The sequence below is a fragment of the Ambystoma mexicanum genome, chromosome 9, assembly GCF_040938575.1.
Source record: "Ambystoma mexicanum isolate Mex_15411 chromosome 9, UKY_AmexF1_1, whole genome shotgun sequence".
In the NCBI taxonomy this organism is placed as follows: domain Eukaryota; kingdom Metazoa; phylum Chordata; class Amphibia; order Caudata; family Ambystomatidae; genus Ambystoma; species Ambystoma mexicanum.
In genome coordinates, this window is record NC_090931.1 from 1,290,193,666 (window position 1) to 1,291,347,098 (window position 1,153,433).

At 46.5% G+C, this 1,153,433-nt stretch overlaps 2 protein-coding genes across 2 annotated transcripts in view; one reads left to right on the forward strand and one right to left on the reverse strand.

Moving 5' to 3' along the window:
• The first annotated feature begins 111,287 nt into the window (after window positions 1-111,287).
• Window positions 111,288-830,817, forward strand: OSBPL11 (oxysterol binding protein like 11). Its single transcript, XM_069616637.1, has 13 exons — window positions 111,288-111,645; window positions 233,326-233,394; window positions 277,362-277,537; window positions 308,489-308,568; window positions 334,029-334,214; window positions 424,322-424,523; window positions 525,865-526,007; window positions 553,591-553,731; window positions 626,981-627,479; window positions 662,807-662,993; window positions 721,832-722,014; window positions 725,473-725,626; window positions 828,887-830,817. The coding sequence occupies exons 1-13, from the start codon at window positions 111,506-111,508 to the stop codon at window positions 828,941-828,943; spliced, it is 2,217 nt and encodes a 738-aa protein (XP_069472738.1). The 5' UTR covers window positions 111,288-111,505; the 3' UTR covers window positions 828,944-830,817.
• A 125,902-nt stretch (window positions 830,818-956,719) lies between these two features.
• The window catches only part of LOC138489072 (TGF-beta receptor type-2-like), a 517,605-nt gene continuing 320,891 nt past the window's right edge, over window positions 956,720-1,153,433 (reverse strand). Inside the window, exons 2-7 of the mRNA XM_069616638.1 lie at window positions 1,143,474-1,143,624; window positions 1,108,658-1,108,860; window positions 1,040,366-1,041,183; window positions 1,031,986-1,032,127; window positions 1,003,258-1,003,385; window positions 956,720-957,118 (exon numbers count right to left, since the gene is read on the reverse strand). Of these exons, the coding sequence (XP_069472739.1) occupies window positions 956,903-957,118; window positions 1,003,258-1,003,385; window positions 1,031,986-1,032,127; window positions 1,040,366-1,041,183; window positions 1,108,658-1,108,860; window positions 1,143,474-1,143,624 (1,658 nt within the window). The 3' untranslated portion in view covers window positions 956,720-956,902. The remainder of the gene's footprint in view (window positions 957,119-1,003,257; window positions 1,003,386-1,031,985; window positions 1,032,128-1,040,365; window positions 1,041,184-1,108,657; window positions 1,108,861-1,143,473; window positions 1,143,625-1,153,433) is intronic.

Genomic DNA, 1,153,433 nt, shown 5'->3' on the forward strand with positions numbered 1-1,153,433 from the left:
CCATCCTGAATCCAGTCTTCAGCAACACCTATAAAGACAAGAAAGAACAGGTTAGCATTACGGTCTTCAGTGACAGCTCTTCACTTACCTGGTCCATCGGCTGTCACCAACGCCTCGCGCTGCATTCCGGCATCTGAAAGACAAAGGCTTACCTACTCTTCGTGCGCTCCGGAGGTCTTCACACTGCATTCCGGCCTCTGAAAGACAAAAGCTTACCAACTCTTTGCACGCTCCGGAGGCCTTCGGCGCTGCATCCCGCATCTGAAAGACAAAACAAGGTGCGTTTAAAGACATTGGGAAACTTTAATACTCACGTGCCATTACTCCTTTCCACATCTAACCCAGTGGGTATTCCGGCACCCTGCAGCCGCTCCGAACTTGTACCTGCAAAATAAAAAGACAGTTAGAGCGCATCGTGAAGCAGGCAACAAGCGCTTACTTACGTGCTTCCAGGCGCTTCTATTCATCACACGGGCTCCATCTTCAACTCACTTCAGCCCGTCATCCGCCATCGCCGGAACCCTGCAAAACAAGAAACATCATTACTAAAGACTTTAAAGACATTAGAATTACTCGAAACTTACCGCTCGTGCAGTAAACGACGGACAGCAGTCCTCTGAAGTCAAGAGGCCTGCTCCCCTTATCCAGTGAAGAAACTGGTTACAGCACCCTGCCCCGAGGCAGATGGAGAGCACGGCGTTCACTTACCTAAGACATCTTACCCTTCGAGCCAGACATACAGTGCACAGAGGTCCAGCCCAAAGAGCCAGCCGTGTGTTACACATCACCTTTGAAGATACGGTATACGCCCAGTCAAGACCGGCGCCTCTACGGGAATCAGGTGAGCGTTACAGAACGCAAAGCCTACCACAAAACTCCCGTCCAGGCGCTATGGAAACCTCGGATACCGACCAGCTAGCCCAGTTACTTGGGGAACTAAGGGCAGAAGTGCATGCAGCCCGTCAGGAAACGAACGCTCTAAGAAGGGAACTGATTATTTCCAAGGAGCGAACAGATGATCTCGCTAGACAATTGCTACAGTCACAAGCCGGACAGACCCCGTTACCCGCATCTGGGGGAAATCTTCCTTCTACATCCTCTATGAATCCAGTGCAGATCAACCTACCTGGGAATGTACCTCTGGCTCCGCCTAAACGATTTTCTGGTGACCCAAAGAGGTTTGCAGTATTTATCAATCAGTGCCGGTTGCATTTCTTATGCCGGCCAGCAGCCTTTCCAACTGATCAAGCTAAAGTAGCTTTTGTGCTTTCGTACCTTAGTGGCAATGCGGCAGACTGGTCGATCCCTCTAGTAAATCAAGATGATCCGGTCCTCCATGATTTTCAAGCTTTTCAGCTCAGTATGAAAAAACTGTTCGCAAGACATTCACAGGGGCAGGCCTTGGACAATGAGCTTCTTTTGTTGCGACAAGGTAATCAAGACCTTTTGGCTTATATTGCGTCTTTCAACAGACTGATAGTGGAAACTCAATGGCCTGAGGACAAAAGGATTACGCTGTTTTATAGAGGTCTACGTGGAGAGCTCAAAGATGTGTTAGCCCAAGTAGTGAATCCCCCACAAGATTGTTCGGACTATATAGACTTAGTCGTTCAAATAGATCACAGACTGCAGAACAGGAAGGCCGATCGTTCCAAGTTTGATGCTCGAGTATTTTCCAAACCGCCAACTCCTTCCAAAGGAGTGGACTCCGGGGAACCCATGCAAATAGGGGGTCTGAAAGGTCCTCTAACACAAAAGGAGCGGGAAAGGAGAAAACAGTTGCAATTATGCCTCTATTGCGGAAACTCAGGGCACTTTCTTCGAGACTGTCTGGTGAAACCTGCCAAGAAGGCAGTAGGAGCTGCAGTTACCCAAGTTACAAACTCTGAGCAGGGAAACAACCTCGCCCGACAAGAATAGAGGTCCTCTTGCCGAGCGTGAAAACCAGTTCCGTGACCTCGCATTTCGTGATACCTATGGTCCTCATTAGCCCTGATAATCCGGATCGATTACATGCAATTGAAGCTTACGTCGACAGCGGTGCCATCGGCAATTATGTGGATCATGAAATGGTTTTGAGGATGAATCTAACTCTTTGTCCCAAGGCTGTAAAGGACGTCATTACTACGGTGGATGGTACGGAGATAGCCTCCGGGCCAGTAACGCATACCACTCAAGAGGTGACGCTAGTAAGTCACGATGGACACCATGAGAAGATCGTGTTCGATGTGATCAAGGCCCCTCAGTTTGAGATTATTCTAGGAATACCTTGGTTAGAGAAACACAATCCTCTGATCGATTGGCGAGCAAGAACGGTCCAGTTTCCAGAATGTGTCTCTACTTGTCACCCTCCACCTGGTGTTGCACTGGCAGCAATTTCTTCAGAGACTCCCCAGTTACCTCCCGAATACCTAGAATACCAAGATGTTTTCCGGAAGGATCAGGCTAACTATCTACCTCCTCATAGGTCTTATGACTGCCAGATAGACCTGATACCTGGATCTACTCCTCCTTGTAGTAGAATGTATGCCCTCACCAAGCCTGAGAACCTTCACCTTCGACAATACCTGGATCAATACCTGGCAAATGGGTTTATTCGTCCTTCCAAGTCCCCTGCTTCTTCAGCTTTGTTCTTCGTTCCAAAAAAGGAAGCAGAGCTTAGAACTTGTATAGATTATCGCTCCCTGAACCAGATCACCGTTAAGAATAGATATCCGTTACCTTTGATCCCTGAACTCCTGGACCAAGTCAGAAAAGCATGCATATATACAAAGCTGGATCTTAAAGGAGCTTACCACTTGGTACGAGTAAAATAGGGCGATGAATGGAAGACGGCCTTCCGCACCAAGTATGGGCTATTTGAATATCAGGTCATGCCCTTCGGACTTTGCAATGCCCCGGCCGCCTTTCAATATTTTATGAACGATGTCCTCAGAGAGCTCATAGATGTGTGTGTTGTTGTTTACATTGACGACATCCTCGTTTATTCTTCATCGGAATCTGAACATCGGAAACACGTGAAAATGGTCCTCGAAAGATTGCATCAACACAAACTTTTCGCTAAGTTGGAAAAATGTGTTTTCAACGTGACTGAAGTTGAATTCTTGGGATTCATATTATCACCTGGCGGAGTGCGTATGGATTCAAAGAAGGTCGATGCAGTTCTCAAATGGCCATCACCATCCTCCATAAAAGGTGTGCAAAGCATGTTAGGCTTCGCTAACTTTTACCGCAGGTTTATCCCCGAATTCTCTCGAATAGTCCAGCCCATCACTGCCTTGTTAAAGAAAAACAAACGTTTTGAATGGTCTACCGAGGCGGAACAAGCTTTCCAGGATTTGAAGACTAAATTTATCTCTGCACCAATCTTAAAACACCCTCGCCCCGAACTCCCCTACATCGTGGAAACTGATGCTTCAAGCCTTGCCATGGGGGCAGTTCTATCACAAAAGGACCCGGTAACCAATCAGTTGCATCCCGTGGCATTTTGGTCCCGCAAATTCTCGCCTCCTGAAATCAATTACACGATTACTGACAAGGAACTTCTGGCTATCAAGTCTGCCTTTAAGGCTTGGCGGCATTATCTGCTGGGGGCCCGACACACCATTACTGTGATTACGGATCACCGAAACCTGCAATATTTGAAAACCGCAAAAGCCCAATCCTCTAGACAACTCCGTTGGGCATTATTCTTTGCCGAGTTTGACTTCATAATTACCTATCGACCTGGTACAAAGAATGGTAAAGCTGATGCCCTTTCTCGGATGGGAGTGGAAGAACACTGATCAACCCTAAACCTGTACCAATCATTCCCGAACAAAGAATTCTGGGTGTAATCGCCACAGAATCCATAGAGGAAGTTAAGGATAAAGCCAGGCAACTTGTAACTCCAGCAGACATACAGAATTGGCATCTGCAGGGAAAGGACTTTGCAGTAAAGGACAACTTATTGTATTTCCAAGAACGATTATACCTACCCAGCACAGATTTACAGAAAAAAGTAATCTCTTGTTATCACGATTCTTTAATGGAAGGACATCCCGGTATGGCCAAGACCTCAGAAAAGATCAAGCGCTACTTCTGGTGGCCGTCTTGGAAAAAAGATATCAGAGACTTTATAATCTCCTGTGGAGTATACGCCCAAAACAAGAGTCAAAAGGAAAGACCAGCAGGCCTCTTACGCCCTATTGACATCCCACCTCGCCCTTGGCATACGCTTTCTATGGACTTCATCACCGATCTACCTCCATGCTCCGGATACAATACGATTCTAGTAATCGTGGACTTATTCTCCAAGATGGCGCATTTCATTCCGCTCAAAGGCTTGCCAACAGCAGCAACTCTGGCCCGAGAATTTCTCGAAAACATCGTCCGACTGCACGGTTTTCCTTCAGTTCTAATTTCGGATCGAGGTAGTCAATTTATTTCTCATTTTTGGCGAAGTTGCTGTCGGTCGGCTCAAATTGATGTGAGACTATCGACCAGTCACCACCCTCAGACCGACGGACAAACCGAGAGGACCAATCAAACTCTGGAACAGTATTTACGCTGCATGCTGCAACAAACTGAAAAAACTTGGAAAGGCATCCTTTGGATAGCGAATATGCCTACAATAACTCTGTCCATTCTGGAACTGGGAAAACCCTGTTTTTTCTTTTGTACGACAGACACCCTCGAACCTCGGAGTTGGATCCCCTCCAAGATCTTGAAACACCAGCAGTAGACTACCTGCATTCTACAATCACCCAAGCCTTTAAGGAAGCTGTTTCTCACCTTCAAAGGGCTAAAGAACAATACAAGAAAGGAGCAGATCAACATCGGAAGGAAGCCCCTCAATATCAAGTAGGGGATCAAGTCTGGTTATCCACCAAATATCTACCTCTAAAAGGGCCACGCACATTCAACCCAAGATACCTTGGTCCCTATTCCATCACTACCATAGTAAACCCAGTAGCGGTCAAGTTGGACTTGCCCCCGCACATGAAGATACATCCGGTCTTCCACGTCTCTCTATTAAAACCTGTGCAACCTCAAACCCGACTAACTAAATCTCCAAAACCTATCCTAGTTGATGGAGAACTCGAGTTTGAAGTCAAAGCATTCTGGACTCCAAGATCTCCAAATCTAAACTATTTTACCTAATTGACTGGAAAGGCTATGGCCCCCAAGAGAGATCCTGGAAACCTGCTGAATATGTCCACGCTCCTCGCCTAATCAAAAGATTTCACCGAACATTTCCTGACAAGCCAAAACCCCTGGAGAAGCCCGGTTTGGGAGGGGCCTTGAGGGGGGGTACTGTCATGATCTCTGCTTCCAAAAGGTCAGGGTTTTCCCAACTCCCTTGGAAGCAGATCCATAACCCAGGTTCCGAGTGCCAACCAGTCCCAATTGGGACCTTTTGGACCCAGTCCTGGCGCCAGTGGCACCAGGCTCATAAATATGCCCAGTCCCAGCGCTGGAAGCGCCGGGCTCATAATGCTTGGGTGGACTTACCTGCAGCAGACCATGCTGCTTACTTGCCTGCCAGCTGAGCCTCTGATCCTCTTCTGTTTGGAACTACTTTTCCTGTTGGGTGGGGCAGGAGCCACTCCCTAGATTCAGAACACTGGAACTCTTCTGGAAAGCAGGAACTCTTTTCTTACCTAGGCGTGGCTGTGGATGGAGACACCTAAGCACTACAGGAGGCTATTTAAACCACACCCGATGGATGAATCTTGCTTTGCGTTATTCTGCATCCTCTGCAGCAGAACGCTCATCGTGTCTTCTGCATCTGATCCTGGGCCTAAGGAAAAAGGCTTACCATCCTGAATCCAGTCTTCAGCAACACCTATAAAGACAAGAAAGAACAGGTTAGCATTACGGTCTTCAGTGACAGCTCTTCACTTACCTGGTCCATCGGCTGTCACCAACGCCTCGCGCTGCATTCCGGCATCTGAAAGACAAAGGCTTACCTACTCTTCGTGCGCTCCGGAGGTCTTCACACTGCATTCCGGCCTCTGAAAGACAAAAGCTTACCAACTCTTTGCACGCTCCGGAGGCCTTCGGCGCTGCATCCCGCATCTGAAAGACAAAACAAGGTGCGTTTAAAGACATTGGGGAACTTTAATACTCACGTGCCATTACTCCTTTCCACATCTAACCCAGTGGGTATTCCGGCACCCTGCAGCCGCTCCGAACTTGTACCTGCAAAATAAAAAGACAGTTAGAGCGCATCGTGAAGCAGGCAACAAGCGCTTACTTACGTGCTTCCAGGCGCTTCTATTCATCACACGGGCTCCATCTTCAACTCACTTCAGCCCGTCATCCGCCATCGCCGGAACCCTGCAAAACAAGAAACATCATTACTAAAGACTTTAAAGACATTAGAATTACTCGAAACTTACCGCTCGTGCAGTAAACGACGGACAGCAGTCCTCTGAAGTCAAGAGGCCTGCTCCCCTTATCCAGTGAAGAAACTGGTTACAGCACCCTGCCCCGAGGCAGATGGAGAGCACGGCGTTCACTTACCTAAGACATCTTACCCTTCGAGCCAGACATACAGTGCACAGAGGTCCAGCCCAAAGAGCCAGCCGTGTGTTACACATCACCTTTGAAGATACGGTATACGCCCAGTCAAGACCGGCGCCTCTACGGGAATCAGGTGAGCGTTACAGAACGCAAAGCCTACCACAAAACTCCCGTCCAGGCGCTATGGAAACCTCGGATACCGACCAGCTAGCCCAGTTACTTGGGGAACTAAGGGCAGAAGTGCATGCAGCCCGTCAGGAAACGAACGCTCTAAGAAGGGAACTGATTATTTCCAAGGAGCGAACAGATGATCTCGCTAGACAATTGCTACAGTCACAAGCCGGACAGACCCCGTTACCCGCATCTGGGGGAAATCTTCCTTCTACATCCTCTATGAATCCAGTGCAGATCAACCTACCTGGGAATGTACCTCTGGCTCCGCCTAAACGATTTTCTGGTGACCCAAAGAGGTTTGCAGTATTTATCAATCAGTGCCGGTTGCATTTCTTATGCCGGCCAGCAGCCTTTCCAACTGATCAAGCTAAAGTAGCTTTTGTGCTTTCGTACCTTAGTGGCAATGCGGCAGACTGGTCGATCCCTCTAGTAAATCAAGATGATCCGGTCCTCCATGATTTTCAAGCTTTTCAGCTCAGTATGAAAAAACTGTTCGCAAGACATTCACAGGGGCAGGCCTTGGACAATGAGCTTCTTTTGTTGCGACAAGGTAATCAAGACCTTTTGGCTTATATTGCGTCTTTCAACAGACTGATAGTGGAAACTCAATGGCCTGAGGACAAAAGGATTACGCTGTTTTATAGAGGTCTACGTGGAGAGCTCAAAGATGTGTTAGCCCAAGTAGTGAATCCCCCACAAGATTGTTCGGACTATATAGACTTAGTCGTTCAAATAGATCACAGACTGCAGAACAGGAAGGCCGATCGTTCCAAGTTTGATGCTCGAGTATTTTCCAAACCGCCAACTCCTTCCAAAGGAGTGGACTCCGGGGAACCCATGCAAATAGGGGGTCTGAAAGGTCCTCTAACACAAAAGGAGCGGGAAAGGAGAAAACAGTTGCAATTATGCCTCTATTGCGGAAACTCAGGGCACTTTCTTCGAGACTGTCTGGTGAAACCTGCCAAGAAGGCAGTAGGAGCTGCAGTTACCCAAGTTACAAACTCTGAGCAGGGAAACAACCTCGCCCGACAAGAATAGAGGTCCTCTTGCCGAGCGTGAAAACCAGTTCCGTGACCTCGCATTTCGTGATACCTATGGTCCTCATTAGCCCTGATAATCCGGATCGATTACATGCAATTGAAGCTTACGTCGACAGCGGTGCCATCGGCAATTATGTGGATCATGAAATGGTTTTGAGGATGAATCTAACTCTTTGTCCCAAGGCTGTAAAGGACGTCATTACTACGGTGGATGGTACGGAGATAGCCTCCGGGCCAGTAACGCATACCACTCAAGAGGTGACGCTAGTAAGTCACGATGGACACCATGAGAAGATCGTGTTCGATGTGATCAAGGCCCCTCAGTTTGAGATTATTCTAGGAATACCTTGGTTAGAGAAACACAATCCTCTGATCGATTGGCGAGCAAGAACGGTCCAGTTTCCAGAATGTGTCTCTACTTGTCACCCTCCACCTGGTGTTGCACTGGCAGCAATTTCTTCAGAGACTCCCCAGTTACCTCCCGAATACCTAGAATACCAAGATGTTTTCCGGAAGGATCAGGCTAACTATCTACCTCCTCATAGGTCTTATGACTGCCAGATAGACCTGATACCTGGATCTACTCCTCCTTGTAGTAGAATGTATGCCCTCACCAAGCCTGAGAACCTTCACCTTCGACAATACCTGGATCAATACCTGGCAAATGGGTTTATTCGTCCTTCCAAGTCCCCTGCTTCTTCAGCTTTGTTCTTCGTTCCAAAAAAGGAAGCAGAGCTTAGAACTTGTATAGATTATCGCTCCCTGAACCAGATCACCGTTAAGAATAGATATCCGTTACCTTTGATCCCTGAACTCCTGGACCAAGTCAGAAAAGCATGCATATATACAAAGCTGGATCTTAAAGGAGCTTACCACTTGGTACGAGTAAAATAGGGCGATGAATGGAAGACGGCCTTCCGCACCAAGTATGGGCTATTTGAATATCAGGTCATGCCCTTCGGACTTTGCAATGCCCCGGCCGCCTTTCAATATTTTATGAACGATGTCCTCAGAGAGCTCATAGATGTGTGTGTTGTTGTTTACATTGACGACATCCTCGTTTATTCTTCATCGGAATCTGAACATCGGAAACACGTGAAAATGGTCCTCGAAAGATTGCATCAACACAAACTTTTCGCTAAGTTGGAAAAATGTGTTTTCAACGTGACTGAAGTTGAATTCTTGGGATTCATATTATCACCTGGCGGAGTGCGTATGGATTCAAAGAAGGTCGATGCAGTTCTCAAATGGCCATCACCATCCTCCATAAAAGGTGTGCAAAGCATGTTAGGCTTCGCTAACTTTTACCGCAGGTTTATCCCCGAATTCTCTCGAATAGTCCAGCCCATCACTGCCTTGTTAAAGAAAAACAAACGTTTTGAATGGTCTACCGAGGCGGAACAAGCTTTCCAGGATTTGAAGACTAAATTTATCTCTGCACCAATCTTAAAACACCCTCGCCCCGAACTCCCCTACATCGTGGAAACTGATGCTTCAAGCCTTGCCATGGGGGCAGTTCTATCACAAAAGGACCCGGTAACCAATCAGTTGCATCCCGTGGCATTTTGGTCCCGCAAATTCTCGCCTCCTGAAATCAATTACACGATTACTGACAAGGAACTTCTGGCTATCAAGTCTGCCTTTAAGGCTTGGCGGCATTATCTGCTGGGGGCCCGACACACCATTACTGTGATTACGGATCACCGAAACCTGCAATATTTGAAAACCGCAAAAGCCCAATCCTCTAGACAACTCCGTTGGGCATTATTCTTTGCCGAGTTTGACTTCATAATTACCTATCGACCTGGTACAAAGAATGGTAAAGCTGATGCCCTTTCTCGGATGGGAGTGGAAGAACACTGATCAACCCTAAACCTGTACCAATCATTCCCGAACAAAGAATTCTGGGTGTAATCGCCACAGAATCCATAGAGGAAGTTAAGGATAAAGCCAGGCAACTTGTAACTCCAGCAGACATACAGAATTGGCATCTGCAGGGAAAGGACTTTGCAGTAAAGGACAACTTATTGTATTTCCAAGAACGATTATACCTACCCAGCACAGATTTACAGAAAAAAGTAATCTCTTGTTATCACGATTCTTTAATGGAAGGACATCCCGGTATGGCCAAGACCTCAGAAAAGATCAAGCGCTACTTCTGGTGGCCGTCTTGGAAAAAAGATATCAGAGACTTTATAATCTCCTGTGGAGTATACGCCCAAAACAAGAGTCAAAAGGAAAGACCAGCAGGCCTCTTACGCCCTATTGACATCCCACCTCGCCCTTGGCATACGCTTTCTATGGACTTCATCACCGATCTACCTCCATGCTCCGGATACAATACGATTCTAGTAATCGTGGACTTATTCTCCAAGATGGCGCATTTCATTCCGCTCAAAGGCTTGCCAACAGCAGCAACTCTGGCCCGAGAATTTCTCGAAAACATCGTCCGACTGCACGGTTTTCCTTCAGTTCTAATTTCGGATCGAGGTAGTCAATTTATTTCTCATTTTTGGCGAAGTTGCTGTCGGTCGGCTCAAATTGATGTGAGACTATCGACCAGTCACCACCCTCAGACCGACGGACAAACCGAGAGGACCAATCAAACTCTGGAACAGTATTTACGCTGCATGCTGCAACAAACTGAAAAAACTTGGAAAGGCATCCTTTGGATAGCGAATATGCCTACAATAACTCTGTCCATTCTGGAACTGGGAAAACCCTGTTTTTTCTTTTGTACGACAGACACCCTCGAACCTCGGAGTTGGATCCCCTCCAAGATCTTGAAACACCAGCAGTAGACTACCTGCATTCTACAATCACCCAAGCCTTTAAGGAAGCTGTTTCTCACCTTCAAAGGGCTAAAGAACAATACAAGAAAGGAGCAGATCAACATCGGAAGGAAGCCCCTCAATATCAAGTAGGGGATCAAGTCTGGTTATCCACCAAATATCTACCTCTAAAAGGGCCACGCACATTCAACCCAAGATACCTTGGTCCCTATTCCATCACTACCATAGTAAACCCAGTAGCGGTCAAGTTGGACTTGCCCCCGCACATGAAGATACATCCGGTCTTCCACGTCTCTCTATTAAAACCTGTGCAACCTCAAACCCGACTAACTAAATCTCCAAAACCTATCCTAGTTGATGGAGAACTCGAGTTTGAAGTCAAAGCATTCTGGACTCCAAGATCTCCAAATCTAAACTATTTTACCTAATTGACTGGAAAGGCTATGGCCCCCAAGAGAGATCCTGGAAACCTGCTGAATATGTCCACGCTCCTCGCCTAATCAAAAGATTTCACCGAACATTTCCTGACAAGCCAAAACCCCTGGAGAAGCCCGGTTTGGGAGGGGCCTTGAGGGGGGGTACTGTCATGATCTCTGCTTCCAAAAGGTCAGGGTTTTCCCAACTCCCTTGGAAGCAGATCCATAACCCAGGTTCCGAGTGCCAACCAGTCCCAATTGGGACCTTTTGGACCCAGTCCTGGCGCCAGTGGCACCAGGCTCATAAATATGCCCAGTCCCAGCGCTGGAAGCGCCGGGCTCATAATGCTTGGGTGGACTTACCTGCAGCAGACCATGCTGCTTACTTGCCTGCCAGCTGAGCCTCTGATCCTCTTCTGTTTGGAACTACTTTTCCTGTTGGGTGGGGCAGGAGCCACTCCCTAGATTCAGAACACTGGAACTCTTCTGGAAAGCAGGAACTCTTTTCTTACCTAGGCGTGGCTGTGGATGGAGACACCTAAGCACTACAGGAGGCTATTTAAACCACACCCGATGGATGAATCTTGCTTTGCGTTATTCTGCATCCTCTGCAGCAGAACGCTCATCGTGTCTTCTGCATCTGATCCTGGGCCTAAGGAAAAAGGCTTACCATCCTGAATCCAGTCTTCAGCAACACCTATAAAGACAAGAAAGAACAGGTTAGCATTACGGTCTTCAGTGACAGCTCTTCACTTACCTGGTCCATCGGCTGTCACCAACGCCTCGCGCTGCATTCCGGCATCTGAAAGACAAAGGCTTACCTACTCTTCGTGCGCTCCGGAGGTCTTCACACTGCATTCCGGCCTCTGAAAGACAAAAGCTTACCAACTCTTTGCACGCTCCGGAGGCCTTCGGCGCTGCATCCCGCATCTGAAAGACAAAACAAGGTGCGTTTAAAGACATTGGGGAACTTTAATACTCACGTGCCATTACTCCTTTCCACATCTAACCCAGTGGGTATTCCGGCACCCTGCAGCCGCTCCGAACTTGTACCTGCAAAATAAAAAGACAGTTAGAGCGCATCGTGAAGCAGGCAACAAGCGCTTACTTACGTGCTTCCAGGCGCTTCTATTCATCACACGGGCTCCATCTTCAACTCACTTCAGCCCGTCATCCGCCATCGCCGGAACCCTGCAAAACAAGAAACATCATTACTAAAGACTTTAAAGACATTAGAATTACTCGAAACTTACCGCTCGTGCAGTAAACGACGGACAGCAGTCCTCTGAAGTCAAGAGGCCTGCTCCCCTTATCCAGTGAAGAAACTGGTTACAGCACCCTGCCCCGAGGCAGATGGAGAGCACGGCGTTCACTTACCTAAGACATCTTACCCTTCGAGCCAGACATACAGTGCACAGAGGTCCAGCCCAAAGAGCCAGCCGTGTGTTACACATCACCTTTGAAGATACGGTATACGCCCAGTCAAGACCGGCGCCTCTACGGGAATCAGGTGAGCGTTACAGAACGCAAAGCCTACCACAAAACTCCCGTCCAGGCGCTATGGAAACCTCGGATACCGACCAGCTAGCCCAGTTACTTGGGGAACTAAGGGCAGAAGTGCATGCAGCCCGTCAGGAAACGAACGCTCTAAGAAGGGAACTGATTATTTCCAAGGAGCGAACAGATGATCTCGCTAGACAATTGCTACAGTCACAAGCCGGACAGACCCCGTTACCCGCATCTGGGGGAAATCTTCCTTCTACATCCTCTATGAATCCAGTGCAGATCAACCTACCTGGGAATGTACCTCTGGCTCCGCCTAAACGATTTTCTGGTGACCCAAAGAGGTTTGCAGTATTTATCAATCAGTGCCGGTTGCATTTCTTATGCCGGCCAGCAGCCTTTCCAACTGATCAAGCTAAAGTAGCTTTTGTGCTTTCGTACCTTAGTGGCAATGCGGCAGACTGGTCGATCCCTCTAGTAAATCAAGATGATCCGGTCCTCCATGATTTTCAAGCTTTTCAGCTCAGTATGAAAAAACTGTTCGCAAGACATTCACAGGGGCAGGCCTTGGACAATGAGCTTCTTTTGTTGCGACAAGGTAATCAAGACCTTTTGGCTTATATTGCGTCTTTCAACAGACTGATAGTGGAAACTCAATGGCCTGAGGACAAAAGGATTACGCTGTTTTATAGAGGTCTACGTGGAGAGCTCAAAGATGTGTTAGCCCAAGTAGTGAATCCCCCACAAGATTGTTCGGACTATACAGACTTAGTCGTTCAAATAGATCACAGACTGCAGAACAGGAAGGCCGATCGTTCCAAGTTTGATGCTCGAGTATTTTCCAAACCGCCAACTCCTTCCAAAGGAGTGGACTCCGGGGAACCCATGCAAATAGGGGGTCTGAAAGGTCCTCTAACACAAAAGGAGCGGGAAAGGAGAAAACAGTTGCAATTATGCCTCTATTGCGGAAACTCAGGGCACTTTCTTCGAGACTGTCTGGTGAAACCTGCCAAGAAGGCAGTAGGAGCTGCAGTTACCCAAGTTACAAACTCTGAGCAGGGAAACAACCTCGCCCGACAAGAATAGAGGTCCTCTTGCCGAGCGTGAAAACCAGTTCCGTGACCTCGCATTTCGTGATACCTATGGTCCTCATTAGCCCTGATAATCCGGATCGATTACATGCAATTGAAGCTTACGTCGACAGCGGTGCCATCGGCAATTATGTGGATCATGAAATGGTTTTGAGGATGAATCTAACTCTTTGTCCCAAGGCTGTAAAGGACGTCATTACTACGGTGGATGGTACGGAGATAGCCTCCGGGCCAGTAACGCATACCACTCAAGAGGTGACGCTAGTAAGTCACGATGGACACCATGAGAAGATCGTGTTCGATGTGATCAAGGCCCCTCAGTTTGAGATTATTCTAGGAATACCTTGGTTAGAGAAACACAATCCTCTGATCGATTGGCGAGCAAGAACGGTCCAGTTTCCAGAATGTGTCTCTACTTGTCACCCTCCACCTGGTGTTGCACTGGCAGCAATTTCTTCAGAGACTCCCCAGTTACCTCCCGAATACCTAGAATACCAAGATGTTTTCCGGAAGGATCAGGCTAACTATCTACCTCCTCATAGGTCTTATGACTGCCAGATAGACCTGATACCTGGATCTACTCCTCCTTGTAGTAGAATGTATGCCCTCACCAAGCCTGAGAACCTTCACCTTCGACAATACCTGGATCAATACCTGGCAAATGGGTTTATTCGTCCTTCCAAGTCCCCTGCTTCTTCAGCTTTGTTCTTCGTTCCAAAAAAGGAAGCAGAGCTTAGAACTTGTATAGATTATCGCTCCCTGAACCAGATCACCGTTAAGAATAGATATCCGTTACCTTTGATCCCTGAACTCCTGGACCAAGTCAGAAAAGCATGCATATATACAAAGCTGGATCTTAAAGGAGCTTACCACTTGGTACGAGTAAAATAGGGCGATGAATGGAAGACGGCCTTCCGCACCAAGTATGGGCTATTTGAATATCAGGTCATGCCCTTCGGACTTTGCAATGCCCCGGCCGCCTTTCAATATTTTATGAACGATGTCCTCAGAGAGCTCATAGATGTGTGTGTTGTTGTTTACATTGACGACATCCTCGTTTATTCTTCATCGGAATCTGAACATCGGAAACACGTGAAAATGGTCCTCGAAAGATTGCATCAACACAAACTTTTCGCTAAGTTGGAAAAATGTGTTTTCAACGTGACTGAAGTTGAATTCTTGGGATTCATATTATCACCTGGCGGAGTGCGTATGGATTCAAAGAAGGTCGATGCAGTTCTCAAATGGCCATCACCATCCTCCATAAAAGGTGTGCAAAGCATGTTAGGCTTCGCTAACTTTTACCGCAGGTTTATCCCCGAATTCTCTCGAATAGTCCAGCCCATCACTGCCTTGTTAAAGAAAAACAAACGTTTTGAATGGTCTACCGAGGCGGAACAAGCTTTCCAGGATTTGAAGACTAAATTTATCTCTGCACCAATCTTAAAACACCCTCGCCCCGAACTCCCCTACATCGTGGAAACTGATGCTTCAAGCCTTGCCATGGGGGCAGTTCTATCACAAAAGGACCCGGTAACCAATCAGTTGCATCCCGTGGCATTTTGGTCCCGCAAATTCTCGCCTCCTGAAATCAATTACACGATTACTGACAAGGAACTTCTGGCTATCAAGTCTGCCTTTAAGGCTTGGCGGCATTATCTGCTGGGGGCCCGACACACCATTACTGTGATTACGGATCACCGAAACCTGCAATATTTGAAAACCGCAAAAGCCCAATCCTCTAGACAACTCCGTTGGGCATTATTCTTTGCCGAGTTTGACTTCATAATTACCTATCGACCTGGTACAAAGAATGGTAAAGCTGATGCCCTTTCTCGGATGGGAGTGGAAGAACACTGATCAACCCTAAACCTGTACCAATCATTCCCGAACAAAGAATTCTGGGTGTAATCGCCACAGAATCCATAGAGGAAGTTAAGGATAAAGCCAGGCAACTTGTAACTCCAGCAGACATACAGAATTGGCATCTGCAGGGAAAGGACTTTGCAGTAAAGGACAACTTATTGTATTTCCAAGAACGATTATACCTACCCAGCACAGATTTACAGAAAAAAGTAATCTCTTGTTATCACGATTCTTTAATGGAAGGACATCCCGGTATGGCCAAGACCTCAGAAAAGATCAAGCGCTACTTCTGGTGGCCGTCTTGGAAAAAAGATATCAGAGACTTTATAATCTCCTGTGGAGTATACGCCCAAAACAAGAGTCAAAAGGAAAGACCAGCAGGCCTCTTACGCCCTATTGACATCCCACCTCGCCCTTGGCATACGCTTTCTATGGACTTCATCACCGATCTACCTCCATGCTCCGGATACAATACGATTCTAGTAATCGTGGACTTATTCTCCAAGATGGCGCATTTCATTCCGCTCAAAGGCTTGCCAACAGCAGCAACTCTGGCCCGAGAATTTCTCGAAAACATCGTCCGACTGCACGGTTTTCCTTCAGTTCTAATTTCGGATCGAGGTAGTCAATTTATTTCTCATTTTTGGCGAAGTTGCTGTCGGTCGGCTCAAATTGATGTGAGACTATCGACCAGTCACCACCCTCAGACCGACGGACAAACCGAGAGGACCAATCAAACTCTGGAACAGTATTTACGCTGCATGCTGCAACAAACTGAAAAAACTTGGAAAGGCATCCTTTGGATAGCGAATATGCCTACAATAACTCTGTCCATTCTGGAACTGGGAAAACCCTGTTTTTTCTTTTGTACGACAGACACCCTCGAACCTCGGAGTTGGATCCCCTCCAAGATCTTGAAACACCAGCAGTAGACTACCTGCATTCTACAATCACCCAAGCCTTTAAGGAAGCTGTTTCTCACCTTCAAAGGGCTAAAGAACAATACAAGAAAGGAGCAGATCAACATCGGAAGGAAGCCCCTCAATATCAAGTAGGGGATCAAGTCTGGTTATCCACCAAATATCTACCTCTAAAAGGGCCACGCACATTCAACCCAAGATACCTTGGTCCCTATTCCATCACTACCATAGTAAACCCAGTAGCGGTCAAGTTGGACTTGCCCCCGCACATGAAGATACATCCGGTCTTCCACGTCTCTCTATTAAAACCTGTGCAACCTCAAACCCGACTAACTAAATCTCCAAAACCTATCCTAGTTGATGGAGAACTCGAGTTTGAAGTCAAAGCATTCTGGACTCCAAGATCTCCAAATCTAAACTATTTTACCTAATTGACTGGAAAGGCTATGGCCCCCAAGAGAGATCCTGGAAACCTGCTGAATATGTCCACGCTCCTCGCCTAATCAAAAGATTTCACCGAACATTTCCTGACAAGCCAAAACCCCTGGAGAAGCCCGGTTTGGGAGGGGCCTTGAGGGGGGGTACTGTCATGATCTCTGCTTCCAAAAGGTCAGGGTTTTCCCAACTCCCTTGGAAGCAGATCCATAACCCAGGTTCCGAGTGCCAACCAGTCCCAATTGGGACCTTTTGGACCCAGTCCTGGCGCCAGTGGCACCAGGCTCATAAATATGCCCAGTCCCAGCGCTGGAAGCGCCGGGCTCATAATGCTTGGGTGGACTTACCTGCAGCAGACCATGCTGCTTACTTGCCTGCCAGCTGAGCCTCTGATCCTCTTCTGTTTGGAACTACTTTTCCTGTTGGGTGGGGCAGGAGCCACTCCCTAGATTCAGAACACTGGAACTCTTCTGGAAAGCAGGAACTCTTTTCTTACCTAGGCGTGGCTGTGGATGGAGACACCTAAGCACTACAGGAGGCTATTTAAACCACACCCGATGGATGAATCTTGCTTTGCGTTATTCTGCATCCTCTGCAGCAGAACGCTCATCGTGTCTTCTGCATCTGATCCTGGGCCTAAGGAAAAAGGCTTACCATCCTGAATCCAGTCTTCAGCAACACCTATAAAGACAAGAAAGAACAGGTTAGCATTACGGTCTTCAGTGACAGCTCTTCACTTACCTGGTCCATCGGCTGTCACCAACGCCTCGCGCTGCATTCCGGCATCTGAAAGACAAAGGCTTACCTACTCTTCGTGCGCTCCGGAGGTCTTCACACTGCATTCCGGCCTCTGAAAGACAAAAGCTTACCAACTCTTTGCACGCTCCGGAGGCCTTCGGCGCTGCATCCCGCATCTGAAAGACAAAACAAGGTGCGTTTAAAGACATTGGGGAACTTTAATACTCACGTGCCATTACTCCTTTCCACATCTAACCCAGTGGGTATTCCGGCACCCTGCAGCCGCTCCGAACTTGTACCTGCAAAATAAAAAGACAGTTAGAGCGCATCGTGAAGCAGGCAACAAGCGCTTACTTACGTGCTTCCAGGCGCTTCTATTCATCACACGGGCTCCATCTTCAACTCACTTCAGCCCGTCATCCGCCATCGCCGGAACCCTGCAAAACAAGAAACATCATTACTAAAGACTTTAAAGACATTAGAATTACTCGAAACTTACCGCTCGTGCAGTAAACGACGGACAGCAGTCCTCTGAAGTCAAGAGGCCTGCTCCCCTTATCCAGTGAAGAAACTGGTTACAGCACCCTGCCCCGAGGCAGATGGAGAGCACGGCGTTCACTTACCTAAGACATCTTACCCTTCGAGCCAGACATACAGTGCACAGAGGTCCAGCCCAAAGAGCCAGCCGTGTGTTACACATCACCTTTGAAGATACGGTATACGCCCAGTCAAGACCGGCGCCTCTACGGGAATCAGGTGAGCGTTACAGAACGCAAAGCCTACCACAAAACTCCCGTCCAGGCGCTATGGAAACCTCGGATACCGACCAGCTAGCCCAGTTACTTGGGGAACTAAGGGCAGAAGTGCATGCAGCCCGTCAGGAAACGAACGCTCTAAGAAGGGAACTGATTATTTCCAAGGAGCGAACAGATGATCTCGCTAGACAATTGCTACAGTCACAAGCCGGACAGACCCCGTTACCCGCATCTGGGGGAAATCTTCCTTCTACATCCTCTATGAATCCAGTGCAGATCAACCTACCTGGGAATGTACCTCTGGCTCCGCCTAAACGATTTTCTGGTGACCCAAAGAGGTTTGCAGTATTTATCAATCAGTGCCGGTTGCATTTCTTATGCCGGCCAGCAGCCTTTCCAACTGATCAAGCTAAAGTAGCTTTTGTGCTTTCGTACCTTAGTGGCAATGCGGCAGACTGGTCGATCCCTCTAGTAAATCAAGATGATCCGGTCCTCCATGATTTTCAAGCTTTTCAGCTCAGTATGAAAAAACTGTTCGCAAGACATTCACAGGGGCAGGCCTTGGACAATGAGCTTCTTTTGTTGCGACAAGGTAATCAAGACCTTTTGGCTTATATTGCGTCTTTCAACAGACTGATAGTGGAAACTCAATGGCCTGAGGACAAAAGGATTACGCTGTTTTATAGAGGTCTACGTGGAGAGCTCAAAGATGTGTTAGCCCAAGTAGTGAATCCCCCACAAGATTGTTCGGACTATATAGACTTAGTCGTTCAAATAGATCACAGACTGCAGAACAGGAAGGCCGATCGTTCCAAGTTTGATGCTCGAGTATTTTCCAAACCGCCAACTCCTTCCAAAGGAGTGGACTCCGGGGAACCCATGCAAATAGGGGGTCTGAAAGGTCCTCTAACACAAAAGGAGCGGGAAAGGAGAAAACAGTTGCAATTATGCCTCTATTGCGGAAACTCAGGGCACTTTCTTCGAGACTGTCTGGTGAAACCTGCCAAGAAGGCAGTAGGAGCTGCAGTTACCCAAGTTACAAACTCTGAGCAGGGAAACAACCTCGCCCGACAAGAATAGAGGTCCTCTTGCCGAGCGTGAAAACCAGTTCCGTGACCTCGCATTTCGTGATACCTATGGTCCTCATTAGCCCTGATAATCCGGATCGATTACATGCAATTGAAGCTTACGTCGACAGCGGTGCCATCGGCAATTATGTGGATCATGAAATGGTTTTGAGGATGAATCTAACTCTTTGTCCCAAGGCTGTAAAGGACGTCATTACTACGGTGGATGGTACGGAGATAGCCTCCGGGCCAGTAACGCATACCACTCAAGAGGTGACGCTAGTAAGTCACGATGGACACCATGAGAAGATCGTGTTCGATGTGATCAAGGCCCCTCAGTTTGAGATTATTCTAGGAATACCTTGGTTAGAGAAACACAATCCTCTGATCGATTGGCGAGCAAGAACGGTCCAGTTTCCAGAATGTGTCTCTACTTGTCACCCTCCACCTGGTGTTGCACTGGCAGCAATTTCTTCAGAGACTCCCCAGTTACCTCCCGAATACCTAGAATACCAAGATGTTTTCCGGAAGGATCAGGCTAACTATCTACCTCCTCATAGGTCTTATGACTGCCAGATAGACCTGATACCTGGATCTACTCCTCCTTGTAGTAGAATGTATGCCCTCACCAAGCCTGAGAACCTTCACCTTCGACAATACCTGGATCAATACCTGGCAAATGGGTTTATTCGTCCTTCCAAGTCCCCTGCTTCTTCAGCTTTGTTCTTCGTTCCAAAAAAGGAAGCAGAGCTTAGAACTTGTATAGATTATCGCTCCCTGAACCAGATCACCGTTAAGAATAGATATCCGTTACCTTTGATCCCTGAACTCCTGGACCAAGTCAGAAAAGCATGCATATATACAAAGCTGGATCTTAAAGGAGCTTACCACTTGGTACGAGTAAAATAGGGCGATGAATGGAAGACGGCCTTCCGCACCAAGTATGGGCTATTTGAATATCAGGTCATGCCCTTCGGACTTTGCAATGCCCCGGCCGCCTTTCAATATTTTATGAACGATGTCCTCAGAGAGCTCATAGATGTGTGTGTTGTTGTTTACATTGACGACATCCTCGTTTATTCTTCATCGGAATCTGAACATCGGAAACACGTGAAAATGGTCCTCGAAAGATTGCATCAACACAAACTTTTCGCTAAGTTGGAAAAATGTGTTTTCAACGTGACTGAAGTTGAATTCTTGGGATTCATATTATCACCTGGCGGAGTGCGTATGGATTCAAAGAAGGTCGATGCAGTTCTCAAATGGCCATCACCATCCTCCATAAAAGGTGTGCAAAGCATGTTAGGCTTCGCTAACTTTTACCGCAGGTTTATCCCCGAATTCTCTCGAATAGTCCAGCCCATCACTGCCTTGTTAAAGAAAAACAAACGTTTTGAATGGTCTACCGAGGCGGAACAAGCTTTCCAGGATTTGAAGACTAAATTTATCTCTGCACCAATCTTAAAACACCCTCGCCCCGAACTCCCCTACATCGTGGAAACTGATGCTTCAAGCCTTGCCATGGGGGCAGTTCTATCACAAAAGGACCCGGTAACCAATCAGTTGCATCCCGTGGCATTTTGGTCCCGCAAATTCTCGCCTCCTGAAATCAATTACACGATTACTGACAAGGAACTTCTGGCTATCAAGTCTGCCTTTAAGGCTTGGCGGCATTATCTGCTGGGGGCCCGACACACCATTACTGTGATTACGGATCACCGAAACCTGCAATATTTGAAAACCGCAAAAGCCCAATCCTCTAGACAACTCCGTTGGGCATTATTCTTTGCCGAGTTTGACTTCATAATTACCTATCAACCTGGTACAAAGAATGGTAAAGCTGATGCCCTTTCTCGGATGGGAGTGGAAGAACACTGATCAACCCTAAACCTGTACCAATCATTCCCGAACAAAGAATTCTGGGTGTAATCGCCACAGAATCCATAGAGGAAGTTAAGGATAAAGCCAGGCAACTTGTAACTCCAGCAGACATACAGAATTGGCATCTGCAGGGAAAGGACTTTGCAGTAAAGGACAACTTATTGTATTTCCAAGAACGATTATACCTACCCAGCACAGATTTACAGAAAAAAGTAATCTCTTGTTATCACGATTCTTTAATGGAAGGACATCCCGGTATGGCCAAGACCTCAGAAAAGATCAAGCGCTACTTCTGGTGGCCGTCTTGGAAAAAAGATATCAGAGACTTTATAATCTCCTGTGGAGTATACGCCCAAAACAAGAGTCAAAAGGAAAGACCAGCAGGCCTCTTACGCCCTATTGACATCCCACCTCGCCCTTGGCATACGCTTTCTATGGACTTCATCACCGATCTACCTCCATGCTCCGGATACAATACGATTCTAGTAATCGTGGACTTATTCTCCAAGATGGCGCATTTCATTCCGCTCAAAGGCTTGCCAACAGCAGCAACTCTGGCCCGAGAATTTCTCGAAAACATCGTCCGACTGCACGGTTTTCCTTCAGTTCTAATTTCGGATCGAGGTAGTCAATTTATTTCTCATTTTTGGCGAAGTTGCTGTCGGTCGGCTCAAATTGATGTGAGACTATCGACCAGTCACCACCCTCAGACCGACGGACAAACCGAGAGGACCAATCAAACTCTGGAACAGTATTTACGCTGCATGCTGCAACAAACTGAAAAAACTTGGAAAGGCATCCTTTGGATAGCGAATATGCCTACAATAACTCTGTCCATTCTGGAACTGGGAAAACCCTGTTTTTTCTTTTGTACGACAGACACCCTCGAACCTCGGAGTTGGATCCCCTCCAAGATCTTGAAACACCAGCAGTAGACTACCTGCATTCTACAATCACCCAAGCCTTTAAGGAAGCTGTTTCTCACCTTCAAAGGGCTAAAGAACAATACAAGAAAGGAGCAGATCAACATCGGAAGGAAGCCCCTCAATATCAAGTAGGGGATCAAGTCTGGTTATCCACCAAATATCTACCTCTAAAAGGGCCACGCACATTCAACCCAAGATACCTTGGTCCCTATTCCATCACTACCATAGTAAACCCAGTAGCGGTCAAGTTGGACTTGCCCCCGCACATGAAGATACATCCGGTCTTCCACGTCTCTCTATTAAAACCTGTGCAACCTCAAACCCGACTAACTAAATCTCCAAAACCTATCCTAGTTGATGGAGAACTCGAGTTTGAAGTCAAAGCATTCTGGACTCCAAGATCTCCAAATCTAAACTATTTTACCTAATTGACTGGAAAGGCTATGGCCCCCAAGAGAGATCCTGGAAACCTGCTGAATATGTCCACGCTCCTCGCCTAATCAAAAGATTTCACCGAACATTTCCTGACAAGCCAAAACCCCTGGAGAAGCCCGGTTTGGGAGGGGCCTTGAGGGGGGGTACTGTCATGATCTCTGCTTCCAAAAGGTCAGGGTTTTCCCAACTCCCTTGGAAGCAGATCCATAACCCAGGTTCCGAGTGCCAACCAGTCCCAATTGGGACCTTTTGGACCCAGTCCTGGCGCCAGTGGCACCAGGCTCATAAATATGCCCAGTCCCAGCGCTGGAAGCGCCGGGCTCATAATGCTTGGGTGGACTTACCTGCAGCAGACCATGCTGCTTACTTGCCTGCCAGCTGAGCCTCTGATCCTCTTCTGTTTGGAACTACTTTTCCTGTTGGGTGGGGCAGGAGCCACTCCCTAGATTCAGAACACTGGAACTCTTCTGGAAAGCAGGAACTCTTTTCTTACCTAGGCGTGGCTGTGGATGGAGACACCTAAGCACTACAGGAGGCTATTTAAACCACACCCGATGGATGAATCTTGCTTTGCGTTATTCTGCATCCTCTGCAGCAGAACGCTCATCGTGTCTTCTGCATCTGATCCTGGGCCTAAGGAAAAAGGCTTACCATCCTGAATCCAGTCTTCAGCAACACCTATAAAGACAAGAAAGAACAGGTTAGCATTACGGTCTTCAGTGACAGCTCTTCACTTACCTGGTCCATCGGCTGTCACCAACGCCTCGCGCTGCATTCCGGCATCTGAAAGACAAAGGCTTACCTACTCTTCGTGCGCTCCGGAGGTCTTCACACTGCATTCCGGCCTCTGAAAGACAAAAGCTTACCAATTCTTTGCACGCTCCGGAGGCCTTCGGCGCTGCATCCCGCATCTGAAAGACAAAACAAGGTGCGTTTAAAGACATTGGGGAACTTTAATACTCACGTGCCATTACTCCTTTCCACATCTAACCCAGTGGGTATTCCGGCACCCTGCAGCCGCTCCGAACTTGTACCTGCAAAATAAAAAGACAGTTAGAGCGCATCGTGAAGCAGGCAACAAGCGCTTACTTACGTGCTTCCAGGCGCTTCTATTCATCACACGGGCTCCATCTTCAACTCACTTCAGCCCGTCATCCGCCATCGCCGGAACCCTGCAAAACAAGAAACATCATTACTAAAGACTTTAAAGACATTAGAATTACTCGAAACTTACCGCTCGTGCAGTAAACGACGGACAGCAGTCCTCTGAAGTCAAGAGGCCTGCTCCCCTTATCCAGTGAAGAAACTGGTTACAGCACCCTGCCCCGAGGCAGATGGAGAGCACGGCGTTCACTTACCTAAGACATCTTACCCTTCGAGCCAGACATACAGTGCACAGAGGTCCAGCCCAAAGAGCCAGCCGTGTGTTACACATCACCTTTGAAGATACGGTATACGCCCAGTCAAGACCGGCGCCTCTACGGGAATCAGGTGAGCGTTACAGAACGCAAAGCCTACCACAAAACTCCCGTCCAGGCGCTATGGAAACCTCGGATACCGACCAGCTAGCCCAGTTACTTGGGGAACTAAGGGCAGAAGTGCATGCAGCCCGTCAGGAAACGAACGCTCTAAGAAGGGAACTGATTATTTCCAAGGAGCGAACAGATGATCTCGCTAGACAATTGCTACAGTCACAAGCCGGACAGACCCCGTTACCCGCATCTGGGGGAAATCTTCCTTCTACATCCTCTATGAATCCAGTGCAGATCAACCTACCTGGGAATGTACCTCTGGCTCCGCCTAAACGATTTTCTGGTGACCCAAAGAGGTTTGCAGTATTTATCAATCAGTGCCGGTTGCATTTCTTATGCCGGCCAGCAGCCTTTCCAACTGATCAAGCTAAAGTAGCTTTTGTGCTTTCGTACCTTAGTGGCAATGCGGCAGACTGGTCGATCCCTCTAGTAAATCAAGATGATCCGGTCCTCCATGATTTTCAAGCTTTTCAGCTCAGTATGAAAAAACTGTTCGCAAGACATTCACAGGGGCAGGCCTTGGACAATGAGCTTCTTTTGTTGCGACAAGGTAATCAAGACCTTTTGGCTTATATTGCGTCTTTCAACAGACTGATAGTGGAAACTCAATGGCCTGAGGACAAAAGGATTACGCTGTTTTATAGAGGTCTACGTGGAGAGCTCAAAGATGTGTTAGCCCAAGTAGTGAATCCCCCACAAGATTGTTCGGACTATATAGACTTAGTCGTTCAAATAGATCACAGACTGCAGAACAGGAAGGCCGATCGTTCCAAGTTTGATGCTCGAGTATTTTCCAAACCGCCAACTCCTTCCAAAGGAGTGGACTCCGGGGAACCCATGCAAATAGGGGGTCTGAAAGGTCCTCTAACACAAAAGGAGCGGGAAAGGAGAAAACAGTTGCAATTATGCCTCTATTGCGGAAACTCAGGGCACTTTCTTCGAGACTGTCTGGTGAAACCTGCCAAGAAGGCAGTAGGAGCTGCAGTTACCCAAGTTACAAACTCTGAGCAGGGAAACAACCTCGCCCGACAAGAATAGAGGTCCTCTTGCCGAGCGTGAAAACCAGTTCCGTGACCTCGCATTTCGTGATACCTATGGTCCTCATTAGCCCTGATAATCCGGATCGATTACATGCAATTGAAGCTTACGTCGACAGCGGTGCCATCGGCAATTATGTGGATCATGAAATGGTTTTGAGGATGAATCTAACTCTTTGTCCCAAGGCTGTAAAGGACGTCATTACTACGGTGGATGGTACGGAGATAGCCTCCGGGCCAGTAACGCATACCACTCAAGAGGTGACGCTAGTAAGTCACGATGGACACCATGAGAAGATCGTGTTCGATGTGATCAAGGCCCCTCAGTTTGAGATTATTCTAGGAATACCTTGGTTAGAGAAACACAATCCTCTGATCGATTGGCGAGCAAGAACGGTCCAGTTTCCAGAATGTGTCTCTACTTGTCACCCTCCACCTGGTGTTGTACTGGCAGCAATTTCTTCAGAGACTCCCCAGTTACCTCCCGAATACCTAGAATACCAAGATGTTTTCCGGAAGGATCAGGCTAACTCTCTACCTCCTCATAGGTCTTATGACTGCCAGATAGACCTGATACCTGGATCTACTCCTCCTTGTAGTAGAATTTATGCCCTCACCAAGCCTGAGAACCTTCACCTTCGACAATACCTGGATCAATACCTGGCAAATGGGTTTATTCGTCCTTCCAAGTCCCCTGCTTCTTCAGCTTTGTTCTTCGTTCCAAAAAAGGAAGCAGACCTTAGAACTTGTATAGATTATCGCTCCCTGAACCAGATCACTGTTAAGAATAGATATCCGTTACCTTTGATCCCTGAACTCCTGGACCAAGTCAGAAAAGCATGCATATATACAAAGCTGGATCTTAAAGGAGCTTACCACTTGGTACGAGTAAAAGAGGGCGATGAATGGAAGACAGCCTTCCGCACCAAGTATGGGCTATTTGAATATCAGGTCATGCCCTTCGGACTTTGCAATGCCCCGGCCGCCTTTCAATATTTTATGAACGATGTCCTCAGAGAGCTCATAGATGTGTGTGTTGTTGTTTACATTGACGACATCCTTGTTTATTCTTCATCGGAATCTGAACATCGGAAACACGTGAAAATGGTCCTCGAAAGATTGCGTCAACACAAACTTTTCGCTAAGTTGGAAAAATGTGTTTTCAACGTGACTGAAGTTGAATTCTTGGGATTCATATTATCACCTGGCGGAGTGCGTATGGATTCAAAGAAGGTCGATGCAGTTCTCAAATGGCCATCACCATCCTCCGTAAAAGGTGTGCAAAGCATGTTAGGCTTAGCTAACTTTTACCGCAGGTTTATCCCCGAATTCTCTCGAATAGTCCAGCCCATCACTGCCTTGTTAAAGAAAAACAAACATTTTGAATGGTCTACCGAGGCGGAACAAGCTTTCCAGGATTTGAAGACTAAATTTATCTCTGCACCAATCTTAAAACACCCTCGCCCCGAACTCCCCTACATCGTGGAAACTGATGCTTCAAGCCTTGCCATGGGGGCAGTTCTATCACAAAAGGACCCGGTAACCAATCAGTTGCATCCCGTGGCATTTTGGTCCCGCAAATTCTCGCCTCCTGAAATCAATTACACGATTACTGACAAGGAACTTCTGGCTATCAAGTCTGCCTTTAAGGCTTGGCGGCATTATCTGCTGGGGGCCCGACACACCGTTACTGTGATTACGGATCACCGAAACCTGCAATATTTGAAAACCGCAAAAGCCCAATCCTCTAGACAACTCCGTTGGGCATTATTCTTTGCCGAGTTTGACTTCATAATTACCTATCGACCTGGTACAAAGAATGGTAAAGCTGATGCCCTTTCTCGGATGGGAGTGGAAGAACACTTGATCAACCCTAAACCTGTACCAATCATTCCCGAACAAAGAATTCTGGGTGTAATCGCCACAGAATCCATAGAGGAAGTTAAGGATAAAGCCAGGCAACTTGTAACTCCAGCAGACATACAGAATTGGCATCTGCAGGGAAAGGACTTTGCAGTAAAGGACAACTTATTGTATTTCCAAGAACGATTATACCTACCCAGCACAGATTTACAGAAAAAAGTAATCTCTTGTTATCACGATTCTTTAATGGAAGGACATCCCGGTATGGCCAAGACCTCAGAAAAGATCAAGCGCTACTTCTGGTGGCCGTCTTGGAAAAAAGATATCAGAGACTTTATAATCTCCTGTGGAGTATACGCCCAAAACAAGAGTCAAAAGGAAAGACCAGCAGGCCTCTTACGCCCTATTGACATCCCACCTCGCCCTTGGCATACGCTTTCTATGGACTTCATCACCGATCTACCTCCATGCTCCGGATACAATACGATTCTAGTAATCGTGGACTTATTCTCCAAGATGGCGCATTTCATTCCGCTCAAAGGCTTGCCAACAGCAGCAACTCTGGCCCGAGAATTTCTCGAAAACATCGTCCGACTGCACGGTTTTCCTTCAGTTCTTCTAATTTCGGATCGAGGTAGTCAATTTATTTCTCATTTTTGGCGAAGTTGCTGTCGGTCGGCTCAAATTGATGTGAGACTATCGACCAGTCACCACCCTCAGACCGACGGACAAACCGAGAGGACCAATCAAACTCTGGAACAGTATTTACGCTGCATGCTGCAACAAACTGAAAAAACTTGGAAAGGCATCCTTTGGATAGCGAATATGCCTACAATAACTCTGTCCATTCTGGAACTGGGAAAACCCTGTTTTTTCTTTTGTACGGCAGACACCCTCGAACCTCGGAGTTGGATCCCCTCCAAGATCTTGAAACACCAGCAGTAGACTACCTGCATTCTACAATCACCCAAGCCTTTAAGGAAGCTGTTTCTCACCTTCAAAGGGCTAAAGAACAATACAAGAAAGGAGCAGATCAACATCGGAAGGAAGCCCCTCAATATAAAGTAGGGGATCAAGTCTGGTTATCCACCAAATATCTACCTCTAAAAGGCCCACGCACATTCAACCCAAGATACCTTGGTCCCTATTCCATCACTACCATAGTAAACCCAGTAGCGGTCAAGTTGGACTTGCCCCCGCACATGAAGATACATCCGGTCTTCCACGTCTCTCTATTAAAACCTGTGCAACCTCAAACCCGACTAACTAAATCTCCAAAACCTATCCTAGTTGATGGAGAACTCGAGTTTGAAGTCAAAAGCATTCTGGACTCCAAGATCTCCAAATCTAAACTATTTTACCTAATTGACTGGAAAGGCTACGGCCCCCAAGAGAGATCCTGGAAACCTGCTGAATATGTCCACGCTCCTCGCCTAATCAAAAGATTTCACCGAACATTTCCTGACAAGCCAAAACCCCTGGAGAAGCCCGGTTTGGGAGGGGCCTTGAGGGGGGGTACTGTCATGATCTCTGCTTCCAAAAGGTCAGGGTTTTCCCAACTCCCTTGGAAGCAGATCCATAACCCAGGTTCCGAGTGCCAACCAGTCCCAATTGGGACCTTTTGGACCCAGTCCTGGCGCCAGTGGCACCAGGCTCATAAATATGCCCAGTCCCAGCACTGGAAGCGCCGGGCTCATAATGCTTGGGTGGACTTACCTGCAGCAGACCATGCTGCTTACTTGCCTGCCAGCTGAGCCTCTGATCCTCTTCTGTTTGGAACTACTTTTCCTGTTGGGTGGGGCAGGAGCCACTCCCTAGATTCAGAACACTGGAACTCTTCTGGAAAGCAGGAACTCTTTTCTTACCTAGGCGTGGCTGTGGATGGAGACACCTAAGCACTACAGGAGGCTATTTAAACCACACCCGATGGATGAATCTTGCTTTGCATTATTCTGCATCCTCTGCAGCAGAACGCTCATCGTGTCTTCTGCATCTGATCCTGGGCCTAAGGAAAAAGGCTTACCATCCTGAATCCAGTCTTCAGCAACACCTATAAAGACAAGAAAGAACAGGTTAGCATTACGGTCTTCAGTGACAGCTCTTCACTTACCTGGTCCATCGGCTGTCACCAACGCCTCGCGCTGCATTCCGGCATCTGAAAGACAAAGGCTTACCTACTCTTCGTGCGCTCCGGAGGTCTTCACACTGCATTCCGGCCTCTGAAAGACAAAAGCTTACCAACTCTTCGCACGCTCCGGAGGCCTTCGGCGCTGCATCCCGCATCTGAAAGACAAAACAAGGTGCGTTTAAAGACATTGGGGAACTTTAATACTCACGTGCCATTACTCCTTTCCACATCTAACCCAGTGGGTATTCCGGCACCCTGCAGCCGCTCCGAACTTGTACCTCCAAAATAAAAAGACAGTTAGAGCGCATCGTGAAGCAGGCAACAAGCGCTTACTTACGTGCTTCCAGGCGCTTCTATTCATCACACAGGCTCCATCTTCAACTCACTTCAGCCCGTCATCCGCCATCGCCGGAACCCTGCAAAACAAGAAACATCATTACTAAAGACTTTAAAGACATTAGAATTACTCGAAACTTACCGTTCGTGCAGTAAACGACGGACAGCAGTCCTCTGAAGTCAAGAGGCCTGCTCCCCTTATCCAGTGAAGAAACTGGTTACAGCACCCTGCCCCGAGGCAGATGGAGAGCACGGCGTTCACTTACCTAAGACATCTTACCCTTCGAGTCAGACATACAGTGCACAGAGGTCCAGCCCAAAGAGCCAGCCGTGTGTTACACATCACCTTTGAAGATACGGTATACGCCCAGTCAAGACCGGCGCCTCTACGGGAATCAGGTGAGCGTTACACAGAGAAAATGATCCCCAAAGCACTTATACTCCATTATCTCAGATCTCAAGTTGGACCATGCATATCTACACCATCTTAGTTTTGCACCTTTGGAGTCAACTCCAGTTCCTCCAGTGGAATATTTGCCTGCTGCAGCATTAACTGACAATTCAGAACCCAGTCCCTAAGCACCCTGCAGCCGCCCTGAAGTCTTACCAGATTTAATTGTTGGTATATTGACGCCCCTGGTGGGTTCAGTATGTTTACCAACAGTTGAAACTTGCCCCAGTCTACCAGAGTCTGTATTGGTAACAAACCTAATTCAAACATAATCCCTGCTAAAGGGACTGACTGCGGAAGTTGGAGAAAACCTTTCCATAATGCCCCCTCTAACAATGCCCAATTTATCGGCTGACTCTGAGTTTGAGCTCCGTAAATTAATTTTGGGGTTAATTGTTGTTTGTATAGTTTTAGGACTGGTAAAAAAGAATATCTACCGAATTTACCATCGAAAATTCAAAGTTGTACCCCAGCCCCTACAAATTTTGCCCGTAAATCTTCCTGTAGTTCGGGACCCGAGAACTTGTCATAAATTGCCAGCCCTAGGTACACAAATTTATTTACAACTTCTATTTTGCCGTTTTTCAAATACCAGGGCAATACTTTACAACTTTTCCTACCCCCCTTAATCACCAGAACCTTTGATTTTACAGTGTTTAGTGCTAGGTCTAGTTTTTCCAGGAACCCCTCCATGGATAATAAAGCTCTTTGGAGCCCGATAGCTGTGAGGTCACATAAGACAATGTCGTCTGCATAAAGTAGGTATTGGACAACCATAGCCCCCAATCTTGGAGGGAAGGTTTTTATGGATTCCATGCAGCCTCCCAATCCCAGTAAATACAAGCAAAAGAGAAAGGGTGCCAAGACACACCCCTGTCTTAAGCCCCTGTTTGTCTGTATCCAAGGGGAATAGTTACCCAATTCATCCAGCCTTACTCTAATCCTTGTGTTTGTGTGGAGGGCCACCAAAATACTTAGCAGGGCTATCGGACACCCCCTATCATACAGTTTTTTCCACAATAGGGCCCTGTTAACCATGTCAAAAGCTTTGCTAATGTCTAAGAAGGCGAAAAATACTGGCTGTGCTTGCATCTTTGCTTGATGTGCTAGTAAATCTAGCACCATACAGTTGGTAGATGTACTCAGGCCTTGCCGGAAACCTGACTGAAAAACATCTAAGGAATCAGATTCCACAGCCCATTTTTGTAAAGCTTTCAGCAGTATTTTCGCAAATATTTTGTTCGAAGCATCTAGTAAGGATATAGGTCTATAATAATTTGGAGAGGACCTATCCCCACCTTTAAAAAAAAGGATTAGGGTTGCTGCTGACCAGGTAGAGGGGAACAAATTACTAGCCAAAATATCTACGAACAAAGCAGACAACACCTGAGACCAAACAGCTGGATTACCTTTATAGGTCAGGTTAGAGAGACCATCTGGGCCCGGTGCGTTCGAGGACTTGCTTTTCTTTATCAAGATCTTTAGATCCTCCAGGTCCCATTCTATAGCACCCCTCCAGTCTGCCTCTGGCCATGTGACTGACTGGTCTAAGCCTTCCACCCTGTACAAATCTGTGAAATGTTTCACCCAGCCAATGTCACTAACCGCCTGTGCCTGAAGATAATCTTGTCTACCTTTTGGTTTAATTAGGTCCCAAAATATATCAGGCCCATTCCCTGACATACAAGCCAGCATTCTCTCGGCATCTTTAATGTATAATATATACTTTCTATTTTTTGCCCAATTCCTATATGTTTGTTTTAGTTTCCTCACCTTTTCCATATAACCCGGAAGTGCAGATTTCTTAAGAAGCCTCACTTCTCGATGCAGTTCCTTTTTGTGTACCTGAACTTCTACATCAAAGAAGTGAGAACCCTTCCTACTTGCCACCATCTGGGTTAAACCCCTGTCAGTTGTTAACCTACCTAACAACTCCCTTACTGTGGTAGGGAATCCTTCTGCTGTACATAGGCGGGCCATCTTGTTTGCTGGCAAGTTTACCATTCCAGACAAAAGTTTCCAAACATTGGAAACTGTTAAGAACCACGCAATCCAATCCTGAACTACCCCTTTTTGCTTATACTAAATCTATGTCCATAGGCAATAGGGTTAGCTCTAGTCGATACCAGGGACCCATATCCACTACGAGTAATATCAGGACCCAATGGGGGCTTCCCCGGTCACTGGTCATCATCCCTGCGGGAACTGCTCCGTGTTTAAGTTAACCAAAAAAAGCAAGGAGACAAACATTGGTTTAAGCGCTCCCTGGATCCACAAGTCTTTCTCTAATTGCAATACAGAATTTGTAGTTTATCTTATCACATGTCCTTGTGGTCTACACTACATTGGGAAGACCAATCGAAAGATAAAAACCCGCATTACAGAACACAAGAGCTGCTTGAGAAATAAAGTGATACAGGCCCCTCTAGTTAAACATTTTATAGAGAAGAATCACGCCATAGAAAGTTTCACATGGACAGTCCTTTTAGTGATCACAGGGAACAACTTAAGTCTAAAGAAAAAAATTCTAATTCAGAAAGAACAATACCTCATTTTTAAAACACGTAGCGACCGTGTGGGTCTAAACGAGTCAATTGAATGGCATAAGATCAAGTAAATCAGCCTGTCTCTCATAAAGATTAGCAAGACGATCCATCACTAATATAGCTAGGCGGTCTCATAACACTTCTAGAGTCAATACCTTCTAATTAAAGCAGGCATGAAATAGAATTTTTGTAAGAACTCTCATTTATACAGAGCAAGTAAAGTAAGATAAGCTCCGCGGAAAAGCTACTAAGTGATTCAAATGATAGAACATTAGATCGCCTTTTCCTACAGTAAGTAGAGAGGTTTTATATGCGAGAACTAGGTAAAGAGCGAGCATTATTAACATAAACAACGGACAATACCAATGCAGCCATCGATACACAATCGTATATATTTATACCAGCAAGATGGCGCCCATGATCAGCTATACGACACTGAAAGCGGAACCAGGTATCCGCTGCTCTACATCGACGTTGCGATCGAGTAAACAGCCAGAACTCTGCAGCTGTTTCCTGTGAGCGAACGCTGAAGAAATAGTTCCCTTCGCGGTAAGTAATAATATAATAAAACAATCTAGGTGCGAAAGCGAGATACGGAACACTATTACGCTAACACTAATGAAAGGGATGTACGCAACGAACAAAATAAACATCTCGTCCGCGCACCGCCCACAGTTACAACACTGTTTTTGTCTGTTTAGTCCTCTAGGGTAACATCTAGAAGACTACCTGAAAACAGGCGCTATCTACTCTGGTCTCTACCACTCTAAGGAAGAACCCTATTATACCTAAAGACGCCCTACCGAATCCGAAGGTAAATATGGCAAATGTAATGGGAACTATTAACGGACTCAAAGGTTTCTACTGCAAGAAGGGTCCTTTCCGAAACCAATAGACAACTGAATAGTTGAAGGTACCGATTTAAATGGAATGGTCATATATAATAATACCCACGTCCATCTAGGAACAATTCTTAAACATAGAGATTTAAGCCTTTGATGTAGTTTCATATATAGACGGGAAAAATAAGAAATAAAGTGACAGATCTAAAGGGTTTTTTAGCACTTTCACATTAACTTAATGTTCAGCTGTCTTTTTCATTCGGTTTCTATCCCTTATCCTGAGAGTATATATTCTTTGAAACAATTGTAGATCCATTAAAAAATATACAGCGACGGAGCCCGTTTTCGGGTTCTCCTCTAAAGTCTTCTTTCTGTATGTTTACAGTTGATTTCCCCTGAAAAATTTCGGGATACGCCTAAACTGGTCTATTTGAGAATCCAGCACAAGCTTGAAGACTTTTACCACACAGTCAAGAGGTAAATTATTAATTTCTGTACCTCAAGACATACAGAACTTCTCTGTATTTTAACTTGTTTGAAAATTTAGACAACGGGCTAATTTCGCTCCGTGTTTGATTGTCCCCTTTCTCCTCCCACCAGCATGTCAATCTGCAAACACCAGGACCAAGATTATCTTCTTTTATTGTTCCTAATTGCAATACAGAATTTGTAGTTTATTTGATCACATGTCCTTGTGGTCTACACTACATTGGGAAGACCAATCGAAAGATAAAAACCCGCATTACAGAACACAAGAGCTGCTTGAGAAATAAAGTGATACAGGCCCCTCTAGTTAAACATTTTATAGAGAAGAATCACGCCATAGAAAGTTTCACATGGACAGTCCTTTTAGTGATCACAGGGAACAACTTAAGTCTAAAGAAAAAAATTCTAATTCAGAAAGAACAATACCTCATTTTTAAAACACGTAGGGACCGTGTGGGTCTAAACGAGTCAATTGAATGGCATAAGATCAAGTAAATCAGCCTGTCTCTCATAAAGATTAGCAAGCCGATCCATCACTAATATAGCTAGGCGGTCTCATAACACTTCTAGAGTCAATACCTTCTAATTAAAGCAGGCATGAAATAGAATTTTTGTAAGAACTCTCATTTATACAGAGCAAGTAAAGTAAGATAAGCTCCGCGGAACAGCTACTAACTGATTCAAATGATAGAACATTAGATCGCCTTTTCCTACAGTAAGTAGAGAGGTTTTATATGCGAGAACTAAGTAAAAAGCGAGCATTATTAACATAAACAACAGACAATACCAATGCAGCCATCGATACACAATCGTATATATTTATACCAGCAAGATGGCGCCCATGATCAGCTATACGACACTGAAAGCGGAACCAGGTATCTGCTGCTCCACATCGACGTCGCGATCCAGTAAACAGCCAGAACTCTGCAGCTGTTTCCCGTGAGCGAACGCTGAAGAAATCATTCCCTTCGCGGTAAGTAATAATATAATAAAACAATCTAGGTGCGAAAGCGAGATACGGAACACTATTACGCTAACACTAATGAAAGGGATGTACGCAACGAACAAAATAAACATCTCGTCCGCGCACCGCCGACAGTTACAACACTGTTTTTGTCTGTTTAGTCCTCTAGGGTAACATCTAGAAGACTACCTGAAAACAGGCGCTATCTACTCTGGTCTCTACCACTCTAAGGAAGAACCCTATTATACCTAAAGACGCCCTACCGAATCCGAAGGTAATTATGGCAAATGTAATGGGAACTATTAACAGACTCAAAGGTTTCTACTGCAAGAAGGGTCCTTTCCGGAACCAATAGAAGGTACCGATTCAAATGGAATGGTCATATATAAGAATACCCACGGCCATCTAGGAACAATTCTTAAACATAGAGATTTAAGCCTTTGATGTAGATTCATATATTGACGGGAAAAATAAGAAATAAAGTGACAGATCTAAAGGGTTTTTTAGCACTTTCACATTAACTTAATGTTCAGCTGTCTTTTTCAGTCGGTTTCTATCCCTTATCCTGAGAGTATATATTCTTTGAAACAATTGTAGATCCATTAAAAAATATACAGCGACGGAGCCCGTTTTCGGGTTCTCCTCTAAAGTCTTCTTTCTGTATGTTTACAGTTGATTTCCCCTGAAAAATTTCGGGATACGCCTAAACTGGTCTATTTGAGAATCCAGCACAAGCTTGAAGACTTTTACCACACAGTCAAGAGGTAAATTATTAATTTCTGTACCTCAAGACATACAGAACTTCTCTGTATTTTAACTTGTTTGAAAATTTAGACAACGGGCTAATTTCGCTCCGTGTTTGTTTGTCCCCTTTCTCCTCCCACCAGCATATCAATCTGCAAACACCAGGACCAAGATTATCTTCTTTTATTGTTCCTAAGAAGTCATTGTTAAGGTCGAAGTGACATAGTAAAATCAAGTTCCTCCTGAAGAAAGTTCTATAATGAATGTACAGAACTGAAACATGTCGAGGCAAAATACTAGTAACAAACAGTACTAGCTATATGTGGTTTTTCTCAATTGTTTTTGAAACCCGGCAAGGGATTAACATTTCACTTGTATATGTCATTACAATTTTTCAAGTGTTAAAATCCGAAGTCATAGTGACATCGGTGTGTGATCAATTATTAATTATACTAGTAAATTAACTATTATTATGTGCACTTTGTTCTTGTCTTTTAACAAATATGTTCTCACTTTTTAGATATTTTTTATATAATGATTCAATAAAAATATTTTTGATACATCTTTTATAGCTCTGGTGATTATCAGTGGGATGCTCTAGAGAAATGAGGACGTTTACTTTGTTGTTCTCTATAATTTAGTCTTAATATACCCCTAACAGACAAAGTATAAAACTAAGGGGGTTTCCCTTCTTTATACGATTGTGGTTTCTATACCCTTAACAATGGAGGTGGGGACAAAAATTGCTCAGGACCCAGTTTTCAATGAACGGCAAAATGGGGGCCCGAGCAATTTTACTGCGGTCAGTCTGCCCACAAACAAAATGTTCACGGGCAGATCACACAGATCCTTAATGGCGGGTGCCTCCCTGTGGTTCTAGGTTTGTAGTGACTTCCTTTGTCTCAGGTGCTGCACATTTTTCCTTTGTTCTGGCTGCGAGGTCCTCCTGGGACAACTTCTTTCTTTGTCTCGGTGGTAGGTTGATTGGCTGTAACCCACAGTGGCGTGTGCCTCGCTGTGGTTGTAAGATTGTGGTGGCTTGCCTTTTTCACCTCAGTCTGGGATTCGGGTTTGTGATATATATCCTGGGGCGGGTGCCATCCTGGGCTGCTTTCTTTTCTGAGATCAGTGATGGATCGATGTGCTGCAACACACAGTGGTGTCTGCCTTGCTGTGGTTGTAGGATTGTAGTGGCATGCTTTTTCTCCTCGGTCTTGGATTTGGGTTTGTCGTATATTCTAGCGTCTGGTGCCCTCTTGGATTCCTTTCTTTCCTTTTGTTTATCCATGACAGAAATATCTTGCTAAACCGTCCCCTCACACTCACCCCAATGTACCCTGAATACACCACAGGTTGGCATCAGGCTGTGGCAGGCATCTGGGACAACACAACATGACAATGCAAAATTGCAGGGCCAACATGATTACATTTGAGGTTTTATTTATTTATTTTGTATTGTGTTTTGGTTTACAAGAAACCTTCCACAAAATACAAAACATACGAATAGTAAGCATACAACCCAATCTTGGTTTGTACAAAAGAATACAATTTAAACACATATATCAAACACAAAGTTCCTTTTCACAGACCATAAATAAGGAAAGAAAAAAAAAGAAAAAAAACATAAATGCAGTTAACAATTAAAATCGATTCCATTCAGAAAGCGAACAAGTGCCATAACCAAATAAATATTAGTTCCCCACATCAGTCTACACCAGAACAATTCTTTGGAGAACTCGGAAGAAAACCTCTCCTGTACCTTGACAAAAGCAATCTGTCTGATCGTACTGAGTGCTAAACAATTTAATACCCAATGTTTAAGAGTTTTGTTAACCTCATGGAGTTTACAGAAAAGGAAATTTAAGGGAATCCCCATACCATGGGAGGGCGTAGACCAGTGCCTAGTTCACTCTCTAGAGTGGAATTGATTAATTTTGAATCATAAGAAAACCTGCCGAGTCTTAGGACAAGGAAAACACCTCAAGTATATAGATAGGTCACCAGTTTTTCTGGGGAACTTTGCATATTTTCTGAAAAGTAAATATTTGGAGAGAGCCTCAATGGCCAACCTCCATTCATCCTGGAATAGTTTGAATTTACTCTTTTCTGGATTCAAACTAAATGCCATGTCCGAGGAGCCAATTTCTTCCAGTAGATCCCTCATACAAGTCCTAAACTTGCTCCGTGGGGAAACTGTCCCCTTTATGGCCATGGATTGAAAATCCACAAATAGTGAATTGGCCAGAGGTCTCAAAAACTTGAAGTATATCAAGAGTTATCTCCATTGATATCGATCATGGAGAGAAATTAGATTAAGTTCAAGGTGAATTACCGCATTTGGGACTGATGATGTTAGGCCCAATACGTTCTTCCACATCAGTCCTTGCAAGCTATTAAGAACTGCTTGCACATCAACAGATGCCATGTCGAGCCCAAATAGCAGAACCGGTTCTACCTCGTCCAGGTAGTATTTGACTGCAGGTAAAATAGAAAAGCGACAGACTCTCCTAAATATATGTTTCATATGGGACCTCAGGGGATTCCATTTAGCCTTGAGTGATTCGTTCCACATCTTGACTGAAGATACATAGGTCAAGTTATACCTCAAGTAATGGATAGAATCTGCCCTCTCCACCTGGCCAGTACCCAGTACCCAGTTCTTGACCACAGACGTGTTGCCATTAGAGAAAACAACCACCTTGGACTTCTCCCCATTCACCACTAGATTGTTAGACTGTGCGTATAGAAGATATTCAGCTTTCGTTGGAGTCCTTGCGCTGTTCTGTCAAAGATGACAATGTCATCAGCAAAGGCCAACCAATGAATGTCAAGGTGGGCCAGCCTAACTGGAATCAGACCCTGGGCACGCCAAATCTCCTCACTATCACTTAGATATGCATTGAAGAGGGTTGGGGCCAGGGTACACCGCTGCTTGTGCCCAACCTTCCTCAATATATGACCAGTAACAGAACCATCCTTGCTTAAGCGGACTCGATGTTTTGAGTCACGATGGAGCGCGCCAATCAGCTGTCCAATTTTCATTGGAATCTTGTATTTGAGTAATTATGCCCACAGGACACAATCAAAAGCTGCAGACAAATCCAGCGAGGCCATATCAATTTCCACAAACAGGTGGGGGGCACAAAAAAGCCAATTTCGGAGCCTTGCGCTTGCTTGGAGTTAGTAGTGGGGAGGCAGCAGGTAACCGGAGGGTGTAAGTGCCTTGCCCTGGCACTATATGGTAAAGTAGAACTGAGAAAGTATTCCAGTTTCTGTCATGATTCCTGCCCCTCATGTCCCCAGCCCTACAAGATGTCAGGCTGGAGCCAGGCCACAATCACCTACATAGCCCTCAAGGGCCTCTCCATCCCTCCAAAGACCCGCTTGGAGTCAGACTTGGCGCTTGTGGTACCAGACTCACTCACTGCCATAGGATAACATTGGGGATTGGACTTGTAGTGCATTGATGGGGACAAGATGGATGCCCCCACATATTTCGGTTCCCTGAACTGCATGTGCAGTCTACTCTTTTGGGTGTGGTTCAGCCCAGAGACACCTGGGATACCCAGAGACTATTTAAGCCATGCCCAGGCTGAGAAACATGCTTTGTGTTTTCTGCACCTGCAGCGTCACACTCACCATGTTCGGACCGGTCTCCAGTAGGCCTGCATCTTTCTTCTGCGCTCAGCTCCTGCAAGAACAAGAACACCGTTAGGAACAGCCTTACCTTGCGGCGCTTCTGCCCATCATTCATCGCTCCTTCTGTTCTGCGGGCATCTTTGGCGGTGTCATTCCCATCCCGGCACGCTGCTTCCTAAGGAAAAGGGAAAAGAAAAGAAAAAAGGCATTAGTAAGCATTCAGCAAATCTTCGCTTATTTTTAAAGACTGTACGAGCTTCAACCGCTTACCTGAATCCCAGCCGCTCTGGGGGAACTCTGTCTCCGGAACTTCTCATCCATCTGCAAGAGGGTAAAGACACTCCAGGTTAGTGTGGAAACATCTAGAGACGCATCATACCGTGCTTACTCACTGCATTTCTTCTTCATAACCGGCATCCACGCTGAAAACGTTGCGGCACCTAAAAGACACAGAAAAAGAACTCAGTTCAATACAAATACGAAAGGGTCGCATCGTGCATCACGCTCTCACTCACCTTCAGCGCTACTCATCTCAGCAGCACGTCGCCATCCCCGGACGCCGGCCATCATCTAAGGAAGGAAAGGAACGAAGTTAGAGAACTGTTCAAAAGACTCATTATACTTACCTGCCGGACTCTTGCCAGTGAAGTAACTAGGCAGCAACGAGCCCTCATCAATCAACTCGCCCCTGTGCTGAAAGCAGGACGGAGAGCACACTTTCCAAGAAAACAAGGTGAGCTGTGGATCAAAGGGAAGGGTTGGTCCCCGGGGAGGAAGGGGTTCAAGCACACAGAGACAATGGGGAGTTAAACTCTACCAATCCTGTGTTTCAGGCCCAGTCTCCAGTCGAGTAAACTCCAAGGAAGAGTTCGATGACGTAAGAGGTCAGAACAGGCTGAGTGAGGTCCCTGTGGATACCAGGTGAGCGTTACAGACTCACTGCGCCAACACAATGATCAAACAAATATTGCTTAAGTTGCAAATGTATTGCAAAAATCAAATACCGACAGCCTGACACATGTTTCAAGCAGTCCTTGCTCTTCCTCTGAGGCTGGCACAATATAAACATTCAAAAATTATCCAAAATTAATTGCATTAAAAAGCAAAATAATTAAAGGTTTAACCATATTAGAGCATAGTGATGCAATGTAATGCACAATTTGCATGTGTACATTGTCACATAGGTAGTTTTGGGAGTGGGGCGGGCGGTTCAACAACCCAAAATAAAAAGCAATTATGCATACCATTTAGCATGAGTCAGTTTATGCATTCTTCAGTAGGGTACCAATGATAATGAATTGACACATAGTCATACATTGTTTGCAATCAAAATATTGTAAATGTGATTTAGATGTGTTTGTAGATACACCGTTGCCCAATTTATGTTGTAGCGAATTGGTAAGGCAGAGTAGCCATAGATAAGGGAGAGAGGGAGGGAAGAGACAAAACGGTGACACTTAGATCAGTCCTCCATTTGCAATAGAATTAGATACCAAGGTTGGATATATACAATAGTGGGTCCACATTGGGTTATATTGGTGAATTACCTTATAGATGAGGATGTGCTAATGCAGTGTTATAGGTTGTAGAATTGCTGTTAGAAGAAATTATGAAGTTAGTGTGCTATCATATATCGCCGATTTAATTTAATACACCATAATGGTGATAACCAATCAATTTAGGTGTGAATTCCATTATTTAGCTTAAAATAGAGATTCTAAAAATAATAATTAAACCGGTACCTGAATTATGATTCATCGCGGCTGCGGCAAATTGGTGTATAGCCCTCCGTGCTGAACATATTGAGAAAGATTATGCCGTAGTTTAAGCCAGGCGAAATGCACATCGAATCAATCCCAATGTAGCAAGGAGGAGAAAATAGGCAAGAGTCAAAATTCCTAACTACAGTTGTGACACGTAAACTCGCATCGCTGCTGTGACTGTAGGTGCTAAATTAACACGCCCCTGTCAGTATATAGTGTTCTAAGGGGCCATGTTCAAAGTGCTTACCTCGGGGGTCTGGTGAGCTGCGTGGCTGTTTGCTACGCGACCGCCGGTCTGAATGCGATTGAATATAATCACGTGTGGTGCACATGATAGCGGCAGTCCACAACGTGTGGTAACCAGGGCGGCCATCTTGGAAGGGGTTCGGATATAGTGATTCATAATAGCCATTGCATTTGAAACTATATGCTCATTAAGATAAGAATTCATAATTGCTAACAACTGCTGAATTAATAGATCGTACTTTTTATAGATGATCAATGTTTGTCCTAGCAAGCACGGCCGGCCAGATTGTAAGATATACAGTTAACATCTGATTGAGCCTGAAGGGAAGGTTATTGTGATTGTGATTATGTCGTGATGCACTTGGTATACGGCATTGGTTGATCTGATGTGCACGCCCAATTATGTTGCGTGCTATTTGACGAGAATTGCGGTCTGGAGATAAACCTACATTATGATTAGTTGGTTGGTGTAACTTGATCTGTGTCATGTGACCTGACATGCAAGTGACCCGTGTAGTTTCAACAACATTCCCTCTCATATTGTACCTATTTCTAAAAATGGGCTACTAGTCAAATATTGAAGTACGCTAGGAGGCACAATTCCACCTGGAATGTGGACAATGAACTGAATTAACAATGTCACTGGGTACACTGCAGAAGCTGAATAAATATAACAGTGCATGTTTCAGAGGAAAACTCCAAGTTCATGGTCTGTGTTAAGACCACAGTACACAGTCCTGTACTGACATATAAGTCTTGCTTCAAGTCTTCGTAGCATTAGTGTGAGGTTGCCCCCTGCGGGAGTAACGTCACTTTGGCTAGTCCTGCAAATCTGATATCTTGTTTCTGATCCATTTGGTGGTATTTCTGCCAATGATTGGCAAGTGGGAATTTGTCGTCCTGACTGGATATGGTGGACAAATGTTCTCTAATGCGTATTTTGAGGGGCCTGATAGTGCTGCCAATGTATTTTTTGTTGCAAACACAGATAATGCAATATACAGTGAATTTAGTGTTGCAGTTCATAAAGGTTTCAATATGATGGTTTTGACCTGGGTTGAACAGCTTGAACTTAGTTTCTTATGCGTGAGGACACATTGAGCAATTCCAACATTTACGAAAACCTATCAGATGATCTTGACTGAGCCAAGTGGATGGTCGTTCCTGTTGTCTCATGAATGACGGGCTCAGTAGGTTTTTTATGGTGGTTCCTTTGCTGTAGACAAAATTGGGAGAGCGATCAATCCATTTGGTAATGTCCACATCCAGATGTAATAAGTGCCAGTGTTTTTTCATGATGTTATAAAGTACATGGCTATCTTTGTTCTATCTGGTGATAAGTCGAATCTTGTTGGGTCTTGTTTTGGTAGTGCCAGTTTTTGGTTGGAGTAATACATCTCTCTTCAACTCGCTGACCACTTTAATAGTATCTTCAACTTGTTTACCGTTGTAACCCCTTTGTAGAAAGCGCGCTTGAATAAGTTTGGCTTCTGTGGCAAAGTCCGAAAGCAATGAACAATTTCTTCGTTCCCTGATAAGTTCCCCCTTCGGGATGTTGGAGATAACATGTTTTTTGTGACAACTTTTAGAGTGCAAAATCACTAAAGAAACTACAGATCTGCGTTCCCCTTTTGTGAAGCTTGAAAGGCTCAGCATTAAGGAAATCAATACATTTTGGGAAAAGACTACACTCAGTCATTATTTCAGTGAAAAGAAAATACCACGAGGTTTGAGAATCGTCATCCTACCAGATTTCGAAGACACCCAAGACATTGACCTCATCTCTGAATGGGAAACCAACCTTGAGACGAGTTCTAACAACATGTTGAAACTATTAATTGAGCATGCGACAAGAGAACATACTCGGATTGTCGTTGAAATTGACAAATTAAAAGAAGAAATTAACATGTTCGAGGCACAAAGTGCAACAATTGATAAGAATTTTCAAACATTATACAATATCGTCAGGAAACACCAAGATGAGGTAAAGTTACGCAAATCTCGGAAGTTTTCAAGAGATGACAGAGACTACCGGGATAATAGAGTTTATTCATATCAACCGAAATATGACCAAGTTTCACGATCCAGATCAAGTAGCATAGCGTCATCTGCAGCTAGCTCTGACCCAGATAGTGAAACAGAATCTCAAACTGCTGCAACTACTGCAACTGTCCAGGAAGAAATACCGAATCTAGAGCCCGAAGGTGGAGAAGGCATCGAAGAAATCACCACTACACGTCCTCCAACTGCTTTTTAGAGAAAATCAAGCGCTACAAAAAAGGGAATCGGCAAGCGCTCCTCACCAATATCCCCAAAAAAACAGTACCGTTTCAAACACCAGCCGTTACAAATACAAAAACCCCAAACATACAACAAGGGGCACTAGGGGCGGCAAACCCCACCGGCATAAACGCCCCAGCAGCACCAAGAAGGTTCACCAGAGCCTACTATCAACAGCAACAGAGCATCCAGAACCGTTGAATCTTGTTTGCAACTTAAGTAATCATCGACTGCGCCCGCTGAGCACTCGGTTCTCAACAGAGGCCTATCTTTTGTACAATTTTGTCGACATTCAAATTGACATTTTCAAATTTATCCGAAAATTAAAACTCAAAAAATTCTTCTCTGCACAGGTTAAGACATACAAACCTAAGGAATCACCAGTTGTACCATCAGACATTACATTACAGACTATGCTTAATGCGCTTATCCTGATGTCATTAGAAGATGACTATACACAATCAGAATTTAGTCTCTTAAACATGTTAAGCATTTTAGACATCGAACAGCAAAATCTGCACATCATAGAACTTAGTATTAAATCTAAATTCAAGCCTTTTTTCTCAAGACAATATCATCGATACTTTTCACCAAGCTGTAATAAACGACATTCATAAAACAATCGATCAGTCTAGATTCTCTCGACCAACAATTGAGAAATTTTGCAACCTTAACCAAGTGGAACGACTGGCCCTCAAGGAACTCGCACAGAACCAACACCTTATAATCAAGGAAGCCGATAAAGGCGGCAATGTAGTCTTGATGAACAAAACTGACTACATTGCCATGGCACTCTGTCACCTTAATCAGGAGGGTTGTTATCAACAACTACCCTCTAACCCAACAAATTGGATCAAAAAAGAAATTAACCAGATCATTCTTGAATGGCACAAAAAAGGTGTTATATCTGACACAGAAAGGCAATTTCAAATGACAGCTGGTCCAACTACACCAACAATATATTTCTTGCCTACACTTCATAAGGAATTCAGTGATATTCCTGAAGGCAGACCAATTGTCAGCGAAGGGGAGGTGTTTTGGAACCAGTCTCCATCTATATTAACGAATGTCTGTTGCCAGCAATGCTGACCACACCAGCTTACACAAGAGACACATTGTGCCTCATTACAACCCCGGCGTTGGACCATGGTGCTGTTAGCACCATGGTCCATGCCGGATTCCGCCATGGTGGATGGCGGATTTACCGCCCCATTCCAAAGTTGGTGGGGTGGTAAATCCCCATTCACCATGGCCCCTTCCTGTCATGATCTCTGCTTCCAAAAGGTCAGGGTTTTCCCAACTCCCTTGGAAGCAGATCCATAACCCAGGTTCCGAGTGCCAACCAGTCCCAATTGGGACCTTTTGGACACAGTCCTGGCGCCAGTGGCACCAGGCTCATAAATATGCCCAGTCCCAGCGCTGGAAGCGCCGGGCTCATAATGCTTGGGTGGACTTACCTGCAGCAGACCATGCTGCTTACTTGCCTGCCAGTTGAGCCTCTGATCCTCTTCTGTTTGGAACTACTTTTCCTGTTGGGTGGGGCAGGAGCCACTCCCTAGATTCAGAACACTGGAACTCTTCTGGAAAGCAGGAACTCTTTTCTTACCTAGGCGTGGCTGTGGAAGGAGACACCTAAGCACTACAGGAGGCTATTTAAACCACACCCGATGGATGAATCTTGCTTTGCGTTATTCTGCATCCTCTGCAGCAGAACGCTCATCGTGTCTTCTGCATCTGATCCTGGGCCTAAGGGAAAAGGCTTACCATCCTGAATCCAGTCTTCAGCAACACCTATAAAGACAAGAAAGAACAGGTTTGCATTACGGTCTTCAGTGACAGCTCTTCACTTACCTGGTCCATCGGCTGTCACCAACGCCTCGCGGTGCATTCCGGCATCTGAAAGACAAAGGCTTACCTACTCTTCGTGCGCTCCGGAGGTCTTCACACTGCATTCCGGCATCTGAAAGACAAAAGCTTACCAACTCTTCGCACGCTCCGGAGGCCTTCGGCGCTGCATCCCGCATCTGAAAGACAAAACAAGGTGCGTTTAAAGACATTGGGGAACTTTAATACTCACGTGCGTTTACTCCTTTCCACATCTAACCCAGTGGGTATTCCGGCACCCTGCAGCCGCTCCGAACTTGTACCTGCAAAATAAAAAGACAGTTAGAGCGCATCGTGAAGCAGGCAACAAGCACTTACTTACGTGCTTCCAGGCGCTTCTATTCATCACACGGGCTCCATCTTCAACTCACTTCACCCCGTCATCCGCCATCGCCGGAACCCTGCAAAACAAGAAACATCATTACTAAAGACTTTAAAGACATTAGAGTTACTCGAAACTTACCGTTCGTGCAGTAAACGACGGACAGCAGTCCTCTGAAGTCAAGAGGCCTGCTCCCCTTATCCAGTGAAGAAACTGGTTACAGCACCCTGCCCCGAGGCAGATGGAGAGCACGGCGTTCACTTACCTAAGGTGAGAGCGTTAACCTTTGGGGTTCTACAGGAGAAGAGAAAGGGAAGAAGAGAGAGACATTCAATAACCCAGTTCCTTAATCCCATATTTTCTATCTGCAGACATCTTACCCTTCAAGTCAGACATACAGTGCACAGAGGTCCAACCCAAAGAGCCAGCCGTGTGTGGCACATCACCTTTGAAGATACGGTATACACCCAGTCAAGACCGGCGTCTCTACGGGAATCAGGTGAGCGTTACACTTCCCCATTCCCATTTTTGGCCCATAGGGCTCAATGGGAATGGGGAAGGCGCTAATTACGGCACCGTAAATTACGGTGCCGTAATTAGCACCAAGGTCCCTTAGCGGGATGGACTTTAACACCTGCAAAAAGCAGGCGTTAACGTGTGAATCTGGCGTTAAGTGTTTAACGGCGCCGCAGCCTTTTACGGCGCCGTTAACCCCTTAAGGCCAGGGTTGTAATGAGGCCCATTGCATGTTCTTCAAATTCTTCAAGATCTAACATTTAAACCCAATTTATTGATGGTCATCTTAGATGTCAAATCGCTATATACCTCAATTAAACATGATATGGCAATACAAAGTGTTGATTTCATATTTAGACAAACTTCAGCCACATTCTAAGTGCATATTGAAATGCTCAAACAACTTCTGCTATTTACCCTCCAGAACAATATCTTTCTTTTCAATGGGACATACTACAAGCAACTTATTGGTATAGCAATGGGTGCGGGTTTCGCACCAGCACTTGCTAATATATTCATGCATTTCTTTGAAGAACAACATGTATTTTGCCAACATCCATACAAACAATTAATATATCTTTGGAAAAGATATATAGATGACGTTTTGATGCTGTGGTCAGGCAATAAAGAACAACTCCTTCAATTTTTAGATGTGCTCAACTCTAATACATGGGGCATCCAATTCACCTGCTCATCCAGCACCAGCAGCATTGACTTTCTCGACCTCACTATCATGAATACGCGTGAAGGGTTCATTACCAAAACATTCAGAGAAAGTACTTCAGTCAATTTGATTTTGCACTCTAAAATTTGTCACGAAAAACATGCTATCGCCAACATTCCGAAGGGGGAACTTATCAGGGCACAAAGAAATTGTTCATTGCTTTCGGACTTCGCCACAGAAGCCAAACTTATTCAAGCACGCTTTCTACAGAGGGGTTACAAAGGTAAACCAGTTGAAGATACTATTAAAGAGGTCAGCGAGTTCAAGAGAGATGTATTACTCCAACCCAAAACTGGCACTACCTAAACAAGACCCAACAAGATTCGACTTATCACCAGATACAACAAAGATAGCCATGTACTTTATAACATCATGAAAAAACACTGGCACTTATTACATCTGGATGTGGACATTACCAAATGGATTGATTGTTCCCCCGAAGTTTCCCTACAGCAAAGGAACCACCATAAAAAAACCTACTGAGCCCGTCATTCATGAGACAAGAGGAATGACCATCCACTTGGCTCAGTCAAGATCATCTGACAGGTTTTCGTAAATGTGGGAATTGCTCAATGTGTCCTCACGCATTAGAAACTAAGTTTGTGCTGTTCAACCCAGGACAACCCCATCATATTGAAACCTTTATGAACTGCAACACTAAATTCACTGTATATTGCATTATCTGTGTTTGCAACAGAAAATACATTGGCAGCACTCTCAGGCCCCTCAAAATACATATTAGAGAACATTTGTCCACCATATCCAGTCAGGATGACAAATTCCCACTTGCCAATCATTGGCAGAAATACCACCATATGGATCAGGAACAAGATATCAGATTTGCAGGACTAGCCAAAGTGACGTTACCCCCGCGGGGGGGAAACCTTACACTAATGCTACGAAGACTTGAGGCACGACTTATATGTCAGTACAGGACTGTGTACTGTGGTCTTAACACAGACCATGAACTTGGAGTTTTCCTCTGAAACATGCACTGTTATATTTATTCAGCCTCTGCAGTGTACCCAGTGCCATTGTTAATTCAGTTCATTGTCCACATTCCAGGTGGAATTGTGCCTCCTAGCATACTTCAGTATTTGAATAGTAGCCCATTTTTAGAAATAGGTACAACATGAGAGGGAATGTTGTTGAAACTACACGGGTCACTTCCATGTCAGGTCACATGACACAAATCAAGTTACACCAACCAACTAATCATAATGTAGGTTTATCTCCAGACCGCAATTCTCGTCAAGTAGCACTCGACATAATTGGGCGTGCACATCAGATCACCCAATGCCGTATACCAAGTGCATCACGACCTAATCACAATCACAATAACCTTCCCTTCAGGCTCAATCAGGTGTTAACTGTATATCTTACAATCTGGCCGGCCGTGCTTGCTAGGACAAACATTGATCATCTATAATTTAAGTACGATCTATTAATTCAGCAATTGTTAGCAATTATGAATTCTTATCTTAATGTGCATACAGTTTCAAATGCAATGGCTATTATGAATCACTATATCCGAACCTCTTCCAAGATGGCAGCCCTGGTTACCACACGTTGTGGACTGCCGCTATCATGCGCACCACACGCGATTATATTCAATCACATTCAGACCGGTGGTTGCGTAGGAACCAGCCACACCGCTCACCAGACCCCCGAGGTAAGCACTTTGAACATGGCCCCTTAAACCACTGTCTATTGACAGGGGCGCGTTAATTTAGCACTAGCAGTCACAGCAGCGATGCGAGTATACGTGTCACATCTGTAATTAGGAATTTTGACTCTTGCCTATTTTCTCCTCCTCGCTACATTGGGATTGATTCAATGTGCATTTCGCCTGGTTTAAACTATGGCATAATCTTCCTCAACATGTTCAGCACCGAGGGCTATACACAAATTTGCCGCAACCGCAATGAATCATAATTCAGTTACCCGTTTAATTATTATTTTTAGAATCTCTATTTTAAGCTAAATAATGGAATTCGCACCTAAATTGATTGGTTATCACCATTATGGTGTATTAAATTAAATCGGCTACATATGATAGCACACTAACTTCATAATTTCTTCTAACAACAATTCTACAACCTATAAAACCGCATTAGCACGTCCTCATCTATAAGGTAATTCACCAATATAACCCAGTGTGAACCCACTATTGTATATATGCAACCTTGGTATCCAATTCTATTGCAAACGGAGGACTAATCTAAGTGTCACCGTTTTGTCTCTTCCCTCCCTCTCTTCCTTATCTATGACTACCCTGCCTTACCAATTCGCTACAACATAAATTCTACGGTGTATCTACAAACGCATCTAAATCACGGTATTTACAATATTTTGATTGCAAACAATGTATGACTATGTGTCAATTCATTATCATTGGTACTCTACTGAAGAATGGGTAAACTGTCTCATGCAAAATGGAATGCATAGTTGCTTTTTATTTTGGGTTGTTAAACCGTCCGCCCCACTCCCAAAACTACCTACGTGACAATGTACACATGCAAATTGTGCGTTACATTGCATCACTACGCTCTAATATGGTTAAACCTTTACATTTTGTATATAAACATCTTTCTCATTATTTTGCTTTTTAATGCAATTCATTTTGGATATTTATTTTATGTATATATTGTACCAGCCTCAGAGGAAGAGCAAGGACTGCTTTAAACACGTGTCAGGCTGTTGGTTTTTGATTTTTGCAATAAATTTGCAACTTAAGCAATATTTGTTTGATCATTGTGTTGGCGCAGTGAGACTGGAATACTTTCTGATATCAATTTCCATACCGTGTGTAGCTTTGGCTTTTTGCAATAGATGTTTTATCAGTGTAGTATTAAAAGATTTGCCGATTTCTTGGCAAAAGCCCACCTCAAAACGTGAAAGAGTAGCATTTTGATTCCGGGTGATGTTAAGATCCTTTAAAAGGAGAATGGAAAACACTTTGGTGGTGGAGTCTGTAAGGGCAATGGGCCTATAATTCCCAGGGTCCATGACATTTCCTTTTTTTAAACATTGGAATAACAATGGACTCATTCCAAGACAAAGGAACCTTGTTGGTAGTATATATCTTGTCAAAGTAGTAGGGCTTGAGAAAATCAGCCCAGAATTCCGGATCCTGTTTTAGAAGAAAAGGTGGAAGGCCATCAGGACCAAGGGCACTTGAAGTTTTAAGTTTATTTATGGCCCATATTATATCCACTGTTGCTTAAGGGCAGGGCTCATGACGGATAGGTTCTTCAAAAACACTGGGATAACCAACAGCCAAGGGGGGAAGGGTACCAAATGTGTTAGCACAGTACGAGACCCATATGCTTTGCATGGATTCTACTCTGGAGTTATAGGAGGAATCCTGAGTTTTATTCATGCAAGCCCAAAATTGTCTATTATTGGAATTAAGAAGTGTCTTGAGCAGGGTCGGACTGGGACAGGAAATAGGCCCAGACACCCAAAAAAAAAGTGGCCCACCCCTCGCCCCAAAGAAAGTGGCCCACCCTGTGCCCCAAAAAAAGTGGCCCTCAAACCATCATCCTTGAATCGTGGCAATTCACGATTTTACAGAAAATGCTACTTATGGAGGATTCATGTGTCTGTTACATTACAACACAACTCATAAAATAACATAACTTTGCATACTGTTCTGTGACAGGACACACAGCTCCCTGAGCCTCCATCCAGGGCCATAACGAAAGGAAGACCCGGGGCTACATCCTCCCCAGCCCCCCCAAACCCCTAGCAACACCTCAGCTCATGGGAAGTCCCCGAGCTCACCCCAACCAGGCCCCATCAACAAACCTTGCACCCGAAGTGCCCCCGCCAGCTTGTTCCACAAAGACGTCCTCTGAGAGCCAATAGCTCAATTGGAGTTGCAAACCGCTACTGGTGCAATAAAAATGTCTTAACCAGGTCATCCCAGAGCCACTCGACCCATAGGCATTCTTTGTGACCTGCTCTGAAGTCCTGTAAAAAAACACTGGCAAAGCCAAAGGCCCTGACCTGTGCACAAGTGGCATTTCTCAGGCACTGCTATTATATGCCCAGGTACTCGCTCGCACCATTTTGCACCTGCTACCCTCAATGGGCAGTTAATACCACTACGACCGCGCCTGGCAAGTGCCTTGGCCTTGCCTACACAAAAGCCCAAACTGTTGGCATTGCCAATGTCTTAACACTAACACAGAAGTGACCCACAAATACTCACAGTAGTGCCCCATCCCTCACCTCCCACAGTAGTGCAAGAGTGCCTCATAGCTGCGCTCACTCGTCCCAGTGATTCTGAGGGGACTCGAAGCTTCTTACACTCTCCAGTGATTTAAAGCAGCGAGGAATATACCAGCGCCCAGCCCTGCCGCTCCCTCCCAGTGTTTGGTACACAGACTGCTGCTGGCCCCATGGTGTTACCTTTTTCTGCATCTGCGGCAGGGCGGCGGGGTTGCAATTGCAAAGGATCTGTAAGTTACTTACAGATCCTTTGCAACTTGCGTCCGTCCGGCGAGGCGGAGACCCTGAAGTGTGAAGCCCACGCCTGGGCCGAATACCGGCCCAGGCGTGGGCTTCAGGGACAGGCCCCCAGGTCTCAACGCCATAATTTCGGATCGGCCATGGGCTGATTGGCCGACGGGTCAATCCGACCCTGGTCTTCAGCATGTACTGGTTATCTTGCTGATATAGATAGTATTTAAGAGTTTTGACAAGGTTCCTATGTCTGGTGACCTCATTAGTCCTACGACTGTACATTCAGATAGTCCCAAGCTTCTCAGTAGCTTTATAGCCCGTCTCTTGTGTCTCTTAGACTCCCTAATTCTAGGATCAAAAAGATGAGTATGAGGGACCAAAGGAAGGGGATTCTTGCAAGTGAACGCCACTTTGATACCCTCAACAATACAATTGTCCAAAAGGCTCTCGCCTGTGGACCCTGGCAAGTCATAGCCCAGGAGGTTGTCATACCTAGTTCTGCCGAACTTGATCAAGTAGCCTGTGAGTCATCCATAGGTCCTCTTTCCTCATAAACAGGAGCGACCATTACTAGTAGGTGTAACAGGAATCAATAAGGGCAAATTGACATACCTATATGCAGATGTCAACAAGGAAAACCAAATGATTAAGTGGCCACTACCCTCAGGATCCAGCAAACACAGAGGGGTACACCTATACTTCAAGGAAGAAGACACAAAAAAAGTAGTTGATCCATGAAGTACTAGAGCTCCTGTGCCAAGTATAGACGGGGGTGCCAGGTGGAGAAGAAGTCTCCATAAGCAGGAGATCCCAGGAGGCCTTGAAAGAATCCCATTCCATGTCCCGCATGAGGTAGATGGAACAATCCTGAGGTCTAATAGATTTCCCCTTTTGAAACCGACCTTCGGCACAGTGGGCATTAAAATCACCATCCAAGATCATAGCATGCTGATATCCGTAAGCCAACCAGTGGTCAAATCCTGAATAGTATGTTTTTTTAAAACTCTTTTTATTGTTTTTGATTGTACATAATACAAAACAAGTAAACATTGCAACATAGAATGGTATATGCATTGCAATTATGGAGATTGTCACCGCTGACCCATATGACCTGCTCATGGCCTCATGGCCCACCCATAAGCTTGATTTGGCGGAGCTACCAAATACTACTCCCACTAGAGCTCAGTCCATTAATTCACATCTTGGGATCTGATTCGCCTGACAAGCCTTTGCGTCAAGTTTATTCCGAGGGATTTGTTGTTGTTCTCCCAATTGGCAGGGATCCGTCCCCAGTTGTTTACCGCATCCCCCACTTTTGTGCTGCACGCGTTACTCTGTGTTGCAGTCAGAGCTATCTGTGGTGACGACATTTCTGCTGTATGTTCCCCTTACCATGGTCTGAACAAATGTTCCAAGTCTCCCCCTCTATTAGTGTTTGCCCCGGTTCATATCTCCTATATGATTTTATATAACTCACTTTACAACAAGAATCTTTCCCCCCAACATTGGCCCCACCCACCTCAACCCCCCCTTTCGTGCTCCCCCATGTCCACCCCAATTTCTCCCTGACCCCATCCAACCCTGAATGCCGCCCCTTCCCTATCGTTTCCTGTAGTCCCCTTCCTTTGCTCAGTCTTCACGGGCTAGGGACCCCTTCCCACCACCACCTGCAGCTGTGCCGCCAAAAAATACAATTCAAAGTCTGGCATATTGAGGCCCCCTTCCTTTCGTCTACGACGTAGTGTTTGCATAGCTACCCTGGTGTGCCCTGTGTGCCACAGCAGTATCCGTAGTCTTTTATCCAACATTTTGAAAAATACTTTCTTAACTATATATGGGATATTCGCGAAATAATAAAAGCCGCGGGAGGACCACCATTTTGCAAACTGCGACTCTCCCCATCAGTGATAAGGGTAGCTTTTTCTAGAATTGTACTTCATCTTCTACGCGCAAGAGTGCCCTCCCTGCGTCATGTTTTTTTCTCCACTTCATGAAAGATCTGATTCCCTTAGTATTTAAAGGATTCCTGTTCCCAACGAGGTTAGTCAGGGCTTGAAGCATAGGCTACGCCCCTTCTCTGTAACTCGAACATTCTGTTAGTTGAAAATCTTGAAATCGAATCTTTAAATTTGGAATTGTGCATTTTGTCACTACGTGACTTGCTACTGTTTTGTTGCTAGCGTGTAACATCTTGTACTTAGTTTTGACAACATTACCTAATTTAGGTGTTGGAAGTGAATTTGCGCAACTGAGCATTTCGGCAAGCTCAGCACCATTCTACAACAGAGCGCTTGTTACGCCCATGCTTGTTTGGATTGTGTGCTAATGTGTGTTTGACTGCTGCACTGTTTACTTAATTGCAATCACCTTGGACTACAAGTCCCAGCAGCACTAGCGCTGCTGAAAAAGAAACGTCAGGCGCTTCTGAGACGGTGCCGGTCTACGCCGGTCCCGGCGGGCCTTCCATATAACATCTCCTCCCCTCACTGACTCAGGTTAGTCAGGGCTTGAAGCATAGGCTACTCCCCTTCTCTGTAACTCGAACATTCTGTTAGTTGAAAATCTTGAAATCGAATCTTTAAATTTGGAATTGTGCATTTTGTCACTACGTGACTTGCTAATGTTTTGTTGCTAGCGTGTAACATCTTGTACTTAGTTTTGACAACATTACCTAATTTAGGTGTTGGAAGTGAATTTGCGCAACTGAGCATTTCGGCAAGCTCAGCACCATTCTACAACAGAGCGCTTGTTACGCCCATGCTTGTTTGGATTGTGTGCTAATGTGTGTTTGACTGCTGCACTGTTTACTTAATTGCAATCACCTTGGACTACAAGACCCAGCAGCACTAGCACTGCTGAAAAAGAAACGTCAGGCGCTTCAGCGCCGGCGCTTCTGAGACGGTGCCGGTCTACGCCGGTCCACGGCGGACATCGGCCTTCGGCCTGACACTCTGCTCCGAATCCATTAAATAAAGGTAAAAGATGGGTTTCCCTAACTTATTACACTTACTCAGTGATGCTAAGCGCCTAGAGAATGAACAACTTGTCAAGCACTACATCAACTCTAGGGAAGTGTCGCACACTGATGCTACACCACCCCTAAATCGTAGTGGGACTTCAGTCCTAGAACAACCTAAGACTCCCTCCAAACCAGAGATCCTCAAAATAGCATTACTTAATACGAGGTCCCTTAACAAACATGCCCAAAACGTACACGATTACATCCTCGAAGAGAAACTAGATATCCTCTTCCTCACTGAGACCTGGCTACAAGAACCTACCGGTCCGACTATTAGCACAGCTGTCCCTCCCAATTTTAGTATCCACTTTGAAAACAGAGCAACAGGAAAGGGAGGCGGAGTCGCCATTATAGCCAGACAAGACATACATCTCTTCACCTCTCCCATTCAATGCCCGGGGTGCGAAGTTCTCCATCTCAAATTCACCCCCTCTCCAAACAATTGTATCAATTTTATTGTAATCTACAGACCCCCTTCACATCGGACTTTAATGACGACCTTTGTCATATTCTTAACAATCTCAACGGAAAGAACTCAGGCACTCTCCTCCTGGGCGACCTAAATAGATGGAGGGGAAACCCCAATGACAAAGATGCTATTAGCCTAGAAAAAAACCTCTCCGACATCAGTTACTCGATTACCAACAATGGCCCTACCAACAATTCAAACAACCAACTTGATTGGATTATTACCAACAACATAGACCTCACAGTTACAAACACACAGCCCTGTATTTGGAGCGATCACTACAAAATTGAAGCCTCACTTTCACTGTCATTTGAAAAAACCCTCCTCGACAACACACCCAAAACCATCCAGAGCAGAAACCTCAAGAAAATCACGCCAGATATCTCATACATCTTGGATAACACCTCAGATGATGATCCCTGTGACATTATCATTACCACCTATAATAACCACTTCCAAGAGCTACTAGATAAGAATGCCCCACTGAAAAACAAACAAGTGCGCCCTAACCTTAACCACCAAAATTGGTACACCGCGGAACTAGGCACCCTCAAGACAGCCAAAAGGAAACTTGAAAGACAGTGGCTTAAAACCCCTACAGAGCTTAATAAAGACGAATGGAAGGAATCTGACATTCTGTATAGAAATAAAGTAACCGAAACAAAGAAAAACTATTACAATGAGCAAATTATAGGTGCATCCAACTCCACAGGAAAGTTGTTTCAAATTCTAAAAACCTTCGAAAAGCCGTCCACTCTCACCCCTCCCTTCCAGCCAACCATGTTGGACTGCGAAAAAGTTCAAATTGCATTCGCACAAAAAATTTCAAAAGCTAGAGACACCATCTTAAATTGCAATATCATTGACACCACACTGACGATTAACAAAGTTGACCCTGAAATTAATGTACCCAAGTTTCAATTCACACCAATAACACCAGAAATCATGTCAGACACTCTCTCCAACATGAATTGCACATCATGCCCTGAAAACATACTGCCCCCTAAACTCATCCTAGACAATGCAGATATGTTCTCACCTTTCCTTTGCCGTATGGCAAACTCTTCCTTTAGAGACCGGACTGTTCCCACCAGTCTAAAAATAGTAACAGTCACACCATTGGTAAAAAAAGCCTGGCCTTGACCAGCAAAACCCGGCCAATCTTCGACCTATCACGAACTGCAACTTCTTGTTGAAGATTCTTGATAAAATAGCCACGCACCAACTCCGAGAGTACGTAGACAAGCACGTCTTGCTACACCCCCAGCAATCAGGATTCAGAAGTGCACACAGCACGGAATCTGCATTACTCGACCTTCAGTCTAAAATGCTGGAAATTCTTGATAAAGGAAAGGCCGGCCTGCTCATCCTGTTAGACCTCTCAGCGGCCTTCGATTTATTAGATCATGGAAAGCTTTGCGAGGCCCTGGGAAAAGCAGGAAACTGTGCCGAGGAAGCCATCGAGTGGATATCCTCTTTCTTGGAGGACAGAAAATCTAAAATCACCTGGGGTGGTTATTCCTCCAGTACGAACCCTGTGGACTGCGGCGTCCCACACGGCACCAGTTTCTCCCCTCTTCTGTTTAATCTATACATTTGTTGCCTCTGCGCCCTTCTCTCGCAGTTGGGAATCTACTTTACCAACTTCGCAGATGATACACAACTGATTATAGAACTCAGCGGAGACCACACTACAGACAACAACAGGCTGTCAGCAATCTATAATTCTATAGAATGCTGGATGAAGGCCCACTGGATGTGTCTGAATGGTTCAAAAACAGAACTCATGACATTTGGATCTACGAAAGCCTTATCCAATCTAGGCCCAGTCTATTCGTCATTCATTATAAAGGACTCCAACATTGTGGTTTCAAGTAAAGTGAAAACACTTGGCATATATCTGCAATCCTCACTAGGAGCAGACGCACAGGTCTCATACCTTAAAAAGAACTACCAATACTACCAGAGATTACTAAACCGTATTAGGCCATATCTCAACGCTAAAAACAGCGCCACTATCGCTAGAGCCACGATTTTGTCCCGACTGGATTATGGGAATGCGTTGATGCTTGGTTCAAGCAACTCTTGCATCAAACAATGCCAGATAATACAGAACAACGCTGTTAGAACTATCACTGGAAAATCCAAGCGCGAGCACATCACCCATGACCGAATAGGTCTCCACTGGCTCGCCATAGAGGAGCGTATTAAATTAAAATCATTGACTCTTGTCCATCGCTGTCTATTCGGCACGGCCCCATCCTACCTCAAAAGGGAATTTCACTGGTATGAACCAAGCCGTTGCCTAAGATCAGCCAAAAAAGGGCTACTTAAAGTTAGCCACACCAGAATCAAAGCTACTGGACTTGGGAGAGCTTTTCCCACCAAAGCTATTGCACTCTGGAACGAGCTTCCAGATAACCTCAGACTGGAAAGCAGTCACTCCTTATTCAGGAAGCAACTGAAAACGTTACTTTTCCGGTAATTCGTTAATTTTTCAGCCTGGACTCCTCTGAGTCCCCTCTTTTCTTTTTACGTAGTCCTGTGACCTCTGTCTTTTCGTGTTCTTGTCGCGCCCTGATGCTCGCGAGCTGCGGCGCGTTATAAATAAATAAATAAATAAATAAATAAAAATAAACGGAGCGCCCAATCCGGGATATCCTCTACCCTCCGTCCCTTGAGACCCGCCAGTGGGAACACCAATGATTTTTCTTTGTTGACCTGAAACCCTGACAGCTTGCAGACGTTTTCCAAGATCTCTAGTATCACTGGTATATTTTCCAGTGGACCATCCACATAAAGCAATAAATCATCCGCATAAAGCAAGATGCTATTGTTCATGCCCCCTGCCCTGATTCCCGTCCCCGGGATATATGTTCCAAAGTACCTTGCCAATGGTTCCAGCGCCAAGGCAAATACAATTGGGGAGATTGGGCACCCCTGATGTGTTCCCCGCTCCAGGTTCCACCCTTGTGGGACCCACTTGCCTGTCTTCACCCTAGCTGTAGGAGTGTTGGACAATAGTCGCAGCCACCTTAGTATCCTTTCACCTAGACCACATGCCTCCAGTACCTTGAATAATCATGGCCATTCCAGCGAGTCAAAGGCTTTGACCAAAGTCATTTCTCTGTGCGAGTCCTTGATTAAATCCATTCTGTGGTGTAACCTGTGTAAATTCATTCCAGTGTCCCGTGCTCCCAAAAATCCACATTGATTGGATTCATACACCAGGCTGGAAGCCATCCCTGCCAATTTAGTTGCCAATACCTTCCCCAGAATTTTTCGCATTCCACATTTAATAGGCAAATGGGCCTGTGGGAGGTACACTGCTGTGCTCCCCCTTCATTAACAATACTGTGATTATCGCTTCTTCATTGACTCCAACAGAGAGCATTTCTTAAGTGCGTGATCATAAACCCTCTTCAGTTGGGGGAATAGTACATCTGCAAATGTCCTGTAAAACTCCACCGGGAGGCCATCACTTCCTGGCACCTTTTAGCCTGCATTGCCTTTATTGCCCCCAATATTTCCCCCTCTTCTATGGGAAGATCTAATCCTTATCTGGTTTCCCCATCCAGCCTGGGCATTTGTACCAGGTCTAGCAGATCTGAGGCCTCCTGATCCGAATAGTTCCCTTCCATCGAGTATAATTCCTTATAATAATTCTGGAATACCTCATTTATCTTTTGTTGTGATGACCCCAAGCTGCCCGTTGGGTCCCGTATTTGAGTAATTGTACCCTCTGGACTCTCCCATTTTATCAACCATGCTAAAAGTATGATAAGTATGGCAACAATTCGATCCATGTGACAGTAATCATAGATGAAAATGGGAAAAATATCAAATTATTAACAATCCAATTTTCCTGAGTAGGGGCAGACTTTATTGGTCCCTGAGAGGTGGAAGCCGTTGAACATTCCCTTCGAGATATTAGACTTTCCTGGCAAAGTGGACACAGAATTTGAGGGTAAAAAGTAATTACAATTGATTATTTGCATGGAGAAAGCCATAAGTTTAGACATTGTCAACTGACTGACCTTATGAAGGAGGATAAAGGATTTATCAGTTAGCGATTACTCATGTGAACCCTGCACTCAGCAAGACAGACAGATGATGTCAGAATAGATGTGGAGAAAGAGTTAATAGTAACAACTTCTCCTTTTTGCTGCCATTAAATGCAGAATGTTGTATGTATTAAAAATGTCAACTTGGAGATGCTCGAGCATTAATATTCGACTATCCCACACTTGCTTCCCATAGCTATCCGCCTGATGGTTGGACTGTAAGAAAAGACGAAAGGGACCTCATTGACAGTTGATCCCAGAGAAATCACCAACAAGAAGACAAACATAATTGTACATGTCAATAGAATGTGGTAGAATTTTTTACCCCTGAAGAATTTCCTTGTGAATAGCGTGAAAGTGTGAAAGGAATGAAACATGTCGGGTACGGTATGAATGCAGTATGAAAGTGAGCATGTGTGAATGAGTACAAAGAAAAAGTTTTATGGACTGAGATTTACTCCTCTATGAAAGAGGTGATTAAACTACAGATCCTGATGATATTATCATCTTTCTAAAGTGTTTAATAATTGATTACTACAGGATATTGAATGTGCATAACTTAATTGAGATTTATTGAAAAATTGTTTGTCTAAAAATTACTTGAGAAAGTTTGTAAAAAATATTTTTCTATATTTGTAGATGTGATAAAGTAAAAAAATGTAATTGATGAAATGCTATTAAAAAAATAACTATTTTTGATATGAATTGGTGTAGTACATGAGAATTCATCAACTATTAATCATAAATGTAAAAAGAAATAACCACGAAAGGATTTGGGGAAGCAAGCGACCCGGTGAACATAGTGTATTGCGAAACAAAAACATTTTTTGATAGAGGGCTGGTCACAAGTGGTCGTTAAAAATTACCTCTGGTCTCTCTAAGTCAGTTGTGAGTTTGTACGGCTGCATGGCCGTGAGACAGACACATTTATTGTAAATACATCTGTTGGCTGACATCATCTTTGGCTTGGTGGGAGGAGGTGACACATGAAATAAGGTATAACATGGCTGCAGAAAAGTGTAAAAGCTATGATGATGAGTACATCACTGAATTACTTAGTAATTCAACACTATTTGGAGGAGAATTGGGGGATACATCAAATCTTACCATTTGGGATGAATTAACTCAGATTAAAAAGAGATTGATCAGGTCAGAACTACATGGTAGTATAATGTTAGAATATTTGAGAAACAGCATACTACCGATGGGACTCGTAGTAAGAAACGAGCCTAGGATCTTTCTAGATAATAAGGAGTTTTTACTACAGTGGAGCTACATTGGAAATAAATGCGGCAGAGATTGGGTGATCCTAATAATTGATACCGCCAAACAAACTACAGAAAAAATAGCTATAGACCTAACAAAACTGGAGGAAGAAATTAAAAAAATTGTCCCTATTGAACAATATAGAAAACGATTGGACGAATTGTTGAGTGAGATGAAAGCATTTAAAGAAGATCTAACAAAAGAACGGATTAGGCGCTTAAAAAAAGATATACAACATTTCACACATGAGAAAGCCTTCCCGTTTGTCCAGGAGAACTACTTCACTAAAGAACAGGAGGAACAAGCACAAAAGCAGGGTAACACTAAAAGACGAGTTAGGTTCAGAGGAACCTCCTATAGCTCCAGTGAAGAGAGCACAGGGGAAGGTAATAACGCAGGAAGAAGGGGACGAGCTCCAACTAACAACAGAGGCAGGAGAGGCTTAAGGACGGGAGGCGGTATGAGAAGGATCAGCAATAGAGGAAACCCGGTCGGACAACATTTTTTAGAACAGGACCAACAGGAATGGGATCCAGATCAGCGAGTAATGACTCGCAGTATGAGGACATTGTGGTGAATCTATCCGATTATGAATTAACCCCAGATGAAACACAGGCTTTGAATAAAGGCCTAGGGTTTGTGACTACCAACATACATAACCAATTTCAATTCCGAGAGGAGTTCTCGGAGTTTATGAGAAAGATCCATCTAAAGCAATTTTTTGATGATAAAATTGATAATAGTGAACTAGATAGTGGTCTGCACAGGAAATCTGACTTCTGCCCCCCAACACAAACACAAACGGCCGAAGCCAGAGTATTTGAAAGCAGGGTGATGCAAGAAGTCGCTATGCTGGAAGAAAAAACTAAAAAAGAGAAAACGTTCTATAATTGTACCCGGACAGAGAAAGCCACCCTGAAGACATTGCTATTTAATGATTCCATCATTATCCGAAAAGCGGATAAAGGTGGGGCCACGGTGGTTTTGAATAGGAAAGATTATGTAGGTGGATGTATGAACCAACTAGGTGATAATAACAACTATCTAAAACTAGAAGAAAATCCAACACAAAAACTTGAAAGATTGATACAACAGAAAGTGACTAAAGCAGAAGAAAGAAGATGGATAACAAAAAAAGAGGCGGCTTTCCTAATAGTTGATAAACCAAGGATTCCACAATTTTACATACTCCCAAAAATACATAAATCCCTGATTAGACCACCAGGGAGACCAATAGTGTCGGGGTGTGATTCAATCTTGGAGCCATTATCCAAATTTGTTGACCATTTTATGCAACCAATGGTCAGGGAAATGACTTCTTTTGTGAAAGATACCACACAGATCATAAAAGACATTGAAGGCAGACCATTTGATAATACCACCGAAATTTTGATGAGTCTAGATGTGATAGCCCTCTATACGAACATACCACAGAGAGCATCACTTGAAGTGTTGGAAGAAAGACTACTGAGAGAAACAATTAACACCAATACCCCAGTATCTTTCATCATGTGGTGTGCTGAAATGGCACTGACGGAAAGTTACTTTCATTTTAATGGTTGCTTTTACAAACAAATACAGGGCACAGCCATGGGTGCTACATTGGCACCGAGCATTGCAAATCTCTATATGGAGGCCTTTGAAATACACTGCATCTACAATGATACCAATCCATATAAAAAGAACATATTGCTATGGAAAAGATATATAGATGATGTACTGATCATCTGGAGAGGAGAAGAAAATGTTGCAAATATGTTTTTCGATTGGATTAACTTACAAAACCAACACCTTAAGTTCACTGTAAACTCAAGTAAGGTAGAGATCAATTATCTCGATGTCACTATCAAAGTGGACCCACAGAAGGGAGAACTCTATGTAAAACCCTACAAAAAATCTACAGATCGCAATGCCTTGTTACATTATACAAGTTTTCACCCAATCCATACACGCGATAACCTACCTTTCGGTCAGTTTCTACGGCTAAAAAAGAACAGCACTAATAATGCAGACTATAGAGAGGGAGCTCAGGAACTGAGAACTAATTTACATAAAAGAGGTTACCCGAAAAAGCTGACAAGAATGGCCATGAAGCGAGCAGACAACATAAACAGGGAGGCAATTCTCGAACAAAATTCTAGAGAGAAAAATAAAGAAAACCTAGTGTTTGTTAACACCTACAGCAATCTCTCTAACAGAATTCAAAAAATTATCCATCGTAATTGGGGTATCCTGGAAAAAGGGAAAGTACCATTACAAAGACCACTGATGGCATTTCGAAAGAGCAGGACAATAAAAGATCAGATCATGCGAAATGACATCACTAAACAGAGTAAACCACAACCAACCCTAACAGAAACATGGGGGATGCGAGCACCAGAGGGACACTATCCATGTGGATCCTGTGCTTGTTGTCAACAAACTAAAATAACCATGGAAATAGACTTAGGCCTTAAAAGCCCATGGAAACAAAAAGTTCTGACAAATTGCAATTCCGTTTTCGTTGTCTATGTGATCTGGTGCCCCTGTAAAAAGCTATATATAGGGAAGACGGAAAGAAAAATCAAAATCCGTATCACAGAACACAAAAGCTGCATAAAAAATAAAGTGCATTCTGCCCCTTTAGTCGGACACTTTATAGAGATGATACACAAACCGGAAGATTTGAAATGGTCAATTGTTTATCTAGTGAGGCCAACGAACGACATAAATCTTGACAGAAGGAAGTTAGCCCAAAAAGAAAAAGAACTGATTTTTCTAACTAAAAGTACAGAATTAGGCTTGAATGAGAAAACAGAATAACAACCCACTCGTTCCGAGATGAAGATATAGGATCAGGCAAGTAGTTCGAGGTATAACTGATTAAACAACATTATGTTGATGACTTCGAAAAAAATGGCTGAAACCAGTTAGGTATAATAATTCCATTATGGATACGCTAATGTGTATCCAAAAACAACGTTAGAAATGGATGGTTCAGTATTAGACTAATAATTTACTAAAAATTATAAACTATGTGGACAAATAAAACTTGGATTAACACAGAAGCATGAGAAACCTGTGGGGAGATCACGACGGACTCAGGTGTCTGTTTGCGCGGTGTTCCGCGGGGTCGTATCGTGCAGGTCTGGTCGAGTGGTAGAGTCATCAAGTAGGCCTACTGGGGGCCGAAGGCAGGATATGACAATTGGGGAACAAATACAAAAGGTAGTTTACGACGTTGCGCCTAAGAATCACGTGACAACGAGGTCACATGGCAGGTCTTACATAATAAAAAGAGATGATGGACAACATAAAGGAAAGAAGTTGAAAAACGAAGAGAAAAAGAGACGCCATCGGCGGGGCAAACAGTGGATGTACTAAAGAGGTTCTAAATCTCGAGCTCTGGACAGAGCAAGACGAAAAAAGAGAATACAACGGTAAGAGTAGACCAATGAATAGAGCAAGCTAAATTGTACTAAATGACTCGAATACTTAAAAAATTAAAAAATTAAAGTATCGTGTCCGTTGTGTTTTTCTATTTTAGAAAAACACATGTGGATGACCTCAATCACGAACAATGTTGAAACACTTGATCCGGTCCTACAAGCAATAATATGCATTGCGGGAACAGCTAACCATTATCAAAATCAGGGATCGGATGTACACAATCACTAGGTCAGTATGATAAGTATGGCAACAATTCGATCCATGTGACAGTAATCATAGATGAAAATGGGAAAAATATCAAATTATTAACAATCCAATTTTCCTGAGTAGGGGCAGACTTTATTGGTCCCTGAGAGGTGGAAGCCGTTGAACATTCCCTTCGAGATATTAGACTTTCCTGGCAAAGTGGACACAGAATTTGAGGGTAAAAAGTAATTACAATTGATTATTTGCATGGAGAAAGCCATAAGTTTAGACATTGTCAACTGACTGACCTTATGAAGGAGGATAAAGGATTTATCAGTTAGCGATTACTCATGTGAACCCTGCACTCAGCAAGACAGACAGATGATGTCAGAATAGATGTGGAGAAAGAGTTAATAGTAACAACTTCTCCTTTTTGCTGCCATTAAATGCAGAATGTTGTATGTATTAAAAATGTCAACTTGGAGATGCTCGAGCATTAATATTCGACTATCCCACACTTGCTTCCCATAGCTATCCGCCTGATGGTTGGACTGTAAGAAAAGACGAAAGGGACCTCATTGACAGTTGATCCCAGAGAAATCACCAACAAGAAGACAAACATAATTGTACATGTCAATAGAATGTGGTAGAATTTTTTACCCCTGAAGAATTTCCTTGTGAATAGCGTGAAAGTGTGAAAGGAATGAAACATGTCGGGTACGGTATGAATGCAGTATGAAAGTGAGCATGTGTGAATGAGTACAAAGAAAAAGTTTTATGGACTGAGATTTACTCCTCTATGAAAGAGGTGATTAAACTACAGATCCTGATGATATTATCATCTTTCTAAAGTGTTTAATAATTGATTACTACAGGATATTGAATGTGCATAACTTAATTGAGATTTATTGAAAAATTGTTTGTTGTCTAAAAATTACTTGAGAAAGTTTGTAAAAAATATTTTTCTATATTTGTAGATGTGATAAAGTAAAAAAATGTAATTGATGAAATGCTATTAAAAAAATAACTATTTTTGATATGAATTGGTGTAGTACATGAGAATTCATCAACTATTAATCATAAATGTAAAAAGAAATAACCACGAAAGGATTTGGGGAAGCAAGCGACCCGGTGAACATAGTGTATTGCGAAACAAAAAAATTTTTTGATAGAGGGCTGGTCACAAGTGGTCGTTAAAAATTACCTCTGGTCTCTCTAAGTCAGTTGTGATATTTTCCAGTGGACCATCCACATAAAGCAATAAATCATCCGCATAAAGCAAGATGCTATTGTTCATGCCCCCTGCCCTGATTCCCGTCCCCGGGATATATGTTCTAAAGTACCTTGCCAATGGTTCCAGCGCCAAGGCAAATACAATTGGGGAGATTGGGCACCCCTGATGTGTTCCCCGCTCCAGGTTCCACCCTTGTGGGACCCACTTGCCTGTCTTCACCCTAGCTGTAGGAGTGTTGGACAATAGTCGCAGCCACCTTAGTATCCTTTCACCTAGACCACATGCCTCCAGTACCTTGAATAATCATGGCCATTCCAGCGAGTCAAAGGCTTTGACCAAAGTCATTTCTCTGTGCGAGTCCTTGATTAAATCCATTCTGTGGTGTAACCTGTGTAAATTCATTCCAGTGTCCCGTGCTCCCAAAAATCCACATTGATTGGATTCATACACCAGGCTGGAAGCCATCCCTGCCAATTTAGTTGCCAATACCTTCCCCAGAATTTTTCGCATTCCACATTTAATAGGCAAATGGGCCTGTGGGAGGTACACTGCTGTGCTCCCCCTTCATTAACAATACTGTGATTATCGCTTCTTCATTGACTCCAACAGAGAGCATTTCTTAAGTGCGTGATCATAAACCCTCTTCAGTTGGGGGAATAGTACATCTGCAAATGTCCTGTAAAACTCCACCGGGAGGCCATCACTTCCTGGCACCTTTTAGCCTGCATTGCCTTTATTGCCCCCAATATTTCCCCCTCTTCTATGGGAAGATCTAATCCTTATCTGGTTTCCCCATCCAGCCTGGGCATTTGTACCAGGTCTAGCAGATCTGAGGCCTCCTGATCCGAATAGTTCCCTTCCATCGAGTATAATTCCTTATAATAATTCTGGAATACCTCATTTATCTTTTGTTGTGATGACCCCAAGCTGCCCGTTGGGTCCCGTATTTGAGTAATTGTACCCTCTGGACTCTCCCATTTTATCAACCATGCTAAAAGCCGACCCGCTTTGTCACCTTCCCCATGCACGCCTGCTGTATATAGCCCCTTATCCAATTGCTCTAAAGAATCCAGGGCCCCCCGGCGGGAGCCTAGTTTCTCTGCCAATAACTCCCCACTTGTTGTCCTCCCTCCATATCCACCTCCAATTGCCGACTCTACCCCTCCAGTTTTTTAATGGTGTCATTTAGCGATTGCCTGACCACTATTGCCTGGGACATACACCCTCCCCTTAGTGTCACCTTAAATGCCTCCCATTGTACCCCCACAGCTTCCACCGACCCCTCATTTAATAAAAAAAGGAGGTAATTGCCTCCCTCACGGCCTGCGCATTAGCCACATACCCCAGCAACCCCTGTCTCATCCTCCATACCCTCATACCTGGCCGACTGTGTGCACCCTCCAACCTAGTAACCAGTGGGGAATGATCAGACAGGACCCTATCCAGATATTGCGGGTCATTGAACTGATGGAAGCTCTCTTTAACCACAAATAGGTAGTCCAGCCTAGAAAACGTCTGTGAACCCCTGAGTGAAATGCGAACCCCCTCTCAGAACCATGCGTTTCCCTCTATAATTCCACTAGATCCTGCCTGTCCACCACCTATCGTAGTGACTCCCGTGCCTGTAATTTTGTTGCCCCCCCTTCCTGTGCGATCCAGTTCCGGGTCCAGGACTTTTTTTAAAATCTGCTTTTCACTGAGAGTGAGGCCCTGTTTCCATCCTCCTGGCCATCTGTTGTTTCCAGTACATGTGCAGTTTGTGCCTGGCTGCTGACCCCTCCATTAAGTAGGTGCACTTTCTGTGCATTACTGCACCTCCATGGGAATAATTGAACCAGAAAAAAATCAAACATTGAAAATAAAAGAAGACAAAATGAAATTTGCTTTAAGTTTTTGGAAAAACACTGTTTTTGTTGGGCATTTGATCGTGCTTCCGTTTTTCGAGCTTTTTAATACCTGAAGCTGCTTTGCTATTTTGAAAGCACAAGTTGACTGATTTTTGGGCCTTCCAAGATGGCCGCCATGGTTTTCTTTGTTGTGTAGGCAGGCTGGCTGAACTACCTCTCCCTGTGCAGCCCTCCCATTGATTGCTGAGTGTTTTCTTCCATCCAACCAGGGACCAGCAGGCTTTAGCCAGCACTTTCAGCAAGACCCACTTCTAAGGCTCCTGTCTGCTCCCTGCCTCTTCTGGAACGCTAATTAGGGCCCTGCCTGCTCCTTAACCACAATGATGCTGCCACCTCACTCCTCTAAGAAATCCGGACTGCCTTGACATTGTCACCTCCAGAACTATGGATTAGTTCCCTCCTTCTGGACTCACTCCTACCACCTTTGATGATCACTGTTCTTTCTGCTTGTTACTCCCATGTTGTCATCCTGATGCACAGTGCTTCTTAATACCATTTGCTAACATCTGAATCCCTGATTGGAAAGTCAAATATTGCTGTTTTTGCTTTTTGCTAGAAAGTCAAATCTTGCTGTTTTTGCTTTTTGCTAGAAACTCAAATCTTGCTGCTTTTGCTAAATTCTCTGTATTTTGCCTGTATAATGTGGCTTCTCTGCTACTTGCCAGCCCAGTGACCTCACTCTTTTGTCCCACACCTACCTGCCTTAGCCCCCAGTTTCTCCATCCTCTCCTCGCTTCCTCCCCATGGTGCTTTCCGTTTCTCCTATCTTTTCCAACTGCTTCTCCATTGATTATCCTTCCCTTCTCAATTAGTCTGATAGGAAGTGGTTCAGAAAGGATATCTTGGCCTCTAACCCTGGTCTTCCTATCGCCGACACCTACTCCAATTCTTCCTCCAGACAGACCCTCACCAACATCCTCTTTGTCGTTCCTTCGCCAGATCTATGGACTCTTGATATGCTCTCTGTGTTCTGTCCTATCTCCTCCTCTCCCATTAATGATGGCAGTCGCTGGAAAGTTCTCATGGCTTCCTTCGACTCCTCTAAAGTCATCATTAATGTCTACCTTAATGGCACTGTCATGGTCCAAGGCCCTCAGGCCAATCTCCTCCTCTTTGATAGGTGCTTCCCTTGCCTCATCAATTTCCTCTCATCTCCTGCTGTTCCCTCCTCTCCCCCCTACGGCTGCCTTGCCCTCTCTCTCCTCCTCCTATGCCCCTTCTAGGGCTCTTTCTCCTCCGCAGAGCGTAGCTCTGATCTGTACCCCTCCCCGGAAAGGTCTTTAAGGCTGGCAACCTTCTTCATATTGCCATTCTCAACTCTCGCTCTGCTGTCAAACACTCCTCTGACATCTGCCACCTCCTTGAAGAACTGGACCTTGATGTCCTTGGTCTTACTGAGACATGGTTCATGGCCAGCTCTGTCACAAGCTTTGACACTCTCCTCCCTGATGGCTACAAGATCCTCTCCGCACCCAGATACTCCCGGTCCGGTGGGGGTGGTGGGGTAACCCTGATATTTCCTGAGTGGATTCCTGCCTCTATCATTCCCACTCAGACCTACTCCTCTTTATTTATTTTTTTAACTTGTTTATTTTTGGTTAGCGCACAGGAAAACAAATTAGCATATCAGTTCAACACTTTGTATCAGCATTAACATACAGTTGTATATCCCCAGACACCCGCTCCCACCCATTAGTTCCGGCAGTCTTCTGTGGACTGTCTCTTCGCCCATTAAGTCCAATTCCTGACTCATTCGCTCCTTTCTTCCTCTACACCGCTTCGTCTTCCTCCTTCCTCTCCGAGCTTACGTCATCAGATCCTGATTCTGGCTATCCTCAGGGGCCTGCTCCTCTATCGATTGAGTCTGTTCCCTGTCTGCCGCCCGCTGGGCATATGTCACTGGGCGCGGTTTGTATGTCAGCGCCGGGAAGCGCAGGTCATAGTCTATCACCGGCGACCAAATGTTTGTGAAACGGTGGAGGCCGCCTCTATTTGCTGCCATGATTTTCTCAGCAATGAAGATGTCCCAGATTTTCAACCACCACAACACCGTTAAGGGGCCTTCCGGAGACTTCCATGTCCGAGCTATTGTGATTTTAGCAGCCAAGAGCAATTGTGTGATGAGGGCCGCAAGCGCGCCCGATTTTGGGTAGATGTCTGGAATCGGGGTCCCCAGAAGGAGTGGTTCCGGTTCTAATGGCAACGAGATCTGGGTTATGTCTGCAATGATAGCTATACATTGGGCCCAAAAGACCGTCACCACCGGGCAAGACCACCACATGTGTAGATAAGAGCCTGGCGAGCCACAGCGACGCCAGCACTGTGGGTCCAGCGACTGATTGAAGTGGTGTAGTTGAAGCGGTGGGAAATACCATCTCATGAACAGTTTATGTGCGTATTCTCGGTTGGTGATGCAGAAAGAAGATGAGTGCGTGCGGGACCAGATATCGGTCCAGTCTTGATCCTGGATTGGATGCCCTAGGTCTTTCTCCCACTGTGACATATATGTCGCTCTATTTGACAATAGGTTCACCTGGAGTAATCGATGTAGCGCCGAGATCCGCCCTCGGGCTGGAGGGTCTGCCACCGTTAATTCAAAGGCGTCCAGGTCCCGGGTGGCCGCCTCTCACGTCTGGGGATGTGAGCACCAGTGCCTGATTTGGCAGTGTGAAAACCTGTCTGACTTCGAGAGATTAAACACACTTTTGCATTGGCCGAATGTCAGCAGCTGGGTTCCTTCGAACAGTTGGCTTAGCGAGCTGAGGCCTCCGGCGATCCAGTTTTTAAAGTTCGAGGGGGAAGATCCAGGTGAGAACGCCGGATTGTGGAAGACCGGAGCTGAGGGGCCCAGGTCTCTCGGGATACCTCTGGATTTGCGGGCCCAATCCCATGCCTTCAACGTCTGCTTAGTCGATGACAAAATAGCTGGCCACGACCGCCGCAGTGAAGTCGGCAGGTGCAAGAGAAAGCGCAGGGGGAGAGGTAATCGGGATTGTTCTATGTCCATCCATTTGGGGCGCCCTGGCGCTATGGTCTACGCCCGGGTGTGAGCTATCTGCGCCGAGATTTGGTATTTTTGGAGGTCGGGGACCCCCAAGCCTCCCTGGTCTGGGGCACAGAGCATGGTCCTCCGCGGGATGCGAGCTTTCTTCCCCCTCCATATGAATTCAAATATCTTCCTCTGAAGTCGCTGCAGCTGGGGGCGAGGGACTATGATGGGAAGAGCTGAGCAGGCGTATAGAAATCGTGGCAACAAATTCATCTTACAGGCTGTGATACGATCTATTAGGGATATTTCCTGCTTGAGCCAGGCGTCTAGGTCTTTTTCCAGCGTTTTCATCAGGGGCGGGAAGTTTATCCGATAGATGTCTCCAGGGTTAGCGGGGATCCAAACCCCGAGGTAGGGGATGGATGCGTCACTTAGTGGGATCGCGCACTGGGAGCTGAAGGATGCCTTGTCTCTCTGATCTAAGCCTATCCCCAACGCTGTTGATTTCACAAAATTGATGGCAAATCCGGACACCCTCCCGAATCTGTGTATTTCCGCTAGGGCGGCCCTTAAGGTCTGGGAGGTGTCTGTAATGGTTAGCATCACGTCATCAGCATAGAGCGTGATCTTGTGCTGGGTGGGGCCCACTTGGAGGCCTTTGATTCTGGTGTTGAGGCGGATCCGCTGGGCCAGAGATTCCATAACCATCGCAAACAGTAGGGGAGAGAGGGGACAGCCCTTTCTGGTGCCGCATGTTAGGGAGATCGGGCTAGTTAGCAGGCCGTTCACTCGGAGAACGGTGGTCAGGGTTTGGTAGTTCGCTAAGATTAGCTTTAAGAAGGTGGGCCCAAAGCCGAACGATTCCAGGGTGAGACGGAGGAACGACCAGTCCACTTTGTCAAAGGCCTTGGTCGCATCCAAGGCTAGCAGGGTGAGTTTCTTCGAGCCTTGCCTAGCTATCTCGATCAGGTTGAGGACTCTGCAAGTATTATCCGTGGTGGCTCTGTTTAGAATAAATCCCGTCTGGTCTGGGTCTATAATGTCCGGAAGAAGCTTCGCTAATCGGTTTGCCAAGACCGAAATATTTGCATCCAGGTTTAATAAGGAGATGGGTCGATATGCTGCTATATCTCTGGGGTCTTTTCCTGGTTTCAGCGCTAATACTGTTATCGACTCTTTCATCAATGGGGTTGTTGATCCAGAAGTGGCGAAGGAGTTGAAGAGGGTCGTCATTGGAGCTGGTAGCTGGGGCCAAAAGAGTTTAAAAAATCGAGACGAGAAACCATCCGGGCTCGGGGATCTAGTTCTTAAGCTTTTAACTGCCTCGTCGATCTCTTCGCTGGTAATCGGGGCCTCCAACTCTTCTCTACTTGTAGTTGAGAGCTTGGGTAAGGCGGCTTCCCGCAGGTAGGACTGCTGCTCTCCACTGGGTTTTTGGGTAGCTGACATAGTTTCGGTCACGTGAGCCTCTGCAATTCTCAACTTATCCCGATCTGCGAACTGGACTGCACCCTGGGGGTCTCGGAGGCCTATTATAGCGTTCCTCCTCTTGATTCTTGCCAGTTTTTCCACCAGGAATTTATTCGCCTTGTTTCCTCTGGCATAGTAGCTTTGCTTAGTTTTGGTTAGTAGCTGTGCTGTGTCCTCCGCGTAATGGGCCTCTAGTTTCTTTCGGGCCGTCTGCAAGGCTCGGTAAGGTTCTCGGGGACCAGTTTCTGGCCTTACACGCCGTCTCCGCCTCCGGGACCTTGTCTTCTAGGATTCAGCAGAACTGTTGTTTTTGTTTATGCTAGGCCGCTCCCCGGGAAATCAGTACCCCTCTCACCACGGCCTTCATTGCGTCCCACGTATTCGCTGGGGAAGTATCTTCGTTTTTATTATCTTCGAAGAACTGCTTTATTGTTTTAGCTACTACGTCTCTGGTGACCATATCATTTAGGATCGGGTCATAAAGAGACCATCTGCGTCTTGGGGACGGGTCTGGATTATGAGCTCTTAGCGTTAGCATTATGGGTGCGTGGTCTGAATGGATTCTGGGGCCTATGAGGACCTCATCTGTGTGTGGCAGGATCTGCAGAGATGCCAACAGGAGGTCGATGCGTGAGTAAGTTCTATGCACATAAGAGTAGCACGAGTAGTCTCGCTCCTCTGGGTGGAGGATCCTCCAGGTATTCACCACGTTGACGGTTCGGAACAATTTAAGCAAAGCAATCGCCAAGCCAAAGTCTCTGCGGGCTGGGGGGTGTGATCTGTCTACTAATGGGTTGGGGAATCCGTTGAAATCTCCCCCGATGATGGTCTGACCCTCAGGAAACGGTAGGAGGGTGCTTTCCATGGTCGAGTAGAATGCCTCCTGCTCTTCATTCGGGGCATGTACTGAGATCAACGTGTATAGTTGGCCGAGAATTCGGCACTTCACCGCCACGAAGCGGCCATCGGGTCCCAGTTTAGAGTCCAGGATTTGCGGCTTAAAATCTTTAGCGATTAAGATTGCTGTGCCACCCTTCTTTGTTCTGTTCGATGCCAGGAACTGTAGTGGGAATTGCCGATCTCTGAGCCTTGTGAAGTCTGCCGGAATCAGGTGTGTCTCTTGTAGGAAGACAATGGAGGCCTTGTCATTCTGAATGCGTTTTAGGATCGCTTTCTGCTTCTGTGGGGCGTTGAGGCCTCTAACGTTCAAAGTTAGAAACCTTAGTTTCTGGAGTGGCGGGGGAGCCTCCTGGATGTCCTCTGAGGTGGGATACTGCTCCTCGTGGGAGGGCTGGGGGTATTCAGTCTTCATTTCGTGACTCAGAGTTAGCTAAATCTTCCTGCGGCTGGGTTTTCTGCATCCTCCAACGGGAGGGTAAACTTTTATCTGAGTAGGCCAACCAACGGGCGGGCGAACTTAAACGAGAGGGAGAGCTCAAGAATGTGTGGGGGGCCGGTGTTTTCTGCACAGCCACCACCACGGCCAACAGGGCCAAGACAGTTTTCCTCGCCAACGGGGCGGGGGTCGAACCATCGAGATTGGTTCGGCTCCAAGGGTGAGTTGGTGACATACTCCTCGGAGTGGGGACTGGGCCGTTCGGGGCCCGCGGCATTGCCATGCTTTGTTTTGGCTCCGGGGTCGATATTAGCACAATAGGAGAAGACATCTAGATCATTTCATCTTCCGGCGTCTCTGTGCTTTAAACCAGGGTTGTTGCTGCTGTCTTTGGGTGATTGATCTGGTTCCTCTGGCGGGAGGTGTGGACTGGAGGTGAGTGAGGTCTCTGGAGAGCTCGGGTGTAAGATATATTTCGCGTCTTCCAGATGGCTGATTTTACGCAGGGTTCCCTGGTACGAGAATTGTAAAGTAGCGATGAAGAGCCATCGGTAGCGGATCTGCTGGCTCTGGAGGAACAGGGTCAAGGGCTTGAGAGCTCTCCTTTTCTGTATGGTGATCATGGAGGGATCTTGGAATATCTGCCGGGGGGTACCCATGAACGAAAGTTCATCTTTGGTGCGGCTTATCGCCGGAATGGCCTCCTTGGTGGCATAGAAGTGGACCCTAGTGATCACATCCGGGGGGCCGTCCGAAACTACTCCTCGTCTCGGGCGCAATCTGTGAGTTCGGTCCAGGACGAGTTGGGCTTTGTCCATAAGCGGGAGGAGAGCTTATAGGAGGGACATTGCTTATATATTCCGGTAGCTCTTTGTCTTGAATAGCTGATGGGACCCCTCGGATGCGCAGATTATTTCGTCGAGCCCTATTTTCTAAATCCTCTTGCTTAAATTCGAGGATCTCGTTACTGGACTGGAGCGCTTGGATCTATCGCCGCATTTCTATTATCGTTGCGTCATAGCTCTGGGTCAAGTCTTCGACCTCTCCTATCCTCTGTTCCACTTCAGTGAGTCGATGGTCCGTTTGTTCTAGCCGTGTGGTGAGTTCGGTCATGCAGGACCGGAACTTGTCTTTAATGTCCCGCATGAAGGCCACCATGTCATCTTTGGTGGCGAGATTACCTTGCTCCTCCGGGGGCTTCCATGGGGTGAGTTTAGGAGGGGGGTCCGGTTTCCTTGTCTTGTCTGCTGCCAGGAGCATGGTAGAAATGTCTGGTAGAAATGTCTGCGGTTTTGGCTGGTTTGGTGAGTCTCGACATTGAGACCCTGGGGATCCTCTTCTGGCTGGGTCGCGGGGGGCCGTCGTGATGTGGCGATCTCTTTGTCCGGGAACACTTGGGGACGCTTGGGGGGAAAGGATAGGCCACAGCCGGGTCTGCTATAGACAAGGACTCCTGGGAGGGTGAGGGATGAAGCCTCCCCAAGCGATATCTTTCAGGGGAGAGATTAATTTGCAAGCCGTATTTATTTTAAGGTTGCTGTGTCTATATCCAGGTATTGCCGCTCTTGTGTGTTGTGGGGGGTTGGTTCAGCTTGAGGCGGTTGCAATCACTACCAGGGGGCTGCAGCCATCCGGGATGGTAGAAGTAGCGGGTGAGTGGGCAGGGGCGCCCCAGGAGGTTACGGAGGCAGGAAACGTGGGAATGTCTTCAGAAGGAGGTCGAGGAGTGGTATTGTGAAGCCGGAGGGGGTAGGAGAGATGCGTGGCCCGCTCAGGGCAACCAGGATCCAAGATAGTAGAGGCCACTTTCCTCAGCTGGCGAGGTATCTGGTGGGCAGGGGCGCCCCAGGAAGCTGGAGGGAGGCACTAGATCCAGCGCCGGGGTGTCCGTAGGGGGGGTGCCAGTGAATTTGGCCAGCAGAGAGCAGTGATCTACCCAGGGGGTGTAAACAGCGGACTGAGCCGCAGAGGGCTGGGGAGGCCTCACTTCAGGGGAAGGCGGGAGGCAGAGCAGGATCCGGATCAAGGGGGAACGGAGCGTGTATCATTCAATGGAGAGAGGGGGCGGGCGCCCACCCGGCATGTCCCCCGACACCACCTCCAGAGAGCCAGACCGCAGAGCCGAAGACAGATGGGAAGCTCTGGAAGCTCTCCTCACGGTGGAGCCCTGGGAGGCAGATGGGGGCCCCACAGAGGCTCAGGCCGCAGGCGGAGCCACCTCGGAGGGAGACGCCGCCGTCCCGACTCTTGGCGTCAACAGATGCAGGCGTGAGAGGTGGGGGGCGGATGATGAGCCCTCGCCTCCGCACCCGGTCTGGAAGCAGGAGGGCTCCGGGGGCCCGGACGTCCCTCCAGGGAGCCGGGCCGCCGAGCGGATGAGGGTTGGGGAGTTCCGGAGGCTCTCCACCAGGAGGGTCTCCCTCAGATATGGGCTCGTCGGGTCTGGCAGGCAGGAGAGTCGGGAGGCAGGAAGTGGCTCCGCTGGGGCTCAAGCTGCAGGCGGAGCCACCCGGGGGAAGGAGGGAGACGCCGCTGTCTCGAGTCTCCGCTCCAGCAGATACAGGTGAGGAGGGGGGGGGGCGGATGGAGTGATCCCGCTCCCGCGCCCAGTTTCCAGGCAGGAGGGCCTCGGGGTCCGGAGCGGCCACCTCCTCAACAGCCTCCGACAGCGAGACCCGGGGCCGGAGCGGAGCGGAGGGAGGGAGGGAGCAGGAGGCACTATAGGCGTCCGGACACTGGGCGCCGGAGGAAATGAGGGGCCTGGGTCACAGCCGCCATCTTGGCTCGCTGCAGGGAAACACCAGCACCAAGTTCCCCGGCTACGTTTTCGTTATTCCTGCACAGGAGCGCCTCCAAGGGGTGGCCAAGGGGGGCCACGGCCACCCTTATAGAAATGTTGGCCCCCCCACTGGCCCATTCAATTCAGTGTGCTTGTTTTGATGTGCCACCCCAAGATTTCCAGTGTGGCCACCCCTATGAAACATGTCTGGGGGCGCCACTGTTCCTACAGCGTTGAGCTCCGGAATTGAACCGATGGATGTGGGAGTGGTCCCTCCAGCCTCCCCCACCAGAGGAAAAGCAGCAGCGTTGCTGGAGCCGACTAAATCTTAGTCGAGGCCGCGGGTCCCTACGGAGGCCATCAACGGAGCAGCCTCATCAGTGGCGCTCCAGGCCACGCCCCCAGACCTACTCCTCTTTTCAATGACTTGTCTGTAGGCTCTCTCTCTCTCCTACCCATTCTCTTACTGTGGCTACCATCTACCGGGCTCCTGGTCAAATCACCTCATTCTCTCTGAGTGGGCGGACCTCTCCTCCTCCCTACAGGTCCCTACCACTCAACCTATCCTCCTCGGTGACCTCAATATCCATTTAGACTCTCCTTGTTCCTCCTCTGTACTCTTTCGTGACCTCTGCGGCTCCCTCTCTCTGTCCAGCTTCCCCTCTGGCCCGACTCACTCTGCAGGACACACACTTGATGTCTTGATCTCCTCTGACCTCCTCCTTTCCATCCCTCTGACCACTCCTCTCTCCTGGACTATCACTCCCTCCTCTCCTCTCATCTCTCCCTGTCTTCCCCCCAAGCAAAGGCTACCCCAACACTGCCACCTACCTTCTCGGACATCCCGCCCATGAAGCGAGGGTCAGTTGAGGCTTTCGCCGCTACCTTCTCTCCCCCCCCTCCACCTCTGGCTGTCTCACATCCTGACACAGCCCTGTCTCTGCTCTACTCTTCAATTTCTGATACTCTTGATGCTCTTGCCCCTGTCATGAGGATCCATTTAAAGTCCAAAGCCAAGTGCAATTCCTGGTATGACTCCGACCTAGCTACACTTAAACATAAGTGTAGGGCGGCTGAGAGGAAATGGAGGGCTTCTTGTTCATCCTCTGACAAACTGGCCTGTCGCCTGCTCCAAAGGCAATACCGACTCTCTGACCTCACCAAGAAGAGAGTCCACATTCAAGCTTGTGTCTCTGCGGCATCTAACAACTCGACCAAACTCTTTCAAATCTGCAAGGGGCTGGCCAACCCTGCTGCAGTCTCTACCCCTCCTGTTGCCTCCCAGGCTCTTCGCAATGCCCTTGCCTCTCACTTTATCTCAAAAACCCAGGACATCCTGTACATGCTCTCCACCCTTCCCCCTCCTCTCCCCTCTCCGTCTATGCTTGCTGACCCTCCTTCAGCCCCCCCCTCCCACCTTCTCATCCTTTCCTCTTTTTTCCCCTGATGAAGTCGCTAGACAAGTCCGATCTATGAAAGCCTCGTCAAAACAGGTTCATCCCTGTTCCTCTAAAACCATCAAGGACCACTTTGATGCTCAGGTCCTTGCTGATTTTTGCAACCACTCCTTTGCCTCAGGATCCTTCCCCTCCCCTCTGAAGTACTCCCTTGTGCATCCTCTTCTCAAGAAACCCACAGCTGATCCTTCTTGTCCGGCTAACTATTGCCCAATTTCCATTACTCCCTTTCTGGGCAAACTTCTGGAAATGTTGCCCATCTCGCAGCTTAACCTTCATTCCAATTCTGTTGGGTGTCTCCATGACCACCAGTCTGGCTTCAGAGCCGCCAGAAGCAGGGAAACTGCTCTCCTGAACATCCGTGAAGATCTGCTCTCCAACCTTGACTCTAACATTCCCTCTGTCATCATCGTTCTCGATCTCTCTTTTGCCTTCGACACGGTCAACCATACCATCCTGCTCAACCGTCTCGTGGGACCCTGGGAATCACTGATCAGGCTCTGGCCTGGCTGACCTCTTGCCTATCTGATCGACCCTCCAAGGTTCAACTTGGGTCCTTCCTATCATCTATCTTCCTCTCTACCTGTGGGGTTCCCCAGGGGTCTAGCCTCTCACCCTGGCTTTTCAACCAATACCTAGCAACTCTCGGCCACTGCATTGCCATTTTCTTCTCAAACTTCCAGTGCTACGCTGACGAAACTCAACACATTTTCAGACTGCCCTCGGCCACAGCCTCTCCCTCTCTCATCTCTGATAGCCTAACTGCCATTCAAGATTGGTGTGCCACCAATGATCTTTGTCTGAATGCCAGCAAGACAGAGATCCTCCTCATCGGCACACCTTCACCATCCTTTCCCCTCACTCTCTGGCTGGCCTCCCTTGGCCCTCCTCATACCCCCACTTTCGGGGCTAAGAACATCGGGTCATCTTTGACTCCACACTTTCCTTCTCCGCCCACATCTCTGATGTCTCTAAAAAGTCAAACTTCCTACTGCACCTCCTCAGAGGTACTCTGCCTTTCCTCTCCTTCCCCCCTGAAGCTCATGATCTTCCTAGCTCTGGTTCTCTCTAGGTTGGACTATTGTAACAGCCTCTTTCTAAATCTACCTGCCTCTACTCTCCGCCCTCTGCAACTAATCCAGAACAGGACTGCGAGACTTGTCCTTGGCCTTAAGCCCTGGTATCGTATCCCTCCAGCTCTGAAATCTCTCCATTGGCTGAAAAGCAGGTAGGTTGATATGTGCACACCATGGATTTAGTAAATATTTCAAATTATTAGAAAAGTCCATAAAGTGTTTTTTCAAATTCTAGAGGTGCAAGGAAGGAAAATAAGGCTTTCGCACAAGACCCTGTTATACAAATGAAAGCGAAAAGAGGATCCAAAGTGGGAACCCTCCCGTCCCTTGCACACTGTCTATAGTCCACCAAAAAGGTGGTAAATAATTATAGATAGATGATTACAAAATTACGTGCATAGTCTTACGGGATATTGCTTTCAAGTAGTGATTTGAATGAATATTCTATCAACACAGTCTGTATAAAACAAACGAGTATTTTAATCACATGTGAAGAAAATATAACAATAAGCAAAAACACATTCCTCAGGTTCAAGACAAAATGGCTTTACGCGTTTCAAGGGAGATCCCTCTTCATCAGAAGCCTGAATTGAACTGTAGTTGGTTGATAGTAGATACTGTTGAAAAGAAAAGAGAGCAAGAGATATTCTGTTATCTGCGATGGCTTACATATAGTAGATTACATGCCAATGTAGAGAATGAACTGAATGACCTTCATTAAAATTGGGTAACTTCCATTAAAGTTGGATTGTTCCGTATGGCCTCTAATTGTCTATATGGGTCAATGTGTTCAATCTATCCTGCATGGGTATACTCCCGAGCGATTTAACTAATAAATATGTACTTAGGTCTAGAGACTGACATCCAAAGGTCAGTTACTGGAAAAAGGACCGTAGGTATCAAAATCACCTCATAGATAAATAATAAACAGGTTCACATGTCTACCCATTATCGAGAAACACTCAAATGTGTGTGCAGAAAAAACTTGCAGTGTTATAAAAAAAGTACTCGGGATATGTTCCCAGAGCATACAGTCAACAAAGATGACCACAGCGTACAGTGATCAGTGGCCTAGTATTTGGAACAAAGAAAATAAAAGTAGAAAAATAAAGGGCTTTGCATATAAGGGTAAATTAAATTAGTTGTATCTAATATGTGTGTTATATGGAGGGACTCACCCTGATTTCAAAATGTAGAGTCTGCCATTCAGTGGGTGGTCACTTCTGGCGAAATAAATATCGGCACATAAGGTCTCACAAGTTGCGTGAAAAGGCGATTTTCTTAGGCGCAAGTTACTACTGGCAAAGAAAATAAATGTGGCCTGATTAGGAAAGAACATGCTATCTACCTGGAGTGTTAGTTATCAAAGATATAACAAAGGGTATACCTGTGGACGGTTAGAGGTCTAGTCGAGGAGATTCAGTAGACCCGCAGAGGGCAACATTAAAGAAGCTGCAGGAATAACCATGGACAGCGGCCTATATCGGGTACATGCAGAGCTTGGTAAATCGTACGCGGTTTGTGTGTACTGTAAATTAAGAGAAAGAGTGAGTCACTCGTAAGCTCAATAACTGTTAAGCTGCTGAGATGAATGCATCTACATGTGGGTTGTTATAATATATAAAGCACGCTTACCTGAAGAATAGATTTAAATCGGTAAACCGAGACTGTCGATATCAAGCAAAAGTGGTACCAAAGCGACCGCCCAACGTGGTCTATTAATGACTCGTGCTGCTACAACACGCTGTTCGGGAAACGGAGTAACTGCAAGATGGAACAGAAAGCGTAAAGGAAACGCTAATATATAGTAGAGTCTGTTTAACAAATGTATCTACCGCTATCATGCAGATATTTGAGGACCAACAGTCAACTAACCACAGGCTTACCTGTGAGGACAGTTACGTCAGGTTGAAAAGGGCAGACCGCTGTCGAAAGTGACCCTAGTTGTGGTAACCAAGGCTCAAGAGAGCCATGTCTACAGACCCTTAGGCCTGCGGGACAAACGAAAAGAAAAACCAGGAGAGGGGAGAAAACCCCAAAGAGGAAAGAACAAGTTACTGAAAACCTTGTGGTCAATATTTCTAAGAGAACATTGTCAAGTGGGCAGCTTAACATACTGAACCGGGGTCTTTCCTTTGTCCCAACAAGCAATACTTCACTCTTTGAAGAAAGAATTTGTCTTCATAGACTCCTGAGGAAATTAAGACTGAAGGTCTTTTTTGAGACCGATATGGATGAACAGGCAATCAACCAAATGGAGGACAACCTTGAGCTGCGCCCTAAAAGCTTTTTTGACTCCCATATCCAAAACTCGATCCTTGATCTGTTTGAAAAGAGTGTCCTGAAGGATCTTAAATGCATTAATTATCAAAGGAGCACCCCTATCAATATCAAAAATAGCCAACTTGAGCATGTAGAACTACTGGCCAAGGATGATGATTTTACAATTAAACCGGCTGATAATGGGGGAGCCATTGTGGTAATGGACACAGTATATTACATTGAGAAATGCATGGAACTCCTCAATCTTGAGACCGCATATACCAAATTGGATCATGATCCTCTACAGAAAATCAAAACTATCATTGAAAGATCCATTGACAATGCATCAGAGAATAGATGGATACGTGAGAAAACCAGCCAATTTCTAGTAAAGAAGCACCCGATCACACCAGTCTTTTATGGTTTGCCCAAACTAAATAAGAACCCCATGAAACCACCATTGAGACCTATAGTCGCGGGCTCTGACAGTGTGTTTGACACACTGGCCATATATTTGGATCGACTGTTACAACCTCTGGTACAAGCGATTCCTACATATTTAGAAGACACAACAGAACATAAGAGCCCTCAGTGATGAATGCATTGTTTTCAGCATGGACGTCTGTAGTCTTTATACATCTATCCCACACGATGAAGGCATCCAAGCCGTTCTATGGCTACTCTCCAACTCACCTGACATCAAGGGCAACCCTGAGTTTGCTGTGGAACTGCTGAAATTGATACTTAATAACAGCTACTTCCGCTTCCAGGGAAAATATTATGGTCAAATTTCAGGAACATCCCTGGATTCAGCAATGGCGCCTGTGTATGGTAATACCTATTTGTATCACTTTGAACATAAATATGTACTTGATCATCATCGCTGGGCACCGCAGTTGCTCACCTGGAAATGCTACATTGATGATATTTTTGGGATCTGGTGTGGATCAAGAACTGAATTAGATCTCTTCTTTGACTACCTGAATAAAGTACACCATAAAATAAAATTCACGATGGAAGTTGGATCACCCGCTTTACACTTCCTTGATGTGGAATTAAGAATCCAAGAAGGAATGATCGATCGCTACCACGGTTTAACATAAACCGACTGACGTAAACAATTTGTTACACTACTCGAGCTTCCACCCAAAACCTATGCTGAGAAGTCTGCCTTATAGTCAGATGTTACGGCTAAAAAGGATTATTTCAGATCCAGTTGGTCTAGATTCAGAATGCTCTAAGCTGATAGATCGTTTCGAATCAAGAGGCTACCCAGAAGAGACATTAGAAGCAGCAATGGAAAGGACAACAAACTTGAGTTGAGAACAACTCCTCACACTCAAGGTGAAAAACAAACCCACACCGCTCCTCTACGTTTCTAAATTCTCTCGCCAGAGCTTTCAAATAAGTAGAATCATCAGAAAAAACTGGGGTATATTACACAACGATTCAGCATTGTTCAAGTTATTCCCAAAAGCGCCTATGATGGCCTTTAAAGAGGACGCAATTTGAAAGATAGACTGGTCAGAGCTGAGAGACCCTCAAAAGACAAACAACTGTTGTTAAAAACTAAGAAGAAAGGTACCTTCCCTTGTTTAAACTGCAAACATTGTAACAACATAACAAAGGGCGACACCATTTCTCACCCCCACACAGGGAAGAAAATCAAAATACGTGACTTTGCGACCTGTCTTTCAGCAGGAGTGATATAATCAATCAAATGCCCTTGTGGTAAACTTTATATTGGGCAGACAACAAGACCAGTAAAAGACAGGTGGACAGAGCATAAATCCACAATTAGATGTAAGAACACAAGGTCACTGCTAGCACGTCACTTTCTTGAACAACACCACACCATTGCTCAAATGAAATTTCAGGTCATAGAGGTTGTGAAAAAGCCACAGAGAGGTGGTGATTACCTTTCTCTTCTCTCCCAAAGGGAAACATTCTGGATTGATTCATTGGAAACTTTGCAACCAAAAGGTCTGAATGACGAGTTCTCTCTTAATTGTTTCATTTGATATACATTTAATTGATTCTATCTTCACTGATCACTGACATGTTCTTTAGATGGCTCCATTGAGTTGTAGATGACTGTTCATGTAAAACCTATTCTTGTAAAGACACATGATTTGTATGCCAATGTTGATAACATAATATCGACTAAGTTGGAAAATTGGGTCACCGTACAATGCTCTTGATCATGCATCAACTGTAATATGTGAGTGTTTGGGTAGATATGTGTAAGTAACGTTGATGATACTGTACTGACCAAGTTGGAACCTTGGGGCACCATATAATACCCTGATCATGTATCTATTGTAATAAGTGAATGTATGGGTATTCATGTGTGTGCCATATGTTGTCTTAAAATTCTGCATCACACATGATATGATATTTATACACAAGTCCCTGAGGCTATAAAAGATTCAAAACGGATAAGTGTGCCTGTATAACGCTGTTGACGTAGTATTGACCAAGTTGGGAAATTGGGTCACCAGAGAATATACTTGTTTATGTATCTATTGTAACAAGGGGATGTATAGTTATGTATATAAATATGCTGCCTTTTGCCTTAACATCTTGCATTACACAGGAGATAACATATACAGACTTACTCCTAAAGGTAGTATCGATCAAAAATCTCTCTAGCTTCAAAGCCACAGATTCTCTTTGAGCCGTTGTCCTGTAATGGCGTATTACATTTAGATCACATACTGTAAACTGCTCATTTTTCACAGACTCTCTTTTGATAATTTTTAAGTCATCATCCATAACGGTGGATGCTGTTTAGGATACACAGAAATGAGCTACAATTGTTCTTCCTGACTTTGGTTCATCATCACCTTAATATAGTGACAGTCAGCATTGTTAAGTTTTCTCTGTAATTCTTGAAATGCTATAGTGGCCCCTCTCGATTCTTCATGAGAACTGGCCTTTGATGGATGGACGTATATTTACTTGACCCTGCACGATAGACCGGATGATTTTGTGAATTGGGTGGCACTTGCCCTTTCCATTCACCATTCCAAGATGGCCGACATTGTGACTCCCAGGTTTCCCTAGTCCTTCATCTATCTTTAAGCTTCAGACCTCATTTGGGTCTGTAGGCGTGGCTCTCTTGAGCGTTGGTTACCATAACTATGGACGCTTTCGACCGCGGTCTGTCCTTTCCAACCCGACGTAACTGTCCTCACAGGTAAGCCTGTGGTTAGTTGACTGTTGGTTCTCAAATATCTGCATGATAGCGGTAGATACATTAGTCAAACAGACTCTACTATATATTAGCATTTCCTTTACGCTTTCTGTTCCCTCTTGTAGTTACTCCGTTTCCCGAACAGCGCGTTGTGACAGCACGAGTCATTAATAGACCGCGTTGGGCGGTCGCCTTGGTAACCTCTTTTGCTTGATATCGGCAGTCTCGGTTTACCGGTTTAAATCTATTCTTCACGTAAGCGTGCTTTATATATTATAACAACCCATGTGTAGATGCATTCATCTCGGCAGCTTAACAGTCATTGAGTTTACGAGTGACTCGCCCTTTCTCTTAATTTACAGTACTCACAAACCGCGTACGACTTATCAAGCTCTGCATGTACCTGATATAGGCCACTGCCCATGGTTATTCCTGCACCTTCTTTAATGTTGACCTCCGCGGGTCTACTGAATCTCCTCGACTAGACCTCTAACCGTTCACAGGTATACCCTTTGTTATATCCTCAAACACTAACACTCCAGTTAGATAGCATTTTCTTTCCTAATCAAGCCACATTTATTTCTTTTGCCAGTAGTAACTTGCGCATAAGAAAATTGCCTTTTCTCGCAACTTGTGAGACCTTACGTGCCGATATTTATTTCGCCAGAAGTGACCACCCACTGAATGCAGACTCTACGTTTTGAAATCAGGGTGAGTCCTTCCTTATAACACAAATATATTGGATACAACTAATTTAATTTACCCTTATATGCAAAGCCCTTTATTTTTCTACTTTTATTTTCTTTGTTCCAAATACTAGGCCACTGGTCACTGTACGTTGTGGACATCTTTGTTAACTGTACGCTCTGGGACCATATCACGGGTACTTTTTTTATAACGCTGCAAGTTTTTTCTGCACATATATGTGAGTGTTTCTCGATAATGGGTAGACATGTGAACCTGTTTATTTTTTATCTATGAGGTGATTTTGATACCTACGGTCCTTTTTCCAGTAACTGACCTTTGGATGTCAGTCTCTAGACCTAAGTACATATTTATTAGTTAAATCGCTCGGGAGTATACCCACGCAGGATAGATCGAACACGTTGACCCATGCAGACAATTAGAAGCCATACAGAACAATCCAACTTTAATGGAAGTTACCCAATTTGAATGAAGGTCATTCAGTTCATTCTCTAAATTAGACTAATCTGATTAATGGATAAATCTAAGGGACTAATGAGGTTATGGTTTGCTAAATTGGTTCTCTAAACGCAGAAGGATTGATATATGTTCTCTTCAAATAATTGTTGTTTTTAAGAATGTATCATATTGCTGCATTTGAAGAGCTAGGATACCTCAACCACCACACATTATCACTTTGTAACTCTTTCCCGATAAGGTTAAGTCAAGGCGTGTCTATGTATATGAATTGTGATTGAATATATTGGCATGTAATCTTACTATATGTAAGCCATCACAGATAACAGAATATCTCTTTTCTTTTCAAGGGTATGTACTATCAACCAACTACAGTTCAATTCAGGCTTCTGATCAAGAGGGATCTCCCTTGAAACACGTAAAGCCATTTTGTATTAAACCTGAGGAATGTGTTTTTGCTTATTGTTATTGTTAGGGAGATTTCTCACACAAGTGCTAAATTCCCTCTACCTTAGATCCCTCCAACTCTTTTGCTATATTTTTGGACTTTGACCTTTTCATTTTCAGTGTGTTTTACTTTTGTGTTCTTTGGTTATGGAGTTTTTACAACTCCATGGGCATCATCTTTTTCTGTGTGTCACACAGCAACTTCAGTGCAGTAACACAGGGATGTCTTTCAGACTTCCCAAGGTTTAAATACCTTCTCTGGGACTGACTACTGTCTCCCAGAGCATGTAAAGTTAAATTGACTTTACTTGTCTCTTTAAATTTACAGACTCAGCACACACTATCTTCCTATAGAGTGCTGGAAGGGTTGCCTAGCTTCCCCTCAGTCAAAACACTCATGTAACAGTCAAATGTTACCTTTTCCTACTTTAAATGGCTGGTGGCAGTGGTTTAGATCAAACTACCATGATTTTTCCCGATCGCGAACAACGGTAGCTAAGAATCGGGTCAGCCATGTTTTTCAATATGGCGCCCAGGACCTATCTGTAAACACAGACTCCATTTCTTTTAGGAAAGGTCCTTCTTGTGTTTGTCTCTGTGCGCCAAACCAAGTTTGGTCCCTTTGATCGTTGGCCGTATGCAGGCTTCAGTGCTGAAGCCATCCTCTGGAGTCAGGGTGTCTGGCGTGCACAGGATGTAAGGAAAATGCACGAAGCTCCCTGTGCTTAGTCTCCGAGGAGACCTAAATACACTCTGGTGTGATTGGCCGGCTGGCTGTCCGGCAAGGACAGCCACCCTGTTGTGTGAGTGACAGCCAGGGTGGAATGAATGGGGGAAAACTGTTTAAAAGCAGGTCTCTGGGACTTGTAAAGCAGAGTCGACCACTGGAATGAAAGAACCGAAGACGAGCTGAAGGAAGAGAACTGCTGCAACTCCTGGACGACCGGTGAAGCCCTGCTGCAGGTCCGAATTGCCTGAAACTCCATCGACAGAGAAGCCCTTCAAGGTTAACTTCTTCCCTTGAGTTTGGTGGGAACAACCAACTCGTATGCCGCCTGGACACCGTCCCCTCCTGGTCGAATTTTCTGCTGAGTGCTGTGGAAAACCGGATAGCCAGTGGGAAGGATACCAGTTTGTGGTCTTTAAGGCACTCACACCTTAAACCTTAGTTTTGCCAAGCTTGTGGCCTCTTCCCTGGGCAGTGCAGGAACCTCCCAACGTCCTCCTTCTTGTCCCCATGACTGAAGCTCAGGAATAGCAAGATATGCTCGAACTGCCAGGAACACCTGCCTCAACTACAGCTTTTCTTCTCTTTAAAGGTACTGTGAAAACGCGGCCCGGAAATCTTTTCGGTCACTGAGAAAGTGTGTGAAACTTTCCCGAATTCGAAGGCTTGTCCTTCCCTAAACATTCGTCTAACTTTTCGCCTAGCCAAATTCTTCTAAAATCCGTGGCAAAGACTTAACCGTTTACTACCAGAACTGTGCTACCCTTTTCAAAGACTCAGAACCATTGACCTAGCCCCATGCCTCTGAACTGAATTGCTGGTTGTATTTTACTGAAATCCTTTGCCCTGCCTATGCAAGTATTTGTGCTGTTGATTCTTATAACCTTGTATGTTTACCCCTTTTTAAAGTATCTAAAGTGCCATTTTTCTCCTACTCCAGGGGAGCTGAACTTGTTCAGTAACTTATTGGTTGTGTATTTGTAGTGTATTAGTATATGATATTGGGCTGCTCTTGCTAGTGTAATGTTTTCAAACTGACTGTGTAAATAAATGTATATTCTTTTAACAAGAAACCTTGACTAAGTGTATATTTGAATCACTGTATTTGTTGGTCGTTTGTGTAACTTGTTCTACTGCTCACTCAACTCTTGAGATAAGTCTGGCTGCTCAGCCACTGCTACCACATAACTGTGTAGTACAGGCGTGCGCCAACGGGGAAATTGTACTGACACTTGTAGTCTTAATTACATGTAGTATTCCCAAAGTGTACTGCATATGATTCTACCTAACACTGGTGTACAGTGGTGAGGATAAAGTATACATGTTACATTTAGAGTACTGCTCTTATCTTTGATCAGATAACCCTCACAAGGCTAAGCAACACTAGAGAAGCAATTGTTTTATCATGACTGATATGGAAAGCTACAGACAGGAGACCCTAGTGACTTTAACAGTTGATCAATTGAGAGATATGTGTAACGCTATGAATCTCACTGTAAAAGGCAAAAAGGTTGAATTCATAGAAAAGTTGTTAGAATACCTAAGTCTGAGGAGTGGGTCTGAAACCCCCACCCCTGCAGCAAATGTGGAAAATGTTGATGAGGATGATTATATGTCAGATGCCAGCTCTAATGTTATGGATGAGTTAGATGAGGCAGAAGAGTCTCACAATGTAGGCCCTGTTTTACCTCTACCTGCTCATAGGCCTCAACCTTTGACCTCAGGGACCCCACCAGGCCCAACATTAAGTCCTGAATTTGTCTCTTTAGAAAGAATGAGACTTGTGTTAGAATTTAAATGAATCCAAGCTCAAACTGAAAGCAAACATCAAGAACTTAAACTCAGAGAAATGAGGTTGAATCATGCACTTGAAATGAAGAAGTTGTCTCTTGAAACTGGTTCTCTCCCAGAGTCTTCTAGGTCTTCCAGTCCTAAGAGGCCTTGCATGCCCAAAGATGCAGTAAGTATGCATGAGGTTAAGATTCATATTTTGGATTGGTTGGCTGCTTTTGAATATAACCATGGGATTTAAGAAATTACAGGGAATCAGCTGAATCTAGGTAAATCCTAGTATTAGGAGGGAAACTTCTAAAATAGGTAAGGTCAGATCTCAGAGGAAGTGGCAGCATGTACCTTGCTTGAACATAGCCACTCCTTCCAAGCTACCTGAGACCCAACCTGCTCTTGATAGAGAGGTGGTGAGGAACTATGGAGGCCCCTCTAGATCTAAGGGATTCCTTTCTAAGGACTCCTTGAAAAAGCCTATTGTACGTTCAGAGGGTGTTACAACTTCTGAGGGACTGTTAGATCAGATCCCCTATACCTTAAAAAAGAGAGATGTTCCACAACAGGTTTGTAGGTCCCACGGCTTACACAGGAAAACCACTGATAGAAAGTGTCATGGCAAGGGTTACAAAAGGTTGCTGCTGTAGTCAGCAGACCATTTAACCAACTTGTAACGGGAGATCCATCCTGGTGGGGATTAGATCCTCCTGTCCCTTAGTGTGGGGGGGGGGATAAGTGTTAGGGAGATTTCTCACACAAGTGCTAAATTCCCTCTACCTTAGAGCCCTCCAGCTCTTTTGCTATATTTTGTGGCTTTGAACTTTTAATTTTCAGTGTGTTTTACTTTTGTCTTCTTTGGTTATGGAGTTTTAAAACAACTGCATGGGCATCATCTTTTTCTGTGTTTCACACAGCAACTTCAGTGCAGTGACACAGGGATGTCTTTCAGACTTCCCAAGGTTTAAATACCTTCTCTGGGACTGACTAGTGTCTCCCAGAGCATGTAAAGTTAAATTGACTTTGCTAGTCTCTTTAAATGTACAGACCCAGCACACACTATCTTCCTATAGAGTGCTGGAGGGGTTGCCTAGCTTCCCCTGAGTCCAAACACTCATGTAAGAGTCAAATGTTAGCCTTTCCTACTTTAAATGGCTGGTGGCAGTGGTTTAGATCAAACTACCATGATTTTTACCCGACCGCGAACAATGGTAGCTAAAAATCGGGTCAGCCATGTTTTTCAATATGGCGCCCAGGATCTATCTGTAAAAACACACTCTGGTCAACTTTTTTCACCATTTCTTTTAGGAAAGGTCCTTCTTGTGTTTGTCTCTGCATGTCAAACCAGGTTTGGTCCCTTTGTTCATTGGCCTTTGGCAGGCTTCAGTGCTGAAGCCCTCCTCTGGCGCCAGGGTGTCTGGGATGGACAGTATGTAAGGGAAATGCCCTAAACTCCCTGTGCTTAGTCTCCTAGGAGACATGAATGCACTCTGGCGTGATTGGTTGGCTGGCTGTCTGGCAAGGACAGCCACCCTGTTGTGTGAGTGACAGCCAGACTGGAATGAATCCAGGGAGCCGGGCCGTGTTTAAAAGCAGGTCTCTGGGACTTGGAAAGCAGAGTCGATCACTGGAACGAAAGAACCGAAGACGAGCTGAAGGAAGAGGACTGCTGCAACTCCTGGACGACCGGTGAAGCCCTGCTGCAGGTCCGAATTGCCTGAAACTCCATCGACAGAGAAGCCCTTCAAGGTTAACTTCTTCCCTTGAGTTTGGTGGGAACAACCAACTCGTAAGCCGCCTGGACACCGTCCCCTCATGGTCGAATTTTCCGCAGAGTGCTGTGGAAAACCGGATAGCCAGTGGGAAGGATACCAGTTTGTGGTCTTTAAGGCACTCACACCTTAAACCGACATTTTGCCAAGCTTGTGGCCTCTTCCCTGGGCAGTGCAGGAACCTCTCGACGTCCTCCTTCTTGTCCCCACGACTGAAGCTCAGGAATAGCGAGATCTGCTCAAACTGCCAGGAACAACTGCCTCAGCTACAGCTCTTCTTCACTTTAAAGGTACTGTGCAAACGTAGCCCGGAAATCTTTTCGGCCACTAAGAAAGTTTGTGAAACTTTCCCGACTTCGAAGGTTTGTCCTTCCCTAGCATTCATCTAACTTTTCGCCTAGTCAAATTCTTCTAAAATCCGTGGCAAAGACTTAACCGTTTACTACCAGAACTGTGCTATCCTATACTAAGACTCAGAACCATTGACCTAGCCCCAGGCCTCTGAACTGAATTGCTGGTTGTATTTTACTTAAACCCTTTGCCCTGCCTATGTAAGTATTTGTGCTGTTGATTCTTACAACCTTGTCTTTTTCCCCCTTTTTAAAGTATCTGAAGTGCTATTATGCTCCCACTTCAGGGCAGCTGAACTTGTTCAGTAACTTATTGGTTGTATATTTGTAGTGTATTAGTATATGATATTGCGCTGCTCTTGCTAGTTTAGTGTTTTTAAACTGACTGTGTAAATAAATGTATATTCTTTTACCAAGAAACCTTGAGTAAGTGTATATTCGAATCACTGTATTTGTTGGTCCGTTGTGTAACTTGTTCTGCTGCTCATTCAGCTCTTGAGATAAGTCTGGCTGCTCAGCCACTGCTACCACATAACTGTGTAGTACAGGCTTGTACCAAAGGGGAAATTGGACTGACACTTGTAGTCTTAATTACATGTAGTGTTCCCAAAGGGTACTGCATGTGATTCTGCCTAACAGTTATATTTTCTTCACATGTGATTAAAATACTTGTTTGTTTTATACAGACTGTGTTCATAGAATATTCATTCAAATCACTACTTGAAAGCAATATCCCGTAAGACTATGCACGTAATTTTGTAATCATCTCTCTATAATTATTTACCACCTTTTTGGTGGACTATAGACAGTGTGCAAGGGACAGGAGGGTTCCCACTTTGGATCCTCTTTTCTCTTTCATCTTTCCATTGGCTCCCAGTGGATGCAAGGATTAAATTTAAAACCCTCTGCATTGTCCACAAGGCTTTCTGGGGCCTGGGTCCAAAATACCTTCAGCAATCCCTCTGCAAAAACCTCCCGTCTCGAGCTCTTTGCTCCTCTACCTTTAACTCCCTCAATGTCAGTTGTTTTTCAAAGAAACGGGCTGGGGGTAGATCTCTGTCTTTGGCTGGGGCCTCCCTCTGGAACAGTCTCCCTGCCACTCTAAAACTTGAGGAGAACCATCTCGGGTTCTGGAAGCACCTCAAGACCTTCCTCTTTGCTTCTGCCTTCACTCCCCCTGTCCCCTGCTGATCTGTTCTCTCTTGGCACCATTCACCTTGCCACCATCTGTCCTCCGGGCCCAGGTACCTCCTCACCCTGCCACCCTCTCGCACTGCCTCTGGGCCACCCCTTGCACTGGGGTCTGTATCTGTACCCATACAGTCCCCCCTTTTTCTTCCTGCACTTATCAGACCTACCCTGTCAGCTGCCTTAAACCCAGCACTTGCCAATTGCTGGCTGTACTACCATTGTTTGTTGCCTGTATTATTTGTTTATTTATTTATTATTTTCTGTTTCTCCTTTGCTGCGCACTTTCCACTTCTCCCCCTTCCATGCACTTTTACCCTCCCCCTTTCCCATGCACTTACGCGTTCACAATGTCACTGGGCCTAGTAAGATCGTTGTTTTGTTCTCCCCTGTTCCCCTCCCTTGCCTTGTCGCGCTCTGAAACTCTTGTGTACGAGCGCATTAGAAATAAAATATCAATATCAATATCAAAGGACACAATTAAAATCCCCTATTATACCCATATATATAACCCGGTCCGTTAGCCTCCTGTCAACTCCATCACTGAGGTGAAGGAGGGCTTATCGTCCACATCCGGGAGGTATGAGTTCACCACGCAGATGTTCTGTCCCTCATATTGTCCTACCAGGGCTTTCATCCTTCCCTCGGTGTCGCCCCCTGTACATTCCACCTGTATGGGGATCCCAGGGGCAACCCAAATCAGCACTCCTCTTGCATACTTAGAGTACAAAGACCCAAACACCTTGCCCCCCCCCACTTAGTTTCCAAGGCTTTCAAGTCTGCCCCCTGCAGGTGTGTCTCCTGTAATAAAGCCAGCTGTATCCTTTGCAGTTTCAAATATTGGCCCACTCTGATCCTTTCACCTTTACTCCCCAGCCCCTGCACATTCCAAGTGCCCATCCTAAGGTGGTTCCCACCCTTGCCACTGTCTTTATCTTTTCTGCCCAGATCCACTACGGTTTTGAAGCTGTCCTCCCCGGCACCGTTCCCCATGACATTTAACGACTGGGATAAACCTCTAAGTCGCATCCGCTATCCGGTGCGTTAGGTGGGTCCCAGTTCTGGGGTTGGATAGGTCCTCTTCCTGCTCCAGCCACATATCACTGTGTACCATTGCGGTTTCCATGCAGAACGTCTCCCACTTTTACCCCCTTCAAGTCTTACAATCAATGCTTGATCCTCTTCGTTGCCCCAGTCCAATTCCCTGGTGGTTAATTGCTTCCTTCTTCGGTTGTTGGTAGTCCAGCCCCTGAGTCATCTCGCTTCTGTCCAGCCAGACCCATGTGTCTTTCAGGGATAGGAATAACACGGAACGGTTCCCCTCCAACACTTTTAGTATTGCTGGGAAAATCGTCATGTAGCGCAAGTTTAATTCACGAAGCCTGCGGCGAGCCGAGTCGAAAGATCTCCTCTGTTTCTGGACCTCCTGTATAAAGTCTGAGAAGATCAAAATCCTAGCGTTCTCCACCTCAATGTATCCAGCTTTGTGTGCCACCTCAGTATCTGTCACCCCAATGAGAACTCGCACTTGATTCTTGAGTATGGCTACATCATCTTCCACCGTGCTTACCGTTCCACCTCTCACTAACTTTGCGCAGGTCAGCTCGTAGTAGGGGCACATCCACTCCCACTTCCTGCACTTTCCCTTCCAAGGAGTTTCTAGATTCCTGGATGGCCGCCATCAGTACTTCCAGCATGACACCTTCCCGTTTCCCGGCCCCCATTCCTGCTGTGTCGCTCTCCTCCTCCTGTCCTTTGGATGCCTTATGCTTGGGGGCAGCGTAGTGGTCTATTTTTTGTTGGCCTTTCAACATCGTGCCGGCAGCTACCCCGCTTTTCAGATTGTGTGGGGCCAAGTTGCCAGCAAGGTCCGCTGTGTTGAGGGGAGGCCTCTGCTGGTGTCCCTTTTCCATTTGCGTTTTCCCCGCTTTCACTTGTGTCTGGAACCCGATGCCCACCCCTTATTTTATCATTCACCAAGGGTCTACCAGCGTTTTGCTAGCGTGGTCCTACACTGCCCTTGCAGGGCGTTCTGGTTTTGTATGCTCCCACTCTGTGTGCCTTGGCTTCTTCCTTTACTTCTTCCTTCCCTTCTTCTATCTCCTCCACTTGTGTCTGTCCGTACGCGCCCCCTATGGGTCGAGTATGTTCCTTCAGGCGTACCTCTGCGCCAGCTATTGTGTTCAGCTGTGGTGCTGCTGACCTTTATATTGCCCTGGCCTTTCTCACAGCGCCAGGTGTAATTCTGCCTCTCTTGCCACCGGACCACCTTGTCATCCAGGGGGCTATTCCACCTTGCTTTACTTTGCAAGGGGTCCCTTCAACCTGGTCTGCCTCCCGTTCGCTCACCCTGTTCATTGGTGTCCACTGCACCTCTGGTTTAGGTGCTCCACAAGGGGTCTACCCCAGTTGTCCTATGCTCTCCCGTGCTGCTGTGTCCCCCTGCAATGGTCTGCTTAAGCGTTGCAGATCCTTTCAGTGTGCCAGTCCGCCACAGGGCTTGTTATCAGGGATGTGTATTGACTGAATCAGGGCTGTGCGTTAATGTGTCTGTCCCTCACCAGCTGACTCCCAAGGATTACACCCGCACCGCCTCTCCGTTTTTGTGGCTGCGGGATAATTCAATTCACTGCCATCTCCGTGTGGTGCTGCTGCTTCCACTCCTCCAGGCCACGCAGCTACCCGATGCCGCTTGCCGCCTGCAGACTCCTTGCGCCTCCTCCCGCACCACTCCTCACCTCGCTGTGGTCACGGGACTGCTGCCTCCCTTGCCTTCTGCCCTGCTGTTGTCCGGTGTTGTTGCACTAGAGATGGACCCAGCTGCCTTCTTCCACGCCATTCCTATCCTCCTCACAGTCGCGGGAGATGGTGCAGCGCACCTTCTCCTCCGTACAGGGCTGCCGCACCCCCTTCTCCCTCCACACAGCCACTCTGAGTCTTGTGTCTGTCTGCCTCTAGGATTCCACGTCTTTGGGCACCCTGCAGGAGGTTTGGGTCGCTGCTGGTAGACATAGGGCCTTGTATTGCCCACCAGATTCACTAGTCCGTTCCACCGCTGGCGGCAGCAATCTTTCGGCTCCTTTTGGCAGCACCCTTCCCCGTCAGGATCCTCAGCGTACAAGAGACTGCAGGTCGGTCCTTGTCTGCCAATATGCCGACTCAGCTCCTAGGACCTTCCAATGCTCAGTGCGATCTGCTTTCGCCTCCGGGGTGCCCTTTAGACAGGATTATTAACAGACTGTTGTGTGGCCTGGGGCTGGAGCTTCACTTCTGCATTTGTTGCCCGTTGAGCACGCCTTTGTCCTGTATAGTATGTTTAGTTGGATTTCCAGTAGACGTTGATCAACAAAATATCTCCTATGCCACCCATGAAGCAAACATGGACTGCCAAAATGCCTTCGGACACATGCCATACTGTAGAGGAAGCTGAGATATTAATATCAATGGCAATAGCCAAACCCCCACAGGGACGCCCGACCCACTCGTTGTGACTAGACAAGTAAAAGTGGAATAACCACTATAAGCTCCCCATACACATGGTTTCTTGCAAAAAGAGGATATTATGTTTTGACAGTTAAGATACCATATCCCAGGCCAGCTTTAAGTTAGTCATACCACATATATTCCAGGATAACAGCCTAGGATTAGTTGTGCTAGGACTGCAAAGGTCTAGCACCCAAAGCTACAAAGGTTTTAATAGCAGCCTCGATCCAAGACCAATCTTGATTAACCTCAGGTCTTTTACCTGTGCCTAATTCAGTCTGCATTGTAGCCAAAACTTGTGAAGTAACACTCTCGGGAATAGATGCAGATTGCTGGAAAGAATCGGGTGGGGTCAGGTAGTCTTTGACCATTTCATCATTTGCTAGTTGGCAAATATCATAGCCTAAAGTGTGAAATATGGCTCTCTGTTCCCATACTAGATTAGAGATATATTGGAAAATAAATTGGAGATCATCTGGTTATTTCTATTGGTAGACAAAGAAATTGAATCAATATCCCCAGAATTAATTGATCTTAGTGAAGGAATTTTTGTAAATACATCTAAGACACCTGTCCTGTTCAACCTCATTAAACCATGTTTGCCTTGGTCGGCCTCCCACCCAATAAACCTGAGAGATGCAAAATCAACTTGTTTAGTGAGTGACTCACTTTTGTTTGGCTCATAGGACCAACGCCCAATTCTAAAGTTGACTGAGTTGTTATCTTGCTGGGACCGGTCAAAAGACTCAGATGAGGAGGCTGCACAATCACCCTCACCCCTGAGCCCTCCACAGAAAGATTCCCTCCTCCCTTGGGCTGAGTACCTGTCTGAACCACAGGAGAAAGAACCCCCACATGTATAATAGGAGCAAATGGAATATTGGCCCCCATAGTTTTAGGGTTTATGTTGCTTTAACTTGGATTGAACCCCATTAACCAATGACTCAATACAACCAGTATCCAGAATGATTGGGTTACTATTAGAATTTAAACATGGGGCAAGTCCAAGACAGTCAACATTCTTTTGAGTTTCTAGGCAGAAATTAACCTGGCCTAAACTGAAAAGTACTTGTGGGTTGCTCCACCAAGATAGGAGCTGCTTTACCATGTTTCCCCCTACCCCTCCTTTGAGAATTTTTCACGCCTTTTTAGAAGCGCTAGCATGGGTAGTAGAGAATTCAGGGACACAGCACTGAGATCAATAAGAGTTTCTACTGTAGAGATCTGCTCCACATGTTTTTTAGCACCATTGGCAGATCTGTGTTTACCAATAGTTTGGTTTTTAGACTCCTTACCCATATTGGCCTTTGCCTTTTTCTTTTTACTTTTTGACTGGTAGGGGACAAATGGAGGGGAATGAACTTCGACTGTGGTCACACTAACCAGGTTAAAACTATCTTCCTCCAGAAGCAATCCTGTGTCTGATGCAATAGCAAAAGTAGAACCTATTGCTTCAATACGCTCTACCAGGCGGGAAGGGGAGTCCAAACACTCAAGGGAGTTTAGATCAAGAGAGACTTGACCCTCGCCAACAATCCGCAAAGATTTTGGGCCAAAGACCTCTACTCCACTATCTATCCCCATCCGGTTTCTTGCTCTTAGAGAATGGGGATCCAGAGCTCCCGATTCCCCATCGACCAACCCCCTCAAATAGCCCTCCACAAATGACAACTTCTCGTGTATTGCGGCTAGTGTTGCAGTATTAGCCCACGCGGCAGTGGAGACCAACTCTTGCTGTTCATATAGTGCCATAAGCTCTTTATTCACAGTAGATGAAAATTGACCCCATGATGCATGTTTTCTGGGTGTAAAACAGTCCCCCGGTGGGGGCTTAGACCAGAAATCCCCCGTGGGGGATGATGGGGACCTCTGTAACACTAAACCCCTTGCCCGAGGTAGACCCACTGTTCAGGTTCCCATAGCTTTTGGTGCCACATCTTGCTCAACATATAGACCATTGTTGGTCGATGTGAGACAACCCAAGCTCAGGGTTTCAGCTGATGAAATTTGCCACTGTACACCATGAGATCCATGGCCAGCCCCTAAGTCTGAGGTCCCAGTGTTGATCGCACTGTCCCCACCAAGAGAGCACTTGTTGACCTCATCTATATCAGGCCTGGCGATAGCTGTTATATTAGGTGTACACTTTCCCCAACGTGAATTTACCCCAAGCAAAGTAGAGACAGACAAATGAGTCCCCTTGCAGCCTGATAGAAGTTTGCAGTCCGCGATTTCATTATTTGTTTGTTTGTTTGTTTTATTCATTTGTAATGCGCGCCAGAGCCAAGGGTATCAGGGCACAGGAGCAACAAGTATATTTTCAGCTTGGTTACAATGCTGTACAAGAATTTACAAGTATGTAAAAGAGTAGTACAGGTACAAGTACGAGGCAGATGCAATAACGGTAATTTACAAAATGTACATATGGGAAGCGAGGGGGGATAGAGTTAGCAGTCGTTTTCCTTTAATAAATGAATGTAATTGCGCCTGAAGTGAGAATAGGTTTGCGCTGTCCTTAAGGTGGGTGGCAGGGGGTTCCAATGTTGGGCCGCTTCACCTGGAAGCTATTACCTCCAGTTTTAGAACGTTTAAATCAGGGCACTATGAGGAGGTTGGAATTCGCTGTTCTAGTAGGTCTGTTGGGGGTGTATTTCTGGAATCTGTCTATGAGGTAGCGGGGGGCTGCATTATTGAGGCATTTGTGAGTAAATGAAGCTACCTTAAGCAGCGTTTGTAGTGAGCCAATTATTGGCTCTTCTAATGGTGGAGATATGTTCTCTTTTGGAAATGCTCAGTACTGCTCTGAGAGCATTATTTAGCAAAATCTGGATTTTGTTAGTAATGTATTTGTTGGCACCCACATATAGGGCATTACAATAATCCTGTTTTGACAAAATTAGGGCTCTGGCTAGGGTAGTGCAACTGTGAGTCGAGTGAGTCTTCCAATCCTCACAACCTTGTAGATGAATACAACAACATCATGAGGTCAGCCCTTGACTACATTGCTCCACTGAAACTAAGAAAAAGCAAACCTAAAAGACATCTGAACTCATGGTTCTCCCCATACCTGAAATCTCTCAGACTTGAAAAACGCAAATGGAGGCAATCCCCTTCAGATAACAATAAGACAAACCTTAACAAAATAACCACCCTTTACAAGAAAGAAATAATAATGGCCAAGCAAGAGTCCTACGACTTGAGAATCTCACAAGCCAACTCCAGTACAAAAGAATTGTTTACTATCCTCAAAGAGTTGGAAAAACCCATCTCAGTCCCAGACATATGTGTGAAAGACAAACAATGGTGTACCAGCATCCAAAATGCCCTTACCAACAAAGTTGCAGGCCTACAAACCAAAATCAATAACAAGAAATAATCCCTCCTCTGCAACGCCCGAGTAGCCAACATCACCCCTGCCTCCCAAAAACCTATTCCGCAACCCCCCCTTCGCTTCAGCTTCTCCAAAGTAACCACACTAGAGGTTGAAAAAATCATTCTCACCCTTAAACCCTCAAACTGCCAGGGTGACCCCTGCCCATCACAAATCATCAAAGATGCTGCCACAGACCTTTCACCCTTCATCACCAAGCTCATCAACTCCTCCTTCTCCTCTGGCACCATCCCCAGTAATCTCAACGAGTCTTGGGTTCTCCCTCTACTCAAACAACCTTCCTTAGACCCCACGAACTACAGACCTATCGCTACCGTCCCCTTCCTGCTAAAAATACTAGATAAGGTAGCCTATCTTCAAATGCAACAATATTTGGGAAAAAACCACCTCCTGGGAATCTGTCAGTCTGGCTTCAGACCACAACATGGGACTGAGACAGCTCTCAGTTTGTGTTTCTTCCAATACACAGGCTCCTATCGGAGTCATCTTTATAATTAGCCTGGACAGAGCCAATGGCGAAATCATCCACATCGGCTTGTTCCATTCTCATTCGCTCTTTTATCTGTTCATCAGCACAGTTTGACATACTCTTATAAAACAGATGGGGGTTCTCTTGTTCCAAAAACAAACGGTTCAGCAGAAGAATGGCGTCGCCATACTGCAGGGGCCGAATGAGGAGCACAGGTCCTGTCCATCAGCTGTTTAGGTGTAGAAGCAGGAACGGCCACATGAAGCCGTACCTGCTTAGGTAAGAGAGAATTGAGTGGGCCATTTAGCATAGTCCGCAAAGTACCCGGACAAATGGTCACTTGGCCCGAACCTCCAGTAGAGGATGTATCCTTGAGAGGGAGCGATAAATGTCACCCACATTAGTCAACCGCTTTTCTGAAGGTATGGGTAGTTGTGGGCATAAGACTGCCACCTTTTCAACGACCATGCTCTCCTCTGTAAGGTCTGTTGCCACTCTAGGTTTCAGTACAGGTTTATGATGCTGATTTTATTTTATTCCTGGATTAAGTTTAGCAGTAGCTTGTGAAGATGGAACAGAAATGGTTACCATGCCCGAGCTTAACGTGCGTTGGGTCATACTAGCTAAAATCGGTTCAAAGGCACCGTTCAACCTGCAGTCACCGATATTAGATCACAGTGTATTGCAGGGTCCCAACCACAGAGGCCGTAGGATAGAATACCAGCCTAAGTGTGTACAAATCATCAGTATACAACCAGTTCAAAGGCACTTTCTGGCCCGCAGTCACCGACTGTAATCCAACTAGATGAAGAAAGCAGGAGAGGATCAGAGTGCAGCACAGGTGCAGAATCCAGTGAAGGCAAAATCCTCAGGCAGTACTTCAAAGAACAATCACAGTGCAAGAAAACCGGCACTGGCCCCCACATCAAAGGGCTCAAAGGCCAAACAACAGAACCCAGGTCCACAGTCACCAAATGTTAGAGGGTGAAACCAGGCCATAAACAAGCAGTCCAGATGCGGATGATTTGTTACTATACTTGAGGTACCCGGAAGAAAATCTCCAGTATATCCTGGAGGTGATGGAGAGGTACGCGGGGCTGTCTGGGATACCGGTGAATCCTCAAAAATCTAGCATTTTTCCACCGGGCAGCTATAAGGGAACCCCTGTGGGACGGTTACCGGTGCTGTAAATACCATGGGCGGTTAGCTCTTTCCGATACCTTGGGATAGATGTGTACCACACGGTAGAAGCAGAACATAGGCACAACACTGAGGTAGCTATTGTGAAAATCGAGAAATGTATGAATTTCTGGGTGAAGTTGCCCCTAGCAATGATGGTACGAGGTGCTATGCTGAAGATGGTGGTCCTACCTAGGCTCCTGCATTACTTTAGTAATATTCCATACATGGTACCCAAGAAGTTTTTTGCTAAACTGAACAGCATGTGTAGGGACTTCCTGTGGCAAGGTACCCGAAACAGAGTGGCGCTATGGAAGCTGCAGAACTTTTATGAAAGAGGGGGGATCAAACGGCCTAATTTCGAGGCTTTTTATGTGGCGAGCCAGCTACAATATGTGGCCAAATGGCTCTCAGATGAAACAACCCCTGAACTAAGGTTGTTTGGGCATGATTGCGCCCCATTCCACTTGAAAGAAATGATCTGGCTGCCCGAGTCATAAATGAGAGGGCGCCCTAGAATGATGATGCTTGGGTGGAAAATGTGGCGTAGGGCATGCCGGATGATGGAGAACCCATTCCCATGCTCCCCACAGGTACCGCTGGTTGCATTGGCAGGGGAAGATATGCAGCTGAGGGTGATCATTAGGACCCACTGGGAATCGGTGGGGCTGGTGACATTAGGGGACATATGGCAAGAGGGAACCATTAAGGATTTCGAAGTGCTTGGGCCAGAAACGGGGCTACATACAGGCCAATATATTACATATCATAGAATATTACAGAGAATTCGGAAAACGTGGCCTGAAACAGTATTGGAAGAAGAAAAAGATGCTATCATGGGGGCAATATATGACATATCGGAAGGGGGGCATGAGATTTCTAGACTGTATGAGATGGTGATGACTAAGGTCGGGAAGGAGCTGACACAATTGAGACTAGAATGGGAAGCGGAAGTGGGAAGCCCGATAGAAGATGGGATGTGGGAACGTGCCCTAGGATACCACAAGAAGGTGTCAAGGAATGCGAGATTAAAACAAATACAATTGTATGTAACGCACAGAGCATACATGACACCTCTGAGGATATCCAGGTTTGCAAATGCTGGTCGACAGGCATGTCTCAAATGTGACGAGGAAAAGGCTGACATGACACATATGTTTTGGTCATGCCCAGTAATTGGGTGTTTCTGGGGTGAAGTGGCACAGAAACTAGCAGAAAAGGGGGTTATGATCATCATAGACACAGCCTGGGCCTGCTTGCTGGGAGGGTTCCCCAGATCACAGAAACTTAAACATGTTGGAAAACTGAAAGATTTAGCATATGTGCTTGCAAAAAGAAGGATTGCCATGGGATGGAAAATGTGTCACAAGTCACGAGTGGAGGTGTGGTGGAGGGAGTTGCAGAAATGGGCAGAGGCTGAAACGATGGTATGGCAAGAGGCGAGTAACGCAGGGGGCAGGAGAAGGTGGGAACCCTGATGGCATGGAAATCACTAATAGCAGAATTATTTGGAACAATACAAGATCTGACCGAATCCATGGGAAGCGATACCCTGCCACGGGCAGCAAATACAGAGTGCGAGGTATAAATAGGCTCATGAGGGGGGTGGGATTGGGGAGCAGTGATCACGATTAAGTAATGATCAATTGAACTATTGTAAAATGCACTGCGTGTTTGGTTTGTATTGTTGTTTGGTTTGGACAATTAATAATAAAACCTTTTAAAAAAATAAAAACAAGCAGTCCAGATGATACAATCACTGTGGGGTAGGTAGCAAATGATGCGCAGCCGTAATGCCAAAGTCAAAGGTGCTGCGTATGTTTTTAGACAGCTTACCGCACACAGTGTCTGAAGACCACACATTCCGTTTTTACCGTTTTGCAGAAATGCATTTAGTCTGATCTTCCGGAAAGGAGGAGAGAGTGAGATGCAAACCGCACAACTCCCCTCTCCCCGCATACCGCAACACTTTGCCTCACTTCGCCTGCTTTGCTTCCAGGCTGGATTAAGTGAGCAAATCCTTAAAGGCACAGTGTCCCACACGGGGAGTCAGGAAGAAACAGCTTACACCACAGTAACACGTAGTAAGTGGACAATACAGATTTTCCATACATTCGTTACAGAAAGTCATGATTCTATTAAAGACTCAGAGGCGAAAGATTATGCTCTCACTTCTATTTACTCGAGCAGCAGTTCAACCAAACAACATGAAAAACAAATAACAACAAGAAACTACAAATCCCAACAAAACTATCATATTTGTAGTCCGTTTTTCATAGGTTGTTCAAATCACATGACTTCACTGTCCAATTACATTCCTCATATCCTCTATAACTCTCTCTGTCCTCATAGTCCGTCCTCTTTCTTTAGCTGAACGATCATCCAAACTTGCGCCCCAACCGGTAGACAACTTTAACTTCACTTTGTTCCCCTCTCAAGGCGTTGTCTTCTGCTCCGTCCCTGCTGAAACAAGTATAAACCATCACTAATCTCATCATGAATGGGTGGGCAATCGCATAACAAGAACATTACTATATCAAAGACAACTTCACATTATTTCCTCAGATACCATATGTATACATTTATACTGTAGCGATTGAAATTGGGTGGAATAATGTTTCGCCTCCGAGTCTTTAATAGAATCATGACTTTCTGTAACAAATGTATGGAAAATCTGTATTCTATGTCAAGACTCAGGGGCTCAGATTATGCTAGTTTAAAGCTTACTTACCACCAACGACGCTACTTGTTCCACTGGTCTAAAATAAACATTCTTAAACGTTTCCTCATTAGACCAGTCTGCCGCCTTCAGAATATCTTCTAGGTGGGCTCCTGCCATAAAGGCAGATGACGCCATAGCACCTCTTGTAGAATGTGTTCCAAACTGACCTACATCTAAGCCTGCCTCTGCCATGCACCACCTTACCCATCTAGACAACGTGGTTGATGCTACCGCTTTAAAAGGCTTCCTAATAGCTATCAGCAATTGATATTCCCCATTAGATCTCACCCTATTCGCTCTGTCTTCGTACACCTTCTAGCATCTAACCAGACACAATTTAGGTTTCCCGGGAAAAGCCATATACTCAACCGATTTAATGTTTGTCTTTGTTCTCTTCTCTATATAAAATACTACTCCTGAAGGTGAAAAGGATTTCCTATTTACCTCTAAAGCCTTCACATCAGACACTCTCTTGCATCAAATCAAACATAGCAAAGTAGTTAACTTAGCCCATAGTGCTTTCCTAGACAAATACTCATTGTCTGGCCAAGTCTCAAACATCTTTAATACCACACTCACATCCCACAAATGAGAATATTTAGGTGTGGGTGGTCTCATGCATCTGATCCCTTTCAGGAGCCTACATGCCAGAGGGTGCTCACCTACCGGCTTACTCTCAATGTACACATGACCTGCCGATATCGCCGATCTATAATTATTAATAGTCCTGTAAGCCTTTGCCTGCGCCGCTTGTGCTGCTAAAAAATTCACTGTGTGAACTACATCTGTTCGTACGGGATCAACCTCTCTCTCCATACACCAATCACTCCACTTACTCCATGCCACTCTACAGGCCTTCCCTGTAGCTGGGGCCCATGACTCCCTAATAAACTCCTGAGCCGTCCCTGAAAGTCCTGGCTTAGACCAATTTTTCCTGAAATCGCCCAAGCTATGAGGTTCAGATTTCCAGATCTCACCAAAGGGTGTGTTTCTCCTGCCGAATTTAACAATATATCCTCTCTGCTTGGTAATCGAATTGGAGCCTCGTAAGACAACACCAGAAGGTCTGGAAACCAAGCCTGACCTCTACAGTCTGGTGTTATTAGAACCACCGTGGCTTCTTGTCGCCTGACTTGCGCCACTGAACACGCTATCATGGCGAACGGGGGGAAAGTGTATTCTCTTGCCGCTCCCCAGACCTGGAGAAATGCATCTGTCGCTGTCGCTTCCGGATCGGTCTCCAGCTGTAAAACCTGGAGATCTTCCTGTTCAGTCTGACATGGACCCCTGCAACGCATTATCTCTTGAAATACTTAGTTGTCCAGCTGCCAATTGCTGGAGTCCCTCAGGTATCTCGAATTCCAATCTGCTACCAGATTGAGATCCCCTGGCAGATGCTGTGCTCTCACGCTTATTCCTTTTTGGAGGCATTGTGATGCTGGAAATGCATCGCAGGGACAGGGCCTCCATATCCTTGTCCTTTACTGCTTTTTATCGTGTGTTCTGTCGTGTTTTCCACGCAGGAGTTCATGTGGGATTCCTGGCGGTGCAGCTCTCTCTTTTGGTTTGGTGAACAGACCCATGAGATACTCTTATGGGATACTCTTATGGCACCCATGGCTGGGGTACAACACTGTGCCCCTCGTGTATGTTTTTGGGCACCTGTGTGTGGCCCATAGAGCAGGGTATGGGCTGGTGGCAGCTCCATGCTGAATTTGACAGGTGCTCTGAGTATCCTCCATTTTGGGATACCCAGGCCCTGCCATGGGGATCAGTTGATTCCTGATAGGAAACAAGATGGCCCCCGTGGCCTCTTGCTTTCTATTGCCTGTTACCATGTTTTCCGAAAGTCCTGGGAAGCCCTGACTCTGTCCCTTCCCCCTGACTGGCTGCTGGGTGGAAGTCCCATATATGGTGGTGTTGTGAAGTCCAGGCCAGACTGGCTGGAGCCTTCCTAATGACTGTATGTTGTGGATACGCCTGTGGGTGGGACCTGGTGAATGGAGGGTGTGACGATTACGCATTCTGTGTTGTGGGTGTCTAGTATCTGGTGTTTGACACAATGACTGAGACAGCCCTGCCCGAAACTGGTATCAATGCAGTGTGGAGTGTTGAATGGCTGGGTACTTGTCCCAACACAAATACCTTGTTGTGAGTGTCTGGAGAGAAGTGAATGGCCTGAATGCACTATGCACCTGATTGGCTGCCTGCCTGCATGAATGCGCTTCTGACCGATTGGTTGCTTAAGTGTGACCCAGCAGAATGAATGGGAGATCAACTAGTATATCTGGGGGCCTCTCACTGCTAGAATTCATGTTCAGAAGTTGAAGTCCACTACGACGAGTAACTGGAGTAACTGAAGCTTAACCTTGAAGCCCTGCTGGAAGAGAAGTCTTGCTGCTGCTATAGTTCGTCGATCTGAAAGCTGCTGTGTCTACAAGGACTGACCCAGAGAGGACCTGGTAAGGCGCCCTCTTCTCGAGCTACGAGGGACCATCGTGCACCAGCTGATCTTTGCCAAAGCTCCCTGGTAGACAGACCTACGACAGGCTGCCGACCTGAGACGGGGACTGCCGCGGAATCCCAAAGAGAAGCGCCCGAACTGTTGGCCGCCACTGTCGACGACCGCCGTCGCCGACCGGAGCCGTCGTGCTCCCGTTTGCCTAGGAACTTCATTTGATCCACGGACGCTCTCGTCCGCATCGTCGCCGCTGTATCCTGCTGGAGAAGGCCTGACCGTCGACGCGCGAGGAGCATCCACCGGTAGGTTTCCCACCACCTAAAGACCACAGAGGTGCTGACAACTCGACACCCTTGCTGGGTCACAGTTCTTCCTCGTCTCTTTGCTGTCCAGTATTATTGTCACCGAGGTGCCCCGCACGCCTCTATCTTGCAGGATGCCAATGCTCTGTCGTCGACGAGCACCGCTAGGAACGAAGCTGCCACTTCACTGCCGTAGTTCACCCGGTTCTCCGTCAGACGTTTGACGACCCGTGACTCCTGCCTTAAAGGGAGGGCACTCAAGAAGGGCCATCGATTTCCTGTCGATGAATGCTACAATTCCAGGTACATTGGGGCTGTAGAACTATTGTAGAAGGAAATAAGACTTGCAGAACAATATACGGACTGGGCTTGTGATACATCTTTGCTTTACAGGTTGCCAAGGTGGGGGGATCTCCACACAGAACTGTGTCTAGGTGTCGGGCCAGTATTCTGCCTATTTTTCCAACCAACTGCTTTCCTCCTATTTTCTATTGTTGGTTTCCTTTACTGATTTTATCTGTGTGACATTTAACCTGAGTACAGTTGATGCACTTTAATGAGATCTGCTTTTAATTGTGGTACCACTTAGAACTGTATATATTTACCATGTTGATTTTCTGAGCACAAAGTGAGTTATTGTGATAGTGTACATAACCTTGAATATTAATTATATAAAGACTGTGTTTTAACCAATACAGTGTGTGGACATTCCTTTGTGGGGGCCTGGGGACTACACTGTACTTAAGAACCAGCCTGCATCACCTCATGAGAAGCTAGGCCTTGATTGCTCGTCCATTACTACCATAATAGAGAATCTTGGCTGGGGTCCTCTGTGCCTCTCCTCTACCATATAGAGAGCAGAAGTACAGACACCCCCCTCCAGTCTTTGCAGGCATATCTGCCAAAACTCTTTGGCCATCTCTGTCGGCCTCTTCGATCTCGTTCGGCCCAGTCGATTTATATATCTGACTGCCAAAACATTGTCCATCTTCAACAGAATGGCACCTTTCACTCCTTCCCGGGTCCAACAATGGACTGTGAAGGATCCCGCCAGAAGCTCCAGGCAATTGATGTGCAGACCCAACTCCTCGCTCAACCATCTCCCCCCCCCTGTCGATTGGTCTCCACATCTGGCTCCCGATCCCCATCGACTGGCATCCGACTCTATCACCAGGTCCGGGGATGAGCTAAATATCGCCCTGCCATTCCATGCCTCCATGTGGTAGTACCACCATTCCAGTTCCAATTTCACCTACTGCGATATAACTACCTTCTGTTCGTAAAATAGACCTCTCCTGAAATGGTCTATCTCCCGCCTCTGCAATGCTCTGTAGTGCAGAGGCCCTGGGAATATCGCCTGAATTGATGATGACAGACGGCCTACCAGTCTCACTATTTCCCTCAATGATATCTCCCGCCTCGTTATCATACTCTTGATCTCCTTCTTTAGTAAATTCACCTTCTTTAATGGAAGCTTGAGAATACCTTTTGTTGTCTCTAAGCTGAAGCCTGGAAATTCCATCGCCTGTACTGGCTCTAATTCCGACTTCTCCCAGTTTATCAAAAACTCCAGTTGTTGCAACAAAACAGTGTCTACTAAAATCTCCCTGTCCTGACACATCAGGCAGATATCGTCCAGATAAATGATCATCCTGATCCCCTGCTCTCCCAGATATCTTACCATAGGTTTCAATAGCTTGGTGAAACACCATGGCGCTGACGCCAGTCCAAATGGAAGACATTTGAACTCCCACTTCTGTCCTTTCCATACGAACTGTAATAACCTCCTCTGATCTCTCTGAATCGGAATCGTTAGGTATGCATCTCTGAGATCTATCCTTGTCAACCAATCTCCCTTCTGGAGGACATCTCTTAAAAGATGAATCCCTTCCATCTTGAAGTGCCTGTACGCTAGAAAGTAATTCAAACCCTTCAGGTTTATCACCGGTCTTACCTTGTTTTTCCTTTTCACTAAAAACAGATTGCTTACGAAACCTCCCAGACCTTCTGAGGCTCGGCCTATGCGTTCTTTGCCCTGAGTAACTCTACCTCTCTGTCTAGAAGCTCCTCGTCTTCTTTGCTGAACCTTATTTGCCTCGGCATCATCAACCGGTATGGTTCTCGCCAGAACTCCGACTGAAAACCTTGCGCAGTCTGTCTCACCGATGCATCTGAGGACAACTCCTCCCATTTTCCTACATGCAGCTTCACTCTCCCTCCTACTGGAGGAATACTCACATCCATCCTTTCTATTGTTCTTACTTCTCTCACCTGAACTATTCTGGGGTTGTTGTCTGTTATTGCTCCTCCAACATCTACCCCTGCCTCTTCCCCTAGAAGGGAAGAAGGGGTTGGCTCTTCAATCTTCTTGTTTCCAATTAGATCTGTCTCTATAGGAGACTCTATACCGGCCACGGCTGGACGAGCGGCCCTTACCTCCTCCAGCCATGTCAAAAACCTTTTGGCCAAATATTTTCTTCAAGGAAGATTGAGCTCTGTCCATTGATACATATGTACTGGCGAACTTCGCCATGTCCTTAATAAACAGGTCCCCAAACAGCTTGCCTTTCGCTGCCATCGCCTGTTCTGATGTCGCCATCTCACCCAGCCTGGTGTCCAATTTCATTAGAATGGACCTCCTCCTCTCAGTGGCTAACGCTGTATTAGCGTTACCCAACAGGCAGATGATCCTCTGTGCCCAACCAGGTACAATGTCCGGATCCAGGGGCTCCTTCTTAGCTTTTGCCTCTTCCGCCAACTGCCAGATTCTTGTAATCAGCCCCAACATGTCCAGCAATTTATCTTGACAGGACCTCCAGAACCTGTCAATGCCCCTCTTCACGTCCCTGCCATATCTGACCAGGAACGTGAGGATCTTGTCATCGATCTCAGGGGTCTCAGCTACCCCGTCCGGAACCCTCGGTCTTGGGCATTCTGCTTTCAGTTTGCTTCTTGCTTGCTTACTCAGTGGTGCCCTCAACCGTCTCCTGATGTATTCTGCAATTTTTTTTCAGAGGGTCCCACTCATTGGACCTTGGATGCACAAGGTCGTCGGGGTCAAAATCATCTTTGAGTGGGTCCTACTCTTCCCTCCTGCCTCTTTTGCTTTTAGGCTGCCATTCATCGTCTTCCGGGGAGGTCCGAGGTTCCAATGAACTGAATTCCTCAGATCTTGAACTGCTCCTGCAGTAATCGTCATCAGACTCCCTCACGAGACCTCACCTTACTTTTCCCCGCTCTGGATCTGCGAAGTGAACCTGGGGGAGTCTGGGGGCTATGATCCCTGCGGGTTTTATGTTTACTTCCCCCTCTTTTCCTCTGTGCCTTGCCTTGCGACAAGGCATCCAGGTCTCGTTATATTCCCCTCTCTCCACGGGGCCTCTCGGCACTCTCCATTCTTTGCACCGCATCACTCATGCGCATGCCGCTTACGTGGGTACCTTCTGATCCTTCAGAGTAATCACTTATCCTGTGCCAGTGCCGTGTAAAATATGTATGCACTTTACTTGGGCTGCCCCGGTCAATTATGCTTATTTGTAGCTAGGCGAGTCTCCAGCTATGTTAGCAGTTTGTCTTGGGACTGAGCCCGTCAATGGGATATGTAAAAATATCCTTTACACTTTTACCTCCCCATTCAGGCAGTGTAATAAGGGGTTCATATAAATTTACCTGGGCTGGGCCCTTTATACCAGTCCTGGCCAGCAGAGGCTGAAAGCCTATCATGCTGCCTATGTTCTGCCACCAGGTGGCACCTGTATTCCAGACAAATGCTCCACTCGTTCACCGCCTCTAGCGTTGTCTAACTCCAACAATCTCTGTAGTTGATAGATTCTATATCAAGATTATGCTGCTGCCTCTTTGAAGTGGAAATTCGCAATGGCGCCGGAACCCCAGAGTCCCGTCGCGCCGTTACGAATTTCCGCCTCACAGTGCCTCCTATCGAAGCCCCGACGCCGGAATTCCTAATCCTGTCGCGTCCCCAAGCGGATATGCTCCGCCACCATCCTACACGCTGCTCCCTTCCCGCTGTATCCTCGCGCTCACGCTATATAAACCGTAATCACTATAAAATTCCACAATACACAATTAAAGAAAATAAATTCACTTATCTCTCGGCTGCTCGAGCAGCAAAGAAAGAGGACGGACTATGAGGACAGAGAGAGTTATAGAGGATATGAGGAATGTAATTGGACAGTGAAGTCATGTGATTTGAACAACCTATGAAAAACGGACTACAAATATGATAGTTTTGTTGGGATTTGTAGTTTCTTGTTGTTATTTGTTTTTCATGTTGTTTCGTTGAACTGCTGCTTGAGTAAGTAAAGAGAAGTGAGAGCATAATCTGAGCCTCCGAGTCTTGACATAGAATCACAAGGTACACCGGAACACATTTGAGTTTAATCAAAGGTTGCCATTTCAATAGGTTTGACTGTTTAATACCACTTTTGAACATTGTAGATGCATCATTTTTAATTTAAATCCACATGACGTCAATTAAAAAATCCACATTTTGCACTATTGATCTGGTAGCTTCCAAAAGTAAGGAATTGACATTGGAAAGAATGTGACACTCTTTCATTGAATACTGAGAACGTTTGATTGTCATAGTTAAAGTCTCTGGGTTTCCCACAAAGTAATAAGAAATAAATAGACATTGACAAATAGATATGATAAAGACAGACATATTCATATTACACATGAGGATGGATGGGTTGCTCGATGAATAGAATTGAATTGCTAGTGCCATCCCATAGAAAAGAATACATGCTGTTGGGCTAGTGAAAGTACAGTAATGTTTGAGACAGTAGTAATGTTTGGCAAATAGTTTTAATAATGTAATTCTATACTCACTCATTAGTGGGGACACATGGACAAACAGTGCCCCGAAGTTCATGCATCAAGGCCATCAGTATACAAAGAACCAAACAGATAAGACACACTGCCTGAATTCCCTTTGATACACTTTTGGGGGAGGGGGCGATCTTCTTCAAATAGTAGAACTCTCCTGGCAGCAGGTGTTTTCAGGTCATGTGGGCATCAGTCATAGCTCTCAACCATTTGTGTTGCAAAGGCGGGTGAAATCACCCGATTTTGTTTTTGGCGGGTGAGACGTCCATTGGAGTGAATGGGCGTGCAGGAGGCTTGGCGGGTGAGTCAGCCCTTTACAAGGCGGGTGACACCCGCCAAAACCGTGTGAGTTGAGAGCTATGATCAGTTAATGATGGCATTGACACCAAGTGGAGACATTGTTAATTTGACTGGTTTCTCGTTCAGGAAATTCCTCATCAGTGTCACTGCCTTGCTCTGTTAGCTCTTGACTTAGGTCTTGCTTCCATTTCTTCATCTGTGTACTCATGTTCGAACATGAATGCATGAGAACTGGCCATTAAAATTTTTAAATGGATTTGATAGATAAAAGATGTAATAGTGATGACGGCTGACAGAAGACACCTGGTTGCAAAACACCACCTCATGGGAAGTCTTTGAGCTTGCTTTAATCAAGTCTTGAATTAAGGTGCCTGCCAGTGATTTTACAAAGCAGTCTTCTGAGAGTAAATGATTTCATTGGAGTTGTAAACCTCCTAGAGGTGTAATAAAAATGCTTTACCAGGTCTGCCTTACAGGAACAAGGTAGAGGGGTGTGGGGGTGCTATTTCTTCCTGGGATACAAAACTACACAACCTAAAACTGCTTGTCCAACAAAAAACATGTGTACCATTTTTCCACTGCCCTTCTGCATATGAAAACCTTAAAGTAAACCAAATCAATGCATATTCGGTCTTTTCTTCTGCTGGCCCTGTACATACTCTAAGATTGTAAAAACACTTTCAATATGGCTACCGCTTTTACGTCATACACGACAACCAGAAATATTACGGCCATCTTGAAATGGCTTCTTCAATAGTGGCTGGCAGGGCATTTAGTTTATTTATTTTCCGTCAGACCTGGCAACACTACGTACCCGCATAAATAAGTATGAATTTGGAAAATCCATATTTCTCATTCATACTGTATTTGTAGAGGAAGCCTAAGTAAAAAGTATATATATATTGCTTTAAAAACTACTGATTTACGGGAAGAATATATAAATATTCATAACTTGAAACGCTTTTGGTAAACGTCGGGTAAACAATTTCAGCGGCTAAGTTTAAAATTCTGCTCGTTGTCGAAAGGGATTGACGAATAATTCAAGACAAATCCAACTCGTCTGTTTTTTTCTCTTTATCAGTTAGGCCTGCGATGCTCTAGTCTTTTTTAATGTTCATCGGTTATGACTTTCCTCTTTACCAAGATGGCGGCCTTTTGACTTCAAAGAGGTAGTCCCAGTGTCGTCTCTGCCGGGGTTCCGGAAGAAGTGGCGGCTGTTGTGTCATTGCTTGCCCCGCCCCCTCCTTACTGTGTCTCCCTGGTAGGCGTGTGTGGGTCTGGTTAAGCGGGGGCGGTGGTGGGGAAGGAGGCGCTGGTCGGCCTTTAGGACCCTTCTGTGTGGGGGTGGTACGTGGTTGAGGCAGTGTGGACTATGATCATGGAGGAGGCGAGGAAAGTAGACCCTGGAGCTCTGTAGCGCCCGGCAGACAAGGACTGCAGACTGTGCAGTGCGCGCGGAGTTACCATGCAGGGGGAGACCGCCCCAGTCAGGGTCTCTGACATGGAGACCAAGCTGGAGGTTCTGGGGCTGCAGACCAAGAGCGGCCCGGGGCTGCGGGGAGCAGGAGGAATCGGCTGCACACCGAGCAAGGGCTGGCAATACAGGTACTGTTATTGCATTGTGCAGCTAATTACACACAACTAGCACATAGTATCGTTGTGTAGTTACCAATAGTAGAGTCAATACCCCTCATCACCCATTCCAAGTGGTGACAGCACTGGAAAATGCACTTCCTCCCAATACGAGGGCGTGTAATCTACAGCAATAGTTGGCATTACAGCTACACCCCATTTCCACTTGTGATAGTATTTACCCCTCACTGGATTGGATTTCAGGCGCAATTCCCTCGTAGTATTCTTCTCATTGGAACACTATGCAGGTACAGACACTGCATTCTGTAGTTCTTTCAAGTGCTATCTTTACTACCTCTTAGCATTCGTAGAACTCCTCATAAGGGCAGGTGGCCCAGGTAAAGCGCACCACTTCTTAAATATTTTAAAATAGACAAATTTACATTCGATACCCATGTATCATCCACCGCTACAGTTTTTAGGACGCTCAGCAGCAAAGGTTGACAGTTCATGTGCAGTACACGCCAATCTGTCACAGCATTCCATCTCCCACCAGACACAATGTCTGGCAGTAAAGGCACAGTTACTGTTCACATTAATCATCTATCGCGCTGTACCATGCCCTCCTTATTACAGTACGGAGCAAATCGTGAGAAGAAAGGGACGTCATTCTTACCAAGCTGTGGCGGTACACAGCACATCATCCCCTCCCACAATGACTGATTTAGGCATCTGTCATATGACCCTTCCAAAGAATTGCCAGAACAGGGTGTATACAATACTCTTCTAGTATGTAATCCAAGTGTAGGCAGTTATGGTACATCGCATACCATCCTGTCATTACACTCTTCACAGCTGCTGGCAATGGAAGTACAGTGCCTGCAGCTCTTTCATAAGGACAGCCTCTGCCCAGCTCTGTGTACCATTTATATATCCCCAACTTCGTTATGCTCATATGTTGCCCGTACAGTTACAGGGTCTATCGTCCCGTGATGCCACACTTTCTCAGCTCTTTAATACCTCATACACCATATCAGAATCAAAGATTGACTGTACATGCATAGTCTGCTACCCACAAACACAACTTTTGGGTACTTTCCTTTCAAAGAACTTGGAGTACAGGTATATAACTATTTTTATGTATAACGTGCCGAAGCCTGCAGGCATCAGGGCTGGAACACAAAGACAAGAATGAACAGGTAATACAGGACTGCAGGACGACTTCAATTAGGTGATCTAGTTTCTTATGCGAATAGTAAGGTTTTTAGTTGCTTCTTGAATATTAGGAAGTTGGTTTCTAGTCTGAGAGCAGTCGGGAGTTTATTCCATTCGGCAGCTGCTTTGGTAGGGAAGGAACATCCCAGCCCATTTGCTTCTTTTGAACGGATTGTTTTTTCTAAGCCTTGCACTTTAGATCTCAAGGATCTTCTTGACCTCTAGAATCTACTTGGTTCGTAAGGAGATTCCTTTAGGTATCTAGGGGCAGATTGTAATGGCATAGGCAATGGTGCACGATTGAAACTGATTTAAAGGCAATACGATCGGCTACGGCTAGCCAATGATCACATGCTACACCTTTCTAATTACACCTTACAAAGTCGAAACGTTCCTGGGATCGTTGGTGGTGTCCTTATGAGGAAGGATGAGACCTAGTAGTTCGGGCTGGACAACCCCTTTTGGGTAAGGGCCAGGGTAGTGACCAATGAAAAGAGCAGAGTCCAATTCCATTGCTAGTTAAAAAGGGTTTCTTGCTGAATCACTATCATCAGTCACGTTTCAAATGTAAAATTGTGGGCATTCTTAGGTTCCCAAAATGTTCTTTGCTTTCATTGAAATCGCCAGGCTTGGATCCCATGAAGAGAAACTATGCTGGTTGACCTGGCCTGGGGCCACGCCACTTGGGCCTTCACCTCGCAAGGAGGAGAGGGTTCCCACAATACATTTTTCAATTTTCAGCGCTAGTTGGGGCTAACGCTGATATTCATGTGTTCTCCTTCTGTAATGCACAGGGCAAACACACATAGAATTTGAAGCTACCCATATTAATTTACCCTGGTTTACAGTTGAACCAAGGCTTAATTAATGTCCATCACTTTTTAGTTGTTTCATTGATGGTGGCATCCAAACACATCAGCCCTTCAGAGCTGATATTACTGTTGATATTACAAGGCATATCATCTCTATGTGGCATTGTCTGTTCACCCTTTCATTAGCCTTCCAGTACACTATGCGCTGCACTGGTTGCAAGGGCTGTCAGTGCATGCACAGCCCTTTCTGCGTAGTCATTACTACACATCGCCTCCTGTCATTGAAGGTACAGTGTATACAACGCCATCATACCTCCCTTCAGTCCTCACTGCTGCTACATACCATACCAAACACAGGATCTAGCAGTGTAGCTGACTGATCCCTCCTCTCTATTTCCTGCTTTGCATCTTCTCTTCAGCCCGATCATATAGCTTACATAGCAGCAGTGATTGCTTGAGGTACAGGTATTGCTGTGGCAAACTTGCTCCAAAGATAGCCATGCGTTCACTGGACACCAGGCTAGACCGTGAAGCGTTCCGTATATTTGTTTTTGCATAACCTTTTAAACTGATGAACTAACCTAAAATATTTTTTCAATATACCTATTTAATTCAAAATTACTCGAGGAGTTTTGACACCTTTTATTGGAATAACTGAAAATATGCTGCACTGGCATAATGCATGAGCTTTCAATGTCACATAAATCATCTTCAGATGGTAAAAAGCAAAAACTTGAATTCCAAATTAAACCTAATTTTACATTGCCGTTGGGAATTTGCAAGGCATATTAACATTTTATCTATCATGCATTTAATATCTGAAGTTAATACGAATGTGTATGTTCCTTGATATCGAAGAGCAAATCCTGTAGAAAAGTACAGTACGATTACATTGCTGTCGACTTATATGGGCACTGTTTATGAAAGACAACTTGTGCACCCATTATCCATGCGATGTGTTTACCCGGTAAAGGGGTGGACATGGAACATTGGAATTTACTGGAAAGACCCGTTCAACACCATTGCTCTCAGCTCAAAAGATGGGACCCTTCTGCCCACCCTGAATAGTTACTTATTAAAGGTTAGCAAGTGTTTTAAATTCTGTGTTTTGCTGCTAGAATATTTTTTTATAAAGCCTCATTACTGATATTTACCGTTTGTTTTGCTTTGCAGACATCAAGCCAATAGCTTTCAGACTGTCTTAGAATAGTGTGCTATGGGAAGTGCGTTTAATTAGGTATAGCTTTGAAAAGCTTACTTCACAAGCAACTTGTGTAAGATGAACAGTCAACAGTAATTGTTAGGTCTTGTATGCGAGTGTGAAATGCTGAATACGCTGAAATGTAGCAGAAATGCAAAAGCGCATTTTACACACACGTTTTCATGCTTTGCAAATCATTGTCCAACTCAGTCAGCACTCAGCCGGTTGGTTATTTGTGGCAACAGCTAAAAACTGCTTCCCAAACAAAGCAGAGTTTATGGATGGATTCCTGATATTTTTGTCATCATTATGTTCAACCATTTTTTATGAAAGTCATTCCGTCTTTAATTTAACATTATTAAAATATTGAGTGTCAGTAACGGTAAGAATGTAATTGTCTTCTCCTTTGATCCATTAAACAAAGGTTGAAAAGCAGCTAAAAGTACAACCTTAGAGACTACTGCCTACTCCTCCAACCCACCCACGTGCACCATTTATTTTTGGCTTTTAGGTGGATGAGCTGAAACTTTTGCATTGGAGTACAACTTGGTGTGCGTGAGGTGTCATATGAGAAGGGCACAACGCTTGGATGTGTTATTTGGTTATTTACCCACCAATTGACTGCCCATGGCCATCCAATTCCTGTCCCTCCATGCCCAAAACACATCCTCCTGGGATCTCCTTGAGCAAGCTATATAAATCGTTGACATCAAATTTGTGCTCAAAGTGCCATTCAATGTTATCTAAAAGCAGTATTGTGAGAGTTAATGGCTTAATTGGGGCTGTAAATGTGCTACCGGTGTAATAAGAATGTCTTACAAAGTCTGTCTTCAGCCACTTGATTTATATAAAGTATGCTTGTCCTTCACTGATGTCCTGTTAAAAACGGCTACTAGCAAAGCCAATAGTTATGGCGTGTGTATAGGTATTCGGTAGGCGTTTGCCAGGACCTGCTATTAGATGCCCAGGTACTTACTGGATTGTTTCAGCTGATACATTATTGACCAGTTAGTAACGTTATAGCAGTGCCTGGCAAATGCCTTTACCAACCCTACACAAAAGCCAAAACTGTTGTCATTGCCAATGTTTGTTTGTGAATGTGGTGAGGAAAATTCCCTGCAACTGCCTGGTTGGCCCACGATCCACAAACATGACAAATGCAGCAATTAATACACAATATACTGCTACGGCTGGAGCTGGTGCCTTTGAGCCATGTAAACGTGTGCAACAGACAGGCCTGAGGAAAACGAGTCTGAGCTAGGCAGACCATCAGAGCCATAGACCCCCCAGTGCGTTTCCTGAACTCCGATCAGCTAGTACGTCACTGCGGTTATTGTAGGGCAGACTGTGTTTGACTTGCCCAGTTTCACACGCCTGCGTAATGCACATCGGTAGCCTCTTACTTTTGTTAAGGGATTTCCCCCATCACACTGGTGGTTTTGCTCTGTAAACTCTTATGGCTCCTTTTTCTGTAACTAAGAATATCTAATGTCTCTCTGTCCGCATGTTGCAGAAATGACTCCTGTTTCTTTATCATGTTTTCTACCTTTTTAGAAACTCCATAGTTTTGGTTTCACTTGATCTTTTACCTGCCTGTGACACAGTTGCCCACCCAGCTGTTTGTCACCATTGACTATCATCCCCAACAGAGTATTCTGGCTCTAGGAAATGGACTGCATTTCCTTAGTTTCTTGTAACGATTTCCCTTTGGCCACCTTTTCTATGGAAAGGAAATGAACTTTTGTGTTTTTGTTTTGTTACATCTGGCCCTCTGCAATAAGAGACTGCCATTGTGAGAGAGAATTTGGTGGAAGGCACTGATGCCTATGGGTTGAACTGTAACCTCTTGGCCAAGAAGCCAGAGTGTGTGCGAAGCCCACACGTGCCGCCTTGCCCCGTGCTGAAAACGTGGGGAAGGGAAGCCAACTGCTCAACAATCTGACATATCATTTCTTGAACACTTTTCTTTTGCATACATTGTTATCCCACACCATTGTTTATTTAGAAGTGAGGATTGGCAATAGGTTTATTTTTGACAGACTCCACTAGGACTGCGTTATTATTACTTGGTCGTAGCTTGCTCCCATCTTGAGATTTAGCCTTAGATAGGCGTTCTACCAACCCATTGAAGTTCAATAAACACCCTTAAACTGTGATCACTTGCGACTGTCTTCACTGTTTGGTACCATGCCTTCCTTACACCAGGGAGGACATTATCTCCTCTTTGCTTGACAAATGCAGTGCAGTGAACTCTGTGAATCTCGCCTTTCTGCCACAGACACTCACTTCAGTGGCTGATCAATTGGGTTCGCTGAAATCTTGCAAGATTTGCTCTCGGCCTTCTGAAATGTGGTTTAACGAGAATTTAAAGTCCCTTCGGCTTAAATGAAGACAAGCAGAGCGCAAGTGGCGTGCTCTGATTCTTTTAGTTCTGCCAGCAGCTTTTGACCACACTCCTGCTCTTCCTCCGCTGGGTTCTCTGGCCCAGTCCAGACCTCTTTCCTGGCTGATGGGGACTAGGTTTGTGCGCTCTGTTCTTTCTATTGATCTTTTCGTACTCTTTCTTGTGGGATCCTCCAGCTGTTGACCATGTCCCCTACTTTATTCAAGGTTACATCTACCGCCTGGTCCTTTTCATCCATTCCTCTGACCTCCGCTGCTACTTCTATGCTGATGATGCACAAGTCCTTGTCCTACTTAATTCATCTTTGCTGGAAACAGTGTCTCAGTTTAGGCGTTGTTTGGAAGGCGGTCAGAGGATGGATGAGTGGCAACTGGCTCAAATTGAATGGGGATGAGACCGAGATACTGGTGGGTGGTTCCCCCCCGTCTGCGTTCTTGTCCTTCTGTCTAGACATTTTCTTTCTGGCCTTCTGAGCTTGGCCCTCTTCCCACACCTGTGTCGGTGGTGAAAAATCTTTGTTTTAAAATCTCTGCCTCTCTTTCTAGAAGGAGCAAGTCGGCTTCCTCTGTCAGTTTGTCCATTTCCAGTTTAAAGTTCTTTGAAATGTCCTCTGTTCTAAGTCAAATCGACTATTGTAATTCTTTGTTCTTCGCTCAGCCCCTATATCTTACCCGCCGTCTTCAACTTCTTCAAGATTTGGTAGCGGGTGTTGCTGCAGTATTCCATATTTATTTATATTTATATAGCGCGCAAGCAGCCCAAGGGCATTGAGGCGATGTTACTTGCAAGAAACATAGTTACACAGGTACAGGCATAGTGTCGGTCTGTGCTGCATTGTGAATACTACAGAACATCATACTGTTACAGCCATTGCACTTGGTCATTGTGTTACAACTTATGCATTGGGTCATGTGGTGAATATTCATGCTAGTGTGCGGGGCCTTATGTGGAGAGGATAGTTTTCATAGCTTTGCGGAAGGTGGTGAGGGAGGCCTCACCTCGGATCGTGGGGGTTAGGGCATTCCAGTGAATGGGTGCGAGATAGGGGAAACTGGATCCGCCCGCTCTGGCTTTTTTTTACAAGTGGCACAGAGAGCATGTTGGTATACGGTGATCTAGTTGGCCTGGTAGTAGAGACAGGGTGGATTCTTTTTGAGAGATAGGCAGGAGAGCAGTGAGGTGAATGCATTTGTGGATCAGTGTCAGAGCTTTAAAGACGATCCTTTCCTTTATTGGGAGCCCGTGGGCTATTTTCCTGGCCTCAGAGATGTGTTCTCTTTTGGCAATGCCTTGGGCTGCCCGGAGAGCATTGTTTTGTATGACTTGTGGTCTCTCTAGGTTTCTATTGGAGGTTCCTAAAAAGAGTACATTGCAATAGTCTAGCCTAGAGCCGGTGATGGCTCTGGCTATGTTGGTGCAGTTCTCTTTGGAGAGAAAGGGTCTGACTGCGTTGATAAGTTTAGCATGATATGCAGCTGCGGAGGCTATTGCATTGACTTGTCTGTCCATGGATAGGCTGGAATCCAGGTAGACTCCAAGAGTTTTGACAGAATCTGAGACAGGAATTTTGATGGTGTCGATGGTGAAGTGGCTGAATTGTGAGTCTAGATTTTTGAGCATGTCGGGGGAACCTACCAGGAGCAGTTCGGTCTTGTCGGAGTTGAGGCATAGTCCATTGTCTGCCATCCAGGCTTGGATGAGGTTGTTGAGGGTCAGGGAGTCAGTGTCATAGTTACCAGTGAGGGTGAGGAGGATCTGTTTATCGTCGGGGTAGTTGGTGTAGGCGATGCCCATAGCGTCGAGTATGAGGAAGAGGGGTCGTGCGAAAATGTTGTAGAGGGTGGGGGTGAGGCAAGAGCCTTGGGGCACACCACAGAGTATGATGGTTGGTGAGGCGGAGGCTAAGTCGGAGAATACTTGCATGGTTCTGCTTGTAGGAAGGAGGTGATCCATGCTGTGGCCTCTGGGGAGAATTTGGCAGTGGCGGAAAGGTGGTGGCATAGGACATCATGATCTACGAGGTCGAAGGCCGAGGATAAGTCAAGGAGTAGGAGAAGTGCTGGTTTACCCGTGTCTCTAGCATCGTCCGTCTGGTTTTTCAGGTCAAGAAGGGCGGTTTCAGTCCCGTGTCTGGGGCGGAAACCAGATTGGTGGAGTCCAAGGAGTTTGTTTTCTTCAATGAAGTGTTGAACCTGCAGGTAGGCTGCTTTGTCCAGTATTTTGAGGAGGAACGGGACAGTGGTGATAGGTCTATAGTTGTTGGGGGGGGAAGTGGGGTCGAGTGTTGTTTTTTTAGGAGAGGGTGAACCCAGGCTTCCTTGAGGGAGATGGGAACTTTCCCTGTGGTGAAGGAGGCATTAACGAAAGCTGTCAGGAAGGGCGCTAGCGCTTCAGTGCAGTCTTTGATAATGGGGGACGGGCATGTATCCCTTTTGTAGTTTGAGGGTTTGATGTTCCGCATTATGTTGATGTCTTTTTCCTGAATGGGTTTGAAGGAGAAAGGTTGGGGGAGAGGGGGGTCAGGAGCAGGTGGTGGGACAGGGATGTGTTTATTAGGTAGGGCTTGCTTGGTGGCTAGTATTTTGTTTTTGAGGAGGCTTAACTTGGTTTGCATGGCCTTTTGTATGTCATCACACCAGGTTTTGTCTTTGGTGAAATTCTGGGGGGCGGGAGTGGGTGTCTCGAGTTCCCTAAAAATTGCGAAGGTTTCTTTGGTGCTGGATTGAGCTTCCGATATTCTGGATTCAAAAGATTTGGCCTTTGCTTGGGTGATTGCCTTTTTGTATTTAATGGATTGAGCTTTAAAGATCATCTTATCTTTGTCACTGTGGGACGTTTGCCAGTGTGTGAGTGCCGCCTTTTTCTCATTGCGGAGAGTAAGGAGTTCCTGGGTGAACCATGAGTTGGAGTGGGTAGTGGGTTTGCATTTGCGGGGTTTGAGAGGGGCAATGGAATTGATAGCTGCTTTGATGGCAGCATCATAGGCTGTTGAGAGTGTTTCTGGGTCTGAGGAGAAAGGTGGTCTGAAGGCTGGGCCTTGGAGGTAGGGCAGTAGCCTTTCCTTAGTGAGCTGGCGGGAGCTTCTGGCGAGACGGGGTGGGAGGTGTTGGGGTGGGGGAGTAGCGGGGGCGCTAGTGGTGAGGATGCTGAATGTGATGATGTGGTGGTCCGATCATGGGGTGGGAGTGTTACCGGTGATGAGTGGGCAGTTATGTTGCGCGATCCAGTCCAAGGTTCTGCCCTGAGTGTGAGTTGGGCTAAAGATGGTGCTCTTGTAGCCCAGAGCCTTGAGGGCTGAGTCAAGGGATTTGGCTGCTGGGTCCTTACTATCCAGGAGACCTAGGTTAACACCCCCAAGGGGAATGGCTTTAGACTGTTTTTTGAGGTTGTCTGAGAGGAGGTGAGTGAGAGAGGCTTGAAAGTCTCCTGTTGGGCCTGGAGGGCGGTAGACAGCGTGCATAGTAATGGTGCAGTGGGGAGAGAGGAGGGTTATTTTGACTTGGAGGTAGTCGCTGTTGTTGTGCAGGGATTTCTCTACCTTTCTGGTAGAGAGGCAATCTCTGTCAATAATTGCTACACCTCCACCTTTAGAGAGGCGATCTTGCCTAGTGATAGAATAGTGGGGGGTGGGGGGAGGGAGAGCGCCTGGCGTTAATCATGGCGCATTTCAGATGGGGTCAGAGGCGTCCTGGGGGCGTGCATGGGCTAAGGGGGTGAGGCGGAGGGCGTGGTTGTGCTGTGTGAGTTGCACACCATAGATTTTACACTTGGGGGCTCATTTTCAGTGGTGGTGGGTACATGTGAAATAGCATTTGGCATAGTGGCATTCAAAATAGTGGTGGAAGAATTGCACATAACCGATTTTACACTTGGGGTCTCACTTTCAGTGGTGGTGGGCACATGTGAAATAGCATTTGGCATAGTAGCATTCAAAATAGTGGTAGAAGAATTGCACATCACAGATTTTCCACTTGGGGGTCCATTTACAGTGGTGGTGGACAGCTGTAGAGTCAAGATCAGAAAGGAGGTGGTACACTTGTGGGTGGGGTCAAATACTTCATTAGCTGCTATATTAGCAGTCTTTGTGATGGCTGTGGGCTTGGAAGTAGGGCGGAGGAGTCTGGCCTTGTGGGCAAAGAGGGCGGGTTGCAAGGTACGTGAGCATAGCCTGGTATTACGGGTGCTCGTGGGGATGGGTTGTGATCTAATAGTGGTTTGCATAGTACGGGCACGTAGTCTATAGTGCCTTGTGGTAGGGCATGGGTTAGCAAGTAGGTTGCAATGGTTGTGTTTCTTACCTTCTGATGTGGCATAGGTTTGGGGCAGAAGGTTGATGAGATTGCACATTTTGTTAGTAGTGCATCCATGGAAATGGGGGCCATTTTGTATGGGCTCGATGGTCCTTCAGCCCCCGCGTCTGGGGCTTGATAAGGATGTCCTGTGAATTTCAGCACACGTCGGCGAACAGGAGGCAAACCGGGCCTTTCTCCTGGCCTTCCTCTGATGGCTTCCGCCTACTGGCAGTGCTTGCTGGGTGAAAGAGTGGCATGGTTGCTTAGCAACCGTGTCGCGCCTCGTTGTGGGCCCGAGTTGCGCCGGCCATTTTGGGATGGGCCGCGCTTGTAGTAGAATCTTGGAACAGCTGATACTGAAGAGATCAGCTGTGCTGGCGGTGAAGTGAAGCGGTCGCTTGCTTAGTTTTCCTTCGGCTGCAGGCAGGGATATAGTTTTCATATCTCGGCCACCCTCGGCTCTTTGCACTGGCTAACTGTTTCTAAACTTATTTCGTTTAAATCACTGTGTATAGTACACCAGGCTTTTAACGGCCTGGATGCAGAATTTCTGCAGGAGAGGTTTCCTCCTTATCTTCCGGTGCAGTTGCTTTGCTCCCAGGAGACTTGCCCGATTGCAGTCCCTCGGTTTCGTCTTGTCGGGAGTGGTGGCCGCTCCTTCTCTATCGCAGTGTCCAAACTATGGAACGCCTTCCCACTCAAACTCAGGACTATTAAAGACCACGTACCGTTCCGTCGTTTGCTAAAGACCCATCTCTTCTAGTCCTCTGGTTCTTTTTCTCTTCCGAGTCATTCTTCTGTTTCCCTTTAGTGCCAAGATACCTTTTGGCGTATGTGCACTCTACTTTTCATGTGAGATTATTTGATGCACAAAAAACCATGACGTTTTCCTGGCATCCTATATGAAGCATGCCTTTGTGCTGCATTGAAAAACAGCCGTGTTAATTTTTCACAAATTATGTTTTGTTATTTAAGCATTAGGCCCGAGCAGGGGGGGGGCATTACCACTTCAGGTAATGCCTCAGGGCCCATAGTTACAGGCCCGAGTGAAAACTATTGCTATTAGTACCCTGGGCCATAAGACTGGGGTATTAAAAGTATTTTTTTTCTGTCCCGAAATGTTCTGGCGTTTCGGAACAGAAATAAAAATGTTTAAAAAATGGCCACAGGGGAAGGGAAAACGATGTCCGTTTTCTGTTTCCATGGCAGTCATTGAAGGAAATAGAAAAAAGTAAACTAAAAAGAATTGCTACCATTGAAATGGCAGAATGGACTAAATGTATTTCCTTCTCTCTTTCTATGGCGCCCATGAAAAAAAAGCAAACTAAAAAAATGGCCATCATGGAAAGGAGAGAAGGGACTAAGTCCCTGCTTCCTTTCCATGACGTCCTGTTGCAGATGGGGAGCGGATGTGTTTGGGACAGACGTGTTCCCAGCGTGTCCACTCCTGAAATGGACTTCAACAAAGGTAAGTGGGGATGGGGGGCAGGTAGGGAATTCTGTGGATGGGGGGAGGAGAGAGGGGAAGTGGGACACGACTTGCCTCATTCCCCGTGAGGCTGCCTGGAGGAGTTGCTAATACCCCCCCCCCACCGTTCCAAGCCTCCTCATTGACTGAGAGGCTGCCACCCCCTAACCCCCCCTATGCTGGGTACTAATGGTGTTTAAGTTTCAGTGCATTCAAATAAACCGGAACATTTTTTTTAGACTTGTGATGAATTGAATTGTTGTATTTGTAGCCTCCCAATCAAGATGGGGAACAAAATAACTCTACAATCGTACGTCGATTATTAAGAATATATATATATATATATATATATCACTACAAAGGGAAATTCGGGAGTAATGGTAGGCTAATCACCCATTTTTCCCATCAGCAATCTCCACTGCTACCACTACCACCCCGACCATAACAGATGCCACTCATGTCATTGATGCCATCACTGACGCCATCACTTCTTTAGCCCTTTTGTTTATGTCAGCTAAGCAACCATAACTCGCGCCACCACCGTGCACTGCTAAGACTAACACCCAGGATATCAAAGATGACATGACAAATGTCATTGATGACATCACGTGTGAAAATAATGCCAATTAAAAATGCCTACGTGCAAGGGGTTGTGAGTAATATGTTGGTAGCAAGATGTGAGAGGTGTTTATGTAATGGTAAACATGCAATAACTAGGTAACAATGCAAGACTGCATATACACTTCTGCTAGTAGAAATAATGCATACGCAGACCCACAATGCATACAAATACACACACAGGGAAACTAAATGAAGGAAGAAAGAAGCAGCCGCTTCAGAAAATGCTAATGCCATTAAAGTTTATCTCCATGTATGCAAATTAAGTCTGTGTTGGATGACTCCTATTGCCCCATGCATATGTACCATGATCAGAGAGCAAACCCTAAGGCATATACTTTAAGAACATATGAGAAGGTTAACGTTTTTATGTACAGCACCTTCTCAATTTTCATATTGTGATTGTTATGCAAGAAAACCACCTGGCCTAGATTTTTCAATGACCCGATAGAAGTAAGTCAGAGATTTGATGTCATCAGTGATGTCATCAATGATATTTGTCATGTCTTTGGTGGTTGGGGTGGTAGTGGTAGCAGTGGAGAGTGCTGATGGGGGAAAAATGGGTGATTAGCCTACCATAACTCATGAATTTCAGGGGTATTTAGATTTTATTTGTAATCATAACGGCCTTTTTACAAAGTTTTTGCAAAAAATGGCATAGGTTTTTAATAGGGCAACTTGACCATAACGTCCCTTTTGAGAAACGTTTTTTCAATTATTTGCATACGTTGGCAGTACTGTAAGTGATTCATATCATAAGTTGACCAAAGTTTGTATTGAGTATTTGGAAGGATTCCAATAGTAACACATAAGCATACTGTAAAGCAACATTTCACTGCAGTGCCCTTCTTTCTACAAATTGCACAGTAGCATATGCTGTAGCACAGCATGGGCACATGGAACAAAACTCATACATACTTCGCAATAGTATGGGTGAGTTGTTCATAGTGCGGAAGGACATTGTATATTGTTGTACGAACTTGTAACTGAAACAAATTCCCGTTCACAACTCAACAGGGCAAGTTTGCACCACAATAGAAGCAAGAGTGCATACCGAGGTCTTTGAGGCAGTAAACCCCATTGCACCCTAAAAAAAATCGGGGCTGAATGCCATTACCAATACAGAGTTTACGGCACTAACCCATTGCACCAAAAGAATGGATTCTTTATCTGCAACCAGAACTCCTCCGACGTTCCCGTTTGAATAAAGGAAAGCCTTTTCCAAGATGGCCACCATGGAAAGGGAAGGTGGCCGTGGCATAGAAAGCCTTTAGCCGCTTTCCATTAAAGCTGCCAGAAAGTAAAAAAGGAAAACTTGTGACCGTACTGGGCGAAGAAGATTTGTATTTGTTCTAAAATGTGTGGTTATCAGCAACACCTGTAACAGACAGCCAGTGCCGGGTGCACATGGCGACTACAATGCTATGTTTTCTCGCAACCAGTAAATGGCAGTATATATCTCCCCGACATTGTGGCCAGCAAGCATACCTACAGCGTACCCTTCAGAGACGAAAGGCGTAACGTTGTTGCGTTATGTACATGACGACACTTGTGAAGTGTGAAAACACTACCACATGTAAAACACAAAGGTGTTTGTTCTTGCGCAATGACCTTTCCATAAATGTGTGGATCATACAGGGAATATGTTTGGCAAAAATGTGCGTACAGAAGGGGAAGAATTACTGTTCTAATGTGTGGACAAAATCACAACAAACCCTGTGAAGAGAAGTGCACTAAAAGTAGAAATATTGCAAGCAACACCATTACCACTGATCTGTGTACACATTTTTGTGTAATTGTCACAAGGTAAGATGGGTGAAGAAAGGTGTACTGAGAACGTATAAGGAAGCATTGATTTTGAAACGTTTCTGTAGAACAAACACTTTCACTGCACCTGATCTCAGTTTTCCCCTTATACAAAGATACCAAATATGACAACATAGCGTCTTCATGCAGAACTGATCTCGGTAATTGGGGCATCTGGGTTTCAGAAAGTACCCTAATGGCACGAAAGCATAATAGATAGCCTTGAGCCTAACGTTGCCAAAGCAAGTGGTGCCCAATAGCCCTCTGGATAATGTACCGCGGCAGCATAAAGAAATGAATCCATAAAGGCTTACGTAGCGAGATATGCCACCTATGAAAGAACATACAACCCGCATCGGAGCATGGCAGAATATGAAGGGGAACATGAAATGGTTAAATAAACACACCAACATGTGAGCAGTAGTAAGTGACTTTTATTTCACAATGCACAGTGTTAAATCATCGCCCAGTTCTCAGTTGCAAAGAATTTGGAAATGTGTGTCTCTGCTGCACAATTGAAATGTTAGTTTTGACGGTCACGTAGATGTTTTCCCACACAGTCACCATGCGTTGGCGCACAGTGTTCGACACCTACACAGTATGCAGTGGCGACACAGTAGTCGGTTTCCTCTCACAATCATTGTGAAGACTGCGTCAATCGCTGTGATGTAGTCCATCAGAAAGTATAGTATGTTACTGGCAATGGTGACGTTGTTTAAGCACACTGAAATTATGCTTTGTTGACACAGAAGGCGTATTCCTGTCACAGTGATTTACAAGGCCACGTGAATGGCTCTGAACTATGACACCAGAAAGGATGGTATGTTGCTTCTTACTGCTTCAACCGCATACGGACATAGAGGTCTGATGCGGTCATCCCATTCAATTATGACGCACATACAACAGGTGACGAAAAGCTACACTTGACGATTAAAAAAAAACGTCAGTCAGACGCTGAAGTCCATGACATTCGCAGTATGGAAGGAAGTAGTTGAGGATAAAATGACAAAAAAAGGCATGAATACAAAGCCTAAGCGGAAATGTAAAGAGTAACACATTACAATTCTATAAACCATTATTTTTATATGGGGGAAATGTATTGACTCCTTAGAAAAGGTGACAATGTATAATCTGTATAGTAGTTAAAAAAAATGATTGTCACATAAATGTCGGAGGTAATAATGGAAATTGTAGTGACATTGTACAGACGGCGCTAATGTGTGATATTAATTTTGAACGGCACACAAACTACCAAAAGGGCGGTAATGTGCAATATTAAATTGCAACGCAACACAAACTTTCAAAATCATTACTAGTAATAAATATATATTTTTTCCCAGACTAAGTAAATAATGGCAGGTTGCTGTACAGGCCTCGAAAATAAGCTTACATGATGTGCACCGGCTCCATTTCGACCCCCGCAGTCACACAGTAGTTCTTTGCTAGAAGACTTCCACAGGAACTGATACTTCATGTGCCTCACAAACCTTTTTGAAGCATAAATTATCAAAGGGAATGTTTCACAAACTGTGACTCCCTACATTCTTTCTGTCTCTGTTCCCTGTACGTCAAGGTCGAAAAACAATTGACCCTTCTGAAGTTTGGTGCGTGCGCGACCATACTGAGCGCCTACTGAAAAAATGAAATGAGATGAACTGACCTTCACTCCAAATGCAAATAAATTCTCTTTTTGCTACTACATTTCAGCAGTCACTCATGAGAACCGTTACTCCCGCCCACGTGCAGACGCGCTCTGTTTACGAAACCGGCAGGTGGCTGCCTCACATTCCAAAATATAGGACGCCAGTCTAATCGCAGTAATGTTGGTGTTGGCTTCTTACAAAGACGCAGTAAAGAATTGTAGTACATTGTCTACCAAGTTGCAGTGCACGGTACGATAGTGTTAACAAGAACAAAGTACTGTTTCACTTTCTACTGCCACTTATAAGTAATGCTTACCTTTCGACACAAGGTTCCATAAGGGTTTGTGTGCGGTGATTTTGGCGTACAACTTAAAAAGTAAGTGACCATGGCGACCGTATCAAAAGAATGCTACGCACTTGACGCTGCGGCAGACCCAATCGGTGAAAGCGCAACATCTTGACGTACAGCATGCCATGGATTAGCCAATAGAAATATTCTCCACTGAGCGAACAGGGAAGTGGGACAGCGGAGCGGACATAGATATCACTAATTCTTACAGAGCAATTTTTTGATCATTTTAAAGGAAACTACAATAAGATTTTGCACAAAATTTACAAAAGCACCCTTTGGGTAACAAACCCCTGACCCTGGTGCAAAACTGATATCAATCCGTCCAGTGGTTTGGCCTGTAGCTGTGCGCAAAGTTTTTGCCCCATTCAATCTATGGAAAAAAGCCGTTTTGGGACCCCCCCCTATAACCTTGGCCCCCCTTGACGAATCCTTACCAAACTTTGGAAAACAATTCAGAGTGGCCCATATACATTTTCTGCAATCTTTGGTAAGGATTCGTCCAGGGGGAGCAGAGTTATAAGCCGCCCAAAAAGTGCTCTTCCTATGAAAACAGCAACTTAACCATAACTACATGTCCACTACCGTGGCCATATATATATATATCTCCCAGTAATTTACTGCGATTTCCGTATTTGTCAAGATCTCGCCATAAAACCGTATTGTTGAAAACCCACATAAGGGTGAGGAGGTGAGGGGACGAGAGGGAAAATGAGTGACTGATATTTGCTAGAGATGTTGGAAGAGAGGTTGCAGGTAAACCGGCTTTGCTTTGATTGCACCATATGGCAATCCTGCAGTAGAGGCACTTTGCCCAGTCTGCCCCAGGCCCAATCCATGCCTGATGTCCTTGGAGCCAGCAATCACAGCAAGAGGCATCAGTCTGGTGTGTAGCTCGCTGTATGTTTTCAAAATAATAAAAGCATTGCTTGGCGATTGATTTGACAGTCAAAATAATCCTCATCTTTAGGTTCTGAGTTTATACCATACGGCCAAATGTACACACCATAAAAATTAAAGCAATTGTGAAACTGAGATGTAAATTGTGATCGGATAAGCAGGAGCTAAATGTTGCTCCTTGTTATCTAGCATTAGCCAGTGACCAGGAGCTACCCATGGGGAATGAGGCGCTACTGCATAGCATTCTGCAATTCTGACTTCCACGTAAGAAGCAAACATGTATATGTGTCAGTTATTTATGAGCCCTTATCCTTAAAGGTTGTATATATGTGTCAGTGTTCATTTATAGATTGTCCCAAATGCACAGAGTTCAATTCACATAGGTGTTTTTGTTCAACATGAGTTTGCCTAGAGAGCCAAAAGTAGCTCCTGTTAGACATTGGTATTAAGTAAACCAGGCTGTTCTAAGCAACGAGCATGAGCGAAATGGCTCCCACATCCCCTCAATTGTGAACCATGCAACTGGTAAAAAAACAGATAACTGCAGTTGGCCAAACACAATAAGATGTCTTTTCCTTCTTTCCAGATGGTGTTTTCAAACCAAATTTGTAAAAATACTTGCGGTAAATAACATTTCTGCCTACTGCAGCTGGGAAAGTATGTGTGGTCTCTACTCCTGGCTTAGCCACTAAACCAAAGTGTGTACTCCTGGTTAAATCATTTTATCTCGCTGTTATTGCACTATATACACAAATGGTTGATTGAATAGTCCCCGCAGGCAACTTTGGCAGATAATGGATTTCCTGAGTTCGGTTTTGGCGTTGTTGGGGAATTTAATTCAGATCCCTCTTCTTGTGCTGGGCATGCCCCTGCTGGTCGTCTCTTCGTCCCCACCCTTCTGTTGATTGAGAGATTCCCTTGATAGGCCCGAAGATCACTACCACAAATCTGCCCTTCTGAAGGGCTCCCACCCTCGTCCCACTTCTTACCTCATACGACTGCAGGGCCCATCTTCCTACATGTTGTTGGATTTGGATTTTCACAAAAAGTGAATGCGCTAATTCCTAACAAGCCGCGTTTTGAACAAAGCGGCCTATTGGGAATTTGCGCTCAGTGAAAGTGGGCACTCCTATAATACTACTAGTGAGATTCTCGGGAGTATAGCCCAGGGTCAACACGCTTGTCTTGGAAGCAAGACGATCCGGTGCAACACAGGTTCGATCCCTGGGTCCGTGCTTGGGAACCCCTGGGTATTAAGCACGTTATAAATAACCAATTAAACCTATTAATTCACATATTGGACATGACGACAAGATTTTGTCTCTTGGTTTGTTCCTGGCAACTCCTATTAATGTAACGTCGCATGAGCCCATTGAGCATCGGCCTCGTTCTGTGATGTCATTTACTGTGAGGTCACTGATGCCCCTCTATATGCAAATTAAGGGACACACACATGTTTTGTCCCCAGCGACCCAGAAATACTAGGTCTGGTCTTGCCCACATTAGTGCAGTTGCCCTTGCCTAAGCTGCCTATGCCCCCCCACTCCCTTCACTGGAGGCTAGGCCCATCACTCTTAAATCCACGCTGGTATCGGCCCAGCAGCACTTGGGAAACATCCCTCGATAAAGTCCCCCTCCCTTGATTTCTCATTTCACTTAAAGCACTGGGAATCCGCTCTCTTCCCCCAACATCTGGTTTACATCCGCTCTCTTCCCCCAACATCTGGTTTACATGTACAGATTTGTGGGGCAAGATATGAACCAGTGGTATCGGCAAGACTGTTTTGAGAGTTTCTCGGCTCCGTCTTGGGAGGATAGCTCAACGGCAACGTGCGCACCTTGGAAGCAAGACAACACGAAGCAACACAGGTTCGATCCCCGGGTCCGCGCTTAGAAACCTCTGGGTGTTTAAGCGTGTTATAAATACGCAACTAAGACAAAAAACAACTACGCAACTAAAACAAACAATTCCTGTAACAGCGCCTCGATGCCAGCGGGCTGTGTGAGCGCTTTAAAAATAACAAAATAAAAAATATATATCCTGGTATCAGGGTTCAACGTTTAGCGGGACAACTGTATCCCACCAAACAGCCAGAATCGAGTAAGAAAAGACCCCTTCACGAAATATTTTGAGAATCCCATCACTGTTGCTAGCTGTCGTGCCCCCACCTCCCCTTTTTGGAAAACCGCAACTAAAACTATCTTTATAATAGCCATAGGCTACCGATCACAACATGAATACAACTTTGACTAACTGTCAGTCTTCGTGGTAAATACTATCAAAACCAACTAGACCTATTGGAATCAAGGAGTAAGCAACTTATTGCATACAAGAACCTACTAAGGGCGAGTCATTCTGTATTGAGGAGAAATACATGATGACTCATGTTATAAAGGAAGCCTTACTATACTATTTTTGATTCATGGCCTTCTCTTTTTAATTTTCTTTAGACGACAATAGTTTGACAATTGTAGAAGAACCTCCTGATGATCCACTGGAACCACAGTGCAGAAACACGTGTAGAGGTCACACACAGAGGTTGATACACACGAGAGGACACACATAGATGTTGAAATGATTTAAGTGGAGGTCGTAATAGATGTTGACAATATTGAAAAGATCAAGAAACGTAATACTTGGAATACAAGACTTTGAGAATTAAACTGATTTTAACTCATCGGTATGATTTGAAAGTGTGTAATTTCAACAAAAAAACTGCAAGTTGGCGCATATTGGATGACCCTTGAGGGAGCGAGGGAGCAGGCAGAATGCTTAGACACTGGTCACACCTTGTAGTGGAGCATTTGACAGCTGCATGTGTGGCTGTGTGATTTTTGTATTGAGCAGTCCTGGGCAAAAGTTCTTGATCTCCCATGACGACCCAGCTTCACGGGTAAAGAATTCTGCAAGAGACATCATCTGCAGGAATATTTCTGTTCTTACCCCTAAATCGAGGGGGAAAAGCTACAAAGCACTGTGCTTCTAGGCACATCAGTCCCTCTTTCTGAAGGTAGGATTAAAAGTATTATAAAGAATACTGTCAGTTTACAAAAATAGAAATATCTCCTAGAAGGAGAGAAATCCTCCCCTTCCACCTTACCACTGGACCCAAATCCTTATCTGAGGACAGAGGCAAAGTAGATGCGTCAACAAAGTCTGGAGACAACGCTCCAGTACCATTTCTCACTGACAGCTATTACTGTTCAGGTCCTGTAATGGTTGACTGCATAGGATACTGACAATATAAAATCATGGACATCTGAAGCACAAATGGGTGTCATCCATTACTGAGCATGCCACACTGAGATAACTGTGGACACTGCACGGTTTAAAAACGGGTAATGTATTTTTCATTTTGCTATATAGTATACAAGTCAGGAAACCATTCTGAGGTAACCTTGGAGACAGCACCAGTTAAACCGTGACCATATTTTGTAGTGCCACATGGTATACCAGCCAGGAAGCCTCAGCAGCTGCATTGAAATCCCTACAATGTCCCTTAAGTACGTAGAGGCCGCAGAACATGTTTTTAGACTCTGTGAGGAAAATGCAGTGGTGGCCCTGCTTTCCAGTTGTTATAAACCTTTCACTTCAATACGCCTTTACCTAACATCAGTAATTTTACCATACTATCGAAGCCCATTTTAAGACTGCCATGACCTAGCATTTAGTAACTTATTACATTCAACATTTCCATGTGAATGGGCTTTGGGCGTGTAAGTGCTTTTTAAAAAAAATGTAACTCTCAGCTACAGTGTGGTCTGTTTTCAGACCATTTGTTTCCTGCTTCCAGGAGTGTGTGCGGTCTCTTAGATAAGACAGCAGTTCCAGGCCAATGCAGACGGTTCCTTCAGTCAATGAAGTTTAAAATGTTGCATTTTTTTAAATTATTTTTTGTGGCTTTGTTTTGGCTTTTCCTTACTAATCCTTTCACTCTGCACCATTTAAGAAGTCTGCGGGACTTGAAAGGCAAGGCATTGTTCATCTCTGCATATTACTTTGTTAGTCCAATAAAAGGCACGTGTCATTTTAAAACTCGACTAGCACTGTGTCAAACTTCTCTTTGTACACCATACAATAAGCTTGGTTACCAAGGGTGTGCATTGGGTTTTGATCTTGTGTAGTTTGTTGGGATCCTCGTGGGGAGATGCTCATCTAGCTATGATGCGTCTCAAAAGGTGGCATTAAGCAACTCCTACCAGGTTTGTCCTGCCTTTTTTGTCTCCCAGTGTTTATCAGTTACAGAAAAATCCCACAATCAAATGGGTGGATTTAATTGCGAGAATATATAAGTGCCTACTTTCTTTAAACCATGGCCTCGCTTTACAAAGACTGAAAAATGACATTCTGAAATCGTAGCAGGTTGCCTACAACGCGAACCAGTACGGGGAAGTCATTACAAACCTAAAAACCGGCATGTGCTCCCTTTTGAAGCCATGTTTATGCGAGTTTCCAACAATCTGACCTCCTATAGCTGCACTGTCCATCCACTGGGTCTGCCTCTGGATCTCTCTCCCTTGCCATCTTATGCTGTGAGAGAGGACGCGCATATGGCACACCGCTAGCTTCCTTGTCACTACTTGCAGCCCCACACATCTTGCATTTTATTTTGCATGTGGAACTCATCGACACAATCAGTCTCGTAACGTGGCTACTAAAAGACTTAGTTCCTGTGCCTCCTCTCGTCTTCATGTTTCATTATTGGTCTCATAGTTTTAGTGTGCTTCTTTATGCAGCCTTTTCAGCCCAAAACCATTGTCACTATTGGTGCCAAATCACGATCACACTTGGCGATCCTGTTGGGAGCCATAGCAAAAAGAGCATGACTTCTAGAAATCAAGCATCTGAACTACTGTACTGCGCTGCTGGAAAGTTCACTGCTGTGGGGGACTTAGTTTGCCTTCTCCATCAGTCTGGTACCATTTTAAAAAGCTTTCAATAAACATAGCAAACTCTGCAAAGCACCTAGAGGTGGTTGTTTGCAATGTATGCTCATTTTTCTCCTGTCTTGGGCAACACATGTGGAACCAATGGGCCACAGTGAAAGTAGGCTGGAGCTCAGGTGATATTGTATCCACTCTTACATCACCTCCCCTAGCTAAACCTCTGAGAGAAAACAGCACGCATGTGCCTTGCATTCCACTTCACGCTTCTCATTTATTGTTCACTTGTTAGGCGCTTATACAGGAAGCAAATACTGTTTCAAAGAACCCACAGGGCAACAGGGAGTGGACAGGGGATGATGGACAATGTAATTACAACAATGTTAATTAAATTAAATCAACAATATCAGAAGAGACAACGGGGAGGGGAAGACAATCCTACTATGCCTTGTGAGTGTTCAGAACATGCAAGGGGGGAGGGGCATGGGAAAGGTGCTGTGGTGCTCATGGAGAGCAGTAGGTGAAGTGCTATGAAGAAGGTAAGTGCAATCTCTAGTGGTGGAGGGTGAGCCGAGGTAAGTGCAGAGAATGGACAGCAGCAGACATGATAAGATGTGGGAGGTCAGGGCCCCGAGGATGCATAAGGGCCCTGCACACCAATTGAACTACTGTGCGATTAACAGGGACGAAAGGGAGGGAAGGAAGAGGTCAAGAGGAAGGTCTTGAGGCTTTTACAGAACTTAAGGAGGTCCTGCTCAAGACAAAGAGGGAGGGGAGGCTGTTCCAAAGTAGGGAGCCCACTGAGGAAAGCAATCGACCACCTGCCCTCTGTTTGGAAAATCGCTTAACACACAGGGAGTTGGTGCCAGAGGAACGCAGGTGTCTAGAGGGGGAATATTTAGTCAGAAAGAGTTGCAGATAGTGGTCCCCGGCCCCAGACAGCCTTGTGCATGATTCAGAGGGATTTTAATTAAATCTGTGCTGCCCCCGCAAGCCACTGAAGACTTTGTAGGGCAGGAGAGATGCGGCCCCTGGACTTGAGGCCAAGGATAAGTCTTGCTGCCCTAGTCTGCATTAGCTGGAGGGGACGCAGAGTGGAAGAAGGTAGACGAAGGCTATTGCAATAGTCCAGCTTAGAGAGAACCAGAGCCTGTGTAACCTCGAGTCTCTGGGGGAAGGTGAGGAAAGGTAGAATTCCTTTCAGAAGGAAAAGCTGAAAGTGGGACTTATTGGCAATGTCCTGAGTATGAGGGAGGAAGAGGAGAGGGGAGTCGAAGATGACTCATTGTCACAGGGGGCTTCTACTATGGTGTCCTGACTTTTTCGTTTCTCTGAATGTCTCCAAGAGTAATGCTATACATATCCTCTGACTGTACTTAGGGAAGCAAGTTGTACCCCATTGATGAGGCTCACTTCTTGTGCATAGAAAACTTTGCCAAGTAGTTCAGGTTAGACTGAGCCTTTATATGGGCAAGGACATGACTGATTTGCCCTGGTTTAGTGATACAGACATGTCTTACGCATTATGAAATTGCATGCTACACAGAAGAAATTCCAGTGGTTACGAAGAATCTCATCCAGCATTTCCATTTGTCACCTTTTGGCTTTCCTGGGGACTATAATACACACTACTTACCATCCATCTCATCTCTAGTATATACTGGCAGCAGCCGAGGCAGGCAGCACAGAGCTATTAACGTCTTACACTTAGTTGTGTCTAAGTTAGTTATTTATTCACCTTTTGTTGACTTCCAAAACACCCACCTCGTTTCCTTGCCCCTCCTTAAGACCACTAATATGTCCTGCTGTCTGCAGTGCACACACACGGCTAATTCAGTGGCCATCGGAAGAGGTACAGCTACAATGCACCTTTGATTATTTTTGCACTGATTTCCCAGTCTAAGTCACGGACAGCACATAAACCGTTTTACTAGCTACCACAGTCCATCATATGTGGTGTACTTTGATCAGTGCCATGGCCTGGTAGTAAACAGCCAGCCGGAGCACGAGGACCATGTACTTTTTATTGTATATCGGTCCATAAATATGACGACCTGCTTGTCAGTTATCAACAATGGCGATAAGCAACAGCCACCGTGCCAATTTCATGTACTCTTATATTCCAGCCAATGAGTTGCTAACCTCCACTTTTCCACTTTTAGACAGTCAAGCCTGATTTAAAGAGCTGTACTGCTCGCAGACAATTGATGGCCACCATTATATCCACCTACTACTAGAAGACCGCATCCAAAGCCAGCACTGAAAGCAAAGCTCTCTTCGCGGTTCAACTGCATCCAAACTCTTACGACCTTCTAATCCCTCGTTCCACTGAGAAATATCCCACCATCAACGTTTTCATTACAAAATCAGAAAGATTTGGCGAAACATTAATACCAACCACATTACACAAATGTGATCTTATATACACTTGGCTCCTTGAACTGCATTGATTGCCCCGACAAACGTGCATCACCTTCATGACCAGTTGCATTGTTTACAAAGTTACAAAGCTGTCATTTTGAATCGTGTCTCCTACCTAGCCAACAAAGTCGCAATTTTTTCCACAAGAAGCCACGACTTTGTCCCCAGGCTGCCGTAACTCATACCTGTTAACATTAGACGCTCACCTACCCTCAAGCAATCCAGAAAGGAGCGAAAGACCTTACTCTCTCACCCCCAATTACTGATCCTTTTGCTTACTTGTATCTAACACATCCCTGCTGTAATTTATGCCCCTTACCTGCATTTCTATTGTGCAGTGTTGTACTGCTACTGAAAGCTGGGTCTGTGCTCCAAAAAATAACTAAAATAAATACAACCATGAAACTGATTCATCGTGTACATTTCATAAATGGACATTTGTGTATCCTCTACATAGGAGTGCAGATTAATCCCATGGGCTCATCAGGCTGTATCCATTGTTTTGGCAGTCACATGTATATATTTAAGAAGCTGCGAGACCATAGGAAACCCCCAAAGGATTCCGATTCCAGGGGTTAAAGTAATCTGTTTATGCTCTTTGGCAAAAAGAAGGAACCAAGTTGGTGTCTTACTCTGAGGACCATATCAATTCTAGAGCAGCCTAGTTTGATTTCATCATGGTTGCTTGTGTGTGTAATGCTGTAAATAATTCAAGTAGTTTGACCATTAACATACTAAGTCAGAACGAAGCGGACGAAAGCAATATTCTGTACATTGGGAAAATCTAAATTCGGGTGTCTGTATGGGTATGTGGCGGTAAACGGGAGATTTGGTGTAGTTTGGGTCCCTAGAGCATTATTTTTGTAGAGGCATGAGAATGGCTGATTCCAGGAAGTAAGGTAGCGCCCCTTTGCTAGAGATCTTGGGCGAGTAGCGGGATGGTTTACCATATTGCTATTAGTAGGCTCTAGTTCCTTTTAGAAACTTGACCGATTAACCAAGCTCTTGTGAGAGGCTGTAGTCGTGGAATTGCCACCTTGCATTTATTCCCTGCATCCTCGTCCGGGCTACAAAGCTTTTGTGAAGAGTCATGATAGAAGCACAACTAGTGACGTTTGGGGCGAGGAAGCGGCCAGCTCATTGCTTGCTATATATATATATCTATATAATATTTTACAGGTTCACGTAAACCGTACGTGTTTCGTTGGCAGCTCTTCTGTGGACTGGTTGTAGGAAATAAAGTGGCATCATTGTCAGTCGGAAGCGTTTTGAGGAAGTATGCCGAATGTCCAGTCGTTTTGCTCTTTCCCGCCTGTTCCTATCGCCGGTGCTATATAAGCAGGTTGTGTTGAGGGAGTTTGGCTCCAGGCGTGGGCTGGGCCTGCGCGTGCCGCGCTGACCTTCGCGCGCCGCCCGCAGGTGCTGTGCTCTCGCAGCGGGAGGAATGCAGCGGGATTCTAGTCATCGTGCATGAGTCACACTGCGCTGACCGCGATGAGTGCAGGAACGCGCATTGATCCGATATGAAGAACTCTGCGCCCCGTTTGGAAGCAGATCTATACCTTCTTTAATGAACTGAAGTATTGGACGAGCAAAGCAGTAGTAGAGCATGATTTGCTATCTGGGTAGGAGGTATGCAGGGCACTGCTGTAATGCCAACCCCTGTATTCGGGGGCGCACAGTAACGGAAGGCCAGCCAAGGCTTGGCTTGAAGGAATCAGTGATCGAGGATTATTGCCGGCTCTGCCCGCCCCTAAATAGGAGGAGTTATCATCGCTTAAAAAGGAAACTGGCGGTGGATGATGCTTAACGGCGATTTCCTTTTTAATACACCTATAAACTCATAGTGAAGGGCCCTAGTCCCTTTAAAGCTGCTACCCCCTGTGGGGCAGACTCGGACTGTTCTATAGGGCAATATCCCATCGCCGAACCAAAAACACGAAATGCTGCTGTGGGCCCGTTTTTTTTTTTGTTGGTCAAAGTGGGCCAGTTTGATAAGTTATTTCACTCTGTGGCTAGTAGGTTTGACCAGTGTTGCTGAATAAATATTCTTAAAAATACACCGTTGCATCAAATTTTATCAATTACCCCCCTCCCCCCTTACTATTGAAACAGTGTCGCTAAAGGAATGAATTGCCATTTGCAACTGTGGGCCACTTTTCGAGTGGTGCCTGAGAGAATTGTATGGCCCAGTCCAACCCTGCGTGTGGGCTGAAGGAGCGGCTGCTGGCAAAGGTATGAGCATAGTGAGTGTGGGCATTTGGGGGGGCGCACATTATGCCTGGGAACTCGTGCAGATCAATGTAGAGCTACATACTAAATGAAAAAAGGTTCACTTTTTGCATGTAGGGCATGCATCATCCGCTCTTCTCCCCATTCTGTGCAGCACATGGGCCTGGGGGGGGGGTATAATGGACCCTGTGCAGTGTCTTGTACAGTATCAACCAGTTTTAAATGTTTATATTTCCCGTGCCAAAACCCAATGCATGACCCCTTTCTGCCATTGTACCCCAAGTCCCTTTCCCATCTCCCTCGAAGCGTACCGAGCTTTTCGGCTGTGACCCCTATGATCCACTTATATGCATTTGAAATCCGTTTCTCTGTACATTTTGCGGCTGCTGCTTTGCTCATTAAAGGCATCTTTTGTGGGATGGTGAATTGCCCCCAGACAGTTACATATGTAACGCCTTCTTCAACTGTAGATATTGATGTAACATGGCTTGTTGATCCATTCCAAACATATCACGTAGATCTGCAAATGGAGCAATACCCCCTCATTCACATATCGCCCAACCTGCATACACCTTCTTCCTACCGTTTTTGCGGTCCCATTCTCCCACGCAGTTCTGGCAGCAACCTTTTTCCCCACAGGGTTTGGTCCTCTGCTACGCCCATCTCTAGTCCCGGTTTAACAAGCAGGTTTCGGCAGTCTTTTATTACCACCTTTCCTGTTGAAGGGGGGGCAGGGGGGCAGGGGTATCCTCTCAAACCTTTCCAATAAGAATTGTGATACAGCGTTGACATTCCAATTCTTACTCTTTCAATCTTTATCGACAGATCCCCTTCATCCAGATGCAACCAATAATTGAACACCACCATTTACATTGCCCAGAAATGTTTCCATAGGTCCGGGACAACCAGTCCTCCCTCACAATTCCTATTGGTTAAGGTATACAATGCAATCATAGGGACTGATGTACCCCACAACAACCTCCTCACCCCTCTTTATTTAATTGAACTCCTCTTATGGGATCTCATACGGAGTATGAGCAAAATGTTCATTCCTGGTTGGAGAGACTCCTCGCTGATGAGGATTGAGTCACTATGAATGTACCATACTGACGCTTATCAGGCGTGTAGAGACAAGTGGTGAAAGTGGTCTTCTGGTCTGAGATTCTGCACGCAGTCTTTCTTCAGTGACTGTTTTACTCGGAGGAGCTCCTACTACCGATAGTTTTACGAAGCAGTTACCGCCAGTACAATGCGGAGCGACAAGTGATGAATGTGGTCTAATGGTCTTGTGGCGCAGAAAGCAGAAGACCTCGACACTGTCTACATCTTTTCCCCTCTGTTGCTGGTAAGCTACCTGTTCTCTGAGCAGGCTTGGCTTGTTGTTTGAGCCCTTTTACATACCACACACTGTTGCCATGTCTGCATCAAAACTATGCAGCAGGAGAATGTTGATCACTGAAAAGGGGCTGGTGGCCCGGAAAGAACTTGATGAAAGGGAAATGTTGGGTATCTTGGAGCCTACAGTATTGACAAACGTTCCATCCAGACAGCTGGCTCAAGACCAGGGAGTAGAGGGAGGGCAGGTGTATTCAGTCCTGATCTGCTCTCCCCTCCCTTTTCAGAGGTCGTGGGCAGGTCATCTGACACATGCCCTACTCAGTCATTTAAGACAACTCCACTAAACAACGGCGCTACAATTCTTACTACGGCTCACACCATTAGTATAGGAACTGAACATCGCTCAACTTTGCTGGTGGAGCTAGAGAGCTCTAGTCTGCACTCCCCTGTGTGTTCCTCAATGGCCCTGACTAACGAGGGGTCTTCCATTGAAGAACCAGCTGTTACTTTGGAGGGAACAAAAGGTACATGTTTGCAGTTTGTTCCAACGAAAACCTTGGATGATTCCATGGTATTAGACCACTCCTTTGAACGCCTCTGCGAAAACGTGGAGGGCATTACTAACAGAGGCTTCAGAACTAGCCATATAGGGTTGGGTCTTTCACCTGGACCAACGGGCTCGTCTTCGAGCCCCTTATTAGAGAATTCGGTGATCTCATCCCAGGCTAAGCTCAGGTCTATTTTGAAGCAACCTCTAAACAAAGACTTCTTTACACCCCGCAACACAGCAATGAGACGTAATTCTGCTGTCCTGCCACAGATGGACACCATGGGCCGGCTTCCATATCAGCACTGCGCCTTGTTTTGGAATTACTGCTCAGACTTTGACATCATCAAAGATGTTGTGCAGGACAACGCCAAGAAATTGGCTTCCCACGATAATAATGTTGCCCAATCATTGGCGGGAGTAAAGGGCTTTCACTGACTTTAAACTCTGAACGTAAGAGCCCCGCTTCTGACAATATCTTTTTGGGCCATGGCATTGTAACTGAGGCCACTTGTGAAGACTCAGTGGGATCTGTGTTGGTACTATCAGTCACCTCTCTGTCGAACCGTGCAACACTTGATAACCCAACAGCTTTATTGAACGTTCAGCTTGTGGAAGACTATCAGGTCCCTGTGGATGCCAACCTGCCACAAGAGGACGACGTTATTGAACTTTTGGCCATTACAGAAACATCCTTCTCTAACAACAACAAACATTTCTATCAAGTTGTTACCAGGAGACCATGAACAAAATGGAAGGGCCAAGATGAAAAGAAAAGCAAGAACCTGCCTGCACCTAACCTCAATAAGCCGAAAAGCGTGCAGAACTTCATAGCTACCCCATCTGACACTGGATCAGTTAAGTACTTTGCATCGGCTCACCAGTCACAATGTGTTTCTCATGTGCCTACAGCCTGGGATGGTAACACGTCCCAGACTGTGAGACACAAGAAAAAGGTAACGAGTAAACAAAGTAAGATCATTACAATCTTGGAAATTCTATTCAAATTTCATCAAACTGAGTCTACCAGTTCTACAGAACATGTGGAGATGGCTGTTTTGGCAACGATGGCCCCGGCTTTTCAGGGCTCGCCTGGCTTGGCATCGACCATTCTTCAACATTCTGTGACAGAACTGCCCATGTGTTTCCTGCAACAGGTACCTAGATCTACAGACACTTGTGATCGAAACAGGCAGAATAAATTCTAGGGTACTGCTATGCGTTAGGAGCTAGTAAGGCAGGAGAACGGCCAATTGTTTATGTACAGAAGCCTGATGCTGAAAGAATTTCAGGCTATCCCAACGTTACATGCACTGTGATCGGACAATATCGTCTGGGTTGTCTTTCCCAAACAAGGGTCCAGGAGATCTGTATGCCATTTCACATCTAATCTAATTGCACAAATTGTTTGGCAAGAAAGACAATTGCTGAGAACTTTGGGCTGCAAACATTTTGATTTGCACTTATTAACAGCAATTCCTGACTTTCTGGCTCCTAAAACATCAGTTTGTACTACGGACGCCGCTTTCTTGAACAGTAATACACCGGCGGGAGCAGCCAATCCATCTTTGGAGGACTGGTCCTACTTGGAAGCTGTAGTTAAAATGCTCACCAAAGTTAGATCTGCTGAGAACGTTCTTTAGGCTGGTGTGCTAACATTTTTTACATTGACTGTATGTGGTTATACGAACCTAATTAGGGATGCTGAAAGCTGTGTGAGAGATGCCGGTTTAGTTTTATTTCGGGAATCCATGGCCATGAGCCCGTTTGCGTTGGAGGGCTTTCAAACTTATTGTAAAAGTGCTACCAGGGGCACCAGGTGTCGTCCTCACGGTGGTTTGGCTATTGCAATCTATTTGAAATTGGCTTGCAGCCACCACAAGGTTAAGACGCAATGTAATCATCTTCTAGCTATCAGTGTGATGTTTTCCGGCATGGCAGAGGAGTTTTTCTTTGTGAACGTATATTGGAACCCCGCCAAATACACCCTGTCTGCCTTTCAGGAGGTTTTGGATGGATTATTGGCGCAGTGGATGGAAGTGAGTAAAACAAACACTGTCATTATGGGGGTGATTTTAACGCCAGCTGTGCTGATGGTCGTAAATATAGGGACTACAATGCAAGGTCCTTTTAGTTCAACGCCCCACCCCCCGTGGATACTGAGCCCTCCATCGGGTGGGATGTTTATTTGAAGAATTGGGATCTGGAAATGTGTCTGCCCAGGTAGGTGGATTCTGATTAGGAATTCTTCATCTGGTGTAGGGGAACCAAGTGATTGTGGATAATTACTTTTATGTTTCGTCCTCCTTGAGACCCAGGTGTGACCAGCTTGGTTGTGGTCCCTTCTTTGGCAGTGATCACTGGCCGTTGGTACTTGGCTTGCGTTGGCTCATGCCAGTGTGCACGACTAACCCAGCTGTCGCAATTATCACGCCTGTGAGGGGTGGACTGACTGTTTACTGGAATTTAGGTGCGTGTAGAAACTTTGTAGACCTACTAGACCAAGTGGTTAGGAGGGAGGGAACTTTGTTTGAAAGCTTCTTGGGGGTGGGGGGGTGGGGGGTTAGGCTTTTAATTCAACTTTGAATAACTGACTAGTGTTACTGGCAAACAAGGGCAAGTACACTGGCTTCAAGAATCATTGGCACTCGTACAATAACAGAATAGTGCTGGCTAGGAGAAAGAAAAGGCAATACTTGAAATCTTAAGCATCGTGCACTGCCACCGCTAGACTATAGCCAAGCCAAAAATACAATACAAGGGATATGCCAAAACAATAAAAACGGAAGCACATATTGAAGAAAACCAAGTAATACTCCAAAACTTGATGGAAAATGACCACGCCAATTTTTGAACTTTGGTCAAGGCAAAAACGAAAGCCCCAAGTGCACTAATGGGATGCTCTATACTGGAACATATTTTTACTTCAGGGAAAAATGTGCACTGCCGAGGGGGAAGATGTTGAATGCCCAATACTCTCAACCTGCAGGAGCGATATGGGTTCCTGCTCGTGGGAGGAAGAGGACATTCTCTGAGCCACAGGGCGTGCAAATGCTTCCAGAGCCCCAGGCCTGTATGGCATCCCTCTGATGATCATTAAAAAAAAGATCTGGGGGTCTGGCTGGGTCCTTTGATGGCCTTGTTTAAAAGTGTCTACCACACCTATAGGGTGCCCCGCACGTGGCAGCAATCCTTTATATTCCTGATAGGCAAACAAGGGAATAACGCAGACCCGAAGAACTTCAGGCCGATTGCTCTGCTGGATGCAACAAGCAAGACTTTTGCCTCCCTACTACTAAGAGATCTTACCAGCCAGATGACATTATTGATTGTAGCCTTGCGTTTTCAGGCGGGGTTTTGAACTGGCATGGGAACCGCCTTAAATGCCACAGTAATTTCAAACGTGTTGGCCGCCATGACAAAAAGGAGTGGTGGGTGCGGTTTATATAGCATCCATTGACATGTCAAATGCTTTTGATACAGTGAGCTGGAGCACTCTTTGGAGGAAACTCAGACTGGAATATTCTGCTGAGAATGGTCCAACTGTTGACCTTGTTGCACATTGACTAATCACTGAGGATCAGGTTGACCCGGGAGGGGGCCGTCTCAGGCCCTGTCCCACTTTTGTGGGGTTTAGGAAAGATTGTGTCTTGGCCCCCACCCTGTTCAACCTTTGCATCTCGGATTTGAACATCGTATGGGAGCCGGGGCTCACCGATCCAGTAAAAATTGGTTAATTGATGCTTAATTGGCTCGCTTTTGCTGATGACATCTTATTCGATAAGACTGCGATTGGGCTCCTTGGGAAGCTAACCCTCCTCCAGCAATATGCTGTTAACAACAATTTTAAGGTGAAAGGGCAAAAATCAATGGTTATCTTCTCTGCTAAACTGTGTCCTACAACCTTTGCCTGGAAGGTGGACTTACAGCCTTTGGAAAGGAAAAAGGTGGTTGATTTTTTAAACCATGTATGAACATCCTATTAACAACCAACATATGGTGTTTTTGCGTTGCAAACTCAGAACCAAGGATATTTGGAATATCCTCAGAAATCCAACTGGCACCTCGCCTCCTCAGCTTATTATTGCAATTGATGGCCTAACTTGGTATAATTTCTTTAAGAAAAAATACACTCTTCCTTCTCATCACATTTGTTATGACATAGAGCAGGTAATTAATAGTATCCCGAATCGGTGTCCTTGGGTGCTTGAAGATATTGTCTGGGCAATAAATAACTTAAGTTTTCTAAATCTGCGGGACCCGATGGTTTACCTCCTTGTGTGATTAAAGATGATCCAATTTTTTTGGGGCAAATTGTTGCTTACAAGATTCCGCATGATCTTTTGGTCCAAATCAATTCCCCCCTTCTTGGCTTGGGTCTATTATTCCCCTACATTAGAAGGGTGCCATAAATGATCCTGTTAATTTCAGGTCCATAGCCTTAATAGATGTTGCAGCAAAAATCTTTGCAATTCTCATGCTCAACGAGCTAGAAACAATTATCACAAACGACCATCTGCTTTCTAGAGCGCAAGTGGGGTTCAGAAAATCTATGGGCACCCAACTTAACTCCACAATATTAGCACACTTACTTGCTGCATCACGGCACACACACATTGGTCCAATATATATATGGCGTCTTTGGACCTTTCATCTGCTTTTGACAGTGTCCTGAGAAGTAGTCTGTGGAACAAAATGATTTCCTATGGCATTCCGCTTCATATTGTTGCGATAATTGTCCTGCTACATGAAAATACTACTTTTAGGGTTTGCATCAACCAGGCAGGTCTTTTATCGGACAGTATGCCCACTGAGGCTAGGCTGGTGTCAAGCAAGGATGCAATCTTGCAGCCACCCTATTCTACTTATACCTTGCTGACATTGACTCAATTTGGGAAACTGTGTCTTTTTCCAGTTAAGCTGGGAGCTCTTCGCCTGCATTGGCTAGCCTTTGCAGACAATGTAATACTCTTCGATAGAACCTCCTTTGACCTTCAAAATAAGCTCAACTGCTTCAAATAATATTGTTGTCAAAATAATCTAAGTATAAATTCTGCCAAATTCAAAATTCTGGTCTTTACTGCAAAAAAGAAACTTTGTTCTGTTAAGTGGCATATCAATCACAATATTATTTCCGTGGACAAGAGCATGGTGTATTTGGACTACTATCTTTCTACTGGTAATTCTGTAGGCAAGTGGCAGTCCCTCCTGCAAACGAAAATCCTTCATCTCACAGCTCAGATGAAACTAATATTCCATTGCCGCTGCAAATTCTCACTGCAATCTTTAATTGATTCCTATCTTTTAAAGGTCAAAGCCATTATTTTGTATGGTTTAGACCTATGCCTTCTTGACATTGGCCTTATGTTGAATAAAATCCAGGGCAAAATGTGGAAATCAGTTCTTGGTTTGCCCTTGTATCTCCCCAATGCTATTCTAATTCACGAATTAGGGGTACTCTCTTGCATCAAAATTTGCATGGAGAATGCTCAATAATTTTACTTAAATGGTTTTCCGCCATTTTCTACACTAGGATCGGCATGAAATGTTAGTTCTCTCTTCCTGCTTCAATTTTCCATTTTCATGAACGCATGAATAACATCCTGTAGTCCTTAAACATGACGACACAAGATTTAAGAGACCGTCCAGCTGCAGTGAAAAAAAGGTATTTCTTACATGCGTGGGCTGTCACATCGGCCCAAATAGGACCGTATCCCTCTTTGCAAGAATATGCCAACTTCGGACATGCCTTGGTACCACGTCAGCCTTGCATCATATGTTTTCCATGTAACCTAACTAGACAAGCATACATGAGATTCAGATTGGATCTAGTCAATACTGTTCACTGCACGAAAAACTGGCACCCTAATGCTTCATTTTCAGATGGGGGTGTCGCTTCTGTGGTATACAGGATGTTCAGGAAACTCTTAAACATCTTATGATTGCCTGTCCTTATTTTGATTCTCAGAGAAGGCTGGTCTTTGGTACCCATCTTTATGTAACATCTTCAGAATGTTCTGACAATATATGGAGACGATGTATGTGGAGGCGTAGCAACACCATCATATTTGCGACGGTCTGCATGCTTCGTCATATTGCGGCGTTTCTCAATGTATAAGAGCATGAATTTACTTGCAAAAAATGCTTTTTGTGTCTTGTTTTTTTTAATCAAATATAAGACCTATGTGCTTAAGTGGTATATTGTGATATGGGTGCCTAAGACAAATTGCTAATTTGAACCTATGTTGCCATAGGGTTTTAATATGAAATTAAAGTTAACGTCACATATCTAATGGAGCAACTTGATCCTAATGGTGTAAATATGATACATGGTTTTCTTCATAAATCGATGGATTCATTTTACTCATGTTAAAAGCTATTGCGTGTACCTTTTGTGAGGATTATGATGTATTAGATTTGAAACTTGGTTTCTTTTTTGAAATTTCGTTATTTTAGATGTGTTGCTTGAGGATGATTCTGTTTGTATATTTCTGTACTCATGTAAGGTACTTACATTTTATTTGTGTTTTAAATCTGTTTTGTTGTTCACTTGTATTCATTTTTTAAAGGTACATATGTACCAAACATAAAATAAATAAAAAATGTATGGAGTTTATGGATGTTTTATGTGATATCAATGTAACATGGTTCAAAATTGAGATTTGATGAGCAGGAGCTAAAACCAGCTCCTGGGTTTCAGGCATCACCCTGTAGGCAGGAGCTGCCGCAGGGGGGCCATAGCTACCAGAGATGCTCCTTCTCTGTCCATTTTGTATGAACCATTTTGTTTAAATGTGTATTAGCAGTGTTCTAATTCTTCTTTATTAACCTTCTCAAATACTCAAAGTTAATGTCACATTTTGTTTTTTATTGGTTTATTTCAAACCTTTAACAAACAATTACAAGATAAAATTTATTTTTTTAAATGTCTGCAAATAAATTTAAGTCAAACAATAAAAGAAAAAAGCAAGAAATCATAAAGATAAAATGAAAAAACATCATACAAGACACCTAAAAATGAACAGACAAATAGTTGCAGAACAAGATAAAAAGAAACTCCAAGATCTACCTGCATATTTCAGAGGAAGAAAAGAAAGGAAAGAACCTTTGAGGAATCCCACAATTTCCTAAGCATCACATAAAGGAATTCCACTAAGATACCTAAGAGCAAAGATCAACCTGTGGCTTCCCCCCATTAAGAATTGTAACCACCACTCATCCGCATCTAACGTTGGAGCTGTAACAATTGTCGGGCCCAGAAACACAGTTCGACGGTCAGACCAGTCAACACAAGTTGTCAGCAGATGCTTTAGCGATTCTGTTTTAAGGGTCCTCGTTCAACTGCTTCCTTGCAACTAAAAGTTCCCTTGGGTAAAACAGATTTAAACGGATTCTCAAAAACTGACCACGCAGAGATGGACACAGAAACAAACGTCTTCAGATAGTTAGGTGTCAGCTTCAGATGTTTACACTCCAGGGCATAGTCTTTCATAAAAGTCAATTGGATCCAGTCCGGCTGGTAAAGTTTCTTTTGTATCGATACTGGATTGGATATTAGAGTTGTCACAGAAAAATCTAAATCTGCTAGACAGTTAATTTCCTTTTCCATATGGATAAGGGATCTATAGTGGTTAACATCTTATTTTCTCCCAAGATGGAGAGCTGCAGAATTGAATAAACCAGCAGTGATGTATGGAAGAGACAAAGAGATTTCCACAAAGAGACTGAATAAAGAGATGACAAGCCCAACTCATATCGAATACCTACCATATGTAGACTCTTAGGAAGATGTCAAATTTGCTTCCAAAAAAGCCCCTCTATGAGTTCCCAAATTTGCCAATGGAGATTTAAACTAGCCCCATATGAAAGGATTAGCACAACTTTTTGAGTATAGAATATCATTAACGGGGTCATAGAAAACTTTCCAAATATATGATGCAAACTTGATCCCATAGCAGCATTTTAACTTTTGATTTTAGAAGGTTAGCCCAGGGGGTTTCCGCTACACTCTGACACAGACACCTAAATATGTAATCGAATGAATGCAATCCAATTGCTGCTGATTTACATACCATTCAAGGTTTGATTTTTAACTTGCCTTTGGTACCCCCCTTAAATACCCAAATTATTGTTTTGCGTTTACTCTTAGGTCATTCTGAATCATACAGGAGTGAAGGGCATCTAAACGCCTTTGCAGCCCTATTGGTGTCTTGTCAATCAGTAGTAGTTCATCCGCGTAAATTATCCACGGTATTGGGGATTCCATTTAGTTTAGGGGGGGAGGATCCATGTGCCATGCTTTGTGAATTGCCCATATCTGAGCTATAAAGGTTAAAAAGAATGGGGGCGAGTGCACAGCCCTGCTTAAGGCTGCTATTGACCTGAATTTCCCTAGATGGCAATCCCTGCGAGTCAAGGTGAACCTTCATCGTTGTATCGGAATAAAGCACTACAATAGGTTCCATTTAAATCCACGGGACATTTCCATCTCCGTAATTTGGACCACAAGCGTTCTCAGTTCACACTATCGAACGCTTGCTCCAAGTCCACAACGGCAACATATAATTTATGTTTGCCCTTCATGGGCTCGAGCTTTAACATATTCAACAGACTGATTCAAACCGGTACCAATTCCCCGAAAAAAAAAAAACACTGTCGCTCATCCTGATGCTGTGAATCTATAGCCCAATGTGACAAACGCTTCAGTAATATAGAAGCAACGGTTTTACCAAGACTGTCCTGGAGGGCTATAGGGCGATAGTTACCAGGTTCAGTTCGAGCTCCCTTCTTAAAAATTGGGACAACAGCCCTTTTCCACGATGGGGGGGGGGTACGTTTTTCCTTTAGAATTTTAGAAAAGAGAATATGAGCATATTCCGCCCATTCCTGAGGTGCCTGCTTTGATGCAAAATTCGATAAGCCATCTGGCCTAGGAGCCTGATAAGTGCTGAGCCCTAAGATGGCCTCTAAAACCTCCTGCTTTCCCAGGCTCCAAGACCACTCTTTGGCCTCATTAAACCTCATGGGTGGGTGATCAATCGGCTTAATCGTTAACAGTCGAGTAACGTGATCCACCCACTGATGTTCACTGACCGGAGTAGTCTGTATTGCCATCAGAGGAGTGCCCACCTTATTTATCCACTCAATGTGAGCCTTGAGTTTTTTTTTCTTTTTTTTTTTTAAGATCCTCCAGCATGTTCTTTTCCCTCCACCTGCATGGGCTCGGCTCTAAAGCTTTGCAGCCCGTTTCTATATTGCTGCTGGTGCTTACTTTTACTCAATGCTCAGAGTAATTAGGGGTGTCTTTTAAGGCTCTCAAATCAGCTCTGTATTTCGTTCTTTCATTTACTAATTTGATGTTCTAATTATGTTTTTGTACAAATTCAGTCCGAATCCCAGGACCCAGTAACTGGACATATTTGGCTAAATGGGGCACATATTTTGGAGACCCAGATGTAAGGTCCAAATGGGAACTAAGCCCTAGAGTTTGCTCCCGAATATCCTGTCGAGAGAGGCAAAGTCTATTTCGACCTTGCGGAATGTCCACCAATATTGTTTTTTTTTCTTTTTCTTCACGTACCCCACAGGCCTGATTTGCCCATCCGATCTTAAGAAGGGGTTGATCACTGGTCTCCATCTGTTACTATCAAAGATTCAATATCTTGATGTATGTTCCGTGAGTCAAAGCAATAATCAAATATTGCTTTATTCACTCCCATACCCTACATAGCCTTGGCAGGTATATCACCACAGGTGTTATTTATTTAGCATCAGTAAGTCCCTTGAGTGCATTTCATTTAGCCATAATTCAACTCTTGATTCACTTTTTTTCTTTCCTTTGTCCATCACTTGAACCCCCACCCCCTTCAGGATGGCGCACCTAATGTTTAAGTCACCTACCAGGATGATAATTGGATTTACCCACTCCGCCCTGGCCTTATCTATCACTTGGACCACTTCAGAGATAAATGATTCACAACCATTTTTTTGCGCGGTTCCAATACAGATTAATACAAACTGCCACTGGGAGATCCTCGCGTGGCCATTTCAATACCAGGGCCTGAACCCATGGACTAGGGAAGAGTATTCTTTACAATCTCCAACAGTAAGGATTTATTGATGAGTATCAGCAACCCCCGAAAGTGGCCTCCTCAATGCGCCCTTTTGAGCTGGATTTAGAAAGTGTATTTTTCACACAAAGGAGGTTCAATTAACCAACTTTCTTGAAAAAGCAAAATGTCAAACACAGGCCAATCCATGTGAGTATCATTCATCAAATGGCAAAATCCTCGAGTGTTCCAAGATCCAGTAAAAGAAAGGGTCTTTCCATTGCTGATGTTAAGCTAGTGGTTATTGGAAGCACTCAAGGCCGTGTGGATCCGTGACTCAGTCTTCATCTATTACGGGAGACTCGGGTGAGAATTTAGTAAATTCCATGATTCGAGCTTCCTTGGGCTGTCTAAATCAAGTAACTTTCAATGGAATGTCTGTTTTTAGACTTCAACCCTCCTGCTTTAGTCGGTAGTTGCCATTGCTCGTCTATCTCGGCATTCTCAAGCTGACGTGACATTGGTTGCACCCTCCCGAGTACGAGTAGACCCCTCTAAGCTTACCTTTTATCTAAGCCCAGCCTCAGTGTCCAAGGTCGCTCATTGATTCCTTCCGGATACAACCGGACTGGCCACTCGAAGACTGTGTTTCGGCAATTTGCATACGGTTTTCAGTGTTAAGGGGCACTGACACTTGTCCCGGCTGTAAATTGCCACAGCTTGTTGATCCTTTCTGAGACTGTAAAGCCTGATCACTAGGAATGGAAAGATATCGATCTTGAGTAGTCAATAAGGTTTTAATCCATCTTTGAGAGTCCAGAATGGATTCCATCATTGATCTCCTCTCCATTTGATTGCTCACTGGCCATATCACAAAGCCTGTTTCGCCACTTGTTAGTTTGCTGCTCCTCTTAGTCAAGTCTAGCTTGGATTTCTGTTGTGAGTGCCTCTAGATGGAGTGAACCATTGCCAACACAGTAGGTTGGTCCTTAATCTTCATTAATAGCTCCGTACAGCTTGACAAAGGGAACAAGAGAGATTGACAAGGGGGACCTGATCGTCAACTGGATTTTCTGCATCGATTAATCCCTGAGCTGTGCCTGTGAGGCTAGTTAAGTGGCGAAAATATTGAATCATTGAGCGAAGAACCTGATGAGTCGACATAGGAGTTATGTAGGATGACAGAGACCAAGGGAGAGCATCCCATGTTGGGGTAGCTGGCAGGTCTTTCAATCGCAGAAAAGTTGCCCATTTCAATTCCCCTTCTAGCGAAACCCAAAGTTGGGTCTCCCACGCTTTCATCAGGATGGCTCAAGGGCTCCCTAGACGCCCCTTCCACCACCATATCGAGTTTCAGCATGCCCCGGGACCTCCATTGCTGCTAACCTCGATGATACTATGGCATTCCCATCCAGTAATTGCATTGAATTTACATTTCCTTGAGCCATGGGAGACACAAGATCTTTCAACCAAGCAGTCATGGGAGCAGGGTTGTTAAAAAGGTTCCAGTTGGCCTTGTTCTTCAGAGAAGCTTGAATAAGGGCGATGTCTTGAGACAGATGAAGTGCCAAAGCCGAAGTTGACAGCGCTATTTGGGAAAGATGAACATTCTCCTTATTTTCTGCTAGATCCTTAAGCTAGAATCTGGCACCAGCAGATGAACGGGCTCACCTCGTGCACAAGTCGGTAACCGCGTTCTCCCCTGTGGCAATTCAAGGTACGGCTCCATAGAATACAAGTTCCAGCCACTCCTATTAGCCACTCCCTGCCGGAAACTGCTCTACTGCGCTCCGTGCAATTCAGGGGATTTTAACCCCTCCTCGCCAGCAATAGACAGTGTGGACAGTGCAAGTCTGCAGCACGCTGGAAACACATTAAGCAGATCCTGCTGCGAACAGCTTTACTCTGCTTTACTCCTAATGTCACATTTACATGTTTAGAAGGCACCAGTTGGCCATAGGAGCCAAAAGTAGTAGCTGTTGGTTTCAAGCTAACCAGGCTCTACTATGCTAGAAGCAGGAGCTAAATAGCTCCCAGCTCACCTCAATTTCGAACCCTGATGTAATAAGTTGTTTCATTACATTTTTAATACCAATTTATTTCTTTTCATCAATTGAACTTCATTTCGTGTTAACTGATTTAACTTGTTGGTACTTTTCATTTATTATGCATGTTTTGTGAAAGGCTTATTTCTATAAGCTAAACCCCAATAAAAAGACTTTTAAAAAACTGACTCATATCAGTGATTTTCTACCTTTTTAAGAGTAGAAGATCTTCAATGATGTTTTTTTAGAGTGGCTATTTCCACATTCTGCTGCTCGAGCAGATATTGCCCTGAAGGGCCCCTTGGTTACGAAATGCATTGGCCATTGGCATCTGCTACCAGTGTTCATTAAAGTGGACATCTTTTTAAAAAATATTTATGGACTTATGTCATACTTGTAGAGCATGAATAATGATCAATTTGTGATATCTTTTGAAGCAATTGTTTAATTAGGTGTTTGTAGGGTGTGCAGTCTCGCAGACGGGTTTGTGCCTAGGTCTGGTTCATGATCTCATACAGATTAGCTTGTAGTACCTGCTCTACAGCGTCCAGATACCTATGGGTTTGGCACACGCTACAAATGCTAAATAAATAACACTTACAGAGAGCTATCCTTTTTGAGGAGAGCCACTCTACCCATCAACGTTAGAGGTATTTCGCCCCACTTCTTGACATCGACCAAAACTCTAGCTACCAGAGGGTCCCAATTGAGTTTGGAGAACTCCTTCTTAGATTCAGTTATTTGAATGATGAGGTATTTGAATGTATCAGTTGAATCATTTAACCCTTCCCAGTTTATAGTCACCCCTTTCCCTTCTATGTGCATATGACAGACCGATTTGTCCCATCTAGTCCTTAATCCACTAAGATCTCCAAATCTACCTAACATCTCAATCGCCTGTGCTACAGGCACCTTCAGGGTTTCTCAGATGAAAGGACATCATCTAACCTTGTGCCCACCTTGCCACTGCAATCCCATAAGTCCCCCATCACATCTTAGCCATTCAGCTAACGGTTCTATCAACAGCATAAATCGGAAAGAGCATAGGGGACAGCCATGCCTAGTCACGCTCTCCACTGAAAACCCTCGGAGAGATGACCTTTCACTTTTACCTGGCTATAGGGGATCTGTAGAGCAGTTTCACCCATCTCACAAAGTTGGGTCCAAAGCCCATCCTCTCAAATACTGGCCACATATAATTCCACCCAATAGAGTGAAAGGCTTTATAAGAGTCCAGTAACAGAATTACATTAGAGTCCGCTGGTAGGAACTTTGCCATTGTTGTTGCACTAAAGAACCTGCTCAGATTAAACTTTGTTGATTTTCCAGGCATACATACATTTTTATCCGGGTAGATCTGATGAGCGCGAACCTTTCGTAGCCTATCCGCCTGCATTTTAACCAAAATTGCAACATTTAACAGAAAAACCTGCAGCAGTCCATGGGCTTTCCCTTCTTGTGTGTTACTGTGATAACACGTTCCCTAAGGTCCTTTGGGAGAATCCCATCCTCCCTGCTTCTTGCGTACATTTTAAGTAGATGTTGGCTTACAATGCATGTCTTTATCCCCCAGCACTTTCCAAAGCTTCTGTGGGAGCCCATTCGGGCCCGACACATTCCCGACTTGTTGTTGTATAATACTTTCCACTTCGAATACCCTCAAGTCTGCCTCCAACCCTTCCCTTTGACTTTCAGTTAATTACCTTAGTGGAAGATTGCCCAGAAAGGACACCAACTCTGTCACCTCCCGTTCCGGTCTTTTAGAGTATAGCTTTGTTAAGAAATCCATAAATGTGTCTACTATTGCACCGTCCTCTCTAACTAGCTCCCCCTTACTCCACTTAACAGCAGACACCCACCCATCGCCCTCCTCATGCCTGGCCAGCCATGCTAGAAGTTTCCCATCTTTGTCTCCATCCTTGTAGAGCCTTCCTCTGCCCAAGTTACTCTAAATTCTGGCCTCATCCAACGACAGTGCTCTTACTCTATCGTGGGATGCCCCTAATTCCCATCGTACTCCCTCCGACTGATCCTCGGAGTCTGTTGCTTCTATGTTCGCTAGTAGCTCTTATGCCATGGTTAAGTCTCTTCTTCTATTGTGCTCCCTCATCCTGACTTCATGAATGGCTTTCCTTCTCAATGCCGTTTTTTAGGTCTCCCACAACATGACGTACTGTCCACTGATTCCATATCCCCTTGAAAAATAGCTTGGTCGCTTCCGCCGGGCTCTACAGTATGTCGCTGGCGAGAAGATGATCAGCATTTAGTTGCCAGGTCCCTAGCAGCTTCCTTTTGCCCGTCCCCCATGTTACCATCCAGGGGGAATGGTCCAAGAGCCCCTCTCGGCAGATGTATTGCCTCCTTCACCCTAGATCGGCCCCCCACTCTCCAATTCCAATGAACAAACAGTCTAATGCAGGACTGCGATCCATCCACACCTGACAAGAATGAGAAGGTGCTCTCATTCGAGTGTAATTCCTTCCAGACACCTGATTGTACCCACTTATACAGTTTCGTGCCTCTGGCACCTCTTGGCCTGGCCACTCCCATTCTATCTTTCAACCCTCATAATTGAAGTCCCCTCCTATCAGCACCATAGTAGAAATAGACCCCATGATAATATCCCTAACCTCTGCCATCAGCTTGTCTGAGGGGATTGGCATAGGCATTGATCATTGCTCTTTCTTTGCGACTCAGTGTTCCTGAGGAAACTATGTAGCAACTCCTTTTATCCAACTTAACTTGCCTCGCAGCCCAGGGAATTGATTTCGTGATCATTATCACTACTCCCTTAACCCTTTTACATATCCTGCATGAAACCCTGTTGGGTATAGATGCCTCCCCAGGAATTGATAATTGGTTGTCTCCAGATGCGTTTCCTGCAGCATGAGCACCTCTGGGCTGTCCCTTTTTAAAGAAGCTGTGTCACTGCCCCTCTTGACCTTGTCCCCAATCCCGTTTACATTCAAGGACCTGCAAAGGGCCCCCTCTCTGGCCATTCCGCTCCCACGTAAGGAAGGATTGCGCCGGGGCAACGCGTTTGTCTTGTAAGCAAGACAATGCAGCGCAAAACTGGTTTGAATCCTGATCCGCGCTTCGAAACCACGCCTGGTATTAAGCGTGTTATAAATGAACAAATAATAATAATAATATTATTAGTTCTAGTTGTAATCTATCTTGTCGATTCCAGTGCAGGCTGGGAAAGCTGCTGAAGGCAAAACGGAAGGCCTCCTCCATTCCCCCGAAATCTATCCATGGGATGCTATTTTTAACCCGCCCCTCAATGAACAACAATGGGGTCGGCTATCCTGCAGCTTCACCACAATGAACATGGACCTAGACCTGAAGCACCTGCAGCAGCGCAACATGTACAACCTATATTGGACCCCATTCAAAATGTATCATTGCCCTCTCCTGGCTGAAGATTATTTTTGCTCATGCAGTAGAGAGGGGGCCTCTCCAGTGACGTCAATTTCTGGACGTTTGAGAATCTATGCCTTTTGGGACGTTGCATTCGAAAGATTGGATTTTATAACTGGCCTCGCCCTTCCTAAAAATGTCAGTTTTACTGCTGGTGTGATTTTCACCTACTCCATCCCTATCGCTCCCAGTCCAGTAATGGGATCTGCAGGTGGATACTGATCGCAAAGGTATGGAAGGTAAATACCCACCTGATCATTGACAATTGGATTCAAGACTTGATTCAACCTCTGCAAATGAGAACGTATCTTCTCCAAGAAGAGCACTCTTGGAGCAGGGTCTCCAGATATGTTGTAGTACAACGCCCATAAGCCCCACCCAACATGGTTAATGTTACAAGGTCATGGGAGTTGTAGTCCAAAACATCTGGAGAGCCGCAGGTTGCAGATCCTGCATTGGAGCATTTCAAAGCATTGTCACTTTCATATCACTCGCGCTCTGAAACACTTGTGTATGAGCGCGATATAAATAAAATATCATTTTAATTTCATATAATGTTACACTTGAAATAGATGACCGAAATTGCCTTCACTCGGAACACATTTCTACGATTCCTTTCTTCCAAGTGTCCCTTATGTACATACTTCTGGGTCTCCCTTTGTTTTGTGTTCTGCTGGTGTGAGTGGATAAGTGGATTCTGCGGGCAGGTTGGATAAGCCCATACGTTCCTCCTGCACTGGCTGCCTTGTTTGTCTTAGATACATAGCTGCCTCTCACCATCTTCCGCACGCAGGGTCTGTTAACTGGTATGAGTACCATACAGCGGGACATACAATTGCAATTGTTGAGACATACTTCTTACCGAAAAAACGGTTCACCATTTTTGTTTAATTTGTAGAAGCGCTCTAAACCCTTAGGCATGTAGGCGCTAGCTGCATTACAATAGACCTGGATTGCGGGGCCATTGGTCATGCCCTCAGACACCTGATTTTTGTGTGGGGTCTCTGATCTCTCTCCAGTTTGGTTCAGTTACCAAGCGATTCTCTACAGGTTTCAGGCCACGTGCATCTTCTCCGCCAGCGCAGCTTTCCTGAACACAATTCAATGAAAAAAAAAAAATTACATTGGATAATTCAGGAGCAATTACTGGAGTCCTTTACTCAGACATGCAAATGAAAACAAGTTGTACGGTGAATTTCAAATTATTTGGAAAATGGAGTAAATAAAGGAGTGGCTCTGTTCTTTCCCCTCGAGCCAGAGTTGTTTATCCACTCCAATAAGTAATCTCGTGCCAGCAATTAATCTATGGCCATTCAAGACGCAATAACTACGCTGTGTATTGTTTTCTTCTATTTACATTTTCTTCTAAACTAATACTTCCATGAATTATTAACATCTAAAAACAAAAATCAATTTGTTCTCTGTGGCCAAAGAAGGCTGCCTTCAGATTGATAGTTATGCATATTTTCCAGTCACCTCGTCTATTATACAGTTCAGTTTTCGAGCTAGATATTAGCCTGGGATATTTAGCATTATTTTGCTATTTATTTTCTCATAGAGGATTTGATAGTTTATAGTAGTTGGATCTGTAATTGTCACTTGCTTTTATGATTTTAAAAAAAGTAATCTAGGAGTTGACATGGCCGTGTATTAATGGTATCCCAGCACAGTGGACTACCTTGTTTTTTGTGCCATTATACACGCAAAGTAACCTCTGCATGGTGAGTAACTTGTTTTTAGCAGCTTTATCCCATGTAAGGCTCCTCATTGACTTCGAAAGGATGAGCAGCAATTTTAACCTTTGCCCTGCTGACCACACATGTCCCATCAGCAAACCCTTAACTCGCTGAGCTATCTCGTAGACCCACATAAAAAGGTCAACTGAAAATTATTTTATAGCGCAACTATTAAAAGCTGTTTCATCAGGAAGACTAATACTGTGCCAGGAACCATCATTAGCAACATCTGTCCATTTCTCTGTTCGTCTTAGATTTTTAACATAGGTGAGCTCCCTGCTTTAGTTGCTGCTGCCCTAATTACTATTCTTGCAACTTCTGTAGTGTTGGTACCACTACACACACATAACCGTTTTCCTTTCTTAGCCTCAAAACATTTACCATTAAATGTTACTGAAATCTTTTAGTTGAAGTGATATTGAAGGAAAAAACCAATGGTGTCTTCTCCTCGCTTGAACTCTGTAAGCATAGATCTGCTATACCACATCAGTCTATTCGGTATTAAATTGGATTGTTGGGATGTATCTGGCTGGGAATTCATTGACCCACTAAGCAGTCATGTGACCTAATGCTTATGAAAGCACTCTGTAGCATGCTACTGATATCAAAAGCCATCTCATGATCCTCATTACGGAGATGACCTTCCACCTGATCTCCAGACCATCCGAACCTAGCAAAGCATTTGTAGAGGAAATCGCTCCCCTGCCCCCACTGTAAGTAACCTGATCCTTTTAGAGCAACAACATTCCAGTTGAATTCAAGCTTCCAGACAACCCCTATCAAGGAAATAAGACTGCCTTGACATCTTGAAAATGTCCGAACCTACCCACAACAAAGGCAACCCCCTTGCACCTTGACATCCCCTTGGCTCCCTCCATCAAACTCCACTGCTTCGTAACCATGGATTGAACACACCATTCGCTGTCCCAGTCATCCTCCTTTACAAACCTTACACCTACCCTGGTTAACCAAAACCCACTAAGGAACAAAATGGATTGTTCAAGTTTCCCCTGCTTAAAATGTCTGATCAGCCTAGTATTCATAAGCAACTTCTCAACAAATGCCAAAACCTGCGTGGAGTTACTGTCTCCCTCTAATAAACACTAGCTGAGCTCAACAGTGCACTCTTTTACTCTTACATTTTAAGTGACTAAGTTTTACGGGCCAGGGAATGATCCATGGGTGACTTGTCTTTACATTGGAGGGTTTGCCTTATTTACGAATCGCTTCATTGACATCTGTTTTATTTTTTGTTAGAACAAATGTCAAAATGGGAAGGGGGTTGTAGTTAACAAAAACAAAGGAAAAAGATGCCAATACATAGGTGCACAAGTATTACGATACAGGAGCAGTGATAAAAAGACATGAAACCGAGACATGTCAGAGTTCAGCAGGACCTTAATAGCATTCAGTACTAATGCAAATGCTTCTGTTTGTGTGTGGTGTTTTTCTCTGACCCTCCTTTTCATGGCATCTGCCAAATGATCTGAGATGAAAGCGTTATTGGGTTCCCTTATTTTTTTCAACAGTACATTTTATTAGACATTTCAACATAAATGTACACTGACATCAACATAGCATTCATCAGTACCACCAATTGAAACATGGAGCCAACACATTTTTCCCTACTGCGGGGGATGTTAGCGAGAGGGTGTATCCTCCTCGATGGGTATAGGTTCCGATTGCTCACTCCACAATCCGTTGGTGATTTAATTCAGTCCGCCCTGGAGCCAGCGTGTTATTGGGGGGGACTTCTAGTGTGTCCTGGATACCTTTTGGAGTAAACTGTAAAGACAGGGTGGTTTGCTTCCTGTCTGCGCACAAAAACACAAATGTGAATGCAAGTTCTGCTTGATTTTAATTAATGTTCAGACAGCCTGACGCGTGTTTCGAGCTGCAAGGCTCTTCATCCGAGGCTGCATAGCAATTATACTTTCATATATTTGAGAGAACAAATAAAGATTCATTCCAGATGTCCAGAAAACAAAAGCCAACACAGGGCACAATGGTGGTTTTTAAGAATCATTTAGCAAGTCATAAGTTAGAGGTGATAAGTATACAGAACCAAATCACAAATCATTGTACCCAATTTCATAAAAGGATATTACGTTGAACAAACATTGTTAAAGATACTAATTTAGTTAAGGTCCAAAGCTGGTCAGGCATGTATTTCTCTAGTCTTTCCAAACATTGTATAATCACAAAATCAATATAGTACCTCGAAATTCCTGTGACATATGCCAAGAACTTAAAAGAAAATCATTTTAGGAAATAATTATTACAATGTTGTCCATAAGTATACTGAATAATGTTTTATAGTCAAGTGACTGTAAGTCTCTTACCAATATAGCTGTTCAAATACTGCGGTAAGTTTTATGTCTGGGCTCCACTGTAAGTGGAAAAATCAACTGTTACAATCAGACCAGTTTATGTGTGTAAGCCGTACATTTACATAGATTGTATACTCATTAAAAGTAACATACCTATATAATCTCGATTGCGAATTGATTCTGTGGATCACCGATCCAAAACCGCATCATTAAATGAAGATTATTCATATCAGTACGGCAACAGAGGGGGAGATAAAATCACTAGGTTTAATGTATGGCTTCCACAGTGGACATGGAAAGTCTTGGGAGATCTCTCGTACTATATTGCCTGTGCACCTTTAACACTGCTCTTCATGGCAGCACAGCCATTGCATGCTTGCCTGCGCAAATAGTCTAGATTCAAGCCATTAGAAAAACCTGCCAAAATCGAAACACGCTCTCAATGCCAAATAATGTTCTCTTGTGTCCCAATACCCATCACCCCAGATCGTTCAGTCTTAGAAGTCCTATTCACTACCACAGAAAGCATTCAGTTAGGATCACCAGGCAAGCTCCATACTCGTCACACTGTATCCCCCTAATGCGTGACTGGGTAGTAGTTAACCAGTTATGCGCCCATAGAAGTGTAGAACTCCTCATCCACATTGTATCCAACAGGACGTTCCATTTCAAAATCAAGAAGGTATCGCGTTTCCTGCCACATAGTTCGGAATTTGGCCTGCTTGTGAAACCTTAAATTGGATAATATTTTATCCTGAAGAAAATATAACGGAACACTTGCAAATAAGGGAGATGGTCTGATGCTGGCATCCAGTCCTGAGGAGGAAGAGCTGTACAGTTACACGCATCTCGTGGAAACTAACGCTATGTGGAGTAAGGTGAGCCTGTAGTCGGTGGGTGAATCGCTGCAGATAGGTTCATTGGAATTGTTCAATAGGATTTCGTTACGTTTTTTTTTTTATTCTCTATAAAAAGGTTTATTCTTTTGGAAGATGAGCGTGTATTTGTTTTGAAAGTATGTTTCTTTTATCGCAATTTGATGTTTTTGTTGTCTTTAATATTGCACATGTTTGCTATGATTTTTAACCTATTATGAAATAAATGAAATTGTCCTGGTTGTATAGCGAGGGTTTTTTTCTTAATTGACCACCGTTCTCCATTGAAAGGATGATGGTGAGCACGTTATATGAAGTAGATGTACCAAGATTGTAACGTTTGCCACTGGATGGAAGCGTGTCGCTTGCTTGGGAATGCGCACGCTTACAACTGTTCGCCTCATGTGCGAAGCGCGCTGCAGTTCTGGCAAAGTTTACATGCTGGCTGGGGGGTGTGGTGGGAGGGGTCCGACGTGCAATACCTGCCTTCTCTTCTCCTCATCCCGCTGAGTGCGTCATTCTCGCAACTGCAAGGAATTCTTCCACTGCATTCAGATCATTAATGCTGGGAATACGTAGTCCTACACACTCGCATTATTCATTCCATTCGGAGACAGAAGACCAGTCCTGCTCCGAACTTTGCATTCAGCGGCTTGTAGCCCTGAATGTCCCCTTTACAAATCGAGGACCACAAGCCGGAGAATGCAAAGGGAAAACCAGAACTGCACTAATGGCTCCCGAATTGCTTTTAGAACTGTTGCTTGTGACTCGCAGGGCGTGATGGAGGAGGTAGGGGTGGGTTATTTGATAACCCACTGCATCTAAACAAATGAGAACATGGCTAATTTGCATCCGTGACTTGTTTCGTCTTGTGAGCTCAGATTTTTTTTTTTAAATGTTTAAATATGCAAACATGAGTCTCCCCTCACCCCTCCCCCCGCCCCCCTCCCACTTGGCACACCTTTCTGTTCCCATTGAGCCCTATCGGGCACAAAAATATGCTTAAACGTACCGTTCTGCCAGTTCCCACAAACAGATAACATGTCATAGGCAGTGCTTTAGATGGAAGTGCAGGTACTCTCCAGCTGTAAGTGAGCCTGGGCCTCGGCCCAGGTAAGGTGCAAAGTGTGCTCTTGTGCCACGCTTTTCACGTCACCCCAAACTATGTATATTAATCTTACTCTCCCCACACAGATGCATAGTTCTCCATTGATCTTACTCTTTGTTTATCATGCTCTATTTGTATCACTTTCTATTTGCATCTCTCCCCACTTAGCCCTTCCTGCACTCCAATTGTGTTTCAACCATCTGCTTCATTCTTTTGAGAGATGGCTGCTGAAGCAACTTAACAACGTCCATCAATCATACTAGTTTTGACTCCAGTATTGTAAAGTACAAATGTTGGCACACCTTGAGAAAAGGGTGGTCAGAAAGATAACTAATAGATGGATAATTATGATCTATGAGAGAACGAAGATCTTGAAACAAAAAGGACACTTATGAGGCATCGCAATCCCAACTGAAACCGGCTGCAGGACACCAGGTGATTGCATCAATGAAATCTGGTAATTTCAAATCGGATCATCCTAACCAGTTCCTCGAAACCTATTGCTGAAGTCAACCTACCATTCCGAGGCTTTAGGTGGCAAGTTGGTCATTTTCTTATCTCCTTTCCTCTCTGATACTTTCTTGAACAGTGTCCTTATGTCCCTCACTTCCTCCCAGTAACACTATCCTGTCCATACTGCTCTCTTCCCCTCCTTTTATGCTTTGGTTTCCATTTACAAAGCCTCATTTTACTTTATTTCTCCCTGTCTCATAGTTCTGCCTTCTCTCTGTCCCTCCCTTCGAATATTTACATTCTTCATCTGTGTTTGTGCCCCAGTCGGTCTTTGTTTGTGCCCCAGTCGCTCTTTGTCCCTCTCAGCTCTCTCCCACCCCCCCCCGCCTCTCCATTTGTCTAACGGCCTGGCTCGCTACTTGTGATCCCTCCTTTTTTTCACTCCATATTTGCTTGTCACTTGCTCACTTGTGTCCTCCTTTATTCGACTCGCTCTATCTCACTGAGCCCCCTCTTATTGTCTCTATAAATATTTGATTTGTCAGTCATCCTCTGCCAATTTTCGTGTTTTTCCCCCCTTTCTCTCTCTCCTTCCAATCATGCTCTTCCCAACAAAAAATAGGAAACGGACATGTAGAACACTGTGGCCCTGCTTTCACCCACACGGCTCAATGGATTTGTTTGGACAGTGTTGCACGTAGTACCTACCACAGGAAGAAACTGGTATTATTACTGCCTGTTCAGAAGTACACATGTATTTTTAATGTGTATGAATAATTAGGTGCAAAGAAATCATGTTTTAAAAATATTTGTTTTCCAGTTAAAAGCATTTGTGTACACATACAAAATATACTCCCATTGGGAATTAGACTTACATTTTTACTCTCTAAAAAAGCAATTACTCCCAACTTTAAAAAATAGGGAGTAAAATACTCCCACTTCCAAATGTTATCTGGAGCACTGATAGTCCCTTGAAGAGACATACATACATATATATAAATAATGTGGGCGTAACCCTGTCCATTCATCTAGCTGTGGATAGTGTCCTTCACAGAAAATCTGGAAATCTATTGGGAAAGTATTGCAAAAGCCAACCTCTGCCCTCTTCATTTCCATAGAAGATGTGAAGTGGAAGGAGTGTGTCATTATGCCAGCCACAAAAGGTAGAGTGTGGCATGCCTTTTGTTATGCAGTGGTCGGAGAAGTAGGATACAGCATGGGAGAGGGGAAGAGACGAGAAAGCACGCTTTCAAAATAGGCTGCTGCAGGTGTGCTCTGCGTTCGGCAACATTTCATAAAATGTCAACAGCTTGCTTGCTGCCACATCGATGAAAGTCTCTGCAAAAATATGAGGTGCAGGTACTGGGCGCCGGGTAGGACCGACCCATTAAAAGCACTTGTCATAGGTATGTTTATGCAGCATCAGTTGGCCGGGCAGTGTTCAAAGTAGCTTAGGGTAGCAGCAGTTTCTTCCAGGATAAAAGCTTATTTTGATCTTTAGACAATTCAAAGGCAATACAGTTCAAACAACATACTCTACATACTCCTGAAAGGGTGTAACTAATCGGGCCAGTTTAATTCCCGCACCTTCTACCAAAACATGGGTTAATCCGAACATTTGCAAAATTTACAAACCACCATCCAAACGGCGCTCGTGATAAGATTTTAAAGTGGGAACATTTTACCCCCTTCCTTTGGAAGTTGAGAGTAAAAGGATTTTTCTAAAAAAGCTGGTTCTCATTGTCGACTGAGGCATTTTGAAGCAACTAAAATAATTTATATTAAAAATACTTTTGTTGTAACATTTTTCTTGTGGCCAGCAATTAAAATAACTGAAGAAATGTTTGTTGTATCTTGTAGGCCCTCCTTGTAGCACGTATAACAGAAGTAGAGCTCCTCTACTCCTCCGGAATGCGCTTCTGATGCCTCAGCAGTGCAGGCGACATGGGGGGGGGGGGATACTTGCTTATCTCAGTGTATTGCCTCATTTCCGCCTAGCTTGAGAGTTGGGTACCCAGGTGCACGGGGAAATGTCCATGCAGATCCTGAACCCTGACATCTCCCACCCCACAAGTGCTCTATCCCAGTCCCTAGAGCATGGGTCTCCAACCAGTAGATCGCGAGCCACTGGTAGCTCGCCTGAGGCTCCCCAGTAGCCCCCTGCATCAGACCCCACAATGAGCACTGTGGAGCTCATGTTCATCAGTGGTGTAACTTGACTGAAAGGCGTAAAAGCCTTGAGGGAGGCTTTTACGCCTTTCAGGCATGCAACACCACGTTTTCATTACTGGATGCTGGATGCAGATGTAGACGCACCTTCCAGCAAAAGGCAAAAGATTTACCATTTCCATCCACAGTGGGAAACTGATTTGTTTTCCAGCGTAAAAGGAAAATGTGCATCTTTAATCTGCAGTGCCCATGTTACAGTGGGAAAAACACACAAATTATGAAAATAATGTTCCCAGTGGAAGCTGTCTGCGATCCTACAAAAGTAGATGACCTAAACGCTGCATTGCAATTGCTGTTACAGGTGTCCTTCAAAGTTGCTAATTAATTACTTGATAAAAAAAAAAAATGCACTTTTACATATCGTGCAATTTTGAAAGATGCAGTGATTGCTGTGGCTGTGTCTGCTGTAAGAGGTTTTAAAAACTGTCCTGAATTTGTCTGTAATGTCAGGTGTGCATTATCAGTCAATGTGATGGGCCATCTAGGTATCTAGGTGATTGCCTATCTCTGCAAATCTGCCCTTTTCAGACATTAACTTCTTGAAATCAAAACTTTGATCCCGTCTGACCGCATCTGAGTGTTGTTGCTGTTTCAAGCTGCACACCAGATTACTGAGCATTGGTGATCGTATACAGCGTCAATCTTCACATCGAATGTCGTTATTGGTTTCCAATATGCGGATATGCTTGACAATTTTTAGGATGCACCTACTAAAGAAAGATGATGTTTCTGAAGTTAGTAATATCGTGGTAGATGCATATATTTTTTACTTTTATATCAAAAGCAGATAAACTGCCTAAAATAATCTTGGTAAAAATGATCATACTCATCGAGATCACCACCCCAGTATCCCTCGCTAGTACCTCCCACCTAATGGCCATTATCTAGAAGTAGCTCATGCTAACGTAAAGGTTGGAGACCCCTGCTCTACATTATGGGCCTGTTGACATACACACAGTTTCTGATGCACATGCCGCTTGGTGTTTAATTTTGGGACTCCATAGTTCATGACGTTCCAATGCAAAAGGTATTACCCTGCTTGGTGGATCAGACTTTAACCCTCCGCGCCATGCCCGTCGCCACCCGGCTCCTCTTCCAGGTTGCTACCCCCTGACCTCCCAGTCCGTGATGTGCATAAACGCCTCGTTGGACTGAATGCTTGCCGCTCTGCTTCACCTGGCACGCCTGGGAACGGAGGTGTGGCAGGCAGCACTGAACCCCTTTTGCATGCCATTTATACATGCCCTGGGGCATATTTCTGTGAGCGTAGAAAGAGTAATGATTACATAAAATGCCCCAGACACCCATGTCCGGAGCACCACCGAATTGCCATGGCCCTTCTGCACCCTTGCCAGCAGAGGTGCTGTACACAGCTTGGGTGCTGGGCATGTGCTTTCACAGTGTCCCAAAGAGCCTCCTGCTATCTTCATCACTGCCGCAATCTATGCATGACATGATGGCACCCACCAGGTATCCACCACTGCCAGAACTTCTTACTACTTCTGTCATGATCTGGATTCGTTCTGCCAGCCAAGAAGCATTAATTGGCATGTGCAGTGCCCCCTCGCTCTACTCTTGAGTGGGGCAGTGGAACCCATTAAGGAAGCTTGCTCAGCAGCAGTGAAAAGCTGAACGTGCTGGCTGGCAGTGGACCATTGGACTCAAATCTCTACACCCCTCTATTCCTCTGCCATGCCATATGGTAAGCCTTTATGTTTTGAAGGATGACGTAGACACGGGCACGCACATTTGCATTGCGTACGGTGTCGGGCCTTGCTCCAGGCGCAGTATTCATGACATGGCTCCCATCTGGTATCCCTCTGTCTGAACGCAGAAATTCGCCTTTGATGTTGCAGACAGTTGCAGGCTGAGTTTTCTTCGTGTATTCATCATATTTCCTCTATTCTGACGAGATGAACAGTAAGAAGCAGGGGTCGAAATTAGAATATATGGAAAAGGAGCTGTAAGTAGCTTCTGGGTGTCGGGGAATTTCCTCTTAATCAGCAGTTGCTCCTCACGAGCCAGGAGCGAGTAAAGTCTTATGAACAAATTAAGAACTGGGTACATATAATAAAGGGCTTTAATAATAAGCGTGCAAGTAGGTTCAAAATTGATACTTTGGTGTGTGGTTTAGTGAGATACTGAAGTCGGACTAAGTATCGCGCCATTACTGCGACGCCCAAAATATCGAATTTTTAAAGCCCTATTTGACCGCATATATGTGTGGGGGATGGGTTTAATTTATTTTTCATTTGTAAAGCGCACTAAGCCCAGGGGCATCAAGGCACTGCATTAGCTGTGCAAAACTTGGGTTACATGATCATAGTGATACATGCATTCAACATAGTTGCTCCAAGTAAAGGGCCATGTTTTTTTAGACTTTTGCAGAATTCCTAATCCGATTGGTCCGCTCTCAGGTTGGGGGGGGAGGTGTAAGGTGTTCCACAGTTTAACTGCAGTGACTGCGAAGCTGGAGCCTCTGGCTTTAGACAGTCTGAATGTAGGTAGAGTCAGTTGGTTTGTGTAGGTGGTTGTGGTTGGCCTGGAGGCCTGAGCTCTGGAGAACTTCTGGACGAGGTACGGGCGGCAATCTTGGAGAGACATTTGTGGGTGATGGTCAGTGGTCTGAATTTGATCTGTTCTTGAACGGGTAGCCAGTGCGCTGCTCTCTTTCCTGATGAGATGCATTGCCGTTTGGAGATGCTCGGGACTGAGTGGAGGGCATTGTTTTTGATGACTTGTAGTTTGTGAATATTGCGCTGGGAGGTGCCAGCAAACTATGCATTGCAGGAGTCTAGTCTGGCACCTATGATTGCGCAGGCAATGCTGAGGTCACTGTCGGTGGAGAGGAAAGGGCTGCCGGCATCGATCAGTTTGACGGTGTGGGCGGCAGAGGAGGAGATAGCGTTGACTTGGCATGTGAGCTATAGGGAGACATCTAGGTAAACTCCAGTGTTTTTACAGATTGAGAGACTGGGATGGTAATTAAATGTAGGGGGAATTTTGGGAGGCTGCAGGGGTCTCTTCCCCCTCCAACCCCCCGCATAAATAAAAATCAAATCAACATTTTGGGCTACGTCCTAAAAAAATATCTCACATAGATCCATCAGAATAGCCATTCTGAAGTGCCTGAAAGATTGCGAACCTTGCTTTTACTCCCTGTACTCTGGTCTGCCTCTGAAAATTCACACACCATGTACCCCTTCCTTCTGTTTTTAGATTGCTGTCTTTCGATTTATTCATGACTGTTTGTTCACTCCACCCAGTCTCTTGCCATATTGCTTGACATTTCTTCATTTTCACTTCCTCCTTAGATTGCCATTTTTTCCTGTCGGGTCTTCTGTCTTGTTGTTACCTCTCATCTAGTCATTACCTATCTTTGCTGCTACAACCATAACTCTGCCACTACCTGTGTTTCTATTACTGCAACAATCAGTGTTGATGTCTCTTTACTGCCACGTTTTTATCTCCGTCACCTCCTTTTTCTGTGATGCCACTTGACTGACTTTCTTTCTGACACAGCATGAGGAGCTAATACAATGGGTGCCAAAAATCAAAATTCCACATGGGATGCAAACTATAACTGTGTGTCCATTACATATGAGCCACTGTGCTTTACATATCTTCTAGATGTTATTAGCCTAATGCACCTTCTATGCATATTCCCAAGCACATACTGTGTGTGTGCACGTTGTGTGGCCCAGGTTGGCTTGGTAAGCCAAATGTAGCACCTGGTAGCTGTTGGTGTCAAGGGGAGGATAGCTCAGGGCAACGCGTTTGTGTTTGAAGCAAGACAACGCGGCGCAACACAGGTTTGAATCCTGATCCCGCGCTTAGAAATCACTCGCTGGTATTAAGCACGTTATAAATGAACAATACAAATGTTTAAAAAGCTAACTTTCTCTCTTTGAGGCTATACCTTGGAGCCAAATTGCTCCCAGCTTTCCTGAATTGTGAACCCTGAAGAAGTCAAATTGCATGGTTTCCAACATTGTACAGGCTCCATGGCCTCTACATGTATTGGGTATGTTCCCAGGGTTGAATGTGGTTTTAGTGAATACTATTTTTGTGTGTGTATGCTTTTGATCCCGATTATTTATTTATTTTTGTTTAAAAATATTTTTCCTTCTTGTATTCCTTTGTAACTGCCCTCTTTATGCCCTACTTTTATTTTCTTTTTTGAAATTTTTTTCAATTTAAATATTGGAACATCACATTAATTAATTTCAAGAAAACAAAATAACTATATACAAAATTACAGAGTAAAATATAAACCACCCTAGTCCAGATCATATAACATACAATTGATTGAATCAATATAAGGAAAAACATTTTCCCCAAATCATCTTAAAAAGCATATTCTTGCCTTGTTTCCTGTATAGGAACGTTTCCATACTAGCCAGGTTATGCATTTAATGTATCCATACATCCTTTTCTAAGGTTGCATTAGATTTCCAATTCCGTAGGATGATTTTTTTTCCAACCATGGCACCCCTAAACAACCACTTCTTTTGGCATTGAGTAAGATCTTCCAAGGTTTCATCATCCCCCAACACCAATGTTCTAAAATCAAACCCAAACCTTTCATCCAAAACCTTCTCGAAGATTGCACCTATATCCATCCAAAAACCTTGCACCTTTCTGCAGTCCCACAACATATGTTCTAATGTACCCATTTCATGAACACAAGCCCAACCTTCTGGATTATCCTTCAGACCTCTCCTCCATAACCTGTCGGGTGTCCAATAAATCCGGTTTAGGACCTTAATTTGTCTCGTTCTCTCAGTCCATCCCAAGGAACAAAGTTTAACATTTGCACATATTTTTGTCCATGACTCAACTGTAATGTCAGAGCCAATCCTTCGGCCCCACTCCTCTTTCAACATATCATTGCCCTTATAGTCGTTCACAATCAATTTGTATATTTGGCTAGCTAAGCCGCCTTCCCCAACCATTGACGCTCTTGTGAGTATATCCAGATTCATTCTAGCTTTCAGAACAATCACACCAATAGCATTCTTTAATTTTCTCTAGTCAGAGACCCTGACATTTTCAATAGTAAATTGTTGCTGTATTTCTCTAGCATCCATCCAACTCCCCTCTTTAAAGAGATCATCAATCCAACTAACACCTCCCAAAAACCATTCTGGCCAGAATAAAGTTTTGTTATCTAACTTAAAAGAAGGATTCATCCATATTGATGCACCAGGATCTTTATATGTATTCACACTCAGCAGTCCAGCCAATTTTTTTCCACGATTGTCTTAAACAGTCAACGGATCTTTCACACATCTCGTTTTTGATTCTGTGGTCAACATCGCCCTCGGCGCCAGAGGACCATTATAACTTGTCTCTGCCATAACCCATTCATCAGGCAACGGTGCTAGGAATTTAACTATAAACTCACAAATAAAGGCAAGATGATAAGTCCTAAAGTTCGGCACTCCCAGCTGACCTTTCTCCAAAGGTAATTGCAGTTTCCACAATTTTAATCTAGGTAGGTTGCTATTCCATAGGAAACCTTGGATAAGTCTGTCCAACTCATTCCAGTATTTAGTATCAATATTTAGTGGTATCATACTCAAGACATAGTTGATCTTAGGGGCTGATGCCATTTTTGAAAGTGTTTACCTTTCCCCATAGTGAAAGATTCAGTAAACCCTAATGTTCCAAATCATGTTTAAAGGTCATTCAAATCGTATTCATGTTTCTCCTCACTAAATCACTGACCTTTGTAATCCAGATCCCAAGATACAGCATTTTATCTGGACACCACCTAAACCCCAGATTGGTTATAAACCGTTTACTACAGCAAGGTATGTAATAGATTTTTGTCTTATTGGGTTCAATTTGGAATTTGGCGGTATTTTCTTACTGCAAAAATATTGGCAGTAATTTGGTGGTAAATTAGTCTTGCACTTAGATTGGGTTTGGCATCACATTATTTTAGTGACCATACCTTGTTAGCTTATATTGGTGGTCATTTTAGTGGTATTTGTACGGTACTGTCAGCGGGGGAACCCGTGTTAGTGTTCATCAGGCACTCGGCGCAATCCTCCAAAGGTAAATCGGCTCCCAATTGAAGCCTGACCTTAAGTTTCGGAGGCAGGGGGATATCGGCCATCTCCATGGTACTCACCCCACAGTAGAAGCGCATTCCAGGAAATCATCCTCAACTCAGCACCGCATCAGGGCCTGCAGCCCTGCTCAGTCACGTACAGTAGCAACCTGAGCAGATCGCTATTCTGCGGGTTAACAAATGTATTGCAAGACTTAATTCCACATATAAAGCTTCCTGACTCACGTAATGGGCACGCCGGAGGGTACTTTACTCTAATCGCACAGCGCTGCAAACGGAACATCGATCTCTACAGCGGATCTCGCTGAGCTGGTTAGTATTCTTTTGAAAATATGAACAGTTTGGATCGTGTAACGGTATTATCACGTCAGCGCCATTTTAAAACAGTATAAATCAGTATAAACATGTCAAATGTATATATGTTTATATATATATAATTTCCAAACTCAATGGGGATAATGGTTGAAATAGTGTACCAGCTAAAAATTTAAATGCATTTATCCTTCAGTGGTTCCTGCCATTTCATGGCCTCCTTAGGGTCAGATGTGCTTCTCTCACCATCTGGTAGAACCAGGGTCAACAAATTAGCTCTATTGAGAAAAGCCTTGATGCCCACAAGCCTTGACAAATCATTGGCATCTTTAAATGATTTCCTGATGATCAAGGTTTCTCTAGGGTAGTCTGGATACACGAATATCTGGTTGCCTTTGAAGTAAGTGCTACCATTCTTTCTTGCAGCTCCCAAAATAGTCTTTCATCCTGATGTTCATTAGTGAGATTACAATTTTTCTAGCCTTTGGGCCAGAATTCCTTCCCACTCTGTATATATTGTCTATATCTCCTGGGACTATTTGGTCACATCCATAGCATAAATTCACTATATCCAGCACATCTTCATTGGCATTCTCCTCAACTGTCATGATCTCTGCTTCCAAAAGGTCAGGGTTTTCCCTACTCCCTTGGAAGCAGTCCATAACCCAGGTTCCGAGTGCCAACCAGTCCCAATTGGGACCTTTTGGACCCAGTCCTGGCGCCAGTGGCACCAGGCTCATAAATATGCCCAGTCCCAGCGCTGGAAGCGCCGGGCTCATAATGCTTGGGTGGACTTACCTGCAGCAGACCATGCTGCTTACTTGCCTGCCAGTTGAGCCTCTGATCCTCTTCTGTTTGGAACTACTTTTCCTGTTGGGTGGGGCTGGAGCCACTCCCTAGATTCAGAACACTGGAACTCTTCTGGAAGGCAGGAACTCTTTTTTTTTTTTTTTACCAGGAACTCTTTTCTTACTTAGGCGTGGCTGTGGAAGGAGACACCTAAGCACTACAGGAGGCTATTTAAACCACACCCGGTGGATGAATCTTGCTTTGCGTTATTCTGCACCCTCTGCAGCAGAACGCTCATCGTGTCTTCTGCATCCGGTCCTGGGCCTAAGGAAAAAGGCTTACCATCCTGAATCCAGTCTTCAGCAACACCTATAAAGACAAGAAAGAACAGGTTAGCATTCCGGCATCTGAAAGGCAAAGGCTTACCTACTCTTCGTGCGCTCCGGAGGTCTTCACACTGCATTCCGGCATCTGAAAGACAAAAGCTTACCAACTCTTCGCATGCTCCGGAGGCCGTCGGCGCTGCATCTCGCATCTGAAAGACAAAACAAGGTGCGTTTAAAGACATTGGGGAACTTTAATACTCACGTGCCATTACTCCTTTCCACATCTAACCCAGTGGGTATCCCGGCACCCTGCAGCCGCTCCGAACTTGTACCTGCAAAATAAAAAGACAGTTAGAGCGCTTTGTGAAGCTGGCAACAAGCGCTTACTTACGTGCTTCCAGGCGCTTCTATTCATCACACGGGCTCCATCTTCAACTCACTTCAGCCCGTCATCCGCCATCGCCGGAACCCTGCAAAACAAGAGACATCATTATTAAAGACTTTAAAGACATTTGAGTTACTCGAAACTTACCGTTCGTGCAGTAAACGACGGACAGCAGTCCTCTGAAGTCAAGAGGCCTGCGCTACCTATCCAGTGAAGAAACTGGCTACAGCACCCTGCCCCGAGGCAGATGGAGAGCTCGGCATTCACTTACCTAAGGTGAGAGCGTTAACCTGTGGGGGTCTACAGGAGAGGAGAAGAGGAAAGAGATAGGGACACCCCAATAACCCCAGTTCATTAACCCCGTATTTTCTATCTGCAGACATCTTACTCTGCACGTCAGGCATACAGGGCACAGAGGTCCAGCCCAAAGAGCCAATCGGGTGCTGCACATCACCTTTGAAGATACGGTAGTCGCCCAGTCAAGACCGGCGCCTCTGCGAGAATCAGGTGAGCGTTACATCAACTCCCACAAGTCTCAGGTTTTTATTCCTAATTTTCAAATCCAGTTCCAGGCTTTTTTCTCTTCCCTTTTGAACTTCATCTCTCAAGGTGTTGTATGCTGTGAAACTTCCTGTAATTTACGAAGACCTAGAGGCAGAGCCACTCTCCAGGATATAAATCCTGCTGTCCAATTGAGAGACCTTCTTGGAGAGATCATCCATTGATGATTTTACATCACCCACATTTTGGGCCACTTTTCCCAAGTCTTGAGCCTTTTTAAGAAGCAAAGAGTAAATATCTTGAGTGCTGGTAACTTCACCCATCTCAGATGCTGGCTTAGATTTCTTTGGTATAGGGTTCTCAGCAACCTCAATCTTTTTCTTTGTGTTCATAATCTGATATTATCTGTAGCAGGAGAGGGCCAGGAGCTACAGGATTATGCTGCTGGCTTTGCTGCCTGCATTCCGGAATTCGCCCTACTCTTTAATTGTCGCTCACAGGTGCCTCTCCCTCTCAGCCCCTCCTTACCCTGCAGAAAAAATCCACCTGGCCTCCTCTACTAGACCCAAGAGAACCCAACACCTCAACCAGCTCCTCGTCCCGACTGTTAAAAGAGCCAACGCCGGTGGGTGGGGGGGTCGGCAAGCTTTCTGTTCCTAGCACCCAAAAGTTGGAACGTTCTACCCACCTCGCTCAGGAATGAGACCTCCCTCACAGCCTTCTGGAAAGCACTCAAAACCAAGCTCTTTAACTAGTCCTGCTCATAAAGATCTCCTGGTCCTCCTGTAACCCAGGACCTGCTTAAATCATTTGCTGCAACCGTCTGCTTTAACTGTTCCACTGTATCGATCTCAATGTAATGCAACAATTTCAACAACCACTGTAACCAAGTAACCTCTGTCTTGTTTTTCCTATACCATGTAACTGTAACCAAGCATGCTCACTGTAACAGCGCTGCAATGCCCCCGGGCCGTTGTGCGCTTTATAAATTCAAAATAAAGAAATACATTGCAATGCTCACCATTTTAGTCACCCCTTTTTCCTGGTGGAAACCCTTTGGGCTGCCTGCTTTTCTAATCCCATCTGCACTCCTCCTCCTTGCAGCACCGGGTTGAATTTGAAAAATAAATGGTCAAACTCTTTTGCATTGTTCAATCCTGGTAAAAACAGTGCATGCTCGCTGCTTTGTATAGTGCTGTAAATGAGGGATGTTTCATTGCGCTAAAAAGGCCTACATTAATGTTATGTTATTTTGCATTTGTATAGCGCCTTATGTACCATTGGTATTATCTCAAGGCGCTGGTAGGTTGAACACCCTCGGGAAGCGCAGTTCAAGTCAGTTGAGAGAGAGTCGTAAAGTGCGTGGGCGCACCAGGAATGTGTGCAGCCGGTGCGGTTGTTGCATGATAGCTGCTTCTTAGCGGTAGGTGTGGTGCTGAGACGAGTTGAATGTGTTCAGTCTGGAGGGTGGACAACCAGACTGAGTTCTGGCTGCGTTAGTTCTGAGGAGACGCCTAAGCTAGCCAGTGTGTGCTAGCTAGCTGTGTTTTATTAGGATGATGGGTGGTTTGATGGGTCATGTTAGTATGAGAACAGCTTTACCGAATGTGTCCTAGTACTGCTGTGTTCTAGTTGAATGGTGGTGTATGGGAGAGCGTAAGCTTAGTAGTGTGATATTGTGGTAATCGGTGAAGTGTATGCAATCGGGCACAATCTACCTACTAAATTTCACTTTTAACACAGTGACGCTATTGGGGTACATTCAATGTTGTTGGTGATACTATCTTAATTCAACTCTAATAAAGTGATTCTAATAGTGGATGCTTCTAGGTTGAAATTTAACACAGTGACGCTATTGGCGCACACTCGGTGATGTTGGGAATACCGTCTAGGTTCAACATTAACACTGATGCTACAATGGTGCGCTTTCTAAGTTCAGCTTTAACGCAGTGACGTTATTGGGGGCACACTTTCTAAATTCAACTTTAACACAGTGACGCTATTAGGGCACACTCTAGAGTCAACCTTAACACAAGGACGCTATTAGGGCACACCTTCCAAGTTCAGCTCTAATACAGTGATGCTATTAGGGTGGGCACACTCTCTACATTCAACATTAACACAGCGACGCAATTAGGGCACACTTTTAGATTCAGCTTTCACATTGTGACACTTTCTTGATTCAACTTTAAAACTCATGTCATTGGGCACACTCAATGATGTTGGGAATACCGTCTAGCTTCCATATTAGCACAGTGACGCTATTAGGGCACACTTTCTTGATTCAGTTTTAACACATTGACGCTATTTGGGCACATGCTGTTTATCACAATTGTGTCTAAGTGTGGCACATGCCATCATTCACAATCCATCTAAGAGTGGGATATGCCATCATTCACCGTTCAGCCAAGAGTGGGACGCGCTAACATTCACAATTCCAACCAAGCGTGGGATATGCTAACAATCCCAATTCAACTAAGAGTGGGATATGCTATCATTCAGCGTTCTGCAAGAGTGGGACGTGCTAACATTCACAATTCCAACCAAGAGTGGGATATGCTAACCATCACAAGAAATCGCAATCTGCTGCGAGTTTAATAATGCTATAAGGGCGCGCTTTCGAAGTTCACCTTTAACACAGTGACGCTATTAGGGCACACTTTCTAGATTCAACCTTAACACAGTGGCACTGTTGGGGCACACTTTTTAGGTTTAGCTCTAACACACATTGGGCATACTCAATGATGTTGGGATTACCATTGTGATTCAGCTCTAACACAGTGACGCTATGGGGCACAACTCAATGATGTTGGGAATACCGTCTAGATTCAAAATTAACATAGAGATGCTATAAGGGCGTGCTTTCTAAGTTCACCTTTAACACAGTGATGCCATTAGGGCACACCTTCCAAGTTCAGCTTTAACACAGAGACGCTATTAGGGCGGGCACACTCTCTAGATATCATTCACAAGTCTATCTAAGTGCGGGATATGCTATCATTCACAATTCCTTTCAGGTGTGGGACATGCTATCGTTCGCAATTCTATCTATCATTTACAGTACCAACTAAGTGAGCTGTATGCTACGAGTCATAATTCTGTCTAGATGAGGTACATGCTATCATTTACAATTCCATCTAAGTGTGGGACATGATATCATTCATGATTCCATCCAAGTGTGGCTCTTGGTAACGTTGTTGCACCTTTTTTAGTGTGAGGCTGGTTAATTTTTATCATTGTCTCTGGGAGTGGCACAAGTTAACATTGGTAAGTATGTTAGTATGTTATGCAGGACAACATTTACAGTCCTACAGTCATTAAGATGATGGAAAGTCTGAGGAGCTTTTCTGGAGAGAACTAGCAGAAAGCCATTAGGCTTTTTTGCTGAAGACTTCTTTGAGAAGATGGATTAAAATGCTCTGTCAAAATGTGAGCTGACGTAGTGCTTGACAAGAGGGAGTCGCATCCTGATTTGCCCCTTTACACTAAGAAGGGTCAGTCTCACATGGTGAGTCCAGGAGAGGCGAGTTCACGAGGATAGGGTCCTGGTCTAGAGGCAAGTCGTAAATTGCTAGGTGTAAACATGGCTCCGGGCTGCCCTCATTTTGGAAAGTAGCAGTAGGCAAAAGGAAGCCAGTCGCATTAAGCATGAAAAGGCAGAGTAATGTAAATACGATGGTTGCATAAGAAACACCTTTGCTTCATGAAATGTTGGGGGAGGGAGGCATCAGCCTGGATGAAGCATCTACCTGCTGCTGCAGGTAGTGGGGGGTGGCCAGACTACACGAGGCTAGTGCTGGTTTTCACCTCAGTGACCGGGTTACCCACCCGGGTTTTCATACTGCGACTTCAAAAGCTTGCGCACCTTTCTCGTTCTAGGGCTTTGTAGACAATGGCAAGATCAAGACGGCATTAATACAGAGTTTGGGTGCAGAATGGGACTATTGTAGCCCACTTTGTTAATATTCAAGCTTGTTTCCCAGACAGTGTCTAGAGGTTTGGTCACGAGATCGCCTCTTAATTGGCCCAGACTCAGCCTATCAACCCTCAGTGCTTTTGTTGACCATTTATTAATGCGTCATAAAGCACAACACAAAATATCACATACTGGTAAGTGTCATGGTTTTCATAATATATCATGTTATAAATCCACTAGTGCAACAGGAGCTCCATTAAATAAACGGCACCTTCTGAAGGCCTGTTCCAAGCAGGGTATATAGTTTCCGGATAGATGTCAAAACCCGATCCCCCCCCCAGTACAAATTAGCCCTAGGAGGCCAAGCTGAGTGTCAATTTAGCGCACTCCTCCGACCTCCATGCTGCCGTTGCCCCTCGGGTTGCAATTACCACCCAAAGTGGGATTCCCCTTATCAGACCTCATCCACTGAGCCCCACCCAGTACCCCTGGAAAAATGTGTCCAGCACCAGTTTGTTTAGGTGGCATAAGTGCACATAAGACATCCAAAAGTAAGCTCTTTCAGAAATGTAATTTTTTCATATTCAAAAAGGCACATGGGGAATAGGGCACACGACACTGGGCTGCAAACAATTTTAAGACGGCAAGCAATTGATGGATGTAAGGTAATACTTGCCCATTTATAGTAAGATGATTACTGTGAGAAAACTCTGGCACTTTCTGTGTTTATGCGCTCACTTTGAATACAGTTGTGAGATCTTATAGGCGTGTTACAAACCGTAATGGTTGTTGCATTCTACTCTACTTGTACTGTATTCCAACCTGGAAAGTAACATGAGCTGAACACTGTTTCTCAGTAACATGAGATACTCATTTCACAAAGGGGGAAAGTGTGCTAGATCAGTTTTTCATTTTTATATTAAAGACCTGTTCGAACGGCCATTCCAAAACCAATTATTGCTTTCAGGCAGTCGACCAAGCACTATGCTTTTTGGCCTAGAAGAGAGACAATGAATTATTTTACAGTTGGTAGGTGGATAAGCCCTTATTTGAAAATAGTCATGATTTTAGGTATGTGTTACTAAGATTTACAGTGTGGCCTTTACAGTGTGGACTGCGTGTTTGCCCATTGAATACGTTTACAGACGTGCAGTGTACATACCATACCATAGCATCTCTCGTATATTTCAAATTATTGCACTCCCCTCTAAGTTTTATTCACAGATCATGTCCGGCCAATCTTCTTGCCCTCCCAACATGAACTCCCTGAATTCTTCTGTCCACTTTCTGACCCTTTGGTGCCTTTTGGGACACATACCTTGTACACATTGTTTGGTTATTTGACTGCCCACGGCCATGCTAATCCCTACGACCATTTCCACCCACTTTCTGACCCTCTGTACACAAAACACATCATCCTGGGATGTTTTGGGGCTAGCTTCATCTAGCCCTACCATCAAACTGTGTACATAAAGTGCCTGGCAAGTGTTTTCTCAAAGCAGTCCTGTTAATTACTTAATTGAAACTGTAAAAGTGCTACTGGTGAAATGAAAATGTCAACTAGGTCTCCCTTCAGCCACTCTATTTATAAGCACTAGGCCTGTTCTTCAATGAAGTCCTGTTAAAAACAAGCATTGGCAAAGGCAACAGTTTAAGCGTGTGTATCAATATTAGGCATTCACCAAGCAGTTATGCCCAGGTACTCTCACCCTTTTGCAGCTGCTACCATCAATGGACAGTTAATACCACTACGGCAGCGTCTGGAAAATGCCTTTCTCATCCCTATACAAAAGTCAAAGCTTTTGGTATTACCAATGCTCATTTAAGAATGCCTTTTATCTGTGTACCCTTCGCATCATGAGAATAGTATTTCATGGTTTAGGGATGAAGGTTGTCTGGGCACCTTTAATACCGGATGAATTTGTTTTTCTCATCTTCAAAATGTGTAACGTACCAGGTCCATCTATCATCGAAAGATTTACTTTGAGAGATCATGAACTTATTTAAAACATGACTTTTTAATACATATAAAAACATGCTTTAAATGCACTCATTTTGACAAATTGTATTCAACATTTTCTTAGGGGATACACCCAATACCCTCATAGAAGTGTTGGGCTCACGCGCTGTACCCACTCATTCAGCGAAATATGGGGCCGCTTTTGGTTCCCAGTCCGGCCCTGAGGCCCCCCGTACTATCACGCTAGAAATGACGGCTTTTAGAATGGGCGAGATGTCATGAGAAGATACAATGGGTAGGCCGCTTCCATCACGAAATATATGAGGAGCAGAGGGTGGGGGTGGTGGGTGATTTTAGAATAAAAGGTCCAGCCCAGGTAGGCGAACGAGGTTGAAAAATGCACAAATAAAAAGGGCAAGATGAGTGGCAGGAAAATTAAAAACATGAGGGGGGAAATAGTGATGCACCAGGATTGTGGGGTAGACGCTTGGCCGGTGTTCTGTGGGGAAGAGGATGCATGTTGGCAACATGCATGATGATTAAAGGACACCAAACCGAAAAGCTTGCCATCCCTTGAGGCCTCCACAGCTTCGGAATCCACAACATTGCCAGTCTGGAAACTAAGAGAAGCGCGAAGGAAAGAGCCAGAAAACGGGCCAGGACACTGGAAGAACATAGTGATGCACATCTGATTGCCCCATCTCTTCTACACTTCAGAAAGGGACACGAAGGTCCTCCAGCTCCACAAGGAACCCTGACACCCTGATGGCCACCCCTGCTTTACCAAGCTGAATCCAGAAGATTTTCTTGCATCACGGGGCTTCATGGGCAACTTCATACTAGGCATTTCTCATTCTGGCCTGTGTTGGCACTTCCTATCCTGAAGATGTCCTGCTGGGCCACGTTATATAGCACAAACAAGGGGGGGGGTCCTGGGAGTCTCTCTACCAGCCTATATCCCAGGTTAGAGTCTCTACCAGAGTCTTTAGCTCGCCATCCTTTCACAGGAAAGAAATGTCCACTACATTTCAGTCTTTGTCCTGCCCAAGGGCAGTCCAGCGCCAAAATGCCAGGCAATTCTCATCTGAACAAGAGTAGCGACAGCAACCCCAGACACGTGTTTTCACCCTAAGTTACTAGGGTAATCCACCCTTGCTCACTGTTCTTAAGCACAGCTCCACCTCACTGATGAGATATGATATGATAGGTTATTTATAACACGCTTAATACCCAGAGGTTTCTAAGCGCTGAACCGGGGATCGAATCTGTCCGTATCGTCTTGCTTCCAAGGTGAGCACTTTGCCCCCTGAGCTTTCCTCCCAAGGCAAGGGCTAACCAATTCTAAACCTACACCTCGTTCTAGCGGTGACAGGAGGCGAAGCTATGCAATTTGGACCACTAGCAGTGAAGCTATGCGAATTGACAATGTCTCTATGTATCCTAAAGCAACAGCTCCCTCCAGCGGTGACCACAGGCTACTACAATCGACTAACATACAGGGACAAACCTACATCTGGCCTTTTATTATATTGTTAGATTAGATATGTTCATATGTAGGGAACTTCTAATCTATCATATATATGAGTGCATTATGTCGTTATCCTCACTTAAGATCCTAGGCTGTAATTCTCAAACCTATCGGAAACTGCCCCCCAAATAATGTTGGTTTTTGTTCTCCCTTTAATCATGACCCCCGTGAATGCAGCTATTTCATGAGTGATCAGCATTAGTGTGAGTGTGAGCCCTGTTGACAATAAAACGGTCTCCGTTCAAACACCTGCAGAATTGGACGCTTGCAATAGAAGAGCAAAGGAAACCCAATTTGTAAGTTCTTGACTAGATAATGAATTTATTTGCAGGATAACATTGCCTGCTATTCTGATCTAGACCTTGTACATATATGAACTGCAGAGGGCAGCGTCCTGCTTATGAAGAGTAAGGACTTTAGTTTACAGGATCTAGTTTACAGGATCTTTCAGCAACTTTGGGTTGTCGCCTCTACATTAAACAAGGATGGACGGGCGTTGACCTTTTATGTTCCACTGGTGATGTACTACAAATTATCCAAATGTAAGCCGCCATAGTTGAATCAACATGCACGACTTGTAACTGCTGATCACATAGCACATTTACTACAGCTTCCTTGGCAAGTGACAAAGAATGGGCATCGTGATTGGCCATCCTGAAGGAAGGAAACATGAGGGCGAGGGAGTCGTGCATTGTCACGGTCCGCAAGATGAGATGGCTAGGAGAAGCAATCCTCTCCGCGTTCACACAAGCTCTACAGGTGGTGTCTTTGCAACGAGTAAAGCTTCACAAAGATCAATTTCAGCCATCCAAGTGCTGACGTGCAGGGTGAGATGGATCAAGCGATTGTGTAACCGATGGTTTACAGCATACATGGTGTGTTCTGAATTGGAACTAACTTTTATTTGCCAGGTTCATCCGATGGTTCAATCCTCCCGTTTACCGAAGCCTTCTTTTTTTGGAATGAATTGGGAAATTTCCTGTTTGCTATATATAAGTTTGTTTATTTCTTTTAGCCCGCAGGTTGCGAGAATATCATTGTTGCAACAATGGGGATGTTGCAATCTGGCGATAGTTCAGTACAGTGAGTTAGAAAAGAAGGAGCACACAAGACATTGCTGCTAATTCTCCTTCCCCTTCGCAGCAGCAGGATGTGAGGTATAGGCACCAGTTAGTACTTGTGACAATGCGATGTGTACTGCATTGGTTCACATATGCATTGGGCGTATGCTGTCGTGTCTTCTTTCTCCTCTGGCATGTATGCTAGTACTGGAATATTATAGAAAGGCCAAATCCACTGGGTTTGTCAGTGTGTGCGTTTTTTTTTATCAACTTCTTGAATATTCTGATAGTCTAGTCACATCTTTAAATGCAGTTCCAGGAATTAATTATCTTATTACCATTTTATATATATATATATATATATATATATATATATATATATATATATATATATATATATATATATATATATATATATATATATATATATATATATATACACACACACACACACACACACACACACACACACCTCCCCGCCCCCTACTTTCCTTGTCAAAAGGCAACTTGATGGGCACGAGCTGGAAGGAGGGGCCAGAGGGCCACGGTGATGGTGGCCTTTTGGAGGTCCCCATTAGGACATGGATCTACAACCTTTGGCTCCTCGGACAACTAAACCTTGCCCCAGAACTAGCAAGCACATGCAATTGTGAGTGAGCATGGGAGTGTTAGGCCAAAATATCGGAGCTGCATGTTGCAGAGTCTTCATTTACGATGAGCTTGCCTGAGCACAAAACCTTGTACCCATGTAAGTGATCGTGCTCAATTGGTCAATAAATGTATGTAACCTGTTCAAGGTTCTGTTCAGATGGATTTCTAGAATCTGGCCTGTTTGACCGATTTTAGGAGGCCACGCTAGTTATAGTGAACAGGGAACTCTGAGAGATATACCACAACCCAATCGAGGTAAACGTGGAGAGAGTGCGAGTGTGGTCAGGAGTCCACAATGAGTACACATAATATAATGCACACATTTAGATGGGTATTTATAAAAATACAAATATTTATTCTACTCCTTTACACACACTATCAACTAGCAGGTGATATTAGCGCAGTTCAGGGAGGATAGCTCAGTGGCAACGTGCGGGTCTTGGAAGCAAGACCATGCCGAGCAACACTGGTTCGAATCCCGGATCTGCGCTTAAAATCGACCTCCGATATTAAGCGTATTATAAATACCTGCACTTGTATGATTCGAATGTACAAGGCCTAGTAGGATTGGGCCTGGTTCCGAAAAGTCATAGGAGCCAGAATGTAGTCTCTTTAGGTTAAGTTCTAATTTGCTTGTGTTGGTGATAGTTCAAAGAATATATTCAGCAAATTTACTAGGTAAGTAAATTGTGTTATCATCTTTCTGATGACACTACCCTGGTTCGATGACCTAGAGGCAGTGGCATGTTAGGGTAACAAATGGACTGGTTCCCAATGTTATCCTATGGAGGACAGCAGGAGACAAATTCTCTGTTTACTTACACCCCAGACTCCAGTTTTTCTCAGATGACTTGATGGGTTGACTGGGGGTCGCTGGAGATTGGATTTCCTGCCATTGGTTCTGGTAAGAGGTGCCCTGGAGCGACATGTGCAAGGATTCTTCTGGTCAGGTCCAGATGCAAGATGCAACCCCTGGTGATGAACAAATGCACGATTCAATGATGCAGGACACCTCAGAGGATGGGGGAAACTAGTTCCAGGGACGGCCACTGCAAACGGAAGACCGTCATCTTTTCAGTTGCGGTTGAAGAATCTTCTGTAGGACAGGAACCCTTGAGGCTGCGATGCTAAAATTTGCAGTGAAGGCGACTTGTACCTCAAGCTGACGACCACCACAGTTCCGGGTGCAACCGCGTAACGACGACGCTTTTGGTGAAGTATCCCATGAGGGCTGGCCTGACCACTGGGTGGTCCAGCAACACTTCCGAAGGTTCAGGACGGCTGGCTCCTGAAGGTGTTGATACTATTTGCTCCTACTAGTTCAAGAGCTGAAGCACCGCTCCGTCTTCGGAGATCAGGTAGTCCAACTGGCCTTGAATGGGCCAGAGGCGGGAAGGGATGCCAGGGCTCTTCAGGAATCTTCTTTGGATTTTTTTCTATGAGGTATTCTTGATTCCAACGCCGATATAGAGAAATGGCTGCAGGAGTCCCCTTTTTATCCAAAATCCAGCCTGGAAGCAATTCCGAGCCCACCAATCGTAAGGATCTGCGCCATTCAAACAGCCAGTAGTTGTCCAATCAGAGTTTCACGGATGCCCCACACCTAGACTCTGACTCCATGGATGTGGAATGGGACCAGATAGTCCCACCCCGTTCCTTGGCCACACGCAAAGGCATGACTAGCCTGGGAAAGGTGCTGCTCTGCCAAATTGCAATATGGCCAAAGAACAAGCGCAATTCTCGTGGTGTGGCCATTTTAGTAGACCAAAGGGAGTGGGCACTGCCATTATTGTGTTTGAAATTAAATCTATTCTGATGATTATTTGATCCTGTAGCCGAAATTAGCCCCTGTTGCACTGGGGACTACATATCAATGCAAACTGTTTCTTGATCGGATAATCATCCTGATTACCAGATCAAGAAACAGTTTGCGTGGCCATTTTAGCATCCATACACAATAAACATGAATGTGCACACTACAAATAGCACAAACGTTTAAAAATAGATCTGCCGCCACCAGCTTGGCTTTAGTCGCTTATAAAAGTAACCAAAAATCCCAAGTATAAAAAGCTAGCATGAAAAAAAGTATCCCCGTTGCAATGCCTGGTAAGAGGCTGTGTGCAATGTTAAAAAGTTACACATATGTACAGATAAAAGGGAAACCTAGTTTCCCAGTACTGATAGTCTGAAGGACTGATCAGTTTACCCATTACAAATGAGCAAAAGGCAGAGGGAAAGTTGCCAAAGGTAAATCTTTCCTAACCGGTTCTGGAGTAATACTGCCCACTGATGCCAGTCTGTCTCCTTGGTGAAAGGAATCCAATTCAGACAAGTTCATGCTCACACATCAATTTCGGGTGATGACAGAGACCGCTTTATTCTGGTCTTGCAGGACAAGAGAAAAAGCATGCTAAGTCTACTGGGAACTGACCGCTCTAAACATCACATGGCCCTCCGGTCTTCATATCACACCTTCCGCCAAGACAATGCACCCTTTCATTCACACAGAGTCCTTGACTTCCCGTCAGCGTCTTTCTCCGAGGGGTGTAGGCAACCCACTTAACGTGACAACGTCCGCACCCTCGGAGTAGTCCATTGGTCTTATCAAGGACCTTGACCCGACTTCTTGTTGAACAGCACTTTTCCAGTTTTGCCTTCTCTGCATGTTTCGGAAGATGGCTAGAAAGAAACCAATGTTGGCAAAGCATAACGCCTAGTGTCAAATAAAAAGAAAATCCTCTCATAGGGCTTTTACTTGTGGTGACGTTATCGGAGTGGAGGGCGATTTATATTTACCCATTATTTGTTTTTTTTATTAATGCTCATTCCCTCCCCCTCCACCCCACAAGTATCACCAAAATTGCAAAGTTACACCAGGTAAGGGGGCCCTTTCTGTTTCTTTGTTTCTTGTGAAGGTCTACATCTATAATTGCACACTGCTATGGAACCCTGTGCCTCTTTAATGGCCTGTGGTCTTTCGAATACCATTGTCGACAGATCTTTTGCTACTATATATTTGATTTGTCATAGAACCGAAGTTTAATACTTTGGGGAGCCAAACATGCTTCATTTATACAAATCTGAGTTTGGGGCACATTGCAATGCTGTATTTAGGATTTGCAAGAACAGTGCCTTCTGGAATTGATTTATTAACCAACATCTACACAGTCTGGATGAATAAACAGGCTTGCGATTTCAGTGTTTTACAAGTCGCCTGGGTAGGAGTGGGTTTCAGCTCAGTCAGACATTTGAGAATTATCTGGCATCCCTTTGGAAGGGTGCGCAATAGAGCACGGCGTTTCAAGTGGGTTAGCTGCCTCTGCCTCTGTACTGCGATTGGAATACTGCTTTAGAAGATGTTTGGGCTCCCTTAACCAGAGTAGAAGGCCTTTTTTTGCTGTGACTGTTCCTTGTGTATATTTTTTTTGCAGTTGAATATGAATAACTGGCATTGATACTCGCGCCATTTAATCATCGCCTGATTTTATTCTTTCTTTTTTTTTGTGTGATTTTGGTTCAATAGAAAACTTTGGGCCATGGTCTGACCGAAGTCTAGATTTTTTTTAAAAATTCATTATTTGTTTCAATTTGGAAGTTTTGTATAACACCAACTCGCAGGTATTCTGCATCAAGGTGCACAAAGGTTACCTGTGCAAACAATGAAACAAGGTAGAGAGAGCGGTTACATACCAAGCTCTTTGCATATTCAGTGGTTCAAATGTCAGTAGACCAAGTACGAAGTATCGTGATCAGCATAACACAAAATGTAGGCTGAAAATAAAAGGTTAGTAAATAGTGCTAGTTAATTCTAGCTCCGTTTGGCAGGAGCAGGGGATAGGCCCATTAGGGCGAGCAACTAAAAAAGGCACCGTGATTCCAAAATAGCAGGTCTTTTTTGGCGACTTTAAAGCCATTCCTTATTCCTATTCTTTGAATTGAACTCCTATTTAACCATGTTTTTGTGAGGCTTTACAGAAGGGATTGTCTGGTCTGGAAGAAGCTAGTTTTGTGGTCCCAACAGTATTACGGAAGGTGGGAATTTGTAATTCTAATTATTTATTTGTAAAGTGCTTATACACAAGTGCTTCAAAGAGGGAAGGGAACCAGGGAATACAGTCGTCATTCTTAGGCCTTGAAGATTCCGAATGATCTTAACAGAAAACTAGCAAACAGGCATTTCAACTCGTGCACGTGCGCATGACAGGAAGGAATGAGGGGGGTGGGGGGAAAAGATCATACAATCCATAAACTACTGTACTATGTCTAACTGCTAGTCAGATGCTGCTGGTGCATTAAAAGGAGTGGGGAGAGAAGAGGGGTGGAGGAACACAGGGAAAAGGGACATATAGAACAATAAACTACCGCCTGGCTACATTTCGATTGATTGGTGATTGGTCATCACTAATACGCCCATGTTTAAGTGGTTCGGTACAACCAAGCAAGGGAGTGGAGACGGAGGGAGGACAGACAAACTTGCTAGGCCTAGTGTGTTCACGGTCATGTAAGTGCGAGAGTAGGGGGTTGGGGTGTGCTGACTGCATCCAGTCCAGCAAGGGCCTGAGTTAAGTGCAGGGTGGTTGCCCCACTCCGTGCTTATTACAAGTGCATTGGTGCCAGCTGAGTGCAGAGGCCCGGAGGCAAGTGCAGAACTGGAGGTGGGAGCCTGGGATCTGTGAGGTTCTGGAGGTACACCAGGCGGCCAGTCAACAAACTGAGCAGGTTGGGAAGGGAAAGAAGGAGGGGGGCAGGAGAGAGTGAAGGAGGTTAACATGGAGTGGGCGAGAGAAGGAGGAAGAGAAGAGGAATGTCTTGGAGTTTCCAGAACCTAAGGAGGTCCTGTTCAAGACAGAGAGAGGAAACCAGGCTGTTCCAGAGGGAGGCACCTGCATGGGATAGAGATCTACCACCAAATCTCAGTTTGGAGAAACGCCTCACCCGCAGAGAGTTGGAGGAGGCCGAGTGGAGGGCTCTAGGAGGTGAGTATTTATAGGAAGATTGCATTGTAGATAGTATGGACCCCAGCCCCAGAAAGTCTTGAGGATTATGCAGAGGGAATTGTACTTGCAGACACAGGGAGCTAGTGGAGAGATTTCAGTGCCAGAGAGATATGGTCCCTGGGCTTGAGGCCAAGGATAAGTCTTGTGGTTCTGTTCTGGATGGGTTGAAGAGGTTGGAGAGTAGCAGTGAGAAGACTGAGAAAGAGACTGTTGCAGTAGTCCAGTCTGGAGAGAACCAGGCCTCTGGAGACGGTGAGCTTCTGGCTGAAGGTGATAAAAGGTAGAACGTCTTTGAGCAGGTGCAGTTGATAGTGGAACTTTTTGCAGGTGTCCGAGATCAGAGCAGAGAAGGGGAGAGTAGAGTCGAAGATGACCCCCCCCCCCAGATTTTTTGCCTCGCTGGTGGGTGAGGAAGCAGGACCAAGAGAGGCCGCCCAGAGTGAAAGTGGGAAAGCGGGAGCAGGGGTCCCAATAAGGACGATCCCTGTCTTACTGGCATTAAGGCAGAGATCGTTACAGCACACCAGGACTGAATTGCGGACAGACAAGAGGAAGAGGAGGAGGAGGATCTTGTGGGCCAAAAGGCCATGTAGACATTGAAAGACCAGGGGGATAGATTGGAACCCTGGGCAACACCACAAGCCGAGAGAGCGATGGCGAAGTGAAAGGACCCACATTCCACCTGGTAAGAGCGGCTAGAGAGAAAGGAGGTAAGCCATGACTGAGCCTGATCTGTGATGCCCAGGGTATCATGGAAATCGGGATCTTGTAGTTTACCGTATTGAAAGCAGAGGAGAGGTCAAGGAGAATGAGGACAGAGGGAGAGTTAGTAAAGATTTGAGAGCAGGTCCTCACAGGTGTTCATAAGAGCAGTTTCCGTGCCTCTGGATGCTCTAAAGCCAGACCGATGGTCATGGAGACAACCAACAGATTCGGTGTGGAAGGTGATCTGAGAGATGGCCAACTTCTCCAGGAGTTTGCCCCGGAAAGGAGTGATAGATATCGGGCGATAGTTTGCCGGAATGGAAAGGTCGGCAGAGGGCTTTTTGAGCAGAGGGTGTACAAGAGAATGCTTGAGAGAAGTGGGGGGAAAATCCAGTGGCGAAGGGGAGATTAGAGGTCTGCCAATTGTACGATAAAATACTTGCCTATGGCTTGCCTCTGGCTGGAATTGCTACTAAGGTGCTTGCTTAGAATCTTAATTAGCGTGTATCTCCAAATGATGTTAATCTATGTAGTGCACTCAGGCGCTGGATTTCAGAAGAGAAAAAGGTTTGAGTTACATCGAAGCTATGAATGTGGGCAACTCTGGAGACCATGACGAATTCATCATTATAAATTAATCCAGTGTGGAAAATGTCTTGACTTTTTTCCTACGTTTGAGATTCCTTTCTAATCTTAATTGCTGAGTCAGATTATTCCAAAATTGTGAGGTTTACATGGAAAAAGCGCAAACATCCCATCTTGCTAATAGAAAAGCAGGTGTCTTGATACAGTTAGATCTGGCAGAGCGTGGACATCTAGGATTGTAATGAGAAAAACTATGCTTGTGGATAAGGGCGTCCAGGGGACAAAAACTCTTTGCTTTTAAATCACTACGTATGCTCCATAATCTCCTGCTCAGCTTCTAATCGGAAGAGTGAGGCTTATTACAGGGCACTTCATACTCATCCCTGTGGGAGACCAAACCCAGAGAAGAGTGAGAATTAGCACTGGGATCATCCTACTTGTCACAGTGAAAAGCAAAGTGATAACGGAATTGAATACTGTGACCATAAAATGGTGGTTTATAATTCTCAAGATATAAAATGGGCATCAGAGAAAGAGAGACTTTCAAGTATGTGTCAGACCGATTGAAAGAACCTCCAGAAAAAGGAGCACCTGTAAAGAGGATCTTACAAAGCCAGGGGGACGGGAAGCCAGGGAATTGGAAAAATTCCCTAAGTGAACTAAAACATTGTTGCAGTTGATCGCCAAGAACTATTTAACACTTGCATATTGTGAAGACCTTGCTTGGAAATCAGCCCTAGGAGAAGGCAGTCATTCTCCTGGTCTTTAGTAGTTTTGAGTTAGTGGGTTTAGTTTTGGGCGGAGGACAGACTATTTGGACTTCACAACTGATGGCGAGCTCCCTAGTTAGGTGTGTTAGGTAGGGAAACCCGTATCTTGGGGAAAGTGAGACATTTTTCTTATTTTAATAAAAACTTGATGAAGATAGAACAACTTAGTCTGTCTCCTACTTCTGACCGTGCACAATGTTCCTTTATTTAAAACAATAAAAAGTTATATAAAGAACTTTGTTTAACAAACAAACAAACGTATGCCATTGCTTGGTCAAACATCCCCAGAGGTGTATCATTTAAATTTGCATCACCATGGCAGAAAGAAGATCTTACTAGTGACAAGTCCACCCATGCCATGAACAGGTAGAAACAGTAAACAATGGAACCATGTCTCAGCCCTTCCTCTTCCACCACCCCCACCAACAATGCCAGTTTTGGTTCACAAGGCACCTGCGACCCCCAGCAGCGATGTTAAACTGTGCGTACACTTCCCCCAGAAAACCTGGATTTGTTTGCATTCCCATATTATATGTAAAAAGGTGCCAGCCGCTCTTCCACGCCTCAGACAAGTATCCTCTTCTGCCACCCTTACACAAGTGCCGTCTGGGTATAGTATACTCGATGTACTATTTTGTATTCGATTAGGCGGGGGTCTTGCAGCAATTCCAATCTCGTGTGGGAACATGAGTCTCCAACCATTCCTCTGGGTCTGGTGGGCCAACATCCCCCCTCCCATTTGCCCTTGAATCAGGACAGTTCCTGGGCCCCAAATACCATCAGTACCTGATACAGCGTTGAGGTGACCTTAGTAGCAATACGGGATGGAAAAAGATTGATCTCCCTAGGTGAACTCTTCGGGACCTTTGTCAGCGAGTGGAACGGAGAGCTAATGCCGTGAGAAAGCTGCAGATACCTGTACTGTTCTATGCTAGCCCAAATTTGTCCTGGAGTGCCCCAGATGAGATGAGCCGTCCCTTCCGTACCACATCTGCCAGGACCTGCACCCCGCACTCTTCCCAGCTTTCGAACTGGCCCATTTTAACTAACTATGGGAGTTGTTTATTATTCCAAAGAGGGCGTTCCAGCATAGGCTTCCCCTCCCACTCTTTATACTGTGCACATCAGCCCATACCTACCTGATATGTGGTAACATCGTCGGGAGATCCGCCGTCCTGCCACCAGCCCCATAAAGCATTCTCTTAGGTGGTATCTGTCCCATTCTACCTCTTTCTATCGCGTTATGGGGAAGCCATGGGTCTCCATGAAGCCAGTCGTTCTCCGTCCCCAATTGTTCGTCCCAGTAGTACCGACGAAGGCGTGGCAGGCCAATTCCCCACCCCCCTCCCATACAGAGCACTGCAGTGCCTGAAGAGCAATATGTGGCTGCTTCCTCGCCTCCACAACAGCCCCCGCAGCATGCTCTTGTTCGTGGGGAAGGTTGTCTTGTGTGAGGATTTTAGAGAGCCGCTTTACCCAATAGTGTCAGCAGGGGGATTGCCAGTGCACCACAGCAGAAGTGAATCTGTTCTGGTTGTAGGTTGAATCAGTGATAATTTGAAGGGCATGGACTCACATGGGTGTCCAATTACTTAAAACCGGAGACTGAAACCGGATGAGGACAGTTTTGGGGGATAGCCTTGTCCCTCCCTGTAGTGGGAAGAACACAAACATCTGCCAGTTCACCTTCCGTCCGCTGAACCCCTGATATTCTGTCAAGATGGTAGTCGAGGCTGGACAAGCAATCCTGGAGTTGCTCATATAAATCAATAGGTTGTCTGCATAGAGTGAAACCCGGTCTTCCCTCCCCCCAGGGCTATTTGAATCCCAACCAATCCAGGCCTGTCCTAAGCTTAGTTGCAAGTGGCTCTATGGGTAAGGTGAACAACTGGGAAGATGGGGGTGGGGGGCAACCCTGCCTTGTCCCCCGTCCCAGTTTGAATTGCCCTGCAGGATACTCAATTAACTCAAACCACTGCCTCTGGAGATGTAGCAGCCGGACCCATGATGAGAAACCTTCCCCCAGCCCCATGCAACCCATGATCTCCCAGAGAGAAGCCCAACAAACCGAGTCGAAGACCTTCTCAAAATCCACTGCCAAAAGAGCCAGTGGATCTGATATTAAAGCAGATTGGCTGATAACCAACTGTACTCTGCTCAGGTTTATGCGCGTTTATCTAGTGGGCATGAAACCACACTGATCTGGCTGTATTAACAAATCTATTACTCCCAATAGACGATTGGCTAAGACCTGTGCCTCCCCGTTGATCAGCGCGGTCGGCCTATAGGACACGCAGAGCTCGGGGGCGGGGGGGCTTCCCAGGTTTTGGTAGCACCACTATGCAGCCCCTCCTCAGGTCACGGCCGAGATGCCCGTCCTGCCGACTTTGCTGGAATAGACAGTGCATCTGACCAGATCCCCTGGGAAGCCGTTGTGCCCCAGTGTTTTGCCAGACTGCAGCTGTAAGAGCACTGCCGCCACCTCCTTCTCAGTGATGTCTGTTTCTAACCCCAGTGCCTGATGTTCTGTAAAACGGGTGGGGGGGGGGCGGGAGGTGCCACTGAGTCAAAGCTCTGTGCATCCAGTGCCGGCGACTTTTGTGTGGGACGGTACAGCGCCTTGTCCCTCAACTCATGGATCTGGTTCAATGGGCTGAACGAGCATTGACCAATGCCACATTGCGAAGGGATTCCTGTGCCGTTACTCATGCTTCTTGTGAAGCCCGGGACCCAGAAGCGAAAAATTCCTCCTCCGCCCTAACCGATAACCCCTCTTCCTCCTCCACCAGCTCTACTTGCTGTTTACACCTGGCCCGCATTAGAGAGCCTCTGCTTAGTAGCCCTCCCATAGTGCAGCCGAGCTGGCGACTGACACTTCATTTAACGTTAAATACTCTGTTTTTGAGACGACCTGAAGCACTTCTGGCATGCCCAGATAATATGCATTGAGGCACCACATTGCTGTGGGCTGCAACCACCCACATTTGAGCTCCATGAGAAGTGGGGAATTATCCGCAATCTCTCTGGCCAGGAATCTCACTGTGCGCAGCCAGTGCATTAGGCCCTGGGGAATTAAAAAGTAGTCAATCCAGAATATGGAGGCGTGGGCATTAGAGAGGAATGAATACCCCAACTCTGACACATGCATCGCTCTCCATACATCTGACCGGCCCATGGCGGCCGTGAAGGAATGTAGCTTGCCAATGTGTATTCTGCACACCCCCAGGTCCATGACCTCATTGAAGTACCCCCTAGCACTCATGTGTCCGTGTGGACCGAGAGTATCATAACCTGGAGGTCGTTCAGTAAATCATGCCTGAGAGGTGGAGGCGCATACACTGTGACTATACCCCATGTCGCCCCCTATAACTCACCCTTTACCAACACATCTCCCACTGGTATCCGCCCGTACCTCCCTGAGATGGAAGGGGATACTCTTGTGTATGAGGATTAATGTACCCCATGCCCCTCGCGAGAAACCAGCGTGAAAGGCCGACATGTAGTTAGTTCTTTTGAAGAACTTGCATTCTGTCCCAGCCAGATGTGTTTCAGTTAGTAGTGCAATGTCTGGTGCGTATCTATTAAGGAGTTGAAGCACAAGCCTACGTTTGATGCTGGAGCACACCTCATTCACATTCCATTTCAGGAGCAAGACCACCCCATCCTGAGCCATCGCTTGCAAGGAGTTTTACCCAGGAAATTGTCGGCCAATCCCTCCCCTCCCCCTGTCCTTGGCATTTTCTTACCCTGGACCCTATTCCCCCCCTATCCCCACACCCGAATGACGCAAGCGAGGTAACAAACCGAATGCAGTAACAACTAGAACCTCCCAACCCCCTTCCCTGTACTTCCCAACCCAACCAGAATCACTTGTCAGCCAAACACTGTGTCAAAAGGACACAGAAAAAACATTGCAGCTTTGTGCTGGCTGCCCACTGCTGCAGTCAATAGTGCCCGGTCCCCCTGCCAGAGGCTGCACAAAAGTTCAAACCCGCTCAATTAAGTTAATTGGAATAGGTCACCACCGGCCTGATGGCGTTTCAGCCCATGTCTGACATCTCCGGAGTAACTACCGATTCAGCCGGGTATTTCGAGGATTGTGTCTCAAATAGAACCAGGGACGACCCTGTCTCTGGCTGTGGGTTTCCCCTTTGGCTGCTGGAGTCCCGGCATCGACAGTATCTGAGTTTCCAACCAGGCCCATGCCTCCCTTAGGTTATTGAAGAGCTGGTCCTTGCCCCCGTGATGTATCTTCAGCTGTGCAGGAAAGAATAAGGCATAATATTTGGTAACCAGCTAGGCCAATTTCCTCCTTACTGAGACGTAGGACTGATGGGCCTTTTGGACCTCTCTCGTGTAATCTGGGTAAAACCTAATCCAATAGCCGTTATACGTGATGGGACCTGTGGCCCTCGTCATGTGTAACAATGCATCACGATCCCGGTAATTAAAAAGTCTGGCAATGATATTGTGAGGAGGAGCAGCAGGAACATGCCAGCCGTTGGGATTCTATGCGTTCACTCAATGGAGAAAAAGCTGGAAAGTTTCTTCGGGGCAAAGAGATCGGTCAGTCAAGTCAGCCAGCCAGCATTCTAGGACGAGCTCCAGGCAGGGCCCCTCCTCTTTCTGGCACTTCTAGGATTCAAAGGTTGTTTCGCTGTGACTTCCCTTCACTGTCTTCAGCCGTACTTTCTAGTTGTGCGAGCTTCTGAGAGACCTCCACCAGCTGCTGCTCCATACGCTTGAGCGCATCCTCCTAGTCTGAGATGCATTGTTCTACGTCTCCCACCCTTGATGCAAGCTTCCGAAGATCTTGCTGGAGGAACAACACCTCTGGAGATAGGCCATCAATTATTTCCTCAACCAACGATCTGGACTCCCCTATGGCGCTCATGTCAGTGAGGGAAATCTGTGACTCTTGCGTCTCTTCTGCCTTGGGCATTAATGGGTTGGGTTCCACTGATGGCGGCAGGCCACTCACTGTGTACTGATTGATTCGATGTTGAAGCCCCTGCTTCCTGTCTTTGTCATTCACTATGGCGTCTACGGCCCAGTCGCTGTCCACACTCCGCCACCTCCCCGTGTGCCAATCTCTGATGCCCAGGAGCCCTTGGATACACCACCTACGGGCCCGTCTGCTGCAGCCATGGGCCAAACCTGGACGCGATACAGGAAACTCGTCCGCCGCAAATCGGTTTCCAGGGGACTCTTCTCACTGCATCGTCCCTGCTGCCCACAGACGTGCGCAGCGTTATTTCAGTTGCACTGCACCTCCCTGCCAAGTAAGCAGAATGTCCCACTTGTAGTGTTCAGGGGTTGAAGCAACGGTAGTCTCTGCCTTAAAAGTCTGAAGTCCCAGACTGTCTATTCCACTTTCCAGTCTGTGCCTCCCTGCGCAGGTCCACAACCCAAGACACCACCCTCCAGTTAGCTGGAAACAGTCCAGTTAATGTAAATCCATATGCCCTGCTCAGATGTTGTGGATCCCCAAAGGCAACCTTAGTTTCACTTAGTATTTGCCATGTTGCCTCGGTTTGTCACGTATCACCGCGCCCAGGTTTATTCACAGTCCCCTGCTACAGCCGCACCTACAGCAGGCTCCTCAGCAGGCCAAGCCTGTCCTGGTTATCTGTGTATCCCCACTCTCACCACCACGGGCCTTCCCTCTCTCCCCGCTACCACCTCTGAGCAGCACCAGCCACTGATGCAGCTGTACGCCCGCCCCCCACCCCGCCCCTGTGGATGTGAACCTGGCGGTTCCTCTTATCTGCCCTCTGTGCGGTACTGCTCCATGGCTGCAACAATGAGCCCACTCCTGGGGAGCGTTTGGTCCTGGGGTGCCGGTGCCCCCACCACAAGCCGGCGTCTGCGCAAAGCCGTCCTACAATCAAGTCCAGGGCCAGAGGGGGCCAGTCCCAAAATTGGGGAGCGAGGAGTGTGGTGATGGCTCTATGTCCTCTTCACTTGAGGATCACTCCGCTTACCGGATCCCAGAATGATCTCCCTTGCTCCACTATGTGGCTCCCATGGTGCTCTCCTTCGCTCGCTGCCCCTTTTTCCCTGTGCGTGCTGCTCCTGCATCAACAGTCAGGTCTCTGCGGTCATTCCCAGCACCCGCTGTCCATGGATCACCGCTGCAGGCTCTGGCAAGCTCTCGGCAGCAGTTAGCAGCCACAATCGCCACCAAGGGCCTGACACTCTCGCTGCCTGTGCTCTGACCCGGTGCACCTTCCAACAGTCAGCGCCCGTGTTCTCAAAAGCTCACTGCAGCAGCCCTGTCCTTCCCTCAACTCTGTCGCCTGTGGTCCTGTTCCGTTCAGGGCAGCTCCATATTGGCCCCCCTCCAGCCTGTTGGTTGCCACCGTGGGTCTGGTCCTGCCATTCTGTCCACCGTCGCAGGCGTCCGGTCTCGGCGTGTCACTCCATGGGTCCGCTGAGTTCTTCTGTCGGTGCCACTCCACATTGTCCCTCGGCAGGTATCCTCCTTTTCCTTCACCTCTGAGGGACGCTTCTGCGCTCCGCTAATCCCCAATGGCTGGAACAATTCCCCTTCTTGTTGATTTGCATGGCGGGCCGTCCCTTTCAACAAGATGGCACCCAGCCTGGTCTTCACCCGCAGGCCGAGAGGGCTTGCTTTCAGCGTTTCCCTGCACCGATTTCGACCATTGACAGAATGGATGTAGCAGAGGCGTTCCACTATCAGTAGTTGCAGGAATTATGGCAGGATGTCAATGGGAAACAGGATCTTTACAGTAGGATGCCGGCGGCCTCGGCAGAGCAACGAAGGCTTGCGTCCGCTAGCTGCCAACAGTGCCCCCCCCCCCCACAATGGTCTTGATCCTATTACTAAAGAAATTGCCAAATTGACGCATACATTTTTTGAGCACTATTTTTGACATTGAAAGGATTAATAAAAAAAACATAGTTTGATATGTTTGGGTATCAGAATTTAGTTGTTTTTAGTATGGTACAACCGCTTGGCATTAAACCTGTCTTGTAGTGATGGCGGAGAAGTGTACATTGAGTTTTGTGCTTAATATGTTTGTTTTGAGACGGTTGAGCTATAGTTTACAAATTTTAGATTTGGTTTCCGATAATACAAGTTATGACGGGGTCTCCTAGATCCAGGATTTTAGTTAACAACTGATGCAGCTCCGATAAAGGCACTTGTCGATCTGTGTCTTAGTCCGATGGATGCAGACAGGTAAGAGTTTGTTCAAGTAGGTAGATATTTTGTCACCTAAATACCCACATAACCGAGAAGCCGTTGTCCAAGATGCTGGATGCCTTCCTGGGCTTATTTTGTTTCTGGACAATTCTGATTCCTGTGTCTTGCGCTCTGCACTGCAGGCACTAAGCTATCTTTCAGATTGCTACTAATTGTTACTAATTTTGTCCATTTCTTTGTAGTGTGTAAAGGGGACAAGTCATTGTATAATCCCTTCCATAACAATCCGTCCATATGGACGTCCGATTCTTCTGCACTGATATCTGAAAATCAAGTTGCCATATTGGACGATATTCTAAAAGACTGGTTCCACGGCTGGCCATTTGCTACATTGGACCCCCTTTTAATTAAGCAGTAGAAACCTTGTAGTACGAGAGCCACTTTCTAGGTACTAAGAGCTCCTTTTGGATTGGTGGGGTATCTCCAGTTCCTATTCTTTATCACAGTCCCATCAATGTGTTCATGCCCCTTCTCGGTAAGGCAGTCCAGGCCTCTGGCCACTCAGTTGAACAAGTAATCAGCATACTGGCCTGTTCGATTCCCTGTACCATGGTCAATCCTCTCAACAGAAAATAGAGGGACTTCAGGATTACCTGCACAAGAAATGAATCCCAATAGTAAGGAGTAGAATAATCCCACTTTAAAACTTTAAGTAGAGCCCTGCAGAGGGCACATGCCAGTTCTTCTAAATTAAAGTGAAATATCATGTTTAGCAGCTTGTTCATTGCTTGGATTGTCCATACAGTATATGTATTTATCAAAAACTAGGAACTGGCCCATTTGCCCAAAGCCCATTTGTGCTTTTCTTTTTTGTAAATAGTTCACTGCAAAGGTAGATGTGGGGGCTGGGGGTTAGGCTTAGGTATTTATTAAGGTGGGGAGGTTGTGAGGGCTCTGCCCCCACGCCCTATTTTTTGCCAAGAAAGGTGAGAAAAAAAGAAATGATCTTGTGCAAACATCATCTAACCAAAATGATATACTAGTTTTGTAACAGAAATGAGGTAAAGAGTATAGTGTTAAAAGGCAGAGGCAGTCCATAGTTTGAGTGCATAAATCATTGCTAGAATCTGTGAGGTAGATCCGGCGCTGAAGAAATAAGAAGGGAACGAGAAGCGTGGACAGACTAGGAGACAGAACATAAATAGTTGAACTAATTTGTCACCGAGTCTATGAGCAGTATTTAAATTATAATAATTTACATTTCCATGTTCCTGTGGGATGTTGGCAGGAGAGGTGGCTTGTGAGGTCAGTTGAGTAAGGAAGGTGGGGCGGTTAGGGGCTCCCCTGCAAGTAGAGCGTAACCCTAGTTTTGAACAGTTCCAGTTACTGCAATGGCATGGCAGGCCAGGGGTGGACATAAGGTGGGAGCATGTGCAGTGGTTGCAGGGGGCCCACATTGTGTCGAGTGTGGAGGAGTGCAGAGGAGGAGTGCAGAGTCGGCGATGGAGAGTACATTGCGGTGTGATGCAGACAGCAATGAGGTAGTCTGGGAGAGGTGGGGGAGGGCCTGGGTAATTGGACATGCTGCATGTAGCAAAGCGGAGATCTTTCTTGAGGGGAACCAACCAGTGGAGGCGGACACAGGGGCTTGCATAGTGATAAGATGTTCGTTATGGTGTGTAAGGTGTGGGCAACTTTCTCGAATTTTGAGGAGGGTTGGCCTGTTGCCGCTTGACTTTAAACATTTTTTTTTTTTTTAAAGGCCCAAGTGTGTGAGCCATGGGTCAGGGGAACGCGGAGGTCTAGAGATGGAGAGGAGTGTGTGGTTGGCATTGGAGGCTGGGAGAAAGAGGTCTTCTGTACTGGAGGAGTAAAGCATGAGGCAGTGAAGGTTGCCAGATTCGCATGCCTGTGCACTTCACCACTGCACAAGATACACAGATAAAAAATAGCAAACCACTTACGGTCAAATGTCACGTTTTCGGACTGCATGTTCCAGGGAAAAGCTTGTTATTGATTCTTGGAGTTTAACACGTGCACACCTTTTAACGGTTTCAGAACATTATTAGAAGAAAATATCCTCTCTTGGTTTTTTGTCTGTTGATTTTATGAAAGGCAAGTGCCATTCGTCCTGTGTAATTTGTACTGTTATGCAAAGCCAATTGAATGCAATTTGCATATTTCACCTTGATATGCACATTTCTGGTGACGCCACACCCCTTTGCGTATGTTAATGAGTCCCCCAGACCCTCCCCACTTTTGTTTTTAGGACTTGACCCTTGGAAGCAGGTGATGCTGGGTGCTTGAACAGGCGCACAGCAGGCGGAGTCATAGCTTCTGTCCAGTGCACTGACTCTGCACTGGGTGAACAGTTTGGTGCTAACCCCTCCTGCTTTTATCACCGCCAATTTGCAGCCAAGAGGACGTAACTTCTCTCTTAGGGCACATACGCCAATAAGATTGGCGCAACGACCATTGGACAGATTGGGTTTAGCCCCCGCTGCCCCCCAAATTTGGTTTAGTTCACTTGACCTGGCAGGCGTAAAGCGCCGTGGCAGGGCACAACAGTAAACCGTGCCCACGGCTGCACTATTAACAAAGGCCGGTAATCACTAAGGTAAATCATTTCATTGTGAGCAACTGCATTCGTATGCATACATTTTTAGGCAATTGGATTCATGATGGGGTGTTAGTACCTGCTTGTCAGGGGAGTGATTGTAAGGTTTGAGGGAGCAGGAGACTTCTTACTCTCACTGCAGTTCTTTCGGACGTGAAGCAGTTAATTGCTTGAAACATTGATAAAGCACCAAAATACTAATGTTAGAATGTGTAAATTAGTTACATGCCCCCACACCAGTACGTTTGCCTCTCCACCAGAGTCTCTGAAGGTAGCCCCTCTCCCATCTTAAAAGTAACCCCAGCTCCCCTAAAATTCGCTAACGTTTTAGCCTGAGACTGAAGTTGTCCTGTTTTGTAATTGGGATTTATATTGCGTTCCAGTGCGATTACAGTGGCCTCCAGGCACGGTTATGTTTAACTGGGGGTTCTTTAATGCAGCTCATTTCTAGGAGCAGTTTACTTGAAGGCTTCAGGGGCATGGGATATGAGCAGTTTATTTATTTTTAAGAAACATATCGGTTACACTGTTAGGTTTGATGTATCACATTTCCTTTAATTGTTTCTAATGCCTCATGCCATAAAATTGATAATTTCGCCAGTTCCTCTTTCATCGAGCAAACGTAAGAAGGGAACGCCTGTTTGATTCCTTTTTCATCTTCTTACTTGAAAACTTGTCTTAACTTGCCTGTCGCATGTCCAGCCCGAAGACGATTAGCTTTTGTTCCCCCTTATGTTGCATACATGGAATGCCAAACACAGCCAAATCCTAAACATGCTTCGGGCTTTCAACAGCCATTGTAAAGCCATGTATCTGCCATTGTTGTTCTTCACTGGATTGTAATTGGTGCTACATCTTGTTTCTTGAAACCACTGTCCTATTAACAAGACTGTTCAGGTTTCCTTGAAAAGCGTGAAGCGTAAGTGTAGCAGAGCAAAGGGCGGGCGTTCATCGGCCTTCTCTGCTTGCAGATTATTCAATAACGTTTGTGTATCGGGCCCCGAAGTGGTGAACTGTAGCTTAAGCAAGGAGTTGGTTCCTAGTAGATGCAGCTCTCCTACTCAAATCTAATTGCACTTTCGGCCCTCATTTGGGCCGCTTGTGTCACTTATTCAGTTAGTATTTTAAGCTGCACACCACGTGTATCACCCTCCGTTTAGAAACACAGTAAAACACGGCAGGAAGAGAACTGGGGACACAAACCTTTCCAATAGAGGTTGTTCACCTTTTGTTAAACGGTTCAAACGTGAATGTTCATACTCTACAGGCCACAAGAATTTGTTTTTAGGTCATAAATCCCCCTCTGCCCCCCCCCCCCCGGTTCCGCCCCTCTCGCCAGAGTAATGCTTTTAGTGCTATCGCCTTTTGAATACGAGTTGACTGCAATGCATTCTCAGTAGCGCGGCCATTTCCTAGAGCAACAGCCGAGAGCCTTTACTCGTCCGCAGGATTTGTGTACATTATTTCAGGTGACGACTAATGTCCGAGGGTTAGGGAGAGAGCCTGTCTTTCTTCATATTTGATAAATAAACTTTATCCTGTGAGTGGAATGCGTCATCTGCTCAGTGAACTGAGGCCGCTTACCCAGTCTCTGTGCCATCATTGTGCAAGTGATGTGTTGCAGAAACAATGCTGACACCAATTTTAGAGCACATTGTGCAATGAGTTCTGTGGTTGTAGACATGTGGAAGTTGCTGAAGCAAGATCAATGTTTTTTCTTTCTTTCTACAATCAGAAAGTGTGGGTTCCAAGCTGTAACCACAGTAGTAACCCCCCAGTTTGCTTTTTCAGTTTCTCCCAGCTTCTAGCTCTATAGTCGGTCACCATTCTTGCCATGTAGGGTCCACCTGCCTTTTAAAGGCTGCATTCCACTGTTCCTGTGTTATTTGTACGCCCTGTGCACTGGCCTGAGACATTGACAAACCCCATCACTGGAAGCCCCAGGAGATGTTGCCCCCTCCACCGCCCCAGCTCTAATTCTGTACGAGCCCTTACCATCTGGTTCTGTTGCGTTCTAGGTGACCTTTTTCCTTAGAGGACCTCGCTTTTGGCTCAGGATCACGAATTTGGGCAGTGGCCACTTACGACAGAACAGTACCTTCTGGTGGGAGCTCTAACAATTTAACAATATCCGCACAATAGAAGCCCAATTGTGCTAGAGAACCAGGTGTGTTAACAGTGCGTTGCTGAGTTCCAGGGCAAGGATTTGGTAGGTGGGTGCCATAATGAAGGCTCCCCTTGCTCCAGATGTATGAGCATTAACAGTACCTGGCAAAATCATTTTTTTAAATTGTGTAAGGTGAGTGAGTTTCTGTAGTTTGTGGGTTATAAAACACAAGTGTTGAACATATTGGTATCTGTCACGCTGCCCTTATTCCAAACGTTTCTTTACACGTCTAAAGGGGTGGCCTACTTTAATAATTGATGTAATAAGTTTTGGCCCCCTTCATTCTCGTTTCCAAACCTCTTGTCGTTTAGTGTTTGGGTAGAGTCGAGGTTTACAAACAGCGTAATTAGGGGACGGGAATGCTGATGCATTTTCGATCCTAATCCATTTCTTCCAATATCACACGGGTGTTTTGACTGATTATACATAATGATAGTCAGAGCTCAAACCTCTTTCTAGCATTTAAGCCATGTTTTCTAATGGAGCCATAAGTCTGAACTGTTGTAGATTCCACCATTCTTTTAAATGTGTTGAAGCAGCCTAGTCAAAAATAGCTAACAGGAAAGTATATTTATTTAGGTACGGTGCCACTAATTGCCTGTCTTGAATGAAACATATACAAATTGGGAACCTCTTGATTTCTAATTACCCCCAAATTAATTTCAAAATATGCTGTTGAGTTAATTGACACGTTTTGTGTAGGATGGGTTTCGAAATGTGGTGTTCGCAAGTGATAGTAAACTTTTGGCAAGTAAGACATGCTGTGTTGTGTGCATGTGTTGAACTGTAACTTGTACTAGATAATGAGTGACTCTTTCTGGCTAGTAGCTTGCCTCTTCAAATGTGTACCCCTAGCATAGGATTCAAATGGGCACGGACGAAAAAGGGAAACCCAATGACAAAAATCAATAAATTTAATTAATTTATCGAAGGCAAGAACTTCTAACCCACCACTCTGCCGATATAGGACAGTTAATGGGATAAGTGTAGTCCTTCTTTGTAATATGTGCACCAAAGTATTGAATGCTACGTATTGCTGTGATGGGGATTCTATAATGTTTAGGCCCATTGATTTGATTTTGTAGATTTTGAAAATTGCCAATTAATGAAGCAATTCTAAGTAGCCGGTAATAATCGGGCGGTATTTCTCAAGAAAACGCATTCAATCTTCAGCCAGAAGCTCACCTGCCCATGTTGTCACTTGTGTGTCTAGACTTTCTCTTATCCTTTGTGCCAGAGGATCCATCACCCGGGGCGAACACACGTGGTGAAAGAGGACACATCTGACGATTCCCTCTCTGCAGCAGAGTCGGCTGAGGGATCCATTTGTCATCCGGATGTTGGTCCATGGGACTTGGAATTTTGCTATCATTGTCTGGTGTGAGAAACCTGAAGGTGTCCCCGGGGATCCCCGGGGATCGGTCATACAGGTGGCCAGGACACAGCTATCGCTATTGGATGCAGTCCCTGGGGGGTGGACCAGTGCGGGAGGATTGCCTGGATGGCGGGTCCTCGGGGAGCGGAGGTGGGACACCAATGGGTGAGATGCGGCATCCCCCTTCTTATAGCATCTTTTCCCCATCCCACCACGTAGGATACTCGGGCACTCTACCCCCACCCCTTTTCCAATGCAAACACTTTCTTACACTATGAAAGACAACCGACTAATACTAGAGCGGTTTACCTGACATGTCCCAACACAAGGGTCAGGCAATTGACCAGAAGAGAGGAAAAAAAACACACACACACACACACACACACACACACTCACACACTCCCTCCTAGGGTGGCAGTTCAAGAGGAGGAGAAAAGCAGCAAGGAGAGAAGCAACCTTGTCCTTTTCGACCAAAACCTCTCTGAAAGGAATCCTAAGACTGCAAATAATATCCAGCGTGTGTTGCAGCAGATGTCAACGTTACACAGAGCCCTCCTACACTGATAATCCGGGCAGGGAGAGACGCTTGCTACCGTGGTACTGTCGTTGACTCCAGAAACAAGAAAAGCCCAGTAGTTCATCACAGCCGGTGAGTTGAAGGGAGGACCGATAAGAAACCGAACTGTGTTGAATGAAAGTTGTGAAATGGCAAATTAAGGGAGAAACCAGCTGCAGAGGGGCCTGGCACCACGTGGGTGCTCACTCAATAGACTGTGGTTGATTCCCCAATTGTTGAAACTACTGATACCAGAAGGCCATAGGAGAGCTGCAAGGAAAAGGTCAAAGTGGTCATACATGGGTCTAACAAAACCCCCTATATAGTCGAAAGTCTTTGACTGGCACGTAATTGGAAATCTTAGGGAGACGAATCCTGCATAGTGAGAAAGGAGAAGGAACTGTATGGTTGGCAAGAGTGAACCCGAAAGAGGGATGTCCACAGTGGTTTGTTTAAAAGACATTAAGACACGCCAAAGGAGAAATCTTTTTGAGTAAATGCCGTAGTGAACCCGACGGAAGGAGGCTAACATTCGAGAAGAGGTTGATCCCGGAAGAGGGGGATCCAAGGGTGAAAAGCAATCACCCAACAACTTGTGAATGCAGCAGGTGAAATCTTGTGAATAAAAGCCATATTGAACCCAACGGAGGGAGGCTGCTATTGGAAAGGGGTCGGAGCCTGGAAGAGGGGATCCAGGGGTGAAACGCCATCATCCAACATACAGAAGGAAAATAACTTTGTTTTATATTTTGAACACATCAGGTCCTCTGAGGCAAGAGCCTTTTTTTGTAGAAAATAGACTTGACCACCGAAAATCCCGATACCTGCGAATGGAACTGTAGTTTCGTGCTGGAAAAGCACGAGAGTGTGCTAAGGTCGGGAGTCCCGCCTTGTCCCGTGCTCAAAACGTGGGGAAGGGAGACCCCTGGCTATTACATCCTGATTTATAATTTGTGAACACTTCTTTCTTGTAAACACTATCCCACACTTTTATTTATTTTTTTGTATTTAGTTGTAAGGATTGGCAATAGTTGTGTTTTTTTTTTTTTTTTTTTTTTTAGTATATGCCCTTTTATTAGACAAGACAACACTAGGACTGCCATATTATTAATTGGTGGTTGTAGCTTGCTCCCATCTTAGATTTAGGTTTAGATTAGGCATTTTGCCAACCTACCTATACAGTTTAATAAACACCCTTGAACTGTGTTCACTTGTGTCTGTTTTTACTGTTGCCACCATTAGTTCTTTACACTGGGCAAACCCCAATGTCATTAGCACTCAATGGGGAAGTGTCCATTTGATATAGTTGAACCCTTTCTCTGCATCACAGGTGAGGAACACAAAAGGGAATCTGTTTGCAGGCAGTTACAGAGGTGTTTATTCTGATATGGTGCCCAGTCTTCCTTCCAGGGATAACACTGCTGTATCTGGAACAGTTAGCTGGGGGAAGTATGGCTTTGACTTGGATTCAGTACCTTAGCAAAGATTTTTGTGTCACTGTTAAGCTGCACGATGGAGCCATAAGAGGAACCGAATTCTTGGTCCCTTCCAGGCTTAGCAATAAGGGATAGGGTGAGTTTGTCATAAACTGGGTTATGCTCCCAGATGTATCAAAATAATTAAATATGGTAACTAAAGTGCAAAAGAGGTCAGTGAAGGATGCTTTAGTGTGCAGGGCCAAACCAATTCAGTCCAGGCATTTCCTATTGGAGAAGCTCTTAAAAGTTGTGGTCATCTCTCCGACTGCGATATCCCCCCTCCAGAGTCATCCATTGCTCATTTAGTAGACTTGGTAGACCAGTTCGCTCCAAGTTCTGTTCCTGTCGTCATTGATCTATAATTTTTCCAGAGTACAGGGTGGGGTAATGCTCCACGAAGTGTTGTTGTTTTTCTTCTCCCCGTATAAGCACATCTGCTAGTTTACTAACGTGACTTCTATTAGATGCAATCTGAACTCTTAATTGGTGAATTTGGCATAGGCGAGTCTCCATTTGTGTTGGGAAACATTCTAACTAGCTTCAAAGATGTATGTAACTGTCTGTATATTCTGGGGAACCAGTTTCTTTGCCCTTTTTCATGATTGGTATCCACCCCCACAACCCCCCTGAATCGCAACATTGTATCTGTAAAACTCTTCCACATGCTAGCTCCCAATTTTATATATTCTCCACTTCTGACTGCTTTGACAGTTTCCCAGATTGTCATAGGAAGTTTCTAGTGATTCATATTTCTTCTTAATAATCAATCAGTTTGTGTCAAAACACTGTGAGGATTTAATTATTTAGCATTCAGGAAATGTAGCAAACTGCCTTCTTTTCCCCCCCATGCTCATGTCGCCACTGCTGTGAGTGATCCAAGAATTCTTTGACAGTTTCTATGTTTTTGTCCTGTTCCAATTGAGCTATAATCGAGGCACAAGTAAACTTTATGAACATGTCAATATTGCATATAGTCATATTCATCTCAATGTAGGTTATCTGCCATATAGGAGACCTATATGCCAGATATCCTAGCTGCCTAAATCCCCCATCCCCTTTATCAGGGCATGAGAAAATGTGATCAGCTGTTGGGGTGCAACCTCTCTTAGGCTGGGTTCACTGATCAGAATCTTTTTTGCAACTATAACGACAATGCAAACATGCAGGTCACATATATACATATATATTGATTGGCCTTCCACCAGTAAATTGAAATGTAAATCCAAGCTTAATCCTATGGGAATTCCCGGAAGTCCTATTAAAGCCTTTCAAAATGCAGTTGTTGATGACCTAAAGAGCATGAGAAGATCTAGCAGATTTCAACATAAAGACAATCTGTCTAGGAAACATAAAGTGCTCATCGAATTAAATCAATTGCTGAACTTTACCATCCAGCCGGCTGATAAAGGTTGTAACATCGTTATGCTGAACAAATATGACTACATAAAAGAGGCCTACAAACAACTATGACACAATGTTACGAGAAGCTGAGTATGAATCCCATAAAGGAATTGGAAGGCAAAGTACGAACTTTCCTCACTGAGTGGGAGAAATTAGGGATTCTAGATGAAGATATGGTGAAGTTCCCCTATACTAAGCATTAAATAATACCCACCATATACTTCCTCCCCAAAATTCACAAGAATCCTACTAGACCACCGGGAAGGCCCATTGTGACTCTCAATGGGACCCTTTTGGAAAACATGTCCAAGTTTGTAGATGAGGTGTTTACATTTGTCTCATCATTACCCTCATATTTGAAAGACACCACTTCTTGTCCAAAATAGATGATCTGCCATGGGAGCCTACGTACATCTTCACAACCATGGATGTGGTATCTGTATAAACCTCAATACAACATGACTTCGGGATGAAAGCTTGTGAATTTTTCCTGAAAACAAGATCGTGGAATTATTTGCAACATACCAACATGATCTTGGGCACGATTGACCTATGCCTTAAAAACACCTTTTTGTTTAACAATGTATTCTTCCAGCAAACCCAGAGTACTGCTATGGGCACTACTTTTTCACCCTCCTATGCAGATCTGACCATGGGGTACTGTGAGAAATTCAGTGTGAGCAGATGAAAACGAGGCATCATATATTGCAAACATAGTGCTTTGGTTACATTACATCGATGACCTCTTTATTATTTATTTGACCATGGGGTACTGTGAGAAATTCACAGTGTGAGCAGATGAAAACGAGGCATATATTGCATAGTGCTTTGGTTACATTACATCGATTACCTCTTTATTATTTGGAAAGGTAGTGAAAGAAAATGGCTAGGGTTTGTCAAACATTTGAACATCAATAACTGCAATTTAAAATTCACTGGACATCATAGTGTACACTCCGTAGTGTTTTTGGAAGTAAAGGTGAAAAAAATTGATCAGCAAGTCAAGTGAGAGCTGTACAGGAAACCAACAGGCTCTAATGCTTCACCACATGCTAGAAGTGGACATCCTAAAAACCTTATATGGACCATACCATCTGGTGAAGTCATTAGTATACGCAGGAACTGCATTAATATTGCAGATTTTGATGCAGCCAATAAAAATCACTGCATGGGGATTTCTGAAACAATCATATCCCAAGAAAATGGAGAGACCCTCTCTCAAAACATGTGCCTTGGATAGACACACTTTAACCAAACAGGCATCTGATACTATGGGCAACAATGATGATGGCGACACTTGACTAATTCTCACTATTGGAAGCCATGCGCAACCAGTGAGACAAATTCTTAACAAATATTGGGAAGTTTTAAAAGTAGATAAAGATCTTGGGGCAATACTAAATAAACACCCTGACATAACTTTCCGGAAAGGCAGATCCATCAAGGATACCCTGGTGAGATTTATGAAACCTGATCACATTGGGGAGAAGAACAAGTGGCTAACCAAAAGTGGAGAGGGTTTTTTCTAGTGTACTCTATGAAAATATGCCCGGAATTGTAATATGTATAAACATCCAGTCCAGTGCTACCCTATGTACATCAATGGGGAAAATCGCATGCGGTTCAGAAATCGTAGTATGTTTTGGCATGTCCTTGCTCTAAATGGTATGTGGGAAACAACATGTAAATTAAATGCGGTTTACTGATGTAGTTAAGGTGAGAGAAATCCCGAATTCATGGTGCATATCATATATAGTGCAAGTTTACAAAAAAGGTGATAGGTCATCCCCTGCAAATTATAGACCAATTGCACTCTTGGATGCAGATTCTAAGATGTTTTTAGGATTGGTACTGAAACACATCCAAGAATGGGCAGCGGTAAATAAAATCTGATCTCGTTTGCAATTTGGCTTTTGCAAAAATGTTGGCACTGATGCAGGGGGGCTACTAATGAATATTCTGCAGTGGAAAGCATGGAAACAAGGAAGTCCACCAGTATATGTAGCATCCATAGATCTGACTGACTATGGCGTTTGATATGGTGGACAGGAGCATTCTCTGGGGGAAGTTATATCATCTGGGATTGCCATCCTCCCTACTTTCGATGTTGTACCATCTGCATGAAGGCACTAAATTGCAGGTGTGTCTAAGTAACTTGGGATCATTGTTGCAGGCAATGAATGTTACGAATGGACTGCGACAGGGCTGCGTTTTCGCACCAACAATATTTAACCTATATGTATATAGGTCTTGAGGAGCTGGACCTTGACGTGCTCGGTCTCACCAAGACATGGTTCACAGCCAGCTCTGTCACCAGCTTTGACACACTCTTAACTGACGGTTACAAGATCCTCTCCGTGGCCAGGCCCAACCGTGTTTGCGGGGGGGTGTGGCCCTTATCTTCCCCGAGTGGATTCCTGCCACTGTTACTCCCACGCAGATCTACTCCTCTTTTGAATTTCTTGTCTGCCGTCTCTCTCTCTCTCTCCTAGCCATTCCCTTACCGTGGCTACTATCTATCGGCCACCTGGTCAATTCTCCTCCTTCCTCTCTGAGTGGGCGGACCTCTACTCCTCACTCCTGTCCTGACCTCAACCACTCAACTCCTCCTTCTTGGAGACTTCAACATCCACCTGGATGCCTCCTGTCCCCCCCTATGGACTCTTTCGAGACCTCTGCGACTCTCTCACTCTCTATCCTCCCGTCTGGGCCGACTCGTTCTGCAGGGCACACTCTTGAAGCTCTGATCTCCTCTGACCTTCCCCTCTCTGTCCCTCTCTCCACTCCTCTCTCCTTGGAATGATCACTTTCTCCTATCCTCCCACCTCACCTTCCCTACCCCACGGGCCAAACCACCCTCATCACTGTCACCTTCCTTCGGTAATCCGACACATGAAGCGCGTGTCAGTTGAGGCTTTCGCTGCCACCTTCTCGCCCCCTCCTCCCCCTTTGGCTGACTCCCACCCTGACACAGCCCTCTCCACTCCACTCTGCTATATCTGATACTCTTGATATCCTTGCCCCTGTCATGAGAATCCGCCTGAAGCCCCAAGTCAAATGTAACTCCTGGTATAACTCGGATCTCGTCACCCTTAAACGCAAGTGCAGGGTGGCAGAGAGGAAATGGTGTGCTTCATGTTCATCCTCTGACAAACTGGCCTGTCGCCTGCTCCAAAGGCAATACCGGCTCTCCGTTCTCTCCAAGAAGAGAGCCCTCATCCAAGCCCGCATCTCTCCGGCATCTAACAATTCGGCCGAACTCTTTAAAATCTGCAAGGAGCTGGCCAACCCTGCTGCAGTCTCTACCTCTCCTGTCCCCTGCATAGCACTGGCCTTTCACTTCATTTCAAAAACTCAGGACATCCTGTCCCCACTCTCCTCCTATCACCTACCCCCCTCTATTCCCTGCTCTCCCTCTGGCCCTTCTGCAGCTTCCCTTCCTCTCCCCTTCTCTGCCTTTCCCCTTTTTTCTCCTGACGAGGTTTCAAGACAAGTCCGATCTATGAAAGTCTCGTCAAAACAGGTCCACCCCTGTTCCTCCAAAACTATCAAGGACCACATCGACTCCTTGGCCCCTGCCCTTGCTGACTTCTGCAATCACTCCTTCGCCTCTGGAGTCTTCCCAGCATCCCTCTCAAGCACTCCCTTGTGCACCCCCTTCTTAAGAAACCCTCTTCCGACCCCTCCTGCCCGGCTAACTATCGCCCAATCTCTATCACTCCCTTCCTGAGCAAGCTCCTGGAGAAACTGGCCATCTCCCAGCTTAATCTCCATGCTGAATCTGTTGGTAGTCTTCATGACCATCACTCTGGCTTCAGAGCTGCCAGAAGCACGGACCCTGCTCTCTGAACATCCGTGAGGACCTGCTCTCGAACCTTGACTCTAACACTCCATGTGTTCTCATTTTGCTTGATCTCTCTTCTGCCTTTGATACTGTCAACCATACCATCCTGCTCAACAGTCTCCGTGATAACCTGGGTATCACTGGTCAGGCTCTGGCGTGGCTGACCTCTTTCCTCTTCAATCGCCCCTCCCAGGTCCAACTGGGGTCTTTCCTCTCTGACATCTTTTTCTCTACCTGTGGTGTCCCCCAGGGTTCTAACCTCTCCCCTTGGCTTTTCAACCAGTATCTGGCACTTCTCGCCCATCGCATCGCCGCTCTCTGCCCCAACTTTCAGTGCTATGCGGATGATACCCAGCTCATTTTCAGGCTACCCTCGGCCTCCTTCTCCTTCCCTCATCTCTGACTGTCTCTCTGCTATCCAGGACTGGTGTGCCGCCAATGACCTCTGCCTTAATGCCAGTAAGACTGAGATTCTACTCATCGGCACACCCACTCCCTCCTTCCTTGCAGCTCTCTGGCCGGCCTCTTGGCCCTCTTCCTGCTCCCACCTGCAAGGCAAAAAACCTCGGGGTCATCTTCGACTCCACACTCTCCTTCTCTCCTCACATATCCGACGTCGCTAAGAAGTCACACTACCAGCTACACCTCCTCAGAGGTATCCTTCCTTTCCTCTCCTTCCCCTAGAAGCTCACTGTCTCTAGAGCCCTGGTTCTCTGGAAGCTGGACTACTGTAACAGCCTCTATCTAAATCTGCCTGCCTCCACTCTCCGCCCTTTGCAACTCATCCAGAACAGGACTGCGAGACTTGTCCTTGGCCTCAAGCCCAGGGACCGTATCTCTCCAGGACTGAAATCACTACACTGGCTCCCAGTGACTGCGAGGATAAAGTTCAAAACCCTCTGCATTGTCCACAAGGCCTTCTGGGGCCTTGGGCCAGAATACCTTCAACTCTCTCTTCCTAAATATTTTCCTTCTCGAGCTCTTCGCTCATCCGCCTCCAACTCCCTCAGGGCCAGCCGCTTCTCCAAACAACGAGTTGGTCGCAGATCTCTCTCAGCTGCAGGGGCCTCCCTCTGGAACAGCCTTCCTGCCTCCCTGAAACTTGAGGAGAACCATCTCCGGTTCCGGAAGCACCTCAAAACCTTCCTCTTCGTCTCCGCTTTCTCTCCCCCTCTCCCCTGCTAAAGTTACTGAAACTGCACTGAATCTGCAACTGGGCCACTCGCCTTTCTCGGTCCTTGGCCCAGCCACTCTCCCCTGCACTGCCTCCCTGGCACCCCCTGCACTACGGGACTGTCTGTATCCCTACAGCCCCCCTTCCCAGCACTTGTCTGCGCTTACCTCGCACTTGCTGGCCCTTGTTTATTTTCCTGTATGCTATTAACCCTGTACTGCACTTTCCCCTCTCCCTTTCCCCCTTGCACTTTTCCCTTTCCCCTCTCCCCTTGCACTTGCGTGATCTGAATGACACCTGGTCTAGTAGGATCGTTGTCTCTCTCCCCTTGTTCCCCCCCCCCGCCTCGTCGCGCCTTGAAACACTTGTGTATAGGCGCGTTACAAATGCCCTGTCATATCATATATATAAAATGCAGGTGATGTGTTAGAGACAGTTGCATTTGTACCACCAACAGTTGAGGGAGTCAAGATATCTTTGACTGCCTATGCAGACGATTTCATGTTATTTAACCATACACCCCGAGGATTGCAACGTCTACTAACAGCATTTGGAGATTATACAACTGCAAACGCGCTGATGATAAACGCAAAAAAAACTGTAATTTTACAGCTCCATTGCAGTGTAACTAGGGGAAACCCAGTATGGTTTCTGAATCATGAAAAGCTGAGTATGAAACCTCATCTGCGCTATTTGGGCTATCCCATTTTTGGAAACAAAAAGAAAATGAACTGTAGGCAATTTTTGGATGGAAAGGTAAAGGTACAAATAGCTAATCTAAAAATAAAATGGATGCGAAATCCATTATACCCGAGTGTGGTGGGTGGTCAGAAAAGGAGTTAAAGTTCAGACCACATGCCTAGCTATTTGTTGCTCTCCAAGAAAACAAACTAGTGCCCTTTCATGCACGCAAACAAATGCTATTTTGAGACTAAAAAACACATTTTCATATAGAACACCAAAAATGTTCCTTCTCACAAAAGCCAAACCGCTGCTTGCTGGGAGGCTCTTTTTAAATCTTTGAGATCAAGCGCCCAGATGCCCCTGGTTCGGTGCGCTTTATAAATATCAAAATAAATAAATACATAAAGAACCCCAAGCCATTGAATGCAATTGATATGTTTCTGTGATGAAAAGTAAACAAAGTATGAAATGCCCATGCTTCTGCAACTGCGCTGCCTCCGGTAAGGGTGATTTAAGACTGAGGAAAATGAAGCAGAAATGCAGCCCTTGTTGAAGACCATTTTAATTGTACACAATACTACCTGGGTCCTAAAGCAAAGTGAAAAGCATGTTCCTGATTCAAGATGCTTTAATACCGTAACCAACAAAATGCAGGCTGTGAACAAAGTGAACAAAACACAAATTCCCTTTTACATTACTCAAAGTATTATCTTGATAGAATCATTAACATAGGAGAGTGTTAAAATAATTCAACAGACCAGGACTCGTCCCAGTTGCTTCTTTCAAAGAACTGTGTGGATTACTAAATTAAAGAGTGATTTGCAACCTGCTGCTGGATTAATTGAGAGGCACATCTCCACCCTACTGATGAGGTCCAACCAGACCGAAACACAAGTCTGTGGTTGCTGTTGGTACTCTTGTTCAGAGGAGCATTGCCAAGCGTTTTGGTGCTGCACTGCCCCAGTGCAGGACAAAGACTGATAGGTTTTGGATATTTATCCTCCGCGAAAGATAATGAGCTAAAGGATCTGGGTAAGTCTCTCGTAACCAGGCCTAATGTCAGGCAGGGAGACTCCCAGGACCCCCTTGTTAATTTGCTATAGTACCAGTAGCTGTAACGCAGAGGAACAAAAGGGTGTTCCTAATTCCCAAGAAGGGCAGAAGATCGAGACCCACTTGGACTTGAGATAATTGAACATGTTCCTCAGGAAGGACAAGTTCAAGATGGTCACACTTTCTCAGATCCTTAAGGCCCTCCAGCTCCAGGATTGGATGGTGTCATTGGACCTTCAGGATGTTTACTTTCATGTGCCGATCCATCACAAGCACAGAATTTACCTGAAGTTCGCTGTTGGCGGTTCTCATTATCAGTTTGGCGTTATGCCATTCAGACTGATCTCCGCCCTGAAGGTTTTCAAAAAGCTGATGGCAGTAAGTTTCAGGTGAGAGGGGGGGCGGGATTCAAGTCTACACAAACTTAGAACATCTCAGCATAACCCGCCACTTTCTCAACAGACTGGGATTCTCCCTCAATTACAAGAAGTCCTGCATGATATCATCTCAAAGGCTCCAGTTCCTCAGAGTAGTACTGGTTGCATCCTTGGGCAAAGCCTCGCCACCCGAGGAGATGGATCAACACATTCTGCAGATTGTAAGCAAATTCCAGAATGCCCAGCGTCTTCCGTACTTGGACTTTTTTGAGGTTGCTCAGCCTCATGGCATCCTGCATTTTCCTGGTGCCAGAAGCTTGCCTGAGAATGAGATCCCTCAATGGGCTCTCAGGACAGACATTCTCAGGCAAGATGTCGGACCTACTTCAAGTTCCAAGCAGGGTCCCACAGGATCTCCTCTGGTGGTCCAGCTAGGACAATATTGTGATGGGAGAACCTTTTTGGCAACCATGGCCGGAGATCACTGTATATTTACCAACGCCTCACTCACAGGGTGGGGAGCCCAAGCCAACTATCTGACAATCCGCAGTTGTTGGTCTCCATCGGAGTCCAAACTACACATCAACCTTTTGGAGCTGAGGGCGATCGGACCTGCCCTGAAGGCCTTTCTGTCATCTGTACGTGGCAAGAATGCCCTGATAAATATTCCCTAAAATGTTACATTGATGTTGAAACTGACTATGTCTCTTATTTTCTCTTGTACAAACTGTGGTGTGTGTTTGGCACAACCTGCCAGAGATGGTGATTTCTTGAGTTACGCGTGTTCATGTGGGCCTAGGGTCAAATTCTGAAGACGAATATTCTCCTTATCCTTAAGATACTGTTTCTTTATACATGCATTTGACTTCTTTTATCCAAATGGGATTGGAAAACATTTACCAATCAGTTCAAAGAATTTCACTAGGGTGCAGATCGCAAATCGAATTTTCATGGTCTGTACTCAAAAGATACAAATGTAGAGGGAGGTTTGGCTTTTATGATTAATCCTTCCAATTGCATCTATCACTCACAATGGAAGATACATGTGGATCGAAACTTGTGGATGGGTTTAGAATTTGCCTCTCCTGAACAGTTTTATTAAATGTGTACTTTATTGGAGCGGTGCATATGTTTCAAGAACAACTGTTAATATGATTTTGGATATTGTGGGTTGTTTTCCCCACAGATTATAAAATGCCATAAAAGATATGAAATCAAGAAAAAACTTTAATGAAGGGGCCCCAGAAGTTTTAAATAGTGTTAGTTACACATTACATGTACATGCCTGTATGCAGACTGACTGTTTATAATGTGAGTACAGGTTTTATAATTTGCATACCAAAATCAAATGTGTGTGTTTAACTTTAACTAGGAGTGGCGATCTACACCCACAAAACTCACAGAAAGCACCATGATCTTCAAAGCAAACCGATCTGTTGAAGTTCATTTTCTTTAGAAGGGTCAACATGAAATTCGGATGCTCTTTCTCTAAGTAAACAGATAAATGCCCTCATAAATAGCTCGAACTTGGGTTGCAATGCTTAAAATGAGCAAATTGGACTGAATCCATAGAAGTGTTGGTCTGTTTGCTTGATCGGTTATGTTTAAAATGAATGACTGTGTTGGCAAACCTGGCCAAATGATCGTTAACTGGGATCGACAAACTAATAGAGGTCTTGCAAGCACCAAAGTAAAAAGCATTCCACAAGGCAAATGGCAAAGTCTTAAAAGCAAGCGCTTATGGAACAGATGTTCATTGTGGAATTATTCTGCCTAAAGTCTGTAATTCGGTGATAGAAGGTGGTATGGGGAGGGCTTATTGGGAAATTAAACCAAAAATTAAGACGGGCACTCTTGTTTCCAGTTGTTTTATGTGAAAGAACTATTAGAAAAGATTTGGGGGAGCGATGTGCCTTTTTCCATTAATTCTAAAGACCATTCGAATTAATTGGCCAATAGGAATCTGCTGTACTCGCATGTCCCTATGGGTGGAGCTTGCTGGGTATTTATGGTCAAACACATAGGAAGAAAGGAATGTTTTGGAAAAACGGAGAAGCAAGATGGCACGTCAGTCAGGAGAGAAGCAGATTGAATACCAACTGGTTGCAGCTAATGGAGAAATAGATTTTAATTGGCATTACCCAGATTATACTGAATGCAGAGGCCTTTCCAAAAGCAGAATCTGATTACAAGAGGGATTTTGGAGCAGATGCACAGACTGAAAGGAGAGCTTGCCTGATAGTTGCCAGAAGCCAGTTGATGGGCAGACAGAAACGTACATTTCTATACACAAGATTTAGATATTCTCCCGAGAATTAATTAAAGCCCAGATAGCATTTATAAGATTTTTGTGAGTTCTGTATAAATGATATTCCACTGAAAAAGGAAGCATAGTGTAAGGTATATGTGCTTTGTGATTTATACTATAAATTGAAACTCTATGTAGCATCATAACATTAGGACTTTCTCCAGAAATGTGGGATCTCTGAAAGCTTTTGACATCTGATATTAAATATGGAAAAGAAACCCGTAATATTATTGGTGTCTGCCATAGTAAAAAAAGTCATTGAAACTATTATTTAATGAACACTTTGAACTGTGGTGTTTAGGTTAAGCCTTTCCTGAGAATAGTGAGCAAATTGGGCCCCACTGTCGCAGTATTACAAAAGAAATCCTGAGATCTCAACCCTTTATAATTGTTTGATACAAATCCATCATTATAGAAGATGCTGCCAAGTAGGTTCCATGCCCAAGGTAGAAACCAATATTTTAACACGCGCTCCAACATTAAGGCTTATTCTGAGAGGCCTTTCACCTTTTGATTTAGGTGGATGTGTGTTTAAAGTAAACTTATCTATATTGTGTTTTATTTTCTTTGAAGGCATCAATATCAAATTAGTGTGCCTACTTATTCAGCAAAGTGAAGAGTTTACTGGTTTAGATTAAGCTACAGGTGCAGTCACAATGTAATTCAAGTGGGGACTTGCATGCCATATTTTATACATTGTATTTAATAACATTTCTTTTTTTCCAAACCTGCTTGCTTCTTGCCTTCAAGTCTGAGGGTGGAATTTAAACAGACCTGTCCAAGACCAGAAATTAAAACTCAAAATATGAGGGTTTTTTGTGCTGATCTTATCCATAGTAAATGGGAGTGGAGTAACCCATATACAGTTCCACTGGGACAAAGAATTAAAGAGAAATTTGGCCAGCCGCGCGGTAGCGCCACAAAGCAAATAGTGTACGGGTACTACTGCCACTTCGCGCTTAGTCACAAAATAAAAAGCTCCTATTCTAAACTTGTGAGTATTGTTAATGATTATAAGCAAAGTTACATTTATAATCCAGTTTCAAGGAGTTTTTTGATCATATTTTTGTAATATTAATATGTTCACTCTGATGTCAGAGCTGTCAATAAGGTGAGTAAACAGCCAACATGTGTTTGGACTTACCGTCTTTCTCAAGGCTGCTCAACATTTAAAAGTAAATTGGCATAGTTTCCATTTCACCACTAAACAATCACAAAATTACATTGTTTATATTACAGTAGAAAATAAATTCGACAATACATACCAATAAAGGGAGTCAACGAGAATGGAAAGAAGAAACAAACGTAGGAAATATAAAATACTTGGTGTCACAAGATTTCAAACACATTCTTAAATCACCAGTGATTAGCAGGTGAGTCCTACAGTGCATCCTACATGGGCTTGTGCACAGAAACGTGCATGACCAATGTATATCCGGTGAGTTGCACAATGCAACCTCTTGTGCTAGTAATTGCAAATGGTGATGCTCCAATACAGTGACGCAAAGAGCAGGGTGGAATGTGCACCTGCATGCCTTGCTTTGTATCAATTCCCCCTCGGGGTATTCATGCTTAGTAGCTGCACCAAAATTTAAGTTGGGTGCGTAATTATTCTTTCAAAGATGTATGAACTAAAGTGTTATTAGTTGGATATTGTGTGCACCTCTACATCCTGTGGTCGTCTTATCTATTGCCAATTGGTTGCACACCGAAAATGGAAATGAATGCTCACCTAATATTCTTGCATGATCAGACCTACAGTACATTGAATAATATAGACAAACAAGTTTCACAAAGAGTCCAAAATCAATGCTAAGTTAGGATATGTACATTCCCATAGATCTTTAAATCGATGGTAATTGACTGGGTGCCTCCCCTTACCAGTTAGTCCCTCATGTGCCATCTTAGGAGTGTTTTGACATGCATATCACAAATGATGTCTGCAGTTCAATCAATCTCTTCTCCTTCCCTTCACTTGTGGGTTGTATTTACTGTGTCACGATCTGTTCCGCAGACATATAAAGTTGTAGTAAATTGGCTTCCATAGTGGCCAGTGTGTGATTCTAATTATCCTTAAAACCCGTACCTTAAGGCAGGGGTGCACAACTGATTTTGACAGAAGGCAGAAAGTATCTTACATAATGGCTATAGTGGGCCGAAAAGTAAATGTAGGCGGGGCGGTAGGTGCAGCAGGCGTGGCGTGGCGTGAGGCTTTTTCAACCCCCAATTTTTATTAAACACACAGAAAAGGAAAACGTTTTTGAGGTGTAATTTTTATTTGTATTTCAAACTTATATTTTGTACTACACATTTTCCATTGTTATTTATTTCTATTTAGCTATTGCATATTGTCTGTTTAATTAAATTATATATATTTTATTGACTCTAGATTGGACATTCCGTTATTTTGGTCTACTATACTTTGCTGTTTGGGATGCCCAAGAGGAGTATGGCCTTTGTTGAGTCAGGTTTCCACAAAAAGTGTGCCTGTTTTAGCTTTATTATTGGGTTCACTCTTGGAGTGCGACACTATGCCCCAAGGCCCCCACCCCTCAACCAAACATTATGCCCCAAGGCCCCCACCCCTCAACCAAACACTATGCCCCAAGGCCCCCACCCCTCAACCAAACACTATGCTCTATGGCGCCCACCCCTCAACCAAACACTATGCCCCATGACCCACACCCCCAACCAAACACTATGCCCCATGGCTCACACCCCCCAACCAAACACCATGCCCCATGACACCCACCCCTCAAGCAAACACTATGCCCCATAGCTCCCACCCCCAGCCAAACACTATGCCCCATGGCTCCCACCCCCCAACCAAACACTATGCCCCATGGCCCCCACTCCCCACTATGCCCCTTGGCCCCCAACCAAACACTGTGCCCCAAGACACCCACCCCTCATGCAAACACTATGCCCCAAGACACCCACCCCTCAACCAAACACTATGCCCCATGCCACCAAGCATGCACCATGCATACATACTCATACAGACCCGAACCCCCACCCCCAACTCAGCACACAAACCCACAAGCATACACCAATACACTATGCACCCATACAGACCCGAACCCCCCCCCCCAACTCGGCACACAAGCATACACCAATACACTATGCACCCATACAGACCCGAACCCCCATCCCCCAACTCAGCACACAAGCATGCACCCATTCGAAGGGATTGTTCGCCGACGTATTCCTTATCTTTGATAATTCGTCTTCAGCTTGCTGGTCTCGGAAATGTTTTCAGTAGAGGACGCCGCGCGTCGACGTCCGCCGAGTCGATGTCCCTCTACGGCCACCGTATCGACGCCGACGTCACCATGCCCATAAATAGCCACGTGTGGCGTCCGTTGCTCAGTTCCGCTTTTCCGCGCTTCGTGGGGCCTCGGAATGTCGTTGCTCATTTCAGTCAGAATAACCTTCGGAACCGACGCCGCCGCGATCCGGCTTCAAGAAATGTCGAGACTGCGGTAAAAAAATGTCGATAACGGATCCACACAGGATCTGCTTGTGGTGCTTGGGAGCCGAGCACCATTGTTCGGAGTGTGAGGACTGCATGTCCATGACGGCGAAAGCCTTGAAGGAGCGCAAGGGGAAGCTCGAGGGAGGTAAGTCAGTCAAAACCTCCTCGAAAGTTTCTTCGGCTGAGTCGAGGCCTTCGGCTCCTCGCCGTCAAACATTCCCATTCTAGATCTCGAAGTAGCTCCCACCGTTCGTCGAGATCAAGACACTCAAAGAAGAGACGTTGAAGATCCCCTTCCTTGTCTTCTGTTTCCCCAGAAAGGGTCTCCTGTTCCATAAAACACAGCTCTCCGGCTGAGTGGGAGGAATTCAGAAAGAAAATGTTAAGCGTCTTCGAGAAAGCGGCCTCGACCCCCTCGAAGACAGCTGAGGGTGATACCCCGGGTGAAAAACCCAAAAAATCAAAATGCCGCGTGTCGCTGCAACCGGCGAAACATTCTACCCGAGAGCACCACGAGCCATCGGGTAAGAAGGCACCATCTTCGCCGTCGTCGAAGATTCCTAAAACGCATGGATCGGTGCCATCGATGCCGTTGTCGAAGGGTTCTTTGACGCATCGGTCGATCGACTCAACGCCATCGCTATCGCCGACGCCGACATCGACGCCGACATCGACGCCGATGAAGGAGAAGACCAAGGCTACTCCACAGCCAACGGTGTTTCCAAGGGCCTCCGGCACGACGCCGAGACCGTCGTTGACATCCTTGAGACCTCTTGCAGTTTTCTCAACGCCGTTCTCGGCGCCTTCGAAGCCTGTCACATCGGCGTCAACGACATTGACGTTTTCTCGCCCAATAATGATGAATTTGGCTCCTTCTGCCTTGGAGATGGGTTTTACACCATTTCAGAGGTCAGAGTACCCTGGACTATCTTCAATTTATGAGGCGTGGGAAGATTCTGACCAGGAAACCTTTGGGTTGCAGAGGACCACACTGCCTGTTTCAGAGGATTTCACCTCTGAGGAAAGAAGGTTGAAGGACCTACAGGAGTCACTACATGAGGCAAGTGGGCTGGACACTTCCCCAGAAGTTGTTTTTGTTAAGCCAGACCCAGGGGAACATGCCGAAACACCGTATAGAACCCTTATGGCAAGAATTATTGAATTTATGGGTTGGTCTGCGCCTTTGCCTGTTTTTCAACAGGATGACCTGACAGACATATTAGACAAAGGTCCACAGGAAGATCCTGTGGTCCCCTTCCATGCAGCCTTACAAAGGAAAATTACATCTAATTGGGAAACTCCTGAAGATATCCCTGCGGTCAGTAAAAGATTGTCAGCCAAGTATATGGTAGCGGCTGCTGACGCTGAATACTTATCAAAACACCCGACTCCAGAGAGCCTGGTGGTACAAGCGGCAACTTCATCTAGCAGTAGGACCGCTTACCCTACTGTCCAACAGGATCGAGATGACAAGAGGTACGATTCTATGGCGAAGAAAGTCTTCTCTGCTTGTAGTATGGCGTTGAAGTCCATCAACGCCACCTGTACGCTCGCCAGGTTCAGTCACACACTGTGGGAGTGTGCTTCATCAGCGGCTGATTGCATACCCGAAGGAGAGGAAAAGGAAGCCTTCCTTAACATTATTAAAGATGGCAAAGATGCCATGTGCGAATCACTTCAAACTGGCATCGATTCCGCTGACCGTATCAGCAGGGCCATGGCGGCAAGTACAACAATCCGCAGGCATGCATGGTTGCGATAGTCTGGCTTTGCTCCAGATGTACTGGCCAGACTTTTGAATTTGCCCTTTGACGGCTCTTTGTTATTCGGAAAGAAGGCTGATGACAGTCTGGAAAAGTTGCAGACATCTAAAGCAGCGGCAAAATCGTTAGGAGCTGCAATCCGCCAAACTCCTTTTCGCCCCTCAGGAACCTCTGGAAGAGGAAAGTCCTTTCGCTATTATTCCGCATTCGGGAAAGGCAGAGGACAGCCGGCTCAAAGAGGCCAAATGAGACCTACCCGAGGTGGACGGGTCAAAAGTACTAAAGCCGCAGCAGGTGCCTCTTTACCCTCGGCATCTACATCAGCCGCCCCCAAATCACTCTGAGGTCTCTCCACACAAAACACCTGTAGGGGGCAGGTTAACTCACCATCTGACGGAATGGCAAGCTATAACGTCAGATGCTTGGGCATTGGAGACAGTTGCCCAGGGTTACTGCCTACCCTTTCTACACATCCCTCAGAGTCATCCACCGGGGCACAGCTCTCTAAAAGTTCCAGATCCGCTCCTCTTGCAGGAAATTATAGACCTGCTAGAGAAAGGTGCCATAGAACCGGTACCTGTAGCGGACAGGAACAAGGGCTGGTACTCCCCCCTCCCCCCCCCCCCAACCCCCCCTACTTTCTCATACCAAAGAAGGACGGAGGATTGAGACCCATCCTGGACTTATGAGAATTGAACAAGTTCCTCAGGAAGGACAAGTTCAAGATGGTAACTCACTCTCAGATCCTTCAGGCCCTCCAGCTCCAGGACTGGCTGGTATCTCTGGACCTTCAGGATGCTTATTTCCATGTCCCAATCCATCTCAAACACAGGAAATACCAGAGTTTCGCAATTGGCGACTCTCATTATCAATTTCGAGTTCTGCAATTTGGGCTGACCTCCGCCCCGAGGGTCTTCACCAAGCTAATGTCGGTAGTGGCTGCGAGTCTAAGGAGGGAAGGGATCCACGTCTACCCCTACCTGGACGATTGGCTGATCAGGGCTGTATCTTCGGAACAAGCCCAGGTCCAGCTAGATTATGTCTGCCACTTCCTTCACAAACTGGGCTTCTCCCTCAATTTAAAGAAGTCACAGATGATACCATCACAAAGACTCCAGTTCATTGGAGCGGTCCTGGACACTTCCCTAGGAAATGCCTCGCCACCAGAGGTGAGGGCTCAAGATATTCTGCAGATGGTCAACAAGTTTCAAAATGCCCAACGTCTCCCAGCCTTTGACTTTTTGAGGTTGCTAGGCCTCATGGCATCCTGCATCTTCCTTGTGCCAGAGGCTCGCCTGAGAATGAGATCTCTTCACTGGGCACTAAACTCAGTGGTCGCAATTCTCAGAGACAATAACAGATCTCCTCCGGATTCCGGGCAAGGTAGCCCGCAACCTTCAATGGTGGGCCTATCCAGAGAACATCTTGAAAGGAGAACTGTTTTGGCAACCATGGCCGGAGATGACCGTAGTCACAGACGCCTCACTCACGGGGTGGGGAGCCCATGCCAAAGACTTGACCATCAGCGGTCATTGGTCTCCATCGGAGTCCAGACTACACATCAACCTGAGCTTAGAGCGATCAGACTAGCGCTGAAAGCTTTCCTGCCATCCGTACAGGGAAAACATTTCCTGATAATGACGGACAACACGGTGGCCATGCACTACCTCAACAAAAGAGGAGGCGTAGGATCACTGCCACTGTGCAGAGAGGCAATGCAGCTCTGGTTTTGGGCAATTCAGGAAGGAATCTCTCTATCGGCAGTCCACCTAGCCGGAGAGAAGAACTTGACAGCGGACGCTCTGAGCAGGCAGAGCACAGTCTCCCACGAATGGGAGCTAGCTCAGGAAGCCCTTCAAGAGATCTTTCCCCTTTGGGGAACCCCTCAGGTGGATCTGTTCGCCACACGCACCAACAGGAAGTGCGATCTGTTCTGTTCAAGGGAATTTCCCCCGAGAGGAGCTCTAGGAGACGCGTTCATAGTGGACTGGGAGTTTCCACTCCTCTACGTCTTTCCACCAGTCCCTATTATTCCTCAAATGATCAGGAGGTTGAGAAGATTCCGGAAAACCATGATCCTAATTGCCCCAGACTGGGCCAGGAGAACGTGGTACCCGGACCTTCTAGATTTGTCCATCTTCCCTCCAATCCGTATTCCACTCAAAGAGAATCTTCTCTCGCAGAAGGGAGGTCAGGTTCTCCATCCAGACATCAGAACCCTCAACCTTCACGCTTGGCTTCTGAAAGGGTGAGGTACAAAGATTGGGACCTCCCTGATGACATCATGGAGGTGTTGCTTTCGGCCAGAAGGCCAGCAACAAAGTTTTTATACCGCTGCCGTTGGAACAAATTTTGCAGCTGGTGTAGAGAAGAAAATATCGACCCTTTTTCATGTGGTACACCAACGGTGTTATCGTTTCTACTTTACTTGGCAAACTCAGGCCTTCAAGTTGGCACTGTAAAAGGCTATCTCGCAGCGCTTTCAATCTTCAAGCGCACTGCGGAGGAACCATCCTATTTCAAACTACCTCTAGTGTTACAATTTCTCAAGGGATTGACTAATGTTTATCCTCCAAAACCATTCCAGGTTCCCTTATGGGATTTAAATTTAGTCTTAAACTTCCTAATGGGCGCTCCTTTCGAACCACTTCACTCTTGTTCGCTGAGATTTCTCACACTTAAAACTGTCTTATTGGTAGCACTAACATCTGCTAGGAGGGTGAGCGAGCTACAAGCTCTCTCCTGTAAACCCCAACATACAATTTTCCACAAGGACAAAGTTGTCCTACAGGTGAAGCCTAATTTCCTCCCAAAGGTGGTTTCTGAATTTCATATTACTCAGAAAATGACCTTACCTTCGTTCTACCCTCCTCCCCATCCGGGGAAAGAGGAAGAAAGACTACATAGGCTGGACCCAAGGCGAGCTCTAAGCTTTTACATCAGCAGAATGGCTAGGATCAGACAAGCAGACCAACTGTTTATAGGATACTCAGGTCACAAGTTGGGATTACCCATAACAAAACAAACCATTTCCAGGTGGATTATCTTGGCCATTCTGGAATGTTACAAACTGGCAGGGAAAGAGCCACCCCAAAATCTTAGGGCTCATTCAACCAGGGGTATCGCAGCCTCTTCGGCCCTCCAAAGAGGGGTACCGGTTAGAGACATATATGCGGCTGCCACATGGTCGTCCGCACATACATTCACAATTTTACAACCTGGATTACTCCACAAGTCAAGAGACCAGATTTGGCAAAGCCGTATTACATTCGGTTCATCACTAAGGGGTGCATGACATTCTTACTCCCACCTCCAATTACATGCCACTGCAATGGGAGTCTATCAAAGATGAGGAATACGTCGGAGGACACAATCCCTTCGAAGAACAAGTTACTTCTTACCTTGTAACGTTCTTTCGATGGGATGTTCCTCCGACGTATTCCTTATCGCCCCTCCCATCCATCTCCGCAGTAATACTTCCCTTGCGGTTGCAGCTTACGCTCCTTCAAGGTCAATAACCAATTCAGGCATGACTTTTCTTATACTACAAAACAGAACTGAGCAACGGACGCCGTGCGTGGCTATTTATGGGCATGGTGACGTCGGCGCTGATACGGTGGCCGTCGAGGGACATCGACTCGGCGGAGGTCGACGCGCGGCATCCTCTACTGAAAACATTTCCGAGGCCAGCAAGCTGGAGACGAATTATCAAAGATAAGGAATACGTCGGAGGAACATCCCATCGAAAGAACGTTACAAGGTAAGAAGTAACTTGTTCTAATGACCCGAACCCCGATCCCCAACTCGCCACACAAACTCACAAGCATACACCATGCACCCATACAGACCCGAACACCCCCAACTCAGCACACAAACCCATAAGCATACACCAATACACTGTGCACCCATACAGACCCGAACTCCCACCCCCAACTCGGCACACAAACCCATAAGCATACACCAATACACTATGCACACTTACAGACCCGAACACCCCCGGCCCCCTAAGCACACAAACTCACAAGCATACCCCACCCGCACATCCTACACACGCTGCACTTGCACACAAAAACAAACATTTAGGCAGACCAGACACACACCCCACACCTGCATCTCAACACACAAGCAGCACAAAGATCACACACACTCGCACACTCACACGTGCTGGAAGGCAGGCTAGCTGGAATGCTGGCGAGGTCCGGTACTACGACTGGCGTGGGCGGGGGAAGGCTGAAATGCCTTTCGGCATAAAGCCTTACTGGCCACGCCAGCCATAGTGCTGGCCCTCCATTGGTGAAGCACACACGCACTACGTGGATCGTAGGAGCTACGTGGTTCGTGTGCCCTGAGCGAATGAGGGCCAGTGTTTTGTCCGGCACGGAAGACAACAGACTTTTACTAATGGAGGGCGGCTGATGCTTGCGGGCCGCCCTCCATTAGGAAAGTCTTTGTTGCTGGCGGCCCGGACAAAACGGCATGGCGGGCCGCAACTGGCCTGCGGCCCGTATGTTGTGGACCCATGCCTTAAGGCCTCAGTTATGTTAGAAATAATCTAAATCAGGACCAATGTTGATTGACTTCCTGTAACAATAAAGACCGGCTATTGCAAAGTGCTAGGTGACTCATATATACAATTAGAGGTTTTGTTGTCTGGCAAGAAATGGGAGTCTGTCCCCTCCCTAGTAGTTATTGATGAAATGTGGTGTCCTGTCTGGAATCACCATGGTGGCCCGCATGCATTTTGCTTGCGGCCACCATTTTCTTTGTTATTATAAAGCAGGTGACGTTAGCGTGATTACGTCACCGCCATGAAACGTGCGCAGAGCATGTCTGAACTCATACTTCCCTGAAGATACCCCTTTCATCAGTCTGTGGAACTACAACTTATAATCTATTCATACATTTGCATTCAGGCAGGCAGTGTTGGTGCACGGTCCATCCCACTCAAATGCGTAAAAAGCATGAGTGAAAGACCTTGTCAATAGTTTTTTTTATGATAATAGTCGGTTTACAAATCTTGCCATGCATAACATGTTGAAACATAGATACACACCTTCAACTACTCTGAAAATACATTATACATTTCAGTAAAATATATATGAGATGTGTACATTCCACATCTTACATGTATAGTACATATTGGTTATTTTCAAGTCATAAACATTTTGTAAACCGAAGATTTGCTATAAAGAATAGTCCATATAAACGTGTGGACCAACACTTAAATGGAAGCATAGTAAGGTATTGTTACTAGATGTGTATAGCATTAGTACCAAATGGTGATTACATTCAATGTTATGTATACCATCGAGTGTGGCCATTGTCAAAAGCTTAACTAGTGGGGATCACAAAAACCCATTCAATTTGTGCTCCTTGTTTAGACCCTCTGTGGTACATCTTAGATGGCAAATGCATTTGGATTCCAACTGTCGCAATTTGAGCGTTGGGTCACCTCCATGTTTGGCACATTTAACCTTCATTGAACTAGTGAATTTTAAGTCTTTCTGATTAGGCATTTGGTGGCATTCTTGCCAGTGTACGGTAGCTTGGGACCCTGGCTCCCAAGGTTAGCCAAGTGTTCCTGATTGCGTGTTCAAAGCTGCCTGATGGTACTCCCTATATATAGCTAATTGCAAATGCATATAATAGCGTATACTACATGCGTTGTTCTGCAGGTGATGAAATCCTTAATAGTTACCTCTAAGCCTGCTTTATAGTAAAAGATGTTGCAGTCCTTGTGGGCATATTTACACTTACTGCAGGTACCGCATTTAAGAAAGCCCCTTGTTGCTTTCAACCAGTCGGACCCAGTCTCTTTTCTACTTGTGTCCAGAAATGACAGACAGAGTTTGTTCCTAAAAGTCAGTGCCCTTGTGAATGCAAACTTTCGTTTGCTTTCAGTAAAGGGCAGCAGATCCTTGTCCATGTGTAATAAGTGCCAATGTTTCAGCATGATTTGATATGGTGCATGCAAATCTCTTGAGTATTGTGTAACTATCAATTAGATTGTCTCTCCCACGTTGGGCCTTTGGTGTACAAGCTATCATGGTGAACATGTCAGTAGTTTTAATTTTGTCTTGTGACATCCTGATCAATTTCCCAGAATACCCCCTCTTCCGAAACCTCTTGGTCAGGAGTTAACACTCTTTCAAAATGTTCATCTTGATTGAAATTTTTACTGGCATACCAGTTTCTTGTCCCTTGGGTTGTGGTAATATTTTTTGCTAGTGGTGTGAGGGGTCTAGTGGCTGCTGACATCACCATGGGGTTAACCAGCCAATGCTGCAATTGTTGGTATCGAAATATCTGTTTCTGGTAACCCAAAGTCTTTTTTGCATTGATCAAAGGTCTTCATGTCCTGTCCTTGGGTCATATCCCGTAGTTTCCTGGAATGAACGTGATTATTTAAAATACAAACATTACGAAGACGAAAATATTGCATTCTAAATGTTCGTCTCCGAAATAAGCACCCACCACTACATGTCCTTTCTACACCCCGCTGCCCCCACACCCTTACTTACCTATTGGTCGGTAGACTTCGCTGTGTGCCGTGGAGTCACTGCAGCACCAGTTCCCTTCACTCCTTTCTGAAGACCTCTTGCATTGTCTCTTTCAGGTCTTTATCTTCGATGTTCTGAGACAAGTTCTTAATATGGATGTTCTACTTACGGAAGTGTTTCTCTAGATCTTCACAAAGTGTTTCTAGGTTCTGAGGTATTCGTGAAAGGTTTTCCAATGTTTCATCATTTGTCCTGGCGTCATCCTTCAGCTCCTGTATGGCATTTTAATTGGCATCCCTGTGTGCACCCAGACTATAGCTTTCCCTTCATCTCTTGGAGGGTTTATTTCATGTCCGCAAATTGCCCTTGCATGGAGGCCATCAACTTAGTCTGGAAATCCTGAAAACATTGCAGCAATTTCTACTGTTCATCGCCATGTCTGGGGGCCCACCGGATCCGCTTGTGCGATCAGTGCCTTGCTTAGGATGGTCTGGCTGTCACTCGTCCATCCTGTCCCCAGCACCTTTGTAGGCTCCCTTCCTGCTGCCTACTCCAGGGTTTAACACTGGCAGGCAACTCTTTATGCTTGTTCCTGGGCATTGGGAGGTTGTCAAATGTCTGTTCTGTTTGGTCCACCAGGGTCTGCCTCCCCTTTGAGCGCCTCTTGGTGGCTGCTGTTCCTTTGTGTACCCTGGGCTGGATGTTGTAGTGTCTTCCCCACTCCAGCATCCCCTGTTCGTTGTAGCACGTTGTAGCGTTGGCGGTGTGGTGCTCATGCTTTCCAAATGTTTGTCACCTAGTGTAACGATCTTTTGTCCATTTTGTAGGTGCTTAGGGGGTCTCCTACGTGGCCCAGACAAGGATCCCGGTTGTTTGGTGGGCCCTGTGTGGTTGGGTTAGCACTTTTTGGGGCGCTGCCTGTGCTGCTACTTTGCTTCCTAATGCGGGTGGAGGGTGGATCTGCATCCCGTTTGTGTTTCTTTGGAGTGGGCTCCAGCCACGCCCGCCCTTCCATGGGTCTCTCTCCTTACCCCCTGTGGAGCAGAAAGGCGCACTGTCTGAGCATTCAGAGGGGGTAAGGAGACCAACTCCAGTTGCTGGTGCTCATCTCAACGCCCCTGTGCCGCATTCTCCCATTGATGCGCAGGGAGTCAGTGCGCTATTAAGCCCCCTCATTGCGGATTGCCTGGCTTGTGGGTGACGACGCCAGCAATGCATGGTGCCCCTGTGCTGCTGTCGCCGATGCGCTGTGCTTTGCGACCGAGGACCAATTGCGTACTGTAGTGCCCTGCTGATTGCTGCATAGCTTCACACACCAGTATATGCCAGATCGGACCATTTTCATTGTTAGAAGCTAAGTAGTTTGGCCCATACCTGCCTAGTCTCTGGGTTTAACCCGGAGACTCGGGGTTTTTACGCTCTTCTCCTGGTCTCCGGGGAAGAGCGTGGAGTCTCTGGGTTTTCGGGAGACTAGAGACGGCCCACCTCAAGGCACCTCTGTGCTGACGAAAAGGAAAGCTGCCGATCAGGTTTCTGGTCCATTTCCAGACTTGCTATTGGGGCGCATTGTTATTAGTCACTCCCCCACTGCGCCGAACATTATAAATAACAATAGAACACCTTCTACTCATGCGCCTCAAGGGGCAGCGCAGCGGTCACACCTCTTGGGCAAGTAAAAACTAATGAAAACACCCCCAGCTCTCAGGGTGGGGCCGGCTCCCTAATGGAATGTTTGGGCTCTCCAAAGGGTGTTAATGAAGTCGAGTGCGGCACATGGAAGAACGCGTCTGCAGAATAATAAAGGGCAAGCAACTCGACAGAAGACTGCAGCTATTTTACTTACAAAAACATTATCACCTGTTTACGCCTTCCTCAGTTGCTTAGTCTTAACTTCACAGCCATTTCAATCAGCCTTGCAGATTCTGGCTAATTTATAAAAACAAAAAAAAAACTAGATTACCAGTCTCCAGCTTGCAAAAATGTGGACAGGATCTCTGGGGATCCGATGCCATCCTCTGGGTTTTCCTATGCCAAATGTAGGCAGGTAGGGTTTGGCCTGGAGGGAGCGGAGCCTGCTCGCTCACGGTGTATCCACTCCAACAGCTGTCTTGGAGTTGGATTTTTGTACGTTTTTAAATATGAAATCAAATACTTAAGTATCAAAAGTGGTACAGAAGGAACCAAGACTTGTCTGTAGAATGAGCAAAGCCAAAGAACGCCTGAGCCAAATGTATGGTGCTAGCTTGGTTCTGAGTTCTTTCCCCTCGGTCTTCCTGCCCTTTTTTATGCTGACTTCTTTGTCAGCAAATAATACAACTCTACGGTGACCTTTCTGCGCAGGTTCAGTCAGATTTCTGTGCACCTCTCCAGTTTACCGATTGGATTTCTTTTTAGCAAAAGGATTTCTTGCTAAATGTCTAAACCGGGAAAGATTTAGATTTACCTTGCCAGGATATTTATTGGGAAGTACGTTTTTTAAAATGGTAAGCCCCCCATTGTGGGCCGGACTTTGACGGCACTCCAACTCGAGCCTTTGTGTGGGCCTCATGAAGGACATAGAGCTGTTAACGCCAGAGTCTGCTGCACAGTGCGGCATTTAACCGTATCAGCATCTGGTACACGTCTGGGTGCTGTTGGTGTTATGATATGATATGGCATTTGTAATGCGCCTATACACAAGTGTTTCAAGGCGCGACGAGGCAAGGGAGGGGGAACAGAGGGAAGACGGACAATGATCCTACTAGGCAGGTGTCACTCAGATCGCGCAAGGCAGGTGGAAAAGTGTGTGTGTGTGTGTGTGTGTGTGTGGGGGGGGGGGAAGAGTGCAGTGCATGGGAATAATAACAAGATAAAAAAAGAGCGGCCAGCTGGTGGCAGTGCAGAGTGAGTGCAGGCATAAGTGCTGGTGGGGGGACTGTAGCGATACAGGAAACAGGCCCAGGTGCAGGGGTTGCCAGGAAGGCAGTGCAGGCTTGCAACTGGCAGGGCTAGGGCCCGAGATCAGATGGGTGGCCAGGTAACCAGTGCAGTCTCGGTATCAGCCAAGACTTCAGCAGGGGAAGGGAGGGGGGGGGAGAAAGCAGAAGCAAAGAGGAAGGTTTGTAGGTGCTTCCGGCACCAGAGATGGTTCTCGTTTTACCTACTCGACCTAAGAGAAATCTATGGCCATGGCGATGGGTGACAAAACGTTTGCCAGCGATTTCTGTAAAATGGTACATATTAACGCAAACCACCTTCATGATAAAAGTAATTTATAACACGCCTGTACACAAGTGTTCTAGGTGTGACAAGACAAGGAAGGGAGAACAGGGGGACAAAACAATCGTACTAGGCCATGTGTCATTCAGTTTGCGCAAGTGTGGGGTGGAGGGAGAAGTGCCAGGGGGTGGGAAGGGAGAGCACAAGTAACTCAGTGCTGCTGGGTAGTGGCTCATAGGTGCAGAGAGTCGGGCAACTGTAGGGTTCCAGATACAGTCCCTTAAGTGGTTGGGAGCCCCGCAGGCAGTGCAGGGGCAACTGGCCATGCAGGAGCCTGGACAAGTAAGTTCAGTGGGTGGCCAGGTGACCAGTGTGTGAAGCAGTCGTGGACATCAGCAAGGGAGAGTGAAAGCAGAAGCGAAAAGGAAGGTCTTGAGTTGCTTCCGGAACCTTAGGTGGTCCTGCTTAAGTTTGAGAGAGGCAGGGGAGGTTGTTCCAGAGGGAGGCCAGAGCAGAGGAAAGAGATCTACCCCCCACTCTTTGCCTGGAGAAGCGTCTGACCCGGAGAGAGTTGATGGATGAGCAGAGGGCTCGAAGGAAGATGCTTAGGAAGAGAAAGTTGGATGTAGCATGGTCCCCGGCCCCAGAAAGCCTTGTGGTCGATGGAGAGAGTCTTGAACTTGATCCTTGCAGCCACCGGGAGCCAGTGGAGATTTCAGAGCTGGAGCGATACAGATCCCTGGGATTGAGGCCAAGGACAAGTCTCCCAATCCTGTTCTGGATAAGTTGTAAAGGGCGAAGAGTAGAGGCAGGCAGATTTAGAAAAGAGGCTGTTGCAGTAGTCCAGCCTAGGGAGGACCAGGGTTCTGGAGACAGTGAGCTTCTGGGAGAAAGTGAGAAAAGGAAGAATACCTCTGAGGAGGTGCAGCTGATAGTGTGACTTCTTAGAGACGTCAGAGATGTGAGGAGAGAAGGAGAGGGTGGAGTTAAAGATGACACCAAGGTTCTTAGCCTCGCAGAAAAGAGCAGGTAGAGGGCACAGGGTGGCGGCCAGAGGGAGAGGAAAGGAGGGAGCAGGTGTCCCGATGAGGAGGATCTCCGTTTTACTGGCATTAAGGCAAAGATCATTGAAGGCACACCATTCCTGAATTGCAGACAGGCAGTCGGGTATGAGAGAAGAAGGGGCTAAGGGGAGCCCGAAGGAGAGCTGGGTGTCATCTGCATAACTCTGAAAGTTAGAGCACAAGATAGAGATGCGGTGGGCAAGAGGTGCCAGGTAGTGGTTAAAGAGCCAGGGAGAGAGTTTAGACCCCTGTGGAACACAAAAGTAGGGGAGAATGAAGAGAGGAAGGCCGAAGTTGGACCTGGGATGGTTTATCAGTGAGAAAGGAAGTCAACCAGGCCAGGGCCTGACCAGAGATACCCAGGTTGTCACAGATGAGATTGAGCAGGATGGCGTGGTTGACCGTTTCGAAAGCAGAGGATATAGCAAGGTGAATGAGGACGGAAGGAAGGTTAAAGATTGGAGAGCAAGCCTTCACAGGTGTTCAGGAGAGCAGTGTCGGTGCTTCTGGCTGCTCTGAAGCCAGACTGGTGGTCGAGGAGCCAACCAACAGATTCAGTACGTAGATTATGCTGGGAGATGGCAAGCTTTTCCAGGAGTTTTCCCAGGAAAGGAGTGATGGAGATCGGCGATAGTTTGCCGGAGAGAAAGGATCAGCAGATGGCTTCTTAAGAAGGGGTGCACAAGGGAGTGCTTAAAGGGGGAGGGGAAGGTTCCAGTGGCAAGAGTGATTGCAGAAATCGGCCAAGGCTGGAGCAAGGTTGTCGATGTGGTCCTTGATGGTTCTGGAATAGCAGGGGAGCACCTGCTTTGAGACTTTCATAGATCAGACTTGTCTAGAAACATTGTCAGGAGTGAACAGGGGAAGGAGGAGGAGAAACGGCTGAAGAGAGGCCTGCGGTGGTAGAGAGAGGGGAAGAGGAGGTAGAGGAAAAGAGGGTGGACAGGATGTCCTGAGTTTTAGTGGTGAAATGAGATGCCAGAGTCGTGCAAAGGCCCTGGGAGGGAGCAGGAGAGGTAGAGATGGCAACAGGATTGGCCAGTTCATTGCAGATTTTGAGAAGTGCGGCCGAGTTGTTGGAGACCGCAGAGATACGGGCTTGGATGTAGGCTCTCTTCGAGAGGACTGAGAGTCTGTATTGCCTGTATTGTCATGTTTGGTGCACTGCTGCCACACAGAGGCTACCTATATACCTTCTGCGAGCCCATCATCCTCATCCATGGGGAGGTACCTGGCACCTTTATACACCCCACAAGGTGTTCCCAGAGTTAGGGAGGAGACTCAAATAGCTTACTAGGAAAGTAAGCCATACCTGGCATGTCAAACTGGGAGATAACCAGAAATGTCAAGTTAACTGTAAAAGTCAACCTGGTAGCTGTGGAGGAAAAATGCAAATATTTATCATAGGCTGTGGGAAAGCTGAAATTTGTGAGCCTTAGGATCAAGGAATTGACAACGCTGAGGAGATACTTACAAGGTGCGGGAAGCTCATAAGCCTGAGACAGGGAGGCAAGGGTCTAGAGGAACCCAAGAACTCTGAGAAGGGCACAGGAAACCCATAAGCTTGATTTGGGACCCCGAGTAGAGGCCCCTGGACTGTGTGGGGGAACCCTTTTAAGCCTCACCTGTGTTGTTAATAGTTTTTCCCAAGTATAGAGGAGATTCCTCTGTATCCTAAGTAGCCTAGCAATTTATCCCATTATTGTTTTAACCTACCATTCCTGGAATTATACTCTCCTAATAAGAAATGTAACTTATGTTGTTAAAACACTTCTGTCTTGGCCTCTGTTTTTGATTTCTATCCCTATGGCCAGTAAGTTCCCAGTTTGGAGTTATTCAGTGCAATGTACCTGAACTCTGCAAAGTAATTCCGAATACCATGGAGTGAAGGCTTGCACTGGAGAAACGCTGCTTTTTTAGCTCAAACTAAAAAGGTGTAAAGCAAATCCATACATGCCATAGAATGTAATTGCAGGTAACGTGATGAGGGTTGACTCCTCAAACTGAGGCAAGTCTCTCAATCGTTGGGTTAAGAGTGAGTACCTGCGATCAGTTAAGGGGTCACAAACGGGTTGCTATTGGTGACTTAAAATAAAAAAATACCTGGACGGGCTTGCCATTAACCACTCCATGGCTCCAACTGCTTCCATATGTCAATTTTGACACACTGAGTCTAAAATTGTGACGCAAGCTATTGGGGCAAAAACACCTGAAAGCTTGCAGGGCTGAGTACATATTTTTTTATAAAAATATTCTGGAAATTACAAGTGCTCTACATTTTTTACTGCGTAATTATGTTTGATGAATGAATCAACCCGTTAAACATTTTTGGTTAGTACGAAGACCATTTTAATGCAAATGGTTTAAAATGAAATTAGAGTTTGTTGCTTGGAAAACACCTCTATAGAAAAGTATTGCTATTGAGGATGCGGCTGCTGCTTTGGAGCGTTTGTTAATGGGACAACTTTTTTTGCAGTTTGGAGTGAGTGAACATTTCTGGTGCTTCTTTTGTCCATTCTGTCATGGTATTCGTTTACTGTTTTGACTTTGTTTTCCTGTTTTTTTATACAGTGATCATATGGAAAATGTCTGTGGCTATTTGATGAAATATACAAACCTGGTCACTGGCTGGCAATACAGGTAAGTCCATTGTTTTGAGTGCTATTTTACATGTGTGCAAACATTGCCTTTTCATCCAGATAAGTTTTTACAGTGGCATCATTTTGATTTAAAATCTACAGTAGTATTCACCATACACTCCTATTTTTGATAATTCATTGGATTTAGTTATATTGGTAGCAAAAAATGCTTTTAATGAATTTAAGGTGCAGGGGAGATAACAGTCAACCCTGGCATATGGGTTTTGAGATAAACGAAGACAGAATAAGTTCCTAATAGAGGAACTCCCGTACCCTGCACACTTTCACAAGCTCAATACCAGAGCTACAGAATTTTGGTTGAATTATGTTTACCCTCCAAGTGTTTCGTTTAGACAAAGTTCTTCAATTATTTTGATTAGCAAAACAGCAATTTTTGGTCTACAATGAGAACATCAAGACATCATTCTTTGTATTCTTCATGTGTAGTTTTATTTTTCAACAAAGGCCCAACACGTTTCGAGAATAACATCTCTTCTTCAGGGGCATATTCAATATTTCAATCACATCTAAAGAAAGATTTCAAAAGCATATAATTACTAGTTCTGCAGAATAATTAAAAAAATAATTTTTCACAAAGCTACGTATCCAAAGTAAAGCTTTTGTTCAATCATATAATTAGTTCATAACCTTTTGTATTCTCATCATAGGGTCTAGCTCTAACAGACAGCTACAACAGAAATCTTTGATTTTCTATTGATAAGGGATAACGATGGAGATACAAATCAACCAAGATTGGTGATACTCAAAGAGGTCAAATATTAGTTGTTTATGTAAATTAACAACTACCTATTGAATGATGAGAATACAAATGGTTATGAACTAATTATATGATTGAACAAAAGCTTTACTTTGTTTGTTATTCTCGAAACGCGTTGGGCCCTTGTTTAAAAATAAAACTACATATGAAGAATATAAAGAATTATGTCTTGCTATCATCGTAGACCAAAAATTTTTTGCTAATCAAAATAATTGAAGAACTTTGTCTAAACGAAACACTTGGAGTGTAAACATAACTCAACCAAAATTCTGTAGCTCTAGTATTGAGCTTGTGAAAGTGTGCAGGAACTTATTCTGTCATCATTTTGATTTAAGCAAACGTAACATGCGACTTAAACATTCACCTTGAGAGATGAACTAGCTTAACGTTGTATTTTACTTTGGTTGTTTGTACAGTGCCTTTGCCCTTCTGGAGGCAGCTGCAAAGTACTGTCCAAGAAGCCACCTCCCGCATCAATTTCCAGAGATGAAAAATCTGAAACTGCTTTATTCATTGCCTTCCAAGATCATGAAGACTGCAACCTACAGTTACCAGACATAGAACACTGTAACCTAACCACCCCTCCAAACACTTTACCTTTATAGGTAATTAGTCACCTTGACCGATTTGAATCCTAAGAACATTTTGGAACCCATCACTAGGCCTTCCGGCAGATACGTTACACATCCCTCCAACGCAATGCACCCTTTTTATTCATTCATAGCCCTCTCTGTGTCCATTTTAGTTTTCCACATCATAGGACTACTTCTGATTTAGTGATTCCCACCGAGGGGCGTAGACAGCCCTCCCACCATGACTACTTCCGGTCCCTTACAAGCAGTCCATTGTCGATTCCTGATTGGAGCCACAGCATCTGCGCAGAGTCTTGCTAAAACAAGGTCAAAGCCAAACCCACAATCCATCAATATATCGAACCCCACCCACAAGAGTCTGCTGAAAAGGAAAACGCGTAGATGGACTTGCTAACACGACATACCTGAGTGTGGCCTTATTTTCGCTTTTATTAATTCGTTCAACATATTGTATGTATTCACTTTATACCCCATTTCTTCCTCACCCCCCCACCCTTTTACTATTACGGGCAACAGAAGACATAGACATTCAAACTTTTTGTTTCAAAAACATGCTTACTGTGGGTCGTCACGCTATTACATTAGAAAAAAGGTTTCATGGGAAACGGGCCGATGATGAAAGGCCCTTAATTCACCCCTACATTAGTTTAAATGTCTGTATTCCTCAGGGTATACGTTTCTACATCTAAATAATATCATAAGAAATATCTGCTACCACACCAGAATAGTAAACCCGATCATTCAAAATGTCCCAGGGTCTAGAGGCATCTATGTTGATAATTTTCCTGTTTCTTCTACAGCATCATATCTATAGTTCTGCCGAAAGAACGTGCAACAGCATCACACTCCAATCAGTTATCAATGGTCTTTCTTGGGCACTTTCAGTAAGAAAATACACTATATCCGAGGATGTGCACTAAGTAGCATATCGGTAGGCAATCTGAAACACGTGTTTCTCTTCACTAAAAAAGGACTTCAAGCACTTGTTTCTAGTTTTGTAACCTCATTAATTTTCTCCACTTGTTGCAACAATTCCTAAATATTGTCAAATCTGTGGGATATTAAAAAGGCCAGGTTTCGTTCAAACTCTGGGCTAAACCTACTAGGTTCTTTCAGGTGGCCAAAACATGTTATGTAACCTAGTCCTACTTTTCAGGAAAGAAATTAACATCTTCTGAAGGAAACAATGGTATATCCACACAGCTTTAATTCACCTAGAATTAAACTGTAACCCAACATATCTGGTTTCCTACTAACAGAATCTGACCTGGCTAACTTGCTAAGAAATTGCAGCTTTGGTGGTTCTTTGGGCCATAACCAATTTGGGACTAATCCTATACACAAATCGGTTGTTCATGGGGTGCAGTGGTCTGATAACGAGTAGTTCTTCCAGCAGGTCTCAGTTCTCAAACATCGCGATGAGCTACCCAGTCCCAATTGCCATCCACCCATGTGCCTGGTAAGGTCTGGGTTGTAGCAAATACACTGTTCACTTGGCCCTTAGCGGAAGATGCAAAACTGTTCTCAACACTCTCAGCTGCTATACTTCCACGTTTTCATCCATCGCCAAATGAACTTCTGGGACACTGGAATCTTCACAAAAATCTTGGGGCCAAGTTTGGTTTGTCATGTCTTCTCTGATATTCACAAGCTGACTGATCAGTAAGTCTTACACCTCCACACATGCAAAACAGCAAACCTGTGCTGTTCCAGAGTCTGCAGTATTCCAAATGAGCAGTACCAGAACTTTCATGATAGCCAAGCTCAAGACGGAGGTCACTCTCATTGGCATCTTTGTCAGGTGTTCCCCAGTAAAACGCCCTCTTATTAAAACAAGACAACCTGACTAGTCACTAAGTCTGGCTCCTGTGCATACCCCATGCTTCAAGGGCTGCATTTGCCCATCCCTCACTTAATTGAAGCTCTCGCTCTTGCTGAGCATCAAAACCTGCTGTTGCTGTACCAGCTTGATGGCTGCTCCACTTGAGAAATTGGAGAATTGAAGCGTTACTTGAAAGACAGAAAAATGCAATGAAAAGAAGGCTATGCCTACTATAGCATTCCAAATAGCATACCTGTACCCCCAACCTAAGTATCTCACTGACGGTATCATGCCAAAGAGGTTGGGAAGTTATCCTAGTCACATTGTGAAACTGGCACGTTCATCACATAAAATACTGATGTTGTATAATAGAGCAAGCGTAATCCCTTTCATCGACCTAATGATGACATAACCACATATTACTCATTTTACTCATTAACACATAACCAATTTGTGTGTTATGTTTTGTAAATGCATATAGGTGACCAGATAACAAAGATGATTACTTTATGGGTTGGTTTCATTGCTATTTATGATTTCATCACTAGTTGTATCGCAAATTCGCGTCATAGCCTCCTTTTGCAGCCCCTTTGAGAACCTGATCCTACAGTTTGTCATACTGCTGTCCGAATATGGGTTATTGTCCCACTCGTGTACCTTTGCAGTTTCATTCTCAAACCACATCCTATTCCTCCTCTCTTTACGTCATCCACCAGCTACAAAATGCAGGTTAGAAAGACAATAGGAAAACAAACAAGGCAGATGTGATGGATTTTCCCAATGTTTATCATCTGGGGTAACGAACAGTTTTAGTGGTGATCACAGTTCCAACATGTGTACCTGAGGCTGGTGTCGCTGCCTGGCAATCAGCTGCCGATTCCTTTAAGTAACCACTATCGGATAGACAATGTGTAGGGCCTAACAAGGAGAAACAGATTGACCGAAACGCATCTTGTTTTGGAAGAAATTCCAAGAGCCACAACACAGTCCCAAAACCTCCCAAGATTACAGCCATACCCCCTCTTCTCACTTGCCAGGTCATAATAGCCCTATGCGTCTACAAGGCCAAGATTGAACATCTAGAGTAATCATTTTGTTTTCTAGGTCTTACGTACCAGGCCCATGCCTAGTCCGTACCCGTCTATGTCCTTGTGAAGTAAGAAAAACATTGTAAGGAAACCATACAATACACAGAATCAAAATCATGTAGAATATGCAGCGCTTAGGCCCAATTCTTGGGTGCGACGCTCCTTTTGCGGTGCGAGCCGTGCACCTAGGTGAGGAGATCCCTGACCTTTACTGCTAACCCAATAGTCAGTATTACAATGAAGGGGCCGCGCCACCCAAACACCATTGCAGATTTCTGCTGGAAAACGCACGAAAGTACAAAATCCCCAGGATGGAGTGAATGACGGGCTTCTTATGACTCCTGACATGTGTAGATTAGCCTATTTAGAGATGGTGAGCAGGGTACACACATTGGCCGCCCTTGAAGGACTGAATGGGGCACCAAACCTATCTTTCTATTCGCAGTGCTGCTAATAGCAACAGAATCACATGCTAAATCTGTTGTCTCAGTGCCCTGCTTGCAGTCTCAATGCATGCTTCAACACAGCACATACTGGCAAATCCTTAAGCAATCAGGTTTTCGATAGCCTATCCTGCACTGGTATAAAAGCAAGGATTGAGGTGCATGGAGAGTGAGACCGAGACTAAAGTGTGGCAATGCAGTGAGGAGGAAAGGGAGGTGGAGAGCAGAGGTGAAAGAGAGTTCTGAACCAAGTTGACATTTGAGATTGAAAAGGCGGGGTTGGAAATGGTAATACGAGACAGGTGCTGGTTAGCCCCAAAGGAAAGACGTCTCCGTCCGCCCCTCACCCCATACAACCCTACCTTCCACTAAAACCTGAGGCACAATGTGGGATATGGCAGGTAGAAAGTATGGCACAACTACATTCCCATCTCCACACACATGTACTTATCAACCCTGCGTTCCCACTCCCAGGCTTTTAAACAATGGACGGAAGAGTTCTGTCAAGGTTAGGCCAACTCTTTACTGATGGTCGGGCGTTGACCTTTCTCGAATGTAAACCTTTTTACTCCCTGATTCAGCAAACTACACATATATACACTTATGACACTGGATTAGGCATCCCAACCTTACAAGGTGGGAGAGGTCGAAGGAAAAACACAAAATTTGAGGATCTTTTTGTGGGGTAGCCTCCTGATGGAAAGATCTCCACCCTTTTATTGGATCCTTAAGGGTCAGCGATTTCGCCCTCAATGTTACATGGCCATATGGGAAGCTGACATCTGTAATTTAGTAATTAGTTATTTTGGTTCAGTATCTGGTCCAGGGCTGCCAAGTCCTCCCGTTGTATACAATTGAAGGAAAACAGTTACAAGCTCCTCTGCTGATGGTACCTTACACCAGAGAGACTTGATCGCATGCACCCCACTGCCTCCCCCCTCTTGCTGGCGATGCAGGCAGGACTTGGGCACTCTTTCACATTTTAGTTTTCCTGTCCTTCTATGCATCTATGTTAGAAGGAAGGGCTTTCCCGTATTAAAACGATCACAGGAGTTGATCTTGATCTCCCGCTAGACCCCTTAACAGTACTTTTAGTTTAATGAGGATCCAGATAGTGGATATTGGCTCTCTGGTAAAGGTTCCAAATAGGTTTCCCACCTCCTGCAGAGTTACCCTGGCACATATATGGAAAAGGAATGTGCCGTCTGATATACATGAATGGTGGGGAAGACTATGGTTTGGGTTATCCATGTAGAATATTGATGTGACTACTAAGCATGAGATGCCTAATACCAGAAGAACTGGCTCACCTGTATCGAATGTGTGCAACGGAATGATTTTTCCATTGTACACCACAGACCTCACAATATGCAAACATTCTTGATGATTTTTTTTTAACTTTGTTTATTTTAAATCAAGGCAGAATGATAACTACAGACATTATATGCACGGATTATCTCAGCAAGTTGACCCCCAGTCTTTAGACCCCCCCTGTGTCTTCTTTCTCTATCCTCCTCCCTGGGTTATCAGTCCCACAGTCTTTGCCAGCGGACTCCTCCCGTGTGGGCGGTCCGGCTGGCGCCTCAGCGGTCATGAGTCTTCCTCCGGGCTCTCCCGGTTCGTCACTATCCAGAGGGCTCTGGCGGGCTTATAGGTCAGGGCGGGGAAGCGCTGGTCGAATTCCAGGACTGGGGCCCAGATGTTCCGAAAGCGATGTAGCATCCCCGCTCGTGCTGCCGTTACCTTCTCCGCTATCAGAATGTCCCATACCTTGGTCCACCATTGGGCAATGTGGGGGCCTTCCGGAGCTTTCCAGGTTCGGGCCACCACCGTTTTTCCTGCCAGTAGGCACTGAGTCAATAATTTCGCTCTGGGTCCGGAGCGCGGGTAGATCCCGGGAATTGGAGCTCCTAACAGGATCGGTTCTGGTTTCAAGGGAATCATTGTTCCGGTAATCAGCGAAATAGACTCTAGACAAGCTTTCCAGAATGGTCGGATCTTCGGGCAATCCCACCACATATGGAAGAAAGAGCCAGGGAGGCCGCATCCTCTCCAGCAAGCGTGGTCTATCTGGGGGTTCATATGGTGGAGTCTGAGGGGCGAATAGTACCACCGCAGCATGATTTTGTATGCGCATTCTCTGTTGGTGATGCAGGTGGATGCAGTATGTGTCCGGGTCCATATGTCCACCCAGGTTTGATCCTCTATCGGGTGTCCCAGGTCCGCTTCCCATTGGGCCATACATCGGGTTCTTGTGGTTAGGAAGTCGCTTAAGAAGCGTCTGTAGAGGGTGGATACGCTGCCGCGGGTCGGAAGGTCTCCTAGGGTAAGTTCCAGGGCAGTGGGAGGACGGGTCGCTGCTTGCAAGGTTTGGGGATGTGAGCACCAGTGGCGTAGTTGGATGTAGGTAAATCTGTCACATTCCCGAAGTTGGAACTTCTCCTTACATTGGGCGAAAGTGAGTGGTTTCTCCCCTGTATACAGCTGGTCTATAGTTTCTAGCCCGCCTTTGGCCCAATTTTGGAAATTGCGGGGATGCATGCCCGGTGCGAACATTGGGTTGAGAAAGACCGGGGAGTGTGGGCTCAGTCCTCTTGGCACTCCCTTTCGTTTCAGCGCCCAGTCCCAAGTGCTAAGGGTGTGTTTGGTCGAAAGCAGGAGCTCTCCCCCGTGGGACCTGAGGGGGGGCGGGATGTGTGGCAGAAATCGCAGAGGCAGGGGGGTCCGCGACTGTTCCAGCTCCACCCATCTCGGGCGGTCTGTCGTATTTTGCCAGGCCTGGACCCGGGCCAGTTGGGCTGCCGCTCTGTAGGCCTGAAGGTCTGGAACCCCTAGACCCCCCAGTTTGGGACTCCCCAGCATAGCTCTGAGAGGGATCCTCGCTTTCTTACCTCTCCAGATGAAGTTCAGCATTTTCCTCTGGATCCCTCGGAGAATCGGCGTGGGGATTGCCACTGGCAGTGAGGCGCATGTGTATAAAAATCTCGGGAGAAGGTTCATCTTGCATGCCGTGATGCGTCCAAGCAGCGAAATCTCCTGGGTCCCCCATCGCTTCAAGTCGCCCTCCAGTTCCTTGAAAAGTCGGGGAAAATTGGACTTGTACGTCTCTTTTGGATCCGCCGGAATGTAAACCCCCAAATAGGGGATGGCACTTCTTTCCCATATTATCGAGCACATCCTAGTCAGCGGTTTTCGCTCTGCTGGGGTGAGGCCGATGCCCAAGGCGGAAGATTTATCAAAGTTTATGGTGAAGCCCGAGACTTCGCCATAGCTGGTGATTTCGCGAATCGCATGTTCAAGCGATGAGGGGGCCTCAGAGATTGTAAGTAAGATATCATCCGCATATAGGGCAAGTTTATGATGTGAAGGGCCGCTTGTTATGCCCTCGATTTGGTCATTCCGCCTAATTTTTTGTGCGAAGGGCTCCATGGTGAGTGCAAAAAGTAAGGGCGACAGCGGGCAACCCTGCCGAGTCCCGCGTGACAAGGGGATTGGGGCCGAGAAGTGGCCGTTGATCCTCAGGCTTGTTGTAGGTCGATCATAGTTGGCCAGCACCATCGTCCGGAACGCCGGTCCGAAGCCGAAGGCCCCTAAAGTGTGTTCCATAAACGTCCAATCCACCCTATCAAACGCCTTAGCTGCATCGAGGGCCACCAGGATTAGTTTTTGGGCGTTCCGGGAGGCGAGGTCCACCAGATTCAGGGTTCTCCGGATATTATCGCCTGCGGTCCGATGCCGGATGAACCCAGCCTGGTCTGGATGAATGATGTTCGGCAGGATGCGATTCAAGCGGGTCGCCAAAATTTTCGAGTAAATGTTCGCATCTATGTTCAAGAGTGCGATGGGTCTATACGAGGTTATGCATCTTGGGTCCTTTCCAGGTTTGGGCAAAAGGATGGTGGTCGATTCCTGCATCGATGGGGTCACCGCCCCCGTTTCCCTGAAGGAGTTGAATAGGGTGGTGAGATGGGGGGTCAGTTGCGACCTGAATAGCTTGTAGAACCTGGTTGAGAAGCCATCCGGGCCAGGGGCCCGTGTTTTGAGAGATTTGATGGCATCCTCAATTTCCTCCCCCGTGATGGGCTCCTCCAATTCATCTCTCATTGCGTCGGAGAGCTGGGGCACCTCTGCCTGCCAAAGGTATTCCTTCTGTTGTGCTGAGTCTCGTGGGGTTGCCTTCATGATTTGGGCCAAGTGCTCAATCACGAGGCGTTGCTTCTCGGGTTCTGAGTATAGTATGGCCCCGTTGGTATCTCGCAGGCCCATGATCGCGGTGCTGCGTCTCTGCTTGGCTAGTTTGGCCACCAGGAACCTATTTGCTTTGTTGCCCTTCGCATAATACGACTGTTTGACCTTCGCCATTAGTTGGGCGGTTTGTTCCGCGTAGTGGGCTTCCAGTCTTTTCCGTGCCGTGCGAATGGCCCGTTGTGTTCTGGGGGACCAGCCTTTCTCCTTGTGGAGTGCCTCGGCCTCTCTCAATTCAAGCTCCAGGGCCGTCCGGATTCGTCGTCTATCTCGATGGTAGGCCGCGCCCTGGGATATCAGGGAGCCCCTGATTACTGCCTTCATGGCGTCCCAGTTGTTTGCTAATGAGGTGTCTGAGGCCGGGTTTTCCACAAAGAAGTTCTTTATTTCCATTGCGATCTTGTCTCTGGTGGCCATGTCGTTGAGGATTGGGTCGTATAGCATCCATTTGCGCGGGGTGGTGGGGTCAGGGTTCTGAACCCGAAGTTCCAGGAGCACTGGGGCGTGGTCGGAGATCGCTCTTGTGCCGATAGTGACCTTCTTAACTGAGGGGAACGTGTGAGGTGAAATCAGGAATAGGTCAATCCTTGAGAAGGTGCGGTGGACATACGAGTAAAAGGAGAAGTCCTTTTCATCAGGGTGAAACACCCGCCATGAATCTATTATCTCCAGGGTCCTAAAGAGACGAAGGAGGCTAAGTGCTTGGGCGAAGTCGCCTGGGGTCGGGGGGTGTGATCGGTCTTTAGTGGGGTCAGGAACCCCGTTGAAATCCCCACCGACGATCGTTTGGCCCTCCACGAAGTTGGCGAGCGATGTGCCAAGGCGTCATAAAAATGTGATTGTCCAGAGTTGGGGGCGTATACTGAAACGAGAGTGTACAAGTCTCCCATCAGGAGACATTTGATCGCTATAAATCAGCCTTCTGGGCATGTCTTTGTTTCCAGAATCTGTGGGTTCAAGTCTTTCCTGAAGAGAATCGCCGTGCCTCCTTTTTTGCTTGTGCCGGAGGCAAAGAATTGAAGCGGAAATAGCCGAGACCGAAGGCGGGATACATCAGCGGGCAACAGATGGGTCTCTTGAAGCATGGCGATCGCAGCTTCCTCGTCGCGGAGTTTTAACAGAATTGCCTTTCGTTTGTTGGGAGAATTCAAGCCATTAACATTCAGGGAGAGGATCCGAAGCGACTGAAGGTCCTCTGAAGGCTCACTCTCCGTTCCCTGCGTTAGGGGGGGAGGGTCCTGGGGTGGAGGTTCAACTGCCATGGCTGATGGAAGCACTCACAAAATCATTCTGCACTTGAGGTTTTAACGCGAACTCCCAACGGGGGATCGCAACTTTAACAGGGCGGTAGACCGACTTTGTCAGTACGGTCATACCTAAGGCCAACAGGGCCAATTGTCCCATACTGTGGGTTCCCAAGGAACAGAAGATGGAAAGTATCCTTGGGGTGGGTATGAGCCATGGGAATGCCCCGCCGCCGTCGTGTACTTAAAAGAGGATGGCAAATAGATCGCGGGTTCTAATTCAAACGAGCATATCTGTGTCCCGGCTAGCTCGATGAGGCATCAATTCTTGTTATTTCGTCGTGTCGACGACCAAGGCGTGCGTTTAGCTTTTAGGGAGGGAGGCGGACCAGGGTTCTCAGTCCCCTCCAAGAGTGGCGTGGAGGGGTCCCGGGGAGCGGTCGGATGCAAGATTTTCTCCGCTACTTCCAGGTGGCTGATTCGGCGTAGGGTGCCCTTATATGTGAATTGCAGAGCTGTCGGGAACAGCCATCTGTACCGGATCTGTTGTTCCTGGAGGAATAATGTTAGAGGCCGAAGTGCTCTTCTTTTCTGGAGCGTAAGTGGCGAAAGGTCCTGGTAAATTTGAAGAGGGGTGCCCTGGAAAGTGATCTCTTCATCTTGGCGGCTGATCGCTGATATCGCTTCTTTCGTTGTAAAGAAGTGGACCCTGGTGATCACGTCTGGAGTGGGGTCCGAATCTGTCCCGCGGCGCTGGCGAAGCCTGTGGGTGCGGTCCAATATGAGCTGAGATTTGTCCAGATCTGGAAGTAGAGCCTCAAAGAAATTTGCCACGTAGTCCGCTAGCTTGTTATCGGGGACGGAGGATGGAATGCCCCGGATGCGGAGATTATTGCGCCGGGACCTATTTTCGAGATCTTCCTGTTTGAATTCCATAATCTCGAATTTGTGCTGTAGGGAATCGATCGATTTTTGCATCTCCCCCATAGCGGTGGTGTGCTCCTGGGCATGATCTTCGATCTCTCCAAACCTCTGCTCGAGTTCCGCGACTCTCTGATCTGTTTGATCAACTTTGGTGGCGAGTTCCGAGAGGCAAGCGCGGAACTCGGACTTGATGTCCGCCATGAAGGCTATCAGGTCTCCTTTAGTGGCAAGCTCACCCCTGTCCTCTTGCTGCTTCTGTGGGGTCAGTTTGGGAGGTTCCTGTTTCTTGGGTTTCTCTGTAGCCGTAAACATGGCGGAGATGTCCGTGCCTTTGCTCGCCTTCGTTTGTCTCGACATGTTGCACCCAACTGGAGAAACTCCGTCACCCTGGCCTCCGCTCCCGCTCAAGTATAGGTGGGTGGGCAGGGGCGCCCCAGGAAGGGTGAAACAGGGAGAAGGACTTCGGCAGGACCTCGGCAGAGCTGATCCAAGATGGCCGCAGTGGTCCAGTCGTTCTGCAAAGCGGGGGGAGGAGCGGGGGCCTGCTCTCGGTAGCAACCCAGGAGGAATCCAGGCCGCCCAACCGAAATCAGGGGTTTCTATATTAGGTACCGCTCCCCCTCTCCGGTTCTTCTGCCTCCCAAGGTGCCGCTATCGGCAGGTGCGGCGCGTGCTGCTGGGCCCCGGAATGGCGGCCATTTTAGTTTTGTCCGTCGGGTATGGGAGAGGAGTTCAGCTTCAAATTTCTAGTAGAACGCCGCCACGGTCGAAGACGATATTTAGCCAGGTTATGCCATGTCGGTTCCGGTCGCTGTAGATGGCATTAGCGACTCGAAACCCCGCCTAGAACCACCAGAATTCGACGGCGGCGGCGGGCATCCCACGGGCAGCCTCAGAGGAGCGACCACATCGATGGCGCTCCAAGCCACGCCCCCCATTCTTGATGATTTAAGCTGCCTAAGCACTTTGGTTTAGTGGCTTGAAGAGTGTACTGATCTATATGCTTTGGTGTATAGGCTTGTCCACACTCCCCCTTGATATTTAAAAAAATGTTAACATTTTTCCTTCTTTTCTCTTTTTGACCAGTATCTCAGGGTTCAATGCTGTTCTAGCTGTTGATTGAAGGTAATAGATTAATTTCATGTTTTTCCTTGTATCTTCCGCTCGACGTAAGGATATTAACTCTTTGTTTGGTTGAATTGTACTGTTCTGTTGAAACCTCCATAAAGACATAATTTTTTTTTAAAAAGTCAGCGTATGGAGAATAAAGAGGGGAGCAGAAGGAATGAGATTAAAGGCTAGAGTAGAGGGAAAGTAGGGGAAGTGGTGGTGCAGGAGCCGAGTGGGGCAGAATGACAAGGGTGGGGATAGGGGGGGGATAGGGAGAGAGAAGGGAGAGGGAAGGGAGAGAGGAGGGGAAGAGAGGACTAACGAGGAGGAGTAGAGAAATTAGCCCAACAAGGGGGCAGCAAGAAAGTTGCCTGGTCAAGACCTAAATGCCTGGAAAGACTTCTAAGTAGTTGGTGGGGGAAGAAACCCAGGGGAAAGGTCCAGACGGCCTTCAAAACTGAGTGAAGCCTGAGAACCCGTAGGTCCTGAGTGACACCTGACCCACATTCAGATGGCCCAGGTCATCTGGGGTGGTTTTGCCAGGTTTGTTTGAAGGTGTGGACATCCTTTGTGACATCCAGATGACTTCTCGAAAGACTCTACACAAGGCTAAGAAACCATGTTGAGCACTTAAAATCCCAGAGACTTTGAGTGACTATTTTAGACTGGGTAGGAAGAGTTCATTAAGGGAGAGAAGAAAGGACTGAGTACCATTGTCATAAGAAAAGCCAGAGTAGTCTGTAGTTTGCTTTTAGTTCCCTCCGAGACCTTAATTAAACAGAATCCCTTATATTCTGTAGTTTCTAATATGACGTGAATCAGATTTGTTTATTTTGAATTTTCTGTTGTTCCCATGGCTGCTAAATCTGTTAGAAGTGGGATTACCAGGGCCTGACCAAAAGGACCCACTATATTCACCCCTGATGGTGGTTCAAATCTCAAAACAACCTTAACCTCTACAGTGTCTGGTCAGGAGCAGCTGGATATGTTCTGTATAGTAATGCATATAAGATTGTCCCGGCTGGAGAATAGATATCGGTTTCCAGTGGGCAGAAGAACCCATTCCTGTGGTGAGCATATTGCTCTGAACTCAGGAGTTGCTGCCAGTTATAGCATTGATTTAATGGCTGGGTTTATGGACAGAAATTTCCTGGGAGAGGTAACGGTCTTCTTTATAAATCACTCCTCTGACCCTTACCCGGTTTGTGTCGGGGATCCAATCGGCCAACTTACTTCCTAGGTTGTGTTCCTCCCAGAGTTTGAGACAGTAAAAGGATAGACTAATGGCCAAAGGGTTTAAAAGGATTTTGGTTCCACCCATACACCTACATTAATTTCCACTGAGGAACTCTCTCTGCCCAAAAATTGCTGCGGCTCAAGGCCATGATGCCTTGCTGTGGAATGCCTTTGACCAGGTGATGTCAGGGGAGGAAGGGGCAGGCAGGAAAGGACCATGCTTGGCCAAAATAAGGGGAGAGAATGATGAGAAAGGGCTCTGGGGGGGTGGGGATCGAATCGCCCGATACCAACTCTTCGACCCCACACATTTCAGGAAAGTACTAGAACTCGCCCATTTCCACCAGAACCTCTGGCTACTAGGACATTGGCAAAACTCGGGAGCATGGCCTTCTTCAATTCTTTTCTCCAGGAATATTCCAACAAATTTAAAGCATTTTGTGCTACCTGTCAGATTATATCTAGACTTCCAGGACAGATACAGGGAGAACTCCTGCTGATTATAGAAGTTCCCTTGCCAGTGGTGGGGATGGACAACATGGGTCCTCTGAACCTCTCCAACGGAGGAAACTAATCTGTGCTGCTTGTAGTGGATTATGTCATGCGTTACCCACAAACCTTCCAATTAAGGAATAACATCACTGGCCACATACTTAAAAACCATGCCCCTTTATTTTCCAGAGTGGATTTCCCAAAGGAGATCCCAAGCGACCAGAAATCTTTGTGTCCCTGGCTCTTGGGAGAGATCAAAACACTCCTCAATATCCAAACTTTTTACATCAGTCCTACCACTCTCGATCAGATCAGATGGTTTAGTAGAACACTTCAACCAAATGTTAAATTAACTTTCTGAGGAAGCTGACAGATGAAGATGAAAAGAACTGGATTGACCCATTCATGTGGGCATTGTTTGTTGTCCCGAAGACCCTGCTGGCTTCCCCTGGTTTCCTCTCCATTGAGCTTGTGTTGAGAAGGGAAAGCCAGGACTAAGAGACCCAGGATGCCCTCGATAGGCTGAAGGGGAGACTTCCAAAATCTGTTTCTCGGATAAGCCACAGAGAGTGAAGGACGTCTCTGTATCATATCACCATCACTGGAGAAGTCCATTTGACTCCAGCCATATTTCCTTCCGTAGGCACGATGTCAAGTGGTTAAACAAGAAGTCAAAAAGATGTTGGATCTCAATGTTATTGAAACTACCTGAAGTCATTGGTCCTATCTGATCATGTTCATAGACAAACAGGATGGCAGTTGGCATTTCTGCATTGACTTTAGCCTGGTGAATGAGATACTGCTTTGATCCACCTACTATACCCAAGATTGATGAGCTGATTGAAAGAATAGATTCCACCCATTTACCTAAATTTGATCTAACAAAGGGGTATTTGTAAATCATGCTAGCTCTGAGCACAATGCCTTCAACACCAGTGGATCTCTCTCAATTCCCATTTCTCGCGTTTGAGAACCATGGCATGCCCACCACACTCCTAGGGTCAAAGAAATAGTCTTAACACCATACCTGACTTATACTGTAGCCTACTTTAAAGATTATATGATCCACAGTAATAATTTAAATGACCTCTTGCAGTATCTTCACCTGGTGGCTGAAACATTAAAAAGGCGGATTGAAAGTAAATCATGTGGAATGTCATTTCCCCCCCCTCCTTCCCCAATCTAGTATCTGACCCTTGCCAGTGGAAAATGCCTGGTACAGCGGGATAAGGGGAAGGTTGAGTTAATATAGAAGATTACTCTACTAAGTACTTAAAATGACCTAAAAGCATTCCTTGGTCTTGTTGCATATTATTGAAGATTTAGTCCCATATTTTTAAGTATTGCCTGACCCTTAACCGACCAAATGAGAACCTCACAACTGAACCACTGTAATGGACTAGAACGAGTCTGAAGACCTTGCAAGATTCTCAAGCCATCTAGCCCTCCTCCTTCTGCCTAATTTCTCACAGCAGTTTATTTTATAAAGCGATGTTGCTCTGTTGGGTTTAGGTGCTGTACCCTCTCAAGAACGAGGAGATGGCGAACCCGTTTCATCTCCTACAAAAGAGAAAAATTATGCAACCATCGAGCTGGTAGGTCTTTCCATTAAGTAGACAGTGGATGCCCTTCGATGTTATCCAAGTAGTATTCCTTGCCACTTAGTCACAGACCATAGCCTGCTAACTTGGCTAATTGTTATGTGGTGTTTTTTGGTGCTGCAGCCATGCACTTAAACCATCAAGCACCCGGGAGGACTCCTCCAGGGGAATGTAGATTTCCTAAATCTTTTCTACGAAAATTCCCAGAGCACACTCTTTTTGGGTGGGAAAAGGTATGTCATAAAAGTTCCCTGATTGAGAATAGATGATGGGACTGGGGTGACCATGCAAGGGGTAAGGGATCACCACCCGCTCCATGATTGTAGTCCCTGTGGGAGGTATATGATTGATACCCAGGCTCCCCAGTGTATCCCTAGCCTCATGTGTGTTCCCCTTCCTAATGACTCTGATACCCTTTGACCAGGTGAGTGTAAGTCACCCTGCGAACAACAGAGGGAACATTTCTGACAAGACTCAAACGGTGCGCGGATCTGTGACCTTCATTGTCACTGGTGCAAATATCAATGAGGGAAGCTAGTTGGGCGAAAGACGTGAGTTTGCAGGTAACACTCAACTCAGTTAATAGTGGTTGCTGCTTGCTTACATTTGCAGGGTCCCATATATATATTTGGATATATATATATATATATATATATATATATATATATATATCCAAAGGCTTACCAATTGTGAGAAGAATGCGATCCTGCTACTGATGGGCAGTAGCAACCACTGCTGTCCATGCTGTAAAATCACAATGGCAGACAAGCATAATATAGCCTTTTGCTGGCAGAGCAGCGATGCAGTCCCGCAGCCATTTGGAATTTCATAATATAGCCTTTTGCTGGCATAGCAGCGATGCAGTCCAACAGCCATTTAGAATAGCATGCTAAGTCTCAATGACTGCCTACCATTCTCAAGGAACTCTTAGTCATTGTACACACTGGAGGGTCACTGATCAATCTGGCACTGCACCGTCCATCCAGCCTAGGGATCGAAGTGGACCAGATTTAGTGGGAAACATGGGAGTCGGAAGTACAGTATGGATCATGACGGTGCAGCAGTGAAGAAAAGTACAGGGGAAAGAGAGGGAGTTGAGAGTAGAGTTGGAGTATAGAGGGTAATGTGTGGTGGAGAAGTGTGTCCAGATCAGAGATGGAGGAGGTTCAAGAGCAGAATGAGGGCGATGTAGGAGTATCAGCACAGACATGTAGGAAGGAGAGTTGAGAATAGAGGAGAGAGAGCTGGTTATGGGTGGAAGAGCCTACAGTGTGGCAGATTAACAAAGGAAGAAATGGAGCGAGGAGGCAAAGACCAATAAGGAGGAAGGGGGTAAGTAAGGAGAACAAGCTCAAGAAAGGGGACAATAAAAGTGGGAGCTGCTCAAGACAGCTGTCTGGAAAAACGTGTACGTAATACGCAGCTTTAATTGGTTGCTAACTGGAGTCAAGAGCTTTCAGATCCTCAATCTTTGAAATCCCAAAAATTAGGTGAGCAGTTCGACTTTTGGAGCTGCAGGCCATCTTTTTGGCTCCTCACAAAGCTTTACTTTCATCCCTAAAAGGGTTGCAAGCTCTGATTTTTGACAGACATGACGGTGATGTTATACCAGAAAAGCAGGTTATAACGGGATTTCTGCAGTTATGCATGCACCCTTGCCAAAGCACTCTGGATGGGTGATCCAATATCCATGCCTCTAGCAGGCCTTCTGACTGTTCTGGTGGATTGATTAAGTAGGGTCACACGCTACTATCTCCAATACTAGTGGACTACTTTTTCCACAAGTGGAGGTATCCACCTCTATATCTGTACGCAACTCAAGGTGATAAATGCCCCTGTACGCATCATAGATGGGAGAGCAGACTGCTCAGCTTGTGCTCTGTGTTCTGCAAAAACTGCCCTGATCCTGCCCTCTCTGCCTCATGGGTTCTCAGTAAGACACCATTCTTAATTCCAAATGAAGATTGGCGGAACCCAGTGAATTAGGTTGAACAGAATTCGGGCCCTCCAATGCAAGAAAAGCAAACATTCGACTTTCTGAAATGTAATTTTTTTTTTGGTGATGCTGTGAGGCTTACGTGTCTTCCGGGTGCTCCTATGAGCCAGTAGTCTCCCCTTTTTAAGTTCCAGTATTCCCACCAAGTCCTGTTCTCATTATAGCCCATGTTCCACACAATGACTGGCATGAATTTTTTCACATGAGGCTGTAGATGGAGAAGGCGATGTGGTGGACCCTCTGTATGCAGTCTAGAGGGACTGCGTCATTGAGCAGATGATGGCCTCCAAGTCCGAGACATGTCCCACTCTCCTGCAGCCTTCAGCACATGACCTTGTATCTTAGCAGGGAGAAAAGAATCCTGTAGGTGGTGCCTCAATCGTTGCCCTTAGTAGCCTTTCTCCGAGGACCTGATCTACGGCTCTCAGGTGGCAACTAAGAAATTCTGAAAGCCACCAAAAAGTGCTCAACTAGGAACCAGTACACTAGCAAGTGGATGAGGCTGTGCCACTGGTGCCGAGAGAGAGAGAGAGAGAGAGAGAGAGAGAGAGAGATCGATCAACCCACTAGACCGTTCCTTGTATGTTATTTTGTCTTTCTTTGCTGGGGCATAGCATTTTTCGATATCTTACCCAGTGGTAAAGATGCATGTTAATAGACACAAAATGTAGTTTCCTGAGGTACAGCCCCACACAGCCTTCCTGAAATCTGAATGAACTGTTCTCCACTAGTACACAAACCGTTTGAACCAATGGCCACATCAGATATGAGTTCTAATGGGAAATGTATTTTCTGGTTGCAGTTGCATCTGCCTGAAAGCTTTGTGGCCTGCAAAAACTTTGCTACCGACGTCCTTTTTTGATCTTTCACGTGAATAAGACCAACCTTCTGTTTTCCTTTACTAGCCCGTTGTCTGAGGCTACAAATTGTCTCCATAATCTTGGTGTCAGTGTTGCCATTCTTTATCTGGACAGGCATAAAGTCTTCAGGTTATTGGATCACCTGTTAGTAACTCTTGAAAAAGTATATCCCCTTCAAGGATTTACATGCCCATCTATTGAGTGCAAAGGCAGCTTCTATGGCCTATCTGAGATCATTCATTGGAGGACGATTGCTGGCCTTTTGCAAACATTATTCTTTAGCATTAAGTTCTATAGCAGACACAATATTGGGCACGCTGTTGCAATGAGTCACAGATGAGCATCTAAGGAAAGTGGTGTAAGAGACTCTGGGGTGTGAAGCTGACCACCAGAGGCTGTATCTGTCAGAGTCTCTTTCCCACCCCCAACCTGTTCACTTGGACAACACAGAGCCCTGAAGATACCAGTCAGAGAAAACATAGACAGATCTTGGTGTTCTGTGAGAAAAGACAGTGAGCCTAGAGAAACCTAATAAAGACAGCAGACGCTGGAGTGTGCAGAACATGAAAGCACCAGTCGACTATTTGAGTCTTGCTAAAAGAATATAAGAACTGTTCACAAATTGGGAATCCAACAGAGAACCTGATGCCACAGACCTGTAGCAAGCAGCACAGTAGAGACCTCAAGGCACAGATGAAGAAAAGTGCCCACAACCATGGGGCCAATCATACATACCCATCAGACTGGCCGTAGTTATTCCAAGTAGGATAATCAATGCCCCAATTCGTACACATCCTACAATATTAAAAGGCTGCAGCATTCTAACCAAAGAGGCTTGGAAGGCATTCAGAGAAAGAGTTGTGTTTCCGAGATGGAGGAAGAAGAAAACATGCGTGAGTGTAAGATTGGAGCTGATGCAGGAAAAGCTTGAAATGGAAGGTGAGACGAGCATGGGTGAAAGAAAATTCGTTTTGGAGGAGGTAAATATAAATAAGGAAGACGAGATAATCGGAGGTGTTAGGGAGGGGAAGAAGAGTAGTAGGAGAGGGTCTGTGTTGGAGAAGAGGAAGATATGAATGAGGAGGAAGAAGGCGTGCAGCATTGAGTAGGTGGAGAGAGGGACTCGGGAAGGGACTGACAAATCGCCCAAGTTTTCTGTTGACATGGAAGGAAACTTGCCCATGACTTTCTGGAGGTTTTGGTCCACTTCCTGGGTCCAGCAGAGGCAGAAGATATGGTAAAGTCCATCATGCTCGCATAAGGGAACACTGGGGGAAGGAGCCACCACAGCCATTCTGATCAACTGGTTCTTACCAAGCAGAGTTTCATTGTAAAGTTGCCCACAATTCAGAAACATGGCTAGTGGGCATTTTGACGTTTCTAAGAACTGTGCATTGGATAGTCATCTTGATAATCTAGACCAGAGACTTCTGAGATGATCTCAGCAGGAGTTTTGCTCGCTACCAACGTGAAACTCCAGATCTGTTCACTTTTCTGTTTTTTGGATCTGAACTAAAGACTCTCCGGCATGCTTTCTGAACTAAGGGCGCTCCTGCACACTTTCCAGTATAGCTGACGGAAGACTTCCAAATTGTGTTTTCTGTACTTTAGCCATTGTATTTTCCTCTATACTCTTCTCTAAATGTCACGGATGTAAACCGATTGTACCTTTCCTTGGCATGTTTTACTGTTCATGGAGGGTGACGGGTGTGTGTGATGAATATATGTGAACAGCCTGCAGCAAACGCCAGGTTTGACACTTTACATAAATACACTGTTTTGAATATATTATTTATTTTTGATGACACGGCCATACATAGGTCTGTTCTGCTCATGCTCTCTTTTATATGGTAATATTCAATCTTGGCACTGTTTGTACCAGCTTTATCCAGTTAACACTTCATTGTGGCTTGTGCTAACATGCATTTTATTCTTGAACAAGCAAGTGTTCATTTTATGAAATTGCATTTCAGCGTTCACCGCTAAACATTTGGTAATAAAGCCAAGTCACAACAAAATAAATAAATCATTTTTAATTTTCTGGAAGTACAAAACCTAATCTGTCAAATTGTCCAACACTGTGGAACTCATTTTCCATGTCCCTGTAACATACATGGAGTAGCTAAACATGGGGCCAGTGGTTTATGCCTGTCTTAACGCCCCCATTCACTCTACAGGGGATTGTCAACGTTTTGGAGGTGGAGGTTGAATGGGAGTAATGGTTCCACCTTCAAATTGGTTTTGTGCCGGGCGCATGTGATTACCATGCTGGCGCAAAACCAAAAAGCAGGCGATCGCCATAGGAAAGCATTGTACATGCGGCCTATCATGCGTACATACATGGCAGGCAGCGTTTACTCTATTTGCACTGCACAGAGCAAACCGAGAAGTGTAAAGAGGGTTCCACCGCCTCTTTACACTTGTCATTTGCACTCCAGAGCAAGTGACGAAAATGGCCCTGAGGGGACCTGTTTGCAAGTAAGTGCAAACGTAAGCACTTTTTATGAACTCCTGTATGTGTAAGCATTGCATTAGACCATTGAACATCTTCCATATAGTAAACACTAATGGGAAAAGAATGATGCATCGTTCATGGAGAATTTCCCTTTTGTAAAGTATAAAGACAAAATGTAACAAACTGAAGGGTTCTAGTACATGAGCGTGGGAGGACATCTAAATCATGAACTGTTGTAACCCAAGCCACTTGAAACATTTCTCATGACACTAGATCTATGAGCCCTGTTTTTGCAGATAAGGGAAGAAGCAAAGATTTTAACCCTTCTTGTTCATGTTTTTTCTTTTCCTTTGCCTATTGAAATTAAGAATGCATATCCTGTATTTTTGTCAGGATTAGCTCTGGTCTTTTCACAGATCTTTCAGGAAATGTTTGCATAGCATATTTCAAAACCTTTGCTACCCTTCATCCTTCCACTGGCCAGGATAAGTGGCCCCATACATACATTGGTGGATGGAAGAGACTGCTTTTAGGACATAGGATTTAGTAGTCATGAATTTTTGATGGGATTTTAAACACGTCCATTTTTTTTAACTTTGTTTTTAGTAAACAACAACACAGACCACTTTACCACATCTCTGAGGCATAGTGACAATACATTAACAGGTTGCACAGGTTATCACCACTCAAATCTCCGAAACATCTGAAAACATATTTGTTTTTGCATAGTTCTCTGAGTCATTTGGCTTAGTTAAGTCGTTAGCTCATTACAAATCCATCAGCGCCTAGATGCAGTTCGCTGACAGATTCTCTTGCGGGATATGCACGTTATAAAGTCAAACATTAAACCAACTGCCATCAATCCGAGAATCATCAGGCAAACTCAAGGTCTTGGAAACCAAGTTATTTTTATAAGGGTCCCAAATATTTTTCGGTCTAGCATTTATTAGCGTATATCTATAGTATGCTTCCATGTCATAGCAATGTGCTATATCCCGCATACCTTCAGTGGTAGGGGGGACCCTCCCCCATGCTTTTGCGACTCGCTGCTTGGCCAAAACCAGCCAAACATCTGACGCCTTGGAAGTTCCCTCATGTAACCCAGGAATGCAACTCAAGGGGAGACCTCCAGCACTTCACCTAGGATCTCTTGTATCACCTGGAATTTCTCAATCTATAACTCCTCCACTGCAGCACAGTCTTCTGCCACATCCGGGTAGAATCTATGAAGCACCTCCGGCACATAGTATGTTTGATGCAGGTGCTTAAAATGGAGGAGCTTGAAGCGGCTGTTAAGGGATAGCTGTCTAGTTTGTGTACAGCAATATCGGTGATCATCAGTGATCGACTGGTCCAAGGATTCATCCCATTTATGGAAGGGGTTCTGTGACCACCCCGTTGATTTATCTATTAATTTAGCTTATGTGTGTGATGGGAGCCTGCCCTCGCTCTGCTTCAATTATTGAGTGTAGCAAGTGTTTGGTTTCAGGCTGGAGAGGAAACACACCGTACAACCCCCTCACTGCTTTACAGGTTCTATAGTAGAGAAATATGTCTAATGCAGAGACACCTCCAAATTCCTTACCTTTGTCAAGCAATATAGATTGACCATCAGGGAAATATGTCCTGGAAACTGGTTGAACCCAATCTGCCCATACTTTGCACGTTAACGTTTTCCCTAGTGAGCTGGAATTAGGAATATGTGTAATTGGAAGAAGAGCTTAAAGGGGCATTTCGCCCATTTTGTGTTTTACTTTCGATCACACACTTTACATATTCTTCGCCTTGGTGGACTGGGTTGAAGAGGCAAGAATAGCTCTAAGAAGTGATGGGGCTGCAAGGAACATCTCTATCTGGACATTAAGTCTGTCTGGGTTTGGAGAATACCAATTGGATCAAAATTGGGCCTGGATGGCTAGGCAGTGGATCTCAGTCGGGAAGGGACAACCGCCCCCTTCCACTGGTGCAACCAGCTTCTCCCAACTAACCTCTGGTTGCTTACCCACCTAGAGTGGGTGATCGTTAGCAAGAATAGTGAGCAAGGGGTCCATATCTGGATTCCCCTAGTAACTTAGGGTGAGACCCAAAGTTACTTAAATATGCAAAAAACAAGGGGGGGGGTCCTGGGAGTCCCTCTGCAGGACATTAGTCCCGGTTACGAGAGACGTACCCAGAGTCTCATTATTATTAGAGAGGCACAACTCCACCCTACTGATGAGGTCCAACCAGACCGAAACACGGGCCTGGGGTTGCTGTTGGTACTCTTGTTCATAGGAGAGTTGCCTAGCATTTTTGTGCTGGACAGCGCCAGGGCAGGACAAAGACTGATATGCTTTGGATATTTCTCCTCTGTGAAAGATAGTGAGCTAAAGAATTTGGGCAAGGCTCTCGTAACCTGGACTAATGTCCGGTAGAGGGACTCCCAGGACCCCCTTGTTAATTTGCCTGATCTTGGAATGTCACATCTGTTGTCATAAACATAGAAACATTTAACAACAAAACTGCATTAACCTCATCCCCTTCCCCAGCCAGCAACCCCAACCAGCCGGTACCAAATCCCCCACCCCTTGAACATCCCATAAGTTGTGTATTGCCCAATCAGCTCACCCGGGAGGCGGGAGCCGGCCCTAGCCAATCAAAGGCCTGCATCTTGGCCTGGGAGGATTTCTTCACTTGACCAGTTCTTTCACTCTTTCTGCCTTTACGTGCCTACAGCACCCCTGCATTGCTCCTCCTCCTACCATCCGGAGGTAAGACCCACATTGTGCTGAAAATTGCTGTGCTTGTGTGCTTTATTGCTTTCCCAATCTGCAATAATAACTTTGCAATGCGCGTACCTCGGTCCACAATGAGAGCACAAACTAGGTGAAGGGGCCTGCTCGCCTCCCCTTCCTTTTCTATGCAGCAGGGCTGCATCGACACAACTGCTTCCTGATGATTTTTTTTTTTTTAAAAATACTGTCTTTGCCGGCTGGGTCCCAGCCTTCCCAAGATGGTTGCCCTCTCATAGGGCCTAGTGCCATTCTCTTGCCTGGGCATCTGCCCCACTCCGATTGGCCTCCTGCTACATTGCCCAACCAACTCGACCAGGAGCCGGGAGCTGGCCCTAGTCAATCAAAGGCCCGCATCTAAGGCCCGGTCTGTTCCCTGAGTGTCTGCCCCGGCGCCCCTTTGCTTCCCTCTTTAGTTGTTTTCCATGCACTTATAAGCCTCTGAGGCCACCAGCTCTCTAGCTTTCTGAAAGTTGGTTGCATACCGATCATCAACACTATGTGATATGATAGATTATTTATAACGCGCTGAATACCCAGAGGTTTCTAAGCGCAGACCCAGAGATCGAACCTGTGTCGCTCCATGTCGAGTTGTTTCCAATGCTAGCACGTTGCTGCTGAGCTATCCTCCCGGGTCCTATACACTAACTTTACTTTGCATCATCCCTTCTTATGTGGAATTCCACTCTCAGCACAGCTGACTGTGCCTAGTGGTTCACTGTGTTTTCTAGCTGCCCTGCTTATTGTGAATTTGCTTGTGCCTAGTGGCTCACCTTATTTTCCAGCTGCCCTGCTTATTAAGAATTTACTTATGCCCAGTCGCTGCATTGTGTTCTCATCTGCCCTGCTGCTCCTGTCCTGTTCTGTTAAACTGTAAGTGATTTCAATCCGGCACTCCACCCAAGTCAATGCCTAGCATGTAATGCACAACTGAAATCCTTATTTATTTGTGTCTAAAAGTTTATATTCTGAACGGTGTACTACTCCTATCATGCCCCTCTCTTGGAATGCACCCCTCCCCCCCGGTCACACTGAACCAGGAATCAGTCTGGTTTGCAAAGTTAAAATATTTATGTATTCACGATATAATCACACTGTTTAATGGGTGTACAATAATCACTAATGGGGTGATGTAACACTAAGCAATCTCTTTAATCACAAGGAGTAATAGTGAACAAAACAATTCAGCACAGAAATAATACTTTTGTGTGTGTGTGGTGGTTACTATTTCCCCCTGCACAACCCCCAAATCCCCAACGAGCAATGTAAAGAGAGGAGGAGAGAGAACAGGTTTCAGGAATGGCAGAATTCAAACAAAATACAATCTCACTTCCTCCCAGCAACACCAGAGACAAATGGAATTGATTGGTAAACTGTCAAAATGGTTTTTAAAGTTATCTGAGAATTGTCCAAAAAACACTAAATATGGGCTAAATTGCTGAAATTGTTTAAATTCTTATGGGAGCCGCTTTGGATAGTAACAGGCAAGCACTAGCAATGATTGAACACTAAGAGGCAAGGTGAAATCGTAAAACGGAGGTCGGAAGCAATCAAAAGCTGTTTTACACGTGTCAAAAATGCCTTAAACGAAAATTTGCAGCAAACTTTTCTGTGCGCAATAAACGTGATTACGGGAGAACTATAGGGATTTGGAATGCGGCTTTGGATGCAAATTAAAGCTGTGGATGTCAGCTACAAGCAGAAGTTGAAATCTGAATGGGTTTTAGTGGAGGTCGTTTTTTTGAGACAGGCACAAGAATGCGAAAACAGGGTTGCACTTTTATAAGACCATTGTTATTTCTTATACTAGATTATGACTATAAAAAAAGAGAATGCCACACATGAATCTCCACAGTCCTGGCCAGGGACCCTTCACGTGGTGGATGCTCACTTACCTTCTTTCTGGGATTCAATTTATTTATTCACAACACTAATGATTTATCATTTTAGAAAACAAATGAGAGAAACTTAGGAGTGTATTTGAATTGTCAGAACTTTTCTTGCGCTAACACTACCGGTTCTGAATACAAGTGGGGATGGGTTTAAGACAGGAATTACTATGGACAGTACATATGCTGGTGACACAGTTCTATCTATAGATACTCACTATATGGGTTTCAAACGGAGTGTCAGGTATTCTGGTCAGGGATTCTGGTGGGCACACTGGATTGGACTGGGTCTGTCACAGCACGAGACTGGATCGGATCTCTTGGTTCTGGCAATAATTCTTTTGGCAGGCAAGCAGTACAGCACAGCACAGCCCGGCTGTCTATTTCCCCTTAGGTTTCTGGGGTTTTGGAATCTGGGATTTTAAGGCCTAGCTGAAAGTGGTACAGCTATATGATGGGCCTTTCTGCTTTACCAAGTGTCTGGAGCAAAGAAAATGGATGGTTCTGCTTCAGGGTGCTCCGCCAGCAATCGGTTAGTGGGTGAATCTGTGTGTCCCTCCTAGTCCTCAGTTGTCTCTATTTATGCTTATGATAAAGGGGCGTGTGTGCTGGATTATCCTAAGCGCGCCCCTTAGGCAGGCGATTGGCTAGAGCCTCTTCTCCTTGATAAGAGGAGAAGACAGGGTGTCACCATGATGGTTTGAGTCAGAGAATCCTCCCCTTGTCCCTTTGAACATAAAATCTACTTTTAGTACAATACATATTTACATGTGTGCAATCTCTATAACAATCATATATACAGTTTACATATTTTGTGTAGCATCTACTCCTCCAATCCCCGTCATTGTAGGATCTTGTCTGCTTTTTACAGAATTTTGCCCTTTTTGTCTGGACCATGATATCCAGTTTATCAGAAAATTTGTACAAATGTGCGCATTGAATATGGGCATAAGTGTATGAAGTTTCATGCTTTTGGCATAAATACATTTGGTGTAAAACCATATTTTCTGCTGTTACTTCCCAGAACCTCCCACAGAGTTCTGGCACCTCTTAAAACGTGCCGCCAAAATCTGTTTACATATTTTTCACAATTTTACACAGTAATTTATCAGTCTTTTAAAAATGTCCTTTTGGCCTTTGTTAAGCAACAAATTGTGCTTTGTCTCCACCTCCGTCTCCTGGCAGCTCAGACGCAGTCCCCTTCCAGTTCCTTCTGGGCCCAGCCATTTATGACTCTTCACACTTCGCATTTCCTTTCAGCCAGAGGATGTCCATTGTCCCCTTCCCCTGCAGCCTCAAATTCTCCTCCCCTGATCTAATCGTCACAGAGGTGTGATTTCCTGGTGGAGTGAAGCAGAAGGGAGATGCCTGGCCTCCGTGGGGGGGGAAACTGTTGGACTGGTTTGATTGCTTTTAGGCATGCTTAATTTCAATGTCATTATGTTACATTTTTTTCTTCGTTTAAAAGAAACTTGTAATTTCAAAACAAGCAGCTAGAACACTTATTCCAGATTCTAAACCATGGGATCAAACCGTTACAACCTAGGTTACTCTCAATAACAGGTCACTTAGTTTTCAGACATTTGATTTCAGTTGTACAAGTTTAAATTCTATGCAGGCTTCTGACAGCTGTCATACAGGCGGCCGAGTGTACTGCGCCCAGGTTTTGACAGATTTCACAGGCAGGCACATTTTTGCTGTGAATGTTTTGATGACAAATTCAGCTTTTCAGGACATTGTATGTTCATAATGATTTCTTGAACTAACTGAATTGTAGCACCCAGCAAGACTGTTGGATGTTTGAGGGTGTTTTGTACCGCCATTCTGTAGTTTCAGCAACCAAGAAAAAGATTTAAAAGCAAGATTTTGGATTTCTTTCAGCAAAGCACTGCTTTTCCCTCTGGGATCCATTTTTGCTTGTTGTGAAGCCCAGTGACATGTTTCAGGACTGAGATCTCCGTTCCACCACTGACAACATGCATGGTAGATTTGGCAGCCATCTTTTCGTGTTGTAAAGCGCGATTCCCATAGGTTTTGGCGCGCACAGGGGTATTGCGGCCATTTTGATAATTCTGGCACCATCAGAACACAAGGATGCCGCAGGGCAGAGCATAAGTGGGTTAATACATCCCACACTTCCCGTGCCTTATCAATTTCCTTTCCTCTCCCGCTACCCCTTCTCTCCCTCCTTTGGCTTCCTTGCCCCCTCCCCCCCACCTCCTGTGCTCTCCCTCTGGCCCTTTCTACACCTCCACAGGGAGTACCTCAGATTTGTGCCCTTCCCCAGAAGTCTTTCAAGGATGCCAATCTTCTCCACCTCGCCACTCGTAACTCTCGCTCAACCGTCAAACACTCCTGACATCTGGCGTCTCCTGGAAGAACTCGACCTGCATGTCCTCGGTCACACCGAGACATGGTACACGGCAAGCTCTGTCACAAGCTTTGACACCCTCGTTCCTGATGGCTACAAGATCCTTTCTGTGCAAAGATCTAACCGTCCCAGTGGTGGTGTTGCCCTGATCTTCCCGGAGCAGATTCCTGCCTCTGTCATTCCTATGCAGGCCTACTCCTCCTTTGAATGCCTGGTCTGTAGGCTTTCTCTCTCTCCTGGCCACTCTCTCATAGTGGCTACTATCTACCAGCATCCTGACACCGCACTCTCCATGTTGCACTCTGCCATCTCTGATGCTCTCGATGCACTTGCCCCTGTCATGAGCATCCGCATGAAGTCTAAAGCCAGTGCAACTCCTCGTACAACTCTGGTCTCTTCACCCTTAAACGCAAGTGTAGGGGGGGCTGAAGGGAAATGGTTGGCATCTTGTATATCCTCTGACAAACTGGCCTGCCGCCTGCTCCAAAGGCAATACCGACTCTCTATCCTCACTAAGAAGAGAGCTCAAATACAAGCCTGCGTCTCTGCAGCATCTAATAACTCAGCCGAACTCTTTAACATCTGCAAGGAGCTGGCCAATCCTGCTGCGGTCTCTACCTCTTCTGTTCCTTCCCAGGCCCTCTTTACAGCCCTGGCTTCTCACTTCATCGCTAAAACTCAGGACATCCGGTCTACCCTCGCAGCTCCTCTTGACTCTTAACCCCCCCCAGTCTCTCCTCTTCCTCTGACCCCCCTGCAGCCATCCCCCCTCCCTTCTCATCCTTTCCACTGTTCCCACCTGATGAGGTTTCAAGACAAGTCTCATCTATGAAAGTCTCGTCAAAACAGGTTCTTCCCTGTTCCTCAAAAAACATCAAGGACCACATTGACACCCTTGCTCCTGCCCTGGCGGACCTCTGCAACTATTCCTTCGCCACTGGAGCCTTCCCTTCCCCCCCTAAAGCACTCCCTTGTGCACCCTCTTCTCAAGAAACCCTCAGCGGACCCCCTCCTACCCAGCTAACCATCGCCCTACCTCCATCACTTCTTTCCTGGGCAAACGCATGGAAACGGTGGCCATCTCCCAGCTTAATCTGCACACTGAATCTGTTGGCTGTCTCCATGATCATCAGTCTGGCACGGAAACTGTTCTCCTCAACATCCGTGAAGACCTGCTGTCTAACCTGGACTCTAATCTGCCCTCTGTCCTCATCTTACTCGATCTCTCTCTTCTGGCTTTGACACGGTCAACCATGCCATCCTGCTCAATCGTCTCTGTGACAACCTGGGTATCACCGATCAGGCCCTGGCCTGGCTGACCTCTTTCCTCTCTGATTGACCCTCCCAGGTCCAACCTGGGTCCTTCCTTTCCTCTATTTCACTCTGTACATGTGGTGTTCCCCAGGGGTCTAACCTCTCGCCCTGGCTGTTCAACCAATACCTGTCACCTCTCGCCCACTGCATTGCTGCTCTGTCCCAACTTTCAGTGCTATGCGGATGACTCGGCTCGTCTTCAGGCTCCCTGCTGCCACTTCTCCTTCTCTCATTTCTGACTGACTGCTATCCAGGATTGGTGTGCCGCCAACGATCTCTGCCTTAATGCCAGTAAGACTGAGATTCTCTTGGCACACCTGCACCCTCCTTTCCTGTCACTCTCTGGCTGGCCTCCCTTGGCCCTCTTCCTTCTCCTACCTGTGTGGCTAAGAACCTCGGGGTCATCTTCGACTCCACACTCCTTCTCCCCTCACATTTCCGACTTCTCTAAGAAGTCAAACTACAAACTGCACCTTATCAGAGGTATTCTTTCTTACCTCTCCTTCCCCCAGAAGCTCACTGTCTCCAGAGCAGGGAGTGGGTAAATAACCAAACACCTTCAAGCATTGCTTCCCTCATATGCCGTTTCTCCCTAGCTGTAATCCAATGCTTTCATTTTGGCTTATAAGTGGTGCTAAACTGCTGTCTTTTAGCCAAAACTAACAAATGGTTTGTGTTAACACTAAACCATCAAATTGGTCCAACACTCATTCTGCAATTCTGCATAGTTAAACCGCAAAATGTGCCACAGCGATTTGCTATTTCTTGCCAATATGCTTTCAGGCCTGCTCTGCCTTCTTAATTGTATTAGAACATAAACGGGTGCTGTGCACTCCATGGGTGATCCTATACTGTCTGAATGGATTATTGAGGGAGATGCTCAATCAAGCAGCATGACAGTTACATGGTGATCGAATGTGGTGAGTCACCACATCCAATTTGCTCTGCGGCAAGCCAATTTTCAATAATGGCGAGAGTAGAACTTGGGAACTGGCACTTCCATCATCAGTTGGGTGCTTATCTGCTCATGCTGTTTGTCAGTGTCCATCGCCTGATAAAGAGAACGTTGTACATATTAACCTTCTGGAAGTGAGAACCACAATACATTACCTCAACAAGAAAGACAGTGTGGGCTTTCTCTTTGTCTATGCAAGTCATGCCAGACTGTCTGTGGTTCTTACAGGAAAGGAGTCTCTTTTTGTGTGGCTCATCTTGACAGACAGCATCCTGGTGGATGCCTCAAGTAGGCAAAAGGTGGCATCTCATGAATGGGAGCTGCATCAGGAGGTGACGAATCACATCTTTATTACATAGATTCACCCTCAGGTCCACATGGTTGCCATCAGGCACAACTGTAAATATGATCCAAGAACGTTCATCTCACAAGATCTTTGAGGGAGTCTTTGGTTGTGAATTGACATTTTGGTCTGCCTATTTCGTCTCATTACTCTTAACTAGAAGTGGTTAACAAGGTACAGAGACTATGATTCTTGGGACACCAGCCAAGGCAAGGGAGAAATTGTTTTCCGAGCTCCCTGATGTTCGTTTTGTCCTCCATGGAAGTTTCCTCTAAGGAAATATCTTCTGTCGCAGGCAGATGGTGAAATTCATCATCTGAACATAGCCAGGATTAGCCACGGAAAAGCATAAGTACCAAACTTAGGACCTTCCTGAAGATGTTCATGATTTGGTGTTCAATTATTTTGTCTGTTAAGATGATTTATGCCTGCAGAGGAAAAAGATTTCCAGTTGGTACCTTGCTAACGGCATCACCCCACTGTTGTTCTCTTGCAGCATTTGTTTGAGAGTTTCTGCATTCATTGGCCCAGAAAGGCATTTGTGTAGTCTTAGTTAAGGGCTGAATAGTTGCTATTTCGGTATTCAAGATATCCTCTGATCAGTGGATCTTACATGCCAAGCAGTTTCTGAAAGGGATGGTTGCTTCCTTTCTGACAAAGCCTTTTGTTCTGTCTTGGTACTTGAACCAACGTTTCCAATGGGTGGTCCCTTTGAACCTCTGCATGTACATGCCCTGTGTCTCAGCTATTGAAGACTACTTTCCTGATGGCTATTAATTTTGCTTGCTATGTGTATGAGCTTCAAGAGTTTTGCATGGATTCCCCTTTCCTTTAGTTTCCTTCAGGAAAGCTTGACTTTTTGTTTCGTTCTCCTATCTTCAGAAAGTGTTTCGGACTATACAGAGGAAATGATGAGCTACATAGATGAGGTTATAACTATAACTGGTATTGGCTGTGGTTTAATGATTCTAGCAGGGTGTGATTTGAAGGAGCATTGTGCTGAAATAGATTCCGATAAGATATTATCTTATGCTATAACGCAAGATATACCAGCTTTCGCATGGTTTCACATCAAAATAACAAACCCGGAACACGATGGCTGAAATGCTTTGCCAGTAATCATATGTGCATGCTTAAAGGGAGAGCCGCAAGAGATATCCCTGGCAAACATACATGGAAATCTGGTTCAAAGAAGGCCACAATTGATTACTTTATTACATGAAGGAAGAGACTTCTGCAGGGTGGCAGAACTAAATGTTATTGGTAATATAAACAGCTATCACGCTGCCTTGATGCTTAAATGAAACAATGGTAAATCCAAGTAACAAGGGAAGAAAATAGGACAAGTATGCACCATCACACAAGGTAACTGGATTGTTTGATCAGCACAGAAGCTTGCAAAGACTGAGTAATATTTGGCATTTGTTGCTAATATAGTGTCTGGGAGATCACTGAACGGATAACAAAAGTATGCACTATGCAAGGTAGCATCAAGTCCGTACACACAGTTTATGAAAAAGGCATCTACTTTGATGCAATTAATGTCCTATATGATCAGTGACATGAAATAAGAGTATTGCAAGAAGAGCCGGACAGTGGGAAAGAGGAAAGAAAGGCCAAGATACGTCCTGTAAGAGGGAAATGGAGGAACTGATTAAAAAAACTAACATTTAATTTGCACATGCCAGATAGCAAATCATGAGTCAAACCTTAGCCTCTAATGACTCTAGGAAATACTGGCAAATAGTTAAGGAACTATTGCTACCACGTGATTATGCAGTGCTCCATGGGATTGATGAAGCCACATGAAATCGGCATGTAATCAAAATGTATTTTAAGCAAGGCTATGATTATATAGCTCCCAGGGTCATGACAGAAGTGAGATTTACTCTTACCGTATATGACGAGGACGATGTCTATATCATATGCAAACTGAAAAGCTCTAGGACTGTTGGCCTAACATTGTCCTAAAAACAAAATCCCAGTATTTGGGCAAACATGTTATACTTATTGAGAAGAGTCTTGATAGTTACTTTACCCCGAAGACGTGTACTCACTCTATTCTCGTACCCGTGTATAAAAACTGGTGTAGGTCAGATCCCTTAAACTATCAATTTTTGACAGTTCTAGATGTTTCACAATTATTTTGCCAATATTTTATTAAAGGAATGGTTCGGTCAACATTTTTTATTGCCCCTACGGGTCGGCCATGTGTTTTTAAGCCTAAGTCGCTCGATTTTAGAAACATTTCCTATGGATCTTACCCGAGTTTTCGTCCATTAAACGCACGTGAAAACAGGCATCAGGGAGCTGCCATTTTGTGATAATCCTATAATTTCCGCCACCGCCCTGGCTGACCTGCTTTTGCGGCACTAAATCATATCCCCCGCCCCTGAGCCTGACCTTATCAAAACATTCATATTCCCCTCTCTCAGTGACGTTTCTGTGCTGCGTAGATAAACGCGCCCAGTCGTCTTCTACGCGACTTCACACAGAACCCGTAAACCAACACAGATCAACTCACAACACAGCGTCTCACAATTCGGAATATGAAACTGTACTTTAAAATCAAACCGCAACACGGTAAATTTGGTTAAGTACATTTATTTGACATTAAATGTTTATAGAATATTCAGCAATTGCCATATGAACTCCAAGTCATTTATTTTCTTTTATCTCTATCCGCAAATCCATAAAAGTTTATCGTGAGTCACGCGCTGCTCCTTTATGGTACACAGGGTGTTGGTTTTCGTTCAAAGAAGCACTTTTGTCGCACGTTGAACCGCAAGGCTGTTCCATCAAGTAGGCACTAGGCCAGCGTAAAGGTTGATATGTTGCTTCTAGCCGCTAGTACCGTGTAAGGGCATATGGGCCCTTGGCTAGCGTCCCATAAGATCATCAGAATGGTGCAGTTGTTTACATTAAGCTGCAGCTTGTGGTTGAAGAAACCATCTGCCGGGGTCTGAAACTGGTGGCAGTGGCAAAAGGGAAGTATATACCTGTTTTGAAAACATAAAATTTATAATTAGTCTCGCCAGCTGATCTTTATTAATATTATTCATTTTATTTATTACGGCCGAGCTGAAACTATTTGCTTTCAAGGATAGTGCAATGGAGTATGTTCGGCTCTAAAATCAATGCGAAAACTAGCGAAATAAATCGAGGTTAGTACACAACAAGAAACGACTTTTTGTCTACATGCGTGTGGAATGTGGACCTGCATGCCCATGTGCCCGCTACAAGGACAATCCCACAAACGTTTTCAAAGCTCTTCATTCATTCATTTATTCATGCATCCATTCATTAATTCTTCATTCCGATATAAAAGCGTCTAAAGAGTTACTTACATTATATTTGCAATTTCCATTGTGTCTCTGCGTAATGCAGTCCGTAAATCCCACTGTGCTCTTGACAACAATTTTTCGTATACTGAACTAACATGAAACTCGGTCTAGTTTAAGAATTTTCTGCCTTATCGTCTTACGTTATTGCACCCCCCACACCCCCTTCAAATGAAGTTCTTTCGGCATGGCCCCTGTCTCTCAAGGTCAAAAAACAATAGAACCTTATACTGCCAGTGCGAGCTGTGGGCCTCTTCAAGGGCGCAAGCTAAAAATCAAAGCCGCTGACCTTCACTAGAAATGAGCATACATTCTTTCTTTGCAACATCCCGTAGTAAAGCCATCTGTGAGAACTCCATCTATGTAGTGCGCCTCAATGTGCAAATGCGAACTGGCTTCTCTCCCATCTGCAACGGCTCACTTGGCGCGTTCTAAGGCCCCCAATTTTGTCCTCGTTGTCTGCGAGATTTGAAGCCCCAAAGAACCATAACTATTGAGACTTTTAATTTTTTGGGGAAGGTCAGGGAAAGTATTAAGTACCGAGGAGTTGAGTTGAAAGTGAGATTTATTGTTTGTTTTATTTGCAATACGCAAGCCTCCCCTCGGTTAACAGTGCCCAGCATTTAGAAGAGACTGCGAAAATTAGTTACATCAACAAAAATATATACATACACATATAGACAAGGTCAGCAATATGAGGTGAATAGAGAGAGAATTCAAAGATGACACCCAGGTTGTTCGGCACCCAGGATGGTGAAGGTAGGGTTAGCGTACTTTGTATGCACACTGTACAATAACATTTATTTACAAAAAGACAATCGTATTACAATTATTTAAACCGGGATTTGTACTTCACAACCAGCTCTCCTTTGGGTGGACATGGCACAGTGGCAATGGATCAGTGCTCTGCACAGAAACGTTCAAAATTCCATATCTGTGCTTCTCTAATACAGCAACAATAAGGCTTTTGACAAAGTCGAACTCCATTTCCTCATAGACTGGTTTGATCACCCATTGCTTACTTCTTTTTGAAAGGGCCTTAGTGTAGCGAGGCATCCTTACATTACCCGTAGTCCTAGATTGTTCACGGCCGAGATTCTCGTTATGGGCCAAGACGGCAAGTAGAGTCCTATGTCTCATGCCCTGTATGCTGAAATACAAGCGCTTTGGCCTGTACTTTAGGCATATATTGTGGAACACCTCCAAACCTCATGTGTGACAGAATTCTCTCAGTCCCCTCAAATCTCTTGATAGTTTTATCAAAAACAATCTTCTCAATGGCTTTGTGTGTCAGTGAAGATGGATTCAACCACTTCTTCTTCCGTGCCTCCCTGGGGACAAAGGGCCATGTTCACATTGGTGGAAATGTAGGTTTTCTGACCAGCAGTGCACATTGGTACAGTAGTGCATCAGTGACCGCCATTTTTCAAGTAGTATTTCCACTGACCCTTTACAAGTTTTGGAGCTCCACCAAAGATGGTTGCTGATAGACTGGGACCACTCTGAAATATTTTCCAAACCTTTTTTTTTCCCTGCAGCCGAGATTTTCTTACTGATTGATTTAGCAAGATGCCATACGTCAAATTGATGTTTAATATGTGGGAACTGCTCTCTCATTGTCTTGGCAATTGAAACGTGTCTGTCCGTGGCTATGAGGTCGATGTGCATTCCCTTCGATTGCAGATATTGCACTGATTTTATAAATCCTAGTTTCTCCATGGCCACTGAGGATGTACATTGTATTACCTGCACAACCACCGAACTCACAATTCTCTTACTATCCATGTCCTGAAAGTGGTAGGTGCAGTACTTGGCAGAAAATCCAGGGCTGTCGCACTGTCCATCGCCGGCTAGCCTGAATCGTTTGCCTTTGAATGTACTTGCTAGAGACAATTGTTCAATTTTCCAAGCATCACTAATGGCCGGAAACAGATAATCATGTTGGTATTTGTAGTACTGCGTTTTAGAAATGAAATGAAGTCCCACAAACTGAAAGAAAGACTCTAACTTTCTAAAACTGGAGCCACTAAAAAGGGATGCAGCTGCACACAGTAGATTGCCTGCTGGCAGTTTCCCCAGCATAGGTTGTGCAGATCATGAGAACGTATGATGTAATCTACAGGCAGCATGTATTGTGACGTTACTGCCTTGTTTTTGACGAGTCACATGAATCAATGGCTTCCCACATACTTTCCCTCTGACGGAATGCCCACATTTCAGCATACTTATAATATCCATCAAACAACTGTCGAATACTATGTATTTGCCCTCTTTCATTAGACTGTCATCCTGCGTCAAAGTTGTTTCGGCCTGTGACGTTGAGGACATTTCACCACATTTGAAAGAAATATCGCTGCTATCAAGTTCTGATGCGTTGGTGAATGCTGCTGCTGGTTCATTCTGTCATTTCAACATCTGCTACTTCAACATTGATGGGAAAACACAACAATGTCGACAGCTTTTTTGGTGGCAATTTTTTGGCGGGTGTAGATTGTGTAAATTGATCTGCGACTACTTCAGAGCTATCTTCAATACATCCAGTATCATGTTGTTGCAGTGGTGCGGTCGTACTGTAGCAATGGTCCTTTACAACTTTACTGGATTCTCCGGACACATTCATTTCATGTTCTGGCTATTGGACATGAGCATCTCTAGTCTCAACACGCGGCGTCTGAATTAATAGTTCCTCCATAGTGTAAATGGTCTGGCAAGCAACATCTCTCATTTGCTTCACTGTCTGTGTATGTATAGTTCGGACACTCACGGGTAACTAACTAGAGGATAGATTGGAAAAGGGATGTTCAGGTTAAACACAAGATAAAGTATAGTACAATTGACTTGGAAAATAACATAAAATAGTCCCCAGCACAAAAGAAATTCTAAAGTTATGAACTGTTTGTAACTAACCTTATTTTTGTTTCTTTTCTTTGCAACTTTTTTGACTCGACCTTCAACATCTGCACGCTGTTGCTCCGATACGTATCCGATGTCTCCCCTTCCTCTTGCGCTGCAACGACTATTTTCTGTATCCGCATAGACAGCACGGAATGAGGCTCCATCGACTCCCTGAAACATAGTATTTTCATTACTGTGTATCAAAATATTGTTAGCATAAAACACACGGAAGGACGAACACACATGTACATCTCAATAGCCAAACACGATTTAAACAATATGTGGAACAATCAAACGACAAGTATTCGAGCTCTGATGACCTAGTTCGATGGAGATGTCAGTATCCATACCTCTGGCTCTGCATGGACTCCCACGAATGATTGTATTGAAGAGGAGGCATCAGCAACTCCCTGAAACACAGTACTTGCGTTAGTATGGTTTTCAATATTGTAAACATAACACACACTTGGGGTCGACGGCTCAGGTACATCTAAAGAGATAACCACAAATGTTGCATTGTCTAAAAGAATCAAGGAATATTTAAATATGATCAGATTTAATCAACTTATTTCTCCGATTTCTTTACATCTGCAGCATCTAAATGGGATCTTGTGATTGTAGTGGAAGCTCAATCGTCTCCCTGAAACACAGTACTTGCGTTAATAGGGAAGAAAGTATAGCAAATGGAATCACGTTATATGATCACGCTCGATGGAGCTGTCAGTATCCATACCTCGTGCTGCTGAAGAATATCTAGGGCTGTTGCCAATGTGGTACGCACTTCCGAAAGCTGTTGCGCCGATTCGTATCCACATGGTCCCGCTTCCACCGGAATTACTTGAATGTCAGGCTCCTCATCAAATGCGTGGGTTGACGATTCAACAACTGCCTGAAACATAGTATTTGCATTAGTAAGGATTACAATATTGAAAACACAACACACGCTTGTCACAACACACATATGTCCGCACAGGTACATATCAATGGCTAACCACAAATGAAACATGGTGTAGAACAATCAAACGGCAAGTGTTCCAGTCCTGACGATCACGGTCGATGGAGCTGTCAGTATCCATACCTCGTGCTGTTGAAGAACATCTTAGGGCTGTTGTCCATGTGGCGGACGCTTCAGCATCTCCCTTAAAGACAGTACTTGCATTAGTATGGATAACACTAATTATAACTGAAAACAAACACCAGGGGATGACAACTAAGGTGTATATCCATTGGAAAGCACTAACCAAACAATTGGTAAAATAATCACACGATACATAAAAACTATTATTTGACATGCATAAAACAAGTCTGTAGCGGAATAGCCAAGTATGATTACCTGATATGTGCTAGAAGTGGTTGATAACTGCGAGCACGTGACGGAAGTAGAATGTTCTTGCTTCAGATTCAAGGGATAGTCAAGTTGTAAAGGTAAATTGTTTGATAATGAAATGCCAATATTTAAAATTGCCATGTAAGGAGACAGAATACTTGAGTAATGCGCAATATAGCACAGTTGCCTGTGCCCATATATAGATTTTGTTTGTGCGTTATGAAATCTAAAAATAATATATTGATAAATGTCATTGTTCAAAAAGCTATACACTTATATCAATGTCAAAAGTATTACAAATTGGAAACACCTAAAATATCAATGAATCCATTCGGCTACCTACATACTACCGCAATGACTAAAGCTAAAAACAGACACTTGACTCACCAATGGCGGATTGTGGACGAATAGAGTGGGAATAGCGTTTGCGAGCAATTTGTGTCAATCGCCGTTTATTCTTTTGTTACCCAAAATGTGGTGTACATGTTCGAGGGAAAGTGCCGGCTGCAGATGCGTTATCGATCACTCCTCTTGTCCTCAAAGACTTGTTGGACTCTACTTTCCAGCTCATCCAGTGGATATCTGCAATGTCTGACCCATTCTCTTATTCGATCAACAGTTTTCGGGAAAACATGCATTGTAGTGCCTTCAGATTTAGCATGGGTCTTCAAAGGGCAACCGCAAATCGAACAGGCAGGCATTGTTGAAAATTCTGAAAATTAAATATCAAGATGATTATAAAACCTTGATGAATAAAAATGTCAAAGTAAATGAACCATACCATGCTCAATGCAAGGTTTGTTTTAGTCGCCGGAAGCATACCAGTTCATCATGTGCGGCTTAGTATTTGCATAAGTTACAGAAATGTTTTAAATTATGTGACTAAACTCTGAACATGTGACTCGTCCCTTGGATATTCTGTCTTGCACGAAAAGGAAAAATGCTTACATTATAGATTGGACCCCCGAAGGATGCCATTCGATAACAATTGACACAGATGAAAATAAATAGATCTATTGATAGCATAACAATTGAAACTCAAGTCAATAGCAATGAGACCAATGACCACAGCTCTATTGGGTACTGTAATAACAAATAGATTGAAATGTAAAAATGACAGAAATATGACTAGGATACATGGCCTTACCTTGACCAACTAACAGTTGGATTCAGCAGGCCGAGCAGTATGTTGCAGGAGAACAGGTAGATGGCCACAGGTAGCACACTGACGAGTTTGCTCGAAGCGGTCACAGCTAGCATGGCGACGAGCAGATTAGCATAGCTCTCAGTGCTTCTCAGGTAGAAGGTTCAGGAGTTGACTTGCAAAGCACAAAGATGTTCTCATGAGACATATCAAGTGGTTTATAAAGTATTAGAAACAGGGGTGTGTTTGTGAATGAATGACGTGTATATGTCGTGGTATTATGTTTATTGCAGGGGGGGCGGCCTGCCTCGGAGGACACGGGGTCTGAGGAGGACATGTGAGCGATGGACCTTGGGCGTGGGATACCTTTTGAAGTGTACATGCTGTTTGGCACCTTGGCCGTTTGCGCCCGTGACAGCCCCCCATGCCAGCGCTCATCCCCGAGTGCAAACCGCCTTTGATAGAGGGGGTGGGATGGATGGGCCTGGGGCGTGCAGATAAGGCACAGGAAGACTGATGAATGGAGACACACTTATGTGGATTGCAGGGGGGGCGGCCTGCCTCGGGGGAGGCCTGCTTGGAGACACGGGTTCTGAGGAGGCCATGTGAGCGATGGCCCCTGGGCGTGGGATACCTTTTGAAGTGTACATGCTGTTAGGCACCTTGGCCGTTTGCGCCCGTGATGGCCCCCCATGCCAGCGCTCATCCCCGGGTGCGAACCGCCTTTTGGCGTGCAGGCAAGTGTGTGGGAGCGAGGGGCCATCGGGCCCCTCTCATCCTTTACTTCTCAGTAGAAACTCGTACCAAGTGCCTCCAGTAGTGGGTTCGCCCCTTGCCCTTATGTGATGTTAACTTTGGATGACATTCGTGTAGATGGGAACACTGAGCAGGACACGGGGCATCCATTTTTGTACCGCCTTTCCACTCCATCTTGGTGACCAGGCCTCACTGCGATAGTACAGCGCGCAGAGCACATGGCCCACAACCTTGTTCCCACTCTGACTGGAAAACTCCAGAGCTATTTGCAACAGCTAGTAAATGTAACACATCACTCTGAGATCACGGTCCTGCATGTGAACCGGCCTGAACCAAGCACATGGCTCGTTCATCTCCACAAATGTGTCCTTGCCCACGCACACTCGCCAGTGGAAACTTACTGCCATTCTGACCCTGTGTCCCAGCGAAATATTCTCTACATGTGCCAGACCACTGACCACGCCATGATGCCCACCTAGCAGATCCCCAACTAACATTAGACCCCTACTGCAGTATATCGTTGCCTATCAATAACAAATGCCACATACCGGAGATTCTTGTGAGCATAGACCCAAACTTCAAACGGTGTATTATAGTGGTCAAGACCCTTGACCTAAGGCCTGTATAATCCAATGTTAATTGATAGTATAGATATATGTGACTTTTATAGAGACATAACCAACTGAAAGACTTTGAACAAGTGTTATTTAGTGCATGCATTATTGAGAATATATTATGTTAGCTTAGATAGTGACCACCCTCCTTCACAGCGACCTGACCTTCACCCATTCGGAGTACAGATGTCCGACGTCCATCCTTGAATGGAGACACACTTGATTCATTTAAAAAATCGAAACAACCGTTTTTAAAATATATGTGGTGTTTTATTTTGTATCTTATTTTGATGACACAAAAATACAAAACTTTACACATTGTACAATTCAGGTTGCAGCACAGCGAGAGAAAATCCCCTGTACTGACCGCTGTCACTCGGGAACGTTTCTCTTATGGCACGAACGGCACAGGCCGGTACCACTCTTCGAACGCGGTGTCCAAGCCTCCCGTGAAGCCACCATGTAAAGGAACGATAGGCCACCAGCCTGTACCACCTGTGAAAAGGAATGAAACAAACTGTTTTTAAATTACCAAGATAAGTTTAATAAACGTTTGTTGTCAATGACAATTCTTGTAACTAATGGCATTCTGCTCGGACAAATGCTATCTAGACACTGCACACTATTGAAAGACTTTTGTGCGTTACAATGATATGTATATGTAATTTTGGATATAGTAGAATACCATGAAATAGGAGTGGCATGACAAGCAGAGTATACTTACTCGTTACTCGGATTACGAGGACAAACAGTTGCGCGAAGTTCGTGCGTAGGTATCATCATTCTCCTCAACACAGACTTTGTGAGGCAGGCTGCCCTGAAGTCTGGCAGCTCGGTGATGCATTGCGGTCGTGGCTCGCCTTCCGAAACGTAGGCCAGGCATCCTGAGTTTTCACAGCAGCAGCAGTTCTCGTCCTCGGTTGGCATAAGCTCACACCGATTGCATGTGCACCAGGTGGACACACCGCCCATGCGACTAGGTCCAGGCTCTTCAGCTGTTGAATCGTCCTCCCAACTGCCGTCCGAAGACCCATCGTTTTCGCGTGTTTCCCTTTCCAGTAGTTCCTCCTCGGTATACTCGGGCTCGTACATGTAGGGCATTATTGTAGCCATTGTGTGTTAAACAAACTAAAATAATTGATAGCGGTGGTACTGGTATCTGTTCACACGGGTTACAAGCAACGAAGGTAGCTGACCAGAGCACAGAAACGAGTCAAAGAGTACTCAAAGTAACACAGAGAGAGGAATGGAATCGAAAATCTGCTGCTGTGTGTTGTAAAATGGTCTGTTCATACTTATTGAGGAAAGAGGAGTCCTGCCATTTCCATGGCGACACGTCATTAGCTGAAGCACAGCGAATGTTGACACGAGATGTGCTTTGGCATTGTGAAATGGGCGGTACGCGTCTGCTGATGACAGGCTCAAGGGCGGGATATGATTTAGTGCCGCAAAAGCAGGTCCGCCAGGGCGATGGGGGGGAAATTATAGGATTATCACAAAATGGCAGCTCCCTGATGCCTGTTATCGTTTAATGGACGAAAACTCGGGTAAGGTCCATAGGAAATTTTTCTAAAATCGAGCGACGTAGGCTTAAAAACACATCCCCGACCCGTAGGGGCAATACAATTTTTTGACAGAACCATTCCTTTAAAGGTAATTATTAGATTGACAAATTTGCACTGCAAATGGGAGGGCCAACACATATCCTTGATGAGTTATTCAGATCACCTTATCCAGCTGGATCACATATCCTTGATCAGTTATTCAGATCACCTTATCCAGCTGGATCATACTCCAATAGAATTGTGTAGATTGCTGCAAGCGGCGGGTCAATACTCAAGGGACCTCGGCTTAGATATAAACGGTAATAAAACCAAGGTAATTTATTTCTTTTTTATTTATTTTGTATTTTTAAAGTAATGCACTTTAGGAAAGGGAAAGGATTGAAGCACAGCTGGTATATGGAGCAATCGGCTCACACAAGTGGACTCAGATAATTATCTGTGAGTAGCATTCTCCAACTCCAATATCGAAATTGTAATGAGGGATTCTCGATCCTTTAAGCTTATGACCAAAGTGGCCTCTATAAGAACATTTCTCCCAGCATGGAGGATATAGCCTTCTGGACTATTAATTGTGTATGCTAAAGTATAGGGCCTACCATATTATATGGGTATGATGCTTACCTGGGTAAAGGTTATGGCTGGCTTGACAAACTTGAACCTAAATGATGGAGATATCGGCTTGGGGTGTCCAAATCAGTACCAGTGGAATTCTTCAGATTAGAATTGGGAATTATGTCACTTACAACATGCTTTTGCTCCCTTCAGCCTGGGTTCTATGTGAAAATACGCAAAAATCAACATAACATGACTTATACATTGATATATAATGCTACGTGTAGAAAGCGATCAAAAGTACTCAAGGAATTTGATTTACTGGTAAATACGAAGATTGGATAGCATATAGATTTGGAGGCTGATATCACTAGCATTAGAAAAAAGTTGATATGCAAAGCTCATGCATGGGATCATATTCAGAACATTGAAGAGCGAGTAATAGAACTAGTATTCAAGAAATTATTACAAGGACCCATTTACCGGGAACAGCTCAGTCATACATTAAGGAATTTGCGGCTCCATATTCTAAATGTCACTACGCTAAATCAATTATCAAGCTTGTCTGTGCTGGCACCACGACTTGGGATACCAAGGGAACAACGAATGTCGTAGTTGTTAAAAAGAAGGAACAATGCAGGTGTCGAAATTAAGATTGAATAAGGAGCTAAAATTAGCTCCTGGGTATCCAGCATTAATTAGTGACCAGGAGCTACCACAGGGGAACAAGTAGCTAGTACATATTGTTATGCAAATCTAACTTCCACTAAGATAGAAACCAATAATTGCCCAGGCGAAGGCATTCGTGAGAACAAATGACACTTCATTAATGTTATTTCTGAGGCGTATGATCTTCCTGCCACAGATTGCTCATTGCCCTCCATCCTACCGTTCAATTTATTTGTGTATTGTGATTTCTCATAAATATTTGACATTTTTACAATTCCTTTTGGCCTTTGTGGAGCATAGGAAATTAACTGGTACTGAGGAATGTGGGTTCGTTCAGCCAGGTATCACAGCTATGTGACGTCTGGAGCCAGTCCGTATCCACCAATGGATGGTTTTCTGATCCATTCTGCAACTAGAGCGATTTTAAAAATTACCACATGGAACTCTTGTTGTTGTGATTTTTCTTAAACTATGACAGTAAAACGTTTGTCAAAAGGAAGTTGATCACAGGTTTGTGACCTTTGCTTAGAATTGCTTTTTAATTCCGCATGCAACTTGTATTTTTATATGTGCAGGTTCTTTGTTTTGAACAACGAAGCGGGTCTGCTGGAGTATTTTGTAAGCGAGCAGTTGAGGAATCAGAAGCCCAGAGGAACCTTGCAGCTAGCTGGGGCGGTGATCTCCCCCAGCGACGAGGACTCGCACACCTTCACAGTCAATGCTGCTATAGGAGAACAGTATAAGCTGAGAGGTAGGCTCACCTGGCTAGCAGGCTCCCTGGCTCCATTTCATCATTTTCTATAGTGTGCTAGCTGTGTGAATACTGTGTTGAATGCCCATTTGGGTGTTTACCACATAATAAGATGTAGATTCATAAGGCCTGAACTGCGTCTTTTCGCATTTGGTCCAGGCAGAATGATGCAGGGAATGTTTTTGTATGTATTTGGCTCATTGCTGCAAATGACCCCTATAACCACAACTGACGAGAGTATTGTTTGTCTGTTAACCCCCAAGGACTTTTACAGTTATGCAGAAGGCTTAAAGGAAAGTTCTCCAGTTCTGTGCCTTTGGGGTTTGATTTGCACATATCTGAGCTGTCGGCAACATCATTGAATAATGTTTGCGTCCTTCCCTTGTTGCCTCCACTACTGATACTTTCTTTATCTAATAAGTGCTGATTTTGTGTAAAGTGTCTGAATTCTCTGTCTCTCTGTCTCTCTGTCTCTCTGTCTCTCTGTCTCTCTGTCTCTCTCTCTCTCTCTCTCTCTCTCTCTCTCTCTCTCTCTCGTTTCGGAGAGGCCCAACATTGGGGACCCATGGAGGACATCTGGACGTAGTCGAAGGGTATTCTGGAAGCAAATACTGTACTCTCACTTAATACCCTTTCAAAGTAACAGTAGTAAAGTATAACCCAATTAATAGTTTGCTCTGTGCTAAGATCGAACAAGTAGAAAGGATGTACTTATTGCATTTACAGTCGATAGATGTGCCATCAAGAAGGGCAGAGTCAGCTGTTACAAAATCAATACAAAAAGGTTTCTTGGAAAACGCCATCTTTGCCGAGCTGATCAAGTGTGAGGACTATTATGGGGATTGTCTGAACAGTCTGTTTTGGGACCTTCTCCAATAATGTAAACCTTGAAAGTCATTACAGAGAACAGATCACCCTTTTGTTTGGCTAAAAAGAGAGATTTTCGGTTGGCTCACATTGCCCAAAAAAAGAAACACGTGCTGAACCACAGAAACCACCCTCAGCCCCATTACCACCCACCAGTCTTACAACAAACAACTCAACTGATATGTGAATTTTCAGGCTCCAAATAAACAACTCAAACGTATGGTGGTCGAGCGTTCTTCTTCTTCCAGAACTCAGATTAACTCCTGTGACTGCTCCTGTCTCTGCCGGGGCGGAGCCCGAAATGTCATGGTTTTATACCGGCCTCCTTATCCTCACCCAAAGCTTTTGCAAAATTGCTGCCATTCCCCCTCCACATATGCACTTCTGCCATGGATTGCTGCTGTGATCTTTTCCATGAAATAGATGTCCTTGCTGTGTCAGACCATTCCTTTAGACTCTGAAGTTCCCTTCTCTTCCAATATCTTGTGGGGCATGCTCTTGCTGCCAGTAAAAGAAAATTAACCATGGAGGGCAAAGTGTGCCATTGTTCCTCTTGTTTGTCCAAACCAAACAGTACTAGCATAGGCTTCAGCACCTATTCCCTCCCTCCCTCCCTTCCTCCCACATCTTTGATCCACCCCAGGACCTCCGCCCAATATACCTGGACTCTTTGGCAACTCCACCACATGTGCCAGCAGTCGGCTCTGCCCCTGCAACCATGCCAGCACAGTGATTCACAGTAGGGAACATCTCAGATAGCTGCACCGGATCATATTGCCATTGGTGCAGTAGCTTGAAGCCATGGAGTTTGGACTGATAAGATATTGATGTTTTGAAGGCCCTCCTACACATAAGCTGCCAAAGGTGTTTGTTCAATTTCAGGCCCATATCCCGTTCCCACCTCTGCCGGAGACTCTCCACAGCGTTCCTTTATGTTTCCAATAGGGCTCTATAAAGTAGTGAGATGAGACCCCTCATCTCTGTGTGTCCATCGAGAACCTTCTCCACAGGGGTGAGGTCTCTTTGTATCCTTTTCCTCCATTTCTCTGCAGTGAAAACCCCTTTCAACCGGAGGTATAGGAGCACCAGTAACCTTCCAATGCCTAGACCAGTTTAGGGCTCCTGCAGCCCTATGAATTTCCCCCGCTCCCACAGTTGACTGAATCTGGAGAGTCCTGCCTTGAACCATTTTTATACCTTTCCAGCTCTGGTATCTCATCCTGTACATGGGGGGCCAACATGTGACTACTCGGGGAGGGCCATGAGGTGATTCTTTTTGCCCTGGCTCCCTTACTCAACACGTCGCAATAAACCCCCCAAAACGGGTGTTCCCTAATTCTCCTGTGGATCTGCCCCCTCGGGACCCAGAGCCATTCCCCCACTGTTGCAGGGCGCATAAGACTGTTTTTCCCTCAGGCGTGGGACCATTGCTCTGTGCTGCCGTATAATATGGTGTCTAGTCAAATGGTCGACAGACAAATGGCCGACACAATTTGGTCGACAGGACAAATGATCGCATTTGTTTTTAGTTATATATATTTATTTAGGTTTTCGTTTAGGGAAAAAAAGGGGTTTTTAGCAAAAAAAAAAAAAAAATGTGAAAATAAAAAACATTCGACCTTTTGGTGTCGACCATTTGTCCTGTCGACCATTTAGATTCGACCAGTTGACCTACAACTTTATAATATAGCATCAAGTGTGGGAGCCCCACACCCCATCGGTCTTTTGGCAATATCGGTGCATTTTAACCCACCTTGGGTTTCTGGTTCTGCCACAAGAACCGCATCATACAGGCTTTGGCTTCTCTCAGGAGAGTCTCCAGGGCCCTGACGGGCAACATCTGAAACCGGTATAGAAACCTCGGTAGGGGCGTTCGAAAGCACGAGCAAGATGGTTGCGGGGTGATGGAACTCTGTGACCGCAGAACTCTTGACGCACAACGTATCCCACAGGTTGCGTCCCGATACGTGCAAGAATGTTGTGAATAGCTAACGGCAGACCTTCCACCAACGCGACATCACTCGAACCAGACCGCGCTGGAGCGACATCGCCTCCCACACTGTAGCAACGGGTGATGAGCCGGATCGCACAAGAGAGGGACAATCGGGAGGTGATCCAATGTACTCACCACAAAACAGCCATGGTGCCATGTATGCCCTGCGGCGAGCATGGTGATAACAAGAGCCTGAACTGCATCGACTCCCCTGTAGTAAGTGGAGGCCCTGGAACTCGCAGATAGCTGCTTACGGGATCAATAGGCGGCAACCCACCCTTGTTACTTCCTAAGCCTACTGCAGCCTGCGCTCCTTTCAGATTACATGCTGGGAGTGCAGGGACCAGGGAGGTACCAAGTGGGGCACTTAAACGAAGGCTAAGTACTCCCCTAGCCCCCCAGTCCAGCGAGATTCTTGGTCCCTCTGTACCACAGACTGCAGCAGACCCCAATCTCCTGCACAGTGTCACCCGGGAATTTCAAGAGCAATCCTGTAGAAGGCCTTCCACTACGGCGCTGCTGTCCGGCGCTGCTGTCCACCGCAAGCCCAGGCTCCTATAAGAAGTAGCAGTGTTGCAAACACCCCTCCGCAGTCTTGCCAGCCTGGGCCACTCCCTCAACTGCCCACGACTGGTATGCTTCAGGAGCCCATATGCACTGTTACACAAGACGCTACAGCTGCTGACCCTTCTCCCACACCACTGTGCCGCTCCGCCTGCAAGCATCCTGTCATGTCTTCCCTAATGCAGACCTAGCTGCAAACAATTCGCCTAGAGATGAACACCATCAGCCAGAGAACGCTGGAAACAAATACCACTGTGATGGACATTAAACTGGACCTGCAGGACGTCAACACTCGACTGAACACACAGGTGGAGTGCACAACAGATAATGAGCAGCGAATCAGCTCTCTGGAAGACGATATCTGAACCGCTACCAACTATGTGGTCGGACTGATCAGGGAGGTGCAACGCCTGGGGGCTAAGACGGAGGACCAGGAAAATAGGTCCAGGAGGAATAACCTATGCCTGTGGGGCTCCTGGAGCATAGCGAGGGATCCGACCTCGAAGCCTTTGCTTATGGGTTTCTACAAGATCAGCTACACATCCAAGACCCCGATCCCGAACCATTGAGCGTATACATAGGGCCCCTGACCCTAAACCTGCCCCTGGAGAACGCCCACGGGTCGTCATGATGCAGCTTCTAAATTTCTGGCACAAGCTAACCATCCTGAAGGCATACAGGGCCGCAGGTCCTATTCGGGTAGATGCGGCAAAAGTATGAATATTGACAGACTTCTCTATAGAAGTCTCACTGTGCCGGAAGGAATTCAATCCACTATTCAAGGCACTAAAAGGCACCAACCACAGGCACTACTTGAAATTTCCGGCCGTCTGGTGCATACAGTACGATAAGCAATGGCACTCATGTGACGACCCTGAGTCGGCTTGGCGCTTCCTGCAACAACGTGAAATAATCTCCACTGATTTTCCAAACACAAAAACCTTGAGATCTGAGCACGCACCTTCCTCATCACGCCCACAACGGCCAAATTGGCCACAAGGACGCTGGAGGAAGGCGAACAAGCACTTTATAGACTTCGATCACCGTTGATACTCCCTAAAGAGAGGAGCATGACAACAACAAGAATGCCTCAGACCTGCATCTCAGACTTGATAGTCAAGATGTAGACAGGCCAGCCGCGAGGAGCTCCCCAGCTCCAACCCGCACGCAAACGAAGGTCTGGCAAGGCATCCGCACATGCTTCCGCCTCCTCCCTATCGGCTCAATACTGTTGGGACATTGACCCTGCCGAGTTGGTGGGCTGGCGCTCCTAACACTCCATGCGGCAGAGCATTCTCCACCACCCATGCCACCTCAGCCTCACTCAATCCCTGTTGCTTTATCAGCTTCACGATAGTTCTATATAAGAAGCTGGCCTGTAACACCTCTGTTCCCCCCTGGTGGGGGTCTCTGGTATGCCGGGGTACGGGCGGGGGACAGGTGGTCTCCTCCCAGCCAGCCTCTGGCATGGGCTTTCATCTGGTTGTATTGTGGTAAAGTTCTAAGTTCCCAATGGTCTACTGTTTGGTTACATGTTACACAGGTCAGAGAGTTGTTTGTGCTTCATCCTCCATATACGCTCTGTATCTTGCTAGTGGTATGGGTATGTGGCCGCAAACCCAAACGAGTACTAACTACATGCGCGATATACAGGGGGACATTATATGTCTTCAAGAAACGCACCTCAACTCCATTGAATCTGAGAAGCTAGGGCAGGGATAGGTCGGAGCGGTGGTGCATTCCCCCTGCCGATGGAAAAGCGGGATCTCTATTCTGATACTTAAATGGGTCCTCTTCCAGATCCTCTATACTTTGACTGGTAGGAATGGTAGATATGCCCTCATCCAAGGTCACATACAGCATCAATGCATCACCTTACTCAACATTTTGGCCCCACGACCGACAGGCCGTTTTTCTCCCAAACCTTCTCTACATGCGCATGCTACATGGTCGCTCTAACGCTATTTGGGGGGGGGGCATCTTAGTGTGGCCCTTAACCCACCTCTGGAACGCCAGAGTACATCGAAGGCCCTGCCGCCCATCCCTCAGAAGCTTACTACCCTCTGCTCCCTTCTAGAGGACTTAGGATTGGAGACATACACACAGACACCAGAAAGACTTCACATTTTACTCCAATAGGCCTTACCTCAAATCCACCTACTTCATCAAAGAATGCGAAATTCTGGCCTCCACACTCTCAGACCACTTACCGGTTCTTCTCCATATGGCCCTCCCTGATTTCTCACGCAACCGGCCAACATGACGCTTAAACCTGTGAGCCTTGAAATACCCAGATTTCTTACAGCACATTGAAGAAGACACTGACACATTCTGGCAAACAAACATGACACCAGAATACCCTGCTTTGGAATGTTGGGATACCTTTAAAGTCTATTTAAGGGGCCAATGTATTTTGAGATGGGCATACAAATTGAAGGTATGGAGGGAACAAGAATCACAACTGACCATCTAAATATTAGCAACAGAAAGGCAACACAAACGCTCACACGACCCACAAACACACACCAAATTGGTTAAGCTTTGTTCCGAATTAAAAGCGCGTTCCACCTCCCGAGCCCAGAAATCGTTCACCAACTGGTCCAAGATATATTACAGCGAGGGGGATCGACCCCTCCACATGATGGCACTCGCCTTGCGTAACAGGCAGGCTTCTCAAATCGACTCCATCTGAGACCGGGAGGGTAATATCCTAGAGGGTGACAAACGCATCAATAAACGCTTTGCGCAATTTTGCAGCATGCTCTACACGAAACCATCCCTGCCGAACGCCCAACAGCTTCACGACTTCCTCGCTTCTATTGACCTCCCTAGGTTGACCGACGCTCAAATGGAGGCCCTGGCTACCCCAATCACAGCTGGAAATATCCTAAGCAATAAAATCCGAAGCCCTGAGAAAGGCGGCGGGCTCTGATGGCCTCCCTATTGATCTCTTTAAGGCACTAGAAGACAACCTCGCTCCAATACTGGCTGCACTGGGGCGGGGGAGACCAGCGCTCGCTCACAGTCCATCCATGTTAGCGTCCAACATTTTGTTATTCCACAAGAAAGGCTGAGATTCAAAAGACTGCAGGCCATATCGCCCTATCTTGCTAATCAATGCCAACATGAAGATTTTAGCGAAATGTCTATCCCAACGCATTGAAGTCCTACGCGCTACTGATTCACAGAGAGCAGACTGGCTTTATCCTCAGCAGGCACTCTTCCGACAACATGCAGAGGCTCCTTTACATAATAGCTGGGCTACATACACCTGATGAAGGGATCCTTGCACACGACACGGAGAAAGCCTTCGACAGAGTCCAGTAGGACTTTATGTGCAAGATTCTCAATAACTTTGGCTTTCCACCTGCATTTACTATGCTTGTGAAACTGCTATATACAAATCTTACCGCTGCCGTGGTGACAAACGGTATAACGTCAGAGCCCTTTACCCTGCACTCAGGCATGAAACAGGGCTATCCCCTTTCCCTTTTACTCGCTATCGAGCCCCTCATGATCAAAATACCACAGACACCGGGTGGACAGGAATACCTAGGGGCCCCGAGGAACACCGGGTGGCCTTACACGCTGATGAGTTACCTATGTAAGCAACTACAAAACCTCACTTCCGAGGTTGCATGACTTTCTCCAACAATTCAGCCCTATGGCAGGGTATGTCCTAAACGGTGCAAAGTCCTGAGTTCCTACCTCTACGACTGGACGTTCCCTGGGGCCCGGGACGGGTGTCCCTTTTTAGGCTTCAACTCCAACGCATCACGTATCTCGGGATAAGGATTAGCCCGGTGGGGAACACAATACTATACCTCAACTATCCACCCACACTGCAGAAAATTAGGCAAGACCTACTCCGATGGGATCCTCTCCCCTCCCCTAGCCCTCTGTGGCAGGATAATCTCCTTCAAAATAAACGCACTACCGTAACTTATATATCTGGCGAACATGCTGCCCATGAGACAAATGTACAAAGAACTAGATAAATCCTTATCTAGGTTCATGTGGAGAGGTAAGAAGGCACGACAAACGGACAATCTTCCAGGCCTTGAGGGCAGGTGGTTTCGCCCTCCCAGTCTGGCAAATGTACTACCAGGCCACACAAATATCCTGGGCCAAATGATGGCTCAACGACTCGGATCCAACCAGCTGGAAAATAGAACTATCGCCACTCACACCACTAACCCCCATAGAAATCCTTGCCGCACCACTATATAATTTACCTCCGTACTTAAACGCCACTCCATAATAGGCCTGACGCTATTGCAGTGGCAGAGGCTTCGGCGCAGACAGGCTCACAGATCCGGTCAACCCCCAGATGGAGTAGTGTTAGGGCACTCTTAACCTATGCAATAATGCACAAACTACACTCCAACCAAGACACAGCATGGCAACATGTCAGGGTAATGGACTTGTTCGATGGGCATTCCCCACTGGGCTTCCCCATGGGTTGTAGAATCCTCAGACTGAGAGGCGGCGTGGTTGCAATACATGACATCTCAACGGCCTGTAAATTCACCACCAAACTCTCCATCGCCGCTCCCCCGACAGCTCTCGAGTCGGAGAGGGCACAAGATGCCTTGACCTTTCCGCAATTACGCTCCTTTTATATGATAGGTACGCCCAACAATCTCATATGCATATTCTAGCATCCCAATGGTCGGGGGATCTGGGGACATCACTTGACCCTGTAGACATCTGCGACGACTTTGAGGCCATTCCAGTATTCTCGACAAATATTTGCAACTGCGACATTCAATTTAAACTCATCCAAAGGACATAGTACACACTGAGTAAACTGTGCCGGATGGGGCTTGGTAGCTCCCCTGTCTGCTGGAGACTCTGTGGGGGCCTTGGGACTCTAGGTCATATTTTGTGGATATGCCCATTAATAAAGGGGTTCTGGGAGAAGATACATAGGCGAATCACCAGTATCGAGAATACTGAAATAGAAAAGGCCCATGGATTGCTTCTCTTTGGAGAACGTTGCAAAGACTGGCCCTCGATACCATGCAACGGGAGGGTCATACATTTAATGCTTTTTGCTGCATGCAAAATCATAATCCTTAATTGAAAATCAACATAACCCCATACCTGCCAAATGTGGCACACGTTGTTAGCCAGACTCTACAATCCAAAAGATTCAAAGATCTGGCTGCACCATTTATGTGATCACCATATACCCCCAACTGTACTAACTCACACCTACAGCCCCACTCAGAAGGGCACAAATCCCCCTCCACCCCACCTGCCTCCCTTCTCATGTACCTTGATGTACCTTAATATATTCCATCCCAACCACCAATGTCCCAGCCCACACGTTCATATAGACAACTGCCTCTAAGGTGCCGCCGCCCCTAACATGACAAAGACCTAAAATCTGCTAGTTTAAATGGAAGTTAAGGTTGACCCTGGCACGACAAGACATGACACGACACGACATGACACTGACCAGACGCCCCTACAATGTACACTGCTTGACTTCATACCAAAATGAATACGAAAGCAATTTAACGGACCAAATGTGAGGATGGGGAGTTTTTTTTCCTGTTGGGGTCTTGGGGATGATGGACATGTGATGTACTTGCATGCTTACTATGCTGAACAAACATTATTTTTGAAACTTCACTTATGATTTGTAGCTTTGCAAAGTTTGTTGTGCTACACGATCAATGAATGTAGGCGCCCAAATTTTGTAACGGGCCATCATGTTGTTCTCGTGGTCATCACTCAATCAAGCGATTTTAACCAAAAAAAGAAACCTCGGTAGGAGATTCATTTTTAGGGCGCTGAGCCTCCCACTCCATGAGATTTGTCCCTTACCCCATCCCGTCATTTCATTGAACAATGTATTAAAGAGAGGGGGGGTAGTTGGCCTCGCAGAGGTCTTCCCCTTGCGTGACTATGGTGACTCCCAGATATCGTATACTTTCCAATTGGATTTCCAACCCCAGAGGCCGGAGCGCCTCAACCTCCCTGTGGCCATCTCTTGCGAAGGCAAACGCAACAGACTTCACCTTGAAGCCCGAGAAGAACCTGTATTCCTCAATTATTTCTAGGGCTGCCGGGGTTGAACTCAATGGGTTCACCAGGTGCAGCAAGACGTTGTCTGTGTATAGCCCCACTCTGAATTCCCTCTCTCCAACCCTAATCCCCCTCCACCTGGGGGCCCTTCTGAGCTGTTCTGCAAGCACCTCCATCGTGAGCGCAAATAGAAGTGGCGGGAGTAGCCAGCCCTGCCTCGTGCCCCTCATTAAGTTGATGGGCCTTGACAGTCTCCCATTGACCGTCACTCGATCTACGGGGGAATGTGTACAATGCCTGTATCCCCTTCAGGAACGTTCGAATACTTTCTCAGCATCTACAGTGATCAGCACCGGGTTGCCCTCCCTTTTCACTGCAGCCTCCATCAGATGCAGCATTTTGCTCACTGTGTCGGCCCCCTGTCTTCCCTGGATAAACTCCACCTGGTCGAAATGGACCAATTTTGGCATGAGCCCCTCCATTCTCGTGGCCAGAACCCTGGTGAAGATCTTGACATCGACCTTTAAAAGGGAAACGGGGTAATATACAGCTCTTGGGGTCCCTTCCCACCTTGGGTATGATGTTATAGAACAGTTTAGCCATATGGCGGGCCAGGCAGCCCGGAAATGCCTTTATAAAATCATTAAATCCTGTGGTATACCCATCGCCGCCGGCGGCCTTTACCACCTTCAGTCCACTAATGGCTCTTTAAACCTCTTCCTGTGTGATCGGCTTTTCGAGGTCTGAGACCTCACTTTCCTGGAGAGTTGGAGTGGGGGACATCCCTCGGGTATCTATCAAGCTCTCCCTCCTCTACCACCCTCTCTTCTCCATACAATTTCTCATAGAATGTGGGAAATTCCTGGGCAACTTCACCTGTCGTGGAGTGTACTTGCCCGCCCACACCCCTGAATCTACAATTTCAGACACCCAGCTGTCTGCCCTCTACTCCCTGAGCCATGATGCCAACAAAGCGTCCGCTCTGTCTCCCTTCTCATAATATCTCCGTTAGAAACTAAGCCAGAGACTGCATTCCCCACCTCCAATTCCCTCAAATCATGTTTCTCTCTTGCCATTCTCAGTTTGTTGTCCCCCCCCACCCCCCACCCACACCCCTTCCAATTCCATGACTTCCAACCCACCGATCTCCCCCCCCCCACCCCACCCCCTCAGCTTCTCCATCTGGTAGGTCCTAACCCTCTTCCTGGCGGCGCCCTCCTTTATCAGGAGGCCTCTCCAGGTGGCTTTAGCTGCCTCCCAGGTCAACCTCTCCAGTGTCGTTGAATCTAAAGTAGTCCTCTATCGCCTCTCTCATTTCTTTGACAAAGGCCGGGTTCTTTAGTATCATATAATTGCAGCGCCATGGGATTCTTTGGGCCTGAGGCCTGTCAGCAATATACCCATGTCGACCATGTCCTGGTCTGACCAACTGATGGGAATGAGTTTATTGGCGGTTACCCTCTGGACATGCTGATGATGCACAAACCAGTAATTGATCCTTGTTCGGGACCCGTGGACTGGGGAGAAGAAGGTGAAACCTCTTGTGGCTGGGTGGCACTCCCTCCACACTGCAATTAAGCTCTGATGGGTCATATACCCAAGGGTGCCCCCTTCCGCTTGTATATCCACACCTCCCGATTGGCCCTGGGCCTTGGGCCGATCTGCCCACATGTCAAAAACCCTCCCACACCCCCAGCAAGAGGAGTCCCATCGTTCGGGTAAGTATCTCTCCTATGACTCCAGATAGAAACTGGGACTGACCCATGTTCGGGCAATGTGGCAAGTGTCACCTGAACTCCCTCCATGATCCCGGAAACCATGAGGGCCCTCCCGTCTGCTTTTCTCCAAACCATTTGTTCACCTATGCAGGTTCTCAGATTAATGAGGATACCCACTCCATCCTTCTTGGTAGGCCCTTATGCACAAAATATCTGTCCAATTTGAGCCCCCGGGAGGCGCCTTTCCTCCCCTCTAATCAGCCTCGTTTCCTGTACCATCAACGCGTTCAAACCCCCGTTACGAAATTCCCTTCCCAGCAATGATCGCTTAGTGGGTGAATTCAGGCCCTTGACATTTAAAGTTCCCATCTTAAGTGCAACGGCCCAGTCCCCTGTGTCAATTCGCTCCATTCTGAGTATTAATCAAACAACCCCCAGACTGTTCCCACCCACTTTCCCATCGACCTCAGACCCCTACCACCTCCTCCGTGGGGCCTCTCCAACTGGACATCCTTCCCTCTGTCTGACATGAAGATGGAGTTAATCAGACCTTTGATCTTCCTACCCACGTCTGCGGCTGTCTCTCCCTTCTGCTCTTTTATCCCAAGGATGCACAAGTTGTTGCGACGCTCCCTGTTTTCGAGGTCATCCAGTTTCAATAGTGAATCTTCTTCATGGGACTCGTGTCTGTTAGCCGCGCCTCATACTTTGTCTAGAAGGTCGACTTGCAGACAGTTACTTTCCATTTCTTTTTTATTTTTTTAAACCTTTTATTTATTGGCATAAAGGTCAAGACAGGCACAGTTCAATTTACATGGCTGCGGGTAGGCATCACGCTTGTACAATCGGCATCACACCATGGTTAGGTCATAACAGCATCTGATATCGCGGGAAGGCGACAAGCAGCACAGAGACAAAGCAAACGCAAAGTCAAACGGCAACCAAAGGGGGAGGTTAGATCTCCTGTGGGCTATCTGATTGTCCTTGTAGGGGAGATGAGGTCAGTTCCATTTCCTCTCTGCCATTTAAGTAGCTACAAAATTCCGACCAGACATTTTTTGGGCGAGAAGTCGGAGGCAGTGATCCAATGTACTCCTCCTCGCACATTTGTGTCCATGTAAGGGCCTGCAGCCACATCCTGAAAGTGGGAGGATTGCGGCGCTTCCAGCATTGCAATATGCATCTTTTGGCTACCATGATACTTACATTTACAAATTTTGACATTTTCCTTTCATTCTCCCCCTCCCAGAGCCCAAATAGTATAGCAAGTGGTTCCATAGTCAATGGAGAACCAGTTATTTCAGCAAGTGCTTCTGTCACGGCCGTCCAGAATGTGTTAAGGGCGGGGCAAGCCCAGAACATGTGTATATGGTCTGCTTCGTGCGATTTGCGTTTGGGACACAAAGGGGTCGGGGTGCCAGTGAATGATGCGACTCTATACGGTGTGTAGTAGTCTGTTGAGGAGCTTAAATTGAATGCATCGGAATCTGGCGCTTAGAGAGACCCTGCGTGTGTGTGTGCACATTTTGCCCCAGAGAGCATCTGTGATTTCAACTCAAGTTCCTTAGCCCAAGACTTGCGTGGTTTAAGGGAGTTGTCTGCAATATTATTCTGTTGCATTTTATACAAATCAGACATTATGCTTTTGGCACCTCCGGAATTTGCTATATATTGTATTTCAGTAGAGTCCGGGGGTTCAATAGGGTATGAGGTCCACATCGTCCGTACTGCGGCTCTGAGCCTATAATACTGTAGCATTTCAATTGGAGAGTTCGAGTGCTCAGGGCGCCATGTCTGGGGGGTGATAAAAACACCGTTAGGGAAGAGGTCCGCAAGGGCGTGGTATCCCAGGTTTTCCCAGTGGCGTGTGAGATTGGAGTCGTGTGTGGGGGGAAGCCCGGGGAACTGCCATAGGGGAAGCCATTTGTAGTACGGGCTCTGTTCCCGGTCAGAGCCCAAGATGTTCCTCCAGGCCCTAAGCGTAGCGGCTACCGGATCTGCCTGGGCGTCTGTTTGGAATGCGCGGTTCAATAGCAGGGACAATATATTGGTTCCACCTCCCGCTAGTTTCTCAAGTTTTACGTGGATGGGGGGATTCTGGAACGTGTACCAGTGAGAGGCGTGATGGGCTTGTGCAGCATTCCAGTACAGGCGAAGGTCCGGGGCCGCGAATCCGCCTCTGTCATAGGGCAGCGTCATGTGCTGCCATTTCTTGCGGACCGAGCCTGGATGCCAAAGGAATTGTGCGCACTCCGAATGGAGCTTCTTGAAGTATTGACTCCCAGGCCAGATCGGGACGTTAACGAAGACGTACAGGAGTTTGGGGACCACCACCATCTTTATCAGAGATAGTCTGCCCGCAAGGGATAAGGGTAGATTGCGCCATTTGGAGAACTTGGAGCGGACTAGAAGGGCTGTAGCTTCATAGTTATCTGTCAACAGAGAGGCCCTGGTCAGTGACATTTGTACCCCGAGATACCTCACCCCATCTGGGGACCAGCGCAGAGGGTACTCACAAGACGGTCGTTGGGTCGCCACCGTGAGAGGGAAGACCTCGGACTTAGAGTAATTGATTGTGAAACCCGAAAACGTACCTATCCTGGTGATATCTCGGATGATCGGGTCTAAATATGTGGAAGGATTTCTGACGTACAGGAGCACGTCGTCTGCATATAGGGAGATGATCTCTGGTGTGTCCATTAATCGTATGCCTTTACTTCCGTGCCTGCTCCTTACATGATCAGCCATGGGTTCTATAGCGAATGCAAACAGGAGGGGAGAGAAGGGACATCCCTGACGAGTGCCCCTTTGTAGTGTGATAGGAGAGGAAGGAACAGAGTTTACAAGAACCCTAGCTCGTGGGTCCGTGTATAATAGTTTTATGTAAGAGGTCATTTTGGGGCCTACACCCATTTTCTCCAGTACAGCCCATAGATATTGCCACAAGACCATATCAAAAGCTTTTTGAGCGTCTAGTGTTACCGCCACAGCGTCCGCGCCTGGGTCAATTCTGGCCATCACATTAAACAGGCGACGTATGTTCAGTGCTGTGGATCGGCCCGGGATGAACCCACACTGGTCCTCGTGTATCATGTGGGACATGAAGGGGAGGAACCTAACAGCAATTATTTTAGCAAAGATTTTCGTGTCGGTGTTAATAAGGGATAGAGGCCTATAAGACCCACATTCGTCCGGGGGTTTACCAGGTTTGGGGAGGACAGTTAGTAGAGCTTCTCTGAGGGAGGGGGGGAGGCAATTCAACCGAAGTGATTCGACCCAGACCCCGTGTAGCACAGGCGCTAGTATAGCCACATGCTCCTGGTAGAATTCGGAGGTGAGCCCATCTGGGCCCGGCGCCTTGTTTTTGGGAAGGTTTGATATCGCCTGAACTATCTCCTCTAGGGTAAATGGGGCGTCTAATATTTCCCGGGTGTCCTGGGAGATAAGGGTCATAGGGATGCTCTCCAGGAGGTTGTCCAGGTCTTGGGCCGAGTGTTCTGGTTGGGGACCATACAGATTGGCGTAGAAGCTAGTGAAACTGTCTAGTATGGACCGATCCGACCAGTGCCGCACTCCATTGCTATCTATGATGCTGTCAATGCGGGTCCCACCAGTTTCAGCACGCGCTAGCCTGGCTAGGGTTCTACCCGGTCTGTCCCCCTCCCCATATTTGCGGGCCGCTACCGGGCATGTAAAGTATTGTACCTCCCTTATGGCGTGTGACTCAAACTGTTCCAGTTCTGACCTGATCGCAGCTAGGGTCATTGGGGACTGGGTGGTCAAATAGTCCTGTTCGAGTGCTTTGAGTTTGGTTTCCGAGTTGGTTAAGGACCGCCTTATAGCTTTCAGGACCCCAGCTTCCCTGGAGATGCACATCCCCCTGATGTAGGCTTTGAACGCCTCCCACCTAATCCCCTCGGATGTATCGGTCGTAGTGTTCTTTTCAAAGAATGTGGTTATGTCAGCTAGGATCTCAGCTTTAAAGACGATAGGGCAGCGGATTTAAAGCGCCAGTGGGGTCTCAGCGGCACTGCGTCACCGAGTTGTATCTGTAGGAGTACAGGGGAATGATCAGAAAATGTGCGTGCAAGTATCGTAACATCTGAGACTTTTCCCACCAGTCTGCCAGAGAGTAGGAACAGGTCTATTCTCGAGGAGCTGTCGTGGACAGTGGAATAGAAAGTATAGTCTCTGCCGCGGGGGTGGAGCGTTCTCCATATATCATGTAAATTTAGGGAGTCCATGTGTGAGAGAAGGCGCTTGGTCGCTCTTGGTGTGGGTCTGCGACTGGTCGTCGTCCTATCTAGTAAGCTGTCCAGTGTTAGATTCATGTCCCCCCCCCCATGTTATGGGGACGTCTATGTATTTCATAAGTATGGTCGCCACTCCATCAAAGAACTCAGGGGAGTCGATGTTGGGCGCGTACACGTTGACCAGCAGGCATTCTTCTTGAGCCAAGGTGCAGTGCAGGATTACATATCTGCCTTCTGGGTCAACGTGTGACGAGCGGAGAGTAAAGTGGATAGACTTGTGGATGAGAGTCAGGACCCCTCTAGCCTGGGTGGAATATTGGGTGAAATATCTGTTAGCACCCCAAGTTCGTGCAATGGTTGACGATAGGTGTTTAAGGGCATGTGTCTCTTGTAGTAGAAGAACCTGGACTCTGTGCCGCTGAGCATAGGCCGCGATCCTACGGGATTTCGTGAAATTTGTCAGGCCGCGTGCATTCCATGACATCATTTTAATCGCCATGTAGGTGACTTACGGAACATCCCAAGTGAAGGTCTTGCCCGTGATAAACGCCATGAGTGCCGTCATAGTGTCCCGCTGCCAACGTGTGTAACCCGTCTCAACCCCCATGCCATTTTGGATATAAACTACCCCAACGTTCCAACCCCCCGCCCTCACCGCCCTGTCCCAACTCGCAGTGTGTGGGTACCCACCCCTAACATAAACTATTCGATGCCATCCCCAACTTGGCAGTGTTTGAAAGAAAGCCCAACCGGGGCGTAGATACAAGCATTTAGATTCTACAGGAATTGCAGCTGCAGTGGGGGCCACCGCTGCCGTCCTGCCCACCAGTATTGATACGAATCCTGAATAAGCAATGTAATCGGAGGCTGAGTTAGCAAAAATAAGGTTACAGAGCAAGGATGCATGCATTAACGGGCATCATGACCAACTCAGGAGGGAGAGACAGCGGTCAATTCTAGTCGTTGTCCATCGGGTCCTCAGGCGACTCCGCCAGTGGGATCTGCGCCTCAATGAACTTCACGGCCTCGTCCGGGACTGTGAAGAAATAGAGTTTGTTCCGATGGGTGAATTTAAGGCGTGCGGGGAAAAGCATAGCGTATTCAATCTTTCTGTCACGTAACAGTTTCTTCACCCCAGCAAATCTGCGCCTCTCCATTTGGACACCTACTGAGAAATCGGGAAAAATCCTGATTACCTGTGAGTCCATCCGTAATTCCCCCTTCTCTCTGGCCAGGCGAAGTATGTGATCCCTGTCCTTATAGCTGAGCAGTTTTGCTATGATAGGTCTGGGGAAGTCCCCGGGTCGCGGTCGGGGTGCCAGGGAGCGGTGAGCCCTTTCGATCGTGAAGAATGGTGAGAGTTCAGGGTCATCCAAGAGATCTCTGATGAGTTTTTCAACCGCTGTTTCCATGCGCCCTTTAAGTGCAGTTTCGGGGACCCCAATTATGCGAATATTATTTCTTCGCGACCTCGATTCGAGATCATCACATTTCGATTTGACCTGTTTCATGTCTCGGACGAGCTCTGACACCGTGTTTTGCAAATCTTGGACGTTGTCTTCAGTGGTGCCAGTCCTCTGCTCCACTTCGGTGATTCTAGCTCCATGTTGGTCAAGCTTAGATCGCAATGACGCCACATTCGCATTAATGTCATCTAGCTTTTCATGGAAAGCTGCAAAGTTTTTAGCCATGGATTCCATCATAGCTGCCAGGTCCGGCTGCGGGGGGTCCGGCCGAGGGTCACCCTCCTCCTGGGTTGTAGCGGTCGATACCTGGTCTCCCTTGGGTGTGGCCCTGGCGAATTTATCCATAGCCCCGGCTTTGCTAGTAGCACGCGATCTATTAGCCATTCTTCCCGGGCAGGGTCAGGGCCGACACGACGGTATAGGTTGTGGAGGAGGCCTGGATCGCCCTGCCAGAAAGGTGGTTGGGAAGAGGCGGTGAAATCCCCGCGTGACGTGCCCGGCCGGCACCGCTCCGCTCTGCGGGTATTTGAGAGAGTGGGCGCCCCCCCAGCAAACCCTGCTGATCAAAAGTGTCCCGGGGAGGTAGAGCCGGGCTACTTGCAGGTATCGATATCGAGTAGTAGGCAGAGAATCGTAATTAGGAGCACCCACCTCTCTCAATGCGCAGGGTGGCTTATACGCGTGTCTCCAGGAGGTCCCACTCTTCGACAGTGTCGTATGAGGTTGTCGGTAGTTGTAACGAACCAGCACGCACAAGCCTCTTCTTCAAGGTGGCCGGCCCCACGGCAAGTACGCAAGGCGAGCTGGGCGGCCCGCTTGTTCAACGAGGACAGCAATTACGGTCTCGGCGACCCACCCGGGCAGTCTCAGGGTGATGGAGTGGGTGAGTGAGCGGGTGCGGTGGGTCCCGTAGTGAGGCCTTAGGGCGATCCGATGGTGGTGATGATGGCCGCTTCCTCGGGGCCAGCTCGGGCAGCTCCGGGACCGGCAGGCGGGGAGGCCGCACGCCCGCCCCCACGAGCGAAGGCACAGCGCCCGGCCCCGGCTCCACCGTCCAGAGCAACCAGCCGGAACGGTCGGGAGTCCCACGAAGTATGGGCCAGAGCGGCCGCGGCACCAAATCCCGGCCCAGGCCGCAGGATCGAGGAGGGCCCTCGCTGGAGGCGGAGCACCAGAGGCCGCCGGAAGGCAGCCGCGTCAGGGCCTCAGTAGCTGCAGTAGGCCCGGCCGCTCGAATCTCTGTGTAGTGGCAGCGTTTTCGCTCCAGATCTCGGCCACCGCAGCAGAAGAATCCCGGCAACAAAACCGTGGCAGTAGCTTGGAGCAATGTTGTGGATGAGCGCCGATGTGCCGAATAAGCTGGTGGGCGAGGACGGAGCTTCCAGACTAGGCAGCCATCTTCCTTGGCTGCTCAGCAGCGCCCCCCAGTTACTTTCCATTTCTTCTATTTTATCCTCCAGTTTGTCCACCCTTCCCTTGATGTCACATATTGATGCTTGGATGTCTATCCGACTAGCCTTTTTGAAATCGTCTCTGGTCAGGGCTGGTGCACCTCCGCCCTCATCCATGATGCCCTTCGTACTAGGGGTGTCGCTTTGGTCCCTCCCCGATTGTCTCCTGAAGCGCTGTAGGAACACTATCCCTGACCCTGGACCCCTCTGCTGTCGGGCTTGGCCCCGAGGTCTCTGGTGTGGCTGGATATATCGGGACTGTCTTGGGTCAGGTCTGGCGCCTGGCCCTGCTCTGTCTTGCTGGGCTGGGCCCTGTGTGGCCTCCTCGCTTGCAGTGTATCTCGGTGCAGAGAGCCTGACTCGCTGGTGATGGCCTCTCCAGCCACTCCCACTATGCTTCCTTGTTGTTGGGAGGAGCCCCTTGTGCCTGTGTCCTGTGTCCCGGGGGGGAATGCCAGCCCCAGGGTCCAAGGCGTGAGCTGTGCTGGTCAAACTACTCCATTGGGGGGGGATGGGTGGCACCCTGCTCCCCTGTGCTCCGGAGATCGCCCCCCCCCCCCCCACCTTGGATGTTCTGAGTACCTGCTCCCCTGGATTTCCCTGTACTGGTGTGTCTGTAATGTGCTGTAGTGCCACTGACTCCGCGATCGGGGGGAGCGCCGCAGATTACAGAGACAGCTGGTGCCCCAGAACGAGAGGAGCACTTGAGGTGATGAGCCGCCCCGGGCCTGATAGGTGAAATCTGACCGGAGACCGGGCCCCGGCCACAGTGACTGAAGCGTGGGGGCATAGTCTGCCCTACCAAGAACTGCAAGAGAGGAACCAGGGAAGGGCCAGTCACAGACTACCACCTGGGCCGGAGGTGGCCCGGGAAGCACTGCAGGCCCACCAAGAACCTGCGGCTCCTGCCTCACTGCTCACTCGGCCTGGCCTGCCTTCTCCACTGCCGCTGGGGAGTGTTATTCATCGCTGCACAGGGTGTTTGCCACTTGTCTCTGCTGCCCCAGTAACGTGAGGGAATGCTTCTCTTGCCGCCGCCGCGGAAGCCAATATCCCTCTTAACAGACAGTGTGTGGCGGAGCTCCGTCTCTACGCAGCCATCTCGACCCGCGCCCCCTGGTGGTCATCAGCATTTAACTTTTTTAACATGAAAACCTCATGGATTTCACAAATTGTTAGATGACTATTGAAGACAAACATTTTCAAATTGTATTGCCAACTCAAATGATAGTTTTACCTCTTTATCTTGTTGTATCTATGCCCAATAAGTATTCACTTACACAGTACAAATTAATAATGGGCATTGTTCTTTCCTGCTGGGACCCTTTGTGCCGCCTCCCCTCACTTGAAATTTTCTTCCCTTTTCTTCCTTCTGCTATCAGCATCTGGTCGTCATTTGATGAGCACTGCTTCTCCCCTCAACTGTGTTCACTGATTCAGCACTTTATTAAACGTAAGCAGCTTGATTGCTTGTACTGTAAGATCTTTCTCCTTTGGTGTAATGGCAAGAAGATCTTACTATATAGCCCCGGGTATGCAGACGCAGTGAGAAGCGTCCTATGTGTCCCAAGGATTTTAATATTTTATGTGATTGCTGAATTCATCCATTCATTCATTGTCATTGGTATAGCGCTTTTCATCATAATTCACCATAATTATGGTCACAACGCCCACAGCCAGCAGCATTAGAGGGCTTCATAAAACCATGTTCCAAACGTCAATTAAAACCATATTTGAGATTTAGTCTGTGTTAATGAGCTTTGTGGGATCCTGCATCTGTTTGTTTGCCATGCTGTCTATTCCGCTGCCTTATCTTTACGTTTTGTTCCGGGCCCCCAGCCCCCTTTCTCTTTTTATTCAGAATTTGTATATTATTTATAATAGTGTTAAGATGATAATGCATGCATGGTAGTTATGTTTGATACATCTATTTACTTAATTAAAAAATTCTACAAGCATTGTTTACAGTGATAAGCTCAGAGGTAACGGTAGATAGTTGCCATCTTGAACATACGAACACTTAATTCAAACTCTGCGCTCGCATACATATTTATAGCTTTGGTGTCATATTTTTCCACATTTTAACCCCATGTTGTGATATTATTAATGCAGCGCTGCCTGATTGGTGTAGTCTAGGACAGACAGACTACAATAACCTCAACTGCACTAGCTTGTGTTATGCTGCCCAGTGGCTCAGTGGACTAATATTACTTTGAGCTTTTAAGGCCTTCGTAGAGAAGGCCGTATATAGAAAGTTGCCCCCAGAAAATAGGTCTTTAGGGGGCATGGCTTAGAGTGAAGCTGGAAAAGTGCACAGGAGTTATGTTATGTTACTTTGCATTTATATAGCGCCTTATGTACCATTGGTATGGTCTGAAGGCGCTGGTAGGTTGAACGCCCTTGGCAAGTCAATAGAGAATCAATGGTGCGTGTGAGCACCGGATATGTGTGCAGCTGGTGTGGCATTCGTATAATAGCTGCTGCTTAGCCGTAGGTGTGGTGGTTGAGAGGTCCAGAGTATGTGTTCGTTCTGGCAGGATTTATCCAGACCGATTGTGGCTGCGTTAGGCCTGAGGAGAACGCCTGGCTGGGAGGTGTGTAACCAGCAGTGTTTAGGTTGATGGGGAGTATGAGGCAGATGTTGGTATGAGAACAGCTATACTGAATGGTGTCATAGTATCGCTGTGTTCTATTTGAGTGGTGGTGTAAAGAAGAGAGTAAGCGTGGAGATGTGAATATTGTGGTTTACTTTAGGTGCTTGAGATCGCGCCCACTCCAATAGTTCCATGAACTTCATCCGTTCCATGTACTCCGACTGTTCCGTGCATTACGACCATTTCAAGCACTCCGACCGTTCCTTTCAATGCTCTTTCAGACGTTCCATGTCCTCCAAACCATTCCATGCATGTCACGCCATTCCGTGCACTCCAACCCGTTCCATGCACTCCAACCCGTTCCATGCACTCCAACCCGTTCCATGCACTCCAACCCGTTCCATGCGCTCCAACCCGTTCCATGCGCTCCAACCCGTTCCATGCGCTCCAACCCGTTCCATGCGCTCCAACCCGTTCCATGCGCTCCAACCCGTTCCATGCGCTCCAACCCGTTCCATGCGCTCCCACCCGTTCCATGCACTCCCACCCGTTCCATGCACTCCCATCCGTTCCATGCACTCCCATCCGTTCCATGCACTCCCATCCGTTCCATGCACTCCCATCCGTTCCATGCACTCCCATCCGTTCCATGCACTCCCATCCGTTCCATGCACTCCCATCCGTTCCATGCACTTCAACCATTTTATGCACTACTCCTTTCATTCGTTCTACCCACGTTCTCCTTTCTCCATGCATCATCCATACACATACGTCATCTTCACACTGCTCCTTTCATTCGTTCTACCCATGTTATCCGTACTCCATGCATCATCATCCACATACGTCATCTTCACACGTTCCATTCACTTAACTGATTCCACCCATTTCACTTGTTCCATCCACTTCACTAGTCCCGCCCACTTCGCCGGTTCCAAGCACATCACCCGTTCATTCACCTACTTCATCCGTTCTACCATTTCACCCGTTCCACCCACTTCACCCATTCTACATCAGTTCACGCGTTCCATCCAGATACTTCACGCGTTCCATCCAGATACTTCACGCGTTCCATCCAGATACTTCACGCGTTCCATCCAGATACTTCACGCGTTCCATCCACGCGCTTCACCCGTTCCATCCACGCGCTTCACCCGTTCCATCCACGCGCTTCACTCATTCCATCCACGCGCTTCACTCATTCCATCCACACACTTCACCCGTTCCATCCACACACTTCACCCGTTCCATCCAAATACTTCAAAGGTAAGTGAGTTGGTGGCAGGGCGAGTGGGGGAATGGCCACGGAAAGAGCCAGCATTGGGACACCCAGTAACACTGGTGACTCGGTCACATTCGGTATGCTCGGTGATGCGGACTGGGGAAACAACCACCGCTCCATGATGCTGGCACTAGGGATGGTATATGGAGGATGCCCAATTTCGCCACCCTACCTCCAGTATGTAGATCAAGTCTTTGGGTAAACTCCCTAAGTCTGTCAAATATATGCTGCCCTATTTGTGGAACAACCGCCGTGAGACTAGGCAGACCCCCTTGGTCATATTAGTATACATCGGATGACCGAACAAGAGGTGTGTGTGTGTGCCTCTTGTTGGAGCCACCATGGACATTACCTGATTTCTACCACGGTCACTGAGAAACAGGATTCATACCAAACATCAAAACATCAGCAAAGGGATCAGAATGTCGACTGGCCAGGAGCAAAGTTCTGTCTATAACCCATATAGCAGCCAGCTGAGAAATAGTTGGTTCTGGGTCAAAACCCTGCATACAAAAGTCAAACTTTGTGGAAGACAGCCATCTTTTGTCTCCACACTCCTTACTCCTGTCCATTTCAGGGCATGCACCCTCCTAACACTGTGTGTGGCCATGCCCCACACTGCCCCTGCCACCACCCCACTTACCGTTGGCATTTTTCCAGCTTCCGTCTAGGCCACGGCCCCATAAGACCTATTTACTGGAGGCGGTAAATCCCAAACACCGCCACAGCACCAAGAGAAAGATGTGGGAGTTTGGCATCAGATGGGGAAGGTGCAGAAGAGACTGAGTGCGGATTAGAGCATGGTAGTGGGGGTTAAGAGCAGGAGAGGGAACTGAGAAGAGAGCACAGGTGAGAAGGAAGGAAGAGAGGGGGCAAGGAGTAGGAGTGTAGAGGAGAAGGAGGAAAAAAGGAAAGCGAGAGGATGAGCAGAGGAGATGATGAATGAGCAGAGAATCGGGGTGAGGAGAGAGAACACATGAGAGGGCTATGGGAGGAAGAGTGTTAGGGAGAATTCTCATTTCATGGCTACCTTCCCTTATCTAGTGAGTCCATCAGCAGCTTTGCTGGATCTCTGGAGTTATTTCTTTCCACTTGGTAAGAGTGTGAGCTTTTCACCACTCTTACTTGTGTTTTGCTATGTGTTTTTACCTGTTTTATGATTGTGGACTCTGGAGAACACCACTTCAGTAGCCCCCTTCTTTTGTGTGTCACACAGCACCTTCAGTGCAGTGACACAGGGTTGTCGTTCAGACTTCTCCCCGACTCCATTTCTGAGGGTGACTACTGTCCCCCAGAAAAGGGTAAAGTTACCATTAACTTTACTTAGTCAAACTAACTACAGATCCGGTACACCCCATCTTACATGGAGTACTGGAAGGGTTAACTCTTAGCCCTTTTTATCTGTACCTCATAGAGCATTGTTTCGCTGTTTTAACATTTAGACATGACTGGTGGCAGTGGTACCTACCCTAATTTTCTACCGCGGTTATCTTATATAACCGTGGTAATATTGTAGGCTATTGTGTTAGCCTCGAACTTAAACCCGCTCGACCAAATACTTTTTCTTTTGGCTCCGGTGCGGTTTAGTCACCATTTCTTTTTGTTAAAATCCTTCTTGTGTTTTAGTTTGCGCGGCAAACCAGGTTTGCCTTCTTTGTTCACTGTCTTTTGGCGGGTTTCTGCCAAGAAGCCCCCCTCAAGGCGCCTGGGTGTCTAGGTGGACTGAATGTGAGGGAGGGGTGTAGTCACCCCCTGCACAGGGTAAGCTAGGAAACCCAAGTCGCACTTTATCATGATTGGCTGAGGTGGTTGTCCGGGCTGGACATTTCCCCCCCCTCCCTCCTGGCTGTGTGAATGGGAGGATTTTCACATAGAAGGCAGGTCTCTTGGGCTGGAAGTCAGAGTCTCACCACTGGAACTACAAGGAACTGAAGAGAAGCAAAGGAGAGGTACACTGCTGAAACTATCCCGTACCAGTGAAGTCCTGCTGCAGTCCTGAGCGATCTACCCTTCAACGACTAAGAGGAGATCCAGTCCGGAGTCTTCTTCCCTTGAGCCTGGTGGGGATAACCAGCTTGTCTTTTTCAGCCAGAGGTCGCCTTCGTGGTCGAAATCGCTGCACACTGCTGTAGTGGTCCGGATAGCCATCTGAAGAGACTCACCTGTTTTTAAGGAGCACACCTTTTATTCATTGTCGCTGCTGCCGGCCTCATCCCTGTGGTGTAGACTCCCTTCATCGTCCTCCTTTGTGCCGAAGCCAGGAATTGTGGGTCTACGGGAAACTACCAGGAACAACTGCCGTGGCACCAGCTTCGTCTTTGGAAAGGTACTGTGTCCTGTTTGAGGAATTTTGGGTGAAATCCCTATTTCTCACTTATAAGGCTTGCCCTTATTTTTTCCTCCTTATAACTTTTGCTTCTGAACATTTGACAATATCTAAAGCACTCTTGGCAACTTTGAATCCCGAACTATCTGACGTGTGATCCTCGACACAGGAACCCAGTTCCAATTGACACTGGCTCCGGCTTCTTGACTCTTGTATTTCTGAGTGTTCTTCGATTCTGTTTGCCTATCTAACATATTGCCTATGATTTTTGCCCCCAACTTTTTCTGGGTATCTCAGATGCTAAGTGTGTTTTTGCCCCGGTAGCATTTCTTGCCGCGGATACGTGTTTATTTAGTAGACTGAACTGTCAAAGTGATCGCAATCGTATTCACAGTAACGTTTATTGTTTCGTAACACCGGTTCTCTCAAACACAGGGTACTTACCTTGATTTATACCGTACAAAGTGAATTGGTAAGTTGTAGTGTATTTAATGTGTGGTTTTAAATTTTAATAGAAGTGTTGTGTTAATAACAAATGGTTTAAAAATAAATGTACTTATATTTTTTACCTGAAACCTTGAGTCAGTGTTTGCTTGAGCTACAGTAATTGTGGCCCTTTGTGTAATCTCTGCTACTACTCATATACTCTTGAGATAAGCCTGGCTGCCCCGCTACTGCTACCACTATAACCTAGTAGTACAGGCTTGTACCAAAGGTAAAACTTGTATTGCCACCTGTAGTCTTAATCGTGTGTAGTGGTCCCTAAGGGCAATGCACAGGATTCTGCCTAACAGGAGGAGGAGAAAAAATGGACAGATGAAGTGAAAGGGGTGTGGTCAGATGAGGGGAAGCGAGGACAGATTAGGTGAAGAGGACATAAAAGAAGGTGTTGACAGACCAAGGAGAAGGAGAGAAGTCATGAGGATGGGGAGAGGAGGAGAAGGGGGACAGATGAGAGGGGAACATGAGAAGGAGGTGGGAGGCGAGGAGAAGGTGACAAGATATGAGGAGACTGGGCACAGGAGGAGAGGAGAGGAGTCGAAGATGAAGGGAGAATAGATGAGATAAGGGGCAGAAGATAGCAGGCGAGGGAAGAGGACGGGATTGAGTAATAAGAGGGAATTGAAGTAGAGGGAGAGCAAGAGAAGGGGACGCCTTTCCTATGTCCCTATGTGATTAGCAGCTGGCCAGCAGAGGACTAGGAGTTGATTCAGATTTATGTAGTCCCTGAACTAAAAATTGTTAAACTCCCATACAACTATCGGGGCAGCCTCTGAAAATGTGCATAGTTTTGCCATTGGAACCTTCAGAAATTTATCCTGCATGGGGTTACAAGTATCAAATATATATGGCATCTCCAGTAATGCCTTTAATAAACAAGTCTCGCCCCAGCTTGTACCTCCATGTTTTTTCAGGTCCTGCAACATGGTCGCCCAAGCTCTTTTCACCATCTCTGAGGCAAATAACCTTTGGCCATATTTCCTATTGGTTACTGTAACATGGTCTTGCATCAAGTGCTACTTTTCCTGAAGGAAAGCCACATCTTTTTGTAAATGTTCTTGCAATGGAAAGCCATTCTTTTGCTTCATGGGGATATTTCAGCCAGGCCATGTCTGTTACAGGTTGTATTTTAGTAGCCACCAATGTGCACAGCAATATGTCATAGGATGATAATGTTATTACAGAATTTTCTGTCTGAGCCTTTGTTGGGATAGATCATGTCAACGTGTTTAGGCAAGGAGTGTGACACATTGGTTCCCAGACCTAAACATCCCTCCCCAAACCATTCCTAGTACAAAGTAGTAAATTGCAACAAGCATGGAGAGTGTCTCTTTGCTTTCCTTTTCCGCAAGCAGACCTAATTGGTTCAGTACAACCCTGTTAATTGCCACCAAGTCAGAAAAGTGGCAACCGGCTAGAAGTGTGAGAGAGATGGAGAGAACTACTCCCCAACCGATTCCCCTACAGACCAGTGTCGATTTGTTCCTAATAATTTGTAAGAATTCAACATCTAAGGGGTGAGTCTCCCATCATTCCTTATATTTCAGAGCCTCTTGGGAGCAAAGGTAGTCTCTGCATTTATTAGTCAGCCTTCGTAGCCAACCCCAATCTTGCAACCTAATTAACACTGCCAATAAAAACGATCAGACCTGACCTTTGCTCAATCAACTAAACCCTACTCCCACCATCCCATGACCCTCTCGGGGATCTCATTTTGACCAAAACATAATGAAGATCTTTAGTGCTCTATATTTTCATCGTCGGGTATTTGTGCATAGATGGCCTTCTGTTTTAGCCCCCTCCATTCTAACTCTGTTCCATTGCCAAAGTAGAATAATTTAGTACCTCCGTCTGTGTGCTTCTTGCCTGTCTCAACTGTTGTCTTACCCTTCATGCATTGGTTACACTCTTTACTTGTTGTGAAGAGGGTTTCTTATCCTAATTGGGGAGGAAATGGTTTTGAAGTGGTAGGGCCAGCGATATTTTATGTCTTTGCGGATAGGTTCAGTGAGATCCTTCATGTCCTGGCATTTCTACAGTCAGGAGGGACACCACTTGCAACAGATGGCAAGAGACACCATCAATGTAATTGTGTTCAGTTTTTGACTTCATTCTAGACAAATATGTGTACCTTGTACTTGACCAGGATAGCTTGTGTAGTTGTTTCTTCTGACCCACCGTATGAACTTGCTTGCACTTCTAGGCAACTGTGGATCTTTTGCCCAGAATGGCACCAAACTGCCCTTTCAGAGTTATTGAGGTTCTCCTCTTCTGCGCCTTCTTTCAAGCTTTAAATTTGTATGTTGTTCCTTTGTAGACCATTTGCTAAATAGTACTTCTTGGTAGATGAGTGTTTAGCTTGTTCTTCCCAACCGATTATCCTGTCCTGAATTGATGTGTGATCCAAGGTAGTTGTGCAGTGGAGGTTTCCAATGTACCGATTGGCTGTAGAGCGATTCCTATTCTTTTTACATTGCCACAATTTCCACTTTTAGCTCGGCTTAGGTCATCTAGCCCTTTCTGAAAGCCTTTTTAATGCCAATGCTTAGTTGGTTCAGATGCCATCAGCATGACCAAGAAGAAGCGTACCAGCCACTTTTACTATCTAAAAACACTTCCAAAAATTAAAGGGGAGTAACAATACTGCCAACAAGAAATAGGACACCGACTCCTAAGAGCCTGCCCTCTGCAACATAAGACCTATTTGGTCAGTGGTACTAGTATAGCAGTGCCACAGGATGGATATACAATATTACTCTTGTTGCTCTTTCTGAAGAGAACTTTTGAAGTAAAATGCACCTGCCGGTCATCTTCAACGCCACACTCTCTCTCCTCACATCTGATGTCTCTAAGAAGTCACACTACCAGCTGCACCTCCTCAGAGGTATTCTTCCTTTCCTCTCCTTCCCCCAGAAGCTCACTGTCTCCAGAGCTCTAGTTCACTCCAGGCTGGACTATTGCAACAGCCTCTTTCTAAATCTGCCTGCTTTTACTCTACGCCCTCTGCAACTCATCCAGAACAGGACTGCAAGACTTGTCCTTGGCCTCAAGCCCATGGATCATATCTCTCCAGGACTGAAATCTTTGCACTGGCTCCCAGTGGCTGTGAAGATTACGTTCAAAACCCTCTGCATCGTCCACAAGGCCTTCTGGGGCCTGGGGCCTCAATATCTTCAACTCTCTTCCTAAATATCTTCCCTCTCGAGCTCTTCACTCATCCGCCTCCAACTACCTCAGGGTCAGTCGCTTCTCCAAGCAACAAGTTGGCGGTAGATCTTTCTCTTTGGCTGGGGCCTCCCCGCCTCCCTGAAACTTGAGGAGAACCATCTTCGGTTCCGGAAGCACCTACAAACCTTCCTCTTTGCTTCTGCTTTCTCTCCCCCTCTCCCCTGCTGAAGTCCTGGCTGATACTGAGGCTGCATGGGTTACCTGTCCACCCATCTGATCTCAGGCCCAAGCCCTGCCAGTTACATGCTTGCGCTGCCTTCCTGGCAACCCCTGCACCTGAAGACTGTTTTCTGTATCCCTACAGTCCCCTAACCAGCAATTATGTCTGCACTCAACCTGCACTTGCCACCAGCTGGCCGTTCTTTATTTTATGTTATTATTTTATTATCCCATGTACTGCACTTTCCTCTTCCCCCTACCCCACACTTTTCTTTCCCCCCCTTCCCTTGCACTTGAGCAAACTGAATGACACCTGGCCTAGTAAGATCGCCGTCTGTCTTCCCTCTGTTTCCCCTCCCTTGCCTCGTCGCTCCTTGAAACATTTGTGTATAGGCGCGTTATAAATGTCATATCATTATAGTTTGTACCTACACGTAGATTCAAAGAAATATGGATAGCATGCTTATATCCGTTTGAGTTAACATAGTTTTGCTTTCCTAAACGCCCCCATTGGGAAAGGGAATTCCTTTTTTGCTTCCAAAAAAGGATTTTGCCTCCAACTTCAATACTTAGGGAGTAGAATACTCCTTCAAAATCTTATCTGGATCCCTATACACAAAGGAAGTTCATTTTTAGTTAGGGGGGTCAGAATTGGGCAGGACAACACTAGATGGGTGATTTTTTTTCCCCTCCAGTAGAAGTTTCTTGAGGGGTTCTTGTGCAATATGCCCAAGTCCCTTTAAATTGTTTCAGTGGCAGGTCAATCAATTGCACCCTCTTTTTGCCAGCCAGTCAAACTCGCGTTTGAGCCGGTTCTTGGGAATAAGCTGCTGTTCATCTTTCAGGGTAATTGGTGATCCCCTGCTATTGCAATTGTGGGGTAACTATAGATATCTGAGTTCAGACTGAACATGTGCGTAAATCTGATATTACACAAGAGGCAAGCAGTGTTATGGTGCCACTACTTTCTCTCTTTGACAACCCACATTGTGGCATAGTTCTAACATGAAGCACACCTGGTGTGCACCCTCTAGGGTTCTTTTGTTTAGCAGGTAGATGAGGCGGCACTCAGTCACCTCTTCTCAGACCCGCAAAACCTCAGACAAAACCCTGGGTTATGGGAGTTAAGGGGGAGGCTGGCTGACCCATCACCTCTACTCCTTACCAGGAACTAAGGCTGATCTATTTTATCTGGTGCACAGCATCCCTAATCTCAACCCTTTGTTTCACACCCTCTGTGACTTTCACTATGGGTACTACGACAACCCCTGAATGCAATAACTGCAGGTGAAAAACCTCCTCCTGCTCTCAGGTACTGGGGTGGGCACATTCTGCCATCGTATTGGCTCCTGAATCAGCCACATTGAGCAGACATTGTAAAGCTGTAGTCACCACCTCACTGCAGTAAATCACTAGACCTGCGGTCCATGGTATCTTGCTGCTTTCACAACCCTTTATCATTGTTTGTTCACAGGCTGAGACCTGCTTACCTTCGTTCTCACCAGACTCTGCTTCACTTTTGCCAGTGTGCAGCGATGTGTGCCTTCTTGGACTGTGCAGTGAGCAGCTCTTGGGTCTCAGTACATCAGGGTGTCTATGGAGCTGTGTCTTTGGTCTTCGGTTAGGCTGCCGGTGCCCTCCTCCCCAACACTCACTTGGCTGCTTAGCTCTTCTGACATCCATAACAAAGGCTGAAATGTACATTTAGACAATGCTCTGTAGGGGGAGGGGCAGCGCTCTGCATCTCGGGAACTGCATGTCCATCTGATTTGGGCTCTTGAATGGCCTCCTAGTATATTGCTTAGATGTTTCACTTGCATATGCTGGTGTCTTTATGTTCCAGTTTGTCTAATGCAAGCATGTTATAGATCTTTTGAGAGGAAACCGTGCACCAATATGAATGGGTTCATGATTTTGCCCATTGTACCCCTCTGTTAGGATGTCAAACTACTGAGGTTACCACCACCGCTTTATGGACATAATCAAAATAAATCATTGCCTCTTTTCTGGCCCTTGAAACTGGAGCTTCCAGACCTAGGCACAGAGGATGGAGGCGGGACCTGGAAGATTTGTGCATATGAGGGTTGGCCTGCCCACTTTCATGTCCGCCATTTTCTTTTACAGTTAGGACTGGGATACAGTTCTATCAAGAGTGCAGAGCCTTCAACATTCGGGATGCAGGGGCAAATGGGAGCTGTGGCAAGAAACACTTGGCTTTTATTTATTTGCTGATTTTGGTTCATTTACGAGTCCTCTCGTTACCATCTCCTTAGAGGGCCCCAGTGGAGCAGTGATTTAGAGGGAAGATCGTGATGGCTCACAGAGGGCATCTTGTTCCAGATGGATTTGTGTTTATAACTATGGATGCCATTTTCTATGACTGAGACATAGTTGAGGACCATCAGCAGTGAATGAGTCTCTTTTGAATCTAAAACTATCAAATAGTCTAAATGTTGTGTAATCGTATTGTCCACATTTGATGTAACTTGTATATTTGATTTTTGTGTTATTTTTAGCCACAGATGCAAAAGAAAGACAACACTGGGTCAGCAGACTTCAAATATGTACACAGCATCACACAGAAGCCATTGGAAAGGTATTTTGTGTTTTGTAAATCATTGATAAAGATCTCTTAATATATGACAGGTATTTTTCCTAAGGCACAGAACTAATAGATGATCTGGAAACCAGATCTGAAAGCCCCATCAGTGACTGCTACGCTTTTCTTGGTGAAATGGATTGCACAAAACTCAGTTAGATGATTGTCAAGAGATCAGTGTGTTGACCTTGCAGCCAGAGGCAATAGTCCCTAGATAATTCTGTGGACCTTTGGACTTCCTGAACCAAGTTGCCCATGCCCTATTCTTTTCTGCATGAACGGTTAGTGATTGAGGAAATAGTGTAACCTGTAACATGGTCTTTCCCAAAATCTGGATATCGTACAACATTTTTATATTATTCTGCACATTCTCACCCCTGGAGTGCCACCCAGACTAGCGGAAATAGCATTTGAATTGGAAATGATGTGTGTGCGTATATACATATATGAGGCTTGTGGAATCTGCTTGGATCACATGCTGTGCATAGGCCGACATCTAGTGGAAGCTGCAGAGTATTACAGTTGTTGTTTTTCGAAACTCGAAAAGGGATGTTGACCGGGCGTGCCTGTAATACTAACCCTAGTGTGACGTCCACTGTACCCATGATACCTCACGCGTCGAGGTCCCTCAGATTGTTTTTTTCCGCCATTCTAGATGGACGCTTATAGAGGAGTTACTCTTTCAGTTTATAGACCTTTACTAATTTACAATTACTGATAGTTTATTCTTTCTACCACCGACTATCGAAATATCACGTCGGTGAAGACAAGAATAATGACCGTCAGAAGAAGTTTCAGCCATGGAAAGCCGCCCCGGGCTTCGGCCCACACAGTAGGGAGAGAGGGGGAGGTCATTTTAGAATGTATATGCCCCTTTTCTTACACTACATTTGCCTAGCTGCCGTATCCCTTAGTTATGGACAAGACCTCCTTTAAATTCTTTCCCAAGTGCAATAGGAAATTTCCATTGGTCGATAAACACCTAGTATGTAACCTTTGTCTCCCGACAGACCACGTTGAGGGTTCTTGTCGAGCGTGTAGGCTCTTCAAGCCCAAGACTTTGAAGGACCGATCTACCAAACGCTGGGCCCACCGTTACGCTCGCCTGGTAGCCACGGGGACGCCACCAGCCCTGGTTGAATGATTTGCACTCTCGAACCCTCTCCCGGTCCCTTGGTAAGGCCTCTGTTTAAATAGGGGTCTTAATATTGTAGAAGGTGGATTCTCTGTCCTGCTCCTCGTGGCAGGGGCACGTAGATGTAGGGGGCGAGCAGCGACCAAGTTACTTCACTGGTGCAAGCACCCCCCAGCTCCCCTGCGAGAATCCAGGTCTGCTGCGACTCCGTAGGTTTGCTGCTTTATAGTCTTTATATGCAGTTCTTATGTTCCTCTTAGTTCGAATAATATCTTGCTTCTTTCCTTTTAGGTATGGAACGGTATTTTGGAGTTGTCATGCAGTTTGAAGATGAGCATGGGCCGGTAGGCTAAAGCACAGTGTGCGCGATGCTGTCCGGTGAGTAATGCGTGATGCGCGGCGCTGTTTCGCCTCTTATATTGCTAACCTGTGCCTTTTCTCTCCTTGCAGGTTGGGATGTTCCTTGCTGAGCGCCGTAATGTTCCAGCAATGATGCTGACCAGGAGATGACTACCCAGGTAAGAATTGTGTGGCTTTCTTCATTCGGAAGGAAACGTGAGTAAACGCTTACTAATGCTGTCTTTCTTTCTCCTCTTTCCAGGTTATGGTATTCCAGGATGCATGCGGTGCCGGATGATGGAGTTCGTACCTTCAGGTGAGTGGAACTGAAGTCGGCGATGGATTGAAGACATGATACTGTTCCAGGTAAGTTTCGTAGTGTTTCTCTCGCTGCAGGTCCTTGGTTTCAGGTAAGCTGGCATCAAAGAACTGGACACGGTGAGCGTTACGCTGCCCACAGCAGAATAAAGCAAAGCATGTTCTGCCGTTTGGGTGTGGTTTAAATAGTATCAGGTAAAGTAGTCCAGGTAAAATAGTCCCAGGCCTGCCACACCCAAAATAGTCCAGATAAAGTAGTCCAAAGCCTGCCACACCCAAAAGACTAGACCGCATAGCTCAGTTCCTTGTAACTGAGCTATGTGTGCCTCCATGTTGGCTGAACCCCCTCCCCCCCAATTTAAATAATCCCAAGTAAATAGTCCCATTCTAATGTTGGTCTTCATGATGGTTATGAGCCTGGCGCCAAAGGCAGGACTGACTCCAAGAGAGTCTTGGATGAGGTTTTAAGGCCTTTGACCTGGCCCTAACTGGAAGGCTGACTTGCCAGTGAGAGCAAGGGTCATGACACCCACTACGCCAGGCAGCCTGAGGCCATGGAAGTAGAAAGTGCTTTCAGCGACGGCAGCAACGCCACGGTTTCTGACGGCGAAGGCGACTGGGTGGCTTCGGTTACCCAAGCGCAGGCCCCCGACGCCGGAAGACAGGCCGGTGGTCTTGTTATGGGGACAACACCCGGCGGCGGAAGCGCTATCACTTCATCCACCACTAGGCACACAACCCAAGGCCGAGACTCGACACACGTGTCGAGCAGATGACAACGCACCACGCCCAGGGAAATGTCAGTGGAATTTCTGTTCTCTGGGCACTCTCATTCGAGATCGCCGCATGACAGGTTCAGGCCGCCGAAGGTCGGTACGTACATCGCGCGCAAAACTCCCACAGAGGCCCGAAACGTCTGCAGATGAGGCTTCGGTTCAGCCCACACCCGAAATTCGATGTAAACCCCTCATAAGGAGAATTCTCAAGAGGCTAGGCCCAAAGAACCTGTATTACTTCCTCCAACAGATGAAGACTTGGGGCTCCCTTCCCAACCATTGGTAGTTCGGCACAATGGTCGGCTGAGGATATAGACGATGCCTATTTTCAGAGTTTCCACTCCATTCCCCCCACTACAGCACCCTCTGGGTCGTAGGTCCCTGCTCAGCCCCCCTGCTAAGAGGTCTCGCCCCAAGAATCCAGTGCAAGGCACAGTCATTGATCTCTATGACCCGGACTCTGACCATGAAAACCTCTTCAAGAGGCAGCAGACCCTTATTACGGGGATGACACAGCAGGCCCTTATTACGGGGATGATGAAGACCCTGAGGTTGACCCAGAGGCAAAGATGTATCCTATAGGCCCGCCTGTTGATCAGGATCCCCCGTTCATGAACTCTCCCATTGACAACCAACCCCTTCTTAATGAATTGCTTGTCAAGGCGGCAGAGCATATTCAAATAGAGACTCAGGAAGTACAGCAAGATAAGGATTTTGTAGATGAAATTCTAGGTGATAAGGCTGTCACGCAGTTTATCCCTGTCCATTCAGCGAAAAATACAGCCATCGCTGGAAAGCCCTAATCTTACAAGGGCAGTGAACCCCTGCATAGAGAAACTGTTTAGACCTGCCCGTTCTGACCTGCTATATATCAGAGGGAAACTGAAGCCCGATTCATTAGTTGTCACTCCAACAAGGAAGAGGGCTGGTACTCCCCTAGCTTCCTCTGAGGCCCCACCTGACAAGGAAAGCAAAAGACTTTACACGATGGGCAGGAAAGTGGCATCCTCTGCGGCATTCCAGACTAGGATTGCCAACAATTCGACCCTGTTGGCCAGTTACAACTGCCAGAAATGAGGTCTCAGCCTTACTATCTTCGGCCCCAGAACCACTTGGGTCTCAGCTTGCCCAGGTAGCTGCAGAAGGCACAGCAGTGTCAAGCTGCTTATTAAAAACCGATCTTGACGCCACGGACAATGCAGGCAGGATAATAGCAGAGGGGAATATTATCAATCGTCACGCTTGGTTGCGCCAGTTGAGTTTTAAACCAGAGACACAAGCTATCCTTAACATGCCCGTTGCGCCCCACGTGCTCTTTGGGAAGACTGTCGAGGACGCCTTAAAGATGGCCAAAGAAGAATACGATACTCTCCTTGTTGGGCCATTCTACTAATGGACCTACTGGCTAGAGGGGAAACGGGCATTTCATTGCTCACACGGCCAAAATTCAGAGGGGCTACACTTATACCCAGAGCCAAGACAATCTGGGTCAGTCCTCCCAGAATTACACAAGAGGAGCACACAGATCCCGTGGACGCGGTAGTGGCAAATCCTCCCGAGGTGGCACGCCACCTCAAAAGCATTGACTATCGGCTCCAGGTGCCCTCCCATGCCTCTCCAGTAAGAGGACGCATATCCACCTTCACCCACGCATGGGAGGCAATCACCACAGATGGATGCGTGCTGTCCACTGTAATAGGCGGATATTGCATAGAACTCCTCGAGCAACCCCGGAACCACCCCCACGACAAAAGACCCATTCCAAGGAACACCAGCGTATCCTTCTCGAGGAAGTCACCACGCTTCTATTAAAGGATGCCATCAAAGTCGTCCCGGTCAATCAAGTAAACAAGGGTATTTATTCAGCTTACTTCCTTGTGCCAAAAAAAAGTTCTACCAATGCACCCAGTATTAGATATGCGCCCTGCAAACGAATATGTCAAACCACAACAGTTCTGCATGAGGTAATGCCTCTACTAAAAAAGGGATTACATGGCAACATTGGATATGAAAGATGCCTATTTTCATAATTCAATGTTCCCAGTGCACAGAAGATTCTTGCGTTTCAGGATAGCGAACTTGCACTACCAATTCAAAGTGCTGCCCTTTGGAATAGCATCTGCTCCAAGGGTATTCACCAAGGTACTGGTGGTGGTGGAAGTGCACCTGCGCAGGGAGGCAATACCAGTGCACCCTTACCTGGACTGGCTGATTACAGGGGAGTCCCCCCTAGTTTGCAGGCAAAACATTCAGAGAACTATCAACCTACTCCTTTCAATTGGGTTTTTCCATCAACGAGAAAAAATCAAACCTTGCCAAGCACAACCAAACAGTTCCTAGGAGCTGTCATAAACACTCAAAAGGGGTTGGTCTTTCCATCAGAGAAAAGAGTCCAAAATATGTTACTGCGAATACCACGTTATCAGGCCGGCCGCCAGATAAGCGTTTGCAAAGCAATGCGTTTGCTAGGCATGATGGCATCTTGCAACCCATGCAGGAGTGGTTGGCGAAACCGTGGTCTCAGGCGAGTGGTCAGTTGGATGATCTAGTGGTCGTTTCGCCAACACTAGTACAAAATCTTCGCTGGTGGACAAGAGAAAATCTGCTGAAGGGGAATCCCTTCTACGATCCGGAAGTACAAGCGATTGTCACGACGGACATCTCACTCGCTGGGTGGGGAGCTCATTACCTTCACCGCACAGCTCAGGGTCTGTGGTCTCGCGCGGCAGCACATAACCACATCAATCTACTACTACTGACAGTGTTCAAAGCCCTCCAGGCGTTCGAATTCCACCTAGCGAACCAATCTGTGCAAATCCTGACAGGCAGCACTACAGTGATGTTTTACATCAACGAACGGGAGCACACGTTGGAAATGGGCACTCAAACAGAAAATATTCCTATTGTCACAGCACGTTCCGGGGAAACTCAACTCTCTTGCAGACTCACTCAGCAAAGATCCCCTACCAGAAGCACACAAGTGGCAACTACACGCAGGGGTAGTAGAACACCTCTTCTCTCAATGGGGCTTCCCCAGAATAGACTTGTTCGCTACAAGTGAAAACAGACCATGCCCAGATTTTGCGTCCAGGGTCCCCCAGCCAGACTCCTAGGGGAACGCACTATGGATGAACTGGTCAGGAATATTTGCTTACGCTTTCCCCCCCAACGCCTCTAATGAGTAAGGTGGTGAACAAGATCCACAAGGAACAGGTGACGCTCATCCTAGTAGCTCCTATGTCGGCAAGACAACCCCTGTGCAAATTGGTGATGTGCGATCCCATCAAACTCCTGTGCCCGTACAATCTGCTCACTCAGCACGGGGGACTAACAGTGCACCCTCAACCTCACTCAATGAACTTTGCAGCATGGCTCCTAAGGTCAGAGTTTGGACATCTTAATCTGCCACAGAGATGTATGGATATCTTAAAAGAATCAAGAAAGCCTATGCACTGTTATTTTGACAAGTGGAGATTTGTAATTTGGCGCCAGTCTAAACAAATTAACCCCATAAAATGTACTCCTTCCCACATTGTAACTTATATACGCCACTTGCTAGATGTAGGGTTAGTATTCAACTCCTTAACGGTTCAACTGGCGGCTTTGTCGGGTATACCACTTCCCACAATAAAGTCTCATGGTGGAAGGTACCCGTCATCAAAGCATTCATGGAGGGAGTAAAGAGACTCCATCCTCTAATTTGGAAACTGCTGCCAGGATGGGATCTTAATGTTTTACTCGCTAAGCTCGTGGGACCCCCTTTCGAGCCAATGCACAAGTCTAGTCTCAAACACCTGACTTACAGAACTGCCTTACATACAAGCATTGTCCGTACAGGATACTTTCTTTGTTGTACCCAAAGACAAGCTGGTTTTACGCACTCGCCCTAGGTTCTCCCCTAAGTTCATATCTAAATTTCATGTAAACCAGTCTATTGAGCTACCGGCTTTCTTCCAGGAACCCACCAGCTCAGCTGAGGTAAAACTCCACACACTAGATGTGAGGAGAGCGGTTCTCTACTATGTAGACAAGACCAGACCAGATCAACTGTTTGTCTCCATAGCGCCAGGCAGAGGTGACCGCATTTCAAAGAATGCCATCACTAGGTGGATAGTCGGATGTATGCAATTGTGTTATTCCCCATCAGACAAGACACTGCCTTTTACGCCCAGACCTCACTCCACAAGGAGCACAGAAGCCACTCTGGCTTTCATTGCAATGTCCCTCTAGACAGCATTTACAAAGCAGCTACATGGAGCTCAATACACACTTTCACTCCGCACTACTGCATTGACACTTATTCCAAGACTGATACACTTGTGGGACAAGCAGTTCTAAGACATCTGTTCACCCATGAACCTTCTCATATCCCTCCACCTTCTTCTAACACTGCTCACTAATCTATGCACATCATGTGATCTAAGCAGATTCCACAAGCCTCAGAAGGGATGCATTACGCACTGTGATCTTATTTCTGATGCTTGTATCTGCTTAGATTCACATGCGCCCACCCTTCCTCCTCTCGTAGAGAAGGCGCATGGATGCTTATGAGCTTGTCTGATGCATATCTGCTTGTATGCAACTGTACTCACGCTACACTACATGCTACCTCATGTCAGATAAATAACAATCGCAGGGACCTCGACACGTGAGGGGTCATGGGTACAGTGGACGCCACACTAGGGATAGTGTTACTGGCATGCGCTGTCGACGTCCCTTTTCGAGTTTTGAAAACAACTGTAATACTCTGCAGCTTCCACTAGATGTCGGCCTATGCACAGCATGTGAATCTAAGCAGGTACAAGCATCAGAAATACGTTTATGGTGAGTAATGTATTATGTACCAGGTATGTCGGCTCACCCTTCCTTGGAGCAGTCCCGGGGACCCTAAGGATGCGCTTGCTGCAACCAGTCCCCTTCCTAAACTCTGGCACCACCCACATGAGGAGTGAGGCTAGATGATGGCCTCTGTGGGTGGCCCTGTCTTGCACGGAGGCCTCAGGCAGGCTGGCAACCTATTCCTCTACCCCACGCCAGGGTACCTCCCCTCTACCCCCAATTAATTACAATGGCCATCTACATTATATCCCATCTATCCCAACTCGACAGTTACCCTACTTAACATTCCCCTAATTACCCAACTCTCTACTCCCCCCCCCCCACCTAGCATTTACCCTACATAACACTAAACACATATACACATAACTACTCCTACATATATTCATAGACTAACACCATGTCACAATGGGGTGACTGCTGCAGCCAGTCACCCCTACACAGTACCTTGAACTGTCCTGGGGCACTGGCTCTGAATGTGTGGATGCATGGCTGCTCCTGAGGGGTAGTGCTGCTGAAAAGTAGACTGGGCTTGGCCCCACAGATGATGCCTATCGACTTCTCTTCTGTCTGGGTGGCCCTACCATGAAAGGGAAACACTCCCCATGCAGCCTGCACTCTTTATATTGTGGTCCTATGCACCTAGGGACTGGCCACACTCTGCCACGGTATCTACAAATTATTTTATGGTGGGCCCTGTTGGCTGGGGGACCCACCCAAAGTCCCTACGCGGCCCGGGCACTCTTAACCAAGCCAGAAGCTTCCCCGTTGCTAAGGGGACACTGCCGCAATCACTGCAGAGCATCGGGCCTCCTCCTGGGTCGCCCTCAGCAATGCATTGTGGAAATGCAGGGGGCGGGCCTTGTCTTCACCTGGGTTGCTCTGCTGGGCACCCCGGGGCTTCCTTCACCAGGGCTGCTCAACATAGCGACCCAGGACTTCCTCAATGCCTCTGGGGTGGAGCAGGCTTCTCTGCCTTCCCTCCCGGGCTGCTCCTGACAAACGCATCCCGGGAGGATTTTTTTTCCGATGACAGGACTGCCCATGCTTCTTGGGGTATAAACATCTCTGGGCCCGTCCAGTCTGGCCCCTGGCACAGTCTCTGTGGGGGCTCCCAGTTGCGTCACCAGGCATTCCAAAGAGTTGAGGCCCGAGGGGGCCACTCGAGGCAGCAAATCCCCCCCACACAGGTAAGTCTCCCCCTTTTCTCTATAGTAAGAATATTTCTCATTGTTTTAAAACATACTGCAATGTCTCGGTGCACGTTTGCACAACAAATTGCTGTCTCTTCTGGTTTTTGGGCTAATATGTAATTATCTCGCATTCCCAGGTGCCTCATCAAGCACACAAAGGTCACACTCTGTAAATGCAGTAGTTTGCCACACAGGTCATCGGCAGGTTATGCCCTCACGCTGATTTCCTGACACCATTTGCTGAAATAGTTACAAGTTGCCAGTGTTATTTGTGAAAGGAATATTGATTGATTGCTGGACCCACATTAAATAATAAACCAGTCTTTCATAGTAAACTATACAGTATATAGATTGTCGCTGAAATATGTTGAACAATTAGAGTATGGCTTTAGTTTTATTCTCACTTTCCTGCAGGCAGTCACAATAGCATTGTGCAGATTAATGTAAGGCTGCTAAACCCCCCTTGGGTTTTTACTTTAATGAATGTACCAAGCAGACTGTGTTGCGATTTACACTTGGTTATGTAGGTCAGACCGCTACGGTAGAAGTGTATACCATTATAGATAACGTGAACAGCTTAATTGAACTATAACGGTCATGTTGTTTATACCGGTATACTGTTTTAGGGCCTGCAGCTATTAAGTGAGCTTTTCAATCTGATTTGGAAAGGCTGCTGTAAGCAAGTGCTGCGCATTCTGGATTTTGCACTGTGGGATGTGGTGTTTGGCAGACAAGAGCATTGGGAAAGTGAGGCCACATTAGTGAATGCAGCTTTGATGCTGTGACCGCTCTTTCTCTGTGATCAGTAGAGTCGGGTTAAAGATCAGCTGATTTGTAGTTTTCCCACCAATTTAAAAGATGGGGAACTACACATCCCAGAATTCAAAGGCGGGGAATGAACTGGATGCCATTCTGATGCATGTCCACAAAAAAAACAGTTTGCTCTGTAGACTGTATGAACACTGGGCCTGTCGGTGCTTTGTGCTAGTATATAAACTGCCCCACTATCCCCTATGTAGATTTACACATTGAAGTTGTTGCTTCGCTTGATCCTTCACCTGCCTTCTGCATATGGCACTGGACTCAAGAAGGCAGGACAGATTCTACTTTCAATTTGAAGTATCCAGAGCAATGGGTGTGATATATTTCTAAGGTCTATCCTCGATTTGTGACACCACCCATGAAAGCATTCCTCCGACTCAACTCACATGACAAGGGTCCTAATGCTCTCAGACCTGGGGAAAATGGTAATGGTTTTGAAACTCCAAAGACCCACGCTAGCAACTAAAGCCCTGCAACCCTCCACCGTGATGAGGGAGCTTGCTGAGCGCCTGCCACATGTGAACCTGCCGAGGTATTTCCCCTTGGGCCCCCACACTCATCCTCTCATGAGCGCACTGAAGAATTCACTTGCTTTATTCCGGCACTTAAATTGTGTCTCTTGATGCCTCTCCTACAGCATTGTGCATTTTAAGGCCCCACGTGTGCTGTTTAGGCCGCAGTGCTTCTAGTGCACACACAGCATAGCAGGGTGATTATGCACCAAAAATGGCGGCTTCTCTATTCGGCACCGCAGTGCCTGCTTGACTTCCTGATTCGGAACAGGCTATTCTCACCATTGGTCCACCTCCTGTTGATAAGGACCAATCGGGAGCCGGCAGGCGAACGCGCCCCCCCCCCCACCAAAGATGCACACACAAGACCACTGTTAGTGCCTGTTTGTGCCGGCGTGCAGCGTTCGGCACAGACATCTGCCCACGGACCCCAGGGTAGGCCACCCTGCAACCTTTCAGGTTACTGCATAGTATTGCCTACAACCGGTCTATCCTACCTAATAATCAGCTGTTCACAACGCCGGAACGAACAACGCCTCACACCCGGGTACTCTGATCTTATACAACAAACACCTTGACTGTCCCCCATTTAGAGATCTAAAGTAACCGAGCACGACTCTCCAATACAGTCAACTATAAGCCACTGTACACCTAGTATCCACTTGTATTGAATTATACCCGGCATACAGCCTGCCTGACCAAAAATGCCATGTCTATAATAGGTACCTCAAACACTCCCTGCTAAATGCGCACTGTTTTGGTAACCTGCACTGTTTTTGAAATCTGCATCTAGCATATCGTTCTAAATGCGTACTGTATGGTAACCTGCACTGCTTTTGAAATCTGCATCTAGCCTATCGTGCTAAACGTGTACTGCGATGGTAAAAGGCACTGCTTTTGAAATTTGCATCTAGCCTATCGTGCTAAACGTGTACTGTGATGGTAACCTGCACTACTTTTGAAATCTGTACCTAGCCTGTCTTGCTAACGGTGTACTGCCGTCCATCTCAGCACGCCCATAATCATCCTATCTGTCGCCATACTATTCCATGCCTGCTAATAATATACATGTTATGTTCGCTACTCCACCTCCTCTTTACCTACGGTAAGCTCCAAAGCTGAACATACTTGGCCAGGTGCACTAACAGTACCAACGGCCCTCAGCCCACGCCGCCTGCCCTCAGTAACTACACCCAGCCATATGTGCCTCACATCATGCCTCATACTGGGAAACTGTATCTTGGCCACAGCATCATCTGACATCGCCTAGCCCTATCACTGCACCCTACACTTGAAAATTGCATCTAGCCTACAGAACCTTATTGTGCCCTACGCTGGCAAATTGTATTTAGCCCATAGTCCCTGTTCATTGTGCCCTACGCTGGTAAACTGTATTTAGCCCATAGTGCCTGTTCATTGTGCCCTACGCTGGTAAACTGTATTTAGCCCATACTGCCTGTTCATTGTGCCCTACGCTGGTAAACTATATTTAGCCAATAGTGCCTGATCACTGTGAGCCCACTGCATCTGATCCTAGAAACCTATAACTAGCTCACAGTGCCTTTCTTAGAAGCCATGAATCTTGTCCTAGCCAAAATTATCATCCTAATGATAAATCTCTTAGCTAACACCAAAACTCGCCGCATTCCCAAACCGCTTGACCGCGCCTCACCACAATCCGACATTACGGCCAGCACTATGGCCTGCACCAACTCAACTCGCAGACTCCAATCCATGAATAAACCACTACCACCATCGGACCAGATCAGGCCTACCCACTTCCTACCACCCATTAATCCTACACAGCAGACAACACACCCAATCAGAAAACGCACCCAATCAGCAAAGACACCCTACACATATCAGAAATATTATCACCAGCCCAAAGGATCCTCCGTTTCGCAAGCCTTAGCCCAACCAGCCCTGCTCTACCAATTGAGAAATCATAGACTAGGCTCCAGACTCACCAGCCTTGCGGCCTCAAAGCCCAAGTCATGCACCACAATCCTAAACCCACTCAGGAACCCACTCGTCCATCACCCCCAAAACCAAAAATAAACCACCAACAAAAAGACTAAGGAAACCCACATAATTAGAGGCGCACTCATCAATGCCAGATCTCTAGTAGCCCATGCTACCGAAATCACTGATATCATTACAACTAACCAGCTCGAGACCTGGCTCCACGAAGCAGCTGGCCCACCCTCTCCCTAGCTATCCCTGACAACTTCACCATTATCAGAAAAGGACAGAGAAAACTCTAAAGGAGGAGGCATAACATTAATTTGCAAATCCAGCCTCGATATGAGAGAAACAGAATCCATCCCCTCTCATTCCGCTAAATTGCTATCAAACTACTATCTGCCTCCTGTACTGTCTCCATGCATGTGGTATACTGTCCTCCAGACTCATTTGGGACTTTCGAAGAAGACATAACGACTCTCCTCAATACCAACACCAAACCCAGCTCCCAAACTATCTTACTCAGAGACATCAATCTAGGTCTGAATGACCCGAACAACACGAAGGCTGCAATCCTATCCAATTCCATCACAGAAGCTGTTCTTACCTTCAGGAACAACAGACCTACCCATACAAAATGTTGTACCCTAGAATGGATCGCAGACTTCAATTTTCGGTCCGCCATAACACATTCTGAACCATGTGCATGGACAGATCACAACTTGATCTCATTCACCATGCAAGACCTTCCTCAATCTAACTTGGCTAGACCCATGGCCCCTCCGGGCCTAACCAGAAACAGAAAAAACATCAGAGTCCCCATTCTCCTGCCCCTGCTACAACCCATCACCAACCGTGTGAACCTACCTTCCAATCCTACAGATCTAGGTGCCCTGTACAATAATACCATCAACTCAGCTATTGATACCATTGCACCTCTTAAACTCAGCAAAGAGAAACCCATAGCACACCTGAACACGTCGTTTACGCCCAGCCTAAAAGCCCTACGCATCGAGAAAAGAATTGCTGAGAACAAATGGAAAAACAACACAACAGTTCAGAATAAGCTCCTTCTCACATCCTTGGCGCTAAGTACAAAAAGGAAATCATTAAAACAAAAACAAAAAACACCTTCAATGATAGAATAGAAAAAGCCAGCTCAAACACCAGAGACATCTTCACTATTATAAGGGAATTGGAAACCCCGATCATACCCTGGAACTCCTGCATCAAAAATATATCCTGGATTACAGACATCCAAAACGCCCTCTGCAATAAAATGACCCTGCTTCAAGAAAAAATGAATGCCAAAAAAGCCACCCTACATAAGATTGCTTGGAAACACAAGAAGCCATTCTGCAAGAAACCCCTTCCAAACAAACCAGACCCAGTCACCAAATTAAATTCAACTCTATCTCAACCGTTAAGACTGAGAACATAACTTCTTCCCTAAAACCATCTAAATGCTTTGGGGACACATGCCCAGCACCTATTAAAGAAGCTGCAAAAAACCTGGCTCCGTTCATCGCCACCTTTTATCAACACCTCTTTCAAATCTTGCTCAGTACCCACTATTCTTAAAGATGCCTGGGTACTACCCTTACTAAAAAAGCCTGATCTAGACCCCAATATTCCCACAAACGATAGGCCAATCACAACCGTACCCTTTCTTCTCAAAATCCTTGACAAAGCTGCCTATCTCCAGATTCAAGCTTATCTGGAGAGCAACAACCTACTGGGTACACGCCAATCGGGTTTCAGGCCCAGACATGGGATAGAGACAGCCCTCATTGACCTGAAGAATCAATTAGATGAACGGAAAGACAAAGGTGAAGCCTCCATCCTTCTCCTCTTGGAATTGTCCGCCGCGTTTGACCTTGTCGAACATAATGTCCTGTGCAATCACCTTAAAACAGCTGTTCACTTTTCTAAGGAAGCCACCACCTGGATAAGCTAATTCTTGGACAACAGGTCAATGCGAGTCTTCTCACCCACCTCCGCAGCAAACCCAGTACCTACTACATGTGGCGTGCCACAAGGCTCTTGCGTCGCCCCAACCCTATATAATATCTTTACCAAGTCCCTGTTGGACATACTTGACGATCTGGGTGTCTCATATACCAACTATGCTGATGACACCCAGATTCTCATCCCTATCCTAGGTCACTATGACACACACAACCATGATCAATAAAATGTATCTAATAAACAAACATGAATGGCACCCAAGGCCTATGCCTCAACGACGAAAAAACTGAGCTCTTAATCGTTGGGTCCCCAAAAAAACGGACTAAATTATCCACCCTGTATAATTCCATCCATTGATTGAATTAAGATCAAAGTTTCTACGGAGGCCAAGACCCTAGGTTTCTACATAGACTCGGTTCTCAACCTTAATAAACAAATCAACGCCATATCGTCTGCCACCAACTATACTTGCAAATTGATTTATGCATGCAAACCATTCCTGTGCATGGTAAGCTGTATTACAATTGCAAGGGCCTTGATGCTTTCCAAAGTGGACTACTGCAATGCTTTATACTTGGGCACCAGCAAACTTAACACCACTAAATTACAGACAATCCAGAAAAATGCCCTAAGAGCGTCTTTAGGCATACCTAAATCCCAACACATTTCTCGCGCGAGACGCAATACCAATTGGCTTTCCATAAACCGAATCAAGCTCAAATCACTCAACCTTACTCATAAATGCTTGTCCAAAAAGGCTCCCCTATACCTCACGGACAGATTTACCAAACGCACCTCAACACACCTCATCAGAAAAGCACAATCCAAAAGTCTCAGAATACCCAAATTCAAGCTAAAAAAACAGGAGGTGCTAGCTTTCCAGTCCTGACTGCGCAACTATGGAACTCTATCCCTGACTTATTAAGAGCCATATCTCCCTTCCATTGCTTGAAGACCAACGTCAAGAAGTGGCTGCACTCCCTAGACTGCTAACCATCTAGTATGTCTCCTGGTACTTCTCTCCGTAAGCTTCACCTAAATATGTAACAGTAATTAAGGAATGTATCTATTGTATGTATGTACTTCAATGCCACTTTCACCTGTTTATATCTGTATATAGCTGCACATTGCATGTATTCTGTATCCTATTTTATCCTGTCATATATAACTCTGTAACCTGCTCTGCGCCCGGATGCCTACAGGCCCAGCGTGCTCTATAAATGAATAAACAATTACAACAATTAGGCTGTAGTGATGTGGTGGTCCAGGCCATATTTGTGCCAATATGTATTTTAACTTTTCATTTTCAAAACTTTTTTGTGGCACTATCTTTAAGAAGGTTAATGAACATGTATTGCAAGAATCAAGAAAGAAATCAATAGCGCCCACTGAACGCTGTCCCGTTAGGATAACGTGGTCAGTGGTGACTCCCAACATCAGACCTTTTAGAATACACCAGGCAGATGGTAAACCGGCTATAGTGATTTGATCAATATGCAGCCTTTCGGTGAGTGTGTGTTGGCTAGGATATTTTGACAAAAGAAACACAATTACCTGGGCTTTCAGACCTCACATGAGTGACTTTTGTCCCGTTAATGGGATAAAGCGTTATCAAAACAAAACTTTTATGACTGATCGCAGCGAGTGGTCATGATGCACATCTCATGTGGTTCCAAAATAATGCAGGTCGAGTCTGATATTCAAGCGATGACGTGTGACTGAGCAGCAAGCTCATTCCTTAAAATGTGCATTTTCACACTTACACTAGTCACTCTTTCATTCAAGGCAATCAACGAGTGAGCCCCATGAAAGACCAAAGATTCCTGGAGCATCAGTTAAAAATTTGCAGAGACACGTTTCAAAATGCTGACACTATGACTTTTAAGAAAATATTTAAGATTAATTAACTCCATCTGCTATACCACGATAACCATGATATACCGTCATTTGGCAAGAAGGTTATCATACCGCCATAAAACCAATACCGTGACACCCCTACTGAGACTGCCCCTGTGCATCTTCTGTAGGCCATGCCTATCAAGTCATAGGCCATGCCTATCATGCAAGCCATGCCCACAAATGAGCCCCCCCCATTTCATACATATCTTAAAGCACAGACGAGCCCACACTTATTAAACAATTGATTACGCAATAGGACCAGTTTTTCACATCTAACAAAAAAGATGTTCTAAAGTTTCCACCTCATATTTACAGAGGCAACATAACCTTGAATGTTTCAGAATTTTTAATCTAGCACTGATAATGTCCTGTGTGGGAAACGGATTCAGTTTGAATCTCAACATCATATTCCGATAAAGTTTAGAAGGGTGCGTCAATAAAAACGATTGTAATACATTAAAAGATTTTATGTCGTAAATAAAATGGTTACAATTTGGATAATTCCTCTTCAGATGATCCAATTTCACCTAATAGACTCGTGCACTTCTCACTCCATGTAAATAAAGTTGGAAAAGAATTTTAAGTCCTATCTTCCAAAAGAGTAAAGAACCTTCTGTGCGGGACCAAAAAGCTGGCTATAATCGCAGGCAGCCCCACGCAATATGTCAATCAAGAGAAAGAAGACCTAACCTGTGATGAATAGCAACCAGTAAGACTCCTTGGGGCAAATACAAACATGTTCTCCAGATTCTGGCTTCGACCTTTGCCCAATCTCTTACCTAAAAAAAAGTTTCAGCACCATGGATGGGTTTGTGTACGACTTTTTGCTGATAGTATAACTAAGAACATGTAACACATTTTTGTGTCCAATTGAGTAACAGCAGACAAACTTTGAGGCAAATGACTGGGTTAAGACTGTTTTTTTTTCTCTCTTTTGGCGATTATAGACACCCCCAGGTGTTTGTGTATCCAACTTTTCTATGCCCTACCTGTTAGGAACCGTTGGAATACCTTCCTCTTTGGCTGAACCCTACCACCTTTTTTAGGGTCCATCACTAGAATTTTGGACTTCTCCACATTTAGATTCAGGTCTAAATGTTTACAGTAGTCATTTGCTGTCGTTAATGCCTGTTGCAATCCAATCGGTGTAAAATCAAATAATACAATATCATCAGCAAAAAGCAAGTAGTGCAAAGTGACCAATCCCAGTTTTGGCGGATTAACTGTAATATTTGCACAGACAGATTTAAAATCCATAATATACATGCTAAGCAAGAAGGGGGCCAATACCCAACCTTGGCTCAATCCTCTATCAGTGGTGATCCAATTTGTGTAGGAGCCCTGCTGATCTGAACGAACCCTGAAGATGGTGTTTGAATGGAGGGCTTATATGAATGTTAAGCGGGGCCCCAGGACACCCCCATGTGGCCAATTTCTCCCATAGCATTGATCTTTTACACAATCAATTGCTTTTGTGATATCGAGAAAGGCAACATAATGTTCTATTGGTATTCACCATCTGTTGCAAGTAATTGGATAATTAAGAAATTTAATGAAGTGTTAACCCCTCTTTTAAAACCAGATTGGTAAATATCCACAATCTTTGCTAATTTAGCCCAAGCTTGTAATTTCTCTAAAATGAATCTGCAAATATTTTATAAGAATTGTTTAAGACAGAAATAGGCCTGTAATTGTTTGGGTCAGCTCGATTCCCTTTCTTATAGATGAGGACCACTGTAGCCTCTTTCCCGGTTGTTGGAATAAAGTGCAAGTGCATAACTTTCATAAAAAGATAATATAAAATGTTTGCCCGTAGACATGGTGCAGATATATAAGGTGGCATTGGAAAGACGTCCAGGCCTGGTGCGTTTGAAATCTTACACTTAACAATAGCGCATTGAACCATTTGCACATCAATAGTTAAAACCACCCCAATGAGTCGTCCTGATTCCAAATATCATTTGTACCCACCTCGTGGTCACCCCTAAAGGCAATTTGTTTAGTAAAATGATCTTTCAGCATAATATTGAAGTTTAAGCATCTCATAGGCCTTTGCCGTGTTCCTATATTGCTGCTTAATATTCTTAATCATAAACGGAGAAGAGGGGCCACTTTTCTGTAATGCTTTAACAGCCCTTCTTAGCTCTTTCTTTTTTTTATTGTGTTTCTTTGTCATATTTATGCACATTCGTCACAATCTCTCCTCTGGTTATAACCAATTATGAGAGACTCATTTATAGCCTGATCAAAAAGGGTGCACACTCATTGGGAAGCAGATTTAAAAAACCATCCTCGTAAAGTTCACTTTCATCGGCACAATTACATCTTGATGACAAATAAGGCCTCCAAAGAACTACATGATAACGCTCCCTAATTTTTATTGTGAATGGGTTAAGGACATTGCTAGGTACATCCACCCCCCAACGATGGAGTCAAAAGAAGACTATGATCACTACCTTTAATGTGATGTTGGACTTGCATCGAGGTGCACAACAGGAATTCACCTTTAGGTAAAACGATGTAGTCCAAAGTTGAAGTTGCCACACCATTTTGAACATGTTACTTCGGGAGGCGTATCACAAGAATATTTTCTTTTCACTTTTCAAAGTCTTCTCTCCACTTTTCAAAGTCTTCTCTTATTAAACTACCTCTCGTGTTTAGCTTGCTAGGGCAATTTATCCTACCTTTTTATAATGATAACTATTATTATTAAGACATTCACTATTAAAATGTCCTAAAAGAATGAAAGAAGCACCATCTTCCGGAATAGACAAAGATAACATACCAAAAAGGTAATTTAAAAAAAGACTCCAGAATATTTCTTGCCGGATTAAAATGAATGTTGAGCACCACACACCATCTAAGAACATTACACCTAATATCCCACCATTTTAATCTGACAGTGAGTATGCCTGTACTAGTACTGTTCACTTTTTCCATTGTTACATTCTTGTTAATTTTGAACGCACATAAGAGCCTACCCATAGGGTCGTCCTTTCAGACCTCTTGTGGCAGGCGTGCTACTTATGTTAATGTTAAAGGACATTTGTACCGTGCACTATCTCCACCGTAGTGGTCCCTTGGCGCTCTGGCAGCTCTGAAAGAGGAGGGGAGGTCGAGTTAGTGGGAGGAAGCAGGAAAAGTGCAGGAGAGCAGTGATGTGCTGTTGGTGGCCTCAGCCCGGTGGGTCCGTTGGCTGGGCCTGGGGTGTTTGCGGCCGGTAGTCGTCGTGTACTGTTGTGCAAGGCTATGTGCGTTTTTGTTTTGTTGTTGCAATGTAGTGAAGTTTGTGCGGTCTGTTGTGCTGTAGGTTTTGGTTGTTTGGTTTGGAGTTTGAGAGGTGTATGCAGAAAGGGAAAATTGTTAGTAGGGTTGGTTAATTTGCATCTCTATCCTGAATTGAAGCGCTCGGCTTGCATAATCTCCCCTGTTGCGGCTCTGTCCAGATCTGGGTCTGACTGGCATACAGGTTCCATACTCCTCTAGTCCCCGCCTCTAAGCTGCTCTCTCATGGCTCCCTTTATCCTCCATTTAGACTCTAGTGACGAGTGCATCTGCTAATGACAACTTCTCAGGTAGTTGGGAGATTGCCAATGTCTCGATAATTCCACTTATAATAAAAGAAAAATCAAAATGTAGTCGTAGGCGCCACTCTGCGAGAACGAACATGGCCCATTAATCTTTTCTTTGGGAAGGTACCCACTCGAGAGTCCGCAGCCATACTTTAGCTCACTATACCTTTCACAGATGGGAAATATACGTTTGCATATCAGTCTTTGTCCCGCCCACGTGGGCAGTCCAGCACTGAAATGCTATGGCAATTTCTCTCTGAACAAGAGTACCAACAGCAACATCATACACATGTTTCAGCCTTGTTGGGCATCATTAGTGAGGTGGAGCTGTGCCTCTCTGAGCACAGTGAGCAAGGGGTCCACGTCTGGATGACCCTGGGAAACTTAGGGTGACTAGGTTCAAGCAAGTGGTGAAACCCTCAGGTGTTCCACGATATCTTTATATCTTCATTGTTTGAACTTCAATCTACCAAGTGATAATGTACAGTACATTCACTATCTGGGCCCAATCATAGGAAACAGTTCTCTGATTTATACAAGACCCTCTAGGAACATTTGCAAAATGTTGGTCTTGATTTAGACCAGTGTTAACTTTCATTAATAATGGTTCACGAACAAAGGTCAAATTGTTTGCAAGGGCTGTACCCAAGTGGCCCTTATTTTGAATACCCTCTGCAATATTATTCAATTCATAGCCCATTTGCTTGAAATGTTGGTTTTCAGATAGTACAATAACGTGAATGTTTGAAAACTGACTAATCTTTTCCCTATCCACTCTAACATCGACAAATAACCAGACTATGCCACGTCAGACCATGCCATGTCAGAGAATCGCTCAACGCGAGAGAAGGCAACAAGAAAGGATATCCAAAAGGGAACCACAACAGAACCCCAACTGGACAAATTCCAGAAAACCATCTGAACGCACAGCCACTACCATCATAGGAATAAGAGCCAACCCGAACGCAAGAGAAAAATCACTTTACACCATACCTCGCAACAACTGGATCAACAGAACAGAGGCCCATACACAACAGCAGGATACCAGGGCCACATAGGAACAAGGCAGAAACAACTGGAAGAATGAGAAACCATTCCCTCGCTCCTTACATCACCAAACCACAACAGAACTGCCAACACCACCCTGAATCAGAAGATGAGCCTGAAGTGGCAATGAAACCAATCAGAAACCTAACCGACCTATTCAATGAAGAAACGAGGATAACTGAACACTATCAACAACCCAAAGACGCCAAGGAGAACTACCAACAAAACCACCCAAAGATGCAAACCTGAACAAATCAATTCAATACAAAGAGAAAACTATACTGCAACTTAATCAGCACCAGAGCTATCCCCAAACACGCAATCGAGATCTGACCTACTATGCGACGTGGGGAATTGACAAACTATTCATCACAGAAACCTGGCTAGCTGAAAACTACAAAGTCATATTACACAGCTGCCTACCCGACCACTTCAAATGCAAAGAGGTGAACAGAAAAGGAAAAAGAGGTAGAAGACACGCAGTAGCCTACAAAGAACACAATTAAAATGGCGGAGGCTTTAGACATCCTGAATTGCGAATCCACTGTCCTCCACCTTACCACAGGCCCACAATCAAACTTCACATTGATACTAGTCTACAGGCCTACAACCCCACCTTCATAGAAGCAATCCCTAATCTAGCCATCGAACATGACCATTTGGTAATTCTCAGGGACTTTAACATATGGTTTGAAAAATAGAACCCCAACTCGTACAACACCCTAACCAAACTTGAGACCATGAACCTTCGACAATTGTGAAAGGAGCACCCCCCCGCATCTCTTCCACAGCAGGGCGCACCCTGGATGCAATCTTCGCCAAAGAAACCTGATCACAACAGCACCGCCCATCAAAATAATGTAGAGTGACCTCCTCATCGTCCCTTTTGTGATCCAAATACCATTGAACCCATCCGAAAACCTGTTGAAATACCCACCAGTTTGGAAAAGAAACTGGAAAACCATTCTACACAGAAGAACTACTAGAAACCGCAAAGATAACACCGTATTATTGAATGCGACAGACATAGATTGAAAAGCAGACCTGATCCAGAAATGTATTGCAGAAACATCGGATGCAATCTGCCCTGAAAAGCGTCTCATACCATCAAGAAAAAGCAGTGGCTAGATGGTTCAACCTTCACCTCAAAGCAGTGAAAAGAACTAACTGTAAATTAGAACTTGATTGGAGGAAAAATTACGACCAAGACAAGAGTAAAATACTGGCGGCAAATTCGATCCCACAAAGCGGAAATCCTCAAAGCAAAAAAAGAAGCACTATGACGACTGGATCAAAAAAGCCACCAACACCCAAAGAGTTATTCAACATCGTAAAATGAGATTAGAGACACCCGGATGCAAAAACTCACTAGTACCTTCCCAAAATCTATGCAACAATCTTTCAGACCACTTCAAGAACAAAATCACCAAAATACAGTCATACAAAGCAGACCAATTGACCGGACAACGCACCAACTACCACCAGCCCCTGTATCGCTACCTCCAGCAGATGTCATAAGAAAAACTGCTAAGCCTGGTTAAAAAGAGTAACAAGGCAGGTTTCCCAATGGACCCCTGCCCTCCAGACCTATACAAATCCATCCTTGCACAGGACACACCATCGGAATACCAACTAAGCCAGACCACCATGTCATCACCTTCTCACTTCCCCCAGGCTCACTCACCAAACCCCCCCTCCTGCCAGATTGGCCGCTGTTCTCAAACTCACCAAAGAGAACCTCTCCCCATTCCTCAACAACCTCGAACCGGACCTCCTGGACACTTCTGACCCCGGGTACTTAGTGGAACATTACTCCACTACCCTGGCCAAGGCTATCAATGCAATCCTCACGCTATCGGTCAAAAATGCTAAACCAGCAATCCACCTCAACTCCTGGTATACCAAAGAGCTCACAATCCTCAGCGCTGAAACGACTTGCAGAGTCTAGCTGGAAAAAAAATCCCTCCGATGATTCCAAGCTCAAATTCTCCATCCTCATCAATGCATACAAAAAAGCCATCATACAAGCAAATGCCTGCTTGCTCAATACTGGGATAGCTAATGCTAATGCTAATGCCAATGCAGACTCTAAGGAGTTATTCACCATCCTCAAAGAACTAGACTAGCCAGCCCCCCAAGCCTCTACTATACTTAGACTCAGCCTGGTGTGACAGTATTCAGAAGGCCTATTGCTCAAAATCTACACCCTGTTTTTGCTAAGAGACGAGATCCGAGACAAAGGAAAGCTTGCCCTGCTCTTCCTTTTAGACTTATATGCTGTCTTCGATCTGGTCGACCATGACATATTAAGCCATCACCTCACCTCCTTTACCTCCTTCTCCAGGCATGCTGCCTCCTGGATGGCCTCCTTCCTTGAAGGAAGAGTAATAAGTCTTTGCCGAAAATGACTGCACTACACCCACCCCTATCAGTTTTGGGGTCCCTCAAGGGTCCTGTGTCTTGCCCACCTTCTATAACATATTCACCAAGCCCCTCTTCATCCACTTGAACTCATTCAGGACTCGCGTGGCATAGCCTACACTAACTATGCGATGACACAAAAATTCTCCTCCCCTCACTGGATCCTACCACGAAGATGATGCCACCTTCAGATCTACCTGCGCCACTATCCAAGCATGGATGGCCACCCATGGCCTCTGCCCCAATGATGAGAAAACCGAACTTCTCATTATTGGTCTGGCATCAGCACTAAAAATGTAGAACAAGGGGTGGGATGGGGGATCTGTGAATCTCTCTACCAGGACGAACACAGCCCAATGACCTGTTCTTGGGTGAATAACCCCTGGGATAGACTCTACCAAGTCTTTAGCTCACTGTCCCTTTCACAGAGAAGAACATTCCCCACATATCAGTCTTTGCCCAGTCCAGCACTGAAATACTAGGCAATTCTCCTCTGAACAAGAGTACCAACAGCAACCCCATACACGCGTTTCAGCCTTGTTGGGCCTCATCAGTGAGGTGAAGCTGTGCCTCTCTAAGAACAGTGAGTAAGGGGTCCACATCTGGATCGCCCGGTTAACTTGGGGTGAGACCCAAAGTTAATTTATGCAAAACAAGAGGAGAATTGCCTAGCATTTCGGTTCTGGACTCCATACTATCCAAAATAACCCCTTGCATGCCGCCCTCAACATCCCCTGATCTGAACATAGCTCGGTCACCCCCAGAGCAGTTCACTGGCTGCCTATAAATGAAAGAATCCTCTCCAAGACCCTTTCAATCACACACAAGTGTATCTCCAATGCTGCCCCACCCTACCTCGTTCAAAAAATCACCGAACCCCAGCATAGTAGGTCAACCAGAGCCGAATACACACATAGTCTGGTCCAACACAAGTTCAAACGTGTCAGCATAGGAGGGTCCAGTTCCCCAGTCATCTCCGCCAAGCAGTGGATCTCCCTCCAGCCAGCTTTAAGAGCAGAAGAATCCTATTGAGCCTTCTGCAAAGCCCTCAAAACATGGCTGTTTACTTAAAGGGATGGTCTAGTAAAAATGTTTATTTAAAAAATAGATAGGCAACATAAAAAAAAATACTAGCATTCTCCGTTTTAAAACTTCCTATGTAAAATTTTGAGCTATTCAAGCTCAAAATTCGCAAAAGCAAGCACAGGGGCGCAGCCATTTTGTGAAATGGAGGCCCTCCTGTGCTGGTTTTTGCTTTTGCGGCACTAATGAAGGAAAAGCCAGCCAGCTGTAGTAAACAAAGGCTACCGCTGGGTGGCTTTCCCTTCATTAGTGCTGTAGGCGGAGGACGGGGACCGGAGACCAGAGCAGGAAAGCTGCAGCTGAATCTCGGTAAGTGCTATTTATTTTTTTTACAAAAAATAAGCACTAGCTGCGTTTTTTTTCTAAGTTTTCCGGGCTGGAGGAGCCCGGAAAACTTAGAAATAAAACCGCAGCTTTAAAAACGTTGTATTTATGTTTGCGGTCGCTTTTGAAGCGACCGCAAACATAAATACAACGTTATTGTGTTGGAAAACGCTGCGGTTTTTCTTTCCAAGTTTCTCCAGGGAATATAATTTGGCTCAAAGAGCAAAAAAGAAAATACCCTGCAAGACACCAAATCTTACTCCAAGATCTCCAACGGTTCTATTAAGCAACTACTGTCATGTAGATCGCCTTGCTATGTTCCAGCTCGTATAGCCAACAAGTTCAAGATCTGCAGCAGCGGCAGCTGGCTGCCCGTGCTCTCCGCTCTGCTAAATATAAACTGCTGTCACCCCCCAAATGCCTTACAAATGGCGAGGCGAGTACAATGGAATGGCAGCAATGTAAAACCTGAGGCCGGAGTCGCGGAACACTCTGCGCGCACTTCGTTAGCGGGACTGATGTTTTAATGTTACTGCTCCGCCTCCTCCAATAGACAGTGCTGAAAGCCCCACGCGCTGGTAAAACACTGTGAAACGCTGCATCACGGCAGGCACTGGAACACTCGGCGCGCACTCCGCTTTATGTTGGATGAACCATTTCTTTTGCTTGTAGCATACCTTGTGCTTGAGTTTGCTGTTTACAAACGATATTTGTAATATAAACATTTTGTTTGAGAGGTGGTCTCAGGACGCTTAATTTGTGCGAAAACAAGTCATTCTGTGATGCATTATACTAATATTGATAGTCCCTGATGGGTCCTAATGCTGGGATAGTCTCTCGGAAATGTGGAAATGATGGCGATAGAACCAGACTACTGGCACTATTAAAACCCATTGCGCAGGGGCTGGCAACTGTGGCTCAGCACATGCTTTGTCCTACAACTTCCATGCACCCTAGCCTGTATAATCACTGGTGACTGAAATGCGAGCTGTAGGCCCAAACCTCTGCAGAGCCATAGGTTGCATACCCCTGCATTACAGGATGCTTGCATTTTAGTTTTCTCACGTTTCTTTCACAAGTAAATCCTTCCCGCATCCATTATCTCATTGGAACACGTATCGCTGCCTTATAAAAAAATAAATGCAAACAAGATGACCCATTTTCCCGCGTTAACGTACTTGCTATTTTATTCTGTTTGGCAGGCTGGTAATCGGTGCACGTTTTTATAAATGACCATTCCTATCTTTCAGAACAATCCTCCTCTGAAATCCCGGAGCTTCTCAATTGCATCCCAGGGCAGCGGTACCTCCCCCGGGTTACAGAGAAGACCCAGCCAAAGTGCAGCTTCCTTCTTCAGTGTCGGTCTGCACAAGGTGCCACCTCCAGGCAAGAGATCTCAGATTCTGCAGCCAGATCACCTGGTGGATGTCAGAGAGGTGAGTTGTGCAAGTTACAAGGAGGTGGAAATAGTTGCATTTCATTCATTTTTCTTCAGCTCACACTTGAAATATATATCATAAACTGCGTTTTCTCTGTATGCATTTTAACGCCCCCATGTACTTCAACAGGAATTCCCCCCACCCTTTCCTCCACCTCCCCCCCCCCCGTCTTCCTTTAGCTTAATTCAAGGTGCATTGGCAACAGTCCTTCAACTACCCACAATGGTCCGAATTACTTTCTCAGGAAGACCCAGCACCCTGATGTTCCGCTGCACCGTCAGTTTTTCAACCTTCTTCCAATGCAACATACCATGGCCCTCCCGCAGCTATTCATCACTCTGTAGGTACCCAGCTGTTACCGCTTCTTTCACACAATCGCTCCCACCTCATGGCTATGTTGTTTCATTCCTCCTTGCCTCCTTTTGCCTAGTCAAGTAGGCTCGGACTGGACCCCGATGATCCTTCGGGCAGGCAGATGCTATCACCAGATCTCTGTACATACACTCTTGTGTATTACACCATGCAAGTTCCCGTAGCAATTCCTTCCGTTCCGGGGGCCTGCCGCGCCCTCCAATGCATCTCAACACATCTTTTGGCTACAAGAAGTGGCGCATCCAGTAGCCTTCAGTTTCCCTTTTGCACTCCCGAGTTAGCCCAAGAATCTCCATCTCTGGGCTTAAACGCACGCTACTGCCAAGCATTTCTCCAATTGCCACCTGGCCTTTTCCCCTAAAAAGAAGCCACCCCTCTACACTCCCAGGCCATATACAAAAATACTGCATTTTACAGCAAAGGAAGGCACCCGGTGGATCCGGGTCAATTTACGTGTTGTAACGTATGCCTGGTGCACAAAATTGAAATGGAGCTGCTTATGCTTATAGTTCATGGAGACTTATCTAAGCTGCCTGCATACATACAATCATCTGGCAGCTCATATCCTAGTGCTTCCTCCCACTTCCGTTTGATTGACCGAACCCCCTGTGCACAATTTTGCCACAATGTCATGCAACCTGGACACAGTGTTTTTAGGTTGAGTGGCCCCTTCTGTTGCCTCATTTCAGATGTTGACGGGATTCATGGAAATGTGTCCAGTTCTACGCTCAGTTCCCCTTTATCTCGATGATGCACCATAATTGAGGAGAGTGTTGTGCCTCTCATCTCCCTGCATCTGCCACTGGTAATAAACTCTCTATTTGCGAACCAGTCATCGATTCTCACTATGCCTATCATTGCCAGTTCCCTGCGAATACGCGAGTCGAATGTGCAGGCAATCCCTCTAATTTTCTTTAAGTTATACGTCTAATGTCAGGGTTCTTAGCTGTTCATGCTTGGAATGTAGGTCACGTATCGCCCTGAGCCTAGTATTGACTGTGTTCAGTTCCCACCGACCCATTTTTTTGCCTCAGCCGTAAGTCTGTTTGGAGTCACTATGGCCCTTTTGATGGCCACATGTGCATAGAGCGCAGTACCATACCAGTATTTGGCATGACTCGCTTGTGCAACATTGTGGTATGTTTCAGTATCGAACGGCCAGCCCCGCTCCTACAGCAGCAGCGCGATAGTCTCCCAGGCTACCCGCATCTTGTTCCCAGCCCATATGTACTTTATCAGCACTGATTGGGCCTTCTCAAAGTACCCTCTCAGAGGCCTAACTTGGACATTTAAAAATACATATAAGCATTTGGGCAGTATTACCATTTTAACAGCAATCCTTGCTCTTAATAACATCGGAACACAAGCTAGTCTGCCAAGCAAAGCATCAACAGCCTCTACCATCATAACATAGTTGTCCACGTAAAGGGTATGCACATCTGGGGACACACAGACCCCCAAATAGCGCACCCTCTCTGCACCACCTTAATCCCCACTCTGTATGCACTGGGAGAGTACTAGCCATCAGCAGGAGTAGCTCTGACTTTGTCCAATTCATACAAAAGCCTGAAAGCACCCCATCAATCCACTGCTGTGCGAACAATAGGGTTTATGTTAATGCCCGGGTCCCCGACATAAATAGGGAGATCAATCGTCTGCATAAAGCGGTATCTGGATGCATTTGAGAAAGCAAAGCACTGCAAACAACCTATGCAAGTTAAACTACCTGGACGTACCTGGTATAAACCCCATTGGTCTGGCAACAGCTTGCTCATCGGGGGGAGGGGACAATCTATTGGCCAGCACCTTGGCCAAGATTATATAACCCACGTTCGATAGTGACAACAGTATATAGGAGGCACATAGCCTGGCATCATTCCCTGGCTTCGGGACCAGTATGATTGTTGCTTCCTGCATGGAGTTCGGCAGCGTCCGAGCCTCTCGCGCTTCCAGATACAACTTCACTAAAATTGGGGCCATCACCTGAGTGCATTCTTTATAATAGTACTTGATCGTGCTACCATCAGGGCCAGGTGCCTTCCCACTCTCCAAATCTTAGATGGCTTTTGTAAGCTCAGCCTCGGAGATAGGAACCTCCAGTGCCTCTTTGTGCAAATCTACTATTCATGCCAAACTCCACTTTCTCAAGGTATTCTGGAAATCTACCCTGCCATCCATCCACTGGTCTACAGAAAATCTTTATAGTATGCTGCAAAGTCAGCCATAACAGCATCCTGACCCTGCATGGCTCCCCATCTACAAGCACCTAATTTATTTGCGTGACGGGGGTATCGCCTCGAATCGCCCATGACGGGAGGTTCCCTAGCTTGTCTCACTCACCCTATATCCTGGTGGAGATCTTTCACCCTATGAAGCACACTTCCCTAGCCACTGCCTCTCTGAACTCCTCCAGTTTCTCCCGCATCTGGTGTGAGAAACTTGAGTATCCTCACTCCTACTCCCCCTGGATCCTCTTCTCAGGTGACCAGGGAAAGGCCATCACTTTTGGACCATGACCCCGGGGGGGTGGAGAAGCGAGGGGGCATCACATAGGTGCCGGGTCCTTGGGGATTGGGAGTGGGGTGCCCACAGGGGGAGACATGGTATCCCCTTTCCCTGTTGAAGACCAATCTAACCCTCTGCCAGCCTTTATAGGCTACTGTAAGCCAGCTCTGCATTTTATCTGACAGTACTGGGATGAGGAAGAGGCGACTGAGAGTAATGCACACTAAAACCCATTTCACCACTCTAGTACTGGGACGAGGAAGATGCCTGCAGAGTACTGCGGGTCAGGCATGTCCCTTTAATTCTAGTTAGGCAAGCCCAATTGAGAATCCACACTTGCAGCCTGTCAAGTCATTGCAGGTACCTAAAGCGAGAACCAGGGAACAGCAGAGGGAGCAACTGGGAAGCCTGCGTGGGAGAGACCAGCAGGGGACCCTTTTCGTGAGGAGGCAGCCGTGGTCGGACCTGAGAAGGAGCCAGGACACATGCCGACATCCCAGAGGACCTGTGGAGCCCAAGTGGAGCTGGGCCCTTAAGCTGCCGTGGGTGTCGGAGCCTCTGTGTTGGAGAACGAGCAGCTGGTGCTGCGAGCGAGCAGGAAACTAGGGAGGATGCTGTCCGTGCAGAAGCAGCAGAATTGCTGGTGTGCAAGACAGCACCAAGCGTGCAAGTGGGGCTCACAGAGCCTGGCCTTTTGGCCTGAGAAGCAGAAAGGAAGCAGCAGGAGCTGCCGGAGAGGAATGTTGAAGACTGGGGAGTGTCAGGGAAAGCCACTCGAAAGCCGGGGTGCTCCTAGCGGGCTGCACATAAGTAACGAAGTACTGAACTGAATGAAAACATGAAATTAAGCATAATGAATACTGAATTGAAAAAAACTTGATGGGAAAAGCAAATAGCAGATGACATCCAAAGGAAAAGTGCCCATGTGAAAGGTGGGGCATGAACAAGACCACCACGAAGTGAACTTAATGAATGCAGTATGGCCAGGCCAAACATTGGCAAGAGGTGTGTTCTACGTTATGGCAAAGCCAAGAGGCTAACCAGGAAAGTGTGAACCTGCATATAAAGCCAAAAGGGCGCCAGAGAGAAGCAAAGGGAATGTGACTCTGTACACAGAGGCAAGTACAGAAGAACCTGTATGGGTTGAAGAGCCTAGGGATCCTGGTTGCGCAAACGCTGATGGGTGGTCTGCAGCAAGCTCACCCAGGGACACGAACATCATTAAAACTTTCCCTCGTTTGGCTTGAGCATCATGAACTTATATATTAAAACAAAGGGAATCAGACCACATATAACATATCTTCATGCATAGGCTAATGTTCACATGGCGTAAATGAACTTTGAAGTCTCCTCCGCACATGTAAAAAAGTGTGCCTTTTCTCCCCAAGTGATCAAGTCTCGCTGGGAACATCTCGTATTTTGCATTCTTGGCGTGCAGCCGGCGTTGCACCTCCTGGAATGTTCTCCTGGCAGCCTGATCTACGACGCTAAAGTTCAGGTATAAACAGACGGTCACATTCTTTTTTTTTTTTTTTTTTAACCCTTTAAGTGCCATGGGTTTTCCCCCCAGTGCCAAGGCCTTTCTTGGTGATTTTGGTTTGTCGCCATTCCATGCCTTGTAACTTTCTTGTTGCGTGAGGTATCTCTGCCAACTTTGTCCCCTTTTTTCCCACATGTAGGCGGTCCTAACACCACCCAGGAATCCTAGGTTGCTGTAGGGGGGGTGAGAGAAAATAACCGAAAAGGGGGAATATTTTGGGTTTTTTCAATAAATGCCAATAAAATTATGTACAAAGAAGCCTGTGGTTTGGCCTTGTAAGAGCTAGGAACAAATGGTTTGCTGTGCTGAATTCCCCAAGTTCCTGGCTTTCAGGAACAGGTTGAGTGGAAACGAAAAGAAATTATTTTGATGTGGTTATCAACCGTTTTGTGAGAGGTAGGCGATTTTGGCCATTTTTGCCTATTGGACATGAGTGGACGGAATGGAAGAAAAGGGTAGGAAAGCCGAATTGGAGGACAGAAAGGCATACATTTCTGAAAAGTAGACAAAATTTCAAGTTTAGGAAGGGGTGATTTGCACATGTCAGGCAACAACTAAAAGCGGGAAAATGACCGAAGAAAAGGTATGTGGTGGACATGGTTGGCCTGGTACGGCATTGGCTTCGATGAATTTTGGGAAAAACAATGCTCCGCTACATTCCCCCGACTCTTGCAGTTAGGAAATAACACACCATTTGTAATGTTTCACAAAAAAAAGCAATACCACAAGCCAAGAATCGGAGCCATGGTACGCAGTTTTATGCTTACGGCCTGAACAGACGTACTTAGCATGTGTAAATCGGGGAAAACCAATGTGGTGAGGAAGGGCAAGCATACATTTTTTTGAAAGACCACAGGCAGACATTTTCAAGGGTAGGTGACTTGTGCAGTTTACAAAAGTGTATAGTGCCTAAACCAATGACTAAATGTAGGTCACATTTGGGAAATTAAAGGGTTGTGTGACAAAGGGCAGCTGCACATGGATCGAAACGATATGAAAACCACGCAAACACAACAAATGCCATACCTTCCTGCATTCTCACAGGTTTCCCAACGAAACCGGTAACTCGCATGTGTGGGTGCACCTACCTGGGGCAAAGGGGAGAGCCAAAAAACACGGCTAACCCCAAGTCTTTTCCGACCGCTGAATTTGATGAATTTCATGGAAGTGCACACCATACAGATTTGGGCCTAGGGTGTCCAAGCCACCGAGGAAAACTTTGAACCCCATGCATTTCCCAAAAGAGGACACCCATGGGAATCCACAGAGGTCTGACTTGCGCAAATCGGCCCAGATTTTATTACCCAGAACCCCTTGCAAAGTCCGAAATGTGGCAAAATAAACAGTTTCCGCACAGCTCACTCGGCTCACCCACGGAAACACGCCGCCAACAACACATGGCCTACCTTCCCGCGTTCCCACAGGTGTTCCGACGAAAACGGTACCTCACATGTGTGGGTGCACCTACCGGGGCGCAAAAGGAAAAGGGGTAACCCACTAGTAACCCCAAGCCTTTCGGCACAACACATTTTGTTCATGTGAGCAACCTACAGATTTGGGCCTAGGGTGTCGAAGCCAGCAAGGAAAACAGGGAACCCCATGCATTTCCTAAAAGAGGACACCCGTTGGAGTCCACAGAGGCCTGACTTACGCAAATCGGCCCAGAATTTATTACCCAGAACCCCCGGCAAAGACTCACGTGGGATAAGGGTGCCCAAAGCCAGGGATATTACCGCCGACTTTGCTGGAGCTCTGGCTGCCCTGCGTTACAGCTTCTCCCCACCAGGGTGTCCCGGCGGTGTGCCAATACCTCCTGAAGGGAAAAACTGTAATGCAGCCCAGCCGCAACTCCAGGACGGTGTAGGTGATGTCCCTGGCCTTGGACATCCATGTACCATGTGGGTGTACTGTCCCGTAGGCACAGCAGCAGCTCCAGGGAGACTCGGCAGGATCCCCATTGCTCCCCAGAGGTGAGATCTGCACAGCCAGAGGTGGAGCCTGGGCTTGCAGACGGACAACCCACAAGGGAGGCATCCGCTCCCAGGAAACACCGATGTTCTGCTGGTATGGGGGGCAATTTGTGGCCTGCCCCTGCAATTGTCTCGGCCCACCAAAATATCTGCCCAGATGGCCCATTCCCACCCACACCACCAACAATCCCAGTCTCACCCACCCCACTGACAGTGGGCATTAACCATAGAATAATAAAAAAAAAGTACTCTTATAACATTGCAGCTGCTCATGTAGAAAAAGCTGTAAACAAAACAAAAAACATGTTACCTACGGTCACCCCAGCAAAAACAAATCTACACTCATACTTTCCAAGCATGCCCCCCCCTTGTAAGCCATCCCTGGTGGTCTACTAAACCTCCCCCCCAGTGAAAATACATTTGCCCCTTCCTACGGGCAGATATCTGCCCCCAGGGAGGTCTGCATGAGGTGCCCCCACACACTCCATTTGGCTTGAGGGGAGAAGCCCACCTCAAAACGTCGGACAGCCCCCCCCCCCGAATGGATGGGGAAGTAGGGATTGGGCACCCTGGGGCCAGATTGGCACACCAATGTGCCCCTCTGCACCAAGGCAAGTTTGGTAAACAATGAAAAAAATTGAAAATTGGCAGGCTGCACTTTAGGGGGGGGGGGCTGAGGGTCACCCTACACCACCGGGGAATTTTGTAATGTGAAGGGGGTCCACCTCTCCACCCCACCCCAATTGGAGGGGCGGCGCATCTAATGTAGCCCTCCCTGGGGGCAGATAAGGGGGGGGCTGTCCTGCACTCCTCCCTGGGGTCTGGTGTCCCTTCCTAGGAGCAGATATCTGCCCCCAAGGAGGACTGCATAACAACATGGCCCCCACTCCATTGTGGGTGGGGAAGGAGCGGGCCACATCCCCTTCCAATTAGAAAATTCCCAGTCGGTTTGGGGTGCCCCAGACCCCCCCCCCCGCTAAAATGCAGTCTATCATTTTCACTTTTTTCCTTTGGTTACCCAACTACCCTTGGCACAGATGGACCCAATAGTGTGCCATTCAGCCCCCAGGGTGCCCAAAACCTACTGCCCCACCCATTGGGGGGGCTTGCTCGCCATTTTATGGTGGCCCGCTCCCTCCTCACCCCAAATGGGTGGCGGGGCACCTCATGCAGGCCCCCCTGGCCTCCTACAAACGGCTGCTGTGTGAGGTACACCCCGCCATCTACTTGTTGTGGGGTGGAGAGGTCCACCAAAAATTGTGAGACAGGCCCCCCCAGTGGGTGGGGCAGTAAGGTTTGGGCACCCTGGAGCCAGATTGGCACACCAATGTGCCCCTCTGCGCCAAGGCAAGATTGGTAAACAAAGAAAACAATTGAAAATGGCAGGCTGCTCTTTGGGATGGGTTGGGGGGGGCTGAGGGGCAACCCAAACCTCTGGGGAATTTTCCAATGTAAAGGGGGTGGCCCGCTCCCCCCCACACCAAATGAAAGGTGGGGCATCTCAATCAGCCCTCCCTGGGGGCGGATAGGATGGGGGCTTCTCATGCAGCCCTCCCTGGGGCCAGATGCTTCTTCCTAGGAGCAGATATCTGCCCCCAGGGAGGGCTACAAGGGGTGCCCCCCTTTCGCCTTGGGGTGAGGGGGAGAGCGCCACCCCCTTTTCCATAAAATAAATCCTTGGTGGCTAGTGGCCCCCCACCCAAATCTCCCTATGTGTTTTCTTTCTTTATTTTATTTTCGTTTTGCCCCCTTCCCTGGGGGCAGATGATCAGCCATCTGCCCCAAGGGGGGCCCTAACCTGCAGGCCTCATCCTTTGGGAGGCCTGCACACTTATTCCTGGTGGTGCTCCCCCTCTCCAATTTGAGGGGGGGCCACCTCATGTACTCTTGCCGGGGGGCAGTAATCTGCCCCCGGGGAGGGCTAAAAGGGGTGTCCCCCCCCCCTTTCCGCTTGGTGGGGAAGGGCCACCACCCTTTCAGGGGCAAAAAAAAATCCTTGGTGTATAGTGGACCACCCCCCATCCCCGTTGCATTTCCTATTTGAATTTTTTATTTTGCCCCCTTCCCTGGGGGCAGATGATCAGCCATCTGCCCCCAGGGTTCTGAACATATGTGCCCCCATGCTTTGCGGTCCGGGGGGGGGAGAGGGCTGCTTATTGTAAGCAGCCCCCACCTCCCCCCACTTCTCAGACAGATCCCTGGTGTCTAGTCGGCATTGCTGGGCGCGGATTGTGCGCTCTGTGCCCGATCCGCGCACAGCAATGCTTTCACAAAAGGTGTCATTGGAAAGGGGAAAATCTCTGCTTTCCAACGACACCTCCCTCGATGTCGGGCTTGAAATACAGCTGGACATCGAGGGGGAGAAAGGTGGAGACTTGCCTTTCATTTATACGACGGCAGCCCGAAATGGCTGCCGCAGTGAAAATTACTTTCACGTCGGCGTGCTTTACGCACGCCGACGTGAAGGTAATCCAGCCCCCGGGCAGTGAGGGGGCACCTCCCCCTCACATATCCCGGGGGTTGGATTACTATTCTGAGCTCAAAACAAGGTGCTGTAAAGGACGAGCTATCTCGTCCTTGGCACCACAGAGGTAATGTCAAGGATGAGATGGCTTGCCCTTGGCACTTAAGGGGTTAATGCATCTTTTTATCGTTATTTGAACACTTGCAAACAAACACCGTACACATACATACACTTTCTCATAATTAACAGATCGTAGATAGAAGGAAAGATAGGGCGATACCCTAGAACAGTGTACGCCCTCCAAGCAGTCAGAAAGGACGAGCTCCTATCCTATAGTGGAGTCACAGGTGGTTCGTACTAGTCTCCTTCTTCCCATTTGCTCCACACATTGGTGGCCTTCAGTGGGCAGCCACGCGCTGTATATATGCGGTGTTCAGTTCCAGTGCAGCACATACATCCATGTCAGCGATCCATTGGTCTAACACTGGGACCTCCCCTGAGCCCCACAAATGGGCAATATTCCGCTTGATCAATCCAGTTGATGTAAAAATGAAAAGTTTATCCCACTTGTCGGTGGTTTGTTTGTCGGGTATGCCCAGCAGTAATAGTTTGGGGTCCACCGGCACTATCCTTCCCAGTGTCTCAGACAGTTTAGTACAGCATTGATGCCAGTATCTTTGAATTCTGGGGCAGGCCCAAAGGATATGTATGAATGTTCTGTCTTCCGTCCGGCATCTCAAACAGTTCGGGCTGGAGGCCCTACTCCATCCATACAGTCCCACCCTGGGATAATATGTCCTATGCAGTATCTTGAGTTGTATTAGGTGCAATCTAGAAGTAATTTCTATTTCCCTTGGGTGCATCATTGCTAGTATCCAATCCTCTGGATCAATGGCTTCCACATCCCTTTCCCATTTTTGTTTGTGTGACAAGTTCGGGAGTAGCAAAAGAGGAGTTCTCCTTTCTCCCTGGCTGCCTTGCGAATTAAGTCCTGTGATGAATCTGATAACCTTTTCACTGATTCCCTGGAAGGAAGCTTCTCAAGTGGCCAGGGAAAGTGATAAGCTACCTAACTTTGACCCTGGTGGTTGCTATCTGTGGGAGGACAAGCTCCGGGGAGACAAGAAAAGACTAAGTCGAGAGAATCCTTCAGTCATAACTTTTAGTGACAACGATGTGCCATTGCAACATTCCTACATGGCTTATTGTAATATAAAGACTAACTTCCCAGGTTTTTCTAGCCCAGAACTTCAGTTATCTCTCCTGCGCCCCTCTTTTCTTACTGATAAAAGGAAGAGGGGTGGGGTAATGAGGATTCTCCAGCATGGGGTCTGACATGGATTCACATGCTCATGAATATTCCCCGTTGTCAGGCTTGGAATCCTCGGTAAAGGAAAAAACCAGTATCCGTTTTGTTTCTGATCTGTCTTTCTTAGTAGTAACCAATCACTGGTCTCTGGGTCACACTGGCCCCAGCCAATGACTGCCCTCTCCCTAAGCCCCTCCCCTGGCAGCCATCCTCAGATTTCTACCACACATTCAAGTGTTGGGAGTCCTCGTGCTATAGCTCTCGAGCGTTTACTGCGTTTCGCGCTTTTTCAAAGAGATTTTCTAATTTTTCGGTTAAATCGAGCCTCAAGCTCCACCGTTATTACTTCCGATCAACGGGGACCTGTTTCGGAATTTTCTACGCCCCTGAAGGGTGAAGAGTTTGTCGAGTTACGCTTCTTGGAGGATTCCAGAAGATCTTAGGCCTACCATGGACCCGGCCCAGGACAAGGGAAGCTCGACGCCCGGATCCAAGCTGTTCAGGAACTGCCCTGGATGCAGGTTGCAGAATGTTTTCAAGGAGCACGAGCATGCGAGATGTCTCTACTGCCTTCATGAGGACAAGACGCACGTGGAGAAGGACTGTGCATTCTGCAAGAACCTATCGGAACGGACCATGAGGGATCATCGTTCCTTCCTCGCCAGCTGTCTGAAGAAGGGCCCAGCAAGTGAGAAGAAGAAAAGGTCTGAGCGGTCTTCTAAGTCCTGTGAGGGCGCCCCGGCGACGGGGGCCCAACAGAAGGCTAAGCACTGCAAGTCCGCGGGCACCGGGAGCACCAAACGGTCGGGCTCTTCGGCTGCCAGGCAGGGCGCGCCTTACCCGGCACCAACAACCACGAGCCAACGCTCTGGTTCGGCGAAGAGGAAATCCGAGAACCGGGTAAGCTTCTGGAGAGGCCCCGGTCGGTCTCGAAGGATTCAGTCGAGGGGGAGCGAGGCAGTGACCCCCGCCAACCCCCCACCAAGGTGAAGGCCTCAAGCGCGCCCAAGGTGGTGAAGGCCTTGATTCACCTGGCTAAGGCCTCTATCGAGGGAGTCGCAGCGGCCCTGTCAAAGCCTGGGGAGGCTACACCAGTGGAGGCGACATCGGGGCCCAGTTTCCCTGGCACTGCGGAGGGAATCCTCTTTCCAGTCCATCGACGAGACCCCGGTGGAAAAAGAGGGGGGGGGCGGTGGCCATTACGGACACGGATTCAGCCTCGGAGGAGGAGCTGGTGGAAACCGTGAAGAGCCTCAACGAGAGGTTCGAGAAGGTACGATCCCACGGGAGAGATCTCGAAGAGGTGGTTGAAGAAAGCAACGGTGGCACCGACGAGGCCCCAGTGGAGAGGCGGCCATCCCTCCCGTCGCAGCCATTGCCCGAGCCTCAGGACAACTCAGCGGCCATTTTGGTGGCAATCCAAACCTTATGCACAGAGATAAGGACGACGAGATTACCACAAACCCTGGCGGACGATCCAGAACCGGGCCCGTCGGGAAGCCCTCCGAGCAAGCGGAGGAGAGTTCATTCCCCACCGCCCTTCATGCCCTCACGGCCCGTGGAGCCTTCATCCCCCTCTCCGGATCCCAGGGATGACATGGCGACAGATACGACGACGGGGAAGGATGACGACGGTGGTGATGTGACGGACCTTCCATCACCACCCCCTCGGGCTTCCCCGCCCGACGAAATTGGGGACCAGGCCAAGAGGAAGACTGTCCTCGCAGTACCGTTACTCGACAATATTTGGGACGAGGGACTTGCGGTCCTGAAGAACCCATCCACGACGCCTGCTAAGAGGGACCGGTACGAGAAGAAGTACCGGGTCCCCGACGCCGCCCACTTGTGCCTCAGGGCTCGGCCGCCCCCGCCTTAGCCGTTGTCGGCTAAGAAGGCGGCGGCGGGGGCGACAGCTTCAACCTCTACTTCCCCACCTGACGGCGAGGGAACGAAATTGGATGCCATGGGGCGACGGGTCATCTCTTTGGCGGCAACGACAATTAAGGCAGCCAAAGCCTTAGCGATTGTGGCCCGTTATGACAGGGAGCTATGGTACAAGATAGCTCCCCTACTGGACTTCCTACCAGACAAGAGGACAGAGGCCCTGGAGATTCTGCAGGAAGGTGAGGTGGCATCGGACCACGCCATGACGGTGGCAACGGACATTGCTGACACCGGGTTTCGCCAGTTAGGCAACTGTGTTTGCCTTCGACAACGAGGCTGGCTCAAGGCGACAGACTTCCGTCAGGACATGCAGACCAGGGTGTTGGACATGCCGTTTGACGGCAACAGCCTGTTTGGGAAAACAGTGGATGAGTCACTGCAGGCCATCAAGGCCGACAGACGGCCCGAGCCCTGGGAGTCCTTCAGCAACGACTGCCCTTTCGGAGCGCCGGAGGCAGACAGGGGGCCTCCAAGGTATCAGGCGGTGGCTCCTCTACGTACCGCCAGTCGGCCCGCTCCTCATCCCAGGAGGCCTACAGAGGTCGCAGCAAGCAAGGAGGCTCTTGTGGTCGTCGCCAAGGTGGCCGCCTCCAAGCAAGATTGAACTGGCCGTAGTGTTGGGCCCCCACCGAAGGCCGGCTGGCAAAGTTCGTCAGCGTGTGGGAGTCCATCTCCACCGACCGTTGGGTGCTGGATGCCCTGGCCCACAGGCACACCCTCGAATTCCAGAAGAAGTGCCCCCGCATTCCTCCCGTGGCCAGGAAGGAAAATCAAGTTCCTCAACTGCTGTTGGAGGTAAAGGCGATGCTCAAGAAAGGTGCCATCGAGCTCGTCCCCAAGAGGCTCCGGGGCTCTGGAGTATACTCGAGGTACTTCCTCGTCAGAAAGAAGACAGGCGGTTGCCGCCCCATCCTGGACCTACGTCGGTTGAACAAATACATCAAGGCACAGAAGTTCAGGATGGTCACCCTCCAGCATGTGCTGGGACAGCTGGAGGAGGGCAACTTCCTGTCACCATTGGATTTAGAGGATGCTTACTGCCACATCCCCATCCTAAAATGACACCGAAAGTTCCTCGGGTTCGTGGTTCAAGGTCGCCACTACCAATTCAGAGCTCTGCCATTCGGATTGAAGCCGGCACCCAGGGTCTTCACCAAGTGCCTAGCACCAGTGGTGGTGCGGCTGCGCCTGCAGGGGATCCACGTCTACCCCTAGCTGGACCACTGGCTCATCTGTGCAAGGACAAGAGAACTCGCCGTCGAGCACACGGCGGAGACTGTCCGCTTACTCACGGAGCTGGGATTCTCCATCAACTACCCGAAATCCCATTTGGTTCCGTCGCAGGTGGCACTGTTTCTGGGAGTGAAGCTCGATACTGTTGAGTGATTGGCGTCTCTGTCGGACGAAAGGACGAAGGCCATCTTAGGCAAGGTGCAGCGCCTACTAGCCACGGACGTGGCCAGGGTGAGATCCAGCAAGTCCCTCCTCGGAATGATGTCCTCATGCATCTACCTAGTGCGCCTGTGCAGACTACGGATGCATCCTCTACAGGAGTTCCTCGACGCCCGCTGGATGCAAGCGGCGGGCAGCTTCGAAGACAAAATCCCGCTCAACGAGATTTTCCGTCGGGCGATTCAGTGGTGGGGCACCCGTGCGTACCTCACGGCGGGCACACACTTTCAGACCCTGGCACATCAGGAGACGGTGACGACGGACACCTTCCTGGAGGGATGTGGCGGGCACACCAGAGATCTCCACGCAAGAGGCCTTTTGCTCCCGGAGGAGAGGTCTCTCCACCAACATCTTGGCGCTTCGAGCTGTGTTCTGGGTGCTAAAGTCGTTCCTCCCGTCCCTCATGGGCAAGGTCGTGAGGATCTTCACCGACAACACCACCACAATGTTTTACATCCGGAAGCAGGGAGGCACCAGATCCCCCAGCCCTATCCAAGGTGGCCCAGGATCTGTGGCACTGGGCCGTCGCCCAAGGGATGTTTCTGGTTCCCTTCCATCTGGCAGGAATAAAGAACCCCATCGCCGACTCGCTCAGCAGGGAGCTATGCTCGCGCCACGAGTGGGAAATACGCCAGGATCAAGTGGATCGACTCTTCCGACGATGGGGCAAACACCAGATCGACCTGTTTGCGACGGCGATGAAATCCAAGTGCCAGAGGTTCGCCAGCAGGTTTCCCCAGCCGAGGAGCATGGGCAGTGCTTTCTCGTTCCCCTGGGACGGCCTGTTCCTGTATGCGTTTCCTCCGTTGTCGCTGCTGCTTCTACTCATCAGCCAGCTCAAGAGGTCCCGGTGCAGGATGATCTTCGTCCCACCGGCATGGCCGAGACAGATCTGGTTCCCAGACCTTCTGGACCTCTCGGCGTCCCCACCAGTCAAGCTGTAGACGGACGCAGATCATCTATCCAGAGAAGGAGACGCCATTCTTCATCACGACTCGAAGTCGCTGAACTTGCAGGACTGGCTCTTGCTGCGCTAGAGTTTGGAGTGTACGATATCCCAGCTGACTGCAGAGAGGTTCTTGCAAAGGCCAGGGCGCCCTCAACTCTTAAGTGCTACGGACATAAGTGGAAGAGGTTCTTTGTCTGGTGCCGCACACAGATGATCAACCCTCTAAGGATTACGGCACCTCAAGTGCTACCATACCTACTGTGGCTGGCCAAGGCTGGACTAGCTCACGCTTCTATCAAGATACATCTGGCAGCGATTTCCCGATACACCAGGACTACAGGATGGCCGTCCTTGTGGTCTCATCGACTGGTGAGGGAATTTATGAAGGGACTGTTCCGATCGCTCCCACCGGTGAAGGCTCCAGCCCCGGCATGGGAGCTCAACGTGGTGCTGACCAGGCTCATGGGGCCGCCATTCGAGCCTTTGCATTCGGCTCCGTTGAAGTTCCTGTCATGGAAGACAGCATTCCTTGTGGCCATTACCGCCACACGACGCATGGGAGAGACTCAGGCCCTATGCTGCAAGCCCCCATAGTTGACTTCTCACGATACGAGGGTGGTGCTGAGGACGCACCCCTCCATGCCCAAGGTGCTGTCGGACTTCCATCTTAACGAGCCCTTGGTGTTACCAGTTTTCTTCCCGTTGCCTCCGTCGCCGGCTGAGAGGACTTTGCACTCGCTGGATGTAGCTAGATCGCTTAAGTTCTACGTGGACCGAATGAAGAGTTTTCGGAAGACATCACAGCTGTTTGTGAACTTTGGACCTGTGAGCCAAGGGAAGGCTCTCGCAAAGGCTTCCATTTCCAGATGGCTCTCCGGCTGCATCATGCACTGTCATCGGCCAACTGCCCGTTGCCCGGCCGTCCGAGAGCCCATTCGACAAGAGCGATCGCTGCTACTACGGCGTTCTTGTCTGGTGTGCCTGGACATCTGCAGGGCTGCTACGTGGAGGTTGACGCACACCTTCACGAGATTCTACTGCGTCGACCGGTATTCCATGGAGGAGTCCAGAGTCGGCTAAGCAGTGCTGCGCAACCTGTTCGCCTGAAGGTGGGCCTGGTGAGGAGGTAAGCGTTGCTTAATGTTGATTTTATGTAATGCTTAATGTTGAGCCTTTTGCCACCTCCCGTGGTTGTGCATGTGTGTACTGCTATGTATTTGTATATTCATGAGCATGTGAATCCATGCCAGACCCCATGCTCGAGTAGGAACAAGTTACTTAACTGTAACTGTTGTTCTCCAGTATGGGTCTGGCATGGATTCACATGCCTCCCTCCTTCCCCTCTGCGGCTCTTCACTTGGTCATACTGCCACTCTACTTGCTACCAATCTGAGGATGGCTGCCAGGGGAGGGGCTTAGGGAGAGGCCAGTCATTGGCGGGGGGCAGTATGACCCAGAGATCAGTGATTGGTTACTATTAAGAAAGACAGATCAGAAACGAAACTGATACTTATTTTTTCTTTACCGAGGATTCCCAGCCTAATGACGGGGAATATTCATGAGCATGTGAATCCATGCCAGACCCATGCTGGAGAACAACAGTTAGAGGTAAGTAACTTGTCCCTCCTGCTTAAAGCCATCACATTGGCGATGTTCCTCAGTGCCAGACTCGACACAGTGGTTTGCCTAGCATTCTCTTCAGAGGAAAGGTTATCATCCCACATTGCCCAGGGGACTGGATTTCAAACCCCACCATACCAGGAAACCTCCACCACTGATGCATTTCTGGAAGGTTGCAGGGTGGGGGGCTCACGCCAGATGTCTACACACCAGAGGTTGGTGGCTTCCGGAGGAGAAGTATCTGCATATCAACATCCTGGAGTTAAGGGCAGTGGTCTGGGCCCTCAAGTCTTGCCTACTGAGAGACAAGGTGGTGAGGATCTTCATGGACAATACCACCACCATGTTCTACATCCATAAACAAGGGGGCACTCGATCCCAAGTGCTCTCAAAGAAAGCTCAGGACTTGTGGCATTGGGCCATCGGATAGGGGATGTTTCTCGTCCTGTTCTGCCACTTTTCCACCTAGCAGGCATCAAGAACACCATCGCCGACTCCCTCTGTAGGGAGCAGAGCTCCTGCCACGAATGCGAACTTTGTAATGATCAGGTGGACCGTCTGTTTGTCAAATGGCCCTTGCCACCTCCGTTGTGTAATTTGTACTGCTGTGTATTTGTTAATCATGAGCATGTGAATTCATGCCAGACCCCAAGCTGGAGAAGGGTGAAGTTACTTACCTGTAACTGTTGTTCTCTTGCATGGGTCTGGCATGAATTCACTTGCAAACCCTCCCTCCGGCTCCTCTGCTGCTCTTCTTGGTCATACTACCCCTTTACGCGTTTACCAAATTTGATGATGGATGCCAGAGGCGGGTTTTAGGGAGAGCACTGTCATTGGATGGGGGAAGTATGACCCAGTGGACAGTGATTGGTTTAGAGGAGAAATACAGTTTTAAAGTGAAAGTTAAACCGTTTTTTCTTTTACCAAGGATTCCCAGCCTGAGGACTGGGAATATTCATGAGCATGTGAATCCATCCCAGACCAATGCTGGAGAACAATAGTGACAGGTAAGTAACTTAAACCGTCTCCCAGGTCGCACCAGGGTCTCGCCGCACTTGTCGCTGATCACCGGCTTGCATCTCTTGAGGCCTCTGCGTTCCATGTTATCTCCTGGCCTCTCGGGACCAGCTCTTGCCAGTTGTTACGCAGGCCCTGGGCAGAACTCCAGGCTCAGGCGGCCATCTTCTTCGATGCCCTCTAGCACCCCCTCGCCCCTCCCCACCAACCATTGCATCCCACCATTGTTTTAATGAATTTGATTCATTCAGCTGCAGATTACCTTGCAACTTCACTAACCATTTGCCATTTTAAAGCTTCACACACCATTAGTTTGACCATATTGCTGAACTACAGGCACTTTTAGAACTGGCAGATGTATATATTTTTGCATCCGCATTTAGATTGATTTTTCCAAATAGCCCCCTAGCCCCCCTCCCACCCCATAAGCCTCCCCGGAGGCACGTTTGTGTTTTGGTGATAGGATTTCTTGTGATGCCAGAAGGACGGTAGCCTGTAAAATGAGCTCCATCTTTACTGAAACATACAACCTCTATATGTGAATCCTCCTATGTTTCCTGAAGTTGTCCCTGGATCCCAGTTTACTTCGGGTGACAGTGTTGCGAGAGTGGATATGCCCGAATAAATACGGGATTTCTACTCCCAAGTGTCATGAGCCGAGTTACAGGTGATATGAAAACTCGGATCCACAAGGCAGGGCATTTGGTGAAAGAGAGATACTTTACTACGCGGATGCATGAAAAGCTGTGACTTCATCTCGCGAATAACTGTGCGTAGTTCGAACAGTTTTCGGTGGCTATACATTTCCATTGATATCGTGTGTTTGTGTTGGAATGTAAACCTGTACAACCTAAAGTGACTGTTCCCTTTATTCTATGTGCGTATTGAAATAAATGCAGGCAGCACAGTGGGCTGTGCTATTTCAGTCACTGTACATTTGTTTGTATGTAATGTTCGCTTAATTGTATGTGCAGTCATCCGGCTAAGCTTTGTTTTAAAGTTGTGTCGGTGCTTGAAACAACCAAAGAACATGAAACAACCATTAACGGCTTTGTGTGAAATGTGCATATTGGCCCTGATGAAAAGGCAATAGTTTTCACTATTGAAACACTTGTGTACGAGCGCGATTGAAATAAAATAACAATATCAATTTTAAAACTTCAATGAAAAGGCATTTTTTTTTTAAAATCGAATCTAATTAAAATGCATTATTTGGCAAATAGAGGATAGACATATGATTCCTTTAATGTTCGAGTGCTGGGAAAGTCGGGGAGGATGATCTGGGTGTACCAATTTCCAAAACTGCTATCGGTCAGTAGCGTGTGGGGTGCGTGTGTATGTCTGTCTGTAGGTGTGTGTCTCTGATGCAGCAGTGTTGCAGTGGACCCCTCTGGTTGGATGGAGTGAGCTTTTTTTCTGTTCTTCGGTGATTGTGAGAGGGATATGGGCTAGGACAAGCCCATTGTGAGAGGGATATGGGCTAGGACAAGCCCAGTGTAACAATGAATACGGTACATGGGTATGTGGCTGTTATATAGATGTAGTGAAAATGGATGCAAGAGTATTATTTTAGACTAAAACCTACTTAAATGCAAGCTAAAATATGTGAATATGTATTGCTAAGAATGTCGAAGCCTGCTGTCACTCAGGAGAAATCGAAGATGCTCAATGGAAGGGCCTCTAAATCTCCTCACAGAAATCTATCGCCTGTAATTCTCATAAAGAACATGTGGAGGGTTAATCTATCCTAACCAGGGTCCACGTACTAGCAGGTTTGATTTCCAATATCCCCGCAGCTCTACTCTAAATGTAAACAGGCCATTGTGCTTCAGGCCCAGGGTGTCTTGTGTGTTTGTTATCCAACCAGGGGTGTCCGGCCACAGTAATGAATGAGCGGGATCCCCAAAACACCAGCTATTGCGCTCTCAGCACGCACATTGTATTCATATTGCAGGTAAGAAAAAGCTCACTGCAGGCTTTGAAGGGGAGTAAGCATTATTTTCCAGCAAGCTTGATGTCGGGCTCCCCCATGCAAGCCTCCACTACAAAGGTGGTGGCTCGGAAGTACCAGGCCAACAAATTGGAAGGTAGTTTTCAATGCATCACTCTGTCATTCTGAAGAAGTGCTATGCAGGAAATAGGTTTATGCCTAAATAAACATCTCTTTCTTAAGTTGGTGGCATGTGGCGCCTTCCTTTACATTACTACACAATGCCAATTCTGGGGGTTCTGCAGTTTTATTTTATCGGACCCTTTAACCTTTTGTTTTTTTCCCCTTTGGGATTTATTTGAAATCTCCCTACTGTTATGATGTGCTTATTGCCAGTGCATGCCTGCAGGAATGCTGCTGTGTCCTAACTTGGAATGCTAAGTGAGCCTGCGGAATGTTTGGCAATGAATCAAGCCCCAGGGTTCCAGCCTGGTCAGTTGAGCCTGGGTGATGTGACCTGGTGGTCTTTCATAGTTAACAGCTTATGTAACTTACAATAAAGAACTTACTTGATAAACCTAAGATATCTACAGAAGCTGCCTCATAACACCTACCACTGCAAAACATTTCCCTATGCTGCCCACATGGCTGCTGGGCAGCGTTTTTTTTTTTTATTCGCACGCCATTTTGACCATAGAGTGATTATATCACCTTATATTTGTTGTGAAGTAGGCTGGTGAAAGCTAATATAGTTTTGGCTTAAACGGGGCTGGAGCCAATTGTATTGCTTTAGTAGACCAGCACCTTTGCCGTTGGGGTTTTTATTAACACATACTTATGCATTTTAAATCCTATCTTGGCTATTTTGTTTTGAGCCGTCCCTTTCTTTGTGGGAACCATGAGGCAAGCCTAAAGGGACCTTTATGCACACCTGGGCTCACTGTGAGCCCATCCGTGCACCCTCTATAGTGTTTTGGTCTGGCGTGGACTGGCCTTTGCCCCAGACAACCCTATACACAAACTATAATCTGCCAGCCTCATTGGCACAAAGCCTTTGTGCGTCTGCTTGATGTATGATTGATTGTAGGGCCAGCTTAGCACAGCCCATGAGTGAATGTGTATATCTAGGGGGAAGCTGTGCATTACTCAATTCTGCTGGATTCTTCCTTGACTCACTGGAGGATTCGCCACAAAAGCAGGGCTTATGCATTTTCGGGCCCGGTTTGGCCACACTAGCAGAGCCCAGGGTTTTTGTTTCTGGCTCCAGTTTCATATTTTGGCTACTGAATGTCCTTCATGGTCAGTCCCCCCTCCTACTCCTGTTCCTCTTCACTGTGTGGACTTGAGTTCACTCGCTGGGATAGTTTCTGGTCTGTTTTATTACCACCTTACTGTTGCACCACCTGTGCCCAGCACCTCAAGGTATGATGCCTGAATTGTCTAGAACACCAACATCGTTTCTCTGCCCTTTGACTGGGACGTCTTAGATCGTCCCCACTGTTGCCAGTGTCGTGGGACTGTTTTCTGTTGTCTTGCTGCTCTGTTTTGCTTTTCAAGCCAACTGGGTTCACTTGATGTGGTTCCTATGCCTTCCTGGTGGCCTCCCAGTCATTGCTTTGCCTCCGACTGGTGGGCGAACCTCCTTCAATGGGCAATTCTCATTTTTATGTTGACTGGGGCATTGCTGGTCCATGGTGCAAGTCACTGTATACTCGATCCTGTAACTCACCCTAAAAAAAAAGTGTACTCACTGGGATGTTTGGCCATTCCTCAAGCAAACAAGTTCTCTGAATCTTTACTTACCCCCGGTTCCTTGACTTCAGGGTTATTCACTGGATTTCCCATCATGGGTCCGGTGGTAGTGGGGTTCTGCAGGACCCCCTCTACTGCGGCTTGCTCATTGACTTTCATTGGCCGAGTCTGGCTGTGATTCCTTCTAAGGATTTCTGGGTCTTGAACCTTAACTCTTTGTGGCTTCTACCCTGATGTCCTCTGGGGTTGGTTGTGTGAGGGTAGAACACACCTTCCCGGCTTTATCCCATATTCAGAGTTCTGCCTGTTTAGATGTTTTATTAATTCCCATGGGGAACTTTTCAACTCTTCAAACTTGTCTTTGAAAGGCACTTGCTTGAACACTGACACTTTTCTTGGCTTTTTCCTCGTTTCCTGGAATGTTATACCACGGACCAAAATGTGAACTTTCATCAGTGATGTATTTTTAGTCTCCGCATTACACTCCTGCATTGGAAATGTATTGAGTTGCTATGTATAACTATTGACTATTTTGAGCCCGTTCAGGTCTGGTATTGTGAGCCTACATTTATTGTAACCTTTGGTGGCCTTTTAGGCATTGTTAGGAAAGCTCTACCTCCCTTCCTCTCCCATAACCCCCAGTTACTGCATATAGTATATGATTACTATATAATAATTTTATTAAGGGATAGAGGTTGGAGGATTACTATAATGAATGTGTTGGCATTTGGAGTCCTGATGCCTACTAGGTAAAGGTGCATTACGTTTGTTTAAGGGTCCGATTTTCTTCCCATCTCTTGCCCATGTAAGTACTGTGTCCAACACCTAGCAGTGAGCATATATTTGGTTTACGAATTGGTAGGGTCTGCTTTGATCCTTTACTGGTTTTATGCAAGCGCTGTGTTACTATGTGTTAGGTTTTAACAAAAGTATTCATTTGACCTTCTAGTTAGTTGCTGTGTAATGTAATAATGCTGTATATTTTTCAAAATAACAATGTGAGTTGTTTTCTGAAGGTAATTATTTGGGACTACCTGTACTTAACTGCCAGCCTACCTGCTCCATTAACTGAAGCCGGACTACGGTCATAGCAACCAATTTAGAGTTTGGTTTATCAGCAGTAACACTAGGCCCTCACCACACTTAGCAGTGCTTAGAGATGAGTTCTCCTCACAGAGGACACTGCTGCCCAATTATTGGAACAAATATGCCAGGAGGCAAGCAGCCAGATGTTCAGAATGTTCTTACAGCTTTAGTAGGTGCAGGCTAGGTAGTTCTTATTACAGTGACTGGTCACAAGATTTCCCCTACTGGCGTGATCCACTGAAGAATAAGACCTTTAGACACACAGATCCTGGTGACAAAACCAGAATAGCTTATCAGAAGATCACTTCCGTTAAGCAGGTGCAAGTATTCCTTGTGTCGGAATTCTTTTCAAAGTTCTTCCTTTTCTGCCCACTCACGTGCTGTTGTGGTCTTCTTTTCTTTTTGGGAATTTTGATTATTGCAATTCTCTTTATCTTGCTCAACCTCCCTATCTTTTACACCATCTCCAAGTGCTTCAAAATTCTGCTGCTCGTGCAGACACCTCTACTTATCACTGTTTTCACATTACCCTGGTTCTTTGCGCTCTCCACTGGCTTCTAGTGTCCAAGCGCATTGATTTTAAAGCACTTTGGATTGTGCGTCGTGCTTTTTACGGCACCGGCCCTGAATATTTGCAGGATACATTTCGGCGTATGTGCCTTCTCATGCACTTTGTTCTGCAGATGCACTTCTCAATCTGGTGCCATGGTTTAAGCTGGCCAGAAGGAGCAGAGGTGTGGGGGGGTGCTTTTCTGTATCTGCCGCTGTGCTGTGGAATAAGCTTCCTCAGGCTCTTTGGGCTATGGTCAATCATGTATCGTTCGGCTGCTAAAAACCTTTCTATTTTAGGTTTCTGGTCTTTTGTTCTTTCTGCCCCTATTCCTCTGTTCTCAGCGCCATGATGCCCTTGCGGGTGATATCAGCGCTTAATAAATTCATTTAACAAGTGTCCCCTCCCTTGACTGTAGGTGTGTGGGGAAAGCGGACTATTGGGCCGGGGGCTGCAATCCGCTCCATGACGCAGGGCACAGGGTTGTATAGGGAGATTTCTCTGGTCACTCCAACACCTGGGTTAGGTTCTCACCACATTAGCTACAGCAAGACACCGGGTCCTTTATAGAATGCCCTAAGTATTGAAAGAAGCGGGCCCTGTAACCAGGATACTGTGATGGAGGAACATTTTTCTTTTTGTTCCCCCCCGATGTTTGGAGAAGGTGTGAATTTGGTAACAGTTGGAGATGAAAAAGAAAAACAATAGTTGAAGCAGAGGAGGCTGTAGGGTAAAAAAGGAGCAGAAGCGTAGGAGGTAAATGGAGTAGAAGGAGGCAGGAATACGATCTGAGAGGGGCTGGTGAAAGGCTTAGCAGTGTAGCATATGGCGAAGGAACAGCAGAGGATCAAGAAGTGGTAGAGCTGAAGAGGAGAATGTGGTTATGGGAGGAATTGAGGTTGGAAGGCACAGTAAAACTCGAAGAGGAGGAGAAGGCGCCAAGAAGTTGCATGGAGTTTGAAAAAAGAGTAGTCCGGAATAAGCCCACCCTGTCCCAACTTGGTTGAGAGTTATAGAAGGAGGTTGGAGCACCTAGCGAAGTGCAGAGAATTATTTGAGAAGCCGAGCCACTTAAGGGGAATAGAGGAGGACTGCTAAAGCCACAGGCTTTTATCACGGTGGAATTTGAGAACTTGCAAGCTGAGCATCCTCACCAGACCTGGAAGAAGGTGTGCCAGGGATTATGTGGTAGGAAGCCTGAATATGTGCCATCTAATTGCGTAGGATGGGAATGTGAAAGACTGTGAATGAATGTCTTTCTAGCTGTGGCAAGTGATATGTACAAACCACTGTCCACAGTTGGTTATAGACTCTAGAAGAGCACACTCCAGATGGTCCGTTAAGAGGTCCCTTACAAACTGCTGATAGGAGAACCAGCAATACCCCTGAAAGGAATGGATCTCTTTGGCACCATCAGGAGCAAGACACCGAGTGACTGGAGCGACCCCTGGAGAGAACTGATAGATGTTATAACCTTTCTGTTGAATGGAAGGAGTCCTTTTCCCTCTTTTGGTTTTCCCTTGAAGAGTCTTATTGTTTTATTTTTCTTTAAACTGACTTGATCTATCTGCCCAAGGGACAGTGCTGGGAAGACTATTTAGTTTTTCTCATTCCCCTGTCGCAACAAATATCCCTTTGGATTAAAATGCAGAGACCTCCAGTGAACACATACTGTTTTCCTTGGAGCTGGGGGTAGGGGAACTTGTAGAGGTAGAAGGGATTCTGGGTAAAGAAATCCCATCAATATCTGCTGATAGCCCAGCACCAAATGTGTCGTCCTTTCTTGATAACTATTATAAAAAAGCCTTGCTCCAAAGGACCCTTTTAGTGTTACAAGGTTAATTGTCCCCTCTGAATTCTGTGAATGTGACCGGGAGCTCTGCTTCACAGCTAAACACACTTCGACTAGCCATAGTTATTGGCCTGAACATGGCAGAGGTCCGAGTGCGCAGTGACCCATTTATTTAGAGGTGCAATTACCACAGCACTTCCAAAAGGAGAGTGCTGTATCCAACTTGTTGTTGCAAGGTCTGCCATAGTGGTGGCCATCTGGCCCGATTTGGATGCGGTTGGTCAAACGTAATGATTGGAGGGTTAACTGTGTCTCTGGACAGGTAAGTGTTAGTTTGTAACCTGGAATAGAGCTTTAGAGATGACGTGGTACATCTTCCACAATCCATTACATGTTTAGCTGATATCAGGTATGGAAATCCACATTGTGCTTTCACAGCTGAGGTGGCCGTCATTCAAAGAAGCTAGATGCCCCCCAATTCACCTCTCGTTCTGTGCAGGATGGCGGGAGCTGCATAGAGAATTTAGGTCGTCTCTATAGACCCAGGGATGCAATGATCGTCCACTGAGGGACAGTAGCAAAGTGGATTTTCAGGTTAAGCACTAGCAGAGCTGTTGGCCACAGCAGTCCCAAAAGTGGACCAAGCATTGGTATAGTGACGGTTAGTTCTAGAAAGTTTCTACTTCCAACTGCCAATCTTTCACAGTAATGCATGTACTGCGAGAGGGTAGGGAAAAAAACCTGACCCCCCCCTCCCCCGTGTAGACCGTTTAGCAGAATATTGCAACACGCATCATTTGATTTGCACCAATAAAACGTAAAGCACCCCGTGTGCAGTGCCGGAATTGTCAAATTGCAATAGATTTAACTGCAACATTTCTCAGAATGGCATAGATGGGTCCCTGAGCCCTTCACATTCAATCATCAAGACTCAACTAACATTTACTTGCTGTGTCTTAAATCGGTTGACTCTGAACAACTAATGCACGTACAGAGCGAAATTGTATGTGCAATAAAACAATCAAACACATTTTTTGACAGTTTTGTGTTTATTTTAACTCGAGCGTTTGGGCTTCTGCTTTAATGTTTTCTTTAAATGACTTCTTGGAGTAAAAACAAGAATCAAAACTGTTAGTTTGGAGCTGAACAAACTGCTTAAATGCATTTGTCTTTTTTCCGATGTTTTAAGTTTGAATGCCCTAAAAGAACTTGACTAAAGATCATTCATACTTGTTTTACCATTCCAACCTTTAAACAAACCTTTTTCCAATAACCTTTTAACCAATTCAGTATCAATTCAAACTTTTTAAAAATCCTACATAACAGAATGGATACATTCCAAGTTGTAAAGGAATCCTACAAGCTTTTAAAATATATTTTTGGTAAAAACTATCTTTTGGAAGTATTTGGAGTTTTAAAAGCACTTGTATCTTGGTTGTTATCTCTGCAACATGGCATTAGCTATGCATAGTCCACCCTCTAGTAGTTTATCCAGAGGATCTTAACTGGTTTCTGAGCTTACATGTATGCAGCAAGAGGGGCGTCCTGCAATTGAAGCTGTATATGAAGTGTTACTGATACCCACATTCTTCTTGATGAGGATGGACACTGAATATCGGGCAGACACTAGGGAGATTGGATGTATGACAAGTAATATATATTTTGAGGATTGTGCTACTGTTGGGGGATGCTCGGGCTGTGGTACTCTCAGGACCTGTACACCGTTGTGGTCCCGTTGACAACTGCTGTGGAGGCTGCCTTACTGCATTACAACTCCCAGGGATATTGCGGGTGCACACACGAACTACGCTCGTTATGGTCGGTCACTTGATATACAGACATGCACAGCTTCCCAGAAACGGCTGCAGCAGAAAACAGAAAAGACTCCAATTTGAAGGGAGCAATGCTCGACAGCGCTCCGGTGAAGTACTCTGTTGCGCCTGCCTAGTACTCCTTGAATCCATTTCTACGGGTTGCTTCTTGACCCTGCCTGCATTTGGATTGCCCGTCTCCTCTTTCTTTCCTGGATCGCTCCAACATTTGGATTTGGACATTGGACTTCCATTCCCCTTTGCTTGAAACTTGTGAACCGCCCAGTCGTATCCTTGTGCGACCCGGGAGATCCTTTGTTTTGTTTCTCGTTTTTTCATCCTGTCATCGGGCAGGTTTCTGAATAATTTTCGGTCTGTTCTAGTAGGACCCTGCTGGAATCATTACAGGTACATTCTGCACATTGGAAAGGTTGCAGGGACTTCTTGTGCTTCCTCTCTAATTCTTTCTCTATATTCTCAGATTCACTGTCCCCCCTCTATATTATATTATGATTGGTTTTTTACAATGCGCTGAATACCGAAGAGGTTTCCAAGCGGGGACCCGGGATTCAAACCTGTTTCTTTTCGTCGTCTTGCTTCCAAGATGAGCGCATTGCCACAGAGCTATACTACCTGTGTCGACCTGCCATCCCTTCCAGGAACCTCCACCTTTCCCCATCTAGAGGCTGGTGGGGAGACTTGAGAGGGCTGGTATGGCTTATCAATGGACACAGTCTGATGTGGCTACGATTCTGACACTCCCCTTGTATTTATAGGTTTTGACTACATTGACTAGACACTGTTTAAATTGTGCCCATCTTGCATTCATTATAATTGTTCTTTTATAATGCACTTAATATCAGAGATTAGTATTTAAGTGCGGAATCGGGATTCAAACCTGTGTTGCGCTGCGTTTACTTGGTTCCAAGACCAGCGCATTGCCCCGGAGTTCTTCCCCTCACATTCATAGTTTCCTGTGGAAAGGTGAGCACTGCGTTTGCAATCACTGTCTTCCACTGAATCTCAGGGAGAGCGAGTGTCAGCTTTTATTAAAAGCAAACCGAAGATCCTAATACAAGAAAGGAGCAGCATGCTCCCTGGCGTTTAATTCAGAAACCCAAAGTGGCTGGAAAAATCTGCTGAAGTCAAAGGTGTAATGCATTTCAAAATGTAATGTCTTTGACTCAAATATGGAGTCTGTATGAAATGCATTCTGGGTGCAGCAGTGGGCATTTTACTCCAAGCCTCACTGAAAGCTTCAGTTCTGAACATAGTCTGCTTTTTCTGAAACAGTAGAAAAACATCTTGTTTTTGTTCAGGCCAGTCAAGGTGTTTTTGCATTCTGCAAGGAGCCGAAAGCAGTTCTTTCTGCTTCCTTGAGAAACAGAGGATGTTTACTTGTCCTGGTATTCTACAGCATACACCGGCCAGGTCTGGAAAACGATTATCCTGCATGAGATTGGGGGAACAGTGAATGAGGTTGGCAGAGAGAGACCGTCACTTCTGCTGGGCTGAGAGTAGGTAGACGTATCTTGTCAGTTCCTGTTGTACAGGTTTTCCCTTTGCCAACCTGGGTTTGGGAAGCTGCCCAGTAAAGTTCATGACAGGGATGAAGTGGAGCGCATATTTGCCAACAGTGATGTAACAGTTGCTATCAATTTCTTTGTGTTTTGTAACATTTATCTGAGTTAATAAATGGCCAAATAAGCGCCAGTTTTATAACCTAATTGAGAGAGTGAATGAATTCTTGTGTTCCAAAAAGCACACTACCTTCCTTGTTTGTGTATTGGGGAAAAATGATAAGTCTATCATGCACTTGTTTTGGGAGAGCAGAACACCAGGACAGGGAATAATTGTGACTCCAAAATCAGGGGATGACACTAAAGCCCATTTGGTGAAGGATGCCTCTCCCCTGAAATGGAGACATCTCATCTTCTCTAGCATTGAATCTTTCATAGATTCTCATGCTATGAACAATTCCCCATAGTCAGGCTGGGACTCCTCAGTTAACTTTGCCATACTAAATATAGAAAACTTGTAGGTCTTCATTTTGCATCCCATCTCCCTTCTTTTGGGTGCTTGTGGTGTCCACCAATGGGACGTTGAGTATGTAGCTCCTCCCTTCAGATTCTAACTGCAGAGAAATCTCCACACTTCATTTCATCAACTTCATCTCCTCAAAACTTCAGGGCAGACATTCTTCTTTTGTCAGATAAGTAAAAAGATGGAGAAACAAAATATTGAAAGGGAAGAAATCCCTTGTTAAAGCCTGCACCAACTGTGGCTTAAATGTTTATAAAGGGGACAGGCATGAACAATGCATTGATTGCCTTCACCCACACCACTCTGTAGAACAGTGTGAAATGTTTTAGGGATAAGACAGAAAAATACACCTGGTATGCTAGCTAATTGAGTGCCGTCACCCCCCTTCAGATGCAGAGTCCTCAAGGGGCCTAACAGCCCCCACGCACATAGAGAAAAGAAAATCTGAAACAAAAAGGGCTAAATCGGAAGAAAGGCCATAAAAAAACCGCCTACATTGGTAATTAAACAGATTTTACCAAAAAGCAAAGCACTGCTATCATCAAGAGCGGAGGCGACGGGCCAACCTCCACCGGTCTCGCTGACGGCAAAAGTACTGGCAACTGCACCACGCTCACGAACTTCAGACATTGAAAAGGAGTTTGTCGGCAGAGAAACAGTCAACGACTGAGCAATCGACGACCGTTACAAAGGGGCTAGTCCCGTTGACAATCTCGGCGACGGAAAAACAGTAGTCGTGAACACACTCGTCGACGAGGCATTTGTCGATGGACCGCTCGACAGCAGACTAACCCTCGTCGACAGGCCAACACTCAACGGCGGCCAAACATTTGCCGACGACCCACTGGCCAACAGACAAACGCTCATCCACGGACAAGAAGTGCTTGTTGGCGGAGAACAGCAAGTCAACCGCAGATAAAGAGAAGCGTTCCTCAGCACGTAAACAAGAACCATCACATGCTCTGGGTAGAAGTGGGGAATATGCCTCTCCACAGCAGCAAACAACACAGGAATGAGAATCGGGCGGGCAAGTTCACAGTGCAGAACCAGGCCATCGGGTGCCACAACACCAATCATAGGAGTGAGAACAAATACAGCTCCAATCAATCACTGCACCAGTCTATCGAATTATGTACTCGCAGGTCATTCCTGAAGACATCCTACAGTACTATGTGGATTCTGAGTTTGAGGCACAGTATGCAGCGTCCCCGGTCTTCTCCGACTCCATTATATTGAAAAAGCCTACACAAACTTTTCCACCACTGAGATCACCACGTCTCCCACAACAGCGACATGCCCCCAGGGAGCTGGGTGATATTCCGCTAGTGTACCCACAAGAGCCACTACTCAATCCGCAGTCATTGCTTTCGCTGCACGGTCTGTCCACACTTCAGAACCTGCTGACTCAACTCGACACCAGACTCCCAACTACACGAGTTTCCTGCAGCAGAGCCGGTAACACCTGCACCACAGTGCCAGGACATGCAAAAACAGGATCACCTCTGCGGAAAGCAGACAGGACACGGAAAAAGGATGGGTTACTCTCTCCGTAGCATCATAGCCCCAGGAAACAGCCTGCACCCAGGGATAAAGACTCTAACATAGCGCAAATTCACTGCACAGAGCAAGAGGAAGGGGAACTCTCCAATAAAGACGTGGATCATGGCCCACAAGATAAAATGGCCACCACTTCCACTGGGTCTCCACGGAAGGATGATCAACAGGATGCGGTGATGACCAGACAGACAAGGCCCCAAAGCCATCGCCACCTGATGAAATTGGGGCATTCCACACACTAATCTCAAAAGCATGCCAAGAATTTGGCCTTGTCCCCTCGGAGGAGAAAAAATGTTTTTTGTTTGACTATATGAGCAAAAGAAGAAAATCAGTAGTGGCCATCTCGACCATGTGTGGGAAGAGGGGCTCTGTACCATGAGAGACTGAACCAGCTTTTAAAGGTAGGCTGGAGAAAATGTTCAGAGTGCCTGACGCCACCCCAAGCGTCTCACTTCACAACCTTCGCCGGAATCGGTCTTCTCAGCGGCAGCAGGCAGGAAATTGCACACCCAAGCATACAAATGTACGGTGCCACCAGAGGCCGAAAGCCGGAAAATGGACGCACTGGGGAAAAAGGTACTCTCGGTGGGTGCCACTACAGTGAAAGCAGCCAGCACGCTAGCAATTATGTCCAGGTATGGGCGTGAGATGTGGCACCGGTTAGCGCCTATTTTAGAGCGCTTAACTGAGCAAAAACACGCTGAAGCAATTGCCATCTTAAAGGAAGGAGAGGAAGTCGCAAACCAGAATATGAATATGACAGTAGATCCAGCCAAAACTGGTTTTAAGCAGATCAACCACGGTGTGCTGCTACGAAGGCAGCAGTGACTATATTGCACAGATTTAAGACCGGATGTGCAACAAAAAGTGTTACATGCCGTTCGAAGGTGACAGTATGTTTGGACCCAAAATCGATGAGGCCAATTAAAACTGACACGGGCAATGTCTGCTCTCTCACCACTCTTCAAAACAAACTTACTTCTCATGTTTCGGGGAGCAGCGGGAAGGTCTACCCCCTTGGCAAACACCAGAGGGGCCAGACAATATTGGAAAACCTTACAGTATTCACAGGCTTACAAAAAATCATCCCAGGTATACCAACCACCAAGGGAATACAGACAGCAGCAACAGCAGAGAGGATCCTCTGGCTCTGAGGGATAGAGCGAAGCCTCGGGTCTTACTGCATAACACAAACGGCACTGGTGGGGGGGAAAAAGTATCACACCAGCTACATCGGTGGCAACAAATAACGGACAAATGGGTTTTGTAGGTGGTCGCTTTCGGCCACCTGTTAGAATTTCGACAAACCCCCATTAAACATCCCACCGAAAAAAACAACAAAAAAATACCCTGCATCTAAAGGGGCTCAAACAAGAAATAAAAAATGTTAGCAAAAATATCATACAAAAATTACTGAAACAACAAAGAATAAAAGGGGTTTACTCTTGTTACTTTGTGGTGCAGATGCCAGACAAAAAGTGCCACCCTATACTAGACCTGTGCAAACTAAACCGATTTTTCAAGAAGCAACGCTTCAAAATGGTCACGCTACAAGTCATGCGCGGAGTACAGACACACTATTTCCTAGCATCTTTAGACCTAAAAGACGTGTATTTACACATCCTAGCGCACTGGAAACATCGAAAGTACCTGCATTTTGCAATAGCAGGCCAGCACTATCAATTCAAGTGCTCCCATTTGGATTAAAATCAGTGCCTCGAACCTTTACAAAATGCCTGGAACCAGTCTCAGGAGTCCTCTGAAAGGGGGGCTATCACGTCTATCCATATCTAGATGACTGGCTAGTGCGAGCACAAACAATGGCGGGGACACGCGCATCCATTGCAGCAACAACGCTTTTACTGCAGCACCTAGGATACGAGCTAAACTTCGAAAAACCCTCTGTTGCCTTCCAAAAGCTTGGTTTTTATGGGAGCTCACTTCACAACATATGAAGCTCTAGTTAGTTATGGTACTTACAAGGCAGAGGGCCTTATAGGACAAATGGATTGGACCCTTCAAGGTTGTGGGCAATTTTGAAGAGGTCAATTATTTGGTGGACTTGGGCAACCCCAAGGAGGCCCACAGGGTTTTTCACACCAAACGCCTAAAGGCATATGTCTCTAGACCAGAACTGGGAGCTTTGCTTCTAGCCTCTGATCAAGAGGAGTAGGAGAGTGAGCCTCTACCTGACCTCCTCAGGGGACAACCTTTAGATGGAAAGATAGGAGTGAATCACTCTTCTGATCTGACTCTGCAACTGGAGGAGTACAAAGTTCTGTTAAATCAGTTTTCCTCCCTGTTTTCACTGACACCAGGCTTGACCCCTTGGGGCCAGCATGATATAGTCACTGGTGACACTCTCCCTGTTGAGAGCAGGGGTTACAGAATGTCAGACCATGTAAGAACCCCCATAAAGGAAGAGGTCAGGAAGATGCTTGATCTTGGGGTAATGGAGCCATCTACAAGTCCTTGAGCTAGTCCAGTTGTACTAGTGCCAAAAGCAGGATCCAAGGAGTTGAGATTCTGTGTGGACTATGGAGCGATTAATGCAGTCACGACTAATGCCCATCCTTTACCTAGGACAGATGAACTGGCGGATACACTTGGTTCAGCCAAATTCCTCAGTACATTTGACCTAACCTCAGGCTATTGGCAAATAGCTCCGACAGACCATGCCAAGGAGTAAACTGCATGTTCCACCCCAGGGGGCCTCTACCAGTTTAAGGATATGCCTTTTGTATTAAAGAATGCACCTGATACATTCCAGTGGATGGTGAATCATGTTCTGAATAGGATGGAGGACCTCTGCATGGCATACTTGGAGGACATTGCAGTGTTCAGCCCTACTTGGAAAGAACATCTTGACCACATAGGATATGTTTTGCAGGCTCTTGAGCAGGCCCATCTGACCATAAAGGCAAGTAAGTGTCAAATTGGTCAGGGCAAAGTGGTCTACCTTGGATATGAGGTAGGAGGAGGTGAAGTAAGGCCATTGCCTAGCAAAGTACAAGCTGTACAAGACTGGGCCACCCCAGTTCTCAAACCCAAGTGAGTCTTTCTAGGTCTCACAGGTTACTATAGGAACTTCATTGAGAACTGTGGGACCATAGCTTCTCCCTTGAATGTGATCTCCTCACCCAAATTCCCCAAGAATGTCGGGTGGAATGAGGAGTGTACTAAGGTATTTGAAGGACTTCAGAAAGCCCTTTGTCAAGCTTCAGTCTCAAGAGCTCCTGACTACAACCAATCCTTTTTATTTATTTATTTATTAGTTGATTTAATCAAATTAATGATTTTTACAAAACATAGTAGAATTCAAACAAACTGAAGATACAAAACAAACTGAAGAGGAAGTAGACAAGTTTAAGACGAGAAAGTTTAAGAAGAGAAACTAACGTAGAAGATGTGAAGAAAAAAGAAAGAAAACCGAAGAGGAAAGGCTATAGTGGAGAAGCCATAGTGGAAAGCAAGACGTTTCAGCGCGGTTGTAATAATTACAGTGACTACAACCAATCCTTTATTGTACAAACTGATGCTTTCAGTACAGTTATGGTGCAGTTCTGAGTCAGCTGGATGAGAAAAGCAGGGAACACCCTATCTGCTTCATCAGTAGGAAACTGAAGGATCCTGAAACAAGGTGGACAACCATAGAACATGAATGTTTTGCCATTGTGTGGTCTTTGAAGAAGTTTAGACCATATTTGTATGGATCTGCTTTTGTAATTCAAACAGACCATCAATCCTTGAAAGTTAATGCAGATGAAAGGGGACATTCCTAAATTGTTAAAATGGTCTATCCGCCTTCAGGGGTTTGATTTTACCATAGAACACAGGTCAGGGTGTAATAACCAAATGCTGATGGTCTCTCCAGAAAGTATGACCGACTGGAGTAAGGAGATTCATCCAGGGGTGGATTAAATCCTCATGTCCCTTAGTCTGGGGTGCGGGGAGGACGAGTGTTAGGGAGAATGCTGAGAAATTTGCTAATTCCTCTCTACCTTAGAGACCCCCAGCACTTTTGCTGGACTCTAGGACTTTTTCATTTTTAACCTGGAGAGAGTGAGACCTTTTTCCCCACTCTCATGTATTTTATTGTGAATTAACACTGTTTCTTTTTGGTTTTTGAGTCTGACAAACTCCATAGGCATCACCTTTGCATTGTGACACACAGCACCTTCAGTGCAGTGGCACAGGGAAGTCTCTTAAAGTTCCCAAAGGTTTAAACACCTGCTCTTGATGAAACTTCTTTCCTAGAGCAGTGAAGTGAAATTCACTTTACTTAGATTTTGTAACTTTCTAGACCCAGCACACACTGTTACCATAGGGTGCTGGAGGGGTTACTTAGTATCCCCTTTGTCTCATTTCCCATGTAACATTTTTGTTTCCCATGTAACATTTTTGTTACCCTTTCTAAAATTAATGGCTGGTGGCAGTGGTTTACTTTTTACTACCATTATGTGTTTTTACCGTGGGCTCTATTCGCAGCTGCAGTAAAGCACCCATGGGTGCCCATTTTGTCAAAATGGCCCTGGTCTTCTTTTTTCGCAATTTCTTGCTGGAAAGGTCCTTCTTGAGATTTACTCTGCCCGCCAAACCAGGTTTGGTCCCTTTGTTCGTTTTGTCTTTGCCGGGATTCACGAGTGAAGCCGGCCTCTGGCTCCAGTATGTCTGGCAGGGGCAGGAAGTGAGGGAGGTGCCCGAAACTCCCTGTGCTTAATCCCCTTGTTTACAGGAATTCACCCAAAGGTGATTGGCCAGCTGGCTGTCTGGCAAGGGCAGCCACCCTGCTGTGTTATTGACAGCTAGGGTGGAATGAATGGGAGAAACCTGCATAAAAGACGATGCTTTTTGGCTTGGAAGGCAGAGTCAACCACTGGATGAAGGGATCCGAAGAACTTGGAAGAGATGCCTGCTGCAACTCCTGGACCGTTGGTTTGCCCGGTGAAGTGCTGCTGCTGTGCTGAAGCTCCAAATTCACCTCCACTAGAGAAGCCCTGCAAGGACGGCTTCTCCCCTTGAGTTGGTGGGACCAATCGACTATAAAGTGAACTTGTTTGGACATCCTCTTAGAGCTGGCTGTACTTCTGCTGCTACTGCTGGAACCGAATTTCCAGGGAAAGGAACACCAAATGTAGTGCATCACTTTTAAGTCGGAACCAAGCTTGTAGAGGATTCTCCGGACTCCCAGTAAGCAGGACTGACCAAGCCTGAGCCACTTCAACAGAGTCCTGGACCCCAGATGTGAGGAAAGTCCAGAGTCGTATCCGAGAGTCCACAGTGGTGCTATTTGCTGAGACGCGAGGAGCTGAAACCGCAAAGTGCTGCTGAATAGAAGTTTGTCCTTTTCTGTTGCTGACCATCCCATTGTGTTGCAGGAGTCCCCAGAAGTCCTCCCTCTTGTCCCCACGACTGAGGCACAGGAACAAAAAGGATCTGGAGAGCCACAAAGCAACAGAACCCAGCTGGAACCATTTCTTCTAACCAAAGGTGCTGTACAGTCTAAGAGAACTTACCTCTTGTAGCCTTACTTGATGACAGTTGAGACTTGTCTTGGTTGCTGTCATGATCACTGCTTCCAAGGAGCCAGGACCAGCCCAACGTCCTTGGAAGCAGGCCCCTAATCCTAAGCCTAGGCACCAGCCGGTCCCTACTGGGACCTTTTGGACCTTGTCCTGGCGCCAGTGGCACCAGGCTCATCAAAGCCATTGGTCCCGGCACTGGAAGCGCCGGGCTCATAATATGTGTGAAGATGCTTGGGTGGACTTACCTGCAGCAGACCATGCTGCTTACTTACCAGCTACATAGGAATCCTCTGTAAGACGGAACTATTTTCTTACCTGGGTGGGGCAAGCTCCACGCCCTGGATACAACACTGGAACTCTTCTGGAACAGGAACTCTTTTCTTACCTAGGCGGGGCCGTGGAGGAAGACGCCTCATCACTCCTAGGCTATTTAAACCACACCCGATTGATGAAGCGTGCTTCGCGTTATTCTGCATCTGCAGCAGAACGCTCACCGAGTCTGTTCCAGCTTTTCTTCCGATCCTGTACCTGCAAGAACAATACTTACCATTCCAGTATCCAGTCTTCAGCAGCGCCTGTAAAAGACAAGAAACAACAGGTTAGCACGACGACTTCACATGCAACGCATTCCTTACCTGGTCCATCGGCAGCGACCATTTCTTCACGCTGCACCTCCGCCTGTGGAGACAAAAGCATAGTTATTTCTTACCGGCAATCCGCGAATTCCGGATGTTTTCAACACTTCAACCCAGCATCTGAAAGACAAAAGAAGAGACATTAGACAGGCATTTACTTACGCCCATCGCGCTCTCCACAATAGAGCGCCTGCAACTACTCCGGCGTTTTCCATCACCTCTTCAGCACGAACTCACAGCTGTGAAGGAAAGAGACAGTTAAAGCGCTTGCATATACTCACGCATTTCCAAGCGCTTCTTTCCAAGGCTCTGGCTCCAGCTTTGGCTCTCTTCATACCATCTTCTAACGCTAGAGCCCTGCAAAACAAATAGAACAAAGCATTATTCCGAGCCCTGTTCAATACTTACGTGTCCACGCACCTAAAGACTATATGGACTAAAAGGTGTCCGGAAACTCACCGCTCGTGCTGTTAACGGCGGTTGCGATCCTCTGATGTTAAGAGGCCTACGTTTCACCCAGTGAAGGAACTGGCAACGGCACCCTGCACCAGACGCAGATGGAGAGCCCAGCATTCACCTATCTAAGGTGAGCACGTTACCCTGGGGGCTCTACGGAGAAGCTTAGAGAGAGAGAGAGAGGACACTCAATTGCCCAGATCTTTAACCCCATATATTCTTTCATGCAGAAATCTCACCTTTCGAGTTCGACACACAGTGCGAAGAGGCTCAGCCCCAGAAGCCAATCAAGTCCTGCACGTCACTTTTCGAGTCACAGATTCCTTCCTGCCTAGACCAGCGCCTCTGTGGGAATCAGGTGAGCGTTACAGTTGCTTCTGTAGAGTTGCTGGCATCTTCTACCTCTCACAAGCCTCCCAGCTTGTGACCCTACTTTGATTCTACTTTTTATACAAAGACTTCTAAAACATTGTGCAAGACATTTACTACTTACCTGCAAGAAGTGCTTCAGCTCACCTAAACCTTTGCCCAATTGACATTGGCTGGCCTGGCTCCCTGGATGACTCTTCTCTCCTCTACTTGTGTCTTGCTTTGCATTGGGGGTTCAAAGGTGCATAACTACTTCAGAATATTTGTGTGATCTCTTGTTTTATTCTGAAATCTCTTTACTTTGACACTCCTCAGTATTGCTCTAAATGTAGCAGTGATATATTAATGTCCAGTGTCCTAGCTATTTGTCACCCGACGGTGTAGAAAGTGTTTGTGTGCCACCCCAAATGGGTATTTGCTGCTGATTTAGAGAAACTAAGAGTGTGTGTTTTGGAGTGTATTTGTGTTACTATTACATTGCCCCTTCTGAAGAAGGCATATTCAAACTGACTGTTAAATACATTAATAATTGGTTCATCAAGAAACCTTGAGTGTAAGTGTTTATTTGGATACTTGCCACTGAATCTGTATAACTCCCCTACTGCTCACATCGACCCTCTTGAGATAAGCCTGGCTGCTCAGCCACAGTACCAACCTGTGTAGTACAGACTTATACCAAAGATTGGGTTCTTATTGCCCGAAGGTCAAGGTTGTTGTAGTGCACCCAAAGGATACTGCTCCAAATCTTGCCTAACACTCCATATGCAAGACAGCTACATGGCCTTTGGTGCACACATTCACCAAGCATTACTGCATGAATACTGACCAGAGCAGATTCTCAAGTGAGACCGGTTTACAGAATTTTCCCCCTGCCCAAATTATGCGGTCCTCCAGGGTGAACACTTGTTGCTTGCTAGTCTAAGCACAATATTTGAATGTAAAACCGGTTCCAGGTTGTAGAAAGATGTTACTTGGCAATAATAGTTTTTCTGGCGACTGATCAGTTGTAGTCGCATGCACCCATTCCAACCTCCCTGCTATAATTAGAATAGGGAAAAACGCTCAAATCGAGTTTCATATGTAAAATATTTTGGGGAAGAATCACTCAAAGTTCCCTAATGTGGGAAGTGTTTATACAATAGTACTTTAAGAAGAAAGGGTTTTATTAATATAAGGTTTTTATCACATTGTATATTTTACTTCAATTTGAGAGGACCTCGACTATAGGATCGTTGTGTGTAGCAGCAGCACATCATATATGATTCCTATCGAGGAATGTTTCTGTCGATGCCTAACCTAAATCTCAAAACCTAGGTGTTGTACTATGGTTCAACCACTAGATGGCAGACTGTGTCCAGCATTCGACTGTAAATCCATATCAGTCTGCAGAAATAACATTACTGGTAAGTATTGCCCTCCATACTTGGGTTTAAATTGTCAAAACGGTAACATTTGCCCCATTGCTGTCTGAACCTCTCACTGCCTTTGACAAACACTTCTTCCTTAGTCTGTGGTATGCATTATAGGTCAGTTAAATGCCACACACCTGTAACACATTGAAGCAATAAGTGGTAGAGTTGAGATGCAGAGGGATAGTGTTAGACCTATTTATGTTGTGGAGCCCTGCAAACCAGTCCCTTCACCTACTCTCCATACCTTTTTGCAGTTGTCATTGTCTTGATAGAGCAGTTTGGCCAGGCTCAGTGGCAGAACCATTGTGTTCGTTCATTTTGCCTGAGCTTCCCCAGTCCTTCTACATTCAGGTTAAGGTCAATAGTTTGGCTCCATGCAGAAAAACTTAAATTCTAGTGTTAAGGGAGGTGTATTTATTTCATCAATCTTGTTTGTCACCACCCCTCTGTGCGATAGTCTTAGACTGTGTTGTAATTTGGGGCGAAAAAGCACATAAAATGGAGTTGTTGCATAGGGGGCCGCTCTAGTGCTGGCAAGGGCATGTACTCTATCCTTCTGTCTTGAGTTACTACTGCTGCACGGCAGCAAGTTCACTAATGCCGAGAGAACCTCTTAAGGCGAGAGCTACCTATATTGGGTTAGTGATCGGTTTAATTTTTTTGTATTTTTTTTTGTTGTTAAAGGATATGCGTTCAGATCTGAGGTGGCAACTTTTTTACCATACTAAATTGGTCATCATAATTTGTGACATTTCAGTAGATGCACTTATTTTGGGGGATTTTAATGATCAGTTAGTGTAAGCATCTCATCCCCAGGTCTCCATCTTGTCACATAAAGTAGGCCATGCTGCCAGGAGGTCTTGATAGCAATCGCTTCCTCTTGCCAAGATGCCGCTTGTAATGAGATCCATCGAAGAATTAATGTTTGTGATCAGAAAGTGATTTCCCGCAGAGTAAATTATATTTAACTGGTATACAGCACAGTCCCTAATGTTCAAAGTCCTGACACTGCTTTGGAAAGGGTGTGGGGATGCAATAGTGGGATGGGTAAGCGGAGGAAAATTAAACTGATGCATCATTTATGCGTGTGGGTGATGAGTCGGCTCAGCCTGACACATGATGTTGCCAGACTTTCTCTCTGGCATTTGAAAAGAAGTGCTCAGATCATGCTGTTGGCATCAACATATTTCCAGCTTTTTTCGCAAGATGTTTGGTTTTCTGTACAGCTCCAATTGCCCTTTATTGAGCTCTTCTTGCGATTTTTATTTTTGTGGGTAAGCTGCAGTAACGAAAAAAAAAGTATGTTTGGGGGGTTCTTGGGAATAATCACTGCTAATTGAAATCTCTGAGGATTGGATTTCTATACCCTTCCATCATCATGAGACAGGAATACTTCACACCCAGCCGTTCATCCAAATAATAACTCTTCTAAAGCATGTCTGCCTGTAATGCTGTATAAAAAAACATAATTGACAAAACTGAATTTTCAGATATTCCCGCATGCTTTATAATTGCTTTCTCTCCTCCTGATTAAAAACACTGGCATTGGGCATTTGTCATGTTTGACAAATACAACTGAAATTACTATCTACTAAATCAATGACCGTTGTATCCTTGCTAAAAGCAAAACAATGTAAACCTGTGCACAGCTATTTAATTCCAGCTCAGTTGTGTAAGAGGCACTATGTAAGTAGCCACCCCTTAAATGTTTATAAGGTTAACATCCTAAACATAATAGGTCTTGAACAAGTATTTCCGTGCTTTGGTTAGGATTTAAGACTGGCGTTAATCTCCATATGTCACTGCCATCCATTAATAATGAAAAGAAACGTGCAGCTGAGAGGAGGTTGATTATATTTCTGTGCGTTAGATTTAACCCACCATGTTCAGGGTATTCCTTCTGACTTTATTTTCTGTTTGTTTGCTTCAACCCTTCCGGTGGGAAAAGGCTAAAATGTGTGGAAGCGGGAACAGATTACCCAATTTAGTGTGACTTTTGCAGATTAGGTGTTGAAGGAAGTTGTACAGTGAAGAGCAATGGCAACTGAGTGGTGCATTGAAATGGCAAGATGATTGAATGCAGCCCTTGTTTGTTAACATGATGAACTATGATAAGAGATTTAAATTCTATGTGTTGCACTTGTGGTAAGCGGTGGAGCATGTATATGATTAGGCTGATGTTTTTCTTCAGGCACCGCATGTGGTGGACATCCCCGTTCTGAACTCTCTGGAGCCTGTGGTTGAGGCAGGGAGGGTCGCTTTGTTGCAGAATATCAGATGGAGCAGAATCCTGTTAAGAATTAGGAGGTTGAAGACTGAGGAGCTGAATATAGGGCCCCATTACAAGTACGGCAGTGTGGGGGAAAAAAACAGTGCTTATCTCCCCATTTTCCCATGCAGCACCACGCAGAGATACGTAAAATGGCCGCTGCCACCCTTCTGTTGTCTGGTTGACCAGCAACCATACAGTAAGCTCATTAGAGGACCTTCTGCATTTCATTGGCTCGGCTTCACAGGAAGGCACAAGCCCACCCTCTTGTTGAAGGAACTATTTCTCCTCGTTCGTCGGGTAGGCAGGAGCCCATCCCTCGCCGTCGTTAGCTGAAGCAACTCTGCCTTATCAGCTGAAACCCGACTCAACCCCACGCAGCATCCTGATGCCTGGTAAGCAGACCCCTGCTCGCCTCTACCAGGAAGGAACCTATCCTCTCCAGCCACGCTCAACGACCTTTCACAGCCTTATCTCCCTATTTCCCCGTGCAGAACCACGCTGAGATACGTAAAATGGCCGCTGTCACCTTTCTGTTGTCCGGTTGCCCAGCATCCATACCGTAAACTCATTGGAGGACCTTCTGCATTTCATTGGCTCGGCCAGAAGGCGCAAGTCGGCCCTCTTGTTGAAGGCACTCGTTCAAAGGCACAAGCCTGTCTGTGCCTGTCCGGGCTGAACGTGGCTACAGGACGCCTGTATCTATCCCCTCTCAGCCTACAACGATCATCAGAACTCACCGCCATAATATTCCTCCGTACTGGGTAAGCCATCATTAACAAAGCTCTGCAGGAACACTGTTGTAGCAGTATAACTCATTTGCATGCTCTGTCTTTACAACCCTACTATTAATTTAACTACTGCGCATGTCACTGTATCGCTCATGTTTATAATTGCAGTACTCTGTCTCACGCTCCACGAACGCTGACCACGACATCACCATCCCTGTCTCAGTATCTTGAAGGGCATTTTGCCTCATTATATTAGATACACTTGTGAGTTTGTTCGCACTGTGCATTAACCCTCACTAGTATTTCATTACCTCACACACTCCTTATCCGGAAAACAATACTTACAGCTCTTGACTGTTTACAACCTCAGAATTGTTATGTCTATCACTTGCCTGAAACATACGAATATCTGTACTGTGATATAATTAATTGCGTGTTGTACCTATTACCGATTTCATATGTCTGCTTGTTAGAAAAACCTGAATTAGGGCTGTTGCTCACCATAGTCAGTTTGGCTCATCTCTAACCACTACTAAGCCACCTTGGCATATCTTAGCTAGAGTAAAACCATGCGTCTATCATATGAAGCCACAGCTGTAATCACTAATTGTATCATCCGATTGTACTTGGCTGCACTCGTCTTCACCATAGTGCGCCCCTGACACCCAATATGGACCTACACATCAATCCCAGAGTATACCACATGCGCATGTCCATGGCACTCAGCCTTCCGCCATCGGTCCTCATACCGCCCTCAAGATTTCTACCATCTTGGCTACCTACTGAATCCAACCCCCTACATTTGATCAAGTGCTAGAGATCCTCACCCCAGTGTAGGTACACTGATTTTAAAGTGCCACAGATGTCTACTTTACTCCCTCACTGTATCACAGTACCACCACACTAAAACATTCCTAGCCACAGTACACATACTGCCACTCCACCACACCAACACAATCGTCCACTATGCCATATTCCACTAAACAGAGGAATTTCAGACTAAGCTCTAGATACCCTCTGCAATACACTGTCCCATCTCTAAAGGCACTGCCTTAATGGGCAACTTACCAGCTAAGCCAATCACTACCATGCATCTGAGCATAGCCTCAAACAAACCATAAGCAAACGGGATAGCCTTTCATCCCATATTAAAGGGTCCCTTATCAATGCTAGATCATTGCCTGCCCACGCTTTTGACTATATAAGCACACATGACCTCGACTTTATAGCCATCACATAGACTTGGCTCCATGCTGCATCAGGACCAGCTCTTGCCTGCCCTGACAACTAGGCCATCATCTGACTTGACCGAGACACCAACCAGCCTTCAGCAGAACTTTTATCCGTCAAACTATTCACCTCACCTTCATGCACCATTACTATCCATCTAATCTATCGACCATCTGGGCCGACGACTACTTTTGAAGATGAAATCTCACTTCTACTCTCAAACAACACTAAAACCAAATCTTAAGTCATTATTCTTGGTGACGTAACTTAGGTTTCCAAGACCCCAAAGACATCAAAGCATGCGCCCTTAAAGACACCATCTCTGAACTAGGCTTCACACACCGTATTACCGAACCAACACACAACAAAGTTAGAACCTTAGATTGGCTAACCGATCTCAATTGCAGTATACACATCCAATCGAACACTCCTTGTGCTTGGTCAGACCACCACTTAATCTCATTCATCTTAAAAGAAACCACCTCACCTAACCAGCAAAAACAGGCACCAGCCATGATGACTAGAAATAAAGGCCATTTAACCATCGAGAAAATACTACCCCCTACTACAACCAATCATCAACCCCACCATGACTCTTTCAGATCTTACGGCCCTACTCGACCTCTACAATCATACTATTCTTAAGGCTATCAACACATTAGCCCCACTTAAACTACCACATCCAAACTTCGTGCACATCTCAATACTTGGCATACACCTTAAATCCTTATGGAAATTTAAAAGAAACTCTGAGGCCGTGTGGAAAAGCTCCCTGTCGTCAGTCAATAAGGACAACTTTTCGCTAGCCTCACTTAATTATAAAGAAGCCATTACCCAAGCTAAAAAAGACAACTATAATGACCGCATAACCAAAGTGAAGTCCAGTACTATGGAACTCTTTAACATCTTGAAAGAATTAGAATCGCCTGTCCAACCACCTGATATTTGCAATAAAGATACTTGGTGGTTTACTAACATCCAGAACGCATTGCAAGACAAAATTACTATGCTCCAAAGCAAAATGGAAACTAAAAAACTCCACATCACCAAGTCTGATCCTAATCCTAACCCACCGGCTCCTACAAGCTACACATATACTCAATTTAAGTTCACTCCTATCTCCATCAAAGAAGTTGAAACCATCATCATGAAACTAAAACCCTCGAACTGCCAGGCTGACACATGTCCTACTCTTATTATCAAGAAGGCGTGAAGGAACTTGCCCCATTCATTACCTCCTTTATTAATGCCCCATTTTAAATCAAGCTCCGTACCTAATCATCTTAAAGACGCATGGGTACTTCAGCTACTAAAAAAAACTTCCTTGGACCCTAAAAACCCATCTAACTACAGACCTATTATGACCGTGCCCTTTCAACTAAAAATACTAGATCAAGCAGTTTATCTGCAGATACAGCAATACCTAGAATCTAACAACTTGCTTGGTCTTAGACAGTCAGGTTTTAGACGCAGACATGGGACTGAAACAACGCTGATTGACCTTAAGACACCGATCCAATTCCTCAAAGACAAAGGTAAACTGGCACTGCTTCTCCTTCTCGACTTATCAGCGGCGTTCGATTTAGTGAAGCACAAAATCTTATGCCGCCATCTAATATCTGCTGTGCATTTCTCAGACCAAGCAAACGCCTGTATCCAGTCCTTCCTCGACAGATCCATGAGTCTTTGCACCCTCAGCCTCTGAAGAATCCACTCCGGTCACTTGCGGAGTTCCCCATGGGTTCTGTGTGTCCCCCAACTCTCTAATGTATTCACCAAGCCTCTATTTGATGATCTTGACTACCTGGTTGTCACCTACACGAAATGTACATATGACACCCAGATACTCATCCCTATCACCGTTGACTACACTATAGACCGTAAAACTCTAAATGACATATCTCATCATACAAGCATGGATGGCGAAGTATGGGCTCTGTCTTCATGATGAGAAGACATAGCTGCTCCTTTTAGTATCACCTGCTAACCTGAACAAACTTGATGAACGATTCACCTCTTTCAATATTGACTGCAACATAATCAAAGTCTCTAAGGTTGTAAAAACTTTAGGCATTAACTCTGCCTTGTCCTTAACTAAACAGACTAATGCCATGACATCTTCCTCGGCCTTCACATGAAAACTCATCACTGCATGCAGACCTTTCTTGACCCCGTCTAATGTATCACGATAGCAAGAGCCCTAGTCCTCTCCAAATAGGACTACTGTAATGCTCTTTATTTAGGCACTACACAACAGAACCGCACTAAGATGCAAATTATGCAAAATAACGCCATTTGGGCAGCATTAAATATCTCAAGGAAACATATCTCTGAAACTAGACATAACTTAAACTGGCTAAACATCAAGCAAAAAATTGCTCTTAAAACACTGTCCCTCACTCATAAGTGCCTTTCTAACCAGGCTCCCAAATACTTGGCTGACAGCATCACTCGCCACACCTCAACCCGTCCAACTAGAATAGCACAGACCTTCTTCGTCCAAGTCCCACGGTTCAAGCAACAAAGAGCAGGGGGGAATTAGCTTCCCGCTCCTGGCAGCTAAATATTGGAATGCCCTCCCCGTCTCCCTAAGAAATGAACCTTCCTACCTCCTATTCAGAAAAAATGTCAAGGTATGGCTACGGGAACAAGAACCCAACCCTATCGTATAACCATGGCTCGCTTATGTCTGCCGGTGCTTATTCTGAATCATTGCCTGCATCCATTTGTACTTTGTATAACTGCTAAGCTTGCCTTATTAAACTTATCACGTGCTATGTACAAATGCAATAGATGGTCCGAAATTTTCAGTGTATAATTGTAACTGTCCATTATGTAATTTAATGCTGTATTTTCCTGCAACTTGTAAGCACAGCGCCCAGATGCCTATGGGCTTGGCATGCTCTATAAATAAACTAAACTAATGCAGTGGGAACTTTGTTGCCATTGTATTACTGCATCGCTGTACTACAACTTTGGCGGTGAGTTGGAGGATTTTCCATACTGCCAAAAAATCCACATAATTACTGCTGCCGGTCATTTTGCCAAAATCCCCATGTAGTCCTATGGACTCCAATAAATGGGTACCAACACCCCCTACCACCACTTGTAATTTGGCAGTAATTCGCTGGACCAAGTGGCGGTAACAGTAAATCTCTTTGGTAGTTAAGCAGATTAACGGTCGAAATACCATCAAACTTGTAATGAGGCCCATAGTGTTGATACTCATAGCTACCGAGGAAAATACTAGTTTTTTTAACTTTGGTAAAGGTTGAGGGGCGTGAACCGAGGGTTAGCCAGCTAGTTGGATGAAGGACAGTGGTGGATGAAAATTGCTAATGAAAGGCTTAGTTTTGATGCTTTTTGGTTTCAAGCACTTATGCAACCAGTGATGGACTGATGCCATGAACTTAGCTATTTCCCACGGCATCCTGAAACCCTCGCCCAGCCCCAAGTCCATCGTCACGGCATCTTTCTCATGCTTCTCACCCACATCAAAACACAAACAAGTTACACCTACAGGCGGATGCCGACTCTTGCTGTGGCCCGCCATGCACACACTATCCATTTACCGCTCATGTACTGTAACACTTTAACAGCTCACCTGGCCTCTATTTCGCAGTTTGGTGCGCTTCTCCCGGCAGACTCTGGGTAGGCATTTTAATCAAAAATATTAGGATAGCCTGCGCAGGCCATGAAATTAGTTCTGGGCTCGTCCATTTATTGCATGTCACCTTGACGGCACACCTAGAGACTCCATGCCATTAGCCTGCCTACTCTCAGGTGGTGTATGGGGATTGCTGATAAATACACCCAGAAGATAATTGGAATAATGAGGTCCAGGATGAAAATCAATCAAAAAAACTGTTTTTTGGGTGGTCCATTCTAGCCCCCGTTTCCCTATGTTTTAAACACCCCCAAATCCCTCCCTACCACTTTTTACCCCTAACACCCCCACTCCATAGATATTTTACACAAAAATGTGTGTTTTTTGATTAATATTTTTCTGTAAAAAATCATCTAATTTTTTGTCTGTGAAATCACTGGATACCCAGCATGTCTAATCGACCTAGAGATAAAACAGCCTTTTACAGATGATCTCCGCACTGAACGACTCCAAAACAAGGCTCAGTCTGAGCCTCAAGGTACATATGCATGCAGTGCTCCAGTGTACCTCAGCCACAGGCATGGCCACCCACCAACAGGCAGTAGAATGGGGCGATGACTACAACAAAATTCGGTCTTGCGATCTTGATGGACACGTATCGCTCCCGCCAAGCTTAGACACTGCACACCTTTCTATTAGAATGCAGCAACGACCTATGACAAATTCGGTCTTGCTGATCACTTAACTAGTCCTCTTGTTACCACCACCCCGATTCCCCCCACTCAACACCCAGCCATATGTCTCACTTCATGGGTAGCTTTTTGGATCCCCGCCAGCCCTCATAACTCCTTATCCTGGCCAAATGCACACACTCATTCCAGTCTTCACACAATCCCGATGTGGGACTTCAGTCCCCGAGGGGTGGAACACATTAATGATCACTAATTAATAGTCTCATCCAGGTGCAAATGTAGCTCAGGCAATTCTCAATGGCCTTTAAAATAATTTGACATGCAGTTTGTATTTAAATAGAATATTTAGTAAATAAAGTGGCAAATGGGGGATTTTAGGCATATCACACCAGCAACATTGTTCAAAGACATCACAGGATGTTTAAAATAAAAATAATTGCAAGAGTGCTCTCCCAGAAGATGGTCTTCTGGCAAATATACTTCTTAGTGTTGTATTTGTAAGTACATTAGTAGGCCAGTAGGATTGGCTAATACTTGGAACATTTGAAGACCACTGTACAGGCAGTGGGGAATTTCCCTGATATTTTGTACATTAAATGGTCGTGGGTGTATACCTCACAAGTTAGGTACTCACCTTTGTCATGGGGGAAACCCTCCACTTGGAGCCATTCATCTTTCAAGGGTGACATCACATTGGGTTATAATATCTGTTTTACAGCATTTAGAAGCAGGAGGAATCTCGCCAGAAAATGCTATATTAAACAAAAAAGGTTCACTAAGAAATTCAGCAACTGAAGTGAATTTCAGTGAAAAACAGAACTAATCTTGCACAATTTGAAACTCACTCACCTTAATTGCCAAATAGCTGCATGCCAAATAGGCAAATTATCGTACAGTGTGAATTTGTCCACCAGGACAGTTCGATACAAGAAATATGCAACATATTTGGCAAATACTATGCATGGTGACAACAAAGGCAACCCTTGGCCTATGCAAAAAGTCAAAGGAATGTTGGGCATGCATGCATGCATACCACCTATTCTCCAATATGCAACTACCAGCTGTATAAAGACACAGAAGTTGGCAATTGTCGCCAGAGTGCATTCATGGGCATCTCTGGTTCAATTATTTTGCCACTAATGCGTTTCCCTTCTGGACAAAGTATCAAGTAAGATGATACAATTAGTGTAGATCATGTTGGACAAATAATTAGCATGATGGCAACAAACGCAAATGTTGCAAGTACAAAACTAGCTTCTTGAAACTTTGTGGACAGTTGGGCAATCAGGTCACTTATTTTCCTACTATTCATTGGTCAAGCTTCTGCCAATCACCCCTTTCAACTCTGCCCGAGTGCATCAGGGGAAAGCTCAGTTGACTGCAACAGTATCTGCACAGAGTGTGTACCTAACCACCCAGTGGTGCACCGATTAGTTAGCCGGAGATCGAAGTGGTGCAGAAGTGGTAGAGTGCTAAAACTTGGGCACACCTTCGGGATCGCTGCATATGGCATAGCCATTAACAATCCCAACCCTCCTTCCAATCGCAACTTTAGCATTGGGTCTTAAACAAGCTGGTTTTAAAATCATAGAACTGATGAGGTGTGCATCAATGCTGCCCTGCAGTTATCTCGCCTGCCATCGTCCCTTCCTGGAAACTAGGTACTTGTACACAGATACAGGATGTACTGTGTGTTTTCAGCAGGGAAATATGGCAATCTGTCCACGCCAAGATAGTATGGAACTTTGTACTTATTTCTTTTTTTGCCTCTTGCAGGAGTATGCATCCTCAGTACTGTGTTCACATTTACCAGTAGTACTGTTCATTTCCTTTCCCTGATAATGCATTTACACTTGCTCAGCTCTTCTATTGACAAGCAACTAGCCTTTCCCCAGCATACACTTGCTATAGCTCTCTGCACACCAAAAGTCAAGATGTTTGCTCCTACGTTTTCCTCATTGCAACACTGGCCTGCTTTTCACATAAGCCTCCTTGATGCCTTTAGACCTCTGCTGGATCACCTTGTCCAGTAATGAATAGAACACTTAGTGTGGAGTCTTAATTGAATGAACTTCGTGATCCTGTTCTGAGTGAATAATTTTTCTTATCTTAGTTTTATCTTTATCTCCAGTTCTGATACACAGGTTTTGTCTGTTTCTTCCCACAAGTACTTCAATGTTTTTTTTTAGCATCTTTCTCTCCTTATATCTGTGGGTCTTGACTCTTAATTTTCTTAATGGCTTTCTCAAATGTTTTCATACACTTAGGAACATTCACTCATGCTTCCTGTATTCAGCCATTCCTCCAACTTTCTCAAAAAAGGCAAAGAACAATGGAATAAAAAAAATGGAGATCGCAGTGGTAAGCTTAAGTAGGATTAGCTTGGTAAAGAAAATGTTGCTGTTTAGAGGCTAGATACTGATTCTGATGCAAGTCTCCAATAGAGTCAGTAAAAAGTGCACCTCTGTGCTCCCATATCATCCATGCAACTTCGTAGATTAAGGTTCTCTTCACCCCGATGGGGAACTCTCAGGCGTCTTTTCTCCACATGACTGGAGAGTAGCCTAAAACGCTCTGATCCTGCTTAGATTCAGACCTCCTTTTCCTTTTTTATTTATGGAAGCCAATCTGTTTGGATTCGAAACCCATCTGTTTTAAGTGCTTTAGGTATTGGCCAATTCCATTCTGCACCGTTTACTCCTTTAATCAAAATCTCCTTGATGAGCGATTAGGACAATGACTACAGCAATTTGCTTGAAAGTCAATCCAGCCTATTTCTGATTTAATTTTTAGCATGCTGAACTCTTATTGTTGAGTAGCTCTACAAGGGATGGCAAGTCACGCCCATCAAAAGCTTTCAAGAGTCCTATTTTGGTCATTCAGAAAATATAGCTCCCTGTGATTATTGTGCATCCTTTTTATTGCATTTCCTGACATAAAATGCAGCCAATAAAGCAAATCAGTGGCATGAATTGTTAGCCTGAATGGATAACTGAACAATGAGAAATTAATGCTTGCTTTAAAAACACCATATATTTATAGCTGAGGAATCAACTGCACTAGAAAATTACTGGGACAGAAAAGAACTGTGAAACGTTGGCAATTTTAAAAGAATTCATGAAAGCAAAATGAAATTCTCTTTTGTCAAAGACACGGGTACAACGTTTCGCCACAGAAAATAAAGCTAGATTTTACGTGTGGTGCCAAAAGGTATTTATAAATGAGTTTTACTTAATACAAGATCATGTGTTTGGCAGTGGCAACATTTATGAAATTATGAACAGTGCTATCAAGATAAGAATATTTTTAACAGCATAATCCACAATGTTTTGGGATGTCATTGTACAATCTTTACAGATTGCATTCTTCATTGCATAACGTTCATGATATTATTCTTTTAAAGGCATTTATCTAAGATCCTCTGGCAACAATGGATGGCAGAATTATCCTCTTGGTGGCGTCTGATTTGTACTTGGCTCCAAAATGAAGAACCCTTTTGATTGTTTATCCCCTGTGCCAAAGCCATCTTCATTCTATGCCATTTGGCAGGTATATGCCGTGTGTTTTGGATTTGCTTTTGCCTCCAGACAAGCCACGTTGGGTGTGAGGACCAGTGAATACCTCGCTACAGCACTAAAGAAGTTATGGGTCCCATTCCAGCCGCAGTGCGGGAGGACCATTTCAGGCACCTGCATGGTCTAGTGGATTCTGCCAATTGTTTTGAGAGACCTGATGTTGCTCTGCAAAGAGCTTCGGGTAGCAAAGATTGGTGTGGTCTTCAAATAGCTAGTATCTCCCTTGAAGCAGACTCCTGATCCTGACTTGGTATCCTAAATCCTTTGAAGTATGAAAGTAGTAATCTGGGCCCTGGAACTCAGTAACCGGTTCAACGTCATAGTAGATTCGGGACTACTCCTTCTTCTTTGAAATTCGCAGATATGGTGCCTCATATTTAAAAAGAAAGAAAATGGGACATGAGTCAATCTGGGATATTTAGACCTATCTAACTTCTCAAAGCTATGAGCAGAATATTGGACAAGGTGATACTTTTTAGGACATTAAGATGCCTGGAAGATGCTTCTGCCCTCCCTGCAATGCTGGAAGGATTCTAAAAGGGCATGTGGGCAGTGGAGCAGGGTTTAAGACTTCTCAGGGCTATGTATATTGATCCCTGCAAGGGCTTGCTTCATTTAGGCTTTGTCAATAGATTTCAGTGAATTGGGGCCTCTTGAACAAAGCCCTGTGGAGATTGGGAATAGACCGAACTTTAGTGTCCGTTATTCAGGTATTGCCTGATAATACCAAAGGATGCCTAATGTATGGCCATTGTGGAGCGCTCACATGGGAGTTGCCAATCGAGAAGGGAGTTGATTGACTGTGCTGTGTCCTGGCCTGATTCTGTTTAGTTCGTTTAACAATGTAGATCCATGGTTTCAGAGGGTGGAGGTTGGTAGGAGAGGGGAAGGAATTGAGTCGAGTGGAGGTGGGGTAGTGGTGGTCCTCCAACAAACCATTAGCTCCCAGTCCTTTTAATTGCGCAAGCAAAAGGCAAACTCATCAAGTTGATTACCAGCTTTGACCAGTATTGTGAATTATAGGGACATGAGCTTAATAACTGCAAGACTAAGTTGATTGCCTTGGTGAAGGAGTATGGTGCCGGGCGGAAATGACGGGATACAAGTGGGAGTAGTTTGATGGTTAGTACTACCTGTGAGATACATTTTCCCTTCCCTGGCTCTTGGAAATAACAGTTGGAGAAACCTGAAATTGGTGGGAGGGGGCATCTTGCATTTTAACTAATGATTTGGTTGCACTTAGTCTTTGCTTCAGTAAAAGCTTCCAATGGCTTTGGCCATTGCAGGTGCCCTGTTTGCCAGTTAACTGTGGGGGCACACAAAGGCAGGTGGTCTTTAAATAGTTTAACATATCTTTCAAACACTATAATGTGCCTTTGTCGTTCTACCAATTTGGTCACAAAGGAATTGGTCTAAATTTAACAAGCAGGGAGATGGCATTGAGGCCTGCCCTTTTTGTAGGTCAGAATGTGACCCAGCAATGTGGATGCAAGTCTTTGCCATGAGAGTTGCTACTACTTTGTAATGATGTAGACATACAAGATGCCTGTTGGGTCTTCTGGGCCCAGCTCATTTATGGGAGACTCCTAATTCTGTTTCTCCAAAGGATTTGAACTTTAAGGAATCATATTGGGAGTTATCATAACCAAACTTGAGTCTAATACAAGACTAAGTTTGTATTTTGTCAGGCTAGCGCCATGTCTAGATGATATCTGTCTCCCAGATGTATGTACTTTGTACCTGAGGGTCTGTCTGGGCATTCTCCATTTGAATAAGGCTGCTGGGAATTGGACGTGGTTTGATCATCTTGACCGCCCTCACCTCCCCCTCCTGCTTGAGGCCAGTGTCAACTGCTAAAGGCTCTTGCTTGGGCCTCTTCCACTATATGTTCTTAGGCGTCTTTCTCTTTCATTTGGAATGCCTCTTGGCCCAGCATGAATAGCAGAACTGCAAGGGAAGCTCTACCAGTTTTGCTTTACTCTTCCTGTTCTGTCCATTTTACATGATTTTATGTAGCTGACTCATTTTTCTTTTTATCTTGTATAGCTCTTGTAGGTGATGGATTCTTTATTGTATTTTAATCTCTTCATGTTTGTAATGGCCATTTTGTCGAGACAGTAAATGATTGTGTGGAAGTGCGCCCAGGATCACGCAATTAGTCTGAATAATGATCAATAATTGAGGACTCTGGTGCATGTCAAAAACCAGCTTTATTCAAACAACGTATCTAAGCCGGGACAGCATACACGCATTTCATCTCATACCTCTCACATTTCAAATGAATGCCAGCTAGTTTTGTTGCACAATTACGTCAGAAATAATGTGTTCTATATCAAATTACCTTTTTCTTTTTGATTGAAAATAAAAATCGATTTAGAAAGACCGCTCTGTGACCGCACGGAGCGGTCTTTCTAAATCGAACTCTCACGCCCCTGCCGCACACAAGTGTGCGCAGGGGCTGATGGGCTCACCAGGACCTGGTAGGAAGAGGAGAACCAGTAAGTGTGTTTTGGTGTGTGTGTTATGTGTGTTTTGGTTTGGGGGAGTCTTGGTTGAGTAAGGTGGGGGCTGAGTGAGTGGAGTTCGGGGCCCGATATCCCCCGATTTCAATTTAATCCGGCGAGAGAGAGCGAGGATGAGGAGGAGCAAAAGGGGGTTGTACCATTTTTTGTACCATAGGCATGTCCTTTGCTGTTTTCTGAGGGCCAGAACAAATCAACCAAAAAAAAATGTGGATATGACATAGTCTGACATATTTCGAATTCATGAAAATTCCTAATCATCCCGAGGTGATGAGGCCTTCTCTATCCGTTGAACTTAACCTTGTGTGCCGTCTGGTGTCTGTGTCCATGCTGATAGAGGTCTGCATGTGCCCTATCTTTGTTTGGCTCATAATGAATGGCTAGTGTCTTCCATATCTGGGTCACGTTTAAGGGTACAGTGTTTTAGATTGGACTTCCTGCTATTTATTAAGGGTTTAACTAATTCTAATGTGCATGTTGGGTTCATGACGCTAGTAAGTGACTTTGTTAGGTCTTTTGGCTTACTGCTCTCGTGCACCTGGACACCAATGGTTGGTTGTGCTCTTATTAAAAGTGATTAATTGGGGAGTCTACTGCTGCTCATCTTGGGAACCGTTCTCGTTTCTGCATTCTGTTCATCCACCACACCCTTCCTAGTTTCTGACCTTGGCTCGGATCGTAAGATACTGCTTGGGCTCCACACAAGTTTCTCAAATGTGCTTTTGGAAATTCTGCATCTTAGGTTCTGAGGCCTTGCTAATTCTGAGACCTACTGAGGTCACTGTTAGGAAAAATGGCTGTGTCTTGATTGATTCTTCACCATGTTGTGCCTTGAAATATCTACATGTTCATATTTTTAAGGCCTGCATATATACATGTATATGCCCTTCGTGTCTATGTGCTAATATCCTTTCTTTTATTTTTTTTTTTAAAGAATTTTATTAGTTTTTCAATACAACCAACAATACAAACCAAACACGCAGTGCAATCCACAATTATTACATTAACATCAATTATTCTTCGTTCACTGCCCCCCTGTTCCCACCCCCCTTCACAAGCCTATTTGTTCTTCACACTCAGTATCTACTACACTCGGCAGGGCGTCATTTTCATCAGATTCCTCTGGATCTAACATTGTTCCAAATAGACCAGATATCGGTGCTTTCCATGCCATCAGAGTACCCACTTCTTCCTCCCAAGACATGCTACTTGCCTCCTGCCACACCATCGTTTCAGCCTCCACCCATTTCTGTAATTCTTTCCACCACACCTCCACCCGTCGCTTATGACACTTTTTCCATCCCATAGCTATCCTTTGCTTTGCAAGCACGTACGCCAAGTCTTTCAGCTTCCCAACATGCTTCAGTTTTCGTGGCCTAGGAAACCCTCCCAACAGGCAGGCCCAAGCCGTGTCTACGGCGAGCGTGACCCCTTTCTCTGCTAGCTTTTGTGCGACTTCCCTCCAGAAACACTCAATCACTGGGCATGCCCAAAACATGTGCGTCATATCAGCATTTTCCTCATCGCACTTAGGGCACACCTGTCTCCCAGCATTCCTGAATTTAGATATTCTCTGCGGGGTCATATACGCTCTATGCGTTACGTACAACTGTATTTGCTGCAATCTGGCATTCCTAGATACTTTCTTATGGTATCCCAGGGCCCGCTCCCACATCCCATCCTCCATTTGGGCTCCCACCTCTGTTTGCCAATCCAATCTCAAATGTGTCAATTCCTTTCCAACCTTAGTCATTACCATCTCATACAATCTAGAGATCTCATGCCCCCCTTCAGTTGTGTCATATATCATCCCCATAATGGCATCCGGTTCCTCCGCCAACACGGTTTCAGGCCACGTTATCTGAATCTTCCGCACCAGCCTGTGGTACGTAACATACTGGCCCCCATGTAGTCCTTCCTCCTCTCCAAGTCCTTCAAACTCCCTGATGGTCCCCTCCTGCCATATATCTCCCAACGTCACCAGCCCCACCGCCTCCCAATAGGTTCTGATAATCACCCTCAGTTGCTCATCTCCTCCCGCCAAAGCAACCAGAGGTACCTGCGGGGAACACAGGAGTGGATCCCCCATCATTATACATGCTCGTCGCCACATTTTCCACCCAAGCCTCATCATCCTCGGGCACTTCTTTATTTCTGACTCAGGCAACCAGATAATTTCTTTCAGGTAAAACGGGGCACAGTCCTGCCCAAACAATCTAAGTTCAGGGGTTGCTTCATCGGAGAGCCATTTGCCCACAAACTGTAATTGACTCGCTCTATAATAGGCCTCAAAGTTAGGTAGCTTGACACCCCCTTTTTCATGAAAGTTCTGCAACTTCCAGAGTGCTACTCTATTCTGGGTATCATGCCACAGGGAAGTCTCTACACATACCATTTAATTGAACAAAAAACCCCTTGGGAATCATATGTGGGATATTGCTAAAATAATGTAGGAGCCTAGGCAGAACCACCATCTTAAGCATCGCTCCCCGCCCCATCATCGCTAGGGGCAGTTTCTCCCAAAACCTCATACATTTGCGGATTTTCTCAATGGCCATCACGGTATTACACCTGTGTTCCTCCTCCGCCGTATGGCACACATCTATTCCCAGGTAGCGGAAAGAGCCCACCGTCCACGGCACCTGTAACACTGGCAACCTTTCTGCAGGAATTCCCTTGTAACTGCCTAGTGGGAAAATGCTAGATTTTTGGGGATTCACCGCTATGCCGGACAACCTCGCATACCTTTCCATCACCTCCAGAATATACTGAAGATTTTCTTCCGGGTATCTCAAGTATACAAATCATCCGCATATAGGGATATCAGGTGCCGTTCTCCCCCGACCTCAATACCTATCGTGTCATATTGCTGCCTCCGTTATAGTGCCAGGGGCTCCAGAGCCAGAATGTACAACATCGGGGACCAGGGGCACCCCTGTCTAGTGCCTCTGCTAAGTTGCCATCTCTCAGATACCACTGTTCCTGTTCGCACCCTGGCTAGTGGCGCACTATACAGCATCTCCGCCCAACTAATGTACCCCAGCCCCATTCCATACTCTCCAAAAGCCGCCAGCAGCCACGCCCATCTGACCGACTCGAAAGCTTTTACTGCATCCAAAGACACGATTGCCATCTCTCCTTCATTGTCACAGCCCCATTCAATCACCCGATGGAGTCGCCTGTGGTTGTGCGTAATATTCCTGTCCGGGACATAGCCCGTTTGGTCCGGGTGTATTAATTCGCTAATTACTTTCCGCAGTCTATTGGCCAGGACCGCTGTTGATATCTTGCTGTCCTGGTTCAGCATCGACAACGGCCTGTACGAACCGCAGCTATGCCCAGGTTTATTAGGTTTAGGGAGCGGTATTATGATCACTTCTTTGAGCGACTCCGGCAATCGTCCCACTTCAAACGCCTCATTGAGCATTTCCAACATTGGGGGGAGCACTTCCGCCCCATATGCTTTATAAAATTCACTAGGTAATCCATCTGCTCCCGGGGTCTTACTAGTAGGTAGCTGCCTAACAACCTCCTCCAACTCCTCCAAAGTAATTGGTGTGTCTAGTTCTTCTCTTTCTTCTGCGCTTATCTTGGGCAATCCTATATCTTGCAGAGTTTCCAGCATCTCATCCCGGCTGCCTCATCCTCTATCCTCATATAGTTCTCTATAATAATCCACAAATTCCCTGTTGACTCCCTCTTGGGTGTCTGTCACCTCCCCATCTTCTCTGGTTATCGTCCTAATTGGGGGCCAAGGGGTTTCACTCTTATATAGCCACGCCAATAGACGGCCCGTTTTATCTCCACCCGCATGTTGTCTCTCAACGTACTTTTTGTAATTAAGGTTGCAGAGCCTTTCCCAGTATTCCGTGCACGGTTGCTGTAGTTTAAGCACCAGCTCGGCGTCTATGCTTTCACTTTTTAGTTCTCTTTCTAAGTCCCCTTCCACCCTCTGTAAATCTGCCAGGACCCCATCCTGCAGGCCTTTCGATTTAGCGATGGCCACACCCTGCATCACCACCTTAAAAGCCTCCCACAGTGTCTCCGCAGAGTCAACGCTGCCTGTGTTCACCTCAAAATAGCTTATGATCTCATCTCTTACATCCTCCCGAAAAACCGGATGTTTGAGCGCCTCCACACGGAGGCGCCACGTCGGAATCCGTGCCCTAGGGCGACTGTATTGCCTCCCCAGAACCAGGGGCGAGTGATCCGACAGGACCCTCACTTTATATTCTATGTGAACGATCTCTATCATTACATCTGATGTGGCAAAAGCATAGTCGAGTCTAGTGTGCAGCTGTTGTGGGGCCGAGTAATGTGAATATAGCCTCTCATTAGGATGCTTTGTTCTCCACACATCTACCAATCCAAAGTCGTCTAACAACGACTGCAATGCCTTAGCTGCTGGGGCAGGCCTGACCATCTTGTCATCCGACCTGTCTGATACGGGGTTTAGCACACAATTGAAATCCCCTCCCCAGATCACCGCGCTACCCACGCCCAAGCTCGGGTTGGTGCACAAAGTCCGGAAGTACTCTGCCGTATTTTGATTAGGGGCGTACGTGTTTACAATGCACACCTCTCTATTCTCTACCACCCCTCTCACAATGACCAAACGCCCCTCATTGTCCACCGTTTCCTGTATCAAGTGGAACGGGACGTGCGGCGCCACCCAGACCAGCACACACCTAGCATAGGCCGAGTACGAAGACCCCACTACAGTACCTTTCCATTTTCTCCCCACCAGCTCCAGTTTTTCCCGTGTCAAATGCGTCTTTTGTAACAATGCAATATCTATCTTCTGTCTTTTCAAATACAGCATGACCTTATTCATTTTTAGGTAGCTATTGAGTCCCCTGACATTCCACGTCACCATTCTAAGATCCCCCATGGCTCGTCAGTACTCATCTCCCTCCCTCTCAGCCAACCCCATCCGCCTGCGCAATACAGATACAATTCTAGGGCTGTTCACTGTAGGCTCGTGTTTAAACTCAAACCCCCCAAAACTATATACACACCGAACTCCCCGCCTCCCTCCCCCTGCCCATCCCTTCCCCAACAACTCCCTCCCCATACCTGGATCTCAGGCACCCCCACATCTAGCCCTGTCTGGTACGCTCAAAGCTCAGTAGGGTGAAGTCGCCCTAATGGCCACTTAACTATTAATACTAAATGGGGGTGTGAGGACTAGCCCTGAAAGGCTCCTTAATAAAGCAACAGTCACCGTGCACACAATGCATTATCTATCCTACTCCGGGCCCGTCTACGAACAGGCCACATCAATGACTATAATTCCCATAGTCTTAAGCCGCACCATCTCCCTGTGCTCCCATTACTCATTACTTATCTCTTCCGCCTCTTTCTTCCGCCTGGATGTCAGGCTCCTGGGGGCAGCCCTGCGTATCAAGCCATCCCAGGGCATCCTCCGGAGTGTCGAAAAATAAAGTTTTATTTTTATGAAAGACCTTCAATTTCGCTGGGTAAAGTAGCATGCATTTCTGACCCGCCTCCCTCAGTCTCCTCTTAACAGCCCCGAAGTTAATTCGGCTCCGCTGCACCATCAGGGTGTAGTCTGGGTAGGCTGTTATGTTTGCCTCCCCTCGCTTGATTGTTCCACCTTTGCGAAAGTGTTCCAGAATCCTTTCCCGGTCCCGATAGTTAAGGATCTTGGCGATGACTGGCCTAGGCGGGTTGCCTGGCGGCAGCCTCCTTGTCAGAGCCCTGTGCGCTCGTTCCACGGCAAATCCTTGAGACAGAACTCCTCCGGTTATCTCCTGTAACAACATGGTTTCGACAAACTCCGTGGGGTTGTGGCCCTCTGCTCCCTCCGGTATACCCACAATGCAGATATTGTTCCTTCGGGCGCGTCCTTCTGCTTCTTCCGCTCTACTCTCCAGGTTGCCCACTCTTTGCACCAGGGCATGCAGTTCCGACTTGTGTGAGGCGCAGTCCGCTGTGTTCGAACTCCCTTCTTTCTCCAGGCTCTCTGTGCGCTCCGACAGGGACCTCACATCCTGTCGGAGTAGATTCACCTCCTCGTGCACTTCACCGACCGTAAGGTCCAACACTGTTTTCAAGTCAGCCACAACTATTTCTAGCTTGGCCTCCCAGGCCGCTTTCAAGTCCGCAATTGCAGCCAGAACCTCTTGATTTGGACCCTCGGCGGCCATGCCACCTGCGGGAGGCTTGTCTTTGCTCCTGCCGCTTTCTGGGCCCGTCGGTGTTCTGGCAAATTCGTCCAGCATAGGTTGCTTCACTTTTTGTCTTAGAGGCTTATTAGACATGACGCAGCGGCCGTATGTTGTGGGTCCACCCACCTCTTATGCTCCACAATCAGGGGGAGAAGGGCGCACACTCCAATGTCCAAGGCCTTACCCAGGCATGGGGGCCTCGGAACCCCAAAAGCTCTGCCAGCCTCCTCCGTGGCATGCCTTATCGGCCTTTGTAGAAGATGCAATGTCTCTTAAGTTTCCTCTCGTTGGAGGCGCGGACTCGCCTACTTTCACTCACTGTGTACGTTACAGAGCATCCACCATAGCCTTTGCTCTGATTGCCTTAGGAACACATCTCATGCAGTGCGTCCGCGCTATTGTTTGCGTAGTTCCAGAGGGGCGGCCGGGTGCTGTCTTCCGTGTTTGAGGCGGCCCCCACACCAGCGTCCCGAGCCCATTTCTCGTTTGCCGCAATGGATTGTGCTCTCCCACGTAATTAGATCAATCCTCCACTGCGGTACCTCATAACACTTGTCCGGATCACCGACAAGTAACCGTAGTAATTGAAGACACCAGTCTCCGCCATCAGGTGCCATCTTAGGGTCTAGTCGCCTCAAGCTGCCTCTTGGGTTCACTAGTTTCGAAGCTTATTGCCCAGCCAGCACTCCACTTGATGTCCGAGCAGGGAGGCGCACCCTTAGTCTCAATATCGCCCGCACCACCCAGTTTATGGGACACCGACACCGTTGCGGCACATCTGGCCAGTCCTAGGCGGCATACAGTGGCCCGTCAGTCCTTCCTCCTTTCTTCGCTTCTGCCGGGTAGTGTCAGGGCACCAGAGGTGGTCACACGTGTCACCGAGGAAATTGTGCCCCTAGAAGTGCCCTTGTTGTGTTTGGGATTATCCTGGCACTATTTTATGTGCCCTCTAATTTCCATGCAGCTTTTTATTCACGCATTCTCCTGCTGCCGTAACAATGACCCAGCTCAAGCAATCTACCTCCTACCTGGGGGCGTCGGCGCCAGAATCTGCATCAGCTGTTTGGGGCGCCGATGCTGCAGCCCGTGTGTCTTTCTGGGCTCTGATGCAATCAAGCCCTTCCGTTATTTCCAGCGCCGCAGTAACGCGGCCCTCCAGCCCGCTCAGGTCTTAGCTGGCAGGCATTCCGAGCCGGCAACTTCGCAATCTCGACTTGCCTGCCCCTCCGAGTTCGTGGCTCTCCTGCAGCACACAAACACGGGCCTCGCTGTTTTTCGTAACTTCATTGGGCTACGTGCCCGTCTGTTACAAAGTATCTTCCGGGCCCTTCGCCAACTCTGCGATCGTAATTATGGGCCGTGGCAGCCCCCCCCTCTATCCGGCACGGATCAGCGGGCACTGGCAGCTCACGCCTCTGCTTTCATATGTCCGCGGCTCCCGTTTGTGCGCTTGGCTCCCCTCTTCAGTATGAAATCACGCTGCGGGCGTTCGGAGCATGTCGGGCGCATACACTTACATCGGGGGCACTGCCATGTCCCTCCAGTCCACCACGGCCGTCTCGTCACACTGCGGCCAACCAATTGCTTTGTCCGAGTTTTCGGGTGCCCATTTTGCCTCCTTCTTCCATCCGGCTCTCAATTCTTTATTTTGTGATTTTCTCCGTCGCGGCTTCACTGAGATGCTTGCAGGCTTCAGCGGGCACGGCCGCTCTGTTCATAAGTCTGCCCCCGGAGTTTCAGGCGAACACAAGCATTTATTAATGCACGTATTCCACAGGATCACTGCAGGATCGTAGGAGCTCCCTCAGCACACGTCTCTTCACATGGCCCTCTTGGCCATGCCCCTCACGTGCTAATATCCTGTTTATGTGCGAGTATTCTTTGTCTATGTGCTCTTTATGTCTTTCTGCACTTGTCGTGTACTTTGTGTGTATGTGTATAGTCATAGTTATTCTCTATATATGTATGTATAGTAACAACTACCGGTCACCCTACTTGTTACAACCCATCTATTCTATTAATTACGACAACTTCATGGTCTCAGTTGGTTCCGTCTTCGACCCCTAGACTCTTGGGGCGGTAGAACTGTCTCAGCTGGTATTGTTTCTCACATGGGCGGTACTGGCAAGTGCCAGGGATTGGAATCTGTACTTGCATACTCATCGGAGTAGGAGCAGTGGGTATTGCCTGCGTATTGATACCCCATTTCAATTGACTGAGTGAGAAGTAGTATTATATAGGCATAATTGAATCTTTAGGAGACACCCCCTTCTCTAGTCATCAGGTACATTAACTACGCTTACGATGCTCAGATCCTCCTGGAGTTATCAGGGAATTCCAATCAAGGCTTTGAGTTCATAAATAAAATCTACGCATCCATTCAATCATGGATAGCTATAGACTCTTTAGCCCTTACCAACAATAAGACTGAGTTATTAATATTGGGAACAGGCCATGAGACCATGACTGAAAAATATGGACCCCTATATAATCCCTTTTCTATTGCAGGCTGCACTATTGCAGCGGCTGACCATGTAAAGACTCTAGGTTTGTATCTTTCAATGAAGACTCATGTTTCCCACCTACGTTCATGTACCTACATCATCAGACTGGTAAGACTGATTAAGGCTTTCCTATACAAGGAAAACAGCTGTTTCTGCCTACAGCCTTAATTAACCCAAGATTGGATTATTCCAATGACCTGCTTGCAGGCACTAATCTGGATAATCTTCATGCGCTCCAAATAATTCAAAATGGAGCAGTGTTGGCTATTTTTGGCCTTTCCAAATAGGACCATGTCATACTGGCGACACAACCCTTCACTGCCTACCAGTAGATCATAGCATATTATATACAATCCTCTTTGACCTAAAAATGTCGAGCAGGCATGGCACCTCTATACTTGATGGATCGATTGAATCCTGCACAATCAATAAGAACATTGCGATGTAATAATTAAAAAAAATCTCACAGCCATGTTTTAATTTCCAAAAACTTGGAGGTACCAGCTTTGACCTACTTGGCCTGAGGATCTGGAATGCCACTTCCATCTTCACTCGGACCCTGCCGTCCCTGATCTCCTTCAAGCAAGCAATTAAAACACACCTCTTTATTATAGGGTTAGAATAATTTCTTGTTACTCATGAATAGTGCATTTTCTGATTCCATGTCTTGTAAATTAAGTGGGTTTTTTTGTATGTGCGTCCTGAGGCCTATGGGAGTGTGGCGCCATATAAGAAATAAATAATAATTTTCCACCAACCTATAAAATAACAAGTAGTTAAATGCCCAAAATCCCATGACTACTTCCACCAATTATCTCTTGGCATATTCTTAGAGGTCCATAACTGATTCCTCCTTTTCCTCTTTTTTCCACGGCAACCCTGAAGAACCAACAACGATGAACCAGCAACATCCGAATGCCAGCCGCCAGATCAATAGCCAGCTGAAAACAATAATACTCTGACAACTGGCAGACACTTGTCTCATCAGGATTTCACTTCCAACCCAGCAAAGAAATGCATAGTTGAGTGTGTAAACCGATAACTAGAGGCTTTATCTCATGAAACTAGCCCGATACTGCATACAATAGGAATGGAACAATCTCATGACAAAAAATGTGCTCCACATATTGCATAACTGTTCCCGCCACCCAGCTTCTGTAGGTATGCACACCCTGAAAGGAATGTCTACTGCAAACCCCTTGATTGTTTAGGCAAAAGGGTGGGTTAATGCTCTTGTCAGTGTCTTTAATAGAATGTAGACTATGCATTCAAAGGTGAGGATTCTGCTTTTTCAAAGCTTCCCACTAATTATGCCGGTTGATCTATGGTGATAGTTCTTGACCACTGAATACCCTGACCAATCTGCTGCTCTCTTGAGATCTCACGACAAACTCTAAACTGGCACTCATTGAATACCATATTGCTTCTAGCTGAGTTGACTCCGAATTGAGATGCGTCAATGCCTGCCTGCATTAGATCCCAGCATAGCCAATGTACTAAGGTTGGGGAAGATACTGCTTTAAAGGGCTTCTTTGCCGCAGTATGGAGTTGATCTCGACTTGGCACCTTAACCAAAGCTGTTGTGATTTCATAAGCTTTGAGGCAGCGTACCACCAACAGTTTAGGGAAATCTGAAAAAGCTAGGTAAGAAATGGCCCCTGAATTACATTTGGTGCACCATGAAATATGGAAATGCACCCCACATGGGGTATACACTCGTCCTGCAAAATTTAAGGCTCCAATTTTCCTATATAGGATACTTGCCATAGCAATGTGGTCAGTTTGCAAAAAATGGCCATCATAGCAAACTGGTCAATAGCCAAGACTGACACAGCTCTAATACTATGTTAGTGTCCCAGAGAACCGAATGCCAAGGTACTGGGTGCTTTATTACCCTGATACCTTTAAATATTCTGCACACCAATGGATGTTGACTTTCCTGTGTCCCACCTACATGCCTACATGTGCTGCCAAAATGGTTGACTTGTAAGCATTCGTTGTGCGATACACCTTGCCCACTTGAGTCAAAGATGCTATAAATGTAAAGATCCCAGGATCTTTCAGCTATTCCATAAACTAGCCAGACCAAACCACCAATTCTGATCTCTAACTTTGACATTGACAGTACCCAACTCTCCCGGACTAGCTCTCTAGCTGTGTCCGAAAGTCCTGGGACACGCCATGACTGGAAAACAGGGTGAGTTTTCCCCCAATGGATCCTTGAACAGACCAGCACTCTAGGGACATTGTATTGGAACATCCGTAGAAAGTTCCAGTAGAATTGGAAACCACTCTTGTGCTGTCCAGAATGGAGTTGACACCAACACTACTAGTTCTCTCAAAGCCTTCATGAACATACATGAAATCATTTTGCGTGAGGGGGGGGAGGGGAAGAGTATACTCCATCTTGTCCTCCTATTTGAATAACGTATTCAAGGCTGATGCTGCCGTGTACAGCATCCAGCTGAAAAACTGCAGCAGTTGGGCATTCAGTTGTGATGCGAACATATTTGTTTGGAAGGTGACCCAGCATTGGAGCAGTTTACTAAATACATCCTGTTTCCATGTTGGCATATGCTGGGGCTACCGCTGACCCCATTGATGCTCTAGAGACCTGGTGGTAAAACTTAAAATCATATTGGAAGTATTTGTGGAAGAGTATAGTATGGATAAGTTCCAGCACACAATGTTTATTAGCTGTAAAACTATTCTATTTGAGTGAAAGCCCTTCTACCACTTCATAGAATTATAATTATTTTATAACGCGCTTAATACCGGAGACCAGTTTCTAAGTGTGGCATCTTCATGCATTACTTTGAAGTAAACTGTTTTGGACAAACTGACATTGGAGTGAAAAGATTGACATCTGGAAACGTTATGTCAATTACATTTCTGTGATATGGAGTGGTACCCAAGAAGAACCTATGCTGTTCCTACAATTTATTTAATAGTATTCACTCAAGAATCCTATTCACCATGGAAATAGGCACACCTAAACATGTTCTTAATGTGGAAATACACTTCACTGATGGCAGGTTCTATAGATCAATCTATCGTAAAAACACAGATGTGAATAACTTTGGATTACAATAGCTTGCATCCCAAGAATTTGCTTAAGAATCTACTGTATAGTCCATTCCTAAGACTGAAACGGATCTTCAGTGATCCAGAGTTATTTGAGAAGGAATGTGATGACCCAACAGACAGATTTACTGTTAGGGGCTACCCTAGAGTGATATTAAATCTAGTTTGTAGTAAAGCACAAGCTACCAACAGGATACACATTTAAACAAGGTGAAACAAACACTTAATTCTTCCCTGGTACATGTCAGAACCTACTCAAATCAGAGCTATCCGATTAGAACCCTTAAGAAGAATTGGAAAATTCAAAATGTTGGTCCTCAAACCAGTCAACTTATTTCCTAAGCCACCATTGATGGCCTACAAGTGAGGCCGTCACCAGAGAGACCCCTTAGTTAAGACTGAGGACCGGCTAAAACTATTCAAAAAACTTTGTCAAAACCTAAAGCAGGAACCTTTCCCTGCCTCAATTGCAGTAGTTGCAATGATATTCAAAGAGGCAATACAATACAATATCCCCATTCACGACAAAAGATTAAGCTTAAGACTATGCCACATGAAATACTCACAATGTGATCTATGCGGTAAAATGCCCCTGTGACTTACTCTATGTGGGACAAACCTCTCCTAAAAGTGAGAGGAAGATGGGTGTGAACACAAATCCAACAGTGGACATGAGATCCCCATTAACACAACAGTACTTGGAGAAGGCTCACAACATCTTGCAGATGAGATTTATAGTGCTAGAAGTGATTCAGAGTTTACAGAGAAGAGGAGATATAGTTAGAAAACTCTGCCAACGCGAGTCATTCTGGATAAATCGGTTGGACACGTTGGTGCCCAAAGGGATGAATAAAGAGTTGAATCGGTCTAGTTTCGTTTAATGTTGAATGTTCTGCAGGCAATTGTAAATCTGATGCATCTTGGAATTTTATATCTCAGACTCAGATTATTCCTGATCATGTTATGACTTGATTATCTCACAGGCTGTTGTGAAGGCATCTTGAAGCAAGTCAGGCAAATGATTCAATGTTCAAATAAACACATTTATTAACTTAAATGTCAGGATGGTTTAAGGCCTAACTTGCCCTCTGCGAAGGTGGGATTTCCCCACCTAAAGAAACTAAGGATAGTTTGAGTCAGTAAGTTCCACTTAAAAGCCTGTATGTGTCCAAAACCTATATGTGCCCTCACAATTTAAGCTAAACAATGTGTAGGCATGTCAGCACCAAAAGAAATAGTGTTCCAAATAAAGTTCTGAGCTTCTTCCAGCTCTTGGCTTGCATTTCAGCTCCTTTCCCAAGTTCAAAACCAGTTCCAATAGGCCTTGGGGTTCACTTCCCCAAGTTCAACAGTTGGTTCTTTTGACTTTCAATGAGTGTTCAAAACTAACTTTCAGGCTTTCAACAGTTCACGTAGCTTGCTCTTGTCAACACTTGACATGTACAACAGCTTCAGTACTTTAACTTCCATTGGTTCACTCCAAGTAGGGGTTACTTGGTCTAGGTGCAATTGTCAGATCACACGGTCGACCTACTACAGGTCACGCAACCGATAACCCTTGGCACCTTCTTATATTCACTTTCGATCTTTAGACTTCCTTGCTAACACAGGCTCCCTCTTTGAACCTTTGTCAATTGTCCACTTGCAGTTCCTTTTATCCTTGGTGGCTTCTTGCCTCTGCCACAAGTGACTTTCACACCATTCACTTCATGGGATGCTTTCCTTATCACTACCTTGCTTTCACACGTCACAACAGTGTTTATTATTTTCTTTTCACTTTGTTTCCTAAGCCCTTGTTACTGGCTTTCATTCAGCTTGTATTTTCACATAGTGTGCTGGGGCCTTTTTACTTGCTTTCTCTGTATTCAAAAATGCACCTTACTTTTATTTCACTCATACAGTGACCTTTCCTCTGGCTCCTCTCCAGCCTGCTCCGTACCAGGCTGCTACGCTTCCTCCTGGCAACTCTCTTCCCAGACAGCTCTCTCGTCCGAGGCGATCTCCCTTTTCCATTTTCTGGTTTCTCTTTATATTCACCTGTAGCCTTTCAACTGGCTGCAGGTGTAAATCCTTGCCTGACCCCAATTAATGGGACATGCCTGACTGTGGTAGTGTTTTACAGTCCCCTTCTTCGTCTCAGTACCAAAGTGGGGCGCACCACTAGAAATGTGCATTACTCCTAGTTGCCTCTTCCTCGCCTGTGTCCCAAAGAGGGGTGCGGGGGATGTGTGTGTGTAAAAGGGGCAGACTGAAAATAACCTACAAAAGGTAGGTGAATGGCAGGGTGCATTTTGATGAGGAAAAGGGGGATATCATGTCTCATCTGAAGACATCCTCTCCCCACTTCCCAAGGACCCTCCACCCAGGTGATCCTTCCTCGCATATCCACCCCTCAGGGTCAGGATCGAAAAGCAATGTCCTTTCCCTGGACACCTAAGAGGATCCAAGGGTAGTAGATGATGGGAGGGATGCCCTTGGGCTCCTCACAGTCCACTGGAAAATGAATACAATGTGTCTTTCCTGCTGTTGACATTCTTAATAACGGCACTCCCTGTTTGGCATCCATCATTTTAGTTGAATGTTACATTTTGCTAAATGTTGGATCATTCTATCGACTTGAAAATGTATTGTACAATTGCTTATCGTGTAGGCTAACATTTTAGATTGTAAGTGATTAGTCTTGAATTTATTTGGTAATGTTTATTCATGTATTTTTTAATTATTTCCCTAATGTCCAGCATTAATATTATCATAGTGGATAGTTTCTTTTTTTCGAACTCCTAATGTATTATTTGTACATATTATTCACGCTGTAGATTTAAATTACTATGGACATATTTGGATGGATTTCCAGTTCTAATTCAAATTTTATTTGCACTAATTACAGGAACTTTCTCTCCCTTCTTTTTGGGTTCACCTCAATTTTTTGCCATCCATCATCCATGTAAATCCACCTTTTATTTATACTTTTACGCATTGGCGCTGATAATGAAATGATGTAATCGCTGTGATGTCATTTCATCACAATGTCATTGTGTCCATTTTGGACTATATCTATTAGCGTTTCACAGGGTGCAGGTCTCTTAAGGGTTTTGTCTACCCTCTCGCCTATCTGTTGAGAATTGGACTTATTGGTGAGTACTTTTGTTCATTGCCTATTCATCTTTTACTTTTTGGACCTATTCTCTACACTTTGACTTGTATTTAGTTTGACTCCTCTTTCTTTGCCTCTCCTCCAGAATGGTCTTCTTACCTCTGAAACTACATTGAAAGTATTTTATCCCTTATACTTTGATGTTCCTATTTTAGATGAGTTTACATTTTTTCCTTTCATCTTCTTATTAATGCATCACTGATTTGTTTCTCAGCACCAGACCCTTTGTGATACTTGGGTACCTTTTGATTCACTCTCTACAAATGACTTCACTGTTAAACATGAGATTTGGTATACTAGATTATAAATTATTTCGCATTATAAGCATACTTTAGAGGATTTTTTCTATGTTGAGTTTTTGTGAACACCATAATTTGATTTATTGATTCAAATGTTACGCCTACTAGATCATACAAATCAACATGATTTACATCCTGTTCTAAACTACATTATCTCCTTTTATTTAATAGTTGAATACATTTCTCCTGATGAAGGGAGATTTCTCCCAAAAAGTGTAGATTATTGAATAAACCCGTACATTTTTTACACTATTCTGGAGTTGAGCATTTCTTGAGAATTGAGATTTTTGTGTACCTTTTTCTTAAATCCATTGTATCTACTTTTGTGTAAATGTTATGAAAGTTCTGCTTAAATTGAATTACAACTGGCTCATCCCATTTTTTTTTTTGAAAATCATATTTTATTGCCATTTTAGGTTATAACATCCTGCATCGTACATTGACATGGATCTCATTAACACAATTATAACAATATATATTTATTAATGTGATACAGTTTTGTACAAACGTATAAAACTTTACACATATTTAAACCAATAAAGTATAAAAAATATACGAAAAATATAAAAGATGTACAGAAATAACATTATATACTTAATATGCATATCAAATGAAATCAATTCATTAATTAAAACTGGATAAGCATACGTTCCGGCCAAGAAAACACACTTGAACACAATTCAGATTTACATAATCACATTCTATAGATTTAAACAACCATTAACTAAAGAAGAGAAAATCTCTGAGCACCGGGGGCCACCCTAGTACTTATTTTCATGCAAGTAGAGGCCTCACGCCACACCTGGAAAAGTGCTAAATGCAGTTTGGAGTTAAGAGTATTAACACACTGATTCCAGAAATCTGCCTGCTCTATGAACTCTGGGTTATGGATAAACTCACCTAGATATTTAATACAATTTATTCTCATCCTGGGGCATAATGTTAGGACATGACGAGCAGTTTCCGGCTCAGTAGAGAGTTCACATATTCTGCTACAACTAAACCCATTTCCGGACCTCTATCTGCCAGAACAGGCAGATGATTGAAGCGTAAGAGTAGAATAAAGTGCCTCAATTGGTCCGACGGGCACAGATTTAAGTAGGGCTATGCCTTCATAAAGGTGTAAAGGACGTGTAATAAAGTTGTAGCTTTTCAAGATGGATAAAGTTACTCTGCCAGTCCCACAGTTTCAAGCGTCTGCGCATGCTGATAAACAGACGCTCAATTTCCCTGCCCCATTCGGGAGACCAGCTAATTTCTTCAATCAAGGCCTTCATCTGTGTTTCCAGTGCTTTCTGTCTGCCAGCCACCAAGTCCTCTTTTATGGTCAAGAGAAGCCTGTTTGTAGGATTGTTATTAAGCCGAATCTGAAATTCCACCTGCTTTCTCAGAACTATGGCCCTGAGAGAGGTGATTCCAAGTTCCAGCCTAATCATGGACATAGGGATGCATTGGGGGAGGCCTAGGATTTTCCTCCAGAACTTACCCTCCACAAGTTGTAGCCATCCTAGATTCATATTAATAAGGGGGTCAAGACCATACGTGGACATGGGAACCAAGCATTGGACGTACAATTGGCGTGCTGCCAAAATTGAAAAACCACTCTGTTCGTGCGTGAACTTATATATTAGTGCTGTAAGTTGGGCAGCTTTGGTTCTGCGCACCTGGATGCATGTGGAATAATTTCCTTTGTGGTCAAATTCTACACCTAAGTATTTGTACGTGAAAGTATATTTAATTTCAAGTCAGTCCCACCATCATGCAAGGCCTGGCCACTCTTCCAGCAGAATATAATAGGAGGTTTGTTTTACTGTGATTAATGACAAGTTTGTTGGCCTCAGCATAGCGCCATAACTGCTCCGCGGATCTTAGGATCCCACTAAAAGTGTGGTCTAGGATCACTAAGTCATCCGCGTACGCCAGTATAGGGCAGTGGCAGGAGCCTATCTTTGGGGGACAGTTATTAATCCCCTGCAAACATTCAGGCGTGTCAGATACAAACAGATTATAGAGCGTGGGGGCTGTTACGCACCCCTGCTTTACCCTTCAACTGTGGGATGGGTTTACTCACTGCACCTTGATTGTCAAGCCGCACTTGTGTAGTATTGTTCGTGTGTAGAAGCTCCTGGTAGTAGAACAGGGATTCGGGGCAGTCCAATTTCCTCCGTTTGTTCCACAAAAGGGTATGGTTTACCGAGTCAAAGGCCGCCCTGAAAACAACATAGAGTGCTTATAACGGAGGGTTGGCACGAACCTGGGCTTTCGACCTCAATGCATTCATAACAAATTATGAGAGGTGGAATATCCAGCTCTAAAGCCACTTTGGAATTTATCTAATACACCCGCACCTTGGGCCCATTTCTGCAGTTCTTTAAGTATAAGAGCAGCAAACAATTTACCGTTGCAATCCAGCATAGAGAGCAACCGATAGTTCTCGGGTTCGGATCTGTTGCCCTTTTTAAAAACTGGTATAAGGATGGCAGCCTGCCAAGATGTAGGAATTTGACCTTCGGTCAATATTTTTCCAAATAGGATTTTGAAGAGGCCAGCCCAGAAACGGGGGTTGTTTCTCAACACCACATTGGAACGGCCATTAGGCCCGGGGGCACGTGACAAATTTAATTCTTCATTTCTCCCTTGTTGTAGCTCCTCAATAGAAACCCCAAACGGGGGCCCTAGGGGTTTTGTAAAGATGGGACTGTAGATCTTATTACTTATCCCACCATTCCGGTTTTCCAAATAGGCAGTCCATTCGGGTTCACCATATAGGTGGTCTTTTTCCCCTTAGCCTCCCCCAAGACAGACCAGATTTTCCGGGTATTCTCACTACATAGGGTTCTAACCATATGCTGCCAACTCTCCAGTTTCCTTTGCCTTTTGTGTATTTTTAACCATAATTGGTAGTTAGATTTCAGTTTCCGCGTTTTAGTGGCTATGGTGTCTCTAGAGTGGAAACCCTTTCTGAGAAGTCGGATATCACCTTTGAGCTTACGCTTCCTATCTCTAATAGCACGGTCGTAGGTGACCTCTTTCGGTACCTTCCCCACTATCAGCCGTGCTTTACAAGAACCATGTATACCAGAAAAATCGCTTATCCTTTTCTTGATTTGCTCAGATGACATTTGGTTAAACTGCTTGATCTGTTTTGTCCCCCATTCCCCGGTTGCCTTAGAGGCCTTAAGTACATTCTGCACTGACCAGGAAATGCGATTTAATGAGTGGTTTACTATCAGATCACCCAAATTAGCCTCATGCTCCAAAGGGGCGAAGCACCCAGACTCATAATCAGGGGATCATGATCGCTCCATTCGCTTTCCTTAACCACCATGCCCAAGACGATGGATGCAACCTCTGCACTGGTGAAAATATAATCAAAGGTACTCCCAGTCCTCCCGTTACTCCAGGTATTCTTGCCAGGCCTGTCGCTTCCCGTTCACCCATTAATTATTTCAAGGTCCCAGCATTCAAAGAAGCCCCTCCAACAGTCCCCCTCCCTATCGGTAGATGCATGCTTCCAGAGGCTATCATGACTTAAGTACGGGTTATTACCAGTGCCACCCCCACAATTGATCTGACAATTTAGATCCCCAGCCACAATAACAAGGTATTTCTCATTACTCTGTTTCCAATTACCCAAGAGTTCGTGCAGAGCTTCTTGAATATAATCTCTATGTTTAACAACAGGGGGGTTATATGTTTATTATCAGCAATTCTTCCCACATAGTTTTTATCCTGAGGGACACTACCACCGCACATATAAAGTTATTGCCCAATGGGATCATTTTGCTTTGAATCTTATTCGAAACCCCAATGAATAAACCCCTGTAATGGCGTCCACGCGCTCCTTTCTGGGCCAAAATATGGTACATAGAATAGCCGTCTATGGGCGTAGGAGACAGCAGCCAAGTCTCTTGCAACAAAACAATGGGATACTTATTAATAAGGGCAAGAAAGCCCTTATCCGTGACAAAATGTTGGTGGCCATGAGTATTCCAACTCAATAGGGAATAATCTCATGGCTGTTGTAATACCATAGGCAGCGAATCTGCCAGCCATTTCAAAGTGTTCTGAATGTCAATCAGCTGAACCTTCTTAGTCGATGGTTGGGCTGGTCTGCAGCCCTTATTCTTAGAGGCCACATATTCCTCACTGGGGAGGGTGGGGGGTCTTCCTTCTCCTTGCTGACATCAACCTCCCATACCCACCTGCATTAAACATTCCTTATGAGTCCGGATCAATTGGGCCAAAGTCAGAACACAACAGTGTAGGGCTGTGACATTAGGGTTACACACCCTGAGTGGTTCCATGAAGGAGAACTCTTCTGAGCGTATGACACTCAACTGTGGAATCAGATGTAGTTTGCTCAAGACCTCAGTTCTGTTCAGCCACTTGTTCCTTTGATTTAGATTATTAATAATGCAGATTTTACTTGCATTGGGTTCATCTAATTTCATTTCCACTAGAGGTTCTCGATGCTCCTCTTCCTCAGCTCCCCCGTTCATACAAGGTGTTGAGCATTCTGTGGATTCACTGATTATGCTGGCCGAAAGTTCTAATTCTGCCTCTTCCAGGACCGTACTCGTGGCATCCTGTGTTGCATTTGGAATTATCCAGCTTGTCAGAGTCCCAGACCCTTTTTTCGTACGCTTTGCTTTCCGGACCCTTTTTTTTTTGCTTTTTTAGAGCGAGCATTAGGCGCATTAGTGGCTGGTAGAGGAGAAGCAATTTCAACCACCGCATTTTTAGCGGCTTCCCGTTTCAGTTGCCGACGTTGTTTTTTATTCAGAGGAGCTTTCTCTCTGGCCTGATCAAGCTCCACCTGGTTACCCTTTTTCGACGGAGCCTCAGGTTCAAGATCCCCCTTTGGTGCAGAGGGTGTTCGCGGCACCCGCTCCATATCCCCATTCGGGTTGGGTAGCCCTAACTGGATAATGGAGTTTGTGTGGATGCTCCTGCACAGTTTTAATAGAATCTTTAACGCAAATTGTACGGAAGCCATAGATGCCTGCAATTCGACTATAGCTGTGCTATTTAGGCCTTCAAGGGCCCCGCTCCCCCGCCCCTATCTGAGTGCTCCAGCTCTTCAGGATCGATGAAGAGATTGGGGGAGGCCGATAGTCGCCCCATGGTAGGCACTACTGGTGAGATAGGAGTGGGGTGAATAGGGTGAATACCTGACAGGTTTGAAGTAGAGTTATCCGTTTGTTTGGGGCTTTGTGTTCCTCTAACCCTCTGGGGATCCTCATCTGCAGGGTTCAGGACCTGTGCTTCTACCACTATTGGGCTTTTTTTTTGCTGATGTAGGGGGCCTATTAAATGTAGCCATCGATTTTTGAATGGATAAGCATAAGTCCAATAGTAAATTGTTATCGATGTCATTATAGTTGGTCGAGTCAAGGACTCCACTGTTATTATGTGGGGGTGAGCGCTTCCCATCTTCAGATGCAGTTTTATCCACAAGGGGGGTCACTTTAGGGGATGCTTTTCCCAAACATGGCCGGGATAGTTCCTTTGTCCGGTACATCACCCACCCCTTTCATCATGCCGTTCTTTGCAACTTTGGGGGGTGGTTTCACTGTTTTTTCCAAATTTCCTTTGCGCAAATTATACCTGGAATTCGCAGGTTTTGTTTTAGTCACTATGCTTTTGGTCGGTACCGCTATACTCTAATCCCGTATAAGCACCACGGTCCGTATCAAAGGCGTGATATGAATACTGATTTGCAAGCGCCGCCTATTTTATGTGGACATCCACTCTGTGCATTTTACAGTACACTAGCACAGTTGCAACCAGATGGGATCAAAGAGGGAATACACCCTCCGCAGTCTCCTGTCCTGTAGTGAGTAATCACAGTGATAAGTTTGTAAATGTTTCTCCTTACCGCTCCTGAGCAGGTTAACTTGTGTAGATCCAGGAAGGGATAGGTGTTAGGGAGAATTCTCTGTTTAGGCTGAATTTCCTAAACTAGTGAGTCCCCCAGCAGCTTTGCTGGATTTCTGGGGTTTATTTTTTTCTCCTGCCAAGAGTGAGACTCTTTTACCCTCACTCTTGGGCATGATTTGAGTGTGTTTCTTTGACTCTAGATGTGTTTTATGGGATATGGGGTCCTTTACTCCATAGGGTCTCAAGTGTTTTTACTATGTGTGTTACACAGCACCCTCCGTGCAGTGACACAGGGGTGTCATAGTGACACCCCACCATAGACTCCATACCCTGGGACTGACTACTGTCTCCCAGGGCATGTAAATTCACCATTGGCTTTACTAATCCCAAATTATTAACAGAAACCAGTACAAACCATCATATTGTGGACGTACTGGTCGGGGCAATTCGATTGCCCGGTGTCTGTTAGTCGAGGGGGCACGTCTCCATCCCCCCTGATCGAGTTTTGCTGGTGGCAGTGGAAACTACTTTTTATATTCGACCGCAAATATTTTCCTATGGGATTTCCCCATTGTTCGAGGCTACCAACTTTAATTATTTAATTCTCATAGCCTCGAACATACCGCCAGTTTATTTAATATTAATTCGCCGGTTGGTATTTTTTGCCAGGACTCGATTCTAAAATGGTGTTTGTGTTCTCTTCTGTGACTCCAACCCAAGTCGAGCCCTCTGTTCCACTTTTTGGCGGGCTTCTCCACAGAAGCCTCCAAAAGTGGTGCCACTCTGTCTGGGTACCACAGAGGGTGTCGGAGGGGGTTTAGGCACCCTGGACTGAGTTACCTTGGTAACTCAAGTCGCACTCTTGTGTGATTGGCCCAAGTGTGTAACGCTCACCTGATTCCCGTAGAGGCGCCGGTCTTGACTGGGCGTATACCGTATCTTCAAAGGTGATGTGTAACACACGGCTGGCTCTTTGAGCTGGACCTCTGGGCACTGTATGTCTGACTTGAAGGGTAAGATGTCTGCAGATAGAAAATATGGGATTAAGGAGCTGGGTTATTGAATGTCTCTCCCTTCTTCCCTTTCTCTTCTCCTGTAGAACCCCAAAGGTTAACGCTCTCACCTTAGGTAAGTGAACGCCGTGCTCTCCATCTGCCTCGGGGCAGGGTGCTGTAACCAGTTTCTTCACTGGATAAGGGGAGCAGGACTGCTGTCCGTCGTTTACTGCACGAACGGTAAGTTTCGAGTAATTCTAATGTCTTTAAAGTCTTTAGTAATGATGTTTCTTGTTTTGCAGGGTTCCGGCAATGGCGGATGACGGGCTGAAGTGAGTTGAAGATGGAGCCCGTGTGATGAATAGAAGCGCCTGGAAGCACGTAAGTAAGCGCTTGTTGCCTGCTTCACGATGCGCTCTGTCTTTTTATTTTGCAGGTACAAGTTCGGAGCTGCTGAAGGGTGCCGGAATACCCACTGGGTTAGATGTGGAAAGGAGTAATGGCACGTGAGTATTAAAGTTCCCCAATGTCTTTAAACGCACCTTGTTTTGTCTTTCTGATGCGGGATGCGGCGCCGAAGGCCTCCGGAGCGTGCGAAGAGTTGGTAAGCTTTTGTCTTTCAGATGCCGGAATGCAGTGTGAAGACTTCCGGAGCGCACAAAGAGTAGGTAAGCCTTTGTCTTTCAGATGCCGGAATACAGCGCGAGGCGTTGGTGACAGCCGATGGACCAGGTAAGTGAAGAGCTGTCACTGAAGACCGTAATGCTAACCTGTTCTTTCTTGTCTTTATAGGTGTTGCTGAAGACTGGATTCAGGATGGTAAGCCTTTTTCCTTAGGCCCAGGATCAGATGCAGAAGACACGATGAGCGTTCTGCTGCAGAGGATGCAGAATAACGCAAAGCAAGATTCATCCATCGGGTGTGGTTTAAATAGCCTCCTGTAGTGCTTAGGTGTCTCCTTCCACAGCCACGCCTAGGTAAGAAAAGAGTTCCTGCTTTCCAGAAGAGTTCCAGTGTTCTGAATCTAGGGAGTGGCTCCTGCCCCACCCAACAGGAAAAGTAGTTCCAAACAGAAGAGGATCAGAGGCTCAACTGGCAGGCAAGTAAGCAGCATGGTCTGCTGCAGGTAAGTCCACCCAAGCATTATGAGCCCGGCGCTTCCAGCGCTGGGACTGGGCATATTTATGAGCCTGGTGCCACTGGCGCCAGGACTGGGTCCAAAAGGTCCCAATTGGGACTAACCAATTGGGGTCCCAATTGGGACTGGTTGGCACTCGGAACCTGGGTTATGGATCTGCTTCCAAGGGAGTTGGGAAAACCCTGACCTTTTGGAAGCAGAGATCATGACAAAGTGGTGAGCCGGCCGGCTCACCACTTAGCATGTTTGATTGACAGCTAGGCTGAGTGAATGGGGGTATGCTGCATAAAAGCAGGGCTTTGGGGACTGGAACTTCAGAAGTCGCCACAGGACCTAAGAATCCGACGAAGGAGAAGCTGAGCCGACCTGCTACGACGACACCACTGGTGGAGCCCTGCTGAAACGTCTCGCCACTTTTCCCAATGACCGAGGAGATCTCCAGCCCGGAGAGTCTTCTTCCTTCGACTGGTGGGGATAACCAGTCTGCTTCCTTTTTTGCTTCCTGGAGCATCTCGTGGACGCCTTGCCTGTGCCAAGCACCCCGGCAACCGGGATACCACGTTTTACCACTACCGCAAATCAAAGGGTAGTACCTTTAACCGGAAAACTCTGCGGCTGGTTTCTTCCCTGGCAGTGCAACGACCTTCATCTTTCCTCCACGTCAAGATCTTCTCTTCCTATGGACGACGCCGCGACTTGCACCCGCTGCCAGGAACAACTGCCCCTGCTGGAAAATCCTTTCCACGTAAGGTACCGTGTTCATCCTGGCTTCCCTTGCAACCGACTGTACTGGGTAGATTTAGCCCCCGGCTTTCGAACCTGGGTTAGCCTGGGACACCCTGGCTAAACTTTTCTGAGCCTAACTAAAACCTTTCTGAACTCCCTGCAAGACTTTTTAAGCCTGTTGTCATTGTGTGATCTTGGGTGCATTTGTGCCCTGCTCTCCAAGAGTGGGCCCGGCCCGTGGACTTTGGCTCACAAGTAACCTTTGACTTTCCTGCCTTGCTTAAGAGTTCCTAAGTATTAGTGTGGTGTATTTTCCTACATTCTGCCTTTTTCCCTCCCTTTTTCGTTAACTTATTGGAGTGCCATCTATAGTTAAGCGCTCACCTCTGTCTGGAAATAAGGGATGTATATATAATAATAGTAACTGTGTTTAGAGTGATTTACAATAATAGTGCTGGAGTGTTTCAATCAGTGGGTTTTTAAATAAATAATTGTATACCTTGATACCAAAGCTCTGGTCAGTGTTTGCTTGTGCTATTGTGTCTGCCTATTGTGTATACTTTGCATAGTGCCTAACTCTTTTTGAGGGAAGTCTGACTGCTCACCGACAGCTACGAGGTAAATCTGGGTGTTACAGACTGCTACCAAGTGGGTTTACTGCCAACACATGTAGTCCTAAATCTTTTGCAGTGGTCCCCAAGGGAACTGCACAGGTTTCTGCCTAACAATAGGGCCTCCTGCCCACCGCAGCCCACAAGTGACCACAGGTCGTGTCAACAGCCAGGCGCTGCCGGATGCTCACCCAAGACATACAAGCACCCACGGACTCCCACGCAGGGCCGTCTCTGCTTGGCTCGTCGGCAGCTCCTGCAGCTCCGCGGCTTCCACAGGGTTCAGGAAGTCGCACAATCCGGCTTCCAAGCTGTCCACAGCGACTCCACCGCGCAACACCTCCTCCAGGCACACAATGGTACGGCGGTTCCGAAGGCAAAACAAACGTACTTTCCAATTATAACAATAACCCTCCCCCACTCTCCCCCCAAATCCCCATAGCCATAGTTCGAGCACATGTATCTAGTTCGCCTGGCGGGCTTGTGGAAAATGTTTCAAGGTCCATTCCTTGCACACTGGGGTTTTAGGCCCAACTTTGAACACTCCTTATGTCCAGTATCATTCCTGGTGGCCTTTCATGTTAGGGGGAGTTCCCAAATGCGATGTCACTTTAGGCCAGGCGTCCATACTTTTCGTAAAAGGGGAGCCACCATTCCTCAATGTTCGTTTTGGACTCGTGTATATGGTGTGTTAGGAACTCCATGTCGTAAATGGCCAGAACTTTAGTGACCCATTCTTTTTCTGTTGGCATATGTGGGTTCTTCCACTTCTGGGCCAGATAGGCTCGTCCCATTTTAATGGTGTGCAGGGGACAGATGTTTCTCTAACTTGATATCCCTTTCCTGGTCGATTGTATTTACAACTTTTGTGTCCGTTGTTTATTCCCCAGGACCCAGACATAACTGAATCATATCAAAAATATCCTATATTGCAACTTTGTGGTATGCAGATAACTATTCAGATTTTCTGCTCGTTATCAAGGCAGTTCTGTTTTGTAAATTAGTTTTGCCTCAAACTATTAAAGCAAGTATTAAAGAAACTGATTTTAGGAAAATTGGAAGAGTGCCAGTTTTAATGTTGGCCCACCCATGGAATAGCCTTACTTTTTTTCTTACGTAGGCAGGCCAAGATTTGTGGGCGAGCAGTATGCCCTCTGCCCTCAGTCCCCGCTCCCTTGTGGTTCAGAGCAGCAAGTCTTTTAGTTAAATAGTTGGGACTCCCTCTGCCTTCAAAAACAGCTTCTCTTTAAAGGCCAAGCCCCAACGCTGTTTCCCCGTTAGCCATTCACTTTGTAACAGAAAATGATGTTCATTTAATTAGTAGGCACATTGAAACTAAACATCTTGCTTATAGACGTTGTTTTTTTTTCTTCTCATAACATTCATAACCTGTTCTAATTCAGCATGTCCTAATTAAAACATTCAACCTTGATTAGTGTTTTATCAATGTTGGCATGAACTTGTGTTCTTATTGTTCATAATGCAAGCACATTTCTGCGCTCAATGCAGTAACGATACTGATCAAAGGCATAGGGTGCTCAAAGCACAGCAAGGAGATTTGTTTTGAAGAACAATGTAACCTGAACGGGGCAAGGTTAGATGGTGCACTTGTTGCTTAGGCAGTTGCTTCTTACATGCATGACGCATAGAAAATAAAACACTCCAGTGAACATGTTAATTCCATAATGCACTTTGACAAGTTTCAGCAATGTTGTGGATATTTCCAATGGTTCTTGAGAAGACCATGCTGGCAAAGTCAATAATTGGAATGCGCATTTGTGAAATGTATTTCTGTAAATGCTAACGGGAATGTTTCATGTGTGGGTATAGGCTGATGTGGCTTGGTTTGGAGTTTAGAGATCTTAACGTAACGGGCATGTAATGCAATTTATGACATTGTGCCACAGAGTAAGGCGAGCATTGGAACTAATCTGTGGCTATTCTTTCCCCAGGTGCTGGGTTAACGCTTAAAACCCCTCCTATTAGACCCACTCCTTTGCAAACTCCAGTTGCCGGGTAGCAGCCAGGTACTCGGGCTGATCTCGTTTTTCTTTGTGGCTTTATAAATGTGCTGATGAGTTTTGTTTCCAATTTGGTTTAGGCGGATTCCTGTGCCCCCATGCCCTCCAGCTGTTCTCATTCTCCGTTTGTTTTCTGTTACCCAGACATGGTCCTGGGCGTCTGTCTGGGGATGGTAGGCTGAGTGTTTGGTGTCTCATCTCTGGTAAGAAAAATCCAAGTCGTTAATTTCTGTTCTAGATTACATTTCCCTGGTTCCAGTCCGCAGTTTTTTGGTTGCGGCCAAGGGCATTTCATTTTAGTTCTTGTAGAGTGCTACAAGCCCATAGGCCTCGCAGCGCACACAAAAGGACAAAGTGGACAAACATGAAGGAGCGGAAAAAAAGGGGTCTAATCCAAGGAATGAAAGTCTTATTCACTTTCTTGAAAACGGTTAATGAAGACGACTTAATAAGGAGTTCCATTCTAGTGGGGGCCCTGACTTCAAAACAAGTACCTCCAAACTTCTCCAGGCAATAACAAGGTTGGGTTAGAAGATATGAGTAGCTGGAGCGCAGTGTTCTCTAAGGCTTAACACAAGAGATTCTTTTTACCAAGTAGCAAGGTGCAACTGAGTGTAAACATTTAAAAACAAGGGACAGTCTTCTAACTCTCTCTTTGACCGGCAGCCAGTAAAGTTTTCTCCTAAGATCTGAAGCATGGTCACCCTTAGCGAGACCAAAGACTGCCCTAACGGCACCGTTCTGTGTCATTTATAGACGCTTAAAATTAGCTTTAGAGGTGCCAATAACTAGGCTGTTACAATAATCCAGGTGGGAATTGGTTAGCGATGTAGCAAGAAGAGCGCTTTTTAATGTTGAGATAAGGACGCATCTGATGGAGGCGTTTGATAACAAAACCACAAGAGAAGCTAGAGGAGCGAACGTTGGAGACATGCTTTTTCATAGATAACTCAGAGTGACACCCAAGGTTTTTACACTTTTGGATGCAGGAATAATATTGTCCATGATGATAAACTGAGAGAACTTTGCATCACTTTTCTTAGGACGCGACACTGAGTCAATACAATCTCTTCAGTTTTACTGTTATTTAGAAACAAGGAATTGTAGGCCATCCAGTTCTGGATTTCTTTGTAGAGATTGTTCACAGTATTAGTATCATTGTCATAGATACCAGTGAACTCAAAAAGGACCTGTGTGTCCTCAGCATAATTGGCATACTGGACACCCAGGCTGTGTAGAAGATCCAGAAGTGGTCTGATATAAATGTTGAACAGAATGGGAGACGAGCATGACCCCTGCGGCACACCGCATGAGGAAAGAAATGGAAGGGCTTCAAACTTTGCAGCTGTCACCCTGGATGTCCTGGGACCTAGGAAAGATGTAATCCAGTTAGCTGCCCCCTCTGAGCAGTAGACGATGTTAAGTAGTCTCTCATGTAACAGATCATGGTCGATCAAGTCAAACGCTGCAGAGAGGTCCAAAAACATAAGTAATGCATGATGGCCTGCTTCAACGATCGCAGAAATGTTAGACTTAAGGTTCAAATAGGCGGTTTCAGTCCCATGACGAGCCCTGAAGCCATACTGGTGAGTACCCAGAAGTTTATTAGCCTCTATATATTTTTGCAATTGTAAGTATGGAGCTCTATCAAGAATTTTAGTCAGAAAGGGAACATTAGTAATGGGCCACGTTCTTTGCATTAGCAGGGTCCAAAGATGTTTTTTTTAGTAAAGAAGTAATCCATGCGTTCTTCATTGAAGCGGGCACCCTGCATTCTGAGAGACATATTAATCACCCTGGTGATCCATGAAGTGATAGTATTCAGAGCATCACGCAAGATGTTGGTAGGGCAATGATCCCCTGCACAAGTAGTGGGTTTAAGGCCTTTAATAATGTTGCAGATCTCAGATTCCGAACAATCTTCGAGGTTGAAGTTGGGAATAGACGGAAAAAAGATGGTAGAAAAGACGCTTTAAAGCAGGTAGTAGGTGTAGGTGTTTTTATACTGTTAGCTAAAAGAAGACGTTGGTTCATAATATTAGCCTGGTGGCTGGATGTTTTAGCCTGGAAATCCTCTTGAAAATTTTGACACCAAGTGGAGTCTTTAAGAATCGGCAGAAAAGGTGAGGTATTTTCAAATTCCTTAGGAGAGGATTTGGCTTTGTCATTACGCATGATTATAGTTATCTCCTTTGGGCTTTAATAATGGCTTTCGTATAGGCATGAGCAGCAGCTTTATATTTATTCAAGGTGAGAATTTTCTTGCACCACTCACTTACCAAGGCCCTTTGTTTTCCTGGCTTATGATATTGTCAGTAAACCAGGATTTTCTTAAGGTTTCTAATTTCACAGTTTTTACTTTTTCTAGGGCCAAAATATCGATGGAGGCTGTGATAGAACTGGTGATGTGATCTACTAAATCTGAAGTATTGTCAAAGATTCCCTTAGTCTGGAGTTTGTCCGACACCACAGTGGAGACATCTTGGACAAAATAATGTTCACATCCCAGCAAGTTATCTTGCTCCTGGGATTGCTGTTCATCTTGAGCTGAGCAGAGGGCAGTGTGAACTCAGAGCTCACAAAGAAATTATCCGACCACGGACAGTGGTGGGAATAAGTATTAATATTCTGAATGTTACGGGTCAAACTCCAGTCTAGGGTCCGTACACCCAGATGTGTAGGGGTTTTGACCAGCTGGGAAACCCTGAGGACTTCCAAAGCCGACGACAATGAACCCACCATAGCATCAGTGAGATCACAAGCCCACAGGTTAAAATCGCCCAATAATATGACTGGGGAATTGTGTTTTATAAGATTTTTGAGCATGGAAAGAAGTTGTTCTTCAAACAGCGGAAGTGCCTGAGGGGGTCTATACAACAAGAGCATAATAATAGACCATAATAATGGACATGTTACTATTAACTTTTAGTTTAAGAATGTTTCTCACAGCCATTTTTATAAGGTGACTGAACTACGTGACAGTTGAGGAATTCCCTGACACAGAACATTACATCACCTCTTCTTTTTTCAATGCGGTCTGCCTGGAACAGTTTATACCCTGCTGGGTGGAATTGTCAGCTGAAATCTGTGCTGTTTCGTGCAGCCAAGTTTCAGTAACTGCGAATGAGATCAACTTTGTGCTCATCAATGTAATCAGCTATTTCTGGGCCATGTAAACAGGCAGAGTGAGTATTTAGAAGAGAGATAGCATGGGGTGGTTGGGACCATATTTAGCCTTTGGAGACATAGTGGGTTCAATGGGGAGAGTCATAATGGGACCAGGAGAGACAGGCTTCCTAATGGGTATAGGTTGGCTATCTCGCTTTAATGTAAACAGGGCAAGGCAATAGCTGGGTAACTGTTTGTACGACTCTAGGGGGCGATATTATAATAGGGTGCTCCAGTTCAATAAGAGACTGATCAAGTCCCAACGGCAAATATTTGTTAAGCATAGCAGCAAGCTTTGTCTGATAACGAGTAAGCATGTCTAAATGTAATACAAGATCTGTTGAAAACAAAAAAAGCAGAAGTGCTATGCTTACCGAAACCTGATAGCAGCAGAGCTCATGGCACACCCAGCACACTCTCTGTACAAACCGGCACTAACTGGAGGCTCAAACGCACCAGGCGCTAGTGCGCCTGTTAAGTGATTAAATAATTGCACGAACTACAAAGCTTAAGGGGCTTGTAGTTCCCAGCGCAATGTCAATGGGGCCAATAGGTGACCCTCTTGTCTGACTGCAAACAAGTCAGGAAAAGCTAATTAGTAGATCAAACTGATATGACCAACACAGCGTTACAGTATCAATTAGAGTCAAATGCACACATTTAAAATGTTAAAATGAAGCAGTCGCAGATAAGATCACAAATAATATAAGCAGAGTAAATGCAGAAGCAGCTGAGTAGACCTAAACTGCCTAGTGCAGGTGAGGAGCCATTCTGGGAGTTGCTGTCCTGAAATAAGAGAACCAGTACCGGCAGGCATTGTGTGACAGAGGGTGGTGCCCATATTAACCTTTGTCAGGGGGTTTCAGGTACTGCCCTCTTAATCCCTCTCCCCACCTCTGGAACAGGGCTGGCTTTGGCTTAAGCCTGGTAAGTCCCCTGTCCCAGATCGAGTGGTCCCTGTCCCCCACCCTCCTGGCAGGGTCCTGTCCCAGAATGTTGCATGCTTCCCTACCCATGGTCTACTCCACCTTTCCAGCTACTTGACATTTAGCTGATTGGAATGCCTGATCTGTGGAGAAAACGCTCTCAAACCAGAGCCTCCAAAAACCATACACTCCAGACAGTGAAAAAAGTATAACATAATGGAGAGAGCTCCTACCAAACTGTGATAAAGTACCAGGCTGTCACATTCACATCAAGTCACATCAAGAAAACCTCAGCCGACCCCTCCTGCCCAGCTAGCTATCACCTGATCTCCATCACTCCTTTCCTGGGCAACTCATGGAAAAGCTGTCCATCTCCCAGCTTAATCTTCACACTGAATCTGTGGGTTATCTCCATGACCATTCGTCTGGCTTCAGAGCAGCCAGAGCACTGACCTTGCTCTCTCCTGAACATCCGTGAGGACTTGCTCTCTTACCTTGATTCTAATCTCTCCTCTGTCCTCATCTTACTCTATCGCTCTTCTGCCTTTGACACAGTCAACCATGCCATCCTGCTCAATCGTCTCAATGATAACCTGGGTATCACTGATCAGGCCCTGGCCTGGCTGATCTCGTTCCTCTTTGATAGACCTTCCCTGGTCCAACTTGGGTCCTTCCTTTCCTCGATCTCACTATCTACCTGTGGTGTTCCCCAGGGGTCTAACATCTCTCCCTGGCTGTTCAACCAGTAGCTGGCACCTCTCGCCCACTGCATTGCCGCCCTTGGCTCCAACTTTCAGTGCTATGCAGATGGCACTCACGTTTTCAGGCTCCCCTCTGCCACCTCTTCTCCTTCTCTCCTCTGTCTGCCTGCTATCCAGGAGTGGTGTGCTGCCAATGATCTCTGCCTTAATGCCAGTAAGACCGAGATACTCCTCATCAGCACGCCTGCACCCTCCTTTCTTGTCACTCTCTGGCCGGCATCCCTTGGCCCTCTTCTTGCTCCCACCTGTGAGGCTAAGAACCTCTGGGTAATCTTTGACTCTACACTCTCCTTTTCTACTCACATCTGACGTCTCTAAGAAGTCAAACTACCAACTGCACCTCCTCAGAGGTATTCTTCCTTTTGAAGGCACCTGGTCCCAACACGATACCAAAATAAGCCAAATAAAGCACACACCCCACTAGGAAACGAGACCAGGAGATGTATTGCAAGTTGAACAAAGTTTTATATAAGATAAGTTGTGCATGCAGAGAACTCTGCTGCTCTGAGAGCGCTCTGCCAGACATTACATGAACAGTACATTATAAGTTCTGGAAACGTCACTACTGATGTTACCTTATAGGTACATCATAGTTCAGCAGACATTTTAAGGGGATGCTGTAAAGTTAGTTTGACAAATATATGGTTTGGCGGCCCTTTACGCCTAAAGGTTCATAAAACACAGTGCCCTGAGCCAGGTGCCTGCCTTGGTTTTTTTTTTATCTGCTTGATGCCTCATGATATGATTTGAAACATGTTGTTTCTAAAGAGGATGTATGGTATGCAGGGATTAGGGCTGTGGTGGGTACTCGGCGTGGTCACTACAAGAGTTTAGATGTGTATCTGCATCAAAGAGGTAGAGGGTCAGGGGCGCTGTAACTTTAAAAGGTTGGGGTCGAGTGTGCCCAAGCAGGTTTGTGGAGACAGATGAGCCCGCAGGCCAGGGTTTGCTCCGGTCACAAGCGGGGCAGTGAGCTCATAGGAAGAGAAAGGATACTGAATACTTGCAACAATACATGGCTAAGCTTCCGTGAGAATTGGGTTTGTGCAGAGCTGCCAGGAGGTGAAGGGGGGAGGTTGGGCTTTCTATGTGCGGCGCTGGACAGAGGGAGAAATGGCCTTTGGGGTGGTACAAAATGGAGTCTGTATATCTCACCAGATGGTTTTGTTTACTGTCTCATTTGCAGTTAATACATGGCCCAAATCATAAGAACAGATGAACAAATGCGGGGACGTCTCCCACCATTGAGTAAACATGAGATCCATTTCACGCAGGAATGTCTGGGGGGGGTTCAGAAAGACCTTCCCTCCCCAACACTTTCCTCTCCTTCCACCAGAAACTCACTGTCTCTAGAGCTTTGGTTCTCTCTAGGCTGGACTACTGCAACAGTCTTTTTCTAAATCTGCCTGCTTCTACTCTCCACCCTCTGCAACTCATCCAGAACAGGACTGCGAGACTTGTCCTTGGCCTCAAGCCAAGGGATTGTATCTCTCCAGCACTGAAATCTCTGCATTGGCTCCCAGTGGCTGCAAGAATTAAGTTTAAGACCCTCTGCATTGTCCACAAGGCCTTCTGGGGCCTGGGCCATCAATACCTCAAACTCTCTTCGTAAATACCTTCCTACTCAAGCTCTTCGCACCTCCACCCCCAATTCCCTGAGGGTCAGTTGCTTCTCCAAGCAACAAGTTGGTGATAGATCTTTCTTGGCCTGGGACCTCTCTCCGGAACAGCCACCCTGCCTCTCTGAAATTTGAGAACCATCTCCGGTTCCAGAAGCACCTCAAGACCTTCCTCTTTGCTTCTGCCTTCTCTCTTCCTCTCCCCTGCTGATCTCCTGTCTGATACTGCACTGGTCACTTGGCTACCCTCTGATTTTGAGCCCAGGTCCCTGCCCGCCCAGTTGCACACCCACACTGCCTTTCGGCAACCCTTGCACTTGGGTCTATATTTGTAACCCTACAGTCCCCCTACCTGCACTTTTGGACACCTGCTGTCTGCACTTAACCTTGCACCTGCCACCTCCTGGCCACACTTTTTGTTGTTGTTTTGATCCCATCTACAGCACTGCCTCCTCCCCTGCACTTGTGCGATCGCAGTGTCACTTGGCCTAGTAAGATTGTTGTCTCTGTCCTCCCTCTGTTCCCCCTTCCTTGCCTCGTCATGCCTTGAAACACTTGTGTATAGGCTCGTTACAAATGCCATATCATATCATTCATACATAGAGAGGGTACACAAAGCATACTTATCTGCTGCTTGAGCAGCACATTACGAGGAAGAGGAGTAAGATATGTACCTTAAAGAATATGCCTATAGAGAATTGAACTACTTGTTTTTACCTAGGTTGGTGGGAAATGTAGTTAAATTAGTGTGCTCTATAGTTTGAGATGTTCCTGCTTTAGTGGTGGAATAAATAGGCAAGCATAATGCATACTTCCAATCTTGACTTAGAATTTGAATGGTGGTGCGAGGCAGGGTGCTATGATTGGAATATCAAACTTTGCCACTTTTGTTTTATAACTCTCATATCTGGCTGTAGATGCTTTCAAAGATTTGATAATTTTATTGAGCATTGACTGAGTCACTAAGTTACACTCAGGAGGTATGCACTGGGAAGTGGAAACTGGAGTTTTATCTGATAGGTTGACCGGGTCGGCAGATGCAGTTCTGCATCTTTAAGCTTTCAATCCTCTCATTGAACAATTTCATCAGATAATACTTTGCTCTTGAGAATGTCAGGGAGAGGCTGTCTGAAAAAGAATAAACATTTCCCTGAAGATTCTCAATGGTCCTGTGCAATTTTAAAACAAATTTGTTAACCAGCCTTTTTACCAAATGTTGGCCTCAACTAGCTTTGAGATGTTGGGGTGGGGGGGGGGCATGTCCCCCCCCCCACACACTCCCATTAATTCCCTCTTTCCCAAACTAATTTATTGTTTAATCTAAATGTATGGTTGGTGGATTTCGTTGCTGTGAATATTCTGCACTGAAAAACATGTACAGTGAATATTCTGTTGTGAAATCACGTTACCTGCTGAAAAACGATTTCTGTGAGTTCAATGCATTATCGATCCTACTCTGAATGCACAATCTCTTGGTATAGTGAACCAGGATTTTAAACCTTTACTAATGGGTGTCAGAAGGTACCATTTGAGTAAAGATTTTACTTTGTGTCCTTAAGGGTCTTTGCCATGGTGCTTTAGGTAGAGAAATCAATTAGGCTTGCACTATAGGAATAAGGCCACATGGTTTAGTGCATGGGTCACACCAAGGCATGTATTTGAGAGCGTGGAGCTCTTGTTGCTTAACTTGTCTGCTTTAAAGTGATGGCAGTCTTCTAATGGCATTACTATCGTGGGCAAACAGCAAAGCTAGACCTTGGCTGCCATTATTGGCTGGTGAACTAGATGTGCAAAACTAAGGCAGTCTATACCCCGATCACTCCTTGTGTGTACTTGGATGTTTCTTTAGCCAAGATTTGAAATCTCCAGAATTGGCTGGAAATCGTGAGCAGGTGTTGAGCGAAGCCTCTGATTTCTGTACGGAAGAGGGTGTGACTGCGTGAAGAGTTGTGCTCCTGAGAGGTTTGACATGAGAAGAAACCTGTGTTTCAGAAGCAGAATGGTGCCTGAACATGGTCGTAATCACCTGATTGAAGATATAACTATCTGCAGCTAGATATATTTGAGATGTGTAGTGTCTGATGTTGCTTAAGGATTGGTGGCAGGCTTCTGTGGTGGGGTTATTGTAACAAAGATTTTGCCATTTTACTCCTCAGAAACAGATAAACCAGTTGAAAGGTTAGTGATAATGTAGAAAACAATGTCGAAAGTCATTTAAAAAAAAAAAAAAATTCGGAAAACAAATGTTGAATTTATTTTTCAATACGTTTTTTTTTTAAATGGGGGGTTCCCCCAACCCCCCCTTTTTTTTATTTTACCCATTTTTTATACTTACCAACGCCAAAAAATACATATAAATAAAAAAAATACATTCAACATTTTTTTTTCGACATTTTTGTCATTCAACATTATTTTTTCTAAAATATGACTGACCACCGGTTAGTGGATGACATTCTGTGGTAATTGGATTTATTTCTTCAATTATCTGCTAACCTCTTGAGTCTCTAAGCTCATACAATTTCGATTGACTGACTTGGGAAACTACATTCCTGGTGGCTAGCACGTCAGGCACATATTGGGGATTTTGAAGCTGTCTTTTGATGTCAACTGTAGCGCAGCTATGTGGACCATTCCCCTTACCTTTTGGAACCATTGCGCCATGGGCAATATTTCTTGGCAACTACAAAATCCCTCCCAGAGGTGGGGTTTTAGATTTTGCCAATTGGACGTACACAACCTCTTAAATGCTGGGAAAGCCATATGCTCCAGTCAACCTTTTGGTCTGTAAAATCAAATTCTAAAGCAATTGGAAAAGAGGGACTGTGGGAAGCAATAATAAGGAAAAGTGACCTTCCTGGTGATTTCAGAACCCTTAGCATGTGCCCTCCCTGCTTCTCGGTCTTCCAGCTATCCTATTTCAACATAGGCGGTGGTACAGCCTTTCATGCTGAGAAAAATATCTAGGACCTGGGAGATGATGGTTGGCGATGTGTGGGTGGTGGCAGGATATCTGTGCACGATGGGAGGTCCCTGGTGGAATCCTGACACCTAAAACTCTAGCTATTGCACCATTTGGAGAAGCGTTGTTGCCCTGCTGGGTAGACCATAACAGTTATGAAGGAAGGCCATTCATGGAATTGGTTTGTAGGCACATTTTATGTATGTTAACACATGTGTGCTGAATTTGATGGATGGCCATGATTTGGTCGAAAACGAAAATGTTCGAGGGAGAAAAAAAGTTATTTGGATGAAAATAACTTGGTTTTGTCTCCCGTGGACATTGCCAACAACCTGCTCCCCCACTCCCTTACTCACCTTCTGGCGGCACAAGGCCAAGTGTGCCACTGCCTCCGCCATCCCTCTGCAATGGCGGTTCTTTTCACGCACTTGGATTGGAACCGGCGCTGCAGGGTCTTCTTTTTTTTTTTTATTTTACTTTGCTTGTCCCCCGCTTTCCTTCTTATGGAAGCAGGGGACACCCCCGCAACCCCCACTCCCCTTGGACCGCCATTTTTGGGATTCGTTTTTTTTTCAATGCCATATTCGGCCTTTTCTTCCTTTTGGTTTTTTTCCCTTTATTTCATACGGATACTGAATTTGATATGTAGGTCAGCCTTCTTTATATTAGGAACCCACTTGCACAATCTGCAAAAATTAGCTGCATTTTTTGCAAATTAGTTCATCATTTTCCCAATTACAGTGAAAAGGAAATCAAAGGCTTTTTCTATGATTATTTATTTTTATCAGAAAAGTAAGTGAGAATGCTAAATAATGTATTTATCATTTTTCTCCTAATATACTTGTAATTAATAGAATTAGTACCTTTTTAAGTTCTACGTTTTGTTTAGTATTAAAATATTTGAAAAACAACTTACTTTCTTTTTCCACCTATATTCAAATACTATATTTCACCAAATGTGATAATGCAAAAATTGCCAAACGCAACCAGTTTCATTGATGACGTTGTTTTCTATATGGACAGTTTTATGGTCCATTTCCTATGTATTTGGTTATTGCTGATTACTCTACAGTACATTAAATGCTCTGTCCATATATGCTTTTGGAGTGTGTTAAATTGTAATGATTATTTTAGGTACCGTTTAAGATCAGAAATGCCTGATATTTGGCTTTTTAAATTAAGAAGGAAATCTGCAGTATATCAAAAATATAATTCAGTGTTTGAAGAACAATATGAAATATATCTAATATTCTTCACTTTTGATCACACGCTTTGCAGACTGTCTTTAGGAGGATTTACCCTAAAATTAATTATTTGAATGTTTTATGCCATGTAACTTTGTTTTCTGTAACTGTTCATGGCTTTCATTCTCTTTACAGATGATGTCTCAGGCAGAAATGCAACAGAGAGACCTGATTAGGAGTATAGAATGCCTTCCACCTGGGGGCCATCTTACTTCGTTGGATCAAGATCTTTTAATGCTAAAAGCAACATCCATGGCCACAATGAACTGCTTAAATGATTGCTTCCACATCTTGCAGCTGCAACATGCTTCACAGCAGAAGCGCTCCTGTCCATCAGGTAAAGTACCTATGCAGTGATTTCAGTGTACTCCAGTTTGTTTGGGTGTGTACCTAATTCATTTACACTTGATGTTTTATTCTAGTGAAATACACAGACACAAAGGCAAAATATTACACTTTCTCTTGTTTTTAACTCTGAGCTGAATCGGAACTGCATCATTACAAATGTAAGAACTAAATTCCATCCTTTTCATGGAAATGTGTAATGGAAGGGCAAGTTTCACGTGACAGTCTCTGTACTGTCAGTCACCTTTACACGTGTCATTGTATGCCCTGCAGCTTTTCCTTGCAAACTTTTCCATCTTTAAGAGCTGAAATTATCATTAACAGAACCTTCCTTGCACCAAACATCATAAATCTCTTTAACTCTTTCTACTTCCATAGCTACGATATTGTTGATCAGGACATTTTAAATAATGCCATGTTTCCATGTCTATTAATAGTCATTACTTTTCTAAATAATACAAAATGTCTATTGGAATGGATTGTGTCTTCCCACGTAGTCCTCATTTTAGATATTCGTATCTTCAGCTTTGCTGCTTTGGAAAAATGTTTTCCACCAGGGGGCGCTGTGCTCGAGGTCGCAGTGTCTATGTCCCTCGGGCTGCCATCGAACGCCGACGTCATCCACAGTATAAAGGGCTCGAGCTGCTCCTGTTGGCTTCAGTTCCATTTTTACGACAAAGCTTTCACTTCGTGTCTATGAAAACAGCGCTTCAGTTTCGACTCTTCATCAAATCCTTCTACCCCGAAAACTGGTTTTAAAAAGTGCCAGAAATGTGGGAAGAAAATGTCTATTACTGAACCCCATCAAGTTTGCCTCTGGTGCTTGGGTCCGGACCATCGAGTTGACGAATGTGGTTCCTGTCAGGCCATGACCAACAAAGCTCTCAAGGAACGAAGAGGTAAATTGGCAGTGAGGGAGGAATCCTCAAAGTCCTCTTCAAGCAAGAAGAAAGACTCTGTGGAGTCTAGTAGTAAACAACGTAAATCGAAGAAATCTAGGTTGAGGAGTCTGTCTCGTAAATCTACGTCGTCTTCTTCGAAGAAGGCGAGAGAAAGGCATCTCCGATCTTCTTCCTCGTCCGATACAGGGGTTAACAAATGTTCTTCAAAGCATGATTCCCCTAGGAAATGCGAGGCCTTCGGAGCCTTGATGATGCATATCTTTGAGAACGTGGCCCAGATGCCCTTGAATAAATCGCGTGAAGGCCATGCCCCGGCTCACTCGAAAAGGGGGAGGGCAGAGATTAGATGCTCTAAATCCAGCAAAAAATCATCGAGGGTGTCATCGAGAAAAACCTCTTCGACACCTCATAACAAGATCAAAGCACCGGTGCATAAATCGGGCGCAACAGACCAAATGGCGTCGGGTACCAAACCGCCATTGACGTCTGTGTCAAAGGTCTCGTTGATGCATCTGTCGAAGACATACTCTACGCCAGTGTCGAGGACAGCGTCGACAGCTACCTCGACGGCGCTTACATCCAAAGCTCCTTTGACCGTGTCGAAGCCTGCGTCAACGCCTTAAGCGTCTTTGGCGAGGTCAACGCTGATTCCGGCGCCAATCGACGCCAAGGTCTATGCCTCCACGGGTAACATTTTTGACCCTGTGCCTAGACAAGACTTTTTCAAGTCTATGGCTTCTATTTACAAAGAACAATCTTCTGAAGAGGATATTTCCCATGCTGGGGGATAATTTGGTACAAGGGATGTTCCTGGGGAACTAATTGATCCTCACTCCAAAATGGCTGAAATCTATGAATGCCTGCAAACAGCAAGTGGTCTAGACACGTCTCCTGAAGTGGAGTTTGATAAACCCGACCCTGCTGACCATGCAGAGCTGGGATATAGGAACCTTATGAATAGGGTGGTAGAGTTCATGGTGTGGAATAGAAGTTCCCCCGTTTATGAGCAAGACGACATGACGGACAGTCTTAATGGAGGTCCTCAAACAGATCCTGCCCTTCCTTTTCACACTGCCCTTCAGAAGAAAGTTGTGGCCGCATGGGAAGCTCCAGATTCTGGACCAGCGGTAAATAAAACATTTGCAGGAAAATACAGACCCTCTTCTTCTGACCCTGAATACTTAACTAAACATCCTATACCCAAGAGCTTAGTAGACCAGGCAGCCACATCCACTAGACAATCTGCATACCCTTCAATTCCCTCAGATAGGGACGATAAAATAATTGATGCCTGGTCTCGCAAGATTTTCTCTTCGGGCAGCATGGCCTTAAAGTAAACAAATGTGACTTGCACCTTTGCAAGATTCACATATACACTCTGTGGGATTGTATTACTGCAGTGGCTGAACATATTCCTGAGGGCGACAAGCGAGACGGTATCCTTACGATTGTGAAAGATGGAAAGGAGGCTATGAGGGGAATGCCTTCAATCAATACTGGACACTGCTGACAGCATCAGCAGGTCCATGGCGTCTAGCACAGTGCTATGCAGATTTGAGTGGCTGAGAAAGTTTTGTTTCGCACCGAATGTGCAGGCCACACTTCTCAATATGCCATTTGACGGCTTGAGGTTGTTTGGCAGCAAGGCAGATGAAAGTTTGGAAAAGCTGCAGACCTCTAAGGCGGCGGCTAAGTCACTTAGCGCCTCCATACGACAACCTCAGCAACACTCCTACTCAGGCTCATCTTCCTGGAGGGGTCGTCCTTTTCGTTTTTATTCCTCATTTGGAAGAGGAAAAGGACAGGCCATTCATGGAGGATTGCAAAGAAAATGTTCTCGTGGACAAGGAAATTGTGCTAAATCAGCCCCAGCAGGAGCATCTGTCCCATCAGCCGCTGCTACAGCCACCTCAAAGCCACTCTGAGGCCTTGACCCACAAGACCCCGGTGGGAGGCAGTATCTCTCAGCATCTGAATGAATGGTGGGGCAATACCTCAGATGCTTGGGCACCGGAAACGGTAGCCCAGGGTTACTGCCTTCCCTTTCAAAAAAGGCCTCCGGATCATCCACCGGGATACAACTCTGTCAACATTCCAGATCCGCTCCTGTTGCAGGAAATTTTAACCCTGCTAGAGAAAGGTGCAATAGAACATGTACCTGTAGCGGAAAGGAACAAGGGTTGGTATTCCCCATACTTCGTAATCCCAAAAAAGGACGGAGGATTGAGACCCATCTTGGACTTAAACAAGTTCCTCAGAAAGGACAATTTCAAGATGGTAACACTTTGTCAGATCCTTCATGCTCTCCAACTCCTAGACTGGTTGGTATCATTGGACCTTCGGGATGCTTACTTTCATGTGCCGATCCATCTCAAGCACAGGAAGTACCTGAAGTTCACGATTGGCAATTATCACTAACAGGTTTGAGTTCTACCATTCGGGTTGACCTCCGCCCAATGGCTTTCACCAAGCTGATGGCGGTAGTGGCAGCGAGTCTCGGGAGAGGTGGGATTAATGTCTACTCTTACCTGGATGATTGGTTAATCGGGGCGTGTTCACCCGAACAAGCCCAGGAACATCTGAACATGACCTGCCACTTCTTACACAGACTGGGCTTCTCCCTCAATTTCAAGAGGTCAAATATGATACTATTCCAAAGACTCCAATTCATCAGAGCAGTCATGGATACTTCCTCGGGCAAAGCATCGCCTCCCGAGGTTAGAGCTCCCCACATTCTGCAGATGGTAACAAAGTTCTAGAATGCCCAGCATGTGCAGGCCTTCGATTTTCTGAGGTTGCTCAGCCTCATGGCATCCTGCATTTTTCTGGTGCCAGAGGCCAGATTGAGATCCCTTCAATGGGCCCTCAGGACTCAAGGGTTCCAATTTTCGGCAGATATGTCAGATCTGTGGCAAGTTCCAGCCAGAGTGGCTCAAGATCTTCTATGGTGGGCTTGCAAGGACAATAACCTCAAGGGAGAATCTTTTTGACAACCATGGCCGGAGATAACAGTAGTGACGGATGCCTCACTCACAGGGTGGGGAGCCCACACCAACAATATGACAATCAGCGGTCGTTCGTCTCCATCGGAGTCCAAACTACACATCAACCTTTTTAGAGCTGAGGGTAATCAGACTAGCGCTGAAGGCCTTTCTGCCCGCTGTACGAGGAAAGAATGTCTTGATAATGATGGACAACAGAGTGGCCAAGTACTACCTCAACAAGAGAGGTGTAGGGTCACTACTACTGTGCAGAGAGGCAATGCAGCTCTGGTTCTGGGCAATACAAGAAGGAATCTCTCTGTCGGCAGTTCACCTAGCCGTAGAGCAGAACACAGCAGTGGATGCTCTGAGCAGGCAGGGCCCAGTGTCCCACAAGACGAGTGAGAACTAGCCAAGGAAGTCCTTCAAGAGATCTTCACCCTTTGGGGAACCCCTCATGTGGATCTGTTCGCAACCAGTGTCAACCGGAAGTGCAAACTATACTGCTCAAGGGATTTTCCTCCAAGAGGAGCTCTAGAGGATGCATTCGTAGTGGACTGGGAGTTTCTACTCCTACTTGTTTGTTTATTATTTATAATGCGCGAGCGTACCCAAGGGTATCAGGGCGCAGCCTTTACAAGAATTTGCGAAGCTTAGTTACAGGTCATAGGGTATACAGAGAGAAAATATGGTACACTTATATACATTTCAACAATGAAGTACATGGTTATTATATACATATAACAGGAGGGCACACGCGGTTACATTGTGTGCCGGTAACATGAAAAAGGGATAGCCTGGCGTTGGAGTAACTTAGACGGCCTATACACGTTCCCTCCAGTCCCCGTGATTCCTCATGTAATCAGGAGGTTGAGAAAGTTCAGGAAAACCATGATCCTAATTGCCCCGGATTGGGACAGGAGGACGTGGAACCCGGACGACATCTTCCACAAAGAGAGGATTTCCTCTCGCAAGAGGAAAGTCAGGTTCTCCATCCAGAGGTCAAGACACTCGGACTTCACGCATAGTTTCTGAGAGGCTGATCTATAAGGATTGGGACCTCCCGGATGACGTAATAGAGAATTTGCTTTCGGCCAGAAGGCCAGCAACAAAATACTTGTACTGGTGTCATTGGGACAGGTTCAGTAACTGGTGCAACGTCAAGAATGTGGACCATTTCCTATGCAATACACCTATGGTACTTTCTTTCCTTTTACACTTGGCCAATCTTGGGCTTCAGGTTGGCACAATAAAAGGATACGCGGCAGCGCTGTCTATTTTTAAGCGCTCCTCAGAAGAAGTGCCTTACTTCAAGATGCCTTTGATTGTACAGTTCCTGAAAGGTCTCACTAATGTGTACCCTCCAGTCCCATTTCAGGTACCTGTGTGGGATATAAATTTAGTTATAAAGTTCCTTACATGCATTCCTTTTGAGCCCTTGCTAGGACTCCTTGCTTTAAAGACGATCCTTCTAGTGGCAATTAAATCAGCCCGCAGGGTGAGCGAGTTGCAGGCTCTCTTGTAAGCCTCCTCACACCATCTTACATAAGGACAAGGTTATTCTTAGTCAAACCCTGTTTTTGCCAAACATAGTCTGACTTTCACTTGTCACAAAAAATCACTCTGCCTTCTTTTTATCCTCCTCCTCATGCAAGTAAGGAGGGAGAAAGACTACACAGACTGGACCCCAAAAGGGCTCTCAGTTTTTATATCGCTAGATTGGCAAAATTTTGGCAAAGTTACCAACTTTTCGTTGGATATACTGGACTTAAATTGGGCCTAGCAGTAACGAAACAGACATTATCCAAATGGATAATTTTGGCCATTACCGAATGCTACAGATTGGCTGGAAAAGAGCCTCCAGGTGGGCTTAGGGCTCCCTCAACTAGCGTAATGGCAACTTCGACGGCTCTCCAGAGCGGTGTTCCGTGCAAGATATTTGTGCAGTGGCCACCTGGTCGTCTATGCACACTTTTGTGAAACACTATTCTCTAGATTCCACCTCATCAAAAGGTCTGTTTGCTAAGGCCGGTCTTCATACAGTCCATGATTAGTATCACCCAGTACTCCCTCCTCCAAATTATATACTACTTTGGGAGTCTTATCTAAGATGAGGAATATGTGGGCAGACACAATCCATTCAAAGAACAAATTACTTACCAACTGTAACGTTCTTTTGATTTAGACGTTCCTCCCACGTATTCCTCCTCGACCCTTCCAGCCTACCCCGCCGTACAGTTTAATTGCACTCAGAATTCCTTGAGAGCTTGAGGTCTAAATAAAGCCTGGTGAACTACTCAGCTGGGTAGATCGAAAAAACAGAACTGAAGCCAACGGGCGCAGCTCGAGCCCTTTATACTGTGGACGACGTTGACTCTCGACTGCAGCCCTCGAGGGACATCGACACTCGATCTCGAGCACAGTGCCTCCTGGTGTTCATTTTTTTTCCGAAGCAGCAAAGCTGAAGATACGAATATCTAAAATGAGGAATACGTGGGAGGAACATCCAATCGAAAGAATGTTACAGTTGGTAAGTAACTTGTTTTTCAAAGCCAATACTGCAGGCTCTTGTTTGGCTTGCTAATGACTTATTTGCTACTGGCCAAGTTGTGTGGTAAATTGAAAAAAGAAATGGATGAAAACAGATTCCCTAGTCCACTGGGGGCACTTTGAGAATATTTTCTAGTCTAGCTCCCATGCTAACGGCTTTGGAAATCATAACTCCTTGTCAGACGCAATCTTTCAATATGCTTTTCATTGCCTGCCTGTTCCATAGGTTGTTCCAACTGCCTAGAGCTACTCCTCACTGATGACTCCCAACAAGGCCGAAACATGTCTGGGGATGCTTGTGGTCTTGTGCAGAAGGGATGTGACCTAGCAGTTTGGGCTGGATGTGCCCCTTTTGGGGTGAGACCAAGCATTTTTTTCACATGGTCTTTCCTCTTCTGTAATGGCTTGGCAGGCTGAACAACAATGATTTGGAGGGATGCTCAGACATGTACCTGTGGTTATGATTTATTCAGAACCTTCCAGCCATCAACTTTTGGTTTTGCCTATCTAAACTGGCAGCTGCACAACCTAAAATGCTTTCTCATGGAAGACCTCAACAGTGGTGTCAAATGACCAGTTGACTTGGTCAAATACCTTTTCGCAATCCAAGGCGAGCAAGATTGTTCATTCCTCCTCCCCCTGTTTGCTCTGTCTATCACTAGTGTGAGTTTCCTGATGTTGTCTTCGGCACCCCTGTTATGAACAAAGCCTGTTTAGTCAGAGTAATCAAGGATTGCATAAACAGACCTAAAAGATTGGTCAGTATTTTGGTAAGGATTTTTCTTGTCTACATTAAGAAGAGATATTGGCCTGTAGGAGACGCAGAAAGCAGGGTTCTTGCCAGGTTTGGGGATCAAGACTATTTGGGTCTCAGTCATAGATTCTGCCACCAATACTCCCCTTTCCTTAATCGTATTAAACGGCTGTATCCAACACTTCCTGTCTCTCTATTGGCCTGGCAAGCCAAATCCTGTTCTTCTCCAGTATCTTTGGCAGGGTTACTGAGTCCAGATATGGCACCTGGACTGTCTCCTTAACCATGTCACCTATGGGGGCTCAAATGGAAATGGGGAAGATTTTTTTTCCAACGCCCAGGAATGGGCAAATAACGGGTCCGGCAAGGCCGTAATGACCCGGTAATTGCCCATTTCTGGGCTCTGAAAAAAAATTAATACTGGCAGCAGCCGTGCCTTTATTACAGGCACAGCTAACGCGAGCCTCGTAATGAAGCCCAATGTTGCTCCATTTTGATGCTGCTTTGCGAATAGCCTCTTTAGTGATCAAATCGTGCAGTTTAACCAACACATCCCTGGGTGGGCCGTTTCTATCTCTCCTAATGCCAACTAAGAGGGATATAGGGGAATTGAGAGACAGGGAGGCGGAAAATGAATAGGCGATGGAAGTTCTGGATGGGATGTTGGCAACCCAGAAGCAAGACTTGCAGACCCTTGTGGACTGTCAATTTTCGGGGTGCTACCCCCATTCTCTGGTAGAGCTCTTAACATCAGCTCTGATACGCATCCTCTGATGTCCGCTCCTTCCTTTCCCTCTGCCATGCATTTGATCCAAAGGTTATCCCTACGGGACCGGTTTTCCAAGTTGTTGTGTCTATTATGTAGGATTTCGCATCTGTCCACAGGGGTCTGTATGTTGTGCGTCTGGGTTGCCACACTCCCGTCCAGAACTTTGACCGCCCTTTCATTTTCTGCCACCCTGTCTTCCAATTACTCCATCTCCTTCTTGGTCTCGGTTATCGCTTTAGAAAGTTCCTCCTTGACTATGGCGAGTTCGGTTCTGAACATGACTGAGATATCCTCACAGAGCCCCTCAGCAATAGAGAGCATTACCCACTTGGATAGTGGGCCGTTGTCCATTCTCCCTTCCTCTGAAACCCTGCTTGGGTCCTCCACCTTGTCAGTGCTGGACGTTCCCTGCAGGTAGGACTTCAAAGAGGATGCTTGGATTTTCTCACGGCCATTCGCCTTGTCTGCCAGGGAGCACGCCTCATACTCCCCAACCTCCTTCAGTCATCAATTTGGGCATCGCTAGGAGGTAATATGCACTGCTTAGTATCTGTGTCAATGCGGACCGCTCTGCACCACACATTACTGCCCCAGACTGGCCGCCTCTGGACCACTTGAGACCAGAGGTTAGGGTTGCTCACACTTATGAATCCCCTGGCCTCTTTCAATCTTCCAGATGGACGAGGGGCCGGGCCACGCAACACTGGCCTCGTCAAGGGCCCCTCCACTGCCCCACAGCGGTTTGCCCCTTCAAGCCTCCCAATAAATACAAAATACAGTGGGGGCGGGGGGGGGTCAAGCCTCATGCCGCGTGCCGCTGATCTTCTCCAGGGCTTCTATGTTACTGCACTGTGCAATTCCCGCTGATGACCTCTCCTCTCGAATGGGGGTCTTTGGCCTTCACATAACTTTTTGGTACCGTGTAGGCCACCTATTTGCTTGCCCGTCCACGACCAGTGGTCACGGGCTGCTTCACATTACCATTTCCTCCACAGGGCCTGCACACCGGCCTTTGGATCCTCCCCAGCATTTGTGGTGGCTGCCATTGCAAAGTGAGGCATGCTGCGTCGGGTGAGTTGGGGGCATGCAGCCATTGCTTTATTGTTGATGCTTCTTGCACTGCCGCACCAGACTCTCCCGATACTCAGCTGGGGAGGCAGCCAGGGTTGGTTCCCCTCTCATTCCCTGCTATTCTGGCCACCATTCACCAATTCAGCAGTGGAGGGCGCCACTGTGCGGCATGTTGTCTTCGGCCATTACTTGGGCAGTGGAGGGTTGCTGCTTCAGGCACGGCAGCCCCAGATGGCCTCCTGGGGGTTACCTGCTCTCCACACTGGGCCCGGGCTGTTGCGACACACCGTCAGGCCCCCTCTCCTGCTAATTACAGCGAGCCTAGGAGAAGGTGGAACAGAGCAGCTCACGGTTCGTCTGCTCCCTCGGCCCATCTTGGCCATGCCCCTGGTGGCCAAAGTGTAAGACTTGTGGACAAATTGGTCAGTTGCTTCTTTAAGTCCTGCCTTTCTTAATCTGCCCCAAAAATCTTCCAAGTTATTTGTGTGTCAGTACTTTCCCGAACCATGAGTTGAGATACCCTTTCAGATCTGGAACTGTGTGTGGAATTTGATGCAGAAGGATCAACTGATCTGAAGAAAGTTCCAAAAGAGCAGTACACCATGCACGTGTCATCCAGAAAGGTTTGGATAAGGACCACTCTTGCTCTCGGTCTCATGAGCTAAGCCAAAGTTCTCAAGAATGGTGAAAAGGGAAATCCTGTCCTTGGAACCCCTGCCTGCATGGATGCACTCGTTGCCACTGCTTGGTGAACTGGTGATCTCCTGAAGAATCTCTCTAATTGCCTGTTGAGACAATATGCAAAAAGATCTATGGGGCAAGTTCCCCATGTGTACCTAAACAGGCTGAGGACCCATTTGTCCAGATGCCACTTACTTGAATATCTCAAATTCCTGTCAGCCACTGTTTGATAGTACAGGCAGATATTATGCCTGTACTGAATTGTTCCTCTCCAGGCAGAAACTCCAAAATGTCTTGGCTAGCCATCACCTTCAGCCTCGTATCCCACCACAGAGCAATTGTCCATTCTGAGAAGGACACAACATTTCCCTCTGTGTTTGCATCAGGCACTGGATCAGCCAATCGTTCCAGATAAGTGATATGAAGACTCCACTCCTCCTAGGGCAATTTACTCCTTGTCATCACCTTGCTACAGTCCTGCTGGCGTCTGAATCAATTGGCAAATCAGGGAAACAACCAAAAACGGCTCACCGATTGCAGTCCTCCATGTGGTCTAGCCAGTAATCAATTGCTGTTCGAGCGTCTTCCAAAATAGGAATCGGTTGCTCATAAGAGGATTTTCCCCAAATTATTTTTATTAAGATAAAAAGATTATGCATAAAGGAATTACTGGTGGAAGAAAAGTAATCTCAGGACAAAACTCAGTTAGAAATACATAACTCCCTTGAAACTAGCCATCTCCAGAATAATAGCGGATGTGTTCTTTACAAGCAAGAAACCCTCTGATACATATCGCCTCTGCCCTTCCACCTCTGTAGAGGCATTGGGTGCTCTGAGGAATAGGTATCGCAAAGCCAACATCAAGCAGTATAAGAGGATAAAGTAGAGTCCGAGACAATAGGACACTTATCACAAGCCAACAATCGAAAAGATCAATAACAAACTTCATGGGTGGAAAATCGATAAGCAAGCACATACAGTAGCAAACCACTAATATAGTTCCCCCCGCTACCCCCCCTTTCCAAATACACAAGAAAAGAAATGGCTGCCTTTAGTTCAGCAAACACAAACTGCTTCCCTTAGAGCCACTTTGCGTCCTGCTGGACACTGAACTGATGAACCAAGCACTTTGTTTCACAGCAGACCCCTACCTGGTACTTCCTCGGGGTCAGAATGCCCCTGGTCAAATCAAGTAATAGATTTGGTTGATATCCCCCCCCCCCATTCCTCTCTACTCCCCAGATCTTCACCTTAAACATTTTGAAGAAAAGATTCTCAGGCTGTAGCGTTAGATTGTACAACTATTATTGTACCACCAGCGTCCCTACTGTTGGTGATTTTTCTCTCCGGCAGTCTAATATTTTTTGACTTTGTATTGGGGTGCTTAAGTATCTAAAAGTAGCTCAAAACATCTCTATAAAATGTTCAATGTCCCCATTACTTTACTGAGTAGTACTAATAAGGACTACTACCAAGACTATTAAATGAGCTTCTCTGGACCGATCTGGTTGACCTTTCCCTATGGGAGAGAATCTCTTTTCCGGGGACATCCTTGTTTTTGTGACGCACTCCATCCCTTAGCCTGGGTTGATAAATATCTGCATGAGATCCACACCTCTGTTCCTTTTTTGCGGGGCATTGTGTGGGGGGGAAAACTGGATCCAACCCTTACAAATACAGAGAGCAGCCTGGCCTTGTCAGAAGACCACTGGCACCTCTCACCACATCCAGTCTTTTTGCAGGCTCTGGCAGAAGGGGTAAGGGCAAAGGCTACTCAACCCTAAAATGAGCAGGCCTCTGTCCTACTGTTTTCTCACCTCGGAGGCCATCTGCCAAATGCCACATTGTTCTTCCCAACGTGCCTATTTTGCAGCCCCATCCTGGCACACTGTTCTCTCGAAACCACTGATACGACTGCATTCCTTCTGTTGGTTCAGCCCTTCGCTTGTCACTTTAGAATTTGGCTGCTTCCCATCCGTTTCGCATGTCAGTGGGACTCCCCATTTGCAGCCCAAAGAGCCGCAACCGCAGCAGTGGGCACAATGTACAAATGTCCAGTGGCAGTCCAGGGGGAGACACATCCCAGACCAATTACGGTGGCCTTGGCCCACTTCAGGAGTTATAAACGGCACCTGGGAACACTCTTGGTTCCCGTACCACATTCCAAATAAGAAGAGCCAGAGACTGGGACATCACAAAGCTGTGTTTTAGTCTCTGAGACTAGATCCCCTACCAACATTGTTGTCATTTCTTTGTGTATTGTTTTGTTTTTGTCTTCTTTGGGGAAGGCTTATGGTCGTGGCTACTCTGTCTGGTGAAATGCCTAATCACTCCAGTTTCTGAACTGGTTGTAGTTGGCCTGTAGGAGGACCAGATTCAGTTCATCTCGAACCTGACGTTTCCATCCTATAACCCTTACCCTTCCATCAACCACAAGCATTGAATGAATATTCAGCCACCTGGTCAAGCCGTTAACATTCAGCTCTGGTTAAATGTGAGACGGACTGAGCTACTTCCTTTTGATGTCTGGCAACCTCCCAGAGAGGCACTGCATTGACCAGAAATGGGACATGGAGGAAACCAGCCACAGTGACAATGGTTGGAGCCGTATGGGAGGCAAGATGGATTGGGAAGATAGCTCGGGGGGGCAACAAACTTGACTTGGGAACCAGACAATACCAAGCCAATCTATCCCTCGCCCTACACTTATAAGAAGGGGGTGTCCAGCATTAAGTGTGCTATAAATAGGATTGCAGATGCCTATCTTGTAGGAGGTGAAGGAATAGACCTGAAGGGGAGAGGAGAGAGCACAGAAGATGGAATTAGACAGAGGGGAGAAATGCAAGTGTGGAAGGTAAGACTGGTCTAAATCTGAATTGAAAACACTTTGTTTTCCTCAGGCAGCACAGCTATTTCTTGAGGAACTCCTCATTAATATTTAAGACACCTGGTCGCAACCCACACTTTGAATTCTGACCCACACCTAAACAATATATATTTGGACCAAACCTCCCTTCCATGTATATAATTAATTAATCCTGTGTCAGTTTACAAGCATTATCCTGATATTATAATCGCCCTCAGCCACAAGTAATGAAGTGATCTAGAAATTAATTATTTAAAAACGTAACCAGAATTCTCGTTCTATTTGCATCTTTAAAGCATTGATTGATTAACTCGGCAAACTTGAGCAATAGTAAGGCATTAGTCAGCAGCCAGCGCTCCTAGTAATCTTGAGAAGTAGTGAGTTTGTCTGTGGCACACTCCGCCTTGATCAGTTCATTTGGTTTCGAAATACTGTTTGATATTTGAAACACTGAAATACTTCTCGACTGTACTGCACATATTGTTTGCATGGAGTGTGTAACTGTATTTACATCTTGCAGCGAGAAAAAGCACTCGCACACTGGTTTCAGATCGATACCTGCCACATTGTATATCCCAGGGAACTACATTTCCCAGGGTTTCTTGCTGGTTGTTTCCCGAAATGTCAGGTGCTTCAGCGCCAGTGCTTCTGGGCCCAGCCGGTCCTCGCCGTTCTCGGCATTGAAGGCGAATTGCTGCACATTGACTCCCCCAGACAGAGGTCTGCACCCAAAAAGGTAAGGATGGGATACATGAATGACCTGAAAATACCACATGCCTTTCAATGCCAGCAATGCATGGCGGGCGTACAACTTTTTTTGCAGAACACCATGGAAAAAAAGAGACTTAACGGGTCAGGATCTCCCGAATGATCCAGCTCACATGGGAGAACGGGGCCCGATCAATGCCATTAATTCAAACAGAGTTCCTAAGAAAATTTATACCAACACGCCACCTAGGGAAAGTTCAATTACTAAAGAAAACAACATCAACAAGTTAATATGCCTATTAAACGCCAGATCCTTGAACAAGCATGCCCATTGTATCCATGACCTTATTGTAGAGGATGACCTTGACTACCTGGACATGCTTTAACAGAAACCTGGCTCCAAGACCCTAGTGGCCCAATAATCGAGAAGGCAGTACCGGAGGGCTACACAATTTTCCACAAGAACAGGGAGATGGGACTGGGGGGGAGATGTGGCAGTTATAGTAAGGGACACAATCCACATGTTTCCTTCCACAACACTACGGCAGGGATACGAAGTACTTCACCTAAAACACAACCCAACAAATAATAGTTGCATTCATGTGATCGTGGTCTACAGACCTCAGTCCCTGTCGACGGACTTCAACGAAGAAATCGCGCAGCAATTAAAACAATCTTAAGGGCCTCAACTGAGCAACCCTACTGTTGGGTGACTTCAATAGGTGGAGGGGTAACACCAAAGATAAAGAGGCAATTAACCTTGAAAAAGCACTGAACAACATTGATTACAGGGTAGTCAACTCAGAACCAACTCCACCTAACTGGACTCGACTAGATTGGGTGATGACCAGTAATCTAGGGACTCAAATGGAAGAAACCGTCCAATGCATATGGTCTAACCATTATAAAGTGAACTTTGCACTACTTATACAAAAAACCCAAGTTGAAAAGTAGTAACAAGCACAAAAAAGATACAGAATAGAAACTTTAAGAAAATAACAGTGCAATTAGAACAGTGCCTAAGTAAAATCATGTCAAAATAGAGGGAGATACATGCGATGAAATTGTCCAAAAATATAACTTACATGTACAGGAACTAATAGACCAACTGGCACCCATCAAAGATAAACTCATTGGGGTTAATAAAAGCCATCAAACCTGGTTTAACCATGAGCTAACTCAGTTGAAAAGAGGAGAAGAGAGGGTAGATGGCAACAAAAGTGAAGTCTTACAAGGATAACTGGAAGGACACAGAGAGACTCTACAAAAAGTATCAATGAAGCAAAAAAAACTTCTTCAGTGACCAGATTGTATCGGCATCCAACTCGGCCAGTAAGCTAATTGAAATTTTTAAATCTATTTAGAAACCCAAGGCCCTGACTCTACCCTTCCAACCAACGCAGGAGGATTGTGAAAAGGTGCAGGAAGCATTCTCCAACAAAATAAAGAAAGCCAGAGAGACCACAAGAACATCGCAAGCTACAACACAAGCTCAGCGATTTTCGTTAAGTTACAGAACAAAAAGGTTTGCGTTTTGCCCTATTACTACAGAGCATATGGAATGGCTACTGGCATCTATGAAACCCAACTTGTGTGCCAAAAACGTACTCCTACCCCCTCCACCCCCCCCGAAAATGATACTAGACAATAGGGCGATTTTTGCACCTCTGCTTACTAGGATGGTGAATGCATCTTTTAGAGATGGAAAGATACCCAAGTGTATCAAGACAGTTACCATCACACTACTGGTAAAGAAAACAGGCTTGGACCAGAAGATTCCGGTTAACCTTCGCCCAAAAACAACCAACTGTATTTTCCTGTTGAAAATCATGGATAAGGTGTCCACAGTACTTCTCCAAACCTTTGTTGAGGCAAGCGATATCCTTCATAGTCAGCAATCGGGGTTTAGAGTAGCCCATACTACTGAGACAGCTTTGTTGGATTTACAAACCCATATGCTGAGTATTTTGGATAAAGGTAAAACGTGTCTGGTAGTGCTACTAGATTCAAGTGCAGCATTTGATCTACTAGATTATCAACAGCTCAAATGGGTTCTGGAAAATGTGGCCAACTGTTCCCCAGAAGCCACCAGGTGGGTAGTCTCATTTCTATCAGACAAAGTCTAAAATTCACTGAGGGGAAATTTTTGCAAGCGAAACGTCCATTGATTGTGGCATTCCGCAGGGCACCAGCTTATCTCCATTGCTTTTCAATCTTTATCTGAGGTGCCTCTGCATAGTGCTCGATAACATCGGAGCTTATTTTATGAACTATGCAGATGACACTAAGCTGGTGGTGGAGTTGCGTGGTTGCTATTTCATTGGCAGTATTAGGGTGGCATCCCTATACAAAACTATAGAAGCCTGGATGGAAAGGAATCGGATGAGTTTAAATGGAAGTAAAACAGACCTGATGATCTTTGGGTCGAGCCAATCTAATCCAAGAGTACAAATCATTTCCTATCAAAGATTCCCTCATCCCAGTGGTAGGGAAAGTGAGAACTTTGGGTCTATTTTTAGAAGCTCTATGAGCACAGAAGCGCAGGTTATGTATCTTCACAACAATGGTCTATACTATCTACATATTCTTAAATCCATCAGACCCTACTTGAGCTAAGAAAATAGTCCAAACATAGCAAGGGCCACTATACTATCCCGGTTCGACTATGGTAATGCTCTTCTGCTAGACGCAAGTAAGGGTGTTTAACAAAGTGTCAGACAATTAGGAATAATGCAGTCAGAATAGTAAGAAGAAATACAAGGAGAGAGCACATTACTGCTGACAGAAAGGCCCTCCACTGGCTGGCTGTAGAGGACAGGATACATTTCAAGACCATGACTATAATTCACAGATGTTTTATTTGGGCAGGCTCTGGCTTACCGAAAAGAAATAATCACACAGTATGTAGCAAGGCATCCACTAAGATCACAGGCATCGGGACAGATTACATGTCCTACCTGTAAACGGTCAAATGGCCTGGGCCGGCATTTCTGGGGAAAGCGGCCCAGATATGGAATAGCCTACTGACACAGCTTAGACAAGAAATGAACTACACAACATTCAGAAAAACCCTAAAAACAAATCTATTTAAGTGCAGGTCCCTTGATCCAGTAGCCACTCACCAGGAAGGCTTTTTGTCCTGTTATAAATGTTATTCCTGAGTCGTCTTGTGTGCGCCCCAATGCCTTAGGGCTTTCGGTGCAATATAAATCAACAAATAAACAAAAAGGCCTTAAAGGCAAGCTGATGCACAAAATGTGTGTTGGTTAAAGCATAATAACGTGCATGGAGTTTTAAGACATGCAAATTGATTCACAACCTGCCATCAGATAGCTCAAATTGTCACATGTGAAGCTACACATTGCCCAATACCTGTTGATCTAAATGTGGGGAAGTTGCATGAGCACAATATAAATAAAGTTGGTGTGCGAAGGAAATTTAGACTATTGAAAATATCAATACTAAAAAGAGCTATAAAAAATAAAAAGACGGATGTGAAATAATCAAAGGATATCTGACGTAATAATACCAGTCAGGATCAATCAAATGAGGTGCCATGTTTGAAAAGCTGGCAAGTGAGTTCTTATAATAAATTTGGATTCACTTGCAACCCTCTTTCCTTGGTTATCGTTGTTATGACTAGGATCATGCAAGAGTCACAATAGCTTTTCCTGGCAGGCTTTCGAGAACTGATCAAAACATTTTTTGGGGCCCTATCCATATACGTGGATGCTTTCCTGGCACACTTGCAATCTTTGTCTGTGTGGCTTAGAGCATTCTGCATTAAGGTTTCTCCTCAGTCTAGTCACCTTCCTTCAGATTGGCATCCAGTCTGACAACCAGGGATGTACTGGGGCATCTGCGTCAATCTTGTCTGCAGGATGTTCCTCTGCCCTAGACTTTCATCTCTTGCTTACAGCACCACCTCTTGAAAATGCTCCCCTGATCGATTATCTTCCTTCCAGGGACATGGACTGGCAGACAAAAAGTTTTAACATTGGGAGCCTGAGACCAGTATTTACATACTTAAGTTACATATGGTAGTCTGAGGGTAGAATGCAAGAGAGGTGGGTTGGTGGTTAGTTCTGAATGGAAGTTGGGGGGATGGGTGCCTTGGGATGCTCCTTCTGTTGCTTGAGATGGAGATTTAGCCTCATTCCACTGAAGAGATTAATTGATGGCCAGGGGAGAGACTTCAGTGGAGTGGAGCAAGTACGGAACAGCAGCAAAAGTGGCAGGAGGCACACAGGAGTTGTGGGGGTCTACTGGTAGGTTGTATAGAGTTAAGGAGGTAAAGTCTGAGAGGGAAAGTACAGTGAGATGTATTTTGTGTGGTCGCCGAAGCAAAACAAAGGATAGATTTCTAGGTGAATAGTAGGAATTTAAAGCAGTAGAGATTGTGCACAGAGAACCATCCAGCATGTTGACGTACATATAGATGGGGGAGGATCTAGTTGGGGTGAAAATGGTGGGTGTTGCAAAGTTGATGATTCCAGTTTGCTGAGCTCAATAGTAGTGATAATGGTTATAGTTGAGGTATATGTGAAGTCTGGATGGATGGATGTATCTAATGCTTAGGAAGTTGAGTTGGGCTGCAGTGGAAGGGGTCAGATGAACTGGTAGAGTTTTGTGTACCTGTTAAAAAGAACCTCAAGAGTGCGGAGTGGGGTGTATGAGGTGGTCAGGGCATAAAGGGATGGGAGGGGGGTGGGTGGGGCTGGCCTGGGGGCTGGGAGAAACAGGACTTCTGTCTTTGAAGAGTTCCTCATGGGGCAGAGTAGAGACCTCCATTGGCGGATGTCAGGCAGTTAGTTATGCATTTAGCAAGGGCAAAGAAGGGGAAGCTGAAGAATATTGCAGTACTGTCTTTGATGGTTAAAGCCAAAGGAGGAAATGAGTTTGCTGCGGGAGGCGGTATATACGTGGAGTTCAGGACAAAAGAGTTCCCTATTAGGATACTCACGTCCCCTGCACACTGTCTATGGCCTTAGAATAATAGCCAAATTCTTTGAAAACACAATGCCCAAGTAGACTATCCTGAAACCAGGGAATCTCCTTGGCTTGTTATTATTCAAATGCAAATTCAGACACTTAATTATGTTTAATCAAGCAAAGTTTCAACAGTAATAATTCAAATGAATATTCAGTAATTCATATAATACAAATATTTATTGTACAGATAGCCCAACGCGTTTTGTGTGACTCTTCATCAGGGGCAAGTATTTTCAATTTAATTCTTCAAAGAAAAGTCAAAAAATAAAGTTGATAAGTTTCATGTTAATACTTATATAAGATTCAAAGCATAGTGAATACATTTGTAATTTGATCAAACGATTTCTTATGGCTAACATAATGCCCATACTTAGTAACAAAAAGTCCCTTCTATTCAAGGTACACATATGAGTGAAAAGGAATTCTCACTAAACATTTATTTGTCTGGTGTAAAGTAGTCTTTAGCCTGCTTTTTTATGACATTCCTCGTGATAGCACAGGTCCTTTAAATTCATGGTCCCCATATGGGTGCAAAGGACTCATGAGTCATAGGTTTTCATAATGAGGATTGGCTTTCTTTTTTTTGACTAGATACTCCTGGGTAGGAAAGGACAACTATAGAGAATCAGAACTTAACCTGTTAGTAAACACAAATATTTAGTTGTCACTGGTTGCAGTTTGAACCTAATGTGTAGTGTAGTCATTTTTTGCATTATGATTGTGGAGGTCAAAAAAGCAGACAAAACGTCATATGAGAGATCAATGCTGACCTTAGAGTGATTCTTTAAAAGTGCTGTTTTAGGGCGGTAATTCTACTTTCAGGTTTCTAGCTGAAATGAGGTCCCTGTATCTTAGGCGGAGGATTGTCTACAAAACATAAATATGTGCTTAGTTTTGGATAAATAGTATCCACGTTTCCATGATAAAAAGTGTGGATGTGATCTTATCGAGCAAAGACTCCTAAGTGTATATGGGGAGATCCAAGTGGAAGGACTGATGCAGTGGAATTGGGTGACGTCCATATGGAGTGGAGGCGTCTCTGGGCTCGGCCAGAATCCGTCTAAAAAGTGAAGAACCAATGTTTTAAGTATTGCTAAGGGGAGAGCAAGTTTAAAAAAGTGAATAATGGCTTCTACTGGACTTACTTCAAATTCAGTTTGAACCGGAGAACAGCTGGGCTCCAGCAGGGCCAATCTCATCAAGCAGCTTGTGAAGTGCTTGTCGAGATGGACGCTATTTGTATGAGCGGTTTTCAATGATGTCATCACGTGCATGCGCGAGTGACGTCACTGGAGAGCATTAATGTTTTAGAGAATGGAGACACTATTGATGTCTGTGTTCAAAGTAATGAGTAATTATTTGTAATGATAAATATTCAATCCCATGGAGGTAATGTATTTAAAGAAAATCAGACTATGACAACCAGTGTTTACCGTTGTGTACATCTTGGCGTGATGTCATCACGCACGTATCTATAGTCATAGATAAATAAACAAAAAAATTGTCGAATATTGTAAGTTGTTAAAATTGATATGGTCAAAGTGGTAGGTAATCTCAGTATATATTATGAGTAGAAAGGATTTACATTTTGAAAGTTAATTGCAGAAGACTGGTCTGTGTTAAAGGATATCTTCTGCTGTCTGTCACAATTAGTCATAATCTCAGATGTATGTATGTGACATTGCAAATGGATATGTCGCAATTTAATAATAATTTTGGGTGTTAAAAAATCTGGTATATGAGGGGTCACATTTAACCGAACAATTGCCCATATAACAATCCTGCTGAGTGTTGCTTATCAAACCTAATCTTTAAGGGAAGGCAGACCCCACGTTTAGTGTATTACACATATATTGTGATCCATGCTGTTGAAGATAAAGATAGACTGCCGTCATTCATCCGAGTGATGATTTTGAAATGGGTGAATTGGTATAAAGTCTCAGCATCAGAAGGTGGTTGCTATTAGTGCTTGACATATCCAACTTGATTATCACACCTATGGGTTAGCCTTAGTTATTCTAAGTGCGATGTCTGACAGATATGTTGGTGTGGATGTAAAACACCAGAAGGTGTATATAGGTACTTGACAGTGATGCACGGTCATGCAACAACTTCCTAGCGCAGTATTCCAGGATTGCAAGTGTTTTCAACAATAGCTTCTAATATAAGTATTAATTAACAGCATGATTTTTGGAGCGAAATAGGCTTGGTGCAAACTATGCATAAGCCTACCAACACATTATATTAAAAGTAGTATATTGCATGTACAGTCTAGTCATTTAAAAGATACCCAAGGAAATGGTTGTACAATTTGGTGGCATTGAACAGTCATTACATGATCCAGTATACACAAGGCTTACACGTTAAACTGCCTCATCAAGAGTTCCCAGTCTATATGCATTCTTACAATATAGTGGTTAGAGAAAAGGACTCAAGTAATATTCTTCATTGATGCCTAGAGGTGTCATGGCATCCAGTCTATGTATCCAGAATAATTTACATTGTGACAATTTCTTAGGTAAGTCTTCCCCTCTGGGTAGTGGATGTACTACTTCTAGGGTGACTACTCTCATTTGAGAGGTGTTATGTTGACTTTCTTTGAAATGTCTATAGACCGGTGATTTAGTATTCCCCGTCCTAATGCTTGACTTGTGTTCAGTCCATCCTTTGATCATTGTGATATTTTACCTACATAGTACTTGACGCACGGGCAGCAGAGTGCATATGACATTTTTGGTCTCACAAGTTGTGTAATATCTGAGGGGGGATCTTTTTCCCAGTATTGGGATGTCGGATATGGTCGCCCTTAATGATGCTCGAACAGTGCTGGTAATTAAGGCAAGCAAATGTGCCACATTTTTGTTTGCTGAGTGTACTTTGAGGTGGTTGTTTTGGTTTCTCAGCTTTGATGAGTTTGTCCCTAAAGTTATTGCCTCTTTTGTAGGCCAACATTGGTGGCTCCGGAAATAGTTGGTTGAGGTTAGGGTCTGAATTTATTAGATCTCAGTTTTTGTGGATGATACATTTAATAATCTGGTAGCTCTTGCAAGAATATTTCAGCGTGTGGATAAGACTTCTGTTCTCCTTTTTTGTGTTGCCTTTAAGGAGTTCTTCACGTACCGGTGCTTCTGTCCTTAATGTTGCTTTGTTCACTATGTCCTCTGGGAAACCTCTTTCTACGAATCTAGACTTCATGTCCTCAGGCTCTTCTTGGAGTTTTTCAGAGTCGGATGTAATTCTTTTGAGCCTTAACAGTTGGCTGTATGGAAGAATTTCTTTGGGATGTTTGGGATGAAAACTGCTAAAGTGTAAAGTGCTGTTTACGTCTGTGTGTTTTCTGTGGATTTTGGCATTGAAGCCAGTTCCTGTGAGCTCAATGTTAATGTCCAGCAAATGCACAGGTTTCCCAATTTCCATCGCAAATGTTATCTTTTCATTACATCCATTTAATTAGTTCCAAAATTGCAGTAGTTCTTCCTCTATTCCTGCCCAAATGCCAAACATTTAATCGATGTAGCTTTTCCAACATTTGATTTTTGTTCTTCCATAGTTGATTCTCAAGGACATGTGTGTATTCAAAAAGGTACATAAATATGTTTGCATATGAGGGGGCGACGAAAGAGCCCATTGAAGTTCCAGCTATCTGGAGAAGGTATTGCCCATTAAACTGGAAATAGTTATTGTAAAGTATGGTATTGATGAGTTGATAGCAAAAACATTTTATAGTAGTGTCTTCATGTCTTAACAGAAACCATTCAAGGCCTCTATCCCCTCATTGTGGGGGATGGATGTGTAAAGGCTGCTCACGTCCATTGTGAATATCTGCAACTTAGGTTCTTCCAGAAGAAGTGTATCCACGGTCTGTAGAAAGTGTGTCGTGTCCTTAAGGTAAGTCGAGATAGCTTGCACAAGTAGTTGTAGTGCTGTATCTAGGTATATTGCCAACGGTTGGAAGACGCTTTCCGTACCGGCCACAATTAGTCTAAAGGGTGTATTTCTTGTGGATCTTAGGTAATCCATTAAATACAGGTGACACAGGACATTTTTTGATTAGGAACTCCCTGTTTTTTTCTGAAATCCAGTCCATCTCTGATGCTTTTTCTACAGTTCTTTGATGGAAATGATTGGATCACTCTCTAGAATCAAATATGTTCTAGGGTTTGCAAGCAATTTCATACAGCCATTATTGTAAAGGGAGGCATCCATCAGTACTAGGGCTCCCCTTTTGCTTGTTTCATGGTTAGTGTTGTCGTCAGCCAGTTCTTTGATAATAAGTTGTTTGCTAATATTTCTTCTGTGCGGTACTTCATATTTCAGGCGTCTTAGATCCTTTGTAGTTTTCAGTTTGAACAAGTTAATCGGAGGATGATTAATCTGTGGAGGAAACCTGCTTTCGTTCTTCATCTCGAGGTATTCTGGAATCTTGGGCTCATATGTTGCGTCTTCCAGATTTTCCCAAAAAACTTTCAGCTACATTTTCCTAATCAGCTTGAAGAGGTTGACTTCCTCTTCAAAAAGACTGGTATTGTTTGTAGGGATGAAAGAAATACCAAACTTCAAAGTGTCCATTTGTGTCCTGGTAAGATGTTTATATGAGATATTCAGCACAATTGGTTGTTTTATTAGTTTTTCTGCCATGGTTTTCTTTTCCCCCCCTCTCCTGGTCTTCCTTCCAAAAAGGGTGGTTCTATGGTTGTTCCTCTCACAGCAGTACTAGGTTGTTCAATAACAGCGTCTTCTGAGGGTGGTGTCAGTGGGATGTTTATATTGGTTGTTGTGCGCTCTTCTGTCACTCCACTGGTGATATCACTGCTGTCCGTGTTGTAGGAAGTTGTTTTGTTGGTCTGATGTTCTCATAGAATTCCTGCCAGGTATAAACTATATCGCTTGCGTAGTCCTTGGTGTCCCTGTGGAATTCACGAATTTTACGTTGTTCAATGTCTTTTTTTGTAGCTATCTGATTTGCTGTTGGTGTACTCTAGGGTGGTTTTGCGTTCTGCACCTGTTTTCAGTTTGGAGAGTTGTAATGAGACTTCCTCAATTTCCTGATTAATGGTGGACAGTGATTTGGCTAATTCTTAGGATCAGGTCAAGCAAACATTTGTTCATAATGTGTTCCCATCGTTTTATGAAATCTTGATTATTATTTTTTTTTCCTTGCAAAGGGTAGTTCGTAAGTAAACACAAATTCCTCTTGGGATCCTCTTAGTTAATACTGCGCTCAGAGTAGTCGCATGTAGCTTTTGAGATATCTCCCTTCTTATCAGTCTTTCCAATTTTGGTATAAGACTGTCATGATTTTCGTCACCAGTTGTCTCCTTATCTGTGTCTTTTAGTCCTAATATTCTTGTGGCTGCTTTTTCACTTAACGCCAAAGTAGTTGCTGCTTTGTCAGCCAGAGTGTTGTTTTTTGAGAATGACATTATATTCGACACTAGTGTTCAAATAGACGCCAACCCCCTTGGGGGAAACCGAAAAACAAACCAATGTGGACACCGGCGCACAGGAGTGCTGGGGGTCTGACTGGTAGGTTGTATAGAGTTAAGGAGGGAAAGTCTGAGACGGAAAGTACAGTGAGATGCATTTAGTGTGGTCGCTGAAGCAAAACAAAGGATGAATTTCTAGGTGAATAGTAGGAATTTAAAGCAATCGAGAGAAAAGACCCATCCAGCATGTTAACGTATATTTAGATGGGGGAGAATTTATTTGGGTTGAAAATGGTGGGTGTTGCAAAGTTGAGGATTCCAGTTTGCTAAGCTCAAGAGTAGGAATCATGGTTATAGTTGAGGTGTATGTGAAGTATGAATGAATGAATGGATGGATGGATAGATGGATGTATCTAATGCTTAGGAAGTTGGGTTGGGCTGCAGTGGAAAGGGCCAGATGAACTGGTAGAGTTTCTTGTACCTGTGAAAAAGAACCTCAAGAGTGTGGGGTGGATGGGGTGGTCAGGGTGTAAAGGGATGGGAGAGGGGGGTTGGCTTCGGGGCAGGGAGAAACAGGACTTCTCTCTTTGAAGAGTTCCTCATGAGGCAGAGTAGAGACATCCATTGGCGGATGTCAGGCAGTTAGTTATGCATTCAGAAATTGCAAGGGCAAAGAAGGGGAAGGTCGAGAATATTGCAGTACTGTCTTTGATGGTTAAAGCCAAAGGAGGAAATGAGTTAGCTGAGGGAGGCGGTATATATCCGGTGAGGTTGAGCCCATGACTGTTCCATGAGGGACATCCATGGGAAGGGGTGTTCGAGAGGAGGTGCTGCAGTCCTATGACATGGGGATGAAGCGGTCAGCGAGATGGGAAGAAGCCCAGTCGAGTATGGTGTCCTTGATGCCAAGGAGAGAAAGTGTTTTAATCAGGGAGGGATGTTCCAGAGTGTCAAAGACAGTTGAGTGATCTACAGTAGAAGTGAGTGATGGGCAGTGGTATGAGAATCGGAGACCTGGATGAGCATAGTCTTACGTGAGCGTTTGGGCTGGAATCTAATTTGGTGGGGGCCAGCACGTGAGTGTACCTCATAATTGGCTGTGTGGTTGAAGACAACCCGCTCAAGGATTTTAGAGTGGTTGGGAAAGAAAGAGACGGGTCTCGAGAATGGTAGGTTGTTGGAGTCAACAGTTGAGATCTTTAGCAGAGGTTTGTCTGTGTGAATAAGGTTGAGAGGTGAGCAGAGGTGAAAAATGCCAAGTTGCTTAACCATTTACAGTACAATCGCTGGAGCGTAGGGCATTGCCGCTCATTTCACATACTTGGTGAGCAATATGTCTGGAGGCATGCTCTCACCTCATTCATGGGTGTGGCATTCTCTGTGCCTGCCTGCTTGCGCTAACAAGACTACGTGTCAGGTTAAATGAAGAGATTAATGGAAATACGCTTATTTCACTATGGGCACCAAAGTGGAAGGAAGCCGCAAAACAGCAAATTTTGTGTAAAGGTTATTGAATTGGTACTGAATAGAGACAATCGACAGGTTTGCCTTTGAACTACAGAATTTCCAACTGATGGATGAAAGATTTGGTTCTTGAAAAGATGCTGTGCATAGTTTATAAAAAAGGCAGCATAAGAGTCCCCAGTGTTAAACTAGAATCCAGAAATTCTCATCTGTTTTATATAGAAGACTTGTTTTTATCAATATTTTCTTCAATTTTAGCAGAACTGTTGACATTTCAACATATGGCAATTTTGTTAACCATTTACAAAATCCCAAAAACTTCTAGAATGTTTTTAATATCTCAGTGATCTATATCAACCACTTTAAGCCAAAAGGTTAATGTCAACATATTCATATTCAACAGATTCTTCACAGATAAAACAGGTACCGGAAGGGGGCCAAGGGCGGTGGGCCAGCAGTCATTAGTCCAGTAAAGAAGGGGTGAGGTAGTACCCACCACCAACACCTCGGTCTTGTTGCCATTAAGTTTCAACCAGATGGATGTCCTCCATTCCCCTACCTCCTGAAGACAACACCTAAACAGAGTGGCCGTCTCAGCTTGATTTAAGTCAAGGCGGACCAAGATGTGTGCGTCATCGGCGTAGGAATAATAACGGATGCCATGAAACAAAATAAGGGACAGAAGGTGCCTAATGTAGAGATTAAACAAAAGAGGTGAGAGAGCAGATCCCTGTGGGACACCACAGGAGAGTGGGACTGAACTAGAATGAAAATGTGGAAGGGGAAACCGATTGTGAGCGGTCGGCAAGGAATGAGATGAACTAGTCAAGGACTTTACCCAAAAGCCCGGCAGAGGACAGCCTGGAGATCAGGGATGGTCAACTGTGTTGAACCCCGCTGATAGATCTAATGGAACAACTGCGCCGACACCCCCCCTGATCCACCAGGCGAGCCAGGCCGTCTCCTCCAGCCCTGAATTAAGAACAGATTCAGTTCCCCTACCAGGCCGAAAACCTGATTGAAAAGAATCAAAATAAGAAGAGTATTCAAGAAATGTAGACAGCAGAGGGAGAGACCAAGGCTTCCTAAAGTTTCATAAGAAAGGGCAGCAATGATATGGGGCGATAATTGGCTAGTACATCAGGATCTAACTAAGGTTTTTTTTAATAACAGGATCACAAGCATGTTTAAGTGTGGAGGGAATCACTCCATCTGTGAAAGAGGCATTTACTGCAACAATAAAATGTGAGATGATGAATTTTCTTTCAACAGAGCCAGGGGAATGGCAACAGTGGGGGAGCCAGATTTCAGACGTCGAATAGCTGCCAAGATGTCAGATTCTGAGAAAATGGGAAACAATGACCAAGACCCCCGAGCCGGAGGGGCCTCAGTAGAGCCATAGGCAGCCGGTGTAGGTGTCGCTCCAATATTGATATTAGCGCGGATAGAGTAGAGCTTGGATGCAGGGAGCTTGAGATGGGGTAGGCTGAGAACTGGACATTGCAGGGGTAGAGACTGATTGCACAAGCTGGAATAGGGTCTGAGGCTGATTAAGTGTACCCTCGACCTTGGAGGCGAAGAAAGCTTTCTCTGCCTCGATAACTAGTTTATAATAAGCACTAAGCGCGCGATGAAAGGCAGACTTAGTCTCTGCAGAATAGTCAGCCCTCCATTTTCTCTCAGCTTGTCTACATTGTAACTTCTCAGCCTTAAGCTGATTGGTATATCACGGTTCAGAAGGACACTCTCTCTGCTTACACATCCTAAGAGGAGCCAGCAGGTCTGCGGTGGCGAAAAAGGCAGACGCAAGTACAGGGAGAGAGCACTGAGCAGACTGGCCCGCAATTCGTTAGCAGGGTGGTAGTTATTAAAGAATTAAGTGCCCTATACCAGCTACGTTTCAAAATCGCTGGCTTAGGTTGCAAACGGATGGGAGCAGGCTGGAGAATAGTAAAAGGTACCAGACAGTGACTGGACCAGATAAAAGGAATGGGAGGAGACAGGGTGATAGACTTCTCGGAAGCAAAGACTAGATCAAGAATATTGCTTTGGTCATGGGTGGGTTTAGTGACCCATTGACTAAGGCCTAAATCCCTCATATCCAGGAATTTGTCCACCTGCCCACTTGTAGCAGGGTTGTTAGGGAGATTAAAATCACCCATAACTATAAGATTAGGGTATTGGATCTGCAATTCCAATGCTAGAGCCAGAAAATCAGCACAGAACAAGCTGTCCACCCCAGGGGGGCCGGTATATCAGCAGCACTGAAAGTGTAGATGTAGGAGAGACCCGAATACGGGCAAGAAGACCTTCCATTTTAAGGGTGTGGTTGGGAATGGAGTAATTAACTTTAGATTTAGTGTTAGATGATTGCCAATCCACCTCCAGGGTGCGTAGCCTTCAGGTCAACATGTATCAAATCATAATTAGGGGGAAGAGATTGCACAATGTCCTGTCCTGGCTCCAGGTCCTGCTGAGGAGAACTCTCCATGCACTAAGAAGAGAGCCTATATCCAAGCCTGTGTTTCTGCTGCATCTAACAACTCTGCTGAACTCTTTAAAATCTTCGGAGCTGGCCAACCCTGCTGCAGTCTCTACCTCTCCAGTTGCCTCCCAGGCCCTCTGCACGGCCCTTGCCTCTCATTTCATCTAAAAAACTAAGGACATCCTGTCCACCCTCTAGTCCTCTCCTCCCCCTTCATTCTCTGATACCTCTGCCCCCCCTGCTGCTGCCTCTCCTCCCTCTTCCTAATCTTTTCCCCTGTTCTCCCCTCATGAGATTTCCAGACAAGTCCGATCTATGAAAGTCTCATCAAAATAGCTTCTTCCCTGTTCGTCCAAAACCATCAAGTACCACATTGACACCCTTGCTCCTTCTCTGGCCGACTTCTGCAACCACTCCTTCAACTCTGGAGCCTTCCCCTCCCCTCTGAAGCACTCTTGTGCACCCTCTTCTCAAAAAAACCCACCGCCAACTGTCACCCCGATCTCTATCGCTCCTTTCCTGGGCAAACTCCTGGAAAAGCGGGCCATCTCCCAGCTTAATCTTCACACGGATTCTCTTGGTTGTCTCCATGACCATCATTCTGCCTTCAGAGCGGCCAGAAGCACGGAAACTGCTCTCCTGAACAACCGTGAAGACCACCTCTCCAACCTTGATTCGAATATCCCATCTGTCCTCATTTTACTTGATCTTTTTTCTGCCTTTGACACGGTCAACCATGTCATCCTGCTCAATCGCCTCCGTGATAATCTGGGTATCACGTCAAGAAACGACTATGCAAACGGCCTCTACCTCGGAATACCAGAATACCTCCTGAAGAAACATTGGATCCAAAATACAGCATTCAGATTACTCCTCAAACTATCCAGAAGAGACCATCACTCCTGCCTTAAAAACATTACACTGGCTCCCAGTAAAACATTGCATCACCTTCAAAACAATGTGCATAACAGACAGGGCAATCAGCAGACAAGGAGCAGAATTCCTACAAAAGAAAATAATCTATAAGCCAACGAGACTCCTCAGGTCAAGCCACGAAATCCGCCTGGAACAAAAAAACCATACCTTAAAAAGAATTTGGAGGCGCCTCCTTCTCCCACCTACCCGCAAAATCCTGGAACAACATCTCAAAAGAAATAAAACACCAAAGACCACCTACAATTCAGAAAATGACTAAGAACCTGTCTCTTCAACACCACAGATTCAAACTGAAAACCGAAACAACAGAAAGGAAAAAGGATGACTAAACTTAAGCGAACACTGACAACACCCCGAACCGACCAGAGAAACTCCGACCACAACTAGATGGGTAACGCCAAGTCAAATCGAACACAAGCGACAAGCATAAGGACAGAATCAGCATCCCCAGTCAATTCCAGCCAACATCCTCACTCACCCCATAATTGCTACTGGTCACTGTTATGTTGTGCTGTCTGTGCCGGGTGCCCGTGCACAAATGACAGACTACTTTGCTGCACCAATCAGTCATGTTCCATTGTATGTTGAAGACTTGATTATTTGGCAGCCTGACCTGCTTCTGAGTATTGATGCAATCCATGCTGCCTGCATAGCAGAGGAAAAAGGGAAAGGGCCCAGTGTAACCAGGTGCAGCCTTTGCCTGCTGAGTGCTCCCATCTGGAGAGGCACAGCAAAGCCTGCGTCATACTAACCCTAGCAACCAAGCATGTGCGTTCCCACTTGTCCAGTGATCTAGTGAGTTTCACTGGGTACCCTAACCTCTTGACTGCTGCCCACATGCCATAGCTACCTACCCTACTGACACTTAATTCAGCAGTAGGCTGACTAAAGCAATGGGCTGGAATGACCCGCACAAGCATCCACCACTGTAACCTTCTGGCTCATTGCTATTCATGAAACTGGATAACTAGCGTGGAATCACTAACGTGGCTCACAGGGTTGTTGCTTTTCGCGAGACCTGGACTTACTATAAAGAAAAAAAACAAGCTTCCAAAACACCACACCACATCACAATTGAACTGAGTCTCAGACAATAAGTGTTGGAGTGCTCGGAATAATTTACCTGAACTCATCCCTATCAAATAACCCCGAAATGAAGGACTGCTTGCGTTTTACATTTGATGGCAGAGTGCAGCATTACACTTAATTGCATTTAATTTCCAAGGGTTGCTTGCAAGTTAACCTTTCCACAGACAAAGATGTTTACTTTAATACTGTAAGCTTCCTGTGGTGTGAAGGATTGGCCACCGTATTCACAAAGGTACGCTATTAATGACTTCTGCTTCGTACTTAAAGTAACCATGCAATCGACGGCTGGCTTAGCTATTTTCAAACAAATCTTTCCTTAAACCTCTAAATCAGTTATCGTTTTTCGATCATTGTCCCGCTGATCCATATATGAATGCTATACAGGCTCTGCTGTCAAGAAAAATGTGTACATGGCATAATTCCAGTAACTGTTTATTGGTGTGCATTGTAGCATATGCACACATACATTACATTTGTAAAGACCAACCTGAAGGAAGAAATTCTGTGTATTGCAAGGAAACAGGTTTCTCTATTTTGGGAAGGAGTTTCATTTAGTATTTACCCTGATTTTCCAAAAGAAGTGGTCCTTAAAAGGAAGCCATTTTGGGAGGCAAAACGCATGGCTAAAGAACGGGGACTTAAAACTTCCTTGCTGAAACCTGCTATTTTGAAACATTTCTTGCCGGATGGAATGAAACTTTTCTTGCCGGATGGAATGAATCTTACAGAGGTTCCTGAACAAGGCTGTGCTTGGCTCAGAAATTATCCTTGCCTGATTGCACAAACAAGAACATGATCCATCTTTACTACAATATTGTGTTCTTGTTGAATATTTTAATGTTATTGTCATTTTGATTGCTGTTATTGTTATTGTTTCATTAATATTTATTAATATTTATAATGTACTTGTTGTTGCTTGAAATTTGAAATTGCACCGGTTGAACAACTATTGCGCGTGTGATGACTTCTTTTGTCACGCTGTGTTGGAGAAAGGGACCTGAATAGGATACGTTGTTGTGTTAGGAAGTGATTCGTACCCATATTGATGGTGTGCTTTCGGTTTATCGCAGTGTTTGTGTGGATGTAACCTGATCTTAATATGACGGCTCAGGTATGTAGCATGCTTCTTTGTTTATCCGTTGCGATGTTAGGTCCTCTGGTATGGTGTTGGTGTTCATGTGGATATGGATATGGGGTGGGTTACTTTTATGCATGTACCGTCCTTGGTCTTTCGACCGTGGGGTTTAGGACTACTGGCGAGTGATGATGAATAATAATGAGGGCAGGTTTCAGAGGCTGATTCATTGTGCTCACCAACCCCCCTAAGGCTGCTGGGGGAGGCACTTGGGGATTTGATTCAGAATGGGGGCTGCGGGGGGCCATCACATGGTTGTCCGCGTTTGGGGCTATGGATAGGGTGCGCAGTCTGCGAGGAGAGCGGCCTGACATTGCTGACCTCACAGATTTTTTTTTTTTCCAATGATTTGTTGGATCAAAACGTGCAAGATAGCTGAATATGCCTGCGAGCAGTCTGTGTAATGTATTGTATGTAATGTACCTTGAATGTAAATAAGCTGAAATATATACTATAAGAGCCATGCATACTATGATTGATATAATCAAAAAATAACTGTCATCTGCAACAGTCTGAAGTGTTCTACCACATTTTCATCACTCTGGCAGCGCTGAAGTAATATTTTTGTGCATTGTTTTATTTTTTAATTTTGAGGCTTGGGGCGCCCCGGTGCATATAGCTATCCCTGCTTATCCCTCTGTGTTCTTATTCGGCCTGGTGTCCCGCCTCTCCGATTGGCCAGCTATACCAGCAATCCGCGTGATTACTGCAAGGCTAAATAAACAAGCCTAAAGTGTAACAATTATTAAACGGCATCCATTGGGGAATGGACATAAAGCGGTCTTGTGGCTGAGTCCGAGCAATAGGTTTAGTTGGACTATGTGAGAAGGTTTTAATGGCCTCTGAAAAGCCCAAACGTAATAACCACAAAGAAGTCAAGGATCCATTGTACTTTAGATCCGTTCTGCTGTTATTGCTGTTAGTGTGCTCTTAATCCACAGTGTATTCTGTTGGGTTGCAATGGGCAACGGACAGAGCACTAGTTCTGGGTTTTATCTGAATTTTTTTGTGCTGGGACTTTTAGGCTTATCTCCGCAATTTTGTAAGGGAAATGGGTATAGGGGCATGACCCAGCTGTTGAGTGCGACACTAGAGCTTGGCAATGTGTTCATTCTGACTTTGACTTATTTGTTATAATGACACCCTGTAGGGGGCGGGGTATGTAATAACTTAAGTGCAAATTGATGCTTATGTTAAGAAATGAAGAATGATGACCAATATATATTATGCATCTGATTATTATGTTATTTAGGAACCTAGGTGGACAGTAATATTGAATGCTTGAGTTGATATGTTCATGCAATAGGCATGGGTTATGTACTGTATTGTGCTATATGCTCCTTCGTGGGAGGCGGCTGAGCTTGCTAGGGGATCTATGTTCTTAAGAGTTATTTCTCAGAGTTTACCGTGGGCAAAGGATAGTATGTCTGATACTCCTTATTACATAATGGTAATATTATGTGGAATTGTAATATTTTTGGGCAAATCTATTAGTTTTTACTCCGGGAAGTTTGGCATAAGAGACTAAAATAATATTTTAGGAGGAAGTAGTGCTTAATGATTGGTGATCCTGGTTTATTGTTTATAAACATGAATAGGTTGGCCTTATTGCATGCGGACGTTATAGAGTTGTATTTTAGGATAGGTGTTGACGGAAAATTAGGGTGGGGACGGGAGGTTTGGGTTTGGGGTTTTACTTAAAGTTAAGCGTTTTGAGATTTCATATTTACTTGTTGCCTTGCTGCTGCGTCTGTGCAGTGAGCCATCTACTTGTAACCGATACTAGTACATCCTAGTGGTCTTATGCCCTATTGGGGCATGTGCTCTGTCTTCTATCTTTTTTTTCTTCTGTTCTTTCTTCCTATCCTATTCTTTGACTGTAATTGCATATGCTATACAATGAATCAAAATAAGAACTGTAGCATGGGCACTAAAATTGTGAACCATCTAAATATCATCTCATGGAACGTTAACAGACTCAGTAATGTGGTGAAAAGGACCAAAATGTTGTCTCATCTACGTTCAAACTCATGCAACATTGCTTTCCTCCAAGAGACGCATTTTTAAGATCCTGAGGCTGAAAAACTGAAACGAGGATGGGAAGGGGAAACTTTCTTCTCGACTCATTCATCCAGCAAAAGAGGCGTTTCGGTGCTTATTAAAAAGAATCTGCCTATATCAGTCATCACAAGCAAAGGAGATAAAGAAGGAAGAGTTATTTGTGCATTGGTAAAAATTCAAGATGTGGACATTCTCCTATGTAATATATATGTACCAAATTTAGATGATCCTATATTCTTTCACGAGGTGGCACAGCTGCTTCAAAGTTTCAACGTGGACTCAATTGTAATAGGGGATTTCAATCAGGTGATGGACTCGGCATTGGACCGATCAAATGGGGATTACACCAAAACTCCAAACAAATGCAAACGATCCTTGGAGAGTTTAATCAGGGAATTCAACCTGGCTGACATCTGGAGACTGGAACACCCATCAGATAGGTATTATAGTTTTCATTCTCAGTGTCATGCTACGTATTCTCGGATTGATTTCTTCTTGACCTCTGGACGGGTAACTTCGAGTTGCTATGATACAGCAATTGGGCTCATTGCCCTGTCAGATCACGCACCTGTGTCACTGCGATTATCATTACAGCACTCTGGTTAAATCCTCAAGGTGGAGAATGAACTGTAATATTCTTAGGATTGACCAAATCAGGGAAGAGGTGGTAGAGGAAATTGAAAGCTTAATCCAAATCAATAAAACTGCCGACGTCAAAATCTCGACGGTCTGGGAAGCACTGAAATGCTTTGTTCGTGGAGTGCTGATTTAAAAAACTGGGAAAGAGAGAAAACTGAGAAGAAAAGAAATCCAAAGAGACTCTTCTGAAGCAAAGCGTCTAGATAATCTATTTGCGGCAAGCAAGGATGACATAACAAAATCTGAACGGAGAAAAGCAAAATATGAACTGAACAAACTCATTTCCAGCCAGGCCGACTATGCCCTATTCAGGCAAAAGATTAATTACTTTGAGAATGGTGAGAAAGCAGGGAAATTGCAAGCACATAGGCTCAAGGTAGCTGAAAGCGATCGCTTTATTACTGCAATCAGAGGTTTGAATAACGCATTGGAGACGCAGCAGAAGAGAATTAACAATTTATTCCGTGGCTTTTATGAGAAACTTTATGACTCTGAATTGGGTTGTGAAAAAGTGGAAATTGAGTTTCCTTGACTCCCCTCTCCGACAACTGATGAGGCAGCGAACCTTGAAGGAAGAGTGGAAGTAGATGATATTCAACAGGCGATTTCGAAGCGGACTATAGGTAAGTCGCCTGGCATAGATGGGCTACCTAATGAATTCTATAAAGCCCTCCCCGATTCTGCACTGCAGCTTTTGAGTGAAGTTTTTAATGATGCATTTGAGTCTGGCTCGCTACCAGATACAATGAGACATGCATTAATTACGGTATTGAAAAAGGACAGGTCTGCTACCAGATGCGTAAATTATCGACCGATCAGTCTGATAAATTGTGACTGCAAAATATTGGCTAAAATCCTGGCTCTTCCATTGGAAAAGGTAATTTCAAGTCTTATACATGAAATCAAGTAGGTTTTGTCTCTGGCAGGGCGGTGGCGGACAACATGAGACGCCTGTTATTGACCATTGAGAAAGGACGCCCGAGATGTGTGCTAATGTTAAGCTTTGTTCTATTAATTTGGAGGAACGATCGAGACAAATAAAGATCCTCAATAGAGTGTTTTGGAGTCCGGAACGATTGTTCAAGAGAGGAATGGTGGATCCAGATGAATGCTGGTGTTGTGGAAATGGATTGGGTAGTTTAGAACATCTACTATGAGACTGTGTGTGAGTGCATGGATTTTGGCACAATGTTTGTCGCGTCTGTTTGCGTGTTCTGAATTTGGATGTTGCATTGGACTTCAAAACAATTTTGGGAGGTGGTGAGTTGCTTGAGGACCTCTGTCTCTTGGAAAAAAATGTTGCTCCGTGGTGCTGGTTTGGGCAAGAAGATGGTGTTAAGGGTCTGGAAAGCTCGGATTGCACCTACTGTTGAGGATTGGATTGAGGGGATGTCCGGTCCTGCGAATGTGGAAAGGACAATTTACAAGAGACAAGGGAAATTACGATTACATGCAAAGATTTGGGATGACATTGAATTTATACTAGTTCTTTACTTGTTAATATGTATATAGTATTCTGCATCTTGTTTCATTGTTTGGTATTTATTGTTTATTTTATTGAACTGCTTGGTTATCATTGTATACATTTTACAAGTAAATAAATAAAAGAGAGAGGACGCAATCAGCCTGTTGCCAATGCGGTCATTTCCCTAGACGCTGAGAAAGTGTTTGATCATGTGGAGTGGGAATTTTTGTTCACGTGCCTGGAAAAAATGAACTTTGGGCAAAATTTCCGACACAGGGTTAAGCTATTATACAACGACCCTTCTGCACGTGTGCTAACGAATGGCCTTATTTCAGATATATTTGTACTTCATCGGGGTACAAGGCAGGGCTGCTCGCTTTCGCCTCTCCTGTTCATTTTGTCTATGGAACAACTTGCGGTATGCTTACGAGCAGATGTGAACCTTCAACCTATAATTGGAAATGGCCGAAATAACCTGATTTGGTTGTACGCGGACGATTTATTGATTGCCCTTCAGGACCCTGCTGTTGGTATTCCTTACCTGATGCGAGATTCAACATTTCTCCTCGTTATCAGGCTATAAGATTAATTGGAGTAAATCCGAAATCCTCCCGATTAATTATCTTTGTCAACGGCACGTATGTGCTCAATTTCAATTTAGATGGTGTGCAGAAAAGATGAGATCTATGTGACTGGATTGGAGCAGATATAGTGAAGCTACCAACAATACATTTTGCATGGATCCTCCCGAAACTCAAATCAGATTTGGAGAGGTGAGGTCTTTTGAAACTGTCAACCTGGGGCAAAATGAACTGTATAAAAATGAATTTAGCTCCTCAGATAAATTGCATCTTATCCATGCTCCCCATCAAGGTACCAGGAAACATTTTCAAGGAGATCAATAGAATTGTGCAAAACTTTATTTGGAATGGGAATCCTCCAAGGCTCGCAATTTGGAAACTTCAACTCCCATTAAAACTTGGGGGAATGAACTTGCCTAATTTCTTAGATTACCATTTATTCGCCACGTGTGCAGGGTTGCTGACTCAGTGAATGAACAGTCTGATCAATCTGAATTCTTGTCATGGGAGTGTGGTGCGGTTTCCCAAATGGACCCTAAAGCCCTGCTGACTAACAATGCTTGTAGTGTAAATCAAAAAAGGCCAGCACTCACTTTGTTTTTGCAAGACTGCTGGTGTGAACTCTCAAGTCGTATGAGTGATGATCCCTATTTGCACCCTGATGCATCCATATGGAATAACCCAGCATTGCTATACCAGGGAAAGACCCTCTTTTGGACGGAATGGTTTGTAGCTGTATAAAGTACTTTAAAGATTTGTTTGAGGGAGGCAGGTGGATACCCTTCACTCAACTTGGTCAGATATGAGATGGCAGAATGCTTGTTTGCTGAATACAGGAAACTGAAGATTATTATTTCTGCTTGTGTCGAAGTACCGCAGTTGAATATTCAGAGTACTGCCTGGGCAGCTTTAGAGATATGCTAGAGTGCATCACACCCTGCATCTACCATGTACGGAATCATAAAAGCTAATCGAAAAGGATATCCTTTTTCCAGCAATTTGGGCAGAGCAGATAGGGGAAGACGTTGACTTGAGGTGTTGGCGAAGGTGCTGTGATAACACTCGTCTGGGGAGTTTAAATTGGGGCCTTAGAGCCTCTCAAACGAAATTGCTATTTAGTCCCTATTGGACACCTGAAAAGTTGTTCAAGAGGCAACATTTGGACAGCGATCTCTGCTAGAAGTGTAAGTACTCAAGAGGTTCCCTCAGTCACTTGATTTGGTCATGTCCCAAAACGATGCAGTTCTGGGAAAGGGTTTGTGAAAGATTAAGTTTAGTCTTAAACATTGCGATTCCCATGAATACTTCTTTATTAGTTTTGGGCGATATCTCTTTGCTGAATGAAATTGACTTTGGCAGGAACGTATGGTTACTGCGCGCATGCATGGTTGCTAAAAAAATAATATTGAGGTCCTGGAAATCAAGTAATTCTTTTAATATTGATGACTGGGTGGAGGAGCTTCTTACTGTTTCTCAACGTATGAAAAAGCCATTTCCAAAAACACAGATGAAACTGACAAGTTTTGGGACATTTGGAGCTGTTTTCTTAATGTCTATGGATGAAACTGGACTTTAATTTGGGAACAATACACCTCTAGCTTTAATTATTACTGATGTGTGTAATTTTTTATTAGTTTATGCAATGGTTTTGTAATATTGTTGTGTCTGCTGCAAGGTTTATTTCAAATGTCATTTTCAGTTATTGGCTTCAATGCGTTCTTTCTTTTTCCTTTCTTCCTTTTCTTCTCCCCCAACCCCCAATACACCTCTATTCTTTCTCTTGTATTTGTTATTTAGAATTAGTTTGTGATGAATTAATTAATATGTTCTGACTTTGGTTGATTGTGTGCTTATTTAATAGATTAACGCTATATTATGTTCTTATTTGTTATTATGAGAATAAAAACTTTGAACACATACATCTCCCAAGCCCCAGTGGCTCAGTTGTCTCGCCCACAGGCAAATTACTTATTGCATTATTTGTGTGTCCCGACCCAGAGACCTCGGCCAAGATTCTCCAACCACCAGATCTCAAGAGTATAAAGCTTGTGCTTGCTAGGAACAATGTCTGTTTCTGATTAATCAGGGCTATGTTAGATGGGTAGGGCACGAGATTTGCCCTAAGCACACTGAAACAAGATTCTATGTATCAAGCGAGAATTTTGATATGCAGGACCTATATTCAGTAGCTTTTGCCTCCCAGGCTTCTTACGCTAACAGTGTCCTACAGTGTGCTACCCACAACCCCCTTTTTGTTTTCTTTGTAATAAAAAATGGATACATCAAACTTGGCATAGAACCACAAACTCTTCCCATGGCCATTTTGTTCAGTGCAATCGCTGTGCCATACAACTTTACAAGAAACAAGAAGGCCTTCAAGGTGCAATGCCAGTTTTGCCTGTCCTTCATTAAGGATCACATTTTCATTCTGGTCACATACATCACCCCTCTCTACAGTGTCTCCGATTTTAGGGATGTTAGCTGCATATATTTGTTTCAGTGCACCATGTCACCCATCCAAAAGGTGACCAATGTGCATCTGTCAGTCCTAGCCAATTACCATTCCTTTACGAATATCCTGTTTTTGCACAAAAATGCTTGTAAGAACGGCCCCATTCAACTTAAGAAATTCTGCAAAGCGGATGGCCTATTTTAAGGTTGACTTTCTGGTTTCAGACCAGTCAGAAGCACAAACCTAACTGAATAGACCATGTAATTTTAGTACCTGACATGCAATGACAATACCCACCCTCGATGGCAATGATTCTGTCGGCATAGTGTTTGAACTGTATGCTGCATTAGATAACATGGCGCATACCATTCTCCTGGACATGCTGCATGGATCCCAAAGGCTTAACATGAAACTGGCTTTCTTACTTCTTGGATAACAGAGCTTCGCAAGTTACAATTGACCTCCTCTTGTCAGAACCCTTCAAACTTTCTTGTGGGGTTGCTGACCTCTCGCCACGGCTGCTCACCTCCTTCCTGAAACCCATTGCTTTCTTCATGGAGAGGTTAATTCCCTCCTTCCATCTTTATGCCTATGATCCCCAGATGGCATTCAGAATTTCTAATCCATCCATCACCAATCCAATCATGCAACAGCCTGCCTTCTGTTAATAATAGAGTGAATTCGAACCCCCCCTCCCTCCTGTGAGGCTAGGGAGGTGAGCCCACTCTACAACACCCTCCCTATGGGTTGAGGCAAGTGAGACAACTCCGGGAGAGACTCCCGTGCAGGAACGGGAGTCCTTGTCCCCTAAGGGGAACTCATTAACCCACTCCTCGTGATGGCATATATGGGACTATCTAATGCACAAAATGGCAAGTTCCAAGACTTGGCTGAAGAGAAAGATATCTTATGCCATTACCAGGAAGTAAGCAAAGTTTTCTTTAAATAAAAATCTCCAATTAACTGTGACGCGTAGGTTGAAGAGGGAGGACATGCTGAATGTAGGAGGGAGGGAGGGAGGGAGGGAGTGAGGGAGGGAGGGAGCAAGAGAGAGAGAGAGAGAGAAGGGGAAGAAAGGGGGTCGAAGGGGGAGGGGAATATGTTCCCCACTGCAATACTGAAGGTAACTGAGAGAATGGGAAGATGAAAGGGACTCCTTATATAATCAAAGAGACTCAAGTGCTGAAAACCTGAAAACAAACCTGATGAATTTGACTGTATTAATCTGAGAGAGAATCACAGACACCCAGAAGAGGGAGAGCAAAAGAATTTGTGCATTACTACCCTAGGAAGAAGGGGAATGCAACCTGTTATCCCAGAAGCAAAGAGTGTAATATAACGGAGCGCAAACTATGAACTGAAGGCCACAGAAACTGTTGAATCATTATACAAGACAAGCCATACCAGGGAAAGGTGAACTAAAATCAGACAGCAAATACCCCACAGGAAATGTCACTCTATAAAGAACACTTGAACACAGATTGAAGGATTCAACAAAAGACGAGGAAAGCTCACGCTAAAGAGAACAGCTAATGGTCCCAGGAGGGAGCTACATGAACTGATACAGAGAATAACGAGAGACCATCTAAGAATTGCATATTAGCAAGAACTCTAAAGCAAAGAAGAAGAGTGCAAATCACAACCATCAAGAGAAGGGAGTCATTCTCCTGGCCGTAGTTGTTTAAAATAGTAGCCGGGTGAGTTAAGATTAGTTTTGGACAGCAGACTTATTCCTTTAGACATTTGCGGATGACTGGCAAGAACCTTAGTGAGTAACATAGGCGGGGAAATCCCTATAGTGAGAGGGAAAGAATTGGAGAGAATTGTGAAGGTTTTCTGCTCCAATTGATGCAAAAGGGCACAGTTCAACACACTGGGGAACATGTTCGAAGGGGGCCTCATAGTGTCATTTCCAGACTGGGCACAAAGATATGATATGCTGAGGGGCAGTTCTTAAATTTTGCACGCTTAGCAAGGACCCTAAGAGGCATATAGGATTCAGTTCCGGAGGAGCCCCCAGTTACCCCAATCCCCAAAGTTATCCTCTCATTGGGAACAGAGAGACATGCAATTAAGAGGCTATATTCGGCACTCCAGGAGAGTGTGTCACCACCCCCCTTAAGGTCAAAGAAAAGTGGAGAGGGATTTGGTAATGCCGTTAGAAGAAAAAACATGGTCAAGGGTGTGCATGGGGTCTCCAAAGTCTCAGTTTAAGTTGATTCCATTTAACATACTACACTGGGTGGACATAACTGTAGGGAACTCATGGTGGCAACAGTAAAGACAGACCCATGTGATCACAGTTCAAGGGTGTTTATTAAACTGTATGCAGGTTGGAAAAACGCCTAATCTAAACATAAATCTAAGATGGGAGCAAGCGTCAACCATCAAATGAAAATAAGTCCCAGTGGCCTTGTGTCAAAATAAAAGGGCCTATACCAAGAAAAACCTAGGCTTTATGCTAAATACAAAAAGAGTGGGATTGGGTATTCAAAATAAGGAAGTAAAGTGTTCACAAATAAGTTTGGATGTGATTGCCTTGAGTTCTCCCTTCCCCACATTTTAGCACGGGATAAGCTGGGACTTTGTAGCACAGCACACACTTGAGCCTTTCCTGCACTAGTCGACAATTCTGTTTCAGCTATCAGGTTCCCAAGGGCCAAGTCTCTTTACTCTCAAGTCTTTTGCCTTCGAGGGCCAGATGTCTCAGTACAACAAAATAAAGGTTGTTCTAAATGTACGTTGGGTGATGGCTTCACCTCTGCGTCCCCCTTTTCTAGGCGCAGACCCCTCGCAAGTCAAGTTCAACAACTTTATCCAAAACAGTTATTTCCTCAATGAGCTTTGGGTGGTGACTTTCCACCCCTGGATCTCCCTCGATCGGGCTCGAACTCCAAATGCAATGCTTCTTTCTTGCACAAATCTTCAGGAACAATTCCTCCTGGGCCTTTTAGACTTCGCCCCTTTCCATTAGCATCCCTTGGCCAGGTTCACTCTTGCTAATCTCCACGAAACACAGTTCATGTGCTATTTTTCAGCATGCAGGATTCACTTCCCTTGGCTTTCACTACAATTCTTAGGTCAAAGGCTTTCGACTGTCGGGATTTTGCTTGACCTCCTGAGTGAACACTTTGACCTATCTTGGTGTTTCTCCTACGGCCTTCTGGTATCTATAGTTTTACTAAACATGGGATTGACCAGAGTCTCTTGAGTTAGCAGCCACATGGTGGTTCCCTCTGAAGCTGGCCTTCCCTTTTACAATTTACAGTTTTTTGCACTTTCTTCAAATGACCACTTTGCAGCTTCCATTCAACACAGTTTGGTTCTTATCGGCTTTCCCTTCAACTCACAGGCTGTGATGAACCGCTTGGCTTTCCTAGTATCTAGAGTCAAGGCCGCTACCACGGTAGCAGGAGTTTCCCTTGCTTCGGCATCAGTGTAGGCATACTTGGACTATTTTCCTCAGTCTTACGATTCCTTCTGCAGAGGTTTTGCGGGTCTGTGTCGAAAAGGGCAAGGTTGTGTCTCTCCTGCTTAGCCTCTCGATATTTGCTGCCTTTCTCCTCCTCTTGACTTGCCGGGCCTGAATAGCGATCTCGTTGTGCGGTCTGCCTTGCTCATACTGTGCTCTTTTGCACCACCTTTTATCCCTGTGGGGAAAGGAAAGGGTCGTCGGGTGTGATTTTGGTCAATTGCCTGACTTTGCCTGACCATGGTTTGAGCATGTCAGGTAATCGGCTCTGATGTTAGTCAGTTGTCTTTCGTGTTATGAGAAAGTGTTTGTGTAAGAAAAGGGGGGTCAGTGTTTTTGAATGTCCTACGGAAGAGGATGGGCAAAAGGTGGGCAAAGAAGGGGATACCGTGTCTCACCCATCAGTGTCCCACTCCTCAAGGACCACCGATCAGGTGACCTACCGCACTGGTCCACCCCCCGAAACTGGATCCAAAAGCAATGGCAGTGTCCTGGTCACCTGGATGACAGATCCTCAGAGACTAGACAGGGAGACACCTTCATGTTTCTCACATGATGCAGCAGAAACTTCAATGTTAGATACAAAAACCCCACACACTTGTCCGAGTTGTAAAGGAGTCTGCAGCTTTTTGGCGTATGGTGCGGACATGTCCACACATTGAATCCTACTGGCAGGCTATGATAGAGAAAACCAATGCGTTAATGGGGAGACAGCTAGAATGTACACCTCAAGCGATTTTGCTGGGTCTTCTCCCAGGGAGGAAGAGAAAGGAAAGGAACCCTCACACAAAATAGCAATGTTTCTACTGGTCCTAGCGAAATGCTGAATAGCTATAACATTGAAAAGCACCAAGGGTCTTCTGCTACAACAATGGACCCAAGATATAATAAAGTTCACAGTGGCAGAAAAGACTATAGTATGAGAACAGAGACGCAAGGAGGATTTGGATGTCTTGGAATTGCAGTGGGGCACCCTCCTCAACGACCTCCAAACATCACTAGATGACCTTCCCCCATTAAGGTAGGTTGAGAAATGCACCGAACCAGGACACAAGGGACCACCGGTGCGCCTCAATGCAGACAGAGTAATGGACCAGTTTCACAAACTGCCAAACTCATAAGTACGAGATTCTTGATCGGGAAATGGGGGGAGACGGGGAGAGGGCAGGAGGTAGAGGGCAGGGAAAGGGCATATAGGGTATGGGTGAGAGACAAAATGTCTAATTCGAGAAACAAGGGTTGGCAGGAGGGTGTGGGGAGGAATGGGAGCAAAGGGAAAGGAAAGTACGTTGTACTGTCGTCACGTTTACCTCAAATTCAATACACATTTTTTAAAAAAATTTTTTCCAGAGTCTCCGCGTTCTCCTTCTGACTGCCACACTTCACACATCCAAAAATGGAATTTAATAACAATCTTTGCCTTAAAGGGTTGTCAAAGCCAAAGGATCATAGAAAAGCTTAGGAGTCAATCTGGGCACCAAGCTATCGCTCACTCCTGAGGTCAATGCTTGTATCCATAATGACCATTACAAATCCCTCATTTTGAGGACGAATCTACTATTTGAGCTGGGTGTCAAAATCGAGGTAGTGCAAGTTTTATTTTTGTGACGCTTGCACTACTAACTGTGGGCCTCCCTCAACTAGCTACCCATTGATAACGTGATTACTTTCAATAATCTCTGCATGACCCACTCTGCCATCTGATCAGGTGACCTAAATCTATAGTAGAAAATGAAATAGTTGGTGGATTCAAATCTTGAGACCTGTGCGCTCTTTAGAACTTTTTTTAAAATTATCAATATGAGTTATAGGTTTGGACAGCTATCACACGCATGCCTCCAGCTCATTCACCAGAGTTGGACAGTATGAATAAGCAATTTGGTGTATGGGACGGTGATTGCGCAAAAAAGGCTTTGAGCGCTCTGACTTTCCCATACACCAAATTGCTTGACCTAAATATATAACCCACCACCTCAAACGCTACTCGCCCCAGAAATCCCTTAGATTTCAATGGTGAAACTCCTGCGCACTGAGAATGATGCTATTCTCTGCCAGGGTGCCATGGCTCTGAAATTCCCTTTTGCAAACAATGGTATTGCAGAATAACTTTATCAAATTCAGAAAAGCAGTTAAAACCTTAATCTTAAGTGAGGTCTTTCCTTGGCTGGTGAAGGACCCCCCTACCGTCACTAGCAGTCAGGCTTTGAACTGAACTTGCTTTGGACACACTTAAGGTCTGGCCGACCTTTTGCACGTATTGCTGTTATTTCGAATTGTTGGCATTGTCTTTGCTCAATAAAAACAGCCTCTACTGTGACAACTGGGTCTATTTTGTGACCGCCTCAATTCCCACCCACCCAATCCCCCAATTCTCCTGGTTTTGTAAAGCAAATCTCACTGCAGGGGGTGCATTATAAATCGCACATAGCGGCAAGCCCAGCATCATTTGTAAGCTGCGTTTTCCAACTTGCTAAAGATTCTCATTTGAGTTGCCTTGTAATTGTGGAGGATATCGGGTCATGAGAACCAGCTTCATGAGAGAGGACACTTTTAGTAGATATTTTGAGCGTCTTTCCATTTCAAATTGATTTTTTTTTTTTTGGGTTATCAATTTGGCTTACTGAACTGAGACGGTAAGCAACTGAAAATAGTTAAGGCAGTACAGGATGTTCAGTTTTACTATTGTTCTTCTTTACTGGATCTATTAAGAGTTGTGTGGGTCTTAGTGTTATTGTCCCCCTGGATCTCATGTGTTTTCTGGTCCGTTTGAAAGGCACGAAAGTGGATATCTGGCGACAGTGGGCATCCCTGACTTGTTAACTTTTTTTTATTTCCTGTGTAAAGCAAATTCTCACATTTAAAGGTTTGATGTAATTTCTACCAACAGTCGGTCCATGAACCACCAATGACCTGGTCAAATGCCTTCTCTGTGATCTAAAAATCACAAGATCTGAAAAGTATGATGGGCAAAATGTTCTGTCTTTTCCCAACTTTGGGATGGTCGTTGCTGTTGCTTCAGTTATAGGATCTGTGATCCTGATGCGTTTTTAAACTATTTAATAACTATTGCATGTGTGAAAAAAGCACTTTGGAAATGTCTGGCAAAAGAGGCTGTTCAACCATCTGGTTCAGTGGAGGACAATGCCATTTCTACTTTGAGCGTTATTTACTCTGCTAATACCTGATTCCCAGGTATTGGCCGTGTCTGGTTTGCCTGCAATAATGCTTTTGTAGACTGCCCACAATTATGCTAAGAAGGCGCTCTCTAAATATAGCTGATCTTCCTGATGCACATTTTCTTTTTAAAGGGCCAAAGCAAATTGTTATTGATGTGCAGATTTTTGAGGTAGGAATCAAAGGGCAGGGGTCGTTTTTTAAAGCAACGTTTCTTTGCCTCTTTCCTCATGCAGTGAAAGTCACATGGGAACATACTAGAGTAATAGTGATGGACAGAAATGGTGACACCCACACACACACACACATTAAAACACTTATGCACTGACTCATAAACCCTTGTCTTCTGGTGACGAATGTGGGGGTCTGGCCACATTGTTATGCTGATTAGTTGACCATGCTTCTTACCGCGATCGTATGCAATATTTATCCAACCCAAACCCTTTAAATTGAACATGCAAGTTGTGGCAGCATTAAAACATCCTGGTGAACATGTTGAGCTACGACTCTTTTTTGGGGCTTTCCTTTTCATACGCTTTTTTCCAGCGTGTCATATGAGCCGCTTGTGTATAAACCAATACACTATAATACTAGCTCATTGGAGTTCATTGCCTGCTGAACACTGGCTAAAGTTATATTCTAAATGTAAAATAGCTACGACAATTGCAGCATGTATTTCAAACACACCAGGCAAGGGTACATTCTCTAGTGACAGAAGAACCTCAGACGAAAGGCACACCTGCAAAGTGGCCCTCTATTATTTGTAACACTTGTACCAGTACTGGCGTTTTAGCTTTAATCACCTTTCATCTTGCGACTTCTAGACCAACACTTCTAATTGGGGAAATAGCAGGTTTCAACTCCCATTAACCAAAGTTCTGTTGAAAACACATGTACTGAGAGAAGGTGCCACACGTATAACGTGAGAGCACTTGGCAACTATGCCTATTTGAGCTCTGGGATAGTAGTTCATTTAAGGAGGAAGAGTGCAGATGATGATGGCTCTTAAAGAAGCCTGGAGCAATGTGCAGGCCGTGACAGGAAAGGAAATGATGTGGTGACAACAGCATATAGTGGGAAGGGGGTACTAAAACGATCTAAGTGAGATAGCACTGCGCAGTAGTGTATTTACTTCAGGTCTGTGTGCATCTTGCTAGTCGAAGATTTGAGTCTAGGCAGTGTTACCTTGGCTTTTCATTCTCCAGAGGGTGATCATCTACTTTGGGTAATAGTGTATTCTGAAATTTGAACAGATAGTAATTACACATTTTTATAAAGAGTTTAATGCCAGAATTTATTTGGCAACTGTTAGCAACTAATGGGAGTATCTGTCATTAAACAAGGCACAGTGGCAAGAGTCTGGGAGGGGAGGCACAGTGGCGAGAGTCTGGGAGGGGAGGCACAGTGGCGAGAGTCTGGGAGGGGAGGCACAGTGGCGAGAGTCTGGGAGGGGAGGCACAGTGGCGAGTCTGGGAGGGGAGGCACAGTGGCGAGAGTCTGGGGGGGGAGGGGAGGCAGAGTGGCCAGAGGCTGGAGGGCAGAGTGTCCAGAGGCTGGAGGCTGGGGAGGCAGAGTGTCCAGAGGCTGGAGGGGGCGGGGAGGCAGAGTGGCCAGAGGCTGGAGGGGGCGGGGAGGCAGAGTGGCCAGAGGCTGGAGGGGGGGAGGCAGATTGGCCAGAGGCGTGGAGGGTGAGAGTGGCCAGAGGCTGGGGGAGGGGGAGGAGGCAGCAGATTGGCCAGAGGCTGGGGAGGGGAGGCAGGCAGAGTGGCCAGAGGCTGGGGGGGAGGCAGGCAGAGTGGCCAGAGGTGTGGGGGAGGAGGCAGCAGATTGGCCAGAGGCTGTGGGGGGGAGGCAGGCAGAGTGACCAGAGGTGTGGAGGGTGAGAGTGGCCAGAGGCGTGGGGGGGGGAGGCAGCAGATTGGCCAGAGGCTGGGGGGGAGGAGGCAGCAGATTGGCCAGAGGCTGGGGGGGAGGAGGCAGCAGATTGGCCAGGGGCTGGGGGGGAGGCAGGCAGAGTCGCCAGAGGCTGGGTGGGAGGCAGGCAGAGTGGCCAGAGGCGTGGGGGAGGAGGCAGCAGATTGGCCAGAGGCTGTGGGGGGGAGGCAGGCAGAGTGGCCAGAGGCGTGGAGGGGTGAGAGTGGCCAGAGGCGAGGGGGGAGGAGGCAGCAGATTGGCAGAGGCGTGGGGGGAGGAGGCAGAGTGGCCAGAGGCTGTGGGGGGGGAGGCAGGCAGGCAGAGTGGCCAGAGGCGGTGGGGGGGAGGCAGGCAGAGTCGCCAGAGGCTGGGTGGGAGGCAGGCAGAGTGGCCAGAGGCGTGGGGGAGGAGGCAGCAGATTGGCCAGAGGCTGTGGGGGGGAGGCAGGCAGAGTGGCCAGAGGCGTGGAGGGGTGAGAGTGGCCAGAGGCGAGGGGGGAGGAGGCAGCAGATTGGCAGAGGCGTGGGGGGAGGAGGCAGAGTGGCCATAGGCGTGGGGGGGGGGCAGAGTGGCCAGAGGCTGGGGGGAGGAGGCAGATGGCCGAGGCTGGGGGGGGAGGCAGGCAAAGTGGCCGGAGGCATTGAGGGTGAGAGTGGCCAGAGGCATGGGCGGAGGAGGTAGCAGATTGGCAGAGGCGTGGGGGGAGGAGGCAGAGTGGCCAGAGGCGTGGGGGGGAGGAGGCAGAGTGGCCAGAGGCCTGGGGGGGTTCCATGTGTTAAAATCACTGCAAAAATGGCTGTGAACACAAAATATCACGGCGAAAGTACTGTGGTTTTGACACCGCAATCCATGTAAAGGATGCGGGGGTCACCCCTCCAACCCCCGGACCCATTATACCATTTAAGGGGAGCGGGGATCTCCCCCGCTCGCCTTAGATGGTGTAATGCGGTACACCTTTAATGGGTCAAACCACAGCATTTTGCTGCGATTTTCTTTTTTAATTATTATTTTTTTTTTTTTAAATTTCTTGTACAGGCAATAATTTTGCCACAATTCTATCACTGCATACCACTGGGGGGGAGGAGGCACAGTGGCCAGAGGCTGGGGGGCGGGGGAGGAGGCACAGTGGCCAGAGGCTGGGGGGAGGAGGCTCATGTTAGAACTCAAAGACAAGTCCTCTATACAAAATCCAAAATATTGGCTTTGCTAATCCGTTATTTTCTTCTTTGCATGCTGCAACTCTCTTGTCAGTAAGATTTATCAAGACATTTTCAAAAGTGCTGCCGTTGATTATATCTCCGACTCTGCCTCCATGGGCTGGACTTCTGGAATGGGAATCGTAAATTAAATGCTCCCTTCCCTGAGAGCTTCTTTGACTAATGAGCATTATCAAAGCCAACAAGTTTGCTTTTGCATAGTACATTTGGTTTTTGTTTTACAAGATATTTACATTCTATGCCCAAGTACTCGCATGTAATGCTAGATACTTCATAGACTGGGTATTCCCATTTAAGTGCTAGGCAATTTAATGCCGGTATTGTGAGCACATATGGTTCTCAAGTGACATATTAGGGTACCCTAATAAATTCCAGATATTCCCATCTAACAGTCCAGTACTCAAAACATGTGACGGGCATTGCCATCATAAGCAAGCTGTTTGCATACTACACTAGCTAATAGCCACATCACAGGAATATTCTTGGCCTCTTATGCTAGATATTCACATCATATGCCAAGCAACTCTCATAGCATACCAAGTAGTGCCATCAAAAGTCACAGCTCAGAATATGCCACTCATTATGATCACAGGCCATTTACACACACGATATGCCACGTATTATGGACCAAATGCCAAAGTACTGTCATATGGCCCAAGAAACACACAACTACTGGCAGCAGAACAAGTGCAGGGGTTTATTCTACAAAAGTAAAACATGGATAGTTCTTCAGAATGGCTGTAAGCTAAAGGTTCTTGGAAGACTTTATTGAACCTGGATGATGTATGAAGGATAGCAAAATAAAAGCATGTAGAAAGCTTCAGACAGGAATGTTTACGGCTTAGTGATAGCTAGAGCTCAGTTTTCCAAGTGTCCCAAAAGTCCTCCCCTTCTTGAGGCTCTTCTCTTTTTCTTCCCCTCTTGCAGGCAAAGGGGCTTTTCCCCTCTGTTAGACATCCCCTTTCCTTGTGTTGAGTCCCTCGCTCTTTCTCTCTGGCTGCACTGATTTTTACCCCACTCGCTGGAGCACACATCTCTTCTCTTGTCCACCGCTCTACTATTTCTCGCTGGAGCAAAACCCTCTTCTGGGATGAAGGGACTCCCCTGTGCTGGTGTTCTCCAGCTTTCTCATTAAACTCCTCTCCTCGGCCCAAAAGAAACTTGTCTTTCGTAGCCTCCATTTTAAAGCCTGCAACGTTCTTCCCTTGGCTGAGGCAAACATTTGAATAAATTGGTCCCAGCAAATATTATACCCCTTATAGGAGTATTGGGACACCTCATCCATGTTGTCCAATAATGTCTATGTGATGGGCTCTAGGTTCTTTGTGAAAACTAACATGATCTTCTCCAAGATGGGAGTAACGCCAAATCCATTCTAGGTAGGTAAACTTTTGCGTAGCGTTTACATTGTCAGAATGCTAAGATGCAGATTGTGAATGTGAAATGTAACTGTTGTATTCAGTACAACTGACTTCTGCATTAGTGATCTTGGAGGTAAGCGATAAGTGATGCTCCACATTAGGCTCTGTAGATAGGTAATGTTTCGAAGTAGAATCTAATACATCTGTTAAGGAAGGTGTAGAAACTTTATCTCGAGGTCGGGAAGACCTAGAGGAGGTAGCCCACTATGCCTATAAGGGCTATCAAATGTGTTGTAACCAAGGATCAAAGCAAATGCTGGGACGGGGCAACTTGTAAACAAGAATTTTCATGATCAAAAACAAGATCAATCAAGTGTTTGTGTGATACTTCTGCCTGCGTGCTGAAAGCATAACGATGAAAGGAAGTCCAGAAAATTGGTGACTATAGGTAGATCAGGATAATGCCACCATACGTTAGTCGCCAGTAATAGTAATTCTAGCATTAGTAAATATCAGACTTGTAATTTATTGAATTTGTAAAGCACCTTTCGTCAAAAGTGCTGAACAGTAAGAGCATCCAAAAAGCGGTACAATTCAAAATTATATAAATTGAGCATAATTGGCAGTTACATCTGCAGAGAGAAAGAGCAAGGAGTTTAGGAGACAAGAGACGATAGAATGTAATGTTAGTTTTGAAGATGCAAAGCAATGAGGAGGAACGAAGTGAGAGGGGAAGAGCGTTCCAATGTTTCAATGTTTAGGAACCAGAAGAGAAGGAGCGTAAATGAGATGAGGCACAAGGAGACTTCGGAACAGTTAAACAAAATAGATTCTGTAATTGTAAGGGGCGCATGGGGATATAGATCGAGAGTCATGCGTAGAGATGGGGCGGGGCCATGAGTGCATTTGAAAACAATCGAAAGAAAGTGATACAGAAGACAAGATTCGAAAGGAAGTAATGAAATTGAGAGCAGGATGTGATGGGGGGGGGGGTAAGATTCAAAAATCCAAAATTGGATGGTTTCTAATGGTTTGGCCTTGAACAGTGCTAAAACTGAACTCCTCCTTGTAGGTTCTCCAAGTAAATTGGACAAAACTGGGAGTTGAATATAAGAACTTCAGTTTGGACAACTGTGTTATCAAAATTTTGATTAAGGACAAGACCCTGGACGTGTTTCTGGATAAACATCTAAACATGAAGGCGCAGGTAAATAGCTTTGTCTCGTCGGCCTCTTATTTTCTTAAACGTTTCCGCCATCTTCGCCCATTCATCTCTGAAAAAAATTCATAAACACTGGCTAGAGCTATTATTGCCTCAAAATTAGACTATGGATGCAGTCGTTTGGTGGGTATCACCCAGACAGAGATCCATCGCCTCCTGGTAATTCAGAATGGGGCAGTGAGAGTAGTGAAGGGCCTGAGCAAGAGAGATCATGTCTCTGAAGCCAGAAGGAGCCTTCATTGGCTACCGATTGGAGAAAGAATTCGGTTTAGGCTTCTTATCACTCAAAAATGTATTGTAGGTCAAATGCCATCATATCTGAAGGAAGCCATAATCGTGAAAGACAAAGGAAGGTCACTCAGATCAGATAACTCAGATACGCATAAGACCAATAAAACAAGACGGGGGTCGTTTGAAGTAGCGGCCACTACCGCCTGGAACACCCTTCCAACACCACTAAGAACACTGGTTTCAACAGAACTCTTGAAAAAGAAGCTGAAGACATTGCTCTTCGCCTAGAGATCTGTTGGTAGAGATTCCGGATAGATAACAGCCTTGCTTCGCTGTGTAGTTTTGTTTTGTGTTTGTCAGTCTGTGCCCATCAGCCTTTGGGTACCAGGTGCGCATTACAAATCTCTTTACATAACATATCTCTTGCTGCATCCAAAAAGGTGGAAATGGGATGGCCGGACAAATGGGGGGGGGGGGGGTTTAAATCGGGGAGGACGGACGGAAACCAGGATCACAAACCTTCGCTGAACAGTGAAGCAGGGATTTTAATCCACTCTGCAAATTTGACCACATACCTTCCAAGCTTTACTCAGTACAAATAGATTGGATTTCAAGGCCTACAGACAGTAATGCCATCTTATAGAGTTCACTTAGAAAAAACATAAATTGCATAATAACGCAACATGACCACATGTAAATTATTACAGCAACGCGTTAAGCCAAAAGAATATAATTGTGGCTTTAATTTTCACTTCCTGAATGGTAAACTAGAAGTCCCAAAAATCGAGTTAACCCCATTGTACTTTCAGTGAGTGTGCTTTCAGTAATTTAAGACATGTAATATACAGAGATTCTTTGCAACAAACCTCCAGCTCATTGTTATTCATGATGTTGAAAACATTTGGCTAGTGACTTAAAGCAACTTTATTTTATTGCATGTCAAGCTAGTAGACCTCATGGCTATAAAGCACCCATTTAATGATGTGTTTATAATGTAAACACATCATTAAATGGGTGCTTTGTGTTGCTAACTTTAACTATCACAGATGTGTAAGGTAACTGGTGCTTTGCAAGCTCTTCCAGTTAGAAATGTACCATCATGCATACAAAAGGCTCTGGCACTGATAAAAAGAAATGTGTTTGGAACTTGAGCACTTAACGATCTGCAGAGCCACGTGACCTGAGACATGGGAAACTGGCAGTGCTGATGTCGGCCTGGGCTGATTCTTTAACTGCTTGGGAGAAAGAAAAAGCACCCAAACACGTTTCTTGAGCACTGGAGAAAGCAAATGAACTAGTGGTAGGGCCGGCGTACCAATTATTTATATTACACTTCCAGCATCGAGGCTTCCTTTAAAAATCAAGCAGGGGAGGGGTGGGCTGTTATATTAGATATAGTACTTCAGTTCCTTGGATCTTGACGCCGTATCTCTTACTAAACCATTCTAAGTTCCAACATATACCAGCACATTGACTAGGCCTCTCTAAACAACTGAGCACCCACTCCCAATACAAGAAAATCGGTACTCTACACACAGCTCTCCCCAGCCCCCCGCCAGTGCCGTTGTCTCCCCTGTCCCCTGCCAGTTTCCCCATGTCTCCCCTGCCACTGTCCCCTTGTCTCCCCTGACCCCCAGTGACCGCTTGCCTCCCCTGCTCCTGCCAGTTTCCTCTTGTCTCCCCTGCCCCCCGCCAGTGCTCCCTTGTCTCCCCTGCCCCCCGCCAGTGCTCCCTTGTCTCCCCAGCTCCCTGCAAGTGCCTCCTTGTCTCCCCAGCTCCTTGCAAGTGCCCCTGTGTCTCCCCTGCCCCATCCAGTTCCCCATGTCTTCCCTGCCCCCGCCAGTGTCCCCATGCCTCCCCAGTTCCCATACCTACCCCAGCCCCCTGCCACTGCCCTCTTGCCTCCCCAGCCCCCTGCCAGTATCCCCAGTCTCCCCTGCCACTGACCCCATGTCTCCCCTGCCCCCCGCCAGTGTCCCCATGCCTCCCCAGTCCCCATGCCTCCCCAGCCCCCTGCCAGTGCCCTCTTGCCGCCCCAGCTCCCTGACAGTATCCCCTCTCCCCTGCATCCCCCTTCACATCCCACCCCCCTCTTCTGCACCCTCTTCTTTACCTTTGCCCCTTGTGTTTGCTTTCTTCCCCCTCTCCCCTTCCTGCCTTTACACCTTAGCCCCATCCGCCCTTCTCTCCTCCCTCTCCCTCTCCACCACCCCTTTTCTCCCCTCCTTTTCCTCTGTCTGTCTTTTTCCAGAACTACCCCAATTGCCATCAGGCATAGTAATTCGTAGCCGCCTGTCTTTGCAGATGTTTCCCCCTCTCCCTCCCTCCATCCCTCCCTCCCTCCCTACCTCCATCACCCCCTTTACCTCTAAACATTTTTAGCACTTACTTTTATCATTGGTCCCTCGACCACTGATAACAGCTTGTCTGTCCCCCTTTCCCTTCTGTTTCTTCTCCCCCCTCCTTCCCCAGCACTCTTGAATAGTCATCAACCTTCAATTGATAGTCACTTGTTTTGTTCCTCTCCTCACCTCTTCCCTCCTCTCCCCTCACTCACCCCTCACTCTTATCACTCTTGCACTGCAACAATTGTCATCAGGCATAGTAATGTTACTGCTTGTTTTGTTTTTCCCTCCTTCCTCCCTCGACACTCCCTTATTGTTACATGCACTTATTCTATCTATTATGATTTGATAGTTATTTTTCACATTCTGTACTGTTTCAAGGACTTGTAAGAATGTACTGGTATTCTCCCATGTCCCCTCCCCCCTTGAAGCGCTTTGAACACTTTTTGTATAGGCGCTATACAAATAAACAATCAATCAACTCATCAACTTTTATAAACTGGTCAGCCCACACACCCTAACACTACTTACGGTACACGGGCACCCAGCACAACAGCATCTGAATACAAATAGCTGAAGTACCATTTCCAAATCGCCTTCAGAGAGCCTGGGTACTTTTCACACATGGCATAACGGCACACTCTGCTGCACTTTCCCCTGTCCCTACTCACCAAACTCATTTCTTAGGAATCCTATAGCGCCAAGAGATTATGCAATAACAATGCGCAATATAAATAAAACATTTAACAGCATAGCTATGAAGTAATGATTAACAATTCTGACTGGCGTTATCAATTAAGCACTTGTAACAGGCAGCATAGCAACAAAGCAAGCATTCTCCAATCTACAAACATCGATTTCCTGAGAAATTATCATGTAATGAGGCTGATGCAGTGCTTGCGCTACCAAGGATAAACAATGACGCCAGGTTAAAAGATAGATGTACCACACACTTTCTGGTCAAGGGTCTCCACACAGGAACAGTGGCACACAGCCTGCAATTTCACTTCAAGCCAGGACCATACCCACACCTGTGACACCTCAGAGACCACACAGAGGAGCCCGGGCAAAATCCCCAAGGAGGAGACTGCAGACTGGAAACTCCTCCACTGTAAAAAGGTAAGCAAAAGAACGAATGGTCAAGGCCACCCGACACATCTTTGCCCTCAGGAGCCCCACGATGTTGGCCATTCATCATCCCAACTAGGGCACACAGTGCTGGTGACGATTTATGAAAACATCCAAGGGTTGCAAGTTCCTCAGATCTTCAAGGTAACATTGCAAGTAGGTAAAAAAAAATTACACCCAAAATCAATACTCATAGCATTCATAACACAAACACGCAGTTTCCTCTAGCAGTCATTCTGGAGAAACAATGAACACTGCTCCAAAAAATGGCAAACAGATTCTCATCTCAGCTTACTTGAGTTTGGGAAATCTTAAGTGTTGAGCGTTAAAAAATTCATATGCTTGCACTACAGTGCCATCTAGTGGAGGAAAGTAGGCTTTTTTATGAAAATAAAGACCGCGTAAACAGTACGCAGTAGAAAATGAAATGCTCCGTAAGGGCTAGAATTACATGCGTAAAATGGAACGATACGCACCTTATCTGTAGGGCTGGTGCTACGTGTTGTATTTGCCTCACATGTTAGAACGAAATAGTTACCAGTTGGGGCTGTCTTACTTTTATTTTGTCTTAAGATATTTGCGGGCTAATTATTATTAGGCTATTATAATATGCTGACACTTATAAGCTGATATTGGTGGGGGATGGGAGTTGTACATCTGGGTTTTTTTAAATCATTTTCTTTCTTTCTTGTGGTCTTATTGGCACAGGAGGAAAGAATGTCACTATATGCAAGGTATGTGCTGGCGTAATGGTTTGCTGCCGTATTTGGCTCAGGTGATGTGGATTTGGAACTGTTAAATTGGATGGTGGATTGGCAGATCCTAAGGGAGAGAGGGGGGGTTCAATATGTTTTATTGTACCACTGACTAAATAGGGCATGGGGTTCTACGGGGTACAGCTGGCAGGTTGTACATATTTGGGTCTTTTTATCGGTCTGTTGTGGTCTAGACTGTTTTTGGTAAGAATATTTTATTTGTGTGGCCTTGTCTGTTGTTTGTCCATTGTGTGGCTTGAATGTAGTGCAAGATGTTTGTATTTTTTTGTCTTCTCTCCTACTTGGTTTATGATGCCCATAAAACTTGAATGGTCACAATAAGGAATCCTGGAGATGGAGCATCTCTATGGTAACCTGAGACCGTTTCTAGATTTGACAGGAGATTGTGTTCTGAGCACCAGGAGAATTTTATAAGTCTCAGTACTCAATTTGTACCGAAAACCTTCATCGGAATAAATGTTAAGTTTGAAAAGATCCTAGATTTGTTTGATAAATTGCTATTACAAAATGTATTACATTTCTTTGAGAAGATATTTAGAATGTTGGTTTTTCAGTGGGTATGCTAACAGTCTCCACGTGGAATGTTAATGGGTTGAATTGCCCACAAAAAAGGAGGATAATCCCGTCAAGGGTATGGGCAGATGTTGTTTTTTCCTGGAAGAGACACATTTAATAGAGGGTTCTTAAAATCTTTTAATTCAAGATTCACTAAGGTAATCTTGACTAGTTATGCTTCAAAATCTAAGAGGTGGGCAGTTTGGACTGGGTGTTGTGGAAAGAGTTACTATGGATGATGGCCAGATTATTCTTGTGGATGTGCGGCATGAAGGGAAATTAATCACAATAAGGTCCCACAATGGTCTGTGTTCTGCAGGGAGTACCCTTTTTGCAGGTTTGACATCCTTGTTAAAAGATGTGCGTGGAGAGTGCATTATTTTGGGCAGTGCCATCAATTGTGTGCTCAACCACAAGATAGACTAAACCGGTCTGCATCGTGCAGATGTACTGGCTTAGGTGCGAGTAGGGAGTTTCAGAAATGTCTTTAAGGGTTTGATTTGGTGGATATTTGGAGTCTTAGATCCTTGGGAAAGGGAATGTTTGTTTCATTCTCCGGTACATGACTCTTACTCAAGGATTGACTTTTTTTTTTAAATTTCAGAGGGACTCCTTGAAAAGACTGGTAGTATAAACATAAGGGAACATGGACTGTCCGATCATTCCATGATTGATTTGGGGTTGGATTTCAAAGACATGAAATTGACATTTTATAGGTGGCACCTACAAATATTCATATTGAATGATTGTGTAATCCTGAAGAATTTGGAGAACTTCATTACATTTTTCTTTGAAGAAAATAGAGGGTCTTTTTTTATTTTATTTTTTATTTGGTTAGTTGAAAATCAACTTTTCAAATTATTGTTACAAATACTTAAATATTTCATTACATAAATTAATTTGTTTACAACGCAAAGATGCCAAAGTATCAGACAATGAAGAACGATGGTGAGGACAATGCGAGATGCTGTGAAACCAATGATAACATACAATCGCACAACGATACATGCCACGTCATATTGCTTACATAATTGTGTACAGATGTACACAGTATCAGTACAGAGATGAAGAATTAATTTCAGAGTTCTACAGTTTCATGCCTCTCATCAGAAATATATGGTGATAAATATGTATGACTCTCTTCACTCTAATCAATGTTGTGTGACAACTGAGATACCATTTAGTAAAAGAGGCCATAATTTGTTATTTTTCATCAGATTGTAATACCAGTCTTGTAATCATTCTTAATCAAAATGTACTGTGTAATTCATCACACATTAAAGGAGGCAAGATAATGTCCAAAAATTGGACAATTGCAATCTGTATTGTGACTCTGGGATTAGAGAAAAGCATTTGCCATTTTTCAAGTTGAGGTACATGATTCTGAAATACCACCTTATCTTTGAAGCATTTTCTTCTTACACTGCTTATTGCCTCACAGTCAACTAATAAGTGTTGTAGAGTTTCAATTTGATTGGTGTCCAAGCAGTAACGGCAGAAATGTTGTTCAATGGAAATCACTTTTCTCCGATATAATATATCACGAGTTGTCCACAAGTTAAGCCTAAATCTCATATATTTTCTACAGAACATCATGCATGGATATTTTATTAAATAGTCAGTTGTTTTGCCATACCCTTTAGTGCCGAACAAATAAATGTCAATCTTTACGAAGCGAGCATCTCGTGACATTTTCCACCCAATCATGTTGCATGACTTTTTTATTTTAGCCCGGTTAGTGTTTTCACTCAGTAATTGGATGGTGATACCTGCATTGCTTAGAATGCCGATGATAGAGGGTCAACGGATGTTTTGATGGTTTGGGACGGTTTCAAAGCTGCCATTCGCAGAGATCTGATTACCGGACGCCACGTTCTAGAAAGTCCGGGATAGAGGACTTAAAACGTTTGGAAAGGAAACTTGGGAGCTTGCAACTATGGTATGCGCTGACGAGGTTTATGGAGGACAAGTTGAAGATGGACAGGACTAAGGAGGCTTTGAAATGGATCTGCAAACAGAGAAGGGATTGCTCTCCATAACACAAATACTGGGAGCAAGGAGATCCATGGGGTAAATTGAGGAAGGCATGCATTAGGGGCTGGGGTGGGAGAAATAGTAGAAGGGGCGGGGGGAGAACAGAACCTCTTTTTTTGAGGGATTAAGATGTAGGAAATGAGGACATCAGAAAGCCAGTTTGAAGCAGTAGAGTGTAGGGCAGAATCAAAGGAGAGAAAGATCTGTGCAATTGGTGTATACGTGAAGAGAGAGATGGAAGGAAGAGATGAGGGCAGAAAAGGGAACAGTGTAAAAGGAGAAAAGACTAGACCCGAGCATCGAGCCTTGTGGGATACCATAAAGAAGCAGGAGTAAAGGAGAAGTGTGTCCAGCCCAGGTAACGGAGTAGGTCAGTTGCGAAAGGTATTAGAGAAACCATTTGAGAACAGGCCCAGAGATACCCAAATGGAAAGACAGTAAATAAGAAAGTGGTCCACCGTGTCGAACGCTGCAGACGGAGGAGAATAAGAATAGAAGAAAGTTTGGAGTGGCAGGCTGTGAGGAGAGAATTTGAAACCTGTAGGAGGGCAGTCTCAGTAGAATGAGACGGACGAAAACCAGACTGCAACAGAGGGAGAAGAGTGAAGATTCAGATAACGGGTTACCCGGGTATGGGCAGCCCATTGAAGAATTTTGGAAGAAAAGGTAGAAAAGAAATAGGGTGGAAGTTCGCAGGAAAAGATAAGTCGAAAGAAGTTTTTTTCAGGATTGGGCATATAGAGGCATGCTAAAGTCCATAGGAAAGCAAGAATGTACGAAGGAGGAGTTAATGAGAGAGGCATGGTACGGAAGAAGATATGGGTATACTTGAGGGATAAAAGGGGAGGGGATCCGAAGGAGAGACAGTAGGATGAGCACGAGTTAAGAGAGCCCAGTTGTCGAGTCTGTAAGGGGAGAGAATGATGAAAAGGAGTGTAGTGATGGAGCAGATGAGAGAGGAGGGGAAAGAGTGGCAGAGGGGGTGAAATCTTAATGAAGGTTAGTTACTTTAGATGCAAGGTAGTTTGCAAAATCACAGGGAGAGTGGTGCATAGCAAGATGAAGAGGGGAGTGAGAGTTTTTCCATAGCCGCTCATCTTTACGCAGACTGCGGCGAAAGGGAAATAAGATCTGGAGAGAGCCAGGGCTGTGACATTTTGCGTGTGGGAGAGAAAGGGTGTAAAGGGAAAGTTGAGTCATAGCACAGAAGAATGTAGAGTACTATCAGCTACATCAGGAGAAAAGCAAGATTGAAGGAAGGGAAGAAATCAATAACGAGAGAAAATATGAAGGACCAAAGAAGAGAGATTATGACGCGTAAAGTACTCCTACATCCCGTCCCCTTTTCTCCATACAGTATGGGCATCCCTCGCTAGGGACGGGAGATGGAAACATTTCACTAGAAAAATCATCTTCCCCTTTAAATTTAGATGCGCACGGGGGCGTTGCTCCGGGAGCATGCGCTCCCCTGATGGCCACCGGTGCCACGCCCCAGTCCTCTTTTCCGCATTGACAGGAACGGACTGCTTTCACCAGCGCTCCTGGGTTAGGCCTCCAGCCTAGTAATTCCACACAATCTTCCCCAGAGAAGTGCTTTTGTCTTCTTTTCCAATCCGGTACCACTCTGTCCTCTGGCGCCACGCTCCTCCCCGGCACATGTCGACGGCAGCAGCCTTCAGCAGGTGTCCAGCCAGCTAGGGTCCCTTCCCGACGTCTGACGCCCTCTGCCTCCACTGCCTTGGCCCTGACCATGGCTGGCAAAGTTGTACTGCATGTGACACGCTGACACCATGCACACTCGATAACAGATTAGCCAGGTGGAGGGAACTTTTTGGTAGGTCTCCTCAAGAGGACCTAAAGGATTTCATAAAGCAGAAGACCAGGCCCAAGGTAGATGCACTGTTCTGCTCCGCACCCCGCAACGGCGACTCCTTCCCCAGGAATTGCACAAGTGGGAGGGACCCTGCCGGTCCTATTACCAGCACGAGTACTGAGGCTGCTTCAGCAGGGGTTGCAAGATCCTACCCGTAACTCTGCTGAGGGGACCGCAAGGTTCCGTTACCGGGCCTAAACCCGAGGGGCTACGCCTTAACACTGGACTGATGTTGGGTGAGCACCTGTACACAGCACTGCTGGCACTACAGCCGAGGGCACTCCGCCTACCAGGCCCCATCCTGAGGTGCAGGGATAGGCCTCAACTTCCACCGCTCCACGTATATGAGGAAGCCGGGCCCAGCACAGCAAACACCACGATGCAGGCACGTGGCACGTAGCAAGAAAAAATGGCCACCTGGCTAGACGAAATGGCAGCTCGCCCAACACCATGCCCCTTTGGGGACCAGATAGGGGAATGAGTCTCTAGGTGGGACTGGTCATCACCTGGCATGTGGCCGACAGCATACCCATCTACTTTGCAGGGCAGATTCACCTTGCCCCATACAGCGAGACAGGGCACGCCTAGGCCTCAGCGGCCTCAGGGCCCCGCTCCTATGCCGGTTTCATCAGGCACTCCTCCGGCCTGTGAAGACAGGTTTTTTTTTGAGAAATTTCTCAAGCTCATGAGGTCCCAACAGATGGGTAACATCCTTGGGGACATGCTCCCTCCGGTACAGCCGCTAGCACCCACGGCCATGACGCCTTTGGGGCCGGCCCCTCTGGGCCCAGCGCAGCCTCAGCTGTCCAAACCAGCCCCTACTACACTGGCTCCTATGTCCGTTCCAGCTCTGCCGCCGCAACAGCCTCCGGCGCTGATCTTCAGTATACTGTCATGAGCACTGCTCCCGAGAAGCCAAGTCAAGCCCAGCATCCCCGGAAGCAGGCTCACGACCCTTGTCCCCGGCTCCAGCAAACCCCTATTCGGGGCCCTTTGGACCATGTCCTGGCGCCTCTGGCGCCAGGCTCATAAGGAACCTCAGTCCCGGCGCCAGGGGCGCTGGGCTCATAATTCTTGCAAAGGTGCTTGGGTGGACCTACCTGTAGCAGACCATGCTGCATACTCACCTTTACAAATGCTGGCAGTATGAAGTCCCCAGCCTTCTGCTGGGAGGAACTATTCCCTGAACTGGGACTACTTTCTTACCTGGGTGGGGCTGGTGCCACTCCTTAGCTCCGGAACACAGGAACTCTTTTACCTGGGCGAGGCTGAGGAAGAAGACACCCAATCACTCCAACACTATTTAAACCACACCCGATTGGGAAAACGTGCTTCGCGTTATTCTGCATCTGCAGCAGGACGCTCACCGAGTCAGCTCCAGCATTCCAGTGACATATCCAGCTTCAGCTCAGCAACCTGTGGAAGAAAGACACGAGAACTATACTTACCATCCAGGAATCCAGACACCGGCAGAACCTGCAAGCAAAAGAAACATAAGATTAGCAAGTTGCAACACGTTCGCAGCCACGCTCGCTTACCTGATCCATCCGCGCTTTCACGGATTCTTCGCGGCCTTCTCTTCAGCAGCCTAACAGCACCTGTAAAGACAAAGAACATTGTTAAGTAGGAATCGGGTGAAGGCGGCCGCATTTACTTTTCTTACCTGCTTTTGTATTACGATCTCTTCAACCGCAGCAGCCCGGCACCTGAAAACAAGAAAAGATATTATTTAAGTGCCATTAAAGACTGCAAGAAAGCCTAACATTTACGTGTTTCCCCACGTGCATCCGCGACTGGGAAAACGCCCGCAAGGTCCCAACTCCTGCAAATAAGAAAAGAACATTGTTAGAGGTGCTATAATAAGTTCACAGATCATTATACTCACGTACTTCGCACGTGCAACGGCAACGGACGAACAACGCCCACAACATCTCAAGACCTGAAAACAGAAAACAAGGGACATTATTGAGGTGTCATTGAAATTCCCATACCTACGTACAACCGCACGTGTCGCGCTCTCAGTGACCACGCCCTCAGCATCCAGGCACCTGAAAAAGACAATGCAAAGACTTCATTAAAGGTGCCCATCTCTTCAAGACTATAAACTCTATATACCTACTGGCATCCGCTCGTGCAGTAACGGCAGCATCACCTTTTGGCATCTCAGCACCTGTGCCACTTCTAAGGCCACAAAAGACTTTGAGGACCTCCAGTGACGTAACTGGAACCCACGCACCCCTGCATAAGTCGCAGGATGGAGAGCCTAGCATTTATACGCCTAAGGTGAGAGCTCACCAGGACATTGGACTTTCGGAGAGTTGGCGATTAGTGAGGAGGAAGTCCAGCCAAACGGTCATTAACCCTTTTTTCTTCTGCCTGCAGAAACCTTACCCTGCAAGCCAGACGGTCAATAAGAGGAAGCCCAGTCCAGAGAGTCATCCGAGCTCTACGCTTCTCAATTGAAGAGACTATAACAGTTCAGCCGGGACCAGCGCCTCTGTGGGAATCAGGTGAGCGTTACATATACAACCACTTCCTGCGCCCAGCACTCCTATGGCTGCACCGGACCAAGATACAATGGTGGACACAGATGAGGAGGATCCCATCAATCCATCAGCCAAAGCCTTTCACAAACAGCCGCGGGCCTGGCTGAGTATTTGGGGATCCCACAGCCACCGGTGAAACAACCAGAGGAGGGGGTATTGGCAGAGGTTCTCACTCTGCCCCACGGCTGGAACAGGAATCACAATGCAAAAGGACATGGTTGCGTTTGCCAAAAAAGGATGCCTTAAGCCGCATTCTATCCAGCCTACTAATCGGCGTCTCTGTGCTAAATATAGGCAAATGGAAGAGGACCCCCTCTTACTCTCGGCGCACCCACAACAACACTACTAAGTGATTGCGGCAGCATAGCTCTACTCTAAGCCGCAATTGTCCTCGGCTACCTCAGAGGCTGCTCTCCTGGGTAAGGAGGAGAAGATCCTGGAGGCGTTTGGAAAGAAAATCTATTCCAATGCTACTCCATCTGTGCCAGTCAAATGCGGATGCCATGCTGGCGGCTGTCAACCAGAGGCTCTGGCGAGAGATCAGACATTCTACCTGCACTTCAAAGCTGGGCTGGCGGAAGCCAAGATAGTGGCACAGGACATAATGGAGTCCACGATGGCTCACATTGATGCATGAGGTCATGCCATTTGTATTGCTACCGACATGAGGATGATGGCCTGGCTCAGAGTTACTAATTTCAACCCTGATGTCCAGGACCGTTTGTTTGTTTGTTTGATATAGCGCACCAGACCCTGGAGTAAAAGGGTGCTTACAGACAAGTTACAGAAGGCAGAGTATATGTAGAATTTACAGTTATACAATCTGTGGAGGTAATATACAATATATACAGTCAGTGTAATTAGGGGGCAGACTTGATGTTCAGCAGTAGGGAGTTCCAAAGTTGAGGGGCGAGGACCGAGAAGCTTGAGCCACTAGCTTTTTTGGAGGAGAATCTGGGCACCATGAGGCAGAGTGTGTTGGCGGATCTGGTAATTCTGGTGTTCGGTTTCAAGGAGAGTTTGTTGGTAAGATAGGGGAGGCGAGGTAGTTTAGGGCTTTGTATGTGAGGCAAAGAGTTTTTAAGTCGATTTATTTGTTGAATGGAAAGCCATTTGCAGGAGATTCTAATGGGGGAGATGTGTTCTCTCCTAGGGATGTTTAATGCTGCACGCAGCACGTTGTTTTGGTTAACTTGGAGTTTATTAATTATGGCTTGGTTAGCCCCTAGGTAAAGGCTGTTACAGTAGTCAAGCTTAGATTGTATGAGCGCTGTCGCCAATGTGAGGCAGCTATTCGTGGATAGAAAAGGTCTGCAAGCTCTGATTAGTTTCCCGGTGTAGGCGGTAGTAGAGGCAGTCATATTGACTTGTTTTGAAAGGTTGGTGTTGGTGCCAAGATAGAAGCCTAAGGTTTTGACGTGTTTGGCAACGGGTATAGTGTTGCCATCAGTGGTGATGTTGGAATAAACAGGGCTAAGTTTCTGTAGATTATTAGGAGAGCCGACCAGGAGAAGTTCCATCTTCATCATTCAGGCAGAGGCCATTGTGGCCATCCATGCCTGAATGATGGAGAAAATTTCGTTGATCCTGGTGACGTCAGCCAGGTAGTTGCCAGAGATGGTGAGGAGTATCTGGGTGTCGTCTGCATAGTTAGTGTAGGTGACACCCAGATGGTCCAATTTGTCGAAGAGGGGTTTTGTAAAAATATTGTAGAGGGTGTGGGAGACACAAGATCCTTGCGGGACGCCACAGGTGATGGGGATGGGGTCTGCTGCAGCTGCCAGTGAAAAGACTCTCATAGTTCTATTGGCTAGGAAAGATTGTATCCAGCTGACAGCTGAAGGTGAGAAATGGGCAGGAGATGAGAGGTGGTTGCATAGTATTTTATGATCGACCAGGTCGAAAGCTGCTGAGAGATCGAGAAGGAGTAGTATGGCCGCTTTTCCTTTGTCTTTGATGTCATCAATCTGACTTGAGGTCAACAAGGGCCGTTTCAGTTCCATGTTGAGGTCGAAAGCCAGATTGACGTAGCCCTAGTAGTTGATTGGATTCTAGGTATTCCTGAATTTGTAAGTATGCAACTCTGTCAAGGATTTTTAGCAGGAAGGGGACTGTGGTGATCGGCCTGTAGTTTGTGGGAATGGCTGAGTCTAGATTGTTTTTCGAGGAGGGGGAGAACCCATGATTGTTTCAAATTGTCAGGTATAGAGTTGGTGGAGAAGGATAGGTTTATGAGTTTGGAGATGAAGGGAGAGAGGTCTCTTGCAGCATCTTTGATGATCTGGGCAGGACAGCTATCCCCTTTGCAATTCGAAGGTTTGAGAGATGCTATGATCTTTTGTACTTCCGGTATGGTGACCTGTTTGAATGTGAAACCAGCGGAGGTATTGGTAGGGGTCGATATGCTAGGGGTAGAGGAGTTGCTATTAGATAGTTGTAGTCACGTAGCCTCAATTTTAGTTTGGAGGCCAGAGATTTTGTTGGCAAGGGCATTTTGGATGCCGGTGCACCAGGGTTTGTCTTTTACGCAAGTGTCTGTAGGTGGGTTGGGGTTTTCTAATTCCTTCAAGATGGTCAAGAGTTCTTTAGTAGAGGATCCTGCCTTATCAATTCTCACATTGTAGGCTTCCTTCTTAGTTCGGATTATCTCTTTTTTGTAGTGGGAGGAGATGGTCATCAGATTTGTTTTGTTTTCGGCTGAGGGGGTGGTTTTCCATAGGGTTTCCAGCTTGGCTTTCTGTTTTCTGAGGATTTTGAGTTCAGGTGTGAACCAAGAGTTGAGATGCGCTCTAAGTTTGCCTTTATGTGACTTGAGAGGGGCCACAGCGTCGATAGCGTTCGACATGGCGTCATTGTAAGTGCTGACTAGGAAGCTGAGGTCAGTAGTTGTTTGGAGCGAATTAAGGAGGGGGAGAACCAGTGGTGTGAGGGTGTCTGCTGTGATGTTGCGCTTATTTCTGGTTAGACAGGCAGGTGCAAGTGGGGATTGTTTGGGATTGGTATTGTTAATACGGATGTCGAATGGTATAAGGAGATGGTCTGTCCATACGAGAGGTTGGGGTGTTTTGCAAGTGATGTTGCAATTGTGGGTTTTGACCCAGTCTGGTTCTGCCTTTCTGATGTGTTGGTAGTGTGATGATTTGAATATAGTTGTGTTCTGCTAGGGCGTTGGTGAGGGATGATGGGTGCGTATCATTAGGGTCGTTGTACCCAAGGTTGAAATCTCCAAGAATTATGTTTTGTGAGGAAGGCTTGGAATTCTCGGCTATTAATGAAGTGATTTCTTTCTCGAATGTGCCTGTGGGACCAGGGGGTCTGTATATAAATTGCATGTTGATTGAGCTCTTCGGGGTGGTTTTTATTTTGATAGAGAGGTGCTCACATGATGCAAGTGGAAGGGAGGTGATGGATCTGAGGTCAAGTGAGGATTTGAAAATGAATGCTACACCTCCTCCGCGATCATTAACTCTATCCACTCTGTGGATGGAATAGTTGTTAGGGACGGCAAGGGTTAGATAAGGTCAGGCTGCCTTGTGTAGCCATGTTTCTGTAATAGCAAGGAGGTCGAGATCTGCTGAGAAGATGTCGACAATTTCAGTGGGGTGAGCGACAAGGGATCTGACATTGAGTAGTGCGCCTTTTAAGGGTGCAACATTCGTAGTGTTGGTATCTTTCTTGTTGGTTTCCTTGATAGTAGGTGTGGTGGGCAACTTGCTGGGTGTGGAATGGAGTCTCGAGCCTAGTCTATTGTTGCGGGTGGGAAGGTCCGGGTTGGATGCTTGCTGGTAGCCTGGTGGTATGGGCTGGTTAGTGTTCGTGTAATCCTAGTTAGGAGGGCTAAGAGTTTTGAGCAGCGTGTTATCTGGAGTAGGGCTAACTTTGGTCACAAGATGACTGTGGGTAGTAGGGGAGAAGGGTGGTAGGGTGGGCAGGAATGGAGTGGGACAAGGAAGTGTCTTGGGCAGCCCAGTTTGGCTAGTCCGTTGCTCAGTGATATATAGCTGTTAGAGCTGCAGGGTGTGTTGTTGTTCAGGACACAAAAAGGGAACATAATGAGAATGAGCCAGGGGAGCATAGTTTTATAGGTTAAGGGCTATGTGCAAGCACGTGGGTGCTGTAAGCAGTTACAGCCAGCTGCAAGTTAGCTTTGCTGATATAATGCAGGGGAGTAGGCTAATTCAGATTAGGCTGGTGTATTGCAAAATGGGCACGTTCAACTTGGTTGTGGCAATGCCAGGATGGGCGGATTCAACTTTACTTATAGATGCAAAAAATTGGCTCATTAAATGCAAGGCTATGCAGATTCGGCTTTGCTAATAGGTGCAAAAAATGGGCTAATTAAATGCAAGGCTATGCAGATTCGACTTTGCTAATAGATGCAAAAAATGGGCTGATTAAATGCAAGGCTATGCAGATTCGGCTTTGCTAATAGGTGCAAAAAAATGGGCTAATTAAATGCAAGGCTATGCAGGTTCAATTTTGTTAATAGGAGCAAAAATGGGCGAATTCAACTTTGAAGCATAGTGGGCGAGTAAATCAACTTTGCTAATTAGATACAGACAAATGCAGCTTTGCTGATATGTGCATGAATTAAATGCAAAACTGTACAGAATCAACTATGCTAATAGATGCAAAAGATGGCCGAGTTCAGCTTTGAAGCACAGTTGGAAAGTGGGCTAATTCAACTTTAATAGTAAAGACAAAGTTGGGCGGATTCATTTGCTAATACAATGCATGAGAGGGCTAGAGTAGTGTAACTAGCATGGTAGAAAATGGGTTAGTTGGCTAATGCATAGACATAGATTTTGTGCATAGCAACAATCAGTAGGGGCCAATTAAGTAAGTACATTGCAAGGGTTAGCGGGCATAGATAGCATTGGGGCGGGTGTGAGTGCAGTGAGACAGTAGTCCGGAGTACAAAGGTAGTGAAGCTGCATGGAATTGTTTGTTGTATGCATAGTATGACTCGTAGCTGTAATGGGCGTTTGGCTGCTAGAGCCAGTAGGCTGCTTGTAGGTTCATTGACTCGGAGGCAAAGGGAATAGACTCACTATGATGTGGAGCGCTGGATCGAGGGAGGCAGAGAAACATATTCAAAGTGCCGGCATCAAAGGTGGGCAGTGCTGTAGGGTGGGAGTATCATTTATCCTAGTTATGAAAGGTGCGACATCGGAGAGGCAGGGTTCGTGGCCCTCAGCGCGAAGACGTAGACAGGCTTCAAGACAGGCACAGTGCCTTCGATGAGTGCCTTGGATGTGGGCTGGCTCCAAGCCTGCCGGCTTGTGGTTGGCTGTAAATCTGGGATTTCAGCCAATCGCAGTGCACAGGGGCTTGCTGGGTGGGTGGCTGTGAGGATGGCGGACGGCTATCTTTGAAGGTGGCAAGCCTCGTGGCTTGTAATGGAGGTGAATGCACTCGGTGCAGATCGGGGTCAAAACCAGGTGATGGTGGGGCAGCTAGCCCAATCCATAGGCGGCGCTGATATAATGAATTATATCGCCGTACTTTTGTGCAGAAAAAAGCATTTACGCTGCTGGCATCAGAAAAGCAGCTGAGGAGGCATATAGCCTACCTTATATCTGGTAGGCAACGATCCTGTAGCCAACTGCTCCTGCAGTGTATGGAGGGAGCTCCTGCTTCTCCAGGCTTCGAGTCCAGATGATAAGTACACTGGATCTTCCTTTTCGAGGGAGGTGATCTGTTCCTTTCGACCACGGCGAGGAACTTGATGAGAAGAAGAATAGTTCAGACTGCGAAGTCCTTATGAATCCTCACCAAGTCCTCTCCCAAGGCATACACAACCTTAGATCGAAGAAGGGGGAAAAAAGTACACCTATACCCATTTTAAATTTAGGAACCCAGAAGTTGGGCAAAGGTAAAAATTCTAAGAAAGGAGGGAAGAAAGAGCAAACCTGCGGGACTAAAGGTGTATTAGAACAACCAAAGATACTCAGTTTTTTAACAATAAAAGAAAAAGTGCAGGAATCTGAAACTGTACAACCCCAACCTCCCCCTTCCAATAGTTCGATCATTGACAATAATTCTTTGCTGAAATTAGTTCATAATTTCAGGATTCAATCTATGGAACGGGAATAGATTTGGATATCTCTGCGGTAGATGAAACTGATATGAATAATGTAATTGGAATAAATATGTCCGCTACTCCATACTTGAATAAATTTGCACAAATAGAAGTTGAATCAAATGAGGGGGATGTGTCCTTGAATTCAACTAGAAAGTCCTTTGAAAATTCACCCAGTAGAGAAAGTAGTGTTGTAAGGGAAAACTCATTTAAATGTGGAGAGAAATTTGATGTTATTACTACAATGATGGATGTCCTCTTGACCATTTGCACTAAGTTGCTTAAGGATCAGAGTGACACCAACTAATTGATACAACAGACTATCATAATACCAGATCCCTTGGAATTATGGTAGAGGAATACTGGGGAAATTATCTGCATAGAGGGGTGGGGGGGGGAAGTACTCCAGGGAGACAACTTTAGGAGATCTGAGCAAGTTGGTTTTGGCTGCCGAAAAAGAAAATGAGAAAGATTACGTCCAGACAAATACTCACCCTAGCGAGCCACGTATCCCAAAGGATAATTTGGCTGAAGTAATAAATTCAAGTGAGAGTACTGTTGAAATAACGGTATCCCAAGGTTTAAAGAGACGCACTAGACGTAAAATAAAAAATAAGAGAAGCACCTGAAATAGGGTGGCGATGGCCAAGGTTAAATCCAATAAGAATGCCAAAAAGAACACCTTGGCGCTTGCCAACACTGCCCCTTTAGACTCTGAATGTGTAGAAGTGTGGAACCACTATGAAATAATTGAATGCCAGCGGAAGTCGGATGAGGGAAAAAATTGGTAACCAAAAATATGGGCTTAGAAAATTGGTTAAAGAGCAATGAACATATGACAGATGAAATAGAACCAGAGGATATTGTATCTATGGGAAATAATTTTAAATATGTTACAATCCCCTCTAATAGTCATGTCTCTTACAAAAAAGGAGAGGGACATGTACATTAAGGCGATGGAACGACTAGCTATGCATAGTAATCCGGAAATGAGTATGACTAACCCTGTTGGAATGAACGAAGTACCCCAGCTCATAGTGGGGAAAAGTATTAAGATTATAGAAAAATCCACCACTGATGAAAGCCCTTTTTTAAATCGGGCTTGGATATTGAACAAATTGTCTCACATACCGCAGTTACAAAATATGAATACAGGGGATATTGATTCCATCATTTTGCCAGAAATTGGGGGGGGGCGGGTTTCTTTGACCAATACTGAATTAGGAAGTAAGCTAATAGAAGTAAGACCTTCGGAGGGAAACTTTCCTATCCCAAACTGAGATGAGGCTTGTAATAATGAATGTACCCTCCTCTCTTGGAATAGTAGGAGCTTTAATTCTCTACTTCATAAGGAAGGTATTCAATTGTTGTTGGAGAGTGATATATTTGCACTTAAAGAAATTTGGGTCACTGGGGAAATTTTACTGGATGGATATAATATATGGAATAAAGTTGCTTCTAAAGGTGAAAAGGGCCGTCCGTTTGGAGGTTTATGCATTGGGGTGAAAGATCATTTTACTTATAGACCATATGAGAGGTATGGGAACTCTCCTTACGTTATGTGTGCAGTTATAGATGGGGGAAGCCTATCAGGGAAACTCCTTCTCATTAATATTTATTCCCACCTGGGGGGGGATAATATTCGGGAGATTGGGGAGATTCTAAATCTAACTATTGAAGGTTTGACATTGGAAGCACCTGATTCTGAAATGTGTATAGTAGGAGATTTTAACGCCTATTGTGACTCCGCCGAAAGGGAGATGGATGGGTGCAAAGAATTGTGGGACGAAATGATTATTACTATATCATTGGAAACACAGGATTGCCGTTTGGTTGGGGGGAAAAGTCCCCAAACCGTACAGGGATGCCGCTGGATGAATTTGATGTCTTGTTGGGGGCTAAAATATTTGGAACCTAATATAGGGTCAGGCATTAGGGAAACCTGGACTAATGGGAAGGTCGGGTACAGGCTAGACTATGTTTGTGAACAAAAACCTAAGTCACTCTATCATCTCCTTCGAACATGTAGATGCCTCTTTGAGTGACCATACACCCCTCCGGGGCAAATTTATTAATGGCCAAAAACACAGAGATGGGAAACGGGTAAGGCGATGAATATCCAATTTTCAGCAGGTGGTAATAGGATCACTTGGTCTGGTAAAAACGTAACTTCCTTCAGTGGTCAGTTTGATCGCTTGACCATTGATTGCCTGGACATTGCCGTTAGTGGCCTTAATTTGATCACTAACTTGCTGGGCATCATATGGAGATCGAACAGTAATATTATTTTGAAGAATATTAAAGGCAAAAATCACTCCCATAAATTTGACCAAGTGATTCAGGATAGGAAAAAAGTAGTGAAGTGTGATATTCGGGAACTTAAGGATTTATGTGACTTAGACGATATAGAGAGAAGTAAGAGATCTAGTAACATAAAGACACACTATAAAAACACACGATTCAAAAAAATTCTGGTACCTATATCGCCAATTCCTAATGGATGAAGATAATAGGGAAAACAACGACGTGGGCCAGGAGGTTTGGGAGCAGTATATTACTGATCTCTTCTTCAAGACTAGGCACATATCTTCTATCCCTATCTGCATTAACTTGGATGGTACCTATAAGTTCCCCTTCGGTTTTTTGGACATCCTTAAAGTGATCTCAAAAATGAAATCTTCGCGGGCCCCGGTCCCGGACGGGTTGGCTAATATTGTTATAAAACAAAATCCTAAGAAATGGGCGTTGCTCTTCCTACAGTTATTTACTGGTATATGGGAAACGGGCATAATACCAGATAGTTGGAGGAAAGCTATAGTTATTCCTATTTTTAAAAACGGGGACAGAAAATTGCCCGACAACTACAAACTACTAGCAATGGCTGATAGTAGCTGTAAGATTTTCTGTTCCCTATTAGTAGACAGTTTGAACAATTGGATAGACGAGAAGGGTCTCCTCTCTACCCAACAAACAGGTTTTAGAAAAGGATACAGCACCCATAATTTGACTATGTTGAAACATATTATAGCTGGCTCTAAGGATAAGGGGGAAAAATGATGTGTGCTTTATAGATTATTCGAAATCTTTTGACTGTGTCAATAGGGGCCTGTTGTGGGAGAAATTGAGGTGGGAAAAAGATCTGCCCTAAAATCCTCAATTTTTTGGAAGAAATGTATAGGGAGACCACAGTGACCATATACTAATACCGGCCTCAAGCAGGGATGTGTTACATCACCCATACTGTATAACCTGTAGGTTTCAGAAATGTGGGAGGGTTTTACTGCTTTAAATAACTTTCCACCTATGGTACGGGGAAAGCAATATGTGGTCTCATGTATGCAGATGATACTATCCTTATGGATAAAACCCCGGTAGGATTGCAAAGAATGTTGAATGGTCTGTTTTCTTACTCTGAGGAGAATAACCTTAATATTAACATAAATAAGACCATGGTTATGGTGTTTGGAGCTACAAAGCAAGAGGAAAAAAAGTCTTGCCTCTAGATGGCATATTAATTCTGTTAAACTGGAGGTTGTTGAGGCCTACCCATAACTGGGGATGCCCATTCTGAGCAACCCCTGCATTAATTGTGTCCAAAAAGCAGTGAACTTACACTAAAGAAAAGGAACGTTATACGGAAATACATGGCTAGTAAAGGAGGCCATTCCATTGAAGGCTTCCTTGAGGTATACAAGAGTTGTATCATTCCTGGTATTATCTACACTCTGGAAACAGTGGAGAGCAAATATTTGAGTAAATTAGATCAACTTGAAGGGAAGCTCTGGAGACCTGTTCTTGGATTACCTAACGCTGTGCCCATACAAGCAATAAGGTGTGAGTTGGGGCTTATCTCCCTGCTGACTCTGTGGAAAATTGGATGCTGCAAACTTTATTTTAGAATAATATCGGGGGATGGGGAGGAAGGAAATTTAATTAACCTTATAGGAAAACATAAAATTGAAGGCAAGTTTAAGAATACTTATATGGTAAATTTACAAAATACAGTGTTACCCTTCCTTGATGCCCTTGGCTTTAAGGATCTAATGGAGAAAGGCAACACTGTGTGCATTTTGAAAAGTCTTAAGGAAAAAACATGTATCTGGGATTTGTGTGAAAACCAATCCTATCTTTATACTAAGTCTGTCTATACCCTCCAAGGTCTTAAACCTGCCACCCCGAGACAATACCTGTTAAATACTGGAAACGGGGCCCTATGAAGATTCATTTTGCAATTACGCTTGAATACCCTCCCCTGTAACGAAATAACTGGGGCATGGACTAATATCCCTCAAGCAGAAAGATTGTGCAGGCATTGTATAATAGAGGTGGAGACTGTAAGACATATTCTTACTATGTGTACCAAATTAAAGGAATGATATTACAAAGGGTATGTAAATATAGTTGGGGATCTCCAAATGATTGAATCCAACCAATTTTGGTCAGTTATTTATGACAGAGAGATAAAGGTTTTTACTGGGGCAGCCTTTTATATTTGGAAGCGAGCAATCTGTTAGTAAATTATCTGTTATTGTCTTTTAAATGTCTCTTCCTTCTCCCTCCCTTTACGAAATGTGCTCTTAAGATATGTGTTTTTAGATTGGAAATAATTGACTGTCCTATGTCTGTCAAATGGTTTTATGACTGAAATGTAATTGTTTCGTCGATATATTCTATTTGTAATGTATAAGGTTTTAATTAACCAAATTGCACTTTAAACTGATAAAAAAAATATAGCCAGCTGCACCAACGCTCAGACAAGGGCCATCCTTCAGAGGCTTCAGGGGCTCCCAAGAGAGACTGTCCAGACAACCGGACAGGTCCCCGAGCCAGCACAGTTGCAAGCAGCACAAGGCAGCGCACAAGGTTTTTTTTTCAGTCCCCCCTCCTCAGTCCCAGCCTCTGAGGGCAAGAAAGCATGACACATCCATCCAGATCCACAAGTCTCCGGTGGGGGGGGGCAGGCTTTGCCCTTCATGCTCACTGCTGGTGGACAAGGTTCACGGACCCATGGATCCTCTCTGTAGTATTCACGGGCTTCTGACTCCCTATCCCCCCTCCTTGGTATAGCAACTCTGTTGGCGGAAATTCAGTCAAGCAGTGGATGAAGTCCCAGCCGCCCAACGACGTCTGGGCTTCTATTCACTGATTTTCACCATACACAAAAAGAACCAAGTAGGCCTGAGAGTTGTGTTGGACCTTTCCACCTTGAACCTTTCCCTTCCTCTCCAAAAGTTCAAGATTATTACCCCAGCGATTATAGCTGAGACACTGTGCGGAAGACTGGATGTGCTCCCTGGATATGAAAGATGCCTACCTACACGTCCCGATTTGGCAACCCCATCAGTTCTTTCTGAGGTTCAAGATCATGGGCTTTCATTACCAGTACAAGGTTCTTACCTTTGGACTGAATTCGGCCCCCAGGGTCTTTACAAGACTGAACACGGTGGCAGCCCTGTTCAGGGCTCAGGGTCACCACATCTACCCCATATCTAGACGACTGGCTTGTTCAGGACCAGGTCTCCGCAGGCATCTTTCCTCATGGGCACACCACACAAGCTGGGATTTTCCATCAATCTCAAGAAGTCACAGTTGGCGCCCACGCAGAGTCTAACCTTCCTGGGCTTTATCTGGAATATAAGCTCAGTGAGGATTTTCCCCTCAGAGGACAAGATTGCAGCCATCAAGTGGGCCACAAGGCATTTTCTCAGCAGGGCAGTGACCTCGGCATGGTGGTACCAACACCACTTGGGCATCATGGTGGTATGTCTCCTGGCAGTACTGCAGATGAGGCTCCAAATGAGGCATATGCAGTTGACCTTCGCAGGCTCCTGGAGTCAGGAGAGGGGTTCCCAGGTGGAGCAGCATCCCAAATCTCCACAAGGACCTAGTTTGGTGGAACATGGACAACAACCTGTGGATAGGCAGGCCATCCCTTCCTCCAGCACCTCAAGTCACCATCACCACAGACACGTCCCTAGAGGGGTGGGGAGCTACCTTGGACAGCCACAGTGTCCATGGTGTATGGTCCCATCAGGAGCAAGCAGCCCATATCAACTGGCTACAGTTGATGGTCATCTAGTTCGCTCTCAAAGCCTTCCCCCCGATGATCAGCAGCAAGGTTGTCCTCATTCAGATGGACAGCTCCACCAGCATGTACTACATCAACAAGCAGGGGGGCACCAGGTCTCCCCCCACCCCCCTCCCACTCCCCTCTGCACTCTAGCAGTCAGCATCTGGGAGTGGGCTCTGGAAAACATGCATTTGGCAGCAATCCACCTCCCGGGGAGTCCAACCTGGAGGCAGACAGGCTCAGCCGGCTAGGTGTGGACAACTACGAATGGTAGCTCGACGAACAGGTTCTTTAGGGGATCTTATGCCGACCTCCTACTAGATTAGGAATGCTTTCTGGGCTAGACTGCAAGGGTCGCACTAAGGCCGGCCCCCCCCGCATACAAACAGAGGCCACATAGGCAGCCGGTTTCCTAACATGGGCAAGGTTATGCATATGAACGTATACCATACTAGAAAGGGACCGTGAGTGTCATACAGCCCCTGAGCTGGACATAAACACGGAGACCCCTAACACCCCACCTGATTAGAAATACGGAATTTGCGACTCACTTCAAACCATGAAGGCCAACTAACCAACCCGCTAACAACTTCCCCCTCTGCATACACCTCTCAAATTCTAACCAAGCACATCCACAAACTTACAACACAGCAATCCGCACAAACTTCACCACACTGCAACAAAACAAAACATGCATAGACCCGCACAACAGCACACGACTCACTCCGACAGTATAATACCTCAAGCCCAGCCAACGGAATTCCGGGTTGAGGCCACCAACAGCACATCACTGCTCTCTTGCACTTATCCAGCTCGTCCCCACTAACTCCCCCACCCCTCCTTTCTTTCAGAACCGCCATGGGACCACTCCGGTGGTGCTAGTGCGCGGTACAAATATCCTTTAACATTAACATCTTTAACAGGTGGGGTCATCCTCAAGTGGATCTCTTTGCCACCTGGGCCAACAAGAGGTGCCCCCAGTTCACGTCCTGGCAGGGACAGGGCACGGGCTCTCTGGGAGACGTGATGCAGATTGAGTGGAACAACATGGACGCATATGCCTTCCCATCAACTCCGCTAGTTCACGGGGTAATCTGCAAGATCAGGGAGGCCCGGCACCTCTGGGTCATCCTGATAGCTCCATGGTGGCCAGCAACGCCATGGTTCTCGGAACTACTCAGCCTGTCGGAACGGGCCCCCATGCACCTTCTGCTGGGCCCAACTCACCTACTCTCTCAGCAGGGAGGCACGGCCATCCACCCGCCCCCCAGAAGTAAGCCCTTGCAGCGTGGTTCCTGAACAGTTCACACTGAGGCATCTGCATCTGTCACAAGCTAACCTAGACATTATACAGGGAACTAGGAGCAATGCTACCAGGATCCAGTACAAAAGCAAGTGGACCAGGTTTTGTCACTGGGCAGAATCAAAGGATGTCGATCCATTGACCTGCATTTTGGATGACACACTCTCATTCTCTGCTCACCTCGAACACTGAGGGGTGCAGGTGGTCATGCCACACCTATCTGGCGGCCATTGGAGCCTACAGGAACTCGGAGGAGGAGGTATTTTCATCCTCTAATCTGGTGGTTAAAAACACTTGGCAGGCGCTACCATGCTCTACCTGCCTATCAAGAAGCCACACCCAGTGTGGGACCTCAATGTGGTCTTGGGCGCCCTGGCGCATAAACATTCAAGCCTATAGCATCCGCGGACATCAGGCTAGTCACCATTAAGATGGCCCTCCTAGTGGGCCTTACCTCAGCACGCTGGATCAGTGAGATGCAGATGCTGGTGGCTTCAGAGCCTTACACTACTTTTCATAAGGACAAGGTGGTGCTTAGAACTCACTCCGCATTCTTACCTAAGGTTGTCTCTTCTTTTCACCTAAACGAGGAGATAGTGCTACCAACCTTCTTCACGGACACCAAGGACGACGCTCAGAAGGAACTGCACTGTCTGGATGTGAGGTGTGCTCTGAGATACTACCTGCACAGGACCAAGAGCTTCCGCCAATCTGACGCTCTGTCACCTTTGGTGGGTCAAAGCCTAGATGTCAAGCCTCTAAGGCTTCCATAGCGAGGTGGATGGTTAGGGCCATCAAAGAGGCTTACGAGGGGCAACACAAACCTCTTCCAGCGACTATGCATGCACACACAATCGGAGCTAAGGCCACGGTAATTGCTTTCCAGAGGCACGTTCCGTGGCAGGTTATCAGCAAGGCAGCTACATGGGCTACGCCCTGGGCTTTCTGCAAGCACTACTGTTTGGATGCTGGTTTCAGGTCTGACGTGGTATTTGGTCAGGCAGTGTTAAGGAATTTGTTTTCTTAAGAGAGCCTCTCTCCACCCTGGGGTTACATTGTTGTACTCGCCCATACATTATGGAGGAAAGGGGATGGGACGTAGGAGTAATTATAAGTTACTCACCGTAGTGACTAATGTACTCCTAGTTCATAGTCCCCTTTCCTCCATACTTCCCACCATCCTCCCCCCTAATAAAACTGGTGTCATTGGGCAATGCTAATATTGTCGATGCGTCAAAGGGACTGAGTGGAGCCGCTGAGTTTAGTCAGGGAGCACATGCTCCTGGGGCCGCACCGCCCCTCCCCCGCCCTAGCATCTAAATATAAAGGGGAAGATGATTTTTCTGGTGAAAAAGGTTCCGTCTCCCGTCCTTAGTGAGGGACGCCCATACAGTATAGAGGAAAGGGGACAATGGACTAGGAGTAAGTTAGTCACTATGGTGAGTAATTTATAATATAGTCGAAGGGGGGACAGGGAGGTCATGAGGAGAAACTGAGCATGAGAGAAGTATGTGATCAGAAGCATAGAAGGGGGGAAGAGTAGATGGGAGGGCGGGTTAAGAAAAGTCTAGGCAGGAACCAGACTGATGAGAAGGAGGTGAAAAAAGGAAGTGCAAGCGATAAGAGTCAGCGAGTGAGATCAGTAGAGGAAATGATGGGTTAGTGACGGGAGATTGAAGTCTCCAAGAAGAAAGGGGAGGATGACGGAAGAAAATGGGATAGAAGATGTTCAAGAAGTCATTAGGTCGACCAAGGGGACGATAGACAACAAGGAGACAGTCAGGGTAGGGATTAGAAAAAGAGGAAAAGTGGTATTCAAAGGAGGGGAATCTTGGGAGATTGTATTGCTCGCCCAGAGTGCACGGACAGTAATTAATCACCAATGCAATTGCAGAGCCAATACTTTAAACACAGGTAGACAACGCAATGACTTACAACCACACGCACGCTTAGAAAATAATGAGCACTTATACGGCTATTTATTCAAAGCTTGGAAGCAACAAGTGATAACACAGAAATAAATCACAGAAAAGACAGAGAATTCAAAGGAAAATACATCACCGTGGGCGTAACTGAATCCCTCATCTCGTCAGAAGCGGCTGGAAGACCCGATAACAGCCAGGCCGAGAGCACAACAGCCCACAGGTATGCCGGACGGAAGCGTCCCCCCTCCGACTGAGGTCTTTGTACTTGTCCCGTCTGACCATTGAGGGGTTCCGCAAATATGCACTCCTCAAAAAGGGGTGGTAATTTCTCGAACCTTCTGGCAAATGCACTTGCGCATTGATGGGCAACCGTTGGTTGCCAGCTGGGTCAACCGACAGTAACCTCAAGGAGCAAAGCGCTTCCCTCCTCTAAGAACAAGCGCCACGGTAAACAGTCCCATAACTCATAACAAGACATAACAAAGCCAGCTTTCCCAGCAGAGTGTCCTTGACTGCATACCAGGTTTGGAAAGCATGTTTTCTTCAGCAAAGTAAATTCAGCTCTCAGCGAAATAAGTACAGCTTTTCACTGCGGCATGAAGTAAATATCCATTATGCCTCTGAGTGCTCCCAGAATACACTGCACACCAGCGCCATGTTTTAGCTCAAGCATAACAATTCCATCCTTGGATATTTATCTTCCATAGCCCAGTGGCAGAGAAGCCGGTCTCTGAAACCGACGAAATATTAAAACTAAGTTGGGAATGCATTGAATACAACAACAAGCTATTATGACAGCTAATATAATGCAAATACAAGCAAAAGCATAACGCACTGTACCCCCAATATCAGGAATCCATGAAAATAACCATTCCCACCAATTCCCATTATGATCTTGGGACACTTGAGAAATGAGATCCCTCAAACCTCGAATATGACTTTCAATGGATCGTGAATGGTCACTTAGATTGAAACAACACATACCTTCAACTGCGTTACAACCTAAATTATGCTTTAGCAATAGATAATCAACAGCAGCCCTGTTTTGCAAAGTTGCTTTTCTAATAACTTTGCTATGAAGGAGTAACTCTTCTAATGCCTGCGAAGTATGATGGAGTCCTTTGACTACTAAACATGCTAATTTGATCAAAGATTTGTAACCCCCAGCAGCTAAACCCCAAACTCCCACTAATGAAAGGGTTAATGCTAGAACCTCAGCTTCTGATAGCAAATGCACATGTGAATCACAATCGGGGGATAGACCCACAGACTCAAAAGTTGACCTTTTGCCTCGAGATATCGCTGGATGTAAAGGGAACATCATTAGTCCTAATCGAGTTGAGGCACATGGACCTCCGGAAATGTTAGCTGGAATATAGGTGTATGTGATGTTGCCACATGAAAAGAGCCATCCTGTTGGAAGTTTCACATAATTCAAATGACTGGAAGCTATCGCTGTATGATTACAAGACAGTGTTATTCACACTGGTACATGTGTGTGGAACTCGCAAACACAATTGTTTCTCGAACACAGTTTGATTTTGCTGTTTGGTTAAATTGAGCTGTTGGCATTTGCCAATTTCTTTTGCATTGCATGTCATAAGGTAACACACATCACCTTGAGTTATATTATAGGTTATAATACGTGTCAAATTTCTCCATTTGCGATCTGTTTCCTGGCAAAACCTGCAATACTCATAGACGGAAAAGGATTGCCTGATATCAGAATCTTGGACCAAAGAATCATTGTGCGTGATGCCGAAAATATGCTTTAGAACCGGAACTGGTGTCGGCACTGCTACTAAGCACGTAGTCAGTAAGACTTCAGCATTGGGCACGTCAGTAAGACAAAAGTGCGTAATGTTGAGCACCTTTTGTGCCAGGTATGTCCACATATTCTCAGTTTGGGTGATCATGGGAGCATGTTTTCGCCGTCCTGAAGACTCCTCTCGCATAACTGTCATCAACGTTGTTTTCACTTGCGCCTGACGCGTTTGCCGCATTTCACGAATCCATGTCTTCGGTCTGGCTGGCTTTTTGGCATCGGCATAGGGCTGCTTTTGGACATCATTACTCATCATTATCAGCGTCTCCTTGATCGCTGGCACAGATGTGACATTTTTCATTGGCTGCAGCATGCCGTTTAACTCTCCCGAACGGAGTCAATTTAGTCCCACAATCACACCAGCCAGACACAGGATCTACAAGGCAAACCCAGAAAAGAGATATCAGTGTTGTACATCACTCTCTCAGGTAACATTTGTCTGCGGGCACATATTGCCATTTCTTTCTACCGGGCTCCAGTACTAAAACTACTTGGTCTTTGCCTGATGCAATGACATCTGCGGGCACTGGTGGGCCACTTGGCCTTTCCACCCACACATTAGCACCCGGTACCCTACTGTCTGAAGAGCCAAAACCACGATCCCCACGGGTAGTTAACACTGTAGGAGGCACCCCCTTCTTAATCATGGACAGCTGTCATGATGCCTACCCCCGGCCATCAGGCCCAAGGCCCTCTTCTCCGGTAGCAGGCATCCAGACATTTGTTTAAACCTCAGCAGCCCCGGCTAGGGGCTGTCTGGGTTCAGTCCTGGCGCCTTAGGCGCCAGGCTCATAGACTTAACTTACCTGATGCAGACCATGCTGCAGAGGAGTCCAAGCCTACTTGAGGCCTGGATGGGACTATTTTGTTACAGGGACTATTTTTTACTCGGGCGTGGCTCTAGGGAACTTCTTACCTGGAACTACTTTGGAGGCTATTGAAACCACACCCGAACAGCAGCACATGCTTCGCGTTATTCTGCATACAGCAGCGTGACGCTCACCGTGCCTGCAGCCAGCATCCAGTCTTCTGCCACGCCCGCGTGCCTGCAGCCAGCATCCAGTCTTCTGCCACGCCCGCCTCGAACCCAGAGCTCCTAGAATAAAGAAGAAGAAAATGACAAGGTTAGAAAACAAACTTATTTCAAAAACCTCACCTAATTCCAGAACCATTTCATCTCCGGACCTGGAAAGTACATCAGTCCTGCACGTGTCGCTTTGCCAGCTCCAGCACGGCGCCATACTCGCCAGTTCTCACAGCATCTTTCGATCCGGCACTGTCCATCTTTTCTTAGCCGTAATCCGGCACCTATGGGAGACCAGGAAAAACAAGGTGAGCCAAAGGAATCAACAAATACAACCTCTTACCACCATAGACTTACCTGATTTACCACCGGCGGTATTATTCTATAACTCTCCACATTTTCATATGCCGCATCTGTAAAGAGGGAGAAAAACAACACGTTAACGCATGCAATAGTTACCAGACAGCGTTGGGTAACGCAGACTCTTACCTGAACGCCAGCAGCAGCTACGAGACCTTCTTCTCACGAACTCAGTTGCAACTTAAGGAAGGAAGGGGACAAAAGTGAACATCGGGCACATTGAACTCTTTGAACTTGATCCTTACCAATCCCGCCAGGAACTTCAGAGTCAATACTTACCGGAGCTCTCCCAACGCCTTCCAACCAGTGAAGTAACTGGTATTTACGCACCTCTGCAAGACACGCAGAATGGAGAGCTCATCTTTTACGAACATAAGGTGAGGTTATTAAGGGGATATCGGAGGAGATTAGTGGGGGAGAGCGATAACCGTTGGGAGGCCATCACTAAAACACACAGGTGGTTAATCCCTGTCTCCACTTGCAGGAAAATACTTCTTCGGGTCCAGCAGACAAGACTAGGCGGGCCAGTCCAGACAGTCATCTCTGCACTACGCATCACGTTGAAGGAGACCACAGCTGTCCGGGTCCGATCGACACCCCTGTGGGGTCCAGATGAGCGTAACAACAACTTAACGGGGATAATAATCATTTGGGCCACCAGATTGCCCTTGTGGATCGGTAACAGTTGGTCCCCACTATTCATCAGGATGACTTTGATCTCGCCTTGGTAATCGGCATCAATTACCCCTCCCAACACTTGAACTCCCTTCAATGCTAGGCCAGATCTAGGGGCAATCCATCCCATATGCTCTCGGGGAATTTGTACTCCAATCCCTGTTTCAATTACAACCATCCCTCTTGGGTCTAATCTGATTTCCTCATGGGAATGCAAGTCTACCCCTGCTGACTCTGGAGTCGCCTGATAGGGAGCTAAAGAACCCGGGGTAATTTAACAGTACAATATGGTTTCTCTGAATGAGTTGGGTTGAATCTGTAAAGCAGGAGTCATTAGCCACATCAAAGGAGTTTCATGCTCATTCACAGGCCTATTGTTTAGCACTTGCACCGCATCAAACACACAATCACGCCAGCCTGCCAAATTGCCATCTCCAGATTTGCGCAGCTGTTCTTTCAACACCCCATTCATTCGTTCAATCAGCCCTGAACCGGCAGGGTAATAAGGCACATTGTACTCAATGCTCTTTTCCTGACAATATTCCTGTATCAATTTGCCTTTGAAGTGTGACCCATTGTCACTTTGAATCTGCAAAGGCACTCTGTAATGCAATATGATCTGATCTAACAACCTAATGGTGTTCAGTTGTGTGGCACGCTTGCACGGCAAAACCATAATGTATCCTGAGTATGTATCCACAATAGTGCATGCATACTGACAACCTTTACTGATTGGCAGGGGACCGATATAATCAATCTGCTAAATTTGACCTTGTAATTTTCCTCTTCGCAATGTACCCCGAACAATTTGAGGGATAGGCCTATGCTGTTGGTCTTGGCACACTGACATTGCAAAATGATTGTTTTCACTACCACTAAAGGAATACTGATTCCTCGATCTTGTGCCCACCTGATAGTAGCCTTTTCTCCAAGGTGCCCACATTTCTGGTCAGCTCACTTGGCCAAAACCTCCAAATCGTCTTCCTGAGCCTCCGCATCCACAGATGAAATCTTGGTGTGTTAATCTGCAACAGAATTAAACCAACGTTCTAATGAGTCTGTAGCACAATGCGCGTCCACATGATACACAGTGACTTCACTTTCATGATAACATTTCTGCAATATCTTGCCACAGTTCTTTTCCCCACAACTCTTTTGAATGAATCTTCCACCCATTCTTTTGCCAGGTTGGCAACCACACCGCCAACCCATTCACCACTGACCATGAATCCGTGCACAAATGACATCGACCAGGGGTCTCTTGTTTCAATGCCTGGTAAACTGCGTAAAGCTCTGCAAATTGACTGCTCTTCCCTTTCCCTGACGTTGTCAAAATCTTTTTTGTCTTGGGATTGTACGACACTGCTTTCCATTATCGCTCAGTTCCCACATATCGGGCTGAGCCATCCGTGAACCAGGCATGCTCTGTCTCCTCCACGGTCAAATCGCCATAAGGTACTTCCCATTTCACGGGAGACTCGTGTTTTTCAGGCACTTCCGGTGGTATGTAATCTGAGGGCGGTATATTGGCTACTTGCTCATGTAATTTTGCAACTCCACCCTTCCCTGATTTGGCTCTGTCTTGAATGTACCATTTCCATTTAATTATGCTGGCTTCTTGAGCATGTCCTATTCTATGTGTTTTAGGAGAGCTCAGTACCCATTGCATAATCGGTAGTTCTGGCCTCATCAATACATCATGGCCCACCGTCATTTGCTCGGTTTCAACAAGGGGCCCAATAGCATGCCAGCAACTGCTTCTCAAACGGAGTGTATGAGTTACCAGCATCGGGTAACTTACGACTCCAGTACCCCAATGGCACAAGTTTCCTGTCCCGTTTCTGCCACACACTCCAGTTAGCATAATTGTCTTGTACAGACACATTCAATTCCACTTCGCCTTCCTTCAATGGCCATAAATCAAGCACCTGCTGCACGGTGTCTTTTGCTAAATCAAATGCTTTCTGCTGCTCTCCCCCCCCCCCCCACTGAAACTCATATTTCTTTCGTGTCACTTTGTAGAGGGGGGCAGTATCTGCCCTAAATGGGGAATGTGCTGTCTCCAAAACCCAAACAGCCCTATAAACTGCTGAGCTTGCTTTTGTTCATTGGAGTGGTGAACTCAAGTTTTTCTGTCGGGCCTTCGGCACCATTTCTCAATGCCCATTATGCCACTGAATCCCTAGGAATATCACTGCTTCAGCTGGGCCTTGAATTTTATTCGGGTTAATCTCCCACCCTTCCTTCTTCAATCCTTCCATAATGACTTCTAACTGGTTTTGTACACTGCGCTCATACTTGCCCTGAATCAAAATATCATCAATGTAGTGAGAGATTTGTATGTCACGTTTACATGGTATCTTGTTTAAGTACGCTGCCACCAGCCGGTGACAGATAGTCGGGCTAAGTATGTTACCTCATAGGTAACCTTGTAAAGGTGTACTGACGCCCGCTCCATGAAAATGCAAACTGCTCTTGGCACTCTTCAGCAATTGGCACAGAGAAAAATGCATTGGCTAAATCTACCACTGCATACCAAGTCCCCTCAAACTTTTGGACATTCTCAATCAAGGTAATGGCATCTGGGACCGCGGGGACTAAGGAAGGAGTGTTTATTCAACTCACGGTAATCCACCGTCAACCTCCAAGACCCATCCCCCTTTTTAATAGGCCATAGAGGATTGTTCCATGCGGTGGTGATAGGGCGTAACACACTCGCCTCAACATACCCTTTGATGGTGTCTGAAATTTCCTTGTGCCCCCCAGGAATGCGGTATTGCTTCATTGCTACCCGCTTGGTTGCCACAGGCACTTGCACTGGGGGCATCTTCAATTTGCTTACAGTAATGGGTGTGCAGATCAATGCACTCACCCCAAACTGGTACGTTTTACCTCCCAGTTCCAAAGTCGACCCTTCCAGTATGTCAAAGCCAATTATGTACTCGGGTATCGGGACAATCAACACTTGGTATTTCTGCCTATTCAAATTGCCTATTTTCATCTCCACTTCTGTTTGTACTGTGGGGGTCTCCTTTCCCCCCCGAGACCTGTAATAGTAAATGGTATGCCTTTGAATCGTGCTGGATTGCCATGAATCGGAGAGGCCTCCGCCGCGGTGTCTATCAATGCTCGCACCCCTTGCGTATTTCCTGGCCCCCAAAAAATCTTAACATTAACATGGGGCCGCCTATCAACTTTTATGCGAGCAGACGCTGCCGGAGCTTGGACGTAACCCTAGCGCTGTTTGGCTGCAACCCCTCTCTTTTTGTATAATTCATACATTACCCCAGTTTCAATGCCATCAATTTCTTCTCGTGGCACACCATCTTTTAACAAAGCCAAAAACATGTCCTTTCTAGACATTCGGGAGTCTCTACTATCTTGCCTCCTGCCTTCAGTTCTTCTCTCACTACTACCCCTCTCTCTCCCGTGGCTTGTCATCACTCTTGTCCCACTCCCCTAAATCTGCCAGTTGCTGAATGGCATCCTCTACCTCATCATTGGGTTTGCCCATCATACCTACGAGCAAAGTCATAATGACACTTTTGTGTGCGGGCAGCGCAGTTCTGATACCATATTTCTAGTTGAAACTGAGAGCGGCACGGCCCTCATGTGTCCTGGAGCATCTGCGTGAATTGCCTCTTTCATAGCATGCTCTCTGAAATTTCAAAGTATACCACTTTGTTTCCTCGCTAGGCCAATCGGTGGTAATGGGGTATTTACGGTTACATGCTTGGGCTGCTAGGTGCAACAAAGACACCTGTGAATCGTGACCATTCTCATCGGGGGGCGGCCATGCCCTTAAGCCCTCCTGTACATTGGTGTCAGTTGACAAGGGTAGAAAACGCGGTGAGTCCGTGGAATCTACCAACAACCCCGCAGCGCCCCCATCTAGCAACCTCACCATCCATGTCAATAAAGGTTCCCCTGATTTTTGCCTCAAACGGGTAATAATTTCACCAACCTCCTGCTGGGTGTAATCCTCCAGCGTGGTTAAATCCACAACCCCGCCGGCAGGATTCTGCGGGTGGGGCCCGGCTCGCCGTCTTCTAACTGGCTTACCAACCACTGTCTTCTGCTTAATTTCCGTTTTGGGGTCCGACTCATTTGCTGAACTACTCTCTGGACTGGTTGAGTCAAAAATGTCACCATCCCAATTATCCGGAGCCCAGTCCACACCGGCGGTAGCGATTACAGCTGCCACCTTTCTTTGTTTGACCCCTCCCCGTCTTTTCCTATACTTATACTGGGCTACTCTGAATGCTGCCCTCTCGGCCACAGCCTGGTATGTGTCAGACTTATCTTTAAAAAGTTTAATTTGAATCTGCTGCATTAACGCAGTCTGCCTTTCTGTAGCCAGCTCTCTTTCCAATCGCAAAATCTCATTTTTCATTTCCAAATTCCTTTGATGTATTTTCCTATAAGCATGCAGGAGGACCCAACCGCGCCTACGCAGTGCATTCCCTTCCCCTTTCCACTGAAACTTGTTGTAAGCACAACATTACATCAGACGGATCAGCATCTCCCAATCCCTGATCCCATGTTTCACTTAGCCCCGCGCCGCATGCCCACACCTGGGCCAATTTATCATATGGGCTCTTAGTCCAGCCTGGAATGATAACATCAGAACATTCACCACCAGCGGGAACACTCTTTTTCCTGAACAAACTATTCATCATTGCAATACTGCACAAAACCTCTTTATATCTATAATTTTTTTTTCCTTTCCACACTGCAGTCACTCGCGCAGGCACGCACCAACAAGAAAAAAAACAGATTAACACAGTTCAACACTCACTGCCAAATTACTTCCGCTTGCAATGTAAACAAAGCCTATCTGCGTTCAAACAGATTCTTTAATATTTGGAACAATTCATCACAAATACCCTGCTCACAGCACCAAAATGTATTGCTCGCCCAGAGTGCACGGACACTCATTAATCACCAATGCAATTGCAGAGCCAATACTTTAAACACAGGTAGACAACGCAATGATTTACAACCACACGCATGCTTAGAAAATAATGAGCACTTATACGGCTATTTATTCAAAGCTTGGAAGCAACAAGTGATAACACAGAAATAAATCACAGAAAAGACAGAGAATTCAAAAGAAAATACATCACTGTGGGCGTAACTGAATCCCTCATCTCGCCAGAAGCAGCTGGAAGACCCCGATAAGTCAGGCCGAGAGCACAACAGCCCACAGGTATGCCGGACGGAACCGTCCCCCCTCCGATTGAGGTCTTTGTACTTGTCCCGTCTGACCGTTGAGGGGTTCCGCACATATGCACTCCTCAAAAAGGGGTGGTAATTTCTCGAACCTTCTGGCAAATGTACTTGCGCATTGATGGGCAACCGTTGGTTGCCAGCTGGGCCAACCGACCGTAACCTCAAGGAGCAAAGCGCTTCCCTCCTCTAAGAACAAGCGCCATGGAAAACAGTTCCATAACTCATAACAAGACATAGCAAAGCCAGCTTTCCCAGCAGAGTGTCCTTGACTGCATACCAGGTTTGGAAAGCATGTTTTCTTCAGCAAAGTAAATTCCGCTCTCAGCGAATTAAGTACAGCTTTTCACTGCGGCATAAAGTAAATATCCATGATGGCTCTGAGTGCTCCCAGAATACACTGCGCACCATCGCCATGTTTTAGCTCAAGCATAACGGAGATTGGGACAGGGATGTATAAGAGTCCAGGAGGAATTCAAGTGAATTTTTGTGCCCCTCGTGCCTAAGTGGGTGGGGAGGAGGTATGAGAAAAGGAAGTGGAGGCAATGTGAAGGGAAGCGGGGGTAATCAGTGCTCTGGATAGGATTTTGGAGTGAGAGTATTTTACTCCCAACTTTTAGAATTGGAGAGTAAATCCAATTTCAAGAGAGTTGTGACTGCTACTCCTTTTGATTATCTTTCTTTCACTGTCTCTTATGTTATTGGTCTGCACTTCTCTAGACTGGCTTTTCTATTTCCATCCCTCACCACCTGCTGTTGATCTGTTTTATTTTACTTCCTTCAAATGTCTTGTTTGCTCTGCTTCTATCCCTCGCTCCTATTGTTTGTACTATTATTAACTCTGTTTTCCTTCTCACTTTCTTTTTTGCCCTAACATGTAGCTCACTGCTCTCTTCCTGTTGCTCGAATTCCTGTTTTGCATTGTCTGGTATGTTTTCTATCCCTTCGCCCCCCACACTGCCAAGCCCCCACCCCTGCCCACCACACCTTTGTTCTTCTGTATTGCTTAGGTTCAGAGTTGCTCTTCCTCTCCTGTTTTTCTGCTTGTATTTTAACATAGCACCAATAACTATCCCAAAATCTGTAAATGCCTTTTCTAGTTAAAAATGTAGTGCAGCTTTACCATTGGGTGCTCCGTTTTAGATGTGTGCAAACCTTCTTTTGCCCATTAGAGTGGGAATTACAGAGTTAGAGGATTGTCTGACCAAATGCAGCACTCGCACAAACGCAGATGCTTTAACAGTACTGTATACCATTACAAGTACAAGAGCCCATATGAGATGTCTGTTCTGAGCCATCACAGGTATAGCAGCCCTGATGAGGTGTGTGTTCTGAGCAATTACAAGTAGAGCATCCCGGATGAAATGTGTGTTCTGAATCACTGAACATTTAGAAGTACTTTTGATAAGTCGAAAATTAAGTCAACTGTGTTACAATTGTAATTGTAATGGTTTATTTATAATGTTTACTACCCATAGGTTTCTAAGCGCAGACCCGGGGATCGAACTTGCTTTGCTCCGCGTCATCTTGCTTCCAAGACTAGCGCCTTGTCATTGAGCTATCCTCTCGAGACTTGAATGTTACCTGCATCTTAAATGCATATCTTTGATGCAGACTCATTAACTCACCTATTAACAGGATTTGAACTAGCAGGTTACACAATCATCTCTCTTGCAGGGTTATTGACCCACTGAGATGCCTTTCCCAACAGGCTGAAACTGAAAGACACATAGGGTTAGGGCACTGGCAGTTCCATGTGAGGCTTGTCAAAAGCTCTAAACCTATTTGAACTATCCTACATTAGTCATGAGATTCATAATGAGGCTTTGAAATGTGCTCCATTTTGGGCAGTGTGACTTAGTAATCGGACATGGGAGAAGCAGAAGTTTTGAAAAGCGCAAGACCGAGTAGAAGGGATTGACGTATATGACAGCAATGCCATCTTCTCACAATTTTGGACGTTGGTGGGAAGAGCTCAAACACTGTTCTAGCTCTGTACTTTAGCTTGCTGAAGAAAATGGCAACACTTGGACATGCTTTCTCAATAGCAGCTCTGTTAATAAATTCAGGTACTCTCCCAAAATAGAACAGTCCTGCTAAGAAATGTGGGCATGATGCAATCAGCCCTGTTCTGAATATTTGGCATTGTGCCATAACATGCATACGGTATAGCAGCTCTGTTGATAAATTAGGCTGCTTGCCTGAATATATAGCAGTCCTCTTGAGAGGTACAGGTACAATCTGTGCCACTGAAAATATACACAGCACTGCTTCTACCTGTATCCATTATACCTGCTTGCGGTGGGTGGTCAGAAAAGGCATTAAACTTCAGACCACATGCCTAGCTATGCAATTGGTGTGCTTCTGTGATGAAAAGAAAACAAAGTATAAAATGCCCATACTGTTGCAACTGTGCTGCCTCTATCAAAGCCAATTAAGCAGAAATGCAGCCCTTGTTAAGACAATTTTAATTTTACACAATAGTACCTGTGTCCTAAAGCAAAGTGAAAAGCATGTTTATGATTCAAGATGCTTTAATAACACTGTAACCTACATAATGCAGGCACTTCAACAAAATGAAAAAAACACAAATTCCCTTTGACATTACTCAGGAAGTATTATGTTGATAGAATCATTAACGGGAGAGTGTTAAACAAAATAAAACAGACCAGGACTCATCCCAGTTGCTTCCTTCAATGAATTGTGTTGATTACTAAAGTAAAGAGTGGATTTGCAAGCTGCTGCTAGCAAGGCTGTCACCAGTGAGCTCTGCGATTTATGGGAGCGCTGCCATAAATAGCCTGTGTAAGTGGTATGCAAGGAAGAATTAAAAGCGACGTATTGACAGGATTTCTGTGCGTAAAAAGGCCTATTACGCATCTTATCTAGAGGGCTGGGGGTAATAGTTATCAAGGGTGATAAAAGTTTCAGTTAGACAAAGAAAGTGAAAATTAGAGCCAAAGAAAGAAGGCCAGGAATAGAATGTGATTTTTTTTTTTTTTTTTTGCAGATGGCGCAAACATTTAATAGACCAAAATGGAATTGAGGGAGTGTGTCGGAAGAAATGGAAGGACACGAAAAGTTATTTATTAAGTAAGCGAGCGAAGGATAGTGCAGGAGGAGTAAGATAAGTTATCCTATGTGGGATAGGACAAAGTGTTACGCTCACCTAGTATCCACGGGGCGCCACACAATACTGGATGGAGGTCTAAGCGCTATCCCGGACCCCACTCTGATTGGTTATGTTCCTGACGTTGGGTAGCGCCTATAACAGGAGAATGAGAGTTAAGATACTGGTTCTGTGATGGGTGGACTCCCACCTCCCTCTGGTCCAAATCCTCTCCCTTGGGGTTATTGCTCACCTTAGGTTTTTGTGCGTTGAACTCTCCGTCCTGCGTCTTTGTGCAGGGGTGCGTGGTTGGTGCGGGCGTTCCGTGGACCTAGTTGCTTCACCGGTCCGTGTGCCCTTATGTCGGGTCCAAACCGGCTGTGACTCTGACTCTGCTTGCTGTCTTCCAGGTGAGTTATAATGTCTTTCCCGTCTTTATTTGGTCTCTTTCTGTCCCTCCGTTTTCTCTGTCTTCTCGGCGTCTTGCTCCATTATGCTGTTCCCTAACAATGTCTCTTTGTTTTCACAGGGATGGTTGCGATCTCTGGAGTTGCTGCACCGATGGCGAAGACCACCGTGAGTTATTGATGCGCGGAGCTCTGTGCTGTTTATTGGTGTTAATTGCTAACCTGTGTTCTCTTCCCTTCTTTGCACAGGTTGCGTTAATGTTCCAGAGTGATGAGCAATTGAAGCGCTGCTTGCCCAGGTAAGTGCTTTGTTAATGCTGACCGTGTTCCTTTTCCCTTGCAGGTTGCGGTGAAACCCAGAGATAGGCGAGGAAAGCGAAGCCCAGGATGGATTCAAGACCGGTTACTTCACATGTAAGTGTTCCTTCTCGCTAATGCTGTTCTTGTTCTTCCAGGTTATTAATGGAATCCAGATCTAGGGCTTCAGGATCGGGCCACCGGAGAAGCAGATGAGCTGGACACAGTGAGCGTTACGCTGCAGGAGTGCAGAATAACGTGAAGCGTGTTCTGCTGTCTGGGTGTGGTTTAAATAGCCCCGGTGAAGTAGTTCCAGGCCAAGTAGTTCCAGGCCCAGCCACACCCAAAACACTATACCACATGGCTTGGTTCTAAAGAACTGAGCTGTGTAATAGGCCTCCATGTTGGATTAAGGTCCAAAACTGGTATTGCTTTATTCCTGATAATGAGCCAGGTGCCAGGACTGACTCCATGTATGTTTCTGATGGAGTTTTAAGGCCCTTGGGGCCAGTATGAAGGGCTTTAGTCCCACTGCTGCCAGGGGGCTGTTATAACTGAGGGGGTCAGGGGCATGGATTCTGACACAAGGCATGAATACAGAGAGAAAAATGGGGAAAAGTAAAGTAGACTAGTAAATGGCTAGTCGGCACATGATCTGCCACGAGCAGGAATAAATAATGAAGTTCAAAGCCTTTTAGAAGGTCACCCTTTGAGTAGGGTGCCCAGGGCTAGAGCTGTCCAAGGGGGCTGTTAGAGTAGCAATAACGTGGAAGTATGCGACTGTGCCAGTCAACTCGCACGAGGAGTGGGACAAGGTTGAGGAACCCGCTGCAGTGGCGATGTAATGGCTATGATGGAAGTCAATTTGGAGGTCTACGAACAAAGGCACAGCGTCAGCAACAGTCAATAGGAGAACAGCGCAAGTACATGCTACAACCTGCAAGTAGTGAAGGTGGTCACACTGTTCCTAAAGCAGTTCCTAATATGGCCCAAGACCAGTCCAGAGAGAGGCACAAAGTTGGAAAATCGGAGAAGATGATATCGTTGAGACAGTGTAAAATGGCAATTCCAAAGTCCCAGGCAGAGGTCCAGGCACAGGCCGCAGAGGGTAACTGGTGGAAAGTGCTCTTTCGCTGAGATCTTGTGAACTACAGATCCCATCCTGGTGTGGACGACGTCCGGGGAAGTAGACGAAGAGGCTGTGAATACCACCTCAGTTGTTAGTTGCAAGGGGGGAGCGGGCGTGAGGTGGAGGCCGAGCCGGGAATCCTGGGTGCACAAGGAGCTCAAAAGCAAACTGCTCGGAGTCACCCCTGGTGCCTCACCCAAACCCTAGCTACCATATACTTAGGAAAGGAAGGGAGAGGCGGGGAGGCTGTGCACAAATGTAATAATGGTGGGTGCTAGAGGTAGGGAGCAAAGTCACAGAGGGCAACAGAGAAACCTTGAGTCTTGGGATGGGCTATGGGTCTGCTACAGGGGTCCCACCAAGCAATCATGGCACCAAAGGCACCAATTGCCCTCACATCATCCGTACCACGTTCCTTTCCCCACCATAGGATGCCCAGCTTGCCAGATCTGTTTAAAAAAAAATATAAAGTCTTCAGTAAATGTCACATTAGGGGGTTGGGAGGGAGTGCCATTGACAGGTTTCTAAAAGTTGAGGAGATGATGGAAGGTGATGTTTTGACTGGCATATATAGAGGCACTTCTTGAAAAATGAGAGGCTGGAAACAGTGACTGGTTGATCTGTTATTAAGAGCCTACCTAGTCCAACACACGAGATGACACATGGAACAACCACATGGAGTAAAAAAGAACCAGCAGACAATGGCTAAGAAACAAAAATGTCGTAAGAAGCATGGCAAATCATGTAAATGTACAATATGTGGCTCCAGTTGCCCAGAATAGGACCTTGGTGGAATCACCAGAGGGTGGTTCTGATTCTAGGGTAGAGCAACATAAAACATTTTAAAAAGAAAGGAATAGTAAATCGAAAAATGGTGCCCAAGACATAGGAAGATTTCTGCTTCAGGCGCAGCAAAAATATGAGCGCATCAAACAGGTTAAGAATAAGAGACCAAAAGGGTTTTATTACAAGATGAATTAGAAATCAGAGCGGAAAAGAAAGGCATATATATGATACAGAAAGTATGGTAACTTGGGAACAGTGATCTATCCCTGCTTTGGAAAGTTCATCACGGGGGATCGATGGGTTTACAGAAGACTATGCCCAAAAGAAAAAGGGATCCAGGTACCCCTTTGAGGGACTGGAGGAACAACCTCTTAGGAGGCAACTTAGAGACTATTATTTTGAGTCCCGATCGTTTGTGTTGAAATGGAGGTATTTGGTGATGCGGAGGTTTATCCCCTTAATAGATATAAAGTTATGAATATCCTGCATCAAATATCCAATTTAAAAGCTATTCCTTTAAAGGACTTGGATTATGTTGAATTCCTGGATAAATATTTACTATAGTAATGTCGCATCTGTATTCTATTGTTATGGAAACCTGCTACTGTGAGTGAAGTCATTTCTGTTGCTGGACTACGGTATATTTTTTACTGGCCAACAAAAGAAAGATTCTAACAATGAGATGTTATATGCAAATGGCCTAATCAGAAAAATGCTGAAGAAGTTAAATGTATGCCTTCTTTGTGAAGAAAAGGGTACAGAGGATCTTGGTTGGTGAAGCTAACATGCATACAAACCTAGTAGAGAAGAGAGGGACTGGTCTTGTTAGCAGCTTTGCTTCAACAAGTTTCTTTTCAACGTTCCTAATGGTTTGCAGGATTTATTTCATAATGAATCCTGGAACTCGAGGGATTTTTGCAGTTTCACTGTCAGGCCTACAAAAACATATTTGTATGCAGGGACATAGACTAAAATCCCCACTACAGATGGACGCACACAATAAGATGGGTAAAGGAAGACCTAAGGGAGGCTTAATACATACCATAAAAATGATCTTCCTATTAGTGTTGTCCCTATAATTTTTATTATAGGGATATTTTAGTATTTTACATTTCTTACGGCAGATGGTCTGAATTGCGATGAGAATCCCTCCATTAAGTCAAACGTTCTATTCCTTGACCTAAATCAACTTTTATAATATTGGAGGCACATGGGTAATTCAAACTTGATTTTATTGGCTAGAGATTTAAACTGTAGATGTCTGGATTTCTGAGGAAGAAGATCCTGTGGCATCAAGGTAATTTGTCGATTTCCAGAAGCTCGACTACTTCACACTAGGCATATAGATGTATGTTTACGCGTACATTTTGCATCAATGGTGTATGATTATGATCAATAGCAAATAAAGTTCTAGTTCTGCGAATCTTACTTGGAAAAATAGCTTGGTTTGGTCTATTATTGATTTATATTTTGTTTACAACGAATTTATCGCATTTAGTGAAAAATATGCAAGTCATTTTCTCCATGGCTAATGAACAGAATTATTTACCATTGATCATGAAAATTACACACAAAATGAGCTGCATAAAACCTTAATACAGCAATTCCAATGTAACCATTCCAGGAATAGTTTTTGCTGGGACCATGGCAGTATTACTAAATTGGTGAAGTTAATGGTATGGGATACAAATGGGTGTAGCTATCGGGAATAAAAAGCCTCCTTTCTGAGTGGTTTGTCATATTCTGTAAAAGCTTGGCCTGATCAACTTGTGAATCTGACCCCTATCCCTTTGTACCTAGTCATAACAAATGTAAAATGGATTCTTGTATTAAAAACAAGAGACAATACCTGAGAATAGAGGTAAGATCTCCTTGTTCGTTGAGTTGCAAAAGGGTGATAATTTTAAAATTAAAAAAGCAAACATTCAAATTTCAAAAGTGGTTGCCATAATACAAACAAACTAGGATGATTTGTATCTTCCCATGAAATGTTGGGGGGCAATTGGAAAGAAGGATTCAGGACGATTCTTGATATTGGTGGCCAGGCTGGAAACTCCACAGAACGATGTGGTGTAATTATATTGTTGGAGAATATGCTGCTGTAAGAGATTTTGATAATCTATTTGAGTGGAATTATCTGGAAGGGTATATACCCTATGAGTAATTACATTATGTATGTTATCGAAAGATTGAAGAGTTCTAGTGTCCCTGTCCCAGATGATTCTCCTGTTGAAGCCTATAAAAGATGCCTGTATGTGTACATCATATAGTCCCATTTTCCTAAGCAATTTAGACAATAGGATTTTTGCCAGGGTCCAGGCCAAACGACTTTTCTCACTATGATGCTTGCCCCTCTGACTACGTCTGAAAGCCAAAACTCTGTGAAATGATTGTTTTTATTCACTGTTCTTTGTCAGATAGTCACAACTAATTGTATCTTTGTGGCCAGGCTTCTTTACTGCCATTCCACTGCAAACATGTGTTTTTAACAGGAGAGTATCGGGTGCCTTCTTAATTTAGTGGGGGTCTGTTTAGTGCTGCTCCCTCTTCTACTCTTCTTTGCATTGGCCATATAATCTCTTCTGTCCTGCATCTGGGAAAAACATGTACAAATGCATTTTCAGTTAGTCCTGTTATATTTTCATCTCATATTCTGAAGATACGACGCGCTTTTCCCTCTTAAAAACTAAGTGTCAATGCAGGAGTCCGCCCTCAAACATTCTGATTTCACCATCACCATCTTGTGGCCAATGCTGGATTTGACTTTTATGGACTTCATTGATTCATGGTGCGTCCCCCTTTCTCAACTCTCATGCTGGACTTCCTTTGCATCTTGTACTTATGGTGGCCCTGAATCATGCTGTTCATGTGTTACTACTGACTTCTGCAATTGTATTTGCTCTCTACTCTTGCTTCTCCACTCTGACTGCTTACTCTGTTCTCTCCTCCTCTCCCTTTCTCCCTTTTCCAATCTCCTCCCCTTACTTTCTTCTATGCACTTACTCTGTCAGAATTGTCTCTGGACCTGGACTTAGTTTGATAGCAATCTCGTCTATCTCCTCCCCCACCACCCCCTACTTCAGGCACTATCTGAAATGTCATCAGGCCTAGTACGATAGTGTTATGACCGGCTCTTGGTCATAGGGTTCACTCCAAGGGACACTCAGGATACACAGGCCAGGTACGCATAGTGGTTACTTTATTAAGGTTCTTCTGTTACAAGGATCAGATGTCATCAAAGTTATTAGGAGATAAAGAGGAAAGGGACAGGAGCCCACTGGCTCCACCACCCAGGCTCACATCTTGTAACTGCCTCGGTTAGAACCAATTCAACTCTAAACATTCTAACCTCACACTCACAGCCTACATTCTAATGATGTCATCGATCCTGGCACAGCATACATGCAAGCACAGGAGCCAACCCTAACACCTCCTTTCCTACAACAAAACAAACATACGTCAAACTCACCAGAAGGAAGCCAACCCTAACACCTCCTCCTGTTGCATAAAGGCAAACCCACTACCACACTCTGCACATGACTTCCTCGCTCCGACCATGTTCCACTTACACCGGGAAATTGAACCAGCAGGCTTAACTAACATCCTACGACAGACCCAGCCGCCACACCTAACGCTCCTAACCAATAAAGAACAACACAATTCTCCTTCCGTTCCCACCTGCCACGGGGAACCTCGAACTGCCACTTTCGAGCACTAACCGCCCACCTTGGCAACTACAACAAACGCTACCAAAACCAATCAAACACAAAACTCCTTCCGTTTCTCCCTGCAACAAAGAAACGTCGAGCTGCCACTTCCGAGCACTAACTCCCAAAACCGGGAAAGACCAGGTACTGTCGTAACAACACGAGACACTAACAACCCAACAATCTACCCGGGTCAACAGAGAACTACACTTACAACTCATGCCACTGTTAGACCCATTCAGAAATTCAAGTGAACACAGCCACACCAGATCATCACTCACCCACTCAATCACACCATAATTAAAGGCAACTAGCTGTGACTAACACAAACACAACAAAACCCAGCTGCAAATGTTGGCCTGACACTTGAGCCCTTCTGAACAATTCAAAACACCCCCATAGTGACCACAGCCGAAGATGAAACATTGCCAAGGTTCTGAGATTGAGCAAGAAGAATTCAATGGCAATCCCAGAAACCACCTAAAAATTCACAAGGAAAAAACACAAGATACAATATCACTTGCATCTTAAGAATTTCAAACAAAATCCCTGAACCTTACCTACTCCATAAGGTCACCAAAAACAACATCTAAGCTTCACATAGCTTCAGGCACTAGTGCTGTGCTAGATGCCTCTGGGCTCCGCAGAACCACAACCCAAAACAACATAAAAGCTTCTCAAAGCTTCATGTGAACTCTACAGAGCCAGAAATCACCACTACATAAAAGCTTCACACAGCTTCAGGCACTAGTCCACTGCTAGATGCCTCTGGGCTTCGCAAGACCACAACCCCAAAATAACGTAAAAGCTACACTAAGCTTCAAGTGAACTCCGCAGAGCCACAATTTACCACAACATGAAAGCTTTGCAAAGCTTCTGATACTAGTCTGCTACTAGGCACCTCTGAACTCCTCAGAGTTCCTTGACCAGTCCTTGGTCATGCACTACATCTAAAATCTCTTACACATCCCGCAGGGTCCCTTGACCAACCACTGGTCATGCACCAAACACTGAAACTCAAAACAAGAACCACGACACTGAAACAATCAACCCATACAAAGAATGTAAAGCTGCTAGTCAGCGCTGCAGTTGCTCCTAGCAGAAATCTTGGGAAACACATCAATACGCACAAATGACACATCACACCTGCAATACCTCAAAATGAATATTCTAAGCATTGTCAACAATAAATCAAACACTTTGTAAATTGCAGTTTACACTTCCTAAAAGTCCATGTTGCAATTTTGCCAGACGCAAAACTAAACACCAGTAAATCCTGAAAAAGAAATTGGTTAGACAACATGTTGTGCATCATCAAATTACACATACTCTTCAAAAACACCAAAAGTCTCAAATCACATCATTCATCCCGTGTATCCAACATGTATCAAACAACATCACTGTAAATGTAACCTTGTAATACCATTTTATTGTGGCCTTCCTAAAGACTCTGTTGCATCATTGCAACATAACCTTCCTGCAAATCTTCAAAAGGTTATGCTACTGGTTTTTAAATCAAGGCATTAACACCCCATCACACCCTTGCATCACACTATGGTCATAGCTGACACATGCTGCATACAACTACACATCCATCCAATCACACGCTGCTTCACTATGAGTAGTACCCAATCTCTAACGTTCCAAATATAGAACATGGGAATAACATATTTGCAAACACATAATAACAAAAGTTAGGCTTCTCCATCACCATCACCATTCGTCACACGGCTACAAGACATCCCATCAGCATGCCCACTTTACTCCTTCCGCAACTCGGCAGCTATTACACTTTCCCAAACATTAGACAAAAACATTGCATTGATTTCTCCATCCACAGCGCGAAAATGTTTCCTATGATCAATGACGGTGATGATACAAGCTGCAGCGCTGTGCTTTCCTCACGTAAAATAAAATGTCATGACCTTCCACTCCTCCATGGATAAATGTACCTGTCATGCGCACCATCACAATGATGCTCCAAAAGGCAGGAACACAGGTCACACACTTGAGGAAATCAGCCTTGTGAAATGGTTATTTGTATTTACTCATTTTTGGCACGATGACAACAGATCACGTTCCACTCGGTATCGAATTTGACTCCTCTGTACACGTCATAACGTTAAGCACGTCCTGCAGGGTGCTTTACTTTAATGCAGACATTCCCCTCCGATGACGCTTGGCGCCACTGAGCGAACACTGAAGGGCTAAGCCTAAGGAACGCTGAAACCTTAACACTCCACTCCTTCGCCATCTCCCAGTGTTCCCCGGATACGTCATCAGTCATGATGCAGAGCCGGAGCCTGGCTGAGCTCCACTCCCCCAACAGTCACAACTGGCACAGAATGCTCCATTTACATCAGCACGCCTGTCCAGCAAGATGCAAGGCACAGCAGCAACACCCTTTAAAGTCAGCAAGGCAGTGCTATAACACATTTTAACACCAAATCCAGGAAACCAACACCATGGTACAATAATCACTTGAGAGTGCAGCAAACTTAAGGCACAGGCAAGATACTCCTCCCCTGCCACTGGCAGAACGAACACACTCTTGGGAAGGCTTTTTAGCTTAGCTCTGAGCCCCCTCATGTGCCAGGGTGACTACTGGAACAGGCTGTCTGGCAATTCTTCCCAGGGCCTTTCTTCCTGATTCCCAGGCAGGCCCTTCATCCCAAGTCCTTGTGGGCCTTTCCTGTCAGCCGCTCCTGATCCCGCCTGGCACTAGCAGGAAACTCACGTCCCAGCGAACCCTTGGGACAAGCTTCCTTATTCAGCCCTGGGTGGCTGCCTCAAACAGCCCTGGGTGGTGGGCGCTAAACAATCTATGGGGGGCAGTGGGCTCTCCCTCTCAACAGTCACTTTTATCCTCTTGCCTGCACCCCCCACAGCAGAGTCCTCTTCTTTTCTCTCACATGACATCACACAGGTACCTGCTTCCTTTTGCTTCACTTGATGTCCACTCCAAGGTCCTCCTTCACCATACCTTGGATCCCATCCTCGTCGCCAATTGTTATGACCGGCTCTTGGTCATAGGGTTCACTCCAAGGGACACTCAGGATACACAGGCCAGGTACGCATAGTGGTTACTTTATTAAGGTTCTTCTGTTACAAGGATCAGATGTCATCAAAGTTATTAGGAGATAAAGAGGAAAGGGACAGGAGCCCACTGGCTCCACCACCCAGGCTCACATCTTGTAACTGCCTCGGTTAGAACCAATTCAACTCTAAACATTCTAACCTCACACTCACAGCCTACATTCTAATGATGTCATCGATCCTGGCACAGCATACATGCAAGCTGAGGAGCCAACCCTAACAGATAGTCGCTTGTTTTGTTCCTCCCCTCCCTTTCTGCACCCCTCTCCCTCACCTTTTTGTTTTCTCCGGCTCTACCATAAATGTTGTGGGCCTAGTACAGTAGTCGCCTTCTGTTTCCATTTCCTTCCCACTCTCCCCCTCCCTTCCTTATGTATGTCTTAGCTATTGAAATGTCATCAGGCCTAGTACGATAGTTAATTTCACATCCTTACTGTTCATGGCCTGTAAGAATGTCATTGTATTTTCCCTTGTTCCTTCCCTTGCCTGAAGTGCTTTGGAACACATTATGTATAGGCACTATATAAATATACTATCACATCATATATCTTATCAATACTAAAAAATCTGAGATGTTTCCACTTTTGGCAGACCAGGGCCTTAGAGTCTGCAAGACTTTAGCCCTACCAATTGTCCGGAATCCACCTGTGATTCAATAACAGACTCCTATATACTTAGAGATTGCATGTCTCCTTCACAATGGATGGGATAGCAAGTTTCAGTGAGTGCTGGCAAGAAAAGGGAAGCGGAATGGTATCAAACAGGGAGTGCGCACAGATTTACAACAATTGACACAACAGGGTGAACTGTGTCCAAGTTATTTAGTAAGAGGGAGCTTAATGCCAAATAGTGTCCTGTATGAACCGGTAGTGGCAGTAGTGTGAATTGGGATGGGGGTGTTTTGAAGCGTTGTGTGCAATTGAAGAATAAAAGAATGAACAATGCCATGACAATAAACATGTTTGTAAACCGATACCAATAGACATGGTTGGTACTGTGAACATTAAACTACAAAGGCATGTACAAAGTGATTGTCAACATATCCCAAAAACCTTAATGTGGGGAAAAACCTGGGGAATGTTGCGAGGAAGGCTTCTCGGCTTTGAATCCAGGAAAGGGTAGCGATTTTCAAAGACAAAATACTTGGTCCAGATATTCTTGCTGTTTGTTGTTATATGATCTGTTGTATTTAAAGTAGTGTTGACAATTAAGAATGTACATGTATAGCAGTGCAAACCTAACTGAATGTAGGGAAAAGCAAAACTTTAATAAAATATTACCTAAACAAAAAGATAAAGGCACTCCAACTGTCTGGGATGTGACCACTCTGGCGTCATCACTGTGCTTACTTAATAAAAATGAATTTGTTTGGAGTCTTGAGCTGTGTTTCGGCATAGGATATTGCCACTACCGGTAAGATACCAGATGCTTCGATGCCTTTTCACCCTCCTTTTGTAGCATCATCTTTTCCCCTACCCTTGTCTGAGGAGCATCTAATGCCCAGGAAGGTCTTTGAGTTTCTGTTTAAACTGTTAATATGTTACTGTTCCTATATGATTCGTTTTGCTAGTTCTCCATCACTTTCCAAAGTCTGATGTATTCATGAGCCCCCAGACAACAGAAGCACAAGTTCTTAGGGGGTATCATGCACCAGGATCACCCACTTAACTGTATTGTTGAAAGTGTTGCTCTTTTGCATGGCAGATTTATTTCTGCAGCACAATGTTTAATTCTGTTTATTAATAATAGTTTGCTAGAAGAACGATTGGAGAGTTTTTGTCCTTACCGAAGGTGCCCCTGGCACACATCCCATTCAAGTTTGCATAGATTGCTTTTGCGCATGCTGCAGAATTATTTTGGCACCTGTATCATCAGCCTTTGAAACAGAATGGAATATTTTAATAATTCATGAAGGAAATGTATCCACTTTGGTAAGCTAGCTGGGGTAACTAGAGCCTTGTGAATCATTAGCCGAGCGGGTGACAGCTTTGCAGACTCCGTCTCTTACCTTCCTGTCGGCCTGTTATTATTTATTAAGTGGCGCATATTGTGCTTCTTTCAACTGTTTTCATTGTGGTGCCTTCTAAAAGATAAGACCACACGTTTTAGCCAAAAAGTTATTGCTAGAAGACTGCGTTTTATATTGATTAGACGGACAGCTAAAGAGGTGACGAAACACTACCAACACAGCCGGTTTATTCATCCAGTGTCCGTTTCCACCTTTCACATCTCATGTTCTCTTGAACAAGTTAAATTCAATGGAGAAAGCTATCCAATCGCTGTGCTCATGCTAATGATCTATAGAAGGTGTTGTCGCAGTCAACCGCCGTGTCTTGTGACGGGTTGAGCTTCCCATGGTTGCAGAGCATTGGCGCCAGTGATTTTTAATGAAAGATCCTTTGCCTGTCCTCTGGATTATGAGCAAGTTTCAGTGCAAACTTCCTTTTGCTTCAGGGACGTCGATCAGTTGGTTGGAACCAAAGATAACTCTGTCAGACCACCTTAAGAATGGTGCTGATCCGAACTTCCCGGACCAACCGAACACAGAAGTGGTGGTCGCTGAAGAGCTTTCCGTTCCTGAGGACTTCCAGCTGAGGGTAAGCGCATGTAAAAATGCACATTTATTGGCTGCGTTAAATACTGGTATCCTTTTCACTGCTGGGTACCCTTGGATAACTATTGAATTTGGAAATTTCTGTTTTGGAGAAAGTGGCTGGCGAAAATGCACAGAGTCTTTAGCATATAGTCTACTTTAGCATGACTGAATATGATCAAAATTGGGCTCTTGAATGAAATGAAATATGCACAATTTCCACTTGTGCACAGTGCCATAGCCTGCCTTGAAGAGTTACACAGCAAGTTCAAGCTGTGCATACTTGATTTTCTTGTTCAGACATTTCTTTGCTAGTAGTACTGCAAATGTCCAGATTATGTTTAAAGGTTTGTTTTAGTGTGGCATTGGTACAAACTTGACATCTTAAATTTACACGCATGCTTTCGGGAAAATGTGTCTTAATAGATTTGTGCAGGTCTGGAGAGTGAAGGTGAAATGAGCGTGCATCCGGCACCACAGGTGACCCTACAATGTGCATGCTATGTGACATTTGTCTTTGATATGTTTATATTGGGGTCGGGGAGGAGGAGAAAAAAATCCTCCTTGTTGACCTTGGAGAGGCTGCAACTGAAGGGCCCAGGAAGTTAGGGGGCGGAAGTGAGAGGATAACTATTGATATTTGAAGCAGTGCGAACACCCACTGATGATGCAATTGACCAAGATCAAAGGTGCTTGGGTCCTTTAAACTAGCCTGGGAAGCAGATGTGCATAGGAGCTCTTCGGGGCAACTCCTGGAGTCTACACAAATGGCATTACCACATTGAACAAGCTATAGATTCTTGTCACGGAATATAGCCGGGCTAGAGCTCAAGCTAGAGCAGACCAATTTTGTGCCCTTCTTTCAGTATCCCAATATAATTCTTCTCCAAGAAAACATGGGCTGTAGAGCTGCCCATTTTAGATAGTTATACTTGTTTTTCGAAAACCTGCCAGTAAAATCATGAGCAGAAGAAATTTGGGTGAGTATGCGTTTGGGTGTCGGTTATGCTAGATGCCATGATACGTGAATTCCACAAATCTACTTGCAATTAATTTCCTAAATGTATTAGATAACATTTTGATTTTGTAAAATTCTTAAAATGCCCCATTCATGCTGGCCAGTCTTGTGTGTCTTACTTCTTTATACTTGTTGAACTCGAGAGAAAGCAAGAACCAGAATGAATTTATTCAAATTTGTGGAGACTTAATGTTTGTGAATGAAATGGTCCACCTGAGGGACTTGGATATGCAAGACCTTTTGATGTCTGACCAGTGCTGTGACACAGAAGACCTTAAGTTCCACATGTTCCTGATAGTGGTGACTTTGAGGGCTAAAAATGGCAGAACTCGCATATAATAGATTTTCAAATAGCGACTGTTTCATTAAGAGCACAGACTGGCAGTTTGATTTAAAGTGATTAAGCGACCTGAAAGCGATGATCATAATCCTGTTTTACTCTCCTTTGGAACATCAAAGGCACCTAAGGTGTATGTTTCGATATTGCGAGTTCTGATTACCGAGGGTGGTAATTGACAGAAGGAGCTGCGTTAAATTAGCCTCCTTAGTGTCATATATGGTGATGCCTAATATAGTGGAGGTATCTTTTCCCAAAGTTAATATGTTTGGACTAGGAGTTCCCCTGTTAACTTTTTGCAGGCTTTTACTGATCTCATTGCTACAATGAAACATAAATTTTTTCCGATGATCATATATTTCATTATAATAAAAAAGAAATATTGACTGGTTTCCTTCAGCTTGAAAACTAGCAAAGCAAAAATTGCTTATTGCTTTACATTCTGTTCCTAAAAATCACTTATTAGTCAGTCACCAATGGCTAGTGCCAATTTTGAGGCCTGCACTAGGGACAACAGTTTCTACAATATGTTGTTCTGTCCTCTCCACTTATCCAACTAGGATTTTGAAAACAGCAACATAATTCTATGCACTTTAATTGCCTAAATCGTGCTATGACAGCCCCCTCTGCTTAACACCAAGTTCAATCCAACATCCTACCTACTTCACCTATGGCCTGACTAGTGTGTTGGAATCCATAGCCTGCTGCAAGATTCAGCTACTCGGACACGGATGCTGCTCACCCTCGAGACAATGACTACCCACAAATAATAAATATGATCTCTTTCCAGAGGCAGGTAGCGCTCCCGTAACTTGCATGGGGCTATAATTTAGCATAATCAATAACATTTTGCCATTTCATTAAACAATGTCATCATTTATGGTTTCTCAATTGGCCCTTCTATAGGGCTGCAAATTTTCGAAAAATTCGATTCCTTTTTCAATATCTTATTGCAATCAAAATATGGATAGTCAAAAATGTCTATGTTCTTTTAGACAGGGATGTTTATTCACATTCTCATATATTGATTCATATTGCACTGTGTTGGGCGATCAAAATTTTGCCTTCAATATACATTTTGCCAATGCATTTCGGTATAAACCTTCGTCAGGGCTGTATAAGGGCACTTGATTACATCATCAAGCTAGTAATAATAATGTATTCATGAATTTAAATACACTTAACAGTTTAAACACAGTATATTAACAAAATCACACATACCATTTGGATTGTCCCACGTATATGCAATAGTTCCGCCAAATACATTATTATTACTAGCTTGATGATGTAATCAAGTGCCCTTATACAGCCCTGACGAAGGTTTATACCGAAATGCATTGGCAAAATGTATATTGAAGGCAAAATTTTGATCGCCCAACACAGTGCAATATGAATCAATATATGAGAATGTGAATAAACATCCCTGTCTAAAAGAACATAGAAATTTTTGACTATCCATATTTTGATTGCAATAAGATATTGAAAAAGGAATCGAATTTTTCAAAAATTTGCAGCCCTATAGAAGGGCCAATTGAGATGCGCCAGTTTTAATAAGGCAGAGTTGCCTTGTTTCTTCATTTGCAGTTTATTAAGGTCCGGGTGCTATAGGACCAGATTTAAACTGGCAGCTCCAATTTTACCTGACATTAAAGGTGAATTATATGTATAATTTAAACAAGAAAAGAAAGAGAAGAAAATAACTTGTGGTGCCCGCCTCTCCGATACTTCTGTAATTCTTCCCTCTCAGCACAACTGAGGCGGAGGCACACTGATCACGAAATTCTTACAAAAGAAGACCCGCAAAAAGAAATGTCATTCATAGAGATTGAAGCACTGACTAATAATAGAGCAGATACGTTGGGCTTTACAACAGAAGAAGCAGAAACAATTCTCGGGTTGATCAAAGACAGTGGATTTGGAGCAAGCAGTAAGAAGACACAAGATCCTAAACAACAAATTAAACAATTGGAACATCTGATACGTAAGGAAATAAATCGGAAATTGCATGCAATTACCTTAGGGAGATATCACAAGAGTCAAAGGATCCCAAGAGGGCTGAGAATACAACTACGACCGACATTGTGCAAAGAGAGCAAGAGCTTTGTCAAGAAATGGGAGGCCATATTAAATAAATGTTCTCTGGACCTCATACTACTGACTATCCAAGAATTAGCAAATAATATAGCAGATCTCAACAATGAAATTCAAGAAATAGAAAAAGAACTTGTGGCAACATTAAATAGGGAAGAGGTTGACATAATCTTGGAAGAAATAAATATCAAACTAGCCGAATATAAGACAGAACTTGAAACAAAAAAGATTCGAAAATTCAAAAGGGATACATACGATTATTTAAAGGATGAAGTCTATACCTGGATGGACAAATATGGTCCTCCAATAAGAAAACCAAAACCTACGAACATTAGCGAAACGTCCAGTTCAGGAACAGACACAGAAAGAGAGTCTACCAATATAGAGGAAGAGAGTTTGCCAACAACCTCAGGGAATACAAGACCCTCAGAAGCCTCAACAAGAGGAAGAACATCTTTTTTAGAGATAGGCAGAGGCGAACAAGAAGGGGGAAGAGAAAGACAAAGAGGAAAACCGAACACAAGGTTACAACAAAAGAAAACATCGTGATAAACTTGTCAACAAGGATACTGACAACCCAAGAATTTCAGACACTACAAAAAGGCCTAAACTTTGTGCCAACATATGACAGTACTCTATTTGAATCCAAAATTGAACTATATAAACTTATCAGGAAAATGAAGTTAAAAGTATTCTTTGAGGAATTAGAAATTGAAGATATAAGGGAAAAAGAAGATCTGAAAGAGTTCAGAAGTAAAAGCACCTTTATCCCTCCAATTAGTGTTCCATCAATAGATATTTTTCAAAAACAAGTAACGAGAGATTTTGAAAAAATACATTTCAAACCTAAAACTAGACGCAATATGAAACCACATGAATTAAAACTCATACAAGACCTTTTTGGAGATCCAAACATTACAATAAGAGCTGCTGACAAAGGTGGCGGTCTAGTACTGCTGAATACGAAGGACTATAATGAAGAATGTGAGAGACAACTCAGAGACAGCAACACCTATGCACAACTAGCTAATGATCCAACAGCAGAAATTAGACAGAACCTAGGAATTCTTTTGGATAAAGCAGAGGAACTGGCATGGATAAACCATCATACAAAAATTCTTGACAAACTCATATCCTCGGATACCACATTTCTACACTCTCCCAAAGGTGCACAAGGATTTAGTAAAACCACCAGGCAGACCTATCGTTGCAGGGATAAACAGCATCCTAGAACCCCTTGGTAAATATGTGGACTACTTCCTACAACCTCTTATACAAAAAACGAGTACATATATCAGAGACTCCACCCATTTCTTGCAACATCTAAATTCAACACCATTTGACTTTGGAAACATTTGCTTCACAATTGATGTTAAAAGCTTATACACGTCCATCCCACACGATCTAGGAAATGAAGCAGTTGAGTGGATTCTTCTGAAAGCGGATGAAATAGGAGCACAAAAAGAATTTATTATGGCACTCTTAGAGTTCATTGGCAACAACTCGTACTTTAGATACGAAGATAATTACTACCTACAGGTAGCTGGCACAGCCATGGGAGCCACCATGGCTCCTTCTTACGCTAATTCATTCATGCACAAATTTGAAACTGAAAATGTTTTACTTAACCAACGGTGGCAACAACAGCTAGGGATTTGGATAAGATACATTGACGACATATTCGGAATATGGAAAGGTAGCGAATCGGAACTACTTGAATTCTTTGATTACCTCAATGGCATAGACAGAAGAATACAGTTTACATATGAATACTCTCGTGAAAACATACATTTCTTGGATGTAGAAATCAGAATAACAAATACAGGATATCAGACCACCATTTTTCGTAAATCCACAGATCGGAATAATTTACTTCATCGACTAAGTTTCCACCAACCAAGCCTCATTAAAAATCTACCATACAGTCAGATGCTCCGTGTGAAAAGATTGGTGAGCGATCCAATAGAGTACGAAAAGGAGATCAAAGAAATGGGAAAGAAATTCCTTGACCGTGGATATAAGCAAGAAGAAGTATCGGCAGCGGAAATACGCATGGCGACACAGACAAGGGGAGACCTATTGAAAACAAAAAGTAAAAAGGATGATGAATCTCCCTTAGTGTTTGTATCAAAATACTCAAGACAGAGTAACCGCATCAAGTCAATCATTAAAAAACATTGGAACACAATGACCTGTGACCATCGAGTAGAACACTTATTTAAAGACATCCCGGTATTTGCATATCAACGAAGCCATAATCTCAAGGATAAATTGGTAAAAACCAAACCAGCACACAAAAAGAAAACTACGAAAAGATGTGGTACCTTTCCCTGCCTGAATTGTAACAACTGTGGCTACATAATGAAAGGGGATACCTTGAGACATCCGTATACAGGAGAAACCATAAAATTAAGAAGTTTCGGGACATGTGACTCTGAAAATGTGATATACACTATAAAATGTCCCTGTGGTTTACATTACGTTGGCCAAACTGTGAGAACAGCTAAAACAAGATGGAATGAGCACAGATCTTGTATACGTAATAGTAACAAAACCTCGGCTGTGGCCAGGCACTGGCAAGACAAGAAACATAACTTGGCACAAATACGTTTTGCTATCCTAGAGATAGTGGAAAAGAGAGATCCACATGAAAACTTCCAAAAAACAATGGATCAACGAGAAACCTTCTGGATTGACCGTTTGAGTTCTCTAATGCCTAAAGGAATGAATGAAGAGATTAACTATGTGTTTTTTGTAAATTTCCGATTTTGCTTATATACTTACGGACGCAGGATAACCTCAGATGAACTTCAGGCATTGGTGCATGAGACCGATTTATCTAGACACTTGGATAAACATGTATACCCTTTTTTGTATAAATAATTGAATGCTTTAATTGTTTAGGAATCACCCTGGAAAATGAATAATAACATAGCACATATATAATGCATCGTACAAATAGTATGTCTAGCTATCCGTAATGGAGTTAAACATAGACATTGACAGCTTGACCTATTGCATATAGTGGAACAGAGGTTTCCATGATGACATCCCCGCCCCAGGGTATTTACCCGGGGGTGGGGCGCGAGGCGTACGTGCTCCGGCAACCCGGCTGGACCACGGCGCCTCGTACCGTCTCCATGACAACGTTTAAATGAAACACACAGGCGCCTGCGCGTACACGTCTCTCTACAGACCGCAGGACAACGCTGGAACTCCAGGTAAACATCGGCGAACACTCGCCGTGCTCTACAGTAGATATAACAACAGTAGAATGGTTGTCTAAACCATCTATCTCTTTAACAGAGAGACGATGGATATATGCGCCTCGCAACGCATTTAAACACACACAGCTGTGAAACTAGAGAGGAAACGCCTTTAAAGCGATCAGGTAGGACTGATTTCTGTCCTAAAAATCAATGCATATAAAACCCATGATGCTGAAACTAAATGGCTTTTTGTTGGTTGTTTATTTTTCATTTGGCGGAACTATTGCATATACGTGGGACAATCCAAATGGTATGTGTGATTTTGTTAATATACTGTGTTTAAACTGTTAAGTGTATTTAAATTCATGAATACATTATTATTACTAGCTTGATGATGTAATCAAGTGCCCTTATACAGCCCTGACGAAGGTTTATACCGAAATGCATTGGCAAAATGTATATTGAAGGCAAAATTTTGATCGCCCAACACAGTGCAATATGAATCAATATATGAGAATGTGAATAAACATCCCTGTCTAAAAGAACATAGAAATTTTTGACTATCCATATTTTGATTGCAATAAGATATTGAAAAAGGAATCGAATTTTTCGAAAATTTGCAGCCCTATAGAAGGGCCAATTGAGATGCGCCAGTTTTAATAAGGCAGAGTTGCCTTGTTTCTTCATTTGCAGTTTATTAAGGTCCGGGTGCTATAGGACCAGATTTAAACTGGCAGCTCCAATTTTACCTGACATTAAAGGTGAATTATATGTATAATTTAAACAAGAAAAGAAAGAGAAGAAAATAACTTGTGGTGCCCGCCTCTCCGATACTTCTGTAATCATTTATGGTTTCCACATGACTAGACCGCAGTAACCCGTTGTGTCTAAACATCTATATTTGTCAGTTAACAATCATGTTGTCTTGTAGCAATCATGGGCCTCAACGAACAACAATTGTATTCAGTGTATCATAGATACAGCACCCCCTAGAAGAGCGCACTTGGCGATCAGACCCATGTCTTCAGATGTCCACTAAACTACAGCATCTACTGGTAGTCATTGTCATCGATGAAGGCGCTGACGCCCATGTTCACCAGTGCTGCGACTGTCGTGGACAGCTTTCCCCCGACAGTGTCCATATAATAGTCCCAGAGTCCAGGTCATCTGATGGCAGCGCTCACTCCAAAACAGCGGCAGCTTTACTAAGTAATCCACTCGCAGCACCATCCTGTCGCTCGTCAACCCCAGCTGCAGTCATTGGGTATATCCCATGGCTTTTGATGAACTTAATGGTTTTCGTTAACCACAGGGGAAGAATTGTCATATTTTGATTCACTATTTTCAATTTTGAGAGGTATTACAGCATATGTCCCACAACCCTTTTGTAGCACTTTTTTTTTTATACTACAAAATATGAGCTCTGTGTCTTGTACCTCCTGTGTGAATGGCAAGAGAAAAGTGGTCCATATAAAAATGTTCCATTGATCTGTGAATACCTCAGTACAGGCTTATGTCTTATGCACTCTCTCGGCCACAAACATGAACACGTTTTTTGGTACTCGGTGTTTTCATAATTACCCTCTCCACTTCTCCCTTGGGTAGGCCTACAATTCTGCTGTTGGATCTTTGGGTTCTACTTTCCACATCTTCCTCTCGGTGGTCTAGTAGCCAGGTACACTGAATGTTGACTGCCAGTTTTGTTTCCACTATCTTCACTTTCTCAGTTTCTCCAGACGAAGCTTCCGCTGCAGTCACTCCGACAGCCACTTTCACAAGTCTATTTTATGTCCCAGAATTGCTTGCAGTATTTCCTGGTCTGAGGGAAAAAAAAAGACAATAATAGTACATGTTCAATTCACAGTAGTTCTTCATGGCATCTCATAGTGAAAACAGCTTAGTCAATGCATAGAAAGTGCCAAATTTCAGGCTCGTACTTAGTCACCCTCCCTAACCCCTCACCCAACCCCCCTCCGCTCCTCTCACATTGCTTAATAATTGAAGGAGAAAGATAAAATAAAAGGAAAAGAGAAACTAAAATCAACTCTTAACTCTGTGCCTATCATCATCAATACCTTCTCATTAGCATTGCATTAAACAGTAATCATTATTAACATTGATCAGTGACTGGCTTCGTGGGGTCGTTCATGTGGCCTGGTTCATCGTCTGCTGTAATTGCCATCTTTGGTTAATCCCTTAATTCCCAGTATGCTGTGTAAAATTCTAGGAAAGGCAACCATATCATCTCAATATTTCTGCGAGATTCGTGTATCGCAGCTGTGAGGTTTTCCATTTCGTATATGGAATGTGCTTTAATCAACCATTCTCTTTTTGAAGGGAGAACAGATGATTTCCATTTGATGGTGAGACACACTCTAGCTGCCAATAACAGATTTCGCGGCATATGTGTTAGTGATTCATATGTTTCCTCCCCGTCTGACTCAACTCCGAACAGAACCAGTGTAGGTGGTAGCTCCCTGATAACCCCATCGATGGCCTGAATCCACCCCAGAACTTCCTTCCAGTACATTTGTACCTTGTCACATTTCCACCATTGGTGCCAGTAATCACAATATTCTACACAGCCTCTCCAGCAATAGAGGGATGTGCCTGGAAACCTTTTGGATAGGCGTGAGGGAGTGTAGTGCTATCTCACCAACAGCCTTACGTTGTGCATTTTATATTGCATGGAGATTGATGAGCCCCATATCGCCTTGTATATCGCTTCCCATATCTCTGGTTGGGATGTTATTGCCATCTCTGTTTCCCATTTAACTTCTGATGGCGGGCTCTGGAGGTGACCCCCAACAATTAATGTTTTATATATTCGTGCTATGAGACCTTTCGTTGTTTGAGGGGTACTTAATATTTGCTCGAATGGTGTCAGGGTGCGTTTTAGGGAGTCTCCCCACCGGGTGTCATTAGGGGCGCTTCTCAGCTGAAGAAAGAGCATGGGGGGGCACGTCTACACCTTGTAGGTCACATCTAAATTCTTAAATAATACTTTTTTCTAAAGCTGTCCAGCTCGAGTTAGCCCAGCCTCATACCAATTATGAAACCGCTGCACTCCTTGTATTAGATCATGGATTGGGGGGACCAGATACAACTGAGGGGGGCTGGCCAAGATGTTACACTTTGCATGGCCTGGATTGGGCACCAGAGGGACCATAAGACTTTGAGGATGGGGTGTTCTTTTATGCGCTGCGTCATTGCATATTGTGGGACCCATAGCCATTCTCCTAGCGTGACTGGAGCAAAGATATCATTTTCTATTGCTACCCACTGTTTTTCGGGGTTTTCCCACAAATGGTCTGTAAGTATGCGGAGTTGGGATGCTTTATAGTACTCTTCTAGGTCTGGATATCCCATTCCTCCCCCCTCTATAGGAAGTATTAATGTGGAGTATTGTATCCTCGGTCTCTTATCGGCCCATAGGAATCTAAGTAGGATAAGTTTTACTTCTGTTAGAAAGGATTCCGGAATGATAATTGGGAGGGATTGAAACAAAAACAGGAATCTTGGTAATATGTTCATTTTTATGGTGGTGAATCCAGAATGATGATTGGGAGGGATTCAAACAAAAACAGGAATCTTGGTAATATGTTCATTTTTATGGTGGTGAAACGAGCGGCCCATGACATGGGCAATGTGAGCCATCTCTTAATGTCTTTTTGGATAGTATTCCACAGGGACGTGTAGTTGGCTTCAAAGAGGTCTCAGAGGGAGACTGTAATGTTTACCCCCAAGTACCTCACTGAGGCCGTTTGTACCTGAAAGTTCCAATTCGTGTGTAAGAGTGTCAGTAGTTCGTCATTCTTTTTTAAAGGGACAGCTATTGTTTTTTTTGGAGGTTGGCCCGAAAACCTGATAGGGCGCCATAGTGTGCTAATTCTTGTAGGAATGCGGGGACAGAATCTACTGGTTGGGTGAGATACAAAAAGATGTCGTCAGCAAACATGGCTAACTTGTATTCTTTTCCCCCTCGACGGATACCTTTGATCATAGGATTGGACCTGATGGCTTGGGCGAAGGGCTCTACTACTAGCGCATAAATGAGGGGAGAGAGCGGGCAACCCTGCCTCTTGCCTCGCATGAGGTCAAAGAGACTGGAGGAAACTCCGTTTATTGAGACTTTAGCTTGGGCCGATTTATATAGGGCCTCTGCTCCTTGTATCCATGTGGCTCCCAGTCACGCCCATTTCAATAGAGCACTTAAAAAAGGCCATTCTACGTGGTCAAATGCCTTTTCGGCATCAACAGAAAGCAGATGAGGGTCATTCCCCGCCTCTCAGAGTGTAGCCATGAGGTCAAGGGTTTTTCTAATATTATCCGCCCCTTGCCTTCCTCTCACATATCCCACTTGATCTGAGTGGACCTGCTGGGGGAGGACCAAAGCAAGGCGTGAGGCCAGGATACTTGAGTAGATCTTAGCATCCACATTTATTAGGGAGATTGGGAAGTATGAGGCACATTCCGAAGAGTCTTTACCTTCCTTGGGGATTACGATGATTATAGATTCCGTAAAGGACTTGGGGACATGTCCCGATTCTAGAATTGAGTTGAATAATTTAGCTAGGAAGGGGGAAAGCGTGGTGGAGGTTATTTTGTAGAAAGCTGGTGTGTATCCGTCTTACCCTGGTGCCGAGCTTGCCTTCAGGGCAGCAATGGCTCCCTGCACTTCTTTTGCGGTAATAGGGGCATTCAGTATGGTCAGGTGGTCAAAAGGTATTGGTGGGTGGGGGAGGGTGGCTAGATAATCTTCGATGGGGGGGGGGCTACTATCTTCTGCCGTATACAGCTTTGCATAGTATCTTGAGAAGCGGTCAACGATGTCTTGTGGATTCGTGAAGGAAGAGCCTGATTCGTCGTTAATTTTGAAAACCGCTCTATCTGCACTTTGCTTTTGGAGTCTGTTAGCTAACATCGTGTGGGCCTTACCTCCCTTTTCAATTTTTTTTTGCTTAAAATATCTGAGCTGCGTGAGGGCTTTCCCGTTCCATATATCTCTTAATTCTTCCCTCATTTTTCTAACTCTCATAATCGCCTCTTCATCACTGGTGGGATGTTCACGTAGGGTTCGCTCCAACACAGCAATGTCTGCCCTTAGCTCTTTCTCTCTCAACAATCTAAGTCTCTTTTTAGCTGCTCCCTCTGATATTAAGAGCCCTCTTATTGTGGCCTTCCCCGCTTCCCAGATCGTATTAAGAGGCATGCCACCTTTGTCATTTGTTTCAAAATAATCTATGATGGCTTCAGACAAGGTTTCTTTAAATATTTGGTCTCTGCACAAAAAGTTGTTACAACGCCACCTTTGATCAGGGGTGGGAAGGGGGCCCAGGTCTAAATCTAGAGTGCACAACTCGTGGTCCGACCAAGCTACCACTTGGATGGTAGTACCCAGAATGTCACCTTCACTTTCTGCTCCTTACAAGAGGTAATCCATCCTGGAGAATGTATGGTGGGGGCGAAAAAAAGGTGTAAGATTTCCCCTCTGGGTGTGTTGTGCGCCAAGTGTTTTAGGTGGTGTTCCCTTAATCGGCTAAGAAATATGTCACCTTGGAGATTGCTTGGGGGTGGAGTGCTCTGTTGCAGCGGATGTCATTCTCTTTCACGGTCCACTACGACATTAAAATCTCCGCCGCAAACCAGGGTGTCCCTCTCTCCAGTTTTATAAAAAAGTCAAACAAGGATTCAAAGAAGTTGGATTGTCCCTGGTTGGGTGCGTAGGCTGAGCAGAGTGTTATGGAACGGGTTCTCAATTTGTCCTTGAGTGCAACATATCTCCCCTGTATGTCTTTGTATACATGTTCTATCTGAAGTCCCAAGGACTTTCTCAACAGTATGCCCACCCCGCCTTTCTTATGGGGGCATGATGCCCAAATCGCTTCACCAATTCCTTTCCCCAGAATTTACCTTTCTGCGCCACTGGTGTATTTTGATTCTTGTACAAAAAGAACATAAAGTTTAGATTGGTTGAACTGTCGCGCCAACATTGACCTTTTCTGTGGTGAGTTTAAGCCTTTCACGTTAAGGGAACCAAAGACTATGCTTTCAGGGCGGGCCATGCCCCTTGTGTGAAGTTATATTTAGCTCCTCCTTGCCTTGCCAGTCACCCAATTTTTTTACCCCTCCACCTTACAGTGAAGTGGTAATCAGTCGCAATGCTGAGGGAGGTGTGCGCAATGTTTTAATGTGGTTTAGTCCTGTTGTCTTGAACGTGTGAGCGGTTCCCCCTTCCCTTTCCCTCCCAACGAGAAGCTAGCGAGAGCATTCTCCTATGGGAAAGTAAAAAACAAGAAGGAAAAATAACAAAGTACGAGACATCCTTAATCAAGAAGGGCCACTGTGGGTGGACCCCTCTCCGGGCCTTGACCTGTGACTTAACGTTAGTGCAAGGAAGAAAAACCATCTTCACCTGAACAAGGAACATTGTGTTACAAACATATATAACTTTCTGCAGCGCTTATAACATTCTATTAGACCCTCGTTGGCTTGTCGCCTTAGATAGAAGATTTTACACAGTGTGGTTTGGGTATGAATAAATCTCAACTGATGCTCTCGGTATGAGTGTGCTAGATGAATTCCTTGGGGAGTATTCAAACATTTGTATTTCCATTTCTGCTGTTATCGCCTCCGTCTCGGCGGTTTGTTAGCTGACTCCCTATGGGGGCCCGAGGGTTCTCTCCGACTGTCCGTATCTGAATTTGCTGCTTGGCTTTGGAGGTGACGACGGGCCTGCTCAGCTTCCTCCACAGAGGTAATCCTGAATTCTTCTCCATTGTACTAAAATGTGAGGGAGAAGGGGTGACCCCATCGATAACGTACTCCCTTCTCTTGTAGCCAACTTGTTAGGGGGCGACATCCTCTTCTTTTCGCTTATGTCATTGCTGATAGATCTTGATAGAGTCGGATATGTGATCCCTGAAATTCTATTGTCTTTGACTCTCGCTTTCTGCAGAATGCCTTGTCTCTGGGCATAATAGTGGCATTTGGCGAGAACTGAGCGGGCTCCTTTCGGTGGGCCCCCTGCCCTGTCCACTCTGTCGAATTCAAGCACAGGAGGTGCTGTGTCGTCGTAGAGGGTCGAGATTAGAGCTTTTACCTTGCTTTCCAGGCTGGAGGATGTTTCCCCACGTTCTTCTTCCAGACCTATTATGCGAATATTAGATTGCTGCGCTCGATTTTCCAAATCATCGAGCTTGGATTCCATGTCCCGCTCCTTTTGTTCTAAATCTAGGAGTCTAGCTTCGTACTGCATAGTGGTAACGACTCCCGATTGCTGATTGTTCTCGACCGCCTCTAAACGATCCTCAACTTTTGCCATCTACGTCTGCAGGTCAGAGACCGTTTTTGTGAGGCTATTTTTCATTGATCTAATTTCCCCAAGGAGAAGGTGAATATCTGATTTGGTTGCACTGTCGCAGTCATTGCCTGGAATATCAGAGGAGCTCTGGACTTCTTCTACTTCCATGGTTGTGTTTGTGCAGCTAAACTTCCGCAGAGCGGCTAGGGTATGCGGGTCCAGTTTTGACTTAGGCAAGGTCTGTGAGTTCGACTTGCAGTTTTGGGGACTGGTCGTCAGTGGGCTAGCACTACCTGTGCTCTGTGTTGCAGTACTCGGTCTATAGTGTGGGGGGGGGGGGGGGAGTGCCTCCCGCCACGTGACTTCTGCGTTGGTCACCCTCGCCGCGAGAATCTGGCAGTGATGCAGCTTTCTTGCCCCCTCGCTACCGTTCCTTTGCGATGTTTAGAAGAGGGCCAGTATATAGCTGTTATTATGGGCTCCGGTTCTACACTTCGCTTTAGAATCGCAGAGCTTTTCTTGCAGTCGGCAGGTGTAGATACTAGGCAGAATAGTGGCCTTTTTTGTGTCATTCCCGTAAAGGCACCACACTTTACGGGAATGTCAAAAGGTTCACAGTTCAATATGCCATATAGAAGTGGGGCTTTGTAGTGGTGGCGACGCTGCCACGTCCTTTTACTTGCCCCCTTGTGTGTTCCGACTTAAAGTATCTGCCAGTCCTTGGGTGTCTGGGTTGGGGTGAAGCTTGATTTCCTGGGTCACGACTCTAACTAGGAGGGTGCAGTTTCTCCATTCCCTGGAGGGGGGGGGCTGCTAAAATGTTTTGTGCAGCGTGTCGCGTTTAGCACTATTGTGGCATGAGGGAATTTGAAGTGAGATGCGTGCTGCTTAATATTTGGTTGGTGCTTTAATACAATCTGGGTGCAGCGTGTGAAGTCGTGCTTCCTATACCTGGGACCGTTGAGAAGTTGGGCCCCTGCCTCGAGTATGATTGTGTGCGAGAGTTTTTTGAAGCAGGGCCTCCCATTCTTCTACGATATAGCATCCCTATGGGGTTGGGCCACCAGCCGGGTCGAAATGACGAGGGATTTGGGTCTCTCCGCGGGGGGGGGGGGGGGGGAGATGCCTGGCTGGACGCCACCGGCACTCCACGCTGCGGACACTCCGAGGTACCAGAGTCCCCTGTGCAGTCACAGCCCCTGCGCGGGGGGGGGGCCTTGCAGGCACTCTACACTGTGCGGAGCACCAGCAACCAACTTACTTGCAACAGAAAGGCCTCCGCGGTGCCGAGGGTTCTCCTCCTCTAGCGCTTCACGCGTCTATTATCTGCTCTTGTCATTTGGGCGGTGGCACTCGCTTAGTGTAACCGCAGCGGGGGACCATTAAGTCAGACCAAACTTCCGCAAGGTGCTTCTTATGTGCGACAGCACCTCCCCACCACAGAGCTTCTTATTGTCCGTTTTTTATTTATGCATTTTCTTCCATTTCTTCTTTTTCTTCCCCTTTTCCTTCAGTGGCGCACTGCGAATGTCGCGGGTGCCATTTTCTCCCAACGTACTTCAGATGAGGCGTCGAGAGGGGCGGGGGTAGAGTGAAGAAGTAGGTTTCGGGTGTTGTTACTGCTATGTTTCGGGAGCGGATTACTTTGTAGCTGCACATACGGTTCCTCTTGGTGACCGTTCCTTTTTTCGGGTGGTTTTCTCACCCCACACGGGTGTTAACATCGGTCTCTTTCAGGCCCGGAGAGGAAAATGGTGGTTCAGGCAACCATCACGTCTGCGCCCCCTGCAGAGGTCATTTTAGCCACTTTGAAGTCAAGTCTAGTCTGTTTGACTTGACTCCCTTTAGCAGTCTTGCCATCATTCATGGCTGGGGTGATAGTACAAAATCTTCTTCCTTGTAGCAGGGTATGGTATATTGTTTATTTATAAAACGTGTAGACGCTAAACGAGTGCTTCAAAGCGCTCCAAGACGGGAGATGGGGGGACGGGGGGAGATAACGTGGGATACAATAATTCATAAGGCCATGGAGAATTCTGAATGATGTACAATAATAATAAGTATACTAGGCCTGACAATATTTCTGCTAATTCAAGTGTGTAATCCGATAATGGGGAGGAAAGCAGGGAGGGAGAGAAGAAGGGGGTTATATGGAAAACAAACTGACAGTAGTGCAAGTGCATGACAAGTAGTGGGGTAGGAAGGAAGAGGGGGAGAGAGCTGGAGGCACGTAACAACTCAACAGCCATACTAGAGAACATTTCTTGCTAGAATGAGCACAAGTAGACATTTGCATAAGGTGAGTGGATCAGGGGCCCGGAAGGGGAATGGTTACGTTGGATGAGCTTTTTATAATGTGCCACTAACACAAGTGTTTCAGGTGCACAATGCTAGGGGGGGACAAGGGGAGATAAAGGGGCAGACAGACAACAAACTTATTGGGTTGGGCTCATTCATTTGTATAAGTGCGCACCTCACAGACAGGAAATGCAAGGGATGGGGGAAAGGGATAAGTGTGCCTAGTCCAGGCGGGCCGGGTTAAGTGCAGAGGGTTAAAACCTTAGAAAGTGTGTAGTACAGCAGGTAGTGCAGTGTCCCGGAGGCGAGTGCAGGCAACTGGTATGGGTGCCTGGGACCTGTAAGATTCTGAGGTGATCCAGGAAACCAGTCAGCTAGCTTCTGCAGCAGGAGATGGTAGCCGGTAGGGAACGGAGGTTAGCAAGGGAGAGGTAGAGAGCAGGCAGAGGAAAAGAGGAAGGTCTTGAGGATTTTCTGGAATTCAAGGAGATCTGGCACAAGGCAGGGAGACTGTTCCAGAAGGTGGCTCCTGCAGAGGATAAGGATCTACCAGAAGGTGGCCCCTGCAGAGGATAAGGATCTACCCCCAAGTTGCTGTTTGGAAAAACGTGTCTCACTCGGAGAGTTGGAGGACGACAAGCGGAGACCTCTAGAGGGAGTGTATTTGTGAAGAGTGTGTTGTAAGTAGTGCAGTCCTAGGCCCCTGAAAGCCTTGGGAACAATGCAGAGGGTCTTGTAATTGATCCTTGCAGCCACAGGGAGCCAGTGGAGGGATTTTGTTGCTGGAGAGATGCGGTCCCTGGGCTTGAGGCCAAGGATAAGTCTTGCAGTTCTGTTCTGAATGTGTTGTAAAGGTCACATTGTAGAAGTAGGAAGATTGAGAAAGAGACTGTTACAGTAGACGAGTCTAGAGAGAACCAGAGCTCTGGAGACAGTGAGTCTCTGGGGGAAAGTGAGAAAAGATAAGATACCTGCAGCTGGTAGTGAGATTTCCTGGATATGTCTGAGATGTGTGAGGAGAAGGAACGAGTGGAATCGAAAATGACCCCCAGATTCTTTACCTCACTGGTGGGTGTGGGGGCACAGGGCCAAGGGAGGCCGACCAGAGTGCGAGCCGGAACACGGGAGCTGGGGTCCCAATGAGAACAATGTCTTTCTGGCATTAAGGCAGAGGTAGTTGGCTGCACACCAGGACTGAATAGCAGACAGATAGTCATGAATGAGAGAGGAAGAAGCGGCAGAGGGTAGCTTGAAGGAGAGCAGAGCATCCCCATAACACTGAAAGCTGGAAGTGAAGAAAAGAGATGCTGTGGGCCAAGGTGGCCATATATAGAAAAACCAGGGGGCTACGTTAGAACCCTGAGGGTCCCTGCAAGTAGAGAGAGTGATAGCAGAGAGAAAGGGCCCGAGTTCCACCTAGGTTGGTCTTTCGGAGAGAAAGGAAGTAAGCTTCACCACAACCTGATCAGTGATGCCCAGGGTATCACAGAGGCGATTGATCAGGGTGTTATGATTTACTGTGTGGAATGCGGAGGAGAGGTCAAGGAGAATGAGGATGGACGGCGAGTTTGTATCAAGATTTGAGAGCAGGTCTTCACGGGTATTCAGGAGAGCAGTTTCCGTGCCACTGGATGCTCTGAAGCCAGACTGATTATCATGGGGACAACCAACAGATTCAGTGTGGGGGCAGTAAGCTGAGAGATAGCCAACTTCTCCCGTAGTTTGCCCAGGAAAGAAGTGATGGAAATCGGGCGATAGTGTGCTGGGATGCAAGGGTATGCAGAAGGTTCTATGAGTAGTGGGTGCACCAGAGAGTGTTTGAGAGAGGAGGGGAACTCTCCAGAGGTGAAGGAGGTTGCAGAGGTCTGCGTCAATGTTGTCCTTGATAGTTTTGGAATGGTGTGGATCCACCTCTTTGGAAGAGGCTTTCATAGACCAGACTTGCCTAGTGACCTCCTCAGGCGTGGGAAAAAGCAGGAAAGGGAATAGGGGGAAGAGTGAGGGAGGATGAAGGGGGCTCGGAGGATGTTGGTGCATGGGCGGGTGAACGAGTGAGAGGTTTTGTTGGTGAAATGTGCTGCCAATGACGAGCAAATGGTTTGGGTGGGTGCAGTGGCAGATGAGGCTGCTGAAGGGTTAGCCAATTCCTTGCAGACTTTGAAATGTTTGGCTGCGTTAGATGCCGCAAAGATGCGGGCGTGAATATGGACTCTTTTCTTGGACTGGACGCAGAGTCGATATTGCTTTTGAAGAAGATAGGCCAGTCTGCCAGAGGGTGAACCTGATGCCACCCATTTCCGTTCTCATGCTCTATCCTTGTGTTTGAGGGCAGCCAGACGAGTCGTACCAGGAATTGCACTTTTTGGGACACTTCATACGCACCCTAATGACAGTGGCAAGGATTTCAAGAGTGTTGGAGATGGAGAGATGAAAGTTAGAGTGGGCTGTGTCAGGGTGGGAGTCAGCCGCAAGAGTATGCGGCGGAGAGTAGGAGGAAGCAAATGTAGCCACTGTCACTATTTTCATGGGTCCGGTGGCTTTGAAGACAGGAGGCTGTGTGGGGCGTGCCAATGCCAGAGGAGACGATAGCTTAAGGTGGGAAGAGAGAAGAATGATCGGTCCAGGAGAGTGCTGTAGTAAGAGGGGGTAGAGAGAGGGATGTTGGTGGAGATGAGCTCAACCAAGGTGTGGCCTGCGGTGTGAGTCAGCCCAGACGATAGAATGGGATGTGGGGGGTAGAGGGTGAGAGAGGAGAGAAGGGACAAAGAAGATGTTGGTAAGAGTTTCTCTGGAGGAAGCACTGACATAGGTGTTAGCTATAGGTGGGCCGTGGGTGGAGGGGGGTTCTTCATGCCAGATTTAGTGAGCGGTGTAGGATAGGAGATGGAGAAGCAGTTGGAGAAGATAGGGGAGATGGAAAGTGCCATAGGGGGAACAAGGTGGTACACTTAAACTGGCAGGAACCGGGGGATGTGACAGGGATGGAGTGGGCACACAAGGACACAGAGGGATGGGAAGAGGACAAAGAGGGATGCAGGGGGTTGGGCGGGAAGACAACTAGAACAGAGGGCAAGTGAGTACCAGGCAGCTTATATATGTGTACACCGCTAAATTAGATTTTAGGCTAAAGCAGAAAAAACAATGCAGGATGTGCACACAGCTAAATTCGATTTTTAGCAAGAGGTATTGTGTCAGAAGTACAGATAAGTAGTGGGGTGTGGAGCACTTAAGGTAGTGGTGGTAGAGTATATGCGCATAGGGCTGTGGAGGCTGACCTTCAGAGAGGTAAAAGATTGTCAGGCGTGGCAAAGGCAAGTGTCTGGAAGGTTTCTACAGGCTGTAGTTCAGTATTCACATCTGTGTCGTCCCAAGGTATTCAGTGGATCTGGGAGGCATGGTTGTGTTGCCCAGCCTCAATAATTCATATTTGTTGAGAGGTAGGGACCCTTAGACCCAGATAGGAGCAGACATGGCCTTAGATGCAGGCCTTTGATCTGAAGGGCCGGCTCCTGCCTCCCGGTTCCACAGATTGGCTATGTGTGAGAAGCCAGCCAATTGGGGGGTGAGGGGAGCAGGCTCAGGCATCAGGATGCATTCAGAGGGGGACTAAAAGTGCTGCCATCTTGAGGAGGCCAACAATAGCAGAGAATTACGGCAAAAGGGTTGATTTAAGAGCCCTTTAACGTGTTCAATTTGCATCAAATGTATAAAAAGGATTTGGTTTCATGCACACAAATCTCACACATTCTTGCTAGCTTTTGTTGATTTTCCTTTCTTTCCTGAAAAATATTTTTTTAGTTGCATGTCACGGCAAGCAACAAGGGATTTTCTCAGATAAAATGCAGTTTGATGATCAGCGCCATGCGTGGTGATCATGGAGCCAGCATCATGGGAGGCATACTTGAGGGCAGGGCTGCCGGAGCGCAGACGTCGGCTGTTTCGACGAGTCTGGATGAAACGAGAAGGACTCACAAGCCTCAATGCAGGCCTTTGATCTAAAGGGCTGGATCCTGCCTCCCGGTTCCACAGATTGGCTGATGTACGAGAAGCCAGAAAATGGAGGGGGAGCAGGCTCAGGCCACAGGATGCATCCAGAGGGGAAATAAGAGCGGCCACCTTGAGGCCAACAAGGAGGCACCTACAAGTGAAGTAGTCCATGCAGGTCTCTGCTACAGTAGAGTTCCAGCGATTTGGAAAATTACCCAATGAGATCTTCTCAGCCTCCATAGACCTTGAAGGTGCTCCAGTATCAGTCTTAACTTCTCCCCTTTATTAGATTGCACTTCCATTATTTTGTTTGTAATATTAGACTTGCTTTCAGTCTGGAATGATATTCTCTGACCTCGCCCCCTCAGCCAGGATTTTGAGTGAGGTCTTGCTGCTTCATAGTCTCTGCTGTCCACTGAGACAGTCTTCTTTCAGTGTCCAGTTCAGGATAAACCTGGGTGTCTCAAGCGCTCCACTGGTCCCCACTGCCTACACTGTCAGGTTTTGTCAGGCTCTACCTGTCCTATGCAGGTCATGGCATGGACACGACTCGCTATTAGCGCAGCTTCTGAACTTCACCATGTCCTCCATGGCCTTGCCACCAAGACACTGCTACATCCTTCCAGTGCAATCAATGCCTCCTAAAGCAGCTTCTCATCGCTGTCACTAATGCTGCAGAGCAGCCTAGAGCTCCATTTTGGAAGGGTGTACTGGGACTTGTTGCACAAGCACACCGCTCAATATAATTGCACCCGGATCTAATAAATGTATTGGAGGCCAACTCTACAGCAGCTGAGCCTACCTCCACCTGCTACGGGAGACATAAAGCTCGCAGGATCCGCTGTTTCAAAAGGATCCGGCCTATTTTGGTCCATGAAGGACACCTTAAGAACTGCCATCCTCCGTGATGGTTTGCCGCATCTCCCAAGGCAAAGGGTAGTTTATGCTGTTTTATTTTTCTTTACAGTGTGATCGAAAGCATTTTCTATTCAAAGGAATATCCATTTGAGCCTAGGCTATTGAGTTGTGTTTGTTTTTGTTTTATTAACATTTATATAGCGCTCAGCAGTCCGGGTACGTCGTGGCACTTGTTACAGGTACAGTCTTAGTTACAGAGTCATCAGCAATAAATATACAGGGTACAATAGTTGTTGTTTACATTTATATTTCTGGTTCTATACAGTATGCATATACATTTCCGGCTATATTACAATATGCATGTCATGGTGGGAGAGGAGGTTGTGGTACTAATTGAGGAGTGTGGATTTGAGGTTGTTACGGAAGGCCGAGATGGAAGTTTCAGCTCTGAGGGTGAATGGGAGAGAGTTCCAGAGTTGTGGTGCGATGTACGAGAAGCCTAGGCCTCCAGTAGTGGTTCTCTTGATGCGAGGAGTGTGTAGCTGGTTGGTGTACTGAGATCTAGTCGGTCGGAAGTGGTTCTAGATATTGCTTCAGATGGGTAAGTGGGAGCAGTGTTGTAGATGCATCTGTGTGAGATAGTGAGGATTTTCAGCGTGATTCGATCTTTGACCTGAAGCCATCGTGCTGAGCGTCTGGCAAGGGATATATGGTCCCTTCTGGGGATGCTCAAGGCGGCTCTGAGGGCGTTATTTTGGGTGATTTGTAGTCTGTTGATGTTTTAGCTGAGGTGCCGGCTAGGAGGGCATTACAGTAATCGAGTTTAGCGCCTATGGTTGCTTTTGCTATGGCCACTCGGTTGGGGGCGCAGAGGTAAGGTTTGATGGCATTGATGAGTTTGGTGCTGAATGCTGATGCAGATGCTATGGCGCTGACTTGTTTGTTCATTGAGAGGTTGGCTTCAATGTGAACCCCTAAGGTATTGACGGATGGTGATACCAGTATGGTTGAGTTGTCTATGTTGAAGTTGGTGTATTGGGGGCTTAACTTCGTTATAGTGTTTTTTAGTCCAAGAATGACAATTTCAGTCTTGTCTCCATTGAGACACAGGCCGTTGATGGCCATCCAGGCTTGGATTGTGGCATAGATGTTGTTGAGGGTGGAGGCGTCTTTGTGGTAGAGTCCAGTTAGGGGTATGAGTACTTGCGTATTGTCTGCGTAGTTGGTGTATGCCACACCGATGGTGTCCAGTAGGTCGAAAAGGGGTTTCGTGAAGAGGTTATAGAGGGTAGGGGCTGTGCATGATCCTTGGGGGACACCGCAGTTTATCGTGGTGGGGTCTGCATTTGCTGTGTCGGAGTAGACCTTCATGGCCCTTCCTTCGAGGAAGGAGGTGATCCATGAGGCTGCTTGTTTGGAGAAATGGGCTGCTTGAGTGAGGTGTTTGGTAAGTGTTTGGTGATCAACCAGATCAAAAGCCGCTGATAGGTCGAGAAGGAGGAGCAGGGCCGGTTTGCCTTTGTCCAGGATTTGTGTGATTTGGTTTATTAGGTCTAGTAAGACAGATTCTGTTCCATGGCCGGCTCGGAAGCCAGATTGCCTTTTACCTAATATGAAGTTGGCTTCTATGTATGATTGGATCTGGTTGTGAGCTGCTTTGTCAAGAATTTTCAGGAGGAATGGGACTGTCGTTATCGGTCTATAGTTGTTCAGTTGTGCTGGATCAAGTGTAGCTTTTTTTTTAAAGTGGCCGCACACAGGCTTCCTTGAGATTGCTTGGGACAGTTCCTGTTTGGAATGATGCGTTAATGACGGTGGTGATCAGGGGAGCTAGGTCATTGGCGCATTCCTTGATGATTTGAGGAGGGCAGATGTCTGTTTGCATAGAGATGGTATGAACTTTTTTATAAGGTTAAGGACCTCATGTTCAGTGACATTTCTGAAAGTGAATTGCTCGTGGGTGACGTTGCATTTGTCAAGTGTGGGGTGCTTGGTTACTGGGTTAGGGAGGGCCTTGCAGTGGTTTTGTATTTTGTTCTGGAGGAGTATTTTGTTGAGCCTAGCGGTCTGAATGTTGGCACACCAAGCTTTGTCTTTAATTATCTTGTTAGCGGTGGCCGGGGGTGTGACTAGTTTGTTGAAGATTGTGAATATTCTTTTGATTGGGAATTGGTATTAGTGATCCTGTCATTGAATGAGTGGATTTAGCTGCAAGGGTGGCTTTTTTTTGTATTGGAGGGATAGCTGTTTGAATGAGCTCTTGTTGGGATCGCTGGGATCCGTTTGCCAGTTTTTCAGTGCCTGGCGCTTTTGTGCTCGGAGGGTATGGAGATCTTCTGAGAACCAGGAATTGCAGTGGAATAATTTTTTTGCTTTCTTGTTTTCAAGTGGGCTATGGTATTTATGGCATTTGTGAGGGTGTCATTAAAGATGGCTGAGAGTATATTGGGGTCTGTGGAGAAGGGGGGTGCTAGGCATGGATTTTTGAGGTGGGGTTGTAGATTGTCTGCATTGAGTTTTTTGGAACTTCTTGTTATGGTGGGCGGAGCATAGGTTAGTGTTTTCGGTATAGGGTCTGTGGGGATATGGAATTCAATGCAGGTGTGGTCTGTCCAGGGCAAGGCGGAGTTGGAGATTATATTAGTGGCGCAGTTGTGATCCATGACCCAGTCCAGGGTTCGGCCTTTGGAGTGGGTGGTGGTGAGGACTTTTTGGGAGAATCCTAGGTCTGTAAGTTCTTTAGCAAGAGTTTTGGCGGGTTTGTCCTTTGGATCATTGAAGCCTAAATTAAGGTCTCCTAGTAAGAGGATTTTTGAGGATTTTTTTATGTTGATCGCGAGTCGGTGGGAGAGGTGTTCTTGGAAGTCTGCTGGTAGTCCGGGCGGTCTGTATAGGATGGGGATGTTGATAAGGTTATTAGGGGAGAGTGAGAGCTTGGCTGATAGGATGTCAGCAGTTCCACTCCATGAACTGTGATCTGCTAGTCTAATAGACAGTGCTTCTTTGTGGATAAGGGCGACACCTCCTTATTAGACCTGTCCTGCCTGAGGATGGTGTATCCAGTGGGCAGGGCAAGTGTGATGGCTGGGCAGGAAGCCTCATTGAGCCAGGTTTCAGTGATGCATAGTAGGTCCAGATTCTGTGCAACTAGTAAATAATTTATCTCTAGAGCGTGTGCTGTTAGGGAGCGTACGTTCAGTAGAGCGCATTTGAGTGGGGGGGTGTTGTGTGCTTTTGATTTTTTGGTTTAAGCTACTATGTGGACGGGTGTGCTTGTTTCGATGATTGGGGGTGAGGGTCTTAGTCGGAGGTAGTGTGGATGCATGTAGGAGTGGTGGATGGAAAGGGGCAGTGCAACTGTTAGCAGTAGGGTGGAGTGGCGGAGTGGTGCGGGCACCTAGTCTGGTATTTCTGGTTGTGATAGGTGTGGGTGAGCAGAGAAGTAGCATGGGACGTGAGCGGTGTCTGAGGTTACAGAGTCTGGTATAAAGGCTGTGTGGTTGGGCCTTAGTGAGATGTACGTCCGATATTAGTGCTGGTGAGTTGGGTGTCTGGCATTGATGGAGGAGTGGTGAGTGTGTGTGGGGAGTGATGGGGCTGAGAAGTTGGCTGAGCGAAGTGTTGCAGGGAGAGTGTAAGGATGTCTGCGTAAGCTGGGGTGGGGTGGTGTTCTAATGGGCATTGTGCTTGTGGCTGTGATGGCAGTGTGTAGGAAGGGTATCAGTGCCGTACTATACAGTGGCTAGGAAATTTTTATAGACTGTGCAGTGGGGGGCAAGGGCTAGACTTGTTGATCTGAGCAGTGCAGGCAATACCTGGTATTGAATCTCATTGGCAGTGCAGGCAATACCTGGTATTGAATCTCAATGGCAGTACAGGCAATGACTAAAAACGAATCTCAATCGCAGTACAGGCAATGACTAAGTACAAATCTCAATGGTTCATATGTCTCTTTTGCTTTTGTCTCTGTGTAGCACCAAACAAAGGTTGCTTTATACCTCTTCGGTTCATGTCCGGGCAAGGAGGAGTAAGGTCTTCTATATGTCCTATTCTATTTTCTCCTTAAGCAAGACAAAGTATGAGTGAGCCTTGAACCTCTTCACTTGGTAAGATAGTTTCCCATTGGCACATTGAAAGTTCTAAAACCATTCCCATTCTTCGAATACCGCTACCTTTCTTGTGTTGCTAGCTTCAGGAAGGAAATTGCTCTGCAGCCATGGGCTAAAATACCTATTTATAGAAAATGTAAACGTCTGACTATATACAGCTCCTCACACATTTTTTCAATTTAGATAAGAACATTTCTAAAAGTTTCAATATATGCAAAATTATTCTTGTTCACCCAAACGAATATTGCTTTTTTACTCATGGGATCCTTCTGCACAAAATTAAATTCTCTTATTGTCCCACTTTCTTCACACATCAAAATTTGCGAATATCGATATCCCACTTCTTCATCCAAGTTCTTTACTTGGTAACCTTTTTGTATTTTTACATGTCCCAGAGTCATCACTCTTTTCACAGCCCTTTTACAATGGACCATACAGTGAGAATAAAAATGACAGCATCTGTATTTTTGTTCATTGGTCTTCCTCCGTTGTTTCCTAAAACATGAAATACTAGATTAGATTATGCTGCTCCCAAAGGTTATCCATTCATATTGTCTTATTTTTCCGATCCTGTGCAGAGTTCTTGTTTGTATCAAGAAAACTCCTGAACTTCCTGGCTTAAAGGATTGTCATCTGCAAATCCATGGTTTTCAAATTACTCTTAGTCCAAAATACTCTGAACTCTCCACAAATCCAGGTAATGGGGAATGTGCATAATTGTCAGAAATGCCCACAACGTACAAAGCCAGTCTCAGCAGATCGTCCTTGAATTCATGTTGAGCGCCTTCGAGATAGTAACTACTTATCATATAGCTAAGCATACTTTGACATATTTTTGAGCTTGCAAATTACTTGATTCGGTATGACCGAGTTCGAAATCACTGGGGCCTGAGAGCCTTTTAGCGCCTGGTTATAGCATAGGGAAGCCTGGTTGGCTTGACACCAACCGCTACCAGGAGTTACATTTGGCTCCACTGGCTGACTGGTGCCGTACAAGTATATCTAAGGGACATTTAGACATTCATGCTGTATGTTTGGGAATGTGTATAAATGAGCCTTAGGACACATCTAGAAGACGGTTAAAGCATAATGGGTCATATGTGATGGACACAATTATACTTTGTATCTCTGATGGGAGATAACTTTGTGTCTCACTATAGAATAGCTCCTGGTTCCCCAGAGAGAGCTCCTCCTTACTAAATGATGCCAAATATGGAAGAGCCGCTTTGAGCTCCTGCTAATCAAATACTTATTTTAACTCCTGTATATAGGCTGCATTTAAGTACTCTTTGTGAGTTTAAAGGTTCATTTGTGATGGTGTTGTCGACATCTGAGTGCTGTAAATTCACAGACATTACATAAATGTGGACTGTGTACCAAAGAATTACTTTTGAAAGCTTAAAAATGTGTTTGCGAGTTAGGGTGTGCAAGCATCTGACATATATTGTGGGGCTGCATCATGGGAGGAGGTTGCAGTGGGAATATTGCCTTTTATTGTGAGTGCAGCATTAAAAAGTGTTTAGAAAGGGAATGTTGGCATTTAAAGTATGACTCATTCATTAAAAATAATTTAGTGATTGATATAGCACTTTATACTAGATTATTTCAGTTTCTATGCACTCCAACAATCATTACCATCTTTACCATATTATAAAGCGCTTTGGCGTAAAGCGCTATATAAATTCAATAAACATAAAACATAAACATTATTGCCCACTTGTGGTCATCAATTTATTGACCTCTGGCGAATGAAGGACTGAGTCAGCCCAACCGGGCTGTTGAACCCATTTTGCAAGGCATCGTCCTATTCCAAGGTTCAGCGTACTGTCCTGGAGCTACCCATTACATTTTCTCATTCATTCAACAATCCTCACATTGAATTTCATTATTGAATTTCATTCATCCAACCGTCATACACCCATTCCCCACTCTGCTTTCCCCTTGACAATACCCACGTCTGTCAAAAAGTGTCTGGGTGCATGAACTTAGAAAATGTTTTAACCAATCACTAACCAAAACTCCTGGCTTTGTCAAGCCTGACGTACTACAGCGGCAACATGCTTTGCAACATTATACATTTCAAAATGAGAACCATATTTCCTTTGCTATTTCAGTGGTTTGTTTATTTGACGCACAACATATCTAGGCCAGCAGAATTTCTTTTGGTTGGCATGCAATCTGCTTCAGTTGATACATTTTATTGGAACACCAAAGACAGCCTAGTGCATGCCGTAATGGTAACTTCTTATGTTAATTGGTGTCTTGATGGGTGTTAATATTCCTAGGCATCAAACCTAGTGTTCTTTGTTGAAAGTATAAACTAATTATTTTTCATGTTATGAACCATACCCTTTTTTTTTTTCTTTTCGGGGAGCAGGAACCGGAAGACATAAATCCAGATGAGGAGGTGGAAGATACAGGCGATATCAAAGAAGATGATCTGGGAGCTGTAGAAGAGCAGCGAAGTATTATCCTGCACCTTCTGTCTCAGCTTAAACTTGGTATGGATTTAACAAGAGTAAGTAGCCAGTCAGACTTGCACAATTCATATAGCGAACAGCACAGACTGGGCCATCTCCTGGCACAGATGATTGGCTGTGGTTGAGGGCGTGAAAGAGAAGCTGCCTGCGGATATATAGTTTTATAAAAGGTCATGAGATCTAGGAGTCGAATGGTATGCAGCATTTGGGTCCACTTTATAGAATCAAAGAACCTAAAATGTTTGTTGTCATTGCAGCAAAAGGCATACTGAACTGTGGCAGAGGTGCAGTGGCAAACCTCTGTCTGGCATATGTAGAGAAAAAAATGTAATAACCATTGTGCTATATGTGTATCCAGATAAACCAAAGTGCTTTTATTTGTGAGCAAAAATCGTTTTTGCTTCCCTGAAATGACCTGCACTGCGAGCTGTGAAAGGGCTCTTGCAGGTGCTCGAACGCTGCTTGGAGGAGGAGGGGCTTGCGCTCATCACGTGACCTATCACGTGACCTATCACGTGACTCGTCACAGCTTTAAAGCGCATTGCCATCCGCCTGAGCAGCGTGTATCCTGATAAACCAAAGTTCTTTTATTTGTGAGCAACGATTGTTTTTGCTTCCCTGAACTGACCTGCACTGAGAGCTGTGAAGGGGCTCTTGCAGGTGCTCGAATGCTGCTTGGAGGAGGAGGGACTTGCGCGCATCACATGACCTATCACGTGACTCGTCACAGCTTTAAAGCGCACTGCCATCCACCCTTGCGGCGGTAAGCCTGGAGGAGACAAGCCCGCTGGCTGTTGTGCAGCTGTTTGGCGCTGGAGGAGCGCGCACTAAAGTTAGATAGGAGGCAAACTGACCCTTGTGAGTACCGTCTATGAAGAGTGCTAAATCCGGTGTAATAGCATCAGTAGACGCATTTGATAAGATCACGACTGATTGCTAGGCTTTAAACTGAGCTTCCTTACAATCCATAACATTACACATCTAGGATGGTGGATTGCATATGACCTTTGGCTGTAAGCGTGGTTTGCTGGAATAGCCCCATTTGGGTAGCCGGAGTATCTCTTCGGACATTGGACACAGAGTGGATGCTTATGGAACTTGCATTTTTATGCACAATTGTGCTTAATATATTACCTGGTTTTATTGAGGTGTAATTTGTTGATTTTATTCTCAAACCAAATGTTTGGCAGTTTGCATAAAATCATTTTTCGTATGCTATATTGCTCGAGATTTATATAAGTGATTTGTTAAAGTGTATTGCCGTCCCGCTGCTTAGTCGGATAGTGGGAGAGCTGGTGTGACTGTGAAGTAAGGTGCTTTGATTTTTGTGTATTTTCCGATTTATTTTTTGCCCTTCGGCAATTGTTCTATTTTGGTGTTTATTATGTCACGGGTAATAAAATCTTTGAAAACGGGCATGCCAGAGCATGTAGCAAACACATATAATCTGGTCTCCCCCACAACCAAAAAAGCTTTACTTGCTAAAAGACTCAAGGACAATAAAGACAGAAAGCGGGCGAGTTCTGAAAATTCAGACATTCGCACCTTCTCTACATTTAGACGTTGTGGGGGGGGGGGTTGGAAACAATTACTTCTGTTCACCCACTAAGTGAGACTAATAGGCTGTCCGTTCTAATGCCTTGCCATTGATAGAAGTACCAATTACCTCAAACATACTCTCAAAGGAAGTAGTGATTGATCCAAAAGCATGTCCTACAAATGTACAATTACAACAGACAGGGAGAGAAGTAGCGGATGCAACACTTGCATTATCTTATATAACAGGAGAAATAGGTACTTCTCAAGTGTGTACCAGTGCCGACCTTGCAGTAGAAGTGCATGCGGGGAAATCGCCATCGGCTGCACCCACATGCTACGTTGCAGCTCAACATTTATTACGAGCTGAATATGGTAAACTAACAGCAGTGGGTGACTTTAGTGATGATACCTTAGCATCTATGAATGCGTCAAGTCCTCATGACCCTGAAACACAAGAGGTTATGTATATATGCTCTAATACGGGTGACTTGATACAATTCGTTGACAACTCGCATATGCATACATCTGCCTGCGTAGAGAATGCACAGACACAACTTCCGATTTCCCTGGTGGAAAAAGAAAATCCAGAGCTATATAAATCTCCAGTACTCTTTGAGAAATCTCCATCTAGTATATCAAATCTATCATTTGTAGCCCCAACACCCAGACGTACCAGGTTCAATGAACCGGATAATAATCATCCGTACTTTATACGTGATAGTCAGATGCCATATAAAGATACTAGGTTTTCTTTTCCTGAGGCTCCGGCATTAAATAACACACTGAGTGCTATGAACACGGCTCTATTATCCTTTTCAAAATTGTATGACTCACTAGAGGAAAAGAAATGACATGCCAGACTAGAGAAGTACATTTCATGTATTCTCTACTTAAACAAGAACAGCAAGTGCAAAATCTATCATCTCGTCCCCATACATTGAAGCCTATAAACCAATACACCCAAACAAGTGTTTTTTCTAAACAGGACATGATAGAAGACTTGTTGGTAAACCCAGCAAAAAATTCCAACCTTCCAGCAGATGCCGTTCAGGAATTAAGTACACAACCGGTACTACTTAACTCGGCGGAGGTAACCCCGAAAGTGCAAAGTGCCTAACATATCACTCAGGGCGCAAGTATTCACCAAGTCCCAGCTGAATTAATCAGGGTTACCCCGAAAGTACAAGGAGTATCATTTGCACCAATGTTCACCAATTTGAAAGCCCAGCCAGTAGTCCCTACTTGGCATACTGAGCAGGTTACTGATCTTACAACTCGACCATTAATTATTAACAGAAATTCTGGGTTGAAAGTTAAAAAGCCTGCGAAACTAGTGATCTCGGCTAAGAAAAAAAGGAAACTGAATATAAACCTTCAAAATCAGCTTAGGAGAACAGAAGCCCTACAATATAAACCACTTGACGACCTGCTTGCCATCGCAACACCTTTATCTCAAAAACTAATGGAAGATGATACACAGGCCTCAAGTGGGGTTATGTCCACTCAAACTACAGCTGTAGATACGGCGGCCTTGTCCAACTTTTCATCCGCTGAAACAGTACAAGTCATGAGCTCTGCAGTAGCTCCGACTAAAACTTTAGTCACACACGGAAATGCATCAAACTCCACTGTTGATATCTAGAATTTACGAGAAGATATACGAATATCTTTTGGCAAACAGTCTAAGATAAATGATGCCTTTGTGCAGTCCTACACAGCTCCAGTTAATGAGTGTCAAGCTAACAAAATACATGGTACTCTTGTAGAAGTGAAAAATGTACATGTAAATAATACTGATGGCATGTTGCAAGATCTGCGTGAGGAAATACGAGCTTCTTTCGAAAAATATACCAGAAAAAATGAAGCTCTCACGCAAACCATTAGGTTAGCCAACCAGGGCATACGAAGAAATTCTGATCAATATAAGCAAGATACTCATAAAGAAGTGCCTAATATTGAGCTTCTGTTAAAAGGTCCTCAAATGTTACAAATAACAGCACCACATGAGTCTGCTGGGCAGGGAATTGTGGCTCCTCCAACTGTTAGTAGGCCACTTAGGGTCCAACAGAGTGAGCATGACCCCGGGATGTCCAGGCATGTTGGTAAAGGCCAATATAAACATCATCATCACCTACTCATCAAATGTCGTGGTTACCCTTTTGCCACATATGATCTCAATCGTGCTAGCTTTTTTAATATTTGTGCAGAAATTACCGCTCTCAAAGACATAACATCTGCAGATATCAGTTTAGTTGAATTTGTCAATGACATGGATCTAACGGAAGCACGATTGTTTATTCAATCAAGGGTTGTGCTAAACACCCTGTGGTTAGCGCGAACGGCTTTTTACAATCTGGGCTTTATTCTAACACAAGATGTGACCATCCATGACATGAATCAAATGAATATTGATCGCCCAAAAATGAGAACATATGGTGACAATCTGTGACATCTAAGAGAGGGCGCACCCAAAATGCTTGGGCAGCAGATAATTGCAACGCGAGATCATAACAATCCCAGACGATGGTTTCTATTAGCCTAATCTCCTGGAACACAAGAGGTCATAGACATCTAATCAACAATAAGAGCAAGGAGCTCTCTGTTTGACATACTCGTGCTCCAGGAGACATGGCTTCATACAATACCAGTATGGGATCAATATAGCATATTTGTGGTACCCGCTATAGAGCAGTCGAAGTGACGTCCCATGGCTGGCTTGTTAATAGCATTCAAGAAGGATAAAAATCTTGAAGTTATTTGGCATAGATCTCCCTCGCCCTGTTTCCAATATGTTAAGATCCAGCATGGTCAAAGCTTTTGTGCTATTGTGAACATATATAGGGGGGAAAAACATCTGTCCTCTAAGGTCTTTTTTGAGAATCTGACCCTAATTCTTGATCAATTACTGTTGGACAATACTATCGTCAACACATTTATAATAGGGGACCTAAATTTGCATTTATTATCTTCTAAAAATCATAGGTCCATGCCGGATGAATGTCGTTGGTTGTCTGATGACTGATCGAAATTTTGTCATGGTCAATGGTTCTCTACAGGGAGATGTGCCTGCAAAAACCACATGGCACAATGCTGGTAGCCATGCAACTCTGGATTATATCTTTGTGAATGCTCATTTTTTTAACAATATAACCATGTTCAATGTCAAGTCAACTATTCTGAGTGATCATAGTCTACTTCATTTGATATGCGATTGGCCGGTAAACAAAAAACAATTTTATAATACTAATATGTCCAATTTACAGGTTAATAATGCTGGCAGTCGTATGAAATGGTCTTACTCGAAATTATGCCAGTATAGAGCGATCTTATCTGAACTATACTCTTGACAGTGAATGTGAGAGTGGATGTTATGTACATGCTATGCAGCTTTTTCCAACTCAAAGGATTCACCTAAAACGGGGTAATCAATCTCACCTTCATGCCTTTGACCTCAAGGTTAAATACAGGAAAGAGGAATTAAGGAGGAATATAAAAAAGCTATCTGTTGCATATGGTTTGAATCCACGGTCTAAACTGGAGCACATAAACAACTAAAAAACGAGTACAAAAAATGGTCGAGAGGTCGGCGTGTCTCCCAATATCAGCATGATGGAGAGGTAATGCTGAAACAGATTGTCCTTAAATCATCAGGGGGCATTTGGGCCTTGTTAAACACAATCACTATTAAAAGTCAGACTGCATTACAAGTGAATTCCATTTCACAGCAGTGTTGGAGAGCCTTTTATGGCAACATATATAGTACACCATTTGCAAGTATTGGTTTAAATTGGGTTAGCATTGTAGGCAATCATAAGGTGAATTTCGACCATGATGATGTACTCTTTTTTTTATATCCAAATTGAGTGTCTCTAGAGCTGCTGGACCAGATGGTCTACATAATGCTTTAATAAAACAAAATTGTTATCTATGGTCGGATATACTGTACCATATGTTTAAGCATATTATGGCGACAGGTTCTGTACCCTCAAATTGGAAAACTTCGATCATTTTGCCAATTTTCAAGAAAGGAGATAGAGCAAATCCGGCCTCTTACAAACCTATTGCCCTGCTAGACTGCCCTGGAAAAATCTTTGTTCGCATGATTTTGGCTGAGTTTAACAAATGGATAAATCATCTAAACCACAGAGATCCCTTTCAGACAGGATTCGTCCCCGGTTTAGGCACAGCTATCAACTTAGTTGCCTTGCATGCCATCATTCAGTTAAATAAACAATGTAAACAACCAATATATGCGGCCTTTGTGGATTTTAGGGCAGCTTTTGATCTAGTTCCCAGGGAACTACTCTTTAAAAAATGGATGGATCTAAGGTGTCCTTGGTTCATACTAAAATGGATCATTGAATTACATTCCAATACATCAATTTTGATTCGTTTGAATAATGAAGGGTTGTTGTCTGAACCCATTGAGACCTCATGGGGGTTGAAACAAGGATGTTTGTTGGCCTCTGCATTGTTTAACTTTTTCCTACTAGACTTTGGGGCCAGTTTCAGGGGGTTGACTGTTGACCCACCAAAATTGTATGGAGCAGCCATTAATTGGCTTTTATACGCCGATGACATGGTGCTATTGTCTAAAACACCAGCTGGCTTGCGCATCATGTTAAATGCGCTAGACATCTATGCTCAGAAAAATTGCATCAGTATTAATACTAAGAAAACACAGGTGATGCAATTTGGTGTTAAAGGACAAAAAACATGCCAATGGCAATTACAAGATACTAATCTTTTACTTGTAAAGTCATATATATACTTGGGAGTATGTGTGAATGGTCACATGATTGACAACCCGTATGAAAAACATTTACAATTGAAACATTTGAATGCTTTACCTCAAATTCGAATCATTCGGGCAAAATACTGTAAAATTTCCATAGACCCCATGACTATATATTATAAACAAAAATATGTCCCTACAATCCTGTATGGGTCAGAAACAAAAAAATGTCAATCCTATGTTTACTGGTCCAAATATGAAAGTAACTTTTGGAAAAAATCACTCATGCTGTCTAATTCCGAATCTATGCCGATCATTAGACATGAATTAGGTCTAACATCACTTTATGTAGTGTATAAATGGAAAGTTTGCCAATTATATAGAAAATGTATTATGAAAGATAGTACTAATGGCTTGCTTACCATTATATCTCTATCTACTGCTGTCAAATGATGACTTTGCGAAAATATGGCGTCAATGTGCCAAAAATGTTTTCCAGGGAGCTGATGTCTCTGAAATTTTACTTATTGAAAATCCAAATAAAGCTATAAATACATTTTGGAGATCAGACTGGATCAAGACTCGAGGGGCTTGTATGAACATTCAGAAATTTGCCAACAATCCCTTTGCCTTAAAAGCACAAGGAGTCGTGGAAAATTACTTAAAGCAGTCTCCTAATCCTAATTGTCAGACGGATTTTCTCCGCTTTAGATTGAATATCTGGCCTACAAAAGAGATATTATACAGATGGAAGAAGTCATCTGCCCAGGCATGTCGATTCTGTAACCAAGAAATCGAAACATTGAAACATCTGGTAGTTGAGTATGTTAGTCTGTTAACAAAGAGGTTATTTTACTTCAGACATTTGTTTAATGAGACTGTGATTATCACACATGACCAATTATGGTTAATATTGCTCGGAGGACATTCAAAGCGGTTAAGATATGCACTTGTAAATTATGTAAACACATTAGAATTTAGGTCATGTGAAGACAAGGATGGCTAAGAACTGGAAATATGTAGATGTATTTATACATCTATTATGTATGTTAAGTTGAACATCTTTTCGAGTGAACAATGATTAATTTGTAATCACTCTAAAAATGTTTTGTTTGTACTATCTAGAAATTGAATGTTGAAAGTGATCATTTTTAAATTTTGTAATGTTGAAAGGTCAGGTTTCTTTTACTGATCAAAACAACAATAAATAAAAAAAATAAAAAATGGTGCTATGGATGCTGAAAGATTGTTTGGTTGAATAGAATCTGGCCTGCCACAGAAATTATATGGAGGGCATAAAAGACTGAAGAATCCTTGTTGACCAGGAGTTCTATGGCTATTAGAAAAACTGTAGCTTGAGAGAAGGATGAAATAAATGTGATATCTGAGCATGCGATCAGAATTATTCTGGGGAATGAGGTTGAATTGAACTGTTATTGTGAGGTCCTTATTTTTTTTTGTTTAGTTTATTACAAACTTTAAAAAAAGAAAAAGTACAGGTTGTTACATTTCGATATGAACCCTTCTCTGCTTATTCTTATCTATAGAGAGGAAGAACAAGTATCCTCGGTGTAGTTCATGTCGCATGGCCAGTACAGTTTTGAAGTCTCATTAATTTGTTTTGGGGTTGTATATTTTGCGAGCTTGATGGTCATTGAAATAGGTAAAAAGGCTCATCTAAATATTGCACAGCAGCATTTGGAAAGAATGAAAGGTCCCTCTTCTGTAGTCCTCACTGTTGCTATTCATCAATGGTTCAGTTTAATTGCTCATGTCGGACTATTTTTAAGAAAAAAGAGCAGTCTCAGATTTTGTGCTAATAGGACGATGGTAATTGGTTAGTCCGAGGATTGAGATGGTGAGCGTTTTTGTGAAGGTGTAATGAAAACAAGTGGTATGTAATTTTATTATGCCTTCTGTTTTTATAACGTTTTTAAAAATAGAACATTCTGTAATATCTAACCTATGTATTAAGTAGCCTCTCAGTTTTCTAGCAGGTTTAGTATGGTTATTTAATTGTTTGCGACCTTAAAGGGGATCTCTCCCTGGCTGCCCTGCCAGGAGGCGTTGGCCACAAAGGTTGTTATGCGAACTCAGCTTTGTGGCGGTATTCAACAACCATGTACGGCTGTTTTGCCGAAGTAAATTACTCTGTAGTAAATTAGTTCAACAAAATCGCTTTGTTGGGGCAGTAAATATGTACGTGCTTTAAGGGATAATAGGTATGGGCTTGGAGTGGAAGTGGGGGCTGAGGTGAATAGGGAACAGCCCTATTTTTTTTAATTTTTTTTTAAAACGGCAAAACGTTTTGAAGTGATTTTTGTCTAAGTAAATTACCGGGGAGTAATTTACTTCGGCTAACACAGAACTGTATTCAACATGTACGATGCCTCTGGGACAGCTTTGGAGAATAGGAGTCCTCACTCACATTAGGGCATATCCGTGTGAGTGAGCCACACCTGTCTGCTAGCCGTAAACCAGAGAATGGCAGGCAAACACAATGAACATAGTGCTGGAAAGGTCACCTAAAAGATGACTCGCCTCACACTGGGCCCTCATTCGCACGAACAGTGCAGTGGACAGAGGATTAGCGAGAGAATGTAACCTATAAAGCAGAATCTATTTAGCAAGACCTAATGCAGCAATGAGTTAGGGCGCTTACAGACTACACACTACTACTGGCATGGATCGAGGTGCCGATATGGGTCTGCCATCAGATGTTGAAACCAAGATTGAAGAAGTCGGGATTTGGGACTAAAGGTAATGGTTCCAGAATTGGGGGCAGCCATCTCGCCAGTCCTGCACAGCAAAACAGCTGCAATACAAACAAATCGACTCATTTGGAGATGAGTATTGTTTATTGGGAGGCGACAACCTCCAAAAATCCTTCTGGTTTAAGAAAGGGCTAAAATCCTGGAAAACATTTATGGCACACCGGGAAGCTGACATGCCAGAAGATACGTGCGTGAACAACGTCCGCATCTTTTATTTGCTAATGAAAGTTTTTTCTTTCGTGCACAGTTCACTTTATGCATTTGTTTATTTTTTGTATTGTATAACGTGCAACTGATGGAAACCATTTTCCCTGCACAGCGCCAGGTGGGTGAGGGCAGAAAGGAGAGGGAGAAAACACAAAGGAGTGAGGAAAGAGTGATGGTTCAGAACTAGATCATCCGTCGCCTTCCCGTAGCCCGAATGCCACTGACACATAGTTCAAATTCTGCGTTTTTAATAAGTGCCCAAGTTATGGTAATCCTCAATCACATATTTTGCATCTGTCTTCTGAAGGGAAGGTGGTTTCATAGTCAGAGTAGCTCATCTTAAAGGGGGTGGTATAGGACCGGGGTCAGCAAGTGCCTATTGATCACAGGCTGGAAAGAAACTCCTTTGAGGAAAGCCTAATAGAATAGGAAGCTCTTGAACATTTTTCCAAAATGTAGGTCGTCTTCTTGGAGATTGAGGTTCACTGTGAGCGAGATCCACAGCTTGGCTGCTACATGCACCGCCATTCTTCCTCTTGTTGATGCATTGTTAGATTTGGCCATGCATAGTTAGCCTATTCCGGACTACCTGAGTGTCCTGATGCTGGTGCGTCTGGCCCACAAGTCTGATGGGTACAGTGGGCAGGATCCCCATATGGCCCATGATTTTGCAGGTAATGTTTTGCTTTGTGGGAAGCCAGTGAAGGGATTTCAGGGATGTGTTGATCTGGTCCTTTTTCTTGTGAAAGGGGCCAGACTGATGCTGCCTGATTACGTACAAGTTTCTAGGAATTCTTCGGGGCCCAACATGTACACTATTGTAATAATCCACCGAGCTTCAAATAGGAGTTGGCTTTATTTGACACATCATTGAGTGTTGGTAGTTCATATAACCATCATGCGTCTAGCCAGAATACCTTCCACGTGGCGTTGGTAATGTAGCCTGCCCCTTACCCCAATCCCCACCCGTTCAGATTAAGCCTTTCTGTAGGGCAAAGCCAGCATAGATAGCCTTAAATTACCCTTTGCATCGGACAGATGTCCTCAAGCTGTGGCAGTGAAGTAGCTGGGCACTGGGTTCCGACTGCGATGCAGCAAAGGAAAAGCACCCCACTTCAACTGCAGGAGGCACCCCTCAGGTAACGTAGGGATCCCTCATGGTTGTGTCTGTACACTGGTAGGAAACCAAGAACCAGTTAGGCTACCTATGAAACCTTAGTCTAAATTAGTGGGTGTAGACCCTCCTGAGTGGGCACCTTCCCATAGAACACCTTCACATAGGCCCTTTAAATTCTCACTAGAGGGGCTCCCAGACCTTTTTGTGAATAAATTAGTTATTCAGCCTGCCCCAGGAGCCCATTCATGTGGACTCTGAATTTTCCTTTACTCTGAGCCAACCAGTGTTCACCTGGTGCCTTTGTCTTCCATTGCCTCTAGTCTTGGTTTATAGTTAGGGTCTGTATCGCATTCTGTATCGCATCGCATCCTCTGGCTGTAGCCTTAGGCTCCCCTCTCTGTACTTTGGCAGCCTGGTCCAGTGGGGTGCCCCTTTTATTCACCTCCCAGCCATGTGTAGTAGTTCTCTCTGTGTTGGCATGCCCCGTTTGTCAAGGCCTATGACTGCATCAGCAGGCCTCGAAAAATCTTTACAATCATTCAGACCTGCAGGTCGAGTAACTTAGTTTATGTTCTCGATCAAAGAGAAATTCACTCTACCCTTGAACTTGATGGAATAATATTTTTGTATGGAAAAACATGGTGACTCATGAAGAAAAATTAATAGCAATGGAAATGTCCCTTTTCAAAAGTTTCCTCCACCTAACGCTTTCCAGCAAATGTTTACCGGGAAGCACGATGCTGCAGTTGGTGTGAGTCTGCCATTCAACTAAAGGTGTTTATTTGACTGGCTATTATGTTGGACTTTTAGGACCATACACCCACAGAATGGTTCAGTTATGAACAAATGCAGTAAGTTTGTTTGTTTTATTGATTTATAAAGCGCATCACCCCCCTGGCTATCTGGGCGCATTACAAGACATCTTAGATGCAACAAATGTGATACAGTAAGGTCATAACAGTGTAAACTGGATACATACATAAGGCATGGAAGAGGGGATATAGGCTATAAACAAGGCAAGTTCAGCAGAATAGCAAAGGCAATAGAACATATGTAAAACACAGAATTTACAGAAGTCGAAGGGCATGTGCATAATCAAGAGAGGCATAGGTAGCGGTCGCTAGGAACTCTAGACACTTCGGTGAAGGATGTAATTCATGGATAGCCATTTTTTTGTGTTGGACCTGAAGCTTTGAAAGGTCTGAGTGGAACGCAATTGAAGGGGGAGGGCGTTCCAGGCTTGGGCTGCTAAAACAGGGAACCTGTTGCCCCCAGCTCTTTTTAGGTTGAATTGTGGGACTGTGATGCAGAAGGAATTGGCGGCCCTAGTGGATCGAGATGAAGTTTTGGGGGATGATTTTGTCTTTTAGGTATTGTGGCGCTACATTATCGAGGCATTTATTGTGATTGAGACTGTTTTGAAGAGAACCTTGTCCTTGGAGAGCCATTTATGATTCCTTCTACTTTCAGAGATTTGATCTCTTCTTGGGATGCTCAAGGCGGCTCTGAGAGCATTATTTTGAAGTATTTGGAGTTTATTTAGGATTTGTTTTAGCACCTGCATATAGTGCATTGCAGTAATCAAGTTTAGACAGGATTAACACTCTTGCTAGTATAATGCAGCTATTTGTTGAGAGGTAGGGTTTGCAAGCATGTATAAGCTTCCAAGTGTAGGACGTGGCCGAGGCGGTCGCATTGACTTGTTTACAAAGGGCCAGTGTAGAATCTAGTTAAAACCAGAGTTTTGGTTTCCTTAACAGTTTTGATAATGTTACCATCAATACTAAAGGAGGAGTATTGGGCGTCAAGCTTATTAAGGTTTGTGTAGGCGTCTAGTATTAGGATTCCAGTCTCCTCCTCATTCAGGCAGAGGCTGTGAACTGCCATCCAAGCCTGAAAGTTGAGATACATTTTATTTAGTAGGGCAAGGTCAGTGTCATAGTTCTCTGAGAGTGGTATAAGTATCTGAGTGTCATCTGCGTAGTTTGTGTAGATGACACCCATATGATCCAATTTGTCAAACAAGGGCTTGGTAAATACATTATACATGGTCGGGGAGCTCCGCATATAATGGGCGTAGGGTCTGCAGCCGCAGAGGGAGAGAAGACTCTCATTGATCAGTTGCTTAGAAAGGATTTAATCCAGTCTGCAGCTTCTTGAGAGAGGTTTGCTGCTGTTGAGAGGTGTTCACACAGAATGTTATGGTCTACCAAATCAAAGGCAGCCGAGAGGTCTAGTAACAGGAGTCGTGCGCATTGTCCATCTTTCATTTGATCAATTTGCAGTTTCAGATCAATCAAGGCAGTTTCAGATCTGCGGAGTGGCCTGAAGCCCGATTGTCTAAGCCCTAAGAGATTGTTAACCTCAAGGTATTGCTGTATTTGGAGGTAAGCCGTTTTATCAATAATTTTAAGAAGGAAGTGGACGGTCGTAATAGGCCTGTAATTAGTAGGGATAGTTGTGTCTAGTGAGGCTTTCTTGAGTAGGGGCAGAACCCATGCATCCTTGAGGTTAGTTGGAACCTGACAGGTTCTAAATGAAGCATTTATAAGTTTAGTGATAAATCGGGCAAGATCTCTAGCTGCTTCTTTGATTATTTGGGCTCGGCATAGGTCGCCTTGGCATCTTGACGGTTTAAGGGAAGCAATGATCTTTTCTATTTAGCGATCGTAACTTGGGCAAATTTGAATTCTTTGAGTTTGTTTCAGGGAGGTTTATTTTTTTAGATGCCTGGGAAGTGTCTGATTTAGGAAGGTCGAGTCTTTTGGCTGATATTTTATTTTGGAAGGTGGGCATTTTATTAGAGAGCATTTTGTATGTCAGTGCACCATTCTTTGTTTTTTGGGCAAGAGTCATCAGGGGCTATAGGTGATTCTAATTCCCTCAGGATTACATAAAGTTACTTGGTGTTGGAACTGCCCTTCTGAATCCTATCATTATAGGTTTCTTGTTTAGTTCTAATTATCTCAGTGTTGTAGTTAGTAGATAGTTCATTCACCTTATCTTTATTTTCTTTAGAGGGTAAGATTTTGCAGATGGCTTCCATTTTCCTTTTTTCTAGTCGGAGGGCTTTCAAATGAGGGGAGAACCAAGTATTAAGGTGAGCTTTTGGTTTACTTTTTCGAAGTGTAAGTGGTGCGATGGAGTCAAGGGGTTGGGTCATGGTGTTATTGTACAGGTCGACAAGTTCTGCTGGGTCTAGCGATTTGGAAGCGTTTAGTGTAGGCAGCATGATAGGCATCAGCTTGACGGTGGTGACATTTCTTTTGTTTCCGGTTAGAAGGGGTGGGAGCGTGATTTTAGATTATTGGCTTGCCGATAGGCACAGATGGTAAAGGAAATTAGAAAGTGCTCTGACCAGGTCTGGGGTTCGATAGTTGTGATGGAAGTTTCACAGTTGTGGTCGGCCACCCAATCTAATATTCTGCCTTTCTCGTGGGTCGGTTGGACAATTCTTTGTGTGAAGTTTAGATCAGTTAGTGCGTCAGCAAGTAATTTAGCAGGAAGGTCATTGGAGTCTAGTAGTCACCGATTAAAAACACCTAACAGTAATATTTGGGAGGTGGGTTTGGTGTTTGACAGTATGGTGTTTATATCCTCCTCGAATGAGCCAATAGGGCTGGGAGGTCGGTATATTTAGTGGATAGTTAAGGTGCTGGTTTTAGAGGTGGCTAGTTCATTAGCTGTAGGTTTAGCCGCAAATAACTTAATCCATTTGCTAGGGGTAGGAAAGTCTGTTGGGTTAGTAGGTCTAGTTTGGTTTATGTGGTAGCTACTGGTACCAGTAGTCAAGATAAGGGTTAGAGACTATGCTGCAGGCCTAAGCCATCAACAGGTTGTATGAATTGCTGGTAAATGCACAAAACTTCAAGTAAGCCTGAATGCAGTATGGAAAATTATAATATTTCAATCATGAATGTCAGGTCAAGGCATGTAAGAAATTAAGTCGATTAGTTATATAAGCAGAGGCCTACCATAATACAACATACAGTAAGAATGTCAAATCCTTGTCATTAGTTCACCAGATTCACTGGTACATATCAGAAACATTGCATTAGAGTATAATTACAATATAATTTGGTCTGAATGGCGGGTCTATACATGCATAATATCAGATAACCTGCAGTACTGAAAGCATTAAAGTCATACGGTTGTAATAACCCCTCCTATCATAATCATGTGGAGAGCATCAGAAAGCAGCAGGTGGGCGTAGTGGGAGTCACGCCTAGAGTGCTTAATAGTGCAATATACAATGAATTATAGTAAAGGGTTGGCAGATCTAAGATGGCTTGACACAGAAATATGATCCTACCAAGGTGCTCTTAGGCCAGGGGGGTCAAAAGAGACAAAGCAAACAGAAACATGGCGATCTGTTCTACCAATAATCACAATACTTGTGCAGTATATGTATGAATAGCGAATAGCAATTAATGGCAATGATATCAAGACCAGGGTGATGTGGTTCAATTGTCAAGGCTAATTATAGGCGGTGATACCCGATGGCAAAGACTGCATGGTGGACAACGATCGATATGCGCTCGGGCAATTAGTTCGCTATGAGGCAATGAGGTACATGATACATGGAAGCAAGTAATCATGTACAATGAACCGGTCAGTGCTTTCGCGGGAGAGCCTGTAAGGAAAAGGAGATACATACGTCTTGAAGTCAAAAGCCAGCTCTAAATTAGTCTATAATGAGTTGGCGGAAGGTTAGGCTCCGACGCATAGGGAAGCATAGGTCACTTCTTACCATCGGGGTGGAGGCACTTTCGAATTGTAGGCTGCTAAGTAGAAGCGTTTAGATGAGGCAGAGTCACTGGCGCACAGCGCTTGTCGGGTTCTGTCGGGAGCCTTTGTTGTTGCCTTCGTTGGGGGCGGCTAATGCCTGCCGGTGCCCCACGAATGGCAATAGGGTGATGTTTGGCCAATCAGGAGGCTGTGGCTTCGGTCAAATGAGGAAGTAACCACAGATTAGAAATGAAGACTAAGTCTAGGCGGCGGCCATCTTAAATTAACATACTATGCGGTTTGCCAACACGGAGCAATGTGCACGGCGGAAGGCCCCCCCTCCTCCCCGGCCCCGCTGCTGCTTTTCAAGATAATAACAATTGATGAGAACATAAATACAATAAAATGCTATGGTCAGCGTCGCTTGAAGTAGGTCGAAGATGCTGGCTATAGGCAGATCCCAGAGGCTTACCTCACTTTTCTAACGTGTGAGAGAGGTGGCTAGGCTGCTCCAGCAGCCTTAGTGAGACAGGAGCTCCTGCTCCAACCTCGGGTGGCGTAATGATGAATCAAGGCTCAGTCAGGAGCCTTTGTTGCTTTAGTTGGGGCCGGCTAATTCTTGCCGGTGCCCCACGAATGGCAATAGGGTGATGCAAGGGACTAACTCATTTTGAGAAATTAGTGTTAGGTTAGGGCTGATCACAGCTATGGACTTTTTGCATGTGAATTGGGTAAACCTTTGGGTAAATGCAAGGGACAAATGCAATAAATGTAAGGGATGAACGCATGTTTAGATTACAGGTTAAGGGCTGACCACAGCCATGGACCTTTATCACATTGCCAGTAGAAAGGTGAAGGGCATTTTTGCAAAATGAGTGGCAAGCTTAACGAATTTTAGGTGAAAAGATGTTTTTCATTTGTGGATTTTAGGGCAATGATAAAATGTCATTGTAGAGTACCGTAACAATGTTTGGGTGAGATATATATGGTATGCTGTGGAACCCCCCTGTGTGAGGAGGGGTTACTGGCTTGTGGCGACACCGCGCCAAGTGTGTGTGTGTGTGGGTGTGGTATGGAGTGGGACCCCTCCTCTGGTGTGAGGTGTGGTCACTGGAATTTTTGGATGTATGGTATGGTGGGGAAAACCCTGTGTGTGTGGGGGGGGGGGTTACTGTTTTGTGGCAACACTGCGCCAAGGATATAGAAATAAGTGAGACCCCTCCTCCGGTGTGAGGTGTGGTCACTGGAATTTATGGACAGTGTCTGTTCAATCAATCTGAGGCAGCGAAGAGATGCAGTTGCATAAAGGGGGGACACCTTCGCAGTTAAGCGAAAGAGAAGTGAGTATGTGAGTAGAGTATGGGCAGATGGGGGGGAAAGGGGGACGCCTTCTGCAGAAAGCCAGAGCACAGCCAGAGTTTAGGGAGGGCGCCCTCTGCCTTTTCTTTGAGGTGCACCTCTCACAAAAAAAGCCCAATATGAGTGTTCCCTGTATGTTTTCCTCCTGTGGATTTGTGTGTGTGAAGAAGGGAGGTGTGTTGTGATGTGCTTGGTGTGAATGCAGGTGTTTGACAATGCATGAGAGAATGTTGCTGTGCCTGAGAATGTTTAGCTGTGAGTGTAGGGATGCCTGTAGTGACTGTTCCACTGTATGTCAGTTGGAGAGCCCCAGCCTGGGTGATGGGACCCAGTGGTTCATACTTGCCATCTTAAAGGGACTTTGTGTAACATGAAATAAAGCTGACTAATGGAACCTACCCAAGGTGTCTTAGGATCTTTTATTACAGGCCCATTTGGTTCGAGAGTAGTTTACACATAGGCTGCAATGTCTGCCATATCTAAACGGCCCTTGCACCAAATGGCTGATGCCGAATTGGCTTTTGCGCCAATCTGGCCACTCCAAAAGGTGTTCTGCAGCAAAAGTGGTGCACCAAAACGTCTGCCGCCAAAATGCTTGTGCCAAACGTGGCGTACCATTTGTGAATCTGCTTAGAATCGCATCCTTTGCATAGGCCAATATTTGGTGGTAGCTGCACAGTAGTCCATATGAAGTTTCGAGGTTCGAAAAGGGACGTCAACTGGGCGTGTTTGTAATATTATCCCTAGTGTGACATTGACTGTACCTATGATTCCTCAGGCGTCAAGGTACCTCAGGTTATTTGTTTCTGACAAGAGGGAGTGTAAAGTGTAAGCGTGCAGAGGTAGTGATTATTAGATGTGTGAAATATCTGCTTTTACCAAGAACCTTCGACACCAAGAGGGGAGGAAGGGTGAGCGCATGTGAATCTAATCAGATACAAGTCTCAGTATTACGGCAAGTAATATTTGCCTTCTGAGGCTTGTGGATTTTTTAGAATCGCATGCATTTCATAGATCAGCGAGCAGTACTTTGTCGAAGGGAGTGGCTTGTTTGAAGGCAGCAGTACAAATAGATGTTTTAACTACGCTTGTCCCACCTCTGTATCATACTTGGAAACTGTGTCTAGGCAGTAATGTTGGGTGAAAGTGTGGACTGAACTCCAAGTGGCAGCTTTGCAAATGGCATCTAAGGACACATTTGCTATGACAGCCGTGTGCCTCCAGTTGAGTGTGCTCTAGGCTTGAATGGCAACGTTCTCTTAGCAAGAGAATAGCAAAATTGGATGCAGTTGACAATCCATTTTGAAATTGCTGATTTAGTGATTAGGGTCACCCTCTCTTCTTGTGGGTATGGATCCCAAAAAGTAGGTAATACATGACAGTCCTGCGTACATCTAGTGTATGAAGGCTTCTCTCTGCTGCGTTTGTGGGGTGTTGGAAAAACACAGCAAGTTCTATAGACTGGTTCACATGGAATTTTGAGGAAAACAGTGGGTGTGTACGTAGTACTAACTTGCCTTTGTAGATAACAACAAAGGGATCTTGTACCAATAGTGCTTGTAGTTCACTGACCCTTCTAATGGATGTAATATCCACTTGAAAAGCGGTCTTGTATGTGAGATGTTTGAGTGGCTTTGTGCATAGGCTCGAAGGGGGCACCCATGAGCCTTGTAAGTACAATATTTAGGTCCCAGCCAGGAGTAGGATTAGAATTCGGAGGGTATAATTTTTTGACAACATCCATTAACAGGCACTTTCAACCACAAAACTTTGCTTTGCAAAGTGGTGTGTGCTGAGAGAACAGCTAGGTGTACTTTTAGTGAGTTAAAGACTAAGCCTGAGTCTAACAGATATAGTAGATGGTGTATTATATTTGACAGTGAACATTCAATTGGATTGAGTGAACGTGTATTGTACCATAACACAAAATGTTTCCAGTTGTTAAAATAGCAGTGTTGCATGTTTGGTTTACGTGCCTTTTTAAGAATTTCCATACATCTTTGGTCTACGTTTAAGTGTGCAAATTCTATAACCTCAGGAGCCTCGCTGCTAAATTCAATGTCTAAGGACACGGGTGGAGTGTCGTCCCTTGATCCTATTTCAAAGAAACGCGCTGGGGCTAGGTCTGTGTTCGGCTGGGGCCTCCCTCCGGAACAGCCTCCCTGCCATTCTGAAACTTGAGGAGAACCATCCCTGGTTACGGAAGCACCTCAAGACCTTCCTCTTTGCTTCGGCCTTCGCTCCTCTTCTCCCATGCTGATCTGTTCTGTCTTGGCATTGTGCACCTGGTTACCCCCTGACTTTCAGGCCCAGGTACCTGCTCACTCTGCCACCCACCCGCACTGCCTCCTGGCAGTCTCTTGCACTGTGGTCTGTATTTGTAACACTATACCCCGCCACACCCCCTTTTTCTGCACTTACCAGACACACCCTGTCTGTTCCCTTAAACCTAGCACTTGTCACTTGCTGGCTGTACTATCACTGTTTGTTGCTTTTTAGTATTTATTTATTAATTATTTATTCCTTTGCTCAGCACTTTCCACTTCTTCCCCCCCGCCCCTCAGATGCACTTTCCCCTTTCCTTCTCCCATGCACTTGTGCGTTCCCAATGTCATTGGGCCTAGTAAGATCATTGTTTTATTCTCCCTTGTTCCCCTCCCTTGCTTCATTGCGCTCTGAAACACTTGTGTGTGAGCGCAATACGAATAAAATATCAATATCAACATGTTGGCTGGGCACGGTTTTTACATGGGAGGACACAGGTACATCATCTGCAGGCGTGAGAACCATTGTTGTGCCCACGTAGGAGCTATCAGGATAAGTGCTGCTAGTTACCGGTGTAGCTTGTAGACTATTTTGCTGAGAAGAGGTGTTGGTGGAAAAGCGTATGCCAATTTCCCTGACCAATTCATTGATGGTGCGTTCCCTTTGGAACCTTTTTGGGGAAACCATGACGTATAGTCTGAGCATTAGTGCGTTCTCCTGAGTAGCGAAGAGGTCTATTTTTAGGAACTCGTGTTCTGAAGGTTGCACTGCACTTATGCTTAGTGAGTCTGCCATAGAATTAAGTGCCCCTGGAACATGTTGGGCTAGGAGGAACATGTTGTATTTTATTGCCTAGAGCCAAATGTTTTGGGCTAGTTTGGACAGCCCGGGAGAATATGCCCCCCACCCCCTTTTTGTTTATATAAAACATGGCTGTGGTGCTGTCTGTCGGGATGAGGACTATCTTGTGTATTAGCTGTGCTTTGAATGCGTGAGGTTCTTTGAAGAATGCCAGCAGTTCTAGAAGGTTGATATGCTTCTTGGTTAATGCCTGTGTCCACACACTGTGTGCAGTGTGATGGACAATGTGAGCTCCCCACCCTGTTAGGGATGCATCGGTTGTAAGAGTGGCTTTGATTGCTAGTGTGTTAAAGGTTTTCCCTTTAACAGGTTGCCTTTGGACTACCACTGCAGCGATTGAACTAGAGGTTGTGAAAACACCACTAGATCCTCCCACATACCGCTTGCTTGTGACCATTGTTTTGCTAACCATTCTTGCATTGGATGAATGCGCAGTTGGGTGTGTGACACTAGATCAATGCAGGAAGCCATCATTCCCAAAAGGCGCATTGACTTTCGCACTGTGACTGGTGTTTAGAACAGCATGTATTGGACCTGCTCGCTGTAGGGGAAGACTTTTTCCGTTGTTTGTTTTGATTAGTGCTCCCAGAAACTGTTTTACTTGGCTGGGCACTAGACTTGCCTTTTTCTCATTTATGGAAAACTCTAATTGGAACAGTAGGTTGACTGTTAGCTATGTGTTCTCTAGACACCTTTGAGGTGTGTCTCCTGTTATTAGCCAGTCGTCTAAGTGAGGGTACACGGCAATGGACTGCCTTTGCAAGTGGTTGGTGTGAGAAACCTGAGGGTGTTCTCACTTCCTTCTCCCAAACTTCCTCTGCTCAGGTGGTCAGGGTAAGACCATCACTTTTGGACCCCAACCGTGGGGGTGGATATGTGAGGGAAGATCAACTGAGTGGATACATTTGGGGACTGGTGGGAGAATGTCCTCAGGTGAGATACTGTACTCCCCATTCCCTTTTCATGATGAAGCTTTGATCCTGGAAGCTTTTATAGGCTCATGTCATCAGACCCCCTTTTCCTCCTGTCAGGGGGACCAGTGGAAACATCCTTATTGTAGCAAAACTAGAAAGTTCACTCCCGAAGGACCTCTCTCTCTATATGGGCCAGGTAGAATAGAACCCTTCAAAATTCTTAAAGTGATTCCCGGACTCGTCATAAACAAATTGGAATCCCCCATATCACGCAGTCCCAATCTCTTCCACACACACACACTCACACTATGACCCTAAAGTGTACACCATTAAGTCTGGAACGAGGAAGGACTGACTAGGAATAATGCACACTTGTAGTGAGGTTCACCACTGTGGTACTGAGATGAGAAAGATGCATATAAAGGATCAGGCATGTCCTGTTAATTGGTGTAATGAGGGTCAGGCAAATTATTTGCACCTGCAACCTATTGGAAGGCTACAGGTGCTTAAAAGCAGGCCCCAGCAGCAGAGCAGGGAGAACCTGCTTGGAGAGAAGGTGGCAGGCGTGTGGCGAGAAACAGCCTGGATCAGGAACAGCATAGAGGTCGCTGGGTGTTCCCAGGGGAGGAGAGAGGTGCCGCAACCCGAGTGCGAGACACGGAATACTCATACCGGGGTGCTTTGGGGTGAATGCAAGACATTTAATGTTTGCAAACCAGCAAAAAGCTTATAGGAATGGAGAAATACTGCATTGTGAATAAGTTGCCCAGTGTTTTGGGACGTACAACGAAGGACTAATGGATCATGAAAAAAGGTGGCAAGTATTTTGTGTAATACAAGGACATATATTGAATATCAAACTAAAGAGAATATATGGAAATCATGTGAAATGATAGCACAAGTGGGAAACGAATAACATGCTATGTTGAAAGGAGTGGAATTTGCTGAAAGCATTAAGAAATAAAGTGCAAGCTGTCATGAATATTTATGAACTGAATGAAAAGCAAGTGTAAAAAATAGGTTGTTGAATTCAGAGGGGCAAGGTGGGGGAAAGAGACCCACACCACCGAACAAGGTGAATGTAAGTTGTGGAAAAGCAAAAAAAAGACTGTCAATATACCGGTGGCGATTAATCCCCAAAACTGCTAAAGAGAAACAAGTGCTAACACTGGCGCTGGGTGGAAAACCATTATTAATCAAGAAGAACCAAGAGCATCACAAAGTGTCTAGGGTTATCGGTTGCGTGACCTGGATGGGTCGACCGTGTCTGTGCCGTCCAACAACTGCGCCTAGACTGAGTAGCCCAACTTGAGAAAGAGCCAAGAAAAGCCCAGAGACAAAGGATGTGTGACACAAGCGCTGACGCATCTGTTTGATACAAGTCAAAAGGAGTGTGAAGTGAAGCTAACAATATTGGTGACAATAAGAGACCTGACCTGGGTGGAACTGTGTTGAACTTGGGGAAGGGAACCATAAGATTTTCTGGAATTGTTACACTTGGGGAAGGAAAACCTGGAGTCCTTTTTCTTTGTAGAACTATTTGAACTTGGGGAAGGGGATGCTGAAGCAAGCCAGAGCTAGAAGAAGCTCAGAACTTTATTTTATAGGATCTGGCATTTGTAACGCTCCTATACATAACTGTTTCAAGGCGCGACGAGGCAAGGAAGGGGAGACAGAGGGAGGACAGAGACAGCGATCTTACTAGGCCAAGTGACATTGAAATCGAGCAAGTGCAGGGGAGGCATGAGGGGGAAAAAGCGAGGGCAGTGCTGTACATGCGATCAAACCAATAACGAAGTGCAGGTGGCAGGTGCAAGGGTAAATGCAGACAGCAGGTGTCCAAAAGTGCAGGTAGGGGGACTGTAGGGTTACAGATACAGACCGAAGTGCAAGGGTTTCCGGGAAGCAGTGCAACTGGGCGGGCAGGGATCTGGGCCATAAATCAGGGTAGCCAGGTGACCAGTGCAGTAACACGGTTTCTTTTGGTGCTGCCATCCCTACACATTGTATATCTTTATTTGTGAGGGTAAGTATAGGATTTGGACACAGACTTTTAAGTTGAACTTACAGACTCGGACTATCGTTATTTTATTTAGGTAGGGAAATCCCACCTTAGCATAGGGCAAGTTAGGCCTTAATCCATCCTGACATATAAAATAAAGTCCATTTCGTTAAGAGAGTGAATTTGCTGTCTGTGTCTTGCTTTGTGATGCCTCCACTACTGCTAGGACCTTAGTGAACAACCTGGGGGCTGAGGCTATGCCAAATGGTAGCACTTTGAATTGGTATTGTTTGTCCCCCTCTTTGCATTGTAGGCATTTTTTTGTGCATTGGCAACATTGAAATATGAAAGTATGCATCTCTCATGTCCAGTGTTGCCAGGAAACCCCTAGTGTTAGCAAGGGAACTACCTCCTGTAACGTAGTCATCCTGAATTTTTTAGGTGTTTGCAGGGCGCAGGCCAGCACTGGGCACATATTTAGATCTTTCTTTGGAACAAAGAAGTACACTGAATAAATAGTGTTAGAAACTCCTCTTGTACAATAAGAAAATGCTCTGAAGACATTTCTCTTGCATGAGTAGTAGGGTGGTGTCGTGGTGTTTCGATGAACTGTATAGAGTACCATTTTGCCATCAGCGATCTGACGCTATTCCCTCCCATAACTGGGTGAAAAGACTTATGCAGACCCAGACTGGGGATGCATGGGAGGGAACGTGAACCAGCTTGTCATTTGTTGACAGGGGCTGATTTGCCTCTAGAGTCTGTAACCCTGCCTCGCCCCTTTTCTCTGTGAATTCCCCTCTGCTGGTTGGACTGATGGGAGGTAGACTGAGACTGGGTGCTGTAAAAAGAGGAGCCAAATGCCCCAAATCCTGGTTGGATCTACTGAACCATTTGCTACGAAATGTATGCCATGAAAAGGCATGCCTCTGGACATATGGCTTATTGGAAATTTTTCCTAGAGTTTTTAAATTCTTGTTCTTTTTTGGTGGTTTCGAGTTGTTCATCAACTGTCTTCCCTAAATGGGCTGCATCTTCAATAGGCATGTTGATTAGTGCTGCTTGAATTTCAGGTTTAAACGTGGAATCACAGAGACACATGTCTTTTTCTATTCAATTCTGTTTGGTTTAAACAAAACAGACTTACAATAAAAAACACGCATCATGTAAAACCAAACAATGGACACTATTATTTGCATCTGATTATTGCCCAAAGAACCGAAAAAACAAGACGTTTTAATATCAATGTTCATACATACAAGACAAAAACTGCAATCCTACTAGGCCAGGTGACATTGAGATTGCGCAAGTGCAGGGGAGAGGGAAAAGTGCTGTGGAAAAGGGGAGGGGATAGTGCGGTACATATGATAATAGTAAAATAAATACGACAATAAATAGAAAGTGTGGCCAGCCATTGGCAAGTGCAGATATCAGTTGTCAAGTGTTAAGTGCTAGTCAGGGGCTGTGGGTTTACAGAACAGTCCTCGAGTGCGAGGGTTACCAGGGGGGGGCAGTGCAGGTGTGCAATTGGTGGGGAGGGGACCTGGGCTCGAGATCAGAGGGTAGCCAGGTAACCAGTGCAGTTTCAGGTTCAGCCAGGAGATCAGCAGGGCGGAGGAGGAGAGAAAGCAGAAGCAAAGAGGAAGGTCTTGAGATGCTTCCAGAACCGGAGATGATGGTTCTCAAGTTTCAGAGAGGCTGGTAGGCAATCCAAAGCGAGGCCCCAGCAGAAGAAAGATCTACCCCCAGCTCGCTGCTTGAGAAGCGACTGACCCTGAGATTGTTGGAGGTGGATGAGTGAAGAGCTTGAGAGGGAAGCTATTTAGGAAGACTGTGTAGAAGGTATTGAGGTCCCAGACCACAGAAGGCCTTGTGGATCTTCCTTGCCATGCAGTGACCAGTCTAACCCAGCTGTGTGCTTTAAGGGGCACCCGCCTTGCTGTGACCAGAACCTTTGAGTCCGGAACCTGGTTGGTTGTCCCAAATCCCAAATTCAAGCGCGGATTGCGAGTATTTCCCCATCCCATAGCCACACATAGTCTACCCTATCTTGACACTTTGTCTTTGTCCTACTCTCTAAGTCATCCTATCCATACCCTGATAACTTGCTTTAAAACTGTCAGAATTCTCTGTGCCTCCTGTCTTTGATCCCAGCGTTAGCGCCACTTTTCTATTAATTTTTGTCTTGCATAAATCATAAGTCCTTAGTCATATTTTGAATAATCAAATTAATTCCCACATAAAGTTGAACGCGTGGTGAAGAGGTCAACTTCGCAAATTAACCTTGAAGCGTACCCAGCCCTCTAGATAAGGTGCGTATTGTGCTTATTTACGCATCTAATTATGGGAAATACGGATGATTTTTGTTTTTACTGCGTACCATGTACGCTGTGTTTATTAATTAAAAAGAGCATACTTTCCACCACTAGATGGCACTGTAGCAAGCTCCTGCCTTGAGGCAGGCAGGCCCTTCCCTTGCCAGTCTCTCTGAGACATGTATCCTAATCCAGGGCGCAACCCACCCCTCGGCCCTGGAAGACCTTTCCAGAAACGCACGTGTCCTTCTGCTACGTTTTTTCATTTGTAGAGTAAGCTGAGAGAGGAGGCCACAAACGCAGTGACACCAGCCAGGTAAGCAACCCGCCCTTCTGCTGCAGGCGCTTTCAATGTCATTTTTATTTTCTGTCTGACAGCCCGGACCGCTATCTGATCGAATCTCGCATGGTCCGGGCTGTCGGAGAGAAATAAAACCGCAATTGAAATCAGTTCAAAGTATTTTGTTTCTTCCAAAGCAAATCCATCTGCTCGGGTCGGATGATCAACCAACTGCCCGTTTCCGAGAGTCACAGTCCCCCTGAGACACAGGCTGTGTCCCTGATGAACTCCACCACAGTGTTTTTGACGCAGCCTGTGTGTCTCGGGGGGGCTGTGACTCTGGGAAACAAGTTTCCTTTGTCATCAGCAGCATAGCCCGCCCCCCTGACCTGTGACTCTCTGTGCCCTCATGCCCCCCGTTACCATGTCATGCCTCCCCTCCCTGCCCCCACCCCCGTGACTGTCTCTGTACCCCCTTACCCCCGTTACGTGTCATGCCTGCCCTCCCTTCCCCGCCCCCGTGACTGTCTCTGTGCCCCCTTGCCCCGTTACGTGTCATGCCTGCCCTCCCTCCACCCCCGTGACTGTGCCCCCTTGCCCCCTGTTACGTGTCATGCCTCCCCTCCCTCCCCCCCGTGACTCTCTGTGCCCCCTTGCCCCCGTTACGTGTCATGCCTCCCCTCCCTCCCCCGTGACTGTCTCTGTGCCCCCTTGCCCCCTGTTACCGTGGCATGCCTCCCCTCCCTCCCCCCGCGACTGTCTCTGTGCCCCCTTACCCCCGTTACGTATCATGCCTGCCCTCCCTTCCTCAGCCCTCCGTCACTGTCTCTCTGCCCCCTTGCCCCCATTACGTGTCATGCCTGCCCTCCCCCGCGACTGTCTCTGCCCCCATGCCCCCCGTTACCGTGTCATGCACCCCCCAACCCCCGTGACTGTTTCTGTGCCCTCTTGCCCTCCCCCCATTACGTGTCATGTCTGCCCTCCCCCTTGACTGTCTCTGCCCCATGCCCCCGTTACCGTGTCACGTCCCCCGCCCCCCTTGACTGTCTGTGTCCCCATGCCCCCCATTACCGTGTGTCATGCGCACAACTTATTTTTTAGTGTGTTTTTATAGCGCTGAAAATAAAGTGGCCAAATCAGGATATTTTTCTTTTGCATCATATCATTTTCCATTCACGATGTGGAAAATAAAGGTACAGTGATATTACTTTGCCCCAGCATGCTGCTATAAGGATTTACATGTTGTCAAGATGCTTTACTATGCAATTTGGGTATTTTGCAAGTAAACTCTATAGGACAGCATTTTTGTAGGTCTTGACACCCAAAACTTAAATATTTGTAAGTATGGAATGGAAGAAAGTGGCCATGCCCAAATTGAAAGCGTGGGTTAAAATCCCTGCTTCGCTGTTTAGCGTAAGTGTGTGATCCTGGGCAAATATTGTAATCTCACCCTAACTTCAACTGCAAAAAATGGAGTGCTTATGAATGATTACTTGTACACCCTTATTAGAATAGGACAGTTTTAATAAGTGTAGGGCCACATTGGTGTACGCGGGTGCTCCTCTGCTAGTAGCTCCAATACTGCCGCATGGAAATGCATTATTTTAAAGGTTTTTATAAGCTAATAAAAAAAAATGCATATTGCTGCACTGGCCCGCCTCCAATCTCGTAACACTGGATTTGACAGGCAGACAGTCCCACCAGCCAGTCAGTGCACCAGAAATTCTAGTGTAGCAGACTGTGGTAGAACCAACATTACATTTTCTCCCCCGTTGCTCCCAGCAACTGAAGTGGTTTGGGCCGTCCAGAGTACTGCCCCCCACTCTGCAATGTCCCCGTTATGCTATGATATTGAGTCTTTCTTTGCACACCATCTGCCATTTGGACACTTTCTAGGACCTTCAGGATCTGCAAGAAGTGGGTGTTTAAGACTTAAAAGAGAGAGTTAACTGATTGTAACATTGAAGCTGCACTAGAATAGTCTCATTACAAGTAAGAAGTTAAATGCCCTTACACAAGTAAGTTTGCCACCCCTCCACCGTCTCTGTTAGTGCTTCTCCCAACATGTGAAGGGTTAGCCCTGTCTAAATTGTACCCCAGGTGCACCCCTGGATGTGTGTACTTGTACTTACAAGTTATTTCATGGCAGAATATTTTCCGTAAATGTAATAAAATGGTTAAAGGCAAGCCAGACAACTTTGAGCTACAACTCTTTTTGTCTACGGGTCTGATTTTACATATGCACTGGGTGTATATGTTGGATACGTTTTACTCTCTTGCAGAGGAGAAAACTCATTTTTACTCTCTTGAAATTGCATTTACTCTCAAATTTCATGCGTAAAATACTCCCACCTCAAAATCCTATCTGGGGCACTGAGCGTACCGTGTCTTTCTTTAACAATATAGTCTTGATAATCTAGTTTAAGTAAAGCCTTTCTTTCCAAACCGAATTTCGAAGGGATTGTGTCCTCTGACGTATTCCTTATCTTAGATATCTCTTTCCAGCTTTGCTGGCCTCGGAAATTTTTTCTCTCTAGAGGGCCCTGCGCGTCGACGTCCGCCGAGTCGATGTCCCTCGACAGCCGCCGTATCGACGTCATCCTGCCTATAAAGGCCACGCGCAGCGTCCGTTGCTCAGTTGCGTTTTTCCGCGCTTACTCAGTGCCTCGGAATATCGTTGCTCAGTTTCGTAGATATATTATTCCATTTTCCTCGAGATATTCGATCCATACTCGATGGCTTCCTCGTCTGAACCGACGACCCCTCGGTCCGGCTTTAAAAAATGCCGAGACTGTGGAAAAAAAATGTCGCTAACGTACCCTCACAGGGTCTGTCTGTGGTGTTTGGGAGCTGAACACCATTGTTCGGAGTGTGAGGACTGTATGTCCATGACAGCTAAAGCCCTGAAGCAGCGTAGGGGGAAGCTGGAAAAAGGTAAGACTTCTAAAGCTTCTTCTTCCTCGACGAAGTCGAGACATTCGTCTCCTCGTCACCATTCGCGCTCCAGGTCTCGAAGCGGGTCCCATCACTCTTCGAGCTCGAAGCACTCAAAAAGGAGACGCCGAAGATCCCCTTCTTCGTCCTCCTCTTCCTCTGTTTCACCTAAGAGAATCCCTTGCCCCACGAAGCATACTTCCTGGGCTGAATGGGAGGAATTCCGAAAAAATATGATGAGCGTCTTCGAGAAAGCGGCCTCGACCCCCTCGAAGACTGCCGAGAGCAATGCTCTGGTCGAAAGACCCGAAGGTCCAAAACACCGCGAATCGCAGCACCCGGCGAAGGAAGCTTCTCGAGCGTGCCACGAACCCTCGAGTAAAGCAAAGACCTCGAATCCTTCGAAGGTTCCGTCGACGCAGAGGTCGGTGTCTTCGACGCCGTTGTCGAAGGGACCTTCGACACACAGGTCTGTCGACTCAACGCCATCCTCAACACCGGCGTCGACACCAAGGAAAGTCACGGTTGCGGCGCACCCAGTGGCTATTCCCAGGTCTCCGATGTCGTCGAGATTGTCGATATCCTCGAGCAGAATTCCGATTCTATCGAAGACCTCGAGGCCTCCACCTTTGTTTTCGACGCCACTTTCGAAGCCTTCGGCGTTGACGACATCGACGTTTTCGAGGCCGATTACGACAAGTTTGGCACCCTCTGCCTTGGAGATGGGTTTCACACCCTTTGTGAGCTCAGACCAATTGAGAACAATGTCTTCAATTATGGAAGAGGGAGAACTGTCTGATCAAGAAGAGCCATTTGAGTTGCAGGGATCTGCAACCCCAGTTCAAGAGGAGTTATCCTCAGAGGAACACAGATTAAAGGAACTCCATGATTCCTTACATGAGGCAAGTGGTTTAGACACTTCCCCAGAGGTGGAGTTCGCTAGGCCAGACCCGGGGGAGCATGCTGAAACCCCTTATAGAGCCTTAATGGCCAGGATTACAGAATATATGGGGTGGTCAACACCTTCACCGGCTTTCCAACAGGATGACCTCATGGATATTCTTGATAAAGGTCCACAGGAGGATCCTGTAGTACCTTTTCATAAAGCTCTTCAAAGAAAAATAATGACGAACTGGGAAACCCCAGATGTCGTCCCGGCAGTAAATAAAAAAGTGTTTGCTAAATACAGGGTATCTTCTGCAGACCCAGAGTTTTTGTCCAAACACCCATCCCCAGAAAGTCTTTTGGTACAGGCAGCATCTTCTACTGACATCAAGACTGCTTACCCTACCGTCCCACAGGACAGGGACGATAAGAAATACGATGCTATGGCTAAGAAAGTCTTTTCGGCATGTAGCATGGCGTTAAAATCTATTAATGCTACTTGCACCCTTGCTAGATTTAGCCATACGCTTTGGGAGTGTACTTCTACAGCGGCTGACTACATCCCGGAGGGAGAAGAAAGGGAGGCGTTCCTAAATATCATAAGGGACGGTAAAGACGCTATGTGCGAATCCCTCCAGACGGGCATTGACTCGGCTGACAGTATCAGCAGAGCAATGGCGGCAAGTACAACAACCAGGAGATTTGCTTGGTTGAGAGTCTGGTTTTGCCCCAGATGTGCAAGCCAGGCTTCTTCTTTGTTTGGGGAAAAAGGCGGATGACAGTTTAGAAAAACGGCAAACATCAAAGGCAGCAGCAAAATCCCTAGGAGCTGCAATCCGTCAGACACCTTTTCATCCCACAGGAACCTCTGCGAGAGGCAAGTATTTTCGCTTCTACTCTGCATTCGGAAGAGGTAGAGGACGACCGGCTCAAAGGGGACAAAGAACTACCCGAGGTGGACGGGGTAGATATTCAAAAGCCGCAGCAACAGCAGGTGCCTCTTTACCATCGGCATCTGCATCAGCCGCCCCTAAACCACTCTGAGGACTTCCCTCACAAGACACCTGTAGGAGGCAGGTTAACTCAACATCTGGCGGAATGGCAGGCTATCACGTCAGATGCTTGGGCATTGGAGACAGTTGCACAAGGTTACTGCCTGCCTATCCTACGCATACCTCAGTCATCCACCGGGGATCAGCTCTCAAAAAGCTCCAGATCCGCTCCTCTTGCAGGAAATTTTAGACCTGCTAGAGAAAGGTGCCATAGAAACGGTACCTGTAGCTGAGAGGAATAAGGGCTGGTACTCCCCTTACTTTCTCATACCAAAGAAAGATGGAGGACTGAGACCCATCTTGGACTTACGGGAATTGACCAAATTCCTCAGGAAAGAGAAATTCAAGATGGTAACCCTCTCTCAGATCCTTCAGGCCCTTCAGTTCCAGGACTGGTTGGTATCTCTGGACCTTCAGGACGCTTATTTCCATGTGCCAATCCATCTCAAACACAGGAAATACCTGAGGTTCGCAATTGGCAACTCTCATTATCAATTTCGAGTTCTGCCATTTGGGCTGACCTCCGCCCCGAGGGTCTTCACCAAGTTAATGTCGGTAGTGGCTGCAAGTCTAAGGAGGGAAGGGATTCACGTCTACCCCTACCTGGACGATTGGTTGATCAGAGCTGTATCTTCGGAACAAGCTCAGATCCAGCTAGCTTATGTTTGCCACTCCCTTCACAGGCTGGGCTTCTCCCTCAATTTAAAGAAGTCACAAATGATACCATCGCAGAGACTCCAGTTCATCGGAGCGATCCTGGACACTTCCCTGGGAAAAGCCTCGCCACCAGAGGTGAGGGCTCAAGATATTCTACAGATGGTCACCAAGTTTCAAAATGCCCAACGTCTCTCAGCCTTCGATTTTTTGAGGTTGCTAGGCCTCATGGCATCCTGCATTTTCCTAGTGCCAGAGGCTCGCCTGAGAATGAGATCTCTCCAGTGGGCACTGAGAACTCAGTGGTCACAATTCTCAGGGAGAATGACAGATCTTCTGCAGGGTACCGACAGGGTGGCTCGAGACCTTCAGTGGTGGGCCTGTCAGGAGAACATTCTGAAAGGAGAGCAGTTTTGGCAACCGTGGCCGGAGATGACAGTAGTCACGGATGCCTCACTTACGGGGTGGGGAGCCCACGCCAACGACTTGATGATCAGCGGTCATTGGTCTCTATCGGTGTCCAGACTACATATCAACCTGTTAGAGCTGAGGGCCATCAGACTTGCGCTGAAGGCTTTTCTACCTTCTGTACAAGGAAAGAATGTCCTGATAATGACGGACAACACAGTGGCCATGCATTACCTCAACAAAAGAGGAGGCGTAGGATCACTACCACTGTGCAGAGAGGCGATGCAGCTCTGGTTTTGGGCAATCCAAGAAGGAATCTCTCTACCGGCAGTTCACCTAGCCGGAGAGAAGAACTTGACAGCGGACGCTCTGAGCAGGCAGAGCAGTCTCCCACGAGTGGAACTAGCTCAGGAAGTCCTTCAAGAGATCTTCGCCCTTTGGGGAACCCCTCAGCTGGATCTGTTCGCCGCCAGTGTCAAGAGGAAGTGCGATCTGTTCTGTTCAAGGGAATTTCCCCCGAGAGGAGCTCTGGGAGACGCGCTCATAGTGGACTGGGAGTTTCCACTCATGTACGCGTTTCCACCAGTCCCTGTCATTCCTCAAATGATCAGGAGGTTGAGAAGATTCCGGAAAACCATGATCCTAATTGCCCCGGATTGGGCCAGGAGAACGTGGTACCCGGACTTTCTAGACTTGTCCATCTGCCCTCCAATTCGACTTCCACTCAGAGAGAATCTGCTCTCACAGAAGCGAGGTCAGGTTCTCCATCCAGACATCAAACCCTCAACCTTCACGCTTTGCTTCTGAAAGGCTGAGGTACAAGGATTGGGACCTCCCTGATGACGTTATGGAGGTGTTGCTTTCGGCAAGAAGGCCAGCAACAAAATCTTTATACCGCTGCCGTTGGAACAGATTTTGCAGCTGCCGTAGAGAAGAGAAAATCGACCCCTTTTCATGTGGTACACCAACGGTGTTCTCCTTTCTACTCTAATTGGCAAATTCAGGCCTTCAAGTTGGCACTATCAAGGGCTATCTCGCAGCGCTATCCATCTTTAAGCGCACTGCGGAAGAACCATCCTATTTCAAGTTACCCTTGGTAATACAGTTTCTAAAGGGGTTAACTAACGTTTATCCCCCAAGACCATTCCAGGTTGCCCTATGGGATTTAAATTTAGTCCTAACTTTTCTGATGGGCACACCTTTCGAACCACTCCACTCTTGTTCGTTAAGGTTTCTTACCCTTAAGACTGTTTTATTAGTAGCACTTACATCTGCTAGAAGGGTGAGCGAGTTACAAGCTCTTTCTTGTAAACCCCCTCATACAATCTTTCACAAAGACAAAGTTGTTCTGCAAGTGAAGCCTAATTTCCTCCCAAAGGTGGTTTCTGAATTTCATATCACACAGAAGATTACCCTTCCATCTTTCTATCCTCCTCCCCATCCGGGGAAAGAGGAAGAGAGTTACACAGGCTGGACCCAAGAAGGGCTTTAAGTTTTTACATTAGTAGACTGGCTAGGATAAGACAAGCAGACCAGCTGTTTGTAGGCTACGCAGGTCACAAGCTGGGGCTACCGATAACTAAGCACACCATTTCCAGATGGATTATTTTAGGCATTTTGGAATGTTATAAACTGGCAGGAAAAGAGCCCCCTCAAAATCTTAGGGCTCATTCGACCAGAGGTATCGCAGCTTCATCGGCCCTCAAAAGAGTGCCGGTTCGAGACATATGTGTGGCTGCCACATGGTCGTCCGTCCATACCTTTACATGGTTTTACAACTTGGATTCCTCCTCCAGTCAGGAAACTAGGTTTGGAAGGGCAGTATTGCACTCTATTCATCAATAAGAGGAAGCATGAAGTCAGTACTCCTACCTCCAATAACAGAATACTGCTTGGGAGCCTATCTAACATAAGGAATACCTCGGAGGACACAATCCCTTCGAAGAACAAGTTACTTCTTACCTTGTAACGTTCTTTCGATGGGATGTTCCTCTGACGTATTCCTCATCGACCCTCCCATCCATCCCCGCAGTACTACTTCCCTTGTTGCAGCTTACGCTCCTTCAGGGTGATTAGTCTAGTCCAGAAAGAATTATTGTGGGCTACAAAACGGAACTGAGCAACGGAAGCTGCGCGCAGCCTTTATAGGCAGGATGACGTTGACGTCGATACGGCGGCTGTCGAGGGACATCGACTCGGCGGACGTCTACGCGCAGCGCCCTCTAGAGAAAACATTTCCGAGGCCAGCAAAGCTGGAAAGAGATATCTAAGATAAGGAATACGTCGGAGGAACATCCCATTGAAAGAACGTTACAAGGTAAGAAGTAACTTGTTCTTCGAGGGGATTGGGTCCTCCGACGTATTCCATATCTATGACATGTAATCACCACAGCTGTGCTGCTTCGGAAACTTTTTTCTGCGTCGATGACGTTGATGCGCCGTCCGACGTCATCCGATGTGATAAGTAGGACGCACAACGCCCGTAGCCTCATTTCCGTTTTTTCTGCGAACGTGTTGCTTCGTGAATCTCGGTTAATGCCTCGACTCTTTGGAGTTCTGTTCTTCTCGGTTCTTCGAACCTGTTCGTTTTTGTGAAAATCCTTCGTGTGAAGATGTCTTCTACTTCGTCTTCGACCCTGCGTCCGGGCTTCAAGAAGTGCGGGGAGTGTGGGTCCAAGATGTCGGTGACGGACTCGCATGACGCCTGCCTCTGGTGCCTCGGGGAGGCCCACGACATGGATGACTGTATCGACTGCCAGTCGCTCACGTCCAAAGCCTTATGCGAACGTAAGAAGGTCGGGTGTCCAAGCCCCGGAAGTCGAGATCTGCGGGGCTTTCGATGGATGATTCGAGGGGTGACTCTCCGCGTCATCGTCGGAAGTCTCGTGGGTCTCCTTCTAGGAGTTGGTCTCGCCACTCCTCAGCCTCTTCGAGGCATTCTCGGAAGCGCTGACACCGGTCGTCTTCCAGGTCCTCTTCAGATGACTCTGCCCGGCACGTCACTTACCCCACCAGCCGTGCGATGCCGGAGGAATGGGCTTCCTTCGGGAAGAAAATGCTGGCGATTCTTGAGTCGCAGGGTACTAAGCCGTCCGCGCCTCCGAGTGGGGTCGGTCGTGAGAGGTCGAGAGACACCGCTCGCAAGAGTGGTCGGCACGAGTCACGGGAGAGGTCCCGTTCGGACAAGGAGACTCGTTCTCGACGTACCCGTTCCACGTCCCGGTCCTCGACGCGTTCGAGACCGTGTGCACCTGTGAGGTCTTCGGGGAAGACATTGACGTCTGAGGCGTCGAGGGCGTCGACAGGCTTTCTTGAGGCTCCGGCTCCGAGGAAGTCGTCGAAGCCATCGACGCTCAGGTCGTCGAAGGACACGCTCGGGGCTCCGGCTTCGAGGGCTGTGTTGACGCCGCCGGTGCTGGCGGCACTGCATCTGACGTCGACGCCGATTTCCTCGACGCCGATGCCTGATCTCTCGACGCCGGCGCCGATTCGCTCGACGCCATCAACGCCTTTCGCGTCGGAGGTACCACGTGGCATGGGAGAACCCCCTAGGAAGGCTCTGGTTAAGAGCAAGCACTCTCGGGTGCCTTCTTTTCGCCACCTGGATTATATTTCGGAGGCGGATGAGGATTCTGATGGCCTGGTTCCTAGTCAGGTTCCAGTTGAAATTGTCTCGGGCCATAGTCAGTTTGACAATTTGAGGCAGTCACTGCATGATGCCAGTGGAATGGACACCTCTCCGGAGGTGGAGTTTTGTAGTCCTGAGCCTGGCTCTCATGCCGATTAATCGTACCGGCGCCTTATGGCTAGGGTTTCTGAGTACTTGGGATGGTCTGCTCCCCCAGGGGAGTTTGTGCAGGATGATCTAACGGACATCCTTGATGTTGGTCCCCCAACTGACCCGGTACTGCCGTTCCATATGGCTTTACAGAGAAGGGTGGCGGCGGCTTGGACTGCTCCGGAGAGTCTCCCGGCGGTGGGCAATCCTTGTCGCGAAAATACCGTCCAGCCAGTAGCGACCCCTGCTACTTGACCAGGCACCCCACTCCGGAGAGTTTGGTGGTGCAGCCGGCCACTGCCCCGGCAAAGCAGGCGTCGTACCCTACCATCCCTCCTGATAGGGACGACAAACATTTTGATGGCTGGGCGAAGAAAGTGTTTTCTTCTGGTGGTATGGCGCCTCAGGCGGCCAACTCCATTTGTGCCTTGTCTCGTTTCACACACACTCTGTGGAACTGTGTTGCGTTAGCGGCTGAACATATTCCCGAAGGGGACAAACGGGATGGTTTCCTTGCTATGGTCCAGGATGGTAAGGATGCCATGTGTGAGTCCGTTCAGTCGGGTTTGGACTTAGCTGAATGCGTCAGTAGGTCCATGGCGGCGAGCACCGTGATACGCAGGTTTGCGTGGTTGCAGAAGTCGGGGTTTGCTCCTGATGTGCAGTCCCGGCTCCTCAACATGCCCTTTGACGGTGAACACCTTTTTGGCAGCAAGGCTGACGAGAGCCTTGAGAGGTTGCAGACCTCAAAAGCTGCAGCAAAGTTGTTGGGCGCTGCAGTTCGCCAACCTCCGCCTTTTCGTCCTAGGGGACAGCAGTGGAGGGGTGGTTCCTTTCGCTATTACTTGTCCTTCAGTAAAGCGAGAGGAGCTGGCAGTCAGAGGCCAACGCAGGGGTACCAGAGTTGGACGACAGGGTACCCGTGGTGCCAAGGCCGCTCGGGCAGTTGCCTCTTTGCCCTCAGGTAACGCCGCAGCCGCTCCCACTCAGTCATGAGGCCATGTCCCATGGTTTGCCGGTTGGGGGAAGGCTGGCGCAGCATCTTGTAGAGTGGCAAGCCATTACTTCAGATGTGTGGGTTCTGGAGATCATAACCCACGGCTACTGTCTTCCCTTTCGGCACAAGCCTCGCGACAATCCACCGGGGAACCTCTCTTTGCAGAGTCCGGATCCGCTCCTTGCGCAGGAAATTCAAGCCCTGCTGGAGAAAGGCGCCATAGAACTGGTGCCTGTAGCGGAGAGGAACAAGGGATGGTATTCCCCTTATTTTTTGATTCCGAAGAAAGACGGGGGATTGAGACCCATCATGGACTTGCACGGTTTGAACAAACTCCTCAAGAAGGACAAGTTCAAGATGGTTACTCTCTCTCAAGTCCTCCAGGCCCTTCAGCTTCAGGACTGGTTGGTGTCCCCCGACCTCAAGGATGCTTACTTCCATGTGCCGATCCATCCCAAGCACAAGAAGTACCTGAGGTTCGCGGTTGGCGACTCGCACTTTCAGTTTCGGGTCCTGCCGTTCGGATTGACCTCCGCCCCGAGGGTTTTCACCAAGCTCATGGTGGTGGTGGCAGCGCATCTTGGGCAAGGGGGGATTCACGTCTACCCCTACCTGGACGATTGGTTGATCAGCGGGAGCTCTCCCGAGCAAGTCCTGGATCATCTGTCCGTCACCTGCCACTCCCTTCACAGGCTGGGCTTCTCCCTCAATTTAAAGAAGTCCCATTTGACGCCAACACAGCGGCTCCAGTACATCGGAGCAGTGCTCTAAACTTCCCTGGGGCAGTGTTTTCCTTCCCAGGTGAGGGCTCTTCACATTCTGCAGATGGTGCACAAGTTTCAGCATGCCCAAACGCTCCCAGCGTTCGAGTTCTTGAGGTTTCTCGGCCTCATGGCATCCTGCATTCTTCTGGTGCCAGAGGCTCACCTGCGGATGAGATCTTTGCAGTGGGCACTCAAGACGCAATGGTCGCAGTCCTCCGGCAGGATGTCGGACCCGGTTCAGGTGCCGCCCTCGGTCGCCCGGGACCTTCTGTGGTGGGCCATCGAAGGCAACTTGATGAAGGGGGCTCGATTTTGGCTTCCCTGGCCGGAGGCAACGATCGTGACGGATGCATCCCTCACGGGATGGGGAGCTCATGCCAACGGGCTGACAGTCAGCGGTCGTTGGTCTCTGTCGGAGTCCAGACTCCACATCAATCTGTTGGAGCTGAGGGCCGTCAGGCTTGCCCTGAAGGCTTTTCTGCCGACTGTGCGAGGAAAGAGTGTCCTGATCCTGACGGACAACACAGTGGCCATGCACTACCTCAAAAAAAAAAGGGGGCGGCAGGGTCACTTCCTCTGTGCAGGGAGGCGATGCAGCTCGAGTTCTGGGCCATCCAGCAGGAAGTTTCGATCTCGGCAGTTCATCTGGCCGGAGACGAAAACGTGACTGCGGACGCTCTGAGCAGGCAGAGCGCAATCTCTCACGAGTGGGAGTTGGCTCAGGAGATTCTCCTGGAGATCTTCGCCCTTTGGGAGACCCCTCAAGTAGATCTCTTCGCCTCCAGTGTCAACCGGAAGTGCGAAAGGTTTTGCTTGCGGGAATTTCCTCCAAAAGGAGCCTTAGGAGACGCGTTCGTGGTGGAGTGGTCATTCCCGCTGCTGTACGCGTTTCCGCCAGTCCCCGTCATCCCGCAAGTGCTGCGGAGGTTACGGAAGTTCGGTTCCCGGATAATCCTCATTGCCCCGACGTGGGCTCGGAGGACGTGGTACCCGGACCTTCTCGACTTGTCCATCTGCCCTCCACGTCGTCTTCCCTACCGAGACGATCTGCTCTCACGGGAGGGGGGTCAGGTTCTCCATCCAGAGGTCAGATCCCTCAACCTTCACGCTTGGCTTCTGAAAGGCTGAGGTATAAGGATTGGGACCTCCCTGAAGACGTGATGGAGGTGTTGCTTTCGGCCCGAAGGCCAGCAACAAAGTCTCTGTACCGTTGCTGTTGGCGTAAGTTCTGCGACTGGTGCAGAGTTCAGAATGTGGATCCTTTTGCATGTGACATCCCCATGGTTCTGTCCTTTTTACTTTCTTTGGCCCACTGGGGCTTGCAAGTGGGTACCATTAAAGGTTACCTGGCGGCGCTGTCCATCTTCTGAAGAGTGTTCTTACTTTAAAATCCCTTTAATTTCACAGTTTCTGAAATGGCTCACTAATGTGTTCCTTCCGTCACCTTTCCTGGTGCCCGGTTGGGATTTAAACCTTGTTCTTAAGTTTCTTATGGGTGCTCCGTTTGAGCCTTTACATTCTTGCCCTTTGGGGCTGTCAACTCTGAAAACTGTGTTTTTAGTTGCGGTTACTTCCGCTCGCAGAGTGAGTGAGTTACAGGCACTTTCAGTTAAGCCACCCTTCACTGTATTTCACAAGGACAGGGTTGTCCTTGGAGTTCGTCCTTCTTTTCTTCCGAAGATAGTGACGGAATTTCATTTGGCCCAGAAGGTTTTTCTTCCGGCATTCTATCCTCCTCCGCATCCTGGTAAGGAAGAGGAGAGGCTCCATAGGCTTGATCCTAGGAGAGCTTTAAGCTTTTATATTTCACGCATGTCCCGGGTCAGGGTGGACGATCAACTCTTTATTGGTTACGCTGGAAAGCGTTTGGGGCAAGCTGTGACGAAACAGACTTTGTCTCGCTGGATTATTTTGGCCATCTCGGAGTGTTACCGCTTGGCGGGTAAGGACCCACCGGCTGGCTTGCGGGCCCATTCAAGCAGGGGTATGGCTGCATCTACTGCCCTGCAGAGGGGTGTTCCTATTCGCAACATCTGTAATGCAGCCACTGGGCTTCAGTACATACATTTGTACGTCACTATTCCCTCGATTCCATCCGAGGACAGGAGCTGGCCTTTGGCAAGGCGGTCCTTTGCTCTGCTATTTGATTGGCTATTCTAAATTTTTATTCTAAATTCTTTCACTCCTCCTTGCTCTGGTACTGCTTTGGGAGTCTGTCATAGATATGGAATACGTCGGAGGACCCAATCCCCTCGAAGAACAAGTTACTTTCTTACCTGGTAACGTTCTTTCGATGGGATGGTCCGACAACGTATTCCATATCGCTCCCGCCCTGCCTTCCCCGCTGCAGAATTTCTTTTGCGATTGCAGCTTACGTTCCGCAAGGCTTTGTGTCTGACTAGCAGTTGACTAATGTCACACGTTCTGGGGGAAAAAACTACAACTGAGGCTACGGGCGTCGTGCGTCCTACTTATCACATCGGATGACGTCGGACGTCGGAGGAGGTCCTCGACGACGGGTCATCGACGCAGGACGCAGACGCCGAAAAAAGTTTCCGAAGCAGCACAGCTGTGGTGATTACATGTCATAGATATGGAATACGTCGTCGGACCATCCCATCGAAAGAACGTTACCAGGTAAGAAAGTAACTTGTTCTTCTCTTTGTAACTGCTTTATTTGACCAAAAACCGAATTTCTTTCACCCTGAACATCTCATCTAATTATCCAGCCATAGCCCCTCTTTCACTTACATATGATCCTTGTGATGTGCATCTATTCCCCAGCCTAAAACCGCATTCCGATTCTGTGTATTTCACCCGTTTAAAAAAATAAAACGTTTTGACATTTAAAACTGAAAAAGGTGAAAATGCAACTTTTATACGTGTGATTTTGACTGCACTGGGGTTCTCACTTTCAAATTGCTTTTGAACTGTATGGTATGCCTTTTGTGATGCTTGGCCTTATAGTTGCTAGTGATATTACATCCGTGATACTGTGATAACATATGTACATAATTATTTAACCACACATATAATTATTTTGTCAACTTCCGAGTGTCATTTTAAGCAATTGCAAAGGGTTTTGAAATCTTATTTTGTGAGGGAAGGTCGGATTTGGATTCTGTTTACTGCCGCATATCCCTGGCTCCCTGCTGCTCTTTCGATCCACTCAGAATTCGATTAATTGGGGTTTGAGGGAACATTGCAGGGGGAAACCTTAACTCTGGTGCTATCTATCCTAATTGAAAAAGTGCTCCTATTCATTTGTGCTTTGGTTATGTTCTTGTAGACGGTTACTCAAGTGTATTCAGTGGTTTTCATTGTACTTATCAACCCATTGTTGACTGCTGCCCAATATAAAAATTGTGTGATTTTCTTTGAATTTAAAATAAATATCGTGTTACCACCCACCGGCCTGGTTCATGGTCCATTGTGACCCGGGGTATTTGTAAAAGGGGGTGTGAGGCGGGTTGGTATCATCTCAATTCGAATTTGTAGAAAATAAAGAAAAAGCATTCTCTTTGCATGCTACATCTAATGCAGAGAGCGAAGGTCCTGGCCCGGTGTGTGACGCCCGATTGAAATCCTTCACAAACCTGAGGGTGAGAAGGGAGAAAAGGAGAAAGTGATCACTCCAGGAGAGAGGAGTGGTGAGGGGGATAGAAATGGGGAGGTCTGAAGAGATCAAAGCATCAAGAGTGTGCCCTGCAGAGTGAGTCGAGCCAGAGGGGAGAATAGAGAGTGAGAGGTCAAGAGTCCAGTGGACGGACAGGCAGCATCCGGGTGGATGCTGAAGTCTCCAAGAAGGAGTTGTGTGGTTGAGACCTGGAGGGAAGAGGAGAGGTTTGCCCATTCGGAGAGGAAGGGGGAGATATGACCAGGTGGCCGATAGATTGTAGCCACAGTAAGGGAATGGCAAGGAGAGAGAGAGAGAGCCTGCGGATAAGGCATTCGAAAGAGGAGTAGGCCTTCGTAGGAATGACAGAGGCAGGAATCCACTCAGGGAAGAGTAGGGCTACACCCCCTTGAACGGTGGGATCTGGGAGCGGAGAGGGTCTTGTAGCCATCAGGGAGGAGAGTGTCAAATCTTGTGACAAAGTTGGCAGTGAATCATGTCTCAGTGAGACCGAGGACATCGAGGTCAAGTTCCTCCAGGAGGCGGCAGATGTCAGAAGTGTTTGACAGCAGAGCAAGAGTTTAGAGTGGCAATGTGGAGAAGGTTGCCGTCCTTGAAAGACTTCCGGTGAGGGGTACAAATCAGAGGTATGCCCTGCGGAGGTGTAGAAGCAGCCTGAGGGGGGCAGAAGAGGGAAGAGGAGAGGGCAAGGTAGCCAAGGAGGAGACAGCAGGTGGAGGCAAGGAAGTAGTGGAGGCGAGGAAGATGTGGAGGTGGGAGAGGTGACGGCGGGAGAAGAAAGAAAATTGATGAGGCGCGGGAAGCGTCGATCAAAGCGGAGAAGGTTGGCTTGAGGGCCTTGGACCAAGACGGTGCCATTCAAGTAAAGTTTAATGATGACTTTAGAGAAGTGGGAGGAGGCCAGGAGGGCCTCCCACCGTGTGCCACCATTAATGGTAGAGGACAAGAAGGGAGAGAGCACAGCAACCATATTAAGAGTCCATAGGTCTGGCGAGGGAACTACAAAGAGGATGTCGATGAAAGTTTGCCTGGAGGAGACACTGGTAAAGATGTCATCGATAGGGAGCCCCAGGATGTCCTTTTAAACTTCTTCCTACCAGATTTACAGAGGAGAGCAGGATAGCCGATAGAGAAGCAGTTAGAAAAGATGGGAGAGACAGAGAGCACCATAAAGTAGGTAAGAAGAGAAGAGAAGAGAAGAGGAAGGGAGTGGGAAGGGGAGAACACTAGGGAAGGACACAAGGCAGGGTGCAAGCAGACGAGACAGCCAGAGCAGACGAAATAAGTTGACAATAGGGCAAGACGTTTGGCTTTTAAATTTAAATTTAAATATTATCACGATGCAATTTTCAAACAGGAAAAAACACACCTAAGTTTGAGAGTCCATAAAACTCTACTCTTAAATAATGTCTTTTCAGAAGGTTTCCTTCAGCAATGACTCTCCCTGAGGTGTCGGCTGTGTCCAGGATATCTTGTAGAATACTTTGCGCTACTTGTTTCCCCTCCGTGGACATTTTAAGCAGATGTGACCTAGTAGCTTGTGGTACTGAGTCCATGGTTTTGAGCACCTCATCCTATTGAGTGTTGTTGTAGCTTGCAAGCAGTGTTGTATTGTTTGCAATCCTGGTCATAAAGGTGCCTGAGGTTGTAATGTGTTTGCCTAAAGTGTGTAAGCATTTGCACTCTTTATTACAGGGTGCTTCTGAGTTAGAGTGTGCATCCCCAGCTCTCCTTGTGGTAGTTGTGACTACTAGGGAGTCAGGTTTGACAAGTCCCATGATGTATAAGGGGTCAGAATGCGAGAGTTTGAATATTTTCTCTACCCTTGGGTTCACTGCCCCTGTGAGTGAAGTTGTAGAAAGAGACAGTGATTCTCTTTTTAATGGGCTGAAGCAAGGGAATGACCTGGCCGACGGCTTCTTTTCATTAAGAATGTTCTCCATGAAATGAGTACTTTCAGGGACCGTTTCCTCCGTGTGGATGTGGAAATGTTGAGCAGCCCTCTTCAGCAAGTTGTTGTACAACAACTGATCATCAATAGGTGATGTATGCCCACTATCAGGTGCTGTAACATCGGGGGTCACAATGATTGTAACATCATTGGTATGATATGATAGTTTATTTATATAGCGCCTATACACAATGTGTTTCAAAGCACTTCAAGGCAAGGGAGGGAACAAGGGAAAATACAATTACTTTTTTACAGGCCATGAACAGTAAGAATGTGAAATTAACTATCGTACTCGGCTTGACGACATTTCAGATAGTGCAAGAGCTAAGACATAGATAAGGAAGGGAGGGGGAGAGTGGGAAAGAAATGGAAACAGACAGGTGACTACCGTACTAAGCCTGACGACATTTCTGGTAGAGCCGGAGAAAAACAAGAGGTGAGGGAGAGGGGTGCAAAAAGGTTGGGGAGGAACAGAACAAGTGACTATCATACTAGGCCTGATGACATTGCAGATAGTGCTAGATGGGCTGTGGGGAGGAAAACACCAGTAAGGGGAGGGGGGAAGAGACAGACAAAGTTACTATCATACTAGGTCCAGGGACAATTCTGATGGAGTAAGTGCTTAGAAGAAAGTAAGGGGAGGAGATGGGAAAAGGGAGAAAGGGGGTGGAGGAGAGCACAGAAAGTAAGCAGTCAAAAAGAGTGGAGAAGCAAAAAGGGAGAGCGAATACAATTGCAGAAGTCAGTAGTAACACACTGTTGCAAGCCAGGATACAAGATGAAGATGGGAACAGCATGATCCAGGGCCACCATGAGTACAAGATGCAAGGGAAGTCCAGCATGAGAGTTGAGAAAGAGTGACCACCGTGAATGAATGAAGTCCATAAAAGTCAAATCCAGCATTTGCCACAAGACAGTGATGGTGAAACCAGAATTCATCAGGACAGTCTCCTGCAGAAGTAGGCTTGAGGGGGGAGAAGGGTAGAAGAATCTTGATAGTCATCTTGATAGTCTAGGTATAAATCATCAGTGTCCTGACTAGGTTTGTCTGGTCTACATACTAGATGTCTTAATCAGCCTGATCTGGTTGATTATCCCCCTATTGCGAGTCATGGGAGGCATCCATGGCTGTAAGAGTGGAAGTATGGGTGTGGGACGGAGCTGCCGTGGTTGCTCTATCTCCAGGGGTTGAGACATCTCAAGTTCTAATGTTTTTTGGCAAATGGGATATTAATTCATGAAATCGACAAAAGAAGAAATGTTGTCCATTAGTATTTTCAAAGCGATCCAGGTCCCTTTTATAGCCTCAGGGTCTTCCTATGGTCTTTTCTTCTGAAGAGAATGGGGTAGAGGAGAATGTGCATCTTCGGGGGCGGCAGGAGTGCTGGTTTTATGCTTTTTCCGTCAAAGTGACTTATGTTTTTTCGACTGATGTTTCGACCCCTCAGAATCATCCATTGAATGTGATTTACACAAGCCTAAAACTGCTGTTTTATCTTTGTCTCCTTGCGGTAAACATGGTTGTGGAACCACAGCTGGCTTTTTCGGCGGTTGGTCGGTAGGCTGCAAAGCGCATGCCGCTGGCATGCAGCCTTTCGATGGCTCCGTCGATGAGCTGCCTGGGGGTATGTGTCTGGGTGTGCATGCATGTGCGTCCTTACCGCCAAAGCTTTCCCCATAGCAGAGAGCTGCAACTGCCTTTCGGTGCTGGGATCTGATGCACGGCAGCCTGATGGTTCCCGTGTAGTGTCTTCGGGCTCTGAACCGGAGCCTTCGTTGCCCTGGCCTTCTGGATCAGATCCAAAGAAACCAGTGTCTGTTTCCAACTCTGCCATCATGGCATATGCTGCCAAATGGTTTGTTCGATTTGGGTCTAAAAAGTTTACAGGATGCGCAACGTGTTTATTGGTGATCGCAAGGAAGGCAGTGGTTACACACTCTGTGAAGGTCCTTCCACAGATATTTTATGCTGCAATTTGGACAGAATTTAATTGGAGTTCGATGCACCCAAGGGGTACACCAGCCTATGTCGATTGTCATGGTACGTTTGCTCTGGGCACTGCAAGGAAGGCATGGTATCAACAGTAAGATAGACACAAGTGACCACTGTTCCAAAAGGGCTTGATAAATGCCTATCTAATCCTAAATCTACAGATGGGAGCAAGCTACGACCATCAAATAATAACACAGTCCTAGTGGTGTCTTGTCAAAATAAAAGGGCATATACTAATAAACATATTGCCAATCCTTACCTCTAAATAAAAATAGTGTGGGAAATAGTGTTATGAAAAAGAAAGAAGTGTTCACAAAATGATATGTCAGGATGCTTGGGCCTTTTGGCCTCCCGTCCTCACGTTTTCAGCACGGGACAAGGCGGTTCACTCAAGCTCAGAACAGCCTCTGGCTTCTTTAGCACGAGGATACCGTTCAATCATTCGCATCAGGACCTTCTGTGCTTAAGTCTCTCTGCTTCTCAGTCTCTTCATTCAGAGGGCCTGATGCAACCAAAAAAATAAACAAGTTATTTTCCTTTTTAGATTTTCAGAAGTATTCACTTTGGGTGAATCACTATTCACCCCGGATGCCCCTCATCTGGGCTCAGATCCCTTTTGCACAATGTTCGTAGAATATTCCTTTTCGGGTGACTCATGGTTCACCCCGGATCCCCCTCAGCCGGGCTCAGATCCCTTTAACACAATTAGTCTCCCTCTGCCGGACCATTTTCAATTTTACATCAAGTTTCGAAGACCTTTGAAATGTGCACAGGGTTTGGCTTCACCCATTGCAATACCACTTCGATTTCACAATTCCTTTTCTTCTAACGTTCATCACCTTTCAGTTCGATACCTAACAGAGGCTTTCGAATGAACACCCATGTGGCGCCTGACTACTCTGTCCACGGTATTGTATCTTAGCTTCAAAGTTAATTTACTCATCTGCTGATTTAATTATATTCCTGTTGCTTGCCACATATGCTTCATGCACTGTTCTCTTCAATCTTTTTATGCAATGTTGCCGCTTGCAGCCGTGGTTTCCACACATACCGATCTGATATCCGTCTCCCCAACTCACTGGCTGTGCTGACTTCACTGGTGCTGCTTTCTTGTAGGAGCCAAGGACAGTACCACAGCGGCAAACGATTCTCCCCGCCTTGACTATCGACACAGTAGAGCCCCGGGTACCTATGACACACAATACAGGATTCTTCAGCTTTGATTCCAGGTCTTACATTTACATTTCTCGAAGACTCATGAAAGTTGCGGTGTTCGGTGAAAAGGTCAAGGGCACTTCCCTCCTGGCAATCCTCTTCGGTCTTGACGTCTTTCGCATTGCATTAAACTGCCATCTTGGAACTGCTGCTTCATCGTGTGCTTTGGCGTGCTCAGAGTGCTCTTTCCTACTCCACCTTTTATCCGTGTGGGGAAGTGTGATGGAAGTCAGGTTTGTGTAATGGTCAGTAATTGCCTGACCATTGTATTGGGACATATCAGGCATACAGCTCGTGTGTTAGTCTGTTTTCTTTGACAATGAGCTGTCCGTGAGAAAGTCTTCGTGTTGGAAAAGGGATGGGTGTTGAGTTCCTAAGTAATTCTACCTGGTAGGATGGGGTAAATGTGGTACAAGGAATGGGATACTGCGTCTCGCACTCTGGTGTCCCACTTCCACTCCCTGTTCAGTCTTTATCCAGGTGATCCTCCCGCACTGGCCCAGCCCCAGGAACTGGATCCAAAAGCGATGGCCGTGTCCTGGCCACCTGGATGACAGGTGAGACACCACCTGGTTTCTCACAGCACATACATACATAAACCACAGGGACTATGTCCAGTTAGCCTCTCAGTGGACCGAAGTGACTGTAAAAACTTATCTTGTCGATATGAGTGTACCAGAGTGTCTCATAGGTTTTTCTCTGCATTTATACGTATCTTGGACATGGAAATAGATGTTTGGCCATAGTTTCTTAATTTCTCTTTTGATTTTATTAACCAATGGTGAATTACTCAAGACGGCTGTAAACTTGTAGGATAATGTCTGATCTTTTTTATCCTGTCTGAGCGTTGCTTCTCTTGGTATATTCCTGGCTCTTTTACAAGCATGGCAGAGATTTTTCTTTGGATATCCATGTGATAGTAAACGAAAAGTGAGATTTTTTTGCATGTTAGTCTTTCTTGCATATTGGAGCAGTTTCTTCTTATCTCAGTGGCTGAATGGTAAATTCTCCCTCAAGTTTTCTTGGATGGCAACTGCTATAAAGTAACAGGGATTTCCTATCAGTAGATTTTTGATAAACAGATGTGGCCAAAACCCCTTCTTCTCTAGTGATTGTTAAATCAAGAAAATGGATTTCCTTCATGCTCTGGTTGTATGCAATTTTAGAAATCTGTTCTTCGTATTGAACCATGTATCTAATTCTGCCGCCTTCTCACTATTCCCCATAAAAGATAATTAATACATCATCTCCTGGTTGTAGTGCCTCAAGGGAGGAAGCCTCAGTTGTTCGGAAGGGTGATCTACCCTTTCTCTGCTGTTCGTCTGGGCTGTCATAGGACCATTTTCTGATGGTTGCATGCTGCGATTTTCCCTGTGAACCTGCGGATTACTGAACAAAAGGCAGCGTTCCACAGGTTCTGGCTTTTGTAACCAGCCCTCTCCTGGTCCCTTTTCGGGAGGTCCCCCGAATTCACCACTGCTGCGTGGCACCCTCTGCCCCCCTCCACACGCTCCCACCATCACTTACCTGCTTTGGGCTCCGGCAGCCTCCTTCCCCTATTCTCGATACTGTGACCTTGGATGCTGAATGCATTTTGTGTGCAGCCTTTTGTGCCTCAGGCTTCCGGGACTGCAGTATCTAGACTGTGAACGCAGCTCAGCTGTTATTAACTTTGGTAACGCAGGGACATGACTGTTATTGGTCTTCTGTCTGTCTTTTGATTTCCTTCAGCCTCAATCTAGCCCAACTAAGAACTTATACCCACTCCATCCCAGCCACCTCACCTTAACCTTGCTGCTCACTCACCCTCTCACTCTCCCTCATGGGCTGCTCCCTTCCTCCACTGTCTTCACTTGCAGATGAATCATGCACCGTTACTTTGCTCTCTTCCTGCTTTGTTCTAAAACACCTCCTCCCCTTCTCGCATATCCTTCAGCCACAACACATTCTAACTTCCCTTCTAACTCTCTTCCCCTGTACCTATCAAACTGGACACGTTCGTTCTCCCTGGATCGCCAACCTAATCTATCCCTCTCGCCTACTAGACACCTGCTTCTTCTTACACCTCATATCTTTCTTTTACTTGTACTCAGGACTGCACAGTTTCTCTACAACAATTCCTTCTTCATTACTGAGTACTATGATTCTCATCACCCTCGACTTTCTTCTCGCTGTATCATTCCCTCCTTTTCTCTACCTCCTTCTCTCTCCCCATCCCCTGCTAATGTCCCCTCTGCCTCCTCTGACTGGCTGCCTGGTTCCTTCAGATTCTTACAGGGCACCAGGCCCCCCTCGACCAGTCTACCCCTGCACTTGGTCTTCCCTGACCCCCCCCCCCCCTCCCCAGATGCCTCAACCTGATCTTGTCCTTCTGGGCTTCCTCCCCCTGCTCTAGCTTGGCTGGGCCTGCACCCCATTTAACCCTTCTAGTCCCGTCCCTCTCACTTAGCATGTGGACCTTCTTTCCCCTGCACTCTCTGCATTCCCCTGGCACATGTCCACCTGGCCTCCCCTTAGCACTCGCATAACCCATGGACCCTTCCGCCCTGACTGGCACTTTTCCAGTCCCTCCCCGCACTTCTTCCTACTCCACTTTCACAATCCGAATAACACAAGGCCTAGTAGGACTGTTTTTGTTTTCCTTCTCCCCTGCCCCCCCATCTCCCTTTGTCTTGTTGTGCCTTAAAACACAGGCTCATTAGAAATGCCCAATAAATAAACCTAATTTCCTCCATTTGCAATCACCCCTACAAACTTCCACCTACCCTCCAAGCTTTGCTTACACCTCCCAAACCAGTATCCATTGGCTCCTCCCACTCTGCTAATAACTTTGCTCACCACTTTTCCTCTTAAAAGTTTACATATGTGACCCTCTTACAGCCCTCCTCTCTTTCTCTCCCTACCTCCTGTCCTCCATCTCGGCCCTCTACTCCTTCTACTCTTGACTACTTCTCCCCTATCAGGCTAGCACCCATTCTTTGCAACAACCCATCTTGTGCTTCTATCAACCCAATTGCTCCTCAAACGCTTATGATATATGAAATCTCTAGCGCGCTTAAACCATCGCACTTTTTTTTTTCCAAGAGTGGGAAACCTACAGAAGGGAGCTTGCAGAAATACAGGTTTAGCCAGCCAGATGTAAATTGAAAAAGTTGCGTTTTTCACAGTTTACCCGAATCTACCTAATTTGGTTACTGAAGCTGGGTAGCTTGTTCCATATTTTGACACCTTGTACAATAAAGGTTCCACTGCCAGCATTGTTCAGTCTATATCTAGGAGGGATCAACTGATTAACAGTTGCTAATCAGCCCGGGCAATTGGAAATAAAAAGGACAGTCTCTTGAAAAGATAGGCAGGTGCATTGACATAGGCATTTATGTCCCTATGGTCAAACACTTAGTCCCAGTCACCTGCCCTATCTGACTGGGCTCTTTAACCTCTCCCTCTGCTGGTCTCTTTCCTGTCACTTTCAAATCTGTCACTGTCCTACCACTTTTGAATAAACCCTCTGCTGACCCAACGGTCTCTTGTGAAGGAACGTTTGGTTTCCCGTCTAACCCATTATTCAAAGTTACTTGAATGGGTGGTCTTCAAACAGATCACTAATGACCTTGAAGAGAATGGCCATGGAGATCCACTTCAATCGCGTTTCCGTAGTCAAAAAGTAAACCCTCTACTTAGACTGCACTCATGCATACCTCTGACTTTCTCCAAACTCTCTTCTAAACTCATCCTTTTGGACCTTTTCGCCACGTTCAACACATTCGACCACTCCTCACTCCCCACACCTGGTTTCACAAATCTCTTGTAGCCTGAATGGCCTCCTACCTGGAATGTTGCTCATTTAATATCTCAAGGAACTTGCAACCATGGAATGTTGCTCATTTAATATATCATGGAACTTGCAAACATCTGACCCCCTTCCATCTTCGTGACTGCATGCCTCAAGGATCAGTCTCTGGATCTCTGCTCCTCACCCCCTCTATATCTTTGCCCTAGGAAGACTTCTCTTTCACTGTGGCTGTCACTATCACCTCTTTGGTTATGGCCTCCATGCTCCTTCCTGCTCCCCAGCTATCTCAGAACCGATTATGAACTGCCTCACTGCAATCCTGGATGGATCCTCACTGCCTCATGCTTAAGTCCTCTTTCTCCCAGCTTCCACCACCTTTCCTACTCCATTCCCCAATATCCTTCCATGTGAACTTCTTGCTACCTAACCCAATGCTCCCAACCACTGGGTCCTCTGATAGAGAGCTCCAACTGCAACAGTTCATTGCTTCCAATGCTGCTCATCACTTTAATATTCTTCAAATGTCTTGCTCATCACTCTTTAAAAAAACAAAAAAAGAATCTCGACCCATGTGCTCAAGAAACTTGCTGCCCATCTATACCTCATGGCCTCCCTCTACGCCTCCCTTCCCCTAGACAGTCATCAATTTCACTACCCACATTCTACAACATATCTTGTTTTGTCTCCACTTCTTCCTTACGACGACATGCCTGTGGGTATGCCATGCACAGCCACTCCCTTTTTAAGTTCATTCTCCTAGTCTTCAAACGTTGAATGGCCATGCTCCTTGGTACCTGGCTGACTGTACCTCTTTCGACCCACCATCTTGTTTCCACTGCTCATGCTTCACCACCTTTCTCCCTACTTACCCTGTTCTTCTGAATTCTGCCCATCACATTCAAAAGCAACTCAACTGTGGATCCCATCAAAGCCTGCCTTAAAGTTCATCTGCCGGTCAGAGATGGAGTTGACCCCAACACCTATTTTTGTAATTTGTTTTTTAATTGGTTTTCGAAGCAGTTTGCACAGAAATTACCAGGTAATGCATAAAACAATGCTTGATATTTGTTGTCCCCCTCCGATTCCCACCCCCTGCCTCCTAAGCACCTGTCCCCATAGCACAGCACAAAGTGATATGAACTAAAACTGAGGAAAATAAACACTTTTCTATCCAGTGCCCAATAACTCGAGTCTTTGTGGGCATGCATGCAGTCTAAAATCATCCGTCAGAGTACAATCTCTCCCTCCATTTAGAGCTAAATTGCATTCCCTCATTTAACAAAGAGTCATCCATTCTAATGCAACAAATTCCCATATTTTCTCAACCATTCCTGAAGAGTAGGCATCTCTCCTACCTTCAATTTTTGGGCTATCAGCAACATTACTGCGATGACCAATATCACAATAGCTCCATGCATTGCCTTAGGTTTAGGTGCAACCCCTTGCTCCCATTACCCCAATAAAAAGCTCAGTGGTGCCCCTCCATAATCTACCTTGAACATAGAATAAATCGACTCTTTCACGTCTCCCCAGAAACTAATTTCAGGCATTCCTCCCATATTTGCATCCAAGTACCCCACTGATCATCTCTCAAACACTCTGACGAAGCTGGAGGGAACATTTTATAAAGCCGATCAGGGGTAAAATGCAAACGATAGATTATTTTATACCACTTTTCTGTATTTGAATAGCTCTCATCAGTTTGGGGATATTTCTCAATAGTTTTACTATCGAAATCGCTTTCCCCATTGACTTTTCCCAGCTACTCTTACTTATTTATTTTTAAATCTGTTTATTTGTGTACATTTGAAGGTATAGATTATGACATGAGTAATAGGCCTACAGAGTAGGCCACTACACATTATATTTCTTCACGCTATCCAGTACAGTAACCATATAATTCAGATTAAACCAAACAAAGAAAACAAAAAAACAGAGCTATGCACCAAGGTTCAAACATTCAGCAATGGGGGGCTTACGGGGGTAATGAATGCTCCTCGTTTCAGGGTTTTTAGGACTTTTCGGCCCATGGGGGTTTAGCAGGAGGAGAAAGAAAAATCTATTATCCAATAGAAGACCAACAGTACCTCTTGTCATTATCATCAGCTCCACTAATGTAGCGGGGGAAATGCACCCGCTTGTGCCATAATCTATGGAATTGTCATGGGGGTTTGTCATCTGAGGGGTGAAACATTGCACCCATGGGGGCGCTGAACGCTATGATGTTCTCTGTGGGTTCCATAACATTTGTCTTCAAGGCTCTGCACCATGGCGTGGTTTCAGCCGTACTCCATTGTAAGAAATCCCTGTACCATGCACCATATTGCGACCCCCCCACTCGACCGCCAGGACATTGCTAAGTATGTTTTTGCTAGTATGCATGCCAGGTACATGAATTTAATAACATGCCTATATTTTTCAGGCCTGGAGTATGCACCCAGCAAACACTCAAGCGGTACCCAGTTAAAGCGTGTTATCCCAGCCCTGGTACACAAAGTTTTAATCTGGGCCGAAAGAATTGGACAGAAGTGCAGTGACAAAACATATGCATGATATACGCACCGTAATCAGAAGACCTAGTTGTGTCAAACGCAGCTGCCTACAGAGGGCTAGTGGGGGAGTCATGTAGGTTCTGTACAGGTCATTTATTTGCAAAAGACTAAACCTCATGTTGCGAGTAACCTTTTTGATGAAAATCAAGTCGGTGTTCCACTGGGTGTAACTAACTTCCTCCTCCAAGTCTTTCCCATTTTCCTTTCGGTCATACATTTTTCACGCTAATCATTTTCTGGATGCAGTTATATATCCTAGACACAAGGCACCATCCATCTTCCAGCTCATCCAACAGGTGCAGCAGTGGGCACAGTCCAGGTTCCCCCGGCCAGGTAGGCCATCATTTTTGCAATCGCTGTCATACTACGATGCCACAGGAACTGACCCTTGGGTAAACCTTCGGATTGGATCAAGTCCTTGACTTCTCTGTACACCCCCTTTTATACATGTTGCCCCATGAGTTAATCCCATACACTTTCCATCTTCTAGCCACAGCCAACTCCTCTTCCGAGCAGGCGTCGTGCACCCTAGGGGCTTGCGGGAGTATGGGTTGCACACCCTCGTTGTTTCCTTCAACCTCTTCCACACCTGCCTCCCTATTGTTAAAAGAAGCACTTGGTTGCCTGCCAAATGTCCGTTCACCCAAAGAACCTCCTTCAGTGCGATCGTTCTGGACAGTGCCTACAGTAGTTCCGACTCAGCAGTGGCATCGTCCAACCGCCAGTACGTCACATATTGTAATTGTGCTGCCAAAAAGTATAATTCAAAGTATGTAACCTCACACTTCCCTCCTCATGCTGCATACAAAGCATCTTCAGGGCTATTTTCTGTCTACTCTGTCCCCATAAGAAGCCCCTGATTACTGTACCCACCCTGCGAAAGAACCCTGCGGGTATGTAGTAGTAAACATTGGCAAATGGGTAAAGCAGCTGTGGCAACACATTCATTTTGATCAAAGCAATCCTACCCATAAGGGACAGTGCCAACCTCCCGCAGAACACCATGGACCACTTTATCCCCTGCAGTGTCTTTACCATGTTCGTTATATGCATGTCCTCGGGCGAATGCATTAAATTAATCCCCAGATATCTGAATGCCTTTGGTTCCCAATGTAACCCTAGCTCCGGTAGGTCTTGAGGGTCATAATGTCCAAGTCACGCCAGTGGAAATAAATGCCATTTTTGCCTGTTAAAGGATATACCCGACAACTCAGCAAAAGGATATACCTGACAACTCAGCAAAAGTTATCCAACACCTCCAATAGAATGGGGAGGTTGTGTTCTGGTTCACTGACATACAGGAGAACATCATCAGCATACAATGAGACAGGGTGGGCCGTCCCTCCCACCACTACCCCTGCATCCGAAAATGCTGGTCTTAAGTACACTGCCAGGGGCACCAACGCCAGTATATAAAGCATGTGTGATAACGTGAACCCCTGCCGGGTACCTCCCTGTACTTCCCAGGCTTTGGAAACCCACTTATCGGTCCTTACTCTAGCCACAGGTAGTGTGTATAACACTTGAATCCACTTGATGAAACCCTCTCCAATTCCAAATTGTTGCATCGCAGCCAGCATCCACTCCCAATATACAGAGTCAAAGGCTTTGGTCGCATCAAGTTATGCCACCACCAATGGAGCCTCTCTTGTGTTGGTCTGATTTATAATGTGTTGGAGTCTGCGGAGGTGCTACGTCCAGGGACAAACCCAGTCTGATCCCTTTGAATCAATGAGGCTATCACTTTCCTAAGTCTGCCTGCAAGCAGTGCAGTCATTATCTTCAAGTCTTGGTTCAGCATGGTTAAAGATCATCCGGTTTCCTGGGTTTAGGTATGGGGACTACCACTGCCTCCCTCATATTACTGGGGAGCTTGCCTCCATTATAAGCTTTCTCATATACTTTCAGCAACAATGGCGTGATGGTGGGCACAAATGTTTTATAAAACTCTGCCGGGAGCCCGTCCAAGCCCAGTGTCTTCCCAGCAGAAAGGGACCTACTCACTTTGCCTAGCTCCTCCTCCGTCAGCGGTAGTTCCAGAAAAGTGGCCTGTTCTGCAGTAAGTCATGGGAGCCTGATCTGGGAGAAGGCCTTCCGCAGCTCATCAGGAGCCACTGGAGTCACCTGCTTGTATAAGGTCATGTAGAATGTTTCTCACCTTGTGATCTTCAAAGTTCCCATCACTCATCCCTTATATGCGTTATCAGTTTTCGGGGGTGTTCAGACCTACACAACCATGATGGCAGTCCCCCTGGCCTTATCCCCTTACGCATGCAAGCGCTATGTGTGCTTTGTGGTTAAACTGCCAATGCCTCTCCCATGTTTCTGCACATTGGGTACGTAGTAGGTGAAATTCCTTCTCGGTATCTAGTGCTTTAGCCTCAATCACCTCAGCTCAGAAGCACACATTTTATTTTCAGTATATACCAGTTCCACCTTCAGTGTTTTCCTGATCCCTTCCACTCCCGACCCTTTAGGGTCTCCCATATTGTGCTCCATCTGTCTACACTGCCTGCATTGGTCTCCAGGAAGTGGATCTGGACTTCTCCCAGCTGATCCTTAAACATTTCAGTCAAAAGAGTCTCCACTGATAGGCGCCATGAAGGAATCGGGGGCGGGGGGTGTGGGGAATGGTTGGAAATGGTCCATCCCATGTATACTGTGTCCATGAAATCCATTGCGTGCTCAACACCTATCAACATATAATCAATGCGGAATTGGAGTCGAGTAAAAGGAATAACCCATCACCTCTTTGTTCTGTTCTCTCCAAATGTCTACCAGTGCAAGGTCTTTATTGTATTCAGGGCCTTGGGTGCCGACTGTGATCTGGGCTGTGAGGAATCTGATCTGTCAAGGGCTGGATTCCTCACACAATTAAAGTCCCCGCCCCGCCTCCCACACACCCAATAAAAATGGCCCACATCGGAGGCGCTATTTTAAGTCTCAAAAGTCAGAGGAACTGAGCTATTGCGTAGTTTGGGCAGTAAGAATTCAATATACACGCCTCCTGGTGGCCTACAATCAAGTACTTCCCCCTCTTTATCTAGTTCAGTACTGAGGAGTCAGAAGTGGGCCTGCGCATCAATCCACATGAGGACCCCCCTAACAAATTTAGAATACGTGGCACTGTATAAACCCCTAACCACCCCCTCTCCCTGGCTCCCCCAATCTGGCTAGCAGTAGCGCTTGATCAGCAGGCAAAAGGTGCATCTCCTGTAACAGTGCAATCATCTTTTTCCTAAGCAGAAAGGACCGCACTTGGTTCCTACACAAGTATGTTACCAACCCTCTGACGTTCCACGTCACTATCTCAGTTAATGCCATCATTATGGGACACCCCTTGCCCCACCACTCCCCGGACCAAGAAACACAGTGAGGGGGACACCCCCTTCTCTCCCTGCATCTAATTTCTCAAGTGCATAGCTTGTGACAAACTGTGATAATTAAACACGCTGTAACTCAAACATTGTATCCCAAAACTTGGGACAGTAACATTGCCCAACAGCTTCCAGCTGCTCTGGTGCGCCCATATTCTTCGTAGCAATAGGCTGCCAGGTATAGGCAGATGTACCACTTAGCCAGTACCAGTAGTCGACACCACCTTGGGGGAGTCAGTAAGTTCATTCCCTGGGCAGCGGCATTGTACCCCTGCCGCAAAGCAGCTGTTCCAGGCAATCAATTATATCGCACGTATGGATTAATCAGAACCATGCTTGGCAATTTGGTAGGCGCTCGCTGTCTATCCCTTGCCATCTGCTGGGGTCTCCATGTTCTTTGGTAGCATTCCATGGTGGTCCATCCACATGTTAACTGCTTCTGGGGTTTCAAACGTGCACTTTCCCTTTGTACAATACCTTCAGCCAGGCCAGATAAATTAGCATATATTTCAGACCTTGCCGGTGCATTCGATCCTTCGTAGGGATGAACATGTTACGCTTCCTCTGGACTAATGGAATGTAATCTGGGTATATTGCTGTCTAGATATTCCCCCTTTGCAGGGCACCTCCCTCTCGAGTGTTGTAGTATTAATTCTCTATCCCTAAAGTTGAGGACTCTCGCTATAATCGGTCTCAGATAAGATCCCGGTGGTGGTCTTTTCTGCACGGTTCGATGTGCACTCTCAATTGTAAACCCCTGACACAACTTCCCGGGGCCTACCACCCGCAGTATCAAGTTTTCAAAATTTGATGTGGTGTCCGTACCCTCACGCACTTCCTGTACTCCAAGCACACTAACGTTGTTCCATTGGGAGCATCTCTCCGCATCCTCCTCACGGCCTTCCAATATGACTTTTTTAGTTTACAAGGTTTCCAGCCTTTGCATTAATTCAGCCGTAGCAGAGGTGGTTTCCTGCAGCTGTGATTCCGTTGTGGTAACTCGGTCAGCAAACGAGCGGACATCCTGTGTCAGAAGATGAACGTTCACCTTAACTTCATCTATTTTACACTATGAGGATTGCAGAGTGGCAATAGCCTCAAGGATTTTGTTCTCCTGAAAGTCTGAGTCGTTTGCGTCTGGAGGGCCTCCATGTCCTTGTCACCCATGTGGTCTGGGCGCTTTCCCTGTGCTGCAAAAGTGTCCAATATATTGGGTTTGCTGGTGTCTTTTTGCTTAGTAGATGGCATATTGTGGACACTGGGAGGATCACCCTGTCAGCAGGCTATCTGTATTTGCAGGACAGGTCAGCGGGCACAGCCCCTCAACTAATATTTTTTTTCCATGCTCCATTCTTTTCCTCAGCCACGTTGTGTAGGTCACATTGCTGCAGGTTCATCCCGTCCCCTGCGTCCCCTGCTGGGGGGGGCGAGATTGTGGTCGAGCGTCAAGTCCCTAAAAGGAGGCTGTGTTGTATAACCACAGTGGGTTCCGTGCTCTACTGGGGTAATAGACGTTGCTTGTCTCGCTTGCAGTGAAGGGTGGGGGACTCTCACACTGTCCCGTTGTCGTCACTCAGAAGGCCAATTAGAGCTTTCCCCTCTGACTGCATCCCAGCAATCCTCTACGCTGTTGCCAATCTTTTTAGCCCCAGGGTCCTAGCTCAGCACATCAAACAAGCGCTGCCCAATGGGTATGGGGCATCCGTGGTGGGCACCCTATACAGGGCACTGCAGCTTCTCGACATTGTTCCTTCAGCCACCCAGGCACAGGTTTGAGTTACACAGCTCACTGCTATTGTCCCGTGGTGCAGAGCCGGGCCTCGTCTCGCTGGTCCGATGTCCTCACCTTGCCGCAGAATAGTTCAACCTGCCGCGTCACGTTCCCAAGCTGAAAAATGAGAACATTCAGTTAGGTGCACAAGACCGTGAGTCAGGCACTTTGTTCTTCGTGCCGCTCAAATTATACTCTCTGATTATACAGAGGAAGTTAATTCAGCGCTTCGCTAGAGTCTGCGTAGTGCACTTGTTAAATTTCAAAACCGCTACTCTTGTCTTACTAGGTGCGAGACATTCTGTTTGCGTGCATGCGTGTAGGCCGCAATTAAGAGTGTTACAGATTTTCCCGGTTCGGAAAAGACAGGTTCGGAAAATACAGGTTACGAACGTGCATACGCAGAACTAGTGGATAGTGTCTTGCTATCCTTTTCTTACCAGAGGAAGAGTAGTGGAGTAACGCTTCACGTTCAGAGTTCATATAGGAAAGCAGTCTCGCTAAAGAATTCAATTTCATTGTAAGACTAACAAGGAGTTCATCTTCAGTTTCAGAATTTCAAGTCTTTTGGATTACAGTCAACGTAATTATTAGAAAAGAGAATTGTGTCAACCAGAGTTCCTTTTTATATTCAAGTCAGTTTCACTTCAGTAATTTCATCCAAAGTTAAACACCTTTTAATACAGTTGAGTCAAGAGAATATTTCGTCAATGTGGAATGAGTTTTCGACACAGTAGCTAACAAGTACTCTCAGCTCTTCGTAGAGGAAAAACAGATATGGATATAAACTAGGGGAGATTTGGGTTGGTGAGGAGCAGGCTATTGATTGTAATTTGTTTTGGTTTACTTTTCTGCAGATTGGTGCCTGACGGAAGACCTGAATCTGTGACTTTATTTTCTCCACTTCCCCTTTTCCCTGGAGAAGTTGGGATATCAGCTGTTTAAAAAGAATCAGTTGTAGAACACACTTCTTTGGGGACTTTGAGGTTCAGAATCTTCCGCGGACAGGAATCATCAGGACTGCATATCGAGTCATGGTGGTTGATTCTGGGTAAGGGACTTAACAACCTGTGAGACCTATTCTGAAATTTCTGCGTCACGTTCGCTCCTGGCTATTTCACTTATGTTTGGGAGCTGCATGCTATCCAGGTACCCCTGTTGTACCATAGGCACAGGATTTTCAGAAGTATACAGGGCTCTGTAAAATTTAATAAATTCTAAAGTGATATCCTCTGTTTTCGTGACTCTGGCCTCATCAGTAAAAATGGAACAAATCACATTAGACCCCTTTGGAGCCCTGAAAAGCCTAGCTAGCATTCTACTGGACTTTCTGTCCCTCTATAGTAGCTTTGCCTGGTAATTGAGAGGGCCTTCTCAGTCCTTTTCGTGTGGAAAAGGTTCAAAAGCCCAGTAGTTTCTCAATATGCTTTATAGGCTTCTCTAGATGGTGCAAATTGCACCTTCCTACAACGTTCCTCCATTTCCTTTTCTAATTGAATCTTCAGGACTCTGTTGTTTTCTCTTCATGGCCTTAAGTGATATCAACTTTCCCCTTGAAACAGCCTTAAAAGCGTCCCATCTTACTGATTCGGAAGTGGACTTGTCATTTTCGTCAAAGAATCTAGAGATCTTCGTCTCCTATCTTCTCTAAGTACTGGCTCTCTAAACAATTCCTCAGGGACAGACCAATGCCAGAGGGCGTCCCCCTTTCTTGGTAGAATCAATCCCATCCATAGCACCACATGATCAGCCAAGGAAAGAGGGCCTATAGTAACACCCTGCATCCTACCCAGTGGTAGGGTTGTTATCCATATGTAATCTATTCTCGATTGTGATTTATGTACTCTAGAGAAAAAAAGGGGTACCCATGTGCCCTTCCTTGCATTTCTCTACGGACATACCTCAATTGCAACACTGCAAGATGACGCTTTAGGGAAGATGATGCTAATCCACTACCCTGAACCCTATTGGTGCTTTTATCAAGTTCCTGGGACCACTCTAAATTCAAGTCCCCCATCAGTTCTATTTCCCCTACAGTAAAGGCTTCCAACCTTTTTAGAAAATCCTTATGTGTGTCTTGACCAGCATTCGGTGCATAGATTGCTGCCATCGTAAACTGAGACACACCCATACTTCGCCTCATTATTCTATACCAGCCATCCCGGTCTTCCTCAGTCCTATTAATCCAAACAGCATTTCCCTCCTTAAAGGCCACTGCCGTTTTAGTTTTGGCCGTGGCATGCAACATGTGGGCATAATACTTCAACCCGATCCTTCCTCGGTCTTGGCATCCGATCTATGCTCTCTAATGAAAAGTTCCAAAGTCTTCCTTTTAAGAGGAGAATTCACACCCCTCACTTTTTGCGCTAACCACCTGAATGTACCGTAATCCAACAAGCATGCTGCCGCATTTCCCACCAAAAAGTGTTTCTCCAGCATGGGGTCTGGCATGGATTCACATGCTCATGAATATTCCCCGTCGTCAGGCTGGGAATCCTCGGTAAAGAAAAAATCAGTATCAGTTTCGTTTCTGATCGGTCTTTCCTAGTAGTAACCAATCACTGATCTCTGCGTCATACTGACCACAGCCAATGACTGCCCTCTACCTAAGCCCCGCCTCTGGCAGCCATATTCAGATTTTTACCGCACGTTCAAGTGGTGGGAGTCCTCGTGCTTAGCTCTCGAGCTTTTACTGCGTGTTTCGCGCTTTTTCACATTTTTTCGGTTAATCGAGCCTGAAGCTCCACCGTTTCTACTCCCGTTAACGGCTACCCGTTGCGGGAATTTCCTACGCCCCTCAAGTGTGAAGATTTCGTCGAATCAACTTCTTGGAGGATTCCAGAAGATTCGCGGCCTACTTCGAGATGGCCCAGGATGCGAGTTCGTCGCCCGGACCCAAGCTGTTTCGCAGCTGCCCTGGATGCGGGCTGCAGAATGTGTTTAAGGAAGACGAACATTTGCAATGCCTCTACTGTCTTCATGGGGACAAGACTCATGTAGAGAAGGACTGCCAGTTCTGCAAGAACTTGTCGGAGCGGACCATGAGGGACCGTCTGTCCCGTCTCGCAAGCTGGTTGGAGAAGGGCTCGACGGGTGAGAAGAAGACGAAAGGGTCCGAGCGGGCTTCTAAGTCCTGTGCGGGCGCCCCGGCGACGGGGGCCCAACACCAGGCCAAGCGTTGCGAGGCCGCTGGCTCCGGGAGCGCCGAAAGGTCGGGCTCTTCGGTCGCCAGGCAGGGCGCACCTTCCCCGACACCCTCAACCACGAGCCAACGCTCCGGTTCGGGGAAGAGAAAGTCTGAGACCCCAGGTAAGCTTCGGGAGAAGCCCCGTCCGATCTCGGAAGAGGGGGAGCGAGGCGTCGCCCTTCCCCGAAGGAGAAGGCCCGGGACGCACCTAAGGTGGTGAAGGCCCCTACCCAGCAGGCAAAGGCCTCTATCGAGGCTATCGCGGTGACTCTTGCCAAGCCGGCAGAGACACCGCCAGCGGAGACTGCCTCCGGGACTAGAGTTTCCCTGCCGCCAAGGAGGGAATCCTCTTTTCAGCCCATCGTCGTGGCCGCCATGATGGAAGAAGCGAGGGGGGGCACGGTGCCCTCGTCGAGCTCGGAGTCAGCCTCGGAGGAGGAACTGACCGAGGCCGTGAGGAACCTCGAAGTCCAATTCGAGAAGGTTCGATCCCGTCAGGAAGATCCTCGGGAGATAACCGAGGAAGACGACGATGCTGAGGAAGAGCGGCCTTCCCTTCCGGCGCAGCCAGATCCTAGGCCTCAGGATGGCTCGGCGGCCATTTTGTCTGCCATCCAGTCCTTATGCTCTGAGATAAAAACGAGTTTCCCACGGCCCTGGCCGTAGGACCCACAACCTGGCCCGTCGGGAAGTCCTCAGAACAAACGACAGAGGACCCAACCCTCTCCTCTGCTCGCCCCCGTAAGGCCTACCATTCCCTCCTCATCCTCCCACGAGTCGGGAGATGACGGTGCGTTGGGCTCGACGACTGGTTCTGAGGGCGACGACGACGGAACGGGTCTCCCGTCGCACGGGCCTCGCCACCCGAAGAGATTGGCTCATTCCACGCCATGATCGCCAGGGCGTCCGAATTGTTCCAGCTCTGCCTGGAGGAGCAGAAAAAGGAAGCTTTCCTCTATCAGCGCCGGGAGGCCAAGAGGAAGACAGTCATCGCGGTGCCCCTAATCGATGACATCTGGGAGGAGGGCCTGTCGGTTCTCAAAAACCCCTCCACGGCACCAGCCAAACGGGACCGGTACGAGAAGAAGTACCGGGTCCCCGAAACCGCTCCCCTGTGCCTCAGGGCCCAGCCAACGCCAGACTCGGTCGTCTTGGCGGCGGCGAAGAAGAAAGCGGCAGGGTCAGGAGCCTCGACGTCGAATTCCCCGCTGGACGGCGAGGGAAAGAAGTTGGACGCCATGGGGCGGCGGGTCATTTCGTCGGCGGCGACGATCAAAGCGGCCAACGCCCTGGCGATCGTGGCCCATTACAACAGGGAGCCCTGGTTTAAGCTGGCCCCCATATTGGACTTCCTGCCGGACGACAAGAGGTCCGAGGCCCTGGAAATACTGCAAGAGGGCGAGGTGGCGTCGGACCACGCCATACCGGTGGCAACCGATATTGCCGATACCGGGTTCCGCCAGCTGGGCAACGGTGTTTGCCTACGACGACGGGGTTGGCTCCGGGCGACCGACTTCCATCAGGAAGTCCAGACCCGGGTGTTGGACATGCCGTTCGACGGCAGCAACTTGTTCGGGAAGGCGGTGGACAAGTCCCTCCAAGCCATAAAAACGGAGACGGCCCGCGCCCTAGGAGCCCTTCAGCAACGATGGCCCTTTCGGAGCTCCCGAGGCAGACAGGGTGCCTCCAAGGGATCCAGCGGTGGCTCGTCGTCCTACCGCCAGGCGGCACGCTCCTCGTCTCAGGAGGCCTACAGAGGTCGCGGCAAGCAGGGAGCACCTCGCCGCCGTCGGCAAGGTGGCCAGGGCGGCAAGGCCACTACCTCCAAGCAGGACTGAACCGGCTGTGGTCTCGGGCCCCCACCGAAGCACCCTGGTGGGAGGCCGGCTGACGAATTTCGTCGGCGTGTGGAAGTCCATCTCCACCGACCGTTGGGTGCTGGATACCCTGGCAAGAGGACACTCTATCGAATTCCTGAAGAAGTGCCCTCACGTTCCACCTGTGGCCAGGAAGGAAAATCACGTCCCGCAACTGCTGTTGGAAGTACGGGCGATGCTCAGGAAAGGCGCCATCGAGCTTGTCCCGAAGAGGCTCTGAGGCTCCGGGGCTCCGGGGTGTACTCAAGGTACTTCCTCGTCAGGAAGAAGACGGGCGGCTGGCGCCCCATCCTGGACCTTCGTCGTTTGAACAAATACATCAGATCACAAAAGATCAGGATGGTCACCCTCCAGCACGTACTGGGAAAGCTGGAGGAAGGCGACTTTCCATCTTCGTTGGACCTGGAGGATGCATACTTCCATGTTCCCATCCTCAAAAGTCACCGAAAGTTCCTCAGGTTCGTCGTCCAGGGACGCCACTACCAATTCAGAGCACTGCCTTTCGGATTGAAGTCGGCCCCCAGGGTCTTTACCAAGTGCCTAGCACCAGTGGTGGCGCAGCTGCGCCTACAGGGGATTCACGGCTACCCCTACCTGGACGACTGGCTCATCTACTCAAGGACGAGGGAACTCGCCGTCGAACACACTGCGAGGACCGTCCAGCTACTCACAAACCTGGGATTCGCCATAAACTACCCAAAGTCCCACCTGGTGCTGTCGCAGGTGGCCCTGTTTCTGGGAGCGAAGCTCGATACAGTGAGGCGCCTGGCGGCCCGTCGGAAGAACGGACGAAGACCATTCTAGGCAAAGTGCAGCGCCTGCTAGCCACGGACGTGGCCAGGGTGAGGTCCATCAAGTCCCTCCTGGGGATGATGTCCTCTTGCATCTACCTGGTGCGCCTCTGCAGACTACGGATGCGCCCTCTTCAAGAATTTCTCGATGCCCGTTGGATACAGGCGACGGGCACCTTCGACGACAGGGTCCCCCTCAACGAGGTGTTCCAGCGGGCGATTCAGTGGTGGGGCGTTCGAGCGCACCTCACGGCGGGCAAGGACTTTCAGACGCCGGCGTACCAGGAGACTGTGACGACGGACGCCTCCCTGGAAGGTTGGGGCGCCCACACCGGAGATCTCCACGCAAGAGGCCTCTGGCTCCCGGAGGAAAGGCTCCTGCACATCAACGTCCTGGAACTCCGAGCCGTGTTCTGGGCTCTCAAATCGTTCCTCCCGTCGCTCAAGGCCAAGGTGGTGCAGATCTTCACTGACAACACCACGACAATGTTTTACATACGGAAGCAGGGAGGCACCAGATCCCCAGCCCTATCCAAGGAGGCACAGGATCTGTGGCACTGGGCGGTCGCCCAGGTGATGTTCCTGGTTCCCTTCCACCTGGCAGGAGAAAGCAACACCATCGCCGACTCGCTCAGCAGGGAGCTGCGCGCGTGTCACGAGTGGGAACTGCGCCAGGATCAGGTGGATCAACTCTTCCGACGATGGGGCAAACCCCAAATCGACCTGTTCGCAACAGCGACAAACTCGAAGTGCAAGAGGTTCGCCAGCAGGTTTCCCCAGCCGAGAAGCATGGGCGATGCGTTCTCGTTCCCCTGGGACGGCCTATATCTGTATGCGTTCCCTCCGTTGCCGTTGCTGCTTCGACTCATCAGCCAGCTCAAGAGGTCCCGGTGCAGGATGATCCTCATCGCACCGGCGTGGCCGAGGCAGATCTGGTTCCCGGACCTTCTGGACTTGTCAACGTCCCCTCCCATCAAGCTGTCGGCGGACGCGGACCTTCTCTCCAGAGAAGGAGGCGCCATCTTCCACCACGACCCGGCGTCGCTGAACCTGCAGGCTTGGCTCCTGCAGCGCTAGAGTTTGGAGGCTACGATATACCGGCCGATTGCAGAGAGGTTCTTGTAAAGGCCAGGGCGTCCTCGACTCTCAAATGCTACGGTCATAAGTGGAAGAGGTTCTCTATCTGGTGCCGAGCACAGAAGATCAATCCCCTATGGATTATGGCCCCTCAAGTGCTGCCGTACCTGCTATCGCTGGCAAAGGCTGGGCTAGCCCATTCCTCCATTAAGATTCATCTGGCGGCGATCTCCAGATATACCAGAACCACAGGACGGACGTCCCTGTGGTCCCATCGACTGGTAAAAGAGTTTATGAAAGGACTTGTCCGGTCGTTCCCGCCGGTGAAGGCCCCGGCGTGGGAACTTAACGTGGTGCTGACCAGGCTCATGGGGCCCCCATTCGAGCCGATGCACTCCGCACCTATGAAGTTTGTGTCGTGGAAGACTGCGTTCCTGGTGTCCATTACCTCCGCACGACGAGTGGGAGAGATCCAGGCCCTATCCTGCAAAGCACCGTACTTGACTTTCCATGCCTCGAGGGTGGTGCTTAGGACGCACCCCTCCTTTATGCCCAAGGTGCCGTCGGACTTCCATCTTAACGAGCCCTTGGTGTTACCTGTTTTCTTACCGTCTCCTTCGTCGCCGGCCGAGAGGACTTTGCACTCGCTGGATGTGGCTATAGCGCTGAAGTTTTTCCGGGGGACATCACAGCTGTTTGTGAACTTTGGACCTGTGAATCAAGGGAAGGCTCTCTCGAAGTCTTCTATTTCCAGATGGCTCTCCGGCTGCATCATGCACTGTCACCGGTTGGCTAACCGACCGCTGCCAGGCCGTCCGAGAGCCCATTCGACCAGAGCGATCGCTGCTACTACAGCATTCTTATCTGGTGTGCCCCTGCTGGACATCTGCAGGGCTGCTACGTGGAGGTCGTCGCACACCTTCACAAGATTCTACTGCGTCGATCGGGATTCCAGGGAGGAGTCCAGGGTCGGCCAAGCAGTGCTGCGCAACCTGTTCGCTTAAGGTGAGCCTGGTGAGGAGGTAAGAGATGCTTAATGTTGAGTTTTTTTGAATTGCTTAATGTTGAGCCTTTTACCACCCCCCGTGGTTGTGCATGTGTGTACTGCTATTTAATCGTATATTCATGAGCTTGTGAATCCATGCCAGACCCCATGCTGGAGAAGGAACATGCGAACCCTCCCGCCTACCCCTCTGCGGTTCTTCACTTGGTCATACTGCCACTTCACGTGCTACCAAATCTGAAGATGGCTGCCAGAGGCGGGGCTTAGGTAGAGGGCAGTCATTGGCTGTGGTCAGTATGACGCAGAGATCAGTGATTGGTTACTACTAGGAAAGACAGATCAGAAACGAAACTGATACTGATTTTTTCTTTACCAAGGATTCCCAGCCTGATGACGGGGAATATTCATGAGCATGTGAATCCATGCCAGACCCATGCTGGAGAACAACAGTTACAGGCAAGTAACTTGTTCCTTCATCCTCTTCCTACCCTAAAGCAACACTTATTCCCCTTCACTTTGTGCACTGTAATACCCCTTCCAAGCCCTCTCTTGAGTGCCAATTACCCCCTCCTTCCTTTCCGGCTAGTTCTATGTACTCTCTGTAATTCCAGCATCCTCGGGAGTGACTCCCCGATAAGGGTTGGACCTGCAATTTAAGATCATTGTCACTGAACTCTTCCGAGAGATGGACGTCTAATATTCAAACGCCTAGATCTGTTTTCCAAATCTTCTGTTTGAAATTCCAAATTGTCGAAAACCATACACAATTGTTACAGAAGTTCACTGTTCGCTCGCATCTCATCAGTCATGTCCTGCGACACTCTCTCCACTTCCGCCAGCTAGGAGATTTCCCCATTCAGTTCTGCAATTGACTTGGTCAGATCTGTTTTCTACTACTGGAATTGCACCTGGAAATACGCCATAAAAGATTCCTGGAAGGCTTTCAGTCCTTTTTGCAGATTGTCTTTAGTTAAGGTGTTAGACATTGGTCCCACCATAAGTCCACTCAATGTCGTCCTCGTACCTTTCTGTAGTGCCTTGTCCTGATTTGCTCTAGAGACCCAGAGCTTCTGAATAGGATCTGACCGGACCCTTGGTGTCCTTTGACGTTGTTCGCCCTCCCCTCCTCCCCCGTAACTTTGGTTCTCCCTCTCAGCATTGAGGTCTAGTGTCCTCTCCACTGCTATCTCTGAAAAAAGCCCATAGCTTCGTAAGTGCAGCAAACTTTTCTCAAATATCCCTGATGCGATGATGTCCTGTGGAAGAGGTGATAATTCAACCCTTTCGCTTAGACCAAGGCCGTGGCAGTCCTTCAAATATAGCATTCAATATCACTCACCCCTATTTCCCACTTTGCTCACTCTCTCATAATGTGGCTCGCTACTCATTCTCATCTTTGTGCTATTGTACAGGCACCCTTCCAGGTAATGCTCCAGTCATCTGTAATGTGTTATTGTGCAGCATTTCTGATCGAAATTGACATCCCTGTTAATCCATTAAATACAAAATACTTCTGTCAGCTGGCTCAGCACCTCCAGATCTTCTGCTCTTTCACAAGTTCGAATGTTTGAGAATTGGCATCTGGACAAAGCCTGCATACTTCAAGTGCTACTCAGCACATCTTGAGTCCACCACAAAACCATACACTAACTCTCTCTGGTTCCCCCAAGCAAGGTTTGAGAACTTGCTGTTCATCAGTAATGCTTAAAACTCCAGACCAGAGCTTAGTTGCCTCTTTCCTCATGAACGCTTGTTTGATACACCTATACGACTAACACGCACCCATACTTCCATAATCGTATCCCCTTTTCCCACATTCCCATTGTCTCATGTCATCTTTTGTCACTTGTCTCATTTTCCTGCTTTCCTTTTCTTCACTTCACTTCTATCACCTGCCTCCACAGATCACAGTGAAAATACGAGCCAGGGCTCTAAATTATGCAATGTGGTTCAAGTAAATAGTTAACTCTGTTCAATGTTCAGAAGACTGAATTTTCAGTTCACTGTAATTGTTCTTTATACCAGAGATTGGGTATTGTGGTACTGTGTAGCGTAATCTGAGTAATTGAAGCATTTGGGAAATTGCCACAGTTTTTCTTATGCCATGCAAACTAGATTGACAGTTTAGACTGGCAGTAGTAAGGTCATTGATTCATTGACCTACTGAACCTTTGCTAGAATTAGAGTAAATGTCAGACAGCCATAAAGAATACCCTGGATGAGTTAATGGAAAAAACATGATGTGCCCATGTATGGTCCTAGAATGTGAGGCTTTGGTGCATAATTGTAACACTTGTTTTTGTTAAATTGGCTCAGGTTTTGGTTGTTGCGGCTATTTCCTGGTTAGCATCAACTCCTCAGATTGGCCAGACCCCAGCCTACCTCCTGGGCCTCCCCACAGCCGGCAGGCAAAGCCAGTGCATTTCTGCCGGGGAAGGCCGCCGGGGAAGGCTGAGGCCTTTATGTGCCTTCCGGGCCTGGCAGCGGCCCAGATACAAGGTATGAGCTGATGTACCTTTCATTCCGTCCTCTAACTTCGACACTCACGGACGATGCAACAGAGCCACGGTACTCTCTCCTAACATTGGCTGCTATCTCATCGCGATCAAGGTAAGGAGGCTACCCTGCTCCTGTGACTTACAGCCTGTACTGTTCTTCGTCTTACTTACAAACTCATTTGGACGTCCATGTGCTATGTAGCTTTTTGTCTTTCTTGCGCACCATGCCATCACAGCACGTGGACTTCCCTTACCACCCACGTTTTTGTTTAACTACTCGCCATACCATTTTGCATCATGTCCCTTCCCTACTGTACCCCTGCATCCTCCCTCCCTACTTGTGCCTGTTTCTGCTTAGCACCTGCAACCTCTGAATGCCTCAAGTGCATATTTGCTGCCTAATCTAGCCCCTCAATCCGTTGAGGCTTGCCTTTGCTAGACTATGCATCCACCAACCTTGACTTACTTGTATCTGTATGCCTAATGTAACCCCCAGTTCCATGAGGCGGGCTTCGCTAGACTTTTCCCTCAAGACCCACTTGCGCAATGTAATGTTTGCATAGGACCGCACTTTGAGGATTGTAATGTCACACTTACTGTAACTAGCGCCCTGATGCCTGTGATTTTGGTGCTCTACTATAAATGTAAAAATAAATAAGTTATTCTTTAATTGGCAGGAACTTGATGGTAAGTGTGAAAGTATCTATTTATAGATCCCCAGAGATTAGAAAAGCTAGAAGTAGTCTAGATAAATACACCAAGTAACTCTGCTGTAAATTAATACAGTTGCAGGGTTTCAAATAAACTTGGATGAACACAGGAGAAAGGAGGAATTCTTATGGAACCTACATTTCGTTTTTCAACAAAGGGTCACCTGTCCAAAAAGTAATTTTATTGCCAGCAGTATTTTCAACTCTGGAATTAGTCTGGAAATGTAATGGCAGTAGTATGTTATGGGTTCTGAGACAGTAGTGGGCAGTTTCACTCTTCAACATTGTCAGTAATGGCATCTGTGTGTTGATACAGTGATACCTTTCAGCAGGCTCTTGTTTCAGCTTTATAGCTGATGTAAGGGCTCATTTGTGGCCCTTATGCAAGGAAACACATTTGTATCACCTTGCTTTTGTGTTTTGGTCCTTTGCATGATTAGTTCCTGTGTTGTTATTTCACTTATCAAGTGTTTACCAGCTTGATCTCCGGAGTCTTTAAGAAGGGTGAGAGAGCTGGTTATATTACTGATGATCTCCAGCGTTCGAAAATTGAGGGAAGCTATTTAGCTCCTGCTTCTAGCACAGTAGAACCTGGTTATCTTGAAACCAACAGCTACCAGGAGCTATTTTTTGGCTACTACGGTCATCTGGTGCTTTCCAAACATGTAAATGTGACATTAACTTTGATTAGTACCCCGGCCACTATGTTTCCATGTACCTGCTGCCTCCCATTGGGGCATTTGTAGTCCTTACCTGACCAGCAATCCTTCCTCACGCATTCCATCTGGTGCCAAACGCCACCAAATGTTCTTTCCCCTTCCTCAATTACCGGTCTTCGTGTCGCATCCGCCGGCATCATCTGTTAAACGCAGCTTCGAATGCTCATTAAACCACATGCAGCAATCTCGGGTCATGTGCGAGGCGTGTCACGGATATATAGAAAAGAAATGTCCATTCAAGTCCATCGGCCAGTTCATTCATATTGTGCCCAAGATGCTGCCGCAATCTCCTTCAGAGGTGTCATTGGACAGACCATATACTATTTACATTAAACAAAGGCACAACAGGCTTTCTATATAATCTTTTTTCATTGTGCTGAAAATGAAATCTCAAAACAAATAGGTTTTATTTTTTCATTTTCTGCACATCGAAAAAACAAATTGTATAGATTATGCCTATTCAAATCTTTAACTTTTATTTTCATGTTTTGGAAATAATGTTTGATGTCCCATGACTACGGAGTGGAAGGGAGCATTCCTTTTAACATGGCTCCCTTCCACTCCATACCAATGGACCGCAATGCGGAGTCTAGTCTTCCTAGACAAAAACGCGCATTTCAAACATCCACGTTCTTTGCAGGACAACAGACCCGATGCAGCAAAGCTTTTAATCTGCGTCTTTGCTATTAGTATCTTGGGACATTGTACCCTGGGATACTGATAGCAATGAGCCCCTCGCTGGGGGGATGAAGGGACATTACTGCATCTGGTAATGCCCCCCGGCTTGGGGCTTAATGCTTGAGTATTTGAGAATGTTAATAAAGAAGAATTAGACCGCAACTTATATACATTTAAAAACAAAGGTTCGTACAAAATTGACAAAATGTTAAAGGAGCATCTCTGGTAGCTCCTGGTTCCCTGCGGTAGCTCCTGCCTACAGGGTGATGCCAGACACCCGGGAGCTGGTTTTAGCTCCTGCTCATCGAATCTCAATTTCAAACCCTGATCTCATTGTAGGGAGTATGTTTGAGACTTTAATGGGTGACGATGAAGGTACCAAGATAGAACAAAATTGAGTGTTTGGAACTCATGAAAGCGGAGAAACACTGATTGATTGTTTTTGACAGATGTGGATCTAGCATGTACTAGAGGTCAGTGGATTCCAGATTGGTATAAAGTATCACCCTTCCTTAAAGTAAAAACCGATGCAGTGTTGTTGAATCAACGCCGTTAATTCAGTAGAGGCAGTAGACATTTAATATCCTCACATGAAAGGTGTTTTACTTTGATGCTGCAATACAATATTATTTTGTTCATCAGTGCTTTTGTTTTTATATCTTTCCCACATCGTTCAGGTGGATTGTTCCACTTTTTTGTAAAGGTTTATATTTCTTTTTTCATGCCCTTTAGTCTTGTGTGCGAGCAGAAACGTTCATCATGGCCATAATGTTGGACAGCGCTCACCGAACAGCTGGGCATCAACCAGAATGTTTAGAGGCATGCGCTTTTTCAGCAGCCTGACGTGGGCGGCTGATGTGTCTAAACAAGAAACATGAATGTTTCAAGGTTTGGGTGGAGAAGCCCGCTTTATGGGAATTTGTAGTGGTGAACCCTTACAGGTGATCCTTAAGTTTTACAATATTCAAACTTTGGCTGAAACCATCTATGGAGCTAGTTTTTGGGTTCATGGCAAGGTCACAGGGCTACAGATGGTTGAAATTAAATTTCTCAATAAGAATTTATTGGGCTTGCCAAGCTCGGATGCAAATTTTGTGGCTCACAAGAAATTGGGCGTAGGCTTTTTGGAAGACCTATGGCGCTTGGTCCCAGTGTTACACTGGTTCAGAATCTGATCAAACGCGAATGCCTACCTAACACATTTATGATCAAGGAGGTTCTGAAAATTGGTGGAGCTAATCGTATTCCCTGGTTTAAATATCTTAAAGGGAGCTTAACTTGCACTTGAACTTTTCCCCCCAGAAGAACTTTTAAATCCAAATTAATTGTTACCAGGAAGGTCTTAAATCTAGAATCCTTGAAAATGGAGAAACGCATGAATTTAGGTTAAATTTTAATAGAATGCATGCCATTAGGTGCAGCCAGTGTCTGCTATAATCTTACCTTTTATTCATCCACTACCCTTCAGAGCGTTGGCTGATTATGAGGGTGCGGTTCGACTGTTTGAGAATTAGGAATAATACATGCAAGTGGCAGGGCTATTTAACTGTTACTAGTTGTCCAGCATGTGGGGTAGATGGGGAGGATTTATTTTTGTATTTTATTTGGTTTTATATAGCACCTTACACCAAAGCGTTGAACATAAGAACAGGCACAGTACAAATAATGAATTAACATTTATAACACTGAATATTTCTGTGGTTGCAGTAACCTTCGTTAACCAGGCGAGAGAAGGTAGGACCGCAGAGAGACCTGAAAGAATGAATAAACAGTGATAGAAGGGAGAGAGAGTGGGAGAGCGCTCCAGTTCAAGGGTGCTAAAAAAGAGAGACCGAAAACGAGATTGAGCACGGGTGGACGAGGGACTATAAAGAGATGATAAGAAAAACGAAGTGGGCAAGAAGGAAAGTAGAATGCGACGAGAGGAAAGATAGGGGGGAGCAAGACCATGGAGAGCTTTAAAAACTAAACATTGAAAATAAAATTTTAAACAGTCATGAAAAGAGAGCTACCGTAGATTAGTGAAGGAAGAGGAAATAAAATCACGAGGAGCAAGCAGACAGAGCACACTAATCGAAGCATTAAATACAAATTTAAAAGGAGCTAGACGAGATAGATGATGTCCAAAGAGTGCAGAAGAACAGTAGAAGAGCTGTGAAAAGATTAGAGCAGACACCAGTAGCTGAGTCGCTTTGAAAGTCATAAAAGGACAGGCTTTACCAATATTATACAGATGGAATTGACAGGAATGGGCAGATAAGGAAATATGGTGACTGAAAGAAAGATCTGAATCAGGATAAAGACATAGGTTACGGGCCACAGAAGAAATGGGTAACTGGGACGGAGGAAATGATATGAAGGGAGGTGACGGAGAAGGAGAAATAGATGAAGGGGAAAAGATAACCTCAGTTTTTGCGGCATTAACTAGTAAGAAGTGATCCAACATCCATGATTGGATAGGTGCTAGGTTTATGGTGGAAGTCATCAGTAAAGTGTGGAAATGAAAAAGCGCTGCCTGTCATCAGCTTAGAAGTGATGCAAGAAACCAAAAGAGGAATTAATTCCAGCTAACGAAGAAGTGTAGAGTGAAAAAATAAAGGGACCAAGGACCGCACCTTGAGGGACACCAATAGGTAAGTGGACATGTTTCAGAAGAAGCCCCAGCCCAGGAGACTGATAATGTTCTCTGGGATAGGTATGAGTCAGACCAGGCTGGGGTAGAGGCAGAAATGCCAAAAGAGGAAAGAGCAGACAAGAGTGTGCGATTAACAGTGTTGAACGCAGCAGAAAGATCCAGGAGTATAAGAAGAGAAGACTGTTTAGCATGACGTGCAGAATGAAGAGAGTCCAAGACAGAGAGAAGAGCAGTCTTGGTAGAGTACACTGGGCCAAACCCAGATTGAAAACAAGGAAGAATAGAGTTACAAGAGATAAAGGTAGAAACTTGAGAGTAGACGATGCGTTCTAGAATTTTAGAAAGATATGGCAAGAGTGAAATGGGACGGAAATTGGAGGCATAAGATACATCGGCAGAAGGCTTTTTCAAGATCGGGATAATAGTAGCATGCTTAAATGAGGAAGGAAAAACAGGCGAGGATAAACAAGATTTAAATAGAATTGTAAGATAAGGAACAAGTAAGGGATCGATTTTAGGTATAAGCGCAGATGGTATGGGATCCAGTGGGGAGGAGGTAGGGTGTGCACGAGCAAGGAGACGGAGGGCATCTTCATTAGTGATGGGAACAAAACCAGTAAAGATTTCTTTAGGAGATACCAGAGAGATAGAGGATTTATTACGTTTTGTCATCTTCTGTCTGGCATAGTGTGATTCGAAATCAAACAATTGTGCCTGTTTTAAGGCAATATTCCTTCACTCAATGTTGGACTGCCCTCAATTTCTTGTTGAAAGCAAACTCTATTTACATTGCATGGGCTGTTCTCTTTTCTTAAGAGAGCGATGAAAATTAGAGGGACTTTTGGAGAATACATCATGGTAAACGTTTTAGGATATAGTCGACTGGTTCTGTATGTGTCCTCCGCACCTTTTATGATTTTAGGATTCTATTGGTGTTTTATGTTTTTAGATACAAATGTGTATTTTGTGGCTTTTTCATTTGCGTTGATTGTTGTATTTTTTATCGTTTCTTTGATGGCTTACAGCTGAATAAAGATAGTAAAGATAGTAAGAGTTTACATTTATTTTACAAACTGCTAACTATTGTAAAAGACTATCATTCTAGTCCACCCAGATCCAGACTTTTATACACTGTTTACAGGTATATAAGCTATTATTAGTGGAAATCAAGACTCGGACATACATTCAAAAGTGATTTGAAAATGTTCTTCTAATGTTGGCATGCCCTCAGATTCATTTTCTTATTTTCTTTCAGGTTGTCCTTCCCACCTTTATTTTGGAGAAGCGCTCGTTGTTAGAAATGTATGCAGACTTTATGTCCCACCCAGACCTCTTCATTGCAATCACCAATGGAGCAAGCCCTGAGGAGAGAATGATTCGCTTTGTAGAGTATTATATCACATCATTTCATGAAGGTCGCAAAGGAGCCATAGCTAAGAAACCGTACAACCCCATCATTGGTGAGACCTTTCACTGCTCCTGGAGGATACCCAAGGACAAAGTACAGTCCCCAAAAACATGCAACTCTTCATCTGAATCTGTCACGCAGTCAGAAAACCTCTCAGAGGAGTCGGAGAGCAAGGCTAAGCCAGACTGCTATTCTGTCAGATTTGTGGCAGAGCAAGTGTCCCATCACCCCCCTGTCTCTGGGTTCTATGCTGAATGCTTGGAAAGGAAAATGTGTGTGAATGCACATGTTTGGACCAAAAGTAAATTCATGGGCATGTCGATAGGAGTGACAATGATCGGAGAAGGTAAGCAAAGGCTATATTGAAATACATAGGGCATTAAGTGGAAACTGTCTCTAGTGCATGCAGGTTTGTGTATGCCATACAAATATTTGATTCTGGGATAGATTCTACAGTTCAGACTGACCACCTTTCCTGCAATTACACTTAGCAGGCATAACTATTTGATTGCAAACCGATATTGGTAATTAAAGAAATTGTTTTCCATTAAATGAATACTTAATGATGTTCCTCTTGCCGTATCAGGGAGTGTTCTTCATTTCGACAGTGAAGTTATTAGAGCCTCCCGCATGGTATCTGTAGTCATCTCTGAATTCTTGTGCCATCCCTTCCTAGTTGACCTTCAAGCTTGTATTTTCATGTCATCAGAACCATGGCCTATGTTATTCACACTGCTGTGCGTGCGACTTGTATTACTTTGAATGTACAGTCTTGGGATTATGGATCCCAAGGTTGATTGCCAGGTCGCATGTTTCTTCGTGAAGGTTGAGAGCTAAGGGGCTCGTCAAAGTTATGTTCATATCTAGCTAATGTTGTTAATCCACCTTAAAGTGCAAGAAATGTTGAATATATAATATGCCAATGCTTACCCATATGAATATTAAATGCTCTCCATTGTCACTGTTCAGGTCACACGGTCTTCACTGTGATCGGAACAAAAATCTAATATCATAGAACAATTTGAATTGCTCTGTATCTTGGAGATGAGCAGGTTACACTTGACCTTGTGATGTCTAATACTGTGCTTGTCGTACTCTTGTTCCTGACTTTCCAATCAAAATACACGGTTAATAATGCAGAGCGACGACAATTGGAATTCAGAGTTAATGTTTGCATTTCCTTGTAGCCTAATGTTGAAACAACAGAGACTTTATTAAGTAAAGAGTTGAAGGAGCATGTTATGGATGTGCTAGGTTGTATATAGTGCAAGCCTAGCTGTGAAGCAAGAGTGCTGTTCAACATGATATCGTAATAGGGTACAACAATAGGGATACAGTTGTAGGGATTCATTGTAAAATGCTTGCCCAAAGATGCAAATGAGAACTTGCATTTGGGGTGAAATCCAGTATTTGTAAAAGTATGTTGCTGTTCTCCAAGGTTCAGCTGGGAAATATATCGGTGTTTTCAAGAAAGTTACATAGATCTAAAAAATATGGATTAAAGTGGCACTTCATTATTTTTGTTGCAAGTCAGTTATGGCGCCTATAACCTCATCATGAGTCTTCACCTCTCGTCGAACTCCCTTGTCTGGAGAAGCCAGTATTTAGAGGAGATGGAGGAGGAGTGGAGCGGATGGGGGGGAAAAGGGGACCAACAGGGGTGGGTGACCATGTTCTTTGTTGGAACTTAAATATCGGATAGTTTAGGTCAGAAGATGGCAAGAAGGTTTCTGCTAGCAAGCACATGGTCCCTGCCCATCTGCCTTCTACTACCCTCGTCTTAATATGTTTTAAAAGACTGCTCCTTTCGACTACAAAGTTAGTGAGGTTCATTTTTCTTCCCAGTTACTTGCTTAATGTACACTGGAAAGTACATGCCCATTTCCTAAGACTGCATTAGTGTGCCCTGCCACTTGAAGGAGAATCCAGACCTACGTAAGCTGAGCAGACTTTTCTAGAAGGTCTGTAGACCTGTTGTATTTAGTTCCTGATCTCAATGCTATGGACTGTAGGTAGTAGGTTAATATTAGGTCTGCTTACGACTCTTCGTCACTCTGGTGGCGTTCCAAACTTTTAAATGGAGCTGGGAGTTGTATCAAACCCTAGTTTTTGCCTATCTGAATAAATGCATGCTCTGCTTTTTAAAACACTGTTTCCAGACGGTTACTTTTTTAGATATTTTTCTGGACTTTAAGAGCCAGTGCTTACCTCAGGCAGAGCGAGTCCTAGCAATAGTCTTCTGCAGGTGAACCGAATCTTTTCAAACATCTAGCCACTTCATACCCTTTGGAAGCCGTCTTCTTTTCCAAACCATAGTAGGTTTTTCTCAACACTCCCCTGCAGAGAATTTACTATTCAGAGAGTTAAAGCTTTACCTGAATGTTGTCATCTTCATTGTTTGATTTTCGATTTGGCAACGTTTTATAAGTACACGAGATGCCATTAGCAGTTATTTCAATGCACTTTTGTCTACTCAGTTATTATTGCATTACTGCAGTGTGCACAAGATTGGAGTGCAATACCAACAATCCTTGGTACACCTTTGTTTATCTTCCCAACATTGAGTACATCACGCTCAGTTAAACACATCGTCAGGATATATATTTTTATAGGGCCATGTCATGTTCTTTGTTGTATTGCTCCTTGTTCTATAGCAGACCACTGCCCATTTAGCCAACCAAGGAACATTAACCAGACAGATCCAATTCCTGAATCCAGCAATGCCATATAGCTTAATGGATTCAACAGATAACGTTTTCAAATTAAAAACCTCCTAAATAGGCTGTCTTTTTAAAGTGTGAATGCTTCCCTATGAAACCATTCAAGATGCATCACTGATCTACTGTGTTTCTTTAATTTCCTAAAGTTTATGATTATCTATACTAGGGGTTAACATCCTTTGGTTCTCCAAATGCTTTGGACTACAACACTAATTGGTCCCATCCAGTTGGCCATCCAGGTTAGTATGGTTTCCCCTTCTCCACACTGTTGGAAGTGCCACCACAACTATTTTGAGCAATTGTTACTGATATGATATGATTGTTTATTTATATAGCGCCTATACACAATGTGTTTCAAAGCGCTTCAAGGCAAGGGAGGGAACAAGGGAAAATACAACCACATTCTTACAGGCCATGAACAGTAAGGATGTGAAATTAACTATCGTACTCGGCCTGACGATCTTTTAGATGGTGCAAGAGCGAAGACATAGATAAAGAAGGGAGGGGGAGAGTGGGAAGGAAATGGAAACAGACGGGCGACTACCATACTAGGCCTGACGACATTTCTGATAGAGCAGGAGAAAAACAAAAGGTGAGGGAGAGGGGTGCAGAAAGGGAGGGGAGGAACAAAACAAGCGACTATTATACTGGGCCTGACGACATTTCAGATAGTGCTGGAGGGGCCGTGGGGAGGAAAAAAACAGTAATGGGAGGGTGGAGGAAACGAGGTTGCTATCATATTAGGTCCATGGACAATTCTGATAGAGTAAGTGCATAGAAGAAAGTAAGAGTGGAGATAGGAAAAGGGAGCAGGGAAAGGAGGAGAGAAAAGAGAGTAAGCAGTCAAAAAGAGTGGAGAAGCAAGAGTGGAGAGCGAATAGAATTGCAGAAGTCGGTAGTAACACATAATGTTGCAAGCCAGGATACAAGATGAAGATGGGAACAGTATGATTCAGGGCCACCATGAGTACAAGATGCAAAGGAAGTCCAGCATGAGAGTTGAGAAAGAGTGACGCACCGTGAATGAATGAAGTCCATAAAAGTCAAATTCAGCATTGGCCACAAGACAGTGAAGGAAGGCACCAGGTGGGCGGGGCTTGCTAAGTGGTGAAAAAGAGCGGCAGGCAGGAAGGCACCAGGTGGGCGCGGCTTAGGCCAGGTGACCTAGATCCACTTGCACCTGCTCCCCATCTGCCAAATGATGATAGTGTGAATGCAGAGTTTCTCACAGTGGCAGGGTGCACCTTGCGTTACCAGCACTGTTCCTACGGTCATCCTCTGTTTGTAACTAAATTAGAACCATCCCTCAAAGAGCTGACCGCAATTAAAAGAAAATTGAACACAGACCGAGAAATGCATTATGCAGCAATTGCTCATCTAAACTGTGCTGACACTGATACAGGGGGTCATTGTGAAATGGCAACACTCCGACATAAAATGTTAATAGTACCGGTACTGCTGTGATGTTGACATTGATGGTATTGTCTGTGAAAGGTTGGCACAGAATACGAAGGATCACTGACATGTTTCCATTGATTTGGGATTTGCTCTGAGGTGGTGACACTGACACTGGAGTCACTTAGAGATGAAGGCAGATACTCATGAGTTACTAGCACCGAGAAGAACAGTCTCAATATCCAAATTAGTTTGGACCGGGTTTGTTGAAGTGCCAGTTACAATTGAAACATTTGTTTAATTGAAGGGACTTAAACATTTCACATGAATGTGTTCAAGCAAAGGGAGGGCATTCAGAGCCAACAAAGAAGGGTTATGGGAGGTGGAGGGATCTCCCCAAAACGTTTCTTTAAATAATGGGCTAAAATGATGCGTTTCATAGCATACTTTGTCAGAAGTTGGGTAAAAATGCACACATTTTGCCAACTGGTTTGTAGGGAAAACAAGGGGGGGCCTGGGAAACTCTCTACCAGCACAAGCACAGCCAATTGACTTGTTCTTGGGTGGATGGCCCCTGGGAGATTCTAAACCAAGTCTTTAGCTCACTGTTCTTTTCACAGAGAAGACATTTCCCCACATATCAGTCTTTGTCCTGCTCAGGGGCAGTCCAGCACCGACATGCTAGGCAATTCTCCTGTGAACAAGAGTACCACAGTAACCCCATACACGTGTTTCAGCCTTGTTGGGCATCATCAGTGAGTTGAAGCTGCTCCTCTCTAAGAACAGTGAGCAAGGGGTCCACGTCTGGTAACAGGGCGATCCAGACGGGGACCCCTTGCTCACTGTTCTTAGAGAGGCAACAGTTTCACCTCACTGATGATGCCCAACAAGGCTGAAACACGTGTGTGGGATTACTGATGGTACTCTTGTTCAGAGGAGAATTGCCTAGCATTTCGGTGCCGGACTGCCACAGGGCAGGACAAAGGCTGATATGCGGGGACATTTCTTCTCTGTGAAAGGGACAGTGAGCTAAAGACTTGGTAGAGTCTCTCCCAGGGGTTATTCACCCAAGAACAGGTCATTGGGCTGTGTTCGTGCTGGTAGAGAGATTCCCAGACCCCCCTTTGGTTTGTAGGGAAACTCATTAAAAAAATCCAGTAGATGCTAGCTCACCAAGAGTGCACAGGAGCATTTCCCAACACATTTTCCTGATAAATATGCTCACAGTATATGCCAGTATTTTATCAGTGTATAAAAACATTTTCATGCTGGCTGTGCCAATATAGGCCAGCATCCGAGTGTAGAAATGCTCATGTTGGCTTCACCTATGCCAGTAATAGAGCGATGGCACTGTAACAAAACATGCCCCCCCCCCCCCTGGCTGCACCAATGTAGGCCAGTATCCACAATGGCTGCACCAATGGCAGTAAAAATATTACGTTTTCAAGTCGGGAACTAAGGGCACTGCACCCAATAAGAGACTCTCCTCCCTGGCCGCACGTGCTCACATTCATATGTGCATCCATAAACTGCAACATACACGCTGCACTCTTATTCACCTGCTTAACCATACACTGTAGTATACACACTGCATTCTCATTTACATGTGTACACATTAATAGGCGCACTTACACAATCCCTCACATGCATACATCCAGACATACATAGTTATTTTTTCCTTGCCTGCATGATGCCTTAGCTCCAGCTCTGGCCCTCTGACTCCCAGCACCCGTGCAGACAGGAGCCAGTAATAAGGGAGAAGTGTCGAATGAATGCCCCTCCCTCCCTTCCTGCCTCCTGACATTTGAGATAGAGCTGGAGAGAACCCAATTCACTGTCCCTCCTAATATCCAGGAAGGTGCAGGAACACCATTTAAACACCTTTTGAGCATTAAATACCTCTGCCTGCGAAAGCAATATGCCCCAGCCTTGCATGGCCCATTGGGCATACCTTCCTGCGATACTGTAAGCCTGGAGAAAGCAATTTTCATTTTAAAAAGGCCAACTCAGGAGCGTGTCCTCCGCTGCATTCTGCTGCTTATTGAGCGGTCATTGTTTTCACTGGGCTGGCTTGGGTCCTCCGTAATGGGTGGTAGGGTCCCTGTCGCCCTTTATGGCTGAGCCACGGCTATGAATGCTCATGTCCTTCTGATGTAAAGTGTGTTTTACAAATGAATCCTTTACCACCAGTTTACAAAGTCCAATACAGAACCTATTTAATTTGTATTAATAAACATTCGCAAATGAAACAGTTCACCATTATCTGTCAGAGTTACAGTATGCCTTAGAAAGGGTACCTTTCAGTGTTCATTTATAGATTTCTTGAACAAATCTATTCCTTTTTGTCCTTCTGCACCATAAATCCGGAACAGAGTGCAATTGAACATGGATTCTGCAGATATACCTATGCTAGCGAAAATGTACACCCGCCCAAAGCAATCGCATTATAGAAGAATTCACCAAATCCAGGTTTTCTGCTCCAACAAGACTTGTGGTATTGTGCATAGAAATAACATGGTCCTGAACTCTAAGCAAACGATTCATTTTCTAATTCTTTTCGAAAACCATCCTCTCCAGCATTGAAATTGCGTCCTACCATAGAAGAGGGATGGGCCCTTTGTTACCATCTATAGAACTCAAAGGATAAAGGAAAGTCAGAACAAAGTTTTGTAAAATAATGTTTTTATTTGAAGAACAAAGATGTCAATTTGAATCAGAAATGACTTGCAATAACACATTAACAGATGGCAGAGGTATTCACACAAAGGGTGCCCTTATATTAGCATAAAGATGAGGACATGTGAGCCAGTTTGAGGGTGTAAAAAAGTGACCTATACCAGGAACGAATGAAAGAAATATATACATTGAGCGTCACTGGAGGCAGTAGCGAGGTCCCGGTAGGGGGGATGATGCAGAGAGCAGAGGGAGCTCCCTCTTTAGCAAGTATGTGAAGTTTAAGCCAAGCTTTAGAGATCCACAGTTGGGCTGGCTTTGATTGTTCTGTGAAGTGGGTTCTAGTGGAGTGGGGTGAGGAAGGAGAAAGCGAGAGGAGGCACATGGATGGTATGGTATGGTGAGAGTGCAGAGAAGCATCAGACGGAACAAGATGTTAATCTTTATCAACAAAATCAGCAAGATTCACCAGCTCTGCATGCACAGAGCCTCACGACCAACCTTGCGAAAAAGGCTGAAAAAGTAATGCAGGAGAGGCTCGAAGCAGCAATTATGTTGTCGGAAGGGTGGCCTTCTCTGCGCTGCAAGACTGGAACCTCTTCCCCGTCAACAGAAGATTTGCCCCATCACTTCTACAGTTCAGGAAAGGGCTCAATACCTTCCTCTTCAAGGAATGGCTCCTCCATAAACACCTAGGTCCACACACCCTGCGCTCACTGCCCATCCTAAGACTCGGTGGTCTGCTCCCCGCTGTCTCCCTCCCTGGTTGCTTGTAGATACTTTGCTGCAAATTGTCCACCCCCACTGGTTAGCTCCCTGCTCCTTTTATTATCTGCATCCCTCATTGTGTTCTTCCCCCTATGAATGCAAAGCACTCTGTTGCTTCCCAAAGACAGGTCCACACTCAATAAATACCCCAATAATAATACTAATAATCTCTTATTGGTATCTTCATTAGACAGCAGTTTGCCTTAAAATATTTTAAGTGTAAAACATTGATAAATACTGTATCTGGATTTCTTCTAAATTTGTAACTGTTTGTCCCAAAAAGTAAATGGTTTGCTGTTTTTACTAGATATGTGGCCTCCGACTTTGCTTATTATGCCACACTTGTTTATTGTTAGTAACAGCGATTTTGGCATTGGATCTGTTACAAAATGGGCTAGTGTTATTCACCATCAGAACTCCATTGGGGTTTGGATGGAATGTAACCAGTGGGCTAGAAGTCTATGATAATACCGGCAAGTAAACTAGGATTTTAAAAAGTTAGCTTTCCTTCTGCATCATAAATATTCATGAACACTGACTACAAGTTCCTCTCTACCTTGGGAAGGAGTGGAAGAAAGGACATTTTATTTATTTGTCTCACGCCAATGCCTGCAGGCATCAGGGCGAGCATCAACAGACATTTCAGGGCACAGTACACAACACAAAAATTAAATTCAGAAAAAAAGCTTTATTCAATACAGTTTTTAGGCGCTGAGAATATCGTTTATTAACACAAACACAAGTAATCTGCGGAGGAATGACTGCCATAACTGGGCATCTCTCTAGCATCAGACTCTGGGCAATTAAGTGTCCTAAAAGTTTAGCTTTATTTCCAAGAAGCGGCTTTACAAACCTCAGAAATTGGGGCATGTCTTAGTAGAGGAGCCTTAGCCGTTAATCCCCTTGTGGAATGGTATCTGGGTTTGCCCGGAAATTATTCATTTTCTCATTGCAAAGCAAAAGTAGAATATTCCTTTTAAGCCAAGTCACACATACCACAGCGCACCTAGCAGCTCGAGTTCACAGACACATGACCAATGAATTTTGGATATATAAATCAACTCAAATGCAAGCTTTTCGCTCCAGAAAATTGTCTTTCATGGCAGTGCAATTTTATACACACCTTTTCTTAACCCAAGACAGACAGCGCTCAAGGATGCAGACACCTGCATGCATATTTAAACCTTATTGGGGCGCCTTAATGCAGTATAGTCTGAAATCTGTGTGGTTGAAGCAATGGGTCATATTTAGCAAACACCAATGACTACAGTCTCTTCTTATAATCTGGATGAATTCCCCTTCTCCAGATTCAAGCATGATTTTGCTTCACAGTTCAAAAAGAAATAAGGAAATCCTGGTTTATAACAAAGTTCCAAAACAGGTAACTTCAACTTGACAACTGAAAGTTTCAACACTTCAATGATCCACAAAAGAAAATAGAATGTTCTTTCCCTTCTTTGAGCAAGAATGAGCTTCAGAATTCTCTTCTTCACATGTACAACAATAATGGTCTTTGTCAGGATGATTTACCACAACTGAATGCTTCTGAAGAAATCCAACTCCTCTACAGCCGGTTTATACAGTTCATCCTTCAGCATCACAAACATCAATCTAGGCTAACCCGAGCGCTACAGGGGTGAACTAGTGGCCGAAAAGGTAATGCTGGAGAGGCTTGAAGCAGCAATTACATTGTCGGGCCGCACCTGCAGCCAAGTAAAAGCAAAAGGGAACCTCTCTGGATTCAGAGCACAGGCCAAGCATGGACTCTCTGAATACATCAAGCTGTTGAGGAATGGGGGATGAGGAATGTGTGCCACTAAGCACCTTGGACATCATCCTGCGAGCCACGCTGCCCCAAAGTGACTTTGACAATGAGCAACGAGGGGAGGCCCTGATGGTGGAGTTTGATGCTGACCGACAAACACACAAAAGAAATGTGGCCATTAGGAAAAGAAAAATCGAATGTTCTCCTCAAAGAAAGCAAGGAAGGAGAGGAAGAATTTCAAATGGGTATTGAACAACTGGGCCCAACAAACAAACCCTGAGAGGACTGGCTAGAAGGTGATCAAGAGACGAACAAGACGGGAGAGAGCCAAATATCACTGGGATCCAATTCAAACCAACAGGATGGTCCGGGGGAGGAGAACCCTCTAATCTGTTATACACTGAGTGCAGGTCTAAGAAATCAATCACGATCAAGAGACCCCCCCCACCAGCAGGAGGAAGGAAAAGAGGATGGTCTTCTGTGGTATGCCAGGAGGTAGTGGTGGGGGCAACGCCAAAGTATTACGTCCAAGGTGGGTTACTGGTTAGAGTAATCTCCAAAGAGGTGTTTCTTTTAGAACAGGTTTGGCCTGGAAAGATCCCTTACTGAGATCCAGGGGAAAAAACCATAACAAGAAACCAATGGAAGAAAGTTACAACAAAGGCCTACTTAAGGAAAGTGAATTAGAAGTTACAGACTTGGAAATCCTAAATATTTTGTCTAAGCTGGACTCAGCTGTACCAGTAAGACAGAGTGAGGCAGAGAAAATATCAACCATCGTCAATCCGGCTCAAGAGACCAGTAAGGGGGTACCAGAGAAGACAATTCCAAGTCCACACAGGGAGCGGTCGAGGCCAAAAGGATCTTCAACAATAAACAGCCCTTGTCCATGTTTAGGTGGGAGACCCCTGCAACCCAAACCAAAAGGTAATGAATTAGCAGAGGAGGAGGCAAGGGCTCACCCGCAGAGCTGGAAGCCCCAGTTGAACATTGAGGCTGGGGCTGAGGCAGCTCTAGGGGAAAACACCTATAGAAGAAAAGGAGAACAAAACATTGAAAATGGGAGAGGGAAATTATAGCATAAACCCAAACACAGTGGCAGCATTGACTATAGTACTGGCTCCTTCCACTAAATTGTATGAAGCCCTGAGTGACACTTTAAAAGACCAGACATCTCTTCTGGCGATGATGCACACAAATGATTTATCTGGAAGGATTCGTAACAGCGGTCCAGGGAAACTTGGATAAGAAATTGGACAGACAGTTGAAAGTTATCCAGTGCATCTTGGAAAATGTGACAAAAGAACGAAAGGAAAGGAGAACTTCGGCCATGCCAGTAATGACACCGGCTTTGGAGAAGAATACAGCAAGTGCAGGTAATTTGGAGTATTGGTCCAGACTGTCATCACAGGAATCCGTCCTCTCAACAACAATACTAGGTAAGACTATAGCAATTGTTCACAAACCAGAAGACCATCCAAGAGTCTCACCACCGAAATCAGTCATCGTTAATCAGGCTGATATCTCTGTACAAACTGTATTAGAGGCAGTGGTGATTGATGAAGATGGTAATGGGACAAGGGAGGAGGAGGTAATAAACGGCCTTTGGGAAATGCCCCTTAATGATGCAATGGTGGAAGAGCAAGAGGAGGGACAAGGAGCAAGAAAGGGAGGAAAAAAACAGTATCCGAAGAGCAGACACTGGCATACACAATCTTCTCACAGACCAGAAGAAATGGACCAAAAAAGAAAAATCCCCAGCAAGTAACTAAAAAGACGAATACCTTGCTGGTAGGGAAATAATTAAAATCCAATGCAGCAGTAAAAGCAATAAGGCCACTTACAACCCTCCCCCCACCCCACCAATAAAGCAATAAAGGGCTTTTGGGGGGCTTGGAGGAAGAAACCAATTACAGAAGGCAACGTGTAAGAGAGGAAGACGTATTGGCGACTGTGAGTAATGAGGGACAAGTATCCCAAAGGGCCAGCTACTCATCAACAGAAAATATGAGGGAGCTCCTAAACCTAACAGCCTATTCGAATGATCAGTAGGGATCCGCCATAGCTCGTAGCCTGAGCCCGGGCCAGCTGAATACCCTTGAGACATCTTTAACCCAAGACACACCTGAAGAAAGGGATGGAGAAACCAAACCTAACGGTATAGAATGAATGACTCTGGAACAGTGAAGAGCATCCCGAGCACTGGGCCGGCAGTGCCTAGGTTAAATCTGAAGGGGTTGGACCTAGAAAGGGAAAGGACCAGAGGTCCCTCAGCCCCTCAGACACCTGGAATTGAAGGGAGATGTGCTTGACTGACTAGGATCCTGGAGATAAAAGACAGACTGATCCTAAATAGGGGAAATTAATTGAGGCTGTTGCAACATCTACTGAAGTTACATGCAGTTCGTTCTAAAGATATTGAGTCAGTGGAGTTTATGAGCACTACGAGAACTGACCATAAAACTATGTTTGGCATCCAAGTTGGTGAAAGACTGATGGAGGATGCAGCCCTCCTCTTGCCCTTGGGGTTTGACTTGACTGAAGTTCTACCAGAGAGGGACGGGTGGCGAGAGAGGAGAGTGGAAGGAGGGAAATTAAAATTGAAAAGGGCTCCCGGGAAAACGGGAGGTGGAAAAAGGATTGGAAGGAAAAGGGGAGGGAGTAGGGCACGGATCAGATGTGTCAAAAATTATCCTTCAAGTGGGAGGAAAAACCCGTCTTCAAAGTAACCATCAATGGTCCTGATGGGAGGAGCAGGATAGTTGAACCTGCTACTGAGAGGGCAGGGAGGGAAGAAGGTGAGGAATGTTGAGATTGGCTACCACAAGCATTGGCCAAAGAGGGTGGAAAATAATTGCTGGATGTGGGGGGGGAGTGGGGCGGGCGGTCTGAGAAGTTGAAGTCTGTGCTCCTGGAATACAAGGAATTTTGCTAATTTATTTGGGGAGGGCAACCGTGATTTTACTTCATGACTTCTTGTGTCTCCAAGAAACATGGTTAGTAAAAAAGCCACATATGAATGGTTATTCAGTGTTCTTGAATCCAGGAAGAAAGGGGATAAGGGTAGGCCAATGTCGGGACTCATTATAGCTGTTGGATCAGGCTTGGGATGGAGAGTGATGGCATTGTTCAACCCCAACCTTTTTACTCCGGCTCTGTTGGTTAGTGTGTCAGACACTCCAGGGATAAGGAAAAGGATCTACTTATTGGTAGTATACACTGGAATCCGAAAGCTATCTTAACACAATAATTTTTGCAAGAACTTTCCGATGCCAGTATTGATCGAACTACGGAGTACTCCGTTATCTTAAGTGGGGACTTTAAAATGCCCTGCCCGGGAGCAAAGTTGGGAAATAAGCCAAGTGGGAAACGGAAGGGCAGAGGGGAGAACGAGAGGGAGAGCGAGTATAGAGGGAGGAGGTGGGACTGAAAGAGTGGCATCTTCTCAACAGATCGGTCTGTGGTGATGTGCCTAGTAGGCTCACTTGGAGGAGGGGAAGAGTCTTGCTTAACCATCGACCACATTTGTCTCAGCCAATCTTGCCTCGCAAGTAACAACTATGGAAGTCCTGGAGATGGTAAATAGTGATCACAGCGGTCTGAAAATGATTTGGAAAAGTGGAAAAATTGTCAAAAGGGAATGGGTCCCTAAAGATCTTGAGGTGAAGCAAAGTTGTAATAGACTGACTCATTAAAGAGAACATTGAATATATGACCGAGAAATGTAAGTAGGAGGTGGAGACGGGCATGGGAGGAATGGGAAGTGAGTTTGTCGACTACCTGTCTTTTTTGGAAGAGTTTGAAGAAGAAATGGGGGGGAACAGACAAAAAGAATGTGTAAAAAATAGTTTTAGCTAAGCGCTTGTTGACAAAAGACATGAAGGCAATTAAAATCCTGCCTTCAGTGACATTAGAAGAGAAGCTGAGACTTCCGAGGCACAGGCGCCATGTATATAAAAATTGGTCCCGTTCTAGGCGGGGCCTTACAACTCCAAAGGGACACAGAGGCTATGCTAAGGGAAATGAAATCCAAAAATACTGGAGAAATCTGAAAAAGTTATAAATTCCCTTGAGTACTCACAGCAGTCGATCCAATTAAATGCTGTCAGAGAAGGCATGGATGGATAATTTTTCAGATTTGTTTATTATAGGTGGAGAGTTAACAACACAACGAAGAACTGAGAGAAGAGGGGGTTGGTCCAGTGACTTTGACAAACTGACATAGTGCTCTTAAAAAAGGCCAGCAACTCGAGGGCTCCTGGGCCTGATAGGATAACTAACATCATGCTAACAAAAGATATGAAGGCATGGGCAGAGTTAATAACCATCTTGTTTAACCAAATATTGGCAGAAGGCCAGGTCCCAGACTCTTGGAAACAATCGAACACGATACCGATCGTCATGAAAGGAGCTCGAGAGGACCTTGCAAACTATATACCTATCCCTCTGCTGGATGTAATAGGGAGAATCTTTGCAGTTCTACTCTGGCATAGGTTAGAAGAATGGGGTCATAGAGAACGGGCGCTTTGATCCTCTGCAGTCTGGTTTCGAGAAGGGGATGGGAACTGGCTGTAACTTTCTACTGCTTAGTTTTCTGAAAGCCCAAGCATTGTTGGACAGGAAATCGTTGTACCTGGCCTTTATAGATTTGGCTCAGGCCTTTTATTCGATCAACCGACAAACACTATGGCAGAAATTGGTTAGATGGGACTGTCCAAGTGACTTGGTCTCTACTATAAGGGAGCTGCATGAGGGAACAACTTTAAGGGTCAGGTTGAATTGTGCAGGCTTACTGTCCGGAACCATAAATACATATAGTGGACTCAAACAAGGGTGCCTACTGGCACTAATCTTGTTTACGTTCTTCATCTCTGACATGGGGGAAGTGTTGGGTGAGGTAAGGGTATTCTCCCCAAGAATAAGTGGAGAGTGAATAGGCAACATTGTATATGCAGATGACCTGGTTCTTGTGGATGAAACACCAATAGGCTTGCAAGGAAACCTGGATGCACTCTGAATACGTTAAAAGAAATGGGTTGAGAATCGATCCATCCAAGTCCAGGATTCTAGTCATGAAGTCTTTGCAGGTAAAAGGGCGAAGATGAGAAATTGGTACCTTGAGGGAGAAAGGTTCACAAGGGTGGACACATTCACATACTTGGGAATTACCGTAAACCTCAGTAGAAATGACTCACCAAGGGTAGAGTTATTGAGGGCAAAAATTTGACACCTGGTGGGTAAGGGACTGATGCTTTCAAAGAAATGTTGTAAGTTCACCATAATCCCACTGTTAACCTTTTATCAACTAAAAGTCGGTCCATCTGTGACCTATGGAGCAGAAGGCGCTCTGCATACACCAATGAGTATTTGGGGGAAATTAGAGGGGCTCTTTTGGAGGCAGGATTTGAGGCTCCCGGGAGGATTCCCGATCCTGGTCATTAGGCATGAACTGGTTCTATTATCTTTCGAAGCAATGTTAACTTGGAAAACTCTATTCCCTCTGGCGGAAGTGCATAAGGGAAAAAGCACAGAGGTTTCAAAATCTCAGGGGAGGCATTCATTAAGGGTAATGGCCAAACTTTGGTAAATGGAATGAGACATGACAAGCCGTCCTAAGTGAGTTGGAAGTGAATGAAGAAACTCTAGAGCAAAATCCCATCATGGTGAAAAAAAGGCTATGAAAAAAGGACTGGGTTCAAACCTGTCAACAAAAAGGGGGCTGCAAACTCTTCCCGATAACAGCTTGGGAATCAAGACAGAGGGACGCACTGCGTAAGTACTTGGTTAAAAAAATGCCCAGTAGCCTGTTGCGCCAGAACTTCGTAAGATTCCCATTAAATCTGTTCCACACAAAGGAAGTACTGCTGGCACGGAAACAATGGAATAGCAACGAACTGGAGTGCAGATTTTGCAGAAGGAGGAGAAACACTTGAGCATGCAGTTTTGGGTTGTCCAGGATTGAATATTATCAGGGAAAGATACTTGGGGAAATTCCTGAACGACGTATCTACACTGTGGGAAGAAGAGCTATGGGCATGGGTCTCTACGCGGGAACAAAACTCCCTGATCATTGGGATTTTAAAATTCTTGGGCGAAGTGTTTGACAAGCTAAGTCAAGATACACACATCTCGGAAGAGGAACTTTTGCATATGACTTGTAGAGGGGTTCCGGTCTGAAATTAATGATATTCCCTAAGAGTAAATTTAGTTTAATATTGAGGATCGTTGTAAACAATGGTATTTGCTCGATTATCTTTGTCTGTTTTTCCTTATGTTAAGGAATGTTTTAGTGCGGTTGTCGTATCAAATGTGCGGGCAAAGATTGCCCACAAATTTTTTATATGAATGTTTTTCTTTTCTCTTGGGTGAGAGGTTAATAAATAAATTGTCTTTGTTAGGACCACCTTGCAGCACATCATCAACTGCTATCTGGTTTACTTCCATGCAAGGCCTACTACTTCAAAGGTTTGCCATCCAGGTATAATCCCATGCCCGAACAGCGTTTCACAAAATGAATCGTGCTTCAGTGGTAACTTCTGACTTAAACAACTTTACAACAGCTTCAACATGTTCGTTCTCTTGCAGCATTGCACCTTTTAACAACTCTTCAGGAAAAACATAATTCATATTGGTGTTCTTAAATACTCTTCTCCAAATTATGCTCCTCTCCTTCTGAATAACCTCTGCCACAAGGGCAGCATTTTTGCCACTCTTTTCCCCACTGAACAGGTATCAAATACTGATAAGGATAGAGTCTTATTTATGTTATGCACTTTCAAATTGTGTACTCACCAGGTAAGTCGCACGCTTCCGATACTCTCTGCGTTCGCAGGTCTTCTGCTGCAGTGGATACTCGCGACCCGGCAAGCAGTTTCTCCTTGTTGTCTGCCTTCGCCGTACCACTCGTTTCTGGAGCTTCCTTTGCTCCTGAGACTCTCTGGTGCACGGCAGCCACCTTGCCAGAGACCTTTCGATATGAAGAAAATTCCCTTGCTGCTTTTGCTTTCCGCTCCACAGCCTCTGCACAATATGTCTTCAAAGGGCATGCATCCATTTCACCTGCTTCCCACTGTACAACCTCTGCAATTGGCACAACTGGAGGCATAGACCCTCTCAGGACCAGCCACTGTCTTTGGCTTCACAGTGTTCCCGATGTCTTCTCTCTCCTCCAGTCCCGACCTCGGCTGCATACAGTCTGCACTACTCTTCCTGCTCACTTTGCTCTTTTCCTTTCTGATGCCTGCACCTGAGGGGGCCTTTTAAGCCTTCCAGTCTTCCTCAGGTGTTGGTCATTTACATTAATGAGTTGACCACTCCTGCAGCATTGTTCCTCTTCATCCCTCTTCCTCGTCCCAGTACTTAGGAAATATGGGACCTGAAGTCCCTAGTCACAAAAGTAGTTTTTCTCACATCTTCGGTTTTGCAATAAGCCATTAGAAGATTGGGGGTTTGGGAAAGTTAAACAAGGGGGTTTCCCATTCCTCCTGATCTGTTCTCTCCCTCCCCCATTTGATCCTCCGGCAGAACACCAACCCAAGTGTCGGGATCAGAAAGCATCTACCTTTCTGGTCACATGCGAAGGACCCCAGGCCAGGTTTTCTGGGGGAATCCTTGCTGATACATCATCACAGTTTATAAAAATTTTGGGGAAAAAAACTTCAATCTGAAATGAAATGCGCCATTTCAGCTAAGTCACACCTGATTAAGTACCCCCCATGTAGTGATCACTGGAAGTTCCCCTCCAGTTCAGAGCAATATACATATAACAATGCACCGTGGGCATGCACATTAGCTCAAATGCAAGCTTTTTGTTTGCAAATGCAAGACACTCCATCTCGAGACTGATTTCTTGGCATCGGTATTTACTGGCCCATATCTCATTTCACTTAGTTATTATTATGGTTTTAGCGCTTTAGAGTTACCCACCAATACAGATACCCAACAGAATGCTTTACAGAGGTAACAGAACAGATATACAGCGTGTGTAGGATACAGAGGGGCACAGTGGAGGGGTAAAGCTGTGCAGGGCGGCGGGGAGGAAAGGGGTGGACGGCATCTAGCGAGTCAGGTGGTGCGGACATGATGGTCTAGGTGTTGAGGAGGAGGAGACACTCCCTGAAGAGGTGGGGCTTGGGTTCTTTTCTGAATTGTAGGAGCGGGTCTGATGCTGACGGGGAGGAGGTTGCATAGTCTTGGGGCATAGACAGAGAAGGCTAGTTTCCGGGTCCTTTCCTTTTTGAAATCGTGAATTTCAAGTCTGCACGTGTCCTGGCTTCAGGTGGTGTGCTGTCAGCCGTAGATGCTGAGTTTCTCCACAAGGTAGCTGGGTGACTTGATAGCAACTGCCTTATAGGTGATGCAGCAAGACATGAAGATTATTTGTGTGTGCAGTGGGAGCGAGTGAAGGTCGATGAGGGCCGGAGTCATGTAGTCATATCTGCATAGACCCTTGATAAGGCGTGCGGCTGCGTGCAAGACAGTTCTCTGGTGCACAAGGGAGGACGACAGGAGGCCTTCGAGAAGGGCATTGCCCCATACAGGTGGGATAGGACCGGTGCTTGAATGGTAGATCTAAATCTGTCAAGAGGGAGGAAGAGCTTGACTTTCTGCAGAAGAGAGAGCTGATACCAAGCAAGCTGTCTGACTTTTCATAGCTATGTATGTCTTGAAGGAGAGGTATTTGTCAATGTGGAACCCGAGAGACGACACTGGCGGTGAGCGCTGGTGTGAAGCCCTCAGGGTTCATGTTTGATAGTCTGGTGGGTCTGTATATCTGGGTGTTCAGTGTTATTGGTGAGGAGTAGGAATTCAGGCTTGGAGGAGTTGAGCTTCAAGTATGGACTGGGCATCCAAATCTGGATCAGAGAGAGGTTGATTTTGAGCCTGTGAACATCCTTGATGGTGTTGATCCTGAGGTGTCGTCCTATTGGTGGATGTTGTGTGTGGCTAGGAGGGCTCCCAGCGACTCCATGTACTGAATGAAGATCATTGCAGAGAGCATGGAACCCTGCAGGACTCCGCAGGTGATGTGTAGCATTGGCGATCTAGAGTATTTCATCTGAACAAACTGCTGGTGGTTGGCGAGGTAGTACTTGAACTAGCGTAGAACAAAGTCACTGATCCCCATGCACCGATGTAGGGTGTCGGCGAGCGCCTGGAGCTTTACTGTGTCAAAAGCAGCTGAGGGGTTGATTAGAACTGGGAGGCCGGGTTTGGCCGTTATCGAGGATGTTGAGGGCACCGTCGACCACCTATCGTTGCTGTCTGAACCCGGATTGGTAGGTTTGAAGGAATTGGTGCCATCTGCTTGTGTAGGCTAGCCTTATTTCTTCGTGTAAAGGTTGACATTGTGGAGAAAGCTCTTACCCCAAGCTCCTTTGCCCCTGCACAAGTGCCGTAACTGCAATTAGTTGTGCACTTTACGCAGTGCCGCATTATATATAGTTGCCTCCTCCTCCTCTCACTCCAGTGACTGTAGAGACAAACAACAAGGGACTCCAAATTGTCTGCTGAACCGTGCCTCCAAAGTTAAGGGCACAGAGGCAAGGATCTAAATACAGAGGCTCCTGCATTGGAAAACAAGAGGTCAATCCACTGCTACACGACTGCCGTAACTGCACTTTGCTGGGAACATGTTCTCTGTAACTATATGGTGTTACAAGCAGCACCTTTTTGTTCTCAAATATTCGGAATAATTATTTTTTTCTATCACAATGAACATTGACCTCTCTAGCTATACCATGGGGACTATAAATAGAGGAAGGTTGGTAGAGGAAGCAATTTCTTAATAGAAAAGGTGGGGAATACAGAAAGTGGAACGGAGAACATAGCTGAGATGCTGGTTGAGTGAAAACCAACAGGACTGCGCGACTTTCAAGTTATTGTTCCCATGGGCAATTATCTGATGAATGAAGCTACCATAAGCAAGAGGCCATTTTATTTGAGTGGGGCCTTGCAAACGTAGTCGCAGTGAGAAAGCATACCACAGACTAGTGGGAACAGGGTACAAAAGCTGTTCTTGTAGTTCCTCTGACATTGTAAAGGGGTATTGGACAAAGTCCTGAGAGGTACTGTTGAAAAGAGTTGAGAACAGACTTGGTAGTGTTACTAAAGGGAACGTGAAGAGTTGGAGAACAACTAAGTAAGTAGAAGGTGACCTCCGAGAAGAAGCTTGGGAACATCCTCTGGCTGAAATAAGGTTAGGAGTTTTGGTTCTAGCCCTGTGTCGCAGCAGCATAAGGGCATTGACAACTGAAGGAAGACCAAGAAAGCTGAATGTTGGCAGTTGTGATTCTAACACTAGACAACGTTAGTGCAGGGGTACCAAAAGAAAACTGAATGGTGAGAGTTTTGGTTTTGAAACTGACAGCATATGGGGGTTCACAAACAGAAAGGGAACCTAAAAAGTTGAATGCTGGAAGTCGAGGTGCATTATTGCAGTATCAGTAACAAACTAACAAGGGAGCCAAGGAAGCTGTTAATTGGGAGCATTGGTTCAATACTGTGCTGTGGCACTAACAAACCGAAAAGAGGACAAAAAGAACAGACTGTTGACAGTTGCGGTTCTAACATTCTGCAACCATAGCAGGGCGTTGACACCAGAAAGTGAACAAAAGTCAAGTGTCGGCAGTTGTGGTTCTACAGTGCGTGACTGTGCAATGATGCTGACAAAATATATAGAAACCAAGGAGATGTAACTATGACAGTAGTGCTGATGAGCATAAGAAAACTGGAACTGGCGGTTTCTGCACATGCTGACGGTGTGGGGCTGGCAGGAGTGCTGTGGTACTCTCAGCCACAAGAGAATCCTGAGAATTGATGGTTGGTTTATGGACATAAGGCACGCAACTCTGAGAACTGTTGATGGGAAGACTCTATCCTTAAATGAAACCACAACAAAGATGGAAAACCAAGAATCTGACCACTCACATTAACGAAAGAGAAGGTGGAAACCAAATGCCACCTGGCAAATGGGTATTTGTCATTTTGAAATACTTTTTTTCTATGTTCCGTAAGTCTCAAGTCCTAGTCTGCTGAAACTTTTAGTGGAGTCTAAATCAACCTTGCAAAAAGCTATGGCTTTTTGGAGCTATTTAGAGGATAACATGTTTTAGGCGAGCTAAATTGGGCCAGGGTTCTCAAAGATCTATTAAAACCATCCCATCTATGGCTGTCCAGCGAAAAACCTATGTCCCATAGGTTAGGACCAGTTCTGCGGCTAGAACACTTTGGTTGAAGGTTAAAAATTAGTATGGGTAAAAGGACATGTTTGGGGGCGGGGGGGTGGCCAGGCGTCTTGCTGCACAGCCATCAAGATGGCCGCTTGAGTTTTGTGATCTACAATATTCTGCACATTCTTTTTGAATAGCCCGTTGCTATGTGCACGTGTGTTTACAAACTTGTGAAACTCTCCTGCTGCTGTGCCTGCAGAACTGAGTGACTGTGTCCTCTTGCTGTGCACTGTGGTGAATGTGTACTGTGGAGCAGGGAACGCCAGTGCCTGTGGTGTTTTGGGCAGTGGGTGACTTCTCCTTTGCGCGCTGTTGTGAAGCCCCTCCAGGGAGCTTTGGATCTTGACCTCACTACACTGGTTTTCTCCCTGCTGTCTGGGGATGTTGTCAGTCGCTCCTGTTTCCCTTGGCTGAGTGCCCGCTGCAGTCTGTTCTCCCTTCAACCTGGGTGTGCTCTACTTTCGGCGCTGTTGCAGTATCCTTTTCCGAGCCTAGTCTGCTATGAAAGGAGTGATGGAGAGGTGATCTTGACCCCGGTGCATGGGGTGAGTAGAATGTATTATTTGGTGCCCACTTTTTTGTGGGATTGGAGGCCTGCTTGCTCCTGAAGCTTATACTGTGCTGTTGAGCGCAAGGCTGGGAACCCACAATCCCTGTGGTTGAACTTCAGAGTTTTCATAACTCAATATATGCTACTGGCCCAGCTAACGACAATATCCTGAGTCGTGCTCCCTCTCATTACTATAGAACATAATTTTGCTGCATGTTTGCATGGCAACATGCTAATAGTCATCCTGTCATTCAGCTTGAGGGGTTTCCAATTCACTCGCATATCTCAGTCCTGCATGACCAAGGGAGCTGGGAGACCTGGCCTGATGGACTGTTAAGCTATAATGAATGCTAAGCGGGCCCACCAAGATCCTTACGTCAGGAAGCTATGGGGGGCTTACCTCAGCAGCCCCAATCAGAGGAGGAATCTGAACTGCGCTGGTCATACATAATATACAGAAGGGGTCAACAGCTATCCACACTAAACTGGAGGACTTGGTTGCTAATGTAAATGTATTGAAGTAAAGCTCGACAAGGAGAGTGCTCTGACAACTGAGAACAAACATTGGATTGTATGACAAAGATAACGTGACCTTATTGCAAGGAACTTCATGCTGCTCATATGAAGTGTGAGGACCTTAGTGTCATTCGTGACACAAATACGTTTGCTAGGAGTTTCTGAAAATGCCATTAAAGGAAATAATTAGCTGTTTGTGTAAGGCCTGATTAAAGACATACTTGGCAATCCCCTCCTTCCACATTTTTTAGTGGAAAAAGCACTAAAAACCTAGGCCCGGAGCCATCCTTGCTAGAATCTTAAATTACATAGACTAAGATCTGATGCTGCATTATGCTAGCGGGAAGGGTGACTGCTCTTAGTCCTCTAGCATTTTCAGCGATCCTGATTTCTTTCCCCCTCTTTAGACGGATTTGATGCAATTCGTAGTATGTCAATTCATTGCAGCCCACAAGTCATTCCAAGCAGCTAAACAATTACTGAGAGACTGACGGGCTCCATATGCAGTGCTCTTTCCAGCTAAGTTGTGGATATAGTTCAACAATTGTCCTCTTCTTCACAACACCCACTGAAGCCATCATATTGTATTAAATCCGCCATTTCTCAAAATGGCGATGCATCCTCCGCTTGGCTTATTTTCTCTTCACGCTGTTTTTTTTATTTTTTATTTCAAATGTTTTGTTTGATTTTACAAACTGTGCATTTCTACATAACAGATCAATGAAGTATTACATTAAAAATAGAAGAATAGGAAGGAGAGAAAGAAAAAAGGGAGAAAAAGGAGAGTGAGTATCAAAGTCAATATTTATATTTCATTCATTCCTTTTGACTTTCAGTTAGTAATTGCCAACCAAAATTTGATTGTCAGAATTAGGTTTTTATCTTGTCCTCTTAACAAATTGTCCCATCTTTCTTCAGTTGTCAGTTGCTTCCTCGATAACCCGAAATAGTCTCTGTGCAAGGATCTTTGGTCCTTCGGTGCCGGGCAAATCATAATCAAATGGAATAGAGTTTCCTTGCAATTTGTGTCTTTACAAAAGCGACAGTGAGGACTTGTTTTATTGGTTTTGTCCATCATAGAAATGTAATCCCGAGTTGGTAAGATGTTAAACCTAAATCGGAGAAATAGATCACAAATGTTACAATCTGGAAAGAGATTTAAATAAGCAGGCAACTCATGGAGACCTCTAGCTTCTGTTTGACATTTTAGATGTCTCTTGTATTTATTTTGGTCAGCTATGGTTTGGATCCAATCATTGGTCTGTATTCTTCTCTTTGCGTGCTGAGGTCTATTGATCAGCATTTCTTCAGAGATATCTTCGGTTTGCAACTTCATTTGGATTTCAGAAACCCATTTTGAGAGTGCTGTGATGTGGAGAGCTGTTTTTTTTCTTTCAATATTTCCAGTGACGGGATCTTGTCTTTGGAGATTATTTTCCTGAGAAGGTCCATTTGTTTCCACAAAACTATTGATTTGATGGACTGCATAGCTAGTTCGTAACGGATTCTTGCCATTGGAAACGTTTTTGGGAGAGATAGTTTTCCTCCAGAACAGTGCTTCGTATCTGGTCCAGTTTATGGTTTCTTGGTTGACCAAGGACTCAGTTGCATACGTCAGAATCGGGATTACTTTTTGTTTATACAAGGCTATTATGGGTTTTATAGAGTATGTTCCATACTTTCTATGAAAGAAACAGCCTTGTCTGGCCAGGGATCTGGCTTTTTCCTCGATACAATTCTTCCATTCTTGTTCATTAGCGGAAGAGTTGATCATCACACCCAGATATTTCATTGACGTTGTTACAGCGATCATGTTACTTTCTAGATATATTTTCAGAGTTGATTTATTATTTTTACGCGAGGCAAGTTTCATTATCTTTGTTTTATTGCCGTTAATCACCAGGTCGTTCTCATGCATGTATTCTTGAGTTTTATCTAAAGATTTTTGTAGACCCGATATGGTTTTGTCCAAAATTATAATATCATCAGCGTATATTAATGTCTGAATAGATTCATTGTTGACTTTTGGCGGGTTTGCAGCTGAGTTTTGGATTTTCTCACGAAAGTCGTAGGTATACAAATTATAGAGGCAGGCTGCCAATGGGCATCCTTGTTTCAAACCATTGGAGGTGTGAATGGGAGATGTTACCATCCCGTCATTGGTTAGCCGGACTCTAACCGAGGTATTTGAATATAGCTGCTTGATGGGATTCAAGATAGAGGCTGGACAACCCCAGGTCGTAAGTTTGGACCAAAGCTTTGACCTGTTCACTGAATCAAAGGCCATCTTTAAATCTATAAAGATGGCATATACTTGATGTTTCTTGATTATCGCTTCATGTTTAATCAGATTCAGTAGCAGTAGATTGACGTTTGTTCCAACTTTCTTGACAAAGCCAGTTTGTCTTTGTTCTTGCTTTGCATTCTCCTCAGCCCAGGTGTTAAGTTTTTTAACAAGAAATCCTGAGAATAATTTGCCCAGGGGATCTAGCAGGGCAATGGGTCGGTAGTTAGTCGGGCTTTTGCGATCACCAGCTTTGAAGATGGGAATCAAAACGGCCAAAGTCCAACTATGAGGGTTTTGTTTCGTTTTTTCGATAAGTTGAAGAAGCAGAATGAAGAATGCTGCCCATTCGTTCGGATTTGCTTTGAGCATAGCATTTGATAACCCATCGGGTCCCGGAGTTCTGGAGGGATTCAGATTCATGATTGTATTTCTTATATCATTAACATCCCAATTGAGATTCCAAGAATCCTCGTTCTGTGTTGTAGCGGTTAATGAGACATTGAGGTAGGGATTATAGAGTGTTGTAAAGTGCTTAATCCATTCTTGAGCTTCCACTTCTTGGATCATAGATGTTGCTTTGGGACTGGCGTTCAATAGAGACCATAAATGCCTTGTGTTTTTCTATTTGAGTGCAGCTAGAATTGCTTCAGCATCATTCTGTTTTATTTGGGCCTTGATTGCTTTAATTGCATTTGAGTATTTTTGTTCTTTTTTTATTTTAATTTCAAAATCGGATTTTCATTTTTTTTTTAGTTGCCTAATTTGCCTTTGGAGAATCTTTTTCTTCAGTACAATTTCTGAATTGAATTGATTATGTACGTTAGTAGATTTGTTTATCTTATGACACGGTTGTTATTTCTCAAGAATCCAACCGTAGTTAAGTTTTGCTTGGTCCTGAAGCAGTGACTCTTTAAAGATTGATAATAAGCCAGGTATTTGATGGTTTTTGATACAGAGTTTACTAAGACCGTTATTGATCTCCAAAGCTGGCAAATTTATTCGTGGATATTTTGTTCTTACCGTGTCCCATGTGATTCTTATTTGATGGTGGTTGCTGGTGGATTGAGGAGTGTTGTCAGTAGAAATGATTAGGTTTCTTATCCCTTCTGATGTAAAGATATAGTTAATGATGGATGTTGAATTTTCACGTGACCATGTCGGGAGAGGTACTCCTTTATTATTCACAGTGGGATCAATTAGTAGGATATTACGGATGGATAATTCTTTGACCCATGTTTTAGCTCTGGCTGATAATGCATTTGACTCCAATTTAAGGCCTTCTTTATCAAATAAATGGATGTTAAGATCCCCTGTAATTATGAATTCTGCTCCATGATTGACTGAGGCAATATTATCAATTTCATCATATATGGAATCGAGGAACATCATTCATCGCAGTCGGATTCCAGTATATATTTAAAATAACGTAGATGATTTCCATACGTTGATCTCGATCTTTATTAGGAGTTGGTATGAGAATGGTCATGTACTGGGCCCAAGGGTGAATGTTCTGTCTTGATACAATTGTCCATGTAGGGTTAATTTTTACAAGGATCAGCATGCCTGATGCCGGTCAGCCTTGTTGAGAAGAGATCGCAGGATTTGTTAGGGTTATAAAGCCTTCACATACTACCTCTTCTTTTAACCAAGTTTCTTGTAGGCATATTATATCAAGTTCAGCAAGTGCAATTGAGCCTTCAGTAAGAAGGTGTTTATGGACTCTAGTGTTCCATGAGCATAGAGAGACATTTTTATGTTAGTTTCCTGTGGGAGTGGCAGGAGCAGGTCATGTGACTCGGGTCACGTGGGAAACCAGGAAGCAACAGGAAGTAATTCGCTCTCTTCAACTGTTGACGGCTCCAGCCACCAGACTCACGCGAGTCGGAGCAGGATGATACTTCCAGATCAGGTAAGCAGACAAGAGCCAGCAGGGTCAGCAAAGCCAGAAGTCCAGCCGCACAGCCAAAAACAGCCGCGCCCTTTACACCACGAGTCGCATGACACCTGGAAACTCCGTCGAAGACAGCACGTCCACTTAGACCGGGTGCATCACGCTGTCCTCCTGCTCTATCTGGAGACCCTGGTTGACCTAACTGCTCTCTTTACTAGGGAAGGCTGTATCGAAGAGTACATGTTTTATGGCATCGGAGTAATTGTGCACATATGTAGTGTGGTAATTTCCCTCTCGGCATGTTTTGCCATTCAGCTTGCGACTGGGGGGCGCACTGTTCGGTTGGGGTTGATAGTTGGTTTGGGAAATGAAGGGGATCATTTGCAAAGTTATTCTATGACGTTCAATTCAGCTGTTTGATTTCATGCAGTGTCTATAACATGCTTAAAGTTTATTGCCCTTGCTGTTGTTCCACCGTTTGGTGATTTTTAGTGCACCTACTTCAATGAAATTCTTAAGCTGGAATGTTCTCTGCATAAACAATCCTATCAAAGCCAGAAAAATAGCTGCATACCCTGACCGTCACAAGATGGAAATTGCACTGATCAGGAAAGCATATGCATTGACAGCTAGCAATTGGTGCTTTGCCAAACACTGAGGAAATATTTTTTTAATCAGGAATAGAAAGTGGGCTGGCTTTTGGCCAAAGTGGGCTAGTTTGAGTTACTGCACTGTGCACTTGGTAGTTTTGATCAGTATTCCTGAACAAATATGATATGGCATTTGTAAGGCGCCTATACACAAGTGTTTCGAGGTGCGATGAGGCAGGGAGGCGGAACAGAGGGAAGACAAAAACGGCGATCCTACTAGGCCAGGTGTCATTCAGATCGCGCAAGTGCATGGGAAGGGGGGGGAAGGGGAAGGGGGGAGGGGACAGTGCAGTACATGGGATCCCAGAATAAATAATAGGTAAAAAGTACAGCCAGCTGGTGGCAAGTGCAAGGGTAAGTGCACAAGGCTTTAAAATGCACAATGTGCAATATAATTTACTGGCAATACTTCCCCAGAAGTCCTATTCAAACAGCTTGTCACAAGGAACAAATTATTATTTGTGATGGTCAGCCACTTTTGCATTCATGCCTGAGCCAATTTTAAAACAGAGTCCGACCATGGAACGAGGGTCCTGGGCGCAGAACATGGCAACTCCCAAATCCCTGGGTTCATATCAGGGAAGCTTGGCAGGATGGAGAGGGTGACGAACGACGAGGACTCTTCCTTCCACTTTTATAATCCTTGCCCCTAGAACTCACAAGCTGCTCCCGCTCTTTTTCACAGACCATTCCCAGGCTGTCCTAGTCCTGGTTCATGCTTGGTGTTCTTTTCTCCCGATTGTACTTCGCTTCCTTACTTATTTAGCTCTTGTCTTTACCCCTATACCAAATCCTCCTCCTGTTATCCAAATCATACTGCTTCTCTTCCTTGATCAGCTCCTGTACCAGCTTCACATCCCCCATTTCTTTATCCCTTTGTAACCACCTTGCATATCCTTGTCTCCATTCTTTCCTCTTTCTTCCCTTCTTCACTCTTGTGCATACCATCCTTTCCCAGTTCCAAACCTCTAAATATCCACCATACTGCTCAGCATCTTCATCCCTTGAGGCACCTTTTTGTCTACACAAGGCATAAAGTAAGCAGTGTCGCTTAGCAATTTGCTATGCAATTCTGTACGTTTACTAATTAAATTGACACTTGTGTAGCAAAGGTAGCTCTTTAAGTTGCCCAGCTCAGTGAAAGCGCAGCATGCACTACAGACCTCTTTTTCAGTCATGGCTCTCTCCACCCTCTTCTCTTTGTTCACTGCAAGTTCAAACAAGCTAATGTAGAGAGAGTGCAGCCATAATCATCTCCTCCACTCTTCAGTGCCAAAGGTCTGCGTCTGAGTCTCAGGCAAGATTTTCTTTTTCTTCAAATAATTGCGAACCGGACGTAATCAGGATGATGATTTTATTAAGGTAATTATATCCTGGCTGGTAAAGACGAGTGTGTGTTAACTTAATAACCTAATTTTTTTTTTTTTTTGGTCATTCATGCAATTCCATTATTAAAAATGTAAGTTATTACATAATGCATGATTACAGAATTGCTACTGTAAAACACTGCATTGTCCCCAACGCTTTACAGTAAAGTTTTGGTTAGTGTTCAAAATGTGTCATTTATATTTTATTTTGTTGGAGAAGATGCCTCATATTGACGAGTGAACACTTTTTAAAATGTACATGATCACACGTCCAAATGCTTTTGATGGCAAACCTAGTTCTGTGACCTGCTGGTTGCATTCATCTGTGTAACTCGTGCTCAACCTACGAGCTGCTCCCATACTCCTTGACATTCTATCTAATCACCTTGAAAGTGAGATGGCCACAAACTACACTATTATGCCTAGTTTGCCCAGTTCTTAGCCTGCTACACCATCCACTCTGCTTAGTCTCCACTTACATAATGAATACACAAAGCTAACTAGATGTTTACGCAAAGTAGTGATCAATAGTTCCATCCAGTCTGTACATCTACAGTTCTACTGCAATAGCAATACAGTTTTTAGTCTCCAAAGCTCACTTTGCTCTATGATTATGATTGGATTATATATTTGCACCTGCAGCAGTGGGAGCTGGCCAAACTGTTGTTAATGCCTTTTTATCATATCTATTTATTTATGTCCATTCATGCAGCTAAACTTTTACATTTTACAGACATTCATACAGGGCCACTCGCCCACTTGCATAGTGGAGTAGATTTTATGAAGGGGAGTACCATTTGCTGGGAATGTTTGAAACTTTTATTTAACATTTACTTTGTTTGCAGTAAGGCTCAAGTAAAGGCATCACTGTGCATGGCTAGCAGCAGTGTGCCAAACATAAAGTGGGTTTGTGGTGAATGCACCATTTTACAGAAAGCGCATTTACATTTTTGTCATACATTGCCATGGGTCGAGTGTATTTCGCTTAGGGTAGGTAAACTCATAATCAAGTTTATTCGGAACCATTAAAAAATGCATACAATTATCATACCTTCTTAAAACCACAACCGGGACAACGAACAAGGATTACGGATTCAGTTCATTAATCAATATATCAAAAGAAACTCATTGTCTGGGCGATATATCGAGCAGACGTTTCCTATGGCAAAGGGCTTTTTTTTTTAAGTACGAAAGTAACAACCAGCCCACTTGAGGTGAGTTTGCCCATAGCAGATAGGTTAGAGCAGGCCTATATTGTACAACACCAAATTCCCTGAATAGGGTCGTATGAGCAGTCAGTTTTCCCGGCTTAGCATATGCAAGGTAAATCAGAATTGGATGTGCCAGGTCCTTGTATGAAGCTTTACAAATTGGGAAGGATCTATCTGCATGCCACCCCCAGCCCATGCTGCCACCACAGCCTTTAGGGGGATGCAGTTAAACCTCGCCCTAGACACGAGGACACGATCCTAGGGAAGTCTGCCCATAGTAAATAATGCTGAACACCCGGAGACGTGAGTCATCAGGCCTCTTTTTTTTGGCTTCATAATTTTTCTGCTTTCTCTATCCAGGTGCACAGACTCATAAAAACAAGCAGTCCATCGATTAATTTCTCCCCCGGTGAGCACACTACTGGGTGAATACAAATGTGTGCAATTTATCCCCCTCTGCTTTTTCCTAATGTAAGCCAACCACAGGATCTTACCACCCGGGTCCTTGACTGTCCTTTCACTATCAGGAAGGTAATCTGTCATGTGTGAAGGTCCCCCACCATTACCCCATAGCCTAAGCCAGTGTAATACTGGCTGCAGGGAGATCATATCACTGATTGAAGTACAGCCCAATTCCATCAGAGCTCCAAAATTGGGAGCAGAAGTTGGCAGCCCAAACAGGTTGTTCATGAATTGGTTCTCCAGGGTCTGAATTACATTAACATTGGAATGACCCCGCAGCCCCATCCCAAATTTGGCAACCAAAGCTGCTTTTCACTTGTACAACTGGAGCAAGGAGGCTATCGGCTTTGCTTTGAACAAGGAAATTGCCCTAGAGACACCACCCAGAGCCTGCTTAAACTGCAGGACCTGTTTATTGACATGTGCCCATGTTGGCGGAAAATCTAACACCCAAATAATTGAAATGGTCAACCCTAGGGATAACAATGGTCCTACAATACATAGCCCTGAAAATGATCCTCCTTCTGCCCTTCCAGCAGGGCATCACCAATGACTTGGCTGTGTTTACCACCAGGTCTAGGTCCTCCATGAAGGCTGCATATTCCGTAATGAGAGTTTGCAGTGCCCTTGGAGTATGGGCCATCAGAACGGAATCAATCGCATACACCAAAACTGGTAGGTGCTGACCACCCAACTTTGGGACATCAGGGGAAGTCCATAGTTGGTGCTTGTAAAGACCATTTATGTATAAGCAGAATAGGAGGGGAGCCAGCACACATCCCTGGTACACCCCCAATTCGACTTTGAAGGAGCTCGTACACCGCCTACCAACACCACTCCTCACACAGGCTTGAGTGTTACCATGCAGCCTCGCCATAAGGTCCACCAGTGCCCCCAGGCAATTCATGGGCCTGAGCATGTCCCACAGCTTTACACGGTTGACTTTGTCAAATGCTGTGCTCCAGTCCATAAATGCCAGATAGATGGGCTCCTCACTCAGATAAAGTGAGTGTGCCAGTACAAGGTGGAGGTTAAGTGCCTATTCTGCTGTGCCTAGCCCTGGCCTGAATCCCAGCTGGCCCTGGGAGAGGACTCCACTACTCGCAACCCAGCCCTCCAGTCTGGCCAATATAGCCCCACCCAATATTTTGAAGATTGAATCCAGAAGTGAGATGGATCTGTATGAAGCATGGGAAGCCCGGGATCCCTTCCTGTAAATGTGCTGGATTACCGCCATGGACAATGAAGGTGGAATCGCCCCCCTCCGTTGCACATATAGCATTAAACCCTTGTGTGAGCACTGGTGCCCAGAGATCAGGCTCCATAACAAATAGTTATTCCTATGGCTGAGTCCCTAGCCCACCACTTAAATGACCCAATCTGTAAATAATCTCGTGCCAAGTGGATGTGGGCCCTAGTTGGTGCTGCTGGGCCGACTACAAATGGTGTTGAGATCCTGTCCCTATTCTCTCTAAAACACTTTCCTGGTGTCTAATAAGTGCACACAGAGAGGAGGTCGATATATTGTGTTTTTATTTTGTCGCCCCCATGGTGTGTGTCTTATCATTAAAACAAAAAACAAAACAACTATTTCTATGGATAATGATCAATAGAATAGATTTTTTATAAAACAATATTCTTCTGCCAAAAACAATGGTGCAAAAGTATACGTGTGGATAACACTTTCAATTTCTTTTTAACAAGCCCTTTGTTTTCTTTATAAGGGGATTGAAGTCTGGGTTATCAGCCAGAGCTATTAAACAGTCAACCGGTTTCAGCGGGATTCTCAAGTAGCCGCTTTCTTCCGGACGAATACTATTTTTTAGTTCTTGTATTCTTGTATTCTCAACAATATCTTCAACACTGTGAGGTATTGGAGGGTGTCTTCTAGGGTCCAAAACTGGATAGGGTGAAACAATTCCTGATCCTATATGGACAAAGAAAAGAGACAATTGGGGCTGATGTCAGTCTCAAGTACTATAATTAAAACTAAAACCTATTAGGAGCGAATATTTCACTGCTGATTCTGCCTACTAGAGATGAAGTTCTCCTTACCTCTATGGCAGAGTTCCAGGATCTTAAATGCGCTGTGCAACACAAATGGTTTCTACTGCATCTAGAAGTCTTGATAGTAGAGTCTTGTTTTCTCTCCTCACTTTATTACCCTGTAGTTGAAAAATGGGACATGTATATACTCAAAATCTGAGTTTTCTTAAATATCCACATCTAGCTATTCACATTTGTTGGGTTTTCTTAAGTGACCACATCTAACTGTGTGGTGTTCCCATTTTGTTTGTCTATGGCGTTCTCTGAGGTGTATCTCCCCAATGGGAGAATATCCTGTGTTCATTTGTGTTTTGCAATCACACATGGAGCTAAATATCTGTATTGGATGTCCCCCATTTCACTGGAACTCATTTACATTTAGGTCTCCTAAAGACCTGGGCCCTATAACGTGTCCCTAGGCCAAATCATGTATTGGTATGGTGGAGCGTAATTGTTGGCGCTTACCACTGTGAGCTGATTCCATCCGCCTACGTTTGTCTAGTCCGCTAGTCCGGTACCACGCCATCTTGTTTTGGAGTTTATTTTATTTTGTACGTCACGGACACGTGATCGTACGTGCCGTGTCACGTGATCGCAATCGTGTCGCGTGTATCAGATGGTGCCACTCTAATTTAGACTCCCGGGCTATGTAATACCTGTGGTCCGGTCTGTGCATATGTAGATATGCTACAGAGAAAAGTGGCCCAGGATTATTGCCATGTCACGTGATCGCCGAATCGCTTCTCGTGTGCGTATGCATGGAAAAGCCGCAATTTGCGGCTAAATGGTTATAGCTCGTGTAAATGAATAAGCGGACTCCTATTTCGGCCAATGAGTGCCCCTATAGCTCAGAGTGCAGCATTACAAACTGCCGCCGTTGTGGCTGCGTCTGTGCATATTTAAAACACAGAGGCAGCCAAGGGTTTCTTGGGAGTTGTAGTTCGTGTTCCAATATGGTTCAGAGGGAGAGACCATGTTTGTACAGGGAGGAAAACCATGTTTGTGGCTATAGCCGCATCGTTAGTTCTAATCCTATACAAGGTTACAGATTTAAAGTTGCAAAAGTGGGCGAGCACGTCTGGATATTTAAGAAAACTCAAATTTTGAGTATATACATGTCCCATTTTTCAACTACAGGGTAATAAAGTGAGGAGAGAAAACAAGACTCTACTTTCAAGACTTCTAGACGCAGTAGAAACCATTTGTGTTGCACAGCGCATTTCAGATCCTGGGACTCTGCCATAGAGGTAAGGAGAACTTCATCTCTAGTAGGCAGAATCACCAGTGAAATATTCGCTCCTAATAGGTTTTAGTTTTAATTATAGTACTTGAGACTGACATCAGCCCCAATTGTCTCTTGTCTTTGTCCATATAGGATCAGGAATTGTTTCACCCTATCCAGTTTTGGACCCTAGAAGACACCCTCCAATACCTCACAGTGTTGAAGATATTGTTGAGAATACAAGAACTAAAGAACTAAAAAATAGTATTCGTCCTGAAGAAAGCGGCTACTTGAGAATCCCGCTGAAACCGGTTGACTGTTTAATAGTTCTGGCTGATAACCCAGACTTCAATCCCCTTATAAAGAAAACAAAGGGCTTGTTAAAAAGAAATTGAAAGTGTTATCCACACGTATACTTTTGCACCATTGTTTGGCGGAAGAATATTGTTTTAAAAAAATCTATTCTATTGATCATTATCCATAGAAATAGTTGTTTTGTTTTTTGTTTTAATGATAAGACGCACACCATGGGGGCGACAAAATAAAAACACAATATATCGACCTCCTCTCTCTGTGCACTTATTAGACACCAGGAAAGTGTTTTAGAGAGAATAGGGACAGGATCTCGACCATTTGTAGTCGGCCCAGCAGCACCAACTAGGGCCCACATCCACTTGGCATGAGATTATTTACAGATAGGGTCATTTAAGTGGTGGGCTAGGGACTCAGCCATAGGAATAACTTTATAATTAGCCTTCTGTTTTGTAAGTGTTACAATTATTGGGCATTAACAGGAGGGAACTGCCTTTTAACTCTCCTTTGTGGTTACTCCATAACAAATAGGTCTGTCGGAATATTATCTGGACCCGGAGCTCGATTACATTGTTGGCAACCAATGGCCTTCTTGATTTCCTCCACCTCGGTGCCCATCTCATCACTGCCTTCTGGTCTACATCTTTCTACTTGTGCATCTCCCAACACCCTACTCTCCACACTATAAAGTGAGGGAAAATGTTCCAACCAGTCCTTGTCTGTGACATTATTAGTTGGGGTCTCCATAATGGATTTGTAATGGGAGCCCTTCTGGGCAATTTCCCAGAATAATTCAGAATCATTATCCCTTGCGGCTACCACCCAGGCTTCCCATGCTTCTTACTCTATTCCTTGTAGCCAGAGCTTTCTTATAACCTGATCTGGCGCTTATAATGGTGGTTTTGGATGCAGCATTACTGCTCAGAGCCTCCAGTAAGTTCTTCATGGCTCTAGAGCAAACATAATCAAACCAGCCCCCTCTTCTCTTTCCTCCCTGTTTGCCTGGAGGGCAAGAAAGCACCAGAGAGGGCTTGCATCAACATACTACCAAACTCTTCCAGTATGTTCCTGCTCTCCAGGTTCCCAGACAGAAAAGTATCAAGTTCAAGCAAACTTGACACCACTGCTTTATTAGTTCCTCCTTCTTGTCATCCTTCAATTTGAGCCTACGCCGGAAGATATTGAGCCATACCTCCAGCAAACATACCTGGCTCGGCATATCCACCCCTATGACTGACTTGATCCTTAATTTAATGGGAAGTGATCGCAACAAATATCGGGTATCCCAGCCACAGCGTCATACTAACGTAATTTATAAGAATTTGCAAGGCCTGACTCATCTCACTAATGTCTGTCTTAAGCGATGCACAAAAAATGCTGTATTGTTGCCTATTTTATCTCTTGGGTAAAAATTACTTCTGGTGACATTAAAAAAACCATACGTACAACATTGCTAATCGAATGGGTTGCTTTGCTAATCAAGAAAAATGTAATTAGCAAACTCTGCTACTCAATTGTTGAAAACTAATTTATGCCTTGCTACAATCCATATCTTGCAGGTCGTACTTACATCTCCCACTTTCTATTCCCCATTAGCCAGCCACTACTGTACTTCTCAATGCCCCTCTCTAATTCACAACTGTCTCTTGCACCTCCTTCACTCTTCCGGGCAGTGCCCCTCTCCTGCATAACCACCTCGGACTCACTTTTCTCCCTCAGGCCGCCTTCACGCCTCTGGGCACCACCCCTATCCTGAATGAGCTTCTCCAATTCAGTTATTTCTTGCACTTAACTCATTTGAACACCACCCGAACCTCTGTGATCTTCTCAAATTCAGTTAGTCTTGCACCTTCTTCACCCCTCCGATCACATTTACTATCTTTGGCCACCACACTGTTTCCTTATCAGCTGTTACGAGGCTCTTGGCTACTCAGTTTGTCTCCTGCAGCTCTTCTCCAGCTCTTAGGCTTCAGTGTGACCCTGCCTTGTGGACACATCCTCTAGTGTCCTGGCCTCTGATCCCTCTGCATGTCCTCCTGTTCTCAACTCCAGTTTTCTCCAAACCCATTCCTGTCTCCAGCTCCTACCCCAAACACTTTCACTGCAAGGTATCAGTCCAGCGTCCATGTTGAAAGGGGGATTCAGAATTAGTAGCTAAGATGGGGACTGGTTGTCTGCACCCCCCCCCCCCAAACCCCAGTGGCATGTCTTACAACTGTAATGTGAGACTTTGGATTGGAGCGGCCTGTCCCTCTTCTTGGATGGGCCATATGCCATCCTCTCCCTCCTGTAGCTTCGTGAGGAACCTGTCCTCCTTGGTTGCCCCACTGGATGGCATCGGGGTGACTCAGGGGACTTCATCACAATTCATATTGTAGTACTTTAAAAAGGTTTGTTAGATCTGCCAAGTGTTTATTCTTAATAAAGTGTGATGGTTCCATGCTTTGGAGCTGTCCTGTCCTAGGCTCAGCGTGTTATTGACCAGTGTTTGCAATAAATAGTGAAATGGATCGGGAAACCATTGTGCGGGTTGTGTACAGGAGCCAATACTTTCAATGGCAGCATGTACTCTGTGTAACACATCTTGTACTTACTTTCTACTTCCAGGTCTCTTATGCTTGCTGGAACATGGGGAGGAATACACATTTTCCCTACCCTGTGCCTATGCCCGATCTATTTTGACTGTTCCTTGGGTCGAGTTGGGAGGAAAAGTAAACGTTAATTGTGCAAAGACTGGTTACTCGGCCGCCATTACGTTTCACACCAAGCCATTTTATGGCGGAAAACTGCACAGGTGAGAAAAAGCAACTTGATTCTTTTTGTACAGTTTTTCAATCAAGAAGTATTATATGTGGTGGTGGCAGCAGCAGAATTCAATTAAACAGATAGGTGTTTTTGCCAGCTGCAATGTTTTGCCAATCAAACGAGAACTATGTTGAAAGAAACACGGTTATGCATGCTGCTGCATTATGTTTCCAAATGTCTTTTTCTCCACATGTTGCATTTAAACTTCACTTTTTTTTGCCAAGTCCTAAACTCCCTTGAAAACATAGTTGCCCTGCTTAACCCGTTTTACACCCCCTTTTACAAGTATCCCGGGTCACAAGTATCCCGGGACCATGAACCAGGCCGGTGGGTGGTAACACAACATTTATTAATTTTAATTTCAATGAAAATCACACCATTTTTATATTGGCCAGCAATCACCAATGGGGAGATAATTACAATGAAAACCACTGAAATACACGTGGGTAACCTTCTACAAGAATATATCCGAAGCACAAATGAATAGGAGCACTTTTTCAATTAGGATACATAGCACCCGAGTTAAGGTTTCCCCCCTGCAATGTTCCCTCAACCCACAATTAATCAGATTCTGAGTGGATAGGAAGAAGCAGCAAGGAGTCGGGGATATTATGCAGCAAACAGAATCAAAATACGGCCTTCCCTCACAAAATAAGAGGCAAAAACGGATATCAAAACCCTTTGCAATTGCTTAAAATGACACTCGGATTTTGACAAATAATGAATTATAAGTGTAGTTAAATAATGAGGTAAATATGTTTTATCACAATATCAGGGATGTAATAATCCTAGCAACTATAAGCAATGTATCACAAAAGACATAGTTCAAAAGCAATTTGAAAGTGAGAACCGCAGTGCAGTCGGAATCCCACGTGTAAAAGTTGCATTTTCACCTTTTTCAGTTTTAAATGTCAAAACGTTTTTTTTTTTAAACTGGTGAAATACACAATCGGAATGCGGTTTTTAGGCTGGGGAATAGATGCACATCACAGGGACAATATGGAAGTGAAAGAGTGACTATAACTGCATAATTGGATACGTTTTTTTTAAGGTGAAAGATATTCGGTTTTTGGTAAAAGAAAGCAGTTACAAAGAGAAATTCGGTTTGCAAAGAAAGGCAAGTTTCACTTAAACTAGATTTTCAGACTATATTGTTAAAGAAAGACACGGTACGCTCCAAGGTTGATTTGCGACGCCAACCTTTTCACCCTGCGTTCAACTTTATGTAGGAATTAATTTGATTATTCAAAATATGACTATGGATTTATGATCTATGCAAGACAGGAATGTATAGAAAAGTGACACTAACGCTGGGATCAAGGACAGGGTGCACAGAGAATTCTAACAGTCTTAAACCAGTTACCAAGGTATGAATAGGATTACTTAGAAAATAGGACAACGACAAAGTATCAAGATAGGGTAGACAATGTGTGGCTATGGGATGGAGTAATACTCACAATCCGTGCTTCAGTTTGAGGATTTAGGACAGCCAACCGGGTTCTGCACTCAACAGGTTCTGGTCACAGCGAGCCGGCTGGCTCTCCTGACAGCAAACAGCTGGGTGAGTCTGGTCACTGGATGGCAAGGGTACAGCGGTCATGCAGGTAGTGGGCAAAAAGCCGGTCTGGTCACAGGATACTTCCCAAAGGGTACCACAGTTTTTCCCCTTTGTTATTGGGATTTTAGTGGGGTTTCTGGATCAGTGGCCTTGCTGGGATAGGATCAGCAATGCATTGGTCTGGCAGTAGGGTCTGGAATCATGCCAAGGTGGATCTGGAATGTCTGGATATGCACGCACTGGAAATTCAGGAGAGAGTCCTGTCCCTGTGAGCTCCCACCCTTTATATAAAAGCGGGTGACATCACCGGGTTTATTGTTGGACAGAACTGAGCTAGACCTATCCCCAAGAACCGGATAGGGCAGCCAATGTTGGTTGCCTCCTGTAGGAGAGGACTTAGTTTATGGGGTTGTGTTTCTATGAGGTCCAAAGCCTTCCCACAGACCTTTTTGCCAAAATCAATCTTAACATAAATTATACATTTGTACAGTTGTGGCACGTTTGCAAATCACATAGACAGATTACATATTTTATACAGAGCATGGTGTTCCCACTCCAAGGTCTGTATTCCATCGTTTCATCCTTCTAATAGTTTTTTGCGATTTTAGTGAGAACCACTTCACCCAAAATCCCACAATTGTGGTGTGTGTGCATATTATCATACAGCAATGTTTCTATACATTTTTAACGCTCCACCATGTGTACTTTTACCATGATTCATATTTTCCTGGGGTTTGTGTCCCATACATGCTATGGATGGCCACAATATCTTGTTTAGAAGCCACGAAAATCACATTTAAACTGTTCAACTTGCATTATTGCGCTGTCTGGTTACAGAATTAACAGTCTTAAAAGTTTATTCATCAAATAGTATTTGGAGCCAAATAGGGCTGGCCTTTGTCCTTCAACTGGGACATTTTTTTTCAGGCTACCAGCAAATGTCAGCTTAGCCCAGGGTTGTCATGGAGTTTTTCTTTGGAGCTCCTTGGTTTGAGTGGATGATTGTTGTCACTTCCAGAAGTCAGATGTAGGTGTCCCAAAATCTATCATCTCAAGCTTGAGCACAGACACAAGTCTGACAAGCATGTGATATTTCTTTTTCTTGGCCTATTTAGAGTTTCCAAGCGCACAATTAGCACATAAGTGTCCCAGAATATATTGTGGCTTCTTTTGGGGGTGGGGGTAGGCCTCTCCTGTTGCTAGCAACCCCCCAAGCAGCAAACCTGTTTGGCTAGTTCCGCAATGCAGCCAATACCTTAGTTATTTTATTTTTCTGCATCAGAATCATGTCTGTTGAAAGAGAACATCCCATCTAGGTTTTCACACAACACTCCACTGACATTTCTAGGCAAGGAAAGGGCTTTATTCAACATTGTACTTTTAAAACGGGCATTTTTCTTATGTTGCAAAAGCACATTTTGACACGTGGTGAATGCTGCTGGGATTTCCCTTCAAATTCGGTTTTCTCTCCAATCTGGATTTCAAACATTGTTGGTAGCCCTAGCCAGTTTCTCTTACACAACAGTCTGTACAAGGCAAAGGTCCCTTGAAATTGACATATGCACAGAGAGCTAGGGTTTCTTTTTGCAGGGTTTATTTTTGACACTTTGTAGCCAAAAGTCAAGCGCTTTTCCGTACGGCTGAAAGTAATGTTTCTGGTGACTTCCCAGACCATGCCTGACACAGCCTGCCATTCAGGAATAAGGCTTTCCTGCTGGAGCACAATCTGAATATGGATGGGCATGGCAGGGCCTCACTGATAAAAGCAGTGTGATGTTGAACAGAGAGCGTCAGGGCAGGATCCTTTTTAATGTAAAATATTCCCTTTTCAATGGGACTTTTCAGCAAGCAGCAGAGCAGTGCTGCTTTTCAATTCGCTTCTTTAGTGCGCACAAGAAAATAGACTGGCAACCTTTCTCTGGGTGCTCCCTGTTCCAACTTGCCCAATGGTACTTCTTGGCAAAACATTGCAGCCATCATTTTGTAGCTGCAAAACAGTTTTGATGCAGGGCAATGGTGCTCCAAGGAGCCAACGCAGCCATTTTGCTGTTAACTGCTGAAGTGCAGCTTGGTTATGAATGGGAATTCTGCTGAGTGGTTCAATGTATCCCCGATGGGACTATTACACAGCTCGGCAACTACCACTGGAAATGATTTTATTGGATGCTGAAAAAGCGTTCAACTGAGAGAAGAGCATACGTGTAGTCCATAGAATACCTACTTCAAGTAACTCGAACTGTGGCCCTTTGCGGAAGTTCTACCCTGCCTGAGGTGGTATGAGGCCGGGCGACCACTCGCCCCATTCCCTGCTTGCGCTCTATGAGCTACTAATAATTCCCCGCGATAGAGATTTCATTCCCTTTTCCTTCCCTGGCTTCCGTGTTTACGTGGCAGCTTTAGCAGGCCAATTTGCTCTATTTTATTCCGATAGTGAAACCACAGTCCAAAGAAAATCTTGCATTTCAAGGAGTTTAGGCCTTCATTTTGCATAGAAATTAAATATTGATGAAAGCCTGGGTCAAGCTGTTCATCTTCTGCATTTCTATTCCCATTTCTCATAATTGAAGGGTGAATATCTGCGGGTCACATCTAGTGCAGCCTCTCAAGGCCTATTGGAAAATCACTGACTGCCTATTCTTAATGGAACTATTTCTACTTTTTGAATACTGGAAATATGTTCCACTATCCTTAGTTGAAATTATTAATATGGTCAAAATGACTGCGCTGTTGATCTGGTTTTTTTTTTTTAGGCTGTAATTGCTTATGCCCTCCTCTATCCTCTAACAGACGTGCAGAACTGATGCATGGCCAAGACACTCAATATTGGCAATGGACTCAAAGTGCCCAATTTTCAATTAGATCACTGGTCTGCCACGCCATGCATGCACATTGCTTATGCGTTCTGGGGAAAATTGTGTGCGTGCCCTATTCAAACTGAGCGTGGCACGCTTCTTAAAAAAAAAAAAAAAAAAAAATTACAAAAGAACGGGAGGATGACAGTGCAGCACCCAAAGGAGAGATGGGTGCAGGCTGGCAGTGAAAGGCAATTGTAGGTCCAACAATGTAAATGGTGCTTTATTTCGGAAGTTGAAATGTGTAAAAAACAAATAAAAAAAAAACAAAGGGCCTTTTTGTCTTGTCAATCTTGCTGGGCATTCTCTTTGGTGCAGATCAATGCATGCAGGGGTGTAAATGCACCCTGCTCCGTTCCTGCAGCACAGGGGATACTGACACCGGTCTGCTGCATCCCTCGAATCTGGGATATGCCCTCAGGGGCGCAGTAGCCACTACCGGGGCACAGCCACTGGATGCAGGATCTTTATCCTCCTGTGAATGCCCTTGGCACTTGCAAGCAGACGAACCTGTTTGGACCAGTGTAGGGGTGCTGCAACTGGGCCCCTCAATCAAGTACGTATTTGGAATTTGTCTTTAGCTCATGCAATGTGAGCACCCTGATTCCCATCAATTGTGTTTGCTTTAGCAATGTCAAATCAAACAGTGTTGTGTTCTGAATTTCAAAACCTTGCTCAGTGGGACAGAAATCCTGAACTAGATTGCCACTGTTCCTGCATCTGTTGTCGAAGGAAAAAAAGAGCTGTGCAAGGGCAGTGCTGTTCTAGAGTCCTCCCGGAAGCTTCCCCTGTTTGGTAGTGATGTATGTCCCTTCCGCCTTAAAGAAGGGAAACCTGAGCAGACTACCCTGCAAGCCTTTCATAGCTACAGCCTGTGAGGCCCTCGCATGCTACAGCCCAGTTTCAAACTATCTTCCATAATCGTTAAACAAATGCTAAATGGTTGGAGAAGGCGGAGTTATGCGTAACATTAGATCTATTTCTTCGTAGAACAGGGTACACCATTTTCAAGTCAAGCGTAAAGTTTTAGCCATGCTAGTTTCTAGTGGATCAATTGCAGCACTTACAACTCGAGATTTCCTGTCCCCAATAACTTGTGACACCTTCCCCCATATCCTGCTCAGCCTTATCCCCACAGATGCTTTAGATCTGTGTGTGCAGTGCCCGTGCCAGTGTGGGCAACATTCCTTTTGTTGCCCGAATGACAGATGAGTGAGTCCATATCACTAGCGCTGGCATTGAGGCTTGGTTGCTGAATTGCAAAACCTGGATGAAGGGCGGTTGCCTGACCCTTGAGATTTTGGTGGATGGGCTTGGCATTCTACTACTATTCCTTGACTCTCCCTAAATTGGGTGTGGTTGGGTTGTCCACTCCCGTCGCTGATCTATTACATCTGGGCATTACATTTGATGATGCACTCCACGCTGCACAACAGGTCTCAATTAGTAAAGTATGCCATTGCTTGCCCAACGCCAAAGCTGCTTGATGCACGTGTCCGGTTCCGTTTTGTTTTTGTCGCGCAAGAGCCTATTGACATGCACGGATGGGTTCGTGGCTTGGAGGGGGAGAGGACTGATTCCATGATGGATGATCACTGTCAGTTGAGAGGTCTGCCCCACAGTCACAGGTATTATTTATGCCACACGATCATCCCACGAGCCTGTCTGATGCCCTCAGGGACCGAGGAACAGACACACACATTGATGTCCTAAATGCGACCTACCCCAACGAAGCAACTGAAACATTCTACTCTGTGAGATACTGTGGGAGTTTCATGTGTACCGTGTTCTCGATCATGAACGTGCAGGTGGACCTCTTAGGCTGAATTTGGGAAACACGCAGTAGCATAACATGAATTGTACCCATGGAGACTGTTGGCCTTAGTATGTTTCGCAGATTTGGTTCGAGAATGTTTACATTCTCCACTTACTGGATATAACAAGCCCACTTAGTTGCACGGAGCAGTAACTGGTCTTTACAATGTTTTTTTAGCCAAGATATTAATAGTGTGAACAGTGTGCCAAATGAACTCTACTTTCGAATGGATTGTGTCCTCCCGCATATTCCTCATTTTATGATAAATTGTTATCTCCAGCTTCGCTGCTTCGGAAAAATGTTTTCTCTGCAGAGGGCGCTGTACTGGAGGTTGTGGCGTCGATTGTCCCTCGACAGGCTCCATACTCTGTCGACATCAACGATGGTGTAAATAGCTTGAGCCGCGCCCGTTGCTTGAGTTCCGTTTTTCCGATCCCTTCGCTATCGAGAACGGCACGCTTGAGATTTTCTGTGAAGAAAATGTCGCCTTCTTTGACTCCTTCCACACCCAAGACTGGGTTCAAGAAGTGCATAGATTGTGGTTCAAAAATGTCTATCACGGATCCTTACCGGATTGGTCTCTGGTGTCTCGGTTCCAGTCACCGGACCGACGACTGTGGTTCCTGCCAACCCATGACCGAGAAAGCTTTTCGTGAGAGGAGAGGTAAACTGACGGTGGGGAGAGAAGCCTCTAAGAAGGCTAAGTCCAAAAAACATAAAGTGTCCGATTCAAAGGAATCGGATCACCATATGCATTCAAAGAGATCTCGATCTAGGAGTAGATCAAGACACTCTTCTTCCTCGTCCAAAAAAATTAAGAGGATACATAGATCTCCCTCATCTTCCGAGTCGACTGAAGAAATTCGATGTCCGACAAAATCAGATTCTCCCAGAAAATGGGAAGAATTTCGTAAAAAGATGATGGAGGTATTCGAGAATGCAGCCCGACCCCTCGAATGAACCTCGGAAGAGCCATACCCCTAAGGTCGCTCCATTGGACGACAAAGGGAAGTCTAAGACTACCTTGGTAAAAACCAGTAGTGTCGAGGATACTCGAAAAACTCGAGTCGACAAGTCGTCGAGGACTCTTCGAGAGTCAAGCACCTCTCCGGTGCCATATAAAAAACATAAGTAGTCGAAGACTTAGACGCCATCATCGGCGTCGACCGTTTCGGCATCGAAACCAAAAATAACCTCGACACCTGTATCGAACAAGTTCCTGAGGAACTCATTGATCAAGAGTCCAAAATGAGAGACCTGAGTGACTCTACATTCTGCCAGTGGAATTGACACCTCCCCAGAATTAGTTTGCCAGACCTGATCCTGCGGAACATACAGACTCAGGGTACAGGAGTCTTACGACCAGAGTAATTGAGTATATGGGTTAGGGTAACACTTCACCCGTTTTTGAACAAGATGACATGACGGATATAATTGTCAAAGGTCCTCAAAAAGATCCAGTTCTCCCCTTTCACAGGTTACTTCAGAGAAGGGTGGAGAAAAACTGGGAAAAGCCTGAGAGCATTGCTGCTGCAGATAGTAATTTCCCCAAGAAATACAGACCAGCTGGTACGGATCCTGAATACTTAAACAGGCCTCCGACTCCAGAAAGTCTAGTTATTCAGGCAGCATCCACATCAAAGCAAACTGCATATCCCACTATCCCTCCAGGTAGAGAGGATAAAAAAGTTGATGACTGGGCATGTAAAGTTTTCACTTCAGGCAGAATGGCCCTTAAATCGACAAATGTCACCTGTACCCTGGCCAGGTTTACCCATACCCTGTGGGACTGTATTTCGGCGGTGGCTGAGCATATTCCGGAAGGCGAGGAAAGTGAAGGCTCCCTGAATATAGTCAAAGACGGGAAGGAGGCAATGGGGGAAGGTCTCCAGTCTGGACTGGATACTGCTGATAGTATCAGCAGATCCATGGCTGCAAGCATTGTGCTACGCAGATTTGCGTGGTTGAGGAAGTCGGGGTTTGCACCAGACGTGCAAGGCAGACTCTAACATGCCCTTCGATGGCTCAAGGCTGTTTGGCAGTAAGAATGATAAAAGCCTAGAAAAACTTCAGACCTCGAAAGCGGCAGCTAAATCGCTTGGTGCCTCCATGCGCCAGCCTCTAAAACCCTATTCCTGCTCATCTCCCTGGAGGGGTCCTTCTTTTCGTTACTACTCCTCTTTTGGTAGAGGAAGAGGACTGGCTTCTCAAAGGGGCAAAAGAAACTTCCCTCGTGGAGCACGAGGAAGAGGTGCAAAATCAGCCTCCGGAGCGGCATCTGTACCTTCAGCCACTCCTGTAGCCGCCTCCAAATCCGTCTGAGACCTTGTTGCACAAAACACCAGTGGGAGGCAGGATCTCTCAGCATCTGAAGGAATGGCGGGGAATTACCTCAGATTCTTGGGCACTGGAAACAGTAGCTCAAGGTTACTGTCTCCCCTTCCAAAAAGGGCCTCAATCATCCACCGGGAGCCAACTCTGTAAAAACTCCAGACCCGCTCCTGTTGCAGGAAATTTTAACCCTGCTAGAGAAAGGTGCCATAGGACAGGTACCTGTAGCAGAAAGGAACAGGGGTTGGTACGCCCCATATTTTCTCATCCCAAAAAAGGACAGAGGACTGAAACCCATCTTGGACTTAAGAAACTTGAACAAGTTCCTCAGGAAGGACAAGTTCAAGATGGTCACCCTTTCTCAGATCCTTCAGGCTCTCCAACCCCAAGATTGGTTGGTATCATTGGACCTCCAGGATGCTTACTTTCATGTGCCAATCCATCCAAAGCACAGAAAGTACATGAGGTTCGCGATTGGCAACTCTCATTATCAGTTTCGGGTTCTGCCATCGGGTTGACCTCCGCCCGACGGTTTGCACCAAACTGTTGGCAGTTGAGGCAGCGAGTCTCAGGAGAGGGGGTATTCACATCTACCCCTACCTGGACGACTGGTTGATCAGATCAAGTTCTCCAAAACAAGCTCAGGAACATCTTTCGATCACTTGCCACTTCCTCCACAAATTGGGCTTTTCCCTCAATTTCAAGAAGTCCCATATGATACCATCCCAAAAGCTCCAGTTTATCGGAGCAGTCTTGGATACTTCCCCGGGAAAAGCCTCGCCTCCCGAAGTGAGAGCTCTCCACAGCAGATGGTAACGAAGTTCCAGAATGCCTAACGTCTACCGGCCTTCGACTTTCTCAGGTTGCTCGGCCTCCTGGCATCCTGCATTTTCGTAGTACCAGAGGCCAGGTTGAGAATGAGATCCCTTCAATGGGCACTCAAAGCTCAGTGGTCCCAATTCTCAGGGAATAGGTTGGATCTTCTGCAAGTCCCGAGCGCAGTTGCTCAGTATCTTCTATGGTGGGCTTGCAACAACAACATTCTCAAGGGAGAATCTTTTTGGCAACCATGGCCGGAGAGAACAGTAGTGACGGACGCCTCACTCACGGGGTGGGGAGCCCACACCAACGATCTGACAATCGGAGGTCGTTGGTCTCCATCGGAGTCCAAAGTTCACATCAACCTTTTGGAGCTGAGGGCAATCGGACTAGCGCTGAAGGCCTTTCTTCCCTCTGTACAGGGAAAGAATGTCCTGATAATGAGACAACACGGTGGCCATGTACTACCTCAACAAAAGAGGAGTAGGGTCACTACCACTGTTCAGAGAGGAAATGCAGCTATGGTTCTGGTCAATACGTGAAAGAATTTCTCTATCGGCAATTCACCTAGCCGGAGAGAAGAACACGGCGGCAGACGCTCTGAGCAGGCAGAGCACGGTCTCTCACGAGTGGGAGCTGGCTCAGGAAGTCCTTCTGAAGATCTTCGCGGAACCCCTTAAGTGGATCTGTTCGCCACCGCAATCAACAGGAAGTGCAATCAGTACTGCTCAATGGAATTTCCTCAAAGAGGAGCTCTGGGAGACGCATTCGTAGTGGAGTGGAAGTTTCCACTGCTGTACGCGTTTCCCCCAGTCCCCGTGATTCCTCAAGTAATCAGGAGGTTGAGAAAGTTCAGGAAAACCATGATCCTAATTGCTCCGGATTGGGCCAGGAGGACGTGGTACCCAGACCTTCTAGACATGTCCGTCTGCTCTCCAATACGTCTGCCACAAAGAGAGGATCTTCTCTCGCAAGAGGAAGGTCGGGTTCTCCATCCAGAGGTCAAGACACTCAACCTTCAAGCATTGTTTCTGAGAGGTTGAGATACAAGGATTGGGATCTTCCGGATGACATAATGGAAGGCTTGCTTTTGGCCAGAAGGCCAGCAACAAAATCTTTGTACAGATGTCGCTGGAACAGGTTTAGTAACTGGTGCAAAGATAAGGATGTTGACCCTTTTCAATGTGGCACTCCAGTAGTGCTCTCTTTTCTGTTACATCTAGCCAATCTGGGGCTCCAGATAGGAACAATAAAAGGATACCTTGCTGCACTGTCCATTTTCAAGTGCACCTCGGAAGAGGTTTCATATTTCAAAATGCCATTAATCATTCAATTCTTAAAAGGGCTTATTAACGTATACCCTCCAGTACCTTTTCATGTCCCAACTTGGGATTTAAATTTAGTACTAACATTTTTGACTTGCATACCTTTTGAGCCTCTGCACTCCTGTCCATTGAGGCTTCTAACACTAAAAACTGTCCTTCTTGTGGCCCTATCATCAGCACGCAGGGTTAGTGAACTTCAGGCTCTCAAGCAAACCACCATATACTGTTTTTTATAAAGATAAGGTAGTCCTTAAGGTTAAACCTTCCTTTTTACCAAAGGTAGTTTCGGACTTCCATTTGTCACAAACAACAATACTACCAACATTTTATCCTCCTCATTTTGGCAAGGAAGAGGAGAGACTTCATAGACTAGATCCCAAGAGGGCTCTTAGTTTTTACATCTCAAGGATGTCTAAATTACGACAAGATGACCAACTGTTTGTGGGTTATACTGGTCATAAACTGGGCTTATCAGTAACAAAACAGACCATATCCCGCTGGATCATTTTGGCCATAATTGAATGCTACAGATTGGTGGGAAAAGACCCACCAGATGGGCTTCAAGCCCATTCTACAAGGGGAATGGCTACTTCTGCGGCTCTAAAGAGGGGAGTTCCGGCAGCAGATATTTGTTCAGCTGCAACTTGGAAAACATTGCATACTTTTATCAAGCATTACTGCTTGGATACTGCCTCCTCCAATGAGGGGTTATTTGTCAAGGCAGTTCTGCATTCTGTCCATGAAAACTGTAATTAGTACTGCCACCTCCAAAATTGCCACTGCTATGGGAGTCTATCATAAAATGAGGAATACTTGGGAGGACACAATCCATTCGAAGAACAAGTTACTTACCAACTGTAACGTTCTTTCGACTGGATGTACCTCCCACGTATTCCTCATCGACCTTCCCATCCTACCCCGCAGTACAGTTTACGTTTTCTTACACTTTCCTCTCACGAAGAATGTATCTCTCATGGAGCACGCTTGGGTGTTCCTCCTATATGTTCATCGAAAAAACAGAACTGAAGCAACGGGCACGGCTCGAGCTATTTATACCATCGGTGACGTCGACAGAGTACGGAGTCCGTCGAGGGACAATTGATGCCACGACCTCAAGCACAGCGCCCTCTGCCGAGAATTTTTTTTCCCGAAGCTGGAGATCACGATTTATCATAAGATGAGGGATACATGGGAGGAACATCAAGTCGAAAGAACGTTACAGTTGGTAAGTTCTTTGCACGTTTGTTGCCACTTGACGGACTGCCGGTCTTATTCGTCACGTTTTAGCTGCTAAAATGTGTTCACTTCTTCAAAAGAACATTTGAAGGCAGTACCACAATGGGCCACGGAGTGGCACTATTGGCCAGGCGATAGAGTAAATCTGGATGTTAGCTGTTGTTGTAGTACACATTTTAGTTGTGCTTATTTTCCAACGCTGGAATCCACACTACACAGATCACTGACATTCAGCATCTAACGTTGCAATTTTCTACTCCCCTTTTCCCCATTAGTTCTCATCTGCCCCCCTTCCAGCCAAAACAGGTTTCTTCTAAAGGTCCCCACTAACATCTGCAGGTCTCTCCTCGCCCCATATTGCACAAAGGGGAACCAGGAGTCTTGCGCTTCACTCTTTGCTACACTCTTAGATTGCTGCATGTTTCTGAGCCCTGTGCAGGAACCTGTGCTGCACATCATATGTTGGTCACTTGACTCGTTACCAGACACCAGGGCCCTATACCAAATGTTTCTGATGTGTGCCGTGCCACAGAAATACTAGTGGTACACAGATGAGCACTCTATCATGAGTAGCAAACGACTCTCCTAGACGCTAAACGGCTATATCCCGCCAAGCATGAAAAGCGTTCTTGGCCTGTCCATCTCCACCTTGGCTGGTGTGTGAATATGTCCTCTAGCTGAGTGTACCTATGGGCTACGGGCTGTCTTCTAGACCTCTCTGCCTGGGCAAAGCCTGAAGTGGCCACCCCCATCTTCAGAATGCAATTGTAGATTTTCTTCAACCGGTCACTACACATGAGCAAAGAGAGATGTCTTCAAGTTCCTTGAGGGTGCCGTAGCTTTGCCCACTTCCCTGCAACCAGGCAATGAATCCAAAGGCCTACTTCCCCTCAGCAATGTAAGTCTCCCCAGAGCCACCGTGCTTGCTGACTTCTGCCAGTGTCCTGTTTTGCCCCATTCTGCCCTACAGGGGGTAGGAGCAACATTTCCCCTTCATAATAGCAAATAACATTGGTTTTAAAAGGATGAGTAGAATGTAGAGCCTTGAAGGGAAAGAGCAAGTAGTGTGATACATGCTTAAGGGGCAGCCTACACTGCAATACTTGGAATGGCAGCAGTAGTGCTGAAAACAGCGAAAGTATACTGAAAGTGCTGTAATGCTCAAAGGGGCTCTTGGAGGCCGATATTATAAATGTATTGCAAAGTAGCTGCATAGCAAGAGAGCTTTGATCGTATTGTCACAAACAGAGTGAGAAGTGTTTCTGTGTTAGCATACATTTATTTATGTTTCAATTTAATATAGCAGAAAACGCTAAGCAGCTTGATCATAAGTAATTCATACATGCATACACGCTTGCATATGTACATTTGAGCAGGCCAGTACATTAACCCCATATGTATACATGTAGCACATACCTATAATGAATAGGCTGTGAAATCGAATCCACTTCCTTGTCTGTTAGTGGAATGGACAGCATTTTGCTTAAGAGCTAAGACAAACAACTCTGCCGTTAGGTCTTGGAACCATCGACATTTAGGGCATGTACATATTTTAGCTTGAAGCCATAGACCTAAATCTGCAAGAAGCTAAGGGGAGGTACTTATCATATTGTTTGCCTACATCATGTATCAAACAATTGAACAGGGAAGATACTCCTAAACTGGATTCAGAAGCAGGGAATTCGCCCACCAAGTGCCAGCTGTTACGGTAAGGTGGAATTTCCCAGCGAGAGACCCTATGAATATGCTGCAGGCCGAAAATCCAGAGCTGCAGCTGCTGCTTATGCTGATGCCATGCCAGCGGTTGCAGGGGGTGCTAGATTTGAGCTACACCTTTGAGTCATGTTATAGATTCAGTTGCAATGGGTTTTGGCTTGATTGAATAATGTGCCTTAATGCTGGTCCTGTAGTCCATTGATGCTGTGCGTTATGTGCTTTGCGTTGAATATTGTTATTTATATTGAGATGCATATGATGCATATTAAAGTTTTATTGATTTTAAACGTTGGTTTGATTTAGGATAGGTTTGAGTGCCTACTTTGATGAATCTGGTATCACTACTTTTTATCGGAGTCGAATGTCCGCCACTACCTGATCCTGGCCCTGGAGCTGGCTGCATGAGGGAGGATCACATGAGGGAAGAGTGACACTTGGGGAGGGGGGACAGACCTCAAGGTGAGACGCAGTATCCCCATTTTCCTTTAAGGGATGTCCCATCCATCCTTCATGCCTTAATGGCCTATTGTAACAATCCTCTTCATCAACCCACAATACTTGCTGATAGCATCTTTCAAAATCCTGTAAGCCGTAGAATGACCAGAACTAACTTTCAAACCCATGTACATGGAGCCTTTGAAAGTACTGGGACGAGGAAGAGGAATGGAGTTATGAGGATCACTGGAGCATGGAAGCCAATGCTCCGCTCTAGTCGTTGGAAAGAAGCACGCATTGCTGGGACATTTAAAATGCTGACATCTGAAGGAAGAGAGGGAGAAGCTGATCGGAGCAAGCAGCTCCTGTCAACTGCAAAGAAGGTTTGGAGAAGTGCTTACCCTCGGACGCCGACTGGAAGGTCGGTGAATGGCGTGCAGCCCAAGGGAGAAGGCGCTAGCAAGGAGAAGACTGTGCCCGGATCGGGGACGTGCCCCAGAGGGCTCCGAAGTTGTATTGGCGAGACGAGAAGTAGATGCAGTGGCTTTGCCCCAGTATTGTAAAAGGAGAAGATCCCTGCCTATGGTATTTAAGTAATTCTGGAAGTCATCAAAAGCCTGGGGAAAGTAGTCCTTTCTCCTGGAGTGAATTGTGACAAGAGGAGGATGTTCTCATTTTGAACTTCTAAGAAGATGTTTCTTTGAACTTTTGTTTTACTTTGAGGAAACCTGTGGAAGGGAGCCATTCCTTGGAACTGTGAACATTATCTACTTGGTTGGAGTTATACCTTTTTGTTGAACTTGTACGTTTCTGCACTTCCCTTGCCAAAGACCTATCCTTCACTACCTTAGAGTTTGTTTCTAGAATGCGAGGGCTAGAATAGGATTTCGGACACAGGGCATTTTTGCTTTGGCCATCTTGACACAGTACAGGCCCTTAGTTTCGGTTGAGGTAGGGAAATACCTCCTGGAATGGGGATAGTGAGGCTTTTTCCAACCCTTTTATTATTTAAATACATGTTTTTAGCAACCACTATGAGTCCTCTGTGTCTGTGTCCATGTCCCATCCCTGGTTCCGCACACTATACATCAGTGGTCTTCAAATTGGGGGGGACGGTGCCCTTAGGGGGGGCCAAAGATGTCCAGGGGGCCACAGTAGCTTTAAAAAGGGAATAAAAATTACTATTTTGAATATAAAACAAGGATGAAGGTGACTGCTTTCAATAGAAAATATAAGCATTCCGTGTATTATTTGGGCCTCCTAGGGGAGGGTGGGGGCAACCCCTTGTTGAGGGGCAGGGGGCAGAAACTATTTTTACTCAAGGGAAGGGGTGGGGGAGCTTGCTATGAAAATGTTTGAAGACCATTGCTATACACTATTGCTTCAGTGAATTGAGCATTGTGATTTCACTTTAGAAGTGTGGTGAATTTCCTTAAAGAAAGGAAGGTTAATGGACAGGGCTTTTGGTATAGAAATGAGGATTAAGCACGATTTCTGTAAAGAAAAGTGACTTACTACCTACCAAACAGAGGTGTTTGAATCTTATGTTGAGCTAGCGAGATGTTATGAGGGATTTTGAAGATGATGAATGTTTTTGGACAATGTGTTGCTTTAGCAAGATGAAATGGGGGTTCATCAATGTAAATAAAATTCTTATTTTATACAACAGTGGTCGTTCTTGACTCTGAGATATATATTGGCTCAGCAAAAAAGCTAATCAACCGCACTGCGTTAAGGTGCATTTTGACTTGCTTTAAAGTCTTTCTGTTTTGTCTATCTCTCTATCCTATGTGTTTGTTAGGAGCGACAAAACCTGTGAGTAAACTATCAGGTTTGTGGGGGTTGTGAATTGCTGTGACCGTGAGGAGGGAAGGGACACAAGCTTTGAAGCCCACAAATTATAAATGTAATCATTGTAGCAAGAGCACAATATCAGCTCTGAACTGGTTGAGGCAAGAGGTCCTCTGTGATCTGTCCAGTAGCTGGTAGCGTCTTCCGTCGCATAGAAGTATGCTAGACCTCATTCTGAGGCAGTGATGACATCCCCCATGAGGCCAGAGTTCTTGCTAGCCAGGGTGCTCGCTAGCCGAGACGCGACACCAGTGGTGTCTCCAAGAGCATTGTAAGGTTTTGTCCCCCTTATCATACAAACACAGCTGGCAAAGCCAACCGTTTGGGATTTTGTGTAGGCATGGTATAGGCATTTGCCAAGCACTGGTTGCACTACCTGGCCATAAGATGGCAACAGCTGGCAAATGGTGTGAGCATGTGTTTTGGATGGGAAAGGGCAAGTTATAGGTTGGAATAACCATCGGGATTAACATTGCAATGGGCAGTCAGTGGGTGTAAACAAATCCAAACATCCACAAGCTCTGTCCTCACCTCCCTCGTAGCCGTAATCCAATGCAATAGTTTCATCTTATAGGTAGTGCTATAGTCGAATCTAAAAATGAAGAGGCCAAAACAGAATCTTGAAGGTTTTGCCACCATGTAGGGGAGTGGAAAGGCTCACACTTGCAGCAGTGAGGTGCTGTGATCAAGGAAGCTGCCTCCTCTCTACCACCTGGTCCGAAGAAGCAAGGTCCACCCTTCCTCCCCATTCTTCAGTAAAGTGAGGTCATTGCTGTTGTGCTGCTATAGCTACTACGATTTATGTCACGTGAACCTAACATTAAAGCAGAGGAGTGATGTACATCAAAGGGATACAGTAGTAGTGTCCAATAATGTGAATCCTTCCTTCCTTCCTTTCTGGTGTGCCGAAGCTCCTCACTCTACCACCATGCCTCAAGGCACAATTAACCCTTCAATTGTCTTACCTCATTCCCTACCACAGATGCCGCTGCAGAACCGTCCCACTACGTGCAACACAAGACATCAAAACACAATCACCGGTAGTTGGTCCACAAGGGGTCTTTCTGTGATTTGGCACCATGCAGAGAGGAAAGAGGTATATTCTCAGCACTGGCATGCCATTGTGCAGCCCACTCAACCCTTGATACCAAATGGACAGTGATGTGGCCTTCCCCCATTAACTCAACACCCCCCCAAAAGACCCAGATTAACCATGTTGCCATCTGCTATATAGCAAGTAATCGAGAGACCAGACACCCATCAACAAGAAATCACAAGGACTGATGCCACAGGAAAGGCACATCGATACATTGAAAGCTTCAGACCTAGAGCAACATCAAACACGTACACATTCCTATAACCTGACACCTCCAGAAAGGGAGATGGGGGATGCTATAAAATCTTTGAACAGCACTAGAGTATTTGCAGACAAAGAAAGAGCAGTTGTCATAGTGAACACCTGTGGCTATGTGTAGGAGGCGTACAGGCAACTTTCTGACACAAGATATTACAAAAAGCTGCAGGAAGACCCAACAAAATAATACCAAAGAACCTAACAAGAGCATCAAGAAATTTTCGAAGGACTTCCATCAATACATTCTGGGCCTTGTACCAGATAACCTAATACTTGGTACTTTCGCCGTGCTCCCCAAAGTACATAAAGAAAAGCACCCTGGACGCCCAATCATTTCTGGGTCAAACACTATGACTAAGAATATCTTTGGCTGGGTTGAGAACATCTTGAAGCCACATCTAGGGCTCCACTGATCTACTCAATAAACTGGATGATACAGGCCACCTCCCAAGGGGCACATTACTGGCAACCATGTATGTGGAGTCACTGTACACAAACATTCCCCACATCGATGGCACTGAGGCGTACAAGAATGCTCTTGGCGATCAAAACCCATTTGTTGACATTATAGGCAAGTGCATATAATTCATCCTGACCCAAAACATTAACGAATCGCATGTCTCCGGGAGTCCTCAAAAATCATCTCTTTGAATTTTCTACAAATATATATCAAAATTAACATTTTTTTCTATGAAAAATATATATTTTCAACATCTAATCGACGACCGGCATCCGTGCATCGTTCCCGCCGCCGGTAATCTTCAAAAATGTTTTGTCTATGCAGTTGGGCCTACCTCAGGGTGACTGAATCCACGAGGAAGAGCCTGTTCGAAGGGCTTTGCCCACTGTGGACTGAAGAATGTCTATGTGGAGGATCACCTCGATGACTGTCTCTACTGCCTTCACCCTCACCATGTTATCCAAGACAGTGAAATCTGCCAGTCGTTCTCCAACAAGACCCTGAGGGATCGTCACTGTCGTTGCATCGCGTGGCTCGAGTGCGCCGACGGGGCCTCTGACTCTGCTTCAGTACAGAGTCATGCCTTATTAGGGCAGGTCAGGACGGACCAGTGAGCACCCCTAGTAAGAGGTCTAGATCACATGAAGTCTAGGCTACCAGCAAGAGGAGCATAAAGAAACCTTGGGCGATGATCGCAGATCATCGCACAAAGACCGGTCTTCACCAAAGGTCATTGCCCAAGGGCGGTCAGCAGGGTGAAAGGCCTTTTCCATCTCCCCAGGAAGGCAAAGTCCATTTCTAAGTCTGGAGGCCAAACAAGCTTGTTGTCGAAATCGGCTACGAAGCAGTCATTCTTGACGACCAAATCTCACTCCAGGTCGTCTACTCCGAGACCATCAAACGGGACACCTTCGATGATTACCTCATCGACGAAGCCACCAACGACAGCGAGTACCTCGTCAGCAGCAAGAACGTTGAACACTACGTCCACGAAGATCTCGTCAACGGCATCTCTGACCACGACTGTCATACCCATGTCCATGACACTGTCGACCGGCAAAATTGATTCCTGCCATGCAATTGTTAACACTGCCATTGTCACTGGCATGTGACACCCGCAACAGCGCAGTGTCTGCAGTAGTGGCCCTTCCACGGGCCATATTCCCTAAATTTGGGGTGGCCTTGCTACCAGGTGGTTTGGTGGTATCAGAGCCAAGTCTATCCCAATCTGATGTGGATGAAGCAGAGGAGGCCATTATGTCATCATCGTCACCGGCCAGGACATCGGCTTTCAGAGGTTCACTACAGGGGTGAAGCAAGTTTGATCAGGCAACCACCCTTAACCCCTCTGCATTCAGCACAAATGATCCAACCAGAGCCATCACTGCCTCCACAAAGGGAAATGTCAATGGACATTTTATCTACTCTGACCACTCTGGATGCAACCTTACAACAACGGCTACCTTTACCAGCCCTGGTTACTGACCCTATCTGGCGACTTCCAGGGAGATTAATGAAATCCCTTGCCCCACCAGGAAGGAAGCACTCCATTCAGTACCAGAGAGGCTAGCAGATACTGGAACAGACACAGATCCCGATGATGTGTCCTCCACACACACTACACACACTGAGTTTGGCGATTTCATCACTGCTGACGGGGGAACCAGATGACGTTCTGCTCAGGGACTGAGCCTCTGAAGTAGGAGCCTTCCACGCGCTCATGTCCAGGGTGGCCACAATGTTCGGCCTTGCACCGGACGAGCAGCAACAATCGTCCTGTACCAACACAGGGAGCAGCACAGGAAATCTGTCATGTCTATACTATTGCTTGATGACATGTGGGAGGATGGCCTTATCACCTTCGCGCATCCTGCAATTGTCCCGGGCTAAAAAAGACTGGTTCGACAAAAGGTGCAGAGCCCCAGAGAGTGCTGCCACCTACCTACATACTCAACCCACACCAGATTCTGTTGTCTCGACGGCTGCCAGGAAAAGGTTGGCTAACCCATCTTTGTTCTGTTCCCCCAGACAAAGAGGGCAAACATCTCGAAGCGTTTGGTAAGAGGATCATTACCACCGCTGCGACGACTATCAAAGCGGCTAATGTAATGGCCATACTCGCACATTACGACAGTGAGTTGTGCCCCTTGCTGGAGTTCCGGCCGGATTACAAGAAGCAAGAAGCCTTGAACATCTTCCAAGAAGGCGAGTTGGCATCAGAGGCACTGGTGTTCGCCAGCTTGGCAATGAAGCAGTCTTGCGCAGGCAGGGTTGGCTCAAGGCCTCAAGATTTTCAGCCAATGTCCAGTCCAAGGTCATGGACATGCCTTTCAACGCCTCCTCCCTGTTTGGGAAGATGGTGAATGAGGCCTTACAATCCATAAAAATTGTCCCAGAAACCGCTTGCTCCTTGGGCACACTGCAGCAGAGGCGCCAGTCCTTTCGTTCATGAAAAGGGTGCTATGGCAGGACTTGGCGGGATAACCACGTTGCATACCAGTCTTCCTCCTACTACAAGACCCTGTATTCATCAGGGGACCAGTACAGGCAAATATCTCAATCCTACAGGGTTTTCTCAGAGATGCCGTGGCTCTTCCCAATCTAAGGGCCAGTCCGGCAAACCAGCATGACCAGCCTGGCTCCAGGTCCTCCCACTTCAACACCCCAGTGGGAGGGCGACTGTCAAGGTTCGTTGAAAAAATGGTCACACGTCACCGCCGACGAATGGCTGTTATCCCTCCTCCAGTAGGGCCACTTGCTGGATTTCATGGACTGTCCACCAGACATTCCCCCTGTGCATAAACCATAAGAGTTGCAACACCTCTTGATTCAGGAAGGGCGAGCACTGCTGCAGAAGGGTGCAGTGGAGAAGCTTCCCAGGGACGAGCTGGGCACAGTAGTATACTTCTGCAACTTTTTGGTAAGGAAAAAATCACTGCACAAGAAGTCAGGGGGTTGATGACCCATATTAGATCTGTGCCTGCTCAACAAGTTCCTAAAGACAAAAACGTTCTGCATGGTCATGCTAGAGCGGGTGTTGCCCCAGCTGCAGGAAGGAGACTTCCTAGCGTCCTTCGAGGACGCATCCTATCGCATCCCTATTTGCATCTCACAACGGTGCTACCTACGCTTCTGTTACGCTCACCTGATATTCACAGGGGCGCCACATGATACTGGATGGAGGTCTAAGCGCTATCCTGGACCCCTCTCTGCTTGGTTATGTGCCAGATGTTGGGTAGCGCCTATAACAGAAGAATGGAGGGTTAAGATACTGGTTCTGTGATGGATGGACTCCCACCTCCCTCTGGTCCAAATCCCCTCCCTTGGGGTTACTGCTCACCTTAGATTTTTGTGCGTTGAACTCTATCCTGCGTCTCTGTACAGGGGCGCATGGTTGGTGCGGACATTCCGTGGACCTAGTTGCTTCACTGGTCTGTGTGCCCTTATGTCGGGTCGAGACCGGCTGCGACTCCGACTCTGCTTGCTGTCTTCCAGGTGTGTTATAATGTCTTTTCCGTCTTTTTTCTGTCTCTTTCTTTCCCTCCGTTTTCTGTCTTCTCGGCGTCTTGCTCCACTACACTGTTCCCTAACAATGTCTTTTTGTTTTCACAGGGATGGTTGCGATCTCAGAGTTGCCGCGCCAATGGCAAAGACCACAGTGAGTTATTGATGCACGGAGCGCTGCGCTGTTTGTTGGTGTAATACTAACCTGTGGTCTCTTCCCTTCTTTGTACAGGTTGTGGTGATGTTCCGGAGTGATGAGCGATCGAAGCGCTGCTTGCCCAGGTAAGTGCTTTGTTAATGCTAACGTTGTTCCTTCTCCCTTGCAAGTTGCGGTGAAACCCAGAGATGGGCGAGGTAAGAGAAGCGCAGGGTGCTGCCAGGACTCGCTGCTTGCCCAGGTAAGAATTATTATTAATGCTGCCCTTGTTTCTTTACCTTTTCAGGTTGCAGCGAACTCCGGAGATGGCGAGGTAAGCAAAGTGCAGGATGGATTCAAGGCTGCTTACTTAACAGGTAAGTGTTCTTGCTCGCTAATGCTGTTTTTGTTCTTCTAGGTTATTAATGGAATCCAAATCTAGGGCTTCAGTATCGGGCCACTGGAGAAGCAGATGAGCAGGAGCTGGACACAGTGAACGTTACGCTGCAGGAGTGCAGAATAACACGAAGCGTGTTCTGCTGTTTGGGTGTGGTTTAAATAGCCTAGGTAAAGTAGTTCCAGGCCAAGTAGTTCCAGGCCCAGCCACACCCAAAACACTAGACCGCATGGCTTGGTGCTAAAGAATTGAGCTGTGTAATAGGCCTCTATGTTGGGTTAAGGTCCAAAACTGGTATTGCTTTATTCCTGATAATGAGCCTGGTGCCAAAAAGGCCAGGACTGACTCCATGTTTGTTTCTGATGGAGTTTAAAAGCCATTGGGGCCGGTGTGAAGGGCTTTAACCCTACTGCTGCCTGGGGGCTGTTATACCTGAAGGGGTCAGGGGCATGGATCGTGACAGCTTCATAGTGGCAGGGGTGTATTATTAGTCCAAGGCCCTTCCATTTGGTTTGAGGTCTGCTCCGTGGGTATTCACCAAATGCCTTGCACTAGTGGTGGCTCACCTGCAGCCGAGCGGCATTCACGTCTACCCGTATCTAGACGACTGGTTGGTATGAGCCCCCTCCTATCCACTGGCTGATACCACCACCACCATCCAGTGTCTACAGCAACTTGGGTTCTCCATCTTCCCAAAGTTGTGCCTGGTTCCATCTCAACAGGCACTTTACCTCTGAGCAAGGCTCGACACAGAGACCTGCACCGCCAGACCCTCAGACGAGAGGAAAGCGGCCCTTCGGCACAAGGTGCATTATCGCAACGGCATCAAGACAACGACTGTTCAAAACTACAAGTCCCTGCTGGGGATGTTGTCATCCTGCTTCTCATTGGTCACCAATTGCTGGTTACACGAGGCCCGTGCAGGAATTGCTGGATGCCCGCTGGGTCCAAGCCACAGGGTCCTGCGACGACCATATTGCTCTGACTCCAGTAGTTTTCAGAAGGAGCCTTCGCTGGTGGTCAGTGAGGGAGCATCTACTGCAGGATGCCCCCTTCAGGTTACTGTACCCTCAGGCCACCGTTACAACGGATGCTTCACTGGAAGGCTGAGGCGCGCCCACTGTCAAGACCAACATATCAAAGGCCTTTGGTCGGAGAAGAAGACCAAGCACATCAACCTGCTGGAGCTACGGGTGATATTTTGGGCCCTGAAATCCTCCCCCCCCCCCCCCCCCTACTGACGGGAAAGATGGTTCGGATTTACACTGACAACACAGCATCTATGTTACATCTGCAAGCAAGGAGGAACGAGGTCCCCACAGCTTTTCAAGGAGGCCCAAGCCCTATGGCGTTGGGCTATACAGCACAACATGTTTCTTATTCCCCTCCACTATTGCAGTCTCCCTCAGCAGGGAGTTGCGCTCTTGTCACGAGTGGGAATTGCATAACGACCAGCATCACCTGTTGTTTCAGGCGTGGGCACTCTGAAGATCGACCTTTTTGTCACCTCCAACAACAAGACCTTTGCCAGCTGCTTTCCCCACCCGGAAAGCTTGGGGTCGCCTTTGCATTTCCGTGGGAGGGGAAGTTTCTGAATGCATTTCCCCCAATTCTTCTGTAGCCTCGAGTCCTATACACTTTCAGACTATCGCTGCAAACTGATATTAGTGGCCTCTGCATGGTGAGACAGTTTTGGTACTCCTACCTCCTTGCCCTCTCGTCAGCGGTGCTGATCAAGCTGTGCTCGCACCAATCGCTCCTGTCCAGGAACCAGTGTGGGTGGGGGGAGATGTGCTGCACCACGACCCAGCCTGGCTCCTGCGTTCTTAGAGTTTGGGTCTCTATCTCTTCCGCAAGTTTGCCAGGAGGTCCTGACCAGGACAAGCGCTTGGTCCACCTTGAAGTGCTACAAGAGCAAGTGGAAACGTTTTCAGGTATGATGCAGGACCCCTCGACTGCAACCTCATACCATCCGAGCAGAGGAGCTGTTGCCTGATCTGTGTTCCCTGGCTGAATCTGGCTTGACACATTACTTGATTTAAGGTGCACCTGGCAGCAATATCCAGGTACAACCCCTCCACAGGGGTGTGGTCCCTATGGTCTCACCGGCAGGTGAATGAGTTCTTACGTGGGCTGTTCTTGTTATGAATGAACACAATACTTTACTGTTTAACAATCGAAAGTGTCCCATGTAAGGAAAACATAGAAAAAAGTTCCCTCACCTGGGGATTTGGAGCCGAATAGCAGCTACGGATATAGAAAACAAGGGTACCCAGATTGAGATGATCTAGCTTCAGATGACAATTAGAATTCCCCCCCGAGAAACACCCAAAGACCCGGCACAAAGGCCAGGGCAAGGGGAGGTTCCCAGGGAAACCCTCTTGGGGGAATAAAACCCTGTGGAGCTGCTAGTGAGCGTAGACTCCTGAAAACGTCCCGTAGAAGTAGATTACGCTATCCCGGGAGTGTGGTGATGAATAGGCGTGTCTTTAAAGGATAGGATCCAGAGCAGAAGAATCAGATTGGCTAAAGGGAAATAGTGAAACAAAGTGATTAGAAATGATTCTGCCTAGTACTGGAAAAGATACTTCTAGAAGCGGAACCCTTACCAAGGGATCTCATGGTAGCAAGACTTAGAAATGAGAGTAACCGACGATCCGGTATGATCTGAAAGACTGGATACACTGGAAGGTGTAGAACAAGGGAAAATGATGAAAAAACACAAGAGTAATTGGAAGCAACCTAACCTCCAAGAGGGGAGTAGAGAACAATAGTTACCCTGAATAAACAGAGACCCCTTCTAGCGTGATGAATGACTGAGGTTCAGAAGGGATGAGAGTACAGGGTGTTGTGTCTGGAAGACGAAAACAAACTAGAAGTCCGCAGGACAAGAAACCAAAATTCTTATAAATGTTTCAGGAGAAAAGGATTCCTACCAAAGGAAACCCTAGTAACCCACACCGATCGAAGGCGGATGTTGGAAACAAATTCTCCCAAGGCGAGTGGCTTGGGCGGCTCCGATAGAATCCCAGAACGGGAAGGCAACGAAGCGTCCTAAAGTAAACACACATAAACAACAACAAAGATCAATTAGTTTCAATAGAAAAGTGGCAATAAGAATATATGCCCCAAAGGTAAGTCTGAGTAGAAAGAGAACAGGATTCCCTGACACGGACTCACGTAGCGTTCGCAAGCTCCTTGGAGAGTAGCGACGCGTCCTTGTCTGGAAGAAGCAGGCAGATAAGCTGTCGGCGCGTCGGCCTGGAAACGTTGCAGGGCATTCTGGGGCGCGGCGACTAGACTGCTGCACACACTGCAGTGGACTGCAGGAGCCGCCATGTTGGGGTCAGGCATCGCGTTAGGATTAACGCAGATAGTCGTGACAGTTCTGGTCTTTTCCACCTGTTTGTCGCCCTGAACCAGCATGGGAGCTAAATGTGCTGCTCGCATGGCCCATAAGGCCACCCTTCGAGCACATGCACCAGGCATCCCTCAAATATCTTTAATGGAAAACAGCATTTTTGGTGGCCATAACCTCAGCCAGATGAGTGGGTAAGATCCAGGCGTTCTCTTCGAAACCACCCAACTTGACGTTTCACAAGGACAAGGCCATCCGGGTGTACTAACCCGACCTTTATGCAAAAGGTGCCATCCTCATTCCACCTCAATCAGCTGGTGTTTTTGCCAATATTCTTTGGCACACTGAGGTCTCCAGTGATGCGAACCCTGCACATGCTGGATGTGGTGCGTGCCCTAAGTACTATGTGGCATGTACTAAATCATTCCGTACGACAGATCAACTGTGTGTTGCATTCAGAGCTTCTGGGGCCGGGAAGGCTCTCTCCAAGTCTTCCATTTCAAGATGGTTTGCAGCCTGCATTTCATTCTGCCACCATCAGGCTGGCAGACCTCTCCAGGGCAGACTTCGGGCGCATTCCACCAAAGCACTGGCTGCAACTACTGCGTTACTCCCCGGGATCCCGCTGCCTGACATCTGCTGTGCAGCCACCTGGAGATTGGTGCATACATTCACCAGCAACTTCCTTAAACTTAATGGCAGTAAAACAGAGGTCTTGTGGTTGGAACTACTAGCCCCCTCAACTACTGGACCCCTGACTTCTGGCCTTCTACTCTATGCCCATTTCCCTTCACTTCCCTTACAGTGAGAAATCTGGGGGTTAAGTTTTCATCTACTCTGACTATGACTGAGCAGGTCGGTGCTGTCTGCAAAACCGGTCATTTAAAATTGCGCACTCCGAGGAAGGTTCTCCCCTTCATTCTTGGTCATCTTCATACTCCCGTGGTAGGAGCGTTGGTTCTTTGTACGGCCGATTATTGTAACTCGCTGTACTACGGCCAACCACGCTATCTGGTAAATCGCATTCAAATGCTACAGAATGCAGCAGCTCAAGTAGTACTGCGCCCTCTGGCCCGCGCTCACATGGCACCACTCCTGAAACAACTACACTGGCTTCCAATCGAACAACGGATTTTGTTTAAATCTATGTGCCTGGTACACCGAGCCTTCTATAAGGTGGGAGTGGAATATCTTCAGGACAAATTTGTTCACTTTGTCCCTACTCGTCCCCTTCGTTCACAGGCTGCCCTTCTACTCTTGGTCCCCCGTGTTAGATTTAACTCGAACTGGACGCCATGCTTTCTCTGTGGCAGCCGCTAAAGCATGGAACCAACTGCCGTGGTCTCTTCATGCGACTACTAACCACCTGACGTTTCTGTGAACCTTGAAGACTTTTATCTTTTAAACTGGGTCTACCTCACCTTCTCCTCCTAGCGCCAAGATGGCTTTGGGCATACATGCGCTTTATAAGATCATATAACATAACATAACATGTTCACATTCCGCAGAAGAGTCTAGAGTCGGTCAGTCTGTTCTGTGGAACCTTTTCACTTGAGGTTAGTAAGTCTCTGGTGGTAAGTTATACTGGGGGCTTGCCTCTGTCTTTATGTATTGTTGTAATACTGTTTAATGTATTCACAGCATGTGCATCTATGAAAGATCCAATGATGGAGAAGGAATAATTTACTTACCTGTAGCTCCAGTTCTCCAGCATTGGTATCTTTCATAGATTCACATGCAACCCTCCTACCTACCCTGCATGGCCCGTCTTTTGGCTCTTACTGCCACTCACGTGCGCTCGGAGCTAAGGGAGGTGTTCCTATTGGCTGTGGGCAGTATGACCCAAAATGACTATAATAGAGCTCAAAAGTGACGGAGAATTTTAAATTTCACCTGCTCTGTTACCAAGGATTCCCAACTTGACGGGGAATATTCACAGTATGTGAATCTATGAAGGATACCAATGCTATAGAACCAGAGGTACAGGTTAGCAACTTATTCCTTACCCTTTTCATATTGTACACTATCTTAATGTGCATTTAGCACCACTCTGCATACACCACCTCTCAGAGCAAGATGTCGTAGTGGAAAGTTCCTGTAATCAAAGCTTCAATGGCGGGAGCAAAGAGTTTATACCCTCCAATTTCGAATCCACCTCCGGAGTGAGACCGAAATGTTGTGCTCACAAAACTCATGGGCCCACCTTTTGAACCACTTGCACCAACCTAGTCTTAGACATATAAGACTGTTTCTTATAGCCATACCATCAATAAGATGTGTCAGTGAACTACAAGCGCTCTCAGTCAAGACCCCGTTATTACTATTGACAAAGACAAGGTGGTTCTCAGAACAATTCTCATTTTTCACCTAAATTCATCTCAAAGTTCCATGTTAACCAATCCATTGAACTTTAGCTTTTTTCCAAAGCCCAACTAATTCTGCGGAAAGAAGCCCGCATACTAGTAGTATCATGTACTACTTAGACAAAACTAAGCCACTACGGAAAAACGGATCAACTCTTTGTTTCCATTGCAGCTGTTAGAGAAGGAGATTTGGTCTCCAAGTCTGCAATCTCAAAGTGGATAGTGAGATGCATCTAGGTTTGCTATTCACTATCCAAAAAAGCCTTACCTTTCACACCAAGAGCCCCCTCTACTCAACATATTAGAGGCTACTCTTTCATTGCAAATGTTTTGTTGGATGCAATGTGCAAAGTAGCTACTTGGAGTTACATTCACCCATTTATACAGCACTACTGCTTAGATATACACTAAAAAGCAGATTCCCAGGTGGATCAAGCGGTATTAAGACATCTATAGCCGCTGTACCTTAAAAAATCCAACCTTCTTTTCCGGTACTGCTCGCTAATCTACGCACAGCATGTGGTTTTAAGCAGATCAACAAGCCTCCGAAGGCATGCATTACTTACCATAATCGGATTTCTGATGCTTGTTTCTGCTTATATTCACAAGAGCCCACCCTTCCTCCCCGCTTGGAGTTAAATGTGCATACAGGTCTTTCATACATGTCTTTCCTGTATTCACACAAACACTTCATACTCCCTCGTGTCAGAAACAAAACAATCTGAGGGACCCCAATGCGCCAAGAACTTTGTGTACAGTACATGTCAAGCAAAAGGGATAATATTACAAACACGCACAATCAGCGTCCCTTTTTTCGAATTTCAAAAACAAGTCCTGCAATACTCTGCAACTACCACTAGATGTCGGCATATGCAAAGCATGTGAATATATATATATTTCTGAGGCTTGTGGAATCTGCTTAGATCACATGCTGTGCATAGGCCGACATCTAGTGGAAGCTGCGGAGTATTACAGTTTGTTTTTCGAAAGTCGAAAATGGGCGTCGACACAGGCGTGCCAGTAATACTATCCCTAGTGTGACGTCCACTGTACCCAAGATCCCTCACGCGTCTAGGATCCTCAGATTGTTTTTTTCCGCCATACTGGTCGGAAGCATCTTGCGGAGTTCCCTGGCCTTAGCCATACTTTTGCTGTTATTATAATTATAATTCTTATTCATTCCCTTCCCCACCCCTACGTCGACCCTCGACCTCGACGACGGCTGGAGAAGTCATCGACCGTCGACTGCTGCACGACGGATCTGGGCCTCGGAAGGCCGCTGGCCTCGGCCCGGGCCTAGTAGGCCGCTGGCCTCGGCCCTTACAAGTAGGGAGAGTGGGGGGTTGTACATACTCTTCACTCTTGATATATAGTTACATTTTATATATTCCTACACTTAGCAGCCCGCTGCCTTAAGGTGCGTATGGAGGGTACCCCTTTTCAATTCTGCCCCAAGTGCAATCGCAAATACCCTTGGGTCGACAGGCACGCCACGTGCAATCTCTGCTTGCCGAGGGATCACCCCGAAGCGAACTGCAGAGCGTGTAGTAGGTTTAAACCTAAGACACTTAAGGACCGTTCGACAAAGCGTTGGGCCCACCACGCCAGGCAGGAAGCCATGGCAGCGGAGGGCGCCTTCAGCGATGGCAGCGTCGCCGTACTTTCGGACGGCGAGGGCATTATGGCGTCGAAAGACAGCCGGCGAGCGCAGGTCCCCGACCTCGGAAGGTCGTCCGGCAGGGCGGCTATGGGGAAGACCCCCGGCGACGCAAGCGCTACACACCTAACACACACTAAACACACTAAGACCAACCGGACCTCGACGACGTCGACTTCCCGGAAAGAGGCACAAGAAGAACGGTCCGACTCGGTGTCCTCTGGGCGCTCTCGATCGAGATCACCTCACGACGCAAGGCAATCATCCACTCTTGCCAAGAGTGCCTCGCTACACACATTAACGGAAGTTCGATCGTCGGGAGACGAAGACGACTTCCACCCCCAGGCCGCGCTCCAAGATACCGAGACCGCGGTTAACACCAGTGAGGCCCCACGCCCGAAGCACACAGATACCTCTCCAGACCCTCGGCGCCAGGCGTCGAAAGTCTCTGGGGCCTCCAAGGGACAGGGAAAACATTTTTCCACGCACGGGTAGGGGGGGGAAACAGCGGAAAGCACAGCCTTCCACTCCTGTAAAGCCATCCTCTCACCCTAGGCAGACAAGCAAACACAAGTCTACCCTTGAAAAGTCCCATAAATCAACACCTACTAAGGTAATACCCTGTTCCAGGGAATGGTCCAGTGAAGACATAGACAGGGTTATGTCTAGGATGTCTTCCTTGGCTGATTTTTATGATAAGAACCCAGAACATTTTCTTTCATATAACCCTCAAGGGGCCACACCCTCAGGCTCCTCCGATCCTATCCCGCTAAGTAAAAAGCCCCGGTTCGAAAGACCTGAACCCTTCGAGGTTCAACCTTACTCCACTCCATATTCTACTCCACTCCCCAGTTACCAGGGACAAGTTTTCCCTGAAGAGGACCAGGAGTTTGAAATTATGGAAGAACAAACCGGGACAGATTACTATGCAGATGATGAGGACCTGGAGGAGGGAGAAGATGAGCAGGAAATTTACAGAATAGATTCCCCAGCACAAAGCGAAGCCCCAGTTACCGACTCTCCAGTTGATAACCAGCCCCTCCTTAACGAGGTTCTCGCTCGAGCAGCGGAACATTTCCACATCGACACCCACGGTGTACAGGAGGAAAGGGACTTCGCGGAGGAGTTTGTAGGAGAGAGGAAACCGGTCGCTCAGACCATCCCTATCCTCAAATCCATCCAACGAAGAATAGAGCCTTCCCTGGTGAATCCTAACCTCACCAGAGCTGTCAACCCCAGAATTGAAAAGATTTTCCGGGCAGCCCAGTCTGACCCTCTGTATATAAGGGGACATCTTAAACCAGATTCCCTAGTGGTTACCAACATTAGAAAAAGGGCTGGCATGCCCTTATCTTCATCAGAAGCTCCTCCCGATAGCCTCAACGTCCGCCTACCAAGCAAGGATTGCGAATTCCACCACCCTGTTGGCTAGTTACAACTGCCATCAATGGGAAGAAGTCGCGGCGCTCATTGCCTCTGCTCCAGAACCGTTAAAGAGCCAGCTGGCTCGGATCTCGGCAGAGGGGAGAGCCGTGTCTGGTTGCATTTTAAAAGCAACTTTCTACGCCGCTGACAACGCAGGGAGATTGATAGCAGAAGGTACTGTTATCAAGAGACATGCGTGGTTACGGCAGTCGGGATTCAAGACAGAAACCCAGGCTTCTTTAATAGACAAGCCAGTGGAACCCGACCTATTGTTTGGGAAAGCGGTCGAAGACGCACTTAAAAATGCCAAAGATGAATATGAGACTCTCAAATCCCTTGGCCAGCTTACCAACAAACCCCCTAACCAGAGGGGGAACAGTAATTTTCGTCGCCCACACGGCCAAAATTCTCAGAGGCAACTATGCCCAGGGACAGGGTACACAATGGAATAACAACCAGCAGTCTACCCAGAGTTACGGCAGGGGTAACAAGAGAGGTCGTGGAAGAGGCAGAGGCAGCCCCAACAAGGGAGGTGGCACGCCTCCACCAAAACAGTGACGCTCAGTTCAGGGTCCCTTGTCACGCAACCCCAGTAGGGAGACGCATTTCCACCTTCACCCAGGCTTGGGAAGGGATCACATCAGACAGTTGGGTGCTGTCAACAGTATCCACAGGATATTGTATAGAGCTACTGCAGCGTCCCCGGAACCATCCTCCACGACAAAGAGTACACTCCTTAGAACATCAGAAGATTCTCCTCGAGGAGATCGCCATTCTGCTAGAAAAGGACGCGATAGAACTCGTCCCAGGACACCAGGTAAACAAGGGTATCTATTCAACTTACTTCCTTGTGCCAAAGAAAGATTTGACAATGCGCCCAGTATTGGACTTACGGCCTGCCAACAAGTATGTCAAGCCCCAAAAATTCCGCATGACCACACTACAAGAGGTAATCCCCCTCCTAAAAAAGGGGGATTACATGGCAACCTTGGATATGAAAGATGCTTATTTTCATATTTCCATGTTGCCAGCGCACAGAAAGTACTTGCGCTTCAAGGTGGACAGTAGACACTACCAATTGAAGGTACTGCCCTTCGGGGTAGCTTCAGCACCAAGGGTATTCACCAAGGTACTGGCGGTGGCGGCTGCACACCTACGCAGGGAGGCAATCCCAGTGTACCCTTATCTGGACGACTGGCTCATAACGGGGGAAACCCCAGGAATTTGCAGGACAAACATTCAAAGAACTATCGACCTCCTTCACGAGTTAGGCTTCTCAATCAACGAGAAGAAGTCAAGCCTGGTGCCAAGCACCTCAAAACAATTCCTAGGAGCAATCCTGGATACCCAGGAGGGGTTGACCTTTCCTTCAGAAGAAAGAATTCGGAATATACTACTGCAAATTCCGCATTATCAGTCCGGTCAACAAATAACGGTACGCAAAGCAATGCGTTTACTGGGCATGATGGCGTCATGTATTTACCTGGTCCCCCACGCGCGCCTGCGCATGCGTCCCATGCAGGAATGGTTGGCGAAACAGTGGTCTCAGGCAAGTGGTCAGTGGGACGATCTAGTGGTCGTTTCGCCAACACTGGTACAAAGCCTTCACTGGTGGACAAGAGAGAATCTCGCACAGGGGAAACCCTTTTACGATCCCGAAGTACAGGCAGTAGTCACTACAGATGCATGTCTGACGGGGTGGGGAGCTCACCATCTCCACCACACAGCTCAGGGTCTCTGGTCTCACTCAGTGGGCAAGAACCACATCAACCTGCTAGAGCTTCTGGCAGTATTCAGAGCGCTTCAGGCGTTCGAGCCCCACCTACTAAACCTGTCAGTGCAAATCCGGACGGACAGCACTACAGCCATGTTCTACCTGAACAAGCAAGGAGGGACTCGCTCGCCAAATCTGTCCAAGCTTGCCCAGAAAATCTGGATATGGGCACTCAGACGGAAAATCTTCCTGTCATCACAACATGTTCCAGGGGAGCTCAATTCCCTAGCGGATGCTCTGAGCAGAGACTCCCTTCCAGAGGAACACGAATGGGTTCTTCACAGAGAGGTCGTAGAAGATATCTTCTCTCAGTGGGGTTTCCCCACTATAGACCTATTCGCCACAAGCGAAAACAGACAATGCTCAGGATTTGCATCCAGGTTCCCCCAACCAGACTCCCAGGGGAACGCCCTGTGGATGAACTGGTCAGGGATGTTTGCGTACGCTTTTCCACCAACTCCTCATCAGGAAAGTGGTGAACAAGATGAACAGGGAATCAATGACGCTCGTCCTAGTTGCTCCCATGTGGGCAAGACAACCGTGGTTCCCACACCTACGCAGGATGGCGGTGTGCGAGCCCATCAAACTTCCAGCCTGGTACAACCTACTGTCCCAGCACCAAGGTCAAACAGTGCACCAGCAACCCAACTCAATGAACCTGGTAGCATGGCTCCTGAGGTCATAGAGTTTGGACACCTCAATTTGCCACAGAGGTGTATGGACATCCTAAAGGAATCTAGGAAACCAAACACAAGGCACTGTTACTTTGACAAGTGGAAGAGGTTCGTTATCTGGTGCCAGAATAGACAAATCAACCCAGTTGATTGCACTCCTTCCACTATTATTACATACATGCTTCACGTGCTAGATGCAGGATTGGTTTTTAACTCACTGAAAGTACACCTGGCAGCCCTGTCGGCTTACACCACTTCCCATAGCAAGGTTTCGTGGTGGAAAGTACCAGTAGTTAAAGCCTTCATGGAAGGAGTAAAGAGACTTCACCCTCCTATTTCAAACCCACCACCAGGGTGGGACCTTAATGTGGTGCTAGCCAAGCTCATGGGCCCCCCTTTCGAACCCATGCATAAGAGCAGTCTCAAACACCTGACTTATAAAACGGCCTTCTTAGTAGCTATTAATTCTATTTATTTTCAACTCTATTTATTGGCATTTGTTATTTGTTATAAGCACAAGAAAATTGCCAGATCTGCCACCAAACAATAAATCAGATTGCATCTCAAATTATTAACATTTACAACTTAACATAGAAACTTTAACTATCTCCAAATGTCTGCTTCTTGAGAAGCCGGTGCCGAGTGGGGCACTGGGGGGGGATCAGGACTTTCAGGGGGTGAGGGGACTTCCTTTAGCAGGGCTCGCATAAACTTATGGTTGGGCTTCTACTAGAATTCCACTCCTGTCCGTGGGACTTCCTACTGCAGGTTTGTGCTGGTTCATGGGGGCTTATCGTCCGAGGGGTAAAACAAGGAATCTGTGAGTCCCTTCCAGGCCTCTAGGGTCATACTCGAGGCATCTGTGGATCTGGCTACACTTTCTTCCCAGGCTTTCGTTTCGGCTTGCACCCATCTTTTCAGTTCCCTGTGCCAGATTTTCTGTTGTGGTCCCGATGGTTTCTTCCAGGACATTGCAATTGTCCTCTTAGCCAGAATGCACATAATGTCCATTAATCTAGTGAGGTGTTTCAGCTTTGCTGGTCTGGGGTATGTGCCAAGTAGGCACTCCGCAGGAGTCCATTCATATCTGGTCAGCCCCAGAGTTTCGCTTGTCTGCTGTATAAAAGACCACAGTGATTGTGTCCTGGCACACCGCCAGAACATGTGGAGCAGGTCCGCGTTGTCCATTTCGCACCAGGTGCATTCAGGGCTCTGAGTGTTATAAAGTTTGGCCAGCCTGGATGGGGTTAGGTATGTTCGATGCAGCAGGTTCAATTGTATTTGTCTAAATCTGTGATTTCTGGATACTGTTTTAGGAAATATGAGGGCCCTTTCCCATTCCCCGTCCGTTAACTCTCGGCCTATGTCTGCTTCCCATTTGGATTTTAGCCCGGCACTGTGTGGGTTGGGGGTGTCATTTAGGTGGCCGTAGATCTGAGACACTGGTCTCCCTCCCTCACCTAGTTCATATAGTAGCGTAATCAGGGGGTTCGTGTCTGGTTCCTCCGGCCATGTCGGCCATCTGGCACGTGCCGTGGATCTTAATTTTTGGTACCATAGAAACTGGCCAACGTGGACATCATTTTGTTCTTGAAGTGTTTCAAATTCCATGAACTCCCCCTCCGTGTATAAGTCCCCCCATGAGTAAATCCCCTTCTGTTCCCAGTGCCTGAGGTGTTGCAGATCTGGATGGGTTTTGCATAGATCTGAGACAAGCGGTATGTTCGGGGAGTATTGGTGTTTGGCGTGTGCAAGGGATTCAGCCCTATGCCAGATTTTGCGTCCAAGGGAGACCAATAGGGGGGCGTTTCTTATCAAATGGGTGGGGGCCCAGGGAAGTTCCTTCATATATAACGGGGAGACCAGTGGCTGCAGGAGTGGCGTCTCCGATGTGGCATCGTCTGCTAGCCATTTGGTGACAAATCCAAGCTGCGCTGCTAGGAAGTACTTTTCAAAGTTTGGGAGTTGGATTCCCCCCTGAGTGTACGGTAGTGACAACGTGGCAAGCGCAATCTTTCGTCTTCCCTTCCCCCACAGGAAGTCTCTCAGCATACTTTCCAGTAGGCGAAAGAAGGGCGCTTTGATGTAGAAGTGTACGTTCTGAAATCCATACAAGAGTCTGGGAAGGACAATCATTTTAGTTATGGAGGCCCTGCCCATCATGGATAGGGGGAGTTTCGCCCAAAAGGCCATAGATTTCCTCAAGGCCGGGAGAGCCGCTTTAGTGTTGCGCTCATGCATTTGTTCCGGGGAGTGCATTATGTGTATGCCTAAGTATTTGAACGAGGTGTGTTCCCATCTTATTCCCACCGAAGGAAGCTCCGATGCTTCCATTCCCTTAAGATTCGCCAGGGGGAATAGGCAGGATTTGGTTCTGCTGAATTTTATTCCAGAGACCTTCGCAAAATTATCTAGGACCTCCAGCATCGTGGGCACATTATAGTATGGGTCCCTGACAAATAATAGGACGTCGTCCGCGTAAAGAGAAATAATGTGGTCAATGTCTCCCAGCCGGATCCCAGCATCAAAAAATTGCTTTCGAAAATAGATAGCAATGGGTTCCAGGCCCAGTACGTAGAGCATGGGAGAGAGGGGGCAACCCTGTCTGGTTCCTCTGCATATGTTCCAGACCTCCGAAATATGCTTCCCCGTTTTTACTCTGGCTCTAGGTTTCGTGTATAGTATCTTGATCCACCTAATGAACCTAGGGCCAAAACCAAACCCCTCCAGAACCGCCAGTAGCCATTCCCAAAAGATCGAATCGAACGCCTTGGTGGCGTCCAGGGACAGCAGTGCGAACTCTTCTGTGCAATCTACAGTTTGGGCGATGACATGCTGCACTCGGCGCAAATTCATGGTTGTGTTTCGGGCTGGTATGAAGCCGCATTGGTCCTCGTGTACTACTTCCCCTATAATTCTGGCCAGTCTATTAGCTAACACTGTCGTCAGGATTTTCGCGTCATAGTTAAGCATTGCTATCGGGCGGTAAGAGTCGCATCTATCAGGGGGTTTATTGGGCTTAATAATCGGGATCAGGAGGGTCTCTCTCATGCTATCGGGTAATATTCCTGTCTCATATGCTTCCCGAAAGACCTCATGTAACAGGGGCGTTAGTGTAGGCTCATACGTCTTATAAAACTCCGTGGGTAGGCCATCGCTCCCAGGCGTCTTGCAAGTGGCTAGTGATCTAATAGCTTCCGTGATTTCCTCAGTTGTGATATCTGCGTCTAGGGCCTCTGATTGCTCTGGGGGCATCCTGGGGAGTCCTATCTCTTCAAGGGTGTCCATGATTTTTTCTAGGGGGACCTGGTCATCATGAGAGTAAAGGTGTTCATAGAAGCCCTTAAACGTTTCGTTAATAGCTTGTTGTGTCTGTGCTACCCCCCCTCTTCGGTCTGTACTCCAGTGATTGTGCGCCTGGGGTGTTCTTTCTTGCAGAGCCAGGCGAGCATTCTGCCTGGTTTGTCAGCCTCCGTGTGTATTCTATTAGTTTTGGTGGCATAATCAAATTTGGCGAGCCTATTCCATGCCAAGGTAGAGTTAGTTCTAAGTGCTCTGAGGTTGTCCTCCCTTTGTTCTGTGTCGACCGGGGCTGCTTCCAATTGTTCTATTTCCTGCTCCCAGTGGGCCAGATCGCCCCTAAGTTGTCTCCTAATGCCCCCTGCCTTTGCTATTATTTCTCCTCTCGTCACTACCTTTAGGGCGTCCCACATTGTACTTAAGCGGTCTACGCTTCCTGTGTTTCTTTCTATGAAGTCTTCTATGAATTCGTGTAGGTCCTCCCTAAATGTCGGGTCGCCCAGGGCATCTATCGGCATTCTCCACATTGGGATAGGAGGTCTGGGGCCAGTGTGATTCCAGCCCACCAGAAGAGGCGAGTGGTCAGAGATGGTTCTGCCCAGATATAGAGCTTCCTCTATCTGTGAAAGGTGTTCATTGCTTATGAAAACATAGTCTAGTCTGGTGTGGAGACCGTGTGGAGAGGAGAAATATGAATACCCCCGAGCGTCAGGGTGACACTCCCTCCAGGTGTCTGCCAAGTGTAACCTGTTGACTAGTAGGGAGAGGGCTGTAGTAGCTGCTGAGGGCCCCTTTGGGTGCGGAAAGGACCTGTCAAGTATCGGATTGGTTTTTAACTCACTGAAAGTACACCTGGCAGCCCTCTCGGCTTACACCACTTCCCATAGCAAGGTGTCGTGGTGGAAAGTACCAGTAGTTAAAGCCTTCATGGAAGGAGTAAAGAGACTTCACCCTCCTATTTCAAACCCACCACCAGGGTGGGACCTTAATGTGGTGCTAGCCAAGCTCATGGGCCCCCCTTTCGAACCCATGCATAAAAGCAGTCTCAAACACCTGACTTATAAAACGGCCTTCTTAGTAGCTATTACTTCTATAAGAAGGGTCAGTGAAATTCAGGCTCTGTCAGTGCAGGATCCCTTCTTTACTGTCCATAAAGACAAACTGGTTTTATGCACACACCCTAGGTTCTCACCTAAATGTATATCAAAATTCCATGTAAACCAGTCCATCGAGCTTCCGGCTTTCTTCCAGAACCCGCAAAGCTCGGCTGAGGTGAAACTACACACCCTAGATGTACTCACTCTCTGAAAAAACTCTGCCTTTCACGCCAAGGGCCCACTCTACTAGAGGCATTGGGGCCACTCTGGCTTTCATTGCAAATGTACCCCTTGACACCATTTGCAAAGCAGCTACTTGGAGCTCTATTCACACTTTTACTCAGCATTACTGCATTGACACACATTCCAAGGCAGATACACAAGTGGGACAAGCGGTTCTAAGACACTTATTTGCTCATGACCCTTCTCACATCCCACCTCCTTCTTCTGGTACTGCTCGCTAATCTATGCACAGCATGTGATCTAAGCAGATTCCACAAGCCTCAGAAGGGATACATTACTCACCGTAATCGTATTTCTGATGCTTGTATCTGCTTAGATTCACATGCGACCCACCCTTCCTCCCCTCTGAGAGAAGGCGCATGATTGCTTGTAGTCTTACCTTTCTGTCTATCTGCTTGGATTATCTGTACTCGCGCTACTCCTCATGCTACCTCATGTCAGAAAAAATACAGTCTGAGGATCCTAGACGCGTGAGGGATCTTGGGTACAGTGGACGTCACACTAGGGATAGTATTACTGGCACGCCCTGTGTCGACGCCCATTTTCGAGTTTCGAAAAACAAACTGTAATACTCTGCAGCTTCCACTAGATGTCGGCCTATGCACAGCATGTGAATCTAAGCAGATACAAGCATCAGAAATACGATTACGGTGAGTAATGTATCCCATATATATTGTAAAAAGCTTTGTTGCAGGCACGTTAAGGTGAGCAATACATTGTAACAAAATCTATCAAAATCAGGGTTATATTTTTACTTTCAGGGACGTTAAGGTGAAAATGTAACACAAACCCCTAGAATTTGGCACAGAATTCCGGAAAAGCCACCTTAACTTTTTGCTTCCCCTGATGTGCAGCGTATGACCACAATGATGACATCAGATTACATCATGGATGACATCACTGGTGACATCACCAATTACATTGTGACATCACTGATAACAGGTTTTGTTACAATGTATTGCTCACCTTAACGTCCCTGCAACTAAAGGTTCAAGGGTTTTGTATACCATTGTTTTTTTACGGACCACTAGCCATGGCATTTCGCCATATACACCATGCATGTTCCCGTACTATTTCTTTGGGACCCCGGCTGTGACGGCTGCGATACCTTACAGGCCCACTAGCCAACGCCTTTGGTCCTGGCCAGTGAGCACGGCCTTCGGCCATGCGCACTGTATATTTTAAAACACTACCAAGCCACTAGCGTGGAAAAATCTGAAACTGGTGTTTTGTTTCCGTAATAACTTTCATTTTATAACGCTTTGTTCCTTAAATTTGCAGTTTGGGGCTGTGGGCCTTGACAAAAACTGTATGTTTTGAAAATTCAATTTTAATCCATCCAGCAAGTCAAAAGTTACTAGTACTCGAAAGTTGTGACAAAATGGCTGCTTTTTCATTTCTGAAATGCCTCTCCGCCTCAATGCATAATGGCGATTATAGCTATCATTTTGGGAGACTAGGGCGCCCCCTTTTCTGTCATATATTTAATATAAAAACTACTGAACAGAATAACCCCATACCACAAAAGAATCACGTGGCAAAGTTTCAAGTTATTTCAGACCTTGTCCAAATCCGTCCAGCGGTTTGGGCTGTGCGGTGGAGCTAAAATTGACCCTTTTGTCTATAGAAATATTAATGGGGAGGAGGCCGAAAGTGCTTTTTTGGTTTTTTTGTTTTCTTAACTTTTTTATTTTTTAACTAATCTTTACCAAACTTTTCAATCTGGGGGAGGTGTTAGGGAGAATTCTCTGTTAAGGCTAATTTCCCAAACCTAGTGAGTCCCCCAGCAGCTTTGCTGGATTTTTGGGGTTTATTTTTTTCTCCTGCTAAGAGTGAGACTCTTTTTCTCCCACTCTTAGACATGATTTGAGATGTCCTTTGACATTGTAATGTGTTTTATGGGCTATGGGGTCTTTTACTCCATAGGGTTGCATGTGTTTTTGTTAAGTGTGTTACACAGCACCCTCAGTGCAGTAACACAGGGGTGTCATAGTGACCCCCAAACATAGACTCCATACCCTGGGACTGACTACTGTCTCCCAGGGCATGTAAAGTCACCATTGACTTTACTAGTCGTAAATTGTGAACAGAACCAGTACAAACCATCATATTGTGGAAGTACTGGTAGGGGTAATTAGATTGCCCCTGGGTCTGTTTTTTGAGGGGGCACGGTGCAGTCCCCCTCGTCGAGTTTCTGGCTGGTGGCAGTGGTTACCACGCAAAATATTCCACCGGAATATTTCCTATGGGATTTTCCCATTCATTTTAAACGCACCACTTTTTTGGTGCAATGTTAAAGATACCGCCGGGTTATTTCATATTTATTCCCCGGTTGGGTCTTTTTGCCAGGACTCGGTTTTAAAATGGCGTTTGTGTTCGCCTCTGTAACTCCAACCCAAGTCGAGCCCTTTGTTCCACTTTTTGGCTGGCTTCTCCACAGAAGCCTCCAAAAGTGGTGACACTCTGTCTGGGTCTACAGGATATGTGGGAGGAGGCTTTAGGCACCCTGGACTGAGTTGCCTCGGCAACTCAAGTCGCACTCTTGTGCGATTGGCCCAGTAGTGAGCCGCCCGGCTCACCACTTAGCATGTTTGAGTGACAGCTAGGACTGATGAATGGGGGTTTTCTGCATAAAAGCAGGGCTTTGGGGACTGGAACTTCAGAAGTCGCCACAGGACCAAAGGATCCGAAGAGGGAGAAGCTGAGCCGACCTGCAACGACGACACCACCGGTGGAGCCCTGCTGAACCGTCTCGCCACTTCCCAACGACAGAGAAAATCTTCATCCCGGAGAGTCTTCTTCCTCTGAACTGGTGGGGATAACGAGTTCGCCCTCCTTTTCGCCTTCCTGGATCGTCACGTGGTCGAATCCCCCGTGCCAAGCACCCCGCAGGCCGGATAGCCACACTTCACCACTACCGCGAATAAAAGGGTAGTAACTTTTAACCGGGCAACTCCGCAGCTAGTTTCTTTCATGGCAGTGCAACGACCTCCAGCGTTCCTCCATGTCGAGATCTCCTCTTCCCCTGGACGAAGCACCGACTTGCACCCGCTGCCAGGAACAACTGCCCCCGCTGGAGCTTTCTCACCATTTCAGGTACTGTGTCCCACCTGGTCTCCCTTGCAACAGACTGTTCAAGGTGTCCCGTAAATCCTTGACTTTCTATCCTGGGGTGACTTGGGACCTGCTAACTAACTTTTTCTGAACTGATCCAACCCATTTTGAACTATCTGCAAAGACTCTTTAAAGTACTATTCAACTGTGTGATCTTGGCCACATTCAGTCTTGCTCTCTCCAAGAGTGGGCCTGGCCTATGACTTTCTTGCTCCTCAGTAGACTCTGCCTTTTCTGACTTGCTCTTAGTGCCATCTTAGGTTAAGCGCTCACCTCTGTCTGTAAATAAGTGGTGTTTTAACTAAGACTTGTTCAATAAGTAATCAGGGATGTATATATATTAATAGTGACTGTGTTTTGAACTTGCTTGCCATATTAGTGTGTTTTTAAATAAATAATTATATACTTTTATACCTAAGCTCTTGTCAGTGTTTGCTTGTGCTACTGTATCTTTGTACCGATCTTGTATACTCTATATGCAGTCTAACTCTTCTTGAGAGAAGTCTGGCTGCTCAGCCACAGCTGCCAGGTAAATCTGGGTGGTACAGACTGCTACCAATTGGGTTTACTGCCAACACCTGTAGTCTTAAGCCTTTTGCAGTGGTCCCTAAGGGAACTGCACAGGTTTCTGCCGAACAGGAGGGAGTGGGGTAAACACAATTTCAGCCAAATCCGTCATACGAGCCAAGTTATTAGCAATTCATTTTTTTGATTTCCTAATGAACTCACTGCTCACTTTAACTATAGGTCGGTGACCACCACCCAATAATATTTTTATATATCTAGCCTTTTTTGCCTCTTTTGGTCCTGGACATTGTCAATGTTTTTACTGAACTAATTTGAGTCTTTTTTGCGGTGGTCTTCTTTGTTGCGCTCTCTGACCCTGCACCTCTCAGTGCCATTTTGGGAGTTTAAGAGATATATAACCTGCCACAGATGTTTACAAAACCTAACACCATCTAGAAAATTACACGCCATATGATTCAAAGGAGTATTCTAATGGGTAGGTGAGTTTTTGTTTTTCCTTTTCTTTTAAAAAATCTAATGCTTTCTCATCTTCTTTCCTCACACTTTGGATTCGCACACAAATCCTTTCTGTAGGAATCTTCTGGTGACAGTGTATATAAAAAGGAAAGTATTACTTCCTTAAATTTCGAGAATTACTTCTAATGTAATATGCATCTCTAAACAGGTTATAATTTACTTTTCTGTTTAGGTTACTACAAAACCATCTTTTTTGTAATGTTTCCATACTGGTAAGTCACCTGTATACAAATGACAGGGGATACAATTAGTTATTAAATAGACTATGTGGTCACATGGTAATAATACCTCAAGAGTACAAATTATTGTTTTAGAACTCAAGTTTAGGAATTCCTTAGTGCCACACCATGTCGTAGCTTCAATCTTTGGTCAAAGGTAAATGTCCTTAATCTTTCAATCTGAAATTCAGGGACATTAACATATATCTTTTTGTATCTCAGATGTCATAAAAGAAAACCCAATATATTTCTCTGAGTTAATTATGAAAGAGGGGTACCTTAAGGACTCACCACTGGGGCATGTAGTTCATATTGAAAGGCTTCCATGCCTTATGTGCTGGTGTTAAGTTCTAGGATCACTTTTTATCTGTTGGAAAAGATTATACCACTTACTAAGTAATTTATATTTCTCCAGCATGGGGTCTGGCATGGATTCACATGCTCATGAATATTCCCCGTCGCCAGGCTGGGAATCCTCGGTAAAGAAAAAATCAGTATCAGTTTCTTTTCTGATCTGTCTTTCTTAGTAGTAACCAATCAATGATCTCTGGGTCATACTGCCCCCAGCCAATGACTGCCCTCTCCCTAAGCCCCTCCCCTGGCAGCCATCCTCCGATTTTTACCGCACGTTCAAGTGTTGGGAGTCCTCGTGCTTTAGCTCTCGAGCTTTTACTGCGTTCCCGCGCTTTTTCAGGAGAATTTTCTCATTTTTTTGGTTTTATAGAGCCTCAAGCTCCACCGTTTCTACTTCCGATAACGGGGACCCGTTTCGGAATTCTTCTACGCCCCTTAAGGGTGAAGTTTTTGTCGAGTTGCGCTTCTTGGAGGATTCCAGAAGATCTGTGGCCTACCTCAACGGACATGGCCCAGGACAAAGGAAGCTCGACGCCCAGATCCAAGCTGTTCAGGGGCTGCCCAGGATGTGGATTGCAAAATGTTTTCAAGGAGGACGAGCATTCGAGATGTCTCTACTGCCTTCATGAGGACAAGACGCACGTGGAGAAGGACTGTGCGTTCTGCAAGAACCTGTCGGAATGGACCAAGCAAGATCGTTGTTCCCGCCTCGCCGCCTGGCTGGAGAAGGGCACAGCAGGTGAGAAGGCGAAGAAAAAGTCTGAGCGGTCTTCTAAGTCCTGTGAGGGCGCCCTGGCGATGGGAGCCCAACAGAATGCCAAGCACTGTGGGCACCGAGAGCGCCGAAAGGTCAGGCTCCTCGGCTGCCAGGCAGGGCGCGACTTCCCCGGCACGATCAACCACGAGCCAGCGCTCTGGTTCGGGGAAGAGGAAGTCCGAGAACCCAGGTAAGCTTCTGGAGAGGCCCGGTCGATCTCGAAGGGAGCCGAGGGGGAGCGAGGCGATGACCCTCCCCCCAAAGCGAAGGCCCAGGACGCACCTAAGGTGGTGAGGGCCTTGATCCAACCGGCAAAGGCCTCTATCGAGGTTGTCGCAGCAGCAACCCTGGCGAAGCCGGCAGAGGCTATGGCCCTGGAGGCGGCCTCTGGGCCCAGAGTTTCCCTGCCACCGCGGAGGGAATCCTCTTTCCAGACCATCGTTAAGACCCCCGTGAAGACCCCGGTGGAAAAAGAGGGGAGGGGGCCGGTGGCCATTACGGACTCGGATTCAGCCTCCGAAGAGGATCTGGTGGAAACTGTGAAAGGCCTCAATGAGAGGTTCATAGGCCTCAACGAGAGGTTCGAGAAGGTTCGATCCCAGGGGAAGGTTCCCGCTGATGTGATCGAATATAGCGACGATGGCGATGACGAGAGCCCAGTGGAGCAGCCATCCCGTCCGTCGCAGTCATTACCCGAGCCCCAAGATAGCTTGGCGGCTATTTTGTTGGATCCAATCCTTATGTACTGAGATAAGGACGAGGTTACCACGTACCCCGATGGAGGATCCAGGACCGTCGGGAAGCCCTCCGAACAAGCGAAGCAGAGTCCACCCCACGCCGCCCTTCGTGCCCGCGAGGCCTGTGGACCCCTCATCCCCCTCGCCGGACCCTCGAGAGGATACGGCGACAGATACAGCGATACGGACGGCGGCGATGATACAACGGACATCCCGTCATCACCCCCCTCGGGCCTCTCCGCCCGACGAAATTGGCTCTTTTCACGCCATGATAGCCAGGGCAACCAAGCTCTTCCAGCTCTGCCCTGAGGAACAGAAAAAGGAAGGTTTTCTTTACCAACGACGAAAGGCCAAGAGAAAGACGGTCCTCGCGGTGCCATTGCTCGATGACATCTGGGACGAGGGGCTGGCTATCCTGAAGAACCCTTCCACGACACCCGCCAAAAGGGACAGGTACGAGAAGAAGTACCGGGTCCCCAATGCCGCCCCCTTGTGCCTCAGGGCCCAGCCCACGCCGGACTTTGTCGTCTCGGCAGCGGCCAATAAGAAAGCAGCAGGTGCGGCAGCTTCAACTTCCACTTCCCCGCCAGACAGCGAGGGCAAGAAGTTGGACTCCATGGGACGAGTCATCTCGTCGGCGGTGACGACGATTAAGGCGGCCAATGCCTTAGCAATTGTGGCCCGTTATGACAGGGAGCTTTGGTTCAAGATAGCTCCTCTGTAACGCTCACCTGATTCCCGTAGAGGTGCCGGTCTTGACTGGGCGTATACCGTATCTTCAAAGGTGATGTGTAACACACGGCTGGCTCTTTGGGCTGGACCTCTGTGCACTGTATGTCTGACTCGAAGGGTAAGATGTCTGCAGATAGAAAATATGGGATTAAGGAACTGGGTTATTGAATGTCTCTTCTTCCCTTTCTCTTCTCCTGTAGAACCCCAAAGGTTAACGCTCTCACCTTAGGTAAGTGAACGCCGTGCTCTCCATCTGCCTCGGGGCAGGGTGCTGTAACCAGTTTCTTCACTCGATAAGGGGAGCAGGCCTCTTGACTTCAGAGGACTGCTGTCCGTCGTTTACTGCACGAACTGTAAGTGTCGAGTAATTCTAATGTCTTTAAAGTCTTTAGTAATGATGTTTCTTGTTTTGCAGGGTTCCGGCGATGGCAGATGACGGGCTGAAGTGAGTTGAAGATGGAGCCCGTGTGATGAATAGAAGCGTCTGGAAGCACGTAAGTAAGCGCTTGTTGCCTGCTTCACGATGCGCTCTAACTGTCTTTTTATTTTGCAGGTACAAGTTCGGAGCGGCTGCAGGGTGCCGGAATACCCACTGGGTTAGATGTGGAAAGGAGTAATGGCACGTGAGTATTAAAGTTCCCCAATGTCTTTAAACGCTCCTTGTTTTGTCTTTCAGATGCGGGATGCAGCGCCGAAGGCCTCCGGAGCGTGCGAAGAGTTGGTAAGCTTTTGTCTTTCAGATGCCGGAATGCAGTGTGAAGACCTCCGGAGCGCACGAAGAGTAGGTAAGCCTTTGTCTTTCAGATGCCGGAATGCAGCGCGAGGCGTTGGTGACAGCCGATGGACCAGGTAAGTGAAGAGCTGTCACTGAAGACCGTAATGCTAACCTGTTCTTTCTTGTCTTTATAGGTGTTGCTGAAGACTGGATTCAGCATGGTAAGCCTTTTTCCTTAGGCCCAGGATCAGATGCAGAAGACACGATGAGCGTTCTGCTGCAGAGGATGCAGAATAACGCAAAGCAAGATTCATCCATCGGGTGTGGTTTAAATAGCCTCCTGTAGTGCTTAGGTGTCTCCTTCCACAGCCACGCCTAGGTAAGAAAAGAGTTCCTGCTTTCCAGAAGAGTTCCAGTGTTCTGAATCTAGGGAGTGGCTCCTGCCCCACCCAACAGGAAAAGTAGTTCCAAACAGAAGAGGATCAGAGGCTCAACTGGCAGGCAAGTAAGCAGCATGGTCTGCTGCAGCTAAGTCCACCCAAGCATTATGAGCCCGGCGCTTCCAGCGCTGGGACTGGGCATATTTATGAGCCTGGTGCCACTGGCGCCAGGACTGGGTCCAAAAGGTCCCAATTGGGACTGGTTGGCACTCGGAACCTGGGTTATGGATCTGCTTCCAAGGGAGTTGGGAAAACCCTGACCTTTTGGAAGCAGAGATCATGACATCCTCTGCTAGAATTCCTACCGGATGACAAGAGGGCAGAGGCCCTACAGATTCTGCAGGAAGGCGAGATGGCGTCGGATCACGCCATAACGTTGGCAACTGACATTGCCTATACTGGATTTCACCAACTGGGCAACAGGGTTTGCCTCTGACGACGAGGATGGCTCAAGGCGACAGACTTTCGCCAGGACGTCCAGACCAGAGTTTTGGACATGCCGTTCGACGACAACAACCTGTTTGGAAAGATGGTGGATGAGTCCCTCCAGGTCATCAAGACAGACACGGAAACAGCCCGAGCCCTAGGAGTCCTTCATCAACGGCGGCCCTTTCGGAGCTCCGGAGGCAGACCGGGAGCCTCCAAGGGATCCAGCGGTGGCTCTTCTACTTACCGCCAGGCGGCCCGCTCCTCGTCCCAGGAGGCCTACATAGGCCGCGGCAAGCAAGGAGGCTCTCGCTGCCATCGGCCAGGAAGCCAAGGCGGCAAGGCCTCTTCCAAGCAGGACTGAACCGGCCGTAGCGTCGGGCCCCCACCGAAGCACCCCGGTGGGAGGTCGGCTGACGAAGTTTGTCAGCGTGTGGGAGTCCATCTCCACCGACCGTTGGGTGCTGGACACCCTGGCCCACGGACACTCGCTAGAATTTCAAAAGAAGTGTCCTCGCATTCCTCCCGTGGCCAGGAAGGAGAATCACGTCCCTCAACTGCTGTTGGAGGTAAGGGCGATGCTCAAGAAAGGTGCCATCGAGCTTGTCCCCAAGAGGCTCCGGGGCTCCGGAGTATACTCAAGGCACTTCCTCGTCAGAAAGAAGACAGGCGGTTGGCGCCCAATCCTGGACCTGCGTCGGTTGAATAAGTACATCAAGGCACAGAAATTCAGGATGGTCACCCTCCAGCACGTGCTGGGACAGCTGGAGGAGGGCGACTTCCTATCGTCACTGGACCTGGAGGATGCTTACTTCCACATCCCCCATTCTAAAAGGACACAAAGTTCCTCAGATTCGTAGTCCAGGGGCGTCACTACCAATTCAGAGCCCTGCCATTCGGATTAAAGTCGGCACCCAGGGTGTTCACCTAGTGCCTCGCACCTGTGGCGGCGCAGTTGTCCTGCAAGGGATCCACGTCTACCCCTACCTGGACGACTGGCTAATCCGTGCAAGGTCAAGAGAACTCGCCGTCGAACGCAGTGAGAACCGCCTGCCTGCTCACGGAGCTGGGATTCGCCATCATCTACCCCAAATCCCATCTGGTCCCGTCGCAGGTGGCACTGTTTCTGGGAGCGAAGCTCAATACAGTGAAGCGATTGCCATCTCCGTCGGAAGAAAGGACGAAGGCCATTTTGGGCAAGGTGCAGCGCCTGTTAGCCATGGATGTGGCCAGAGTGAGGTCCATCAAGTCCCTCCTCGGGATGATGTCCTCATGCATCTACCTTGTGCCCCCCTTTGCAGACTTCGGATGCGTCCGCTACAAGAGTTCCTCGACGCCCGCTGGATTCAAGCGGCGGGCAGCTTCGAAGACAGGATCCCGCTCGACGAGGAGTTCCGTCGGGCGATTCTATGGTGGGGTGCCCGTGCGCACCTCACGGCAGGCATGGACTTTCAGACCCCGTCGTATCAGGAGACGGTAATGACAGACGCCTCCCTGGAGGGATGGGGGGGGGCCCACACCGGGGATCTCCACGTAAGAGGCCTCTGGCTCCCGGAGGAGAGGTCTCTCCACATCAACATCCTGGAGCTACGAGCCGTGTTCTGGGCGCTCAAATCGTTCCTTCCGTCCCTCAAGGACAAAGTGGTGAGGATCTTCACCGACAACACCACCACGATGTTCTACATCCGGAAGCAGGGAGGCACCAGATCCCCAGCCCTATCCAAGGAGGCCCAGGATCTGTGGCACTGGGCCGTCGCCCAGGGGATGTTTCTGGTTCCCTTCCACCTGGCAGGAATAAAAAACACCATCGCCGACTCACTCAGCAGGGAGCTGCGCTCGTGCAACGAGTGGGAACTACGCCAGGACCAGGTGGATCGGCTCTTTCAATGGTGGGGCAAACCCCAGATCGACCTGTTCGCGACGGCGACAAACTCAAGTGCCAGAGGTTTGCCAGCAGTTTCGCCAGCTGAGGAGCATGGGCGATGCTTTCTCGTTCCCTTGGGACGGCCTGTTCCTGTACGCGTTCCCTCCATTGCCGTTGCTGCTCCGTCTCATCAACCAGCTCAAGGGGTCCAGGTGCAGGATGATCCTCGTTGCACCGGCGTGGCCGAGACAGATCTGGTTTCCGGACCTTCTGGACTTGTCAGCGTCCCCACCTATCAAGCTGGTGACGGACGCGGATCTTCACTCCAGAGAAGGAGGCGCCATTCTTCATCACGACCCGGAGTCGCTGAACTTGCAGGCTTGGCTCCTGCAGCACTAGAGTTTGGAGGATACGATATCCCGACTGACTGCAGAGAGGTTCTTGCAAAAGCCAGGGCGTCCTCAACTCTCAAATGCTATGGACATAAGTGGAAGAGGTTCTCTGTCTGGTGCCGTGCACAGAAGATTAACCCTCTGCGGATTACGGCCCCTCAAGTATTGCCGTACCTACTGTCGCTGGCCTAAGCTGGACTGGCTCTCGCCTCCATCAAGGTACATCTGGCGGCCATCTCCCGATACACCAGAACTACAGGACGGGCGTCCTTGTGGTCTCATCGCCTGGTGAGGGAATTTATGAAGGGACTATTCCGATCGTTCCCGCCGGTGAAGGCCCTTGCCCCGGCATGGGAGCTCAACGTGGTGCTGACCAGGCTCATGGGGGCCCCATTCGAGCCTATGCATTCGGCGCCGTTGAATTTCCTGTCGTGGAAGACAGCATTTCTCGTGGCCATCACCTCCGCATGATGAGTGGGAGAGATCCAGGCCCTATCTTGCAAGCCTCCATACTTGACTTTTCGCGACACGAGGGTGGTGCCAGTTTTCTTCCCGTCGTCTTCGTCTCCAGCCGGGAGGACTTTGCACTCGCTGGATGTGGCTAGAGCGCTGAAGTTCTACGTGGACGGTACGAAGAGTTTTCGTAAGACATCACAGCTGTTTGTGAACTTTGGACCTGTGAATCAAGGGAAGGCTCTCTTGAAGGCTTCCATTTCCAGATGGCTCTCCGGCTGCATCATGCAGTGTCACCGGTTGGCAAACCGACCGCTGCCCGGCCGTCCGAGAGCCCATTCGACCAGAGCGATCGCTGCTACCATGGCGTACCTGTCTGGTGTGCCCCTGCTGGACATCTGCAGGGCTGCTACATGGAGGTCGACACACACCTTCACAAGATTCTACTGCGTCGATCGGGACTCCAGGGAGGAGTCCAGGGTCGGCCAAGCAGTGCTGCGCAACCTGTTCGCTTAAGGTGAGCCTGGTGAGGAGGTAAGAGATGCTTAATGTTGAGTTGTTGTATTACTTAATGTTGAGCCTGTTGCCACCTCCCGTGGTTGTGCATGTGTATACTGCTATGTATTCTTATATTCATGAGCATGTGAATCCATGCCAGACCCCATGCTGGAGAAGGAACAAGTTACTTACCTGTAACTGTTGTTCTCCATCATGGGTCTGGCATGGATTCACATGCAAACCCTCCCTTCTTCCCCGTCTGGGGCTCTTCACTTGGTCATACCGCCACTTTACGTGCCACCAAATCTGAGGATGGCTGCCAGGGGAGAGGCTTAGGGAGAGGGCAGTCATTGGCTGGGGGCAGTATGACCCAGTGATTGGTTACTACTAAGAAAGACAGATCAGAAACGAAACTGATACTGATTTTTTTCTTTACCGAGGATTCCCAGCCTGACGACGGGGAATATTCATGAACATGTGAATCCATGCCAGACCCATGCTGGAGAACAACAGTTACACCTAAGTAACTTGTTCCATGCCTTAAATACGGTACGTGTTAACAAAAACAATGCTCTACTTATTCCTTACTTGTCATGTTCAAGATACAGTCCGTCAGGGGTCCTCCATTCCTTCACCTCGCAGGGTTCTCCAGTTATAAAAGACTGGGTTTTTATATCCCAAAAAGACCAGGAGCAATCCGGGATATTTAGAACATCTAGACTGCATTTGTCAATAAAATGATGTGTCCACAAATTGGCAATCTTAAAAGATGAATGCCCATTATTAGACAAAGCCTTGTTTATTTTTAGGCAGAAGCAAATTCACTCAGCACCAAAGGAAGCATGTTTTTGGAATTCATATGTTTAACATAATCTGAAATAGTTTTAATTGCTGAAATGCATGTTTGTGTCCCTGAAAAAACGGTTATATGCCAATTTCCTGTTTTCTGAAGGTCGCACATAAAAAAGACCGATTTCTTTCAGTCGATTAAGTGCGCCCCTCAGGGTTTTCACCTCCCTGAGACGCCCTTTGCTCCTCCTCCTCTCCTCCACTTTGCACACACAGACAGACACAGACACACACACACACACACACACACGGGGACACACACGGACACACACACAGACACACGGACACACACAGACACACGGACACACACAGACACACACACAGACACAGACGCACACACACACAGACACAGACAGACAGACAGACACAGACACACACACACAGACAGACAGACAGACAGACAGACAGACAGACACACACAGACAGACACACACAGACAGACACACACAGACAGACACACACAGACACACACAGACAGACACACACAGACACACAGACACACACACACACGCATGCACAGCAACACGCATGCACAGCAACACGCATGCACAGCAACACGCATACACAGCAACACGCATACACAGCAACACGCATACACAGCAACACGCATACACAGCAACACGCATACACAGCAACACGCATACACAGCAACACGCATACACAGCAACACGCATTCACACGCATGCGCACACACAGACACTTACCCGGCTCGCCCTAGCTGTCAGCCCCTGTGCTCACTCATGTGCGGCAGGGGCGTGACAGATTGATTTAGAAAGACTGCCCCATGCGGTCATGGAGCAGTTTTCTAAATAGATTATTTTGCCAGTCGGAAAAAAATAAAGGTCATTTGACCTAAAACCGAAAAAACAATTCTGGTCAAGAAAACAAAGGCAACTAGACCATTGCTATAAGTCGACTATTGTGTCAAGCTGGCGCCCATTTCTGAAGGGATAATCCAACACCTGGACTGTTGACGTCAGTTTATATATCAATATGACTTATCACAGGACAGACAACACAAGGTTTTTATATTGCTAACTTTCTGTTCTCTTCATCACTCCTTTTAAGTGTAGTGAGAGGCAAGTCCTTTCCATCCTGCTAAGGCACCATTAAGTCGGAAAGCTTCAACCTTCCTGTGGGCCTTGCTTGAGGGGCTATTTCTGGCTCCTGTAGACACTTTCAGGGTGATCTTGCCCTACAAGAGAGTTAATCTATCAAAATCAAGAGGTTTATTTCGGTCCAGGTAACACAAAACAGATATTTCCAGCAGATAAATAGAATAGCTAAACCTGAAGGGATTATGAAAGTAAGAAATCTATCTATTTTGATTGTTCGATGAGATCCACTGAAGTCTGTTTTAGGTAAAAACATTTGAAGTTTGTACACCAATTGTTTGAATGACAATTGTCCGAATGACAATTGACCTTCTGCACAATTGAGCAAATTTAAACAGTCAATTAGGATATATGTGCGGGGGGAAACCCCTCGCAACCTCCCACCCAATCCCCTTATATTATTATTACCCCAACCCAACAACCCAACCCTATATATATATATATATATATATATATATATATATATATATATATATATATATATATATATGCAATTGTGCAGAAGGTCAATTCGGACCCCTGTAATTCGGTCAATTGTATCATTCGAACAATTGTACTCAAACAATTCGGATAATACCCATTTAAAACCGGCGATTTTCATCTTTTCTTGAGTGCATGGTAGGAATGGTTGAACATTTAATCAAAAACTAACAAATATCTACATGTGTGCTTTATGAAATAGTGTTCTCTACCTCAACCTGCACATAAAAGTATGTTTTCTGTAAAACATACTGACTGTCTGCTATTTAGTCATGGTGTGCTGCAAACAACCTCTGCCTCAGCGCCAGTAAGACTGAGATCGTTCGCATTGGGACCCCTGCTCCCGCTTTCCCACTCACTCTGGCCAGCCTCCCTTGGCCCTGCGCCCGCACCCACCTGCGAGGCAAAAAACCTTAGGGTCATCTTCGACTCCACTTTCTCCTTCTCCTCTCACACCTCTCAAAAGTGTATCAGCTACACCTCCTCAGAGGTACTCTACCCTTTCTCACCTTCCCCCAGCGGCTCACTGTCTCCAGAGACCTGGTTCTCTCTAGGCTGGACTACTGCAACAGCCTCTTCCTCAACATCCCTGCTTCCACCCTCTGCAACTCATCCATAACAGAACCTCAAGACTTATCCTTGGCCTCAAGCCCAGGGACTGCATCTCTCTGGCACTGAAATCCCTTCACTGGCTTCCCGTGACTGCAAGGGTCAAATTCAAGACCCTCTGCATTGTCCACAAGGCTTTCCGAGGCCAGGGACTGACTTACCTGCAACGCTGCGTCCCTAAATACTGTCCCTCACGAGCCCTCCGCTCATTAACCTCCAACCTTCTACGAGTGAGCCGGTTCTCCAAGCAGAGATTTGGAGGGATATCCTTATCCTCTGCAGGGGCCTTCCTCTGCAACAGCCTCCCAGCCATTCTCCGCTTGAGCCCGATCTTCTGAAGTTCTGAAAACCCCTCAAGACCTTCCTCTTCTCCTCTTCCTTCTCTCTCCCTCTACCCTGCTAATCTAGCTCTCCCACTCACCCTTCTCTTCCTTACAACTTGCTGACTGGCCGCTGGTGTACCTCACTTTATTTTTCTTTGACTGTTTTTTTAATACTCTGTGCCTTCTTTGTGACTGTTTCCAGGAAGTACATATAGGTTTGGTAATTAAACAAAAACCTAACCGGTATGATGTTGTAACTAGTGTAAATCCTATTGCTTGAAACCAGTCTCCATTTACTCAAATGTTGAGAATGTACTTATGCCATGTTGATTGCTATTTAATACTAAGCCTCCAGACTAGGGGACTAAACTTGAGTTTGGGCCCACCTTAACCAGTGAAAGGGAAATTACAAGATTGGAGTAGAACACGAGGGGGGTTGTTATCGATCTTCGTAAATCTGAAAACATCACTTCTTGGGGGAAGAGAGCTGCCATAAACTACACACCATCTACAAAGAATCTCCAAACCTATTTTATAATCCTCATTCCAGTCCTTTTGACTAGTAGAAATGAATAGATAGGTTTGAATCATTTTGTGAATGAAATTAATGTGGCTAGCTACATGTTGGTAAGATAAGTTGGTGGGTAATCTGCTAGTGCCTCATTAGCTCTGTGGGCAAACTGCAAGCATCCGGTTTGAATCAAGTTGGTTTAATTTAGTCTTTTATTGTTCCGATCTCGATGAAATGAGTGCCATCAGGATAAGATAATGACAGCTGTTATTTAAAAGTGATGGATAGTTCAAACCTGTGGAGGTAAACATTGTTCATACTTATGGTGGTTGTAAGTTGTGGAGAATCACCTTTGCATGTTTCGACAATGAAAACTAGGCAAGCAGTATTCTCATTATTTGCACCCCCTCCCTCCTTGGCTCCCACCTCCCTTGCTTGATGAAGTGGCAGCAGTGCACACTCTGGAGGGAATGCAGTGTCTGACATGTTTTCACAATTCACTGAGTGAAGACTGTAAAGAGACTGTTGGCAAGAGGAAAAGGAGTGAGTAGAGTATCAGTTTTTAGCACTCGGTTTCCCTTGCCATTTGACAAGAGCCAAACTCTGATGGAAGGGAAGAAAGGCAGGGCTTAAAGACAGCCAGTCAGTAGGGAGCCTGGTAGCAGGAGAGGATCTCCCTAGCCAGTCCGATCCCTGGAGGAGGGTTATAAAAGGAGTATGTGTGATCCAAAGTAGGTGTTGCCTTTAGCCCATGTAGGAGGCACTGGTGATCCTGCTGCCCTTAGGAGCCTGGAGAGAACCTTTGTCTGTCTATGCTGGCTCTGTGGCACTATAAGCGTTGGGAACCCCTGAACATTTATGCCCCCCGGGAGGACTGGGAACCATTCAAGAGCAATTTTCCTCTCAATTGCAGTGCACCTCAAAATTGCTATGCCCCTGAAAACACAGTGAATCCTAAAATTGCTCTGAAACATGAAAATGTTACCTGAAAAAAACAGATAGTCTCTCTATTTTACTAATCTAGCACCCACAAGGGCAATGGAGCAGAAAAACACACATGCAAAACACTCCAATTAAAAACATTGAAAGTTGTATCCAGATGAGTTAAGACAAACCTCTGAGTGTGTTTTCATGTTAAGAGACAAGCTCTGTAAACCCTGGAACACTGTTCATCGTGTAATCCTGCAAACGGGTGAGAAGCTGAGACACTGTTGAAGCCCTGCAAACAACTGAGTTTGTGGAAGGACATGAACTTGGAGGCTTTGGGAATTCTGAGAAGCTGAGACTCCCTGGAAGTGCTGCAAAACATTGTGATGCCGTGAAGTGCTTTAAACCCCGATATCTTGTGAAGAGATGTTGTGCCCTAAAACACAATCGATCTTGAAAACCTTTGACTCTGTCGAAATCCTATGAGATGTTATGAACTAGCCAAGAACATTTGAACCCTGGACCCCTTAATTGTGAAAAGCGTTGGCACAAATTATAGGAAGCCATTGAGATGCTGCTAGGAGAACCTTTCTGAACACGAGTGTGGGGTTCAGAGAGACATTCTGTAGTAAGGTGCAGGGCTAGTCCCATGGGGTAGGCAAACCTCTCTATGGTGAATGTGACTGAGCAGCAATGGGGTAGGCAAACCTCTCTATGGTGAATGTGACTGAGCAGCAATGGGGTAGGCAAACCTCTCTATTGTGAATGATGTGACTGAGCAGCAATGGGGTAGACAAACCTCTCTATGGCAAATGTGACTGAGCAGCAATGGGGTAGGCAAACCTATCTATGGTGAATGTGACTGACCAGCTATGATTCACTATTTAAAGAAGTGTACAGTGGTGTCAAGTGCAGATCACACACACACAAAGGATACCAAATAAAGTATTGTCCACACAGCTATTTACTGAAAATACATATATTATTTAACATTATCTAGTAATAATAAAGTGCATTACGTCAAAAGCAATGGCAAGTTATCACAAAAATATATTCACACACAAAACACTACTGGTGTCTTAAGTGGACACCATGAACTCTGTAAACTAAAACAGTATTATAGTTTGAAATACAAATGAATACGCATACAGCTTAAAGTGAGGAGGCAAACCATGGTTAGACATATATTGGGATTTACAAATATAAAGCACATACTTGAAAGTCTGATTATTACTTAGAAAAGCCAGCCCTATCTCCTGAACAAGGGTTCACCAACTGAATTTCATAAGCAAGTAGTCGGTTTCATAAGAAACTTTAAAAGCAATATACATATTCTCCCCTAGGATTCGGGTAAGCTGAATCCAATAGCTAGAGTGTGGTTATTGTGAAAAACCAGGTGAGTTTGAACTTAAATTTCAAACGGATTGTGTCCTCTAACTCATTCCACATCTTTGACATGTAATGTCCACAGCTGTGCACATTACATGTCAAAGATGTGGAATGCGTTGGAGCAACATCCAGTCGAAAGAACGTTACCAGTTGGTAAGTAACTTGTTCGTCCCTCTAAAGAAGAAATGGCAGCCACTAATTTGTGAAGTCAAGAGGGAACCAATATGATCTTCCAACGTTCAAGATCCACAACCAAAGAGTCGTCGCAGCCTGGCTGTTGGTAAAAACTTCAGATGGATTTACGTGGTCCTACAGGGTCCACTAAAAGGCTATGGAACGGGTTCCCCCGGGGGGGGGGGGACCAGCAACTCTAGGTAAGTTAGACCAAGACCGATATAAAGGTTCTAAGGAGCAGAGGGCACCCCTTCTCTGTCAAATATTTTAAAAACTGTTGGATGGATTTACCCCAAACCAATCAAGAGATTTAAGTCCACTGTCCGTTGCATACCCTTTGTATACTTGGGAGAGACTGCTCAAGCTGATTGTTGCAGTGAAGAAGACTTATGGGTGCAGAGATGATCCAATTGTTTAGGACTGAGTCTGACTTGCGATGCTTCCAGTCTCCCCTTGAGGATTCACAGTGATGGTCCTCAGGGTCCCAACGAAGGACGACCTCAGATTGGAGTCTTACAATGCCCAAGAAGGCAAAGATGCAACTGGTGGTAAGCAGTCTTGAAGGCAGCCCTGAAGAACAAAGGGACTCTGCCCCAACCAGCTTAACTCAGCCTTCTGGCAGAAAGCAGCAGCTAAGTGATGAGCCAAGATGTTCCTCATTGATGCAATCAGCGGGGGAGCATCACTGATGCGTATTCAGTGTCATGACACAAAAGGAGGCCCTCAATCAGGGTATGCAGACCTTCTGGTCCGGAGTACATCACTGGTTCTACAAGCTTCAGGAGGGCACCAAAGGAGATGTTGGATGGTGAAACAGTTGTGCCCACTGTTTTTAGAGGGAGACACCTGGACATGTTTCCCCTGTTCGAGAGAGCTTGCTTTGCCTTACAAAAGTTAGCATTGACAATGGCAGGTTCAGTGGCCTCTTAGAATCCGCCTTGACGCCCTCGCTGCATGGGATACGGGTAGTTGTCAACTTGTGAATGACTCCATAACCTTACAGATATGTGCAAAGCTAGGCTGCAAGCTACCACAGCCCAATTCATAAGGAGACATGCGTAATTCAAACTCCTGGAGATTATGCAACCCTGGATAACCAGCTCAGAGACATACATAACATATCCCAGGATGTTGTGAATTGGGGTGTCTGGGACTGTTAGGACAGTTTTATCTGAAGTGCAACGAAGGGCTTAGTAAAGCCATACAACTGACAGTACAAAACTCCACTCTTGGTATAAGGCTGTACCAACTGAGTATATTGTAGTATACCAAGGGTTCAACAATTAGAAGTATTATTTAAAAAAAGGTTTATTATAAATACAATTAGGCCACAATACAAGTCAAGTCTTGGGGGTAAGTACTTTGTCATAGTCATAAACACATTATAAAAACACAACACAAGGCTTTAAAGTACACAGACCAACGCATAGCCCCTGTTCAGAAAACGAATAGCATTTCTAGGGAAGTCAGACCTTATCAAACACATTTAGTATAGGACACACCTATTCATGGGGATTAAAACCATCAGTTACCGCGGCAGTACCTTGGATAGGTATGAACAAACCATGCGGTCAAATGCATTTTCCGCGTCGATCGAGAGTAAAGCCAACTTTCGCTTGTGTTTGCGCGCCCAGGCCGATAAATCTATAGTTGGCCGAATGTTAATAGATGCTTGGCGTCTGGGTATAAACCTTGTTTGATAAGGTAGTACTAGGGCTGTTAGGAAGCAGGCTAGGTTTGTAGTCAGTACCTTTGAATAAAAATATTCCATTATCAATATGACCTAGAAACTTCTGGTGGGTACACCAGATCAAGCACTAAACTGTTCTCTGTTGGTGCCACTTTCTGCAAAGGAGTGTACAGCGTTGGGGTTTTGTGCCCACAGGTTTTTTTTATAAGCCCTTCTTACCAGTTGCATGATGGAAAATGTTAAAACAAAATGTCATTGTTCTGCTGGTGGTTACAAATTGTAATGGGCACCTCCTACTGATGTGCAATATCCTCAATTGGTTGTGGGCTATCGACTCTTGGGTGTGTGAACTACACTTGCCTTGGGGAAAATGACATTGCTTTGTGCTCTGGATTTCAAACTTCGGTCGGGCCAGCTCAACCCTTCACCACCCCCAGTTCCCTGATTGATAAATTGAGAAGCATGAGTGGCTAATCATAGTACAAAACAAAGGATGTTCTGGGAGTTCTTCAACTGGCATAAACAAGGGCCATTGACCTGTTCTTGGGTGGATGGCCCCCGTGAGAGTCTCAACCAAGTCTTTGCTCACTGTCCCTTTCACAAAGGAGAAATTTCCCTGCACATCAGTCATACTGCTCAGGGGTAGTCCATCACCGAAATGCAAGACAATTATCCTCTGAACAAGAGTACCAACAGCAACCCCAGACACGTGTTTCGGCATAGTCGGGCCTCATCGTGCCAGTAGAGGGACTCCCAGAACCCCCCCTGGTTTGCATATTAAGAAACTTTGGCTCTCACCCTAAGTTACCAGGGGAATCCAGACGTGGCTCACTGTTCTTAGAGAGGCACAGCTCCACCTCACAGATGAGGCCCTACTAGGCCGAAACACGTGTCTGGGGTTGCTGTTGGTACTCTTGTTCAGAGGATAATTGCCTAGCATATCGTTGCTGGACTGCTCCTGTGCAGGACAAAGACTGATGTGCAGGGACATTTCTCCTTTGTGAACGGGACAGTGAGCTAAAGACTTGGTAGAGAGACTCCCGGGTGCCATCCACCCAAGAAAAGGTCAATAGGCTGTATTCGTGCCAGTAGAGGGACTTCCAGAACCCCCCCTTTTTTGGCTCTTCATAGTGACCTTGATTGTTAAAGCATTTATAAGCAGGAGAAATCCAGCATGATGCCCTTGATCACCAAATGAATGGTGTTATCAGTGCGTCACTATCCTGTTGGTTAATGCGCCAAAACCTTTCCACGAATTTAGACTGGAGCTGCGATGCCTTTTCTCCTTCGAACTGCTTGTCTTTATTTAAAACGATGTTCTTGTTTGTTTTGTAGAGTTACCGCAGAAGTGAAGCACAATGCTTCAAATACCGTTTCCTGTAGAGTCCAGGGCGAGTGGAACAGTGTCTTGGAATTTACTTACAGCAATGGAGAAACAAAATGCATTGATCTAACGAAGTTACCGGTTACACGAAAGAGAGTCCGACCGATTGAACAGCAGGGAGCGTTTGAGTCCAGGCAAGTAAAGGCCTTCCACGCTAAAATATGAAATGTTAGTCTGTTCTCTTCAAGGTTTAACATAAGAACATGTTTTAAAAAAAATGCTTCAAATCTAACATTTAACATGAAATAGTTGAATAACTGAAATCAATTTCATGCAATATGGCAAATACCACTAATTACTTACCGTACTTTAGCTTCATGGTTTGATGATCGTTAATGGGTAATGAGAGCAAAGGAAAAAGAAAATGGTCTTCATTACAACTCTGGCAGTAGCCGTGCCTTTATTAAGGGCACGGCTGCCGCCGGAGTTGCATTTTTTCCGGCACCTGTGAATGGGCAGGAACCGGGTCATGCCGAGCTCGGCGGACCCGGTAATTGCCCATTTTCGGGTGCCGCAATCAAGGACGTCCCCATCCCCATTCTGCCCGATAGGGCTGAATGGGGATGGGGATGTCGGGGGCACTGGCACATTCACAATTGTGCCGGTGCATCCAACGTGCTCTGCTTGCGGGTGCCGTTACACCCACCAGGAAAAACCTGGCGGGTGAAGCGGCACCCGCGAGCAGAGCACGTAGTATGGCGCTCCGGGAACTACGGTACCAGCATGCTTACCGGTACCGTAGTTCCCAGACTGCCAGGGTCATAATGAGGCCCATTTTAAAGGGAACTTTCTGTTAGCGAATTAGGGTGTAGACTCCAAGAGTGCTCTCTACTGACCATTGATCACTCTTGATTGAGTTGTACATGGACGAGGATGATGTCAGGAGAACCAGATAAGATTACTTTGGTTCCGTCTACGCAGAGCAACATAAGTTTCATGATTCATTGGGGACATCTACATATAGTTGGGCTGTTCATTGGCTCATTGTGAGCATGAATAAATAAAACTTTGATTCTATTCGGAAAGCATAACCTCGCTTGACAAGATAAATGTATACCGTTAGTCCCAATATGGATTGAAACGTTTCATTTGCTCAAGAGAAAACCACCATCAGTAAATGCCACTTCCATGCCTGCCTGGCCAGAGACCTTGAAAACGGATTGCTGCCTTAAACAAGACAGTCCTTTATGAACAGTGAAATGTAGTTTTAACAACATAGTTCATAATATCATTCTCATGAATATGAACACAAGATGTGCGTCCAAGAAACCCATTAAATGAAACTTAATAGTATCAGAATTATTCTGATTGAACGCGAGAGCTCTATCAAGAGCCACACCTGAATTATGGTACTGTTAAGCTTTTCATTGTACAATGATGTATCGATAGGATTTTAACAGAGGAGCAAGTCTGCGTCCATACTTATACTTTGTTTTATGAGGAAAGCAGGCTGTCCATGAACATTTTGAATGGCGAAATGACTGCATTTTGTTTCTTTCTAATGCAGCGGGAGACCACCCAACCCCCTACACCTCGCCCCCACCTTAACTATTGACCTTGCCCCACACCTAAACTTTTTTTTAAAGTTCAAAAATTTCGCACAAAAGTTTGTCATTTCTCCATTCGAACTTTTATTGACTATAATTTCTGCGGATACCAGGAAAACATACTGCTGACCTTACGCAAGTTCAATTAACAAACACTAGATCGTGGAAAATATTTTCTTTGCTTTAACCTGAAATGTAAATCGGTTCCGCCCTACTTTCCATTAAAAAGTAAGCTAACGGGTGAAATGTACATATTTTTCCATTTGACAGAAACATGAATTTTAGGGTATTCCGCACACAAGATGGTACCACAGCAGTCTGCATAAAGCGGGCCTGTCCAGCAGCAGACCCTCCAAATGATCTGACATTATTCCAACAGTCCTCTAGACACCTCCAGGCCCATGTCCTTTTTTTATAATGTATATTGCTTTCCCCCCAGTATTCCTAATGGAATAGTAATTCTCCTTCCAGCCGGCAGGTGGGCTATAGGGTGGCTTATGGAGCTATGTTCTTTGTTACCATGCATAATGGGCCACGTTACCCCAGCATAGCTTCTTGTGCATTTGAGCCACACAGGCATGTTCTGTCTCCTTTCCATGATCAAGCACAGTAGGCAACCGTTTGCAACCAAATTGGACACAATGCGATCTTGCTACGAGGCGAGGATTCTGTCTAATAAGCATTTCTTTAATGACTAAAACCAGTGCATATTGCTGGTGTTTTCCAGGCTTGTGACCTGGTCCATTATCAACAAAATGGCCTTCGTCTTCCATCCTTATTTGTGTAGCAAGTTTCCTATTTTGCTTTTCAGATGGCTAATATGAATTAGGTAAAGTTGTAGGAGACAAAGTACCAGCCTGGCACAACACATGCGACATTGCTCTGCTATTTCTGCCTGACCATGCTTCAATAGTTGGCTGAAAGCACACGTGTAAAAACCACAGTGCTCATTAATTTCAGGCCGCACAAGTGGTTCATGATGCCACGCAGAATGAATGGATCAATACATGTATTTTTATCCACTTGTTGGCCACTTGTATCTGCCCCAGAAACATTAAGCACGCATTTTCTGCCTTGGCAACTGTTTTACTTTTGCTGTTATTCCCCAAATAGTCCCCGGCTGGGGTAAGGGAAGTTATTTTGTAACCGCATCCACAATATTCTCCTGCAGAACAATTTTCAGATGTTTAAGAGTAGGACTTTGCTGAGATGTTTCCAGGTTTGTGACTGTAATCGTCAATTACAATAAAATAACTTTAGCCCGTTCTTTTCCTTAGACCGTTCATGTTCCCATTCTTACCCATTATACTTTAGCTATTCCAAAGTCCATTCTGTTTGGTGTAATAACAAGTGCAAAAAAAAGCTAACCATGCATCACTGTCCCTTGACACAAGCGTTGATGATAATCAGAATGCTTTCCACTGGGTGAGCGCGGAGCTGACAAAGTGGAAATGTCACTATTTTATTACACTGCATGTTACCTCCCTGATTAAGTGAACCCCATATTGCTGTTATTCTGCTGAACACTATTGGGGAGTGGACCATGTGAAAAGCCGACATTGTCAGGCAATAACTTTTAAGCAGTTTTCACAGTTTTACACGTATCGACCAACTTGCTAGCAGTCTCATCTGAAGCCACCATCTGAATTGTACAAACCTGCTTAGATAATGCCTCCTTTGCTCTTAACGCTTGCAGCAATTCATGTAGGACAAAACCCTGAGTCGAATTTGCTTGACTTGGAGTCCGTGAGCCTGAGGTTAGTTTTGACAACATCTACGTTTTTACCATGCCTATCTTGGAAGCCTATCGAGGCCGTCCCTTCTGAACAGAATTTGGCCTTGTTCTGTGGATGAAACAAAAACATCAGATTGCAATGCGCAAAAGGTCCAGTAATGAAGTTAAATATAAAGGATGCCATTGACTAGAAAGGTCCATTGTTTTGTGTAGTTCTGAAAAGCAAATACCATTGATTGAGCTCGCTTTTTTTCTTTATTCGTTTTTTAGCGCGCAATGTAAAATGTTAAAAACATGCTTCTTATTCCAGGCGATTGTGGAAACATGTTACAGCGTCTTTGGGTGAAGCCGACATTGATAAAGCAACTGAGCACAAGCGATGTCTAGAGGAACGCCAGCGCACCGAAGAGAGGAACCGCACTGAAACCGAAACTTCGTGGCGCACCAAATACTTTGCTAAAGAAGTAAGTCCCCAATTGCATTGGTGGTGTTGGACCCAAACACGCAACCAACAGTTGGAGTGCTTTAAAGGATTTATGAAGTCAAGCATGTGGGAGTGGACTTCTCCAAATAGCTTTATAAGACAAGTCATACAGCCACATCAATATAAATACAATCCAATTGTAACATCACAAAATCCATTACAACTCAATAAATGCATGAAAAATAATTGATTCAAAAGAATATTTAAAACATTCCAATACAGTGTGTAAATGTGCCGTTAATTCATTGTTGCAACAATCAAGTAGTAACATGAGCAACATTGGCTTCCTTACTGAATGGATATCAATGTATTCTTAGTTACCCAAGCTTTATCCATGAATTTTGACACAGCAATAATTATTCAACTTCTCCAGCATGGGGTCTGGCATGGATTCACATGCTCATGAATATTCCCCGTCGTCAGGCCGGGAATCCTCGGTATAGAAAAAAATCAGTATCAGTTTCGTTTCTGATCTGTCTTTCTTAGTAGTAACCAATCACTGGTCTCTGGGTCATACTGCCCCCAGCCAATGACTGCCCTCTCCCTAAGCCCCGCCCCTGGCAGCCACCCTCAGAACGGTCGGGCTCCTTGGCTGCCAGGCAGGGCGCATCCTCCCCGGCGCCATCAACCACGAGCCAACCCTCTGGCTCGGGTAAGAGGAAGTACGAGAACCCGGCGAAGCTTCTGGAGAGGCCCCGGTCGATCTCGAAGATTCTGGCAGAGGGGGAGCGAGGCTCGGACCCTCCCCCCAAGGTGAAGGCCCCAGGCGTCCAGAAGGTGACAATGGCCTTAATTCACCCTGCTAAGACCTCGATTGAGTATGTCGCCGCGGCCCTGGCTCAGCCTGTGGAGGCTACACCAGTGGGTACCTCAGAGTAGTCTTTCAGGCCCATTGAGAAGACCCCCACGAAGTCCTCGTTGGAAAAGGTGGGGGAGGGGCTGGTGGCCATCGTGGATAAGGACACGACCTCTGAAGAAGAGCTCATCGAAGTCGTGGAAGAGGCCCAGCCCATCGGGAGGGATCCCGACGAGGGCGATGAGAGCAACGGGGTCGCCGACAAGGCTCCTCAAGAGCCCTCGCGCCCGTCGTTTCCAGCGCCGCAGGACACTTCGGCGGCCATTTTGTCAGCGATTCAGTCCTTGTGTTCGGAGATAAGGACAAGGTTGCCCCTACCCCCGACGGAGGTACCTGAGCCAGACCCGACGGGGGAACCGGAGCCAGGACCTTCGGAAAGTCCACCGCATAAGAGGACGCCGCCGCATCCTACGCCACCTCTCCCACCTCTGCGGCCTGCTCTGCCTTCCCCCCTGTCTACTACCCACGGGGATGATACAGGCACGGACACGGCTACGACAGGTACAGATGACGATGGAGGCGACGACGGGACGTGCCCCTGTCGCCCCCTGCTCGGGCGTCCCCGCCCGACGAGATTGGATCCTTTCATGCCATGATTTGCAGGGCATCCGAGCTCTTCCAGCTCTGCCCAGAAGAGAAGAAGGAAGGGTTCCTTTACCAACGGTGCAAGGCTAAAAGGAAGACGGTCCTCACCGTACCGCTTCTTGATGACATCTGGGATGAGGGGCTCGCCCTCCTCAAGAACCCTGCCACGGCGCCGGCAAAGAGGGACCGGTACGAGAAGTAGTACCGGGTCCCAGACGCTGCCCCCCTTGTGCCTTCGGGCGCAACCTACCCCGGATTCGGTCATCTCGGCGGCGGCAAAGAAGAAAGCTGGGGGGGGCCTCGACATCAACTTCCCCGCCGGACGGCGAGGGCAGGAAGTTGGACACGATGGGATGGCGGATCATCTCATCCGCAGCGACGACTATCAAGGCGGCCAACGCCCTGGCTATCGTAGCCTGCTACGACAGGGAGTTTGGTTCAAATTCGCCCCTCTGTTGGACTACCTTCCGGACGCCAAAAGGGCTGAGGCCCTTGAAATCCTACAGGAGGGTGAGATTGCTTTGGACCACGCCATCACGGTTACAACGGACATCGCCGACACCGGTTTCCGCCAGTTGGGCAACAGCGTTTGCTTGAGACGACGAGGATGGCTCAAGGCCACGGATTTCCGCCAGGACGTACAAACCAAGGTTTTGGACATGCCCTTCGACGGGAACAGCCTGTTTGGGAAGGCGGTTGATGAGTCCCTTCAGGCCATCAAGACAGACAGAGACTGCCCGGGCACTGGGAGTGCTCCAATAACGACGGCCGTCCTTTCGGAGCTCCGGAGGCAGAAAAGGTGCCTCCAAGGGATCCTGCAGTGGCTCCTCCACATAGCGCCAAACGGCAAGATCTTCGTCCCAGGAAGCCTACAGGGGACGCGGCAAGTCAGGTGATGCCCGTCGTCGTCGACGGGGAGGTAAAGGAGGCAAGGCGGCCTCCAAACAAGATTGAACTGACCGTGGGTCGGGCCCCCGCCGAAGCACCCCGATGGGAGGCCGGCTGGCGAGGTTCGTCAGCGTGTGGGAGTCCATCTCCACCGACTGTTGGGTGCTGGACGCCCTGGCCCAAGGGCACGCCCTCGAGTTTCAGAAGAAGTGCCCTCGCGTTCCACCCGTGGCCAGGAAGGAAAATCACGTCCCTCAACTACTGTTGGAAGTAAGGGCGATGCTCAAGAAGGGTGCCATCGAGCTCGTCCCAAAAAGGCTTCGGGGCTCCGGAGTTTACTCAAGGTACTTCCTCGTAAAAAAGAAGACAGGAGGATGGCGCCCCATCCTGGACCTATGACGACTGAACAAGTACATCAAGGCACAGAAGTTCCGTATGGTCACCCTCCAGCACGTGCTGGGACAGCTGGAGGAGGGCGATTTCCTGTCGTCGTTGGACTTGGAGGATGCGTACTTCCACATCCCCATTCTAAAAAGACACCGAAAGTTCCTCAGGTTCGTGGTCCAAGGGCGGCACTACCAGTTCAAAGCCCTCCCATTCAGATTGAAGTCGGCACCCAGGGTGTTCACCAAGTGCCTCGCACCGGTGGCGGCGCGGCTGTGCCTACAGGGGATCCACGTCTACCCCTACCTGGACGACTCTTTCATCCGGGCAAGGACAAGGGAGCTCGCCGTGGAGCACACTGCGAAGACCGTCCAGCTGCTCATGGACCTGGGATTCTCAGACAACTGTTTCTGGGAGCCAAGCTCGACACAGTGGCGCGGCTGGCCTCGCCCTCGGAGGAAAGGACCAGGGCCATTCTGGGCAAGGTACAGCGTCTGCTGGCCACGGACATGGCCAGGGTAAGATCTATCAAATCCCTCCTCGGGATGATGTCCTCCTGCATTTATCTGGTGCGCCTTTGCAGGCTTCGGATGCGCCCCTTACAAGAGTTCCTCGACGCCCGCTGGGTCCAGTCGACGGGCAGCTTCGAGGACAGGATCCCTCTCAATGAGACGTTCCGTCAGGCGATCCGGTGGTGGGGTACCCGCTCCCATCTGTCGGCGGGCACGGACTTTCAGACCCCAGCTCACCAGGTGACGGTGACGACGGACGCCTCCCTGGAAGGTTGGGGAGCGCACTCCGGAGATCTTCACGCGAGAGGCCTTTGGCTCCCGGAGGAGAAGTCTCTCCACATCAACATCTTGGAGCTCCGCGTAGTGTTCTGGGCCCTCAGGTCCCTTCTGCCGTCCCTCAATGGCAAGGTGGTGAGCATCTTCACCGACAACACCACCACGATGTTCTACATCCGGAAGCAGGGCGGAACCAGGTCCCCTGCCCTATCCAAGGAAGTCTAGGATCTGTGGCATTGGGCCGTCGCCCAGGGGATGTTTCTGGTGCCTCTTCATCTGGCAGGAATAAAGAACACAATCGCTGACTCACTCAGCAGGGAGCTGCGCTCGTGCCACGAGTGGGAACTGCGCCAGGATCAAGTGGATCCACTCTTCCGACGATGGGGCGAAACCCAAATCGATCTCTTCGCGATGGCGGCGAATTCCAAGTGCCAGAGGTTCGCCAGCAGGTTCCCCCAGCCGAGGAGCATGGGCGATGCTTTCTCGTTCCCCTGGGACGGCCTATTTCTCTATGCGTTCCGTCCGCTGCCGTTGCTGCTCCGGCTCATCAACCAGCTCAAGAGGTCCCGGTGCAGGATGATCCTCGTCGTACCTGTCTGGTGTGCCCCTGCTGGACATCTGCAGGGCTGCTACATGGAGGTCGACACACACCTTCACAAGATTCTACTGCGTCGATCGGGACTCCAGGGAGGAGTCCAGGGTCGGCCAAGCAGTGCTGCGCAACCTGTTCGCTTAAGGTGAGCCTGGTGAGGAGGTAAGAGATGCTTAATGTTGAGTTGTTGTATTACTTAATGTTGAGCCTGTTGCCACCTCCCGTGGTTGTGCATGTGTGTACTGCTATGTATTCTCTTATTCATGAGCATGTGAATCCATGCCAGACCCCATGCTGGAGAAGGAACACGTTACTTACCTGTAACTGTTGTTCTCCAGCATGGGTCTGGCATGGATTCACATGCGAACCCTCCCGCCTACCCCTCTGTGGCTCTTCACTTGTTCATACTGCCACTTTACGTGCTACCAAATCTGAGGATTGCTGCCAGGGGTGGGGCTTAGGGAGAGGGCAGTCATTGGCTTGGGGCAGTATGACCCAGAGACCAGTGATTGGTTACTACTAAAAAGACAGATCAGAAACGAAACTGATACTGATTTTTTTTTCTATACCGAGGATTCCCGGCCTGACGATGGGGAATATTCACGAGCATGTGAATCCATGCCAGATCCATGCTGGAGAACAGTTACAGGTAAGTAACTTGTTCCTTTTTTCTGTGAATCTACACATGAGTGTCACATCATTTAGATGCCGAATGTTGTTCTGACGTAGAATGGGTTTTAGGTATGTACCTTGGACAAGAGAAGAGAAAATGTCATGGCAAATCGGGAAAGCAGCAGCAGAAATCATATTCCAAGTGAATATTAGGTACTCAAGATGTAACGTACCTAGCCAGAATCTTCTAAATAACATATGTGCCAATGCCGGCTGGACCCCAATATAAGTATCTCTCCTACCCAAATTCTTGTATACTGATCCAGTAAGATGATGCTTGCGACCGAGATTCTAGTGTGCCATAGCTCTCGTCTTCAAGTGGCCTGGGTTTTTCAAATGTGTTTGAACCACGGCAGATTCCGTCCGACTACCTGATCTTCAGGTAGGTGGACCTCAGGTGGATTCAGGCTACCTAATCTTCAAAGCTTCCCTGTATCTTCCTATGTGTGGCGAAGACGACAAGCGCACCCAGCATAATACTGGTCTTAGCTCTTCATCATCCAGTATAAGCTTCTGGTTTATTTCATTGTGTAGGATCGTATTCAGGGTTCTTTGTAGCAGATAAAATACCGTTTTTAAGAAGTTTCCAAGGTGACGGATAAGCACGTGGCTGAGCCTCCTAGCCCGGCAGCCATCTTGATTTCGGATCGGGGCCCACCCATCCTCTCGTCCACTGAGTGCGCCATGCAAGAAGGTCCCAGTCCCACTCCCTCTGGCAGTGGTGGTGGCCTTTGTTACAGGCGGTTGGTAACCGCAGGGGTACAATAACCTTCACATCCTTACAGCTACAATCCACAGCCTCTGCAGCGCTTCAATCAGGAACGAAGGCCCAGTGCCTCGGAGCGTCGGCCCCCTCGGGATCCGGTAGCTTGCAAGGATTCTTCTTCGAGCGCTTCCTCCTTATGCGTTCCCTGCAGATGACAGGGCTTCTCAAGGATATAGTGAAGGAAGTAATCTGGTTATCTCTCTCAAGCCTCCTCCTATGGGCCCTCTGCCAGTTCCTCCGGCGCTACCAGTGCTTGTCCCTCCTCTGGTCCAGGCCCTTCTGGTGGTGTCCTTCCCCTGTACCACCAACGCCTATCCCCTCAGCCTTGGGATCTGTCTTCGGATCCTCATCAGGGGCTGACCCCGCTGGCAGCTGTGTCCCAGGGCCTGGACTCTCCACTCTCTGGAAAAAAGGGGAGGAGGGAAGATGATGACAAACCCTCGGCCTTTGACCGCCTTCAGGGCTTTGCAGAGTCCTTGGAGGGCGGGGGGAAGGTCTTTGAGCCAGAGGAGGCCCCCCAGGAATTGGGAGTGCTAGCAGAGGTTTTGGGCAAATGCACCACGAGCCCTTCAGGGCATTCCTCTCCAAAAGGATGTCCTGCGGGTGGCGAGGAAGATCTCGGAGAAGCCAAAGGACCAACGCCCAGATGAACAAGAAGTTAGACGGCAGATTCAGGATGCTAGATGGAGAGCCAGTCCTCCTGGCCTCCCAACCCCAGCATCACTCTTCAGTGGTGGACGCGGCCTCGCTCTATTCTAAACCATCGTGTAGGGCAAGGTCTTTAGGTCTTTTGGCAAATGGTGCTATGGCCTCTCAGGGCTGCATTTGCAGCAGGCGAATGCAGACGCCCTGCTAACCACGGCAAACCAGAAGCTGTGGCGAGAGCTCTGGGAGAGGGCGTAGGACCTTTGGAGAGGCAGGCAGCATTCAAAGCCAGCCTGGCAGACGCCCTGGCGATTGCGCGGGACCTCATGGAGTCTTCGATCTCCCACATCGACACAGCCAGTAGAAGACTGTGCTTGGGGGTCGGGATGAGATGAACGGCGTGGATGCATGCCACTAGGTTTTCATCAGATGTGCAAGAACGAATCCTGAATCTGCCTTTCGAGAGCGCTGACCTTTTTCATTCGTCCACTGATGAGTTGACAAAGAAGACGACTTCCGTTTAAACTGCCATGTCCTTGGCCATCCTGACTAAGCCAGGACAGAAGTTCTTTCCTCAGTCTCGGGGCAGGACCGACTTCAAAACCCACGTTTTCACCGGCTTCAAGGGTTTTTGGGGCCACGGTGCACAAAGGCCTGACGGGTCGCCCAGTGACCACAGGAGGAAGCAGCAGAGGACTTTGCATGTTTCTTTCCACTCCCCCTCCTCTGCTCCCACCTCAGCTGCCAAGAAGCGGTGATCTCAGTCAGGGAGCACAGCTCGCCTGTAGGGGCCTGGCTGGCCTTCTTCCAGGACAACTGGAAGCATTATTTCGAGAGTCCTTTGATCCTTTCTATAGTCTCAACAGGCTTCAGTCTTCCTTTTCCTCTACCATCCTCTCCTCCTCTCAGTCGTATAGGGTCCCCGTGCCTTTTATGGGAGATCCTTTCTCTTTTGGAGATGCAGGCGGTGGAACCGGTTCCTCAGTCAGACAGGGGCTCAGGCTTCTACTCCAGGATCTTTGCGGTACCCAAGAAAAATCAGGCTGGCTCGAGGGTAGTCCTGGACCCGTCATCTCCCAACCTGTCTTTACCGCTCAAACGCTTCAAGATGTTTACTTCTGTGCGCATAGCAGAGTCTCTTTGCACAGTGGACTTGATGTGTTCCCTAGACCTCAAGGATGCAGATCTTCATGTCCCCATCTACCAGCCGCATTGGACATTTCTACGGTTCACAAATGTCGTACCACTTCCAGCACAAGGTGCTGCCTTTCTTCCTCAATTCGGCTCCTCGTGTGTTCACAAATCTGATGAATGCTCTGTGGCTGGTCTCCTCCGCCTGGACAACCTTTCTACACTTCCTTTTCTGGACGACTGGCTGGTCAGGGCCAGCTCACCCGAGGGGGCTATGCACTCCTGCCAATGGCTGGCGTACATTCCTCACCAGCTGGGTTTTTCCAGCGACCAGCGGAAGTCGCAGCTGACTCCCCCCCCCCCCCCGGGATTTGGTGTTCCTTGGAGTGCGCTGGGATACAACTGTGCAGTGGGTGTTCTCGAAGCCTGAGAGGCTCCTCTACCTCCACAAAGCGATGGGGCACTTTCTGGCCAACTCGGCCACCTTAGCATGGTGATTACAGCACCTTCTGGAACTGATGGCATCTTGCGTGCTCACGGTCCAGCACGCCTGCCTCAAGATGAGGCGCCTCCAGCTCCACCTGGCGGCCAATTGGGTCCAGGAAACGGGGTCGCAGTAGGACATGATCCCAATCCCTCCCCTGCTCTTCTTCCTGGATCTTCGCTAGTGCCTGATGGACTGCAATGTGGCAGTGGGAGCCCCCTTTACGTGACAGGAGCCCACACTGGTTGTGACGACAGATTCATCGCTGTCGGACTGGGGGGGGGGGCTACTCCATTCATGGCGCATGGTCCAGGGCAGAGGCCCTTCTGCATATCAATCTACTTGAACTCAGGGTGGTGGGCTTGGTGCTCAAGGCTCATCTGCCTCATCAGCGGCACTGCTGACCTGGTCAAGACCGACAACTTCACAACAATGTTTTACTTGAATAATCAGGGTGACACCCATTCCCCCTCCTGTGTATGGAGGTGGTGGCGATCTGGCAATGGGCCCTTATGGAAGGGATTTGCGTTTCAGCGGTCCATTTCCAAGGGGACAGCAATACGGAAGCGGACCAGCGTTTGACACCTACAAGTGGGAGTTACACATCAACTCCTTGTTGCCCCTGTTCCAGAGATGGGGGCTTCTGGATCTGGACTTGTTTGCAACTCCTCTAAAATCCAAGTGCCCCTGCTTTGCCTCTTGGGTAGGCCCGGGGTCAGGGGTCTCTGGTGGACACGTTCCAGCTCTACTGGCACAGCCACAGGTGCTTTGTGTTTCTTTCTTCTCCTCCTCCTCCTCCTCTGTTGCTCCAGAAGACCCTCTGCAAGTCCTGGGCTTCGTTGGGCTGCAGCCTCATCCTGATAGCCCTGCACTGGCCATTGAGGGCCTGGTTCTCGGATCTACTGCAGTCGTGCTCCCAGGGATCAGTCCATCTTCTGATCCCCTGCAAGGGGCTTCCTGACGTAGCATGGCGGGGCGGTGGAGCACCCGGACCCGGCCAGGCTGGCCCTAGCAGCCTTGCTCCTGACCAGCTGAAACTCCACCATACTCGGTTTTCTGAGGACAACTGGAACATCATTCAGGACAGGAGGCCCTATATACAGGCCCAGTAAAAGAGCAAGTGGGTGAGATTCTGCCACTGGGCTAGCAGCAAGGGGATTGATTCGCCCCCCACCCCCCCTTACCTGCTGCCTGGAGGACATACTAGCCTTTTCCGCATATCTGACTGTTTCCGGCATTCAGGTCGACACCTGCCACACCTATCTGGTGGCCATTGGGCCTATAAGAACTCCTCAGGGCACGGTTTCTCAGCAGCCAACCTGGTGGTTAAGGCCCACCTCAAGGGGTTGTCCATGCTTTTTCCTCCAGTGTCTAGACCTCACCCGGTCTGGGGCCTCAACGTAGTTCTTGCGGCGCAGGCCATTTGAGGCGATTTCAGGCTGGTCACACTAAAGACAGTGTTGCTGGTGGCACTCAGAGGGTCAGCGAGCTGCAGGGTCTATCTTCATGCGATCCCTTCACTATGTTTCACAGTGACAAGGTCATCTTGTGCGCTCAGCCTAATTTATTGCCCAATGTGGTCACTCCATTACATTAAAATATATTTATTTCAAACTTTTTTTTATTGGCATTTGTTGTACAGTACAGTTTACTTTTTAACCTTGAGCATCATTGCTGTAACTTTGTATGATAGATTTCCAACAAAAAATCTACAATAAACAGTAACTGTCTTCTACTGTAGCAGGCTGATTTATCCACTCTGTAGTTATGGGGATGTATTTCCAGTCCAAATTTAATAGGCGTAAGTGTGACAGTTTAGCCGGGTTATCGCCCTATTGATGTCTTTGTATCGGCAAATGTACATTCGTTCTTATTCATGTGTCCAGGGGGCTTATCAGACGGAAGGAACATGTCCCTTATTAGGGCTATCCATGCTTCAAATGTGACACTAATATCAGCATTTCCAACAGTCCCTGCTCCCCAAGCCTCTGTTTCCGCTTTAGCCCATCTCTCCATTTCTGATTTCCACCTAGCGTATTGTGCCCCCCCTCGATTTCCATGCCATCGCTATTGCTCTCTTTGCTAGATACATACCATACCCATGATTTTCAATATGTACTTTAATTTGCTTAGTCTGGGTTAAGTGCCCAGGAGACATTCCTTCGGCGACCATTCATACCTGCTGACTCCAGCATCTGTGCATGTTTGTTTGATTTTTGCCCAGAAATGTTTTATCTTCATGCATCCCCAGAACATATGCATTAGGTCAGCTTCTTCGTTACCACACCACGGACATGCCGGCCTGATGCGTTAGTTGAAGCTCGCCACCCTCATAGTGGTCATATACCTTCTATACAAGACATTCATCTGTATCAATCTGAATCCTGCGTTCCTGGACGCTTCTTTGGGGTGTATCAGTGCCCTTTCCCATTCCTTTTCTGTAATGTCTACTCCTAGATCCTTCTCCCATTTAGCCTTCAGTGTGCTGAGCGAGGATTGGGCCTGTAATTTAGTTGGGTGTACAGTCTCGACACCGGCCGCTATCCATTGCTCAGGTTATACATTTCTGTCATCGGAGGGTTCACCTCTGGTTCTTCCGGCCACTCACCCATGTTCTTTTTAGCTGTTAGTTTTAGCCTCAGATACCATAAAAATTGCCCTCTTGGTAACCCTTCCTTCTCATGCAATGATTCAAGGTTTTTAAATAACATCTCCTCATACATGTTCCCCCAGGTGTACAAGCCCAGCCTTTCCCAGCTTCTTATTGTGTGGAGGTCCTTGTTTCCTACTCCTGACTCCGCCAGTAGTGGCATATCGGGCGAGTATGGATGCACCAGGTGTAGGAATGATTTGACCCTGCTCCATATTAGCCTGCCTAGTGTCACCAGCATAGGGTCCTGTCTCGAGTGGTTTTGTGGGGACGATAGAATTTCTTTCTAGTACATTGGAGAAATCAAATCGCGCAGGAGTCTCGTTTCTGCGGTTACATCATCAGACAGCCACCTTGTTATATGGCGGAGTTGTGACGCCAGGTAATACTTTTCGAAGTCAGAGAGTTGTATACCCCCTTCCCTGCAGGGCAGAGTCAGTATGGTTAGTGCTAGTTTGTGGCGTGCAGTTCCCCAAAGAAAGTCCCTGATCATTGCTTCTAGGGTGTGGAAGAAAGATGGCCTAATATAGTGGCAGCTGTTCTGGAAATAGTACAGGAACCTCGGTAGAATGATCATTTTGGTGATCGATGACCTTCCCATCATTGATAGCGGTAGCTTGGACCAGAACTTCATTGAATTGCATAGACCCTGCATCACAGCCACTGTGTTGTGCTCGTGTGTGAGTCCCGTTGTATGCCAAATCCGTACCCCCAAGTACCTGAATGTATCCACTTGCCACCATATTCCCACCTCCGGTAGCCTCCATCTCTATCCCCCTGAGACCTGTACGTGGGAACATGCAAGACTTTTGCTTACTGAAGCGTATCCCAGAGTAGCGTGCAAAATTATCTAGTACCTCTAGTGTTGTCGGAGCATTATGTTGTGGGTCACGAAAGTAGAACAGAAAATCATCGGCGTAGACTGATATAATGTGATACTCTCCGCCTATTTTTATCCCAGCATCAAAAAAATGCTTTCTGATGTATATCGCCATGGCCTCTAGTCCTAGTATGTACAGCATGGCTGACAACGGGCATCCCTGTCTAGTACCCCTTTGAATGTCCCAGACCTTAGATATCATCCGTCCGGTCTTTACTCTTGCCACCGGGTCTCTATACAAAAACTGAATCCACCTCACAAAGCATTCCCCAAACCCAAATGCCCACAGGACCTCTATCAGCCATTCCCAGTATATGGAGTCAAATGCCTTAATGGCGTCTAATGACATTGCAAGGTGTTCCCCCCTCTTGTTGCGTTTGTGCCATAATATGTTGTAACCTGTGTAGATGAGCAGTTATTGTTTCGGCATGGCACAAAACCACTTTGATCTTTGTGTATCAGACTCCCTATTACTCTGGATAGGCGTTTGGCCAGTATGGTGGTCAATATCTTCGCGTCATAGTTTAGCATAGCTAGAGGGCGGCACGAGTTCCACTCATCTGCTGTTTTTTTTGGTTTGGGTATTGGTACTATCAGCGTTTCCCTCATACTTGTTGGCAGTGTTCCAACTTCGTATGCCTCCCTGAACACCACGTGAAGTATTGGAGTTAGTGTTGGTTCATATGCCTTATAAAATTTGGGAGGGAGTCCGTCGCTGCCTGGGGTCTAGCAAGTGGACAGTGATCTGATTGCGTCTGTGATGTCCTCTGTAGTGATTTCCTCATCTAATGCCTCCATTTGTGATTCACCCAGTGTAGGGAGCTCAATTTCTTCCAATGTGTCGTGTATGTCTGCCAGAGGCACCAGGGTGTCATGGGCATATAGCTTAGCGTAGAAGGCCGTGAAGGTGTCATTGATGGATTGTTGTGTGTTGTGCAGTATCCCGTTTTCACCTTTGAGTGTTGTTGTTGGATGTCTAGGCTGCTCTCGCCTACACAGCCACGCTAGCATTCTGCTGGGCTTATCCCCCTCTTTGTGTGATCTGGCGGTGCGTGTTATGTAGTCAAACTTGGATAATCTCCCCCATGCCTCCTGGCAGCCAGTTCTGGCCTCTGCCAGTTTCGCCTCCTCCTCCCTGGTCCCCTTGGGTGGCAGATTCAAACTGTTTTATACCCTCTTCTCTTTTCTCCAGCTCCTCTTTCAGTATCCTCCTGATGCCTCCGGCACCTGCAATAACTTCCCCCCCTTATTACCACTTTCAGGGCCTCCCATATCGTACTCCAGTGGTCTACACTTCCTTGATTTATCGTGGTGTACTCCTCAATTTATTTCCCCCCAAGTTCCCCCCTGAAGGCCTGGTCAGTGAGTGCTTCCGTGGGCATTCGCCATATTGGTATGGGTGGCTGGGGTCCTGACATCGCCCAGTGCATGAGTAGTGGTGAATGGTCTGAGATTGATCTACCCATGTATTGCATCAAGTCCACTTGTGGCAGGTGTTTTTCCGATAAAGAAATAATCAATCCTCATGTACGGACCATGTGCTTCTGGATCTCACAGCTGTTGGAGGCGGCCGTAACACTAAGTTGCAGTGCGGCTTGACGGCCCAACGTACCCAGGACCTTAGTGGGTCCTTTACTCTAATTTCCCCCTTCAGGACGGCGCGAGGAGCGTAGGCTGCTGCCGGAGTCTGGTAGCTGCTCCAGTGAAGCGTCCTCCCATCCGGGGGTACATCTGGGGGTTTACTGATGATCTTCGCCCTCGGTTGCCCAAGCGCGGTGGTTTCTATACGGCACTCCACGTCCCTGAGCAATCGCCGTGTGGAGCAGGATCTTGCAGCTGGTGTTTCCCGCTCTGCTCGGCACTAAACACCTAGTTGGTAAGCACTTTACGGCCTCTGTCCTTTCTGTTAAGCTTCTGACTAGAGTTGCATCTATACTTGATTCGCCCTCACATATCTGAGGAGCCTTAAGCCCGAGCGGGCCTTGTATGGTTGCATGAATATCCTGATATGTTTTTATGAGCAGCCTCTAACAGTGTTAGCCCTAGAAATTCTTGGGCCTCTTTATGGAGGACAGCAACAAGCGTGGCTATCCAAGCCCATTGCCTGGTAGCCAGGCAGAAAATAATTTGACACCTAAACTGAAGGATGCTCTCTCGTGATCTGGACATGGATTGGCAGTCGCTTCTCTGTTGTTCAATAGGGACCACCTGACAGAGGTCCTTGCCCTGAGCTCTCGCAGAAGACCGAGGGTGTATGGGGGTAATTTTAACACGGTCTTGGACCCCAAGGCACGAGATCATACATGTAAGAATCTTTACAATGATTTGATCTATCGGTCATCAAGGCCAAATACTACAGTAACTGTCACCCCAGCACGCTCATTGGGAAGGGACCTGACTGACCCTTTATTATCAGCTTTCTCACCAGTAGTAACCTCTTAGGGATAAAGAAATACGCCAAGAGGGAACCGGCCTTAACTCCAGCAAAGGGCCCCAGGCTTTCTACCAATCAAACAGACGATACTTCAAAGCGAGTATTTTCGAAAGAGCTTAATATGTATCTCAGCCTCTGGGAATTCTGCTCACTCATGGTCACCTTGCATGAGTTTGTTTCAAGCATATGTCCTTTTAGAGAAAGCACAACAACACAGACCGTTGCACAATAGTCTACAGTAGCATTGAATCAGACGAACAAAATGAACAACGGCTGCCAAGCCAATCTATTAGTGGAGAGTTTGGATCAAGCCTCCCAAATCAACCTGATTAGTGACATTCCTATGGTACCTTCTAGTACCCCAATTTCCACCAACGAACAGGCCAACCGTTCCAGCATCAGTGCAGAGGGTCCAGGTTTGGAAATACCCCAATATTTCCAGCACTTGTTTATAATCATGACTACAAGCCTAAAACACGAGTTACAGTAGTGAAGGCCATCTATGCGGAATGTGGAAAAACATCAAATGCCAAGTATTAATGATATCAGCTCCCACAACCTCATCATGGACAATCAAAACTTTGTTATTTCTAATATTGGTAAAGTAGCAGGAAGAGAGATCGGAGAATCCCTACGCAATAAAGTATTAGCGTGGTTGTGCCAATGCGCAGACCCAGGTGTTAGATCTTCCGATTTGAAAGTCACATGCTGAATTAACCTGAGCGAGTGGTGCTCCTTACCAAACACTGACTGTGTCGTTGTGGGTCTAGCATGCTACCACATTTTCTTGACATTTGTAATTATTTCCCGAAAGGGGTCACAGACTGTAAACTAATACTATAATTGCACCTCAAGTTGGAAAACTTATTTTCCTTATTTGTAGCACCAGTATGTGGAATTAGTACAATATGGGCTAATTAACTGTTTATTGGGCTTACTGTTTTTTTTTTTTTAGGTTGTATAATATGCTTTATGTTTCATGTTTTATGTTGTATTTATTCTTCAATGTCTGTCTGTATGCTCCATCATGCATGCGGGTCAATTTTGTGCAATACAAATAAATGAATGTAAATGTGGTGAGGAATAGTGCGGGTAGGCTCTAACATTGGGGTGGCATTCTCTCCAAGCATCTACCAGGTCTAGTTCTAGCATGGAGCTCAGTTCCAATGGGGCGGCTTCAGCTCGATTTCGTGGTGGCTCCGATCTATCAGTTCAATATCTTTAACACAGTTGAAGTCCCCAGCCCGTATGTACAGACCCACTCGATGTTGGAGTATTTTAGTGTGGAACATATTCAGTTGCACAGGTATACCGTGGTTTGGGAAGTATGAGTTTACAATGCAGAGCTCAGTTTGCTCAATCGCTCCCCACAGTACCAGGTATCTACCTTCCATGTCAATTTCAGATCTCAGCAGTTGGAAAGGCACCCCCGGGTTGACCCAAGTGAACACGCCTCTTGCATATTTGGAGTAGGTGGCCCTGTGTACTTGGGCCACCAGTATTCATTCAGTTTGGCCATGGCCTCGGGCGTGAGATGGGTTTCTTGGAGTAGTGATATGTCCACCTTTTTTCTATGTAAGTAGGATTTAATTCTATTTCTGCGCAGGTAGGAGCCCATACCACACACATTCCACGTCATAGTTTTAAGTTGCACTGCCATGATCAGTTTTTGGTACTCCCAAGTTTCGTGTCCCCACCCTCCTTGCTTGCCCCTGACCTTCTTGGCGGGATTCACAACTCCCCCATCCCGCTGTACACCCATCTCGTTGTGTTATAAGCTTGGACTTTTCTCACCCACCATTTCTCGTCATGAAGACATTGGAACAACATAAAACAACAATTGTCACAAACCAAACAAATTAACCAACTGCACACAGCAGCAGCTCCATAGAGACAACGCTCGGGTGCCCCCGCATCTTCTAGGCCCATCCGGGCCTTCCTGTGCGAGTTGTCCGGTCAGCAACAGACTGACACTATTCCTCCGTGGAGGATGTTCCTGTTGGCACTGGCAAGGCACTCAGATGTGTTACCTGCCCATTGTGCTAACGGTTTCGTTACAGTGAGTTCTTGTACTTCTAGTAATAGTCTATTTTGAGGTTCTGCGGGGCGTCTTAATACTTGGGCATCAAGCTCTTAGTTGTTGTATCTCCTACTATGTCACCGCTTCCTCGCCCACTGCCATATTGTTGTGTTCCAGCCACATGGTGGCAGCTGCTGGGGTCTCGAGGAAAACAGCTTTCCCATTATATAGCACTTTGCGCCGAGACGGATACATTAGCATGTACTTGAGATTCAGCTGACAGAGTCGTGCCTTGACCGAGATAAAGGAGTTTCTTGCTCTCTGGACCGCTGGTGTGTAGTCTGTGTATATGGCTATTTTGGCATTGTCCCTCCTTATCTCCCCGCCCTCCCATGAAGTATGGTTTCCCTGTCTTGCAAATGAAGGATCCTCCTGGCTAGCATTGACTGTGGGTGCGATCCCGGTGGTGGTGGTTTTTTCTATAAGGCTCTATGGGCCCGCTCCACCGCAAAGCCCTGTTGAGAGGGGGCCAGCACCTACTTCCTGTTACAGTAAGGTTTCTATGAAGTTTGTGGGATTGGATCCTTCCATTCCCTCAGGCACTCCTAGAATGCGCACATTGTTCCGCCTAGATCTACCCTCTGCGTCTTCAGCTCTTTCCTCTAGTGCTTTGTTAGGCCTCTCCAGGTCATGCACCCTGGCCTGCATATCTTTCAGCGTTTCCGAAGTTTCCTTTTGTCCAACTTCAGTGGCATTTAGTGAAGGTGCGCATATCTTGGCGCGTCAGCTGCATGTCTGCTTTAACTTCATCTATTTTTGTGTCTATAAAGGAATGTAGACCTGGGATTACCTCCAGTAATTGTGTCTTTGTTGGGCGGCTCTAGGTCAGTTTGGTCTGCATGAGCCTCTTTGGTGCCTGACGATTGATCTCTCGGCCTGGTCGCTGCGAAGGACTCCATTATAGTAGGGCTGCTCTTTTTTTTTTCTTTTTTTTTTGGATGAGGGCATGTCTCACACTGTGGATCCAGGCAACGCTGGGCACAGGTCAAGCACATCAAGCTGTTAAGTGATGCAAGTCACAAGGTCACACCGTAAGTCGGTGTGGGATTCAGAGGTTAGCTAAGGCAATGTGCCAAGCGTCACCCCACAGCTCTCCTCCGTTGTATCCCCAGAGCAGTACTGTGCCACCTTACGTCAAGCAGGGCCTGTCCCCAGTTGCAGTGTTGTAGGCTTTATTGGGAGCAGACTGCAGATGTAGTGCCATCCCCAGCTACTCATCTGTTGGGTTCATTAGTGGGGTTCGTAGGGTCAGGGTCAGATGCAGGTGCGTCGCTGGTTTATTGGTAAGATGCCCAGTGAACCCTCAGCAGTGAAGTGTTGTTTGCTTGCTGCTGGTCCCCAGGCCTCGACCCAGCCGCCAGGTCCCTGTCTAAGAGGGGTGTGTGGCACGGACACAACGTCCTTCTGCCCTATCCCGCACGCTGTAGCTCTCCAGCCGCTGACAGGGGATCTGGGTGGGGTCTCCCTGCCTGTGGGTGCCCCAAGTGTAGCTTGGTGTTTTATTGCACTGAGCGCCGCGGGCCCCAGCAATGTGGGCCTTAGCGTGGGCCACAACGGTTACTCACTGTTGTCTGCACTCACCAGTTCAGGCCAGGATCTGGCTGTGCAGTTCTTTCGGCCGCCAAGGTGTCCCAGCGGTCTGCCTTCGCAGGCCACCTTGGCGGCCGTGCAGACGTCCCGTGATTCGTAGGCTGTGCGCCTGCTGACAGTTGCCTTCACCCAGGCGTTGTTCCTTGTGCACCATCATTCCAAGCCCCGGCGCCGCCTGCAGCACAGTCCGAGGATTCCCAGACCGTTTCCCTCTTCGCCGCAGTCAGTGTTTAGCAGTCACTCCATGGGGTGCTTGGGGCACGTCGGGGCAGTGAGCGCCTCAGTTGTCCCTTTGCCCGCAATGGTGCTGCGGTCCTGCTGCCTGCGCACCAAGCAGCCTCGTTGGGGGCTCTCGCATCCAGTCCCCACCACTGCACCTGTTTTAGGTTTTCTCACCGCCGTGTTCTGTGCTCCTCACTCCTCGATTCGCTCCAGCACACTGGCAAGGGGCAGGCCAGGAACAGCAGTGCAGGGAAGTGTAGCTGTCCCCCCGCAGCGTCTTCCGGGGCACCTTCGTCTCGGGTCCGCCCCTCGCCCACAACGCCCCGAGCTGCACCTCAGACCGCCATCTTGCGTGCCCAGGAGTCTGTCTTGAGCAGCCTTGTTTTGCGTTAAGCGGTCTCCGATTTTCAACGTCTCTTCACCCGCCGTGTGCATGAACAGTTCCTCTGCTGCCAAGTAATGTTTGTTGGGCACAGAATCATAGAAAACTATGGTTTCCAAGGATCTGAAGAAGTATCTGGACAGGAGCTCCACCAAGGCACACCTTCACTCCATGAGCTCAGGCCACGCCCCACTCCATTCCATTCGAATCCGGAAATCTGTCTGCCAGTGTTCTTACCGAACCCCCAGTCGGATGCTGAAAGGGCTTTGCATTCCTTGGACCTCAAAAGGGACCTAAAGTTCTACCTCTCTCAGACAAAATCTTTCAGGAAGTCTGAGGCATTGTTAGTTATGTTTGTGGGCAAGTCTCCAGGCACCCTTGCGTCCAAAGCTTCTATTGCCTTGTGGATGGTCCAAGCCGTTTCAGAGGCGTATACAGCCATGGGCATACCAGTTCCTGAGGTGGATTCACACCGATGCGGTCAGAGCCAAGGCCACGGCTGTCGCGTTTTAGAGGCATGCTTCTTGGAATGTCATCAGCAGGGTGGCTACTTGGGCCACTCCAACAGCGTTCTGTAAGCGCTATTCCCTGGATACCAGCTTCAGGCGAGATGCATAGTTCAGTCAGGCAGTTCTGAAGAACCTTTTTGCTTCGTCCTAGATATGAGGCAGGTTATCACAGCTCCACCCTATGGTCTTATTCGGTGGAATCATCGACAAGGATGGAAGAAAGGGGACGGGACGTAGGAGTAATTAAAGTTTCTCATCATAGTGACTAGAGTACTCATAGTCCCCTTTCCTCCACAGGTCGCACCTGCCTTCCCCCGCTTGTATGCCAGGGGTTAAGTGTTTAGTATAGCCAGCTATCAAAGCATCTGATGTGTAAAAGGGGCCTAAGGTGAGGTCCGAGGGGCGTGGCCTTGGGGGCGTTCCGACGGCCAGGGCTACACCCCCCGCGCTCTCGACTAAATTTAAAGGGGACGCTCCATATTTTGCTGCCTAAGGTTCCAGTACCGTCCCCATATTGGGGGACGCCCAAAAGGATGGAGGAAGGGGACTAAGGACTATGAGTACCTAAGTCACTACAGTGAGGAATTTAATATCTTGCTATTTATCTTAAACAAAAGCTTTTTTTTAATGAATAGTCCGGTTCTTGTAGGACTGCCACAAGTGGTCGAGAGTATCTCTGCTGATCGCCTCTCTATTCCTTAATCCCTCTAATGTTTTTTTTAGCCACCCAGCAATTTTTATCATACCACCGTTTGGTGACAGAAGCCGTAACTGAATTTCAAGTGGGCTTATGCCCTTTACAATCTCTTCATAAATAGCTATATCTGCATTATTTGAGTTCTCATTGGCTAAAAGGTTCTATAACAGAGCAAAGATCTTAGAGTACCTTATGGATATTAAACTGTTTTGCATTTTTTTAAAAACCTTTTCATTAATTCTTTTATCAATACAACATTTTTCAACATAAGTTCCTAAAAATAATTTTTAGCATCAATATTGTTACGTTAATACACTTGCAGTTCCTCCTTTGTCATTTGTCGCTATTATGTCACTCCAAAATTGAAGAATTCTAAATGTGAGGGCTTTGTCTTCTCCGCTCAGAATTGTAGCCCATCAGTTTTCTGGGTCCATTTGGATCTTTGTTGGATGCAACATATCCCTAAACAGAAGTCTTTTTTTCTTTCAGTGCCGTACAATCCATTTCTGGTTGGTCTCCCTGTAGAGAAAATATATAGTAGGCCAGCTCGTCCGGCAGTTTTGTTAATAATTCTCAAGTTGGGAGCAGATTGAGGCAAAGTCGCAAAAACATATAATGGCACAATTCAGTGTCCGTTGGTAATCTGTGTTTTTGTCCATGGTGTAGAGCCAATTATTTCTTTGGACTCTTTTCTTAGCTGCATGTGGTTGATTTATCAGCATTTCTGAGGAGATTTCTTCATTCTCCATTATTTGTTTGCATGCTTTCTTCCATATGTTTAACGCAGTCTGGTTTGATGAAATTTGTTGTTGGCGCAGAATTGCTATTGCCGGTATATCATCTTGTACAAGAGTCTTCCTAAACAGTGTTAGGAATTTCCAATTTCTTATGGACTCCAAGGACTGTAATGCCAACTCAAATCTAATCTGTGGTACCGGAAATATGGGGGGCAAGGCCAATATTTTCTGCCAGATTAGGCCTTCGAGCTGATTCCATAGATCACATGGAACATTCAACATAGCTTCATAGCCGTATGTTAAGATTGCTACCATTTTTTGCCTGTAAAAGACGATGATTGGTTTCATAGAATAAGTGCCGTAAATCTTACCTGGTGTGCTAGCGATTCAGCTTTTGTCTTTAGATGTTGTACTGATTTATTTTCGCTTGCTTATTGATTAAGAACACCCATGTATTTGACTGTTGGTGTTTCTAGTTTTTTCCCGTCCCAATAAAATTGATAGATGTTTCATCTTCCTATATGCCTGTTTGGTCAGTGACATCACTTGTGTTTATTGAGTATTTATTTTAAGATCATTTTCCAGTGCATACAATTCTAGTTGTTTCATTCTTCTTTGTAAACCGATCTGAGTTTTGTCACAAATTACCAAGTCATCCGCCTACATTAAATATGCTAGGTGGATGTTATTTAACTTAGGTGGGTTCGTCAACGCAAGTTTGAAGTCGATAAAAGCAGCATGAACTATATTCCGTGGTTTTTAGATTCATGCTTCAATAGATTAGGTAGAATTAAATGGACATTTCTGCCTACGTCTTTTATGAATCCGGTTTGTCTCGGATATATTCTTCCAGATATTTTTGCCCACTTAGTTTTCGCAAAAGAAGAGGGGCAAAAACCTTACCCAATGGGTCCAACAACGCAATGGGTTGATAATTTGATGGTAATTTTCTATCGCCTCTCTTAAAGATTGGTACCAAGATTGCTGTTTTCCATGTTGATGGTATAATCTTATTTTCTGCGATGATGGCAAAATTTGTAAGCAAAATTATTTCCATGCTTCTGGATTTTGCCAAAGCATTTGATTTGTTAGGCCGTCAGGGCCGTGAGAAGTGATCGATTTAAATGCTTTATGTGCATTAATATATCATCAGAGTCCCAGCATATATTCCATTTCCCTATTCTTTTGTCTGGTGATTCTTCAGATTGTTCATTATTTTTTTTGTAGAGCGTCGAAAAATAGGAAAACCGTTCAGTCTCTGGAACATCAAGAATGAATTTTTCGCTTTGCTGGAAATTTTCATTAAGCAAGCTCCACAGGTTTCTGGTATTCTGATTCTGAAGCGCAGAGAGCATGATTTCTGCATCGTTCTGAATTATCATTGCTCTTGCTGATTTCTGCCAGTTCTTATATTTTGTTTCAGATATTTCACCATTTCTTTGTGATCGTTATTTCCAATCTTCATGATAGTTCTTATATTGTTTCTTTGGGATTTTTTATTCAATGTTATTTTCCTGTTATATGAATGTTGATGTTTCCTTTTTACATTTGTTTGTCTTGTCTTATTGATCGTCATAAATGGTTTCAGTAACCAGCCATACTCCATTTTTTCAGCATCGGAACCAGTTGACATCTGGAGAGTGGTTGCTAAGCCTGCTACTTGTGTTTCTGTCATTCTTAGGCGGTTTGTGTCTGAATTCAGTTCCAATTGAGGAAAGGAAAGGTTTTTGGAGGCGCTGCTAGAACGTTCCATTCTATTGACAGTCTATTATGGTCACTGGAGTTCGGTCACTGGAGTTTGTTTCTTCATTGGTGAAGTTCGTGATCTCATCTTTGATTGTTCCAGAGATGTAGATATAGTCTAAAAAGGCTTTAGACATACCTCTTGACCAAGTGGGTTTAGGTAAAATATCATCCATTTGGTAATTATTCATCAGGATCATGTGCCGTTTCTTCATTTCTTTAGACCATATTTGTGTACGCTTTGCCAGTTTCTAGGTTTCCGTTTTTCTACCCCTATTATCAAATAGATGGAAATTGAATCCTCCACATATGATCAGATTTATATCTTTATTTTTGCCATAGGTATCGTCGATGGCTGACAAAACTATATCAATGAATACATTGGCATTAATCGCCATTAGATTCCAGTAGGTGTTAAGAACACCTAATATTTTTAAAGGTGTTTTAGCTTCACTCTTGTTCTGATTGGAATTAAATTGGGAATGAATTTTAATGATTGTGCATTGGGCCCGTTAAGATGAATACTCTGTACAACTTGCAGCATACCGTCTATCTTGATCAATGTCAGGAGTGCTGCAGGTGGACGTCCCTTGATTGATTTTATACAGGGGTCCCGCAAGACACATAACCGTCGCACGTGAAGGACTGGTGGAGCCAAGTTTCTTGAATGCAAATGATGTTGTTTGTGCCCTCCCTGACTTACACGTGTGAAATGAATAAAACAGGCACTCCCTGGACAGGGAATGAGGCACAAAAGAGCAGGCTGCGAGAGTTCAAGGAAAAGTTTATCTAGATCTCTGAGAACGCTCTGACCACATCAAGGTTACAACACATTATAGAAGCACATTGACATATCTAACATATGATGCTACGTTGGACCCGGATTGGTCAGCCAGGGTGGTGTCTTAGGTGTGGGCATAATCTCTTCCTCCGGGTTGGTTGCTTGGTTGGCGGGAGGGTTGACGTCAGACATCTGTGCTCCGGAGGGGTGAAGGTCAGGTCGTTGTGAAACACGGTGGTCACTATCTATCTAAGCTAATGAATACATTCTAAATAATACATGCACTAAATAATGGTTGATCAAAAAGACCCTTAGTAGTTTATCATGTCACTATACACATCACACAGGTATCTATATCATCTATAACATTTGGGTTATACAGGTCACAGGTTTAAGGGTCTTGACCACCATAATACTCTCATTGGACTGTGGGGTTAGTCTCACAAGAATCTCACGTATATGGCGTTTGTTAGTATTAGGCACGATATACTGCAGCGGGGGTCTGTTGGGTGGGCTTCATAGCATGGTCGGCGGTCTGGCACATGAAAGGAATATCTTGCAGGGACACAGGGTTGGAATGGCAATAACTTTCAACTGGCGAGGGTAGGAGGGCAAGGACACTTGTGGAGATGGACGAGCTGTGCTTAGCTCATGTTGGTTCGCATGCAAGACGGTGATCTCAGAGGAAAAGAGATGTTACATTTATTATTTGTTGCAAGCATCTCCGGCTTCAGCGTGAGAATGGAGCTGCAGAGTTTTCCAGTCAGAGTGGGAACAAAGGTGGGGGCCATGTGCTCCGAGCTGCTGCGGCGGGGAAAGGGAGAGGCATTTTGTACTATCGCAGTGAGGCCTGGTCACCAAGATGGAGTCGAAAGGGGGTACAAAAAATGGATGCCCTGTGTCCTGCTGAGTGGTCCCATCTATGCGAATGTAACCCAAAGTTAAAATCGCATAAGGGCGAGGGCCGTACCCACTACTGGAGGCACTTGGTTCGAGTTTTGTACTGAGAAGTGACGGCAGAGAGGGGCCTTTTGGCCCCTCGCTCCCACACAATGTGATAGTCTAGAAGTTCTTGATTTTTGTCTTTCAATAGATGACCAGGTCCTCGCGAATTCCATGAGCATATCCCAATTTTTGTTTGATTGAGATTCGGTAATTGTTACTGATGTACTGTTATTTTGATCCTTATGGTTGCCTCATGTCCTTACTTAACAGTTGATTGGACGAAACACAGAAGTGGATCTTTTAGTTCTTGTAAATATTTTGCCACTTGTATGTGTTTTTCCTCTTGTGGCTCTCTCGCTTTCATTTTCGGGTATAATCGGCAGAGCTCCAAGATTTATTGTTTTTAGAGTTCGAGTGAGCCGACTCTGGAGATAGATCGGTTTTCCGGGGGATATTGGTCACCCCTTTGTCGAGTCTCTTGCAATTAAATCCAAAGTTAGAGAATTGTTCTGCATTGTTCAATACTTGGTCTAGGATGACCGCTGAGTTAAATTGAACCCATATCAGCTCTGTTCAGTTGGAAATTCAACTGACTTGATATCTCTTGAATAAATTATTTTTAGATTTGGTATGGCCTGTATTAAACATAGAGTATTAATTCGATTGAGAATGAGTCCATCCTTTTTTTCTTTCATTCTCTCCAGCTTTATCTTATCCGTTGAAATATGTCGATGAGGATCGATAAATACAGGTAGTTTAAACTGGTTGTTTGGCGATTCCACAAATATTATGGAGCGTTTTTTAGTAGGTTGTTTGTCCAGATTGTCAGCTTGCATTTTAAATGATGTTTCTGATATATTACTGTAATCTGTTCTTATGCTTTCAACTTCATTATCTGAAATGTCCTCGTCTGATAGTGCTATATGTTCACTATTTATGGAGAATCCTTCTGTGTATTAATCTATTATAATTGAGTCCTCATCTTCATATATTGTTTTTTGGTTCGACGAATGAGATGCCGTTTGTGTATGTTGAAAGATTCATTAGGCATTCCTGAACCTTTTTGTTTTTTCTAGCGTTAGCGATTGTCATTTGATTTCATTAGCTGAGGTTTTTTTATACTTTTATGTTGCTGCAACAAATTTAGGATAGGAGGTACAGTAACATTTCTAAGAAATGCTCTTGAACCTCTTTTTGATGGTTTAGTTATTTTTCCATACATTCAGACTTGTTTCTCTTTTGCTTGATTTGGGAGGTTAATGCCATGATCATTTTTCGTTCAGTCGATAATTGGGAATGATACCGACTCTTGTGGTATTGGAATTCTGGGTATATTATTATTTTGTGGGACATCTTTTTTTTTTTTGGCCGTTTTAATTATAGGTTGTGTTCCACCTTTTATTTCACGTGTCACACTATTTTTTTTGTTATGAGTTTTAGACATTTCATTTGTGTAAACACCAGCAGGAGTGGTTGTAACTGGAATTGGAAGGGTCATGGCGCCCTCTATTGTGCTAACGATGGTATTTTCTCACTCTTTCCCATTAGCATGTTTATGTTCATTTCTTAAGTTAGTATGGAGCATTTATTTGTGCGCTAGAATACCCATCATAGCTGATGGAATTTGAGCCTTATCTGCCCCGTCGCTACCTGCAATATCGAATAATCTTAATTTCCACTGATTTGAAGCTTCAGCCTCTACATAGTCTTTTTTTGTATTTTGGCGACAAATTATTCATACAATATTTACTTTGTATGAATCAAAACCAAGAGCGTGGCTTGGTCTTGGATTCATTTATTGCATCGTAGAGTTTTAAAAATTGAATTGGTGCATGTGTTGACGCTGCCATTAATAGATTTTGTAATTCTAACATGGAGGTTGAAATCGCTTCACTTATCGGGCTACATTGGCATTGGTGTTTCTCTTTTATTAGGGCCCAATTAGTTCAAATTAGCATTTTTCACTTCTTCTTTTGTTTGTATATTTTTTTCATTTGTCGTCGGCATAGGTTGAGGTTGTGTGGAAGGTTCTTTAGCGATCTGAGTTTGTGGGGTTGATGTCATTGCAGTCTCCAATATGGACAGATTTTTTGTGTTCAATAGCGCAAAGACTTCATTTCGTTTTTCTATATTCCCCATCAGATCTTCTCTCTCCGGTATATCTAATGATAGACGGACCATACGTCTATTATATGGCATTGTTATCTGCTGTGAAGATGAAGGTAATTTATTGAGCTGTTCATAATTTGATTGCCATATACGCCTTGCTTGTTCAGCCTTAGCCTTTTGGTTAGTTATTGGTGTCTCAAAGGTTTCTTTCAGCAGAGGCTGTAAATCTCTTTCTGACATTGCTTGTTGCATTAGCATCAATCGTGTTTGTCGTTAGAAGTTAAGATTCTACGGGTATGTTATTCTCCCGGTGCTTTTGCAGTTTTAGTCATATCCACGTTAAAGACGGCGTTGTTTCGTCAGTGGACTGTCATCAGTATAACTTGCGTTCGCGCATATGTATTCATTTCCAGCTATTTCGTTTTCAGTTTTTTTGTTTCTTTCTCAGTCATAGAGTGACCGTCATTTGTAAGCAGCACATTTCTCTTACCAGAACCTTGAGCAAGGTGTATCACGGTCAACAATCCTTCTCCATCAGGGGTAATCTCTTTAGTAATCCGACCCATGTTCCTCAAGTGGTCGATATTCATTGCGGTTGAATTATATAATTGGAGACTCGCCACTGGAGCTTGTTGGGGGACGTCATGGAGTCGCTTTTTCTGCCTGCTGGGTGCATCGCGGTCTCTGTGATTCTAGTAGGAGAGATGTTATCGGCGGTTGAGAGGGATCTGCTGATTGCAAAGTCTTAGCACGGCGTCAAGTGCGCAATCCAGTTGAAGCGATCATATCAGGAAATTGCTCTCTTCCTCCGGTATTAATGGGCAATTTAGTTTTTCCACCAAAAGGACTGGTATTTCGCACAGCCTTCTCGGTGCCTCCACAGAGACTCTGCTGTCTCCGCGTCCGCTCCACGGGTTAGCAGTGGTTTTGGGCACAAGTCCCCACCTCTCCGGAATGGAGCTTGTAGACAGACTGGGGTTAGCAGAGCAATGCAATGCTGGTCGAAAAGCTGGTAAATCTGTGAGTGGAAAGAAATTGCAGCAAGGTCAGGAAAAAATTGTGTGGACTCCAGAGACTCCAAACCACACCAATTAGAGCACGGAAACAGATCCACCAAGGTCCCCAGCGGCAGCCCAATAGCAGAAACCAAACCATAGAGAGACAAAAAAAACACGCAAACACGCACCAAATCCATGGGGTTCCACAGGGTACATAGTGTTGATGCTTGTTGGAGCTTGTTAGTGCTTGTAGGTTGGTTGAGTGAAGATCTGAAGATATGAACAAGGTGTGGTATGAAAAGTTTTCCACGTGCGTTTAAATTGGGAGGCTTTTTCTGGACATTTCAGGACGCTCAGTTACGATCCCATGCAGTTAAAGATTGTTAGTCTACTGGGATAGTAGCCCAATAGTCACCGCCCGATGAGGCGCACAGCCTTCCGGTACAGAGGGATGGTCTGCCTACAGCAGGAAAATGCCAAGCTCGCTTCCCCCACCGCGGCACCTTCTCTCTGCAGCAAAGACAGTTTTCTCTCGGCGGCACCTTCCGTCAGCAGCCCGAAAAAAGTCAGCCGGCAAAAGCAATTCACTCGCAGTACCTTCTCTCTGCAGCAAAGCAAAGGGAGCCGGCAAAAGACAGTTTGCTCTCAGCGGCACCTTCTGTCAGCAGCCCGAAAAGTCAGCCGGCAAAAGCAATTCACTCACACCTCCGAGCCTCCAAGCAAAACCGGCAAAGGCAATTCACTCACACCTCCAAGCCTCTAAACAAAGCTGCCAAACCGCAGTCACCTCTCAAGCAGAACAGAGGTATGGATATTATAATGAAGTAAAACATCAGGTTGGTCGTTTTATATCCATCTTGGAGTACAAATGTAAGACCGCTACATCACCTCCAGCTTGCTCAGCTACCAATTCCAACGATCTCCCTTAACATTCTCATTCTCCTACTTGGTTGAAAGCAATTCCAAACAGAATACGGGGAGTATGATTGATTCTGTAGCAGAATCCTAATATACAAATGATGACAACATGAGCCCCTATGTACAATAAATAACAGAAAAATAACTTTAACAGATGTCAAGTTAGTTCCATCAATGCTGGCCCACTTGATTGCTTACCTTTCCTGCCCCTGAAAAATAATAAAACTCGCATCGGGGGGCTTTGCAATTCAAAGCATGAGCGATGAGCACTCTCCAGTCGGTCTGGAATTTCAATGTTTTAAACAAGGTGACGATCTTTTGCTGTGATAATCATACAGTTGATATGCAATCGCTTATCCGCTTTCATAAAGGTTGATCTTGCTGGCCGGCTGGCTGCCTGAGGCTCTTCCATTGCATGCAGACATATGCAGACAGACATACCGTCTCTAATGAATATTTGCATATTCATTTTGGTTAGCTTGCCTTGAGTTCTGGGATGTTCCAAACTAAATTCTCATCTTCCAAAAAACCATGAAAACCTCCAGATGTTCAAATTGGAGATTAAAGTCTCCAGCTACTAATATATAGGGCTCCTTTTGAGGACTTTTTCTTGAATAGGTCACTTTGTTTCTGAACTAAGAAGCTAGTGCTTATCCCTTTGGTGGCATTGGGGCGATTATAAATGTTAAAAAGCACCATGCAGGACTTCAGAGCCCTTTGTCATGTGAAACACTTGCATGTCAAGCAAACCTGTCTTGTGCATCTCAATCTCCCAACTAGACCATCTACTGACTCTAATACTTCCTCCAGATCAGTTGGAGAGGTGTAATTATGATGTGGTATATCTTCTCTCTTCCATAAGGATGAGATATCCCTTGCGCCCTACATGCCATCCATATTTTTCCCTTATTTAAGTTTGATCTGGGGAGCAGATGTTCCGGTGAATAGCCTCTCGGAGGGTAAGCTCTTAGTTAAATATTTGATCCATTTGGTGGTAATGTCCTGGACTCAATAGCTAGTAAGCCTTGAGCCAATCTTGCATCCTTCCTGTGTGTGCATATGAAGTCCCCATTGGCTGGCACTGGCATAGGTGATCTTGTACAATGGATAATATCATTGTGAATCACAAAAAGGCATCCCATTGTTAATCTTAGCCAATGGATGCATTTGTTGGCCAGAGCTATGCTACCCCTAATGTTGTTGGAGCCCAGTTTACAGACTTTCTGCATTGCATGTATATAACATTTTAACCCAAGCTATTACGGAGATGGTCCTCATGCTCAATGTGTAACGCTCACCTGATTCCCACTGAGGCGCAGATCTTGACTGGGTTGTTACCGTGTCTTCAATTGTAAAGCGCAGGACTCGGCTGGTTCCCTGGGCTGGACCTCTTCTCACGGTATGCCTGACTTGAAGAGTGAGGTGTCTGCAGGCAGAAGAACAAGGGGTTAATGAATGGTGGTTGGACGGACTTCTCTTCCTCACTCTCTCTTTCCTTGAGTCCCAAAGGATAGGTCTGCTCACCTTAAGTAGGTGAATGCTGGGATCTCCATCCTGCGACTGGTTCAGGGGCGCGGGTACCAGTTACTCCACTGGTGATATTGTAAACCTCTTACTTGCAGAGGACAACTTTGAGCGCGAGGCCGTCGTTAACTGCACGATCGGTTCCTTATATGTATCTGAACACCTTTAATGAAGTCCTTTTCTCTTACAGGCTTTGGATGCGGTAGGCGTTGGTTCATGGACGCCAAAGTTCGTGCAAGCGCGTAAGTAGGAAGATGGCACGCGTGAAGGCACCTAAGTAGAATGGCGGCTGATGGTTTTAAAAGCACTCCTTACTGTCTTTCTTTATTTGCAGTTGCGGGTATGCAGCGCTTGTTGGAATCCGGAGTGTGCGTCGCACAGGTAAGCAGATCAAAATATGCAAAATGACTGATCAATGTTCTTTGCCTTTACAGGGATCGATGGACTGCCAAGGAATGCGGCGTGAGGATTGGAAGATGCCGATGGATCGGGTTAGTAAAAATGCTGGCTTTTGGCTTTAAGTTGGCTTTTGCTAACCTGTTGTTTTTTTGTGCTGGCAGGTGCGGCTGAAGACAGGATCCCAGGAAGGTAAGAGTTTGTTCCCACAGGTGCTGGAGCTGGAGTTTTCACTGGAAGACTGGAGCTGACTCGGTGAGCGTCCTGCTGCTGATGCAGAATAACGCGAAGCACGTTGCATCAATCGGGCATGGTTTAAATAGTGTGCAGGAGTGCTTAGGCGTCTTCTTCCACTGCCTCGCCTAGGTAAGGAAAGAGTTCCAGTTTCCAGAAGAGTCCCAGTGTTCCTGATCCAAGGAGTGGAGCCTGCCCCACCCAGGTAAGAAAGTAGTCCCTGTCAGAAGAGGATGTGGACGTCATCTTGTTGGTGAGTATGCAGCATGGTCTGCTGTAGGTAGGTCCACCCAAGCACTTTTACACATCTTATGAGCCCGACGCTTCCAGTGCCGGGACCGATGATCTTTATGAGCCCGGCGCCAGGACAAGGTCCAAAAGGTCCCAATAGGGGCCGGCTGGTACCCGGAATGAAGGTTATGAGCCTGCTTCCAAGGATGTTGGGCAGGTCCTACATTCTTGGAAGTAGTGATCATGACACAATGTCATTGCATTAACGCAATGTATGCCTTCCAAAGATCGTATGTGGTCTTCCATTCTGTAATACCCCTTGACCATCATTCTATCTTCTCTTACGAGGATGATTCGAAGTTTGATTTTTGTTTACCATGAATTTCTGTAGTTGCTTTTTTAAGATTCCCTTGACTAGATGGACCTGAAGGTTTCACACAATCTGCAGCAGCTTTGATTTGATCATTTTGGCCTGCATCTCTGTCTCCGATGCTAGAATGTCTAGGGGCATTATTCCTTGAACTGCTATGGTGTTCCTTCTGGGCTTGTGGTATACTCCCCTTCTGAGGTTTGGTGTATTCCTAGGTATTTCCCTATTCTTGATTAGAGAGTTCCAGGTGCATGTCTTTAAATTGTAGTGTGGGGTCAACTAGACGGTCTACTGGCTCTTATCCTTCCTCCATATTACCCCACGTGTGCAAAATGATAATTTTCCCAGGAGGGTTTTTTAAACAAGCACCAGTTTTTACCTGCAAACTCTTAGAAATGCTACCATTGTTTGGTTCAATTTAGCCCTCTTTTCGCTTAACCTGCTAGTGTTCTCTTGATCAGGGTGAATCACAGTGTCTGCAAGTTGGGTGGAATATACTGCCTCATCTGTGTCAACCAGGTTACTTAAGGGAGCATACCTGTTTGCCATGGATGCTTTTGCAATTAAACATCCTTCTACTAAAGTCTGAGTAAGCACTCATCTGATTGACCCCTATTTCGCCTAATAGTTAATTGGGAGCAGACATGGCAATGCAACTCCACAGGTTTATTTAAACTTGTACCCCCTCCTTCTTGGTATTTCATATTTCTCTAGGGACTGATCTAAGCCTATCCTCTTTTTCCTGGTACTGTTTGGATTACCAATGTTGGGACAGTTTTACTCCCTTCATTATCAAGGCTAGTTTTCCCTTCCTTTTCTTATATTACCATGTCATCTTCTCTAACACAAATACTTGGTCCTTGTTTAACTGAGACCGGCTACTTTGAGTTGACAGTGATCTTTGCTTCCTTCATATATTTTAAATAATTAAACGTTCAATTTCAATTATTAGTTCATTGGCCTCTTCTAGAGGTTGCTTGATGCGTTTAACCTTTTTCTTGGTGAAAGAGTCGGACAAAGGGCTCAAGGTTGCTTTCCATTTAACCATTCTGAGGAATTAAAACATCTCCTCTTATAGAACCCATCTTAGGTGTGGAAAGTAAAGTGCACCTGTGCAATAAAGTGTTTGGTTCCCAAATCTATAAATCTAGTACTTCAAAAGCAAGTTAATGTTAATTTCATATAATGTTAGAAATGTACAGATAGGTAAAAAAAGAAAAGGAAGTTAGCAAAGTTAAATATGTACAATTCAATTATAAAATACCCTCATGTGAATTGATATGCCTCTTTAAGAGAGCAATTTCTAAAACTCTTTATACTATGTACGAAGTGACCACCCTGGCCTTGGTCAAATAGGGCCCTCATTCTAGTTTCTAAAATTGGGAAGGGACTAAAGCAGTGCAGTTATTTTGTGCGACTGGCTACCGTCATTGAAAAGGGGCTTTCAATCAACAGAATGCAGGGAAAGTTACCAGCGTCGGTATGTATGAAGGAAGTAGGAGAGTGTACACCATGACAGCCCCCTGCTCCATCTCCCACACAAAATCACAGCAGTCGCAGTTGCTGGGGGCAAAGCTCATCGAAAGGCCTTCTCAACCAAAGTTTCAATATTCAATGATCTTGAACCAAGTGTGAAATCCTGAGCTTGTTTGCTAAATGTTTTTTCGCTGCAACAAGCGAACCAGGTTGGTAATATTCATGAATCAGGAGACAGAAAACAAATTATAGTGTGGTCAGAGGCACGCCCCAATAACTTAGGAGGTTGCCTTAGTCTGACTCCCCCCACTGGTGACCCACTTGCTACCCTCTGTAGGTGAATCAATCTCGTTTCATCACAGTACCTGCCAATGGTGATATTTAGGTGGATGAGAAATCTCAGCGCCTCCCGGGTTCAATTGCGAGGGTGCTCATCACTGCTGTGTCCCGCCCAATGGAGCTAAACTGTGCACAAGAGCTGGGTGTATCTTTGGCACAGGCTTCGTCGCTTCCAATTAAGTAATGCTCAGTGAAGCATGCATCCTCCTCATTGGGCCTAGTCCAGGACTCCGTTTTAGCAAACAGCTGGGCAACCACTTGGCACAAGCTTCACTGCAGATTTCGGTGCTTCAAATTAAATGAGGCGTGGTGAAGCAAACCAATTCCTCCTGGGTCCTATTGCAGTGCTCTGTTTCAGCGCACAGCAATGGGCATCCTCGTGTTGAAGGCTTGGCTGCATCCAGTTAAATAAAGCACGGTGAAGCAAACCACCTTCTCCTCGGTCCTCATGCAGGGATAGTTAAATAAAGCACGGTGAAGCAAACCACCTTCTCCTCGGTCCTCATGCAGAGATCAATTTCAGCTCTCAACAGCAGGGAGCGCCCTTTGATTTTCAGATCTATAGGTAATTGACTGTTCGACTATAACCATTGTGCTTATCTGGTCTGTTGCTTCTTGCAAATTTACAGCTTGTTTCGATTGTTTTTAGGTTCTCATTTTCTCCTCTTTAACATGCAATTGTGAGCATAGTTCTTCTGCAGCAATGTAGTTAATAAAAACATCCTACTTCATAAATCTACATCCCATACAGAAAATGTCAATTTCTCCCTCGGTCACTGGGGCATTCTTTTATTTTATGAAAATGTGTTTTTTATTGGGTAATAATTATGGACTGCGGTACATCACAGTATTTTAAACAGACCCTTTGGGAAGAAGTCCTTGAAACATTAATTCCTAGGTAACATGGGAACCGTGGTGTACATTCAATCATGCTATTCTCAAAACGGTTCCAGGTCACAGCGAGGGATCAACAGACTTCTTACTCTGAGCGCATATAATTTCTATATACAAAAAGAAAGTCCTATATTTATATATGGTGTCAACTTCCACTCTCCCCACATTTAGTGGAATTCTTTTTCACAAACTTTATTCGTTGAGCATCAATATATATAAAAACAATCCTAAAAATGATCATAATACATAAAACACATAAAATGTGTTAAAACCACACAAGTAGAAACACCATAAATGAGTAATGTTGCAATATATTCTCAAGGATCACAAATGTGTGTACATATCACTCAGATTCCCATGCCTCATTCCTTTCAGCTTATTCCCTATTAGTGTATTGCAAAAAACCCCGACTTGTACAAGTTTCTGTCCTTAATAAACAATCATGTGGGACATTCTTCAGGGGAAAAAAGTGTCTTGTGCCGGAAAGAATCATCTTGAATGGGGGAAGGAAGCCCTTTCTATCCCAAACATGAATCTGATATTTATTGCAGATTCCCAATTACTTCAGGAATTCTTGCATTTCCTCTTCTGTTTTCTATCTGCACCTAGCCACCACGGTTTGAATTCTTTGATCCCACTCAAATACGGGTACCAAAAGATGTTGGCAGCCTTGATAATTACCGAAGTTAATTAATTACTTCAGTGACGGGGGGGGGGTTGCGAGCACCAGGTGTGATTGGATTCTTAGTGGGAGATTGTTGTACATAGCCATTCCCCAAGTGTGACTGGTACTAGCTGGGTATTTTTCATTGCCACCCATTGTTTTTCTTTGTTTTCATGCAAGTGATCCACTAGGATCCTAAGTTGGGGCAGCGCAGTATTATTCGTAAGTGTCCAGGAAACCTACCCCATGACTCCCCTTTCCGTAGGATCAGAGTGTTATACGCGATTCTGAGCCTCTTACTTGCCCACAGGAATGTCAATACAATTCTTATCTCCTCGTGGAAGGTTGTCGGCACAATGAGGGGGAACGCCTGGAACAGTAGTCTGGGTAGGACGTTCATTTTAATTGTGGAACAGACTGCTGCCCAGGATAATGCCAACTTGGACCATTTCTGGACGTCTTGTTTCATGCTGTCCCATAACTGGGGGTAGTTGGCCCCAAACATGTCATCTTATGTTATAAATATCCTCAAATATTTTATGCTGGTGGTATGTATCTTTAAGCTCTGCGCCTTGAGCGTCTCTACCGTGTGGGGGGGAACATGTTTGTTAATGGAAACGCTGTTGTCTTCAAAAGGTTAACTTTGAACCCAGGGAGCGCTCTATATGATGTTATTGCCTCAAGGAAGGCAGGATTGATGTTCCCAGTATACCAGGACATCGTCCGCTTATAGGACTATTTCAAATTCTGTCTCTCCTGTTCGGATTCCCCTGATTTGTACATTGGCGCGGATGGATGCTGCCATGGGCACTAATGTTATGGCACAAATGAGTGGTGATAGCGGGCACCCCAAGCAGGCCCCCTGGGGCAGGCAAAACTCTGCGGACGCCAATCCATTCACTACCACATTGGCCCTTGTGTTTTGGTACAGGGCCAGTGCTCCAGTGAACTACCACTCGACCCTATCGAAAGCTTTCTCTGCATCTATTGATAATAGGATGGGGTTCTTGCACTCTCTCGGCATTCCCGCTATGTCAAGCGTCTTGCTTATGTTGTCTGCACCCTACCTGCTCCTGATAAATCCCACCTGATATTTGTGGATTAGTTTAGGGAGGACCTGATTCAGCCTCCTTGCCAACATCCCTGCGTAGATCTTCGCGTCCACGTTTAATAGTGATATTAGCCTATATGAACCACAGCCCAACTTGTGCCTTACCTCTTTTGGTTGGACTAGGATCAGTGCTTGCGTGAAAGATGCTGGAGCACCCCTGCTGTCTAACATGCTGTTAAATTACGTTACCAGGAACAGGCCAACAGGGGGCCATGCTGTTTGGAAAAGGCCAGAGTATATCCGTCTTGCCCCGGGGCTGAGCCCGGTTTCAGCCTGACAATTACCTGCATGATTTCTTCGGTATTAACCGGGAGCTCGAGGGAGCTTACTGTCTTCTACAGTAAGTGTGGGGATCGTAAAGCTTTTAAGCAATTCCCTGGCCTGTGGCCTCTGTCGTTTATAATTGTGCGTAATATTCCCCAAAGCACTGGACAATGTCTTCGGGGTGGTTATGTACCGTACCCCTTTTGTCCCTTATTCTGTAAACTGCCCGTTCCTCCCTTTGAGCCCTAAGGCGAGCAGCCAAAATCGTATGCGCCTTGTCCCCTTTCTCGTAGTATTTTTGTTTCACGTATCTTATTGTGCAATGGCCTTACCCCTCCATATGTCCCCTCACTCTTTCCCAAGTCCCCTGATTTCCGGTATCTCCTTCTGAGTCACTCCCTCCACCCCCTTTCATTAAGGACCAATCTTGCTTTTGGATTGCCTGCTTTAACTTGATGTCATGTAGCATTCTTTCACTCTTACTAGCTGCTCCTTCAGAGATGAGGAGGCCGCGTAAGGTGGCCTTCGCTGCTTCCCTAATAATCTGCAGTGGGGTGTCCTCCATGACATTGTGTTGGAAACACTCTCTAATCTCTTCTTTAAGAGTCTCTCTGAAGACCGGGTGCCTGTAAAGCGTGTCGTTGCAGACCCACGCAGAGTGGTGTCCTAGGCTTCATCTGAGGGTTATTGTTTGCACTTGCCACAAGCATCAAGGCGCAAAAGAATGAACAGATGTGAAGCATCAGAGACTGACAACAAGAAAGAGGAGATTTTCCAAAGACAATTGTTTTCACTCCCTTCCTAAACTTCAAAAGATTTGATTCAATGAGTAAGAGTTTAGGAAGCTTATTCCACAGGGGAGCAGCCTGGGAAATGAAGGACCTACGCAGCCCATCTAACCTGCTTGCTACTTGGCGCGAAGATGTGAATTCCATAACTTGGTCTAGTGAGCCTGATCGGGTTATACATTTGAACGTGTTCTTTAAGGTAGCTTGGGGCTTGACCATATATACATTTGTGCACTATTGTCAGCGCTTTGAAGTGGATACAAGCTTCCACTGGGAGCCAATGAAGGTTCCTCCTGTGAGAGGATATTGTCTGGGTATGCTCTTGACAATGCGTACCGCATCATTTTGCAAGACCTGAAGTCGTCTAAGGCTGTTTGTGCTGGCCCCCAACATTTAAGGTGTTACAATAGTCTAACTGAGGCATCACGAGGGCATGAATTAGAGTGGCACAATTTACCTCTGAGACATAGGGCTTAAGTAGCCTAAGGAGTCGTAGTATGTACTGTGCCTTATTTGCTACGCTCTCAGTATTGGCGTTCATGTTCAAGGAAGGTTAAAAAATTACTCCGTGTCCTGACCTTATCCACAGTTTCAATAGCATGGCCTTCCACATTAAAATCGGCATATTGTGGGTCCAGCTTAGATCTTGCCTGTGGTGAGCCAAAGAGCATCATCTCAGTTTTCTTAGCGTTTAAACACATTCCGGATTCCAAGATGGCCGTGATGCCGATGGCACTGTGACCACAGTCCCTCTGAGCAACACCAAGCAGCTGCTTGCCACTCCGGTAGCGAGGAAGCCGGGGTCTCATTGCAGAGCTCCACCTCACATCATAAGCCCACTTGGCGCCAAGCACCTAGTGGACCTGAGAGTTTGGAGCGCCTTGAGCTGGGCTGCCCCCGTCTGGTGTCGGTGCAACGGTAAAGAGAAGCACAGGAGCGGGGCTGCAGCGTAGAGGAGCCCTGTGTTACACGAAGACCTGCTGTGACGCCTGCTGCCGGACCTCCGGTGCTGGGGGCACTGTCCATTGGGCCCCCATCGATGGCCCACCAGAGGCATCTGACAGGCTAGAGGCTGCTGCCTGCAACGAAGCAGAGGGAGGGAGATGCCAGGGCGAGCCCCTATGCGTGGGCACCCCGCCGGCGGTTGCGGTCGGGGCCCATGGGGACCCGACTCTCCCACCCTCTCCTGGCGTCTGCATATAACGCAGGACCACCCGAAGAGAGCGGAGGAGCCGCCGAATGGCAAAAGAGACCCAATCGGGACCAGCGCCAAAATGAGAGAAGAGAGGTGGGACCCACGCCTCTCCCAAACACTGTCACTTCCACTGAGGGATGCATCCCTCCCACGGGAGCCCAAGGTGCTGAGCCTCCAACGATCAGGAACGGTGAACGCCATAGACTGAAGTAAGACTGGGGGGAGGCACTCAACACCACACTGGCACATAGCCCGGGGCAGAGCAGCAGGCCTGCCTTTCCTCCCTCGGGTCCCCTCAAAGTAAGCCCCGCAGCGGGCGAAGGAAGGATCATCCTCCGCCTGAAAGACAAGGGCCCCAGCACTCACAGGCGCAGTGCCATACAGCAGTTCCTCATGCTGAGTCCCATACCCAAGCGCAGCAGACCAAAGCAAACAACGGTCTGGATGGCCCCCTGAGCCGCCCGACCACCACCTCGGGGCACAAGCCAACTACCCCGACTGCACCGGACGGAACAGACAGGCCCAGGGGGAGGCACTCACTCATATAACCAGGCAGAGGCAACAGGGCAGCAGCCATCACCAGGCTACCCCCGCGGAGTAGACAGAGACCCCATAAAACAGATTCCAGGCCAGGTGATCCCCCATCGCCCGCCCCCAATAATCCCAGAGAGGCTCTCCATGCAAATAATCAAGACTCGAGGAGCAGAGAGGAGAAAGTAGATGGGGACTGTGCGGGGTTCTCGATCCACAGTATATCCCGACATCATGTCGAAATCGAGGGGGAAGACCCAAAGGGAGCCAAAAAGGGCCAAGACGGCCCCCTTAACATGATCTGGGCCAGGGAGCCAGACCTTCCCGGGGTGCTGCAAGCGACACTCGCCCCCAGGAACTAGCGAGGAGCTCACGCAGGAAGAGCAAGAGAGCCCTATGACCCAATCAGTGCTCAGACAAGAGACAAGATAACCGCAGCGCTACAAAAACAAACGGAAGTAATGAGAAAGGAGCTAGCAGAAGGCCTACCAGAAATAAAGAGCCATTAACAAAATAGAAGAGTGGGTGGATACGAATGAAAGATCGGTCCAGGAGCTCACAGAGGACGCAAGGAAGGCCGATGCTCTCCTGGAGACCCTGGCCATGGCTACCCATAACCTGGAATTGCAGACGGAGGACCTAGAAAATAGATCTTGTAGGGCCAACATCCGCATCAAGGCTCTTCCAGAGGATACACAGGACAAAGACCTAGCAGAAGTAGTCAAATGTTTTTATGGGGCTCATGGACCCCGATGCTGGTCCGGAGATAAAATGCGACAGGATCCACAGGGTAGGCCTCTGCAGACTCAAACCCGGGGCAAGGCCAATGGATGTCCTGGTAGCTCTACTGGACTACCCCACCAAAGAAGCAATACTCCTCAAAGCGAGGAAGGCGAAGCAGATTACATTCAACGGGACAGAAATCTTCCTTTATCAAGACCTAGCACAATCCACCCTTAACTAAAGGAAGAAAATAGCCCCAATCCTGGCACACCGGAGGGACCAAGAGGTCCGTTATAGATGGACTTACCCATTCGACCTGCTCTTCGAATGGCAAGAGTAGCAACACAGAATAACATCGCCCAAGGAAGGAGAAACTCCTGGGGATCGAAGACGAACGCCACTCGTCGGGGGCCCCCATCAGATTCCAAACAAGACAAACGCAAACCCTGGGAATGGTCCACAGTGAGAGCCAAAAGACCCAAAAAGGGGCGATACCGGCCAATCAAAGGTCAGACCTCAGGGAAACTCCACAATAGCGACAGGTCTCCCACAAAGACCTCAGACTGAACTTGCACCCTCGTAAGGGGCCACATCACCTTGCTATGTCTGGGGAGGGCACACAGTCCACATAAGGTCCCACGGGGAGGGAATAGAGGAGGGATTCTTTAAGTGGTTTTAGGGTAACCCGCACAGGACAGTTCTGGGTATAGTTACGGGTTCAATCCTCAAGACACCAATTTGAAGGGGGTTCGAGGCCGGTTGAGTCTGCCCAAACCGGGGAGGGGTTGGGGGAGAGTTAGTGGGAAGGCTAGAGGTCCAAAGGCGGGGGGGGGGGAGAGACAGGGAAGGGAGTGAACAAAGGGGAGGCTTCGGAGAGGGACCAGAAGTCGCACAACTTTCTCAGTATTCCCCCATGGCATGACGGGCAGCAATAACAATTTGACATTATTATCCTTAAACGTCAGCAGCCTAAATTCACCCACGAAAAGGACAAAAATGGAGAGGTACCTGAAAAGGGAACAACCCGACATAGTAACCCTACAGGAAACGCACATCCACTCCTGCGATCAAGGGAAAATAAGGTTCTGGGGGTACACCCACATTTTTCATGCTACGCAACCCAAAAAGAAGGGGGGAGGTCTTGTTGGTGCTGCGAGACGGCCTGGACTTGACTCCGGCCGTAACAGATCGAGGGGAACAGGGGAGATACCTGGTGGTGGCTTTCACAGGAAGAGGTGGAGCCTACACAATGGCAATGATATACACCCCAAACTCAGAGCAGGACGCATTTATCCAGAAAACGTTAGGTAGACTACAGAATTTTGCACAAAAAAAACTCCTCCGAACAGGAGATTTCAACATAGCGTGGGAGCCCACACAGGATAGAAGCAACAGAGCGCTAAGAGCACAAGGAAAACCATCGGGGGAGGGAATTGGAAGGCGAGAGGGACGGGTATACTTTTTACTCACACGCGCACCGTACACATTCCAGGATAAACTGTGCGGCTATCCAGTAGACTTCTGGGCAGAGCACAGGGCATTAAGGTGGGTTTGATTATACTCTGACTATGCCCCCATCAAACTAAAGCTAAAAAGAACCCGGTGCCCGGCTGACCGGTGGAAATGGCACTATCCAGAGCCGCTGTTTAAAGACGAGATGCTGACGGCAGAACTAACGGAAGGGATAAGGGCTTTCAGCAAACTAGATGGTACGGCTTCAAGGCAAAATATTTCTTTCAAGGGTTGCCCCACACTATGGTGATAGTCCCTCCTACCAAGTGGAAATGCAATGTATATAATCGACAAAAGGAAGGATAAACAACATATAAATGACACAAAGTGTACCCTGCGATAGAAATCTCCTTACACAACCTCAACAAATATGGGCTGCGCACCGTGTATTCAAATACAAAAAGGGTGTTTCATAAAATATAATTTTTAATTCATGTTCTTATTGCAGCACAAGTAACAAAACATTAAACACATATACACAACATAGCAGTATACAATCATAAAATTATTCCACCTCACAAAGTACTTGATGGAACACAGTGACTTAATTTTTCCTATTACCCACTGTGTCAACAATGCCCGACTTATGTAAGTTTCTGTCCTACGTATTAGAAATAACTGGACATTATTCAGGGGCAGAAATTTGTCTTGTGCTTCTGGTAGATCTCGTTCATTCTTTTAAACACTGGATTCCTATATCTAAGGGTACACAAAAAGGACATGTATATCACTACACGGGCATCTCGGGTCTTATTACTAAACCTAGCCTGAACCCTAATCACCACTAGGGTGGAACCATATAAATTCTGGTTCTCATTCCCAAAAAAGGGGAAGACCCCACTGAATGCGGATCGTACTGCCCGATCGCCCTAATTAATGTAGATGCTAAGATCTACACAAAGCTATTGGCAACCAGACTCTACCAAATCCTCCCACACTTGGTCCACTCGGATCAATCAGGGGTTTGTCAGGGGGCAACAAACCTTCGATAATAGAAGACTAACACACCTGATTAAATAAGCGCACAAGAAAGAAGTCCCCGCTCTCCTCATGGCCCTAGATGCTGAGAAAGCCTTCGACCGGTTGGAGTGGGGATTTCTCTTCGCCACCATGGAACGGATGGGCTTCGGACACAAATTCATAGACGGAGTAAGGGCCAACTACCAACGTCCCCTCCTCTGACTGTCCATAAACGGCCAGGTGTCGGAGCCAGTCACAATGCAGAGAGGTACAAAACAGGGGTGCCCCCTATCACCCATACTCTACGCAATCCATTTAGAGCCCTTCCTGGCGGCGGTGAGAGCAAACAAATACATTAGAGGAATTACGTTTGGGGGAACAATGCATACAATTGCCGCATTTGCGGACGATATGCTCCTGACAGTCACCCAACCACACCTCTCCCTGGGGGCAATAGAGAACGAACTTAAACAATTTCGGGAGGTGGCGGGCTTAAAGATAAATGCGAACAAATCTGCGGTTCTTAATCTCACAATCCCGAAAGTAGCAGAACAGGAACTTAAAAAGGGTTCCCGCTACAGATGGGTGGAACGAACCATAATTTATTTGGGAGTTAAGCTGACCAAGTCCATAGAGGAGCTGTACCAAGCGAATTACCTGCGCCTTGTAGAAAAGGTCAAAAACAAACTGACAGACTGGGGCCCCCTCTCCATGACACTGCTAGGCCGAATAAATGTGTTTAAAAATGGTTATTCTCCCCCAGATGTTATACTTCTTTTCTGCCCTCCCAGTCCACGTACCACCCGCCCTATTTAGAAACTTCAAAGACTCACAGATTCCTATGGAACAATAGAACTCTGAGGATCGCCTCTAGGGTTATGAAGATGCCAACAGCCAGGGGAGGCCTGGGGGAACCAGACTTCCTGGCATTCTACCTGGCGGCTCAGATTAGGGTTATAAGGGACTGGCTGAACGAGGATAGGCAGAAGATATGGAGGCCGATGGACAGAGCCGTAGCAAGGGGGAATCTAGGAGGCATACTTTGGAAACCTAAGGCGGACATGCCGGCGCAGATGTACAGCAGCGCAATAACTGCACTGGTAGGAATCTCATGGGATGAAGCCATCAAACAGGTGCACGTTACCACTTACCCGTTCCCATTTACCCCGATATTTGACTATCCACAATTCACCCCGGGGTGTAGAAACTCTGCTTTCTCCAAACGGCAGGAGGGAGGATGCAAACCCATCAGACATGTTAGAGGGCCCCCCAAGTGAAACAATTCATCCAAAGACAAACAGACTTCTATCTAGGAGAAGAGGAACAATACTGCTATGCACAAATAAAACATTGGCTTCACCACCCCACCATAAAAGAAAAGCGACCCGTCAATTAACCCCTTTGGAAAAATACTTAACCACAAACTCCGGCAATAGATGAGTGGTTGCAGCCGTATATGCACATATAAAAGCAGGAGAGCACCCGTCTCAAAGATCTTACATGAAAAGATGGGAGGTAGCCACTGGTACTACTATAGAAGAGACCGACTGGGCAAACCTGTGGACAAACATCCCCAAACTCACAAGGTCAAATATGAGAAATCTGGATAAAAATTCTTTCAGTGGCACTTGTCTCGGTCAAGACTCCACTGAATGTTTCCAAAGGAATCAAAATAGTATTGGAGGGAGTGTAGGATGGAGGGTATGTGGAGCCACATATGGTGGGACTGCCCCCACACTTGTCAGGTACTGGGGTAGCATAAAAAGCGGTATTAGCCCAAACATTGGATCTCAAGAGTTGGAGCAATAGACGCTTGGCAGTACTGGGCTTCGACGGAACCTCCCCTCACGGGCGGATCGCAAAGTATATGTAATCTTAACAATGCTGGGTGCTCTAGCACTGGCCCAAAAGTGAAAATCAAAGGACCCCTCCCCCCCACCAATGGATCATGAATGGATAGGAAAAGTTTGGAACTTTGCTGCCCTAGAATGGCTTGCATACTCCCTACAGGGAGAGCATCGAGCCTACCGAGCAGACTGGTAGAGAGTACTGGATTTCCTACAAGCAGACTTGAAGGGTGCATGGTGCCCGAGGAAAATGTGACTCCTCGCAATTGTAGACTAGACCCAGACACATCAAACAAGCCAGCGGTGCCCTTGAGGCTTGTCCAGGAGAGGAACGCATGACAAATGCCCCCTGTCGCTGGGGTACAGACCACTCCAGGAACACAAGCTACGCCTACGGATCTTCGCCGGACCAGTTGTTGCAGGGGGCTGTAAGGAGGGGGGGGGGCTGGTGGAAGGGCATTTTCATGGTTGAAATGTTGTGTTTAAAAAAAAACACACATTCCAGTGTTGCCCATCCATTGTTGGATAAACTCTATTAGGTCAGAGTCCTCTGTGTGCTTGCCGCTTCATTCTAACAGGGTGATCCTGCACGTCATGGTCTGACCACGCTACGACCTGGATGCCCGCCTCGGTCGTGGTATGTTCCTGTAATGCTTCTAATAGAACATAGTCAATTCTCGTGACCGTCAAGTGTGGTGGGAGATGAACGTGAACGCCTGAGTGTGGGGGTGTAGTGTTCTCCATGTGCCAATCAGGAAGTGGTCTGCAAGGAGTGCCTTCAGTGCGTTTCCCTCTTGGGTAGTTGGGGGGGGTTGTTCTTGGCCTACGTGAAGACCATTCTGCTGGAGGGTTGATGATCTGGTTAAGCTCGCCACAACAGATGAGTCAACCGTTTTAACATGAGCTTTTTGAGGCCAGTGCCGCCTCACAGAATGGGATCTGCTGCTGGTTTGGGGCATATAGTGAGCAGAGCATGACTGCCATGATGCCTATGTTCTCGTTCACTGATAAGTCTCCCTTCTATGCCCCTTTTTACTTGCCACACCACAAATTCCACTGATTTTCTGATCAAAATGCCCACACATGCCTTCTTTGAGGGGCCGGATACCCACAATACCATCCCCACCCCCTTTCCCCTCAGTGTGCATTCCTTGCCCGCCTTCAATTTGGTCTCTTGGAGAAAGAGAACTTCAAGCCCCGATAGTTTTAGTTCCCGTAGCACCATAGAGCGTTTCAGTCCCTTTACATTCAGGGACCCCACTTTTACTTCACGCCCTTTCCCCCCACCCCCCAATCCATGGGCCAGCATTCCTATTTTCTCAACTGCTTTGTCCCTTGCCCCGACCGTGACATACTCACCGCTGGGATCCTGCTCTTCCACCGCCCTGGCCTCTCAGCAAGTTTGCATGCTGCGTTTCATCTCCGCCACCAGCCTCTTTCACCCTGCACCCAAACGCCTCAGACTTGGGCCATGGGGGGGCGGGGGGAGGGGGTTAGTTTTGGTGAGGGGTGTTTGCCATCCCTGATGTTTCCGATCACTGTTCCTGCCTTCATCTTTCAAATGTGTTTGGGTTTTTGTGCTATTTTCTTGGTTGTTTGCTGCACCCCGAGAGAGATGGTGGATTAAGCTTCCATGCCATCTGCGTCCCCTGGTGAACCATCCACTGGAGCGTTTTTGTTTTTGAGGTCCTGGGGGCACAAATCTGTGACCAGCGCCACCCACCCCCCACTATACTAGCCGTTGGACGGTTTAAGCAAATTAGTTCTGTTAATATAACTTGAGCATTAAGTTATGTGAAAAGATTGTTGGCTTGTTGGAAGGCACACTATTTAATGTAGGTTCTCTGGCATTGGATATTTCATTGATAAACAGGCTACAATATCCCTCCTCTCTCATGATACACCTACAGACACCTTCTCCCTTCATGGAAATTGTCAAATTGATCATGGCAGCAGATCTACCGGTCTCATTTCTCAACGCATTTGAATCATGAACGCTCTCAGCAGAATCCAAAATTAGCATTAAACCGGAAACCCAGTCTTGATCACAGGTTCATTTTCATGCCAAAAAAATAAGGTAAACTCAGGCCAATTTTAGATTGCTGCCTCTTGATCTGGTTTCTTTGGTAAGAGATATTAAAAAATATCCAGGCCGGTTTCTAGAACTGCTAGCTCAGGAGATGGCAGCATAGAGGCTGTGCTCCTGTGCCCTGAAGATCTTACATCCTCTGCCAATATGACTGAATCGAATTCAACTGAATCTTCCCAACCAGCTAAGTGGCAAAAAAGGGAGAGCAGATGAGGACACTGACTCCAGAGATGACAAGATTTTGGATCTCCTCACCAAAGTAACTTTGGACATTGCTGAGATCAAAGCAAGGATGATCAAAGTTGATGAGAAACAGTCTGATCTTACTAACAAAGTTTCTGCAATTGAGAATCATCTAACTACCACTGATGAGATAACTTTAAAACTACATGATCGGATTTGAGAACTGGAGTTACAGAATGGAAAATTGCAACTCAAATTGTCAGAGCAAGAAAACTTTTCAAGGAGAAACAACATTAGGGTAGCTGGTTTTCCTGAAAATGTGGAACGTGGGAATCCCATACTCATCTTGGAAAAAGCTTTGATCTCAATTTTGAAATTAAATCCAGACACTCCCCTAGAGATGGAAAGGGCTCACAGGTCCTTGGGCCAGAAACCAGCTTTGGAACAAAGGCCAATATATTTCGTAGTGAAATTCTATGATTTCCCACAAAAGAACGGATCCTAAAAAAAATCCCGTGAGCTGGGGGAGATCTGGCTTGGGATGGCAACACAATCATGATCTTTGGAGATTTGAGTAAGGATGTTTTGGATAAAAGGAAGTTGTTTAATGTTGCAAAAGAGAAGGCAAGAAACTGAAAATTCAAATACTGTATGGTCTATCCACCAATCCAGAGAGTGGTGATGGATGGTGAAACTCATTCCTTTCAAGATCATAAAAATGCTGAAGCTTTTTTAACTGAATTGGAAACCTCGCCTATGGATATTGCCCCTGAACCTCAGAAGAACTCATCTTTGAAGAAAAAAAGATAACTGTGGCTGCTCCCCTGAAAAAAGAGCCAAATGGCAGACTTTTTTCTTTCCGACAACTTAAAAGATAATTGTGGGGTAGGAACTGATTGTTGTAATGTTTTGACTTAAATTTATATTTTATTTTTACTTCTAAAATCGTAAACCTTAAAACATTTACAGTAATTTATTTAGTTTTATTGGTCATTTGATCTTTAGAGATACATTTGTTGTGCTAACTGGCAATGGAACGTTTACTTCGTTTAGAAAATGCTTGCTCCGGTGCTTAGAGCGGATTTGAGTAAAGCACCCTACTCACTACAGTCTTAATCACGTGATACGTGACATTGCGTGGCAGCCATAGTGCAGACACAAAAATAGTTTTGTTTGGGCGCTCTGCGCTGGTTGGCCTCATGGAGCATGTTTGGCTGGCGGTGCTGTGCCCATCATTTACACAATTTGGGAGACGCTGGCGCGAGGCTCCTCAGGTTGCTTGATGTTCAGGTTGGAGTGACGGGTTGACTTGTCGCGTAGAGGAATGGGCACTTGACGCTGAAGTGCGGCTGGCATGTTTCGGGAAGGTGGTTGGGCTGCTGAGAGGTGTTGCGCTGATGGCGGATGCGTTTGGAAGTGGCGGGTAGTTGGCGGAGCTGGGGACGGGGTGTGAGTTGGTGGGGGGCGTTTGTTTGCGGTAGGGTAGCTGTTGGTGTGGATTGGTTGGGTGTGGTTGTTTGCGGTTGGGTGGCTGGTTGTGTGGAATTGGGGGTAGTGGTTGTTTGTGGTTAGGTGGCTGGAGGTTCGTGTGGAAGTGTGGGTGTCGCTCGGGTTGGTCGCGGTGGGTGGGCGGCAGCGCGCGGTGCCTCGCCTGAAGCGCATGTGTAGGCGTACGGGCTGGGGTCTCCCGGGTCTGCGCGCCGGTCTCCGGGGCTCGCTGGGTGGTGTTTTGAGTGTTGGAGGGTGTGTGTTTGCGGTGGGGTGGCTGGTGGTGTTGGATTGGGGGGTGTGGTTGTTTGTGGTTGGGTAGCTGGTGGTTTGTGTGGAAGTGTGGGCTCTGTGTTGATTGGTGGGGTTGGTGCACATCATCCTTTAGGATGGGGAAGCGCCTGCGTGGGTCCGCCCACGCGTTCGATAATTAAAGGCATGGTCTAGTAAAAAATGTTATTGTCCCTACGGGTCGGCCATGTTTTTTTAAGCCTAAGTGGCTCGATTTTAGAAAACTTTCCTATGGACCTTTCCAGAGTTTTCGTCCATTGAACGCACGCGAAAACAAGCACCAGGGAGCTGCCATTTTCTGATAATCCTATCTTTTCCCCGATCGCCCTGGCTGACCTGCTTTTGCGGCACTAAATCAATTCCCCCGCCCCTGAGCCTGACATTATCACAACATTCATATTCCCCGCCTCTCCCCGTGACGTTACAGTGCTGCATAGGCAAACGCGCCCAGTCGTCGTCTGCGCAGAACCCGGAAACCAACACAGATCAACTCACAACACAGCGCGCCACAATTCGGAATATGAAACTGAACTTTAAAATGAAACAGCAACACAGTACTTTTGGTAAAGTACATTTATTTGACATTAAATTTTTAGAGAATATTCAGCAATTGACATATGAACTCCGGAAGCCATTTATTTTCTTTTATCTGTATCCGCAATAACTGTTCCGTTTCATCTTGAGTCACGCGCTGTTCCTTTATGGTACACAGGGTGTTCATTTTCGTAAAAAGAATCAATTTGAAGCATGTGAACCGCAAGGCTGTTCCATCAACTAGGCACTAGTCCAGCCTAAAGGTTGATATGTTGCTTCTAGCCACTAGTACAGCGTAAGGGCATGTGGGTCCTTGGCGATCGTCCCATAATATGGTGATCGTGCTCCAGTTGTTGACACGAAACTGCAGGTGTCTGCTGAAGAATCCATCCGCCGGTGTCTCAAAACAGGTGGCAGTGGCAGAAAGGGATCAAATACCTGTTATGAAAACAAAAAAATGATAATTAGTCTCGCTAGCCGAACTTCATTAATATTACACATTTTATTTATTACGGCCGATCAAACTATTTGCTTGCAAGGATAGTTCAATGGAGTATGTTCGTCTCTAAAATCAATGCGAAAAGTAACGAGATAAATCGAGGCCAACACACAATGATAAACGACAGTCTACATGCGTGAGGAATGATATGATATATGATATGGTATTTGTAACGCGCCTATACTCAATTGTTTCTAGGCGTGACGAGGCAGGTGGGGAACAAGGGCAGACAGACAACGATCCTACTAGGACAGGTGTCTTTCTGATCGCGCATGGGGAAGGGCTGTACATGGTTAGTTGAATACAAATTAAATAATGGGGCCAGCTGGTGGCAAGTGCAAGGTAAATGCCGGGAGAAGTGGCTGAAGGATACAGAGACAGTCCCGTAGTGCAGGGAAAAGTGGCTGGGCCAAGGACCGAGATCGGTGAGACCAGTGGACCTGCATGCCCATGTGCCCACTACGAACAGTTTTACTTGCTTTTCCTAGCTCTTCATTCATTTATTCATGCATCCATTCATTAAATCTTCATTCCGGTATAAAAGCGTGTAAAGATTTACTTACATTATATTTGAAATTTCCATTGTGTCTCTTCGTAATGCCGTCTGTAAAACGGACCGTGCTCTTGACAATGATTTTTCATATACTGACCTAAAACTGAAACTCAGTCTAGTTTCTGAATTTTCTGCCTTATCGTCTCTTATGTTATTGCGCACTCCCTTCAAATGTAGTTCTTTCGGCATGGTCCCTGTCTCAAGGTCAAAAAACAATAGACCCTTATACTTCCAGTGCGACTTGTGGGCCTCATCTGGGCGCTGTCCTTCGCATTCTTTATTTGCAACATCACGTAGTATAGGCATCTGTGAGAACTTGAAGTTTAGAATCCGTCTATGTAGTGCGCCTCAATGTGCAAATGCGAACTGGCTTCTCTCCCAAATGCCACGGGCCGCTTGGCTGGCGCGTTCCAAGTGCCCCAATATTGTCCCCGTTGTCTGTGAGCTTTGCAGCCCAAATTGAGACATTTAATTTTTGGCGGAAGGTCAGGGAAAGTATAAAGTACCACAGGAGTTGAGTTAAAAGTGAGATTTATTGTTTGTTTTATTATTTGCAATACGCAAGCCTCCACTCCGTTAACAGTGCGCAACATTTACATGAGATGAGACATGAGAAAAATATATACATACACATATATGAGGTGAATAGAGAGAATTCAAAGATGACACCCAGCTTGTTCGCCACCCATGATGGTGAAGGTAGGGGTTAGGGTTACAGGTACACTGTACAATAACATTTATTTACAAAAAGACAATCGTATTGCAATTATTTAAACCGGGATTTGTACTTCACAATCGGCTCTGCTTCGGGTGGGCATGGCACAGTCGCAATGTTCGGTGGCAATGGATCACTGCTCTGCACAGAAACGTCCAAAATTCCATATCTGTGCTTCTCCAACACAGCAACAATAAGGCCTTTCACAAAGTCGAACTGCATTTCATCATAGACTGGTTTGATCACCCATTGCTTACTTCGTTTTGAAAACACCTTAGTGTAGCGAGGCATCCTTACTTTACCCCAAGTCCTAGATTGTTCACGTCCGACAATGCTGTTATGGGCCAAGACCGCTAGTAGAGTGCAATGTTTCATGCCCCGAAAGCTAAAATGCAAGCGCTTTGGCCTGTACTTTAGGCACATATTGTGGAACACCTCCAAATCTCCTGTGTGACAGAATTCTGTCAGTCCTCTCAAATCTCTTGATAGAGTTTTGTCGAAAACAATCTTCTCAATGGCTTTGTGTGTCGGTGAAGATGGAATCAACCACTTCTTCTTCCGTGCCTCCTCTGGGGACAAAGGGCCATGTTCACATTGGTGGAAATGTTCATTTGCTGTCCAGCGGTGAACGTTGGTACAGTGGTGCATCAGTGACCGCCATTTTTCAAGTAGTATTTCCACTGACCCCTCACGTTTTTGAGCTCCACCAAAGATGGTTGGTGATAGAATGTGACCACTGCAAAATACTTTCAAAACCTTTTTTTTCCCTGCAGCCGAGATTTTCTTATTGATTGATTTAGCAAGATGTCATACATCAAATTGATGTTTAATATGTGGGAACTGCTCTCTCATTGTCTTGGCAATTGAAACGTGTCTATTCGTGGCTATGAGGGCTATGAGGTCGATGTGCATTCCCCTCGATTGTAGATATTCCACTGATTTTATAAAACCTAGTTTCTCCATGGCCACTGAGGATGTAGATTGTGTTACCTGCACAACCACCGAACTCACAATTTTCTTACTATCCATGTCCTGAAAGTGGTAGGTGCAGTACTTGGCAGAAAATCCAGGGCTGTCGCACTGTCCATCTCCGGCTAGCCTGAATCGTTTGCCTTCAAATGTACTTGCTAGAGACAATTGTTCAATTTTCCAAGCATCACTAATGGCCGGAAACAGATAATCATATTGGTATGTGTAGTACAGCGCTTTAGAAATGAAATGGAGTCCCACAAACTGAAAGAAAGCCTCTAACTTTCTAAAACTGGAGCCACTAAAAAGTGATGCAGCTGCACACAGTAGATTGCCTGCTGGCAGTTTCCCCAGCATCGGTTGTGCAGACCATGAGAAACTATGATTTAATCTACAGGCGGCATTTATTTTGACGTTACTGCCTTTTATTTGACGAGTCACATTAATCAATGGCTTCCCACATACTTTCCCTCTAATGGAATGCACACATTTCAGCATACTTATAATTTCCATCAAACAACTGTCGAATACAATGTATTTGCTTTCTTTCATTAGACTGTCATCCTGCGTCAACCTTGTTTCGGCCTTTGACGTTGTGGAGATTTCAACACATTGGTAAGTAATATCGCTGATATCAAGTTCTGATGCGTCTATGGATGCTGCGGCTGGTTCATTCTCTGTCATTTCAACATCTATTACTTCGACATTGATGGGAGAACACAACAATGTCGACAGGTTTTTTGGTGGCAAATTTGTGGCGGGTGTAGATTGTGTAAATTGATCTGCAACTACTTCAGAGCTATCTTCAATACATTCAATAACATCTTCTTGTGGTGGTGCGGTCGCACTGTAGCTATGGTCCAATGCAACTTTGCTGTAGTCTCCGAACACAGTTAATTCATGTTCTGGCCATTGGACATGAGCATCTCGAGCCTGAACACGCCTCGCCTCAATTAATAGTTCCTCCATAGTGTACACGGTCTGGCAAGCCACATCTCTCATTCGCTTCACTGTCTGTGTGTGTATAGCTCTGACACCCACGGGTAACTGGAGGAGAGATTGGAAAAGGGATGTTCAGTTTAAACACAAGATGGAGTGTAGTAGAATTGACTGGAAAAAAAACATAAAATAGTCCCCAGCACAAACATTTTTTTAAAGTTATGAACTGTTTATAACTAACCTTTTTTTGTTTTTTTTTCTTTGCAACTTTTTTGACTGGACCTTCAACATCTGCACGCTGTAGCTCCGATTCGTTTCCGCATGTCCTCCCTTCCTCTTGCGCTGCAACGACTATATTTTCTGTATCCGCATAGACAGCATGGAATGAGGCTCCATCATCTCCCTGAAACATAGTACTTTCATTACTATGTATCAAAATATTGTTAACATAAAACACGTGAGGACGAACACACAGGTACATCTCAATAGCCAAATACGATTTAAACATTGTGTGCAACAATCAAACGACAAGTATTCGACCAGTGATGATTTATTTCGATGGAACTGTCAGTATCCATACCTCTGGCTCTGCATGGACTGCCATGAATGCTTGTATTGGAGAGGAGGCATCCGCATCTCCCTGAAACACAGTACTTGCATTAGTATGCTTTTCAATATTGGAAACACAACACACACTTGGGGTCGATGGCACAGGTACATATAAAGAGATAACCGCAAATGATACATTGTCCAAAAGAATCAAGGAAAATCCAAATATGATCACATTTCATCGACTTATTTCAACGATTCCTTTACATCTGCATCATCTAAATGAGATGTTGTGATTGTGGTGGAAGCTTCGTCGTCTCCCTGAAACACAGCACTTGCGTTAATAGGGAAGAAAGTATAGCAAATGGAATCACGTTATATGATCACGCATGATGGATCTGCTGTCATTATCCATACCTCGTGCTGCTGAAGAATGTCTATGGATGTTGCAAATGTAGTGCGCACTTCCGAAAGCTGTTGCGCCGATTCATATACTTGAATGTCAGGCTCTGCATCAAGTGCAGGGGTTGACGCTCCATCAACTGCCTGAAACATAGTACTTGCATTAGTGAGGATTACAATTGTGAAAACATAACACGCACCTGGGGTCGACAGCACAGGTACATATCAACGGCTAACCACGAATGAAACATTGTGTAGAACAATCAAACAACAATAATTCCAGCTCTGATGATGACGCTCGATGGAGCTGTCAGTACCCATACCTCCTGATGTTGAAAAACATCTAGAAATGTTGTAGATGTGGCGGACGCTTCAGCATCTCCCTGAAAGACAGTACTTGCATTAGTATGGATAACACTAATTATAACTGAAAAAAAACACCAGTGGACGATAACTAAGGTGTATATCAATTGGAAAGCAGTAACCAAACATTCGGTAAAATAATTACACAATAGAATAAAACTATTACTTGACATGCATAAAACAAGTATGTAGCGGATTAGCCTAGTAAGATTACCTGATACGCGCTAGAAGTGGTTGATAAATGCGACCACGTCAAGGATGTTCAATGTTCGTGCTTCAGATTCAAGGGATAGTCAAGAAGTTGTAAAGGTCAATTAATGATTGATAATGAAATGCCAATATTAAAAATAGCCATGTAAGCCGACAGAATACTTGACAAATGCTCAATACAGCACAGTTCCCTGTCCCCATATATATATACATTGCGTTTGTGGGTTATGAAATCGAAAAAGAATATATTGATAAATGTCATTATTCAAAAAACTATACTCTCATATCAATATCGAAATTATTACAAGGGATAGAACACCTACAATATCTATTAATCCATTCGGCTACACACTACCTCAAGGCCGAAAGCTAAATCCGGACACTTGACTCACCAGTGGCAGAATGTGGACGAATAGAGTGGGAATAGCGTTTTCGCACAATTTCCGCGTCGTTCGCCGTTTATTCTTCTTTGTTACCCAAGAAGTTGTGTACATGTCCAAGGAAAAGTGCCGGCTGCAGATGCGGTATCGATCACCCCTCTTGTCCTCTAAGACTTGTTGGACTCTACTTTCCAGCTCATCCAGTGGATATCCGCAATGTCTGACCCATTCTCTTATTCGATCAACAGTTTTCGGGAATACATGCTTTGTAGTTCCTTCAGATTTCGCATGGGTCTTCGAAGGGCAACCGCTAATCGAACAGGCAGGCATTGTTGATAAATCTGAAAAGTAAATATCAACATTATTATACATATCGACATGATTGTACAATCTTCAAGTGTAAAGATTTGATACAAAAGGTAAATGGATCATACAATGATCAATGCAAGGTTTGTTTTGGTCGCAGGAACTATACCAGTTCATTATGTGCTGCTTAGTGTTTGCATAAGTTGCAGAAATGTATAATTGATGTGACTGAAATCTGAACATGTGACTCGTCCCTTGGATGTTCTGTCTTGCACGAGAAGGAAACATGCTAACATTATTGACTGGACCCCCGAAGGATGCAATTCAATCACAATAGTCACAGATGAAAATAAATAGATCTATTGATAGCATAGCAATGGAAACTCAAGTCAATACCAATGAGACCAATGAACATAGCACTATTGTGTACTCTACTCGAAAATAGATAGAAATTTAAAAATCTGCGAAATATGACCAGGATACATGGCCTTACCTTGACCAACAAACAGTTGGATTCAGCAAGCAGAGCAGTATGTTGCGGGAGAATAGGTGGATGGCCACAGGTAGTGCACTGATGGGTATGCTCGAAGCGGTCACAGAAGTTCACGAATAGCACGACGACGAGCAGATTAGCATAGATCTCAGTGGTTCCCAGGTAGCACGTTCAAGAGTTGACTTGCAAAGCACAAAGATGTTCACATGAGACATATCGAGTGGTTTTTAAAGTATTAGAAACTGGGGTGTGTTTGTGAATGAATGACGTATGTATGTCGTGGTATTAGGGGGGCGGCCTGCTTGAAGGGGAGGCCTGCCTGGAGACACGGGGTCTGAGGAGGCCATGTGACCGATGGCCCCTTGGCGTGGGACACCTTTTGAAGTGTACATGTAGTTTGGCACCTTGGCCGTTCGCGCCCGTCACAGCCCCCCATGCCAGTGCGCATCCACCGGCGCGAACCGCCTTTGATAGAGGGGGGTGGGATGGATGGGCCTGGGGCGTGCAGATAAGGCACAGGAAGACTGCTGAATGGAGACACACTTATGTGGATTGCAGGGGGGAGGCCTGCCTCAGGGGAGGCCTGCCTGGAGACACGGGGTCTGAGGAGACCATGTGAACAATGGCCCCTTGGCGTGGGACACCTTTTGAAGTGTACATGTAGTTTGGCACCTTGGCCATTCGCGCCCGTCACAGCCCCCCATGCCAGCGCGCATCAGTATATCGTTGCTTATCATTAACAAATGCCACATACCGGAGATTCTTGTGAGCACAGACCCACACTTCAACCGGTGTATTATAGTGGTCAAGACTGTATAATCCAATGGTAAATGTTAGTATAGATATATGTGTGACTTTTATAGAGACATAACCTACTGAAAGACTTTGAACAAGTGTGTTTTAGTGCATGCATTATCGAGAATGTTATGTTAGCTTAGATAGATAGTGACCACCCTGCTTCACAGCAACCAGACCTTCACCCATTCGGAGCACAGATGTCTGACGTCCATCCTTGAATGGAGACACACTTGATTCATTTAAAAAATCGAGACAACCGTTGTTAAAAAATATGTGGTGTTTTATTTTGTATCTTATTTTCATGACACAAAAATACAAGACTTTAAAGATTATACAGGTCAGGTTGCAGCACAGCGAGAGAAAATCCCCTGTACTGACCGCTGTCACTCGGGAACGTTTCTCTAATGGCACGAACGGCACAGGCGGATATCACTCTTCGAACGCGGTGTCCAAGCCTCCCGTGAAGCCACCATGTAAAGGAACGATAGGCCACCAGCCTGTACCACCTGTGAAAAGGAATGAAACAAACTGTTTTTAAATTACCAAGATAAGTTTAATAAACGTTTGTTGTCAATGACAATTCTTGTAACTAATGGCATTTTACACTGACAAATGCTATCTAGACAATGCACACTATTCAACGACTTACATGCGTTACAATGATATGTAGATGTAATTTTGGATATAGTAGAAGACCATGAAATAGGAGTGGCATGACAAGCAGAGTATACTTACTCGTTACTCGGATTACGAGGACGAACAGTTGCTCAAAGTTCGTGCATAAGCACCATCATTATTCTCAACACGGCCCGTGTGAGGCAGGCTGCCCTGAAGTCTGGCAGCTCGGTGATGCATTGCGGTCGTGGCTCGACTTCCGAAATGTAGGCCAGGCATCCCGAGTTTTCTCGGCAGCAGCAGTTCTCGTCCTCGGTTGGCATTAGCTCGCACCGATTGCATGTGCACCAGGTGGAGACGCCGTCCATTCGACTAGGCCCAGGCTCTTCATCTGTTGATTCGTCCTGCCAACTGCCGTCCGAATCCCCATTGTTTTCACGTGCTTCCCTTTGCAGTAGTTCCTCCTCGGTATACTCGGGCTCGTACATGTAGGGCATTATTGTAGCCATTGTGTGTTAAACAAACTAAAATAATTTATAGCGGTGGTACTGGTATCTGTTCACACGGGCTACAAGCGGCGAAGGTAGCTGACCAGAGCACTGAATGAGTCACAGAATACTCAAAGTAACACAGAGAGAGGAATGGAATCGAAAATCGGCTGCTGTGTGTTGTGAAACGGTCTGTTAATACTTATTGAGGAGAGAGGAGTCCTGCCATTTCCATGGTGACACGTCATTAGCTGAAGCGCAGCGAATGTTGACACGAGACATGCTTTGGCGTTGGGAAATGGGCAGTACGAGTCTGCTGATGACAGGCTCAGGGGCGGGGGAATTGATTTAGTGCCGCTAAAGCAGGTCAGCCAGGTCGATCGGGGAAAAGATAGGAGTATCAGAAAATGGCGGCTCCCTGGTGCTTGTTTTCGCATGCGTTCAATGGACGAAAACTCGGGTAAGGTCCATAGGAAAGTTTTCTAAAATCGAGCCACTTAGGCTTAAAAAAACATGGCCGACCCGTAGGGACAATAAAAAATTTTACTAGACCATGCCTTTAAGAAGAAGTTGTTTTGTTTGGATTAAGAATGCCGGAGGAGGAGAGTGAGACCTTCGTACACAATTCAGTTCAGACACTTCTGAAGACGAAGTCATCCGTGTGTGGAGCTGTGGTTGACCTAATCTCTAGTCACGCTTCAGTCCGAGAATCGAGGTGGGCACCTGCAGAGATATTACTGTTTCATTGTAATGCTTGCATTGCCAGAGTTTGGTTACGGTTTTATTTAGTCGTTCATTCACCCTTTGCTCCCTCCCTCTGCGCAAGCTATATTCTCAAAGCTGCACAATCTATAAGACCCTCCCAACCTTGCACTGTCCCTCGCTTCCCCCAGCCCTGCACTCGCGGCAAAAAGAAAATACTTAAGACTTGACCGCGTTTGCACAGATACCGCTCATAATACGAAGGGGATCAAAGGGATGTGTCACTGCAGGAAGCATGGTCTCTGAACAATCAGGAATATACTGAATGAAGACTGTCATCACACTTTAAAAGATTGCGTATGGTCACTTTTTTTTTTTTTTTTTTTTTTTTAAATGTCAGCTTGATTCTAACGAGGCTGCAGCACAAATACTCTTCTAATCGTGGGTGGCTACCTTCTCTCCCAGACAATAAAATGTGCTCTCAATTCTTCATGACTTTTAGGCATCCTTGATACAATGAATCACTCAACACTGCATGCTCCTGTATGTCGCTGCAACATTGTTCTCTAACGGTTCAACACCTTGGAATTCAGTTTCTGTATGCTCTCTTGTTCTGTTACCTGCTCTCATTGCTATCCTAAGTATTTCTAGCCAAAAGTACAAAAGTCACAGTTGCACAAAACATTGTCGATCTCCATACATAAGATCTAAACAAGACTGGATAACATGAAATTACCAAAAACTGAATTACCACTCGGATTGTCTTACCTAAGCATATAATGTGCAAATGTAACTTCCGGAAAACATTGTAAAGAGAATTTGTTTTTGTAAGTACTTTAAACTCCAACAGGAACCTCGAGGTATAGGTACTGCATCTTCAATACTACACCATTGTTTATACTATTGGAAGGAGTTTGTAGGCAATTAGTGAGGTTGCCTAATTGTTATTTTGAGAACAACCCGCTTGTATATGAAACGCCAATTGATAAATGCCTTTTTCTGGTCAAGCAGTTCTCCCGCACAACCCCTCGACAGGTAAAGGTTCAACAACATCATACCCATCAAAGCACAGGGATATGGATCAACGAGTTTGACACAAGGAGATTTGGGGAGCTAAGCTTTGAAATGCACGAATGGGAACAAGTGCATTTAAAGTCAATGGGGGTCATTCCGAGCAGGGAGGTAAGGTAAAAACCATGCCGGTAAAGATTTACCAGCATGGTTTTCCGCTCCATGCTATTCTGACCCCTCAGACCATTAATTACGGCACCGTAAACTACAATGCCATAATTATCAGTCTTGGGTCGCGCGCGCGCGTCCCACCGTGCCGAAATTAACGGCATGGCGTAAACCGGAGCTGATCACAAGTAAGGAGCACACGTAAATTACGGCCTCCTCAAGCCCGTAAAGCACCTTACCGGCATGGAGTACATACAGACATCTCAGAGAAGGAGTAAAGAACCCTGAGCAGTGGGTCCCAGAGCCACAGGTGCACACATGCAACACAGATGGAGGCCAGGAGTCTGCCATAGCAGAAAAGGAACACACCCACACACCACCCCCCCTCCCACACCAAGATGACACAATAGAACAAGCAAGGCCACAACCACACAAACCCCTGCAACAACACCACGCCCCCCCACTGAGGAGACACGGGTAGAAGGAGGGGGAGTCAGGCCCTGCATGCAGCACCAGTGCAGCCTCCGTTACCACCCCAGCAGCCCCTATGCACACGCAGCATGTCCGGCCACTCAAGGAGCAGTCCTACCAGATAGACACCCCTGACCACCTAGACTGTGACACCGTCACCACAATATTGCACCACAGACACAAGAAAAGCGAGCACCATACAAATGTACAGTGCCAACCTGGCACAAGTGACGGTGTTGCCTGTGCCCCACACCCATGCCACAGTGGCATGTCACAACCGTCCATTAGGCGGCCACATATACAAGTGCCGTTACACCTCCCCAAGCACACAAGGGCCTTCCAATCCCCAACATGGACCACCCATGAGATGCACAACAGTAAAGCTGGACCTAATGCAAATGGAGGCATGCCAAATGACAATGGTGCCCCTGACAGCACCCAAAGGTCGTATGTGGACCAGCATGTCATGCAGGTGGCGGACAACAACTGCAAACAATACCACTCCCCCTACGTGCAGATGGAATCCAACGCTACCAAGAACCGCACACATGGGTGGGCCCCACACCAAACAACTACACATGACTCAAAGGGCCAGCAGTTCACCACGCTACCGCGCCACATTGTCCAACATGCAGGATGACCTGCCTGCCTGACTGGCGGTTGAGTCGTCTGACTGTGTCATGCAAGTGCACTGGTGCCATGAGGTGGGTGCCTGCATGAACCAACTGGGTTGAAACGATGAAGCCATCGTACGGTGTTCACCCCGACAACAAACCTGCCACAGAACCAGTGCAACGGCACATACGAACAGATTCCCACTTTGCTAGAATAAGGCACACACAACACACTACATCTCCTCCAACTGACAAGGGCTAATAACACTACACCATCACCACTCATTGGCGGACACCACAACCGTAAGCGCATATCGGAAGACACACTGCACATGCACAATGTGGCATCCCCCAGCTTGGCACCACATTGGAGACTCATCCCTGGGAGTGGAATTAACGGAGGGCAGCAGGGGTACGACATCACGTCACCGGCATGGCACACCTATTGGAGTGTTGGGAATCACCACAGAATGGATCAGAGCAGGATGATGACCATGATCCACAGACTACAGCCATCACACCCAAATACGATTCTACACTGTACACAGCACCACATTGATCCGACATCAGGACAGCAGCATGCAACAAAGGAACATGTACCCCAAGATGTCCACACCTTCGTTCACGGACCATCATGTAGATGCAACCCCCCACTGCATTCCATTGCATCGGACACATATTTGTGTTCATGATTGTGCGCAATACATCCATGGACATGTGCAGATGGCCATCATTGAAACCCTGCCATGACAGCCAAGTACTGTTCTCCACCATGACAGTCCACACACTTACCTCATTTGCCTACACATGCAGCTGTTGTTGGCTGTCCCTTGACAACAAGCCACATGACCCCTGTCATTAACCCCCTGAACAGGCCCATGGGGCAACCAGACAATGGCCATACCCGTGCATGCATGTAGATGAAGCAGTCACCTGGCTTGCGTGAAGCACATATATGCCGGCGAAGCAGGACTGGTGGTTGACCCACCCACTGATATCTGGTGTCGAATGAGCCCATGTCATATGTGCAGACGGACAAAAAGTGCATCCCTACATGAGCGGCTATCACCCCTGACATGGTACTGCTACAACCAAAGGACGATGCAGTGAAGGCGGAGGGTGAAGTGGCAGCAAAAGTTCATTGAGGCAGTGCACTTGAGGGACATGTAATGCTCTGTACTTACAGTGGACAAGATCTCCAGGACACAAGTCAGTAGAGGGTGTCATGACATAGGCACACAGGGCACTGGACTCGTGTATACTTGTACACCATGCACTGGCAGTAGTCCATGAACAAATGTGCAATGATGAATGTCCACAACGGTTGAAGTTTGCAACACCAATTGTGTATTGTGAGAAAAACAAAATAGTGCATACATCAGCAGCAGCCCCGCCCCCCTCCCCCCAACTCCAGAACAAACTATCACCCCCTCCCCCCCAACTCCAGAACAAACCATCATCCCTCTCCCCCCAGCTCCTGAACAAACCATCACCCCCCTCAACTCCAGAACAAACCATCACCCCCCCAGCTCCTGAACAAACCATCACCCCCCTGCAGCCTCCCCCCAACTCCAGAACAAACCATCTCCCCCCTTCCACCAACTCCAGAGCAGTAGACCCATGTAGGATGTGAAGCCCACATGTGGCAGGAATGCCTAATGTTTCTTGCTCCCCTTGTCTGGGGGAGGCATATCCCGGTGACGCATGGAACGCCGAGTGTGTCTCTCCGGGCTGCCTTGCGTGGCCTCACTGGTTGCGGCCGTGTCCTCCTGCTGTGGCTCGGCATTTGAATGGCCTGCCTCAAGGGCATTTGCTATGCGGCCAAGGACATGACATAGCCGGGTCGTCCTGTCTAAGAGTCACACTATTTGGTGGTGCAGTCGGTGAGGGACTGCTGCATTTGACTGAGTTCTTCATGCAATTCTGCCCTGGCCTGGCGGTTGTCCTCAATGTAGTTTTGTATGAGGTCCGTCAACTGATGCACTCGCTGCCGGCCAAAAGATTGGAAACCATCGGAAGATCCACTTGGTCCAGCATGCTCTGCAGGGGGCGGTATGGGTGGACTGGGGAGATCGGCGTCATACCCCTGCGTGTCGAGTTCCGGACTGTGCACAGGTGAAGGGGCATCCCCAGAGTCACTGCATGAGGCCAGTGTTATGATGCATGGCTCCGGGCTGTGCACTGTGTCTTGGCCGTCCTCCAACAAGGCCCCCCAGATGGGTGACGGGCTGTGCTCACACTCATCAGGCGCGGTAGCAGCAGCCTCCCCTGAGACGCTCGACTGTGCTGAGCTAGGGGTTGGCATAGTTGCTGCCGCCGATGCTGTGTGGGATGGTGGTCCGGCAGCTTCCAGTGGCCTTTCCGTAGGCAGGGGGGTGGTTGTTTTTGGTGCTGGCTTTGGCCTGACCCTGCCACTACCCGTGGAGGTGCTTGGCCGGCTTGATTGGGGCTCTGTGCTGTCATGGTCAGTGCCTGTGGGGGTAGAAGAGGGGGACAACATTAATGAATGTGCAATGTCCTATTTGCATACATGGCTGCATGGACATTTCGGTCATTTTAGGTTTGTTCTGTTTTGGGGGTAGCTATGGCAGTGGTACATGTGCATGGTAATGACATATACGCATGTTTGGGAGTGACTCATTGTGCCCTGGTTATGTACATTTTGGCTAGTACAATGCCTTACACGTTGGACAGTGTGCATGATGGGCTGTGCAAGTCAATGCACTATGGTTGATGTGCGTTATGTACTCGCACTTGGACAATCGTTACACGGCACTTGCCTCAGCATTTGTTGGATGGGGGATGCGTTGGATGGGGGGAGGGCAACACGAGAGGGTCCCTTCGATGGCCCCTGGGTCAGTTTTCATCATGCAATGGACATTGCCAGTGTACACTGTGGACACTCACCTCCTTCTGCAGAAGTCGTTCCCCCGCACTCCATGGTCCCCACGCCCTCAATGGATTCAGTGCCAATGAGAGCCGCACAGGTCTCCTCCCACGGCTCAAGTTGGACAGTGGTACTTGGTCCACCTCCCGTCTGCAGGGCCTGGCTTCGGTTGCTGGAGAGGAGGCCCCGCACCCGCAGGTCATCCCACCGCTTGCGGCAGTCCCTGGGGGTGCGGGGGGTGTTGCCTACAGCGCTCATCCTCTGTGCAAGTTCCGCCCAGATGTTCTTCTTGCTGAGGGTGGACTCCCTCCGCATGTCGCTGCTGAAGACAACATCGGCATGCTCTTCCAGGAAGTCGACCATGGCCTGGAGTTCCTCGGGGCTGAAACTCTGCTTGCGAATGCGATCCGCCGCCCTTTTGGGTGCTTCGGGCATGTTGTGAGGTGCCTGGTCCTGTTCCCGACTTTAGTTACCTCACAAGGGTGCTGGCGGCTGAGGGTGGCAATGGATTGTGTTTTTAAAGATGGCCGCCGCTCTCCTTCCCGTTCCTGTGCGATGTCGTAATTTCCGGTTCCTTTTTTTTATTACGGTCACAGTCATGCACTGACGCTACAGCTTACAGGGCGGTGTTGTTGTTTACGTGTCGCAGCATGCCGGTAGGGGTTTTTGGGGCGTTTTGCGGCAGGCGGCTCGGTCCTTTTCCGGCATGGCGAAAAGCACGTGTCCGCGAGCTCGGATTGGGCCGAAATTTGCGGTCTTGCACCAGCCCGGTGTCGGACTTTACGCCATGCTGGAAAGTACCAATACTTACCCGCATGGCTCGGAATGAGGCCCAATGTTTTTGCTCCTGGTATTTCGATTGGATCAGACTGTGCTGACAGGGATTTGGAAGTGAAAAAGGAAGGGACAAGTAATTTTTGACCTCTTTAACTGAGTTTGGCCCTCTGCAATTCGTGAATGAATGTTTATTTATTACCCTGATGTTTGGTAGAACAAGGCCTCCATGGGATTATTACATGAGAAACGATGACAGTCTGCTTATTCTGGGTTTCAATCGTTTAAATCTTTTATGTTGATGCACATTTGTCTGAGTTCTGAACACTTTCGCTGTTTACTGTTCGCATTTGAAGATATATGCTCTGTTTGTCAACTTATTTATAGTGGGCTCTTGTTGGGGGGGGTACCTTTTACATTGGTTGGGAATTCAGATTCTGGTAGATACATATATACTATTACAATGCTGATAAACAGTGATGTCACTGTGATATACGGGATATGGATGGGGATGGGGATGGGTGTTGTGCTTGCTAATATGCTTAAACTATGTGAAAGCACTTGCAATGGTGGATGAAATGGTTGGAGTTCAATCTTATGACCTCTCAGTATAGATTATTTAGCTTGGAGGGGTGGGTCGTTTATTGCTTCACATATTGATGAGTCATATTTTGCTGTTCCGTTGAATGTGTTATTAATACTGTGTGTTAATTCAGGAGTGAAGGGGGAGTTGGTATGGTGGGTGAATTTTATTAAAGAACACTCTTGGGAAGAGCTTGATTGATACAAGGTTTGGGGACCAATAGAATAAGGTTATTTAGTTATTTATATATTTTATTGGATTGACTATATTTTTATATTCTGAACTACTATATTTAAACCAAGTGTTGAAATGCAAAGAAGTAATTGTGCTTTATTGAAGTTCCGCTGATCTATATTGTAAGGATATTAATTGTTTTTACTGGTGATAGATTACTTACTACGTGACGTTGGAGTAACATTCAATGGGGTAATATATAATTTTATTTGTCCAGCATGGGGTCTGGCATGGATTCACATGCTCATGAATATTCCCCGTCGTCAGGCTGGGAATCCTCGGTAAAGAAAAAACCAGTATCAGTTTCGTTTCTGATCTGTCTTTCGTAGTAGTAACCAATCACTGGTCTCTGCGTCATACTGACCACAGCCAATGACTGCCCTCTACCTAAGCACCGCCTCTGGCAGCCATCTTCAGATTTTTACCGCACGTTCATGTGTTGGGATCCTCGTGCTATTGCTCTCGAGCGTAAGTGCTATTTTTTTTCACGTTTTTTCTCAAAAACTTCGTTTTTTCGGTCAAAAGAGCCTCAAGCTCCACCGACTCTCCATCCGATCAACGGGGACCCGTGTCGGATTCGTCTGCGCCCCTCAAGGGTGAAGATTTCGTCGAGCTACGTTTTTGGAGGACTCCAGAAGCTTCTCAGACCCGGACATGGCCCTGGAGAAGGGAAGCTCGACGCCCGGAAAGCTGTTCAGGGTCTGCCCTGGATGCCAGCTGAAGAACGTCTTTAAGGAGGACGAACACTCCTTTTGTCTCTACTGCTTACATGAGGACAAGACGCACGTGGAGAAGGACTGTGCGTTTTGCGGCAATATGTCGGAGCGGACCATGAAGGACCGCCATCAACGCCTCGCCAACTGGCTGGAACGGAAGAGCCCGTCAGGCGAGAAGAAGAGGAAGAAATCCAAGCGGTCTTCTAAGACCTTTGAGGACGCCCCGGCGACGGGGGTCCAACACAAGGCCAAGCACCGCGAGTCCGCTGGCACCGGGAGCGCCGAACGGTCGGGCTCTACGGGGGCCAGGCAGGGCGCACCCTCCCCGGCACCTTCAGCCACGAGCCAACGCTCTGGGTCGGGTAAGAGGAAGGGCGAGCACCCGGCGAGGCTCCTGGAGAGGCCCCGGTCGAGCTCGAAGGCCCCATCGGAGGGGGAGCGAGGCAGTGTCCCCCCCCCCCCCTCAAGGATAAGGCGGTGAGCGCACCTAAGGTGGTGAAGGCCTTAATCCATCCGGCCAAGCCCTCTATCAATACTGTCGCAGCGGCCCTGGCTCAGCCTGTGGAGGCTACACCAGTGGTGGCGATCTCGGGGCTCAGAGTCTCCCTGCCACCTCGGAGGGAGTCCTCTTTTGTGCCCATCGATAGGACCCCCGTGAAATCCCCGGCGGGGAAGAAAAAGGGGGGGCAGGGCGTCGTCGTAGATTCGGCTCCAACCTCGGAGGAAGAGCTGATCGAGGTCTTAAGCCCACGGCCTTGGCGTGGATGAAGACCGGCCCGTCGGGATGGATCCCGACGCAGGGTGCCGACGGGGCCCCTGATCGCCCGTCGGATTCCCCTCTGCCAGCGCCGCAAGACAACTCGGCGGCCATTTTGTTGGCTATACAGTCCTTATGCTCAGAGATAAGGACGAGACTACCGTTGCCGACGGAGGAACCTCTTCCGTCGGGGCATCCTGAACCGGGACCTTCGGGTGTTCCCCCGCCCAAGAAAAGAAGGATTCACCCTCCACCTCCTTTTCAGCCGTCGCGACCTGTCCAGCCCTCCTCCCCGTCCACCCGAGGGGATGATATGGGGACTGACACGGCAGCGACGGGTACGGACGACGAGGTATACGACGGGGATCTGCCGTCGTCACCTCCCACCAGGGCTTCTCCGCCCGACGAGATTGGATCGTTCCACTCCATGATCGCCAGGGCATCCGAGCTTTTCCAACTCTGCCCTGAGGAGAAGAAAAAGGAAGGAGGCCAAGAGGAAGACGGTCCTCGCGGTGCCTCTACTGGACGACATTTGGGATGAGGGCCTCGCCCTCCTCAAGAACCCTTCCACGACGCCAGCTAGAAGAGACCGGTACGAGAAGAAGTACCGGATCCCGGACGCGGCCCCCCTGTGCCTCCGGGCGCAGCCTACCCCGGACTCCGTCGTCTCCGCAGCGGCCAGGAAGAAAGCGGGGGGGGGTGCAGCCTCCACATCGACTTCCCCACCGGACGGCGAGGGAAAGAAATTGGACGCTATGGGACGCAGGGTCATCTCGTCTGCAGCGACGACGATTAAAGCGGCCAACGCCTTGGCTATCGTGGCCCGCTATGACAGGGAGCTATGGTACAAACTGGCTCCCCTGCTGGACTTCCTACCGGACGACAAGAGGGCGGATGCCCTGGAGATCCTACAGGAAGGTGAGGTGGCGTCGGACCACGGCATCACTATTGCGACGGACATCGCCGACACTGGGTTTCGCCAGTTGGGCAACGGCGTGTGCCTTAGGCGGCGTGGATGGCTCAAGGCTACGGACTTCCGTCAAGACGTACAGACCAGAGTCCTGGACATGCCGTTCGATGGGAACAACCTGTTTGGGAAAACAGTGGACGATTCCCTTCAGGCCATTAAAGCGGACACAGACGGCCCGGGCCCTTGGGGTTCTGCAGCAACGACGGACGCCCTTTCGGAACAGCAGAGGCAAGGGCGCCTCCAAAGGTTCCGGCGGCGGTTTCTCCACCTACCGTCAAGCGGCCCGCTCGTCGTCTCAGGAGGCCTACAGAGGACGAGGCAAGTCTGGCGGACCCCGCCGTCGTCGCCAAGGAGGTCAATGCGGCAAAGCCTCGTCGAAACAGGATTGAACCAGCCGTGGGGTCGGGCCCCCGCCGAAGCACCCCGGTGGGAGGCCGGCTGGCGAGCTTCGTCAGCGTGTGGGAGTCCATCTCCACCGACCGTTGGGTGCTGGACGCCTTAGCCCGGGGCCACGCGCTCGAGTTTCAAAGAAGGTGCCCGCGCGTCCCCCCCGTGGCCGGGAAAGAGCTTCACGTCCCTCAGCTTCTCCTGGAGGTAAAGGCGATGCTCAGGAAGGGCGCCATCGAACTTGTCCCAAAGAGGCTTCGGGGCTCCGGAGTTTACTCGAGATACTTCCTCGTGAAGAAGAAGACGGGAGGATGGCGCCCCATCCTAGACCTGCGACGTCTGAACAAGTTCATCAAGGCGCAGAAGTTCCGGATGGTCACCCTCCAGCACGTCCTGGGTTAGCTGGAGGAAGGAGACTTCCTGTCGTCGTTGGATTTGGAGGATGCCTACTTCCATATTCCCATCCTAAAGGGGCACCGAAAATTCCTCAGGTTTGTGGTCCAAGGGCGTCACTACCAGTTCAAAGCCCTCCCCTTCAGACTACGGTCGGCACCCAGGGTATTCACCAAGTGCCTCGCACCGGTGGCGGCGCAGCTGCGCCGCGAGGGGATCCACGTCTACCCCTACCTGGACGACTGGCTCATCCGAGCCAAGACGAGGGAGCTCGCCGTGGAGCACACGGCAAGGACCATCCAACTTCTCACGGACCTGGGATTCTCCGTGAACTACGCCAGGTCCCACCTGGTACCCGCGCAAAACGCACTGTTTCTGGGAGCGAAGCTCGACACAGTGTCCCTTCTGGCCTCCCCGTCGGAGGAAAGGACCAGGTCCATCCTGGGCAAGGTACAGCGGATGTTGGTTTCCGACGCGGCCAAGGTGGGGTCCATCAAGTCCCTCCTCGGAATGTCTTCTTGCATCTACCTCATTCCCATGTGCAGGCTCCGGATGCGCCCGTTGCAGGAGTTCCTGGACGCGCGCTGGATCCAAACGACGGGCAGCTTCGAGGAGAGGATCACACTCGACGAGAGTTTCCGCCGAGCGGTCCGGTGGTGGGGCACCCGCGCGCATCTGACGGCGGGCATGGGCTTCCAGACCCCAGACCACCAGGAGACAGTGACCACGGATGCCTCCCTGGAGGGGTGGGGAGCGCACACCGAAAATCTGCACGCGAGAGGCCTTTGGCTCCCGACGGAGAAGTCCCTCCATATCAACGTCCTGGAGCTCCGTGCAGTGTTCTGGGCCCTCAGGTCCTTCCTTCCGTCCCTCAAGGGCAAGGTGGTGAGGATCTTCATCGACAACACCACCACCATGTTTTACATCAGGAAACAGGGCGGAACCAGGTCCCCAGCAGTGTCCAAGGAGGCGCAGGACCTGTGGCATTGGGCCGTCGCCCAAAGGATGTTTCTGGTGCCGTTTCATCTGGCAGGGATAAAAAACACCATCGCCGACTCACTCAGCAGGGAGCTGCGCTCTTGCCACGAGTGGGAACTACGGCAGGATCTAGTGGATCGCCTCTTCCGACGGTGGGGTACACCCCAGATCGACCTGTTCGCGACGGCGACGAACTCCAAGTGCCGGAGGTTCGCCAGCAGGTTTCCCCAGGCGAGGAGCATGGGCGATGCTTTCTCGTTCCCCTGGGAGGGCCTGTTCCTCTACGCGTTCCCTCCTTTGCCACTGCTAATCCGGCTCGTCAACCAGCTCAAGAGGTCACGGTGCAGGATGATCCTCGTCGCACCTGCGTGGCCGAGGCCGATATGGTTCCCGGACCTTCTGGACTTGTCAGCGTCCCCGCCAATCAAGCTGCCGGTGGACGCGGATCTACTCTCCAGGGAAGGAGGCGCCATCCTCCACCACGACCCGAAATCGCTGAACTTGCAGGCCTGGCTCCTGCAGCGCTAGAGTTTGGAGGATACGACATACCGGCCGACTGCAGAGAGGTTCTTGCAAAGGCCAGGGCGTCCTCGACTCTTAAATGCTACGGACACAAATGGAAGAGGTTCTCTGTCTGGTGCCACGCACAGAAGATTAACCCTCTACGGATTACGGCTCCCCAGGTACTGCCGTACCTGCTGGCGCTGGCCAAAGCTGGACTGGCACACGCGTCCATCAAGATTCATCTTGCTGCGATCTCCCGATACACCAGAACCACGGGCCAGACGTCCTTGTGGTCTCATCGTCTGGTGAAAGAGTTCATGAAGGGACTGTTCAGATCGTTCCCGCCGGTGAAGGCGCCGGCCCCGGCGTGGGAGCTCAACGTGGTGCTGACCAAGCTCATGTGACCTCCGTTCGAGCCTCTGCACTCGGCCCCGTTGAAGTTTCTGTCGTGGAAAACAGCGTTTCTTGTGGCCATCACCTCCGCACGACGGGTGGGAGAGATCCAGGCCCTTTCCTGCAAGACCCCGTACTTGACTTTTCACGACACGAGGGTAGTGCTCAGGACGCACCCCTCCTTCATGCCCAAGGTACCATCGGACTTCCATCTCAGCGAACCCTTGGTGTTGCCTGTGTTCTTCCCGTCGCCTTCGTCGCCGGCTGAGAGGACTTTGCACTCGCTGGATGTGGCTAGAGCGCTGAAGTTCTATTGGACCGCACGAAGTGTTTTCGGAAGACGTCACAACTCTTTGTGAACTTTGGACCTGTCAATCGGGGGAAGGCTCTCTCGAAGGCTTCCATTTCCAGATGGCTCTCCGGCTGTATCATGTACTGTCATCGGTTGGCAAACTGACCGCTGCCTGGCCGTCCGCGAGCCCATTCCACCAGAGCGATCGCAGCTACCACGGCGTTCCTTTCTGGTGTGCCCCTGCTGGACATATGTAGGGCTGCTACGTGGAGGTCGACGCACACCTTCACGAAATTCTACTGCGTCGATCGGGATTCCAGGGAGGAGTCCAGGGTCGGCCAAGCAGTGCTGCGCAACCTGTTCGCCTGAGGTGAGCCTGGTGAGGAGGTAAGATGCTTAATGTTGAGTTTGATGTAATGCTTAATGTTGAGCCTTTGCCACCTCCCGTGGTTGTGCATGTGTGTACTGCTATGTATTCTTTATTCATGAGCATGTGAATCCATGCCAGACCCCATGCTGGAGAAGGAACTAGTTACTTACCTGTAACTGTTGTTCTCCAGCATGGGTCTGGCATGGATTCACATGCGAACCCTCCCGCCTACCCCTCTGCGGCTCTTCACTTGGTCATACTGCCACTTCACGTGCTTCCAAATCTGAAGATGGCTGCCAGAGGCGGTGCTTAGGTAGAGGGCAGTCATTGGCTGTGGTCAGTATGACGCAGAGACCAGTGATTGGTTACTACTACGAAAGACAGATCAGAAACGAAACTGATACTGGTTTTTTCTTTACCGAGGATTACCAGCCTGACGACGGGGAATATTCATGAGCATGTGAATCCATGCCAGACCCATGCTGGAGAACAACAGTTACAGGTAAGTAACTTGTTCCGACTACAAACTGAGTGACGGGTGATATAGGATGTGAATATAGGTTAAGTACGGGTCAATTATTTTTTGATTATGTGGTTAGGAAATATATTGGGATGGGTTATATAATTAATATATTTATTTATATATATATTTCTGAGGCTTGTGGAATCTGCTTAGATCACATGCTGTGCATAGGCCGACATCTAGTGGAAGCTGCGGAGTATTAGTTTGTTTTTCGAAACTCGAAAATGGGCGGCGACACAGGCGTGCCAATAATACTATCCCTAGTGTGACGTCCACTGTTCCCAAGATCCCTCACGCGTCTAGGATCCTCAGATTTTTTTTTTCCGCCATACTGTTCGGAAGCATCTTGCGGAGTCCCCTGGCCTTAGCCATACTTTTGCTAATTATTGAAGTTTAAAATTATTTATTGACATCCTTCCCCACCCCAACGTCGACCCTCGACACTCGACGACGGCTGGAGAAGACATCGACCGTCGGCTGCTGCACGACGGATCTGGGCCTCGGAAGGCCGCTGGCCTCGGCCCGGGCCTAGTAGGCCGCTGGCCTCGGCCCTGCAACTAGGGAGAGTGGGGGGTGGTACATACTCTTCACTCTTGGTATATAGGTACACCTTATATATTTCCTACACTTACCAGCCCGCTGCCTCAAGGTGCGTATGGAGGGTACCCCTTTCCAATTCTGCCCCAAGTGCAACCGCAAATACCCTTGGGTCGACAGGCACGCCACGTGCAACCTCTGCTTGCCGAGGGACCACCCCGAAGCGAACTGCAGAGCGTGTAGTAGGTTTAAGCCTAAGACACTTCGACCGTTCGACAAATCGTTGGGCCCACCACGCCAGGCAGGCGGCCATGGCAGCGGAGGGCGCCTTCAGCGATGGCAGCGACGCCGTACTTTCGGACGGCGAGGGCATTACGGCGTTGAAAGACTGCCGAGCGCAGGTCCCGACCTCGGAAGGTTGTCCGGCAGGGCGGCTATGGGGAAGACCCCCGGCGACGCAAGCGCTACACACCCTACACACACTAAGCACACTAAGTCCAACCGAACCTCGACGACGTCGACAACTCGGAAAGAGGCACAGATAGAACGGTCCGACTCGGTGTCCTCTGGGCGCTCTCGATCGAGATCGCCTCATGACGCAAGGCAATCATCCACTCTTGCCAAGAGTGCCTCGCTCCCTAGATTAACGGAAGTTCGATCGTCGGAAGACGAAGACGACTTCCAACCCCAGGCCGCGCTCCAGGAGACCGAGGCCGCAGTTAACACCAGCGAGGCCCCACGCTCGAAACACAAAGATACCTCTCCCGACCCTCGACGCCAGGCGTTGAAAGTCTCTGGGGCCTCCAAGGGGCAAGGAAAACATTTTTCCACGCACGGGGAGGGGGGGGAAACAGCGGAAAGCACAGCCTTCCACTCCTGTAAGACCATCCTTCCACCCTAAGCAGACAGACAAACACAAATCTACTGGGACATCAACATCCAGCAAGGGTACCCTTGATAAGTCCTCTAAGTTGCCTACTAAAGTCATACCCTGTTCCAAAGAATGGTCCAGTGAAGACATAGACAGGGTCATGTCAAGGATGTCTTCCTTAGCTGATTTTTATGACAAAAACCCAGAACATTTCCTTTCGTATGACCCTCAAGGGGCCACACTCTCAGGCTCCTCTGATCCTATCCCCCTAAGTAAAAAGGCCCGGTTCGAAAGACCTGAACCCTTCGAGGTGCAGCCTTACTCTACTCCATACTCTACTCCACACCCCAGATACCAAGGACAGCCTTTCCCTGAAGGGGACCCAGGAGTTTGAAATTATGGAGGAACAAACCGGGACTGAATACTATGCGGATGATGAGGACCTGGAGGAGGTAGAAGATGAGCAGGAAATTTACAGAGTAGATTCCCCGGTAGAGAGCGAAGCCCCAGTTACCGACTCGCCCGTTGATAACCAGCCCCTCCTTAATGAAGTTCTCGCTCGCGCAGCAGAACATTTTCACATCGACACCCACGGTGTACAGGAGGAAAGGGACTTCGCAGAAGAGTTGGTGGGAGAGAGGAGGCCGGTCGCTCAGACCATCCCTATCCTTAAATCCATTCAACATAGAATAGATCCATCCCTGGTGAATCCTAACCTCACCAGAGCCGTCAACCCCAGAGTCGAAAAACTTTTTCGGGCAGCCCAGTCTGACCCTCTTTATATAAGAGGACATCTTAAACCAGACTCCCTAGTGGTTACCAACACTCGGAAGAGGGCTGGGACACCCTTATCGTCGTCAGAAGCTCCTCCCGACAAGGAGAGCAAAAAACTGTACGGGTTTGGCAGGAAGGTAGCCTCAACGTCCGCCTACCAAGCAAGGATTGCAAACTCCACCACCCTGTTGGCAAGTTACAACTGCCATCAATGGGAAGAGGTTGCGGCGCTCATAGCCTCTGCTCCTGAACCGTTAAAGGGCCAGTTGGCTCGGATCTCGGCAGAAGGGAGAGCCGTGTCTGGTTGCATATTAAAAGCAACTTTCGACGCCGCGGACAACGCAGGAAGATTGATAGCAGAAGGTACTGTTATCAAGAGACATGCGTGGTTACGGCAGTCGGGGTTCAAAACAGAAACCCAGGCTTCATTAATAGACAAGCCGGTGGAACCCGATCTATTGTTTGGGAAAGCGGTCGAAGACGCACTTAAGAATGCCAAGGACGAATACGAGACTCTCAAATCCCTTGGCCAGCTTACCAACAAACCCCCTAACCAGAGGGGGAACAGTAATTTTCGTCAAAATTCACAAAGAGGCAACTATGCCCAAGGACAGGGTACACAATGGAACAACAACCAGCAGTCTACCCAAAGTTACGGCAGGGGTAACAAGAGAGGTCGTGGAAGAGGCAGAGGCAGCCCCAACAAGGGAGGTGGCACGCCTCCACCAAAGCAGTGACGCTCAGTTCAGGGTCCCTTCTCACGCAACCCCAGTAGGGGGACGCATTTCCAACTTCACCTCAGACAGATGGGTGCTGTCAACAGTGTCCACAGGATATTGTATAGAATTACTGCAGCGTCCCCGGAACCACCCTCCACGACAAAGAATACACTCCTTAGAACATCAGAAGATCCTTCTCGAGGAGATCGCCATTCTGCTAGAAAAGGACGCGATAGAACTCGTCCCAGGACACCAGGTAAACAAGGGTATCTATTCAATTTACTTCCTTGTGCCAAAGAAAGATTTGACAATGCGCCCAGTATTGGACTTACGGCCTGCCAACAAGTATGTCAAGCCCCAAAAATTCCGTATGACCACGCTGCAAGAGGTAATCCCCCTCCTAAAAAAGGGGATTACATGGCAACCTTGGATATGAAAGATGCTTATTTTCATATTTCCATGCTCCCAGCGCACAGAAAATACTTGCGCTTCAAGGTGGACAGTCGCCACTACCAATTCAAGGTACTGCCCTTCGGGATAGCTTCAGCACCAAGGGTATTCACCAAGGTACTGGCGGTGGCAGCTGCACACCTACGCAGGGAGGCAATCCCAGTGTACCCTTATCTGGACGACTGGCTCATAACGGGGGAAACCCCAGGAATTTGCAGGTCAAACATTCAGAGGACTATCGACCTCCTCCACGAATTAGGCTTCTCTATCAACGAGAAGAAGTCAAGTCTGGTGCCAAGCACCTCAAAACAGTTCCTAGGAGCAATCCTAGATACTCAGAAAGGGTTGACCTTCCCTTCGGAAGAGAGAATTCGGAATATACTACTGCAAATTCCACATTATCAGTCAGGTCAACAAATAACGGTACGCAAAGCAATGCGGTTACTGGGCATGATGGCGTCATGCATTTACCTGGTCCCCCACGCGCGTCTGCGCATGCGTCCCATGCAGGAATGGTTGGCGAAACAGTGGTCTCAGGCAAGTGGTCAGTGGGACGATCTAGTGGTCGTTTCGCCAACACTCGTACAGAGCTTACACTGGTGGACAAGAGAGAATCTCGCAAGGGGAAAACCCTTTTATGATCCCGAAGTACAGGCAGTGGTGACTACAGATGCATGCCTGACTGGGTGGGGAGCTCACCATCTCCACCACACAGCTCAGGGTCTCTGGTCTCACTCAGTAGCCAAGAACCACATCAACCTGCTAGAGCTTCTGGCAGTATTCCGAGCGCTTCGGGCGTTCGAGCCCCATCTGCTAAACTTGTCGGTGCAGATCCGGACGGACAGCACTACAGCCATGTTCTATCTGAACAAACAAGGAGGGACTCGTTCGCCAAATCTGTCCAAGCTTGCCCAGAAAATCTGGATATGGGCACTCAGACGGAACATCTTCCTGTCATCACAACATGTTCCAGGGGAGCTCAATTCCCTAGCGGATGCCCTAAGCAGAGACTCCCTCCCAGAAGAACACGAATGGGTCCTTCACAGAGATATCGTAGAAGATCTCTTCTCTCAGTGGGGTTTCCCCACTATAGACCTATTCGCCACAAGCGAAAACAAACAATGCCCAGGATTTGCATCCAGGTTCCCCCAGCCAGACTCCCAAGGGAACGCCCTGTGGATGAACTGGTCAGGGATGTTTGCGTACGCTTTTCCACCAACTCCTCATCAGGAAGGTGGTGTACAAGATGAACAAGGAATCGATGACGCTCATCCTAGTTGCTCCCATGTGGGCGAGACAACCATGGTTTCCACACCTACGCAGGATGGCGGTGTGCGAGCCCATCAAACTCCCAGCCTGGTACAACCTACTGTCCCAGCAACAAGGTCAAACAGTGCACCAGGAACCCAACTCAATGAACCTGGCAGCATGGCTCCTGAGGTCATAGTTTGGTCATCTCAATTTACCACAGAGGTGTATGGACATCCTAAAAGAATCCAGGAAACCAAACACAAGGCACTGTTACTTTGACAAGTGGAAGAGATTCGTTATTTGGTGCCAGAATAAACAAATCAACCCAGTTGATTGCACTCCTTCCAACGTTGTAACATACATGCTCCACCTGCTGGACGCAGGTTTGGTTTTTAACTCTCTGAAGGTACACCTGGCAGCCCTCTCGGCTTACACCACATCCCATAACAAAGTATTGTGGTGGAAAGTACCAGTAGTTAAAGCCTTCATGGAAGGAGTAAAGAGACTTCACCCTCCTATTTCGAACCCACCGCCAGGATCGGACCTCAATGTGGTGCAAGCTAAGCTCATGGGCCCCCCTTTCGAACCCATGCATAAAAGTAGTCTCAAACACCTGATTTATAAAACGGCCTTCTTAGTAGCCATTACCTCTATAAGAAGGGTCAGTGAAATTCAGGCTCTGTCAGTGCAGGATCCTTTCTTTACTATCCACAAGGACAAACTGGTTTTACGCACACACCCTAGGTTCTCACCTAAATTTATATCTAAGTTCCATGTAAACCAGTCCATCGAGCTTCCGGCTTTCTTCCAAAACCCGCAAAGCTCAGCTGAGGTGAAACTACACACCCTTGATGTGCGTAGGGCGGTCCTCTACTATGTAAATAAAACCAGACCGCTAAGGAAAACAGATCAACTGTTTGTCTCCGTAGCTACAGGCAGAGAGGGGGATCGCGTCTCTAAAGGCGCGATCTCGAAGTGGATTATCAACTGTATACAGCTGTGTTACTCTCTTTCTGAAAAAACTCTGCCTTTCACACCAAGGGGCCATTCTACTAGAGGCATTGGGGCCACTCTGGCTTTCATTGCAAATGTTCCCCTCGACACCATTTGCAAAGCAGCTACTTGGAGCTCTATTCACACTTTTACTCAGCATTACTGCATTGACACTCATTCCAAGACAGATACACAAGTGGGACAAGCGGTTCTAAGACACCTGTTTGCTCATGACCCTTCTCACATCCCACCTCCTTCTTCTGGTACTGCTCGCTAATCTATGCACAGCATGTGATCTAAGCAGATTCCACAAGCCTCAGAAGGGATACATTACTCACCGTAATTGTATTTCTGATGCTTGTATCTGCTTAGATTCACATGCGACCCACCCTTCCTCCCCTCCGAGAGAAGGCGCATGATTGCTTGTAGTCTTACCTTTCTGTCTATCTGCTTGGATTATCTGTACTCGCGCTACTCCTCATGCTTCCTCATGTCAGAAAAAATACAATCTGAGGATCCTAGACGCGTGAGGGATCTTGGGTACAGTGGACGTCACACTAGGGATAGTATTACTGGCACGCCTGTGTCGACGCCCATTTTCGAGTTTCGAAAAACAAACTGTAATACTCCGCAGCTTCCACTAGATGTCGGCCTATGCACAGCATGTGAATCTAAGCAGATACAAGCATCAGAAATAGGATTACGGTGAGTAATGTATCCTATATATATATATATATATATATATATATATATATATATCTGGGCATGGGTGTTAAGATGGATTTCTGAACTCGTACCTGGAGGGGCAGAGGTTCAGAAGGCCAGCCTAGTTTCTTGGAGCAGGGTAACCTCTGGACAAGCCAGACCAATCAGGGTAGCGGTGGCTGCGGTCAAGACTAAGTCTCAAGAGGGGTGAGGGTGACGGAAAGACCTCAATGAGCACACAAAGCAAGGACACTTACAAGTTACTCCAGACAGGTGTTATATTAAAAATATAGACACATTTATTACAAGGCCTTTGTAACATCGACCATAGCAAAGAATCGCAATAATACTAAAGTAAACCAACACATCACAATCAATACAATATATATACGAGATGGAGGGGTCTAAGGAGTTAAGAGCACGTAATATGTAGACCACCTAGATGGGGAGGAAAACAGGCAGTGCAAGTAATCATTAGGCCCAGTTCGACATCCGAAATTCACCTAACTAGGAGGAAGTCCAAGCCCTACGAAGAGAGGAGCCTTATGCTCAAAAGTACCTGCACGCGCTGGTGCCAATGGACAAAAGAGAGCCTCTTCAAGGATATCGGGCAGTTCAGGAAGGTGAATGAAGCGATGCAAAACAAGTCCCCACTACTCAAGCAGGGCCTCCACTTGTGGGCAGAGGCAGGGTGAGAGTGCGGGATAGAGTTGCTATTTCGTAATAGCGGTAGAAAAGAAACGGGCTCCTGCGCGATGGGCCACCGGTTGGGGTATGGACTACTTATCGGTCCCCAACGCAGGCAGACCCAGGCTTCTCCAGTTCAGTTCACGTTGCTGGCAGGTTTAGCTGCGATGATCAGGACGTCTCAACACCGTGTAGATTCTGCATAGCAGGATGCAGGGTAGAGGGTGTCCCAAATGCCGCAGACGTGCACAGGTTGTTACCACAGCAGGGCAACACGGCAACCGCGTTTACTCTGGTCCGGGCGCACTCGTCTCACTTCAGACCTGGGAATGCCAAGTGTACGAAATTCGGTGTGAGGGTGCCGTGGACACAGCGCAAGCAGTAAACCAAGTTTCGAGGGCCTCCCTGAAACGGCGGTGGTGACAGAGCAAAGCATCCTGCGTAAGCTAGTCAGCCCACTGGTTGACCCAGGGACACTTCCGAAGAGGCTTACATGCAGGGTTGGATGACGGTGCCGGGAATAGTTGATCCCACTATTCCAATGGGTCGAAGCGCCTTCGCAGACCTTCTAAGACGATCAGATGCAGAGGGGTCTCGCAGGACGACAGCAGTTCAGGGTGCCAAACCTTCAGCGGGTCACCAGCGGTTCCTCGGCTCAGCTTCTTGTTGCAGGATACTTGGCTCCTTATCCCTTGTTCGGTGTGAACTCAGATCGACATGGTAGTGGTGTTTTCAGCCTCCTCTTATCCAAAGTTCCCTTCGCGCCAAAATGGAGAGGGCCCAATGGGAGATCTGCTCACAAACACTCACACCATACGTGGACCTATCACGGACCACGGTGGTCCCAGGTATTCAGGACACTCCAGACTCTCTGGCACCCAGGATGTGTATTGGGACCAGACATCCCAGCCCACATCCTGGAGGCACACACAAGGCATGCAGAAGCCCGCGAAAGCGTTCTGTTTCGTGGGAAAATGCATGACCAAATAAGGACTGTCCCGGGTCGGCTCGACCTAGGGGAAGGTGAAGGGGCAAGACGGTCAGCGGACAGGACAAAGAACCTCGTAGCATGGCCATTTTGGAGCCAGGCCACTTACTCGTGCCAAATGCGGTAAGCGCGGATAACATGACAAAAAAGGGTTCAAAACACAAAAGAAACGATAGCTGCCAACAGTGCTGTCTGTGACACACTTGCACAGTTCATAAGTCCAGCGAGAGTTTCTACGGCCTTTGGAATGACTAGAGACCCAAGAGCGCTGTAATGTAGGTTACGGTGCACTCTTGTTTCATGTTGCACAAAAGCTGCAACATGAGGAAAGGACTAAGGGAAACGAAGTCTCCCAGTACTGACTGTCTTAAGGGCATGTCAGTTTCCCCATAAGAATTGAGCGAAAGCCAAGAGGAGTGCGGCGGAAGGCTGCGCTTCTCTAGCAAAGTCTAGAACAGGGTGTAAAACAGCAGCAAAATGTTTGGGGGTTGACACATGGAGGGAAAATTATATACAATTATGAAATCTTTCCCAACACTGGGGTTCTAGGGCTACAGTTTAGTAGTAGGGTTTAGTGCATGTATATCTTATATTGCTCTAGTATGGGCGATTTTCACTTCAAATGGTTTGAAATTGTTATGTTTTGTAAATGTGTGGGGTGTGTTTCTATATGGGGAGGTACTTCTAATGTCCTACAACATCATTGTTCAGAGATTCTACTTTTTTGTGATCTATGGGAGACTATTTAGGCAAGATTCAACCTCTAATAAGTCATTGGGTGGAATTTTCTCAATAGGTCCTATTTAGTTTCCATATCTCTTGTTCTTTTTTTTAGCTGAATCGGATGGGATCCTTGAAGTTTATTACGTGGAATGTTAAAGGGCTAAATTGCCCTAAAAAAGGGATGACGATAATGGCTAAATTGGGACGTGAGAAAGCAGATATTATTTTTTTTACAGGAACCTCATCTAACAGATGCTCCGGAAACATTTTATGGGGCCTCTAAATCCATTAAGGTTCTGTTGAATTGTTATTCAAGCAGTTCGAGAGGAGTTGGTTTACTAATTCGGAAAAGATTGGGTATGGTGATAGAGAAGGTACTTATGGATGTGGATGGTCGATTCCCATTAGCAGATGTTAAATATGAAGGGAAAGTCTTGACGTTGGGTTCAATATATAGTCCATGTTCTAATGGTATCAGTTTTTTTGGGGAACTGAAAGATTCTCTGAGGAACATGAGTGGTGAACACATTATTCTTGGAGGTGATTTTAATTGTATTTTAGATGCTACTTTAGATAGACTGTCATCTTGTAGGTTTACGGGTCATAGGCTGATTGGTACTTTTCATGACTTCATTGATACTTGCTTTGGTTGACAGTTGGAGATTATTACATCCTACTGAGAAGGGATTCTCCTTTTTTTCTCCTGTTCACAATTCATATTCAAGGTTGGATTACCTTTTAATTTCGGAGCGGTTGATTGACGTGGTGGATGATGTGGAAATGGGGGAGCGATGCCTTTCTGATCATTCATTGGTTGAGCTGATAATGAATCGGAGTATGTTCAGACCCACCAATATTAAATGGAGGCTTAAAACTTTTATATTACAAGAAGACACGGTATGTGGGGGTGTGGCTTAGCGGCCGATGTAGTGAGACACGCTACCGAGGAGCTCCGGAGCGATCCTGACAAAATCTGATAGAAACTAGCATAAATTGATTCCAGAAGACCGCCAAAGTCTCCCCGCAGAGACAGGAACACCTGCTGCCCACCCGGCAAAGCCCCTGGAGGAAACCGGGCGGTGAAAAAGGAGATAGACCGCCAGAGGGGAATCGCCCTGCAAAATCAAAATGGCGGACGCGTGAGATGTGGGAGGACCCCGGCCGCGTAATACAGAATGAACCAGTGAATCCACAGGCGAGGGACACATCACGGACATAACAAAAAGTGCGGAGTAGACCCGAGCCTGAGTCAACCCCGCGACGGAGATCGACGCGGCCGGTGGAAGTGGGACGTGAAGGCGGGAAGGCCCCTGACACAGTGAGGCTACATACGCAGTAGGCACGAGAAGGCCCGAACCCGAAGCGACACCCGCGAGAGCTTAACGAATACACCCGCCGGAAGAGTGCAATATCTCCAATATAAGGAGCGACCCGTAAAACACCGGGAGCAGGGCGGCGGAAAAGCAGGGGCTACGGCACGTGGAGCGCAGCCAAGACCGGTAGCGGCGACGCAGGCAGAGGGCGGCTTCCCCGCGATGCCGAACAAGAAAGCGGAGGGGAAAACCAAGCAAGTAAGCATGAAGACTTTTACGACGGCGTCCGGAACATAAACTGTCGCCGTCGCGGGACAAAGCAGCAGCTGCGGATGACACGTCGTGCCCAGTGGGACCCGCCAACGAAGGCATGATACTGGAAGCAATCTCCTCCATGAAAGAATCGCTTGAAAACAAAATGGACACAGCAATCAGGGCCCTGAAAGCATCTCTAGAAAATAAACTGGATACAGTAATGGTAGATGTGGGCCTTCTCCGCCAGGATGCGAGGAACCTAACAGAGAGAGTGACGGCGACGGAACAGCAGGTGCAGCAAAATACGGCGGGGGTTGCTGTAACGCAGACACAGATGTCGGAGGTACTACAGAGAATCAAGGTTCTAGAAAGGAGAGCAGAGGACGCAGAGGGGAGAGTGCTGAGGAACAACATCCGCATAATTGGAATTCCGGAAGGTGAGGGCAAAGACCCCTCTGAATACGCCGAGAATATGCTCCTCCAGGAGGTCGGAGTAGGTGCACTATCCCAGGGCTTTGTGGTAGAAAGGGCACACAGAGCCCTGACCGGAAGACCCCAACCGGGTGCCCCCTCCCCCCCCCTCACCCTCCCCCCCGAGAGCGATGATTGCTAGGATCATGAACTGCAAAGACAGGGAGAAAATACTAGTGTTCTCAAAGGGGGGGGGAATCATCAGGAACTCTTCCAAGATCACAATGTATCCGGACTACACAGCCATGGTACAGAGGCAACAAGCACAGTTCGGCCCAACAAAAGAACGCCTCAGGACCGCGGGGGTGAGATACATGCTCCTGTTCCCCGCTAAACTCAAGGTGATACGCCAAGGCAAAACATGTTTTTTTTCGACTCCACTGAAGAAGCCCACAGCTGGATGGACTCACACGGCTTCCCCCAGTTGAGGCAGAGAAACGCTAATAATCCTGGAAATAGACCCCGATGAGAAGTAACAAAGGCAACCTGGAACAATAAAATAGGCATTACGTAAGTTAAATGGAGCTAGCAGTAAGCATGGAGGAGCAATCGGCCCCACTTTAGCTGCATTGGCTGAGAGAAGCGGCGCCCCCGAGAAGAATGAACTATCAGTTTGGATGTCAGTTTTAAGGCATCACGCTGTGGCGAGTCTGCGCCCATTACAGGAGCATGGCGAGAGAAGCGGCGGAGCCCGAGCAGGGGGAGGGTGGCTGGGCGTTAGTTTTTCAGTTTTTGTTGAAGTTACGGACGTTGAATGGAGTGAATGGGCAGTACAAGGCACAAACTACGGAAGGACTATTGTAGAGAACACTGAAATAATAGACAATAAGCGACCGGAGCAACATGGGACAGGACCCATGTGGCAGCAGCAGCCGCTGCATCAAGAGGCATAGATCCGCGACCAGGACACTGAGGGAGATGGGCACGAGAGGAATAAAGCGCAGGGTGCAAGGACATGGCAGTGGGACACGGAAGCCAAGCAAATAAAGGAGATCATGGAACCGGATGAACTGACAATAGCCACCTGGAATGTGAGAGGACTCAATGCGTATGTCAAGAGACTTGGGGTTTATGCCTGGCTAAACCGGATGAAAATCAAGATAACGATGTTGCTTGCAGGAGACACACCTCACAAGAGACAGGCAGGCCAAGGTGGACAAGAAATAGGGAGGACAGATTTACAGCGCCACGTATTCAAGTTACGCACGAGGTGTACTAATATGGATGGCCCCGGGGGTCCCAGTCCAGCTACTCAAGCAAGAGACCGACACAGAGGGACGGCTGGTATTGGTGCATGGCATGCTAGACAACAAGGAGGTATGCCTGGTCAACACCTAAGCACCGAATACTGATGCAACAGACTTCTTCGGGAAGCTAGCGCCCAAGTTAGCGTAATTTAGGGAGGCGACGCTCATCTGGGCCGGCGACTTCAACTGCACCTTGAATCCCCTCCTCGACAGATCTGATAATAAATACAAGAAGCCGGCACCTCCAGCCAAAGAACTGTGTGGGATCCTGGACCAGCTACAGCTAGAAGACGTATGGAGGCAGGTACACGGGGAAGGGAGGGATTATACACACTACAGCGCACCACATGGAACATTTACACATATAGACTACATATTCGCGGGCAGGGAATCAATACAAGATATCACGGGAATCACCATTCAAGCACGCACACTCTCTGATCATGCCCCAGTAGTGGCGACATGGGCACACACAAATAGGAAAGCCCCTATCCCAACGTGGCGACTCCGAGCAGAGGCCCTGAGGGAGGGTGAGTTTGAGGAACACCTCAGCGAGGTGATCGATGATTATTTTGAGCAAAACGAGGGCAGTGTTGAGACTGGTGCCGTATTATGGGACGCATTCAAGGTGGTAATAAGGGGAGCGGCAATAGGTAAAACAGGAGGATTGACGGGGGCGGCCATGAGGGAATTGAATGAACTCGAGAGGGTGATTGAATTGAGAGAACCACGAGCGGTCTAGAGGGGGAGGAACCTGGAGAGCTGATAGAGCTGCGGACTAAATGTATGTTACTCTGGGAAAAACTAGGGAGGCTGAACTATGGGAGGTACCTACAGCGGTTACACGCGCAAGGTGATAAACCTTGCAGTCTCCTGGCCTGGCTTACCAGACAAGAGAATAAAAAAGATCCCATAACGGTGTTAGAAGATCACACTGGGGCAGAGATCAGGGACCAAGGGCACATTAACGCAATGTTTGCGCGTTTTTATGAGCAACTGTACGCCCCAAATCCGGAAATAGACCCGGAGGACATAACAGATACACTGGTAGAAATAGGGTTGCCGAGGCTGGAGGAGAAACGGGCCCAGCTGCTGGATGCACCCCTCACGGTGGAAGAAATAGAGATGGTGATCGCAGAGCTTCCCACCGGCAAAACCCCGGGCCCGGATGGGCTTCCGGGTGAATTCTACAAGACGTACAAGAGCGCCATTGCCCCGAAATTGCTTGAGGCATTCCAAGACGCATACAAGACCATGCGTCTCCCGACAAGCCTGTCGGAATCGATAATTGTCCCGATTCTCAAACCAGGGAAGCCCCCCAGGAAATGCGCCTCCTATAAGCCAATATCCCTTATTAATCAGGATGCCAAAATATTAACGGTGGTCCTAGCCAACCGCTTAAAACAGGTAATATCCACGCTGATCCACCCGGACCAAACTGGCTACGTTCTGGGAAGGAACACGTCCTGGAACCTCCGCAGACTTCACCATGTGATAGATGAGACAAATCGACTGCCAGATGAGAGTGTAATGGTGTCTTTGGACGCTGTCAAAGCTTTCGATTCTGTGCGTTGGGAATGGCTGATGGGTGTACTCGCCCACTTTGGTATTGGGGAGGGGTCCCTCCGGTGGATCAGGTTACTATACAGGGAACCCAGAGCAAGGGTGAAAACGGGGCGATTATTTCCGAGGAGTGGAAGATACACAGGGGTGCCCGCTATCGCCAATGTTATATATCCTGGCTCTAGAGCCATTTGCGGTATTCCTTAGAGCAGAATATAGAGATACCGGACTGGACATAGATGGGGTGCTCCACCAAAGCAGACGATATGCTCCTATTTGTATGCGAGCCAACCACTAACCTACCCTGCGTCCTAGAGGCGATCGGGGCGTACACTAGGCTCTCTGGCATAGCGATTAATAAAGAGAAGTCCCTCCTTCACCTTGGCAGGACTGAAACACGTCTCCCCCCCATTGTTTGCCGGACCTGGGTCTGACGTGGGCGCCCCGCACCTTTAAATATTTGGGTATAGGGATACATCATAGTACTGTTGATACCCATGCATTCAACAGGCTCGTCGCTCTAGATAGAACGCAGCGGTCAATGACTTTCTGGGGGACACTACCACTGGGAATGATGGGAAGAGCAGCCCTCCTGAAAATGGTGGTGCTGCCCCGCCTAGTATACTTCCTCACGAACATCCCATACAACATACCCAGGGCCTTTTTCACCAAACTAAATACAATAGCGCGTTCATTCCTATGGGGGGGGGGAGAAATAGGATCGCAATAAGGACCCTGCAGAAGGACTATGAAGAAGGGGGTATCAGACTACCGGATTTTGAGAAGTACTATTTAGCGGGGCAGCTGCAATTTGCAGTAAAATGGCTGGGGGAAGACGAAACAATAGACACTCGCATTTTCCAACCTGCATTGAAACCGTATTGCCTAAGGGAAATACTATGGCTCGATAGACCCCGGCTCAGAACCCTGCCGAACATGCTTAACATCGCAGTAGACTTATGGAAAAGAGTGTGGAAACTCCAAGGGGTAAAGGACCCGCAGTCAAAGCAAATCCCACTAGCGGGTCTTCTGTGGGGGGAACACAAATACATTAGCAACATACCGAGCACACTGGGAAGCTAAAGGGTAGAACAAATTGGAGACCTGAGAAAGTAGGGAAGGTGGGCGGACTTCGATGAAATGGTAGATGAATACGAAGTACATATGGGTCAATTCATCTTATATACCGGCATGCTGAGAAACATCACGGGAAGATGGCCAGATTGGGAAGACCAGGACGAGGAAACAGCATTAGATGTATGGTATGACATTGCAGAGGGAACGCACACGACCTCTAGGTTGTACGAGCAACTATTGAAGGCCAAGGACCCAGAGGAACAACACACAAGGCAGCGTTGGGTGGAGGAGTTGGGGAGGCCCCTCAGCGATCAAGAATGGACTAGGGCCTTATGATACCCAAAAAAGGTATCCAGAAATGCAAGGTTTAGGCAGGCGCAGCTATACGTCACACATAGAGCGTATCTCATACCCAAGAAGATGAATAAAGTCCATACAGGGGCGCAGAGCGGGTGCCCCCGCTGCTCGTCGAAGAAGCAGACATGGTACACATGTTCTGGTCCTGCCCAGTGATACAGGAGTTCTGGGACGGGATCAGACTCAAGATAGCGGGAAGTGGACTTCGAATCCAGGCGGAACATCCTGAAAAGTACCTACTGGGCCTCTTCTCGAGAGGGGGTAAGCATGATTCACATCTGGCAAAAATGAAAGATTTGATAAGTATACTGGCCAAGAGACGGATAGCAATGACATGGAAGTCAAAGGAGGGCCTGCGTGTGGAGGCATGGTGGTCAGACCTTCAGAAGTGGGTGCAGGCAGAGACAGTGGTGTGGGCAAGAGCAGTGATAAGAGGGGGAAGGTGAAACTGCGCACAAGTTGTCTGCATGGAACACACTAATACAAGACCTCTTTGGCCACCCGGAGGAAGGAAGCTCTGAAGATCCCTTGGAAACAGAGGATCCGTAGGTGAAATAGTAAGGCCAGCGCGAAGCCCAAGAATAGAACATTGTGTGTACCAGACCTGGTGCTCGACTCCACGGGAGGTCCAGACCGAGCTGATATGGTCGCTGGGGAAACTATGAAACCACAATGGAAAGACAAGATCCGCATGAAGTGCCAATAAGCCATCTATGTTAAAATTGTTTGTATGTTATGTGTTTGTTGTTGTTCAAAAAAACAATAAAGACATTTTTTTTAAAAAGACATGGCATGTGATGCAATTAATGCTTCCATTGTTCAATTCTTTGAAGAAAATATAGATTCTGCGGATTGCTTGGTGGTGTGGGATGCTTTTTAAGCGACTATATGTGGGGAACTAATCAATTGGACAGCTAGGATGAGGAGGGAGGGTGAGATGAAGGTTAACAATCTGGAACTGGACCTTAAAAAATTGCAACAAAAACATGCTTTATCTGGTAAATGTACAGAGAGGCGGAAGATGCAAAGTGTTAGGGATAAACTGAAGAAAACTTTGGACGAACAAGCAGAGAAAGGTTTGTATTTTGTGAGGCAGAAATGTTGGGAGGAAGGGGATAAGGGAGGACGCTTGCTGGTTAGGAAGTTAAAGAATTTGTCAGAGCGTTTATCCAAAAGATCAAGGCTGAGACAGGGGAATTGAAGATTAAAAGTGATATTTGTGAATGCTTTAGACAGTTTTATACTTTACTTAGATGCATCACAGGTTGAGGAAGACAAACTGAGTTTTTTGACAAAATTGAAGTTCCCTGTTTGTCTGAGGAAGGTAGAGAAACACTTGATGATAAGATTTCAGAAATTGAAGTAGGGGGTGCTATTCATCAACTCAATTTGGGTAAGTCTCCGGGTTCAGACGGATTACCTGTGGAATTTTACAGGTCCTTTGGTTCAGTTTTAGTGCCCAGGTTGTTTACTTTATTTAATCGGTTCCTTTCTGATGGGATATTGTGTACCTCGATGCAGGAAGTGATTATTACTTTGATTCCTAAACAAGGGAAAGAGTCTTCAAAATGTGTTCATTATCGGCCCATTTCGCTGTTGTGTAGATGTAAAATTTTTTGCAAAAGTTATGGCTATGTGGTTACAAAAATATATAGGAGAATTGATAGGTGGTTCTCAAGATGGTTTTATGGATAACAGACATGGATATGATAACATTAGGACATTATTAAATATAATAGGTTTATCCTGTGAGAAGGTGGAAGAAATATTTCTTATTTTCTTTGATGCTGAAAAAGCGTTAGATTGCGTGAACTGGTCGTTTCTTAATTTTACATTACTTAAAATGGGCTTTGGACCGCAATTCTTAAATGCAATAGGAGCATTACAGTATAATATTTGAGCAAAAATATGGGTCAATGATGTTTTGTCTCAAGCTTTTCAGTTGTATAGGGGAACTAGACAGGGCTGTCCACTTTCACCCTTTTTATTTAATTTAGTTTTTGAGCCATTGTTGATTTACCTTAGACAGGAACAGAATATTATTGGGTGGACATTAAGGGATGCAGAGGTGAAAGTTCTGGTTTATGTTGATGATATGACAATGGTTCTGACAAATCCAGAGATAGGGGGGCCATTACTAAGAGATATGTTACTGGAAGTAGGGGAATTATCTGCGTATAAGGTAAATTAGGGGAAAACTGTGATCTTTCCACTTAAAATAAATCCATTACATAGAAGATTGCTAGATTGGGATTGTCATTGGGCTGAGGTTTTGGTGAAATATTTGAGTATTTATTTGGTACGGGATATTAGAAGAATGGTTGAATATAATGTGGATAAATTAAAAAGAAAGGCTGGTCAAGGATATACAACGATGGGATAGATTGCCTTTGGGGTAAAATTAATGCGATAAAAATGATGTTATTGCGCAAGGTTTTATATTCCATTCAGTCTCTCCCTCTTCGGTTTAACAAGAAGATACTCAAGAGTATTGATAGACTTTTCATGGACTTCTTATGGGGAATAGGAAATGGCCCAAAGATTCCTCGATTTATTATGATACGTAGAATTAAGGATGGGAGTTTTGGTTACCCAGAGTTGGAAAATTATTATAAGGGTTTCTTATTAAAAAAAAGCATCCTATTACTTTGGGGAAAGAAAGAATTCAGATCCTTTCTGGCTTTTGATGGAACAGGAAAGATTATACCCCTTCTCTGTGGATTGTTTATATTCCTATGGAAGGATACCAAACTCTGGGACAAAATTGAAATCAATGGTAGTTTCACAAACTGCTTTAGCTTAGGATGTGGACAGTCTTTATTTTATTTATGATTCGGCATCAATTTGGCTGAATCCAGGCTTACAAATTGAAAATAAAATGCTCAATTGGAGAGCATGGGCCAACAAGGGTATTTTAAAGATAGGGGGATGTCTGGAGGGAAGGATTGATGGTTCCATTTGAGGATCTGGTTAGCTGTTATGGGCTGCACAATAGGGAGATATAGATCTTTAGAGCAGTTACTGAGAGAGAGATTATAGATATTGGATACACCCTTAGACTGTAGACCTCAAATCTGTGAATTGTTCACTACACCACCAAGGGTAGTTTCGACCTTTATTAAGCTGATGCCTCTATAGGAATGTGTTTTGAACTCTTGGGATAAATTGAGATTGGAATGGGAGGCAGAACTGGAAGTGGAGTTGTCTGAGGAATCGTGGAACTATGCGTGGAAAGCAGCTGTGAAAGCTAAAGTTGTTTTAAACCTGAGGTACATTCACCAGCGCGTTTTAGGATGTGTTTACTGGACGCCTGTGAGGATGAATAGGAGAGGTTTGGCAGATATGAATTTATGTTGGGGGTGTAATTACTCAAGAGGGGCCTTCAAGCATATGCTTTGGGAATGTAATAGTGTTAGATTTTTGGAAGTGTGTTCTGGATCGGGTTGATTTGGTGGTAAATGATTTATTCCCTCGAACTTTTAAGTCAGTGATATTTGTCAGTTGATAACAGGAGTGGAGATATATGTGAATCCCTAGATTGGATTGATGGAGCATTGTTGATGGCTATTAAACATATAATGAAGGTGTGGAAATCTAGGAAAAAAACACAATATGAAAATTGGTCGTCAGACATGCAAACGCTTTTATGGTATGAAAAGACTCCAGCTCGGAAACGTGATTGGGAGTTCGAATATGTTGAAATGTGGGGATCGTTCAATGATTTGTTTGACTAAAGTGTAGGACTTGTTCAATAAGTGTGTAAATATTATAAGGGATTGGGTGGAGGGAGGTTGTTTGTTTTGTCTTTTGTGTTGTCTTTTTGGTGTCTTGTAGTTGATGAAAAGTGGGAGTGGGTAATTTATAGTACCATATTATGATAAGTCATTGTGGCATGTGTTATGTAGATATTGATTCTATGGATTATGTGCATACACGCCCACCTATATATGTTTATTTTTTCCTCTGTTGTAATTTTATGTAAAAATAATAAAGTGGGAAAAAAATAATTATCCAGGCCTTTTAAGATAACTGGTTTCTACATGTAGACCCATGCATCTCGATTCATGTTCATCACAGGCAGGATATATGTTTTATCTTGAGGGGAAACCACTTATTTCCCCCCCGACCCCTGCCTTTCCAAGTCTCTACAGAGTTCCTGGCAGCGATGGCCACTTGAGGATATGCATGTATCTCAACACCTGGATGAATGGCTGTTGAAAGCCAAGTAGCCCAGGCTTCTACTTCAGAAAGTACATTTCCATATAACAAGATCCAGTTTGTTTTTGCAGGTCTGGATACACATTCATCGAAGTCATTAATCCCTCGACCTCAACTCCCTTCTGCATGCTAGCAAACATCTTCACCTTCTGGGCCACCCCAAATTCTTCACCTTCCGCATCTTTATGCTATCTAAGCTGGCAATGTGGATGCAATACTTGCAATTGTTCCTTAATTCTCCCAATGTTATGCACATCCTTTAGACCAGATTCTGGTAACCACATGAATCCACCAAGACCTTTTATGGCGGATGTTGCAGTCCAATCTGTTGCATGCAGTTTTTTTTTATTGACAAAACACACTCAATTTGTCTGGTGTTGAACGACTCGCTGTTTTTGTGGTGGGTGGGGTGTACCTGTCCGATCTTTCTGGCTGACGGGAGGAGTGCAGACATCTCACACAAACCTATTGGAGTGGGAGCTATCATACTTGCTTTTGTAGCCTTTCTTTCGACTATGTAATAGAAATTCTTACATGCTGTAACAGACAAGACTTCTATGATGCCTTATCAAAAAAGACGTGCTATATGTTCACTTTCTCTTTGCAAGTGGGCCCTGTCCCTTTGTTCTGATAACAAGGTTAGGTGTCCTTGTCTGGCAACACATCTGGTGGGAAAAGGAAATGTCATAGGGTAGACACACAAGTTGGAGGTGACTTAACATTGATGGGAACTGTGCTAGAGCAGACGGACCACACCTTTTCGACATAGTCTTCAGGCCAGTCTGTTCATCTCCATCCAGACCATGTGCACTTTGTTCTGCTCAAAGAAGACACAGGCACTCTAGGTCATTCATCAGTTATGAACTAACTCATAAAATGTATGTATGCCTTCCCACTGCGCTCTAATTCATTTTTTCTTGTGACAAATACAAGAGTGTACAGGATGCCCATGATCCAAGGTACTCCAAACCTATTCACTTATAGATCTGTCTACCTTGGAAACTCCATTCAACAAGGTATCCATCTCCTGCACACAGCCAGTCAGACCTGGCAAGCCTGAGCCTTCATGTCTGAGCATGGTTTTTGTGGTATGCTCTCAGTCTGTAGGACGTCACCGTAAAACATCTATCCTAGCAGATAGAAAAAGTGTACCATTTGGTGCTGTGGAAAAGGTTTTGGTCTATGGTGGGTATTCGGAGTTTCTGCTGTCCTCTAAAGGCACGGAGTCAGGATTCCCTTTTGTGTTCAATAGTGGTTCCATTTTTGAAAGAGCTGGTTATTTCCTTTACTCCAAACCCTTTAGTGGTTGCATCTTCAGACCATAAACTTATACTGATGTTTCCTACAGTGGCTCCTTTTGATGTGCAGAGAGTGACATGTGTTCCTTACTTTCTTGGTTTTATCCAAGGAAAATGTGACTTTGCAGATTCTGATGGTTTCAGAATTTCACCTCCCTCAGAAGATTTATCTTCCACATTCTTACCTCCTCCACATACATTCAAAACAGAGATTCTACTGCTTTGATTCTAAATGTTTAATCCTGTAAAGAATGGCAGACAGAACAAGATCAGCCTGACAGATGTTGAATTTCTTGCCACTAGTGATAACATAGAATTGGATACATTTTGCAACTTTCAATGAACAGTGTCAGTCGCTGAAGTCTTGGAATTCCCTGTTAGCAAGATGTATATGCTGTTTCTTCTTGTTGGCTTAATCCTCAGGTTCTTCTCAAGGCACAGAAGTAAGCAGCTTTAGAATGATTGTGCTGGCTCGCGCCTAAACTTAGTGGATTGTACATTCAGAATCCAGTCAAGTTGGGAGTACATCCACAGCTTCTGAGGTGACCGGCTACACTTTCCATCATCACCTGTCATTTTTAATTAGGACCACATGACTTGTGAGGTCCTATTACGAACATCTAGACATACATCGAGAATGTATGTACTGTGAAACGTCAGAGCACCTACCACAAAGACTACATATGGGGAAAATGGAAAAGGCTTCTCAGTTGTTGTAGAAGCAAGGACTGTACCCTGTGGCAGCATGACCACACCAGATGCTGGCTCACCTCTTGATCCTGGCTTAGATTGCCCATAGTATATTTTTCTGAAAGTATTAAGGAGTCTATGAAGAGGTGGTATGTCTGGTTCTAGGAACCTCCCAGGGGGGGGCACTTGTGGCCTGTTGCCTCATCAAGCCAGTGGATGATGTGCCACTGGCAGGGGGGGGTGGTATTGGGTGGATCACCATGTCACCTACCTTTTGGATCCTGTTGTGTGGCAGGGGGCCGTCACAGCACCTTCAGCCAAACCCTCCCCAACTGAGAGGACATGAGCTCTGTAGTTCGACCCAAAACCTTAGCTATGAAAAACAAGCACTTTGGTTTGTCCAGAGTCATTTTCGTTCACACACAGCTGGCAACATTTATCCTTATATTCTACGACAAGACCGGAGGCGAGCATTATGCTTATCTTCTTTAATTACTGCTAACCACAGCTTTTGAAATCTTTCTTTGTTTTCATATATAACACTTTTTTTTAAAAAATTTTTTTTATAACTCGTATAAACAGAGAAAAGAAAAAATGAAAACATCGTCTTAACATGACAAAACTACATTTCCCATGAGGCTTCTCTGCCTGGTAGTCCCACAGCCTCTCTTTCACTGTCCAATCCGGCAATCCTTCCTGCTATAAGTCCCCGTTTCCCTTGGTCCCTTCCTCTTCTTTTTTGCTGCAGCCACAGATAAGTGACGTTTATTATGGATAGTGCTTGATTATACTATCTTTGTCTGTTGAAACGTTTCAAGAATGGCCTTTACTTACTCTTAATTGTGCGCGCGTGTAACTAACAAGCGACAAAACGTTTGCGCGAAGCTTTATATGCGCTGACCTCGCAAGTAGCATAGCGTATTTCAGAGCGGCCGCCTGCCGAGCCCGCGAGTGATCTGACACTCGCTTTAGGGCTCAGGCAGCCGGCCGCACGACAATGCATCTAACGTTGATGGAGCTCGCGTAATACGCGGAGTAAGCCCAACCGACCTTAGAAACAAGGTGAAGGAAGCTCCCGCATGCGCATCGACTTACAATCTCCTCAGTGGAACGTTTTCTTGCTCGGAGAAAACGTACGGCCAGTCCTCCGCCCTTATTTCGTTCCTAGGAGCGCGAATTTCGCTATTTTCTTAGCGGTTCGCCCTAGCACAGCAGAGGTAGCCCAGATTAAAAAAAAAAAATGATAATAATAATAAATAGTTTCAGTGACCATTGTAGAGGAGCTACGTCTTTAACCCACTAGTTTCCTCTGTACGGCTCATACAATTACCATGGCATACAGCATGGGAAATGAGGCTTGGAGTGAAGGGAGCAAAGGAGGACTGGACCAGGAAGCAGAATGCATGGAGGAAGATATAGACCTCTCCCAAAGCTTCAAGAGTGCTAGGCGACTCATTAGTTCAAGCCGTAGCACTAGGAGTTAAGCCTCTACAAGACAGGCTATTAGTCCTGGAAGAGATGCTGGGCAGAAAAGCTGGCACGCTTGATGATCCCGGAGAAGGAACCTCCACAAAAAATCCTCTGCAAAAACGTGAGAAGGGGAAGAAAGTGGCCCGGAAGAGGAAACACTCTTCTACTCCCCCGGGCGAAAGTACAGGGAAGGATAAATCCCTAGAGGTGGCTGATGAATTCAACAGGCTTAAAAGTGCCTTCCTGACGAAGGCAGCCCTGCCCAACCTCGTACCCCCTACCCCAGGGGTGAAAAATATAGGGGATGCCTATTCATCATCCTCGGAGCACTCAGATCAAGAACAGCCAGAGGAGGATGTTCAAAGCATAAGCAAAGTAAGCGTGGTCTCGCAAAAGAGTGCAGGCGAGCCTAAAGCCAGCAGTGTGGAGGCCCTTCTGGATGAAGAGGACATATCAGACATGTTCGACCCGGACACCATAAGGCACCCCAGATAGACAGACTGAACGCCTTCTCCAAGAGTAGCCCTTTACATGGCCCAAAAAATGAGGAAGCCTATGGAAAAAGACATTAGATTCAGACTCAAAGCTGAGTGTCCGAGGCCAGAGCTGACTGGGAAAGTTGCAGATACACCCGAACTCGACGCAAAGATGCTAACCTTCATTACGAAGGCAGGGAAAAACACCAGGAAAGGTATGGATAGGGCATGGAAAACATGCCAAGACAAGCTGCTAGACATAGCCGGCCCTATAGCAAAGATAATGGACCTGGCCGAAAGAGCCAGAGATACAGGGGAGCCAGTCGACCCATCCATCCTAGCAAGCTGGGCGCAGAGGGCAGTCTGCATGCTAGGCAATGCAAACTGCGCCATATCTTCGGAACGACGCAGATCAGCTCTATTGAAAATTGATAACAAACTTAGGGACTTAGCATCCTATGAAGCCGGGGAAAGCGCCCAAGGTCTCCTGTTCGGTGATACATTCGTTAAGGAGATGAACAGGTTCGTCGGTAAATATACAGCGCTGGAGAAGGTGCAGGCCTCCATCAGGAAGCTGTTTCCGGGAAGAGTTTTTTCAGGGGCCGGTCGATATAGAGGCCGCTCGACCGGCCGCTTCAATAACAGAAGAGGGCAAGGCCCAAGAGCCCAATATTGGGAGACCCGACAACAAGACGCCTTCTTCCCGAACAGAGGACGAGGCTCGCGGGGACGTCGGGGACGCGGATATTACCGACATCAGAACAACAATACAGGTGAGAGAACGCGCAGCGACCTATCCTCCTGTGGGGGGCAGGACAACGCTCTATGTGCACAACTGGCGCGAGTTATCGTCAGATTCGTGGGTCCTTCAGACCGTACAAGGCTTTATGCTACAGTTCATAGATCATCCAGTGCAGAATCGGCCTCCTCACAGAATTCAAATGACGCAAACAGAAGAAGCGCTATTAGGAGCAGAGATCCAAGCTTTAGCGTAGAAAAACGCGATAGAGAGGGTGACCGAGAGCACCCATTCCTTCCTGAGCAATATTTTCCTAGTACATCGCAAGGACAAAGTTCGTCCAGTGATCAATGTGAAGGAGCTCAACAGCTGGTTAGTGTACAAACACTTCAAGATGGAAGGGATCCATCTACTAGGAGACTTGCTCAGGAAGGGAGATTGGCTAGCGCGCCTGGACCTGAAAGACGCATATCTCACCATGCCCATAGCAGCGCCTTTCCGACACTTCCTAAGATTCAGATGGGGAAGCGAGCTCTGGCAATTCAAATGCCTGCCGTTCGGTCTAGCATCCGCACCATGGGCGTTCACCAAGCTCATGAGGCCCGTTGCGACAGCACTTCGAGAACAAGGATGTCGGATGATCGTCTACTTAGATGACATCCTTTTCATGGCTGAAGACAAAGACTGCTTACAAAAACAGATCCACTGGGCGATAGAGCTGATCTCCAATCTGGGATTCCTGGTGAACAGAGACAAATCAGAGCTAGCGCCAACCAGGCGACTAGAATTCTTAGGCTTCACCATAGATACAAAGAAAGCTACATTGGAGTTGCCAACTCAGAAAATGAAGGCTATCAAGAAAGATCTGAGGACAGCGCTCAAGAAGCCGCTGATCTCTCTTCGTTATCTAGCCAGGATAGTAGGGCTTTTGGCAGCATCCATACAAGCAGTATTTCCCGGGCCGTTACATTATCGAGCTCTTCAGAAGCTGAAGATCAAATACCTAAGGAAAGGCTGGAGATACCATCGACTAGTGCCCTTAGACGAAGAAAGCAAGTCCGAGCTCATCTGGTGGCTCCACAATATGGAAGCCTGGAAAGGCTGCGCCATTTTCGGCGACGTACCAGAGTTGGTTATAGAGTCAGATGCCAGGTGGTCCGGCTGGGGGGCGTGGTGTGGCGAGATAGAGACAGGAGGAAGATGGTCAAAAGAAGAATTAGAACTTCATATCAATTGTCTAGAGTTACTAGCGGGATCTTTCGCAGTGAAAGCATTTACCAGGGGCAAAGCACACTGCAGCATACTTCTCAGGATTGACAATATGTCTGCAGTAAGATATATCAACAAACTGGGAGGTACCAGGTCCAAGATGTTAGCGGAATTAGCGAAAGATTTCTGGCACGACTGCCTACAGAGACAGATCACAGTGAAGGCAGAGTATCTCCCAGGGGCCCTGAATTCAGTGGCGGACTGGAACTCCCGACACCTAGTGGATTACAGCGACTGGAAACTACACAGGGACATATTCGAGAGACTGGAAGCGAAATGGGGTCCCCTGCACACAGACCTGTTCGCCTCGAGGCTGAACATTCATCGGGCGAACTACTTCAGCTGGAGGCTAGACCCGGAAGCCCAAGGCACCGATGCGTTCATGCATCATTGGGGGTCGCAGAAGCACTACGCTTTTCCCCCCTTCGCGATGCTGGCGAGGGTACTAGCAAAAGTGCGCAGAGACAAGGCGCAAATAGTGATAGGGACGCCAGAGTGGAAGTCGCAAGCTTGGTTTCCAGTTCTGATGGAACTTTCTACGGATTTCCCACAGAAGATTGCATACAGACCAGACTTGCTGGTCGATCCAGCAGGAGTTCCTCATCCTCTGATAGAGAATCAATCCTTGTCACTGATAGCGTGCAGAATTTCAGGCATAGATGGCGATTGCCAGGCCTTTCAGAAGACGCTACAAGACTTATCAATCTATCATGGGCCCCATCTACGATCAGGAGCTATAATTCCGCATGGCAAGCCTGGGACCTATGGTGCAGGAGGAGGAGTATATCTCCCATTTCAGCACCTGTAGTGCAAGTAGTGAATTTCCTAGCCAGCCTCCCTTCAGCAGGTAGAGCTTTCAGGACCGTAGGGGTATATAGGTCAGCAATCTCCGCGGGGCACGAGTTAGTGGAGGGGCACCAATAGGGGAACACCCGGCGGTGTCCCGATTGCTGAAAGGTGTGAAGATGAGCAAACCTCCCGGACCCAAGTACTCATCACTGTGGGATGTCCAAAAGATTATACATCTGTGCGAGCAATGGCCTAGTAACAACTCCCTATCAGGAAAGCAACTTTCAGGCAAATTAGCTACACTCCTTTGCCTAGTGTCTTGTAGAAGAGTTTGACGTTAAAGCACTCGAAATAGACAGAAAGATGTATTACCCAGAAGGGATAGCCTTTACCATAGCGCAGCGTACAAAGACCAGTTCTAAAGTGATCTCATACCCATATTGGCCGAATAATGAGAAATTGTGTGTGGCAAATTGCATAAAGTGTTATGAAGCAGCTACAGCAACGGTTAGGCCACAAGGAGTGAAACAATTGCTTATAGCGCGTATAAAACCATACAAAGCAGTCACATCAGCTACTATAGCTAGATGGGTGACGGAAATAATGGAATTGGCAGGTATAGACACGTCTAAATTTGGGGCTCATTCTACCAGGGGAGCAATGGCTTCACGGGCTTTTGCAGTAGGAGTTCCGCTGCAAGAGATCATGAAAGCAGCAGACTGGTCGAGCGACTCAGTCTTTAAGACTTTTTATTTCAAACCAGTATCCAATATAGCAGCTGCTGTGGTAGAAAGCTTTGAACAAGCATAATGCTCGCCTCCGGTCTTGTCATAGAATAAAGATTGCCCATGCGACTAGCGCAGGAAGTCTTGATTCTATTAGACACGGAGGCGAGCATTATCCCACCCTATGGAATACAGCGATGAGTGTTATGATCTGTAACAGTTTCCAAGTTTTGTACGTAAAGACTTGATTATGATATGTGACGAACTGTATTCCCCTTCCCTAACATGCGCATTTCTCTTTTTGCGTAGGAGAGGATCAAAAGAGTAACAGAGATTAGTGTATGGAAGGCAGCAGTCCTGCGAATTTAGATCACGGCAAAGCTATCGAGGATAGAAAAGACAATTTCTGTTTGGAGTTACGATAATTCAGTTGGATTTTAGACTTCGTTCAGTTAATCAGTGTGCCGCAAAAGAAGAGGAAGGGACCCAGGGAAACGGGGACTTATAGCAGGAAGGATTGCCGGATTGGACAGTGAAAGAGAGGCTGTGGGACTACCAGGCAGAGAAGCCTCATGGGAAATGTAGTTTTGTCATGTTAAGACTGTTTTCATTTTTTCTTTTCTCTGTTTATACGAGTTATAAAAAATAAAAAAAAGTGTTATATATGAAAACAAAGAAAGATTTAAAAAGCTGTGGTTAGCAGTAATTAAAGAAGATGAGCATAATGCTCGCCTCCGTGTCTTTAATAGAATCAAGACTTCCTGCGCTAGTCGCATGGGCAATCTTTATTGTAAGTCTAAATCATGTTTGATACAATGGTGTAGGTTCCTGGTCTTCCAACTGCAGCAGAGACTATCACTTGATACAATATTGCTTTTGTTTTTCTGACCTAAGTTGTCTCGAAATAGGATAGTTCCAAATTAGTCTCCTGACAAGGCGTTCCCTCACTCAAGATACAATGTTGCACATCCGCTGCATGTCAGCAGTTTTGTTACATTCGGGGGAATTTGAAAGCTTACCAAGACTGTTGCCAGCCTGAAGATCACATGCAAGGGAATAGGAGACCTGGATCATGTACATGCAGCACAAGACAATAGAATACAAGATGGTGGATAGGCCTGATGAAGGTTTGGTCCCGCCCCATAGGCTCAAAGTGAGTGCATGTGCTCTCACGAACATCAGCTAATCCAAACCCTCCCCGCTTACAAGGCAGAGGTGCAACCACTTGCCAAGAGCTCAATCCATGGAGAGCACTGTAAAACCCAAACGCCCCAAGTCAGTTGTATGAGGGTTGTTGGAGTAGGTGGTTGGGGCAGGCAGTTGGGGAGTTTTGGAGAGAGAGATGAGGGCTGTGGAGGAGGTGATGGTGGGAGAGGGGACAAGAGATGGTAGTACATCAGGTAGTACAAAGGAGGATGTAGTTGTAATAAGGTAGGGGTACCGTAAGACCACTACAATGGTGATTGACACAGGTGGTATGAGGTATAGGTGATGGAGGAAGAGGAGGTGTATAAGAGGTGGTTGTTGCATCAGGAGGTGAAGGAGTCACAAAGGAGGAGGAAGTTGTAACAACATGAGGCAAAGTCGGGGGGCGGTGACAGGTGCTCAGCGAGAGATTGGGAAGGAGGAAGAGGAGAGCAGTCTCAAAATTATACACAACAGTAAGGTTCCAATGTGGCCAGGATGGCCCTAGATGGGACCAGAGGGTTGGAGGAGGAACAAACCCCACGCAAGGCAACCAGAGGAAGATTTGGCATGGTTACCAAGCCAGAGAGGCCCAGACTTTGGTAGGAGGAGGGAGACCAGCCCTAGGGACGAGCGAGGTGATAGAAGGCAGCAGCAGACAATCTCCGATACCATCTCACCATTGCAGAGAAGCTACATCTATGAAAGCAGTTGGTCGAAAAAAACAACCAGACTGACCCAGATACTGTCATGGCCACAGGCCCCAGAACACAAAAACCACACCATCTAGTGATGGGGGCAATGAGTCACTTGACACACTTAGGTCCCTTTTGGGACCCATAAGCACAGGGGCCCTGCTGGACTCAGTCCTGGTGCTTTTGGCGCCAGACTCATTTAGAGATGTCAGCAGGAACACTTTATTTCAGTGCAGGAGTGCTTTTACTTTATTTCAGTGCAGGAGTGCTTTTACTTTATTTCAGCGCAGGAGTGCTTTTATTTTACAAGAACGTTCCAGGAGCTGAAAGCTTTTATTCCAGAGAACATCCTCATGTGCTGACTCATCTGGTGTGGCTCCCTAGGCCTGGTCTTCATGTGCTGACTCAATGGGTGCGGCAGGCAGGCTGAACCTGGTGTACGTGGCTTCAGAAGCTCAGCTATATAAGCTGCTCCATTCTTAAGGCCGGTGCTTTGTGTTACTGTGCACTCGCATGAAACGTGACGCTCACCGCCGCTTGGACCAGTTTACTTACCTATGAAACCAGGTCTTCTCCTGCATACTCACCTCCAGGAAACCGGTGCTTCATCTGCAGACTCATTTCCTGACATCCAGTGATCTTGATCCTGATGCCGCAGCACCGCACTCACTCGGACCCTGTGAAGAAGGAAGACAAGGTTAGAACATCCGTCCTAGGGCCGCGCCGCATTTGAAACCTGCGCGCCCCCTAGTTAACAATTTACCAGCTACTGTACCGCTGCAGCTTCGTTCCTCATTCCCTCCGGCTGCCGCCTCGAGCTCTGCAGCTTCTGCCGGGCCGGCAACATCACCTGCAAGGAAAGAAAGCAAAAGAGCAAACATCAAAGGTGGAACGGACAGCAATACAAGACAATAAAAACAGACGAAAGGCAAACAGGAACACTTACCTGAAGTGTAGTGGCTTAGTCGCAGCAGGACTGGACTACCACGTGCAAGGGACCAGTGAAGGAACTTGGTCCAGATCATACAAGCGCCCCTGCCAGAAGCAGCAGGACGGAGTGCTCGCCAAAACTAATCACCAGGTGAGCTTTCCAGGGACCGCACATCCCACTGGTACCACGGTTTGGGAGAAGGGTTCTGGAAGGGGATCAGGCACCCAAGCTGGCATACTCACGCCCCCTATTCTCCATGCAGGAGCAGTCCCGAGCAGCATCACCTATTGCCACCAGTCACCACATAAGCGCAGAGGGCGAAGTCGGACCCGAGTGACCTCACCCCCAGGAGGGCTGCAACCGTGCCCCAACGCCTCTGCAGAGACCAGTTGAGCGTAACAGATACTTTTGTGCAGCAGGAACTGATTAGAGGAGCCTACAGAAACAAAACCAACTTATGTTAGAACTTTTCAGGGTTTGAGAACCCCAGGAATCCCACAATGCCAATGGGGCGGTAAAACAGGATCACACCCAGGGGAACAGACTTGGACCTAGAGACTTTTGTTGGGAACACACATTGTGCACTACAGGCGTGCCAAGCCTTGCAAACTGAATTCACTGCCATCAACACTGATGTTACATCTGATTGCATGCCTGAGGGAGTTATGGGTGTTTATTATTCCCGGGGAAGCATCCTTTATTGTAGCCCGGGTCTTAGCTGACACTGTTTAAATCAAGGAACCTTAAATCAGGTTTTCCAGAAGTTGTGATACTTAACACCTGTGAGTTTGATTCTAAGGTGCCATCTGAATTGCATGTAAATCAAATTATCATTACACACCTACGTCATGGTCTGCTCCACATCACGAGAGAAAGATCTGCATGTGCTAGATACTAGCTATGTTCTTTGCTACTATATAACCTGTGTTGAAACAGGAGATCGCTACATGGCTTTCTGCCACAGAAAGTACACTAATGGCACACTTGAAGAAAGGTCACACAGCAAAAGCGGCAGTCCATAGCTTAAACATGTGCAAGGCTATATATGATTGACTCACAGAAAAAAGTGAGAGCTTTTCCACCTAAAATGGAAGAAGGCGAAATTTCATGGATCCTATATGCGGATGATCGATCAAACTGCAATATGACTCCAGAGACGAATAACCACATTCAAAAACTACCTGGATGAGAACATGAAGATAAACCTAAGAAGTCAATTATTCTGGTAACGAAATCAGCACGTGGAAAACAGACAAAGAAGAAAACCTTTAACTGGGCCATCGATAGCCAATGGTTGGAAGTGGTGGAATCAATCATCTATTTGGGCGTACGGATAAACAAACATATCAATGAACAGGGTAAATATTTTTTGATCAGGTAGAGACTATTGAAACTAACCTACCAGGTGCGAGCCCTGCATTGGCGTTATGGAACCTATTTGGTGATTCCTACGCTCACCTTTTATAAACAAAAGGTGGCAGCGGTCCTAATGTACGGAGCTGAGGCACTCCTAAATCTCTCTTGGGAAATATGGGGAATCTGTGAAGCCTTTTTTTGGTGAAAGATCCTTAGACTACCAAATTCATTGTTTGTATTCACAATAAGACACAAACTAAGACTCCGATTACTCGCATCAACAGTAATGTGGAAAACCATCTCCCTCTTTTGAAAATGTGTTTTAGATTCACCGCCTGCACCTTTTGAGATCCTAATGAACTCAAGGACAACAAAGGAAAAAAATCTCCAGCTTTGGAAAACAAGATGTAAAAACTTCCTAGAGACTCACAGTATTACGATCGAAACACTCAAGGAAAATCCAAGCAAGGCCAAGAGAATCCTCAAAGAAAAGGACTGGGAAGAAACCCTAGAAAAGAAAAAACTTCTGCCCTAATATCATATGGGAACGAAAAACATTAAACGATCCACCGCCGTATATGAGAGAATTCCCTTCTTCCCACTACAGGCTGATGCGCTGCAGATTAAATATTCCGCCCTCGAGAGAGGTGCAGCTAATCAGAAAACAGATTAAAATACAAGATGCAAGCTGTCGTTTCTGCAAAGTTCCGGATTCCCTAGAAACTATCAGACATTTGATGCTGAATTGTCCTTATCTGAGGGAACAAAGAGAAAAGGCTATTGGGGGGGTGGGGGAGGCAGGGGGCGCTAGGTTGTGTTGTGTGACTTGACCCAGGAAGAAAAATACTGGGAGAGACTTAACAGTGGTCAAAATTGGACGGACCATTGACGCATTAAAATGTGTAGAATCCCTTTTGATGGACATACAGGTCTGAAGTCTGCAGTCAAAGGCCCTAATGGTGGAGAGACTAATAGCCTAATTGACTAAAGACTAAAGTTAAGCAGGCTTAATTTGGTATAGGTTAAAGGTTGAAAACGTGATTAAGCTATTTTTTTTAAAATGTTTTATTGTTTAAACATGTGCAAGGCTATGAAGTAGCAGAGCCCTTGTACATTTACAAACCACTATTGCCTGATGTAAATGCTGACACTGATTCCAGCATGTCACATGCTGTACTCTGAACCTTTTTAAGTAAGTTAGTGTTGGCCTTTTCACACCTTCCTTAGTAAGCCTGATACTGTTCTATAATCTGTTCATGCATGGAAATCTGTGAAAGATCTAGAATTGGTGAAGAAACTAGTTACTTTCCTGCAACTGTCATTCGTCATTATCTTGTATAATTCAAATGCCAGCTCACTGTTCTCCCTGTTGAGGCTTGTATATATGGTTTATAAACACAAATGCTAAACAAGATCTGAATATGGCCACCAGTAGAAAAGCTTAAGGCCCATCTCCTTACAGGGATTGAAATTAAGATGGGATAAGCAGGAGCTAAAAGTAGCTGCTGGGTATCTGGCATTAACCAGTGAGCAGGAGCTACCAATGGGGATCGAGAAGCAAGTACATAGCGTTCCGCAAATCTAACTTCCACATAGGATGCAAACCTGTCCATTATTTACAATGCCCTTAAGCTTTAAATGGCAAATAGATGTGTTCTAATGTTAATGTGTAGATCGTCTCAAACATACACAGTTAATGTTCATAGGTATGTTTGTTCAGTAGCAGTTGGCTTATCGAGCCAAATGTAGCTCCCGATAGTTGTCGAGTTAACAAGCTACAAGTAGGAGCTAAAAAGCTCCCAGAGCCCCTCCAATTCGAGCCCTTCCGGATTTTCCTGGCTGGAAAATGACCATATGTTCATTCACTATTTTTCAGCAGGCCTTGGTTCCCAATCAGCACTCCAAAATTGCTGTAAGGCAGTGTCTGCTGAACATAAACTAATAAAGAAAGGAGGTCGGTCATTGTATGAAATGTTTTAATGCTTCCAGGTTAATGTATTTTGGCCAGAATGCCAAGCCCGGTGGAAGGGATTGTTCAAATATATAATAATAATCAATCTATGAAAGAAACTAATGCTGCGGAGCTACTGGTACAAATAAGTAACTTGTATTTTTCTCTTCAAATGATAGGGAAGTACATGCCTTTCCCACTTGCATGCGTCATTGAATTGTAAGTTGTATTTGATACATGACTTAAGTTCACCCTGATTTGTTAGGCTGTTGACTTTAAATGTAAGGAGCAAGTTCCCCTAAATGTGCCACTTGCAACGTGTCTCTAATTTGGTACAGGTTTTGATAAATTATGCAGTGTGCGAAATCCTGTAATGATAAAATCATGAACTTAAATGTACTATCGAGAAAAATACACATCCAAACTGTCATGGTATTGGGATTGTTAGTTGCATCCTACCAAAAGATTTTGAAATTGTTGCAATGAAGGAGAACACACTCATTTGCATAATCTCCTCACAGTGCAGAAGAGTCAAAAGTTGGTTGTGTCGAACAACTGAAAGGATCCTTCTTTGATAAACACAAATTGATTCGGTTATCGGGAATAAGGTTTCAAGAATCATATAATGCTTCTGTAGTTGAACAATCTTCCTTTTTACAACAGTTGATGTAGTTCTAAAATAATTCCAAATGATTACACTTTACCCAGTTTAAAGGAGAATGCCCTTGATAAAAATATCTCCCTTGCCCAAAGAGCCCCTTCGAACTCTTCTTTTGAATTAACAAATAATTGAGGTCCAGGTGATGATTTACTCACTAAAGTTGGTGGAAACCACTACCTTGTTACCGCTAGATCCTTCTTTATCCTGAGCGACGGGGACACCGATGGAGGAAGGCCCATACAATCCAGGATGCTCAGGACTGAAAAGTGAACAAAACCTGTAAAAGGTCACTCTGCAGTAAAGGCCATGTCTGTTATCAAAGAGTTGAGTGCCCTGTAATGCCTGAAAATGTGTTTGAAAAGGCACCTAGAAGGTAGCATAGAAGTAACAATTGGGTGCAGGATTGATTAAAGCTCATCATTTCTAATCCTGTGCAGGGCCTCATCTGTGTTTATATGTATAGCCCACAAAATATTTAAAACTACAAACGGTTAGTCTACTTTTGGTATGTGTTGACATTTACTTATTCAAACGTTACGATTGTTGTCTTAGTTCAACTTTTATGTAAGAACAATATTAATTTCGTAGTTATGTATGTGTTAGTTGAAAGCAAAATTATTGGCGATCTTAAAATGCTTCTCCCTATAAAAGTATACAAAAATGTTTGACTTCTTGTCATTTTCCTTTCAGGGCGATGGCTGGGTATATTATAAACCACTGTGGAAGTGTTCAGAAGAAGTCTCGTAACATGCTACGCCAAGCGGAAAGATAGCACCTTGATATACGTTTGCAAAAACACATGTTTAATCCTATGAACTGTGATCATTTTCCAAGCTCTCAAAAGGCAGTAACCAATTGCAGAAATGGGTTTTGTGGTGACAACACAAGTCCTAAATAGCCAGAAAGGAGGGAATGAGTCTCTTGAACATCAGAAAAAGTTTGATATGTTATTTTGGTTATGAACTGTTTTCATAAAGTTAAAGCTTTGCTTTTTGAAGCTTCTACCCCAATGGTCACAAAATGACTCCATCTGTGAAGCTGCTACTTGAAAAGGCTGCCTATGGATAAGACTTTAAAGCAAGTACAGTGTTGTTGGGTTCTTGGTTCACTTTGATTCAAGACGAAAATTCATCACGCGGCACACTTCTATTCCCTCTGATGCCTATCTACATGCAAAATCAATGCAGAAAAAGTTGATTTGTCCCAGAGAAGCATTGGCACTGAACAAGTGATTAAACCTTTTTCTTGACCAACATAAGTATTATATTGATGTTGTGGGTATCATAATCATATGCTGCGTTGAGCCATTACAAGGTAACATCACCCTTTTTGAGTCCATGCAAGATGAAACCAGATGAGAGAAGAGAACAGTAATTTTGCTGCTCATGTACCAAGTGATTAAGCGTCACAGGGATATCCCATAAAGAAGTCCTAATTTGTGCCTGCAATCAGTGTTGTTTTGCATCAACCGGATCATGATTTCAAAAAGAAATGTGTTTGGGGTTGTGCGCATGCATCCAAGGATCGTGTGATCTTTTGTAGAAGGTGCCTGTTTTAATTTCTTTTCTTTCAAACAATGACTCTTAATCTTGTTGAATATTTAACCATGAAGGTCTTTTCCCCCTGCCTCTGAAATATTTTAATATACACAAAGGAAGTGACTTGAATTTGAAAAGTTAGTGTTTCAAGAAATGTAATGTTGCTAACCTTATAAAACGTATTCTTAATTGCATATGCTGAAGATGTATTCCTCTCGTGAGCATAATGACTGGGATTTTCCTAAACAATTCATGAAAAAAAAGAAAACTGAGGTTCTGTAAATTGGGCAATTCATAATTGAGAACATTGTAGAAGGTTGCGCCGTTTCCCACAAGATATAATGTTTTTGATTTATTTTTTTTGTGGGCAGAGAGGGAAAACAAAACTGGGTGCAAATGAACTCCAGATGTTTAAGACATCCAGGTTGTGCTAAATGGTTCTGGTCAATGTATGGTGGGATTTTGATCTGGTTTGAGTGTTACATTAACATGTGTTGACCAACCTGGACCTTGGGTCTTGCTGTTCCTTCTATTTTCTATCACTCTAAACCTCAAGTTATTAGTCCTGACTTTCAAGTAAAAGACACTTTTATTTGAAATTCAAGCATTTCTGGCAATCCTAGTGTTCTCATTTAATTTTCCTTTTCTGTATGTTGCTTCCATTTTCCAAGAGTGGTGCCTTATTATGTGGACATAGTCTTCCATATGGTGTGTGTGTGTATATATAAAACACCTGTGTATGCGTACACAAACGAGTCTCGTAAAATATTGGTATTTTTGAGGCATTGTTTATTTCATTGACACAAGGCTCTGTAACTACACTGTTAATATGCAGTGTTAGATTATGGGGTAGAGGGAGGTTAAGAACAATCCCTTATGATTGAAGACATGGCAGGAAGTTTTAAGAGCTAAATTATTTTTCATCATAAGTAATTGTACATTTAAAATGTGTTTGGTTGTCTGCAAAACGACTTTGCTGATGGTTCCCATGTATGTTGCTGTGAAATGCACTGAGAGTTGTGAATATGAGCTCATAGTATGCGTGGGGAAAATGAAAAAATAAATACAAATCTAAAATGCTAATGCTTGTTTGATCTTTTATTGTATGTATATATGTTTTGTAATTGTATTTAATATCAACTAGGCATCACCAACAAGGTCACAATACAAACAGTGCTTCAGAAAACAGCCATGCATCATAGTAGGGAGCTTTATAATGTCTCTTGATTAAAATTAAGCTTTCAATATTAAGCATTAAGCCCCTGCGTTTCGGAACAGAAACAAGAGTTTTAGAAAATGGCTGCTGGAGAAGGGAAAACAAAGTTTGTTTTCCCTTTCCATGGCTGCCATTGAAAACAGTGTTAAAAAAAAAGTAAACAAAATGGCTGCCATGTAAAGGGAGAAGGAACTACATGTCATCCTTTCTCCGATTGCATTGCGCCATTAAAAAAAAAAATAGGCAATTGAAAAAAAATCCCACCATAGACAGTCCCTTCCTTCTTTCCATGGCGCCGTGTCGCAGATCAGGAACGGATGCGCTGGAGACAGAAGTGTTTCCAGCACGTCCGCTCCCAAAGAGCAGCACAAACAGTTAAGTGGCGGGATGGAAATCTGTGCAGGGGGTGGAGAAGGGCGGAGGAACACTTGCCTCATTCCCCGGCGGGGGAAGATGATGGCCTCTAGCCGTGGGGTGGCTCGTAGTGGGGGTACTATAGTCTGGTAATTCACCCTGTTCCAAGCCTCCCCATTGGCTGAGAGGCTGCACCCCCCCCCCCCACCCCTCCAACACCCAGCTCTCCTCTTTGTACTAATACGTTTTCATCCTGACTCTTCAGTTTTCATCAGTTGTTAGGTCTTAAAAAGCTTACCAGTCAAGAACATCATGTATTCCATTGAAGTGGATTATCACAGCTTTATTTTTGTATTTAATATTATTTTTAATATGGGTGGGTTTCTGTTCATAATTGTCTTAATCGCTGATTTCACCCCTTTGATATAGGTACTTCTGAGAAAACTATTAATTCCCACATGTCTAAACAATGTACCTCAAAGTCCACTAAGAATTTGCAGCAACATATATAGTACCTGGTCTTGTATTGCATTATCATTGGAATCCTGAACTGTGCACATGATTCATGACCTCCACTTTGTTTTGGAATTTTGTTTCATAAATCCTCTGCTTTGTTTGGGTTCCAAAATGTATTTGTCAAACCCACTTTATTTTGCAGCATTTATCTTTCCTGCTTTTCTCTCCAGACATTTGATTTTCTTCAGCTTATTGATATGTCATGATCCTTTTTACGGTTTCCCTTTCTTTCACTGCCCTTTGATACAGATTTTACCTCTCTGAAAAGTGATGTAAAAGACTGATGGTTCTTCCCTACTGTGATGCTTAATTTTGACACTGAGCTTTATTTTGCAACAGTTGAAAATGTCCATAAATGCAGCCTTTTATGTGGTTAGCTTGTGATCTACGTTGGACACCTTTCACCTTGACCCTTTTATCATTTTTCACAACAAACATTTCATGAGTCACAAACATGAACCATAACCATCTCTGCAAATGTCATGTTATGTTAAAGGATATTTATACCGCACAGTATCGCCACCTGAGCGGTCCCCTGGTGCTCTGGTGGATCTGAAAAGCAAACATTTCATACAATCGTACAAACCACTAAACCTACTCCAAAAACAGATTAATTACAAACATTTGTCAAAATTATTTTTCCCTCTGAATACCTTTTTTAGACAAAACATTAAAAAGTCTACAAACATACTAAACAGCAGTACATTAGAAATGTGTAGCATTCATTCATATCACAACCACATTCGTATCCCAACACATTTACTACAAATGTATAATATTAACAAACTAACAAATTATTAGATCTTGTTTCTACTAGTTCTAATTTCAGCACTTAGAAGCTTCCCTAGATACAATGCCTTCTTCAGGACAAACTGTTTATTAAGGATGAAAAAGCACAGCAAAAATAGATAACTCCAAACATTGAAATCAATCGATTCCTCCTGTAACAATTACCCCTCAGACATCAAGTTTGTCAATGACTGTTGTGAAATCAAATACATTAGTTCGTTTTTTTAATAAGAAATATCTTCAAAGGATTATGGCATAATATTTATTCCAATGCAACCAAGTTCCAATGTAGGTTACATATCTGAGGGACAATAAAAAATAATAAAAACAAAATAATCCATATATTCCCTTCATAATGCTACTTCTGATAACATTACATCCAACATTTTTCATGGTGTTAATTTAAAACCTTAATATTTGGGTGAATGAATCAAGCATTAAATGTATGCAACGTAATGTGATTGATTCATTCTTCAAATATAAAACTAAACCAGACAAAAGTCCCAACTCTTATCAGAGCCTTACCAGCCCACGCGGTCCTTAGACACATTTTGTTGTTCAAGAATCAGATTTAGGGTTCAGATGGGACTAAATGATACAACTGCCTGGATGATCGCACCATAGCGGTTAAAATGGTAGACCTCAACTCTGTCTGATCCATGTGGCTGTTTAGGAATTATATTAAACACCCAGCAGAATTTATCAACCGCTTCTCATCATTCTAGTTATATATGGATGACTCTCAAGAACTACTAAACCTGGAGTTTTATAAGAACAGTCGGTATATAACTGAACTCCTCCACTGAATTCAGCATTGGACCGTAGATGGTAGAATCTTGGCCTTATTGCGTGTAGGTCAGAAAATATCTTCTTGGGGAACCCAACCACAGCTACACTTCTGTTTTAAAATTGCCACCCTTCAAGCAACCATGTAAATGTTTTGTATCTTATTCCATCCCATGAATCTGTATTCAAGTGAACCCTCTGTAACAGCGCCACAATGACTCAGGGCCGCTGCGCGCTTTATACATTCAAATAAATAAATTCTTGGTGAACCCATCACGTTGGGCCAGGTAAAGAATCTAGGCATCATCCAACACCAAACTCACTAAAAGTACAAGTAGACCACCTAATCCAAAAATCACACTTTCAGCTCTGCACACTTTGGAAAAGTGTCCCCTCCTTGGAAAGCACACTGAAAATGAAGGCGCTACGTGCCCTTGCCCTCTTTTGCCTAGACTATTGGAATAGTATCTATCTCAGACTAAACAAAAAAGTCAACTGCAACGTATCCAAAATAAAGCAGCTACACTTACTTTTAGACTTGGATGTAGGACCAAATCTCACTTGGCCTGAAAAACCTCAACTAGCTCCCTGTTGGAGAGGGAATAACACACAAACTCAACTTCATTATTTAACATTACCCCTAAATATCCAAAACCTTACATAAATATGTACCTTGAAGACGGCTAAGATCATCAGGGGGTAAAATAAACAAACTACACCCAGGTTGAAAAAACAAACAAGGAGTGAGATCATAGTATTGGTTCTGGAACAACCTCCACACAACAATGAAATCGGAATACACCCTCAAGACGTTCAAAAGGAATATGACGATCTGGCTCTGTGAACAGATGATCTAATTCGTTTATGTCCTGTACTGGCCGCATTGTGCCATTACCTGATAACTAAGCCTGGGCTAGTAAATTCATCCGAACCCTGAATCACCCTCATTTTCACTATATTTGGCTTGTTTCGGGTAACTTTTAAGGGATTTGGATAACCAATTTAAGTAAAGCTTATGACAATTCATGGTGATGAAATGTTTCAGTAAACCAGGGTTGTCCAACTCCAGGCCTTGAGGGCCAGGAAATGTCAGACTTTCAGGATACCCCTCATTAATATTCATGAGATAAATTTGCATGAAATGATTCTAAATGTATGAAAACCTTAGCTCCCGAATATTGATGGAGGTATTCTGAATACCCATCAGGTTTGCCGCCCTCAAGGCCTGCAGTTGGACAACCCTTGAAGACGTCAGACCTTTTCCTGCCTAAACACATTAAAAGCAACATTCACAAAACGTAATGCAAATAATAAATGTGCATACAGTGCATTTTTTATTTGCATTACATTGAGAAATGTGCAGATCACCTCATTTGCAAAAGTGGCGTAAACAATGTAGCACACATTATAATTGTTCTTATTTGTTTTTAAGCAATGAAGCACTTGCCAGACACCTTCAATACATTAGTGCCCAGAGCATGTATGGTGCTCCCTGCAGCCACAGGCCTCTTAATGTAGATGGGGATATGTTTTTCCCAGGTGCAGAACATTTCAATCCTACCTGACTAAATGGTATTCCTTTGTGCAACATCTGTCTACCTCATGAAGGCTTGACATGGGATTTATTTTTTTTGCCTCAGCCCTATTTGCCGTTCTGAGGTCATTGACTTTCACCCATGGCACTCCCTCGTATTAAAGGAATAACCTAACCTAATTAGTTCTCACGGAAGCAAAATCAGCCGGATGAAACTTAATGCACATCGAATGCATGGTTGCCTCTTCCCCAGCTCCAAAGGCTGTTCTGAGACGCATATCCTTTATGAATTATATTTATTGTGATATTATAAATCTCAATAATAAACAATGTGTTGACCTCTGAACTGAATCTTACAGTTCCCAACTTGAACTTGAATAATTTGACCTGCAGAAGAATGACAAATTGAGAACTTCTTTTTAGATTCATATCTGGGACCTGCAGGTTACACACAGATCTTTGCTGAAGGCACATTCATCTGTTGAGATCTTACTGCAAGTTTAAATGTGCTGTCTTACTTGGATAACATTCACAGGTGCACAGGACTCATTTACTCATGCAGCCATCCTCTCATACTCCAGCCTCACCTGACCTCTCATTTTCATTTCACTGTTCTTCCTTCCTGATGCCTTTTAAGTTCTTTGGTGCATGTTTTTTTGCCCACCATCAGGGGATTCGGGCTGGAAGAAAGGTCTATGGGAACCTGCAAATCTACCCAAATCTCACTAGGAGATTTGCGGGAGACCACAGACCATTTTTGAGAAAGTTTACCCAGGCTTGATAACCTCAAATGTGTCTGCCTTGGTCCTGCGAAAGGCTACCTGACCATGTCCACTTGTTTTATGATTGCTGTAATATGAACAACCTGCAAGCACCAGAATTTCTTTAATCCATAGTGCCTTAGCAACAGCTTCACCCACATCGTGTAACCGAACTGTCAGCTCAGATCTTGTATACCGAAACAGGCTACTTGGGTGTGTAACCTCATCCTATGCTTCCTATTCCTTGTATATGTCGCACCTCCTGTATTGTTTTGTTTTTCCCAGATACTTTGAAGTGCAGCCCCTTTGTAAGCGCCTCCAAAAATGCAATACATTTGTTTAAATTCTATTGAAGTAGTTATTCCTTCTGATTACACCACTCGCTCATTTCAATTTTATAGCATCTATGAATAGGCTTCAAGAATTGTTAAGCTCAAGGCTTTACACCCCTGCAAAGTACATATCATCCTGCTAACTTTCTAGCCACAGCCATGGCAAAACCCTGTTGGTGCTAAGATTCTAGCGCCAGGCTTGGTTTTTGCAGTCCCGTTTGAGCGCTTGGTAAAAACTGTTGTATTCGGATACTTGCACCACTCAGTCACTGAACAGCCTTTTGTTGTAACTTTGCGTACTTTCTGGCATTGCCTTACATGTTGGGAATTTTTTAGTCCTTGAACTCACTTCTTTCTTAAAGTCTGAGTTATCCTTTCAAGCAAGGGGAAGGGACCGGAGCAAAAAAAACACAAGGGAATCTCTATTACACCCCTATATCCACTCATTTTTTTTCTTAAATCCAGTTTCCTTTGCTAGAGTGTGGGTTCAGATGCCAACGAGTTTCATTTGATATCTATCATCTCCCATGGGCAAGCAATCAGAGTATGCATTAATTGAGCACCCACTGGAGGCGGACAATGCTGGGTCACAGTACTGCTTATGCCTTGCATAGCTTGTTTACCTTTATTCATATTGCCAGGCCCTATTTGTGCCCAGACCATCCAATTTACTGTGGCAAGAGGCATTATAAGGGAAGTGTAGCAGCTTGTGTACCTATACTCAAGGCTTTGAATACGGGGTCTGTGGTCTCTCTGCGTTACCCTAAGTAGTCTTTGTGTGGCTTGACTTCCAACTTGGAGTCCTGCGCCAGCTGAGAAGTTAGTCTTACGCTCTCCTGGTCTCTGTGGAGGCGTTGGGGCACGGTTGCAGCCCTCCCGGGGGTGAGGTCGCTCGGGTCCTGTTAGACGATCCTCTGCACACCAGAACACTGCTCACATCTCCCCTACACCTTCCTCGGGTTCCCACACGACTCCCTCCAGGGTTCGAGACTCATGTGATTCGGTTTACCCAAAGGACCGAATGTTCCGTACCAGGTACAATTTACGGTCTCGGTTGCAGCCCTTCCTGCATTGGCAGTTGCCATGGAGAACATACAGCAGAAGGGGTGGCGGAACACCTTCACGTCGATCGTTCACTTGCTCACGTGATTCAGAGCGGCGTTTCCCACGTGACCTTGGTGGGCGTCACATGACCCCGAAACGCACAGTATATAAAGCCTGATGCACGGAGCACTCATCGCTTCTCAGCTGTCCTCAGACCCTGTTTGGCGCTACATTTTGATAATACTACTGGTTTACCTTGATCTTGGAACTCTCACTTGGGCTCCTTCGGATTACCCTTTTGTACCTTTGCTTGGAACTGCTTACCTATTGCTGGATTTCTGACACGACCCTCACTTGTCTTCGGATCATCCCTTGGTACTTTGTTGAACTTCTACGCCATTTCCCTTTTGGGATTCAAGTTACGCCTTCAGCTCTACAGGTGGCTTATCCTGTATCCACGCTTGTCTGCGGTCCTGTTGTTCTAGGGACCGCCTCATCTGAGTCTCAAACCTCCCTCCTAGGTTTCCTGGGTTTACCAAACACCGGATAGGCAAGACTATTCAGATCCTTTGGTTCTTTTGATATATTGTAATTGTCTGGTACTTAACCTCGTTCTTTTTGCAGCAGCATCGGTGTTCCAGAGGTTCCGTGGATCCGGGAAGTGACATCTCCCACCTGTTGCCCCAAAGGTCGCACAGCGGGTTTCTTTGGGTTCCCCTGTGCGTCACTTGGGGACGGAGGTCTCAACGGTCTACACGATACTGAAGTCATAACAGACTGAGAAGCCGTATAGTCGTGTTAGATAATGCAGGGGTCCACGGAAGAACCCATAGCTGCTTTAGTTCAGGCAATTACAGTATTAAGGGCAGATATGGCTGCCGCTAATACGGTGATTCACCAAAGGCTAGATTCCATACAGAGTGTTCAGCATTCCCTTCCTGCAGACTCTGAATTCGGGGATGCTACCACTTCAACCACACCTCCTCCGTTGGCAAGTACCCCAGCTCCAATTCTGGTGGTCCTCCCAACCCCTTCCCCTCTGGCCGCTCCTGAACGTTATCAAGGTGACCCCAAGAAGTTCAGGACTTTCATCAATCAGTGCAAGTTACATTTCCTGTGTAGACCTCTGGCCTTTCCTAATTCCACTGCTAAAGCGACCTTTGCCCTTTCCCACCTGGCCGGGACAGCTGCCGCTTGGGCTAACCCTTTACTGGAGAACAAAAGCCCGGTTCTCTATGATTTTGATTTGTTAGTTCTAGAGATGTCTCGAGTCTTCGATACCCGACACAAGGCACAGTCTAGGGATTTGGAGGAGTTAGAGCTAACCCAGGGTAGAGGGACCTTGATAGATTACATCACCCGTTTCAACCAATTGGTCGCCGAGACATCATGGCCAGAACGCAAGCGGGCGGTCATATTCTATAGGAGGATGAATAACGCAATGAAAGATGCCTTAGCAGTGATTCCTTCCGTGCCCACTCAGTATCAGGAACTAGTGGATCTTGCCCTGCAGGTAGATGCACGTCGATCAGAGCGCAGAGCTGAGTTGGGTCTTTCTTCTCATCCTACAGTTGTTAGTACCCCTGCTTCTAGCACTGAGGAACCTATGCAAGTGGGAGGTTTACGTAGTCCTATCACGACATCCGAGAGAGAACATAGGAGGGTGGATAATGCATGCTTTTAGTGTGGCACCACGGGACATTATGTGAAGGAATGCCCTCGACGTCCCAAGAAGTCTCAGGTTTTTCGGACTGCTCGACCTTAGATCCGGAGACCAGGTCGATTTTCCAGTCTTAATCTCCGGGTACCACTCTTCCTTTTGCTCGTGTCCAGACCATCTTTGTACAGGCCACTCTTTGTCCCTCTACGGGTATCTCTCATGCAGTCACGATCATCATTGACTCTGGTGCCACTGGGAACTACATAGACATTGCTTTAGCCCATTCTCTCAATCTACCTTTAGTGGTAAAAACCCGACCTGAACCGGTTCAGGCCGTAGATGGCACTGCACTAGTCTCTGGCCCCGTTAGACACCAAACTGCTCCTCTATTATTGACCATACAAGATATTCACACAGAGACGCTAAGTTTTGACTTGATCACCACACCTCAATTCGGTATCATATTAGGAATACCATGGTTACATGAACACAATCCTCTGATTAATTGGCAAACAGGCACGGTGCTCTTTGAGTCTGATATCTGTCAGAACTATTGTCTCCCAACCCATCAAGTAACAGATACTCCTTCACGGGCCTTGGGAGCTCTTGCTCAACTCACGCTGAATGATGATGGATCAGAGGTTGTGAATTCCCACACCGTCGGAGGGGTAGTTACCGGGATTCCATCTAAGTATAAAGCATTCGAATCAGTTTTCGATCGCGGTTCTTCCGAGGTGCTTCCTCCACACAGACCATATGACTGCCCGATTGAACTAATCCCGGATTCTACCATTCCTTCGGGCAGGATTTATTCTCTGTCCCCCTCGGAAGAACAAGCATTGAAACATTATGTACAGAAGGCCCTACGACTAGGACATATCCGCCTCTCTACTTCACCAGCTGCAAGTCTCATTTTCTTTGTACCTAAGAAAGAGGGGGACTTACGTCCCTGTGTGGATTACCAGCGTCTTAACGCCATCACGAAAAAGGATGGGTATCCAATTCCTTTGATCACACCTCTTCTGGACCACTTATCCCATGCCTCTGTTTTCACCAAGCTGGATCTTCGTGGCGCATATAATCTTGTTCGCGAGGGCGATGAGTGGAAAACTGCCTTTTGCACCCTTTACGGCTTGTATGAATATCTAGTCATGCCCTTTGGTCTATGCAACGCCCCGGCAACATTCCAGCGTTTTATGAATGACATATTCAGGGACATTCTCGACGTATACATGGTTGTTTATTTGGATGACATCTTGATCTTTTCACGGAATCTTGATGACCATGTAAAGCATGTCCGGGAGGTCTTATCCCGTTTGAGGGAACATTCCCTATTTGCCAAACCTGAGAAATGTCAATTCCATAAAACGTCTGTTGAGTTTCTGGGCTTCCACATTACCCCTGGGGCACTATCCATGAACGAATCCAAGGTTAAGGCAGTCCTAGATTGGCCAGTTCCTCAGACACTCAAGGCCTTGCAGGCCTTTTTGGGTTTCGCCAATTTTTACAGGCGCTTTATTTCGTCCTTTTCCACAATTGTGGCTCCACTTACGGCCCTGACCAGCCCTCAGGTACCCTATCGGTGGCAAAAGGAACATCAGGAATCTTTTGAGGCTTTGAAAACCGCTTTCACCACCGCACCGATTCTCCAGCACCCCAATCCCGATCTTCCATTCATAGTTGAGGCGGATGCCTCTTCTTTTGCCCTCGGTGCGGTGTTGTCTCAAACATGTCCTACGACAGGCAAGTTGCACCCAGTGGCATACCACTCCCGCAAGTTTTCCAATACTGAGACCCATTATACTGTAACGGAGAAGGAACTTCTGGCTGTCATTGACGCCTTTCGTGTCTGGCGCCATCACCTCCTGGGGGCTAAGCATCCAATCACTGTATACTCAGATCATCGGAATCTACAGGATCTGGCCTCCTTAAAGTGCATCAGTAGCAGACAGGTCCGGTGGCATCTCTTCTTTTCCGCCTTTGATTTTCACATTACTCATCGTCCTGGAAACACTCATGGAAAAACGGACGCCATGTCACGCTCTCCGGGTGGAGTCGAGTTGCCAACCTTCCCTGATACTGTTCTTGGTAAGAGTCATGTGATTTGTCTCTGCACTCCCTCTCTGTCACTGTTAGATTCTGTGCGAGCATGGACGAGCAATCATTCTGACCAACTGCGGGATTGGGATCCCGTATATTGTGATGGTTTGCCTTTCGTGCATGAACATCTGTTCCTTCCCACGCCTGACACCCGTCACCTGGCCCTTGAATGGTCTCATGATGCTCCCTTTAATGCCCATCCCGGCCAGGAGCGCACTATGGATCTCCTAAAGCGCTGGTGCTGGTGGCCCTCTATGAAGCGCGACGTGGAATGCTATGTCAACTCTTGCGCTGTTTGCGCGCAGGCCAAACATCGAAGAGGTCGTCCAGTTGGCCTGCTGCTCCCGCTTCCGGTACCTCCAAGACCTTGGCATACACTGACGATGGATTTCGTGACCGATCTCCCCAAGGTACGGGGTTTTGACACCATCTGGGTGGTGGTAGACACATTCACAAAAATGGCTCGCTTTGTTCCTTGTAAGGGGATACCTTCGGCCCCAGTCTTGGCGGAGTTGTTTTTTGAATCTGTGTTCATGTTGTTTGGGCTTCCTTCTGTCATTATTTCCGATTGTGGGTCACCTCTCGTTTTTGGAGATATTTGACTAAACTACTTGGCATCGATACCAGGTATTCTTCGGCCTATCATCCTGAGACTGATGGGAAGACTGAAAGGACGAATTAATCTATGGAGCAGTATCTCCGGTGTCTTATCTTGCAGCAGCAGGCCTCCTGGTTGAGTGCCTTACGGCTTCCCGAGTTCGCATACAATAACGCGGCTCACTCTGCTACAGGTTTTTCTCCCTTTTACGTCCTGTATGGCCAACACCCTAAGGTCTTGCCTGTCCCTGACGCCTCTGTCTCTTTGAGTCCTGCGGCCACGGCCTGTCTTAGGGATCTGTCTGCTGTTCATGCTAGTACTTTGGTCCATCTTACTGAAGCAAAGGCCTCTATGAAGTCCCGTGCTGACAGCAAGCGCTTGGCTGTTCCTCCCCTTGCGGTGGGTTCCAGGGTGTGGTTGTCTTCCCGTCACCTTCGCCTGGTGGATTGTCGGAAACTTCTGCCCCGCTTCGTTGGCCCGTATGTGATCTCTCAGGTTGTGAATCCAGTCGCTTTTCGTCTGGTTCTCCCGAGTTCTTGGCGAATCCATCCTGTTTTTCATGTCTCTCTCCTCAAGCCATGTCCTGATTCTTCCCGCCTTCGGGCCCCAGCAGCCCCGGTGTCCCTGGCCTCCCCTGATGTTTTTGAAGTGTCAGCTATTTTGGGTTCCCGTTGGTTTAGGGGTAGGCTCCAGTATTTGGTGGATTGGAAGGGTTATGGACCGGAGGAGCGTTCTTGGGTTTCCGCCTTGGATGTTGACGCTCGTCGGTTGGTAGTTCGGTTCCATAAGGATCACCTGTCCTGTCCACGAGGTCGTGGGCCGTTGGGGGTTGGGGGGCTATGTTAGACGATGCTCTGCACACCAGAACACTGCTCACATCTCCCCTACACCTTCCTCGGGTTCCCACACGACTCCCTCCAGGGTTCGAGAATCATGTGATTCGGTTTACCCAAAGGACCGAAAGTTCCGTACCAGGTACAATTTACGGTCTCGGTTGCAGCCCTTCCTGCATTGGCAGTTGCCATGGAGAACATACAGCATAAGGGGCGGCGGAACACCTTCACGTCGATCGTTCACTTGCTCACGTGATTCAGAGCGGTGTTTCCCACGTGACCTTGGTGGGCGTCACATGACCCCGAAACGCACAGTATATAAAGCCTGGTGCACGGAGCACTCATCGCTTCTCAGCTGTCCTCAGACCCTGTTTGGCGCTACGTTTTGATAATACTACTGGTTTATCTTGATCTTGGAACTCTCACTTGGACTCCTTCGGATTACCCTTTTGTACCTTTGCTTGGAACTGCTTACCTATTGCTGGATTTCTGACACGACCCTCACTTGTCTTTCGGATCATCCCTTGGTACTTTGTTGAACTTCTACGCCATTTCCTTTTTGGGATTCAAGTTACGCCTTCAGTTCTACAGGTGGCTTATCCTGTATCCACGCTTGTCTGCGGTCCTGTTGTTCTAGGGACCGCCTCATCTGAGTCTCAAACCTCCCTCCTAGGTTTCCTGGGTTTACCAAAAACTGGATAGGTAAGACTATTCAGATCCTTTGGTTCTTTTGATATATTGTAATTGTCTGGTACTTAACCTCGTTCTTTTTGCAGCAGCATCGGTGTTCCAGAGGTTCCGTGGATCAGGGAAGTGACATCTCCCACCTGTGGCCCCAAAGGTTGCACAGCGGGTTTCTTTGGGTTCCCCTGTGCGTCACTTGGGGACGGAGGTCTCAACGGTCTACACGACACTCAAGTCAGAACAGGTCCGACTTCACCCTCTGCGCTTATGTGGTGACTGGTGGTAATAAGTGATGCTGCTTGGGACTGATCCTGCGTGGGGTTGTGAGTATGCCAGCTTGTGCGCCTGATCCCCTTCTAGACCCCTTCTCCCAAACCGTGGTACCTGCTGTCCCTGGAAAGCTCACCTGTTGATTAGTTTTGGCGACCACTTAGTCCTGCTGCTTCTGGCAGGGGCGCTTGTATGATCTGGACCGAGTTCCTTCACTGGTCCCTTGCACGTGGTAGTCCAGTCCTGCTGCGACTAAGCCACTAAACTTCAGGTAAGTGTTCCTGTTTGCCTTTTTCTTTCCTCATCTGTTTTTTTTGTATTGTAAAGTTCATTGTCTTGTATTGCTGTCCGTTCCACTTTTGATGTTTGCTCTTTTGCTTTCTTCCCTTGCAAGTGATGTTGCCGGCCCGGCAGTAGCTGCGGAGCTCAAGGCGGCAGCCGGAGGGAATGAGGAACGAAGCTGCAGTGGTACAGTAGCTGGTAAACTGTTAACTAGGGGGCACGCAGGATTCAAATGCGGCGCGGCCCTATGACGGATGTTCTAACCTTGTCTTTCTTCTTCTTCACAGGGTCCGAGTTTGTGGTTGCGGAGTGCGATGCTGCAGTTTCGGGATCAAGATCACTGGATGTCAGGAGATGAGTCTGCCGATAAAGCGATGAAGCACCGGTTTCCTGGAGGTGAATATGCAGGAGAACACCTGGTTTCAAAGTTAAGTAAACTGGTCCAAGCGGCGGTGAGCGTCACGTTGCAAGCGAGTGCACAGTAACGCGAAGCACCGGCCTTAAGAATGGAGCAGCTTATATTGCTGAGCTTCTGAAGCCATGCCCACCAGGTTCAGCCTGCCTGCTACACCCCGATGAGTCGGCACATGAAGACCAGACCTAGGGAGCCACACCCAATGAGTCAGCATATGAGGATGTTCTCTGGAATAAAGGCTTTCAGCTCCTGGAAAGTTCTTTTAAAATAAAAGCACACCTGCACTAAAATAGAGTTCCTGCTCACATCTGTATATGAGCCAAAAGGCACCAGGACTGGGTCCAGCAAGGGACCCTGTTTTTATGGGTCCCAAAGGGGCATAAGTGAGTCAAGTGACCCATTGTCCCATCACTAGATGGTTTGGTTTTTGTGTTTTGGGGCCTGTGGCCATGACATTTAGACTGTTTGAGTGAAACAGATCACCCAGAACAAGGGGTTGTGAAAACATAATTCCTACTTGCCTTCCTCTTTTAAGAGTAAGAGCAGGGACATCATTTCACCAAAATGCCAGGGGTGGTGGAAGTGTCATCACATGACCTCTGATGACATCACAGGAAGTGATATCATTTGACCCACCCCGAAGTGACATCACGGGAAGCGATGGAGCATGACCATTTACCCCTTGACAAAACATGAATTGGCATCACAACAGCAACCCCATGCACATGTTTCAGCTTTGTTGGGCCTCATCAGTGAGGTGGAGCTGTGCCGCTCTGAGCACAGTGAGCAAGGGGTCCACGTCTGGGTGACCCTAGGAAACTTAGGGTGACTAAACCTAAGTCCCTTAGACAATGAAAAAATAGTCCATAGACGCCCCTCTGCAAGAACGGACAAGGCTGAAACACGTGTATGGGGTTGCTGTTGGTACTCTTGTTTAGAAGAGAATTGCCATAGCGTTTTGGTGCTGGACTGCCCATGTGTGCCAGACAAAGACTGATATGCAAAATGGATATTTCCCTTCTGTGAAAGGTACAATGAGCTGAAGTGTGGCTGTGGTCTCTCGAGTGGGTACCTTCCCAAAGAACAGGTCATTTAGCCGTGTTCGTTCTCGCAAAGGGGTGCCTATGGGCTATTTTTTTTCTTAAATGAGATTTGGATTGCTCCACAAATGTCGGTGCTACCACATTCTTTGGCTTTCTTTTAGACTCCCGGCCGCCTTTTAAAGGTAATGTTGCTAATAGGACACAGTTGGCTCAATGCAGATTTGTCTTCATTGCCGGGTTATGACATAAGTTATTCATAACGCGCCTGTACGCAAGTGTTTCTAGGCGCGTCAAGACAAGGAAGGGGAAGACAAAAGGGAACAAAACAAACTATCTTACTGTGCCTTGCCTCATTCAGATCGTGCAAGGGGAAGGGAGCGGAGAAGTGCCAGGGGAAGGGAAAAGGGGAGTGCAGTGCAAAACTCAAGTAAGTGCTGCCAGGGTGGCCAGTTGTAAGTAAGTGCAGGAGGCAGGGGACGGATGGGTTGCAGATACAGTCCCTAGTTCGTTTGCAATAGGCCCTGAAGCAGTGCATGAGGCTACAGGTTGTGATGGCGTGTTCTCCCATAAGGTTCAGAGGGAGGCCTGGTAACCAGTTAGTGCAGCAGACAAGAACATCAGCAGGGGAAAAGAGAGCAAGCAGAAGCGAAAAGGAAGGTCTTGAGTTGCTTCCGGAACCTGAGGTGGTCCTGCTCAAGTTTGAGAGAGGCAGGTAGAAGACTGTTCCAGAGGGAGGCACCAGCCAAGGAGAGAGCTCTACCCCCGCTCTCTTGCTGGGGAAGCGTCTGACCCTCCAAGAGTTGGATGTGGATGAGCAGAGGACTCGAGAAGGAAAGTACTTAGGAAGAGAGAGTTGGTTGTGGTGTGGTCCCCGGCCCCAGAAAGCCTTGTGGACAATAGAGGGCCTTGCACTTTATCCTTGCAGCCACCGGGAGCCAGTGGAGAGATTTCAGGGCTGGAGAGATACGATCCCTGGACTTGAGGCTAAGGACAAGTCTTGCAGTCCTTTTCTGGTTTAGTTGAAGCGGGCGAAGAGTAGAGGCAGGCAGATTTAGAAAGAGGCTGTTGCAGTAGTCCAGCCTAGAGAGAATTAGGGCTCTGGAGACAGTGAGCTTCTGGGGGAAAAGGAAGAATACCTCTGAGGAGGTGCAGCTGGTAGTGGGACATCTTAGAGACATATGTGTTGTGAGGAGAGGGTGGAATCGAAGATGATACCAAGGTTTTTTGCTTCGCAGGAAGGTGCAGGTAGAGGGCTCACAGAGAGCGGCCAGAGTGAAAGAGGGAACCAATGAGAAGGATTTCAGTCATACTGGCATTCAGGCAGAGATAGTCGGAGGCACACCATTCCTGAATCACAGATAGACACTCAGGATTGAGCGAGGGAGGAGATGAGGCGGAGTGTCATCCGCATAACATTGAAAGTTAGGAGAGAAGGTAGGGATGAGATGGGCCAGAGTTGCCAAGTAACAATTGAAGAGCCAGGGTGAGAAGTGTGAGAAGGTGTGTCACCCGCTAGTTCCTGGGGATTTGTCATCCAGGCGGCCAGGAGACAGCCCTCGATTTTGGATCCAGTTCCTGGGGTTGGACCAGTGTAGGAGGATCACCTGGGTGAGTTGTCTTCGCGGAGTGGGAGTGGGACACTGGATGGCAAGATGCAGTATCCCCTTCCCTGTAATATCTTTACCCCATTCTACTGTGATGCTCGAAATGCATTGGAGGGACAGGGCCTCCATGTTCTTGTCCTGTACTCCCTTTTGTGTTCTGTGTTGTTTTCTGCAAAGGCGTCCATGTGGGACTCCTGGCAGTGCAGCTCTTCCTCTTTTTGGTTGTGTTGAACATACCCTTGGGATACCCTTATGGCACCCATGGGTGGGGCTACAACCCTGTACCTCTAGCGCATGTTTTTGGGCACCTGTGTGTGGCCCACAGAGCAGGGTATTGGCTGGTGGCAGCTCCATGCTGAATGATAGGTGCTCTGAGTATCCTCCATTTTGGGATACCCAGGCCCTGCCATAGGAATCGGATTCCTGATGGGAAACAAGATGGCCCCTGTGGCCTCTTGGTTTCTACTACATCGTTTTCCCAAAGTCCTGGCAAGCACTCGCTCTGTCCCTTCCCCAGACTGGCTATTGGGTGGAAGACCAGATTTGGTATTGTGGGGAAGTCCAGGCCAGACTGGCTGGAGCCTTCCCAGTGATTGTATGTTGTGGGTACACCCTTGGGTGGGACCTGGGTGAATGGAGTGTGACACCAATATGCACTTCATGTTATGGGTGTCTGGTATCTGTGTGTGTGACACAAATAATGAAACAGCCCTGCCCGAAACTGACATGAATGCAGTGTGGTGTGCTGAAAGGCTGGGTGCTTGTCCCAATCCACATTTCTTGTAATGGGTGTCTGGATGGAAGAGAATGGCCTAAATGCACTGTGAGCCGGATTGGCTTCCTGCCTGCATGAATGCCCTTCTGAATGATTGGCTGCCTGAGCTTGGCTCAACAGTGTGAATGAGAGACCGAACGGTATATCTGGCGACCTCGCACCAGAATTGTTCAGACGCTGATGTTGAAACTTGAAGCTGCTTATCCTTGAAGCACAGCTGAAAGAATTGCTGCTGCTTTCCTTCAACCCGATCTGAAAGCTGTCAAGTCTGTCGAGGACTGATCCGAGAGAGGACCTGGCTGGGAGACCTCTTCCCGAGCTAAGAGGGAACATCGTGCAAATGCTAATCTTCACCAAGGCACCCTGGAAGCCAGTCCTAAAATACTGTCAGCCAGCCGGAGACTGGGACCACCGAGGAATCTGAAGTGAAGCACCCAGACATCGAAGTCCATCGTCGTCGACCAGGGTTCTGAGGTTTGCCGTAACTGCTGGAAGCCCATCAACTCGTGTTGCCCAGAAGCGGAAACTCTTTTGCCATGTCTCTTAGCCTTGCGCCCCTGGCTCTGCTACAGTTCCTATGCTGCTCAAGACTTTCCTCTTTGCTGAAGTTCTGGGCCCTTCCTGACTAGTTTATTTTATACAGCCCAATTCTTTAGTGCTACTACACTGGATGTTATTGTCGACAGTTTGACCACACTGACTGGGCGCCTATATATTTTTTCCTTACACTGTTTTTGCATATGTTGCACTGTTCGCCAGTTACAGAAATTGAAGTACAATGTTAAAGTCACAATGTTTTTACATGCAACATATATTAAACAAAATATTCAGCCATTTATCGCAAGCTCCATAAGCTTTGGCCAGACAGTAATCCTATTGCTTCATGTCACCCAGAATGAACACATCAATGCATGTTTTTTTAACCCAGTCTTTCTGTTGAAGTCTAAGCTGAATCGTCACTTTCATGTATGTATTCAGACATCTTGTACACATTGGGAAATGCTTGTTTGTGCTTATTCTTTGGAATTGATCACAATGATTAGAATCAAGATATCTGAGACATCTTGTGTTAGATATTAATCCCTGATGCAGTGGTCGTGGAGGAGGTGAATGTTGTACTGGCCATGAAGGCATGGTAATTAATTTACAAAGTTGGTACCCTCGGACATACGCTGTTTGAATGTCGTAGCACACATCATGTTTCAAAAAGAAATCTCCATCACCCATGTGTGAGTTCTTTGGACCTTGCACTGTCATGATGAAATGTGATCCCAGGCAGCTGGGGATCATGTAGCTTGTCCAGAAGTTCAAGCTGGGGTACATTGTGATTTGTGGTGTTTAATAGCTCAACCTTTCAATACGTACAAGTTAGCAGTATATACATTAAATGTCAGTTATAAGCATATATACAGAGAAAATTAAAAACAGATAGAAACACTTATTCTCTCTTTGGGAACATTCCTCCAACACCACAGGCTTGCCTTGCTCCTTTTACACTTGTTCTTTTATTCGTCCCCTGATCGTCCTTTCCTTCTCCTGCCATCCACCAGTCCTCTGGATACTCTAATTAACCTCTCCACTTTTGTCACCCTCCTCTTTAATCATACTCTCACTGCTCATCTTTTTTCATACATCTCATCCTTGGGCATCTCTATATAAGGGTTAGCTTCTTCGTCCACAGCCTTTGTGGTTCCTCTTACCGCACTCCTCTTTAGCTCCTCTTACTTCGACACCCATGTAACCATATGTAACCTCACTCTTTCTTACAGCTATATGGCTCTCTCACTCCCCAACCTCCTGGTTTGCTCATTCACAAACCTCTTGGGTCTCCCTCTCACCGGCTTTGTGGGTCTCCCCCTCCAGCTCTTTGATTCACTCTCTCTACCCAACCTCTTAGGTTTCTCCCTTAACAGCCTCCTGTTCCTGTCCCCAAACTCCATGATCTCTCTTGTCTTCTTAATCTCTCGGTCTCACCATTCCCTTGCGTGGGATTCTCTTGCTCTCGGTGTCTCTGTCTCGCTCTCTTTCCATTCTCCTGGGTCACTCTGTCTCTCTCTGCTCTACAGGTTCTCGCTCTCTCCCTCATATATCTCCTGGGTCTGTGTACTGGGAGAGAGTCCTAACTATGCAATCTGAATGTCACACAATGCAATTTTGGGGACAGAACCCCTGCTAAATTCGGGAGACCTGTACAGTGGGAGAGAAGCCCATCAATGCTTTCCGAACATCATACAATGCAATTTTGGGGACAGAACCCCCACCAAGTTTGGGAGACCTGTTTAGTGGGAGAGAGGCCTATCAGTGCAATCTGAATATGATACAGTACAGTTTCGGAGCAGGCCTGTATAGTGGGTGGGAGGCACACCAATGCAATCTAAATCTCATACAATACAATTGGGGTAGAACCCGTGATATATTTTGGAGACCTGTATAGTGGGAGAGAGGCCTATCAATGCAATCTGAGTGTCACATGATACAGTTTGGGAATGGAGCCCCTGGTAAGGTTGGGGGACCTGTATAGTGGGAGAAAGGCCTATCGGTGCAAACAGAACATCATGCTATGCAGTTTGGGGGCAGAACCCCTGATAAGTTTGGGAGAGAGGCCTATCAATGCAATCTGAGTGTCATAAGATACAGTTTGGGGGTGGAGCCCCTGGTAAGTTTGGGAGACCTGTATACTTGAGTATCATATAATGCAATATGGGGACCTAACTCCTGCTAATTTTCAGAGACCTGTATAGTGGGAGAGAGGCCTATCAATGCAATCTGAATATCATACAGTGCAATATGGGAGCAGAACCCCTGGTGAATGTGAGAGACCCGTATAGTGGGAGAGAGGCCTATCAATGCAATCTGAATATCATACAATGCAATATGGGGACCGAACCCCTGCTAAATTTCAGAGACATGTATAGTGGGAGAGAGGCCTATCAGTGCAATCTGAATGTCATACAATGCAGTTTGGGAACAGAACCCCTGCCAGGTTTGAGAGACCCGTATAGTGGGAGAGAGCCCTATCAATGCAATCTGAATATCATACAATGCAATATGGAAGCAGAACCCCTGGGAAATATCAATTTGCATATCAGTCTTTGTCCCGCCCACATGGCCAGTCCAGCACCAAAATGCTATGGCAATTCCTCTCTGAACAAGAGTACCAAAAGCAACCCCATACACGTGTTTCAGCCTTGTTGGGCCTCATCAGTGAGGTGAAGCTTTGTCTCTCTGAGCACAGTGATCAGGGAGTCCATGTCTGGCTTCCCCCAGGTAACTAAGGGTGACCAACCCCAAGTTCCTTTTAAATATTTCAAAAAAGGTAGCAGGCGCTCCTCTCCAGAAAGAACATGGCATGATAACCTGTTCTGAGATGAGTTTGCAGCACAGGCTTTTCACGATTAATTACCTGGTGGTATGTGTATTGATAAGAAAAACCGTTTGTGTTGTCATCTACATTGGACAGTGAGACAGCCATAAATCCTCCTGCATCTGCTCGTTGCCACGAGTTACTGTGTGCAACTTTGTTTTAAAATCTTTTGATAAGACGAGTTTGTTACATAAGATGGCAATATAACACATGATAGTGTCGCTTTAGATAAATGTGGCCTGCATACAAGGCGCTTATTGGATGCACCTGAAACTTTATGGGTTTGGTTGTGCATTATGCTTTTGACGCCAGGCGATGATCACATGATGGAAACAAGATTGTTATGAGACGCACAGTTCAACAAACATTGCGCGCTCTGTACCCGACGGGAAACATGCTGCAGACACGCTTGGTCCAAACTAAATGGGTGAGTCAGAGATCCAAGTAATCATTACATTAATTTCTAATGGAGACTAGAACAGAGCCATGAGACCTATGGTAGAACAGAACAGTTAAACGTAGTGTTTGATGTATTTTATAGAGTAATGACAAATAGGATCACGTGCCATCTTAGAAGTCAGAAACTGACTCTATGTGAAATGGAGGACATTCGAAATGGAATTATAATTTTCCATTAAAGAAATAAGATCACTGGAGTCTCCCGTGGCTAAAGAAACAGGTAACTGAGTTTCATTTATTCTGCTAATACATGTCGCTCTATTTATTGGGTTTTTAAGATGCAATGATTGGACTTATTTGAGCCTCTTTCTAGGTGACTAATAATGAGCCTAAAATTTGAGTGATATTTTGCTAACCAAGCCCTCTCAGGCTACACAATGAAGAGAGGTAAATATAAGAAAATAATTGTGTTTAAATAAGTAATTATTTTGCAAGTTATCTGTATGGATAATTGACACAGATGTCTCTAGACATTAATTCAAGAATATTGTGTTTCAGGGTTGGAATAATTGGTCCTGAGAAAGACATATTTGAAGGGAATAATCACGGATAGCATTTATGAAGGATCCTATGACATAACTGATTTATTGATATGTAGAAGACTGCTTCTTGTGAAAGCGCTGTTTGTAAGGGCTGTCAGCGGCTGGAGATGCTGCTCCTGTTACGACCTGATGCCAGATTCTTTCCTAAACTGGCGAACCGTGGATTACTGGTATGCTACAGCAATCCCTAAAGAGACGCTGCAGTTGCAGTGCAACTGACTGTTTAACTCATTTCACCTTTTCTCTATTATACACAGAGAATTCCTGGAACTTTTTCTAAGTCCTGCTTTCTCCGCCCACTTTACCCAGAATTCATTAATACCAAAAAACTTGCGCTTCATACGAAAGCGCTGTTTGTAAGGGCTGTGTCTGGCTGTCTTTGGGTGACTAGGGGTGGAGGGAGAGACTGTCGGCATACTTAAGGCTGAGAGAAAACAACAATGTTCTGGTTTCAATAAGTTAATAAGTCTAATGTGTTTTAATTTTATGTTGCACAGTATCTTGTATCATAAGTACTGAAAAGTGGGGTGAACAAACATCTACTTTTTAAGCATATCACAAATTACACTTTTAAAGCAAATGTTCATTACCCCCTACACAGTAAAAACAAACATGCTGAACACTGCAGCTACCTCGAAGACTAATGGCCGCCCCAGTCCACATTCAGTGAGGCGTGTCTCAAAAAAAACCATCACGTTAACACTGGTAAACATAAAAAACCCTGTGGTGGCTGACATTCAAGGGTTTTGTACTGCATGTAGTGCAGGTAAACTTAGTCTGTTACCCGCCTCCACTGCAGTAACAACAACAGACCGACCTGATGCAGAGGCAGCAAAAGACTTCAGAGATATAGTGATGATAAATGGATCTACGACCATCGAAGGACACGACGAACCACCAAGGTCGAACCCAAGCGACTGCTATGAATACAGTGCCGCAAAAAACTTGATAAACATAATAGGCATAAAATCGCAATTACTACCTCAAGGGTAGTGAGAGAAGAGGACAAACATACTGCTAGAAACATATCTGCTACCTCAGCCAGTTACTCTCCCTCACCGGACAATAATGTGATCTATTCAACACCAATGCCCATCAGTTCACCTGCTCCAATAGATTGAGTGCACCATATTATTCCCGAGATCTCATTTCAAGCAAGCTGTTCAGAGTCTGTGAATACACAGAACTCCACAAAAGCTATCACTTCAGCATGACCTGTAAAAAAAAAAAAGCGTCTTATTGTCATTGATATGTAATCTAGAGGGGTACAGCATATCATATTGAAGCCCTTTTTCTCTCAGCATGCATTTCGCTGCCAGAAATGAGAGCCAGGCCTGCTGCACTGATGGAGTACAATCCTGATAAAACACTGAACATGATTGATCCTTCTCTCGTGCTCTCTTGCTTCTTTATGTTGTCAGAGTTTAGAGCACTCGGAACATAGGGATGCTGTGCTGATCAGAGTTTTTGTTGTGTTTTGTGGCATACGTCTTGCTACCAATTTGTAGAATGTCATGGGAGAGTGCTCATTTGTCCCAACGATTTGAAAGGATAGAGTTGGGGTGGGAATCAAGAGAAAACGGTGCTTCGTATTGAGATTCTAAATAAACCTCTTTCTTTGGTAAAACCCACGAGAGAAGGATCAATCATGTTCAGGGTTGGTTTGCATTACTGTTTTTATTAGTGTCTAAAATGCTGACACGTGTTTCGACCCCACAAGGGTCTTTATCAAGGCTGTGGTATTTGTGAACCATACGACCATTGACAATATTGTACATGTATGTCAAGATTTGTGTGCAATAGAATGGTTATAAAGTAACAACCAAAAGGTGATCAGTGTTTGGTGTAAGCTTCCTTATAGTGTAAGCCCCAAGTTCATGTGCTCTGTGCAAGATAACGTCACATTCTCGATAATTCAATAATCTCGCAATGACAGGGTGAGGGTTCTACTCTGGGTTTCTGCACTGACACGCAATAGGCTCTTTCAATCAGAAACTGGAAGGAACGTGGGGGATCCCCAAGGACTTCCCTAATGAAGGACACCATAAACAATTCCATGTTCTGCGCCAGCACCGATTCCAGGATCCCAACCACTCCTATATTATTTTGCAGCGACCTTGCTTCAAGGTCCTCATTTTCTATCCCAGATTTCCTTTACCTCTCTCTGCAGGTCTGGAATAGCTTGGGTCACTTCGCTGCTCATATCTTCTAGCACTCCCACTCTGTGCTCAGCCTCGCAAAGCCGTCTGCTCTCCTCAATCGGGTCCTGAATGTGGTCCATTTTATACTCTATTCCGCCAAGTTTGGTATTTACCGACATAAAACTGCTCGTCATCTCCAGTAATATGAGGCTAAGTTCCAAAGCCTGACCTGTGGGTACTCCAGGTGTGGTCGTAGCAGACCCAGTCGTCACCACCTCCTCTTGTCCCACCGAGCGTGGTGTAGCCATAGTGCCCTTACACATCGCCAAGCCCTCCTTCTGAATGAATTGCAGGCGTCCCTGCTTCTTATTACCTTTGGCCATCAAGTAACCACTCATTGACACCCCAACAGGCCTCCACCACTCCCGCTTCCTCGCAATCAATCCAGAAAAGGTTCTAGCCCAGGGGCCTGCAGGGACTTTTGAGCCACAATAGTCAGAGACTTGAGAAACCCTATTACCTCCTAACAGTGGAGCCCGAAACACCACAGGAGGAGAGCCGCACAGGTTGCTGGTAGGGAAGGAAGGGTCACAAAACGAAACACTCCCTATCTGACTAGCACACACTGCTCCTCCAGCCACCAGTGCCCTCCAGCAGCATAACCAATAATAGCAGCACTCCCACCTGCTTTTCAAGCAGCACCAATCCCTCTGCAAACGTTGCCTAAAGCCTTCAATGTATGTAAGGGCAAAGCAGGCCACAGTATTGTCCAAAAATATTGAAAACCTGATGGTTCATCCAAACAAGCCCTATAGCACATGTTGAACTGCCCAACTTGTTCTTCACTGACCGGTACAACAAACTTCCATAAACCTTAGCAGCCTGCAGCCGACACCACCATTAGCCCCAATCCTCACCTCATAGCCATGAGCAACAGCTGGCTCCTCAGCAGAGCGGAATGCCTCCAGCCGACCAGGAGGTGAAACATGTCAAGGGCCTGCAGTGACCGGGCTCCAACCTTCAAGTTCAGTGCAAGCTACGGAGCGAGTGCACAGCTGTAGCCCGCTCTTTGCACCCCAGGCGCCTTCCTCTGGACCTCCTTGCATCTCCGCCATGGGGGATGCTTTCAGGACACACGCTTTCCACCTGTCTGGGGGCCCACCAAGGAGCAGACCGACCCCGGACCCGCCAACCTCTCCAGCCCGGCTGACCTCTCGCCTGCGGCTAGGCCTCTGATGTTCCCGGCTACTTCTTGACACTCACTGTTGCAGGCAATTTCTCACCCACAATACATCAGTTGACTTGCAAACTCAGCCCATCACCAATGTATAACGCACTGCACCCCATCTTCATAAAGCTAATTATCAGGCCACATCTGACCTTGGCCTCCTCCTCTTGGCGTACTCTCACGGAGCTCAAGCAGCAGCCGCCATCTTGGTTGCGAGCACCCCCCGCCTCAAAGTATGATATGATATGATAATGTATTTGTATCGCGCTTGTGCACAAGTGTTTCAGAGCGCGACAAGGCAAGGGAGGGGAAAAGGGGAGAACAAAAACAACGATCTTACTCGTATGTATGAATCCCCTCCAACTTCCCTGTTTCAAGCTGAGAATCTCCTTGCTAGGTTTTTGCTACGTTTTTGCACCCTGATACCACCGGGTCTGGCACGCATTATAAATAATAAAACAAACAAACAAATCATAATGTATAACCCCTGATGCCCAACAAATCCCTTGTATATTGTTTTGTGTCCGTATCCTTTTAAGCTTATAAACTAGGAGACAATGCGATATATAAAATAAGTGGGATATGTGCACCACAATAAGATGTAAATTATAACACTAGATTTAAATATTTTTTCTTTGTATTTATTTTTGGATATCAGAACACTCTTAACTGGGATTTGTCTCATCAAACTACTACTACATAAAAGGAACTGATGACCCATGGTATGGGTAAGTCATGATAATTATTAGTTACAACTAACATTATATACTTTAAGTTTGAGACAAACCGACTAATTCAGTGGTCTTCAAACTTTTTTGGCCAGGGCCCCCCTGAGCAAAATTTGGGCAGGTCGGGACCCCCCAGAAATGCCAAATGGACAGTATATATTGCGCGCCGTCACCTGCTCCCATCAAAGTCGCTGGGCTCCCTCATCCCACTCCTACCCAGTCGCTGGTCTCTCCCCACCCCATCACACACCCAGGGCTCTCCCCACTCTGCTCCCACCATAGTCCCTCGGTTCCCCCATCCTGTTCCCAACACAGTCTGAGGGCCAGTGGCGGCTGGTGAATCTTTTTTAAGTGGAGGGGCATTAAGGGGAGGTTCGGGGGGGTTTCCCCCTGTGAATTTTTTTTTAAATAATAGGTTAAAATGTTGCATTGTAGAGCATACTTTTAACAAAAAATGGGTAAATAGCCAAACAGTTTGCAATTGTTGCTGGGAGTCCAGGGGGCAGGCATTGATATTTTATTTCTATCGCGCTCGTACACAAGTGTTTCAGAGCGTGACAAGGCAAGGGAGGGGAACAGAGGAGAATAAAACAGCGATCTTACTAGGCCCAGTGACATTGAGAACGCGCAAGTGTGAGGGGAAAAGTGCATGGAAGGGGGGAGAAGTGGAAAGTGCGAAGCAGAGGAGAAACAGATAAATAACAATAAATAAATAATAAAGGCAACAGACAGTGGTAGTGCAGCCAGCAATTTGCAAGTGCTACGTTTAAGGCAGCAGACAGGGTAGGTCTGATAAGTGCAGGAAGAAAGATGGTTCTCCTCAAGTTTTAGAGTGGCAGGGCGCTGTTCCAGAGGGAGGCCCCAGCTGAAGACAGAGATCTACCCCCAGCTCGTTTCTTTGATAAACGACTGAACCTGAGGGAGTTGGAGGTAGAGGAGTGAAGAGCTCGAGAGGGGAGGTATTTGCGGAGGAATAGCTGAAGGTATTTTGTACCGAGGCCCCAGAAAGCCTTGTGGACAAGGCAGAGGGTTTTGAATGATAGATGTACGGTAAAAAGATACCATCCCTGTCCCCTGGGCCCCACTGGTCCTAACACAATGAACATGATTAGGTGTATATGCAAGGCGCTGCACATTCATACAGCAATCACTCTATCATTCACATGAGCATCCATCACCATACACTCACTCATAACGCATCCATACACATGTTTAAATAAAAACAATGAACATAAACGTACCTTCTGCATTGGCCTGTGTGTGGGTGCTGCTCCAGCTGCTCTGTCCGTATGTGCGAGGAGGCGCAGGAGCTCCCCCTCGGACATACAGACATGCAGTGCCCCAGCCAGCATTTCCAATGAGCTATGCAATGCTGGCGAAGCAAAACGCCCCAGCACTTGCATGGCTCAGTGAGCATGTGCGGCTGGGGAACTAAACTGAACTGTCAAAGGGAAACAGTGTTTCCCTTTGACAGTTCAGCCAGCCCAGGAGCACTCCATTAGCTGGATAAAGCAGCTGAGGGAGTGCTCACTGTTTCACTGGGCTGGCTCCTTAGCTCCTCCATAATGGGTGAGGGGCCACTATGCAGTTAGTAATGTTGACCATTGTTGCTGAATATATCACAATTTACTTACATTTTAACACAAAGCACCCCTTTGGGTACTATTGAAACAGTGGGCTTCATAACTACTCTGGCGGTAGCTGTGCCGGTAAAACCGGCACGGCTGCCACTGGAGTTGCATCCGGGTCCGGCACCCGCGAATGGGCAATTACTAGGTCATGCCGAGTTAGGCGGACATGATAATTGCCCTTTCGAAGGTGCCGGTAGATCCCCTTCCCATTTGAGCCCCATATGGCTCAAATGGGAAGGGGGAGCTCGGATGCACCGGCACCGTTAATAACGGTGCTGGTGCATCCGACGAGCTGAGGTCAGACCTGGCCGGGGCTGTCAAGCACCCACCAGCACAACTCTTACTATGGCGGAACGGTAGCAACGGTGCCGGTAGCTTACCAGCACCGTTGTTACTGGTCCGCCATAGTAGTAATGAGGCCCAGTCTGTGACTAAAGGAATGAATATCCATTTACAACTGTGGGCCACTTTTTCATTGTTGCCTGAGACAGTTTCATGCTTCAGCCCGCCCATGTGGGCCACCCCTGCCCATTTCTTCCAATCTACAAAAAAAAAAATCTTTTTTCATGCTGAGCTCTCAGGGCTCCCCTGGGATGCACCCGCGGACCCCTAGGGGGTCGCGACCCACAGTTTGAATACCACTGGACTAATTCCTTATTCATTTTATTGTCTCTGTATGTTTGTTTGTCTCCCTTTTTCTTGGTTATTCCAATTCATGTACAATGATGCCAAATGTACTTTGGGACTATTTTTCCTTTTTTCTTTTTCCTTTTTATTGGTGTTTGACTATGATGTGCTTTGATTTTTCATGGGGGTTTCTCCATGGAATTTGTATGCTGTAATACATGAATTTGTTTTCATTACTCTGATGGATTGTTTTATATATATATATATATATAAAACGGGTTTCCTAACTTCTTTTATACACATGCATATATATATATATATATATATATTTCTTTACTTTTTCCACTTATTGTTATTATCAGCATGACCATACTAGCCCTGATTTGATAAAGGCCAGGAAAGGCCGAAACACATGTTATCGTAACATGGGCAATATCTCAGATTGGATGCTTATGATTGGATGATATTAAAACATATCTTTCTTGAAAGGGGCAAAGTCCTGGGTCTTTTTGTATGCTTCGGCATTTTTGTTACCATGGTTTAAGACGGGTTCTCCTTGGCTTACCGTCAACCCAGTGATCTGCGACGATGTATTGCATATGTGGAATTAAGGGGTTTTTTCTGTCCCCAGACTACAGATTTGGTTACAAATATCCAATCTGGAATCAGAGGTAGATAAGTCGCCCGATAGACCAACTGTAAAGATAAGCCGATCCTACTTTTTGAATTTTCACACTACAGTTTGGCAACAGGGCAGACTAACCGTTTTTTTAACAATATAACAATGGCAGCATATCTCAAAAACAGAGAGGAAGAAACAAATAATCTTTTTACACAGAAGGGTGATATGACACATGCATTCTCTAACTTGAATAAACGTCAAGAGGATCTTCGAACCAAGTTTTTTCGCCTAGAAAGAATATCGAAGAAAGAAATTGACAAGTATTGGCAGAAGGTCTCCCTAGATAACTATATTAAGAATGATCAAATATCACGAGGTCTCAGAATCCTTATTTTTCTCAATTTTAATAATAATGAGGCCGCTGATTTGGCGGAAGCATGGGAGGCTAATCTGAGCAATAGCTCTATGAAAATGATGGATCTTTTGAAGGAACACGCTACAAGAGAACACAAGAGGGCAATAGAAGGAATTGAGACCATTAAGAAAGAAATTATAGAGATGAAATCCAGTGAGGAGACGAAACTCAAAAAACTATGAGAAGATGTATGATATTTTGCAAATATACCAAGATGAAGTTAAAATCAGAAAACTAAGAAAAAGTTATAGAGATGACCGGGACTACAAAGAGGATAGAGCATACACTTTTCAAACGAAATATGACAGCTATACTGAACCATCTTCAAAAAGTTCTACACCCAATACGTCATCAGCCAGTTCTGAGGCTGACTCAGAACCAGATACTGTGGACACTGCGGCATCACAAACCAAACAGGATAAAGGCTATATGAATCAACTTAAAAGATATAAAAAGGGTAACAGAAACCAATCACAAAAAACGGTGCGTTTTTAATTGTCACCATTGGTGAACACACCTATCCAAACACTAGGAGGAGAGGAAGGAGGGGGGCATGCAAGCTGCGGAGGACAAGAGATCACAGCAGAAAACAAAAGACACACGAGGGCCAGTTTGAAGGAATTCAACAAAAACAAATAAATAAGGACTTGGTGCTGAATCTTTCCACAAGACCTATTTCAGAGGATGAGAAGAAGTTACTTAACAAAGGATTGTCGTTTGCACCAGCTAAAAAGCTGAATGATATTGACATTAATATTGATTTGTTCAAGTTCATACGAAAACTAAGGTATAAAAAATTCTTTGCGACAAAGGCACCAGGCAGTTATCAAACCAAGGAGGCACCATTACCTATCAGTGACCTCACCATACAGGATATAGAAGATACCTTCACTCTAAGATCAATAATTGAAGATGAAAGTTTTGAGATGCATAATTAGTTGCATGATCTAAGAATTAAACCAGTCCTTCTAAGTACGAATGAACTTAAAACAAAATCTAAATTCAATCCACAATTGTCATCTGATAGTGTCATTGACACGTTCTACAAAGTGGTCACACAAGAGTTATATGAGCTATCACAACGTAGGAGCCATGACCACAGCCATACAAAACATTACCAAGACAATCTCACTAAAGGGGAAAGACAAGCCCTTAAGACCCTATCTGAGGACACATCAATAGTTATAAAGGAGGCCGATAAGGGAGGTAATATTGTGGTAATGGACCGAAAAGATTACTTACGCATGGCTACTAATCATTTAGCAACACCTGGATGTTACAGACAATTGAACCTAACAGGCCGTCAAACAATTCTCAACCAAATTGAGGAATCAATAATGTGTTGGCACAAAAAGGGCCTCATCACTGATGAGGAACAATCTTATTTTATCACGCGAAATCCTGTAACACCAACAATGTACTTTCTACCAAAGATTCATAAACCCTATCAAGATATACCAGAGGGATGTCCGATACTAAGTGGTATCGGGTGGGTACCAGAGAATCTATCTGAATACTCAGATGGGATCTTAAAACCACGAGTTACAAAAGTCAAATCTTATTTACGGGACTCTTCCAGTCTTATACACATTCTACAAACGTTTGTTTGGGAGGATTCCTTCATACTGGCAACCTTGGACATTAAGGCATTATACACGTCCATACAACACAAATGGGCATTAGCATCTATTGACCACACTTTCAAAGGCGAGTCTGCATCCTATTATTGCCAAATTGAAATGTTGAAGGAAATGTTATAGATAACCTTGTATTCAAACCTTTTCATTTTCAATAATTGTCTATTTCAGCAACTAAAGGGAGTGGCAATGGGGACTAAGCATGCCCCATCATTAGCCGACATCTTTATGGGGATGTTGGAAGAGTATACAGTGTACCAAGACCCAGCATTTCAAGACCAAGTCAAACTTTGGATAAGATATATAGATGATATCTTTTTGATTTGGGAGGGGTCTGACATCTCATTTCAAGAATTTGCAGAAAGATTGAACCATAATCAATTAGAGATACAATTCACCGGAGAACATAATGCTAAATCAATAAATTTCCTAGATCTGACTATTCATGTACAAGATGACCATTTAGAAACATGGACTTTCAGAAACCCAACAGAAGTTAACTCAGTTTTACATGCATTCAGCTACCATCAACATACCACTATTCACAACATTCCCTTCGGTGAATATATCCGAGCAATATGAAATTGCAAAGATAATGACAAATTCAAACAAGAATGTAAACTTTTGAGAACTCGTTTTAAACAAAGAGGCTACCCAAACAAGTGCTTACAACAAGCGTTTGAGAAAACTAAGAACTTACAACAAAAAGATACTTGATGCCTAAAGATCCTTTAGAAGAAAAACAAATGAAACTCATATTCATAACCCAATTTAATAATGATCACCAATTAATTAGAAAAATTCTAAACAATCATTGGCACTTATTAAAGCTGGATGAACACTCGTGCAAATATATTGAGGACAGACCGATGATTATTTTCAAGAAAGCTAATACCCTCAAAACAATAATCTGCCCATCCCTGTTACCAGATCTACCTAATATCAGTGAAACCACCTGGCTTACTAAAATGGAACCTGGCTTTAGGAAATGTGGTCACTGCACAATGTGTAAATTTGCTGGTGACAAAACCAGGAGACTACAGGGCGCAAATGGACAAGTTTTCACAATTAAACATTCCATCAATTGCAGAACAAAATATGTTGTTTACGTGATTAGGTGCATCTGTACAAAACTTTATATAGGCAGCACCAAAGGAGAGCTCTGGATTAGGATACGTGAGCACCTGGCCAAAATCGGAAGCCAAGATCCGACTTTACCACTAGCAGTACACTGGCAAAAGAATCACCAAATGGATGAGAAGACCAACATCCAATTTATTGGCTTACAACATGTTATAATGAATAAAAGGGGTGGAGACAGAATTTGAGCATTACGCCAAGCGGAATCAAGAATAATTTGCTTTTTTAAAACAACTGTGCTCGGCCTTAATTTGGACAGTGAAATTGTCCGTTTTTTCTAAGTTTCACTTTCGCTCTGCTATTTGCTATGTATACATTTTGCAGGATTTTTTCTCTCTTCTATCCTCCATTTTTTGCCTCGAATAATTAGGGATGGCCATGAACAATGGATAAAATGTTTATTGTACTTATTTCATCTTATAAACTGCCTTAATGTTTCTAATTAGACTGCCTACAATAAGTACGTTTTTGGAAATACCTTTACACTACAGACTTTACAAATCCAACATACACTGTTGCTTAGAAACAAGTGGGGTTATACCTTTAAGGAACGGAATAACTCAGACCAGTTCCCATGACAACCAAATACAATACACTCTTAGCGATTAACTAAGTTACAGAATACATTTTAGTTGATGTTAAATCAATGATGCTTGACAACATTGCAACAATATATTTTCATGTGTACCATGGCGACAGCTGGGAACATCAAATACAAGCAGGTTTTTAGCATTTGGAACTCATGCGCGAGTCGCTTGGCTACCAGGTTGTGTGGCGCTTGTCGTCGCGTCACCATGGGATCCATTTATATGGTCCCAAGATGGCGCCTGCTTCCTTTGTTCGAAGCCAACGCGAATGACTACGGGTGTTTTTCAGAGTAAGTGCTGACTAATGTTCTCGCTCACTGGCACATGGCGTTTTCGCTTGATTTGGATTCACATGCAATATGATGATATATCGCGATGGTCAGATGGATTTATACAGGCTTAATTACAATGCGATCTCTAACTGATTGCTACTAAGTAAGGACGGCATTCTAAGTTTGCTCATTAGCACGGTTCTTTAATAACATGGGGCTTTTTACTTTTGGCATAACTTAGCAGTACAAGGGATTTCATATATGACTTAATCACATCATATAGGACTCAGATAAAAGGAAGCTCTGAGTTTAGCATGTGATGTAAAATAAGTGGGATATGTGCACCACAATAAGATGTAAATTATAACACTAGATTTAAATATTTTTTCTTTGTATTTATTTTTGGATATCAGAACACTCTTAGGGGCCAATTCATGGAACAAACGTGCGCCAAAAATCCATGCGCAAGCAGGCGCAAGGGAGCGCAAGCGTGAGAAACGCTGCGCACGCGTGTGATTCAAGGAAGACGCTGAGCGTGCTTCCCGCTGTCCTTCCGCCCAATCCAGCCATGGCGCATGCAGGCATACACGGCGTGCGCTACGTGCACAGCAAAAGCGCACATAGCGCGGCGCACACAACCAAAGTGGGCGGAACAGTGGGCGTAACACGCGGAATGGGGAACAACGCGTGAAAAAGAAGGAGTAACTGGGGAAGTACTGCAGGGAACTACACGGAACGCCCACACGCACGCGAACAACCCGTATTCATGGATCCGAATACGGGAAAGCCGCGCACAGCAAAAGACGCACACAGGCGTCAACGCGTCCGCCACACGAAGGCAGGCGGAAGCGTCCCCGTGCACAGTACAAAAGTGCGCGCAAACAACAAACACGTATATACAGCTACGATGAATGCCCCATTTGTCGCAGCACTGATCGTGGGACACCGCAGGAGGAGGAGAATAGCCAGGGCACGCATTTTCGCACCACGGACAAGCCTTTTTGGGATGCCTGACGACCAGGTCTATGGCAGGTATAGGTTTCCACCCCACATCATCCTAGACCTGGTCAGGGAGTGGGAAGATGATCTTACATCCCCCACCCTTTGCTCCCAAGCATTGAGCCCCTTGGAGAAATCCTGCATTTTTTGGCCACTGGGTCATTTCAGCGGACTACTGCCATAGTGGGGGGGGACTCACAGGCCACGCAGTCACGCTGCCTACACCAGGTACTGGCAATCATGACAGCGCGCCCCTCAGTCCGCAGGCACATATACATGCCCAGAACACCCACAGAAAGGCAGGCCGTTGTCCTGGATTTTTTCAGGGTGGCACACTTCCCCACAGTGCTCGGTGCCATAGATTGCACCCATGTGGCCCTACGTCCACCTAGGGCCACTGAGCACATCTACCGAAGCCGCAAGCACTGGCATTCCATCAATGTACAGGTGGTATGCGATGCAAAGGGAATCATCACCTCCGTCTATGCAAACTACCCTGGCTCCACCCATGACAGTTTCATATACAGAATGTCCGCCCTGAGCCGGGCCCTGGAAGCTGGGCAGCATGGCGACACATGGCTCCTAGGTGAGTACAAATGCCCTTGCACATGCATGCAAGTCACACACAGACAAATACCCAAACCCTAATAATCTCAACTATTATCACCTCCCCAGGGGACAGTGCCTACCCTCTGAGCAACCACATGATGACGCCAATCCGGAACCCCACCACACCACCCCAGGTAAGATACAACGCCGCCCATATTGCAACCAGGGCCATAGTGGAGCGCACATTCGGAGTGCTCAAGTCACGTTTCCACTCCCTTGACCGCTCTGGCGGGCAACTACTCTATGCACCACCAGTAGTGTGCAGGATCATTGTGGCAGCATGTGTCCTGCACAATGTTGCAACACGGCAGGGCGTCCTGGTGGACATGGTGGTGCCCCCACATCCCCAACCACAGGCACAGGCGCTGCCCATGGGAGGGGACAGGGCACGTGGCGAGGAAGCCCGGACCCAGCTTGTGGCCACATTTTTCACCTAAACTCCCACCCCTGCGGAGTGCACACAGGCCTGGCACATACCAGGTGACAATCGATGATGACAAAGAGACAGTCAACTGTCACAACCCTACCACCCTGAGATAGTTGCCATGGAAGTGCCACATCGTCTGCATCCCTAGCTACTTAAACACAAGCTATCCTGTGTGACCAAAAGGCACACATATGACATGATATGGCCTATACACAAGTATTTCAAGGTGCGATGAGGCAGGGAGGGGGGAACAAGGGCAGACAGACAACGGTACTACTAGGCCAGGTGTCATTTAGATTGTGCAAGTGCCGGGGTAGGGGGAAGGGAAAAGTGCAAGTGCAAGTGCAAGGGGAAGGGGAGGGGGGGAGTGCAGTACAGGGGAAGTAGACCAAAAAACAAATATATAGGTCAGCTGGTGGCAACTGCAAAGGTAAGTGCAGACAAGTGCTGGGAAGGGGGGGCTGTAGGGATAGAGAGACAGTACCGCAGTGCAGGGGTTGCCAGGGAGGCAGTGCAAGTGGAGAGTGGCTGGGCCAGGGACCGAGGTCGGTGAGAGTGGCCCAGTTGCAGATCCAGTGCAGTTCCAGTGAAGAATTCTGCAAGGGAGAGGCAGAGAGAAAGCAGAAGCAAAGAGGAAGGTCCTGAGGTGCTTCCCGAACCGGAGATGGTTCCCCTCAAGTTCAAGTGAGGCAGGAAGGCTGTTCCAGAGGGAGGGCCCTGCCGCGGAGAGAGATCTACCCCCAGCTAGTTGCTCTGAGAAGCGGATGACCCTGACATGCAAGGTGTGCATCACACACACCTGCAAAACAGGCCATGGCCATCACTGTTATGTCACTCAAACCCTCCCAAACCACAACATGACATGGCAAGCAATACCCATACACCAACACAGTAACAATAAGGTACACATTGCCATGTCCAAAATGTACAGTGGCATCAGACAATGATGCCTGACCTGGAATCAGATGAAATGACTGACCAACAACCTCCCACCCAAAATAAGTCATTTCCAAATGCATTACAAGAGTTGTAGACGTAACATAACAATGAATGCCTGTCTGCATGCACATTGTGCATTGCAAAATCAACATTGCAGCTTCTGTGTGCTGTGTCCTACTCCTGCAACACACTGCTCAGCGCACATCACAGTGAACAGCCATTGTGTGTGATGCACACCATGAGCATCACATCTAAGCGACAGACCACATCGAAAAGCAAATTAGGCATGTACAGGATCCATAATTGGTCACAGAACATGTGCTGCAGGGCCACCAGAAGGCAAACAGTGTACACGTGGATATGCAAGGGTGGGAGTACATGTAGTGCATCAGAGTGCAAGTGTGTGGGTCTGCAAGGACATGCACTCAACATATGGATGTGCACTCAAGTGACCATCAGTGTTCTCTACACATCACATGTGAACATTCACCATGTGTACACCCCAGCATGTCAAACCACAACTATCCCCTTGCACCTGAAAGGTAAACACAACACTTGAACAGGCATTGATCAGCACAACACAACATGTACATGGGACACCACCATTACAATGTCAGAGTTCCCATCACACTGCAGGGCAAGACAACTATCAACAACAACCCCCCCCCTCCCTCACAAATTACCATGACCCACTGAACAACTGCACCTTGGTCATGGAGCCTTCAACCCTCAATTCCACCTGGCCACAGGATCACCTTTACCCTTCGTCACCATCTCCCACCTTGTGTGTAAAAAGGTGCCTGCACCCTCAGAATCCACACTCATTTCCAAAATCACAAAATCCAAGGCATAAAAACGAACCCGAACACCCTCCAGTAGATGACTTGACGTAGCAGTACCGCACAAAGCTCAAGTACTACCACAATGATGCAACAACCAAGGTAGCACAGTAAAACAATGTCACAACAGGATGTGAACCATGTGTGGTACATAACATAGGATGATGCACCATGAACGGATGTGTACTGTCACAGGTCCCGTGTACAGGCGTGGGAGTGTCATGAAACAACCACCCCCACCGTGTCCCGGGTGCCTGCAAGGTCAAACTCACACAGGCCCCTAAGACCCTGGTGGAGAAGGAGGTTCAGGGATATGCAGTCGGGACAGGTGTTGGCACACTGGATAACTGGAATGAGTGGCAGGAGAGGGGAGGAGGAATGACACATGAAAGTAGGGAATGCACGAAAATGTACTACCTGCATGAACACATACACAATCCAAACAAACTTGGACATCATTGTCATGGCCTTCTGTAGTCCAGGCTTAGGAGTGGTACGAACCAACCACCCCCTCTAGGGTTTTGGCGCCTGCAAGTTCAGGGCTTACATAGGCATCCGCAACCCCAGCGGGGAAAGAGGGTTAGGGAACGTTGCTTGGATAGGTACGGGAAGCAGGAAATCCGGGTAGAGGGTACAGGGTTCAAAATTGCATAGGATTCCAGGTGATTAGGGGGAAAAAAACATACCAAATTGAATCACACATACATCCATGCATTAGTGCACCCCCCAGCAAGCCTATGCAGAGCAGTTTGAAAGAAAAACAACAAGACACTTAGCTCTGGTTTTGAGTGCTGGCCTCCTGCCTGTGCACTCTCAGGTCCGGTTACAGGAGCACTGCAATGCTGCAAAGAGAGCCACAGTCAACAACCTGTACGTGCCAATTACACAAAAACACAGCACCAAACATGCCCCATAGCAACAAACTACTCTACAAACAGACAATCTGGTGTAGATGCTTCGTACCCATATATAACATTACCCCTGTGACGGGTCATACACAGTCAATGCAGTAAGTCAGCCGCCGGTGGGTGCGTGGCAAATGGAACACCAATGTGTCACAATTCACACAACATGCAATGTTCCCTGGGTAAGCAGACAGACCCATATAGCAAGCCATGACTTCAGAGCAAGTTGCGTACCACCATGACCGAAACAAAGTTGGCAGTGCATTTATCATAAAGTACATGGAAATGAAATGCACTGCACCCGAGTATGTCCCTTGCTGTATGTCCCTGTGAGCTGCCCCTTTCCATGTCTCGGAAGGCTACATGGTTGATACAAGTGCCTCAATGGACCTTGGTGTACCGGAGGGCATGTGCCACTGCCCCTGCAGGTGTCACAGACAACCTTACAATCAACAGCCATCAGTCCACCAACACATCTGAGCTGCATTGTGTGCTGCTCACCTTGCCTGGAGTTCCTTGGAACACGTCAGCAGTTCTAGGATGTAGGTCTGCAATCCCTGTGCCTCTGCTTGTGCACACATGTGCATGTGGGCACCAACAAACATGTCCAGAATTCCGTCGTCCAATGGGCCATGTCTGCTGGCTAAGGTGCTCTGGAGGCTCATCCCCCTGCAGAAAGGGCATGAAACACATGATTAATGCTTCAAAGTCATCTGTGTGTGTCTCTTCAGGCATCTCATTACTTGACCATGTCAGAGAGTCACAGCATAAATCACACCATCAGTCCGTCTTTCACATCCAAAGTGTGGAACACACTATCTATGGCATGAATTGCAACAAGCACGTGTACAGTAAAGATAAGAAACATACTACACAATGCATAGCAATGAATGTACACATTAATCATGAAACACCCCATCTAGCAAAAGCTGAACAGTGGACAATAACAGCAAAATCATCCCCACTAGGGGTGTAAACACAAGTCACACAGCACCAGACATGCCACAGATATGACAGTCCAAGGCCCTTGTGTAAAAGTTTGTGACACCGAACCATCCTTGCGAGCCCATGGATAAGGGAGGCAGGAGTGGCATATGTGAGTCAAGGACCCCAAGCAGCAAACACATACACAAGACAAGCCTGAAGGGCCCAGCTGGAACAGACAGTGGATGCCTTTAAAAGCCACAAAGCACCGCACCGTCACATGAAAGCACAATAGATGGGCAATTTTAAACTATAGTAACTATTAACTAATTACACTAACTATGGAAAACCTACATTACCTAATTAAACTAACTATCAAACAGAAACTTAACTAACTAAACTAAAAGAAAAATCAAAAATGGCCACATACGACCCGGGGGAGGCACCCAGGAGGGGGGAGGTACAGGGTGCTGCTCAACATCCACATGCGATGATGCTGAGCCAAAAAAAAAACCTCCATGGGCTCAACGCCTGCACAGCCTGACCTATGTGGGAGATAGATGGTCGTCCGAGTCTGGCTCATCCTGTAAAGGAGGACGTGGCACAGTAGCCTGGCCACGCCTAGCCGCAGCTTGCCCCTCGTCGGCAGCAAGTCTGCCGGACGGGTGAGCCTGGTTCTGTGTGGCGATGTGATGTAGGTCTGCATGCAGAACCTCACGTGATACACGTGCTTCCTCTTGCAAGGTAGCATGTGTAACACGGAGTTCCTCCTGCAAGGCCTGGCTGGACAACCGCTGCACCTCCCGGCAAGCCTATAGCTCAGCCGAGATGGTACGCTCAAGCTGTGCAAACCTCTCCTCTGCCTGCTGCCTCTGGGACATCATAAGGACACCCAGAGTGGATCTGAGGGAAGCATACTCCTCCCTCAGGGCATCCATGTGCGCCTCTGCGTGAGCAGCAATTGCTTGACGCAGAGACAACATTTCAGCCTGGCGTGCCCTGTCGGAGGCCGCCATGCCCAGCCTGAGCGAGTGGGCCGTGGACCGTGCTGCCTGCTGCTGGAGAAGCACCTGCCTAGCAGGGGGGAGCACAGATCGGGCCACACGCTCCATGCTCTCACCGATGTTCTCCATTGCTGCCCCCTGCCGTTCTGAATTTGCAGTCATGTCTTGCTCCCACTCAGTATACTGCGGTTGCGCGCGGCGACCGCGTTGCCGGGCTTGACCCCTGCGGGGCCCAAGGACCGGGGGTCCTATCTGTGTTGGCACCGCCCGCGGCTGCACGACTACATGCCCCCGTCGACGTGATGTCCCAGGTACATCAGTGACTGGTGTGGAGGGTGACCCTGCGTCCCGATCCACCACGGGCGGAGGAACCAAGACTGTCTGATCCCTCAGTGCAGGTGTCGCAGCAGAGCAGTGTCCACATCAGAATCACTCACCCCTGACACATGGACTTGATGCTCATCCAACTCAACATGGACGTCAGAGTCGTCATCAAGGCTGGACTCATAGGCAGCCAGAGACAAGATGGACTGTAGCACTTGGGGGTTTTCGTGTCCTACCACCCCACGACCCCCACTAGTGCCGGGTTGATGTAGTGGTAACAACCCTGTGTCTGGCATGACAACACCATCCTCCGCCTCCATTGCGTCATCACCTAAATAATAGAGAGAAAAAAGGTCACTACACATGTCAGAAGCACACAACACACACACACACACACACACCAACAGCAAACGCAACAGGCAGACATGTGACACACACCATATAACCTGCCATGCATGCTGGGTCAACTTTGAATTGCTTCTGTGATCAGACCTGTTGAAAGGTGGCAGATTCCATGGAAGTGGGTCTATGCAGTGCAGAAAATGTGTACGCCACTCACTACCTACATGTACAAGGACTCCATGGTGTGTGCCAGGAAATGTGAAGGCAGTGCAATGTCAAATTCAGACATCACATGCATTGTGCATTCAATGTGTACCATATCTAGAAGCCAAGCACCCCTCCACCCCAGTACCAAAGCAGGGATGCCTAGCATGGTATCAAAAGGCTGACCATACACCTGTGTATTGACAGGCAGTGTTGACTGGCATCAACAGCTGAATGTGATTCAAGTGACAACACTGCAAATGATGCAGGGACAGTAAGCAGGACACATGATGAAAACTCTGGATTCCGCCCATGTGTGAAGAAGACACAACAACAGTTGGACAGAGTCATTGGCCATTGAACAGGCTGAGGCCTGTGAGCCACACAGATTGTCAGACCCTAAACATGTGTGCAACGCAGGACTGAGCCACAGTTGACATGGGAAGGCTGATGAGATGGCAGGCAATGTATGTAACCAAGGACTTGTATTACAGTGATCATCCAGTCAAGGACACATAGGGGCATGCGTGCAATGCACATGGAGCACGAATGGGCACTCATGTCCCTGCGGGAGATCTGACCTATGCACAGTACAAGTGAGATACCCTGCATCAAGTACTAAGGCTGTACCACACGGCATATGTTTGGCAGATTCTACGCTGGAAGTTAGCATCTACACGGGACGCATGAACAAGAAAGTACACATTGGCAAGATTGAAGAACACCAGTGCAAAGGTGGAACTGGGGTGCAGAGTGGCAGAGGAGGGGCAAGGGAGCATGCCTACATGGAGTCCCTGCATGCAGGCAGAGGAGACATGCATGACGGAAGCATTGTATTACTTACACATCAGAACCATGTACACGTCACATGTAGCGGCAATCATGCACAACACATCCCACAAGTGAAACACACACGTCCTCAACAAACACGCATCAACACTCACTGGACTGGGCATCAAAGTCCAGCATCTCTCCCACTCTTGCGACCAATTCAGGTGGTATGAACTCCGCAACGAGTGCCTCATGCGGAGTGAGCTCTTCCTCCTCTGGTGCAGGCCCACCGCCAGTCACCAGAGTCAAGTTGTAATTAGAGGCACGCTTAGCCTTAGTGCTGCGTTTGATGTCATTCCAACGCTTTTTGCACTCTTGCGCCGTGCGCACCTCATGGCCGAATGAACTGACATGTTCCGCAATATGCTTCCAGTGGGTGTCACGTTGGGCAGCCGTAGTCTGACTATTGGCACCCACTAGCATGTCACTGCTGTGGCCCCGCACGTAGCCCACGAGGAAGTCCAGTTCCTGCTTACAGAAAGGCTTCTTCCTCGACGTGCAGGAGGTCGTGGCTGTGTGTGGGGGTTCCAGCCTGTGCTGCAGGTGCAACCTTCCTCCTCTTGGACTGTGGAGCAGACCCTGGCTGGCTAATGCCGCCCTGACCAGTATGGCCAGTGGGTTCGGTGGATTCAGCCAAGGGAGTGGCAGGTGGAGGGATGACCAAAGGCCTGACTTGTGTCAGTGGCAGCTGGGTGCCCACTAATGGACCCTGCGCAGCAACACCAGCTGTGGCAGGTTCATTGACCGCAACGGTCCTGGTTGGCAGACTCACAACCGGGGTGCTGTTGGGTGCATCTGCCCATGCACTTGCCAACACCCGGCTGTTCGGGGCAGCAGATGACATGACTGCCCCAGGGACACGTGTCTTGGTCTGAGCAGCCCGGCCTGCCCCTATGGTTTCCCCCCTGGCCTGTTGGAGATCTACCAAGGGCTCTTCAAGTGCCAACGCAGCCTGCGCTGGCAGACCCCGAGCCTGGGTGGCGGTGTCCACAGCTGCACCTGCAGCTACCACTACCCTTCGGCCCGTGGCAGTCGATGGAACGGACTGCCGGGTCACACGGGCGCCAGTGCCAGATGCAGAAGCTGCATCCCCCGGAACCACAGGGTGTGGTGGCATGACTGCACCGACACATGGCACAACATTGTGCTCAAGTGGCGCACCCCTGCCTCTTCCCCCTCTGTGGCCGCCCTGGACACCCTGGAGTCCCCCTACTCCCTGGTCACCATGGCCACGTCCCCGACCACGCCCGCCACGAGGAGGACGCCCAGCTGAGGCGCCCCTCACCTTTGGTGGCCTCCCAACCATGGCACAGATGTAGTAGTGCTGGCACAGATGGAGTGGTGCCAATGGGAGGTGTACACCACAATTGACCTGGGCAATTGGGGTGAAGGGGGTGGGAAGCAAGATGTTAACAGCCCCCCTGCACCTGCAAGGCTGTATGTGACCCCGATGATGTAGTGACGGGTCACGCAACACTCAGGCACCCCAAAACTGCAGTAAAACCGTGCATGCAACCCTGCAGCCTACGTGCGTGGATTCAACCTCCCGCAGTACGCGGTGGCACCCAGTAACACAAATAACGCGTACGCGTGGGACACGCAGGCTACTATGACATCGAAAATGGGTGCGATACACAGGGGAACCCGCAGTGGGAAAAAGAGCGTGTGCGACTCACCGTCTGACTAGCGCGATGCAGAAAAACACGCGTAGCCAATACCCCCGCCAAAAGAAGAGATACATCCTTGATAGCTGTGAAGTTGTGATGGCGCGCGAAACAACAGGAAGCAGCAACACACGTCGGTCTCCACGAAAGGCACGTACAGCGAACTGCTGGGCCCACTCACCTTTAACCCGTGCTGAGGGAAACGCACACGCGCGTCACATCACTTACGCGCATGGGCCCTTTCCCCGTATTACACGCAGACGTGCAGTTTTTCATGCGCGCTGAAATGGCCATGCGCGCCTGTGCGCGTCCCGTCACGGGCGCTTGCGCTTGAGGGGCCTTCTGTCCAATGAAATTGCGTATGCGTGCAGATGCGCTTACGCGCTAAGGCCCTTTCCTCGAATTACATGCTGATGTGCCGAATTTTCACGTGCCAAATCACTCCGTATCAAGCTGGCCACGCGTAAGCACACGGAAGACCACGCTCCTGCCCAGAAGGCCGAACTACTGCCCCCCAGAGCCCCGAGCACGATCCCACCTGCCATCTGCTGCTGCCTGACTGTCTGCTGCCCATGTGCCCTGCCATTTGCTGCCTGCACATCAGCCAGGGGTGCTGTTGCTGTGACCACCCCTGCTGGAACCAAAGACTCCCGACTGGGATTCCATCGCTCCACAGCCCAGCCCCAGAACCCAGTTGCCCACCCACTCCTGCCTCTGGGGTTGTCATGTCGGGCACTGCAACATCTGGCACCACTGACAACCCCAGGCCGGAGAGGCAGAGGGGCACCAGCTTCAGTGCCAGGGAAGTTGGTGTCCTGGTGGAGCAAGTCCTGGGGCAATATGATGCCCTCTTCGGAAGTTCCCGCGCCGACAAGGAAGGACGGACTCAGATCTGGACTGACATCGTGACTGCCATCAACGCGGAGGGGGTGGCAGTCCGCGACTTCCAACATGTCAAGAAGCGCTGGGAGGACTTCAGGTCCAGGACCCTGAACAAGGCCCGGCGCCTCTTGAAGGCAGCGGATGCCAAGGGGCGCCGGGGCCACTTGTCGGAAGATCAAATGAGGGTCCTGGAACGCATATCCCCAGCGCTCCACGTCCAGGTCCTTAGACCCGTCTGGAGTCGAGCGGTAAGTGTACATGCAACCTGATTGTGAGCTGTGCGTGTGGTGATGTTTCAGTAGTGTTGCACATCTGTTTGTATGGGGTCGAGTATGGGTGGGGGTGTACAGGGCCGTGGGGCTAACACATGCGAGGGCTGTAATGTGTGAGACATGGATGGTGCTTGTGTGTGTAGGCTTGCATGCCAAACTCAGTTGTGTGGGCACACATGTTTGGATGAATGTGTATGTAAGTAGACATGTCCGTGATGTCACGCATGTATGTTGTTTTCAGCTGCATGTATCAGCACTGTGTACATGTGCATTTGTGTGTATTTGACAAGGGTGCAACAGTGATGCAACATGGATGCATGTGACAGCGGGATGTGGAAGCCTGATTGGCAGATGTGACATGGATTCCCATCTGAACACTGCAACACTTGGCAGAGGTGTACACATGCATGCAAGTGTGGTGGTGTGTGTACATGTGTGGTGCACTTCCTGTGTTGCATGTGATGTCTGGCTCAGCTTTGCCTGCTCATGCTGTTGTATGTGTGTGGATGGTGCTGGCAGTTGCGATATGGCTGTGGTATGGCTCATGTGTGCGAGTTGAAATGACATGTGTGTTGGGGATTGTGATGGCATGTCTGAGGTTTGCCAATGCCACTCATGTACAACTGTCATGTGTGTATGTGTCCATTGTACAGTGCCCTGATGCCTGTGTTTTATTTCTCCCTGTCTGCAGCGTCAACTGATGAAGAGGGTGGAGAAGGTGCTGTGGAGCACAGCGGCGGGGATCCCACCGCCAGCCGGAGACGCAAGGCCCGGCTCCCCTCCCAGGTTGTCATCTCGTCGGGGAGTGAGGAGTCCGGTGCCGCATCCCAGGCCGCAGCTGCCGGGGGGAGGTCCAAGAGGCGGAGGTTGGAGTTGGACTCCTCGGCAGCAGAAGGGGCAGCTGGGACCCCACAGGGCCCAATGGGGGAAGATGGCACGGAGTCATCCAGGTTGGTGGGGGGTTTGGTGGAGGAGGAGCCCGTGCAAGCAACAGAGACGGAGTCTGGAGGTCGGCATCCCACTGGTGCTAGTGGTGCAGTGCAGGACCAGGGACAGGAGGCAGCACAGGCCGCCGAGGAGGTGCCTGTGTGCACTCCTGTCCCTGATCCTGTCCCTGCATCATCTTGCACCAGCAGGGATGCCTACGTCCAGACCCGTTTTCAGGCAGGGGATGAGCAAACGACAACTGGCCTTCCTCTGCCTGCGGACGTGGCTATCCGGGTCCGGGTTGAGCCTGTCCTGACTGGTGTGGTGTTGCGTCAACGGGCCATGCGAGGTGACCTGCAGTCTTTTCATGAGGAGACTGTACGTCATCTCGAATGGCTCGTTGAGCACGTCAGCCTACTGGGACAGGTCACCCAGGCCGGATTCCTCCGTTTGATGGGGCTTGCTACGACCCCCTCCTCAACTGAACCCCCTACGCCCCAGTTGTCCTCCGTGCCATCTTCCCACCCATCAGTCACCTGGGTGCCCTGTGGAGCTGCCTCTGACGTTGGGGCCAGGCTGGTGGAGGAGGCATCCCTGCCACAGTCGGGAGTCGGATGTCCAGCAGGGGTGGCCACATCAACGACTGCACCCCAGCCGGCAGAGGATGTGCAGGCAGCAGGAGGCAGTGCACGGGCAGAGGCGCAGCAGCAGCAGCAACGTGGTGGTAGCCATGAAGGCTCGGGGCTTTCAACATCGGAGGGGCAGGCATCGGCTGGAGGGCAGGAGGACCCAGGACAGAGAGTGTCTTCCGTGTGGCAGCGGTTGGTAACACTTGATATCGAATCACTCTACACGAAGATTCCACAAATGGCCACACTCAGAGTCATTGACAAAATATTACGGGAAAGAGACCCTCCGATGACGACCCCAGTCTCCCTGGTGATGCAACTGGCAGAAATTGCCCTAACAAAAAACTTCTTCATCTACGAGAACTCGTTCTATGAACAAATCTCTGGGACAGCAATGGGAGCCACCTTTGCCCCGAGTCTTGCGAACCTCTATGTAGCAAACTTTGAAGAGGCAACCATCTACAATCCAACCAATCCGTGGCTACCCAATTTGGACCTTTGGGCCAGATACATTGACGATGTGTTACTAATCTTTAAAGGTACTGAACCAGAACTTGCAACGTTCATGATATGGCTCAACGGACAGAATCCTTTTCTCAAATTCTCAGAGACACTTAGCACGGAATCTGTACATTTCCTAGACCTCACTTTGGAGATACGGAATGCAACCATCTTCAGCACAGTATTCAATAAACCTACGGACAGAAACTCACTTCTTACATATGGAAGTTTCCATCCCACCAGTCTCAGAAGAAATCTACCATTTGGACAATTCCTTAGGTACCGGAGAAACTGCTCCACACGAACAGATTACATCCGACAATCAGCAAGTCTCGCAGCCAAACTCCGGAACAGGGGATATCCTAAATGAATTATCAAACAGGCACGAAAACGAGCCAGTAACATCCCACGAGAAGTCACTTTGGAACATCATGTTAAGTCCAATGAAGTTGAGAACACTATAACTGCAGTAATGAGCTTCTCCCCTATTGCCAACAAAATCAAAAAAGAGATCGTGAAACTATGGCCAATTTTGAATGTGGGCCAGCATAGTATCGATACCCCAAGGTTTGCACTCAAAAGAAGGAAGAATCTACGTGACGCCCTGGTACATTCATACAGAGAAAAAGAACACAGATTGAATACACTGTGGGGGCAGAACCCAGCGACGGGCCACACTCCCTGTGGCACATGTAATGCCTGCTCAAGTACCAAGAGAACCACCTCCATTAACATAGGGTGGCATTACCCGTGGATCCAGAAAACACTGACTAACTGCAACAGTAGCAACGTGATTTACATGATCACATGCCCATGTGACAAACGCTACATAGGCATGACAACACGCCCTATAAAAATACGCCTTGCAGAACATAGATCCTGTATCCGCACTAAGAAGATCACGGCACCCATGGTAGAACACTTTCTAGCTGCTAAACACACCTCGGCAGACTTCACATGGACAATAATTGAAAAAGTGTCTATCCCCACAAGAGGCGGGAACCTACAGAATCTACTGTTCAAACGTGAACAACTCTGGATCTTCCGTCTCAAAACAGATAAAGACGGACTGAATGAAGCAACTAGTTGGCAAACTCTGGCCACGTTATGAATCAAGTGCCAAACTGTTTTGTCTAATTTAACTTTCATTGTGACTAATTGTTTTTGATGTACTCTGGACTGGTGCTCCTGACTGTGCCCGTGATGAGTGCTGTATGTATGAATGACTGCATAGGATGGTACATGCAGGCACCAGCAGCAAGATTCATGATGAAAATCGGGGATTTTTCCCACTCATAATATTTGATGTGAAATTCCTGGGGACCCGCGGTCCGCGGTGCCTGACCTGGTGATGGCCGCAGTCTCCCTCTGTGGACGGCCATCCCAGAGTCAGGCACGCGTGATCACGTGCCAACCCATGGCAACATAAATAGTGTAGTCACACGGCCCGCGAAGACTCAACCCTCTCGCGCACGGCCCGTGAAACGGACTGAACTCTGCTCAGAGGTAAGCCCCTTGTGGCCCACCCGGGTTAGCCACTCCCTCTCCCACTGATGTCACGCCTTCGTGGGCATCCGGGATGTACTGAAGCTTGTTAGAAATATGTTTGCTAAATGTGTAGCGACAACGCCGAGCGCGTGTCGCACTAGACAGGAAAACTACTCAATTTGGTTAGAAGAATAAGTAACTTTTTGTACTGACTTTTTTCCGATCCGATGTACTCAGACATCAAATTAGACATCAATAATTGTTGTCCTTTGGCCCCCAGGTAGCGGGTCGTCTCACCGTTCTTGATTAAGCCACCAGATCACACGGAGCGGGTAAGTCTTCCTTTTCCCCCTCCTGACACACCAGTGCAGTGTCTTCTAATAGCTTGAATTGACAGCATGTGATATTCACCGCTGCTCTCCCTTTCTCTCTCTCCCCCTCCCCTCCTGTCATCCCTACAGGGAGAGGACGTTAAGATACGCAGACAGTGCTGCCCCATGAGACTAACAGCAGGCACACATGCAGATGCCCTGCACAAGCCCTGATGAATGTGGCCCACTTATTTGCACCACAGAAACCGGTCGGCTAAGAGAACGACTCTAACCTAGTGCATAACACGTATCGCACAGGTCTAGTTCGTTCAATTTGAGGCTACCCTGCTAAAAGCAGTCAGGGACCCCTTCTCAATTCGAGGTGACCTACCTCAAGAGAGACTGTCGTTGAAGAAAACTCTTCACAATTTTAACCAACTTGTATCTGCACCTGCCTACCCAGAGAAAATCCAATAAAATTAATGTTTATCTTCATCTGGGGGGCAGCCAACACATGCCAAAGCCAAAGTGGTGGAGCATGTGTCTTTTAGCACAACACAAGTGCATCAAGAGACTATTCGGAAAGCGCAATTAGGCATATTGGCTTTTCTTTGTCAAACCCTCTACAATCGATAGGACTGTGTTGTTATTATTAGTGTGAAAGCGGTTGGGCCACGCCATAGATGCGGAGCGGCAGCGGGCAGAAGAGGCACGGCTCATGATGGTCAGGGCGGAGAACTCCATGCGGAGGGCCCTGAGGCGGGCCGAGTGCCTCGAGGCAATCCGCAGGGGGTTGGAGGTGGACACGTCGACGGCCCTGCGGACCCTCGGGGCCATGGAGGAGGACCGCCTCTGGGACATTGAGCAGGAATTCGATGATGCCCTGGCCCGGGACATCCAAAAGTGAGCCATCAGACTAGCCCGCTGCCTTTGTACATAGTTATGTAGTTAGTGTTAGGTTTGCTTTGTTTTTTTATTTATTTTGGACCTTTTGGACATTGGCCACATTTTTGTATATAGTTTATTTTATTAGTTAGTGTTGTTAGATAGGTTTCATTTCTTTTGTTGGGATAATGGACCCTGGCTTGTTCGTCTGTACATAGTTCACTGTTGGATTTTATTTTTCTTTCACAATTTACCCATGGAGCAATGGCTTTCAATTATTATTTCCCATTGGATTTTCTTTTGTGGACAGTGACTTTGGACACCATTACTTTGGATTATGATTTTTGGTTTTGCTTTTTTTCACGGACATGCTTCTTTTCTTTTTTGTACATTCCCATTTCTGTTTCTTTATTTTTGAATCTATTTATGTTTCCTTTAATACATATTTTTTTATCAAACTTCAATGTGTAGTATCATCTCATTGGTTTCATGCATATCATGATATGGGTTTTGAGATTCACTGACACCCATTGGGTGTATGTGAGGGACATGTGTTTCTTTCGAAACTTGCAATTGGTGTTCTGTCATGTAATTGCCATTTCTGAGTGGGTGGATGCAATACTCGGGTGGGTGTTTTGCATTTGGAGGCTGGCCATAGGGACCAGGGATCTAGATTGTGATGACATGTTGGCTGGGGAACATGAGATGGGGCCTGCTGGCAGGTGCCCCACAGTGCTGGGGGTTGGGGGTGGTGGGAACATGAGTTGGACATGGGTGGGGGCCTGCTGGAGGCTGCCCCTGCACTGCTGGGGGGTGGGGGTGGTGGGGACATGAGTTGGACATGGGTGGGGGCCTGGTGGAGGGTGCCCCTGCACTGCTGGGGGGTGGGGGTGGTAGGAGACATGGGTGGGGGCCTGCTGGCAGGTGCCCCACAGTGCTGGGGGGTGGGGGTGGTGGGGAACATGAGTTGGACATGGGTGGGGGCCTGGTGGAGGGTGCCCCTGCACTGCTGGGGGGTGGGGGTGGTGGGAGACATGGGTGGGGGCCTGCTGGCAGGTGCCCCACAGTGCTGGGGGGTGGGGGTGGTGGGAGACATGGGTGGGGGCCTGGTGGAAGGTGCCCCACAGTGCTGGAGGGTGGGGTGGTGGGGACATGAGTTGGACATGGGTGGGGACCTGGTGGAGGCTGCCCCTGCACTGCTGGGGGGTGGGGGAGGTGGGAGACATGGGTGGGTGCCTGGTGGAGGCTGCCCCTGCACTGCTGGAGGGTGGGGTGGTGGGGACATGAGTTGGACATGGGTGGGGGCCTGCTGGCAGGTGCCCCACAGTGCTGGGGGGTGGGGGTGGTTGGGAACATGAGTTGGACATGGGTGGGGGCCTGCTGGCAGGTTCCCCACAGTGCTGGGGGTTGGGGGTGGTGGGAACATGAGTTGGACATGGGTGGGGGCCTGCTGGAGGCTGCCCCTGCACTGCTGGGGGGTGGGGGTGGTGGGGACATGAGTTGGACATAGGTGGGGGCCTGCTGGCAGGTGCCCCACAGTGCTGGGGGGTGGGGGTGGTTGGGAACATGAGTTGGACATGGGTGGGGGCCTGCTGGCAGGTGCCCCACAGTGCTGGGGGGTGGGGGTGGTGGGAGACATGGGTGGGGGCCTGGTGGAGGCTGCCCCTGCACTGCTGGGGGGTGGGGGTGGTGGGGACATGAGTTGGACATGGGTGGGGGCCTGCTGGCAGGTGCCCCACAGTGCTGGGGGGTGGGGGTGGTGGGAGACATGGGTGGGGGCCTGCTGGCAGGTACCCCACAGTGCTGGGGGTGGGGGTGGTGGGCACATGAGTTGGACATGGGTGGGGGCCTGCTGGCAGGTGCCCCACAGTGCTGGGGGGTGGGGGTGGTGGGAGACATGGGTGGGGGCCTGGTGGAGGGTGCCCCACAGTGCTGGGGGGTGGGGGTGATGGGGACATGAGTTGGACATGGGTGGGGGCCTGGTGGAGGCTGCCCCTGCACTGCTGGGGGGTGGGGGTGGTGGGGACATGAGTTGAACATGGGTGGGGGCCTGCTGGCAGGTGCCCCACAGTGCTGGGGGGTGGGGGTGGTGGGAGACATGGGTGGGGGCCTGGTGGAGGGTGCCCCACAGTGCTGGGGGGTGGGGGTGATGGGGACATGAGTTGGACATGGGTGGGGGCCTGGTGGAGGCTGCCCCTGCACTGCTGGGGGGTGGGGGTGGTGGGAGACATGGGTGGGAGCCTGGTGGAGGCTGCCCCTGCACTGCTGGGGGTGGGGGTGGTGGGGACATGAGTTGGACATGGGTGGGGGCCTGCTGGCAGGTGCCCCACAGTGCTGGGGGTGGGGGTGGTGGGGAACATGAGTTGGACATGGGTGGGGGCCTGCTGGCAGGTGCCCCTGCACTGCTGGGGGGTGGGGGTGGTGGGGACATGAGTTGGACATGGGTGGGGGCCTGCTGGCAGGTGCTCCACAGTGCTGGGGGTGGGGGTGGTGGGAGACATGGGTGGGGGCTTGATGGAGGGTGCCCCACAGTGCTGGGGGGTGGGGGTGATGGGGACATGAGTTGGACATGGGTGGGGGCCTGGTGGAGGCTGCCCCTGCACTGCTGGGGGGTGGGGGTGGTGGGAGACATGGGTGGGAGCCTGGTGGAGGCTGCCCCTGCACTGCTGGGGGGTGGGGGTGGTGGGGACATGAGTTGAACATGGGTGGGGGCCTGCTGGCAGGTGCCCCACAGTGCTGGGGGGTGGGGGTGGTGGGGAACATGAGTTGGACATGGGTGGGGGCCTGCTGGCAGGTGCCCCACAGTGCTGGGGGGTGGGGGTGGTGGGGACATGAGTTGGACATGGGTGGGGGCCTGCTGGCAGGTGCCCTACAGTGCTGGGGGGTGGGGGTGGTGGGAGACATGGGTGGGGGCCTGGTGGAGGCTGCCCCTGCACTGCTGGGGGGTGCGGGTGGTGGGGACATGAGTTGGACATGGGTGGGGGCCTGCTGGCAGGTGCCCCACAGTGCTGGGGGGTGGGGGTGGTGGGGAACATGAGTTGGACATTGGTGGGGGCCTGCTGGCAGGTGCCCCACAGTGCTGGGGGGTGGGGGTGGTGGGGACATGAGTTGGACATGGGTGGGGGCCTGCTGGAGGCTGCCCCTGCACTGCTGGGGGGTGGGGGTGGTGGGGACATGAGTTGGACATGGGTGGGGGCCTGCTGGCAGGTGCCCCACAGGGCCTGGGGGGTGGGGGTGGTGGGGACATGAGTTGGACATGGGTGGGGGCCTGCTGGCAGGTGCCCCACAGTGCTGGGGGGTCGGGGTGGTGGGAGACATGGGTGGGGGCCTGGTGGAGGCTGCCCCTGCACTGCTGGGGGGTGGGGGTGGTGGGGACATGAGTTGGACATGGGTGGGGGCCTGCTGGCAGGTGCCCCACAGTGCTGGGGGTGGGGGTGGTGGGGAACATGAGTTGGACATGGGTGGGGGCCTGCTGGCAGGTGCCCCTGCACTGCTGGGGGGTGGGGGTGGTGGGGACATGAGTTGAACATGGGTGGGGGCCTGCTGGCAGGTGCCCCACAGTGCTGGGGGGTGGGGGTGGTGGGGAACATGAGTTGGACATGGGTGGGGGCCTGCTGGCAGGTGCCCCACAGGGCTGGGGGGTGGGGACATGAGTTGGACATGGGTGGGGGCCTGCTGGCAGGTGCCCCACAGTGCTGGGGGGTGGGGGTGGTGGGAGACATGGGTGGGGGCCTGGTGGAGGCTGCCCCTGCACTGCTGGGGGTGGGGGTGGTGGGGACATGAGTTGGACATGGGTGGGGGCCTGCTGGCAGGTGCCCCACAGTGCTGGGGGTGGGGGTGGTGGGGAACATGAGTTGGACATGGGTGGGGGCCTGCTGGCAGGTGCCCCTGCACTGCTGGGGGGTGGGGGTGGTGGGGACATGAGTTGGACATGGGTGGGGGCCTGCTGGCAGGTGCTCCACAGTGCTGGGGGTGGGGGTGGTGGGAGACATGGGTGGGGGCTTGATGGAGGGTGCCCCACAGTGCTGGGGGGTGGGGGTGATGGGGACATGAGTTGGACATGGGTGGGGGCCTGGTGGAGGCTGCCCCTGCACTGCTGGGGGGTGGGGGTGGTGGGAGACATGGGTGGGAGCCTGGTGGAGGCTGCCCCTGCACTGCTGGGGGGTGGGGGTGGTGGGGACATGAGTTGAACATGGGTGGGGGCCTGCTGGCAGGTGCCCCACAGTGCTGGGGGGTGGGGGTGGTGGGGAACATGAGTTGGACATGGGTGGGGGCCTGCTGGCAGGTGCCCCACAGTGCTGGGGGGGGGGTGGTGGGGACATGAGTTGGACATGGGTGGGGGCCTGCTGGCAGGTGCCCTACAGTGCTGGGGGGTGGGGGTGGTGGGAGACATGGGTGGGGGCCTGGTGGAGGCTGCCCCTGCACTGCTGGGGGGTGCGGGGTGGTGGGGACATGAGTTGGACATGGGTGGGGGCCTGCTGGCAGGTGCCCCACAGTGCTGGGGGGTGGGGGTGGTGGGGAACATGAGTTGGACATGGGTGGGGGCCTGCTGGCAGGTGCCCCACAGTGCTGGGGGGTGGGGGTGGTGGGGACATGAGTTGGACATGGGTGGGGGCCTGCTGGAGGCTGCCCCTGCACTGCTGGGGGGTGGGGGTGGTGGGGACATGAGTTGGACATGGGTGGGGGCCTGGTGGAGGGTGCCCCTGCACTGCTGGGGGGTGGGGGTGGTGGGGACATGAGCTGGACATGGGTGGGGGCCTGCTGGCAGGTGCCCCACAGTGCTGGGGGTTGTGGGTGGTGGGAGACATGGGTGGGGGCCTGGTGGAGGGTGCCCCACAGTGCTGGGGGGTGGGGGTGATGGGGACATGAGTTGGACATGGGTGGGGGCCTGGTGGAGGCTGCCCTGCACTGCTGGGGGGTGGGGGTGGTGGGGACATGAGTTGGACATGGGTGGGGGCCTTCTGGCAGGTGCCCCACAGTGCTGGGGGGTGGGGGTGGTGGGAGACATGGGTGGGGGCCTGGTGGAGGGTGCCCCACAGAGCTGGGGGGTGGGGGTGATGGGGACATGAGTTGGACATGGGTGGGGGCCTAGTGGAGGTTGCCCCTGCACTGCTGGGGGGTGGGGGTGGTGGGAGACATGGGTGGGAGCCTGGTGGAGGCTGCCCCTGCACCTCTGGGGGGTGGGAGTGGTGGGGACATGAGTTGGACATGGGTGGGGGCCTGCTGGCAGGTGCCCCACAGTGCTGGGGGGTGGGGTGGTGGGGACCATGAGTTGGACATGGGTGGGGGCCTGCTGGAGGCTGCCCCTGCACTGCTGGGGGGTGGTGGTGGTGGGGACATGAGATGGACATGGGTGGGGACCTGATGGAGGGTGCCCCTGCACTGCTGGGGGGTGGGGGTGGTGGGAGACATGGGTGGGGGCCTGCTGGCAGGTCCCCCACAGTGCTGGGGGGTGGGGGTGGGGGGGAACATGAGTTGGACATGGGTGGGGGCCTGCTGGCAGGTGCCCCACAGTGCTGGGGGGTGGGGGTGGTGGGGACATGAGATGGACATGGGTGGGGGCCTGCTGGCAGGAGCCCCACAGTGCTGGGGGGTGGGGGTGGTCGGAGACATGGGTGGGGGCCTGGTGGAGGCTGCCCCTGCACTGCTGGGGGGTGGGGGTGGTAGGGACATGAGTTGGACATGGGTGGGGGCCTGCTGGCAGGTGCCCCACAGTGCTGGGAGGTGGGGGTGGTGGGAGACATGGGTGGGGGCCTGGTGGAGGCTGCCCCTGCACTGCTGGGGGGTGGGGGTGGTGGGGACATGAGTTGGACATGGGTGGGGGCCTGCTGGTAGGTGCCCCACAGTGCTGGGGGCTGGGGGTGGTGGGGACATGAGTTGGACATGGGTGGGGGCCTGCTGGCAGGTGCCCCACAGTGCTGGGGGGTAGGGGTGGTGGGAGACATGGGTGGGGGCCTGGTGGAGGGTGCCCCACAGTGCTGGGGGGTGGGGGTGATGGGGACATGAGTTGGACATGGGTGCGGGCCTGGTGGAGGCTGCCCCTGCACTGCTGGGGGGTGGGGGTGATGGGGACATGAGTTGGACATGGGTGGGGGCCTGCTGGCAGGTGCCCCACAGTGCTGGGGGGTGGGTGTGGTGGGAGACATGGGTGGGGGCCTGGTGGAGGGTGCCCCACAGTGCTGGGGGGTGGGGGTGATGGGGACATGAGTTGGACATGGGTGGGGGCCTGGTGGAGGCTGCCCATGCACAGCTGGGGGGTGGGGGTGGTGGGAGACATGGGTGGGAGCCTGGTGGAGGCTGCCCCTGCACTGCCGGGGGGTGGGGGTGGTGGGGACATGAGTTGGACATGGGTGGGGGTCTGCTGGCAGGTGCCCCACAGTGCTGGGGGGTGGGGGTGGTGGGGAACATGAGTTGGACATGGGTGGGGGCCTGCTGGCAGGTGCCCCACAGTGCTGGGGGAGTGGGGGTGGTGGGGACATGAGTTGGACATGGGTGGGGGCCTGCTGGAGGCTGCCCCTGCACTGCTGGGGGGTGGGGGTGGTGGGGACATGAGTTGGACATGGGTGGGGGCCTGGTGTAGGGTGCCCCTGCATCGCTGGGGGGTGGGGGTGGTGGGAGACATGGGTGGGGGCCTGCTGGCAGGTGCCCCACAGTGCTGGGGGAGTAGGGGTGGTGGGGACATGAGTTGGACATGGGTGGGGGCCTGCTGGAGGCTGCCCCTGCACTGCTGGGGGGTGGGGGTGGTGGGGACATGAGTTGGACATGGGTGGGGGCCTGGTGTAGGGTGCCCCACAGTGCTGGTGGGTGGGGGTGGTGGGGACATGTGTTGGACATGGGTGGGGGCCTGGTGGAGGGTGCTCCTGCACTGCTGGGGGCTGGGGGTGGTGGGAGACATGGGTGGGGGCCTGCTGGCAGGTGCCCCACAGTGCTGGGGGGTGGGGGTGGTGGGGAACATGAGTTGGACATGGGTGGAGGCCTGCTGGCAGGTGCCCCACAGTGCTGGGGGGTGGGGGTGGTGGGGACATGGTTGGACATGGGTGGGGGCCTGCTGGCAGGTGCCCCACAGTGTTGGGGGTGGGGTTGGTGGGAGACGTGGGTGGGGGCCTGGTAGAGGCTGCCCCTGCACTGATGGGGGGTGGGGGTGGTGGGGACATGAGCTGGACATGGGTGGGGGCCTGCTGGCAGGTGCCCCACAGTGCTGGGGGGTGGGGGTGGTGGGAGACATGGGTGGGGGCCTGGTGGAGGCTGCCCCAGCACTGCTGGGGGTGGGGGTGGTGGGGACATGAGTTGGACATGGGTGGGGGCCTGGTGGAGGCTGCCCATGCACTCCTGCACTGCTGGGGGCTGGGGGTGGTGGGAGACATGGGTGGGGGCCTGCTGGCAGGTGCCCCACAGTGCTGGGGGGTGGGGGTGGTGGGGAACATGAGTTGGACATGGGTGGGGGCCTGCTGGCAGGTTCCCCACAGTGCTGGGGGGTGGGGGTGGTGGGGACATGAGTTGGACATGGGTGGGGGCCTGCTGGAGGCTGCCCCTGCACTGCTGGGGGGTGGGGTGGTGGGGACATGAGTTGGACATGGGTGGGGGCCTGGTGGAGGGTGCCGCTGCACTGCTGGGGGGTGGGGGTGGTGGGGACATGAGTTGGACATGGATGAGGGCCTGCTGGCAGGTGCCCCACAGTGCTGGGGGTTGTGGGTGGTGGGAGACATGGGTGGGGGCCTGGTGGAGGGTGCCCCACAGTGCTGGGGGGTGGGGGTGATGGGGACATGAGTTGGACATGGGTGGGGGCCTGGTGGAGGCTGCCCTGCACTGCTGGGGGGTGGGGGTGGTGGGGACATGAGTTGGACATGGGTGGGGGCCTTCTGGCAGGTGCCCCACAGTGCTGGGGGGTGGGGGTGGTGGGAGACATGGCTGGGGGCCTGGTGGAGGGTGCCCCACAGAGCTGGGGGTGGGGGTGATGGGGACATGAGTTGGACATGGGTGGGGGCCTACTGGAGGCTGCCCCTGCACTGCTGGGGGGTGGGGGGGTGGGAGACATGGGTGGGAGCCTGGTGGAGGCTGCCCCTGCACCTCTGGGGGGTGGGAGTGGTGGGGACATGAGTTGGACATGGGTGGGGGCCCACTGGCAGGTGCCCCACAGTGCTGGGGGGTGGGGTGGTGGGGACCATGAGTTGGACATGGGTGGGGGCCTGCTGGAGGCTGCCCCTGCACTGCTGGGGGGTGGTGGTGGTGGGGACATGAGATGGACATGGGTGGGGGCCGGATGGAGGGTGCCCCTGCACTGCTGGGGGGTGGGGGTGGTGGGAGACATGGGTGGGGGCCTGCTGGCAGGTCCCCCACAGTGCTGGGGGGTGGGGGTGGTGGGGAACATGAGTTGGACATGGGTGGGGAGATGGACATGGGTGGGGGCCTGCTGGCAGGAGCCCCACAGTGCTGGGGGGTGGGGGTGGTCGGAGACATGGGTGGGGGCCTGGTGGAGGCTGCCCCTGCACTGCTGGGGGGTGGGGGTGGTAGGGACATGAGTTGGACATGGGTGGGGGCCTGCTGGCAGGTGCCCCACAGTGCTGGGAGGTGGGGGTGGTGGGAGACATGGGTGGGGGCCTGGTGGAGGCTGCCCCTGCACTGCTGGGGGGTGGGGGTGGTGGGGACATGAGTTGGACATGGGTGGGGGCCTGCTGGCAGGTGCCCCACAGTGCTGGGGGCTGGGGGTGGTGGGGACATGAGTTGGACATGGGTGGGGGCCTGCTGGCAGGTGCCCCACAGTGCTGGGGGGTAGGGGTGGTGGGAGACATGGGTGGGGGCCTGGTGGAGGGTGCCCCATAGTGCTGGGGGGTGGGGGTGATGGGGACATGAGTTGGACATGGGTGCAGGCCTGGTGGAGGCTGCCCCTGCACTGCTGGGGTGTGGGGGTGATGGGGACATGAGTTGGACATGGGTGGGGGCCTGTTGGCAGGTGCCGCACAGTGCTGGGGGGTGGGTGTTGTGGGAGACATGGGTGGGGGCCTGGTGGAGGGTGCCCCACAGTGCTGGGGGGTGGGGGTGATGGGGACATGAGTTGGACATGGGTGGGGGCCTGGTGGAGGCTGCCCATGCACAGCTGGGGGGTGGGGGTGGTGGGAGACATGGGTGGGAGCCTGGTGGAGGCTGCCCCTGCACTGCTGGGGGGTGGGGGTGGTGGGGACATGAGTTGGACATGGGTGGGGGCCTGCTGGCAGGTGCCCCACAGTGCTGGGGGGTGGGGGTGGTGGGGAACATGAGTTGGACATGGGTGGGGGCCTGCTGGCAGGTGCCCCACAGTGCTGGGGGAGTGGGGGTGGTGGGGACATGAGTTGGACATGGGTGGGGGCCTGCTGGAGGCTGCCCCTGCACTGCTGGGGGGTGGGGGTGGTGGGGACATGAGTTGGACATGGGTGGGGGCCTGGTGTAGGGTGCCCCTGCACTGCTGGGGGGTGGGGGGGTGGGAGACATGGGTGGGGGCCTGCTGGCAGGTGCCCCACAGTGCTGGGGGGTGGGGGTGGTGGGGAACATGAGTTGGACATGGGTGGGGGCCTACTGGCAGGTGCCCCACAGTGCTGGTGGGTGGGGGTGGTGGGGACATGTGTTGGACATGGGTGGGGGCCTGGTGGAGGGTGCTCCTGCACTGCTGGGGGCTGGGGGTGGTGGGAGACATGGGTGGGGGCCTGCTGGCAGGTGCCCCACAGTGCTGGGGGGTGGGGGTGGTGGGGAACATGAGTTGGACATGGGTGGAGGCCTGCTGGCAGGTGCCCCACAGTGCTGGGGGTGGGGGTGGTGGGGACATGAGTTGGACATGGGTGGGGGCCTGCTGGCAGGTGCCCCACAGTGTTGGGGGTGGGGTTGGTGGGGTTGGTGGGAGACGTGGGTGGGGGCCTGGTAGAGGCTGCCCCTGCACTGATGGGGGGTGGGGGTGGTGGGGACATGAGTTGGACATGGGTGGGGGCCTGCTGGCAGGTGCCCCACAGTGCTGGGGGGTGGGGGTGGTGGGAGACATGGGTGGGGGCCTGGTGGAGGCTGCCCCTGCACTGCTGGGGGTGGGGCTGGTGGGGACATGAGTTGGACATGGGTGGGGGCCTGCTGGCAGGTGCCCCACAGTGCTGGGGGGTGTGGGTGGTGGGAGACATGGGTGGGGGCCTGCAGGCAGGTGCCCCACAGTGCTGGGGGGTGGGGGTGGTGGGGACATGAGTTGGACATGGGTGGGGGCCTGCTGGAAGGTGCCCCACAGTGCTGGAGGGTGGGGGTGGTGGGAGACATGGGTGGGGGCCTGGTGGAGGGTGCCCCACAGTGCTGGGGGGTGGGGGTGATGGGGACATGAGTTGGACATGGATGGGGGCCTGGTGGAGGCTGCCCCTGCACTGCTGGGGGGTGGGGGTGGTGGGAGACATGGGTGGGAGCCTGGTGGAGGCTGCCCCTGCACTGCTGGGGGGTGGGGGTGGTGGGGACATGAGCTGGACATGGGTGGGGGCCTGCTGGCAGGTGCCCCACAGTGCAGGGGGGTGGGGTGGTGGGGACATGAGTTGGACATGAGTGGGGGCCTGCTGGAGGCTGCCCCTGCACTGCTGGGGGGTGGGGGTGGTGGGGACATGAGTTGGACATGGGTGGGGGCCTGGTGGAGGGTGCCCCTGCACTGCTTGGGGGTGGGGGTGGTGGGAGACATGGGTGGGGGCCTGCTGGCAGGTGCCTCACAGTGCTGGGGGCTGGGGGTGGTGGGGAACATGAGTTGGACATGGGTGGGGGCCTGCTGGCAGGTGCCCCACAGTGCTGGGGGGTGGGGGTGGTGGGGACATGAGTTGGACATGGGTGGGGGCCTGCTGGCAGGTGCCCCACAGTGCTGGGGGATGGGGGTGGTGGGGACATGAGTTGGACATGGGTGGGGGCCTGCTGGAGGCTGCCCCTGCACTGCTGGGGGGTGGGGGTGGTGGGGACATGAGTTGGACATGGGTGGGGGCCTGCTGGCAGGTGCCCCACATTGCTGGGGGGTGGGGGTGGTGGGAGACATGGGTGGGGGCCTGGTGGAGGCTGCCCCTGCACTGCTGGGGTGTGGGGGTGGTGGGGACATGAGTTGGACATGGGTGGGGGCCTGGTGGAGGGTGCCCCTGCACTGCTGGGGGGTGGGGGTGGTGGGAGACATGGGTGGGGGCCTGCTGGCAGGTGCCCCCCAGTGCTGGGGGGCAGGGGTGGTGGGGAACATGAGTTGGACATGGGTGGGGGCCTGCTGGCAGGTGCCCCACAGTGCTGGGGGGTGGAGGTGGTGGGGACATGAGTTGGACATAGGTGGGGGCCTGCTGGCAGGTGCCCCACAGTGCTGGGGGGTGGGGGTGGTGGGAGACATGGGTGGGGGCCTGGTGGAGGCTGCCCCTGCACTGCTGGGGGTGGGGGTGGTGGGGACATGAGTTGGACATGGGTGGGGGCTTGCTGGCAGGTGCCCCACAGTGCTGGGGGGTGGGGGTGGTGGGAGACATGGGTGGGGGCCTGGTGGAGGGTGCCCCACGGTGCTGGGGGATGTGGTGATGGGGACATGAGTTGGACATGGGTGGGGGCCTGGTGGAGGCTGCCCCTGCACTGCTGGGGGGTGGGGGTGGTGGGGACATGAGTTGGACATGGGTGGGGGCCTGCTGGCAGGTGCCCCACAGTGCTGGGGGGTGGGGGTGGTGGGAGACATGGGTGGGGGCCTGGTGGAGGCTGCCCCTGCACTGCTGGGGGGTGCGGGGTGGTGGGGACATGAGTTGGACATGGGTGGGGGCCTGCTGGCAGGTGCCCCACAGTGCTGGGGGGTGGGGGTGGTGGGGAACATGAGTTGGACATGGGTGGGGGCCTGCTGGCAGGTGCCCCACAGTGCTGGGGGGTGGGGGTGGTGGGGACATGAGTTGGAAATGGGTGGGGGCCTGCTGGAGGCTGCCCCTGCACTGCTGGGGTGTGGGGGTGGTGGGGACATGAGTTGGACATGGGTGGGGGCCTGGTGGAGGGTGTCCCTGCACTTCTGGGGGGTGGGGGTGGTGGGGACATGAGTTGGACATGGGTGGGGGCCTGCTGGCAGGTGCCCCACAGTGCTGGGGGTTGTGGGTGGTGGGAGACATGGGTGGGGGCCTGGTGGAGGGTGCCCCACAGTGCTGGGGGATGGGGGTGATGGGGACATGAGTTGGACATGGGTGGGGGCCTGGTGGAGGCTGCCCTGCACTGCTGGGGGTGGGGGTGGTGGGGACATGAGTTGGACATGGGTGGGGGCCTTCTGGCAGGTGCCCCACAGTGCTGGGGGGTGGGGGCGGTGGGAGACATGGGTGGGGGCCTGGTGGAGGGTGCCCCACAGAGCAGGGGGGTGGGGGTGATGGGGACATGAGTTGGACATGGGTGGGGGCCTAGTGGAGGCTGCCCCTGCACTGCTGGGGGGTGGGGGTGGTGGGAGACATGGGTGGGAGCCTGGTGGAGGCTGCCCCTGCACCTCTGGGGGGTGGGAGTGGTGGGGACATGAGTTGGACATGGGTGGGGGCCTGCTGGCAGGTGCCCCACAGTGCTGGGGGGTGGGGTGGTGGGGACCATGAGTTGGACATGGGTGGGGGCTTGCTGGCAGGTGCCCCACAGTGCTGGGGGGAGGGGGTGGTGGGGACATGAGTTGGACATGGGTGGGGGCCTGCTGGAGGCTGCCCCTGCACTGCTGGGGGGTGGTGGTGGTGGGGACATGAGATGGACATGGGTGGGGGCCTGATGGAGGGTGCCCCTGCACTGCTGGGGGGTGGGGGTGGTGGGAGACATGGGTGGGGGCCTGCTGGCAGGTCCCCCACAGTGCTGGGGGGTGGGGGTGGTGGGGAACATGAGTGGGACATGGGTGGGGGCCTGCTGGCAGGTGCCCTACAGTGCTGGGGGGTGGGGGTGGTGGGGACATGAGATGGACATGGGTGGGGGCCTGCTGGCAGGAGCCCCACAGTGCTGGGGGGTGGGGGTGGTGGGAGACATGGGTGGGGGCCTGGTGGAGGCTGCCCCTGCACTGCTGGGGGGTGGGGGTGGTAGGGACATGAGTTGGACATGGGTGGGGGCCTGCTGGCAGGTGCCCCACAGTGCTGGGAGGTGGGGGTGGTGGGAGACATGGGTGGGGGCCTGGTGGAGGCTGCCCCTGCACTGCTGGGGGGTGGGGGTGGTGGGGACATGAGTTGGACATGGGTGGGGGCCTGCTGGCAGGTGCCCCACAGTGCTGGGGGCTGGGGGTGGTGGGGACATGAGTTGGACATGGGTGGGGGCCTGCTGGCAGGTGCCCCACAGTGCTGGGGGGTAGGGGTGGTGGGAGACATGGGTGGGGGCCTGGTGGAGGGTGCCCCACAGTGCTGGGGGGTGGGGGTGATGGGGACATGAGTTGGACATGGGTGCGGGCCTGGTGGAGGCTGCCCCTGCACTGCTGGGGGGTGGGGGTGGTGGGGACATGAGTTGGACATGGGTGGGGGCCTGCTGGCAGGTGCCCCACAGTGCTGGGGGGTCGGTGTGGTGGGAGACATGGGTGGGGGCCTGGTGGAGGGTGCCCCACAGTGCTGGGGGGTGGGGGTGATGGGGACATGAGTTGGACATGGGTGGGGGCTGGTGGAGGCTGCCCATGCACAGCTGGGGGGTGGGGGTGGTGGGAGACATGGGTGGGAGCCTGGTGGAGGCTGCCCCTGCACTGCTGGGGGTGGGGGTGGTGGGGACATGAGTTGGACATGGGTGGGGGCCTGCTGGCAGGTGCCCCACAGTGCTGGGGGGTGGGGGTGGTGGGGAACATGAGTTGGACATGGGTGGGGGCCTGCTGGCAGGTGCCCCACAGTGCTGGGGGAGTGGGGGTGGTGGGGACATGAGTTGGACATGGGTGGGGGCCTGCTGGAGGCTGCCCCTGCACTGCTGGGGGGTGGGGGTGGTGGGGACATGAGTTGGACATGGGTGGGGGCCTGGTGTAGGGTGCCCCTGCACTGCTGGGGGGTGGGGGTGGTGGGAGACATGGGTGGGGGCCTGCTGGCAGGTGCCCCACAGTGCTGGGGGGTGGGGGTGGTGGGGAACATGAGTTTGACATGGGTGGGGGCCTGCTGGCAGGTGCCCCACAGTGCTGGTGGGTGGGGGTGGTGGGGACATGAGTTGGACATGGGTGGGGGCCTGGTGGAGGGTGCTCCTGCACTGCTGGGGGCTGGGGGTGGTGGGAGACATGGGTGGGGGCCTGCTGGCAGGTGCCCCACAGTGCTGGGGGGTGGGGGTGGTGGGGAACATGAGTTGGACATGGGTGGAGGCCTGCTGGCAGGTGCCCCACAGTGCTGGGGGGTGGGGGTGGTGGGGACATGAGTTGGACATGGGTGGGGGCCTGCTGGCAGGTGCCCCACAGTGTTGGGGGTGGGGTTGGTGGGAGACGTGGGTGGGGGCCTGGTAGAGGCTGCCCCTGCACTGATGGGGGGTGGGGGTGGTGGGGACATGAGTTGGACATGGGTGGGGGCCTGCTGGCAGGTGCCCCACAGTGCTGGGGGGTGGGGGTGGTGGGAGACATGGGTGGGGGCCTGGTGGAGGCTGCCCCTGCACTGCTGGGGGTGGGGGTGGTGGGGACATGAGTTGGACATGGGTGGGGGCCTGCTGGCAGGTGCCCTACAGTGCTGGGGGGTGTGGGTGGTGGGAGACATGGGTGGGGGCCTGCAGGCAGGTGCCCCACAGTGCTGGGGGGTGGGGGTGGTGGGGACATGAGTTGGACATGGGTGGGGGCCTGCTGGAAGGTGCCCCACAGTGCTGGAGGGTGGGGGTGGTGGGAGACATGGGTGGGGGCCTGGTGGAGGGTGCCCCACAGTGCTGGGGGGTGGGGGTGTTGGGGACATGAGTTGGACATGGATGGGGGCCTGGTGGAGGCTGCCCCTGCACTGCTGGGGGGTGGGGGTGGTGGGAGACATGGGTGGGAGCCTGGTGGAGGCTGCCCCTGCACTGCTGGGGGGTGGGGGTGGTGGGGACATGAGTTGGACATGGGTGGGGGCCTGCTGGCAGGTGCCCCACAGTGCAGGGGGGTGGGGTGGTGGGGACATGAGTTGGACATGGGTGGGGGCCTGCTGGAGGCTGCCCCTACACTGCTGGGGGGTGGGGGTGGTGGGGACATGAGTTGGACATGGGTGGGGGCCTGGTGGAGGGTGCCCCTGCACTGCTGGGGGGTGGGGGTGGTGGGAGACATGGGTGGGGGCCTGCTGGCAGGTGCCTCACAGTGCTGGGGGCTGGGGGTGGTGGGGAACATGAGTTGGATATGGGTGGGGGCCTGCTGGCAGGTGCCCCACAGTGCTGGGGGGTGGGGGTGGTGGGAACATGAGTTGGACATGGGTGGGGGCCTGCTGGCAGGTGCCTCACAGTGCTGGGGGCTGGGGGTGGTGGGGAACATGAGTTGGATATGGGTGGGGGCCTGCTGGAGGCTGCCCCTGCACTGCTGGGGGGTGGGGGTGGTGGGGACATGAGTTGGACATGGGTGGGGGCCTGGTGTAGGGTGCCCCTGCACTGCTGGGGGGTGGGGGTGGTGGGAGACATGGGTGGGGGCCTGCTGGCAGGTGCCCCACAGTGCTGGGGGGTGGGGGTGGTGGGGAACATGAGTTTGACATGGGTGGGGGCCTGCTGGCAGGTGCCCCACAGTGCTGGTGGGTGGGGGTGGTGGGGACATGAGTTGGACATGGGTGGGGGCCTGGTGGAGGGTGCTCCTGCACTGCTGGGGGCTGGGGGTGGTGGGAGACATGGGTGGGGGCCTGCTGGCAGGTGCCCCACAGTGCTGGGGGGTGGGGGTGGTGGGGAACATGAGTTGGACATGGGTGGAGGCCTGCTGGCAGGTGCCCCACAGTGCTGGGGGGTGGGGGTGGTGGGGACATGAGTTGGACATGGGTGGGGGCCTGCTGGCAGGTGCCCCACAGTGTTGGGGGTGGGGTTGGTGGGAGACGTGGGTGGGGGCCTGGTAGAGGCTGCCCCTGCACTGATGGGGGGTGGGGGTGGTGGGGACATGAGTTGGACATGGGTGGGGGCCTGCTGGCAGGTGCCCCACAGTGCTGGGGGGTGGGGGTGGTGGGAGACATGGGTGGGGGCCTGGTGGAGGCTGCCCCTGCACTGCTGGGGGTGGGGGTGGTGGGGACATGAGTTGGACATGGGTGGGGGCCTGCTGGCAGGTGCCCTACAGTGCTGGGGGGTGTGGGTGGTGGGAGACATGGGTGGGGGCCTGCAGGCAGGTGCCCCACAGTGCTGGGGGGTGGGGGTGGTGGGGACATGAGTTGGACATGGGTGGGGGCCTGCTGGAAGGTGCCCCACAGTGCTGGAGGGTGGGGGTGGTGGGAGACATGGGTGGGGGCCTGGTGGAGGGTGCCCCACAGTGCTGGGGGGTGGGGGTGTTGGGGACATGAGTTGGACATGGATGGGGGCCTGGTGGAGGCTGCCCCTGCACTGCTGGGGGGTGGGGGTGGTGGGAGACATGGGTGGGAGCCTGGTGGAGGCTGCCCCTGCACTGCTGGGGGGTGGGGGTGGTGGGGACATGAGTTGGACATGGGTGGGGGCCTGCTGGCAGGTGCCCCACAGTGCAGGGGGGTGGGGTGGTGGGGACATGAGTTGGACATGGGTGGGGGCCTGCTGGAGGCTGCCCCTGCACTGCTGGGGGGTGGGGGTGGTGGGGACATGAGTTGGACATGGGTGGGGGCCTGGTGGAGGGTGCCCCTGCACTGCTGGGGGGTGGGGGTGGTGGGAGACATGGGTGGGGGCCTGCTGGCAGGTGCCTCACAGTGCTGGGGGCTGGGGGTGGTGGGGAACATGAGTTGGATATGGGTGGGGGCCTGCTGGCAGGTGCCCCACAGTGCTGGGGGGTGGGGGTGGTGGGAACATGAGTTGGACATGGGTGGGGGCCTGCTGGCAGGTGCCCCACAGTGCTGGGGGGTGGGGGTGGTGGGGACATGAGTTGGACATGGGTGGGGCCCTGCTGGAGGCTGCCCCTGCACTGCTGGGGGTGGGGGTGGTGGGGACATGAGTTGGACATGGGTGGGGGCCTGGTGGAGGGTGCCCCTGCACTGCTGGGGGGTGGGGGTGGTGGGAGACATGGGTGGGGGCTTGCTGGCAGGTGCCCCACAGTGCTGGGGGCGGGGGTGGTGGGGAACATGAGTTGGACATGGGTGGGGGCCTGCTGGCAGGTGCCCCACAGTGCTGGGGGGTGGAGGTGGTGGGGACATGAGTTGGACATAGGTGGGGGCCTGCTGGCAGGTGCCCCACAGTGCTGGGGGGTGGAGGTGGTGGGGACATGAGTTGGACATAGGTGGGGGCCTGCTGGCAGGTGCCCCACAGTGCTGGGGGGTGGGGGTGGTGGGAGACATGGGTGGGGGCCTGGTGGAGGCTGCCTCTACACTGCTGGGGGTGGGGGTGGTGGGGACATGAGTTGGACATGGGTGGGGGCCTGCTGGCAGGTGCCCCACAGTGCTGGGGGGTGGGGGTGGTGGGAGACATGGGTGGGGGCCTGGTGGAGGGTGCCCCACGGTGCTGGGGAATGGGGGTGATGGGGACATGAGTTGGACATGGGTGGGGGCCTGGTGGAGGCTGCCCCTGCACTGCTGGGGGGTGGGGGTGGTGGGGACATGAGTTGGAAATGGGTGGGGGCCTGCTGGAGGCTGCCCCTGCACTGCTGGGGGGTGGGGGTGGTGGGGACATGAGTTGGACATGGGTGGGGGCCTGCTGGCAGGTGCCCCACAGTGCTGGGGGGCGGAGGTGGTGGGAGACATGGGTGGGGGCCTGGTGGAGGCTGCCCCTGCACTGCTGGGTGGTGGGGGTGGTGGGGACATGAGTTGGACATGGGTGGGCGCCTGCTGGCAGGTGCCCCACAGTGCTGGGGGGTGGGGGTGGTGGGAGACATGGGTGGGGGCCTGCTGGCAGGTGCCCCACAGTGCTGGGGCGTGGGGGTGGTGGGGACATGAGTTGGATATGGGTGGGGGCCTGCTGGCAGGTGCCCCACGAGCTGGGGGGTGGGGGTGGTGGGAGACATGGGTGGGGGCCTGGTGGAGGGTGCCCCTGCACTGCTGGGGGGTGGGGGTGGTGGGAGACATGGGTGGGAGCCTGGTGGAGGCTGCCCCTGCACTGCTGGGGGGTGGGGGTGGTGGGAGACATGGGTGGGGGCCTGGTGGAGGGTGCCCCTGGTGCTGGGGGTGCAGGGGGACATGCGTTGGTCGGCAGTAGTGCAAGTTGACATGTGGGTTGGCTGGGGGGCATGGCCATGGTGGATGGGGTGCCTGCAGGACATGTGCAGGGTAGGCCCCTGTGGTGTGAGCCACCTGCTGGGGCCGTGGAGGGTGTAGAGGGAACACCTGGGAGGACCCACTCGTGCAATTCACGTGTGGTGCTCCCCGCGCACCCCTGTAATACACGTACCCTGATGGAATCGCGTGTGATACTTTCCGCGCACCCCTGATATGCACGTACCCTGCTGATATCGCGTGTGAAACTTCCCGCGCACCCCGAAATACACGTAGCCAGGACATTGCTGTGTGTAACTTCCCGCGCAACCCTGATATACATGTACCCTGCTGACTTTGCGTGTGAAACTTCCCACGCACCCCAAGATACACGTAGCCAGGACATTCGCGTGTGTAACTTCCCGCGCACCCCTGATATACATGTACCCTGCTGACTTCGCGTGTGAAACTTCCCGCGCACCCCGAAATACACGTAGCCAGGACATTCGCATGTGTAACTTCCCGCGCACCCCTGATATACATGTACCCTGCTGACTTTGCGTGTGAGACTTCCCATGCACCCCAAGATACACGTAGCCAGGAGATTCACGTGTGGAACTTCCCGCGCACCCCGAAATACACGTAGCCAGGACATTCGCGTGTGGAACTTCCCGCGCACCCGTCGAATACACGTACCCTGCTGATATCGCGTGTGAAACTTCCCGCGCACCCCGAAATACACGTAGCCTGGAAATTCGCGTGTGGAACTTCCCGCGCACCCCTGGAATACACGTATCCTGCTGATATCGCTTGTGAAAATTCCCGCGCACCCCTGAAATACACGCACCTTGATGGAATCGCGTGTGTAACTTCCCGCGCACCCCGAAATACACGTACCCTGCTGAAATCGCATGTGGAACTTCCCGCGCACCCCTGAAGTACACGTACCCTGATGGAATCGCGTGTGAAACTTCCCGCGCACCCCTGAAATGCACGTACCCAGCTGAAATGACGTGAGGTACTTCCCGCGCACCCCAGTGATACACGTAGCCCGCTTGCCGTGCTGGTACAGGGTTAGCGCAGCCCTTTGCGCTGGATTGGGGATTTTGATGGCTTTTCCCTGCGCGAGATGCGTTCTTGGGGTCGTAACTGGCGCTGCTGCAGGGTCGCTGCGCCACTGTGCGCCACGGCTGGTTTTGGTAGCTGGAATCCATGAATACGCTGTGCGCGGAAATGGGTTTTGGCGCACGCGGCTGGCGCAGGGATTCACACGCGCACACTGTGCGCCAGCCGCGTGCGCCACTTGTGCGCTGAATTCTATGAATTACCCCCTTAATTGGGATTTGTCCCATCAAACTACTACTACATAAAAGGAAATAATGACCCATGGTATGGGTAAGTCATGATAATTATTAGTTACAACTATCATTATATACTTTAAGTTTGAGACAAACCGTGATTAATTCCTTATTCATTTTCTTGTCTCTGTATGTTTGTTTGTCTCCCATTTTTCTCATCCCCCATCTTTCTCAATGTTCAATTGTATGATCTATTGGTTATTCCATTTCATGTACAATGATGCCAAATGTACTTTGAGACTATTTTTCCTTTTTTCTTTTTCCTTTGTATTGGTGTTTGACTATGATGTGCTTTGATTTTTCATGGGGGTTTCTCCATGGAATCTGTATGCTGTAATACATGAATTTGTTTTAATTACTCTGATAGATTGACATATATATATATATATATATATATATATGGGAGAAAACTGTCGTATGGGCCGAAGGAAATGAGCACTTCACTGATAAAATCATTTTGTGGCTACGCTACATAGACGACTTATCGCGCAGAGTTTCAGTCTGCTGCAGTGAGAGAGGAGAGAGGAGCTGCTGCTACTCATTGCGTTTTGCTTGTGGAACTGGAACTGTGGCTTTAAGGAATACAAGCCCAACTTTCCTTTAAATACTCCGATCTAGCGCGGAGCGTGCGCAGAGTTTCGTGCAGAGTTTCAGTCTGCTGCAGTGAGAGAGGAGAGAGGAGCTGCTGCTACTCATTGTGTTTTGCTTGTGGAACTGGAACTGTGGCTTTAAGGAATACAAGCCCAACTTTCCTTTAAATACTCCGATCTAGCGCGGAGCGTGCGCGGAGTTTCGTGCAGAGTTTGTCTGCTGCAGTGAGAGAGGAGAGAGGAGCTGCTGCTACTCATTGTGTTTTGCTTGTGGAACTGGAACTGTGGCTTTAAGGAATACAAGCCCAACTTTCCTTTAAATACTCCGATCTAGCGCGGAGTGCGCGCGGAGTTTCGTGCAGAGTTTCAGTCTGCTGCAGTCCGCGGCAGGACGTCAGGAAGAAGGTAAGACTTTACAACTACATTAAAATCATGGACACGGGTCCTCAAACACGTTTTAAAGCAAAACAGGCTTCAACCGCATGCACCAGTGCAAAAATGAAATGCCAGAAAGTCCTTGGAGTGCATGAAAGCTCTCCATACGACATTTCTTTGTCAGCAAACGAAACATGTGTACAGGAAGTGGGGAGGGGGAGTGAGAGACCGCGCGGTGAATTTGTGGTTTCTCCAGCTCACCTTACTACCGTGCGCATATTTGACCAGTCCACGCCGCAGCCTCCCACCATCTACATACATCCCCGACCACACACGTCCTCTGAAAGTACTAATGGCCCGGCAGCGCTCGCTTACTTGGCTGCCCGTTGCCTTCCCGAACCTGTGTTTATACAAACAGGAGCAAGATCAATGAAAGAAAAGCCTTGGTCTCAGATGAATGAATTACAGCTGGCCGCCGTGGAAATCAATCCCGCGTCCACAATACCCATCAGTACAGAATCCATAATAACATCAAATCAGAGGATATATGAAATGAAAAATAAAGAAAACAAGCGTAGTAAAAACGAAAGAACTGAATTATCAAAGAATGTCAGTGAAACAAGTTTTGCACAGGTACCAGGCTTGTTGGTCTCGCCCAGTCAGATGGACTTGTTTGGCAAAACAAATTCAATGGCGCTGACTACAACACAAGTGAATCAAGATGAGAAAAATGAAAAAAATGAGCCTATGGCACGCGAAACAGTTGGTAACACGAAAATAGCGGCAGTACAACAATTACAATCAGAAAAAGGAAGAACTGAAGCAGGCGAAGACCTGTTTCAATCACCATTCGACGTGACGGATGCAGAATTACTAAACATTTAAACATCACAAACTCCATCAAATTCTAAAATATTTAACTTCGAAACCCACCAACAGGAACCATGCGGTAGTAATCGAGAAGATATCGCACGTTTAACCAACTCAATACAACCACTGCGACTCACGTTGCCTACTGAATACAGTTGCCATTCAAAAGCGGCTCCACAAATAAATACAACGGAGAGTCTAAAATATAGTGGCATTGATTTAGCAGGACGAGAGGCAAGGCTTACCCTGAGACTACAAGCCGATTTTGAAAATATTAAAACAAAACTATCAGACAGCTATATGAATAAAACGAAAGACAACAAAAATAGCTGTAGAACTCTAGTACCTGCAGAGTCAGTAACTGACACAGACGCAAGCCGCGTAAATCTACAAGGTAAAGAACATTGTCAGCTGAACAAAGAATAAACAGTGGATCCCGAGTTGAATATTGAGAGGCCAGTATATCATCTTCCACAGAGCCTCGCATTTGGTGAAAATTCTGGGAACTCTCCAAGTGAATCACTCGGATATGGGAAGAAATGGCAAAATAAAAAGGACAGAAATGCACCAAATTGTTCCACTCCAGCAAATTACGGTGCAAGTGAAACCGCTTTGCATTCACAAAAGCCTCAAGACCTACATCTGGTCTGCAACTATATGGATTCAAAAATACCAGCCAAAGATAAATCACCAAATGCCGTTGAAAAAGAACATGAAGCAAAATCTAACCTATCTGTAGCAGCAGCAATCCAGATACATAACAATGTACTTGCTGCAACCTCCTTGGCCCTAATTCCTTTCATAAAATTATACAATAACTTGAATGAAGCCACACAAAACAATACAGTCTGCTTGGGCAATCTGGTGGAAAAAGTTTCGAAAATGGAAACTTTAGTACAAATACATCAACAACAAAAAGACAATCAATACACGGAGATAGATGATGGTCTCAGAAAGATTTATGAGCTAATCGAAAAACAGACAAATGAAGGAAGAAAACAAATGGATGATCTGTTAGACTTCATGAAAAAGTCCTTCTCGGATCTAAACGTGGCAAACTTATGTGCAGTTAAAAAGAACGAGGGGCCCAATACTACTACTATACCTATTGGCTCAGAACTTAAAGGAGAGGAAATAATGTCTCAAAAAGTTTCAAATGTCGCAATCCTCCATTCGGCAAACGCAAATCTAAATACGCAAATTGTACCTAGCTGCCAAGAGGCAAGTGCCACAGCCCCCTCTGCGACGGCAATAGAAAAGCGCTCTACTAACGTCCAAGAGAAAAATGAAGAGATCACGAAGATACAAGCTGCGGAGCCTTTGTCAGGTATACCAAGTTGTTTAGCCGTCAAGGCATCGTTTGGGATCTTCCATGGACCAGCAAAAAACATCCGATCAGGACAAATGCCTGAACCAAAACAGTCGGTGGTCCCTGGCACCTCAACCGAAAAAAACAAAAGGAAAAGAAAAAACATATAACAGTCAACAACCAAACTTCGATCTCAAGAAAATTTATTAGAAACCTAACCACACCCCCGAAACCAAAGCTATTTGCTCGAGAAAACGCAGTGGGCAAAATGGCCAACAAATCTGCGATCGTAAATGGTACAAAAGAAGCAAATGTGGACACTTTGGAAAAGGAAAAGGAAAAAGACAGCGAAATAGGTCCTAAAGATCTCTCTGTTCGAAGAGAACACAAAACTGGTAAATTAAATCCAAAAAAACAGATAAGAATCGACTCAGACACAAGTAGTGATTCATCATCTGATGACATTCAGGAACTGTGCAACCTCTCCACATATTCCGATGTTTCCGGAGAAGAAGAAACTCAAGACGAAACCAACATTTCTTTATCCGAAAGTCTGAGCATTATGGAAGTTTCCACCCAAAAACATCAAGGTAGGCAGGGAGGCAAAACGAAACACTCGAGAGCTGTCGAAAAACAAATGGGAGACAGCAAAAAGTTATTGCCTCAGGCAGCAGCCACAAAAATGGATGACAGACACCGGAATGATAACCGTTTCATTAAAAAGAAACTGGAAACGGCATTAAACCCAAAACAAACGTCAGCTCAAAATCAAATAAGAAAAGAAATGTCAAAATCCCGGACTGGACAAAGCACAGGTGCCTCAGGAAAAATAAAAATAATCAATGTATTGGACGATGACTCAGAGGTAAATTTGAACCGAGGTAATGTTATGCGACTATTTCATGCGGTTCCGACACTAAGGATCATTAAGTCTGATGATATACGAATTGTAGAATATACGTCAGAAGAACAAGCTGATAGTGTTCTCTTACACATCAACTCTCAAGCGATCAGAAAGATTATATTGACCGCGAAAGAGGAACTGCTACGCCTGGGGTTTGAGATTTCGGAACAACTCGAGATGTCAACACCGTTGGCTGAAGCTCGCGAGAAAGGAATTGAATCAAAAAAAAGATCCCTGACCCAACGCCGAGCTCAAATACGATCCCACTTGAGTACTTACTCATCAACAGGGACAAAGGAAGAGCGGCGATCGCAGGCTAAAAGGAGATTTTAACTAGTTACAACCGGACAGGATGCTGATGCCACCCTTATTTCCTGGAACACCAGGGGATCCAGTCATTTATAAAACGGCTTCCCAGTGGACCTAACCAACAACTTTGCTATATGCCTACAGGAAACTTGGATGTGGAAATCGCCGATAAAGGACGGTTATCAAATATTGATCAACCCTGCCGATAAAAACACAACAGGTCGTCCATTTTCCGGTCTCTTAACGCTGATAAAAATTGGAACAAACTGGGAAGTCACTGAATCAGCTAACCCAAATCAGTATGTACAAGCGACCTTACTTGAAAGAAAGAGTGGAGAAAAAGATAAAGTTCAAAAACTATTGCTACTGAATGTCTACTGGAACCCAAACAAGATCACTAGTAGCCAATTCATTAGCTCTATAACAGCATTAATAGACCAGAACCAGTCGTCCCATCAAAATGTATGGATCATTATATGCGGAGATTTAAACCTAGCATGGTTTAATGGAAAAAAAGAATTAATCAAAGTATCCCGAGCTGAAGATCGTAAAACTAGCTCCAGGCAAGCAAGATGGAATGACGCAATGGAGGCACGAGACTGTACAATGATCAACGGAAACGTGAAGGGAGACATACCGCCACAGGTCACTTGGCGAAATATGGGCTATGAAAAAACTTTAGACTATATTTGGACGTCTAACAATGTGACAAAACTAATTCATAACCTGGCGATAATTCCATCAAATAACAGTGATCACTCACTCCTGATCATGTCTTGGCATCCGAGCTGTAAGACATTAATAGGCTCGGCATGTTCAGAGCTAGAAGTAAATTCCGGACGAAACAGACTGAGGATAAAAGCAAAGCAAATCCTGAACCTAACTGCGGTTTTTCAATCACAAACCAAAGACAATCAGGAAACACCAAACTACACTGCTTTATTGCCGTATACTAACACAACAAAAAAAAGGCAATACCATCAAGAACATGATCATCTACACATCTGGAGTAATACTGTGAAAAAGGAAAAGATGAAATTAAGAAAAGACCTACGAGAGCTGAGGTCTGGAAGCAACACAAATACAGTTACCATGATAAAACATAGGAAACAAGTTTATCGCAATTGGTCAAAGACCTTCAACATGCAGCGCGATCAAGAACGAGGGGAGGCAATGCTAGCTCTGATTAAAACAAACAACACCAGAGACATATGGAACATCTTGAACCAAGGCAGTATAAAACATGCAAGTACTATGGCCAATGGTGTATCGGAAGCCAACTGGGTGAGGCATTTTAAACAACTACTTGCGTCACAACCAACCGAGTTGGAAGAAAAAAACGAGATATGTTCCACTCCCTGGGACATAATTGAATCCGAAGAGGACATAGCAAGTGTAATATCCAAACTGAAAAACTCAAGAGCAGCCGGTCCTGATTGCATCACCAACGTGATGCTAAACGAACATAAAAACGAATGGTCAGCGTTCATCTCGGAGCTGTTCAAGGCGATTGCCAAAACAAGGAAAATCCCAGCATCACGGTTGGAAGCTATAATTGTCCCAATATATAAGAAAGGCAACAGAGAAGATCCTGTCAATTACCGCCCAATCGCTTTATTAGATACTATTGGGAAGGTATTTGCAATGTTCTTACAAAAAAAAATAACAGCATGGGCCCGGAGATCTAAAATAGATGACAACAGACAAACAGGCTTCACGAAAGGAGTGGGCACAGAAAACAACCTCGTTATAGTGAACATCTTGAAGCTTGAAGCCATTCGGAAGAGGGAAAACCTGTACTTCGCCTTTATTGATATGCAACAAGCATTCAACACCATAAACAGAGAGATGCTTTGGGCAAAATTAAAGAAATGGAAATGCCCGCTCTCTCTGTTAAACCCAATACAAGCCTTACATGAATCCACCACAATAAGAATAAGGCTTAATGAAAATGGGGATCTCTCAGAAGCGATCGCAACAAATAAAGGAGTGAAACAAGGCTGCCCCTTAGCTGCGGTCTTATTTAAGTTATACATTGCTGATGTCTCGGAAGTCTTAGCCAGCACACATTCATTTCCGCCTAAAATAAATGGTCATCAAATACGTTGCTTGATCTATGCGGATGACTTGGTGCTAGCCGATAGAACACAAATCGGCCTACAGCGTCTATTAAGTGCCCTGGAAGGATACATGGAAGCAAATGATCTTAAGATCAACGTGGGAAAAACGAAGATCATGAAATTTAGTCACACAGAGGGAGCAAGAAACAAGAACTTCAAGTGGCATATTAATAAGATTCCAATAGACGAAGTCAATGTGATCCGTTACTTGGGAATCTCAATAAGCACCTCAATCAGAGAAGAAAGCTGGGTAATTGAACTTGACAAGCGAACGCGAACCCTGGCACTACAAGGAGCAAGAATCCACATGCTATATGGAAAATTTACGCTTGCCCCAGTCCGCACTTTCTATCTCCAAAAAGTCATTCCAGCTATCACATTTGGCGCAGAGGCAGGCTGGAACTTTGACCTAAAAATCTGGACAAAACTTGAAGGTATTTTTTGGCGACGTGTGTTACATCTACCAAAATACCTATCAATGACAATAATTCGGCATGAACTTGCTATGGAGCCTTTGTACGGCACAGTTATTTGGAAATCGATGGCAATGCTAAGAAAGATGGAACTCAACAATGTAGAACCTGCATACAAAATCTTTGCTTCGCATGGGGAAACAAATCAAGCAAATTTACTGAAAGAATGGTCTCAAAGAACAAAATTCTACATGCAATCTGCAAACATCACAATGGAGATGCTATTGAAGTGGCCACAAACTGCAAAGAAAAAACTGAGGCAGTGGCTATGGATACAAAATTTAGACAAATACTACGAGCTGGCAACTGCAATGGACTTGGGACCGACAATTAACAAATTAGACAACCCACCAAAATATCTTTGTCAATTTCCATCTCGACTCCATAGAGACCGCTTTTTCCGTCTACGAACTAATATCTACAAGACACGTAACATGCTGCTTGTAAGACATATGGAAAACATCAAAGACGATGCATGTAGGCTCTGTGGGCTTACCACTGAAACAGTAAAGCACTTATTAACAGAATGTCAATCTCTAAAAGAAAGTAGATCCCTACTTATGGGCCAATTTGCACCATTGACCGGAAACACAGAAGACCTATGGATGCGAATCCTAAGTGGGAACTCAGTTCATTTAATTTGTGCGACTATAAACCTGTTGGACAGTGTTATATCTATAACAGAGAAGCCGATTAGTGAATAGAATGGAGGCTGCTCTGTTATGCTTTTCTTTTAAATCTTCTTGTTTTCCACTGTTCTTGCGTGTTTAATCATGTAAATTCCTTTGTCATCTCTTTTTGATGTGATGCTGTTGGACCTCTGATGACAAAGATGAACTCAACAAGGAGACGTGATTCTTTTGAGGATTTTGTAATAAAAGTTTGTAAAACAAAACTGTAAATTACAAATAAAAAAAAATAAAAAAATAGACGACTTATTCATTGTATGGAATGGTACAGCCGAAACTTGGAAAGAGTTTGTTAAACTGCTCAATGTTAATGAACTGAACCTACAATTCACTGAACAACATAGTGAACAATCTGTCGTCTTTCTGGATGTGAAGGTAAAAATTACTGATCAAAAAATTGGGTGTGAATTGCATCGGAAGACAACTGGGGCTAACATCCCATTGCATGCCAATAGTGCACACCCTAAAAATCTTTTATGGAGCATCCCATACGGAGAATTCATTCGAATTAGAAGGAATTGCAGTGATGTGAAAGACTGCGATTCAGCAAGTAAAATTACAGCTCATAATTTCCTTCAACAGCGATATCCCAAACAAGTAATTGAAAGATCTTACCTGAAGGTCAGAGATATGAATCGACAAACTTTGTTAACAACATCACAAACTGATCTTCGGAAATCCACAGAAAAAGACACTACCAGGCTAATACTAACCTTTGGGAGCCATTCTACCATCATAATAAATATAATCACCAAGTATTGGAAAGTCCTAAAGGTGGATAAAGACCTAGGAAGCATGCTAAATGCACGGCCAGATATTACCTTTCGGAAAAGTCTGGCTATCAAAGAATTGGTGGTTCAAAGCTACATGGTCTCCGAAGATGCATCCACAGGAACCAATTGGCTCACAGGGGGACAAAAAGGTTTCTTTAAGTGTAGCAAATGCAAAGCATGCAAATATGCGCTTAATTGCAGAAGCTATAGACATCCAATCCTCCAGAGTGAAATACAAATAGCCAGTAGAATTACCTGTGAGCCTGAACTGGTAGTATATGTTCTGAAGTGTCCATGCTCCAAATGGTATGTTGGAAGCACCAAGTGCAAATTAAATTAAAGATACGCATCTTACAACATATCAGAGCCATTGTTAACAAAGATCACGCATATCCCATGGCCAAACATTTTTCAGAGTACCACAATGGAGATCCAAGTACTCTGAGGTTTTTTGGTGTCCATAAAGTAATTTGCGGCCCGAGAGGAGGAGACAATGAGAAACTGCTACGACAAGAGGAGACCAGACATATCATAGACTTTGAGAGCAAAACCCCGATGGGCCACAATGTGGATGAAGAGCTGTATACTTTTTTGGGAACTTAAAATGCGCCAGCTAGTCATCACATTATTCTAAGTTTTTTGTATATAATATTGCTCAATGGGTCTGGGTCTAATAAACCATACATCTTGTAGACCGTACTATTTGTATTTATTACAGTTATAGCAAATTCGTTGTCTCTCCCTTGAATATTTAGATAATGATTCAGTGTCCCTGATTATGTTCCTACATGTTTTTGCATTTTCCTGCCTTTCTTGTCTTCCCCTATGGCTTTGTATGGGCAGACTTTTTCATCTTTTCTTTTTCCACATGTCACCCATGAACACAGTCTATAATGAAATATCTAATTGAGGTGCATCTTTTTTCAAAATATAGTATATACCATCATATGACTGCTAAGCAGTCTTTTCTAGTCATAAAAGGTCTCTCGAGCATTTATAAATCAAGAGTAATGTCGTGCTATGTAGGAGCATTGATTTTTACTAAAGGACTTGCACTTTAATTGATGGCTGTAATACGATGATCTGGCCATCGAATCATGCTGCTAAAATATTGCACTATGCACCAGCACTTTATCGCTAAAAGCTGCTATGCACTTGCACTTTGATTAAAAATCTTCTTTTTAGTATCAGAAACTACATAAAGCCACACCATTTCTGTGTATAACAACATTTTACTTATGGGTTTTTGTTGTTAAAGAACTCCGCATATAATATTAGATCTTTATATGTGTTACTATGATTAGCGTCACTATGATGCTTATTTGATGTTTATTGCTCGAATCTGACTAGGCGCACAAAAACTAGAGAAACACTTTGACTTTCTAAATTATTTTAAAATTGAGACTGAATGTAGATTTTTACATGTACCATCTGGTGAAATCTATCTAGTGTTGTAAAGTATTGTCTACATGCAGACATGGGGCTAGAATTACATTTTGCATTTTTGCACTGTAATAAATGGCCGAATGTAAAACCAATACTTTCTAAAGTCACCTTTTCTGTGTTCATTTGGTATGCCATGGGTTAAAAGAGCTCCCATTACAGGGTGGAGCTACTGTGAACAAGCCACAGGAGTGTGGCGAAACGCGTCAGGTAGCCTCCTCTTGCTACTGGGAAGCCGTCTTTTTTACTGCAAATAAATTTTTGAATTAAAGTTTGAAACCTTCTTAAGCAAATTTTTCTTGCTGTGCAGTGGTCTGCTTTCCTATTTACTGGACATTTTCGGCAAACACTTGCTGATGGACACTAATGGATTTCATTAATTGGAGGGAGTGCAGCTTTTAAAGAAACCCGACCTCGCGGTCTGTGTTTGCTTTTCTACTTCATATATATATAACAGGTTTCCTAACTTCTTTTATACCTATGCATATATATATATAATATATATATTTCTTTACTTTTTCCACTTATTGTTATTATCAGCATGACCATACTAGTCCTGATTTGATAAAGGCCAGGAAAGGCCGAAACACATGTTATCGTAACAAGGGCAATATCTCAGATTGGATGCTTATGATTGGATGATATTAAAACCTATCTTTCTTGAACTAAAAAGGCGCAAAGTCCTGGGTCTTTGTGTATGCTTCGGCATTTTTGTTACCATAGGAGACAATGCGCTTTATTAACATTAGGATAGTAATACTGCTTTGTTTTAAGCAGTGCGTGTACTGATCTGTCTGCCAGGTGTGATTCAAGCTTACTCCTAGCCAATTTTAATTGTTGAAGTGATGCCTAGGTTCTATGGGTTTTTTGTGCGGCCTACGAGTAGGTCTTCAAACGTCTTGATTTTGTGCTCTCGTATAGGCGGCCATGCGGCTCACTTGCCCTCTTATTACCGCTTTCATGGCATCCCTTAAGATTGCCAATGACAAAATAATTGGTGATAGTCTCTGAAATTTCTTGATGTAGGACGGCATCTTTTAGGGTTGGGTCATATCATTTCCAGAAATGACAGCCTCGTTTGGGTCATTGGGTCACCCATACCTTTGCCATGACCGGAGCGTAATGTGGATCTAATGTATGCAAGGGAATAGGGTACTGGACAGCAGTATGTGGTTTATCCTAGAGAGGCTCCCCACCCTATGGATGTAGGAATAGAACGTGAAGTCTTGCATTTCCTCATTAAACAGTCGCCATGCATCTACCACTCACATTTCCCGAAGCCGCCCGGCCAAAGCGATCCCGTCCTTATAATCTAATTGGGAGGGTGGTGAGGTTTTGTCTACCTCTGGATTTGGTACTATATTAACATCCCCTCCAATTATTATTTCCCCTTCTGTGAACGCTACAGCTTGCGGTATAATCGACAGATATTGGACCTGCTCGCTACTAGGTGCATACAATGACATTACAGTGATCAAGCGCCCTATTAGTGACCCCTTAACAAATAGAAACCTACCCAGGTACCCCTCAAGACCTGAACATCTGAGAGAGGAACCTATCTCGCCAACAATATCACAACCTCTCTTTTCTTTTCCCCACCCAATGCGAAAACTGCCTTTTATATAGCCTGTGTTTGTCCACTCTCAACAAATGCATTTCCTGCAAACATGCTATAGTTGCATATAGATGTCCCAATCGTTTCATACTGAAGTTTAGCCCCTATACATTCGATGTGACTATGCAAATCTCTGCCATATTTTGGTCAGTGGATACGGCTAGACTGGTTTCATCCTGCACCTGTGCCCTCTCGTATCTTGACGTATGGTCACTGTGCCATGCACCAGTCGTTGCATCAACAATTGTGCCATAACGTTTCACCATGAACTTTGAACCCTGAGATCCCCTTATTTCCACCCCACTCCTGTACCCAACTATGAGATCCCCCCAAGTGAAACCAACATAGTGTGACACATTTGTGAACTTCTGTATATCGAGGTTGCCGTAGTTTAGGGACAGACATTGGCATCTTAAGCTTAATGTACATCACACAACGGGATGATCAAATGCCTGGGTAGTCCATGACGAGACCAACAGATGGCGAGGCTCAACAGCCAACCGATCAGGTCCCATTTTCACCTTTGTCTTTCAAGGCCTTTTTTCCTCCTTAGATGGCAAACCCCTCAGCCTTCTGCCTCTGCCCTTGCCCACTCGAGATGATGTGGGCAAGGGAGTAGATGAAACATGTTTTCGGCCAGTTGTCTCCCCGTTGAGAATTCTACTCCGTCCTCCTCCGAGTGTAACAGCTGCCCCTCCTCCTTTATTGAATTCATGGCCCATTTTTTTCCCATCGATTGTAAAGACCAGAGCTGTGGGGGAACCCCATCTGTATGCATTCCACCGCTCCCTGAGCCATTCAGTCATTGGGTGAAGAGCTTGTCGCTTCGCCAGTGTGGTGGAGGTGAGTTCCTGATACCATGATATTTTCATATCCCTGTTGCGGGTGAATGGTATGTCATGGGCAGCTCGCATTATCTGCTCCTTGAGTGTAAAAAAGTGAACTCTCATCAGTACATCCAGCGTCTCGCCTTGGAAAGTTTGGACCCTGGGCTGAATGCGGTGTAATCAGTCCAATTCCAACGCATATCATCAGATGCTTTGAGCAGATGGGGAAAGTGTTTCATTTATATGGTCTGGGAGATCCCCCTGTTATGTTATGATATGTTAACTCACTTATAACGTGCCAAAGTCCAAGGGCATACAGGCGCCCTGGAAAAATAGAGGAGGGCAGCTATCTTGTCTTTTACACAAACTGGGTAGTCTTCAACTGTTTCCTGTATGTTATGTTAACTCACTTATAACGGCCAAAGCCTGAGATTGGATCTCAGCAATCCTCTGTGGATTCCCTATGGAAACCCTTATTGAAACGTTATCCATCATGGAGCAGTTCTCCGCATCTTCCTGCTTCTCTTCTAGGGTGCTGGAGCATTTTTCCAGAGCCTCCACTCTGCAGGCCCATTCACTGATGCTCACCATCATCTCCATCTCATTCCCCCTATTTTCCGTTTCATCCAGCCACTTGTCCAACCCTTTCATCTTCTGTGACAGCTTTTAATTTCAGCCAGCATCACCTGAAGATCAATTTTGGTGGCAGCCTCAGCGGTTTGGGGGACATCGTCCATGTGCACGAGCGCTGCCGTCCCCTCCTGCTTTTCGGCGTTATCAGAGAACTGCATCATTGTGGCAATGTCACCTTGTTTTCTATTTTTAAGTGTCTTGGCCATTGTTTTCGGATTTAGTCTTTCAAGTCAAGGGAGAGATTTGTTGTGTGTTTCTATGCTCTGCAAGTGTCCCACAGGGGCTGCTTGGCCTGTGAGATGGGCTGTCTCCTGCTCAGTTGCAGGATATCTTCAGGTCTCTGGTGACTGCCAGTTTTCCCTTATGTTGCGCTGTGCAGTAAACATGAGTCTGGTATGGGCAGAGGCTGCTGGGAGGTCCACAGCTGTCGCAGTCATGCTTCATCTGCGTGTCCTCCTTTGAGAAGCAGTTAATCGCGGAATCGTGGGCCCTGCCATGACACTCCACCTGACCGCACAGCTTAGGCACCCAGCGCTCTTGCCAGTTCCCTTGCCCCTGCTCACCTCACCTCCATCGGCCCTGCCCCTGGTCCGGGAACCCTTTGTCCCCACAACCGCTCCAGAGTATCAATAGAGCGGGTCACTACAATCTCCTTCTCCGTCGGTCCAATTCCTTCTTGTCTGGCTAGCACTGTACGGGTGGAGGTTATGGCGCAGGTGCCATCTTGAGATGAGGGTGACTGTCACCGGCTACCTCAATTCACAGCTACTACGTTAGCGTGGGAGTCTGGAGTTACGCCGCTGATGCCCTAAGCTTGGCTGAGTTGCCTGTTGCTCTCATTGCTGTGTTTTTAGATTTAAGTGGGGCGTCTGTACACAGCTATCGTCTACCTCGGTGCAGAGACAACTCACAGAGCCGCCCATGCCACTGGCGCTCTAGGCCATGCCCCAAATACACTACAATGCCATTTGGTCGGTGCATCACCATCATTTTTTCAAAGAATAATGTCAAGGACACTGAGCAATATGTTGACGATAAGCAGATTTAAGGATGATTTTACTATCCATGGAGAGACTGCAGAGAGCCACAACGAGGAACTTGATAACGTCACAGCGAGGCTAAGAGACAGGGTTCTGTGTGATTTGTTGGAGGGAGAATTGGTTGAATTCTTTTTTTCTTTGAGTGTTTTACTGCAAATGTGCGTGGGGGGAGACCCACGGTAGCCCCCCAATAATCCCCTACCTTTATTATTCCCCAACCCACTCCCTACATTTGCAGTAAAATGTGGCAAAAGAAATTCAACCAATTCTCCCTCGATGAAATCTACTGCGTCCAAACCTCCCGTTACCAAGTGACTGCAGCCCCTAAAAGGAGACGTGTCAGTTCCTACAAGCAAAACTTAATTTTCTAGTGTAACCGATAGCAGCAGCATACTCACAGGGGGAAATAGATTGTCAATCCTCTGAAGACCAAGGAATAATTGTTGTAATTCATGAGTCTGGTGGAAGGTTTAGGTCTACTTGGTCGAAAATATTTGACCTTATCACATTTAACTGAATTATTTTGGTAGTTTTTTGATAGAAAATTTGGGGGGAGACCCCCAGATACCCCCTGCCCCCTATTATCTTACCCCACATAAATATATTTAATTACATTTGACCGAATTTCGACAAAAAAAGATTTAAAAAATGCATTCAAAAGAAAAAGGTCAAATGTTTTTCGAACTAGTAGGCTAATACCATGGTGGAATATTATGCCAAGTTTCTGAGGGATTTTAACATGGAAACACAGAGTGCCACAGAGCACAGTTATCGAAAGAAGAACAATTATCTAGACTGACCAGTGGATCAAAGCAATCGAAAAAACCACGGGCCAAGTCTAGATCCCTTTAACACCAGGCTGAAAACAGTCAAAGCATTATGTATGTCGCATAAGAACAATACTAATGCAAACAAGGGAACAAGAAGCTTAACCATGTTGCCTTTGTATTCAAGGCAATTGCAGAGACTGAGCAACGCCACTCAAATACTGAATCTAATGTTAGCATGCACTCAGGTAGGTAGTCTCCCAATTCAGGTTATGTATGTGGGGCAGAACAAGGGGCAGCGGTCGGAAGGCACCACTAAGGTAATGCAAAGTGTTTTTGTTTGATTAATCCTTTAAGGCGTCCTCCAGAAAACTGAGTGGCACACTCTTCTGAGGAAGTAATATACGAAATGAAATCTGATGAATAAATCATCAGATCTGGAGAAGCCAAATTGTAGTAACTACTTCAATGTATACATATAGTAAAAAATAATTAGTAACAGTAATACCTTCGTTCTTTCTGCTTGTCCTAATGATGCTTTATTTTCTTTTCTTTAGACAAGTGACAGACTGCAGCCAGTGCATTTCAGACTGAAGTCCATCATCAGTGCTGATTCCGAAATATACACTCCTTACAAGTGTGATGAGAACAATGCCCCCAGGGTTCTTTAAAATGTCCTAGTCAGTAACCTTAAGGATGTCTTCAAAGTTTCAAACAGAAAGAAAGAACTAATGTATTATTGTTAATAATTATTTTTGACTATATATATATTTACACATTGAAGTAGTTGTAACTGCAATTTGGCGTCACCAGATCTGATGATTTGTTAAGCAGATTTTCTTTCGGATGTTTGTGGGGCAACATTTAGGCTGTAGACTACCAGACACCACTATTAAACTTAGATTAAGCCACACAGTAAGTCATGTTTGATGTGTGTAGCCTTGTAAATTCAAGAATGCAACAATAGAATCTAGCATATAGCAGCATGGCAGAACCACCAAGCCAACTGTCTACTACCACAAGAAAGAGCACATAACTACAAGAATAATGTGTTGTAGCTTAAATGACAGATTTACTAACACACACTCCATGCAAGTGATTCCACTAAGGACTGGAGCACTGCAACAAATCATCTGTTACATGCATCAAGTACGGCCATCTAAACTAGTACAGGGGCTCCAGCATTTCAGGAAAATGTCCCTGGAACTGCACACTTGAGGACCCCAACTGATGCGCTTCTTTGGCACCCCTATTCCTTTATAAATGCGCAAACTGGAGTCATAAAATCAGGATTCAAAGAACACACAAGGCCGCCTTCACCAAGGAATACACGGGTTAGCATTATTGGTGGCCCCAAATGGATACATACATTGAGAGGCAGAAAACAGTTGCATCGTCTGCAATGAAATTGACAAGAGGCTGAACACCCGAGACAGCTTCCTCCAACAATCAGTTTATTGGCAGTCACCAGCATCGGGAGGAAAGTGCAGGTTGACATATTGGGGCCATGGGCCAAAGGCATGTTCCTAAATGGTGGCACACAATGGAATTCAATTCATTTAATTCTGATCTGATAATGAATTATACCATTTGAACCAGCCATATACAAATCACAGGTAAATAGTCTGGTGGAAAGAGCAAATGGATTCATTCAATATGTCATGCAGGCATAGTTCACTGGAGACAGACTCTGTAAATAAAGTTCACAAAACCATTTAGGACATCGGTGCCGCTCGAAACAGCATAACATGAGTATCCCAGTTTCATTTGATTGCTTGGGAGACCAGCAGACACATTCCTAAATGCCAGTGGTCCTTGAGCGAGAAATGACCATAGGTGCCCATTTGCAGACATATCCCTGAACAATATGAAAAAACTATTCAACAGGAAAGTCTGAATCACTGCAGGAAACAAAGAGGCATTATTAGAGGAAAAAAGCTCCTCCGCAAGCTGGGGAGACAGATTCTGGAAACAGCCTGGCATTTGGCCTGTCTAAAAGAGTTCTCAGCTCCACCTTTACAAAAGGAAACATTTACAGACATGAATACATTACCAATGATTTAGACACGTCAAGCACACTGGTTGGTGAGTCCTTGCAACCACAACCTTTGGCTTGAACACACACCACCCATTTTCTAGCATCATCCTTTGAGAATCCCCTCCCCTCTTACTGATGTCACTAGGTGCTTACCTGCAAAAATTTGCTTTGGGAAAACACTGGTTCCCACAAGATATTGTTTACCTGGAGAACGAAAGGAGACGATGTCAGTACCAAGGTCAGTTTGTACTAAACTATTGTATCACCTCACTTCTGATTGGCTCGCCTGTTTGGTCTCCCTATCTGTTCCCCGCTTATTGCCAGGTTTTAGTGAAATACCCTTTGCAAGAGCACTTCTAAAATCTATATTCCCTGCTATGCAATTCTTATTTCATATCGTATTTGAATGCCAAAGTCAGAACCTGACTATGTGAGCAATTGTCCCCCTCTCAAGCCGATTCTTTTCCTTGCACTCCAACCTTGAGGTTCAGTATTAAATTATCTTATGTGCTAAGCAAGACTTTCTAAAGCGCCTTTGTTTTTTTAATTCAGCCGTGTTAAGCTTTTCTGAGGCCTGGAAGTGCTGGCTAGTTCTGAACCATTTTGTGGTGTCCATTTTGGATGAGATGGCTGCTTGGTACTGTCGCGTTTATATGTTTGCAAACTACACGCATATATTCTTTGTGTTATGCTTATGTTATGTTTCTTCTATGTGTGTGGTTGCACAGATGTTCTTCATGTATAAATGCACATTTGACCGAATGTGTGTGTGTGTCTTCATGGTGAGTGTATATGTGCTTCATTGCTAGTGGATGCATGGGTATACACGCATTTCACCGCAGTATTTTTCATCGCAGGTTTTTTCATTGCAATTTTTATTTCGAAAAAACATCTTTTTTTTGGGGGGGTTAAAAAATTAAATATTGTTGTGGGTGTAAGGGAATAAAAAAAAATAAAAAAAGGGGGTCTGGGTGGGTAACGGCGATGAAAAAACCTGCGATGAAAAATACCGCAGCAAAATAACGTAGAACTGATGCATGTATGTTTCTACCGTCTGTACAGTCATTCTCGCCATCTTTAGCTCACACCGTGTTTATCGTCACTGCCCCTGCTTAGAGTATGTTTACAATATTGGACCGGGTGAGGGGCAAAAGCTCTGAGTGACCTGTTCATCTATCCATTAACAGTGGGATAAGCAGTAGCTACTTGTCTACCTCTTAACAAAAAGACACATTAAGAGTAATGCTGGGTACAGGAGAGTGTATTACGCTCACCTGGACCCCACAGGGGTGTCGATCAGACCCGGACAGCTGCGGTCTCTGTCAACGTGATGCGTAGTGCAGAGATGACTGTCTGGACTGGCCCGCCTAGTCTTGTCTGCTAGACCAGAAGAAGTATTTTCCTGCAAGTGGAGACAGGGATTAGCCACCTGTGGGTTTTAGTGATGGCCTCCCAACTGTTCTCGCTCTCCCCCACTAATCACCTCTGATATCCCCTTAGTAACCTCACCTTATGCTGCTGGCGTCCAGGTAAGAGTCTGTGTTACCCAACGCTGTCCGGTAACTATTGCATGCGTTAACTTGTTGTTTTTCTCCCTCTTTACAGATGCGGCATATGAAGATATGGAGAATAATACCGCCGGTGGTAAATCAGGTAAGTCTATGGTGGTAAGCGGTATTTGTTGATTCCCTTGGCTCACCTTGTTATTCTTGTGCCCCTAGGTGCCGGAGTACGGCGAAGAAATGATGGAGACAGTGCTGGATCGAAAGATGCTGTGAGCACCGGTGAGTATGGCGCCGTGCTGGAGCTGGCGAAGCGACGCGTGCAGGACTGATGTACTTTCCAGGTCGGGAGATGAAATGGATCCGGAATCAGGTGAGGAATTTGAAATAAATTTGTTTTCTAACCTTGTCCTTTTCTTCCTCTTTATTCTAGGAGCCCTGGATTCGAGGCGGGCGTGGCAGAAGACTGGATGCTGGCTGCAGGCACGGTGAGAGTCACACTGCTGGATGCAGGATAACACGAAGCATGTGCTGCTGTTCAACGTCGTTTAAATAGCCTCCAAAGTAGTCCCAGGAAAGATGTTCCCCAGGACCACACCCGAGTAAAAAATAGTCCCTGTAGTAAAATAGTCCCATCCAGGCCTCACGTTGGCTTGGATTTATTTGCAGCATGGTCTGCATGAGGTAAGTAATGTCTATGAGTCTGGCGCCTGTGGCGCCAGGACTGATTTTTATTCTGAGCCTGGTGCCTACGGCGCCAGGACTGAACCCAGACAGCCCCTAGCTGGGGCTGCTGGGGTTTTTGTAAATGTCTGGATGCCTGCTCCCGGGGCTGATGGGCTTGATCCGGATGCCCGGGGGTAGGCATCATGACAAGTGTCTCAGAGGAAGTGTATGTCTCCAGGAGAGCTGTTGTACCTACACAGAAAACTGGGTGGCAATGTTTTTGCTGCACACAGAAAAAAACTCACTGTCCTGGATTAGTATGTCTGTCTGGTGGTAGGAACACACATGACCTTTGCGAAAACAGCTGATAGGGAATACATGGGATATAGAAAGAGTGCAATTTATCAAAGGGCAAACAACCTTCCAGTGAAGAGGCAGGAGCCTAGGAAAACAACCTACATTCCAGAAGAAGTAACCCTAGAAGAGAACAGGTTGAGAACGAAGAAGCAGAGCATGAGGAAAACTCCAGTTTGTTTACACCATGTGAGTCTGAGCTTGAGGAAAGCTCACCTGACACTGAAGAACGGAGCTCCCCAAGAAGAATAGAATAGAACGTGCAACGATCATCTGCAAACATGAAAAACAATAAGCAAGTGCATAGAGTTTGTGATGGATTGAACCCCACATGGATTCATGTAATTAACAGCCTTCTAGATTACACAACTGACAGTATAGCATGCTATAGGAAAGGCTAATTGGGAAGTAACATGGTTGAAGATGGGACATTGCAGGCATGAAGAGGCGGGGTGCAGATGAATAGGAGATATTAGCAAGTACGATTATTCCAAATGAAATCAATCACGCTGGTGGGTAAATCCTTATTCCATCTGATAGCTGATCATTCTTGTCCCTTCAGCATGGTCATGGGAAGTTCTGGTGCAGTGGATGTGTAACCCCCTGTGCGGGAATGTGAGAGGAATAAAGAGGTAGGGGAAGGAAATGACCCATCAGCATTTGATGCAGAGCAGGGGATCCTTTAAATAAAGAAATACATGCTGCTCGCATTGTGCCGTTAAGGAGACACAAATCCTGACCCCCTCGGCACTCCTTGCAAGCCTCCTGTCACCCTGCGGCTCAGGCTAACAGTCTGGTGCTACCCTGGCTGCTTCTGAATTCCCTGGTGCTCCCCGTCCAGGAAAGAGTGTGTCACATAAAACTTTGAAGTCCTCCCCTGTCAAGGTTGGCCTCAAACTCCCAGAGCTGCTGCTGGCATATGAGGCCTGGGTGGAGCATTTGTCTGGGGACCCCCATGCTGCAATCCATGACCGGCTGCACCTAGTATATGCAGCCCAGCCTATGAGGACTTTGAGGCCCCCCACATGCTCCTGCTTCCCTGCCTGCCAGCTGAACATCTAAGAGAAAAAGAAAATAACTGCAGCAGAAAGGATCTTGAGACAGCCCTGGCCAGGCTGTCTCCCAGTTAAGGCTCTTTATATGTAGTTTACAGTGCACTATATAAAGGTTTGAGGACTATATTTTTAAATAACTTATTTTATATTTTTGCAAGGACTCTTTATTATTTTTAAACTCTTCTGTTTTTAGTAATGCAGCTGCATATGAACGGTAATGGTGTAAATAGTGTCTTGCGATTTCACAATTTTTCGTAACAAAACTTCAAACAAACTGCAGGTGTAACTGAAGAAAAGAAATAACTAATCTTCCAACTGAAGAAACTGCACACCAGCATTTCGTTATTTGCCTTTCCTTTTGTGTGGTACAAGTTATAATTGCCCAGTGTTTCTTCTCTAGGGGAATTTCAACATTTGCCTTTTCATCCCACATCAATTTCCCACAAGGTGATCCAGAGCTTTAGATAAGAGGAGGTTGGTCAGGTATTTAAAAGTGATACAAATTGTGATAAAAGTAAATTGCTGTCTATGATGCTGGAAATGCATCGGAGGGGCAGGGCCTCCGCATCCTTGTCCTTTACTGCTTTGTATCGTGTGTTCTGTCATATTTTCCGTGCGGGAGTTCATGTGGGACTCCTGGAGGTGCAACTCTCTCTTTTGGTTTGGTGTACAGACTCATGGGATACCCTTATGGCACCCATGGTGGGTTTGCAACCCTGTGCCCATAGTGTATGTTTTTGGGCACCTGTGTGTGGCCCACAGAGCAGGGTATGGGCTGGTGGCAGCTCCATGCTGAATCTGATAGGTGCTCTGAGTACCCTCCATTTTGGGATGCCCAGGCCACGTCATTGGAATCAGTAGATTCCTGATGGAAACAAGATGGCCTCTGTGGCCTCTTGCCTTCCATGGCCTGTTACCTTAGTTTTCCCAAAGTCCCGGGAAGCCCTGACTCTGTCCCTTCCCCCTAACTAGCTGTTGGGTGGAAATTCCATATGGTAGTGTGGGGAAGAGCCGACCAGACTGGCTTGAGCCTTCCCGACGACCGTATGTTGTGGGTACGCCTGTCGGTGGGACCTGGGTGAATGGAGTGTGTGACGAATACGCATTCTGTGTTGTGGATGTCTAGCATCTGGTGTTTGACACAATGACTGAGACAGCCCTGCCCGAAACTGGTATGAATGCAGTGTGTAGTGTTGAATGGCATGGTACTTGTCCGAATCCACTTTCTGTGTTGTGAGTGTCTGGATGGCGAAGAATGACCTGAATGCACTGTGCGCCAGATTGGCTGACTGACTGCCTGAATGCCCTTCTGAGTGATTGGTTGCCTGAGTGTGACACGGCAGAATGAATGGGAGATCAACAGTATATCTGGGGGCCTCTCACTGCTAGAAATCGTTCAGAAGCTGGAGTTGAATCTGACATTGAAACTGAAGCTTACCCTTGACGTCCTGCTGGAAGAGCAGTATTGCTGTTGCTCTACTTCGTCGATCTGAAAGCTGCTGTGTCTTCAAGAACTGATCCAGAGAGGACCTGGTTAGGCACCCTCTTCCCGAGCTACGAGGGACCATCGTGCACTGCTAACTTTCACCGAAGCGCCCTGGAGGTTAGCCTACGAAAGACTGTCAGCCGGAGACGGGGACCACCGACGAGAAACGAAGAGAAGCGCCAGACAGCCATCCACCGTCGTCGACCAGGGTTCGCTGGTTTGCTATAACCGCTGGACGCCCGTCGAAGTTAGTTGCACAGAAGTGGGGACTGCTTGACACTGTGTCATCGACGACCAGATCCGCAATGCTCCATTGATTAAGACATTTGATTCCCGGACGCACTCGTCCACATCGCCAACTGCCTTATCCTGCCGGAGAAGGCCAGACCGTTGACGCGTGGAGGAGCATCCACTGGTGGGTTTCCTGCCACCCAAAGACCGTAGAGACGCCGGATGACTCAACGCCCTTGCTGGACCACAGTTCTTCACAAACTCTTTGCGGTCCTGAACTATCGTCACTGAGGTGCCCCGCATGCCTCTTCCTCGCAGGATGTCCACGACCGACCGTCGACGAGCACTGCCAGGACCAGAGCTGCCACCTCACCGCCGTTGTTCACCCTTTCTTCGTAGGATCTCGATGATTGGCTCCTGCTTTAAAGGGAGCCGCTCAAGAAGGATCCATCGATGACCCGCCATCGAACTCTGCTATTCCAGATACATTGGAGTGATAGAAACATTGTAGAAGGAAATAAGACTTCTTGAACAATATATGGACAGGGCATGTAGCATATCTTTACTTTACAGGTTGCCCAGGTGGGGGGATCTCCACACAGAACTGTGTCTAGGGTAAGGGCCAGTATTCTGCCAATTGTTCTAACCAACTGCTTTACTCCTATGTCTGTTGTTAGTTACCTTTATTAATTGATTTGTGTGACATTTGACCAGAGTACAGTTGATGCACTTTAATTAAATCTGATAATAATTGTGGTACCACTTAGAACTGTATATATTTGACATTGTAGATTAACTGAGCACAAAGTGAGTTATTGTGATTGTATATAACCTTGAACCTTAATTATATAAAGACTGTGTTTTAATTTATACAGTGTGCGGACATTCCTTTGTGGGTGCTTGCGGACTACACTGTACTTAAGAACCAGCCTGCATCACTTCCTGAGAAGCTAGGCCTTGATTGCTCGTCCGTTGCTACCAACAATAGAGAATCTTGGCTGGGGTCCTCTGTGCCTCTCCTCTACCCTATAGAGAGCAGGAACACAGACACCCCCCTGTTACGCTCACCTGGTCTCTGCGGGAACTTTGGGGCACGGTTGGAGCCCTCTCAGGGCTTGGCTCTCTTGGATCGACTCCCTCCCCCAGCTGCTGCGAAATCGAAGACTCAGGATGCTGGTACTGCCCCTGAGAGAAGATGCGAGGCAGTGAGAGTAGAGTGGTGGTGGTGTGAACCCCCTCAATCTTTTCGTGCCAGAATGAAGTGAGCAAGAGTTTGCCCATGCAAACTCATCTGTTTTAATGTAAGGATGGGCTCTCCGTCCTGCTTTCTCTCAGCAGGGGCGCCGTGGATGGACCTAGTTGCGTCACTGGTCCTTAGCGTGGAGGTCCAGACCGGCTGCGACGTGTTACGCCTTGAAGGTAGGTGTTTATAACAATGATTATTGTCCGTATCCTTTGTGGAAAAAATTTTCCCCAATGATTACTGTCCTTAATGTTATATTGTCCTTTCCTCTCTCTCTAGGTATGAAGATGGCCCACGAGTGCGTGGTGATGGAAGAGAGACCAATCCGGAAAACCTACAAGTGGTAAGTTGACTTTCCGAGTGATGAGCCAAGTTTGCGAGTTGCGCTGCCCAGCGATTAGAGTTTATACAATTGCTATCCTTGTGCTCTCTGTCTCCTTTGCAGGTGATGGCAAGGGGTTTCCCGAACTCCTACCGGCTGCCAAATGAGAAGATCCGTGAGGATGCTGCCCCGGAAGATGGCCCTGTGTTGCTTGGGAGTTCGGGGCAGGTAAGTGCAAGGCACCGCCTGAAGTGGATTAGAGGAGACAGGTAAAAGGTGTGCGGCCGCTGCTGGGTTGGAAGCGAGTAGAAGAGCTCCAAGCGATGGCGAGGCTGATCTCAGGTAAGATGCGCGCGGTACCTGCAGAGTCGGAAGCGGGTAGTAGAGCTTCCATTGATGGCATGGCTGACCGGAGGTAAGATGCGCGTGGTAGATGCAGAGTCGGAAGCGGGTAGCAGAGCTTCCAGCGATGGCGTGGCTGACCTCAGGTAAGATGCGCGTGGCAGCTACAGAGTGGGAAGCGGACAGCGATGCTTCAAGCAATGGCGTGGCTGATTCCTGATAAGATGCTGGATGGGTTCCGTAGACTGAAAATGCTCGTGCTGAACAGGTAAGGATCTGTAGACGGCGGTAAGCGGTATGCTGCACAAGTAGAGTAACGCGAAGCGCCAGCATGTGGGTGGGGCTGGCTTATATAGCCTGGCCCCAGCCACTACCTTTAGGCCCGTTTTATGGCCCCACCTTGCCACTCCCCCTGTCTTCTGCAGGTGCCTTCCATGCATTTGTATGGCCCCGCCTGGCCTAGATGCACGTGCCCTGAGCATACTGTGTGCAGAGCACACTTTGAAATGAGCTTGGTGCCAGAGGCGGCAAGACTGGGTCCATTGGGACCCTGCAGGAGATAAAGTGAATGGCTCTTGACCAGTGGCCATGACACCCCCTCCAGTCTTTACACTGGTTGCAGCGGTGGGACGCTCATGGTTTTAAGAATCAGTGTATAACCATGCAACTTACAAAATATCTGCACTTGGTTAAATTGAGGTTTAGTTGTGTGCTAGATAACTGCATTACAAGCAATGGAATCTATTGCGAATGGTAAATTGACTAGGATGAGCTTAGAGGCTCTCCAGAGTGCTTGTGAAGTCAGGGAGTTGGACTTTGAGGATAAGTCTAGGGCTGAGCTGATAGCTGCCCTGGTGGACTACCAGACCGATTGTGAAGCTCTTGAAGGGGGGGATGTAACCATTGAGGTCCCTGCCCCTGTGGTTGCCATTGAATCTGTTTCTGGGAATGCCACCATTCCTGCTGCCTCTGTTCCGACCTCCAGGAATGTTTCTTCAGGGAATGCCTTGGAACTTGAGTTATTAAGGATGAAATTGGCCTTTGAATACCGCAATTTGGAAATAGAAGCTGAGTTTAACAAAGAGGAGTTGGCACAGCAAGTGGAGCTCAAGAGTAGGGATCTTGAACTCAAAGATAAGGACCTTGAATTCAAGAACAGGGACACCGAGTGTCAGAAATTCCAGCTAGAGAAAGCTAGAGTGGAGACTTCAGCGAAACCAGTTGAGAGTGTCAGGTCCCCAGCCCCAAGTTTATGAAAGATTTGGTTGGTGTGTATGTGGAGGGTTCCGATATCCTCCAATGGATTGAAGCGTTTGAAATGGCTTGTGCAATTCATGATGTAGATAAGAGAGATTGGGGTAAGTGTTTGTTAAGCAGAGTGCCTCAAACTGGGTATGACTGTATTCTGAAGCTGAGTGTGGACGAAAGAAGTCAGTATGAGTGCATGAAGTCTGCTTTGAATGCCAAGTTTGGCAAAACACCTACCCAATATCTTAAAAGGTTCAGGGATTTTAAGAAAAGAGAGATTGTGTCTTGGGTTGACTGAGTGAGTGCTGCACATATGAACATGATGGGGTGGATTGATGGATACAAGGTGAAAACCTTTTGTTGAATTGTCCCACCTTTTGTTTTTTTGAGCATTTTTCTGAAGCCTGTTCACCAGTGCTGCGTCTGTATGTTGCTGACCAGAACATTTTGCATCCCTTTAAGCTGGCCAGGCTAGCTGACAAGTGGGCCTCCCACCAGGTGTCCCCTAAGGACTCCAGGGGGAAGGACAAGGACAAGGAAAAAGGGACCTCTCAGAAAGCTGAGGAGACCCACAAGCAATCACAGTCGGGTAAACCAAAACCCTCCTCTCCTAAGACCCAAACATCTATTGGGGATAAGTCCTCTGTTGGTGGGAATGAGAGTAGTGGTCCACCTGCTGCAAAGCAGGCTTCCAGCGGTTCCAGTACCGTACCCCGCACTCCTGGCACTTGTTGGGAATGTGGGGCTCTGGATCATAAGAAAGGTGACCCCAAGTGTAAAGGTAAGGCACTTGGAGTCCAGGCTGTCAGCCTTAGTTACCCTTACTCCATGCCTGAGGTGGAGGCCACTGTCCTCCCCTCCTCTACCGGGATCCCATTCTGTGCTCCTGTAGAGATTTCCCTATTGTCCCTTGCGGCCTGGGACTAGTACGCAGAAGTACTGGCAACAATCCCACAGAACACCTGTAGGTTTTTGAGAAGTGTCCTCTTGAATGGCCAACCTTCTACTGGTTTGAGAGACACTGGGGCAAGCATGACAGTAGTGGACAGGACCCTGCTCAAGCCAGAGGACTATGAAGGTGCTCCTCTGAGAACCACCAGGTTAGCTGGTGGGCCTCCCAAATTATCGCCTGTAGCCTTAGTCACACTCATGATTGGAGACAAGACAGCAAAGCTTCCTGTCCTGGTTCAGGACAATATCCCTGCTAATATTCTGTTAGGAAATGATCTAGTAGAGTTGGGGTTGATCTCTGATGGTCTACCCCTGACTGCTGCTGCAGTCACTAGGTCACAGGTGACACAGGGTCTGGCTGTGAGTCAGGCACCCGAGCCAAAGGCGAGGCCTAAGGCAAGAAGACGGAAGAACAAGAAGGCCACCTCTGTGAAGGGGGCTCCTTCTCTTCCTGCTATTCCAACAGCACCGATTGGTATCCATACTCTGCACGGGCTGGGTCCAGTGGAAAACCCAAACTCATCTCCTGAGGGAGAAGAGGCAGAAGACCCTTCTGCGGGGGAGGTGCTCAACCTGGAGGACCACCCCGACCTTCAATGCCTGTTGGCTGAAGGGGGACCCTCCCGGGCAGACTTCTGTAAGAGACAGAGAGAGTGCCACTCTCTCAAGGGTCTGAGAAAACAGGCCCTGTCCCAAGCATAAGGAGAAATGCCTAGGACATTCCGGATCTACTGGGAGGGTGAGCTCCTTGGTAGTGAGACCACTAAGCCTGAACCTGGTGCCCTCAAGAGGTTGGCGGTACCCCAGGTTTACAGGCCCTTCCTGCTGCAGTTGGCGCATGAGGTGGCCTTAGCTGGTCATCTTGGTACCAAGAAGGCTAAGCAGAGGCTCTCTGCCCATTTCACGATATGTGAGCGGGCAAGTCCAGGAAAAATATCCATGGAAAAAATAGAGGTAAAATTGTTTTGATCACAATGCCATTATCTATGGGCAGAAGGCATTAAACCACTGTTACTCAAGAGCATATTGTAACTGATAGGCAGTATTAATTAAAAAGATGAGTTTTAATTTTGGATCTAAAATCAACACAGTGTTCAGTACATCGAAGATCTTATGGAAGGGACTTCCAGACCGTGATCGCTTGAACTTGGAAAGACCGTCTGTCCCATCGCTCTAGAACGACTGAAATGGACACTCGCTGGAGAGGATGAGTAGGAGGATCTTAGGGTATGCGGTTAGTAAATTTGCATTCCAAATACTTGGGGCCCATCTCGTGGAGAGACTTAACACAAGGAGTGTCTTGCATTTAAATCTAGCCAAAACATGAAGCCAATGTTGTTTGCTGGGAATAGGATAAATATGAACTACACCCATCGCCTGAGGTGGATATAACTGGCAAACAGCCAACGGCGCCATGTTTCACCCTGAACTGTTTAGTCAGCAATTCTCCACGGACAGAAAGGAAGGACCAGTCCCTTCAGACAAGGGACTTATTGTATAAGGGGAGGCGTGAACAGTGTGCCGGAGGTAATCGACGTTGTGGGGTCAAACGCCTAGAGTGCATTTAAGTAATACAACTGTCAGGCAGGGGGCATTAGTGGGTTGGGAATGGGTTAATGCTGTGATGCTGTAATAAATCTTTTTTGCTCATCTCATTACCGAAATTTAAGCCACTCTTTTTTTACATTTACAGTTTCAGGTGCCCACAGAATTGTCCGTGCCATATCTGTAGCAGGTGATGGTTCCAACTCAATTATTTGGAAGCAGGTATAGGCAGGGACAGTATAAAGACTGGAGGGGGGGTGTCTGTGTTCCTGCTCTCTATATGGTAGAGGAGAGGCACAGAGGACCCCAGGCAAGATTCTCTGTTGTTGGTAGTAATGGACGTGCAATCAAGGCCTAGCTTCTCAGGAGGTGATGCGGGCTGGTTCTTAAGTGCAGTGACGTCCCCAACCACCCACAAAGGAATGTCCACACACTGTATTAGTTAAAACATAGTCTTTATATAATTAAGGTTCAAGGTTATATGCAATCACAATAACTCACTTTGTGCTCAGTTTATCTACAATGGCAAATATATACAGTTCTATCAGTAGTACCACAGGAAGGAACTTTAATATTGCTGCCTAATCCAAGAAGAATGTTAAGTTAACAATATATCTTAATTGGCATGAATTACTAGGTGAAGTATGAATTACAAGAACATTTGTAATTGTAAAATATGTTTACTAACATAAACAAAATGCTCACTTTGGGATTGGCAATCATTGTTTTACTGCTTAAAAATATTTTTACTCCCAACTTTTTAAAAAAAAGGTGGAAAATACTTCCACTTCAAATTGTTATGCAGGCCTCTGGCTGCAATTTCACATGGAACCAGTCTTTAAAAAGGTGTGAAACCTTGGGAGGACAAGGTAGCTTGGAGATGTGTTTGCGGTATGATGATGGAGTAGTAGAGTAGGATAGTAAGATGAAGGGGGCAAGAGAAGGGAAATAAGGGAGTTTGAGAAGGGGTGGACCAGCCAGATAAAGGAGGTGAGCAGAGGAGAGGGAAGCTTGGCGGATGGAAAGAATAGAAAGACCATCTGAGTAGGAGGAAGGTTACAGAACGTGGTGGTGGCCAGTGAATCCCTTAGAAAGCCGAGGCCAATAACAGCACTAAGAGGTGGAAGGCTATGACAGCGGAACCTGTGTTGAGGCGAAGCCAAGATATTAGGGCCAGTGCAGTTGTGAACGCCTTCTGGACCTTCAGCCAGAGACTGGTAGGGCCAAACCTTACAGACCAGAAAGAAGCTGCTCAATAAGAGCCAAGACAAATGCTTGCCGGGAGCCATAATCTGGCTCTGGTTGGACATGCAAGCCTACCAAAAGTAATCAAAAACACTTGCCAGCATGAGATAAATGAGAAGAATCCCAATGTCCCGTCGCCTTTGGTGACTGGAAAATGCACCCGGGACCAATGAAGAAGAAATCAAAGGTCATCTCTAGCTAGGGCAAGCCATGGGTTCTTAACAACAACTACACTGGGTTTTCAGGAGTGGCAAACCCAAAAGAACGGTGAATGATTATTTTATTTTTGCCGGTTCTCCAAGAGCCATGCACACAGACTACAAACTGTTGTAGAACCTCTGGCCTCAAGGCAAAGACCCATGTAGAGACTGATAGTAGGCCTGCCTTATGATGTTTCCTACACAAGGTAGGTTCTCCCTATTAAACACTGATTTGTCTATACTGCATGCTGTAACACCGTACTGTATGAAGGTAACCTGCTTTCCCAGACAAGCCAAAGTAAAAGATTTAGTTTGCCTCAGTCCCTAAGAGCGATACCAGTCGCCCTGTGTTCTGTAAATATGTGACTTGATCAGCAATCAACACAATCAGAACGCTACATGTGCTGGAGTAAAGAGTGTGTAATGGCCACCTTGTTGGTGATCAACCCTTAAATATGACCTATATAGGCCCAAGAGGCTCAATCCTAATTGATTATATATTTATATGAGCCGGTGCTTGGTCGCAAATAATAGAATTCAAGATTTTGGAAAAGTATGACAGTTTTCATAGACCTTTAACGGTTGCACTTGAGCTTGAATGCCGGCCTAGGTTGCCCGAAGTAAAACATTCATTAAATCAGGCCGTAAGAGTATCTGGTCATGGATGCAGAGTCACAAAGTTGAGGAGGTATAGCTCGTGGGCACCATGGAAGCAAGACAACGCAGCGCAACACAGGTTTGAATCCCAATCCCACGCTTATAAACCAATCTCTGGTATTAAGCGTTTTATAAAAGAACAATTATATGAATTAATTAATGATTCAATGGGCAAGACTGGACCAGAGTGATTTTAGTCCACACTTTTATGGTATTATTCTCCCCCAGCTAGAGACGCTGTGCTCAAACGAAGTCAATGAAGTTGAGGTGATTGAAATCTCTTGGGGAAGGGTTGATGGAATATCTCCCTTTGTCACCAACACTGGCCGCTAAATCAAAAAGAAAGCACTGACCAAGCATGACCAAGAGTGTGTGTCTGCAAAGCAAGAGCTGGTAGGAGATTTAGCAAAAGGATTGGTGGGTGATAAAGCTCTACTCCGGTCAAAAGCTCCGAGTGCAAGTCAATTGTTAAGGAAAATAAGGAAATGTATTTTCATAGTAAGTGGGAGTCTCTTGCACGCACCACTCTAGACACCAGAGATGATGTTACTTTTTGGAAACTGGTATCAGGCGCTGAAGTAAGGGGGGGCGGATGTAGAAATTCAGTGCAGCATAACTGCAGAGGTATGGCTGGAACACTTCTCTTCTTTGGTGGAGGAAAGCCATAGGGGAACAGCACCCCGATACCCAATGACCCAAGTGGGTTCCAATTTAGTGTTGAAGATGTGGCAATTGCCATTAATTCACAGATGGCAGGAAAGACGGCGGGCGCTGATAAAATACTGATAGTTATATAAAGGTGAGCCATCTATCCGGGCCCCGACACTCTGGAAACTTTTCAATACGTGTGTTAAAATTGATTCTGTTCCTGACCCCTGGCGTCTGGCAGAAATTGTGTCAATTTATAAAAAGTGGGGGAAGGAGAGCCTGGTAAATTACTGCCCGATATCGCTGTTAGATTGTTCTGGTAAGGTATTTGCCAAGGTGATTTTGGTGCAAGTACAGTCCTGGGCTACAGAAAGTGAGACCATAAGCACACTGCAGGAGGGTTTCCAGAGTGGGTAGGGCACAGTCGACCTTTTGCCTTTTTAACATCATTCCAAAATAAACCGTCCTGTGGAAAATGAGACTGTATGCCACCTTTGTGGACCTCCGGGCGGCTTTTGACTGTGTCCTGCGAGACCTCCTGTGGCGAGTCTTAATGAAAAGGCAAATAGCATTTGGTTTAATGAATATCATCCAATCACTTTATAGGGAAAACAAAGCAGTCAATTGAGTGGATCTGGGTGGAGCGGTTACTGACCAATTTGAAGTCACGAAAGGTGTACGACAGGGATGTGTTTTGGCCCTGCATCTATTTTATAAATATATCGAAGAGGTGATTTGATGTGCTGCTCAATGAAGGTAAAGATTCTCCAAAGCTGAGCCAGAGAAGATATCCAGGTCTTTTTTTTTGTTTTGCAGAGGACGCTGTGATTTTGTCCATCACGCCCTGGGGTCTGAAGTTGTCACTGTCACCCTTCATGAGAAGGTGTGAAGAGCTAAAGTTAAGCCTCAAAACAAAAACAATTGTGTTCAGGCCCAACTTTGGTAAACATGTGAATCGTGACCTTTGGGTGGGGGCTATGCCTCTGGAATAAGTGAGGCCATATGACTACCTGGAAATACGTTTTCATGGCAGTGGGTATTGGAGAAGCCAGCTGGCCAGGGACGTGGTAACGTTAGAAAAGTAAAGTGACGGGACAAGTGCTTTTTTATTAGGCACAGGAGGGGTGCTATTTCCCCAGCCTTGGACCCTTATAGGAAACGGGCTGCGGCTCCCTTTGGGGCACAGATACTGGGTATCCGAACTTGAAACCATTGAGTGTGGTGGGAAATAAATCCCTTAAGAATCTCTTATGGCTCCCCCAGGGCACGCCCAGCGCTCTGCTACATCTCGAAACCGACTTATTCCCCATAAATGGGATTGTTGCACCAAGACCTATTGCGTGTAGACTGCGGCTATGGCTGACTCCAGAACTTGAGTTTTTTAGGGAGGATTTGACACACCTGATGAGTCTTGAGGGAGCTCTGAGTCTGCCATGGGTGGCACACGTTAGGAGGGGTCTTTGTGACCTAACCGAGTGGGATACCTGGTCCCAACCCATATTGCTAAATAAAATAAAATCTTATAGCATAAAGGCCAGATTGTATGATACACTTTACAGAGGGGTGAATGGTCGCAGCATTTATGGATTGAAATCTGGAGCCTAACTATGTAACACTGAAATCAGATTTCGAGTTTGAAAACTATTTGGACTGGATTAACCCTCCCTATGCTCGTGCATTGGACATTCATTTTAGACTGGGCACATTGAAGGTGGCAACGCTCACTGCACTATGGGGGCCAGGAAACTCCAGTATTTGCCCCCTCTGTAATATCTGTGAAGACTGTTGTGTATTCCTTTCTTCTGTTCTACGACCCGGGGACTGAGGGTCCTATATCTTAAATCTTTCTTAAGATCTTGAGGTGTTCGTACAGTCACAGAGGCTGGGAGCTGTGTGAGAAATCCAATGATCCAAACAGGGTTTACAGAGTGGCCAAATGTATGTATACATCATGCTTGGCCCCTGCGGCCTCGAGTGTAATATGGGGCATTGAGATGCCCTGTTCCTTTGGAAATGTGGGGGTTGCAAGTATTTTATTCATTATTCATCTTGCCCCTCCCCTTTAGATATTATGATTACATGCTTCATTGTTCTGTTCTACGGTGAATTTGATTCATTGTATTTGATCCAGTTGCTGATTTTATTTCTCTTTTTATCGGTTCAAATCATATGTACCTGTATTTGATGAATTATAATATTTCTGATGTTGCTCTTGTGTGGTTCTACGGCGAATAAAAGATAATGAAAGTAAAGTATGTGACTCTAAACCAGTGGCCAGTTTAACGTTTGATCTACTGCTCTTGGTAGAGGGCTTTATGTGGCAGTGGACTCTACCTAGGGCGGACGGGGAAGAAATAGACAATGTGTAGCACATTATTGACATTAGCCCTGGAGGGCCCGTCTGTTTATTTTCGCTGTGGGTCTCAGGAGCAGAGACCCAGACAACTGCATAACGACATTTGATCAAGGGCTTCTGGAACCAAGGCACACGAGAACTATAAACGATTTTGTTGGGTCTATGAGTCTCAGGAGAAACAACTCTGAACTAGTGAAAGACATGGTTATTTTCCAGAGGTGAACCCCATCCTGATCACAACCCTAACAAGGCCAGTTGCAGTCAGCAGTCTGAAACGCTGGTTGTGTGTATTTGCTTTCTGGGACTGTGAATGTGCTAAGCTCCTCCCTTTGGGACTACTTAAGAGGAGAGCTGCCACGAAGCGGCAGCGAAGTGTGGCGTCAAGTGTCGGTTGCAGTCAGCAGTCAGCGGTATGGGGGTAGTGGTAGCAACTTCTCTGTGTTCGATCTCAGTTCGATCTGCATTTTCTGAATGACAAGAGGCATGGAAGAACTCACTTAGGCTCCAGTGAACTGTTGCTATAATTGTAAAGACTGTAACAGCTGCCAAAACAGCTCTAGAGGGAGCGACTCAATTCTAGTCTTGGCGCTTGATCTGTTTAATTTGTTCGAATTGTCCTTATGGCATTGTCTGCGGGCAATTGCCTTAGATCTGCTATAGGGAGCTCTGCAGTGATACTTTAAATGACACGAAAGAACTTGAGAAGAAAGTCCAGCCAGCCCGGGCAGCCCGGCCAGGTGGGAGAACGGGAGGACGTTGAGACCTCCCAGTTAGTTAACAAGAACTTGGTAGCTCAAGAGACTGTGAACAAGAATTCCTTACAAAAAGATCTGTTTGTGGCCACTCTAATCTTCGGGATGTCACTCCAGAAGTCCAGGAGGCTACTTGAGGTGGGCAGCAGTTGGGAAATGTGCCTGTTACCTCTTTGTTGATACTGGTTAACACTGCCTCAGGAGAGAAGTTGAGGAGAGGCCATGGATTGGCTAACCAGATCAACTCAGTGGCAACTTCCCGTGTGCCGACCTCTGTAATGTTGCAAACACCAGGAGCCGATCACAGGATTACGGATTTAAAAAAAATATCAGTGGGGTGAGCACTGATACCCGAGTTGTTGCTCCTATTAGTACTGTTTCAAATATGAATGACTCTGTGATCATGGATAAAGGGGCTGGGATCTCCCAGAGAAAGATAGGGTGTGCAACATGCTTAATGGATGTCAATGACTTAAGCATGATTGAGTATGGGGATTCCGTTCTAATGGAGGGAGTTGGAAACGCGAGCATTCCTAATCATGCTTTGTTGGACAGACCTGCTTCTAATAGGGATGTATTACCGCCCCAAATCCAGAGGTTCGAATATGAACAATGCAATCCAGCAGACCTGTGACTCTTCTTTCATAGGGTCCCCCACGAAGTTGACTGACTTAACTGAGAATAACTTAACGACCGAGACCAGAGGATCACCTGCAAACTCAACCTCTGTTCCCTCACCAATGCCACTCAACTAGTCAAACAGGTCTGTGGTTCATCCCACATTAAGAGAATTTGATGAACGAATGCGTCGAACAAATCTCACGGTTTCTGCCCTCAACATGGGGCTCAGTTCATTTGTAACTCTTTATGATAACATCTCAGGGGAAGTTAAAGCATATACATTGATCCTGGCTGATATTAATGTGGAGGTTGAAGACATGGGAGCCCAGGCTATCCGGTTGTCAAGGTATGTAGCTGGAAACAGGATGGAAACATTTGGAGATTACACGGATGCGACAGTTGAGCTTGGGCCCAACTTCAATGATAGTGCTGAGATTATAGCAGTGGTATCAGCTTCTCCTACATTCTCAAATTCCCCTCGGTTAACTCAGACCCAGAATGTTAATGAATTTGAAAACGAGAATCTAATTGACTTTGCAGATCATGGAAACGAACTCAGTTCCGATGGTATCAAGTAATATGGATCTGCGTGAAATGACCGAATGCAAAAGTCAGACCTTTTTTTTCTCATTTTTACGCAAATATATATGTGGGAGAGACCCCCGAAACCCCCCACCTTACCCCTATACATTTTTATTAACTTTACCCACCCCACATATATATCTGTGGAAAAATGGTGGTCAAACTTTTTGCCCTCGGTCATTTTGTTCCAAGTTATATTACCCCCACCAATACTATTGCCATATATATAGTCTGGAAACGGCATACAGAATATTAATGATGGGGTTAATTTTATGTTTAAATGGTTTCTGGGGTGTCCCCCCTGCTCCCTTTAAAAAAATATGGGGGTTGCAGGGGTGTCCCCCGCAGGTTCCATGGGTTAATATTGCTGCAAAAAAACTGCGCCATTCTTGTATGGTGATATTTTTACGGGATATTAACGCATGGAACCGTTCTGATGGGGTGCTTCTAGGCGCGGGGGGAGGTGGCTCAACAAATGTGATGCAACCCTCTAAAGTCCTAACTCAAATAAAATCAAAAGTTGCAGAAAAAGCAGCTTACCTCATCAAGATCACTCATGCATAACCTCTCTATTGTTGAATCTTTGGTTAGGGGGAAATGTGTGACGAAGCCAGCATTTAGGGGTACTGCTACGCTCTTTGACGCAATTGAAGAGGTTGATGTTGGAATTCCTCAGATCCAGGACCCCCTACCCAGAGTGGGCCCAATGTTGGTAAGGTGGGGCTGACCAATATTGAAAAGTTAGACTCTGTGGGAGCTCTAGGTGTGCCTGGGGGCCGTTCCCTGTCATTCAGCTGAACTCAGGGTACAAACAGAAAGAGGTATCTGTGAACTGAGCACAAAGATGAAAGCTGTGCCAACATGTTATGAAGACCCTGAATTGGCTCTAAGGGCACCATTGGGTTGCAGCAGGTACTTCTTGGTTCCACCCTGCCCCAGAGACCTAGAGTCCAGAGAGTTGACTTCTGTGTTCAGTCAGATCTGGGAACATACCTAGACCGGTCGAGTATATTCTCATCTTGGGGGCCTTTGAGTAATGGCTCGTCATCAACTGGTGTAAGCAGAGAGCCCCCAATTGACAATTTGAGATATGATGTGTTCACCCAGGAGACGAGTTTGGATATGGCCAACATCACTTTGGGCGGCCATGCTCCTAACTCAGTGCCTCAAACAATGAATTTTGATAAGTTCACTAGGGAGTTTTCTGGGTTAAGAACAGGAAATACATAATGTACCCAAGGAGTAGAGGACAACAGGGACTGTGGGATTGCCTTTACACCCCTCTGTGGAGGTGAGTGCAGGATTGTTACGACGGCACTGTTTGCAACGATTGGTAGTGGTGTAGAAAGGCTTTTGCAAACATTTTACGTCCCTAAACACATTAATGAGCCCGGGAGGCAAGGTGCTTCCTCTGAGTATGAACATACAACAACACGCTATTGATTTTTGAGAAAGGGATAGGCCTTTTGAATCGGGTCACTCAATTAGCAGACAGGGACCCAGTAGTAACTGCACATATAGTATCCGAAAAAGTGCAAGGAACACAGACTTCAGCTGGGTTTCTAGAGAAGAAAAACAGAAGCTGGCACACTCCCGCATTGAGGGAGGGGTTTCTAAGGGTGTGCCTGTGAGATTGAGGTGCGCTTACAAGCTCTGGTTAAGGAACCCTTTGGGTGATAAGTCTGCCATCTGTCTGAATCGAAGGAGTGTTTTAACAATCTTTTCTGAAATCTCATCTCTAAGCCTGCTGTCTAACATTTGACATTGACAGAGTGGTGGAGTTTTTAGATCGTCACACGGTTGATAGTTGTATTTTGCATTTTGGATCAAGGATGGACTTTGCCCACGTGTTTTCAGAAAGAGCTAAATTAAATGTGCTGGTATTTGACATAACACTCCTTGAGGATGATGAGGTTACACAAACTGGCGAGAGAGGGGAATGGGAATGATTTCAGGATTACAGTCGACACTCCGGGTCGGTGTCTCTGGCATATCAAGAATTGTTCTGAATTAAAAAAATTGAAACAATACCGACTGGGCTACTGTCACTTCTGCCTTGTGGGGAAAGCAAGTGGCATGATGAATATGTGGTCAAACCATCAATGCAGGAGGGTGTTGGGGAAAACAAGCTGTGTACTGTATATGGGCTTGGCAGATATTTTAGACTAATTTCATGGAACCCAAGTGGAAACTCCCATCTGCAAGCAAATGCACAGTTGGTATCATTTTTAAGGAAAGCAGACTCTATTATGCTACAGGAGACCTGGCTAACAAATGTTCCTGTCCTTGATGGGTACCAGGTTTGCATTCAAGCCACCAAGCCTAGTCGGTGGGGAGCAAACTTTAACTCTACCCTGTGGTGGTATGGCGGTTTCTGCTTGTATCAATATATGCTGGCATCTGGGTGTGGCTGTTTTGGATGTTCTGCTATCCCAAATCTTGCACTGTATCGAGAACTGGCAGGCGGGGGGGAGTACTAGGGAACTTAGTGCTGGCGGGAGATCTGAATGCTAATTGTCTACAGGTGGAAAGTGAGCAGGAGTTGTGGGATCTTACTACAAATCCAAAATCTTTTAATGTTAAGGCCTGTGCAGTGGGAAGTGGAACTTTATGCTGGGAGCACTGGGACTCACTGCTTTAAATGACACACATACAGGTGACGCCGCAGGAAAAGCCACGTGGCACAGGGGTGTGAGCAAGTCCACCCTTGATTACATTTTTACTGATCAAGATATGTTGGAATAATGTGTGAACTTTCAAATTGCAGATAAGGGGTGGAGTGATCACAACATGTTAGTAGCAGGATAACAGGCGTCCCCAGTAACCAGGCAACAAATGTAAGAGGAAATAGAACACGGTGGTCCTCGAATAATATTCAGTGCTTAAAAGAGTACTTAGCAAATGTTTTGAGGTGTGCCAATGTGTCTTGGAAAATGGAAGTCTTTAGCAACCATGAGTTTCAGGAGATGCAGAATGAGTATCAATGTGATGTGCTTTATAAAAGATCAAGGCAGACTAAAAACACGATTTCAAGTTTGAAGCATGAGGAGCTAGCTGGGGAAAAAGGAGATATGCATGATCAAAGGAACGAAGGAGGATTCTGGATTAGGGCGGTCAAAATAAAAATAAATAAAACAGAACTACAAAAATGACTGCAAAAGCCGCCAGACGAATCTCTTACAGAATGATGCCGAAGCTATGCTGGGCTTCTTAATTAAGAAGTACTCTAGGGTCTTTTGCCAGTTGGTGAATTCACTCGACTCTGGGTTGCCTCTTAACCAGTTGAACGTGGTGTCTGAACTGCAATGGGCAACATTTTTTGGGTAATTTGTATGGTAATACCACAGGGGCTGTGTTGGAATCGTTGTTTCTGAGAAAGCCTCTTTAAATCAAGAGTGGAGATTGCTGATGGAGTTGGGAGCTATTATGTCCTTGATTAAGTCATGTAGTAACCCGAGAGCTCCGGGCCCTAATGGCTTGATGAATTGTATCTTTAACGTGTATCCATGTACTTGGGGGAGGATTCTGAATCTGTTTCTCGGGAATTGTGGGTGCCAGTGTTTTTCCACCATCATGGGAATTAGCTACTATAGTCCCCATCTATAAACGTGGCCCCAGAAATGAAGCAAAAAACGATCAACCAATATCATTGATGGATGTTGACTGTCAGTTATTTTGCCCATTAGTTCTTCTTCATCCCAAACAATGGGTGGTGTCTATGCATCCGTTGTGTAAATTACTAACGGTTTTCAGAAAAGATCACGCCACGTCCCTGAAAGGTATGATTCTCTGTGTCTTCCAAGACCAAACCTGGCAAAAATCGGAGGGGACTATTTTCTAATGCCTTCAGCAATGTGGACCAAAATAAGCTGTTGGACATATGATTAGACTGGGGACCGACTTTGGGGCTCCGCAAACTACTGATTGGCCTGCACACAAATTCTGCCATTAAAGTCTGATTGAACAAAGAGGGCGATCTCTCACGTAGAATAGAGGTATACAATGGCTTGAGGCAGTGGTGTGTGTTGGCCCCCTGCCTCTTCAATCTATACCTGTCAGATATTGGGGACCACCTTGATAGGTTTGCCTTTGTACCACCAAAAGTTGGGGAACACAAAGTCCCGTGGATCTCATATGCCGATGGTTTCCTTCTATTGGATAGTACTCAGATTGCACTACAAATCCTTATAAATGGGTTGGTAGAATATGCAGCCTTGAATGTCTTAAAGATCAACCCTTCAAAGAATAAAATTCTGCAGTTTGCTAGAGGGAGAAAATTTAGAAAACGGCTTTGGTCATTGGGAAAAACTAGGCTTGGGTGTTCAGACAACATGATATACTTGGGACCGCATATATTTGCTCAGCCATCATGCAGGAATATATGGAAAGGTCTCAAACGGAAAGCAGTAGCTCTGTCTATGTAATTTGTTAATCTGGATCGTATGTACGGCCGATGTTCAATCAAACCGGCTTTTCAATTCTATGAGGGTAAGACAATTATTGGCCGTCTCAAGACTATTGAGGCTGTGGTGTAGAGGCATTGCCTGAAAGTACCAAACGTTATCCCAATGGCGGCTGTCCGCTATGAGTTGGGTTTAATCTTGTTTAGAATCCATGTCTATTGGAAAATACTCTCCCTGTATATTAAATTAACAAACCCAAGTTTTGAATCACTATGAATTTCTGGGGTCCCAAATGTTACCGAACATGTCTTTGGGCAAGGATAGAGATGTGTTGGTACAACTTGCTAATGATTGTGCTAAGATTTTGGGGGATCTTGCATTAGATGGGGCACCTTTGCTGGAGAATCCAGATAGTTAAAAATGCTCTTTGACAAAGACTGGCTCGAGACTGTGGAGTGATTTCATGAATATCCTTTGTTGAAACATCTTTCGAAGGAACATAAGAGGCACGATATCACATATTTTATTTCAGTTTCCTAGTAAATACTTTCATGATCTGCTCCTTAAACTAAGATGGAACTTGCTGCTATCCAAGGAAGTCCTCCTGGAAAGAGGGTCAATTCAGCTTCACGATTCTGCTTGCCGGTTTTGTGGCTCCGCTGACAAAGTGGAAAAAAGTAAACATCTTTTACTGGAATGTTCGGCTTTGAGCACCCAAAGTGCGACCTGCCTAGGGAAGCTGTGTAGTTCTTTAAACATGTTTCATGTTGACGCCTTGTGGCAACAACGTGTTTGTATCTATAACACTTCCGATATGTTGGAAATTGCATCATTTACGATGCTTTTAATTTTAGATAAGTTACATGCTGAGCCGCCATAGACATGCACTCTTGTAGTGATTGGTTATATACATATGGAATTAATTGTTGTGTTTCAATATTTAACTCCTTTTAACTTTAGGATGTATTTAACAAATATATGATTTTAGATTTTGTGAAAAATATTGATGCATTTCTGTGCATTTTTTTATGTTAAGGTTTGAACGAACCGAAACAAAAAATAAATGCAAGGACTGATGCTGAGTTTTATGAACATTCCCTGCGTTTTTTACGTTTTCTTTGCCCTAAGGTTCTTTTAAGGAGATTGATGTGCTTACGCCAAGCCCCCTGTGTCATGATAAACCTTGTCTGTTTAACACTACTTTGGACTCTCACCCTCTGATTGATAACCCACAGTGCATAAGGGCCCAATATATTCCTGGCCCTCATAATATCAAGTGGAACACTGATTTGTGAATGAGCCTCTCTGATGCAGGCCCTGAATTAATCTGCCCCGCAGCGACCACTCATCAGCCCTCCTGCAGGGTTGGCACCTGTAATTGTCATATAGAAAACGAGGTCCACAAAGAGGCTAGATACTTTCCTATGTTGAAAATGTTGCATTCAACACACAGGAGCTCCCTCCTGTATCAAACTGAAAACACAAGTTGTCAGGATGTTCTCCTCTGAACAATTCTGACTTCAGGGGCTTCCTGGCAAAGTTTACAAGGTTCGGGGTAGTTTCCGATCACTCCCAGTCTCAAGGGTATTTGTTTCTGGTATTTAGTACGATACTACCCCTTCCGGTTAACCTTGTAAATCCTGTAGACATCACAATGGATTAATAGAGCTCTTCAGTTTACAGGCAAGAGCCATATGGTTTTGCCTTCCCTAGTTTCCTCAGGCACTTTTAAGATGGCTCCATAACCATATTCTACTAGGGTCCTGGCACCCTTATTCCTGTTCTGAATTTGCTCCCCCTTGATTCCACATCAGGTATCTCCTCCCACCATAGGCTTCACCACTTCAAACTAAGTTGCCACCACTAACCCCTGCCTTTGACCAATTGTGCCTTCTCATAAATTCCTGACACTTTACTTCATCCTGCTTCTGATGTTTCCAACCACACTCCTCCTGCTGACTCCAATAAATCTCCTCCTGGTGTTCCACCTGCTTTCCAATCCATTTTATCCTGATATCTCCAACTAACCTCATCCTCTCTTATCTCTTTCTCTTCTCTCTAAGCTCCTTTTCTTTTTTCCCTCCAAACTCCTCCCTCACTCTCCAATGTAACGGTTTATTGAGAAGCCACCCTCAACACAGGGATTTCCTTCCTTCCCCACTCAGGGTGTGACTCAAAAAACTGTTTAACAGATTCTTTTCTTCAGCCCTACTTCAGATGCAGATCATATCCCTTGGATCTCTCCCCTGAGCTAGCAATGAGCCAATAACCAGGCCGGTGTACAGGAAATATATTGGTATTTATTTAAATTAAAAGTAATAGAAATTTGCATGAAAATGTCAAACACCACTTCATCTGTGGCTCACCATTAACTTCTAAATCACAATTCTTTACTTTTTACCAATTTCACTAAAAGAAATAATTACATTGATCAATAATGAAAGCAATTATATAGTGTTGCGCAATTTTGATTTTCCTGTGGGCATAAAAGGCTAGCGGTTTGTTTTTCAGACCCCCCCTACTCTGGTCTGTGTTGGGGACAGAAACATTGGAATGATTTGGGGAATTTTGGATTTCAGACCACCCTCCACTGGACAGCCTGTGTTGGGAAAGCTGGATAAAAGGGTTGGACTGATTTATGAACAAACACACCTCTTTTCCTTAAAGAAGTCAGGGTCAGCAGGACAAAAAAGCGTACCTAATTAAATTATAGGCTATAGTTTTCAGCGCACACTGGGAAGTGAGCTTTGTTAATTTCAAATGTTAACAAAATTCACCAAGTAGTGTTCTGCCACATGGGGAATTAATTAAATTAATATTTTTAGTTAAATAGGCTGAGGATCTACCAGTTTTGCCCCCCACCCACTATAAAGGGAAAGGATTCAAGGCAAGCAGACTCCCCCATCTTTTGGTTTCCCAGGGCGTAGTTCTACTTACATAGAAAGCCTCTGTTTAAATTCAGGAAAGCCAGCTGCATCTCACGACAATGTTGAAACATAGGGCAGCGGTCTGGTCACTCCACTCTCAGAGATGGCCTCCTGCTCTCCACCATAGGACCCAGTCACCTTTGAGTCCTTGCTAGAAATAGCTCTGCCCAGATACACTCTCAGCAATCTCCTCTGGTGTTTCCTTACAACTGTCAGATGGTACGTTTCAGCAGCCCTCTCTGTCTGTCTTTTTCTGTCTGTGTCCCCTCATCCGAGTGCAGTCCTCCTTATATAGCAGCAATGACACCACCAATTTTACAATCTTGAGGAAGTCCATATCCGTAATTTTATACTCCACCCGCTAACCGATTCTCACATTTGGAACATGTTCAGATCAGCCAGAAACCTAGTTTAACTGTCCATTACAGTTCCCTGAGTCGCATGTTGAGGAACTGTATATCTCTGAAATCGTCTGGCAATTACATAAAAAATGGTACATAAATGAAATCAGTATGGCTTATGGTTGCTGAGAAAAAGGCCTTAATTATAATAGTTCTTTTAAATTAATTGTGAATCCTCATGTGGGACAAGTGACCATTCTTCTGTCTTCCGGCCATTTGTTTCACTGGGTCGGCCTGCACCCAGAGTTTCTTTCAGTCTCTTTGTGTTGGACACTTGCTCTTTGAAGTTGTTAGCCCCATTTTCACACATATTGGTCATGCTCCAGCCAAGCGGCACTTCTCCTGCAGTCAATGCCATCAGAGCCAGCAGGTCTGGAGAACACTGAATTTCGACACCTTTCGCAGGACAATTTATTGTAGTTGGTAATTAGATAGGAGATGTAATATCAAGACTGGGAGTCATAGATTTCCTTGTGAAATTTGCCCACAGACAGCAAAAGGGTTTGTAATGGGCTGACATTTTTCCATGAAAACAAAGTGGCTTTTCAAATGTCACTGGTGTTTTGTATGTGAAACTGTCACACCGCGGGGAATCTGGCGGCTGTGGAATAGGTGGAGACTGCGTCCGCCTTTGCTGGCACCATCACGTCCAATGAAAACGTGAGATGTCGGTCTAGTTGTTCCTGCAGCCTTCCGACACCGGTATTTATACATTTCACTTCCGGGGTCGGGTTGCGTTGCAACGTACAGTTTTCGTTCTGTCTCTTGCCTGCGCTATCTCCGTTTGGTATTCCCTTTCTGGTTATCACTGTTTTCTTACATTTTGTCCTCCCCGCCTGTTTTTCTGATCCTCTTAATATTCCCTTCCACCCTCCCGTCTTCCGTGAGTGCGCTTCCCTTCGTTTCTTTCAGTTTACTTTTTCCTGGCTACCCTGGTTCCTTCCTCCCTCGCGGAGTTTGTTCTCCTTCCTCTCTCCTTCTTTTCTTTTCTCTCCACTGATTTCCCGGTGCCGACTTTTGCCTGCATATCGGATTGCCCTGCCTCGCCCATTCCTGCTTGGATTTACCTGTTGCTCCTCCCGTGTATCGACCATCGCCTGCTATTCGGATCGCCCTGCCTCGCCCATTCCTGCTTGGATTTACCTGTTGCTCCTCCCGTGTATCGACCACTGCCTGTTATTCGGATTGCCTTGCCTATCATTTCTGGCTGGAGTACTTACGGGTTCACTCTTTCTGAGTACGCTATCTGCCTTTCTTGTCAGCACCTCCACCCCCGCTGTGTTGGATCCGTTCCTACTTCACTGCAGTATCCTTTGGAGTCATAATACTCGAGCTCCCTTCAGCTGCGGAATCTCATCTCTTCCGGGGTTTTTTATGCCTTTGGCTTTTTCCCCAGTACTCGGCAACTGCGGAGGGTTGCCACAGATCACCCTTTGGGTGTCACTGTGGCGTCCTACCTTGGTCGCCTTCATCTGCAAAAAAAAGGAGTAAAGACTCGAGCAAAAGACAACCCAACGCTGTCACAACGCCGGAGACTTCAAGGTGAGGTGGAAAGGGAGGAAGGGGAGTCGGGGGCATATTCGGAAGAAGAGGATAAGTTAGACCAAACTGACAGTTTGCAACGCCCAGAATCAGATATGGCTACGCCGCAACAGGTCCAGGAATTGATAGCGGCGGTTCAAAGCCTGAACTTGGAAGTTCAAAACCTCAAGAGCGCCAAGGTTGCGCTACAACAAAGAGTAGCAGAGCTACTTTGCCACTGGTGTCTGGGAAGTTTGATGGGTCGCCTAAGAGGTTACAAGAATTCTTGGATGCCTGCCACCTGCATTTTTCTTTTCGGGCTCATGCCTTTTCTACGGGCCATGCCAAGGTGGGATACATGATAACTCATATGTCTGGCAATGCCTTGGCTTGGGCCACCCCATTGGTTAACAGAACCGAACCGGTTCTCCAGGATTATGATGCTTTCAAAACCCTGATGAGACAGACATTTCTATGAACCGAAAGCACCTACATGGCCTCTGAGGACCTCTTAGATATCAGGCAAGGAAGCTCTGACCTGATGTCCTACATTACCTCGTTTAAGCAGGTCACAGCAGAAGCTGGGTGGCAAGAACAGGCCCAGTATGCCATTTTTCGAAGGGGTCTTCGAGAAGAGTTGAAGGATGAACTTGCACGTATTGAACGTCCCCTAAACTTTGCAGATCTGATCACTGCAACACTTCGGATCGACTTCCGACTGTCCGAACGTCGAGCGGAGCGCCGTAAGATCAAGAGTGGTGGTGCCATGCCCCTTGTCCCTCCTTCTTCGATGCCACCTCCCTCTACACGTCTTTCACGAGAAGAACCTATGCAAATCGGAACCACTCGTTCCCCTCTCACTACTGAAGAACGCAGACGGCGAAGAGAAGGAAATCTATGCATGTATTGCGGATCTTCATCTCATTTACTTCGGGATTGTCCGACTGTTCCTCCCCGGCGCTCGGGAAACAAGCACCCTCGGTAAACTTAGGGACTTATTACCGAGGGAGTGATTCCAGTCCCTTTGTTACTCTTTCAGTCACTACTTCAGACCGTTCAGATGATGCCCGACTCATGGTAATGGCCGTTACTCTTTTGATTGGCAAGAACTCCATTCAAACCCAAGCACTCCTTGATTGCGGGGCTGCTGGGAACTTTATGGATACTCATTGGGCAGAAAGCCAGGGCTTGTCACGGATTGCTAAGACGGAAGATCAAAAGGTGGAAGGTGTTGATGGGGAACCTTTGAGCTCAGGCCTCATTACTCATGCCACTGAAATCCTCACGATGCACATCAGGCAGCATTCCGAACGTCTTTCTTTAGATTTAATCCGAGCGGCCCACTTTCCCCTGATCATTGGCATTGGATGGTTATGTAAACACAATCCCACCATAGACTGGTCCAGAAACCTGTTGAGTTTTCACTCCGAGTACTGTAAGACAAACTGTTTGGCAAAACCCACTTTTTCTACCATCCAAACCTCCTGTGGAGAAGAAGAAGCAAAGACCATTCATTGTTTACCCGCCTATCTCCAAGAATATACCAAAGTGGTTACGGAAAAGATCCCTTTGGAACTCCCCCCCCCCCCCCACCGACCAGAAGACTGTAGCATCGATTTACATCCAGGTGCTTTGGTCCCGTTTTGTCGGATGTATCCTTTGACGGTACTAAAAAGACAGTATCTGCGAGACTACCTTGATAAGAATCTGGCCAACGATCTAATCAAACCCTCCAAATCCCCTGCAGGCGCTTCTTTGTTTTTTATACCTAAAAAAGACACTCAGGAGCTACGCCCCTGTATAGACTACCGGGGACTGAACAAAGTAACTATCAAGGACAGGTACCTGATGCCCCTGATCTCAGAAATCATCCATGCTGTAGAGTCAGCCACGGTGTTTACCAAACTCGATCTCCGTAATGCATACCATTTGCTTAGGATACAAGCAGGGGACGAATGGAAGACGGCGTTCAGAACCCCTTTCGGGTTATATGAGTACCAAGTGATGCCCTTTGGCCTGGTGAACGTGCCGTCTACATTCCAACGTTTTATGGACAGACTCTTTTCGGATCTCTTAGGACACTCCGTCATCGTATATCTCGATGACATTTTGGTCTTTTCCTTCTCTAAGGAAGAACATGTTGCACATGTCAAAGAGGTGTTCCGCAGACTTGAAGACAACCACCTTTCTGTCAAGTTGGAAAAATGTAAGTTTTCTGTAACATCTATCTCGTATCTGGGTTACGTTCTTTCCTCAGAGGGAATATCGATGGATCCTCAGAAGGTTAAATCTATCTTGGACTGGCCGTCCCCTAAATCTGTGAAGGAGATCCAAAGATTCCTTGGATTGTCAAATTTCTATCGGAAGTTCATTCCGAACTTCTCTCAATTAGTACTCCCGATGACCACACTCCTTAAAAAGTCCACCCTACCATTTCAGTGGACTTCTCAAGCAGAGAAAGGATTTCTACAACTAAAACAGGCCTTTTGCTCCGCTCCCATACTAAGACAACCTGATCAACACAATCCCTTCATCGTGGAGACGGACGCCTCTTCAGCTGCAGTAGGAGCAGTCTTGCTGCAGGAATATCAGGGTGAAGAACATCCAGTGTCGTACTACTCTAGGACACTGAATTCTAGCCAGCGTAATTATTCTGTTATAGAGAGGGAACTGCTGGCCATGAAGTTAGCTTGCACTGAATGGCGACATCTCCTTCAAGGTGGTGAACACCCTTTCACCCTTCGCACAGACCATAAGAATCTACAAGTGTTGCGTCAATTTGAATGTTACAATACCAGGCAGGCTAGGTGGGATCATTTCTTTGCTCAGTTTGACTTTAACATAACCTACATCCCGGGAGAGCAAAACGTTGTGGCTGATGCCCTGTCCCGACATAGTGACTACTTGTCCGAACAGGAAACCACCGTTGAATTGATGTTTGCCAGATCTTCCTGTATCGGTTTGGTATCGACTTTCCTACAACAAGTCAAGGATGATTCTAGAGAGAGATTTGAAGATGAAATGCAGGGAGAGAAGCCGGAGTACGTTCTGAAAGATGGGCTGTATTTAGTCAACGCAAGGTTATACTTGCCAACCCCATCCTTGAGAAGGACGGCCTTGTTCTGGTGTCATGATACCAAGATAGCAGGTCATCGTGGAGTAAAAACACTCAAGATCTCTTATCGCGTTATTTCTTCTGGCCAAAGATGAGGGAAGAAGCTAGACTATACGTACAATCTTGTATCACCTGTCTCCGTAACAAGTCTTCTACCCAAAGACCATTGGGATTGTTGGAATCATGCCCGGTTCCCACAGGCCCGTGGACCACATTATCAACCGATTTCATCGTGGAATTGCCCGAATCTCAAGGATGCACCTGTATAATGGTGGTCGTTGATTCTTTTACTAAGATGGCACATTTTACACCTTTACCCGGAGTGCCTTCAGCCTCCAAGATGGCAGGTGTGTTTCTCAAAGACATTTTTAGACTACACGGTCTGCCTACCAAAATCATTTCTGACCGTGGCACCCAATACACTTCGCATTTTTGGGCAGCCTTTTGTCGGCGGTTGGGCATAGAAAGAGCTCTGACCTCTGGGTTCCACCCACAATCCAATGGTCAGACGGAACGTCTCAATGGTACATTAGAGCAGTATCTTCGATGTTTCGTCAATCAACAACAAGACGATTGGGTCCAGTTGCTTCCTACTGCTGAATTTTCGTACAATAATTCTTCCCATTCTGCCATCGGTACCAGCCCTTTTTTTTGTACTTACGGTTTCCATCCCCGTATTTTTCTACCATTGACTGACATAGAGTCCTCAGTCCCTTTTGTTGAAACAACATTAGCAACCATAAAAGAGGCCCAAGACCGGGCTAGACAAGGACTCAAAGATACACAAGACAGAAACAGGTTCCAAGCCAACAAACATCGGAGACCTGTCCCAGATTGGACAGTCGGTTCTAGAGTGCTTCTCTCCACTAAATTCTTACCACGGTGGGTGCGTCCTTCAAAATTGTCTCCTAAATTCATCGGACCATACAAGATAACACACGTGGTTAATCCAGTGGCCTTTTGTCTCCTATTACCCACACAACTACGCCGAGTGCACCCAGTGTTTCACACCTCCCAACTAAAGACATTTGTTGAAGACAAATGGCTTCGGAAGAAGGGGAAGATATCTGTACCTCCGGATCCCTCTAAAGATTTTTATGAGGTCTTTTGTATTTGCGACTCTCGTTATCATCAAGGTCGATTGGAGTACCTAGTCCACTGGAAAGGCTATCCAAGCTCTGAGGACACATGGGAACCCAGATCCCACTTACGTACCCCCTTCCTTCTACGACAGTTCCATGCCAAGAACCCTTCTAAACCTGGGGGTGTGGACCTGGGGAGGGGGCATACTGTCACACCGCGGGGAATCTGGCGGCTGTGGAATAGGTGGAGACTGCGTCCGCCTTTGCTGGCACCATCACATCCAATGAAAACGTGAGGTGTCGGTCTAGTTGTTCCTGCAGCCTCCCGACACCGGTATTTATACATTTCACTTCCGGGGTCGGGTTGCGTTGCAACGTACAGTTTTCGTTCTGTCTCTTGCCTGCGCTATCTCCGTTTGGTATTCCCTTTCTGGTATCACTGTTTTCTTATATTTTTTCCTCCCCGCCTGTTTTTCTGATCCTCTTAATATTCCCTTCCACCCTCCCGTCTTCCGTGAGTGCGCTTCCCTTCGTTTCTTTCAGTTTACTTTTTCCTGGCTACCCTGGTTCCTTCCTCCCTCGCGGAGTTTGTTCTCCTTCCTCTCTCCTTCTTTTCTTTTCTCTCCACTGATTTCCCGGTTCTGACTTTTGCCTGCATATCGGATTGCCCTGCCTCGCCCATTCCTGCTTGGATTTACCTGTTGCTCCTCCCGTGTATCGACCATTGCCTGCTATTCGGATCGCCCTGCCTCGCCCATTCCTGCTTGGATTTACCTGTTGCTCCTCCCGTGTATCGACCACTGCCTGTTATTCGGATTGCCTTGCCTACCATTTCTGGCTGGATTACTTACGGGTTCACTCTTTCTGAGTACCACTATCTGCCTTTCTTGTCAGCACCTCCACCCCCGCTGTGTTGGATCCGTTCCTACTTCACTGCAGTATCCTTTGGAGTCATAATACTCAAGCTCCCTTCAGCTGCGGAATCTCATCTCTTCCGGGGTTTTTTATGCCTTTGGCTTTTTCCCCAGTACTCGGCAACTGCGGAGGGTTGCCACAGATCACCCTTTGGGTGTCACTGTGGCGTCCTACCTTGGTCGCCTTCATCTGCAAAAAAAAGGAGTAAAGACTCGAGCAAAAGACAACCCAACACTGTCACAACGCCGGAGACTTCAAGGTGAGGTGGAAAGGGAGGAAGGGGAGTCGGGGGCATATTCGGAAGAAGAGGATAAGTTAGACCAAACTGACAGAAACATAATATACCTTGCTTTTTGTAAACTCGCAAATCATGTCTTTTCCCTGAAATGTTTCGGTTAGCAGTGATACATTTTCACATTTAAACTGCTTTTACTCGCAAACACCTCTGCAAGCCGTTTTCGTGTCACTTTTTAAAAATCCTGTTTTTCCATGTGAAAGGGATCTTTGATTCCTCCTTCTTTTGTAAATTAAAATGCTGCTTTTTCTTTGGTAATGACAGGTAGGCCACTTTTCCACATGGCTCTTCAATTTTACTTTAAAACAAAAACACAGAGCAAGCCATTTTGTTCCATGTCATTTCATCGCAGTGTTTTTTACTGGGATTTTTTTAACGAAAAAAACCCATTGAATTTTTTAAATTTCTTTTTCTGGGGATTACTCCCCCAACCCCTCCACATTTTCTAAAAAATGTGATGGTTTTTTTTTTAGAAAAAAAATCGCGGAAAAAACCCTGTGAAAAAACATCCCGCGATGAAAGGACGTCGTACCTGTGTTTGCTTTTAGACTTTGAGGCCAGTCCAAAACTTGAAAGATGGATTCATTGTTTCAGCTTTTACTTTGATCAGTAGTGTTCATACGCTGCTCCAGGTTTTCCAGAGCATTACCCAAGTCTACCAGTGGTAATAGTGAGCAGCAAAACATCTCTTACGTTTGGTGCAGCTTCCATGCATGAGCTCTTTGGGCTCACGCTTGAGGGAAACTAACACACCATCTATTCAGAAGCAGACGCAATGTGGGATTGTTATGGAAATGTGTAAGGCCGTCTCTGCTGTTTAAGTGGACTTGCTGAGGGACTGCCTTAAAAACTTGTCATTTGCCTCTGCTGTTTGAGCACCTTTTTAGTACTGTGGGTATGTATTACAATTTATAGAGTGCAAACGAAGGCCAATAAGGCATCTGGGCACTAAAGAAGAGAGAAGCTGGAGAAAACAAAAGGTGTGAGAGGCCGCAGAGTGCCAGCGGGAGCGCGTTCCACAGTTTAGGGGCCAGGACCGAAAAAGAACAGCCCCCTAATCTGGATTTGTGAAAGCGCGGCACTTCGAGGAGATTTTTGTCGCTGGAGCGAAGCCTACGAGAAGGAATTTAGGCTTTAAGCTTCTGCCGTAAAAAGATAGGGCCGGAAGAGTGGATGGCCCGGTGCACAATGCACAGAATCTTAAACTCGATCCGTCTCCTAACCGGGAGCCAGTGGAGTTTACCTAATAGTGAGGTGATATGCTCAGATCTGGTGGCAGCGAAGGCTAGGCAGGCTGCCGCGATCTGAAAAATCTGAAGTCTTTGAATCAGATAATCTGGCTGAAGCAATCTGGACCTTTCCGGATCCTGAGGGAAGAATTTGAACCCCCAGGCTTTTTACACTAAGGTCAGGTACAGGAAGGACGCTTAGTGACTCCGGCCAAAAGGAAGCATTCCAGAACGTGCGAGGGTCTGGGGAACCAAAAATCAAACTTGGGTCTTACTCCCGTTCATTCAGTTTAAGTCTGTTTTTAGCCATCCAAGTTGAAACTGCTCATAGGCAGTTGTTAAGATTAGAAAAAGAATCAGAGGACTGTGAGTCAAGATGGAAAAATAGTTGAGTGTTATAAGCATAAGTGTAAAAATAGATGTCAAAAGATTTTATTAGATCAGCCAGAGGACGAAGATATAGGTTAAATAACAGAGGAGAGCGGGCGGAACCCTGGGGGACACCACAAGTAATTGCATAAGGAGCAGAAGAAAAAGGATAAAGTGAAACTGTTTGCTGACGATCAGATGAAAAAATAAACCATTCAAGAGGCATGCCTATGAAGCCAGTCTGGACCAGCCGTTAAACCATAATGTTGTGATCGATTGTCTCAAAGGCACGGAGAGGTCAAGAAGAATCAAGACACTGTCCTCTCCACGGTCCTAACACAACGCTAAATCATCAAGAACCGAAATTATTACTGATTTGGTTTCCATGGTAGGTCTAAAACCTTCTTGGAAGCCATGTAAAATATCGTTGGACTCAAGGAAAAGAGAAAGCAGAGGTGTAAACAATGGCTTCAATAATTTTCATAATAGCAGGAAGTAGTGATATCGGGCGATAATTGTCCAGAAGGGACGGATCCAGATGAGGTTTCTTCAGAAGTGGAGACACAACAGCATGTTTAAGAGAGGAAGGGATAACAATGTGAGAAAAGGAATAATTCACAGCTGCTGTGAGTAGAGGAATGCAGTCTGAGCGTAGAGTTTGCAAGAACTGAAGAGGGATAGGATCTGCAGGCGAGGCAGATTTTAGATGAAGAAGAGCTTTAGAGATCATCTGGTCTGAGACTGCCCTGAAATGGAACGAGAAATGAGAAGTTCCTAGGGATTCTCCCACGGAAGAAGGATCCTCAATATATTTGCTAGGGCCACTGGCCATAATCGAGGGCCGAATGTTTGTACTTTTTGCCTTGAAAAAAGTACTCATGTCATTGCACGTTGCTTGAGAGCGGGTAGGATCGTGCGGGAGGGGGTAGATAGTTCTTTTAACAATTTCGAACAGTTTACGAGAGGAGCAGCTAGATGTTAAAATACCACAAAGCTATCAAGTCAGCTAAATCTCTTAACTATGCAGACTGTAGAGTTGAGAGGCAGTTTTATATGGTGTACCGGAGTCAGTCATATTTCAACCTCCATTTCCGTTCAGTGCAACAAGCTGCTTGTTTGGGGGTCAAAAGATGACGTGTGAACCACAACAGTGAGGGCTTGGTGCGGTTAAGGCCAGATTTCAAAGGCGCTAAAGTATCCACTGTAATAGTCATAGCCCTAACAAAATATGTACAAGGGTCGAGATGATCTCCATTAGGGTTTTCTAGATTAGCAATTGTAGCCCAAAGGCAGGCCTCAACTTGATCTGGAGTGTTTCTGAACCAGCTATGTCGACAGGACTTAGAAGGTCTCGACTGGATGATAGGGGCAGAGGGTAGTAGAATTAAAAATGGTAAAATAAAATATTCAGACCAGGAGACTGGTCCTGAAGGAATGTTAATTCCTTTGGTACATGGTTTCCTCTGAACGCAGATATAAGTTCTCTTAAAGGGATAGATCAAGACAGTAATCAACATTGTAAGCACTAAGAAGATTCCAGGTCTCTCTAACTGATGTCAGGTGCCCGCATTTTACTTATAATTAAGATGTCAGTAGCAGAGGCATTTAAGGCAAGCCAGGTGTGGTGATTCCTCCCAGCAACCTTTCAGAGGAATAGGTGATAATACAGCAATAACCCTTAATACTGCCAGGGAACCATTAGATGGAGACGAGGCTGCCTCTCAGGTGGGCACCATGGGTGAAGAAATGCATTTTACGTGGGCAGGTAAACCAGGGTAGAACTTTTGGAGGTGATACTGAAACATATCATATCGGTCAAGTGGCACAGCGAGCTTGCTTTGACATCTGTGCAGAACCTACTAACGTAGGTTCGAATCCCGACAGGGCCAAACTCAGCCTTTCATCCTTCTGAGGTCGATAAATGAGCACCACACACCGTGGGTAATAATAAGCAGCGCTTAGATACATGAGGGTTCGTAGCGCTATATAAATGCCTAATTATTATTATACAGATATTAATGATTTCCTGCCACTGCACCAGAAATGAAATTCTTGAGGCAATATAAAGACTTGCCCTCACCAGCTTTCCATTCCATGAAGATATGACGAATGTCCTTGTAAAATAATGGAAGGATACAGAGAATCTGTCTTTCTTCAGATATTTGTGCAAACTATATCCTTTACTGTACTTCCATACCAAGTACCCAAACAATGTGAGATTTCATCAGTTGGGCAATCTTATTGGCCAAAATAACTTAAGACCAAATAAGGCTACTCCGGCAGAGAAAGTGAACAAGAAAATTGGCAATGTCGTAAAAAGAACCTACTCTTCCTTTAATTCAATTATGTGAGCAGCAGCCTGCTCTGGGTAAGCAATGCTTTCTCCTCTGTTGGGCTTCCAGGCCATACATGCAGCATACCAGGAAGGTGCTGGTGTCCCTCATATGTTAGATAATGGAATATCAGGTACAGTGCAAATCTGACATCAACTATGATGCTATGGGTGGAGCAGCTTTTGGGGGCCTGGGGAAGGGGTGGAGTCTACTGGAAGCAGCCCAAGCAAAACTGTGGCTAAAGAACTGGATGCAAAGGAAGGCAACAGCTCTCTAGATTGTCCTAAAGGAGGAATTGAGAGTACAAAAAAATTCAAAGGAATCCACCCTTGTTTGTTTATACTAGGGGGAATTCCTTTGCAATTGCTAAATCAATGGAAGGCAGAAGAGGCTCAGAAAGAGGCCCTACGAAAGTACTGTTCTTGGGGTGCTAACTATTTTGTACACAGCTGAATTTCTTTCTCGGAAAGCTCCTTTCATGACAGGCAGCATGTACTTAACTGTAGCGGAAAAGGAAGATCATTTACATCAAAGGCAATGAAGTGGAGTCCCTTGATGCATGCACTAGCGCCCTTCTCCAACAGTTTCTATTGAGGAAGGGGTTATTTCAATCGAGGCTGTTCGTCGAGACCTCCCTTTCTGGAACCTACACCTCCAAAGGCATGTCTACTGCAACCCCAAGGAGGAGCTCCCAATCGGGCACCATCGTATACACTTTGTGGAGCCATGGCCGGATGTATTTGAATCATGGGTGCAGGAGGTGGTGCACTATGGATACTCGATGGAATGCTGAGGGCAAATGGGAATCCTAATGGATTATTACCAATATTCCCAAAACAACCATAAAAAAAAGCCTTGAACTTGGTTCTGCGGAAGATCACAGCGTAAGAGTTGAGCTCCCTTTCATGGGACCTCGTTAAGCCTGAGACAACCGACTACTACCAACTGAAGATCCCAACTTCCAGGCAGCTTTGCCCACCATACCAAACTCACAGAGGAAAGCAAGGGGGGAACAAGCCTTCAGCTTCCATGAAAAACAAAGTCTAGCAGCAGTGATTTGGCACCGGTGGCCGTTGGAATTGCCAGACCAGCAAGGGTAACGAGATGCTGACGATTCAGCGGAAAATGAGAGATGTGACTGAAGGTCACAAAGGCAAATATCAGTGAAGATTTAAAGACTCTTAGCCATAGGGGGGGACACAGTCGGTTGCAGGGTGACTCATTGTGAGAGGGAACTGAACATTTGCTGCACTGCTTGTAAGGAATAGAGACGTGCTCCCAGGCTCCATAGAAGAAAAAAGCAGAAGAGTTTGTGGGTTAAAGATGCACCTGAAGGAACAGAGGGGGCTGAAGCATCGACGGGTGCGCTATGTGGATTCACTGAGAACCCCATCTTCAAGATCTTCAAAGATAAAATGCAAGTACATCCCAAAGTAGGCAGAGCCTAGAGAGTTGGGGAAAAAATGGGTGATCACCATCAAAAGACACATCTTTCTACTGTCTTTGTTTTCTCCTAATTTCTCTATACCCCGTTCGCTCTCTGCCTCATACCCCCCCCTCCTAACTGAAGTTGTTAGTTTCTATATGTTTTCTCTCTCCTGGTTATTGTGCCTATGACTTGCAGCACTTGAAGGTATGTTTTTCCTTCGCAGGAAGATATTGACTACTCTCAGAGCAATCACTGCTGCCCTGTAGAAGACCCGATACCAGCATAAGGGCTGCAACTTGTAGGCCATGCAGCATCCTACTAAGGAAGAAGGGACTGCACACATTTTTTGCAAGACATAAAATGATTTATTTTACTATGTACTAGCGGATGGTACCATGTTCGTGTGCCTGTTGATATGCTTATCCGTTGCGTACACTATTGCAGTGATTTTCAGAGGCGGTGAGTTCGTTCTCTCTCTCTCTCTCTCTCTCTCTCTCTCTCTCTCTCTCTCTCTCTCTCTCTCTCTCTCTCTCTCTCTCTCTCTCTCTCTCTCTCCAAAATTAAATGAAGCCAAACGATAATGGAAGATCAATTTATGTGCCAAACTATAAGGATACATACTAAGTGTAGAGCAACAGAGTGGAGTGTCGAGCTTTAGTTTCTCTGCTGCAGGCCGATTTACCCCAGCTGCCCAACCACGCGTGGGGGATGACCTGATAATACAAGTCCCACGCGGCGGGCCAGGTCAGACGCAGAATGCACTAAGTAGGCAGTAGGCCAAGCTATCTATGCTCTCGGGGAACCTTTGAGGACATTAAAAAAAAGATTTAGATAGCATGGACTGGCAGGCATCAATACCTAGGGACAGCTGCAGCCCGGGCAATGCAGATAGGTTTTTAAGGGTCATAATTCATCAATCAGGGTGAAGAAAGTGGGAAAAACAAATATTGTAGTCTTGCAAATATACAATTCACCTAAACCGTAGGGTATCTTCTTTTATGCGTTTGTCCATAAGCTACTCTGACCAAGAGAGCTGTTTAACTTGGAATGCATTCACTGTGTAGATATCTTGCTTCGTTCTTAGGTTGTTATAGTAAGGATTAAAATAATGGTTTTGTTAGGGATCGGAAGCTAGAACTCTCTTGCCCATCGCAGTCCAGCCTCGTCACATATCAACCTCTCTTTACTATTAATAGGAAGATAATCTGAAGCAAACAAACCTCAAGGAGAGAGGCATAACTTTGAGTGAAACCATTTCATAGGGGTAACTCGCCAGAGAGCGTTCCATGGGCAGCCAAGCTTTGGGCGTCCAGCGGGTAAATTGTAGCTTTGGGATTCTTTGGGTTATGCATTGGCTTGACTCGCAGATCTTATCTGTTCCTCTTTCTGGCTCTCGGTTCTCACCCTTATGACTTTTTTCACGCTTGGATAGTTTGGTTGGCACAGGCAAGACCCTGGGAGAGGGTTTGCCATCAGTTCTTGGAGTGGATTTGATGTAGAACAGCTTCTTATAGGGCTCTCGCCCTTTTCCCCAATCTGAACTCTGGGAGTCGAAACTTCCAGACCATTCTGGATGGAATGTGGCACTAGGCGGCCTGTTGTGTCTATATGTGTCGACCCCACTTCTAGCACCATATATAATGAAGCGCACAAAGTTCACAGATAGACAAGCAGTGACATGTGTTTTCCAACAACTCTACTCGCTTTTTTTTACAAGTCAAACTAAATCCTTCTCTCATGAACACACATGTGTATACATGTAGGTCCTTCACCAGGGTGTGGTCAGGTCTCATGGTGAACTCAGCAGTGTCCCTCCTATTCAGCCTAATCCATCTCCCACTTACCTTCTGCTTGTCAGGTGCCACTCTTGCCAGTCCATAGGCAGGAACTGCCTGCCATGGAAAGGGTGGGCAGGCTACCCTTGAGGTCTTCTATGCCATTTTGATGATAGACATTTTGTGTGGTTTCTATTGAAGAAGAAAATGCTACTTGCGTGTTCACTGTGGCCCATTTTCATGACGAAATAGTGACCTATCGCACCTTTGACTTTGGTGCAAAAAGTCATGATGGCATGCTTCACAGGCCTTACTGGTTGGCACCAGCACACTGCCCTTTTTAGAGGCTTTAGATGTGTTTGGCCTATTATCTTGGGTGGCAGACTTTACCACTCAGAAGGGCGGATATGGGTCGCCAGCCCGAGCTAAGGCAGGCCAGAGTGAAGCAAGGGCCTATAGTCAGGCTGTGGGCCGTTACCGGCCATGCGCACCCAGGGGTTCATCCGGGGTGCAAATGGCTTTCATTATTTTTCCTCAGGAGAATCGTGCTGCTTCCCGATCTCCTGAAGAAAAAAGAAAAAAAGATGGCCACCGCCATATGGAAAAGGGGCCAAGTCGCTTTTCGATGTCTATGGTGGTGGCCGGGTAGACGGGAGAGGCGCTGGGACTGGAGCACAGAGCGCCGGTGCCACAAGTAAGTGGGGATGAAGGGAGCGACTGGGAAATGGGGTTGGGTGGGTTTGGGGGAGGGTTGGTGGGGAGTAAAGCGGGAGAGGCTCCCTGTTGCCTCCCCATATTAACAACATCAACAAAAATGGTTCCACCCGGGCAAGGGTCTCGGGTAGCTCAGACAGCAGACGGATAATGGGCCTCATTCCGAGTCCGGCAGTAGCCGTGCTGGAAAAACCGGCAGGCTGCAGCCAGACGCGGAATGAATTACCGCCTCCGGACTTGCCAGATTTACCGGGGCATTACAGCCCCGGTGGTCCGGTAGTTCCGGAGGCGGAATAACGTTACTCCCCATTCCCATGGAGTCCCATGGGGATGGGGACCATGGAAACACCGGCACCGTAATTAACGGTGCCGGTGTTTCCATTTCCGTCTGCAGGCGGGTGGTGTTACTCTCGCCAGGTTAGTCCTGGTGGGAGTAAGGTCACCCGCCTGCAGAACTCGTAGTGTGCCGGTCTGGAAACAACAGTGGCTGCGGGTTTACCACCACCGTTGTTTCCGGACCGGCAGGGTCATAATGAGGCCCAATGTCTATTCTTGCCTGCTTTTCCAGCCTCCTGATTGGCTGAGCACCCTTCCCTGGATGAGAATGTCAAACAAGCCATTATGGCTTCAGTAGAACTTTGGAATGCTGGGAGTCCATATCATACAAAGCAGGAAGACAGCTAACAATGGATGCTGTAAGCATTCAATCCCATCTTTCCAAAAGTCTCCACATTCTGCACTTCCCATTCTTAGCTGCCTGCACCCTCTGTAGAGAGCAATTCTGAAAACCTGCTTCTCCTGCAAAATAAATATTTCAAATCTACACTTTCAAAACCACCTACTGACTCATATAAATAAAGTATACTATCTGTGCTTTTACTATGAACAACCCAAAATGGTTAAATGGAATTCAAATTCCAGCATTTAATACATGTTTTTCTGCTTGAGAAAATCATCTTTTTTTCAGGCCATACTAAAGCAAACTAAACTATGGGCTTTAAAAAGGTAATGTCAGGTTCTTGCGAATTGCATTCAAATATTGCCAGCGTGCATTATAGATATCTGTATCACTTGTCAGATTATTCTCATTGCACATTTCCCCCCTTATTTAGGGATTTCAGGCAACTGGAAACCTCAAGTGTCATAGAAATGTAAAAGATCACATGTTTTATGGAGCAGTAATGACATGTTGGAACCAAATGTCTGCAGACAAGCCACATAACATTCATATAAAGAGTCTACATCATGTACAATAAAAAGAGATTTCTAGACAATGTGAAGTTAAAGTACACTTTTATTTAATATTTATTCACATTGAATTGCATGTGTAGTGAAAACCAAACATATAAATAACATCTTAGCTATTAACAGTTAAGGCGGGAAAATGTATTTACAGGTGTCTATCCAAGACGGGGATTGGAAGAGTCTCTGAGGGTCATCTTGACCTCAGGCCTTGTTGTCACTGGCTATCTGTGACGCCGTCGTTGGCTCTGTGCGTGCTGCCCTCGCCGGGCGCTTTATTTGGCCCGCTCGTGGCAATGTTGTTATTAGTCATATTGGCACAGTCCATTTGGGCCATGAGGTTGAAGCGCTCCGCCACACAATGCGCTGTAAGCCGAGCCTCCGGGTCATGGTCCCAGCACTCTGTGATTGTGTCGCACAGGAAATGCAGCCCCTGCAATGACAACATCCGTGAATTATTCATTGGGCAGCAGAGAACGTCAGGTGTGGCAGAGGGTGAAGACAGAGGACTTGTAATGGGTGGAATCCTATCAAAGTACAACCTGATCTCTTCTATGGTAATGGTCTGGTCCTTGAGCGCTGCTGCCTTTCTTAGACACTGTTTATCAAGCCCTTGCTTCCCATGATTACATTCTGTAATTTTGCCAACTTTTTTACAACCAATGTTTTAAAAAGTCAACTTTACTGACTTAAACCTGTAATTGTATACCAAACGTGTAGGAAAAAGAGTGAGGGGCTCCTGATGGGAGAGAGACTGATTCACAAAGAAAATACCACAAGTAATTCTGACTTTCTACCTCAGAGAGACTGTGTGATTGAGAAACATGTTACTAGGAGTAACTTATACCTGATCGAGAATAGTAAATAAGGAGTAAGGCAGACTTACTGCAGGCATCTTCTCCGTGTATCGTTCCAGTAGATTTTACATATGACCAAACAAAAATAATCTTAACATTAACTATATTTACTATCAACTAAAACAAGAATTGTCTGGTTTTTCATTCTCTTTGCCTGTTTTTTTAACATTTCTGACATGCAATGCACTGAAATGCTGTAAGGAAGTTTGTCGATTGAAAGGGATTTTGTTCTTTACAGAACAGAACTACTCAATTTTTGAAGTCGATGTCTCAGTGAAAGTGCCAGGTTTAGGAATAGTAACATTTTGGGTGTTTTTATTTTTCATACTTGAGAACGTTTAACAAGTCACATACAAAGCTCCCCAGGAAACCCAAACATATTTAAAACAAAATGTATTCAGGAAAATATTCCAAAAAGCAACAAATCAGTGTTTGTGAACACTCCTACTCTCCGTAAAGTACACATGTGAAGGAATATTTATTCATCTAATAAGAATGACTATGAAATTGTGTAGTGTGAAGGCATCGTGAAGCAAGACACAGACAACAGACTTAAAGTTCAAAATAAAATAGTTTATTAAATCAGATGTCAGGATGGTTGAAGGCCTAACTTGCCCTATGCTAATGGGGGATTTCTCTAATACCTTCAACTCTCTCTTCCTAAATATCTTCCTTCCCGAGCCCTACGCTCATCCGTCTCCAACTCCCTCAGGGTCAGCCGCTTCTCGAAGCAACGAGCTGGGGGTAGATCTCTCTCCGCGGCAGGGGCCTCCCTCTGGAACAGCCTTCCTGCCTCCCTGAAACTTGAGGAGAACCATCTCCGGTTCCGGAAGCACCTCAAAACCTTCCTCTTCACTTCTGCTTTCTCTCTCCCTCTCCCCTGCTAAATTCTTCACCAAAACTGCACTGATTATGCAACTGGGCCACTCTCACCGACCTCGGTCCTGGGCCCAGTCACTCTTCACTTGCACTGCCTCCCTGGCAACCCCTGCACTGCGGGACTGTCTCTGTATCACTACAGCCCCCGTCCCCCAGCACTTGTCTGCACTTACCTTGCACTTGCCACCAGCTGGCCCTATTTATTTATTATTTTATTTCTATTCTACTTATTTGTACTGCACTCCCCCCCCCCCTTGCACTTTTTCCCTTCCCCCTACCCCTGCACTTGCGCGGTCTGAATGACACCTGGCCTAGTAGGATCTTTGTCTGTCTTCCCCTTGTTCCCCCCTCCCTGCCTCGTCGCGCCTTGAAACACTTGTGTATAGGCGCGTTACAAATGCCATATCATATCATATCATACCTGAACGAAACTAAGGAAAGCCTGAGTCCAAAGCCTATCATCATTGCCCTCACAACTAAAGCTAAACAATATGTAGGGATGTCAATAATAAAAGAAATGACGATTAACACAAAGTCCTGAGCTTCTTCCAGCTCCTAACTTCTCCTCTTCAGCTCTCCTTCCCCAAGTTCAAGAAAGTTCCACACATCCTTGACGTTCTCTTCTCCATGTTCAAGGCAATACACAATCTTCTGGGTTCCCTTACCCAAGTTTAAGGCAACACAGTTAAAAAGAAAAGGGTCTTGAGGTTCCGTCCTGAAAATAGCATTGCAGTTCATCAAGTCTCAGGGTTCCTTTCCCCAAGACTTCAACGTAGCAGCTTATACTTATCTCTGTCTTTCAATGTTTAACACAACGCCAGGCCAACTTGGCATTCCTTCTATATTGCATAACCAGTTCATTAACAGTGCTCCTTCTCGGTTTGTTTCACAATGTCTTTAGCTTTTCACAATGGAGGGTTCCCTGGTCTAGAAGCAGTTGTCAGACCACACGGTCCACCCATCACAGGCCGTGCAACCAGGATCCCTAGGCTCTTCAGCCCACACAGGTTCTTCTGTATCTGCCCTGTGTACAGAGTCACATTCACTTAGCTTCTTCTTATTGGCCTCTTGGTTTTTCCACAATGTGTGGAAATGTATGCCAGTCTTGGGCCTTGCTGTACTGTATTTATTCATTAAGTTCAATTTGCATTGGTCTTATTTTTCCCCCCACCTTTCTGTCACGTTCTTTCACACTTGCATTCGTATTTCATCTGTTGCTTTGAAATGGGCCCAAGCAATTCGATTTTAACCATTTACTAAAACATGTTGCACGTGCCTGCATTTTTCCTGTTCCAGTGGTATCTTCTGGCACAAAATGTAAACCCGAGCACCGAAACACATTTCACTTCCCATTCATTTTTTCGCCGGTTCTTGCTAGTGAAGCCAATTTTGTGATTTCAACCATAAGACAAGCTTCCTGGTTTGCAAATTAAGAGCCTACACTAGCTTGCTAATGACATTCTTTTGGCGTTACTAACCGATATGTAGAATCGTTAGATGTCGGTTTCAAAGTAATTACAATGGCTGCAAGCCATAAACAAATTCACAAAATAAATGATTTTCGTCAATACTAGCAGCAACCAGCAGGTGTCGCCCTGAGCCTTTGCTTAGCAGCCAAATAAAAGAATGTATACAATTAAAGCTTCATTTACTTTTTCTGCAAGGACTACCGTTGTCACTTTAGAAGTTTAGATTAACCTTCTTTTTCCAATAAAACCTATTTTGCACATCGTTTTTATTTATTTAAACACTTTCATACAAAGGAGAATCCGTCCTTTCTGTCTCTGGTTTTACGGCCACAAGAGATTTAGAAGGAGGTGAGCGAGAGGCAGGGGTGAGCTAAGCTAACATTTGGGGCGGATAACCCTTCAAAGTTTGGGAGCGGCACTAACTTCAGAGATTGTGGGGGAGGGGCAAACTGACCTGTGTGGGGGCATCTAACTTCTTTACGTATTCTTCTAATGGGACTAGTCTAATGCAGCTTCAATGTTACAAGCAGTTAACTCTCTCCATTGCATTTGAAACGGCACACTTGAGGACTGCTGTAAGAATGAGCTGTCTACTACCCCCGACCCCACAATTCGATCAAGTACTAACCCTACTTCACGATTTCAATTTCATAAAAAAGTATGCATGAGAATGCAGGTGCTAACAATGAAATGCTTTAATTGCAGGGCCTTTGTTAACAGCGAGGCCCAGGCCTGGCCACGTTCTATATCTCAATGCACTAATAACGAAGCAACGCCATCTCGTGCTATAACTTCTGAAAGGGGCACTGCTATTATACGTGGAAACATTTTAAGCGGAAGTGTTTGTGTGGATCTATTTTAGATAATATTCTGCCTTTCCATTCAAACAGACATGCCAGTAGTTGGATGTAGCGCAGTGGAGTGCACGCGCCACCTGTAGGCCACGGGTTCGTATCCCAGCAGGGGCAGCACACCCAGTACCATTGTGTTGGGCAATAATAACTATCGAAGGGTGTGGTGTCGTCACCAGTGTATCGAAGAGAGGAACAGTCCTCTCTCTTTGTTTTAGTTGTTGAGTGGGCTGCGCCCCACGTGACTGGAAGAGGAGGGGTTACCGCGCAGAGCGGCAGTTAGGGTTTATGTGAAATAAAGCCAAGACGTGTTGCACCCCAGCTCTTGTGTCCGCCTCATTCTTAGAGAGGGAACGCATGTGAGCGTGAGGAGGTCCACCTGCAGGATACCACATCTGGCGACGAGGCGGACACGCGTCCCGCCGTGCCCGCCGGCTCAGGTCACAGCGCTCGGACGCCCGCGAATTTCCGCCCTCCGATGCCCCGAGGATAGAGGGTCGGAGCGTGAGAGCTCCGCCGGAAGAGTCCCCGAAGCGCTCACTCCACGGGTGGAGCAGGAGCCGCAGCTCCCCGTGAAACAACCCTCCGAGCGGGAGAAAGGGAAGACCTCTCTCCCGCCAATGGCATCAACGCCGGCAGGCGTGTATCCCAACGCCGCGGGTGGAGCAGTGACTCCCCGCATCGCACCACCGGGCGGTCGAGGAGCGCTGGCCTCCCGCCGACGGCATCGGACACAGTGTGCCCACTTATGGCACCTGCATGAAAGGGTAAGCAAGAACCCCGACGCAAGCAGCGAGTCAAGAGGCACATCTACAAGGCCTCATAGAGCCCCATGCAGCCATCCACACCCGGTTTTGGCACAAGGAGAGCAAATCCCCCAACGCAGTGCCCCCTAGTGGCGGTCAGACGCCATCGCACTCGCGAACAACAGGCAAGCCCAGGTCAAGCTCATGAGTGGCTCAGGAGAGGAGTCACCCACCGCCACAGCGACTCCAGCCCGTAGGGTGTCACTCACAGTCCCAGTGACACCAGCACAAGAGGAGGGATCCTCCGCCCCAGCGTCCCCGCACAGAAAAATGACGGACAGCCTGCTGGCCCAATTACCAGCAAATTTTGACCTCACAGAGACAAGCACCCTGGGGTCAAGGTGGAGAAGATGGTTGAGAGACTTTGAAGTATGCCTGAAGGCAGCTGGACCACTGGAGGACGAACAAAAACTAAACCTTCTAAATCATGCGGTTGGTTCAAATGTACGAGATATCCTTGAGGAAATGCCGGAAGACACCGTAGATACATACATCAAGCTAAAGACATCGCTCACAGAGTATTTCACGCCTCACACAAACGTAGACTACGAACGGCATGTATTCCACACTACCAAGCAAAACAAAGGAGAATCCATAGACGCGTTCGTCATGAGGCTAAGATCAAAAATGAAGCACTGCGACTTCAACAACTACTCGAACGAGGAGGCCCTCAGGTCGCAAATCATAGTGGGGTGCGAAAGCGCAGACTTCCGGAGGCGACTACTACAACAGCCGAGAAGTCTAGAAGAAATCCTGCGCCTAGCGAGATCCGACGCTGCCCTTGCAGCGCAAGTGGAAGGCCTGGATGACATAAAGATCACACACAGCAAACAAGAAAGCATCAACAAGCTGGAGGGTACGACAAGAACAAATCAAGATCCTTTCTGCTACAGGTGCGGCCATGAATACCCACACGAAGGGACGTGTCCGGCCATGGGACAGACATGCTCCGCATGTGGTGGCGACAACCATTACAAGTCTGTATGCCTGATATTTCGCAGCAAAATGAAAGGGGCCGGCAGAAATGGGAAGCCCTCGATGGAACCAGAACAGTACCAACCCTCTCACCACAACAGGGCAGCACACCACTTCCAGGAACAAGGACGGCGCCGTCCTCACGACGACCAACCGGAAAGAAGACAAGAGAGGAGAGAATGGAGGGAGAGCAAAACCACCCAGCCAAAAGCAAGAAGGCGACCCAGAAGATATGTGAGATGCCTCATAGAACAATCACAGTCAGAGAGTGTGTCAAGCGCATCCTCAGAAGAGAGGTCCCGCAGACCGGAAATGCAACAAGAAACACCGCGAAAAAAGGGATATCTATACGCCCTTGGAAACGACATGGCCAAAGAGCACAGCCCGATGCTAAGGATACGAATAAACCAAACAGCTGCAGAATTCCTGATAGATACGGGAGCAACTGTGAATGTAATAAGCGAAGAAGTATACCGAAGCATACCGGACGCTCCTCGCCTACAGCCAGCACGAGCCCTCATCTATCCCTACGGCTCAAAAACACCCCTAGCCTGCAAAGGGTTTTTCATGGCATCATGCCAGTACAAGGAACATAAGAAAAGCATCCCCATGCACGTGCTAGAAGCCGCCACCGAGAGCGGATGCATCTTGAGCTATCGGTCAGCCATAGAAATGGGACTCATTCACATATTATACCGCCTCATGGTGCACAAGTATCTAGATCCAACGGCAAGCATCGATCAAATATTCCCGGCACTGTTCAAAGGCCTAGGAAAACTAAAAGGAAAACAGATTGAACTTCACATAAACCCCCACATCACTCCAGTAGCCCAGCATTACAGGGGCATCCCCATCAACATTCAACAGCAAGTTGAAAACGAGTTAACTAAGCTACTAGAAGCCGACATCATTGAGCCCGCGGAAGGCCCCACACCATGGGTCTCTCCTATAGTACCAGTACCCAAAAGAGAATCTCAGGACATTAGGATATGTGTAGACATGAGAAGGCCGAATGAAGCCATCCTAAGAGAACGACATCAAGCCCCCCGGATAACGGACATGGTGCATCTCTTAAATGGGGCGACAATATTCTCGAAATTAGACCTAAACAAAGGCTATCATCAGCTGGAGCTCAGCAAGAACTCGCGATACATAACAACTTTTGCCACCCATCTAGGTTTGTTCCGCTACAAGCGACTCAGTTTTGGAGTATCCTCAGCAGCCGAAATTTTTCAAGCAGAAATCCACAATGTCATCAAGCATGTGCCCAACTGCTTGAACTACAGCAATGACATTCTAGTGTTCGGCCAAACTCAGGAACAACACGATGACACTCTGATGAGAGTCTGCATGACTCTAGAGGAAGCCCAGCTAACACTCAACAAAGAAAAATGTGAATTCCGCAAGAAGACGCTCAGATTCTTCGGACACATATTTTCAGAGAAGGGCATGACACCAGACCCTGAAAAGGTTAGTGCGCTCCGTGAAGCTGAACCACCAACAACAACATCGGACCTCAGATCATTCTTGGGGCTCGCAAGCTACTGCACGAGGTACATATGTGATTTCGCATCCATCAGTGAACCCCTGAGAGCTCTAACCAAACTAAACACCGAGTTCGCATGGTCAACCAAATGCCAAGAAGCATTCCAGATCATCAAGGACCGCATCTCGGACGCCCGATACCTGGCGTACTTTGATCCCAAGAAGACAACAGAACTCGTCGTGGACGCCAGTCCCGTTGGGCTAGGCGCCATTCTCACGCAACTAGATGACAAAGATGGAGGCGGGAAACACATAGTATCGTATGCCAGTCGAAGCCTATCAAAAACCGAACAAGCCTATTCTCAAGCAGAAAAGGAAGGACTGGCGGTTGTCTGGGCCTGCGAGCATTTTCACCTCTTCCTATATGGGAAACCTTTTACGGTTGTGACAGACCACCAAGCACTCACTTTCATCTACGGCAACCCACAAGCCAAAATGCCACCAAGGATAGCCAGATGGGCACTCAGGTTGCAGGACTATCGATTCACCATCATACACCGACCAGGGAAAGAACAAAATCCCGCGGATTTCCTCTCCCGGCACCCCAAGGAAAAGAGCGGACCCGAACATTCCATTGCTGATCAATACATCAGATATGTTATTCACAGCAGCACACCACAAGGACTTGACAAGGAACAGATAACGAGAGAGTCCAACGCGGATCAGGGAATACAAACCATTTTGAGGTGCCTAGAAACAGGACGATGGAAACATGCAAAACAGATTCGAGAAACAATGAATGAGGATATCAAACAAGACATCACGTGCCTTTTGGCCGTAAAGGAAGAACTCGCGAAATCAGAGGAAGGACTACTACTAAAAGGGACAAAACTAGTAATACCACGAAACCTACGCCAGAAGGTGCTAGAGCTAGCTCATGAAGGACACCGGGGAATTGTATCCACCAAAAGGATGCTGAGGCAAAAGCTATGGTTTCCCCAACTTGACACCTCTGTGGAAGAATTATTACAAAACTGTCCCACCTGTGCCATTGTAAAGCCACACACAGTCCCGGAACCCCTAAGAATGACCGCACTACCAGAAGGAACATGGGAAGAGATAGCCATCGACCACTTTGGGCCCATGGAAGGGGGTGAGTACATCTTGGTAGCCGTAGACGAGTACTCTAGATATCCAGACCTACAGATCATCCCATCCACCGCTGCACATCACACCATCCCGGCACTGGATCGGATGTTCGCAATCTATGGCATACCGAAGGTCGTAAAGTCCGACAACGGACCACCCTTCACGGAACAAGACTTTCGAAGATTCGCAGAATACATGGGATTCCGTCATCGCAAAGTAACACCTTTGTGGCCTCAAGCAAATGGCACCGTGGAAAGATTCATGAGCAACATCAAGCGCACAACGCAGATCGCACGCCTTACAGGTGAACCTGTTGCAAAGTTGCTGTACCAACTTATGCGTGACTACAGGAACACCCCACACAGCACCACGGGGAAGTCACCTTCGGAGGTGATGTTCGGACGAATGATCAGAACGCGACTACCACACGCACCCGACCATGAAGGACAGTACGAAGAGGACGCGGAGATGAGAACAAGAGACTCCCTCATGAAAGAACACATGAAGGAAGCGGCTGACCGCAAGCGCAGAGCCAGAGAGAGTGACCTGGCGCCAGGGGACATGGTTGTGGTCCGACAGCAGCAACAGCACAAGAATGCAACTCCGTTCAATGAGGAGCCCCTCATCATCACGAGGAAGAAAGGATCGCTCATCACGGCTGAAGGAGACCACCGGTCCATAACGCGAAACTCTTCGCACTTCAGAAGGATGTCTGGTTTTCATCAGTCAAGAAAGTCAAGTATGTGTGATACTTTCTCCCACTGGGACGCCCCTTATGAGGGAGACAGGGAAGATTCTGGAGATGACGTGACACCAGAAGAATGGGTGACACCCTCTGCAAGCGTGGATCACCGTCCACAGAGAACCAGGAGAAAGCCTACTCGCCTCATCGAAGAAATGGGCTGAGAACGCAACTGACTGTTTAGTGACGGGAGGGTGTGGTGTCGTCACCAGTGTATCGAAGAGAGGAACAGTCCTCTCTCTTTGTTTTAGTTGTTGAGTGGGCTGCGCCCCACGTGACAGGAAGAGGAGGGGTTACCGCGCAGAGCGGCAGTTAGGGTTTATGTGAAATAAAGCCAAGACGTGTTGCACCCCAGCACTTGTGTCCGCCTCATTCTTAGAGAGGGAACGCATGTGAGCGTGAGGAGGTCCACCTGCAGGATACCACAAAGGGCTTCCGTAGAAACAATTCATGTTGCAAGTGTCCAGTGTAGACGTTGTTATTATGACCTTGTTTTCCCCTCGATAGGACAGCACTAAGGTGGTCAGGGGAACACTATAGACTCTGGGAGCCCACCGCTTGTTGCATGTCATCCCCAGGATTTGTGTAATGGTCACATGGTGGCAACCATGTGACCAACCCAATAAAAGGGACGAGCCGCTTCCGGCTCGTCAGTCAACAACTACTGACTCCGGCGACATTATTGTCAGCGCCATGCTGCATGCAGAAGGCCCAATGGCGTGGCCCCGCATGTGGATGGTTCCCCTGCTGGGCAACACTGTCCCAACGGAATGTCTATGTCGTGTGATCACGGCTATGGGTGCAACCCTGGTGTGGGAGCCCCCAGAGCCGGAGCCCCCAGAGCCGGGGCTGCGGTTAGCTGGATGCAGCCAGCCCAGGTGCCCCCCTCCGGTGACCCGGACCGTGCATGGTGCTAACTGCGGTATCTCTACTGTGTGGACGCAGTTCTGTGGTACGTGTCGGGTGGACGCAGTATCTGAGGAGGCCCGCTCCGGTGAACCGGGAGCAGGTCACAGCAATGGTGACGAGGGCAATATGGGCCCCGCATGCGTGAGTGTGCGGGCTGCTGGAAGGAAGCCCGTTTGTGTAGTCCTGAAAGCCGCGTGTGAGGCGGCGGTGGTGGCCGCCGAACAAACAGTAGTTTGGAAGAGGAGACGTGGCCCGTTAAGACCTGGGCCCACGGAGGTGGTGGTGAGACACGCTGAGGCCAGCTGCCGCCTGCCTACCTGGGGTCCCTGGAGGGAGAAGAGGTAGGGAAGGGCAGCCGGTGCTCGCGGGCCCGCCCCAGGGAACGAACAAAGCAGAGGCTGCTCCCAAGAGCATACAGAGGTGTGGGCATGGCCTCTGAATACCGGGCCCGTGGCGGTGAAAGTGTGCGGCGCCGAGGCCTGCTGGTGACTCCTGCGGTCCCAGAAAAGGGCAAGCAGGGAGGAGCAGCGGGTCCTCGCGCGCCCGTATCCAGATGAAAAAAAAATGCTCTGGACCGGAGCACTCACAGGAAAAAAAGGGGAGGACTGCAGCGGCCCCGAAAAAAGAAGCCAAGACCTGGGACTGCCACAGTGAAAATATGAACAAAAGGACACCGGCCCCGAAAAAAAGGGCGTGGCCCTTCATGACCCGGGCCTGCCACGGAGTAAGAAAGGAGTGCTGTTGAACGCGCATCCCACAAGGAGGGACACAGGGTCAAGGCCCTCAAGGCCCACCAGACACCCCGGAGAAGGGAGTAAAGGAAAAGAAAATGCAAGTGGCCCTCCTAACATTCCGGGCCGCTGGTGGTGAAATGGGCATTCTCCGAGCCTTGCAAAAGAGGGGCGCTGGTGTGATCCTTTGGCCCAGCAGTGGAGATGTCCAATTTGAAAACAAATGATTGGGGATGGGAAGGAAAGAACCTGGCTGCGTCGGCAGTGTTGGCACACTGGAAGGGGATGTTGGTTGCAGGCTCCAGGTAGGAGTAACATAATGCCTACGCACAGTGAAGGAAGTGCGGGGCTGCCCATGCTCACCATGCACGGGCAGGCCCTATGCCAGTGTGCCAAACGTGCGGTCGCCACCTTAGAGCCAGGTGGCGGCGACACCCAAGAGGAAAAAAAAGGGTGGACCCGGCATCTGAAGAGGCCCGCTCTGGTGAACCGGAAGCGGGCCACAGCACAGCTAGAACTTGCCAGAACATGTGTTCTTGAAATAAAGACTTTTTCCACCAGTGGAATCCTGAAGTATTTCATTTACTCCACACCCTAAATCAGCCACAAAGTGGGACTAAACGAAGACCAGCAGGGGCTTGGAAAACAAGCATTGCCAAAGTCACTAGTGGATTCTTTCGCTAAAAAGCTTTTGTAAGTTAATTATAAAATTGCGTTGTGTGATTAGTTCTCTTGGATGGTGTCTGTGCAGAGGATGGCACAAGGTGGAAGAACTCACCTGCGCTTATCAGCACAGATGGTATACTTGTTATGGGGCGGTGCCTGAGCTTCTTAACAGGGCCGGCATATCTTTAATAAGAGCAGGGCAATAGGAGGGCCACTACCCAGCAGCACTGCTATACTTTTAATGACCACATGACAGCTCCTCTAAGCACGGCTTCAATGTGCTTGCTTGGCGAGTACCCGCACTTCTCATTGGCGTTGCTGTATTTTTAAAGGGATAATGGGAGCGCTTCCCCGCAGGGCTGCACTACCTTCACTGGCATGACCCGACACATCTCGACACATCTCAAAGTTACTTCTATACTTTTAATCACAAAGGGTCAAACTATCCCAGCCATGGGTGCCAGTGAGAGCTAGCCAGGGAGTGTGCCCCTATGGCGAACCTTGCTACCCTATGGCTTGCTCTGCTACCTGTGCTGGACAGCCAATCACAATGCAGGAGTTGGGCATAACTATACTGGCACTGACAAATGTACTCTAAGGAAATTAGGTGCTTGGGCAGCGCTGGCAGAGTGACGGAAAGTCACTGGCATGATAGCAGCTTCAGGCAAGTAGATTAACAAAATTACCCTTGCAGGGATTGCTTTCTGCCACCTCCTCTACAGTCTTTCTTGAAAACTAACTGCTCCTTTCCCCTCAGCCCCACCACTGCGGGACTTGACGAGTCCTAATATTGCGCTCACTAGACTAGCTCATCTTGCGCTGTCCCCCTGCTCGCCTGAGCTCCTCAGCAGGGGTGTTGCTAGGTCTGGAAAAGATCCGGGGCTAAGCTAATGTCGGGACTGTCGGGACTCGGGGCTAGCTATAGCCATTTGATTGTAGTCCCTGAGCTTCTATCCGGGGCTACAACCAAAAGACCTGAGGCTATAGCCTCCTCCCCCCCCTCTAGCAACACCGCTGCTCCGCAGTGTCTGTGCACCGCAGCCATTCTTTGTTGTGGCTTTTAGTTGGTGCTTTAGCACCACTGATAAGCTGAACCTATTGCTTTAGAGTACAGCTAGGGAGAGATGGCACATGCAAAGGGACACAATTCTTGTTGGTGCTGTTTGGTTATTTTCCACCCATTGACTGCCCGTGGCCATGCTAATCCCTATGACCATTCCCACCCACTTTTTGCCCCCCAACCCAAAAACACAGCCTCTTGGGTTCTCTTTTAGCTAGCTTTATCAAGCCTAATCATCAAACGCTGTTGCCGAAGCACCTGGCATTAATATCAGCAGGGCCAACGGACAATGGACCTCATTACGAGTATGAAATACTGCAATACTCATTTGTTGTAACTGCCACTTGTATCAGCGGTAAAACCTTCGGCTTATAAGTGTCGGGCTTGTTCACTGAGTCCGTAGTACTCTACTGGGTATTTCCGCCAAAGTTAAATTAAATCTCCATGTTTAGTTTTGGCTGGTGTTAGGGAGAATTATCTGTTTAGGCTGAATTTCCTAACCTAGTGAGTCCCCCAGCAGCTTTGCTGCATTTCTGGAGTTTGTTTTTTCCATCCTGCCAAGAGTGAGACTCTTTTTCTCCCACTCTTGGACATGATTTGTGGTATTTCTTTGAATGTTAATGTGTTCTATGGGCTATGGGATCTTTTGCTCCATAGGGTCTCATGTGTTTTGCTATGTGTGTTACACAGCACCCTCCGTGCCGTAACACTGGGGTGTCCTAGGTGACCCCCACCATAGACTCCATACCCTGGGACTGACTACTGTCTCCCAGGGCATGTAAAGTCACCATTGGCTTTACTAGACCTAAATTTACTAACAGAACCAGTACAAACCATCCTATTGTGGACGTACTGGTAGGGGTAATTCGATTACCCCTGGGTCTGTTGTTCGAGGGGGCACTGTCCCATCTCCCCTCGTCGAGTTTTGGCTGGTGGCAGTAGATACTACTTTTTATATTCGACCGCGAATATATTCCTATGGGATTTTCCCATTGTTCAAGGCTAATACTTTCTCTATATAGCCTCGGTCATACCGCCGGTTTATTGAATTAATATAAATTCACCGGTTGGTATTTTCTGCCAGAACTCGGTTTGTAAATGGCGTATGTGTTTGCCTCTGTAACTCCAAACCAAAGGTTGAGCCCTTTGTTCCACTTTTGGCGGGCTTCTGCACAGAAGCCCTCTGGAGTGGTGCCATTCTGTCTGGGTACCACAGGGGGTGTGGGAGGGGGTTTAGGCACCCTGGACTGAGTTGCCTTGCCAACTCAAGTCGCACTCTGGTGTGATTGGCCCAAGTGGTGAGCCGCCCCGCTCACCACTCAGCATGTTTGATTGACAGCTAGGCTGAATGAATGGGGGTTTTCTGCATAAAAGCAGGGCTTTGGGGACTGGAACTTCAGAAGTCGCCACAGGACCTAAGAATCCAACGAGGGAGAAGCTGAGCCAACCTGCAACGACGACACCACCCGTGGAGCCCTGCTGAACCGACTCACCACTTCCCAACGACAGAGGAGATCTCCCTGCTGGAGAGTCTTCTTCCCTTTGACTGGTGGGAACAACCAGTCCCTTGCTTTTTCTTTGCTTCCAGGACGTCTAGTGGTCGAATTGCCAGTGCTGAGCACCCCAGCAACCGGATAGCTACTAACCACTGTACCGCGACCAAAAAGTGGTGCCTTGTGACTGAGCACTCCGCGGCTGGTCTCTTCCCTGGTGGTGCAACGATCTTCAACTTTCCTCTACGACGAGATCATCTCTTCAGGCAAAGCCCCGACTTGCATCCACCACCAGGAACAACTGCCCCCGCCGGAGCTGTCTCTCCACTTTCAAGGTACTGTGTCCGCCTGGCTTCCCTTGTCACGGTTAGCGTGAGGTGTCTTAAATCCTTACCTTTCCACTGGGTCGCCTCCAGATCTTCTTAACTTTTGTTCTAAAACTGGTCCAACCTTTCTGTGACATTTTGCTACAAAGACTTGAAGTGCATTTCCACTGTGGTATTTTTGGGACAGACCGCCTTGCCTCTCTCCGAGTGGGCCTGGCCTCTGAACTTTGTGATCTACAGTAGACCCTGCCTTGCTTGCCTTGCATTTGCTTCGTAAAAGAGTTGGTACTGAGTTGGTTTCATACCCTGCCTTTTTCTCTCCCTTCCTAACGAATACTAGAGTGCCATCTAGGTTAAGCACTCACCTCTGTCTGCAAATAAGTGGTGTCTTTGAACCTAGACTTGTCGAAATATTGTTATGGGATTGATATATACTTATAGTAACTGTGATTGAAGTTGTTTGCCATATTAGTGCCAGTGTGTTTTTCATAGATGTGTTTTTAAATAAATAATTATATATCTTTACACCCAAACTCTGATCAGTGTCTGCTTGTTCTACTGTGTAAATTGCCCTGTCTTGTATACTCCATCTACTGCCTAACTCATCTTGAGATAAGTCTGACTGCTCAGCCACAGCTACCAGGTAAATCTGGGTGGTGCAGACTGCTACCAATTGGGTTTACTGCTAACTCCTGTAGTCTTAAACTTTTTGCAGTGGTCCCAGAGGGAACTACACAGGTTTCTGCCTAACAGCTATCATGTGGTGCTAAGCCATTACCTATAAGGCGAAATTATTGTATTAGAGTACAGCTATGGAGAAATGTCATATGAGGAGTGACACAAAGCTTGTAAGTGGTGTTTAGTTTTTTACCCACCCATTGACTGCCCATGGCAATACTAATCCCTATGTCCATTCCCACTCACCATCTTCCCAGCCAAAACACATCTATTTGAGCTGGCTATATCATGTCTTACCATCAAACTTTGTGTTTGAAGTGCCTGCCAGGCAACGCAGTCTTTTGAGAGTTAATGGGGTCATTACGAGTATACCGGTCCGGAAATAAGGTGCCAGTTACAACGTGGACCGGCACCTTTTCCAGACTGGCATACTCAGAGTCTGCCGATAGGGCTAGTGAACTACCAGCAGGCGGTAGTTCAGGCTCCTAATGGCAGATCATTCACTGAATCACCAGCACCATTAACAATGGTGCCAGTGCTTCCGTGGTTCCCCTCCTATGGAGTCTCATGCAAAAAGTCCTATGGGACTCCATGGAAATGGAAACTTACCGTTACTCTGCCGCCCGTTATATCCCGGTAATACTGGGAAATAGGGAGGTGGAAACGCTAAGCCGAGATTGCTTGAGTATAATTATTAGGCATTTGCCAGGCACTGCTATTTTATGCCCAGATCCTCACACCATTTAGCAGCTGCTACCATCGATGACCAGTGCCTGCCAAGTGCCTTTGCCATGCCCACACAAAAGCCCAAACTGTTGGCATTGCCAGTGCTTGTTTCCTCATGGCACTAGCCCGATACACACCTACCCTGGAGGATGTCCCTATTCCTCCCAAAGTTCAGCCCCCTGTTATAGGACGTTCTGGGCAGGCGCATCAAGAGCCAGCATGAAGCCCAGGTGAGCAGATTCTACCAATGGCGCTTCTGCTTCCTCCTCGCGCCCCTTCCATAGGGCAGGAAGCCTTCTCACTGATCTGTATGGTGCAGCTGCGCTCACCGGGTGGCAGCTGGGAGGCGGTGGGAGGGGAAGACACCGCTCTGTGCAGTCCTTTCCATGGTGTCGTGCACACAGGTCCAATTATTTTCTCATGCTGCAGAATGTTTAGCACCACTTTATTTAAATCTCTCTTTCACTTAGGAGGCTGTGACCCAGGTGTTGACGCGATAAGGGCGCGAGGATTGATGACGAGAACACCATGCAAGACATGCCTTTTACACTGGACATGTTGCGCCATCTTGCTGGTCTTGTTCTAGTTGCACTTTGTGACACTTTGTGAATTGTGGTGCTTGAGTACATTGCTAAAAATAAAAGATCCCCTCTGCAATAGTAGAGGCTACAGGATCAGAGTGCACGCTTTAGTCTCTCGCCCACCAATCAACCGCACCTCTAGGGGCCGACCATGGCTGGAAGGCGAGCAGGGCCATTGTTGTGGCCTTAAAGGACGACAGGATGCTGCAGTGGGTTCTAACTGTCTTTATTGCAAGACAAACAGGTGGGCATAAACTTGGCTGAGTGCAACAGGGGAACTACTCACAGTTCAGTTCAGGGCCCTCCCATTTACATCACTGGGGGCAAGGTGTGCACAAGGATGGCACGCTGCAAGCTTCCAGGGCCCCCATGTGGCCTCCTATGGCTTTGGATTTATGCCCTGGAAGCTGGAGTCATTAGGCTCTTCAGGGCCTCAGTTTCAATGGCTCCTTATCAGGAGCAGCACTCTCGGTCGACCTGCTCGGTCTGGCACTTCGCCAACACTGGCGGGAACGTTGTCTCGCGGAGCGCGGGCTTGCGAGATCTCGTTATGCCCAGATCTCGCGAGACCACGCTCCCGCGATCACGTGACGTCCCCACACACCTCATTTACTGGGAAAAAGGATGGATGGTCATTCCATGACAAAGTCTGCAAACTTGCTGGGTCTCCTTCTCTCTCTCTGGGGTCTACTCCGATCTGGACATGGGGCAGGACTGCAGGAACGCTCTTGAAGAGGTGCAGGTGATTCGAGTTCTCCTTGTCTTGCTCTTCGCTGTGACTCCCTGAGTGGGGTTGAAGAGTTGGGGCTTGAGAACTCGTTGCCGTAGTGTGACTCCGAGTTATCTCTTTCTGAGAGGTGAGAGTTTTCAGATGTCTCCTGGTGGTCTTGATCTTCTCCGGCTTCCCAGTGTGGCTGTTCAATGGATCCTTTCCTGCGGTACATGGCCACCCTTTCTAGATTCCATTTCCTTCCGTCGCTGGTGCAAATGTGGTTTAACCCTTTCTCCAGGACTTCTATGGGACTGCTGTATCTGGAGCCAGTCGAACTGTCTTTGTGGGGAAGGCGTATCTTTACTAGGTCGCCTTTGTTAACTACTGTGTGGCGAGCGGCTCGATGCTAGTCCCCTTGAGTCTTCATGGCTTCTTTGTTACGCTGCATGCGGAAAACTACGTCTTCCATGTCCACTTCTTCGTCAGCCCTCACTTGGTGGAGCCACGGTGGTACCAGTGTGGATGCTGCCCTTCTCCCCCTTAGCAGATGGAATGGCGAAACACCTGTGATGGCGTTGGGGGTGATGCGGTGGGCTGCTACAGCTTCCTTGACTGTCTTGTACGGGTCTAGGCCCGAGGCATGCGCCAGTTGCAGTGCCCCTTTGATGAAGCGGTTTGCCCGCTCAACCAGGCCATTGGCCTGTGGGTGGTAAAGACTTGCTCTCCGCTGTCGAATGTTGTTGAGTTTGAGGAATTTCTCCATTTCTCGAGAGACCAGCTGGACTCTGTTGTCCGTGACAAGTTCTTCTGGTAGGCCTTCCTGCTGGAATACGGCGGTGAGTGCTTCGATGACTGTGCTTGTGGTGATGTCTGAAGTGAAGTCAACTTCGACCCATTTGGAGAAATAGTCGACCATGACTATCCTGTATTTGTGTTCTGGGGGCATGTTGTCCAAAGGCCCAATGAAATCCAAACCTAGCTTGCGCCACACCCCTTTGGGGACTTCAGTAGGCAGCATGGGAGCTTGCCTCACGGCTAGGCGCTTGTCACTGTTGGTGCACTCATGGCACCTTTCGACCATTTGTCGTATGTCCTGGTCCATGCCTGGCCACCAGTACGCGTCGCGTATCCTGCCTCTGGTCATGTTGCATCCCAGATGGCCTGAGTGTGCTCTGCACCGTATCACTTTGCGGATTCCGCTGGGCGGGATGACTTGATCGCCTCTGAGAATGAGACTGTTCATGGTGATTTCCTCGTTCACCTTACAGTAAGGACAAAGGCCTTCGGGGATCACTCTCTCGTCGGGCCACCCTTCGCGAACCCAGGCACCTACGCGCCGTAGGGCATCGTCCTGCTCGAATTCCTCCTGCCAGTGGCGCTCACTCATGTCCATGTACTCGCCGTTCCTCAAGTCACTGACGGAGGCTACGACACTCATCTTCCAAGAATGTGGTACCATGGGCGCTTTGGTTCAGGAGCCTGGACATGCAGTCCGCTTGTGCGTTTTTCCAACCCGCATTGTGGACTATCTCGTATGTATATTCTTGAAGCTTTGCGGCTATCCTAGCCAGCCTCGGGGTGGCAGTCTTGGTGCCGCCCGAGCTCAACATGTGAATGAGGGGTTTGTGGTCATTGACCAACCTGAATCTCGTGCCCCAAACATAAGATCTGAAGTAGTCGACGGCCCAGGCACATGCCAACATTTCTTTCTCAACGGTGGAGTAATTCTTCTCCGATGATGATAGCGCTTTTGATGCAAACGCCACAATGTTTTCAGTGTCTCCCTTTTTCTGGGTCAAGGTGGCCCCCAGGCTGTATGCGCTGGCATCTGTAGTAATGCAGGTGTCCCATTCAGGGTTGAACGGTTTCAGGCATGGCGCATGTAGAATTCTCCTTTTTATTTCACCGAACGCTTCGTTTTGCTCTCGGCCCCAGGAGTAGGCTGCCCCCTTCTTCAGAAGCTCCCTCATGGGGGACGTGGTCTCGGAGAACCTTGGGACGAATTTAGCATAGTACTCGGCTAGGCCCAGGAATGAGCGTAGTTCCTCTATGGACATCGGAGCGGGGGCTTCTGTTATGGCCTCCATGAGGTTCTTCTTGGGGCTGACGCCGTCACTTGAGATGCAGTACCCAAGGTATTCTACCTTGCTCACTCCAAAGGCGCATTTTTCGTGGCGTAGATGAACACCCGCCTCTTGAAGCTTGTTCAGGACTGCCCTGAGTGCTTTGTCATGGGTCTCGTTGTCTTTTGCATACACGAGAATATCGTCTTGAAAGAAAGAAACATTTGTGAGTCCTTTAAGTAGAGAGTTCATCATCCTCTGGAATGCGGACGCTGCCGACGACAACCCAAATGGCATGCGGATATATTGAAAGGTGCCGAACGGAGTGATGAAAGCTGTCAGGGGGCGGGAGGATTTGTGTAGAGGAATCTGGTGATAGGCGTCACGCATGTCCAGCTTCGAGAAGATTTCTGCCTCTTTCATCATGAGGACAATCGCGTTAATGCTGGGGAGAGGAAAGCTATCCGTGACTACCTCTAGATTCAGGCTTCTCAGGTCGATGCATATCCTGAGGTCGTTGCTGGATTTCTTTTTGACCAACACCACTGGACTCAGCCACTCTGAAGACTCCACGGTCTCGATGGTTCCTTCTTCGACCATCTTCCGAAGGTGGGCATCCAATGCGGGTCTCACTGTGGCAGGTGCCCTGACTTTGTGTTTCACCGGGACCACGTTGGGTTTCAGGCGAATCTTGTGGACAAAGTTTCTCACTTTCCCTGGGTTCTCGGAAAACAGGCTCAGGAAAATCTCCTTGAAATTTTGCGCTGCTCCTGAGGAGACCATGAGTACATGTTCCGGAGTGCTGGGATCTAGTTTTATGCTGAGTTTGTGTTGATCGTCCCATCCCAGCACGGCTGGGCCTTTGGGTGAGAAGTACACTTTGGTGGTGGTAGACCTCCCTTTGAAGTCGATCCAGGCTCTGATGTAGCCTAGGAGGTCGACAGTTGCACCTCCGAACACTGTCGGTTTTTGCCTGGTCGTTCTGATCTCTACTTGTGCTTGTCCCATCATTTCCTTATACGTGTTGATGGGAAGGATTGTGAGGTCAGATCCCGAATCTGCCATGACACGTGTTTCCATTCCGTCCACTTTTATGGTGCAGTGGGGCTTTTCCCTCCTGGCATGGGGGGCGTTGACCATGACGACCATGGGTGTGTCCTGTAGTTCGTCATCATCGCTTGAAGCGCAGTCGCCATCGACGCGGGATACGGTTTTCTCCCGCCACGTACATGCCAGGGCCACGTGACCAATGCGTCCGCACTTGGAGCACTCCTTATTCCTGGCGGGGCAGTTGCAATCATTCGCCATGTGCTTGGTGCTGGCGCATCTATAGCATTTCGGAACCTCCTTTTGCCTGGGGCCTTTGTCTTTGGGGCTGTCGCGGGACTGCTTGTCTCTGCGCCCTCTCCCTTGTAGCGCCGCATGTTCGGGCACGGGCAGGTGACTTCCCGCCTCTTTGCGTCTGCTGGAGGTTTCTTCCTCCGCCCTGGCAATTTGGATGGCTTTATCAGAGGTGACCTCCTTTTCTTGGATGAACTTGTCCTGGACTTTCCTAGAGTTAGTGTGAACGACGAGCATGTCGCAGATAACTTGTTCAGCATTTTCGCCAAAGGCGCAAAGAGAAGCCAGCTCCCTCATCCTGGTGATGTAGTCGTCCACGGGTACGCTCCCTTCCTGTTTGCGGGTGTAGAACCTCAGCCTGTGCAGTACCACATTCTCCTTATTCGTGAACCTCTTCGCAATGCGATGAGTCGCTTCCTTGTAGACGTCGTCGTTGTCGGCCACAGGTATTGCTTTCAAGCTGGCAAAAATGCGCTGACCTTCAACCCCCAATGCATTTAGCAGCATCGCCCTCTTCCTGACGGGAGCATATCGCGTGCCGCCCACCGCCTCCAGATAGGTGGAGAAAAGGGGCTCCCACTGCATCCATGGAATTGCTGGGGTCCCTGGCGAAGGGAGAAACGCAGGGGGCGGTGTGGCGCCTTGCATGGTGGGCCCGTGGGTCTTTTGATATCCTCGTCGCCAATTATGTTGTGGCCTTAAAGGATGACAGGATGCTGCAGTGGGTTCTAACTGTCTTTATTGCAAGACAAACAGGTGGGCATAAACTTGGCTGAGTGCAACAGGGGAACTACTCACAGTTCAGTTCAGGGCCCTCCCAGTTACATCACTGGGGGCAAGGTGTGCACATGGATGGCACGCTGCAAGCTTCCAGGGCCCCCATGTGGCCTCCTATGACTTTGGACTTATGCCCTGGAAGCTGGAGTCATTAGGCTCTTCAGGGCCTCAGTTTCAATGGCTCCTTACCAGGAGCAGCGCTCTCGGTCGACCTGCTTGGTCTGGCGCTTCGCCAACACTGGCGGGAACGTTGTCTCGCGGAGCGCGGGCTCGCGAGATCTCGTTATGCCCAGATCTCGCGAGACCACGCTCCCGCGATCACGTGACGTCCCCACAGCCATTTTTCCTGCGTCATCAGCCTTTGCCCTGTTCGCCGAGAACGATAGAAAACGTGCATTCGGTCACAAGGGATGGCCGTGTAATTTGATAACTCGCCTGTCTGCTCTGGGACAGGTGCAGCTGCGAGCGAGGCCACAGAGCAGGCCGTTGCAATACGGGCAACCCCAGCACGCAGGCATGGCTGGGGCAGAGACAGCGCTTCAATTCGGGTGTTCGATTATTCTGCTGAGACAAATATTAATATCAGGCTCACCTACATTACCAGTACACATAAGTACACATGCATATATGCTGCGTACCCACAATGTAGTGCTTATAACACCATCACCCAAGTGCACATTTAAATAGACAGAGATGGGGCACCCTGTACTTGCTGGCTTCCCGCTTTAATGATTAATCGTCAGCAAACTATTCATGTACAGTTGCTGTTTAGACATGTATGTACATATGATTGTATTGGATTTATTAAGTGTGACCCCTGCTGGCAGGCACCCGGGGTTACAGTTATTGTGCAGGGCTAGCAGAGGAGCGGGGATGGATGGGGGAGCAGGGGTGTCTAGGGGGGACCCCAGAGAGGGAGAAAGGGCTGAGTGGAGCGATCAGCCATTGGCTAGATGCTCCTTAAGGAGTTGAGTCTTCAAGTCCTTTCTGAGGTTGAGGGCAGAGGCTGCCAGCTAGGGGTTTAGGCATGTTCTTTCAGAGACAGGATGCATAGCAGCAAAAAGGCCTGTGGTTTTTTCCCTCTTGCAGTTCTTTCTTTCTCTCTTGCAGTTCTTTGTTTCCCTCTTGCAGTTCTTATTTCCAGCCTGACAATAACTTTTGCTGGCCCACTGGCTTCCGGAGAGTGCGAGTTTCTCGGTATTACCCAAATTGGTCGTTTCTAATTGACCATATGGTACAAATGGCCATATTCAGCCCATACCATTTGGTCATTTAGAAACAGTTTCCCAGCTACTGGGAGAGGTGTTTTGGTTGTGACTGCTTTCTAGGTCATGCAGGCATTCTTGACTATGAGGCATGGGCTGAAGGAGTAGCCAGTGCAGCTCTTTGGAGATAGAGTGATGTGGTTAATATAGGGATGGCCTGGATTGTTGTAATTGGCGTTCCCGAGAAGCAGCTACCATTTGTTAGATAGGCACCAGAGGAGCCATGATGCCATCTACATATAGTTTTAATCCACCAGTAGTCACATCCAAAGCAGGGAATGGATTCACTGTGTTGCCCGTGTCTGCTTTGTGTTTTTGTAACTATGTTGGTTGTGTGTCTGTAGCTATATTCTCATGATTCAAGGCAGAGGGGACCAGGCAGGGTCCAGAAAATTGCCTTGGCGTGCACAGTGGATTTAGGCGAAGAGTGGACCAGTCAGCCACCGTAGGGCAGATGCAGCACATTGAAACAGTGGTGCCGGCAGGCGGATCTATGTTGCTAATTAGAGTCAAGGTTTCACCTACTTTTCAAATTTGTGTTCTACGCTTTTCTCTTACTCCCCTTCCACTTGCATTTATGGGAGTGTTCACTCGCCAAACCACGCTGGATGCCCCTTCCGGCCCTCATGAACTAAACCCTAGCCCTGATTCCCAGGTTTTATTTTTGGTAATACCAGAATTGAATGTGGAAATCCATTTTTGTAGAGTTCTTGTTCTTTTTCGTAAGAGCATTTTTCACGAAACCACTCACTCCCCTAAAGAGCACTAGACAAGCCCCAGGACAAAATGAAGTTGCTGACCTTGGAGGCAGAGGGGGGAGTTAGGATATTCAGGTCTGTGGGCACATAAGGGAAATCTAGCCAGAGGGGTCTAATGCATGGAGAACATGGTGCCCACCAGTACTGTGCAGGGTGTCTACTTCTGCCCTACTGTTGTTTCATACACGCAGGGGTGTAGCCTATAGCTTTCTATGCTGTCGACCAAGTGATGTCTCTTCCTGTGGCGTCACTTCCTGTGATTTCATTTCCTTTGATTTCCTTAAGACTGGTCAGTGCTTCTGTGATGCCATTTCCCCTACTTTAGGGAGTCGACGACACTGATCTCGATGGAGCTGTTAAAGAGCCGTTTTGTCAATTTACAAATATGTTGCTATACCTGTCATTTATTTTATTGTTTAAAGTGCAGACCTAGCTTGAGAGGAGCAGGGCGCTGTATAGGTTGTGGGTAGCCAGCATTTGGACTGGCGTCTTTTAACAGTAGCGCAGTACAGTGTGTCGCGGTCTGTAAATCCAGTGGGATTAGCCACATTTTGAGAGATTAGCAAAACTGGAGAACTGTGGGGGCATTCTGCGCTAATACCTGGATCGAGTTCCAGAGGGTGGGTGCTTGACGAGAGAAGGATTGTTTGCAGGTCCTCTCTTTGCGGACGAGTTGTGATGTGAGGCGGAAGGCTGTTTTGCTGAGTGGGTAGCATGTGCCACCAGATAGGCGGCATTAGCCGCCAGGTACGCTGGTGTGCTACTTGTGACTGCTTTGTAGATGATGCATACAGTCTTGATCAGTATCCTATCTTGGAGAGGAAGCCAATGTAGTACACGTAGACTGGCAGTGATTCGACCAAATTATCATGCACCCGAAATAAGGCCTGCAGGAGTCAAGTGAGTGGCTGGGAGGGCATTTCCCTCATGAATGTGCAAGACCACAAGGGATTGCACTCCGGTCTGGAAATCATGAGGCGGAATTAAGGGTTTGATTTTGCAAAGGATGGAGATTTGGGCCTACCTGGATAAGTGTTTCTGGAAGGACAGGCTGCTATTGATGGTGAAGCCAAAGGATTTAGCTGAATCCGAGAGAAGCAAATCCTCCTAGGCACATATCAATAAGCCATTGTTGGGCAAGTTATTGTTTAGCAGGGGGCCGATGAGGACGAATTAGGTCCTGGATGGATTAAGTTTGAGGTAGGCAGTCGACATGCATGACTGGATGAAGGCTAGGTTATCATGGAGATGACTGATGTCCTGTGGGCTTACTACTCTCATGTACAACTGAGTATCACCCGCATATTGGTGGATGTCTATATCGGGATCATTGAGGTGTGTGCCCAGAGGCTCCTTGTAAAGGTTAATAAGGATCAGTCGGAGCCTTGGCGCACTTCCTGGGAGACTGGACGTCAGTTTGAATGCAACGTGTTCATCTGGATGGCCTAGTGTCTTCCCAAGAGGAAGGAAGTGAACCAATTTAGGACAGTGCAATAGAATCCCATCCTGTCGACGAGGAAGGCGGGGACCAGGGCTTAACAACATTAACAATGAAACCCTTTCCCGACCAAAGGGGCACACTTAATATTTTTCCCCAAACACGCTTTCTAAAGTTCTTAACATTCTGTATTTATAGAGAAATAATCTTAGGTGCACACATGAAGCCGCTCACAGGCAGTGGAGTGTGCTGTGTCTGCTTTATGTGCGAGTGGTATACACCTACTGTGAGACATGGAGTAAGTCTGGAGTGCCTACGTGTGTCGTAGCCCTCCCATAGAGGTTGCCGGTCTTTGTTTGCAACACGCGTGCAGCCCTTTTTAAAGGGCTCACATCCTTAGGGATAGACCTATGTTTTGGTACATTGTGCTATGCACTAAGGACAACACAGACTGTGCAGTGGTGATTGCAGCACTGTGCCCGTGCGCTGCACGGCTGCCATGGCTCAATCGCTGCGCTGTGTGCAGTCACACCTCATTATTCCACTTCCTGACGTTGTGACGGAAGGAGGTCGCGAAAGTTCACGTTTGTTTTGGTATTGTCAGGATCCAGAGCAGGGCAGCTCGTGCAGGGAGGGAAAGGAATGGGGGCACTACACAGCATCTGTCCGAGTGCTCTGCTCGCACCTCTCTCCCTGGGAGCTGGGAGCAGCCTTTCGCTGGCCTTCTGCCCCCTCTTCAGCACAGCACGGGGGGGCTCCTGCTGCAGGGTTGTAGAAAGCTGCTGTCTCGGCTTGTTGAGATCTCCGCTCAACATTAATGCGAGCCTGGGCTCCCCCCAATGAAATCTTCCAGCGTACGCCATTGCCTCCTCTTCTAGCTGCAGTTTAGTAAGAAGTAACAGGCAAGGTTTCAGACGAGTCATAAAAACAAATAAAGTCCATGCCTTGCTGAGTTTTCTGCAGAGAGCCATCGGGCCGAGGTAGCTGATATGTGCCCTGAGCACAAACAGCACATTGGGCCTGGTTAGGAGTGTAGCGGTGCCGTACAGAAGGGACGGTAACGGAATGGCTGCCACTATTACCACACTGGGAGGTTGGTAATGATGAGCAGTGCTACATTACCGCAAAGGAATAAAGGATTTACCCTGCGTGTAAATCCCCATTGGAGTATCACTGAACTCCATGCACAAGGATTAACCAGGCCGCCCGGCCCCTTAAAACGTGACAGAATTACCGCTGATACAAGGGGCAGCAACCGTAAATGAGTATGGCAGCTCTATTTCCTACTTGTTTGACCTGCAGATATTAAGGGCCTCCAAGACCCTCCAATAAAAGAGAATGCCTATGCAGAGAAGCAGCAGGCGTGAATTAAGGGGGAGCGTTCCACCTTTTTCATCTGGGTGCGCCACATGCAAACGACAGAATCCTATGGCCCATGCCCATGCTTCGTATTATGAAAGCATGCGCACAGGCAACCAGGTGGATCTGGGTTGTCTGGCCGTGAACATTTTGTTCGCAGGTGGACTGCCCGCCGCAGTGTAACTGCTCGGGCCCCTTTTTGACCAGTCATTAAAAACGAGTGCCCAAGCAATTTTTGTCCCCCAGGAACCATGTTAAGGATTCCGGGGACACCCCCGCAACCCCCTGAGGCCGAAGATACCGAACATGGGGAGCAGGGGACATCCCTGCAATCCCTGCTCTACATGTTCAGTATTTTCAGACCCAAATTGAACGCACAAATTCGAACTAATGGTAGTGACCGAATGTGGTCAAATCTACCATTCCTTCAAGTTTTTGCGATCAATTCGGGTAATACCAATCAGGCCCTGTGACTGTGCATACCACCTTTGCGGTCGCGCATAGACACTGCACACCCAGAGAGTGGCCACTTCAGGGAGTACTAGAGGGTTTTAGGTGCTATTAGGGGTGATGTCCCAACTTGTAATGTGTACTTTGATAGACCCTTGCTAATTATGATCGCTGGGCGGGATCTGAGAACACTGGAGATTGTCAACCAATTTGCAGCATGAGGGGCGCCCACCTAAACCAGAGTAGAAAACAGCCACTTTTTGGAAGTCAGCGACCCTTTGCAGTTCTTTATAGCTGAATCCCCGCTTTACTTGAATCTAAACAACAGCCTGTTATACTTATCGCGTAAGATCACTAATGCTGATTAATCAAACATCGCGGCTGGGGCCAGGGTAGCGCTTCTGTGCTACCCCATCTCTAGCCTATTTAGTCAAGTGGATCTAACGCTTGGAGATTGTTTGATATCACAATCTGGCAATTGTTACGCTTACACGGCCTACATAGAACTGTTATTAAACCACAGCGATGATGCCTTAAATATTCAGGATACAACAGGTCTCTTCTACAAAGGTACGTGGATTTCATGAATCTACTGCTTTGGATGAAGAGAACTCAGGTTTTATTAAAAAGGCACCGTAAACAGCCTGAAATGAAGCAGAAGGTTTGATTTGATAGGCCGCATACATCCATCTGTTTTTTCAGGAGAAATTTATAATGAATGGATTAGAAGTCAAACTGAATCTCACAAGGAATGACAATATTTTGCTTGATGAACGGAGATGCAGAGACCTATAAACTAAAAATGATATCAGTGAGTCTATTTGTCGAGCATTTACACATTTGATTCACCAAGTGTGCAGCTGGCACACTCAGAAGCCTTACAAATTGCCAATGCCAGCTATCCTGTTGATAGAGTAACTGTTAAACATATCAACATTTCAGGAAGTAATTGTGTTAAAAGTCAGGACAATCTGTTTATGGGGTGGTTACCGAAACTAGTGATAATAGGATATGTGGACAATGCTTCTTTCTCAGTGTCCTACACAACTAATGCTTTGAACTTCAAGCATATGAATGTGTCATACATGGCCCTCTATCCTGATGGAACAATGATACCTCGCAAAGCCTTGATGCCTGGTTTTGAAACCCACAACAGTGTAAGGGAGAATATGACTCTAGTGGCATTAACAGGAAACCATCTCAAAGATTGCGGCGTAGCTGTGGAGCGTGAACAATTTGAGAAAGAATATACCCTCTTCGGCATAGATTTCAGTCCGCATATAGAATGTGAAGATCATTATTCCTCGGTCAACAATGGTCTTGTGAGGAGAGGTCAGTTTTCAGCAGCCCTTACCAGCCACCACTACCATGGTGGTATATTCCGTGCACTCTGACATTACTGAAATAAATCATGACCGTCAGGTGTTGTTTGATTACATGTAAGAGGATGGACATGCTGGAAATAACATGCTACTTACAAAATGACAAATATGTGAAAAGTCTCTTTGTAGGTGTTTTTGCCTCCAATATAAAACCACATCGGCGTATGGGGCCTTCACTGAAAGCACTCGTCATCAAAACTGATCCTCATACAAAGCCTGGTGAACACTGGTCATGGTTTATCAGGATGGCACAACTTGTCATTTCTCATAGTTATTGTTACACATCGCCGCAAGTGGTCTTTATGGGCACGGTCCCGCTTGTGCGGCACTCTACTTACGAAGAGTTCCAAGATGGATGCCCGTGATTCTCCCCATTCTGCTTGTAGCGGTCCAGTTGTTGCACGTTCATTTGACGTACGGCCAACCGCTCACGTGATCCTTTATCCGGAATCGAAGCAGACAGTGCTTCGCGTCGCTTCTGCCTTTGGTGCTCCGTGAGTTCGCTTCTGAGACCTCCTTCTCACTTCTGATAGTTATTTCCTCTTATGCTTACTGTTCCTTCTAACCCTGTTTTTCATCCCCTATTCAGATTCACCCTGCAGAATTCTCCCGCCTCTTTCTCAGTCTGCCATCTCTGGCAGACCTATTTGATTCCCGTTCCTGCCAGACTTCCGTTAGAGTAAGTTCAGTTCCGTGAGGGCTCCCCTTCCTTTCGAATAGGATTCTTACTTGGTGCTTTCCTTCCAGAGTCTCCCGAAGCTTCACAACTCCTCCGATCTCCAGTTCTGAACATTATTCCTCTAACTTCGTTCCTTCGTTGGTGAGAGGATTACTTTCTGTTTCCCATTTTCTTCTTTCGCCTTGATCTCTACTCTAACCTTCTTCTATTTTCTTCCTCTCCCGTGTACCTAGAAGAAGCCTCCCGAGTGACATCCTGGTTCTGCCTTCGGAGATGCTTACTCTTCAAACTTCTTCCCGATCCGTACGAGTGGAACTGGTCCAGGGTTTCCTTCCCTTAGAGGGTTTCCCTGGGAGTCCTGCCCCCTCCCCTGGGTCACTTTACCCTGGGTGGAGAGGCCAGGGCTCTCGCAGGGGAGCCTTCCCAGCTGCATTGGTCCTCCCATTTGGAGCCATCGATCTGTCAAGGTGAGCTGGTTGTAGACATTTGTTGTATAATCTGTGCTACAGCAGCTTTAATTATCTGTATACTACAGAGTGCTAATAGTTATGGACTTCCCACTGAATATTACGCAGGCACTATTCAAGCATTTCTAAAATGAAATGGACAAGCACTGGTATATAACACACGGCAAGTCCAACAGACGCTGGAGACATCCTCTGGAATGCCCGTCGCCTTTCTTCCCAATGCATGCCAGATGATCCCAATGAAAGGTATCTTAAGTAGATATACACATGATTTACGGTACTATGACTTAATGGTAAAGCAGTTTGTGTAGACATGATCAGAAAGAACAAGACCCAAAAAGCAACTGAGCTCATATGTGGTGTGTCAATCCTGTGCCTCCTTACAAAAACCTGCTGCAGGTCGGAATCAGGAGCTGGACACTTTCCCTATCACTAATGGGAATACCCTACCTATCTAAAAAACTAAAGGTGCTCGCCTGTGGTCATGAATTCAAAAGAAAAATATGTCCTCTGTCCAAATTATCTTACCTGGCCCTGCCACTAATGTTAACCAACTTAAATAAACCAAGGGAATGATTTGTTTTCGCCTGATCTCCTCTCCAAGTTATTCAAAAGTCTCCAATTATTCCACCTCTCGGTGGAATAGATAGTCTCTGCGATCAACTTTTCTAGCTTCTCCAGAGCACTTTTCTTTCTCGTGCTTTCTGTGGTCCCCTTTTCCACATGTCTTTTACACTAACCTTTCTTGCTGCTCAGATAGTTATTTGCACCCTCTTTCAAGGCTTTCTCCTCGTGAGCACTTGATAGGGACTTTCCCTCTGCCCCTTTCTCTGCTTCCATTATCATCTGTTCTCAGATTTTGAGTGCCTCTCTCTTTACTGGTTATCCCCTAGCTGTATTGATGCAGTTCATCTCTTCTGGGTTTTTCACGTCTGGTTTGGGTGTCGCTCCACGTATTGCTCATAAAACAACTGGCTGTACTCAGCCCCTCTCTTCTAGGGTTTTTGTTTCTTAAATGAGATTGTTCTGTATTTGATAACTCATGTTGAATACTGGGATGATTTTCTTCTGATAGATAACTAACTATATGCTGTGGGCCTCCCTGTTCTCCCGTTCCCTGGGGTACCTCTAACTTGGTATGGGCTGCTGGTTGGGCTCGGCTCTCGCTTGGGAATCCCTTCCCTCTGCTGCTTGGCTTCTCGCTCTCAGGTCTGCGACCGACTCCTGCTTTGTACTGTCACTGTTGGTGTGAAGCAAACTGTGCTTCCTGTATCAGCGGTATCAGCGTTGATACTGGGGCGTCCTACCCACCACGACCAGCTTGTGGTCACGCCATCACCGGGTTGCTTGATCGTCTCTCAGTAGATACAAGACTCTTCTTGTTTCTACATGTGCCAGTTCTCCAGCGTCTTGCCCTTGCATTCTCTTTCTCTCCAGAAGTAGCAAGCTCCACGACTAACTTCTGCTCTGCCTCCAACCAGCGAAATTATGTCACAGGGCTTCCCCTGTGCATCAGGCTTCTCTTCCCCCTTCTTCCTCCTCTGAACAGTTATATATGTGCGTCTAGCATTAAAGAGACATCTTCCTTTTTTTGGTGCCATTAGGTGGTGTCTTGCATTGCCTTCAGCCAAAGATAATGATAGCACATCCTGAGGCTTATCAGGTAGTCCCATGTATGCAATTGCATTTGTTGGTGTAGGGAGTTCCTCATAGGAAAGAGAGTCTTTGTCCCCAAAGGTGCAGTCGCGCTCAGTGAGGTCCCACTTGCCTCAACCCCTGGGGAGGGTTATGCAGAGCAGGCTCACCTCCTAACCTCACGGGGGTCAAGGGGCTCCCCTTGCGGAGAACGGGCGAATACTTGCAATTCATCACAAACCATTAACAAATAAATAAAATGCACAATTTTAAAGGTCTGTGCGTTGTACCTAGAATATGTATCTTGTCTGTTTCTTTTTTTGTATCCTTTTATGCCTTTTGTAATTTGTAGTAGGATGTTATTGTTATACAAACGTGCTGGAAGGGTTCCTGCTAATGTTTATTTTCCTGGTTCTGAATAGGCTATATGTGTTATTTCCTTTTATATTCATATTGTATTCTCACTATGGGTCTCATCAGGGGTTGGACGTAGCAGCAAAAATGCAGTGGTAATGCTATTACCACCGTAATACCGCTCCGCTCAATCCCGAGTTTGGGCGGAAAGCTGGAAATTGACCTCCAGCTATCAACTGGAGGCAAATCTCCAGGGTTCTATCCATTTTTGGCGCTGTTACTGCCTTGAAACACTTGTGTATAGGTGCGCTATAAATAAAATATAATATCATATCATAGCGGTAATATCGCTGAAAAACCCCATAGTGTCCTATGGACTCATAACAAATGGGGACTAACAGCGCCACCGCAACTCGGGATCCAGTGCAAATTGCACCGGACTCGTTGCGGTAACGCTAATTGCGTTGGGCGGTATCCCAGTGAAATTGCCACCGGGATACTGCCCAACTCATGATGAGGCCCTACATCTTTAGAAGTCGGCTTTAAACATTCTATGTCTGAGCATGCTACATTCAAATCTTAGGTTTTCTTATTCTATCAGACAGACAATGAAGGGACTGTCTCCTGTTTATTCTATAATTAGGGCATGTCTGTGGGCCTCATCACGAGTTGGGCGATATCCGTCCAACGCTGTTAGCATTACTGCAACTCCATCCAGCGCAATTTGCGCCAGATCCCGAGTTGCGGTGGTCCTGTTAATCCCCATTTATTTTGAGTCCATAGGACTCTATGGGGTTTTTTGGCACTATTACCACCGACCGCAATAGCGGCAGAAAGTTGGAGATTTACCTCCAGCATTAAGCTGGAGGTAAATCTCCAACTTTCTGTCCAAACTTGGGAATGGGCGGGGTGGTAATAGCATTACCGCCACATTTTTACTGCTCTGCCCAACCCCTGATGAGGCCCAAAATAAGCTGTTTCTGACATTGTTGGTGAAAGGGCATATTTGGCTTTCTGGTTTTGAGCAAGCTACATTCAAATTTTATGTCTGTGTCCTTCTAGTGAGTTCATCAGTAGTGGACACTGGTATGAACCAAACTCTGTTTTAGTAAATGCATTCAATCAGACAATGAGGTGGACTGTGGCCCCTTTAATGAGTAACTGTATATTGTCATGATCGGTTAACATCCATTTTGTGCCCCTGTCAGAAGTATATCAAAAGTCCACCCATTTAAGGGCTTTGACACTGGAAATCCATTTGAACACTGCTACAACATGAATCCAAAGGAGCAAACTAATGAGGTGGGTTTCATTGATGTCATGTTAAAGTTAAGTTTAGTTTTGTTCTTCTTTCCTCACTACGACCACTATCTTTCTGCTTTGCTCTACTCGTCTCTCCACTCTCTTTCCTCGTCAATACCTTACCCTTTCTCTTCTCTCTCACCACTAACACACGAACCATTTCTCTACACCTCTCTCCTTCACCCGAACCCTCCTCTCTCTTTCATCACCAGAACCACTCACTTTCGCCTTCTCTCTTCCTTCCTTATCACCATTCTCCCGTGTGTTTCTCCCTTTTACCCATCTCTTTTTCTCTATACTTGTACAGTTCACTTTTCTGGTATGTGCATGTTATGTATGACATAGACACCCCCCCCCGATCTAACAACAGACATGAATACCAAAAACCCTGAAGCTGTGAGAATATGTAACCCCCCTGTGATTCATCAAGAAATCAAAAGAATGATAGATCAATTTAGAAGGGTAATGAAGGGGCGGTGTCTTTCATTCCTACATCTTCATGGCTGGAGCGTATTCTGCAGGGGTATCCTGTGCCACAGGGGGCGGGAAGGGGGCATACGTGAACATCACCACATGAAATGTCATGGCTGGGGCGTATTCTGCAGGGGTATCCTGTTCCACAGGGGGGCAGAAGGGGGCATACGTGAACATCACCACATGAAATGTCATGGCTGGAGCGTATTCTGCAGGGGTATCCTGTGCCACAGGGGGGCAGAAGGGGGCATACGTGAACATCACCACATGAAATGTCATGGCTGGAGCGTATTCTGCAGGGGTATCCTGTGCCACAGGGGGCGGGAAGGGGGCATACGTGAACATCACCACATGAAATGTCATGGCTGGAGCGTATTCTGCAGGGGTATCCTGTGCCACAGGGGGCGGGAAGGGGGCATACGTGAACATCACCACATGAAATGTCTTGGCTGGAGCGTATTCTGCAGGGGTATCCTGTGCCACAGGGGGCGGGAAGGGGGCATACGTGAACATCACCACATGAAATGTCATGGCTGGGGCGTATTCTGCAGGGGTATCCTGTGCCACAGGGGGCAGAAGGGGGCATACGTGAACATCACCACATGAAATGTCATGGCTGGAGCGTATTCTGCAGGGGTATCCTGTGCCACAGGGGGGCAGAAGGGGGCATACGTGAACATCACCACATGAAATGTCATGGCTGGAGCATATTCTGCAGGGGTATCCTGTGCCACAGGGGGCGGGAAGGGGGCATACGTGAACATCACCACATGAAATGTCATGGCTGGAGCGTATTCTGCAGGGGTATCCTGTGCCACAGGGGGCGGGAAGGGGGCATACGTGAACATCACCACATGAAATGTCTTGGCTGGAGCGTATTCTGCAGGGGTATCCTGTGCCACAGGGGGCGGGAAGGGGGCATACGTGAACATCACCACATGAAATGTCATCGCTGAAGCGTATTCTGCAGGGGTATCCTGTGCCACAGGGGGGCAGAAGGGGGCATACGTGAACATCACCACATGAAATGTGGCGTGGCTGGAGTGTATTCTGCAGGGGTATCCTGTGCCACAGGGGGGCAGAAGGGGGCATACGCGAACATCACCACATGAAATGTCATGGCTGGAGCGTATTCTGCAGGGGTATCCTGTGCCACAGGGGGCGGGAAGGGGGCATACGTGAACATCACCACATGAAATGTCATGGCTGGAGCGTATTCTGCAGGGGTATCCTGTGCCACAGGGGGCAGAAGGGGGCATACGTGAACATCACCACATGAAATGTCATGGCTGGAGCGTATTCTGCAGGGGTATCCTGTGCCACAGGGGAGCAGAAGGGGGCATACGTGAACATCACCACATGAAATGTCATGGCTGGAGCGTATTCTGCAGGGGTATCCTGTGCCACAGGTAGCAGAAGGGGGCATACGTGAACATCACCACATGAAATGTCATGGCTGGAGCGTATTCTGCAGGGGTATCCTCTGCCACAGGGGGCGGAAGGGGGCATACGTGAACATCACCACATGAAATGTCATGGCTGGGGCGTATTCTGCAGGGGTATCCTGTGCCATAGGGGGGCAGAAGGGGGCATACGTGAACATCACCACATGAAATGTCATGGCTGGAGCGTATTCTGCAGGGGTATCCTGTGCCACAGGGGGCGGAAAGGGGCATACGTGAACATCACCACATGAAATGTCATGGCTGGAGCGTATTCTGCAGGGGTATCCTGTGCCACAGGGGGCGGAAGGGGGCATACGTGAACATCACCACATGAAATGTCGGGGCTGGAGCGTATTCTGCAGGGGTATCCTGTGCCACGGGGGGCGGAAGGGGGCATACGTGAACATCACCACATGAAATGTCATGGCTGGAGCGTATTCTGCAGGGGTATCCTGTGCCACGGGGGGCAGAAGGGGGCATACGTGAACATCACCACATGAAATGTCATGGCTGGAGCGTATTCTGCAGGGGTATCCTGTGCCACAGGGGGCGGAAGGGGGCATACGTGAACATCACCACATGAAATGTCATGGCTGGAGCGTATTCTGCAGGGGTATCCTGTGCCACAGGGGGCGGAAGGGGGCATACGTGAACATCACCACATGAAATGTCATGGCTGGAGCGTATTCTGCAGGGGTATCCTGTGCCACAGGGGGCGGAAGGGGGCATACATGAACATCACCACATGAAATGTCATGGCTGGAGCGTATTCTGCAGGGGTATCCTGTGCCACAGGGGGCGGGAAGGGGGCATCCGTGAACATCACCACATGAAATGTCATGGCTGGAGCGTATTCTGCAGGGGTATCCTGTGTCACAGGTAGCAGAAGGGGGCATACGTGAACATCACCACATGAAATGTCATGGCTGGAGCGTATTCTGCAGGGGTATCCTGTGCCACAGGGGGCGGAAGGGGGCATACGTGAACATCACCACATGAAATGTCATGGCTGGAGCGTATTCTGCAGGGGTATCCTGTGCCACAGGGGGCGGAAGGGGGCATACGTGAACATCACCACATGAAATGTCATGGCTGGAGCGTATTCTGCAGGGGTATCCTGTGCCACAGGGGGCGGAAGGGGGCATACGTGAACATCACCACATGAAATGTCATGGCTGGAGCGTATTCTGCAGGCGTATCCTGTGCCACAGGGGGCGGGAAGGGGGCATACGCGAACATCACCACATGAAATGTCATGGCTGGAGCGTATTCTGCAGGGGTATCCTGTGCCACAGGGGGCGGAAGGGGGCATACGCGAACATTACCACATGAAATGTCATGGCTGGAGCGTATTCTGCAGGGGTATCCTGTGCCACAGGGGGCGGAAGGGGGCATACGCGAACATCACCACATGAAATGTCATGGCTGGAGCGTATTCTGCAGGGGTATCCTGTGCCACAGGGGGCGGAAGGGGGCATACGCGAACATCACCACATGAAATGTCATGGCTGGAGCGTATTCTGCAGGGGTATCCTGTGCCACAGGGGGCGGAAGGGGGCATACGCGAACATCACCACATGAAATGTCATGGCTGGAGCGTATTCTGCAGGGGTATCCTGTGCCACAGGGGGGCAGAAGGGGGCATACGCGAACATCACCACATGAAATGTCATGGCTGTAGCGTATTCTGCAGGGGTATCCTGTGCCACAGGGGGCGGAAGGGGGCATACGCGAACATCACCACATGAAATGTCATGGCTGGAGCGTATTCTGCAGGGGTATCCTGTGCCACAGGGGGCGGAAGGGGGCATACGCGAACATCACCACATGAAATGTCACGGCTGGAGCGTATTCTGCAGGGGTATCCTGTGCCACAGGGGGCGGAAGGGGGCATACGCGAACATCACCACATGAAATGTCACGGCTGGAGCGTATTCTGCAGGGGTATCCTGTGCCACAGGGGGCGGAAGGGGGCATACGCGAACATCACCACATGAAATGTCACGGCTGGAGCGTATTCTGCAGGGGTATCCTGTGCCACAGGGGGCGGAAGGGGGCATACGCGAACATCACCACATGAAATGTCACGGCTGGAGCGTATTCTGCAGGGGTATCCTGTGCCACAGGGGGCAGAAGGGGGCATACGCGAACATCACCACATGAAATGTCACGGCTGGAGCGTATTCTGCAGGGGTATCCTGTGCCACAGGGGGCGGGAAGGGGGCATACGCGAACATCACCACATGAAATGTCACGGCTGGAGCGTATTCTGCAGGGGTATCCTGTGCCACAGGGGGCGGAAGGGGGCATACGCGAACATCACCACATGAAATATCATGGCTGGAGCGTATTCTGCAAGGGTATCCTGTGCCACAGGGTGGCAGAAGGGGGCATACGTGAACATCACCACATGAAATGTCATGGCTGGAGCGTATTCTGCAGGGGTATCCTGTGCCACAGGGGGCGGAAGGGGGCATACGTGAACATAACCACATGAAATGTCATGGCTGGAGCGTATTCTGCAGGGGTATCCTGTACCACAGGGGGCGGAAGGGGGCATACGTGAACATCACCACATGAAATGTCATCGCTGAAGCGTATTCTGCAGGGGTATCCTGTGCCACAGGGGGGCGGAAGGGGGCATACGTGAACATCACCACATGAAATGTCATGGCTAGAGCGTATTCTGCAGGGGTATCCTGTGCCACAGGGGGGCGGAAGGGGGCATACGTGAACATCACCACATGAAATGTCATGGCTGGAGCGTATTCTGCAGGGGTATTCTCTGCCACAGGGGGTTGAAGGGGGCATACGTGAACCATTACTTTTTCCTTTGTTTGAAAGCCACGCCCCAAACTTTTCCAAGCATCACTATGTTTTTGAGCGGTCTTCGCCAGTGCAAGCTGGCCCTTGTAGAAGACTCTGCCCTGCCGAAGAAACAGTCATGGCAGTCTCTGTAACTGTTAACACAGCTACACCTAAAGGTTAGCGTTACTCCCCAGCCCCTTAAAAGCGGCCCTCAAAAAATATTACAATCCGTTCTCCATATAATACGGAGAATCTAATGCGGAAGCGTTTCATCTTTATGAGGTGAATGCAGATATTTGAGTTTTCTTTCTGTTTCTGCAGTTATAAGGAAGCGTAAACGAGCCTGCAAGACCTAGGACCCAAAACCCAAAGTGTCACACGTACAGGGTCCGCGAGCATGCACAGTGAGTGGTAATAACGGGCACGCAGGATACTGAGAGCGCCTCTACTGTTTACCCAAGTCCCTCCGGTATAGGTTGCTGTGTTACAACAACTCACTTCTGGACACACGCCCCATCCCTATTGATGTAGACAATACACATGTCTATACTGCTCCACACGTGACTGGGTGCCATGATGAGACTAGCGTAGAATGTGTAGCTAGGGAACCCTATAATGCGGCCTGTAATTCTCAAATACCACCACAAACACATGTACAAAAACAGTCAGGACCACTGATACCGTTTATTGATTTGACTAGCACATAAGTTAGTGAGGGTTGGTTTGTTTGTTTATTTATTTATAATGCGCGCCTCACCCGAAGGTATCTGGGCGCAGTACAGGATAATGCAGTTTCTTGGTTACACAGGAGGAAATGAATCAAATATATACAAATACACAGTTGCAGAAATAAAGCAATATAACAAATGTAAACACAAGAAAGGCAGAGTGTCGCATATGTACATAGGCAGGCAGGTGCACTCGTAGGGGACATCATTAGTAATAAGCCAATTCTTCATGTTGTTTCTGAAACAACCAAGGGATTGGTTAGTTCTGAAGTTGGGGGGCAGGAGGGGGAGAGTGTTCCAAAGTTGGGCGTCGAGAACAGGGAAACTGTTCCCTCCTACTTTTTTACATTTGTATCTCGGAACTTAAAGACAGCCAGAACTGGCTGATCTGGTCATTCTGGCAAATTGTTTCAAGGCAAATTTATCAGAGAGATGTTGTGGGGCTAGATTGTTAAGACATTTGAATGTTAGGGATGCCGTTTTAAGTTGAATTCTTTCTTTTATAGAGATCCATTTGTGGTCTCTTCTTAGGGAGGAGATATGCTGTCTGCGAGAAAGACTCAGTGCTGTCCTGAGGGCATTATTTTGCAGGATTTGCAGTTTCTTGGTGATATATTTGTTAGCTCCCAGATAAAGTCAGTTGCAATAATCAATTTTCGATAGGACTAGGGTTCCAGGCCGGGTGATGCAGCTTTGTCCAGCAGAGTTGTTAAACAACAAAGGTTTTGAGTCTGAGGGTCACCCCGTCAATGTAGCTTATGTCAGTGGCTGGTTCCTTCATTGCACAGCCTGAATCCTCCTTACATGGTGCAGATGAATTAGATACCTCCCACACCCCTCTCACCTGTTACTCCCACTGAATGTGATGACCCTCAGGATGCATCAGAGAGTGTATCCCCTTGTTATGAACCACAGAACACCTCAGAGAACCTACCCATAGGTGAGGGAACTTTACATGCTCAACGGGATCACACTGCTAATACATCTGCAGAAACAAATAACACAAAGAGTACTTGCATGTTAAATAGGGAAACAGTACAAGCGTGTAACAAGGTGGTAAAACTGCTCAAACATTTAAGACGTGAACGTTCCTTTGTAGACACATCATACGCTACCAGTTGTTTCTTAAATACCCTGCAATACTCAGACGCTGGCCCTCATTACAAGTGTGCCAGTATTTTGCCAGTGATTCTGTGTTCCCGGTGGCACCGTTTCTGCAACCGTAACCACGGAATCACCAGCACATCACAACATCGGGAGCTTGCATGCCGGATACGGTGCCACCGGCATGACGCAAACACTGTCATCGCATGGTGAAATTGGTGGCACCGCCAGCAACAATGCCATTGGCAACGTTTATGGCATGTCACAGATGTCATGCAGCTCCCTGACTGTGTGCTGGAATTTGTCCATCGCAAGAAAATGCAGCACAGACACCACCTTCAACAGCAGGGTATGGGGGGAGGGTATGGCAGTCCGGATGCCAAAACGCTCTGGATGTCGCCCTGATGAGGTCCACTATTGCAATGATGGTCTACCTGGTCAGGCAGTAAAGTGTGTTTATCTGCCTGGCAGTCAGGGTGTGGCCCTTGTGCAGGGTATAGGTGCACGCCTCCAGGACACAACTTGCTGCCCATTGTTCCTCTGCATTCTCCTTCTCATCCTCCTCCTCTTCCTCCACTGCCTGTCGGCCTGTTGCCACTGTTGCACTCCTGCATGCAGCACCTCCATGACTGCTGCTACAAGTGGCAGCATGGTTGTGTTGGAAGATGTGTGTGGTGTGGGTGTGGTCCTTTTCAGCAGTCCCCTGTGCTCATTGTTTGCAGCTGGGTCAACTGGGTGCACCTGTGGCCTGTTACTCCACACCTGGGCCTGGTTACCGCCTGCTCTGCGGTGCCTCCGTCATTGCTTTCTCAGTGGCAGCGTAACGTTTGTGTTGGTTTTCGGGGGAAATCTGCTGTTGTAATGCCGCCTCTTTCCGTGGTGCCAGAGTTTCTGGCACTGATTCACGAGGGTCCCGCAGTTTCAGTTACCTGTGCTACCGGCAATGGTAGCACAGTGTACGCTGTTACCTGCAGTGTTGTTACCAGCATTCCCACTCATAGTACTGCGGTCCAGAATGAGTGCCGCTAATCGGAATTCCCAGCACGTTGCTTCTGGACCGCCACACTTGTATTGAGGGCCACTGTGTCTAAGCCTGTACATGTACAAGACCTATTAACAGACTTAAAAGGTTTTAACAATGAGAACCAGTGTTGGCAAGCAAGACATGTACAGGAGGAACACTGCTCTTTTGATCACAAAAGATTGTACACTGTATAAGAAATCGGATTTGACGGGATGCAGTGAGCTACTTACAATGGGGTGAGTTTGAAGGACATTCTGACCAGGTTGTGGAGGGCAGTAAATGGAACAGTCACCGGGGACAATACATAAGTGGACATACATAGATTAAAGAGAATGAACACTGGACATTTTTAAGTGCAAGTAGGTGGTATAGCCAGCTGTGCTCAGGAGGCCACCATGATGGGTGAAGTGCTAGACTGAAGGCAGAGGAAGTGAGGGACAGCGGCAGGTTAAAGGCTAGGGAAAAATGTGCAGGCAGATGAGAGGTAGGTTAAGAGGGTAACTCGGAGGCGAGGAAGTAGGCTTTTAGTCTGGCTTTGAACACATTCTTGTGGACTGTTTCTCTGATTTCTGGGGGAAGAGAATTCCATGCAAGTGGAGCAAGAAGAGAGAAAGAGCAGAAGCGAGAGGAAACACAGGCAGGGGGAGGAGCCACAATGGTAGCAGGGACGTCATTTCACCAAAATGCCTGGGTTAGCGGAAGTGACATCACACAACCCTTGACCTCTGATGACATCCCAGAAAGTGATGTAATTTGACCCCACCTCGAAGTGACATCACAGGAAGTGATGGAACACGACTTTTTACCCCTTGACAAAACAGGAAGTGGCATTTCATAGCATTGTTCCTAAGTACAATACAAAAAATATGTTTACAAAATCACTGTAATGTGATATACATTTCATATAAGAATGGATAACCATATGTATCGTTAATATCAGTGTGTATAGGCCCATATTACCACATTAGTGTGAATGCAAGCAGATGCCCAAGGACAAATGATAATGATGTGTTATTATATAGCACTTACGCTTCAGCGCTTTATATAGAACAATTATACATACAATATCACCCAACCTGTGTTGGTATTCATTTATCAACCTCAGAAGGATAAAAGGCTTAGTTGGCCATGCCAGGAATCGAACCTCCAACTTGCAGATCACACACACATCGCAGCAGCAAGCGCTCAACCCACTGTGCTATCTTACCGGCTATCGCTATCTTACCGGCTATAGTAAAATGAGCAATTACATATTTGAATGTTCTCAAAGTCAGAAATAAAATTACACTCTGTAGTGGATACCATTAAACTGGTAACTGGGATTTAACAGCAGACCAGCTCATCTGCAGGTCTGGTCCAAAGTTGGTTACATGTGAAGCATGCATGGATCTAACTTTCGGGCTTCAGAGGTTGGCAAACTACATACCATTTGGAGGATTCATAACTGTGTATTAAAGAATTTAGAGTAGTGCAGGGAAAGCAGCGCACTCACACGGCATCCCGTACTCTGGGCACTCGTTACCTCATACAAGCAAACAGACATCCTGAACAGCATGCAATGGAGATGGGAAAGATTGACATATTACAACAAAGCATTTATTGTGGCACAATGAAATCAAGGGCCACTTTATGAGCTATGGTCAAACATTTCTACACTGGATACAAGCTTTTAGGCATAAGGATTTTGTCAAGTGACCGAGGACACCGAGATGGAATGTCTTGTGATGATCGTAACAGAGACAACGGCAGAAAAAAACATGTCCGAAATGGAGGCTTATTCTACTCTAAATGCTTTTTGGAAGGTTTTTGTCTGCATTGTGAATTTGCGATGTTTAGGAACAGACTAAATCAGTGTCTCACCCCCGCAAGTGTGCCTGAAATAAACCTTTAATGAGTCTAGCAATTATTGTATTGAATTCCAGAAAGACACATTATTATTCATATTCTATCTTATTTAGGGTCAGTGGTGAAAGTGTTGCACTTGTGGAACCCCCTGAAGAGGCCTGAACAAGAAATCCAGCTCTCCGGAAACAAAAAGCCACATGGTGCTGGCCACAGCCCAGGAGCTACAATTTCAAGGGGTAGCAAGGGAGACCACAGAAGTATCAAGGGAGACCTCAAATGACATCCATGCAGGGTAGTCGAGGCACAGCGGAGTTACGAGAAGGCTTGTAGAGTTGGATAGAGGAGGATAGATACGGTGGTGCCTTACCATGTATAGATTTGTGAACCCGGCGAAGACATTTAAATCTGGCCCTGTTTTGCATCGTCAGCCATCCGGCCTGGTGACAGTACAAGGAAATAGGTGTGAAGTGAGGGAGTACGAAGAGAGTCCTGGTAGCAAAGTTAACGATCTTTTCGTGAGGACAGAAAGCATATTTGGAGAGACCAAAGAGGATGCGGCCACAGTAGCCCCGTTTAGAGAAGACAAGAGTGGTTAAGAGATGCCTGGCAGTGTTGAAAGGAAGAAGGAGTGTGCGAGCTGCTGTTCCAGTTTTGGAGATGAAAGTAGAGAAGGTGTGAGAAGGGTCAAAGATGACGCTGAGGTTCCTAGCTGAAGAAGAGTAGCGGAGAGTGTCAGGTGGGAACTGGATAGGCAGAGGAAGAGATGAGAGAGAGCCTCTGGCAGGGAAGAAGAGCACATCTGTTTTGGTAGAGTTTAACATCAGAGAGTGCAAAGCCATCCATTGTTCAATGTTAGAGAGATAGTTGGAAATATTGATAGAGAGATCAGAGGAGAGTTCAGGAAAGGAGAAGTAGATTTGGGTGTCGTACGCAAAGAGTTGGTACGAGAACCCAAAGGAGGAGATTATTGCCCCTGGAGGAGAGGTGTAGAGTCTAAAAAGGAGCGGATCAAAAACTGAGCCTTGTGGGTCACCAACAGTTAAAGGAGTGAGTTGCTCCAGGAAACAGAATTGTCGAGATGCAAGGTAGGATTCAATCCATTTAAGTGCTCAATTGTGAATCCCAAGAAGAAAGAGCATATTGAGGAGATCAGAGTGATCGACAGTGTCAAAGGCAGCAGACAGGTCAAGGAAAATGTGGATAGAGTGATCTAATGGTCGATCAAAGCGCTATGAGGCTGTACAGGAAAATAATCATGCCTGACACCCTACGCACATATGACATCATGAGGGAAGAAATGGAATCAGGAAAGTGCAAAGCCCTAAATAAATGGGTAAAGGCCAGAAAAGACGAGCTAATACAAATAGCCTGTACAGAAAAAGACCTAAAGGAAAATCCAGATCAAATTAAACGAAAAATGGAAGAGTGGGATTGGATCACCACAGTTGAAAAGGCAGTAGGAAACAAACTGTTAACCCACTTACCACTGACTTTCAATAAGCTGAAAAAACTGCAAAACTACTGTCTAAAATTCCCGGACAAAAAACTGAGAAGTGTGTTCATGAAAGCCAGATTTAATCTGTTACCAACGCGGGAGATTATAGCCATTCGAGGAACCAAGAGCGACAAGACTTGTCGCCTATGTGAAAAGGAGGCAGTGACAGAAACACTAAAACATCTAGTGATAGACTGTCCAAAAACCAAAGAAAATAGAATGACTTATCTTCGGCCGTTGCTTTCGAACGCTTGGTTTGTACAACCAGAGGACCTGTGGAACAGATTGATCTCAGGCGAAAAAACGAGATGGTCTGTGGCAATGGTGAAACTAACAGAAGTAGCATTGAAAAAAATAAACCATCAAGTGCCCACGGATAATCTGCACACAAGCAGCAAATCACCCCGGTGATTTGGACAAAGACGCAAATCCTCGGATCTGTTCTCGAACGCTGAATACTAGTACTACAGGACGGTGGATGTGCGTGAAGATTTTCCTCACGCATGAAAAGAGAGTTTGAAGTTTTGATAAAACTCAGTTTTAGATGAGTAAAAATCAAATAAATAAATAAAAAAAGAGAATGATTAGAAGAGGCGACGAAGTTGGACACATTCATGATAGCACTTTCCGTGGAGTGACAGGAGCGGAAACCTGCTTGTATGGGGTCTTGAAGGTTGTGGATGTCTAATGAAATGGTAAGATGGTTGAGCACAACCCTTTCAAGCACTTTAGAGTAGTGTGGAAGGACACAGGGAGGGAAGGACACAGGGGAAAAGTTAGCCGGTAGTTTCGGGTCAGCCCTTTGCTTTTTTAGGAGAGGGTTGATCGTGGCCATTTTGAAAATCAAGGGAAAGCAAGCAGAGTCGAGGGACAGGTTGAAGAGTTCAGTTTTTAGAGAGCAGATCCTATCAAGTATAAGAGTCAACTCAAGGGGTAAGTTCATCAAAACAACAGGAAATACATTTGAGCACCTAATTCTGATAAAACCCACCAAAGACTTATGATGTTCTCCTAGAATACTTAACAAACCCTATGCACTGTACAGTCTTTTCTAGTACTAAGGGCTGGACTGGCCTATAGGGAACTCTGGAGATTTCCCGGTAGGCCTCTGCACCCTGGGCCTCTTTTGTGTGGTATTTCCAAATTTCCCATAGGAAAAGGGTTGTGCTTGCTGCAAATGTCTACTATGGGGCCACTTTGGACATTATTTCCAGGGCCTCTTTTGGTTCTATGTCTGAATGTTTAGACACTACTCTAATGGAGATTGGTGTACCCTGTGATACCCTCCTTCTGATTGTTCTAACCTTCTTAGCTTCTCCCCTTACCTTCTTTCCTCCACTACCTTCTTCTATCACCTTGGGCACCCTGAATTGAGATGTTTCTCATGTTTGGCGCTATATAAGGGGAATATAAAGCACTGAGGGTGCTTTTTAGATAGATTTGTTTGTAATTGTATGTGATCAAATTGCCAACATGTATTTTTATACCAATGTATCACGGGTCACATGATTGGTTGGTATAAATAGACATCTGCCTCATCATTCCTCCAGTTCAGTGTATCCTTGCTGATCTGCTTTCTAAACATACATCCCTGCCAAATCATTCTTGTCAAATCTTGTTTTTACATTGGTTATGTCTTTTAATCCATTCGTTTTCCTTGATTGGCATCCCTTCCATTTAATCTTGTTTTACATGTTTGACTATTTCTCTTTCTATCTCTCCTGTGTATCAATCCCTTTTTTCCTACCTATCTTTGCCCCTTACTGGCCCTTTAAAAAAACAAAAAGAAAAAATTCCCCTGCCCTTTTGTGGGCCTTTGGGAAATCCCTTTGGGTACAAGTGGGTTCCTCCTACAATGTGCACACCCAAAAATCCCCACTCAGCCCACCCTACATCATTGCTCTTTTCCCGATTCCTTCCCTTACTGTTGAGTTCTCCCCTACTGCCCCTACTCCTTTTCACTATACCCCTTTTCTGTTACCAGCCTATATTTGACACCATTTTACTTATTTTGCTATCCGATGTCTACTACACTTGCCCTTTTGTTCGGTGTACTTCGGTTGGTGGAATAAGGCTTTGAAGCCTGGTCATTTTCTTTTAGTTGGTGGTATGTCAGAGAATAAACTTGCACCCCATTCCTCAGTTGTATTCAGCATGTTTTCTTTGAACCTTCTTTACTGGACCACTCAGTCCCAGCTTTATTAAGCATTTAGGAATTTTCCATCGTCTTATAGTGTAGGTTTTGATAGGATTGTAAAGCTGGGATTGCATTTCCCATATTTTCACCTAGACAGGAATTTGTGTTAAACAACCTCAAACTCCTAACCATAATTTGGAGAGAAGATGATATGGCTTAAAACAAGAGTTCAATTTTCTAGGTTGGAAGCATCCGCACAAGCATCTAATTCAGTTAAACTTTATTGTAAACGGTAAAATATGCTTAGCTGCTTATGGAATTAAGTATATGCTAATGATGTTAAATTTGTAAAGTATAACTAAAGGTATTATGCTTGATCAAATTGGGCCTTATTACGAGTTTGGTGGTAATTCAGCAATAAATACACTAAATTACCGACAAAATTGATTACCGTTTTCGACACCTGGTCCTGTGTATTTACCGCAGGATTACAAGTGATTGTAGGGCATTGTTAATTCCCATATACGGAGTACATAGGACTCTATAGGTATTTCAGCAGAATTACCACTGGCAGTAATTCTGCCAGCGGTAATTCCACTGTTTTTGGCAGTAAATTGGAGGATTAAATCCATCACCTTATCACCAAACTTGTAGTACGGCGGTGTGGTAATGCAACAGTAATGACATTAGACCCGCACTGCTGTACTGTAATTAGGCCCATAACTCTATGATGGGAGAAATGAGATCCCAGTCCCGCTTGGGTTCCGAGGTCAGCACGACATGGGTTTGTAACAGGACAATTTAGACTTCATTACAGTTCTCCTCTGTCACTTTCCAAGCGACCACCCTTTGGGAATCCCAAGTGGTCCATGATTATATCACTGCCAACTGGACACAGTTCTTCTCTATTCTATACAGTGTTTTCAGACATAGGTTTCCATGAAACAGAAAGTACTGTGAGGCCATAAACACATTTCCCATTAAGTGGTAGGTGCTGTGTGACATGCCATGGGCGAATAATGCATTAAGGCAGGACTTCCAGCGATAGGTGATGCGATGTAGGCCAATGAAGCAACCTATTTTTCACATTAGAGTGGCAGTAGAATTCTAGGCGCCCTCCGTCCTCTCTCTTCTCTGGGATCCTTACCTGGTGCACCAGCCAGCTGCTCGGGATCTCTGGACGTCCCCTGCCATGCAGGACAATGTCCCGCATAGTCTCCACGCAGGGCTGCTCCCGCGCCAATGACCCGAATGGCAACTCGTAGCTCTTGACCTCTGCAAAAAAAAAATCAAAAATGATCATTATTTAGATTATTCTCCATCCCTCCCTGAAAGTGCACCCCCTTTTTGCCTATGGACTAGCAACTATTTTTAAAACATAACATTCTCAAATGTATAATCAATAGTATGAATCCATTTGCCCCGCTGTTTCCTAGGATGCACCCATTTCTTTCGCCAGGGCAGCTCCATTTCCTGTGTAGCTACACTGCCCATTACCCACCATTCCTTGCCATGAAGCCGCACCTCCCATTGTCCTAGCTTCACCCCCATAAGAATTGTTTCTCTGGTTTTCCTAAGTCAATACTTTCATAGAACTATATTTTTGCCTCAATACTTTCGTAGGTTGAGACTGTCACCTTAATATTTTTGTACCCGATATTTTTAATCTCCATATTTAAATTAGATAACATTTCATACTTCACCTGCTCTAAACATAAATGCCCATTGTTTGTGCTCTGCCGTCTCTGGCATTGTCAATTCTCTAGCTGCATACAATCACACCAGTGCTTATTGGCTTCTATAATGTTAGGTTCATCCTTCGAGTGGCAAGAGGCCTTCATTGGGTGCCAAGGGCTATCACTTGGGCCTCATTACGAGGCTGGCGGTAGCCGTGCCTGAAGTACAGGCACGGCTGCCGCCGGTATTCATTTTTTTCCGGTGCCCAGAAAAAGGCAATTACTGGGTCATTACGACCTTGCCGGACCCGGTAGTTGCCCTTTTCTGAGCACCAGAAACAATTCTTCCCCATTACCATTTGAGCCCCATAGGGCTCAATGGGAATGGGGAAGGTGGTAGCACCGGTACCATTAATAACGGTACTGGTGCTACAGTCCTGCTCTTCTCACGAGTGCCGGTACAGCCACCAGGTCAGGCCTGGTGGCTGCAAAGGCACCCGCAAGCAGAACTTGTAGTATGGCGGCACAGTAGCAACAGTGCCGGTAGCGCTACCGGCACTGTTGTTGCCTTACCACCCTACTTGTAATGAGGCCCATCTTGCTTTGCCTCTAATTGAGCCCTTGTACTTGGAAAGGCTATTGGACGGGGGATGCATTGACGCTGGAAAGTCTACCGATATCAGGAGACGGCACCGGCACAGATACTATTTTGGACCATGCTCCCACCAGGGGTCCTCACTCCACCTCTTAACGGGAATAGAAATGATGAAGAAGGAAGGAAGGATAGGGGCATCAGCAAGGCAAGTCACCCTAACATTCTGGCAAGCTCACCTCCAGATAAGCTGCATACTAGGCCTTTTTACGCATGAAAATCTTGTAAATACGTCAGCTTTATTATTTTCCTGTGTACATTTACACACACATTTAGAGCAGAGGTCAGTGCAAAAGTCAGGTTACTTGACAGAAACCAGAAGGCTTCTTTTGATTTTTATCTACATGGATGTAATTGCATTCAATAGAGAAAAGCCTCTAAAACAGAATGTATTTCTCTGAAGCCTTTCAAAAAAAGAAACTGTGCACTGTGATAAAAGCAATGGTTTCTTTCCATTCAGATTCTGCTGTGTTGATGCTCATCGAGCAAACAGAAGCACTTTGCATATTTATTTTCCTAACATTTTAGGATTGTATAATTAATAAGATGGAAAACTAATTTGCAATTGAGAATTAATCTTTTGTAACAAATTATGCTTTTTTTCCCCAGTGAAAGCAAACCAGTATTGCACAATTGTATTTTTCAGAGTTGCTGTCCTGTGTACAAAATCATGTGGAGGCAGAACATTTCCACACTGATAATTTGATTTACACTCTAATTATAAAAACAGTGTGTAAAATGATGACTATGCACAGTCTAGTTTACATCCATTCAACCTTGCAGTCAATGGGTTACATTACTATAAATGGTCAGTGGCAGCAGAGTCTTTGCTCAAGGGTGATTCATTACACCAATCACAGGTGTTCTAGCCTCTCAATTCTTCAAGACTACAATTAAAACATTCAAAGCCTGACTCTCCAGGAAGTGCAAGCACTGTTCAAAAACAAACAAATAAAAGTTACATTTGTAAATGAAATAGAAACTCTGCAAACTCTGCAAAACCTGTGCCTGTGATAATCCAGATAGGTATTTAACTTTATGTAGTGCTTCATACATGGTTTGTACAACATCTAGGCACTCTGATTATTATACCTCAGTCGATAAACAGTTTACTGACCTCCAAAGGACATTAGCCAATAAGATAGCTAAGCCGGTTCAGCGCTCGTTGCTGCATGATCTGTAGGTTGCAGGTTTCGAATGCCGGCAAGGCCAACTCAATCTTTCATCCTTTCGAGGTTGATAAAATAGTACCGACTTCGGTTTGGTGATCATTGTGATCAATATGTTCTATGAACAGTGCTTTGCTAAAAGAGCTATCTAAATAACCATTTGAGCACGAGATTAGATATAGAATTTAGCATGCAGTCCTTGCCTCTCTGCACTGTTGTATCATACCATTGGCATACCACTAGGTAGTAATAGCTCCAGGAAATGAGGACGTTCAATAAACATCAAAAGAAAATTCTTGTATCGAACACAATACAATCCAGGTTTGCTTTACAATGTAATTGGCTAGGTCTTTGTGTTTTCAACATTTAAACATATACAAATGAGATCAAATGGCCAGACCGTAGAGAAATAATAAAAGGTGTATTCTGTCACAATGCAGAAAACTGCTGCATATTAACGATTTCCATACAGTTTTTGCACGCATTGGCTGGATGACACATACATTTTACTCTCTTGCAAAGGAGAACATTAATGTTTACTCTCTTGAAATCAGGTATACTCTGAAAGTTTAAAAATAGGGAGTAAAATACTCCCACCTGAAAATCTTATCTGGAGCACTGCTGGCAAGCATCCTACTCCTGCTCAGTATGCTTCAAGCTGTGGAACGCTTATGGAAAGGCCTCAGTTGTGACAAAGCCTCAATACACTAGCTCTCACACAGCCATGGGGAACACACGAGGAAAGGAAAACTTCAACAGCATTCTACAGAGACTCAAATCACATCATTTTCACCATTCCATGCGGGTGACCGAACAACTGCACCTGGACTCTCTGTTAACCTTCTCTGATGTATGCCTGGAAGAAAATTCCATTTCACCATCTTGTTTTCCTTTGAACCCCCAGTTACCTGCTCCTCTGCATTTTACGGTTCTTCGTCTTCCTTGGCTCAGCTGGAACTCATCCTTACCACGGATATAATTGACACCCCTGCTTTTTTCTTACCAATACTTGTATATTTTGCCATCCTGACATACGCATTGCTGGTACGGTCGGTTTTAAAGTCACACCCCAGGCTGATTATTTATCCTAGTGCTATGTCTGGTGTTATTGTCCACTTCTGCCCCTTTATATTTGGCCATCCTGGTATATGTATCTACAGCACACTTATATTTGGTAGCGCACTCTGATATATTTTATTCAGCCTGACAATTCTAGCCCTAGTCCCAAGTGTTAGTTTTAGTCCTCGATTTCTGACAAGCTGCCCCTTAATGCTCCTCCCCCACAACCCATCTGTCTCACCCCCAATTGCCAGGAATGACCCCAGCAAACATGTAGAACTGCAAACAAAGCCTCCATTATCTCATTGTCCACTCCTTATCCCAGCAGAGAAGCAGAAAGTGACCTTTGTCCTTTCTTTTATTCCTTTTTACCTGTGGGTGCTTTGATCACTTATTACTGCATTGAATGTATTGTGGGCATTTCTGCTCTTCTATACGTTTCCAAATACCACTTGTGTTGTGTAATGCCATATAGTGGGGTGGGGGTTTTCTAAACAAAGTCTTTCAAAATACTTCAGAGTGCCAAATAAGAATGTCTTCCTTGCAATGTTCTCGTAAACTTCTCCTTTCCCTGCTCTGACAGAATGTAACAAAACAATGAGTCCTAAATGTCGCTCTACAATTGTTCAATGTAATCACAATCGGCCTCATTATAGGTCGGCCAGTCCGGTATAAAAGTGCTGGTATTCATGTATATCAGCACTCTACCAGACCGGCCGACTACAGGTTTACCGGTGTGGCACATGTGTTACCTCCAGTCAAGAGCTGGAGGTAAGGCAGGTGTCCTTCTGGCAAGAATCGCCGTAATTACCAGCACCGGTATTGCCAGTGCCGGTAATGACGGCATATCCCCTCATGGAGTCCTATGGGATTCCATGAATGGGGATTAAAGCCGTTATTCCGGCACTTGTAACCCGGCTGTAATGCCACCGGACAGAGTGGCGGAAATGGTAGTTACATTTGCCGGAATCCTGGTGGATGTATCACCAGGATACCGGCAGCCTTATAATGAGGCCCAGTGTTCTGTTCTGCAAGAGTTTCAATCTTCGGAGGTTCTCGCCCCGGGTCACTAATTTTCTCACTATCCTCATTGCTTCTAAATCTCCACTTTAAATTGTGCTGCTTGAGTGGGCCATCTCCTAGACTTCTGCAGGTAACTCAGGTGACATCAGGTTTTCTCCAACAAGCACAAGGGCACTTCTAGTTTCTCTCAGGCTTTAATTGAGTTTGTCTTTCCCATTTTCCACAGGAAGGTTTAAGAGGGCCTTATCACATCTCTCTCCTAGGGTCCTCATTTCTTACCATTCCACATCCTCTCTACTCCATGCCGTGGAAAGAGCGTGCCTTCCAGTTCTTTCTAGCTATCACCTCCTCCTGATGTTCTGGAGCAACCTCCGCCTAATATTATATACTAACCTCCTCCTGCGGACTTCCAACCTCCTCATGCTATTATACCTCGACCTCCCTATGATCGCTTCCAACCTTGTCCTGATATTCTGTACCAACCTCCTGTGGACTTCCAAACCCCTCCTTAAGATTCCCAACCACTTTCTGATATTTTCCATCAATCTCTTAATTCCTCCCCTGAACTTCCTGTTTCAAATGACTCTTCTACCCCTCATGTCTCCAACCTCCTCCTTCCTTCTACCCCACTGCCTCCATTACCACCCGTTTGGTTTCAGGGCATCCAGAGGCATGGAAACTGCTATACTGAATACCTGTTAAGACCTACTCTCTAATCTGGACTCAAAACACTCTCTCTGTTCTGATCCTCCTCGATCTTTCTTCTGCCTTTGACACAGTCAACCACTCCATCCTCATAAACCATCTCCATGATACCCTAGGCATCACGGACAGGGCACTGGCATGGCTTACCTCCTTCCTTTCAAACAGACCCTCCCAAGTGCAAATGGGTCTTTTCTCTCCTCCACCTCACTCTCTACCTGTGGCATCCCTGAAGGCTATATCCTATCGCCATGGCTCTTCGACATCTACCTGGCCCCTCTGGCCCACCTGATCTCCACCTTCTCCCCTTATTTTCAGTATTATTCAGATGACACACAGCTCTCTTTCAATCTGGCAACCTCTACCTCCTCCCCATCCTCCCCCTTCTTCCTCATACCTGACTGCCTGACTGCTATTCAGTCATCGTGCTCTGCCAATGATCTCTGCCTTAATGCCAGTAAGACAGAGATCCTTCTCATTAGGACGCCTCCTACTTGCTTCCCCCCACTCTCTGGCCAGACTCCTTGGGTCTCCTCCCCTCACCCACTTATGAGGCAAAAAACCTTGGGATCGCCTTTGACTCCTCTCTCCACACATCACAGACCTTGCCAAGAAGTCAAACTTTCAGCTGCACCTGCTCAGGGGCCTTCTACCTTGGCTCACCTTCCCCCAGAATCTCAAAGTCTCCAGAGCCCTGGTTCTCTCTAGGTTGGACTACTGTAACAGCCTCTTACTCAATCTGCCTCTTTCCTCCCTTCGCCCCTTCAACTAATCCAGAATAGGACTGCAAGACTTATACTTGGCCTCAAGCCCAGGGACTGCATCTCTCCAGCCCTAAAATCTCTCCACTGGCTCCCGGTGACCGCAAGGATCAAATTCAAGACCCTTTGCATCATCCACAAGGCTGTCAGGGGCCTGGGACCTCTCTACTTCCAGCTTTCCCTCCCGAAATACCTCCCGGTCAGAGTCCTTTGGTCCTCTGGCTCCAACTCTCTGCATGTCAAAATCTTCTCCAAGCAGAGAATGGGAGGTAGATCCCTTTCCTCGGCTGGCTCCAACCTCTGGAACGGCTTCCCTGCCTGCCTCAAACTTGAGCTGGATCTTAAGTTCCAGAACCTTCTCAAGACTTTCATTTTCTCCTCTTCCTTCCCTCTCACCCTCACGTCCTAACTCTCCCTCTGCCGCTGTAACTGGGGCCTGGACCCTTCAAAGTCATAAACGGGCCAGACCACCCCGCACCAGTCCCCCCAGCATCCCTTGCCAGCACTTGCCCGTGGGCTCCCTTTCCTGGACTATCCCAACCTGGTCCTCTCTGTTCACTGCACTCATCCTCCCTCCCCCTTCTTCCCCTGGCACTTGTCGCCTTGGCCCGCCCAGCACATGCCCGCCCCCATCCTGCAATTCTCCCTATACCCCCTCACCCCTGAACTTTCCACCTTGACAGGAACCTGCACGGTAGGATTGTCACAAGGCCAATATAACAATTTTTGTTGCTCTACATTTGTGATTCACATGTCCACCCTCACCGCCCCCGACCTCTCATCTTGTCTTGTGGTGCCTTGAAACACTTGTGTATAGGCGCCATACAAATGTCCAATGCAATATAAAATAAAGAAATATAGGGCAAGCAGACCAAAGCTTCATAAAGCCTAGACTGCCTTTTTTGGATTCTCAGCTTATGCTTGTCCATACGAACGCAGTGGCACCCACTGGTGAGTGTCGCTAGTACTTTGGTGTGATCACAATAGATTCTGGGGAAGGCAGACCCTGTGTTCCCTATAGCCTTCCTCAGAGGGGGTACACATTTTACAATGCATGGTCATCAGTCCTTTGGCAAGGCTCTTAAAGGGTCAGTGATATTTTTCTGTGGCATGTCACTACCCTCTGTCCAATGGTGGGGCTTAGTGAGTAAATATAATGAGGTGTTGAAATGTAATCGTTCCTGTGGAAACAGTCACACACCCGTAAAACCGTTCATACCTAGTTACCAGTAAAATTAAATTGGAGATAGAAGAGAGACCAATTGTGGTCTATTGACCCAAGAATCTTTTCATACAATTATTCCTTTTGGACCTGATGAATGCAACAGAATGGAAGTAATTGCAGAAGCTGGTAGACCGGACCCTGATGGGATATCCTTTATATTTTAGAGATACCCTACCTAAAAATGAATTTACTAAACGTGAGCAATGGTTGCTAATACGCACTCAGGTGTGGGTTGGTTAAAGATACAAAAGAACTCCCCTCCTGAATGTATTTGTATTCATTATTTGTATGTCACCCCATATCACGGGTCAATTTGGGGGTACACAAGGGTTTAGTAAACCCATTGTTGTTTTGTGAGTTTTTATAGTCTTTGCACCTAAGAGTTAGTGTCTTGCACTCTATCCCTTTTAGATAGGCAGCACACCACCGTAATCTATGGGCAGATGTTCCAGACCAGGCATAGCATAGTTCTTCCTGAGGTATCTCAGTAGTGATCGTGACACAACGTTTTTCCCTCTTTTTGGTGTTACTGGCTACGTGAGGGTGACCAGAGCATCTTCCCCAAACTGCCCCCGGGTCTATAATCCACCAGCTGAGGGAGGACCCCAGCACCCTTAGTCACCCCACTAAGTGTCCCCAGATAAAGGCAGGAGACTTCATCACACATCACCCGCTCTTCCCGCATCCACCTAGATGGATGAGACCAATGAAACATGGGTGTCAGACTTTCTTGGGAGGTTTAGGGTCTTACCCATTTAGAAGGTTTCAAGGCCAATGCACAGTTTGTTGAGGTTGTTCAGCCAGCCAACCAGGTTTTTTCTTCCACTTGCCCCCCCTTTAAGCCAGGTTTCTTAATTAGGCTGGTCTGCTACTAGCATTGCCTCTTCTGGCAATCCCAGGAGGATGGTCATCTCTTCTTCCTATTGTTTGCTTGGAGCCGGCGTTAGCACAGACTTCTCTGTCACCCTGTACACAATTGACAGGAACAAGCCTATGTGTACTTACCTGCTCAGGAAGCATTAGGTCTAAACCAATGGTAGCTTGGTGGCTTACAGGAATCAAGAATGGCCATAATCTTATATCCCTCCAGTTTGATTTGGTGATAATAGCTTCTACCTGTCTTCCCTTGGAACAGAATATCTGCTTCATCCACTGCTTCAAAGTCTTGGTATTCTGGTTCCAAACACAAGTCCCAGTTGCACTCTATTGCTTCATCTGGAAGACAATATCTTGCGCCAATTGGTGCTGGCTGGGGAATTGCAGGATATAGGTTAGCTAAATGGCCGGGATTTCCACAGACACAACACTTGATTATCTATTGATCCACAATGATGGGAGATTGTTTCTCTGCTTCCCCCAGGCTTAATGGTTTCCACACAGACCTTCAGTGATGCTCAGCTATGGAGCCAAACTGAGGTGTTGTTTTTTGGTCCAATGGGATTTCCCCTCTCCTCCGTATTGTTCATCTGTCCAGTCTCCTCGTTTGTGCTTCTGAGTTCGGTGGTCTCCATTGCTGGGTGCTATGTACTCCAGATAGCTAGCTCAGCATCAGATTTGGCATATGAAGTTGCAGAACTTAACTGGTCAAGTAAGGAATTAAAGAAATTCTCCAGATCCGTCGCTTCTTCAGTTCTTTGATATTCAAATTTCCAAGAGAAACCTTACTCTGTCAGACATCTACCAAGGTGTTTCCTGGGGGTACACATGAACATCTCGCAATTACTGTCATTGCTATTGTTGGTCTCTCTCCAGTGTGTTGTATCCAGTTTATCTGATGAATTAAAAATGTATAACTATTGTCTCTTCCACCTGGGATTCTCCTGTTTCCTCAATGTGGCCTCAACTAGGCACTGACATGGTGGGCTCTGGAAAGTGCATGCTGGTGATTTCCTGCTCCTTGGCGGGACTTGGCAAGACCTCCTAAAAGATCTCAGCATCTCTTTTCCATTCTAAGGGAGGTACTGGAAACTTGCTGACACTCAATGTATTCACTTGGATGATTCAATCTGTCAGCAATTAACCTACTCTCTCCAGTAGAAGGATTGACAATGGCTGGCAATGAGTTGGCTTTCCACCAACACTTGTCTTCCTGGCGGATTAATCTATGAATTACTACCAGGGTTTTCTTTGGGTGTGGTTGTTCCCCTAACTTCCTAGTCATCATTGGGTTGACTGACATGAGAGAAAATCCCATACCTGAAGGAAGCCCTATAAAATCCTTCCAGGGACAGGCTGACTTTGGTTTCACAAAGCCGTCTAACATCTTGCATTCCCTGTATTGAGAAGTCTGCAAACCTTAGCGAATCTGCATCTGTGGACAGATTACTGGTGAGTGTGGCAAGCATTTTGCAGTGATCACAGTATTTTCTAGGGACGCACGATCCAGTATTTCTCCAAGCCTGCCATGGAGAGGGTGTACATTTTACCACCTGAAGCCAGGGTCCCTTTTACAATGTTCAACGCGGGCTGGTAGTATCTTTCTGCAGCATTGTGACTACCCCCTGCACAATGGGAGGGGTTACGTGAGGGTGATCAGGAAACCCTCCGAATACTGCCTGGTTTCAACATCACTAGGTCTGGGAGGTGCCCGTCTCTTTTGTCCTCCTACTAAATGTGCCTAGATTAGGTCAGGGGATTGTGGAACCCTAGATAGATACTGTAGAGTATATTCTGCCTATTTCCATGTAAGGCCCTGTGGCTTGAGGGTCACTTAGCTGTAGGGTTCCTATATGTTGCTGGGTGCCAGGCAAACTGAATTGATGCTGATGAGCCCCAAAAGTAAACCAAAATGAGCCACTCTGGTAGTACAAGAGTAGCTCATTATTTCACCATCTAATTAGTGATGTACATGAATAGATTAATTGGATTGCCACCATCCCAACCAGCTATCTAGTGCAGATCACTGGCACGGCAACACGTTTGACAGAGAAAGTAGACCCTGCCATTGATGGGTACATGAAAGTAGTCCTACATACAGCACATCAGTGGTGGTGGGTGTCTGTAAAACTATTTCCCAGTAATGAGCTGGAGTGACTAAATGTAGCAAGGGAGCATAAACTAAGTAAGATGGGCACGGGGGGGGGGGTGTCAGTTGTCCCCCTAGACATTTTATTTAAATAGTAGTTCAAAACGGTGCACTTTTGAACTGTGAAAAATTGGGTAAAAGCCTTCCTTACAATTGGTTCTGTAGTTGCACATGAGAAAACACAATAGATACCACCAACAGTACACAGGAGCATTTTCCAGCATGTTGTAAAGGATGCCTTTGCCCACAATACATGCCAGCATTTCTACTATAAGAACACACTCAAGTTGACTTTTCCCAATACACCCAGTACTTCACTGTAAGAACACATTTGTCTTAGTTTTGCCCAACAATTCCAGTACTGCAACTGTAAACGCAAACCCATGATAACCTTGCCCAATAATGCCAGTATTGCCGACTGCTGGTGTAAGAAATCAATCTTTTTTGGCCAACAATGCCAGTACTGCAACTTAAGAAAACAGCCATGATAGCTTTGCCCAATAAGGGCAGTAATGCCACGGAAGGACAGACTTGTCTTTGCTTTACCCAATAATACCAATACTGTAACAATAAGCTTTGCCCAATAAGGCCAGCATTGCCACTGTAAGAATACACTCTTCTTAACCCAACAATGCTGGTACTGTAACTTCAAGAAAACAAGCATGGTGCTTGTGCCCAATAAGCACAGTAATGCCACGGTCAGAAGACAGTAGGCTATGACTGTAAGAACAAACCCATAATGGCTTTGCCCAATAAGGGCTGTACTGCCACTGTAGGAAAATACTTGCCTTTGCGTTGCCCCTTAAGGCCAGGATTTGGGGTTGAATGACCGAAGAGGAAATGTTCGAGGGAGAAAAGACTGAAGATTATTTTTTCAAAATAATCTTTGGTCGTTTCTCCCCTGAACATTACCAACTACCCAAACCCCTACCTACACCCCCCCAGGTACCCACACCCCCAACACACCCCTACCCACACCCCAACCCCCCACACCCCTACTTGCCTTGCATTCCGCCTCGGTCTGTCCCTGCAATACCTGTTCCCTTTCACTTCCGTGATCAGGAAGCAGCGTTGCCTGGTCCTTTTCTGTTTTTTGTTTTTTGTTTTTTGTTGGGTCAACTGTGGGGGTGTCCCGCTCACTATACTGTATAGTATATACTGTACACCCCTGCTGCCCACGCAGCCTTTATTATAATTTATTTTTGGTGGACTGCAGGACAGTTGCGGGGGACACCCCTGCAGCCTTTTTTGGGGGGGGACTGCGGGACAGCTAAGGAGGACACTGCCGCTCACACAGTATAGTAAGTGGGGGTTTTGGGGACACCCCCACAGCCTCTGCATTCCTATATCGAATTGAAAACACCTACCCAACCAAAGATCAAACTTTTAGAAGGTAGAACATTTGGTAGTACCTTATTTTGGACTTTTGGTTAGGTAGGTCTTTTTAACTCGGTCTTTTTGGCAGAAACCAAGGCCAAGTACTGCAATGGCAGTACTGTCATTGTAAGAACACGACGATGACTTGCCAAATAAGGGCAGTAATTCTACATTAAGAACACACTTGTCTTTGCCTAATAATACCAGTACAGAACCTGTAGAACACACCCATTATGGTTTTGCGCAACAAGGCCACTACTGCCATTGTAAGAAAACACTTGTTTTTGCTTGGCCCAATAAGACCAGTGCTGCCACTGAAAGAACACACCCGTGCCGGCTTTGCCCAAAAAAGCCAGTACTGTACTTGTCGCTGTAAGGACAACCCACTTGTGTTAGCTTTGTTACACTCCACGGTACGGCCTATTAAATTCATTGTGGCAGCTCAATTAATGCTGCAAGCAAAGTGAGTTCTGAAACTAGGTTCCCAAGCCTCACCTGCATTTTCAACTTCGAAATGATTCCCAAGTCCATTAACCAGACCCAGCTTTAAGCGCCCCAAGACGGGGCGAGATAATGCAAGAAGGAAATGAAATACATAACAGAAATATTTGTCACGTTTTACAGACTCCACCGTCAAAATTAAACAAATTAAATGTAGCTTCAGAATGTCTGCAAATGCATTTAGCTGCTCCACGGTCCATTTAATCCTTTGGTAGATTTTGCCAAAAGCATCTTGTGTGACCTAGAATGTGTTGTCAGGTGGATGCTGCGAGCAGGATTTGTGGAGGCTTGTGCATAATGAAAGGGGTCTGACGGGCAGTGACAAGCAAATGGATCACCAAGGAGTCTGTTATTTTGGCAAGTGAAGGGCAATCCCTCTAGCTTTGCACCTTCTCGTTCCAAAACTTCAGAACCGCCAGGCTGCAAATAAATACAGGCATGTCTAGACTCAAGACTCCTATGTTCACGTTCACACATGCTTCTTTCCAGACAATGCCCTGATCCGCACTGGTCCTAATCCCCCTCTGCAATCAATGGGCCACCTCCACCAGCTTGCTCACACCTGGCATTTACACTAGACAAACCCATGCACACACTCTCTCTGCTCTTATTTCTTCTTCCCATCTCTCCTTTCATCTTCACGCTGATGATACCTAGATCTTTCTCTCTTTTTCAAAATGTGATTCTGTCTTACACTCTACTGTTTCAAACTGTCTTTGAGCTGTCCAGAACTGGATGTCTTCTCATTTTCTACACCTCAATCCCTCAAAAACGGAGGTTCTGTTTTTCCCTTTTTTGACTATTTCTCCTATCCACCCCCTCTCTTTCTTTTCCTCCATCCACTCTTTCCTTCTCGCTTTCAGCGCACAATTTGGGTGTTATCTTTGATCCTTCCGTCTATTTTTATCTCCGTATTTTTTCTAATGCCCGCTCATGCCGTTATGCTCTGTTTAACATTTGTCGTGCTTGTGCCTATCTTTCTTTTTGGTCGTAAGTGAATACATTGTTTAAAAAAAAACTATTTAAAAGAACACCAATTTAGAAAGACTGCTCTGTGACTGCACAGAGCGGTCTTTCTTAATCGAACTGTTACCCCCAGTGATGCGCTTGAGTGTGCGCAGGGGCTCACAGGTGCGTGAGACCCGGCACGAAGGGTGGGGGGGAAATGAAACTGTGTGTTTGTGTGTAGGGCAGTGGGGTACTATGGAGGGAAGGGGGTTGGGAGGTGAAACCCCCCCAATTTAGAAAAATGCCTAATCTATGTGCTTTTTCCGTCTTTTTGCGGGCCGCACAAAACTGACTGAAATAAATTGGTCTTTTTTTGGTGCGGCCTTCAAGAAGCAAGAAAAAGAAATAGAACCTTCTTTTTACGCAACCAAACTTCTTCCCTTTTCCCGTATCGACTACTGTTCATCGTTACTGCTCGGTCTCCTGTCATCTCTTCCCTCTTCGTTCTAGTTACAACTCTATCATATCTTCCTTACTTTCAATCTCACTACTTCCTTTTGAATCCCGTCTCTTGTATCACTTTCTTTCATTTGTTTTCAAATGCCCCCCTGGCCTGGCCCCTCCTTACCTTTGCTCTCTGCTCTCGTTCTATGTCCCCTCACGCTCTCCTGACTGTTCCTAAGCCCCCTTGGGCCTCGTCTTGTTTCTGTTCCTTTTCTCTTTTGGCTCCAAAACCCTGGAACGCTCTCCATCTTTCACTTCATTCCTCCTCATCTCTTTGTATTTTCCAGACTAATCTCAAACTCTATCTTCTTCCGTCTTTAGCCTCTTAAAATTCTCTGTTTCTCTGCTGATGTACATTTTTCACTTGTATCAATTTGATTGTGCTGTGTATTCTTTTGCTTTCTTTTTTATTTATTGTGCAGTGCCTTTGGCAAAAGGCGCTTTATAAATTTAATAAATTCAAGTACGAATACACACACCTAACCCCTCACATGCATGCATACACTACATGCGTTCACTTTCTTGCTCTGACTTGACCATTCGGTTAGGACTGGGGCACCCCCTGTACTGTCAGGAAGCAGGACGCAGAGGGAGGTGTTAATCAACACACCTCCTGAGTCTTAGGGCCTCATCACGGGTTGGGTGGAGCAGTAGAAATGCAGCAGTAATGCTATTACCGCTGCATTACCACTCTGCCCACTCCCAAGTTGGGCGGAAAGTTGGAGATTTACCTCCAGATTTACGCTGCAGGTAAGTCTACAGCTTTCCGCCTATTTTCAGCACTATTACCGCTGGTGCTAACAGTGCAGAAAAGCCCCATAGAGTCAAATGGGGATTAACAGCGCCTCTGCAACTCGGGATCCGGTGCCAACTGCGCTGGACTGAGATGCAGTAACGCTAATATGGTATATGATATGGCATTAATACCGCCCAACTCGTGATGAGGCCCTTAGCTCCTACCCATTGGCGTGCAGGATTTCAATGCTGCTTGCAGGCCATTCGCGTGGGGATGCCTAGCCTACATGATTATAGGCTGCAGTAACTGAGCCAGCATGCATACCCAATGGGCCTTGCAAAGCAGGGGAAATAAACAGTGGTCGAAGAGTACGAAAAGAAGCAGTGGAACTATGTTCTCTACTAGCCTGCCCCTGCACCCCACGAACCCCATCACCACATCCCCTCCCACGCACAATACAAACCCCCAAACGAATGCACCTGCTGTTTAAGGCAACGTTCAGTGCAGTGCTCTGAGAGTGAAGTTTCAAATTCTTCATAACCTTTTATTTTAAAACGATGCCATTCCGGAATGGTTTCTTTTGAAAATTAAAGTATAGGAAACTAAAGGAGCACCGCTCCCGCCCACTGGAAATAAAACACCCCCAGCCTTGCATGGCCCATTGGATATGCGCCGATTGGTGTACTAAGTACCAAGGAAGCAAGGAAACCGGGATTCCCTCCCAACATGGGAGACCCCAGAGCACTCGGTCAGCTGCTTAGTGCAGCTGAGAGAACGCTCGATTTTCACTGGGCATGCTCTCCGGCTCCTCCATAATGGGGGCAGATCAACACTCTGTTGTCTATTGTGGACGAGCCGCCCCTGCGACACTAATAACCTGAGGCTCGGTAAGCATCTTACAGCAGGAGGAAGGAGGTTTACCACTCATGGGAATATGCGGGAGAAAGCACAGCATCCCAAGTCATGGTGTCACATCGCTGAGCAGACTAGACTGGTTCCTTCAAGATCTCAGATGGATCCTGTCTCCCTGATTGTGCATTCACATTGTTTTACAGAGAGGCGGCCAGAGCTGTGCAGCTCTATACAGACCATGAGGGTCCCTCCAATCAGACTGTCATGCTCAGGAGAGACCAGTACAGATTGGCAAGGGTGGGGGGGTGATATGCCTGAGGACCTGAGGCTCATAGCATTCAAACAACTACCTTCTGGTCAAGCTGGCGCTGCTCAGTCGAGAATAAGGGCAGCTGCTCACTATGGCCATTTCCATAGTCTAAGCAAGTCAACATGAAGGCATAAGAAAAGGTTTCCAGGTTCCAAGTGTTCTTAATTTAGCACAATTCAACTGGGTCTTTGTCAAGTTGTACTTGGTGCCAGGAGTTCCCAATATCAGTGAGTGCATTGAGTTTACAATATGTGAAATCATGAGCGGAGATTGATATGAGATATTTCCCACAACTCCTAAAAAGATAATGGGCCTCATTACGAGTCCGGCGTTAACCGAGGCGGTAAAACCGCCTCGTTAACACCGGACTCGTATTACCATTCCGCCTCCGTGATTCCCGGAATTACCGGGGCATTACAACCCCGGTTTTCCAGGAATCACGGAGGCGGAATGGTGTAAATCCCCATTCCCATTGAGTCCTATGGGACTCGATGGAAATGGGGATCATGGAAACATCGGCAGCATCTCGTAATGCTGCCGGTGTTTCCTCGTCCGCCTGCATGCGGGAGTTGTTAAACCCGCCAGGTCAGACCTGGCGGGAACATCCCCTCCCGCCTGCAGGGGTCGGACTCAGGCGGTCCGGAAACAACGGTGGCGGCAGGTTTACCGCCACCGTTATTTCCGGACAGCCTGGGTCGTAATGAGGCCCAATTTGTCTGATAGTAAAGAAAAGTCTTTGGCCTTTGGTTTTGGCCTGTTCTCTGCACAAGCTTTGATTCAGGTGATGTCCAGCAATGAATAAGTTGCCATGCCATTTCAAGGCACAAGCCTACCAGCCAATACTTACTGCAGCCGCCTACATAGACACACAGCAATTCCCTTGTCCCAGAAAGAAGCTGAAAATGCAGGGCCAGGGTGTGGCAGGCAGAGAGAGGAAATCCTAAAGGAAGGGGCCGAGGCAATCCCAAATGAAACATCAGCCTGTAAACCAGCCCTGGAGCGGAGCCCAATGGCCAGATCCGATCCCAGGTACCAAACAGGAAGTCCCTTTCACCAGGTATAGTTTGACAGGTGGCAACACAGCAATATAGGAGAACACAGCCCCGGTTTGTCAGTGTGATTGTTTGAAGGAGGATCTTGTGACTGGAGAGTGCAGACAGGAGTTGTTTTGGGAAGGCTGGAGGAGGGAGCAGGAGTACCTGGAGTTGAAGCAGAGTCTATGAAGCTGGAATAGTGAACCAGAAGGCAGGGCCACCTTGCAGCATGGGAGCTGGAGGAGAGAACCAGAAGATTGAATGGAGGAGCCAAGAGAACTGAAATGGCTGGGGAGGAGTGGGAGAGTTGTGCCAAAGAGGGGAGCTCAGATTTGAAGGGTAGGGTGCTTGAGGAGGAGCTGGAGGAAGGTGTTTGGAGGAGATTGGCAAGTTGAAGGTCTAATGAGAGGAAAGCTGAAGGAGAGAGATGAAGGTTGGAGGGAGAGAAATGAGGAGGTTGGAAAAAGATTAAGTACTATCTGGAAGAGCGAGATGGGTGGTGGAGAGGTAGCATTGAGAAGGCTATTGAGAGATAAAGAGTGAGTATCATCTGGAGGAGAGAGTTGGAGATTGGAGGTGCAGTTTTAAGGAAGTTGAATAGAGACAGGACCCCATCAAGAGAAAGTGGGATGCTGGAGGGACAATCTCAAGAAGGTTGGAAGGAGACAGGACAACATCTGGAGAAGGAGTGCTGAGGAGTTTGGAGGGAGAGTCAGTGCTGTCTAGAGAGAGAGATGTTTATCGGGAGAAAAAGAGTCAAGGATGTTTGGGGTAGGATATAGTCATCATCATCTGGGGAGAGGAATGGGGGAAAGCAGGAAGGCTAGAGGGTGAGATAAACTTTCAATACCTGAGGCGGCGGGAGGGAAAACAAGTACCAGCACTAGCCAGAGAGACTAGGGAGGTTCCAGCGGACCTGGTCAGGGCAGAACCCAGAGGCAGGGTGGAGTATAAAACTGCACAATCTCACTGAGGGCCAGGGAGTTTACAACAGGAGTAATCAGGAGGAGAGTGTCCCAGCGAGGGGGCCAGGTGACATCAAAGACACCAAAGCCATCCTGGAGACTCTGGGTGAGCCAATCAGAGGGATACAGCAGGTACTAGAAGGACACAGTGTTAGGCGGAAACCTGTGCAGTTCCCTGTGGGACCACTGCAAGAGATTTAGGACTACAGGCGTTGGCGGTGAACCCTCTTGGTAGCAGTCTGCACCACACAGATTCACGTGGTAGCTGTGGCTGAGCAGTCAGACTTCTCTCAAGAAAAGTTGAGCAGTATGTGGAGTATACAAAATAGGGCAATTCTTCACAGCAAGACAATCAAGCACACAACGAGGCTTAGTGTAAAGATATTAAGGTATTTATTTATAACAGAACATCTATGCAAAACACTATGGTACTATCACGGCAAACAAATCAAACACAATTACTCTACGAAAATAGAAAACGATCAATCCCCCTAGCAATATCTCGACAACTCTAGGTTCTACCGGTACCACTTATTTTCAGACAGAGGTGTATACCTCAACCTAGACGACACTCGAATATTAGTTAGGACGGGAGAGAAAAAGATAGGCAGGTCATGAAATCAACACAGTTCAATCCTTCGCGGATAAAATGCAACGCAGGAAGGCAAGAATCACAATAGATCATAAAGTTCAGAGGCCAGGCCCACTTGGAGAGAGGCAAGGCGCGATGTCCCAAAAAGTCTCTAGTGGAGATGCATTCAAGTCTTTGTAGCAAATTGTTATCGGCAGATTGAACCAGTTCAGAACAATGAATGAGAAAAGCTTGGAGGCAACCCAACGGGAAGGAGAGGATTAAGACACCTCACACAAACCGATCGAAAGGGAAGCCAGCCGGACACGGTACCTTGTTGTGGAGGGCAGCTCCGGCGGGGGCAGTTGTTCCTGGTGGTGGATGCACGTCGGGTCTTTGCCAAGAGTAGAGAGGTTCTCGTCGTCGAAGAAAAGTGAAGTCCGGTGCACCACCAGGGAAGAGACCAGCCGCGGAGTGCTCCGTCACAAGGCACCACCTTTTGGTCGCGGTACAGGGGTAGTGGCTATCCGGTTGCCGGGGTGCTCTGCACGGGCAATTCGACCACTGTGTCCTGAGGCGAATAAAAAGCAAAGGGGACTGGTTGTTCCCACCAGTCAGGGGAAGAGACTCTCCGTCGGGAAGTGGTGAGTCGGCTCAGCAGGGCTCCACCGGAGGTGTCGTCGTTGCAGGTCGACTCAGCGTTACCCTCGTCGGATTCTTAGGTCCTGTGGCAACTTCTGAAGATCCAGTCCCAAAAGCCCTGCTTTTATGCAGAAAACCCCCATTCATTCAGCCTAGCTGTCAATCAACACATGCTAAGTGGTGAGCGGGAACGCTCACCACTTGGGCCAATCACTCCAGAGTGCGACCGGAGTTGGCAAGGCAACTCGGTTCAGGGTGCCTAAACCCCCTCCCACACCCCTGTGGTAACCCAGACAGAATGGCACCACTTTGGAGGGTCTCTGTACAGAGCCCGCCAAAAGTGGAACAAAGGGCTCGACCTTTGGTTTAGGAGTCACAGAGACGAACACAGACGCCATTTTAAAAACCGAGTTCTGGCAGAAAATACCATCCGATAAACTTATTTAATATAAGGAGACCGGTGGTACGTTAGAGATTAACGAGAAAAAGGGTCAATCTCCAACAATGGGACGAATCCCATAGGGTTATGTTCGGGGTCGAACATAACAAGTAGTTTCCACTGCCACCAGCCAAAACTCGACGAGGGGGGACGGGACAGTGCCCCCTCGAGTAACAGATCTAGGAGTAATCGAATTACCCCTACTAGTACGTCCACAATAAGATGGTTTGTACTAGTTCTGTTAGTAAATTTAGGTCTAGTAAAGCCAATGGTGACTTTACATGCCCGGGGAGACAGTAGTCAGTCCCCGGGTATGGAGTCTATGGTGGAGGTCCGCTAGGACGCCCCAGTGTTACAGCACGTAGGGTGCGGTGTAACACACATAGAAAAACATATGAGACCCTATGGCGTAAAAGACCCCATAGCCCATCGAACACATTGCTACTTCAAAGGAATTACACACATACATGCCCAAGAGTGGGAGGAAAAGAGTCTCACTCTTGGCAGGATGGAAAAAAACAAACTCCCGAAATCCAGCAAAGCTGCTGGGGGACTCACTAGGTTAGGAAATTCAGCCTAAACAGAGAATTCTCCCTAACACTCGCCCCCCCCAGACTAAGGGACAGGAGGATTTAATCCACTCCTGGATGAATCTCATACCTCTAGTCGATGACATACATCCTAGAGAGACCATCAGCATTTTGGTGGTGACATCCTGACCTGTGCTCAATGGTGAAATCAAATCCTTGCAGGCAGATCGACCATCTCAATAGTTTTGGGTTTTCCCCTTTCATTTGCATTAACCATCTCAAGGGTTGGTGGTCAGTCTGAATGACGAAAGTAGAACCATACAAGTACGGCCTAAACTTCTTCAGCGCCCACACGATAGCAAAGCACTCTCTTTCGATTGTTGCCCACCTTGTTTCAGGATCCTTCAGCTTGCGGCTGATGAAGCAAACGGGGTGCTCCCTACCTTTCCCATCCAGTTGACTGAGTACGGCACCTATTCCTACATTTGAAGCATCTGTCTACACAATGAAGTGTTGGCGGTAATCAGGAGCTCTGAGTACTGGGGCTTGGCAAAGAGCCTTTTTCAGGTTTTCAAAAGCCTGATTGCACTCCTCGTTCCATTTAACCTTTTTAGGAAATTTGGGCGAGGAGATGACATTCAGTGGAGAAGCTATGGTCCCATAGTTCTCTATGAAATTCCTGTAATACCCGGTGAGGCCTAGGAAGGCTCTCACCTGGGTTTGAGTAGTCGGTGTTGTCCAATTTTGCACAGCTTCAATTTTACTGAGCAAAGGCCTTATTTCTCCACCGCCTACCTCATGCCCAAGATAGACTACCTTACTCTGTCCAATTTGGCATTTACTCGCCTTTATGGTCAGATTGGCTCGTCCAAGAGCCTGCAAAACATCTCTCAGGTGGGTTACATGTTCTTCCCAGGAATTGCTAAACACTGCGATGTCATCCAAGTATGCCATGCAGAAGTCCTCCATTCCATTCAGAACCTGGTTTACCATCCGTTGAAACGTAGCAGGTGCATTCTTCAATCCGAAAGGCATTACCTTAAACTGGTATAAGCCAACGGGGGTAGAAAATGCAGTTTTCTCCTTGGCATGGTCTGTCAGGGCTATTTGCCAATAGCCTGACGTCAAGTCAAATGTGCTGAGGAACTTGGCGGCGCCAAGTTTATCCACCAACTCATCTGTTCTTGGCAAAGGGTGGGCATCAGTCTTGGTGACTGCATTAAGAGCTCTATAATCCACGCAGAAAGTTCTTTAGATCCGGCCTTTGGTACTAACACAACTGGGCTAGACCATGGACTAGTAGAGGGCTCTATTACCCCGAGATCAAGCATCTTGCTGACCTCACCTTTGATGTGGGTTCGTACGTTTTCTGACATGCGGTATCCTCTGCTTTTGACTGGCAGACAGTCACCAGTGAGTATGTCGTGCTGGCCCCAAGGGGTCAAGCCTGGTGAAAGCGAGAACAGAGAGGCAAACTGATTCAACATGGATTTGCACTCTTCTTGTTGCTCGGGTGTCAGATTGGAGGAGAGATTTACTCCTTCAATTTTTTCGTCTAAAGGTAAGCCTCTGAGGAGATCCGGAAGAGCTTCACTCTCTTCTTCTTCCTCAGATGATGCTAGAAGCAACGCTCCTACATCAGGTCGTGAGACATACGCTTTAAGTCGGTTGGTGTGAAAGACTGTCGGAGCCTCCTTGGGATTGCCCAAGTCCACCAGATAGTTAACCTCTCCGAGTTTACCCACAACTCAGAAGGGTCCCATCCCCTTATCTTGCAAGGCCCTCTGCCTTGTTGGGATCATAACGAGAACAAGCTGGTCTTGAGCGAACTCAACCATGTTAGCCTTTTGATCGTGCCAGTGCTTGACCAATGCTTGTCCAGCTTTCAAGTTATTGCTGGCTTCCGTCATCATGTGCGACATTCTCCTCCAAAGGCCTATCACGTAGTCAGTCACTCTGACTGGCTTGGGGGAAGGAGCACTCTCCAACCCCTCCTTAATCAGGGCCAATGGACCTCTGACGGGATGACCATAGAGGAGTTCGAAGGGCGAGTAACCTACGCCCTCCTGAGGGACTTCTCTATGAGCAAAGAGAAGGCATGGCAGTAGAAGGTCCCACTTACGCTTAAGGGGTTCCTCTAAAGCACCTATCATGCTCTTCATGGTTCGGTTGAACCGTTCTACCAACCCATTGGTTTGTGGGTGGTAAGCCGTTGAGAACTTGTAAGTTACTCTGCAGGTTTTCCACATGGCTTTCATGTAGTGGGACATAAAGTTTGACCCCCTGTCAGAGATTACTTCCTTAGGAAACCCGACCCTGGTAAAAATACCAAGGAGGGCCTTAGCCACAGCCGGAGCTGTAACAGTCCTCATAGGAATTGCCTCAGGATACCTAGTAGCATGGTCTACTACAACAAGTATAAACCTGTTGCCTGAGGAGGTTGGAGGATCAAGGGGACCAACAATGTCAATCCCTACTCTCTCAAATGGGACTCCGACGACTGGGAGAGGCACTAAAGGTGCCACATTCTTGGAACCAACCTTACCAGAGATCTGGCAGGTGTGGCAGCTCCTGCAGTGTTTTTCTACTTCGGCCCCCATCTTCGGCCAATAGAAGTAGAGAGAGAGCCTTTCCTTAGTCTTCTTGAAACTCAAAAGACCAGCCAAAGGAATCTCGTGGGCTAACTGCAAGAACTGTGGTCTGTTCTCTTGGGGTACTACAAGTCGTTTGTAGTCTCCAGGTGCAGACTCGGTCGGTTCACTGTAGAAGAGGCCATCTTCCCAGTGCAACCTATATTTCCCAGGCTCTTGCCCTTCAGCCTGAGCTTCTGCCTGGTGGTGAAGACCTTCCAGAGTTGGACATTCTCTCTGTCCCTTACTGAAGTCTGCCCTGCTGGGTCAAGTGACCAGCCAAAGGAATCTCGTGGGCTAACTGCAAGAACTGTGGTCTGTTCTCTTGGGGTACTACAAGTCGTTTGTAGTCTCCAGGTGCAGACTCGGTCGGTTCACTGTAGAAGAGGCCATCTTCCCAGTGCAACCTGTATTTCCCAGGCTCTTGCCCTTCAGCCTGAGCTTCTGCCTGGTGGCGAAGACCTTCCAGAGTTGGACATTCTCTCTGTCCCTTAATGAAGTCTGCCCTGCTGGGTCCACCTTCTGCCAGTAAAGACTGCAGCTCAGGATGGTCAACAGGATCCAGATCTCCAATGAGTTCCTGGCCTTCCATTAGCTCTTCCTCAGAGTCTAATTCTACCACACAGGGTCGTACCTCCCTCTCAGCCTCGGCTGGAGGTGGAGTTACGGGTGTAACTGTGGACAACCGCGGGGAAGTCCGTGTTGGCTGCACTGGAATGCGGGCTGCTGGTTTTGGGGTAGATGCCTTAGGTTTCCCTTTCGCTTCTGATTTCTTGGAGACAGCGGCCGACAATTCCAGTGGAGCAGGAGTGATATCTTTCTTCATCATCTCCTGGAGAGTACCGCGCAGGGTCCTCTCCCTTGCAGGTCTGGTTAGCTCCTGTAACCGTTTACTAGGAGGTCTGGGAGTATGCGATACAACTCCGAGAGTTTTTAAATCGTTACCCAACAGTACGCGTCCTGGTACCTCACTCTGTATGCTGACAGGTATCTTCACAGTCATGTCGTTACACTGGATGAGAACTGGTAATTGGGGAAGCATCTGCACAGGCCCTCCAGCTAACTTGGTGAGGCGTTTGGGTGCCTTAGCAACATCCTCAGCCTGAAAAAACGATTTATCCACCACAGTTATGCTGGCCCCAGTGTCCCTAATGGCAGGAGTCTCCTGACCATTCACCTGGACACTGTCCTTATAATACTCTTTAGTATTATCGGGGATAGAATTATAGACATCTAAATTCTGTTGTTCTCACAACCCCAGAGATACTAAAGAAACGCTGGCTGAGACTCCAATGGGTTTGTCAGCTAGCAGTAGAAAGTTTCCACTTGCCATTTGGACTTCCTCCTCTGGAGCGAAGGCTAAGGAGACAAGCTGGACCCCTGAAGGTTTACCCTTACATCTGGGATCTCCTTTCACGTGGTCAGTCGAGCCACAAACAAAGCATTTACCAAATGCTTTCTGGAATGGTGGCTTGTTCTGACCTCCTTCCGGTTTGGCACCAGAAGGCACACTATTCTGCTGTGGTTGTCCCGGTGGCTTACCCTTCTGGTTTTGTTTGGGGCCCTCTTTGGAATGTGAGTTATTAGAATTCTCTTTTGAGTCTTTTTTAGGCTGTTTTCCCTCATCCTTTTTCTGAGTTGCCCCAGAATCCTTATGAGTAGCCCTGTTGGCAACCCACAAGTCAGCAGCCCTAGCTAGCTCCCTGGAATCCAATTCCTTCGAATCAGCTAAGTGCTGTCTGAGCTCAGGAGAACAGGCATCATAAATAGACTCCAACATAAAAAGATTCCTCATACCCTCATAAGTGTTCACTTTGTAACCCTTAATCCATCCCTCTAAGTTTTTCAGCCCTTCACTCACCCAGGTAGCCCAAGGGGTACCATCATGCTTTTTGAGGGTTCTAAACCTCTTAAGATACTGGGAAGGGGTCTTCCCAAATCTAGCTATTAAAGCTAGTTTCACACTTTCGTAATCCGTCTTATCCGCCTCCCCCAACTCCATTACCACATCAGTCGCAACAGGAGGGAGCCTAGAGAACAACCAGGGAAGCAACGCATTCCCGGTGATGTCCTGGAGCCTATGATTGTATTCAAACAGTTTCAACCAATCCAACACATCCAATCTCGGTTCATACATACCCACTAATTCCTTCAGCATCCGGGGTCTTTTGGGACTGGAGCTCCTAGAGGAACCAGATGAGAGAGAAGCATTTTCCATAGACAACTTTTTCATCTCTAAATCGTGATTAAGTTCTATTTCCCCGAGTCTTAACTCAGCTTGTTTCTGCTCAGCCTGGGCATTCATCCGTCTGAACTCGAGCTCTTGGTTTCGTTCAGATTGAGCCAAGAACCGTTTGTATTCTAGTTCGAGCTTCATTTTTTCAAGTTCAAAATAAGCAGGGTTACTTGTGGGACCTGGTATGGGCCCCGTAGGCACAGCTGGTAAGGCAGGTAGAGGAGCAGGGGAGACAGTTTCGTTAGCCTCTCGTCCTCGTCAGCCTCTTCATCGCTATCATCAGAATTACGATTCAGATCAACACCATCACTGTTATCTACAGTCGCTGGAGAGATTGGTTCTACTGAACCAGTACCCAGACTTTGGTTCGCCAGCAATCTCTCGATTAGTTCTAACTTCTTGTCTCTTACAGGAAGATTCTCTTGTCTACAGAGAGCTCGCAAACTCTCAGTATTTTCACCTGACAAGGACTCTTGGCCGTAAGTCTCCATCGTAGACATGTTTTTTGAAAGTTGCCTTTTTGTGCAAAGTTTTGTGGTTAGTTATCCTACAGTGTCGAAAAGCACTCTAAACTGTATACTCGATACAAATCCCACCGCTGCCACTAGTGTTAGGCGGAAACCTGTGCAGTTCCCTCTGGGACCACTGCAAGAGATTTAGGACTACAGGCGTTGGCGGTGAACCCACTTGGTAGCAGTCTGCACCACACAGATTCATGAGCAGTCAGACTTCTCTCAAGAAAAGTTGAGCAGTATGTGGAGTATACAAAATAGGGCAATTCTTCACAGCAAGACAAGCAAGCACGCAACGAGGCTTAGTGTAAAGATATTAAGGTATTTATTTATAACAGAACATCTATGCAAAACACTATGGCACTATCACGGCAAACAAATCAAACACAATTACTCTACGAAAATAGAAAACGATCAATCCCCCTAGCAATATCTCGACAACTCTAGGTTCTACCGGTACCACTTATTTTCAGACAGAGGTGTATACCTCAACCTAGATGACACTCGAATATTAGTTAGGACGGGAGAGAAAAAGATAGGCAGGTCATGAAATCAACACAGTTCAATCCTTCGCGGATAAAATGCAACGCAGGAAGGCAAGAATCACAATAGATCATAAAGTTCAGAGGCCAGGCCCACTTGGAGAGAGGCAAGGCGCAATGTCCCAAAAAGTCTCTAGTGGAGATGCATTCAAGTCTTTGTAGCAAATTGTTATCGGCAGATTGAACCAGTTCAGAACAATGAATGAGAAAAGCTTGGAGGCAACCCAACGGGAAGGAGAGGATTAAGACACCTCACTCAAACCGATCGAAAGGGAAGCCAGGCGGACACAGTACCTTGTTGGAGGGCAGCTCCGGCGGGGGCAGTTGTTCCTGGTGGTGGATGCACGTCGGGTCTTTGCCAAGAGTAGAGAGGTTCTCGTCGTCGAAGAAAAGTGAAGTCCGGTGCACCACCAGGGAAGAGACCAGCCGCAGAGTGCTCCGTCACAAGGCACCACCTTTTGGTCGTGGTACAGGGGTAGTGGCTATCCGGTTGCCGGGTTGCTCTGCACGGGCAATTCGACCACTGCGTCCTGAGGCGAATAAAAAGCAAAGGGGACTGGTTGTTCCCACCAGTCAGGGGAAGAGACTCTCCGGCAGGGAGATCTCCTCTGTCGTCGGGAAGTGGTGAGTCGGCTCAGCAGGGCTCCACCGGAGGTGTCGTCGTTGCAGGTCGGCTCAGCATTACCCTCGTTGGATTCTTAGGTCCTGTGGCGACTTCTGAAGATCCAGTCCCAAAAGCACTGCTTTTATGCAGAAAACCCCCATTCATTCAGCCTAGCTGTCAATCAACACATGCTAAGTGGTGAGCGGGAACGCTCACCACTTGGGCCAATCACTCCAGAGTGCGACCGGAGTTGGCAAGGCAACTCGGTCCAGGGTGCCTAAACCACCTCCCACACCCCTGTGGTAACTCAGACAGAATGGCACCACTTTGGAGGGTCTCTGTACAGAGCCCGCCAAAAGTGGAACAAAGGGCTCGACCTTTGGTTTAGGAGTCACAGAGACGAACACAGACGCCATTTTAAAAACCGAGTTCTGGCAGAAAATACCATCCGATAAACTTATTTAAGATAAGGAGACCGGTGGTACGTTAGAGATTAACGAGAAAAAGGGTCAATCTCCAACAATGAGACAAATCCCATAGGGTTATGTTCGGGGTCGAACATAACAAGTAGTTTCCACTGCCACCAGCCAAAACTCGACGAGGGGGGACGGGACAGTGCCCCCTCGAGTAACAGATCTAGGAGTAATCGAATTACCCCTACTAGTACGTCCACAATAAGATGGTTTGTACTAGTTCTGTTAGTAAATTTAGGTCTAGTAAAGCCAATGGTGACTTTACATGCCCGTGGAGACAGTAGTCAGTCCCCGGGTATGGAGTCTATGGTGGAGGTCCGCTAGGACGCCCCAGTGTTACGGCACGTAGGGTGCGGTGTAACACACATAGAAAAACATATGAGACCCTATGGAGTAAAAGACCCCATAGCTCATCGAACACATTGCTACTTCAAAGGAATTACACACATACATGCCCAAGAGTGGGAGGAAAAGAGTCTCACTCTTGGCAGGATGGAAAAAAACAAACTCCCGAAATCCAGCAAAGCTGCTGGGGGACTCACTAGGTTAGGAAATTCAGCCTAAACAGAGAATTCCCCCTAACACACAGAGAGGTGGGGAAGGTGAGTACAGTGTTACTAGTACCCATAGAAGTTTACAGAAGGAGACAAGTAATGAAAGGTTTATAGAAATCCTGATAGAAGAGTGTATCATTGAAGAGTGGGAAAGTAGGAGTGGAGAGGTGGAGGAGCAGCCACCAGAAAGGGAAGAACTGATAGAAGCCAGAAGGTGAAAAGAAGAACCCTGGGAAATAGAGTAGCTGAAAGCAATTGAGGAGAGCAGAAGGAAGGCCCGCTCCATGGCAATACATGTTGGAAGAGTTAGGCAACCAGAAAACTGCACAGTAGCTGGCCACCCCATCTCCTTCTGACCATGCCCATTTCCCACCCCAGCTTGAGGGAGATACCACGTTTTGTGCCAAAGGCCCTGGATTTCGTTCCACAGAGTTGAAATTTCCTCACAGATGACAATCTCATTGAAAAGCAACTAGCGAATGGCAGCGAGCAGACAGAACGGGAAGAGCAAACCATTGTTGGGATAGATCCACCATTTCCTCCCAACATCTGAAGTAGACTGTCAGAATGTTCAGACATGCTGTCCTCACAAGGCTGGTGTCTCTGTTTCAGCAGAGACGGGTTTGGTAACAACCAAAACCCACAACCCCGAAGACAAAGAACAGGATAATCCATTGGATTTTGGAGAGGGGCCTGGACAAGCCCAACCTAGGAACTTTGCTTGAGACCTTTCCTCTGCTGCAATTTTGTGCCATTTTCACTGCACCCCCTCAATGAGTAGATACATGTTCCCTGTCTGGCGTGAGGAGTTATGCACACCGAAGAGGACGCTAATCCTGCTGGATTCAAGAAGACCTTTTTGGTTTTCTGAAGTGACCTTGTTCACTAAGATGCCTTCCAATGCTGGATACACAGGTAAACATCGAGGGAAGTTTATTGGCAAAGTTGCAGTATGTGATTTAGGGTACATCAAGCAAATATGTAGGGGACAAGTACTGCTCCATCCACACCCAAGCCAGGTCATCAACCAAGTGTCAAGCAGTGGAACATACATCCAACCGTCCACACCAGGGTTCCACGCATGCACACACGCATTCCAGGCACCAGCTACCGGCTCCGATCCGCAGACTACTACATATTACTATTGATACTTCTTGTGAGTTTGCTATCCTCTGCACTCAGTCCTACCCGAACCAAAATATTCCATGCATGACCAATAAAGGTATTGAGCTAGGCACAGCAACGCGTCTTGTGTCCACATTCAGCGCACTCGTAACAGATGGAAACACATGCATGACACGTTTCCCACACTTTTTGTCCCAGTTCTAAGTACCCCCAACACTAAATCAGTCAACACAATGCCTACTCTTAAATGCAGGCAGTATGCCAGTCCTGTTGCCTAGACTTCACATTCCAAAAACACAATTCGGTGGATATTGATCAAAAAAATAAATGCTGACTGGCTGATTTAGTCACGTGGCCTTCGTTTATACACGCCCTCAGAAAAAAATCAATATGTAGCACAACTTTCTACTTGCGATGACGCTTGCCAGGGTTGCATGGATGCAAGAGAAAAGAAGAAGGCAATTGTTTTGAAAAAAATGTTATTGGTACTGGTTTTACCTCCGACAGCGTCACACCTGGAGACCATTTCCCACAAAACCAGCGCCATCGAGTAGACATCCATTTGTTTAAAGGACTCAAGATCTTCCAGGTTCACTCTGGACTCCAGAACCTCTGGGGCCATGTATCGGGCAGTGCCAACCTGATCGAAATCAAGAATGAAGATGTTACACAGCTTAAAATCAAGCAGCTCTAGCACACATGCGTATGGTTAACGTGATCAAAATGGAAACTGAAACCTGCAATGTCTCAGCAAAGTGTCATCAATATGTCAGGCAAGCAAATCAATAACATGATCAAAGATATATTGGGTTGCCAGGGCCATCAGAACATTGCACATGTATTCTCCACCACAAAGCTCTGCGTGCTGCCCATGATCTGTGCCAATGGCCAGTGGGCTACCAGGTGTCTGTAGTAGAGCGCTCTGCCTTCCTGGCATAGGAGCACTGTGCATTCTTCATACCATCACCTTGGTGCTGAAACGGCCCCATCCTTCTTCACAGCTCCTGGCAAATAACATATCCACCCGCAACACTGGTTACTTTGCTCATTTCAAGTCTTCTCCACAGCGGCTGTAGGGCACAGGTGATGCCCCAAAAGAAGCGCCCTCCCTACTGCTAGTGCTGACAGGGGAGCAGGTGATGTGAGTTCTGAGGATGCATGTTCTGACAAAGCACTAGGAAAATGACGGGCACATTTTGGGAATAGGAAAAACGACATCTGGGAAAGGTTTCATTTCTTTTATAGGTGCCCACTCCCTGTGGAGAAAGTTGACAATTACGTTGTTGCTTTGCGAGGACCGCGCCAAAGAGCAAGAATAGTGGGTCTGGAGAGGAGTGCTTGAGGAAAAACTAATGATGTGCAGGAAAGCGTGTGGCAATCAAGTGAGCCAATGAGTTATCCCACCAATGCTAGTGAGACTACAGTGGTTGATGAGGGTGTACTTGCGGTACAGTGATGACAGCAATGTATCACATGTCATCATGGATAGGAAACAGTGTACAAACTGGGAGACTGATAAAACGAATGCATATACATCTGCTTAATGGCACAAAGTATGCGAAGAAGGCTCAGGATGTAACACGTGGCTGGGTGGGGCAATGCAAAGGTACTGTAGAATACGATTCCTTGGGAACGTAATGTCGCAACTGGGGCTTCTGCACTCTCTGTACGTCCTGGGGACATCACACACTGCATGGATTTCTCACGAGTTTGTGGAAATCCCCGCTTGCGCAAGTGACCGGTACCTTGCATTGTCCTTCATTGCGGCACCAGGGGCCAGTCTAGTGTTTCTCAGCAGGGATCCCTTTTGGCGTGGGGGATCTTGGGATTCTTCGCTCACATGTGCATATACTGCGCTTGGGCAAGAGAGAGAGTTGTAGATGCAAACGACGAGCGTGATATTGACTAAGAAAGTGTGATAGGAAGAACAGACAGGATCTGTAATTGACATTGATGGTTTGGAAATCAGCATGCTCCTATAATCAGCATGCTCCTATAATCAGCATGCTCCTATAATCGGGCCCGCCTTACAGATGAATCTCCCAAAAATGCATGTTGAGAAATTCAAATGTGAGCCTTAAAAGTTCCCCAAAAATCAGAAAAATACCAAAAGCATTTGAAAAGGGCCCCATTATTGTGATTGAGTATTTGTGGGCCACACACAAGTTAGACCAAAAGATCATTAGTGTGCGCGCTAGAAGTGGGGTGGGTGATGAAGGCGCACTTGGAAAATGATTAAACAGTGCTTTCGCCAAAAACCTGTACAGAAAACATATGTACATACAAATATCACCCAACCGAAGTTGGTACTCATTTATGGACCTCAGAAGGATGAAAGGCTGAGTTGGCCTTGCTGGGATTCAAACCTGCAACCAGAAGATCACACTCCGATCACAGCGGTGGGCGCTGAGCCTGCTGAGCTATCTTACTGAGTGTGGTGGAATACACCACTAGAGACTCCCTACCCCAAAGTGTTCAATGGAAGCATTGGCAAACTGAAAGGATGCAATCCCGGCATAGGCCTGGAGTCACCCCCAGATGCGCCAGCTTAGAGCCATTTCCAAAGGCATGAAGGAGGCACTGAACAAGTGTGTGGGTCAGGATATTGGACGAGTCGGTTGGCCTCTGTGTTCATAGTGAGCAAAACCAATGGAAAGATGACCATTTGTGTCCTGGTTGTAGCAGCTGTGTCAACTTGCATGACGTCGAGGTCAGGTCAGCGGTAGACATCCACTGGCAAGTATAGCAGAGGTACTAACTACTAAGAAGACAGACAGTTATGTCATTACATTAGGATTGTCCTTGGTTGACCCCCAGATCAACTTGCACAAGTCTTCTTGGCACCTTACTTAATTAGGATCATTTATGCATTTAAGCCTCTTCAGCCACAGTTTTTCAGCCCTGTTCGTTGACGTGCTAGGAGTTTGCGGTGTATTTATTTATTTATTATTTATTTTTTGCATTTTTATAGCGCTCACACAGCCCGTGGGCATCAAGGTTGCTGTTACAGGAATTGTTTGTTTTTTAGTTGCGTAATTTATTTGTCTTAGTTGCGTATTTATAATGCGCTTAAATACCCAGATGTTTTTAAGCGCTGACCCGGGGATTGAACCTGGGTTGCTTCATGTCATCTTGCTTACAAGACGAGCACGTTGCCGCTGAGCTATCCTCCCGGGATCATGGTCACTGAGAGGTCAGAAGAAGAGCACTGTGCTAGGTTGCATTGAGTGTTAGAGGTAGGGAGGAATTAGGCCCAGGAAAGTGGCAGTAAACATCCGGCTCAGTATATCTTCCCCCCAACAATACATATACATTAATATCTTTCATTCGGTTTATGTGGTATTAGGGTACGGTTCTTCCACATTTTGCAGAGAGAACAACAAGAATTAAAAATATGTTGAAGATGGTGGTACATTATGAATGGGACAGCAGGGGATGGAGAGCATGTCCAGGCTTTTGGTCAGTGGTGAATGTTGAAGTCATCTTAAAATGTATTATGATTACTGTGGAAGTGTGTGTCGGGGCAGTACCAACCCAAAGTCCAAGGCACAAAAGTGGTTTAATCTAGTGCTCAGATAGGGTCCGACAACACAAAAGCTACTATTGAAAAGGAAGCGTTGGTGGTTAAATGGGCTCTCAACACTTGCAAGATGTTAATCTGGGGTCTTCTTTTCGTGATTTTTTACAGTAATTAGAAATCCGAACACATCCAAAGCAATTACTGTAAATGTTTGTGTCCAAAAACATGAGCACCAACTGCCCCAGGAAAAATGAGGGCATAATTGAGTTGATGGAGTGTAATATCAGGATGGAATACATAGCTGGAGAATGCAACATAATGGTGCCAGAGGTGGTCTGTGCCACTGATGGCTTTGGAAAGACAATGTTTTGGCTGTTGTCAACCCTGTAATCAACACGCGTGAATGGATAGAATAAAGCGAGAATGATAGAGAAGCAGCCGTTATTCACAGAGGTGGGAGAGAAGGAACGAAGGAGAAATACAAAAAGCGCCCATGTTTTCAGAGTGTGACGATGGAACTGGCTGGTGCAGGGTGAGAAACTGTACGCGGGAGTCACATTGTATAAGCAACTGCGTAGGGAAGTTACATGTTCTGGGTAGTCAAAAGATGTGTTTCATGTAACTATAGTGATAAGTCTCTGAAACGAGTTAACCATTCCCCTTGCACCAGTGGCTGTGCCAAAATAAGTATGCACCAAATTGGCCTCAAATATATCAGGTCCCTTCGAGAGGTTAAATATGGTGTTCGGATGTATTTGTTGGTTTTGATTGGGTAGACAAAAAAGTGGATTGAGTGGAAAGTCATGTCACCGATTACCCCACACAGGCATGGTTTTAAACTAGAGCTTTTTATAATGAGGGGATACCAAAGCAATTTTGGACCGGGACTGGGGTGCAGTTATACTCTGAGGAGAGGCACCAATTCCTACAGACATGGCGTGTCTGTTTTTCTCGCACTGTGTTTTTTATCACCCATACGCCAGTGGGTTGATGGAAAGTGCCAACTGTTTTATACTCCTTTATATATTAGCGCTCTCCAGCAATGTAGACTGACATCAAGCCGCTGTGATGGCTGATAAATTGATGCCCCACTCAGTAACCAGATTAATTCCATTAATCCTGATGAGCGGGTTTACTCCCAGTACCGGTTTGAACCCTATGTGGAGGGGGATATAACTTTAAACATACAGGAAGTGATGTACAAACTAAAAGAGAGGCAAGTCAAATACAAGGGGAGCTATGAGCAACTTCATGGCACCATGAGTATAGACTATTATGTGAGGTAAATAGGAGAGTCGAGAACCCTTGATCTGTCGTCACTAAGGATTGCCAAAGTACATGGTTCGGGTCAAATTGTTGGGTGTGAGCTCAGGAAGTGTGATTGTAGGAGGGCAGGGAGTAAGGGCTAGAGAAAAGGTGGCAGCATACATTTGAGCAATCAGAATAACACTGTACAAGTACAAACCCAAGGAAAAAAGACACAAGTTGATGCGATGACAATGGGTGCTAGCAAACATGCTTAGACCTTTAGAAAAATGAGGCTGAGGAGAAGAAATAAACCAGATTGTCTGAAATATTTTGAAACTTGATAACTCCTCACTTGTTCTTCTTTGCCGTTTATAGACATACTTTTTGTACCGTCATTCAGCATTGGTTCTATTGTATTGAACTTACAGGACCAAGTAAACCCTGCCCTTGGCTTTGGAAGGTGGGATGTCTTCTTTCGTTCTTTCGAAAAACGACCTAAACCGTCCTGTGCCTTTACCTTCATTTGGATAACAACAGGCTAGACGTATACTGAAAAGAGACCCTAGTACTGGGGATACGTGCAGCCTGGAGACCGCTAGGAAAGCTCTGTCTTTTCGCTTCCTGATCCCTCTGCATTTTGAGCCGGGAAGGATGTGCAGACTTACACCGATTATGCGTCCTTGTAGCCTAGTGATTCAGAGGTTTGGAGGGAGTGTATGAGAGCACCCCAGGGAGTTGGGGCTTTGACTCCAAGCCGGAAGAATTACAGAAGGCACACACATCCCACCGCGCTACCCACATAGCTTGCATTAGTTAGACAATGCCCATTTCGAAGTGATCAACATAACAAAACAAAACACTAAGGAAGAAATGTTTTTGTTTCCTAATAACGTACCGGTTGATTCTAACGAACATTATTTCTGCCCAACCCGAAGTCTAAACAGATTGATTGGCGCAATAGGGGAGTTAAGTGACCCCCATTCACAAAACGCATGTGTAAAAAGAATGCCTTAAGCTTCTTCGCTAAGTTTTTATGAATTGTGTCATTTTGGTTGATTTTTATGGTGGAGCGGTGGAATGAATCATACGTTTCCATTCAGCCCCCCCCATCAACTTTGCCAAATCCAAGTACATTTTCACCAGCATCTGATTTCGATGCAGCTGATATCGGATCCTTTGGAATCCACCAGTGTATTGCACCTGCCCAGAATCCATGTAAATGCCTCGTGCCATGCGCTCACCAGGCGGGAGGCATTTAGGATTGTTTGTCTTCCGTGCACTGTTTGCACTGCATAGTGCAAACAATGGAATTTGCATGGAGGGATTGCATACACATACTTGCACATGTTTGCGGTCCCCTGTGTTCAATTTGTATGGGCTTCACAAATGTAGCACAATGCATGCCCCTCTCATAAGGATTATTTAGAATGGGCTTTTGGGTATCCTAGCCCACATGTAATGTAATATAATGTAATGTAAAGACATTTGTAAAGCGCAGCAAAGACCTGGAGGCATCAAGGCGCTAGGTGAAAACATCACCAGAGAGGAGAGAAGGGCAACACATATTAAAACAACAATGTTTTCAGCTGTTTACGAAAGATAGATAGAGCATGAATGCACCTAATGTGAGAAGGGAGGGCATTCCACAGAGATGGTGCCAGTACAGAGAAGGATCTACTTCCTGCCCACGATCGTCGAAAGCGGGGGATGTCCAGCAAAAACTGGTTGGCTGAGCGGAGAGATCACTTTAGCTGATGAAGAGAGAGCTTTGCCTGCAAGAACTCAGCACCCATAGAGTGAATAGCACGGTGGACCATGCATAAGACCTTAAATTTGACCTGGGTTCTGACAGGCAACCAGTGCAGATGCTGGAGGGGGTCATAGGAGTGGGATAGTCTGGTGGCACCAAGAGCAAGCCTGGCTGCTGCATTCTATAGGATCTGAAGACACTGGAGCAGTACTTCTGGCTGACTGAGGTAGATTCCGTTGCAATAATCAATTGCACCCATAATAGAGGCAGTAACGATTTTACTCCATTCAACTTAAGCCAGTTCTCAGTCATCCACTGACACACGGCTAAGAGACAGTCTCTCAGACGGTCAGGGGGGCTTTCCTTGGAGGCATTAAGACGAAAAAAGATCTGAGTATCGTCCGCATACATAAAGAAATGTACACCAAAGCTAGCAATGAGCTTGGCTAATGCCACCATATATGAGTTGAAAAGCAAAGGGGAAAGCGCTGACCCCTGGGGGACTCCACAGTCAAATACCATAGGAGGGGATGTGAAAGGGGGAAGAGACACCACCTGAGTATGGTCAGACAAAACGGAGTATTGAAGTGCCCCAGTGAACAGAGCAAGCAACTTCATAGAAGGATCCTGCAAGATGTGCAGAGGAATAGGATCTGTGGAGGAAGACGATTTAAGTTTCAGTAATGCATCCGTAACAAGACTTTCTGTGACTGTCACGAAATTAAAAGTGCCAGTGACACAATCTGTCAGCCGGCCCAGGGATATACTGTCGCCAGAAGGACTGGGTCTCTCAGTTTTTATTTTCTTCCGTATAATGCAAATATCTTGAAAGAAAGAAGCAATTTGATTGCAGTGAGATTGGTTACAAGTGGCCATAGTTGGGGCTAAAGTGGGAGTGGACAGTTCTTTAGCAATCACAAAGAGCTCCTTTGAGGAACAGATGTAGCTCAAATCTAGCAGCGACAAATCTTAATAAAGCGCACTAGCTCTGTTCCAAGGGTTGCGATTAACACTTGCTGCTTCTGCCTCTCTATAACAACGGATGGCAAACCTGATTGGAGCTCGCCTAACTATCATTCAAACCAAAGCGGCCCCAGAAATGCTACCAGCCAAAAGCCACCAAAACTAGATAGAAAAGCCTATCAGATCACAAAGAGCCAGACCAGTCACAAAATCCAAATAAAGTGCGATTCTGTTTCAGAAAAGCGTGCCTTAGAACCAACTGGGAATATTGCCACATGTCAGCAAATAAAATGGACTACTGTCCTGGCCACCCAGGTAGCCCACCCAAACCATTAACCAGACATGTCCCCATATCTTAATGACCCCATACAAAAGTCGACATGCGCTTTTTTCTCCTCATCAAAATGCCATCCTAAATATCTCCATCCATTGGCTACACTCACAATAAAGAACATGTCCCACAATTTTAGGACTCTAGTTAGAGAGGTAAATTGAGGAAATCCTGGAGTAAGTGAATAAAGAGGGGTGGGAAAAAGACATACTTCCACCACCCACAAAGTAGATAACAAGCCAAATTCATAATTCTACACCACACCTAACCTCAGTCAAGATGATTTCTGGAAAAACAGATGGGTTAGCTCAGGTGTGAAAGCCATTGTTTCTGCACTGACACCTGAAATGTGTTAACTACAGTAGTAGTGGGTAGAATATATAATGCTGCATCATATGTATTCTGTGAATGAACAAGCAAAAAACATGTAATAGCAAAACATAAAAACAATACATATGCCCCTCTTTTGTTCCCATGTAGCATGATATGCCCATTATCTGTAGATGACCATTATTCTTAAACTCTGAGATTCTCTATTTCTAAAGGTATTGTAAGAATGAGCATGGAATTAGATATGTCCAGCCTAAAAAGCCTTGAATTCATCCATGCCCGATGCATAAAATAGATATAACCAAAAAACTAAATGGACCTGGCCAGAAAATTCTATATTTCAAATCTTTTTTAAAGTGCTCCAAGTTTGGCTCAAATATGCTTTGAAACGGGATGAAAAATTCATCCAATTACACTCCGAAATACTTTAGATTTGAACCCAAAAACCTTATTGTTGTGCCTCAAACTATTGCAAATGTGACCCAAAAATGATGTCAACTTTTTTCACAAATATACTACCCATAGCGAGAAAATCCACTCATTTTCTGAAAATGTGCTGCAATTTATATTGAAAATGATCAAAATCTGTCGGAAGAATATACAGGAACTGTGAGGTGTTTTACATATGAATAAACAATGTATGGTTATGTTTATGGTTATATTTTCGAGATCACCAACATTCCTACTAACACTTGCATTTGATAATTGACCCTTTAGTTATTGCTAGAATTCTTACCTGGCCACTATTTGCAAAGTCATCCACTGTTAGAGAAGGATCTAATCGCAACGCTATCCCAAAGTCGCAAAGCACGCACTCCCTCTCGTTCTTCACCAGGATGTTGGTGCTTTTGATATCACGGTGGGCTATGGCAATCTTGTGGGTGCCTGAAGGGGTGCAGTCACTGTGCATGTGAGCCACACCGTTCACCAGTGAGCCAGCCATTTTCTGCAAGTCCATCCAGCTCAGAATGTGGTCGGAGAGGTAATCCTTGAGGTTGCCTCGACTGTAGTAGGCGGTGATCAGCCAGTACTCCTTCTGCGAACCGCTGCCCCGCTCCTCTGCAGTCAAGAACGGGAGTACGTTTTCATGCTTAAAGTTTGCATCTACAAATATCTGGCTCTCGTTTTTCCAAGAAGCATATTCTTCGCAAGGAAAGATCTTGACAGCCACTGTCTCGAATTGGCCCGCGGTGGTGTGGTTCAGCTTCGCTCGCCAGACCTCTGCGAAGCGGCCCTTCCCTACCTTCTCATCTAGCTCTATGGGCAGCAGTTCCGTGTTATGGTTGATGTTGTTGGCACACGTTGAACTCATGTCCGAGTGGCTATCGTCTATTAGCACAGACATTTTATCCCCATAGTCATCCACCTTCCCGTTCCTGGAACCTGCTTTACAGCGATGGGCTTGCTTCTTGTTCCAATCCTTTGCTTGTTTTCTCTGCCGCTGCCTACGGTAGACGTAGAATATCACAGTTACCAGAATCGCAATCAGCAGCGGCGGAAGCAAGCTTATCGCAGCCACTGGGAAGACCTCTTTGCTTTGCAGCATGGAGTACCCTATAGAAACAAAAAGAGATCTGGATTACAGTTACTGCTGCATTTTCTTGACATCCCAAAAATAATCATCCTCATTTTGACTCTATCACACCAGTAGAAAGAAAGGGCGCGTTCCCATCACCTAGTATACAAGACACTCTTTATATTCGTTATATTGGTGCAAGAAATGTACCACAGATAAGGGCAAATAGGGTCCTTTCAATGTTCAGAACTGATACAAGCAACCTGTATAAGAAACACTTGAGTAACAAGAGAGGACCTGAAGCCCTGCTGGCAACATCTACCTCAACCTGGTAACTCCTCATCTGGCTGTGGTCTATTGCCCTCCTATCCCCCAGGACTACACAAAAGTGTGGCGGAACTGCTAAAACACGATTTATCTCCAAGTACCGCCTTTTTTACAGCTCTGCCAGATTTTGGGTTTTGTAACCCATATGTTGAAAAACTGCCCAGTTGGACTTGGAGGTAACTCCTCAAGAGAGGGGCACCTTGGATGCTGGCAGCATACTGGATGGTGGGTGCCTGGGCTGGAACCAGGGCACCAGGCTGGTCAGGGGGGCCCAGACCAGCAGGGACCTGCAGGGCCCTGATCACACGGCATGGGCCTGCAAGCCAGTGCTGCAGGACCGGGATCACACGGTGTAGGCCTGCAGGCCCAGAATTAGAGACGAACACAACAGATGTCCGTTGTCCAAACCTTTGACCCTGAGGGCCCATTTTGACCCAGGCACAACCACTTTATTAGCTGCCTGGTTCACTCTTAAATACTAGGACCATGTAATAAGCTAAAAACAGTCTTGCCAGTGTTTTTTTTTTATCTAAAAAATGTAACATGCCTTAATTGTAACAAAATATCCTGTGCAGCAAATTGTGGTTCAAACACATGCTGGCCAGATTACAGCCGTTTGTAAATATGGGATAGGTTTTCCAATCTTTCTTTCCTTTATGGAGAGTTCGGTATTTGGATCGTTATTCAACACCCATGGATAATGAGCAACAGCGCACTGGGTCATTAATAGGGGTTTATTGCCCGATTCGCAATTCAGATACCGAATAATAATAATATCTATTTCTTATATAGCCCATTCCCCTGTGCCTGATCTTCACAATTGGAAACCGGCCACATTTGCAATGCTGCCAAGGGCCTCTTCAGATCCCTGGAATAAACCAGGAACATTTGCAATGCTGCCAGGGGCCTCTTCAGAACCCTGGAATAAACCAGGAACATTTGCAATGCTGCCAGGGCCTCTTCAGAACCCTGGAATAAACCAGGAACATTTGCAATGCTGCCAGGGGCCTCTTCGGAACCCTGTAATAAACCAGGAACATTTGCAATGCTGCCAGGGGCCTCTTCAGAACCCTGTAATAAACCAGGAACATTTGCAATGTTGCCAGGGCTCTCGTCAGAACCCTGGAATAAACCAGGAACATTTGCAATGCTGCCAGGGGCCTCTTCAGATCCCTGGAATAAACCAGGAACATTTGCAATGCTGCCAGGTCTCTCTTCAGAACCCTGGAATAAACCAGGAACATTTGCAATGCTGCCAGGGCCTCTTCAGATCCCTGGAATAAACCAGGAACATTTGCAATGCTGCCAGGGGCCTCTTCAGAACCCTGGAATACACCAGGAACATTTGCAATGCTGCCAGAGGCCTCTTCAGATCCCTGGAATAAACCAGGAACATTTGTCAGAACCCTGAAATAAACCAGGAATATTTGTCAGAACCCTGGAATAAACCAGGAACATTTGCAATGCTGCCAGGTGCCTCTTCAGATCCCTGGAATAAACCAGGAACATTTGCAATGCTGCCAGGGGCCTCTTCAGATCCCTGGAATAAACCAGGAACATTTGCAATGCTGCCAGGGGCCTCTTCAGAACCCTGGAATAAACCAGGAACATTTGTCAGAACCCTGGAATAAACCAGGAACATTTGCAATGCTGCCAGGGGCCTCTTCAGATCCCTGGAATAAACCAGGAACATTTGCAATGCTGCCAGGGGCCTCTTCAGAACCCTGGAATAAACCAGGAACATTTGTCAGAACCCTGGAATAAACCAGGAACATTTGCAATGCTGCCAGGGGCCTCTTCAGAACCCTGGAACACACCAGGAACATTTACAATGCTGCGAGGGGCCTCTTCAGATCCCTGGAATAAACCAGGAACATTTGCAATGCTGCCAGGGGCCTCTTCAGAACCCTGGAATACACCAGGAACATTTGCAATGCTGCGAGGGGCCTCTTCAGATCCCTGGAATAAACCAGGAACATTTGCAATGCTGCCAGGGGCCTCTTCAGAACCCTGGAATAAACCAGGAACATTTGCAATGCTGCCAGGGCTCTCTTCAGAACCCTGGAATAAACCAGGAACATTTGCAATGCTGCCAGGGGCCTCTTCAGATCCCTGGAATAAACCAGGAACATTTGCAATGCTGCCAGGGGCCTCTTCAGAACCCTGGAATAAACCAGGAACATTTGCAATGCTGCCAGGGGCCTCTTCAGAACCCTGGAATAAACCAGGAACATTTGCAATGCTGCCAGGGGCCTCTTCAGATCCCTGGAATAAACCAGGAACATTTGCAATGCTGCCAGGGGCCTCTTCAGAACCCTGGAATAAACCAGGAACATTTGTCAGAACCCTGGAATAAACCAGGAACATTTGCAATGCTGCCAGGGGCCTCTTCAGATCCCTGGAATAAACCAGGAACATTTGCAATGCTGCCAGGGGCCTCTTCAGAACCCTGGAATAAACCAGGAACATTTGTCAGAACCCTGGAATAAACCGGGAACATTTGCAATGCTGCCAGGGGCCTCTTCAGAACCCTGGAACACACCAGGAACATTTACAATGCTGCCAGGGCCTCTTCAGATCCCTGGAATAAACCAGGAACATTTGCAATGCTGCCAGGGGCCTCTTCAGAACCCTGGAATAAACCAGGAACATTTGCAATGCTGCCAGGGGCCTCTTCAGAACCCTGGAATACACCAGGAACATTTTCAATGCTGCCAGGGGCCTCTTCAGATCCCTGGAATAAACCAGGAACATTTGCAATGCTGCCAGGGGCCTCTTCAGAACCCTGGAATAAACCAGGAACATTTGCAATGCTGCCAGGGCTCTCTTCAGAACCCTGGAATAAACCAGGAACATTTGCAATGCTGCCAGGGGCCTCTTCAGAACCCTGGAATAAACCAGGAACATTTGCAATGCTGCCAGGGGCCTCTTCAGAACCATGGAATAAACCAGGAACATTTGCAATGCTGCCAGGGGCCTCTTCAGAACCCTGGAATACACCAGGAACATTTTCAATGCTGCGAGGGGCCTCTTCAGATCCCTGGAATAAACCAGGAACATTTGCAATGCTGCGAGGGGCCTCTTCAGAACCCTGGAATAAACCAGGAACATTTGCAATGCTGCCAGGGCTCTCTTCAGAACCCTGGAATAAACCAGGAACATTTGCAATGCAGCCAGGGGCCTCTTCAGATCCCTGGAATAAACCAGGAACATTTGCAATGCTGCCAGGGGCCTCTTCAGAACCCTCGAATAAACCAGGAACATTTGCAATGCTGCAAGGGGCCTCTTCAGAACCCTGGAATACACCAGGAACATTTGCAATGCTGCCAGGGCTCTCTTCAGATCCCTGGAATAAAGCAGGAACATTTGCAATGCTGCCAGGACCTCTTCAGAACCCTGGAATCAACCAGGAACATTTGCAATGCTGCCAGGGCTCTCTTCAGAACCCTGGAATAAACCAGGAACATTTGCAATGCTGCCAGGGCCTCTTCAGAACCCTGGAATAAACCAGGAACATTTGCAATGCTGCCAGTGGCCTCTTCAGAACCCTGGAATAAACCAGGAACATTTGCAATGCTGCCAGGGGCCTCTTCAGAACCCTGGAATAAACCGGGAACATTTGCAATACTGCCAGGGGCCTCTTCAGAACCCTGGAATAAACCAGGAACATTTGCAATGCTGCCAGGGCTCTCTTCAGAACCCTGGAATAAACCAGGAACATTTGCAATGCTGCCAGGGGCCTCTTCAGATCCCTGGAATAAACCAGGAACATTTGCAATGCTGCCAGGGGCCTCTTCAGAACCCTGGAATACACCAGGAATATTTGCAATGCTGCCAAGGCTCTCTTCAGATCCCTGGAATAAACCAGGAACATTTGCAATGCTGCCAGGGGCCTCTTCAGAACCCTGGAATAAAGCAGGAACATTTGCATTGCTGCCAGGGGCCTCTCCAGAACCCTGGAATAAACCAGGAACATTTGCAATGCTGCCAGGTCTCTCTTCAGAACCCTGGAATAAACCAGGAACATTTGCAATTCTGCCAGGGCCTCTTCAGAACCCTGGAATAAACCAGGGACATTTGCAATGCTGCCAGGGGCCTCTTCGGAACCCTGGAATAAACCAGGAACATTGGGAACCCTGCAATAAACCAGGAACATTTGCAATGCTGCCAGGGGCCTCTTCAGAACCCTGGAATAAACCAGGAACATTTGCAATGCTGCCAGGGCTCTCTTCAGAATCCTTGAATAAACCAGGAACATTTGCAATGCTGCCACGGCCTCTTCAGAACCCTGGAATAAACCAGGAACATTTGCAATGCTGCCAGGGGCCTCTTCAGAACCCTGGAATAAAACAGGAACATTTGCAATGCTGCCAGGGGCCTCTTCACAATGCTGCCAGGGGCCTCTTCAGATCCCTGGAATAAACCAGGAACATTTGTAATGCTGCCAGGGCTCTCTTCAGAACCCTGGAATAAACCAGGAACATTTGCAATGCTGCCAGGGCTCTCTTCAGAACCCTGGAATAAACCAGGAACATTTGCAATGCTGCCAGGGGCCTCTTCAGAACCCTGGAATAAACCAGGAACATTCGCAATGCTGCCAGGGGCCTCTTCAGAACCATGGAATAAACCAGGAACATTTGCAATGCTGCCAGGGGCCTCTTCAGAACCCTGGAATACACCAGGAACATTTTCAATGCTGCCAGGGCTCTCTTCAGAACCCTGGAATAAACCAGGAACATTTGCAATGCAGCCAGGGGCCTCTTCAGATCCCTGGAATAAACCAGGAACATTTGCAATGCTGCCAGGGCTCTCTTCAGATCCCTGGAATAAAGCAGGAACATTTGCAATGCTGCCAGGACCTCTTCAGAACCCTGGAATCAACCAGGAACATTTGCAATGCTGCCAGGGCTCTCTTCAGAACCCTGGAATAAACCAGGAACATTTGCAATGCTGCCAGGGCCTCTTCAGAACCCTGGAATAAACCAGGAACATTTGCAATGCTGCCAGTGGCCTCTTCAGAACCCTGGAATAAACCAGGAACATTTGCAATGCTGCCAGGGGCCTCTTCAGAACCCTGGAATAAACCGGGAACATTTGCAATACTGCCAGGGGCCTCTTCAGAACCCTGGAATAAACCAGGAACATTTGCAATGCTGCCAGGGCTCTCTTCAGAACCCTGGAATAAACCAGGAACATTTGCAATGCTGCCAGGGGCCTCTTCAGATCCCTGGAATAAACCAGGAACATTTGCAATGCTGCCAGGGGCCTCTTCAGAACCCTGGAATACACCAGGAATATTTGCAATGCTGCCAAGGCTCTCTTCAGATCCCTGGAATAAACCAGGAACATTTGCAATGCTGCCAGGGGCCTCTTCAGAACCCTGGAATAAAGCAGGAACATTTGCATTGCTGCCAGGGGCCTCTCCAGAACCCTGGAATAAACCAGGAACATTTGCAATGCTGCCAGGTCTCTCTTCAGAACCCTGGAATAAACCAGGAACATTTGCAATGCTGCCAGGGCCTCTTCAGAACCCTGGAATAAACCAGGGACATTTGCAATGCTGCCAGGGGCCTCTTCGGAACCCTGGAATAAACCAGGAACATTGGGAACCCTGCAATAAACCAGGAACATTTGCAATGCTGCCAGGGGCCTCTTCAGAACCCTGGAATAAACCAGGAACATTTGCAATGCTGCCAGGGCTCTCTTCAGAATCCTTGAATAAACCAGGAACATTTGCAATGCTGCCACGGCCTCTTCAGAACCCTGGAATAAACCAGGAACATTTGCAATGCTGCCAGGGGCCTCTTCAGAACCCTGGAATAAAACAGGAACATTTGCAATGCTGCCAGGGGCCTCTTCACAATGCTGCCAGGGGCCTCTTCAGATCCCTGGAATAAACCAGGAACATTTGTAATGCTGCCAGGGCTCTCTTCAGAACCCTGGAATAAACCAGGAACATTTGCAATGCTGCCAGAGGCCTCTTCAGATCCCTGGAATAAACCAGGAACATTTGCAATGCTGCCAGGGGCCTCTTCAGAACCCTGGAATAAACCAGGAACATTTGCAATGCTGCCAGGGGCCTCTTCAAAACCCTGGAATAAACCAGGAACATATCCAATGCTGTCAGGGGCCTCTTCAGAACCCTGGAATACACCAGGAACATTTTCAATGCTGCGAGGGGCCTCTTCAGATCCCTGGAATAAACCAGGAACATTTGCAATGCTGCCAGGGGCCTCTTCAGAACCCTGGAATAAACCAGGAACATTTGCAATGCTGCCAGGGCTCTCTTCAGAACCCTGGAATAAACCAGGAACATTTGCAATGCTGCCAGGGGTCTCTTCAGATCCCTGGAATAAACCAGGAACATTTGCAATGCTGCCAGGGGCCTCTTCAGAACCCTCGAATAAACCAGGAACATTTGCAATGCTGCCAGGGCTCTCTTCAGATCCCTGGAATAACACAGGAACATTTGCAATGCTGCCAGGGCCTCTTCTGAACCCTGGAATAAACCAGGAACATTTGCAATGCTGCCAGGGCTCTCTTCAGAACCCTGGAATAAACCAGGAACATTTGCAATGCTGCGAGGGCCTCTTCAGAACCCTGGAATAAACCAGGAACATTTGCAATGCTGCCAGGGGCCTCCTCAGAACCCTGGAATAAACCAGGAACATTTGCAATGCTGCCAGGGGCCGCTTCAGAACCCTGGAATAAACTAGGAACATTTGCAATGCTGCCAGGGCTCTCTTCAGAATCCTGGAATAAACCAGGAACATTTGCAATGCTGCCAGGGCCTATTCAGAACCCTGGAATAAACCAGGAACATTTGCAATGCTGCCAGGGGCCTCTTCACAATGCTGCCAGGGGCCACTTCAGATCCCTGGAATAAACCAGGAACATTTGCAATGCTACCAGGGGCCTCTTCAGAACCCTGGAATAAACCAGGAACATTTGCAATGCTGCCAGGGCTCTCTTCAGAACCCTGGAATAAACCAGGAACATTTGCAATGCTGCCAGGGGCCTCTTCAGATCCCTGGAATAAATCAGGAACATTTGCAATGCTGCCAGGGGCCTCTTCACAATGCTGCCAGGGGCCTCTTCAGATCCCTGGAATAAACCAGGAACATTTGCAATGCGGCCAGGTGCCTCTCCAGAACCATGGAATAAACCAGGAACATTTGCAATGCTGCTAGGGGCCTCTTCAGAACCCTGGAATACACCAGGAACATTTGCAATGCTGCCAGGGCTCTCTTCAGATCCCTGGAATAAACCAGGAACATTGGGAACCCTGGCATAAACCAGGAACATTTGCAATGCTGCCAGGGGCCTCTTCAGAACCCTGGAATAAACCAGGAACATTTGCAATGCTGCCAGGGCTCTCTTCAGAATCCTGGAATAAACCAGGAACATTTGCAATGCTGCCAGGGCTCTCTTCAGAATCCTGGAATAAACCAGGAACATTTGCAATGCTGCCAGGGCTCTCCTCAGAACCCTGGTATAAACCAGGAACATTTGCAATGCTGCCAGGGGCCTCTTCAGAACCCTGGAATAAACCAGGAACATTTGCAATGCTGCCAGGGGCCTCTTCAGAACCATGGAATAAACCAGGAACATTTGCAATGCTGCCAGGGGCCTCTTCAGAACCCTGGAATACACCAGGAACATTTTCAATGCTGCCAGGGCTCTCTTCAGAACCCTGGAATAAACCAGGAACATTTGCAATGCAGCCAGGGGCCTCTTCAGATCCCTGGAATAAACCAGGAACATTTGCAATGCTGCCAGGGCTCTCTTCAGATCCCTGGAATAAAGCAGGAACATTTGCAATGCTGCCAGGACCTCTTCAGAACCCTGGAATCAACCAGGAACATTTGCAATGCTGCCAGGGCTCTCTTCAGAACCCTGGAATAAACCAGGAACATTTGCAATGCTGCCAGGGCCTCTTCAGAACCCTGGAATAAACCAGGAACATTTGCAATGCTGCCAGTGGCCTCTTCAGAACCCTGGAATAAACCAGGAACATTTGCAATGCTGCCAGGGGCCTCTTCAGAACCCTGGAATAAACCGGGAACATTTGCAATACTGCCAGGGGCCTCTTCAGAACCCTGGAATAAACCAGGAACATTTGCAATGCTGCCAGGGCTCTCTTCAGAACCCTGGAATAAACCAGGAACATTTGCAATGCTGCCAGGGGCCTCTTCAGATCCCTGGAATAAACCAGGAACATTTGCAATGCTGCCAGGGGCCTCTTCAGAACCCTGGAATACACCAGGAATATTTGCAATGCTGCCAAGGCTCTCTTCAGATCCCTGGAATACACCAGGAACATTTGCAATGCTGCCAGGGGCCTCTTCAGAACCCTGGAATAAAGCAGGAACATTTGCATTGCTGCCAGGGGCCTCTCCAGAACCCTGGAATAAACCAGGAACATTTGCAATGCTGCCAGGTCTCTCTTCAGAACCCTGGAATAAACCAGGAACATTTGCAATGCTGCCAGGGCCTCTTCAGAACCCTGGAATAAACCAGGGACATTTGCAATGCTGCCAGGGGCCTCTTCGGAACCCTGGAATAAACCAGGAACATTGGGAACCCTGCAATAAACCAGGAACATTTGCAATGCTGCCAGGGGCCTCTTCAGAACCCTGGAATAAACCAGGAACATTTGCAATGCTGCCAGGGCTCTCTTCAGAATCCTTGAATAAACCAGGAACATTTGCAATGCTGCCACGGCCTCTTCAGAACCCTGGAATAAACCAGGAACATTTGCAATGCTGCCAGGGGCCTCTTCAGAACCCTGGAATAAAACAGGAACATTTGCAATGCTGCCAGGGGCCTCTTCACAATGCTGCCAGGGGCCTTTTCAGATCCCTGGAATAAACCAGGAACATTTGTAATGCTGCCAGGGCTCTCTTCAGAACCCTGGAATAAACCAGGAACATTTGCAATGCTGCCAGAGGCCTCTTCAGATCCCTGGAATAAACCAGGAACATTTGCAATGCTGCCAGGGGCCTCTTCAGAACCCTGGAATAAACCAGGAACATTTGCAATGCTGCCAGGGGCCTCTTCAAAACCCTGGAATAAACCAGGAACATTTGCAATGCTGCCAGGGGCCTCTTCAGAACCCTGGAATACACCAGGAACATTTTCAATGCTGCCAGGGGCCTCTTCAGATCCCTGGAATAAACCAGGAACATTTGCAATGCTGCCAGGGGCCTCTTCAGAACCCTGGAATAAACCAGGAACATTTGCAATGCTGCCAGGGCTCTCTTCAGAACCCTGGAATAAACCAGGAACATTTGCAATGCTGCCAGGGGTCTCTTCAGATCCCTGGAATAAAGCAGGAACATTTGCAATGCTGCCAGGGCCTCTTCAGAACCCTGGAATAAACCAGGAACATTTGCAATGCTGCCAGGGCTCTCTTCAGAACCCTGGAATAAACCAGGAACATTTGCAATGCTGCGAGGGCCTCTTCAGAACCCTGGAATAAACCAGGAACATTTGCAATGCTGCCAGGGGCCTCCTCAGAACCCTGGAATAAACCAGGAACATTTGCAATGCTGCCAGGGGCCGCTTCAGAACCCTGGAATAAACTAGGAACATTTGCAATGCTGCCAGGGCTCTCTTCAGAATCCTGGAATAAACCAGGAACATTTGCAATGCTGCCAGGGCCTATTCAGAACCCTGGAATAAACCAGGAACATTTGCAATGCTGCCAGGGGCCTCTTCACAATGCGGCCAGGGGCCACTTCAGATCCCTGGAATAAACCAGGAACATTTGCAATGCTACCAGGGGCCTCTTCAGAACCCTGGAATAAACCAGGAACATTTGCAATGCTGCCAGGGCTCTCTTCAGAACCCTGGAATAAACCAGGAACATTTGCAATGCTGCCAGGGGCCTCTTCAGATCCCTGGAATAAATCAGGAACATTTGCAATGCTGCCAGGGGCCTCTTCACAATGCTGCCAGGGGCCTCTTCAGATCCCTGGAATAAACCAGGAACATTTGCAATGCGGCCAGGTGCCTCTCCAGAACCATGGAATAAACCAGGAACATTTGCAATGCTGCTAGGGGCCTCTTCAGAACCCTGGAATACACCAGGAACATTTGCAATGCTGCCAGGGCTCTCTTCAGATCCCTGGAATAAACCAGGAACATTGGGAACCCTGGAATAAACCAGGAACATTTGCAATGCTGCCAGGGGCCTCTTCAGAACCCTGGAATAAACCAGGAACATTTGCAATGCTCCAGGGCTCTCTTCAGAATCCTGGAATAAACCAGGAACATTTGCAATGCTGCCAGGGCTCTCTTCAGAATCCTGGAATAAACCAGGAACATTTGCAATGCTGCCAGGGCTCTCCTCAGAACCCTGGTATAAACCAGGAACATTTGCAATGCTGCCAGGGGCCTCTTCAGAACCCTGGAATAAACCAGGAACATTTGCAATGCTGCCAGGGCTCTCCTCAGAACCCTGGTATAAACCAGGAACATTTGCAATGCTGCCAGGGGCCTCTTCAGATCCCTGGAATAAACCAGGAACATTTGCAATGCTGCCAGGGGCCTCTTCAGAACCCTGGAATACACCAGGAACATTTGCAATGCTGCCAGGGCTCTCTTCAGATCCCTGGAATAAACCAGGAACATTTGCAATGCTGCCAGGGGCCTCTTCAGAACCCTGGAATAAAGCAGGAACATTTGCAGTGCTGCCAGGGGCCTCTCCAGAACCCTGGAATAAACCAGGAACATTTGCAATGCTGCCAGGTCTCTCTTCAGAACCCTGGAATAAACCAGGAACATTTGCAATGCTGCCAGGGCCTCTTCAGAACCCTGGAATAAACCAGGGACATTTGCAATGCTGCCAGGGGCCTCTTCGGAACCCTGGAATAAACCAGGAACATTGGGAACCCTGCAATAAACCAGGAAAATTTGCAATGCTGCCAGGGGCCTCTTCAGAACCCTGGAATAAACCAGGAACATTTGCAATGCTGCCAGGGCTCTCTTCAGAATCCTTGAATAAACTAGGAACATTTGCAATGCTGCCACGGCCTCTTCAGAACCCTGGAATAAACCAGGAACATTTGCAATGCTGCCAGGGGCCTCTTCAGAACCCTGGAATAAACCAGGAACATTTGCAATGCTGCCAGGGGCCTCTTCACAATGCTGCCAGGGGCCTCTTCAGATCCCTGGAATAAACCAGGAACATTTGCAATGCTGCCAGGGGCCTCTTCAGAACCCTGGAATAAACCAGGAACATTTGCAATGCTGCCAGGGGCCTCTTCAGATCCTTGGAATAAACCAGGAACATTTGCAATGCTGCCAGGGCTCTCTTCAGAACCCTGGAATAAACCAGGAACATTTGCAATGCTGCCAGAAGCCTCTTCAGAACCCTGGAATAAACCAGGAACATTTGCAATGCTGCCATGGGCCTCTTCACAATGCTGCCAGGGGCGTCTTCAGATCCCGGGAATAAACCAGGAACTTTTGCAATGCTGCCAGGGGCCTCTTCACAATGCTGCCAGGGGCGTCTTCAGATCCCGGGAATAAACCAGGAACATTTGCAATGCTGCCAGGTGCCTCTTCACAGTGCTGCCAGGGGCGTCTTCAGATCCCGGGAATAAACCAGGAACATTTGCAATGCTGCCTGGGGCCTCTTCAGATCCCGGGAATACATGTACGTGGCAAGAGTGTTTCCATTTCCAGTTCTCCCTTTCCACCTGCAAGTCCCACGTGCTCATTGACTCCACTTAGTTACTGGGCTGGCCCCACCCACATGGCGCCAGACAGACAATGCACTACGCCAGGAAGCCAATAGGGATCGGTTTGATAAGACACAGAAGTTTAGGTTTTATTTATTAGGGATCCTTACCAACATGTGCCAAGTAAGGGTACCACTACATAGCAACCGGATGGCTCCCACCGGGGGGTTTAAACTATAAGCCTCTGAGTTTAGTAATCCTCAATCCGGTGAGCCCTTACCCAGATGGGTCGTCGTTTCTTGTAGCGCAGTGACGCCCCACACTTCTTCCTTTGCTCCAAGGTCTGTACATTTGGTCTCCCCGCTTCTCGTCCTCGCCTCTCAGGGCCCCCTGCATGCTTGCACCTTAGGTCTGGACAACAGCAAAAGCTCGGGCTGGTTGGAAAAGGTGTGCATCCCAGAGCTTGCACTATGAGCCTGGCCACCTGAATCTTTTTACAGGTTGGGATTGGGGCCTTCTCCTTTTCGCTGCTTTAGGGTCCTGGCTCTAGTCCCCAACACCCCGTCCTCATCTACCTCCTTGACGAGTTACAACAGTCTTGTCTCTAAGGGGCACTCTTCTGCACCTCCAGTTCTGTTCTCTTCTCCCCTGTCTCTCTTACTTCCACCTCCTCAATGCTTCACCACATGCACCAGGCATGAACGAGCACAGATGTGTATCATGGGATCAATGGAATAACACGCATGAAAGAATCATATGCTAAAATGTTCAGAATGTAAAATGGGTTATTTCCACGTTTACATCTTTTTGCATGGGGCAAATAAGTGCATTTGAGCCCAGGTAAGTATGTCAAAGTTGTTGTGTTTTCTCTGTTTACATTTTGACTTTGCTAACTAAGTTGTGTGCTAGAAGCTGAGGAGGCAGCCAATAACCTTTCCTGAATCCCCCTTCTTACCCACTTCTCATTTCCTAACCCTCTATCCAGTGTTCCTAACTTTCCCTTACCCATCCATCAAATGTAACCTAATCCTCTTCCCACCTGCAGGCTGCGAGCTGGTCACAGTATAATACCTTTGTCAATCTACAGCTTGGCGGTGGGAGGCGGGCTGCTTGCCAATTCTCTCAGGAGAACTGGAGCCATGTTGAACACAATAAGAAACCACGTACCAGGCACCAACTGCGCATAAACCAACAAACTCAACACACATATGCGCCTGGAGCAGTGGCCACTCTACATTTGCGATGGTGAAATGTATAAATAGTTGTAAACTCTCCAACGCGTACAAACCTGGGTGCCAATCTAATTTTCCAAGTCCAGGTGTGGTCCTCAGCAGCCCAGCCAGCTTATACAGTGTAGTTTATTTATTTATTTATTTATTTATTCGTATTTTTAAAGCGCCCATCAGCCCAGGGGCATCGTGGCACTGTTACAGATTAACAAATCAGTGCTGGTTACAAAGAAAGGCATAGTGGTTACATGCGGTTGCATTTCAGGAGCATATTTTGGTTACATATAACTTGCATTACAGGCATGTTGCGTTACAGTACAGCTTGTGGTGGGAGGTGGGATGAATAGGGTGCGGGCAAGGGTAAGGGGTTATGTGAATAGTGTGGTTTTGAGGAATTTACAAAAGGAGCACAGAGATGGTTCTGCTCTGAGTGAGTTCGGAAGGGCGTTCCAGAGCATAGGTGCTATGTGGGGGAAGCTAATGCCGCCGGCTTTGGCTCTTTTTATAGTGGGTACTCGGAGTTGGTTAGCATGGTGGCTTCTTTTAGGACTGAGGAGTTCTTGGTTATGGTTTCTGATAAATAGGATGGTGCTGTGAGATATTTCATTTCATAGTCATTTCATTAACTTTCCCATTATCCCATTTCATACCGGAGGGGTTAAGTTTGTGACTGGGTGGGTGTGTTTACATACATATACACACATCCGTGAGCCATGATCCAAAGTCTGAATATCTGCATGAGCTGGGGGAAGTGCAACCCCTCCCCTCTGTCCTCCCACGGGACCCCCGTTCTTGCCCCATGGACTACACACCATTTCTTCGCTGTTCAGTGATTCAGTTGCCATCTGCCCACATGTACGATTTTTCAGAGAGATGGACCACTGTAGTTTTTAAAAACACAACTTTGTTTTTATTATAGTTAAAAAACAGACATTCCACCCGAATCATTCCCTTCACTCGCAGCTTACTTATAGGCATAAAAAAAACAGACTTTTCACACCCCCATCATCCTATATAATAAAAGGCCCGATGTATGTTTCTCCGAAGCCATCCGGCCCGCTTTGCCTGTTATCAGTGATAGAGGGAGCGGTTGCCTTACGAATACAACAATAAGACTTCAGGATTCGTTAGAACATTTTTTTTCTATTACCATAAATTATGGTAGAATATACCACATAATATATTTACACTCTTAAAATGTCTTCCTTTTTATGATATGATATGATATGGTATTTGTAACGCGCCTATACACAAGTGTTTCAAGGCGCGACGAGGCAGGGAGGGAGGGAAACAAGGGGAAGACAGACAAACGATCCTACTAGGCCAGGTGTCATTCAGATCGCGCAAGTGCAGAGGTAAGGGGAAAAGGAGGAAGTGCAGGGGGAGGAGGTGGGGGGGAAGTGCAGTACAAGGTAAGTAGCGTAAAAAAAATAATAAATAATAAATAATAAATAAAAAGGGCCGGCTGGTGGCAAGTGCGAGGTAAGTGCAGAGCAAGTGCTGGGAAGGGGGCTGTAGGGATACAGTGATAGTCCCACAGTGCAGGGGGAGCCAGGGAGGCAGTGCAAGTGGAGAGTGGCTGGGCCCTGGACCGAGGTTGCTGAGAGTGGTCCAGATGCAGGTTTAGTGCTGAATTCAGTGGGGAGTTAAGCAGGATTAGCAGGGGAGAGGGAGAGAGAAGGCAGAAGCGAAGAGGAAGGTTTTGAGGTGCTTCCGGAACCGGAGATGGTTCTCCTCAAGTTTCAGGGAGGCAGGAAGGCTGTTCCAGAGGGAGGCCCCTGCTGCGGAGAGAGATCTACCCCCAGCTCGTTGCTTCGAGAAGCGGCTGACCATGAGGGAGTTGGAGACGGATGAGCGAAGGGCTCGTGAAGGAAGATATTTAGGAAGAGAGAGTTGAAGGTATTTAGGTCCCAGGCCCCAGAAGGCCTTGTGGACAATGCAGAGGGTTTTGAACTTAATCCTCGCAGCCACTGGGAGCCAGTGAAGAGATTTCAGTCCTGGAGAGATACGGTCCCTGGGCTTGAGGCCAAGGACAAGTCTCGCAGTTCTGTTCTGGATAAGTTGCAGAGGGCGGAGAGTGGAGGCAGGCAGATTAAGATAGAGGCTGTTACAGTAGTCCAGCCTAGAGAGAACCAGGGCTCGGGAGACAGTGAGCTTCTGGGGGAAGGAGAGGAAGGGAAGAATACCTCTGAGGAGGTGCAGCTGGTAGTGTGACTTCTTAGAGACGTCAGATATATGAGGAGAGAAGGAGAGTGTGGAGTCGAAGATGACCCCGAGGTTTTTAGCCTTGCAGGTAGGGGCAGGAAGGGGGCCAAGGGAGGCCGGCCAGAGAGCTGCAGGGAAGGAGGGAGTGGGTGTGCCGATGAGTAGAATCTCAGTCTTACTGGCATTGAGGCAGAGGTCATTGGCGGCACACCATTCCTGGATAGCAGACAGACAGTCGGAGATGAGGGAAGGAGAGGAGGAGGCCGAGGGTAGCCTGAAAATGAGCTGGGTATCGTCTGCATAGCACTGGAAGTAGGGGCAGAGAGCGGCGATGCGGTGGGCAAGGAGTGCCAGATACTGGTTGAAAAGCCAGGGAGAGAGGTTGGATCCCTGGGGGACACCACAGGTGGAGAAAAAGATGTCAGAGAGGAAGGAGCCCATTTGGACCTGGGAGGGTCGACCGGAGAGGAAAGAAGTCAGCCAGGCCAGAGCCTGACCAGTGATACCCAGGTTATCACGGAGACAGTTGAGCAGGATGGCATGGTTGACAGTGTCAAAGGCAGAGGAGAGATCGAGCAGAATGAGAACACAGGGAGTGTTGGAATCGAGGTTCAGGAGCAGGTCCTCACGGATGTTCAGGAGAGCAGTTTCCGTGCTTCTGGCCGCTCTGAAGCCGGATTGATGGTCATGAAGATTACCAACAGATTCAGCATGGAGGTTAAGCTGGGAGATGGCCAGTTTCTCCAGGAGCTTACCCAGGAAGGGAGTAATGGAGATTGGGCGATAATTGGCCGGGCAGGAGGGGTCGGCAGAGGGTTTCTTGAGGAGGGGGTGCACAAGGGAGTGCTTGAGGGGGGATGGGAAGACTCCATAGGCGAATGAGTGGTTGCAAAAGTCAGCCAGGGCAGGAGCCAGGGAGTCGATGTGGTCCTTGATGGTTTTGGAGGAACAGGGGTGAACCTGTTTAGACGAGGCTTTCATAGATCGGACTTGTCTGGAAACCTCATCAGCAGAAAAAGGTGGAAAAGCAGAGAAGGAGGGTGGAGGGGCGGCTGCAAGAGAGCAAGAGGAAGAGCCGGGAAGAGAGGGAGGGAGGAGAGAGGAGGAGAGCGAGGACAGGATGTCCTGAGTTTTTGAGATGAAGTGCGAGGCCAGTGCAGTGCAGAGGGCCTGGGAGGGGACAGGAGAGGTAGAGACTGCAGCGGGGTTGGCCAGCTCCTTGCAGATTTTAAAGAGTTCGGCCGAGTTGTTAGATGCCTCAGAGATGCGGGCTTGGATAAGGGCTCTCTTCTTGGTGAGAACGGAGAGCCGGTATTGCCTTTGGAGCAGGCGACAGGCCAGTTTGTCAGAGGATGAACATGAAGCACGCCATTTCCTCTCTGCCACCCTAACTTGCGTTTTAGGGTGACGAGATCCGAGTCATACCAGGAGTTACATTTGGCTTTGGGCTTCAGGCGGATTCTCATGACGGGGGCAAGGATATCGAGAGTATCAGATATAGAGGAATAGAGCATGGAGAGGGCTGTGTCAGGGTGGGAGTCAGCCGAGGGGGGGGAGGGGGCGAGAAGGCAGCAGCGAAAGCCTCAACTGACACGCGCTTCATGGGTCGGATGACCGAGAAGGTGGGTGGCAGTGAAGAGGGTGGCTTTGCCTGTGGGGTAGGGAGGGAGAGGTGGGAGGATAGGAGAAAGTGATCGCTCCAGGAGAGAGGAGTGGAGAGAGGAAGGGAGAGGGGAAGGTCAGAAGAGATCAGAGCATCAAGAGTGTGCCCTGCAGAGTGAGTAGGCCCAGATGGGAGAATAGAGAGTGAGAGAGAGTTACAGAGTTCGCGAAAGAGACCAGTGGGGGGACAGGAGGCATCGAGGTGGATGTTGAAGTCACCGAGAAAGAGGAGTTGGGTGGTTGAGGACAAGAGTGAGGAGGAGAGGTCAGCCCATTCAGTGAGGAAGGAGGAAATTTGACCAGGTGGCCGATAGATAGTAGCCACGGTAAGGGAATGGCTAGGAGAGAGAGAGAGTCGGCAGACAAGGCATTCAAAAGAGGAGTAGGTCTGCGTAGGAGTGACAGAGGCAGGAATCCACTCAGGGAAGATAAGGGCAACACCACCCCCTGAACGGTTGGGCCTGGGCACGGAGAGGATCTTGTAACCGTCAGGTAGGAGTGTGTCGAAGCTGGTGGCAGAGCTGGCTGTGAACCATGTCTCAGTGAGACCGAGGACGTCGAGGTCCAGTTCCTCAAGAAGGCGACAGATATCAGAGGAGTGCTTGATGGCAGAGCGAGCATTTAGAGTGGCAATGTGGAGAAGGTTGCCACCTTTGAAAAACTTCCGGGGAGGGGTACAGATCAGAGGTATGCCCTGCGGAGGTGTTAGAGAAGGAGTTGAAGAGGGAGCAAGAGAAGGGGCAGGGAGGGAGGGGAGAGGCAAGGTAGCCGAGGACAGAAGAAGGGGGACAGCGGGAGCGGAGAGGAAGTTGATGAGGCGTGGGAGGCGTCTATCAAAGAGGTGAAGGTTGGCCTGAGGGCCTTGGACCAAGACGGTCCCGTTAGCATAGACATTAATGATGGCCTTAGAGGAGTGGAAAGGGGCCAAGAGGACATCCCAACGGGTGCCACCATTAATGGGAGAGGAGGAGAAAGGAGAGAGCACAGAGACCATGTGAAGGGTCCATAGGTCAGGTGAAGGTACGAAAAAGAGAATGTCAGTGAGAGTTTCCTTGGAGCAGGCGCTCGTGTAGGTGTCAGCGATAGGGAGGCCTGGGTTGGAGACCAGGATGTCCTTTTTAAACTTTTTCCTACCGGATTTAGTGAGGAGAGCAGGATAGTCAATAGAGAAGCAGTTAGAGTAGATAGGCGAGATAGAGAGCACCATGGAGTAGGAGGGGAGGCGGACGACACGAGTATGCAGACAGGAATTGAGTGGAGGGCACTAGTTTAACACAATGCAGAGCAAACAGTAATGCGTAGTAGGTCAGGGCCACCTAAGTTTGAGAATCCTGCGAGGGGAGAAAAGCACCCTAGTTTAACAGTAAATTGGAAAAGGGGGGGCGAGGCATCATGCGGATGAGGTGGGCAAGGTGAGGAGGGGTGGGCCGGAGAGCAGAGGAGCTGGTGCCTGGCGTCCCCTGCGGACACCTGCAGACACACAGGGAGCCGCAGCTGAGGAGTCGCCCTTGGCCTAGGGCCCTTAGCCGCAGGGGGCTGCCCAGGAGGGGGGAGGTTATAGGCAGAAGGAGAGGAAGGGGAGGGGGGTGTGGGCGGGCAGGGAGGCGGGAGGGAGAGGAGGACCAGGAAGTGGGAGGGGGGCAGCAGGAGCAGGCTCGCAACGCGCTCGGAGCGCGAAATCAAGTTTAAACAATACATTTAAAAACAAATCCACTCACAGGGCCCAGGCAGGGCTACCTAGCCTGCTGTTCTCTCCGGGCTACCGGCGACCGCTCTCCCACGCACCGCAGAGCTAAGAAAGCGGGCGGGGGGAACGGTCGTCGAGTAGGCCAGAAGGGGACAGTCAGGCAGCCAATCAGAGGGGGGGTGGGCGGGCAGGGAGGCGGGAGGGAGAGGAGGACCAGGAAGTGGGAGGGGGGCAGCAGGAGCAGGCTCGCAACGCGCTCGGAGCGCGAAATCAAGTTTAAACAATAAATTTAAAAACAAATCCACTCACAGGGCCCAGGCAGGGCTACCTAGCCTGCTGTTCTCTCCGGGCTACCGGCGACCGCTCTCCCACGCACCGCAGAGCTAAGAAAGCGGGCGGGGGGAGCGGCCGTCGAGTAGGCCAGAAGGGGACATTCAGGCAGCCAATCAGAGGGGGGGTGGGCGGGCAGGGAGGCGGGAGGGAGAGGAGGACCAGGAAGTGGGAGGGGGGCAGCAGGAGCAGGCTCGCAACGCGCTCGGAGCGCGAAATCAAGTTTAAACAATACATTTAAAAACAAATCCACTCACAGGGCCCAGGCAGGGCTACCTAGCCTGCTGTTCTCTCCGGGCTACCGGCGACCGCTCTCCCACGCACCGCAGAGCTAAGAAAGCGGGCGGGGGAACGGCCGTCGAGTAGGCCAGAAGGGGACAGTCAGGCAGCCAATCAGAGGGGGGGTGGGCGGGCAGGGAGGCGGGAGGGAGAGGAGGACCAGGAAGTGGGAGGGGGGCAGCAGGAGCAGGCTCGCAACGCGCTCGGAGCGCGAAATCAAGTTTAAACAATAAATTTAAAAACAAATCCACTCACAGGGCCCAGGCAGGGCTACCTAGCCTGCTGTTCTCTCCGGGCTACCGGCGACCGCTCTCCCACGCACCGCAGAGCTAAGAAAGCGGGCGGGGGGAACGGCCGTCGAGTAGGCCAGAAGGGGACAGTCAGGCAGCCAATCAGAGGGGGGGTGGGCGGGCAGGGAGGCGGGAGGGAGAGGAGGACCAGGAAGTGGGAGGGGGGCAGCAGGAGCAGGCTCGCAACGCGCTCGGAGCGCGAAATCAAGTTTAAACAATAAATTTAAAAACAAATCCACTCACAGGGCCCAGGCAGGGCTACCTAGCCTGCTGTTCTCTCCGGGCTACCGGCGACCGCTCTCCCACGCACCGCAGAGCTAAGAGACATCATAATGTCCTACTGGCCTATAACCTTTTTGCACATTAGCCCGTGTACGTGGGCCTTTATATTAGTTTCATATATTTCTCTTGTTCAATAACAGGTGGGACCTAAATCCCCACGATTTAAAACTTTGCAGATGATCTGCTATCATTTACATTTTTCCCAGTCTCAGAGCCCACTGCCTTAGAATGTTTATTATAAAAGTTAACAATTTCATTCCTTTACACCGGAGGGCATGCATAAATGTTGAGCATACACACATTGAAATAGATGACAGCGGCTGCTCCCTTCTGTTTCAATGTCATGGTCTCCCACACACCATTCCTCTAATAAACGGAGCCGTGATACCACCTTGGAAATATCATGATTTCAATCAAGCAAACATCAATACTTCTACCTTTAGTGGTGTCCCTGACATACCCTTTTCTCGGTTGTATGTGTTTTTAACGAGGTCACTTCCCTCGTTTGCACATGGATCGTGTATTTTCCCCCATGCTCGTTTTGATCGATATTTTTTTTTTAAATGAGGGGGCTCTCCCATTCCCCATCTAACTCACTCCCAACCATTTCAACCTGCCACCCGCCAGCCCCTATCCCTATCCCATTGCCCCAAACACAGAACATATCTACATTAAAAATAAATGTGATCAAAGCGTCCAGAGTGAAACATGCATGATTAATGTTCAAACGAGGAAAGGGAGCTCCTTTTCTCAATCAACAAATGATCCTCACCCTCATAATCACATGGGGGGTGGGAGGGTCGCTTTCTTAAAACTGTTAATTGCTTCGAGGGGACTTCCGGCATTAGCACTCAGGTGCACTGGGGTCTGCTCCATGCAATTTTCAACATTTACAAGACAAGATGCAAAAAAAGTGCTAACGGGAGCACAATCGCCTTTACACCTTTTTTTGCATTTTGTGTTGCAATAAGCTTGCATGCCATCTGCCATTTGTGCATGCCAGAGTGCATTCTCAATGCATTCCTCTGGAAGCCACCTGCTTTCAGCAGGTGCAACAGATAGGCAGATTCCAAAGCAGTCCATTGCATCATAATGTCCTACTGGCCTATAACCTTTGCCGCAATTTCAACAGAATGGTGTTGCTCCTGTGAGGTCCTGCGAAATAGAGGCCAATTGGATCATTCTTACCCTTTTTACGGATTGGCCACAGATTTTCACTACACTGATTGTGCTGCCTGGACATGCCTGGGTACATGAGAGCACAAACTCAGCTGTGTGTGTTCCGATTAACAATGTGCCACATGCAATGCTCCCAGTGATTGCCATGAACAGTGGGCACTTTAACCGTATTAATTTATTTAACAACTTGTCGGTTTGGTCAGCCAGCAATTTCTTCCCATTTTGGATTTAACGAAAGGTCTGCGTCTCAATTTGTCTCCAATAATATGACCTCGCCTGTAGCACACCTCTGGTCTTGGGCCAGGACTCTTAAGCAATATCCAGTCTCCTCTGAGGATGTGCTAGTAGCGTGTCAACATACCTAAGATTTTGCCTGACTGATGACCATACGTGGTAATGATTCTCATCCCAGTTTAATTCTACAGGGATTTGACTTTTAAGGTTAATAAATCCACTTCCTGCATACTCCCAGTCCAATCACAGGCTGTCCTCAGGACTGTCCAAGAATATCCTCCCGCTTTAAAGTGATCATTCATAGCACTGCCTGTAATCCATCTCTAGGGAACAGTTCCTCTTTGCTCTTAGGAATTCTACGTAAGGGACATTATTGACATTTCTGGGAGGATGCTCGGATGTTGCGTACAGTATTACATTCCCAGCTATCAATTTCCTGAACATAGTGGTGTGGACAAAGCCATTCATGACCTTGACCTTGAAATCAGGAAAGTAAATAGATTTGTCATGGAATCTCAGGGAGAAGTAAGTTTGAAGGAGATTCTAGCAGACATTGTGCTGCTCCCTTCCAAATCAAAAAGAGGCTGCCCATGTAAAGCAACCACACAACCATTTTGTCATTCCAGCTATTTGTTTAAACCAAACTGCCTCTTGCTCCCAGATCCCCATATGACGGTTTGTACATAAACGATTGGTCTGATTTGACTGTGGCATAATTGTTCGCGTGGATTTGATCGTAGTCAATTTTGCTGCAAACCCAATTTTGCTGCAGGCAAAATCATACTAATCCACCCCCCCTCCCCAATACATCAATGGGCCATACGGTCAAAATAATGCAGTCAAATTGGATAATACCTACATGAAGGTGCAAAATAGCTCCTTGCCTCTTAAACTGTTTGTAGAGTGAATTATCAAAAATAAAAGTCATTACTCAAAATAAAATTTAGCAACGTTTCAGTATCGGCCACTAAACTATATGACCTCTCCTGTGGAAAGAACCTAATAACATGTAAAGCATCCTTGGTTCTCATTACGAGGTGGGAGCTAAGGGATTACCGGTACCGGTAAGGATACCGGTGCCGGTAATCCCTTATCTCTCTACTACGAGTTCCCTTTGCAGGTCCTTCCTTAACACCTGGTATTTGCAGGCGTTAAGGACGGGACCCGCAAAGGGACTCTAGAGCTAATAACGGTACCACAATTTGCGGTACCGTTATTAGCGCCTTCCCCATTCCCATTGAGCCCTATGGGGGCTCAAATGGGAATGGGGAATGGCCCTGGTGAATGGGGAATTACCGGTCCCTCCGACCTCGAAATGGACCGGTAATTGCTCCATTCACCAGGGCGGAGTCGGAAGGGTTTTGGAGGCAGCCATGGAGCTAACAGCTCCATGGCTACCTCCAACCTCGTAATGAGGCCCCTTGTGTTTTATGCAAGTGTAAAAGGATGTAACAGGTAGTGGTTACAGGAGATAATCCTCTTCTCGTGTAATGTCACTGATACTGAGTGTCTGATATATGATAGTAATTCTGTCACATGCGGGCTCATGAAATGAACTGTGATAGTGGATAATGTTCACTTAGTGCTGACGTTGACCCAACCATGGGCTGCTGTGCAGGATTTCAAAATCAACTGTAGACATATGCTAGCAGGTTGAAGCCCATGCCCTTGGCAAATTGTGCATACAAATATTGCTCTTCATCCAAATCTAAAAGCCGCCTTGCCCTCCAATTTGCTCATCTTCAAGGAAAAGCTTATTTCAATGTATCCCTAGGATCTTTGGCCAATCTTTCATAACCGGTTCGATCTCCTCATTTACAATGTACGTCTCTTAAAATAGTTAAATTTATTTACCATTGTTGTACCGTTCGCCAAATAATCTGGGGCTTCAACTGTGCCTTTGTTGCATTGGGTTTATCATCTATTCCTACTGGATAAGATAGCATTTCCAAATCTCCCTTTTCAGAATCACTTATGGCAGTGCCCTCCCTGTGTGCGGGTAGAAAGGAAGTTCCCCAAGCGATTCCAGATTCCCACCATCCCTATTCAGAACAGTCTTTCAGACAGCTAGCGATGTATGAAATTATTATAAATGTATATACATCCATCATTACATTTCAGAAAATACTAAAGAGGTTGTTAACAACAACTTAAATGTTCCTATGAGTCCGGGAATTTGTCCCGTTATTTCTGTTTGTGTGGGTGTCCAGTTAAAGTCTCAAAAACAAAAGGATCGAATGCAAAAGGTGAGAGTGCATTCGACCAAAAACCAAAGGATCAAAAACAAATAAAAATGTCATTTTTTTTCTCTAGTTTAGCTTTTTTTAAAATTTTTTGGATGTTTTAGTTTGGTGTCAAACTTTTCCATCATTGTGGGTCAGATGTGAGATAGTTTGAAGAAGAAAAAAAAAAAGTCTGTTGTCTATTGTCATGATTCAAGCCTTTCTTCCATTGAGATTAAGGATGCTGGAGAGGAAGAGGGAAATTGTGTATACATATTTGTTATTCTTTCCACTGAGGATGGCCGCCCATCTTTCTTCTGTGTTCATTTGTTGCAATGCGAGATCAAAGTGGGAGCCAAAGTGCTTGCGTTGGGGTGCAAGAGACTGACATTCCATCACCAGGTGGAACATGGTTTCCAGTGTATTTTCAGCTTTACAGAAGCGACAGTAGTTTTGTGATTTGACAATCTGTCTTGTTGTTGCAAGGTAAGAGTTTGTTGGTAGAATATTCAGGCAGATTCTCAGGAATATCGATCTGACATTTTGATCTGGAAATAGCAGCAAGTATGGCTGTGGTTCGTTTAATTTTCTGTTGTCTTTGTTACATTGGAGAGTCTGTTTGTATGTGTTTTTCAGTTGAATAGTTTTGATCAAATCGTTCTGTAATAATTTGATTTTGGCGTGTTGAGGACGCATAATTAAGAGTTCTTCAGAGATCTCTTCCTGTTCCATTTCTTTAATGATAGATTTTTTCCATTTTTCTAGGACCGTGTTGTTAAAGGTGTTTGGTTGGGTTTTCAGAATTTGAATGGCAGGAGTTTTCTCGTCCGATAGTAGTTTACGATAGATGTCTAATCTTTTCCAGCATACAATAGATCTAATAGATTGTCTTGCGAGTTCGTATCTTATTCTCGGAATCGGAGATGAGTGAGGGAGACAGAGAATCTTTCGCCAGAAGGTTAATTCAAGTTTCATCCAGTTTACTTTTTCTGTATTCAACATTGATTCCGTTCTGTATGTTATTATCGGGATGTATTTTGATCGATAATAGGCAATGATCGGTTTGAATGAGAATTTTCCATATTTTCTGTGGAGTATGCATCCCTGACGTGCCAGTGTTTGTGCCTTTTGTTCCACTTTGTCCAACCATTGTTCTTCAGTCTTGGATTGGTTGATAAGTATGCCAAGGTATTTAAATGTTGTGACATTTTCCAATCGAATTCTACTAATGTTAAATTGTGGTTGTTGTATTGATTTTGATTGTGGTTTTGTTAGAGTCATAGGGCCTCATTACGACCCAGGAGCTGGACCATGGTGCTATTAGCACCATGGTCCATGCCGGTCTCCTACATGGTGGATTTCGGAATTACCGCCCCCATCACAAGGTTGGCGGGGGCGGTATTTCCCCATTCACCATTTGCCCTTCCCCATTCCTATTTTGCCCCATAGGGCATAATGGGGATGGGGAAGGTGCTAATTACGGCACCGTAAATTACGGTTGCCGTAATTAGCTCCAAGGTCCCTTAGCGGGTTGGATTTTAACGCCTGCAAAAAGCAGGCGTTAAAGCCTCCAACCAGTTAAGGGACCTTGTAATCAGACGCTAAAGGTTTAACGGCGCCGACGCTCTTTACGGCACCGTTAAACCAATAGCACCAGGGTCGTAATGAGGCCCATAGTCTTTGTTTTTGAGACATTGGGCCTCATTACACGGAAGGCGGTGATCCAGGGTGCTATTAGCACCCTGGACCATGCCGGTAAATTACCGGCACCGCCTTGGCGGAAAGAGGATTTACCGCCCCATTCCAAGGTTGGTGGGGCGGTAAATCCCCCTTCCGCCATTGCCCTTCCCCATTCCCATTTCTGCCCCATAGGGCTCTATGGGAATGGGGAAGGCGCTAATTACGGCACCGCAATTTTGCGGTGCCGTAATTAGCTCCGAGGTCCCTTAGCGGGTTGGTTTTTAACGCCTGCAAAAAGCAGGCGTTAAAGCACCAACCCGCTAAGGGACCTCGTAGTAAGGCGGTAATGGTTAACGGTCACCGTTACCATTAACGGTGGCCGTTAACCATTACCGCATTCCGTGTAATGAGGCCCATTGATTGTTAGCTCATTGTTGTCCATATAGTTGCTCAGTAATGTCAAGGCAACTTGTAGTCCAGATGGAGTTTTGTCAAGCAGAATGATGTCATCTGCATATGACAGATGTTGAATTTATTTTCGGCGGGTTCATTTGGCTGCTGGTCAGATGTTGTTCTATGTCAGATGTGAATAGGTTTTAGAGGGTTGCTGCTAAGGGGCATCCTTGCTTTAAGCCATTCAATGTGTTTATTGGGTTGGTGGTCAAGTCTTGTTTTGTAATTCTTACTTTTATTGAAGTATCTGAATAGAGTAAAATGATTGGTTCCCGAATGTTCAGGGGGCAATTCCATGTTTTAAGTTTTGCCCATAGCTTTTGCCGTAATATGGTATCAAAGGCCATCTTTAAGTCAATGAATGCAGCATATATCGTGGTCTTGTTGTTGATGGCTTCATGTTTGATGAGAGTAGCAGTAGATTGATATTAGTTCCAACATTAGGAGTGAAGCCTGTTTGTCGTGTTGAGATCCGATCATTGGATGTTGCCCAAGAGGTTAGTTGTCTGAGAAGTGCTGTTGCGAAAAGTTTTCCAAGTGGGTCCAACAGAGCAATTGGGCGGAAATTCTGGGGTTGGTCGCGGGGTCCTTCTTTGTGTATGGGGACAATTGTAGCAGATCTCCAGGAGGTTGGGATTTGGTTGAGCCTGTTTATGATGTGTATTATCTGGCATATGAAGTTTGCCCATGCCGGAGGATCTTGTTTCAATACGGCATTTGAAGGTCCATCAGGACCTGGTGCTCTTGATGTATTGAGGTTGTTAATCATACATAGCAGGTCCTCGTAGGTGGCGGTTACCGTCCATTTTACTTTGATATTGATCGATTCTTTTTCAGGTTGGAACGGGCGATCTGTGTAGATGTCTGAAAAGTGTGCATCCCAAGTTTCTTGCGGTACATTGGCTGTTAACTTGTGCTGTTTTTGAGCATTGTCATTCAGTAGATTCCAGAGATCTCTTGTGTTATTCGATTGGTATGTCTTCATTATGGTTTCTGCATCGGTTTGCAGCAAGATTTTTTTGTGGGACTTTTTCCAATTGTTGTAAGCTTGTTTCAATTTTGAAATCTGCAAGATGTTTTCTGTTGTTTTTGTTTTCTTCAGCTGCCTTAACGATTTCGCCAGGGCCTTTTTCTTTTCTGCTATTTCCTGGTTGTACGAGTGTAGGTGTTTTTTTTGTGGTCGATTTTTGGTTGTTTGTTGGAATGTAAGGAGGATCCACTCGTAATTCAGTTTTTCAAGTTCAGTCTTGTTCGAGGTGTGAAATTTCGTCGATAGAAGAGATATCGCTGCTTGCGGGATGCAGAGTCTTGAGAAAGTTCCGTCGAGTTCAACTGGACGTAAGTTCAGAGTTAAGTCTTGTTTGATGGTGGTATGAGAAAGCACTGTTAACTTGTTGTGGTCGCTGTTTTCTGAGAGTATCGTTTGGCTGATTTAACCAATTCATGCAGGGTTTGTGAAAGGAAAATGTAGTCGATAATAGCAGATGAGGATCCTCTGGCCCATGTTGGCACATAGGAGGTTGAGTTGTTTCTTGCATGGTTTAAGAGGATGAGCTCTCGAGTTTGTATTTCATTCATCCACCTTGTTGCTTTTGATGAAAGTTGATCGTGATTTCGGAGGGTGCCGCTTTGTGTGATTAGATTGATGTTAAGATCTCTGCAGAGTATTATTTCTAGGTGATGATGAGTTCCGACTAGTTTATCAAGTGTGATAAATACATCGTCGATGAATGCCTCAGTTGTAATTGCTGCGGGGTTCCAATATAGATTCAATATAGCAATTGTTATTGCAGCAGTTTTTTCGGATTGGTTATTCTCGATCATCGTTATTATTGTTAATTGTATCCAGGGATTGATGTTTTCACTAGTCAATACTTTCCATTGAGGGTTTATTTTGATTAGAGTAAGTAGGCCTGATGCTGGTCTTCCTTGTTTTTTAGTTATGACGGGATTGAGGAAGGTGAGGAATCCATTGCACACTGGCGTTTCGCTGATCCAAGTTTCTTGGAGACATGATGTGATAGTTTTCAAGATCAGTCGAAGGCTGGGTAAACAAAGGCATGTTTCCTCTAGTATTCCATGAGCAGAGCGACCATATGATGTCTGGTTTCAGTGGTTGTTATGGTGGAGAGTAGTATGAGATTCTTGAGGATACAGTTTCTGTGAATGAGGATTCTAGATCGCAGATTCTTTTGAACGGTCGGTCACGTCTGTTCCAATCTTCCCGTTGGCCGCTGTGAGTCCAAGGTGTAGCATTTTCTGAGCAATCCTTGGTGTGGTTGGTCGTCTGCTTTCTCAGTTGATGTTTTCTTGTTGATATAGATGCCCAGCAGTTAAAGCCCAGTTTGAGAAGTTGGGCATGTTTTGATAAGATCAGTTCTTGATCATTTGGGTCAGAGAGTTCAGCAACAATCTTGTCTAGGTGCTTGTCATCTTTGAAGATTATTAAGTCAATCTTTTTTGTTGTTATTTGTTGTAGTTGTGGAATCGCTCCAAAGAGTCGTAGAGTGTTTGTTCTGTTAAGTATTAATGGTTCAGGTCTGTTTGTTTTGTTTTCGATGTGGATTTCGTATATTTGGTTTTGTTGGATCTCTAGTTTAGCTTTAAAAGGGTGTTTTTACACCAAAAACGGGGGTTTCGATCCTTTTTTTCAGTCGAATTGACTCGACCCTTTTGTCATTCGATCCTTTTGATTCGGTACTATGACCTACAACCGTTTTGCGTGTGTTTATTTGATCTTCTGAGGATCGTGGAGTTTGCTCATTCAGTCCACACGGACACACTCTGGGTATTACCTAACACAGTAACACAGCCACAAGCTCAGGGGGTATCTCCCAGAAATGATACAATGTAACCCTCTCCTGTGCAGGTCAATGCCATGCACTGTATCCTCCCATTTACCATTGTATGGATAAAAAGAGCTCAAAATGCTTCTCTGAAATGTTGCGAAAGCAAAGCCTAAGCTGACCAGGTTACCTCATGTCACCGGGAAAGCACTCTTCCAGTTATGGGCTTTCATACATCAATCTAAAGCCTCCTGGGATAGCTTCTCTAGGTTGACTTCAATTGGTGAAATTAGGCTTGTGCACCTATACTAAGCAATCGAAAGAGAATTGCCCAGGAATGGAAACCTTCTGTACAAGTGACACAAAGTCATCTCGGCTCAGGAGGATAGCTCAGAGGCAAGGCGCTCGCCTTGGTAGCAAGACAATGCTGAACAACACAGGTTCGATCCCTGGATCCGTGCTTAGAAAGCTCCGGGTATTACACGCGTACCCATTACAATTTACAATTACCCAAACAGAAACATCATGGTTGGGTCACACATTCGGCTCATTATCCCGTTTTCCTATCATGTCTGGATGGAAGGTTAGCCCTGATTTTCAACTGAGCTGGTTTGTGAATAGGACATCACGTTGCTTAGTTAATACATCCTGGAACACATGAAGCACAGACAGTAATATAGAGCTGCTTAGTAAATAGAAGTGAGGCACAAATGGATTCCCAAAAACCAGTACCATCTTTTAGTGCGCATGAAGAGTTGCTCAATTGATCCATTCCCTTTGCTCAGTTATTACATGCTAGTGCCTTCAACCACGCACTGTATCACACATGACCTGCCCAATGACAAATCAGGCAAACACACATGATCAAGGAGGCTGACTGAAGAATGGCTAGTTCTGGGCAGAAGAGAAGGATCTGAGTTAATAGGGAAGATGTATTCTAAGAGATAGCTGCCTGGGAAATAGAGCCAGTTGTGCACAAGGGGAAGGGACATGCAGGTGAGAAAACTAAAGACATTCTAAATGTCCTAGTTCCAATGTCTGGGCTGCATGTGGCTACTGATTCTGTTTCGTATCTTTGAAAGTGAGCAGGAGGGGGTTGACTCAAGCTTGTGGTGGACTGGCCTATAGGGAACTCTGCACCCTGGGCCTCTTTTGTGTGGTATTTCCAAATTTTCTCATAGGGAAAGCATTGGGCTTGCTGAAAATGTGTCATATGGGGCCACTTTGACCATTATTTCCAGGGCCTCTTTTGGTCCCCAGTTATTATTTCCAGGGCCTCTTTTGGTCCCCAGTAATTATTTCCAGGGCCTCTTTTAGTTCCCAGTCCACAACATAGCAAATAATAACATGCGCAGTGATTTTCAAAAGGTTGTACATAACTATATAACGCGCATCCCTGTCTGACTCCTTCATGTTTAAGTAAAAGAAACTGCATGATTAAATTAGTTTATTGGCTGTGATTTCTGCTGTTGCTTGAGGGTCGCGCTACCAAAAAGACGAGAGCCCTGTGTTTGAGAAGAAAATATACCAGTGAAAAAACACGTTTTTGAAAAGAGTTAAGATTGCTACCCAAAAAAGACGATGCTCGAAAATCAAAGTGGACAATTTCAAGATATGCACCGAAAACCCTAATGCAACATTCTGTTTCTAAATAAAAATTCTCATGAAACTTCACCACACTTGGCATGAGTGTTTGGGTGTGGCAGGATCAGTTGCATGCCAGATGTGGTTGACTGGACGAGATCAAAGGTTACAGAGTAAAGTGATTTCTAATGTTTCTATGGAAAGTGCAACTATAACATCTCTCTCTCTCTCTCCCCCCCCTCTCCCTCTCTCTCTCTCTCTCTCTCTCACTCTCTCCCCCCCTCTCCCTATATCCCCCCCACATGATTATACATATAACACGAGCCCACAGGTTGAAGGCTACAAACCACAAAACCATGCTATCGACTCTTCCATGGCACGTTATAAGACACCATAGATAAATAACTAAATAAAATAGGACTTAGATTACAAAAAGGAGAAGAATATTAGTGTATTTTTAGGCAGCAAGGAAAAGTATGTATGTTTTCGAAGGGTGAAGAGTTAAAGAGCACCCGTTCAGTATTTGACCAAAAGAAAGCTTGAGGTAAGTCCAGAGTGAAGAGTGGGAAAGAAAGAGAGAAGGAAAGAAAGAAAGAAAGAGAGAAAGAAAGAAAGAGAGAAAGAAAGAAAGAAAGAAAGAAAGAAAGAAAGAAAGAAAGAAAGAAAGAAAGAAAGAAAGAAAGAAAGAAAAGAAGGAAGGAAGATTCACCGCGTGACAGGGAGACACTGCCACTTCTGGTAGGGCATCACATCTGAAACAGCAGAGGCACTTAAAAAATAATCTTTTGAATATATAAAGAATATTATCCTAATGCTTCAAAATAAACGCGGATCTGTGCCCGAACACACAAGGTGAATGTCAGAGTTTATTTTCCTTACATTTTGTGAAATACTTTTCGCCCAAATTTTTAAAGCAAGACTAGAACATGTTGCTTCCACCCCTGACCCTGATTATTATTTCAAATTTTACATCAGAGGGGCGATCCTTTGATGCCTGCCGACTCCCGGAAAAAAGATGCTGACTTGAGTAAAGATCTCCAAGTGGAATCATACTCGGGCAATGGCCTGCCAAGGACAATAAGCAAGAGGAGGGGGAGAGCGCAAGGGCGGCGCGCCCTCAATAAGCAAAACCCTTGCTGTTCGACCTGACCGTCCAGAGGTCTTACAAACTAAAATGGAGGACTTGCTGTTTGACTTGGCTTGAGTTGGGCTATTGATGTTGATTTCACCCAGGCTGTTAAAGCAATTATACATGTATGCGCTGAAGACATCAAACACATAGGAAATAAATCAGCAGCTGGCCTGGGAAGGTGTTTATCTTGGAGACAAACAGGGGCCTGAAGATCATCCAGTGATCTAATGGGTTTCCCGGATGGTAATCGGTTCCTCGCAGTGAACTGTAAAATGCAATTGTGTGCTGACAAGACATAGGGCCTCATTACACGGTAGTGGACCTTGGTCCATGCCGGTAAAATGCCAGTGCCGCCTTGGTGGAAAGGGGAATTACCACCCTATTCCAAGGTTGGTGGGGCGGTAATTCCCCCTTCCCCCATTGCACTTCCCCATTCCCATTTTTGCCCCATAGGGCATAATGGGAATGGGGAAGTTGCTAATTACGATACCGCAAATTTGCGGTGCCGTAATTAGCACCAAGGTCCCTTAGCGGGTTGGTTTTTAACGCCTGCAAAAAGCAGGCGTTAAATTCTCCAACCCGCTAAGGGACCTCGTAGTAAGGCGGTAAGGGTTAACGGTCACCGGTAGCATTACCGGTGACCGTTAACCCTTACCGCCTACCGTGTAATGAGGTCCATAGACTTGAGAGAGATCTGAGCCACTGTGTAGGGTGGGGTTCAAGGATTCAATATCAAATGACAGCCAATCTCTAGAAATCGTCGTCTATGGTGTGGGGGACATAAGGAGGTAACAAGAAAACTAGAGTGGCAGACGCCCACAAATAATAAGGGGCGATGCAGAAGAGCAGTAAACATCTATGTGTTTGGCAGGGTTTGATCTTGATCACTGCATGTGGTAGTTACCATTGCCACAGGTGGTAATTTTTATTATATTGTTCAAAGAGCAGGCCTAGCTTGAGAGCAGAGGATCGCTGTAAAGAGTGTGGGTAGCCAGCATTTGGGCGCGCCTCGTTTAACAGTAGCGCAGCACTGTGAGTTGGGATCTATGCCATGGTATGTGCATCCATTGGAATTAGTCCTTGGCCAGGTGTTGAAAAAGCAATGTTTTGCGAGATTTGTGAAATTGGAGAATTATGGGGGCATTTCGAACCAACACCGGGATTGAGTTCCAGAGGATGGCTGTGTGATGAGAGAAGACTTCTTTTCAGGTCCTCTCTTTGCAGACGAGTTGTAATTCTGGCCGGTAGGTCGATTTGTTTTGCGAGGAGTGTGTTCCACCAGCTATGTGGAGCTTAGCCACCAGGGACACTGGTGTGCTACTTGTGACTGCTTTGTAGATGATAACTTCAGTCTTGAACCATATTCAGGCCCGCAGAGGAAGAGAGTGTAGTTCACAAAGGACAGGGGTGATTCTGTCAAATTTCTGTGCACCCGTAATATGACGTGCTGCAGCATAGTGGAAAGCTTTTAGGGGAGCCAAGTGAGCAGCTGGAAGCCCCGTCCGGAGGCTATTTCCCCCATCGATGTGTGGGACCACAAGGGCATGAACTGCCCTGTGATGGGATGAAGGGTTTGATTTTGCAAAGGGTTGACATTCAGAGCCATGCTGTTTGGGAATTCTTGGCAATGTGTTTCCGGAAGTCAGGCTGCTGTCAATGGTGAAGCCCAAGGATTGCCTGTGGTGTGCAATATGAATATGCTCACTATTAACACAGTGAAACCATGAATAAGGCTTTTATGAAGATCAAACCATCAGAAGGAAATCACTTGGAAGGGCTGACAATTTTGAAATGTTTAGGGACTGGCAATATTGAGTGTTTAGGCAATACAAGATTAAATGAGATGCCCAGGATCACACATTGGTAAAGGGGTGAAGCTGGGATTTGTGCCAACTCTGCAATTTCTGCATTTGAACACTTTCTTTTCCAGTTCTTACCATGAACTAAAACAATCTCATTTTATAAAAAAAAACATACTTGGAAAGTACACAAATCACATTACCAAGCATTACAAGTTTTAAACAAAATATTATAAAAGAGTGTTATGCAAAATGGGAATGATTCAGCTTAATTCTCTCCATCATCAAGGGAAGTATATAAGAGCCAGCATACCAATCGATGTGATTTAACAGATTAAATCTGGGTTTGTCTTTTGGATTGTAAAGCTTCAAATACTTCCAAAGCAAGTCCCTGGAAGTCCCGCTTGTCCGCGTTATTCTGCCTGGCTTCGTGCTCAAAGACTTTACTTTCCTGTGCTTATACAGCTTCTACAAACAACGTGTAAAACTACATGTTCCAGAAGGCTTTGCAACCTAATTAGGGGAGTGCCCATATAATCAGGAACGCGCGCACCCAAACAAGTCCCTGGAAGTCCCGCTTGTCTGCTTTGCCGCGGTGCTGCGTGTTGCTTGCTTGCCGGTTAGAATTACCCATTTTTCTGTCAACTTATAACTAGTGTGAAGTATAACATTACTCATCATTCGTTTCTTTCACTTTTTTTAGTTTACTTTCTGTTCTTGGGTTGGCTATTTGAAGTGTGCTCTTTCTGGTTCAGTCACGTGGTGGTGTCATAAACGTTTTGCTGTGTTAACTGAAGGAGCACAAGCTTTTCTAGTGTTGTATGATCTCTCACTTATACACTTTGAAATCTGACATGCCTGAGACAGCTGGCATGTTACATACTCCGATCAAGGCAGTTAAGAAGTTAATCCCCCAATCCTGCATGTCAAAAAAATCTATTGTGCTCACTCCAGTGCTTCGAACACCTCTTTCAAATAGAGATATCCGGGCATTTTGTGCCAAACGAAAGGAATGTATGTTAGATGAGCTACCCTCCGAGGAAGTGTTGCCTATTGTATCTAAGACCACCTTGTTATCTCTTGTTCCTTCTGTAATTGGAAATGCCAAAATATTGGGTACAACAGAAGCCCATCTTCCAAAAATAGTGTTGCCATCAGTACATATGAGTATTCCTGTGCCTCATTCATCTCTAGCCACTGGACTGGCCGGGGACGCACCTATTCCTAGCATGCCTAGTATTTCTGATCATACTCTGCAAGCATTAATCCAAACACCTGTCAAACATACTCTTGAGAGTAAAACTTTGTCGCCCGTAAATGAGAATAGAGAGTCAGTGCTTGACTTGCCAAACATCTCTATTCATGCGAGCTCTGGGAAGTTAAGTACCATTCATGGAGATTCTTGCCAAAATGATGGCTCTACAGACTCCCCAGATTTGTCTGTCAAGTCCATTGCTGATTCCTTTCTTCATCCTACACCGCGGCGACGTATCCACATGAGTAATTTGGATAATCCAGCAGAGAATCTGGCCCTTATAGAAATTACTTTGGCTGCTGTAAATACTACAGTGGCTAGTTTGGTTAAATTGCTTGAGGGTCTGGATGGAAAGATCACGCAACAAGCTAAACAAATACAACAGATTCTTGATTGGACTAACAATCCACCTGCTGAATTATTTTTCCCTAAGGACAGTGGTAGTAAGACCGCTCGATCGCCCGAGGTGAAGAAACTGACTAGTGAGTGTCCGTTAACACCAGTCTTACCTTTGTTCAAACACATCATATGCCCAGTTGAACAATTGGCATCAGAAGTCTTTAACATAAATGACTCCTGGGTCAGTTTGGATAGGAGTGCGAAGAAAAAGGCTGGTGCAAATGTGAGTGGTATCCGGGCTGAGGGGGGTGCTCAAAGGGCTTCTCGGACCACTCGTCCAAAGCGGATAGCATTAAAATGAAAAAAGGCTCCTAAAAAAGTGGCCATATCTTTTTTTCAAAACCAGCAGAGTCTACAACCGGCTCAACCTAATTCATCCCTTGATTTGATCCCCGCAATAGAACACTAACACATTTCCATCCCACCACCTCAGATTTCGGTGGTGACGCAAGCTTCGGTTGTGATAGAGGACAGCCGACCAAATTCTCTCCTGCATAAAAATAAAAACATCCTGAATTATGCTCCCCTCAGCGAAATCGTGCAGTTAATTGAGTATGCAGAAACGGGGAGCGCTGAACCTGTACAGCAATCTCGTGCCCCTGCTCCAAGTACTCAGTCCACTTCTCAACTAAAATCACGTGTAGGGAATACTGAAACACATGATCAGGCAGTAGAACGAGATATGCAGGATTGCATGACTACGATCAAAGCAGCAATAATATAGTGGCCCTTCAAGAATCATGGTTACAAAGACCACCTTTGCGGGACGATCATGATGTCATTTTGCTTCCAGCTATGGTGGCCGCAAAGGGGAGACCTACATCGGGCCTCTTGGTGGCAGTCAAGACAAGTAAAGGGTTGAGCTTGTCCAAGTGGGCTGCCCCAAACAACTTCATTCAATTGGTAAAAATGTGTGATTCCAACTGTTCGCTTGCATTGATAAATCTGTATCGCAATCCACTGGGTAGTTCAGAGGACACCATTTATAGAGATCTAGCCTCTGTTTTAGAAAGTGTTTCACAAGATCATAGTGTTACAGCAACTGTTGTGGTTGGCGATTTAAATCTTGATTGTTTTTGTTTGAAAAAAGGCACACGTGCTCCTATCAGGGAGCGGTGGCTTAGATTTGTATCAGATCACAACCTTTATATGGCAAATGGAGCTTTTTTGGGAGATAGCCCTCCCCACCATACATGGAAGAGGGGCTCTTCGAAATCTATAATTGATTATGTATTTATGACTCCAGGTTTGTTCTCAAGGGTTGTTAAATTTGAAGTAAGTGAACAAACCGCAAGTGATCACTATCCTTTGACTGTGTTTTGGCAATGGGACCATAACGTGCGTGTACATAACCAACAATGGTCTACTCAAATTCTTCAGGTTAATAATGCAAAAACTCACCTTAAATGGTCTATAAAATCACTTGATGATTTCTTGGAGGTGACAAGGAATTTGTCTGGGATGAAGACTGGTTCCTATACAGATATCTTGTCTTCGTTGCAGAATATTTATTTCGATAAAGGTCCATATCATCTTATACATAATAACAATTTTGATCCTATTGTACAACAATCTAGAATCATGTACAGGAGAGAGTTAAAAGCTACTCTCACATTACCTTTAAGTGAGCGTAATCAGACACGTAAAAGGATTAAGTGCCAATATCGCAACTGGACTCGGGCAAGGAAGGCGAGGCTATTTCAGTCTGATAGTGAAGCTTTCATGCAGTCTGTACATAACAAAGACTATGGTCAAGTGTGGGCCTTACTGAACAAAACGTCCAATTTAACACAAGCCAGCGATCAACTTAGTGGGGTGTCCGAAGTCTTATGGCTTGAACATTTCTCGAATCTCTATGCAGATGTGAAATTTGACAACTATAAGTATGAGAACCTGAGTTCAAAGAGCTGGCGGTTAGAGTGCTCTGATGAAATAATAGAAGAACGTATAGAAAAAATCTTCATCATCTCGGGCGGTGGGGCCGGACGGTCTGAGCAACTTCATGTTCAAACAAAATCCAACTAGATGAGCTACTATCCTCAATAATATTTTCCAACAGATCATGATCTCCAAGACCATACCAATGTCTTGGAAATCGTCTTTGATTGTTCCAATCTTTAGAAAGGGGGATAGGGATTCCCCGTCCAGTTATCGCCCGATCGCATTACTTGATGCTCCAGGGAAGATCTTTTCACGACTAGTCCTGAGGGATTTTGTCAAGTGGTCCCTAGCTCAAAACCAGAGTGACCCAAATCAGACAGGCTTTGTAGCAGGTTTGGGATCAGCAGTTAATCTTTTAACTCTGAATGCTCTTAAATCACAGGCCTAGACCCTAAAACAACCTATCTACTTCGTCTTTGTTGACCTACACTCGGCTTTTGACTCGGTTTCCCGAGTCAAGTTATTTGATAAGCTACAAGCCGCAAAGTGTCCTGCACATTTGTGTGACATCATTTTTGGGTTACATTCACTAACCTCTATAAAAGTTAGGTTGTCAATGAGGAGTCTCTTATCCGCAGCAATCTGCACATCAAGAGGGCTGAAGCAGGGGTGTATCCTCGCTTTAATTTCTTCATACATGATGTTGTCAAACCGGATATTAAATTATGCCTCCTATTATAACGATTTGTATGTATATTGGCCTACGCCAAGTTGCTTAAAATTGTACGCGAATAACTCTCTACGACAAGGTCTTGACCTTAGAAATTGATGTAAGCCGCCATCTTGAATCAAGCCTCCATTTTAGGTTAGAACTGCCATTTTGGGGGTTTTGCACAAAGTCACCCTGTAATCTAAAATGGCCGTCTCGTATGCCCTTGTTCTTGCCTTAACCTCTCCAACCTCTGTAGGAGAGTTAATGTCCAACCTGCCTTCAGGCTACATGTTAGGGTCATGCAGACCTTGTCCTTTGTTGACCTCGGGAGCAGGGGATTACTTGAATTAGCAATGTTAAACTACAAGTATACAAGAACAGTAATGCTAACCAAATGTAATATATGAAACATTTGTTTGGTCTGTATTAAAACAGCATATAAAGAGTGTAAATGTTAAATTAAAGAATAATGGAGTGTGTTAGTAAATATATTCAAAAGTAAACCGCATGCACAAGATATGTACATTAGGAAAGTGAACCTGGCTCGACTCTGGCCCAGTGTATAATTAACCTGTAAGAGGGCTGGACATCATTTTACAAATTGTATAAATGCGTCGAAGTCCAGCTAGCAAATTCTGTTCACTGCTCACATTGAACCCTGCTGGTGGTCTCTGTGATGTATTGACAGCTAAATAGCTATTTGTATACTTTGTTTAATACTGTTCAGTTTTGTAATAAAGATTCTGGGAATCTTTACAAGCCTGTGTCGGTGTATTTTCCTTTGCTTGGTGTAACAGACGTAATATTGTATTTTTTCTGATTCCACAGATGGTGCCCGAATAGGGACCCTCAAGATTGACTTCGTCTCGTTGAAGGTTGGCTCGGCTATCTGACCGGGATCGGACGGTGTCAACAGAACCGGCCACTCTAGACGAGAAGAGAATTCCTCGTCGAAACTGCACGATCCGATCCCTGGACGGTGAGCTGTAGCCCGAGACGACGTCTTGACGAGGGTCCATATATTTGAGGTGGGTACATTTGCCAAAAATCACCAGACACGTGGGTCCTTAGCATTGTCCTTAGTAACCCGATTGGGCCTCCCAGTCCTTTGGTCAGGTGAATCGTGCCCCGATTCTTAATCTAACCCTGACAATTTGAATTTGGAGCATTGTACTCGCGAGCACAATTATTTAACCAAGTAACACCAGAACTTTGATATGCCTGGGAAATTGTCTGCCTGCTTTAGGGCATTATTCCGCAGCGACAGACAATCTTTGGAAGATAGCCGTCCTGCACCACAGGAGGGGTCGCCGGCATGTACTATGTACTCTAAGAAAGGCTTTGGTAGTATAGCATTTAATGACATTTGGTACAGACAAACCAGACATAATTCTGAAGTTCGGTGGCCAACCAATGGTAGTTTTGAAATCCCTCGTATAGAATATTTAGAGTCTGTATTAGTAAAGAAAAAGGCTAGACCTGCAGCATTTGACGTGTTGCACAGTTGGAAAACAGAAGCTTTGCAGCACAAAAGAGTAGAGAGAAACACATGCGTAGACATATGACAAGTGTCGAAAAGACACGGTTATATGATCAAAATAAACAATTGGAGTCAGTTTGGAACACGGACAGGGCCTTTCAACTAGGCATTCAGAAAATCTACCCTTCAAAAGATTTTCATACGTCAGATGAATTCATTAATAAACTTTTGCATGAATGAAGGCCCGATGCCTCCGTGCCACCTCTGTACGTCCCTCCTCCTGGCGCTTTGCCCCTTCCTGTTGTAGTTCCCCCTCCTATAGTTCCTCTGGTCCTCCCTGCCGCTCTTCCTGTTGTTCTTCCAGCCGTCGCCCCTTTGTCTGCCCCTTTGCCTTCACCTGTTGTTATTCAGAATGTGCCTACTCTTCCTCTTCCAAGTGATTCTGCATCGCTTGTAGTAGACCAGGGAGCAAGACCAAGGGTTGTGACTCGTAATACTGTGTCCCCAGATAAAAGGAGTGAATTTACTGCTTGGGCTAAACATTGTATGGAGAAGGGTGAACAAGCTGATGTTTTTTCCACACTCGAAAATTTAAAAGATATTCCTGAGAAAAATGTTTTTTATCGAAGGATTAGGGATTCATTTGAGTATAATGTGGAATAGACTAAATGATGTAGATTTCCCACAAGGGTTACAGGATTCAAACGCCTTAGCGTTGTCAAGGGATACTGTGGAGAAGGTATATGAGCATGTTGAGAGGGTTTTTGAGTATAGGAAGGAGTTGGAAGTGTTGCAGAATGAGGAAGCAGATGGTGGTAGTTTAGATATTATGTACTTACAGAAACGTTTTTTTCCTCGTCGAGAATTAAAAGGAGAGGAAGCGCGAATTTGTATAAAGGATGCGATAAGATGGATTTCGGATATGTCGATAACTCCAGATGAAGTATATGACACATATAGTCAGTATACGTTAGAAATGCAAAAGAAAGTGATACAGGTGATGGTAGAGCACCTGCAGAATGAGTGTGTAAGAAGAAAGATTTGTTGTCCCGCAGAATTGTTGAGTGTTTATAAGAGGGCCTTTTCGAGTGATACTTCTTCAACTGCCTTAGCGCTTGATTTGGCTCTGTTGCTTAGTAAGCGTTCGGAGCTGCCTACTTCTCAGTTGCCTATGAGAGAGGTCCCTCCGACATTTGCCCCGAAAGTTGAGATTGCGGCCTATTCTGGACGAGGAATAGTCGCCGGAGAAATTCCTGCACATTACGTTTCACAGTTTGTTCACGTCCCGTTTTCAAGACAGGAAGTGAACACCATAAAGCAATCTATTCCCAATATAAGAAAGAATCCGACCGGATTCTATAAAGAAATAGAGTCGGTCTTACAGTCGTCGCTATTCACTTTAAGTGATATTGACCTATTATTTCCCGTACTCCTGCCAGTTGATTTGTGGAAACAGATTAGGACTATAGATGACATACTTGGGTTGGGAGATACATGGGATAACATGGTTAGGCTAGACAGAGAAATACCAGCTGGCGAACGACCACCTCAAGTGATATTAACCTTGCCTGATAGAATTATTGTAAAATTGAAAACTATGGTTCCAGAAAAAAGAATTATTTTGGACACGCTTAAAGGAGAGTTCCGGGACTTTTTTTTTATTGTCCCTACGGGTCGGCCATGTGTTTGTAAGCATAAATCGGTAGATCGTAGGAAACTTTCCTATGGACCTTACCCGACTTTTCGCCCCTTATCGCACTCGAAATCAGCCTCCATTTTGTGATAATCCTATCATTCCGCCGCATCGACCTGGCTCACCTGCCTTTGCGGCACTAAATCAAATCCCCCGCCCCTGAAACAGACTTTATCAAAACATTCATATTCCCCGCCTATATCCGTGACGTGACTGAGCTGCGTAGGCAAACGCGCCCAGACGTCTTCTACGCGACTCCACACAGACCCCGGAAATCAACACAGATCAGCTCACAATACAGCGCGCCACAATTCGGAATATGAAACTGTACTTTGAAATCAAACCGCAAGATTGTAAATGTGGTAAAGTACATTTATTTGACATCAAATGTTTAGAGAATATTCAGCGATTTACATTTTTATTTGCTCACGTTCCAAAAAGTTCGTATTGAGGAACGCGATGGTCCTTTGCTGTACACAGGGTCTTAGAGCATCTCACAATACAGCGCCACAATTCGGAATGTGAAACCGTGGTTTAAAAGCAAACGGCAAGATTGTACATTTGGCAAAGTACGTTTATTGGACATCAAATGTTTAGAGAATATTCAGCGATTTGCATTTTTCTTTGCTCTCGATCCAAATTAGTTCGTCTTGAGGGAAGCGATGTTCGTGTGCAGTACACAGGGTGTTGGTTTACGATAAAAATAAGCTCTTCGGTCGCACTGATAATCGCATGGCTGTTCCAACAACCAGGCACTAGGCCACCACAACGGTAGGTATGTTGCATCTAACCGTTAGTACCGCGTAAGGGCATACTTGTACTTGGCGATCGTCCCATAAAATGGTCAGGGTGGTAACGTTGTTCACGCGGAGAAGCAACTGGCGGCTGTAGAACCCGTCCGCAGGTGTCTGGTACTCGTGACACAGACAGTAGTGAATGATGTACCTAAAAACATAAAAAATGAAATTAGTCTCACCATCAGATCCTTATTAAAATTATTCATTTCATAGCGAGGACAGCGCTACTGGGTGTACACAAGTGTTTAAAGGCGTGGCGAGGCATGGAGGGGGGGGGGGGAGTGGAGTACAAGGTAAGTAGCATAAAATAATAAATAAATAGGGCCAGCTGGTGGCAAGTGCAAGGTAAGTGCAGAACAAGTGCTGGGAAGGGGGGGCTGTAGGATACTGAGACAGTCCCCCAGTGCAGGGGTTGACAGGGAGGCAGTGCAGGTGTAGAGTGGAAGGGCCCAGGACCGAGGTCGCAGACAGTGGACCAGTTGTAGCAGGGGAGAGGGAGAGAGAAAGCAGAAGCAAAGAGGAAGGTTTTGAGGTGCTTCAGTAAAAGCAGATGTTTCTCCTCAAGATAGTGCGCGGTAGAAAACAATATGCCACATAGAACGAACAAGTACAACTGAACCCGTCTTTAAAGCCACTGTATAGTAATGAAATTGCGGTATAAACTCATCAAAAGTTACTTACATTATATTTGCATTTTCCATTGTGTCTCTGTGTAGGGCAGACCCGAAACACCACTCCTTCTTTGCCGACGTTACTTCTTCTAATTAACGTGGCTCATCGTTTCGTTTCTGAATTTTTATTCATTATCTTTTCTTAGTCTTTCAGGATGGTCCCGGCCTGTCAAGGTCAAATCACAATAGAACCTTATATTGGGTCGTGGGCCGTTCCGCCACCCGAGCAAAACATCAAAGCAGCTGACCTTCACTTTGAGCGAGCACACATTTCTAGTTAGCTGCAGTTAGTTTTAGGGACATCTTGTCTGCGTGCCATTTTTTTTATTGTCCCTATGGGTCGGCCATGTTTTTGCAATACGGAAACATTCTATAATTTTTGTAAAAATGATTTATATTACTGTTTGGTTTAATTGCAATGGGCCTGCAACATGAGGAGACTCGAGAGAACAGACAATCAAATTACAATCATTTAAACCGTGATGTGTATTTCTCAATGAGCTCTGCTTTAGGTGGACATGGAACAGAGGCAATGTTGGGTGGCAATGCAGTTGTCCCCTGCATAGGTTCGTTCACCACTCCATGTATGTGCCTATCGAGGACATCTACGATAAGTCTCTCAATAAACTCATATTGCATATCCTCAAACACTGGTTTGATCACCCATTGTTTACTTCTTTTAGTGAAGGCCTTATTGTAGCGAAGCGTCCCTAAAGTTCCGGTCGTCCTACTTTGTTGACGGCCAACATTATGGTTATGTGCCAAGACCGCTAGAAGAGTCCGATTTTTCATGCCTTCCATGCCAAAATGCAATCTTTTGGGCCTGTACTTTAGGCACATATTGTGGAACACCTCCAAATCTCCTGTGTGGCAGAATTCCGTGAGTCCCCTCAAATCTCTTGTTATAGTTTTATCAAATACAATCTTTTCAATGGCCTTGTGAGTGGGTGATGAAGGAATCAACCACTTCTTCTTCCGTGCCTCCTCTGTGGACAAATGGCCATGTTCACATTTGTGGAAATGCTCATTTGTCGACCATCGATGTACGTTGCTACAGTGCAACATTACTGACCGCCATTTTTCCAGTAGAATTTCCAACGACCCTTCACATGTTTTTGAGCTCCACCAAAGATGGTTGCTGATTGACTTGGACCACTGTGAAATACCTTGCATATCTTTTTTTTTTCCTGCAGCCGACAATTTTTTATTGATTCTTTTTGCAAGATGCCATACGTCAAATTGGTGATTTATATTTTTGTACTCTTCTCTCATTGTCTTGGCAATTGAAACGTGTCTGTCCGTGGCTATCAGGTCGATCACCATTCCCCGCGATTGTAGTTCTTGCAATGATGCTACAAAGCCAACTTTCTCCATGGCCACTGAGGATGTACTTTGTGACACCTGCACGACCACCGAACTCACAATTTTCTTACTTTCCATGTCCTGAAAGTGGTAGGTGCAGTACTTGGCTGAAAATCCTGGGCTGTCGCACTGTCCATCACCGGCTAGCCTGAAGCGTTTGCCCGCGAATGTACTTTCCATTGACATTTTTTCCATTCTCCAAGCTTCGCTGATGGCTGGAAATAGATAATCGGTTTGGTATTTGTAGAACTGACTTTTCGCAATGAAATGGATTCCCACAAACTGAAAGAAATACTGTAACTTTTTAAAACTTGAACCACTAAAAAGTGCGGCCGCTGCACAAAGTAGATTGCCTGCTGGCAGTTGCCCCAGCATGGGTTGTGCAGACCATGCGAACGGATGATATTGTGTACAGGTGGCATGTATTTTAAGGTTAGTGCCTCGAATTGCACGAGTCACATTAATCAATGGCTCCCCACATACTTCCCCACCAACCGAATGCCCACATTTCATCATCATAATAATATCCATCAAACAGCTATCGAATACAATGAATTTGGCCTCTTTCCTTATACTGTCACTCTGCATCCCAGCTGGTTCGGCCTGTAACGTTGAGGACATGTCACTCGCATGAAAGGTACAATCTCTGATATCGTCTTCCGCTATGCTGAGTGATATTGATGGTGTTTCATTGTCGTCCACGTCATTCTCTTCCATTGCAACATCTGTTCCTTGTCCGGAGATGGGAGAAAAAAACAATGTCTTCAACTTTCGCGCGCTCTTATTTTTTGCGGGTGTGGATTCTGTGAATTGATCTCCGACTGCATCCAAACTACCAGGAGGACATTCACTATCAATGGCTGGTGGTGGTATAGCTCCGTTGTCAATCACTTCATATTCTTCCCATTGGCACGATGCATCTCCAGTCTCAAGTCCCTGCCAAAAGGTTTGACAAGCAACATCTCTCGTTCGCTTCACTGTCTGTGTAGATCTAGTTCTTACACCCACTCGCAACTAGAGGACGGATTAGAAAAGGGATGTTCAGTTTAAACACAACTTACAGTATTGAACTATTGACAGTGAAAGACAACATAATATAGTGAACAGGACACTAACCTTCTTTTGCTTTCTTTTCTTTGAAACTTTCTTGCCTCGAACTTCAACATCTGGACGCTGTTGCTCCGACTCGTGTGTGCATGTCTCCACTTCCTCTCGCGCTGCAACGACTATATTTTCATGATAAGCACATCCATCACTCACTGAGGCTCCATCGACTCCCTGAAACATAGAACTTTCATTAGTATGTATAATAATATTGAAAACACAAAATGTACTTGGGGACCAATACCCATACGTACATCTCAATAGCAAAACACGAATGAACGCATTGTGTAGAACATTCAAACGACAATAGTTCACGCATTGTTGATCTAGTTAGATTGAACTGTCAAGATCCATACCTCGGGCTCCGCATAGACTTCCATTGATGATATTATTGAAGATGACGCTTCAGCAACTCCCTGAAACACAGTAATTGCATTAGTATGCTTTTCTATTTTGTTAAAAAGAACATAAACTTTGAGCAGGCGTCAACGGCTCATCTAAATAGACCTGCACAAATGATCAGTTGTCTAAAATAAATAATGGATATGTAAATATGATTCGATTTGCTCGATCGTTGGAAGTGTCACCACCCAGAGATCTGCATCAACTACTAGGGGTGATGTTCTTGTAGAAGAAGCTCCGTCATCTCCCTGAAACATAGTACTTGCGTTAATAAAGAAGGAAGTATAGCGGATGTAATCACGTCATATGATTTCGCTTGATCGAACTGTCAGTATCCATACCTCGAAATGCATAAGAACATCAAGGGACGATGTAACTGCGGTGCACACTTCTGCAAGCTGTTGCGCCGACCCGTAACTGCATGCTCCCCCTTCTACTTGGACTAATGCTCCATCGACTCCCTGAAACATAGGACTTTCATTAGTAATGAACACAATATTGAAAAAAGAAGACAAATAGGAGGGCGACGACAGAAGGACATATCAATGGCTAAAAACGAAAGAAACATTGTGTGTAACAATCACGCTACAAGAATGCAAGATCTGATGATCTCCATCGATGGAACTGTCCGGAAACGTACCTCGAGCATCTGAGTGACATCTACGGTTGTCGTCAATGCGTTGGACTCCTCAGCATCTCCCTGAAAGACAGTACTTGCATTATTTTGGATAACAATAATTATAACTGAAAACAAAGACTAGAGGACGAGTACAAGGGTGTACCATTAGGTAAAATAATTACACGATCAATTAAAACTATTGATTTACATGCCTAAAACAAGTCAGTGTCAGAATAGCTAAGTAAGATTACCCGATAGGCGCTTGAAGTGGCTGATGACTGCAATAACGACACGGATGGAGAATCTTCCGCCTTCATATTGAGTGGATACATAAATGGGGAAATTATTGTTAGCTAATGCTACACACTACCGCAAGGCCGAGAGATAAATACGTAAACTTGACTCACCAGTGGAGGGATGTGGACGAATAGAGTGGGAATAGCGGTTGAGAGCAATTTTCGCCTCGCTCGCGGTGTTTTCTTCTTTATTAGCAATGATGTGGAGTACATGTCTGGGCTAAAGTGCCTGCTGCAGATGCGGTATCGATCACCCCTCTTGTCCGCAAAGACTTCTAGGACTCTACTTTCTAGCTCAGAGGCTGGATATCCGCAATATCGGACCCATTCTCTTATCTGATCTATTGTCTTAGGGAAAACATGCATTATAGTACCTTCAGATTTGTTATGGGTCTTCGAAGGGCAACCGCCAATGGAACAGGCAGGCATTATGGAAAGTTCTGAAAAGTAAAGATCAACAATTCTCTATGAATACCAATGTGTTAAAACAGTAAATGACACATAAAAGGTTCAATGCAAGGTCCGTTTGGGTTCTTGGAACTATACACGTTATTCACATGCGGATAAGTATTTCAATAACTTTCAAAAAATAGAAAAAGTAATTTGACTAAACTCAGAACATGTGACTAGTTCCTTGCATGTACTGTCGTGAACGAAAAGAAAACATGGATGCAATTTGATGACTACTAGCAAATAGATATAAATTAAAAAATTGGACGCAAAATGATTATGGTACATGGACTTACCTTGACGAACAAACAGTTAGATGCAGGGATCAGAGTAGTTTCTTGTCGTAGAACAGGGAGCAGTTCACAGGTTGCAAACTGAGGAGTTTCCTCGAAGTGGTCACGGAAGTTCACAGAGACGAAGAGCAGATAACCAGCACCTTCACGGGTTGACTAGCAAAGCGCAAAGAAGTGCTCATTAGAAATATGAAGTGGGTTATAAAGAATTCGAAACAGGGGTGTGTTTGTGAATGAATGACGTGTATATGTCGTGGCATTATGCGGTTTGCAGGGGGCCGTCCAGCGTGAGGGGGGATGCTTGGCAGGAGACACGGGGTCTGGAGGTAGACATGGGAACAACAAACCCATGCTCTATAGACCACTTTGAAGTGTACATGGTCTTTGGCACCTCTTGGCCTTTATCGCTCCCTGACAGCTCCACTTGCCAGCAGCGCAAGTACCCCGGTGCAAACTGCCTTTGATAGGGCGGGGGGTGGATCGGGGCGGTGGTCGTGCAGACAAGACACAGGAAGACTCGTGAATGGAGACACACTTATGTGGATTGCAGGGGGCCGTCCAGCGTGAGGGGGATGCTTGGCAGGAGACACGGGGTCTGGAGGTAGACATGGGAACAACAAACCCATGCTCTATAGACCACTTTGAAGTGTACATGGTCTTTGGCACCTCTTGGCCTTTATCGCTCCCTGACAGCTCCACTTGCCAGCAGCGCAAGTACCCCGGTGCAAACTGCCTTTGATAGGGCGGGGGGTGGATCGGGGCGGTGGTCGTGCAGACAAGACACAGGAAGACTCGTGAATGGAGACACACTTATGTGGATTGCAGGGGGCCGTCCAGCGTGAGGGGGATGCTTGGCAGGAGACACGGGGTCTGGAGGTAGACATGGGAACAACAAACCCATGCTCTATAGACCACTTTGAAGTGTACATGGTCTTTGGCACCTCTTGGCCTTTATCGCTCCCTGACAGCTCCACTTGCCAGCAGCGCAAGTACCCCGGTGCGAACTGCCTTTGATAAGGCGGGGGGTGGATCGGGGCGGTGGTCGTGCAGACAAGACCCGTTTGCCGCAGGGCCTCACCAAGGAGAGGCCATCTAACTGAATGTAAGAGGATGGCTGCAGGATCTACTACATGGAAGGCAGGGGGGTGAGTTTATAAATACCTCACCCTCCCAGGAGAATATACACTAGATTCATTTAAAAAATCAAAACAACCATTGTTAAAATATATGTTGGGCTTTATTTTAGATTTTAATTAAACATAAATAATAAACATTACACATTGTAAAGTTGAGGTTGCAGCACATCGAGGGAAAATCCGCGGTATTGTCCACTGTCACTGGGGAAATGTTGTCTAATGGCAAGTACCGCACAGGCAGGTATTACTCTCCGAACGCGGTGTCCGAGCCTCCCGTGAAGCCACCAAGTGAAGCAACGATAGGCCACCAGCCTGTACCACCTGTGAAAAAAAAAGATGCAAACTGTATTAAACTGACCAAACTTTCTTATCAATGTCGATTCAGGTAACACATGTCATTTTCCTTAGAAAAAAATTATATCTAGAAAATGCACTATATGGAACCAATTTACATGCGTTCCAATGATATGTAAATGTAATTTTATATGTGGGAGACGACCATGAAATAGTGGTGGCATCACTGACATCACAAACAGAGTATACTTACTCGTTACTCGGATTACGCGGACGAACAGTGCCACGAAGTTCGTGCATAAGCACCATCATCATCCTCAACACTGTCCGTGAGAGGCAGGCTTCCCTGAACTCTGGCAGCTCGGTGATGCATTGCGGACTTTGCTCGCCTTCCTGCTGACTTTGCTCGCTTTCCGAAATGTAGGCCAAGCACCCGGAATTTTCACGGCAGCAGCAGTTCTCCTCCTCAGTTGGCATTAGCTCGCACCGATTGCACGTGCACCAGGTGGAGACGCCGTCCATGCGACATGGTCCAGGCTCTTCATCCGTTGACTGGTCCTCCCAACTGCCGTCCGAATCCCCATCGTTTTCGCGTGCTTGCCTTTCCAGTAGTTCTTCCTCGGTGTACTCGGGCTCGTACATATACGGCATTATTGTGGCCATTGTGCGGTAAAGATAGTAAAATAATTTATAGCGGTGGTACTGGTATCTGTTCACACGGGCTACAAGCGGCGAAGGTAGCTGACCAGAGCACTGAAACGAGTCACAGAATACTCAAAGTAACACAGAGAGAGGAATGGAATCGAAAATCTGCTGCTGTATGTTGTGAAACGGTCTGTTTATACTTATTGGGGAAAGAGGCGTCCTGCCATTTCCATGGCAACACGTCAATAGCTGAGGCGCAGCGATTGTTGACACGAGACGTGCTTGAAATGGGCAGTACGCGTCTGCTGATGTCAGGCTCAGGGGCGGGGGATTTGATTTAGTGCCGCAAAGGCAGGTGAGCCAGGTCGATGCGGCGGAATGATAGGATTATCACAAAATGGAGGCTGATTTCGAGTGCGATAAGGGGCGAAAAGTCGGGTAAGGTCCATAGGAAAGTTTCCTACGATCTACCGATTTATGCTTACAAACACATGGCCGACCCGTAGGGACAATAAAAAAAAAGTCCCGGAACTCTCCTTTAAGGCCTGTGTCCAAGGAAAGTCTGAGGGTGCTACCAATTTCTTCAATCGGTTCGAGCAGGTATTCTCAGATTTCAGTGGACAAGACTTAGGCACAGAGTCAGGGAAAAGGTTGTTTGTCGACAAATTTGTACGTGGATTACTGCCTGACATCCAGTTACAGATTATGTCTTCTGAAAGCGCTTGGCAGGCGAAGTCTCAATCAGAAGTACTGCATATGGCTCAGTACTATGAAAATCGTGTAAATACTGAAAAGGAAAAACTTGAGAAAAAAAGGGGTGACCTGAAAACTAAAGTTTTATTACAGCAGATTGTTAGAAACCCTAGAGGGGGTAATCAATTTAGAGGTCAGTACACTCCACAGGGAAGTGCGCCCTTGGCTCCAGTAGCTATTAACCAGTGTGCCTATTGCCGGCAGGAAGGCCACTGGCGCGCACAATGTCTGACCTTGCAGCAAAGGTCATTTGGGAACATGGGTAGACGATCCAGAGGTCGCCCAGGTGCAGGGGGCCCTGGCATAGGTCAGTTTACACCAGAATCACAGCAACCTCCTTCACAAGATAAGCAAGTTTCGAATGTGGATAATAGAAACATTTTTGATTACCCTTCTGCCGGTACCTCTCTGAAGAGCTTCGTTTTGATAATATTCTGTTTCGCTAGGATTGCCCAAAGCAGGATTTGGAACCTACGCCTATTCCCGTTCATCAGAAAGGCCCCTACGTTGAGATGGCGGTGGGAAATAGGAAGCATCTATTTTTAGTAGATATGGGAGCACAGAAATGTTCCATTGATCATTCACGGGTTCCAAATATTCCCCTGTCAGGGCAGTCCAACTTTTCCGTAGGGTTTTCAGGCACACCTGTAGTTTGTCCGGTCTCTTTGCCGGTACCAATAACACTGGGTCCCTACACGGAACAGTGTCCATTTCTACTTACCACAAACTGTGGGGAGAACTTGCTGGGGCTAAATTTGTTGAAGGCATTACATGCAGTACTACATTGTTCTCCGGACGGAATTCGGCTAACAATTTCACCTCAGCAATCACTCGCCTCTCAGTTTTTGACTCGACCTTTACCGCCAGAATTTAGTAATGTCCCAGAATGCTTATGGGCAATTGATGATAATGATGTGGGCATTCTTCAAATTGAACCTGTTAAAAATTATTTTGAAACATGGAGTAAAATTGCCTCGCATCCCGCAATATAAGATCTCAGTTGAAGGCGAACAGGCTTTGAAATGTATAGTTTCTGATTTTGTACATCGTGGAGTAATTGAGGAGATTACGGGTAGCATATGTAACAGCCCTATTTTGCCAGTATATAAAAAAGGTGATATGCGATTCCCTTTCGTTTTATAATTGATTTACGCGCTATTAACAAAATTGTGGCTCCTCAATTTCTTATTGTACCTGATGTTACAACGATACTAACCATGATTCTGGCTTTTGCCACTCATTTTAGCGTTGTTGATCTTAAAAACGCGTTTTTCAGTATTCCCATACACAAGGATAGCAGGTATTTGTTTGCGTTTACCCTAGGTGGACGCTCATTTACATTCACTCGTGCACCACAAGGGTACACTGAGAGTCCAAGTATTTATTGTAGGGCATTGAAAGAGCAGCTTGATACCCTCGAGTTGCCTACTACTTGCACATTACTGCAGTATGTAGATGACCTCCTCTTGGCTGCTGATTTTGAGAGCGCCTGTAAAGAAGGCACCATGTTGTTGCTTTGTCATCTAGCAAAACATGGCCACAAAGCTTCACTCAAAAAATTCCAATATTGTTGTCAGGAGGTCGCCTATTTAGGCTATCTCCTGTCAAAGGAGGGAAGACGGTTGACACCTGAATGAATAAAGACCATTTCTGGCATGTCTGTCCCAAATACGCAAAAGGAAGCTAGAGCCTTGATAGGTATGGCTTCTTATTGTAGATTGTGGATCCCTAATTTTTCGTTAACGATTAAACCAATGCTGGCTTTGACAAAGAAGGGCATTTCTTTGCCATTGCCATGGACTTTGGAATACCAGACAGCATTTGATTTGCTCAAATCCGCGCTGTGTTCAGCGCCGGCTTTAGGAACTCCGAATTATGATAAGGCCTTTGTATTGTTTGTGCATGAACGTGATGGATGTGCTTTGGCTGTGTTAACACAGGAACATGGAGGGAAGAATAGGCCGTGCGGCTACTATTCCTCCGCCCTTGATCCTGTAGCATGCGCTTTGCCAAGATGTTTGCGCGCTGTTTCTGCTGCTGCTGCGTCTGTAAAACAGAGTGAGGGAATGGTCCTGGGTCATGTGTTAACCCTAATGGTACCTCACTCTGTAGATATTCTATTGAATAGAACTCAAACGCAACACCTCACTTCTGCACGATTGACAAGATATGAACTAATCTTGTTTGTCCCCCACATTCAAATTCAGAGGTGTTGTGTATGAAATCCGGCTGACCCTTTACCTATCTCGCAAGATACTGTTGATGGTGACGATACGTCACACGATTGCCTTTATATGACAGAACAAGAGACTAAAGGCAGAATCGATTTGAAAGACACGCCTTTGAATAGCTCACAAGGAGAGCTATTTTGTGATGGCTCTTGTTTTAAACTTCCAGATGGTACATCCACGGCTGCTTATGCTGTTACTACTTTAAGCACGGTTGTGGAAACTAAAAGAATTATGCATAACTCTGCGCAGGCCGCAGAAATTATAGCGTTAACTCGAGCTTGTGAACTTTCTGAAGGGCTTACAGTGAATATATATACTGATAGTCAGTATGCCTTTGGGGTGGCACACAATTTCAGTAGACTTTGGAAAGAACGAGGTTTCTTGACCTCGCACGGAACGAAAATCCAGCATGGCACTTTAATAGTGCGATTACTTTCAGCACTTGCACTCCCTGTTCAGTTAGCTATCATAAAATGTTCAGCACATCAAAAGGTTACAGATGATGTAGGAAAAGGGAATGCTTTCGCCGATCAGATAGCTAAACAGACTGCCACTGATTTCAGTTCAGAAATGTATGCTGTAAAAGAAATTGTAAATGTTTGCACTTTGGGTGAAAGTATTGATGCTGTAAAAGATATTCAAGCAGATGCCACCATGGAGGAAACTAAGAGATGGATCGAGGGTGCAGGGAGATTTGATGACGATGGGTGTTGGGTAGACAATATTGAAGGCAAATGTTTACTCCCTGACGCCTACATTACAATGATGGTTATTATGGCTCATGGTCCGACACATGTTTGTGCGCGAAAATTGACAAAAATGCTGCACAGTGTATGGGCCAATGATAAGATTTTCAAAACTGCGGAGCGTTTTGTCCAGAACTGCATGGTTTGCTTGCAGCACAATGTAGGAAAAGGTACCTCGACTCCTAGAGGAAGTTTCGCTCCACCTTCTGTCCCGTTTGAGGTTATTCATTGTTTGTGCATGAACTTTGATTTTATTGAAATGGAACGGTGTAACAATCTTAAATATGTATTGGTTGTTATTTGTGCCTTTAGTAAGTGGGTTGAGGCCTTCCCGGTTAGAGATGACAAGCGGTTCCATTCAGCTAGACATGCCCAAAGTGCCGGATTAGTGGAGAGGCACAATGGCATTATAAAGAACATACTCGCTAAGACGTGTGCTGGCACCAAGCTAAAGTGGCCGGACGCCTTACCGATCGTGTTACTGTCGATGAGAACAACCCCTCAAACTAAGACTGGGCTCTCTCCCTTTGAGGTGGTAATGGGGAGACCTGCTAATATTTGGGGTATGCCAAAAAGTCGCTCATTACGGGATATAGAAAATGTGCTTCTTTCAGATTACTGTAACCAGTTGACTAAAAATCTGTTTTCAATTTATCACCAGGTGCGAGAGGCATTACCTGTGCACTACGAGGGTCCTGGTCACAGTCTACGACCGGAGGACTGGATCCTCACAAAGGTTTTTGAGAGGTCGTCTTGCCTTGCACCTCAGTGGAGGGGTCCCTACCAAGTCCTGCTAGTCACCCAGACTGCCGTGCGGGTAGCGGGTCGTAAACACTGGATCTATGCGACGCACACCAAACGGATCCCACAGCCCGTGCCATACGATACAGAAGACACAGAATCCCTTCCCACTGCTGTAACCAGCGTGCCTGTAACAGCAACAACTAACAAGGGAGAATCGGAGACCGCTTCAGAATCCGTAAGGCCGGACAAAACGGCCATCTTGTCTCCGCACTCCCCAACAGTGGAACTTCCAGATTAATCCTTTTCTGATCCCATTTCCATCCATTCGCCACTTCAAGGAGGAAGTGACGACACTTTGTTCTCACCAGAAACTGCAAAATATAATTTGCGCCCAAGGAAGTAAACGTACAGCATGGTCTGACTGTGCAATTGAGAAAATCATTTGAGGGCTTGCCTTTTGGCCCGACTGTGCGGGAAGATTCTGTCGGCTAAGCGTTGTGGGAAAGACATTAAGAAGACGCGCGACTGGAGTCGCCAGCAAACGAACAATTGGTGTTTTTTCGATTGAAGACTATAATGCCTGCACCCGCTACCGCTCGTACCGAACTTTTAGATAAACATTTGACTAGCAGAGACAATGATCAAGCATGTAAGGGGACCCCCAAAGTATATTGTTGCCTTTTTGTGATAATTACTGGATTTTTAGTAACTGTTGGGTTTGGGTTATGGTATCTGGAGGAAGCATATCCGTTAGAGGACATTTTTCCTATTGAAAATGCATCTGTTATTCCCACTCCTTCTGTGCAATTGCATACCTTGTCACCTAGGGATTCTTTGCATACACGGAACTATCAGAATAATACCCTTTTGTTAATAATGAATGCCACTCATGCAATTTTTAATAAGACCAATTGCTGGATCTGTACACATGTACCGCAACATGGGGATAAGGGGCTAGGTTGGTGTATTTATCCCTTACCTTTGACAACTGCCTGTTACGCTTCTCTTAGAGCACTATTTTTTGGTCGATGGAATGACAGCATCTCAGGGAACTTTGATGGTACAAATTTAAATAGTTTTGAAAAGAATGTTTTGATGCCCCTGGGATGCTCGCTTTTTGCAAATAGAAGTAAGCCAAACGTTGCTTCTGTTAGGCCCTCTGATAGATTGTCTCGTCCCTTTCAGTCTTTAATCTCTTTCAAAATGGCTCCTATAGGCAATAAGGATTCCACGCCTCCATCTTATTCTGTTAATCATAGCCCCGATTCAGTATCCTTCTGCATACAGAGGAATGGAACACGGTCAATGGACCATTTTACAAAGTGCACCAACGTTGCAAATTTGACTAGTGAAAACAGACTTCTGTACGTAGGCGAACCTGTCTATTTTGTTTCCGGTAATGTGGCATTTCCATGGTTGCCCAGGGATTGGCAAGGAACCTGTTATTTAGGGATTCTATTACCTGGGGTATTTATTGCCAGTACTGTAGAAATTTCAAAGACTCGTCCACGACGAGGTGTAAAAGGGGATACTCCAGCGCAAACTCTAGGAGATATTATGAAATCCTTTGTGCCATTTTTTGGGCAAATTACGAATTCAGAAGAGATCAGTGGACTAGCGAGAGTATTGGAGAGAACCATCAACCGGACCACTGACATACTCTATAATATGACGCTAGAACAGAGGGCGATAAGATTAGTGGCTCTTCAGAACCGGATGGCATTAGATGTCATCCTGGCAGAACAAGAAGGAGTATGTAAATTAGTGGGGTCCGCTTGCTGCGTTTACATACCAGCCTCCTCTCCGACGATCTTTAGGGCTACCAAAATCTAAAATGGCCGTCTCGTATGCCCTTGTTCTTGCCTTAACCTCTCCAACCTCTGTAGGAGAGTTAATGTCCAACCTGCCTTCAGGCTACATGTTAGGGTCATGCAGACCTTGTCCTTTGTTGACCCCGGGAGCAGGGGATTACTTGAATTAGCAATGTTAAACTACAAGTATACAAGAACAGTAATGCTATCCAAATGTAATATATGAAACATTTGTTTGGTCTGTATTAAAACAGCATATAAAGAGTGTAAATGTTAAATTAAAGAATAATGGAGTGTGTTAGTAAATATATTCAAAAGTAAACCGCATGCACAAGATATGTAAATTAGGAAAGTGAACCTGGCGCAACCCTAGCCCAGTGTATAATTAACCTGTAAGAGGGCTGCACATCATTTTACAAATTGTATAAATGCGTTGATGTCCAGCTAGCAAATTCTGTTCACTGCTCACATTGAACCCTGCTGGTGGTCTCTGTGATGTATTGACAGCTAAATAGCTATTTGTGTACTTTGTTGAATACTGTTCAGTTTTGTAATAAAGATTCTGGGAATCTTTACAAGCCTGTGTCGGTGTATTTTCCTTTGCTTGGTGTAACAGCCGTAATATTGTATTTTTTCTGATTCCACAATGTGATGCAGGCTGTTAATTTCTAAAACTCCCTCAGGCCTCCAGCGCTTGTTGTCCTCATTAAGTTCATATCTGGATGATAATGAACTAGTGATAAATAGGAAGAAAACTCAAATAGTGTATTATGCGCCAAAGATTACTAAAAGGGCTAAAATGGACTGGAGAATTAAGGATGTGAGTGTGGAGGTTGTTCCAAATTATTTGTATTTGGGGATACTGGTAGATGGTATGGTGCAAGTTGATTCACAGCTGAGGTCTCTTGAACACAAATTAGTCTCAGCTATCTCGCAGACAAGACTGGTGTTATACAAGTTTGGCCCTTTTTCCATCAGACCTGCCATCATGTATTGGCGACAGAAAGTGTTGCCAATAATCCTTTATGGTCTGGAGACTAAAAATATAATCAAAATATCCTTTTTAAATAAATTGGAAGCTAAATTTTGGAGGTCTGTACTCCATCTCCCGCAATGTGTACCAGGTTCATGGTTGCGACATGAGTTGGGACTCACTTCTCTGGTTGCAGAATATGCATGGCGGCTATGCGCTCTGTTTCCCAAATGACTAACATATACGCGAACTGATAACATCTTGGCAACCCTTTCCGTCTATATGTTATCATCGCTACACAGTTTTGTCCTTTCATGGTCAACATATATCATGAAAATTCTGGTGAGGGAAGATGTGAGTATTGAGACACTCATCATGAATCCAACCAGAGCAAAGGATAACATTTTCCAGTTGGACTGGATTGATACTAGAAATGTGTGCATTACCTGTAAAGACTTTCACACAGCTGCTTTTACACATGAAAAATTAAAAAATTTGGAAAGCTACCTGTATAGAGCTCCTTCACCTCAGTTGCGATCCTCAATTTTGGGTCTTCGAGTCAACCTGGTTTCCACACGAGATGTTTTAGCAAGAAGTCACCTTATTAATAGGGAAGACAATTTCTGTAGATACTGTACTGTCATGTCTACCAAGGAGACTTTGAAACATTTAATTATAGAATGTCCAGCACTGATAGATTTAAGAGTCAACATTTTCTGGGAACATCTGATATATTTTGGCTGGATGGCTCCAGAGAATAGATGGCTAACCATTCTATCCACCAAAAGAATCAGTATTCGCATTGCCACTTATAATTTTATGAATGCTTTAAACTTGAATTTCGAAATTGTCCCAGTGATGACCTAGAACCACAGACTGTGTAGATATCAAGAGGAGAAATACATTTGGGATTAGTCTCTGCATTTTTTCATATAATGTGACTTGCTTGATTTAACTCATTAATTTTCTTTCTAGTTTCAAAGGAATTATAGATCACCCAAATGTCTGTAAGAAAATAGGTTTGTGTTATTTAATCAAGGTGTAATGTATGAACTTTAATTCTATTTTATGATGTAAATATGCTTATGTGTAGGTATTAACCTATTTTGTTAGTACATCTTGTTTTAATCATAGTACATTTGTACTTGTTCTTCTTTATACTTGTTTAATTTTAGTTTGCTTTAGTTGTTATGTTTGTGTTTGGGTGTTTGTTGGTTATTTGTTACTTCTGGAACTTTTTATAAATTGTTAATTCTTAGAATTGTAAAATGTGAATGAAATGTTAAAATTTTGATAAAAGTTGAGTTTTCTCAGCTAAATTCAAAATTCAATAAAAAAATAAAAAATAAAAAAAATACTTAAAAACAAAATGTCTTGTGACTTTTACATTTAAAAAACGTGCTAAAAAGCATGGACTTTTACCAAAAAGCAAACAGTTTTTTGTGTCATACAAGCAGACCTTAAAATATGCTTGCCGGAGGCCTGCAACATATGGTCCGCTCTCTTCTGTCTACCAACCCTTCCACCCAAGTGGCCTACATAAGAAGAGAGATCAAGTAAGGGGCTAAACGATACCAGCACCATGCAAGAAGGCAAACCTCACAGAAGACAGCCCAGTAATGTAAAATATATTAGATGATTTGAACACGATCACTGTATCGTCTGTTGGCAAATCCAGGATGCAAACATGAACGGTGTTGTTCCATTGTCTTGAATTTGGATACTTATTAATCTCTTGGACTAACAGTTTATGTTGGAGGTGATTGCCTAGGTTTTACAACACCCCATCTGAACAAACCAATTTCTAGACCTTCACCATACGGATGATATGTTCGTTTTTATAGCAACCCCTATCTGGTGCAGGTACACTGCTGATAATAGCCGATGTTGCTCTGCAAAACCAAGTACATATGCAGGCAGGTTTATAAACTTCAGACATAGGAAAGGCTCAGCCAGCCCTGCTGGAATGTGATATTCTAATTTTGCATATGAACACATATCTATGCAATGGGTGCTTCACACTCTGAGCTAACTTCCGAACCACTGTGGCACTCAATTTATCAACATGTATTTCACCATTGCCTGTTGCACATGATCAGCATAATTCCCACAGGAAAAAAAGAATGCTGCAGAGTTGTGCCATAAGGAACACCCGCACAGTGAACACAGAAAGCAATACATGATGAATTGATCAAGGCAGAATGCACTTGCCAAAACAGAGGTTTAGAGCCTTAGCAGCACCCCATAGAATATCCTGATGTATGCTATTTAAGACTGGTGAACACTGGAATCTTACTTTTTCAGATCAGCTAGCCTTGTGGGGCCTCCTCCAAGGCGGGGATCCCGGGCAAGTGCCCCTTTTGCTTTCCCATAAAAACGTCTCTGCTGTCTGCTTACTGTTTTCCTCCTTTAATGACATCCTGTCTCTTGCAGCTCCTTCTCAACCACTTCTCTTAACCTTCACCCTCCCCCTCTCATCTGCTGTCCCCTCTAATCTTCTCCTCAGCCGTCCCTTCCACTTCGGCTCTCCAAGTGTCTTCAGTCACCAGCCTTCTCTTCAATCCTGATGCCATCTGTCTCTCCCCAACTGATAGTCTTCCCGCCCTATCACCACTCCTGGCATGCTCCTCCTTCACTGGCCTACCACATCTTCCACTCGCCACTACTCACCCACCTCCTCAACTGTACTGATCTCCAGCTTAGCAGACATCTTATCCACCTCTTCCTTCTGCCTCATACTCCTGGATATTCCTCTTTGCCACCTCCTCATTTTTCAGCACCGCCCCACCTCCTCTTCATCCTTCTCCCACTTGCTTCAACTCCTTCCGCTCCCGCTTACAACTTCCTCCAATGCTGCTCCTCTGCAACTTGCCATCTTGGCCCTTTGGAAACTCCCTCCCACTGCGGTGTGGGGGGGGAGCTGGCTCTTAAATAAGGCGTGGGGTGAAGGACTTTACTTCAATTGTCGGATGGAGTCAAGGGCTCTATCTGGGATGACCTGTAGGTTTCAGCTTTTGAAACCCATTCCAGAATGTCATTATTTGCTCGCTGGGCTGCAGGTGCTGTTCGCTCTGCTTCTTGCTGGAATTAAACCTCCCTCCGCTGTGAGGGCATCCACGGAGAACCAGCAACTACCTTCCAGTATATACCCAGTGGGGCAGAAGGAAGTGCACCGTTAGCTCATGTAGCGAGAGGACTTTCAGGGAGGGCTCCCTTTACCCCCTGCCAAGGCGAGATGTGGAAGGGAGTTCAAATCTCCCTTAAAGCTGCAGATACAATGGCAAAAGAGACTCCTGCAGTCCCTCCTCTAGGACATATGCAGGATAAGTGGTCTGTCAGCCTCCTCACCCATCAAGGGGAAGGCTCAGCACACCAACCAACCTGTGGTGTACGAGACTCAGCCGAAACAAACACTCTGCACATGGTGAATCATTGAGGGGGTGGGCAGCAGCCAGAGAAAAGGAAGGGAAGCAGAGAGAACGGGGAAGAGTGGAGCTTCCACTCAAAAAAAAGAAAACAAGTAAATACATGGGTAGCAAGGGAGATTGCAGCCCCCCAAATGACACCCCTGCATTGTGCTCACAGGCGCATTCTTCTTAAAATGGTCCCCTCAAGACGCGCTATTCTCTGGGGGGTCAAGGTGGTTATGCGCCTCCAAACCATATAGAACTGTTGGCACAATCCGCTGCTTATAAACTCATAATAGGCCCATGATAGTGAAAGTTCCCCAACGCCCCAATCTTTCTCAAGGCCTTTAGTTTCAGGAAATCCTACAGGTCGCCATCAGAATTGTTATTCTTTATACAAGCACCAAGATACTTTTCTCTGTGCTTCAATGTGAAAGGTGAAGAACACCGTTGGGGTTATTTTCAAATGAGAAGATTGAACAATGAAGGCATGAAGGCATAAAGGCATAATCCTTTTAGAACTTCATTTCCGCGCCCTTCCACGTTGTAGGAGGGACACGAAGCAGAGTTTGCATCCCTGCTGTGCTTTCCTCCACTGTCTTGCAAGACCAGCACCACATTTTACGCCTGCATGAGATTTTCATGCAGACCTAAAACAAATGGTTTCCTAGCGCTTCCTCCCCAGATTAGCACCTGCCAAAGAGCAGCCGGATTCCATAGGAATCTACTAGTAAACGCACCCTGCAAAGTGTCATTTTTAGGCGGTGTTTGATTTTTTTACAAAGCTGAGAGTAAAATTGCATGGCGGGGACCCGGCAGCACTTAAGTATTGGTGGTCCCCTGCATGCCATTAACATTTATTTAAAATGACCACATATATGTTAACATTGTTTGAGACACCAAGACATATTTAAAAAATAGATGACAGCCCTGGTCAGTTACAGTAGCTATACTATTACCTGCACATCTCAACAGCGCCACCTAGCTAGATGAGCAGGGCAACGGGTTCACTATGTGCACAGGTGTCAACGTCTCTGTGTGTGACAGATCTGCAAAGGGAGACTGATTTGCAGTAAGCTGATTCAGTGTCTTGCTCTGTCAACCCCGATAGGGAGACACGATGACTGGTGGCACAAGATGGAACAGATGGGTGCAAGGCTACATTGAACCCCACTTCACGCCTGTTACCCAAGCGTGCAGTGAGGGAGTGTTCGGGGGGAGATGGGGACTGAGAAGCAGAGGGAGGTACCAGCAGGGCCAAGTGAAAGTATTTTACTCCACCTTGGGAAGAAACATATTTTACTCCAGTCTGCCAGCAAGTGGACAGACTCTGCCGCTTTGAGAGACAATGTGGTGATCTAGACGTCCTAGGTGACAGCTTAGAACTGACCTTGGACAGCAGGACACACTCAACTATTTGCAGCTTTGTGGGATCAGATCCCCCAGGGAAACACTTCAGAAAGGGTATGCCTGCTTACCAAATGCAGCTGCAGGGCATTGGATAGATGTGCAAAGGCGCTCCGTGTGTAAATAACAGAATCCACTGCATTCAGCTCTTATGATAGCAGGCAGCTAACCCTGGATTTGTGTGGTGGGTTCATAGATGAATAAAATGATGGGTCCGAAAAGAGAAACAGGTGAAAATGGGAAGGTTAAATGATGGGATGATTACCTTCTCAAATGTGGAATAAACACATTGAATATTTAAAGAATTCACAAACACTCTTGTGGGTGAACCTCCGGAGATGTCCACACACAATTGATGTTATGTTAATCGATCTTCATACCGCGCCATTATCACCATAGTGCACCTGGCCTTGCCCAAAAAGGTGGCCTAGTGCGGGCCGCCATGAGGTCAACAGACCTTGGTCTGTTGAAAGGAAGATTGGGGATGGGGAGCGTTGATAGGATGCTTAAATTACTTCAGATGCATTTCTCTCAAAAGCGGGTGGCCTGGGTAGGTGGCGTGCTCAATGGTGGCCCACCCCGTATTCACAAAATAAAAGCTTCATGTTCAGTGTAGGGGTGAGAAGTGGCCATTTTGATCCCTTCGCATGGTCTAGTCAGAGTAGTGTGTTCTTTGCATTCTGACATATAAGGGGCCTTCAACCTGAAGGTCCTCAGATCTTTGGTCTATGACTCACATGATCCCTCGCCATTGACTATGCTGGCTAGGGTTGATGGGAGTTGTAATTCAAAACATCTAGAGAGCCAATGACAGCAGACCCCAGGGCTCTACAATGTCTACTTATACCCCTTGGAAAGTGGTAGAAATACATATATTGAACTGTTGGAAAACCAGAGTACTGCTGATTTGAAGAAAGGCATTATTTTATAGGTTTATGCAACACAGGGAAAGAGTCATGTTGTCCATGTTGTCCAAAACAGTCTCCAATGGATGCACCATATGGTTCAATATGTCAGGGGATTAAAGGTTTAAAAATGGACCATGTAGGAGTAGAGATGAGATATCTACTTCACGGCTCCCAATTCATTGTCCGATTGCAGCCGCAGCAGTATCAGCCAATAGACATTTGCCAATCTACCATTTAGGAAAGTCATGATTCTACTAATGACATATTATGCATTCTCTGCCTAGCAGGGTAGCATTAAGCAGTAACTCAAAAGCACATCCCCCATGAAGCTTTAGAGACTGGTAGTACACAAACGTCCAACACATGACAGTCAATGACAACCACTGCCCGGTGGCATTGCTCTTCTCCCAGGCTAGGTCACATCCTGTCTTTCCACTCCACCATTCTCTAATGCCAACTTAACATAACAAACTGTGTCAGTGCCCTCCTCCATTAGAGAACTGTGTACATTCTAACTTGACAGCCAATGACCAATCAATGACCCTTTGATCTACAAATCATTTCTGGTTGCCTTGTCATTTTCTGAGAGAAAACAGAAAAGAAGAGATCCACTGGAACTGGGCGTGAAATTGGTCAGTCACTATGTCCATATGTCAATTCTTTAACATTCCTTTGCACAATTTATGAGAGATCATAACTGAATTCAGAAATTTGACATATACAAGAAATGTCAGTTCAAGCTTAAACAAGGACATCGTAATTATGATGAGCTATTCTTACATGTTGTACTATTGCAAGTGTAGGAAAATACTTACCTTCAGCTTCTTTAGCAGAATTGCGAGTTTCTTAAATGTTAGAATGAAACATCTGTATTGTATATCAAAACCAGAGGCTCATATCATGCCCACTGGAAACTTACCTACAACCAACAAGGCTCACTGGTCAAGTGGTTTGAAATAAAAACCTTGAAAGACAGATTCTTCTAACTAATCTGCTTCCTTCAAAATGGCTTCAAGTCACGCACAAACACTAAAGGATTTAGAATCCTTAAACCATGTTGCCAAGTGTGCCCCAAATCTTCATGTATCTATGGCTGTTTTTGCTACATTGACTGTCTCACCCATCTCACTAAAGTGGTGGAGGAAATCCAGCGTTCAGGGGCTTCCTGAGACTAATGAGCCACTGGGTTGCCCTGGAAGGCATCAGCTCCAATGTTAATGGTCTCCTATATCCTGAGGCTTTTGGCAACATACAGCTCCGGCTGCCCCAGAAAAGTAGGATTCATTGCAGATAAGGCTCCTCTTTGTCTTTCTGGAAATGAGAAACAGTATTGGTTCAGGAAAGAACATCTTACTTTTCCCAACACCTTATTGTCCGACTCTCTCTTACATGATACAAGAAATAACAACATGGAAAGCTTTGCCGACGAGGCTTTCATAGACAGGTCTGGGTTATCTAGCCAAGATTTTACCACTTGCATTACTCTGCTGATGTTTCACAGGCACAAATAACGCAGTCTGGGGGTGACAGCAATGTATCCCTTCAAGAAGCGTATACACAAGAGGGCGTTCCCCTGCTGTTAACCCCTCTATCGACTTGTGCCCACATGAACATTTCAAACCATCAGAGTTCACTGCACCAAACGATTTTCTTTCAGCAGCCGGAAGCAAAAGAAACCAGCACCCGTAGGACATCTACCAAAACACAATGTTTCAGGCAGCAACCAACCCAAGTGGCACACGATGACATTTATGAGTTCCCTCTTCAAGGAGCCCTTGTCTCATGAATGAAGCTCTGTAATGTGCACACTGGAGTGAGTTGCAATAAGATATTTATTCTTCCTTTACAAAGTTGTGTGATAGCCTTCAACCCCACTACCATCCTCCCTTTAACTGCTTCCCATATTTCCACATTCTAGGACCCCATGTGCTCTCTCACATCAATGCTATACATCTCCCTTCTTCTGGATAATTATTTGTCTAGTAACTACTCTACATACAACATACAATGGAAATTGAACTGGGGAAAGAACACTCTGAATGTATGGCTGCACTGTAAGTAGAATGAACTACTACACAAAGAGCTCTGTATTAACATGTAGTTATGCATGAGGTGTAGGGGGGCAGATATAGATTATGTAAATAGCATAATACCCTAGCTAGACAATTGGTTCTAAGTAGGCTATATACAATGGAAAGATATTAATGTTCTCTATGAAACATAATCCCTCAAATAACTATGTTTGTTCATTAACCTCTAAGATGTGTAGCTCTTCTTTTTGTGTTCTCTTTCACTATTATCCTTAATTAAAGTACTCACCCTTCTTCTGTCATGGTCTCTATCACCATTATTAACTCTATCCACGCTGTCCAATCCTTTTGAACTCTTTTGTTGTATTTTCTGACTCGCCTCACCCAAGACAGCTGACTGACTGGCATGCAATTTGCACAATCTATTATTATTGCATGCTCTGCCATCCATTGTTCCAACAGAGTTATGAAATACTTCTCTAATCCTGCATGGTTTAGAACACTAGAGACCATTTAAACCATATACAAATCCATTCTCCTACCTTATATTCACACTTATATGCTGCCATCCTCTTATCAAATACTAATTTGTTCTCTCTTTGTTTACACTCAGTTCTATTCTTCACCGCTTCCCATTTTAAATCTCATTTCTGCTTTCCTCCAATTGTCCCCTGTGGAAATAGCCCCTTGAATACTTTCCTTTATTACCCTATTGAATCACTGTACAATGCTGTTAGTTACCCTGCCCAAATTCTCAAAATGCAATTTCTGTGAGACTTGTTTGCTGTCTTTAGTTTTCTTCTTTTCGCTTGTACTTCTAGTATCTCTGATAATACTGTGTTTCATTTGTTTTGCTGTCATTGGTTGAATTCCTTTCTAACCCTTTGACACACAAAATTGTATGTTCTAATTCTTTGGCTACTAGCAAAACCTCATCCAGGCATGGATTTCCCTTTGCCCACAGTGCGTCCCTTACTTTGCTGTCCCCACATTCTTACATGAATTGGTCCCTTAACCGTTCCTCCAAAGTCGTTCCAAATTCACATGTCGCCACATACTACAGTGATGTATTTGCTCCACCCATTCACTCTCTTCCCAAAGTGATATTATACTAATAACACACTGACCTTGTTGTCATGGTTTTTATCCAACATCAGTATGCACCTCTCATAATCATTGGCACTTTGTGCTTCTTACTTAGTGAGTTGTGGTAGTTGTTTCCTTGTACAGCCTGTACACAGTGTTCACATCTTGTTTTCCATCTGCTCCATAGACTCTGAGGTTCACCTTGAGTGTGCAGGAAAAAATGGGTGGTGGTACTCCTTGCATGCTCTACAGTGTTTTCTTTTGAAAATCCTTTATTGTTCTTGCCACTTTATTATTTTATGATTCTCTTAATTGCTTTTTTTTCTCAATCCTGTTCTACGACTGCATGTCTTCCTTGCTCTTCCATCCCTGTTTTTATTTCCCCTGCTTATGGGCTCCGTAACCTGTATTTGGCGTTTTCTTGGTTCCCATTGTCCTTCCTCATGTGCCCGGCACATCCTCAAATGTCATGAGGTTCTTTCCTCTATGAGGCTTTGCTACGCTTGCACTAGCCAGTCAATGTTGCATCCATGCCCTTGATGAATGTTTTATATATTTCATTGTGCACGTGCGTTCTCCCTTCAACTGCTTCCTATCCTTCCACTTTCTAGAACGCCAATGTGAATGCTAAAGACTGGCCTTCTCTAGCTATCCCAGAGGTATTCCCAGCTATCAGTGTGAAGGATTTGTCTAAGATCATCGGATAGGAGTTCCCTTTTTGGCTACCCAGAGAATTTCACGATTAAGGGTTGTGGGATTGGAGAATTCAAGGAATGTGCCAGAAGAACAGGAAACCAATATTGTGTTTTCCAAAATAGGGCAACTAATATCAGCCTCTCACTCTGCCTCCTGGTCTGAGCCAGGATCAAAGGGATCTTCGTGGGAAACCATGTCTGGATGGAATGCCTGCAGCAAAAAGCATCCACCGCCGCTGCTTTTGAGTCCCACCTCTAGCTGAAAGACCTGACCAAATGCCTATTGAGCTTTAAAGCAAACAGATCAGAGTTGCACAGACCCCACTCCTCCATTAGCCATTGGAAGACACTCTTGCCTAATTGGTAGTCATTGGGACCTCTCCAATACCTTGATTTATAGTGCACCACTGTGTTCAATAGGCCAGGTACATATTCTGCTAGTACTGTTATGTTCTTTTGCAGCCAACAGTGCCGGACAGCTTTACTGTGCTCTGCTAACACCCTTGACTTTGAACATCCTGAGAGTTATATAGATCATTGCAGAGGTATTGTCAATAATGAGACAGGCACATTTGACTCTGTCTAGTGTCATGCACTTCATGGCAAAATTCCCCAAAAGCAATTCTAGGCAATTGATATGAAGGGACAGCCCTCTCTCAGACTATGGGCCCTCTGTTGCAATATTCCATCAGTGGGCTGCCATGCTGTCATCTCGGTGAAGCACTAGATCCAAAGTTCATCCACAGATTGCTCCCCCATGCCAATCTTCCATATGACCGAGCCACCTGTGCATCTCTGTTCCTTGGAGCAGGGGATCTTCTGTTCACACTTGAGTGCTCACCTCAGCTACTGAAACCTCACACATCTTTAAGCCTGGTAATATAATGTGCTTGGAAAAATAGCTTGTGTGGAGGATGCCAGAAGCCCCACACGTCCGGCTAGATCCCTCAGGGAAATGAGCTTTCTTGGTAACGGTGACCCGATCTCTTTAGGAATTCTTAGTACCATCTCTTGGTGGAGACTGTGACATGCCAGAAGAAAGACTCGGACCAGAAGACATACTTTTACTACAGGTCTTGTATTTAACTTAAAGAAAAAGCCTTACTGGCCCTATTGCTAATAGGTAAGTTCCCTAACTAACAGCCTGGTACTCGTCAATATTAGTCAAAATAATACATCTTGTCTTCTGTCCAGACCTAACTTCTAAACTGGCCCTTCCACTTAGAAAAAACTACTCAAAAGGGAATGTTGAGACTATCGTTTCTGGAGAGGCTGGAGGCATTGAGGCTGAAGGGTGGTACAGTGTTCAGCATGCCTCGGGTGGTCTAGTTTTACCTTTGAGGGAAGAGGGATGATAATGGGAAGGGTGGTGCAGTTGGGATGGAGAACATCTGTTGAAGGGCGGGTGGTTATGAAAGTTGGAAGGTCCTACTACACTTAAAGATGTTATTAATATGTACGCAGGCAAATCCGTCAGCTCAGGGGGAGGATCGAATAGGGTTGAGAGGGTGCCACGTCAATGGACAGTTGAAAGAGGTTAATAAGGACATTCCTGGAGGCAAGAGTGTTATGGTGATGGTGAATTAAGGATTCTCACATGAGTAAGTAGCTGGCTTTTCTGTTCTGTTTGTGGTTGGTCGAGTGGGTTATACCGTTAGAACATCTCACATATGGACATTGGCTGAAAAGTAACCTCCCTGGAATCCGTATGTCATGATGGAACGGTTTGAGGTCAACTCAGTCCGTGTGGAAGGAGGTATTTTGAAGAACAGTTTGTGGAGATTGATGTGGCGACCAAGTGTAACTGTGGGGCATTGAAAACCTGTACTAAAGTACAATTATTTGAACAACGCAAGTGTCCCTGGACATAACAATGTATCTCAGCCAACCACTGACTCAAATTAAATGTTGATTCACCAATAAACATCACCAATACTTGTCAGCATTCGTCACATTATCTCTGCACAACTCTAAGCATTCACTCGTGTGTTCCAATCGTTCATTTGAATGAACAACTTGATATGTCTATCCGTTTCTTTTGCCGTATCATAGCGTATTACAAGTGCACTCCGATCGAATTGTACTTGCAATGAGCATTCAACCGGATGACCTCAGGATATAATTATTTTATGTAGGATTTCACAGACAAAGCCCCATCAACCAAAACTGCATGAAGATCTCTCACCATTGGTGTAGTTCTCAAAGATCAGCTTGTCATTGCACTCCTGTTCGTCCACACAGCCGCACACATACAGTAGACCGTCTTCAGAAGGATGCTGGCTCATCACACACCGGGACGTGTTGTAGTTGGGGACCATCACATTCTCCACTGGGAGCTGCGGGGGGTGGCAGAGGGTGCTGATCCGAATGCTGGCATTGTCCTGTTTCCTGGAACCACAGAAACAAACACTACTCATTATTGAAATGTATCGTCTCCCCTCCTATATGTAGGATTTTATTTGTGAGCCCGGAGGAATGCAAAAGTGTTGTATAGGGACCTACAACCAACGGGTATGTATTATGATGAAAACATATATAATTCATCCAAGAAAAGCTAATATTGTGCAGCTTCCTTTGACAAGAATAATGGACAAGCTACGGCCAAGGATAGAGAACGCAAGGATACACATGTTTTGTTAATGAAGAACACAGCTTTGTGCCAACCCAACTTCAACAGAGCCAACCTTATATTTTATATTTATAATTGTTCTTTTACAACGCGCTTAATACCGGAGACCATTTTCTAAGTGCGAGACCGGGATTAGAACCTTTGTTGCTGTAATGCGTTGCCTCTGAGCTATCCTCCTGGCCCTATTTAACTTGATATATGTTTCAAGAGAGACGGTGTAAGTCAAATTCTCCCAAAAATAGTTCTGACTCCTTGCTAGACTACACCTACTTCTCAATACACGCAGTGTGGAGACTTTGGAACCAGTGTCAGGCATTTGAGAGGAGGTAAAGAGGCAATGCGCTGCGTATGATGAGGTCCCAGACACAGGACACTGGTGGGGATGTGGTTGTGGGTCACAATGCACGTTTAGATTTCAAGCAGAGATCTTTCTTCAGGCATGTTACAATGTGAATTACATACAAACGTACTGTATAGTAGGGGCATGCATTCAGGTCTGCACATGATAAAACCTGACATGGCCATGGGAATGATGCCAGACCACTTCAGCATCCAGGCGGTATCAAGTAAGTAACCTATGAATGAAAACACCCACGGTAAAAGAAAATGTGATGAAACTGTAGGTCAGTGGAAGTGGGCTAGACCCCATCCACATCCATATGTGTGTATGATATGATATGACAAGTCATTTATAACGCGCCTGTACACAAGTGTAGCTGCTTCAGGGTCTCTGCATTCTGGCTGGGGGTATTGAATCAGTAATATTAAAAATAAATGAACAGTTGTGTCAGTCCCACACTCTTTAGTGGAAATAGCATGTTAGTCCATTCCAGATTCTGTAATTTACGGTATTAGAGTCTCTAGTCTTAAATCATTTTATGAATGAATTCCAGGTTCTCCCTTTTCAATCAGCATGTTCTCCACGTGCCTTCATAATTGCAATATGTGTTTCAGGCACCAGGCCGTCTTCAGATGATCATACAGTAAGCCAGGAACCCCAACAGGAACCCCAACTCATTCCTCTTGCTTGTTGCAAACTCATTCCTTATATATTGAGGATGAGCCGGACCTGGAACACACATGTGTATTATAGGACAACAAATACATGTGTTTGGCCTGTGGATAAAATAAAAACTGGAATGTTTGGTGCAAACCGTGACTTTTTGATTTGCTTTCCCATAGTTGATGGGTTTTCACTAAATGTGTTTTGTGTGTGTGATAGAAAGCGCGGGTGGTTCTGAAGGAGTCTGGTTAGTAGATTTTGTTTTCATCGGGTGGAGAGCAAGATGGCGCCAGCACCAATATCTTTTATGCATCTCACATGAGCCGTTGCAGGAGCTGTGGGTTTTCAGAAGATGAAAATTCGTGATTAAACTTCTCTACGTTCTTTAAAAACTTTGCCAAGTTCATGGGTTACAACATGTTTAAGATGATATCAGAGGGGGTCTGGGGGTGGGGGCAAGGTTATGTTTGACCTGACGAAGTATGTGAGGAAAGTACATGGGTAGGATGTGTGAAGATGTGGTGTTTATTGTTTGGAAAGTATTTTTTTCATTTAACTTCCAAACTTCCCAAAGTTTATGTTGAACTTTGAAAGCTTTACGAGCGCAAGGCATTTGACAAATGTGTCTGTATCAAGAATCAAACATATACAGTTTAAAACAACTAACAACCTAAGTATGTGGCTGTGAATGTTATAAGTGAATTTTGAACACAATCTTTAGCTTGAAACATGCTGAAAAAAATGGGTAGATTGTGTAATAAATATTGTTTAAAATATGAGCACGGGGTCTAATAGCGGTGGCCAGTATTTTTGGGGGAGGTAAAAAAGGGCTCAGTAAACGAGGTTTAATGAATGTGTTGTGCCATTTGAGTGTAAGTGCTTCTGACAGATGTGATGTGTAGGCTTTGATTTGATTGTCCTTCTCTTACATTGGGACTACAACTCTTTGCAAACTTTCTAGAAGACATTGCGAAGAGCATGAGAGGTAACGCCATCACTGAATGGCTGGCCAGCATGGAGATGTGAAAGGGTTTCGCGCTTCGCAACGTTTTTGTAAACTTCACAAAGGTTTTTTGTTCTTTAAAAAGAATAAAGGGTAAAGCATCTGCTTACCCTATATAGTAAGAGAGTCCTGAAAAGGACTGCTAGGCTATGATGTTGTTTCCGTACATGTTGAATAGTGATGTCATGTTGGAGGACTATTGCTCTGAAGGTGTTTTATGGTACTGCGTGTAGCTATCAAAATGAAATTAATTCCAAAGTCAGTGATACTCCCAGTGCGATTCACTTCCCAGAGTGGTTTTGGGAAAGTATCAGATGTCATCCAGGCCCAGAAGATGTTGGACCGGGGGCTGTATGGGGAGGATCCCCTCTACATTAGGCCCTTGGCCCTGGCACATGGCATGAGACAGTCACATTGTTTCACTGCAGGTCTCTCACAAGGATCCAGTCCTGGCCCCTCCCAATTGTTCCAACACGGCAAGGATGCCCCTGCTCTGATCTATAACTTTATAATAGTCTATACACTAGTGGAAAGGCTTACAGTCCCCAATTTAGAGAGTCCAAAGCTCAACCTGGACTGAACCAAATCTTCAACAATGATAGGAAAGGCTTTACCTTTAAGGGGGGCCTTTACATGGGGTCAATGAAGTTAGCAAGTGCAATGCTACTGCTACTAAGCAGATTTTCCTTGGAGGTCTGTGGGACCTGTGACAAATTCTGTCGACCGCAGATACATTATTTAAAATCTACATTTCTCTTAACTTGGAGAAACTCATAAGCAAAGTAGCATAAACTGGCGGGAAAGAAATGATCCTGCTCCATGCTAACAAATATTCAAACAATACAGAAGGCTTATCCAGTGTGTTTTCATTCAATAAGCCATGCATAAGAAACACAGAAGCTCTCAGCCCAGTGGAGGACAGCAAATCTAGAATCCAAGATGGCGGATGGCAGATATGAGCTTGGATCAACCCCCTTGAGCTTTAATCCGCTCCAGGTGTACTCATGGAAGTTATCCATCCCCAGCCCTCACTCAATCTATGCCATCAGGTGAAGACCCTCAAAGTACGGCCCACCTTGGGGGAGGGGGAAATAGTATAAATGTATCCAATGCAGTTGCTGAGTGTGGGTTTCAGGAGGTTCAGCTTCGAAGGGGCTGGAAATATGAGAGCCATCAACAATGGAGATGCTGGAGAGATAGAAGAGGCTGGGGAGGTAGTGGCAGGTAAAGCAGAAGGAGGCGGTAACATAAAGAGTGATAATTGGGCAGAAGAAGGTGGTCTAGTAGTTGGTGATAATTTCGGGGGTAAAGTGTGATCAGAAGGAGGTGGTGGCATTAGTAAAGGTTCAGGAGGAGGTGATAATATCTGGGTGGAGTATCAGCAGAAGTCGCTGGAGGTGGAGGAAGAGATCCAGGAGGAGATGGTAAAGTCAGTGGGGGGGCAGAACAAATAGAATGGGGTCTGTGTAGCACTCAGAGATCTAAAAGAAGGAGGTAACACCAGGAGGGAAGAGTCCCCAGAAGGTGGCAGAGTACCAGGAGAGACTCGGTAGGAGGAGAGAGAATTGAATGAGGTTGCGGTAGTAAGAGAGACCCTGGAGGAAGTGGCACATCAGGAGGGTAAAATGGATATAAGAAGGAGGTGGTAACATCAGTAGCATAGGAGGGGACAGAAAGAGGTGGTGGTAGTCGGGCTCAAGGAAGTGTAAAAAGTGACACCATCGAGTTCCAGATATAGAGCAAAGGTGGTGGAAGACAGAGACAGTCACATCAGGTGTAGAAAGTGGGTCAGAGGTGGTAGGAGGGATGCGAACCAAAGCAAAGGCTGAAGACAGGAGTGAGGAAGTCCAGGAGCTAGACAGCAAGCATAGCCAAGTCAGCCCTGACCCCTGAGAAGGACTGAAGCAAGGAGAGGGAGCTTACGGTCAGCTTAGACAGCTGAACAGACAGGAGTTAGGGTGCACATAGTATGACCCTGGGACTCCGCTCTAGATCTCCCTGCCTGCCATGGGTACAGACCCATGTTCATGCACGACATTGTGCCAGAGTCAGTCATGGGATAAAAGACCCTGGAAATCTTGCAACTAGTTTAATGAAAGCAGAGGGTTTGGGACATCCACACAACCAAATTTCAGGAGTAGGGGAGGTGAGGCAACCTCGCAGGAACTGTATAGCCTGAGAGATTCTCTCGGGGGCCTTTACACCTAATTAACCTGCCTGGTGGGAAAGAATTTCTTTGGGGAAGACCATCCTGACTATTAATACTATTATTTTCATTACTATTTCGTTCCAGGTAATAGGCCCTAATAAACGAAAACACTAAACCAGCCACTGGTCTTGCCATTCCTCTTTGTTTCCAGGTGTCCTATGTGACACAAAGAAACAAGTGTGTCAATATTTCATAAATACTTTTCAATTTCAGGACAAGAACCCTTCACATTTAGAGACATTATGGAGTTGTCAGAGAGTTCAAATGTGCTGTGGAAGCAGAGTCCATCAGGTCTGCCAGTAAATAAATGTTTTCAAATTTGATATGACCGCTTCAATTAAAGTGTTAAGTTCTGTTGAACACACTCACACCACATGAATTCTGTAGATCGGGTAGTGTAAAGATCTCTTACTTATAATCCCTGTTGCATAGCTTATGAAGACACTTATGACATTGCAGATAACAAGACTAATGACATCACTCATTACATTAGAGCCAAACCTGTAGCACTACATGTTATGGGAAATATACTAAACATGACACTCTCATGTTTGACATTAAAGGATGAGTATCTATGGACAGAAGATACATTCATATCATTTACCGCTCACTGTCCCAGAAGTCATGTCTTCAGCATCTAATCCCTGTCTACTAAGGTAGGAAGGGCAAATATGTGTTAAGTGGTAGCTTTGGCCCTTAGCATACGATCAAAGCTAGAGTGCATGAGCACAGGCATATGATGAAAAGTCCACATTGCCATCTTTCATCCCCTCTGGTCTGTGGTGCTCCCTAGGGCCCTTCACCTCCCCCCTCCTTTTCAATGCCCACATGAGACATCTCGCACACATCATCACATCTTTCAGTCTCGACTTCCGAATGTACACCGACTACACTTAACTTCTATCGAGAGCCAACTGATCTCTGAACCCAGACCCCCCAAAGATCTGCCAAATCCGTCAGATCCTTACACAGCTGCCTCAAAGCCATCTTTGCATGGATGCTGTTCAGCAAACTCCCCCTAAATGGTGACCAATCAAGTTCATAATTCCCGGTCCTCTTGACCCTGCAACTCTGACTTTTTCATAGCCTTCAAAACTGGCTCCAATGCCTGCTCCCTCCAGATCCGTGTGCAATCTCGGATTCCACTTTGATGGCAAACTCTCCATGCATTACACAATAAACCACCTCATCAAATCCTGCAACCTACAATTTAAACTAGCCCTAAAATTGCCCCTACATTTCCACTGCTGACATACTCTCCCTGCTCAGAGCAATCATTTTATCTAGAATCAAATATGCCTACTCAGTCTACTGTGGGGTACCTCAACCCTCCCTCTCCAAATTGCAACTTGCCCAAAAACAAAGCAGCCAGGCTGAACTTCAATCTCAAGCTTTATGACCACATACCCCTTGCACTGCCCAACTTCACTGGCCACCCTGTCGCTGCCTGAATCAAGTTCAAGTTGCATTGCCAAACCCACAGGATCCTCCTCAATCAAGGGCCTCAATACCTCAAAAAGATCACCAAGCCCTATCAACCCACAAAAGATCTCAGATCATCTGGAACCGCTCTCTTACAAGTGTTCCACAATGCTCTAAGCTTCGATTTGGGGGCTGCTGCTCTGCAGTCCTTGCTCCTAGCCTCTGGATCGCTCTTCCCACCAACCAACCACATCCAATTCTGACACTGCCTTAAGACATTGCTCTTCTCACAAGCCTTGCAACTTGCACCACTTGCTGGACGGCCCCTCTTAGATCTTGCTCTCTGAAGCGATAAAGCGAATGTCACATTGCATGAGCACTCCACTAAAACCTCGAATAAATAAATGAATAAAAGTTACAAACACTTTTACATTTCTGGAAATGCAGGGGGGAGGAATATAAGCAAGAGGGAATAGACTTGCTATTAAAACATTTTCTCACCAGATCATGTTCTCAATTCAACCTATATTACATTTTCCTGTCAGGGTATTATAAAACAAATATTCTAACTCCAAATGTCTAAAGCTGATGATGGGATTTTAAACATGGGTGATCAGTGACATCTACTGGTGTAAAGAAGTGTTATCACTCATCCTTTCGTTGACTTTTAGCGTGGGGGCATGACGTTGGGGAGGCCAGATAGAGGTCTGCCTCAAGGAGAATTGTTCTAACCCTGCCAGGACCAAGTCCCGCCCTACTTAAGTTGGATTCTTCATAGGAGCACTTTTTGGGAAGATAATAACTTTGGTGCTGTTCAACCTAACTGCATAGGCATTTCCAAATGATGTATGCACCCAACTAGGTATGTATTCGGAAGGTTTCCAGAAGTTCTGTCATGAAAGGAGGAGGGAGGGGGAGCATGGGATATGGGGGGGGGGTCAAGGTAGGGAGGGTGCTGAAGCAACTTGTGGGAGAAGGTGGGAATTTGGGACCATTCTCTTGCTTTGCTTGATGAAAATCTGAACAAAAATATACAATTTAAAAACAAAGAAGTATTCCAAAAATCCAAGGAACATGTCTTCTTCTAGAGTTAAGGTTAAACCAACAAAAACATAAAAACATAATGTCTACACATATTTTACATATTTAACGTTCCAGTAACAAAATAATGTAAAAAATACCCACTAAAATATATTCTTTAATGGCAGGCGTGCCTGCCCTGTGCCCACGCAAATAACGTGCAGACCCACCCTGAAAAGTAACACATGAAATCATTTTCGCTGGCTGCATCTTCCCAGAGGGAATGTGTCTCTCCTGTGCTGTTACGTCGCTGCACACATTTCTTCCTTCAGCAGCTCCTGTATCTGCACTTTTTCTCTTCCACTTGGGCAACCTCATGGGCGTAGTGCGTGTTGTGCCTTTTTGCAGCGCGGGGTCCAAGGTCCTGCATCAGCCACATTGTTGGACTACATTTTAAATTTGTGTCCACAAATCCAGAACACGATCTATTTACTCTTGTAACAACCATAGAGTGTGCATGGAATAGAGTATGCAAGGAATAGGTGCCAGCTCACAGTGTAACCATAGAGTGTGCATGGAATAGAGTATGCATGGAATAGGTGCCAGCTCACAGTGTAACCATAGAGTGTGCATGGAATAGAGTATGCATGGAATAGGTGCCAGCTCACAGTGTAACCATAGAGTGTGCATGGAATAGAGTGTGCATGGAATAGGTGCCAGCTCACAGTGTAACCATGGAGTGTGCATGGAATAGGTGCCAGCTCACAGTGTAACGATGGAGTGTGCATGGAATAGGTGCCAGCTCACAGTGTAACCATGGAGTGTGCATGGAATAGGTGCCAGCTCACAGTGTAACCATGGAGTGTGCATGGAATAGAGTGTGCATGGAATAGGTGCCAGCTCACAGTGTAACCCTGGAGTGTGCATGGAATAGGTGCCAGCTCACAGTGTAACCATGGAGTGTGCATGGAATAGGTGCCAGCTCACAGTGTAACCATGGAGTGTGCATGGAATAGGTGCCAGCTCACAGTGTAACCATGGAGTGTGCATGGAATAGGTGCCAGGTCACAGTGTAACCATGGAGTGTGCATGGAATAGAGTATGCATGGAATAGGTGCCAGGTCACAGTGTAACCATGGAGTGTGCATGGAATAGAGTATGCATGGAATAGGTGCCAGCTCACAGTGTAACCATAGAGTGTGCATGGAATAGAGTATGCATGGAATAGGTGCCAGCTCACAGTGTAACCATGGAGTGTGCATGGAATAGGTGCCAGGTCACAGTTTAACCATGGAGTGTGCATGGAATAGGTGCCAGCTCACAGTGTAACCATGGTGTGTGCATGGAATAGGTGCCAGCTCACAGTGTAACCATGGAGTGTGCATGGAATAGGTGCCAGCTCACAGTGTAACCATGGAGTGTGCATGGAATAGGTGCCAGCCCACAGTGTAACCATGGAGTGTGCATGGAATAGGTGCCAGCTCACAGTGTAACCATGGAGTGTGCATGGAATAGGTGCCAGCTCACAGTGTAACCATGGAGTGTGCATGGAATAGGTGCCAGCTCAAAGTGTAACCATGGAGTGTGCATGGAATAGGTGCCAGCTCACAGTGTAACCATGGAGTGTGCATGGAATAGGTGCCAGCTCACAGTGTAACCATGGAGTGTGCATGGAATAGGTGCCAGCCCACAGTGTAACCATGGAGTGTGCATGGAATAGGTGCCAGCCCACAGTGTAACCATGGAGTGTGCATGGAATAGGTGCCAGCCCACAGTGTAACCATGGAGTGTGCATGGAATAGGTGCCAGCCCACAGTGTAACCATGGAGTGTGCATGGAATAGGTGCCAGCTCACAGTGTAACCATGGAGTGTGCATGGAATAGGTGCCAGCTACCAGTTTAACCATGGAGTGTGCATGGAATAGGTGCCAGCTCACAGTGTAACCATGGAGTGTGCATGGAATAGGTGCCAGCTCACAGTGTAACCATGGAGTGTGCATGGAATAGGTGCCAGCTCACAGTGTAACCATGGTGTGTGCATGGAATAGGTGCCAGCTCACAGTGTAACCATGGAGTGTGCATGGAATAGGTGCCAGCTCACAGTGTAACCATGGAGTGTGCATGGAATAGGTGCCAGCCCACAGTGTAACCATGGAGTGTGCATGGAATAGGTGCCAGCTCACAGTGTAACCATGGAGTGTGCATGGAATAGGTGCCAGCTCACAGTGTAACCATGGAGTGTGCATGGAATAGGTGCCAGCTCACAGTGTAACCATGGTGTGTGCATGGAATAGGTGCCAGCTCACAGTGTAACCATGGAGTGTGCATGGAATAGGTGCCAGCTCACAGTGTAACCATGGAGTGTGCATGGAATAGGTGCCAGCTCACAGTGTAACCATAGAGTGTGCATGGAATAGAGTATGCATGGAATAGGTGCCAGCTCACAGTGTAACCATGGAGTGTGCATGGAATAGGTGCCAGCTCACAGTTTAACCATGGAGTGTGCATGGAATAGGTGCCAGCTCACAGTGTAACCATGGAGTGTGCATGGAATAGGGGCCAGCTCACAGTTTAACCATGGAGTGTGCATGGAATAGGTGCCAGCTCACAGTGTAACCATGGAGTGTGCATGGAATAGGTGCCAGCTCACAGTGTAACCATGGAGTGTGCATGGAATAGGTGCCAGCTCACAGTGTAACCATGGAGTGTGCATGGAATAGGTGCCAGCTCACAGTGTAACCATGGAGTGTGCATGGAATAGGTGCCAGCTCACAGTGTAACCATGGAGTGTGCATGGAATAGGTGCCAGCTCACAGTGTAACCATGGAGTGTGCATGGAATAGGTGCCAGCTCACAGTGTAACCATGGAGTGTGCATGGAATAGGTGCCAGGTGCCAGCTCACAGTGTAACCATGGAGTGTGCATGGAATAGGTGCCAGCTCTCAGTGTACAGGGCGTTTATATATTTTAGGGCCGCCTTTGACTCGATATTAAGGAATAAGCTGTGGAATCAACCCGTACGTTGGGGTATTCCACACGGTTTTTGTCCAAAAAGACTGAATTGAAAAGACCTTCCAAAACAACATTTTTGAAAACTTTGGCTTTCAAAAGTAGAACATTTGGTAGTACCTAATTTCGGAATTTTGGTTGGGTTGGTCTTAAAAAGATAAAATAAAGGGCTGCGGGCGTGTCCCCTGGAGCTGTCCTGCAGTCCTGGAGTAAAAACAAACAAGAAAAAAAAGGGCACTATACTGTGAGCAGGGGTTTTGGGGGTGTCCCCTGCAACTGTCCCGCAGTCCCAGAAAAATAAATTAAAAATGGGCTGCCGGGGTGTTCCCCGCAATCCCCACTCACTATACTGTGAGCAGGGGCTGCGGGGGTGTTCCCCGCAATCCCCTTACTGTGAACAGGGGCTGAGGGGGTGTTCCCCGCAGTCCCCACTCATTATACTGTGAGCAGGGTTTGCGGGGTGTTCCCCGCAATCCCCACTCACTATACTGTGAGCAGGGGCTGCGGGGGTGTTCCCCGCAATCCCCTTACTGTGAGCAGGGGCTGCGGGGGTGTTCCCCGCAGTCCCCACTCACTATACTGTGAGCAGAGGTTGCGGGGGTGTTCCCCGCAATCCCCACTCACTATACTGTGAGCAGGGCCTGCGGGGGTGTTCCTCGCAATCCCCTTACTGTGAGCAGGGGCTGCGGGGGTGTTCCCTGCAATCCCCACTCACTATACTGTGAGCAGGGGTTGCGGGGGTGTTCCCCGCAATCCCCACTCGCTATACTGAGAGCAGGGGCTGCGGGGGTGTTCCCCTCAATCCCCACTCGCTATACTGTGAGCAGGGGTTGCGGGGGTGTCCACCTTAGGTGTCCCGCAGTCCTGGAAAAGGAAAATGGAAAGGACCCTGCGATGCCGGTTCCCGATCATGGAATTGAAAGGGAACAGGCGTTGCAGGGACCAGCAAGTCGGAGGCATGGTAAGTAGAGGGGTGGGGGTGTGTTGGTGCTGGGGCTGGGGGTGTGGGCAGGGGTTTGGCCAAGTCAGAAATGTTCAGGGGAGAAAAGACCAAAGGTTATCTTTTCTCCCTCGATCATTTTTTACTCTGTCTTTCAACCCCAAACCATTCCACACGGGTTGTTATCCATGATCAGGCTGCTCTATGACAACACTTCGGTTAGAGTAAGGCTCGATGGGGAGGGCAAAGTCACAACCTTATTTCCGACCAGTGGAGGTGTCAAACAAGGCTGTATACTGGCATCCACCCTTTTTAACTTGTAACTGGCAGACCTGGCAATGCCACCTTAACGTGTGATGTCAAAATGGGACCTCTGAAGATCGCCTGGCTGGCTTAGGCAGACGATTTGTTGTTGTTGGATTATACACCCTAGGGGCTACAGGACAAATTGGCTTTGTTAGAGAAGTTTGCAATTGAGAATAGTTTGAAAATTAATTTAGAGAAAACCTAAATAATCGCCTTAAAGGGAAAACAAGAAGTAAATCCTTGAATAACCTGAGATGGAGTATTGCTGGCCAGAAAGTGGAACAGGTGGAATGCTACAAATACCTTGGAGTTTTTGTAGATCAGAAACTGAGTTGGAAATCACAGTGGGTAGAAGATAAATGCAAACGCATGAAAATCACCATGGCGTTAAGCCACTTTATTGGCAAACGAGGCGGCGGCTTGCTAAGTACCATCCTGCGAAATTAGTACCCTGCCTCTTATATGGGGTTGAAGTATGGGGTAAAAACTCAAAAAGGAATTTAACCTTTTTGAAGCGAATATCCTAAGAATTTTGTTTAGGATGCCCAAAACCCTCCCGATTGAATACATCGTATTGGAATGTAACATGATGCGAATAGGTGACATCATGGAATACAAAGTAGCTATGCTGTATGATAAGTTATGTAACCTAAACAATGGGCCTCATTGCGAGCATGGCGGTAGCTACCGGCACCGCCACCCACGATTGGGCAATAACCGGCCCATTACGAGTTGAATGGGCTGGTAATTGCACATTTGCGGGTGGCGGTAATGCTGGGCTCCCGATCCCCATTCTGCCCCGTAGGGCAGAATGGGGGTGGGGAGCATGGTCGCACTGGCACCGTTGATAACTGTGCCGGTGCAATCACGAGTTCTGCTTGCGGGTGCCACATAGCCCGCCAGGTCAGACCTGACGGGCTGTCATGCACCCGCGAGCAGAACTCGTCATGCGGCGGGATGGTATGAACGGTGCCGGTGACTTACCGGCACCGTTCATACCGTCACCGCCAGGGTCGTAATGAGGTCCAATGACATCACAATTGTTGAAGTATTAAAAGCATTTAGGCGCATTGAGAGTAGTGAAAACTTTGGAGTGTTGGGACATCTCATGTCTATCTATAATAAATGGTCCCAAGATAGAGAAAATGAGTAGACAAGATACAGGCAAGCAAGATTAAAGCGTAACCTGAAATATGTGACACACATTGCTGGAACGGAAAGAGATAGGGTACGTTTGGCTACAAATGCAAATAGAGCCATGTTCATACTGCACTAGCCACAGCGTTCTCAAGCCCCCAAATAATCGGGAGCATTTCCGAATGATAAAACGGTTAGACAATACGTATTGTTTAAATTCAATGTGTCAGATATGTATTGAAATTGTTGGTACCAAACTTGGAATTGAAAGAACCTGTCGCTGGTGGAGTGATTATGTGGAGTCTTGATCATTGAAACAGCTGAACACATTATATGAAGGCCTACACCAATTCACTTGATCTGAAGTATGTAAGTGTGATGTGGAAAAAACTCCAAGAGGGCAATGATGTAAATTTGATTTACCACATGATGACATTTTATGAGATATGTTTGAATGTACTTATCCAACTTTCTTATCGCATATTTTAGTATTAGTCCTTTTTATCTGTTTTGTGTGACTTTTGTAAGGACTTTTTTAAACTGCTCGTTTATACTATGATGTCCCTTGATGATTATATGTAAAGCCATTTGTTGGCTGAATGCATATTATTAAATAAATAAATACATATGAATTCACATCTGGGCATTCAATTTGTGTAGTGGAGTGCTGTATTGTTGTGCTGCATCACATGCAGTGTGTGCCATGGGTCGCGTGCAGGTGCTGTGTGCTCAGAAGTAGTTCTGTATGAGTTTCTGGCGGGCTGCACGCCCATCCCTGTCATCCCTGTGATGGTGTATGCGCATGTCTGCAGCTGCATCCACGTCACTGTCATTATCATCACAAGAGGTATGTCCATGTCCGGGGGGGGCAGGAGAATGTTCCGCCGGATGCACATATAGTGCAACATAGCGCAGGGCAGGAATATCTTCCCCACTTTCATAGGCCTCTATATAAGTGCCCCTGCGGAGCGGTGAAGGCAACTAAGGAACGGTGCCTTCAACAGTCTGAAGGTCTGCTCAATTGTCGCCCTTGTTCTGATGTGTGCAAGATTGTACGCCTTCCCATGGTAGTTCTGTGGATGTCTCTCAGGGATCATTATCCATGGTAGTAAGGGGTAGCCGGTGTCACCTGCATCGGAAGGGACACAGGGAGGGCCACATTATTGAGGTGACTGGGCTGTGTATGCATGTTGGGATGTGGATGTGTGACACATGCATCTGGGTCTGTGCGCTTGCGGCCCGTCAATCACCTTGCTGCACCCTCTGCCACATAATGCTGGTCTTGAAATGTGTAGGATCAGACTCCCAAGTATGGGTTAGTGGTGGTGTGTGGGGCATAGTGATATCCTGTGCTTTGTGACATGGGTGTGTTGCATTCTGGTACCTCTGGTGCATTGCATGTGCATGTCCATCCGTGCTGAGATTGTGTTGGTCTGTCCTTCTGTATACTCATGTGGTACATTCTAGTCATGGCCACCCACTCTTGTATGCAGAATGTGTCCCTGCATTTGCATGATGACTGTGGGCCATGCAGTGGTGACAGTAAACACCCCCATGCCCTGGTGCACATGTTGCCTCACCAAATACCCAGGTCTGCTGTCCCCTGTACCACACCATGTACCCAGACAGCGTGCTATTGTGCAAGACCATGGAGTCATGTGTTGATCCCGGGAAGCATGCACAGCAGTGTGTAATCGTCAGGTCCACATCACAGAGGACCTGCACATTCATAAAGTGGTACAGCTTTCTGTTCCAATAAACCTCCTCTGTGGCGTGAGCAGCCAGTAGCTCTATGAGTGTACAGTCCACTGCTCCCAATACATTAGGCATGCCTGCAAGGGCATGGAAGCGGACCTTGGTGGTGTTCATTTGTGCCTGTGTCGTTGGTAGCATGATGTGCTGGGACACATGACACAGGAGGGCATCCAAGACCTGCACAAGCCCAATTGAAAATGCTGGCTCGGAGATGCCATGCAGCGCCCTGACTGTGTGCTGGAATGTGTCCGTGGCAAGAAAATGCAGCACAGACACCCCCTCAACAGGGGGGCAGGTATGGCAGTCCGGATGCAAATGACGCTCTGGATGTTGGACTGGATGAGGTCCACTATTGAAAGGATGGTCTCCCTGTTCAGTTGGTAAAGTGTATGGATCTGCCTGTCAGTTAGGGACCAAAGTGTGGCCCTTGTGCGGAGTATGGGTGCACGCCCCTGTGGACTAACTTTCAGCACATTGTTCATCTGCATTCTCCTTCTCATCCTCGTCATCCCCCTCCACTGCCTCTCGGCCTTTTGCCACTGTTGCACCTCCTGCTCATAGAGCTGCACTCCTGCATTCAGGACCTCCATATCCATGACTGCTGCTATGAGTGGCGACATGGTTGTGTTGGAAGGTGTGTGTGGTCTTTTTCAGCAGTCTATGTGCTCATTGTGTGCAGCTGGGTCAATTGGGTGCACCAGTGGCCTTTTCCTTCACACCTGGGCCTGGTTACTGCCTGCTCCACCTTGCCGTGTTTCCGGCATGATTTTCCTGGTGGCACCAGCATTTTTGTGCCAGTGTTTCTGGGAAATCCGCTGTTGTAATGCTGCCTACTTTCCGTGTTGCAGGAGTTTCCGGCACTGATTCATGAGGGTCCCGCAGTTTCAATTACCTGTGCTACCGGCAACGGTAGCACAGTGTGGACTGTTAGCAGCACCGTTGTTACCGCTGTGTGTGCGTGCGTGCGTGTGTGTGTATATATATATATATATATATATATATATATATATAAATAAAAAATATATATATACAGTGCCGGTGCATCCGACCTCCCCATTCCCATTCAGCCCTAAGGGGCCAAATGGGAATGGGGAGCATCTTTGACCGGCGCCCGCAAATGGCTAATTACTGGGTCTGGCAGGCCCATAATGACCCAGTAATTGGCCATTCGCGGGCGCTGAAAAGAAATTACACCGACGGCAGCCGTGCCTGTATTACAGGCACGGCTACCGCCGATGTCATAAAGAGGCCCAATGGACCACATTACGATAGTGGCAGTAAGGCAACAATGGCGCCAGTAGTGCTACCAGTGCCGTTGTTACCATGCCACCACATTACGAGTTCTGCTCGCGAGTGCCGCTCTGCACGCCTGGCCAGACCAAGCGTGCAGAACGCCAAGCGAGTTGAGCCGAGCAGGATGATATCAATGGTACCATTATGGACGGTACCGCTGCACCCATCCTCCCCATTCCCATTGAGCCTTATGGGGGCTCAAATGGGAATGGGGACATACCGGCTGTGGGTCCCGCGCAAGGGGAATTACCGGGCCCGCAAAGGTCGGAATGGCCCGGTTATTCCCCTTTCGCGGGACCTGGTGCCGGACCCGAGTTTGGGGGTAGCCATGCCCTTAATAAGGGCATGGCTACCTCCAACCTCGTAATGAGGCCCAATGTCTTCTTACAATGGGCCTCATTACAAGTGTGCCGGTCTGGTAACAATGGTGCCGGTAAGCTTACCGGCACCGTTGTTACTGGACTGGCATACTACAGGTCTGCCTGCCGGAGTTGCTGTGCTCGGACACGGTAGGCAGACTTTAATTAACGGTGCTGGTGCTTCCATGTTCTCCACTCCCATAGAGTCCTATGGGACTCTATGGGAATGGGGAACAACATTTTACCGGTGCCTGACTTCCCGGACCGCCGGGGTTGTAATGCCCCTGTGTTTCCGGCAAGCCAGGTGCCGATAAAATGTACAAGTTTGGTGGAACTCTGCCGGTTTTATCGGCACGGTTACTGCCGGATTTGTAATGAGGCCCAATGTCAATTTTGCTTTATTTGGAAAAGTCAACAAGAATGTATTATCACAACAGCAATAGTGGCATTTACTGGCAAAACTAGCAAAACAGAGGCAATCTTGGACTTATTAGCATTGCCAACTTGAGTGTGTTCTCACTGTACCGATACTGGCATACATTATGGGCACAGGCATCGTATAAATACATTGGAAGACGGTCACGTGTATTTAGCTGACATAGCATCAATTGTTTTTTTTAATTTTTGCATTGTCCTACAGAACTGATTGCAAATTATATGGCTTTTTACCCAATTTTTTACAAAAAGGATGTTGGAAAGTGCCCCATTTGAACCCACTCATCGGAGAGAAGTCCCCCCCACCCCTCTTTGTTTGGGCCTCTTTCCTACATGTGGTCACTTGCTTATTTCTGGGAAATATTTATGCCCCTACAGCTGAAAATTCTCCAGCCACCACTGATTGGTGCCATGCTGCAGTTATTGCAGGAACAATACAAAGACATAGACTAGGATTTATGCATGTATTGATGTCAGGGTGCCAGTGTGGGGTACAGTGAGTAGCAGGTATTGATACTGAATAGGTCATCGGCCTAAATCTGCCTTACAACTGTATTTGCAATGAGGTAGCACTGTGAGCATTCACGTTAATATAAAGCAATTTTCAGGTTTATCTCTGAGTCAACATCTCACAACTTTTAAGGCTACAATAACAGTCATATAATATAATATGTCTAAAATGTGCTTTTATATTTCACAACCTACTACTTAATATTATTATGAGGGTATTTATTGAGTGTGTTCCTAGCTTCAGGAAGCCACAGAGAACTTTGCAAGTTGCAGGGGGAAGGACGCTGTGAGGGAAACAGAGATACAAGCGCGCGGGGAGCTAACAACGGAGGGGGCCGTCCAATTATGCAGCAAGGGATCTACAAGAAACCATGGAGGATACAGAGGGAGAAGATCACTCAGTCTCAGGGTAGGAAGGGAGTGGAGGGTGTGTGGGGCTAGGATGATCAGGGCTTTGAGATGATATGATATGATGTGTTATGGCATTTATAACGCGCCTATACACAAGTGTTTCAAGGCGAGATAGAAATGTAGACGTGAGGAGGCGAGTCTGGTGTTGACAGGAGGAGGTTCCAGAGTCTGGGGACATAGTCAGAGAAGGTCTGTCTTCTGGTTCTTTTCTTCCTGCACCAGCAAATTTCAAGTCTGCACGTGTCCTTAGTTCTGGTGGAACGTAGGTGACCTCAGGGAGACAGCCTTGTAGATGATGAAGCAGGATTTGAAGATCATACGTGCTTGCAGCGGGAGCTCGGGCAGTTTAATGAAGGTCAGGGTGATGTGGTCGAGTTTGCAGAGTCCTTTGATGAGTCATGCTGCAGCATGTAGGACACACCTCAGGGGTGCCATAATAGTTGCTGGAAGGCCTTCCAGAAGGCCATTGCCACCCTCAAGGTGGGAGAGGATCAAGGCTTGGACAGAACATTTGAAGTTGTGTTCTGGGAGGAAGGGGTTGACCTTATGGACACAAACATATAATTGCTCTTGAATCCTGGTGCACTGATGTCTTTCTCACATTGGAAATTAACTGTATAGTAATATCCCATGCTGAGAATGATCAGAAGAATCGGTGGATGTAGGTTAGTGTTAAGAGCACACAGCACCTCTAAATTGATATGAAATATTAGTATCCATAGGAGAGGCACAAGCCAATCAGGAGGGCAGAAATAAGGGTGGCATCCGCCAGTAACCACCTTCATTTTTCTTGCACCACCTCCTGAGTGCACCATTGCTGCCCTTAAGCCTTTGCCCCAGCTGCTTTCCCCTGACCCGTGTGACCTCCCACAAAGTCCCACAACCAGCATCCATGGTCCCAATTCTCCACGCGCACACCCTCCTCCCCCTGACCTCTGTGCCACCTTCTCCAGTGCTTTTATCCAGGCCCAGATACCTGCCACCCAATACCAGAAATAGAAAAGGGGCAATTTCCCTTGACTATTTTCTATTGTGGCCATTACGTTTTGTAGTTTGTCTGTAAGGTAAATAGGTGCCCATTAATCATTCAAAGCCAATTACCCTTAAAAACAAACCAGGCAAATCCTATCAGCATCCCGAGCGGTAGCCTCTGGTGCTCATGGCGATTACCACCGTGTTTGGTGGAGATAAGGGCGGTGATGTCCTTCAGCCTTTAGCCTGAGCATAACCTGGGGCTCGAGGTTTCCTTTCTCAGGAAAGGTAACTATGCCAACCTGATCCCCCTAACAAACATTCAATTCTAATGTCACATGTCTCCTAATACAGTGTGCCACTTTCCATACCCTGTGTGTAGGTCTTGTCTTGTGTTCTGACGTCAGTTTCTCATTCTCTGTCCCTTTGCTTATTGCACCGTCTCTACACTTGTTCCTTCATTTTAATGTTCCAATATTTTGCTCTGTCATTATTATTCATTCACCTTCTTTCCCAAGCTTCCTGCCTTTATTTACTTCACAATCTCGCGTCTCCTTTCTCTTTCCTTTTCTCACGTTCTTTCTCTTACTTAGGCTCCTTTGCTCGCTTTCCTTTTCTTTCTTTTTCTCTTTTTTTCTATCTTTCTGACTTTCCTTTCCTCCTTTCTTTCTGTCTTTTATCTTTCTTCATTTCTGTCCATCTGTTTATCGCTGTTTGCGTATTTCTTTCTTGATCCCTTTGTGTCTTTCTTCCTTTCGTATGTCTTTCTTTCTTCCTTCTTTCTTGTGCCCTCATATGTCTTTCTTTCTCCCTTTTTTCTTGTTTCTTTCTTTCTCTTTCTGTCTTTCTCCTTCCATTCCCTCCCTTCCTTTCTTCCACCTTTTTCATCAGTCTATTTATCTTGCTTTCTTTCATTATCTCTCTTGTTACTGTTTTTATTTAATTTTCATTTGTGTTTGTGGCACCGCCTCTTTAACTTCCTTCAATTCTCTTCCTACCCATGTGTCACCCTCCTACTCTTTTAACTTCCTCTTTAGGTTTCAATTTCCGGCTGAGTCTTTCCACTCTTTTCTTTGTTGCTCTCTCGTGCTATTTTCTCCTCCTTGCCCTGGTATACGAGTGACCCGTGTGTATACTGTTTCCCACATCAGGGCACCACGCTTGCTTTGCTCTTTAATCCTTTTCAGATATTGTAAATGGGATGACCCCGCACTTTATGTTCTGGTTTGAATTAAGTTTGACTTTCGTGAATCAAAACTGATTATACTCATTTTGTTGATTACAATTTTATTGGAAATAAGTATGATCTCAGAACATATAGTGTTACCCATGTGGTTCCTATTTAATGTAGGATAGATAATGAAGCCGCAAAGATATCAGGATGTTCTCCTAATTTTGCCCCTGCTGTCTACAGAGTCCGGATTCCAATGGCAAATAATAGATGGGGTCTGTTAAAAGCCTCTTTTTCCTTTTTTTTCTTACAATGTTCTATAATTGTGATGTGAAATGTACTACATGGAGGAAACCTTCAGTGCCATGAACTGGCAGAGAACCCTGTCCCTGAAGGCTTAATGCACATGTTATACTTGATTAGTATACAGCAGTGGAATTTCCGGTTCTATGTGAAATGTCCCCATGAAAAAGTAGCAAGCAAAAAGTTGTTTAAAAAATATAGTCATTCAAAACAGCCAATGCACAGTGTGAAAACGTTGCCAGTATTAAGGTTTCCAAATAGGCTATTTTAAATGCACAAAGGTACAAGGCTGTAACCTTAACAATTACCCAAAACTCTAATAAAACTTCTGTAATCGCCCCAACTCCATTACCAACCCTTAACCTTACTCTTATTACATTATTACAACCTTATTTCTATCTGGGCACCTTACCCAACAACAGCCCTTCAGGGCCCTAAATCATTTTATTGTATGTGACCCAATACAAAACACTAATTAACAGTAACCTTAACTCCAACCCTATCATCTGCTCGCCACTCATTCCACAGCCCTTGCCCTAACCCAAACCCTTACTCAAATCCTAACCTTAGCTTTACCCTAACTGTAACTCTGCCACCTATCCTGCTGCTTACTTTACACTTGCCCCTAGGTTTATCCTAACCCCTATTCTATGCCAACATCACCAGCCCCAACCAGCCTCCCTTTGCCTTTCTTTAACACTCAACCAAATCATTAATCTATTAGCTCTGGCCTTACCATAACCCCTACCCTAACACTTAGGGCCTCATTACACGGTAGGCGGTTAGGGTTTACCGGTAGCGGTAAACCCTTACCACCTTACTACAAGGTCCCTTTGCGGGTTGGAGAATTTACCACCTGCTTTTTGCAGGCATTAAAAACTAACCCGCAAAGGGACCAGGGAGCTAATTACGGTACCGCAATTTGCGGTGCCGTAATTAGCACCTTCCCCATTCCCATTATGCCCTGTGGGACAAAAATGGGAATGGGGAAGGGCAATGGGGGAAGGGGGAATTACCGCCCCACCAACCTTGGAATAGGGCGGTAATTCCCCTTTCTACCAAGGCGGTGCCGGTATTTTACCGGCATGGACCAAGGTGCTAATAGCACCTTGGTCCACCGCCGTCCGTGTAATGAGGCCCTTAATCTCCCCTAACCATTAACAAAACCCCAATATCACCAGCCCTCCCACAATCCTACCTCTTACCCTAATTCTAACCAAAATCTTTACTGTTGCTCCGACTACATTTTTGTTGGCGACCTTTTAACTGGGTGCGTCTGTTCTAGAGACCTGGAAAACTACAATCTACTCTGGTCTTCTTTCTGTCTGTATGTTCTTCAGACTGCGAGCCAAGTGTTGGGTATGATCCTAGCTGAATCAAACTGGTTCTGAACACATTTATTATCCATTATGAAATGGCCGGAGCTTCTAAGGCCCTACTGGGAGTACTTGGCCATCCATTCAGATGGCTGAACTCCTTGGCCAGGATCCTAGAGAGAAGTTACTCAGCTGGTATTGTGAGGTCTCAGCATGAGGTAATGAGTTGTGCTGCTCGTGCATTTTCCCCATTGTCATCCCACTGCACACAAAGCTTATTTCTGCACATTTTGCATCCGGTATCAGAGCCAGGAAGTTGTCGTCTGTATTTGGGAGTGCTTAGATATGAAGGCAGGGGTCTGCAACCTTTGACTCTCTGGATGTTTTGACTAGTACTCCCATCAGCTGTAGCAAGGCCATTTTAGTCCAAAACATCTGGAGGGCCACAGGTTGCCAATACTTTGTGGGCAGGGACTGGAGGTGGATGGGTTACAGTGGAGGGTGCATGTGTGGAAAGATGTGAGTTTCTAGGTAAAACACTTGCCCTCATGATGTGAGTGTGGTTAGTTGACAATTTGGGATCAGCCAAACACAAACATATGAATCTATTGGCATTAGTAATGATCACATTAAAATGTGCATACCATACTTTCATTCCCCCAATAATCTTCAGTCCCGTCTGCCCTTTTGAGTATAATTGAAAAATAATGTATATTATATGTAAGTATTCCTTGTTCATCTGTGCTTGTCCCTTTTACTATCGCCACCTTCTCTCCTGTGACCATCTGGTTTAATTAAACAAGCCCTATGTACAGCACCCAGCCATGGACCCCCTCTCGTTCCCCAGGTGCCCCCTTGTAGATCGCTTCTCATTGAAGCACTTAGCCCTCTTCAAATAAATTAACAGAAATACAAATTAGACTTCACGATGAAGACTATAGCTTACTATAAATGCTAGCACTAGAGCAGTGGACTGCAACCTTCGGCTCGCCCAGAGGTTTTTGACTACATTTCCCATCAGCCCCAGCTAGCATTGGGGAGTCAATGGGACGAGGACATGGGATCTACAGTCTGAAACATCTGGAGAGCCAGAGGTTGCAGAACCCTGCACTACGGACAAATTAGCCGGCATTATAGTGCAACAATTCAAAAACCCGTAGGTTTGATGCAAGCAGTGACAGGTTCATATGCTGGCGGGGTTCACTCAATTATTATCGAGGTCGACGATTGAGGTTGATGATTGAGTACCCTTGATTTGTGTATAGTCACAGGTACAACCACCAGCAGATCTGGCTCCTGCCTGCCAACCTCATTCCAATGAAATGAGTAGGCCATGTTTCCAGCGGTAGGGCAGATGCATTGGAATCCACAGAGCTAAAATGGACTCCTCGTTCCAGTGGCATGAGGAGTCCATGTTTCTGGTGGTGGGAGTAAGCAGGGCAGATGCACTGGAATCCACAGAGCTAAAATAGACTCCTCGTTCCAGTGGCATGAGGAGTCCATGTTTCCGGTGGTGGGAGTAAGCAGGGCAGATGCACTGGAATCCACAGAGCTAAAATGGACTCCTCGTTCCAGTGGCATGAGGAGTCCATGTTTCCGGTGGTGGGAGTAAGCAGGGCAGATGCATTGGAATCCACAGAGCTAAAATGGATTCCTCGTTCCAGTGGCATGAGGAGTCCATGTTTCCGGTGGTGGGTGTAAGCAGGGCAGATGCACTGGAGTCCACAGAGCTATAATTGCCATGTTTGCTATGATGCCTGCAAGTGCAGCCCTCCACCGTGCACATGCGTGTATGGAAGGGATCACGCTACAATGCATTGAATCCTAAATCCATCTGTGCCGCGGGTATAGACGGATCAGAATCACTGGGAGGCGCGCACAGGAGCAGATGCACTATCAGTTATTATTTTTTATTATTATTAGGATATTTATTGAGCGAGAACCTGGCTTAAGAAAATGTAGGGGAAGATTGGTTGTGCTCCTCTGGGTGATTTTTCCGGCCACATCACCCTGGGCAGGTCAATGTGGTGGGTCTCGGTAAGGCGTCCACTGTGGGGACATCAGTGCTTTCCACTCACACAATGTGCCCTGGTTTTTTCTAGCTTGGTCTTATTGTCATCTATAGTTGGAACTCCAACCAGGGACAGGCAGCGCATTTCAGCTATCGATGTTTTGGGTGTATTGGCATCAAGTGTGGGCTTCGAATTGAATCTGCGATCACTAAAACAAAGCAATGTCTAATGAGAATCTGGACAGCACTCCAAGTATCAAGCGATGCTGCTAAGCTGTTGCGGCCTTCCTGTGAAGGTACTCCCATTTGTTTTAAAGTATGTATTGTCATTTTAGCTGCAAAGTCCAATGATGTCCCCCTAAAAGAAGCCTTGGTGCAGCTGAAGTGTAAAGGATAATTTTGATACCGGGCCTGTTTCATGGCAGGAAAATGGGTCCAGAAAACATCAGGAAAATCCTTAGTAAAACCCACGTTAAGAAAATACCCCCCAGTTATTCTCTGAGGGCACATGGCCAGCAACAAAGAGTAGTCTGCTGCCCTCCAGCTTGTTATCTGTACCAGGAAATAGGACTCCACCCACAACTATTGTGGGATAGGTGAATGGGACAATGGGGGTCATTACGAGGTAGGAGGTAACTATGCCGCTATTAGCGCCATGGCTACCCCCTTACCGGGTACTGGGTCCGGGTTCCTTAAATGTGGAATTACCGGGCTGTTCTGACCTTGGAGGGCCCGGTAATTCCTCATTCAAGGAACCGGGAATGTAATTCCCTTTTTTCTGGACCCGCACCCGGACCCGAGTTTGGAGGTAGCCATGCCGGTAATGCCGGCATGGCTACCTCCAAACTCGTATTGAGGCCCAATGTCTGTCTACAGAGAGATGTTTGCACCCTGAAGGTCAGAGGCTTGTTGATGGGCTGGCTCATCCTTTCATCATTGAGAGGTTGATAAAAAAAGGTCCTATGAGTTCAGTAATAACACTGTGCTCATACCCTCTATACCTAACAAATAGGCAATGTCATTGATTGTGCTATTTGTGATGTCATGTGACAGATCATTAGCAGTGCACAGCTGGGCCACTCACCAATCTCGTTCCTTGGCCCAGCCACTCTTCCCTGCACTGCCTACCTGCACTACGGGACTGTCTCTGTATCCTACAGCCCCTTCTCCCGGCACTTACCTTGCACTTGCCACCAGCTGGCCCTATTATTTATCTTGTATTCTACTAATCATGTACTGCACTCTCCTTGCACTTGCCACAAGCTGGCCCTATTATTTATCTTGTATTCTACTAACCATGTACTGCACTTTCCCCTCTCCCCTTCCCCTTGCACTTTTCCCAGTGCCCCTACCCTTGCACTTGCGCGATCTGAATGACACCTGGCCTAGTAGGATCGTTGTCTGTTCTCCCCTTGTCCCCCCCCGCCTCGTCGTGCCTTGAAACACTTGTGTATAGGCGCGTTACAAATGCCATATCATATCATATCATATCAGGAGTTGTATTGGTAAACTACAGTGTTTCCTATGTTTTGCACAGTAACCATAATGTCCAGTCAACTTCATATTTTAGCTATATAGTTCATTATATTGCCATACAAGACAACCACATCTTCCCCCAGCAACCTTTTTTTAGTGAATATAAAGAAAAGTAGTCAACCATCTAAGTGCCAGAGGACCTCTCCGTGAAGCTCTGAAGTAGCAGTACTGGGATAAAAGAGAACAAGTAGAAATTGATGAAGGCCCAGTCCAAAAACCCAGAAAGAGCAAAGGAGATCGGCCAGGAAACGGCTGAGTGCGAATTTGCAGCAGCAGTGAGGAACATAACTGAGCAATGCATTATCTGTTTTCAGTTCCTGTCATAAATAAATATGTCACAATGTGGCAGCCATATTGGGTGAGGGATAATCTGGGCCTCGATCCATTGCATAGGGCCTAGGATTTCAACTGTCACAGTCACCAAGAACATTCTCTTCAGTGCAAACTCAGCACATAACTAATAGAAAGAACTCAAACACCAGGAACTTTGTCGAGGAGGAAGGGACCCAACACCACACCATCCCGATTCCCGAGGTGATTCCAGGATAAATATCAGCAGCCATGCACAACCTATGAATTTTAGCCCAAGTGTCACAGGTCATTGCCAAGGATGAGGAACTTCAGCCCTGAAGACCCTGATTGTAGATCGTGCTTTCCAGGTTCCTGTGCAATTTTTGTGCTCTTGATCTGGTTGGCTGTTGACTCTGCATGAACCACCCGGCTGCTCCGAGAACTGCCAAATATCTCCTTCCAAATAGCTTCTGATTGGAAGAAGATGTGCTAACATTACCCGTCATGCACCAAAGTGGCCTCCAAAATGGTAGACGCTCCACCCTATGTTGAAAACACAGTATTGGGTTGCTTTTGTTGACTTGGAGTTGGGGCAACTTTACTGCTGTATTCACGTGAAGGATTAACTGCAGAGTTGAATCAACCACAACGCCAGCGTTTCTTAATATGCACAGTGACATCAGCAGCTTCCCCAGACAAAACGGCCAATGGCTGTGGCTGATCTAGCGATATGACCAGTGGTCGAAGTGTACGAAAAGAAGTAGTGGAACTATGTTCCCTGCTGGCCTGCCCCAACCCCCACAAACCACATGACCACACCGTTCCCACGCCCAATCCAAACTCCAAAACAGTTGCACCTGCCATTTTGGGGGAATGTACAGTGCAGTGCACTGAAGGGCAAGCTTCAACTAATTCCTACACTTTTATTTTAAAACGAAACCATTCCAGAATGGGTTTAAAAAAATGAAAAGTATAGGAACAGTGAAACTTAAAAATTAAAAGTATAGGAGCACTGCTCCTGACCGCTCTCACCCACTTCGACCTCTGGATATGACGCCATCTTCCTTTTCAGAACGTCCTTATCTATTGAGAAAAGCAAAGCTAGGTTTCATTTTGAGATTAGTATATTGTTTTTTATTTGAAACTGGTGTTTTGGGGGTTCAATGGATTGAGCCTGATCCCTCACTACTTCACAGTATTTCCATAACCGACAGAAAGGAAAGACTGTGCTGGGATTCAGTAATGGCAGCATGTTGTGGGCCTGTCGCAAAGTCCCTTAATATGCGTAGGAAAGACATGGAAAGGTCCACCACTTAAACACGCGAATGAATGATTGCTCGACGCTCAAGCGGGCCCATTTTCATCTCTAACTAACGACGACGTTGACTACAGTCGCCGGCTTTCCATTTTTCATGCCCGATTTCCCAGCGAGCGTTGACAGTAATATTGACGTCCAGCAAATCCCCAGTGAAACCCAGCCAGGCATCTCGCTTTCGCCGGGCTTTCCCTCGACGTGGCCAATCCGTGCTTCACTTCCTCACGCCGGTCCCGTGGCGGTTTCTGAATATGTGTGTAAGTGCGGGAGGCAGGACTGTTGGTCCGCGGAGAGTGGCGCCATTTCCACGCCGCTCCCGCTTCTTTCGTCGCCTCGGACTCTCGACGTTATAATGGCCCGCTAATAAGGCCCAGGGTGTTTCTGATTTACATCCATGTGCAGAAAAGAGCAGATTAGGTTACATGGCTTCTGCGCAAAGAGCTGGGATCTGGAAATGTGATGCTTTGGGAAAACCTTTTAGGATACAAGGCCACTACTTTTGAAAGTGTGTGTAATCTCTGGGAAGGGAAGGCCTTCGCCCACCGGGGTTAGGCTCTCTTGCCAGCTGAATGGTAAACGCTTCTATATGTCACGTGTTACTGCTGACCGTCGTTCAATTTCAGAAAGAGGAGAATGCAAGCAGTTAGGGGACACATTCGCAATATTGCAATGCTGGGGACATTCCTACCATTCCGCCAACGGCCTCAGTAAGGATAATTGCATCCACTGGGAATGCAGGTGGGGAGCTAGTGGGGGTCAAGGTTAAGGTTCAAGGAGAAAACAGTATTCTTTGAATCAGTGAACGCCCAGCGTGGTGTGCTTTTAATTGTTCATTCTGTTGATTTTGTGAACATATTTTAAAAAAATGGACCTAAAGAAAAGCACACAGAGCAACATATTATAGGTTTCGGGGTGCTCACATGCTCCAGGGGAAAACACTTACCTCGACAGGATCCGTATCCGGCCATTCAGCTGAAGAACCTCAGCAATGTCTCACTTAGTTTTAGCCTCCAAGCTAAGTGCGCAGCAACGGGGTATGCGCGCATTCCTATACAGGCAGCGAGTTGATTGTGGGTGACGTGGGCATCCACAGGCTCACAGCAATACTAGCAGTACCCACCGTGGTGCGGGCTGAGTGTGAGTGACGGTTGATTGTCATTGATGCGAGGGTTCTGCGTTGAAATAGGCCCAAAATAACCACTGAGGCCTAAAACAGCCCATTTTTGGGTCGAATTCCCCACGTTGTTTTTCTTTGTTTCCATTTTTTATTATTGTGGGGGATACTCCCGCACCCCCATTCACATCCCCCTTCCTTTTTTATACCCTTACCAAATCCAATATCTATTTTTTTTTAAAAGGTACCCAAGTCCATCAAAAAATTCGGACAACAAAAACCTCGTTGTTTTCGGCCTCTGTGTGCTTGGGTTCGATTTTTTGGACGCAATACCGATGTTGAGGCCTCTGAAAGATGCAGGCTGTGTGTGCTGTCCTATCATTGGTGCTGGCTGCTGCTGGTGCAAGATGCCATTTTGGTGTTTTATAGGTAGAGGTTGTCAGTATCTACAAGTTAGCTCCTAAGATAGCTCAATGGGGAAAGGCACGTACTGTCGAGATGTGTGTGCAACCTGCAAGAACAAATGTGAATCCTGGCTTAGGTTTGCATCCAGCCAAGCTCAACACGGATGAGCAGCAAGATCCATATGCCTGTCCATATAGCAGACGCCACGAACGGAACTTTCTGAACGCGCACAACAATTATTACTGAACTGATGCTCAACTATCTTGGTGACATGTCTGGGTCATACTAATTATTTATCTTTCGAAATGTGCACGGCTACTACAGAACGGTATGTGGTTTATGCGTAAGTACATAGCTGAGGGCTGGCAATGATTTCTGATAGGGATATCACTGGTGATAGCTGTGGCAGGCCGGTCATGATTTCTGATAGGGATATCATTTGTGATAACTGTGGCAGGCCAGTCATGATTTCTGATAGGGATATCATTGGTGATAGGTGTGGCAGGATGGTCATTTGCTAATGGCAATGATTTCTGATAGGAATATCATTGGTGATAGCTGTGGCTGGCCGGTCATGATTTCTGATAGGGATATCATTGGTGATAACTGTGGCAGTCCGGTCATTATTTCTGATAGAGATATCATTGGTGATAGCAGTGGCAGGCCGGTCATTTGCTAATGGCAATGATTTCTGATAGGGATATCATTGGTGATAGCTGTGGCAGGCCGGTCATGATTTCTGATAGAGATATTATTGGTGATAGCAGTGGCAGGCCGGTCATGATTTCTGATAGGGATATCATTGGTGATAGCTGTGGGAGGCTGGTCATGATTTCTGATAGGGATATCATTGGTGATAGCAGTGGCAGGCCGGTCATGATTTCTGATAGAGATATTATTGGTGATAGCAGTGGCAGGCCGGCATGATTTCTGATAGGGATATCATTGGTGATAGCTGTGGGAGGCTGGTCATGATTTCTGATAGGGATATCATTGGTGATAGCTGTGGCAGTCCGGTCATTTTTTCTGATAGAGATATCATTGGTGATAGCAGTGGCAGGCCGGTCATTTGCTAATGGCAATGATTTCTGATAGGAATATCATTGGTGATAGCTGTGGCAGGCCGGTCATGATTTCTGATAGGGATATCATTGGTGATAGCTGTGGCAGTCCGGTCATTATTTCTGATAAAGATATCATTGGTGATAGCAGTGGCAGGCCGGTCATTTGCTAATGGCAATGATTTCTGATAGGGATATCATTGGTGATAGCTGTGGCAGGCCGGTCATTTGCTAATGGAAATGATTTCTGATAGGGATATCATTGGTGATAGCTGTGGCAGGCCGGTCATGATTTCTGATAGAGATATTATTGGTGGTAGCAGTGGCAGGCCGGTCATTTGCTAATGGCAATGATTTCTGATAGGGATATCATTGGTGATAGCTGTAGCAGGCCGGTCATTTGCTAATGGCAATGATTTCTGATAGGGATATCATTGGTGATAGCTGTGGCAGGCCGGCCATGATTTCTGATAGAGATATTATTGGTGGTAGCAGTGGCATGCCGGTCATTTGCTAATGGCAATGATGTGTAGTGCTAATGGTGCAGGTGGTGCATCTTACTTGCCATGGCTCTGAATGCTGAGGTTTGGGTAAAGGTCACTAGCTCTCTTTTGTAGGTCATTTGTGGTGGTGTTCGCTGTGGCTTCCACTAGGTTTGGGTAGATGAAAGATTTGACTCAAGGCTAGAGATGCTTTCACCTCTAAGTCGCTGGTGATCCAAGTTCATCGCCGTTGGGTGGTTTGTTCAGCGACTAAGGTAGAATGTGCCCGGGGCTCCAGTGCAACTTCTCAAGAGGCCTTTATTCATGCGTCTTGTTAAGTGCCTATATGTTGCCTTGTAACCACTTCATAGCGCTTGGTTTTCCGATGACCAACAAGCCGCACAGTTAGTTTAGCTAAGAAGCTTGCAGCGTCTCCAACCGTTGGGGATCGACTAAGGGGCTATGGCACAAAGCACATCTCCATGCCAAATGGCACTTCTTGAAATGCTGGGTGACATTCTCAACAGAGGGGTCAAACAATGAATGAGCAGGGAGTAACCATGGCCTCCTTGAGTGAAGCCTGTCGCACCGCGTGAGAAAACGGGTGCTGCAGTGGCGAATGCAGAGCCCGACAGGTTGGAAACTTTACCATTCACCAGTGTTTTCTTTTATGTAGAGAATGCACTGAAGCCTGCAATAGTTGTGTAAAACCTATAATAATTTGTTTTATTACAGTCTAGATCTGACAGCACTATTCACTAGTAAAAGGAAAATGACACCACTACCAAACTGCAATCAGCCAGCACACAGCAGAATTCCTGCTGCCACTAAACCATGTATTCAATGTATTTTTTTTTAAGTTTCCTTTCTTTTCAACTGTATGTGACAAATCAAAGCCATTCATTGTCATTTATGTTAGTATACTTATTAAAATCACTGATCGAGTTGAATACAGAAGGTCTGTCAACGATCTCCCTGTTACTATTTATTTATTTTAATACACGAAAATGGCTTTTAAAATCTGCTCGCAACATGTTTTTCAACACATCGTGGCACGTCGCGTTTTTGTGTTTTTCGCACAGCACTACCGCATGCCACATTTGTTCTACAAATGAACAATTGGAAGATATCTTATGTTGTGTTATTTCTATAGTGCTCTCGCCAAAACGCTTTACAGAGAACATATATACATAAAATATCACCCATTCGAAGTTGGTACTGCTTTTTCCGACCTTGGAAGGATGAAAGGCAGAGATGGCCTTGCAGGAATTTGAACCTGCGACCTGCAGATCACACACAGATCGCAGCAGCGAGCGCTCAACTCGCTGAGCTATCTTACCTCCGTTACCTACCTTACCTTGCACGAGTTTGACACGGGACCGAGAATTGAAGGAGATAGAAAGTATGACCATGCATTATAAGGAATAAAATACCCTGACAATACCTAAAAGGGATACTGCAAGCCGCCTTAGAGTTCTGTGCACTTATAAAGAAGCTTGGCCATTGGCCCTGTTCTCCTGCTTGGTTCCAGAACTCCGCTGTGACTTGCAATGTCCCAGGAGGATAGCTCAGCGGCAACGTGTTCGCCTTGGAAGCAAGAAGTCACGAAGCAGCACAGGTTCGATCCCCTGGTCCGCGCTTAGAAACCTCTGGGTATTTAAGCGCGTGTTATAAATACACAGCTAGACAAAAAAAAACAATTACGCAACTAAAAAACAAACAATTCCTGTAACAGCGCCTCGATGCTTGCAGACTGTGTGAGAGCTTTAAAAATGCAAATAAATAGAACGTCCTTATAACGGTATGGGGTATGTTATCCAATATATTACACCTTGAAAAGGAACTAACATGGCCCCCTCCCACCATGCCTGGCAAAAGCGTGGTTGGTTCTGACATGGGAAAGAATGTGGGTCTGGTGGTGCGCAAGGATTGAAACCGCAGTAATCTCGGGAGGATAGCTCAGGGGCAACGTGCTTTCCTTGAAAGCAAAACGACACAGAACAACACAGGTTCGATCCGCGGGGCCGCGCTTAGAAACCTCTGGGTATTAAGTGCGTTATAAATAACCTTTCATCATCAATCCTTTGTTTGAATGCCATGGCCAACCATTTACGAACTATGCGTGACGGAAGATTGTCAATGATCATAAAAACAAGGTCCTGTGACCTAGTACAGGATGGCATGACAGAACACAACAGACAGCTAGCTGGCCCTAGTAGGCTTGTGTGGTCCGACAGACCACACACACATCCCTTCAACGGGACTCGTACTGTATATTGCAGTGTTATTGCGTCCCCTGACCTCTTCCTTGAACAACGTAAGGGACTAATAATGTTCATATCTGTTGGGGTGGGAAATGCTCACTTCTGGGTGGGCATTTTGTAGGGCAGTAAACTTCACTGAAAATGTACCCATTTTTTAAATCCAGAAACTATTTGATCGGAGTTTCTGATAATTGAGGGTATGCCGTGTCTCTCAGAGCCACCAGTCCTCCGGGCTCGATTATGCTAAACACCTCGGCATCGGCCTTCCACAGCTTTTCATTCCCAGACTTTGGACTACATAAAATAAAGTCCATGGTCAGACCCCGCCTTCACTGGCCCCCTGTCTTCTCTTGCTTCAAATTAAAGACCCTCCCCTTCACCCACAGAGCCATCCATGCCCAAGACCCACACTTTCTCTGAAAGCTCTTCATGGACATGCCTGGGGGCACTGCAGACAGTTTGCTTCCGTGCAACGCGCTCCTCTCGGGACTGTGGTGAGGCCATGGAGCGCAAGTTCAAAGCTCAGGCTTGCCCCAACTTTTCACGGCATCCTTCCATGGTCAATAAATTGAGTACCCCAAGTGGGTCATAATACCAACACCGATTATTGTGGATCCAGATCATGTACTGTTTACATTATTATTATTATTCGACCCCTTACAAAATTCTGCAAGAGCACTTGGGCAGCCACCTGTTTCCATTTCAAGCTCCTAGTTCATAGAGCACTTTGCCAATACAGCTACTACTTCAAGAGAACTACTAACTGTTTTGGCACCTCTTAAATATATATTTCTTTCCTTTCTCTATGTAAGAACTCACTCTAATATGTCTTTTCATACATTGGGGGTCATTACGAGGTTGGCGGTAGCCAGTGTCTTGAATTTTCCGGCACCCATCAATGGGGATTTACCGGGGCATTACGGCCCAGCGGTCCCAGTGATTGCCTATTGCCGGGCGCCGGAAAATATTACTTCCCATTCCCATTCGAGTCCCATTGGACTCAATGGGAATGGGGAGGATGGATGGACCGGCACCATTCACGAAGGGTGCCGGTGCATCCTTCAAGGTCTGCAAGCGGGTGCCTACCTGGCGGGCGGAAAGGCACCCGCTCGCAGAACTCATAGTTTACCAGTCCGGAAGCAACGCTACCGGCAAGCTTACCGGTACCATTGTTTCCAGGCCGGCAACCTTGTATTGAGGCCCATTGTTTGCATTAGGAAACCTTGGAATATTGTCTCCGGAGTGCATCTGTTTGCAATCTAAGGATCGATTTGCATCTGCTTGAAACATGTTCGAATGGGAAGGGTGTTACGCTACTGGCCCATCTATCATACAAGTGCGGCGGACAAGATGGATGCCCAGTAATTTCTGAAGCCAAAAGACTCCATAGGTGGGAACATGATGAGAGCCCAAGAGATGAGAAGATGTGCAGAAAGGACTGAGCAGGATTTGTATGCGGATCTTATAAGCAATTGACTTGAAATCCAGTTTGGTGACTACTTTGGATGGCCAGCTGTTGTATGTATGTGTCACAGTCACATGGAAGCGCAGGGTCTTTAATGTGAAGCAACGGAAAATGGGGGGGGGCATTATAGTTGCAACACTGCAGGCGGTGGGGGGCACTGTGGGCTTTCTGGGTATTGGTAAATCTTGTTGCTTTATTTCATATAGTCTGAAGTTTTGTAGTTAAAAGATATATCAGAGTTTTAAAAAATAAACTAAACATGTCTTGTGAAATTGATGCAAATAATTGTCTATGCGCCTTAATTCCTATATAGGAAATATTCATTTTTAGTTATAAACATGTGAAGTGTGTGCATATTTGTGTATACTCAATATGAAAGAATGAAGAGAATGATTGTCTGGATGAATACAGTCAGATGCACATAGCTCGGATATTTGATTTATTTGTAAATTATGTCGTAAAAAGTGAGATTCATTTCCCAAGTGTAAATGAGGATTAAAGAAAAGGAGAACATTTAAAAGAGTCGCCTCAACCTTTCCTGGTTCCGATTGTTGCAGTATTTTCAAGCACACTGCATTTTCAATGCTATCATATTTATCTTATGGTCCTGGATGTTTACATTACAGAGCATAGTTGTGGAATGTCTGACTAGGCGTCATTCCTCATTAGAAACCCTTGAGATGGCCTTACACTAAGTTTCTAAATGACCCTGTCCATCGGTGCCCTGTTGCCTTTGGGTATTCTAAGCTTATTATGGCTAGATCAGTACTAGGTCCAATCTGGCTAGCCCAGTAGTAGATGGCACTCGGCAATTAAGCTCAGCTGAGACCCAGGCCTTACTCAGGTCTGCTTTCCACCCCAATCTCACTCACTAGAGCGTTCATACATTAGAGCGTTAGACAGTCACTGCACGCAGAGGGAAGCACTCTGCGCCGTTGCTCTTGACTTCCCTCTGCGCTTCCCTCCACATTCAGCCATCACCAAGTCTAGGCTTGGCGTGTTTTCTCTTGGCCTCTAGGCGTGGCAGGGACACAATTAGTTGGTTGGGAAAATTAAACCTATTCCCTGGCAACAAGATCCTCCCATCATAACAAACTTGACATGAGCACATCTCTAGTCCATCACATGGTCACACACTACTTTTAAACATTATTTATCTTATGTATTTTGAATCTTCATCACGTCTGCAGTGCCTTAGCTTCCAAACAGGGTTGTCTAACTCCGGGCCTAGAAGGCCAGGATCCTGATGGGTTTTCCGGATATCCCTCATTAATATGCATGCGGCAAATGTGCATACATTTAGAATCATTGTATGCAAAATGATCTCATGGATATTAATGAGGGGTATCCTGAAAACCCGGCATGGATCCGGCCCTGAAGCCCTGGAGTTGGACAACCTGTATACCACCTCAATATCTGTCATCCGTACGGCAGATTTGCTGTACCCAAATCGACTTGTATGTGTGCTATCATAAAACATGTTTCAGTTTCCTCTGTCCACGCAAGTAAAACATTTTACGCAGGATTGTCATAACTACACCCTCTTTTTCCCACCGCTTTCTCTCCCCACTTTTCCTTTCTTCTGTGGACTAATGTATAGATACCTTGGTCTGGGGAAAGTTATGGCAACCTCAAGACAAGTTATGGCACTCAGAGGCATGTGCGATGGTGATCGGGCGGAGTATAAAAGCTTTAGAACATAACATAAAAGTTACAACTGGCTTCATGCTCTGGAAGGCAATCAGCCGGTCCTTTTGGCACATTACAAGCAACCACCAAATACATTCACTAAATAGAATATTAAATAAATAAAATTCACTCTGTGCCTTAGCTTAGCAAGAAACAGTGGCTTACCATATGGTCACACATATCTCTTCTGCATTTTCACAATAGGAGCTTAAGGAGCAGTTTGTGTAGCACACCTTCCCCTCGCACACCGGGTGTGTGTAGTCGCACCACTTACACACATTGGTCTTCAGATTTCTGCGGGCACAGGTGTGGAAAACTACGAAAGAAACATATATGAAAACATAAGTCTGCGTTTATTAATAGTTCGCTTTCCTTCCTATGCACATCTGCAGCGCTATAGCATATCATATGGACCACATGTTTTGCTCAGGCTGCTCAGCTCGCCATTCAATTTATGTCTTCATTTTTCTATGGGCCTACATTTGTGGTTTAATACGGTTGGTCAAAGTCATTTGACTTGCATGTCTACATAATCTACAGGCATTCAAGTACATATGATTATACAATGGGCATCATTAGGACTGTGCCGGTCCGGTAACAACGGTGCTGGTAAGCCTACCGACACTGTTGTTACCGGGCTGGCACAGTATGAGTCTGCGGGCGGGTGCCGTCCCTCCCGCCAGGGTCTAACCTGGCCGGTGGAATGGCACCCGTCCACAATGTTTCACAGAAGCACCGGCATTGTTGTTACCGGGCTGGCACAGTACGAGTCTGCGGGCGGGTGCCGTCCCTCCCGCCAGGGTCTAACCTGGCCGGTGGAACGGCACCCGTCCACAACGTTTCACAGAAGCACCGGCACTGTTGTTACCGGGCTGGCACAGTACGAGTCTGCGGGCGGGTGCCGTCCCTCCCGCCAGGGTCTAACCTGGCAGGCGGAACGGCACCCGTCCACAACGTTTCACAGAAGCACCGGCACCGTTATTAACGGTGCCGGTGCTTCCATGGTCCCCATTCCCATTGAGTCCAATCAGACTCAATTGGGAATGGGGAATTACATTTACCGGCGCCTGACTTTCTGGAACGCCGGGGTTGTAATCCCCGGTGTTTCTGGCAAGCCAGATGCCGGCAAATATTGTAAATCCGGCGGCAACCTGCCGGGTATACCGTCACAGTTACCGCTGGATTTCTAATGAGGCCCAATGTTATCCTGGGCAAGTATTGTATGCTCCCATTGACCTGCAGACCAAGTAGCCTTCAAATGTCACTTGGTGGTGGGTACAATGAGATTGTTTTGACATTGACAGGCAAAAGGAATCCATTTTTAGTTTTGGCTATTATGTGGCGCTTAAGCTGGAGTAAAAATGCAGATGGCATGAAGAGGGACACACAGCTTGCGGGCGTTGTTTAGTTATTTATCCGCCCATTGACTGCCCATGGCCATGCTAATTATTAAGTAGTCCACTAACAGGAAAACACGTTATGCTCTCACTAGTCTGTGACACTGTGTTTATTTAAGCTACAACTAAAGCAGCCCCTGTCAACTTCCCTGCCTCCAGCCTCTCGTCCTTTCAAAGCCAAACATTCCAACCCTTTCAAACTAGGGCCTAAACATTCCACATTTTGGAACTTTCTAACATTCTATCAAGAAGGTCAGATCCTTTCTACTTAACCACTCCCTAAATCACGCAATGATGAGAGATACTACAATAATGAAAGTTAATATCTATACATTGTCACATGAGTGCATGTGTAACATCGAGAAAAGAATGGGTTTGCTCTCAAGCTGCGCACACACAAGAGATAACAAGCACAAATGCTGAATAGATTAGCTGGTTTTAATCAACGCCGTTGCAGCCTGACACGTGTTTCGAGCTTCCTGCTCTTCTACTGAGGCTGCTTTTACAAAATTATAAAGTGTATTTGTTGAAGTAGAACCATATCGCAAATCACAATTCAATAATAAAACAAACATTGCCCAGACCCAAGGCAAACAAGGCAGTTAGGGTATACCAAACAGAGGGCAAGCGAACAGGGTGCATTGCATAACATATGGTAAAAGTCAGGTACACCGAATGCACACTTCAATTTTAAACAGTACAGAAAAGAAAAAAAGAAAAAATATTTACACAAAGTTCGCCATTCGGTGAGAAAAGGATATCACATGGGGGAGAACAAGGGGAAAAAAAATAAAAAGAAAACAATTATTTAGCAAAAAGGATGCTAATGGTGATCAACCAGAGTTACATGTGTTAAACCAGAATTTGTGTAGTTTTACCTTAATCTTGGCTTGTCTAAAGTCTGTGTACTAAAGAAATGGAAAAATTGCACAGAGATACTGCAAAAAGAAAAGATGGCCCGCTTACCAGTGGTTGAAACTAATCGATTTAGCAATTTGGCCGTGGGCTCCCTATAAAACAGAGAAGGGATTCCAATGTTAAAGAACCTCTGGCGGGCTGGATTGGCACATATATTTAAATTGTATTTGTGAAATGACATACCAATAGCTTGCAGTTGCAAGAGAATCGCATCTGTAAATTATTGTGTAGCTGTAGCGCGAGCAGTATTCAGAGGATAAGAATACGTGGGGAAGGAAAAGAAAACAAAGAAGAGTCAATTATCCAATTAGATGGGCTATCTCTGCGATTGTCTACACTAACGAGGACTAGACGTAAAGCCCCTGCTAGAGGCAGGGTTCATGTACAAAGTGTCAGCGTTTACTCACCAGCGCGTTCGCTGGCTGTCAGAGGAACTGGAGCCAAACGCGCACCCTCTGTGTCCGAAGTTAACTGGGACAGGAGAGGGAAGCAACAGAGAAAACGCCCGCGCACGGGCGGAATCACACAAAAACAACAGAAAAAACAGTCACCATGTTATGCTAGTGTTGATAACATGAATTGGGTTCAAAAGGAACCCCGAATAGATGAAGAAAAAAGTGAAGATTGCAATTAAAGAAATAAATAAACTCTGAGAAAATTTCCCGATCCATGGGAAAAAAATAATTAAATGGGCTTAGGCTGCGCACAATTGACAACAGTGTATGTGAAGTACACACATGCCTGATTTTAAATGCGCACAGTTAACAAAAATGAACTATATGCAAAGTTTGCGCTAAAAACTAATCTGGAGCAGGAGACATAGCATAAGACATAAGTATTAGGTAAACGCATGTAGTCATTGGCTGATCACCACTATAACAAATAGTAATAAACATACCTATTGGTAATAACATGTGAAATGGTACATTATGATGCACATGTAGGGTAACTTTGAACAGCATGAAATCACAAAAAGACAGATAGTTCATGGTCTGTCCTTAGGCCAAAATCTATAGTACGGTATTGGCAAATCAAACGGGCTTCTAGTTGCCTTAGTTTCAGTTTCAGGTTTCCTCCATGTTGTGGGAGGGAGACCTTCATAATCCCAGCAAATTTTATCATTGCCTTATTATCCATTTAATGGGCTCGTTGCCAGTGCATGGCTAGGGGGTATTTGGAATCAGGTTGTTCAATAGAATATAAATGTTCCCTGATTCGAATTTTCAAAGGACGTATGGTACTACCAATGTAGTAAAGGCCACAAACACATTTAATGCAATAGATGCAAAATTTAGAGTTGCAATTAATGAAAGACATGATCTTGTGTGTGCCTAAGTGTCCAAAGTACATAGACGTGGTCTCTAGTGCATGGGAGTACATGGAACAACCCCCACATTTATGAAAACCGGGGCGTGGAGGTTGATGTAACCATGTTTGATGCTGTGATGGGATTGACATGAATGAGGGAGAAAGAATATTCTTACGGTTGTTTGCCTTAGTATAGATGAAACTTGGTGAGTTGTCAACCCATGGGGTGATATCTCGATCGAGTTGTAAGATGTGGCAATGCCTTTTGATTATATTGTAGAAAACTGAACTATCTGAATTGAATCTAGTAATGAATTTCAGTTTCTGAGAGTTTACGGTCTCATTTCGTACTTTCGGTGTGAGTAGATCGCATCTCTTCATGACGCGCACTTCTTGTTCTGCTTTTGCTACTGATCGTAAATCATAACCTCTAGCCAAAAACCTTTGGCGTATCATTGAACATTCCTGATCAAAATCATTAGTCAACAGACAATTCCGTCTTGCCCAGATAAATTCACCCTTGGGTATGTTGGAGACTACAGTTTTCCTATGGCAACTAGTTACATGCAGAACTGCATTCACAGATGTGGACTTTCTATAAGCTTTGGTCACAAACTGATTATCTGAGATACTGATTGTAAGGTCTAAAAAATGTACGCTCGTTAAGCTGTATGTGTGTGTAAATTGGATGCCCCAGTTGTTGGAATTGAGGTAAACAACAAAATCATTCAAACACTCAATAGAACCATCCCAAACCAAAAACACATCATCAATATATCTCTTCCACATGTGGATGTGTGGTGTGCATAGTTGATTAGAAAAAAACAAGTTGTTGTTCGTAATTGTGCATGAAAATGTTTGCTAAAACAGGGGCATAGCTTGCCCCCATCGCAATTCCAATAAGTTGTCTATAGTAGGTGTTATTAAAGAGAAACACATTGTTGGAAAGGGCAACAGTTAGTAAGTCTTTGATCATTTCAATATGTTCAAAAAAAGAAGCTGAATGTGCGTGAAAAATGAAATCAATACTACTAATTGCTTGCTGATGATTGATAGATGTATAAAGAGCTTTCACATCAAGTGTAACCAAGACCAGATTGGGTAACATTGGTAGTTGGTCAAGTATCTGGAGAATATGCATTGTATCACAAATAAAGGTTGGTAGGGTGTTTACTAATGGTGAGATGCATTTGTTGATGCACAAGGAGGTAGGTTCTAGAATACCGCCACCTCCACTGAGGATTGGTCTGCCTTCTGGTATTTTGACAAACGGTTGATGTATTTTTGGCAAAAAATAAGCAGTTGGCATTGTTGGCCCGTCAACAATTAAGAATTGTCTTTCTACATCGGTTATCAAACCTGCTGTATGCCATTTGTCCACCACTGATTTAATTGTTCCACCGAGGGTGGTCGTGGGATTACCAGGTAAAATTTCGTAGCAACCAGGGGAGTTTAGATGAACAAGACCCATTGCAATGTAGTCTGCTTTATCCATAATAACAACGATACCTCCCTTGTCTGCTTCCTTTATGATAATGGTGTCAATTGAGACCAAATTGTGTAAAGCTTGTTGTTCTTTACTGGAAAGGTTAAATCTTGTATGTTTGGCAGAATCTTGCAATTTGTGAATATCATTGATTACAGCTTGGTGAAAAGTATCGATTAGGTTGTCCTTAGGAAATACAGGAGTAAATTTAGATTTGCTTGATAATTCCTTTATTTTCAAACTCTGTTGTTGAATATTTAAGTCATGCATTAGGTTCAATATATTCTTATTGGGGTCTAATCCACATTCATCAATCAACATTAGTACATGAGTACTCAACATGGTTTGTAGTGTGATGTCAGATGGTTGGGGTTCTTGGGGCTTGCTTTTGTAATATTTTACTTGTGTCGCAAAGAATTTATTCAATTTTAATTTGCGAATAAATTTGAATAGGTCAATCTGAATTTGGACATATTCATTAAAACCAGTTGGAGCAAAAGATAGCCCTCCGTTGAGGACTGCACGTTCGTCAGAGGAGAGCGAATAACTACTTAAATTGTGAATTAAATCTATCTTATTTGATTCCTGAGAGTCTGTTGGTATGATGCCCGTGTGACTCTGCGTTGGGTGGGTGGGGCGTTTGCGCCTGGTAGGTTGGCCACCCCTTGTGCCCCGAGGCTTGGGTCTGGGGTTGTAGTATTGCCGGATGGGGTAACTGGAATCGGACCTTTTTGGCCGCCGCTAATACGGCTTGACGGTTGCCTTACTTGTACCTGCGTATTTGTTCTAAAAAAGGCGTGGGCTGAATAATGGGTCTTTGTTCCCCTTCTGTGAACTCAATATCATCAGAGGGATTGATCTCAAGGCCAGCTGTAGGTGCTTCAGAATCAGTCTCAGAGATAGGTTTGTCTCCGTCGCTGTCGACTTCAGACTTCTTTTCTGTACTGTATTGAATTGAAATGTGCATTCGGTGTACCTGACTTTTACCACATATTATGCAATGCACCCTGTTCGCTTTGTCCTCTGTTTGGTATACCCTAACTGCCTTGTTTGTATTGGGTCTGGGGCATTGTTTGTTTTATTATTGAATTATGATTTGCGATATGGTTCTACTTCAACAAATATACTTTATAATTTTGTAAAAGCAGCCTCAGTAGAAGAGCAGGAAGCTCGGAACACATGCAGGCTGCAACGGCGTTGATTAAAACCAACTAATCTCTTCAGCATTTGTGCTTGTTATCTCTTGTGTGTGCGCAGCTTGAGAGCAAGCCCATTCTTTTCTCAATTCTATTTCCTAGTGGGTAATCTGGCAGGTTCCCACCCAAGCTCTCAGCCGCAGCCCATCCACAACCACCGAAGCTGCCGTCTATGCTCTGTACCCTTTTGGCCCTTTCTCTGCCACTCTCTTCCTGCATGTGTAACATCCCAAACTCCAAAATAACACAAATCCCTAAAAATAGTCCCACCAACTATCTGCCCCTCCCCGCCCAAAACAGATCCTTTTGGGATTTCTTTGAGTTCGTTTTCTGAAGCAGTGTCATCAAACTGTGGTCTGCAGTGTTATTTGTAATCCGCCTTCTGAGAGTTATTTGCTTAATTGCAGCTGTAAATGAGCTACTGGTGTAATAAAAATGCCTTAACCAAATGGGCCTCCAACCGCTTGATTCGCATCTGTTGCTTACATTGAAGTCCTGCTAAAAACAAGCACTGTTAAAGCCAATAGTTTTGGCTCGTGCATATGTATTACGTAGGCATTTGCCAGGCACTAACACCATATGGCCAGGCAAAATCGCACAGCTTTCTAGCTGTGGCCATCTTATCACCTTCATGGCAGTGTCTGGTGAGTGTCAATCCTATGCCTACACAAAAGCCAAAACTGTGGCTTTGCCAATGGTTCTTTCTATTTAGAAACCTATGACAGGATATCTGATGCAACTTTTTTGTAGTTTTTCTGTAGCATTTTATGGATTTTTCTGTTTGCCAATCATACAGACAGTAGAATCCAGCTTTAGATATGTTACTTAAGCATTTCAGCTGCGTGATCATTGACTTATTTCAACGGTTCAAATAAACATCGGATTCAGCGAATCTCACAGTTTAAACCTTAAACATGACTGATGCAATTCTTATGAAGACTTGCTTTTATCATCAAAAACAATATCATTTATGATCATGAAATTACAGAGGGATTCCAGAATGCAGGCAGCAGCATGATCCTGTTGCTCCTGACCATCTCTCTTTTATGATTGTTGGTGATTATGAACTCTAAAAAGAAGATTGAATCAGCTGAAAACCCAGTGCCTAAGAAACCAAAATCTGCTTCAGAGATGGAGGAGGCGCCTAGCACACAGGATATATATTCCTTGCTGCTGAAGATGGCCCAGGATCTTGGGAAAGCTGTACAGGATGTGAGTGATGTCAAATCCACTATGGAGGATGTTTCCTTGAAGGTGTCACAGTTGGATTGCCAGGTATCAGCCTTGGAAAGTGGGTCTGCATCCATTTCCTCTGAAATGGCTAGTAGTGTCAGATCTTATAACAGCCTGAAGGATGACGTTCAGAAAGGAAAGGACAAAAATCTTGAACTGGATTTGAAAGTCAGAGCCAGGAACCTGAGGCTGGTTGGTGTTGAGGAGGATATCTCAGAGGATTTGATGAAACTTGTCTTGGACATTTTAAAAACTTCCTTTCACTATGATCAGGCTGTACTAGGTGACCTGGATAATGCTTATAGGGTTGGCAGAAAGGATGGACTTAAATCCAGACAGATCCTCATTTCCTTCACTTACACAAGGATCAAAGAGGAAGTGCTCAGGTTGGCAAGGATGAAGGGTAAAGCCTATTATAAAGGGAAACAGATTTTCCTCTAGCCTGATTTTCCCAAAGAGTCTTTGGCCATACAGAAATTATTTAAGGAGGCTAAAGAGATGGCCAGGATCGCTGGGGTGAAGGCTTTTCTAAATACGAATAATGTGTTGACACTTGCCCTGCCTGGTGGAGATAAATCCACTTCAGACCACACGGTAGGCTGGCTGGAGCCATTGCTGAACAGAGACATTTAGTGTGACTTATAATGTTTATTTTTGGTGTTTTTAATTTTTTTGGTTTTGACAATATGGCGCCTCAAGTTGAATACAGTTGAACGTTTTCGTTTTGAAAATAAGTGACCTCACTCTGCTCGTACATCCCATCGGCTCGCCCATGGACTTTTGCTGGAGGCTATTCGAAGAAAGGACCTTGCTGAACATCATGGTCACATGACACGATGCACGCCGCGTGTGACATCTTTTTGATCTTGTGTAATGCTACGCGGCCGTTCGTGTTGCGATGGCGGATGAGTGAGATGCATTCGTGGACGCGCCTCGGTTTTCCTTGTTCGCTCGATGTATGACGAACGGGGAAGTGCGCTTTGGCGCCGAGTCCTGGAGAAGAAGGACCCTCAGCAAGTAAGTGTCATGGAGGCATTCTTTAGGATGTCGTGCGCTTGGGTCGGCAGCTCCCATGCCATGCTGCATGCATCCTCCAGGAATTGGTTCAGTGTGGAGAGCCATAAATTTTATAAGCACGTCAGCGCATGACAAAGTGGGTGCAACACGTGGCCATGCGGTTGATGGTGGATCAGCCTTTTGTTCGCCCTGTTCCACTGATCCAATGTAATGCATTGATTGCTGGGCATGACAGTGGTGGCAGTCGTGATGGCAGTTGTGACTCAAGTTGCTCGTTTGATCATTGAAATGACCTGGTCATCAATGCCTCTCCAGTTCGGCGTTAACTGAACTGGTCACCGAAATGCTGCCAGTACGAGTGTTTCAAGGGCATGCTGAATGAGGGCAGACTACTGCAATTAAGGCATAGCATGGTCTATTTGTGGAGGTGGTGTTGTACCTAGTTTCATTTGTCCAGCCCTTGATTGGAGATCGGTGTACTGTGGAAGGTCTCCAATCAATTTTTTTCTTTTTGGAATTGCCTTGCTCCCGACTCGAGGACTTTCCACAATTGGGAGCGGCTGTCCTAATACATGCTTCCTTCCTTGTCGCTAATGTTACTGCTTTGGATCCGGGACATCTGGGCACCTCCTGGCTGGCCTATTTGTTTTTCATAGATTGAACAGGGTTATTTACGTTGCATCTGTTGCTTTCCATACATGGCAACAGGTCTGTAACATGTGGCTAAAATGCTGATTTTTCATGTGACAATGGAGGGTTTTAATTTTTTCTGTTGTATGGGTTTCGGCATGTGTCTTTCATGCACATTTGATCCTTACATGCGAATACTAACCACGCGTGAATTTTGGTTTTTGAAGCTCATGAACCTGCCTTTTGCATTGTCTTTGATGTTTCAACTTTGCAAGTTTTGGATTTTAAGTATGGCTGGGAGATGCTTGACTACATTCAGGAACGTTTATTAGTTTTGATAGGTCCTAATGATGCTCTGTCGTTAATCATTAGGGCCAGCTGATCGACTAATGTTTGCGGTTGTCTCTGGTGGGCGGGTGGAGGAGGACTGTTTGTTGGATTTTCGTGTGTGATGATTGGATGGCAATTCACTGCCAATGTTGATCTTTTAATGATCTGGATTTGGGATCCCCTTGAGTGATATAGGTGTCCTTTATCCTCCAATGCACAGTATTTGGGGGGGGGGATCGGTGATGTAGTAGAGTTGTATTTATGTTGTATTGAATAGATGGAATATTTATGTTTGGATAATTTGTATTGGGATTGATGGCCCACTATATGGAGGTGTATGGGCGGAGTGAGAAGAGTTTTCAACTGTGTAATTTCTGGTGTTTTGTAGGAAATCATACAGTGAACATGGTGGGTGAGGAGTTGAGGTTGGTGACTTGGAATGTTAACGGATTGAATAATGTCAAGAAAAGGATGAACATTTCGCGATTATTAGATGAACTCAAGGGCGATGTGTGTCTCCTGCAGGAGACTCAGTTGGCAAAAGATGAAATTGAGAAATTGAAGAAAGGTTGGGTGGGGCAGGTATATGGTTCCTCATTCAATACCAAAT

Coding starts and splice junctions, on each gene's coding strand:
- OSBPL11 (XM_069616637.1), top strand. CDS start 111,506: ATGCAGGGGGAGACCGCCCCAGTCAGGGTCTCTGACATGGAGACCAAG. Junction 308,569..334,028: donor ACACAGAAGCCATTGGAAAG/GTATTTTGTGTT, acceptor CCTATCTTTCAG/AACAATCCTCCTCTGAAATC. Junction 424,524..525,864: donor GAAGCGCTCCTGTCCATCAG/GTAAAGTACCTA, acceptor CTTTTGCTTCAG/GGACGTCGATCAGTTGGTTG.